At 35.7% G+C, this 1,153,433-nt stretch overlaps 1 protein-coding gene, 1 long non-coding RNA gene, 1 other non-coding gene and 1 pseudogene across 3 annotated transcripts; 1 reads left to right on the plus strand and 3 right to left on the minus strand.

Moving 5' to 3' along the window:
• Positions 1–76,449: 76,449 nt before the first annotated feature.
• DPYD (dihydropyrimidine dehydrogenase) lies at positions 76,450–873,440 on the minus strand. Its single transcript, XM_068540384.1, has 23 exons — positions 873,288–873,440; positions 834,201–834,311; positions 761,482–761,564; positions 677,436–677,523; positions 658,458–658,619; positions 642,448–642,644; positions 636,372–636,453; positions 627,400–627,487; positions 525,799–525,906; positions 523,568–523,737; positions 507,808–508,018; positions 485,393–485,577; positions 452,998–453,213; positions 400,403–400,567; positions 342,689–342,757; positions 333,585–333,668; positions 284,671–284,791; positions 283,736–283,855; positions 217,601–217,743; positions 183,267–183,446; positions 98,444–98,587; positions 80,750–80,890; positions 76,450–77,909 (listed from the first exon to the last, which is right to left on the minus strand). Exons 1-23 carry the CDS (start codon positions 873,324–873,326, stop codon positions 77,739–77,741), a joined length of 3,078 nt encoding a protein of 1,025 aa, XP_068396485.1. The 5' UTR covers positions 873,327–873,440; the 3' UTR covers positions 76,450–77,738.
• On the minus strand, positions 519,584–520,003 carry LOC137763232 (small Cajal body-specific RNA 2). Its single transcript, XR_011073783.1, has one exon. It is a non-coding gene; the product is annotated as a small Cajal body-specific RNA 2 (non-coding RNA).
• LOC137761173 (cytochrome c-like) lies at positions 754,810–755,257 on the minus strand (annotated as a pseudogene).
• A 104-nt stretch (positions 873,441–873,544) lies between the features above and the next one.
• On the plus strand, positions 873,545–966,132 carry LOC137761175 (uncharacterized). Its single transcript, XR_011073398.1, has 6 exons — positions 873,545–873,690; positions 873,773–873,839; positions 957,533–957,625; positions 959,323–959,461; positions 965,407–965,512; positions 965,810–966,132. It is a non-coding gene; the product is annotated as an uncharacterized lncRNA (long non-coding RNA).
• Positions 966,133–1,153,433: the final 187,301 nt, after the last annotated feature.

A 1,153,433-nucleotide genomic window follows, 5' to 3' on the forward strand; every position in this document is an offset into this window, starting at 1 on the left:
AAGCTCCTTTTGGAGGTTATAATTAAGTTAAAATTGCATTGACTGAATTGACTTAAATTGGGGTTGATTCTAGGAAATATCAAGGCCTCTGTAATTTAAGGGTAATTTTTAGTGGGTTTGGGGGCATATGTTAGGATCTCCTCTGGTGTGCTCTTATTTTGAGAAGACTATATATTTATAATGTTCTGGGTTGAAATGCTTTCAAACATCATAGGAAATACAACTGCCTCATCAAGGCTGTTGATTTGTGTTCTTACTGAGTTAGGAGTTTGGGGTTAACATTCTTTTTTATCATTTAGGGAGTGTGTGAATCATAGTTACTGCTGAAAATTTGTAGGATAGGCACATAGACATAGTAGATTAAAATAATAAAGAAAAATGTGCCAATTGGGAAAAACATCCAAACCTATAATTTTTCAAAGCTGTTTATATTGTATGTTTCCAGGTCATTTTTTTTTATGTAGGGATTAACCCAATTGGTGTAGAAGAATTTGTTTTATTGGATGAGGAGAGTTTCAATTTGGTTGAGAGTATTTCATGTTAATAACTTGAAAGGTAAAGATTTTTACCTCTAACAGTAATTTGAATGTGTGTCCTGCTTAAAATAACTAGTTCAAAATAGGCTGGGGGAAAAGGTGCATTTTATTTTTTGTATAAAATGCATGCAGGGTTATGATCTCATCACACATACAAAAAACCCTTTACAACTGGAATCGTGAACAAGAAATATATTTCTTCCAACTTAATTATTTAGTTTCCTATGAAGAAGTTGCTCTGTAGAGGTCAATTATCCTTCAGGGATATCCTGGAAGAAATGAACAATTAGCTTGATTTTCTGTTGAATTTAGAGCTTGAGACTCAGTATGTGATCTATTTAAAAAAGGAGATAATTCCTCTTAAACCATGTCCTAATCTACATGGGAGTCTTACACTGCAGGTAAGAAATCAGCGAAGTAATCTAATCCACCACCATGGGGCCAGGACTGAGCATCTCGATACACAACAATCATGGCTTCAAAACATTAAAAGAAAAATCTCTTATGGGGAGCAATGAAGGATAACAGAATTCACTCCTCTTGAAGTGTAAAACCTTATGAAAGGGAAATGCCATCTGATTTTTTTTTTTTTAACAAAAGAGAATTGCTCAAATCTAATTAAAGGGAGTAGCAGCAAACATTGTAATTTGGGGTAATCAGGAGAGTATACAGGTTTATGGAGAGATGAAAGGCAAGAGTATGACTTTCATAAGCTTCAAACTATCCAGGAGGCTGACTATTACCTGGTTCTGCTCTAAAATAAGCTCTCTTGCCCCAAGAAACAGAATTTAAAGTGGGGACTAAATTGAGTTAAAAAGCATCCTACACAGAGCTTTTCAGAAAAGCACTGAATTCGCCTACGCGATGAATCTAGAAAAAAAATATTTCCTCTCTGGAAATGTCTTTCTCTCTCTTTTTGAGTTAACATGGGAGTTGTAAATACAACATTCTCTCTCTCTCTCTCTCTCTCTCTCTTAATTTGAGGATGGTAGTTTCAGCTGGCTCTATTGCCTTGGAGAAGCCAGGGCTATGCTTTAAGCTAAATAATATTGGATGCCCCTCAGGATCTTTACATCACCTTTACGTCACTGATTGAGCATTTCTCCTGAGGATGCATTCATTTGTTCTGTCTCAGTCCTAGGAGTCTGGCTTTTAAACACACACACACACAGACACACACACACACACACTTGGGATAGAGATGAGAATATGCAGAGGGTTTAAAGAAGAAGAACTCAGGAGTATATTATGGAGTGGGAAATTGTTGGAGTTGTGTCGTTTCAAATATAATCCCAAGAAAACAGTTTATAGCCAGTTGCTGGTTTTCTTTACAAGAGGAAGAACAGTTTTATCAAAAACCACTCTGTGGGTGGCAGAAATAAGTTTCTCCATGGAGAGGGGGTAGAGCTCTCTTGAATGGCTGCTACATATGATACCAAAGATAATTTGTAATAATATTTAAAGAGAGCACCCTGAATTCATTTAACCAATTTCAATGCGATTTAAACACTTTTCATGCATTTTCATTGACTTTTACAGCATTCTGGTGAGGCAGAGTGGGCAGATCTCATTTCTGCCTCTGCGGTTAAGAGATGGCTGTGATGAAGACTAGAGCCGCCGATGTGTGGAGTGGTGTCTGGTGATACAAGATTAGGTGCTTCTTGTTGAATCCCTTTTCAAGTTATTTTTCTGATATATTTCCCTTTCAATATTTTCTGTACTCAGTTGCACACTGCTTCAAGTCTTGCCTGGAGGGAAGGGAGAGGGGGGCGTCCCAGGACTTGAATCAATCTGAAAGACATGCTCTTTGATTTTAATCCCCCTTTTCCCTTAAACTCAGCTTATGCGGACAGCCTCAGCATGACCTAGTAATCTTGAGCCATCGGATTGGCATCAGATGTGGCCAGAAGAGATTTTATGAGGAAATGTGTGTTCCTACCACTCAGTCTGGACTTGTATCTCCAAAACCAAGGCAGCTTAATGTGTCCTGAAGGATTGAGTAGAGGCAGCAATCATAGATTTTGGTGTCAAGACATGCCTGGATTTAAGCCCTGGCTTTGACACTTAGTCTGGGTCTTCCTCATCTGTAAAATGGAGGTAATATTGATAACCACCTCATAGGATTATTTATTTAGGTATTGGTAAGGATTAAAGAGACAATGTGAGCAAACTTGTGGTCACCACAGACCCATGCTGAACCAAACAACTTATGTCTCTGTGATGCATAGTAGCTGTGGATTCAGAATTTTCTTGAGCTTAGTCTTTTCTGTAGTGTGCTTTCTTGGTCAAAGCCCCCAAATGCCAGCTTTCTCTGTTATACCATGTCAGAAACCCACAAAGGAACTTTCCTGAGTGTAATTTTATATCAAATATATGTTACAGAACTCTTAACATAAGAAACTTTTCTTGGCCTTGATTATTTCACAGTATATACCTACATCAAATCGTTACGTTGTACACCTGAAACTAATATAATGCTATGTGTCAATTATTTCTTGATTTAAAGAGTAAATGAAAGTAAAGATGACTTGAGGAATCCATTAACTAATCTTTGCCCTATCGAGTAGTAAATTTTGTCATAAGAAGGCTTCACACCTCATAAAACTCTCTCTGAAGGTGCAAAATATGTGTGGTGGCAGTTTCCAAAAGCAATTCTGTACTTTGTTACCAGAATCAAACGTCAGAGAACGTTAGACCCAACAGCACCTTGGAGAGCACCAAACTCACTGCTCAGCCCATTTCACAGATGAGGAAACCGAAAAACATAAAATGGCCGCACTGCTCTTCAGTTACTAAGTAGGATAAGAGCCTTGAACTCCTAATTCCTAGTATTGTGCCTTTTATATCTCATAGAATAAAACATAATCTAATATTTGTGGATACAAGTCTGAAGGCAAAGACTACTTGTTCATAAAACAACTGATCCATGTAAACAATACAGTTATTCAGTCAATTCATTCCTTGGCAGGGGAAGGGAGGATGAGTTGCTGATGGGGAAGGGACTCTTAAATTGGCTGTTTGGCTAGTTGTTTGATGAAATCACTCTCAGTTCGGGCCAGTGGTCATTCCAATGGTCTTCTAGATACAAACAGATCAGAAAAAAGAGCTTCAGTGATGCCCCTTCCACTGCTGTTTGGATGAATGGGAGGCAGGGTTTATGGCCATGGGCATTCAATTTGACGGAAGGAGACGGTTTTCATTCCTCAGGATTTACAGGATGCATAACTGTGGCTTGTTGTCAACTCTGTCTTATCCCAAGGGATGGCTCTGGGTGAGCCGTCATATTTTTTTTCCTTCCACAATGATCTGTTTCCTCTATTCGTTTTTCCTTCAGTGGTGCATTTACACAAGGCCTAACAAAAGATGGACACCAAACTCAAGGGCACAGTTCAATAGTTCAAAAGGCCTTCTCTGGGAATTAAGGGGATGTTTGAGCAACCACCAGAATGACAGGTGAAGTCAATACAAGGCAACTTTAGTTTTTCTTTTCCTGTTTGCTCTTAGAATTATGCATTTTGCCTAATGAAGAGCTGGTGAAGCTTCCTCTCTAATAGTAAGTTTTAAACCACCCCAAAGCATTTCTTACTCCATCCCCAAATTGTTTTTCTCTGGTAGAAACATTTTATTCTCCTAGGTCTCTAAAAGTTAGAAGATGTTTCAAAGGTGGCAACATCTGTTCCCTACATATTATCTGTTCCCAAAAGAGCTTTGCAGAATCACCTTCACTAATGTGGAGCCAGCACTGAGCTCTGTTACATCTACTTATGTACCACATATCTGGATGCCTAACTACTTGTGTAATCTGAGGACCAAGATCTTATAAATGATGGCTCATAAACTTTACTACCTGAACTTTACCAGCTCAACCCCCAGTTGCTCATTTGAGCATCTCAGTCCCTCTCCCACTTGACTCACTAATCATGTATGTAGGCCCACCCTGGGACACATTTACTTAGGATTCAGTCTGTCAAGTTCTTTGCAAGGTGCTTTACCAGCCTTGCAGTGTCCTTAGAAAGAAGACTCTTCCAGGGCACAGCATTTGTCTGGGAATGGCCCCAAGATCCTTTTGGGAGACTGAGCTGCACCATTATGGGGGGGTGTCATGGGGCCGGAGACCCAAGAGAAGAGATAAGAAAGGCCTTCTCCCCTGCTCTGTGTTGTACTTTGTCACCTGGACTCCAGAGTAGAAGAACTTGGGTTCAGAATCTTATAACATTCAGCTCTGTACATCCTAACATCTTCCTCCCTTTGTGTCCAAGACGGCTGCCTATCAGACTGGTGGTGGGGAGGAGAGCGGTTGGGAGAATGGAAGGATACTGTACCATCCCCTCCATCCCTCCTTCCTCCTCAGCACCCCTCATATATACAACCACAGCAACGCTGCTAACCCCACAGTGCCTCCTTCAGTTGAAACTCCAGCCTCTTTGAAAATTCACTCATGGAAATGAATATCCACGTGTGTGGCGGGGCAGGATGGAGAAGCAATTGGATAGGAAAGTTCTCTTCCTGAAATCCTTGAGCAGTGTAGGATTTCGGAGTAGGAAAGGCTGGAGCGAATCAGGTGGTGAGGCCCTTCCTCTCACACTGTCAGGGCGTCTGGTTCCTTCTGGCTGGCAGTTGTTTCTTAGGCTGGGTGGTTGTCAGAGGTAGATCCTGTTCTCCGTGTGTCCGCCTCAGCTGGCTTCCAGGAGAACAGAGCACGCTGGTGACCGTTCTCATCAGTTCTTTATTGAAGAGCTCACATGCTTGCGCTCAAACCATATAGTAAGGGGATGAATGTGGGGAGATTGCATGGCTTCTGACTCCCTACCTTGGCCTTGAGGGTATGCCAAGTGGATGCTCTCTTGCTCACTAATTCTCCCTCTTCTCTCCTCTCACCCCTTTAAAGCCCTTTCCCACGTGGGTTCCCAGCACCACCCCTATTCCCTTCCTACTCCCACAAGTTCTCCCAGAAATTCAACACCCTCGCCAGAATAATGGAGCCGCTGTATTCTCTCCTTGTGTCCGGAAAAGTCCACAATGTGGGCCTCATGCATCCACTAGATGTTGTGGCTTTTTCCTTCTATGGGCTTTTTGCTGGTCCACGGAATGCGCTCTCAACTAGAGCCCACTGGAGCTCCAGAAAACATGCTCCCCCTCTTCCTTCTCCCAGGAAGCTGTCCTTTGGAAGACCTGGTACGTAATCTTTGGTACAGATTCCCATTTCTCCTTATTAGCAGACCTTTGACATTGTTTCTTGAGAATGAACCTGGCTTTATATGTTCCCCTGCATTACATTCCTTACATTCATTGGCATGGATGGCACCAAATCTAAATCTCTTCTTTCTCAGATGAAACTCAGCCTCTTTGAAAATTAACTCATGGACAGGGGTTTACAAGTTGACCCTTGAACAACGTGGGAGTCAGGGGCACTAAGCCTCCCGCTTAGGCAAAAATGCCCGTATCACTTATAGTCTGCCCTCCACACCCATGGTTCCACATCCGGGGATTCAACCAACCTCAGATCGTGTAGTACTGTAGTATTTACTACTGAAAAAATAAAAGCATGGATAAGTGGACCTGTGCAGTTCAAACCCGCATTGTTGCAGCGTCAACTATGCACATGTGTGGTGGGGTAAGACCGCTCCCCAAATTTCTCCCTGACCACAGCGTTGGGGTGTAGAGGTGGAAGGACTTGCAGGTAGTTTTCACCGTGCACCAGCACGAACGGCACTGCTGGGGATGAGGGGCCGTGCCCTGTGCACACTCAGTATGCTTTCACACAAGTCCTTTAGTCTCTGTCTTAGGTTGGGTCCCCCAGAAACAGACCCCGAGACAAGGATTTAGGTATAATTAATCCGGGAGATGATCTCAGGAAACGCCAATAGCGGAATGAAGGTGTGAGACAGGAAAGGGAAGGAAGGAAGCTAATGTGTGTGCAGTGGACCCCCGGGCTCAGTCCTCCGCCAAACTCTGGGAGACTGTAAGGAGCTTACATCAGAAGTGTCCCACCCAAGGGGCGGGGAAGACGGGTATTTATTCTTCTCTGTTACTAATGGCACGCTACTCTGGGAGGGATGAGCTCCCTCAGCATTTCTGGCAGGCCCCGCCCTCTGGTAGAAACCAGAGAAAGCCCTCCGTGCAGGGTCATAGGTGCTCGCAGTCGGAAGCCGATAATAGCTTGCATTGGTGCAGAGGCAAAGGGAATGGGCAGGCCACTCACTGCCCCGTCTACTACTGCTCCAGCCAAAGATATGAGGAGAAATACACTTTTATACTTTACTGGTCTGTGACCCAGAAATGTAGAGACGTCTCCTTTCCTTTGGTCAGGACCTGCTCCGTGCAGTTTGCCGGTGTGGTTTTTTGAACTGGACAGCCCTGCCTACCCCCGTGCCACAGAGGAGGATGTAGCGAGGAAGGAGGAAGACTGGCTGGGATATTGGGCCCCTTGTGATCGTCGGTCTTTGTTTTGATAGCTCCTAGGAAGGTGGCTAGTACCTGTTTAATGAAAATCAGTATTTTCTAAGTGGAATAATAAATTAAAAAGCGGGATTTGAATCAAGAACCCCTGGTCTCAAGAGAGGTGCTCTTTTCATTTCGTTCCACCTTTCCCTCATTAGGGAGTCCCCGAGCCGAGGAGGCCGGGAACAGTAGTTGCCACCAACGATGGCAACGAAAGGGTTCCCTCACTGGGAATTCTCCGCCCTGACTGATAATGGCTTTTGTGTGTCTAGGACTGGGATCTGTAAATTGGCCTGCCAACCTAGCCAGAATGCTAAACCCCACTCCATTAAGGGCCATTCAAATCAACCAAAACGTCAACACTCTTAAAAACGGATCTATTAATAATGCAAATGCTTTAGGAACAATACAAGCGTTTTCTCACATTATATTAGAAAGTGTGACAATGTTTGCCCATATTTACAATTGCGCTGGCTTTCTTTTTCAGAAATGGTGTGATTGCTCAGCACTGACACATTTGTTTCTGCACTGAATAGTCTGATTCGATGAAAATTTCCCAAAGCCCATAGCTCTTATTTCAATAAAGGAAATTTGTCTAGGAAAACTGTGAATTCATCCCAAGAAAAAAGAAGCTAGTTTTAGCATAGGATTAGTGGTGTTTACGTGTTTTTGTTTCTTCTAGTTCTTTGATAATTTGTTATGGGCAGGAACTTTCTAATCAGGACTCATTCTGTGGCACCGGCTGTAACAGGTACTGAAGTTTCCACGCTGTGGATCTGCACACACATTATGTGCACATGCACGTGCATTTACACACTTACTGTATTCATTCATCCATTGGACAAATACTTACTTGCTGATCCATAAATTTGTCACTAAATGTATAAACTTATTCGAAGGCCTACGATAAGGTAACTGCTATGCTAAAAAGGAGAGCACAGACCTTGTATTAGGAAAGACCTTAATTCAAATCCTATTAGTTGCCTAAGACTGAGTGAGTTCAACTCTTCCAAGTTTCAGTTTCTAAATCTGTCAGATTGTGATAAAGAAAACTTATCTCATGATTGATGAGGGTTAAATTAGAGAAGACATGTGAGTAAATTAGTATTTAATTCTATGGATGACGCTATGAGATTGATGTCATTATGCACATTTTTGTAGAGGAGGCAAGCAGGATTCTCCCAAATATGCTTCTCCCCAAGTTGCACAGAATGGCATCCATGTAGTTAAAACAGGAGGCCACGTTCTGATTTATATACCTGACATCTTGCTCTACAGTTTTCAGGCTTATATAGAAGTAACAGGAAGCTTCCTTTTATCTCAGGTGGCACTACAACTGTTCTTATCAAGTAAGAGACATAGAATCTCTTTTTTTTAAATCAATTAACTACTCATTAAGGTTAGCAAACTTTCATTGATTGGTAAAGGAGTATGTGGCTAGTTAAAGGGGCAGTAAGTAGCAACTTAACTGCAAAGCAGAGGATGCCTAACAACTTCCCTGAAAGTATTTTCATTTATTTCCATTGGGTTTTATTAAACATCCAGCATTACAGCTTAGGAAGGCTGTTTAAATATTCGAGCGGGAATTGATTGTGTGTTTTGACATAGTTGTGCTTTTGCAGGAGTATCAATGATCATATGGATTGTTTGTCCGTTTGATGAACTTCTTGCATGAGTGGTGTTGACAGTCAGACTGTTCCTTCAAGAGCATGTTTGGCTCCGCCAGCGTCCTTTTGTAATATATTAAGGTAAATATTTTTCTTTGTGTGTGTGTGAGCACATTTCTAAAATCACAAAAGAAGGCAGTGGGAATATATGATTTTCATATACAAATATTTATTTTACAGACAACATTTCAGAAACATTTAGTGCATACAGCTAAGTAGATCTATATATTGATTAGGCTGGCTTGTTCCCAGGGCAGGAGAACTTGATTCATCTCCTGTAAATTCACTACTCTCTTTAGAGTTTCAGGATCTTCACTGACAGCGTTTCTCCCAGGGTGTTAAGGCCTTTGCCACCTACATAGGCATGGGTAAAGAAGAAAAAAATAGGAGAGGAAGACAGCAGCATGAACAGAATATTTTGAAGATAGAATTACAAAGCATAAAAAATGTTTACCTTTGATATCTTTTGTATAAGAAACCTCGGGAAAATAATCTTTATATTTGTCTTCATATTTTGACCTACTTTTTTTTTTTTAATTTATTTATTTTATTTATTTATTTTTGGCTGTGTTGGGTCTTCATTTCTGTGCGAGGGCTTTCTCTAGTTGCGGAGAGCGGGGGCCACTCTTCATCGCGGTGCGTGGGCCTCTCACTATCGCGGCCTCTCTTGTCGCGGAGCACAGCCTCTACACGCGCAGGCTCAGTAGTTGTGGCTCACGGGCTTAGTTGCTCCGCGGCATGTGGGATCTTCCCAAACCAGGCCTCGAACCCGTGTCCTCTGCATTGGCAGGCAGATTCTTAACCACTGCGCCACCAGGGAAGCCCATTTTGGCCTACTTTTGACAAAGGGAGGAGGATAAGGCAATAATGAGATGGGCTTTGGAGCCTGGTCCACCTGAGCCCTCCTCTGCCCCTCAGTGTGGCCTGAAGGAGGTTCCCGACAGTCCTGAGTCTCAGGCTCACCCCCTAAGAACGAGTACCATTATAACTACCACGTAGAGTTGTGAAGATTAAAGAAAATGTATACAAAGTACCCAGAACACTGTAAGTAATGAATAATTGTCAGTTATTTTTATTTTTTAACAAGGTTATTATAGCCCCTGGGAAGACAGAATATCTAGTGGTTGGAATATAGTATTAGAAGTGGGCAAGGTGCAAAATTCTGTTTTTAGTCCTACTATCGACTCATTACATATTTGGCATTAGGAACGTACCTTCTTACTTGTGCCATTTAATTTCTAAGTTATCTGAAAAATATGATGTTGGAATTTGGTGATAATAACAGAGCCCAAAAGTGTTTTCAGAAGGGAATCTGGAGATAATGGGGGAGGGAATAGATCACACAGAGCCTTGTTGACCATTGTGAAGATGGTGACTTTGACTTCTACCATGTCAGGGTTTTCAGTAGAGGAGTACAGTTACCTGAATTAGGTTTTTAACTGACTCTTGTGGTTGCTGTGTTGACACTAACCTATGGGGTGGGGTTTGGGGAGAAAGGTAAGGCAGTAGGCAGAAAGACCCATCGGGTGGAGATTGTAGTAATCCAGGCGAGAGCTGGTGGTACCTCAGATGAGAATGGTTGCAGCAGAAATTATGAGAAGTAATTATATTCTTGATGTATGTTCAAAGTAGAGACAATAGCATTGTAGATGGGTTGGATGTAGAGTGCAAAGAAAGAGTTAAGAATCACTTGAAAGTTTTGTCCTGGCCAAGTGGAAGGATAAAGTGCCATCAGCTGGGAGGGGGACAACTGAAGTGGAGCAGATTTGGGGTGGAAGATCAGGAGTTCAGTTTGCCACATGCTGAATTTTAAGATGTTTATTTAATTCCAGGTCGATTAGGCAGTGAGAGGTATGCATCTAGAGTTAGAGATATGGATCTGGAGTTAGAGATATGTGTCTAGAGGTCAGACTGGAGATACAAATTTGGAAATCACTTGCATGGAGATGGTATTTAAAGCCATAGACTGGATGAGATCACCAAGCAAATTAGTGCGATAGTAAAGAGCACCAGCTGTTGAGCCCTGGGACAGTTTACTTCATTAAATGATGTCTCCCAAAATTTAAAGGAAGAGCAACATTATTCAAAAGAGCCCATATCTACATTTGATCACTTTTGTGACTTGTAACTGTGAAAAATATAAGTTGTCCTGCTTTTGCTGGGTTTCTGCTGAAAGAGAAGGTATAGTAAACCGGGGGAAATTTGATGTTTTTTTGAATGTCTCTTAACTGCCACAGACTTGCATCTGGAATATATAAAGAATGTTCAAAATTCAATAATAAGAAAACCAACCCTTGATTAAAACATAGACAAAAACTTTGAACTAGAACTTTACCAGAGAAGATACAAAAATTGCAAATAAGCACATGAAGAGATGCATAGTATCATTAGTCTTTATGGAAATGCAAGTTAAAATCACAATGAGATATCACTGCACACCTACTAAAATAACTAAAAAGCAAAAACAAAAGAAGAAAACAAAAAACCGATAGAACCAAATGCTAAGGAGGGTACAGAGCAGCTAAGACTCTGATGGTTAGGAATGTAAAATGGTACAGCCACTTTGGAAAACAGGAAGTTTATTCTTATAAAGCTATATGTACTCCCCATAGACCCAGCAAGCATATTTACCCAAAAGAAATAAAAACTTATGGTAACACAAAAACCTGTACACACCTATTTGTAGTGGCTTTATTCATAACTGCCCCAAACTGGAAACAACCCAAATGTCCTTCAACTGGTGAATCGATAAACTGTGGTACATCCTTACCATGGAATACTATTTAGCAATAAAAACCAAACTGCAGCTACACACACCAACATGGATGAATTTCAAATGTGTCACGGTAAGTTTAAAAACCAGATTCAAAGGCTGTATATCGTCTGATTCTATAAAGACAATCTATAAAGACAGAGAACAGATCAGCAATGTGATGGTCTGGGATTGTGGAAAGGAGTTGAGTGCAAAGGGCACAAGTGAATATTTTGGAGGGAGGGAACTCTTCTATATCTGGATTGTGGTGGTGGTTACATGACTACACATTTGCCGAAACTCAAAGAAGTGCTCACCAAAAAGGGTGGATTTTACTGTGTAGATAATTATATCGCAATCACCCTGATTAAAAACAGGATTTCTTTACACTAACAAAAAGCAACTGGAAAAGAAATCAGAACAAACAAACAACCACATGGCTTCACAGTGTTGAACTTCTGGGAAACTACCTCAAAAGTCAAGAGAAAACCGGATCCCACGCTGAAGTCTTTCCCAAGGGCTGGGCAAGAGAGAGCGAGTCAGTGAGGACCCCTTTCATTCGCTGCATCCAGAGCACTTTGACAAAGCCAGAGATGGACTTGCTGTGGACCATTGGACAGCACATTGCCTCAGTGAAAGATGATCCAGCCTGATGTACTACAAAGTGCCAGCATACAACAAGCTTGTTGTATTTTTAGATTCCCAGACTCAGAGACACCATGTATGGTCTTTTCACCTGGGGTGAGGTTGACCTAAAACACTACAGGCAGATTCCCTGGAGTAAAAGATTTTTAACTACATGTCAGCGATGACTAGTTACAAAGGGAAAGAGAACTTGCCCCATTTGACACTAAATGACAGAACAATGTGACAAAAGCTAAAAACAACAACAACAAAAATCGGTCTTTAAGACAAGAGGCTGATCCCCAGTAGTGTTAGGAACAAGTCTTTTGATTACATCTTTTGTCCCACGAATAGTAAATCCCTACCCTCAAAAGGCTTTCTAGGCTGGTCTCCTAGATTTTGGTCTGATGACCTCCAAAGTACAGTTTGCAAAGTTGAAGGAGTCTGACCTGTGTTTAATGTTTAGTTTCCATCTATCTCTGCAAAGTGTATTCTGGAGAGGAAGCCGCAGGATCTTGTTGTCTCCCTATAACACAGCACAGACCACATGTTCTATATAGCTTTTTAGCGACCTGAGTAATGGGTTAAAACCCTGATCAGTAAAAATGCTCTTTTAAACCTCTTGACTTAGTCTTCTAGCTAGGCTATTAATTCTAATATTGGCTTTCTATGAAACTTCAGCCTCAGTAATAAAGTACGGAGTAAGGCTTTGCTAGAACTAAGCATGCAGAGACACCAGACAGGGTTCCTGCCATAAGGGCTGGCATTAGGGTAGGAAGAAGCAAGACTTAATAATAAAATAATCATAATGATGACAATGATGATGACGATGGCAATTCAAAGTAGCATATGCTAAGTCACAAATGTGCACAAGAAATAGTAAACACAGTAGAGAAGCAGCACCCCGTAAATAGACGTTTGAGAATCAAACAGTTCTGCCCTGAAGTCCAAGTTCCATTCCTTTGTGACTGTGAAACACTGGACGACTCACGGACCCTCCGTTAGTCTCAGTTTCTTTATCCAGAAAAAAAGATAACTGTAGATTCTACTTGTGAGCGTTAAAGGAGATCACACCTATAAATGTTTATGTACAGTACGGGGTACAGCAAGCACTCCATAAGTGTTAACTATTGGTAGTGGATGGAAGCGGAGATAGTACAAGTCGTAGTGGGATTGGAAAAAAGGGGCTATTTCTGCAATGGTATGTCAAGTGTGCTCTCGGGGGGAGGTCCTGGCTGGAGCTATACATTTGGGAGTATGAATAGTACTTCAAGTCATGGTAGTGGAGCGAGATTAAGGAAAGAACATAGATTGAAGAGAGGGTATGGCCCAGCAGGGAGCCCTCTAGCACGCCAAAGTCTAGAGGTTGGGCTGAGAAGGGGCTACTAAAGTCGGATTCGTTTTCTTTCTATTTATTTCAGAATTTACCTCTATAACACTTTACAAATCCCCCCAAAACATCACAGTCATGGAATTAAGCTTCAGCCTAAATCCTGACAGATAGCTCGACTCACTTTCATTTCTGTCATTATTAAGGGAATGTGAAAAAAAAAGTTAAACTTTTCTTGGCCTGTGTAATTGTGGTCCAGGTCTCCATTGTCAAAGTAAAGGGTTGAAGCAATTATCTAGATAATTCAGGCAGAACCTACCAGGCCCTTGGGACCCCTCCCTCCTTCTGCTGCTTTTGCCTGAGTAACTAGGGAATCACTTCAATCCTCTCTCTGCTCGCGTAACTCTGGCCTTACTACGTCTTTAACCATTGGACCTTGTCACTGAAATAAATATATCATATTGGAAACAAATACCAGGGAGGTAAGGCACTCTCGTTTCACATGTGGATGTATTTTATTTCCATATGGACTATGCCGGGAGCCAGTGCAGAAGGCAGATCTAAAGTGTAAAGGATAAATGAAGGCAGACAGGTAGGAACTGAGTCCTTGTCAGTTTGAAAGGAAATCAAGCCCCCTAAAGGTGAAGGAGCTGAATTTTCTTGACAAGATCCTGTATTATCATTTATTGTTATTTATGGCTCTTTGGGAGAACAGCAAGAATACTAAAATGAAGGAGAACACGTTGACCCATGTCACAAAACACTGTATGAATTTATAACCTCCCTATTAGAGATATTTTTCTAATCAAGAAGTAGCACTTTAGCCTCAAGAAAAGGGATGTGAAGGGGTATGAGAAGTTTTTGATAAAAGACTAGAAAATCGTGCTTGCTTAAATGCCCAGGATGGGATAAATAACAGCAGAGTAAATGAAAATCTCACCAGCAAATGGCAACCTCCCTTTTGTGTGACTGAACATAAGTCCATGGAACTTGCAGTTGTGCCCAAATAAAGAGAAGCCACGGGCTCTAACTCGGCATTGACAGAGGCTGTCAGATCTTATCTTAATGAGGCACAGATCCGAGGACAGGAGAGGAACAAAATGAAGCTGTGTGATAAGGTACCCAGCGCAGTAATTGGATCAAGCTGAGGCAGTGGTGGTCCTTAACAGCAGCTCTGGATACAAACGAAAGGGCTGCCACTTGAAAATCATTTGCAACTTTTCAGTATTACTTTTGTCCATAGACTTGTGTGTTAGAAGAGTCTTAGACTTTCCTTCTACATTTGCCTTCCAGAATATTTGTCTCTAACCACACTTCAGCAAATTTAACAACCTGGGAATCTTGAGACGCTTGAAATCCTATATTTACGTGAATAGAATATACTTTCTCAGCTCTTACCTTATTCTGCATCTGGTAAATTCCCCATGTTGCTAGCATAGTGTTGCAATTTGCATTGCATTGTCCATGATTTGCCAGGGTTTCCCCAAGGTGCTAGGTAAATATTGACATCCCATGCTGTGATATGAACTCTCCAGAATAAACCGAGGTCTTGTTACAATTAAAGAAGTATTTAGCCCCTGTGATCCACAGCACTCTTATAACAGTTCCATAGACATTGTTTCTGTAATATATTGCTTTGTAACAAGCTACTCCAAAACTCAGTGGCTTTAAACAATAGTTTATCATCTCTCATTATTCTACAGTCTGGATTGGGCTGAGTGATGGAGTTCTTCTTCTCCATCTGGTGTTAGTTGGGGCTGGAACATAAGAAGATGGTTTCTTTACTCACGTGTCTGGGCCTCACCTGGGTTGTCTAGAACAGCTGGGGGCTGGTCAGGCATCTCTCTCCACGTGGCCTCTTCATGTGGCAAGGTTGGGCCTCCTGATGGCATCATGGTCTCAGAGAATCTGACTTCTTACATGGTGCCTGGCATCCAAGAGGGAAGAGGCAGAAACTTCTGGTCCTTTTAAATCCAGGGCTCGTCCCATAACATGATTTCTGCTACACTGTACTGATTAAAGCAGGTGATGGGGCCAGCCCAGACTCACGGGAGGGGAAATAGCTATTTCCCCTCTTAGGAGACAAAGAGGCACCATATATGTACAAGAGGGAAGGGATTGACCTCTAGGGACCTCAGGGAGACCTCCTGACTGCTCTGGTGGGGACTGAGGAGCATTGGACATTGGATTCATTGCTTGTAGATAGTTTATTTCCAGTGTAGAGCATATTATTTCAGGGATATGAGGTACCCTAGGCATCATTTAAAAGGTGTTTCTCCATGTACACACTACTATATTTAAAATGGATAACCAACAAGGACCTACTGTAAAGCACAGGGAACTCCGCTCAGTATTATGTGACAACCAAAATGGGAAAAGAATTTGCAAAAGAATAGACAAATGTGTGTGTATAAGTGAGTCACTTTGCTGTACACTTGAAACTAGCACAACATTGTTAATCACCTATACTCCAATATAAAATAAAAAGTTTAAAAACGTCAAAGGCAAAAAAATGGTGTTTCTCAAACAATTTTATGGTTATCCATAGTCAGAGACATCTTATATCACGATCCAGTATAAAAACAAACTTTAAAAACATACACTTAGTAGTTTCATGAAAGAATATTGATCTTTAATACATGCATTGAACTCTGCTGCTTTTATTCTGCTTCATTTTAAAGAAAGTTGGTCTTGACCCATTGAACCCGATTTTATGATCTACCAATGGGGTAGTATCGTGATCTGAAAAATACCAACCTAATCCTCTCTATTCATTTTACAGATGAGGCTGCTGAGGATTCGTGGGGCTGGGAGACTTGTTGGGTGGAGGCGGAACTAGAATGCAGGTCTCATGGCTCAGAGGCTAAAGCTCTGCCACCCACCACAGTGCTGTAAAAGCTGCAGCGCAAGAAGTGATCTAATGTGAGCTGTTAATCTTGTTTAGTTTACTTTCTCATTCTGGTCTCCAAAAAGGTGCAAATGAAGGATTTTTTTTTAAAGAGCATTTTCTTTCTCATTACCCTACAACTTAACCATGCTTAGTATATTTATTCAAGCATGGGCATCAACTCACAGCATTTTCAAGCAAGCAGAAAAAGCACAACCTATTCTCTGCCCTCAGGCTATTTTTCTGGTAGTTTATTTTCTTCACAACCCTAAGATACATAAAAGAAATAAAAGTTCATAAAGTCATACCTACTTATTAGAGCAAAGAGGGAACATTTCCTGACCTCAATGCTGTGAAGAAAGGGGGGTGGTAGAAACGTCCACAGGAGGTTTTGAGGAATAGGGCTGTCTTCCAGGAAGAGTTTTAGTATATTTCTGCCTGGAATCATAGATTGACTAGATGACCTCTGAATCCAAATCATGACTTATCTCGGTGTAGTGGTGTGATGGGGGCTGCATTAACTGATGGCCCAATTAGCTTTCCAACAATAAAACTGCTTATTAAGTAAACTAAACTATCTCTAAACATGGGCCTGCAGTTGACAGTGTAGAGCTGTACAGATGTTACTTTGGTTCTTCCTGTAGCTTGAGATTCTACTGCAGCGCCGTCGAATAGAAATATGATGTGAGCCACATATGCACCGCTTTGGAATTTTCTAGAAGCCACATTCAAAGAAGTAGAAAGAAACAGGTGGAACTAATTTTTAAACTTTATGTTTTGAAATAAATTTAGACATAAAAGAGTTACAGAAATAACGCAACGTTCCCAGACATCTTTCATTCAGCTTCTCTTCATGTTAGCATTCGGCATAACCATGGTAAGGTTATCAAAACTAAGAAATTAACATTGGCACAATATTATTAACTAAACTACGGACTTTTTTTGGATTGGGGGAATGAATTAACCCAATTTCAACATGGGATCAATCTAAAAATCATTAACGAGATATTTTACATTCTTTGTTTTGTGCTAAACCTTCAAAATCCGGTGTGTATCTTACACTTATAGCACATCACAGTTGGGACCAGCCACATTTCAAGCACTCAGTTGCCCAGGGTGGCTGGTGGCTCCCACGCTGAGCCGAGTAATCCTACCGTAACAAGTCAGAGAAGAGCTGCCGTCAACAATCGACTTCCTCTTGGGTGACCCCTATGGTAGGTACCTGAGTCCATGAAACACTGATGGGCAGGACAAAAGAGTCTATTGTTGACAACACTGGCTTAGGGGTCAGGCAGAGTGGAGTTCCAACCTTGCAACTTACTGTTAGCTATGCGACTCTGATATCTAACTCAAATTTTCAGGGCCTCCTTTTCCTCATCTATTAAAAAATGAAGAAAATAACACCAACTCATGGGGTTACCAGATTGATCGAATGAGGTCACGCAGTTAAATGCTGGCACGTGCCTTACCGGGAGTGGCTGCATGGCAAATGTTAGCTTTTAGTGGTTCTCTGTGTCACGGCCAAAAGATCAAATATATGTGCGTTTTCTTCAGCGTTGAGTGCTAGATAGTAAAAGTTGGTTTAAGGCTCTGGTTAATATTTTAGAAAAGCTCGACAAGTGGTTATTGAGTACCTACTATTTTCCAGGCACAGTGCCAAGCGCTAGAGGCAAAAATGTGAATAAAAGCCCTTAAGGAGTTTTCGCTGCAGAATCTGAAAGACTATTTATGGAAAAGGAATAGTTACCTAAGATGTTTTTCAAATCAGTGGATCAGGCTGCATTTATTAGTTGGATTAAAATTTACTTATTTCCTTGTTACAGAATGAGGTGGCAAGCTCATGGAGATGATTAGACATGTTAAAGAAAACCATCAATGGTAATAACAACAATAAAAGCCAACATTTCTTGAGCACAAAATCATCATGTGAACACAGCAAGATAACTCTAGAGCTTTGCCTTAACTATTATCTTACAATGTCTCTAGTAAAGTTTTTGTTATCTAAATCTCTGAGTGTAGCGTGTGTCAATTTTTAAAATCCTGACACATACAGAGGATCAGGAAACCACAGTAGTGACTCTTCCGAACTTGTAAGATAATTGTCTTTGGGAAATTGTCCTATGGATGATCCTTCCCTTCCTCCCTCCCTCCCTCCCTCCCTCTCTCCTTCTCTCCCTCCCTTCTTTCTTCCTTCTTCTTTTCTTACTTTCCTGTAATTTTTGCATCTATAACATAAAAATTAGACAATTTGGACAAATGATCTCATGATACAAAGTAAATGCAATTTGAGGAATGAACTACCTTGAACTTTCAAAATAAAGACTAATAGCTCATTGGTGTATTTTAAAAGATTCTATTCATAGTGCAGTGATCACAAGACAAACAGACTGAATTCTGGCTCTTATATATAGATATATTCCTTTTGGGCAACTTAACCAATTTGACTCTCAGCTTCCTTATTTGTAAAATGAGCGTAAGAAAAATGCCTTCCTTTCAGGATTGTTTTGAGGATTAAAAAAGATAATGTATGTAAAGCTTGTATTACAACATATGCTTTACACACATCGACCACAGAATGAGTGTTCAATATATGGTTGTTTAACAGTCAGTCCAAGATGTCAACCTACTTGCAATTGGGGGATGCTGAGGAATAAGAATCAGTGTAGCAAGAATGCAAAAAGAAAGAGTCCTTTAGCTTTTAATTAGCTAAATGGTATCTTTGTGCTTAGATGATCATTTTGAAATCTAGATTTTTTTTTAAGCTAGATGAAACTTTTTTTCCCCATTCTACTGTCTCCAATTTAACTTTTCAAGGACCAAATATAGAGGATTTTAAGCATGATGTTTCTTTTGTCACTTAAAAAGGATTGCCCTTCTACCTCAGCCAGCAAGGCCATGAGACTCATTGCCCAAGCCTGGAAGGAGGCCAGGGGGGAAAGGAAATGGGAAGCCCGAAACTGGCCTCTTCTGTTCCAGGAGGATTTGGAGAAAGGGTGAGCTGAGATAGAGTGAGGAGTTCTTCCTGCCCCTGGTTGGGTCCACTTCTCATTGGCACAAGGAAACTTAAGAATCACCCAGATAATTTTGTGATCCTGAGAAGTGAGTGCCAATGGCACGGTGTGGGGAGAGGATGCAGGCTCTCATAACAATCCCAACCTTTGCAGTGGGTCTCCACCCAACTTGGCTTAGAAATGATGGTGCCATCACTCTTAGGGATGAGGCTGAGGGAGCATCATTGGCTCTCCTTGGCCTTGGTAAGGCTTAGCAAAACTGGCCTGGTGTGGGGATGTAGAGGCCTTGAGAGGCCAGAAGACTGCCAGAAGTTGGGATGAGGAGGTCATGGAGCAAAAGACTCCAAGCTGCATGCGGGGAATGAGTTTAAACGGTTGGGACTGTGAACGCTGGCAATGAGCACCAGACTCTTCTCACTGTCAAAAAACTGTGAGATAGAAGCACTGTGCCTCTGCAGCTTAAGTTCACGGAGCAGAACAGACCAGACCAGACCAGACCACGTGTTACAGAGGACACGGGGTTATTTGTACATTCTATCTCCTTAGCGCAAGCACTAGGTTGCGTTAGCTACATTCCTCCATATACTCTGACAACATTTTTACAAATAGCAGGGCAAGGATAAGATAGTTTGAAATACTTAAAAGAGACTGTTACACCAAAAGAGACTGAGCTGCCTTAAGGGAATAATTAAACTATTGGATCTAAGTTTACCAGATTAGATTAACATTTATATTCTCCTCTATTAACTGGTAGTATAGGTGTGTATGTTTTTTGTTCTTTGTTTGTTTTGTTTTTTTAATTTTTATTTATTTATTTATTTATTTTTGGCTGTGTTGGGTCTTCGTTTCTGTGCAAGGGCTTTCTCTAGTTGCGGCAAGCGGGGGCCACTCTTCATCGTGGTGCTCGGGCCTCTCATTATCGCGGCCTCTCTTGTTGCGGAGCACAAGCTCCAGACGCGCAGGCTCAGTAGTTGTGGCTCACGGGCCCAGTTGCTCCGTGGCATGTGGGATCTTCCCAGACCAGGGCTCGAACCCATGTCCCCTGCATTGGCAGGCAGATTCTCAACCACTGCGCCACCAGGGAAGCCCCAAGGTGTGCATGTTTGTATGTGTAGAAAAAAAAAAATGGGAGAATGAGAACATGGGAATATAGCCAATATTTTATAATAACTAGAAATGGATTATAACCTTTAAAACTTGTGAATAACTATATCGTACACTTGTAACTTATATAATATTGTACATTAACTATACTTCAGTAAAATAATTTTTTTTTAATTTAAAAATAGGAGATTCCTTTCAAGGAGATGGGTAAGATTGTGAGAAGAGCACAGTTTTGCAGGGGGAGATCAAAAGTTCTATTTTGCACATGTTAAATTTGAGATGCCTATTAGACACCTAAATAGAAAGGATGAGTAGGCATTTAGGTATGTGAGCCTGAAATTCAGAAAAGAGGGCTACACTGGAGATAAAATGTAGACATTATCAGCAAATAGTGTTTATGTGCCAGGGCATGGCTGGTCCTTGGCAATTCAAGTGTTTGAAGAATGTATACTTTTCACTAGTTATCTTTTGGCAACACTGCATGCACAGCTGGGATGGGGGATGGAAGCTTGACTGATTTTCCTTTTCCCTTGACCATAAGCCTAAGAAAAATGGAAAAGTAGGAGTAGATTTAGTTGACCTAGAGGGTATGTATTGGTGCTGAGTACAAAATTCTTAGACATCTGTGTGCTTTCCCATGAGGAAAGGAGCGAGGCAAACCTGCCCACACTCCCTACAAGCTTCACAGAAGGAGTAGTGAGGACACAATTTGCATGCCACCCAGGTCAATATTTTGAGAAGAAAAGTCCTATCCTTTTGTAGCCTCCTGGTTTAATACAAAGGCACAAGAAGAGTAGACAGGAATGAGGAGATTGAACACTAACAAAAGCCACTTGCCTCCCACTGTTTCCACCTCTTTAACTTCTAAAAATAACATCTTTGAGAGCTGGGCCTGCATATACATCTGTCTGTTGGGGTTTTCACCATCCTTGTGTCATATTCATGCTTCATGATGAGGAGAAATTTAAGGCATGTACCTCTCACTCCTTTCCTTCCATTTACCTCCACATTTACCTCTCCTTCACACATCCATCTTCCCCAAGTGTGTTCAGACATGACAGTGGAAGCAAATGCTCTATTTCATATCACTGGGGATGGACGCCATCTTTCTAAGTAGATGCGCGTGGATCGATCTTCTCTGCATCACTGACATAACATAAAACTCCCACTCTGTTGAGGTGCCCACAGGTCCATTGTCATTCCTGACTTGTTTTCAGTTGCTGATTCTGCAGAGTCTATCTTGTTCTTGAAATAAACATAGTCTTCTTTTCTGAGAGGCTTGAGCAAAGTATAGGAGACAGGTTAGTAAATAATGGCAGTAATGATGTTAAGTATGCTAATATTGACAGCTACCATTCATTAAACATCTTCGTATGTTCTGGGTCACTATGTTCATCTCTTTGCCTGTCTATCTCAGATACATATGAAGTGGGGTTTGGGAGGCCATGTACATGGTGGTTAGGGCCAAAGCTCTGAAGCCAAACCGTCTGGGTTAGAATTTTGGTAGCATCACTCATTGCTGTGTGATCTGGATCCCCATTTTTCTTGAATTTTTTTCATCTGAGAAATATGAATAGTAATAGTGAGGATAATAAGGGTACCAACTGCAGAGAGTGGCTTCAAGGACTAAACGTGATAATATAAAGAAACAAAATCTGACATATTAAGAAACTAGAAAAACACTCGGCCCATAGTAAGTGATCCATAAATATCAGCTGTATAAATATCAGTATTATATTTGTCCTCCTGTCAAAAATGAGAAGAATAAATCAAATGCAAGTGATCCTAAACTGCACCATGATAGGTGGTATGTCTGGACTTAAAGTCAGGTTTGTTTCAGGCTATATATCTTCCAGGGGTGCAGAGGCCAAAATGGCCCCATAACAGACTTCTGACATTTGTATATAACTAATGAATGTTTCTTTCTAACATAAGAAATGGTAAACACATTATGTGCTGTATCACACAGGTACATGTTATATCACCGTCAAGAGAAGACCACAGTGTTCCCATTTTACTCGACTCTTGTACTAGTTCAGGTGGCCCTGATCTACGTGCAAACTAAAACAACAATAATAACAAAACCCCCAGCAGCTATGTGAGAAGGTCAGTGCACCTGACCACTACCGCATCAGATCCCAGGCTGCAGAGTCCTGCCTTCACAGTCGAGCCTGTGCATGCACTTTGGAAACTTTAAAGCTTTTATAATTATCATTCTGGGATGCCTACTGTGTGGGTACCAATACCTAGGAATATTTGTGCCATCTGGGTAGAAATTAAAAGCCCCTGAAAGTTGACATTATAACTCTCAATGCATTTTTCCTCTCTATTTTTCTTGTTTCTAATGTTGACAACCACCCACATGGTATTCACTGGTTCTCAAGTGTAGCCCACAGAAATGCCAGCTGGCTGCATGCCAGTGTCAGGAGGATGAGATTGTGGGGAGCTTCCTCATAGCAAAACCTTGTCAACGACCAGCATTATTTCGGAATCTGAAACATTTTTCTTTTTCTGTCCCTTTGGTTTCTCTTTCCACCTGGGAGTGGGACCAAGAATGGGTTACTAATTATATTGTGGTAGCTGTGATTCGTAACAACCCCAGCCCTCATCTTTATGCGGCGTCACTCACTTAGCTGGTCCAGCTAATACTCGGAGATCGGATGGGGCTGTCAGCGTGCACATGCAACATCGCAGGAACTCGGCTGTGCCTCCTAGTAGTTCCGCGATGGCTTTTAAAATATGATTTGTTTTCTCCAAACCTGTCCAATGCACAACATCCAGAAAGATACATGATAAAAACACAAAATCTGCCTCCTGCTTATTTTTGACAGGTATAACAATCTTTGTCTTCAATTAATAGAAATGCTAAATTTATCTGTTTGAGAATCGATGACTACCAAAATTCAAACAGAAGCATTTCAAAACCCAAGACCTTTCTTCTATCCTAATAACAACTCCTCAGGTAGCAGCACAGACACTAAGGAGTATTCTTTAGTTTGGAATCTGGTCTTGTGTACATTGGATTGCTGATTAGAGCAATAATAAATGAAGGAAGTTTGCAGAGTGCACAGCACTTCCTAGACTGTATAAAAGCATGTTATCTTTTACTCAACAGGCATAATGCTTTAAAAATGGAAACTCACTAGCTTCCGGACATATTTTGGCCTCCAAAGTCTCCCAGCCAAGGAATCTAAGGGCTTCTGACTGCATGTATTTTGCACATAATGAAAATACATGGTGAGCCTTCAACCTGTGTGTGATGCGTGCATATCAGTATAGTAACTCTATGTGTTACTGTGCTTGTATTAATCTGCCAGGAATGAGAGCAGTTCACTGACTTAAATGTCTTTAGAGAATGATGGAGTCAGGATACAGAGACTTGTCATTCGAGGTGTATTTGGTTTATACTCGGTCCTGTGGTGGTTCAGAACGTTGTATTATCACATGTGGAGCCTTGTCTCCTACCAAGGCTCTCAGGGGCTGCCATATTGGATTCCAAGTGGCTCTGGGTTTGGGAGCAACAACAAAAGAGAGGGATTCATTGGTGCCCCTCCTCTACCATAGACCTGAGCTTTCCTTCTATCTGCAACTCTGGACCCAGAGCTTTCCAGTAATTTATTTAAAATGCAGCTATGGTTTGGAATATTTAAGTTGTTCTTGCTCTGGGTATATTGTGTATTTCTTTGGTAGAACAACAGATAAGCTAGTATTTACTGAGTACTATGTTCTAGGCAGGTTCTAAGGGCTTTACATGTGTTAGTCCATTTAATCAGCATAGCAATCCTATTAAGTAGCATTACTATTGTCCCAATTTCCTGATGAGGATATTAAAACACAGCAAGGTTAAGTGATTTTCTTAGGGTCACACGGTAAGTGGTAGAGGGGAAACATGTCCAGTGCTTTTAACCACTATGGCCATGGACTTTGAGAGACAGCTTTTATGTAGAAGTAGCAGTAAGGAAATTTTTTAATATCAGGTCAATCCAGAGGAGAGGCTAGAAACCTCTGATTTACGATACATAAACTTCTTGGTTTTTCAGGCTACTTTGCCCTGTTAGCAAGAGTATCTAAGAGTCCTCAATTTGGGGGAAAATCCTAAATCTATTGTAGCTACACATTTTATCCTTTTGCAACAAAAATATTCTGAATGTGTAAAATACATGAAAAAATTGCAACTTGTAAGAGATATGAACATAAAGATTTTCTTACCCCATGTGGTGCTAATAGAATAGATGTTTCCAGAACTGGTACCATCCACAGTTTTTTGTTTTTGTTTTTGTTTTTTTTTAATTTTATTTATTTATTTTTGGCTGTGTTGGGTCTTCGTTTCTGTGCGAGGGCTTTCTCCAGTTACAGCGAGCGGGGGCCACTCTTCATCGCGGTGCGTGGGCCTCTCACTATCGCGGCCTCTCGTGTTGCGGAGCACAGGCTCCAGACGCGCAGGCTCAGTAGTTGTGGCTCACGGGCCTAGTCGCTCCGCGGCATGTGGGATCTTCCCGGACCAGGGCTCGAGCCCGTGTCCCCGGCATTGGCAGGCAGATTCTCAATCACTGCGCCACCAGGGAAGCCCCCATCCCAGTTTTAAGTCTTACCTAAGAAGGAGATAGGGTTCCACTCCAAAGGAATGCAGGGTTCGCTGTATTAAACCATTTGGCTGGCGATTGTACCTAGAGTAAGGAGTGCTGCTGTGCCCGCCAATCATTTGTTAGCTTCACACACAGTTGTAGGACATTTTCTGTAAATGCATTTTCTGTAGATGGTGCATTTGATCAAGGACTAGACATTTCAAGGGATGCCTTTGAGTAGAAAGTTTTGATTTGCTCCTATTAGGTCTAGCCCTGTCTCACAATGAGTCTTGGTTCCCCCTGAATTCTGAGATGTTGCAAGTATCTGAGGTAGTACTGAGTGACTGGTATTCCCAAGGAACCTAATACAATAAGGACCAGTTGAAACGCTGCCCTTGGAGACTCACGTGTATACTTCACCTTGGTCTGTGGCCAGGACACAGGAGATGGATGAGCCATTGGTTCATTTATTTCAATTCATTCCATATCACTCCACACCACCAATCCATTTCACTCCAGAGTAATACCAACAGCGTTCTCTTTTTGGCCTGAACCAGTGAGTCCTTTAGATGTCCAGTGCTACCTCCTAATTATTTTCATTCTTGCTCCCCTTGCCCACAAAAAAAAGTCATTAGCAGTACTGTGCATGATTTGGTTGATTCACCTGCCAGTTTTGCTACACTCAGAATTCTAGAGCAGATCTGCAAACGAAAGGGTGTCCAAGTAAAGACTCTACATGTGAGGATAATTCACTAACTAATGGTTGCACTGCTAATTTGATTTTGCTGCTGATCAGAGATATGAAGAGAATTGTAACTGAAACGCATTGCCACCAATTTGTAAATGTTGGTACACATTATCCATCATTGTTATGCTATTATGCTATTAACATAAATTATCACATAGAGGTAATTTAAAACTGTTAACTGATACAGGTAGAACTTTTTCCTGGTGATAATTACACATAAAGGAAAGAGGTCAGGCTAAATGTTGCATGGTATTATTGCATGGACTATTGATGGACAGTAGTGATTAAGTGATGTTAGCACTGAAAAATTACTTTGTTCCTAGCATTTCTATTAATTTTCTGTTATACATGAATTTAAAATATCATATTCAAATAGACAATAAATTTTTCTTAAAAACACACTTTCGGGGTTAACTTTTCTAAAGTCACTCTTCTGCTTCATGTTAATTTAATATTGATTTTAATGAGTTTTTGTTTCACGTTTTTTAGCTGCATACTTAGCTATAAAACATTTTCTTTAAAAAGTTAGAAGACACTAACTCACTACTAGTGAACTCTTGGTTGAGTACATGAATTCCCAATTCATTTGTATATTGATGAATTGTATCCTATATTCTTAAGCAAATTAGTACCAGAAATAATAAGCTTATGCTTCAGAAGGTGAGTATTCAGTTTGACTAAGGGAATTGGGGCATGTGGGCAGATTCTGTGTTGATGCTATGATATTATGAAGAAAGATTTTCAATGGAGTCTATCACATTATGTACTGTATGTGGCTTTGGGGATATAACTAATGAAAGGGAAACTAAGATCAATTATAGGATGAGAGATAAAGCCAGATGAGGAGCACTGGATATTTCAGGTTTAAACTTTGAAAATCTTAAGTGCTTGAAGCTTCTCAGCCAGAGGTTAGGTTGTCAATGAATATCACAATAAAAACACTGGACAAGTCATTCCTAGAAATGTTCCATGAGATCTTACTACAACCGGATGTCAAGGACAAAATGTAAAATGACAAATAGGTCCTTAACAGAATAATGTGCTATAATTTTATCTCCTCCCAAAGGGTTCCATCAGTGCTAGGACTGTTGAGTCTATGAGAGTCATGTGTTACAAGTATTTATGAGATGGAGAAGAAACAACATAGGTGACATTCTGCTGCTGTGAAATGGGAGGCCTAGACTGATTTCTCAGTGCTCAGGTCAGAAAATAATTGCACATAAACTTATAGAGAACACGTGACAATAATTCTTTGTTATTCTCAAATGTGGAACACTAAATTCTGAGACAGGACTTAGTGGGCTGTTTCTAAGTGATAAGTTCTAATATAATCACGAAGGGTGAGAGACATATCATCAAAATTACTCTTGAAAACCTCAGGAAGTTGCCCTATCAAAGACCTAGACACCCTCTTAGGAAATCCAGAGCTGACAGTTTTCTCCCAGGTTGTGTAGATCAGATTTCTGTGCACACCAGAGGCAGTAGATGTCATCTATTTAGGGCCATAATGCACAAGAAGGATATATGTATAAGCACCAGAGTCTGAGTCAACAGAGCAAGGACAGTCACATGATGAGGGGCATGTAAGAACCGGGGCACGTTTAAGGAACAGATTTTCATCTTCTCACATTCCATCCACAATTCTCTCTGAGATTTATAGGGACTGAGTGAAATTGCCGAAACTGCTGGCCTAATTGCTTTATTTAAATAGCTATCTGTCACGTTCTTCTTCTCTTTGCTCCCTCTCTTTTCTCTTCGTCTTTTCTCCTTTCCCTTACCTCCCCTCCACTACTAACTCTCAACAGAACATTATTTAGCATCACCCTGACAGCCTCTTTGAGATAGAAGAGAAACATTAAGACTTGAAAAACTTGTATTTAGCGTATTCTCAGCTCTAAGATCTCTAATTTGTTCAAACCTCTATGACTTATTTTATGTTGGTAGGGATTCTTAATGTTATTGTAGGTCTGAGATTTCAGTAGATTCTGAAAGGACCCTTTCCCAGAAAAAGGTACTATAAACATTCAAACTCAACATAAACAAAAATCAAGATCCATTCATGGTCCTATAATTTTTAACTAAGATTCTCTAGACCACCACAGATTTCTCCTTCAACTAGCAGGTGGTCCACATTCTCACAATCTAATATTCTCTCCTATATCATCACTTTAGAGGGGACCTATAAGCATGATAAGGACAGAATACTAAGATTGAATAGCTAACATTCATTAAATGCTTAAAGATGTACAGGCACTAGTATCAGTTAACTCATTTACCATTTATCACAACCTGATGACAAATGTGCTGTTATCCTCATTTTACTGTTAAGGAAACTGAGGTACAGGAAGGTTAAGGAATTTGCCTAGAAAACACAACTAGTAAGTGACTGAGTCATGATTTGAGGTCAGCAAGTCTGGTTTGAGAGTCCAAGCTCTTAACCACTATGCAGTATAAAATTAACCGGGTTTCCTTTCTACTCAGTTTGGTAAAAAGAGAAGAGAAGATGATCATGGCTATACTGTACCATCAAATTTTGACCCTGTGACAGTGGTCATTTCTACCAGTGCTTCCCTCCTTAGAAGAGGATGTGCCGCCTCTTAGTACTTGAAGCTGGCTGCTGACCTACAACTACATCCAGCCAGTCTTACAATCAGTCGCCTTGGTAAGCACTTGAATTGATTTCTAGCAGTTTTACAATCTGATTCCGATTCCTAAAAGGACTATACCTACTTTTCAGAACAGGTTAATTACACATTACTGTTTGTTTTACAATAAAAATATAATTTCAAAGACTATTTAATAAAAATAATATTATTTAGGACATGTGGCTGCAAGTATCAGAAATTTAACTTGTTATAACTTAAGGAAGAAAAAAATTTATTGGGTCATGATCTCCAAAGATCTACAGAACAGTGAAGTCATGGAAAAATACAGAGAAGTTAATACTCTTGGATGTCTTTTGTCCTCATCTGCTTTTCCTTTTATTCATTTTCCCTTATTGCTAACTGGCCTTTTCCAAATGGCAGGAAACATGAAGCACCATAGCTTACACATTTTACATTTTACATCTTAATCACAAAAGGGAGACAGTTTTCTCATTTTCTTCATGTCCAGTTCAAGAATCTAAGACAATATATTTTATGGACACAACTTGGTTTAATTTCCCAAGGGTTTGTTCCCTGGAACAAATAAAATGGGACTAAGGATAGAGGGGTTGGATCGTTTGAAAACATATTAGGTCCATATAAGTATGTGGATGGAGTAGGAAGCGAGAAGTTCCCAGGAAAAGGGATGGAGTGATAGACAACCCTTACCGAATGGATATGAAAGAAAACTCAACTCAATTTGTTTGCTTGAAGTTAGCATTAAATTATAGAGAACTGTTGGAAAGAGGGTTTGAAAACTTATTTCTTGCTTTACACATTGGGAAAAAATGGTGTGCAAATCAAATTTGTGTTAATCCAGTAAATAAGTGACTGGAAAACTTTTATTATAAATATTTCAGCAAAAGTAATGTTATTACAGTAAATAATATCAACCTTAATTTGGATTTTCATATCAATTTAGAGTGAGATAAAATTGTAATGAGAAGCCAATGAGAATAAGAAGCACCTTTCTTCAAAGCACAGCTGTGGCGTCCTGCCGAATGACCTTCTGGAGGAGTCTGGGACTTGCGCTGAGGGAACTAAGCTCAGAAGCAAAGTGGACGGGCACAGTTTATGGACTGACGTGTCAGAGGTTTCCTCATAGTCTAATACCACCTGGTGCTTTTTAATGAAATAAGCAAAATAGAATTAATACACATGACATTTTAAGTAACATGATTCTGAGACACGGGCCTGAGTCCGCTCCTAGAAGAATCTGCAGTTTTCGAGAGGGAGATTTCACTGGTGTAGCCACACCTGCCTTACATTGCTGTCACTGTGCTGAGTAAAAGATGCTTCTACACAAGCGTGTTCTCAGGAATTATGTTAGTAATAAAGGCTTGTACCTTATGGAGGTCACATTTTCAGCATTGAACAAGAATCAGGATGTGAAGGACAAGTTTATCATTCTGTCTCACTCATATTAAGTGAGAAAAAGAAACGTACGTGTGAGACTTTATGTATTTAAAAATACATGCGAGTCAGGACAGCCTCTTCAATAAGTGGTGCTAAGAAAACTGGACACGTAAAAGAATGAAATTAGAACACTCCCTAACAACATACTGAAAAATAAACTCAAAATGGATTAAAGACACTATAAAACTCTTAGAGGAAAACATAGGCAGAACACTCTTTGATGTAAATCACAGCAAGATCTTTTTTGACCCACCTCCTAGAGTAATGAAAATAAAAACAAAAATAAACAAATGGGACCTAATTAAGCTTAAAAGCTTTGGCACAACAAAGGAAACCGTAAATAAGACAAAAAGACAACCCTCAGAATGCGAGAAAATATTTGCAAATGAAGCAACTGACAAAGGATTAATCTCCAAAATTTACAAGCAGCTCATGCAGCTCATACATCCAAAAAACAAACAAGCCAATCAAAAAATGGGTGGAAGACCTAAATAGACATTTCTCCAAAGAAGACATACAGATGGGCAACAAACACATGAAAGGATGCTCAACATCACTAATTATTAGAGGAATGCAAATCAATATTACAATGAGATATCACTCCACACTGGTCAGAATGGCCATCATCAAAAAATCTAGAAACAGTAAATGCTGGAGAGGGTGTGGAGAAAATGGAACCCACTTGCACCGTTGGTGGGAGTGTAAATTGATGGAACCACTATGGAGAACAGTATGGTGGTTCCTTAAAAAACTAAAAATAGAATTACCATATGACCCAGCAATCCCACTACTGGGCATATACCCAGAGAAAATCATAATTCAAAAAGACACATGCACCCCAGTGTTCACTGCAGCACTATTTACAATAGCCAGGTCATGGAAGCAACCTAAATGTCCATCAATGGAGGAATGGATAAAGAAGATGTGGTACCTATATACAATGGAATATTACTCAGCCATGGAAAGGAATGAAATGGGGTTATTTGTAGAGACATGGATGGACCTAGAGACTGTCATACAGAGTGAAGTAAGTCAGAAAGAGAAAAACAAATATCATATACTAATGCATATATGTGGAATCTTAAAAATGGTATAGACGATCTTATTTGCAAAGCAGAAATAGAGACACAGACATAGACAACAAGTGTATGGATGCCAGGGGTGGGGATGGGATGAACTGGGAGATGGGGATTGACATATATACACTATTGATACTATGTATAAAATAGATAACCAATAAGGACCTACTATATAGCACAGGGAACTCTGCTCAATGCTCTGAGGTGACCTAAATGGGAAGGAAATCCAAAAAAGAGGGGATACATGTATACATATAGCTGATTCACTTTGCTGTATAGTAGAAACTAACACAATATTGCAAAGCAACTATACTCCAATTTAAAAAATAATAAATAAATAAATACCGGATCTGCCATTAAAAAAAAAAATATGTGGGAGTCAGATTGAAGCCTTTCTCCTTGACCAGCTTGAGTGAGTGTGAGAAACAATGTGCTGTGGATGGGCGCATGCAGCTCTGAACTCCATCATTTGGAAAAATGAATAGCAGGAAGTTTTAGCTTTAATGTTTTTTAAAAATGTACTTTATGTTTAGATTTATAGTTAATATTTAAAAGTCTCTTTCATCTACCATTAACTCTGGGAGCATGATGATGGAACCCTAATATCAATTTGTAGCAGTTTTTGGGGGGGAGTAGATGTGCGCATTTGCACAGCAAGTTCAAAGGACAATTTAAGATTGAAGAAATGTAACCACTAATTTACGGTGATAGTAGGCCATCTCAGTAGCTTGAAAGGGACACGATGGTATATATGGGGAGAGAGGGAACAGAAGGATGAGATGTGGTGGGGAAAATGCAAGAAGGGTGTGAAATTGGTAAGAAACAAAGTATGGGCTTCCCTGGTGGCGCAGTGGTTGAGAGTCTGCCTGCCAATGCAGGGGACACGGGTTCGGGCCCTGGTCTGGGAGGATCCCACATGCCGTGGAGCAACTGGGCCCGTGAACCACAACTACTGAGCCTGCGCGTCTGGAGCCTGTGCCCCGCAACGGGAGAGGCCGCGACGGTGAGGGGCCCGCGCACTGCGGAGTGGCCCCCGCTTGCCGCAACTACAGAAAGCCCTCGCACAGAGGCGAAGACCAAACACAGCCAAAAATAAATAAATAAATAAATAAATTTAAAAAAAAAAGAAACAAAGTGTGTTTATACATAATCACAGACACTGATTCTACACAGAGGAAAAAGAAAACAGGATGTTAGAATTATAATTTGTGAGAAAGAAAATCCAGCATGCTTCTTGGTCATTTAGAATTATGACTCGTTACCCATTATGCCATTGGAAGGCGTTAATATATAGTTGGTCAAGAGTATGCCCTGTAGAGTCTAAGTTCAAAAATCTTTCTGACTGGTTGTGTGACCTTGGACAACTTAATCTTTTAAATCTCAGATCTACCATCTTCAGCATGTGGGTAAGAATAGAAGCTGCTTGAGAAGGTTATTCTGATTAAATGAGCAAATCCATATAACGTTACTACCATAGTGCCTGCTATACAGCAACCGCTTAATAAATTTCCTATTATTTATGACTCAGTCATTAATTCCCCCTCCTCACTTATGGATAGAAAAATCTGTCCCAACACGCACATGCACATCCTGGTCATATTTGTGGCTTCAGTACTCACTGGAATGGCCTTAACGTTGGCTGATCATGGATAACTCTTTGACCAAGGGATAGGAATGGACTGCTCAAGATAGTGACAAAGTCGTAACTACCATTCCTACTGATGGGTAAGCTGAGTCCCAGAATGCCTATGCATCCTTCATAAGATTACCCAACTAACTGGTGTTACATTAATGATTTTTCCATTATAACATTTATTCTTAAGATCCTCTGGGGGCCAGGAACCTCTATGAGCACCTGACAAAAGCTGTAGACTTTATCCTCAACCAGTGTATCTCTGCACATATAACACATTTCGCATACAATCTCAGGGAAATCCCCCACCACCACACCCAACACACACACACACACTTTCACAGGCTCTTGGTTATGGACTCTAGCTAATCAACACCCTCCTGATTTTGCACCTTGAAAAAAATAACTTCCGGTTAGATTCATCTTTGTTTTTCTTCCCATCCATGTCCTTCATGTAGAGACTTTCAATCTCTCTTCCCCCTGTTCTCTAGACCATAGACACAGGAACGGGAGATCTAGAAGCAATGACTTATGTTATATTTTAAAGCTGGTTTGAACCTAGAGGTCTTACCCCCTGCATCCTTTGGAAATGTTTCAAGAAATACACAACCAACTCCAAGAAAAAAAATTTCTAACAAATCCCTGAGGAACAGAGCAAAGAATAAACTAGGAAAAACATAAATGTGGGAGTATGTCCATATGTGTGGCTGTTCTAATTTTTATTATATCAAGATATAATGTGATGTGAAATGAGATGGTGCCTCTAGATTTGTGCTCATAACAGAGAAAAAAATTGCCCCAAATCATTGCTTTCTTTACCTCCTGCAGATGATGACTTGTGGTTCAGCTGGAAACCTATATCCAAACTAAAGTTTTCTCGTCAGTGGTGGAATGATTTATTTTTTTCTTTTGGAAAAGTTACAAGCATCTCTCTGTATGCAAAAGAGTGAACAGTGGTAGACATAAGAGAATGGAAGGAAAAGGAGTGATTTGCTTTCAAAGTAACAAATGGTTATTAGAGTATTAGTGAAGGAATAAGAGGGTGAGGCAAAGCATCGGAGTGGTGAGAGGGGAGAGAGGAGAGGAAAGGAGAGAGAAGCATAGGGAGATCAGATTGCCAGCTGTTCATCCACCCCTCTGTTGGTGGCAGACAGAGGACCCCCACTGTCCCTTCCAACCTAGCCTAAAGCCCCCAGATAGACTAGCACGTGCATTAGCATATGAGGGATATCATAACAAAACTCCACAGACTGGGTGGCTTACACAACAGACACTTATTTTCTCACAGTTTTGGAGTCCGGAAGTCCAAGATCAATGTGTCAGCAGGGTTGGTTTCTACTGAGGCTTCTTTTCTTGGCTTACAGATGACCACCTTCTCTCTGTGTCCTCACACGGTATTTCCTCTGAGTTTGCACATCCCTGGTGTCTCTTTTGTGTGTTCAAATTTCCTCTTATAAGGACACCAGTCAGATTGGATTAGGGCCACCTTAATGGCTTCATTTTCTTAATCCCCTCCTTAAAAGCCTTATCTCCAAATGCAGTCACATTCTAAGGTATTGGGTGTTTGGACTTCACCGTATGATTTGGGGGAGACACAACTCAGCCCATAACAGCAGAGTAGCTTGTCAGCCTGCCAGCGTCATAAAAATGGTCATCCAGGCAGAGGTGAGCAGAAGTTTTTGTGTTTTTCATCGGAGTAATATTTCCGTAAGGTAGAGCGATGCAAGGTGGGCTCACCACTTACATTTTGAGCCATCAGGATTTGGAAGATATAAGGTAGACAATGATTACTTTGGCTCTTTGACCAAGGTTAAGTCCCAAATCCTACACCAGCTCTCTCTGCAAAAATCTGAAGTCTCTGGAACAAAAGATTTTCTGTAACCCTGAGAATGGATTTCCAAGAAGTCTGCCAACCCTAACATAAAGGCTTTGCTCCTGTCCAGCTCTCACTGCTGTGTACACTCACCATGGTGGAACATTTCCAATCCTGTCAGCTTGTCTTTGATTTTACATTTTTTATAGTAACTTTCTAGCCAAATATCAATGCTGCTCACTGTCTTTTAGATGTTCAAAATCAAAAGTTGCACAGTGGCTATGTTTTTATTTTATTTAAGGATTATTTCTATTTTTGGCAATCTTTGACAGCTCTTTTCAGCACTGATGCTACAATAAACCCATTGAAACTCTGGCTTTTATGGAGAGCAAACAAGACAGAGAATTATTTCACCCAACTAAGATGAGAGACAGATTTTTGTTATCTTCCGCCTCCAAAAATCCTATATATCTCCATTAAAGGTTTACCTTAAGAATGGAATTTTGTGTCTTGCTTGCATTTTCTAAACTTTGGAGTATTTCACATAAAATAGAAAAGTACCTTTCATATCTTTTATTTAAAGCCAGGACATCTTCTGGGCCAAAGAGGTGACTTTTAGAAATGGAGCTAGGCCATGATCTTTTGCCCCAAATGGGAGACAAATCTAAAGTGTGCTGAGCTAAGAAGCCAGACAGGTTTCAGAAACCTCTTACCATATTTATTTTTATCTGTATACTTCATCTCGTGCCCATTCCTATATGATCTGCCATCAATTACCCATTGTAATGGAAACCTCCAGTTTCTTATAAGGCAGAGATACAATAAAAGTAACTGGAGGCCAGTGAGGCTGCCAGCTCAGCTTTTGTCTTGTTTCCTGCCCCTGCACATCCCTGACTCCTTCCTATGGCCTTGTTGTTAAAAGCATCCATTTGTATATTTCTTCCTTCTCACCTTTTAAAGTTCATGGGGAAAATTATCGTGTCTTGTTTCAAGGCACACTGGAATCAGATCAGGAATTGAAATCCTGGCCCTACGCTTGCTGTGCCGACTTGGACGAGTTTCTTATCCTTTTTTCTCCCTTAGTTTCCTCATGTCTTAATTGGTGCTGAAGAATAAATGAGATTACATTTATAAAGCACTTAGTCTAGTGCATGGCTACATAGTATCAGCACTCCACAAATGGAAACTATTTGTATATTTCTTATTCTCTTTCCTTATTATCTCTTTCATTTTGGTCCCATCTCCTCTCCTCTCCTCGCCTCTCCTCTTTACTGTCTAGTTTTCTCTTTCTCCTAACAATAACATAGTATATGCACACCTTTGCCTGTGACCCAATCCAGTGAGTCTCAAGCAAGGGCTGTATTGGATATACTTAAGGATATTTAAGTATTTCAAGAGCCTGAGGGAAGTCTTAAATTGATCTGTAATAGCACTTCATTGTTTCTTTTCTTTTGACTCCAATTAGGTGAACTCAGTGTAGAGAAACTGTCTGCTTCCTGTTTATCAGCAGCTCTGATGAGGAGTTATAAATGTCTTGCATTAATAAGAGAGAGAGAGAATGGGAAAAAAGAATCAACTTATAAACACATTTTTTTCTGGGAATTACATCTTTCAAAATGTGGAGTCCATGAGGATTGAGAAAGAGAACAAAAAAATTAAACACATTTTTTCTCTTTTCTCATCTCTAAATTAAAAAAGACATAGACTAGATGCTTTAACCCGTCCTGAATACTAGTGGTATGGACCGTGTCAGCCTGACTCTTTAATTGAAAGGTGTTTTGGTGTCTGAGGCCATTAGCCCTTTCATTCAGGGACACTATAAGAAAAATGTTTATGAATCACACCATTGTGTTAGTTGTTCAGGAATATTATGGCGGACATTGCCTGCTACATTATTCAGCGTGGCTCATGTATGAAAGCCATTCCACTATTTCATATTGGCATCTAGGAAACTTACAGTCAAATTCAAATCTCAGTTCTAGCAACTGAAGTTGTCTTTACAGCTTACAATGTATATTTTATTATCCCAGATCCTGGTGTTTAAAAAACAACGTTTTCAGATTTTTCTATTTTATGATATTTACCTCAAATCCTCTCTAGAAAAATTCAGAGTATACATTAGTAAACAACTCTCCTCCCTCCTCTGGCTTCTCTAACTTCTTAGCGCTCACAGATACCATTTCCTCCAGAGGCCATTTCATTCACTCGCCTTCTTAGTCTCCGTTTATCTCCTGCGTAAAATCAACGACTCATAATTTGTGCACGTGGACAAAGAGAGAGGCGTCGGCTCTTTCTCCTCTCCCAACCTCTAATTTTTGCATGTGGATTTCTGTTTGGCTTGCAGATGTTATTCTACGCTATCTGGTAAGAAGAAATCTACAGTGATAACTCGTACCCCGTATCATACCTGACTTTCCCTTATGGTCTTAATTTTGCTAGTGAAGTCTGATATTTTTCTCTTCTCTATACATCTCTTTTCTTTTGTTTGAGAATATCCCATATTTTATTTTGGAATATGTCATATTTTACGTTGAGAAGATGGACTCCGGACAAAATTGTTCCTGAATTACTCAGTTTGTACCTTACTTAAAAACAATTGGTTATTGCAAGCCACATTACCCACAGAAAGTAGCTGGCTCATGCCAGTCCTTGATTTAGTAATTTACTATAGATTATTGAAGGGGTTTCGCATTTTAATTTTGCAAATAGTTTCAAGAGCGTTTTTGTCATTTACAACAAAAACTTTAGTGAGCAGGATACACATGTAACATTATTTTTTACAGAAGGATTGCTGAGACTCTGATAACTAAGATGGCATGTGGGTTATTAGCACATGGTGAAAGCCATGGATCTGGAGTAGGACTTCTTGGGTTTGAACCCCAGATTCTTCATTTCTTTGCCACATGGTTTTGAACAAGTAACTTAGTCTTTCTGTACTTTATTGTTTTTGTTTTTTAACCTGTAAAATGGGCCCAAAATGACCCTTTTAACTTAGCTCAGAGCCTGGCTCATGAGCAGTATTATTGTTTTGATGATTTAAAATGTTCAAGATAAAATTGTCAAAACCGGCCTGCAATGAACTGGAATGTAATTACACTTTATTGCCTTAACTCCATGCCTCTTGGCTATTAGCTGTTGGTTTTCTGTTATCCAGAGAAAGATGTTCTATACCCCAGCATTATACTTGGACATTGGGGAACAAAAGGGAGCTCATGTAAAATGAAGCTGAAAAAGAAGTTGATGATTTAAATAAATGAGAATTTTTTCTTATAAAACCCGGGAAGGATAAAGAGCCCCACTCAGTTCATTAACCAGTCGCTAAATGGTGTTTGTGTTATCTCCATGAATACTAAATGAATTCATTACGATATGTGCTATTATGGTGAATAGCAAATGAATTCATAACGATGGGCTTCATAAAAATATTCCTAATGGAGAAGTTATGCATTATCAAGCTGGTTTCTAGAGTAACTAGGGCTTCCATTTATTTAAATGGGGGAAATAAATAATACTAGTCACGACATTGGTTAGTTGGAGTTATTTGGGAAGGTTCTACAGAACTGAGAACACAGTTCATGTCTTGGTAATCTATCAGTAGCCTCAGCTGACTCTCAGTTTTTGGTTTCTGTCTTTTGTTACCGGTGGCTGATATCTATTTTTGTCTTTGATTCAAAGAGAAGGATCCAATTATATGCAGCTAGTCAACAGTAAACCTTTACTTTGTGATTAGAAAGATTAAGTGAGAAAGTCTTAAAGCATTTTCAACCTTTCCTGCCCAGAGGCTATCTGAAGGAATGGTTATCACACTTCACCAATCTTCAGGTCAGTTGCTGTACATAAAATGCAGTGAACCCCCTCATCTGCCCACTTTCTCTCAGCATAAGAATAGAATAAATTTTAGAACTAACGGCATGAAAAGTGTACCCTTGAAGTAATATTTGAATTTTATTGACCGTCATAAATAGATTATGAAATCATGGCAGCAACAAAAGCACAGATGGTGTCTTATTATAAACCTGCAAACTGCAAAGCAATGAGCCTGAAGACCACTCAGAGGGCACTTGTGGGCCATCAGTGGTCTAGAAACCACACTATGCTAACCTCTCATCTAAAGGTAGAATTAATTTCTTAGAAAAAAATTGACACAACTTCTTGATTTCATAATAAAATTAAAATACATCCAGGGCTTAAGTTTCAAGAGCCAGCAGTTTTATGTGTAACCCTAATTTATGAATTACATTTGAGCCTCTAAGAGAAATATTTAGCAAGAAGTATAAAAAGTAAAAGAAATACAAGGTAAAACTTTACTAATGCAAGCAGTTTAACAATTCAATTAAATAACATTACTTGCAGCCTACAATGTGCAAGGCATTGAGGGAGATATGTAAATAAGACACTGTGTTAGTCTTCAAGAAATTTTCAATAGAGTTTGCCATGTACATATTTCACTATGATATAAATTAAACTGGGATAAGACAGAACTAATATACACATAATAGAATGTGAATAATTATAGCAAAATAATAATAATCACTTACATAGGATTTTTTTGTGTGCCAGGAACCTTTCTAAACACTTTACATAAGTTATTCATTTAGTCCTCACAACAAGCCTATGATGTAGGCACTACTGTTATCCCCAATTTACGTGCGAAGAAATGGAGCCACAGATGGTAAAGTAACACAGAGATAGCTGACTGTGACCTTTTCTTGCTTTTCTTCTAGGATGGAGTGTTTTACTGAGAAGAATTTTGAAGCTGTAGAAGAGGGTGGAGCCAGAAGATGGAAGAAGGTTGGATTCCTGATACCATAAAAAAGACTGGACTTTCCAAAACAGAAGGTGATATCAAAAGCAACAGAGATATAAAATAGGGTGACTGGTGAAAAAAGCAAAGAAAGATGTTTGATAACTAGAACATCAGTGGTATTTCTGAGTGGCTCATGGAAGCATTAGTGCATGGACATGATTTCCTGATTAAACTTAAAAAAAGAATAGGGCATAAAAAAGTGAAGACAGTAAGTGAAGCCTGTTCTTTTGAGAAATTTGGTATTGAGGGCCTGGGGAGCAAGGATGAGATTAGTTATAGGTATTTTTAAAAAGGAGGGCTTTTCAAAGTAAGCATGGAATAGATGTAAGAGTGATTGTCAGAGGGGAGGAGTTGATGGAGACAAAGTGATTAAAGATGCAATCATCCCACCCTTTCTTGGGAGGGGTATACAATTTTATTTAATTTATTTATTGAAATATAGTTGACATACAATATTATGTTAGTTTCAGGTGTACTACATAGTGATTTGATATTTGCGTACATTATGAAATGATCACCATGATAAGTCTAGTAACCATCTGTCCCCATACAAAGTTATTACAATAGCATTGACCATATTCTTTAAACTGTGTATTACATCCCTGTGCCTTATTTATTTTATAACTGGAAGTTTGTATATCTTAATCCTCTTCAGCTGTTTCACACTGCCCCCACACCCCACCCTTTAGGCAAACACCCTTTTGTTCTCTGTATCTATGAATCTGTTTTCATTTTGTTTTGTCTTGTTTTTTGGGATTCCACATATAAGTAAGATCATATGGTATTTGTCTTTCTCTGACTTATTTCATTTAACATAATACACTTAGCTCCATCCATGTTGTTGCAATAACAAGATTTCCTTTTTTTTATGGCTGAGTAATGTTCTGTTTTATATATATATATATATATATATATATATATATATATATATAACAGCTCCTTTATCAAGTCATCTATCAATGGACACTTAGATTGTTTATATATCTTGGCTATTGTAAATAATGCTGCAATGAAAATTGCATATATCTATTTGAATTCGTGGTTTTGTTTTCTTCAGGAAAATACCCAGAAGTGAAATTGCTGGATACATGGAAGGTCTACTTTTAATGTTTTGAGGAACCTCTACTTTGTTTCCATAGTGGCTGTACCAAGTTACAATCCCACCAATAGTGCACAAAGGTTTTCATTTCTCCACATCCTCACCAACACTTGTTATTTGTTGTCTTTTTGATGATAGTCATTCTGAAAGGTGTGAGGTGGCGTCTCATTGTGTTTTCAATTTGCATTTCCTTGATGATGTTAAGCATCTTTTCATGTGTCTGTTGATCATCTGTATGTTTTCTTTGGAAAAATGTCTATTCAGGGCCTTGGCCCATTTTTTAATCTGGTTGCTTTTTGATATTGAATTGTATGAGTTCTTTGTATATTTTGGATATTAACCTCTTTTGGCTACATCATTTGCATGCATCTTCTCCCATTCAGTAGGCAGCCTTTTCATTTTTGTTGTTAGTTTCTTTTGCTGTGCAAAAGCTTTTTAGTTTGATTTGTTTTTTCTTTTGTTTACTTAATTGAAGAAACATATCAAAAAATATTGCTAAGATCAGTGTCAAAGAGCATACTGCCTATGTTTTCTCCAAGGAGTTTTATGCTTTCAGGTCTTATGTTTAAGTCTTTAATCCATTTTGAGTTAATTTTTGTATATGGTGTGAGAAAGTAGTCCAGTTTGAGTCTTTTGCACGTAGCTGTCCAGTTTTCCCAGCATCATTTATTGAAGAGACTGTCTTTTCCACATTGTGTACTTTTACCCCTTTAGTCATAGATTAATTGACCATATAGACTTGGGTTTATTTCTGGGCTCTCTATTCTGTTCCATTGATCTATGTGTCTGGTTTTGTGCCAATACCATGCTGTTTTGTTTACTGTTGCTTTGTAATAGTCTGAAATCAGGGCACATGATACCTCCAGCTTTGTTCTTTTTTCTTTTTTTGGCTATTCTAAGTCTTTTGTGTTGGTTTTTTATAGAATATTTGTTCACTTCTATGACAAATGACATTGGTGTTTTGACAGGGATTGCATTGAATCTGTAGATTGCCTTGGGTAGCATGTTAATTTTACCAATATTTATTCTTCCAAACCATGAGCACAGCATATTTTTCCATTTTTTTGTGTTGTTTTCAATTTCTTTCATCAGTGCCTTATAGTTTTCCAAGTACAGGTCTTTTGTCTCCTTAGTTAGATTTATTCCTAGATATTTAATTATTTTTAATGCAATAGTAAATGGGATTGCTTTCTTAATTTTTCTTTCTGATAGTTCATTGTTAGTGCACAGAAACACAACAAATTTCTGCATTTTAATTTCATACCTTGCAACTTTACCAAATTCATTGATGAGCTCTAGTAGTTTTTGATGGCATCTTTAGTATTTTCTATATAAAATATCACATCATCTGCAAAAAGTGACAATTTTACTTCTTCTTTTACAATTTGGATTCCTTTTATTTCTTTTTCTTGTCTTGTTGCTGTGGCTAAGACTTCCAATACTATGTTGAATAAAAGTAACAAGAGTGGTCATCCTTGTCTTGTTTCTTATCTTAGAGGAAATGATTTTAGCTTCTGACTGTGGAGTATGATGTTGGCTGCAGGCTTGTAATATATGGCTTTTATTATGTTGAGATATGTTTCCTCTATACCCACTTTGTTGAAATTTTTATCATAAATGAATTAACTCTGCCCAAAGCTTTTTCTGTATTTATTGAGATAATCAAATGATTTTACTTCTTCAGTTGGTTAATGTTGCATATCATATGATCAATGTGCAGATATTGAAGCCTCCTTGCATCCCTGGGATAAATTCCACTTGATCATGGTGTCAAAAAGACGGATTTGTGGGGCTTCCCTGGTGGCGCAGTGGCTGAGAATCTGCCTGCTAATGCAGGGGACACGGGTTCGAGCCCTGGTCTGGGAAGATCCCATATGCCACGGAGCAATTAGGTCCGTGAGCCACAACTACTGAGCCTGTGCCTCTGGAGCCTGTGCTCCGCAACGAAAGAGGCCACGATACTGAGAGGCCCGCGCACCGCGATGAAGAGTGGCCCCCGCTTGCCGCAACTAGAGAAAGCCCTAGCACGGAAACGAAGACCCAACATAGCAACCAATCAATCAATCAATAAAAATAAAAAAGTACATCAACTTTACTACTGTATATATTATCTTATTTATAAAGGTTGTTAAAGAAGTAAAATAATGTTTAAAAAAAAAAAAGACGGATTTGTTGTTAGTTATAGGGATTGGACACCATGGTGTGAGGAATCATGGCTCGATGGTCATTTCCCTAGCTCAGGCTCTTCATTAGCCAATGGAACTATTTCTTATTATTGTAATCCAAGGAGGGAAGGAAAGGAGCTTGTGACCAAGATAGAGAAGAAAAGTGAATCCAGGGAGTAATTTCAGGGAAGCCAAGAGAAAAGTTTGCTGATTTTTTCAATGTTTGGCACATTTCAATATCACTTGCATGTTTTCTGAAGAAATTTTTATCAATTTTTCAGACTCTGGACCTTCATTAAAGAAAGTCTTATAACAAACACACACACACATCTCCAGTTACTCTAACTATGATACACAAAAGCCTTAGTTTTGAGTAATTTCCTATATTACTTAAACATGTAATATATATGATGACTCAGGTAACTTTATCTTAGCTTCATTAAAACAATGGCATTAGAGCCTATCTAACTTATTAGTGGCACATTACACATATCAGAAAGGAGAGAACTTTTCACATAGTGCCTAGCAAAATGTTAAATGAATTAAATGTAGTTAAATATGAGCTTTAACACACATCTCATTTAATACTCACAAAAATCCTGTGAAATAGGTGTCATTATCCTGTTTTACACATGAGGAAACATGTTAAGTGACTTGACTAATGTTACAAGGGGTGGAGAGGAAAAGCATGGTCTTGAATGGGTTTCAAATATCCTAGTAGTACTTTCCCCTGCATTACATTTGTTTTGTTTGTACTTAAAATTGAAAGTATAAGGCAAGTTTAAACTATAAATTTCACTGTGTATTAAAAATTATAATATTTTTGTGTAATGACTTCTAAAAACTGTTCACAGTCTTGTACTGTGGCTTACACCTCAGCAGAAAAAGCTCTCAGCACTTTGAGAGTGGGACCATTTTATGTAGCCTAAAAATGCTCTCAAATGAAGCCATTTAGTAGCAACTCCACAGACAACCTCCAGAATATAAAGTACGAACAGAGTCTAAATGGGAAGAAATGTTTTTGTGGGGGAAGAATGCTATTATTAGCATCCTTAGAGTCACCATGCTCTTAGTGTGGAACCTGAAGAAAAACAATGATGTAGATTTATTGATACTAGTCTCTAGTACCCTCCTGGAGGTAACTGATAATCAATTACTTACCTATCCTTAATAACGTTTCTATTTCTACAATAACAATCACAATAAGAACACAAATGGTTTAATGCAATCATTTATTCCTTCCACAAACTCTTTTTAAGTAATTATTTGGTGCCAGGCACTGGGATTAGCATTTTCGATACAAATACGAACAGAGTTCCTCATCTATTCCCTTGAGGCTCTTGTTCTCTATTGTGTGTATTTTAGGTACATATATATATATATATATATATATATATACACACACACACACACATACGTAGTATTACACATAGGACTGTTAAAATACATTATAAAAGATATTATATTAATGATAACCTGGCATTATGCATCAAACTAACAGTTGTCCCAGATGACTCAAATTCTAAACTTTTTTCACCAGCTGGTACAATGGCTTAGACTTAGTGAGTGGCCAAAAATACTAATTAAATGATTTCTTGATTGGTTTTTGATAATCTTTATTCTTTAAGGTATATATTTAGCATTTTTCTCCACAGCAATAATTTTTAACCATCAGATAGATTTATTCTTTCATCAAACACTAATAAATGCTACTAGAGGTCCTAGGTAGTTTCTGGATAATTGTCACTGAGTTCAATTCACATCTAAACAAAGTCTTGATGCTCCAGGATTACTAAGGATGATTTGGCCTATGTCAAAATTATTTCCTAAGGTCAGTAAATCAGGCAGCGTCTGCATAATGCCACCACCATTAAGTGATCTAACTTTCACATTCACATGTTGGCTTTATGTTTGCCCATCCAGGGGAGGAGAAAAGGTCAGAAAACCAAAACTTGCTTGGTCATAGAAGGCAAATCACTCAGTCAATTGTCTTGCCTCTCTAGGAAGCTATGGCTCAAAAACAAATTGAGCATATCTAAAGCTGATAAAGTGCCTAAGCTGCAAAAGCAAAACAAACCCAGAAACTGATAAATCCCTTTGCTTAAAAGCAAAACCAAGGAAATTTAAGTGACTAAGAGAAAAGCTTTTGTTTAGCAGCCAGGGATATGACACATAGTCTTGTGGGAAACAGGATGAGAATTAAATGATCGCATAAATGATCCCACTGTTTTAATGGATGATCATGAAATGACCAAAAAAAAATATTGCTCTCTCATTTTGATCAGGGTTTAAGGTAATACAGTGGAACAAGTTTGATAATTAAAGAGCCCCAGGAAAGCTGATGTTTATTTAAAAAAAATTAAACTAAGCCAATCTCCTCACTGTGTAATTTAGTGCACGACATTTTTTGTTTATTTTCATGAAAACCACTTCATTCTTTGTCAGCTAGGCTCACTCATTTCTAAGAAGTCAGAATTATGTGCCCCCAAAGTCGATGATGTACATTGCAGAGCAATCAAATCAGCTTGAAGCATAAAGTCATTTTGTGATTAATTAGATCTGAACTAGCTTTTCTTTGGAGGACACTTTGTGGTAAATCCCACAATCTTGTTTGTGTGTGTGTGTGATTTGGGCAGTATTTAGCCCCGTGACCCTTTCTTACTTGTTGAAATACTCTCTACCTTTGGACTGCATGATAACTAACTCTCTTGACTTTTTCCCAATTTTTTTACTTCTTAGTCTCCTTTCTAGGGGTTTTCTTCTTTGCCCCATCTCTTTAACTTCTTAGTTTTCTGCCCCAGTTGTAATATATGATGAAGAGCATAAGCTTTGAGACAGACTGATTGTGGCTTCTCAATAACTCTGGGATTTTGAGAAAATATTTTAGCTTTCTATGTCTTGTTTTCCCTCAATAATACGCCAAGATAATTATACTTACCTGTTTGTTTCCTAGGGCTGCCACAACAAAGTACCATGACCTGGATGGCAGTCTCACAGTTTTAGAAACTAGAAGCAAGAAATTTAGTTGTTAGCAGAACCATGCTCCTTCTGAGACCTGCAGTTTTGCCTCTTTCCAGATTCTGGTGGGTTGCTGGCAATCTTTAGCATTCATTGGCTTGCAGTTGGGTAACTCCAATCTCCGTCTTTGTAATCACATGTTTTCTCCCTGTGTCTATGTCTTCACATGGCCATCTTCTTATAAGGACCAGTTACATTGTATTAGAGGCCCACCCTACTCCAGTATGACCTCCTTTTAACTTAACTAATCACATCTGCAATGACCTTATTTCCAAATAAATTCATATGCTGAGATCCTGGAGATTAAGACTTTAACATATCTTTCTTGGTGGGACCATTTCAACCCGTAACACTGACCTATGGCATTCTTGTTTGAACTAGAATGACTGATCAATTGCTTGGCATCTAGTAAGTGCCACAAAATTATATTCCCTTCCTTTCTCCTTCATGCTGGGTTATAATTACAGTGTCTGCCCATGACTGATTTCAGTCTGTCCCAATGTCCTTCATCTTTTTCCAAAAATGTGCACTGAATGTGGTGAAAGTTGGGTCACCACCTTGATCTCTATTGATTCTCATCGTCACGCTGGTTTCTGAGGACATGGGCTAATTAATGGTATTTGGTGTTTTTGTTTAGAGAAGCACTTACTGGCACCTCATGCAGTGTTTACCCATTGTTGGCTTCTTTCTTTGTCATTTTATTCAGTTTTACCGCAATCTCTTCCACACCACAATATGCTTTTGTGCAAGGAATCAAATCACTACAGGGAGAGCGTCAATGTCCACAGATAGTGGACCCCAGGAGCACCTGGTCTGATACAGGAGGCAAGATGGCTCTGGAAGACACAAACTGTCCTAAGTTATGGATGCGCAAAGAAGAGTGGTTAGTTTTAATTGTAATACTTTACTTTTGGCTATGCTTACCTCCTGCCAGATTTCTAATTCCCTTAACATTTAAGATTGCCAAATCAGGCCATCTGTAAACATGAAAAGTTGTAAAACTGGGGTCTTTCACCAAAGTGATAAGTTTTAATATTCTGAACAGAAGAAAGAATGATTTTTCCGGTCCGGAAAGTCCCAAACAATTTAGTTTGGAGTGGGTATACCTTCTTCCTTCTCCACCCTCTGTAATTCCTAGGGCTTTCTGAATGTGGGTGGATTTTGGTTCAATGACCATCTTTTTAAATTTTTCTTTTTTCCTTTCTTTCTGTCCAGAATGTGCCTTGGCAAGCATTGTGGAGAAGCCCCGCACAGCCTTTCATGAGCCAGAAAGGTTAAAACTGTGATGAAAGGACAGCCCCAGCTCTCTGCTGTTGGTGAGTTATTCTGTTTATTCTACATATGTTTCCTTTTAATTAAAATGTCATTTTTAATTAAAAATGAAATGTCAAGAAGGAAAAAAAATTGGCAAAGTCTGGACTATTGCAATGAATGCAAGCAGAAAAAGTCAGTAGAGAGGAAAAAACTTTGAAAGGATGAGAACAGTATCTCATTCACCATTTTTGCAGAAAGAAAAAAAATCCAGAAGAGGCTTGGAGAGGTTTGAATGGTCCTTGTTGTTCATGGCACACATGCACATCTGCTTTATAGCATGTTCCCATAATTAAAAAATATATATTTGATATGTGGGCACATGCTTTAAGTTAATGAGTGATGCTGATGGGTGCCACATTTTTCATGAGTGACAGAGCCACTACTGAGATGTAGCATTGACTGCAGAGGGCACCAATAAATTGTGTAAAACACCCTTGCTGGTCATTTATTTAATATATTTTACAGAAGTGTAATGCCTTATAGCTTAATATGGAGCTTTTATTTTGTTATAAAGACCCAAGCCTACAATGGGCTTTTCAAGAATTATGCATCATTTATGCCTCCCATTTCAGCATTGCTCTGATAGAGAATGTTCCACATTATGATTAAATCCTCAAAGGGATGCTTCCATAGACAAGTAAATTCCATAAAAATAATTGCACGAGAGTATCCATCCCTTTTCCTAGAGTGTAGGAGCTGACACACGGTTAGGAAGATGGTGGGGCATGTAGAAATCAGCTGTGGAGGAATGACAAAAAAGTAGTTTTGGTATTGAATAAGGGAGAGACCAATGAGGAGTGGACCTCTCCCCAGCAGGTAGTACTTTGATTTGGTCTTTCATCTCTTTCATTTTTGTCTTGTTTGCTCTTTCGATGAAAACTTCCCTTCCCTCTCCCTGTCTGCCCATGTTGGCTTTATTTTCTTCCCTCTGTGGTACCATGCTTTTCCTTGACTTGCGTCTGTGCGTATCGTCTTCCTTATACTTGAAATATAATTTTTTCCCCCAAACTCTCCCCTAACTCCCTTCCTAGCTACTCCTTCTCATCCTTTGGATCTCAGTTTATAAAATCAGTTCTCAATAGCATCCAAATCTACTGCCTTTTCTCTACCATCAGTAGGTTCTCTGATTACCCGCCCACCATGATATTCTTTCATAACACCCTGGACCTCTCCCTTGTAGCACTTACTGCAACTGTAATTAAATAATGAAATGCTTAACTTCCAACTTAACTTGCCTGCTTTTTCTAGAGTGTAAGCTCCAGGAGGGGAAACCATGCCTACGTTATTGATGGCTATGTCTCTAGCACCTGGCCTACTCTCCAGTACATAGTAAATGCTAGATACATATTTGTTGTTGAATGAAGTTTACTGTCAGTGAAGTAAGACTCTGTGTGTGGTTAGTATGATTTGCTACAAAGCAGGTGAAAAGTAGTGTAGGTTCCTGCAGATTATGAACAGGCTTTACAAACAGTCAAGCACACCTCTACTGTAGATTTAGCTCTGTCTCTAGTATGGCTGTGAGCCATGAAAATGATAATAGTGCTTAGAGTTTCATCCTGAAATGATCAGAAAAAAAATGCAATTTTTGGAGACGTAATTCAGTAAACCGATATTAAGTTTCTACTGGCAGTGTGCTTGGTACCTACTGTACAATTTAAGAGCTCTCAATTTAGTAAAATCTGTGGAGCAAGTGAGAATGAAAGAACATTTTTCTGCTGGCTATCCTTTTTGTTCTCCACCAGTAAATGTTATCTAGAGGAAAATGAAAGTTAGGTATCTGCCCAGTTCTTCACTGGGTCTACAAGGAAACATACTTGTATCTATTTACAAAGCTGAACCTGAAGGAGACTGAAATGTTGTTACTTGTTTACCTTAATAGCTGATGAACTAATATGAAATGACTGCTTTTGTTGAAAAATAAATAAAATGGTAGAAATTTTATTAGGTATATATTAATTTCCTTGCCTCGTCCTCAGTTTTGTAAATATAAGTAATAAAAGTAAAGACATCTCCTATCCATTTCACTGGATATTTTTTGACAGTTATCTTTGAAAAATATTGAAAAGGTTCCCCCATTTTTCTTTATCACCATGACAGTCCAGAAGTCCTGCTTTGTGTCCAGTTGAAATCCCTCCTGCTTTATTAAAACAATTTCTGCTTGTTTGCTTCTCTGTATCCATGGAGAACAACTGATCGACATCCTTCATATAAAACCCTTTATATTCTTGGAGGCAGTAATTTCCTGTGAGATATTTAGTTGAAAGTTTCATAAACTTCAAGAGAAAAAAAGGACTGTGATTTTGTAACTTTACATTTTGTAAAGTTTATACTTTACAAAAATATTATCCAAAGTTTTGGACATAAAGATAGTTACATTTACCTTCCTGTGTGACAAATTAACTCTAACCCCCTTTTAAATAGCATTTTGAGTCCCATCATAATACATTTAAATCACATATTTCCTGTCAAGCATGGTTAATTATTTTGAAAGTGTGTGCATTATAGCACCTCTTTTTGGCTTCTCTTAATTTCTTGGTAAATCTCTTCTACTGTATTCTATCATTTAAATTTATAATTGTTCCAATATGAATTATCACTCATTTTGAATTGATTTTGGCAATTTGATTTTAAAACCTTGAAATCTGATTATGGATAACCAATAAAAAAAATTCATGTGAGAGACAATAAAATATTATCTTTTAGGCTTGAGTGATTCGATTTAGGAGCAGTTTTAAAAAATAGCTTATCTCTAGCATTAATTTCACATTAGTTGTCCACAGCAGTTTAAGAAATCCAAACATTTACATAACAAAAAAGGCAAAATGTCACTTAAACTGCGAACATTTGTATGTGATCTAGATGTGAAGTTATTTTCTGGGATTGACAGCACGTGGTATTAACTGTCTCACAATTTCTTCATTCTTCACAGCAAGGGAGCTCTTCTTCTTGGCAGTTCTATGATTGGAGGGGTCTCCATACAAATTAACAAAAAGTTCTGCCCAACTGTTTCCTTGGTTTTGGTGAGAGGCTGCCCTCTTGTGCAGAGATGAGAAGCAACTGTTTAAAAACCTCATTTGCCTTATTAGTGATGCAATTACTGTTGGATACTGAAATGAACATTAAGACTTTGCTTGGCACACGCAAATCATCATTTAGAAATACTAAGAAGCCACTCTTAACCTTCCTTTGGACTCCTTGTACTTTATAAATGAATTATGATTTTCATAATTCTTTTATACAACTCGGGCCAAAGGTAAACTTTCACTTCAATATAAGAAAATAACCCACTAATAGGAAGAATCTACATGGTTCCCCTTTTAAAAAATAAATATCCCAGCTTACCCTTCCCCCTCCCCATGTCCTCAAGTCCTTTCTCTAGTAGGTCTGCGTCTTTATTCCCATCCTGCCCCTAGGTTCTTCATGACAAATTTTTTTTTTTTAGATTCCATATATATATGTGTTGGCATACGGTATTTGTTTTTCTCTTTCTGACTTACTTCACTCTGTATGACAGACTCTAGGTCTATCCACCTCACTACAAATAACTCAATTTTGTTTCTTTTTATGGCTGAGTAATATTCCATTGTATACATGTGCCACATCTTCTTTATCCATTCATCTGTATTTACATTTTATTAAACTATTCTCTCATGAAAAAAAATAAGTAAATGATGTGCTTATTTCTAATTATTAAATCTTCTGATCTGTTAACAGAGTCATATAACTAAATAAAAATGAAGTCAGAATTATTCCTTTTGGTCTGTTGAAGGCTGGTTCTTGACTTTGTCACCAGAGGGAGAGAAGAAACTTGGAAAATCCTTCCAAAATTAGCACTTAAAAGTGAAAAATAGAGCACACACACTCTCCCACCCTTTTTTGGTCTTATTTTTCCAAGTATTTAGTTTCACTGAAGTAGTGATTCCAAAATTCATCTTTGATAAGTAGATAGATAATAGTAGATAATAGCAGTAGATAATAAGTGGATTATTTCTATCTGATACTTTAATAATGTTTTATTTTATGCAAATGCTTTCTTGTACTTTTTAAATTTAGGGTTTTAAAGAACTTAACAAATAGTTATTGTCATTTAGAAAAGAATTAGTTGACTATCTGTGAAAGGTATGAGCAATGAAGAATCCTGAGCCATGCTATCTGAATTAATTACTCTGTCTCTAACCCATAACTCACAGAATGGAGAAGTAAAGCTTTGATGTGGCTTACACTTTAGAATTCCATGAGGTCTTTAGTCGTCGGATGATGTTCGAACTCCATCTTTTTAAAAGATAAGAATGACTTAAAAGCAAAAAGAGCCCCAAGAAAAATAAAAACATATGTCCACACAAGAAGTTGCAAACAAATGTTCATAGCAGTATTATTCATAATAACCATAATAGCCAAAAAAATGGAAACAATCCTAATGTCTATCAGTGGAAAAAATGTGGTTTATCCATACAATGGAATATTATTCATCTATAAAAAAAATGAAGTACTTATACCTACTACAACATGGATGAATCTTGAAAACATTATGCTAAGTGAAATAAGCCAGGCACAAAAGGCTACATAATGTATGATTCCATTTTCATGAAATGTTCAGAATAGGCAAACCTATAAAGATAGAAAGTAAGATTAGTGGTTTCCTAGGAGTAGGGGTAACAGGAAAGGTTGGAGAGGGAGAGAAGAAAAGGAGAGCTGCTATTAATGAGCACAGGATTTCCTCAGTAGGTGATAAAACTGTTCTAAACTTGATTGTGGTGATGGTGGCACAACTTTGTGAATATATTAAAAACCGTTGAATTGTACACTTTAGATGAATTGTATGGTATTGGAATTACATCTCGATAAAGCTGTTATTTAAAAAAAAAAAAAGGTAAAAAGAAAAAAAAAAAACCCTGCCCACTGTGTTATGTAACAAAGTCTTTTCCTTTATGGTCAGTGTCCGACATTTGGCATTCAAAACTCTTCTTATGTGTGCAGCTAGCCTCACAGAACCTTCCTTGGTTTTTAAAGATTTTATGTCACTGGTTCAAATCTGCCTTCTTGTTTTATGAGTTTAATTATTATGAATAATATTCCTTCAGACATTTTTCCCCCCTTCCAGGACAAAATGCCTTGCAGGGAATGTAAATATTTTAAGTGTTGTTACAATATTTATATGTGCAGAAACAAAGAGCCAAGGGCGGCACTTTGACCTAACAGATCCGAGCACAGGCTTTGAGGTCTGACCGATTAAGATTCAAATCCTGCTTATTAGTTGTGAAATCTAGCACAAGTCCTCTTTTTGCGTCTCAATTTCCTTAGCTGTAAAATGGGGACAGCTTCACACAGCTGTTCTCTCGTCTATTAGATGAGATAATGCATTTAAAGCACTTTGCAAAGTTGCTTAGCACATGATAGATATTCAAAAAGATTAATAATAATTCTGAAGGAAACAATTCCGTTTATTTAACTAAAGTACATTTCTAGAAAAGAGTTAGCTTCCTCAAGCCACTTTAATGTTAATTAGGGAGTTTTTGCTTTGGTTTTTAAAAATATGAATATTTCTAGAGAGTTCAATATGAAGATGCATTTTTTTTTCCTTTAAAAAAACGCTAGATAGAAACATGTGAGGAGTCATCACAGCTTTGGGAGAATGGACAAAATTATTCTCTTCAGGTATTATTTTCAAAATAATGGATTTTACTTGTCTAAGGAATTTTTTTCTGCCTTTTCATTACAATTGCAATCAGCACACTACCTGCTGTCAACAACAACAGAAACAGCTGGATCACCCATTTTGATGAGGGATTACTCTTCAGTATTTATAGTAACACCCATTTCACCAAGTGGAGCCCAAAAGAAGGAAAAAACAAACAAGTGACTTTCCTTATACCAGGTAACTGCTTTCTTTTGTATTAAATTTCCTTCCCTATTGCTTTCCCCAGCTTCAGAGTCTGAAGCCCGTTTTGCCACTCCGGGGACACTTTGAAAGCAGCCAAACCAATGTAGCTAATAGAAATTTAACTTTAAAAATACAAAGCTTTGCTTTAAATATCCTGTAGAAGCATTAAGCAAAATATTAAGGGATAAAAACAAGCACATAGCCATGCCAAAGACCTTGAAATCTGAACAGAGACTAGGTTCGAAGTCAGACATGCATAAATAAGTGTCTTTTCTCAGTGATATTAATGAAATGGTTAATTCTGTTGTCATGGCAACAAAGAACAGCTGTGATAAAAAAGCTAAAGGTCTATACATAATGCCCAATACAAGGTCTCTCTAGTTCTAAAGCTGATTTTCTTAGCTACAATAGAAGTGATGTGTTTTCAATATCATCCTAAGCTTTCACGTCAAATCCTCCCAGTTAATCCAATAAATAGACAAGTAGCATAAAAAGGAATATATGTTTGTACATTATAAACCTTATAAAAGAAGTTTACCTGTGCTCAATCTTAAGAGGGGATCTGGAAGGTAAACATATGCTCCTGGAAAAATAAAAACCTTTACTGAGTGGAAATTGTAAAAAATAAAATATGTTCAAATGGGATATCAGAGTAATTATCAAACACATTATTATCTAGCCAGTCAGTAGGAATGTATTATATCTGAGATAACAATATCACTGTCAACAACAGCAATGCAACAGCAAAAGTAACTCAATTTTTAAAACTCACCAGAACATAATAAGTGAATGAGTTTTTTTCCAGGCCCATCAGTGTTGTTTGTGTGAAAGTGAATTCACTTCAATTCGCTGAATAATCACACCAGTAAATCCACCCCGGACTGCAGATCAATTTTGGACTCTGATAAAGACCCATGTAATATTTCATCTTTCTTCGTAAACCTCTTCTCTCCACCTTCTGGTTCCTGGAAGATGTCCTAGCTTTCTTGGTCTTCCTCATCTCTGCTCCTCATGGGTCTCTATCAGAACTATTCTCTCCACCCTCTTCCATGTTTATAGCTCGGGTACTCATAGTGCCTTCCCTGCATTACTCTAATAACTGAATGGGTCCCAATTTAATGTCTTCTCAGATGTCAGAGTGATCTTTTTAAAACACAAATCAAATTGTGTCATTTGTCTTAAAATCTTTCAGAGAGTCTTTACATTCAGAAAAAAAATCCAAACTTCTTTATTTATTCATCTGTCTTTATTTTTTAAATAAACACTATATATTTAAGGTGTACTTGATGATTTGATGTACCTATACACAGGGAAAAGATTACAACAGTCAAGCTAATTAACATATCCATCTCCTCACATAGTTACCATTTATTTTTGGTAATGAAAGCACCTGAAATCTATTCTCTTAGCAAATTTCAAGTGTATAATACAGTGTTATTAAGTACAGTCAGGCCGTTCGCTAGATCTCTAGACTTAACGCATCCTACAGAGTGGCAGCTTTGTATCCTGCGACCAACATCTCCTCATTCCCCGACCTCTCTGCCCTTGGTAACCACCATTTTGTTCTCTGCTTCCGTGTTTTCAACTTTTAAAAATTACACATATAAGTAAGAGCCTGAAGTATTTTCTTTCTGTGTCTGGCTTATTTCGCTTAGTATAGTGTCCTCCAGTTTTATCCCTGTTGTTGCAAAGGGCAGAATCTCCTTCTTAGAAGGTGCTTCATGATCTGAACCTTAGTGATTTCACTCTCATCTCCTGTGATGCCGCACATCTTCATCTCTGGCCAAAAAGATCTTTTGAAGCTTTCCAAATGGGCAATATGTTCTCAATGTCTGTGCCATTTTACAACTCTTTCTTCCTTTAATTTGAATGTCTCTTTTTGCTTCTCCATCTAATACTCTCCGATTTGTAATTTTAGATCTAACTCATATTTTCAAAGGTGGGCAGCATAGTATTATATGTAATGCAAAAAAAAAAATTAAATGTCCCATAGTTAAATAATTTAAATAAATTGTGGCATAGACGCAATATGGAATGTTTTGAAGCCATTACAAACTATGCCAGAGACATACATGTATTGATACAGAAAATATTTACTGCTATCTTTTTAGGTTACTATCAGGTGAAAAAACAGTATGTTCAATGTGATTCAAGTTTTTAAAATTAACTTTATTGATGTATAATTTACGTACTATAAAATGCACACATTTTAATTGTATAGTTTGATGGGGTTTTTTTTAATGCATACTAGCATGTGACCATCGTCACAATCAAGATAAAGAATATTGCATCACCCAAAACTTTCACTGGCTCCCCTTACTAGTTAATCCCACTGCTACCCCTGGCCCCAAGCAACCACTGATTTCTCTTCTATTAATATAGATTTGATTTTCTTTCCTGGAGTTTCAATGAAACCATATAGCATGTGCTTTTTGTGTTTGGCTTTTTTCTTCCAGCACAGAGATTTTGAGATTCCCCCATGTTGTTTTATCGATAATCCTTTCATTTTATTGCTGAGTGGTACTCTACTTCATTATTCAGTAATTTATCTATTCACATGTTGATGGACATTTGGGTTATTTCCAGTTTTTGCCTAATATTAATAAAGCTGCTATGAACATTCAAGTACACGCCTTTGCATGGACACGTGCTTTCTTTTCTCTTGGGTAAATATCTAGGAGCAGAATTGCTCAGTTGATTGGTAAATGTATGTTTAACTTTATAGGAAACTGCCAAATTGTTTTCCAAAGTGGCTGAACAATTTTACATTTCCATCTTCAATGCATGAGATTCCAGTTCCTCTGTAGTCTTACCAAGTTTAATAGTGCCATTCGTTTCAATACTGGCCGTTCTAGTGGGTGTGTAGAGGTATCTCACTGTGGTTTTTATTTGTATTTACCTGTTGATTAATGACATTGAGCATCTTTTCATGTGCTTGGTCATCTGTTTATCTTTCTGGTATCTATTCAAATCTTTTGCTCATTTTTAAATTTGTCTCTTTTTCTTGAGTTGTAAGAATTAAATTTTTTTTTTCTGGAAACAAGTTCTGTTTTATGTATGTATTATACAATATTACATAATGTTTTATGTAATATTTACATAATATTACATAATATTTTCTCCTTGTCTATAGCTTGACATTTCATTTTTTTTTTTTTTTCACACACACACACACACTGTATTTTATTTTTACAAGAGATAAATAGACTGACACCAAGCATTGTACATGGATGACCACAACAAAAGCAACAATGATTGCAATTACCAAACATGAAACACACTCATACTATGTCATAATATTGACATTCAGTCCAGTAATCCTCCACTGTAACAGCTCCTTTACTTTGCAGTGAAAATTGATTTGTATATTCTTTGCCTCTGAGTCCTTGTGGGATTTTTTTTTTTTTTAATTCAGACAGAAAGTCACAAAAATTATACTCATCCTCATCAGTTCACTCAGTCCCATGTAATTAATTGTTTTTTTTTCATCTTGATCTTTTGTTAGCACTTTTATGAGTTCATCAGTTTTTCATTAGAGTTCTGAAAATGCTTATTCATTCAGTTCAGCAGTACAGTCAGTTACCAGAAACCTGTACTTGTCAGAGTCTTTTCCATGAATTTCTTGAAGATGAAACCCTTTTATAGGAACATATTTGCAAAATCATCAGAGTACACCCAGAACTGTCTGTAAATGACAAAAGACTTAAAAATGACCACAGTTAAAGATTTGATGAAAGTTCATAATAATGCAGTTGACAAGAAAATTAGTTATTTCTGAGATATACATTTTAAAGTAATAACTAGGATTATTACTTATAACATTATACCAGAACATATAAGATTTTTAGAAATTTCATGTACTGTCTGAAACATTTATATTAACATATTTCCATACATATTTCCATACAAATACAAATATAAGATTTTTAGAAATTTCATGTAATGTCTGAAACATTTATGTTAACATATTTCCATACAAATAACCCAATGAAAGTTTAGTATTAGTTGTTTTGTTTGTTTTTTTATACTGCAGGTTCTTATTAGGCATCAATTTTATACACATCAGTGTATACATGTCAATCCCAATCGCCCAATTCGGCACACCACCATCCCCACCCCACCGCAGTTTTACGGTTTTAATGGTTTCTTTTAAATAGGAGAAGTTTTTACATGATTATGTTTTGGTAAAAATAAAGCATAAGCACATCTATCAAACACAGACAAGAACTTAATTGTGTCTTTCATCTTCGCATTCCTAGAACCTGGCTCAGTATCTGACATAGTCAGTGCACAATAAAATTTGATTGAATTCATTCAGCAAATATTACTGAGCACCTACAATGTGCCAGGAACTATGCCTGGAACTGGGAACACAAGTTATATATGAAATACAGACCTTGCAAATAAGTAGCTTACAGTTGAATAAATGAAAGGCAGAATACTGTATATGGACGAATCTCTATATTCTCTGTGCCTAGCAGGATTCCTAGCACTTACTAGCTGCCTGAAAAAAGTGTACTGATGAATGAAATGGAGTGATAAAAATTGAGCCTTGCATTTTTTTAGTGCCATTGTTTCAGATACACTATCCATTTATTTGAGAGGGTTTTTTGCTTGTTTGCTTATTTGTTTTTAACTTATTTAATAAATATGAAGGCGGACAACCCAAATAAATGAGAATTTGATAGAAGACTGAGAAAAGTTTATAGCAGAGTTTTGTTTGGAGTGACCCAACCAAGTGAGCTGTTACTCTGGGGCCTTTGCAGAGCTGATGACTCCTAAAAGGAGAGGGATCAGGCAAATAAAATTTTTTTTCATTTTTTTTTTTAGGAGAGTTCATCTTTAAATAAAAATGGGGCCCCAGATGTCTGCATGGAGCTATCTCCTTTTCTTCTTTATTAGAAGTGGTCAGGTCAGATCTCAAGTCAGTTTAAATGTCTTAATTATTAACAAGACTACGATCATTCTTTACATAGATGTTGTCTATGTATTCCTCAGTCATTAGAATCAGGACACCAGTGTCATTATCTGTATAATCAAATTGGATGATTTCATCCTCAGGCTCTCTAATCAGCATGATACTGGTAACTCATTTCCTGTGAAACATTAACTCCAAGATATTAGATATATCATTATTGGTTACTACGTTTGAACCGTTTTCTAATAAGGGCAAATAGAAATGGTGATTGCAAGAAGTCTCAAAACATATGAATAAAGAAAATGTTCTTTCAGCAGATGATAAATTCTAGTTATGTAGTCATTCATGTGTAAATAGAAAAGGCAATCGGGAGTGTGGAAGGATTTTTTATCTGGATAAATTGATCATTGACTACTATTTTAGTCATGGGATGTATTTTTCCTTTCATGATCATACTTAACAGGCAGGTTTTTTTAGTATCAAGATTTAAGATGGGAGATTAAAGCATTTTTAATTTTATGGTAGCATTCTACAGGGTAGGGACTTTTTACAAACACTAGTTTCCTCTGAGTTTAGCTTCTGTCTTCAGTTTTGAGAATAAATCACTACCTGTGGGTGGAAATATGCACCTTGATACATTTGGTAACAACTTTGAAGACAGAAAAACACACACATTTTTTGGAGTGCAAATAGAGAAAATGCACATTATAATCTTTAGCTTTTCCAGACAGGAATGCATTTCTGGGGAACACAAGGCTGTTGTCTAATTATTGGTGAATTCAGAACTGCTTGTTAACTTGTGTTAAATTGAATTGAGATCACCCCTTAATCTGGCCAATGCATTGCCCTATTACATTTACTAAACTTTACCAGCTGCTTCATGATAATTCTTTCGTCCTTCTACAGGACGACTGGTTATAGAGTTCCTTAAAAAGCAACAAGGCTTATTTTTCAAGTTTTCTAATTTCTTCCAGCAGCTGATAGGCATTACTGTAGAAAGTCTTGGAGACGACAGTGAACTTTGTCTGGCTTACATTTGTATGAGAAAACTCTGAAAGAGACAGCAACGGTTTTCACACAGACAGAAAGCCCTGGAAGAAATCAGTTACCATCTTGGGGGGAAAGGTGGCCTCTATTGTTCTGCCATAATTTAAAATCCTAATGATTGAAGAAGAGGGTTCTTGGAGGGAAGAAAGAATGATATATAATTTTATCCTCAACAATTAAAAACCAACAAAACGAGACCCAAACTCTAACCCAGTTGTAATGTTCCATCTCATCAATAAAGACAGGAATTTTTAAAGTTTGTAATTTTGTTAATTAACCTACCATTGCCTCAATATCCTTGTCTAGAAAATGAAGATAATCATACTATCTTTGTCATTGACTTATTGTGAAGTTAAATCAAATTATTTAAACAATCCACTAGGACAATAGATGACACTTAGTACGGGCTCAATAAATATTAGTTTTACTATTAGTACTATTGTTAATACTATTATTTTCCACTTTTATTATTATTATGGATAACTCCTCTCTGGTTTCTGTAATGTTTAGGGTAAAGTCTGTAAAATGAAAAGAGCTGAGCATTCATCTTTGGGGGTGATCAGGAACTGACATTGGCCTTCTGGAGAGAAGTATCCTCAAACATTAGAGATCACCGTGTCCTACTTAACAGATAGAAGGAAGCGGTGTAAGCCTTTCAGGCTTTCATCTTGGGGGGAAAGAATGTCATGGGCGATCTTGGCCTGAGCCAGGGTCCTGGGACATGACCGTGTTTCCAACTGTGCTGAGAGAGCACCAAAGATGAGTCAAGAGTTAGTGGTAATCAACTCACAGTTTTATTTGGAAATACAGGTCCATGATCTTTTATTCCACAATTCTAAACAAAACCTCCAATATCCAAGAGGGTTTGGGTTTTTTTGTTTTTGTTTGTTTTTTAGTAACTTATCATTTGCCAGTAAAATTAACCTGACTTGCACTCATTTGGGGGTGAAATCTGAACTGATGTGATGTGAGTCTATTGTAACATCATCATCGCCCTTAGAGTGAATACACTGATCCAGAAATATTAATGACTTCGTATATGGAGTGCTGCCCTCATCTTTCTAGGGATGTATATGCTATTCAGCATATGCATATGCATTTTTTCCTAAAATGTGAGAAATTCTGAAATGGGAAACACGTGTGGCCCCAAGCTTTGTGGATAAAGGATTAAGAACTACATCTCCTCACAGATTCACTTTGATCTGGTAGGGTGAGCTGATCCAGTGTGATCCATTGATTCCTCCCTGGGCCACTACCTCTGAGTGCCCACTCCTGGGGAGGCATCTGTCATCTCCATGCGGCCCTGGTGGGTTCACCAAGAGAAGGGAGGCCATCGAGACTGAAGCCACGGCCTGACTGTGGCGACTTCTTGCCTTAGAGAAAGCAACCCGTCCCCACTTTTTTGAAGCCAGGAGTCAAAATTTAAAGACTATTTGGCCAATCAGAATTCAATCTGAAGGGTGACCTCCCCAGTGAGATTAGAATATGGCCTTGTGGGTCGAACATTTCTAGTTCCAATAAAGCCTTTGTATATTGGAGACTTGGGCTCCTACCCATCTTTGGCTTTCAGTTTGGTGCTGAGAGCTCCTGCCGTAGTGAGATATCCACACTTTGCCCCCACTTCAGTAATGTAGCTAGTACGTTGGGACCACTCTGGGCTGACGCCTTCCCTCTTTTTTCCACTCATCTTGAAAATAAGACACTACCTCTGAGATTTATCAGTATCTAACAAATCACAGCAGACATATAAGGTCATGTTAAAGAAAGACTAAACATAGATGCTAGTCTTGGTACTTAAATATTCTAGAGAAGGAATGTGAATTGGAAAGGTGTTTGTTTAGTAATGAAATCCTAGAAATGGGATCACAGATGGAAATCATTAAAGCACCTTGGAGGGAAGGGACTCTGGCCAGGGGAGGTGACTTACCAGCCCAGGTGCTCTGGACAATTAGAAAGTAATGTCAGTGAACATTCCAACCATCTAACCAACTCCCTTTACTTTATTCCTATGTTTTCCTTGCTAGAGAGAAAAAATGTTGACCCAAAGGCTTGAGAGTCCAAGCTCCTTGGCTGTTCTAGTTCTTATTGCACAGTCTGTTTCATAGAACTGTGTCTCTGAGTGGAGGTGATAGGAGTTTACCCCAAGATGTGGAGCTAGTCTGCTGTGTGCCCTAATAAGCCCCCAAGACTGAGCTACCACCCTGGAGGCATTCTTGTAGGCGGGTGGCAGCCCTTCCTGAGACTGCCTGCCTTTGCCTGCAGAGAGCGGATGGGTGATTAGGAGAAACTGACACGGGTAACGTCCCTAGTTGTCAGATGGGGACTGTGCATCTTCCCCTCCAGGTTTTCTTCCTGAAGGAAACATCTATTTTGGTATTCTTTATTCTTTTCTAAGGTTAGGGTATATCAGGTTGACAACAGTTTGTCAAATAAAAATATTTACTAAGCGTCTGTTGTTTTATCCTCACAGCGCTAGGCCTTAGGGGTGTGTGAAAGAAGGGGAGATATGTTCCAAACAAGCTTTAAACAAGACGAAACCATTCCTGCAGCTAAACCAGGGCAGGTAACTGTGGCTGGTTTGATTGACAGTGGGGAGAATTGGGGACAGACTTAGTTAAAGGAGGGGGAGAGAGGTGTGAGCAGAGGTGGTGAGAGGTTCTAGAAACTTGTAAACAGGGAAGACACTTGCATATCTGCAGGGGCCAGGCAGGCAATGAGAGGGGTGAGTGGAGGTGGTCTGTCCACTTGGAGAGCCCTGCCTGAAGGGGCAGCTGCTTCTAGTTTTAGCTCAGGGGTCAGCAAACCTTTCCTGGAAAGTGCCAGATAGATAGTAAATATTTCAGCCGTACTGTCTCTGTCATAACTTGTGACTGTGAAACTCTGTTGCAACCCCACTATGCAACTTGTTACCCATGACAGCAGCCATAGACAGTTCGGTTAGTGAATGGATGTGGCTTTGTTCCAGTAAAACTTTACTTACAAAAAGAAGCTGCCTTGGTGTGGCTCCTGGAGTATGCCAACCCCTGCTCTAGAACTGATGGTTGTTGGATCTGAGTTTTCAAAAGGATTTAGAAATCAGGATCGTGATGTGACGTATTTTGATTTTAAGATGTTTACTCAGTAAAATTTTTAATGCCATCTGATCCAAGCAAAATCATTTCTATGGCCCCATTGCAGCCAATTTGTTCACTCTCAGTAAGATTTGATATAGGCTTGGGGATAAGCAGGATTTGACAGCTGATGAGGAGAAAGAAGAACTTTGTAATAAAAACAATAGCATAAGAAGGACGATCAGGGAACGGAAGGTGCTCGTGGTGGGTGGTTTAGGGGTATAAACACTAAAGCCATCTTCTAGCTGTGAGACCTTGGACGAATGACCTCACCTCCCAGGCTTGGGTTTCCCATCTCTGCATAGCAAGGATTAAATTAGTTATTATTTGTAAAAGTCCTTGAAACAATCCCTGGCACAGAGGAATCACCAAATAGCTACTGGATTAATAATAATAAAAAGACCTGTTAAGAGGACTTGTAAATAACAAGCTAGATGTTTAGGCCAGCTTACTATTAGGAATAAGTGCAAAATTTTTCACTCATTGTCCATTTTCCATTGATATGGGTGCTTTATTATTTGTAGTAGAGATTAGTGAATTCTACACAGGCAGACAACTTCCATTTGGTCTGGAGTCAAACTCCACTCCTGACTGGTCGCTCACTCTGCAAATGTGTCTCTTGATCCCAAAGGGGACCAGTTAGACTATATATACCAACTTGGGAGGGAGAAGAGAGAAGGAACATCTAAGGAAATCTATTATATGTTAATTGCTCCTTAAGGTATCAGAATTCGTACCACAATCCTGTGAAGTAAATATGACAGTCTTCCCTCATTCTCCAAGTCCAGTAGCTTGCTGCTGCTAAGTGGCAGTGGCAGAAACTCAAACCCGGTTTAACATCAATGCCCATGTCCTTTCCTCTTTGGTAGCTGGGGTTTTCAAAATGTGTCTTGTGGCACTCTAGAATTTAGGAAAGCGACCATAAGCTCCTTGTGAGCAGAGATTTGTCTGTCTTTATGTTGAAATCACCAAGTCCTAGAATATGCACTAGGTATTTGTTAAACGAATAAATATCGATACATAAATAAAGGAAGGGAGGAAGGCACATAGGACGTTTATTCGTGGCCTGTTTCAACCAGAGCAATTCCACTTGCATCTGCTTTATCCTTCTGGAAGCTCCTGCAGTGCCTGCCACTGCCTCCTCACAAAAGCACATTATCTTCTCTGTGACATTTGCAGCAAAACTCAGAGAACGATAGTGTTATTGCTACATCCCTGTATAAGGGTGTCTTCTCTAGGCCTGAGCTGAGATTAGAATCATCTAGCAAGTAGAGGCTCTTGAGCCTATGCTTCAGGAGCCCAGAATTCCCAACCGTCACTTCTAGGACTTGCCCAGGCCTGTTCCCTGGGTCCCCTTTCCAAAGGCAGATCCTACCATGAGACGTGTCCTGTGCGATGTGGAACAGGCTCTTTGGAGGAAAAGAAGTTTTTGGGTTTTTTTCCCACTGACCTGAATATTTGCACTAAAGTGTCCACAGGCATGTGTCTGAGGCCACTGACAGATAGGGACAGAGAGAGAGTGCGGAGAGAAAGGTTTAGGCTGGGAAGGCAGTTTCCATTTGTACTTTTGCTCCAGGCACCGTAAATATTAGGGCCAACTCATTGAACCCCTTTAACAGAAGGTAATATAAGGAGCGGGGGCAGCTTTTATTCTTTTTACCTGAAAGTAGAGCTGATGTCACACAAAGAGGATTGAGAGTTTTGTTGGCTCTGGGACTGACAGGATGTGAATAGGAGGATGTTAATGATGAAGTGGAAACTCGGATGAGCAGAATCCAGGTTGAGAGTGATGGGACCCTGGTGTCTCCAGGAGCGGTGCTGGTGTGCAAGAGGATGCGGGAGCACACGGCCCCTTGGAGACAGGTGTTAATCCTTTTGTTGTTGTTGGAAATTGGGAGCGGGGTGTGCTCTTCAAAAACGGCTGACATAGGTAGGCTTGCAGGTGAGGGTTGGCTGTGAACATTTATTTCATAATGTCAGTGTGACCTCATTGGTCCACACAGTGACCTAGTGAGGCCTGAAGATACTCCAATCAGGTGAACAGTTCACGTGAGCACTGTTTGATTAGCCCAGGGCTGACAATTCAGCATGTGTCCCCATCGGAGCTGTCCTCACTAACATTCAGCCCTTCTTGCAATAGTTCTCTTTAAGTACGCTTCGCAATTCTTTGGATGAGGGTTTCTAAAAACCTATTCTACTGGGGAGCCCCAAATCTGTAATTTCCTTCTAATGAGTCCTGTTAATTTGATGACAGCCTTCTCAAGCATCAACACCACCCTCCTTTGGTCTGTAGGGGGCTTCATAATAAGATGGATCCAGGGGGACAGAGAGCTGCCAGGCACAGTAAAGAAGCTAGTGTCCCTGACTAAGGAAGGACTTATTAATGATTTTAGTCCCAAAGGGAGAGACACACAGAAATTCTTCAGACAGAAAGAAAAGGTGATGGTGAAATCAAAGCAACCCAGATGGCCTATAAACAGGCTAATTATGTGGAAGACCCAGAAGCAACTCTGAAGTTTCTTCCGCAGCTGCCTTTGGAGTCTGCCAGGTAGCCAGATGCTGGCAAGGCAAGCACATCTTCCACAGGTGTCAGCAAAGTGGTGCCACATATTAAAGCAAGCGATAACCCCCTAGGATACTTCTTTATGTAACAAAGAATATTTTAGATCTTTATGGGTAAAATTCTAGAGGATTTAGAAACCTCCATATTATTCAATGAGTAAAAATTATTTACAAATTGTTTTTCTTATTGGAAAGGCATAATTATGGAACACTGCATATATGTATTTGTTCACACCCATAACCATGATGTCAGATTAAGGAAAGAAAATGGTACTAGTACATTGTTAATTTATTGTAATTGAGAGATAAATGGCAACATTTTGATGAATAATGTCATTTAATGTCAAAGTTTTCTTTATCATCTTAGAAGTATCAAGTCCGAAGCTTGGTGCAGACTCTGAAATTAGAGGCCAGGATTGAAAAACTCTGCTCAATCTCTTGGCCTTCACCAGACCCTTTGTGACACCCTGACAGACATCCTAAAGCAGGGCCTGCAGGCCTTTCTCCCTAATTGAGTTTGGTGATTTTTTAAAAAATTAATTAATTTATTTATTTTTGGCTGCGTTGGGTCTTCGTTGTTGCTCGTGGGCTTTCTCTAGTTGTGGCAAGCGGGGGCTACTCTTAGTTGTGGTGCGCGGGCTTCTCATTGCGGTGGCTTCTCTTGTTGCAGAGCACAGGCTCTAGGCGCACGGGCTTCAGTAGTTGTGGCTCGCGGGCTCTAGAGCACAGGCTCAGTAGTTGTGGCGCATGGGCTTAGTTGCTCCACAGCATGTGGGATCTTCCCGGACCAGGGCTCGAACCTGTGTCCCCTGCATTGGCAGGCGGATTCTTAACCACTGCGCCACCAGGGAAGCCCGAGTTTGGTGATTTTAGCAATGTCTGCAGAGAAGCCAGGCACCTGATTCAGAATGGAGAAGGAGACAGAGGGTGGGAAAAGGAAGGGTGGAGGCTTCCTATTTAAAATGAATGGATCGATTTAACAATGGCCAGGATGATGTCATTAAAGGCATCTTGGTGATTACTAATTGATGTTCCCATGAGGTGGAAAGACTAGTGCCCCCCCAGAAATCCAGATATTATGCAGGTGTCTTTTTAAACTATATCTCATAGGAAGAAAGAACAATTGTTTGTAGTAGTTCTATGTTCAATATCAGGGCTTAGTTTAGATACCTAGAAGAAGAGATTCCCAGCTGACCCTTGCACTCCTCTGGGCTTACACACTGTTATAGGATTTTCTGGTGTACCTACCAGTCTCCATCATCGTACTGTGAGTTCCCTGAAGGGAGGAGCCATGCCATTTAATTCAAAATTTTATTACGGGAGAAAGAATGGTCTTTCCAACAAATAGCGCTGGGACAAATGGACATCCATGTGCAACAGAATGAAGCTAGACTCCTACTTTACACCATCTAAAAACATTAACTCAAAATGGATCAAAAGCCTAAATGTAAAAGCTAAAAATATAAAAATCTTAGACAAAAACATAGGTGTAAATTTTACGACCTTACATTAGGTAATAGTTTCTTAGATATTACACCAAAAATATAAGCAACAAAATAAAGTAGATAAATTGGACATCATCAAAATTTAAAAAATTTTGTGCTTCAAAGGACACTATCAAGAAAGTGAAAAGGCAACATACGGAATGAAAAGAATTTTTACCAATTGTTTGTCTGAGCAGGGGCTTTTAGCTAGAATATAAAAAGAACTCTACAACTCAGTATAAAAAAGACAAATAACCTAATTAAACATAAGAAGAGAATATGAATAGACATTTCTCCAAAGCAGAGATAAAAATAATACACACAAGAAAAAATGCGTAACAAAAAGCTATCAGGAAAATGCAAGTCAAAACCACAAGGAGAAGGGCTTCCCTGGTGGCTCAGTGGTTGAGAATCTGCCTGCCAATGCAGGGGACACGGGTTCGAGCACTGGTTTGGGAAGATCCCACATGCTGCGGAGCAACTAGGCCCGTGAGCCACAACTACTGAGCCTGCGCGTCTGGAGCCCGTGCTCCGCAACAAGAGAGGCCGCGACAGTGAGAGGCCTGCGCACCGTGATGAAGAGTGGCCCCCACTCGCCGCGACTAGAGAAAGCCCTCGCACAGAAACGAAGACCCAACACAGCCAAAAATAAATAAATAAACTAATAAAAAAAAAAAACCCACAAGGAGATACCATTTCACTTTGTTAGGATGACTATAATCAAAAGGACAGATAATAACAAGTGTTGGTGAGGATGTGGAGATACTGGACATTCATACACTGTTGGTAGGAATGTGAAATGGTGCAGCAGTGACTTTGGAAAGCAATCTGGTAGTTCCTTAAAAGGTTAAACATAGTTACTACATGACACACCAATTCCACTCGTAGGTATACAGCCAAGAAAAATGAAAACATGTCTACGCTAAGGCTTGGACATGAATGTTTATAGCAGCTTTATTAATTAGCCAAAAATGAAAACAAATGTCCATCACCTGATGAATGGATAAATAAAACATTGGTATATCATACAATGGAATATTATGTAGCCACAAAAAGAAATGAAGTATTGATACATGCTACAAGTTGGATGAAAACTTAAAAAGATTATGCAAGGTGAAAGAAGCCAGTCACAAAGGACCAAATATTTTATGATTCCATTTATGAAATGTCCGGAATAAGCAAATCCATAGACAGAAAGTAGATTGATGTTTGCCTGAGGCTGGGGCAGAGAGGAATGGGGATTGACCGCTAGTGGGTATGGGGTTTCTTTCGGGGAGTGATAAAATTGATAGTGGTGATGGTTGCACCACTCTGAATATACTAACAGCAAGTGAATTTTATACTTTAAATGGCTGAATTTTATGCTATGTGAATTATACCTCAGTAAAGCTGTTAAAAAAATAATCTGTTGTGTACCCAGCCCACAATATGCCAGGCCCTCAACCTGGCCCTGGGAATGCAAAGATGCATATGGCAAGTGCTTGCAACTTATTGCACTCATAGGCAGATGCATAAGGAGCAAAGATATTATCAGGAGGGAATGATTAACTCTCGTGTCTGGGGATGCCCTAGAGAAGAGGTCCCAACGTCTTGTGTTAGTTTTTGAAGAAAGAAAAAATATTACTCCTTGTATGAAGAGCAACACAGAACAAGGAAACAGCACGTGCTAAAGCATTAGGGTGTTTTATATATTTTGGTATAGGGTTCATTTTTTAAACTTCTATGCTAAAAAAGGGAAAAGTAAAGAAGTTTAGAAAGCACTTCATTGGGCAATTGTTCTAGTATTGATGAGAAGTGGGAAGATGTCAGTTCTGGTCGAAAGTGTGTGATGGAATGGAGGGCAAGGGCCACGCAGGGGGCATGTTCATGGAGCCCTCACTCTGGACCTCTGTGCGTCAGCTCTCTTCATCTGCAGCAGCCCCCCTATAAGGTCTGTTTACTCTTTTTCCACTTTAGAGACAAGGGAAGTGAGGCACAGAGAAGTTAGGTAACTTGTCCAAAGTCTAAAGCTAAGTGGCAAGATTGGGATTCAAACCTGGGGACTCTGTCTTCAGAAACTGAACTTTTAGCCACTCCTTTATTTTGCCTCCCCTGAGAAACCTGCCACAAGGCTTGGCCCATCCCTGGTCCTTGGAAAGTGATTGTTGATGGAATGAACCCAGCTCTCCTGTCAAGCCCAAAGAGACTGTGCTAGGAAGCCCTGCCCTTGAGCATGGGCACTGCCACCACCTACACCCAGAGAAGTTGGAGATGGAGGCCCTGGTCTCATGTTTCAGGACAGCTGCCTCCTTCCTTCCTTTTTACTCTTTATAACATCCAGCCAGCAGATCCTACTGCCAGGGGCACCATCCTGAAAAGCTAATATAAAAAGATATTTGATATAATTTTGTATTATTAAACATATTTATTACACACTTTGCACGTGCAGGCACTGAGAGAAGCACTTTGCATGCATTATCTCCTTTTGACCTCACAATAGTGCTGAGAAGTTGATCCCTGACAGAGTGGTGTATTGGTTGATGGCATGGATTCGGGAGCTAGACTGCATGCGTTCAAATCTCAGCTCTGCCATTTACCGGCAGTGAGGCTTGTACAAATTGTTTAGTAGCTCTGTGCCTCAGTTGCCTCGGCTCTAAAACTGATGATAATAATAGTACATACTTCATAAGACTGTGATGGTTAAAAAGATTATAGGATGTACAGTGTTTGGAATAGTGCCTGGCATGTAGTGCCAACTGGTTAAATGTTAGTTGTCATCAGTCATCTCCTTTCTCCTGAGAAAACAGGCTGAGATTATTAAGTACCTTCCACAAGAAGACACATCTAAACGGCAGAGTCAGGATTCAAGCACAAGGAGTTTGATTCCAGAATCTGCATTCTAAATCACTACGCCGTGTCACCTGTCCACAAGATTCTGTTCACCTGGTATATATCTTCTGTGAAGTATCCTTTGTCTTTCCCAGATGGACTTAAGGATCCATTTATATTATTTCCATAATAGCACGATCAGCATTCTATTAGAAGAAAATTACTGTGTATTTCTAGTGTTTTTCCATTACTTTACACAGTGGCCGGTATCTACTGGTTATTAATAAATCTATGGTGTTCTCAACTCTACTGCTAAATATATCTTCAATCCATTCCTTCCTCTCTAACCCCACTATTGCTGCCTTATCAGTTCAAGTTCTCAAAATTTCTTGTTTGAGTGGCTGTAAGGGCACTGTAATTAAACTTTGTGCTACCATACTCGTCACCATATGTCATGATATGAGATACTCTTAGTAAGCCTTTGTCTGTGCAATCAAAAGACTCTACAGTTTCCCTGCTGATAAAATTGATCTGAAGCTAAATGTATATATAATTAGACCCAATAATTTCACAATTTGGACAGCTCCACCACCTGAAAGTCCTTAATAATTATTATTTGATGAATGTGGAGTTGTCTCTGCTATTTAAGGCATGGTAATGAAGAGTTAATTTGTAAACACCTCCTGGCTGAGTGTAAAAATGGTTGATGCAATACTATTGATAATATGCAAAGTATGGTTTTCTTTACTGTTGCTATACCAAACAAGCCGTCTAAGATTTTCAACCACCCGACAAATTCCATATGGGTCTGTATGTAGTAATGAACATCTTCTCTAAGGAAGGTATCTTCTAAACTCTCTGAAATTGACAGTCATTCATTCATTAAAATCTCACTTGATGCAGGAACTAATAAACTTCCTTTCCTAAATAACAAATCCTTTACAATGCATAAAGATTAAGAAAACTTCATTTCTCATTTTGCCTCAGCATGAAATTGGTAGGCTAAATTTTATTTACTGCTCAATTACACAATCTGGTTAGGGGCCAAGCAGCTTCAGTATTTTCTATTTACTACACAATGCTTTCAGTTTCTTTTCTATCTAGTGGAGCTGTACCTTATATTTTAGTTTTCAATACCTTGAAGCACATTTTTATACATTTGTTTACAGTTAGAATATCCTCTTTTTGTGTGGCATCTATTTATGTCTTTTGCCCATTTGCCCTATTGGTGGTCTGTTTTTTTCTTATGATTTGTAGGCATTTTAATATTTTGTAAGTGAGTTCTTTGTCAGTTATATGTATTGCAAATGTATTTTCTCACTCTGTGACTTACCTGTTCATACTCTTAGTGGTCCTTTTGATGAAAAGAAACTCCTAAATTTAAAAAATTTTTAAAATTTTTGGCCGTGCCTCACAGCTTGCAGGATCTTAGTTCCCCAACCAGGGACTGAACCCAGGCCCTCGGCAGTGAAAGCGAGAAGTCCTAACCACTGGATCACCAGTGGGAGTTTCCCAGAAACTCCTAATTTTAATGTTGTCTTTATCAACGTTTTCCTTCATGATTAAGATTTTTGTTTTCTGTTTATTAAATATTTACCACTATGAACCCATCAGATTGCTAACAACACCCCTCCTTCCAATATAAAGTGTTAACAAGGGTGAAGAGGAACCTGAATGCTGCTGGTGAAGTGTAAATGGCTATAATCATTTTGCAAAACATTTCAGTAGCACAAATAATAATAAAGACACAATTCCTACGATTCAGCTATCCCCTTCCTGGTTATTTCTTAAAAGAAATGCATACATCTATGCACCGAAATACAAACACAAGAATCTTCATAGCAGCATATCTGTAATAGTAAGAAAGACTACCAACGACCTATATTTTCTTCAATAATAACATAGATATGAAATTATGCCATACTTATGCACTGGAATACTACACAGGAATAAAAATCGTCAAATTGCCATTACATCCAATGGCGTATATGACTCTCCAAAGGCTAATATTGAGTGAAAGAAATCAATCATTTAAAAAAATACAGGGCTTCCCTGGTGGCGCAGTGGTTGAGAATCCGCCTGCCAATGCAGGGGACACGGGTTCGAGCCCTGGTCTGGGAAGATCCCACGTGCCACGGAGCAACTGGGCCCGTGAGCCACAACTACTGAGCCTGGGCGTCTGGAGCCTGTGCTCCGCAACAAGAGAGGCCGCGATAGTGAGAGGCCCCCGCTTGCCGTAACTAGAGAAAGCCCTCGCACAGAAACGAAGAACCAACACAGCCAAAAATAAATAAATAAATTAAATAATTTGAATAAATTTATTAAAAAAAAATACATATCGTGGGGGACTTCCATGGTGGTCCAGTGGTTAAGACTTCCACTGCAGGGGCACTGCTGGTTCCATCCCTCATCTGGAAACTAAGATCCTGCATGCTGTGTGGTGTGGCCAAAAAAAAAAAAAAAAAAAACATTGTGTGGTTCTATTTTTATAAAGTTCAAAAATATTTATATAAAATGCTGGCAAACCAGCATGGTGTTAGAGGTCAGGACAGTGGTTACTTTGCAGGAGAAAGGAAGAGGTCCAAGGAGGATTTCAGAGATGCAGGGAGATTTTTGACTTGGGTGGGGATTAAATGACTATTGTTCTCTTTGTGTGATAAGCTGAAACTTATGACTTTTGTGAACTTTTCTGTGTGTGCTATATTTTAATAAAAGAAGTTTACGAAAATAAAGTTAGCACATAAGACAAAAATCATATTAAATTTCTTTTTGAGAATACTTGGCTCTACATTTCCCTGTCTCATCTCCTATATATATATCAGTGTAATCTGATATTTTTGGGCACAAATGAATGCTTTGTTTTTACTTCTAAGGTCATGTAAGTTTCTACTTCAGACAAATTTTTTTTTCATATCTTAGGTACTAGATTCTAGCAACATGGAACTACTATGGACCTTAAAAATTATCTTTAAGTCCCTTGATAAAGACCTGAAGTAGGGCAATGAGAATAGAGGAAGATACAGAAGCACTTCTTATTTCAGAGGTAGAATTGATAAAAACTGGCAAAGGATGGGAGGAATGCAGTGGGACAGACTGTAGTTGATTTTTATTCTTTGGTCCATCCGTTTACCCAAATTTGGTAACAGCAGAGGCTCTTGATCCTTGCAGAATATATGAGATTCCTATTGTTGCTGTAACTATCACAAAGTAAGTTACTGAAAGCAACACCAATACTTATCATCTCACAGTTCTAGAGGTCAGAGTCTAAGAAGTGTCTCCATTGGTTAAAAACTAAAGATGGGCTGAACTGCCTTCCTTTCTAGAGGTTCTAGGGGAAAGTCCATTTTCTTGCTTTTTCTAGCTTCTCGAGGTGCTTGAATTCCCTGCCTTGTGACCCCCTTCCATTTTTAAAGCCCTAAGTGACCAGCTGAGTATTTCTCGATTGCATTACTGACATTCTGTCTCTTCTGCCTCCCTCTTCCACTTACTGAGGACTCTTGTGATTACATTCAGCTCACCCAGATAATCTAGGATAATCTCCCTATTTTAAGGTCAGTTGATTAGCAACCTTAATTCAATCTGGTATTTATTCTCCCCCTTGTCACGTAGCATGATAAATTCACAGGTTCCAGGCATTAGGACATAAGCAGCTTGGGGAGGGGACATTTTTGTCTATCACGCAACAATATATTTGTTATGGTACAACAAAGACGATGTGAACTTAGAGCTCCGGGGGTCACACGTGGAGCCTGAAAATAAAGCCACGGAAAGCAGAACAGAGAGATGAAGGGAATCTGAGTGCTGCTGATGCCATTATTTGAAACTCTGGATCCAATAAATACTACTCCTGGGTTTTTAGTTATGTAAGCCAATAACATCCTTCTTTCTTTTCCTAAAATAGTTTGAATTGGATTTTCTGTCACTTGAAATTAAGCATCCTGACTGATATGGGGCAGGAAGGAAAGGAAGAGCTTATTGTGATTTTATTGGATCAATCCTGAGTGACTAGACGAGGAGCAAAGCTATGATACATGAAGAAGGATGGGAAGAGATGAACTAAGGAGGAGATAAGAGTTGACTTTAGGCATCCAAAGTTAGGCTTTGTAACTGAATATCCATTGTACAACAAGCACTCTGATAGACACATTTGAAAGTCAGAGAAGTGGGGATGACATATAGACTTTGGAGTCACCAGTCTTTCTCCTCTTATCTTTAATGTAGATGTTTTATCTATGGTGTTCTTTGCTAGGTCCTTGGACTCCTATACTGCTGTCTTTAGCAGAAGAGAGCATAAAGCTGCCATGTTCTTGACTTCAGGAAACTTTCAAAGATTTTTATTTTAAGGGTTAGCTCAGAATAATACTGGAATAGGAGGCATTGCCATTGGCCATAGTTGTTGGCAAGCCTTTGCAGTAGGATAAAAATTACTCATGCTTGTAGTCTCAAAAGAGAAAGCGAACTTTCATTATTAAATACACCGTGCCCCCCCAACCACATATGTAGCCCCATCAAAACATCACAACCTATACGAAGGAAGAGCAAGATGTAGTCTCCCAAATGTTGCAAAACAAAAGGGGAATGTAAAAAAAAATTATGGTTAGCTTCCTACAGTCCTGTCCCAAATCCCTAAGCCCTCCCTCTCCCTTTCACTCAAAAGAGTTTCTTTTAAGACAGAGAAAATAAGCATTTTTGAGTTTCTTACATAAAGACATAAATTGAATTGAAAGTTTCTTATCTTTCACTCAGGTTCTTATACCTCCAAGAAAATATGCAGACTTAACCTTTTCAATAATTGAGTCTTAACATACGTGTGTCTTTCTCACACTTGTGTGCGTGTGTGTGTATACTTGGCGTTTTATCTTTGACCAAATACTTAGATTCCATGGAGCTGGATACCATAAAATCATAGAAGGCCAGGAAAGATGAATAAGCCAGCACTAGTAACAGGTAGGTAGATCTTATTTTCAACAGAAACACATGAAGGAAAATTATTGGTAAGAGAGGAGGTCTTGACCCGTATGTTGACTAATGCAAATCTTCAAAAACTTCCAGCAGTATATGAATTTGAATTCATCAATGGTAGTGGAATAGAGAAGGCAGGGACACAGAAGACTCTTGGTGCTTGCGGAACACAGCATATGGAAAAGCACTACATAAATTCTGTAAATAAATAACTGCACAGATACATTAATCAATATGACTCACTACCATAGACTATCTACCAGTGACAAGATGGCTTGGTTTCTTTGATGGCACAGAAGTTTATAGTGCATATTAGAAGAATAGTAAATATGAAAACAATGATAGACAATATCAGAGTTTATAAATGCTATATAGATCAGTTAATGAAAGGCTAACATACTCAGAGGGACAATTAGTCATGCAAGTTTCCAACCTGAATGGGACTATTCACTTTAAAAATGTCATTTTGTAATTAAAAAAATTTAAGCAGAAAATCTGTACTAATTAATAAAAGAGGTACTATATTAATTATTGTTACCATATTAATTAATAAAAAAAGAGCTAGACTACAGGAACCTCCCAGAATCATTAAAGATCTGGTCCAAATTTTCACTCTGCAGGCAGTTTGCTGAATTGTATGCATCTGTGGATAAGAGGAAAAGTTACAGCTCTGGGTGGATAATAGTATGTCTAATGGCTTTCCAGTTAATTGAATTAACTTCGTAGGCTAGAAGTAGATCAGATCCTGCCATGTAATAAGCTCATTTCTAAGGACCGTATCTTAACCCTTTCAGACAATGGTTATTTCATAATTTCTTCAGGCCATTAAATGGCATCCTAAGACCACCAAAATTGAATAATGCATCTCCAAATATTCATATTGTGGAAAAATAGATAATACCCGCTTAGCAAAATAATCTGGAAGAGAGGGCATCGTCTGAAAGTCAAGTCAGCTGAGCTTCATTTCTAAATATGGTAATTGGATATATATATGTTAAGTTTCATTACTGGGATCTTTCATTTTTGTTAGAATTAGCTACCCTACTCTCTTTTTAAAAGAATCTTGATCTTCCAACTGCTTGGAATATCTTTTTCCAGATTGCTATGGTGATGAATGAATGCTTAGGAAGTCATACCACCAGTTAATACTAAGACAGTCTGATTTTGAGTCTAGCAAATGTAGATTTTTGCTAGTAGCCTTTTATCTCTTTAAAGTGTATTTGAAGTTTCTATGTTCATAAATAGTAGCAACAGAAATTATAATTATATCTAATGTATTAAATGCAAAGCTATCATCTTCCGATGAAATTTTACAGATGAATAAATTGAGGTTCAGTGGTCTAGTTAACATATCCAAGTTCATGTACTTGGCAAGCAGCAGATCCAGATTCTAATAACCTGTGTGTAAGATGAATAACTTTTTTCATATTTGTAGGAAGGTTTGGGAGGTGCAAGTGAAGCTGGGGAACATGCACTGTGGGCTGTGTAGTGGGCGAGTGGAGTATTGGGTTTAAATATGGACTTTGCCCTCTTCAATGTATGGTCTTGGGCAAATTGCATAAACTCTTTGAGCCTTGGTTTTTCATCTGTGAAATGGGGCTAATAATCTCTATTCTGATCAAATTACTGTGTGCTTAAATGAGATGTTTTATTTACATTTTAGTTTTGGTTTGTTGCTGTCACTTTGGTTGATAGAGTTTTAAAACAATGGTAGAAGAATTTGTTCTGCATTAAAAAATGTTTGACTTATATAAACAATATTTACAGGTAATTTTTTTTCTTAATATACAAAGTCAAGAAGAATCTTTAAGTTATTTTATTGTAATGACAAGGCTCTCACATGAGTAGTACAAGATAGACCGCTGATGGTCTCTTCAGACAATATTAGATGAGATCTTAGTAACTGAATGTTTTTATATTATTGAAATTCTGTGTTTATTATAAAGTATAACCTGATTATATGAGCTCTAGTATAAACATATTTTTAAGTGAACACATTAAAGATTTTAATGAACTCATTGTTAACAAGGGAACCAGTAAGATTTACAACTTGTTCCAGTATAAACATCTTAATTTTAAAATAACAATACATAATAGAAGAGACAGAAGATGATTTGTATCCAAAACACATCTTTGTTTTCTAAATTGCTTCACTATAGGATGTTTTTAAATGAGAAAAAAAAATTGAATACTTATTCAATAAGAGTTACTTAATTAACCTGTATTATTTTGCTTTATCCTCACAATAATCTTAGGAATTAGAAACTATTTTAATACCAATTTAATAGATTAGGAAGTTTGGTTGTCTGAGGTAACAAGCAATTAAGTGACAGCCAGGTATCAAACTCCAAAGACTGCAATTATCTTCCAACTTTGGTTAAAGCCCGGAGTATGTAAAGGACATATGTTTGGAATAGTAGTGGAGGCTCTTAGTAGGAGAGTATTGAATTCCATTTTAATGAGACTGCATTTAATTTGTTAACACATGAAAGGATCTGGAGGTTTTTATGGTGGTAGAGAAATATGATGGGACATTCATGTTGGCAAGTAATCTATCAATAGAATAGCACTGAAGAAGTGGGAGGGCATGTTGGATGGCCTGTTAGGAGGTATTACAAGAGCTGGATAATACACATTGGAGGAAAGAACCATGGCAGTTTCTACAATTTAGAGCTGGGGAAAGACTTGGGGAATGTTTTAGGAGTAAAATTGTTGGACATGGTAAGGGACTGCATGAAAGCAGGGAAGACAAAAAGCAGGAGAGGTAACTATTTTGACTTTTGAAATTGAGTTTGAAATGCTTAAATACAGCAAGTGGTCAGATACATAGATAGAAGTCCAACTTGGAGGTATAGATGTTAGCACATCTGTGTAGAAGGGGTAATCAGAGTCAAGAGTGGGAAGAAATCTTAAGGACACCTTCATTAGATTTGAACTAGCTTGATATGTATGACTGACTGTGAATGGAATTTGCTGTAGAATTAACCCCAAACTGCTCTACCAAGAGATAGCAAAAGACCGGGTTATTTAAAATGCTTTATAAAATTTTATTTGGTATTATTCAATCATACAGATTTTGTGGTAAATGTGCATTTCTAAAAGTGCATAATCAAACATTTAATTTTTCCTGATCTTGCATTTGTCATAGAAATATGCCACAGGTGATTACATAAAGATTTACTACTTATGGATTCATATTAAAATATGACACAAAGAAGAGATAAACTAATTTATAGGATGCTATTTGCTGATTATGAAAATAGAGAAATATGAAAATATTATTTGGCAATAACAGAAAATATTTCTTTTTTATTTAATTACTTTGGAAATTCAACATAAACACTAAAATAAAGAGTTGGTAAAGTGGTATCACACATTTAATATATATTTCCAATACTATATTTTTCATTCTTGAAAAATGAAGCACATGACCCACTGTTGTATAATCTGGGTTGTGTTCAAACATTAACTGCTGTAATCATGAAGGTTACTATTAGAAGCAGATAGAACAGATCTGTGCACAGCAAAAGAGTGGTTTTAACCAGAGTTCCGTCCTAACGCATCTTACTTTGTTAGGAACATAGTTTAAATATTTAAAGAAGAATGTCATGTAGATTCATTGGTGGCGTTTGGACACCCATCTCAGGAGTGAGTGATGAATAGCACAGCGTGATATGAATGGTTACTAAATACTCTCCCCTTCAGTATCCAGCACCAAAAAGAAGTTATTTCAGTGAAGTGGCCTTAAAAAAGTTTCCCAAACCCTTGCTGGCTTTCTTTTCCTGCCACAGTAAATTATTATTTGACTTCATTGCAGCTTTATGGAGCTAATTACCTTTGCTTAGAAACAGAGTTAAAATTAAATGTAATTTTTAATTATAAAATGTTTCCTTGGAAACATTTGCTCATAAGTTAAATTGTACTTTGTTCTAAAATACTTACTTCTTTTACAATTAGAAATCAAAGACAGAGCCCAGCATAGGGCAATTTGGAAACTGTAGCATTAATTGCCACAAAACTGCTAATATTTTTCATAATGGACAACTGATGGTGAACATCCAATTAACTGCTACACAGTTACATTTAACAACTCTCCTAAAAAAAGAATTATTCTATTTTATGACCATTAATTGAATGGTCACTGGCAGTAGCCATTTTTAAAATTTAGAAATTTCTTTAGAAATTATCTTTTTTTATTTCAAAATTATATATTTGTTTGAATTTAGAAAGAGCTGAGCATAATAATCACAATTAAAAAGATCAGCATAAGCAGGTGACCTCAAGGTCCACAGCAACTGTTTCACAAATCACCTTAACACACGGGATTCACAGCCAAGGGCAAGCCTCTCTTTGGTTCATAAGGTGTTGTCCTGGAAACCATTCTGATGCAGTCGATAATAGGGCAGACGGAGAGACACAGGGTACAGCCTGTACAAGTGTCAGTAATGGTGGGCAGGTGGGTTTCAGGATCAAACTGGATAGCCTGCGAACAGAAATAAAGAGTCTTGCTGTCACTGCCCACAAAGGTCAAGAATGCCCCCATTTTAGCATCAACGTTTTTTTCCACTGCAGGAGAGCTGCACTTGGAGACAACTACGCCCAGCACTGTGGTGCAGCTATAGCAACAGTTGAGCTGCCAGGGAGAAGGGGAAAAAAAAAAAAAAAAAAAAAAAAAGGACAGAAAAGAAATGCTTTTAAAATTAGAAACACAGTGTTTAAAATTCCTTAGAGGTATTTTTCTCTCTTTGTGTGAGGAAAATATTTCATAAAATAGTAACTCTCTAGTGTCCTGTGTTCTGAGAAGAACGTAGGTCTTGTCAGTCTGACCATGACTGGGTAGGTGTCGGCTACCTGAGGGGGGCAGGGTGCTCCCACACCTTGCCCTTCTCACACTCATGGTTCTTGACAGTGGAGAAGTGTCACTGTCAGATGGGGCAATGAATGCACTTGTTTCGATTTCAAATTATGTGTGTAGTGTTTAGAAGAAGGCAATAGGAAAAAAAATTAGCTTAAGTGCCAGCTTTCAGGTTTGAGGATTTCCAAGCTGATTCTAGGCATTACCCGACCACCAAGGGGAAAAATCACTGAAAGGTGGGAGCCTGGACACCTGGCTTCCCGGTCCTGGCCTGACACTCCTCAGCTGGGAGAACCAGGATAAGGCTTCCAGCTCTAAAACTGCTCAGGATTTTGAGAAATTCAATAATTTATTCCATTTTTCCCCCTCCCTTCTTTCCTTCCTTCCTTTCTTTTAACATGAAGCAATCTATAATATGCAATGAAAATACCCAGTGTGAAATTTACAATTGAGATTTTTACTTAAAGTCATGATGATTATTTGTTAAAGAGAGGTATTTCAACAGTGGAAACAACATTCAAGAATTTCCATCTAGGGGAGACTTCAGGGTAGCTACGTGGGGGCAGAGGAGACTTGAGGACTTGTCTGGAATCTTGCAGAACAATTCGATGTTTTTACTCAGATGGTGCACTAATTTGGAGGGACGAGCTAGGGGGTTGAGAAAAATTATGAGGGTCATTAAGCCCCCGCCTCACTCCAGATACTCCTTGAGGCTAGGTCTGCAAATCTTACATTTTGAAATAATTACTGAATTCTGTTGTGTTTTTTTTTTTTTGTCCTGTGTCATATACAACATGCTATATAATCCAATTCAAAATATTTTTTATGTTTAAAATTTTCCTCCCCCAAATGAGGTCACTTGTAACTATAATTTTTTTTCTCTTTTATGCACATAAAAATGAAAATGGTCTCATTAGAGTAAATTATGTCAGGCTGCTTAATATTTTTAAAAAATTTCTGATCTTTAGGAAACAATCATATATCTGAACAAGAGCTGTAGTTATGACAAACTATTAGAAAATTTGTCTAAACAAATTGTTGCCATGTTTTGTAAAACAACATCTCAGATGGCTGTTTAAATGAGTAAAAGCTATTTCTCTTCCTTATGTACCCTTTTATAAATAGAAATCCAAGAAAAAATTGATGAAAATAAAATAATACTTATGTTTTAGAAATCTTATACTTTGAAAATTTGCAAACATGTAAAACTTTTCAGTTGAAGATTCTGATTTTCTATTTTTTATCTTTTAGAGACGAAAGAGTCAAAGGACTTTTAAAATCTTTTTAAATGTATAATTGTGATCTTTTCCCCTCATTAATAAGATTATTTTTGCTAAAAATTGTACCAAGGCTAGAATTCCAAGGTGGGAGTCATAACCTCTAAGATTTAAGATGTTAGAACCCTGATGCTGTGATTTTAGTGACGGAACTTCCTTACTTATCTCTGATTGGTTAATTAGAGAAAAGAGGAAATGAAAATGCATGTGATATGATTAGCATTTTCAAAGTAACCGTTAGAGACACTTCTCAGATAGAAAAAAAAGTGACACAATGGGTGAAAATTTGGTATAGAAGTAGTGTTAAATTAAGGACGAAGAGATTTTTTAAAAATTAAAATTATGTCTGTCATACCTGTATTAGGTGATCAGAAGAATATGTAATATCGTACCACAAGCAAATAGGAACTTTCTCCAAGCCGAATAAGGTACATGAACTACAATTTTTAACAATGGCCATTTTCTCTATTTTGAAAATTCATTAATCATCTTAAAGGGATCTTATTTTACTTTATTATACTTCTTTATAGCTTGAAATATTTAATGAAAATAATATTATTCTGTAGTTTTTAGCCTGAAGACAGTTGAATGCCCATTTTTTCTTTGTTGTTCCATGGCAGACTCTCAGCTGAAGGATGAACTGGGAAGAATCTCTGGATCATTTCATGTGGTAGGAATACAACTTGTTGGCTCTTCCAGCTATAGAGGATTTCTGGTCCCAACCAGACCACCTAGTTGGTGGGAAAATGCTTTTTCTTTCTAACTGAAGCTCAATCAATACTGAATGGAAGGGCATTCTCTTTTGGTAGAAGGAAGCAAGTCCTTTCAGGGTCATGGCAATAAATTGTAGTTCTTTTCCCTCTGCACGAGAGCATAATGCTTCCTCATGGCCATAATTGTGTGAATTTCTTCTTTTGTTTGAATTTTTCCTTCCAATTTTATGAGTGATGAAATGATACTAAAACAATACTGTGCACTGAATGGTGGTATCGTTAGTATGAGTTATGGCTTCTCTTTAAAACAAATCACTATGTTATGAGGGTGAGAGGACAGCCAGCTATGTCACTGCTAAGTAGCAATGTTTGGCACGTCTGGTCTGAATCCCACACTTTGTGACAGAAGATGCTTTCTGCTACATAAAGCCAAGAAGAAACATGCCTCACAGCAGCCTAATTGCAGCAGGATTCTTACCTGGTAGCCAGAGTCATTACAGGTCATGTAGCATTTGCCACAGCTGATACACATTTCTTCATCAATCACAGCCACAACTTGCTCGAAGTTGCTCAGTTCACCAAATGTTCCAAGGTACTGCAGTGCTTTTCCAATCACATCCTGAAAGATAGGCACGGAATTACTTACAGTGTTCATTGTAAAACATTACCATGTGGTGATTAATATCTGTCCAAATTTCCCTGTTTTTATAGAATGCTGCATTATATAACTTAGAAGGTTTTGGATATTGTAGTTCTCACAGATATACTTTTTCTAATTGTAGCTTACATATTTCTGTCTCCTGAAAGATGGGCTTTCTCTATATATCTAGCGTAGAAACACAAGACCTAACTAATTGCATTCAACAGGTTTTCTACAAATGATCTAAATCAGTGTTTCTGTGGACAGAAGAAATGACACCCTTTTCAGTGGTTGTGGCTTACTTTTTCTCAATTTTGGACTTTGAATGATCCAAAAGTAATGAAAAGTGACAAAGGGTAATGCACTGATACTAGAAAACTTTAGACTGCTAGGAATGAGAGGAATAAAAATGTGGACACTATGCATTTATAGCACTGAATTTGGAGTCTAGATTTCATTTAGAAGAGTGCTTTGGTAGCATACCCACCTGTCATGCCTTGAAGAGTATATTTCATTATTTAAAAATTCTAATTTATGTTAATTTATTAGGTTAATTTAATAGCTAAATAAGATGCTCTTTTACTATTAAAGAACTAGGATTTTCTTCATTCACCACTGAAGATTTTTCATGCTGTTACACATTGCTTTGTTCTTCATATTAATTGGAGGTGTGCTTAAAATGTGAAGCACAGAAGATGTTTCATCAACAATAAGAAACACTTTGTTTCATAAAACAAAACAGAAGAATGTAACAATGTTTGTCAAATTAGTATGCTGTCAAGATTTTCTGCTTCTGTTTTTGACTTTTAAGAAGACAATCTTTTGTTTGAATTCAAGGTCCGTGTTCAAGGTGGTTTGACTCATATTGAAAGCCATCTTCCTATATTCTCTATGGTATCTTATTTTCTGCTCTTCTTTTTATGACCTTGATTACCCTTTTTTACTCTATTTTTTCCCTATTTCAGCTCTAAATGACAATATGCTCATGACTTTGAGCTTTTAAACGGAAACAAAGTTTACATCATTATATACCATTCGTGTGTCTCTCAAAAAATAAGGTGATCAAAAACTTACTGTCTTTACCATTTTCTTTTCAGTGTGTTGAAGGTATAATTTCAGTGATACCACAGTCTGTTTGTAGCGGGGGGGCACTTGATGTCCAAATCAATATCTCCATTCTGAATTTCTCTCACAAACTTAAGATCTACTTTTAGCAGCTGCATGATGAGCATTGTCATTAGAATTTGGTATGTCAAGTTCACCACTCACTGAATTTTTCACTAGCATCACAAAACTGGATCTTCCTTCTGATTTCCTTAGTCTTATTAACACTGTTAGGGTATCTTCAGTCACTGAGGCTTGACATTTCAGAGCTGTATTTCACTCTGACTTCTCCCTACTCCAAAATCTCATCAGTTGCCAAGTCTTCTGAGCTCTGGATCTGCAATATCTTTTGAATCCTCTTTCCATGTCTACTATAATCTTTAACCATTACTAATTAATTTCCCATTACTTCTAATGTAGTTACAAGAGCCTACCTAAGTCTCATCCTCGTATTCTCCCTTTCCTTTCCACCTTATGCAGTGTTACCATCTTCATCTACGCTGTAAAGCACAGATTAAATTTTCTCACTACCTTACTCAAAAATCTGTTGAATTAAATACAGTTTCACATTTAAGTCTAGCATTTAAGGCTTTCTACCAACTAGTCTTTTTTGGTCTTATTTCTCACTTCCAAACACCATGTGCTTTAGCTACACTGGACACATGCCCTACACTGAACACACTTGTCAGTCAACTCCTCTGGCACCTAATTTTATCTTGAGCCCTCTGTCCAGAATACCCTTCCTTCCCATCTTCACTTTGAAAAATCCTGTCCATCCTTCAAAGACATCTCACATGCCACTACTTCATGAAAATCTCCTTAATTCTTCCTTCTCCTTTCCTAACCAAATTGAAGATGTGATCTCCCTCTTCTTCATTCTCTTCTTCCTTTGTCTCCTACATGTTCTCCTCCTGCCCTTTTCCCCTCTTCATCCTCTCTCTCTCTCCCCCTCCTACCAATGCAATGGCCTATAGTGTTTTATCTATTATGTGGAACTAATGGTTACAGATTACTTTGAGTTCTTACTATGTATCAGGCCAGTGCCATAATTTTTAAGCATTTTCTCATTTAAATCTCACACATTTTATAGAGGATGAGATTACTGACATTTAAGGTATAAAATTAAGTAAATGATGAAGCAGGGATTCAGACCAGTGCTGCCTAGCTTCAAATTCTATGATCATAAGCACTCTGCTTTACTGGCTCATCTGTTATTTCTCTATTTAGCAAATTTTACTTCATGATGTAGATATTTTCTACATTTAGCTCCTTATTTGCAGTCTCTTAGTAGGCTTTATTCATCTTTGTATCTCATGTTGTGTATCTTGCGCCTCAGATCACTGAAACATAATGGGTACTCAAATATTTGTTAAAATAAATGTACCTTTGGTTTTTCTATATACTAAATATTCCGCAAAATATTAGGCACACAGTCGTATGAGCTAACAGCTACTTTTTGATTTACCGAATACTTTTATTAATCTGAGATTCACAAAAAGATTTGAGTACCTCTTTAAATACAAAATAATCATAGTCAAAGTATCTGGATGTGTTTAATATTTTCTAATAATATTTTAAGACAGTAAATGCATGAGGTCACTCTATGGCTGTAAAAGACTATACGTGATAGAAAATAATTTTTTCAATCTAGTAAACAAATTAGTCAAAACAGTTGTTTCATTGAATTAGATCATGGCTTGACTGAAATCATCAGTAAATATTCAAAAGACGATTAAACAGGAAACTCCCTAGATGGTCATCCAGCTTATAAGGCTTATTCCAAAGAAACAATGCATATTTCTAAGAGATTTTATTGTAGGAAGCAAATTCACATTCTGTGTATATCAAATATGCCTTTTGCTCCATATTGGAGATTTGCTGTTGTCATCTATTAAAACATCATTGTTTAATGTGAAACTAAATAAAACAAAGTCCTTGGAGCCTCTAAAAATTATTTACACATGGTGTTAAAAATCACCCCTCATTCATCATAGTTCTTAAGAAAATTATGTATATATATATATATATATATATATATATATATTTAATCTGGAAGAGGATAAAAGAATGGCAACTATTTTAAGTTATTTTGTAAAGAGTAATCAAAGAAAATGAATTATCATTCTATGTGGCAGAAAACGTGGACATTTGTTTAAAACTCAAAGCTTTCAGGTAGTACTGCCAGCTTATAAATACCCTTGAGTACACGTTCTGAATTTGGAGTTTGCTGAAAGTTGCATATAATCAGTAAAGCACATATGGCTAGTCTAGTCCCTGTTGGACACATACCTGTGGAGATTAGGTTACCTACATTCATTATTCCAAGCAGGGTGTGGATATACAAAGGTCGCGCGATCTGCTATAGCCATCCCTGATTAGTGGAAAAGTTTATGTGTGAATGTGTTTGTGGGAAAAGTGATGCCACATTCTTTAAAGTGTAGGTGATACGTTTGATTTAAATATGCTTTCCCAAAATTAATGTTGGGAAGTAGTACAGAATTCTAGAATCACATCTTTGTCAATTAATTATTTGTTTGGGATAATCAAAAGTATTTTTAAAAACTAGATCGGTCAATATTTCTGTTTGATATAAAGTTTGGGATCAAAAGTGAGGAACTAGAGGGCCCCCATCGCATCCCTGCTGCATCATACTTAATGTATTAGGCTTAGTATGAATTTGTTAGTTTTGGCCTGTTTTATTTTTACAGGTGATTGAAGTATTTTCAAGTTGTGATTGATATCTGGCGTGTTAACTGTCCTTAGATTTAAGTCTTCTACACATCTGATTAGCATACTATTTACGATGCCTGTAAAAAAGTGTCATTCAAAGGCCAGGACCAAGGACAGTGTGCTGTGGGCAATCACTATGATGTCTATCCAAAACAGATCAAAATTATTTGGACATAGCTGTTTAATTACTTTACCATTTCCTTATCTGTACCATTACCAATGTCACAGGTTCTTATCTGTTGTATCAAGTTCACTGCTTGCCTAATAAACCTATCAAAATAGGAAATGAGATAATTTGGTTTGTTCTCACAGAATTTATGCTGACACTTGATAATTTCTTCCTTTACTAATGCTCTCAAGTCAAAAGTTTAATGATCCTTAATGAAGCTTTCTGGTCTACTTCTATCTTTTCTTCACTCCCCTTGCCACATCAACCTTTTCCTTTTCTAAAGAACCTGGAGCACCATTTATTTTTTAGCAGTGTGATACAGCAATATCATACTAAAATAGTTTCAAAAATATAGCATACAATTTATTTTCGATATCCTATATAATGTCCTCTGAGCTAGGAGACAGGGATGGTGACTGTACAATTAGAAAGGGAAGTCTTGAGTTTATATTCAGTAGAACTCTGATAACAGGACTCAGCGTGAATAAGCTGAGTTGGGAGGGCAGAGACAAAGCATGATTCAGGAAATAAAGTAGTAAGTAGATTAGTGGAGAAGGTGAGAGAAGCAAGCAAACCAAGAGATGGGGTAAAAGCTAGCGACGACCTGGGAACTGAAGTGGGTGAGAGAGGGTGGAGTGGAAGGGAGCTTGTTACTGAGAGACAGATGGGTGAGGTTTGGGTGTAGTCAAGGTTGGTTCAGTACAGATCTGTGGCCCTGATCACTGTATTCTTTTCATGTGGGCTGGCTCAGGCTTTAAAGTAGCAAGTTCTTGCCAGACACTTTGGATTTAAATACATTTAATGAGGCTAAATGTGATGTGTTTCTACTTTATCCTTACCTATCTTGGGCTTCACCTCTCGAATATGTTTTCCCTATCCTTTTCAGTTCTAAGAGCATTCTTTATGGGGATGCTACAAAGATAATAGGAGCTGAACAGTTCTAATCGTAAAAGTTAACAGTATACCATCTGCCCTAAGTAGTGGGTGTACTCTCTCTTTTTTTTTTTAACTTTTAATAGACAAAATACTTTTCCATCTTTCCTAATATTTTCTCCAAATTCAGATAATTTGAGGCTTTGGTATTTCTGAAACATTTTAAAATCTTGATGCTACTCTTTTATGATCATCGTTGGTAATGTGATCTCTATTTTCTCATATGACCATTGCATACTGAGTTATCTAAATGCTTCACTCTTTTCCTGTTCCTCGTGAAACTCAGAGATTATGTCATCAAATTTCAATTTGACAGCCTCTCATTCTTCTTGAACCATGTTCAGGTTAGAGCTCTGACTACGGGATTGTTTTCTATTGTTGTTTCTGAGCTCCCTGAAAGTAGATTTACTAAAGGTGGCATACTTGTACATTTAAGCTCAGACTTCCTTTCTGTGGCCTAACAAACTCTACGATGATATGGGATGGTTACTTTCCTTCAAGATTCTTTTAGCTGCCATTTTCCCCAAACAGATTTTTATAAGGAACCAGAAATAAGTCAATGCAGTAAGTCTCTCATTGCTTCTCTCTCCTTTGTGAGATTAAATTTCCAACAAGGCGATTCAATAATTTTGCCAATGTTTTGCCTTTAGTGGAGTGGGATTTTCATCTGAAGTCTGTAAAGGCTTGCATCGCTGCTCTATCTTGCCTGTCCATATTAACCATCTGGTTACGGGGTCTCTGATGTAGTCCCCAAAAACATTTCTGTTTTCCTTTCATTTCACTCTCCTGCAGCTGCTTCCTCCATGCTTCACTTTCACGTATGTGGATTTCCATGCATGTGTATATCTTTTTGACATATACTGCTCCCCCCTCCCAGCCCTTTCATTAGACTTATTTATTCCAAAGAAGATATACCTTTCCATCATCATATTCCGGTCAGGAATCACATCTCAAAACATCCCCGTAAGACTTAAGAGTTGATTTTTACCATATTCTGTTCATGTGTTTTAAAGTGCAGTTTGATAATTTTTCATCTGCTGTTTGTCTGTATATAGACAACTGAGAATGTTAATGCCTCCCGCCCATTTCTCTGGTATCTTCTGAAAACTGCTGGGAAAATCCTCCACTATTTTTCTTCCTGTGCCATCCCTTTTATGCTCCATAGTATCTAATATGCCTTACAGTTTTATATGAGTACTTTTCTCCTTCCCCTCACAACTCAATTGAAATAATAAACCTCTCGATCAGGCTGACTGGTCTCCTGCCAACACTGTCTTGCCAGTCTCATGAGATGCAGTCTATCTCTTCCTAGAAGCAGCAGGAAGAAGAGATGAAAACATCACTAGTGCCCCTAAACCATTCATTTTCCTACCCAGAAATTCAAAGACGTTAGAGATACATTCCTGGCTTCATAAAGAGAATGAGAATTCATTCTCATATATATCAACAGAAGTGGGAAGCATTCGGGGAACTTTATAAGTCTTGGCAGACTCTCAAATCTCTGTTATATGCTGCCTGGGACTAAAGCACGTTTCTCATTTAGCAGGGCCAAATGTGCACACTGTCACTTCAGTTCTCTTCAGCCAGGAGATAAAACGGCTTCCTATTCGGTTTCTTTTCTCTAGCACAGGTGAACCTGTGGAATGTGTTAGGAGCTTCTTCAGAAGGTCCTGGTTCATCTTTTAGAAGGAGACCTTTACATCTATTGCTGGAGGTCAGTTGTCTTTTTCTTACTTTATCTCATTCTTTCCCTTCCCCTTCAGCACTGATTTTGACTACCCTCCTCTTCCTCAGAAGCCTTTTCTTTCACAAAAGCGACGGCTCCGCAATATGGCAATATGTATGGTAAATGTTGTGTCACTATGAAATGGAAATCCAGATGTAGGATTGATAAAGAGGAAACTGACTGGATGCCAGGCTGACTCTAGGGCCCCAGACTATTCCCTGCGGTGGGACTGACAGCCTCTGAGACCATTTTTTGGCTTCCAAGGACGCAAGGAAAAGCTGGATACCATGTTGGCTAGCGAAGACTTCTGGTTCTCATGGACCCCCTAGTCACAGTGTAACACTGGGAGTAACCACTCTTGATGCTCTAGCTGAAATCCTTAGATGCTTAATCAGTATATCCCCTTGCCCTTTTACATCATGTTAAGACTGAGCAAGAAAACTGGATTATTTTCCTCATTACTGCCTCTCAGTTTGGTCCTTTCTAGGAAATCCTATTGAACAAAAGAATGAGTTTTGTATTGGATTTAAGGTCCCATGGCTGAATTTATTCCAAGTATGTATTAACACTATGCTTTGCAAACATACTCGTATGCTTGAAATGCCACCTTCCTTTTTTTTTTTTTTCCCCCTTTCATGAAAGACAGAAGAAGATAGTGATTAAGGCCCAAGTTTTAGAGCCAGATTTTGGAATCAAGTCTTGGTTTTCATGTCTTCCTAGCTGTGTGACCTTAGACAAGTTATTTAACCTCTCTGTTTATTAATTACTTAATCAGTAAAATAGGGAAAATATGGATACCTGATAGGGTTATGGTGAGGATTAAATGAGTTAATTCACAAGCATGCAGAACAGTGCCTGAAACCTCATAAGTACTCAATAAATATTAGCTTTTATTATTAATTCTCTGCTTAATTAACACTAATTTATTAAACTCCATGTTAAATATCACCATCTCTGTGAGGCTTTGCACAATTACCCGAGGCGGAACTAATCCCTTTCACTCCTCTGTGTTCCCAGAGCATTTTGTACATATTTGATTGAACTGTAAATAATTTTTAACATGTGTCTTTCTCCCTTGTTAGACTATGAGCTCCGTAAGGATAGATATCTTTCTTTTTAAAATTCATGTTGTATTCCCAGTTTCCCGGATTGCAGCGAGTGCATAATAAATATATGTTAGCACTACATCTCCACCAAGATCAGGAAAATCCTGGTGCCTTGAACCATGCCTTGTTAGTCTCTGGACGTAGACCCAGTCCTTAGCACACTGCTAAGGTCACATAGCAAATACTCAATAAATACTTACTGAATGACTGATATTGAAACTGCCTACTTCTGAAGCAGCAGACCATTAAGTCTTATCTGAGGCATTTGAAAGAAAAGAAGAACAAAAGATGAGATCTACTGAGCATGGCTTGCTTAGAAATAATATTGTCACACTCATAACCAGAGAAGATGGGGGTAGATTAGAAATTTGAATGCATGACTGAAAAACTTGTTCAGACAAGAGGGGCTTAGTTAACTTTGTGGGACACTGGGGCCCTTTCTATAGCAGATGGGGAATAATATACTGTGCTAGCTGAGAGGATAAACAAAGCAGTGACACAGAGTTTAAACTATTGAACAGAGGAATCTATAAAGAGGCCAGCAGCGAGGAGGGAAGAAACACGCTAAAATAAACAGATAGGTGGACAGGGAAAATATTGAGCACGAAAACAGATAACCCAGGCCCTCAGGAAAAAGGGAAGATGGAGAAATGGTATGTGGAGAACAGAAGAAAGACTGTCGGGAAAACATAAAAGTAATGGTGAAGCAGCAGAGGGAAGTACGTAGCGTGCCTGGGTAAGTGTGGTACGATAAAACAACAAAAGCACAAGAAGAAATGTCTGATTCACATGCAGAGAGAAAATGACTCTTAAAGGGAACGTGGCTGTTAATTTCAATGGGGACTGAACAACCACACGGCCGCATCATCCAGATGGAGTCTAAAATAATGGGCAAGGGGGCAAGGGGCTCGTACGAAAATGACAACAACCGTGGCTCCTTACATTTGAATAGAACTATGCCTCGTGCAATACTTTCACACACATCATTTCATTTAGAACAATGGAGTTGAGGTCTTCTGACATTATCTAGTATTTATTCTCCTTCCTGCCCATCTCCCGCCTAGATTGTTACAATAACCTTCTAACCAGTCTTCCTGCTTCTGTCCTTGCCCATCTAGGATCTTGTATCAACACCGCAGCCAGAATGAGCCTCTGAAAAATTTTGTCAGATCACATCATTCTTCCTTTTAAAAAGCCTCAATAGTTTCCTGCCAAGGACTTTCCTACTTCGGGGTCTTTGCATTTTCTGTTCCTTCTGAACGGAACGTTCTCCCCCCGATATTTATCTGCATTGATCACTCTCTTACTCTTTGAAGTGTTTACTCATATGCCATTTAACCAGACAGGCATCTCCTGATCAGCCTCTCCAGCAATTACTTTTCTCCTAATCCTGCTGTATCTTCTCCACAGCACTGTGACCATCTGACATAGTATATACCCACTCGTTCATTTGTTTATTGTCTGTTCTCCTTACTAAAATGTAGACACCATGAAAGCTGGGCTTTTGTTTTGTTCACTACTGAATCGCTAGTGACTAGAGCAGTGCTGGAACATAGTGGGTGGACAATAATAGTTGTTGGATGAATGACAAAATGGATGTATGGGTGAATAAGACAATTATTGCCAACTGGAAATTGGAATCTCAGTGGTTACATGTGAAAGACAAAATGAAACAATACCAGATGTCCTTGGCAAGATGGGCAGTGCTTTCTGACCTGTGGGCCACTTCCTCATTCTTAAGACTTCCTCTTTTTTTTTCTCCACGTCATCATTTCCTTCTGGTTATTCTCTTATTTTTTTGATCACTTGTTCCCATTTGCTTCCCCAGAACTTCCTACTCCCTCATAGGGTATTAGGTTAAGCAAGAAATGAAGAAAATATACGTGAAGCTTCTGTCTTGTGTCTGGCACCCAGTAGGCAGTCAGCATGTCAGTTCTTTTTTCTTTATATCATCCAGCACAGGTGCAAAATTAGCTTGAGTTCACTAATTTCAATATGCTCAAATCTAAATTTTTCACCCCACATTAAAAAACTCATCAAACCTAAAACACCAAGAACAAAACCCTGATTCATTATCTTTCATTTTTCTTTATCTCAGTTAGTGGGACTATCAAAAATCTAATCATCTTAGTCTCCTTATTTTCAACTCCTTACTGTCCCTTATACCTCAGTATATAATGAGAATCATCAAATTTTAGAGGAAGAATTATCAAGACTTCATCAATTTAACCTCTGCTTCTGTTTCCATAACCATGGCCACTCACCAAATCTAGGACCACATTATGAATCACTGGGAACATCCCTTTTTCCACTTACCCTTCTAATCACTACCCAGTCTACAGGGCTCCTTAAACGCTAGTTCCTCAGAGAGGCCTTCCTCATCTCCTTCAATCTAAATTAGGTCTTGCTATGAAAGAGACTCCATACATCCTGTATTTTTCTTTATAATTTGTATTGCAAATATAGCTTTATATTATTAGTGTGATTCTTTGTTTTAATACCTGTTTCCTTCTCTATTCTGTATGCTTCATGAGGACAGAGGCTGTGTCTGTTTTATTTTTTGTACTATAGATGCTCAATTCCTAGCACACTGCTTGTCTCATGGTAGGTATATGATAAAGATTTCCTGAAAAATATACGGACTTCTTCAAAACTTCCAACTTGGTTGACTTCCAGAGCTTTATGTATTCCTACTAACGTTCTTGAGTTCACTTTACTGGACATATGGAAATGGAGGGTCACCCTAACGTGTTATCTCCTTCAAGCTGTCCATTCCTAACATCATAACTAATAGTAGGTAACATATACAGTATTTAGGATATGTTTGGTGCAGGCTAAAAGCACTTCACACACTACCTAATTTATAATCCCATGAGGCAGACTCTTTAATTATGTCCATCTTACAGATTAGTTAACTGAGGCGAGTTCATGTAGCTGCTAAATGGCAGTGGCATAATTTGAACCCAAGCAGCATAACAGAGTAGTTCCAGGCTTAATTCAGGAAACTCTTTTCCCATAAATGTAATCTGCTAAAATCTTATAAACCTTGCTACATATTTCAATGAAGGAAATAGCTTCTTAAGACTTTCTAGCAGTCACTTTCTTCAAACACGGGCTACTTACTAAAATGACACTGGTAAGCCCAAATTCAGTTTCATTAAATGCCTATGGCATTGCAGTAGGTAGAAAATCATATGTCACCTCTTATCCAAGATGACTTAATGTATTGTCTGGACTCCATTCCTTCCTTATTTGCCAAGGATATAGCTTCTTTAATCATGCCCTTTCTGGTAGCTTTAGCTATCCTTTCCGAGCGTATAAACACATGCAAGCTTAGAGTATCCTAACATATACAAACCAACCTTTCCCTCTACTACATTTCTTCTTGTCACTTTCCTTTTGATCTTTCTCAAGTTCAGGAAAGAGTATTCCATATGCCTTGTCCTTAATTTTGAAACCTTTATCCACTCTTCAATTTACCACCTGCTGGATTCTACTTTTCACCACTCCACTGAATCTGCTTAGGCCAAGATAAGCTAAAATATGAAGGTCTGATGTTTATGCTAAGGAGTTTACCTTAAGATCATGGTTAAGATGTGGGAATTTTAAGCAAAGGGTAAAACAATCAGATTTGCATTTAACAAAGAATACTTCATAATTGTTGGAGGATACATTAGATAAGAATGAGAAAAGAAGGTGGGAGGCCAGTTTGTAGAATATTTCAGAATTCCAGGAAAGAATGTGTAAAGAACTTCCCTAAGACCTTTGCAGTAGGGAAGAGCAGAAGAGGAAGAAGACATGACAGATAAAAATGGTGGACATTGGTGAATGTCCATGATCCCATTCATGAGTGAGATGAGTCATAGGATGAAATCTAGGCCGAATTTCAGGTTTCTGCTTAGGTAAGAGGGTAGATAGAGTGCTGTTCCTTGAGACACAGGACTCAGGAGGAAGATCAGGCTTAGAAGGAATGATAATCAGTTTAGTTTGAAGTACGATGGCCTTTATGCACCTTGCTTAGACTATCCAGGTGGAGGTATCCAGAAGATAGTGGGTGACACAGGTTTGAAGCATAAAAAGAGGTAGAGATGCAATCCAAAAATGGGCAGAAGACCTAAATAGACATTTCTCCAAAGAAGATATACAGATTGGCAACAAACACATGAAAGGATGCTCAACATCACTAATCATTAGAGAAATGCAAATCAAAACTACAATGAGGTATCACCTCACACCAGTCAGAATGGCCATCATCAAAAAAATCTACAAACAATAAATGCTGGAGAGGGTGTGGAGAAAAGGGAACCCCCTTGCACTGTTGGTGGGAATGTAAATTGATACGGCCGCTATGGAGAACAGTATGGAGGTTCCTTAGAAAACTAAAAATAGAACTACCATACGACCCAGCAATCCCACTACTGGGCATATACCCTGAGAAAATCATAATTCAAAAAGAGTCATGTACCACAATGTTCACTGCAGCTCTATTTACAATAGCCAGGACATGGAAGCAAGCTAAGTGTCCATCGACAGATGAATGGATAAAGAAGATGTGGCACATATATACAATGGAATATTACTCAGCCATAAAAAGAAACGAAATTGAGTTATTTGTAGTGAGGTGGATGGACCTAGAGACTGTCATACAGAGTGAAGTAAGTCAGAAAGAGAAAAACAAATACCGTATGCTAACACATATATATGGAATCTAAAAAAAAAAAAAAAAAAAGGTTCTGAAGAACCTAGGGGCAGGACAGGTATAAAGACGCAGACGTAGAGAATGGACTTGAGGACACAGGGAAGGGGAAGGGGAAGCTGGGACGAAGTGAGACAGGGGCATGGACATATATACACTACCAAATGTAAAATAGATAGCTAGTGGGAAGCAGCTGCATAGCACAGGGAGATCAGCTCGGTGCTTTGTGACCACCTAGAGGGGTGGGATAGGGAGGGTGGGAGGGAGACGCAAGAGGGAGGAGATAAGGGGATATATATATATATGTATACCTGATTCACTTTGTTATAAAGCAGAAACTAACACACCATTGTAAAGCAATTATACTCCAATAAAGATGTTTAAAAAAAAAAAGAGGTAAGGATAGAAGATAGTTGAGTCGATATATAGGAAAAGTTTAAATGAATCATAAACGGAAATGATATAGAAAGAAGGGAGCATAGAGCGGAGTCCAGACACCATCATCATGTTCTCTCTCCACCCTTTTCTCTTATTGTACCCCAACCTGCACCTGCTTCTGTCATGTGAAGCTACATGCTGCTACCTGAACTCATCAATCTTCCCCTCAAGGTCCACCTTCTGCTACCTTTTCCATCTGGTTAATATCGAGAAGAAAAAGGAACTATGTTGAACATATTTCAAAGTAAAGAATCAGCACTGTAGTAGAAGAAACATTTTTGTCTTCACAGAAATGTTAAAAGTAGTACTAAGGTCTTGGTTTCAAGTGAGGGGCTTATAGCCAAGAACTTTGGACTTTGTCAGAAGTTTTTATTTGTAAAGTTTTTTGTTAAACTCTTCCTTATGAGACAAAGGTTTACTTAAGGTATGAAACTTTTTATAGAAATTGCCCATCCTTATTAGAACTTTGTCTAACCCTTTTTTGATTCACTCTTGAAAAGTTTTGGCGAATTTTGAGACATTGGACATTTAAATGTAAAGTAAGTCATGCAATTTATGATACATTTTTTGTCATTGAATCATAACTTGAGAGATGGAAGGAGCCACTTTAAAATGCAAATATTGAGATCTTGGAATGATTGCTTATTTGTGAGAAAAAATTAAAGATCTAGCCATGTCTGATACTTTAGAGCAGAACAAATTTTAGATTAATTAAATAATCAAACGTAAATTCCAAAAGAACCATATGGGGTGAATCCATATAATCTTAAGGTAGAAAAAGCTAAACTAAGCAAATAAAGAAAGGGAGAAAACACAAAACTAGCTTTTGCCAGATATGATTTCATAAAAGTAAAACTTCTGTATGTATATCTAAAAACACCATCAGACAAATTATGAGGCAAATGGCAATATATAAAAATTTTATTTAAAAAAGTCTATAAAACAAAGATAAATACTACAACAGAAAACTGGTCAAAAGAAATAAGTAACAAATTCACAAAAGAAGAAATGGTCAAAAATATATTAAAAAATCATGCCAATCTTACTACTATTTAGACACTGGAAATTAAACAAAAAATACTTTTTTGACTATTATGTTAGTTAAAATTAAAAATAAATCTATTGTTGATGGGTGTCTAAGAATATGAGTCCTCTCTTACATTTTTTGGCAGAATGTAAATTTGCATGTTCTTCCTGGAGAACAATTTGGCACTATGTATCAAAAGCCCTAAAATTTCACCTGCAATTTCTCTTGAGAAAACAATAAGAGATCTACACAAAGATTTTTGTACAACAATAGTTATAATAGCATTATTTGTAAAAAATTCTGGAAATAGCCTAAAAATTCAACAATAGGTTAATTTTTAGAAGTTAATAAGTTCATATTATGAAATACTATAAAACCATTAGAGTGATATATAAATAATTATGAGGTTTTTATATGGAAAATTTGAGTATTCTATATTTATTTTAATGTATTACATTTAGGTTTAGAAAAAGAACTAGAATTTTATAAATCTAAATTTTAATAGTGATTAAGTTGAGGTGGTAGGATTATGGGTAAATTTTAGATTAATCTTTGTGCTTTTAACAGAGACAAAACAAAACAAACAAATGAAACTACAGAAGGTCAGGAGGAGGAAGAAAAGCAGAAAGGAAAAGAGACTTCTTTGTCCAGTGGTCTCCTCTTACAGATCTCTCATTAGATATCTGCCCCAAATCAAGTGATTAGTAGCACAGTGGTGACAAAACCCATGTGTCACAATTCCCTTACTAAACGTTATTCTCCTTGTTCTATACTGACACCTTCATCTTCCATGAGCAATCTCTAGGTATATTTTGTATATTTTCTAGAATGGATCCAAACATTTTGGTCCCTATTATGAGCCAATCTTTTCAATCCTAAGCCAACAATTCTCAATTTCACCTCCATCCCCCACTCTACCACTGTTTACTATGTGACTTGATCAAATTATTTAATGTTTTTTAGTTCCTCAATTTTCTTATCTGTAAAATGAATATAAAGATAGTACCTATCACAGGTATTGTGAAGATTAAATGAGATAAAATATGTATAGCACTTGGAACAGTATTGGCATATTAGAGCTATTGGTTGCTACATACTTCCATTGATGCTTTCAGGAGATGAAATTTCTCTCCTACTCTGGAAAATCATACTGGAATATGAGTAAAAGTGAATTTATTAGAGGACAACTGCTCGAATTAAAAATACAATCATACACACACACAGAGCTCACTTTTGGTAACAACATCATGGCTCTAGAGATCAAGTGTCATCTAATACCACCACGAATATCTCTGGGACAGGGACAGATCTCTATCTTCCTTCTTCCTCTAAAACATAAGCTCTGCCCCACTCTATAGAAATATAAAGCCTTATAGAAAGCAAGATGAAATGAGCAGTCATTGTCATAGCAAATGTAATTCCTCACTTTCCAGAAATAGTTGCACCTATAACTGGTGAAAATTCCCCCTCTCTCTGCAGAAAAACCTCACCATTGTCAGCTACCATTATGCTTTCTGACAGGACACACCATATTCCTAGAAATGACAACAGGTATTATAGAATGGGTATAGACACCCTGGGAAGAAAAACAAGGTAGTGGAAAATCCACTGGACATTGAGAAAAATCTACCATAGCAGCCCCTTAATACGTCAGCACTGTTATGGTCTTAGTGATGGGAAGATGGTGTCAATGGTGTCTTGAGGCTTATGTAATGTAATACCAGGGGTACTTCAATTTGGATCATCTCTGAAGTAACAATTTAGGAGAGGAATGTAAGCCTGTACTATTTCTAATAAGACTCCTCGTCTCTCCTTGAGACTTTAAAAAATGTTTACTTACTTTCCTGACTTCCCATTTCTTTGGTTTATTTAATTCTGCTGAGTTTGATATTTTATTTGGATTAGTGATCGGCTAGCTTTAATTCAACTTCAGCAGGTTTTTTGTTTGTTCTGTTTTGGTTTTGCTTCTAGGTTTTGCTTCTATATTCCCAGACAGAATAGAAGCCTACAAAAGGCCGCAATGCTTTTATAATCACCTTGCTCTTCCTTTATTTCAAATATAAATAATATTTTTCTTTTGAATTTTGTATACATAAGGAAAAGATGGAGATCTTACATTTATTTCAAATTAATTAAGTAGGAAAAAACAAGTAGGGACAATTCCCACTTAACCCCACATCATATATTAGTTATAGCCAAAGGGTGGGGGGTATAAGAGCCAAAGGATCTCGCTTCTTCTTTACCTTCAGTGTCCAGTTCATCCTTCTAGTATCACACAAATAATTTAAAGGAAACAGCTCAAGAGACTCTTTGGGGCTATTATACTGCTGAAAGTCCCAAGTGTTCACTTTATTTGGAATTATGGCGTTCACGTGCTGGTAGAATTTGTGTTCAGCCACTTCCATATTTCCTTTCAGAACTCTGAATAACTTAGCCCTCTCAACATCGTCTAAATTCCACTGTTTTTAGCATAGGACACATTTCTTCTTTCTCATAGATAGAGGGGATTTTTAAGGGTTCCAACTCCTGCTTGACTACTAAAGAGGAATTTCAAAGCGCTCCTAAGAGTAAGCTTTTCAGCTGATGCTTCAACCAGGAAATGGAGATAGTCACTAAATGGAGAAGAGTAAGTTTCAGTGACTGAAAACCACATTCCCTGATGGGGACTTCAGAGAGAATGTGGACCTGTAATACTCCTTTTTTTCTTTTTTTAAAATTATGATTACTTTAAAATAATTCCATCTTGAGGGAGGTGGGCAGGAGGGAAGTAGGTGTGGCTATAAAAGGGCAAGCTGAGGGATCTTTGTGCTGATGGAACTCATATCTTGACTGTGGTGGTGGACACAGGAACCTACCCATGGGGTGAAATGACACAGAACTAAACACACGTGTGTGCTCACACATGCAAATGAGTAGAAGTACAACTGGGGAAATCTGAATAAGATCCGTAGATTGTATCTGTGTCATTATCCTTGTTGTGATGCTGTATTACAGTTTTACAACATGCTACCATTGGGGAAACTGGGTAAAGCGTACATGAGACCTCTCTGTATTATTTCTTACACCTGTATGTGAATCTACATCTTTTTCAAAATAAGAAGTTAAAGAAGAAAAATAAGAAATATAATGCACACATAATTCCATCTTAATGATGATTTTTGATATTATCCAGAAAATAATTTCCTGAAACCCAAATTTGTACAGGCTTTCCCAAGGCTGAACCAGAGAAAGTCTGTCCAAAATGTAAGGTATCATGTTGATATTGATGGTGCATATTGATCATTTAGTTGTACTGTATGACTAAGATACCTCTTCGATTTAATTGTAGATTACAGTAATTTTTAAATGAGTGTAAGAAGACAAAGAATTCACTGTAATATTTTATGGCCTATTTAATACATCCAAAATTTGTATGAAACACATATTTGACAGTGTTCTAAAAAGTATAAAATATACAAATAAAAGAGGCTATCCTGTCACTGCAGACAGAATTTTTAAAGCTCAATATATTTTAAAAACAAAATCAGTGGTACATTTAAACAGGAAATAAACACAAAGTAAACAGTAAAATAGACATACTTACATATACAGTTTAATCTTTACCTTAATAGTGGGAATAGGCCTTTTGGGGATAAAATGGTTTCTCTCAAGTGGTGGAAAAGTTGCATTTTGTTCTTTCAGTCTAATCTTTTCCTCTGCTATGATTTTCTTGCGCTGCTCAAGATAAGGTCCAAAACTTGGCAGTTTCTAATAGGAAAACACACAAATAAGAAAGTATGTTAGCTCACAGAAGAGAAAAATGTGAGGATATAAACACAAATATTATAAACAAACAAATGTGTGTTTTGAGACTGTTTCACGTATACTGTAACAAGGTCTTCATTCATTCTTGGACACTATAGTCTTCTACGTATCAGAGTCCATTAATTATTAAAAAGAACACAATAGCACAACACCTTTACCAAATATGTATGTATTAGATATACAAATATTAATTGAAATACATTTCTAAACAGAATAAAATTCACAATGGTAAACCAAACCATTCACTTAAAACAATAGCTATTAGTTAAACCATTTGTTTAGTTCATATAGACAGAAGGTGAAACCTATTGATGCTTTTTTTCCTCTTCATCAGGTTTTTAGCACAATATAGACACAGCCTAGTCTCTGACAAATGCTTTTGTCAATAGCAAAGGTACTTTGCCAAAGTTCAAATCTGTATCTCTGTTTTATTGTGTTCAAATTCTCACTACATCTCTTTAAAGATTGTAACTAATGTTGATTGCAGTTTACTGGAATAGCTGAAAAACAAAATGGTAAAAATATTGATTTCTCTGCACAGAAAATAAAGTTTATTTTGCATGAAAGAGGCAAAAATAGAAATGAAAAGCAGAGGAAATATCACAGTGCTTAAACAAACTCCCTCAGTATTCAAAATCACATTATGGAGCTTTAAATCTCAAGGTTATTCAATTGTACTTTACAAAGTTCATTTAGAAAGATACCTGGGTGTCATGGAAAAATGCTAAGTGGTTTCACGTTAACACGAATATGCCCTCACACTATTCATTATCCTACAATTATTTCCTCTTCACTTTGTCCTTCTCTTCTAGAACCTTTGATCTTCACTTTTACTGACATATACTGCTGGTGATAGACACCACTGAATTCCAAATGTTCTGTGTCTGCCTGGAACCTGGAATTGCTAAGTCTCTTTTCAAAGACTGCAAAAATACCACCCCACCCCCCCAGCTCTCCTGCAGAATAAAGCAGATTTACCTAGCCAATGAAGGCTTGGAAAACTACAGCATTCCAAGGTCATCCTGATCTCTGCCCTAGCAAGTAATTAGGTGAAAAAATCACACTTGTTTTAAAACGCTGGCCTCTACCTACCAGGTTGCATAACACTCTAGGAATATGAGTTCTCTGGTCCTTTAGAGATGTCACTACGGTAGGTAAACTAAACTTAAACTGTGTCCCAATTCAGCCAATCTGCAACTGAAAATTTATATTAGCAGAAAATATTCATGTGGAACTATCTAAGATTGTTACTTCCATTACCAATTTACTGTAATTATGTCAACAAGTTGAGCAAATAGAAACAATGTTATGAATGCCAAATTAATACACACAATTAAACCAGAACTATATACTTCATCTCCGCACTTTAATGCTTTTCTAAATTACAATATTTAATGATTACAGTACTATGAAATGATATGACAGAGAGAGAAAATATATGAATATGTTGTATCTATTTTATCGTAAAATAAGTGATGCTGTCTTGTTAAAAAGCATAAAATAGAGTATAAAACAAATCCTCAATATTATCACATATGTAAGCCCCTGTAATGTAGAAAAGACAGTGCTTGCTTGTCCTATTATGAAATGATTCTTCTCCTAGGGCAGGTGAGGTGTTACGGATTACACTTGGTGCCAAAGAAATGCCCCGAGGGTCCTTTCTTTGGTGAATGCACCTCCACTTGATATAAATCTTGTCAGAATATCAATCTCCCCACACTTCTCTTACACATCAAGGACACCTCTACCCTAATCTTATATCCTTGAAGATTATTATCAAGACTTCTTAGTGTGAAACACATGACCTCTGAGTCTAGCAGATCAAGGCAAGCTCTATGAAAATCTGAACCATTATCCTGATTCCTTGATGGGGCCTTACCTTCCTCAACACTATCTCATTCCACCTAAATGTTCTGTAAAATTATTCAAAAGAAATTATTCTCAGAACTTTTTAATCTATCTTCTTTTAAACATAGACCAGAGGAGATATTTTTTTCCATTTAGATTATTCTTTATCCAGAGAGAAATAAAGCAGTTAAATTTAAACTGTGATGATTTCAAATTGTTCCAATAATGGTAATAATAATAATAATAATTAATAATAGGAAATCCCTTGATTCAGAATAGAATACAGCCTGAATAGGCACCAACCACCTGATGTTTTCTGTAACTTCTTTGCCATGGTTGACCACATTTACCATATTTAACTAATGCAGCCTTTCCATAACTAAAGGTGCTATGATTCTAATGTGCTAATCTTTTATAACTAGTCCTAAGGAGAGGTTTTCAATTTAACATAGAGATTCCTATAGGATTTTCTTTGTGTGTGGGTTGAAGAATCAGTGGAAAAAAAGAAAACTGTTGCCAAAGTTTTCTTTAAATTGAAAGCACACCCACACAGAATATCAGTGACTGCCCCCTTGCCGTTCTGCCATTTATCTCCAAATCAAAGAGGGTCTATTTGCATGTAGCTTCTCACTGCCATATGGAGATCCCAGAGGCCGAAGTGTTGTAGTACCAGGTTCCAAAACTTCAAGCCTGCCATAGTCATTTTGCTTTCTGCATTAGTATGAGAAATTTCACTGCCTTTAAAAAATTATTATTATATCGCACGTTAGAATGCCTCTAGGAGAGCTGAGAACTGAACATTTGAAAAGTTAAATTTTCTGCAAATAAAAAGATCAATTCTCCCCTGCACCAGAGGATCACATATTACATTTAGGCATATGTTTGTGTTCAGATCTTGCCAAAGGAACAAACCAGATCAAAATAAAAATAAGGAAGAGTGAAGGTGAAGGCAGAGCAGGCCACTGTATATGTGTGCAATCAGCGATGATTAATAAAGCATTTAGTTCAAATCTCTGTCTGAACATATAGTTAATTGATTTCCTATTGCAGGAGGAGAAGCAGCAGGGCCTGACAGGGCACGCAGCAGGAGCTTTTCCTCTTCATTCATTATTTTCTTGCAGAAAAAGTTGTAGCCTGCGGTAACTCAAAGAGAGCAGTTTTGAGCGTCATGCTATATTTCTTAAACAAAGGAAAAAGTTCTTTAGGACTCTCGAAAGCTGCTTTGTAACTGATGAGCTGAACAAAGCTCAGAAATGGTGTGATTTTTGTTTCAATGCTTTCTCCAGGGATTCATCATTGATGAATTTGTCCTCACCAGAAAAGCTAAATCCTACTCATTTAAAGATAACAGTATCTCACACTAAAACTGTCTCTGTCCAGATATTAAAAGCATTACACTGCCGATAGAAAAGTGACAACATAATGAATCAACAAGGATACCTTAAGCCAGCAAAGCTTTAAGGTAAAGAGGTCTATTTGGATTATAATTTATTCATGGATCAATCTAAAGGTAATTGAGCATCTTATGAAGTAGAAGAGGGTTCTTGTTTCTAATAGAAGCAGGCACTAGTATCTTCCAGTTTAAATTGCATAATTTTTATGAGAATGGCCGCAAGTTGGCTAATAGCACTGGTCTATAGTGTTGTAAGAGATCAACTCTTATTTTCCTAATCATACTCTCTCATCTGATTTGAAACAATGAGGGCAAGAAAAGTAATTTCTTTGATATTCAAATGGTAATAAGTTAAAAGATAAAATGATTTCAGGTTTATACTGAGTGCGAGATATATATATGTATATATATAGTGCATATACTGTAAATACACACACACACACACACACACACTGAGTACAATATACATCTATGTGTATTTTAAATTGTATATATATTTTGCACTCAGTATAAACCTGAAATCCAAATATATATATGTCTCATTTCTGTGTGTATACACTGACAGATTGAAGAATAAATTAGAGGTAAAGGATTTAGTATGCTTCACGACTAAGAATTTATTTTATATTTTTTACAAAAACACGTTCACATATGACTTAGTTACACTATCTATCTTTTGTCATTTATTCAACGTATACAATATCAAATGCCTACTCTGGGCCAGGAACTGTCCTTCGCTACATTAAAGGTTGAATAATTTCCATACGTAATGTGTGTAATTATCATTGCGACTAATTTTATAAGTATCTCCTGTCATTCATTAAGGGGTGGTGTCAGGCTGAATTATATGTCAAGTATATCTGGTTATTGCAGTTATCTAAAGGCATTGTACACAAAGCTCCTTGGAAAACTATTTAATCTCAATCAAATGACCAACAAAGAGAAAAGTGAAGAAAACAAACTTTCAAAGAGTTGATCTTTAACAAAACTCAGAAAGGCAACGGAGTACTCTTGGATACCTAAAATAAAAAATGCAGGAGCACGATGGCTGGGAACCTGGGTTCTCTGAGTGTGTTCCTAGCACACCCTAATTTCTTTTTTTTTTTTTTTTTTAAACATCTTTATTGGAGTATAATTGCTTTACAATAGTGTGTTAGTTTCTGCTTTATAACAAAGTGAATCAGTTATACATATACATATGTTCCCATATCTCTTCCCTCTTGCGTCTCCCTCCCTCCCACCCTCCCTATCCCACCTCTCTAGGTGGTCACAAAGCACCGAGCTGATCTCCCTGTGCTATGCGGTTGCTTCCCACTAGCTATCTATTTTACATTTGGTAGTGTATATATGTCCATGCCCCTGTCTCACTTCGTCCCAGCTTACCCTTCCCCCTCCCTGTGTCCTCAAGTCCATTCTCTACGTCTGCGTCTTTATACCTGTCCTGCCCCTAGGTTCTTCAGAACCTTTTTTTTTTTTTTTTTTTTTTAGATTCCATATATGTGTTAGCATACGGTATTTGTTTTTCTCTTTCTGACTTACTTCACTCTGTATGACAGTCTCTAGGTCCATCCACCTCACTACAAATAACTCAATTTCGTTTCTTTTTATGGCTGAGTAATATTCCATTGTATATATGTGCCACATCTTCTTTATCCATTCGTCTGTTGATGGACACTTAGGCTGCTTCCATGTCCTGGCTATTGTAAATAGAGCTGCAATGAACATTTTGGTACATGACTCTTTTTGAATTATGGTTTTCTCAGGGTATATGCCCAGTAGTGGGATTGCTGGGTCGTATGGTAGTTCTATTTTTAGTTTTTTAAGGAACCTCCATACTGTTCTCCATAGTGGCTGTATCAATTTACATTCCCACAAACAGTGCAAGAGTGTTCCCTTTTCTCCACACGCTCTCCAGCATTTATTGTTTCTAGATTTTTTGATGATGGCCATTCTGACCGGGCACACCCTAATTTCAATCATTGTGCACTTGGCGTGATGCAAGGAAGTGTGGGAGACAGACATGAGAGGTCTCTGCTCTGTTCTGTCTGAATTCAGTTACTTTTCTTCTTCCCTTCCTTCAATTATGAGAGTAATCAATTACTTACATTTGATCCTGATTTTTATTCCAAAATCTGCTTTCACATGGCTTACATTCAGAAACTCAGGTTTTCCCCATGAATAACTGGCTTGTAATACTTAATCACTCATATAACAGTAAGCCATTTTTCATGATATTATCAGATTTGGACAGTGGAAAACAATAAGAAGACAAAGAGAGAAGGACCGTCTGTACATTATATTACCGTAGTACTATGTGGTGCCCAGTGGTGCAAATTGGGACACTGGAGTTGGACATGCAAAATATATGAAATTAATGAAATATAACTCTTAGTTTAACCTCATAAATTTAAGTGGACAACTTCGGATAAAAAATGCAACGTCTATAGCAGTCAAAAGCAAAGATAACTCATGCTTCATAGTGAAAGCAGAAAGCCAGCATTTGCATAGTGGTTAGGATACTGATTTAGAAGTCAAATTTGCATTAAAATCACAGTTTTACACTCATTAGCTGTGTGACTATGAGCCAATTACTTAACCATTCTGCTACTAATTTTCCTTATCAATGAAATGAGAATGATAGTATCTAACTCACGATACATTTAATGCTTGGTATAAGCATTAAATGGAATAATATTTGTAAAGTGCATGCCTGCCAATTTATTCCCACAAGCCTTAACTGCTTATGTTGCACTGTGTACCAGGCTCTGTATTTCCACGTTTGCTCATGCTACAACGAGCCCACCCTGTCTTTTTTACCTGGTACATGCCCATTTGGCGTTTTCCTCTCAGCTCGGTATTCACAGCATTGCAGTAATGTCCTTTACTGACTCCCCTCTGTCCCCAGTGTTAGGGGCCCCTTGCAGTGCTGCAGGGCACTATGGGCACTTTTTAGCCTTGCACTTATGCCACTGCCTTATCACTATTCGCCTCTGCCTCCATCTTCTCCACTTGAGGTCCTAGTTAGTTTTTGATCCAGCACGTAACAGGTACTCAATATGTTTCTTCCCCCCCTTGTTTTTGGCTTGTTGCTTAGCTTTTTTCTCAATAGGTTTTTCAAAACTTGAAAAATTATTGAATGAATGCATGCATGAATATCTTGAATGTATTTTAAAAATCCTGCTGGTGGTTTGAAATGTCAGACAATCCCAAACAATTACTTTCAGAAAGAAATTAAGTTACAGAAATAGGTTCTTTAAAATTAAAAATTATATCATACTTACACAACAGCTGTGATTCATAAATTTAAAAAAAAAACACTTGTAGAGTGCAAGACACTTACAATTTATATATAAAAGACAATCTGTCTCCTTAAAGAGCCTGTAGTTAATAGCAATTGCAATTCTGCAAGACAGAGGCTGTGGCACAGGTGACCCAGGATGCCAGATGAACAATGACAATGTGCCCCTAACCCCGGCTGAGAGCACAGAACTTTTCTAGAAATGACATCCGAGCTGAGTTCTGAAGGATAGGGTGAAAGTCGGTTGGCAAGTAGTGAAGTTGGAGGTGTGAGGGTCAGGAGAGGGGAGGAAAATCCTCCAAGTGGAAGAAACACCAGAGGGAGAAGGGTGATACTTTGGAAGAGATGCTGGGAGCCAGCAGACTGCTGACCCTCTGCTCCGTGTTTCATAAGATACAAAGGGTGAGCAGCTTCTTCCGTGAAGGGGAAGCAGAGCACATTTTGTTGTGAAGTGATAAAGTCGGGATGTAGGTTAGGAAGAATGGCAACCAAGAGAAGAAAAGCTAACATGAATGGAATGCCACCAAAGGATGAAGGAGATTAAGACTTGCTTTTTGCCAAGGACTGTGCAGGTGCTGGAGCTGCAAAGACAACTAGGAGGTGGTTCTTTCCAAAAGCAGTTTATGGCCTGTAGGAAGACTGACTCATATTCAGTGGAACTGAGGTGAGAACGTTATTGCTTTATATTGAAATATCATTTAAATGATGTATAGCAGATTCCTCTAAAGAAATAAACTTCATTGCTTAAAGCGATAACTTTTAAAGCAATATCTTTAGCTTGGAGTTCGGGAGATTAAGCCCTGATGGCATGACTGAAGAGAAACAAAACCAAAGAGATGGTCAAACCACTATGCATGAGAAATGCAGAAGAATTTTGAAGCAGAGACGCAAGAGGGAAGAGATATGGGGATATATGTATATGTTTAGCTGATTCACTTTGTTATAAAGCAGAAACTAACACACCATTGTAAAGCAATTATACTCCAATAAAGATGTTAAAAAAAAAAAAAAGAAAGCAGAGAGGACAGGGAAGAGGAACGTGCAGGAAGAGAAGGAAAAGCGAGAGATGTAGAGGGAGAAGAGCCTATTGATGTGATGACTGGAGTACTTCTATAAAGAGGAAGCACTAATACCCAATTTTAAGCAATCCAAATCCTCCTCTATGACCCCTAAAACTTTAAAAACGTCTCCTACCCACTTACATATCCTGGAGAGAAATTTGGAAGAAAGTCAGGGAAATAGGGTTGAGTTTCATGGTTGGATTGGCATATATTCTCAAAGAATAGAGACCAACAAGAGATAAGATTTGAGGGAGATTCAGAAATCAGTGGGAATAGGAATTTATTGCCAGAAGTGACATAGAGAACATAATCTCTAGGAATTTTGTAGCAATATCCAGAAGGATGGGACTGGTTGATCTCAGGTGACATTTGGGTTATGTAGGTAACTATAAGGAAGAAAGGGATAAACAGAGGAAGAGATGCACACACAGTTTGATGTAACCCTGATCTAATGAGCAATTAATTCCAACTAAGAGACTTCTTAGTGAAGGAGGAATTTAAATTGTGATGAAAGATTATAAAAGGGAGAAATAGTGCGTGGTGTTGGAAAGGGGGAAAAAAAGAGAAAGGAATGGATGAGCAAAGGGTTGAAACATTAAGAAACTACAGAATGAACTTATTCTTACATGACTAAAACAGAGTAAGTGCCTGAGGAATAGTAGCAGGTAAAGTTGGGAAATCTATGAAGGCCTCTGAATTCTGGGCAAAGCAGTTTGGATTTTTATTCTTCAGGGTGTAGGGAAACACCAGATATTTGAAAATATGTAGTCAGGGCTTTGTGGTGGCAGAAAGAAGGATGAATTGTGGGTAGGTGCTTTAGAAAAAAGAGGAGAATGATCCAGAATGTTGGAGATGGGATTCCGATTGTAGCAGAAAAGGGAAATAGATGACATACATTTTTTAAAAGATTATACAGTACTCTGGAAAATAGACAGCCACTACTGACTACACATCCCAACTCCAACAGTACACATTGATCTTCACTCCCTCACAACCCACCAGCTGCTGCACCCCTGCTCTGACAGGGACTCCTGCCTGAAACCACCTAGCTTTCATTCTTTCTGACACAGAACCCTCTCTGACAAACTTCTGTCTCTACCTCTTTGCTGCTCATCTTTCTGCAAATGACCCCTCCTCTCTCACCATCCCCTGCTCAATCAGAGTCTCAAACATTTTCAAAATCACATGGGAACTGTGTTCATGGGTGGCTTCATAGGCTGTGAACTACAGAAGAGTTACACCTTAGTGAAAATGAACATAAAACAATGGCGGTAGGGAACCTGGGAGGGATGAAATAGGATTGGTTTTTCTTTCCGTGCATGCTGGAGGACTCCTGCTTGTGTTTTGTAGTGATGATGAATTGGGGGAGAAGTGAAGGAAATCAACTTCCTCAACAATAGCTCTAGTGAGAGGTGATTGTAAGTCCTATACAGGAAGGAACTGCACCATCATTATTATCTTCATCAAAATCAGCATGTTTATTGAGCACCGCTATACACCAAGTCCTTTGCAAAGCGCATGAGTACCTAATCTCTTCTTCACTGCAACCCCATGAGGTGGGTATTGTTCTTGTCCCCGTTTACAGATGAGAAAACTGAGGCTCAGAAAGGCTAAATAACTTGCTCCAGTTCTCTTATTAATAAATGGCAGAGCCAGGATTCAAATTCTAGTCTGCCAGATGCTAGACTCTGCTACGCTGTCACTCATATTTCGATGTAGTACTTACAAAGCTTATTAAAATGAGTATCTAATGTATTTTTGATTGATATAAAGAAGCATACTACTCACATATCCCATTCCTTGAAATCTATGCTTCCTGTTTTTCTTTTTCCACAAACTGTGAAGTGAAAAACACCTCACACAGTAGACATCATTAAAGAAAATGCTGAACACATGCCATGCAAAATATCTGTATTAGTTTAGTCCTGTTTATTACTGGCCTCAAGTTTAATGAGCTCAAGTTAATACAGGTGAAAGGCCAGAGTGTTACATGTAGCGGTTAATGAAATACCATAGAGCTGCTGAGAAAATGATTAGCAGCCAAATGTGAATTTAATATACTTCATTCTCAAGATGCAGCGCCCCGTGGGAGGCATCTTTCTGGGGGAAATAATGTGGTACATTGGAAGTAGCACTTGCTTCCGAGTTGGGAGATGGGGCTCCGATCTCAGCCTTGCTGTCAGCTCTCCTTGTGACCTACGGCAGTGTAGTGACTCCCTCTTAGTCTCAGTTCTCTTATCTGTAAAATGAGGAGGTTGGACCAGATAATGTATAAGGTTCCTTCCAGTGTGATGTTTTGTTTTGTTTTCAAATTCAGTTAGAAATCCTTAGGGCTTCTGCCCAGGTAGCATCACATAGTCTGTGGATGAAACGTTGGATTGAGTCATAAATTATATTGATATATACCTCTTTCCCTCCTATTTAACTATAGAACATTCTGCATCTGTTGAAGCTGTAAAATATGGATATTATAAATAATGTTTATCAAACTCCTAAGGTTGGAGTTAAACTGTTTTAGGCTTCATCAGTACAACCACAGATAGCATTGCTATTTTATCTCATTATTAAATAATGAAATCTGTATAGATAATTAACAGAAATAAAAACAATTTTAAAAAGAAAGCTATTATAATCTGTATAAATTGGGAAATTCCTACGATCACAACTAACACTACACTGTAATTATCTTTACAAAGTTTGATGTCTAGCTACAAACTCACCTGAGACATACTCTATACAAAATCAACTACACACATATTAGAAGTAGATATAAGTGATAACAGGCATGAAATTGCCAAGTGAGTAAGATTAAAACACAAATACACTTCGACTGCATTTGTGTATATTCAAAGTTTTAGGTTGTTAAGGGAAAATAGAGCCTTCTACTAAAGCAGTGCAATATACAGAATGGTCACTCGTCTTGGGATGCAGAGACTAAGACGCTTAGTTTCTAAGACAAATCACCTGCCCTCTGTGAGCCTCAGTTGTCATCTGTGTAAAACAGAAATAACAATGACCACTCTTCCTCCCTACTCTTCATAATTTTTTGAAATAGGAAGGCACTAATAGATTACTAAAATACAGCTTTTACCATTTTAAAAACGATAAAGCAGCGTAGAACCCAAGTGTTTTTTTTAATATATTGAATATAAATATGATTTATGCTCAATATGATAAACAATATAAAGATGAAGTATGCTGAATTATAAAAATGTCACAAAATACTAGCTACACATGAAGAAAGACTTCCTGAGCTATAGTTCTTCCAATGCTTTAGGACGACTTGAATGAAATAATTGGCTTTTGAAATCCACCTTCAAAATGCTACTGCTTTCATGGCTAAATATTGCATAGGATGTCAAGGGCAAACACCAATAAGGGAAAATGGAATAAAAATTACTTCATTCAATGGTATGGAAGCAAAGGAAAACAGAAAAATGGAGTGATGAAGAAAATGGGACTGCTATAAATATGAGAAATGCATTCAGGATTCAGGCTATATTTGGAGCCAGAGTAGAAGATTAATCAATCTTTTCCATATTTATTCAATATGATACCCTAATATTTCCCTACACAGAAGCACCTGGATTACTGCTTTAAGCCTTCTTACCTCAAAGTGTGGCACAAGACAAAAACTGTTACATTTTGATACAATCAAAACTATTTGGAGTTACATTTCAGGACATACCGGAAAGAAAGATCATCATTTTGAAAGTCAATTTTTAGGGTTTCTATGTTAAGCAGGAGATTTATATTGGAGAGAAAATAAAAGTAAGTGCAAGTTTTTAGTTGAAAGGAAAAGACTTTTCTAACATAATTAATTACCATGCTAGTAGGAAGTATTTAACGTGGGAAAAGACTCTTTTATATGCATGGCAAAGTGCTCCATAAGCAATAGCTTCTGCATACAGAATAGAAAACACTAGCTAACACCCATCTGTAACATCAGACTCATATCCAAACCTAGGTCACTACTGAAGGCAATCCTTGCCCCACAGATTTGGATTTTCCTCTCTGTCTCTTCCACATCACTTTCTAAACTATAATATCATTATTTATGTATTTTCTATTTTTCTGACTAGATCATAAACATTTTGAGAACAGGATACTTTTTTAACACGTTTTATCATTCCTCTTAATTCTTTACATATAGTTGGCTTTAATTAAATATTTGATGGATGAATGAAGGATTAAAATCAACAGAAAGCTGTGCTGACAAGAAATTTCAGCTAACCATATGTGGTCACAGCTTAATGATGACAATAAGTGATATAGTCTAAACACTTTTCATATAAAATATTCAGAAAGATTCTCTCTATGCACAACGCTGGGCAAGAGTGGGATTGATCTAATGCCTAATGACCAGGCAAATAAAATTTAGCCTGGTCCATAATATTGCATAAACCAATCCCTGATAATAACAGGGAATTGTAAAAACAAATAGCATTTGTAGTGATAAGGTATTGTAAGGTATAGTTCCAGCAATCAATTTAGATTCAATGGCTTAGAGCTCAATACAAATAATTTCTTTGTATTTTCCAGGTTCTTTGTTTAAAGTTTTCTATCAAGAAAATAGTAATGACCAACTATTTCATTTTCCTATTCATAACAAAAAAATCAAACAACAAAACATTTTATGGACCATAGTTACAAAAACCATTATTTTATTAAAAATTTACTTTGAACAATTGTGAATCTAGGCAATTACCACATTAAGTCAAATACTCAGCTTCAGGAAAAGAATAATCCACTTGATTCTGTGGCCTTTACGAAGGCCATATGGCTGCGCAGTACATGCTACTGTTCTTTTGACCCCCTACCCCAGCCATTGGCTGCCATAGTCTTTTATAAAGATGAGCCTAATGCTTTGCATTGGCTAATACCACAAAATGAGGACAGCAGTCAAAGAAACCAGCCATTAGTACATAATTTTCTGAGCCTCATCAGACATCAGCCAATTGTTGAATATCACATGTCCTAAGAATCATTAGCACCAAACTCTAAAACTCTTATGTAGCTCTAAATTTCTAAAACCATAAAACCATAGCGGTTATGGTTTTAGAAATTGTTTTTGTGTATTATCTCAATTTCCACAATACATGATTATTATAATATTGCTGAAACTTGAGGCCCCACAGATGTGGCAAACACTTAATGCCCAAGTCCACATAACAGTAGGCAGCAGAGCAAACTCAAACCTAGGTCTCCCAACTCCAAGCTTAGCCCCTTCTCCTCTATATGGACTGGCCATGTCCTCCCCAAGCTTTTTGGCTGCTATTTCACCTAAAATTACTGTATGGTTTTTGGCATTTGACCAAGGGAAAGATCTAATAAAATGTGTTCTTGTGGAAGGCTCATTCTATGTGCTAAGCATTGAAGATATAACAGAGGGCAAAATAGATATGATCCCTATCCTCAGGGAGTTTGTAGTAGTTTGTCATGTAATAGGATTAAACATAAATAAATAATCCTATGAATATATACAACATTTATCACAATTTTCAATGATATATAGTTATCTGATTATTTGTTTAAAGTCTAATCCTATCAGACAACAACCTCTAACCCTTTGCTTTACTCACCAGGCAAAATCTTAGCCCGTATTTAACTCAATTATCCAGCTATTCTATATTTACACTTGAAAACTGAATATGGCTGGAGAATATGACTGCTCTCCATCCCCCAAATGGGCACTAAGTACTCAGTAAGCCTTGGTACGTTACCACTGTCATCCTTGAGCTTTCTCACTACAAAATGACATTCTTATACCTTCTTTCTCCTCCTAAAAACAAAACTGCCACTCTTTCTCATTGTTAGTTGATGATCTTGGTTAAAGATCATTACATTATTGGTTAACATTTTTGAAGTAATTGTTCTATTCTAAATTTTATAAATCCACCCCATCTGTACTATCATTCTTCATCTTTTCTTCTTGTTATGAGGGGAAGCGTCCTGGTTCTTTCAAAGGCTCCACTGAGGGCTCTATCTCACATCTGCCTGGTCATCCGAAGGAATGTGCCTCTGTAATTTTTATCTCTGCCCACCCCATGATTCACTCTCACTTTAAAAAAGTATTTCCATTAACACACAGATGTGCTTTAATCTCTCATCCTGAAAACAGATACATAAAACAAATAAAATAACTCCTTTGAATCTACAGCCACTCCTAGGTATTATTTATCTACTGCCTTTTAAATTTCTTTTAAGAATGGTTAATAGTGTCTGTCCTCACACTCTCACCTCCCATTTACTCCTCAGTATACTCTTTTCAGGAATTTGTCCTCCATTCCAAACCACGGAAATGCTTTGGTAATGAGGTCAACAAACACCTTTATTTCTCAAATTACATGGCCACATTTTTGTGCTCATTTTACTTTATCTCTCAGAAATATTCAACCTAGATAAGCCCTCCCTCCTTCTTAAAATACTACCCTTCTTTTCCTCCTACATCACTTCTGTATTTCTTTTGCTGGTTAAATCTTTCTTTGTGAAACTTAGAATATCCAAGGCTCAGTCCTAGGCACTCTTTTTTCCCCCCTCTGTTGACATACTCTTTCCAAGTGATTTAATCTTGTCTTATGGTCTTAAATATCATTTAAACTATGGCTTTCAAATTTATAGCTCCAGTTCTATTCTTTAAACTGAGCTCTAGACTCTTATGTCCAGCACCTTAATTAACATATTTAATTAAATGTTGAGAAGCAATCTCAAAAATTGACATGTCTTAAGTAGATTCCTTGTTATTTCACTCCAAATAGGTTTCTTTTCCAATCTTTCCCATCTCAGATAATGGAGTGACTGCTCACCCATTTGCTCAAGTAAAAACCTTAGGGTTATTCTGGCTTCTTTCTTCCCCTTACCATCCTGTGTAGATTAATCCTTCAGCAAAACCTTCAGGCTCCATCCCCAACACACATCCCCAAATTCCCCACTCCTCACCATCTTCATTGATAAGGCACTAGTCTAAGGCTTCACTGTCTCTCACAGTGAACATGGCAATAGCCTCCTAACTGACCTGCCTGCTTTCTCTTTTGACTTGCTATAATGTATTCTCCACATAGCAACCAGAGCAGTTATCTCAAACACAAATGAGAACAGGTCACTCCTCTGCTTAAAATTCTCCAATGATTTCCCAGCACACTTAAAATAAAATCTATAAGCTTCACAATGACTGTAGATTTATCTGGTCCCCGACTACTTCTTCAGTTTTCTTTTTTACTGTTCTCCTCTTAATTCACTATACTGCAGGCACACTGGTCTTGCTTTTCTCAAGTCTTATAAATTCCTATAGGCTTAGGGACTTTACAGTTAAAGTAGGCCCTCCAAATCACACTCTGCGTATCTCCCTTTTAATAATAATCCTATAATTAATTAATTAATAAGTTCATTTCTCCATCCTCTCTAAAAGGTATGAACTACCAGAATAGGTCATTCATCAGTTTTGTTCACTGATGTTTCCCCAGAACCTTGAACCCTGACTGACTCATTGTATATTCTTAGTGAATGAAGGTACTGGGTGGCAGTATATTTAGGATAAACAGTGCAGTCCTTGAACTGAGCTTGGCTTCCAATCCTGGTTCCATTATTTACTAGGTTTTTGACCTAGTCAAATTTTGCTTAACTTTCATAATATCTCAGTTGCCTCATTCATAAAATGGGAATAATATTTCATAGGGTTGTAGTAAGGATTATATAATTTATACACTGTATATAAAATGAAGCTAGAGCTTTGTACATAGCAGGCACTTAATAAATGTTAGTCCTTGTCTTCAACATCATCATTATTATAGAAATTCCAGCAGTGTATTATAGTTTTTTCAATTATTATCTTACATGTGCTTTAGCATATTTTGCTATGGGCTTACCATTACCCTAGAACTGACGTTCCCCTCCCTCCAGTAAACTATTTTTCCATCTTTTACAAGGAAAGTCAATGGATTAAGCATGTTTTACATGGTGGAAAATTGTTTATTTCACATCCAGACTGCATACCCTCTATAAAGTAAGAATTGCTCACATAGTTATATAATTTTATGCTCCGCATGTTTAAGTAAGTAAAATTAAGGAAATGAAGATTTGATAGTTGAGAAGTAAATGTAAACACTAGTGCTTAAAGAATGAAGGCAAGCCCATTCTGTAGCCTAAAGTGAATGCTGTCATCTGTAGGGGTTGGGGAAAGATCCTAAGATCTGAGCCCATTACCGCGCTACTTCACGAACATCTGGCAGTCTGTCACTTCACAGGCAACAACATCTTCTCTAAACAGAAGAGACTTGAATTCATCAGGGAATCCCACAGTACAGTATATGCTTAACTTAAGTACCTGCTTTCCGTGATTTCCATAGATTATCATATTCATGACACTGTGGAGTGAAAGCATTCTTCTCACTCTCTAACCAGAACATGAAAAAGAAATTAAAACATTGGCAGGCACTTTGTCTCCAGTTTGTTGGACAGGTAAGAAAAGGACTGTCTACCCATTTATGTAAATGAAATTCTGTCAACTCAGCGCATTTTAACAAAGGTGACAGCTGTCTGTCTATTAATAAATACCTGACAAGATAACAATTACATTTGGAGTTGACTGTTTTTTCTTTCAATAAATGTAGGTCAGTGGGTTTTTTAAGATTTTGTTTAAAATAAATTTTCAAACCCCAATAACTTTTCCCCTCATCTCCAATAAACCAGAAAGAGATTTCAACATGTACATTCTTGCTTTCTTAGCAGTGGTTTCAGAACATAATGGTCAAAGCCTTTTTAATACATATAACTATGAAATTAAATATGTATGTGCTTACTGTGTGTGTATACATTCATACACACACACATATAAATATGACATCCATACTCTAATGCAATATTTTGAATTCTATAGAAGGATGTAAAACATAGTAGGCTCTCTGTTGTCCAGGAGTGGCTACTCAGTTTAGGGATTATCTGGGTTCTTGTGCTGCATCTTCTATTTGACTTTGGATTTTTATTTCATTGTTGACTATCAGAAAGGAAGGGTAAGGATATATAACAAATTAATTAATCTGGTTACCCATCAAGCTTTGGGAATATATTTATGAATAATATATTAATGAATAATTTGAGTTTTGGTGGATTATCTATAGCATTCATTAATCCATCCTGGCCCAATGGCCTATTAGTTAGATTTCAGAAAGTGAGTTTTTTAAACAGAATGAGGATGAGATTTTGAATTTCCTTTTATGGAAGATCATTCCAAGAGAATGTGTTTTTCTCTGTCTAGTGGAGTTTGGGAGAGGGTCTATGTTGATGTATTAGAATGCCAGTTATAAGTACTGGATAATTTTATCTTTATTTATTACAGATTAAAAGCACAATGTTGTATTTAACCACCTTTAAGATGTTATATTATCATTATGCATACTACAAGAGGAAAAATATAAGCAAAATAAATTGTTTAAAATATTAATAAAACTTTTTACACCTTCAGAGTCTGCTAATTTAAAGATGCCATGAATTAATCGCAAGACATTCTGATTCAGAGGTATTAAAATGTGAAAAAAATGCATGTCTTATAATTGATGGAATGCAGTATGTTCCCCAAATACTTACTGGCGCAGTTCTAAGGTTCTTTCTCATCACTGTTAGTAGTTGTAACAATGGTATTTCATTATTCCTAGAGCAATGCTGTGTGAAAATTACATCATCATCCCTAAAATTCTATTTATAAATAAACGTCCAAATTTTAGAAGTATAAAACAATAACAAAAACCTTATCATCAGAAAAAGGCAGGGAATAAATATTGTTTTATTTCCAGCTTTATCCCAGAAAACAATGTGAGTATCTGAAAGAAAGAGAAGGCAGAGAGGAGAACTCACTGGACGCCTCTGATTTGGGTGGAGTCCAGATCTGAATGCTTCTGAGATAGGTATCTGTTGTTTCCTGAATTCTATTTTCCCCCTATATCTACTCTAGAGGTAGGTAGTGCCATTTTAAAAATAAGATTAATGTGAGTTCAAGAAGAAATGATCATATGCAATAGTGTTCCTTCAAAGAAAATCATGACATCTGACCATTTTTTAAAAAGCAAAATTCACCTCTTCTATTTCGTATGAATGTCTTTGCATGAGCTAAATACCTGAGCAGTTGATGGACTTAGTTATTTCCAGGAGAAACTCCTGTTGATCAGAGTTCAGGGAATAATTCTAGCACAGCCCCTTGGAGATATTTTTTCTAGGACAGAATGAGCCACAGGGAGAAAGATACACAAGACAATGTCAAAAGATACAGCATCATTATGCCATTTAACGGCTGGTGTGGGTTACGTCAGCCAATAGTCCGGGGAAAGTAGGTTTTCCCTGAATAAAAATGAATCAAAAAGATAATGTCATATTTTATTAGACTCAATAAAATCATAAGCAAATACCATACATTCCTGTTAGTCATCTAGTGATGGAACTGTGTATGTGATGGCACTAATGGATTCCTTAAATGTAAATTACTGCTAAATTCCTAAGTAAACCATCCCTCACTTCAGAGCCATTGTAATCCATCTCTTATGTCAGTTGAACTGTGATGCTTATCCTTCTGATTGCACAGGCTTTACTGCTTTTCTTCATTCATCTCTCATACTCAGTAATCTTTTTACCTCACCTTTCCAAGTTTATAATTTAAAAGCAATCTATTCACTGCTGAAAAAAGGACCCTAGTGTAAATAAGATGTCTTCGAATTATGACCAAAGAAGCCATTACTGGTTATACAATGGTCCAGGTTCTATTACACATACGACAATCTGGGGAGCCTCACTGCTCGCGCGCCTTCAGCAATGTTTCGTGTCAACACACAGAATCAAAGCTGGGCACTGACTTTGGGGTCTCCTTCTGTTCCTACTTTTTTCATATGGTCTTACATTTCACGTTTGAGAGAAAAGTCCCAGAGGGCCAAGATTGGCTGCAGTAAGTTCTTTGCTTTGTCATCAAAATGGATTTTGATTTCTTAAAAGTTGCAAAATAGTGGATTGGCTAAATTGGAATTCATTCCTCAAAATCCTAGATGGCCATTAAATGGAAAATCATATACAAGAGGATTATAAGAAGTATAGAAAATGCTTACATAATAAGAGAAATAAAAAGCAGAATTAGAGCCGTATATGCAGTAGGATACTAATTTAGTTTGAGAAATTATTGTTTGTATGTGTATACACACACCTGCACACACAGTTGGGATCTCTGAGTAGTAAGATTAGCAGTGATCTTTTTTATACTCAATGTATTTTGCTAATTTTCTACAGTGAACACATATTACTTTTATAATCAGAAAAATGTTATTAAAACAAATATTGTCTTAAAAGGTATACTAATGGGAAATATTATAAAAACCTTTGTGGGAATAAAATTACAGTTATCATTATAGCAAAAATTGTTCTCTTTTTTTAAAACTATGAGCTTCAAAAATTAATTTAGAACTGGAGCTACCATGCAAATCTAAGTTGTGGGAGAAAGCATAAGCAATGATGAGACAGAAATATGATAAGCAGACCTCAGGCCAAATTCTAAAATATTGTTAAATACATATTAAATCGGAAATGTTCATCCACTCCAGCAAAGCACTGTGCACATTTGAGGTTAGAGGTGTTTATTTCTGAATAAATGACTAAATTTCTGTCCTATGTGGGGTGTTGGCAAATTAATGTGCCTCCAAGAATTAAACTGTAATGTAAACTTTTTAAGAATTAAAATTCTAATACTAGCTTTTATTAGAGTGAGCTATTTTAAATTTATATTTCTGAAGGAACACATACATTTAGATAGATGTACATATAAAATATTTACACGCACACTCAGAATAAAACTTTGAGCTACCTAAACAACTGTAGTTTTCTGAATGTCCCTGAGCCTAAAAATATTGCATCTCCAGAAGGATCTTTGGTGGCAAGTATCATCTGCACTGAAAGGAGCTGAGAAGAGCTATCAAGCTAAGAGTTACCCTCACATTCAGTGTCGATGGGTCCGTTTGTGGATTGAAAAAGAACACTTTTGACTGGCTAGTGATGTCTTTTGTAGGCCAGTCTTTTTATGTAGAAGTCAGTGAGTATGAGAGAAGTTTCACTAGAATAATAAAACCAATTTCTAAAAATATGAAACAAAGACTATACATAGATTAGAGGTCATAGAAGCAAATACACTGATGCTGGAAAAATAAGGTATCAGTAGAGAGAGGATCGTAAACAACAGTTGGTGAGACACAGCGAAGGCTTGGATTTTACAAGCACTGAAGACCCATTAAGGTGATATCTACTTCCCAGACACTTAAAAACGGGTATCTGTATTTCACTAAGGCCTGCTATACACACATATATAACATGTATATGAATATATAACAATATATACTATATAAATATATATATTGTATGTGTATACACACACACATAAGTACACATGGAGAGAAGCCAACTGTAATTTAAACTCCATCTTCCTCTGGAAGCAAAGGACAAATGCATAAAAGGGAAACTGGGCATGTGCACATGATCTAAAAAAAGATAAATGAAGGAAAATATTAATGAGTCAATAAATCTTCCCATTGCATATGATATTGAAGTTCAGAAAAAGTAGCTATGGAAACTCTGCAAATGCTGAGACATCGGATGTGATTTGAAAGCTGAATAATCTTCTGTCTAAATAATCCAGTTAAGTTACACCAATGTTTACTGAGAACCTACAATTTTTTAGGCATTGCCCTCTCTCACTGATTCACTGTTCAGCAAGGAGACTCGGGCTGACTGCACCATGGACACCTTCTAAAGGCAGCTATGCTGTATTGTACTGAGACACCAGCTTAGGAGGCGCAGAGACATACAGCTGGTGTGAAATGACAACCCTGGATCTGCTATGGATGCAGGGGAGCTCTTCTCACAGAATTCATTTCTGTACACAATCTCTTTCTTGCAACATTTTGTAGTGAAGCTGAATTACTGTTATTGTCTTCTAATATCTATCCCAGCAGATGCTTGAACAAGTAACTCAAGTCCCCGTGGGATAAAAAGCATAATGACAGGTTGAATGTGCTAACACTATAGGTTTCCCCACTAAAACCTTTATTGATTAAATGCCTTATCATCATCAAGAGTCACTCATTTATCTGATGCTTTCAAGTATATGTGAATGTATGGATGAACTACTTTTTCCCGAACAGTCTTCACTAAAAGATCACTTCAGAATCATCAGCTGAAGCTTTATTAATGTAGTATAATTGCAGAGGACACTCAAAGGAAGCTAGGTCAAGCACTGTTACCATCTTTCTCATATACTGATTCAACCTATATACTGGGGTTTATCCACATTCTAGAAAGCTAATACAGAGATTAGAGGAGAAAGTTAATCCATTGTGTAGATACATTGCTTGGAACTTTTAGTATCATTGTAATGTCAAAGATGCAGTTTTTAATATTATTTGGTTTAGAATTTTGCATCTTTATTCATAAGTTGAAAATGGTCTATAATTTTTTATTGCAGTATTATCTGGTTTTAGTAGTAAAGTTGATCAAGGTTTATAAATTTATTGGGGGGTTTTCTGTATCTTTCTATAAGCAGGGATTGTTTAAATAACATAGAAACTCTGACAAAACTATCAGCTATTCAGTTGCAAAACTACTCTTGCCTGATATCTTTTTAATGGTAAAATTTAAAGTTTGCTTTCCAGTTCTATAGATAACTGGTTACATACTTCAAAATTTTTCTTGTTTATATTTGATGAGAAATTAGCTACTCTCTCTAGATTTTATTGCCAAAGAGTTATACATAACACATTATTCTCTAATTCTCCTGTATCTGAGGTTACTTCTGTTTTCATTCTTACAGAATATATTTTTACTTCCTCCTTTTTGAGTTTTAATAGTAATTTTATCTATTTATTGGCTTTTTCTTTTCAAATGCCATTTAAAAATTAATTAGTTAATTAATTAATTAATTAGTTAATTAATTTTGGTTATTTCCCACACAGTCCTTGCTGACACCCAGGAGAAGAGCATATTCCTTGTAGATCCAGTGTATTTCCCCCTGGTGCAGGCTGACCTTCCCTTCTCTGAGCATCCTGAGCTCTCTTTATAATCTTCAGGTTCTATCGTGAAAACACCTTCTTTCTTTTCCCTTCTATTTTGTCCCTGTCCTTAACCTTCCTCCTAGATGCTCTTTCTTTTTAACATTAGATTACTCTTTCTTTTCAGCGTTTCTTTTTCAGGCCAGAAACTTTGGCTTCCCAGCATACAGAGCATTTAAATGTACATGTGTAGAAAGCAGTAGATGATTATAAAATAGATTCCCATGTTTCTTGGCTTCTGCAAAGAAGTAGGGATGGCGAGGGCGTCAAAAATTAGATCCAGCAATAATGAGTGACATTATTAGGTTTTCTGTCTGTTTAAGTACCAGGAAACAGCAGCATCTACTGAAAAGAATACTGAGCCTGGAATCCGATTAGAAGATTAAGGGCTTCCCTGGTGGCGCAGTGGTTGAGAGTCTGCCTGCCAACGCAAGGGACACGGGTTCGAGCCCTGGTCTGGGAGGACCCCACGTGCCGCGGAGCGGCTAGGCCCGTGAGCCACAACTACTGAGCCTGCGCGTCTGGAGCCCGTGCTCCGCAACAAGAGAGGCCGCGAGAGTGAGAGGCCCGCGCACCGCGATGAAGAGTGGCCCCCACTTGCCGCAACTGGAGTAAGCCCTCGCGCAGAAACGAAGACCCAGCACAGCCATAAATAAATAAATAAATTTTTTTAAAAAAAGGTTAATTTCTTTAAAAAAATAAAATAAAAAAAAAAAAGATTAAGGTTTTAGGTCTTTGTTTAAATTATTTTTTTCTGCCAGATTCAAAAATTAAGGCTTCTCTAAGGGATCTTTTACCAAATTTCTCTTTTTAATCAAAATATTAGAGAAGTACATACAGCCAAACCGAAAAACGAAACAAAACAAAAACAACAACAACAAAACTAATTGTAAGTTTTATGGTCTGGTGAATCTGCTTCAAAACTTTGTAAAAGCTTATTTGTTTACTTTTAATAATTTACCTTTCAGTGGTTTAGACCAGGTCATCTGAGGATTGAAGTTTAGTGAGAAAATTACTGTGCCGGTTGCAAATGGAAAAGAAGTTTCTAAATTTAGGTTCGTGGCTTTGGAGATCTTTGACTCTGGGATGAACCTGCTATCTGCACACTGACCTGGGCAAGGAGCACAGCTCCCCCAGTGGATACCTCTTATGTATGTAAGACAAACTATCATCATTTCAAAAAGATGTAATGAGACAAAAAATAATGTAATATTATTTAGTAACAAAGGCAAAAAAACTCCTCATTGTTTTTCACAGGCTTTGGAGACAAAAGGTTCTTGCCTTCAGGTCCTGGCAATTTTGAATAAAAAGCCTTCAGTATAAAGCACACTAGGTGTGTTATTTATTGTGATTGCTAGTGACGTATGAGAGGCCAAGCAGCAGACTATTTGAAAAGAAAGACCAATGCCGTGCATTCTATAACTCTGGCTCACAACCAGTAAGGCGTCAATTTTATGCCATCGACAACACATCTCATCCCTTCAGCGTGTCCCCAGAAGTCAGGTAGGAGTTCTGTGTAACAGCCCTGCACGAGAAGACCGCTGAAGACAACGACATGGAAATCAGCACACCGCGTGTCCCACTTTGCGGCCCAGTCCCTTGATTTCCATGATTTGACAGGAGATGATATCAAAGGCTGAAGGAAGGTGTTAAGGAATAGGTGAGCAGTTAGGATCGCGAGTCACACGCTGACAGCAGAGGGAGTGTCGGGCTACCCGGTGAGTGAAGCCACGGACATGGGCCCTATCATAGAAAATAGGCTTTTTGTTAAAGCTCTCAGTATCGAGAGGGAGGAGCAACCTTTCTGGCATGAATACTCTACTGCTGTGAGGATCCAGTAAAAGGTCTTCTCAGGGTTTGTTTAAAAAGGTCAGCTCAGGAACTACTGACCCCCATGACTTCATCCTGACAGTTTCAGCCCTCTCACAAAATCACTCTTGTCACTTCTAGCCTCCTGTGCTTTTCTGAAAACAAAACCCTCTACCACCTGCCGTCCATTATTCCATCAGCGAGCAACATGTGCTCTCTTCAGCTGATATTTCAATTTATTTGTGGTTAGATGTGCAATAATCCTCTGACCGAAGCCGAGGGAACAGTTTAAAGATTTAAAACAAAACAAAGCCAGTGCTTCAAACATCTCTTCATGCAATACTTACCAGACACAAAAATGTGGCTAATTCTCATCCACACAAAAGCAAAACTAAGACACGCAGATGGTCAGTGCCTGCCCTCTGCAGAGGGAGAAGCAGGGTTGGCTCCAAGTAACAAATAATTATCCAGGTCCTTTGTAAATCAAGTTGTACCACTTCTCCTGTGAGCAACCGCAAAGACGGCTGCATATATTTGCTATTAGCTCCTTCTTTGTCTGGGGATTTTGTTAATGCCCTTTCTTCATATAAGTTTGTGTCTCCTTGTTCTCACATTTGACACCAACTGAAATAGCCTCGCAGAACCTTTGTTTCTATTTTCTTCAAAATGTGTATTCCTCAATGAGGTTTCATCCTAATCTCTTCTTTTCAAAAGGATATGAATTGAACATGCAGAGAATCAGCCTAACAGGACCGATTATCAATTTCCATTTCCTTTCAGCGCCTCTGCCACCCGTGGGCCCCCTAGACAGCGTTCCTTGAAGACAAAGGGTGTCTGAAATGGACAACTTTATTTTCTACACTGATCTCTCTTAGTGGACGACAGAGACTCATCGCCCATAATAAATCCTTCCTCTGACCCTTTTATATAATGCACAGCTGAGCTAAAAAGGAAATCAATGTGGCAATTTTAATTTAGCAGTTTCATTCTGTTAATTTATCTAAAAAATCCTATGCCATGACTTCCCCTTGTCAAAACAGCCAATTCCTGTCAATGTGAAAATGTGAAAATGCTTTGAGTTTCTTCCCCTTTTAAAAATAGTATGGCTGTAAAAACCATGGGTCACATACTAAGGCCTCCGTGATTTTCTTGTGAGTGCAAAGCTCCTTTTGAAATCAATGTGAGCGCAGCAAGTTAGAGAAATGTGGAGGGTCTCTAGGGAGAAAAAAATCTGGGCCTACATTGTTTGTTAGCTTTGCTAAAGATGCCTGTGAAACACTTTGGAAATAAGATGCCAAGTATCTGCAGTCTGTATGTGGTGGTGAAGCCTGGTCATTTTAGTAAACTGGGGCTGTTTAATCATGATTCATCCTTGGGGAGAGTTCTAAGTAATGAACAACACTGTGTTTTCTGTTAGGTCACCGTAAAATGAGCTTGAGAACGACCGGCAGACAGAGCCTTACTCTGCTCTGGATGCCACGCTGTCGTAGGGGAAGGAGGCCACCTCAACGCCACACAGCCATCAGGGCCACGGTGGGATGAGCAGGAGTGGGGCCTGGGAGAGGTGCAGACCCCACAAGGGAGGTGGATTCTGCTGCCTTTTCAATAGGAATCTCATGTCAAAGGAATTGCTTTTTCAAGTCTTTGTTCAAATCTGACTCTTCCGAAACATCCAATTTAAATTGAGAATTTTTCCTGCCTCTTGCCATTCCCCAGCCCTACCTAGACCACTTACATAACTTTTTTCTTTTTTTCTCCTTAGCACTTGTGACTTTCAACCTCCTTTATAATTTACTTATTTATTATCTACCTCCATTCCAGGTAAGATGTTAAGTGCCCTGACTGCTTGTTCACTAAATTATCCTCAGAGCATGGCATAGTGTTTGGCACACTGTATGTGCTCAGTAATTACGTTTCCCAAAGAAATGTTACAGGCCCGCATCTGCCAAGTTGTCCTTTGGGTGTGGGAATGGCTGCATTGCACCTCTGTTGTCACCCCAGACCAAGGCCCGCCATAGAGGGTTTCCTGGAGGCTGACTCACATCATGGACGCGTTTGGGAAGAAAATCACCTATTGCTCTGAGAACCCTCAGGACTTCCATAAGAACTGAGACTGGTAGAGGAGAGGAAGCCCAACTTCAAACCAGATCAAGGAAGTAGCCCAAGTGTGGGCTCATAAATAGTCAGATCCTGGGACTTGGGAATTATAGAGACAAACCTAGCTGGTTTCAGTTTGATACAAGGCTTCAGCTATTGGGCCAGCATGCTTCAGCACAGTCATTCAGTGAGGGCCATTATGGTATAGGTACCATGCCAGCCACTGCAGAGGAGACAGCAACTGGCCTATGTCTACAAGTTGATTCTGACGTATAGAAGTTAGCTTATGTTTCAAGTCCAGAGCAAGACATGGGGTTTACTATCTTGAATCTTGAAGAATGGCAATGCTTTCCGTGGCAGAGATAAGACAAATGACATTAAATGTAATGGGAATGGTGTTAAGAGAAGCAGAATGCATTTGAGGAATAACAATCACGTAATCCACTTACCTTGCAGACATGTTTACTGGAGGGAAACTGAAAAGGGAGATAAATCTAGAAAGATCGGTGGCTAATTATATTGGAGATGGGTTTTATAAGTTGTATTATTTTATTGGGGAACCACCAATAGCTTTTAAGGAGAGGGCAGACTCCTTCGGAAATCTGTGCTTTAGGCAGGATGTTTTATTTTATTTTGTTTTTGTGGGGGTAATGGGGTGGTGGTAAACATAATTAGTTAAGTAAATAAATGTTTATGAGTGCTGAACTATAAAACTTAAGAACTATGAAATCCATCCAACTTCTAATCTTTAAGTGATAAAAGAATATTCTAGAACAGAGTCATGTATCTGCTTTTCAAAGACCTCCCAGATAGAGACTTTGCAACTTTGGTCATCAATCTTTCTAGTACTCTGAACAGTTAAGAAATTCTTCTTTATTTCCAAACCAAACCTCTTAACCTTCATTATAGCCAACTTTATCTGACTTCATCCTATATGTATACAGAGAATTACCATATGCCATACAAAAAGTCAGCCTGCTATATGCCTGAAGAGAGTAAGCAAGTAAATTTTGTTGAAATAATCTACTGTTCTCTAAAAACCTTGTTGCTTTAATCTTTCTTAATGTCACTCATTTTATCCCTTCAGTGAAAAGAAACAAAACAGAAAAAAACTCTTAGGTCTCCTTGCTATCTTTATATTTCCTTCCGAAGATTGACATTAAAACTGTACCTAGAAGAGTATGTCTATTGAAGAGACTAGTGGATGATCATTTTGTGACTGTTTAATGTCATTGATTGACTTTTTAGTCCTCAATTGCATTGCTCTGATTAGTCTGATTAAATATAAGATTGCCCATACCCTCAGATTTTTCTTTTTTCTATACTCAGACCTAGTTGGATCAGATCATCCTCCATTATCTTCAGAGTAAAGGTTAACTACCACGTGACCAGGGAACAGGGAAACATGGTTTTGACATATTAATTTGTTTTAAAGGTAAAACTCTCAGTTTTAAGTTGATAAAATATAGACTGAAAATTTTAATGCCAACAATAACATTCTGAAAATTCTGGGTATCTTTACATATCAGAAACATATTTGCCTTGCATACCAGCCAGTACTAAGATATACACACAAAGAGTTTACCACAGTTCCTGTAGATAAAATTTATTTTTCTAATAAATTCTGGCTCTAATAATAAGGTTGCAGTTTGACCAGTTCATTGAGACTTGGTCCTTTATTATCCTCTGAAATTGGTACTATCAAGTGAATTTAAGAAAACCAGTAAAAATTCAACTGAATAGTTTCTGAAATATAGCACCTTCAATAGCCCAGAGGACTCTGCTACTTTCTAAATCCGATAAAAAAAGTAAATATATGAAGAAAAATATATATGCTCCTTGACATCACATTTAGATACTAGCTTATTTATGAAATTTTTCTTTATTGGTCCTTTGAATGTAAGAAAATAAGAAACCTAGATGCTTTAAAAATGGATGAGAGCACTTATTAACCAAGAAAATATACATGAATGTATATCAATATTTACCTTTGTGTTTTTATTCTTTCATTGTTCCCTAAATTTTCTATTTTATTTCCTATCTAATCTTTAACAGATTTTTAGAAAGCTACATTACAACATCCTAAGCATCCTATTTCATATTAAGCCACTGCTGGGCTTAGGTGGATACTTTTATTGAGTTGTCAGGACGATGAAGGTTCTGAGCCCTCAGCATATAGAAGTCAATATGCAGTAATGAATCTGGGTCCCTGCCAAATATGGTCTGCCATTGTGAAGTTCCATCCCTGCATTTTAAATCGTGCTGGAGTTTCTTGCATTTCACTTTTTCCTTGGATTTTGTTTCATTAAACAACTTCGGGAGAAGTATTTCACACTTCCAATCTCTGTGTGAAAGTCACTGATCAATCGGTGGATTTATGGTTTACAATGACACAATGCCTGATATGTAGGAACCAGAAAAAAATTTCATAATGAACTCCTTCCTTATCATTTTACTGAAGCAAATGGTTCCCCCTGCCCTGCTCCAAATAGCACATATTTCTGGCATTTTAATATATCATTAGTTGGACCAGACAGATTTTAATCCCTAATAAAATAATTCTCCTAAACCTTAACTTACTTATTTCTCTTAATACTTTGCTATGAGAAAAGGCAAATAGTCATGTTAACTGGGTCACAATGCTTTAATATTATAACTTTTAGTAACTTTTCTCAGTAATTTAAAAAACACAGAGAGGCACAGTTCCCAACAGACAGCCAAGGGAAACCAAAGAACTAGATTTATTCCAAGCACAGACTCCATAGGTCAATGTCCACATTAGAATTTGTGTTTTGCATTTTATATTATTCCCTTCAACTTGTTTCAGTGTCTCTCAAGGATGAGAAAATATATTTTCCATGGTCCATTTGGAATTTATTCCTCCATATTTGGACAGATACTAGGGGTAAAGTATTTGGTTTCCATGGATAGAAGCCCACTGAGAAAAACTAGATGCTACTAAAATTTGCCTGCATCTTTGGACATCCTGTATGATCCTTCTCTTACTCTCCTCCTGTCCCAAATATCTGTGCATCCACACAGAAAACAGAATGGTTTGCATGCTCTTCTCTTAGTGATTTGCTGGACAATCTCTGTTTTATGAATTTAGGAAACTCCTTCTATCTGTGGGCCCTTACTTTTTCCTACTTGGTGTGAAAGAAAAACTCTAGTTTCATCCTAAATAACATCTGGAGGAAATGAATCAGTAAGGTAAAACCACAACTTCTATAATATTGTTTTAACCTTAATTTTGAAATCTTTAAAAAGGATTCTTTTAGAATAAACTAACTAGTGAGAAAGAAATAAACCACTTATTTTTGGAAGTAATAAATGATTTTAGGACCCTGTAGTAGTAACCTCCCAAATTAGCTCTTAGATTAAAATTTTCAGAAAAGAGGAAATATTTTAAAATAATCACATTTTCCTACCTAAGGTGAAGATGGTTCGTCGGTGAATGGAAACTGAACTTGTATCACTATGTCTCCTGTTTTATGTGGATGAATCTCTTTTTCAAAAGACTGTCTCAACCGCATGAGTTCACTTTTTTTTGTAACAAACAAACCAAAAAAGTATTGCATCTTAGACATTCTGATTCTTAGACAAAGCATCAAAGCATCTCATTTTACCACAGAAAGTAAAGTATATTTCGGTTTTATACCAGATCATCTACATAGGTGTGAAAGAGAAATTCCAGTTTTATAACTTCCTAGTACATATATTTATTAGAACTATGCTGAATACTTGCATAGGCCTGAGGTTTAAGAGCCTTAATTTACTGAACATGACAGAATAAACCATGATGAGCAATAAATTATTTTTATATAAATGTTTGGAAATAGTTCACTCTGCTTAGTGGAGATATAATTTATACCATTCCTTTCTTTTGATACTATTAATGTTTTATAAATCCTTTTGAGATTACTAGTACAATGATCAACTTTAGCCTTGCTCTTGTCTGACTTGTCACAGATTCTCAATTTTTGGGATAACAATGAGTGAAATTTACTGTATGTGTGAGCCTTTTTCCAGAACTGTTCTTTGGCTCTCATTTTAACAGATGTGGTCTTAAGTGATAAATATCAATAGTTGGAGAAATTGAGAGGCAGTAGCTACTTCTCCACTTTCAGCACAAGTTTCCCAGTTGATTTGGTTTGGGATATCTTCTCTTTAGATACCAATATCTATATATAAATCTGATAAATTTGCTTGAGTAGAACTTCTAAATGTGAATATTTGACAAACCCTGATTCTATCCTAGTAATTTTTATTATCTGTAGATTATAAAGCATTTGTATACAAATGTCTTGCTGAAAGCTCTGGATGTTAACAAAACAAGCACTTGCTTTGACTTGCCTCCCTGGCCCCTTCCATACTTAAGCTGCAGCCAAACTAGACTTCTTTCAATCCCCAAATGCTCCATTATGTTTCATGCCTCTCCATCATGCACATACTGTTCTCTGGGTCTTAAATACCTTTTCTCTAGTCTTAGTCTTGTGAAGACTAAGACTATTTCTTTAGGTCTAAGCTTTGATATCGTTTCTTCTAGGAAGCACTCCTGTCAACACTTACTTCTATAGCACCTGGGATTAACCCATTCAGAGCATTTCCTCTGCTACCTTGAGTACCTTAGTTTCCCCCTAGGCTAATTCCTCGAAGGGCAAGGATTGAATGTTGCAGTATTATTAGCACAATGCCTGTCACATAGCTGCGCTCAAATACATTCGTTGAATAAATGAAAGGATGAGTGGGCAGTGAAAACATCATCTTTTCTTTAATGTGCTTTCTGTACATGATTTCCCCATTTCAGTTCTTTTTTTTCTCCTGGAAATACTACCTTGAAATGTTCTCAAATACTCTGTTTTCTTTGGAACTTTTCTGCCTTGCTCTACCTGGACAATCATTTATTCATTCACAAATATTTTTGAGTTTTGTTTATGTACAAGGCATTTTGCAAGGTTGTGAGAAGAACTCCAAGAGAAATCATACTTGGGTGTTGCCCTCAAAAAGTTTACAGTCTAATAGAAAAGGAAAGACTGGCATAAAGAACACTATCATCAAAGTAGAGAATAGTGTCAGGGAAAGGAAATGATGTATTCAGTTGGAGACATAAGACAGGTCTTCCTAAACATGAACAAGGTCTTAAAGCATGTGCAGGGTCTGGACATCATGGCATACAGAGAAAAGACATTGCAAGCAATGAGATAATGTGTGCAAAGAAGAAAGAGGAAAACAGAGAGCATGTAAACACAGACAAAATCTGTTTGGAGCTCAGGGTTTATGAAGAATTGGAACAATACTGATGGTATGTTGAGAAGGGAGCCTGGGTCTAGATAGTGGAGATCCTTGAATGCTGAGCTAAGAGTTAGATTTTTGGCAGACAAAGGGGACTATTGAAGCTTACGAGCAGAGCTGTAAATCTCCCATCGTCTGGTTGAGCCTTGCTTCATCTTCCTACACAATATTTCTGTATCTAACTTTTTTTTCCTACAAAGCCACAGAAATACTTCTCATCCTGTTCCTGTTCCTTTTCCTATTATTTTATGACATAGTAATTGATTCTTCTAAAAAGCCCCACTTGAAGGCTGCTGGAAAGGTCAATGTCAAACTATTTTCCCCCATCCTCATTAAGCTTTAGTACTTATATCAAGTTAAAAATCCTAATAATTAGCCTCTTCTGTAGTTTCCTGCTGGCATCCTTCCAATTCCAATTTACCTGCTATACATTCTCCTGGTCCTTTTGAGACCTTTGACTCCAACTCTTCCATTTCTGGAGCCATTTCCTTGTCTTATATACCTCTGTGTTGTCTCTCTTTTTTGAAACACCAACTCACGGCCAAGCTCCCTTGGATTTCTTGGATTATGGATAAAGCATATTAAATAGAAGTCATTAACCCCCCCCCCCCCACATGATGTTGTATGTTGCCATAATAAACCTGGTCTGTATTGCTCATCTTGCATGAATCAAGCACATAGTAGTAGGTATTTAATAAGTGCTTAGTGAATAAATGAATGGAATGAATCTTGATTCATGTTGGAATACATGTTCCTTATGAATAGGAATTATTTTTTATATTCTACACCCTCCTCTACTCTCACTGGTACAGACACTCAACAAATGCTAATTAAATGAATGTAATTAATCCTTTCAGAAAAAGGAATGCTGTGGAAAAATCCCAAGGAAGTGCCAAAGAGAATAAATTTTCTCACCTCAAAATACTCAGAGCCTCATATACGGCATTTAAGATAATACAGAAATGCACTCTTTAGCTCTCATTTACTGATGCTTGGCCTATATGCTTTCAATAAAATATAGCCATTGTTGATTTTTTTTAAAGCCCACCTCAAAGGTTTCATATCTTTGAACTAAACAAGAGTTCTGGGTTTTTATGACTTGCACAAACAAACAGAAGCTGGATGTGCTTAGAGTTATCTGTACCTAATATTTTAATTCCATTGTTCAATAATTCCCATTCCTTTGCATTACTTTTGCTTTATTATACTCTTATAATACTCTCAAATATATCTATAAAACTTTACAACCCTTTTCCAATGGCATATGGTGTGTGTTCTGAAGAGAAACATGTTTATGAGCTGAAAGATGGGAAGAAAATGTAAAGTTCTCCTACGGGACTTGGGGGAGGGATTACTGCCTGCCTGCATGGCAGGAACACTGCAGTATATCAGACTCTTGCAACCTGAATCAGAGCTCTTCTGTTTCCGCAATGAACAGAAGTCTGGGAATGTACTATGCCAACTTTGATGCTTTTAGGGGTTTTTTGTTTTGTTTTTTTGTTTTTCCTGCTGGAGACTGAAGTCAGTAGTTCCTTAAATGGTACTTAAATTCTGTGTGCTATAGAATAATATCTATTAGGAAGGAGAGGAATTTAGAGTGTGGACAGAGGTATGAAACCAAATACAATTTTACTGTCCTCTCCCATTGGAGCCCCCCCGCCCCCCAAGACTTTGTCAGGCCACAGTTAGTTCTTGGAGAACTTGTCCTTCCGTAATCATTTTTGTAAGCCTACAGATTCTTGTTTTGAAAGACCCTTTTGTGTTCTTAAAATGCTTCACTTGTTGAGCTCTCGATTCAAATTTTGAGCCGCCTCCGATATAGAGTCCCTATTTGTCTTTCTCATCACAGTCATCTAACCATGGAGACACAGAGTCTAGAAATCTTAGCATGGTCTCTAACCTTTCTAGTTGCTCCCTAATTGGTCAACAAGTACAGCCATTTCTCCCCTCAGTTCTCTCCTACCCACTTCTCGCCTCCATCTTTGCTCTTCCCTAGTTTCAGGCCTTGACCTTATCTCCCATGGCCTACTTCAGTCATATCTTAATCGATCTCTTCCGACTCTAGCCTCTCCCACTCAGATTACCCTCCAACATGCCACCATAGGATGACTGTTCCTTTAAGAAAGCCTTAACTAGCCCCTTAAATAAACAACAGCCCCCTCCCTCCTGGCTACTAAGTCCCAGAGGACTTTGGGATTGCACTGCTCCACACACTCTTTACATCAGCAGCACTGGATGCACTCAGGGTCTTCTGCACATTCTGCTCAACCTTAAATCCTCTTGAACTTCTTCACCTCTGAAATAAGGCTCCTCTGTCAAATGCGGCTCAAAGACTCTCGTATGTATTCCTGGATTTCTCCAATTAGAAAGAGTCTCCCTTCTATGCTCCCTGACACTATTGTTACCGCATCTCCATTGCAGCATTTTTATTCTGCTTTTAATTAGAATTTGTAACTTTAATTCCTGTAGCACCCAGTGAGTTGCATCTTCCTGTCTTCTTCAGCATCTCCATTACCCATTTGACAGTGTGTTTTAAGTGGACCTAAAATTATCTTTGCAGAAAGTATTGGCTCTACTCGTGAGGACTTTTTTGGTCTATATTCTGACATTTTTAAATGACCCAGCCTTCCTTGTAGATATTCTAGTAACAGGTAAGATAAAATGGCATGGATCTGCCTTAGTAACACTCAGTGATGATCAAACAGATTTGAAAATAAAATATTCAAGGAGAATGGTTTGAAGGATAAATTTTTCTAGATTTTCTAAATTTTATTTCTAGGTGTTCTAAATTCAAGTTTTAGAGATCTACTTAACTAGATGGTCCTTTGTAAAAATCTCATCACTGTCAACAGTGAAGGACAGTATGAAGTTCTGCACTAGGAAACCCACTATTGCATTTGTATCAGGGATGTGGCTCTAGAACACAGTATCTTTGTAAGGATATAACAGACATTTCTTGAGGGATTCTTACCAGAAAAAGCTGTGCTTCATTCACTTCTGTTGGTTTATACCTATAGGTATTATGAATTGTATATGTGATTGTTCCACTTTTTGCATTAGTTGCTAGGCAGTTTAGAATCTTATTTTCAACAATGCTTTATTAACGAACATAAGGCCACTCATAGACAATGGCTACTAACTCCATTCCTTTTCCATTTTATTTTTCGCACTTTAATATCTACCCTCTGATTTTTTCGCTTTCTAACATCTACCTATCTAACCATCTATCTATCATCTACTTATCCAGTTATTACTTATAACTTGAAAATCATTGTAAGAAGTTTTAAGTATGAACAGAGTTGAGGAAAAAAAATATTTTAGAAATTTCTATTTCATACAAACTACATAAGATAGTACTTTATTTGTAGAAGGTACTCAAGGGTTTCCTGACTGAACCCAAAGAATTTCAAAGCACTGAAAAATCCCAGAGAAAAAGGCTATAGGTCAGATGTAATCAGTCACTAGAAGGAACCCAAATAGGCTTTTGGTCAAAGTTGAACACAATAATATGGTACTCATCATTATTGGGTTTCATGTATTTATAGTGACTCATACTTCATAATTTTACATAAAAAGAGTGAGGCAACATATGCAGTATTTTTCCCTACTATAATCCTCATAAAGAGGATCTGAAAGAGAATGGTATTTTTCATGCATGTACTAATACTCAGGCACCACTATATCAGCTAACTCAAACAGCAGTCACAAAAATGACATCAATATTTCTCTTACCTCCACCTGAGAAAGGTTAGTGTTATGGGATGTATACAAGAAGAAGGGCAAGGAGCATGGATTGCTGGTCCCTGCTATATGTCAGAGCAAGACAACTGAAATACACTGAGAAGGTCAAGAGCAGTGGAAGCTGAAGAGACAAGTGTTTGTGTGTGTGTGTAAATGTTCATAGGATCTGAAGAAACCTCAGTACAAATGTCAGTTTTCATGACCTGATCACATATGACTCAATACAGAGGTGAAATCAAGATGCCCCTACTGAGAAGTTCAAAGTATAGACTCCTGAAGAATAAGACTGCAGCAAGCCAAGAGATCCAGTCATAATGGGAAGGAAATCCATGAACACACTTTTCATATTATGCTCAGTTGGACTAGCAATGAAGAAAGATCATTAAAAACTGAATAATTTTAGTTTCTAGGGTTATCTTATTTTATTTTTTTACATTACAAAACTTTTCATTCACTTATTTATCTTTTATTACATGCTTTTTAAATGAAGATATATGGTTGCTAAGGTGTCTACAATTTAAAATACATTTGAAAAGATTTCTGTGACTTTCACAATTACCATGCTATTAAGAGTGAACACAACTAAAATTGGGAGGGACATGGAGAAAGAAGCCGAGGAAAAAAATTGTTTTTAAAGATGTTTTTAAAGACACACACACAAAATGTAATTCCTTCATTATCCTCATCAGACTTTCTTACATCTCAGCATTCTTTAGGTCAATCAGTCAAATCGCTGCTAATGCTTTCATCAACAGGAACATCATGATTGAGGTTAACACATCTGTGCGAGAGCTGTTACATTATAATGAAAAATTATAATGCTAAGAACTTTTTCCCTTAAGTGATATAGAAAATGCCCCTACAGATAAACTACTATTATATATCATTTCATTAATCTATTCCACGTTCATTACCTTGGCTATAGTATAGTTTACTAGGATAGGAAATGGATAAGATGCAGGAAATCTTTATAGCATAAGAAATATGCATAAAACATCTTGTTTCTATATTTTTCAATTATAAAGGTAAAATAATACTATAGAAAAAACTGACACAGAGAGAAAAGTAAAAGAAAAAAAACACACACAAATCCAGCGCTCTAAAATTGGTATTCTTATGGGTCCTCCTTCCGTCTTTGTCATGTGCAAGTCATGATGATGTAAAATTGCTGTTAGAATATGTTTGCTCACTTTGCATTTTATCATGTGGAGTGTGCCAGATCACTGCCTAGAAACTGAAACACTCTATTTTAATGATATACCATAATTTAATCAATTTTCCATATTGCTTCCAAGTTTTTATAGTTAGTACTACTTGATTATTAAATAATGATGAAGTGAACTTGTGTGCACATTTTTAAAAAATGTATTTGGGAATATTTCCTTAGAATTAATTCAAAGGCTTTAGATTACAGGATTTCTTTTCCAAAGAGTTGAAACTATTTCCAAAGTTATCAATATTTACAAGATCACCAGTTTCATACCAATACTTGACATTGTCTTAATGTACATAATTGTAATTTTTCTGCTTATTTGTTATGTGATATAAAAATGAGACCTTATCTTTCTTTTAATTTTTTTCAAAAAGCAGTGGGCTTGAAAATTTTTTCTATGTTCTTTATTAGTTGTACTTTTGTTCATGTATTTGACTATAGAGGTATCAAGATATTTTTCTTAAAATTTTAATTTAACCTTTTATTAAATAAAAATAGTAACTGCCACATTTATTATACTCTCCCTAATCTATTGTTAGTCTTTTTAATTTAGGCTATATATTATGTACACAGGTTTTTAAATTTATGCATATAAATCTATAAATTATAATTTATATTTATATTAATAAATGGATTCTATAATTGCTGGTATTACCTTTATTTTATTTTTAAATTGCTTTTCGATAGTGATAACGTACAGGGATATTATACTTTATTTTCTTCTAACTTTTTAAAGTTTATAGCTAACATACAGAGAAATCTATTTGTTGGTATATTTTTCCTTTTTGTTGCTTTTTAAAATTGATTACCTACAGAAGTTTGATAAATATTCAGTTTTAATTTCTACCTGTTCTCTGGTTTGTTTTTTATATCTAACTATTTAATCCATTTGGAATTTGCTTAGGTGTACGGTATGAGACATTTTCGATTTTTTTTCTATGTAACTACTATACATTATCATGTAATACATTTTAATTAAAAAATACTTTCCCACTGTTGTATGAAACTTTCTATGATACACAGAATTCATAGAACTTATTATACACACAAGGTTCTATTTTTAATTTAAAAAATTATATTCCATATAGGTAGAGACTATTCGTTAAGGGCTAATTACATTGATAATATATGATAATTACGGGAAGCAACATTACACTGATAATTTCCTTATCTTCTAGGGAATGACTTTTGACCAAGCTGGAGCTTTGTAGAGTTGGCACTGGGCTGATCATAAGTTTTCAAGAAATGAGAATATTGCCTTCAATTTTTAAACTAAGTTATTATTCTATCTCCAAAATGAAAATAACCTTTCTCATTAAATCTGAGTATAAATGTTTGTTTTCCTTTGGTAAATGAACTGTTTAAAATAAAACTGCATTTTGTATCATCACATAGTATTGTGAGCATGGATTCTGAAGCCAGACTGGCCGAGTATAATTCTCTCGGCTGCTACTGACAGGCTGGATAGTTTGGGGCAAATTACTTAATCTCTTTGTGCACTACTTTCCTCATATATAAAATGACAATAATAACAGTCATTATCTCCTGGGGTTATTACAAGGATTGAACGAATATTTATATTGTTTTACCTAGTTTTAGAGGAAAAGGGGAAACTGTGTTAACAAAAGTTTCCTAGAAAGGGTTATCATTTGGCTAAATCTTAAAACATTAAGTAGACGTTCACTATTTGAATTTTCCATTTTGACACCAGTTTCGGAAGCTGGTGGTTGCCGATTTAGCAGAGAATTTTTACTACATACTTTTAGAAAGTTCTGCCCAGCTCTGCTGGGACAAGTAGAATATTGCTTTTTCAAAGAAGTTCTAGCATAGGTTTCTCTTCAGATCATATAAATCTTTTGCCTTTTTTTTCAAAGAAGTCTTAGGCCTAATGATGAAGTATGTCAATGCTGCCTTTGACAGCTATCTCCTCTCGGTAGAACTAGTGCTCAGAGTACCCCGGTGTTGAGAGTATACATGGTAAAAGATCTGATAGAATAATTTACACAAAGGTGAATAGTAGCTAGTGGGTTACTTTTTTTAGGCAGGATCTTATGTACATTTTTTATTTAAAAAGTGTCTCAGAAATAATTGATATTTAAAAATATCACCCTAAAGGGCAGCTTAAGCCATTATTTTTCTGGGTTTCTCTAAGCATTAAATTTGGTCACCATGAAGCAATAATCCTACAGTTATTAGCTTAGCTCTACTAACACACACTTCTACTTAGTTGATTTAGCTAATCCTTAGCTTCCACTAAGAATTGACATGGTATAGTTATTTGAAGGACATTTTTGTATCTTTCACAAAACAGCAGTAATAGGCATTGTACATTACATTAAGGAATATTTCTTAAATATGGATCCATGTAACAAAATTTCCCAATATTTAGTGCCTGTCAGAGCAAAATATTGTCTCTTAAGGCAAACCTAGACTTCTCCTTTTATCAGACCACAAGCACTGCAAAGCCCATGACCTTCTTTAGTTTCTTGGCTACCATTAAGTTTAAAGCTAAACTTGGTGTCCTGTTTCAGTAGTACAGCTTATCTTTGGTTTCTGATACAAGTACTTCTTACTTCCTAAATGATTCCTGATCACTCTTAAATTAAAAAAAAAAAATGGTATTATCTTAAATATTTTAAATCTATAAGCTGTTTTAAAAAGCATATAGGTACATGAATGAAATAGTTATTATCTGTATTCCTCTTTTGACCTTTATTAAATGTTAATTTTTAAAAGACAGTGGTAATTTATTTTCTTTCCAAGTAAATTTCAAGGTCCTACAGCAGGATAGGATTTCTTGTTTTATACCTTCTACACCCTTCACTTATAGGTACTCAATAAATAACTTGATTGGCTGATAGCTGTCTTTTAAAAGAGGATGTCTAGTTTTCGTTAAAAAATGATGGGTTAATAGAAATATTGAGCCAACAGAGGCTTTCTGTTATTTTCAAATTACTCCACAATGGTCTATGATTATTTCCTACATGTAAGGGAGAGTATATCCAGGATCACCACTCTTTAAACTGGAAGGGATTTTGACAGAGTCCAGTTCCTTTGTTTCAGGGATTAAGAAAACAAGGCCCAGAGAGTTTATATCATTTGCAAAGGTTACATGCGAAGTCATTAGAAAGTCAAGACTGGAATTAAGGCTTCTCATTTTCCAGTTGAGTCATCTGAGGCCAATCCATTTATTCACTTTCTACATCCACACAATAAGAATGACTTGCACACATTTTAAGGTTTGAAATCAAGCATGACCTTAATTAGAATCTTCATTCATAAAACTCTAAGCTTTAAAAGTGCTAGGAGTCATGACACAAATAACAAAGTTCTGAGAGCTCACTGTGCCAGGCCCTGTGTTAAACATGTTTTATTATTTCATACAATCTTCACAATAACCTTTGATGTAAGTATTACTGTTATTCCCATTTTACAGATGAGAAAATGGGTGGCAGGCCCCATGCTTAGTACCAAGATTCAGCTGAGCTGAGCTCTCATTTACTGTGAGTATTGCCTCACAAATCCATTACAGTACATGCTTTCCTTTTTAGATACGTAGATATTTTTTTCCTAAGCCAGACTGGGCTACCCTAATAATCCTCTACTAGAATTCTTAATTCCTACCCAGTTAGGCCTTTTCCCTGGAAACTTCCTGCCATCAAAACAGGAATTCATACTCAGCACTTCAGCACTGAAGTCACAAGTAGTGCTGGAATTCAAGAAAACACCAAGTATTCAGACAAATCGGGGAGAAATCATCTGAATTCCTTCAAAAGTCAGTGAAAAGAAGATGCTGCAATTAAGGAGTACCTTGGAAGAATGTAGGAATCAAATTTGTGAAGAGAAGGAAGGAATCTAAGGTGAAAGCAACTGGATCCTTTCTTTGTTTATGCCATCCTCAACACCAGTAAAGAGTAGCGTACTAGATTGCCTTGGACTAGAAAGAATAGCTAAAATGGACAACTAACACCATAGTATTTCAAAGTGACACATATCAGAGAAAGTCTCAGCTAACTAATCACTTCATTCCGTAAGTATGATATTTGCCAAAGGTGATCACCTGCTAATGTTTCTGATGAAGCCTAAGGAATCATGTGGCAAATGCTGAGGAAATAGTTCAATTTGAACCAGATTAATTGTTCACCTGTTGGTGCCATAGTTCTGTGTAGTGGTTGTTGGGTCTTTCTGTAGCTGTGGAATAGAGGGCCTTCTGAAAATGCTGAGAGGGCAGTGCCTTCCCGGAGCCAACTCTACTAGATGCCAGCCTCAATCACACATGCGCCAGCTAATACCATGCCACACAACCCATCAATGCTTTCAGCATATTTAATCATCTGCCTTGGAGAGACAGAAAATATTACTATTGATTTAGCTTGGTGTTTAATGTGGTTGTTAAATTTTAAATCACTGTACAATGACCAATACTTTGGGTAGTAATGTAATTCTTCCAGGTTTATCATCTCTCTTGAAGCTTAACTATTTAGTTCATTGTGTAGCATTAAATTCCAGACAGAGGAATCAACACTAAGTAGAACAACTTTTCTGTAAGCTTTCTCATAATGGTAACAGGAAAAGACAATTGCTTTCACTGTGCTCCTCTGTAGGCACTCTGCCTGCTCAGTATCTCTATCAGTTTTTCCATAATGTGCTCTTGGCACGCTTACTTTAGGATTGCCGGTTTGAGAGCACTGCTTTTTTTATCCTTGTCACCAAATGTGATATTTTGAGCATTCAAGATACACTGCAAGTGGGGATAAATATTGAGACTGATTAATATTGAGACTGAAATGGAGAACATGTAGGTTCATCTACCTCTTTATAAAATGAGCCTTTAGGAAATTATTTCATCTTGGGGATACGTCTGGCTATTCTGCACAATTTTTTCTAAAAGGCTAATAGTTAATGTGCCAGGCAGCACTCCTTCTGTACTCACTGCCTACAGGGAGAGTGGTCTTGGTAGGTACACACCTTAACATAGCATAACATCAACTCTTGCCTTTCCCACAGAGAGACTGACGGCTTCACTGAGTACACATCCCTGATCCAAGATGTTAGTGAACACATTTCTTAACGGCAGTGGAGCTCTCAAAGGTTTTTTCGGTGTTCACCAACCACGTTCCAGTGTGGAGGAAGGATGTTAGCTAGGTATGGGACTAAGCACAGATGCAATCTGGGTATTCAAGCTGACCCTACTGGTGGATGTCGGCTGCGCACTGAATGTGGCCTGGCTGAAACCTGTTCCTATATGAGTGTGGCATGTGGAAATTGGAACAGATGGCGGGGTCAGTAATAAGGAACTTGTTTGTTGTTGCCGATTGGAGGCCATTTCTCCTGCCAGCATGACTCCACAGATTTATCCTGGCATTGGTGACCAAGGGGAGACAAACAACGTTGTTCAACAAGCATTCTGAAAGATAGCATATGGCCAGGAATAAATCTCTAGAGAATACCAGGGTGTGTTGTGTTGTGCTACACACTGTGGTAGTATTGCTCCTAAGCAGTAGAGGGCATGGTGAGTTCGTCCGGTTAGCAGTATAAATAGAAGTGACTGAAAACAGCAGCAAATATAATCCGGTGAGCTTGGGAGCAACTGTGTGGTGTGCTGCTTCTAAGATTACTTGCTTAATAAACTGCGTTCGTTTCATTCTTTCTCATTTTACTACCAGAAAATATTCATATGGGTTGGGTTTTAGGGTGACAAAGTGTTGAGAATGTTTGTTGATTTTATATACATATATATATACACACACACACACACTCACATATGTGCGTGTGTATGTATATATGTATATACGTAATAACTAGTAAGAGAGAAGCATTAATGATGCTAGTCTAGAAGCTTAGTTAATTGGGAGTCTCTGGGGGAAGCAACTCAAGTTGGTGTCTGCTAATTAAGGCAATGCATTTTCCAGGGATTTAGGAAACCCAGAGCCCGTCTGACTTTATGACCACTCATGGGTTATAATGCAATAGCAGTGACTAGCTTTCACTGATTCTACTCACATAGCTGACTTGGTTAGATGCATTTCACTCTCACAATAAAAACTCGTGGGCAGTAATATAGTCACATTAGTCATAGAATAAAATACCAAGGTGATTCCACTTTAACATTTTTTCAGAAATCTGGGAATTTTATCATTTAGTTTGGTCCTTTTGAAAAAAAGAAACCTGTCACAATTGCGTGTTTCTTCTGAAGCTTTGTGGGTTCACAAATCTTATTCAAATATAGATTAATTTCCTGAGATACCTCCAAATTAGGTATCCTGAAATTCCATTCGTCCAGTTTTGATCCATGCCGGCTCTGGCTCATTAGTGCTGAGCAGGTCCTGGTGCCTCAGGTGCTTCTCCCTCATTTCTGAGGCTATAGCAGGATCTTCCCAATTACAACTGATCAAGTAAATGGGATTTTTAGAAAACTGCAAGGTACTTTTCATTCTTCTGAGAACAAGTTATAAAAATAAAAATATTTACTGTTAAAGTGGTATCACAAGATGAATCAAAGAAAAGTCAAAACATCATGAAAAACCCAATAATACAACTTCCAGATATGCAACAGAACAATGAAACAGTGCCAAAGCCAAAGACTTGGTTTTATTCATGGATTTAAAAAAATCTTGGACTCCTGGTATTTAAAACTTCTCTCCCTAGAATCTGGGTTTAATCCTAACATATGAGAGTGACCAGAAAAGCTCTGAGGTCTGCCTAGGGTTTTATCCAAAAGCAAGAAAAGAACCTAGTGGGTTTGAGAGAGAATAGAGATGTTCCTGGCTAGTTCTGAAAGTGAAGCTCATTCAGTAAACTGTAGTATCAGTTTTTCCAAATCTCAAGTAATTAAGTTTTGTCTTATACTACAAAGCTGAACATAAGTGTGAGCTGAGAGTGGGCCTTAAGTCACATGGGTTTGCAAACAGGTGGAGGGTAGGGAAAGCTCCCTTCTGAGTAGATATTACACCTGCAAACCTTGTCATTATCATCCCAAACAGGGCGGAATGGGAAGTGCTACTGTGGGGACCTGGCTTCATGGAAGAGGGTGCTTGCATTTTCTAGCACAGTTCCTGGCACATAAGGGAAGCTCTATACATGCATGTCAGACAGAACTTCGAAGCTTGGGAGACCATGGGGTGGAAGGGCACAGAAGGTGGCCAGCAGGTTCCTGATTTAGAAGGGAATTAAGTTAGGGCATGAAGATGGGCACCCTTGCTCCACTCTGCCTTACCTCCTTGAATTTATCTCCTGTTACTTCCCCCAACCATTCTACTCCAACACTATCTCCTGTTACTTCCCCCAACCATTCTACTCCAACACACTGCTCCTTGCTGTTCCTTAAGACTTTCACACTGCCTGTTCCTTCTGCTTGGAAATCTCCTCTCAGGCATCCATATGGCCTATTCTTCACATCCTTCACCACTGTGCTCAGATGTCACCTTCTCAATGAACTGCAACCTGTCTCCTGACTCCCATACTTTTGACTGCCTTACCCTGCTCTGTTCTTCCATTTACATAGCCATGCCTCCTAACACACTACCACTTCTTATCCTTATTGTTCATTTTTATGTCCTCTCTCTTGAAGATAAGTTCTACAGGGGTAGGACTTATTTTTATTGATGTGTCCTAACTGTCTAGAACAATGTCTGGCAGACAGGGATTTGATAGTTATCTTAGGTTTCTGTGCCATGTGAACTGAATTCCCTTTGAAGCATCACAGAATATATGCTGAGGGCGAGTAAGGAATTATTGACTCCTATGCTAAGTAGCTGCAGTGCGTATCCGTGACATCCTACCAAAAGCCAGCATCCTGGGTATTCTAAAATCACATTTAAGAATTACTCAGTGGCTCTCGAAGAGATACATGCATTCCCATGTTCACTGCAGAAGTATTCACAATAGCCAAGGTATGGAAACAACTTGTGTCACACACACACACACACACACACACACACACACACACAGGAATATTATTCAGCCATGAAAAAGAAGGAATTTCTGCCATTTGCAACAAAATGGATGGAGCTTGAGGGCATTATGCTAAAGGGAATAAGCCAGACAAGAAAAGATAAATACTGCATGGTATTACTTACACGTGAACTCTAAATAAAAAGGGAAAAGAAAAGACAAACTGAGAGAAACAGAGTAGAAAAGTGGTTGCCGGGGGCTGGGGGGAGGGTGGTGGAGGAAATTGAGAGAAGTTGGTAAAAGGGTACAAGCTCAGTTATAAGATGAATAAAGTCTGAGGATCTAATGTATAAATGATGACTATAGTTGATAACACTGTATTGTATATCTGAAATTTGCTGAGAGAGTAAGACTTAAATGTTATCACAAAAGTAAAAAAAAAAAAACCACAAGGTAAATATGTGAGGTGAGGTATGTGTTAATTAACTCTATGGGGGGAGAATCCTTTCACAATGTATACAAATATCAAATCATCACCTTGTACACTTTAAATATCTTACAATTTTATTTGTCAGTTATATTTCAATAAAGCTGAAAAAAAAAAGAGAACTACTCAGGGACTCTCAAGTCAAATGGCAGGACGAAGAGCTCCTTTGGATTCCTCCTTGGCTGTTTGGAAGCAGGGTCTACTAAATTAGATTTAGAGGTACTCAAGGTTTGAGAGTTATCCCTATATAATGCAGAGAGGATAGGAATTTAGATACCATTGGAAATTAAAATATATTGAAATGGAATCAATTTAGATTAGATAGTTCTTCAAATCAACTTGCACTCAGAGAACACAGGAGCATTTTTTTGGTCAAAAATAATCAAACTTCACATTAAGGATAAATAAATCTGTCTTCAGTAGGACTTCACCAAATATTTCCGGTGTTAGTGTGAAGAACTAACTTGAGAATTCTGGTGAATGCATTTTAAAGAAAACTTCATATAACATTAGGGAAGGAAAAGAAACTCACATCTTTCATATAGTTCTACACATTTAGAATTATAGATACATGAGAATCTCTCTTTTTCTCAAAGACCTAAGAAAAAAATAAAGAGATAAAGAAAAAAAGGAGAAAAGAAATAAAAAGAAAAAGAAAAGATTCTAGGGATTTTTATTTCAGTCCTCTTCAAATAGTTTATTCTCATAACTTCTATCAGATTTAACTTCCTCATATTGGTTTAATTTCCCTTCCTTGGTGGTAGACTTTGAAAACTGCACTCCTTTAAAAAAAACTTTACATAATAATCCTTTTTATAAAAGAAAAGTAACAATTTTTCTTCAACCTTTCTTTTTTTGGCTAAACTAAGTTTAATTTAGTCTACAAGCTAAATAATGCCCTTCCTGATTTTGCTTTTTGGCACTTGAATAGTCTGGATTCTTTTAAATTTGGCTCTTCCAGGGCTATTTTGATGAAATATTTGATCAATATTCTTTAGAGACTCCTACAAAACCTTCTAAAGCTACTACTTTCATTTTTAGCCTTTGTCACTATAAAAAATAAATGTTCACTATGGGAAATTAAGGAAATACAGAAAAGAAAAAGAAGGAAACCAAAATCACCCAGAATGCCTGCTCTCAGAAATGCCAGTTAATATACAGATATCTCCATTGCTTTTTTCCCTGTCCACATATACATGTTTTTTGAACAAAGCTGGAATTATATTTAGATATCATTTAGTTTCCTGCTTTTTTTTTAACTTAATACGAGCATTTCCTAGGTACGGTGTACATTATTTTTAAATATTATATTTATTTAAAAAAGGAGTCACTTTCATTCTACCAAGGGTGTTTATAACAAGATATATTTTTGAAATCCTGCTTGGTAGAACAGTTATATAAGAAGTGGGGTATCTCAGCATTTGCTTTAAACACACTGAAATATGGCCAGCACATTTGGAACTGAGAACACTTGACCAATTAGAGTAAATTCCTTGAACAGCAAAGTAAATAAACCCAGAAAAGTGATTTGAGGACCACTATTACTGATTGAGATATCTGATTCTCTTGTCCACAGTGGAAAGAAACCTCAGGGATGAGTGGACCTAGACTCCTGAGTAAGGCATTTTAGCATCATCCAGTGACTGTAGCAATCAGGTAAACCCTTCTATGCAGTAACTCAGTAAATATAATGCATACATTTATAATGCTATCTATAAAATAGCAAATACAATCTTCATCTATATTCCACAAGTACTTTCTTAGAATTTAAGTTTGTCAGGCGTTCACAGGTTAAAAATGAGTTCTTTTTAATCATAAGAATTTTTTTCCTATAGCATATTACCAGGGAACTTAGCTATTCATTACCTCACAGGTTTAGTTTCTGAGGTGAGTACAATTATAAACCAAAAAGCATTCTGAAAAGAAAATTTACAACCCATCTTTGCAGGGCCATTTCTTATATGTCATCTTGCAAATTTTACTCTACCAGAATTTGGGCAGAGTTATTCTTAATAAGTGTGTAAAGGCTGCTTTTCTGTGTCATCAAGAAGAGTTATCCCCCAGCACACGCCGACTTATTCTTCTAGTCTATGCAGTATCCCCAGTTACAGACCTTTCCTACACGGTAATCATTATTCCTGCTTTGCTTTTCTGGTCATCAAACCCCAGTATGTATCACCATGAAACAAATGTCAAATAAACGATTGTCTCAGGAGAACCCCAGAGCTGAACGTTTGACTCTCAAGACTTTGGAACAATATTCTCTGATCTTAAGGCCTTTGATAATTCAAGTGACTTTTTAAAGCAGAAGGACAAGAAATAGGTATGCTTCCTTAAAGTAGATACATAGGCAAGTGTTTTTCTTTCTGCTTTGCACAAATATAGTAGAAGAATCTTTTATATTCTGGGCAACCAACCAGAACTCTATTAACTGGTAGATGAAGTAAACTAAACTATATGTTCCAGATGTAATAGGGAACAAATGCACTCAGTCCATGGAAGGTAAAGTCACAGCCCACAAATGGAACGAACTAAAAGTTATCAGGTCATTCTACGTGAAAAGTCCATTTTGACATTTCTGTTGTATTAACAATCTGTTCCTGCTTTGGTGGCCTTGGAAGAATGAACAGCAATATTCATAGCCTCTACTATCGGCCTTGTTAATTTTTTTGAAGACCACTGGATATTTATTAACCTACGACTTTTCACTACTTGAAGTGTTCTCATTTCTATAACAAACAGATTAAAGTCAACAGAGAAAAGTTCCAAAGAGTGACAAAGTTATTGGGTTTTCTTGAGATTGCTATGCTTACTTCTTTATAATGGAGGTCTTTTGAGTCATAGTGAAATGTCACCGATTTGGAGTCACATGCTGTGCTTTATCCCTTTGGTAGATCAGATAAAGAGAGAACTTGGGTCCATCACCGCAATCTGATGCAGCAAAGAGGAGTGACAACTGAAGTAGTCTTAGACGAGTTATCATTTTTTCTTACAAATTACATTCTTATTCATTCTACAGTTACGCCAAAATAGCATTCGTTCTCTCAGCAAATTTAACAAATAAAATAAAATACCTTTCAATGTAGTGGCTAAGATTCAGTGATGTTGAGGGAAGGATGATACGTAGAGAGATGCTAGTATGGTACAGGGTGTTGGTGGTGGGGGAGCAAGTGTGCACCGTTAATAGGAGAAGATGTCAAAAAAAAATGAAGCATAATAATAGTGCAATTTATCCTTGCTAAACGTACTGCAGTGTGCTATAATTAAATATGAAAACCTAAATTTATCTCTATGTTCGGTTGTCATTAATTTAACAGGGAGTGCACATGTTCTAATCTAATGGCTGATTTTTTTTTTCTCCATGTGCAGCATATTAAAATGTATATTAGCCTCAAGGTGCATAAACACAAAATAATAGACCAAAGGTTTTGGCCTGTGGAGAAAAAAATCCATGCTCAAAGGCCGTCAAGTAGCTGTGATGCAGGGTAGACACTCACTTAGCCTCATTAAGCCAAAGCTCTCTTTTGCTTGTCTTTTGTTCTGCATGACAGCAGCCTCTTTGTTGTATAATAATTCATTCCGAGTTCGTTCCAAGCTACCGAAACTGGTGAACTGTGGCCATTTTAATGAGAAGTATTGGTGGTATGCATAATCTGGAAGCCACGTGGGCCAGACAATCACAGAGCACTGCAGCCCGCAAAATGAGATATTGTCGAAATCACAAATTTGTCAAGTTGTTTTTGGACAGGGTATTATAATAAGCACTAAAATATGCATCCTATTACTCTGCATCTGCCAGTCAAAGATCACAGTAATGAATGCGTGCTGCAGGGTAAAACCAGGCCGTTTTCCTAAGTAAAACAAACCACAGAGTACAGAAAAGAATTATGCGGTAGTTTTTTTTTTTTTGTTTTTTTTGTTTTTTGGCATTGCTCGATTTCTTTTTTTAATCCTTTTGCACCAGGAGTCAGGTTCTCCTGGCATGGTGTCCACTGCTAGCAGTGTATACACAGAGCCTTCTGATGCCAGGGGGTTTACGTGAATACATTGCTTTTTAATAGGTGTGCTTACCAATGGAGAATACAAAACCTCAAACTCAAAGCTTAAACTGAGTCTAATGAAGAATTCCTTGGAGACAAAAGAAAAAAAGAAGGATAAGAAAATCTCTCCCAATGATATGATGCCTTATGTTTTATCCTTTCCTACTTCAAATGGCTTAGGCTTTGGGGCTTGTTTTTTGTTTGTTTGGTTTTTTTTTTTCCCTGGGTATTGTATCTGTTTGTCTGTTTCTTGCTTTTTTGTCTGTCTGTCTGTTGGTTTGCCTTTTTGGATTAACCCGAAGCTTCCACACTAGCCAGTTTAAGAAAACCAATACAGTGTATAAGGCAAGTCTTTTCACTTGTCAATAAAAATGGTCCTTAGGGAGAGTGACCATATAATTTATCACCTAAACCAGAACTCAGTTGAGAATGAAAGGGAGAGGGGTATCAACAATTGAAGGCATAAAAACCAGGTTTGTCACAGGCAAACTGGCGTATACGATTATCCTAACTGTAGGTTTTTGGATTGCTAAATGTGACAGAAACTCACAGTGACCAAAGGCAGTACAACACATTCTGTTATTTTAGGCAAACTGCATTAAACATGTAGGAGTTTTGTTTTTGTTTTTGTTTTTGCCTTCAGCTAATGGACTCTCCATAAAGTCTGGCTAGAAGTACAATGACTGGAAGACAATTGCAGAAGAGGGAGAAGAATCCACCGTTCCACTCTTTTCTAACCACTCATTTAAACACATTTTATTTGATCAGCAGGCACTATGAGAGACAGCAATTTATAAAAGTATGGTCCTCATGGTGTTTATAAACAGGACTGGGGGTGGAAAGATGGTTAAAGACAAGTACCACAGTGACTCAAACAAACAGGTACACACACAGTAAATGTTCAGGTAGGTATAAACCAGATGGTCCCTTTGTTCAGAGGAGAGAAATATCCTTGCTGGTGAGGAAAAATGAACAAAGCTTCCTGAAGTAGGTAATGACATCCTGAAGAATGAGTAGGATTTCATTAGGCAAGGAGAATCGAGTCAGGGGAATTAATTGCACATCGTAAGCCGAGACGTTGAGGTTGTGATAGGAGCAGGGCATGTTTCAGGACCACTTGACTCAGAGATGGTGCTGTATGTGCAGAGGAGTAACAAAAGTAAGATTGGTGTAACAGGTTGCAGTGAGATCCCAAAGAGCCTTGAATGCCAAATAAAAGAATCCCTTACGTCTATTGATCAACCAGTGTCATTGAAGGCTCTGAACAGGAAAATGAGTTTTGGAAAGAGTAAACTGGCAGTGATATATAAGAGGGCTGGAGCGGGAGAAGCTGGGAGAAGAAAACCTACAGTTGAAGAGCAGGAGAAAGGTCCTAAAAACCTAAACTAGAATATTGATATTTGAGTCAGATAAATGGGGCTCATCCAAGTGCTCCCATTCTTTCTGAAATATTTCTACTGTGAGGCTTGCACATATTCCCCAAGTTGCATCATATCTTCTCAATGTCTTCCGTGCCCTCAGCCATCAGTCCATCTTGTTTTCATGTCCATCTCTGCTGTGCCTTGTCTCAGGCTCAGTGATTGGAGAGCACGAGACCGGTCTTGAGCTCTACTTTGAGAATGCTCAGGACCAAGAGGGTGAGTCTATGTGACTTGGTATAGCCTAAGCTAGTAGGCATTTTCTTTTGCTTTAATGTTTAAAAGTGTGAGCACTTTGGGGACATAACTACTTTATTTTATAGGTGCAGGTCTGCAAAGGAAGATAAGTGCAAGGCAAACCAGAGCCCCGAGTTTGTCTCAGGAGATACAAGCTAGAAGCTCTCTGCCCACAGTTGAATCATGGAAGCCTGAAAGTGTAACAAATGTCCTGGGATGTAATGTCTGGAGTCTTAAAGCTGTGATGCATGACAAGCTAAGCTCTTCAGTGCCAGAGGTCTCTGTCTCTGGGGCACTAATACATCCCTCCATTGCTCAAGTCTTCTGTTTGGGGTGTATCTGTGTGTGGGTGTGTGTGTATGTGTGTGTGTGTGTGTGTGTGTGTGTACATGTATGTATGTGTGTGTTCTCCTTTGGGATATTTGCTTTGAAGTCTGGTCATCAAACTAGGCTTTTCCCTGGTGAGAGCACCATCCGATAGAGAAAACATCCACATTTGCCTGCAGTTTGTGTAACTTGCTAAACTGAAGACAGACACACTGCACGGCAACCAGAATGCTTTCATTCACCTTTTAATTTCATTAGATTTGCATCTACTGGTCAAAATACTGGTTTTATTTTTCAACTCTGATGATGAATACTAAGAATTATTTTACTTATAGCTCTATTTCATTTTGTAGGGAATAAGAAGTATTATGAATTTTTTTCTTTAAAGACCTCAATAATATTTATCTTCTAGATGGAATCTTCAAATATACCAGGGGTATCTTATGGCTTACTACATACTGGGACATGTCTACTATGAGATCCCTGGAAATATCTGTCTCAATAATATCATTCCACATGCTGATGTCATGACAAAAATCATTGAACACCTGTTAAATAATCAGAAACACTTGATAAAATTTCTAATGATTGTTCTACGTAAATGGAATCCCCTACAGTGCATTGCTTATATTTTCTTTATATTCTTCTTGAATATTCTTCCTTGCATTATAGCTATTTAAATCTTACCTTTCAACTAAACTATAAGTTCTCAATAGATAACACCTGCATCACTCTAAGTTCACCGCACAGAGCCTTTCATGTGCTTTGGGCTCAATAGACATTAGTGGAATAGAAAGGTAAATCTAAATGTTTCACACTTTTCAGAGTTCCTCTCTATTATAGAAACATGCAGATGTGCTAACAGAGGATGACAAAAAATAGCAGTCTTTTGAAAACTAGTATTTATTAAATGGATGGAATATATGTTATAAGTTAGTGTTGTATAAACAATTAAAATGCTTTACAAGGACCAAACTGAAAGCTCATATTGGTGGCAATATGATATTGGATTCTAACTGTATTTCACCTGCAAAAGACAGATTACTTTACTCCATCCCCAGTGCTATCATCTTAGTCTATGGCAACATCGTTTTGTAACTAGATTTCTCTAACAGCCAGTCCCACCTGCCCAGTGCAAAATAAAAATGCAAGGCCCATTGTTTTAAAAAGCATTAAGAACTTCAAGATGGAGTGAGCAGGGCATTAAACCAAGAGCAGAACTCTTCTGAAGAGGGGAGTGTTGTGAGACTGCACAGGTCACACACCCGTGAAGCTGGCCCTCGTAATAGTCTTCTAATGATCTCTCTGATTTGATTTTGCATATTTTCTATTTTCCCACAGCAGCACAATGATGTATTTAAAATGAAATTTAGATAACATCATTGTTTCTGGGCAAAGCCATTTGACAGCTTCCCCTCGCACACTTAATATAATCCAAATTCTTTATCATAAAGCTCCACATGATGTGGTCACTGCCAGCCTCTCTAATCCTATGTGGTGTGACTTTTACCCTTTTTCTCTAACTTTGGCCATACAGGCCTTCTTTCAGTCTGTTAAACTGAATCACAGATGCTTTTCTCTCCCAGTGGACTGCTGTTCCCTGACTCCTTCTCATCCTTCAGATCTCATTTCAAATATCACTCCCTCAGAGAACCCTTTCTTGATACCCAAACCAAAGTAGCTACACATTCCACATATTTTCCTAAGCACACCTTTTTCTCCTTCATTATAGTTATCACAAACTTTAACTTTTTAAAAAATTAAAATTGTTTCTCTCTATTATCTGACTGTAATCTCCAAGAGGGCCAGAGCCCAGTCTATCTTACTCACCATAGTATAACATCTGGCACAGAGCCTAGCTTACAATAGGTGCTTAATAAACATTTGTTGAATGAATGAATGAATGAAAGGTTCATTCAAATGCTCAATGACATTTTGCTCATTCTTTTAATGAAGTTAAGATGTAATTTGCTTGGGCAACCAGAAATATACAAGTTCACTCTGGCATTTGGAGGGGGGAGTACCAGGCTCTGTTCTGTACCCAGGAAGAAGCTATTTTCTCAGGATAATGAGCATTTATTAATATTTATTTTTGTTATACAAAATAGGACCCAGAACTAAGTACATTCCCTCGTCATCTGTTTTCATGACTCCTGGGTGGTCTGAAATATAATGCCTCTTTCTAGGGCCTTCTCTTTCCCATTTTCTATTCTATTTCAGAACAATGAGCTGTTATTTTTCACTAGCCATCTTGTCCTTCTTTGGCTTCAAATAGAACTAGGGCCGTTTTTAAGAAACTACACACAAATAGAGTATATTGCCTCTTCCTGGAATTCTAGTACATTATTATGACAAATGTTTTTCATAGCAATATTCATTGCATTATGTTCAACTGTTTTTGTTGTTGGCCTGGAAATACTAGAAGTATAAGTACTAGCTTTGACAAAGTAATAAAGTCAATAGAATAAAACTATGCTAGGATTATGGCCTCTTGTTAAGAGATAAGCAGCAAAGCCAGTACATACATGGAAAATTAATATTGATATCAAATCCAGCTATCTTATGCTCAAAATAAAAAATCATTACATTCTTAAAATAGTCTTCCATGAAATGTATTCCATTTATAACTTGAATGCTATAGAAAACATTAAAATACTTTATATATATTTATATAGCACCTTACTTCATTTAGAAGCTTTTTATTATATATATGTTTTTATTATATATATATTATGCTTACATATATAATATATATTATAGATATAAATATATATGTGTAAACTTTCTTTTGATTCTCTATAACAGTTCTGTGAAATCAGCAGAGGAAGATTTACTTATCTCCATTCTCTAGATGAGAAAACTGAGGCTCAGAAATATTACCTATGACCATGCAATCAGCTAATGATAGAGTCAGAATTCAGATCTTCAGATTCCTGTTCTTTCTATTTTACTGTTCTATGTTTAACAAATACAGCAGATATAAAAAGCATTTTAAATTAAAAACATTTTGATGAACATATTCTACTATTCCATGGAAGAACTTAATAGCAAAAAGTTAATTCATGAAGATTTACGATCGTACGTTATCTGAATCGGAATCGGTCTAGTATTATTTACTAAGCCCTCTTCAACATTTCCCCATCAAAAAGAAGTGTATTAAATTAACATTATAGTTATTTAAGAACTAATTTTTTTCTAGCCTGATTTAACTTTATGGATAAAGTATTAATTATGATTTCTTGGTTTTCCATCAAAATGCAGTTGTGGATATTTAAACTGGTATTTCCAGGAAATTCCTTATGCTAACTTGGTAAAGCATTCACTTCATAGGAAATATTTTCAATACTTTCTATAGGAAATTACACTGTGCAATTTCAGCCCAAGTTTCCAGGGATATGGAGGATTTATTTCCTGGCCTAAACCATCTCTAAATGAGATTTAAGAGTTTAAAAGCTGGTAGTGGAGGGGAGTAGTGCCTGTGTTCTGGTGGATGAGGTCATACAGAGTGAAGTAAGTCAGAAAGAGAAAAACAAATATCATATGCCAGCACATATATATGGAATCTAAAAAAAATGGTTATGAAGAACCTAGGGGCAGGACAGGAATAAAGACGCAGATGTAGAGAATGGAATTGAGGACACAGGGAGGGGGAAGCGTAAGCTGGGACGAAGTGAGAGAGTGGCATGGACTTATGTATACTACTAAATGTAAAATAGATAGCTAGTGGGAAGCAGCTGCATAGCACAGGGAGATCAGCTCAGTGCTTTGTGACCACCTAGAGGGGTGGGATAGGGAGGGTGGGAGGGAGACGCAAGAGGGAGGAGATATGGGGATATATGTATATGTATAGCTGATTCACTCTGTTATAAAGCAGAAAGTAACACACCATTGTAAAGCAATTATAGTCCAATAAAGATGTTTAAAAAATAAATAAATAAAATATATTCAAATTAAGGGACTTCCCTGGTGGTGCAGTGGTTAAGACTCCACACTCCCAATGCAGAGGGCCCAGGTTTGATCCCTGGTCAGGGAACGAGGTCCCACACGCATGCCGCAACTAAGAGTTCACATGCCACAACTAAGGAGCCGGCGTGCCGCAACTAAGTCCCAGTGCAACCAAATAAATAAATATATATATGAAAATATAAAAGATATTCAAGTTAAGTAAAATATTTCATGTACAAAATAAATTTGCGTTCACAAATAAAACTATTATGCCTTGAAAAAAAAAAAAAGCTGGTAGTGAATGTATGGCTGGGCTACATTACATTCAGACGAATGAAATTTGCAAGGTCAGTGTCAGTATCAAATTTGGTTTTAAAAGCAAAGGTAGGAAGTTTGACGTTCTCACTTTTTTAGAAGATGACTGACTCACATATATTGTGTATACATATATATGAACACATACATATGCAGAGGCCCATATTTAATATCTATTAGTGTATCTATTAAATGATGGTGTGATATCACATATACATACACAGACACTCATATTTAATAGATATTAATATATTATATATTATACATAATATATGCTATTATATATAATATATGCAGATAGGCATACATACAATAGATATTGACATATACAATACAAAATCGATATTGACATATGATATTTTATATATATTAATATATATAATTATCTATATGATATTAACACTATCAGCTTTTTCGGTCAAGTTGTTACTCTCTCAGGTATAGCATGACTAAGAAATGGATACTTTTTTAAGCTTATGTTTGATGATTTTCATTGTATTTTCCCACTGATAAAGTAGAATTTTAAATATAACTTGTTTTATTTTTATCTGTCCTCAATTGGAGTGCTTCCTAGTTCATTAAATTTAGAAATCCCTTCTCACTGCCCCTCTGTCATGTACTTAATGATCTGTAAAACACTTAAAAACACTAGAGGAGTTCGTTTTTTAAAAGAAACCCTACAGAGAAGCCTTCTGAAATGTCAGAAAATCTTTTGTAATCAGTGATTTATTTATTTGTCCTTTAACTACTGATGTTCATATAGTAGAGGTATTCTTTTGCAGGGCAAACCTGTAGTATGCTCTGCAGCTTAATCTGATAGCTGATAACAGCCTATTTAAAAAAAATTTTTTTTGCATTGCTATTGTAACAAAATTAGTTTAGAGCCTAATGAGCAGAATTAAAAGCCAGAAGAACAGGATTTAGGTTCAGCTGAGGGGGAAAGAGAATAACAGCTACACTGCATCCACACTCCTTTTCTAGCACTGTCTTTTTTGTGGACTATTTGGTAACATGGCACGATAGGTGAATTAAGGCCTGGCTGTAGGCTGTAGAACGTAGTGAAGACAGTGTTAAGAGCACGTGTCTAGGTAATCTGTGCAGTAGGTACCCTTGTCCTAGGTAAGTTAAATGTGTTTTTACCTGTGTCATCACGAAAGTGGAACAGGCTAGGGCTGTATTAGACTGAACTTTTCTCAAGACCTGGTAGTGAGGTGGCAAGTTGGCCTCTACTGGTTACCTTCTGTGTGGGGTAAGGCTTACCTGGCCTGAATGAGTACCCAGACTTGGGCTGGGTACTATTAGGTATGTGGGATGTAACATTTGGGACATAGTTTTCTGTTTGATTTCACTACTATACGTCAAACTTCATGCTTCCTAAAATCAAAGGCTTTTCGCATTTCATATTTCCGTGTGCTGTCATACGTCTGACCTTGGAATCATCATTTAAACTATTCATAGCTCTTTTCATCTATCAAATTTTATAACCTGTTGTTCTCTGGATCCTGTATGAAGCATGAGCCTTTCTGCTTTTGTGGCCAACTACTCTCTTTGAATTTTCACCTGAGTCATTATCTGCCTCTTCCATGGTTTGTCTCTGGATAGGAGGCCCCAAATTGCATTAGCTGTTTTTATTATCCTAATACATTGAAAGCCTGATTTTACTATAATTTGTTCTTCATTTTCATCCCAGTTCTAGGTCTCCTGATAATCTGTTTTCTAAATTGTGTCTATTAAATGTCTTATTTGGCATTATTATTTCACAGATTCATATCTTACATTTAACCAGGTTTCGCTTCATTTCTTTGTCCTTATTTGTAACCTCTTTAGATTCTTTTGTAGAAGTCAGCTTTTTCTGAGAATTGAAAAGTGGCTCTCAAATTATAACCATCTACAAATTTCCTTACTGTTCTTTTGACCTCATTTTCCAATGATTTCATTAAATGAGACATACAAAATCCTTCCTACTTTGAGATATGACTTTATTGTATTATATACACCAGTATTTCTCAAACTTTAACATACACATCAATCACCTGGAGATCTTGTTAAAATACAGATTGTGATTAAGTAGATCTGGGGTTGGGCCTGAGATTCTGCATTTCAAACAAGCTCCAGGTGATGTTGATGTCGCTGGTTCATGTACCATGCTTTGAGGAGCATTTATCTAGACAATTTTAGTTCATGCAAATAACATAAATAACCTAACTGATTTCAAATAAAGTTTTAAGGAAACTGTTCATGTTTTTACACATGGAACTTATTTGAAATGGTGGTTACTTGAGATGAATTTCTTTGTATTAGACTTTGTATTAGAGAAAGGATCTTACTTCCATATGGCCTAAGAGGGTGATTAGGATTTGATTTTCCCTTCTTCAGAATCGAGGGTTCTGCTTTGGGGTATGAAAATGCTTACGTGGTTCTTTCAAACCCTTCTTGATGGTAAGCTATATTACCTAGTGTTTGCTCCCATTCAATCACATGTCACCTTTTCTGCCCATTCACATAACTTTAGAGATCCCTTTTCAGTGTATTGCCATCCTCTTGCCTTTTGCTTATTGGGGAGATTTATCTACTTATGTGGGATTTTATTCCTCAAATAAGATAGGTTTGATTACTGACCCCTGAGGAACACAAATGCCTAGTTATCCCTATTTGTAATTTCCTATTATTAAGTCAGTTCTCTATGCAGGACAACAAAGTCCCTCTCATTTCCATGGTGACTGAATGAAGAAGCAATGATTACAAGGAGCCAGCCAGAGCATATGAGACAGAAAAAAGGAGGCTTGAAATTTCTCCAGACTTAGGAAATATGTATTCCATGGCACAGAATGGAGTATCACTTCTGAAATATTTCACTTTCTGTGAAAACTGCCCACACCTCTTGACGGATATATTTTGAAGTTGTACAAGCATTCTCATACCTGTAATATGTGTATAAGCTCTCCTTTATTTTTGACAATTTTATTTACACTTAATGGTACATGGAGCTAAAAGTGATATATTTTCTAGACATGGCTTGATTTCAGGTGATATATATCTGCAACCAGAGAATAAGATTCTTTACAATGAGCAGTGCTGAATAGGTGCTTCTACAGTAATCAGGCATCATGTATTTGGACTTGACTGCTCAGGGTAACCATATATATTCTTACTGAAGCGCTGGGTGCTTAAAAATGCTTTACTTCATTCCGAAGTTAACAAAAATGACCCTGAAAAGTACACTGATAGCAAGCAGTATTGCACCAATTATACCCTTCACTGCATTTGATTGTGGGGTTTTCTCTTTATTAGCTTAAAAGTGAGCAATACCAAGTCTAATTCCCCAGGGCCTTTTGTGCTTCTACAAATCATGTCAAGTTGCTCACAACCACTGAATTCATTGCTCTGATTTAGAGATAGCAGTACATTGGATGAGAATTTAAAAACAACAATAGCAAAAAACATTTAGGTCTTCAATTTATACAAATTCGCAATTTCAGAAAGTTTTATATCTAGGTGAATGTTCTTTTTATGAGGATTCTTCATGTTCCTCATTAACTAGAGATGAATTTTGGAGAGTCCACTTCCGGTAATGGCAAAGTACCTTGTGTTGAACTTCTGCAGGTAACTCACCACACACACACATACGAAGTTATCCAAAGGGATTTAAGAATGATTAAAAGAAAGCAGAAACTGAAGGGAGGTTGATATTTGGAAGAAATGAATAACACCATTCTTTTTGCTTGAGGATGGGTTCAGGTGGTATCAAGCAGGGAGGTTAAAATTCAGAGAGAAATCCACAGTCCTACTAGTTGAGAAACCAGAGTTCAGTGCCATCAAAGCATCTAGAAACTGGGGGAATTTCTAGGAAAGGGGAAAGCTACACAGAGCATCGAATTCTGCATGTGTACTTGACCCAAGTCTCTGGCTGACTTCTGAGCTATGCACGTGCTTGGCGGACTTCAAGCAGCCCAGCCAAAGCTGAAATAACTGAAATAGCTGAAAAGATATTTCAGCTTCCACTAAGTGCAGAGGGGTCAGAGCTTGGGGTTTGTGTTCATATGAGTTAACTGTCTGCTGAAACAAACAAAAGTCAGCACTCTTAGGTAGCAAATAATAGAGTCCAGAGTCACCACAACGTATCATTCACACAGTCCAGAAACAATAAAAAATTACCAGACATATGAAAAAGCAGGAAATTGTGCCAATTCTCAAGAGAAAGGGCAGTCAATGTAGATCAATCCTGAGACGATCCAGATATTGGAATTAGAGGTCAAGGATTTTCAGGCAGCTATCATAACTATACTCAGGGTATAAAAAAAATATAATGATAATGAGTGATAAGAAATCTTGCAGGAAAGAAAACCTATAAAAATAAACCAAGAAGACATTCTAAAACTGAAAAATGTGGTATCTGAGATAAAAAAATTTCACTAGGTGGGCTTAACAGCATAATGGTGATGGTACAAGAAGAAAGATTCAGTGAACATGAAGGGAGACCGATAGAAATTATCCAATCTGAAAAATAGAGAAAATAAACAATTGAAAAAATAAATAAATAAAAGAACTTCAGGGACCTGTGGAACAATATCAAACTCTAATAAATATTTAATTGGAGTCCCAGAAAAGAGGAAAGAAAGAATGGGACACAAAAACTACTTGAAGAAATAGTAACTAAATATTGCCCAAATTTAGTAAGATGCATACATTTACAAATTCAAGAAGCCCAGAGAAACTTAAGCTGAATAAATACTATAGATGATTTTTGAAGGTTTATAACATTTTAGTACTATGTAGGGGGCAAGTTGGGGAAAAATTTGGGGGCTCTGAATTTGTAATATGTTTGGAGAAAAATGTAGCAAAGGGGATATGGAAAAATGGGAAAATAACAAAAATGAACTAGAAATGCATTTTGCTCCTTTTAAATCTATTATTAGAATGTTAAACAGGAGTACTATAAGAATGAATTATCCATTAGATAACTAAATAAAAATAATATTATTCAGTCACTATGCCACTTAAATAAATTCTAAGATTTCCTTTCATTTCCCTCCCTCCCTTCCTCACTTTCTCCCTCTCTCTCTCCTTCCCTCTCTCCCTTTTATCCTGGAGAAAGGCAAAGAACATAGTTTTTCTTATTGGTACCATTAGATTGAGGAAGAAATGACACTTTATTATTTGGGTCAAGAGTTATTGTGATAACCAATAGTTTTATATTTATAATATTGCATATTGAACTAATTTCTCCACAATTATTATAGAGTAGAGTGCTGGGCTTTCTAAGATGATTTTAAAATAATTTCTATTTAAAAGATATGAAATTAAAACAGAAAATTATTTTGTGAAAATAGGTGATAAAGGAAAAATAACAAGCAACTTTTCTCTATTAACCATTCAGAATATTAGAATACGGTGACTGGGAAATTATACTGAAAATGCAAGATAGAATGTTTTCTCTACACTACTCATAGTATAATGTTAATTATACATCCTCAACTGAACCAATGCCCTGGAGCTTTTCTATAATATTGATAAGAGAGTTCAAAATGGATGTCTCTTTAATGTACCACCTGACAAATAAGAGATTAAAGGTCCTGCAGAATTTTGAAGGCCAAATGATGGGGTGTCTGATTCTGAGAGATAAGCTAACTCTTTAAATAGAAATGAAAGATTGCATGAGACTTACCCCCTTCTATCAGCCCCCCTCTAATTCCCAAGGTTTAAACTCAATTACAATTTCATTGGTACTTGAATTTTCCCTTATTGTCACCAATTTTGAACATCTGAATTTCAAAGAGAACACAACAGCCTTACACACAGAATCAGTCATAGTTGGAAGGGTACCACCCAAATTATTTAGTTCGTCTACAAGAGACTGTACCATTACTGGGATTCAATAATGTGGTATCTGAATAAAAGCCTTTCTTTAATTACTGCTTTCATTTTTTTTCAAAGCCCAGTTCTTAACAAATTTTGAAAACATAAATTTGGACCTGGTCACTGTCTGTTCTCCAGTTAATTCTTCAAATAGCTTCAGGATAGCTTTAGTTAACTTGGCAAAATGCCCTCAGAAATGAATTAGCATGTTTAACAACTTGGCCAGTCTCTCCCTCATCCCTACCCCAAGCAAAGCCTATTTAATTTCAAGCAGGCATTTTAGCATATAGTGGTTAAATTCCATCCTGCGTTCCTATCTTGAATTGGCTGATTTGGAGGCAGGCAGACTTCCTTCTGTATCTCATGCAATTTAGAAACAACAGCAGATTAGCGATTAAATTGGCTGGACAACTTCTGCCTCATATCAATTAATTTCTCCAAGGATTTTTCCTTAAATAAAGCATCTTTTATACACAGCTGCAGGGAATGTCTCAAACAACCCAGCTATATAATACACCACTATCTTTGAATACTTTCATTTTTAATGTTAGAAGCTCTGTCATAGAAAAGAGCCTGGAAATCCATCATTATTCTACATTGATACAAGTATAAGAAATAACAGTATCAGTGTTCCAATAAATTAAGACTCTGTAAAGAAGAACTCTCACCTTCTGAAAGGTGCTGCAATCATGAGGGATCTGAGGGTATTTCTAAGCCAGTCAAGAAAGAGCTATATATTTGGCATCTGTAGAGGTATTCTCCTTTTTAATGTTAAATTCAACATGAAATTGAAACCATGTGTAGTTAAAGTGATTCTCCAAGTAGAAAGAAAACAACCTACCAACCAAGTCCACACACTGTGAACAGTATAAGAGGAATGGGACCACCCTCCTTTGGAAACAGGGCTGAGAGGATAAAGTTGTGGTATTCACTTGTTTCTGGTTCCTAGAGTTTGATTCTTAAAAAAAAGTGGAAGGTTAAAAAGTTGTACAGTAAAACTGAGTCTTCACTTGAATGGGAAAAAAAAATCACTTTCCTCTTGGGGTTTCCTTAAGATGCTTGGTGGTTTACCTGTGCTATCCCCTCAGCCTTTGGAAGCTGATCAACCCAGCTACCTACTCCTTTCAAACTTCTCTGTCCTCCCAGTTCAGAGGTACCAGGAATTACCTACCAGGAATTACATTTTGTATTGAGAACTCTCCAGACATAAGCAAGAATCCAGAAATTTGCCAAATGGGCTAAAACTTGTGTTTTAAAGTTTAAAAATAAAAAAATCAGAATTTAATGCATATACAGGAATATTACCTATGTTCTGCATTATCTGAGCATTTGGAAATTTTCCTTATATTTTATTTTCAGTAATTTTTAATACCACTAATGTTTTCAATAACTTTAGAGAGTATATTAACGCTAAATTAGACAATGGGAATGTTTCTGATAGCAAAAGTTTAGATTTATTAAAAAATGGAAGAACAGATTTACACATTAAGTTTTTAGAGTGGCATTTTTTTTTCTTCTCAGCAGATAGCCAATGGAAATTTTATATTTATCAAGAGTTTTAGTGCAGGATAAAAGTTAGAATTATTCCTGTCATAGGAAGAGCGCAATAAACACTTCTGTGGACTATCTACCTCATATTTATATACTCCCTGGATTTATTTAGTATCCCGCTATTAGATTTAAAAGTTAAAGCCCATATCACTCCATTTCCTGTAAGTTACCACTTCTTGACACTGTACAATTCTTGGACGTAATTACTTTGAGTCCCTAGAGTAATGTCAGTAAGCAACTCATGAAAGCTTCCTGGTAGAAGCAGATAGAATGAGACAATGACTACATAACTGAGATCAAATTATATCCGCAGGGAATATGGTGCTCTCTGTATTCCATAAAATTCTACATGAAAAGCTCACTGATTTGGATGAATAGTGTGGAGAGTTCTTTCGAGCTGGTGAAAAGTCTGAATTATAGATTATTGGGAAAGAAATGCACATCCACTGGAAGAAACCACTAACAAGTGCTCATTTAAAACAGTACCTACATTGTTGGTTTTCATAAGCATTTTGATAGCATACTTGAAAGCTGTTAATTATCTAAAGTAGGTTAAACAGTTTCTTGCAATGTGTTTATACTGATAATTTGTTTAGCAAAGCAGTCCTTTTTATATCAAATAGCATAAAGGTATATTACAGCTACTAATGACTAAACATCCTGCATTTTAAATTAGTTATATCTCAAATTTACAAGTCTGTAGTTTTTCATTACTAGTCTCTGGAAAAATTCTAGGCCTTTCTTTCAGAGGTCCACTATTCTTATTCAATATTCACAAATATATAACTTTAATTCAATATGATCATATCCTGAGAGAGTTATGTTTTCAAGTTTGGATGACAGATTTCTATAGTGCATGATAAGCTTAAACTTTTTCTTTCAGTCACATAGTCACAGATTCTAATTGTAAATCTGAGGAACTCTGAGAATATGAAACCTTTTTACAAGCGTGATATTCTCCAACCAGCAAGTTAAGCTTTTCCTAGGGAAATAAGAATATTATGAGGCTTACCTAATTAATACCTATCTTGCTCTGCGATAGTCACCCCTACAGTGTTCAACAGGCTATCACAGTCAAGTGTCAAATGAGTTCCAGAAATCAAAGTACATTTTACCAGCAGCCATTCTTCTCTTTTGAGAAGGATGTGGACTGGTTCGGGTTTGTGTTCTGATTTCCTGTTGTCTGGGTTCAAATCCCAGCTTGGCTATTTACTAGCCTTGACTGTCTTCTAATCTGTGAAGCAGGGACACCAGCAAGACCTGTTTCACAGGTTGGTCTGTGGCTTAAATGTGGCACTCAGTCCAGCACACAGTACTTAGTAGGAACCAGAAGAATGTTAACAATTGTTATTTGTTTGCTAGAAACATATCCAAAGGAAGTTAGGTTCATTTGGCATGAATTGTTCTTATCGAGTTTTCATTTCCCCCTACCCCTACCCATGAGCATTGCATTAGACAAATTCTGCTTCCAAAAGAACATTGTTTTCTTTTTTTCACAATTAGATATATACTTAAAACCAGTGAGTTCAAGTTTTTTCCAGGGGGCCAGATTCAACTTTAATATTCAGAAATTTTCAGAATTCACATTTTTTTCCCTTTGGTAAAATCAATGTATCTTCAAAGTTTTGGCCCTGCCCCCGGGGGTGATGATTTCTCAGAGATGACCAGTACTGTGTTCGATCACATTTTCAAGCTCTCTCAGTTCCCTTGATGCAATCTGTCTGGGGCTGGAGACTTGCATTTAAAGTGGTTAAGTACTACCTGACTAAACTTGCTCACATCAAAACAGGGTTTCAGTTTCTATTTAGTGATCCAGACTGAGATGATCCTTCTTAGTGGAGAGGATGGAAACAAAATAGGAGTTGAGTAGTTCTGTCAACTGTGCGTCCCCTGTAAACACTTAACAGTTTTACATTTACTTTCCTAAGAAATGGTCTGATCACTACCGTCTTCATCTGGTAGCTCTAAAAAAAATATTACTGATGAGATGGATACCATCCATATTACTCTATTTTTTTCTCTCCAAATCAAAATGTCTACATATTAGCAATCTTCTTACATTTTGTCTTAGATGAAGAATTTATTTCTTTCCAAGGCAAAACAGTTGGGGGAAATACCCTTAGTATGAAAATGTGCTTACAAATGCCTGTAATAATGATCAGAGTTTCTTCTTCTTCTTTTTTTTTTTTTTTTTGGACAAATTGGGTTAAGTTTTGAAACACTGCCATACTTTGCTCTTTAGATGAACTCTATTCTCAACTTGCAGCAGTTAATCACTACTGAATCAGGTTATATTGTTCTAACCTGCATTAGAACAGGCGTACATATTTGGCATAATAAATAAAAAAACCTCAAAAACACTCTGATGGTGACCGATGGTGTAACTCTTGTATACACCAATTACGCTCTGCCTGGGATTGTCGCTTGACTTTGTACAATCACTATGATGAAATCTCCTCAAAGACAACCTTGAAGCTCGTCCCTCAACCCCCAAATCCTGCTGCTGCTTCACCTCACCCCACCGAGCTCTGGCATGCTATACCTTGTCACACCAAATTAAAAATAAGGAGTAGATAAAAATTTTAATTGTTTTCCTGCGAATTTTTCTTAGGTCCAAGAATATAAGGCCTGGTATCCTGTAGGACTTCCAGAAAGAACCTTATAGGAGTAAACACAGGAAATATACAAGCATTGTAAAGCTAGGGCATAGTACCCACATACAGATCGAGGGTACTTTCAAACACCACTTGTAGGTTTAATTTTGGTTCTCTGCAGACCGACATGCACCACAATGCTTGAATAAGGACTGCATGAATGGGAGCTTCGCCTGGAGTATAATGAAAATGTTCTAATGTTCGTGGCAAGTGTATGTAGGGGTTTGCTTACCATTAAGCATAAATCAGTCATTGCCTGGTACCCTGAACGGTGAAGGGCACTAGAAGCACATAGGAGACTGTGTACCATAGGAGAGTCTAAAGTCCATTCAAATACCAGTTACTGCCTAGATGGCTGATTTTATATGGAATTGAGATGACTTAAGAGAGAAAGAGGGCAGTGTTCACAGTTCGGCTGGGCATCCAGCCAGACGTTCACACAAATCTAGACAGGCACTGCAGGTGCTGAAGGAGAGGCCCGATGCTGGGGCGGGCAAAGAAGTCTGCAGGCTCCTCCCCATTGTCTGAAGGCTCTCTCTTCTCCATTACCCACCAGCTCTCTTTATCTCAAACACGTTTAAAGATATAAATCAGCAGACAAGAAGGACTAGATTCATTAAGGCAATTGGTGGGGAAAATATATGCATATAAACAAATACCTAAATTCATAACCCAAACTGGAACTGTTGTAGAGGAGCTCAAAGTCAAGAAATCCAAAATAAAGAGACAGAACTGAAGGCAGAGATGGGTTCGTGACCTTTGCCTGTAAACAGAGTACATGGTGAGGAACAGGCCAGTGGGCAGGGTGGCAATGTGGCTAACGATCTTGATGCCAGCAGTGAAGGGCCTAGGGAAGGAGGTGATGTGCCTGCAAAAGTAATGATTTATCCTGAGTCCACTGAACACAGGTGAGCAAGCAGGTGTCGTGTTATTCCCAGTACAATCCACTACCATAGGTCACTGGAAGGCAGGTAGAAAGTTCACCACTTTGCCCACAGATTAACAGAATCTTAATCTGCTGTCAACCCAGCTCAAATCTAAAGCATTAGAAACAATGATTGTCTCAGCACAAGATGAAAAGTAGAGGCAGTGGAGCATAGTGGGCAAGTGTGCAGATTTTGTGAGCACATACACCTGGGCTAGAATGCTGTCTCTGCTTGTACTAGCGTGGGAACTTGTACAACTTTCTTAACCTCCCTGAGTCCCTTTTCTCCGCAGGAAAAAGAGGATAATGGTTCAAACCTTACATGGATTGCTATAAGGATGAAAGTAGGTAACATACAAAGCTGTCAAAACAATACTACACAGCAACCAGTTGAAAGTATTTTTATCATATCATCATAATTATTAATTCTACATTTCTTTGGGCTAGTAACTAGGAAGTCATGAACTGACTCTAACAGCTTTGTCTGTTTTATAAGATGAACACATACGTGACTGAATGGTAGACGCAGGGCTTAGCCAGGCTGTGCATTCAGTGGGTGCAGTTGAGGGGCATCATTGGCCCCTTGGAATAACAAGACTGATCCCACTGACAAGACATGGGATGATGAGACCATGTAAGAGGAAGTTCATTGGAACAAAGGAATTCTTGAAATGGGAATATTAACGTCTAGAGAAGACGTAAGAAAATTTTCAAGCTAAGGAATCATGGTGTTTATGACCATGACACAGGAATTAAGGAATCAGGTGAAAGTAGATTTTGTGTCCCGTAGAATTTGAAGCACCCTCATTGTCACAATCATAGGTAGATAGATGATGCTGTTATCTTTCTTCGTAGCCTTTAGAGTCTCTAGTAGTGCGTATGAGAAGGGGATTTGTATTTTATAAACTCCAGAGTACATATATTAATGAGTAAAAAGTGTGTCTTACGCTGGCTAACAGTTTTTATTGGACATCCTTCAAGTAACAAATAAAGTACTTCAAACTCATTGGATTAAGTTCTGATGAGCCTAGAAATGCTAAGGAGAGGGAAAGACATGATTTGATACAGAGTTATAGATCTGGTTTCTGTGTGTGGAAATTCATATAAATTTGTTTTTGTCACACTGATTTTGATAACCTGCCATAAAACTTTTCTTAATGCTAAGAGGAAAGACATAGCTAACGCTATAAATTCATATAGATATCTCTGCCTTACATATTTTGGTAGCAAATTAAATTTATCACTTCATTATCCCTTCCTGGCAGTTGGAAGTTGTAGACTTTAATGGAAGGTGCCAGGGCTGCTAATAGAATCTTCTCGTCACAGATGAAGGAAATGTAAAAGCAAAACTCACAAAGATTTGATGGGTTTTATGCTAAAAGACAACAGCACCCAAAAACACAAGCTAAGAATGAAGCCTGTACCCTATCAGGGGATGGAATTAATTATCTAACAGATTTGTAACTCTTTCTCTGCTATAAATAAAAATGCAGCAGTTTTCACAAGTGATCATTTGGCCACAGCCATTGCCTAGTATAGATTGGAATTAATGAGGACATTTACATAAAGCTTATACTACCATTTTCCACCCTCGAGACAGTTCATCTGTCCTTTCCCAATTGCTCCTAATTTCCCAGGTTGAGATGGACACTTGTTCCTTTCTGCTTCTATAACTCCAGTATCATAATAGCAGTTATGTTGAAAGGAGGTATAGTTTAGTGATTAAAGGCACAGTTTTTGCAATAAACAGAACTGCGTTTGTATCCTGCTTCCACTAGTAATAACTAAACCTCTTTAAGCCTCAGCTTCCACCTTTATAAAATGAGGGTGTACATACATATAAGTAAATGCATGTATATATGTATATGTGTAGATAGTTATGCAAAGCATTTAATGAATTTATTACTATTATCTTATTATTATTATTATTATTATTTTTGCAATTGACCATCCCTTGATGATAAAGGGTTTATCTTGTTCATCACTCAATCTCAATTATCTACCACAATGCCTGGTATGTAACAGATACTCAGTATTTGTTGAATGAATATACATATGTTTAAATGATTAAAAGCCAAACTCAAATTAAAGCTTCTGAGCTAGGCAGAGAGACATAAATTCTAGTTAGTACCGAAAATCAAACCTGTCACAAAAGTTATGAATTCAGAAAAGATATGTGATATTTGTTTCCAGCCATAATTTTTTAGGAGATGCATCTTAGATAATAGGAAGCGCAAAAGCAGAAACTTGAAGGAAAAAAATACCAGCATCAAAATATAGTTTTGAACTTTTTACAACTTTGCCATAGTAATGCCTCACAAAATGCACAAAATGTACACGTGTGAATGGAAATTCAACCTCAAGAGTTTTGTCTTTATTTCTATAAATGTTATAATTTTATTATCTGTTAATAATGGTGCTATTACAAGACAAAATGTCAATGCATATATTGAAGCATCAGAAAGGTATTTGGCTTAAATTTCCAGACAAATGTCCCACTGGGTTTGTCTGTATAAGGGTGGGTAGGACATTAGGGCAAAGGAGCCCAGCCCTGCATGTAACACTCTATCAGCAATCAATTTAAGGTTCTGTTCTGGGAGCTGTGGCCTCAGGCAAGCCCAGCTTTTCTTAACAGAGGCTGCAGGCACTGGCTGATCATACAAAGTAAAGGAAGTTGAAAGCCTACCAAAGGACCTAATCAAATCTTCCATCTTTCTGAAACAGCTTCTTATTTGCATTGTGATGCCACATCCCTTACCTGTGTCACTCCTCAAGGAGCCAGTTGTTCCCCTTCTAGATTTCTAAGCCCTAGCCAACCTCCCTGATGTGCAAGGCCTAAAGTATTCCAATTCCACGCCCCGTTGGCAGAGGGAGTTGGCAGAGGGAAATACATTTGTTTATGCCCCCAGCCATCCATTTTCTTTAAGCTGGTTTCCAGCCAAGATTGTTATCTAGGTACCAGTTATTCTTTTCCAATAGTTAAATTCATAAGGTTTTAGGTTCCCAAAGGCTACCTGATTAAAGTAATTTGGACATAAAAAGTGTCTCTAGTATTTCTTGTATGATATATCTTACTTTGTCCCTAGAAATATTACTGGATGCTTCTTCTCTAGTTTCTTTCAGAATTAGTTGTTTACTTTTTTAAAGTTAATTTAACGTATTTATGTATATTTACACACAGTAAAATACACAGTAGACAGTTGGAGGAGTTTGAATAAATAAATATATCCATGAAACTAAGACCCTAATCAAGGTATAGGACCTTGTTATCACTCCAGAAAATTCCCTTGTGCCTTCTTCCAGTCAATTTCTACTTATCACTGTTGTGATTTTGAAATCAAGTAGGACCCTGTGGGGATCCCGGGCACGGAAGCTTTTCTGTGTCCTCCATTTCTTGTTTATAGGGAATAGGCTTCAGCTTCCATGACCTTCCCTGAATTCCAAAGGGCAGGTTCAAACTGTTGCTAATCAGGGAAGGGAGGGGACACAGAGACAGACAAGGGAGAAACAGTCCAAAAACAATAGCGCAGCCTTGGGGCAGGGTCCTGCTTCCGCCTCAAGGCATACACATAACAATATCTTTGAGCTCTTCTGCAGAACCAAACCCCCCAACGAATGGAAGATGTTAACTACTTGATGAAACATTCTTCATTTCAGAGAGAAGGTCACAGTTTGATAACCTCAAGAATCACAGAAGCTCATCAGGAAACCACCTGAGGACAGATGAAAGGAATACAGGCCCTGCACACACCCTAATCCTTATCAGCAACCCTACCCTTGAACCACTGCTATAAAATTCCTCACCAAATCCCCCGGGGTTGGACCACACAGTTTGGGGGCAGGAGCCTGCTGTGTCCCCCTTTGCCTGGCAAAGCAATAAAGCTATTCTGTGCTACTTCACACAAAACTCTGTCTCCAAGATTCAATACAGCACCGGTGCACAGAGGCCAAGTTTTCAGCATCAATTTCTAACATAGATTTATTTTTCCCATACTAAAATTCCACATAAAGGGAATTATTTCATAAGTACTCTTTTGCGTCTGGCTTCTTCCTCTTAACATAATGTTTTTGAAATTCATCTACCTCAAACTTTAAGGAGATATGTTTTTATTTCTCTTTGATAAATACCTGGGAGGAGAACTGCTGGGTCTTATAAGAAAGTGCCAAAGAGTTTTACAAAGTGGTTGTAGGATTTTATATTTCCACTGGCAAAATACAGAGGTCTAGTTGCTCCATATTCTTGCCAACATTTGACATTGTCAGTCTTTTTAATTTTAGCCATTACAGTGGGTGTGAAGAGGTATCTCATTGTGGTGTTTTGCTGCACTTTTTAATGTCACCTAAGCTTTTTCTGTTTTTCCTTACCCAGGTTTGTCAGTTCTTACCTAGTGCTGTCCTTTACTTAGGAGAATATCATTCCTAATCACAGGTCAGGCTACCTAAACTATGGTGATGTGCAAGGTCACCTGTGTGATGGAATATAAGTTGGTGATGACAAAAGATGCATCTACCAAAACATTTCCTTGACTCACTCCTGCTAAGCTTCCTTTGGGTTTTCCAGGAGGGGAAGAATGTACCACCATCACAGATAGGCTTATTAGGCTTTTGGTAAATTAATTAAACAGAAGTCTGCTCAATTTTGGTGCCAAAGGACTAACGGAAGAAAAAAGGAGTGGGGCAAGGAAGTGGGGCTATAGAATGTCTGTCCTTGGACTCTACCTTGTTCCTTTTATTCAATTACTGCCTGCTCTAGGCCTTGACACCTACCTAACCAGTTAATGCATTCCTCCTTAGCCCACAGAAATTATCCTTGAAGCTCCTTAGAATCAAGTGTATCTCTTATTAATTGATTTAAAGTGAAAAACACCCACCACATTTCATACAATTTAGGCTAAATAAATTTTTTAAACACAGTGCAAATCAATTGAACTGTCCTTTCATGTTGCATCCTTCAACTGCTGAATATTCTATATGGCATTTCACAGAAATATGATTTGATTTGAGAACATCTGCAGCAGTCTGGAACACATTTTCCCCTGTACTTGACTTTTAGCTCATTACAGCTCTCAGATGTGCTCTCAGCAATCCTGTGACATACTGGAGTGTTACTGAACAAACATCAGTGAAGCCTGTGTCTTGAGTAGGTGTCGATCTCAGTTGAAAATCTTTCAGCTTTCTTAGCGTCAACACTAGAAGAATTTAATTAACCCACTGAAACTTTCAAAATGATAGTTAATGCATGTAAGAAATGAGAAATCTGAAACGTAGGGGGAGAGTGGATAAGTGCTTAACCTCCCACAAGCTGATGCCTGCCACCCTCAGCCTGCGCTTAGGCAGCCCATGAAAAGCCTTGCTGCTCTGTGCAGGCTGCTAGACTTTGCCATGAAACCTCTGGCTTGCTCTGTCACCCCTCCGGAGATGGAGAAGGTGGAGGTGGCAACTACTGCTGTCACACTCCCTGGTCCCCAAACAAGGTCAGCTTCCAGCCTCTAATCAGCTCCCATCCAGCTGCTCTTATGTTTTTAGTAGGTGGGGTTGGGAGACCAAGGTCAGAAAAGCGCTGTTGGCAGTGACACGGTTTTCTGCCCACTGCTGCTATTACATTAAGGAAGCAGCTGGTGAGATAATGTATGCCAAAGTGCTTTGTAAATTATAAAGTGCTTATATAATTGTCAGGGATAATCACTACTGTTGTTTTATTCCTAGGTTGCAGGAAGAGCACTGAACTGGGCTACTGGGTGGCAAAGTCCACCAGAAAGCTGGAGAGATGGGCGTGTGGGGTCCAGAGAGGGGTCTTGGTGAGAGTACAAATTTGGATGATAACAGCAAGGAGATTAAAATTGGCTTCTGGGTCTGATGAGCACAGACAGTAATAGAAGAGCCATGGACAGTGGAATGTTATGTGAGGGCCAAAAGGGGGGAGGGGTTCTAAAAGATTAAGTCCAGGAAGCTTCTCTTCAGACACAGAAATGTTGTTTGACCCCAAGCCTCTGCCATACTTTCGGCCTTAGCCTTCCCACACTTCCTAGACCTTAATTTCAGATTATTTTGAAAAACATTCTCAAGTTCCCTGCCACCCCTGCTATTCTGTGCATATCTCTGTATCACTGTAATTATCATACTATATTATATAAATAACTCTTTAATTGCCTAATTTCCACACTAGTCTGTGATCCTTTTAAAGAAGGCAGCATTATAATGCCTGGCACATACTAGGTGCTAACAATTGTTTGCTTGATAAAAAGTAAGGGAGAAACCAGGAGAAAAGAGTGTTCAAAAATCAAAGAAGAAATTTCTAATAGGAAGAAGTGGTCAATTGTTGAACGTAACAAGATCTAGTAAAGACAAGACTGGAAATTACTGGATTTGGTGATCACTAAATCACGTTAACTTGAAAAAGAGCAGCTCTAGTGATTTGGGGGGTGGGGATGGATAGAAATCTAATTTTGATGGGTTGGAGATAGTAAAGCAAGTAAGGAATGAGAGACAATGAGTAGAGGTGATGTTTTCTGGAACCTGACCTGTGAAAGGAAGAAAAAATTCTTCCTTTCAGAAAAGCGCTTTTTTCTTCCTGTGAAAGGAAGAAAAATTCAGACCCTGTTATTTATTTTTCTCAACAATCCTATGGGATACCTATTGTTATCCCAAGTTTTTAAACAAGGACATGGTGGCTAAGAGGAAAGTATGTAAGTTGCCCAAGGCCTTACTACTAACAAGAAAGAAGCTAGGTGAAAAGCATAAACTCTGCTCAGTTTCATCAGTTGGATTAAGCCAATGGTGGGATCTCTTCACAATAACCTATTTAAAACCAGCTACAAAGCAGGAATAAATATTTTTGCTGTATGGTTTGGAAACAAGGCTATCTGGTATCTTCCGGCATTTTGCCAAGAGATCAGGCCCAGGGTGGAGTGATGTAATGGAAAACTGCATTATGGTATCAGCTGCCAGCACGTGGAAAGAGGTGCAGAAAGGAAGATGAAGGTCACTAAAGAGGAGTTCTTCCGTTTTACAATTTTCAAAGGGCTACAGAGCTATCAGTCCTCTGGCAACAGCTACAAGTTATTTGCAATTCTGTATTAATCCTCACTGGCTGGTTGTACTCTGGTAATAATCATACTTGAAATGTCAGTGACTTAACACAATAAAAGTTGACTTCTCACTCATAAAAAAAGCCTGTTGTGTCTCTGGATATCCTCAGTGTGGTGGTCAGCAATCTAGGCCATCCATCTTACGTTGCCACTTTCTCAACATGAGACTCCAGAGTTTGCTATGGCAAAGGAAAGGGAATTTAGAGAATTGAGTGCCAGCTGTGAAATGTTTCCACTCAGAATCACATGCCACATTTCACTCACATTGCATCAACGAGATCTAGTCACCTAGTCATATGAAGCATCCAAAGGCAAGGAGGTTTACTTCTCTTACAGAACAAGGAAATATTAGTGAGCACCACCAATGCTGACCACAAACTCTGAGGGTATGAACAGAGAAGGATAATCTTGCAGGCTTGTTCTATATCTCAGTGAAGAATGTATACAGTAGTCCTGGGATAATTCTATTTTCTTAGGAGGCCCGGATTACCACAAATGCCATATGTTTACTTTCATTAATTTCACTTGGGACCTATATTAAATGTAAAGAAACATTTAGGTAACATTTGGTAACATTTAGGCTCCAAAAGATAACCGGCTTGATAGCCCTGAAATGATGGGTGACATTCTATAGCTCAGTTGGAATGGGCATATGCAGAGAATAATTGAAAGCAGAGGATCTAGAGAAGGTTCTCTAGTTTGAGATGAAATAGGATAAAATTGATAAGCAGGAAAGACAAGAAAAATGCTTTAAAGATATATGGCAACAGAGGTTCAGGAGGCACGGTCTTGACGTGGTTTGCCAGGAACAATCCACAACAGATGGGCCAGCATGGGAGTAAGGCTTCAGGGCACTTCCAAGTCTATGAGGCAACTTCACAGACAGAGCCTGAAGCTGCAAGTCAAAGAATTCTCTATGTAGCATTAGTCACGTTCTCTGGGCAGGTTGTAGTCACATCTTCTCAAACACATTTCTAGGGGTCACTCGTGGCCATGAAGCACAGACTAATAAAGGGCATGGATTTTAGACACTAATAAGATTGCTTTCCAATATCTATACAGCATGAAACGGAGGGGATATTTAGAAATTAGGTGGTTAATTAGGTCAATATGGCAACCAAACAGAGTAATCGGGTTTCTAAGGAGAAGAGGAAAAGGGATAGATATTTCATCTGGATATCTAAATGGATTTAGTTAATTGGGAGACTGCCAATTATTCAGAACAATTGAAGATATCTTGGCCTATCCTTCCTAAACTTCCAGGGTTTTGGTAATGCTGTTCAATGGCAGTTACATGCATATAATTTCAAAGGTAAAAAAATACAAACTACAAAACCAAAACCAAAACCAAAATACAAAAACAAAACCAAAGAACTATGGTTTGTCTTGTTTGATGTTTTTGGGGAGGGGGTAAATCACATCCTTCTTTTGAATTTCAAATAGCAGACATTTAATTTTTTTCTCAACTCTTAGATTAGGATAAATTGTCATAAAGCTGAATATAATTAGAATCTCTGTTGACTCTTTGCATTATCAAAATGACTCCTTTGACTCCTTTAATACCAGAACATTATATCTTTTATATAATGCTCCATTTATTCAAGTGGTCAGTGAGCTTAAACAGAGATATAACAAATACCTATTTTTTTCTCAGGGGAATCTCAGGGGCATAGCTCAGAATTACAGAGAGAGATTTTGCTTTATTCCCTAAAATCAGGATTAGGAACAAAGCTAACTGGTTTGCGATAAATGTTCACTGATTTTGTAGAGTTCTTAGGAGGGAGGATAGGAGATGAGTTTAAGGATAGTATTTGAATTCAGATTTTATCTTACATGCTTATACTAATGGTTTCTTTACAAATCCTCAGTCCCCACCAGAACAAGAAAAATCCTGATTTTTTTTCCTGGCTTAAAAGTACCATCAGAATTAATGTGGGTAACTTGTGTTGAAGATGAAAAGCACTTTTACACAAGTTCTAAGTATATAATTAATATTAATGAGGTGCATTCTGATTAAAGTAGTATATTTGATGAAGTATGAGGAATTATACTGAACCACTTACTTTCATGAAAGTGACAAAGGGAATAATTTCATTTGTACTTGGCAATTAGATATCAATTTAATGAGTGAGAAGAAATAGGGAATCGTAATGTTTAAAAGCATGATGGAATGCTGGCAACAGTAAAAATGTTGTGTGGCTTGTATTTTATTTCAGGCACACAGTGGTGGACTGCAACGAGGTAGGTATAATGGTTATACCTAATTCAAGAGCTCATTGCTGCCCAAATTCCTAAACCAGTCAAGCTGTCAGTGCTCCACACTCCAGGAAGTGGAAAGCCATACATATCCTGCAACATCTTTCTGTGTCGGTGCCCATGCAGGCATTACCAATTGATCACATACCTCCGCTGCGCTTGGCTTTGAGTTAGAATTCTCCTCTACAAAGTGCTCTCAGTAATTGCTACCAAATATCAGAGTTCCCCTGTGAAATGAACCCACCTACGCCTGAGATGGGAGAGAAAACAAGCTGGGAAGGTTTATAGGGACACACACTATTCTGGTTATAAGCAATGCAAAACTATCTCTTCCCATAACATGAGAGACTTCTACCAGCACCTCCTGTAACTGTTGATATTAAATTCTGATATAGTTACTCTGATTTGGCAACAAAGTAGGCCCCTCCCTCTCACCTATTTTAGGACCAATGGTGAACCATTCATGCTAGTTTACTGCCCAAACCCCAAATTAACAAATTCATCTCCATTTTGCTTGGAAAGCAAACATTTCTGATTTGTTTAGGAGCTTTTTTGTGTGTATGAAAGGGAGTGCTTCAAAGGACAAAGTTGCAGGCTTTTAAGCAGATCAAACAAAACTAACCTAATAAGGGCATGTTATCAATAGAAAGCCAAGAGAATGTATAAAAATAATGTATGAGTATCAGCTGGAAAATCTACACAGAAGATGGAAGAAATCCACTCATAAAGCATTGCTCAAATGTTTATGCTTACCCTAAGGTTATCCATATATTTTGGATACAGATATCTCACATATCCAAATTACCCCAATCTATCTATGTTAGAATTAACTATAAAAATAACTGCCATGCATTGAATGCCTGCTATGTGCTACATATATCATATATATGATTTCTGGTCCTCACAAAGCACCCATGAAATCAGTATCATTATCTCACTTTGGCATTTCAGCAAAGGAGAACTGTAGGATTCATGTGGTTGGCCCAAGTTCACCCAGTAGTAAGACACTGAGGTGGGATTCAAACCCAGACCTGCTGGACTCCAAACACAGTGCTCTTTTTACTACAGCAGCACATTGACTCCTTTGTGGGATCCTTACACATTAATGAGCTGATGAGACACTCAGGACTACAAGAGGGGGATATCAAATCTTATCCAACATTTTTTGCTTATAAGTAGGAATAATCACCATTTATAACAGGTGATTGCCCTATTCTTAAAGGATACTTGGCAATTCAGCATTCTACCTAAGATACTACTCAAACCATCTGATGATATTTAGAGATGTAGATAAGTCCCCATAATATCTATGCACAGTAGGCTCATTTGGTAATTTTGGAAAGTTTGAATTTCCAGGAACTGATGCTTTGTTTTTTTTTGCCATGTTCTATGAAATGAACTAAAACAATAAAAAATATTTAGCCTCATGCAATCAGTCATAGAAAGCAATAATATTGATTTCTATTTCAATCATTACCCAAGTAACTGACAGAAATGTAACATGTCATCTGGAACTTTTCTAACTGTATAACGTATCCCCAAAACATAACCGCAGGGACAAAGCTGCAATGAGAGAAAATAGCATGGACAAGATCTACGAGGCCGTAAGATGAAGTTGAAAGAAAATGGCTTTCATCACTTTTTCTCTCTCTTTTCTGGGCTAGCTGTGCAAGTGGTCATGGATGGGAGTTTGCTGCAAGAGCCCACGGGCTCCCTCACAGTGGATTTTTCACTGTAAGATTCCGTGTACTTGTTGATAAGATTAAATTACTTCAAATCCAGTTTACTTTCATAAAGTATTACATATATTTATTCTGGTCACAAGTTCTTTGTGAGATATAAGTATTATGGATATTTTCTCTCATTCTGTGACTTAAATTTTCATTTCCTTAACTTGCCTTTTGATGAGCACTTGCCTTTTGAAGTGCAACTTATCATTTTTTTTTCTTGTATGGTTAGTGCTTTTTGTATCCTATCTAAAAATTTTTCCTTATAAGTAAATATATTTACTTATATTTTCTTTAAAAATTTTATAGTCTTACTTTTTACTTTTATATCTATGATATATTTAAAATTACTTTCGTGTCCTGTGTGAGGAAAGTATGAGGTTCATTAATATATATCTATATCTATGGTTATCCATTAATTCCAGCACCATTTATCAAAAGGACTTTCCTTTCTCCATTGGATTGCTTTAGTGCCTTTGTCAAAAATCAATTGAGTGTATATGTGTGGGTTTACTTCTGGACTTTCCATTGATCTATTTGTCTATCCTGACACTAAAACACACTTGCTTGATTACTGAAGATTTATAGAAAGTCTTCAAGGCAGATAGGTCAAATAATCTAAGTCTGTTCTTTTTCAAGATTGTTTTGGCTATTCTTGCACCTTTGGAATCCAATGTAAATTTTAGAATCAGTTTATCAATTTCTACAAAAACGTGTGCTGGGATTTTGATTGGGATTGTCATAACTCTACAGATCAATTTGGAGAGAACTGAGATCTTAACATATCTCTTCATTGATATTTCTTCATTAATCTTTCTCGACAATTCTTTGTAGTTTTCAGTGGGTGGCTATTGCATATATTTTAATTTGTTCCTAAGTACTTTGTAGTTTTTAAATGCTATTGTAAATGGCCTTTTTAAATTTAATTTTCTGATTGTTTATTGTTCCTGTTGTTCATGTAGAAATACAACTGACTTTTGCATATTGTCTTTTGTCCTGAAACTTTGCTTAGTTCATTTATTGACTTTAATAGTGTTTTTATAGGTTCTTTAGGATGTTTTATGTACACAATATTACTATCTGCAAGTGAAAACAGTCTTAGTCCTTTGTTTCCAAACTGGATGCCATTTCTTTCTTTTCATGTCCTTATTGCACTAGTTAGGACCTCCAGTATAATACTGGATATGAGTAGTGAGCATAGACATTTACGCTTAGTTCTTGATATTAGGAGAAAAAGTTTATTTTTTTGCCATTACATATGAAATGAGCTGTAGAATTTTTGTACATCCCCTTTATCAGATTGAGGAGGTTTTCTCCCACTAGATTGCTTAGGGTTTTATGATGAGTAAATGATGGATTTTTTCAAATGCCTTTCCTGCATCTAAGGCCTTGTACTGAGAACATATAAAGAACTCCTAAAGTTTAATTAAAAATAAGCCCAACTTCTAAGTGGACAAAATATTTGAACAGACACTTCACAGAAGAAGATATATGGATGGACAATAAGGACACAAAGAAGTGCTTAAATCATTAATTTTCAGGGAGATGAAAATTAAAATTGCAATGGCATACCAATGTGCATGTACTAAAATGTCTAAAATTAAAAAGACAGAGGATACTAAATGTTGGCTGGAAGAACCGAAACACCCATCCACAGTTGGTAGCAGTGTAAAATGGTACCACCACTTTGGAAATCTGTTTATAGGTTTCTTATAAAGCATACACATCACCTTATGACTCAGATATTACACTCCTGGGTTTTACTCAAGAGAAGTGAAAATATGTATTCACAAAACCAGTTATGCCTGAATGCTTATTTCAGATATATTTATAATAATGGGAAAGTGAAAACAGCCCAAATGTCATTTTGAATAAATACACAAATTGTGGTATATTTATACAACAAAATATTTTTTACCAATAAAAAAAATGAATTACTTAACACTCCCCAAATCATGGATGAATCTCTGAAACACTGTGCTGAGTGAGAGTAACTACACACAAAAAAACATACAATGTGGAATTCTAACTATACGATGCTAAAGAGTATGAACAAACTAATCTATGTTGATGGAAATTAGACTGTGTTTGCTTCTGGTGGTGAGGAGGAGGGAGAGATAATGACTGGGAGAGTGCAAAAGGGAATCTCTGAGGTGTTGACAATGTTCTGTATCTTGACAGAATTAAGAGTTGCATGGGTATATCATTTGTCAAAACTCATCAAATGGTTTATTTAAGACCTGTGTTTTTAAAGACAGACCTTTTTTCTTTATGTAAATTATATCTCAATTTGGAAACATAAAAAGCATGAAAAAATAAATAGCATGAAGACATAAAACTTTTAAAGTTGTGGGTAAACAGGAGATAGCACTCTCCTCTTCTGAGACTGTTATTATTAGGACTTTTGTGATGGTCATGCTTATGACATTATATATTCCTTGTGGATACTTCTTTGTTCTCTGTGTTGGATAATATACCAGAGACAAATAAATAGATAGACATCTACATATCAAACACCATAACCAGATAGCACTAGTTTTACAAAATCATATTACTTTCGGTTTTAAAAACATGAGAATGATGCATCTGGTCATATAGATGCACCAATTTTGGTTTCTATCATCAAAATAAAGCCTTGTTTTATGAGTCATTATACAAGCACCACGACAGTTTCTCTGATTTTATCCTAATGAAAGCTTTTTAATGAGTACACATTATGTTCACTTATTAATATCACTGATATGTATTTCATCATATTTTAATAACTACTGAAAGTAATTTGGCACATTTACTGTTTTCTTCTAAAATGCCTGCTATTTTTGAAAGAGCCTGGCTGGAATTTTAATTATAAATTTGCTTCCTTTTTTTCCTTCTAAATAAGGACACCACAGATAGTCTGTGCAACTTAATTCTATAAACATGTAGCATTGTGCTAGGTGCTTGAAAACTCAAGTGTAAGTAAGACATGATCTCTGTTTTCAAGATGCTCATAATGAGCTCAGTGATGGACAAGAAGTAATGTTAACTAGAAGATAATGTCATAACTGCAATAGCAGTTGTATGAACAAAGGGCTGTAGGAGAAAGGAGTGACAATTTTCCCAGAGGAAGAGGAAGAGAGTCATAGATGGCTTCACAAAGTAAGTGACATTTAAGACAGATCTTAAAAAAAAAAAAAAGAGTGATCAATATATCATTCATCAATTTGGCTACCACGCTGTTGCTCCTACATGGTAGACATTGGGTCAGGCACTGGCACGCAGTGTGTGGTCTAGGCCCTAAAGAAGCTTATACTCTAGGTACATTTTGCCAATCCTAGAAGGAATGCAGGTTGTTCACTTGCCTATCTCACTCTTTCCACTCTGGCTTCTTTCCATTTCATTTTACTAAACTAGACTTATACACCAAAAGGAACTTTAAGTTCAAAGTTATTATTTTCCTTTTTACATTTTTTCATTTCTGATGTCATGGGAAAAGTGATGGCTTGATAAGTCATTGACTACTAATATTTAGTTCTACCACTTAGCTGTTTTCTTACAACATTGATTTATTCATTCAGTTACTTATTTTGGGGGGGGGTTATTTATTTTATTTATTTATTTTATTTATGGCTGTGTTGGGTCTTCGTTTCTGTGTGAAGGCTCTCTCTAGTTGCGGCAAGTGGGGGCCACTCTTCATCACGGTGCGCGGGCCTCTCACTGTCTCAGCCTCTCTTGTTGCAGAGCACAGGCTCCAGACGCGCAGGCTCAGTAACTGTGGCTCACGGGCCTAGTTGCTCCGCGGCATGTGGGATCTTCCCAGACCAGGGCTCAAACCCGTGTGCCCTGCACTGGCAGGCAGATTCTCAACCACTGCGCCACCAGGGAAGCCCCAGTTACTTACTTGAGCATCATTTATTAAGCCCTTTCTGAGTATCAGTGGGTCCCCAGGAATTGGGATACAAAGGTGAAGAAGACTGTCTGGTAGAAGAAACAGAGATGCAAAAATTCAAATGCTGTGTGATACTGGTTGCAACTAAGGTTGAAGAAGAGAAGGAGAAATTAATTCTGGTGTAGAGGTCAGAGGATAACTCAAAGAGAAGCAGATGCTTTCATTACTCTTTAGTGAATTGGAAAGACATTTCAGATGTAAGGAACAGCATGTGAAAATGAACGCAGAGCCCAAGCAATCAGTAGTGTTGTCCTGTGCTGTTTCCCTTTCAAAGGCTCTTGCTTAGGAATCCTTCATCTCAGGCACAAAGCAGTGAAGGCATTTCCTCCCATGCTTTCTGACTGTAACATTTTCTGTTCTAATATTGGAGCATCCAATTTCTTTCATGTTTCTCAAGCAAATAATCTCCACATAATTCTTATTTCCACACCTAAAAATGTCAAATACTAACAGTTTACTTGCTAATGTCACTAAAATATATACTTTGTCTCCAACTCTAAAGAAGAATTTGTGGATAAAGGTATAATTGCAGCTATATTCTCATTTCAGTATTCTTCACGACGCTTTATCTAAAATACTTGGGGCCAAACGTAGCTCAAAATGCAGAATATTTTTTTGGACTTTAGGAAAGAAAAATGGTACACATACTACCTTTTCCCTAGCACCTACAGCAAGATGTGGTGTGGCAACCTGGACTTCAACACATTCGTCGCTCTGTAGTACACGCGTAAATGTTCACTCTAAGAGTAATAAATAAAGATTATAAAAGCCTCACATCAGTTCAGGCCGGGTTTGCTGCCAAATGAGTTATGTGAAACATTTGGTTTCAGAGCATTTTGGGTTTCAGAAGTGTTAATGAGAGATGGTGGACTTGTATTGTGGTTATCCACATTTCATAGTTTTAGAAACAGATTTAGAGAGATTAATTAACTTGTCCAAGTTGCTTAGCTAGTAAGGAAGCATCATGGAAACCTAACAGTCTTACTCGGAAATCTGTTGGTAACCACTGTCCCGTACGTAGCAAGCAAACACTTCACTTTTATTAAGTCGCCAGGTTTTCACCAGGTAGAAGAGGGGATTAAGGTAACTGAGTATACAATAAGAGTGCTTTGCTACCGATGCACCTCCTTTTTGATGATACTGTGAATAGCCTCCCCTTCCTTATCCTCACAGACTTCCTCGTTGCTGACTGTCTGCGTGGACTCTGGATGTCATGCTTTGAGAACTGTATCTGTCCTTACAATTCTTCTTGCTTACATGTCTTTGACCCAGCTGCTGAACTAACTCCCTGCCCCTGGTTCCTCAATGGGTATTTTCAACCACTGGCCATTCAGAGCCCAGTGTGCTGCTTTTTCAGATTTCCTCTCCTGACTCTCTATTTCATTTCTCTTCCAGCTCAAAATCATTTCTTACCAGTTTTCTCCCTCAAGAGAAGGTTGTGTTGTTCCCATTCTCAAGCTCTGATTATATTCGGTTGCTATTCTTGCCTTCATTTTTCTTGGCAATGTGGATCCTTGTATGCTTCCATCAGAATCAGGATGTTAAAATGCAGATTCCTGGACTCACCTTTGACCAATGAAATCAGGATCTCTAGGAGCGGAGCCTGGGAATCTACATTTTCATAAGCATGCCACATGGTTTTTAAGCACCACGGGTTGGAGATCAATAGCTTTGTGGTGTAGCAGAGGTGATGATTGCTCTTCCTGTGGGATCCGCTTTCATGCTTGCGGGCACGAATTTATACAACTTGCACCATAAGACCAGAGCAAACCATAAATGCCTGACTTCTTGCTCTTCCAAAGTCACACGAAGAAACATTGCTTGGGAAGTTTAATCAATTTATACGTGAGGTATGCATTAGGGAGACTATATTAAATATACTAATTACATATATTAAATATACTAATTACTTGAAAGATAACATGACTAATTTGGCCAAACTAATTTGTTTCCATGGCTCAAGTCTCATTTTTCCTCCATCTTCAAACACTGTACTGTAATTCGTTTCTTCGAAATTTCTACTCTAATTTATTCTAGCCTGACCTCTGAGCGAAAGATGAAAGAGAGTAACAGTTGTACTTTCCAAACAAATTTTTCCTGTCTAAAGAAGCCAGCTACTTCCAGCGGAGCTTTCTAAAAAGGGTCTGCAACTTCTCTTGTCCCTTCAGCATGAAAACAGGGTAAGAACCAGCATCCTATTCTTTAGCTAATGAAAATATAATACGAATTATTTTCAAAGATGCACACACACACACATACACACACACACACCTGCAACACTAGGAAGGAACACCTAGGAAGCCACAGTGCTTTGATTCACTATTAGGAATATTAACCTAAAGGGGACAGTCACCTATTGTTTGAGTCATGTCAGCCCTCACCAGAGACTCTGGAGCATAGATCTATTACCAGACCATCTGCTTGTTCCTCAACTTAGTGCTGAGAAATGAATTGCTAATATAATCACATAGGCAAAATCTTTTCTTTTTTTTTTAACAAATGATAATGCTGGAAATTACACTTACGATTTTGATGAAGGCTGGACTTACTAAAATAAAGTCTGAATCTAGATTCAAACTATCAGAAAATCAATTTCCACTTAAGTCACTGACACAAGTGTCTCCATCATTATCCATCTTTTATTTGAATATGTAAGTTTTCAAATGAGTGTGGAAGTCTTTTAAAGACAAAAATGGCACAGTGCAATGCAGCTACTTCCATTTCAGCTTGCATGGTGACTGCATACATTTGAGACAATGCTTTTATAGACAGTCATAAACTATCAAAACTACCATGTCAGAAACAACTGACTTGATACATTTACATTGGATGAGTGTAAAGTTATTTGTAATTTTTTTTTAGTTATGAACAATTTTAGGATATTGATGGTCATTGATAAAGGCAAGAACACTCACTGTCTAAATACTTGCAGACTCAGTTTATGATAATATGATTAGTTACACTAATAATGCTGCTTAGGCACAGTCTCGCTAATTATAATATTATAAATATTAATGTCACCCAGCCTTTTTGTTTGATTGTCACTCATGGAGTCATTCATCACGATATTTTTCTGGAATCCACACTGTAAGATTTTATTTCTTTCTCCCTTTTATTTTTCATCACTGGACTTGCAGGGATACACATTATTCTCCAAGAAGCCCTTATTTTTGGCTATCTGTTTGGAGAGGAATAGTGATATTTCCCATTAAAACCAGCCAAATGTAAATTGTTATATGATGTTTTTCTTATTCTTTCTGAGTCCCTAACCCTGCCATCCAAGGCAGAGTACCCAACCCTGCCATCCAAGGCAGAGTACCCAGGGTTTTTGTTTTCCATTCTTTTTCATGTGACCTGTTTCAAGTTAAGATTCATTTGAATTATTAAATTCTTCCTTAAAGAATCTTTTTACTTGCCTCTCTTTTTTTAAAGTTAATTATTGATGTAGTGACAAGCTGAAAAGACTAAGAATTATAATTTTTTCCTCCCCTCATTCAGGACTCAAGAAACGTCTTCTGACAATGGTTATCTATTTAGAATAATACAAAGGAAATACAAAGGCGAAACGCTGAATGTTGTTTTAGAAAAGATTTGCTAAAATCACTGTATTATACAAAATGTAAATGTAGTGTATATTTCTCTGAAAATAGCAGTTAGTGAGAAAGTTGGGACATAACCTTTTGAGCCCAGGTTTAACCACACAGCAGAAGCAGTTACAAAAGATACTGATTAGATTTTAATTTTAAAAACTTCATCATATTATTCAGGGCTCCAGTGATTTGATTGTCTTGAAAATAGAAAGGTAATGTTATAATTTCCAGAGCTTGTTAAAGAATAAAGAAATCTCCAGCCTCCCACTGGAAAGAATGCCAGTCATCACCACAGTAAGCAAGAATTTGGAGGCACTTTACGCTATAAACTTCAATCTTTTTCTTTTATATGACCTTGTGTTATATTGGTTTCATAAAAATGTAACTCAGAGACCTATCATAGAGTTGTAATCAAGCCTCCTTCAGAACGATTCTACAGCAGAAATCACATCAAATGGGCACTGTGTTTCCTCTGTTAGTGAGATGGTAGGAGGGCAAACAAGACCTGAAATAGAAAGTGAAAAAGGCAGAGCTCTCAAGGACAACCCAGGAGAGGTGGCCACATACCTTTCCCAGGAGTTCAGCAATGCGAGGAACTGGTTTCCCTTTCTGGTGACTCTCGGTGGCTGGACTCTGCCCGTCCCAGTCTTGTAGCTCTTCAATGCTTTTCAGATAAAGCAAGGCTTTGAGGCCAGTGCAGTAGTCTTGAATGACAGTGAAATCCTGATTCTGAACAGCACTGCATACCTAGAAAAGGTGGAGCAACCAACTAAAAGTCAAGCTAAGAGCTAATTCTCCAAACAGCCTCACTTTTCACATAGTCAACACAATTTATTTTATGTGCCAGGCACTGTTCTAAGCATGACACGTCAGTTGTTGCCTGGAGGGGATGGGAGTGGTAGGGAGGGAAGGACAAAAGGGCACAGGAAACTTTCAGGGACTGTGAATACGTTCATCAGCTTGATGTGGTGATGGTCTCACAGGTATACACATATTTCGAAACATCAGACGGTACACTTTAAACACGTGCGGTTTACTGTATGGCAGGTATAGTCAGTATGGCTGAAAAAAATTAGGCCCAACCAGAAGAATTTCCAAGGAGTGAAATTTAGCACAACATGAGAATGGACATTTTAACTCTCTCATTCTCCCTCCGTTGAGACGTGCAGCCTGGAGGTGGTTCTCATGCGAGGAGGTGGTCCTGCTGAGTTGGAGTGTGGCTCACCCATGAACTCAGCCCTCATGTACCACTGCCTGCCTCTTCAGCCTCATCTGTCACTGTCTCCCTTTGCATTCACTGTGCTCCAGTCACCCAGGTCTTTCCTCTTTTCCTCGAATTCGCCAGATTCTTTCTTTGCCTTAAGACCTCATGAGATCTCGCTGCCTAGAAGGTCTTTCCCTTCTACGTATGGCTAACAGCCCAGCTTCAGTCTCATGGGAATTATCACTTCCTCAAGGAGGCCTCCAGGAGCCCAAAATAAGTTAAGACCTTCTTTAGCTCATATATTTTTGACTTCTAAGTCTTGCAAGGTTATTTGATTGACAGCTCCCTCCCCCAATAGACTGAAGCTTCAGGAGGGAAGAAGCTATTTTATTTTGGTCAACTTATTATCCCCAGGGGCCAGCACAGAGTTTGTCATTTATTCTGCTCTTAATAAGTATATGTTGAATGAATGCGTAATTCAGAAGAGATTTTTTAAATGTGAGTGACATTTCTTAGAAAATAGAGATTTAATTCTAGAGTTAAGGAAGGTTGATTCTGAGAAATTAGGATCATTCAAATAAAAATATACTTGAGAGTCTGTGTTAGGATTTGAGTTAGAGCTTGAATTTAATGGATTTAGAGAAACACTCCAGGTTGATTATTTACAAAGATACTTCTCCAATTTTGATACCATACATAGTCTCCAGAGATTCATTTACAACTGCCAGTAGGACCTCCTCGCCCATATGGCCCATCTTCACTTCAAACTCAAAACTTACCATATAGAATTCAACACCTCTCCTCATCTATATTTCAAATCAATCCAGAGAAACAGCCATCCAAACAAAACTAAGCAAAGCAAAACTCACTTCTATCCCATCTTCCCAGATGTTAAATTCTTAGCATATAACATAGTTGCTGGTGATTGCAGCCAATAAAGAAAAACCATGTCATACGTGAATGTAGATGAAGAAATACCTGAAAATAGAATAAATCATATTCTATTTCAAGTTCTCTTAAAGCCTTCTGAGCCTTTAATTAATACATTTTATTGTAATCCTCATGCCTAGTGAACTACCTGATACCTAGCTATTGCTAGGCTGGTTGAGAAAATTTATTGAAAACACACTAAGGGGTTCCAGAATAGGGAATGGGAAGTAAATAGAGACAGAGAAAGGGCAAGAAAAATATATACCTAAGAGTTCTCCACAAAAAGTGGTAGTGATTTCATCATATATATGAAAAAGAAGTCCAAGTGTGGAATTCTGGGAATATGAGCATTTAAAAGGAAGGCTAAGGAAGGCCATGAAGGACACTAAGCAGAAGAGATACAAGACAGCATCATGGAAGACATCAAATGCTGCACGAAGGTCAGTAACATCAGAGGTGAAAAGTGATCATTAAATTTACCAATCAAAAGACTTTAGCATTTGTGGGGGAGAAGCTCTGCAACAGGGCAGAAGCCATCTTATAGCAAGTTGAAGAATGGACGAGGATTGAGGATGTGACGATATGAAGTCAGACTGCTCTGATGAGAAGTTTTGCTCCTATTAAGAGAAAGAGGAGAGCTAGGGGTATAAGTGGGAGAATTTTGTATCTTATTTTTATAAGGATGGAAATAGCTATGTTTTAGGGGAATGTGGACATTTTATATTTCAGATATGGCTTCTGTATATTAAATTTCTGTCAAAATTGGCTGAATGATGGAATGGTGGTAAGAAGAAAACAATGTAATATCTAACATGAGATGAGCTCTTACTATGGGCCACACACTCTGTTAAACACTTTTTAATGTATTGGGTTGTCCAAAAAGTTCATTCCGGTTTTTCCATAAGGAAGTTATATCATTTAGTCCTCAAAATAACGCTGAGGTAGGTTTAATTTTTAGCCCTATTTTACAGATGAGGGAAGTGAGATGCAGAGACCTGCCCCAGGCAGGCCACATGGTTAGAAAGTGGATTATACTGCATAATTCATGACTGTGCAGTCTAAGGTGACTAAGGTATAGACATTCACGGAGGAAAACTCTTTTCATGTAACTACAATTATCTTTTCCATGACCCAAACACATGTATATACAATTTTAAATGATCAATTATCTTCAACCCAAATATAACTATTGTTTTGAAAACTCGATACTGCTAGATAAAAATTGTCAATGTCCTCCTGTTTTATTTACTTCTTACTTGTACACTATGAGTAAAAACAACAAGGCAAAACCAAAAAGCAGAAATAAAAACCTTTCATTTCCTATTGTGAAGGGCTGTATGTTACCACAGTGCAGGAAAGAACATTGAATAACCACTAAATACAGACAAGAATATTTTCTAGGAAGTCCATTTACATCACATAAAAAAATTTGTTTCTCAGGAGGAACAATTTAAGCATTAATTAGGCCTGTTATAACTTTCTTAGAGTTGATTTTCTTTTCAGAACAATTATAAAGAACATCATTATAATTTCCTCCACAGGATTTTTTTTTTAACTGTAAAAGTCAACTGATGCTTTACTTAATCTTCTTTGTTCACTGTGAGATTCTGTTTTTTTCGTAGTATATGTTAATGGGTATACTTTTACTATAGTCTTAAAATAGTTCCCCATATGAACATAAGAAATCAGATTTTGAAAATCACATCACGTCATGTAATTTATGGGATGTTCATGACTGCTGTGAAAACCTGCTGCTAAAAGGACTCTAGATACTCTGCAGTGTATGAATAGTCAAGTTGAATCTCAGTCCTCCCTAACTTTTCCAATGAGAAGATACAAGAGCCACTACTTCTCTTAATCCACAAACATGGCACAATTTATATAGAGTAGACTCAGCCAAGTGGTGCTGGAGTGATCAAAAAGTAGACTTGTGTATTTTAACTGTGGAAGAACATGTGGGGCTAAAGACTAAAAAGACTCCCTCTTTTCCCACCCTCTTGTATGCACTTTACCCTGTAGTGCTAGTGTTTCACATAACTGGGAGCTACACTGAGCATGTGAAGGGGACACAGAACTTGAAGAGGGAGGAGAGACTACCAGATGGCGACTGAACATGGCTGGGATGGTGTGATATGCTGGAAACCCTGGACGCCACCATCAGGCATGGGTGTCAGAGGGGACCAGTTCAGATATGTTTCATTATCAAGGCAAATGTCACACTATTTATATACCTTCCTAAAGTGAGTAATTTACCTTTTACTATCTATAAGATTAAATATTAATTTTCTGATAGAATTTCTGATAACAGAAGCTTTCACATTGATATTTCTTTGAAAATTTTAATATATATATATATTATCGGAGGGTCTTATTAAAATGCAGATTCTGTTTCTGTAGGTTTGGAGTGAGGTCCAAGATTCTGCATCTGTGACAAGCTCCCAGGTGGTGCTCATGTCGCTGGTCTACACTTAGAAGAGCAAGGATTTAAGCACTGGTGGGGATGAATCTCATCTTATCCTGAAATGCTGTCTGCAAAGTAAATTTCTTCCAAACAAATAATTTCTTGATTTTTACTATTAGACTGTAGCAACATTTTCACGGCCCTTTAAAGCAGCACTGCTTATAATAATAAGTCACGTCTGAGAAAACGGGAGTAATTTTCTGATGAAATAGTAATGAGACCCAAAATAAACTTAGGATGCAAGCACACCACTGGGAACAGAGCTTTGTCCATGGGATTTGATGCTCAGAAAATGGTTTTGCTCAGAAAGGTGCCTCGCTCTTGCCTCACCTGCACTGAGGGCTTTATCTCTATCTCAAAGGTAAATGGTTCCTTTTAAAACTCCAAACATGTAGCTGCTATTCCTAAATGGGTGTATTTTATATGACATCTCTTAATTGTTTAACAGCTCTGATTAGGACTCTTAATAGCTGTTAACGTGTTTGCTCAGTATAATTTGTAAGTTCTTTATGGTGAAGGCTGGTTTATCTTTCTTCGCGGCGGGGCATCAGGTGCCATTATAAGGATCATTGCCACCATTAATTATTTCCATAAGCGTGACTCTCCCTACGGTGAGCTGTTCTAGATAGGAGCCCTTGGATTCTCAGCAGGGCCAGCCCTGTGCAGGGGCTGAGTAGGTGGTGAGCCCCTGGGGAGCGTGTTTTGAGGTGTGCTGTGAAGCTCCCGGGGCCACCAAACGGCATCCTCTAGAGGTCTGACACTGTGCCCTGAATTTTCACTTTAGGTGTAGCCACATTTAATTGAAGCCTGTCTACGTAAAGCAACTGTAAAAATACCTGGGAGGTGACAGAGGGTTGAGGGGTGCTATTCCTTTCTCATTATTTCTCATTAAATGAGATTAACCATATTAATAGTAAATTACCTATTTGTGGTGATTTATATTTTAAAAATCTCCTTTACATACATGATCTCTTTCAATACTCCGAATAAAACTGTGAATTAGGCAGGGGAGAGGATAGTATTTTTACTTTAACAGTGGAAAGAGCTTGGACATGAAGAACTATTTCTTAAAGTCTAACTGAGTGGTTTTTATGCCATAGCAAGTAGTATATAGCCTAGGGGTTAAGAGCATACATGTAGAAGTTGGGCAGAATCAGGTTTAAACTGCATCTTAGCTGCCTAAGTATGAGCAACTTTCTTCACTTAAAAATGGAGATTAAATACTTAGCACATAGGAGAGGCAACGTAAAAGGCAACGTATTTAAGTGCATAAACTAGTAGCTAGCACTTAGTAAGCTAGATTGGCACCAAAAATAAATTTCATAACATGAATAAATGATTAGAGCATGAATTAGGCAGAATATAATTTTTTAAATCTATACTTTTTTGGTCTAATGCAGTAAAAGAAGGTCACGGATATTATTTTTATTTACATTAAGTAACGACCTCAAAAATAGCTCTGGTCTTGTTGTCAGAAGACATGTCTGAGACCCAGCTCTGTCCTTCAGCACCTGTGTGACTGAAGCTAGTCTTTTAGCTTTTTGATTCCTCCTCTCACACCTCCCAATTTGAAAACAGTGGATGATGATAGCTAATTCATTACTGTGAGGATTCAATTACCTCATGTAGGTGGAACTGCTGTGGAAATTATAGTACCATTCAGACAGAATGGTATCAAACCTCATAGTTATTATCAAGTAATCTAGAATTCAAAGGGCCTGGTGGAGGTCAAAATGGAAACTTTTGCCTGTAAAGGAAAACAAACTCCTTGAAACGTAAAAGACAATGTACTAGAAAACTAGCAAACAGAATTCAAACTGGATTAAAAATACTAATCCCAGGCAAATAACTTGGCCAAGCAGAGTTCTATAGAAATAGAACACTGTGGGGCTGGCACTTGTTTTTGTGCAACAGAGTAGCACCTCTTTCAAATGATATTTTGAAAATGTGACAAGGTTCCTTTCTTTCTTTTTTTTTAACATCTTGATTGGAGTATAATTGCTTTAAAATGGTGTGTTAGTTTCTGCTTTATAACAAAGTGAATCAGTTATACATATACATATGTTCCCATATCTCTTCCCTCTTGCATCTCCCTCCCTCCCACCCTCCCTATCCCACCCCTCTAGGTGGTCACAAAGCACCGAGCTGATCTCCCTGTGCTATGCGGTTGCTTCCCACTAGCTATCTATTTTACGTTTGGTAGTGTATATGTGTCCATGCCACTCTCTCACTTTGTCCCAGCTTACCCTTCCCCCTCCCCATATCCTCAAGTCCATTCTCTAGTAGGTCTGTGTCTTTATTCCTGTCTTGCCACTAGGTTCTTCATGACCTTTTTTTTTTTTTCCTTAGATTCCATATATATGTGTTAGCATACTGTATTTGTTTTTCTCTTTCTGACTTACTTCACTCTGTATGACAGACTCTAACTCCATCCACCTCACTACAAATACCTCCATTTCGTTTCTTTTAATGGCTGAGTAATATTCCATTGTATATATGTGCCACATCTTCTTTATCCATTCATCTGATGATGGACACTTAGGTTGCTTCCACGTCCTGGCTATTGTCAATAGAGCTGCAGTGAACATTTTGGTACATGACTCTTTTTGAGTTATGGTTTTCTCAGGTTATATGCCCAGTAGTGGGATTGCTGGGTCGTATGGTAGTTCTATTTTTAGTTTTTTAAGGAACCTCCATACTGTTCTCCATGGTGGCTGTATCAATTTACATTCCCACCAACAGTGCAAGAGGGTTCCCTTTTCTCCACACCCTCTCCAGCATTTATTGTTTCTAGATTTTTTGATGATGGCCATTCTGACCGATGTGAGATGATATCTCATCGTAGTTTTGATTTGCACCTCCTCAATGATCAATGATGTTGAGCATTCTTTCATGTGTTTGTTGGCAATCTGTATATCTTCTTTGGAGAAATGTCTATTTAGGTCTTCTGCCCATTTTTGGATTGGGTTGTTTGTTTTTTTGTTATTGAGCTGCATGAGCTGCTTGTAAATTTTGGAGATTAATCCTTTGTCAGTTGCTTCATTTGCAAATATTTTCTCCCGTTCTGAGGGTTGTCTTTTGGTCTTGTTTATGGTTTCCTTTGCTGTGCAAAAGCTTTTAAGTTTCATTAGGACAAGGTTCTTAAATAGAGATCTTGAAGTATCAGACACAGCTCAGATGAACCCATGATCACAATGATTCCTTTTCATTTCTTACCACATAGGTGGACAAACTACACTCCAGGTCTCAGAAATGTGTGCCACCAGACTGTAAGCAAGTAAAATACATGTTTACAATTTAAGTCCAAAGTAGTCTCAAAGTTTCTGTACATTCATTAGTAAGAGGGATATTGGAGAGTAACTACGTTTAAGCAAAAATGGAAATTCTGCAATGCTTATCACATTCCAAAATATACTAATAACAGAGTCTTATGTGGCTGGAAGAAGTTCAAGAATATTTCCATGAAACGAATCATAGATGAAACACTGAATAAGGAGGATTATCCATCCAATTCTTAAAAGATTTCCCAGAAAAAGAAGAAAAAAGTGATCCTATGATCTCTCTTTACTAATCTCTTTTGATAAAGGGTTAATCTGTTTAAGCAATGTAAAACACCTGCAATATTTTACATAGTGCTTTATTGTTTTCAAAGACAAAAGGGAATTTAGACATTTTTCAGACCAGCCTCCTTGTTTCACAGCTTAGGAGTCCAGAAAGGTTGAATGAACTGTCTGTGGTCACACAGGTGGAGGCAGGGCTGGCCTCCCCCCCTGGTCTGAAGCTTTTGGGCTAAGGCACTGCCTTTCAAGTGTCATCACTTAGTCCATACACCAATTCGGAGAGGAAGACAGAGAAGGTGTTATTAAATGTTTAGTGAGTGAAGAAATGGAAACTAAACATTGAATGTCCCAACTCAAAAGATTAGTAGGTGGTTGAGTCAATGGTCAGGTTCAGATCTTCTGACCTCTGCTTTTATCTTACTTCTCTAAATTCCGAAATCTTAATTGTAATGTGTCTTCCATGGTTCAATATGCTCATATTTATAATTTTCATAAGAAGAAGCACATTATTGAACAATGATTTCAAATTTATTATTTAATGAATAATGGCAGAAATCCACAGATTTTTAAAAGCATCCTAATAATTGGAGGACTACTTGAAGGTTTACTACTAAAACTGGAAAACAGACCTCTACCGTTGTTGGATGAAAATGCAGTTTCCAATCCCATCTGTCCACACCCACTGATTAAAAACATCAGATCTTCCGAAGGCATGGAATCAGTCATTCCTCACTGAATTGAGTTCTGACCAGTACTGATAAACATGTATAAAACTACATTGTACTTTTGAAACCTGTGTACAATACATACTGCTAAAGTAATAATTCAGAATAACAATATCCTCCTGTGAGGTTTTGGTACTACATAAACATGGTACTGCTTACTAGAATTCATGAATAAAACACCAAAATTATGATTTTATAAAGCTATAGGTGAAAAGACAGCCCCTGGAGATACATAGTACATAGGGAGCTAGATAGGGATATATTTGCATATCCACATAAAACCACAAATCTTAGTAGCTCTATCATATTAGTTTCCATTTGTTGGAGCTGTACAACATCAAAGTTGTGACGTCCCTATATACTGCATTTAGCAGTAATGTAATGGACTATGTGAAGAAATCAAAGTGAGAGTTTCTAAGTAGTTTCCTGGCAATTGAGACAGCAGGCTCTTTCATGTGCTCTGTAACTGTAGCAGTGCATTGATTTAAACTCCTTCTGAGATCTCAAATGCTTTTATACTCTTAGGTCTCTCAAGCAGCTTTTTTTTTTTTTTCAAAGTGATAAAATTCTAGCATTCAGCAGAATACCGTCTTGTTTGCCCCAAAAGGAGAGGGCTTATTTCAGCTTTGCTACTAAACTGCACAGGATCACTAAGTAAAATAGCTATCCAAATGCCATCCTATTAAGAAATCTGGCTTTGAGTTCAGTTTTCTATGTTCTGACCATAGCAAATTGGATTGGGGAAAAAAGAACAAAAACCAAATAGCCCCACAGATGTTGTTTTTGCGAAGGTTCAGTTCAGAAAAAGCCCAATGGATAAGCAGTTAAGCTTACTAATTTTTTTTCAAAGTTGTCCTTTAATTGCTACTCATTGATAAATCCTAAAGGTATAGGAGTCACTTAATTTTCGTTTTGTATGTCATCTATTTCATTGTCGATTACATTCCTTATCCTCTTATCTAGCCTTTTAAATTACATATTTTCTGACAAATTCTAAGTATATGAATACCTGTTTTTTCCCAATAAGGAAGGAATTTCATGGAGCTTGAAAGGCTATTTTTCAATGTCCATCTGTGGTCATTCTCTATCTGATTAATTTCTTAACCCACATTCAGCTGAAGACAGACTAAAGAGAATAAAGTGTTTCCAAGGTATTTTATACTGAGATTCAGACCACATTTTGCCAACCAGAATATATTCATCTATTCTCCAAGTACTTTCTTACAGGCAGCACAGGTGATGGGCCACGCCCTTGACTATTATTCAGAACAGCATTGTGGGACTGATCTTCTCACTTGTACTTTGTTGATGACACAACTTGACTGAAGATGGCCTGGGCTGATTAGTCAAAGGGACGTGCCCTGCAGGTGAGATTGCCTCTGTCTCCTTCCTTATATCGTCCTTTACAAAGTCAGTTCCAACTGGATTCAGATCTCAATTATGACCTGAACCAAGAAATAATAATAGAAAAGAATCATACAGAGACACAGCACCGCTGTCTGCCTTTTATGAGGGGCTAGAGATAAAATGGGTAAGCCAGGCACAACATGTAGGGCCAAAGAATGGTGAGTGCTCACCTGCCTCCTCAAAGACATTGCTGTTGATGGCCATGCTTCCCCACAGACATAAATACAAGACAAAAAAAACCGAGGCAAGGCCTGGAGTCTTCTGCGCATCAGGGTCTTATGTAGCCCATTCTTCAGTTAGGGGCTGTGGCTGCAGTTTGAGGAAGGCTGGTCCCTTTTGCTTCAGAAGCAGTAGGATTTTTCTACTAAAAAAAAGAATCTCACCATCCTGGGCTATTGCTGTGGTACAGCATCAGTTACCACAGTAATTTTCAATTACTCTGCAGTAACACAGGTGGTGGTGCAAGGGTTTCATAGAGCATTGTGCAAGCTCAGCACCTCGCATGATCCAAGTGGGGCAAGAAAAGGAAACTAAATATCCAAACAATAGCTGTCGGATGACTAAAATCCATAATTTTAGGCAATCTCTCTTTTTCAACAGTCAACACAGCTGCGAAAACTTGACTTACAATATCATTTACTAAAATACCACATGGGGTTTGGATGACAGAAGGAGAATAAGCCATAATGCCTAGAAAGGAAATGTCTATTGGGCAAATTATCCCATGGAAAATTTTTTCTGGACCTTGAAGATGGATAAAGGTATGTGGTTATTCAACAATATAAGCAGACATTCATCATTCCAAGAAAAAAGGACTATTTGCCTGCAATGAGAAAAATGCTATTAATGTGAAAATAGCATCTCAAATAATACTGTCCACTTCTTAACTCAAAGCCCTCACAATTCAGTAGTTGATTTTATGGTGAATGTATTACTGATGAAAACACAAATTTGTGAGAGTAGTGTGTAGCTAGTATCAGTGAGTCAAGAATCTTGACTGAGTTGCCGATATAGTCTGGGACAAAAAAGTTAGACAAATTTCAGCTGATTTAGTGAATACTTACAGAGTTAAGTGCTATAGAAAAAAACCCTACCAATGTTCAAGTTAATATACTGAAAGCACTCGTATACACCGATGGAAGGCTGGAGAAGCAAAGCAAAAAGGTTTGTATTTTTAAAAAGATGTGTTCTTTTTAAACATTAAAGACCTAAAGACAAAGAACATTAAAGACTTGTTCTTAATTCCTTTACTATACAGGTAGAAAACATGAGGCTCACAAAGTTTGTGACTTTGTGGAAAGACCAGGGAAATAAATTGTATACTAGGTTTTTATTTTTTAAATTAATGAAGACCAAGAACCTGAAAGCAAAATGCCTGGTTTTCAAGCTTCCACAAATGGATCGCTGGAATATGGTTACAGATGAATGAATGCAATGACCAAACAAGCAGTTTTATTTCTGCATTTCTCACTAAAAGGGCACATATTTTATGATTTGTGAGTATGAGAGTTAACCTGAAGGAAGATAACAAACACCAGTAAAAGTTCTAGGCTGAGAGTTTTAGGAGGATACTCAGAGGTGATCATGTGATTTACCATCGAAACTATGACACTTGAGAGTAAACAGGGAAATGATTCATGAAAACACCAGGACAATCAGCATAAATTAAAATTGTCCTGGGGCTTCCCTGGTGGTGCAGTGGTTGAGAGTCTGCCTGCCAATGCAGGGAACACAGGTTCGAGCCCTGGTCTGGGAGGATCCCACATGCCGCGGAGCAAATGGGCCCGTGAGCCACAATTACTGAGCCTGCGCGTCTGGAGCCTGTGCTCCGCAACAAGAGAGGCCGCGATAGTGAGAGGCCCACGCACCGCGATGAGGAGTGGCCCCCGCTTGCCGCAACTAGAGGAAGCCCTTGCACAGAGACGAAGATCCAACACAGCCATAACTAACTAACTAAAAAAAAAAAAAAAAAAAAGGCAATGTTTAAAAAAAAAAAAAATTGTCCTAGACAAACCTAGATCTATGGTTTCCTTACCTATTAGAAGGTTTTTTCCCCCATGTTTAGATCGGAGGGAGATTTTTGCTTATCCTCATGGAATGTGTTCTGAAATGCTCTGTCACTTTTGGTTTGGTTTAATATTCTGGTCCTTCAGGTACTTATGCAGGCCTCAGAACTTTAACAATGGATTGAAGTCACAGGGCCTTTACTGCTTAGGTGGGAATTTGGAGTCTCGGATAGCTGACCTGATCCAGATAGCCCTAGGGTTAAAGGGGCCCTCTCGGCCTCCAAGGGTCTTTTGGCAGAAGAAGAACTCAAGAAGAACAGAAACAATAAGGACCGTCCCAAATCTGAATCTTATAAGCCAGAATCTTGTAAACCACCCTTAAGGGTGGAAAAATCTGATGTACTTTACATATTTAACAGTCTGTTCTTTTGTAGCTATCATTTCTTTATACTTTACCCAAATTCCTGTAGGCTTACTGTGCTTTGAAATTCACCTAGTGGGTATTACGTTCCAAGTTCATGTGTAGCACCACATTTAAACTTCACAATAACACCATGAAATGTGGTATTATTTTCTTCAATTAGCAGATGGGTAAAAGAGGGTCAGAGAACTAAGGACCTTGACTAAGATCATACAGCTAATAAATAGCAGAGCAAAGGTTCAAATCCTGGGTCAGTCTGCTTCTAGGACCCTTTCTCATAACTACTGTGTACTCTTGCTTTTCTGTTGTAACCACTACAATCACTCATGTGGAAACAGGGATAAATAAATGAATAAATAAATAAATAAATAAATAAATAAATAAATAAATAAATAAATTTTGTATTATATATATTTTTATATACATATATTATGAATCTATCTATCTATCTAAAATAGAACTCTTGTGAGGACTATAGCGAATAAAATATGTAAGTATCTGGGTCAGTACCTAAAGTACATGTATGGTAGGTGTCATTGTCTGGATCTCATTCACCAGTTTTCAGAGACACAATAAAAGGATAGGTACTATATCTGTTTTGTTCATCACTGCACACTCACATAAAGATTTGTGCTTGGCATGTGATTTGTTCAATGAATAAATGAATGAAGCAAGATAAAGGTATCAGAGTAACAGCACTCAGTGATGAGCACAGTTCTCTTTCATTTTCTGTCAATAATTCATTTTCTCTTCCTCTAAAATAAGATATTTTTATTTCAATTTCTATTGCATTTAGAGTCTGTTCCATTCACTGCACCATTAAACATTAATTTCTTTGCACTTAACTCCTTTCTGGGAATGCCAATGTATTTCTAGGATGCAAAGAAGCAGTTCTACTTCTCTAGCATTCTTCTTGATACTCAGCATACTGTTTGTCACAGCCAAACTTGGCCTGTATTTGGATTATTACTTATCTGGTGGTCCCACTCTAGATACCTGAATGTTGATAGCAGCTGTCATTTGATTTTTCTCTTCTAGTAGTCTCCTTTAATAACAACTGGATAAACATGTAATTTATTATTCTATAAAGACCTCATTTAACAGTGACTGAACTTATAGTATCATGTCCAAATTATGCAATGTTCTAAACTACTAATTTTCATTCATATATGCATATATGTTGAAGTGTTTATATATAGCAATCTAGATGCTAGCCATGGTGAAGAACAGATAAAATAGAGCCAGGAGAAACTAAGGGAAAGGTCTCTAAGTTCATTTGTGTCTGGATTCGCTTATTTAATTTTTTTTGTTTCTGCATCACTCATATCCAGTTGGCTCCTTGGATCAGGACCAATATTTCCATTCTAAAGAATTCTTTCTCTATCTTTGATTATTTCAAGTTCATCCTTTAAATTTAAAGTTCAGAACTTCATCAACTTACTCTAAGTAGTTCAAGGTAAATAATCAAATTTACTACTGAACAGATTTGTGGAAACACTGGCATTTAAAACAATTTGCCCTCCTTTAAAATATATCCTGCAAAATTGCTGCATCTTCCCAGTAAAGACCTTTTCTCTCTATTTGCTTGGGATGTAGTCAGGAGTGTTTAATAGATCATTATGAATTTCAATCATAAGGGAGAAGTTTTATGACATCATTTCTTCAAAAAAGTTTTTACTCAAAAATTACCCACTCATTCATTTATTTTTTCATTCAAAGATACTAATTTATGAACCAGTCCTCTGGTTTCTTTTCAAATTCTATTATCAAACACAACTTCTGACTGCAGCATCCTGAGATTATGCTGTTTGTTTTATATCTATCAGAATGAACCCTCCTCAAAAAGATGTTGTCGGGACCAAATGAGATAAGAATTATGAAGAACTATATACAGGAAGGCTTTCTTGTTATATGTATGACGCAGTGGGTCTCATTCAGAGGTAAGAATAACTGTTCAAGTTTTTAATTGTGTATCTTGATGTGAAACTAGTGCCTTTTGAGTTTTCTTTCCATAATGATTAATTTCTAAGATAAGTTACTACATTGAGCCCCAGGACTAAAATTATCACATCTATGTTGTAAGCAATTGGCTTATCACACACAGATGAATATATAAGATAAAATGTGAAGACCAAGAAATAACTGAATTTCAACTGTCATGCTTTGACAACATAAACTAAAATCTGATTGCCATCCCCTCTCCACATATCAACACACTGCAAGTTTTAAATCAATTAAGAATATGAATTAGAATATGTATATGAATTAAAGAAAAAGATAAATAAGGTAAATGCAGGTTAAGTGAATTTTATGTGTTTTACATTTCAGTCTTATCTATAAAATGTCACACTGTGAGTTAAACTATTGCTTACATCCTGAAGCTGTTATAAGGAACATTCCCTAATTACATAATGCTCTAAAATGCAATAGAACTGGCTTATTTTTTTTAACTCTCTTTAGATTACTCACATTTACTTAGTGTGTTTCAGAGACATCATGCCCTATGAATATGCAACATTGTTCTTAATTTAGCTCTGTAAAACCAGGCATGTGCAACGTGTGGTGTATTTGGCCATGCTGAATTCACCAGTGATTAAACTGATTTTTAGCTTGCGTCATTGTTTTCAGGTCCCGGTGATGAGTCACGGAACTTTTCTCTCACCTCATATATATTACTGCATCTGGTATCATTAGGATGGAGTTAACATAGGTAGTGATTGATTTAGGGAGATGATAATGAGATTATGGCTCATGCCCTTAAAGCATGACAACTGAAATCCTATCCTTTTCCACATGAGGAAATATGCTAAATATTATAATATCTGACACGTCTATCACTGTGGGATTAAGCCAGCTATCTGAAACAGGGTTGATATTTTGATCCTTAGACATACTATCTTCTTTGTCTTACAAGCACAGCATAATTGATTCGGAGATAATGAAGGTTTATATCTGCATACCCAAATTTTTAATTCTAATAAGTTTTTAGGTCCTCTTGGTTCAGATCTGTCAGCTTAAACAAAAGAAGCAAACAACCATCACTGTCTCTCTTTCCTCTGATTTTGTGGGGCGGGATCAGTAAACAGGATAAGAGAGGTGTTTAAGTGTTTAACTAGGAATATGTATGTTTCAGACCAGGAGAATCTGGTATGAAAGTTTTCAGAAGACCCACAAGTCACAAGAACATTAAATGTGTGGGAAATCTGACCACTTAAACACAGCAGAGAAGCAATATTTCCTGAATGTTTGAAGAAAATGAGTTAGGAAAATGGATGAGCATGTTTTTAAAGACTAATAAATTTAGACTTCTTTTTCCTTTGGAAGGAAATGCTTTCTAGACCTTTTATTTACTTTATTAAAAAATATACATTTGATGCAAATTTCATTTCTTTTAATCTTTTCCTCTAACATAATCTTCTAGAACTCAGCTTCAGGATATATATATATATATATATATATATATATATCTGAGAATGATGAGGGGTAACTGAAACTGCCCTCTGAACTATTCAACACCCAGACGCTTTTTGTCTATTTCTAAACATTCACTGATAGAGACATCTACCCATTCATTTCTCAGCATCTATCCACGAGCATGTATCCATGTATCTACTTTGTGCCTAATCACTACCAGGCATTCATAAGAAATGGAAAGGAATATACATCCTAGCTGAGAGAGAAGACATACATTTATGGGTTATACATGCATTTGAAGGCTCGGTACATCTCTGGAAAGTAGGATAGAGAAAAGGAGATGCAACTACCTATCTGACATCTCCACTGAGATGTCTCCTAGGCATGTTAACTATGGCCAGAATAGCATTCTTAATTTTCCCTCTCCTTACAACCTACTTCTCCAATAGTCCAAAACTTAGGAATCATTCCTTATTCCTTTTGATTCCTGCCCACAAAATTCTAATCTCTCAGCAAGTCTTGTTGCACTCCTTCAAATATATATTGTGAATTGCTTCATTTCTCTCCACGTCCATTGTTTTTTGTTTTTCAAGTCCATCATCATCTCTCACCTGGACCATAGGAATAGTTTTTACCTTCCACTCTTGACCATCTCCAAATTAATCACCTACACAACAACTAGAATGATTATTTTACGATATAAATTAGATCATATTTCAACACTGCTTAAAACCAGAAACGTCTTATCTCACTTTGAAAAAATGGGAACACCTGATATAATACCTGACAAAGCCCTGTATGACCTGGTTCCTGCTTACCTCTCTTACTAACGCCCGATGTGCTCTAGCCACATTGGCCTTTTCTGAGCATGCCAAAAAATGGCACGCCTTTTATTTTGTCACTCATGCCTTTATTTTTGCCTTAAGGGTTTTGCCTTATCTGCCTGTAATGCTCTTCTCTATATTTTCATATGGCTGGGTAGTCTTCTCATTCAGTTCTCCTCTTAAATGTCACCTCTCCAGAGAGGACTTCCCCCAGCAGACAATCCAGCCACCCGGTCACTATTTTCTATTTTAAGTTTTCTGCTAGCACTTTTCACTACCTGTGGTATTTTTCTTATATGTTTGTTTCTTATTACTGTGTCTGATACCTATAAGATACTCATTAACTCTTCAGAGAGTGAACGGACATTATTTATAACCACGACCTAACACTGCTTGATAACGCGAATCTCATGACTGAAGTTCTCAACGCGTTAGTTATCGATACCATTAAAGCCAATCTCTCCCTGATGTATTTAACTTTTCCTAAATAACACAGAGTTTTAAAAATTAAAATACTTGCATCAGACATAAACAGTTATACCAAGTATGATCTATGTTTATTTATAGGAAAATAGTCTAATTTTAATACTTTAATGCATAGAACACATTTGTGGAATCTAGGAATGCCTCCGCCAAGGATGCCTTGATTAGGCAGACTCATTTGAACGTGCTTACTTTTAAGTTAGGCAGGGCTCATAAACATTTATTTAATTTGATTACATTTGAGATCATAATATTAGTATAAATATTAGTGGATTCTTATAAAAGGTATTATGTCTCATTTCCCAGTAAAATTAAAGAAATAGAACTCCTAAGCATTATTGATTTCCCTCGTGTTTACCTGCCAGGTTTTTCACTGTGAATCACTATTAATCCAGATTTCAAACCTTTATATTTAATAATTTTGTTACATACAGTACTCAAGCAATCTATCTCTAGGTATGTGTATTTAAAAAAATAGCATTAAGAAGGTATAATTTAATACCATAAAACTTATCTATTACAAGTGTAATAGTCAATGATTTTTAGTAAACTTACGGAGTTGTGCAGCCATCACCCCAACCCAATTAAAAAATATTTCCACCACCCAAATGTTCCCATGTGCCCTCTACAGTCATCCTCCCACTTCCTCCCCAAGCTGCCGGCAAATGCTGATCTGTCTTCTGTCCTCGTAGATTTGCCCCTTTGGATCATTTTCATATAAATAGAATTATGTAATACAAATAGTACAGTACTTTGTGTCTGCTTGTCTTCACTTAGCATAATGTTTTTAACACATGTTAAAACAACCTATGCTGTTATGGTATCAGTTAATTTCATTGCTGAATATTATGCCATCGGACATACCACATTTTGTTTATCCATTCATCAGCTGATGTGAATCTGGATTTTCTCCAATTTGGGGGTATTAGGAACAGTGCTGCCATAACCATCTGTGTACAAGTCTTTGTGCGGATATATGTTTTTATTTATCTTGGATAGGTACCTAGGAGTGAAATTTCTGGATTGTATGGTAAATTTATGTTTAACTTTCTAAGAGCTGTCAAACTGTTTTCGAAAGTAATTGCACCATTTTACATTCCCACAAGCAATACATGAGGTTTCCAGTTTCTCCACATCCTCACCAGCACTTATTACTGTCTGTCTTTTGAAAATAGTCATTCTAGTGGGCAAAAATGTCAATATAGCATAGTGGTTAAAATCAGAGATGCTAAGCCAAATTATGTGAGCTTAGATGACAGCTTTGCCATTTACCATCTTGTTATTTAACACTCCTATCTATAGAATGGGGACAATGCTAATATCTATCTCAGAGGATTACTGGAGGGGTAAATGAATTAATATAACTAATAGCTTACAAAAGTATCTGACACATAGTAAATTCTGTGTAAGCATTAGCCATTATAATAGCTTTGTTATTATGATTTGCAAAGTTATAATGTACGTATAGCCTGTTTGTGGATTATAGTGAGGCTTTGGGAAGCTATTTATGTTCTCTTCATTAAGAGTTTCTTATATGATGTTGGGCTAAGATAGTTATCACAATATCCAGGCACTAGAATGTCAAGTTTTATAAAAATCGAACTAAAGATCTTACATATAATTAGAATGGGTAAGACTCCAAATGGCCAGAATGACCTATCAGACAACTTCAGTTAAAAATTGGGACTTAGACTGATTTAAGCAGTGGTTTCATTTATTCATAAAATGTATCTATCCATGAAAAAAAATGAAAAACTAGTATAGACAAGTTGTTTTCCTATATAAAGTTGCATTCAGTTCTCAGTTACTTGACCATAAGGACCTTCTTCCTCCCTTTTCTTTACCTGTATATTTGTTTCTTTGATTCCTTTTTTCCTTTGCTTGACTGTTTGGATGATTAATGAAGCATTGCGTGCTTCAACCAAGGAATGAGTGGAGAAACAGCCAAAGAATGATATTCCCCCTTCTCAAATCACTACAATGCTCAGTTTAGACACTTTTCCAGAGAGAAACAAGTCCCATCTTCTTATCAGGTATATTTCTGATTAATAACTTTAGAATGTGTTTTGCACGCATGCTACTCAGTTTTTAAATATTACTGAAAGCATTTCAGAGCACTTCCCCTGGGTTTCCAGGTATAAGCAGGAATCACTTCTGCATGCTTAGGTCACTGCTGTCCTAATTTCTCCAGGTTCCAGAAAGTCTTTGGGTACCCATTTAATTCTCTCACAGCAAGCTATTCCTACTTGAGAGCACCCAACTTCTTAGCTTTCTGTGTCTCATTCTGGGAGTGAAGTGATCTAGGTTATAGTGTGGTAAAAATATTACTATAAAATTGCACACTATTTTCACTTACCTATATTACCACTTATGGTTATAACCAAAGAAATTAACAGTATGAATATAACATTTAACTGTTTCTGTACTGACAGGGTTTTTCTCCATTTCTGAAATTTTATGCTTTTACAAAATAAGATGAATATATTCTGTTTAAAAAGAAGTAGTAAGGCCAATGGATGAAAGATACATGGAAGTAGATTTTCCACAATATGAGGCAGAATTTGCTTATAATTTTAACTGGATAACTTGTAAGGTAATAAGTTATCTGTCACTGTGAATATAGAGGCTTGATAACCAGCTGTGTAGAAGAGATTAGAATCCTGGATGAAGTGCCACAATGGGCCACACTACAGTTTGTAGGAGCCCACTTTCACAGGGTGATAAAACCCAGAAGGAGGGAGAGTTAACTCTCCAGAAGGATGAACTTTAACCAATGGGAGAGAGAAGGCCGAAGGGAATGGCAGATAAATTTTTTCTTCATTTTCCCTGTGATGGATTTTCCCAAGGCACAGTTGTGTTTATTTGTTTGTTTCTTGCCACGCCATGCTGCTTGCGGGATCCTAGTTCCCCGACTAGGGATTGAACCCAGGCCACTGCAGTGAAAGCTCCGAGTTCTAACCATTGGACCACCAGGGAATTCCCCCAAGGCACTGTTTATCTAGTCTGTCTGGAGGCAGTCCATGTGGCCAACTGACTGTAGCTTCTCTTTGCATCTTGTGAAGCAGTGGCCAACTCAGTAACGCATTAACTTGTATTCAAATCGCATCTTCCTCTGTCTCATTTCTAGTTTCTTTTACTCTAACTATCCTAGATTTTACCTTCCAACAAAACATTAGCACTTGACCTTTCCCTCAGGCTCATTTTCAATCAACCTGAGCTAAGACTAGCTACATGCTAGTCAAAAGCTAGAATAGAGGGCTGTAAGTTTTGTTTTAAAATTCTTTGTAAATGTATAAAAATGCTAGTGGGGGATGATGATGACGATCATTCCTATCTAACATCTGTGGGGTACTTTTTTGCAGGTACTATTTGAAGTGCTTTACATGTGATAACGTTTAATCCTCACATCCATCCTACGAAGTAGGTATTACTGTTATCCCCACTTTACAGATAACAAAACTGAAGTATAAAAAGTTCACACACCTATTAAAGCCAAGGTCCTATAGCTAACGAACAGCAGAGCTAGGATTTCACTCTAAGCAGTCTGATGCATTTTCATTTGTGTTGAAACATACATCAGTAAGGTGCAGTCTTCTGAGGTCCCCTGTGCTTAGCTGGCAATTCTGAGGCTGATATCATTGCCTGTGTAGCCGACTCTGGACTAGGCCACTTGGGTCCTTGCCACACTTTTATGATTAGAATGTGGTCGCTAAAGAGCTGAGGTCCACTTGCTTTCAAGAATGCGTGCTTGGGGCATCAGACTCTCTACCTCCCAGGCTACTTAGCTCACACGTTCAAAAGGAAGCATTGTAAAACACACACTTGGCTGCACCAAAGTTTCTCATATCTTCCTGCGTAGAGGTTTATTACAGAGACCTGTAATAAAACAGACTTTTATTTTATGCTTAATTCAGGGCATTTGTAGTTTCACCTTGCATCATTTTTACCCACCATCATACAGTGCATATTACATCCATCCTGCACACAAACAGACATGCCCACGCTCAGGCTCATTATACTTATGTGACTATTGGGGCTGTACTACAAAGGTTCCTACTTTGTGTTGTGTAAGATACTTACAGCTGAGAGTGACCTACACTTTCGTTTTGCCTTTCTCTTGCTCTATTTAAAATAATGACCACAGAATCTATTTCAACAAAAGGTCATCTGGGTCAATGGACAGAACACAGAGGATCAGATCACCTGCCATAATTGCAAATTAATGCTCTCCTGGTAATGCATTAACTACACACTATTGATCTACAATTGAATCATAGAAGAACTACTGAGAAGTGATTTTACTTCCCTATTTTTTTGTGCTTTTATTGCTTTTTCCATAACGCATTTTTCTTTCAACTGGAATTTTCTCTAATTGTCTCCATTTTTAACTTCCCACAGCGAGATGACTTCTAACTTGTAATTAGAATCTGTAAAAATTCATGTCTCTGTCTCAAAAGGCTTTTGGAAATCTACTGAACTGTAACTTTGATGCCATAAAACACGTACATGATGCACAGATACATATTTCTAGAAGGCCAAGCTTTTGAATGATTTTTTTAAAACTTAGATAAAACAGAAATCCATTTGGTCCTCTATCTGAAATTACAATTTGTTGAATAGTCTGCAATAAAATATTCAAAAATTTCCCCTAAAAGCATTTTGCTTGGGAGCATTGATGATGTGATTTCCCTTCCTCGAGCAAACTTTTAACATATAAGTAAACAGTTTCTATCAGATACATTTTTTTAAAGGAGTGTAAATGTGAGAGGAAGATGCAAAAATCCAGTAAATATTTATACACATCTGCACAGAATACTTCTGACAAAATCCAGATATCCTCTTGTTTGTGGCAAACTCAATTGATAAAAATTCTTCTACCGAGTGGAACCGATCATAAGCTTGTATTTCAATGCTGAATTTGATCATGTTCCTAGTTTATACAAAGGTCATCTGGCCAAAGCCTGGTTTTCGAATTGTGAATTAGGAGTCACTTGAACTGGAGACTGAAATTTCCTGACAGAAATTTCCTGTACTTCTCATACACCTTAAACTTATCACTGATTTTTTTAAAACTTCTAAACGGGAGACATAGTTGTGATTTCTAATAAAAGTCTTTTAAGAATGTTTTAGGCCTATAAGAACTTTGATATTTTACTGTAATTTCTTTCATAATCATTATTTGCATGAGTCCTAATCAATACTATGAAAATAAATGTGCATCCAAATTATTTGCTTATTCTTTAATCCTCAGTCAATCATTATCATCTGTAGCAAGAAAACCTCTAATAAATGTCAATTACATGACTAAAATTACATGATCTTGGTACTCTTTCTTCTAGGAGTTTATAATGAGAGACCAACACGATCAAGAGTTGATATGCATTTTCCAACCAATCTGAGAGCTGGACCAGGGTGCTGGAGCCTCCCTGATGTGCCAGGCATCGCTGGATGGCAAGAGGTTGGCAGGACCAGAGAGGCTGGAGCAGGAGGGAGGCACTAGACGTACGGGGACTCCGAACTGTGATACTGCCTTTAACATATTAAATATTTCTCACAACAACCCAATAAGGTAGATACTATAACTTCCATTATACAGATGAATAAACCAAGGTTTACAGAGGTTAAATAGTTAGCTTAAATTTATTTAGTTCTAAAGTGGTGAGTCCAGGAGTTGAGCAAAGAACTGTAGAACTTCAAATCTCCTTCTCTTAACTACCATAATATACATGGCAATACAACCAGATCTGGATACATAACAGAGGCACACAAATACTGTCAAGAATCTTCAAGACTAGAATAAACAAAGGATTTTGAAACACGCTAGGGACCAACAACAGGCTTTCTTAACTGAATGCATGAAGAGCAAGGAACTTGAGACACTGGTTGGCAAGATAAACAAAACAAAACACCACATATTAGACAATGATGTAAAGGTATAAGGCAGAACTGTTCAGCTTCAATTTTACCGCACTTAGAAGAGATCCCGCTAACCTTCTTAAGGCGGCTCTCAGAGCTCAGTTATGTCTTTGGTGCAGAGCCCTAGGTGTCCTGTAGTGCAGCTACTGCCTAACGGAGTCGTCCTCCCTCTTCCTCTACCTTAGACACATCCTGTATGAAGATCAGAAAGTGAATAAACAAATCTTCACATTTCTAATCTTCGAAGATGGTTAGAAATAAGACTTTTTCAAGGCTACCCCGTAAGAAATGAGCTAGGAGTTCATATTTTAAATACTGCATATTATACCCAAAACAATATTTTTAATAAACAGGACAGGTGAAAATTCATATGTGTATGACAATTATTTGTAGTGCACAAAGGCATTTTCTTCTTCATACTTATTTCTTCTCTCACAAAAGAGAAAATTAACTCTGTAGTATGCTCCAAGTAAAGATAATTTGTTAAATACACAAATTGCAAAATTGTAGGATTTATTTTAATTCACAGAGTAAAATGTCTTTTGGAATGTTCTAATGTAAATAAATCCAGGTTACCGTGGCCAAAAAAAAAAAAAAAAAAAAAGAAAAAGAAAGAAAAGAAAAGAAAAGTGGTGAAGAATTGGGATAGCACATACAAAGCAAAATAGTAGAGTACAAAATTGAAAGTCAGGCCTGGAAGCTCTTAGGGAGGTAGGCACTTATGAGAAACCAACTGTGAAATGTCTTTTTGTGGTCTGTATTTTCATATTTAGAATCTTTGTGGTCTGTACTTTCATTTTTTTCTTGTAAAAGAAATACTTAGAATGGCACAAACAATCTATTCTGATCTGAGCTCTTGGGGGAAAAATTCAAATATATTAAACATGTGATAGAACTGAATGATTCTGGAAAGGGGTTTGTGTTAGTCTGATTTTTGGATTCATATTTAATAACATTTTTGTTGTATAGAAAGTTGACGATGATGTTCTACCATTAACAGAACATGTACTGGGAGATATGTTTTTTTCTAGAAGTGATGGATTTGTGTTGATAAAAACACACTTTGGGGAACATCATCCTTGGAAACAGTAAAAAAATATTTGCAAGGCAAGGATGAGGGAGGCTGGCTGCAGCCCTAAAAGAGAGGAGAGTTGAATCACAAAGGATAAAAACCATAAATTAAAAGGGAACCATGTGCTCTGGAAGTTCAAAGTAGAAAGGGCCCACTGAGCATTTATTTGCTCCTGGATTTGTGGAGAGAGAGAAGGGGTATGGTGTCAGACTGTGAAAATGTAAAGACCTTGTCACTCTTTAATAGCTTCCCATTAAACAGAGAATAACATCTAAAATTTTTATCGTGGCCTACAGTACCCCACAGGATCCGCCCCTGCCTGTGACTGCCCCTTCATCTCCTATCAGCCTCATCTCTGCTGTGTCTTTCTGTCCTGAAACAAGACAAGACTGCTCTCACCCTTGTGCGCCAGGCCTTTGTATTTATGATCTTGCTCTTCCTTCTGCCAGGAGGACACTTTTCTCCCAGACCTCTGCATGGCTGACTTTTTTTTTTTTTACTCATCCGAATCTGGGCTCGATTATCTTATCACTCCTTTGAGGGGGCTTCTAGCATGCAAGGTTCCTGAAAGCATTCCCAGTCGTCTGAAAACATCCTTGTACCCTTGGGGCTAGAACTATGCCTGGCACATAGTGGGCACCCACGTGATAAACGAAGATGTCATCTGATGCGAGTTCACTGAGGACATCATCTCCCTTTTACTAAATATCGTATCTCAAATACAACTAAGATCACATCAACGTTTACTGGGAAGCTACATCAATATGCTATTTTTGTTGACCTTATTGTGAATTAAATCCCTTCACAGCTTTTCCACAGAATCTTTTCTTTGCCATAGTTACCTCTATTATAGAGTATAATTAAGTTTTTGCACCCAAGGATGGGACTTTATATTTATCAACAACCAGCTTTATCTTCTTATATGGTATGAGTCACATATGTGTCTCTTGCTTTTCCTGAAGCTACAATGGAAGTTACTGTGCCTGCCTATTTCATGTTACTTAAAAATTTGATCAACTGGATTTTTCTGTTTCCCCCAAACAGAACTCAGGAGCCCTAAGTTAGCCAGCTTTCTAGAAATCTCATGATTTCCTTTACTCAGCACATGAGAAAATTTATTAGAATTTAAAGTAATTTTGGAAACTGAAGACTTCAGGGATAAATTATTTAATAAGGAGTAAGCAGTTCACCTGGAAAATTATAAGACTGGGGTAAACAAATGATACACAGGTGTAGTTCAAGAGTTGAGAATGAATCATCAGTTAATAAGTCAAGGACAGAGCATGCATTCATGTGTTTGTGAATAATGCTGAATTTCTTTTTCATTTTCTAGAACATTTCTTGAGCACAATAACATGGATGGTAGGAGATGCAGAGACAAATCATGGGGTAGAAATCAGGAAACATGGTTTCTAATCACACCGGTTAGCCAACTGATGAAACAAAGTTAAGGTAATTACAAATTTGCAAATCTACAAAATAGGGTTAAAAATGCTTATTGATATGCCCTTAGCTTTGTAAGAGCCAAATGAATTAATAACTAGAGAGGACTTTTTGAAAAACAGATGGTAATTCATTAAATTCTTTTATTTAATTTTTTTATTTTATTAAATTCTTTACAATATATTTGCTATGGCTTAGCGTTTTCTAATAACTCTCTATTCAGTCTGAATTCTGAACCCTAACTTAGTACCGAAACGAGTCTCTAAAATATTGAGGTGGATTTTTAAACAAATACACAATTATACACAGCTAAATTAGTTTGGGTTTTTCAAACTAATAACGTTGGTGGATGTTGGCACTGCTCAGAATAATTTTGTTACACATTTTTTTGAACAGTTTATTAAAGTCAGTTTATGGACTGACAGAAAAGGAGACTCATGACTTTGTATACCTAACTCAGTTCAGTAACCAATGTTGTTCACTTGGCTTGGCTCTCTTTAGCTTTGTTTACAGGAAATGAGATCCATTCTCAAAGTATGAAGAGTAGTTACTGATGGTATTGAAAACACATTAGCTCCCAAGTGACTATTTCTAATAGTCATTTGGGTGGATAAGTTATGGAATGATTATTAAAAAATTAGTTATGTTAAATCACAATTCATTTCAAATGATAAATTGATAAACTGGAAAGATTCAGAGAAAACCAACATAGAAAACACAATGTTTGGAAAATAATATGTGAAATAAGAATATCTAAACAACTGGGATATTTTTTTTTAAACTGAAGAATAAAAAGGTAAATAGTAGTTTAAAACTTTGGTCAGACATATGAAGATTCTTTGATGAAGAAGTGAAACTAGTAATTAAACATAGCTCTGCATACAATGCAAAAAGGAACAGACAATATAAAGGATCTGGCCAGAGTCAGGAAAAAATTTAGCCAAGGAAGTTTATACAAGATCAGAAATTTCATATGGCTAACTGCAAACATCTTGGCTAACTCATGGTTATTTTCTCACATAAAATAGTCATTGTGTGGTAGAGTTACTTTTTCTTATAGTAAAACTGTCATTCAAAAAGATTAGATTTAATTTCAATTAATTTCTTTTGAATCTAGATATTAATCTTTCTATCAAGTGGCGAGTGTGTAATCATTCGAAAGCCTAGCAGGTTTCCATTTAATTTCCTCTGTTTGCTTATAAACAACATTGTTGCACTGCAATCAAGATACTTTTCAAAAATTAAAACCTCTTCCATTAAAGACACCATCCATTAAAGTAATTTAAAATAATGTAATAACTGACACAGTAATTTGAATTTCACTGAATGGATACTATTTTTTTCCTATATATTATTCTGCGAATATAGGGTTTCTATTTTTTAAAATAACTACTTGCATATTGTTCTTAACACTGTACATGAAACACTCATTAAAGCTAGGAAACAAGAAACTGCACAGTGGAAAGAAAAATGTGTCTGTTTTAACTAGCTATGTGAAATAATTCTGATGCCATTTAAAATAACTTTGAATGGTATCAACTATTCTTCCTTCGTGTATCATAGCCTGACTTTAAAGTGAATGATGATTAAATAAAAAATAAGAAATAATTGAATAAATATATTTTCCGCTCACCCAATAAGAATTTAAAATATAGTATGCAAAATTTTTACCATCTAAAGACCCCCATCTATATAGTTGAAGCACTGCAGTCTTCCTGTGCATTATGACCAAGAGAGAATGTCCACAACGCATCTGCACTCATGTGGAAATAGTGTCATCGTGCTGCTTCAATTACCTCTTTTTCTCTAGTTTCAATGAAATAATACATCTCTTGATCACATTAAAAAATTCCATTTAGCTTGAACTAGCTCCATCAGAGCAGCTAATTATTGTCAAAAATTGATTTGGTTATATAACTCTAGTGAGTGTCTGTCACATGACCATGACTCACAGCAAATGCCCACTATACTCCCTCTTTCTGCTGTATTTCAGGATTTTCTATTAACTTCAGTGACAAACCCATACAAAAGAAATGGAATAAAAAAAACCACCCATACAATCTCAATGAAGGCACAGGTCATAATTGTACATGAATGAACTTCCTATAATTTCTGATGTCCTGAATCAAAGTCCTTAAAAGATTGAATTGTAGTGGCTATATCATTAAATTAAATTATAGAAACCCAAAGTAATTCAGTGAAAAAAAAGGTAGTATAGTACTTATATCCTCTATCTATATACAATAGAGGAGAGTGAACATTTTGTGATGAAACCTATTACTAAAAGTAACTGACTCAGTCTGGGTTTTGGTTGCAATAGAAATCCCTAAATAGTTTTTATTAACAAAAACTGTAGACTAGTACTTAAATCAGATGAAGGGGATATAGAAGTCATTCTGAAGGCTAGATCTGGGACAAACAACTTGAACTACAAGTTTAAAAAAAAGCCAGTGTTAATTTATTAAAGTAATCTTTTCAAACTGCTTTAAAGGGAAATTATTCAAGTTGTTTATTTATGCCTTTCCTGAATAACTAATTGGCAGCCAGAAGCAAACTTCTTTTTTTCAGAGTAGCCTTTCAAAAGATTTAAGACCTCAAGAGTTTATGAAGAGTTTGAGAATGTAATTTAACAAAGAGGTATTTATAAATTTCAGTGTTCGGTATCTTAAATTTAATAATAATTTTCACTTAGAATTTTTATAGATCTAACTTGCGTATTCTAACTAATGAGAGCCTATCAAAAAAGATGAAAAATAAGATTTCAAAGACACTGGGGTTCACTTTAATAAATTAGAAGTCAGTTGGGTTGACTGACAAAGTAATAGGAGCAGCTACCCAAGAATACACACCCATAATTAGTTTTGAACCTTATTTCTTGGCCAGAGTGTTGCGTCTGGTTCTGTTGTAATAGTCATTTTTACTCCAAAGTTGTTCCAGGGAAATGATCTGGAATACTCAAATTATTCTCTAGCTAACTCCTTAGTTTTTATACAAAACATTAACTGAAGCATTTTTAAGGTAGGGTTATTGGATGCTTTACCATTGAAATGTTAAAATCCTCATCAAAGCAAGTTGTAGAATAAGGTAATAGAAATAAACAGTGCCAATGAGAAATGGTACATTCCTAAAAATTGTAAGAAGACTTCAAAAAGCAAAAAATTGCCCATTAAAATGCAGCCTGGAACCTAAAAGGCATTTTCCATTTATAAACTGCAAGGTGGTCTAAAATATTTTGTGATTTTTATATTTCAGTTAGACTTTCAATTAGCAAAAATTTAAGCAAACCTAAGTATTTTAATTCAATAAAAATTTCCCTGATTCCTCGCCTTCAGTTTTTTATACAAATATTACGTTTGTAATGAGACCTCTTTTTTTTTCCTTTTTCACAGCACATATCATCTTACATACCAGATAATATACTTATGTTTCATATTTATTATATTATATCTTTGTCCTCACTAGAATGTAAGCCCCATGAGGTAATGGACTTTTGTCTGTTCTACTCACAGAAGTATGTATTACAAATTCCTAGAATAGTGCTAGGCATGTAGATTCTCAATAAATATTTACTGAATGAATAAATGAATGAATGCTTCTCTGTGATGCATACTGATTAACAAGAAAAGAATGTTCTATCCCACTTATCAAACTTATGAAAAAAATTTTAGCTTTCCATTTTTGAAATGTCAATACTTTTTCTAAAGTCACATAGAAGGTCATGGTTATTAAATTCACTTAAAAATTGAATTTGAAGTTGCTACTTTGAGAATAAATCCTTATTCCAGTAGTACACTCGCCTACCTACATAGTTTATATATGTGCATCAAGAAAATCAGAATCAAAATGTTTAATTTATATCACTATTTCTGTGTTTATTACTTCTCTTTCTAAACTCCAGTAAATCAGCACCATCACACTATTTAAATACATTATCATCTGTCTGATTATGTCTTGTAAAAAAATGCATCTTGTCAGTACATACTTTACATCTGAGTAGAAACAGAAAGATAGATTTGATAGTATTCCACCTTAAGATATGTAAGTAGATGAGCTCTTCAAGGGAAATATTGTAGAACCAGAGAAGGGGCATGAGGTGGGCAGTAAGCACCAGTGAACAAATGGCAACAGAGAAATGGGAGGGTGATGATGGAGGGAGGTGTACAAAAAAGATCTGAACCAACTGCCAGAGGGAATTTGATGGGAAATTTTTTTTAAAAGATGAATAAAAACTGATACTTACTAGCACACCAAGGCCCAGCTGACATTAAACACTGTGAATTTGGAGTAAATCCAATTGGCAAAGTTACCTGAATTTCTCTAATAATATTCAGCATCCCAGAAGTATAGAAAATGAAAGCTTAGATTAACCCAGGACTAGGGAGTGGAACAGGGTAAAATTCAGTTACAATGGAAGAGAGATAGAAATATTATACATTCTCCACCCCATTCAAATGCCGAGCCAAAATTGTATATTCAAGGATTTTCCCACTCATAACTGTCCTAAATATATCTTAATACTGATTTTAGTTCATACTTTAGCTAAAATTGGTTTAAAAATATTTTCTGGCTGAATTAAAACGTGACTAAAGCTAATGACACATAATTGATACATAATCTGTAATTTTATATCAGTAAAAGCCTATGTGTGGAAATTTACCTTTTTAACAACATCAATTGGGAGTCAATATTTTCCATGACTGGAAAGTTTCCGGGCCATTCCTAGCCAGAGCTGAAGGGGCAGTGCTTTGGCAGCCACTTTTTAATACGATGTTGACCTTCTCATCCCCTCTTCATAATCTGGTTTAAGAAAATGATAACTCGAGCATACTCATTTAAAAAATTCATTCAACAAATATTTAATGTGTTTTTCCTATACCCTGGTCAATACATCAGGTGACCAGTGTTCTACGATGAGGCCTGGCATGAAAAGATACATTGAGCCAAACAGATTTCCTCTTTTGAAAATCTGAGCCAACAGATATGAAGCTGGTGAGGTATTTCATGTAGAAGGTGGAGCTGAAAGACCACCATGTGGAATGGGTCCATGACGAGCACGGGCTAGGCAGAAGTTCAGAGGAGGCAGGAACAAGGAGTAAGTCCTGGAGACAAAGGACTGAACAGAGCTATAGATTCCTCTGAGGGAGAAATCACATGGCTCACAAAAGAGATGGAAAAGGTCTCTGCCCAGAACTGCCCCATTGGTTCTTGCAGTTCCCGTCTCCATTCACATATAGAATACAAGAGGCTTCATTTTCTTCAAGTAGTTTGAGTGAGTCTCTGCTTCTTGATCCAAGATGAGCCCAAGCAGAAACTGCCATCTGAGTGATTATTTCACCACATGTTTGTATGAAGACACAAAGTACTCTATATATTTATATACCAGGGTCCATAAACTGAGTGCACATCTGTGTTTGGAACATATCATGTTATTTATTTTTCTATGTTCCCACATTTCTTCTCTTCTTTGAATCCTTACTCTAAGAATCAACTTGTAGCCTGAACATGGAAGCTTTGAGTAGATGGGGAAGATCTGCCTGTTACTGCTACTCCACCTTAGAGGTTCTGGGAGGGGGGCAGGCGGTATGACCAGTTGGAAGAGCTTTGGCTTTGCAGTCGAGAAACTCAATGTTTTAGTTCTGGCTTTAGCACTAGTCACGTGGCTTTGGCTACACTACTTTCATCCTCCAAGCCTCAGATGATGTCAAAGAAGTATAAAATGATTTCACTCTCAGGTAGGCATGGAAATACTGTATCTAGCAGTAGCTAGAATCAGCACACGGTAGACAGTCAACAATTTCCACCCCTCATGTGTGACTCGCCCAAGCTCACACGTCTGGAAATGAGCAGGAGTCCTTTCTGGAACCCACTCATAATGCATTTTTATCCTTGAGTTCATGTATTCCTCCATGTTCATGAAAATAAATTCAGGTGATATTCAAGCCTAGACATCCATTATCTTCCAGATTCTTCTTGAAGACACTGCTCTGTATTCTCCCTTCATTACTGATGCCCACAAGTCCCTTCTTTTATCATTTCCCTTCTTCTTAAGGAAATTCCTTCAGTCATTCTTTTAGTTATGCTTCCTGGAAATAAATTCTTAGTATTTCTTGAGTTAAGAATGTCTTGTTTTATCTTTCCTTCTTGAAGGAAATAGGATTATGGGTTGACAGTTCTTTTCTTTCAACAGTTGAAAAATTTTGTCTCACTTTCTGGACTTGACGGTTTCTGATGATGAGAAATCTATTGTCATTATAATTGTTTGCTCCTTATAGGTAAGATGTCATTTTCTTTCTTGCTTTCAAGGGCCTTTTTCGTCTTTAGTTTTCAGAAGTTTGATGATGATGTGTTTTGGTATGGGTTTCTTTGTATCTCTCATGTTTGAGATGCATTCAGCTTCTTGGATCTTGTAGGTTTATGCCTCTTACAAAACTTGGGGAATTTTCAGATCTTATTTCTTTTTTAAAATAATTAATTAATTAATTTATTTATTTATTTTTGGCTGTGTTGGGTCTTCATTTCTGTGCGAGGGCTTTCTCTAGTTGTGGCAAGCGGGGGCCACTCTTCATCGCGGTGCGCGGGCCTCTCACTATCGCGGCTTCTCTTGTTGCGGAGCACAGGCTCCAGACGTGCAGGCTCAGTAGTTGTGGCTCACGGGCCTAGCTGCTCCGCGGCATGTGGGATCTTCCCAGACCAGGGCTCGAACCCATGTCTCCATTATTTCTTTTTCATCCCCTCCATCTTTGACCTCTCCTCTGGTACTCTGATAACATGAATATTACAACTTTTGTTACACTCCCACAGTTCCCTGAGACTCTGTTCATTTTTTTCCTTTCAGTCTTTTTTCTCCCTGTTTTTCAGATTGGTTAATTTCTACTGCTCTGTCTTCTAGTTCACTGATTATTTCTTTGTCCTCCCCATTCTTTCGCTGAGCCCATCAACTGAGTTTTGTATTTGTTATTATGTTTTTCAGTACTGAAATTTCCCTTTGGTTCTTTATATCTATGTCTTTTTTGAGACTTTCCATATTTCCCATTTGCTTCAAGCCTGTTTGTAATGGCTTCTTAGAGCAACTTTATGATGTCTGCTTTAAAAATCTTCATCAGATCATTCTAAATCTCTGTTATTGCTATCTTGGTATTGGCATCTATTAATCGTCTTTTACCATTCAGCTTGAGGTCTTCCTGGGTCTTGGTATGATGAGTGCTTTTCAATTGAAACACTGACATTTGGGGTATTATGCTAAGGGACTCTTCATCTTATTTAAACCTTTTGTTTTAGCTGGCTTTTTTGGATACCATTCTGGCAGAGGAGGGCAAGGATGCTGCCTCATTACTGTCCAGATGCCTAACTTGTCCTCCTTTGACACCTGAGGGACATAACTCCTTGTTACTGCCAAGAGAAGATAGGAGTTCTGGCTCCCCTCTAGGCCTCATCTGACACCAGGGGGCTGCGATGGGGCGGACAGAACGGCCTTGTTACCGCTGGGTGGTGATAAAAGTCCTGACTCTCCATTAGACTTCCTCTGACAAGACCCCAGGGGGGAAGGAGAAGGGACACCTCATTACTGTCAGTGGGGTGGAAGTCCATGCCTCCTACATATGGGAGCTCATTATAGCCCAGGAGCGATGCTGGGTGCCTTGTTACAGCCTCCTGAGGCTGGAAATATAAGACCCGTGCTTGTCCTTTGCTTGTTTGGACAGGTGTGGCGCTGCAGTTTTTAGCTGTGGTGTTTGGCTAGAGAAGAACGGTTACGGTCTAAAAGTTTTCTGTCTCGCTAGGCTGCCCTTTCCTGGTTCTCTGGCTAGAAAGAGTAGGGGTTTTTTTGTCTGCACCTGTTGTTTCTGGGTTGCTGGCTTCTTTGGCTCCAAGCCTGGGCTATATGAGGCAAAAAGAAAACCCAGGAGATTCTCCACTGTGTTGTGCCTTGGGTCCTGAGATTCCTAGCCAGACTGCCTTCTCCCCACCTTTCAGAATCTCTTTATGTTCGTTCTAGATATATAAAGGTTTTTAATTGTACTTACTCAGAAGCATAGGGAAAAGTACACTTACTCCATCTTCCTGGAAGCAGAAGTCCTCCTCCATTAGCATTTTGATATATGTTATTTCCAATTTATATTTCATAACAGGATGTTAATTCTGATTGTTAAATTGGCAACACAAGACACTGCACTCCACCTTCTTGCCAGAGAATATAAGTGATGCTACAGACTCTGCTCCCCAGTTACCATCAGTGTTAGGTAGTAAGCAGCCGTATTAAAGTGGGATTTACCTCAGCGGTCACAGTCTAGTCCTCATATGAAAAATTTTACCTGGGTCATGTCAGACCATCTGGTCCCTGAGAGAAATGCTTATGCTATAAAGTGCTGAGGCACTGTACTGCATCTATGCTGAACAACATTATAATATAAAAAGCAAGTGTATAAATAATAAAAAATTAAGTAATTTCTAAGATATTTGTAGAGGGCTAATAAGAGTATGATGTACTACATCTCAAAGTATCACCTTATGAAGACAATGGATGATTTTCACTCAGCTTTGTACCACAAGAAGGTAAACAACCAATTTATTTCTATATTTTGAAAGCTGTGATTTCTTTGCTTTGGCTACTAGGAAGTTCAGAGTCAAGTTTGTTAATGCCTCCAGTACCATATGGCATAGATTTTGTGTATTGGCCTTGCCCTTGCCTCCTTTTATTTTTCAATCAAGATTTTACTTTTACCCAGAGTTCCTCATATATTTGGTTTTTATCCAGTAGTACAGTATGCATTTTGGAACGTGATCTCATTTATTTTAGAAACATACAAGTGAACAAATACGTTAAAAAAAAAATAGAGGGTTTGTAAGCCCTCAAAAGGACAGGAAATGAACCTCTGGTTTGTTCTCAACTCGTAATAGAAATTTAATGAGTGCCACCCTTTTGATCCTGCAAGGCCTCTTTCTCAAGAGACCCTACAAGAACATACTTGTTGTCACATAATTTTCACTTTATTTGTTAGACGGAGTTTTGTGAAGGGACAGACAAACACAAGTACTACCTGGAGGACCGAAGCACCACTGTGGAGAAATTGAAGACCACTTTCAGCTGAGTCAATTCCACCAGTGGCCAAAATGGGAAATCCAGGCAAAGCGTGAGCAATGGTGGTCACAGCTCTCAAAGCAATAGGTCTGATGGCTGTGCCTACAGAAAATGAGGATGATCAATGGTTAGTATATTGACCACTTGAGCATATTGCCTTATAATCACTATCATGTGATGCCAGTGTTGTACTAGACAAAATTCAATTTTATCTCTACTTAAGACATATACGTATGTAAGATACAAGCATTGCTATGTTTCAAAGTATGTTAATTTGTAAATGGATGTGTACTTACTTTAAGGACTTTGATGCTATTATTGCATGCAGGCATGTTATGCAAGTGGGTATAGCAACTCTAGAACTCTCACATAAAATACATACATATCACAATTTGATATACAGTAATGTGTAAAAGATGGTATGGAACACTTGAGCATCTGTTTTAAAAAGAACAAGGAATAGCAGATTTTGTAAAAGAAAAACAATCACATACAGTGCATAAATAGACATACAGCTCTGTTATGTTTCCGCGAAGTATAAAGCAGCTGGTGTGAATAGAGATACTGCAAAAACAAGCAAGGTGCTGATGAACTTGCAGATTCCATATTGCATTTTACATGTATTTCCCAAAATCTGATAGTGATTTTACTCAAATATAGTGAGCCTAATCTAATTGTTCATACATTAGAAAATTTTAATCAAGTTAAAGAGAATTTACTAGAATTCAGTAATTAGAGTATGTGTTTGAGTTTGTATACATTATTTAACCAAACATTACCAATACATTATTTGCTAATTGTAATAAAGGTTGTATGGATGGACAGAACACTCTGAGGTCATTTTTTACATGATTACACTGTATAAGGCTGCTTAGACTCTCAAGGGTTAACCCAATCGGGAGTAAATTAATGCTCTCATAACATAGTAATATAATTTGATATTTCTGATGTACACTCATAAGTCAATGGTCCTTTAAAGGCATTTTCTGAAGTAAAAATAGTTCCTTTTGTGCAACAATGTGGCATTGCCTCAAATAAGGGCTCCACAAACAACAAAACAAGCAAAGGGTAAAATAAGCCTCATGTGGTGAGTACTTTGGCATCTCTTCCACCACCACAAGCATCCTTACCAGCATTCTCAATATGTATTCATTGGTGCTCCTATTAAGGAAGCACAAAGAGCTTTCATTAAAATCGGTGGTTTTCTTTTTATCCTGTTCATTTCAGATGAAACTAAATTTATGTGTAACTAATGCTTTAGCACTCAACACCAAAAATGTTTGTGGAAATGCCTCCTTGGCGCTCCCACACCTAAAAGATCTTCCTCTAGATAGTAGAGTTTCTTAGTCAAGAATATTCAATGCTGACATTTCAGGATTCCATAACTGACATTTAAATACAAGGTAGTAAGTTAGGGCAAATTAGAAACTGAACGTCAAGATTCTATTTCTATTTCAAAATATTTATCAGTGACTTCTTCTTAGTCTATATGTTTTAACCATAAAAAAGATTAACATAGTGGACAGGAGAATGCATGGAAAGAATACACACACACATATTTATAGAAACCTATCTTTAGCTATACTAAAAAGAAATTCAAGAGTAAAAGTTAGAGGAAAGCATTTTTAAGGGAAGTTGTAACTTAAATAAACCTTTTAGACAGACATACAGCTATCTTGGCATAATATAACTGATACGTTCCATATATGCTAAGTTGATGGCTCCTTTACACACATGCTACTTTGAAGTAATAAAGAAATACTGGGATTCTATTTTTTTCTTATTTAGTTGACCCTGGAGAGTAAAGGAAATTTTTGCTAAGCAGATAAATAATTTATTTCTAACTGCACTGTTAGAAGACTATCATTAACATTAAGGGGTAAAATTTCAAAGTGGTACACAGGGATTTGGCCACATATTCCAATTGATATTAATGGACATCAAATGGCAAAATCCCAGAACACAGCTTTGAAAATTTAACCAGTTACATTTAAAGGGCACCATTATTACACAGGTGTTAAAAAACATCAGCAAATGCTCAGTGGCATTTGAAGATGTTCAATTAGGTCAACAAGACATTTTCTATTTGATGTTTTTCTTCTTTTTTAAAACTTTTCTAATTTACCTAATGAACATGAAAACCTTTCAAACTAATAAAGGTATCTTTTCAAAAATTAAGAGTAATTATGTTCTCTGAGGAAATGGGATCCAAAAATGAAGAAATGGATCCTTCTGTTGCTGGGTAATAGTAAATTCAGTTTTAATTTCCATTATAAATTCCATTTGATTGGTTTTCTTTATAACTCAATTGATTTAGTATGAAATATAAGCTACCTGTTCTCAGCATTTTTATGGGGAATAGATTTTAAAAATGACTTTTATTCGCCATGAAAGGTTTTTGGAAGGAAACTGAAGGTATGTAAAAGGATCTTTCTAAATTGTTATACAGAAATTTCTTTTTAGTTTTAAAGTGACAGAAATGAAAAAATAATAGATTCAATATAAAAATAAAACTTTTGGTGTGAAAGAAATACATATATCAATACCATATGAGATTGTACATATGTTAATTAAAATGCATACAGATTTCCAGAATCACAGTTATTGAGATAAGAATTTTTAAAACTTTGTCACTGCTACAGTAATTAATGATTTTAGACCAAAGACCAGGGAGAAAGAAGCCAGTTGAGAAGCTCAAGGAATTAAAAGTGGACTCCATCCTAAAGGAAACAACAAGGTTTAAATCAAAAAAATGAAATCCTATAAGCTTAAATTAATTAATAGGCAACGAGCAATTTAAATTAAGCCTTCATCTACATGGGGTAACCAGATGAACCTGATGGGAAATTAATTAGATCAAGCCTTTCTGTTTCAACAGTGTGGGAGGTGCCAATGAAAGTCAGCCATTCTGAATCCCCACATTTTGAAACAAGCTGCAGGTTCAAACAAACAAAAAGTGAACTAGACCTTTGAGTTCCAACATTGCTGTGAAGAGTCCTGATTTGTACTAAACTGTTTTCCCCCTAGCGGAAAACCTGGGGGACTAGAATGAACTTTTGGTATCTAATCAATCTAGGCCCTCCATATAGTCACATCCTAAAATGCAAATCAGTATGTTGAATTCATAGATCTTTGATAAACTTCACATTACATTTGATTGATTCATGATCTAGAAAAACATTTCAGTAAGCCAGAGATGTTGAATTCAAAGGTAACCAATCTGAATTTGATGATTTTTTTTTTCTTAAGAAAATACTTTAATTGCAATTTCAAAAATGCTACCGTTAGTAGTAGTATTACATATTGATATGCAAGTAAGAATTAATGTATTATGACTTAGGTTCCTTACTCAGGCCTCATTTATCCATTCATCTGTTCATCTGTCTATTCAAGAAATGTTAAGCACCTGTGCCTTCTTTTAAAAAAGAGGTAATTGTAACTGAATTGGAAAAGCTTAGAAGACAATCTCAGTTAATCAGTTTATGTTGTAACCATATTGTCACCCAGGGTGGATACCCAAAACACCAGTCTCAATGATCTTAGGAGGTAGTTTCAAGGTAAATAATATGAGTTCAGTTATTCATTCTGTACACATCCCATTAGGAAAACTCCACATTCATTTAAACATCATATATTTTATAATTACTATTAATATAAATTCTAGAAAGAAGGGAATTTGAGGATGAATTAGTTACATCAGAGAGACAACAGGGCCAACTGCTTAGGTTCAAATTCTAGCTCCACTATTTACAAGCTCTGTAATCTTGTGAAAATTTCTTAATCTTTTCATCTATAAAATAATAAAATTATACAACTTCATAGAGCTGTTTTGAGGATTAAATTATTTAATATATATAAAGGGCTAGCACATAATAAAGATTATGCAGATGTTTGCTATTATAACCTGTACTACCTAGGAGGACAATTGATTTCAGAGGGAGCATTTATTTAGTTTACTTTGTGCCTTTTATGCTGTTGCTGTGTGCCTAGTAATGCAAAGAAACCTTTTTTTTTTTTTATTGGAGACAAGATCATGATGCCTAGGATGATGAAACTTTATAACCTCTGCTCCCTTAGAAGAACCACACATCTCCCTCTCCCTTTTCCCCTCTCCAGCACCTTTCATTTAGTGGTGTCATAATGTTGGTAGGATTAACTGACTCCAAAGCTAAAAATCTCAAAGGCAGACATCCATATATTTAAGATTTTATTTTGAGAATCAAAAGGTCCATGCACTAAATCAATATGCAAGACTTTTAATGACAACATCAGAAGTTGAGTTTATTGGTGAGAAGGAGGCAGAGCTTTACTTAGCATGACTAAATCCTTGAAGAGAAAAGACATTTTTAATGGGCAAGATAGTGTGGAACATATGCTAATTTTGGATAACTGAAATTTTGAATAATTGAGTTTAATTCTGTTTGTTTTTTCCTTAATCATTTGACTCCTAAGACAGCTACTGTTACAGAGTTAATTGTTAAAGCTAAGTCCACAATAAACTCCCTGATAATGGCTCTAGCTGGCAATAAAACAGAATTGGGTTATAATACTCACTCATGCTCACTGTGTATACAAAAAGAAAATGTAGTTTTAATTTGCTTACATTAATTAAAATATAATGAATTAAGTGGATAACAAATTCCTTAGAAATTGAACTTTGACTGTCTAATTGTTAACAGTTTTAACATCACCCAGAAGAAAGAAAATATTAGCAAATCAAGAATTTCAAGGATTTAGGAGTTGAGAGATTGATTTTTATAAAATAAACATAAATCAAGCACCAAAAATTTATCCTTTAAAACAACTTTAAAATATTAATGAACTTAACATACTGATAAATATGTAAAGCACAGCTATTTAAAAATACACCTTTACACATGGATTAAAGTCCCCTGAGAAAATTACCATAATTCAACTAGAAACTGAAGTACTACAAGGATACAGGGTTATATCAAGAGATATGAAATCTAAAGAGGAGAAATGGGAGAAAAAAAACCAATTATTTTACGTTGTTATTTTAGGTTTACTGAAAAAGCTAAAAATTTTCTTATGAAAACGTTTTAATTTTTGTTGAATATTTCAAGATATTTTTTCTGAGTCTTCATATCTTTATAGCTGTTTATCTGCTTCATAACATATTCAATATATTCATAGTCAATTCATATTCAATAATTTGGTACCTAGCATGTGCCAGGCATTTTATTTTAAAGCAATAGAATTAATACTATTTACCAGAGAAGGGGCCATTTTCCTTTCTGAGCATCTGTTCTTGGAGTGATTTCCATAGCCTGACACGGAGACTGGGGCTTCATACAGTATGTGATTTAACCCTTAGAGTGCTGTGCAGGTACATGTTATCATCTCTGTTTCGTATGTGAAGAAATGGAAGTTCAAGCTGAATAAAACGTGTTTTATGCCACAGTTTAAAAGTTTAAACACCAAGTCTCTGTGACTATCAGAGTCCATACTTTTCAGCTGCTACTGAGAAACGACAGTGCAGCAATGATGACGAGGATCACTTGCACGTTGTCTTTGCCTAAGAAAACCAGTATCAGTATCGTCTGTGGTCTAATGCTCAGAGCACAGGTTCTAAAGTCCAACCAATTAGGTGTAAGTCTTTGCTCTATTACTTTACACAATTGTGACTCTGAGCAAGCTCCTTAGTTAGCTTCCTAGAACATCAGTTTTCCCTATCTGTGAAACAGGGACATCAATAACAATAATATCATAGCAACTTGGGGACTATTACATGATACAATTTGTGGAAAGCACTCGGCACAGGGCCTGGTTCATAGTATATATAAGCTAATATTACTATCAAAGCCAGAGAAAATTGATCAGAAAAATAAGCATTCACTATAAACATGTGAGGATAAACACTTAATACTTAAGGGGTGTTAATTAATCTCCTAGATATTAAATTTGGAGATCCTAAGTCATTTCATTTCTAAAAATTATAGTTTGAGTCTATGATTGTAAATGCATATATTTGTGTGAATAACTCTTTATTAGATTTATAATGCAATTGCAATATCTAAATGTATATGTCTTATCTAGAAACTCTATTTTGAGAAATCTAATCCATTAGTGCATAGACATAAAGTTACATGTACAAAGATGTTCCTTGAAATATTGTTTCTTATAGCAAAACAGTGAAAACAACCTAAATAATCACTAGCAGTTATGCTAGCAAATAAATTAAAGTTCATCCATGTATGTATGATATCACAGGAAACCTTTAAAACTGACATGGAAATATCCCTAGGATACGATGTTACGTGTTAAATGACAAGTAGCAGAATAATATATAGGGTGTAGTCCCATTTTAGGTAAAAAATGTATGATTACATTTAGTATGTGGGCATGTAAATGCAAAGAATGTTGAGTTTTAAACTGCTAATAGTTATTTCTGGAGAACAGGTTGAAGAGGAACTTTCAAGTTTGATATCTATACATCCATATTATTTAATTATTTTAGGTAAGAAAGTGTTTATGATTCACTTCTGCAACGAAAAGTGACTATTTTTTATAATGCTTCTAAAACAATACAGGAATAGGCATTTTCAGATTCTGTGCTGTGAAACATTTATATATGGGATGTGCAATGATTCTACCCTCTGTACATTCAGAAGAGCACATTTGGTTCTATATCCAATATTTTAAGTAAAATATTAACAAACTTAGAATATATCCAAAACAGGGTGAATAGAATGATCTCTCTCTCTCTTCCTCTCATTCTCCCCACCCTGCCACACACACATATACACATACACACACATAATGGGATGGACCCAGAGATGGAAAAAGCCTATGAAAAGTTTTGTTTGGAATCAAAGGGTAAGCAAAACCAGTAAAGCTAAATTTCAGTATGTCAGTTTTCTGAAGTAGTTTAGGATACGGTGATTTAGAAGAGCACAGAAAAGCAAGAAAGTGTTTCACACATATCAAATTAAGGATGTTGAGTTATGTTACTAGTGTATGAAACTTTAATTTTAACATTATCTGCCAAAATAAACTTCATTCCCCATAACTTAAAATGCATATGTATATATATATGTATATATAATATACATATATTATATATAAATAGTTTATTATGTACAGTTAATTCCACTGTTATGGTGCAATAAGATTGATTTTGAAATAACAATTTTTAAAAATAATATGTGTGTGTGTATAAAATGACTGAACGTAATCCCAATAGTTGTCTTCAAATATTTAAGGGATAACCATAAAGAAAGGCTTCATTTATGTTTTCCTCAAAAGATAACTAGAAGAAATGGTTAAGCACACACTATTGGTTTTGTTATTGTTATTTTTATCATTAATTTGTTGTAAATTCAGCAACAGAAGTAGCTACATTTGGATGCCCATATCCCTTAAACCTAAATGGATATTTGGCAGGTAGTGGCAGGTAGGATACAATAAAAAAGACCTCTGTACAATAGAAAATATTGGATTAGATGATCTCTTCCAATTCAAAATTACAGGATAATATGAAGTTTGTCATGGTATTTTAAGGAGCAATTTTATATGCTCTGTGGTTTCCCAGTAGATACCAGTGATGAAGTTAACTTATAAAAGGATTAAGTATGAGTTAAAGTGAAATTTTAACATGCAATACATTCATTATAGAGACTCCTCTTTTGAGTGCTTTCTAATTGCCAGGTGTTTTCCTAAGTGTTTTTTCATGCATTGTCTCAGTGACATTACTTTAGGTACTTTTTTGTCCTCATATTTTTAGATATGTAAATGAGATCATAAGAAATAAATATCTCACCCTCAAGATCACTCAGTTAGACAGTGTGGGTCCAGTATTTGAATCTAGGTCTACCTGACTCCTAATACCATGCTCTTAACCACAATACTATATTTCTTCCCTATTTTAATTGTTTGCATATTGATTAAGTTATAGAGAGAGGAGTTAATAATTTTTATAAATAATAAAGATATGTTGTCCACGTATGAGAAAACCAAGAATATTGGCATTATATTAATTGTTGGCTAGTAACTAGATAGAAACGATGGTAGTTAGTAATTGGTATAACTAGAGAGACCATATGACCTGGTTTGCCCAGGAGAGTTCCAGTTTATCACACCTATATTTATTTATAATCACATGATGTAATTATAAACAGCATCCTCTTTCACTCTAAAAGTAACCTATTTTGGTTAATCAATTATAATGATAATTGTATCTAGGAATTATAGGACAAAGATAATTATGGAAGCAAAATGAAAGTTGATTTAGAACAAAACCATAATCTATGAAAAACTTAGAAACTAACTACACCTTCCAAGACTCAAAAGATGGCATGAAGAGATAAGTTTCCTTGAATTTGTTACTAGAGGGAAAAATATATGGCATTCATATGTGATATCTAGGCATAATTAGTCTATATGTTCTTTCTGTTTTCAACCTGTAGGTGGCCACCACAAGCTACACTTATTAAACAACTCATTAGTAGCATTTTCAATACTGTCATCTTCAGATAATTAGCAATTTATTTAAATAACCAATTTCTGTAGAAATAATTGCCATGAAATGCCCTGAACCTACTTTTTCATAAACTATAATAAAAGTGTTAAGATAATCCCTGACATTTGCAAATGCCATTAGTTCACCTTTCCTTTTGATAGTGCTATGGCATTATGTTTAAACAATTACCCGATAACACAGCAGTTTAATGAAACAGTACAGTAAGCACATTCTTCAATATGGCCAGCGAGGACATTCGGATTTAGAAAGAAATCCAGACATGTTAACACAGAGGAAAGACACACAGACAAAAGAAAAAGGATTATTGAAATAAGTACATTATTGCTATTTCCAACTTGGTTTAGTTTTCATAGTAGATGCTACAACACGTGTACTCTCTTTGGAAACAAGAATGGAGAGTTTTGTAAATTGATTCATGTAATTGGATGGTGTCAATTAAAATCATATGAATCTATGAATATGTAAAATATACTCATCATATTATTTGTTCAGTAACCTCCACACACAAGAAACAAGTAGGGAATTTTTCTTACTCTCATTTTTCATGTATTTGTGTTTTTACTTACAAAATGGTATAAATTTTCAAAGTAGAGTCATCAAGGAAAAACTATAAATGGCTTTTACATCTCAGATGGTATTTAGCATTTAAAATGGACCAGGGTTCTAATCTCAGTTTCTTCCTTGTTATTCGGCTCCCTATTTTAAGATCTATTGATGAGGGCTCATAGTGTGTTTCTGAGTTACCAGAGATAAAACTCTCTGAGACTGTCACAATTTTTAAGCTGTTGGTCTTCAGATTGGAATTGACATATACACACTACTATATATAAAATAGATAATTAATAAGGACCTACTGTATAGCACAGGGAACCCTACTCAATACTCCGTAATGGCCTATACGGGAAAAGAATTTAAAAAAGAGTGGATATATGTATACGAATAACTGATTCACTTTGTTATACACCTGAAACTAACACAACATTGCAATTCAACTATACCCTAATAAAAATTTTTAAAAAAACAACAACTAGAATTCAAAAGCAATGACAATATCATTTTACGGCTAAAAGGAAATAATGCTGAGAACCTACTGAATACCAGGTGCTCTGCTAAGTTACTTACACATTATTTATATCCTCACAGGTCACATATGCATTATCCTCCTTGTACAGATGAAGAAATTCAGGCTCAAAAAAGTTAAACAGCATATGTATATAAGAAAGGCAGGGTTGTGTAGTAAAATAACACATTACAGCAATAAAACAATTAGTTCACAATGTGACCATAAAATTCATTGAGGGGTTTGAATTTGAGGGCTTTTCTTTATTTCCAGATTACCATATGCCTCAGTTTCCCCCTTATAAGTACTTCTGGCAGTACTGTAAGCTTATAAATATAATGAATTTACCTATTAATATATGACTCTTTAAAAAATACACATATCTCTTTAGAGAAGAGATTCTGAACCATGACAGACTTAGCAAACTTGGTGTATAAATATTTCTCATGAGATTTTGCCTAAGGATGTTCAGGGCAAATGTCACCATACCACATAAAAATCTCACAGTCTATGTGTATTCAAAAATGGTTATTCGAAGAGGAGAAAGCGAAAGATTAAAATGACGATGATAATGTTGATGACCAGAACTAGGCTTTGCTCTTGGAGAACCCAGGACAATTAGAAGGGGGCATTTTTCTGAAGACATAAAAAATAACAAAAAATTTCCCACATCCACTAGGATCATATTATCTCTTTCTTTGCAAAGCCATGATTTCTTTCCTCTCTGAAATTCTGTACTCTGTTTACACTGTGGGTGGTTCCATGGTCAGGGTGTCCATGGTAGCACTTGCCCTACTGTCCAACTACTCCTTTTATTCTCATTCTCTTTTTCACTTTACAATGAATTACATGTGTAAATCTCTGGGCCTTGTGATAAGGCTGCATTCCACAGAGTCTGCTGAAACCCAGGTTGTACAGCAAGCACTGAGGTTTTGTTCTCTCCTCTGGGCTGGACATCTCTCACAGATATTAATGGGCTTTAACAATTTTTTTATTGAAGTATAGTTGATTTACAGTATTATATTAGTTTCAGGTGTACAGCACAGTGATTCGGTACTTTTACTGATTTTAGTCCATTAAAAGTTATCAGAAGAGAATCGGTTAATTTCCTGTGCTATACAATACATCCTTGTTACTTACCTATTTTATACACAGTAGTTTGTATCTCTTAATCCCATACCCCTATTTTGCCCCTCTCCCCATCAGTAACTACTAATTTGTTTTCTATATCCGTGAGTCTGTTTCTGTTGTGCATATACATTCGAGATATAAGTGATATATAATAGTTGTCTTTCTCTGTCTGACTTATTTCAGTAAGTATAATATTCTCTAGCTCCAACCACGTTGCTGCAAATGGCAGAATTTCATTCTTACGGCTGAGTAGTATTCCATTGTGTATAACTCACATTCTTTATCCGTTCATCTCTTGATGGGCACTTGGGTTGCTTCCATATGTTGGCTATTATAGATAGTGCTGCTATGAACATGGGGTGCATGTATCGTTTTGAATTAGTGTTTTCATTTTCTTCAGATGTGTACTCAGGAGTGAAATTGCTGGATCATACTGTAGTCCTATTTTTAGTTTTTTGAAGAACCTTCATACTGTTTTCCATAGTGGTCACACCGACTTACATTCCCACCAACAGTTACAAGGGTTCCCTTTTCTTCACATCCTCTCCAACATTTGTTATTGGGTAGACTTTTTGATGATAGCATTCTGACAGGTGTTAAAAGATATTAATGTGGACGAGGACATCTCCAGGCGGACTCGATCAGAACTCTCTGAGTACCAATGCTCTCTGTAAACTGACCAGGCACTTAGGAAAGTAGGGGCTCTACTCATTAATATTTGCTCTACTGATTAGTAATTGCTCTCTCAGTTAGTTGACAATAAAATTTCTTCCTAAATTACAATAAGGTAAAAAAATGAGAAATCATTTTTAGTCAAAAGTATTGCTTGTACCCAGCACTATGTCAGTTACTTAAAGGTACTTCCTCTCAGCAAGCTTATGAGACTAGTAGATGTGATGAAAACATGGGCAATGCATGTCCACATCCTGATTATGTGGAGCAAACTAAAGAATTTCTGAAACTCAGAGGATAGGACGATCCAGGAGACTGAAGTGGTTCAGGAAGGCTTTGTGGGAGATGCAGGATGTCAACTGGGCTCTCAAAAGATGGATAGGTAGGTGTGGGGTTGAGAACTAGGATATTTCAAATTCTGGCAGGGGTTGGGGACAAGGTGAGCAAAACTGCAGATACGCTAATGAACAATTCATGTTTGTGAGACACTTAATATTAATAGCAAAACTAAAGCAGCCTCTCAGGTTGGGATATGGTATACGACTCATTTGGGTGGGGAGAGGTGTTCCCTGGTGAGCAGAGGGACAGCCCCTCCCCCACCCCCCCCGCTATCATCATAAATTTCTGTATGATATTTCATTTAAAAAAGTGATTTTTAAAATATTGACCTGGCATAAGAATCCTTCAATTCTTATGAATTTCAACAGTGTCTGAACAAAAGATATAATATAATGAAAGAAGTCCAGATTTATTTCATTGTTAATAAAAAATATTTCTCCGAGGGAACTAAACAGAATATATAGTCTATGTACATGTCCCTGGCTATAGCCTTTATATAGATCATGAGGATCTTTTCAGTCTGATTTAAAAAGTAATAAGGGGTTTCCCTGGTGGCGCAGTGGTTGAGAATCTGCCTGCCAATGCAGGGGACACGGGTGCGAGCCCTGGTCTGGGAAGATCCCACATGCCACGGAGCAACTGGGCCCGTGAGCCACAATTACTGAGCCTGCGCGTCTGGAGCCTGTGCTCCGCAACGGGAGAGCCCGCGATAGTGAGAGGCCCGCGCACCGCGATGAAGAGTGGCCCCCACTTGCCACAACTAGAGAGAGCCCTCGCACAGAAACGAAGACCCAACACAGCCATAAATAAATAAATAAATAAATTTAAAGTGGTGGAGGAGGAGATTAAACACATGTAACAAATAAAACAAAATAAATAAATAAAAAGTAATAGGATTTTTATCAGTCAGAAGAGACAAAGGTTACAATTAAAATAGTAAGATTCCTCTTTCTACAATGTAGAGACCTTACGTAATGGAAGAGCGTACAAGTTCCGCTCCATTCAACCATTCAACAACTGTCACCGGTATCGCACATTTTTATTTTCATAAATGCATTTATACTCTTAACAAACATCATAAATATTGCAGAAATCTGCAGCAAGCATAAAATAGAGCACGTGATCGAGCAATTAGGAAAGGGAAAACAATTTAACATTACATTACTTCAGATAAGATCTTCCAAAGTATTACCTAGAGGAGCTCTCATACTATACTAGACATTGGGGATGTGCATCACTCTGGTAACCTCTTCTACCATGCCAGAGGGCAGCTAGGGGCCTAAAACTGGTCATCTAGTCTCAACATGTGCCTATCCATGTGGCCCCTGATATTTTAGGGCTTTGGACTATAAGCAAGGATGCTCCTCAGGCAAGTGGGGAGTTAGAAACCAGCAGCTACTTGGATAACCATATAGTGGGAAAGAACATCTATTGGACCTAAATAGAACCAGGTAAAATCAAATAAAATAATCTATGTAAAGCAGGTAGCAGAGTGACAAGCACATATTAAGTGCTTAAAGCAGTACCATCACAACAGATTTTAAAAACAATAAAAATATAAGGGAATACTGTGAACAACTTTATGCAATAAATTCAACAACTGAAATGAAATGGACAAATTCCAAGCAAAACACAGCTAACCAAAACTGACAACAAAAAACAGAAAGTCAAAATAAAAAACAACCCCATAACTATCACCAAAATTGAATTCATCATCATCATCATCATCAAAAACATTTGTACCAAGCAAACTGCAGGCCCAGATGGCTTCACTGGTAAATTCTATCAAGCTTAAGGAAGAAATAATACCAATCTTACACAAACTCTTGCAGAAGATAGAACAAGAAGGAACAATTCGCAACTCATTTTATGAGGCCAGTATAATTCTGATACCAAAACCCAGCAAATACACTAAAAGAAAATAAAACTATAGGCCAATATCCTTCATTAATATAGACCCAAATATCTTTAATAAAATTCTGGTAAACTCTCTTTGAAGAAACTGATAAGCTGATTCAAAAATTTATATAAAAATATAAACTAGAATAACTAAAACAACTGTGAAAAAGAAAACAGAATTCAAGGATGCTATTTCATTTCAGGACTTGCCATAAATCTACAGGATCAAGATAACAGTATAAAAATATACAACAGGATGGAATCCAGAAATAGTCCCTACATATAAAGTCAATTGATTTTTGACCAAGTCACTAAGTTAGTTCAGTGGGGGAAAGAAAAATCATTTTAACAAATGGTGCTGGAACAACTGGATATTTGTAAGAAAAAGGGGAAAAAAAGAACCTTAGTTGCTATCTTACTTCATACAAAATTTTTTAAAGATTCAGAATGGACTGAGGACCTAAATGTAAAACCTGAAACTATAAAGTTTCTAGGAGAAAAACATAGGAGAATATCTCTGTAGTCTGGAGTTAAGCAAGATTTTTTGGAAAGAATATTAAAAGCACTTACTAAAGACAACCCTCAGAATGGGAAAAAATATTTGCAAATGAAGCAACGGACAAAAAATTAATCTCCAAAATACACAAACAGCTCATGCAGCTCAATATCAAAAAAACAAACAACCCAATCCAAAAATGGGCAGAAAACCTAAATAGACATTTCTCCAAAGAAGACATACAGATTGCCAACAAACACATGACAGGATGCTCAATATCACTAATCATTAGAGAGATGCAAATCAAACTACAATGAGGTATCACCTCACACCAGTCAGAATGGCTATCATCAAAAAATCTACAAACAATAAATGCTGGAGAGGGTGTGGAGAAAAGGGAACCCTCTTGCATTGTTGGTGGGAATGTAAATTGATACAGCCACTATGGAGAACAGTATGGAGATTCCTTAAACAACTAAAGATAGAACTACCATATGACCCAGGAATACCACTACTGGGCATATACCCTGAGAAAACCATAATTCAAAAAGACACATGCACCCCAATGTTCATAGCAGCACGATTTACAATAGCCAGGTCATGGAAGCAACCTAGATGTCCATCGACCGATGAATGGATAAAGAAGATGTGGCACATATATACAATGGAATATTACTCAGCCATAAAAAGAAACAAAATTGAGTTATTTGTAGTGAGGTGTATAGACCTAGAGTATGTTAGACAGAGTGAAGTAAGTCAGAAAGAGAAAAACAAATACCGTATGCTAACACATATATATGGAATCTAAAAACAAAACAAAACAAAAAAAAGGTTTGAACAACCTAGGGGCAGGACAGGAATAAAGATGCAGACGTAGAGAATGGATTTGAGGGCATGCGGAGGGGGAAGGGTAAGCTGGGACGAAGTGAGAGAGTGGCAGGGACATATATACACTACCAAATGTAAAATAGCTAGCTAGTGGGAAGCAGCCACATAGCAGAGGGAGATCAGCTCGGTGCTTTGTGACCACCTAGAGGGGTGGGATAGGGAGGGTGGGAGGGAGACGCAAGAGGGAGGAGATGTGGGGATATATGTATATGTATAGCTGATTCACTTTGTTATAAAGCAGAAACTAACACACCATTGTAAAGCAAATATACTCCAATAAAGATGTTAAAAAAAATAAAATAAAAGCACTTACTAAATTTTAAAAAATTGATAAACTGGATTTTATAAGAAATCAATAAAGAAGCCAAAGTCTAGAAAAAATATATATTTATACACATAAATTTGAAAAAGAACTCATATCTAAAATGTATAAAGAGCTCCTATAAAACAATAATTACAAGATGAATCATAGCTAAAATAAGCAAAACTTGAGCAGACGTTTCAAAAAAGAAAACATATAAATGGGCAATCAGTACATAAAAAAGTACTCCATCTTAGGGAAATAAAATCAAAACCTTCGTAAGACTCCATTTCACACTTGTTAAAAAATAGGTAAAAATCAAGAAGGCTGATAACACCAAACGTTGACAAGAGTGTGGAACAAGTAGAACTCTCATATATTGCTAGTTGGAGTATAAAATGAGAAAATCACTTTGGATAATTGTTTGAAAATCTCTTTAAAAATACATCTATCCTATGACTCAGCCATTTCATTCCTAGATTTTTGCCCAGGAGAAATGAAAACAAGACTACAAAAGTGTATGTACAAGAATGTTCACTGCAGCCTTACTTATAATAGCCCCAAACTGGAAACCACCCAAATGTCCTTCAACAAGAGAATGGATAAACAAATTGTGGTCAATTAATTTACTGAAAATTATCATCAATAAAAAGGACTTGCCTACTGATACTGAAACAACACAGATGGTTATAAAAAATATTATGTTGAGTAAATGAGACCAAAGAGTAAACACACACACACACACACACACACACACACACACACAGTGGTAGGGGTGTGAGAAAGAGAGAGACAGAGATCACAGAGAGAGAGAATGAATAATTTCATTTATATGAACTTTAAGAATAGTCAATATCTATATATATCTACAGTGACATATATATATAATATGGTGAAGGAATTGACTGCCAAGCAGTCTTAAGAGAATTTTCTGGTATGAAAGAAATATACTCTATATTATTTCAAACTGTAGTTACTACAGATGTATACAATTGTCAGTGCTAATTTAGCTGAACACTTAATATCTGTGCGTTGTACTGTATGTAAATACACTTCATTCAAAAAATAAAAAATATGTAAATACATATTAGAGGTAGCAAAAATGTCCATCTTAAAAGTAAGCATCTCCCAGTTGGATCCACATCTAAGAAATCTTTGATGGTCAGATCACTCAAAGACTTCATTTTATAAAACATGAGAGCATCTTCCCATTAGCAGGCAGAAACTACATCCAAGAGAAAGTGAATCTTATCTTTTAAAGGTCAATAGGACTAAAGATCATATCTGCAGTACATCATGAACGAGAAATCCGGAGAACTACATGACCCATCAGAAGCACTTTTTATGATATTGTTGGCCTCTTCAATGCTTGTAATCTCCATGAAATTTTCTTGAAAGCAGTGCTTTTAAAGAAGCCATATATATCCCATATAAGCATGTACAGGAACATATACACACTGTCAGTGATAAATTACTGATTGTTAAGAATAAAGATAACATGGAGTATAAAAATGATGCAAATATAAAGACAGGTATTACAGCCAGACCCTAGATCTAAAGCACAGCCTCTGAATTAGCCAGGCATTGTAAGCACCGCTCCATGTAGGACACAGCTCCAGTAAGCTGCAAAGGCAATTTGGCCCTTTGCTGACTGTTGTACTAAGTTAAGACCCCAGAGCCAAATTTCAAAAATGTCATCAACTGATCACAAATATTGTTAACATATAATGAGAGTTTCTGTTTCTGCCCTTTATGCCCAAATTGCTGTTTGAGTATATCTTTACCTCTCCAAAACAAGAGAGTGAGCACTCAAGGGTGTTATTCCTATTAAAACCTTGTAATCATAAACTGATCTTCCCAGCCGAATCTTTAAAGAATATTTGGCTTATAGCTTATGTCAAGTCTATGATGGGTTTGCAATGAAAAAATCCTCTCCCTACTTGCTGCTTTTCCAATCTTTTATGTTTTCTGATGAAATTTCAGGCTCTTGTCAAATTGAGGTCGTTACTTTGTAGACTGGCAAGGCTATTTAGACTGAATTGGCAAGTGTGCAACCCCGGATGATTCAACTCGTTGCCAAATGGCATTTAGCTAACTTCTGCACGCATGAAAAGGAGACAGCCTATTATCAGGACCAACTTGGTGGAAAAAGGATATATAGTCAGTATCTAATGCACGTATCTAAGCAGAAATGGGATGCATATGTTTTTCCTCATTCATCGATGCTCATTCAGTTTATATTGTTGCCGTAAGTGTTTCATCATCCAAATGCTTAAATTGTGCATAATGATTCCAAATAGCATTGGACCATTCTGAATTGGGCATTGGGCATCACAGATGTGCTAAATCCAGCTACAGTGGCATGGCTAGAACATGGTTTCCATGCCTCAAGGGGAGAGACTTTTTTAGTAACCTTTGCCAAAACTGCTATATATTGTTTTCTCAACAGAGTTCAGAGACTCTGTAATTGTGTAGAAACTGACAGAAATCATATAGGACTATACCAATCTTTCAAATCTTTTCAAGTATATCTGCAATGGGTGTAAATAGGGCCAGCAGTCACAGTGTATTTCTCTTTTCTAACACTAATATTTGTTTTACTCTAGGCAATAAGAAAAAGGTGTGAGAAATGGCATGCTCACAGGCAGTAAGTGGCTTGGAAAAGGTCTCCTGTTTGCATTCCAGAAGATCATTTATTTATAAACTCCAAAATACAAATCCTAAGACTCCCAGAGTTCTTATTTACTAAAAGCTAAATTGTTACAGGGCAGCTCTTGAAATTTGAAATTTTAAAATGGCAAACTATAAAAAGTTTCAAGAAAAAATAATATACGTCCCATATCTAGCACAAACTGAACTAGAGAAACATATTTGTGATTGCCAAAAAGGGCTAGCACTCTAAAGACTGTAGGCAAACAAAATGCTAACAAGTTTAATTATTCACAATGGCACATTTATGGAGAGTATAGTGCCGCAATCAATAATTACAAGCCCACACAAACAGCATTGTAATAATTCTACAAGGCGTGTTGAGAAGTGAAATAATTTAGAATTTGAAATCAATAGCATTTATAGACATTGGAAAATGTCAAATGGAAAATGAATGCCAGTGCTTGTATTCTTTCTGGAGCCTTCTCACTACTCAGATTTTAATTATTCCTTAAAAGATTTCCTAGAACCTAAAAGCAAAAGCTAACATTTGCCCTTTCATGTCTCAGTTAACTCTTCCAACAGACTCAGATTTGTCGGGAGCTGTCTTATATACAGGAAAGTGACAAGTCCTCATGAGAACTAAGGTTTGTCCCAAGTTTTCTCCTTTAGTCTTTGTCCCTTTTGGCTTCTCTCCCTTATGGCCTTCCCAGCCTCCAATCTCACTTTGTTCCCTTTGTTTCAATTCAAAAAACTCTTTGTTAGCATGTCAAAAATAAAGGTTTTGGCACTAATGCTTTCTATCACAAGATATTACTTTGGTAAATTCGTAAATTAAAATGCTCCTTATAATTAAAAATAAAAGAAACTGTGTGAAGGGTATAGGGAAACTCTGGGTACTATCTTTTCAACTTTTCTTTAAACCCCAAATCATTTCAGAACAAAAAGTTTATTTAAAAAAATCCCTTATACAGCACTTGGATTCTTCCTGCCCTTACAAAAATATCAGTTTGTCTACATTATTTGGCAAAAACGAAGACACAAACTTGTGCATACTGGAAATAGTTTTTTAAAAACACAGTACTTATAGTTGTTTTTATTAATTGCCATTTCCTATTAAGAAATAATAGTAATAATATCTTTTATTGAACTGTCTACTATGTGCAAAGCACTCTATTAAGGCTTTTACTTAAATAGTTTCATTTAAATCTCAGAAAATCCTTAGGAGTTATTACTTTTGATGCTCAAAGTGGTTAAATACCCTGCCCTTGTAATAATAACTGAAAGATCTTAGTTTCCACCCAAATCTGTTGACTCCCAAATCAGTGCTGCTTTCCACATTGCCTCACTTCAAACAGCATTTGTGTGTACTTACGTTCATACTAATATGATTCCAGGCACTGTACTAGGTTACATATTTGTAAGAGTGCTCAAAAATAACCCTGAAAACAAGTTGCTATTAGTCCTAAAAACAAAAGGAAACACCCTGACGTTTTCTAGTAAAAGCTGTTCTAGTTATGAAAGCATTTCATTGCCAACTCTAGTCTTTGCTGACACTTCCTCAGGTTACTAAAAAAAATAAAAAATAAAAAAAAAATCTATATTTAGCCATTTCTTCGTTAATGGATTGATGTCCAATCACCTTATGTATCACCAAATTACCTATCAACTGAAAAAGAAAAAGCAGAAAGTTTAATTTCAGGTTACTCCAGAAACTATGGCAACCAGGCTGTTTGGCAGTCAAAGGGTGTAAAATCCAGATTAGATAGATGGATATATTTACATATTCACTTTTACATTAAACAGAGTGGATGACACATCCCTGTATAAAACCTATTATTTAAACACTTCAAGTGAAAAGTGTTAAAATAAATGGCTCATGACTTATGAAGTGTTAAAATAAACGTTTATTTCAACACTATACATGTCATAAGCCATTTATTTCAACACTTTCTACTTAAGAAAGCTCACCCAGACAAAAAGGAAAGATTTCCTTTGCTAAGATATGTCAGGAGGCCAAGACACAGAGGCCAAAATTGGAGTTTCAATGCTAGAGCTCTTGGTTTGGAGAGGCTAGACCAGAAGGTACGATGTGAAGTTTGATGCTGGTAAAAAGCTCTATGCTTGTGGTAAGCAACATCACCCACATTGACTTCATTAAACATCACATTTGTCTAAACCGATTTTGAGACTTCAAGGCATGCCTGAGCATCAAACTGCAAATGAAATGTACTGTTTGGTGGTATTTCTACAAAGAAAACATATGTTCTATTTCATGTCTCCACTAATTAGAAGAGTCTGATGTAACCCAAACTCTGCAGGAAACAAAGCTTCCAAGAATAAAGGCAGCGTTTCATAAGTATAACAAAGCTTATATAGCACTTCTTATATGCCATGCTCCATTCTAAGTGCTGTACAAATATCAACTAATGTAATCCTCACAACAATTTGGAGAGGTGGGTTCTCTTATTTCAGCCATTTTTTTTTTCCAGATGAGAAAATTGAGATACAAAGTGGTTGAGTGACCAATCCAAGAGAAACCAGTAAGTGGTGGCACCAGGATTTTACCCCAAGCAGTTAGCACCAGAGTCCCCACACTTCATCCCTGGGCTAGGCTGCTGCCTCTTAGAAATAGGATAGCAGACTATTTTGTGTTACGGTCTAGAAGTTATGTAAGCTTGAGAAGTTGTCCAGTTCATCAGTTCATCTTCAGGCAGGGCCAACTTAAATAGGTGAAAATTTCTCCCCTTTGCAAATAAGACATATAAATACAAATAATTAATGATGTTTCTATAAGATATTAGTATTGACTGATGACTGATGATAGTTATGAATTCTTTCAGTTTTGCCTATTTTAAGATTTTATTTTCCTACAAAAGGTCAAACATCTATGGTTAAAATGAGAATGTCTGATAGTGACTAAGTTATTTCCCTCTAGGATGTTTCTATGGCCTCAAGGCAAAAATGCTGGCAAATGTTTCCATTTTCAAGCAAACCCAATAGCAGTAGACTTCATATTCTGAACATGTCTCTGGGGTCTCTTTTATAACGTCTCTAACCCCATTCACGAGGGCGCCACCCTCATCATTTAATCACCTCCCAAAGGCCCTACCTCCTAATACCATCACACTGGGGGTTGGGATTTCAACATATGGATTTTGGAAGGACACAAACCTTCAGTCCATAACACCAATCATTCCCTTTGACAATCTCAAGGCCAAAAATTGGTAAAAAGAAGTCAGGAGACAGAGGGCATTGTGACATATGAAGAACATACTTTTAACATACCACAATGGGGAAAAAAATTCTTAGAGAGATTATTATGGGGGTGTCTGGCATTTCAAAAGAGAAAACTAAAGTGTAGAGAAATTATGAAATGTATTTCACAAAAAGAGGTGTAGGATTTTTTTTCAAATGACAATTTGGTTAATATTAAAATATATACCAATATGTTTAAAATCTCTATATTTGATATATTATTAGAATATAAACTAATACTTCAATAGTATAATTTTGATAACTATCATATATTGCATATACTAGATGAATGAGATCTATCTTTTCATAAAGAAACCTGATATTTAAGAATTATTATTGAGAACAAATTTTTTTTTTTACTACTGGGACTAAAATAAGGAATATATATATATATATATATATGTTGTCTGAGTGTGAATATCTTAACAGCTTTTCCTCAGTTTAAGAAAAGTTTCAGACCTTCAACCAGAAAACAAAGTTTAAATTAAAAATGAACTTTTATACAAATTTAAAGTATACATTTAAAGTATTCAAATATTTTCATCCATTAAATCACCAGACATTTCTTGAATGCTAACTATAAAGTAGCTATTATGTTTGGAGGTGGTGAAATAACATTAGCGTGTAATACATGCTAATGGCTCCAGAAAAACCTGAGCAAATGACCATGACAGCTCAGAGGAAGGTGCAGTAGTATACTTTGCTGGGTCATCTTTAAGATAATATGAGCTAAATCTTAAAGAAGAAGTGGCATTTTAGAAGACAGAGAAGGCAGGCAAAGGAATCACAGATAGAAAGAACTGCATGAGCAAAAGGTCAAAGATCTGGAAGTAATCGGAACATGAGATGTGTAACAAGGCCTAGAGTAAAGGATGGATTAGGAGGGACAGGAAGGGGACAAGTCTGAAAGGAGGGTGTGGCAGGTATCTCTGTGACCCACATCTCACCTCCTTAACCACCTCCGATTTCAACTGTTGCTGCCATGGACAGTTCCATGCCAGCTATTATTAACCCAAGAAGGCAGAGGCCCACTCTAAGTTCTGCTAGGCTTCTTTCTTCTTTGTGCCCCAGGGTTGCTGCTGACACAGCAGAAGCCTACCAGGTCTGCGCAATTGCATCCACAGAAGTGCCAAGCAGTTAAAATTCCCTGGACAGCTTTCAAGAAGGGGGTGATGGGCACCACTGGATAAATGTTTCGGCTTTCCATCCTTCAGGTGGAAAATTCAGCAAGACCCTCTGCCGTCTCTATACTTCTCAGGAGTTTGCAACTGTGATCTCAAAATAACACTCTTAATTGGCTTTTGCTTCTTCTTTGCCTTACTCTCCTTCCTCCTTAACGCCTGCTTCCTGAGATCAACTCCCAAATAAACAACCTGCATCCAAGTTTTTGTCTCGGGGTTAGCTTTCAGAAGAACTCAAACTAAGGCAGTGAGAGTTACAACAGGGCCAGTGTGTGAAGGGTCCTGTACTCCACTGAGCATTTTGGACTTTTTCTTACAGGAGCAGGAAAGCCTCTGCAAATTTTGAGCAGAGTGGTCACCAGATTAGACGGTATTTTAGAAGTTATAAATGGTAGTGGTGTTAAATAAGGATCAGAAGGAGATGAAAGTGAACGTGAAGAGATTATTAAAAGGTCATTTAAGAATTAAGTCTGTTGGAGTAAAAAATGTAAGTCCCCAAAGATACTCTATACAGTAGCATCTGCTTTGCATAAAGTGCAAATCCAAGCAAAATGAAATAGCATACTGCTTAGGTGTATTACACACACACACACACGATAAAATTAAAGAAAAAACAAGGATTTGGTAAACATAATGATAAAATTTAGGATGGTGGTTATCTCTGAGTGTGAGACAGGAGAATGGGATAGGGAAGAGCAGGTAAGTGCCGGTTATTGGCAACATTCTAGTTCTTACATTGGGTTAGTGGGATCATAGGCTTATAATATTAATGAAATAATGAATTAATAAGTAAATAAGTAAATAAAGGAGTACCATTTTGGACCAATCATGATAGTGTTTTGTGACTGAAGACCCATTTTTGTGCATCCGAGATAATCCAAACAAATGAGCCCCAAACTAGTGATATTAAGCAATAAGTGTATCTTTGTAGAAGAGTTCCACGAGGTTGTTTGCTGGTGAAAAAAATGTGGAATTAACTATTCTCCACATATTTTACTTCAGCTTTGAAAAAATCCATTGGAAGCTACTAAAAAAATAGTAATTACTAAAAATAATAGTAACTGCAGTGAAACGAAGTTACTTAAAGTGTACACTGCTCTCTGATTGGATAGTGGCTAAAACAGACATGATTTAAAAAAAGAATTAAGTTCATCATCTGTAAGTTCAGGTCTTGGACTAAATCAAGGTTATAGAGACAGAAAATGAGGTAAAAGAGTTCTGTCACACTCAGAGATGGACCATATTGTACCTTGTGATTAATTAGATATACAGAATAAGAGGCTGGGAGGTTAATGTTATTAACTATGATAATTTTTAGGGTTTGTAGAAGATAATAATTCGGATTTGGGTGAGTACCTGAGGTTATCTAGATGGAAAACATCTGAGCTACTTAGGAACATGAAATACAGTCCATTATTTATATTTTGGTTTGCCATGCATAGTGCACTGTATAATTGGGATTCTGTAAACGTCTTATTTATATATAGTAGCCTAGGGCTGAAAGAGGATGTGACAGTGTTGACTACTGCAAAGCATTTCCTAAAATGTTGTCCAGTTGAAAAACCATCTATGGACTTTAGTGTCATAAAACCTTGGTATAAATTCTGCTTTCCTCTGTTAATAGCCACTGTGAGCTGGATTTTAAGCACTCTAAAAATAAAGCTAACAACACCTACCTCATAAGGTGGTTGTGAGAATCAAATGAAATTCTGAAAATGCTTTGAAACAGTAAAAGTGTTACACAAATATTAGTTACCACATCATTTTAAAAATAGCTTTGGAAATTGATGAATATATAGCAACATGGATTCTGATGTTTCTGATGATGATGATGATGATGATGAAAGCTAAAATCTATTACCCTTACTATCTGCTAGCTAGATCTTTAAGTACTTTATAATGATTATCCCTTAATGATGATGGCAGAAATTGGGGAGTGATAGACCAATGAACCAAGGACCAAAGTGTTCAATCAAGGTGAGAGAGTGACTTAAGGACAGTAGATGAGATCAAGTGGCATAACTGAGGCAAGGTCAGTGCAAAAAGTCGAGGTGGTATAAAGAAGACCAGAACTTCAAAGAATGGTGATTGAAGACTGTACAGCAATAATTTGGAAGGAGTAAAATAATAAAACAATTATATGAACATCATTAATTTTTGATCGCATTAAAACTCAACAAGCTTTGGACAGTGGCATATATGGAGAGATAGGTATGTACACATACCTCTACATATATATAAAGTTGCCCGCCTTTCACCACTGTCATTCTTGGCAGGTAAAGCACTATAATCATTTTATAGTTGAATGGCATACAATGCAATGAAAGGTCTTCACAGGAAAAAAAAAATATTATGTTTTCACCCTTTTACTTTCTTTAGCAGTGATTAGTTCCAGAAATATAAGGTATCATCACGTCTCAAAAAGCGCTGTAGGCTATAAGACTGCTCCTCTGAAGTGGGCACGATGTAATAAATGTGCTTTATTCCTAAACATCAATCAGTTTCAAGAATGGCAGCTGCTTGTAGAATGGTAACAATAGAAATAGTCAGCTAAGAAGTATGCTAGGCTTGAAAACACTGGATGACAGATGTGAAGTCTTCTTGTTATAAAAGAACACTCTCATATAATTATGGTTTTATAACTAGTTACATCAGTTTCTAAATATTTAGTTTTTAAGATTTCTGTATCTTTTTTGTAACGAAACTTATATGGCAGTGTCCTGTACTGACATAAGAAATAAGATATAAAAATATATTCAAGAACTATATGAAAGTACTCTGGATAGGTGTGGTGGCTCTAGGTCATTTAATCTGAAAACTACCCCATTTTAATGATTACTAAAAGCATGATTTGAGAGTATTTTAATTTACTGCAAAAGTATGGACTTGAAGTAAGAATGTGATACATCTTGCAATTACATGAAGTTAAAAGTTTAAGCAATTTATGAAATAGATACATATACTTTATTGAATGTGCTCTTTGGTAAAAACCATGATGATTTTTATTTTCAAAAGCAAAACTTCATTTTGTGTCAAATACATAGAGAAAGTGGGTCCCTTACTTAAATTGAGTTATATTTTGCTGGAGAGAGGGTTTGCAGACTGAACCTAACTATATAATGTAACATATCTAAATGCCAAAGAAATACAGTGGACGGTTCTAAAGGAGATTAAAGAGCTGGTGAATTCCAGGATGTGCTGGGAGAAAGTGATCCCCAAAGTACAAAATGAGATAAGCGGACGTCAGGCATTCCAAACTTCAGAAAGTTTTTGAAGGAAGGCATGGAAGTGAGAATGTACACACTGATTTTACAGAACAAGGAGATAAGCATTCACCTTGGGTAGACAGCGTGTAAAATGATCACTGCGATGTAAATTGGGAAGTAATGCTTGCTAGATTGTAGAGATGTAGTCTAGGATGACTAAGAAGTTTGACAAACAGGACATTGGCATAATACACAGAGTTCTTTCTTTGTGGCACTGAGCAGATTTTGAAGGGGATTTTAATATAGAGGTGAAGGGAGAGAAAGGGAAGGGGAACTAACTGGCTGCCTCTATGTGTTGGGCAGTGTGATAGACAGCTTTGACTTTAAATATGTCATCCTTATAATTATACTTCATTATTAATATATGTATCTGAAATCACATTAATTCAAAATTATTTTAGAAAACCAATCGCACAAATATGGGAAAGTTTAGTACTAAATGACGCTTGCTCATGGGGATGAAGTTATGACAACCCTCTTTGAGGAAGAGAGAAAAGAAGAACTTATATATCAAGAAAGAATCAATTTGCATCTCTCTCCTACCGTGCTATAGGAGGGAGGAAAATTAGAAGAAAAATTGTGCCAAATGGTTGTTTTATTTTAAAAAAATTAGTTTCAGAAGGTGGTTCCAAAATTATTTCTGAAGGCTGCGAAGGGTATGATTTTACTTGAGAAGATAACAGTGTTCTTAGAATTGAGAAGTAAGAGTAGGCCAGGCATTCGGCATGCATTATCTCATTTATTCCTCATAACAGCTCTGGGAGGTCTGATTTTGAGTATTATCTTCAATTCACAGTGAAGATACAGAGGTCGTCAGCTGGTAAGTATGCTTTTGACGTTTAAACTCAGTAAGTTCTTTGCATCATTTATGTGGCCTCCATCTAGTAACTCCTGAAACACTGAATTATTTGCAGTTTCTTGAGGAGATCATGTTTATTCCCGTCTCTGTGTCAATTCTCTTGCTATTCTCACTGCCTGAAATGTTCTTCACCTTCTTCTCCTATTCCTCCTTTGAGGCCCATATGAAATGTTATATCCTTTGGGGGCCCTCCTGGATCGTCCCCAATCACCACATTCCTTCCTTCTTGTTCCCTCTAGCACTAGCAGCCATCACCTTGAATGACAGCCAAACAGGCATGCATGCCTCTTCCTTTGTGGTATGAGCTCTGTAAAGGCAGGAGAAAAATCTAGTTACTACCTTGATTGTGGGTGTATCCATGGGAAAGAAAATGAAAGGAAGCTTTAGGCAACACTGAGCATGGCTGGATGAGTTCATGAAGCTCTCTTCAGTCTGTTTCTTCATGTGTTAAATGGGGCCAATGGAAAAACCCACCCCCCCCCAGGGTTAAACAGGAAACTGCGTGTAAAGTGTTCCACATAGAACCTGCCACACTGTAAGCCACCAACGCGCGTTATTTCTTACCATCGCTGCCACTACCATCATTATTCCTAGAAAATTCATTCCTTAACTTCCTAAAAGATCGAAAAGCGTTATGCTTTCCTCTAAAACTTGAAGACAATTTTAAGTTTTATAAAAACGATTGTCATTGGGAATTGCCATTTGAGTTTTAAATGTCACGATGAAACATAAATTAACTTTTATTTCTTTTATAATTTATATTTTGTCTTAACTTTTGATTAAAGCCTCGAAAGAATTAGCAATTCGGGGTACGTTAACTTTTACCTAGAAGATACATAAAGGACAATATTACCCTTCTTATTTCTCTTTCTCTTTTAGGAGGTGGAAATTATAAGACATTTTCCGGTAGAAAAGATATCAGACCTAGGTATATAGTCAGTTTTATTCTGGATCCATGCTGGGAGAGAAAACAATGAATGTTCCACTTCATTTATGATTTCCACTGTGAAAATGATAAGGACTAGTATATTCTCAAATCAAATTAATCTATAGTTGTAGCATTTAAGATACAGTGAAAATCCCTAATTCAAGTGTACAGTATCACCTATAAAGCCAAAATAAATGGGGTAAGATAAGAGTTCTCAGTCTTGGGTTATAGTGTCAATGCAAGACTTGAGCTGTGTTAATTCAACAAGCTTGATCTTGATTGCCAAAGCATGCTTGTCAATATTTAGCTCCCAGGGGGCATGTCAGGGGCCTTTACAGAAACTAGCTTAAATACAAAATACTATAGGAGGATTTGTGATCCTTTTCCTAACACTCAGATTAAACTGCTGATTTTTTTTTCTTCTAGCTTTTTAAACCAGGAACGTGTTTTCCATATTTCTACAGTAAGAAGAAGAGGAGAAATTGCATAGAAGAATTGTAAATGCTGTTATTAGGACTTCTCAAAACCCAGGTAAAATTCTGTCACATGAAATCACTATAAGGCTTTTATCTGAGATTTGAAATAGAATTTTCCCACCATGATTACAATATGGGAAAAAGTATGGAAAAAAACGTTAATCTGTATTGAGAAATAAATGTAATACAGATGAGATGACGGGTAATGATTCCTACAAACTTAAAAACAAATGGCTTGCAATTTAGTAACTCTATACTTGGAATCTTCCGCTACAATGATGCTGTGAGATTTCTAGACTTCTGTAGCCATTATTCTTTACATTTAAGAAAATACAGTGAGGATCAATCTTATAATGAAGAAAACCTACATCCTCTATGGTGATTAAGAATAAAACATGATAAGAAAATTAGCATTTTTTCCTAAACTAATACATTTCTCTTTCCCATCTGACTCTTCTGGTTTAATAGATAGAGGTTAGCAATCTACATTTCCCTTTTATTGAGCCCGACAAAGCATTTATGAAATTGAGTATGATGAAGATTATGGCAAAAATAAAAACAAAATGTTAAACGTATATCTCACATAATTGAAAAATTACCCCCTTCACTTGGTGATCAAAATTTTTATATATGTCAAGTCCTTATAACATAGCAGAAAATGGCCTTGATATCATCTATCTTAGTTTTTTACCCAAATAATGACTAAAGATGAAATCAGATCAATGCTGCAGTAGTGAGAATCAGGCTGAAACGACCAGAACCAGACCATGATCCAGCTATTTTCGGTTAGCTATAGACAGCTGTGATTGACAATACTGATTTTTAATACACAAATGGCAAATTTCTCTTCTCAGTCTACAAGTTTCTGAATTGAAAACTCTGACGATTCATTGAAACAGTACAGTTTTGATTTATCATATTTGTTTTACTAAGGTAAGACAAACGTCTGAGATACATTCTTAAATTCTATTTGAGCTTTTATGTAGTGATAAATCTTCCCATCATTGTCCCTAATTTAAGCTTCCTAAATGTCAATTGACCCTCATAGCTATTATCATATTTTATAGATGGATGGATCAAGTAAGCACAAGGTAGCACCAGAAAGCTACCAGTATTTAAACCAGGACTTGAACCTGGTTTTGTTGATTACAACCTTGGGCTCTGTCTTTATCAACGTATCAGAGATTTCTTGATTGACGCAAAGCTTGCATACAAACAATGATGAGACTTCCGGACCTAAAAATGTTTTTGTTTTTAGAGAAACGTTACTCTCCAGCATGTGTCAAAGATTTAGTTAGGGAAAGATAAAACATTATGGTTTTCAGTTATATTGTGTGTTGTCTTTTCTTAGAAAACCACTTCAATTTCCCCCCAGTAGATGACAATGGCAAATCAGTTTTTATTCACTCTCCCTTTTATCCTTGGACACTGCCTTATTGGATGCTGGGAATCCTAACTATAAATTACACCCTATTACTCTTGCTGTGGTTCACCATACTTCTGCCTCACTAGTATTAACTGTTTCTTAAATTCCTAAACTTGTGGTAGTAGGTCCTTTGAATGCCCTCTTCCCTCTGCCTGGTGCTATAAGTATCCACATGATTGCATGATTGGCACCTTTTATTCACACAAGTCTCAACTCAAATGTTATTTCTCAGAGGCACCTACTCTGAGCCCCAATTTCAAGCTCCACCCCTTTCTTCCTCTATCAAAATTATATCACCTAGTTTTTCTATATTCATAACAGTTAGGAGTATCTGAGATTATCCTTACTTATTGTTTATTCCTCACCTCCCGTCCTGCTCATTGTTGCTTGCTAAGAGTCTAGAGCAGTACCTAGCACATGGCAGGCTCTCTAACAAATATGTTTAAAGGATAAAGAATTGAATCAGTCTCTTTAACATCCAAATATAATATATCCAACAAAAATATTTTTAAGGATAACATTTGTCATTATCAGCCCCATCTCTGGGAATTTAATCATAGCAGAATTTGTGTTACTGTGATGTATAAACAACCTCACTGTCGATTTTCTATGATGTAATGTATTTTTAATATAAATACTGATTTGAGATAAATCTGGTATTTTAATCTTTCCACTAAACTTTTAAACACAATATTTATTTAATCATTTCAGGTCGCCTACTGACTAGCTCAATTTCAAACATGTAACCTATCTATTCATAAGTCAGAACATTTAGTATTCTCCACTTAGATGATCAGTTTTCTAAGAAAACCCCATTCCTTTATTATAGTATAAGTTTGATTCCTCCACTCAGAATTTTATAAATTAAACATTCCATATCAGATGTATTCTACAACATTTTTATTGAGAAAAGTAATGTATTGTACTTCGAGTAAAAGTAAAAATTACTTTTAAGTCATATGAATTTAGACAAGTAGCAGTATTGAATAAAGTTATTACCAATTACCAGATTTTTTAAGCTAAAAAAGATGGAGATATCCAGAAATAAAGAACTTAATCTAAGTTTCCTAAGAATTAGCTCATAATAATTTTAATAGAATATGAATTTCAGAGAAATACTGTGCTATAAAATCTGTATGATTTGTCCGAGTTCAGAAGGGTATTAATAAATGTCCCTAGGCAGCAACTTCCACTTGGCTTAGGATGTCAAGGGAGAATACTAGCCAGGGAATGAAAAATAGTGCCGCTGTGCTCAGAATGCTCAGCTGCTAGGAGAAGAAATCTCTGCACCACAGACAGAGTGCACAGGAAGCATCCAGACAGACTCTAGGAGTGTGACCCAGTACCTGATTAAATAACATTGCTGTGGCCTGAAATTCAGGGTCCTGGATCTTTGGCCTTCCCATGCAATTCAGTTCAATACTTCATTATACCTTGTCAAGGGATCTCTGGTGGATTTGCAGTTTTCTTCATCTTTTATGTGAATATTTCAGATGAATGCTGTATCATCTAGTTCTGCCCCTCCCTTTAGCAGACTAGTGAGAAACAAGAGTTTTATTTAGGTCAGAGTAATTTAACTGACCCACAGCAGAAAGTTCCTGAAGAGCTCAGCATCTTAGCTCGAATGCTGATTTAAAAAGAGAGATGGAGTTGGGAACACATTTTTTTTTTTTTTTTCCTCTCTGAGCTGGGACAAGCCTTCAAGGCAGCCTGAAGTTGTAGGCTGCAAAGGATTATATTCCAGATCATTCTTTAATTTTCGTGAGGATAAGTAGGATTAAGACCTGATTTCATGTCTGTTGGCTCTGAAGAAGTGCAGAGTTAGAAAACAACCTCACAAAACTCCATAGCCAGTCCGAAAGATCAGGTGCTAGATTCCTTTTTTTCAGCAGTGTGCTTTCTGCTAAGCCACTGAGGAGAAGCTTTATTGTCAATGAAAGAATATTGTACTTAACATCACATCAGAGTCCTTTAATTCTGATCTCATCATTTAGCATACATGGACAACCACTTCCCCTGTCTGCATCTTGGTGCTGTTATCTTGAAGTGTTCACTAGGATTCTTCAGAGGATAAAGTGAGAGAAGAGCCTGGGAGGTCTGAGTGTCATATGGAGGCACATTCTTTGGCTTTTCTGTCAGCTTTGTTAGCTAAGCACAAGGTCCCTACTAGCTATTGGGGGAGCTCAACGTTTGTGCTCCGGACAAGGATCACACCAAAGAGAAATCTGACTCAGCAGCTGTCTCTTCTTTGGGAATTGTCACCATTAGTCCCTCAAGAAGAATATACTTGTCAACACCTCTGGCTGGCTCCCCACTTGCTCCAAAGGCTAGATCTTTGAGCTAATAATAACTTTTCAGTGTGTTTGTCATTTTTTCTTATATTCTAGGCAATCTAGGAATATTATGCAACTATTAAAAATGATAATCATGATAATTTTTAATCGCATGGCAAAGTACTTATGATGATATAATTTTAAGTGAAAAAATGCAAATAAAATTGAATATATAGTGTTTTTCTATGATGATAAAATATAAATTGCTTGCGTGTATACACATACATTATATAATGTATGCATGCACACACATATATTAATAGTGAATAGAGGATAGAATTACTGATTTTTACCTTCTTTTTTACATATTTCTCTATTATCCAGATAAAAAATTTCAACAATAATGTCTGTTTTGATAATAATTTGGAGGTGTCAAATCCATTGGCTTTGAGATTATTACAATTTGGAATGATTTGGTATGAGGACTATTTGTTATATTACTGGTAGCCTTGTCACTCACTGCTTAAGTCTCTTCCCTTTCCCAGCCTCAACTGGGACCAATGCATGGATGTAATTTCTGCCATCCAAGGGTACCATAGTTAGCCATAAAAAGGAGGAGCATTTTCTGTCTTTTCCCCCAGATGCTGTTCTATGACAACTTGCTTTTTACCATTAATGCTTGCCTGCTGTAAATGTGTACTTACTCATTGTATTAACCAGGTAGGTTGGGCTGCCATACCAAAATACCATGGACTGAGTTGCTTAAACAGTAGAAATTTATTTCTCAGAGTTCTGGAGTCTGGGAAGTTCAAGATCAAGGTGCCAACTGATTCAATTCCTTAGGAGGGGAGGGCTCCCCTCTTGGCTTTCAGTCAGCAGCCTTCTTGCTATGTCCTCACATGGAGGAGAGAGAGCACCCTCGTGTCTCTTCCTCTTCTTAGAAGGGCACCACCCTTGTGACTTTATTTAAGTGTATTACTTCTTAACATGTCCTGTCTCCAAACACACTGGGAACTAGGGCTTCATAGTGAACATGAATTTGGGGGCGGGGGGGGGGTGCATAATTCAACCCACTGTTAAATAATTCACTTAAACTGAGCTAAAGTATTCAACTGTACATAAGCACTCAAACTGAAGATGAACTGTTAACTCCTCAAATTATCCCACCGAGAAGACAGTTACCTATATTCAAGCCCTGCTAGTCTTTCAATTATGCTGTACTCTCCCAATAAACTTATTTTGAAAAGGAAACAACTTAATATGATATTTTGGATATGTCAGTATTTATCTGATAGAATTATAAGCAGGCAAATATTTTTAAAATTATTTAATCATTATTCTTGCATGGTGGGGAATGACCTCACAACTGAAAAGGCTGGATATTAGAATAAAAATCAATTTAAAATTTAAAAGTTGTCAAGATCATGAATGTATCTGTACATGATAAAGGGGAAAAAAGACCAAAATTTAGGTGAATTGGCATTTGTAGCGTGATATAAAATTTTCACTGACAAAATTACATATGATTTCAAAACTGTTTTATGGCAAATATATTAGATATAAGTAAAAATGTCTTTAGGAAAACTGTATTGGGTAACTAAAAAGTAGCTTCATTGATGAGAAATCACTGTTATTGATGGTGTGTGTGAGAGTTTGAATAAGATTGTTCATGAAATGAACATGAGAAAGATTACTTCCAAATTAACATATTATTTTATACACAATGTACTTTTATGTATGTATAAGGAAATTATGATATTAAATATTATTATTAAGTATTTGAAAATTTTCTTCACATCTGTACAATTTATTTATTCAAATTGGCTGAAAGCTTTTTTTCCTCAATCATCTCACTCAAAATAGAGGATTGCCTTATAATCCTAGGCACCTTGTATTTGGACATAAACTGCCTTTACCCGACACTTAATCCACAAAAATTGTAGTGTGTGAACTACACAAAAAATAGTGTTTAACACTAACTGTGGACATTACATTGAAACACTGGAGAGAGATGCTCATCTAATTGATAGTTTTCTTCATTCACTTAGCACAATTGCAATTATCTTCTAAATGTTCAAGAGTTATTCCCTTACTTCAAGGTTATTCCCATTACCTTGAAGGCCTGGGGCTGTACATGTTTCCTTCACTTCATTCCAGCAGATTGCCTGGCATATATATTTCTTAAAGGAAGGAAAGAGGTTGGAAAAGTTAGCAAGAAGCAGCAGAATCACTAAGCACCTAATAATCTTCCACTAGGAGTCTGAATTCATAAAGACTGGGAGAATGAGTTTCACTTTCCCCAAGGATCTATGCTATTGTGGTGTTGAAAGACAGAATGCTACTGCAGAAGAATGTCTACAAACTCTAAATCTCCATCCTCCTCTCTCCCCAAACCTGCCTCCTCGCATTTCTGAACCAAGTGCTGACACTCCTCGTATATGAGCTACTCCTTTGGGTTACATCACAGATCTCCAGAAGAATCTAATTAAAATATACATACATTATCTGTGGAAGTTAATTAGCTAAGCCTTTTGCGCCAAAGCTCACTCACATGGACAGCTATGATGTCTGTGAGGGGATAAAACATAGAACAGGTAAATTCTGCTGTGAGTTTGGGGCCAGAAAATATTTGGAATACAGGCAATCACTACCTCAAGGTGGGGCTTGGGAGACAAAAGTTGGGCTCAAACACCAAAAGGCAATATGGACACTGGGAATTTGTCTGTTAAAAGAGGAAGTAAAAGTGAGAGAAACAAAAACTTTGTTTAGTTAAGTTCTTCTAGAGTACAGCCCTGCCTATGCTGAACATTTTAAAGGAATTAGTTATATATGTTCTCTCACAAACTGTTTTATGTGTTTTGAGTAATTTTAGTCAGGAAGATTTCTGTTCTTTACTTAATATCCGTCTCTTGTGTTGATTCCCTAAACTGTTATTGAGTATCTACTACTACTACTACATACCAGCGACTTTGCTAATAGAAGATTTAAAAAAAAATTGACCAATATAGCATTTATGCGCTAAAAGATCTTTCAGACTACTAAGAGAGAGATGTAAACAAATAATAACCACACAAATGATTGACTTCTTTGACAGATGCACATGGAGAGTATGTGGAAGCCATTGAAGGGAACATCTAATTTAGCTAGAGAGTTCCCAGAGAAGATTTGTTTGCACACTGAAGAAAAACTGGGATTTCCCCAGACAGGGGAAAAGCAAGAGATAAGCAAGAAGCATGGGGACCAGGGAGCATTTGAAGACCAGAGAGTGGTTCCCTGTGACTGGAGCACAGCTGAGTCTAGGGAGGTGGGCAGGCAGAAAAACCTAAGGCTAGAAACGTGCTTAGGGATGAGTTTGTGGGCGTAAGGAGTTTGAAGATTAAAGAAAGTTGTCTGTAGTGTAAAGAAAGAATAGACAGAAGATGGGAGAGAAATCATGGAAGTAAAATCAGGTGGGAGTTTATTTCAATATTCCCAGTCAGCGATAGTCTTGGGGGTTAGAAGAAAAAGACCAGCTGAGAAAAACATTAAGTAAGTAGGTTTTTTAGGCTTTAGAGATCAATCAGATATGGTAATCTTATCATAGCCTCCTCTTATCATTTTGGAAGAGGTAATGTGCATTGAAGGTAAAATTGTAATACAAGTCAAAGAGGCTGTCTTTTTAAATTCAATATTTTTCAAGAAATCTGCATATTTTCCACACTCTGATGATACTACATTTTGAAAGCCCTGCGAAAGCATCAATTTCATTAATGCCGATTAAAAGAACGTAGAGAACAAATTACTAAAGCATAAATATACAGACCATTTTTCAATTTATTGCCCACTCACCACTGCCTTCTACTTCACCACATTCCAAAATAATTGTCTGTATTCCCCATTCTCCCACTTGGTGAACGACTGAATCACGGTGTTCAAATCGAAGGACTTCCACACTTTGAATAATAATAATTGACCTCAAGCATGGTCTCTTAGGATTTAACATTCATTGTATTCTTCTCTCTGAAGTGTTTTTATATCAGTAACTGTAGCTTCATTGGCCCTTATATCACAGTGTTCGTTTTAAGAGCAAACCAGTACCCTGAGATAACTGTGAGCCTCTTTTTGAAAGATGATTTGTTTCCTGCAATTTGAATTTAGGGCAACAGATTTTGTCAAAGGCAAACAAGCACATTTTTCTCTTTTAAAAACCCAAGTTTTGAACATCTGTGAAAGGTCTCAACTCAATTTGACACTCCGCCACGTCCTAGGAAAACCCCAACTCACAGTCATGTTTATTTCTTCTCTACTTTTTCTCCAACTTCCACTACATTCTAAAATTATTTCCTGACTAAATTAATAAAAACAAATTAAAAGATGGCAGAGAGCACAGGCATAGAAGCTTATTTTTTTTTGAGAGGGCTACATTTAGCTAGAAGCATATTCTGTTGCTTCTAGTTTGAATCTTTATTTACACAACAATTAATCAGCTATAGTATGTCTTTTATCTGAGTAAATGATCAACAACCCTTTCTAAATATGTTAAGGAGTTCATTTCCATCTGAATTCTCCTGACGAATACTAAAATAGATAACCTTAATAAGGTACTAATGAGATCATTATAAGTAGTTTTGTCTGTATTTAAAGCACAGATTTAAGATCTTCATTAATGATTAACTACTGGAAAACTTTGTCCAATCCCTTGAGTTATTTTTAAATCTTCATACACTATAATTACATATACTCAATCATAAAACTTTCCTTGGTGCTGAACACAATTGAACTTCGAATAAGAACAAGTATGTTACAAATCTTGGCTGTTTAAAAGGTTAATCTTTAAGTAGATTAATGACGTAGTGATCTTTACTCATTTCAAGCTTTTTTTGACTGTGGAAAAGATACTTTACTTACAAGCTATCGCTCTGACCAGACTTACAGGGATAATTTCTCTAGAATATTTAACAACAAACACCTTGAACTTTCTGATTATAAGGTGTCTCTGAGATCAGATAAATTCCATGTGGTCTATCACTGGTCTTTATTTTCGGTTGTAGTAAAATAAACAAAGTGCACTTTTTCTCATCAGTTTTGAAGGAGTGACAATTAGTTTTTAAATTATATTTGAGCTAAAATCAATGTGCAAGACTTTAACCCTAAAGTTACCTGACAAAATAAGGGCATTTTACATGTGGTACCACAAAATTAAAAAAACAGAAATACTTGATATTCCCGTTCATTAAATATAAAATAGTTATTTCAAAAAATAACTCGTAGGTGACTATATTTTAAATTCATAATGTACAATTTCAGAATTAAAGTCAGTTTCAAGGCAAACTAGCTAGTAGTTTCCAGCAAAGAGGTGAATTTAAGAAATGTAATTTTCTAACATAATCAAGCCTTTCAAAACATGGTTTGCCATGGGCCCAACAGGGCTAAGGCTAAAACTCAATATTTTCTGATCCCTGAAATCTTTGCAAAAAAAGGAATGCAGAAAATCAACACAGAAGTTTAAAAACTATACTAACATACTAATGGGGCAACATTGATATTCATCTATAAACTATTCCCTCTCACAAGATATCATTTTTTAATACAGTGAAATTACCTCCATAGTGACTGCAAAATGGCAGTTAAAGCTTTAAAGTGTAAATCTTTACTTTTGAGTGTTTACCCGGCAGGGCTTTAAAAAGTGTTGGAGAGGACTAAGGAAGGTGGTAAGCTATTTATAAATTGGAAGGTCTTTTGCATTTGTCTAGGAATATATATTGTCAATATGTGATTAAATTACCATACCAGTTTTCCTGGAGGATTTCTGTGTTTATTGCTCTTTTTTGGTGAAACATTTATCCAGCTCTCTCAATCTCGTCCTCTTTCTTGTATGAATTCACATATATTAAAATGCAGGTGTCTTACTTGTCTGATATATGTCATTTGCATTATTTGAAATCCTGCAGCCCCCCAATTTCTTGGAGTCCGTACAGGTCAGGAACAAAATTATTTAGTAATAAGATTCTAAGGATAAGACGATGTCTAATGAAACATACATATAACAACAACTTCACAAGCAATCTTTTCAATTTTCCTGTTGAATTTTAGGAGTAAAGTTGGAGAAAATGTCTATTTTGAAGGAAGCACAGACTAAATTATTGTCATCATAGCCTGTGAATTATTACTGGATGCCCATTTTGCTCACAGGAGACTTTATACACCATAAAGTTAAGGCAATCTTTATTTTAGAAGCTTATACTTTGAAGAATAAAATGAAGTAAAATAAACTTTACTTTAAAATAAGTAAAATAAACATTAGCTCAGATACATACATCTAAGTGCAAGTAATTTGGAACTATATGAACAAAGTACATATACTCATTAACAATGATCACAATAATAATAACTAAATGTCCAATGAGCATTTACTAAGGATTGCTATGCTAGAAGCCCCATGGGGACAAGGAATGATCAGTGTTAGTGACCACTGTATCCAGTATGCGGGACTAGCATCAATTACATGCTAGGCTAGTCCTTCTCTCCTGAAGTTCACAGTCTAAGGAAGACAGACAAGAAATTAGAAGTAGAATACCATAGAACCGTGATAGAGAGATGCACGGTATGCATGGGCTCAGGGGGAGGGCCTTCTAAAGTGTTTGGGGGCGTATAAGGAAAACAGTGGACTTTGTCTTGAAGAATACATGAAAGAGTGGCTCTTACGGTAGGAATGCCTCTATGTCTAAGGGAGCAGTATGTTTGTAGGTGCATCAGCAAGAGAGAGCTTGGCATCATGTAGATGTGTGAGTAGCTCAGCATGGTTGATCATGGCCCAGGGTAGCTGTAAGGAATGACAACAGATGAGGTTGACTTGACTGGGACAAAATCATGCAGGGCCCCGGGATGCCATTGTAAGGCAACTTTTATCCTGGAATTCTATCCATTTTATAAATTCTGGTTAAAAATGATACCTCTCCCACAAACCTTCTCTGATCCTTCCAGAGAGAAGTGAGCTCTCTCTCCATGGAGCTCCTACAGAGCTTTCTTTGAGTTGATCTTTTAAATTCACCACATTTTCTCTTGCAATAGGTGGTGGAGTGAAAAGAATAGGGAAGTAGGATTCAGAAGGCAAGAGGTCTACTCTCAATTGTGCCTTTGGACAAATTTGTTAACCTTATTAATTCTGGGTAACAATACTTATAAGCATTTACCACACAGGGTTATTGTGAGTATGTGAAAGTGCTCTAGAAATTCTGAAATGTTACTTGAGTTATCTGAGCATATATCATGTATTTCCTATAAGAATGTACACACCTCTAAAAGGGACAAGAATTAGACTCTAGGAGGGGTGGACAGTAGTTTGCCAATTATTTATAAGCCTAAAACCTTGAAGATTAATCTCAATCTTTACTTCTTCCAGGAAATCTTTGCTTTGCCCCTCTCCCTGACGCGTTACTTCCCCTCTTCTTGATTCACACACACGTGCACAGCTATTGCATGGTACTTGCCATACTATGGCTTCTAATCTTCCTCCTCTCAGCTTCCTTTGCTGGATCCTCCTACTCTTCCTGATCACAGAATGTTGAAACAGTCTTTGGATCTCTTCTTTTCTTTATCTGATCTGTATGCATTTCTAGTGTATCTCATCAGGTCCCATGATTTTTAAATACCATACACTGTTTACAGTCCGAATGCTCTATTTATGTCTTAAGCTCTTCCTTTACCCTGAGCTTCATAATCAAATATCCAATCAGTGACTATACATCTTCACTTGCATTTTTAATAGACATTGTAAATCCAACACATCCGAAATGAACTACTGATCTTCTTCCCCACTCCCCTGCCATAAAGCTGTTCTTCTTCAGGGTTCTCCATCACTTTAAGTGGCACCTTTATTCATTCAGATCCTTGACCCAAACTACTTGGAATCGTCTATAATTTCCCTTCCTCTCATTTCCAAAACCCAATCCCTCAGCATGACTTACTTATAAAATATACCCTGAACGCAACATTCCCACCCTCCATCGCTTCCATTGCTACCTCACTAGTCTAAATCACCGTCATCTTTGGCCTGGATTCCTGCATTAGCTGTCAAAATGATCTCCCTGCCTCCATTCTGTCTGCCACAGAATAGCTACTGTGACATTTGATTTAAAAATGGAAATCAGGTCATATGCCTACCCTAAAAATTAGAATAAAATCCAAAATCCATAGAGGGCCCACATGACCTCTGGTTCCCCCTCTCATCGTATTGTCAAACACTCTCTTCCTTGCTCACCCTGCTTCACATCGCATACCCTCACTGCTGTTCCCAAGCACTCCGCCATCGCAGGGCCTGTGTGCTGTGCTTGCCTCTGCAGGTGAACACATGGCTTGTGCCCACATTTAACTCAAGCCTTTTCTGACCACCATACTTTCTAAAACTGTGATTATATACTTCCCTTGCCCCTTCTCTGATCTTTTCATTACAGAACTTATCACTATATTGTATTAGGTATCTCTTTACCTATTTATTTATTCCCTCTCTCCTCTATTAGAATGTTAACCTTTGTGATAGCAAAAAAGCTTATCTACCTTGTGCAGTCCTATATTCCTGAGCAACTGAAAATAGCAAGACCGAATACTTATTGAATAAATATTCAATTAATACATGTTTAATAAAACAGGCATTATAAATATATTTGAATAACTGATTTCAAGTAATGGGCCAGTTTAGCATTTGGATGCAGTCTGATCAAGATCATGCTCAATTGTCTCTTAATCCACCAATCTTTTCTTCATAATTTAACTGAACATTCCTGGCTGATAGCTTACCTTCTAGATTTCCTCTGTAAGGCACTTTCTTCCACGTTTTCTTTTGGTGGTGCTGATCTATGTATTTAGTTTGCTATTGTTCAGTTCAATTTATGTAACTAACTCTGACTAATGTGCCATGTAAGTGTTTACTGTCATTCATCTCATGACTCAGCCTGTTCCAGGAAATGCAAAGATCAAAAAGAAAATTAATTTCTCTTTGATTGTGGCTTAATATTTTTCATCTTCAGAGATGTATTCCCCTCTGACTTGAATGACGTGTAATGTCAATGAAAGTCTGCCTACTCAGGGACTTCAAAGCCAAAAGTAGTGTGCCAGTCTATTACAGAGCAGTGTCCTTTGAGGTTCCAATTTTTAAAAGTTAACATTTACTACTTGACTGCCCCTTTACCACATTACAATTCAGGGCAGGACAACCAAAAACTCCAGAAGGTGAGTGGATAGGGAAAGAGATACACAATTGTTGTTGATAATATAACAACACATGACTAAGCTGCACTAGTTAAATGTTCCTCAATGTTCTTAACTCAACGCCCAGATTTAGAAAGTCACAGATCAGGACTCCATTTATGCTGAATTACCTGGTGGTATTACTAACCCCCAAGCCGACTTCCTGCCGTTGCTCTCCTCTAAAACTGTGTAGAGGAAAATGAGGACAACCAAATCAGGCTAATTTGATGTGCATAATTGGAAAGAAAGCATCATTTAAGAAAAAAAAAAAATAGTTTCCTGTCATTTGGCAATGACGCAAAAAGCTAGAGAAATCTAAAATCCTGAATTCTGTGCAGAGAATATTTTCCTCGCACAAGGAAATTCACTAGTTCCATATCAGTTTTAATTATGTGTGTATGTGTACACACGCACAGACAAAACAACACACATACACATACATATGCATTACACTCTTAATAAGACAATGGTATTTCACAGAAATTTTTCCATAGCTCTTGGTAGACATTGAACTTGAGCTTATGAATGGCAAGAATTTATATTTAAAATATAATGTGACATGCTGAATCTCTAAGTATCAAGGTTCTTACATTGAAATTTTTCAAAGGATTGTTTTTTAATTATCTAAAAATGTAACATATTTTTATGAAACATTGCAGATTCACCACACCTATACACTCCTTCCTGAAAACCCCACCTTAATGACAGAAAGTAAATATTAAAAGAAAAAAAGCACAGATTCATGGAGACAAAGAGAGTAAGGAAGGTATCTTCTATAGATGAAAAATTTTGGAACTTGGAAAGTGAATTGAGAAGTGGTAACTGACGTAGTAGAAACCTACGAACATGCATGGTGTAGAACTCCCAGAAAGGCTCAGGACTGTGGAATGCAGCAATGCGGTGGAATGAAGGGCCCACAAGGGACTAAAAATGGGAACATCATGTGAAGATTGATATGTAGAATCAGCAGGACCCCAGGTCCCCTCTCCCACTCTTTGCAGTCAGGTTTCTAGTAGTCCGCTAAAGACCAGAGATTTATTTTTATGGAGAAAGTGTACTAGAGATACACCAGATATCAAAACTAGTGGAAGGCTGTGATTGAGATGATAATGAAAAGTAGGGAAATGAAATCAAAGTCTGCATACTGAACACTGAGACCACCATTCACCCTCCTTTCCTTTTATATCAGAGGACATGTACTTCCATGGTAGGAGACTTGAGGATTCTTTTCCTAAGAAACTATTTGTTCCTAGAGAAAAGACCCCATATTTATGAGCCCCAATAAAAAGGACAGCTTACTGTTCAATCATTCTACATTTAAACTCTATAACTGCTCAACTTCACTCACAAACTCAAAGCTTCCAGTCAGCTTTTTAGTGTCTCACACTCAAAACTAAATCAAGAAAAAGAGCCCTGGATCCCCAGACATTTCAGAAAGTCTCCTACATGAACTAGAGAAACCAAAACAAATCATCAAAATAAATAAAAGAATGAATAATGAGGAGGAAATAGTAAGCATATAATAATTGAAGGAAAACTGAAAGAAAAAAAACAAACAGTTAATATCCTTAGAAAGAGTAAGATAAGGCATTGCATTCAAAAGATCAGCATGCAATAAAAAAGAAACTATTGGGGGCTTCCCTGGTGGCGCAGTGGTTGAGAATCTGCCTGCCAATGCAGGGGACACGGGTTCGAGCCCTGGTCTGGGAAGATCCCACATGCCGCCGAGCAGCTAGGCCCGTGAGCCACAATTGCTGAGCCTGCGCGTCTGGAGCCCGTGCTCTGCAACAAGAGAGGCAGCGATAGTGAGAGGCCCGCGCACCGTGATGAAGAGTGGCCCCCACTTGCCGCAACTAGAGAAAGCCCTTGCACAGAAACGAAGACCCAACACAGCCAAAAATAAATAAATAAATTAATTAATTAATTTTAAAAAAAAAGAAAAAGAAACTATTGGAAAACAAGAAAGAATTTTAAGAAAATTAAAATATAACTACCAATAAAATAATAGGTTAGGGGATTAAAAATGATATAAAATTATATCCCAAAAGATAGAATAATAAATCTCCCAAAAGAGAGAACAGTAAGATTCAAGTAGGAAAAAAAAGATTTTTGAAAATTAGCAAGAAGAATGACTAAAAAAGACTGGAGAAAAATGAAGACAAATTATAACAAAATAACACCAGAAAGTTTCTTAGATCTAAAGGTATAAATTTTCAGATAGAAAAGACCTGAGAGCTAAACAATAAATTGAAAGGAAAATCCTCACTGCAAAAATCAGATCACAAGGGGTAAAGAGATGTGAAAGGGGGGAAATATATATATATATATAATATAATATATAATATATATAATCTTAAAAGAGCAGATATTAATTGCAATCAGATTTCTCAACTGATAGAATAAATCAGTATAATGGCTTAAAATGTTTAGTTAAAAATGACTTTAATGTGGAAATCTATGCTCAATCAAATTATTAAGTATGAAAATAGAATAAAGATATTTTTAAATATGCATGAGCTGGAAATTTATGAGTATGCTTAGACTATCTCAGGAAGTTCTCAAGCTAAGTTCCAGAAAAATGTGCTAAGTAATTACACTAAGAACGAGGAACATGGAGGAAACAGAAATAGAGAATCCAACACAAGTACTAAGTTAAGGGGCATTCCTAAATGATATCAAATAGGCATACAGGGCATAGGTTTTGTTTTGAAAATGTATATCAAGTTACAATTCTACCAGTCGAGTGTCAACATCTCTACTTCACCACCATTTTTTGAATTAAATATTACCTTTAAAATATTTTACCAATTTGATACTTAAAAATAGCTCACTGCTGCTTTACTTTGCACGTCTCTGCAAACTGAGTTTTAAAAGTTTTCTTTTCCTTGTGTTATTATTTATTTTCCTTTTTTGCTCAAAGAACTTTAAAACTCCACCTTTAGTTTAAGACAGACCAGAAAAGAGCTGCTTTTTTGACTTACACCTGGATATTATGCTATAAACTGAGGGATGTCATTAGAAAGCCAACTCACTGGTGATAGCATGTTGGCTGTTAAGCCTTTTGTTGAGGATAGAACTATTATATTATATGGTATTCACTTAATGAGAAGGCATGCACCTTGGTTCTGAAGGAACTGCGTTATTATCTTACAAACACTTTTTACATTCATATTTCAGTTTTGTTCATGCTTTTAAAAAATATATAGATGTTTAAAATTACATGCAAATACATTCAATGTCTTCACTGTGACATTCTTTCATTTCTTTCATCTTTAGAAAGCTTTTCTTTTCCATTTACCCAAATAGGGTAACTATCCACCTATCGTTTTTCTTTTTTCAATAGTTTAATCTAGTACAGTTCTTCTTTTAGATTTTAATATAAAACTTATTTTGATGTATAGTATGAAGAAAGGAGATACTTAGATTATTTTTCCCAAGGAGCTAGTTTACCCATTCATTATAAGTTTAATAAAAGATCTTTTCCCAATTGACTTGAGAGTCTCCTTTTATAATATGTTATGTTCTTTGGAATACAGAGTTTCAGGGTTTTCTGTTTGGTTCCTTGGTTTTTCATTGATTGTTATGCCAGCAAACATTTTAAAATTATCATAATTTTGCAATTGTCTTGTATCATCAATTGTGTATGTCCTTTTTCACCTTTCTTCTGGTTGAAAATATTACTTAGTAACTTTTTTTTCCTATTTTCTCTTGCTTCTGAACTTTAAAATAGTTTTGTATGTCTTAGAAAAAAGCTTATTGTAATTCTATAATTGCATTAAACATACAACTTAATTTGAAATAAATGCCATATTTACAGTAATGAGTCTTTTGTGACAGTGGTCCCCAGCCTTTTTGGCACCAGGGACCAGTTTCGTGGAAGACAGTTTTTCCATGGATGGGGGTGGGAGATGGTTTGGGGATGATTCAAGCGCATTATATTTATTGTGCACTTTATATCTATTATTATTACATTGTAATATATAATGAAATAATTATACAACTCACCATAACTCACCATTCTCATGCAGAATCACTGGGAGCCCTGAGCTTGTTTTCCTGCAACTATATGGTCCCATGTGGGGGTGATGGGAGACAGTGACACCCGAAGTGTGTTGCTTATGTCCAGTCTACTCCGTAATCTCATTTTGGTTGCTGTCACTGCAGAAAACCCTGCTTCACAAAGATAGGATGCTGGAAATGGAAGCAGGCTTTTCAGTGCTTTTGTGGCAATCTCTGGATATTCCTCCACGACTTTAATCCAGAACGTATGGGGATTTGAAGTTGTCTCAAACATACTTTTAAGGCCACCGTCATTTGCGATCTCAAGCAGTTGATCCTCTTCTAGCACGGACAAAGTCAATTCACCTGGCTTATTCACAAATGGGTCACGGATCCATTCCTTCCCAGTTTGGGGGTCTTTTGTGGTTGGGAAGTGATGCTCAAAGTCTTCTGAAAGCTGAGATAGGTGATCATGCACCAGCTGGGAGAAAGAAGGCCCTGGCTCAGACTCTTTCAAAATCTCTGCTAATGTTTGAAATATGTCAAAAACCCCAGTGTTCACTCGTCGCCCTCATAATTCCAGTTTGACTTTGAATGCAGCCACTTTATCCCCCTACTTGAACACAGTTGTCGTTCTCCCCTGAAGTGACAGATTGAGTTCGTTGAGCAGGTTGAATATGTCACACAAGTAAGCAAGTTTTGTGACCCATTGTGTGTCACTGAAATGTGCTGCCAGTGGTGACTGTTTTTCTAAAAGAAATCTCTGGAGCGGCTCTCATAGCTCAAAAACTCTGGCCAGTGATCTACCTCTAGAAAGCCATCTCACTTCTGTGTGTAAGAGAAGACGTGTGTGCTCTGCGTCCATCTCCTCACAGAGCTGCACGAACAGACGTGAATTAAGGGCATGTGCTTTAATGTGGTTGATAATTTTAATCATATCCTGCAAAACGCTGTTAAGTGCAGGTGATATTTTTTGGCTAGTCAGCATTTCCCCATGGACGACACAGTGCGTAGACTCACATTCAGAAGCGACCTCTTCGACCCGAGTAGTGAAACCAGAAAGCCGTCCAGTCGTGGCAGCTGCTCTGTCCGTGCATATACCGACACAAAATGACCAGTTCAGTTTTCCTGATATATAATCATTCAAAGACTTGAACAGTTCTGCAGCTGTGGTGTTGGTTGGCAACAAAAGTGCACATAACATATCCTCATGCACAATCTCCTGAAAAATATATCGAACAAAAACACGCATTGTTGCTTTGTTGTCAACATCGGTAGACTCATCAACCTGGATTGTGTACCATGGTGACTCAATCCTCTTTAACAACTGTGCCTCAATATCCTCTGCTATTTCATCAATTCATCTAGTTAATGGTGCTAGCTGAAAGAGGAGCACATGTCACCTTTTGAACTGCAGCCTCTCCTGAAAGTTCACGGCAAACGTCCTTAGCAGCAGGCAGGATCCACTCTTCACCAATAGTAAAGGGCTTCTTAGCTTTAGCAATGCAGTTAGCCACTAAGAATGATGCTCTCAGCGCAGACACATTTGACAAAGTGGTGGCCTTCAATAACTGCTTCTGTTCTTTGTGTTCACGTTTTTTCCCTTTGAAAAACTCCAAAGGCTTGCTTTTTAATGCAGGGTGCTTGGTCTCCATGTAAGGAAGCAGTTTTGAATGTTTCATGGCTTCACTGGATAGCCGGTCGTCACATATTATGCAAAGCGAGCTTGGAGAATGCGAATCACCTGTTTCAACGAACCCATAATTTTAGTAGGACTCTTGGTATTTTCTTTTAAATGCAGCTTTCTTTTTGTGGGCAGTCTTAGAGTCTTCTGTTGTCTCATCATTGGGTCTTTACCCCTTTTCAAAGAAGCTCTCCAGCGACGTTAGCTTTTTACTCATTTTGGCTCGGGTTAGCTTGTGGGCTTACCAAAACTGTGACTGAGACAAGTGCACGGTGCAGGAAAGAGGCATGGATGGAAGTGGTAAATAAAATAATGCGTGGGCTACGTGAGGACTAAAATAAGTGTCGGATTCTGACTTAAAGCCTGCCACCAGATGCAGCTGTTCAATTGAAGTACATCAACTCACTGTAAAGCCTGCCACCAGATGCAGCTTAATTGTCACTTGCCACTCACTGATAGGGTTTTGATTTGAGTCTGCAAGCAACTGATTTATTATGGTCTCTGTGCAGTCAAACCTCTCTGCTAATGATAATCTGTATTTGCAGCCGCTCCCCAGCACTAGCATCACCGCCTCAGCTCCACCTCAGATCATCAGGCATTAGATCCTCATAGGGAGCGCGCAACCTAGATCCCCCGCATGTGCAGTTCACAGTAGGGTTTGTGCACCTATGAGAATCTAATGCCGCCACTGATCTGACAGGAGGTGGAGCTCAGCGGGTAATGCAAGTGATGGGGAGCGGCTGTAAATATAGATGAAGCTTCACTTGCTCACCTGCTGTTCACCTCCTGCTGTGAGGCCTGGTTCCCAACAGGCCACAGACTGGTACTGGTCTATGGCCCAGGGTTTGGGGACCCCTATCTTAACTACAAGGGTGTACTATGTTTTGTCATTTATTCAAATCTGCTTCTCCATGCTCTGCAGTTATGTTGTTTCTTCCTTTCAGCCCCCATATATTCTTTGTTAAGGATGAATATTTTAAGTTTTTTTTTTTTTGCTAGTGTGAATGTTAGTGTATAAGAGAGCAACTCATGTTTGTATGTCTGCTGTATGGTGCAGGCCTTACTGCCCCAAGAGCATAGGCTTGGGAATCAGTCAGACTTGGCCTCAAATAAAAATGAACCTGAGTCTCTGGCACAATTTTCCTCATTTATGAAATGATTCTTTGTAAAGGCTGCTTAGCTCAGTTCCTGGCACTAAGGGGCCCTTTAATAAAAGGTAGCTGCTATATAATATCTTAGTGCCACCATTGTCATTACACTGTCCTATACTCTTATTAATTCTAAGATTTAATATTTCATTTTGCATTTCCTAGGTATATGAGCAGTGCACCTCCAGATAAGTAACTATATTTTCTAAAAATTCATATCCCTTTTTTTCATGTAACATATGTTACACATAACTTCTAGAACAACATTAAGTAACAATCTGATGATATTACATAAATAATATTCATAATATTAAGCTACCCTTGCATTCCTGGAGTATTATTCTTTGGTCAAGATGGATATTTTAATATAGTGTTGAATTTAACTTCTTAGTAATTAATGTACATTTAGATTCATAACTGAAACTGATCCAAAATTTTTATTTAGTGCTTTTTAAAAAATCAACTTTCTAGTGTGCTGAGTTTCATAATAACTTCCATTACAGAAATATTCTGGTACTATTTTTGTAGTATTGGCAAAGAGGAAGCACCTTATAAATGTAACCATTTATTTTGTACATATCATTTAGTTTAACCATCACAAAAACCCTCTGAAGTAAGCATTATTCTTATTCCTATTATACAGATGAGAAAATGCAGGAGATAAATGTTTCCCAAGGTGTCAAAATATATTAATTTAAAAATCTGTGCTTTTGAGCACTACACTGCTTAACATGACTTTCAAAAATATTATTTTCTAATTATATTGCAAGACCACCATTCTTTATGTCAGGTCCCAATTTTTAATATTCATTCATTCAACAGTGTTTATTGAGCACCTACTCTGTGCCAGCCACTGTTCCAGCAACAGAATATATATCAGTAAGTAATACAGTAAAATATCTCTGCTCTTGGGAAGTTTACATTTTACTGAGTAGTAGCAGACCATAAACATAATAAGTAAGTAAATCATTTGTGGGCTGTGTCTAAAGCAACACTTAGAGGGAAAGTTATAGTTTTATATATTTATATTAAAAGAGAGAAAAAGTATAAAGCCAATTATCTGTACATCCACTTTCTATTCTAAGAATCTAGAAAAAGAGGAACAAATTAAATCCAAGATAAGCAAAAGGAAGGAAATAAGAGAGGTAAGAAATGAAAAGAGAAAATGAACAAAAGCTAGAACAAATCAATAAAGCCAAAAGGTGGTTCTCTGAAAAGATCAACAACATTAATAACTTCTAAGTAGAATTATCAAGGAAATAAAAGATAACGCTCAAATTACTAATAATAGGAATGAAAGAGGCTAATAATTATAGATTCTAAAACATTAAAGATAATAAACGTTAAGAGAATTATAAATAAGTATATGTGTCCTCTTTCCTTCCAGTTTTATTGAGATATAATTGACATACAGCACTGTGTAAGTCTGTGTACAGCATAATGATTTGACTTACATACACCATGAAATGATTACTACAGTAAGTTTAGTGAACATCCATCATCTCATACAGACACACAAAAAAAGAAAAAAAATCTTTGTAATGAGAACTCAAGATTTACTTACTTAACAGCTTTCATATATAACATACAGCAGTATAATTTTATTAATCACATTGTATATTACATTCCTAGGGCTTATTTATCTTATAACTGGGAGTTTGTACCTTTTGACCACCTTCATCTAATTCCCCATCTCCTCACCCCTCACCTCTGGTAAAATCTGATCTCTTTTTCAGTGAGTTTGCTTCTTTGTTTTTGAAGTATAATTGATCTACAACATTATGTTCATTCCTGATACACACAAAAAAGTGATTCGATATTTCTATACATTAGAAAATGATCACCATGATAAGTCTAGTTGCCATCTGTCATCACACAAAGATATTACATTATTGACTATATTCCGCACACTGTACATTTCATACCTATGACTCACTTATTTTATAAATGAAAGTTTGTACTTGTTAATCTCCTTCACCTATTTCTCTCTTCCCCCATCCCCTCCCCTCTGGTAACCATCTGTTTGTTCTCTGTATCTATGAATCTGTTTCTGTTTGTTCATTTGTTTTGTTTTTTTTAGATTCTACATATAAGTGAAAACAGTATTTGTCTTTCTCTGTCTGACTTATTTCACTTAGCGTAATACCCTCTAGGTCCAACCATGCTGTGGAAAATGGCACCATTTCATTTTTTATGGCTGAGTAATACTCCCTATATACATACCACATCTTCTTTATCCATTCATCTATCGATGAGCAATTAGGTTGCTTCCAATCTTGGTTATTGTAAATTATGCTGCTATGAACATTGGGATGCATATATCTTTTTGAATTAGTGTTTCTGTGTTTTTCAGATAAACACCCAGGAGAGGAACTGCTGAATCATATGGTAGTTCTATTTTTAATTTTTCAGGAATCTCCATTCTGTTTTCCATAATGGCTACACCAATTTACACTCCCACCAAAAGTACACGAGGGTTCTCTTTTCATCACATCCTTGCCAATATTTTCAATTTGTTGTCTTTTTTATAATAGCCATTCTGACAGGTGTGAGGTGATATCTCACTATGGTTTTGATTTGCATTTCCCTGATGATTAGTGATGCTGAGCATCTTTTCATGTATCTATTGGTCACCTGTATGTCTTCTATGGAGAAATGTCTATTCAGCTCCTCTGCTCATTTTTAAATCAGGTTGTTTTTTTCTTGATGTTGAGTTGTATGAATTCTTTGTATATATTTGCATATGAAACTCATCAGATATATCATTTGCAAATATCTTCTCCCATTCATTAGGTGGCCTTTTTGTTTTGTTGATAGTTCCCTCTGCTGTGCAAAAACTTTTTAGTTTGATGTTGTCCCATCTATTTGTTTTCCCTTTTTTTGCCCTTGCCTGAGGAGACATATCCAAAAAAAATATTTCTAAGACCAATGTCAAAAGTACTGCCTATGTTGTCTTCTAGGAGTTTTACGGTTTCAGGCCTTACATTTAAGTTTTTAATCCATTTTGAGTTTATTTTTGTATGAGAAAGTAGTCCAGTTTGCTTCTTTTGCATGTGGCTGTCCAGTTTTCCCAACACCATTTATTGAAGGGGGTATCTTTTCCACATTGTATATTTTTGCCTCCTTTGTTGTAGATTAATTGACCATCTAAGTGTGGGTTCATTTCTGGGCTCTCTATTATGTTCCATTGGTCTATGTGTCTGTTTCTATGCCAGTACCATATTGTTTTGATGACTATAGCTTTGAGTTTGAAACCAGGCAGCATGATACCTTCAGCTTTGTTCCTCCTTCCCAAGATTGATTTGGCTGTTTGGAATCTTTTGTGTTTCCACCAAATTATTTATTCTAGTTCTTTGAAAAATGTACTTGGTATTTTGATATAGATTGCATTGAATCTGTAGATTACCTTGGGTAGCATGGCCATCTTAACAATATTAATTCTTCCAACCCATGAGCATGGTATATCCTTCCATTTTTTGTGTTGTCTTCAATGTCTTTCATCAGTGTCTTACAGTTTTCTGAGTACAAGCCTTTTACCTCTTAGATTTATTCCTAGGCATTTTATAGTATATGTCCTTTTTAAATTTCACTACTTCAAATAATCATTATCCTTAAGTTTTTCAAAAGGCTGTTTCAAGTTTTTAAAATTATCTACGTCAAGAGTGAGGCAAAAAACATCTCCGATTTAGGATAAGAAATTTGCACACCTGAATTTCCACCCACCTACTTTTGTTATTTCTCACAAATTATCCTTTGTTAAAATCATCTGGAATTTAGATATAAGTTTTTCCTTTTAAAATGTTGTTAATATTTGTGGCTTCTTTTTCAGGATTAAGTTTTGACACAGGCATTTAATTTTGAAACTCGATTTCCAATAAATATTTAGGCCTACATATATGGTTAACATTTTAAAAGCTTAACATTTATGCAATGTCCTCCTAACTCTTGGAATCATAATTTAATTCAATGGTTCTCATACTTTAGTGTGCATCAGAATCACCTGGAGGGCTTGTTAAAACAGACTGCTGGGCCCTACACTTCAAAATTTCTGATTTAGTAAGTCTTGGGGTTCTCCCTGAAAAATCTGTGCTTCTAATAAGTTCCCAGGTGATGCTTACCGCTGGTCCAGAAACCATAATTTGAAAACCAGTGTTGTAATTTATCACTCAGTTATTTAGTACATATATCTTCAATGATATTTTTAAAGAATGATATATTTTCTGAGCCCTTGTATATCTGAGAATTTTCGCACATTAATATCAACTTGGATATTTGATTACCCTTTCTTCTATAAATATGTGCCACTCCATTTTCTTCTGCTATTTAGTGTTCTTGAGACCATATCTGTGGCTAGCCTAATTTTATCCATCTATTCTTGTAATTCAAAATATTTTGTAGAATGTGCTAGGTAAGTCTCTTTACAGATTTTTCTGGTAATCAGTGAATTCTTTTTTTATTTTTTAACTTAGGAGAGTGTTTAAAAAGTTTAAAAATATATGCCTTTCATTATGAATTAACATATGGAAAGTGCCTATTAAAGAAACTAAAATTTAGAAAGTAAGCTTAGAATAGTGACTGGTATTTTTTCTTTAATTACCTGCTGCCCCACCCCCATCCTGCTACTTTCATCAAGAATTCCGTTTTTGGTTGTCTGTATGTCCATCACCTTCTCTCTCATGATATTGACTTCTCTGTCCTATTTGTCTACATTTTGGAGAGATTCCTAAGGCCACCCTTCACAATACTGAATTGAGTTTCCATGGTTTCAATTTTTCTCTGTCATAAAAGCAATGTGGATTTTATTTGTGCTATTGTATTTTTGCTTTGTTACTATTTTTCCTTTTCTCAACTATTTCCCTATCCATTCTGCATCTTCTCATCTCAGTCCAGCATGAATTGCCCCTGCTTTTTCTGTCTGCATGGTTAGGCAAATCCCCTCTTCAGGACTAAAGGTATGTGCAGCATTGATGTTCACATTTCAAAGGCAAATTGGCAGAATCTAGCAGATCATGGGAGTCTGTGAGACTAAAGTGGGAAAGTTTTATTTTTTTCTCCTTGCCTTGATCTCTGGCACTCTTTACAGATGGAATATATGTAAAACTACATAATTCCCAGTGAACTGATACTAGGAGTCTTCGAGTCTCTAATTCTACTTGAAGATCTTAGCTTATGAGGATTAGAGCTCTTAAACATTAGGCACTGCCTCCAGCTACTCCTGGCCACCCCTCACAGAGAGAGAGATATGAAGTTTTCATTCATTCTAGAATCTATCTTAGGGCACTGGAACAACAGCAATGCTGCTTGCCTTAAAGTAGGTATAAAAGTGCTGAAAGTGCTTCTTGGCTCTGTTTTTGTCTATTCCTGGTTTAGAAAAACAAAAAATATCATCTGAAATATTATCATAAAAACAGCTCTTTTGATACATCCAATCATATGCACATTCTCAGAAATACCTGGTCAGGAATCCTATAGGAGTAGCAAAGAATGGCCTCTAAAGATATACCCCATCACCCCAAATTTAATACCTATACGTAAAGCTCACCAAATAGAAAGTTAGTAAAAATTGCTTGACAAGTGTGACATTTGGCTAAGAGTTAAGTCAACATTTTGCTGTTCCTTTGAATTTTGTCACTCTTTATTTGTTCATAAATGTTAGTGAGAATTTTGGAGAATCCTTCTGAGGGTCTACTCATTTAAAAATCTAAATTATTATTAGAAAGATCAATGACTAAACTGAACCATCAACGATACATTGGTTCACTTCATTCTCCTTAAAACAAACATCTCAAATTTTTATACGAAGTATTATACCTTGTAATGGTGACATTCCCCACATTAAAATGCCCCCGCCAACCCTGTGCCAAATGGGGACTGAAGATCACAGGTGTCAGAATACTCTGAGATTCTTGTTGAGAAAAGTATGTATTCCTGGCCTCACCTCAGATCTACTGAATTAGATGCCCTCCCGGCCCAGGAAGTGGCATATTTAACGAGCTCCTTGGGTGACTCCTATCACACTAAACACTTTGGTGATCCCTGCTATATTATAAACCTATACAAAAATGGTGAAACTAAAGAAAAGTCTTTTGGGAATGATTCAGAATAATGGATAAGGAACAAACATGCAAATACACACACACACACACACACACACACACACACACACACACACACATTATTTCTACCAAAAAGTTACCATACCCCCATCAAGTATAAACCTGCTATTAAAACAAGGATTTTAGGGAGCTAGAAGGGCCAAGGCAAAAAGATATTTCCGCTACTCAAACTATTATTGTTAGTCCAATTCTTTTCTATTATGTTTTATTTTACACTATTTCAGACAGAAATTTATAATTCCATTTTAACATTAGGCTAAAGTAAAAGACCAAATGGTTGGAGCTAGTAAATAAAAATCCAGCACAGAAATAATTTGATCCATTAAACCCTTTGGCATCTGCCTTGAAAAGTACATATGCTTCTTTGTGTTATTTCTCAGTATATTAATATGAGAAATGCATGAAGCACAGAGGTTAATAGGAATACTGAGAGGTTTACTAGACCACTTACAGTAAAATTGTGACCTGTCATTACTGTGATGTTTTTTAAACAGTGATTAATCTTAGTGGCATATTTATAGATTACTTTCAGTCTAATTTTTTTGTTGTTGTTAAAGAAATACAAAAGTGGGTCTCTGTGTATTTTCATCCTACAATACGTTAAGAACATTACAAAAGCATAATAGAGTAAATTAATACAGAATGAGCTGGGGTAGCAAAGTTGCTATAACATAGTGGTTAAATTCATAATATCAAGAGTCAGACAGCATGAATCCCAATATACCTAGATATCAGCTGTGTGACATTACAGAATTTACTTGACCTTTCTGTGCCTCAGTTTCTTTTTCAGTAAAACAGGTCACTAACTGAGACCACCTGACCAGGTTGTAATGATTAAATGACATCACACATGAAAAGTTCTTAGTGTCTGGTGCATAGTAAGATGGCCTATAGTCTATTAGAATTTCTTACTCAGCTACAAAAAGCTCACCAGCGAGTCAAGGTGGATGGCAGAGATTAAGAGACAGTCTGATCTCCAAAACCTTCTGAGTTGTACACAGCTGAAAATTAAGACTCAAAAGGTGTTTCTTGCAGGTCTAAAATGTGCCTCTAACTTTCCTACATTTTGGTGGAGATAACGAAGAAACAGTAATGGCTCCTGCTTTTAAGAAGCTTATCATCTAAATAGGTCAATAATTAAACAGATGTGCTAAATGAACAAAGATGTCCAGGAAATATTCCTTGGACTCTTGACTACATCTACATACTTTTTTTCAAATTAATTCACACCGATTAAAATTTCTCATACCATATGATGCCCAATGTATGCTAAGAGGGTTTCACCTTCTTCTTATTTTAATTCTATCTTATCTTCTTTTGTTTTAAACCAGGGAAAGTGAGAAATAGTGTCGTTTACTTTTTCCCTTTCAGTAAGGGCTTAGCATAGGTTTGTTGGCCCAATATCTTCCCCACCTCACTACTTTCAAAATGTCCTTTTCGCGCTCCCCCACTTAATGAAAAACTAACATCTCTGAGTTACTTAATAGTGCTTTTTGCAAGCTCAGTTGAAATTATAAAGGAGACAATACCGCTCCTGGGGAAAAAGATGGATCTGTCCAAAAAGAAGGTGAGACAGTTGCAGGAATACATGGTCATTTGTAACTGACTGACGATTACAAGGAAGGAATTAAGAAGGACCCCAAAGTTTGTTCTCAGCATCACAGTTGGACCAAGCCCTCATACAGTTCATCTAAGCCGGTAACAAATAAGGTTATTTATGGCTATATGGATGACAGTTTCATTTCAAGTGAATGCTGCATGCTTACATTTTAACAAAAATGCCTGAATGCTTCCTGTGTGTTGTTTTTTTTTTTTTTTTTTTTTTGGATGTGGACCATTTTTAAAGTCTTTATTGAATTTGTTGCAATATTGCTTCTGTTTTTATGTTTTGGTGTTTTTTTTTTTTTTTTTGGCCACGAGGCATGTGGGATCTTAGCTCCCTGACCAGGGATCGAACTCACTCCCCCTGCATTGGAAGGCGAACTCTCAACCGCTGGACCGCCAGGGAAGTCCCTTCCTGTCTTTTTTTTTTTTGTTCTTTGGAATAAATTCAAGAATTTTTCCCTAATTCACCTATTTGACTCAGTTTTCCCATGTGGAGATGAAGTGATATAGATAATAAGGGACATGATTTTGACAACGTTCACAGACTGTCAAATCGTAGAATAAATTTTAGATTACTAAGTGACATCTGTAGCCTATTAGAATCTAATGAGTATACCATAGTTATACCATTTAGACTTATTGTGGCAGATTTTGGATGAAGACATTGATAAAAATGCCTAGCAGTTCATCTTTGGAGACAGATCTTAGTTCGAATCCAAACTATGACATGACCTGGCTATGTAAACTTTGGCAAGTTGCTTAACCATCTGGAGTTTGTGTCTTTAAGTCTGTAAAATGGGCCCAGTAATATCCACCTCATAGGGTTATTTAAATAAGAATGCACTTAGAGTGTTCAATACAGCGCTGGGCACCCAAAGATCATATTATTAAAAAGGCCTGGATATTCCACACCGCTGTTACTCATTTTTTGAATTGCCAGGGCTGAGGAGTGCAGAAAGGCTGATCAATTTTGCTAGTAACACAAGTGACTAGCAGCATAAATGTTCAGATACCACCATTAGCACATATTAACTTATGTACTGAAATTTATGAACCCATGCAAGGAAATTTTCTCAGAATTGCTGGTGCTACTTTAAGAGACATAGTCGAGTTTACATAAAAAGTAATAAAACCAAGGTACTGTTTTGTTGTCATAAAGTTGTGCAAAGATTAGATGAAATAAGCTAGCACTCTTGTCCTAAAAGTATGTATACGCAGTGATGTACTTCATATGGCAGTATGTATCCCATGGGTAAACTGATTGTAAGGGAATCACTTTCTAGATCTCATATTTCCATATGTATTATTTCTTAAGTTACATTGCCTGGGATAGAGTACAGTCAAGAGATCATGCTGGCTCTTCTGTTCCCAACTCCCATGTCTCAACAGTCCTTTCCACCTTAGAAAAAAAGCATATTTCTCAGTGATCTCAAATACTGCAATGGTATAGTGCCCTGTGGTGTAAAGATTCTGGGGTACCAAATGGAATGATAATTCAAAATATTGGCATTGGTCTATGATTGAGTAAAAACTATTTTTGCAAGTCAGATGACTTCTAAGTTATTGCTTCAAAAAAACTGAAAGAGAAACTCATCAAATTGTTTAAGTATTTTTGGTTAAGATCAATAAGCAATGTTTAGCTTATAACATGAAAGGTGTCCAAAGATTTGAGTGAAATGGCTATGATATTATAAAACTCTTTCCACTCTAAAATTAAAATTATTTAGATGAACAAGGACTTTCAGTGTTCACATCTACAAATAAAAGCAGGATAGAATGATGCTGAACCTGGGCATTTTTTAGGAATAACATGCATCAATGGATACATGATCAGATTTTTTTTTAAAAAAGCCATATTTTTCCCATTAAGAAACGCATTTCCAATAAAATTAGTTTCATGTTGAAAAATAATCAAAACTTATAATACATTTATATTATGATAAAGTATAAATTTTAAAGTCTAACAATACGAAAGAAAAACATTTATCATTTAAAGTCTTAACCCAGAAATTTAAAAAATATAAATGTCCAGTTATAGACATATATTTTGTTAAAGACAAATTCCATAGAGGGGCTTATAAAAGAAGCTCAAGCTTAAAAATATATGAAAACAGAATAAAACAGAATAAAATCTGGTGAGAAGTTCAATTAAAAATATTAGTTCAAGGGAAAAAAAATCTATGTAAAACTTTCAACTATTATTTAGAGCTTGTTTATGTATTTTTAAATAAGATGACGAGTATAAAGTCACTGGTCTTTAGACTCTATTAGGTTTGTTTACAAGAATGATGTAGCAATTTCATTTTAAGAATGAATATTTGCAGAACTCGGGAAATTCTGTCTTTTGCTATCAAGTAAACCTATAGTCAAAATTTGTAAAGGTCAACCTAAAATGAGTGAATGGTACATGGTATATAATTTTTTAAATGTGGGGTATTTGTGAGCATAAAAATTTGAAGACCACAGACATAATATGTATAGAATCCTTAGTATACTTTCTGCACCAAACTGAATCAAAGTGCTGGACCTTTTGCAAAAGCATAGCAAAGAGGTTAAGCTGGCCTGACCAGATTCCTTTGCCTCCTCTATTCCAATCCTAACTCTTCCTGTACCATCACTCCTGTATCATCTTGGCAGTCTGTACCTTTAATGCATCAGATACTGCATGGGTCTCTCAAAGGTTTACCATGCCCTACACTTAAGGACCTCTTGGAACTTGTCAGGTATTCACATGATACAAAATTGTCTGGGCTGCACACCAGGACACTCCTCCATCCAAGAAGGCTGTAGGCAGCTTCCATGGCTGATGAGCATTATGGCAAACAGGCTATAAACATGACTTTGGAAGACTCTCAGTGCATAGTGTAATCATGCAAACAGCAGGGATACTGTACACTGAAATAGCTTATCTCTGCAACATTGGTTATCTCCTTCCTTTTACTGATAAAAGGATACCATTGTATGGGGACGACAGGAAAGAAGTAAGTGAAGAGAGAACAGAAGGTTCCCAATACTGTTGTCTTCTATATTTTAAGAGTCTGAGAAAGTAACTAGGTTCATTGATATTTAAGTGCTTGTCCTGGGAGAAAACTGTTATTATTCAGTATGTTAGCATCTGCACAAAGTCAAAAAGGAAAACATAATATTTCACAGTCGTGAGCTTAATTTTACCCTTGTCTACCTCTGACACCTTCAAAGGATTACTAATATCCATAAATTGTCTTTAGTGGCACTCAGAATGGATTCTCTTCGCATAAACAATGGTTTGCAATCAACATTTAATCTGGAATGGGGTGACATATTCTTTCTATTCTGAAACATCAAATATTGTGCTCTATACTTTTTCTAGGAATTAATTCTGACCTTATTAACTACAATTTGTTTCAGATACTTAACTGTGGGCAGAGATTCTGCATTTATTTATAGAATACCATGATTCTCTAATTTTACCTTGGATTAAAGCCTTTTAAGTTATTTGAGAAGTAAGTTATTCAAACCAAAATGCTCAGTGACACTAACTGTACTTCATCTACTGTTCAATGCGTATTCTCAGGCCCTCCCATACTTATGTATCAGAAATTCAAGAGGAAGACCCCAGCAATCTGTATTCTAATAAGTCCTCCAGGTACTGGTACACATTAAAGTTTGAGAACCACTGATCTCCTGGAGTCTCACCTCACCAGCAGGACTTCCATAAGTAAAAACTGGCTACAGTTTAGAAGTTAAATAGAAATATTTCCTTTATCAACATTCATGAATCCTGATACATAAAGGAATCATATATACAAATCTTAAGTCCAACAATTAAGGGTTAATCTATTTTCTATTATGTGATCAGGCATTTGCTTCTAGAGGGTTTCAAGATCTTTAACTACTGAGAACCAATGACAATTTGATAGTTCTCTGGATGTTAGGAATAAATGTGTTAGCTTTATAGTCAGAGTTTGCTGGAGAGTTTGGACCAATGTTTATGGATTTAAACCGATGAATGGATAAAGATGGTGAAGAATCTCATTCTAATCATGCCCTCCTTTCCTAATTTCCCTTTTCACTGTTTGGTCTTCTTCCCCTTTTCCTTAGGGAGCCGAGTGATTGATAGCCTAATCCAATGACTGTATTACAGCTGCCTCAACTAGGACTCTTTTCCTTATCATTAGCAGTTAGCCTATGGTTAAATTCACAGCTCACTGCTTGGTACAGCCCCTGAGATTTAAGGGTCTGGCCTTTAGAAAATATTTAACATACAACTGAAATCTTGACATACTGAGAACTCAGTTCTCTGCAAGTCTTCTTTAATTAATCCAATGTACTGTACCACTGTTCTGTATGAGAGTGTGACATGGTGAACTGTTCCTGAAGCTTACAGGGATGTGTGGCTCTAAATTAAACAGTCACTCACATGTACCTACACTGATTTTCAGTACAGAAGATATGCATGAATCTGTGAATATTTAAATTCAAGCTCAAACAGTGACAAAATACTCTCTAGTTTTACTTTCATAATAGAAACTTTTTGATTAATTTCAAGCTTGAAATCTTTCTTTATGAAAACACACACACACACACACACACACACACACACACACAGAAGAAAGAAATTTAATAATTCATTACCACTGCTGCAAAGGTAAGTTTTCTTAATATGCTTGTCAGTGTCCTTTAGTTTACGAAGTCTATCAAATATTTTCTTAGGAGCTGGTAACAGACATTATTTTCCTAATTTTGAACAAAGAAAACATATATACTATCCAGATACCCAAGAATTTTTTGGCTCTTAAACATCATTCGATTTTATCATTTATCTGCAGTTATTTTAAAATACCTAAGGAAAGAATATAGACCTTGATCTATGCTTTAAACCTTTGCCCTTGCTCCAGTCTGTCAATGAGCTGTAAGCGTCTATGAATATGGCAGCTGAGTCCCAGATGAAAAATTATGCATCTCATAAACTGCTATTCTGCTGAAATGTCAAGCCAAGGCAAGGCTGTACCTCAAACTCAGCACTTGGCATTTTCCTTCTGTCTGCTTTGTTGCCGTGAAGCAAACACGAGCAGTGAGGATCTGTGTAGGGCAGGTAGCAGGCGAGCTCACTGTCAAAAATCTATTATTAGGGCTCTGATCTCCTGCATAGACCAACGACGGCCAAACAGTGAGAAACTCCGGCTTCGGGAAAAGCAATATAACGCAGAAGGGGATTCTTTGTCAACCTGTACGTGAATATATTCAAATAAGCATGATTTAAATGAGAATAGTTCTAATGGTGAGCTCCTCTCAACTAAACTGATAATTTATAACGAAAATTGTAATTCAACATCTTTATTTGATATGCCTACTTTTGACTATTCTGCAAATATAGTACATATATTTATATAACAAGTTCTTTAAGAATTTGATCAGTTAAACTTGTGATAGTCTAAGAATGTTTTTACATATGTGAATAATAGACTAGAATTTTTTGCATTATGTTGGTACATATAAAAAAAGAAAATAGATAAGTGAGTTATAAAATGGAAGGCTCTCCTTTTAATTATTCTTTTTGGCATGATTTATTACTGCTTTTTTATTCATTTAAATATTATCTTTAACAGATTATTTTAGATATTTCAGTATTAAAATCTAAGCTCTTATTGATAAAGGTGGTTACAATAGATAGCTGAAATTTTATGACGGATAGTAGGTGTGTTTTTCTGAAAGGTTTTTATGCATCAGTAATCATGTGATTGACACATAAAAAAATCCAGCCCATTAAAAACTACTTCCTATAAAAAATATCAGTACTGCATTTTGATATAATTGTAACGTATAGTATAAGAACTTAAAGCAATCTTACCAAAATTTTCAGTTGCTTGCATGTGTGAAAACAGTTATTCAAAGCAAAACGTAACTGAAACTTCTGAGTTTCCAATCTAGTGTATGTTTTGTCATCTTCTCCACTTTACACAATAGTCACTAATAAATACAACAAAATAAGTTTAAGTTTATGCTTAGAGCGGGTTTCATTGGATTTGTGTTTATGTAGTGCCCAGTAGCTGAGGGCATGCTGCTAAGTCCCGGCAACTCTTGAGTAACTATTTTAAAGACAAACATAAAATATGCAGTGTGGAGCCAATGCTTAAGATTCTTTTTTAAGCTACTATTGATACATTATTGATACATCGATTCCCTCAAGTTTTCTGAACTATACACTTTGTACTCATTTCTAGCCCTACATTGTCACGGAGTTACAAATTACTAGCAAATTTCTAACTTGCACCTTCTTTTATTGGTAATTCCCATGTTGATTTTACAAAGAAAACACCCTTAGGCTTGTAACTATAAGAGCTCAGTTAGTGTGCACTGTCCAATAGCCCACTTAGCTAGATTTCAAATCATGTATCATTTATTTGTAGAATGTAAGAGCATTTATGGAACATACCGTTATCATTTGTTGAGAAATACACAATCATTTCTTAACCTCTGTAATATCCTTCACATGATTAGTAAAATATGGGTTCCTGAAACATATTAGTAAACCCATATTCGTAAAATATGGGTTCCGTCTTTGATGAATTATTCAGAAACCAGTATAAAGTTTATAAGTATTAGTAGTGAGTAATAATAGCGTTCTACTGTTTTAACTAAGTTGATACAGAATCAATAATTTCAAACGTCTAAAATTTGAGATTGAGGACAAGAATTTCCCTTTTTTGATAAAATAAAACAAATTTAGCAAATAAAATAATTTAAAACGAGTTAATTTTTCAACCTTGTAGAAAGTAAATTATATTGAGCCTAAAGTATCTATCATCATCTCAAAGTGCCTTCTGCAGAGAAATTTCAGAACTTTTCCCTATATGTGGGGGTGTGTGTATGTGTTTTCATGTAAAACAAACGAAATATGTGCGGGACAACGGAATAACAACAAACCTAAGGAATATGCCCATCCCCCATTAATAAAAAGAACCTTTTAAAACACAATAAGGAACAATAACAAAAACTCCTTCAAATGAGTTTACCCCATTGCTTGATTACTATTTCTCCCTATTTCTCCCGATGCAGCTATAAGTGAATAAAAGTTATCCTTGTGAAGTCAGTTGCAAGAAAGACATATCTTTAGTTATGCCATGCAGGACTCATTTTTAACCATCTCTAAAAGAATCTTATCTACAGGGAAGACTTCATGTGAAAATGTCCCACCACAGCTGGATAACACCATTTATACAGGTGATAGTAATCACGGAGTTAGGGGCCAGCTTAAGACACCATTATTATTCGGGGACAAGGTCAAGAAAAGGGTCAAAATCTGAAACTAAATCAAGAAAAAAAATTACCAAACTAAAACTAGGTAAAATAATGAGTAATCCACTTGAGGACAGAGTTTATAAATGATGTTCCTGATGAGATTAGTGTTTCTTCTAACCAAATAAATAAAGCCAAGGAATTTTCTCCCCTCCTCCACAAAAAAAACAACAATAATTTATTCAACTGTGTAGTGATACATGAACTAATTGCTGTTTGATATTAAAAAGTGTTCTGCATGGATTCTAGAAAAAAAGAAAGTTAGGTGGTAACAACTTACAGTATTATGTTTCTACTGTCCAAAGAAAAGTAGAGAATATTGATTCTTTAGAGGCAATGATTTAGACGTAAGTACTTGTATGGTGGAGAGCTTAATTAGTCATCCTAGTTTCATGAAAATATTCCTTATGAATACTGAACAAGCTTTCTTTTGATACTGTTCTCACTATGAAATCTCCTTTAATAGACCTCCTACTGTTATCACAAATCTTGCCAGCCATTTCTCCTACAATTAAAATTTAGGTTTATAAGTCATTTTACTATGAATTTGATTCCTGTGTTTGACCACCTTCCCCACTCCAATGACCTACAGGTGAGTTGGAAAATGCAGTTTCTAAAATAACAAAGCTGAGGATGAGACCTTGGAATGAAGTCCTAACTCTCCCTCTTGATACAAATTTTAAACTTCAACAAGTAGAAGTTACCTCACTTAATGACTTCTACAGGCATAATGACATCTTTTATTTAACAAAGAGACCTCCCTCTAAAACAGCAGCTTTCCGACATTTTTGAAGTTAACCACTATAAAAAATTCATTTTACATCATGACCTAGTATAGAAATACATATATGTGCACATTACATGTATAACTAAAAAAAGATGTTTGACCAGTGTTAATCCCAACTGTGTGCAAAGCCTTCTGAGAGTTTTTTCTGTTCTATTTCATTAAAATAAAAAATTTGTTCAGAGTTCATTAAGCTTGATTCCATAATACACTCATAAGTTGGGAACCAAAGTTTGAGAAACATTGTTTTAGAATACTCTAGAATCCAGACTGATCATATTTGAAATAATTAAACTGACATTCCTTAGCTGAGGTTCTGTCTTTGAAGCTAGTCACTGCACCTTACTAGCTAATATGTTTTAAAAGAAGGGCATTACTGAAATGTGACCATTGTTCTATAGCACGTGCCCTACTCTAGTTCCTCACCATTTCCCCACTGAAACAAAACAAAATATTCATTTCAAATAGCAGGGATCTTATTCTGGGAAAAAAAAAAAAAAAAAAAGACTGATAGAGAGCTAGAAAGTATTGAAAGAGAAAAATAGCCTTCCCTGGTAATGAAAAGTATGTACTGTATTTCAGGTGGCTATCCAAAATTGAACTCTTTTTAGCTTTCACTTAAAAAAAAAAAAAATCTACGATTCAAGCAGCTCTTCTAAAAGTAGATATTCCAGTGTTCTGAGAGAACACTTGGGTAAGTATTAGCACTGTGCTGTGGGAATTTTTTTTTTTAATTTTGTAAAAATACCTGGCATATTTTGTGTAGTTTTCTATATTGAAGCAGCATTATTGATAAAACTAGGAATGGTATTTAGCCATTTTGATATTTTCATCACTCCTAAAATTTGAAGCCATTTTTATTTAACATATTTTGTTAGGCTAGGTTTTGCTATAACTCATTCTGAAGGTACTTTGTTATAGAACTTACTTCTGTCCTAAAATATATTATCATTGCCTGTTTAAACTGCTTTTCAGATTATATTACCTTTAAATTAAAGCAAACATTGCTTTAAAGGAGAAAAACTATTAATTTTGTCAATATGGAGAGAGTCTATTTTCAAAACAAATTGTTCATAATGTGAAGGGACTTAATATAGAACCTATTAGAAATGAGGTACAAACCCTTAAAAATGTTAGGGACATTTTGTTGTTTAAAATGAAAGTTCTACCCAGGCTTGGTTGAGTTTATAACCCAAGTGAATATTTATAGATGAATTTATAAATCTTAGAAATAGAGTTTTATGGAAATGTTAACGGGCCCTGAGGTACAGCTAAACTTGTTTGCAGATACTGCTATAATTTCCAGTGTGTGTATGCTTAAAAGACTGCAACACAAAAGACTTTTTCTAATGCTGTAATTCCATCAGTTTATTAGACTGAGTTATGGTATGGGAGAATATTCAGAAACTGCAGCTTAAATGAGAAAACGTGAATGGTGTTACTTATATAAAATACTACTGCAATAGTTCTTTTATTAATTTTTAATGTTCAGCACCCTCTGTGACCTCCTTTATTCTCTTGCTGTCAACATGGCAGGCTGGAAAAATTGAAATGGGCTGACAGAAAACATAGTGCACGTTACAGCCCAACTCTGGAATCTCTCGACTCTCTTTCTGAGACACATGCTAACTTGCTCCATGTTATTCTGCATTACAATAATATTTAAGGCCCTGTTTGATAGCTCTTGATAAAAGGGAGTTCTGTCTGGACCCTGAGCAGGTGCTCCTCGTCAGCCTTCCTCTTTCTGACATTGTGGGAATGGCATTCAATTAAAAGCAGAATATACTATTTTTTTTTTTTTTTTTAAGTCATGGCTCATAGGCACACTTCACGCTCTCAAAACATAATACCTCAGCATGGAGAGAGCTTTATTTGTGTCTATGCAGCCTCTTCCAAAAGCACATTTTGGTCTGATTCAGCAATGCTTTTCTTGAACAGTGGGACACTGCTATGTTATGTATATTTACCACTGTCTCTATCACCAAGGAGACTAATCCCCATACCAGTACAGTCAAGAACCTCACAGCATTGTCTTTGCAAGACCAAGTTCATGTTGTCACAGCAACAGAGTGCACAGGGCAAAGATATTGAACAGGACTTTGGGATTAAAGCTTCTCTTTCTGTTTCAAATCCAAGTGTTTTACGATGAGAAAAAGTGTGCAAAGGTATGAGGTCTGCAAATATCTTGTCAGCTGAAGCTATAAGTGTAATGTTTTAATGATTTATTTCACAGTTGTGAAGGTGAGATTTTTGAAGAAGGTAGATTTCAAACTTCTAGGAAGACTGGAAACTAACCCAGACTATGAAAAAAGATATTAAAATCAGGGTGCTTATATTCTTCTTTTAAAAGGCCTTGTTATTAGCCTTTACTAATTAATGATGAGACAATTGTGACAATGAGAAATTCTGAGTAATGCACAGACTGCAAGAGAATAGAATTTTTATGAAACCCTATCTTGGTATACTCTCCTCTTGTGCTATCAGTCACTTGATCAATCTGTTCCATCTGTCGTAACTATTAGGAGTTTTGACCAGCAGTGAGTTATAAGAATTTGGGATCATAAAAGGCACAATATTCTTGCTTGTAACATGATCTCTTGATTTTTCACCAACCTCCAAGGAAGCAAAAATGCAAGGAGAGGGTAACACTTACCGGACACTCCTCCGTACGTAGTCCGTTTCCCAGTGCCCACTGCTGGCCAGGGTGTGCCATCGGCTTTTAATCCCATGAGACCTGAGACCGTGTTGGTGGCTGTAACACCGTCCGCGCCACCTATGAAAAACACAACATTTTTCTGCAGTTCTTAAAGGGACGATTGCTAAAACCCATTCAAACCCACACAACCCAGAAAAATGCACACTCTACTTTCTCTTGAGAACATTTCCTCCCCTCAAATATATTCACTAATTTCATTCCTATAATTATACTTAAAATGCTAGACATAAAAATTTTTAATTACCACCACTTTATTTTTCCAATTATTATACAGATTTGTGGATGCCAAATGTTTTGTACTCAGTGTTATTTTCCAGGTAATTTACAATATCTTTACAAATCAGGATGCAATTTCCATTGGATAGCACACAAGCATATATGATTTGTAAAATCATGCATTGACTGTATGATTTATGTATTCAAGATATTTATTGAGCATGTGTTTAAGGCAGTGTACTAGATCCCATCAAATATAAAGGGAACTCATAAGAAATTTCACCTGTGGAAGCAGCGATCTTTTTAAAAAGTTTCATTAAAGGTTCAGGTGCTATTGCTGGACTGTTATATTGTGAAGTCGTTCATTTTGGAGTGGTTTGTTGTGACTGTGGCTTCGTTTCACAATTGTTTGTGTGTAAACCAGGTGTTTATTAGGAAAAATGGTAGATATTCTTGTATTCCCGGGCCACTTACTAGCTTGAGTATAGGTATGGATCTGTTACATTTGTGAGGTCAAGCGCTCAATTTAATACTTTTCTTAAAGTTTAAAGAGAGATATGAACATATATTTGTGGATAAAGATATACTTTAGTATGGCTATGAAATTTAGGCCCATACTTACATAACGAGGCAATTGATGTAAGTCAGGTTCTTACCTTCCTTTGCAGCTCTGGCGATGCTTACGATATCAGTGACATTTGGGGTCAACTTGGCAAAAAAAGGAATCTGAACAGCTTGCCTAACCCAGCGACAGATGTTTCGCACCAGCTCTGGATCCTGTTCAAATAGGTCAGTTAAATATAGAACATAATTAAAGAATTGTGATCAAAATGTGTGCTGGAACAACAGCAAAGCTGGAGATGTGCAAGACAAATCCAACTTGACAATGAGCAACATGATATATTTCTCAAATTCCTCCTCAGTATTACATCTAGACTCATTAGGGAACTAAGGTTAACACACTTCAAGTGAACTGCAAATTCATCACATAAAGGTTAAATTCCTCAAGGGAGCCTTTGGAAAATAAAATTACAAAGAACCAAATGGAAGAAAGTGTTTCCCACTTCCAGTTAAATAATTTCAGAAATAAAACATAAACTTCTGGTGATAAGTTTGGGAACCATTACAGAATTTCTAACGACCTCATTGGTTTAAGCCTAATAAAAATACTTGAATAGCTGACTCCCAGGTGAATGGTATGAAATCTGAAGTCTATTGTTTTCATTATTAGAAGACTTAGTCTTGTTGAAGTGTATTCAAAAGAAAATATGTGACTTCCTAATCAATTTAATTATGGTATATAGTATATGCTAATATGGGATAATTCAGCCTTAGGTTACACAGGATCTGATCAGTAACTTTAGCTTACTTTTGCAAATGTTGCCAAGAGCTGTGTAGCACTTTTCAACATTGGTCAACTTGAAAGAATTGATCAAAATGACAAGAATGAAACAAAATATCAAACGCTCATTTTTAAAAGCAAGGAATAGATGTTTTCCTGCCCTGTTTCTTGTGATTTTTCAGGCTTCTATTTTCTCATGGGACAAGTATCATTTAGAGGGCAATCACCTATCCCTTCCATTGAAAATAACTTAGCAGTAGTAATGTTCTTTGATTTCAACACATACAATAGTCCTTTTTTTTCATTACTTTTAGTGCAAAATTTATTCTGACAGGTACTGATAATGTGCTTTGATAAATTACATTAAAATATGCAATAGCAATTCATTATTAAACTTGGTAATATTATCTTAGGAAGTTAAAATGCTTTTTTTAAAAAATAAAAGATCCACCCAGAAAAATGCATATATTTAAACTATGAAACAGTAGGCAAGAATTTCATTTGTAATTAATATTTTTACATGTAAGAAAGCTGATCTTTGCATTTTAACCTTTCGAATTCTTTTAAGATGAGATTTCTAATGTTATAACCTTTAGAAAGAACCTTTTTACTTAGGTTTAATGTATCTTGATCAGTCATCTTGGATTACTCTACAAGCTACGTGTTTGTGTGCTAAGACACTGTGATGAGGTAATTTCTTTCGATTGTTATTGTCGCTAGTCAGCAAAACTAATAATTTCAACAAGAAATCTTTGACTTGGCTTGTTCTCTTTTCAGAACAGTAATTTCTTCATTAAACATAAATATTAAAAAAGCACTATATGGAATGCTCTACAGGGCATACTGTGTATTATGAATAGTAAAATCTGGAGACTTAGCTGTACAAATTCTAACTCATGAAAATGGAGATCTGCCCCTGCCCATGCAATGTTCATGAAATATTTATAACCACTGCATTGGCATTATGAAGACAGTTGCATCTTTGTGACTTTCATTTTTAAGTTATGAATTTCCATGGGACTTAGCCTAGAAATGACAGTAACTCTAGATGACATCAATTGCATGTCCTTTGTGAAAGCTCTCTTTAAGGTAGAATTTGCCGATAATTTAAAGATCACTTGAATTGCATAATACATGGAAGGTAGCCTGAGAAGAATTAGTAAAACAAATTTAAAATATTATCTGGTTCCAATAGAGTAAAGACTAATAATCTGATATTGGTTTCTAAGTGGCTTTCAATACTATTGACCACCGTGTCTTTATATTTACTTTGAACATCTGTCACACTTTTTTCTGTTGATTCTCACTAGTTGAATACTTTAAGTGGATGCCTCAATACATTGTTTAACAATTTGAAATTTGTTCAGAGTTTTTCAGTTTTTGTAAAAAAATATGGTCCATTGGTTACCTTTATTTATTGAATCATCTGCTATTTTGAGATACCACAGTTTAATCCTCCGATAGTTCTATGTGTAAGGTTTATGGTGTTCAGATATATTTTACCTGTCTTCATACTCAGTTAAGCCAGCTGTTTACTAATCCTCACACCCAGCTGAAACACAATTTGATTACCTGAGAATTTTAAAGACAACTTATAGCCAACATTATTGTAAAAATTATTGACTGTTCCATAAATTGCAAAGTTTTGTTTGACAGGCATAATAGGGAATATTCTAATACAACTAGAAATGTGGTGAGGCTAATAACATGAAAAAATGAACCTGTATACTTTGGGGAAACTATTCACAAATTCCTAATTTCCTCACATTTTTGATATGAATGATCGAGATCTAAAAACAATTAATAGTGCTTCTGCATCTTGACCTTCTCATTTGCTAGTGATAGCATCAGGTGGCATTGCCCTTCCTAACAAGCCAATTTTTAGAATCTTATCGAAATGAATAAATTTTAGACAATTTCTAATTCTCCCCTCCAAAAAGTCTTCAGAATAGGAAATACACAAAGTTAGTACAACCTCTCAGACAGACTGAGACTTTAACATTATCCACGTCAACAAAAATTAAATAAAAGAAGACAATTCTGGACTGCTTTTCTACTTCTAGGCATATAACATTGTAGGCACTCAAAAAAATTTGTTGTGTCAATGAAAGAAGACTAAATGAAAACTTGGCAGATTTTCAATTTATTTCTTTATGTATCCATCAATTTATAGATTATGTTTGGGTTTAAGAAAAACACAAATATATTTTATGATAGATACTGTCTAAAAGGGTGAAATTCACTAAGACTTCTTTACAAAGCAGGAAAAATTCTGAAGAAAAATGGTAGATAATCATGGAAAAAAGAACAGCTTAACAAGTCTTTTAAAGTGTCTAGCCCACAAAAAGCCCACCTGTATCACCAATTTTTTACTGGTTCTTCCTGCAGATATTCATAATGCCCATCCCTGATCATGATTTATAATCTCTCCCATAGCAACTGCTTGTGTGTGTGTGTGTGTGTATATACTACTTTAATACCTGTTAACCCTTTTGTTATTTATATGATCACCAAAGAAAGCTGTGAGGGAGCAGAATGGGTTTTCCTGTGATGGAGCAGAATGGGTTTTCCTGTGATGGAGGTGTGTGATATTACTAGCAAGAAAGCAGTGAAGCCCTTAAAGGAATGAGTGACAGGTCTGGGGAGCACATGGTGGTCTTGGGGGTACTACATGACGTGAAGGTAACAGATCAAGCTTGTGAGGTGCTAAGAAGAGGATAAAAGCAAACTAGAGATAAATGTGGCCTCTGACAATTTTAATGAGGAGCAACCCTGTGTCTGTCTGCAATTAATACACTCTGGAATAGATTCCTATGAAAACCAAACAACAGTGACAACAGCAGAAAGCAGAAAACGTAGTTCTGAGCAGCTTGTTTGTTGCAGAAATTTTCATTGTCCAAAACTGGCTGCTTTTAAAAGCTTAATTTTCTATCTGGGCCACAAGACAATAATTTTTAATTCTAGTAACTAGCATGTCTCTAGTTACACATTAAGGGGGTTCTATATATGATGCACCCTGCTGCTTTTGAGGACCTTTAGATGACCTCTCCATTGTAGGACAGGTATTTTCACCAATTACCTAGGGCATCAAATCTCACTGATTTCATGCCCTGTACAGAGGAATAAGCACTAGAGAATGAGATTGTGAGAATTTCTTGATAAGTTAAATTACTAGTGAAATTTTTGACTTTGAGAAACATTTTCTCCAATTTCCCTGGTAATTTCCACTCTGCACAATTCTTTTCAAAATGGCTTTCTTAGAAGGTGGCATTTCAATGAACCCACTGAAAAATTTTACCAGTTATGAAATGTTTTCTACTAAGGAACTCTGAACTCTTAATTCACATGGCATGCTAGGAAGTAGCTAGCATTTTTATGTCCACCTTTCTGATAGAACTAGGGTCCAGAAGATCAATCTGAGTACCTATTTCACCTTCTTAATTTTCTTTCCCATTATCATGTCCTAAACCATCATCTTCTTTAGCAAAATTGCTCCTTAAAGTAAAATGCAGCCATCAGTTGTAAACTAGAACTATAAAAGGCTTCTACTTCATTTATACCTGTAAGACTAGCTGTAGCTTCAGAGTAATAGGCAAAAGTGATTTATTTATCCTTCTATGTCAGTAAAGTAAGACAGAAAGAGTTAACTACACCAGGTAGAATTATTAGTAAATGCAAAGACTAGGCATCAGAATGGGGATGTTTTTAATTAACTTATATTTTAGCATGTGTCCTTCTTGCACCAGTTTTCCTGATTTAAGAATTCTAACGATGGCATAATCACCTTGGAAAACCGTTTGGCAGTTTCCTCTAAAGGTAAATGTGCACTTACTAATCCATGCACAATTCTACTCTGAGTTATATATCCAAGAGACATGAAAATATATATCCACACAAAGACTTGCACACAAAAGTTCATAGCAACTTTTTCAAAATAGCTCCAAATTGGAAACAACTCAAATATCCATTAGTATGTGAATGAAGTGGCATGTCTACACAACGGAATACTATTCATCAATTAAAAAAAAAAAAAACTAAACCACTGAATCATGCAACAACTTGGACTTAATCAAGGAAACATTATTCTCAGTTAAAGAAGTCCACAAAAGAGTACATGCTGCATGATTACATTTATATGAAATTCCACAAAGGAAAAGCTACGCTGACAGAAAGCAGAGCATTGGTTGCTGTCACTGAGGTTTGGGGATGGGAAAGAGATTAAGTGGGAAAGGGCACAAGGAAATTTTTTAGGGTAATGGAAATGTTCTGTATCTTGAGTGTGATGGTATTTACATGAGAGTAGACATTTGTCAACACATATCAAATTCTATACTTAAGTGTATTTTTTTCTGTTATAAGTAAATTATACCACCACAAATTTCATTTAAAATTTTAAAATAATTCCAAGGGTGTTCAAATATAAATAGAAAAATTAAAGCCAGTGGCATTCTAGGCAACGTGGGTTCTATCCTTTTAACAAATTTATTTACTGACGACAAGGCACTGCAACTAGCCTATGCTGGAGACAAAGATGAGTGGGACAAGGAAGGCAGAGTCTACTAGGAAGTACAACCCAGGCACATAAATAACATGTATGTTGGATGTTAAGTATAAAAAAGGAGATCCTGATATGCTCTCTTATTTCAGAGTATTTCAGAGCATGTAGCACAGAGTTCAGCACATAGTAGGCACTCAACAAATACTGTCGACTTGATAGAGCTCACATTGCATAAATTAACATTGACTTTCTTATTTCTATTCACTCAGAAGAAACCTGGGAGTATAAAATTACTGGTTCCAAGATAACCTAATAGACAACTGTTTCAGGCACTATGCACTATGTTAGACAATGGTGTTAAAGATATATAATACACTATCCCTATTCTTAAAAACAAAACAAAATAAAACACTTCATAATCCAGGGGGGATATGCATATAACAAACATATAATATGAACATAAAATGCTATAAGTCTATAGTAATGTATCTGTATATGCATATAAAATATTATATATATATATATATATATTTTTTTTTTTTTCCTCCACTTCCCTTGTGCTTCAAGTTGAAGATGACACAGAACTAACTGCTTGTGTGTTCTCTCCTCCCCAGGCACCCGTAGCCTCTTCCATTCTGATCCTTGCTTCAGGCTTTTCTTTCTCTCTCTCTGCCCAGAGTGTCCTTCATCTCTTGTCCCTTGGGTAACATCACTTCCATCCTACCTCAACACAGGATGGATTAATAAATAATGACTCCCTTTTAAATACTCTCATAATGTTTCTTCATTACTTCATTTATCACAGTGTTTTATAATCATGTTTTTTTTTTCTTCCCTGTCTCCACCAGACTATTAGTCTTTTAGGGGATATATCCTACTCTTTTATCCTGATCCTCTCATGTAGAGTCTAAGACACTAAAGATAATAAATACTGTGTTGAACAAAAGAATGAAGAACTCCTAAATGTGGATCCGATTTCCACAGTGAGCAAGAAAACAACTGTCCCTTCCCTTCAGTGGAGCCAAAATAAGCTCCATTGTCCCGGAGATATTAGTAGTTTTTGCTCCATAAGCCAGTGGAATTTGGAAACAGTCTTTCGCTGTTCTCTACCAGCTAGCTGAACTGCTTGGAAGACAGCTGTTTCCTCCTGTGGCCTGGCAATCCATTAAAAACTCCCTGAGGTCCCGACTGCCCATGGCCCTTTCTGTCTAAATCTTTAGGATATTGAAGATTTTCCAGTCTGCACTCCTAACCTTGCCTCAAGTCCCAGTCCTTGGTCCCTGGGGCCTGGTGGGGAAGTCTATCCATAGCTGTGCCAGTTAAAGGGAACTTGCATTCCTTTAAATACCATTTCCTGTGACTATGGTTTAATGCTGCTGTTTCTTCCATTCAGACAGCATCTTCCTAGCGAACCATTCCTCTGATATTCCTAGTGTCAGTGTTCCTCATTCCCACACACTTCGTTTCAGAAGCTTAAACCTTTAACAAATGGATGAGAATTGCCATGAACTATTTAGATAATTCTTAAGAAGTAGGTATTCTTTGAGTCATTATTTTTATCCCCTCTGATGACTAGCCCCTCTTTATTCCCTCTGGTCCACTAGCTCACTTCTTTATTCCCAAGTGGCAATGTAATGATGGAGGTCAGCTCTGAAAACGGTTCAAACTTCAAATCTTCCCCTCCAAAATTTGTCCCTATGGAAGCAGATTCAGATTTCCTCAGATTATCTTGATCCTATCTTAATCCCATCTAGAAATCCACTGCCTCAACTGACCATGGCAATAGAGTTGGAGAAGTACCTCTTCAGTAGTCAGGCCAATGAACATCTCCTGCTCACAGTTCCATGTGCTATTCTAGCCAATGAGTGTCTTGGGAAGGCTCTTATTTATTATTTATTTATTTATTTGTGAATTCAAAGGTTAGTATTGTCCATGATGCAGAAAAAGTGCTGTCCATAGTCTGTTAATGAAGTTATTCAGCATAACCTGAAAAATCTTATATGTGGAGAAATAGGCTATGAACATGCTTTGCTGATACCACCGGTAGGGGTTCAAAATTGTGGACCAGCTGAGCCAAACTGAAACTCAGCAGGCTGCTCCATCACTGCTCAGAACACACCAAAAAGGCTTCAGTGGGTAATGAAGTGCCAGCCGTCACTTGCACTTCTGTGTATGGATTCATTTTAGATAAGGGCAAGTAAGTATTTAAGTGTATAATATGGAGTTTTTATTCTTTGCAGACTTTAGGCAGCTTGTCATTTGTTTTCTTAATGCAAAGCATTAGTGTAAGCAGTGTAACAATTGATATTTTATACATCTGCTGGTCTACTCACTTAGCCTATGTTTTTGAGTGCTAGAGTTAGAAAACAACCAGAAGCACAAAACCTCAGTATCTTTATAATCCCCTATTCGTGTGAATGATTGACGGACACAGGGAGGAGACTAGTGTAAAACAGCCTTCTGCCCTGGAGCACCCATGATGCTGATACATTTAAGATGAAGAGAGTCTAGGGAAGCCATGCTTCTGTCCTGGGAACTTCATGAAATCCAAGCAAGAAGGAATAACTGGGCTTCCCTGGTGGCGCAGCGGTTGAGAGTCTGCCTGCCAATGCAGGGGACACGGGCTCGAGCCCTGGTCTGGGAAGATCCCACGTGCCGCGGAGCAAGTGGGCCCGTGAGCCACAGCTACTGAGCCTGCGCGTCTGGAGCCTGTGCTCCGCAACAAGAGAGGCCGCGATAGTGAGAGGCCCGCGCACCGCGATGAAGAGTGGCCCCCGCTTGCCGCAACTAGAGGAAGCCCTCGCACAGAAACGAAGACCCAACGCAGCCATAAATAAATAAATAAATAAATAAATAAATAAATAAATAAAATTTAAAAAAAAAAAAAAGAAGGAATAACTGCTGAGGCAATTTTAAATAACGTAGCAGAGAAAACCTCAATCCCTTGGCAATGAATGGTTTCAGCTAAGGGGAGCTCATCCGTAACAAGCTGGTACAGTTCCTTAAGGGATTTCTTCCTACTGCTGCTAGAAGAGCTAGAAAGAAATATCTAGGCCTTTGTTTGTTTTGCCAGCTCAGTAGACTGATTTCCCTCTTTGAGCTGAAAAGGACTTGGAGATAACTAAAAGTGGGGTGACTTTATTGAAAAGTGTTTGTGTAAAAATGTGGGATGGGGAAGATATTAAACATGACCTTTTCTAAGTGTGATATTAACAAACTCTTGATAGAAAATTCATGGATGTTAGGTTTTACCCCAAATTTTGAGCAATCTGAACCTAACTTAATCTTTATCAGTGTATTTATACTCATGTGGTTTATAAGACTACACATCATAAGGTGTGTGTGTGTGGGTGTGTGTGTAAAAAGAGGATTCTCTATTTTTAAAGTCTTTCAGGTGTCAAGGAAAGGAACCATGGCAAGCCTACCCCCGCCCACCCCCCATTACTGAGGGCTTATTACAAGTATATATGGAGAAGTAAGAAGGTAAGTGAAATGTTTTTGGCAAAGGAAGAGCCGGTCCTCTGGGGTCTGGGATGCCTGTCATTCATCTTGTAGGACACACAGCAGCACTGGTGACCCACCAGTGAAATCAGTGACAAAGAGCAGCTCTTACTTTCTTGTTTTTCCTTTAAGAGTTGGTGTCTACTGCTTTTAGGATTAGAAACTCTGTGATACTAATGAATCTGCTCTTACTTTTCAGTATCTCTTTTTCCATTTCTACTTCTACTCACTTTCTCTTTTTTCTATATTGCCTTTTGATTCTCCCATTCAGTTTTTCTACAATCCACCAGAGAATCTATATATTTCAAAACCAAACCCACAGAGAAGCTCCTCAGATAAAAACAGAATAATTTTTTTGTTTTGTTTTGTTTTGTTGTTTGTTTTTGTTTTTTGGCCATCTTTCCTATTTCACACCCTTCCCATTTATTTTGTTAAATTCCCACTGTATGAAGTATTGATGGAACACAGAAACTATCTCCACTATGGAGCCCACTGAAAAGAAAATTTTTGTCTCTCTATTCTCTGGCAACCAAGAAACAATTACATAATTCTAGGCATGGCCAACTGATGCTCCAGCCAAAATTTCAATCTCACAATCAGAAAAGTGGCTGAAGTTTCTTTGTGGTAGTGTGTGGTGCAATGTCTCTTGACAGTATCCAACAATGGCAGTAGTGGCAGATAACAGCACTGGTACAGGCTGTGCATTATCTGGGCAATTCTTGCTGCCCATTCTCTGGATCCATTTGGTTTCTGACCCTTTTCTAAGCCTGTTGTTCCTGCCTTCCCTTCAGGCACACTCCCTGAAAGGCTGCTGATCTCTTTTTATTTAGACTACAGCTGGTCACTTTTTGCTCAGGATACGATATCTAGTCCAATGAATTGTGGTCAAAGGACACATGTTTTTGTGACAGCTTGTATACAAGATATTGCTTTTGGTCACTTCCCTTTAGGAAGGAGCTTTAGGTGTGGCAGGTCCTTAGCTACGTGGATTGTGTATAGTAATAAATAAATAAATAACACTTTTTATTTAGCTCCTAATAATTAACCTGAAACGTTCCATGAAATGTGAAAATTACAAAAAAATAAGGTATTAATTTGTCCTCAAATACAGTCAAATTAGATCACTTAGGGCACTAAAAATTGGTCAAAGTCAATAGAATATATAAACGGCCTTTGGGATTAGTATATGTCATTATTTTTCTATAAATCATTTAGCATTTGAATATGTCATAATAAGCAAGATGTCATATAATTCAAGAGACCCTTGCAGAAAGAAGTAATACATATCACCCAGGTACAGGAAAGCTTGATTTGAAATGTATTAAGAGTAGCTATGAGTTCTTAAAAGATGGATATGTAAACAGAGAATGGTAATATAGCCCATAAGAAAAAATATCCTGAGGCCTGAAATTAATTTAAAATATGATCTCCCTTTCACTCTGAATACCTGCATGATTACCAATTCGACAAGGATCTTTCATTTATCCCAACTCAACTTTACTAAGGTGCCTGCAGCCTACATGGTTGATAAAACAGTTAGGAAGCTTGCATGGGGGGAAAAAGCTTCAAATTGCTTGATACACAAAATCGTATTAGTATTAAAAACAGGTGAGTATTTACTTTTGTAATATTCAAGAAATGTAAAGTACCCAAAGAACTGCTAAACTTAGATAGTTTAAAACTTTGCATTTTTTTTTCCACTTAAAAATAATAAGTGTGGTCAACCTTACTGGGTCATGTAATTAACATCTAGATGTTGCAGCATATAATTAGGTTTTTAGAATACTGGGCAAAGGCAGCATCCAGCATCACAAAAAGGTTTTACTCATACATTTCCAGTTGCTAATATTCCTAGATTTTAACATGCAACAGTTGAAATCACAAATGCGACACAGTTACTTCTTACTTTATCCTTTCTCTGCTATGTAAGGTATTTGTGGGAATTCAAAAGCTATTGAATCTAAACCTTACTGGACGTTTGCAATCATCCTGCAGTTAACCACAAAGACTTTATGAATGGTTTCATTTTGGTATAAGAAAAAGACATAAAAACAACCCCAAGCAATTTGCTCTCCTTGAAGTGTGTACAAAGTGGGAAGTTAGTGGTAGAATGATTACTTTTATTTACTTCTAAAGTGTGTGTGTGTGTGTGTGTGTGTGTGTGTGTGGTGGGGCGGACTGGAGTCTTGAAAGAGTCACAAAATGGCAGCAACTGGATTAGGGCCTGTGGAGAAACACATGGGTAAGGAATGCATAGGAAGACTCTAAAGCATGGGAATGCCCTGTGCGATGGGAAATAATAGAAAAAAAATTCCAAACTATTGCTTATGAAGGGAGCAGAGAGGAGATATGGTTAAATGGTTCAACAAGAGTTTAGAGTCAGCTTCCTACAGATTCTGTGCCTTATCCTTTAGACAATAAGAAAACATGAAAAGCCACATGGTTAAATCCATGTTTTAGAAATATAATTCCATATATGTCTGTGAGTTGAGTAGGATAAGATACAGAGCAAGCAGGGACACCAATCTGAAAGAGAAAAAAGGCCTAGTGCTAGTGAAAATCAAGAACTTCAAGTGGACTAGAACATCATTTTAAGGATGAATATTAAAAACTTTCAAGATTAGTACAAATTGGAGTTGGGGAATGAAAATCAAAAATAATTCTGTGGTTTGTCATTGTAGGGGAATAGTAATTTCATCACCCAAGTGAGGAAATACTAGAGAAGCAGGTTTGGCAATAAAATGATGAATTTTAGATACATTGAGTTTGAGGTCCCTTATAAGACACCTAGCTGAAAGAATCCAGTTGAGAGTTAATAGGAATCTGGATCACAGGATCACTAAATCATAGATTTATGAGTTGTTAGTATGTAGTTGGTAGTTGGAGTCTTGTGAAACCCTTGCTATGTCAGAGAGAGAAGAGAACAATGAGGAAAAATCCAAGGAAGAAGGGAAACTCCAATAAAGAAGATGTAGATGTAGTTCTTGATATAAAATACACCAAAGACATCAGATAGGATGAGGACTGAAATGTAGGCAATAGATTATACCCCTTAAAGTCACTGGCAATTTATGGCACATATAGCTAAACATAATAGGGATGGAGGCAGAATACAATGGGTTAAGTAGTTATAGCTATAGATACACACAGCCCAAGAAAACCAATAATAAATTTAATCTGAACTATCAGAGCTTAGAACTGTGCTTGACATAAAAGGTGTATGCAATGAATATGTTGAGTAATTATCATTTTATTGTTATCACAATTAGAACTAACGACACAGTGGAAGATCATTTGCTATGTTATGAGGCAACGCATATATGTAAGGGAGACTATATGACATTTTTAAAGGAATTGGTTATAGTTTAAACAATATCTCTGAATTCTAACAATGTGAAATCCATGACAGTCTGAGATCTAAAGAATTAGCTTTGTTAATTAAATATCTTATTGAAATCACAGGCCTAGATAGGACTCAAAGAGGTTATTTAGACCATTCTCAGGCAATATTAAAAATAACAAACATACAACACAGTGATTTACCAAGTGCTCTCACACATCATAACTTAATTATCCTTAAATCATTCTACGTTTTGTTTTCTATCAAGTTATCCCTAGTGAGAGATACAGTAGACCCACTTCTCACAACATTTGAAGACAAATTCACACAAATCTCTTTCGCATCTTAATACAAATTAAAATCATATATTTCTGTTTACCTTGAAAGAAAAAAAAGAAAAATTGTTTAATATAATTTATACACTATCCTTGCATTAAATCTTTCTTCAAATGTTATTTTTAAGAAAGTTTTCCATGATTATGAAAGGATGATTTCATAACTATCATGGAGTAATTTTTTGAATAAATTATTTAAAAAATTATTGACTAAGAAAAATAAAAATTACTCATAATAAAACAACCAAACAACAGCACTATTGAAAAGGTTTATTTCCTTCTATTTTCTTGGAGTAAGAATACAGTTCCCTCAAAAGTTAATTCTTACCATTTTTACAGTTGTAAATCCTTTTTTTTTTCATTATATTATGTGCACTTCCTATGTCATTCAATTTCTTTAAAAATACTATTTTGATATTCATAAAATATTTCATCATATAGATATACCCTATTTTACTTAATTATTTCCCAATTTTTGCACTTTGAGATATGTCCAGTTCCCATTATAAATAACATTGAACTAAATCTCTTCTGGTGATTGGTGCTACTAACTCCTTTGTTTTTGTTCCTAGGTGCTGTGTTTATGGATAAAATATGAATTCTCTTAAAGCAAGCAAACAAAATCAGACATTTAGAATATATAACCCCTTAGAATAGCTGGATAGTCAATAGACCTGGGCCTGACACTAGTGGAAACTTATGTTGCTATATGTTATCATGGGAGCAACTGGTGAGGGAGACAGAATTGGATTTTTCAGTTGATGCAAAATAGGCGAGAGCCCAACCACAATCAAACAATCAGCTTTTAGCCTCCCCTCCCATCCCCCGGGGACTCCCCCGCCGCCCCGGGCCTAGAGCACACAGGGCTTCCATGTCTCGCTCACAGATGGATCTCTCCTCAGTTAGCACATGTACAATTTGCTTTCTCCACAATGTTTAATTTAAGCCAATGTTATTCATAATGGGATTTTCCTGAACCTTATATACCACAGATATACCTATTAAGAGATAAAATGATAATGCTATTATACTGTGGCCACAGTCATTTCTAAATAATTAAGAAATACACAATAACCTATGCTGTACATATAAACCATGATATGCAGTCAAAATCGTCACTATGTAATTTTAGAACAGTCATGTTAGCCCACTTATGTTTAACTACCAGACCAGAATTTGTTAATACGCTTCCTCCATCCACAATATACTTCCCCATTCATATCACACACATTAGTTCCAACCCTTGAGAGAATTAATTTCCTCATTTATCTTTCCTTAGGATTTTACATATACTTGTACTTGGATTGCTCAATAGAAATGTTATTAGACGAATGAATGAATATTATTTGTTATGTAACTGGATAATATGATAAAAAAAAAAAACTTTAAAATGTCAATAGGGCTATACATTCCCAAACACACATTAGTTAGAAAAAAGTAGGACTACATACTACTAAGGGAAAAAAAAAAGGTCAAACTCCATTAAATACAGGCATGCTTTTATAAAGCATCCTTATGTAATCTTTTGCTAATTATCTGAGAATCATATATTTACTTTTATACAATTAAATTTCCTTAAAATTTGCTGAAATTTTGCTGCGATTATGTTGCAATCAATCCTTACAGAAAAGAGGTATCATTTATAAATTCTTAGGTTAGTTTTATTACATCAGTTCTTCATAACCAAGAGGCTTTTTAGTTTATATCTTTGTTTTATTTCACATGTAATTAAAGCTAACAATTTGTTTAAAGTGTGATAAATTAAAGAGACTGTTTCCCAAGTTGAGTAAGAGACAATTTTTAAATGTTACTTCCTAGATTTTTGGGCAATTTGGTAGGATGAACTTAATAGCCTAAAACAGCTATTTAAGAACAAGAGAAAAGAAGAAGAATAGTTGTAAATCTGAATTTTGTTAAAATTGTACGAATAGGAATGAGCATTAACTAAAATATATTTTGGAATATGGAATTGCTACCAATTTGAAGTATGCATAAATTCATTTTTATGGTTATGCCATTAACTTTGAATTATCCATATTGGACTGGTAAGAGCCACTTATAAGCAAATTCAAAAGCAAGTATATTTCTCTTTGGGATGTAATCACAGTTACAAATGTACACTTTTAACTTTCTTTATTTCCAGTATTTAATCCTGGATTAAAGTGATGCTTGGTGAGCACTCTGCTGGTTACTAACAGGTAAGGGTAAGAAATATCTTTGAGTCACCATGCATGAATGGGACATTAAATAAATATCTTACTCTACACTACCGAATGTAAAATAGATAGCTAGTGGGAAGCAGCCGCATAGCACAGGGAGATCAGCTCAGTGCTTTGTGACCACCTAGAGGGGTGGGATAGGGAGGGAGGGTGGGAGGGAGGGAGACGCAAGAGGGAAGAGATATGGGAACATATGTATATGTATAGCTGATTCACTTTGTTATACAGCAGAAACTAACACACCATTGTAAAGCAATTATACTCCAATAAAGATGTTAAAAAAAAATACACTATCAGATTGTCTTATACCATATTTGTGAGTTTGATCAATATTAAATATTAGCATATTCAAATTTACAAAAGAATATACATACTATGATCTTTTATTTCTATGGTATTTCCCATAACTTCTGCAATACCAAAAGTACACTATGTGTTTCAAGAACACTTGACAATGTATTTAGACTTTCCAAAAATTTCAAATCAGAGCTTTAGTATAAATTTTATTATTAGTTATACATATAAAATCTTAATACACAAAGAACATTTTACATATATTCTGCTCTTCTTAATAGGAAATGGAAAAATGGACAACTGTTTGAACATTAAATATCCTATAATTCATCCTGATATAAAAATGAAGACCTGAAAATAAATACTGATTTTCCTGTTTATAAAAGAAATCAGGCTGAGTCCCATGTCAACAAATGAGTTCGCAGCAGCTCTAAAGAAATTGTAAAGACGATCAGTCTGTTTTCTTTTTTATTATTTTCTTGCCATTTATTGTCACAGTTGTTGCTTAATGAAGATGTGAACTTGTATAACTAAAATCTGCACCACAGTAAACAATAAGGCATCATCAGCCATATGCAACTTATTTGCATAGTAGTGGGCTGTGTGTTGTGTAACCAGTTGTAACCATCTTTTCCTTATTTGGTGATATTCATCCATTCATTCATTCATTCAACAAATATATATTCAACTACTATCTTAGTTGTTGGGGTAAATAAGTAAATAAGTAAAGTGAATAAGACAAAGTTATGGTTCTCACGGAGTTTTCATTCAACTGAGAAATACAATAAGGAAAAAAGAAATAAATACGTAACACAATTTCAAGTAGGTAATAGAAAATTTAGAGCATGGTAAGAAGATAAGGAGAGAAAGAGTGACGGGGCTGTGGGTATGGTAAACTGAAGATGGGTTGCTTGGTTTAAACCTGAGGAAGTCACATTTAAGTTTATGTATATTCTATGACCAAAACAAATAATCACTTTGCTTTTATGGTACCTTAAAATTATTTTAATTTCATTTAGTTAATTTTTTTAATTTGTTCCTAGATTTTGAATTGTTTCATTTTTTTTTTTTTCATCATGCAATATCATCCATAGAGGCAAGCATAATACTGATATACAACAGGCACAATAGATGTACTAATCATTGACTAAATATTCATCACTTTAGATAAAACTTTATTAGAATGAGATGTGACTTCAGAGCAAATACTATGTTGATTTTACATGATCACTACCTGTTTCTATTACCTAGTTTTATGTTTAACACAATAACAGGAAACTGAGATGCAGATGTTAGCTGGTAGAATGCTTGTAAAAGTTAGACTAATTCTTAGCTAAGTGATTCACTTACACTAACCTTAATGTACAATTCAAATTCCTTGCAAAACTATAGACTGCTATATTTTATATGAGATCACTCACCACTAGTTAAAACTGCAAATGTTCACACTCATGTTAAAATGGGTTATGGCTAGGTAGTGAGATTTAAGGAGGAAAGGGAGAAAGGTAGGAAGGAAGGAAGGCACATAGGCAGGCAGGCTAAAGAAGACTAGACCTAAGTAACTGAATTAACTCCTCCAAGGCATCATGGTATTTGGTTTTTGTTACAAATTAAATGATAGTGCCATATGTTTAGAGTGGTTTAAGAACAGGTGGTTTTACTTTTTCAGACATCGATATAGAATAGTATAAGATTAACTGAATGCCTGCTTTTATTAAGACAATAACTTTAAGTTCTACTTAAAGTTACATAATGCTTATGCTAGAGCAGGTGTTCAGAGAAATACAATTCCATAGTACTAAGGGAATATTCTTGGTACTATGTATCTATTATCTAGGAACTTTTACATTAGAAGAAAGAATAACTTATTTCCCTCAGCTTTAAGTTTAATATACCAGGTCCTTTTTATTCCATCTGAGATGCTACTGAGATAATCACTGTTAATTAACCTCTGATTGTGTACCTAGGAACACTGAGAATACACTTGGTGTGTCTGGGCCTTGATACACCCCTCCTGCCTTGCTGTGCTATTTGGCGTTCTGAGGTCTCAGCTGCCTCCTTAAAATGATGACACATCCTGTCTGTATATGAGGTCTTTGAGCCGGTTCTCCTGTTTCTGCTTTACAATATATATATATATACACAACCACATATATTTAGTAAACATATTAATAGTGGAAGTAATATGAAAGTAGGACTAGGGCTAGCATCACTATACGCAATTTTTTTTTTAACATCTTTATTGGAGTATAATTGCTTTACAATGGTGTGTTAGTTTCTGCTGTATAACAAAGTGAATCAGCTATACATATACATCTATCCCCATATCCCCTCCCTCTTGTGTCTCCCTCCCACCCTCCCTATCCCACCCTTCTAGGTGGTCACAAAGCACCGAGCTGATCTCCCTGTGCTATGTGGCTGCTTCAAGAAACGAAATTGAGTTATTTGTAGTGAGGTGGATGGACCTAGAGTCTGTCATACAGAGTGAAGTAAGTCAGAAAGAGAAAAACAAATACTGTATGCTAACAATATATATGGAATCTAAAAAAAAAAAAAAAAAAAAAAAGGTTCTGATGATCCTAGGGGCAGGACAGTGATAAAGACACAGACATAGGGAATGGACCTGAAGACACGGGGAGGGGGAAGGGTAAGCTGGGACGAAGTGAGAGAGTCGCATGGACATATATACACTACCAAATGTAAAATAGGCAAAATTTTGAAGTAGGAATTCTATCTCTGAAGACCTGACCATTTTGTCTGATTCTCTGTCTTAAAGGCATCTTCATCTGCTCCAAGCCAAATACCCTGTCTTCAAGTTTGAGCATGAATATAATTCAGGATAGTCATCAACAAATGATAGTGGTGATGTATCATATGACAGGGACTAAATATTTACCATTTATTGGGTCCTGGCATACTATAAGCAGTCATATAAATCACAAGCTCTGGGGAAATAAATTGTAAGTTAGGAGTCAATGAATAAATAAATTCCTTATGATTACTGATGTACACTGAAAAACAGAAAAAGCAAGAATTAAAACTACTACTTAATATAGTAAGTCTCTGATATTCATAGGCTAAACATGTGAAGTCTCAACTCTTTGTGAATGATCCCATAGAGCAAATATTAATATATATTTTTATATGAAACTTGGATGATGTTGTGAGCTTCGTGTGAGTCACTTGGCCAGGAATAAGCCTAACTTTTAAGGGCTCTTCTAGCTAGCACCTACGCTGAGGTGCAGGCTGAACTTTTTTTTTTTTTTTATACTTAGAAGTACAAAATAATTTTTGAACATGTCAAAAGACTTTGTGTAGAGTGAACCCCAAAGAAAGCCAATTGTTAATTCTCATGACGGAAATAAGGAAAAAGTGAAAGTTTTATAAAATTGATGCATCTTTTAGAAAATAGAAGTTCTGTATAAATTTGGTGGTGACTCAGGCAAAAATTAGTAACCATATGCTCTATATGGGAAACAAGAAAAAGTGATGTTTGAAAACGTTTCGGCCGGCGCTCAATTCAGAATTTATGTTAATAGCATTATAAATGACTTTAGTTCTGTTTCTATAGAATCATTAGGGTCTACAGGGATCATTTAAATATTTCAGTTACACTTTACTGCTTTTTATGAGGAAAATTATATATTATAGTGATGCTTAGGGATTTGAGAAGGTCTTGGGACCTATCCCTCATTAATATTTAAGTCTCAGCACTTGTCGATTTACTTTTCTGCTATAATTTCTTGTTGATTCTTCAGTAATTGCTAAAATTTGGCTTATTCAGCTTATTATGGAACTCTTTATGAAGGTGCAGAGTTTTCTTGAAAGTTTTTGTTAAATTTGACACTACAATGCATGGAAACTTAGGACTTAAGATACCTTAAGAACTGCAACTTCTCCAAATGTCCAAGTGTTAGCATGGGCCATGGTTAAAGTTATATCCCCAGCTGCTGATTTCCTGCTGTTTGGTCATTTTTTGACTCATTTTTGAAAACGATGGCAGACTTTATGGGCTTTCACACACAGTCTGTGGTCATACGTAGTTTATAGTCTAAGAGGGAAGCAAAGCATGTAATCATAGTATAGGCTGGTATGGGATTCTAGAGGCAGCATGATGGCATAATGAAAAGAATATGGGATTGGAGTCAGCTAACCCTCTGTTTTCCTGGATCTGTCACTTACCAGCTATATGACAGGTACCAAGCACATAGCAGGAGGTCGACATACAAGATAAGCAGCACAAACTGCTGCCAAGTTTAGAGAAGGAAAGGGTCATTTTGGGCAGCAGTGGTCAGTAGAGATATTTGACTCTATCCTTGGAGAACAAACAAGCTTGACTGGGCAGATGGTGGAAGGAAATCTGTTCTGTGGCCCAAACACAAACGAAGGTGCTGCAGGGAACAAGAAAGTGGGGTGCATACTGGGGAAAGCAGAGTGTATAAGTGTTGCAACATGGAGGTTCTGTGGACAGGTGAGGAGAAATCAGATCAAAACTAGATTTTGAAAGAAAGACAGGTCGCCTATCTCTGTGATAAGCTTCTAGAGAGGGTACTTCCTTTGTTTTTCATCATGCTTTCCTTGGCAACATGCACAGGAAGCTCTGCTGTCAGCTTTTTGTAGAGGCTGCTTCCTAAATTTAATTAGAAGATGCTTCCTAGCACAGAAGCAGAGCCTCCTCTCTTCTTTCCATTACTGCACTTTATCTAATCAAACTCAGCTCCTCAAATTTCCAGCTTAGCTGTTTTCACCACTGCCTGTACATCAGAATCACTTGTGGAGTTATACACACACACACAGGCCTTGGGCCCAGACTTCTGGACGAATCTAGGGAAGAGGGGTCCATGCACATTTTCAAGAGAGTTTCATTGGTGATTTTAATCTTCAGAAATGATTGGGGGAGAACTTGTAGCTCATACCTTCTTTCTTTAAAATGCGGGTCAAAGATAGTCACCTGTTCAGATACAATAGCATGCTTATTTCTCCTTGGGATAACTGTACATTTCTCCTTAAAATAATGGAATATGTCACCTTGTCGATTAATTGTAGAGCTGTCAATACCCAAAAGCCTACTTTATTTACTACAGCTCTGCCTGACCCAGTGGGTCCCCACAGTCTTGCATTACCTCCCACTTGGCCAATTCAACAGATAGGACCAAGGATAACTCTAAATTTCTTACATTTTAAAATAACATACTGGAAAATATAACAGTGCAGTTGCTGCTCTCTTAAAAGTAGTACACATGCCTTTTTGAGGCACAGACACAACGCAGTGTACTCCTTCTAATATTCTTTATTCTTCCCTTCCTCTACCTTCACCCTAGTGACTTGAGGCTACCCAGACCTCCTTCTCCCTTTACTCCCACAGGCTATTTTCTTTATTCAGTGCCTTATGTCCTGTCTTACATCTCATTCTCTCTCTTCAAGGTAACTGGTTTCATAAATTTAAATCATGAAGTTATAAATAGATTAATGATTTTTCCTTATAAAGAATAGCCACATTTTAAAAGATAACTCCAGAAAACAACAATGTAATAATGTCTCCACCTCATAGAATGACTCAATGATGGTGGATAGTTCAGACACCACGGCACAATAGTAGGAAAGATATATTTGAGCAAGTACGCCTTTACAAAGCGTCTCTGGAATTACACCTTGTAGACTACTCTAAGCCTGACTAGTAGGTGCTCAATAAGTGTTTTAGAATGAAGAACTGCGCCAACATATTTAAATAATGTCAAGAAAAGAGAATTGAACCAGGAGCCAGGAAACCTGAGTTCGAGCTTAGGAACAAGATGAAAATGGACCTGAAAAGGGGGGAAACAAGTGCTTAGAGAGATGGGAAGTGAACCAGAAAAGTACAGTTTTTAAAAGAAAGGAAATAATTTCAAGAAGGGGTTCTAAATAAGGTCAAATTCTGTGCAAGAGATAAGAAGGTGACGATTGTGAAAATGTTATTGGTGACATTTCTGATAGTATTTTGACTAGAGTGAGAGGAAAGTCAGACAGAAGTTTGGAGTGTATAAATGACGAAGAAGTGAAGACAGTTTTCTAGATGACTGGAAATGAAGGGATGAAAGAAAAAAAAAAAAACGGACAGGTGTACTGAGAGGGTGGTAGGATTGGAACAGGGTTTATCTCAGGATTTTGTTCATGCATGTAGGAGATGGGGAAGGGGCCAAGGTGAAGGAGGAATGAAAAATATAAATATGGGGAAGAGAGTGAGATATTAAAGAAGTAGATGAGGTTGGGATTAAGCACTTGAGCAGAGGGGTTTGTCTTGGAAAGGAGGAGGGACTCTTATCTGACATTTGGGTTAAAGGAGAATGCTGACTAGAAAGATATATTTCCAGGAGTGTCAGAGCAATGAGGAGGCAGAATTCCTCAGGCCTCTACCAAATATTTCCTGTTGTACTCTCTGTTCCAAGAAAAGTACTCATTGCACCTCGCTGAGACCACCACCCACAGGCCCAGCTCTATGGTATAAGGTACTTATTCAGTTAGGTCTCCCAGGACAGATCCCTACTGTCTCCCACTGCTCTAAGGCAGAAGACCTCTAAAAGACATCTTAGCTGATGGGCTGAACTCCTAGGCTTTTTGCAAAGAAACTACTAAGGCAAGTCTGAATTGAAGAATTATGACTCAACACATTTTTGGGAATTGGTTTCCAGCTAAGAGAGTGCCTCAAATGAAATTAATACAGAGCTGAGTAGGATTTTGAAGGACCATATGGCCAAGAATCTCTCAGTCTGGCAGAATGGCAAGGGATAGCTTAATAGCTAAATACCACTTAACTATATTAACAAGCTTGGCTGTGTCAATACTGGGCAAGAACTATCTCCCAGCAACAGAATCTGAACCCATGACAGCCACACTGGCTAAATAAAGACTTGGTTTACTTCAAAGGAAGTGAGTTACCACTAAATCGGCAAGCAGAAGGTGGGCCCTGCTTAGTTCCATTGACAGCTATAGCTTGGTTCCCTTCTTCCACTTTTCTAAATGGGTGGCTCCTCCATGACTGTTTACTAAGTACGGCAATTACTGTATTAAAGAATTTTGTAGATGAAGTAGTAGGACATCATGATCCCATTATTTTGACCTGCCATTTTAATCCAAAAGATATTTCTACTGTAACTCTGGGAAAATTAGACTCAGTAGAAAAAAACCCAAACAAAATAACTGTGAAAGTGAAAAACTGTATAACATTAAAACTTTACACTTGATGGCAATATTTAAAACTGTGAAGACAGATTCTGGGAAGACAGAAAGTTGTCAGAATAACACAACACCTAAAGAAGCTTTGAGCTCCCCAGAGAAGAGAGCAAGTATGAGGCTTCATTAACCTTGGGAAGGGGAGACAAGCAGAAGTCCCACTAGGTCTGAAGTTAACACAGCAGATTTTTTTTTTTTTTTTTTTTTGCCACTGGAGAGGGCTCAGCCAACATATGCCAGTGATGCTCCAATCTTGCACATCTGTCAATATTTCACATGGTCCTCTGGGAGGCTACATAATCCTGCTAGGGCTGACAGACCTGGAAGGGTTGGAGGGTGGGGAATAGGTGGAATAAATTGCTCCAACCATTCATATTTTAGGAGGAACTGACCTTTTCCTACTTTCACCTATAGAGTCTTAGGACCTGGTCTTATAACCTTCTCAGAGAAGGGGTTCAGGTATGCCAGTGTGTGATCACTAGCTCACAAGACAAAACCTCTGCATCATCCACAACCTTCCACTTGCTCAAGAGAACCTCAAATCCTGGCCTGTTCTTGAGTGACAAAACCTACATTATAGGGAAGTCAAAGGAGAATTACTACCTATTTCATAGACTCTGTAAGTTGTGGGAAGGAGGTCAAGCTGAACCAGTAGCTACTATTAAAGAACAGCTAATGAATTAGACAGAGAAGAATGTTAATTTACATGTAATGAGCATTCTCAAGGAGCTGCAATTAGAAAATAAAAATAATAATCACTTGAAGTGACAATAATGATTTTCAGAATTCTAAAACCAAATAGAGAAATTGAAAAAGAGTGTAGCCACTGCTGAGAACTGAATTAGTTGTCTGGATGATCAAATAAAAGGGGGAAAAAAAAGAAAATTAGCAATAAAATAAGAGACTTAGAGGAAGATCTAGGTGACATAATATGCAAAGAGGAGTTCCAGATGGGGAAAAATTGAGCATGGAATAGAAGTGATAATCAAGGAAATAATAGAATAAAAATTCCCTGAGTTGAAGAAAGACTTGTGCCTTTTGAATGAATAGGCTCACTAAGACTCAGACAGGATTAATTTTACGAAAAGCCACACACCTAGACATAATCAGGGGAAATGTCTGACCTCCAATGCTAATGAAAAAAATTCTTTCTTCTACCCAGAACAAAAATAGTTTTCTTACAAAGGAAAGATTATCTGACTATGCTATTAAAAGAAAAGGCCTATGATCCAAGAATCTTTATACTAGCCAATATAATACTCAAATGTTAAGGAAAAAGCACAATGGTTTTCAACATTCAGGGATTCAGAAAATATGCCACCCATGTATTGATATCTTATCTGTAGAAAATACTCAAGGAAGTACTCCCAACCTCGTAAAAATTCAACCAGAAGCAAATCTTTACTTTCTGAGAAGAGGAAAGAAGAACAGTACAATGAAATAGTGTTAAGCAACTTGTTTTAATTTATATGATGACAATTCTACAACTAAGATTTAGAATAGAAGTTATGACAGGATTCTTAAGAAATGTGTATTCTTAAAATTATATGCTTAAAATAAGATATATATATATGTGTGTGTGTGTGTGTGTGTGTATATATATATATATATGTCTTAAATAAGTTTAATAAAAACTTGCAACTACATTTATTCAGCTACTTAGGAAACCCAGGAATTGTGGAGGGAAGAAAGTAGAGGGAGAAAGGCAGGCCGAAGCCTAACGGTCTCTAAAAACAAGTAGAAGGAGGAGGACTTCAGGGGTAAAATAAGCAAGTAGGCTGTTCTAGTAAGGACATCATAATTATTGAACTTGATATACTAATTGAGAAATATTGCTTTACACATCATTGTGAAGAGAAGAATAAAAGTCCATATTAGAGTAACAAATAAATAAATAAATAATAAAACAATGGGGGAAAACTTCAGCAAAGTAAGCAAATAGTAAACACAAAATAATATGAACTATTAAATCAAATAGATCAGTTACCACTATATGTGTGAGTAGGCTGAATTCCTTATCAAAGTAAAAAATATCCAGGTTGGGTTTAAAAAATCAAATCAAATAGCTAAAATAGAAAACAAAAAACAAAAAGCAAAAAAGAATGTAGGAAGAGCAATTTAGTTTTGAGTGAAAATCTAGACCAAAAGCATTGATGAAGATAAAGAGTGATATTATATAGTGATAAGAGACATGATTGCCAAAACTATATGCATAAACTATACAGCAAACAAGATAAGGCATATAACATAACTTTAAGGCACGAGTTTAGCATAAGGCTTACAACCCTAGGAAACAAATAGGAAAATATATAAAAACACAGTGATCATTGGAGATTTTAATAGATGTCTTTTAGATGTTGACTGAAAAATAAGCAAGGATGTAGATAATTTGAATGATAGAGTTAACAAGCTTGATTTAATAGATAATTGTAGAATTATGTAACAAATCTAGCACATGTATTTTTCTCAGATAGCAACGTGAATACACTGGGCATACAACTGGCCACAAGAAGAACACCTCAGCAAATAGTGGTTTTATTTACTGAGTTCTTTGACTAGAAATTAATGAATTTATGCATCAACCACTAATCGATGACCTACCACACTCCTTCATCCACTGCTGACATTGTAGGAGACTGATAACAAAGCTGAGCTATGGAGAGAAACTGATTCAATAGATAGAGAGGGTACTGAGGTAGAGAGGGTACTGAGGTAGAGAGGGTACTGAGGTAGACAGGGTACTGAGGTAGAGAGGGTACTGAGGTAGAGAGGGTACTGAGGCGTCAAATTCTTGTCTCCACTCTTCCCCTGAGTCAGCTGTACTATCATTCCTGTGGTTTGGCTCAAGTCAACATTTCCCTCATTTGGCTTAAGCGTTTATATTTTCATCCAAAAAAAGGGCCAACTAACCCAAGGTTCTCTCTCCATCTTTCTCTCCACACATACATGCAAACATGTATATTGAACTTATACAAACACCTTCAATTATGTCATGTTGAATTACAAAGGCCCTAAATTGATGCAGAGATCCTCAGATTTATATCCATATGCACAAGGCCTGACAAGTTAGACTTTTCTCATGAACCTTCCTTTTCTTCCCCAGAATAGCATAATTTAAGAAAAAAAAAATTTGTTGAGTATAGAGTATACTTAGGAACCCATGGAATTTTCAAGTTTCTAAATTCTTTCACTGAACACAGACTACATCATTAAAAATAAACATTTTGAGTTTTTTGGCTTAGAATTTAAAAAGGTGAAATTTACCTTAAAGACTTTTCTGTTTTACCTACAAAGTTAATGGTTCTCATTTCCTTTATCTCAAAGCAGATAAGCATGATGATCTGATAAGAACAGCTGGTTTCTTGGTCAGCCACTTTATCACTCTGTGTTTCACTCCTTGATAAAGATTGGCACATCTTTTTCTGTTGTCAGTGTTCTAGTAATACTCATATCGGCTGCAGAACTAAGTCTTTCATAGATGAAGCCTAACTATTCCAGTGGTGGGCTGGAGCCAACTCTATATTCAGTGACATCAGGTGTAGCTTGAAACTGGCCATAGTGGGAGCATTTATACCACAGAAACCACAAATGCTACAGATCAGGGGTTCATTTTCCATAGAGCTAGTTTAACAGCAGACTACTGATTTTTGTTCCAGGTAGCCGATTTGACAAAGTTTGGAATCTCATACCCTAGTAGGAAGAAATAAAGTAGAAAAAAGGCCTCTCAGAAACTTATTATGTTCTGCTTGAGTAAATGAATTTATTTCTGAGAAGTATAGTTTTTTAAAAAAGTCATGGAGTCCTTAAACTAATAATCTTAGGAAATGTTAAGTCTGAAAAGTGATCTTATAAAATTATAAGCTTAGAAAAAAATTGTACTTTTGCTAAAGGCAAGTTAAAAACATGATCTTGTCTACTCTCCTCTTTTTAATCTCCTATATTCTTGTAGTAGTGAATCTTTCTAGTTCCTACTTCCAAGAACAACTAATTTAATTTTTCAAAGGATGGTTAGAATGGCATTTCAGTGAATAAGAATTTTTCATATTATGCCTTAATAAAACTTGGAGACCTGTTATTATTCTATGGGGAAAAAAAAATTACCAAAGCTTTTTCTTTCTGATAAAGCACTGAAACATTTTTATTACTTCATACAACTTAATAATGCTAAGCAGAAGTGAACTTATGTTCTTAATGGAATTAATCAATGTCCAGCTGATTTTAACCAGTATTAGGTTCAGACTGGGCACAAATGCTTCTCAAAGTCATGTGTGGGAACATGAACTGAAATCCCTTAATTTTCATCCACAAAATGTCCAGAAAAGTAAGAAAGGTAAAGACAAGGTCAAAACCGAGCTCCGAAAGTTGAACACCAATGAATGTGCAGAAGTCTAAGAGGGATTTGTGTTGGGAGTTGAAGTCATGATAAGGGGCTTGTCAGGAGGAGGCAGAGCCCTGCTCTAAGGGGCTTGAGTTGTTTTTATTTAGCAGCCTTTGTAATTTCTGCCCTTGCCAGCTCATGAAGGGGCTTATCATTAGCACCCCACCACTCACTGTCACCAACACTCTAAGAAGGACAATTCAATTTATTTTTATGACAGAGACCAGTTTTTGAGGTCTGGATGAAGTCTGCTACCCCCTGTATTTGACTTACAGTTTCAGGTATTTAATAAACACTGTTAAAGAAGTGAAGAAAACCACCTCCAAAAACAACAACAACAACAACAAAACAACAACAACCAAAGATAACACCAAACAACTTAAAAAAAAGCCTTATAAAAAATACTGAGAATCAGTGCATTTCCTTAATGTTATAAAGGTCTTCTGAGATTCCTGTGTGTGTGTGTGTGTGTGTGTGTGTGTGTGTGTGTGTGTGTGTGTGTTTAATTGTCTCAGCTATCTTCTATGAACCGAGAAAGACCTTCTTTTGTTCGAATGTGACAGATCAGTTAGAACTGTGGCAACTACCATTTACAGCTATTGATTTCCATGTGACATTAAAGGCCCCAAATTCAACCATTATTCTCTTCAATTGTCACAAACAAAGGTTAATAATAGTTGAGTTTGGACTGAAGGAATCAAGTAAAGATTGCCAACTGAAATTAGCACGTTGTTCCTTTCTGGGTCACAAGTCAGTATGAGGGTCTGTGTTCCACAGATTACATGTATATTATCACCCTTTTAAAATGTGCCTTTCTCCCAAAAGTAATATTCGAAATACAGAAAAGGAAAATGTAGTTTTTAAGAAATCAAGCCATTTAAAATAATAAATAATTTAAAAATATATTTCTCTTTGCGCAGAGTAAAAACATTTTGCTTTGTTGCTTCTATTGCAGCAAAATAATGTTTCTCATAACTGTAAAAAGTGGTATGTAGCATGATTAAACAATATTTCAGTCCCTTAGTTCATGCAGAGGTTACCAGCTAGAGGGGAGAAAGGTTTGATTAAGTTTATGTCTTCCATGAGGAATTTTAAAGGAAAGCATACAACTTCTTTAATATATGAGTGCTGAAGCTACAGATGGCTTTCTCTCATGGGTAGGTATGAAAGAATAAAGTCCTTTTACTATAATAAATAGGCAAAAAATAGCTGGTAAGATATTATAAATCTTCACAAAAGCAACGGCAAATTTTAAAAGTCTACAAGTCTTTACAATTTCAAGTTGCTTATATTTATATCATGACTCACTACCTATTTATCTTATTTATGAATGGTAAATAAAGATTCATGTGCTGTGTCCACTGTAAAAATTTTAACAAGTACCTTATTTTAAAAATATTATTCCAAAAAAAAATAAAAAAATTAAAAAATAAAAATATTATTCCAATAATTTTAATTATTATTTATTGATATATTATCATTAAATAGTTATATAGTACTATCAAATCATAATTCTCATTAGATGGAAACTAGTCATTTTTGGACTATTTCATAGACAGGAATTCTAGATCAAGTAAATGAGTTTAGGATAATTTATTGTAGATCATTATTTCTAAAAAAAATGAGACTCCTCCTAAAAGTTAACCTGTGGTTGTTAGTAATCATTCTAAGGAATTTTGGAAATGAAGCAATATATTTCCAAATAAACCTGGTTTATTCTTTGAATAAACATTGGGCCTGACTTAATGTCATGCAATAGCATTTCATAGCTTAATAACAACAGTGGTAGTGAAATTATTTTAACTACAGGATCCTATCCTGTGCACTCAAACATAATAATATCCTTTTGAAACCTGACTGAAATTTTAAAACACCCAAGAATTAACAATTGTTCCTATATAATTGTATAAAAGAAGAAAGAAAATTTCTCCCTTCCCAATCCCAGAGTTTCTAACCAGTAGGAACATTAGTGTGTGTTATTTTCATTTTTTTACCCTATGTTTATATAGGCCTATCTATATATACTTATGTATTATTGTTATTTAACAAAAATTTAATCGTTTGCTTTGTTCTCTCTCTCTCTATATGTATATACATATATATGTTTACACACACACACACACACACCACATACATTGATATATGTGACATGTTCACTTCTTCCCCCTGATTAAAACATACAGACCTACCTCGTTCTTTTTAATAATGGCAGAGTATCCTGTTGTATGGATGTGCCAGTCCCTTAAAGATGAACATTTAAGTTGTTTCCAGTTTTTGTGTTTTTACAAATAGTGCTGCACTGAACTATTTTCAACATGTTTATGCATGTGCTAAGATTTTTATAGGATAGATTTCTAGAATTGGATTACTGGGCCTAAAAGTTCATGGCCTGAAATTTACTCAGATTCAGCATAACACTTTCTCAAAGTGTGGTACGATTTACTTCCCCATTAACAAAATGTGAGAGTGACTGCTTCCCGCACATCCACAACAGCACAGAAGGTTATCACTCTTTGCCAACTTAATTGATGAAAAATTTAGTGTCTGTGTTGCTTTAATTTGCATTTCCACGCTGACCTGCTGAGTTGGCTATCTTTTCATGTTTACTGGCCATTTGCAATTCTGCTTCTTTGAACTGACGATCCACTTTTTATTGGGTTGTTTCTCTTCTTCTTAACTGGCTAGAAATCTTTTTTTCTAATGTTCTTTTCTCCCTGCTTATATGGATAAGGCATGCTCACTTTAGAAAATACATACAGGCGGAAACAAGATTAAAGCTGTCCATGTTGCTACCCACACAGAGAGGACTATTTCTGGCATATGTTTTGTTAGTAGCATGAATGACGAGATGGAATAATTGTGTCCACTCTGTTATGTCACCTCTTCTACTCACTCAACGACATAGCCTTGGCATTTTTCTATACTTTTAATGTTCATTCACAACTCAAAATTAAAGTTGAATCAAAGCCGAGCTGCTCAATCAGCTTCCTCTCATAACTCATATCCTGTACTGGATCATGATTACTGTGGGAATGCAAGAAAATGCCTTTTAGTTGATAAGTAGAAAACAGCAGGAAGAAAAGTGATAAGAATCTTAATTGCAATTACATACGCAAGTAGACTCTATTCTTCTAAATATTTACATGTATTTTAACCTTCACTACAACTCTATAGGATGAATACTATTATTAATCCATTTTACAGAAGAGGAATTGAATGCAAAGGCAGTTGCTTTATATAGCATATTGTATGCATACAGACTGAATCCAGTAATCCAGTTTTGTGATCTGTGCTCTTAGTGACTATGCAACCTGCCTAATGGAAGTACAAAAGCAGCAGTGAAATCATTTGCACTTGGATTGGTGTTCTGTGAATTATTTTTCCCAAGACTTTTTTCCCATTGCAGGGATTTTGAACGTAGGGATTTTTTTCATTATTTGCCTTTTTGTTTGTTTTTACTTTTTATTTTATATTGGAGTATAGTTGATTAACAATGTTGTGTTAGTTTCAGTTGTACAACAAAGTGATTCAGTTATACATATAAATGTATCTGCTTTTTTTCAAATTCTTTTCCCAATTAGGTTGTTACATAATACCGAGCAGAGTTCCCTGTGTTATACAGTAGGCCCTTGCTGTTATCCATTTTAAATATAGCAATGTGTACATGTCAATCCCAAACTCCCTAACTCTCCCTTCCCTCCACCCTTCCCTCCCCACCTGTAACTGTAAGTTCGTTCTCTAAGTCTGTGAGTCTGTTTCTGTTTTGTAAATAAATTCATTTGTATCATTTTTTTTAAGATTCTGCATATAAGTGACATATTTCTCTTTCTCTGACTTACTGCACTCAGTATGACAATCTGAACAGAATAAATACAAAAGAATATTTATAAAATATATTTTTTTACATAAAAATACTTGTGTTTCTCAGTTCCTTGCTTTTTTAAAATTAGTTTTACCATATACATTTACATCCCTAAAAAACATATAATTTAATATTAAATGATTTTATATTATTGGGTTGGCCAAAAAGTTGTTCAGGTTTTTCTGTAAGATGTTACAAAATCTCGAATGAACTTTTTGGCCAAGCCATTATATATACGTGGAATTATATTCTTTCTTACTTATTCTTCTGCAACTTTCTTTTTTAGCTCAATATCAAATTCCTAGGATTCATTTATGTTTTTGCATGTAGCTGTGTACCAATCTTTTTTATTGCTGTATAGTATTTCACTGTATAACTACATTACAGATTTTTCTATCTTTTTTATTGTGGATGGGTGTATGGTTGTTTATAGTTTTTATGTTATCTCTTAAGCGGCTGTTCAATTCTTTTGCCCATTTTTCTATTGAGTTGTCTTTTTCTTGTAAATTTGAAGAAATGCATACATTCTAAATTTTACTCCTCTGTCAATTGTTTGTAGAATAAATGTTTACTCCCAGTTTGTATCTTGCCTTTTCACTCTCCTCATGGTATCTTTTGATATCAATCTTTTCTTTTATGATTTGTGCTTTTTCTGCCTGTTTAAAGAGAGCTTCCAGATCATGAGGTCAGTAACACATTCTTCAACATTGTTTTCTAAATGTTTTTAGTAAATTTTTTTGCCTAACACATTTAGGTCTTTAACTACATGTATTTGATTTTTGTGTATTGCCAACAATTGTCCTAGTACCACTTAGTCCGTAGTTCAATATTTTTGCACTGGTTTGCAATTACAGCTCACTTAAATCAAGCTTCCATATGTGTTTGGGTCTTTTTCATGAATTCTCTATACTGTAACTTTGCTTGAATATCTAAACCTGTGCCAAAACCACTATCCTAAGAGCTATAGCTTTATAAGAATTTTTGATAGTGGTTAAGGCCAACTCAATGTACATTAAGTGCTTAGAACAATGTTTAGAACAGAATAAATGCTATATGGATCTTTGTTATTATTATTATTATTGAATGCCTTGGCTATTTTTTTTTTTTTTTTGTCATCCATATAAACTTTAGACTCAGTTGGTCAATTTCAATGAAATAATTTTGCTGGGATTTTGATTGTGTTTGCAATAAACATAGAGATCTACCTGGAAAAAAATGAAAGTCTTTATATAGCAATATCTAATTCCTAAAGATGATATTTTCCATTTTTTACATCTTTTTAAAATGTCTTTCAATAAAAATTTTTTAATTTTCTACAAAATGATTATATACATCTTTTGTTAGATTAAATCTATTTATTTATATTTTTAATGCAACAATAGTGTATAGTTTAAAAAAATACATTCCTAACTTGGTGTAGCTAGTGTATAGAAATGAATTGATGTTTGCATATTGATTTTTTCCCTAGAAACTTTCTAAAATCTTTTTAATTCTAATAATTTATCAGTGGATTAGTTTAGAATTTCACTATAGATAATCAGAAGATGTATATCATCTAATTTTTTTATCCTTATATTTTAAAATTTTTATACTTTTATTTTATTATAAATTGATTTTATAATATAAAATTAATTAGTCTTACTGCATTGACATTTTATATCTAGTACAATGTAGGACAGATATGCAAATAGCAGGTATCCTTGTTTCACTACTGATCTTACAGAAATGCTTACCATTAAGTTTGCAATATATATTATTGCAAAAACAATATATATTGCAATTATTTTGCAAACATGTTAGATCACTTTAAGGAAATTCATTCCTATTCATAGTTTTCTAAGATGGTTTTAAAATTATGAATAGATATTGAATTTTATCAAACATTTTTTCTGTAGCTATTGAGATGATCATATGAATTTTTTCCCTTTTAACTGTTTATGTGATGATTTAGCGTAATTAATTTTTTTCTTTTTTGGTTAAACCAACCTTGCTTTATTGAGGTAAGCCCCAAGTGTCATGCTATGTTCACATTTTTTATGCATTGTGGGATTCAACATGTTAATATTTTGTTTGGTATTTTGTATCAATGCTCATGAGTGAGATTAGCCTGCAATTTTTCACACTGACCTTTCAATATCAAGGTTATGCCTGCCTTATGAGTTGAGTTGAGAGGGGGTTATTCCTTTTTTTGCTATAGTCTGTAATACTTTAAAATCTTTTCTCCAAACACTTCCCATTTTTTGAAGCTAGTTTTGGAAGGGCTGCTTTTTCCTATGCACAAAAGACCGATCTGACTGTAATGTTGGTCAGCCATTCTACAGTTAAAATGAAAATTATGAGTCTTTTTGACTAATTAGGTTTCAAACAGCTTTTGGTTGTACAGTATATTCATGGATGTTAAGACAGTATTGTCACAATTAAGGTTTTTGAAAAAATCCTTTCCAAGAGGATGTTTTCCATCAATAAACAGAAGTAAAATTAAATGCCCGATTAATAAACATAATGTCCTCTTTAATAATTCTCAGCACTCTGGTAATTCTGCTAATATTACTGTGCTATCTACAACGCTTTCCTTTTGTTTCATGTTTTGAATAATTCAATTAAAAGTCTGACAAAGCAATAACAAGGGATTAAATGTTGTAGAATTGTAATTCGAAATAAAAACATAAGCTCTTTGGAAGTATTTATTAAAAATTCTATGAAACCTTTTCAAGTATATGAGATTCTTGGATTCTATAAAGTTAACTGATTAGCCAAGTTATCCTGCTTCCTCTTTTGTACTCAATTCCAGTAAACGAAGAAAATAAAAATGTGCAAAGCTGAATGACATTCTTGCAAAATAGACCACTTAGGAAGGACTCTGAGACTTCTCTCTTTGGCCTACATTGAAGGAAGGATGATGCCTTGCCTTCTTGTCTCCTGTACTGTGAGAAGACTCATCTGTTGTAAGATGAGCACTGAACAGCAGGGTTTATAATTTTGACCCTTTATCTGGAAACCATTAAGGTACAAGGCAATGAGGAGGATATGAAAAGGAATGTGATATAGACCTGCCCTTAGAAAATACTTACTTTAGAAATGGAGGTAGGACAAAAGTCACTTTCATGCATAAACTAATCTCATGTGGTCGGTGGGCAGAAAGGAGCCAAGAAAATATGCTAAGGAGCATATGGATCAAGATGTCAACACCACAGGATTCAAGCCTCCCATATAGATATAGTTCTGCTCTCATCAGATTTAATGATGAAGAAAGATACAACGAGGAAATCGCTTATTCTAACATCAAGATTAAAAACAAATTAATATAACGTGGCATCACTTTAGAAGAGGAGCTATGGAGTAGTGGTGAAGTGTACAGGCCTGTAGTCACACATCCTGACTCTGAGGCCTGGCTTGGCCATATCTTGGCTGCAGGATTTTGGACAAATTGCTTAACCTTTCTATGCTTCTATTCCTTTATCTGCAAAAATCAGGAACATGGTAACACTAGCTCAGAGGGTTGTTTGAGGATTAAATAATATAATCTATGTAAAATGTTGACACATTTCCTGGCATATAATAAACTCTCAAAAAAACAAGAGCTATTTGTTGCTAGCAATGTAAGCCAATCCTACAAATTCTTATCAAAAAATTAGTGATGATTCTATGAGAATCAGAAACCATAAGACACATTCAAACAAGAAAAATGCTAAGTAAGCAGAAAAAGAAGAAAAATACAATTAAATAAATAAAAGAAAGTAAACCATGAGATTTTTTTTTTTTTTTAAATCTTGTGAGATGAAAGTAGTCTCAGACCTGGGACTGCTCCTCTTCAGAGCAGGAGAGAGAGAGAGGTAGAAATGACAGGGAAGGGGACCACAGAAGAAAGGGAGTCATGAGGAAATCGAAACCTCCTTTTTAACAAAGTAAATTCAATTGTATTATAATACTGACTGGGGTATTGGTGGTGAGAAGGAAGAAATTAAATGTTCAAGTCATAAGATTTAGCCCAAAATACGTTACTTAAACAGCTTCCTAATCTGAAGTGTAGCACTGTATACAAGCATTTAAAAAATAATAATATAGCCCTCTAAATTTACCTGCTTTCTCTATTTTTATGTTCACAACTTATACCAGAATGTGTGTTGCCCATGCCAATTTTATATTTACTAATCTACATATAAGACTGGATAACTTTTGTAGGTAACTATTCCATTTGAACAAATTCGAGGTGATCTGAAAGTTTGGGTACGGGAGTCAGCCAAATTAACTAACTGATAAATTAATAGTTTAATTTTGGAGAGTTTTTTTTTTTTTTTTTTTAAAGATGACAGGTTTTATATTAAGACTGACACCAGTCCAGGAAGGCACAGGAAGAACTGAACTTCAATTATTGATGGTGCTATAAGTCACAAAATCAGGAGAAAACATATGATGTAATTTTTGGATTGTGTTTTTTTTTTTTTTTTCCAATTTTTACTTTTTTTTAAACGCAGCTCCTTTTTTTTTTTTTTTTAAAGAAGGGTTTCTATTTATTTATTTATTTATTTATTTGGGCTGTGTTGGGTCTTCCTTTCTGTGCGAGGGCTTTCTCTAGTTGCGGCAAGTGGGGGCCACTCTTCATCGCGGTGCGCGGGCCTCTCACTATCGCGGCCTCTCTCATTGCGGAGCACAGGCTCCAGACGCGCAGGCTCAGTAATTGTGGCTCACGGGCCCAGTTGCTCCGTGGCATGTGGGATCCTCCCAGAACCAGGGTTCGAACCCGTGTCCCCTGAATTAGCAGGCAGATTCTCAAGCCCTGCGCCACCAGGGAAGCCCTTTTGGATTGTTTTATATGCTGATTTTAAAAATGTTATCATTTAGTCAATGGTTTATATCATAAGTGGAATCTGGTTGATAAAAATGCAATAGGAGATTCAAAAGAGATTGATACTGTTGACTTTTAAAAATTAGGACATCATGTCAAAGGTACACAAAACAGGAGTGATGCCTAGTCAAGGCTGAGCCATTTAGTAATGGGATGAATAAAACTACAGAGGGTGAACTGGGTTCACCTAATACAAAAGTCAGTTTTGTTTGGTGGAATCAGCTACAAAAGCCCTGCTTTTAGGAACAAATCTGTGGGAGGTTTCCTGAACTTCTCATCTTCTATCTTGTCACCAAAAATATTTCCCCCATGGCATCCTTTAAGGATGCAAGTGTCCTAGTTACCATATTTGCTTATTTACTTTCAGTTTATTATCTCCCTTTCACTTTTACAACATCTTCATAGCTCTTTATATATGTTCCTCCCTCTTCTCCCAACTAAGAAAGACAATATTAAAAATGGAAGTGTGAAATATATGAGAAAATAACACGAGCATTTTACTGCATCTGGAAGCTGACAGGACAACTGACTTATTCTTTTGGGTGCATAAAATGCACTATATTACAAGTTTGAGAGTTTACTCTGAAGGCCAATTAGTAAAAATAAGAGAAGTTGTTCCAACGGCATTTGTAAAATGATATTAAAGGGACCAGTGTTTCTTTAAAAAACAAAAACAAAAAACTGATATAGGAAAAAGTTAAGGGGCAGAATTCAAAGTGGCAAGAAAAGAGAAAAAGAAACCACAAAATGAAGGAAACACTTAACTAGAAATTTGGAGACATGAGGAAGAGTGGAGAGATGAAAAGTATAAAGAAAATGATTATAGAGATAGAAGAAAATCATTTAAGTGGCAAAAAACAATAAACTAGCTTTTCTGAGCTACTAAAGCAATTCTTATTTAAAATATCAAGTACAAAAAAAATAAAAACAGCAATAACCCTGGAATACAATAAAGTAAAAAAAATAGAGAATGAAAATATAAAAATACAGTAGAGATAAAAACAGAAACCCTAATGTGATTCAGGAGAAACCAAATTAGAAGATAGTAATTTTACAGAAAGAGAAAATAAACAACCAAATAAAAGCAAACAGAGGGGAAAACATTTAAAAGGAACAAGGAACTAAATGCTACAAAAGGAAGAGTTTAAATATAGATTTTTATTTAATTACACTAATATTTCATAAGTATACATATTAATACAATTAAATTCAGCTACTGCAAATATTACAAAAATCCATAATCATACCAGAGGTGAGGATACTGTGTATGTTTGTCTTTAAATGCAACTCTAAAATGAGATTGAAGAATCTGACATATTCTCGGATATTCACTGCCAAGGAAATTTGAGCTTTCTAATCCAATTTAGGAAGAAAATCAGAAATTCTTTGTAAGTAAATCTAAATAAAGAATAGGAGTGCTAGGTCCAAAAGGATCAAGGAAGAGAAAATGGAGAAGGCAGAAAAACAGACAGCAATATGAGGTGTCCACAGAAAGAGGAAAGAAATTGGGAATAAGGGACATGACTAATTAAAGAACGCAAAAATGCAAAACAAAGCTGATGGTATCCAGTATCCTCAACACCTGCACAATTCCTGCCAAATAATAGTTGCTCAATTAATAACTAACTAATTAATTGAATGAATGGATGTTTCAACTACCAGACTATCTTTTCAGGCTGTGTTCATCAATAGAAAAACAATGAAGGGAAAGCAAATAGGTAGACTTGCCAGGAATAGTGTCAACATAATTGCCACTTTGGAATAATAGACCTACTTTTGGAAAAAGATGAAAACCCTGAATAATCCAGAAAATTAGGAACAAAAACATACAGATTCTATGTGAATTGATCTACAGGGAAGAAATAGGTCTGCACTGTTCTCAAAGAACAATTCTTACTGGTTGCTTTGATTGTTTTTTATTGTCATCAGCCTTGGCACTCCTCTGGACATGTGTGTAGGATTCTTGGAACCAAAATGAATATCACATACAGTAAAGTGAACCTATCCTGAAGGGAAAATGACAACCACATAACACCATGTAAAAGAATGCCAACAAAAAGAGAATTTGTTTTTGCGTTATATGAGACAATAAGGCAGAAAGAGAAAGAAAAGTAAAGCAAATGACTGTGTGACAGAAAAGAACGAGGCTCACGACATACAAAACCAAGAAAAGGGGGTGGGGGAGCCCACGAAGGCAGAAACAACGTAACAAAAAGGACAAAACCAGCAGTAGAAAAGAACTGTCAGACACAAAACCCTCAAAACAATAGATACGAAAAAAAGGATCAAGATGACAGGAAAAGAGCAGCATGGAATCTAGTAAGAAAAAGAAACAAAAATTTCAAATAATGGATTTTCTATCACCCCTGCTGTTCCACCAGTGCATTGTGTCACAGCCTCACAGAACAGTGCATAATTTATTATGGTCATTCGCTGCCAGGCTGTTCTAAAGGGCAACAGCTATATGAAAATACTCCCCACCGTTGGATGGCTTAATGATCCACCCTTTGTAGAGGGGTAGGGCTGTGGAATGGCCAGCGAGGACAGAACCACTTATGGTCAGGATGGTGCTCTGCATATTTAGTGCTCTCTACCCTGTGAAGAAAGGGCGAATTAACTCTGGGGCACCTCTGTGGGAGTTTTTTCACCCCTCTTCAGCTTCTCCTGAATAATCACCATCTATCAGGAGTAGATTCTGAATGCCCAATATCACATATTGCCTCCTCTAGGGGAGGGATGATGTTAAATTGAAACAACAACAAAAAAAATGGATTTTTAGAATAAAAACAGTCCTTGAAAATGAACATTCATGGCTGTAAAATTGCACTGTATTTTAATCACGTCTGGAGATTTAAAAAAAGAACTGTTAGGGCTTCTTTTTAGAAATGAACTTGGATACAGAAAAAATAAATATGACATAAAAATAAAGATCATTCAAATTATTTTTACCCGTCATTTTCAGGAGCATGGCCTTTTCAGTAGTATTTATATAGAAGAGTTTTCATTACTTCCACAAATAGCACTATCTTCAAAGAGAGATGCATCATTAAGATATGTATCCATTTCTATGATTAGTAAAGCCAGGGATTACTTCTTTAAAATTCTTTTTTGAGAGGCACTAGTGCCTGAAGTTGGGAGCAGAGGTTCATGAATCAGATGCCCAGGATTTGGATCCTGATGCTGCCGTTTACTTGCTATGTGACTCTGCCACATTACTTACACTTTCAGTCTCTGGACTCTCCCCTCTGTACAATGGGAATTAATAATAGTACATATGCCATAGAGTTGTGGTGAGGATTACATGAGTTAGACCTTAAATCAGAGCCTGGCAGGTGTCAGTGATGGAACCTGCTCTCAAATAAAGTGTGAGGGGACATTCAGGAGGCATTTGTAATCCAGAACTGTCTGCCATTAGGTGGTGGGCATGGAGACAGGAGAAAATAATGTGCTGCTCCAGATCTTCTCAATGCAAATGGCACAAAAAACCACTTTGTATGAAGGCTTAATTCATCCACTCATTCATTCATTCACTCATTCATTCATACCTTTATTAATCTGTCCAAAAAATATTTACTGAACATAGCATGTGTCAGAATAACATTAATCTTGGGGGTTCAATGTAGAGCAAGTCACTCTAGCCATAGTTCCTTTGTCTGTAATATAGATAATGTTCTATCTTCTACCTCAAAGTTGATTGAGGAGTGGATGTGATCCCATGTATAGAAAGACCTAGCAAATTGCCTAGAATAATATGGGCACTAAGTGAATAAGCTCAATTTCTATTGTTCATAAAAACTCTTCATGAATTTATTATCTTGGTGTATATATATATATATATATTTATTATATATATATACACATATATATATATCATGGTAACTTTCTTTGTAGCCACCTCAAAAATATAATTCCTTATTTACTATCTATTGGGAAAACTCTATTTCACTTTACCCTAAATCTATCATTTCTATAGAGAGAGTGAATATCTAATATATATAATATTCAAAATTTTATATATGTAAGTTTTTGTTTAAAATAAGGATGGCTCCATTTAGAGGAAAGTTTTTAATAAGAGCTTAGTGATAAGGATTGGAGAAAGTATATTGAAAATATCAGAATCACAGATATCAGTGCATGGTCCAAGATTGGAAAAGTAAAGATCCCCTGATAGTTGGGATTATAAACCATGGATTTGTCTGAGGCTAGGTCAACAGATGGATAAAGAATGTTTATCTGTTGTGGGTAAGAATGAGTCATTCACTACACCATGGAACAAAGAAGAGAAAGCTGGAGAGAGTGTGAATGCTGAAGGCATCATCTGTTTTCCTGGATCCATACAATCATGAAGTCAACTTCAACCTCGTACCATCAGTTACATAAGCTAATATACCTATCTTAGTTTATACCAGAATTCCTCCATCTTCAGAAGACAGAAAGCTAAGAACTATCTTTCCACTTGTTTCTTCCTTAAAACCCATATCCAATTCATCCTCAATTGCTGTTCAATATACTCCTTACCTTTGGCATATCCATTTCTCCATCTCTACCATCATTTTCCTCATCTAAGCTACAAACCATTGATATTTTTTACTTGAATTACTTTCTGCAAGAGATTTCAGCTGGCCTTCTCAAGTCCATTCTCATGCTCCTCTATTCTATTCTCTCAAAATGAAAATATAATCCTATCATACCCACCATTGTCACCGTTCCAGTCACCAAACACATGCACATGTACATATGCACACACATATTCAATAAACCCTTTACTAGCTTTCCACTGCTGTTTGGATAAGATCAAAATGCTTAACAAGGCCTGGTTATGGGGTCTTAGACAGCATGACCTATATTTTCCTCTCCAATACCGTCTTGTGCCACACACATCTGCTCTAGGTACCCCATTCTTATTTCTTGCCCTTCAACAGGAGGTGTTTCAGCCACAAGGCTTTTGCTCATGTTGTTTCCACTGCCTGGAATGCTCTAACCCACCCCAATCATTTCACTTGGTTAAAAATCCTCTAAATATTTCAGTTATCAGATCAAATATCACTTCCTTAAGTTATCCTTCCTTGACCTTTCAGGAAGTTATCCTTCCTTGACCTTTCCTTTCACAGGAAAGAGGAATAGAGAACAGACACTAGACGTGAAGGGAGCTAACTGTTCCTTCATATACCAAGTTCTCCCATATTAGGCAAAACATAGTTATAGAAAAAACAGGAGTGGAATGCCTCCTATGTTGCCATACAACTTCTTGTGTAGTCAAGAAAAGAAATATGTTGGCAATGGAAAACTGGCAACAGAAATCTCATTTGATAGAGGACTAGAAATTTTACAAATAAGAGAAAAAAATCTGCATTCTCTTTTTTGATGAGTGATTAACATACATTAAATGTAACTGAATTTGCAGTTACCTTTGATCTATGAGGACTTTTAAAGCTGAATACACCCAGGAACAACAGATAGGGAGGGAAGAATAAACACCCAACCTATCAATTCTAGAAAAAATAAATAGCAAGTAATACGAGGAAAGAACCAAAGATATTTAAGATATCTCAAAGTGGCTAAAATTGACAGTCATGCTTTAAATTGGTATCTCTTTAAACAAAACTTTTTTTTCAGAGTATGTATTAATTAATCATATTGCTACTTGATAAACTGACTTTTTTTTGAAAGAACAAAAACAATGTTAGCTCCAAACATGACTGTCATTAAGATTTCTGCAATGTAATCAACGTCAAGACAGACTTCATGTTTGTGTAAAATCCGTTGATTCCCCATAAGGACCACCTCGTGTGTTTCAGGGGATGGGGGATGTAATAGTTCCCTGGGAATGTGACTGCCGGACCATGGTAACAAAAGCCATAGAAATTTCAATTTTGAATCAGTACTCCTAGGCTGTAAAATGCTATGAGTTTGATAAATCTATTTTCTTTGACTTACTTTTCTGGGGGGGGGGAGGGGCAATATTTTCTTCTATAGTCAAATAAACCCATGTGCCTCCTTCCTAACATTGGTCACCTACTCCCAGCTGGAAGCCTTAAACTGATTGTACTTTAAAAGATTACTTCTACCCCAGCGAGAAATGTGTAAAAACTTTCTCTCTGAAGTAGAAGTTGCCTTAATTTTACTGTCTTCTTAAAAGTAGTGCCTCTTACGCCTTCCCTTGATTTGCCTTATTCATTATTCTCTCTCTTGCCTTATCTTGAACTCTGCTGCCTCCGAGTCTGTTAGCTCCTGAGTTCTTATTAGTTTTCTGGTCCAATCTTGCTTTCTAGCCCAAAATGTAGTGTCCTTTTACTCCTGGGTCTTTTGTCCCTTTTAATGCAGGACTCAAGTCCTATTTGCCAGTTCTTTCAAATATTCTAGGCTAGTTGGATCCCATGACTGGACCTGCCATTCCATTGCCAATATTTCTATCTTAGTAATTTTGGTTTCCAACTTTTGTTTCTATTCTGCACTGCTGATACCTATTTATTCTGGTGTGACATTATGGTATACAAACTGCATGATATCACAGACTAAGATCATAGCCTCTCCCCACCTCATTCCCACATCTCTCTCTTTAGGTCAAACATATTTTTGGTTCATCTTTGTGCTATAGTCAACAGACATATAGAAAACTCTCAAATTCACTGTGATGTGATCATTTGAGAGTGATTTTAAAACAATTTGAAATGCTATTGCTGCTTTATTTCAGGAATATAACATGATGAGTGTAGTAAAAACCACATTAAGTTTGAAAATACATATTTAGATGTTTTTCCTGCAACCATTCACCGGGTGGTCCACCTATTTGTACTAAATATACATATATATATATGTATATATATATGTATGTATATATATATATATTTTTTTTTTTAACTGACAGACCCATGATTGTTATTCTAGATAAAAACAATGACACTTCCTGATCTAGAACTAGTATCTCAGTTAGATTTAAAGGGTGTTGCTTTCTACTAAAGTTTATTATTTTTAAAAGAAAGGGATCATTTTTATATCATTAACCAACATTAATAACTAAAATTGAAAACCTCATAGAGAACCAGCTTAAGGCAAAATATTGGCAGTTCTGTAAATGCCTCTTACAGATCTCCTGTAGTTGTCTACTAATCCAAGCACCCATGTCTATGCAAATGTCTGGGAATTAAAATCAAATAAAAAATTAGGCAACATAATATAGTGTAAAGCAAATATTTCTTTTTAATCAGGGATACTCTTTCTCATAACCAAGTTAATAATTTATTTTAAAGCACTTCCAAAATTATACCGCCAAAAGGAAAAATAAAAGAAGGCAGGATAGTAAAATGTATTTGGGTAATATCAGATTTCAGTTGCTTTTGCAGAAGCTTATACCATGCATCCGTTTCTTGTCTGTCTTCCAGGAATGAGGTTATTTTACAGTGCAGTGATTTCCAAACCTGTGACGTCTCAGGGGCTCAACCCACTGAGGCTAACCTAGCCTAGCCCACGTTTAGCCAGTCAGCTCATAGACCTCAAGAACAACTTCCTAGCCCGAACTTACATTCGTCCATGTTGATTAGAGCAAAGTTAAACACCACATTCAGGACAAAGCAACACTTTGACACCCATGTTTCTTAGAGGGGCTAGAGTCAGAAGGGATGGGAAGAATCAAGAACCTTAAACAGAGGAGGTCTCGTGGGCACATACCTAATCAGTATCAAAAAGAAAATTTAACTCAGCAGTAAGCCTCACCTTAGATTCCCCCAAGAGATGTCAGAGAGGTCACTGGGACTTGAGTTTGTTGTATTTTACCACTGGTGGGGCTCCCACATTTCTTTCTCTAACCTTTAAGATTTCTCATACTCTTGAGTTCCTGCATTTCACCCCTCTGGGAAATATAGGAAGTGCTATCACTTGTCAGCTGTTTTGGCTTTAAAAGAGGTATCTTTATACTGTCCCCTCCGCAGACATTCAATGGGGACTAGATTGAGGCAGGGCTGTGGTCATTGTTCCCTAGACCTTGTATTGCGTATGAGATAGAGGGTCTGTTAGCCCAGCCGCTGGAAAACGGTTTTACTTCCTAAGGGAAGTGCTAGCACATCTGGGGCAATGTGGTCCTCACACTTAGTTTTGGATTCTCTTCCTGGTGACAGACATCTGCTGTCTGGCAAGGGCAAGAACAATAATCTGTGTTTTATGAAAAACGTTGGCATGTTTTAACAGAAGCAAACTCTTTCTCTCTTTTTTTAATAAAAATACAGAGTTTATGTAAATTAAATTTGGACACAGAACAGATCATGAGGGAAATATCAAAGTGTTGCTTTAGGTGACCTTAATATAACTCAACAATTATTTAAGATCACTGAACATTTTAAGATTTACCACTTGTAAACTAGTTTGTTTTGCTTAGCTAAATCATCATAAAAAGCAGGACTGTATATGTATTTCCTGATGAGAAAATTAATGTTAAGACTGTTTTAGTTGAATAATCCAGTGTTCGGATATTCTATGCAGAGAATGTATGTAAATAAATGGAGGGGGCTGTGAGATAGAAAGACATAGCAGGTGATGATGGTGGCACCGCCATCTTTATTCAGGACTCTGCTTTGCCTGTAAAGCTAGAGTAGTCTTCTCTCCAATTACATACTAGCATTTTGGAATTTTCCATCCAAAGGAATTGTTACCAAGCTAGTTGTGCACTATTTAGCAATCACACCCACAATGAAGGCCAAACCATGGCATCCAAAACACTGAACAATGAGAATCCTCCAAGGGCCAGATAAATAACATCTCTGTAGCCTCTGAGAACTGTTAGGTAAAGAAATCCAAATTCATTGACAGTGATTCAATCTCTAGGTCACCATAGACTGAAATGAGAGTATGTACCTAGTTTCTACCTTTAACCTGTTCATATATAAAATATTATTTTTCCTTTCTCATGGAAAATTTGTTTGATTGATAAAACATACCCAATTAATGAATTAGATGTCATTTGAAATAGAATTAGACAGGTGATTTTTATTTGAATAATTTCAGTTGAAAAGATACGAATTCCAGGCGGAGGGAATAATAGTATTCAAAAAGGTACAGAATAAGAAGTTTCCAGGGCAACTGACTGACTTATTCAGTTGACTAGAGATTTGGTTACACCCAAATGACAAAGTAGAAAATACTGGACGGAACACCGGATGGGGGTCAATGACAAGGGCATCACAGGCTCTGAGCCTTGTTAGTTGGTTACCGCAGGCTAAGGTTATTTAGATCACTTCCTAGTCCCCAGTTCCTGTCCTCTAAATAAGGAGGCTGAACTGGGAAATCTTCAAGGTTCCTCTCAGTTCTGGGAGTCTGTGCCACATCATTGACTCAAGGCAAAGAAGGAAACAGCTGGTGTGAAAAGTAACTCAAGAAAAGACTTTAAAAATGTATGCTTTCTGATGGCAAGGACAAAAAAAATCATGGGGATTATGTAACCAGTATTTTAAAGTCCTGTGGAGCATGTTTCCTCTTGCTCTCCTTTTTTGCTACGTGGAAGATAAAATAGGAAGGTAGGAAAACAAGACAACTTATCCCATACCCCACGCCCCCCCACCAACTATTTTTCTTTCGGTAGCTGATGGAGGGTCTAAGAATTAAAGGCACTGCTGGCTGAAGAAGGCAGCCTAGAGAATCTTCAATGTCAGGAACCCAGAGGATTAGCAAAAATGCTGGGAAGGCTTGGTTTCAACACTTAAAGGTTGAACCAGACAGGCACATACTGATCAAATCCATGTTGCGAGTGAGCATTTATCCTTGGTCAAATGTTTACTGCTGTTTACATGTACCAGATACGTTGTTAAAGGAGCCTAATTAAGCTCTAGTTCCTCATTGCTGCATGGCAGTGCAGGCCAAATGTGGCCATATCTTCCTTATTGCAAGAGACGTAGGAAGTAGAATTTTTTTGTCCAGCCACCTGTTTTTAAAATGTTGGTAATAATTTCAAAAACAAAACAACCACAACAACAGTAGAAAGCTACTCAAGGTCTATTCAGCTTCTGTGTGAATCTAGGTTAGGAGGTTCTACAGGGTGGAAGTAAAAATATTCAGTATAATTCTAAAAGGACAAAAGAGGAATGCTCACTTAATGCCCTATGAACACTTAGCATTTCAGAAAAGGAGAAGACCTCAAAGAGGTGCCATTTCATCTGGACTTTATAGAATTTATTGTAGTTCAAGTACCTTTATAAAGTAATATGCTGCCACAGGAGATTGGTTTACACAGATTGCATGTAGACAACTTTAAATTTGAATGTCAAGACATCAGAGAAGCTTCCTTATTCCCAAGAGACAGAACACCTAAATGGTAGGTTCAGGTTTGTTTGTGACTTTAGAGCTGACTTAGTCCTGCACTTAATTTTAAATTAATAACAATAATATTTATGCTAATATTCAAGTACTGATTTATTAGGAACTGTTCTCCGTGCCTTTCCTATATTCAGGCTTACATGCTAATTAAAGCTCAGGCCCCAGGGGCCACTGACCCCCTTTGTCACCTGGGAAACATGGAAGCTCAGGTTTTTTTGTTTCTTATTTTTTGATTTGTTAAATGGGATAATAACTCATCCTACTTCAGAGGATTGTTATGAGCAAAAGGAAGAAGACAGAAAAAATTTTCATGTTATAATATAACTCTGACTCTTTGGAGTATACACAACCCAAACTAGAGCACATTTTCACCTTTACTTGAGCAATAAGTAAAACGTTGACTTTTATGCAGGCCAGGGAAAATGTTAATGTTTTTAAAAAGAACAACATGATATGCATTTATTTCTTTAGTTGTTCTTGTTTTACCAATGCTCTTTATGGGTAGATTAAAAAATTTCATGTTAGCCTGCTGCCTATAATGTTAGCATTTAAAGAACATTAAAGCTGGAGGGGATTTAGAGATCATCTAGTTCAAATTCCATGTTATAGAGATGGAAACTGATGCTTTAGGAGAGTAAGTGGCTTGATCAAGGTGACACAGATGGTTGATGGAAAGAATAAAGAATGAGACTGCCTTTAAACACTTAGAAAGCGTCATGCTAAGTGTTTAAGATTCTATATGAAGTTTCACCATGCAGGGAATATACAATTCAAATTCCCAAGGTCGGCTTGAGATATTATTTATTTCTATAAATTCCATAAATGTATATGATGTCTCTGTGCTGTAAAGGTTAGAGCCTTTTCTATTCATATATTTCACAATTTTTAGTCACTTATGGAAACATAAAGAGTTTAAATATATATGTATATGTTTAAATATATACAGCTAATTTAAAAGCACTTAGGTACAAAGGCAGTATTTTTCACTTATTTGATATTTGCAAGAAAATATTTGAGATAAAGGAGAATAAAACAGATGTTTAGAGAGGAAAATATACTGTATTATGATACCTTACCTCATCTTAAGGAGCTAAAATCACTATTGTTTCTAGAAACACCAGAAATGTGGACAGTACAAGAGAGTGTTTCCAATGGATAAATATTCTAGCCATGGAATTAAGGTCAGTTTGTTTCATTCATGAAGCAAACATTTATCAGGCTCTGGCGATACACACAGGTCTGTGCTTGGCACAAAGGGAGCTTTCAGCAGATGGGATTCAGGATCACACTGTGACGGGAAAAATGAATTGGAATGGCTCCTCAGTCCCCCTATACTGAGTACAAATTCCCCATCCCACCAACTTGCAAGTGTTTAAAACTATGAACCTTAGGGAGGGAAGAAGAGCCAATGGGAACAGGAGGCAGAGAAAGGAAAAAAGGAAATAAAAGAAAAGATGAATAAGCCCCAGATGGTTTTGTGCCCACTCTAAAAATTCAGAGTTATAGTAAAGATTTTTTTTTCAATGCACTAATATTCTTCCTTCCTGCTATTTAAAATATTGAACATTCATGTGTCCCGAGGCAGAGTAATCATTTAAATTATGTTGGAGCAAAATGATTAAATTAGCTTTATTTTCCTATTATATAATTTGAGGATATAATTCAAAAGAAAATTTCTAAACTTGGCTAACAGAAAGAATTGGTCATAGTTTTAGAGATTATAACTAACAAGTGAAATGGAAATGGTTCTAGGTTTCCTATAGTCTAAGATATAATGGTTTTTGGAACATATGTTTTCCATGAGTTTTAGAAATCTTAATGATAACTGACTGCAAAATTTTAGCACTTGCATCTTCATTCAGCCAAAGGCTGTGAGAAAATTTGTGTGGCTAAATAACTTTCTGGAGAGGATACACCTAAGACACTTAACAGCTGGGTAAGTTTAGAGGTGTTCCCAGAGCAAAAGTCTACTCTAAAAAATAAACTCAAAGCTGGGCAACATTTTCAAAATAATTGTCATATTTGTGGCAAGGAATATATATTAAAATACATCTTTCTTTTAAAAATTAGTCAATAGATTTAAATTTTCCATAGCTGTTTTAATCCATGTAACTAAAAGATATTTTGGTTCTAAGTTTCAGACACTGGGAAAGGTGTAAAGAGAGAAACTCCACTCCCTCAGGCCCTGCTCCAGGTGTCCTTTTAGGAACCTTCCTCATTTTAACGAAGTTACACATCTTGACACACTGACTGCTGCCTAATCATATGACTTATAAAAGTTATGATTTAATATAACGGTATTTTTCCTCTACAGGTAATTCTGAGGCTCGTTCTATTACCACACTTCTGGATAATCTGTTGTGAGTGGAATAGAGAATGTACTTGAACAACATTTGACTAGGCCATCCTTTCCTGCTGCCATAAAAGAATGGTTTCTTCCTAAGTCACAAATCTATTCTGAATGTTAATTAAATATTTACAAGGTACTTTAAAATCCTCCCTGAATGCTAATATGAAAAGAGCAACCTATGTTCATTTGAATAAGCAGAAATTTCTGCCCAAGTTAAGGGCCTCTGGCCTCTGAGTTTAATTCAAATAATTCTATGACTTGAAAAAAACAGAATTGAAGAATTGAGCACCTACTATGTACAAGGCCCTGTGTCAGATGTGGAAATAAAACTAAACTTTCTAGGACTAGGAAATTTGTCATAAATTACAACATTTTGTATTATTTAACTCACATCATTTCCCTCTGGGCTTAAAAGCTAAATTAGATGCAAAATACTCCCCTTTTTAGCATTAAGCTTTTACATTGTTCCTTAAAGTATAACACTGTATCCAGTTACACAAAGATGCAATATTTTCTACATATTAACATATATTTCCACATTTTATTCATTAGGTTTTTGAAAGTATTTTAGCATGAAGTTTCCATTTATTGTATCCAAAAATAAAAATAGCATTAAAGTCTTTTTGCAACTCCCAAAACACAGTTAGGGAATAATGATCATATGCTAAAAAATGTAAAATGCAATTTGTGCTGTGCCCCATTTACTATAAAATCACTACGAACAATGCATTTTGTACAGTATATTGCTCCAGGGAAACTGGATCAGCGTCAGGAATGAATAAAGAACATTGCATTTGAAATCAGCTAATTCTGCTTCAGCGCTTTTAAAAACTATTTGTTATGATATTCCCTCCTGTCAAGCACATAATGTGATATTTTCCTCAATAAACCTAAACAGTTGCTGTAATTTCAACTTCTCCCATTTCCCACCTTTTAAGCACTAAATATTTAAACAATGCAGACCTGGAAGTCTCAAGCCACTCATCTGATCCTCCCATCTTCCTGCCTAAGGTAGAGTAACTATCCGTACAGGGCCTGTACAGGGCCTGTTCTGTCACACAGACATACATAATGGCAGCTGTTGAGGTCCTTACCTGCCCGCAAGCCAGGCCCATTCCTCTTTCTCCCATGCCATGTGGACACGACAAATTTAACTCCAGGGCATCTGCTCCAGAAGCCTTTAAGATGTGGAGGGAAAATGAAAGTAAAGGCAAAGCTTTATTCGTGTACTGATAGGTTTCACCATTGATAACTCAACATAGGTCACATTTGCCAAATTTTAACTACTCTGCTTTCTGCACCACGGCTACCTTGTGAGGTATATTCTGACTCTCTCAAATGAGAGTGTGTATGGCAGCAATAATAATAACAACAGCAAATATTTATTGAGTGCTTATAAGGTGACACTCACTGCACTATGTGAGTTATATTTATTATCTCTGACTCTCATAATCTTTGGATTATTAGGGTACCAATTTTACAGATGAGGAGACTGAAGCTCAAGGGAATTAAATGACAAACCTGGTTATCAAATGCCACAGCAGAGATTTTAACTCAGGTCTGTTTGACATCACATTGATTCTGCCCTACACAACTTCTATTTTCATAGAAACAAATCTTACTAATTCTGGATAATTGGTACTGGAGGTAGCAGTGCAAAGAAAAATGTAGTAGGCTAGCTGGAATGAATTTGAGTAAAATTTTAAATGTTCCTCTTTTATCAATTAACTTTTATTATTCATTAATACTGCTTTCATATGCTTCAGAGCATTCAAGCATGTTAATTCTCCAAACTGGAACACCATTCATTATGTTCTCTGTTGCTTTAAAAAAATTCAAAAGTAAAATCAAATTTTGGTAACAGTTCAAATTAAACCAAAGTATAGAAAAATATAAATAGTCTTTCTCTTCTCTCCTTCCATTTCCTACCTCTAAAGTAATCAATGTTAACAATTTAATGTGTAATTTTCTACTTTTTCTATGTATATAAAAAAGTAAAACATACATATAACACATGCATCGGGCTGTTTTTTTCTTCTTGGTTTTGCTCTTTATATTTTTCATTTTTTTCTTCCAGTTTCATTGAGATATAACTGACATAGAGCTATATGAGCTATAAACTTAAACTATATAAGTTTAAGGTGTGCAGCGTAATGATCTGACTCACATGCATAACGAAATGATTACCACAAGAAGTGTAGAGAACATCCATTATCTCATATAGGTACCAAATAAAAGAAAAAGAAAAAAAGCCCTTGTGATGAGAACTCTTGGGGTTTACTCTCTTAACAACTTTACATATGACAGACAGCAGTGATAATTATATTAGTCAAGTTGTACGTTACATCCCTAATACTTGTATATCTTATAACCAGAAGTTTATGCCTTTTGACTGCCTTCACCCAACACACCCTGACTCTGATAACCATACATCTGATCTCTTTTTCTATGAGTTTGTTTGTTTGTTTATTTTTGAAGTATAATTGACCTACAACACTGTGCTAATTCCTAGTGCACAACATAGTGATTCAATATTTCTATACATTTCTATACATTATAAAATGATCACCATGGTAAGTCTAGTCACCATCTGTCACCATATAAAGATATTACACTACTACTGACTATATTTATCATACTGTACATTTCATACCCATGACTCATTTATTTTGTAATTAGAAGTCTGTACCTCTTAATCTCTCTCTCCTATTTCTCTCATGTTTTTTAACTGATAATCAATTTTACTGTATTTCTTAAAAGTCCATGCTAAGAAACATGAAGTATAGATAATTTTGTCTTACTTTAATAATTAAACAGGAATCTTTCTTATTTAACTCATTAATTCATTAGTATACAAATGGGCCTTACAAAAATGAAAAAAAAAATTCACGCTAAGCATTCTTATAATAATTGGAGAAACACAGAATTTTTGAGAAGTCTTCTGTAAAAACTCTAAGAACAAATAGAACACTTTTTAATTTGAGGAATGGAGGATAAACTAAACAATCCTTTTCCCTAACTTCTGGAACTCCTCCAATGCCACAATTTCCTTTTAAGTAAGGTAAACCAGAAGCTTGAATCAGTTCCCATAATATTATAACATGTCTATAGCATCACAATAAAGTTCATTATTTTCTAGGTGTACCAAACCTTTCTTTAGGTCAACAGAGTTTCTTCAAGTCTCTCTTTTCTTCCTAATCGATCAAGATTTTAGCCTATTTTTTCCTGTTTCATGAATTTTAAATAGGACCTCAACAAACTTAAAAATTCTAGTTAGTTCTTTCTTTGTTGACTTCCTACCTACCTTTATTCGTTAGTGAGTCTGCTTTTTCTTCTGTACATTTGTGAAAATTCATTTGCTCATTCAGCCTATTTTCTAACATGGTTTTATTACGGTTTTTGTTTCTTTAATTCAATTTTAAAATGCTTCATGTTATTTGAAAATTACCATGAATCATGCTACATTTTTTCCTGCTGGTTTGGTGGTAAGCTCGGACAAAGCACAACCTGTTAAACTCTTGAGCTCTAATCCTAGAGCTGCTGTGGAATTTGGGCAAGTCAGTTAACTTTCTTTGTCTCCATCTATTTAAGTGTAAACCAGAGATAATATGACCTATCTCAAAACCATGTCATGTGGGAATTTCCAGCTTAATTAAAACATTGTACATTGTAATTATATACAATACTGTGCTTTTCTTATTATTTCTTAGTTATTTCAAATACTTCTTTTAGACTTATTTCTTTTAGACTGCTAGTTGAATTGCAGCAATTAATAGTAAATCAATTCAACAACATTTTGGAATAAGTTTTAGGTACCATTCGTATACATATTTACATTATACATATTTACTAAATTTTAAGTGCAAATTTACAATTAGCTATCATAGTAGACAATAATAACTAACATTTACTGAGTACTTACAATATGTCAGACATTTTACTAGGCTCTTTGTAATGGGATATACCATTATCCCCATTTTGCAAGTGATAAAACCAAAGTACAAAGAGTTCAAGTGACTCACTTATTGTTCTATAGCTTGTAAATGAGAGCAGGGTCTTGAACCCAAGCATTCTGAGTCCAGAGCCTGTATTCTTAGTCACTATCATAACTGATTAGAAATCACTTATTCCATGGCTGGAGTTGTTTCAGTGTGTTAACAAAACATTACAACTCGACATCCTCAAAGCTTCTAAACTTTAAATAAATATTAAAATCTTGTAAAACCACTTATCCAATTTAAAGTCTGTTCAGTGTCTAATTGCTAAAAATGTCCCCAGTGTTATACACGTGTACAAACACTGACCCACCAAACACACCTGGAAAGACCTTTGAAATGAGCATCTAGGCTTCAAAAACAGATAATCCTGCTCAAGGTAACACCAAGAGATGGGGAATATTCAATTGGCCTCTGCTTGAATGTTTCTGTCATAGGATGTACACCACCTTAAAAGGTAGTTAATTCTATTTCCAAGCAACTATATGCATTCAAAAAGCCTTAATTGCTGAATTAGCATGAAATGTTAAATTAACTGAAACTGGGCATGCATTCTTACTCCTGTTAGTCACAAGCTTTTTAGTTCAGTCATTTAGCCCAGAGTTTATTCTGCCTCACCTAAATGATTATACAATAAAGTAATCTAGTGAAGGCAGTGACAAAATTTGCTGTTTCTAATTTCATATATTATCTATCACCCATCTATCGGCATGAAGTAGAATGATATGTTAATAGTGTGGACTATGGAGCCAGAGTTCATGGGTTTGAATCCCACTTTTACCACATACTAGCTGTGTGAGTTTGGGCATATTATTTAACAACTTTTGGCCTCAGTTTCCTCACTTCTAAAAGGTGGAAAACAATAAAAGTAACTCGTAAGGTTACTTTTCTAAGGTATAAATAAATTTAATCAAAGTGAATGACTTAGAAAAGTGCCTGGACTACATTAAATACTATGTTAAGTATAAACAATTGCTATCTATCTACCTGTCTCTCAGTCCATCCATCCATCCATCCAATTAGAATCTCCAACTTGCCCTTCCTCAGCTTTGATCTGAAAAAAATTTAGAGTAGCTATCCATACTTCAGGGGGAAAAAAGAAAACTATTCTAAGGAATTCTCAGAGTAGTGGTAGTAGTGTGATTTCTAAAATCTTCTGAATCATTTTATAAAAACTCTCAGAGAAACTAGGGAAGCAAAACCACAAACCCTTGTACAACATATACAGCAAAATCGGGTACACAGCTCTTTCCCTTCTCCTTTCCTTACCTCTCCCTTCCTTCCCGATCAATGTAGTTCTAAAGTCATTGGTTGGGGCAGAGCAAGGTAGGTGACTAGGAAGATCTAAGGAAGAGCCACAAGGGTCCAGTGTGGGATATCAGAGCCCAAGCACGGTGAGAAGGACAGACATGTGGAGGGTGGCTTGGTGTAGTGCATCAGAGCCCTAGTGGGAAGGGAAATCTTCCATGGATCAGGGGACAAGGCAAAGGACATCAGAGCCCAAGCAGGGTGGAGAGGCATGAAGCTACATTTTTTGGATTCTCTCTTAATTTCTTCTGTTAAAAGAATACGCGAGGTCCACGGCCAACTTTCTATGTAGCAACAGTGCCAACTAGTCTCAACTATCCAAAACTGGGGACACAAGTTTTCTGGGATCTTAAACCACTTTGAAGTGGACGTGGCACAGGTAAACACTGAACTGGCTTGGGACCCACTGGGCACAAAGTCTGTGACTATCTCTTGTCTCCAACTAGGTGTCTATCTTCCCTGATTCCATTCTGTCCTGCTTACTGTTCGTGTTCAGGGACTTATATCCAACTGGTCCTACGTATTTCTTAATGCGCCTCTCTGCTTTCTACCTCAGCCTATTTGAGATTTCCTAACTTCAACATCTATTTAATTTTATAAAATACTGCTAGCCCAGATCCAGGTCAAAAATGACAAGAACCTGGCTTCAAAGTGATTTACGTGGACTCTCTGCCTGGAATAGTGTGGCCGCCTGGTTTTGGAATCTATGCCTCTCAGCTGGGCCTTCCTTGTCTCATCTGAACAGTTACAGCCAGACCCTTGGCAATCGCTCATCAAGTCCCTGACTTAAAATCTTCAGCTTCCGATCTTAATCACCTCAAGCTCATTGGTGCCCAATAAAGTGCACTCTTCCCATTTATTGTATAATTGTTTCCTTTTTGTTCGTCACATGCCAGTATGCCAGCTCTGTGCCTCTATTTTGCTTCACTCAACAAATATCTGAGGATTATCCGTTGGCTGGCAAAGCCATATGTTTGGAAATGGGAATTAAACAGTGAACCAGATGGGGGTCTCTAACCCCCCCGAGTTTGCTTTGTCATAAGGAAGATAGGTTACAGGGCTGATGACACCACTGTTAATCACCATTTTATTAAATTCTGCAGAAAAAAGGTACAAGCAAAGGTAGACCCAGATTTGGTGGAGCCTGAAGTTTGTACAATTTGGGGAAACTTCTTTAAAAATGAAAAATAATTTAAAAATGACAAACAGAAAATTAGTACAGGCGCTTGGAAGTAGCTTGTACAAGTAAGAGCTCTGAAACTTAACCTTCATTAGCTTTATGGTAAACCAGTTTCCGAGGACAGGATCTTAGAAGGAGTAGGACAAGGGGTTAACCTACTAGTCAGGGAGCTCAAAGTGGAGGAAGAGGGAATATTCCAGGCCAGGGGAACAGCAAAGGCTCTGAGGTGTAAATGTACTGGAGGAGTAAAAGAAGGCCATCGGGGACTGGAATGTAAAGAACAAACCCAAGGTGACACTGGGGAAGTGGCAAGGTACCACACCATGTAGGTCAAGTCAGGAATTTTGCATCTTAAGAAAGGTAGTGGGAAGACTGTGGATTGATTGAGGGAGAGATTAGTGGGGCATCCTGAGATAAACTTAGATTAGGATGGTAGCAATGCTTATTGAGCCACACCTAATTTATATGTCTCCTCAAATCTGATGGCTTTAATTGCCACCCAAGATTTTGCCACTAGCTTAAAAAGTGCTATCCTACATCTCCCATCATTGCCAGCTCTCACAGCTCCCTCAGGAGGAGAGTGGGGCTCTGTCACAGCCTCCACTGTACCTGTCAAAGTGGGAGCTCCAGGAGGGTCAGTGCCCTCAACATGCTGTGGGATTTGACTTCCCTAGCAGCTACCTAAAGGGGGAAGGACACATAACCCAAAAGTGCAGAAGAAAGTAAAGCGTTGTAGTGTAAAATTTTACCAATGAGAGACAGGAGACAGGAAGGAACCAGTAGATAGCTCCCTCCCCCTTCTTCTCCTCTAAACTGCTGTGAGGCAGGACAATTCCATACAGCCCTCTCCATCCCACACGACTGAGCGATTGGCTCCATCTCCTTGGGAAGTGGCAGCCAGCTCTGGAATGCACCATGCTCTCTCTGCTTTCCCTTCTTCCTATCGCCTTTCCCCGCCCTCACTCTTACTGCTCTGGAATTGAATACTTCAATGAAGCATCTTCACATTAATTTTGACTCAGGTTCTGTTTTCTAAGCTAACGCGCATTAAGAAAGAAATGGATTCAAAAATCTATTCAAATGAGTTCAAGATCTATTTAAGACCTACTATTGTGTATGGTTCAATTTGGTATACACGTTTAAACTGTGAACATATCTGCACAGCTGAGGCTCTACCTTATTCACCTTTGTTTTGGCTGGCCAGGGACTCTGCACATAGTAGGTGCTTCATAGATCTTCCTTGCATGGAATTGGAATAGGTTATCAATGTCCCAGAAAAGTAGGATAATGTGTGATCAGATAACTGAACCAAAAAAAATTGAGCAGAGCCTAACCATGCTACTGATTTGACACCAAGCTGTAAAAACTTTTCCAGAGGCTGCTTCTGTCTTATGGTGTTCAAAAGACAAGACATATGAAAACCAGGTTGAGGAATGCATAAGAGAAGACATTAAAAGTGTGGGTAGTCTAGGGTTAGACTGAAAAGGAAGGTTTGGTTCAACATGGTTCTATTTCCCAGAATATGCATGTGACAAAAAAGATATACTGTATGTGCATTAACTTTTAAAAACAGCATTTAGTAGAATTTACCATATTTTAAGAATGTACTAGGTTCTTTTTTTTTTTTAACCACCCACGTGGTCTTAAATGTTTATTCAAAATAGTGAAATAAAATGGTAGCCCCTGGTGAAACAACTAATAATGATCCCTTCTTGTGCAAATTTTCATTCTGATATAGAGTTTCTGTCTCTATTTTTTCATGTTCTTATACAACTGGATCTGTTCTGCTGTTACACATGTGCATTTCTGTTTTCAGATATAATAGTAAAGAGCAGATTTCCTCAATTCCCTACTGCGTAATTCAAGAATTAATCTACTCTAAGGAGAGAAACTTCATGAATTTAAAGTATACCCATCACCACATTAAGTGATTTGCCGAACTTAAAAGCAGTGGCTTGTTACAACAGCTGGTGTGTTATCTCAGATTTCTTACCCCTCATTATCACCACCCCGAAAGAAATGTACATCTAAGTGGTATAGTAACTTTGGCTTGAACACTTTTTGTTTTTGTTGATTTGTTTTAATGTGGGCTCTTCCATTGTAAGAAAATCTGTTTTAATCTGTTTTGAAGTATGTGTTCATAGAAACGAAACCAAATACTGACTCTACAAAGCTTTACTGGGTGTCTCCCATGTAAGCTGTGATGGAATCATGCTGCCTATCGCTGCCCTCCAGGGGGATGTGAAGACCTGGGGATAGTTCCTTCATGTGCTATACCCTGAGTTGGTCCATATTTTAAGATTAGAGGGAAGTGTTTTTTTTTAATAGACACCATCTATGGATTGAACTTCTTGATATGTACATTGCTTTCCTGTGGAGAGATCCCACAGAATGTTTTGACTGAATGGAAGGCATATCTTTTTCTTTTTTTTTAATGTTTTCCTTTTTTTTTCTTCCTTACTTCCCCTTTTACTTTTATTGATTGATTGATTGGTTGCGATAAGAACCTAGAAAATGATATTGAATTGTAGTTTTAAACTACAATTAAAGAATAGGATGTGAGAAATATGAAAAATATCTTTAAGTTGGTTACATGTATAAAGGTTTTTGACTTTTTAAAAGTAAAATTTGCTTATTTAAAAATTAACGCTCATTACTGAAGAAAATTCTTTAAGTATTTTATTCTACAGAAGGCAGAGAAGCTAGTAGCGTGATAAAGCCATTCATCATAGTCAAGCTTTAAACTGACAAAACGCATGCCAAACATGGGCTCTGTGGAAGATTTCATGGTCAGTTAGGCAAATACATGTATAAAATTGACCCAGCTACAGAGATCACAAAGCCAATTACTGATCATGTTAATTTCACCCCTCTAAGCCCCAGAAATAATTTTTGCCCTTGCAGGTTTAAGATATCCAAATAAAATATACAATCAATATTTTTGAACACTATAGAAAGCTTTATAATATTTTATAATGTAGAGTCCTTAGTTCATAAGTATTGTTAGATTTAGTCTTCTATATTTCTGAGAGGTTTTCAAGAAACCCCAGCTCAAGCTGTCTACAGTATTTTTCATGACAACACGATGGATATAAGTATACAATTTTAATTATGTATTTTTCCATTTGAAATACAAATTTGAGGCACATGGTTAGTTGTTTGCATTTGTGCAAGATTCAATTTATATTATAGAAAACCTGCTGACTAGTGTTCCATTCAGGAGCATTCTGTCCTACCATTTTATGCATGTCTGTATTCAAACTAGAATAGTATTAAATGAACCTTTTATATTTTAAATATTCAAGAGTTTTATATTCAAAATTTCTTTTATCGCTGTCAAACTAGCTTGCCTAAAGGCAAGGTAAGATCAAGTTAGACTCTCAAAGGTAGAATTAAATTTTATCATGGCATCCATCATAATATACAGTTTGCTTAATATGCAAATAAAGAGTATATGGATTCAAAGAATAAAGGATTTTTAGGCAGTGTGTGAAATCCAAGGGACCACTTTTATAGAATAGATTCCTTTTAAATTTACATTTCCATCATTTTAATGAAAACATAGTGTAAACAAATTTTAATAGAAATGTTTTAAGTTACCATTTTCCATTCAATTTTACTTCTACTGGGTTATTTTTCATGACAGCTCTTTATTTAAAACTAATAAAAATAGAAGAGAAGAAATAAAATAAATATACTAGAAAGAAATCATTACCTCAGCCTTTCTGGAGAGTTCCATCCAGTCATTTTTGTTGTAACTGCACATGATGCTAGCAATCACAATCTTTAAAAAGAGAAAGGAAAGAATATTAGATCAAATAGTTATGCCTTTGTACACAAGGGTATATGATATATATATATATGTTTATAATGATAAACTATATTATAAAAATTAGTTTTCCATCTGTTGAAAGAAATCATTAAAAAAACAGCAGGGCATTATAGTGAAGCAAAGGATGAGATCTGGGGCTTCAGACTTACGTTAGAGACTTTCTCATTTACTCTCTTTGAATACTTGAGCAAGTTACTTTCTGATCCTCAGCATTCTCATTTTTAAAATGGAGATAATAATCCTGACCTTGCCAACCTCAAAAAGTGATAGTTGGAATTACACGGATTTGTATATGTGAAAGGGTTGTTTAAATTATACAAGGACACAGAAATATTTATTAATATAATTACTGGTATAGCTAAAAGGTTTCAAGGTATGGAAAGGAAGTAAATTAGTGTCTTCTTCAATCATATCTTATTATAGTATGGATAATAACCCCTTACATATTCAGAGTGAATTATAGTTTTAGAGTTTGTTAAATGTTGATTATTTAACTACAGTCTTACAGTAACCTTATAATGGAGGCTACAAAGAGTAGTATTTACTAGTATCTGCTCTGAAGCCAGAATGTCTAGATCAGAGCTCAGACTCTACCACTAACTGTGTGGCCCTGGGCAAGATATTTAGTTTTCTCACTGGTTAAATATGGACAATAGTACCTTCCTACTTAGAAAAGTGATAATTGAATTGCTAAGATTTTATGGCTCTAATGATGTGCTAGCTAATGTTTTAATGGATTTTACTTTATTAACTTACTTAATCATTCTCAACAGTATTCTCCCCATTTTACAGATGAAGATGCTGAGGCACTGATATGTAAAGGTCACAGAGCTAATAAAGAGCACAGCCAGGACTCAGATCCAGAAATTTGACTGACACTCTGTGTTTTTAACCACTAGGTTTTGCTGGCCTAATGTAAATCTTCAATATATGTCAGTAATTCTTTTTATTATTACCATTTAAAGACTATGAGATTGTGACACAAAGAGTTTGTGCCAAGCCTAAAGTCACAGAGTCCAGTGGAAGAGTCCAGTAAAAGCCACTGGGCTCTCACCACATACAGCTTTTTAATGTATGTCTAAAAAACAAAACAAAACAAAGATGTGCTGTACAAGTCAGATGAATGCTTTTAATATTAAGAGAAAGACAGAAAATACGTTGGAGAGAGTTCTGAATACCAGAGTTTGAAATACTGAATAAGTCTGTCCTTAAGATTGGGTCAATTTTTTCTCTCCTGATAGACTGTAATCTCCATGGGTGCCTGGACTGCCCTGCATCATGCATCATTTTATCTACAATAACCGGCATGATGTCTGGCACATAGTAAAACTGAGTGAATAAATGTACGAGGGCACTAAAGGTTTAGGAACAGAGAGTTGCTTTTTCAGCTCATCCTTTTAAAATTAAGCAGAAATGAACACCATGAGTTAGAGAAGGGAAAAAAAATAAACAATTGGTGAAAACTGTTGGCAAATAATTATTATACGAGTCAGACTGAAGAGTGAGCAGGGCAGTTGCGAGTGCTGGTCTTGGCGATAGAAAAAAGGGTCAGATGTCAAAATACATAGAACTCGTGAACTAGAAGGAGCAATTAAGAAAGAAGAATCAAGAGATCTGAGAGGCTGATCCTGAGTTACTGAGAAAATCTCAGAACTTCAGTCAGATAAAAGTAGGACAATGAGGAGAAAAAAGGAAGCCAGGAGAAACAGTATATTCAAAGAGATTCCTCTGTAAACAGATGAACAGAGGGAGAAAAGTAAAAGTAGATGATGAATAGAGGAGGGAAATTAAGAATGCACAGAGTTCAGGATTCAACTTTTGTGTCCAGTTAGGATGCAGCTTTAAAGAATTTGAGAGAAATACGTAAGATTGATCCTTGGCCTTTTCTCTAGGGGCTAAAAGAAAGTGAAAAGTCAAATTCCAAACTTGCCCATTTGCCAGCATAAAAGGGTCACTAGCATAATTGTGCATCTTCAGTAATAGATGCTCCTTCTGCCACTTCCACGTGCTCTAAGATCTTGGGGATAATCTGCCCCACTCTCCAGGTAGAAAACAGACCAGGGAGGAATTCCACAGGGGACACCAGATCTTCTGGACTAGATAATACCACCTTGTGCGTATCCTTGCATGAAAAAAAAAAGGGGGGGGACCTCATTGGAAAAGAAAATCAATTGGGATGAAGGCTGGGGGCAGGTGACAGATTCCTATTGTCTTCAGTGGCCTCGACGTCAAGTAAACAAACAAACATTTTTTAAAAAATGGTTAACCTAAGGATTTAGGGGAGGAGCAAACTCCCCAAACTTGTTGGTAAAACTTCAAGGGCAGGGTTAGCTCCAAAGATTCAGACTTAAAAAACGACTGTAGCATTAGATATTAATTCTCCTGTGGTGAAAGAGACAAAACAGACCTAGGATTTTAGGGAGTTCTACTATTCAAAGCAAATGAAGACAGACAAAAAACAAAAACAAAACATGCCTCCAGTTATGACAAAGCATCCTCGAGTTCACATTCCCGTACAAATATGAAGTAGCTGCTAAATCAGCACAGCGTCCTACTCCCCAGTGTCCCTCTCAGGGTTCCACGGAGGACAACAGGGGAGAGGCTTCTACTGGGCAGGATCCAGGTAGGCAGACGGGCTGACCAAGAAAGCCACTTGCAGGGAAGTAAGGTTTACTAGCACTGACAACTGGATATGATAGATGCTCTCAACTAGTGACTAAGATAGTCCCTCTTTACTGAATGGCGATTTTTATTTTGATAAAGCTGCTTTTGCTTCAAATATATATTGATTGTGTCTGGATTGGTTAAAATCGTCATTTGCCTTATAAGGCCTGAGGATCACGAGGTGCTACACTTGAGCTTGATGGAGAGAAATAAGTATCACCCAGAGAATTTTCCTGAACTTTGAGAACACTGGTGCCATCAAATGCCTAGGAACGCAGTGACTAGATATGACTTGGGGCACACTGTCATTGGGGAAGGGTGACCACAGGTGGGAGAGATACATTATGTTGAACAGATACAAGTTTTATTTGTACGCTCTGAGCAGCTGAGCACTACCCTCTTCTTTCCTCATCATCTAAAACCAGACTTTACCTTCTTGCCCAAAAAGCTGGGAAAATATCCCCAACAGGGTTAATCACAGTGATCAACTACTCTGGTCTCATTAAAGTCCTTCAATGGAGCTGGGGAGTTAAAGGCTTTTTTCCTCTTTGGTCCCTGAACTGGAATGAAGTATGTTCAGAGTAGCTGGTAATCACTGACTGCTTACTTAACCAACCCAACCCTCCCACTCCTACCCACCTGCACTAGGTAAAAACAAAGCAGAGACAGAGGAAAGTAGAGATGCAAGATGGAGAGATGTTTCCACCCCTTTTAAGTCAGGTGTACCACTAACATGCCTGTACAAGTGAACCAATAAATACCACTTTTGGCTTAAGAAAACCCAAGTTATATTCTATTTTCTATCACTGACAGTCTTGACAGTTACTACTACATGCAAAACTAAAATTGTCACTTTTAAAATAACTTCCTAAGCATTTTTTTTCTGTCAAGTAAATTTAAGGGAAAAATAACTTTATACACTATTTTTAAATGTTAAATTATCTAAGAAGTCTAGAAATCTTTATCTAAAACCAAGGGATAGTCTGTGAAAATATATGGTAACATTCTATTTCAGAGGAATAATGATGACTCCAAGTTATTTTATTTTTTATTAAAAAATATTAGGATTTTTCGAAAAGTCAGGCTAAAAGACATTAACATTAAAAGAACGCTAGACAGAATTTAATCTTTCTTTGATGATTAGAAAGCCCTTCAGTGTTTTGCTGTGCTTAGTTTTTAATCAAACAAAGGAAGAGAGGTTACTTCTTTCCTGTGGAAAAAAAAAAGAATTGATGGGTATTTTACATTGTGAAACATCATGAAATGTTACTAGAAATGAATACCCAATAAAACATTTTTAAAACCAAGTAACATTTCCCTATCTTTCATTCAATTTATGCCATTTCTAAGTGCTCCGTTTTTCATGGCTAAATTTTAAAACATTATTGGATGAGTCTATACATAACTATATCCTACATTTTTTGATACACAGTCTAGTGAGAGATTCAAACAATGTCAGTTAATCAATTAATATGGAAGCTGAGCATCTGCTGGGGTAGGCATTGGATGACATGCAGAGGAGTTTAAGATTTTGATTCAGAGTCTTAGTTTATCAACATTTAACCAGTATTTTTTGAGACCTTCTATGCGCCAGTAACTGTAACTCAAAAGTGATGAGCAAAAGAGGAAAAGTCCCTACCTTCCTGCAGCTTACATTTTTAGGGAGGGAAAAAGTCATTTAAAAAGTACATTATCGGGCGTCCCTGGTGGCGCAGTGGTTGAGAATCTGCCTGCCAATGCAGGGCATACAGGTTCGAGCCCTGGTCTGGGAAGATCCCACATGCCGCGGAGCAGCTGGGCCCGTGAGCCACAATTACTGAGCCTGCGCGTCTGGAGCCTGTGCTCCGCAACAAGAGAGGCTGCGATAGTGAGAGGCCCGCGCACCGCGATGAAGAGTGGCCCCCGTTTGCTGCAACTAGAGAAAGCCCTGGCACAGAAACGAAGACCCAACACAGCCATAAATAAATAAATAAATAAATTAATTAATTAATTAATTTAAAAAAAAGTACATTATTAGGACTATTTCCAGGTCAAGATTAAGGAAAAATAGAGGAGAGCAAGATGGAGAATCACAGGGGTGCACAGAGCCTCATTAGATGATGGTCAGTAAAGGGCTCTCTGAGTTGAGAAATAAAAAGATAAGAAGGCACCTCACACAGAAGAATGGATTGGGACCTGAGTGAAAATTGGCATTCCAGGTAGAGAAAACTGCATGTGCAAAGACTCTGAAGTAGGAGTGAGCATGATATACTTAAAAAGAGAAGCCCTTTGTAGATGGTATTCCATGATAGGGCAAGAAGAGTGTAAAAGGAGACGAGAGAAGCAGGCAGTAGCCGTATCTCTGGGAGCTGAAACCTGTGGGAGTTTGGATTTTATTGTAGGTATAATGGGAGACCACTGAAAGGTTTAAAGGAGGGTGATAAAATGATCCGATTTACATTTTCAAAAGATGCTTCTGGCTACTTTATAGAGAACGGAATGAGGGGCTGTAGGGTAAAAGCAAAGAGTCCAGTTGAGTTGAAATAATGTGGCTTGCATAATATTCATGGAGATACCAAGAAGTGGAATTCTGAGCTAAGACCAACAAGGCGGATCAATGGTTAGACTCAGGAGGTGAGAGGAGAGAAAGAATTAAGGATGATCCCTAGATTATTGGCTTGAGCCACTGAGTGGAGCATAGAGACTTCACCAAGATGGAACAAAGCATAGTGCAGTAACAAGTGGGGGACTGTTAAGAGGTTCAATTTTTAATATATTACATATAAAATGTCTAGCAAGCATCCCATTAGTGATAACATCAAGTGTGCCACTGGATACATGAGTCTAGAATTCACTGAAGAGGTTAGGGATGAAAGTGAACATTGTAGAGACTTCAACATATAATGGTATTTAAACCTACCTGGCTTAGTGACTTCTAAACAGAATAGAATAAAATAGAGAAAATGAAAGAGATGAAGATTAACCCAGAGCCACATGAAAATGCTAAGAGAGGGAAGTGTTCCAAAAAGTAAGGAGCAATCAACGGGGATGAATGCTTCTGACAGCTGGTGTAAGAAAACAGAGAAGTGTTCACAGGATTTGGCAGTACAGATGCCATTGGTAAGCTTTACAAGAAGGGTGTTGGTGAAACAGGGAAGACAGAAGTCAGACTGGAGTCGATGGAATGAACAGAATATGAAGGAGTGAGAGAACTGACACACAAAGCTCTCTAATAGTTTTTGTGGGCTAGCTCAAAGAGCAATGAGGCAGCAGATGAAGGGCCGTGGGAGGTCTAGTGAGATATATATTTTTTTAAATGGACTATATTTGAGTATGTTTTTATGCCGGTGGAAATGATGTGGAAAAGAGGAAGAAGCTGTTGAAAAGGCAAGAGGTGATGATGAATCTATAATAATTTATGAATCAAATTTTGGGTGTTGTTTCTCCCTGAAAAATACTTCAAAGGTTAAAAACGACAGGACACTTACTCTGCAACAAAAAAAAGTAGTGTTAAATGGCTTCAACTGTCATCCTTCCAAACTTTTAAATTAAAGAATCACGATTCATAGTCAAATTATTTTTTTTATAATTCATTTCCTTATGGAATAAATGATTTTATTAAGTATTTATTTTTTCAATCTGAATGACAGTAAAGTCTGCACATCAGAAATTAAGGTGAAGAGCAACATAAAATTTCCAAGTAGTTACCAGCAGGCCGTCTTGTCAAATTCCCAAATATTTACAGTCTATGCCTAGAACACAGGTTGGAAACACTGATTTGGTATTCTGTAATCATACTGTGAACTATATTGGAAATTCAGTCAACAATTCAGCTTCAAGACAACCTAAATTTTTTAGTACGGAAAAACTGCAAAGTGACAAAGGTGAACAATTGTAAATTACAAGTGGCCGAGTTAGGTTTTGTCAAACAATTTAACAAAATCATTGCTAACACTACTGGGATTATATTATATTGAGGAGGAAAAATAGCATGGGACATGTGATTTTCAAAGACATTTAAAACTAAGAAAACATGTTTACTAAATATTAATTAATTGTACAACATTCAAATTGTAAATGTTCTTTATACCACTGTACAAATATACTAAAGTGAGATTGGTACAATTTTCCTGAAATGTACACATTGAGAGTAGAACATTAAAAGTAAAACTTATAAGCTCTTCAAATTTTATATGGTTACTGCTAATTTAATGGTTGCAAATGAGAATAGTACTCTTAAAGCTGTCTTCTATATTATTTTAAAATTTATCATTTTCTTTGCTTATTTTGGGACCCACAACTACCTTGCTTACACAACTATTCTTAATACAGAAAAGTCATGTTCAAAGCTATAAAATATGCACATAGTGTCCATAGAAAATCAGAGATGTTTTCCACTAGAACAAGAAATAAAAAACCACTGTAGACTATTCAGGAACTACAGTAACTGCTGTTTTTTCCTCTCCTTTTCATCACTTCTTGCTAGGTTTTTATGTAGTTTCCGTCCCCACTGTATTTAGCAACTGATCTACCCTAGGTCAGCTGTAACCTTGGCAAAATTATTAGATACTTTTCAGCCCAAATCTATACTGGAACTCTTTCCAGCACTTAGACAGGTAACCACCTCCAGCTTCCTGAGACCCTCCTCTGTATGAGCTTTGGAGATACCTCCTTTTATCCCTATTTTTCCTATTTTTGCTATTCCTTCTCAGGCTCTCCTGCCTTTAGCTACCTTTTCCACGTTGATGTCCCCAGGTTCTACTCATGGTCCTCTTTTAACATAGACATCATGTTCACAATGAATTCAGAGAATACCTATATGCAGAAAATTCACAAAGTAAACACCTCCAACCTGTGTCTTTCTCCTGAGTGCAAGAACAGCATATTCAACTATCTTTGAGCACCTATGTTCAACTTGCCCCAAATCAAACTTAAATTTCTCCACCCTGAATTTGCATTTTCCCCACATTAAATTTGCTTATACTCTACCCTTTTGTCCCAAGTTAGAAAACATGGAGGAGATATTCTTTCTTCATTTCTCCCTCATTGCCTACATCCCATTACTTACCAAATACTCTCTAGTCCACTGGTTCTCAGACTTGGCTGAGCACTGAAATCACCTGGAGAGCTAAAAACATAACCCCAAGATCTGTATGTAGTTAGGCCCAGGGATCAGTGCTTTGTCAAGGATCTCCAGATAATTCTAACATGCAGGATAGTCTGAGAAGTATTGCTCTAGTTTACTCATCAAATATCTCTTCTAGGTGTTCCTGACTCTTCATCACGACTGTCTTAGTTAAGACCTTCACCACTGCTCCCCTGGATTACTGAAGTACCTTCCTTATTAGTCTCCCCATCTCTGATATCAGCCTATGTCATCTGCCAGATCCATCTAAGAGACAAACCTGATCATATCACACCTCTGCTTCAAATCCAAGTTCAAGATAAAATCTAACTCTTTAATATGCTATACAATACCACAATGGGACATTTGCTCCAACCGCACTGAATTACTTTGCTTCCTGAATGTAACATGGATTCTGCAATCTCTTGACCATATGTCTACTCCTTTTGTCTGAATGAATAAGGAATGGTCCCTGTGCTCATATGGAATAATAAAGGAGACATATGTAAATTGAAACAAAAATAATTATAGTGTATGAACCAGAATACAGTGAGAGCAGAAAGGAAAGAGTGATTATCTGTATCTGTGTGAATCAGGGAAGGCCTCAGAGAAAAGGAACTCTTAATCGACTATGAAATCATCCATGGGTATTTATTGGAAACTGATTAGAAATGAAAAGGCCAAGAGTACTCCAGTTGTAGTAAGCGGCAGAAACAAAGGCACAGGGTGCTGTGTTTAAGGAATATGCTCTGCTTAAGGAATATCAAGGAGTTCAATTTAGCTTTGGGGGAAATGAATGGCTACACTTCGAGGGCAATGGAGCTGGGTGCATAGGTTGAAACCAGATTTATTCAGGCAAGGGGTTAAAACAATGGTTTCTAATCAGCTGAGCATTTGGCTTTGAATTTTAGATTATTTTGTCTAGTAAATTCCTGCTCCTCTTTTGCCCATTACCTTTCCCAGGAAGGCTTACCTGTTCACCCCTCCTCCCCTGTGTCAGACACCTGTCTTCTGAGATCCCATAGCACCCTTTGCATGTCTTTATCATAACATTTACTATATTGTATTAAACTGTGGTTTGTATGTCTTTCAAAAGATGACCAAAGTTTTTGGGGACAGGGCCCAGTTTTTCATCTCTATATATCTAGTATCTAGTATTGTACCTTATATTTAATTAGTATTCAAAAATGTTTGCCTCAAAGGAATAATGAAATAGGTAGCTGAGAAAAGAAAGCGCAAGTAACACACATTGCAAGTAATCCAAGCAGTTAAATAATGTATTGCATTACATTTACAATATCTAAATGTAAGTAAATTTCTACATTCTACAGAGAGAATGAGAAGGACAGGTAGGTGGTACAAGGTAAGAAGTTCAAGAACCTCTCACATTTTATAAAGTATACTTTATATCAATGAATAAGAATCCATTATATTTGTTTATAGATTTACACTTAATACACATTTTCACATACATTATCTCATTTATTCCACATAATAATTTTGAACTTAGAAAACCTTATATTGAGAATAATGAGCACAGATAATTTGCTTTACCAGCATAAAGTAAATCAATAGCAGAGGCAGGGATTAAGCTCAGGTCTTTTGACTCCAAGTTCCTCTTGACTACATCAAGACTATACCATATTGATTTCCTATCCTTTCAATTTACATTAGAGATTCTAGCTAATTTTGTGTCCTCAACCCTCTTGTGGTAGTCTATTTGAAAGAAAGTGTTCCCCTCCCTGTATCCATACCCCCTTGCAAAGTAACTGTGCAGCTACTCTGATAAAGTGGGGGATTTATTTACCTGCCTTTTGAATGTGGGCTTTGTGACTTGTTTTAATCCACAGAATATCACAGAAGTGATGTTGTGCCAGTGTCAAACCACAGCTTGAAGAGGTCTTGTCCTCTTCTGTTTACTCTCTTGAAATCCCGCCTAGCCGTGTGATCAAGCTAGTACAGCCTGCTGAAGGATCAGAGACCACATGGAACAGGGATGAACCATCCAGCTGAGGCCACTTGAGACCAGCCAGCACATAGCCCACCTGGAAGTTGACTATAGACTGAGTAAGACCAGCTGAGACCAGAAGAACCACACAGCTTAGCTCAGCCCAAATCGCTAACATGCATGCAGAATTGTGAACTAAATTCATAGTTGCTTCAATCAACTAAGTTTGGGGTGTTTTGTTATGTAGCCAAAGCTAACTGATACCACTTTTATTAAGTTTAACAAGAACAACAAGAACTAGCACTTGCTCTGTACTTGCATGTGTCAAGCACTATGTTAAGCATTTCATTATTATCTCTAATCATGATAAAGTGGAAATTATCAGCCCCAATTTACAGATAGGAAAGAAAAAAACTTATTTAAAGAGGTTAAGTACTCACGATTGTACAGCTACCAAGAGTAAATATAAATCTTAAACTCTCTACCTATAATATATTTTCTCTGAATCATTTTTCTTTGCTCCTTAAACACACATTTATAGAAAACTATGTGGGTTTATCTTTATACATGATGCATTTCATTCAATGCGTGCCAATTTTTATTACTTTTATTTTCAGAGGCTAACCTTATTTCTGTGTTCTTGCTCAATGTATTATTTCACTGTGACTCCATAAGTACCATCTAAGCTAGATAGGCAGACTGAACTGCCTAGGAAATCATGAAGTCAAAGGGAAGATCAAGTGAGAAAGACCCAATGAGATGATCACTGTTTCCTAACCACCTAAATAAACATGTTTAAGGAATGAAAACAGGGTAGTGTTGGCTCTTTATAATTTGGCCCCAAATCACCTTGCTGCCCCTTATCTTGACACACCAAACTGAATACACTATATATACAGGCCACCAGACTTTTTTTGGCTTCCATTCTTTTCCCTGTGTTGACCCTACTCCTCTGACTGTATATCTCCTATTCATTCTTCAAGTTCTAACACAGAGCTAACTTCTATCATACTGCCCTCAATGATCGCAGACACAGAATTACTGTTTTTACTAGGTATTTGAGTGTGATGCATCTACCTCTACTTCAGTTCCTATCACACTATATCACAGATGCATGTTTATGTATACCATTGTCTTCCCTTACTCCACACAATGGGAAAACATGCTAATTTTTATTCACCTTCATTTTCTTATCATTTGGTTCAGCACTGAATGGCACCTAATGTGAATTTAACAAATGTCTGTAGAAGGAAAGATGGCCTTTTGTTATTTTTTATTAATTTAAAAAAATTTTCCAGTTCATCCTTGTAAAGATTATAGTACTTGCTGCAACAATGGAGAAAAAGTTCATATATGAAACTACCAAGACTACCGTATATTTTCATACCTATAAGCCATTTACTGTCTTCATAGCATGATTTTGGCACTGGCTTTAACCTATGATGTCTAACTGGATTTAGGTTGTTCTATCACTGTTGACCCTTCACTGAGGTTGCAGTAAGTCAACTGAAGTCATAAAATTTGAATTCACTGTACACAAAAATGGTGTCACCTACATAAAACCTGTGAATGAGATTTGATTTTTCTTTTACTTAAAAGGCCATGATATGTTGCCTGTATTGATGTGGTTCATTCAGGGACACAGCCTTTCAAAGGCACATAAAGGAGTTGATTTGAAATATGTTATAAAGTATCTGTATTCCAATTTTAAACTTTTTCTATTGAGAGGCTATAACAAATATTCATTTAATGAAATGCCTTCATAAATTAATAAGGTTAATAAATACAGTATTAAAATGTGATATAGGAATTTGAGGTTAAAAAAGAGGTTAAAAATAAAGTATTAATTTAAAAAAATCCTCTCAAGATAATTACATGGAATAATGCACTACCTTAAATAGTCTGGGCGCTTCTTCCAATACTATACATATAACACATGGGCGTTATAAAGATTATTGAAACATTTTCTGTAAAGATTTTAAATCCCAAATGAAAATTTTATGTAAATACTGTTATTGTAATTATTTTATGAGATGTAGCTCTTTTGCTCTCATTAACTATGATTGCACGTTTAATGCATATTCAATTAGATAATCCTGTTGTGTAAGTTAGTGGTATTGTGTCTTAAGTTCTGGATGGTAAGCTTCTGGAGGACGTTGGCTGTGTCTTCCATCTCAGCCTATGTCCCTTGTGGGCTGGGATTGCCTGTTCTGTTTACTAATGTACCTGACACATACTAGGAACTCACAAAATATTTGTTGAGTGTAGAAATAAATAAAAGAATAGCTGAAATGCAATAAATGTTTGTTAAATGCAATGTTTTTAGTTTTGTTTTTAAAGTTGCAATTTTTTTTTAATAAGATTGTTTTATTTATTTATTTTTTTAATATTTATTTTTGGCTGTGTTGGGTCTTCGTTTCTGTGCCAGGGCTTTCTCTAGTTGCGGCAAGCGGGGGCCACTCTTCATCACAGTGCGTGGGCCTCTCACTATCGCGGCCTCTCTTGTTGCGGAGCACAGGCTCCAGACGCGCAGGCTCAGTAGTTGTGGCTCACGGGCCCAGTTGCTCCGCGGCATGTGGGATCTTCCCAGACCAGGGCTCGAACCCGTGTCCCCTGCATTGGCAGGCAGATTCTCAACCACTGCGCCACCAGGGAAGCCCAAATGCAATGTTTTTAAGAAGTCAGGGACTTCTAAAAACAAACAACTTACTCTTTCCCAACTATATGCTATTACCTCACAGAAATTCTATAGGAAGCCCTAAATCCAGTTCACTGTGGAACATGCTGCCCACCCTTGGGAGACTCTGACTCTGTTCTGGGGACTTCTTCAACCTTACATATTCTCCCCTAGACATCCACAGGCACTCTCCCACACCTCCTTCCATTCTCTGCTCAAATGTCATTGCCTCAGTGACACTTTACTTAAGACTGCAAACCATCCCCTCCCAGCTCTATTTTCTTTCCCATGGCACTTTCTATTATATCATTTTATTTAATATAGTTAATGTCTTTCTTGCCTCAGTGCAAATGTAAGCTCCGCTATCGTAAGAACCTTTGTTTTGGATACAGAACAGTGCTGGCATATATGGTGATGCCCCTTACTTGTGAAATGAATAATCAAATACTAACATGTCATTTAAATGTCTTTTTGCATCAGCTACCTGATCTATAAAATGGGAATAACTTGGCTTCCCACACTTTTTTCATAGGGATTATTCTGAGAATAACATGGCTTTATATATTTGACATTAAATACTTTTCAGTGAAATTCAATGGTTTTTTATGATTAAGAGAATAATGCCATATTCAGGTTTGCCATTTTCTACAATTTAGTTAGAGTGCAAACAATGACATTTTGAAATAGTGCACCACTTTGGTTTTAAACATCCACTGATAAGACTTTTAAAAATATGTCATTGGAAAGGGTAGAAAGCATCATCTTTATATGCTCCTTTGATCTTTTGGTAGTGTCATCTTGTGGGCATATTTGTAAATTAATGCAGTTTAAAAAAAAAAGAGGCAGATCCACAGGATCAAACTTTATAGATCGATTCACATTTTAAAGATATTTAAAAATTCTTTTTAGATTTAACTGAAATATTAGGAAATTCACTAATATCTAGGACACCTTTCATTAAATTATGTTTCTTGGCTTAAACTGTTTTATCAGAATTGAGATTAAAATTTTTTTCCTACTCACTCAGAAAAAATTCTAAGACCTTTGAGCCCCAGACATGTATGATTCCCTATTTGGAAGACCCAAAGAGGGCCCATACTGCCAACAGGTAGCACGTGAAGGATAGAGCAGTGTGCTGCAATGAGCAAGGTCTGGAGAGTGGGGGAGGGGTTAGCAGCCGTGCCCCTTTCCTGAGACGTCTGAAGAACACACACTTTAGACCATAAAGCGGGAAGCTTTTCTCCTCACCCATGCTCTGCATGAGACACGTGTATTGCCATTGCTCCTGTCCTTCCCCTATGCACTTCTGTAAGTAGTCAGTCATCACCTTTCTCCCCATGAAACCACCTGCTTCAGTGCCCACCTTGAGACAGGCACAGAGAAGGCGCTGGGGGAAGCTAGATGACTGAATAAACTAATGATCCTGTGCACTCTCTGTTTACACAAATGATGCCATCTTCAGTTTTTTTTCCTGCTTTCCTTCTCCTCTTCATCATATCCCATCCCCACCACAGTTTCCCTCACCTCATCAGACCTTTCTGAACAGGAAGCTATTTCCATGTGGGGACTCATGTGCTTCCACCTCCTCCACCTGGAGGAGCCGCATCTGCCAACAAGGGGCACCTTGGTAAACAGCAGTGGAAACAAACCCTCTAACATGCTGCACTTTTCAGGATAATGATTAATGATACTCAACTAATAAAACATTCATTGTATCATTGAATTTTGATAAATGATTCCCTGCCTTAATATGCTGTTGATACTTGGGAATCAACCAAAGATATTTCCACATTTTGTAAACATCTTTGGGTTTCATCTATATTTCAAATTTCAGTTCAAAATGTTCCTTCTCAGAAGCTTGGCATAGTGATTTACGACAGAAATAATGACAGGATCTTTTTCAAAGTGATTGGAACCTTTCCGGTATAAACTTTACACAGCATAATGAATGTGTTGGCATTTTGAACTTATTTGCATACTATAAAAATAAAACAGAGTGTACAACAAAGTCCCTGTTAAATTCACATTACCTGTTAAATGAAGATACCAAAAGGCAGAGTAGCCTAATTCAAATCAAGAAATGCTATTCAAGCCGTACTTATATACCTCTAAGATAATACATATGCACTAATATTTACAATGCATGAAAAGGGTATACATCTCATTAAGCACATGGGAAAAAAATCCCCAAATTTCTTTGCTTTAGTGAGTTTTTTCATAAAATATTTCTAACATCAATATTAGCTATTTCAACGGCTGAGGTAAAGTCACATTTGTCAATAATCAATGTATTAGCACTTCTAATCCAAAGGAAACTCTGAAGGACCTTTTCAGAGTTTAAAATTTGATGTTTTTTCACAATAATATATTTAAAGTTTAAAAATTAAGAAGTTTTTCTCTTAAATGTTCTTTTTGCTCATTGTTCATACTTTCCAGCTTGCTCATGATTGCACAGATGTGATATAAATGCTGTTTTTAAGAAACAGCAATGAAGTGTTTGTTTTGTAATCTTTTCTCTCCCATATCCCACATATAATTACATGATCTTTGAAACTTTCAAAACAAATAAAAGTAGCCTTTCAAAATAAAGTAATTGTATGGCTGGAATTTGTAGTCCTCCATATTAAAGGTAGATTATACATATTCCCTACTATATAAGATTTGCCAATTTGAAAGTTTATTTAAAAAATAAATTTATAAGCATACACATGTCTTAGGAATTACTGTATAAAAGTATACACAGTTAAGAGTTGGGGAAAAGGCATAAGACTGAAATTTTGGGTCATCAAACGCTTTGTTTTGATAATTACTATATATTTTCAAAGAGCGTTATAAAAACTATAGCACTGATTATTTTAATTACTTAGAATATGGCAGAGAACAGCCTCCATAATAATTTGATTTAAAAAACAAATTCCTGTTTAGACCTTTGGAATTATTTACAACTACCTCCAATTGTTCTGTCAGTTAACGAAGGAATAGTGAGGTGTCCTTACCTCCCCCACCAAACAAGTCATCACAGTAGAATACCATAAAAGCACGTGATGAGGATTTTAGTATCAGATGCAGCCCATGTCCCCACATGTCTCATAAATTATTCTAATGCATTTTCACATGCATGATCATGAATGCCTATTCAGTGAAAAAGTTTACCATATGCTACGTTTCTCAACAACCAAGAACAAAGAGCAAATGGCTCCTGGCCTTGTATATGGAACAAAAAGCATAAAAGCAAAACAAAAACCTCTTACATTTTTACTAAATAAAGGAATGAATGCAGAATTGTAAAGACTGAGTGCAAGCTTCTTTGGGCACCATGCTGTTCTTTTCTTGAGACAAAAGTGTTCAATGAGAGACAGATAGGAAGGAAAAGAGATACAAATGTAGACCTCATGTGTCACCCAATCCATCTTCTGCTTAGTAAAGAACTGTTTGCTACAGTATACTATTAAATGCTTCCTTCAGTATACTTTAAGTAACATGAATTTTTATTATTTCTTTAGGAAGAATTCACAATATAGTAAGTAGGAAGTTACTGTCAAGAGTTTTTTTTTTTCCTTTCCCCCTTCAAGATACTCTTGGGTATGCCTCTTGAATCAGGCTAAGCAATCCCTTTCCTCTTTTAATATGTTCTAATGACTTGGAGTATTATTTCTCAGTAGATATTAATCAGCCAAGCCAGAGATATTTACTGCATTGGCTAGATGTATAATATATTCCCCCAAATTATTTATGTAAATAATATATACATATGTATGCTTAGAAATCATATATATATTATATGCATACATATACACATACACTTCCCCTTAATCAACCACCCCAATAACTCTACAATGATCCAGCCACCTATGAGCCTGAATTACTCAGCCAAACAAACACACACACACACACACACACACAAATTCTATAAATTGAAAGGAAAAATCCTTAACCTTAAATTTTTGTCCTATCTAGGCAAAGTCCTTCTTATTGAATTGTGATTTATTACAATTAGTCTTTTTATCAACTGGTTACCAGCCTTGGTTGAGTGCACAAGCAATTTCTGGTAAAGGACTCATTGTATCAAAATACCTTAACCAATAAGCTATAGGTTCTGAGAACCTCATTATATGGAATATTATCTCTATCATATACTTTGGTCTTAAGAACTGCTAGAAAAAATTCACTCAAAGCAAATTAGTGGCTACATTTCATGTATTAAAGGACATGTATAGTTTTGGTCTGGTATCAGTTTCATGGTGTCATTTTACTGATGTGCATCAGAAGGGACCCATGGTGGAAAATTAACTTGGGCTTTTTAACTGGCAGAGCAAGATGCTCATCGCCTAAAAATACTTATGCCTCAATGGTGTTTTTTTTCTCATATAGAGATACTCTGCCCCACTCCATTTCTTACTGCCTTCTTATTTATTTGCAGAAAAGCCATCACTCTCCACTGAGTATGCTGTATCTATAAAACTGCTAAGAATCAAGTCTCTCTAGGTGCAAAGTATTTTAGTTCACAACCTGTATCTTACTATGCATGCTAACAGCAAGCAGTATTGAAGCATTTCTATTGCCTGACTTGGCCTTTGGTCTGGTTTAAAGTGTCAGCTTCTTCCTCTGTTCATTTCATCTTGAATAACTTTGTCAATGACTATATTTTTTAAGATCTTTATTGGAGTATAATTGCTTTACATTGTTGTGTTAGTTGCTGCTGTATAACAAAGTGAAGCAGCTGTAAGTATACATATATCCCCATATGCCCTCCCTCTTGCGTCTCCGTCCCACCCTCCCTATCCCACCCCTCTAGGTGGTCACAAAGCACTGAGCTGATCTCCCTGTGCTATGCAGCTGCTTCCCACTAGCTATCTATTTTACATTTGGTAGTGTATATATGTCCATGCCACTCTCTCACTTTGTCCCAGCTTACCCTTCCCCCTCCCCATGTCCTCAAGTCCATTCTCTACGTCTCTGTCTTTATTCCTGTCCTGCCCCTAGGTTCTTCAGAACCACTTCTTTTTTTTTTCTTAGATTCCATATACATGTGTTAACATACGGTGTTTATTTTTCTCTTTCTGACTTACATCATTCTGTATGACATAAATCACAGCAAGATCTTTTTTGACCCACCTCCTAGAGAAATGGAAATAAAAACAAAAATAAACAAATGGGACGTAATGAAACTTAAAAGCTTTTGCACAGCAAAGGAAACCATAAACAAGACGAAAAGACAACCCTCAGAATGGGAGAAAATATTTGCAAAGGAAGTAACTGACAAAGGATTAATCTACAAAATATACAAGCAGCTCATGCAGCTCAATATCAAAAAGTCAATGAACATTTTTTAGATCACTCTAAAGAATCTTTATTATAAACTAGGCATCTCATTCTTTTTTAAAGAAACTCATCAACTTCCCCTACTTTTCACTAAATTTTCTTTTACCAAATTAAAATGTCTTTGCCAGTAGCATGGATGTTTTTACTTCCTATGAAGCCACCCTACCCCTTCCTGAAGCTATGAGGAAGAAGAAAACAACTTCAAGGAAAAACATACAAACAAAAAACCTCTAGGAGACTTGCAGAATGAAAAAACGGGGAAACTACTATCAGTCTACATATTTCTCAAGGACTTCCTTTTGAAGCTAGTGTTATAGCAGTCATCCATCCTAACTAAACTGATCAGGTAATCCTTCCATAATCTCCATCTTTGATGAAACAACACTTCATTTACAATAAGAAAAACCATTAGGGGGCTTCCCTGGTGGCGCAGTGGTTGAGAATCTGCCTGCCAATGCAGGGGACACGGGTTCAAGCCCTCGTCTGGGAAGATCCCACATGCCACGGAGCAACTAGGCCCGTGAGCCACAATTACTGAGCCTGCGCGTCTGGAGCCTGTGCTCCGCAACAAGAGAGGCCGCGATAGTGAGAGGCCCGCACACCGCAATGAAGAGCGGCCCCTGCTTGCCCCAACTAGAGAAAGCCCTCGCACAGAAACGAAGACCCAGCACAGCCATAAATAAATATGAAAGAAAGAAAGAAAGAAAGAAAGAAAGAAAGAAAGAAAGAAAGAAAGAAAGAAAGACCACTAGGCTTCCTGAGTTGTCCATATTTCAATGAGATACTTATCAGCAATATGGCATCTTCCATGCCTTATTACTGACAAAGTTTTTCCTGACATCCCTATAGCATCATCCCTTTTCTTTGATAGAGTTACACTATCTGGTATGCGTGTGTGTGTGTGTGTGTGTGTGTGTGTGTTTACTCCAGTAGCATTTACAGCTTGTGAAGATATGAATTTTATAAAATAGTCTCTTTTAAATTAATTATTTTGGATACGTTTGTCATGTCTTCCCAAGTGTATACACCTTTGATGGCAGGGACCCTTATATGCTTTATTTGCCCAGGTAGGGTGTCTTACATATATTTGCTGTACTTCTGATTAGTAGATATGGCAACTATTCAATATCACCTGTCTTACTATAAAAAAGATGAAGGAAATGATTAGAATAGAAAGAGAAATCCAGTCATATTGATGTTTAAGGACCATTAACTTTTTCAGTTCCCATTTTGTCAGAATTTGCTATTAAATCACTTTTCATTGAGAACCTGAACAAACATGTCACAATATAGGATGCTTTAAAAAGAGGGCAGTCTAATTTCTTATAGTTTTTTCTTTTTTTTTTAACATCTTTATTGGAGTATAATTGCTTTACAATGGTATGTTAGTTTCTGCTGTATAATAAAGTGAATCAGCTATACATATACATACATTCCTGTTTCTCCTCCCTCTTGAGTCTCCCTCCCACCTTCCCTATCCCACCTCTCTAGGTGGACACAAAGCACTGAGCTGATCTCCCTGTGCTATGAAGCTGCTTCCCACTAGCTATCTATTTTACATTTGGTAATGTATATATGTCCATGCCACTCTCTCACTTTGTCCCAGCTTACCCTTCCCACCCCCTGTGTCTTCAAGTCCATTCTCCACATCTGCATCTTTATTCCTATCCTGTCCCTAGGTTCTTCAGAACCATTTGGTTTTTTAGATTCCATATACATGTGTTAGCATACGGAATTTGTTTTTCTCTTACTGACTTACTTCACTCTGTATGACAGTCTCTAGGTCCAGCCACCTCACTGCAAATAATTCAATTTCGTTTCTTTTTATGGCTGAGTAATATTCCATTATATATATGTGCCACATCTTCTTTATCCATTCATCTGTCGATGGACACTTAGGTTGCTTCCATGTCCTGGCTACTGTAAATAGTGCTGCAATGAACATTGTGGTACATGACTCTTTTTGAATCATGGTTTTCTCAGGGTATATGCCCAGTACTGGGATTGCTGGACATAAAATAGTTCTATTTTTAGTTTTTTAAGGAACCTCCATACTGTTCTCCATAGTGGCTGTATCAACTTACATTCCCACCAAAAGTGCAAGAGGGTTCCCTTTTCTCCACACCCTCTCCAGCATTAATTGTTTGTAGATTCTTTTATGATGGCCATTCTGACCTGTGTGATGTGATACCTCATTGTAGTTTTGATTTGCATTTCTCTAATGATTAGAGCCGTTGAGCATCCTTTCATGTGTTTGTTGGCAATCTGTATATCTTCTTTGGAGAAGGTCTAGGTCTAGGTCTTCTGCCCATTTTTGGATTGCATTGTTTGTTTTTTTGATACTGAGCTGCATGAGCTGCTTGTATATCTTGGAGATTAATCCTTTGTCAGTTGCTTCGTTTGCAAATATTTTCTCTCATCCTGAGGGTTGTCTTTTTGTCTTGTCTATGGTTTCCTTTGCTGTGCAAAAGCATTTAAGCTTTATTAGGTCCCATTTGTTTATTTTTGTTTTTATTTCCATTTCTCTAGGAGGTGGGTCAAAAAGGATCTTGCTGTGATTTATGTCATAGAGTGCTCTGCCGATGTTTTCCTCTAAGAGTTTGATAGTGTCTGGCCTTACATTTAGGTCTTTAATCCATTTTGAGTTTATTTTTGTGTATGGTGTTAGGGAGTGCTCTAATTTCATCCTTTTACATGTGGCTGTCCAGTTTTCCCAGCACCACTTATTGAACAGGCTGTCTTTTCTCCATTTTATATTCTTGCCTCCTTTATCAAAGATAAGGTGACCATATGTGCCTGCATTTATCTCTGGGCTTTCTATCCTGTTCCATTGATCTATATTTCTGTTTTTGTGCCAGTACCATACTGTCTTGATTACTGTAGCTTTGTAATATAGTCTGAAGTCAGGGAGCCTGATTCCTCCAGCTCCGTTTTTCTTTCTCAAGATTGCTTTGGCTATTCGGGGTCTTTTGTATTTCCATACAAATTGTGAAATTTTTTGTTCTAGTTCTGTGAAAAATGCCCTTGGTAGTTTCATAGGGATTGCATTGAATCTGTAGATTGCTTTGCGTAGTATAGTCATTTTCACAATGTCATTTCTTCCAATCCAACAACATGGTATATCTCTCCATCTGTTGGTATCATCTTTAATTTCTTTCATCAGTGTCTTATAGTTTTCTGCATACAGGTCTTTTGTCTCCTTAGGTAGGTTTCTTCCTAGGTATTTTATTCTTTTTGTTGCAGTGGTAAATGGGAGTGTTTCCTTAATTTCTCTTTCAGATTTTTCATCATTAGTGTATAGGAATGCAACAGGTTTCTGTGCATTAATTTTGTGTCCTGCTACATTACCAGATGCATTGATTAGCTCTAGTAGTTTTCTGGTAGCATCTTTAGGATTCTCTATGTATAGTATCATGTCATCTGCAAACAGTGATAGTTTTACTTCTTTTCCGATTTTGATTCCTTTTATTTCTTTTTCTTCTCTGATTGCTGTGGCTGACTTCCAAAACTATGCTGAATGATAGTGGTGAGAGTGGGCAACCTTGTCTTCTTCCTGATCTTAGTGGAAATGTTTTCAGTTTTTCACCATTGAGAACAATGTTGGCTGTGGGTTTGTCTTATATGCCTTTTATTATGTCGAGGTAAGTTCCTTCTATGCCTACTTTCTGGAGGGTTCTCATCAAAAATGGGTGTTGAATTTTATCGAAAGCTTTTTCTGCATCTATTGAGATGATCATATGGTTTTTCTCCTTCAATTTGTTAATATGGTGTATCACATTGATTGATTTTCATATGTTGAAGAATCATTGCATTCCTGGTATAAACCCCACTAGATCTTGGTGTATGATCCTTTTAATGTGCTGTTGGATTCTGTTTCCTGGTATTTTGTTGAGGATTTTTGCATCTATGTTCATCAGTGATCTTGGCCTGTAGTTTTCTTTTTTTGTGACATCTTTGTCTGATTTTGGTATCAGGGTGATGGTGCCCTCATAGAAAGAGTTTGGGAGTGTTCCTCCCTCTGCTATATTTTGGAAGAGTTTGAGAAGGATAGGTGTTAACTCTTCTCTAAATGTTTGATAGAATTTGCCTTTGAAGCCATCTGATCCAGGACATTTGTTGTTGGAAGATTTTTAATCACAGTTTCAATTTCAGTGCTTGTGATTGGTCTGTTTATATTTTCGATTTCTTCCTGGTTCAGTTTCAGAAGCTTGTGCTTTTCAAAGAATTTGTTCATTTCTCCCAGGTTGTCCATTTTATTGGCATAGAGTTGCTTGTAGTAATCTCTCATGATCCTTTGTATTTCCACAGTGTCAGTTGTTACTTCTCCTTTTTCATTTTTAATTCTATTGATTTGAGTCTTCTCCCTTTTTTTCTTGATGAGTCTGGCAAATGGTTTATCTTTGTTTATCTTCTCAAAGAACCAGCTTTTCGTTTTATTGATCTTTGCTATCATTTCCTTCATTTCTTTTTCATTGATTTCTGATCTGATCTTTATGATTTCTTTCCTTCTGCTAACTTTGGGGAATTTTTGCTTTTGTTTCTCTAATTGCTCTAGGTGTAAGCTTAGGTTGTTCATTTGAGATTTTTCTTGTTACTTGAGGTAGGATTGTATTGCTATAAACTTCCCTCTTAGAACACCTTTTGCTACATCCCATAGGTGTTGGGTCGTCGTTTTTTCATTGTCATTTGTTTCTATGTATTTTTTGATTTTCTCTTTGATTTCTTCAGTGATCTCTTGGTTATTTAGTAGTGTATTGTTTAGCCTCCATGTGTTTGTATTTTTTTACAGATTTTTTCCTGTAATTGATATCTAGTCTCACAGGGTTGTGGTAGGAAAAGATACTTGATATGATTTCAATTTTCTTAAATTTACCAAGGCTTGATTTGTGACCCAAGGTATGATCTATCCTGGAGAATGCTCCATGAGCACTTGAGAAGGAAGTGTATTCTGCTCTTTTTGGATGGAATGTCCTATAAATATCAATTACGTCCATCTTGTTTAATGTATCATTTAAAGCTTGTGTTTCCTTATTTATTTTCATTTTGGATGATGTGTCCATTGGTGATAGTGGGGTGTTAAAGTCTCCTACTCTGATTGTGTTACTGTCAATTTCCTCTTTTATGGCTGTTAGCATTTGCCTTATGTATTGAGGTGCTTCTATGTTGGGTGCATAAATATTAACAATTGTTATATCTTCTTCTTGGATTGATCCCTTGATCATTATGTAGTGTCCTTCCTTGTCTCTTGCAGTAGTCTTTAGCTTAAAGTCTATTTTGTCTGATATGAGAATTGCTACTCCAGCTTTCTTTTGATTTCCATTTACATGGAATATCTTTTTCCATCCCCTCACTTTCAGTCTGTATGTGTCCCTAGGTCTGAAGTGGGTCTCTTGTAGACAGCATATATATGGGTCTTGTTTTTGTATCCATTCAGCCAGTCTATGTATTTTGGTTGGAGCCTTTAATCCATTTACATTTAAGGTAGTTATCGATATGTATGTTCCTATTACCACTTTCTCAATTGTTGGGGGTTTGTTATTGTAGGTCTTTTCTTTCTCTTGTGTTTCCTGCTTAGAGAAGTTCCTTTAGCATTTGTTGTAAAGCTGGCTTGGTGGTGCTGAATTCTCTTAGCTTTTGCTTGTCTGTAAAGGTTTTAATTTCTCCATCAAACCTAAATGAGATCCTTGCTGGGTAGAGTAATCTTGGTTGTAGGTTTTTCCCTTTCATCACTTTAAATAGGTCCTGCCACTCCCTTCTGGCTTGCAGAGTTTCTGCTGAAAAATTAGCTTATGGGGATTCTCTTGTATGTTATTTGTTGCTTTTCCCTTGCTGCTTTTAGTATTTTTTCTTTGTATTTAATTTTTGATAGTTCGATTAATATGAGTCTTGGCGTGTTTGTCTTTGGATTTATCCTGTATGGGACTCTCTCTGTGCTTCTCTGGACTTGATTAACTATTTCCTTTCCCATATTAGGGAAGTTTTCAACTATAATTTCTTCAAATATTTTCTCAGTCCCTTTTTTTTTTTTTTCTCTTCTTCTTCTGGGACGCCTATAATTCGAATGTTGGTGCATTTAATGTTGTCCCAGAGGTCTCTGAGACTGTCTTCAATTCTTTTCATTCTTTTTTCTTTATTCTGCTCTGTGGTAGTTATTTCCACTATTTTATCTTCCAGGTCACTTATCCGTTCTTCTGCCTCAGTTATTCTGCCATTGTTTCCTTCTAGAGAATTTTCAATTTCATTTATTGTGTTGTTCATCATTGTTTGTTTGCTCTTTAGTTCTTCTAGATCGTTGTTAAATGTTTCTTGTATTTTCTCCATTTTATTTCCAAGATTTTGGATCATCTTTACTATCATTACTCTGAACTCTTTTTCAGGTAGGCTGCCTATTTCCTATTCATTTGTTTGGTCTGGTGGGTCTTTACCTTGCTCCTTCATCTGCTATGTATTTCTCTGTCTTCTCATTTTGCTTAACTCATTGTGTTTGGGGTCTCCTTTTCATAGGCTGCAGGCTCGTATTTCCCATTGTTTTTGGCGTCTGCCCCCAGTGGGTAAGATTGGTTTAGTGGGTTGTATAGGCTTCCTGGTGAAGGGGACTGGTGCCTGTGTTCTGGTGGATGAGGCTGGATCATGTCTTGCTGGTGGGCATGACTGCATCCAGTGGTGTGTTTTGCGATGTCTGTGACCTTAGTATGATTTTAGGCAGCCTCTCTGCTAATGGGTGGGGTTGTGTTCCTGTCTTGCTAGTTGTTTGGCACAGGGCATCCAGCACTGTGGCTTGCTGTTTGTTGAGTGGAGTTGGGCCTTAGCATTGAGATGGAGATCTCTGGGAGAGCTTTCGCCATTTGATATTATGTGGGGCTGGGAGTTCTCTGGTGGACCTATGTCCTGAACTTGGCTCTCCCACCTCAGAATCTCAGGCCTGACACCCAGCCAGAGCACCAAGACCCTGTCAGCTACTCAGCTCAGAAGAAAAGGGAGAAAAAAGAACAAAAGAAATAAAATAAAATAAAGTTATTAAAATAAAATATATATATTATTAAAAATAAAAAAATTTTTTTAAGTAATTTAAAAAAAGAAAGAAAGAAGAGAGCAACCAAACCAAAAAACAAATCCACCAATGATAACAAATGCTAATAACTATACTAAAAAAATAAAACAGCAACAAAAAAAGACAGACAGAACCCTAGGACACATGGTAAAAGTAAAGCTATACAGACAAAGTCACACAAAGAAGCATACACATACACACTCACAAAAAGAGAAAAAGGAAAAAAAATATATACATATATATATAAAAATAAATAGGAACAGAGCAACCCAATCAACAAACAAATCTACCAATGATAATAAGCTCTAAATACTAAACTAAAATTAACATAAAACTAGAAAAAAATTAGATTCAGAAAGCAAGCCCGAAGTCTACATTTGCTCCCAAAGTCCCCCGCCTCAATTTTGGGATGATTCGTTGTCTCTTCAGGTATTCCACAGATGCAGGCTACATCAAGTTGATTGTGGAGATTTAATCTGCTGCTCCTGAGGCTGCTGGGGAAATTTCCCTTTCTCTTCTTTGTTTGCACAGCTCCTGGGGTTCAGCTTTGGATTTGGCCCTGCCTCTGCATGTAGGTCGCCCTCTGGCATCTGTTCTTCACCCAGACAGGAGAGGGTTAAAGGAGCAGCTGATTAGGGGGCCCTGGCTCACTCAGGCCATGGGTGGGAGGGGTACGGAATGCGGGGTGAGCTTGCGGAGGCAGAGGCCAGTGTGACGTTGCAACAGCCGGAGGTGTGCCATGTGTTCTCCTGGGGAAGTTGTACCTGGATCATGGGACCCTGGCAGTGGTGGGCTGCACAGGCTCCCAGGAGAATAGGTGTGGATAGTGACCTGTGCTTGCACACAGGCTTCTTGGTGGCTGCAGCAGGAGCCTTAGCGTTCCATGCCCATCTCTGGTGTCCGCGCTGGTAGCTGCAGCTCCCATCTGTCTCTGGAGGTTGTTTAGGCGGTGCTCTGAATCCCCTCTCCTCGCACACCCCAAAACAATGGTCTCTTGCCTCTTAGGCAGGTCCAGACTTTTTCCCGGACTCCCTCCTGGCTAGCTGTGGTGCACTAGCTCCCTTCAGGCTGTGTTCACGCAGCCAACCCCAGTCCTCTCCCTGGGATCTGACCTCCGAAGCCCAAGCCTCATCTCCCAGCCCCCATTCACCCCAGCGGGTGACCAGACAAGCCTCTCCAGCTGGTGAGTGCTGGTCAGCACTGATCCTCTGTGTGGGAATCTCTCCGCTTTGCCCTCTGCACCCCTGTGGCTGCGCTTTCCTCCATGGCTCTGAAGCTTCCTTCCTGCCCATCCCTCGTCTCCGCCCGCAAAGGGGCTTCCTAGTGTGTGGAAACTTTTCCTCCTTTACAGCTCCCTCCCAGAGGTGCAGGTCCCATCCCTATTCTTTTGTGTCTGCTTTTCCTTTTTTCTTTTGCCCTACCCAGGTACGTGGGGAGTTTCTTTCCTTTTGGGAAGTCTGAGGTCTTCTGCCAGCATTCAGTAGGCGTTTTGTAGGTGTTGTTACACATGTAGATGTATTTCTGATGTATTTGTGGGGAGGAAGGTGATCTCCATGTGTTACTCCTCTGCCATCTTGAAGGTTCCTTATAGCTTTGAAAGGATTTCAAACTGTGTCATTACATCTACCTATAAGGTCTAAATTCACATGAATTAGACTCTCACTCATTAGACTGTCACTCTCACTCATCACTCATGTAATGTGGCGCAGAAACTTCTTGTCTTGTCAATGGTTCATGTAGAGCTATAATTTGGAATATGTTAAGGAAATATATCTAGTGACTATTCATGGTGCTAGATCCTTCCAGAATCATTGACTGAGTAAATGCTTAACTCTCTGATTCGCCGTATCCATAAGTATCAAATTTTGGACCTCCCTCATTTTTAACTTTAAGGACACTATTTTGTTTTAGCTTCTAGCTATACAGCAACATTTTCTCAGAAATGGATCCTAGAATACTTTGAAGCAACTGGCATAGAACTTCTCTCGACGTATGTCTTGTGGTAGTTAGCAGTTGCCAACACGTCACATTATTCTTGGTGAAACAGAAAAACTTCTATCTGGAAATCATTAGAGGTCCATGACCTATAAAGCTATTTGCAAACCCCACACAAATTTAAACAAATGTGAAAGTGTTGCTCCATTCATCATTCGGATGGAATTAATCCAGACCTTCTGGGATATCCTTAACTGAGAGGTGGTCACTGAATCCCTCCTTTAATTAGGCCCTGGCTTCATCTCAAGCCCAAAAGATTTCTTATTGACTCGTATTTTCCTACCATTGGTTCTCAACTTTCACCCTCTAATATAATATAGCCACTAAAGATTAATTAATTAATTTTAAATTTTCTAAGGTGTGTTCGGAAAGATCTTTGACTCCTGTCTCCCTTGCTTGTTAGCTGTTTGATCACTGACAGGAAACATACATCCCTAAACTCTACAAGGGATGTCACATGACATAGTGAAAAGAGCTTGGGCTTCCACATTTATTAGATGTGGAGCTTAGGTAAATTTCTTAGTTCCTTGGGTAAGTCAGTAATTTCTGTGAGACTCAATTTCCTTATCTGTAACATGGGGTTAATAATAGCTGCCTTAGTGAATTCTTGAGCTATTTTTTGGAAAGCATTTCTATTTATTTGTCTATTTCTATATCCATCTCTGTCGCTTTCTCTAATCCTATCTCCATCTCTACTACTACACCTGTATTTCTAAATGATAAACATAAAACACCCCAAAAGTATTAGCTAGCTCCTTTGTCTCTGTAATTATCTAAAATTAGCACATATTTCTTATATACAAATATTAAATCCAATATGTAAATTTCAATTTCCAACAAATAACATATTACAATACATGCCTTTAAGCAGGAGAATTGCATTAACTGAATGGTTGAAGGAAGTATAGGAACTACATTTCTTTTAAACAAAACTACAAATAGTAAGAAGAATATTCTTTAAATAGACATAGTCTGTTGCCTGGTAAATCTGATTTTGATTTTATTTTACTGTGTGTTTTCACTTCAATTTTTTTCAATATTGAAATACAAATATGCTTCTTATTAAAAACTACCTAGAACATCAAATCCCATGCAGTAAGAGTGTTAACCATTGTAAACCCTGTCATGTCTCTGAGAAGCAAAGGAATTATCTTGTTATCAATTTAATAATGGAACACTGAAGTAAATGATGCCATCCACTGACACCAGTAACACTGTCTCTCTGGGGAAATTCATGTCTGTGAGAACTGTCAATCCAGATAGATACGGACATATTAAACATACTCCCTTCAATCCATAAATCTACCCTTTCTGGGATACCTTAATAAAAAGATTCCTTATTTTGATAAAGACAAGCTACGCAGAATATCTTGACATTACTGATCTATAATCCTTTTATTTAAAAAAATATTTTGTGGAAGGGGTTAGTAAATAATTTAACAAATTTTCTTCTTCTTCCTTTGTTTGCTTTAACATAACCTGCATGTAAAATATTATTCTGAGGTTTTAGATGAATGAAGTATTAATAATTACAGAGATGTAAAAAGCAGATATAAGGTATTGATTCAGCTATTTGCTTTAGCAAGCTTTCTGCAAAACATAGTTTACCTCTGCTGTTTTGCATTAAAATTGCCTCTAGTTCTAATTCAGATGGATATAAGATGATTCTTTACATTAAATGTGTCATACATTTTCCCATGAGAATATATGACAAGAAAAGTAAAAATCATAAGTATAAATATATCAATCAAATATACAGTACTAGAAAAGAATGAAAATCTTCTCAGTACAATAATACATTATAAGAAGAAGCAGAAAGTAAGAAATCAGTTCAGTTGCATTGTAAAATTACTGAGATGTTTTGGTATCTTAGATTGCAGGTGCATATTAAATTGCATTAATGGACACAAGTTTTAGCCAAAACCTAGAAGTAATGACATCCTCAATGCCTAAAAACTGTGGAAGGAAGAACACATATTGATAAGGGGAAAAGAAGTTCAAGGTGGAAGTAAGGATTCTAGAAAAGGTTCTTGAAATTTCCAACTGATTTTGAACTATTACTCCCACCGTCCCCACCCCAGACGATTATATTCCAGGGTGAAGAGAGGGCTAACTTGCCATGAGATCATTCAACGTGTTCTTGTCCAAATGCCTTGTGGGCAACCCAGCTAGATATCTTAACAGGCACCAGAAACACTATGTACTCAAAACCAAACTCACCATTTCCCTCCCCAGATCTGTGTCTCCTGCTACATTCCATCTTTAGTGAATGGAGCCATCAAATACACACTTATGTAAATGAGAACTGAGAATCATTCTATAATACTTCATTTCTTTATGCAATAAGCCCTACACTTGCTACTTGAATAGTCACTATCTCTGGCAATTCCAACTCTTACACCCTCTAAAATTTATCACCTCTTTCATGTCCACTGCCCTTGTCCAGGTTGTTCCCATTTATTACCTATGTCAGGTCCTTCTATAGAGCTGGTACCTAATAGCTACATAAGATACATTATGGCTTTAATTCTCACAACAATTTTATGACATAGGCACAAATATTCCCATTTTAAAGAATTTTTTAAATTAAAAATAACTTGTATTAAAGTTTAGATAATTGCAACAGTTTAGAAAAATGCAATATGAAGAATAAAAACCTACCTCTAACTCTATTCTCTACCTCTAGGCCCTTTTTCCACAAATGTGAACACTATTAATGTTACTTATCTATTTAAAAACATACATTTTCACACCAAAGAGATATTACGCACATGGTTCTGCAACTTGAACTTCAATTTCAAAATTATCTTTGATATTTATTAAATCAGCCTCTATGTATTTTTTCAAAATTTTCAAAAACCATTAAGCAATACCGCAAAAACTACTTTTGTACACATATGTTGGAGATTATATCCACTGAGTAAAATCTTAATGAAGAGATTTCTCGGTCAAAGGGCACTTGCATTCAAAATTTTATTGCTATGGTCAAATTCTTCTGTAGAAAGTGTGTACTAATCCCACTATCAGCATATGAAAATGCCTATTTTTCCATATTCTATTAATCAGAATCCTGGCAGGAAACAGATGGTACACTCAATTTGGGTAATTTGAGTAAAGATTAATAAAAGGGCTATTTACAAAGGGGTAGGCTTGTGGCAGAAAACCACAAGGGACAGTGAAGGATACCAAAGGAGCCAGTAGGGAGCCATTACCATCCCAAGACCTGAAGGCTGGTGAAGAGGGAGGGCCATCAGACAGGAGCTGAGATTTAGTGGCATTCACAGCCACCTCACAGTGACTCTTCAGGGAGGGAGCTCCCAACCTTTCCACAATCTCTCTGGTCCTCCTGACTGAGCCCAGCTGGAAGCCAGAGGACAAGGTGGCCCACTGATGCAGGTCAGCCTTCCAGATCCAGATATGGTGTGAAAGGGGACAGTGGATCTGAGCAGCACACTGATGATGTCGACCGGACCTTATAATTTTCCAGAGTTGAAAGTTAAAAAGGGTTTGTGCATAATGTTGAAGCATGTGGGTATTTCTATTCTGTCATGCTGCTTTCTGAACTATTAAATACTCCTTTGCTAAGTGGTTTTGGTGTCTCTACTCTTGTTCTTTTTCCAAGAAGTTTCGGTAGAGCTACTCAGGGATCTTTCCAAAATGTAAGAGGGGTCATGCCATTTCTCTGCATAAAATCTCTCTGTAGTTCTCCATTATTCTGGGATAAAGTTCAAACTCCTAGGCAAGAATAAATGGCTTTCATAATTGGGCCCCTGTGGTCTGGGGCCATCTCTCTAGCCATCATGCCTGCTACCAAAAAACTGCCCGTTTGTATTCAGCTCTCAAGCACTGCTGAGCGATTTGCAGTTCCCAGTTGTGAACCATTTTCTCACACTTGTATGTGACTATATTACTTGGTCAGCAAAGCCAGCTCCTCCTTTGTACACATGGTCAACTCCTATTCATTCTTCAAGATGCCACTCCAGAGTCCCTACCTCTGGAAGGCTCTTCCCAACCAACTCTCTTTTGGCAAAGTTAGACACTCGGTACTCTCAACCTCTATGTGACATTGTGCATTTCTCCCTTGCACACAGTTTTCTGAACCTGTTTACTTGCTTATCCTCCCCTTCAGATTGTGAACAACTTGAGAGCAGGGCTTGTTGCTTGCTCATTTTTTCATCTTCCTCTTTGGTATAGAGCAGAGACTCTGACGTCCGATGAGTGTGAGTCCTGGGGCCTTCACTAATTTGCTGTGTGTACTTGGTAAAGTCCTTTCATTTCTCCAAGTTCCTTAGCTTATAAAATGGACGTAATCTTAGCGCCTCACTCTTACGATTGTTGTGAGAGTTAAAAGAGCTTTAAGTCTGCCAAACCTTTAGCACTATGTCTGGTATAGAAGCACTCAATAAATTGTTAGTCATTAATCTTGTTTGTTCCAGAATGTTTACGTATCGTATCAAACCACCAAGGATTCCATTTCCAAGAGGTTCACAGCGACTATTTGCATGAAAAAACACTACCTTTCCCTAGAGTAATGTGAAAAGGTTTGAGGCCTGACATTAAAACTCCTGAGGGCATCAAATTTAAGATTTCTAGACAAACAAAAGAAACAAGTGGTTGTTCAAATCTCTGGGTAACTAGAGAAATACAAGGGTAGACTTGTTTTGTCAGTTATTGTTCATTGTGTAATCCATAGCATACAAGAGTGTCTAACATATAACGGGGGATAATAATACTTGGTGGAAGAATGTATATGTCTTAGGTTGGGGGGACACAAACTGCTTATTGATATGAACCACTGTTGTGGCCTAAAGTGCCACACAAGCCCATTGTCAGTGACTGGGAAATTATTGCAACTCCTCAGGAGGGTGGAAACACTATTCAAAAAGCATGGCAACAATGTAGGGTCTTAAAAACTGCTATCTCTGGTGGGAAATTCTCCCTCAGCTTTGAAAACCTGATGGCAGAATCAATAGGAAGAATGTTTCCAAGAGCAGAAGCAGGAAGAATTTCTGTAAGAGGTGAGGTTCTAAAATAGTAAGACATGTAAAGTACTGAGGACAGGAGCAAGGAGATAGAGCATAGAAGCAATGGGGATTGGAGTTCTGTGTTAATACTGAGTGCTGCTTCTGAGTCAAATGCTCCTGAAATTCTGATTCATTCTTACTCCTTGTTTTATCTTTGGGAAAAGGGAGAGAAATAGAACTCTCCTCACCATTAATTCTAAGTGGTATTATGAATAAACTAAAAAAATAAATCTGACTTTTAAATTATAATTTACAATATTAAGAAAAGTACCACTATTTGGATACAGTTTAGAAAATGCACATTTTAAACAAATAATACATTCATTAGGGAGAGTTTTACAATTAGACGCAAGAAGGCTTTCACAATTTGATTATTTAGTCCTTATCAAGGCACCATGAAAATGACTGGATAGAGGGCAAATGACAAGGGCAAATGATATTAAATGAGGGGATTAAGGTCACATTTGCAGACTTCCTCTGATAACATGTCCACTGATGAGTAGGGATTGTGGTAGGAGACCCTGAAGTCAGCAAACTAAAGGCGGGGTAAAGCACAATAAACTTTTCTCATCACGGTCTAAGACATCCCACTTCCTACTTGCATGGTGTTGTTAGGTCAGTGGCGTTGCCTCAGATCCTGCAGGTCAGAATAGAGAGTCTTAGCACATGACAGGGTGGTAGGCTCTGGTGCTTCATTCACTGAGCACCTACTGTTTGCCAGGAGTTGTGCTAGGTTCTAGGTATACAATAGTCAAGAAAACAGATGTGATATCAGCATACATACCTCACGATTACAGTCTAGTGAGGAACAGAGACACTCAAAGAACATAAAATGGTGTATGCCTACAAATTGTGATGAGTGCTGCAAGTAGGTTGTTATGGTATCCAAACAAACACATACATACATAAAATAATGGGCACTTGACATAGATAATCCTTTCAGGTAATGTCTACCCATAGAAGTGACTTGCAATTGAAAATCTGACAGATGAGTGGAATTGGGGGGGTGAAAAATGGCCAAATTCAACTAAGCGGACTATCATATATCAAGACCCAGATGCAGTGAGAACTAGCCATGTTTAAATACATAAAAGAAGACTAGTGTTGCTGGATGGTACCGACAGGAGGGAACGGAATAAGATGCTGTCAGGGAAGCAAACAGTAACCACAGTAAAATGTTGGTTCCAGCAAAAGAAACCATACCGTGATGATCTTACGAGGAATTAGCTAGAAAACTCTCTAGCTCTCCCATGCTGCCCGTATGCCTATTTTTTTCAACTTGAGGGTGGAGTTGAACATCACTGAATTCTTGATTTCATTCAAGTCTGCAGGTAACCACACATCCATACTGTAAGCTCTTTTTCTGTCTGGTGTGTCATCTGGCCTAGAGGGAGGAGGAGTATGATTATGGCTAAGTGGGGTAGGTGAAAGGAAAGCAGCAACTTCTTTTGTTCCTTTCCTTTCAGACCTGATTTTATCCTGAAGAAGAGAGTACAAAATGACATTGCATCCCTCCTGCTGGAGAGAGTGCAGAATTGGTCATGGGCAATTGTGAGCACTGAGCTGACATAGTACCCTGGTGACCCGAATGAGTTAATGTATTGTCCAGAAGCTCTAATTTACAACCAGGAAGAATTTGGGGTATTGAGAGGCAGATTGAATAGGTCCATTTTGGCCCATTGTGATTTCAGTGACAGGTCCAGTTTGCTCTAGTCTAAACTGACTCACCAAATCATGCATTCAGACAATTAAATCACCAACCCTTTGACATACTGTAGGATTCCTGCAATGTGACACAGCCCTGTCACTTCAGGTTCCAGCTTAATGTGCCCTTTACTTTCCAGTCCTTTTCTCTTTTCAGGCACTTTGTGCTGAAAATCTTCTTTGACATTGACTTTAAAACAAGATATGCACAGTGTTGCTTATCTTTCTATTAACCTATGAATACAAAATCTTGCCTATAAGCTTGTAATAAAACCAGATATATAACCAGAAATATAGCTAGGCATCTTGATTCTAAGATTTGTACCTTTTTAATTAACCAACACTATGTCATATCTGTTTGTCTTTTCTTGTGGAACTTTCTTAGTATATATCAATAATAACTATTACATTTATTTTTATCTGCTGATGATAAGAGATAATTCCAATAAAATACATAGTCAAAGAGGATTTTAAAAAGACACTTCCAGAGTGGTTCAAGAAACTAATAAAAATGATATCTGGGAAACATTTAATACTTTTTCAACCAAAATACCAGTGGGAAAGTAGTCCCTATAATAATGGGTGTTCAGTGGTTACATGGGGACACTCCAGAACTTTTGCTAGGGTGGTTTATTCAGAAACAGTCATGGTGCTGCTGGATGGACAAGATGGAAATGAGTCTTTCATCACACAGGTAGAAAAGACAAGTGAAAGTAGAGTGGTCGTCAGAATACTACTGGCAAAGAAAACAGAGACATGTGGCTCAGATAAGAACGACCTGCTAGACTGTGAAAGAAAGCTTCTTTGGCCCCAGTGGTTAAACTATATCACCAGAACTATAGAAAGGAGGAAATGAACATTGATTATGATACTATGCATCATTTATTATTTGTTATGCAAATACTTATAGTGAAATTCTCCATAACACTCATTACTGAGTTTGGGCTCAGTAATTCTTCCAGGATCCTTCTGTCACCTTCACAAGATCAATTTGAAAGAGCCTTCCTCTTCTCCAGACACTGATATTAGTATATGACCTAGTGGGCCCTTGAGTATTGTATTTGAAATTCTTGTGCCCACAGTGAATAAAACCCTTTTCCAAATGCTGTTTTAGTGAAGATTAAATTTTTCTTAGATTCTTCTAAAATATAAAAACCAAGCAATTAAGAGTTCTTAGATTGGCCATTCCCAGCATCCCACATTATCTTTATTCTAATATGTTCCAAATGCATCAAGTAACCAATCCAGTTTTTCAGATTTAAAATTTTCCTTATATTAAAAAACATATAAATTAAAAGAATTGAACCACGTTTATTGAATATAGATTACATAGATAACGAGTCTGCCTTAAAAATTTTAGGGCATATCATGACTATGCTTAGGGTAGTGTATTATAAAAAACTGATAAAATTAATTTGAAATCCCTAGACGATAAATATGTATATATTTGGCATACATAGTTAATTCTTTTATTAAGTGTATATTAAAATCAGCAGGATAACTAGATGTTACCAAAATATTTCTCAAGAAAAACAAAGAAAACTATTTAGTTTCCTCTTTACAACAATACAATACAATAGATTATTAAGCTGATATCTTTAATAAACTGATGATTTGTACGTTTTGGTAGAACACAATTAGGCAAATCAAGATATTTCAGTGTGACAGCAACAATTTCAAAGTAAAGGTAGAATTATCATATTGTCTTATTAATTATTAGGAATATTTTATTACTAAAAATAAAACTATAAAGATATCAGAAGAAAAGGGGAATTGGAAATTTCTACTCTCCTTCTATGACTACAACTTCTTGAAAACTCTAATCTCCTATAATGATCCAGTTCTTTGTTACTCCAGATGAAAATTTAGAAGGGACATTTTACAGAAACAGATGTCTATGATCAGTAAGGTTTCACACATGATTATGCTCTTAGATTATAGAAAAACTTCAATGGAGATAAAAGTATATTTGACATTTTACAAAAGAGCCTTCATCCAAACATGCTATGGCTTCAAGCCAATCCTACAACTCTGGTCAAATCCTTCTGTATTCAATTCTAAAAACATTCTTACTTGAACCTTTGGCAGCATTCTTTTAATTATTCCCCTTTTCACAACTTTCATTCCTTTCTTGCATTTTAACTGTACACTTTCATACATATTATATCTATTGGCTTCAGCTAACTGAAAAAGAAAACCCATGTCTTCTTTACTATAGCTATAATGTAGATGTCACTATTTAGGCCATTTCGACTACTTAGGATTTTGTTTTATATGATGTTCCTGCAAATTCCTATAGCATGAGAGATTTCAGATTCAGAGTTGGCAGAAGAATTTCATCATTTATGCAGCATTTAATATATGAATTAAGTTGTTTTGATCCTGCACTATTTCATATTTAATCCTCAAATACATTCTTTGAGAAAATTTCTATCAACAACCACTGACTTGGAATACTTTGAGGCAAAAGGAAAGGCATATAGCCAAGCCTTTGTCCTTTGTTTTTTGAAGTTAATTATCTATATGTTGGTAAATCCAGTCAAAATATAAGCTTTCTGATATTGGAAATCTTGAGAATTAGACAAAAATGACTTTCTCAACTTTTTTTCCTGGTTATTATCTCAAGAGCCAACATGAACCTATTCCTATTTCTGCTTGGTCAAATGACTGACATTTTTGTGTGTCCAAAGATCTATACCTTCATCACATATAAACTATAATACAAAACTCCTGTTTGTCTATTCTAGGAAACTACTAAGAAAACATAACCCCAATCCTTCACTCTACACTAGATACCAAAATAATTTCACAGCTGATTTAAAACTCTTACCCTCATCTTCATGCCCCAAGTGCAATGTGACCTGTCTAGCCAGGAAACTAACAGAGCATTCTCTCCCTTCCTCTTTCTGCCGTGTGTTCCCCAGCTCCCAGCAGTGGTCTGTTCCCATAGTTAACCTCACAGACAAGATAAAGCTTTCTTGCCCAATGAAGCAAGAAGAAAAAAATTTCTCTCTGAAAATGTACCTCCATCTCAAATTTCTTTTTCCAGGAATGGATATTAATCCTGCCCCTTTGCCCACTCAGCCAATAGTCAAAAAACCTCCGAATATAAAAATTCTCAGTAATTTTCTATGTTGCTCCCATCAAACTAGTTCATTACATATGACTAAAATGGAGTAGGGAATAGAAAATAATATGTATTCACCTCTGGAATGATCTCATATCTTTTCTGAGCATGAGATCCCACTGGCTTCTCTTATGTGCAATTCAAAGATGCCTAAAAAGATGACTAAGTATTTATGGTTCAGTTAAAATGTAAAAGCTCTTTCTTCTATTATTCAATATCCACTGCAACAAATACTACTGCAATGTAGGTTATATGGTACAATAAGATTTCTCAGCCTCAGTGAGAGATCTTTTTAATCAAATCATTGCCAGACATGTAGTATCTTTAAGGCGGTGATAGCATCACTCCATCTCTTTGTTTATGGATAAGACTGTGATTTGGCCAAGTCATATAGCTGCCAACAGAGCTGCAAAAGATTGTAGTTCTCGCAGACTGGGCCCAGCATTTATTCATTTATTCCCTACACTCCATGATTGTTTTCCAAACTCATCCTTCTCTCCCCACTCCCCACCACCACCAAGCTGCAGACTCCCTACTTTCAGTTTCAATCAGTTGCTTGAAATTATTTTGGAAAGAAAAATAGTTCTTCAAATTCTAAACCTGAAAAGGAAAAACAATTCAGAAAGTTAATAGCCAACAAATATTTATTTGAGTGATTACCATGTGCCAGGCACTGTAGAACAAAATTAATAAGGTGGAATCAGTAGAGGTAGAAAAGCAGCAGGTTTTGTTCACACAAGGAAGTTTCAAGAGTTTGAGCTCATTACTTAAAATAACAAGGGGACCATGTGATAGGAGACAGTTAAGACAGACATCCAATCAACCAGCCAAGGAACTACACCAAAAACTAAAAGCTAAACAACAACAAAATCTACCTGAGGTCCTTAAAAAACACTTGAAAACATCACTTACACAAATAAGTGATTCATATAATTTGAAAATGAACATGTTCAAAATGCATCAAGTCCTTAAATTTTTCTGAGTGTGTTTAGGTGTTTTTAAGTCTGTTCATGTGAGCACCAGTAAGAAAGGTTTCTTTTCAAAGTGCTCATATGGTTATGATTAAATTACAGTATTAATTTGGATTGAGAAAATGGTTTACTTTGCTAAACAGAATATTTGGTAAATAGAGTATTAAAATTTTAAAACATTTAGAAAATTTTACAAGGATGCAAATGGCATCAGAATATCAGTTCAGGAAAACTTAGTAAAATAGTGAGCATTTTTAGAAGTGGACATTAGACATAAATTTGGATTTTGGTAGAATTAATACAAACTATTATGCCACCTTTGTAACTATACAGAGAAATGTTAAATGTTTAGCTCGGACTATTAATGGTATAACATGATATAGATCTTGGTAAATTTGAGTTAATGTGGACTACAATTTGTGCTATGTATATGACTGTAAAGATTGGTATGCTTTATAACTTGTTTTATTTCACATAATTTGATTTTATATTTCACTTAATTAACTTGTATGCTTTTTAAATTTCAGTAAATCAATAATATATTGGTGAAAATATTTTATATAAGAAATAAATTCAGCATAACTTTGTCTGCCTTAAACCTAAATACAAAGAAATATCTGTCATTGTGGTCTGCAATTTCTTCCTTTTTCTTTTTCTTGTCTTTCCTTTTCCTTCTTCCTTTTTGTTTTGTTTTGCTTTGCTTTCTGGTCAGGAGGTATGATTAAGTAGATATTGTTATAGGTAAGTGTTGCATATTGGTGAGACTGAAAGCTTTGAAGTTCAATTCCTGGCTTTGCTACTTTCTAGCACTTTTATCTTAGGTAATTTACTTATTTTTTTAGGATTAGTATGCACATTTGTAAAGTGAGGAAAATACTTTGTTTAAAATTGTGATGTGCATTAGTGATAAAGTAGGTATTACTCAGCATGGCAACTTGCACAATAATGGGCAGTTATTACTAATTAATTTAGTCATCGTTAATTACCATACCCTGACTAATAGATACTGACAACATATAAGTCTAAAGGATGTGCACCTGGGTTTTAATAGTATTCTCTTGGGTGTGTTTTATTTGTGGGTGGGGGGAAGGGAAGGTTAGCGATAACCAAAAAACATGTATTTAGGAAAAGAGGCATGAGGTGCTTAATAAATGTGGACAAACTGAACACCAGTTTGCATGACTTGGGTACCAATATCTCTAAACTTCATTTTTCTCCTTAGTAAACAGACTGAGCCAGATGATGCTTGCTAATTAGTGATTCAAAGATTCTGGCATTCAAGGACCCTATGACTTAACAATTCAGTTACATTTATTGAGAATGATAAAGAATGGCAACTTCAATTTTTTTTCTACCATCATCAGATTTCTCTCTAAGATTAGAAGGCTGTTTCAGTGATGACTGGAAGTAAATCTTAATATAAATCAGAACATTACAGGAGATGCATAGACGTTCCTTAGTTAGAACTATGAGAAAGGAATATTACCCTTGGAAAATTCAAGTGTGTGATTTGATATAGCCTATCTAATCAATCACTGATCGACTTAAACAGATTTGGTCACCTGTTTGTTAGACTTGGCCAACATGGCCTAGGGGACATGGATTTTTAAATAAGAATAATAATTTAAACTAAGTATTTTGACAGTTGCCTTTTCTTAAAAAAAACAAAACAAAAAAACAAGCAAACACAAAAACCTTTCACAGCATGAGTCCTTTAATTATATGGCTGATTTTCTATAAATTATTGAAAAATTTAAGAAATGCCCACTTCCACATGAAATTAAATAACATATCATGATGTATATGACAGAGAAGCAATTGAACTTGGCTGGGCATGTGCCTTGGCCCTAGGAATACCAAGAGACCACTATCTGGAGGGAACAGAGACTTATATGCAAATAATTACAAGATAGAGTTATATATGCATTGATAGAAGCACTATTATCCTTCTCCCATATCTAGTTCCTCTTATAAAATTTTTGGTTTACATCTGTACACCTTTTTGTATCTGTAAAATGTGCCTATGTGAATCAATCCTTTTGAGAATGTTGAAGTGGAGCCTGGAGCCTGGGGGTTAGAAAGAACAAAGAAAGAGAAATAGTACATAGCAGAACAGGCTTATGAGTTTTTGTCAGACAATCTTTGGCAAGACACTATAAAATAGGGCCTTAGAACTAACCCTTAGAAAAATTCATTTATTCATTTTTCTTGAGATATATTAATTGAGTCCTACTATGCACAAGCTACTGTTCTAGAGGGTCGAGATTCAGGAACAAATGAGGAAAAATAAAAATGTCCCTACCCTTATGAAATTCACACTCTAGAGAAGAAATAAGTTTTGTGAGAAAAGGGACAAATATATTATTGAATATATACTGAAATAATGAAATATACTGTCTAGTTGAATATTATATTCTAAAATAGTTTCTGACACTTAGTATATATTCAATAAATATTGGTAGAATAAAAAAAGGGAACAATTTTGATAGTAATGAGTACTATTGGAGTTTGTGATAGGGGACTGCTCTCCACATGACAGTCAAGGAAAGCCACTGTAAGATGGTATTATTCGAATAGATAATTTGTGCTAGAATCTCTCATTTCTTTATAAGATTCAATTACATGAATGTTAGAGGATTTGATATTGTCCCACAGATCTCAGACACTGTGACATATTTCTTCTTTGTTTTCTCAGTTTGGGTAACTTCTTTAACTCTGTCTTCAACTTCACTGATTCTTCTCTCTGCTATATCCAGTCTCCCTCAAGCCTATACTATGAATTCTTCATTTCTGAAATAGTATCCTTCATATATTTCTATTTGGATCTTTTTAATATTTTACAACCCTCTGATAAAATTCTACCATCTTTTCATGAATGTTTTTCCACTAGACCTTTTTTTTTTTTTTGCACATTTATCATGTTAATTCTAGAGTCTTTATCTGATAATTCCAATTCTATCTCTGGATATGCTTCTACAAACAACTTGCGAGAAAACTCTCTTGACCTGGGTCACATTTTTTTTTTTTCCCTCAAACCTTATAACTTTTCATTGTATGTCTGATAGTTTGTGTAAAAGAACAGTAGAGACTTAAATAAATAAAACTTATCTCAGAAAAGGGTGTACCCCTTCTTATGAGGCTGCTAATGTAGGAGACTGAGTTGATCAAATCTGTAGTTAAGCTGAGTCTGGGCTTTGTGTTGATTTTACTAGATCTAGTTCTCCACTGGCTTCAAATGTTTGAGTGTTGGATTAGAAATTTCTCTTCAGTAGGACTTGGGAACTGAGCCCCAGAAAGACTCCAGAGTCTCTTTATTATGATTAGTCCAGCCACCAACTTTCCAAACCATGGGATGTCTCTTGCTGCCTGCAGACCAGCTGCTAGCTTTTTGTGTTGCCGGGGAGTTCTTTTTGCTCTCTACTTCCACACTGGCCTTCCGTGCTTCAGAACATCTTTCTGCTGAGCATGCCTTCCTCAAGCCTTCAAAAGGGCTACTGCAATACAACTGGTGAAGGCCTAGAATGCCTTGGAGAATTTCTCTCAGGGCTCTTTCCCCACCCCAGGCTTCAGTAGGCCTCTGCCTTGTAACTGGAGAAGGTCCTGATTCCCTTCAGGATGATCTCTCTGAGCTCTGCTGCCTCAGCCCCACATCTGGTAGGCAGCTCAATGAAATAACATGGGAAAGAGTTGGTTGCTAATGGCTGACAAGTTCTCTGCCTGGGCTCCTTGAGGTTCTCATGCATCATACCACTCCAAACACATCCATTAAACATTCTTTAAATCTTTACTGGTTTCTCTGTTGTGATTTCCTTCCCTTCCCACCATTCCTCCAGGGAGCAAAACAGTCAAGAGTCTCTTCTCTCCCAAAAAGAGCTTATCACTTTCTGGAATTTATTTCGTTTGGGTTAATCTGCATGGGTTAAAAAAAAAAATCCAATTTTGCTGATTATCTGACTTACTCTGGTTTTTAGGGTGGGAGTGTAATCTCTTCTGGCTTTCTATCTCCTAACTAGAAGCAGAAGTCCTGCCTGAAATTCAAAGACACAACCTAATTATATTGTATCTATCCTAGCTGAGTTTGAACTGAGAAGGTCTTGGAAGGTGTTAAGCAGAAATAAGGCAAAAACTCTGAGTCGTAAAACATGATACAAAAACCTATTGAATAGTAAGTAGGAAAGTATGTTAAATGTAAAGTATTTGAGGTGTAATTATAGTCTGGGTAACAACAAAAATTACTGTTATATGTCATTTTCACATTGATTTCCAATCCATTTTCTAATAATTCATCTACAAACTTATTGCATACATAAGTTTTCCAGTCTATAAATGTGTTCATTTTCTATATTGACACCTCCCCCCAACCTTGCAACCCAAGAGCCATAACTAAATTTACAATTTAAACTAAATCAACCACAAAACAGTTACTGATCATTTTAATATTGGGGATTTTAAAGGACACATTATGAAAAAATTAAAATGCAAAAAGCAGCACAAAGTTAAATTAAATTATTTATTATGGAAAGATTAGTTAATCTAGTTACTTCTCTAAATTTTTCATGAATAAAATATTACACAAAATTTCCTTTTGGGTGATCAGTATATAGATCAGAAACTCCCCAAAGAAGCTGTATTAATAGTTAACTCATTCTTTATTAATACTCTAGGCATTTTAACAACATGCAAAGTGAAGTATCTACCTCAAAAATGACTTTAATGATAAGTTATTTCTTTGCTTCATGTACATAATGGATAATTAGCTTAGGAAAAATCTCAAAGGGAGAAAAAATAGCCAACTGTGAAATTCACAAATACTTTCCTTGGACTGGGTGCAAATGCTATTCAGGCCAATACCAGGGATGCATAAATTCTCTCTATCTTATTTACAATCTAGTCTTGATTAGTTAGGAGCTCATTTTCCAGTTTGTGAATTATCTAGGTCTTTGCTTCTTCTCTTCCCCCTGGCTGATTACCTTTCCCATTTCTCTGCCCTTTAGCACCTCCACCAGAAGGGGAGGAAAATCCAGGTGAAAAGAAAAAGTGAATCATACATGGACATTTTTAAGTATTCTGAAGCTTGACTTTAAAAAGTAATATTTTTTTTTCTATTGTGAGTGTTTGTACATCAGACCTCTGACATCAATTTGAAATTTTACCACTAACAGTCTGAGAAATATCCTTGGGAAATTACCTTCATCTGGATATCAGATTCTAATACAAAATGGGGATGATATTCATGTATTCCTTACAAGGTTATTTGAATTCATAAAATCTCTTTGTCAAATTCTTGCTTCTTTTCCTTCTGTTAAGATTCAGGGCTTGCCTTGGGAAATGGCTCCTTGCCAAAAAATGTGGGTGTTTTTTTTTTTTTTCTTCCTTCCTTCTTTTTTTAAAATCTCTCTTCTCTTAACACGGTTATAAAATGCACTCTTGGTAGAAAAGTAGAAGCTACTGGCAAAAATATCATATCTTTACTGTTGTATTTCATTCATAATTCTTCTCTATCTGCTATTAAAATGGATAATCACAAGTTACCTGTATGAATGGACCTCATTTTAATGTATAATTTCATGACTTTGATTCTTAAAATGAAGACACGTCCCGGGCTTCCCTGGTGGCTCAGTGGTTGAGAATCTGCCTGCCAGCCAATGCAGGGCACACAGGTTCGAGCCCTGGTCTGGGAAGATCCCACATGCCGCGGAGCAGCTGGGCCCGTGAGCCACGGCTACTGAGCCTGCGCGTCTGGAGCCTGTGCTCCGCAACAAGAGAGGCCGTGATAGTGAGAGGCCCGCGCACCGCGATGAAGAGTGGCCCCCACTTGCCGCAACTAGAGAAAGCCCTCGCACAGAAACGAAGACCCAACACAGCCATAAATAAATAAATAAACAAATACTTTAAAAAAAAAAAAAAAAAAAAATGAAGACACATCCCATAGAGTGAAATTTTAAGTAAATTAGCGGGTTCATTTTACACATGTTTGTTCTATTAAAGTTTGCCTCATTTGTGATATTTTAAGGATGAAGTACTAAATTTGCCTAGTGATTAAATTAGAAGTCCAGTGCCTCCGTGACCATTCTCCTTTTAGATTGTTTACAATTAATTAGATCATATTTGTGCATCACAGATATAGTTTTAAATTCTGATTAAATTGAATCAATTACCCAAACATAAATAATGGTTGAAATAGAAAGACAGTTGTTAAAGAGCAGTCTATAGGCCTTTAAAATAGTACTAAGTATTTATTTTTTTGAAAACTGTCTTAAAGAATAAACAGAATAATTTTAAGTAAATACCTTAGAAGACCTAAGGGGAAAAATATGAAATTTGTTCCTTGTGAAACATAAATCTCTGGAATATTCCCTGTAGGGTACAGTGTAAAAGAATAAAATGCCCAGTGGCAAAAAAAAAAAAAAAAGTAAAATAGAATAAGTAGTTTGTAACAAAGAATGCAACACACACAACTATAGTATCTTATGTTAAATAACAGCCTCTATTAAATAATCTCCAACTTTTAGCCTCTCATAAAACGTTGGTGCTTTTTAAAAAATTAATAAATTAAATGGGCCCTTCAAGATAAAAAAAAAAAAAAAAAAAAAGATACAGTTAGGGACTTGAGGGGTCAGGGGCAGTAAGAGGTTTTACTTTCTCCTTTCTCTCTCCTAGTTTCCCTAATACTTTAAGAGAAGAATGATTAGAGCTGATTTCTCCACAAAAACAGAACACTGACTGATGTGAAATATTACCAAATTGATATTAAGTAAATGAGTCCACTGAGCAAACCTCTTCAGCAGTTTGAGTATGGGCTTTGTTTTTAGTTTATGACATGGTCTGGTTATGTAGCAAACATATATAATTGATAAATTGTATCCATTGCCTCTCTCAGGAGCTAGTATATAACCAAGAAAGAGTCTAAATTCAATGCAACATCGCCATCCCCAGGGTCTCTTTCAACATGGTTCAGTGTGTTGGATGCTATACTTCCAAACTGAGGAGAAAATATTGTTACCCAAAAGGCAGCCTGACAAATTACAAAGTGGAGGAGAATTTGAGAAAAAGTATGTTGCAGGCAGTTAATGCTTGTATATATAAAGTGACTAAAAGCTTTGATGGATTTTCTTAAGATTTTTCCTTTACCGAATGAAATAAAGCCCTAGTATTTTAATCTCCCACAAAGCAGAAGCTTAAAAAAACCACCCAACATTTCTTTTCTTTCTTAACACTGCATAACATCATTTTTAACCTCATGTTAATTCCTGTGTCTCCATATCAAAGTGAATACAATCAAAACACTAGAAAATTTCACGGAAGGTAATAATTGACTGGTGGCTTGGGCAATGGGTAGGGATTGAACAGCCAGGTGACAGGGGTTTAGCCATTTAATCCAACCTGGGATTAATTCCCAGGGCACATCCCATGAAAAGTGCTTTTATAATTTTAAATTTAACCTATTGAATATGTTAAAACAGATTTATTGAAATATAATTCTCTATATACTATATATTATATAAAGTATAACATATAATAATTGCACATATTTAAAGCTTACAATTTTACATACTTTGAAACTATCATCACAATCAAGATAATGAATATGTCTATCATGCCCCCAAATTTCCTTGTGATGCTTTATAATCCCTCCCTCCAACTCCTCCCCTGTCTATGAGGCAACCATTAATCTATTTTACATACCTATAGATTAGTTAACAGTTTCTACAGTTTTATCATAAAATATGTATTTTTTGAGGGGGAGAGGGGCTGGCTTTTTTTTTCTCAGCATAATTTTTGAGATTAATCCATGTTGTATGTATCAAATAGCTCATTCTTCTTACTACTAAGTAGTATTTTATTGTATACATACACCACAGTTTGTTGATCTATTCAGCTGGACATTTGAATCATTCACAGTTTTTTGCTGTTACAAATAAAGCTGCTGTGAACAGTTCTGTACAAGTCTTTGTATGGACGTATGTTTTGGTGTTTCTTGGGTAAATAGCCAAAAGTGGATTATCTGGGTCATATGGTAGGTGTATGTTTAACTTTTTAAGAAACTACCAAACTATTTTCAAAAGTGGTTTTACCACTAGCAATGTATGAGAGTTCTTGTAGTTCCATATCCTTGCTAACATTTGATATGATCAGTCTTTCAAATTTTAGACATTCTAATAGATGTATATCTCACTGTGGCTTTAATTTGGATTTCTATAATGACTAATGATGTTGAGCACCTTTTCTTGTGCTTATTTGTCATTCATGATCTTCTTTGGTGAAGTGTCTCTTCACATGTTTTGCTCAAAGTGGGAAGGGTTGTTTGCTTTCTTATTACTGGGTTTTGAAAGTCCTTTAAACATTTTGGATACAAGTCTTTTACCAGATACATGATTCGCAAATATTTTTCCCAGTCTGTAGTTTGTATTTTCATTTTCTTAGCAACAGGTTTGAAGACCGAAGTTTTAATTTGGAAGAAATCACATCTATCATCTTTTTCTTTCAGAGACTATACTTTCGGTATGCATCTAAGAAATATTCAGTATTTCTCTAACCTAAGATAACAGAACTTTCTCCCCTTTTTTTTTAAATGAGTTTTATAGTTTTAGGTTTGTCATTTGGGTCTATGAATATTTTGAGTTAATTTTTATATGTCATGTCAGACATGAGTCATTTATTTTATTTTTATTTTTTGCATATGGATACCCAATTTTACCAGCATCATGTGTTGAAAAGACTATATGTTGCCCACTGAATTGCCTTTTAGAATCTTTGTCAAAAATCATTTGTTCATATAAATAATTTGTAGGTTGTTTTCTGGACTTGTTATTCTGCTCCATTAATCTATTTGTCTATCTATCTTTATGCCAATACCACACTATCCTAATTACTGTAGTTTTAAAATAAGTCTTGAAATCGGAAAGTTTTAGATTTCCAATTTGGTTCTTTTTAAATTATTTTGGCTACTGTAAGTTCTTTATACTTCCATATGAATTTCAGAATCAACTTGCTAAATTCTGCAAAAAAATCATGTTAATATTTTGATTGTAATTTCATTTTACCTTTAAATCAACGAGGTTACTTGACATCTTAACAATAGTGACTCTTCTGATCACTGAACATGATATAGCCTCCCATTTACTTAATTCTTTAATTTCTATAGTAATATATTGTAGTTTTCAGTGTTCACATCTTTCACATCTTATGTCAAATTTATCCCTATTTCATTTTTTTGCTATATTGATATATTGATAAGATATACTTATTTCAGTTTCCAATTGTTAATTGCTAGTATATAAAAAGTACAAATGATAGTTAAAAGTTGATCTTGTATCTTCAATCTTGCTAAACTCATTTATTATTTAAAGTTGTATTTTGGCAGGCCAAGGCCAGGTTGAGTCGTTAGGCATTTGCCTGGAGTGCAGAATTTAACGGAGTGCAAGAATAGTTAGTAATGAAGATAAACAGTATTTTAATGCAACTCTTTAAAAAAATCAAATCTGAAAACAGTAACTTGTAAGCTAGCTGCCTGCTTTTGTAAATAAAGTGGTTTTTATTGGTATATTCAGTCAGATTTTCTACATAAATAATCATGTCATCTGTGAATAACGGTAGTTTTACTTCTTCCTTTGCAATGTGCGTATCTTTTATTTGTCTTCTCTTATTAAACAGTACAGGAACTCTAGCACAATGTGTACTAGAAATGGCAAAAGCAAATATCGTTATTTTATTTCCCTTAGGAAGAAAGTATTCAGTCTTTTACCATTAACTAGAATGTTAGCTCTAGGGATTTTTTTTAAATGCATTTTAGAGGGCTAAGAAATTACTCGTATATTCTTAGTTTGCTGAAATTACTTAAAAGTTAGGAAAGTATTTTTGAATTTCTTCAAATGTTTTTTCCTGTTTGTGTTGTTGTTATTATTTAGTTTGCAACTTATGTGAATCATATTATTTTCAAATGTTAAACCTACCAGATTTCCTGGAATAAACCTCATTTGTTCATGATGTATTATATTCTTTATATATTGTTGGTTAATATTTGTAAATTTGTTTAGAACTTTTCCATCTATGTTAATGAGGAACACTGGTCCATAGTTTTCTTTTCTTGTCCTGCCTTTATCTGGTTGTGATATCAAAGTGTGGCATTACAGATTTAGTTAGTATTTCCTCTGTTTTTCTTTTCTGAAAAAGTAGGTGTAGAATTGGCGTTATTCTTTCTTAAATGGTTGGTAAAACTCACTCATGAAGCCATCTGGGCTTCTAGTTTTCTTCATGGAAATGTTTTAAACCAGTAATTCAATTTCTTTAACGTTATCCATTGCTTCTTGAATACACTTTGAAAATTTGTGTCTTTAAAGGGATTTGTCCAGTTCACCGAAGTTGATTATCTGCATAAAATTGTTCATAATATTCTGTAATTTTCTGTCTTATATCTGTAAAATCTGCAGTGCTGTTACTTCTCTCATTCCCTATATTGGTAATTTATGTTTCTTCTCTCTTTTTTTTCCTGATCAGTCTGGCTAAAGTTTTATCAATTTTATTTGTCTTCTTAAGGAATCAGCTTTACCTTCCTTGACATTTTCTATTATTTTTCTGTTATTTATTTCATCAATTTCCTCCTCTCATCTTCATTATATCCTTTATGTTATTTTGGGTTTAATTTTCTCTTTTTCTAGTTTTTAAAGGTGGAAGTTGTAGTCATGGATTTGAGATCTTTCTTCATTTCTGATACATGTATTTGATGCTATAGATTTTCCCTCAAGTAATGCTTGTATGATATACTACAAATTTTGATATTTTGTATTTTAATTTTCATTCCGTTCAAAATAATTTTTAATTTTGTTTGTGATTTCTCTTTTAACCGAGGGTTATTGAAGTATATTATTTATTTTCTAAATATTTGGGGATTTTCCAAATACATTCCTGTTTTTGATTACAAATTTAATTCTGTTGTGGGCAGAGTATATACCTTGGATGATTTAAATTTTTTTTTAATTGTTTAGACTTGTATGGCTCAGAATATGGCCTATTGTAGTAAATATTATGCATGTACTTGAAATGACTGTGTATTCTGTTGCCTTTGGATGGTGTGTCCAATAAACTTCAATTAGATAAGTTGATAGCATTTTTCAAATCCTCAACAGCCTCATTCTATTGTTTTATTAATTACTGACAGGCAGGTATGGAAATCTCCAATTATAATTTTGAGTTTTCCCATTGCTCCTTGCAGCTCTATCAGTTTTTTATTCAGGTTTCTTGAGCTCTGTTATTAAGTCATAAAACATTTAGGATTGTTATCAACTCTGGATGAATTTTTTTCATCATTATAAGTTGATCTTTTTTTGCCCCTGATAATATTCTTTGCTTTTACAATTACTTTGCTATCAGTATTATGAGATTTTATTTGAATAGAATTACCATTGTATATCTCCTTCCATTGCTTCAATATTCTCCTATTTGTGTCTTCATATTTTAAATTGTTTTTTCTTGTAGGCAGCATACAGTTGAATCTTGTTTTTTTTTTAACCAAATATGAAAATCTCTGCCTTTTAATTGAGATGTTTAGACCATTTACATTTAATTTGACTATTGATATGGTTAGGTTTAATTTTACTTTCTTTTGGTGTGAGTACTTTGTTTAATTCTATCTTACACCTTTATTGTTCATGTTTTATCTGTAACTAAGTCACATTATTTTAGTGGTTGTATAGAGCTTAGAGTATATATCTCTAAGTTATCACAGTCTACCTTCAAGGGATATAAAACTTTACATAAGGTTTTAGAAGCTTACAGTAGTATACCTCCATTTCTTCCTCACAACTTTTGCACTATTGTTGTCATATATTTTACCTTCATGTATGTTATAAACTCCCCACACTATCTTATAATATGTTTTTGTTTAAACAACCAATTCTCTTCTAAAGTGAATAAATAATTTAAAGACTTATTTACCCATGTAGTTACAAATCTTGGTGCTCTTTACTCCTTTGTGTAGATCCATATTTCAACCTGGCATCATTTTCCTTCAACCTAAACATTTTCTTTTAACATTTCCTGTAGTGCACATTCCTGGTGATGAATTCTTTCCATCTTTTTATGATTGAAAAAGTACTTATTTCACTGCATTCTGAAAGATATGTTACTGAATTTTGAAATCTAGGTTAACAGTTTTTGTTTGCTTGTTTTTTAAATCTTTCAGCATTTTAAAGATGACCTCTAACTTGCACTGTTTCTTTTTTTTTTACCTCAATGCACAACTTTAATTATCTTACAACTTTACATGTCAATTATACCTCAATAATAATAAATTATACCTCAATAAACCTGAAAAAGGGAGGGAGGGAGGAAGAAATGAAATGAATTACCAAAAACCAACCCTGTCTCAAGGGAGGACACTTTTCTATTCAGTGACGCTAACTCCATGATCGGGCTAGAATCCCAGACTACGGGAACGTTATCTACTCACCTGCTAGAATAAAGCATGGGTTTGTCTCTGAGCCGACACTCTACAGAGAGGGTAACTCATCAGTTACTCAGGGCCTCTCAGCCTCAGAATCCTCCATGGTGAGATGGGGGTGATAATCACGGTACCTGCCTCATAGGCCTTAGGAAAATTAAGTAATGAAATCATGTATGCATAGTGCTTAGGGCTCAATATGCCTCAGACATCATTATTTTTCTAGAAGAGTCTTCAAGACCAAGGAAGGGAAATGACTCGCCTAGGGCCCCACGGCTGATTCACAGCAGAAGCAGGATTTGGACCCAGACTTGTGGCCCTTGGTGTGCTGCCCAGTGAAGCCTGTTCTAAACCCCTGAGAGCAGGGGCTTCTCTCAAGCTCTAATCACCAAAACTGCATTGAAATTTCCCAGTGAGAGAAAGGCCCCTCGGTCCAAGTCTGATGAAGAACCTAGAGCCAGTCAGGCTTTCCCCTCCGATGACATGAACCCCACTCTGTGCGGTGTGCCTGGTGGGCAAAGGTGCCCCAACCACAAGCACGAATCACCCCAGCGCCAGCAGGGCCAGGAGTGGATGGCTCATCTCTCTTTATTTTTTAAAAAATGTTATTGTATTTTGGAAGAACACTTAGCATGAGCTCTACCCTCTTAGCACGGTTTTAAGGGCACAATACAGTGCTGTTGGCTACAGACGCGGTGCTGTACTCAGGTTCTCTAGAGCTCGTTCATCTGCCTTTCGCCTGAAGCTTTTTGCCCGTTGATGATTACTCCTCATCTCCCCAACCCTTCAGCCCCTAGCCACCATCTTTCCGCTCTTCGAGTCTATGAATTAGACCATGTAAGATAGCTCATATGAGTGGGATCATGCAGGATTTGTCTTTCTGGGACTGGTTTATTCCGCTCAGCGCATGTCCTCAACGTTCATCCTGGTGGGAACGCAAAACGGTGTAGCCTCAATGGAAAAACAGTACGGAGGCTCCTCGGCAAATTAAAAACAGAACTACCTGTGGCTAACCCAGTTTATAGAAGAAGAAGTGACAACCGGAGAGGTGTCTTTCCAGAGTTCCCGCGGTGAAGAGGCAGAGCTGGACCCAGTTCTGAGCTGCAGAGCCCGTAACCTGCACTGTTTCTGATGACAAATCAGAGCAGTAACCCTTATGTTAGGTTCCTCTGTATGGAACACGCTTTTTGTCCCTGACTGCTTTGAAGTTTTTTCTCTTTATCACTGGTTTAATTAAGTTGATTATGATGTATTACCTTGGTGTAATTTTATTCATGTTTCTTGTGCTTGGAGTTCATCAAGTTTCTTGTTTATTATTTTTATTTGTTTGTTTTTGTTTTGTTTGCATAGTGGGAGGCTTATAGTTTTAAGAAAAATTGGGAAAGTTTGGTCTATTATTTCTTCAAATTTCAGGAATTCCAGTACATATTAGGCCACTTGAAGTTTCTCCCAGCTCACGAATGGTATGTTTACTTTCTTCTCTCTCTCTCTCTCAACCTCTGTGTGTATGTGTGTGTGTGTGTGTGTGTGTGTTTGTGTGTGTGTGTGTTTCACTTTGGATAGTTTTTATTGCTGTATCTTCAAATTTACTAATTATTTCTTCTTCAGTGCCAATATGCTGATAATAACTTCCAGTGTGTTTTCCATCCCTTTTGTTGTAGTTTTCATGCTTGGAATTTTGATTTAGGTCTTTTATCTATCTTCCATGGCTTAACTTAGCCTTTTTTTTTTTTTTTTAATTTTTAAAAAATTAATTAATTAATTAATTTTTGGCTGTGTTGGGTTTTCGTTTCTGTGCGAGGGCCTTCTCTAGTTGCGGCAAGCGGGGGCCACTCTTCATCGCGGTGCGCGGGGCCTCTCACTGTCGCGGCCTCTCTTGTTGCGGGGCACAGGCTCCAGACGCGCAGGCTCAGTAGTTGTGGCTCACGGGCCCAGTTGCTCCGCGTCATGTGGGATCTTCCCAGACCAGGGCTCGAACCCGTGTCCCCTGCATTAGCAGGCAGACTCTCAACCACTGCGCCACCAGGGAAGCCCATAACTTAGCCTTTTGAATGTATGGAATAACAGTTTTAATGTACTTGCCTGTTAATTTTAACATCATATCAGTTTTAACTGATTGATTTTTTTTTATTATTTTGGGACTATTTTCCCATTTCTTTACATACTAGGTAATTTTTAATTGGATGCCAGACATTGAACTTTATCTTGCTTGGTACTAGATATTTTGTATTCCTATAAATATTCTTGAGCTTTTTCATGAGTTGTAATTAAATTACTTGGACATATTTTTATCCTTTCAGGTCTGGTCTTTAAGGTTTGTTGGGCATAACCAAATCAGTGCTTGGCCTATGGCTAATTGTGAATCATTTTGGATTTATTTTGATTTTTGTACATTAGACAGATCTTTTTTTAAAAAAATAATAAAGTAATGCCACTAGATAATTGTCCTGGATTTTAGCAAAAAAGCGAGGCTGGGAAATATCTATGTCCTCTGGAATTCACGAACAATATTACAAAATCATTACTTAAGCTGTGGTGTAAAAAAGAGAAGAGCTTCCTGGAGGATATACTAGGCTTCCCTTCAATACCTGATCCAGCAGTTTTCTAATCTATTTAAAATAAGTCAGCATGGGAATATGTAGACATTTATAGAAACAGGGACTTTATAAGCTCAAATAATTCCAGATGGAGCAAAGAAGGAATCCCTCCAGTTGCAGAGACTCTTACGTTTCTGTTGGTGAATACCCTTTTTGGGATATGAGGAGAGAAGAGCTAAGGTGCTGTTTGTGCTTTGTAAGCTCTGTGATCAGAAAGCAAAAGTAATGAACTTACACTGATCATTGCTTCCTGACAATACATTTATTGTAGTTCCATTTGTTACAAATTTATCTGAACAGACTGAATGGGTAACACAATCCCCTATTTCTAATTCGCTGGACTTAATTATACATACTTCAAAGAAAAGGAAGACCACTTCTGCTGAGTCAGCCTTTGTGGCACCTGTAAGAAGACTGTGCAGGAGTAATGGGGTGACGAATGTCCACTGAATAAGTAGGGAGCATCCTCCTGCTTGGAGGATAACTAGATCTGACTCAGTCCCTCGACTTCCCTATTTTCAAATACAGAACTTAAAATGAGGCCAGGTAACAATTCAAGCCAAGGTCCACATTGAGTCACTGGCATTGTTTTCTATAGACACCTACATCCCTGCAAAGCAAAAAGAGCTGAGCTATAAAGTGTTCTTCACTGGAACTAATGACAAGATAATGACTGACTGATGACAGAACTTTCTTTGTCAAATGAAAAGATTTGTTTGTTTTTTTTTCTTTTGACAGTCTGCAGTTGAGAAAGCTCAATCTAATTGGCCCATCTGAGTGGGTTGACAAGGGAGGATTGTAACATATATGTTCTTAGTTTCTCAGGTTCTTCATGGTGTAATGGAAAGATTTCCAGTCCCAAAGCATTTACATACTAAGTTAATGCAATGTCTCTAAATGTCAGTTCCCTCATCTGTAAAATGGGGAAAATCTCTGTTTCACAGATACATAAAACGCTTAGCACATATAAACAGCTCCCAGTAAATAGTTCTGGTATAGGAGTTTTATAAATATTTAATGATATATGTCAAAGTTCATGAGTGACATTGATGGTATATGTAGTAGAATCAATTGAGGAACTTTATAAAAAATATAAACACACACACATACACATATACATATCTATACACATACACACACACAGATCTATATTCACTGTATCCATGCCAGAATTCTAAAATGATTCAACTAGTATAGGGCCTAACCATAAATACCATTTTTGAAGCTCTCTAGGAGATTCTAATATGCAACCAGAATTGAGAAACGCTGGACACACGTTCTTAATCTGAGGTCCTTAGAACCCTTGATAGAAAACAGAAAATTCATGAACTTGGATGGAAAAAAAAAATTAGATCTTTATTTTCACTAGCCTTTCACTGGAATTTAGCACTTCCTCCATCATGAAGCAACAAACCAGTGTAACGCTATCAATACCTATGACTTTGCACCAACAGAAACCAGAGAAAATCACATAGAGATGCAGAGTTGCTGCAGCTATCTCAGGGTATCAGTTGGAGTCACCATTATATCAAGACTGCAGTAGGTATTAGATCTGCCATTAGATTGTATTTTTAGTGCCTTACTAAAGAGTAACATATTTTGCTACATCATATGTTTTAAAATATTTCAAGAATTTTATTTTAATATAATGGGAATCCTTTATTACCTTATGAATTTTGTTTTATGCATTGAAAAACAGTATTCTAAAAGAGGCTTTTAGGCTTCACCAGGGTGCTTATGGAGGCCATGGCACACACACAAGGTTAAGAACTCTGTATTTAGAGGCTACTGGTCAGGAAAGCATCTTCAGAATGCTGACGGAGAGCAACTTCTTTGGAGTCATTTTGAACATAACGTGTGCACTGCCGATCTCTCAGTAATAAACTGAGAATGGGTTTCAGTAGAAATGAGGTGTCTTATAATAGAAGTATATTTACATACCAATTGTTCTTCCCTTATTAATTTCTCTAACAAAGCCATCATTCCCTTTTCTATCTTCACCAGCTGATTCACTGATGAATCCCTATCTTTTGCCTAACTCTCACTTTAGCTGCCACAAATGATAGAAAATGCCAGTCTTCGCTTGCTAATTCAGTGCATTCGGACAAAATGCAGCATGTATTTCTTGGTAAAAATTTTTTGCAAGCCTAAAGTGTATGATGTCTAAGGTTTTTGCAGTGAGAATTAAAGGATTCACTTAAAATTGATTTCTGTAAGCCCTAATTACACAATACATTTCATAATAAGCATTGCAAAATCTCAGCTTAGGAAAGAAAAAAAAAAAACAAAACTCTTAGTAATAAACTGTCACTACAATGATCAGTGTGCCAAGTTTAATTCACAGGTAAATAAAAGGAAACCTTGAAAGCCAAGCAGAAATCTGGTATAAGTGTAGGCTTTGGTATAATTCTGTGACAGTTAAGAAACAAGCCTTTACAATATATTTCAGGGGGTCTTAATGTCTTTATATTCAACATGTTCTTCCAGCTGTCTCCTTTAGTTCACGGTCAACTGGTGCCTACTTTCTCTGGAAAGAAAGATACTGGCTGCTGATGTTAGCTGAACTATATGCTCCCCGGCACAATTCCTTTTTCAGAAAAGTTAGCCCTTGCTTAGAAGCTGCCATAATAGGTTGAATTATCTGATCCCCGCCATTAAAGGTGGCAGCCACACACTCGAGAACGACGTGGGAAAACTCCAGTGAGAGTGATAATTAAACGTGGAAAAGGAAGGGTCACCTTCTTTCATTCAGCTCATTGGGTTTGGCATCAGAGTAATTCCAAAACAGTGGGGGATATTCTACTCTCAGCATGGCAATATCTAGGTGCACACATATTATTTCTATGGGTTCAAATGGGAATGCCATTTTAATTGTATTTAAAATGTTATCTTTGATATGGGGAGTAAAAATGTTAGAAATTAATTCTAAGAACACAGAAAAAGAATAATGAATATAATCTAAATGGTGAAAGAATTAGAAACAAGAAAAGCTGCATTGTTTTCTCAGAAGAAAAAGTGTTATAGGAGAAGAAAATTATTTCCAAGGAAATTGAAAAGAACATTTAAATGTGTTCAAGTCTTTCTGCTTGACTGTAGGATCACAAAGCAAGGGTTTTGTCTCAACTTTCTTGTCTACTTACTGTCATTTCTTGGAGGCCATTATTACTACATCTTATTCCTCCTCAAGAGAGGGTAGAAAGTATCAGGTGAGCTTAAGACAAGTTATTGGTAGGTGTTATTTTCCAGAGAAAGGGATTTTTTTCAGATACATTGGCTCATCTAAATACTACTGAAAGAATATTTCATACTGTTCTTATTTTGCATTAATATAAGTAACACTGAGCCTGAAATGATATTGCAATATAAGCAGGTACACTAGTGAACACTATTACTAGACAGGAGCATGGATGCTAAAATCAAATTTCAAGTTCAAATTCTGGCTTCACCGTATAATAGCTGTGAACCTTGGGCATGCTACTTAACTCTGTGTGCCTCAGTTCCTCATCTGTGAAATGGGGAAAATAATACTACCTATCTTATAAAGATGTTGAAAAATTAAATGAGTGTTAAAATATATAAAGCATTTATAACCATAACTAGCACAGAGTGAATACTACGTAAGTGCTCACACTTATTACCATTTATTATTATTTTATTGAATGTTCAGTACCTAGCATAGTATTACTTAACACTGTAGATTGTTTAAAAATATATTAATAATTATTTCTATGGTTGCCCACTTTTTGTCCTTGTCATTCTGAGAAAAACTTCCCAGAACATGTGGATTCTTTAAAACACAAATAGTCCAACAAAATTGTTACTAGAGTTGATTATATAATGTGCAAACAGATAATTGCAACATCAAGCTCAGAAAGTGAAAAATTCCTGACCAGAAGCTATAGATTTCAGATGGCCTTTATAGTTCCCTTCACATCTGAAGGGTTGAATTGAGGAAGATAAATTGTATCTTATGTGATTATACTTTGTTTCAAGATAAGAGAGAATTTTGAAACAATTAGAGCCTTCTAAAACAGAAAAAGAAACTTGATGAGCTAGGTGATAGTGTGATAGCTAAAGTTCCTTCGTAAAATTTCCTGATTTATCAGTTTGTGGGCAAACATCCACAAATTTCATTAGATTTTAAAATACTTATTATTAGAATACTTGAAGTGTTCTCATTTGTCTTTGAAATCTTTTCTACAATGCAAACATACATCACCCCAAACTTCAACCTCAATTCACCACCAGCTCACTGAGAGAGAGAGAAATGTGTGTGTGTGCATGTGTGTGTACGGTGAAGGGGGCTGGGGGGAGGAGGAGGAGAATGAATGAATGACATTAAAGACAACACTAACCAATTATTGAAGAGAAAATACTATCTGTGGACTAAAAAACTATAGGCAATATATAAAAATCCACAAAAAATGAAATATCATACATAAGCCTGATATTACTGTAATGTTTGTGTATATACTTTAGAAGAAAAAAAAAACGTTTTATAAAAGATAGTTGACTCATTCAGAATAAAGGTGTTAAAATTATTTGGTGAATTATTTCCCACTGAAAAAATCTAAACTATACAAGAAATTCTGCTTCTGCCTCAGCTTTATACTTAAAATGATTTACAGTCTGCAATTTCTTCCTAAGGTCATCACCTTCATAAATACTAGCCACATACAGTGAAAACCAACTCAATAAAATGAGTATTTCATTTCTCTTCCTCCTGCTTATGTAGATACTTCTTCCATCTACATGGCACCCATTTATAACAAAGCCTCACATTGTGCACATTTTTATGAGTTCTTGAGCATTTCTTTCTTTTTTATCTTTCTATGCATCAGCAAAGCAACTGGCAGATTCTTTAATAAAATATATTATACACATTAATATTTATAAGCCTATGAATTGGATGTTTAAATAAACATTCACCAACTTATGCCAATTCTTTTGTTTTAGACGTTAAATCACACTTACATTGTCTGGAAAGTCAGCTTTTAGTTCAGTGACACTTTGACACCAATATGCAGCCGTTTTTTCACTGATGAGCTCAATATTCAGGAACGAGCTTTGTCCAGGGCCATACATGGGGCCAGAGGTGGTCCCCCGGATGATTCTGGGTGAAACATTTGTCACTATGTCCTGTTGAAAGAATAAAGATATTGGGTCTCCTTTCTACAAAGGAAAAACTGTTATCTTCATTCTATGCTCATTTCCATATGACAGTATTCTACTAAGTCCTGCCTCACATTTTTAATATATTTTAAATTACAGTTGAAAATAAACTACTATCAAATGAAAAAGTAAAATAAAATATTTGTTAGTTTTATTTAAATTACTTCCTATAATTGTAAGGTTAGCACAGTGGAAAAATATGTAAATTCATTTACACTGGTTTTGGGCATACACACTTTAATTTGTCTGCAATTAAATAATAAATAAAAACGCGATAAGTAAAATGTAAGAAAATCATTTCAGTCTATTTAATCTAAGCATCTCCAATGAGATTTTAACTCAAATAAGAGTTAATGTTTGTAAAGAAAAAAAATTTTTTTTCTAAAAAGTAATTTCAATATAAATCAGCTACGGAGTACATATTAGCAAGACTGGCTCATCAAACTTTAACACACATTCTAACAAACTAACTAGGTTGACTTACCTATATGATTCTAACTATAAATTCACATTCAATGAGAACTAATTTTTCCCAAGACTGAAATGAGGATATCAATAACTTCCTGATAACTATAAACAGTAAACAGTCAAATTAACTTGCTTGTTAAGTGTAATTAACAATCCATACTGCTTCTAAAGCTGTATTAACAAAGAAGAGTAACATTCTTACATTGCTAAAAACTAAAAAGAAACAAAGACAGAAAAATGTTTCTTTAGCCAGCTTCCAATTAAAATTAATTTTGAGTAAAGGTCATTTAGTTAAGGAGCTATCAGAACTATTCCTTTAAGTACCCCTCCTCACCATCTTGTCACTTTTAGTGAGATAACATGAACCCCCATTAGTATATAGCAATTAAGGTCAATTTACATATTTTAATTAAGAACCACCCCATATAAAACAATTAGCGTAATAGGCATACTAACTGGATTTCATAACATTTGGACGTTTTTCCAACTAGATAGACAGGAAACCTTAATTAGCATTAATTAGTGCTGATCTGCATATGTTTGATAAGGCATACCCTTGCCACAAAAGATTATTTATTCCTGAATCTGCCAAATGCTACAGTTGCAGAGGATAAAAGGACTTTTCTTCACATTGCATGTTAATTTCTGGCAATTTACATTCACTTTTACATACGAATTAGTATATTATAAAATAAATGTTACAATAAGCCACCTTAAATATGTACATTTTTACTTATAGGAATCCTGCCAGTTAATGTTTTACTAATTAAGCCATTCTACTTTTATTGTAATCGTAGGAATACCAGCTGCCTTACTTTGATTTGCTATTGTGAAACCATGTTACGCGATCTTAATGGGTAAAATGACAAGTAGAGTCACTCCAGGAAGCTCAAGCCTAGTGGTCCAGTTTCTACCTTGGCAAATGCTTAAATGCGTACCTGCAGGTGGCTTCTGTGCAGCTCACCCAGGTAGGTACTCTCATGCTGTCATGGTCTGAGAAAACAATTCTAGAAATGTTTCATTCAAATTAGGCTGATTTTCTCTTACGTTTCAATTTTCAAGAGCCATACATTTAAGCCTTGAGTTCCTCCTTTCCTCTGCTATCCCCTCTACTCTAAATTTTCTTCACCTAGATAAGTCCAATCTAGGTCACAGTCTGTGCTCTGCACAGGAGAATTGGACCAAGGAGGTGAAGAGAGTCCATATTCAGTTTACCAAGTCATGTGCCCTGGCAATGGGTAGTTCCACAAATGAAAGGGCACCTGTTTTAAATGACCATTTTGTAATTTATTGACCTGTGTTGAGGAGGAAGAAAACTTTCCTCTACCCTTCTAGGTTCTTCAGGCTGGTCTAAGAACTAAATTGACATGAGATAGATTAACAGGAGAAATGGAATTTAACTTCATATGTACACGAATCCTACATACATGAGAGGGTCAGAGTCCCCACATACATGAGAGGTTCAGAGACAGAAAGGTTAAATGAAGTATAAATGCCATCCTGAGCTAAGGAAAGAGATAGGGATCTGGGGCTTCCAAGAACAGAAGGGTCATTATAGGACAATAAGAAGAAGAGTAGATGTTTGGTAACTAGATGTTTGCCCTGTTGAATAGATGGAGACACTTAGGTAAATAACTCTTTTCTGGGAAAAATCCCAAATTTAAATTCTTCTAGGTACTTAAAGGAGGGGCAGTAGTTTCTCTTGACTGCCTTTATCTTGACTGCCTTTATCTCAAAGTAACCTTCATGCCAAAGTGACACATTTTGGGGATGCTAATTCTGAACCCCTACATTGGAAGTGGCACTTTCTGCTTATTCAACAAAACTGACTCGTGTGTTAGACTCCCTGCTCCTGCCCATTCTTCAGGTCTTAGCTTAGACTTCAGTCTATTTAGGAATCTTTTCTGATCTCTCCAGCACCATTAAGTCTTAATCTGCTCTGACTCACACCATCATAACAATAACAATGGTACCAAGAGTACCATTCCCCATTTGGTACTCTTTACATTCTGTATTGTGATTGTCTATATTCTTGTCAGTACTTTTCAGTAGAGTGTAAACTTTTGAAGAGAAGGAACTATATCTTGTTTACTATTACATGTCCAGCTTCTAGCCTGGCCTTTAGTAAGTGCTCATATAATGTATTTTTCTTTCTTTCTTTTTTTTTTTCAATTGAAGTACAGTTGATTTACAATGTTGTGTTAGTTTCGGGTGTAGAGCTAAGTGATTCAGATATACAAATATACATATATATACATATACATATATATACACATATACAGATATATATACACATATACATATATATATATACACACACACACATATACATATATATGTATATATACTTTTCCAGATTCTTTTCCATTATAGGTTATTGCAAGATACTGAATATACTTCCCTGGGCTATACAGTAGGTCCTTGTTGTTTCAAATAATGTATTATGAAGGAACCTAAACTAGAACCCTAGGCACTAGAATAGGTCTTGTCCTGAGGCAGGAACTATAAGGTATTCGTTGCTGGCCTCATTCTGTTGCTGAACAAACAAATGGGTTTGGGCTTATAGTCAAATTTTAGGGACTCATTCTTTGCTTAAATCCTTTCCTACTGGACCATTTACTTGCTTCCCCTGATCCCTCAGGGACCCCTTCTTTGAATACAGTCCCCCACCCCACACTATGGCTAGATCCCGATACCAGCATGCAGTGATGCAGATTGCCCATTACTCCACTTCTCCCCATCCTAGCCTACTGTAGATCTTTGATGACAAAAAGCATATTTGAACTTGATCACCCTGTAGCTTCTAAGACCTTTCTGACTGTTGACCCTAAGTTGCTGGATTTATCTGATCTCTAGGATCCAAATAGAATGGCCCCATTCAGATATAAACCAACTCTTATGCTTTTCCAGTTCAAGTGGATAAGAATTCCTAACCTGGTCCATGGCCACCTAGGGGACTTCTTGGGTTAAGAGATTTCTTAGGTTAAAGTCCTGATAAGATGATTTCTTCCTATCAGGACCTTAACCAACTATAGTTGCCTCTAATATCTGTGCCCTAGGCTGTGCCCATATCTTCATAGAATGTGTAGATATTTTTTTAATATCATAAAATAAAAAAGACATGAGTGGAAGAATCACAGCTATACTGTATAAGGAAAATCTCAATAGTCCAGGAATTTTAAGCCATATGCTATTTTACAGTATTCCTCCTAATAACAATTCGGCCAAGAACTCACAACAGCCAAAAGGGTCAATAAGATGACAACATTTAATTGGAGGACAGTCAAGCAAATGCTTCTTTCTTCAAATGTCCTCCCTCAGTGATACCTTAAAACCTCAAATTCTTCCACTAGAGATTTTGTGTACTGTGAGTTGAATTTACTGTTAATGTTGGGATTGTTTTATTTTCCTCTTCTATAATCCAATGTTAAACTGTAAATATACTGTGGGAGGATTATCAATGATTTCTTTAACCAAGATCCAACAGGAAGTACAAGGCAAATCAAAGGGAAATTTTACCTATTGTATGACAGGGATTGTTTACTCATTTATGTTGATTTATGACAGGTAGTGCCTCTCTATACAGGTCAGTTTTCTCTCTCCTTAACTCAAGCAAAGAAAAAGATCCTTAATAACGGCCCAGATTACAGCCACTTATTGTGTAGAACTTGTCAACTATCCATGAGTCAATTGTTACCATCACAGTAATTAAAAAATTCAGCATATTCCAAATTCAACTAAAGTGCCAAAATTCCAATACGGTCATCCAGTGATAAATCAATAATATAAATTTTATTCTAGGTTTTGTTTCCCAAATTCAGTCATATTTACCACTACTTTGTCAAAAACCTTCTCCACTGACTTGAGACTTAGACTTTTTAAATTAAGTGAAAGATGAATGAAAACTTGGATACAACAAATTATCCTTGGTTATCTGATTAAAGTTAGAGCTTCAATAATTGGGCAATAACTTACTAAAGCATTTGACCTGGGAATACTAGAATCTGAGTATGATTTTACAAGATGATATTTTGCTTTAATATTTAATAGCAAAATCATATAAGCATTGCTTAAGGGAGTTAATATAACAAAATAAACATATTCAAGAATAGTTAGAACAGATAAGAGTTTATTCTCTATAACAAAGAAGATGAATTACCATAGTTCTAGTGTTCAGTACATTAGCAATATTCAGACTTTTTAAAAAATTGATGTTTATTTATAAGAAATCATTAGGTGATATCACTGCTTCATGTGATTTTGTAATTACCATTATAAAATGGAGTGCTAGTGACCTCTTAACATTTGAAGTGATGATAGTGATTTTTCAGCACTAGTAAAGAGATTGAAATGGTAAATAGGCTGATTATATTTAAGTTAATTTACTTGACCTCTCTTATCCTAAAAAAAAAAACAAAAAACCATGCTGTTTCCATGGTTACTTCTGGAGTAAGGTAGTCACAATGGGCTCAATGAATAGGAAAAGGAAACTTTGCAGAGATGACTTGGTAAAAAACTAGGAAAAGAATTGGGGTCTAAAAATGGTAGCTGAAAATGAAAAATAAAATTTGCACAGTGAACCACAGCTACTATACTACAACAGATGAATTTTAAAAATACGTTGTTGAGTGAAAAGAGCAAGATGTAAAAAAATATAGAATATGATACCTAAAACATACTTCTGTGATGAAATTAAAAATAAGTAAGAGAATAATTTAAAACAATTACTTTTGTTACTTTTTGGAGTAGGTAGATGCTGGGGGAGAAATTGGAGATGGAGGAGCAACAAAGGCTTTCTAAAAGTATTAGTGATATGCAATTTCAAAGAAGCTTTATTCCTGAACTGTAGAAACACATGGTAGAATGAGAAATCTGTTTAATGAGCTTTGTGCTAGCATAGTGAATATTGTTATAAGCTATCGCTAAAGGTTTGTTGGTTTACCTGAAAACCTGCAACTTAAATCTTAGGGATATTTGTTCCTTTTTAATTTCCAAGATTCTGCTGTGAATTGGTTGTTTTTTATGCAAAAAAATCTTTTAATTATTTGGTTTTAATAACTAGAATTTCAAAAATCTAATGCACTGCAGGAAAAATCATCCCCTAAAAGATATCATCTTCTATATAAGTGGGATTTAAGTATTCATTATTCCATAGAAGAGTAGACTCACTTTACAGATAAATCTAACAAATATCCTGTTACATAATATGATTCCATCATTATAAATCTGGCATACTGTTACCCTGGTAATAGCAAAAAGTAAAATAAAATTCAACAGTGGCCCAGTTTCTAGTGCAACTCCACTGTTATGAAAGAACCCTCTAACATTTTATTTTCTTCATGAACTAAGTATATTAATATTTGATTACTCCTTAAAATAAACTTTATAATGGTCAGAATAATTTCCACTTGGTTGTTTTGGAGGGGTGACATGGGTAGGATGAGAATTTGTTCTTAATACATAAATTTTCCATCTTAGTATCTTATACAATGATAGCACTCAAAAACCTAAATTAGTGACAAAATTTACCCATTTGTCATCAGGAACTTTAAATCTGTCTATCCACATGGAAAACACTGTAAAAAAGATTAACAATGTTATCCTACAAATACAAAATAATTTATCAGAGAAACAGTGGTGTTGAAAATGCAGAAACAATAATAATTTAGATTTGTATAGCACAGATCTTTCACATAGATCATCTATTTGATCGTCACAACTCTGTCATCATGCAGTTAATGCTACAACCAGGTCTTAGAGAAATTAAAGTGACTTGTCCACTGTTGCACAGCTCTAATGAGCATTAGAGATGAGACTAGAATCTAGATGTATTTATGTGATATGAGTAATAAAATTATTAGTGATTTAACATTTGATGTATATGATAATAATTAGGACTAATTTTAGTTGCAAGAAAAATAAATCAACTTGAACAACTTAAATTTTAAAAGTGGGATGTGGCATATGAGCTTTAAGGAAAAGAAATATATTACATAATGCCAGAATGTTAGGAATGTTCCTCTGTCTCTTTTCTCTGCTTCTATTTGCATATCTCTTCATTCTTTTCTCTTTCTACAGAGGGCTTCCTCTGTCTCAGTTCTTATGATAGAACACAGGTCTGTGACAGGTCCCAAGTTACAAGATGTATAGTCTCTCCCCAAAACTTGTAATCTCTCAGGCCCACCAACCCCTGTGGCGGAGACTCTGACACGCTTAACTTGGGTTTGATAGTCACCGTTTGTCTAATTAACTGTATCTAGCAGGGTAGAATTAATCAGGATTCACACAGATGCTCATGTAAACAAAGATGTAGTAACTGAGAGCTGAACAAGTAGTCTTATTAAACAAGTCTTCTACCCAGGACTAGTCTATGCAGGTTCACCTTAGAAAGAAGAAATTACGATATGGGCATTCATAAAGTGTCATTAACTTGGAAAATGGCTGCAAAAAGACAAAATCATTATCATTTAGTGAAATTAAACCTTCCATAGTCTTGAACCAACCTTGATAATCCATTTCTTTTTCCTGTGGCCCCAAACTTTGCAAGATCAAAGTCCTAGGAACCCTTTGAAACCTTCTCATGTTTTAGAACACATTGGGAATTCTGTATTTCCAGTGTGCTGGTGTGCTGACGACTGTCAACACAAATGGCCTGGGGTGCACTTAATCTCAATCTTGGGCTGGACAAAACTGACTGATGGCTACCCTCTGTAAGGAAGGTAAGAGAGTGGAAGGAGCAAGAGGAAAAACAAACAAACAACAGCACATTGTGCAGTAGAATAATTAGAGAAACAATTTAGAACCTGTTTAGGCTTAAAAAGGAAATGATGAACAGAAACTAAATATACTGAATGTCTATGTCAAGGAAGGAATTTTACTCACATGCTCTTAGTGCACACCTGGGGCCAAATGTCTTCCTCCTCTTGGATAGTGTCAGACATCTAGAAGATTGGGTTTCTCACACTGCACAAATATGGAGATTTAATTTTTGAATTTTATTCATGTCTGACTGGTAAAATTCTGGGTCACAGATTTGTAGCCTTTTGTCTTTCCTCTTGCCCCTTTTCAAGGAGTTTATAACTTTGCAAACAGGACACTAAAAAGTAATTTGATTTGCTCTTTGACTTTTTCATCTATCAAAATGGCTTCACTATATCACAGAGAGGCTGTAGGATATTACATGACATAATAGAACACATGGCTGACATGTGGTATTTGATAAATAAATATTTATTCATTCATCAATTCACCAACTTTAGAGACAAAGTAGAAGTTGTGAAAGTTCAGGCAACTGTGCATGGGCTGAAGCTGGGCACTCAACAGGAAATTAGGATGGGAAGATTGCAGAGTTAGGTCAAATTAGAGAGTCTTGAATGACTGTTTTAAAGAGTTCAAACTTCTTTCTGCAGGCTTTGAGAATCCATTGTGTTCTGTCTCTTATTCAAGTTATTAATACCAATAGCTCACAACAGCTGTGCATTCACAGAGATAAGTCTTACAAGAAACAGATGAAGAGCTTTTTCAGTGCTGATATCAGATGGATTAGAACGTGATTAATCAGCAGACAGACTGATTAAATTATTGGGTTCACTGTTCAGATAAGAGGTTTTGGATATACTCTGCCAAACTGTAATTAACTTAGAAATTTCTGCTGGCCTGCTCATAAGATGATCATGTGATATGCTTTGAAGAAATCTTTTAGGGCCCAAAACAGCAGCTGTGAAGGTATAAGCATGAGTCACTTCTAATAATTATTAAACATCTTCAAGTATTAGGGCAGGATTTTCATTGAAAATGATAAATATTAAAAAAAAAAACTTTACTTTTTATAAAACTTGTATAAATGCTGTGGTCTTACTTGAGAAGCCACTGTAAATGAAATGGCTATTATTTAAGGAAGGGGACATCTAAAAGAATCAGACAGGAGTTCTCCATTTTTGCATTATGATTAATAAGATATTGAGAGAAAGCCCTCACAATATAGTGCATTTAAAAATACCTGACAGGATATGAAAAAGCAAAAGCAAAAGATGCACAACTGTACCTGTGTCAAAATAAGGACATTTTTCAGAGATCAGAAATGACAACCAAGCAGAGATCCACAAGGCAAACCTTTTGTAGGGTGATATTTGCCCTCAAGGTTTCTGCCAGTCCCAGGTGGCCTACAGCCTGAGTTCTAATGGCTTAGAAACATCTGAGAGAGCCACATAGTCACGGTACAAGCATGGTGGTCATGTGACAAGAAGCCTCCAAATAACGGTAGCACCAACAAAAAGTTATGCTCTCATTTTCTGAGCTAAAGAATAACTATAGAGTAATGATGGGGTATGTGTCCATTTGAGCCTAAATATTGGATGAGAAAGAAAATATCTCTCCTAAGAATACAAACTTGTGTGGGCCCCAAAACCACAAGTTGAAAATTTGGTTTAAAAGTGGCTTTCCTGGTGGCGCAGTGGTTGGGAGTCTGCCTGCCAATGCAGGGGACATGGGTTCGAGCCCTGGTCTGGGAAGATCCCACATGCCGCGGAGCAACTAAGCCCGTGAGTCACAACTACTGAGCCTGCGCGTCTGGAGCCTGTGCTCCACAACGGGAGAGGCCGTGACAGTGAGAGGCTGGCGCACCGCGATGAAGAGTGGCCCCTGCTCGCCGCAACTGGAGAAAGCCCTCGCACAGAAACGAAGACCCAACACAGCCAAAAATAAATAAATAAATAAATTTATTAAAAAAAAAAAAAAAAAAAGGCTCTTGGCCATAGTGTCTTCAGGTAATTAGTAGAAGCAGTATCAAAATCTCTCTGGAGGAAATTTTACCCCAGGGATGTGAGTTCACAATAGATTTCTACTAATCAAATGAGGGGAAAAAAGGCATCATAAATTAAAGTCAGTAGGAAGAAAAAGCTATAAAATCAAATCTACAAAACAAAGCAAAACAAAAATCCCCCACAGATACTGAGATTTTCAAATATGGAATGTAAAAGTTTAGTATGTTTGAAAAATAAAAGAGAGGATTGAATGTATAATCAAAGAATAAGAAATTCAAAACTTACCATAAAAATTTAAAATATAAAAAAAAGAATTTCTAGAAATAAAAAAGTAATAATTGGGAAAAAAAAAGAACCTTAATAGTTTGGGGTAAATAAGAGATTAGACATAGATGAAGAGAAGTAGTCAATTTGATGATATATCTGGGAAAATTACCTGAAAGGTAGCACAGACAAATGAGATGGAGGTAAAGAGACATGAAACACAGATTGAGAATTAAAGGAGAAATCTAACTGGAGTTCACAAGAAGATAATGGGGACAATCAGAAGAGAAAGTATTTCAATATATATTGTCAGAGATTTAATAGAATTAATGAAAGATGTCAGTCTTCAGATCCAGGGACACCAAAAAACTCAAGGAAAACACATTAGATCAATGGAAAAGAATAGAGAGCCCAGAAATAAACCCACACCTACATGGTGAATTAATCTACAACAAAGAAGGCAAGAATACACAATGGGGAAAAGACAGTCCCTTCAATAAATGATGTTGGGAAAACTGGACAACTACATGCAAAATAGTGACACTAGACTTACTATCTTATACCATATAAAAAACAGACTCAAAATGGATTAAAGACTTAAATAAGATCTGAAACTAATAAACTTCTAGAAGAAAACATATGCAGTAAGCTCTTTGACACTGGTCTTAGCAATATTTTTCTGGATCTGTCTCCTCAGGGAAGGGCAACAAAAGTAAAAATAAACAGCTGGGACTACATCAAACTAAAAAGTTTTGCACAGATGAAAGAAACCATCAAGAAAACAAAAAGCAGCCTACCGAATGGGAGAAGATATTTGCAAATGACCTGTCCAATAAGGGATTAATATCCAAAATACATAAAGAACTCATACAATTCAATTACAAAAAACCTGATTAAAAAATGGGCAGAGGACCTAAATAGACACTTTCCAAAGAAGGTGTACGGATGGCCAACAGACACATGAAAAGATGCTCAACATCACTAATCATCAGAGAAATGCAAATCAAATGACAATGGCATATCACCCCATACCTGTCAGAATGGCTATTATCAAAAAGACAATAATAACAAGCATTGTTGAAGATGTGAAGAAAAGGAACGCTCATGCGCTGTTGGTGGGAATGTAGATTGGTACAACCACAATGGAAAACTATATAAGTTCCTCATAAAATTAAAAATAGAACTATCATATGACCCAGCAATTTCTGGATATTTAACCAAAGAAAACGAAAACACTAATTCAAAAAGATATATGTACCCCAATGTTCACTGCAGCTTTATTTACAATAGCAAAGTTATGGAAGCAACCTAAGTATCCACTGATGGAGGAACAGATAAAGAAGACATGACGTGTATATACAATGAAATATTACTCAGCCATAAAGAAGAATGAATTTGCCATTTGCAACAAGATGGATGCACCTAGAGGGCACTATACTAAGTGAAATATCATACAGAGAAAGAGAAATACTGCATGATTTCACTTACTTGTCAAATCTAAAAAACAACAAACAACACAAAAGAAACAGACTCACAGATACAGAGAACAGACTGGTGGTTGCCAGAGGCAAGGGGTATAGGGAGATGGGCAAAATAGGGGAAGGGGATTAAGAGGTACAAACTTACAGTCATAAAATAGACAAGACACAGATATGTAATGTACAGCATAGGGGATATAGTCAATAACATAACTTTGTATGGTGACATATGGTAACTAGATTTATCATGATGATCATTCCATAATGTATAAAAATATTGAATCAGTACATGGTACACCTGAAACTAATATAATATTGTAAGTCAATTTTACTTCATAAATAAATAAATAAAATTAGTACCTTGTAGTAAATAAAGCACTAAAAGCAAAAAGAAGACTTAAAAAGGAACCAAAGTTAAAAAGACTACCTACAAGGAAAAGCAGATTGAGAGTGCACTCCTTGACAGTGCCAGTGGAAGCCAGAAGAGAGTAATCTATTTTCTATAAAGAAGAAATGTTGACTGAGAATAACTTTATACCTTCAAAATTATAACTCAAGAATGAGGATAGGGACTTCCCTGGTGGCACAGTGGTTGAGAATCTGCCTGCCAATGCAGGGGACATGGTTCGATCCCTGTCCGGGAAGATCCCACATGCCGCGGAGCAACTAAGCCCGTGCGCCACAACTACTGAGCCTGCGCTCTAGAGCCCATGAGCCACAACTACTGAGCCCGCGCACCACAACTACTGAAGACCATGTGCCCTAGAGCCCATGTACCACAACTACTGAGCTCATGTGCCACAACTACTGAAGCCCACGCACTGTAGGGCCCACGTGCCACAACTACTGTGCCCGCATGCTGCAACTACTGAAGCCTGCGTGCCTAGAGCCCGTGATCTGCAACAAGAGAAGCCACCGCAATGAGAAGTCCAAATTAAAAATAAATAAATAAATAAATAAATAAATGAATAAATAAAACATAAAAAAAAAGAATGAGGATAAAATAAAGACATTTTCAAATAAAAGGAATGATGAGCAAATAGTATATGGCAGTGACAATGAATGAACTAATGCTAATTCAACTAAAATAAATGCAAAAACCAGAAGATTAAACAATAAGTGAAAAGCATAAGAATATAAACTGTGTGATCATACTTATATAAAGTATGAAAACAGGCAAAACTAAATATACTATTTAGGGATTCATATGTGGCAAAACATAAACAAAAGCAAGAAAGTGATTATCCCAAAATCTAAGTTATTACCTCTAGAGGAAAGAGAAAGGAATGCAACTGAGGAGGGGTGCATAGAGTCAAAGGTACAGAAATGTCTTATAGTCTACATCTTAATTTGTGAAATGAGAAATAATAAACTCATTTTATTATTACTTAAACTATATATCTAAATTACACATACTTTTTTGGTATGCATGCTATGTTTCATGGTTTTAAAAAAAGTAAAACAAAAAAAACCAAAAAAAATATCAAGCAGGAAAAAGGAAAAATGATAGGATGCAGACCTGATGGTGGAAGTATTCTAGAGTAAGTCATCTAAAACTCTAAGATTGGTGTGTTCTTCCTCAACCTTAACACCTCTGTTGATATACAGCCCTGTATGATATTTTAGAGAATACTGGTTCTAGTGTCCCTCTAAGAAAATAATGAGGTTGTATGACATGATCCCTACCATCACTTTCAGCCACCACTGATTAGGATAGCAAAAAGTCATTTATCCATAAAACTATAAAACATTCAACATGCAAATCTTTCAGATTAGAAATGTTACTATCTGAACATTTTCCATCCATGACACAAATTTATGATTTTGGGATAATCTCAAACTCATTATTAAAACCACTTTAGGTAACACACACACATGCTGTGGCTATCTTAGGGAATCCTCCCCACCAATATTCTACTGACTAAAATAAGAAGATGCAATGTGAGGGAGAAAAAAGAAGTTTATTCCTGCCAAGAATCTGTGAAACCAATCAGCTAACAAAAAATCATTCATCTGAGCAAATATACAAAGTCCCCTAAATGTAAGTTAAGCAGCCATGAGATTTAATAATTGAAATAATAAAGTTTAAAGTCTATTTTTTCATAATTATTACACCCCAACTCAATAACATTCTTTCATATATTAGGCCGTAAAGATGCTTGCATTATAATTACAAAACACCATTTAAAAAAATGTATTATGTCCTACAGCACTTAGCCTTGACAAACAATTACTGGATATCACATTCAATTGAATACAAAAAGCAATCTTTATCACAGGTTAAAATTAGCCTTGGAACAATAAATGCTTTCACAGCTATTATAAACTCCAAACTGCTTTGTACCAGTCTCTTCTGAGGAAATGCAAACAAGTAAACTGAAGGACATTTGAAAAACTTCCTGTCTGTGTCCTCTAGTTTTTTCAAGTTGTTGTTTTTTTTTTTTAGTTTCATAAGGAATAATCATTCATGTTACACTTAAAAGGTGGTCGATACGGCTTCATAGGGAAAGGCTTTACAAATTAGAATAAAATAAAACAAGAACAAATAACCAAGCAAACAAAGAAACTGAGAATTCTGAACTTCAGAATGTGTTATTCATAGTAGCACTCTATTTTAATTATCAGGACCACTTTTTAGGCATTATTGTAAAAAAGAAAATTGAATGGCAAAGTCTTTGCTTTGATGGGTTTCAGGACATGCTACCCCAAAATATGGCACGTTGGCATATTTAACACCTTAAGCTGAAGAAATTGTTTAAAATGGCAGAAGCAGAAAGGTCACGCTGACCTCATTCCTCTCACTCTTTTCTCCTGAAACACGTTATACAACTTTCATGTGAAAAGTACCCTTCTTGTACCTGGAGGAGGGAGACATTCTTATACCAGCGATGGGGAATTGGGGGCCAAGAAATCTGTACAAACAAACCTTGTTAAACTCACCCTTAACTTCCTAGTTATTTCTTCACCACTTACTACCCCCTAGTCCAAACTGCTTTGTCTTGTCCATTCTTCACAAATTTATTGTTTCTTTGTCTAAAAGGTATTAAAGCTTCCTGCTCTGGTCACTTCTTTGGGTCTTCATTGTCTTGTGAAGTATTCTGTGTACATGTAAAAACTCAACAAAATGTGTATGCTTTTTGTCTCTTAATCTGTCTTTGTCAGTTTAACTTTCAGAATCCAGCCAGGGACCCTACGAGGGTCCAGGAAAACTTTTTCTTTCCCTAGAAATGGATTTGTCAGTTGGTTCAAACCCAGTATTCTGAGATAATATACTTTCTTGTCCCCTCATCCTTCAGAAGACAGCATGAACTGTAGAATTTCACCATTTAAATTACTTAATGAATTACTTTAATCATAATAGTTATTAATTCTGAAAATGGTATAATCAAAATCATAACAGCAAAGTGGTGGGCAGATGCAAATGCTGGATATAACCACAAAATATTCTTACAGGTTGACCTAAAATAAACTGATTCCTGGTAGAGATGTTACAATCAAAATCTTCCATCACTTTGACTAAAATACTAATTTGAGAGTCTACCACTAGCTTGCTGAAGTAGCCTTAGAGATCATTAGATGGTTAGAGGGAACAATCCAGTGCTCAGTTTTCCTTTGGGCTGTAATCATGTTCTGACTTTAAGTATATTCAAAATTAATTAATTAAATAACTATAATAATAACAATGACTATATTTTAAGTAGCAGTTAATTCAGTCACTTAAATGCTTGCCCAAGTGCCAAGACTGGTAAAAGCCCCTCCAAACGATACCTCATATTTGTATAGTGCTCTACAATATCTTCTGTGCTTTCACATATACAATAAAACTTATGCTCTTAAATGTCCTATGAAATGAAACATTTCCCAAGGGTGCTTGCTGGGATATTTGGGTATGGATGGGAAGCTCTTTGACCATACCACCTTGGGAAAACATCAAAGTTATAGCTCCTCTTGGTGATTCACAATGCACCCTAAGCATATGAAAGGCCATAAGATATCCAGTACTAAACTTATCTGTCAACCTTTCCATAATCCATTATCTCACAAACCCACAGGACTCTGAAACTTTTTCTCACATATTGCCAATTAATATCGTGCATACTTTAATATTTTACAGAAAACAGATTATGATATACATATATGGCAGTGGTCTTTAAAATTTTTTATCTTGTACACATCAATAAGAGCAAACATTTGACCAGTCATCTCCAAATAAATAATTTGCAAAAATAAAATACTTTCCTACTTTCTTACAATATCCCAACGCTTCAGGGATGTTTGAACTCACAGTGAACAGGAGGGCACTGAAAAATATCTCTCTGGAGTACAGAAAGAAGAAAAACCTGTCCAGAGAGAAAGCTTAAAATCTTACAAAGGACAGGAAGATTGTCCAGAGCAGAGGTCGGTAAACTTCTATTGTAGAGAGCCAGGTAATAAATATTTTAGGCTTTGCGGGCAATGTGATCCCTGTCACAACTACTCAGTTCTGCCATTGTCACATGAAAGCAGTCATAGACAAAATGTAATGACAAAGCAACCTGTGTTCCGATGAAAATATATTTATGGACACTGAATTTCATTCCTTACTGCTACTTACATACATTTCATATAATTTTCACTACTTACAATATTATTCTTCCTTTGATTCCCCCCCCCCCCCCGCAAACATTTAAAAATGTAAAAATCATTCTCAGTTCATGGGCTGTATAAAAACAGGCAGAAGGCCAGATTTGGCCAGTGGGCCATAGTTTCCAGACCCCTTGTCCTAAGTGTAAAGGGTCAGATTAAAGAGCAAAGCAAAGGATGGGGATGAGGGAAAGCACCATTTTGATCTTCCTACAAAGCTTTACAGGGTGAAACACAAATAATTAGATAAAGATGATTCTGTTTCTTAAGGTTTAGTAGGCTTAAGACATTTAAGCTGCTTGACAGTAAGCAGCAATACGAAATACAGCTGGTCAATATATAACTGATTCCAAAATATAAATGTGTAGAGGAATACTTTCCAAAATATTTTTTAAAATGATGGCCACTTTGACAAGTTTTCAGGAAACTCCAAGATTAGTCAGAGCTGGCTCCATGGTCCTTATGGCCCTCTGTGAAGAGTCAGCACCAATGTTTACTAGTTGGACTTGTCCTTGCAAAAATGATACAAAGGAACGGCCTTTTAATATATCAACCTCATTAGGAACAAAATGCACTGCTAACATCTGTAATGTTTCATAGCACTACATATAATTATTTTCAAATTTAGGTGAGGGTTACACAAACATCATAGATCTCCAGAAGCCTTTTATCTGATATATGTAAACATAATAAAACCTCATGGTTCTGATTACCAAAGGCTAAAGAATGAGTAATTTATACACTGCAGGCCTACAGATGTACAACTTGTGTGATAAAATAGCCCTAAGGGGAAGCTCCAATTGCAAAGACAAAGGACACAAATAAAATGCCATTATTTCCTCACAAACTTTTTTGGTTGTGGTTGATTTTTTTAAAAATAGTATTATTATTTCTGATTTTCCGGTAGCAAAAATAAAACAGTAGTTACAGGCAACACAGTTTAATACTAGTTATAAACAAGAGAATGTTGAATTTCATTCATTAGCATATTGATAAGTTTCTGTTTCTATAACAAAATTAAGTTCTATTAACAGTTCACAACTTAGACTGTAGATACGAACCACAGCACCATATAACGATCTTATAATTGGATTGCAATGCCTTGGATCAATTTTGTAATGGGAGTAATTTCAAAATAATCTTATTTCTTTTTTGAAATGGTTACAAATCTAATATATAGAGAAATGTGGAAGATCCCAAGTACCTGAACCACAGCAAGTAAGGTATCTGATTGTTCCCTTAGATAAGATGAAGGATATGAGCTAGGAAAAAAAAAAAAAAAAACTTAAATAATTGCTTATTGGGCTCCACTTTCAGCCAAGTCATGATCATCATTTTTATAAATAACTGATGGTAGCCATATAAAGACCTGAATACAGATATAGAGAGATCATATTTATTAAATGTGCTGATGGTATTGAGGGGAATTAGAAGAAATTACTCCAATGGACTAAGAGACCAGATTAAGAGACACAGGTCAATACTGATTACCATAAACCTACTGCACCCATTCCCCTGGCATTTCAGAGGCTTTTTTTTTTTTTTTAAATACGAAGAGGCAGTATGGTGCATTGGTTAAAAAGAATAAAGTCAAACTACCTAGTTCACATCCTAATTCTTTCATCCTACTAGCTGTGGTACCTAGACAAGTTACAACCTCTTTCTACTTCACTTTCCTCATTGGTAACATGAAGACAGTTAGAGATAACATTTCAAAAAGTTATCTTGGATAAGGTAAAACAAGGTACATGTAAAGTACTTGGAACAGTATGTGATAAAATATAAACATTTATTATAGTTCAATGGTCTTCTGTGCATTAATATTCTTTACCCTCCCTCTAGTTCCAATATATATGATATAATATTGATGCCAACCTTATTTTGGTGAATTGATACTGGGTATTGGGGAGGTTGTGCACCGCTCTGAGTAGTACACCTGCACAAAGATACTGGGAGAACTCTGGTCTTCAGGAGGGCTTCTGCTAATTTACTGAAGCTGCACATGTTAGCTGACACAATTGGACCCACAAAAGAATTATAAGATTTCTGAATTAGTTCTCCTGATAACGTGCCACACTGCTTGTCCTGGTAAAGGGAAAGAATTTAAGCTGGAGATTGTGAGTGCTACAATGTGGCAAAGATCTAGGTCATACATACCCTTTATTTTTTTAACATCTTTATTGGAGTATAATTGCTTTATAATGGTGTGTTAGTTTCTGCTTTATAACAAAGTGAATCAGCTACACATATACATATATCCCCATATCTCCTCCCTCTTGCATCTCCCTCCCACCCTCCCTATCCCACCCCTCTAGGTGGTCACAAAGCACCGAGCTGATCTCCCTGTGCTATGCGGCTGCTTCCCACTAGCTATCTATTTCACATTTGGTAGTGTATATATGTCCATACCACTCTCTCACTTTGTCCCAGCTTGCCCTTCCCACTCCCTGTGTCCTCAAGTCCATTCTCTAGGTCTGCGTCTTTATTCCTGTCCTGCCCCTAGGTTCGTCAGAACCTTTTGTTTAGATTCCATATATATGTGTTAGCATACGGTATTTGTTTTTCTCTTTCTGACTTACTTCACTCTGTATGACAGACTCTAGGTCCATCCACCTCACTACAAATAACTCAATTTTGTTTATTTTTATGGCTGAGTAACAGTCCGTTGTATATATTTGCCTTTTACACATCCTTTCTCTCTCAGTGTATGGTGGAGATTTTCAGAGTCTACATAGACTGTAGTGTCATTTCTCTGATGGCTACATGTATTTTTGTGTTTTCTTTTTAAAAAAAACTTTGTACAAAGCTTGAGATGCCTACTTCACTTCTGCAAATGTGTATAATGAGATCAATAAAGTTTCCCCAACAGTCGCAAATTACACTGCCTCTACCTTCAATATGTTTTAAGGGAGATCATAAAGACTAAGGTGGGTCCCAAGACAGGACAAGAAAAAAAAAAAAAGCTAGAGTCAGAAAGGGAGACCAATATATTGGATACAGAATCAAATTCCAAAGAGATGTTGATGGGCCAGAATGATAGACTTAATTTAGCAAAATAGCATGTAATGAGTAATTATATTTTGGATCTAACACTCCAAATACACAAGTACAAGATAGAAAAGGCATAGTTCATCAATGGAAAAAAAATAAAATACTATGGTGCTTTTATTTCAACATGGTTATAAAAAAAAAGGAAGCTACACACAAAAAAATAGTGAATATATTAATAGTAAATTTGTATTAGAAAAAGGGATGTGATTGTCCCACTCTTTTCAGAGCTGTTCAGAGTACTGCTTCCAGTTTGGGGCAGCTGAACACTTTTGTTAAAAAATAACAACAACAAAAATTGGTTAAGAGACTTAAAATGATATCATATGAGGAGTAATTCAAAGAAGTAAGCATATTTAGCTTAGATAAGGTAAAACAAGAGATATATAAAAGCTTTGATCATTTATCTGAAGGACAGTCATTATAAAGGAGGTTTAGACTTTTTCTCAAATTACCTTAAGAAGGAATAACTTGCACAATAATTAGGAACTATTCAAAAGCATTTCAACTATGCTTTCTAACATCCAAAGCTGTTTAAAGAGGCAATTATTTGTCTCTAGAGAGTTCCTCTTAACTGAAGTATTTGAGAATAATGTAGTAGACACCTACTAGGTTATCTACCCAGCACTTCTTTTCTGAGAACTGTCTTTACTCTCCTTCATCCACTTGGTTGTGGGAGCCCTATACACAACTTTAGATTGATTTGGGGGCAAGCATTTTAAAGAGAGTCCAGACATGGTTGCAATTTTTAATTACATTTTCTTCCTTACGTGAACTGATTTCTTGTCTTTGGGATCTTGTAGGACATCCCATTATATACTTCTCACTTAGACTTAAGTTGCTGCAAGCAAAACAAAACTAACATACCTATTGGTAAGCATACTAATTGATAACGATGGAACAGGCAGATGACAGCAAATAAACCTGCAAATCCTCTTCCAGCTGATAGTTTGCATTTTTGTGGTTACCTATTTTCAATAAACATCCATTTTTAAGGGTGGGATTTAGAAGTTTTATCACAAACCCCAACATTTACCCAAATCTTGTTAGCTCACATAGCCTTAAAAAGAGAAGAAAATAGGATAAAATGTTCCCCAAATCATTAAAATACTGAATTTTTGAGAAATAATTCCCCATTTTCCCTCTCCCCCCAAGTCCCTGGCAACCACCATTCTATACGCTGCTTCTATGAGTTAACTATTTTAGATAACTCACATAAGTGGAATCATGCAGTATCTGTCCTCCTGTGACTGGTTTATTTCACCTATCATAATGTCTTCTAGGTTCATCTATGTTGTTACAAATGGCAGAATTTTCTTCTTTTTCAAGGCTAATATTTCATTGCATGTATATACTACATTTTCTTTATCCATTCATCTGTCAATGGACATATGGATTGTTTTCATATCTTGACTATTGTGGATAATGTTGCAATGAACGTGTGGGGCACAGATATCCCTTTGCGATCCTGATTTCAACTGTTTTGGGTATATATCGAGAAATGGGATTGTTGGACCTTATAGTGGTTCTGTTTTTAATATTTTGAGGAACCTCCATACTGTTTTTCACAGCAACTGTACAGTTCCACATTCCCACCCAACAGTGTATAAGGGTTCCGTTTTTTCCACATCCTCACCAACAGTTGTTATACGATTTTGTTTTTTTTAATAACAGCCAACCTAACAGGTGTGAGGTAATATCTACTTGTGGTTTAGGTCCAAATTTCCCTGATTATTAGTGATGGGTATAAAATTTATGTTATACAAGATGAGTAAATTTTAGAGGTCCGCTGTAAAAAACTGTACCTATAGTTATAACAATATGGTTTTGTGCACTTTAAAATATGTTGAGGATAAATCTCATGTTAAGTATTCTTACCAAAAAAATAAAAATAAAAATCCACAAAAAACACAAGGAAATTTCTGGAGGTGATGAATATGTTTAGTGTCTCGGTTGTGATGATAGTATCACTCATGGGTGCATGCATATGTCCAGACTGATCGAAATGTAAAAACTAAATGTGTGCAATTTTTTGTCTATCAATTATAGTTCAACAAATCTAAAAAAAGATACTGAATTTTTGAACAGATGTTAAGTATTGATCACAGGTCACTGAAATGACAAGTCGAAGTTGTAATAAAATATTCTAATGATGAACAATGCAGTTTAGGGAGAAAGAATAGAAATATAATTATTTCAAATTCTGAGTGTAAATATGGACATTAACACAATGAAGTGTAAATGCCAATACAGCCCAGGTATATATACTTTCAACGTTTGATTACATATATGAGAACATACCAAAGATATATTTCGAATTAGATATAGATCGGGAGTTTCAATAGATGTTATTTCACATTTTAAATTTCTGGGACTATCTCTAATAACTTTTAGATATTTGGTGTTCTTTGATTAGTGTCTAGGTATTAAGTTAACTCTCTTCTTAAAATAATGTACAGATTAATTTTATTTGTAGTAATTGTATACTAGAAATTTTGAATATATTTACTGTTCATTCTTTCAGTAAAAATTTAGAGGGCAATTAGTCTGTACCAGTTACTTCCCGTTAAAATTAATAAATAACCCTCAAATGAATAATAAACATATAAGATATGTGTTTTTCATATTTAGGTACAAAATATTATGGTGGTATATAATGTAGAAAATGCATACAGATGTAATTTTGTCATTTTGAATATCTTTCCTAATCTTTTATTTAGCCTGAATGAAACATATATAATATAATTATAACAAATCTTGGACATCATTTTTATTGTATAAATTCTATAAATCATGAATAAAATGCAATTCCAATAAAAATTCCTTTGATTGACTTTTGGAATTATAAAAAAAATGATTCCAAATTTTACCTATAAAAATAAAGTAGCGAGAATAGCTAAGGAAATGTAAAAAGAAGAAAAGGGCAATAATATATATTAGTAAAATTAACACATATAATAAAAATCAGTAATTTTAACAGTATGGTTTTGTTGCAAGAAGAAACAGAAAGAACAATGGAGCAAAATAGGAAGCCAGTGTATGCGGGCATGTGTGTGAATATGGTGGATAGTTAGACTATAATATTCAATTAATGGGAAAATATGAATTAGTCATCAATTGTCCTAGGACAATTGATAAATCATTTAGTGAAAAATAAGCTAAAAATAATTATGACTTGCCATACACCAAAATAAACACTAAATTTTATAAAGTAAAAATAAGTAAATGAACAAGAGGAAATAGAAGAAATATATGTTACAGTGTACCTCAATTTTATATGTTGATACATTTTCTAAGTATAAAAGCAATGAAAACAAAGAAACAAATAAATAGGACAAACTAGACTTAATAAAAATTTAAAATATCTATACTTCCATACCATATAATCATAAAAATACAAATGAAAACATGGGAAAATGTTTGCAGCATGGAGAGCTTGGATTAATACTCCATCTATTGGAAGGAAAGGATTAACAGCTGAGTTGTGGCCTTTCTTCTAGCTCCAGTGTCAGCAAAATTTTTTCTGTAAAGAGCTATTTAGTTAACATTTCAGTCTTTGTGGTTCAAAAGTCTCAGTCATAACTACTCTGCAATTGTACCATGAAAGCTACCACAGACAATATAAACTAATGGGGTGTAGCTGTGTTCCAAGAAGACTTTATTTACAAAACTAGGCAAGGGGACAGATTTGGCCTGTGGGCCTTAGTTTGCTGACCTTTGTTCTAGCCTCAGAGATGCCTAAAGACTTGACCTCTGGCCAAATTCTCCTTGCAACAGTAATTCAAAGAATGTATATCCCACACAAGTTAAATGAGAGTCCTGCTGAGGTTATGCTCTACTCACTGGATGGCTGCACCTTGTTGTTGAGTTTGGTCATTAATTAATTAATTGATGAGATGCAGCTACCTCAAAGGATGTACCTACCACTGAGAGAGCCATAAACTAGCAAGGTAAAAAAGACCGGATGGATCCGAGAGCTGATGGTGTCTCTGAACTGAGAGTCCTCACCCAGGCAGCCTCTTTTACAGTAACCATGGAAGTCCACAGTGCAGAATGATTTGTGGATGTTGGAAACTCTGCCAGAGATTCATGCCACTTCCACTCTGCTGTCACTCTGCATGCTGAACAGACCTGTCCCAGATCTTTTTCAAACCTAAGTAAACCTGATATTGAGTCTCTGAGCTTGACTATCAATCCAAATCCAAAGACAACTGCTGCTGGGAGGAGTAAAATATATGTGTGATTATAAAGGGTTTTAAATCACTAAGAAAAAGATGAATCTTCTAATAGGAAAATGGCCCCAAAATATGAATAAACAGCTGACAAAAAAAAATTTCATATGAAAAATAAAAAGAGAAACAATAAAAATGTTTTACCTCATTAGTAATCAAAGAAGTAAGTTTAAATGACACCCCATTATATACCTATCAAATCAGAATTTATTTTAATGATAAAACTGTGTATTGGTAAAACTTGAGGGAATAGGAAACTTCATGGAGTTTACGTTGGAAAACTTGAAAGAATTTAGCAACAGAAGGTGAAATAAAATGTACTTTTTGAACAATAATCTCATTTCTGGGATTTTATTTCAAATGTTAAGTAATACAAAATATGTGTATACAAATAATGCACAGCAAAGAAATTATTTGTAACAGCAAATAAATTAAATACAGCCTTAAATGTCAAATAATAAGTGAAAAAAAATTATATCAAAACCAAATTCAGCAGACATTGTTCACTGCCTATCTAATACCCAGTCCTATTTTTGTTCTTACAGAATCCTGATATCATTTAGGGGAAAATGTGCCCAATTTAAGACTTGCCTCTGTATATTCCCTTCCACTTAGGGGAGGCCATTTGACATAGATCTGGTCAGTGAGAAGTAATCTGAGAATTTCTGAAAAAGCTTTACTTCCTGATATAGACATTGCACTTTCCTGCTTTTCCTTTCTTTCTGCCTGAAAAACATATTTCCCAATAGCAGCATTTAAATGATAAAAAGCAAGGAGAAACGCCTCAAATTTTTGAAGAGAAATAACTTTCAAGCTAGAAATTTTAAATCAATGAGAATTTTTAAAATGTACCTACTATATACACCCTTTCTGTGGAGGTTTCTGGAGGACTGGTTTTAGGAAAATAAGAGCTCAAACCAAGAAAGGAAGAAATGGGATTCAGGAAACATGGAGAGTAGCATAAAGTAAATTGAGGACTCAGAGATATGAGTATAGGTTAGAACAGGAGTGGGTGGTCTCCATAAGATGAATAAACTGACTGAATCTTTGGAACTTTTCGTGGAAAAACTGCTTATGCATATGTAAGAAATCAGGTAAAATATATAGGAAAAAATAATGAGTTATATAAAAAATAAAACTTTTTTAAAAGGTGTAATTATTAAATCCATGTAAAACAAACATTTGTAAGTCAAAGGAAACAATCATCACACACAACTTGAGTCAACAATGAACAATATTTACATAGACAAAGTAAGGTAAACATTAATAATTGAGAATGAAATTCTTAGGAACTGTAACAGGAAGTCAATAGAAAATGTATAACTAAAAAAATGCAATGTAAGTGCATTAGATTCATACTTTTTAAAAAACCTAAAAAATGGTAAAAATTGAAAGTAGTTGCTTTGCAATAGCAAGAAAAAACTGTGAAAAGGTGGGGCAGGGAAGAGCTGAATTTCATAAAAATATTTTTAGTATTATTTGAGGTTTAACTTTGGGCACATATTACTTTGCTAACAGCAAACTTTTGTTTTAAAAAAGTTATAAAAAGTAGACTAAAAGAAAATATGGTATAAAAACTACTATGTTAAAGATTACTATACTCTATGTGCAAAAACACCCCTCAAAATGTTAGAGACATATGACTCAATAGAAAAGTAGTCAATATTTGTCAATTATTCCTCAATAAAGCTTGGGGAAAGAAAGGAAAAAACATAGTTAAGGGAAGTGCACAGTCATTTCATAGAGGAAGGAAGGTAAATATTGATAACAATGTAAAAAGACACTTAAATTTACCAGTAGTCAGGAAAATGCACACGATAACCAGGAGATGCCATTTTTCACCCATAGGATTTTGCAATATGGTGTGTGAAAATAAGTAAAGAAAACCTTATTCTAAATGGAGTTGGGAAGCCCTGAAGGGGGAGCTCTCATGCACCACCACTCCCAAGATTTTCTCCTTGCCCAGCAATAGCCCAACCAATGAAACACAGCCACATTCAACCAATGAGAAACTGCCACTACCCTAAACTCTTGTTCTCCTCCAAGGAACTTTCATTCAAACAGCCCCTCCCAACTCCCTCCTTTCCTCTATGAAAGAACATTCGTCTTCTTTGTTCTTCAGACACGTCTGTGGTTCACCCATAGTCGGCATGTCCTGAATTGCAATTCCTCTGCTATTCCCAAATAAACTTGTTTTGTTGGCTAAACTGCTTACCTTTATGTTTTAAACGTTGACATTCAAAAAGTTGAAAAGATTGATACAACATTCAATGCTGAAATTCACGATGAAGATGGATGCTTTTACATTATTGGGTGTGTGAACTGCTAGGACATTTTTGAAAATTAATCTTCAGTGTTTCTCAAAATTAAATAATACATACACTTTTGAATCAACATTCCCCTTATAGGAATCTAGTTTAGAGAAATAATAGCCCAGAACACCAAATATGAACATTTCATAGTGACAAAAATTTATAAAACCCTAATGTCCATCAAGAAAAAAATAGTTGAATAAATCCTGCTATATCCAATCCATACTATGAGAATTAGGGAGCCATTTAAAAAAATGAGTGAACTTGCTTACATTCTACTTTGAGAGGTAGACCATAAACAGATAAATAAAACTGCATAAATTAATATAACCATCTTGTTAGAACCTTAAAATCTTGATAAAGTTAAAGCTATTTTTTAAAGTTAAGAAGCCACGGTTCCTTTGGTTGTTTCATTTATCTAACTGATACCTGCATTGGCACATATTTTTATCTAACAAGTATTTTAAATTACCAGTTCCTCTTAGAAGACTGTATGAGCTCCACTTTCTCCTTCTCTCTCTGTATATGTATGATCATTCACACACATAGATATACTAAGAAACACACACCCATTCCTAGAGAAAGAAATTACTGATAGTGGATTATAAATCATCATTGCCTTGAAAGTATTTTTTTTTTCTGTATAGCTTTTACTAAAGCAGATGCATTACCTTCTCCTATTGTGGGGTGGTGAGGGCGGTGGGAGAAGCAAAGGTCTATCACGTTGAAAGTTATAAAAGTGATACTACATGTCGACAACAATTGACGAAGCACAGTGCTGTTGGTGAGAGAAAGGTCTAGGGGATATATGTATAAAATCTAGATATAAAGATTTACTGTCAATCAGTGAACTATACAGTTATTTAATATGTGGATGTATCCAGTTCTTCCCATTGCATTAAATTGCCTTATTCCTCCTTTAAAGTGGTGTTATCCACCTGAACACACATTCAATTACATTTTCCACTAAGGATGAACTGCTAAAAATCAATGCACACATCATAGACACCTATATTTTTCTTTCTCCATTAGAGTTTAAGATTGCTACAATTCTATAAGTATTGACTCACTTCATTAGATTATTTAGGGTGAAGAACTTGAGGCAAAGATACCGTTTCCATGTGAGTACTTTAATAGAAAATATATACTTAAATTCCACTGTTTTTTTCTTCAGGTAAAGGCTGAACCAGATTCGGTTACACATGGGTAAAAAACTGGTTTGGATAAATAAAGGATTTGTGCAGGCCAGTTTCATTAGCAATAACAAGGAAGAATTTTTATTATTTTATTGGCAATCAAAGATAGCAAATTTAGTTTTCATAATAGGAGTAGCAACTAAAAGAAAAGTTTGTATTTCTGGGTACTGAGAATAGGCCAGTCACCTTTGTGCAGAAAAAGTCCCCCACCTGCCTCTGCCTTCACCTATAATTTCCCATTACGAAAGTTAAGATTTTAGTTCTTTTTATATTACCTCTCATGCAAACTTACCCTCTTCCAACCTCCCAACATATCTGAACACATTTTCAGTTAAATCTCCAATCAATATTTTTATGTTTGTAACTAGGTAAATATTGGGATAGAGTGAGAATAGGGGGAAATAACAGAAATACAAGCTTGACTTCTTTGACTATATCTTGTATACATTTGACTCTGGACCAGGCACATATTTTACATAATTTAAAAGCAGCCAGTGGCAAAACCACACAGAGAGGTGCTACACAACACAGCTACTTTAAAGCACTGTGATTTGTACATCTCCAGTGGGACAAAAATAATGGCAAACAAAACAAAATAAAATATATGTCAAATTTTTTTCCGGTATTAAACTTGTTGGGATAGTGGTTTTGCTGTGTATAGTACAGAAGAAAGAAAGTATAGATGTAACATGGACAATGTCAATTAAAAATCATGTAGCTCTGAACTGGAATTGGAAATAATAAGTATCGTTATTTATTTTATTCTAAAACAATATTCAGATCGCTGTCTACTAAAAAAGCCTAGAAGCAATGACCAACCTAGCATCAGTGGGCAGCCCCAGAACCCAGATTATTGTCTCTAAATACTATTTTTTTATTAAGTGGAACCAGATTACTCAGAGAAATGACTTTGTACTTCAGGGCAGGAAGTAAGCAAAGTGAGCCTAGAACATTTTGTCCCATCAAAAAACAAGGCAGCTGTCAAAAAATACAAGCATATTAGAGTCATGTGAAAGCTTATAAATAAGTGGAAAAAAATAAAGCATTTATCTTGCTTCTCCTATATGAACTCTAGCTCAGTGTAACCAAATAATTCATGGTAGGAAATTACTCTTTATAGAATTCTAGTTAACATTTGAAGAAGGTAAGATAGAATTGAAGTATCATGTTTATGCAATCCCAAATAAATTAACAGATCCATGTAGAGTAATAACAAAATTTGTTTCCTAAATCAGTGTACTATTGAGACACTGGAAAAAACATATGTAACCTGGGTTCTTTGGGATGTATGATTTCTTGAGATGACCAATAGTTACTTACAAGCATCATCAATAGAGAAAAGTGGCTATTTTGTATACCCTGATAGATTAGGATAGATACCTACTAGATATTCTTGCCAAAACAACAACAACAACAACAACAAACACTATCAATCCTCTAGATCTAACCACCACATTACGATAAATCTGAGGGTCTAGGGATAATTTAAATGAAAGCTCAGGGAGGCAATCAACGAAATCTAGGCTTTAAAAAACTCTAAAGGACAGATCAGCTGGCTTTTCTAACAAAAACTGACAGAAAAAATTTTAAAGAGGGAAAGTTTTAAAGAGATTGAAGAGAAATATCATACAATTGCTATTTAGGGATCTTATTTGGACATACTAATTCAAGTAAACAAATAAACAAAATTAGAAGCAAACACAAAAGTTGACTAGATATTTTATGATATTAAGGAATTGTTGTTAATTATTTTTAGTTGTTATTCCAGTACTGTTTTCATATTAAAAGAGAATCTTTTTAGAGATATATATTGTGATATTTACCAATTAAATCATAAAACAACTGATATTTACTTCAAAATAATCGGGAACAGGACGAGTGGTGAGGTAAAAATGGATGAAAGTTGGCTTTGAACTTATAATTATTGCAGTTTGGGGATGGACATGTTTTTTTACATTTAGAAATTTTCTGTAATTAAATTTTTTAATATCACATGAATACTAAGCTTTGTTATCCCTTTCAGATACTCAAAACGGGTCCTATGAAAATCTGTAATATCTCAATCTGTGTCCCCATCTTAAATGATTATATATATCAAAAGAATATTTGTGCCTATTGTAAACTTAATTTCTTTTTCATAAGCTAACCACAAATTGGTATGAACCTACAGGTGTAAAGTCTGAAAAACAGTGGCTCTGACTAGACGATACCACTGTTTGATCACATAAAACTTAGTTGAAAAGACAATCCATAGCTTCGTGAAACTATTTATACTTGCTGATATCGGACACCCTATTTTTAGGAGAAATTATTATGAGGAAAAAAATATTTTTAAGGAACTGATGAGTTTGGGGCATGTGCTACACTAAAGAGTTAATATCCAAAATATATAAACAGCTCATACAACTAAATATCAAAAACCAAACAACCCAATTAAAAACTGGGCAGAACACTTGAATAGACATTTTTCCAAAAAAGACATAGAGATGACCAACAGTCACATGAAATGATGTTCAACATTGCTAATTATTAGACAAATGCAAATCAAAACCACATGAGATATCATCTCACACTTGTCAGAATGGCTGTCATCAAAAAGACCACAAATAAAAAATGTTGATGAGGATGTGGAGAAAAGGGAACCCTTGTACACTGTTGGTGGTAATGTAAATTGGTGTAGCCACTGTGGAAAATAGTATGGAGGTTCCTCAAAAAACTAATTTGAAAAGATACATGCACCCCAATGTTCATAGCAGCATTATTTACAATAGCCAAGATATGGAAGCAACCTAAGTGTCCAGCAACAGATGAATGGATAAAGAAGATGTGATATATATATGTGTATATATACAGTGGAATATTACTCAGCCATAAAAAAGAATGTAATTTTGTCATTTGCAACAACATGAATGGACCTGGAGGGTACTATGCTTAGTGAAATAAGTCAGACAGAGAAAGACAAATGCTGTATGACATTGCTTATATGTGGAATCTAAAAACTAAAACAAACAAATGAATATAATGAAACAGAAAAAAAAAGATTACAGCTTATGTTCTTATTTTGACATCAAAGCAAAAGCTCAGTTCTAAAAACTGGATGAATTTATTAGCACAGCAAAGTCAGGGAAATCCTAACTCAGTAATTCTCAGACTGTCCCTGAGGGGTCTATTCACATCACAACCACATGTGCTAGAGCTACTCTAGGACACATCACAGGCTTGACCTGAGGTCATTGTCCCGGTTAATCCTCTCCTACTATCATGAAGATGAGAAAATATGTCAATAATGATAGTTACCCTTTGTTGAGCACTTACTATGCCCTCAGCACTTGTTAAGGTTTTACTTCTATTACCTGCTAGAAATGTACTTGACACATGGGTGAACTCGGTAAATTATAGTTATTACTATTTCATTGCAACAACTTTACAAATAGGAGACTGAAACTTAGAGTTGAAATAACTTGCACAGAGTCCCCTAGCAAATTGGGACATGAAAGGGAAACCTGCTACTGAATACATGAGATGTATCCATAATAAGTCCTGTTGGTGTTTAAACCAGCTTGAAAATTCATTCCCAATGGCAGTGCTACCATGAAAGTTGGTTGGTGCATCAGAATAAAGCAGAACTGGGCTTTATTCATTAGTTTATAATTCAACAAAATTTTGATTCTTGCTCTAAACATGCACCTTAATAATGTTACCCTTAATATTTTTTGACCACTCACTAGATGCCAAGAAATGTATCTAGTATTTTCATCACTATGCCAAATCAACCACCACGGCATGATGTTGGTTGGGCAAATCATTAACCTTTCTGTGACTCTGTTTCCTTTCTATAAAGTATTGATAATTATAGTACCTTTACTAGTACATTATCATCATCATCACTATCATCAACTCAGTGACTATTCACAATAATTCCTTATGGTAGATATTCTCATCTGCTCTACCACTTACTAACAGCTTCACTAGAGCAACCACTCCGTGTCTCATCCTCATCTACTGGATGGGACTAATATTAACATATACTGCATAGCCTTGTGGAGATTTAGTGAGTACATTAACCCACAGCTCCTGGAATATAAACACACAAGAATTGTTTTCAATTGGGTAAGGTCCTAATGAATGGGGGAATGGAGCAGGTATGAATGGCTTTGCCCCTGAAACCAAAAAAAAATTAAATATCATATATACTGTGCAATTGTGAGGGCTCACTGCTCTTCTGTGTCATCATTATTTTTTTAAGTTTCTTTTGATGCCATTTTTAGAGTAACATTTTTTAAGAATAAGGGGAGATAGTGCTGTGTAGTAGAAAGACATTGGTTTTGGAGTTAGGTAAACCTGACTAAGAATTCTGGCTTCACCATTTAATAGCTGTGTGACCCTGAATAGTTTACTTACTTCTTTGGGATTTTGTTTCCTTAATTACAGTATTATGAAACAATATGAAAAGATATAACATTCTTATTTCTAAGAGCTGTCATGAAGATTAAATCAGATGATCTATGTCATAGTAATACATAAATTGTTTCAGTCATATTTTCCTCTGTATCAAGTTTTTAGAGGAAGGTAGGCTCTACAAAAAGATTTGATCCTAGAGTTTTGCATCCTCAGATTAAATATTTTTTCCCCAAAAGTTGCAACATCAGCAGATTCTCCACCCAACTTTCATGGTAGCACTGCCATTGGGAATGCATTTTTAAGCTGGTTGAAACATCAACAGGACTATTATGGATATATCTCATGTATTCAGCATTCAGTAGCAGGTTTCCCTTTTATGTCCCAATGCCTCAAAAGGAGCTCTTCTGATACGGTATTTTTGATTCATTTCCACTTGCCAAGGAGGGACTATCAGGTTTTATTTCAAATTTGTGTCATGCCATTGCTGTGTGATACTTCACATCACAAAAGATGACGCAACTTTCCACATATTAAGCTCGATACGGTCATAAATTTGCACTCCAAGCCCTCACCGACTTCAATAAGGCTTCGACTTGTAGAATGATTGCAGATCAAGCCATTTTGATATAATGTAATTTTTTTAAGTAGCTTTTTTCCATAAGTAGAAACATGCTGCAAACAGCAAACTACCTGCATAGCATAACACACAGCAGTCAGTAATCCCGCTCCTTGTCAAAACATTTTCTGTTCATATGGGAGTGTTGACTGTCGTCAAGAGACTTAAAAAGACTTTAAGGAAAGCCTCTGTAGCCACACTCTACTCCCTATTAGCATAACACAATTTGAGGAGCCTCATTAAAATCCATTCTTACAGAACCACACCTTGGATGCTTTATTACAATAAATTAGCTACCACTGTTGAACTTCTATGCATGCAAATCATAGCACATTTTCCTTCATTTTAAAAGCAGCTTCCGTTTCCAAATTAAGATTTATTTTGCCACTTGATCACAGCATAAATCACAAAAAGCACAGCCTGCAAAGATACGTCTCAAGTTCAAGCAGCAATGATCTGCTACTTACAACCCTGAAGACAATAAACATTTTTATCCCATCAACCAGAGTCTAAATAAATTCAAAGAATGAAAAGTCTTTGAAATATACAGGCTTTTGGATATCAAATTACCTTTGAAACCCCCCACCCAGAAGTATCTCTAACAAAATCCATTTGAAATACTGCTTCAATATTAAAAAAAAATCAATAATTTAAACCACAGGTTGAACATTTTTACTTCTTCTACGGCAGACTGTCATTTTTCGAAATGAAAATGCTAATGATACCGAAGGGGAAAGCACTAAGCAGAAGAGATGCACGAATGAAACCTTGGATTGGCTAGACTTGCTGGTTTGATGTCTTTCTCTCTCACTCATCTGTGACAAAATGTCTTTTAAAATCAACAACTTTCATTTCAGTGTTTCTAAAAAATGCACTTCTCTATTGTACATTACCTTCTTTCTATAGGAAGTTAAGGAATGTGCTATAGCAATACATTTTATAGTAAATATGAATACAAAATGTTATACCAAGTAGGCTCTATTATTTCAGCATAATCTATAATGTCAGGACACCTTTAAATATTGCACAGAGCACTAGGGAGAGGATATTCGCCTAGTACTAACGGTTTTCCTATTCATACCACTGAACTAAAATATAAGCAATGAAGAAAGCCAGGGAAATCCAGAGCGCAGAGGAGTCCAATTCAGAAGAAACGTTTTTGCTGCCTCTGAAATTATGTGCAGTGTTTAAAAATGTTAAGAAATAAAGGTGTGAGTCCAGGGTCATCACCTTCCCTGTGCGGGCACTGGATTTAAATGAGCTCTACCTAACATAAAACGTTGCTAGTAAACTGGGTGAATGTTGGAGTTGAGTCATTTTTGTCCAAGAACTGGGAATTCATGGAGTGTAAAACATCTTACTGGAACAAGGGCCAGAGAGATAAAACCAACAAAACAATGATGACCAATGAATAGTCAAACATGATCCCAAGAGCAGTGGGACTTACGAGGGAGAAATCTTGTCCCATAAAATAAGATAGTTAAAAAGAGACTGATAGTAAATCTTTTAATAGGTTTCTCATTTCTTTCCTAAAAACCTACAGCAACTTAAATTCAACCCATATCTAAATTATGAAAAAAATATTATTGATCAGTTTGTATCAAATGATAAATTACATCATATTTCCATCTGGAAGAATAAAAATCCTAACTTAAAACAGAAGAGGGGAATTTGGCTTTTGCTGAGTGGCGGCTGTGTTTGTGGCACTGAACTATGACTGTAGCAGACACAAAGAACAAGGGGACTCAGAAACTGTTAAGCTAACATACACACACTACTATATATAAAATAGATAAACAACAAGGACCTATTGCTTGTAATAACATATAGTGGAAAAGGAACTACATTCAATATCTTGTAATAACATATAGTGGAAAAGAATCTGAAAAGGAATATATAGCTGAATCACTTTGCTGTACACCTGAAACTAACACAACATTGTAAATGAACTATACTTCAATTTTTTAAAAAATGGTTAAAAATTTAGAAAAATTTAGAAAAAAACAATTGTTAAGCCTCAGTTTATCCATGCAGTGGGGATTATGACATCTACTGTAGTGATTTGTGAGTAGTAAAAAACAAAATGTAAATTATGTGGCTTTCAGAATTCCTGACATATAATGTATATATAAGAAATACCCAATGCTAGTTTTTTCAGAGGAAGATAAATCTGGAACTCAGACAACTCTAAAAAATTTTAAATGTTCTAATTAAACATTTAGCATGGTAAAAGAGAAAAGAGCTGGCTAATTAGTTGGTTCACCTACCTCATTTTACAAGGTTACATAGTGTGTTAGTTGCAATTCCATTGCAATTTTCGTCTTCTTCCTATTAAAACAGGCAGTTCTAGAATTCCAAAGGTTTATGCAATTTTAAGGGAGGAGAAAGTTTCCAGGGAGGGTTACATCTAAACTGGCTCCTGAGGCTGAATTGAGTTTCCCACAGGCAAGATACTGGGGAGGGGTCTTCAGATGGAAGCTCACCACATGAACAAGTGCTGGGGGAAGGCAGCACCCGGCATCTTCGGGGGACGTGAGGGTGCCCTCGGGCACGTGTGACCAGAGCAGTGAGCAATATATAAATCTTGTGCACAAGCATACTCTGTAGATTTGATAATAAAAAGAACACATGGGGTCTGAGAAATTGTATAAGATATTACACAATTGTATTATACAATTATAGGAAATTGTATAATTGTATATACAAAGGGGACATTTCTATTTAAAAAAAATCTTAGACTCTCTGTTACTAAACCTCCTTTTTGTTAAAAGGTGGAGTGGAAATCAAGGCTAAGAAAACATTGGGTTGAGATGACAGAGGGCCTTGTATGACATGGTAATGAGTATGAAGTTTCTCCTACAGGTAGAAAGGATAGTGACATGCCCAAATATACTTTAGGGGGATAAATTTGGTTGAAAATAATCGCATTAATTTCTATTGGGAGAGACCATGGAAATTAGACCCTTCAAGAGGTTCATGAAACGTTCTAAGTGAGGACAAATGAGGCCTTGAACAAGGAAAGTCAGAGCAGGGATGGAAGATAATGTGTATGGAGTGTTCTGGATTTGGTAACTGATTCTATGGGAATAGTCAACACTCCATTTGAGAAAGAAGGAGAGAAAGAAGGAAAGAGAGGGAGAGGGAGAGGGACAGAAGGACAGAGGTACAGAAGGAGAGAGAGAGAGATCGATCAGTTTCCACATCTTAATAAACTGTAAAAATGTTTCTCATGCCTTTCTCTCTGCTCCCTCTTTCCTTCATTGAAAATCAAGAGTCAAAATGTAGATATGGACTTAAATGGATGAACAGTTCTGTGTTGGTACTTTATTCACTTGTGAACTCAAAGTTTTAATAAATTTCCCTTCCTAAGCTGCATCAAAGTTATTTGTTCCATTGTTGATTTTATTATTATTGATTATATTATTATTACATTAGCATTTGAATCCGTGAAGTGCTGTTAAGACAGTTTGTTAACAATTTGTCATGATACCTCTGATGGGTGGGAGGATGACACACATCATTATCATTATTATTAAGATTTTCTTTTACAGCTGGTACCATGATAAATGATTTACAGATAAACATAGCAATACTCAAGTTATTTATATCAAGTTAATTAATCATATTGATTTAACAACCTGTTCTGTTAACTTTTCCCCTGTAGATGTTAGTTTTAGATCTTATTTTAGAATAATTAAATTGAGTTCAAACTTTCAAACTCTACATTAGTACATATATCTCATCTGAAAAATTATTAACATTTTCAGTTCAATTTTAATAACTGCAATTCTTCTAGCAGGGTGACCTTTTCCTTCCAAATATTTGAAGTAATTATAGCTGGAGAATGAAAGTACCCACTGACAATTTTCTTTTGCTATTGAAAAGTCCTACTTCAGTGACTGGCACAGAACACAGAAACCACGCTTTTCTCCTCCTATCTTCATTTCTTTATGAATGGGGCAACCATAAACAGCTGCCAAGTCAGAGATCTGGGAGTCGTTCTTGCCTTGTCCCTCCCCATCTCTAGCTTCATGCAATCAGTCACCAAGGCTGTTACTGCAGTCTCCTTTATACATTTTATAGAGGTTCACGTTACTCAGTCTACAACGTTGGGCCAATACCATTTCTTCTCCAGTAGAATGCTCCTGTAAAGTCCATGAAGACTGGATGTTCCTTGCCATGCTCCTCACCACTCTATCCTCAGGGTCCACGTACAGCACTTGGAAATAGAGTAGCTTATAAATACTTGTGGAATGAATACATTGATCCTCCCCCTCTTGCACAGAATGAGAAAAGTACCAAGTAGGGTAGCAGAGAGCAGGGAAAAACATTTGCTGCAGATTCCTAGAGTGATATTCTTTAGTCTTGCTATCTAGAGTGTATTAAATGTATTCTTTAGTCTTGCTATCTAGAGTGTATTAAATGTTTCTCCTTAGGCTTCTAATTTAGTAAGTTATGCTCATAATATAGCTTGGAACATTTATCCATTTCCTTGAACTATATAAATAACCAAACAGTAAGAGAGTACTCTTTGAATATATGACATCCTGTAACACTGTCTCCCAAAGGCCGGGGACCCATATAAACTGGCTATTCTTTACAGGTTGCCTTCTACCCCCAACCCTAAACTCTTAATTTTCAGAAAGACTTGCTCTCATGTCATGCCTGCAGTGGAAGTGGATCAGCCTTTCCTGATGACCGCACTTCCTAGATCAAGAGAAAAGAGTGAAAAATGGCAGCTATTTTAACTGCTAGTTATGACAACTAGTTGTTATGGTGATATGTTATTAAGAATAGTAAGGCAATCCCAATCTCCCAATTTATCCCTCCCCCCACCTTTCTCCTGGGTAACCGTAAGTTTGTTTTCTACATCTGTGACTCTATTTCTGTTTTGTAAATAAATTGACATATACACACTACTATATATAGAATAGATAATTAATAAGAACCTACTGTATATAGCACAGGGAATTCTCCTCAATACTCTGTAATTACCCATATCGGAAAAGAATCTAAAAAAGAGTGGATCTATGTATAGGTATAACTGACTCACTTTGCTGTACAGCAGAAACTAACACAACATTGAAAATCAACTATACTCCAATAAAAATTAATTTAAAAAAAGAATATTAAGGCAATTATTAGGCTTTCATACTTTTACTATTTAGTTATCAATTATACTAGAAGTGAATATCACAATGAGAAACAACTTCAAACTCATTCTGATAGCTATGATAAAAAAGACAACCAACAATGTCGGTGAGTATGTGAAGCAACTAGAGACCTCATACACTGCTGGTGGCATTGCAAATTGGTGCAGCCATTTTGGAGAAAAGTTTGGTGATTCAACAAAAGTTAAATATAGGGTCACCGTCTTACCCAACAATTCTACTCCTAGGTATATTCACAAGTAAATTGAATACATACATCCACTCAAAAACGTATCCATGAATGTTCAAGAAAATACTACTCATAATAAGTAAAAAGTAGAAAAAGACTCTAAATATTCATGAACTAATGAATGGATAAACAAAATGTTAGTATAGCCATAAAAAGGAATGTAGTTTTGATACATGCTACAACATGGATGATCTCTTGAAAATATCATGCTAAGTAAAAGCAACCAGACATAAAAGGTCACATATTGTATGATTCCATTTATATAAAATGTACAAAATAGTCAAATCCATGAAGATAGAATGTGTATTAGTGGTCTCCAGGGGCTGGGGGTGGGGGGAATAGGGAGCCATTGCATGTAGGTATAAAGTTTCTATTCTGGAGTGATGGAAATGCTCTGAAATTAATTAGTGTTGATGGTTACACAATTCTGTGAATACACTAAATACACTAAAAAACGTGGAAATACATATTTTTAAAGAGTGAACTTTATGATATATAAATTGTAAAAGAAAAGAATTCTAGAATGAGGTTGATAGCTAAGGTTGCTAAATATTGTATTTCTTTTTTTTAATTGCAGGGATAAAACTTTCCAAAGAATTAAAAAAAAAACTGTGATTACATAACACACACACACACACACACATATATATATAAAATATACATATTTTATATAATATACTTAGACCAAAGTAAAGTATTATAAGTTCTCAACAGATAACTACATAATCTCATGATATACATATATATACTTTATTCTTGTGATAGCTATATATAAATGGAAATTATCTAGCTTTTGAATTAATAGAAAAAACATTGAAATTTATATGTAAATGTAAATGAGGAATTTTTTTTTGAAGATTGTGTTTTGTAAAAATTCTTCTTTAAAACTTTATCAACAATGATAGACAGATATACGTGATTTCTTCTTATGCAAACTTATATCACTTACAATAAATAAACTTTTCATATTACTCTCTAAGGAATAAAATGAAAAACTGAGTAGATCAAAATGTAGAATGGTTGGAGTTGCAACACTGACCTCTATCTGATTTCTCTCCCTCAGGAGATATACCTTTAAATAAGCAATTTCAGTGTTTAGCCTTGTATTCCTTTGGTAAATTCACTTTTCTTCTATCTTGCATAATTTCTTTATAAAGACTTCATAACCTAAGACTCCAAATGGAATGAATATGATTTTTCTTTACCCTTGAAATAAAGAATTTTATTTTACATCTTTTATTAATATCTGTGACTTAATATTTTAAGGTATTGCTTTAAGACAGGTTGAAAAATACCTTTTGTGTTAAAATAGCAAATATTTTCATTTACCATGTATATATCTCCAAGGTTAATGCTAATTCAAAGATATTTTACAGAGTATATAATGTGTATTTCTCTCTTTCTATTTAAAAACATATAGCATACACACAACTTCAAATCCTCCGTGGAAAACAGTGAGAATAAAAAACACACACATTCATCTAATCACAGGCATACATGCATTTTATTTGCTAAGAATGCAATAAAAAATGCTGACACTATAATTTAATCAAGACCTTCTCTTTCAGAAATCTTGTTTCGAAACACTTAAAATTTTATCTTTCTTCATTAACATAAAAGTATAAATCCAAGATTTATTATGCATCTGTGACCCACTGTTTCAACTGCAACTTAAAGTTCTATTCAAAATCTTATTTCAAAATCCTCAAAAATGCTGGAATCTAGAGGCAAATGGCAGAAACAATCATTTGTATTCAGGTCTCTTTTAAAAGGGAGATGTATGTGTATACCTAACTTCATTTATAAAGGGCCTGTATTCTTCAGTGGATTAGTTTAGTTTATTTACAAGGAGAATTTTCATGTTTGTATTTCAACCATAGATAACTTTCTGAAATGAAAAGTTATACTTCCTCAGCTATAAAGAACAACAATAGCAACAAAACAAACTTCTAGATCTTTTATTTTTAAGGCACTAACATTTTGCAAGTTATAACTCCAACAGTACTCACATGCATTCAGAAATGAAATACGTGTAATTCAATACCGAAGTACTCTGTTCTTATATTTTACTAAATTTAAGCAAAAGCCATTTGTGTGGTAAAATTGTATAAATAATAAAACTGAAATTCTCCCATTACAAATAAAATTTTTTTATTTCTTAAAAGTATATCCAAACATACCTGTAGTATGTCTAATATTTTATGGCTCTTGGTGAAGCATAAATTAAAAATTAAATAATTAACCCAAAATTCTTACTTCAAATGTCTTTTAATCAGTCATATTTGTTGTCTTCTCATATTTTCATAAAAGAGGCATTTTTTCCCCTTAAATGCGTGGAATTTTTTTTTTTTTTTTTTGCACACGAACACCAAATAACATGTTAAAAGGAGGAACTGTAAAAACACAATGTGTATATTAATATAATATGATATAGTGTATCAGAGCTGATAAATGCCAAGCAAACAGCACATTTAACATGTTGAAGCACACTTTAAGCCTTCCTTTGCTCACGTAATCTAGGCTTCAAATGTATTTCTCAATTGCTCACTACAGAATAGCTGCAGAACTGAAACAAAACTTTCAGTATAAAAATGAAAACCCCTTTGTTTCCACAAAAATCCTTATTCTGTCATCCACTGGCATGAGTTTTCCAGTCATGTTCTCTGCCAGTCCTTACCAGTTTGCCAATTACACAAGCTGCTTCCCAGACATCAGACACAAATTCCACAAGACTGCTGTGCAAGCGTACCCTAATTAACCATCAGCTTAATTAGACAATTTACTGTGTAATTAGCGGGCAATTAGTCAACACCTCTCAGATCTTACTGACTGCTGTGACAGCCTTTCCGTCTCTCCACATTCCAATATACAACAGCGACCCTGTTTCTAGCACTCTTCAACCCGGTACGACATGGTTCTGGATGGAGAAGTGGGTAATATTATACAACAAAGGAAAAAATCAATATGTAGTCTGTCCAATTATTGAACTGCTTATAAACTTGTCTTTTATTTAATACTGAAAGTTCAATATTAAATATACTTTAAGTACTTGCTCCAAAAATGGCTATAGAGGCAACTTCTTAATATGTTTTATTTCATGTTTTAATGTAAAACACTGCAAATTACATGTACTATGAATTATGCTCCACGATTGACTATGCCTATAATAATTTGAGTGAATTTTCTGATCTGCGTGTAAGAGAACTACTCGATTAAATCCTATTAATGTTAATAGCAGTTACAGACACAAACCCCATACACACTGATGGAAGGCATTCTAGAGTTGGGAAGCATTTTCTAGTTTTCAGTGAATTATAAACAGGTTCAGAAATCAGGAATCACAGCTTGGTGTTTTAACATTTACATTAATACTTATTAAGTTTAGATGAAAAAGCGTTTTTAAAAATGTTTTTCTCTGAGCCTGTGTGTATGTTACATAACATCCACTGATCTTTGCAGTGCAATTTCTGATCCTTATAAAATCCTTTCCTTTTTGGGGGGATTTTATGATTGGTAACTAATGAGATTCCAACAGCTATAAGAAAGAACAATTCTTTATCTCTTTTGCTTTTCAGAAATATTAAAGATGAATTTTATTGAATGATTTAAAAGTCACAAATCTTCTGCTATTTGATAGGAACAGAAATGAAGAATATGTGACCATTCCTTCACAGTTTAATTGGTCAGTTGTCATCTATATTTTCTGTTATCTGATAAACTGCAATAAACATAAAGTACTTATTACAATAGATTTTTTCCTATATTATTTACACTTCCCCACTAGCAATGATTTTTTTCTTTCTTCTTTTTGAATGTAAGGGTCCAAAAATTCTAGGCAAGAAGAACAATTAGTGAAAGGCAACAGGTGACAATGAGGTTGGCTCATTGGAGAAAACTAGAAAAGGCCATTGTGGCTGTAGCTTAATTGGTACAAGTAGAATGAGATGAGGTCTGAGAGACAGGCAAGAGCTAGATGATAAAGCGATTTGTACAAGAATTTTGGATCTTAGTTTACGGGCTGTGGAAAGCCATTAGAATGTTTTAAGCAAAGGAGGGGCATGATATGACTTAGGTTGTAAGAGATCACTTAGACTGTGGTTTGGAGGCTGGCGTAGTATTCAGTGAGAAATGATGGTGGCGGCTTAGATGTGGGTGGTACTAGTGGAGATAAGACCTTAAATGAGAAGGGCAAAAATATAGTGATTTTCTATGCTTTAAAAAATGATTACATAACTATTAACATTTTAGTTTGGCATGCAGATTGTGGTGGCAATAATGACAGCTCTACTGATATGGTATTTCACATGTTAAAAAATCATTTTTACAATTTCTTTTTTTAACTCAAACTGATCTTCACTAGAATACCATAAAGAAGGGAAAACAGATATTTTGGTCTTGTTTTACAGAAGGTTTAGAGAAGTATAGATGTATATTGTATGTATAAGGTATAGATGATACAAAGATAAGCCTCGTGATTAGACTGGATTAATCAGAAAAAAGAGACTGTGTTGGGGGGAAGTGGAAGTCATTATTGAAATGGTGAATGGGAGTTACATCGTGATTAATAGTGACTTCCAAATTGAATTATGTAATTCCTCTACTTAAAACCTCTTTAGTTCCCTGTTGCCTATAAAATCACATTTAAATTCCCAGCCTAACAGGCCTTTCCCATAGTCGCCACAGATACTTATACCACCCTGTGATGCGTTATGCTGAATCTCACTTAAGATTCAGCTGCTGAATCTTAAATATGCTTGGCACTCTCAAGACCATGGATGTCCGTGTACTATCCTTTCTGCCTAGAATAAAGATACAGCTCAAATGTGGAGTTATTTTTCTTTTTAAAAAACCGAGGAAAATACTGCTTTTGAAGTAACATTTTTAGTCTAAGAATCTCTGCTGCCTTATGTCAACATTTAGTCGGTCTTCCTGCATCTTTTTGTTGTATATTCTGAACGAGTTTAAATCTTGTAGAGCAAAAACCATTTATACACATACACACACACACACACACACACACACACACACACACCATATGAATGGTCAGTGCCTAACAAATGTTTGAGTGAATGAGAAAAAAAAAAGTGTATATAAAGACGACAACAGTTCTCAAAATACATCCAGTCTAGTCAGTATACCTAAAACTGACACTTATGACACTTTTAGATAAATTTTAACTTTAATATAGAGTGAATTTGGCAGAAGCTAATGATAAATTGTTCCAAACATATGGGATATTGTGGGAAAACATGCAAATGAATAAGCAGAGCAGGATGAAAAGGGCAGGGATTTAGCTGAAATGAAAGAAGCAGATGGGTAAGTCGGGTAAGTAAAGGTAACTGATGTATGAAAAGAAAGTTTGGCTGAATGTTTCTCTAAAAAAACAGTTATTTCCTTAAGCATCTAGTGACACCTTATTTCAGAAATAGTCGTGAATGTGAAGTGACGAATATTGAACATGAAGCTCATCGCAAGTCACGTAAGAAAAAGGAACACAAATAGAACTGCAATTTAAAACTGAATAAATTCTTATAACAAAATCAATGTAGGTATATCTTTAATAAAAATTTGACAGTGAGCTAATCACTGGGTTTTATATTTAAAGTGGTTTTTTTTTTAATGAAGGTTAAAGACTATCTTTATGTAGTATGACTAGAATCTTGTTAAAAATCAATAAAGAAAATACAAAGCCAAGGACGGTATTATGGAATTCAAGTCATCTTAATTTCAACCAAGACTGCATCATTCAAACATTCCCAGAATATGGATATTTTTCAACTAGTTAAATTTAAAATCTGCAAAAAAATTAAGTGAGATGGGATGAGGGTAAAATCAGTTTCCCAACAGCAGGGCTATACTCTAAGGAAATTTCCATTAGCCATAATTATGAGAATTTTCCATTAACCTTGACACTAGTTGCTTAAGAAAAAAGGACCTGAATAAGAGGTATTTTCCACTACAAGTTAGGTTCTGTTACCAGCTAACCCAGACCAAAATTGTACACATCAATTTATATTATTAAAAAGCCTATTTGAGTCTCACCTTGTCCACTCTACCAAAATGATTAACTAATTAACAAGTGTGAAATCGCAGCCTGAAATGGAAAAGAGGTGAAGACGTAATTATATTGGAAAATTGATTGGTCTCCTTCATAGTCGACTAGCCCAAATTGTGAAATAGAAGGCAAAAAAATTTGAGAACAATTTAAATAACTTTAATAATATACTTGGTTAAAAATGCTACTTTGGTTACAATTAAAAGATTTATGTTTAATATTAGAAGTATGTCAACCTGTTTGGAAACATCATAATCTATATTTTACTGAACAAACTAAGCCTGGCATACATGGCATGCTTGAAAATTATTCATTTAGAACTTTGGGGAGAGGTAGGGAGTATTTTTATTGGATTCTAACTTGCAAGACTTAGCTTCATTATTGCAAGTGTACACACAAATGGGTATGCAAGCACACACACATTCTTTTGTTGTTGAAGCGATCAAGTTTGCTTCAGAGAAGAGCTTGCTAAACAGTCCTGAAGTGAACATTTGGATGAAATCGCCCATAAGACTACTACGTGTGAACTGTAGCCTTTTAAAAAACCTATTCTTTATAATCTGAGGGTGAGTCAATTTTATGAATTATGAATTCAGTCAAAATTATGAATACAGTTCATCTAAATAACAATTAAAGAACCTAACCAGTGAAAATCAAACTATTACTACACAGAAATCACTTATGGTTTTAGCATGTTAAAAGTTTCCCAGAGGAAAAGCTTATATTGAATGTGTTTAAATAATTATAGTCCTTAGCTAATGTATAGTTAGACATACAATAGGAGAATAATACTACACATTAAAAAAACCTATTTATGTACTAAATTTAAAGCCAGAACTATAGCAGTGAAAATAATGCAATGGAATGTTGTTCATTCATTGTTTCATAGACTTTCATGATAAAGTAATGTAGAAGCTCAATAATAATAAAATATATTAGTTTTGATATAATCTTTTAAAAATTCAGACCTTTATTTCTCATAAGGCCTTCCAAAAGGAGTTATAAGAGTAAACTGTGATTTTCTGTATTGTAATCCAAAGAGAATTACTTAGGCTCTAAAATATAATTATGTATCATATTTGTGAAATTTTTCTTAACACCTGTAAACATTATTTTTTGCATTTATAGTCCTGACAATGTTAGTCCTGATTTTTGTCTGGTTCATAGGTGCTGGCAATTTGTGCAAATGTAGGCAACTTCCTCTCCATTAACATAATGTGGATCGAAACAAGTTTCTGGAAATCCACATGGGAGAACCGACAACCGACACGGTGAAAAGTCTGCAAACCTTATTATAGGAAGGAAAATGGGACTATTTAAAAAGGAAAAAGACAAGGCTTGCAGATAGGACATGAGAGCTGTCTCCAAGTAACTGAAGAGCTGTCATGTGGAATTGTGGTTTAAATTAGAATCCTATAATTATTCATTCATCTAACAAGTATGTATTGCATCCTTCCTATCTGCCAGACATGGTTCTTGGCACTGGGCATACAGTAGCAAACAAGAAAGATAACATCTCTCTTCTTATGAAGCTTACTTCAAATGGCTAAAACAGAAAATATACAAGTAAATAAATAAATGATTAAGAGCATGGTAATTTCATATGGTGCCAAGCACGGTGAAGATAAAACAACCAGGGAAATGGGGGACAGACAGAATGAGTTTTGAGTGGTCAGCAAAGAATTCTCTGAGGAGAGAATTTTTGATGTGAAAACTGAATGAGAAGCAAGAGTAGCTGCATAAAAAGCTGAGGGCAGAGCCTTCCAGGCAGAGCAAACACAAGCAAAACGGTCCTAAGAGTTGGAGGAGCCTACCATGCTGGAGGACTAGGAGGGTGGCCAGGGTGGCTGGAGAAGGATGGTACAGGAAGATTGGCTTTCCATGACAATGGATCCCAGAGCTTTTTCATAAATCTCTCTCTCTCTCTCTTTCCCTCTCTCGCTCGCTCTCTCTCTCTCTCTCTCTCTCAGTGAAATGGTAGATAGAACCAAAATAGACATAAAATCCTAAGTGACACTCTGCTTGAAGCAGGGGGTGGGAGGCCCTCAGTGCACCTGTTCAGCTGAACTCCAAACGCGGATGAAGTCAAACTGCCTTCATTTTAGACATAAAGTAATGAGGTCCAGTGAGGATAAATTAGGAAACAGCATCATATAGAGGAAAGAGCCTGAAATAGACCAAATAGACCTTGGTTCAAAACCTGGCATGGTACATTTAAGCCTTTGGATGAGTAGAACCATTCCCATGCTCCTGGGTCCTGTCTGAGGACCGAAGCATGTGAATGAAGCCATCAGGGACAAGCCAGCCACCAAGCTGTCTGTCACCTGGCCACAAATGCGCTAGTGAGAATAAGTAACATCACATGGGGCAAAAAAGGCCTACCCAACTGAGCCCTGACCAGATTACCAAACTATAGGATCAAGAGCAGATTACTTGTTGCTTTAAGCCACTAAATTGTGGGGTGGTTTGATATACAGCAACAGATAAATGATACAGAAATATTTGCTAGCCTAAAATCGAAAACATGCAGCACCGGATCTCAGATTGAGAGGCAGGCAGAGGCCTCTCTTGAAAACTCAAGAGTAGTCTGTTAGTAATCTGGAAGAATGTTAGTGGAGGCTTGAAACACAGTGTGAAAATTGCTATTGGAGACTGGGAAAAGAGTGGCCTTGGGACTTCCCTGGTGGCGAAGTGGTTAAGAATCTGCCTGCCAATGCAGGGGACACGGGTTCGAGCCCTGCTCCAGGAAGATTCCCACATGCCGTGGAGCAACTAAGCCTGTGCACCACAACTACTGAGCCTGCACTCTAGAGCCCACGAGCCACAACTACTGAGAGCACGTGCCACAACTACTGAAGCTTGTGTGCCTAGAGCCCGTGCTCCACAAACAAGAGAAGCCACCGCAATGAGAAGCTCGCGCACCGCAACGAAGAGCAGCCCCTGCTCGCCGCAACTAGAGAAAAGCCCGCGTGCAGTAACGAAGACCCAATGCAGCCAAATAAATAAATAAAATTAATTAATTAATTAAAAAAAAAGAGTGGCCTGTATTATGCAGTGACAGAACAAGTGGCAAGAATGTCACTGGTGATCATTCAGAAGATAGAAAATGTACATAATGCATTTGTGGATCTGACTAAAGAAATCTCTAGACAGAATGCTGGAAGTGTCAGTTGAGTGTTTCTGCCCAAGTATAGTAAGGTACTGTAAGAGAGAAAAGAGCCAAATAAGGATATATTTGACTGCTAGCAAACTTAGAGTGAGTAAAGCAAAGGAGCCTAGGACTTGCCGTATTGGAAAATAAAGCTATTCTTCATACTTCATCTCTCCTGGAAGGAAAAAGATTTTCCAAATAAGAAATGACCCTGGGGTAAAGATCACATCAAGAGCGTTGCTATATGATACTTTGTTAGGACTTTACAAAGATTTCAATCAGGTCCTAGTAGATTCTTTCAAGTAGACAATATCGATTCTAAGAATCTTTAGGACACTGTGTCACAGCAGAAAGACATATTCAAAATGAAGAGAAGTCTGTCTCAAAAGGACTTATGGATGTGGCTTTGGGGCATGGAGTCGGCCCTTAACAGATCTGAAAAGTTTTTAAGAGAGTTTTGTGGTGACATCACTATGACCTAGGACTAAAAGGGATAATTCAAAATAAAGCGAGGAATAGGGATTCCTAACTTTCTATGGGCAGAAACAGGCTGAAAAGGCTACTCAACTGCCAACATGGACCATCAGTGGTCATTTCTAAACAAAACAAAGCAAAACAAAACTCAGAGGACAGAAGCAAGATCCCAGAAGTTAGGGCCAATAGTGGATAGGAACAATGGATTAGGGAACCACTACTAGAGAGTAGAACCGGATCTTAATTAAGCAAGGGGCCCTGACAACATGTGCCCAACTGAATTTCAAAATTGCAATGGACAAGTGATTGCTATTTTCCTTCCATTTCTTCTCTTCCTGAATGAGAGTATCTGCTGTGGCTCTCATGACCATATCATTTTATGTTGGCTGTATAGCAGATAGACAACTTGTCTTTCTATTTCACAGAATCCTGGATAAAGTGAAGGTGAACCCGAACAGCCTTATATGGGTTAGGACCTGATACAGATCACTAGATCATAGACATTGAGCCCCAAATCATGATTGGAAGACATTTTGAGTGTCTTGGAATGGGGTGGATGCATTTTGCACGTGGAAGGGATGTGAATTATTGTAACCAGAGGGCAAGTTACAAAGACAGCTGCAATAATCCTTCCATGCTGTATGCATGCCCCTTTGTGATATGACTTTGCTGTTCTTCCCATCAATGAGCAGATGGTATTTACCTACTTCTTGAATACAGCATGTATATTGTACCTTGTAACTTGATTTGTCACAGAAAGTACAGTGGAAGTGACAGTGTGTGACTTTTGAGGTCTCAGCAAGGCCTTGCAGCTTCGAGTCTTGCCTTCTTAGAACACTGCTACCTTGTGAACAAGCCCAAGATACTCTCCTTGATGTTGAGATACCAAGAGACAAGAGAGATTATGAAGAGATGGAGAAAAGGGCCCGGCCATCTCAGCAATTACAGCAACTCCGACCAGACACATGAGTGGGGCCATCTTGCCTGTCCCCAGGCATCCCTCCAACTGACTGCAAATGCATGAATGAGCCCAGCAGACATCATGTGATGCAGAAGAACTTCCCACGTGAGCTCAGCCAAACTACCAATGTGTATAACTGAGTGAATAAATAACTGTTGTTCCAACTCCTGGGCTAATTATTTAGCTTTCTCAGACTATTACAGTTGATTCTGGAACAATGCAGACTTGAACTGCGTCCACTTATATGCAGATTTTTTTCAATAATTAAGTACTACAGTACTATATGGACCCATGGTTGGTCCAATATGCAGATGTGGAACCACAAATACGGAGGGCTGACTATAAAGTTATAAGCAGATTTTCGACTTTGCAGGGGGTCGGTGCTCCTAACACCAGTGTTGTTCAAGGGTGGGCTGTATTTCATCTAAAAAAATTGTACTATCTATCTTATAGGGATGTCGTGAAGATTCAATGAATAACTTATGAAAAGTATTTGGCAATATCTATACATTCTAAGTAATTGATAAATGGTAGTTAGTAATGTGTATAAAAATAATAATCATAACAACGACCCGCAATTTCAAACAACATGTTCAAGATAGTGATACAGAAGCAACTTTGGACAGAGACTGTTGTTGCCCAGGTCAAATTTCTTTTCCCTAGATGGCACTGCCTCGCCATACTTGTTAGCCTTCCTCTACGGTATTTATTTACTTGGAAGGAAAAAAAAAAAGAACACCATATTTTAAAATCAACAATTCATTTATGTTAATAAGTTAGATTAATTTATGTCATGATGTCTCCGAGGGCAGAACTATAAAATATGGATGCAACTTATGAGAAGGCCGATTTGGGGACAATAAAAGGAATACATTTCTAAAACAGATCTTTCTATAGCTATAACAGGCTGCAGTGCCTTAAAGATCTAGCATGTTCTGTCACTAAAGGCATTCAAGAACAGGCTACATTTCTTCTGTCAGGGCTATTGACACATAATTTGGCCAGATAATTTTTATTTCCCGTCCTAATACTGTACATACAATACTTATTCCGTTTTCTCAAAAATCCTCTGCATTTTAAAGGCTTAGTCAACAACCTAAATCTTAATACACAATCCATGCATTTAGAAATTCCGCTGACATTTTCATTTTTAGACATGTATACATGTACTATAAAAGTGACCTGGGATATGAAAATTTTAAATTGGCCTTTTCTCCCTTGATTGAGATCAATACTCAGAACAATCCATTTTTTATGTGTTAACTGTCTGTTCATATGGCTGGAAGAAAAATAAACTCAATATGCTGTTGCCAAGAAATCTATGTATTCATTTACTAATTCATTTATCCAAAGAATATCTATAAAACATTTATCAAACTCTTCCTATACACTAAACACCGTGCTATGTGGTATAAGATTGTATTTTATGGAAACAGTTACAATCAATACTTTGATGCCAAAGAAATAATGAAGAACCTTAAATATTTCTCAGATTTTAGTTTTCAGTATTTTATGTTGAGAGAGACTCATTATTTGTATACCTACATACCTAATTATTTGATACTTATTAAAACAAAATATATGCATTCAAGACATTTTCTTACTAAAAATAAATTACAAGTGTACTGTAATAGCTATATATAGCTTATAAATGAAGTGAACTTCTGCTTAGGTTTGAATTTGATTTATGATAGTTAGAAACACTTCTGAGTTTATCTGTGTAGTGATGAAGATATATGCACCCTGCAGTTAGATATTCCATATTTGCAGTATATAATATGTGGCTACCTATGAGAAAAAATTTATGATATAATCAGCAAAAACAAAGTGTTTTATCTATTTCTTATCAGTATAATGCAAACACAGGTCAGGAGGTTATTTTATGTGACATCTAAACAATTTCTAATATTCCCAGTTAAACAGAGCATTACTCTGGTTTGTCAGGACACTTTAGCTTTAATTAAGCTTGACAGATTGATTTCTCCCCTACCTTTTTAAACTTGAACTCAATATATATTTATATTAAAATTTACAATTATATTTTAAATATTTTTATCATGATATTCCAAATATTGTCTTTATAACACATAAACAGAATCTCAAGAAAAGCAAGCTAGGTATTTTGGGACACTCTAGGAAAGTCTGATTTGGGAAGAAAAAATATAGTTAATAAAAGCCACCTTTGATGTTATTTAACACAAGAGCAAACATAGATCTTTTTATATTTGACATTAAAAATCTTATCATTTGCCTCCCTAAAGAAAGCACATACAGCTTTTATACAGACTGCACAGTAAAGAATAATAATATTTCTATTTACTGAGATATCAACTGGCATTTCACTGTAAGTCAATGGTCTTTCGTTGCTACAGCATATTAGACCTCAATCTGGCATCTACAAATGTCAAGAGTATAAAAAATATATATATAGGATGAAAATCAAAGCATTTTCCAAACTCCCCAAAAAAATAAAAAAAGGGAAACAAAGTTCACCTAAACATATTTGCTGCAGAAATCAGTGTAATATTCAGCTGTCAATCTAGAAAAACAATGAGGGAGCCACACTGTCAGTAGGACAGGATAATAAAATTTCCAGCAGATGTTCAGGCAGAGCTCTAATTTTTACTGAACTCCCTTGGCAAGCATTTAATTTCTTTATCATATGCAAGCTCGGCAAATTGTACTTCATCAAAACTGTATTGTGAAATATTAATATTTCATATGATAACAAAACTCCATAGAATAACCTTTGTCATATTAAGAGCATCCAAATTTCAAATGTCAAGACTCTGAATTTTAATACATTTTAAGTAGACTCTTGAAATCACATACTAAACTGTAATAAGGCTAATCTAAATTGGTATGCTATGATGCCACACAAATGTATAGTACACATAATACTTTAATAGATGTCTTTAGTAAGAGGCTGTGAAAAACATGTGTTTATACTACAATATTTCACCAATAAGAAAGCACAAAACTCATAAGACAATAATAAATTCACAAAAATGTAATCACTAATTAGAGACAATATAAGAACACAAAACGAAAAGAAGTAGATCTCTATGAAGCAAAATGACTACTTTGCAAAATCAAGTACGGGAAAAAATCATTTTTGAAAATAGAATTATATAAGCCCAAGGTGGCGTTGTTATTTATGTCATTACAATCTGCACAAATACATTTAAAATAGTTTTTGCACAAATATTTTGTTGTACGCACCATCAAAGTAAGTGGAGCTTCCTAAAACCCCCTGTCATTATATTTTATGTGCCAACTTTAATTTGCATTTGTCCATAACTCTCCTTTTGAACCAGCATCACAGACTTCTGAATTGGTAGATTAAATTCAAATTGGAGGTTCAGAAGGAAGTTAGCTCCCACATTTACTTCTGCTGGTGACCCTAATAAAGGCAACTGCTCTTAGGTTATTGAAAGAGACAGCTTCACAAATCAGTGCATGTCACCAACAGAGTAAAGACAGATGTCTCTGATTAATCAGAATTCAATTTTTGTAAGCAAACAGGAAGTTCAAAGCAAACACTTTTTTTTCCCCTACAATTCTTCCCTTATACCTGATTAGCCACCCTATTTCTGTTTACATATAAAATTTTTTAAATAGCGTTAACTAAAGTAGTCATTAAGTGATATCAGAGACTCAGTTTTTCTCAAAGGATTAAACATTTGATTATAGCTTCCAAGTAATTCTTAAAGGAAGAATTGAAATAAAAACAAATGTAATGTCAATAGTCTACAAGGTTGTAAACAATTGATTAATGATATTCTAAAGCTAAATCCAATATGTTGTTTATTTTTACACTTTGTTTAACCAAAGCATTTCTAAGTATTCAGCCAATTTATGAAAAAAACCTCCCTTTAGCTGTTTAAACATAAAAATATTTAACTTTTTTTTCCCTGCACTAGTTTTCTAACTTTTGAGGATTCTCTAGATATTCTTGATCACACTTACACATAGCATCTTGTAAAGCTGTCAGAATAAAACAGCTGTGATGTTTTAGCCATAATAATGCCAACTATTGATCCTAGTAAGAGGTGAAAGAAGAAGAGAATGTGCTTAATGGGGCATATTTGTTGTGTATTATTTTCTTTGCCTAAGGATAAGGCTGATTTAAATAATGATACTCTTTTCTCAGTCAGTAGATTCACACATTCGTATACATTAATTATTACTACTAGTAAGTACTAAATATATCGATAGGTGTAGCATTTACAATTTTATCAATAAAGGGCCTAAAAATGTTAAATTTTGCTGCTTTTTTCAAATACAAAACCGTATAAGGATACAACCCTCCACTGCATAAATTATTCCACTTTGAAAACATTCACTTATATGCTTTCTGTACTTTAAAGAATCAATCTGAACTTTAATATGTAGTTTATTTTCTACTAAGTATGTCCACTTGCATTGTGAGTACAACGTTATAATGTCAAATTAAACTCAGGTATTGTATTTGGGGAAAGGTTTCTGTATTTAAAAATTCAAGAAGCATCTTATTCCCAGCACCAGTAAGTTACAATAAGTGATTTTTTTTGACACGACTTGGATTCCAGGATTATGTGCAAACAAAATTCATTGTCTCTCTAACTTTGAGTTGAGGCATATGTCCTCATTCACATACATCCAGAAATCACAAAACAATTAATAATGCCAACATAAGAATAAGTGAGTTTGTGATTATTCAATGAAATAGACACTCTGTAGTATTTATATTTTTGATGCTTCTTAGACAAAACACAATGAAAACTCTATGCCATTCCCCCTCCATGGGACAGAAGGAGTGGAAGGAAATCAAAGACTCATTTGTAATAATAGGTTTTATCCAGTAGTTTAATAACTGTTATTTATTGGTCACAAAAATCTTTCCATTATAATATTTATGCCCTAATTAAAATACATGATAGATATTGAAACATGACTTCAAAAATAATTTCTTACCTTATCAAGAGAGAAAGTTTTGGTCAGAGCAAAGCCCCATCCAGCTTCAAAAGCTCTACGAATCATGGATGAACTGGTAGCTGGAGTCGCACTGGCAAGACCAAAAGGATTTGTGAACTTCAATCCAGCCATTTCCACACTAATGTCCACCAGATCAATAGGAGTATAAAAGAGGGGTAGCTCAGGCGTGGCAGAAACTGAAGCTCCATATTGTGACTGCAAAAAAACAAACAGCCAATAATTCTTCTTGTATCACATCTGATTTTTCCATATCGTCTTTTACAAAAATCACTTCAACACAGCATTTAAATTAATATAGATTACATCGGTCTATTTGGAATGATGAAAACTAGCACAAAAGTCAGTTAGCAGAGAACCAAATTCATATAATGTCACCTTTTTCTAATTTAAAAGGTAGTTTAAAGAGTACTAATGGAAATAATATCAATTAAATAAACAAAAGAACTACACTTAAAACATTCTGAGATTCAAACACAAAAGGGAATAATTTCAGAATCTATCTCCTTGGTCCCATTAGCCCAACCTTTTTGTACTTAATTTGTGGAAATGTCTTTAGTGCTCAGAGATACGGGCAACAGCAAGTCAGGAGTCCTAAATTCAATTTCCAGTAACCTCACTCTATTTATGAGATTTTAGGAAAGCCACCTAACACATCCTTTCCTTTTCTCCTTTACCATTTTCAGTACAGCAGCATGAATGCCGGTTGCCTGATTTCCTACCTCCTAGGGATACTGGAAAATGCAGGAGATGAAAAGCCACAGGGAGACATCTAATTTGGAAAGTGGGTAATGTATTCATGTGCATGAGGGGACTTTCTTCAGAAACCAAACAGGTACCAAACAGTTAGAAATTTCAACTGTAATCTCTCAAAACTGTAAAATTACCTTTGTTAAATGAACATAGTAATAAAGCAACTTTGCATAATTGGAAAGATTCAATCAAAAAACTCTTTACAAAGTGCATGGTCCACTGAAACATAGTAGGTGCTTGCTAAAGGTTGTCTCTCTGACTGCAGACGTTATTGAACATTTCATCAGGTCTTTTGTTTGTAAAATGTCTCTGTCTCGGAGGAGCTTCAAGATGGCGGAAGAGTAAGACGCGGAGATCACCTTCCTCCCCACAAATACATCAGAAATACATCTACATGTGGAACAACTCCTACAGAACACCTACTGAACGCTGGCAGAAGACCTCAGACCTCCCAAAAGGCAAGAAACTTCCCACGTACTTGGGTAGGGCAAAAGAAAAAAGAAATAACAGAGACAAAAGAATAGGGACGGGACCCGCACCAGTGGGAGGGAGCTGTGAAAGAGGAAAGGCTTCCACACACTAGGAAGCCCCTTCGCGGGCGGAGACTGCGGGTGGCGGAGGGGGTAAGCTTCGGAGATACGGAGGAGAGCGCAGCCACAGGGGTGCGGAGGGCAAAGCGGAGAGATTCCCGCACAGAGGAGCAGTGCCAACCAGCACTCACCAGCCCCAGAGGCTTGTCTGCGCCCCCGCCGGGGCGGGCGGGGCTGGGAGCTAAGGCTCGGGCTTCGGTCGGATCCCAGGGAGAGGACTGGGGTTGGCGGTGTGAACACAGCCTGAAGGGGGCTAGTGCGCCACAGCTGGCCGGGAAGGAGTCCGGGAAAAAGTCTGCAGCTGCCAAAGAGGCAAGAGACTTGTTCTTGCCTCTTTGTTTCCTAGTACGCGAGGAGAGGGGATTAAGAGCGCTGCGTAAAGGAGCCCCAGAGACGGGCGTGAGCCACGGCTATCAGCGCAGACCCCAGAGAGGGGCATGGGACGCTAAGGCTGCTGCTGCAGCCACCAAGAAGCCTGTGTGCAAGCACAGGTCACTCTCCACACCGCCCCTCCCGGGAGCCTGTGCAGCCTGCCACTGTCAGGGTCCTGTGATCCAGAGACAACTTCCCCGAGAGAACACACGGCGCGCCTCAGGCTGGTGCAACGTCACGCCGGCCTCTGCCGCCGCAAGCTCGCCCCGCATCCGTACCCTTCCCTCCCCCCCACTGCCTGAGTGAGCCAGAGCCCCCGAAGCAGCTGCTCCTTTAACCCCGTCCTGTCTGAGCAAAGAGCAGACGCCCTCAGGCCACCTACACACAGAGGCGGGTCCAAATCCAAAGCTGAACCCTGGGAGCTGTGCGAACAAAGAAGAGAAAGGGAAATCTCTCCCAGCAGCCTCAGGAGCAGCGGATTAAAGCTCTACAATCAACTTGATGTACCCTGCATCTGTGGAATACCTGAATAGACAAAGAATCATCCCAAATTGAGGAGGTGGACTTTGGGAGCAAGATATATATATATATTTTTTTCCCTTTTTCTCTTTTTGTGAGGGTGTATGCGTATGCTTCTGTGTATGATTTTGTCTGTATAGCTTTCCTTTTACCATTTGTCCTAGGGTTCTGTCTGTCTGGTTTTTTTTTTAGTATAGTTTTCAGCACTTGTTATTATTGGTGAATTTGTTTTTTGGTTTGGTTGTTCTCTTCTTTCTTTATTTTTATTTTAATTACTTAAAAAAATTTTTTTAATAATTATTTTTTGTTTTTTATTATAATAACTTTATTTAAAAAATCTTTTTCTTTCTCCCTTTTATTCTGAGCTGTGTGGATGCCAGGCTCTTGGTGCTCCAGCCAGGTGTCAGGGCTGTGCCTCTGAGGTGGGAGAGCCAAGTTCAGGACATTGGTCCACCGACTGACCTCCCAGCTCCACGTAATATCAAATGGCGAAAATCTCCCAGAGATCTCCATCTCAATGCCAAGACCCAGTTCCACTCAATGACCAGCAAGCTACAGTGCTGGACACCCTATGCCAAACAACTAGCAAGACAGGAACATAACCCCACCCATTAGCAGAGAGGCTGCCTCAAATCACAATAAAGTCACAGACACCCCAAAACACACCACCAGACATGGACCTGCCCACCAGAAAGACAAGATCCAGCCTCATGGACCCAGGACACAGGCAATGGTCCCCTCCACCAGGAAGCCTACACAACCCACTGAACCAACCTTAGCCACTGGGGGCAGACACCAAAAACAAGGGGAATTATAAACCTGCAGCCTGCGAGAAGGAGACCTCAAACAGAGTAAGTTAAGCAAAATGAGAAGACAAAGAAACACACAGCAGATGAAGGAGCAAGGTAAAAACCCACCAGACCTAAGAAATGAGGAGGAAATAGGCAGTGTACCTGAAAAAAAATTCAGAATAATGATAGTAAAGATGATCCAAAATCTTGGAAATGGAATGGAGAAAATACAAGAAACGTTTAACAAGGACCAAGAAGAACTAAAGAGCAAACAAACAATCATGAACAACACAATAAATGAAATTAAAAATTCTCTAGAAGGGACCAATAGCAGAATAACTGAGGCAGAAGAACAGATAAGTGACCTGGAAGATAAAATAGTGGAAATAACTACTGCAGAACAGAAAAAAGAAAAAAAAAATGAAAAGAACTGAGGACACTATCAGAGAACTCTGGGACAATATTAAACGCACCAACATTCGAATTATAGGGGCCTCAGAAGAAGAAAGGGAAAGAAGAGAAAAAGAAAGGGTCTGAGAAAATATTTGAAGAGATTATAGTCAAAAAATTCCCTAATATGGGAAAGGACATAGTTAATCAAGTCCAGGAAGGACAGAGAGTCCCATACAGGATAAATCCAAGGAGAAGTACGCCAAGACACATATTAATCAAACTAGCAAAAATTGAATACAAAGCAAAAATATTAAAAGCAGCAAGGGAAAAACAACAAATAATATACAAGGGAATCCCCATAAGGTTAACAGCTGATCTTTCAGCAGAAACTCTGCAAGCCAGAAGGGAGTGGCAGGACATATTTAAAGTGATGAAAGGGAAAAACCTACAACGAAGATTACTCTACCCAGCAAGGATCTCATACAGATTTGATGGAGAAATTAAAACCTTTACAGACAGGCAAAAGCTAAGAGAATTCAGCACAACCAAGCCAGCTTTACAACAAATGCTAAAGGAACTTCTCTAGGCAGGAAACACAAGAGAAGGAAAACACCTACAAGAACAAACCCAAAACAAGAAGAAAATGGTAACAGGAACATACATATCAATAATTACCTTAAATGTAAATGGATTAAATGTTCCAACCAAAAGACAGAGACTGGCTGAATGGATACAAAAACAAGACCCATATATATGCTGTCTACAAGAGACCCACTTCAGACCTAGGGACACATACAGACTGAAAGTGAGGGGATGGAAAAAGATATTCCATGCAAATGGAAATCAAAAGAAAGCTGGAGTAGCAATTCTCATATCAGACAAAATAGACTTTAAAACAAATACTACTACAAGAGACAAAGAAGGATACTACATAATGATCAAGGGATTAATCCAAGAAGAAGATATAACAATTGTAAATATTTATGCACCCAACATAGGAGCACCTCAATACATAAGGCAAATACTAACAGCCATAAAAGGGGAAATTGACAGTAACACAATCATAGTAGGGAACTTTGACACCCCACTTTCACCAATGGACAGATCATACAAAATGACAATAAATAAGGAAACACAAGCCTTAAATGCTACATTAAACAAGATGGACTTCATTGATATTTATAGGACATTCCATCCAAAAACAACAGAATACACTTTCTTCTCAAGTACTCATGGAACATTCTCCAGGATAGATCATATCTTGGGTCACAAATCAAGCCTTGGTAAATTTAAGAAAATTGAAATCGTATCAAGTATCTTTTCTGACCACAATGCTATGAGACTAGATATCAATTACAGGAAAAAATCTGGAAAAAATACAAACACATGGAGGCCAAACAATACACTACTTAATAACCAAGAAATCACTGAAGAAATCAAAAAATACCTCAAAACAAATGACAATGAAAACAGGACGACTCAAAACCTATGGGATCCAGCAAAAGCAGTTCTAAGAGGGAAGTTTATAGCAATACAACCCTACCTTAAGAAACAAGAAACATCTCAAATAAACAACCTAACCTTACACCTAAAGCAATTAGAGAAAGAAGAACACAAAAACCCCAAAGTTAACAGAAGGAAAGAAATCACCAAGATCAGATCAGAAATAAATGAAAAAGAAATGAAGAAATCGATAGCAAAGATCAATAAAACTAAAAGCTGGTTTTTTGAGAAGATAAACAAAATTGATGAACTATTAGCCAGACTCATCAAGAAAAAAAGGGAGAAGACTCAAATCAACAGAATTAGAAATGAAAAAGGAGAAGTAACAACTGACACTGCAGAAATACAAAGGATCATGAGTGATTACTACAAGCAACTATATGCCAATAAAATGGACAACCTGGAAGAAATGAACAAATTCTTAGAAAAGCACAACCTTCTGAGACTGAGCCAGGAAGAAATAGAAAATATAAACAGACCAATCACAAGCACTGAAATTGAAACTGTGATTAAAAATCTTCCAACAAACAAAAGCCCAGGACCAGATGGCTTCACAGGCGAATTCTATCAAACACTTAGAGAAGAGCTAACACCTATCCTTCTCAAACTCTTCCAAAATATAGCAGAGGGAGGAACACTCTCCAACTCATTCTACGAGGCCACCATCACCCTGATACCAAAACCAGAAAACAATGTCACAAAACAACAAAACTACAGACCAATATCACTGATGAACACAGATGCAAAAATCCTCAACAAAATACTATTAAACAGAATCCAACAGCACATTAAAAGGATCATACAACATGATCAAGTGGGGTTCATCCCAGGAATGCAAGGATTCTTCAGTATACGCAAATCAATCAATGTGATACACCATATTAACAAACTGAAGGAGAAAAACCATATGATCATCTCAGTAGATGCAGAGAGAGCTTTGGACAAAATTCAACACCCATTTATGATAAAAACCCTCCAGAAAGTAGGCATAGAGGGAACGTACCTCAACGTCATAAAGGCCATATATGACAAACCCACAGCCAACATCGTCCTCAAAGGTGAAAAACTGAAACCATTTCCACTAGGTTCAGGAAGAAGACAAGGTTGCCCACTCTCACCACTATTATTCAACATAGTTTTGGAAGTTTTAGCCACAGCAATCAGAGAGGAAAAAGAAAGAAAAGGAATACAAATCGGAAAAGAAAATAAAGCTGTCACTGTTTGCAGATGACATGATACTATACACAGAGAATTCTAAAGACACTACCAGAAAACTACTAGAGGTAATCAGTGAATTTGGTGAAGTAGCAGGATACAAAATTAATGCACAGAAATCTCTAGCATTCCTATACACTAATGATGAAAAATCTGAAAGAGAAATTAAGGAAACACTCCCATTTACCATTGGAACAAAAAGAATAAAATACCTAGGAATAAACCTACCTAAGGAGACAAAAGACCTGTATGCAGAAAATTATAAGACACTGATGAAAGAAATTAAAGATGATACAAATAGATGGAGAGATATACCATGTTCTTGGATTGGAAGAATCAACATTGTGAAAATGACTCTACTACCCAAAGCAATCTACAGATTCAATGCAATCCCTATCAAACTACCACTGGCATTTTTCACAGAACTAGAACAAAAAATTTCACAATTTGTATGGAAACACAAAAGACCCCGAATAGAAAAAGCAATCTTGAGAAAGAAAAACGGAGCTGGGGGAATCAGGCTCCCTGACTTCAGACTACACTACAAAGCTACAGTAACCAAGACAGTATGGTACTGGCACATAAACAGAAATATAGATCAATGGAACAGGATAGAAAGCTCAGGGATAAACCCACGCACATATGGTCACCTTATCTTTGATAAAGGAGGCAAGAATATACAATGGAGAAAAGACAGCCTCTTCAATAAGCGGTGCTGGGAAAACTGGACAGCTACATGTAAAAAGAATGAAATTAGAACACTCCCTTACACCATACACAAAAATAAACTCAAAATGGATTAAAGACCTAAATGTAAGGCCAGCCACTATCAAACTCTTAGAGGAAAACATCGGCAGAACAATCTATGACATAAATCACAGCAAGATCTTTTTTGACCCATCTCCTAGAGGAATGGAAATAAAAACAAAAATAAACAAATGGGACCTAATGCAACTTAAAAGTTTTTGCACAGCAAAGGAAACCATAAATAAGACGAAAAGACAACACTCAGAATGGGAGAAAATATTTGCAAATGAAGCAACTGACAGCAGATTAATCTCCAAAATTTACAAGCAGCTCATGCAGCTCAATATCAAAAAAACAAACAATCCAATCCAAAAATGGGCAGAAGACCTAAATAGACATTTCTCCAACGAAGATATACACATTGCCAACAAACACATGAAAGAATGTTCAACATCACTAATTATTAGAGAAATGCAAATCAAAACTACAATGAGGTATCATCTCACACCGATCAGAATGGCCATCATGAAAAAATCTACAAACAATAAATGCTGGAGAGGGTGTGGAGAAAAGGGAACCGTCATACACTGTTGGTGGGAATGTAAATTGATACAGCCACTATGGAGAACAGCAAGGAGGTTCCTTAAAAAACTAAAAATAGAACTACCATACGAGTCAGCAATCCCACTACTGGGCATATACCCTGAGAAAACCATAATTCAAAAAGAGTCATGTACCACAATGTTCATTGTAGCTCTATTTACAATAGCCAGGACTTGGAAGCAACCTAAGAGTCCATCGACAGATGAATGGATAAAGAAGGCGTGGCACGTATATACAACGGAATATTACTGAGCCATAAAAAGAAACGAAATTGAGTTATTTGTAGTGAGGTGGATGGACCCAGAGTCTGTCATACAGAGTGAAGTAAGTCAAGAAAGAGAAAAACAAATACCGTATGCTAACACATATATATAGAATCTAAACAAAAATGGTCATGAGGAACCTAGGGGCAAGACGGGAATAACGACGCAGACCTACTAGAGGATGGACTTGAGGACACGGGGAGGGGGAAGGGTAAGCTGGGACAAAGTGACAGAGTGGTAGTGTATATATGTTCATATATACACTACCAAATGTAAAATAGATAGCTAGTGGGAAGCAGTCGCATAGCACAGGGTGATCAGCTCGGTGCTTTGTAACCAGCTAGAAGGGTGGGATAGGGAGGGTGGGAGGGAGGGAGACGCAAGAGGGAGGAGATATGGGGATATATGTATGTGTGTAACTGATTCACTTCCTTATAAAGCAGAAACTAACACACCATTATAAAGCAATTAGACTCCAATAAAAATGTTTAAAAAAGTCTCTGTCTCTCTCCTTGTCCTCCTCCCTCCCTTTCTCTCTGTTTATCTCTGAAAGACAAATAATACTGGCAAATATAAAGAGGATGAATTTTCTCAGCCAAAGTGGTTACTGAATGGACAGGTCTAGTTAATTCTAAAGTAAGAACTCTTTTGTCTTGTGAATCATCACTCAAAAGTTGTTTGAGCAGAACTTTAATTTTACAGGAGTGTGTCTTATGTAGATAAAGATTGCCATGACCTGAATAAAAATTATTTCTAGACCTCCACCATTTATAATGTAAAGTTCAGTTCACGTAATATGCAAAAAAGCATCAAACTTGTCAATTGAAAGACTAATGTGTCTCTGGTGCCTGCAAAGAGGTACCTGATGGCATCTAGCCTTCAGCTGTGGCAGGCATCTTCTGCCAACAATGTTCTGGGTTTCAAGGGACATTTCTGAATATTGTGCAGTCCTATTGTGAGCATAATGTCTTCTGTTCTCACGTGGATGGCAATACTATTAAAAGGATTATTAGCAAAGACAAAAGTTATAATGTATATTATAAGGAAGTGAGGGATAATCTGAGTCATGTTAATTTGAGGTGTGTGTCTGTCTGTGTCTGTGTGAGTATGTACAGGGATAGGTGAGGAAATAAACACCTTCGGTAAGATTTTCTTAGCTCTGAATAATCATAATTTAAATTGAATCAAGGAACTTCAAGGTTAGACTATGGAAGAATTTCCTGACACCACAATTTGGTTAACACCAGGGAAATTTTAGAAGCACCTTCCATGTTTGAGGAGCCTTAGAAATTTTGGGCAATCTTTGATCTGATGATGATAGCAGAAATACTTATGGTTCCATGTTCATTATTAGGTGAGGTGAATGACACTACATTTTCTCCTTTCTTCATGGCTTTGTACTGAAATAACTGATCTCTTCAATCTCACAGATGAATTTTAGTTTGTCAATAATTATAGCTATATAGCATTAGACAATAGCCCAAGGACATAGATATATATGTGTAGTTCAACTTGCATTTCTTAATTTACATAGTGTTAAATACATAAAGCATTGCTTTGGAATTCTTAAGAAGGTTGCTGCCTTAATATTTAGAAAGGGAATGATGTGGACAAACTCTGCAAGATTTTCCTTAAGCTTCAAAACAAAAATGAAAAGCAAACAACAAAACAAATGATAAAAAAATCAATATACACACAAAACTCAAATGAGAAGTATACCTTCTTATAAAAATGTATACTTTATTTAATTGACAAAACTACTACTGATGTATATGCAGATATGACATAACCTAAAATCTTTAGTTGTAATAGGCAGTCTTTTTTCATATTGTACATACAGGGCTATATTTTGGTTTTGTCTTCGTGACTTTTTACCACAGTGTGGTGCTACAGCAAACCAGTCTGTTCAACCTCACACTATACTCAAGGCTTAATGTACGCTTCATTTTCTGAAATTTAAAAGCTTGTTCCCCTCTGCACCCTTCCTCAGGGAACTTAAGCATCTCAGATTTCAGCTCTCACCACAAGGCTAATTCCTCCCAAATCCAAATTGCAACCTCCAAGTTCAGATTTCCAAGAGACTTCAAGACCTTTGGACGTGGATGCTTTGTCGTTAATTCAAAACTCAACTCCTTCAAAATGTACCTCATCATACATTCTCTTCTAAAGAATATGTTATTCAGATTTTCAATTTCAGACTGTATTATTTTTCCAGTCATCTGATAGTGTTAGTAAATAATGAATGTAAGAAACAACCTAGATGTTGAATAATGAGGACTAGCTCCCCAATGATACTACTGTACAAAGAATGTTATACTGGAGTCAGGAATGACACAGAAAAAAAGAATGTATTGACATAGAAGAGTGATTATCCTGTAATAAGTGAAAAAATTAGTGATGAACAAAACAGACAAGGTCTCTGGAGCTTACACACAGAAAAATGTAAATAAAACTACCAACCAACCAACTGAACACAAAATTAAGACCACAGATCATTCATCACACTGCCACTTGTCTCCATGCATTATCTTAGGTATTCCGACTAGCCTGAAATATAACCTAACACTTTCTTCACCCATCAAGCTCCTAATCATCCTTCCAAACTCAACTCATTCATGCAAGAATATGCTTCCTGGGGCATTTCCTTAATACACTTCATATAGTTGTCTAAAGTAGCTGACTCTTTTCTTTGATATTTTCTCATTTAAAATATGGCTGTACCTCAGTAGTCATCATACTGTGCAGTAGATGTTGATTTTCTCTTCAAACAGAACATAAGCTCCTTGAGGGCAGTGACTATAACCTATTCAAATTAGCATGCCCATTAGAATTTGAAATATTTGCAAAATATATGTTTAGATTACATTATATCATATTATATATAAAATACCTACTCTTAAAGGCAACTCTGCCCCTTGTAGAGACAAAGATAAATAAAATCACTTTTCCATAAGGCAACCCTCATTATTTATATCTTTATAATTATTTTTAATACACAATGCTTTTCGACATTCTCATTGTCCTTTGTTGGATATCTCATTTACCTTCTATTTTCTGAAACTGAGGAGTCTGCTAAAGTAGTTAAAAGGGTTAAATACAGAAACTTGAATTTAAAAAATTTTCCCCCCTCTCTGCTCTCTAATTCAGGAATCAATTTATAATCTGGACATCACCACAATCTCTCTGGTTGTTCAAAATGCACTTAATAGAAACCTAAAGAAAACTACAGAATCAAAAGAGGCTGAAGTGATAAAGAACTGAGATCAGGACGGAGGGCAAGGGTAAAAATAGAGATTAAGGAAAAACTAAATATTCAGCAGATTTTTAGAGAGTAAAAATAAAAAGTAACACTTCTTTTATAAAAGCCATTGTCAGCCACATGAGATATTGAGAATGAGAGAGATGTCTAAAGATGACTTTTGTAAAAATTTGCTTTTTCCCCCTCAGAATTTTTTAGGGGAGACTGAGAAAAGATTTTAGTTACTTACAATTCAATCTAAAAAAAATAACTCGATGACATGCATAGACCATGAGAGTTCCCAAATTTATATGAGTTACACTTAAATGTTCTCATTTCATTTCCATCTACAAAATCCTTCAAGGAGCTTCACTACCTGCAGAATACAGCATAATCTCTTCAGCACTATATAATTCCAGTTGTTATCTGGGCTCTTTCCTTTCCCTACACTTTCTAATCACATCTTTCACACTTTCTAATCTCATCTACTACCATTCCCTCACAACATCTTATGCTTCAGTTTATTAAACCACTTATAATTTCTCAAACAAAACAATATCATTAATGCACCTATGCATTATGACTTTTATTTTTCCTAAAATGTTACTTCCTGCCTGGCTTTTCTGCTCTGAAAATTCCAACTAATCCTGCAAGAGTCAGTCTTGCTGTCATCTCCACCAGGAAACTTCCCCAGCTATCCACAAGCTCACTTATTCCCTTATCATACTCTGTACTTGGCTGCTTACATGTATGTGTCTCCCATCTAATTTACTTTCAGCACCAAGCATAAGACTTAGCAGAAAGATGCTTAAAATATTTGTTGAATGCATCAGACTACCGTCCATGGGTACTTAGCCTCTTTTTACATCAGTTCCCATAAGATGATAATCAGTTTAGATGAAATAATCATTAACTGTATTCCAGATATTAAAAAAGTCCAACATTCTACTATTTTAATGTAGAGTAACATTCAACTCTTACCTCTGGGAAGACTACTGAATTTAGCAAAGGCTCTCAAAAGAGCCATCTAGTAGGAATGGTAAATAACTGTTCTGGGCAATCAAGTTCCTATGTAAATACAGGTATTCTATAATTCAGTCACACAAAGTGACATAAAAATTCACCTCACAATTTTGCCAGGATCCAGATTAAAATAACACATTTTTCGGCCCTCCATGACTTTTAACTTCCAGATTCAAATGGACTCCTTTGGTTCCAAGTAACAGAAACTAGGTTCAGAAGGTTATTATGAGGGTATAGAAGTATCTCATGTAACTCAGCAGGAAAACAGCAAGGCATCCAGGAAGGGCTGGGAATCCTCATGGAAAGCCATAGGATCTGTCTCTTGCTCTCTCTTCTGTGTGCATCTAGGTTTATTCTGTCTCTGCAAATTGACTTCCTCTGCTTCATTATCCAGAATGGTTGATATTTTATAGGTCTAGCCCAGTCATTTTTAACTCTACATTTTAAAACATTTGGAGAGTTTTTAAAAATTCTGATGTCTTGGCAAGAGAGACTCCATGCTAATTACATCAGAATTGCTCTGAGTAGGACTCAAGCACTGTAATTTTTAAAAATCTCTCCAGGAGATTGCACTGTGCATCCAAGCTTGAAAATCATTTCTTTAGCCGTATTAACGCTTCTCCTAATTCTTATTCTCAAGTGAGACATTCAAGTTTAGCCACCATCATCTTAAATGTCTACATTTTTCAAATAAGCTGGGCACATACTCTAAAAAGTGCTTACCTGCTTAAAAGGCATTAGTTCTGACAACCATCAATACATTTTCCAAATGTTAAGGCCCACTGTAAAAATAGGTCACTACTTTATTCTCAAAATGAACAAGATACTTGTCTATTTGCAAATAATACTTATGCTGGGCCCAGTGATAAGTGTTTTGTACTTATTCTCTCTTTTTGATCACAACTCTTCAAGTTAGGCATCATTCTCCTACTGAAGATGAGAAAAGTGAGGTTCAAAGAAAGCAAATTACTTGTCCAAAGATAAGCAGCTAATACATGGTAGAGCAAGATCTGCATTCAGAGCTTTCCCTTACTACATTATATCAAGTTGCCCCTATTTACATAAACATTGTTTTTCTTAAGTATTAATGCCCTCAAAATAGGAAACTGACTTAAAAATTATTCATGATGGTTTGATTAAGCGCGCACACACACACACACAACACATGTACACATGCACTGAAAAATCTATTATCAAAAATGAAAAGCAGGGCTTCCTGGTGGTGCAGTGGTTAAGAATCTGCTTGCCAACGCAGGGGAGATGGGTTTGAGCCCTGGTCCGGGAAGATCCCACATGCTGCGGAGCAACTAAGCCCGTGCTTACTACAACTACTGAGCCTGCACTCTAGAGCCCGTGAGTCACAACTTCTGAGCCCACATGACACAACTACTGAAGCCCATGCACCTGGAGCCCATGTGCCTGGAGCCCATGCTCCACAACAAGAGAAGCCACCGCAATGGGGAGCCCACGCACTGCAACAAAGAGTAGCCCCTGCTCACAGCAACCAGAGAAAGCCTGTGCACAACAATGAAGACCCAACGCAGCCAAAAATAAAATTAATTAATTAATTAATTAATTAAAAAAAAAAAAACCAACACTGGTGAACAGACTCTTATATCTAAGGTCCAAATTAAAAAAACAAAAAAGAAAGAAAAGTATATACCAGTCAGATATTAATGAGATAATCAATCATAATGCCTTTCATTTGAGAATAGAAATAAAAACAAGTACAATGCTACACTACAATGACCTATTATTTTATTATTACTCTTTATCACTGGTATTCTTCTATTATACCTGGCTGGGTCATGGAATCACAGAGAAATTTGCATACATAATTGTTATTCTGTTGAGGGAAAAGCAAATCATATCATAATTATGTATCCCAATTTCACTTTTTCCCTAATTTGCTTTAGTAGAATGATTTTTTTAAGAAAGCACTGTTAAAAGCAGGACTATTGGTAGTGTTATGTTTGATTGAAAAAGAGAAAATAACTATCACTTTGTTGCTTCCTATTTAAAATCATCAAACAGCTTTCACTTACTCATTTTATTTATATTTCATTGTGATATAACTATAATGGTCCCTATCTTGGGGTACAGCTGCTCTAGAAGCATCCATTCTGAGATTATTTTAAGGCAAAGAATAAATAATATTGTGCAGCTACTTACAGCTATATTAATTCATAGGTTGGATTAATGCATTAATTAACTCCAGCTCAGTTACTTTGCCCTTTGAAGAAATATCTGAGGGAAAAAACTTACAAAGCAGAAATTAATTTGGATTAGCTGTTTCCATGATGGAAAGGCCTAGGTACAGTGATTATAATTATAACAGAAAATCAGATTTCATTTCTCCATTTTGAGAAATTATTATTTATAATGCAAATTTTAGAAAGATATGAGTCTATAAAAAAGTTTCTAAAAAATAATGATCCCATTTTATTCACTTATTTAAAGGACTATATTCACATTGCTTTTAATAAGATATTTGTAACCTGAACACAAAATAAGGCTACAAAATTAAATGATATTAACTCAAATCAATGTGATCTTTTTCTCCATCTAAACCCTACCTCCACCCCTAACTACCAGCTGTTAAGCAACTTAAAGTAGTTATCATGCAAACATTCCTCTGTTCTTCAATAAAAAAAAACTATTCCTCTCCTAGTTTTTCCCATTTACTTTATTATGACACTGCCATTTACCCAGCTTAAGCCAAAAATCTGTGAATCATTCTTGATATTGTTCTCTCTCATTCCCCATTTCTCTTCCACCAGCAAATCTAATGGCAGTGTCTCCAAAATATATGAATCCAAGCACTTCCATTCATTTTCACTGCCGCCATTATCTCTTACTGGGACTATTTCTTACTGGTTTCCCCAGTTTCCCCATTTTCCTTGCCTCCTACTGAAATCCACTCTTTACTTTGCACCAGAATAGCCTTTTAAATACATAAATTTGATTGTTTAAAAATTTTCATTGGCTTCTCATTGCATTTTGTTAATATTCAAACTCTTTATTATAGTCTACAAGATCCTTCATGATTTGGTCCTGTGTCCCTATCCAAACTTACCTTATTCCACTCTCTCTATAAATATACATATCAGTCACATGTGACTTCCACCAAACTCTAACTTTCCCTGGGGGTGTGCATGTACTCTTCTCTCTACCTGGCATGTTTTGGTTTTTTTTTTCTTTAATTCTTCAGTTTCCATGTAAAACTTTACTCCCATTTCCAAGTACCAGCACTTTTAGCAACTGCTATGGACTGAACTGTGTTCTCCCCAAATTCATATATTGAAGCCCTAACCCCCAAAGTGATGGCATTTAGAGACTGGGCTTTTGAGGGTTACTTAGGTTAAGATGAGGACGTGAGGTCATGGAGGTGAGGCCCTCACGATGGTATTAGTGCCCTTATAGGAAGAGACACCGGAGAGCTAGCTCACAGCTCACTTGCGCTCCTCTCTCCCTCTCTCTCTGTCTCTCTCTTTTTCTAGCTCACTCTCCACCATGTGAGTACACAGCAAGAAGGTGGCCATCTACAAGCCAGGAGAACCCTCACCAGAACCCAATCATGCTGGCACCCTGATCTCAGACTTCCAGCCTCCAGAACTGTGAGAAAATTAATTTCTGGTGTTTAAGCTACCCACTTCATGGTATATTGTTATGGTGGCCTGAGCTGAATAATAGAGCAACCCAATGTAGAATCACCAATGAGTCAAGTGTACTTGTAAAACGTGCTTCCTAAATCTCATGTGTCCCATGACCTAAAATGTTTCCTAGGCATATTCAATTTTTCAACAATATTTACGAAGTGCTTACTATATGGTAGACATTGTGACCAGGTCTAGGAACATAGCAGTAAACAAATTACACTTTCTAGTTTCATGGATCTTATACAGAGTGATGGGGGCTAGGGGGTGGGAGACAAACACAAACATAGATTAGTGTATCTGTGTGTGTGTGTGTGTGTGTATGTGTGTGTGTGTGAGATAGTGTGATTCATAATGAAAGATATATATATTTGGTCTTTGTCCTGTTTCTGGCACATTGCTCCTAAAACTCTTGGACTTTCCTCAATGATGAAAACAATGAAAGTGTCTTTTGCTATGTCAATGAGGTGACTTTTGGAAAGAACCATAGGATAGGGGCTGGTTGCCAGGAGAATCAACCTTGTGGTAAGTTGGAACTTTCAGTCCCACCCACCTGACTCCCTGACCTCAGTGGAGGGGAGAGGGGCTGGAGGTTCAATCAATCGCCAATGGCCAATGATTTAATCAATCATACCTAGGTAATGAAGCCTCTATAAAAATCCAAAAGAACGGATGTGGAGAGCTTCCAAGGTAGGAACACCAGATTTGGGTGAGAGTGGTGTGCCTGGTGAAGGCATGGAAACTCCGTGCCCTTTTTCCATATCTTGCCCTACATAATAATTCTTCCATCTGGCTGTTCCTGAGTTATATCCTTTTATTATAAACCAGTGATCTAGTAAGTAAAATGTTTCTCTGAATTCTATGAGCCACTCTAGGAAATTAATTGAACCCAAGGAGGGGATCATGGGAACATCTGATTTATAGCCTGTCAGAAGTACAGATAACAACCTGCTCTTGTGATTGGCATCCTAAGATAGAGGGGGGTCGCTGGAACCTCCAATCTATAGCCTATTAGTCAGAAACACATGTGATAACCTGGACTTGGTGACTGGTACCTGAAGTGGTAGAAGGGAGGAAGGTGTCAGTCTTGTGGGATTGACCTCTTCCCTGTGGGATATGACACTTATCCCCAGGTACATAGTGTCAGAATTGAGTTAAACTGTAGGATACCCAACTGGGGTCCTGAGCATTGCTTGGTGGTGTACAGAACCCCTCCTCCTCTACACACACCTGTTGGTATTAAGTCCAGGGACCCAAAATACTGTGTCTTAAAGTGGTTTTTCCTCAGAAACAGAATGCAGAATATGTGGGTTAGGGAATAGTATGGCTGGGGTCAGGGAAGTTTTCCATTTGGTACCCACAGAGGCTTCTTTAATAAAGTAACACCTGAGCAGATACCAGAAGGAGGTGAGCAAAGGGTCATGTGTGTATCAACAGAGTTTTGGTATACCCTTTTTATGACTTTGAAATGAATGGCCCAATTTATCAATTTAGCTACAGCAATAACATTGGTTTCTACCTTCTACTAAGTATAATATCATCCATTAAGAAAACAGAATGTATCAGTCTCCCAAGGCAATAGAAATAAAAGCAAAAATAAACAAGTGGGACCTAATCAAACGTATAAGCTTTTGCACAACAAAGGAAACCATAAAACAAAAAGACAACCTACGGAATGCAAAAAAATATTTGTAAATGATGAGACTGTCAAGGGATTAATTCCTAAAATATACAAACAGCTCATACAGCTCAATAACAAAAAAAAATAAACAACCCAATCAAAAAATGGGCAGAGGACCTAAACAGACATTTCTCCAAAAAAGACATCCAGATGACCAATAGGTAATTTCTCAACGTTAATTATTAGAGAAACGCAAATCAAAACTCCAAGGAGGTATCATGTCACATTGGTCAGAATGGCCATTAAAAAGTCTACAAAAAATAAATGCTGGAGACGGTATGGAGAAAAAGGAACCCTCCTACACTCTTGGTGGGAATGTAAATTGGTGCAGCCACTGTGGAAACCCACATGGAAGTTCCTTAAAAAGCTAATAATATAGTTATCATATGATCCAGCAATTCCACTCCTGGGCATATATCCAGAGAAAACTCTAATTTGAAAAAATACATGCACCCTAATGTTCATAGAAGCACTATTTACAATAGCCAAGACATGGAAGCAACCTAAATGTCCATCCACAGATGAATGGATAAGGAAGATGTAGTATATATATAATGGAATATTACTCAGCCATGAAAAAGAATGAAATAATGCCATCTGTAGCAACATGGATGAACCTAGAAATTGTCATACTGAGTGGAGTCAGACAGAGAAAGACAAATATCATATGATATCACTTATATGTGGAATCTAAAAAATAATACAAATGAACTTATTTACAAAACAGAAACAGACTCACAGATATAGAAAACAAACTTATGGTTTCCAAAGGGGAAAGGGGGACAAGGATAAATTAGGAGTTTGGGATTAGTAGATACAAATCACTATATATAAAACTGATGAACAACAAAACCCTACTGTATACCACAGGGCCCTATATTCAATATCTTGTAAAAAATTATCATGGAAAAGAATTTAAAAAAAGAATATATATATATTTGTATAACCGAATCACTTTGCTGTACGCCAGAAACTAATACAACATTGTAAATCAAGTATACCTCAATAACATTAATTAATTTTAAAATTAATTAATTAATTTTTAGAAAAGTAAACAGCATGTAGACTATTACACAGAACCTCTACTTCATTCAACCATAACGGTCAGTTAAAAGGATAATACAGTACTTTAAGAAATGGCTTCTAAGTTAGCCAAGGATCCCTCCCAAATAATAAATCACATGTTGACAAATTTTCAAAAGTGTCAGTCAAGAAGGTAACAATTGCCATATTCACAGGCCCAGGGGCAAATGCGGCAACACTACTGACAAGATGTCAATGACTAGTGTTAAGAAAAGCCTGGTGACCAGCACAAGGTGGTGCCTGACAGCAAATCCATGTAGTACAAAGGAGTCAGTATGAGCAAGGTGAGAGTGATGAAGGTAAATAACAGAAGCTGACATTTAAGAAAGGTGACAGCAGCAATGTTAAATATTAAGACTTGGAATAAAAAGCTCAAAATTGTAAGTCAACAACCTATCAGGCAATCCCTGCTTTTGTGTTAAGCTATTAACTCTGTATTTCTGGGAGGAAAAGTCTCTGATATAGGCTAAGGCGGGGATAGGATGCAGGGAGAAAACCAGTACAGTCTCTCAGAGGTTATTGTGCCACCCTCAACAAGTCAGTTAGGTCTCTTTAAAACTCATTTGTCTCATCTTTAAAACAACGATTGTGAAGGATGTTGTGGGAATCAAACGAGAAAAATTGTAACACCGTTATGCTCATTTTCACCCTTCCATTTCCATGTTAACTGTACCCCACCACCTGTTTTAGCAGTTGAAAGTAGTATTTATCACCAATGATCCAAGTGAATTTGTAAAATCTACTTCCTAAACCTCATGTGCCCTGTAATCCTCAGCACATTCAATTTTTCAACCACAGTTATCAAGTACCTACCATATGGTAGGCGTTTGTTGTCCAATCATCTACTATAACACAGGCGTTGTTCTAGGCATCGAGGATACCATAGAGAACAAAACTGACAAAACATCACATTGAAGGCTACATTCCCATGGGATGTTGTCCTGCAGGCAGTGACTATGCAATATATGCTAAGTCATCCAAAAATGAAATAACATCATTTCGAGGGGTAGTTGTATGGATTACAAAAGCCCAGTACCCTTGTTCTCATCCCCACTCTGGTACAGAGTTCTCTGATGACTGGCAGGAACTTACCTACGTATTCTGCCTTCCACAAGCTCAGCTAAAGTTCAGCCAAGAGAACACCACAAGGAAAAGGCTCGACAGTTACCGAAATGAACAGCAGGGCTGAGGATGAAAAAACTTGGCTACAGCCCCAACATGGCCATCACACAGTTTCAACACCTTAACGACGGCATTACATTTCTCCTGTTCTTTTTTGTGGATCTTATTGCTGTCTTTATCTCTTTGAGGATCTTTAACATACTTATTTTAAAACCCTTTCAGAAGATAGTTCTATTATTCAATTCTCCTATAACTTGAATTTAATCTTTCAAAGTCTGTTCCTCCCTATGTACACATAGCGCTTCCTGCCCTATGTATTAAGGGGTTGAATCAGATGATATTCATATCTCTCTCAACCAACTTCAGCATAGGTTTTCTAATTTGTAAAATGGGGGAAAAATGGTTACTCCAGAGGTAATTTTTCAGTGTAACATGAATGTTAAGCTCCTAAAAAGGAAATGAGCATGTAGCAGGTGTTCAGTAAATTAGATTCTTTATTTTTAACATGTATTATTTGGGTTTCAGAACCATAAAAAAATTATAATTTTGTCCCTTTTATGGATGAAAATAGTAAGGCACAAGATAACACATCAGAAACTTTAACAGGTTTCAAGTCTTTAAACTGGGAATTCCACCTCTATAGGTATATTGTGCTGCCTCAGAGCCATTAGTGAGATAACCAAAAGGCAATGTGACATTCCCAAAGGTCTGAAGGGAGAATTAATGAATAATTAAAGTCAGGGCTTGAACCCAGGTCTCTTGACTTTTAGGTTTCCATTACATCACCTTATCAGGATAATTTTCTTTTTTTTAATTTTTATTTTATATTGGAGTATAGTTGATTAACAATGTCGTGTTAGTTTCAGGTGTACAGCAATGTGATTCAGTTATACATATACATGTATATATTCTTTTTCAAATTCTTTTCCCATTTAGGTTATTACAGAATATTGAGAAGAGTTCCTTGTGCTATACAGTAGGTCCTTTTTGGTTATCTATTTTAAATATAGTAATGTGTACATATCAATCCCAAACTTGGATTCTTTACAACTTGTGTAAGAGTCAACTTTACTAAATCACTGAATGCAGAGAATAAAATTCTAGCTAAAATTTTCAACTGAGTTATTTTGCATTTGAATTTCCCCCAGCAAACTAAAGATTTTTAGTTCTTTGTTCTACTGTGATATTGTCCTTAGCACCATACAGCTCCAGGCATTAAGGTGTTAAAGATATGGCATAGAATTCTTAACACCTATAGCCCATTTGGACCAAGTGACACTGCAGTGGCTAAGTTCTTTCATTCAACATCAGCACACGCTGAGATCAGGTTCTGTATGGCATGGATCAGATTTTTCAGAGTTATTTTTTCTACCCATTCTAATCTTGAGTTATCTGCCTGAAGTAGCAATCTACTGCTATACTGGTAAGGAAATATTCTGCCTTTATGGAGACAATTTCATTTTAAATTACTTTTCAGGTCAAATGCTGCCATTTAATAAGGTTTGGAACCTTATACAAAGTCAATAAAAGGCGTTAAAATTACTTATTAGTCATGGCATTTTCTTCCCCTATCACCAACTAGATAGTTTTGTTTTGATGGCTCCATTAGATATAGGCTCATTCCTCATTTTTTCCTTGATTTCCTTTTACAACATATAGATGATATAAAAAATAAATCCCCCTTCATATACAAAAAGCTACACATTATTAAAATTGAATTTTTAATAGAAAAAGTATTGTCTCTGATACTTAATAATTACCTTAAACATTAGCTAGGGAATACACCAAAAATTAACATGAATGTACCATCAAAGGCAAATTCTATAGATAGCACTATAGGGTTTATTGTATGCTTATTTACAAGCACTTAAAATGGACTTTATTTTTCGATAACTGTAAGCAAATTTAACTTTACTACTTCCCATTGAAAGGGATAAAAATGAGATCACATGCACTTCTGATTCTTTTTCAGTCTAAAGGTCCAGTTTTCCAATGAGAAATTGGGCTGAAGTCGTCTCAATACTGTGATCCTGACCAAGTGGAAAAACTTAGCATGGAAACAGCATTTAGCCATGACATACTTCAATATTATTTTTCGGAGGCTATCACTATCTCAAACTAAATCCATTATGATTTAAAACTGTCTTTTTATTGATATTCATTGTTTTTCAACCTGACAGTGGCCAATGATTTATACCAATTTTCTTTTAACACAGGAATTAAAGAGTTTGAAATATATCTTAAAGGACACTTTTTCAATAGGCCTCAAGATTTAAATACAGCTGTCATTTGAAAAGCCTTACCTCCTCTCAGTTGGAGAAGGGTTTAGAGAAGAAACCAGCTCCCTTGATAAGCCTGTTTTTATTTGAAGCAGTGGAGGATTCAAAAATTAGTATGACATATTGATGATGCCTTTTTTGAAAGGCATTTTTATTCCCTAAGTAGAAGAAGACTGTAGCTGGCTGTCAATCATTAAACCACAAATGAAGTCCTTTGCCTGGTTAAGATATTTGCAACTATACCAATGCTGGTAAACTAACCACCAAATTGTAGCCTTTTCTCCTGCCTCACCCAGATTTCACAGGGGCTGCACACCCAAATAAATGCCTCTTGGCTACCCATTCATCTAACAGCTGGAAAGATGACACTTGACATTTGGAAACTTTCCTGTGAAGATTGCTGCAAGGCTTTCCCATTAGCTTCCTAGTGAGACTGTAAGGTCGAATAAGCTGCCTCAAAACCTGCAAAGGGTAACGGAAATACTCTAATATTAAGCCTGTGCGATTTAAATTTCTAATTCTCAAATCATAGTTCTTCAGATACTGTAGAAACCACTGGTATATTTCAGGGCAAAAGAATGCCTTTGAAGATATGGAATTAAAGTGATATTTTAAGCAATGATGATGATAAGTGCCTTTTATTTAAAGTTGGCACTGAAGGTCTTCTAAGCAAGAGAGACTTGGACATAGATAATTTCTTCTAAGTTTGTTTTCTAAAATCCCAGACTGTCATGTTTTTTTAGCAACTGTTCATCTTTGTCCAGCGCAGAAATCTTAAACATAAGGCACTGTCACTACCATTCTTTGGGCTTTATTTTCACATCATAGATGTTATTAGAGATAGGTTTCAAATTTTAACAATCCAACAGTGTGGGTTTGTTTGGAAAATCATTGACCCCAATATAAAATAAAATTGTAAATATTCCAGTATTAAGAAAATGCTGTGATCTTATAAATCTTTCAAGTATAAACATAGGACTTTTTTCTCTTTAGAAAGAGACCTTTCGAAGAGACCCCCAAATCAAAAAGTTTTAATAACCTGACAGTTCACTAAACGTATTAGATAGATAAAATCCTTCACATAATCTCAAATCCTAAAGATGGCAGAAGGTGAAAGATTTCATTTATTGATATGAATGCACATAATTCAATTAGCTTTATAGCAATGATCCTTCTGCACTGTCCCAGTTTTGAATTCCCCATCTTCAAAGTGTCCTTACAATTTTCTATTCTTGGTTGTTAACTCAGTATTTCCCATGTGAAAGATTCACAAGAATGAATAGGCCTCTCTAAATGTTCAGTCATATGTCCAAATGTAGATAAAATTAATGATTAAAGAGGAAAATGAAACATTTAAAAAATATATGCAGAAGGGCATTGAAGAAACAGCAGACATGAATGATGTAACTTTGAATCTTGAATTAATCACCATCTGAGACTGAAATCACTTTTTAAAAGTCAATTTAGTGAGGCTGCATTTTACCCTATTAGCGACAATGACAGATAGGGATTCCTCTGGAATGGGAATCTCATGGCCCCAAATCACAAAACAACACGAACACAAACCTAGCTTTCTCACAACATTCCATTAACAAATCCACCAAGAGGAGTCTCAGCTCACAGAGAGAAAATGAAATACTTAGCAATGACTGGATGACTCTTTTCTCTTCAAACTAAAATCACAACTACCATGTTGTACTCACTATACGGTGGGACTATGGCATGTCTCTCTCTCCACTAGGTACTGAAATCACAAATTTGTTTCACATAGCCTATTGAACTACCATCAGATAGATGGTAATGACTTTCTGTCACTCTTGACCTGGGGCAGATCTGAACTAGTGACCAAAAGGTTAAAGGCTTTGTATCTCATTACTAACCCCCTGAGAGATCTAGTTCTCTCAACAACTAACTATTCTTTTGTGCCTCAATGAAACCAAAAGAAAATACACAAAAACCTCAAGCAGTAGAGAAGCAGGTCATCCATGCAAGGAATTTGATAGTTCTGAAGAACTTTACAAACACCTATTTCAAAATATACCCATATACTACACACAACTAAGTAGAATCACATTAACTGTGAGAGAAGTTCATTATAACCTTTACTAAAATATCATATAAGCTTCACTGAAGCCGAACAACACTGTAGAAAGTTGAGCTGAAAAAACACTGTAGAAAACTAAAACTTAAAAGATACCTGTGCTCTGTGATCTTACAGGGTTAGGAAAGACATTTTAGATCTAGTATGATGCTCTAATATTTATGTGTGTATCTTGTACATACATTCTAAGACAATTTTGCCACAAGAATTAGTTTCAGGAGGGATTGACAAAATGGAAAGTATAACATAAAGAAATAATCATAAATGAAATAATCATAACAGTATCAGGCACTTTAACATGGATACTTATTATAGGAATACAGCTTATTTAATTAAGGGTAAAGTTTGAGAAAGAAAAAAAAAAGAATATCATTTGGGAACATGCATGTAGACAAACTCATGTATATAGAAGGAACACTGAAACTAAACCAATAATAAAATTAACATTTTGTTGTTGTAGGAATTTGACCTCAAATGCTGTGCCAATAAACAATATTCTGTAACTATTTAACTTCAACTATTCTGCAACTAAGTATTCAGTGACACCTAAAGTCACTTGTAAACTCAGTAACCAAAACATTTTTTTAATGTTTAATGACCCAATGCCTCTTTCCTTACCCTTTGCAGTTTCTCATGAATTCTACCTAGAAGAAACCAGGTGTTATCCTTTTCATTTCTTGCCTATAGTTGAATAAGCTCTATACAAATTCTGTCCTTTATTTGAGTTTCTATTCATTCCATATTTATCCTTCCACTAATAACTCTTGTCTTTTGCCTTTCAATATTTATCTTTGTACCACCACAACTGCTTTCATAGCAGCAGCATGTACATTTAGATAAACCCTTCCACTACCAGTAATAAATATAGTGTTTTTTAATGTTACATATAAGAGATAGTGAATTTAAAATAGAATCCTGAATCACAGAATAATGACATGACTAAAGGATCACTCTAATGATGTAATCAAACCAGTGACTTTTGAGATAATTTCCATATATTTAGATTGCTTTATTTGACAAAACGTCTCATGTTTAGAAGATCATTTTCTGAGAACTACCATGATTACTTTAGGAAAAATGAACTTCTGATCTAGGATTAGACTTAGAAGAATTTAGCTTGTATTCTATCTCCAAGTTCTCAGAGAAGGGCATAGCATGGTGAGATACCATACAGCGTTTTTTCCCTCTATGTTTTGTGACTAAATTTTTGTTTGTCTGTCAGTACTAGAACAAAGTAAGTGCTGAATCTTCTGAATGATTGTATTTTTGTAAAGAACATTTGGTATTAAGGTATTAAGGTCCTCTTTGGTAAAGTAGGACCTTAGGCCTCTTTTACACTCTCTTAACCAAGTTGGTTACACCAAACAGATTCACTAGACTAGTTTCTTCTCTCCTTTTCCTCTCTGAGATATACAAAGGAAGGCCAAGGAGTACTGAATCTTTGTAATGGGTGGGGTGCTCCTGTGTGCCTATGAACCTTCCACTCTACCTGTTGAGTTGTGTGCTTATTGAGTCAGTTGTACATTCTTTACCCCATTTGTGTTGGCTCAAAGTGTAAATAAAAATTATATAAATCGATGAGCTATACGAATGTGAAAAGAAAGAGGGTTGATTCTGTGAAAACTAAGTTGAATGTTTTCAAAAGATATGATAAAAAGGTGAGTTACTAAAAAACAGTTGCTGTCAAATTAAGTGTGACAGAAACAACTGAAATGACTTCAGGGCAATCATAAAAACCCAGAAAATTGCTATGTATGTTCCTTGAAAATGTGGCTCCACTTTAAAAAACAAAAATGGAAGTTGTAGACTATATATTATAGACAGGTTTAGATAAGAAATATGCTAGAACTCCAGTGACTGGATTGAAAAGATCTTGGCCCTGCTTATTTTTTTTAAGAGAAGTGAAAATGAGAAGATATCTAAATGCTTTAAAATAAAATGATATGCTTAATATATGTATATATCCTTTTTATACATCCCCATTTTAACTTTTTCGGATTAACCAAAAAATTATTGATTATTGTTTCATAGGACAAGATAACTTTTTTGTACTCCTGTGTTTTTAAATAAATGTTCTGGATTTAAACAATTTATCATTGATAAATGTTCTGGATTTACCTATATAATTAAATGTCTAATTTTTACTCCAATTAATAATTAAACAGTCTTTAATCATACTAACTGAGCTAACTGCCCCTCTATTTTCTTTCTCTGGAAAGTTCAAATTCCTAGAACTTTTCTATACACTTAATCATTCTGGTTAAGGTATATTTTTAACCAGAATTAAGTTATACACAGACTACAGCCTCCAATCACAAGCTTCTAATTTCAGTTTCAAACTACAGAGGAACTCTCAGGAGAAGTTCTATTGCATTATTATATTTTTAAATTTTAACACATACTGTAGGGGAAGATATCAAGGACTGCTGCTAATTGGCAAGAAAACTAAGATTCCAGAGTTGAAAAGTACCAGGGAAGTAGTTCAGTACAGGGGAACTTAACATCTAGACATTTGTGTGTTCAAATCTTGGCTTCATTTCTAACGCGATACTGACCATGAATAGGTTTATCATTTGAGCCTAAAGTAAAGTAGGTAAAGTTGGCAAAGTATTTTTACCAGCTATGAAACATAGATAATGATGGCTGTTTAACAGGGTCATTATAACCAAAAACTATACGATGTATGATAGATGCTAAACAATTAGTGGCTGTTATTTCAACGGTTGACAAGTGACTATAAAAGGCATGTTCCAGGGAGGATAAAAATCAGGGACTACTTCTTCTGAGTCTTCTCTAATAATTCTAGTAAACATTGATTTCTGTTCCTTGACTAATTTAGCATTTATTTGTTATAGTAAATTTAGCTTTCTATTACGTCATATATATTTTTCTCTATTTCACATGGATGAAATAATTGAATTCAAACATCATTATAAGCTCCTTTAGAGAAGAAAGGCTGATGGGTTAATGTGGTTAATTTCTTTTTTTTCCTATTACAGAACTTTTTATCTATCCACCTGTCCACATACATGCACACACACACACACACACAGACACATACACACACTAGTTAAATGAATCCATTACAAAGATACAAGTAAAAGTGCAAATTTGAAAATTTATAGAATTTTTTTGTTTACCTGTAGTCATTCTTTCAGTTACATACTCTTTCTTTGGGTACACTGTCAAAATTATCTTAGATAGTCAGTATTCTCATTTAAGTGAAAGAAGAAAACTCAAATATGCCTGGACTCCACTAATATCATAGTATTATAAACAAGTAAGGTGAAGTCATATTGGATCACTTATTAGTACAACTAAAGAAGGGCAAGTTTAATATTTTAAAATAATGACTTACAAGGAGAAAAATGTTGACAAAATGAAAAATATTTCTCTCTCTATAAATTCCAGATCTGACACTATCACTTCTTTATTCAAACAGTTCCTACCACATTCCTGCCTCATTACATACTCCAAATTAAATTCCCAAACTGGGTATTCTCATCATGTTCTAACCCCAGTATAATAAACCCCAGACCCTTTCTCCCATTTTTCCTATATAGTCTCCATGTTCAGGGCCTCCACTAGCCCTGACTGCCTTTCCGTGAAAAAAAAAAAAAGCTGCAGCACAGGTGCAAGGCTTAGGGAGCAGGCAGAAAGCACCTTTGTGAAAATTCAAGGAAGGCACTCCTGCCTCTGAATAGAAGCAGCACAGCAAAAGATGCCATTGTTTGGTGAGTGGAGCTTGGTCTGGATTTCAGCCAACTGGTACCCTTGTTTGGGTAGCCCTTGCACAGTGGGCAAGCTATGCAATCTTATCCAGTAGGCTTCTTTAAGTTCCAGCGATTCAAATCACTCAGCATTCTTCCAGTTTTTCTTATCTTCCCTCTTTACGTGTATCTTGATTTTTATGAAGTCTGCTCACTCCATGTCCTGATACCCACCTCCAGGCAGAATCAATCATTATCTCTTCTATACTGCCTCGTGCCTTTACATTTTTTATTACTGCATTTGTTATTTTGTATTATGTGTATGCTTCCATAACTATTTGTAAAGCACCATTTAAAAAAACTACTGCTTACTGAATGAATGAATGAATCCATGCATGAATGACTACATGGATAGACAGATGGATGTATATGGATGAATAAATGAATGGCTAGATAAAATGCTCTTATCATGACCTGAAACAGCCTCTTTCAATCTTCATCTGTTAAAATACTATACTTTGACTTTCTATTCAAATCTCCTATTTTATAATTTTTCTCTGATACCATTTTAACAGTCCAAAGGGAATAATCTCTAATAATTCACAAACAATAAATATTTATAGCTCAGACTCTTTACTAAGAACTTTCCATAAACTCCCTTATGTATTCTTCCCTGAAACCCAAAAGGGTAGGAACTTTCTTATTGCTCCTTTATTAATAAATCATTTCTTTACCCCTAAGAAGACCACATCTTAGAGCAATGAAGTGACTTTCCCAAGGTCATACAGTTTGAAAGTATTGTTGAAATCAGATCTGTTTAGTTCAGAGCTCAAATTTCTAACTACTCTATTATACTTCTCCTCATTTATTCACTTTGGTACCCTCTCAAAGTCAAGTGTTAGACCCAACAGCTGGTACTCAATAAGTGGTAATTGATTAAATTAACTAATAAAATTTAAGTGAAGCTCACTTCAGATCACTATGGGAATTACTGAAATCCCAACATGTGTGTCTTTAAATAATCTCATTTACCTGAAAAAGTGTATTTCAAAGAAATTCTAAATATCCAATTGCAATGATTGCATGTATGAATTAATACTATAATGTATGTATAAAATCATTTTTTTAAGTCCACTATCTAGTGTTGCATGTTTCCCCAAAGTATAACATAAGACAAGGTGTTATAAACCTTCATTCATGAATACACTTCAGGCGTTATATAAACTTTTCTAAACTAATGCTACATTGGTAAGAAAACACTAGTTATTTACAGTGCTAATTAACTTATATAACAAATATATTAGTTTTCTTAACTCTTCTTTAAATTCCTTTAAAATCAATTATCCCTACGTTTTTTCCTATTTAATGATGAATACACTCTTTATTTTGAGGGTATATTAGTAAACCAGCACGCCACTGGCTTGTGTAGCATCAGACTAGTAAGAAGGCTTCAATCAGGGAAACATAGGATGCTAAAGAACACACTAGAAGGAAAGTGTTTCTGGAAGAGGAGAAGGAAGGAAAACCTGAAGGACAAGCGGGATACAGACAGGTGAAATGGGTGGAGTCGAGAAAGGCCCAGATGTAGGAGATATCTTGATGTGTTGGGGGAAATTCAAATTGGTATCACAAGCTAAGGAGTTTGGGCTTTATCTTGAGTATAAAGAGGAGCCTCTGAAGGGTTTTAAGTGAGGAAATTAGGATCAAATTTGTATTCTAGAAAGATGACTCTGGCTGCAGCATAGGGGCCTTGGATTTGACAGGGGGAAATTGGGGGCAATTTTAGGAGGTGATAGAGGCCAGAACTAAGTTACTGACAGTGTAAAGAGAGAAAAATCCTACTTTGTCTATATGTTCCTTTTTAGTCTCATAAGTGCTTAGCACTTTGTATCCAACACCCTCGCAGGAAAGTGAAAGTGTTCATTTTACCTGACAGAGATTTTATCTACCTTCTGTTTTTACTGTATTTCTAAAATGCCATTCAATACTTTCTTTGACAAGTCTGAATTCTTCAGCCAAACCCAAAACTTTTACTGGTCACAAATTTTTAATTTTTTTATATTTTAAACACTATCATTCCTAGCAATACATATTTAAAGCACATGCACTTTTTTTTTCATAATACCTAAGAGTCTGTGTCTTTCTTTTCATGAGTAAGTGGCAACTAAGTAAAATGATTGCTCATTTTTATCAGCACACATTTATCAGATTCAGGGAAGTAGAAAGATAACAGTGAAGTAAAAAAAAAAAAATACCCTTAAGAATCTTTCTGAATGATAATTGTGAAGCACTACAAAACCACCATCATCATAAAATACAGTTAACATTCTCTATGTCTTTTAATTTAAAAGCTACAAATGGATTTAAATATTTAGAAAACAATAACACACGCCATTCTCCACTTGCCTATGTTCAATTTTACCTTTTCAAATCTCTCTAGCATCTCTGCCTTCCCACCATTTTCACTTCTGCAAACTGAATTCACATCTTCACTAGGTTTTATCTGGCGTAGCACAAAAGCCTTTTCCCTTCTCCTGGGTCTACTTTCATTTCTTCAAGGAGTTAACAGACTGGTCAGTGAGATGTCTAGTCAACCAAAAATCGTATTTCACACAGAAAATAAGCAAATTAAAATAAGTGTATGAAAGTCTTTACAGGGATAGAATTGACCAGGCATATATGAGAGAGAGAAGAAAAGAAAATTTAGATAAATAACTCATAAATAAGGGTGTGTACAGCAGTGCTGTTATATGAGAAAAATAGGTGTGTGAACACACTAGCATAAATCTTTCAACTGTGTTTTCTTAAGAATTATCTCTATTCTGAGACTGTGCTCTTTCCTACTTTTCTCATAAACTTTCTTGTTAATAAATGCGAGTAAATATTATAATTTCATGTGTTTGAGTGTTTATTTTAATGCTGTTACTCAGCAAAACAAGAAGCAATCAGCCCTATATTGGTTTCCAAATTGATTTTGAAAATTTTATTAGTCTGAGTAATCCAGAGTTTGAGTACCATTGATGTAGAGGATTTGACTCTGGGAATCAGAAATGTTAAATACTGGAGATGAAACAAGTTTAGGAGATCATGTTTGGTTTAAAAGCAGTGAGTTTGAAGTGTAGGTAAGATATATATCCAAATGGAGTGGTGAATTTGAAATGTAGTTTAGACAAGTGAAGATGTTTAGCAGACAGCTGGATCATGGAAGAGAATGCCCTACTGGAGATACAGATTAGGGAGTTACGCACTTGGGAGCCTTGGGAGAACACTATGAAAATAAGAAATAAGAGTAGAATGAGAAAATTAAAAGAGTGATAAGTTTTGGGACAGAAAAAGTGAAAAAGCCAAAGCAGGAGTCCATCCTGGGTAGTTGTCTTGAACTGTTCCTGCTGTGAATTTCTGAGGCCATATGGACTCTCCAAAATACAGATGCTGCAGCAATTAGAGCCAAAACCACTACCGACATGTCTCCTTTGTATTCCCAGATTTCTGTCTGTTAAAATTGCATTCCTTTTCCCCTTTTCTTCCTAGCCTAGTCCCTTTTGATTTATGAATGATTTGGACAGAATTCTTAATTTTAGATTTATCATCTCCCCAGAACACTGCTTCCTTTGTCTCTATGCACATCCAGTAGGCTGTGGTTTACACCCATTCTTAGAGCTTTACCCTCTATGGGACACCACACCACACTCTGTCCCAGATCCCAACATCTCAAGCCCCACTACTCAGAGATGCCGAGGTGAGGTGGGAGTAGGTTGGTTAACTAACAACATAAAAAATATGATGTAATCAGTACCAAGTCCAGGCCCTACCTAGTAAGTAAGTAGTCATGGATGAATTACAGAAAGAGTAGAGAACAACCAGAATAGACTAAATGGTGGTGACAAAGAGGAAGAAAAATATTCAAGGAAACATTAAAGACAAAGTGAATTTTGCTAGCATGTGAGCAACCAAAGAAACCCAAAGAAGGGAGGCAGGAATTATATCGTGAATTTAGAGCCTTTCTTGAATAGGAAAGGAAAATAAGGATTTTATTTACAAGAGCAAACTTTTCCAGAAACATTTTATGTAAATGAGGTCACTGTGTCTACATTTAGTTAAATTATAGAGCAAGAAAAGAACAGAGCATTTTGTCAAAAAGTAAGACAACTGAAATCTAGTAGATATGGCTTTTTTCCCCAAGAGCACAAAATTACTGTACCAGAGTATGTTTAACTTTGTATTTTATCATTTTTACATTCTGCATTTGTATCACAACAGTAAATAGTGAAAAAATAATTACAATTGAAATTTATAAAATATTTGTTTTCTTTTCAATTAGGTGCATATAATTTAGGAATTGAATAGAAACTCACTGATCCATGTGGACAGACAACATAATTTTCTGGACTGTGCAAGATTATTAGGAATATAGATTCTATATCATACTGCATATCATCCAGATTTGATAAATGTATTAGCTATGTCTTTAAGCATTGATAAATATTTTGAATACAGGATGAATAACTTCATAGTATTCCACTGGTAGAAATGCACAAATGAATTTTCAATTACCTAAACAGGTCTGCTATCCAGTCCACATTTAAAAAATTTTATCCAAGCAAATATGTATGTGACCTATTGCACATATAGTTACTATATACCTTATAGAAATGCTCATATGAATGAGTAGCAAAAATAAAGAAGTACTTATCCATTGGAAAAAAATTAACTGACATTGATGGCAAACACCTACCTGTATATATTTGTGAATGTACCAAGAGGCTTGTTTTCCGTCATTCACGGATTCCACTGTAGTGTTAGCCATACCAACAACATCACCACCTGCAAACACCCATGGTTCACTGGTTTGCATAGTTTCTGGATCTACTTCTGGGAGATCCCATCTGTTAAATTTTATAGGGCTCAAGGCTTCTTTTACTGGAAAAAAGTGAAAGACAACAGGCAATGACTAATCTGTGCATCACATAACAATAATTTGAAAATTAAGAAAAATTATGATGTAATTATTGTTCTAGGGATTCAAGCAACTGTTTTTAATGAAGCATAAAAATGGAAAGTTAATGAAATATCTTAGTTAACAACACATTCAAAGTGTACTGACTTTTAACCAATTCAAAATAAAACTCACATGTAGGTGTTAAAGACCACAGATTTGGGCAATGTTTCAGATCTGGTATTTATGTGTAAGAAGTTTGGCAGACTACAGTCCTTTAAATATTCTAATGGTTATAAAATGCATTTTCTAAAACTTTGCCCATGACCATTATTTTCACAAATTTGTTATTACTCGTATGATCCCAAATTTATTCCTGTGTAACATAGATGTAAGTTATATTGTGAATTTGAATCAACTGCCAATCTCTTCCTTTCACAGCAAGTTTTATGAACAAAACAAGACAACATCTTCTACGTTTCCATCAAATTACTTACACTTAATGTTAAGCGATTTAATGGACCCAGAATACAGTTACATTTAGCCAGCAATTTCTGTTTTATTTTGTAAAAATCTACAAATGCAACCATTAACATTAGTTCCGTGTGGAAATTGCTCTGTAAAAGAGATTTAAATTATCTGCTAAATATGCTGTGTTCCAATGAATCTAAACATGTCAGGAAAAGGAAGAGGTTGAGTCCCTTTAAGAAAAATTACCTAAAGGAAACTCACTCGTCACACGATCTGGATATTTGAAAGAGATAAAAGAAACTAAGTTAGATTAAGGGGTTGATCTAGAGAAGAAATGAAGAAAGGTAGACAGTACCATATATGATGGAGCAAACTGAGCCAGTGTTTAAGATAAAACGTTCTTTCCAGGTATTCATATCATGAATTTTAAGCACAGCTTCTCAAGATAGACTAAGGGAGCTATTTTTTACTCCAATTGAAAAGAAAATATAACAATATAAACAAAAGGAGAAAATATTGGAAGTTCTTAGAATACAAAAATTAGTTGTTGAATAGATGAATAATTTAAGTTTAAAATAAAATAGCCAAATGTAAACCATGTTATTCTAAAATTATTTTTTTCTGAGCAATAATAGAAAAAAAACACAAAAATAAACCCAGGTGCATATTTGTAGAATATTAGAAGAATACTTGAAGAATATTAGAATTCTAGAAAACTATTAAGGGACTACTGTTGACTGTGTTTTCCGCACAAGACTGTAGGTTCCATGAGAACAAGAATGTGTCCATGCTATGCTGCTTACCACTATGCCACCAAGCCTCATACAGCACTTAAAACATAAGAGACACTCAATTCAATGGATGGATGGATGGATGGATGGATGAGTAGATGGATCAATGCCATCATGCTCAGGTTTTTATTTAAAAATCTTCTATTGTTTGTACCTCTGATGCAATTTCACCCTTCATTGAGAGTAAAATTAAATATTCATGTAATTATTTTCAATACAGAATGGCATTCTGAGAAGATTTTTCTATTGTCTTTAAAGGTCACATGAAAAGAGACCTTTAGCATTTGTTCCCCGTTGCATAACAGATCATCACTACCATCTGTTGACAGTTACCTGAGTTGCAAAACGTCAATAGTGAGCATGGCTCGTCAATTCAACCTATTATAATAATGGTAACTGTAACACACCATCATTGAATGGTATAGAAACATACACACACACACACTCACATGCAAGGGGTAAAAACTATATATATATATTCTCCTATATAAGAAATGACCTTATTTGTCCAAGACTTTGATACAACCTTGTCCTACATAGAGATCTGAAATAAAGATGGTTTTTAAATGAGAAGGAATTCAAAATTATTTCACTAGATCAAAGCTCTTTTATATATTTTCCTCATTTTTTTTACAAGAATATCCTTGAAGATTAGCACAGATTTCACTCTAAGCTTGAGCAATGCAGGGATTATGCCTTAGTTATCTTTGATTTCCCACAGCAGCTATTAGAGTCAAAGACATATATACTGTGAAGTTATTGAAGCTTAAGCTTCAGGGTCCCTCACTTGCATGGGCCTGTTTCAAGGCCTAAATTTGAATTTGTAATTTTTTTCTTTTTTATAGAAAGTCTTCAAGTTATATAGGCTTCAGGTCTCGCAAAACTTGAATCTACTCTTCAGTACAGTGCACCTTAAATAGTAGGTGCTGAATAAATGCTTGCTGAATTAAGTTGAAGTTCATGAGTAACGTGCTTTATAACTTTTTTATGATTTACAAATGCATATGGTATGATTCACTTTAATATTAGAGCTCTATCACTAACTCAGTCAATAAATAGCAGATGTTACTAGAAGTTTAATAAGTAATTCTTGCATTTCTTAAAATATTTAGCACCAACACTGTAAGCCAACCTAGGAATGTTTATTTGTGAATTCAAAAGCACTATTCTACTCATGGGTCTTTCCATTGGATACACTTTGTATTACTTTATGTCTCTAAACATTCATACATACTCATGTTTACTTTTTAAAATGTGCTTTCTTTCCTCAATATTTAACTCAATTATAACTTCAAGTCAGACCTGAATATAAACTTTTAATTTTTCTATCATTTGTAACATCCAACTAACCTCACAAATAATCAAATAACTATGACACTGTATTCCAAAACAGAACTTTTCTCTCACAGCAAAAATTATCTCAGCCCCCTTTTGAAAATCACCTATTTAATTTTCCCCCTACTCTTTTTAGAGGGCTTCAAGTTTAACATGTTCATAGTTTCATTTAAGAAATAAATAGAAAAAATGAGAGATCAAGCAATTGGTTATGATGTTACTAAATAGTATAGCAAAGCTTACATCAATCAAAATAGAGATCATTTGTTTGCATTTTAATATCTAATATTTTAACTTTTTCTTTGTCCAAACGATAAAGGGGCATTGAAAAAATAGAAAAAATTGAAAAAATAGAACACGGACAGCTTATAAGAATATAAGTGATGCTTTAGTCGGTCAGAAATGTTTTCAATCAGTGGCACTAAGCAGCTAACACAAGAATGACTATTCATTACAACTTGAACATCAAATGATTAGGATCGTTTCCCTGTAGGCACAGTGGACTCAATATTTAAACATGAGAGACAGAGAGAGGGGATTAATTAATTTTTTGAAACTTTGTTGATTCTGATTGTGGATCCTAATAACACTTCTCACGATTTTGATGACTCTTTTGAAATGTAGTTATTTCTATTACTTAATCATATTTTTAAAGCTCCAAAGTATTTAACTTAGAACTCAAATTAAGGATTCAGTGAAAAAAATCTATATGCTTTTATTCATAATTTGGCAGGAAGGAGTTCATTTATTTAGCTGCTTCTTATTAGAGGGACTTTCATCCTCCTCGTCATTGTAACTATCCTTCTATGGACTCCTCACAGCTCTCTGACATCTCTGCTGATACGTTTAACTTGGAATACAATAAAAATAAGTCTCAGAAGGATATCTTCTGTTTTGCCTTTATCTAGCTTGGAAGGAATGAAAGCATAAGTGGATGAAAAATGTATATTTACATTTGCAAACCAAATAACTGCTTGCCATAGCCTATGAAGTGTTAAATGAATATTAATAGAAGGATTGTATTATTTTCTTTCTTGTTTATAAAATAATGGGGGTGGGGGAAGAGGGATTTTCTGTTATGATCATACACAGTTTCCCCACAGATTTCCATGAGACTGCATCTTGTTGGAGACTGCAGCATATGTCCTGGTAGTTCCATAGATGAACAGAAAAAGAACTTGAAAAAGAATCGCAAAACGTGCTTATTCACAGTCTATATTATTCTGCAAATGGGATAGAAATGTGTTAAATGTTATGGTGCCTGGAATTTTATGCAGTCTTTAAAAGGAATGAAAACATCCTTAATTCATACCAAACATTCAAGATTTATGTTAATTTTCTGCTTTAATCACTACTATGTTCGAATGAGCTTACTTAAAAAACAAAGACACTCTGAGGTAGCTTTAAAACAAGAAATGGTTTTGAAATAGGAACTTTTAGTCAACTTAATGTTATGCATGAGATGATTTTTTTATATAGACTTAATTGTATTGTGACACACAAGTTCTTCAATAAGCCACAGCTTAAAATTGCAGAAACCGTCCCTCAGGGACACATCACTGGCAGATGCAGATTGCCAAGGTCAATTAAACTGATGTAGCTGTGCTGTCATATATGTAGAAGAGAAACCCACAAGCATATGACAAGTATATTTCTCAGTTTTTATAAAAAGATGTCAAGAATGTTATATTTTAGTACATAAATATAAATTAATTCTCCATAAACAATAAAACAATACAACAGAAATCATAATGAAGAAGGATTATTAGTATTTTTTGGAGAGTTTGAGATGCTATAAAACAATGGGGGGAATAAAAAATTTCAACATTTATAATAAAATGATATCTTGAAAACAGATGAATTCATCAATGTGCTTGTTGTTTAATTTTACATAACGTATTAGCCAAGAGGACCAAAGCACAATGAAACAAAAAGGCGAGCTGAGGCAATAATCTCAGTAAATCAGAGCTGAAAGCAAAATCTCAGCAAGAGCAAATAAATTCTAATTACAGGGCCAGGATATCAGAGCTGTGTTTAAACAGAATAACCTGGGGTAAGGAGGGGACAGAACCACAGAATGCCTTCAACTAAGAATATCAAGTCCGGTTGGCACGAGCTTTGTTCTCACACCTCCCTTCTGCCTCTGAGTATTCGAATCAATATGCTGTCCATTCCCAAACACAATGGAGCGGACAATGACAATTCATCATTTTCTTTCTGTAAACCCCTCAGAAGTCAACCTTGATACTGTACCTTCCTGCTCCTACAGAACCTCAAGTACCTCTGATTCTTTTAAGACTATTGTCTTTCTCATATTCTCCTCTCTCATCTTCTATGTTGAAAAACTGGTCTTAACCTGGTTCTCTCTTCTCACTGCCATTCTTACATCTTCTTTTATCTAATTTCTGGAGTAATTTACACTATGTACATTTTTTACCACCCAATTATTCCTTCCAGTGTATCCCTCTTATGAAAATAGGGTCTCTACGGTCACCAAATTCCGTGACTTCAGTTCTCCTCCTTTTTGCCTTTCTATAGCATCCAATATCCGAATCACGGTAATTTTGATCTCCTTCTCTGATTTGCGGAATGCTACTCTATCCGGACTCTCCTTCTTTTTAAACTGTCCTTAGGCTCTATCTGGCTCCTCCTCATCGTGTCATCATCCTCTTCCCAGCTCTCAAATATTGTCTACTACACTTTTCTGTGTCAGAAAATATAGTTGTCTTGTGCTTTTAACTTCATCTCTCTGGAAATGATCTCAAACACTACCTTCTGCTTTTTTATTCTGACACTTCTAGCTGCCTGTTAGAGATTCCAACGTGGATGCCTTACTGTCCCTTCTAAATGGTCACATCTAAAACCCAGTTCACAAGCTTCCTCTGGGATTTTCACATTTCACAATTATTAGTAAGCTTGCTTTTTCACGTCTCCTACTCATTGTGACCACCAAAGCTTCACTGAAACTCTTATCACTAAGATGATCCAGATTGCCACATGCAGTGACCCTTCCCGTCATCACCTCACTTCAGGAACTAGGGTGGGGTGGGGTGAGACACCCAGAGAACAAGATTTAAGAAGGTCCTTAGGCTCAAGATCGTGCAAGGGCAGGTCGGTGCCTCAACTGTCTCACCCTACGCGTGGCATGGTCTTCCTTGATTTCTCAGTAGCATTCAACAGATGACCACTTCCTCCTCATAAAAGTCCCTTATCTTGGCTTCAATGACACCACACTTTCCGCTTTTCCATCTGCCTCCATGATCACTCTTTAACCTTCACTGCTGCTTTTTCCTATTCTTCCTTCTCAGAAAAACCTAGAAATAGATCTTAATCTTGGCATAATCTTTGAATCTTTTCTCTCCACTTATCTCAGCATGCAGTCAGTTACCATGTTCTAACAATTCAACCAAAGGAAATTCTCTCCTAGTTACTTCTTACATCTCATTTATATCATCCTCACCTAATGAAGAATGTTAAGGAAAGCAATCAGGATTCATTGATCCCTTGTGTGAGGCAGACATGATGCTGAATATTTCCATACAGTCGTCTCATTTAGACCACAGCACAACTCTTTAAGGTAGGTATTAGCATCCTAAATACAGCCAAGAGGTGGTAAAGCCAGTATATGAATCCAGTTATTTCTCACTCCAAAGCTCTCCTTGCCACTGACCCTTGGTGTGAGGGAAAGAAAAAGCCAGGAATAGGCCAAAAACAGTCTCTTAAAGTTTCACTCTTGGGAACCATGGGAATAATTTAAATGAAGCAGATTGGGGTTGGAGGGGCAGCAATTATCTTTCTTGTAGGTCTTATTTCCACAATTAGAGAATCAGCTCATTGTAGAGAAGAAACCCAAGTATTTTCCAAAAGCTTCCCAAAGCTTCTAAAGAAAGTCTCTACAGTGACAAACACACTGATTAGAGAAGAATAGGCACTTGGCTAATTTCTTTTGATTGATTTAACTATTTGACTTTCCTACTGCTATGGTTAAATAATGCTCAGTTTGGATATGCTTGTAGAATTCAGGCAGTGTAAAAGTACAGATTTAATTTTCTTCCCCTCCATGCCCAAGACAAGCTTAGGCTCCCCAAGTTAAATACAAAAGATGGATGTCAATAATAGCCTGTAGCAACTCCTTTTGTTTTACTTGTATTCTATAGGGAGTCTCATTCTCATTTCCTAAACTGACCAACTAATCAATTCAGAATTAAAATTGTCTAAGCACTTCACCTTGATTTGCTTATTTCTCTGCAATAATTCCGTCTATTTAAAACACTAAACTCCTTGAAGATCTGATTTCATTTTCTCTGGAAGAGATCTCCTCAAGGAGGTCAGTGTCCTTGAGGAAAATATATGGCGATTGTTTTCAAATTCTCAGTTGGATTCCCAAATGCTGCACTTTGATTTGCTTATTTATATTCAATGATACCATCTACTTAAGACTACAAACTCCTTGAAGGAATAGATCATCCTTTAATCTGATTTGGACCATAATCATCATAATTCTATGCACATTTGGGTGCCTAATACCTCTTGATAATTAGGAGACAGTGAAAAAAGTGGAAAGGCTACTGAAATATTTTATGTATACTTCTCAGTGAAAGAACTTTTTAAAATGCTGGATGATACCATCAAGTGATATAAATAATTACAGAAAGGGGTTAAAAAATGTTTAATATAAAATCCTCATTTGCTGCATTTAAAGCATAAATAAAAACAAACAGAAAGCCAGAAGTAAATTACACTACTTGTGAAAACAATATTATTAAAATATAAGTGAATACTGAAAAATATTTTAATTAACAAAATAAATCAAATGGAAAAGATTTCCTAAATAGAGCTTTAAAAGTGAGTCTATGTGTGTTTGACTGCCATGACTAATTATGTATCCATGTAATGTGTGTTCAATTTGGGCTTATTTAAATAGCAGAAATGCTCATTAGCTGCAGTATATCTGTGAAGCTTCAGTAAACAGTTTAATGGTTTTTATGTTTAACCAATTTCATAAGTTCCTGTAATTTTAGCTTTAGCAGCTCATTAATGTTACTTTTTGATATCCATCTTATGACTTTTTTTTTCCTTGTCAATCGGCTGTAGGCATACTTCAGTGCAAACTTAAAACATACAGTAGAATTTATTTTAAACAATTTTAGCACATAAGTAAATGCACGATTCAAAAATACAGCTTCTTTATATAGAGTACTGGTTGTATTACCATGCAGTCAAGAACTATCTTTGGTATTGACAAAGGCTATATTCAATAGAATTCATGATGATAATAATGACAAACATTTATCGAGTGCCCCAGGAACATGTGGTTGGTTTGGGATGAGGCAATGTATATGTCATCTCTCTGGATCTTCACAGAATAGGTATTATTTTAATTTTATAGCTGAGGAAACTGAGACTAAGTTACACAGATCACATTCTCAGGATTTGAACCTAACTACAAATCCGCCACAGCTGTACCAACTGGGAATACCTTCAGAGGCATTTGGAGATAGACACCTAGACCTTAGTAGAGGGCCCTACACCTTGGAATTAGATACAGTCACATGATGGATGAAATTCTAGAGAAAGAACACAAACCTGGGTTAAAATAGAATGAACCATTTATTTTTTAAAGTGGCAGCAATCACAACCTGAACTAAAGCCAGAAGAGGAATCATCAGAGTTTCATGAGAATCAAGATGTTTCTGAGCCATACAGCCAAGAAGTGATCATTTCAAGAAATGTCAGATACAGGAGAAATGTAAGGTAGGTAACCAGATTTGGGGATCTGGAGTTCAATGAGCAGTAAAAAGATGACATGTGCAGGTAAATGATGAAGGCAAAAGGCAGAATAAAAGGGGTTAAGGAGAAAGGATCTGGCACAGACAGCAAGGCAGTGCATACAGGATGTTCTTCTGTGACTTTAATAATGATTGCATAGGAAAAAAATACGGTACTAGCTTGCATTCGTTCATTCAATTAGCAAATATTGTCTGCTGTGTACTAAATCCAGCTGTAGGCACTGTAGTAAACCATAGATAAGGGAACTGTCCTTGTGGGATGTACATTTCAGTTGGCAGAAGATAAAAAATAAAAGGTAAACAAGTAAGTGAACTATATGATAGTGAAAATGGCTATGAAGAGAGATATATCAATGAGAGTGTTATGAGGTGAGGGGGCTGAGAAATGGAAGATCATGGTGGGGATGGAGGGGCACAGAGGGCTCTTTGATGAGATGACATCTGAGCTAAAACAAAGGATAAGAATGAGCCAGCACGTGAAGACCTTGAGGCAGATCATTCCAGGCAGAGGGAACTGTTACAGAGGAGTTAGAATGAGCTGAAGTTGATGTACTTGAAGATTAGAAGGGAGGCTTTATGTGAGTGGAAGAAAGCAAGCAAGAGAAGAGGAGAGGGGGCCTAGAGATAGGCAGAGGGCTGATCAAGGAGGGCTTCATAAGCTGTGGGAAGAATTTTATTCTAAATAAAGTAGGAAACCACTAGAGGGTTTGGAACAGGGGAATGAAATGATGTAATTCCTGTTTATAAAGCTGATTCTGGTAGGATTATAAGGAAGCAAGAGTAAATTCAGGGCGACCAGTGAGGAAGCTACTATTTTCAATGCAAGTGAAAGTATCAAGCATCTGACCATTCCCTCAACAGAAGGAGGACTTGCTGGCCTTCATGTGATACTTTACATAAACATTGCTTTCATATGCTTTTGTCTTAACTGTGAATTTTCTGTAGGAGTATTTAGAATAAAGCAATCATTTCATTCTATTCATCCCAACATTTATCCATCTCTTCATTCATTCATTTATCCATTCATTCAGTGAACCCGTGAGATTGTGCTGGGTACTTAGGGTTAAAATATGAATAAGTTACCCTGCAGTCCTACTGTCAACATAATTTAGAGTATATAAGGTGTATAGGTTGAAATAGGAGAAGAGCAGAAGCCAAAAAGGAGACACAAAACTAATTATATGTTTCCCTCTGTGTGTGAGGGGAACATATTTTATTGACATGGCCCTTTAGATTTCCGGTACCCATCAACTTTAGAATAAAATTCAGATACTTTAGCCTAACACTAAAACATTTTGTGAATTAGCAATGATACATTTCTCCACCTTTACTATTTCTTGTTGTGTGCATTGTGATCTAGCCAAAGGAATTACCCCTTGTAGGTATCTAGCCTGTTCACTGTGATGAAATGTGCTTTCCCGTCTCTAGTCTCTTAATTCCTGCCCAGTCCTCATCTCTATTACCAGTGCCACTGCCTCCATAAAAACTTCTTTGATGCTTACAACTGGAAGTCATCTCTCCACCCTGTGTGTTATGCTAGCAGTTTATCTATTTCTCCTTGAGTCTATCTAATGGCATTTTGCATTTTTCCCTCTCTATTAGACTGCAAGCTCCTGTAGACAGGGACAATGTATTTTTTGTGTGTGTGTGAACCCAGGAGAAACTAACCCAGAATCTTGTAAACTCAATAAATATAGAATGAAAGAATGGGAAATAAGGTCCCACAAGTATGTAGGAGGGCGGATTAGAAGGGTGTTAAAATTAAATTGAAGCATTTGGTTTCAATCCCACCATCAGGGGAGAATAATTTTAGATTCTAAACTATGAGAGTAATGCAATGATACTGGTGATGTAGTAGCTCATTTGGAAGCAGTGTGCAAATACAGGGAAAACATTGGGCCATGTTAAACAAAGTGAATTGTCAATACGCTTTTCAGAGGTCTTGGAAAATCATTGGATGTTCACTGAACATAATATGCTTGACACTCTTTCATGCACTTGTATGGAAAAAATGGTTGTGTAAATGAAAGTCCTTTGAAAACATTTAAAAAGCTTCATAATTACAAAATATTATAAGAATGGCTAGCATGGAAAAAAGGTTGGCACTGGATAGCATTAGAACATATAAAGCTTAGGCGAGACCTCTGAATTTATGTTCAAGTAAGTGCTGGCTTTCTCCTCCAGCAATGCCAGCACATTCGAGACACCTAATAAATTACATGTGCATATTACATTTGAATTGGATAGCTTCCATATTGGGGGTCTATCTATTAAATATGATTCAACGTAATTTTCCAACTGATGAAATTACAACTTACATGTATGTAGGTCAATATCTAATTTAACCAAAGACTATTTTAAATAGGTATATTGTTATTTTTATCTTGTGATTTGAGCCAAGAATACAAATGCAAAGTAATTAACAAAAATAATCTGCAATACCAAATACATATTACTAAGAACATTAGTATACAATATACATCATTACTAAATTTATAATTTCACTATATTTTACATCTTGATTTTACATCTCACAGCAGCAGCTTACTGTAGTTTAACACTTCACAAGAATATTAGGTTTCAGAATAAACCTTTAGTATACCATAAGCTAACTAGTATTTAAAAGACAAATATAATAGGCTATGGTAAACAAAGCTCTGGACATGTATTACACTCACTCTATGTTGAATAACATTTTCCTATGTTTTAAGATTTCTGTTCTCTGAAACAATTATGTTATTTTGTCCATTTTCTACCTTCTTTCCCCAGCAAAACTTGTTACATGCCACTGCTCTACTTCTTGTATGTAATCTTTGATTTGATGGAAAAGTACTGATTTATCCACTGTCTCCCTGTAAGAATGCATATGCTATCAACCACTAGTGAAACCTGGAAAACAAAGATAAGGGAAGGCTCTGAACAGAGCTATTCACTGGGGAAACAAACCTATTCCTACGCAGTTATTAGAGGGAAGTAAAATAATTACAGAAATATCATGTTGTGCTTCAAATGGATGTCTAAGGCAGTTGTAAGTGATGTGATGTTGAGTCCAAATCACTTTCAACACTGTTATCAGTTTGACCTCCCTCCTCATCACCTTCACCCGTTTAAAATAATTCCAAAGAAAAACTGTGCAAAGATTCCATTATTTTGGATGGTTACTCTGCAGAAATGCCAGTACTTGCTTTAAATCCTACCACTTTATCCTCACTCTGCACAGTGTATTCTATAATAGAAAGACAATAAATCTTTCAGCCAGAAAAAAATCTGACAATTAGGACAATTTTTAAGAAAATATGTACAGTTTTACTATTGGTTTCCTGAGAATGCTTCTTGCCTAAAATACAGTTAAAAGCCAGACAATGTACAGGGAAGACTAAAAAAGGATTCATTCTCATCACTGGGCCAACGATACAAAGGATATACCAATCTTTTATTACTCAGGCATTATGAAATGAAACGGTAGCATCAGGAACCAAATGCATTAGTGAAAGGGGGAAGGTACAGAACCATGGATTAAAACTGTCTTGATGCCATGTCCTCCAAAGATATTTACCACCTAAAAGGCAGCAATAACAAAAGCTGATTTTTTTCCTCTTCATAATATGGTAGGTGAGATCCTTCTGGATTTCCAAATACCACATGTCCTCTTTCATCATACTTTTAAGAAGTCGTTATCTAAAGTACAAGTTATAACAGCTTTTATTCATTAATTCAATCAATGAATAACCACGGTTCTGGGCACTAGGTTATGACAGTGAAAAGACAGACAAATGATAGATAATGATTCCTAATGTCTCTTTTCAATCAGAATGTTCTTAGTTCTAGTCCTATTTCCAGTTGTTGAATGGGTTAGCAAATCCAAATGACACACATCACCATTTCCCTCAGATCTGTTCTGTCTGCTGCATTTTTGAGTTCTGTAGGCATCATGAACATCTGATCAGATTCCCATGCTACATACTCCATATTCCACCCCTTTATCAGATGACCAAACCCTGACTGTCTACGTAAAAAATATGTCTGGATTCGGAATGTTCTTCTGCAGTTCTATGGCCTTTAACTTAATCTGGGCCTTAATTAGTAGCCACGCAAACTGACGAAAACAGTCTTTTAACTGGTTTCATCGATACTATTCTGTCTTAATCCCAGGCCACCTTGGAGCAACATGTTTATTCCACACTCCTGATGCTTCCTTCCATGTGGGGAAACAATTATTGGTATAACACTCATGGTGTCTCTCTGTATCTTACTCACCTCTCTTAGAAAAGCTGAATTCAGTAGTTATAATTAGTGGATCTGGAAGAAGAAATTAGGCATGCATGACACACCCTTGTCAAGCCTATAGCTTGGCAGCTGCCCAGGTGAGCACAGGTTGTCTCCCTCCCTGAACACTGAAAATCTTACTGCTGCAGCTTCCCAACAGGGCACCTGCAATTGTTGGATCTTACCTGTGACTGGTGAGTAACTTTGCTTATTTCAGGCATCCAATACTAGGAAACACACTTGTCTTCTGATATGGACCACCTCAAAGGTGACTTCATGGTTTCTAACTCCCAACTATTTGAAGAATATTACAAATGCTGCAAACCCAAGCAGAGATAAGGAAGATCCATCACCTACCAGAATTACCTCATTAACATAAAAATCTCTCCCAGGGGCTTCCCTGGTGGCGCAGTGGTTGAGAATCTGCCTGCCAATGCAGGGGACACGGGTTCGAGCCCTGGTCTGGGAAGATCCCACATGCCGCGGAGCGGCTGGGCCCGTGAGCCACAACTACTGAGCCTGCGCGTCTGGTGCCTGTGCTCCGCAACAAGGGAGGCCGCGATAGTGAGAGGCCCGCGCACCGCGATGAAGAGTGGCCCCCGCTTGCCACAACTAGAGAAAGCCCTCGCACAGAAACGAAGACCCAACACAGCCATAAAGAAAGAAAGAAAGAAAGAAAAATTAAAATGGAGATTTCTTTAAAAAAAAAAAAAAAATCTCTCCCATATTTAAACCCCCTCATTTGTCACCTGGGTGTCTATAAGGATAAAATTCAAAACCCCTGGCTTAGCATATAAGTCTCTTAACTCCACATAAATTTGTAGCCAAATTTCCTGCCATCTCACCCCTACCCACTTCCCACCTTATCTTATCATACAGCATCTGCTCCAGCTAAACAGACTTTCTCACTATTGTCTGGTCACCTGAGGCCATTCATCAGCTTGTACTTTGTGTATGAATATTCCCTCTAACAGAGAAACTCCTACTCAAGCCCTAAAACCCAGTCCAAATATCATCTCAAATTAGCACATTATGCTACAATTTATGTATTTACAAGCCTGTTTCTCTCATTAGCCCTTGAGTCCCTGGAAGGCAAAGACTCTCTTTTACTCATGCTTGTATTCTTAGTGCCTGGACAGGGCCTATAAGATATTTGGATATTATAAAATGTTCATTGCATGAAAAATAATGAGAGAATGAATAGTAAAAATCATAAAATTAAAAGTTCAATTTTAGAAATAAAAATGAAAAATTCAGACCTTCATTTATAAAGATGAGAACATGCATGAAATAAGTAGGCTGATGACAACTTTCTAAAGACATGCCGTTTTTTTTAATATAGCTTTTAAAAATGACTGTAAAATGACTACTTAATCTAACAGTATGGTGTTGAGCAAGTTGCATAATCTCCCCGTGGCTCCCTCCCTTCCACCCCCATTCCACCTGGAAACTCCTACACATCACTCAGCCTTCAATTTACAACCCACTTCCTCTAGGAAGTTTCTCTGAACCTTCAGACTATGTTTTGCGCTTCCCTAGGACTCTAAACTTCTCCCAGCACAATTGATTAAACTGCATTCCTGGAGGCAAAGTTTGCATTCACCTTTTCCACACGTTATCCCCAGAATACAGCCCAGGGCCTGGAATAGCAGGCCATCAAAAGTCATTATCTATACCACTCTCTCACGCTGTCACATCTCACCCCTCCCCCTCCCCATGGACATATATACACTACCAAATGTAAAATAGATAGCTAGTGGGAAGCAGCCGCATAGCACAGGGAGATCAGCTGGGTGATTTGTGACCACCTAGAGGGGTGGGATAGGGAGGGTGGGAGGGAGGGAGATGCAAGAGGGAAGAGATATGGGAACATATGTATATGTATAACTGATTCACTTTGTTATAAAGCAGAAACTAACACACCATTGTAAAGCAATTATACTTCAATAAAGATGTTTAAAAAAAAAAGTCATTAGCTAAACAAATAAATCTGTGAAATTAGGAGTCTAGAATACATTATCTCTTAAATCCCTTCCAGCACGTTTGGAAATGTATGTAAGGAAAACTTCAACGCAAGTTACTGTATTGTAACATATCCATAAGTTACACTGGACTGACAACTTTATTTTTCAGTTCTTTCTCATCCATTCTTAGTTGTATTAATCATTAGTGAGGCCCTTCCTCTAACACTTGTGCCATTAGTTAAAAAGTTCTCCGATCTATCAATAAAGTACAGTATTCCTTAACCTGTTCTTTGAAACTATACTGTAAACATTTCTGTTTATAAAAATGCATGCAACAGGGATAATCTGACCAATTATGACACATTTTCAACTTGGTACTCCATTCTTTCCCCTTCCTCTTTATTTTTGGTAAGGCAGAAGAGGAATGATGAAAGCTGAGGGCCACAAAGAGTGGACAGTTCTTCAAAGAAAAGTTTGCTGAATCTCTAAGTGCCATGAGTGGCTTCTGAAGGACATACTTTATTGTTTGAAAAATGAAACATATTGGTTAAAAAAAAAGGGGTTATTAAAATGCCTCAGTGTTCCCACTTCCATTAGAGAAGTAGCATGTAAGTAACATTTTAATAAGGAAAAAAACAAATCAAACATACTGATGCCATGTCTTTTCAAGCACAGGTAACTATTATTATTGGGCACTTGACTCATCCAGTGCTCAGTTTAAAACACCTTTTCTAGGTTTTTCCCAACACCTAAAATAATTGAGGAAAAAATGGGCCCACTTGAAAAATTCCTGAATATCTGCACTGTCACAGTCTCATGCACACCATTTCTTGCCTACCTCGCAATTTCTAGCTCTGGCTTAGGCCAGAACAAGGCCAACTAACCCATGGCCTGCATCTTTTCTCAGGGTAGGAGGCAAGTGAATCAAACTACACTTGAAGCTACTACTGGCGGAACCTTTTATTTACCCCATGAGGTTTTGAAATAATTTTCTGAGGGAACTGGTAAGCAGTTTTAAAGCCTCTCCACCACCATCCCCCTCCGCGCCCCCCCCAAAAAAAACCTCACTCCCTTATGGAGCTAATTGCAACTAATGCTATGAAGGAAGTTGCTTTCTGAGGGTTTCCTTAAATCTTCAGAAAGAACTGGGCTTTGTGTTTCCTTGTCTCTAGTGAGATGAGCAGGAAGAAAATGTAGGTGCTGGGTGAAGTGTATAAACTCCTTTCCTAGAAGAAAAGCCAGGCACTCCCTGCTATGCCCAGAGAATTCAGTCACCTTGTGATTTGCTCTCCTGAGCAGTGCTGCGCAGCATTATCCTGAGTCAGCTTTACACACCATTCACCCTACCTTTCCTTCCAAAAACAAAGGTTTTTAATCTTCGTTATCTCATACCCTAATTTTCAAATGCTTAAGAGCTCAAACTTAGTATCCTCTAAAGTGCTTCTCTTTCCACTTTAAGATCAAAGTGAGCAAACAAACCAAAAATCTGGCCCAGTTTTACCATGTTGAAGAGGAAAAAAACAAAGATATTAAACATATCCTCTGCTCTTTATGTACTTGATTTATGAAAACCCAAAATGGAGTTTTCTAACTACTAAAAATTAGTTGAAAGAAAATTCCTCTCAGTGGTATGAAAATCATCAGAATTGATAATAAAACATTTTTAAAACATGTGGTACAGTTACAAGCTGTGTAATCTTTTTTCTGTAAGTAAAAGTAACCAAATATAGGAAACATTTTCTCATTTAAAAAATCATAAATTGTAAGAGCATCTGCTTCAGTTATTTTATAAAGACATGTGGACGAAGCCTGCAGGGCCCCAAATGAAGTCCTAATTTTCAAATGCTTTTACTCCTAGACAACATTCATAACGTCATAAGGGTGTAATATAACTCAATTTAATTATTAAAATATGACTTTGTTCCACAAGCATAATATCTAAAATGTGCGAGATGCTTGCTCGCTATGTGCTTGACATATATCTAAGTGCTTTACATATATTATTAATTTTTTTATTCTTAAAATAACTCTAGAAGGTAGATGCTATAATCTTCCCTCTTAAAAGATCAAGACCACAAGACCACGGAGTATGAAGAGACTAAGGGAGCCAGATTTCCAGCTGGGTAGCCTGGCTCCAGAGCCCCTGCTCTAAGCTGCTCTACCAGACGGACTCTAATTAGTGTCATATTTATTGGATTATAAAGAGTGCAACAATTTATGCCAAAACAGGGAAAAAAATCAATAGCAATAGAAAAACAGAACTACTTGTCTAACATTTATGCTTTCTAAGAAAAGTAAACCAAACTGACCCCACAACAGGAAAAAATAACAACTAGGTGTAATAAAATTAATATCTTAACATGAATCAAGTCAAGCCAAATGCACAAATATATATTGTGCATCTATTATGGGTACAATAATATGTTGGCCACTATTGGGACTACAACTTACTATAAAGGCACAGTCTATGCCTTTTTGAGGTTTACAATCTAATTGGAAGATAAATTATAATAGGTTCTGGAAGATGAAAACATCTGGAAGATGAAAATAGCTCTTTTCAAAGTGGACATTTCAAAAGAATGAGAGGATGACGTGGTGTAGTGCATGAAAGAGGCACAGAGGTCATGGCATAGGCTAAAGTGCCTTCCTTCAGTTGTCTGAAAGCAGAGTCAAAGACACATAAAACTATGTCAACTAGATCTCCTAGGAATGTGAGGACAAGGTGACTGTTATCACCTCCATTGGAAAAATGAAACTGTGAGGTCAGTGAAAATGGTAACGCATTCTCCTTATCAATTCCAAACCAACAGTGAAGATATGCACGCTTTCACAACTGGCAGTTTGGTTCAAAGCAGAAAGAGAAGGGAATAAAATAAGGAAAAAGTCTCTTAAACTTGACATTGTCCAAACAAACAAAAAGAGGGAAAATTCAATTCCATAAACACTGACGTTGGTGTTTAATAGAAGAGGAGACTTCCTATATTATGAAATACACACTTTTAAAATAAATAAATAAATGTTTAATAATTTCCAGTGAAGGGCAATATTTGTGGAGTAGCAATGCCAGTTAAAGGTAGCTTGTGCTTAATTTACTGACAGCCTTTAAAATCAGTCTTCAGTACTAAAATCCAAATTTGAGGTGATTTGGAATCTTACATACTTAGAGAAAATGGATGAGAATTTTGAAAATGTGGAACCACTCTCAGTTTTTCATAGGAAACATATTAAATAAGGCTAAGACTTTATCATACCAATCAAATTAGAAATTGGACACCACACTGCCTTTAGAATTTGGACAGGAGTTAATGAAGGATTCAGTTAAATTGTGCTCATAATAAGCACACATATATTCCATGCACAGGGATGTGGAATACAGAGTCTTTTGTTCTTATTTCCCACTTACTGCTACAATCCAAAAAAAAAGAGAAATAAAATAGAATTAAATAAAATAATGATGATTACTTATAATTGTTACAAGCCTTAGGAACAATGAAATAATTAGCAACTGTAAACCAAGGATATTATACAAATTTGTTTTATAAATTTGACGTACTTTTCTTTAAGCTATTGAGGCACTTACTATTTTTCTGACATGAAATATTTATTACAGATATATTGGGTGCTTAATACTAAATAAAGTTATTTTATATTCTCCTTTGCGAAACACACAAATTAAGGGACTTGCAAAAGTGATGCAGTATATCAGAAAAAAATAAGATTAAAAATTTAATTTTCTGCAAATTCCCAACTTAGTTTACCTTTACAAATACCTATTATTGATATAATTGAGACACTACAATTTCATTTCACTACTATTTTCATTTAAAATATTATTGTAATCAGACAATGCTGAGTATAAATTATCACTGTACCTTATATGTACTCTGTCAAGTTTATTTCATTCCTTGAATTCTTCAGCATATATTTACATAATGCATTCACCAAGGACTGTCTAAATTAACCGCTTTGGAATTCACCCTGTATTAGATACTGGGAGGAACAGTTCAACAGGGAACAGTGGAACGTAAAGTCAGGCACGTAGTATACATAAAATCATTTGCTGAAGTTCTCAAGTACTAAGGAGTAGGCGCTTCATCCTATTGTGTAGGGTAAAATTGTTGAATTTAATGAAAAGTAAAACTGGAATTAGATATCTGAATCTGGGATACCATTTTTGGACTTTAGTGTTAGGAGAACTATGGTATGATAGCGAACTTGAGAAGAAATCTGCCTTAAGGAAACCTGATGAGGTGATCCTTCCTTACTTTGGGCATATCTCTCTAAATGTATTCTTAACTTGATAAAACAACTATTTGTTTGCAGGTCTGCCTCCAACACCAGTTTGTGAGGTTTTTAAGTATAAGGAATGCCTCATTCATCTTTGTACTCTCCAGAATACAACTTGGTACCTGGCATTCACTGGAAACTCACTAAATCATTGTTACATGCATGAGCATAAATATATGATGAAATGTCTTCTGAGACACAGAGAGTGGAGAAAGAGATTGCAGAGTCATTTTACACAGAAGTGCAAGAGTGCCTACTGTAATCTAGCTATTACTTGGCACATAGAAGTTGTTCATTAAATATTTCTTACAGGAATTAATGCATGTATGAATAAATGAATGAATGAATGAATCAGTTCAGTGAAGGAATAAATATATTAAGAAGAGAAATGGGCAAAGTCTGAACTTTGGAAAGCTAGAGGAAGAAAAGCAGTCAGTGACAGTAGGAAAGGAATAATTAAAAGAAAAAGCAAGAAAATGGAGTGTTGGACTTCCCTGGTGGCACAGTGGTTAAGAATCCGCCTGCCAATGCAGGGGACACGGGTTCGAGCCCTGTCCCACGAAGATCCCAATGCCGCGGAGCAACTAAGCCTACGAGCCACAACCACTGAGCCCGTGTGCTGCAACTACTGAAGCCCATGCGCCTAGAGCCCGTGCTCCACAACAAGAGAAGCCACCACAATGAGAAGCCCGAGCACCGCAGTGAAGAGTAGCCCCGGCTCACCGCGACTAGAGAAAGCCCACTTGCAGCAACGAAGACCCAACACAGCCAAAAATAAATAAATAAAGTACATAATTTTTTTTAAAAAAAGAAAGAAAATGGAGTGTCATAAACAATAATAATGTGTTACAGTTTCATTTCCAAAGCACTTTCCCATTATTTCATTTTAATTCTGACAACAGTCCTGAGAGGTAGGAAGAGTATATATTATTATCATTGTTTTTTTATAGAGGAAGAAAGCTGAGGCTCAGAAAGGTTAAGTGACTCAGAAGAGAGTTTTTCAAACAGAAAGAAATATTTAACACTGTCAAATGCAGAAAATAGAATATGGACTGAAAAGATGTCACTGAGTTTGGCATGAAGTTCACTGGAGCCTGTGCAAAGTGAGGTTGGGAAGGATGGAACAAGAAGGGTAGAAAAGCAGGTTGATGTTTAAGTAAAGAGATTATAAGTAAATATATTAAAATATATCATACCACATATGTAATAGTCACAAAGGTACCACACATAAATCACATCACACGGGTATCAAGATGGGATAATATTCAGGGTAGAAGAGAGAGACATGAATATCTTCTTTTCTTACCCAAATGGACAACTTGCTTCCCATAAACTGATTTTCACTATACCTGATACATGTGCACATGAAAGTTTTCTTTGAAATGATTAAGATTTTAAATACCATTTAGATAAGATCTTCTTGATCAACTTCTAACAAATAATGATTCTCTCTACTATTTTTTAAATGCTTTCCATTCAAAAAACAATATTGAATATATTTAGAAAGCAGTAGAGGTATGAATGCTATTTAATATTCCAGCTCTTCCAGCTCCCCTCTAACCTGAAAGTAGCTCTTATTAATGTCAATACTGAAGGGCCCTCGTAAAGCAAGTAATTCTATTTGAGGAAAAATTTCCCAAGCAGTTTGTTTTTCAAGTCAGCAGGAGGGGGGAAGAAAGGAAAGTGAAGAACCATTTTTCCTTGATTTCTCTAATGTATAAGGCGTAACACATGTAGAGCACTGGAAGAAACAAACACAAGTAAATTTTGGAATAAAATACACAAATAAATTCTTAAATGACTTCGTCAAATAAGCACAAATAAATCAAATTCTCTTTTCTTCTACTTCATATTTTAAATACTAAGTTAAATCTTTCACTCTTCACACACACAGGAACATAAGCTTTGGAAAGCTGTTTTCTATGATCTTCTAAGTCACATCTACTTAAGTTTGCTTAGGAAAAGATATATTTTTCTTAATATTAGAGTTGTCAGTTGTGGAACATAAATTTAGATGGTAAAATAAATTATTTTTTGATAGGCAAATAATCAACAGAATTGCAAGTTAAATACGATTCAACTCTTTACTCAATTTTTGGTCATATGCAGAGCAGTAAGAACAGTATGATTTTTTTAGATAATAGAATGCAATTTATACGTTGTTCTTTTTTTCCTTGCTGAACTCATCAACAAATAACAAACCACACTGTGACTATGTCTACATATCACATAAACGTCTAGATGAAAAGTGACAAATTCAGGCCATCATCCAGCTATTCAAAAACATTTATCTTGATGACATTAAACATCTGGATGTTTCCAAATACCAAGATGTTTGATGTCCTGCAGATAAAATATCTTGATGAGTGGTTAAAATTTTCACTTATCTGTTGCAGAAATATGCACATTTGCAAGCATATATCTCTTTCCATTTCAGACACAAAATGTAATTTTAGCATGGATATAGTAGGAAGTTATAGGAATCGTCAGGTTTAGATTTTTTTTTCTTTGGTTACTGTTTTTCTTAATGAATCTCTGACCTAGAGAAACGTCTTTCTTTTATTTTCCTTTTAGTTAATAAAATAGTTAATTGTCAGTTTGACAGCGTGTAGTAAAAGGTAAAAGATTTGCAAAATGAAGGCATGGAGGTACCAAGGCTTTATATACAATGGCCCACAAAAACACTGTGTGTGGGGAAAACAACACAAAATAGTCTTAGTTGATTGACTTATTATTCATTTGGAATGCTATATAAAACATTTCCTTTTCTCATTATCTTTTTTTTAAGCATTTTGTTCTTTCTTAGCATGTCCATTTATGCCATTTAAATGAAATGACAGGAGTTCAAACTTCCTAATTTGATAATTTTGATGTTTCTAGTGATGATTTGGCATGAAGATAGTAGTCAACATGAATTCTATTTTTGACTATTCATTAGATCCTAATTTGCTTGAATCATTGAAGACTGGCTCTTACAACTTATCTGTCACATTTTCTCACTCTAGGTCTAATTGAAGAAAAAGCTATTCTTATAGAGGAAACAAGGCAAAAATTATTACAAAGTAGAACATGTATTTTGATTATAAGCTTAAAAGAAAGATTAATGTTCTTCTCAATTCCCACTACTTTAAAAAGAATTCTCTATAAACATTAACCATTTCTACGTCTTATAAATCAAGATTTCTTGCATTCCATACTAGAAGAAGGAGATGAATGTTCAAGTGAAAAACAATTCCCTGAAAGCTGGAAACCATTATGGCAGTAAAATAACAGACAATTGCCTAACACATTTCAGCTCCCGAGCACTCTACCTTTAGGATCACTCAGAACTGAGCCAAAGGCACTGATGACCACATCGGCTTTCAGACGGACTATCTGATCTTCATCTTCATTCCATTTTCCAGTTTCATCTTGCTCTGTCCGAACAAACTGCACAGCAACAATTCTCCCGCCTTTTACTATAACCTTCCGTGGGGACAGGAAAGGCAAAAATTCACATTTTTCTTCCTTCGCAAGCTCCATCTAAAATGAAACAGAAGAGAGAAAAACATGAAAATGTTTCTTCTTTATTTAATATTTGATTTTTAATTCAATTATACATGCTAAAGCTTATAATGTTTAAATAAACGTGAAGTTTTTTCTTTCACCAAAGCTGAGATTCAGTTATCAGCTATTCACATTTTATAAATCACTGACTCAGGAGAGTCTTAGACTGAAGTTGTCATGTGGAATTTTATAGATCATGGCATCACAAGATACTTCTCAAGTTTTAGGTTGTGCATGCCCTACGGTTGGTGATGTGTGAGGTTTCTCACTACAGTAGCCTGGTCTCTTTACGCTTTCATTTCTGTAGGTTAAGTTCTCTTTTTAATCCTGCATTATATGAAAATAAATTCTTATTATTTTTACCAGACTGTATATATATCTAAGCTGGAAAAAAGTCAATAAAGTGGGTGAGCCAGTCTCTGGAAGTAAGTGATTAGAATGGTAGGTAGGAAAATAGATTGGAGGAATTCTGTAGAACCAAGAAATAAATAAGATTTATTTTTACTTTTCGTGTAAAAATATACACGAAAATTTCAGGAAACAAGTATGCTCCTCTTGACAAATTCCCAGTTATTCCACATATCTCACATAATTTATTGTGCCATAAAATTAGACACCCTAGTTTTTGTTTGTTTTCGTGCCCATAAAGGGATTTCTATTAAGACAGAATGTTGATATTTATTTATTCCACTTACTGTTTTGGAGGAATTCCAGGCATTTGGTAACGTGATCCTAACCAGTATGTTGAGTAGTCTTTTTCAAAAGATGTAAAAACATCCCACTAAAGAGGTTGAGAGGGTGTCGAGTCTTATTCTTTCCCTACCCCATGGAAGACAGGTAGATTGTCAGTTGACAAGTGAGGCTGAGAAAGCTGTGTGTGTAAGGCTTCAAACCAGGAATTATCTGGGCTACATCAAGATGAAAAAACTGAGCCATAGAGTAACTTGCTCAATGTTGCTCTGAAGCCATGGACCCATCTCTCAGCACTCTATCCATAACTAGCGGTTCCAAACTTTACAGTGCATCAGAATCACCTTAGAGGGCTTGTTAAAACACTACATAGGCCCACCCCTAAGGTTCCTAGTTCTGTAGGACTGGATGAGTCCTGAGGATGTGCATTTCTAACAAATTCCTAGGTGATGCTTTGTTGCTGGTCCAGAAGTGGCATTTTGTGAACTACTGTCATTTTAGATTATAGCTGTCTCTGAACTTAATTGATCTATACCATGTATTCTCCATGAGACTAATATTGCCCATAAGGGAGCAAAATTGATTCTTGGGGAAGAAAAATTCTTAGATAACATAAAGCACAGAGCCATAGCTTATAAACAGATATACAGAATATCTAGGATATTAAAATAACAGTGTGGGGGTAATTAGAAAAAGAATCTAAAATGACTCCTTTGAGGGATGATAATTTTTTTTTTTTAATTTGAGAAATGCAATATATTGCCAAATATTGGCATGAAGCTATTTCAGTCTACATCTTATTTAGGATATTTTTTGAATACTGTTTTTTTTAACAGTTTTATTTATTTATTTGTTTGTTTGTTTATGGCTGTGTTGGGTCTTCGTTTCTGTGCGAGGGCTTTCTCTAGTTGCGGCAAGTGAGGGCCACTCTTCATCGCTGTGCGCGGGCCTCTCACTATCGCGGCCTCTCGTGTTGCGGAGCACAGGCTCCAGACGCGCAGGCTCAGTAATTGTGGCTCACGGGCCCATTTGTTCCGCGGCATGTGGGATCTTCCCAGAACAGGGCTCGCACCCGTGTCCCCTGCATTGGCAGGCAGATTCTCAACCACTGCGCCACCAGGGAAGCCCGAATACTGGTTTTAATGGCTTAAAAATTGAACTACCTAAGCTATTATCACACAATATTTTACTTTGCATTATAAATTAAGAGGTTAGCAATAGCAAAGGTACTACATAAGTGGGTAGTGTGGGTGGTAAGTATACAGAACAGTGGATCTCAAACTGCTCATGGTTTAGAAGGAAAAGAGAAGTAAGTGGAACTGAATCAGTTTTGAAACCCACTTCCATTGCTTATTTGAGATAGTTGCTGAATCTCTTTGACCTTCAAGTTCCTTATATATAAGAAGGGGATAACAATACCTAACTAATTGGTATGTGGTGTTGTTTAAGGCAATTCAGAAATGTAAAACACCTAAAGCAGAACTTAACATGTAGAAGGTGAAAATAAATGCAATTTGTTTGTAGTTGTCATTTTCTGAATTCACTTTTTCCCCAAATCATTCTTCCATCTATTTATTACCACTTAGCAATAGGATTATGACTCCAGTAGAAAGGCAGCCCAACAACAAAGGTAAAAAAAGGAAAGGCCCAAGAAACTTGGACTACTCTTTAATTTTCTACAAAATAAAAATGTGTGATGTCTGGAAAGCAAAATATTCCTTAAATACCTCAAATTACAAAATAAATAAAACATACCATGATATGTTTTCTGTATCACTTTTGTCCTATTTGCATAATGCAGTGCCTTATAAGCTCAATATAAACCAGTTATTGTGTTTCAAAAATGTCAAGTGATGCTAAATTTTAATGATAATGCCAAACCTGACTGGATAACAATGCCAAATGTTTATCGTTTGAATAAATCAATACATGATGTGTATTTATAATAGTACTCCTTTCTGTGGAGGGCAGAAATAAAACCCTGAACTTGGCTGTACACATATTGGGAGCATGTCTCAGACTGATTTAGGGTCTGTTTTGTCCCATTCTACTCTTCTTAACTATGAATACTTAGACAGTGTATACTATTATATGTAGATAATCTCACATACTTTTTGCCAAATTTGGCATTTAATTTAGAAACAAAAATTGAACACTGCAAACAAATCAAAACTTTTAAGAATTTAAAATAAGGTTACCAATGATTTATGCTTGAACATGCTTTAGTAGTACTCTTACCATGGCTTTTGACTAAAACCTATAGTCCAAAACCTACGTAGAGTTATGAACATGAAGAAACCATATGTTAATGTATCCTTAGCTCATATCATAATTTTCCATATATGCCAGGGTTGATACCAAATATTTAGTATTCATGCCAGCTATCTGACAGTGCACGGAAGTCAGCAGGTATATACATTGGCCCCCAAAGAGACTATTCTAAAATTCCGCTTTTGAAACTTGCAATGTTATTTACTTTCTCAAACATTTAAGACTAGACTATTGGGCAGCAGACACAAATCACACTCCTTCCTGCTATTTTGCTATTAGGTACCTAGATTTTTCATTTTACATAAAAGAGGGGAAAAAGCTTTTAAAGGAAAGATAGAAAGACATGACGAACATATGTAATTATTTGGAAAGTATTGATATTATATTGAAAAAAGAACTGAGATAATAAGATATATCTTAGTCAACAGGGGAATATTAGGAAAATGAGAATTGAAAGTAAGTGAAGCCATATGTTAAGTGAAATATCCTTTGCATTATCTGTGGACAACAGAGGAATTTACTTTCACTGTTTAAGAAATCTGTCTGACAAGACAAAAATAATAATAATAAATACTTATATAGCAGCTACCCTTTCAGTGCTTTATATATAACTCATTTTAATTTTCACACAGGAGATATGACACCTATATATTAGTTATTTTTTAAGTATTTCTTGAAACCAAGTTTTTCTCCCTGTTGTGGCTCAAAAAGCCAATAACACCCTGGATATCATCATGATTTACAGATTTATCAGCCGACCTCAGGCACTCTGCTGCTTGCTGGCCTCACAACCAACACTTTGTGGGAAGAAGTATTATTTCCTTCCTACAGAAGAGAAACTGAGGATCAGAGAAACCAAAGGTATATTAAGAGATGGCAAAGCTTAGCTAAAATCCTGATATGGCTGGAACAAAATCCTGTGGTATTCAGTTTTATTCAAAGGCAGAAATTGTGGTATATTTGAAATAATGAGACTTTGTATGGTTCCAGTTGTTGACTCTCAAAACAAGGCGAATTAGAACAGGAAAGGATCCAGCCAAAGGCAAATTAAAGGTAAGGAGTTGGCTGGATAAAGGCTGCCTTCAGTGGGAAGAGGAAATCCAAGCTTCCTAGTCTAAGTAAGTTTAGAGGTACTATATAATCATGAAATACAGGAACCAAGTGATGGACTTATGAACCCGACATTGTAAATTAGCTCATGGAGACTCCTTGAATCCAGAGGAAGGATACGTTTAGAACAAAGAAGTACTACTTCATAAAGCAAATAGTACAGACATAAAACATATTATCTCAAGATATAAAGGTGGAAAATTAAAATAGAATTTAAATACATTTATTTGTTAGACAGTAAACTTCAAAAAAACTCTTTAAGTACAGAAAGAATATCTTACTAACTGTCTATCCCCAGTGTCCAGGAGTGACCCTCGAATATTTAACAAATGATAAGCACACACAAATGAACATTCAGACAGATGCCTGGCAAATCAGGATATACTCCAGCTGATATGCCACATGGAAGGTTATCAAGTGAATTTCAGCCGTATCAGTATCTATCAAAATGACTGGCACACAGTAGACACTGAATAACATTTTGTTTACCAGAATGAATGATTAATATGAAAACCCAGAGGACATTCAAGCTAACAAAAGGAAAACCAATTAGTAGTATGTGGAGTCAACAGCTACTAAACATCCATCCCAAAGCAAGGAACACAGAGCATGCAAAAGACATGCTACCTGACCAGAACATCCTATGTTGTGAGTTTGAAATCAGAAAGCAAATGGTACTTTTCCTCAGTATGTCAGTTACACTGACATATGAAAATGATGGACCAAAGTGACCAGTGGTCTAACCTCATGCAGTGGGTCTTAATATTTTATTGTTCAAATTAATCAGCCTTCTGTGCTAATTAGTTCACAGATGTCAGTGTTAGTGCCTCTTAATACCTAATGTTTGTTAATGATCATTAATAATCAGCAGCTCAGAGTTTGGTACATGGACACTTCCGTTCATGGCACACGTATTTATTTACTTGTTTGATGGAGCCTGTTCTCATGAGGAACAACTGGTACATCAAGCAAACATACAAATATCTCTTGTCTTTTTCTCCACCAATAATTACTCAAGGGAATAAAAGACAAAAGCATCTATAAGGTTCCACTTTTGAGGTTCAATAAATCAAATTGTTACTTTCTTTTCATACTGTATGAGGAAAGTGAAAAAAAAAAACACTTCTTAGCTTTGATTTTTATCTCCATATTCAGGGAAAATATGTGGTTGATGCAGAGTGAAATAAAAATAGAGTGCTATAACATGCAATAATGATCATCATTTTAATGATTAACTTTATGTAATGTGATGATTTGGTCTGATTAATATTACAGGCATCATACTGTGGAAATTATGAAACAACTTAATTTACTATAATTAAAAGCATGATGTCAACTCATTTTTAGATTGCATATAGGCAAAGTAAGCGTAGGTTATAAACCATAATTAGCAGAATTCAAAACTAGCATACATTAAATTCTAGTTGCCAAAGTTTGAGAAACGATATGAAGAAACTATATTCTTTGTAAAGATTATCCTCTAATAGCTAGACATTTAACAAGTTATCAATTCTGTATGAACATGAGGACCTCAGAGATGGTATTTCAAATCAAAATTGTCTGGTAGTCTGCTTTGGCCAGTGATAACCCTGGACAATATTATCTTTTATTTCATCACTGTTAAATTTATTCATACTACATAATGAGTCCAATTAATTTATAAATTTACCATACATTTATTAAGTACTTATTATGTACAAAAATGGTGCTAGGTGCTGCAGTTAATAAAATAATCCCTACTTTCAAAAATCTCATAGAGGCAGACAAATCTGCAATTATATTGTGTGATAACATATAAACACCTTCTGTTCTAATGACAGATAAAAGGGCATTTTACACAGCAGTTGTGCAGGTCAAGAAAGGTCAGCCTGGAAAAGATACAGCATAAACTAATCTTGAAGGATGAGTAGGAATTAGTTACTGAGAAATTCTGGTATGGAATAGATTATCTTCCTTTGGTGAGGGAAGATGTAGGACGGTAAAAGAGTTAATCTCAAGAAAGAAAGGAAAGTGACCTGGTTAAATCCCCTTGTAAACATGTTAATGGAAAACAAACTATCAACCAGCATTTGCAAGTGGGAGAGCCCTTATCTGCGTAAAGCTTTTGGCAAGATATACCTGCTAGTCTAGGATTGCTATGGTAAACAAAACCTGGGAAGTATGGATTTATACAGCAAGGCTCTCTCTAAAGAGTCAAATAAACTATGTAACTATCTGAGTATAAACTGGAGATGTTTTATAGTTAAAACAGCTTCTTTTTGTGTAAGTGATGGAGCTACAAATGTTACTTAGAGACCCTACATTATTCTGGATAAAAGCACACCCTGATGCAGCAGGATGGGACCTGGAGAACTGTACTAGCGGTCTTCACCTCTTCTTGTTTACCCCACACTTCATGTTTACTTATATCCTTGAAATTATTTATAAAGCTCGATGCAAGTTATATCTCTAATTCATATGAGTTTGATTTCACAATCCAATCTTCTGGTTATTTTGGTTACCAAGGAGACGAAGGAAGATAAAGAAAGAGTCAGTAAACTCTGACGATCCACTCTTGATCTCATCTTTAATTTACTAAAAACTTCCTAATGTATTTTGTACTTTTTGGTTTATACAGACTCACAGTCTGTGGTGGAATGCAGCGCAATTTTGATATGCTTACCACTCTCTGGAATCTACAAGCTAATTCTGCAATTATTCTTTTCTTGGGCAAAAAAGTTTGCTGAAACCACAAGTTGAGTTTCCTTCTTTTAGTACCTCCTATGGTGTTACAAGCATTTGGCTTCTTTTAATTTTAAGCTTTTAAAATTGAAGAATCTTGAACAGAAGGAAACATTTCTTCACATGAGAGTTGTACTACACATTTAATATAGTTGCCCCTTAACTATTTTGTGTCATGACTGAGCTGCAAAAACCAGAAATGCAATGCATGCATAATTTATAGGCTTAAAATGCCTTTGCACAGGTATCATAAAATACATCTTTTCTAACAAGAAGAGGGTATTTTTAAACATTACTCATTTATGATTGACAACATTTTCTTAAATCTGACTAGCTCTTATTGTTCCTCATCTTAGATTTTGCTACAGTCAAGCATTCCTGGCTATTGGAGTATCTCACAAAATTACCTTCTGCATAACTTTGGTGCCTTTGCAGTACCTTCTTCCATCTTGAAATGCCTCTTCATATAAATTCCGTACAAATCAGGATCCTCTGTTTTATGCAACTCGTTAATCCTCTCTGATTCTACAACTTTTTATTCATTTTTCCTTTGGTTTCATACATTGCTTGCTTGAATTTCTTTTTTTCCTTTTTTTTAAAATAATTCTCAGCTATTTTTTAAGAGACTGAAGACCAGGAACAATTAACATTTTTCAATCTACTTTTAATACTAGGTAGATATTGTAATATAATACATTTTAAAAATTTAAATTAAAATATAAATAATTAAATAACAATAACTACTTATTTAAAAGCTCTCAGAAGTAATTTTGAGGTATATGTATATATATAAATATAAATTATATATTTTGAATATTTCATATTCATTTAAAGTCTTCCTATAAGGTTTTCAATGTCCCTAAAATATTTTATTCAACATGCTTCACTTATCTGTTGTCTTGGATCAAGCACTATTCTATACTTTCAGTCAGACCCAAGTTGAATGAGCCAATCCATTTGAAGGAGACTGCACTTTAATTTGTGGGATGAGTATAAAGTAATAACTACCCTATGCGGTAAGTGCTCTAATATAGGAAGCATAAAGAGATATAAGGTCTCACAGGAGGGAGAGGCTAATTAGAATGGGATTAAGGAAGCCTTCAAAGAGAAAATGACATTTAGAGCAGACCTTGAAGGATGAGCTCACCTCTTAAGAGAAAACAAATGACTTTAAAAAGAATGACAGGGGCTTCCCTGGTGGCGCAGTGGTTGAGGGTCTGCCTGCTAATGCAGGGGACACGGGTTCGAGCCCTGGTCCGGGAAGATCCCACATGCCACGGAGCAGCTAGGCCCGTGAGCCACAACTGCTGAGCCTGCGCGTCTGGAGCCTGTGCTTCGCGGCGGGAGAGGCCGCGATAGTGAGAGGCCCGCGCACCGCGATGAAGGGTGGCCCCCGCTTGCCGCAACTAGAGAAAGCCCTAGCACAGAAACGAAGACCCAACATAGCGACCAATCAATCAATAAAAAAATAAATAAATCTTAAAAAAAAAAAAAGAATGACAATTTTTTTTGGTTTATGCATTAATCCATGCGTGTTTTTCATTTATTTTTATCTTTTAAATTGTATGCACGTCGAACATGTGTTTAAAAAATTATACAAATTAATTTTTAATATTTTCAATTTATATATAAGAAAAGAAGATATTGGAAAGCTGAGATGAATATTATTAATGGGAGAGGCGCTTCTAAATTTCACATAAAAGTTAATAGAGTAATAGCAACATAAAGTTTAATAGAGTAATAACAAAATATCATTATTTAATAAGGTTTGATAGTGACTTGATACCAGTTTAAAATGTTCACTGTTAATGAATCTGTGTGTATGTATGTGTATATATTTTTTTTTCACATATATAGTATATATATGTACATTGGAAAGTTGGTAAAAAAAGGTACATAGTTTTTAGCTCTACAGATATTCCTAAGTCAACACAATGCAGCCACCCCCTTGGGATTTTTGAAAATAATTAAGCATTTAGAATATATAATCATGAATGGGCACAGGATTTGTTGGCTCCTGGCCTACTTACAGTCCTTTTTTTCCACTCACCATCTGAATTATCACATGTAGTGTAGAATTCTGACAACCACACCTGTCAGCTTCTTTGATATCCATGTCTTGAGTGCAGCAGATTTTACCTCACCAACTGACTGAGGAAACATTAATTGCAACTCGTTTCAAGTGTAATATTTATAGATATTGCTAAAATTTTCAGTACAGAGTTGCTCTCATTCTATGAAGAGATAAAGCCTTCCTGTCCAGATTCCGTATCATTCACAGATCTTTCTCTAAATGTTCAAAATACAGAACTTGGGGAAATAGAAGGAACTCTGAGAAGCATAGTTATAACACTGATTTTACAGATGGGCACATCAGACTAGAATATATAACCTAGAACCAAGTACTTCAACTTTTAGTTAATTCCTTTTTGACTGTTCCATTCTACCTCTCATACTACACTGAAATTTCAGGCTTTTCAAAATGTAAACACATACAGATCCTTGGAATGTCATTCCCACATCATCATAAATTATTAAAGGCATACTTAGTATCTTAGTACCAAGGGAGTCATTAACTACCATTAATTAACTTTGTGTTCCTGGGGACAATTGTGTGTGTGTGTTTGTTTGCAGGTACCTTCATATCTCCAACCATGCTAACAGGTCTCTGATTACCTTCCATGGAGAACGTCAACCGAAATGATGTGCAGGTGACAAATATTGAAGAGCTGCTATAAGCATCACCCTTACTAAGTAAAATTAAATTTGCCACCTTATAAAGTTTATTTTCTAAAAATAGTCCCACGGTCATATCTCTCATAACTAAAAAACTAGAAAACGTTAGCTACTGGTAGGAAATGTTTAGCTAGCCATATTTAGATGATGAAAGTATCTACGGATGTAGCTTTAACATGATTATTTGATATTAAAAATATCTGAGGGGAGACCTACGGATCATGCCACATGAATGATCTATAATGGGGCATGCTGTGTGGTACCAGAAGGATTCAATTAAAAGGTATATTTTTGCACACTAAGATGTGTTATTTCAGAGTTGTAATAATAGTTGAAGAAATTTTTGACTAACAGACCAGGCAATCTGGTTCTGTTATTTTATTATTAAAAATAATAAAGTAGCGTTATCAAAATAGTTGACCATCTGAATAGCTAAAATACATAGAAACAGGCATCATCAAAGTTAAATCAGTTATCATTTTGGCAAATAAACAGGGGGGAAGCCAGGGGGTGCTAGGGAGTAAGATAGAGAGCCCGTTTAAAATATAGCAGAATTAAAGACCTGTCATGTTTTGCTGCCATTGGGAAATTGACTATGTGAACAATAGATTCTTGGTATGTTCTCTGTGTGTGGGACTATGCTATTAAAATAATTTTGTACCATATTCTTCTCAGTAATAGTTAATAAGAACTACAAAGTCCTTCCCTAACCTTATCCTTTAAATTTATCAACTCAAGAGGGTCTGTTGAGTCCTGACCTTCATGCCTCCTTCTAGGGATTCCCAACTGCCTAAAGCATTCTTGCAGTTCTATCTGATCTGTCAACAACTTTTAATACCAGCATTTTTGGGGATTCTGTTATCCTGTGAAATTTAATCTCACCTATTTAAGCTTGCAGAAAGTTCTGGAGGGAATTATTAACAGATTTTCCCTCATCTTCTTAGAGGACAGTGCTGAATGATTGGCTGGTTTCCCTAAGGACCCATGGCTGAGCAGTGCTAGTTTGTCAGTAGCGTCCTATTTAGCATGTGTGTGAGGCCACAAGGGAGACTGAAAGACATTTGGAATCAGAATTACATCAATATGCTGATGATGCCTCCATATCTTCATTTCATCAAACCTTATATCCTGTAGCATTAATGCTTCGTTAACTAAGATGGAAAGTGCCCCCAAACACCACACTGCTTATGGCTCTAATTAGACAGCTGGAAGCCACATTGATGGTACACTAGAGCAGCAGATCAGCAGCCTCAACATCACCAGTGAACTTGTTAAAAATGCACATTCTCAGGCCCATCCCACAGCTACTCAGTCAGAAATTGGGACTAGGGCCCAGCAAGCTGTGTTGAGCAAGCCCTCCAGGTGATTTTGATGCACACTGAAGTAAGAAAACCTCTGCATTAGAGAAATGGGATGCGCTTGTCACTGCAGAATCTATCAGTGGTGCCTCCTAACTTAGTAGATTAAAACATTTCTGGATCTAATTATATGGTTCTTTGTTACTAACCATGTAACAATTCCTTGTTAAGTCTAACTGGCCTATGTAATAATTCATATTTGCCACTAAATGATGGGAAAACTTTATATTGTTCTGTATTTCCCTCCCCCTTCAAAAATCATTTGAGAATTAGACCACAGATTTGGATATATACATGCTGACATGCCTGACAGTAAGGCCTTTTACCAACAGACAAATTATGTTATTTCCAAATTCCATCAAAGAGCCAAAGCCCAATAAACAACATACATATTTGAGAAAAACTCTAAATGTCAATCTTCATTGACTTCAAAGAAACCAGTGTGATTGCAGTTTGTGTGTACTGGGGGTAGAAAGCATAGGAGGAATAGAAGAAATACAAAGAAATTGGGTTTGATATTAAATTCTTCATATAGGTTGAAAATTTGTCTGAGAACATTCTTTCAAAACCTGTATCTTGAAGTAGATACATGATATTGACTTATCAGTTTCATAAGTGCTAGCACTACCATGTCTTGGGCCTCTTTTTTTTTTTTTCAGATCAGAATCGCCTCGATAATCAGTGGCCCAGGACAAGCCCAGCCTCGTCTATCTGATCAATTCATCACTTCTGAGCGCCGGGCCCCGTAGGACCAGCTCCGGGACCTCCAGGACCGCAGCGTTGCCACCGCCCAAGGGGCCTCGCTGCACAGCGCCCCGAAGAAGGGGCTTCGCAGGAGGGGAGCTTTTCATTTCGGGTTGGTCCGGCGGGGCTGGAGTCACAACCCGATCAAATAAGATCAAGGTGTAGGCCGGGAGAGGGGCACGGGGGCGGGCGCACGCACTCGCCTTGCACGCACCACGCGCGCACTCACACATTCACGCGTCCACTCACACACTCAGCCCGCAGGCGCCTTCCACACACCTCGCCACAGTTCTACCCAGCCTCACCCCACGCCGCTCTCCCTCCGGTGAAAGGGCGGAAGTGCGCCTCTTTGATGTATACCAAATCAAGTAATTACATTTATCTAACTTGGAAACTATGAGCCTTTTTAATGCTAGAAGCCCTGGATGCTTATTCTCTCCAGAAAACATTCATTCCACAATTATCTGTTGAACACTTCTTATGTGGCATCGATTGTGCTAGGCAGGGGAAGAAAAAAGTGATGATCAAGGCACTGTTCTCATAGAGCTCACAGCCCAGTAGTTTTAAGACCGTGTAAACATTTTAGTTTCTTGTAAGCTAACAATAAACATCCAAACGTTTGTTCTTCTAGTTTTAATTAAGCCCCAGATCCGCCTGAGTTCTACTAAGCTCAACTGCAGGCGTACGACAAGTTATCCCACCAACCCATTGCTTCCTCCCAATACTTTGATAAACACAGTTCATCCCACCAAGCTTTGGTCTTCTGACTGAGCCATGCCTGGACTCTGATCCTTTCGTTCCTATAATCCAGCCGCTTTAACAATTAGCCCCTGAATAGCCTCCCTGCTTCTGACCCAATCCCCCTTAGTCAATTATCAGTAGAGCAGTCCTTTTAAAATTTAACTCAGATCTTGATGTTTGTCTGCTCAAAACAGTTCAGTTGTTTCCTCTTTCACTCAGTTAAAAACTAAAGACCTTATGAACACTTACAAGACCTCACCACATACTGCCACATACTATCCTCTCATACTCTGTTCCAGTTACGCTGACTTTTTTTTTTTTCCCCCTATTCCTAGAAGTCCAAGAGCCTTCCTCAATCAAGGATGAATGCATTTACCTTGATATGGAACCTTTTTCTCCCAAATGTCTACATTCCCTCAATGTTTTCATCTCTATCCCCAAAGTCATCATATTAGAGAGGCATTCCTGGACCACCCCATTTAAAATGGCAAGTCCTGTCTCCTCTTCCACCATACCCTCTCCCCAAATTCACACTTTGTTTACTCCTATTTTAACTATTTTCTCCATTGCATTAACCACTGTTCAACATACATTTATGTGACAATTTGTTTGGTTGAGTGTCTTTCCTTACTAGGTATGAGCTCCATGAGGGCAAGAATTTCTATCTGATGTTTTCACTGCTGTATTCCAATTGCCTAAAGCAGTGCTTGATACACAGTGGATGCTCAATAAATGTAGGTTGATTAAACAAACAAAAAAACAAACAAGCAAACAAAACTTCTACCTTCTCAAGTAATTAATTATCTGGTCTCGTTTTGTGTGTCTATGTGTGTTCTACTTATGCAGAAGAAATAGCCACTACTCATCTCTAGTGACCCTTGCCAATGGAAGATGACTATAATATAAAGTATGAAGTAAACTGACATTGTCATTCAGGGGTGTCTTCCCTTCCAACTTTCAAGGTGCAGCCTTTCATAATGAAAACTTCTCTGACTTTAGATTTAGAAAAATAAGATTTAAAATATTTAGTTCAAAACATATTGCTCAAGTACTTATTATTTGCTGAGGTCCTATGCTATGCATGAGGAGACAAAGATGAATCAAATTAGCTTCTGTCTTTTTTTATCTTAGGCAAGTCACTTTACTCCAGTACAGCTGTTTTCCTTTTATTTGTACCATGATAAGATTGCACTAATTGATGCCTAAAATGGTGCTCCAGAGAGGGTGTGGAGAAAAGGGAACCCTCTTTCACTGTTGGTGGGAATGTAAATTGATACAGCCACTATGGAGAACAGTATGGAGGGGTTCCTTAAAAAACTAAAAATAGAACTACCAGACGACCCAGCAATCCCACTACTGGGCATATACCCTGAGAAAACCATAATTCAAAAAGAGTCATGTACCAAAATGTTCATTGCAGCTCTATTTACAATAGCCAGGACATGGAAGCAACCTAAGTGTCCATCAATAGATGAATGGATAAAGAAGATGAGGCACGTATATACAATGGAATATTACTCAGCCATAAAAAGGAACGAAACTGAGTTATCTGTAGTGAGGTGGATGGACCTAGAGACTGTCATACAGAGTGAAGTAAGTCAGAAAGAGAAAAACAAACACCGTATGTTAACACACATATATGGAATCTAAAAAAACAAAAGAAAATGGTCAGAAGAACCTAGGGGCAAGAGGGGCAAGATGGGAACGCAGACCTACTGCAGACCTACTAGAGGATGGACTTGAGGACACGGGGAGGGGGAAGGGTAAGCTGGGACAAAGTGAGAGAGTGGCATGGACATATATACACTACCAAACATAAAATAGATAGCTAGTGGGAAGCAGCCGCATAGCACAGGGAGATCAGCTCCGGTGCTTTGTGACCACCTAGAGGGGTGGGATAGGGAGGGTGTAAGGGAGGGAGACGCAAGAGGGAAGAGTTATTGGGACATATGTATATGTATAACTGATTCACTTTGTTATAAAGCAGAAACTAACACACCATTGTAAAGCAATTATACTCCAATAAAGCTGTTTAAATAAATAAATAAATAAATAATAAGTAAAATAAAATGGTGCTCCAGAAAAAACTCCTATGATTACAAGACTATCTCCACCTTGGATTTTGGAAAAGTCTGAAAGGGTAGAGTGGATAGAGAAAAACCTGGAGAATAAAGTTGACATTTTTAACTCGGTCATGAACCAGTGGTGACTCTGATATTTTAGTGAGATTAATCTGTAATGTGGTTAGTCTATATGTGACAAATTACCTATTGACTACAGTTATAATTCTTGCCTAGAATAGAGACTCCAAATATGTTCAGGCATTCTAAAGCAAATCAAATTCATAATACTGATTTGGATAAAATGAGTAATTTATCTTTCTATAAATACATTTGGTTCTTGTTCTCAGAACTAATACCCTTTATAAGGCATTATCTTCCTTAATGTTAAAATTTGAGAAGTCTGTGGTGCATGTACCCGGCTGATGTTTCACCCAAGATTAGTCACCAGTCACCTGTTAGAATGAAATGATTTTAAATCTGTCATTTTTAGTAAGTTAACTAATTATTAATTCTAAATAATGCTTATGTTAGAGCTCTTTTAAGAAATAAATGGAAACCTCTTTGTTCTACTGCCTTCATAGCAGAATGAACTAACTATAAGTATGATATATATATATCTATATCTATATCTATATATCTATATATCTATATATATATATATCTGAATGCAGCTTGTAAATTTGACTTATGGAAAATTCCGAATGTCTCTAATTACCACATTCTCCTAATTAATATCCATATATTTTGTGAAGAGTATCTAGTATTTGGATATGCAAGACTTAGCACATTCCACTGTTACTAGTTAAATACAGTACCTTTCAAAGATATTAACCCTGAGAATAAGAAGCACTTGTGTATTGACAAAGATAAACTTCTCATTGTATCCAAATCAGTATTATAAAATAATTTTCTTTTATTTTGAATGTCTGTACTAGAAAAAGCAACTATGGGTAACCCAGAAATTTTTAAATGTGCGTCTCACAATCTGAAGAACATTCTAATGATTTAAACTAGGAGACTGCACATTAACAGTTACATCTTCTAAAATTTGTTGCATGACAACTCCATATTTTCTGATGGTTCCATTTTACCTCCTCAGGGACAGCTCTTATATGAACAAAGCCTTTTCTGAAGACGATGAACACTCGGCGGGCTCCACAACGTAAAGCGGATGTTGCACAGTCGAAAGCTGTGTCTCCAGCTCCAAGTACAATCACGGCTCCCCGTATCGATGGCAATGGAGAGTGACAGGCACACATTCCTGAATGATGAAAGGAAGACCCCATTTTCAAGTAGAGAAACCATTTCTGCATGACAGCTCAAAAGATACTTGTACTCAAAGCAGTGTAAAATTGCATCTTGCAGTTTTCGAGGATGGAGTGTCACTATCAAATTATTCTGCTTCATTGAAAGACAGTTTTATTCCCACTTTAAAGATATGCTCATATGTGTAATTTCATAGTCAATACCTTTAACTTCTTTTTTTCCTTCTAGAAGGATAGCTATAACACATTTTGAAGAGTGTGGGTCATAATAAACTGGAATCAATCAATTTAAACTCTCTGTCAAAGTTGTGATATGTATTTTTAACTTATTGTCATTAAATTTGTTTGTTAGAAGAAAAAAAGTGATCCTTGTGATCTAAGTTAATAATCTGCAGTATTTCATTAAAACATTTTATTTAGAAATCATCTTATAAGATTTCTAACATATAGCCCTGCTGCATAGTATATTTAGTAAATTTTGAAAATTAACATGCTGAATATGTTCCCTTTATGTAACTGAAGAATTTCTGAGAACTATTTTCTTGAAATAGTTAAAATAAAACTTCCTCCCTTTTACTGCTTTTTTCCTGGTTTTGTTTGTAAAACTGAGCAATAAAAGAAATATGACTTTCCAAGTGAACATTTCTCAACAGCATTTATATGAATATTTGATGCCCATATGAAGATTCTTTAAAAAGTAAAATGCAGGTGTTCGCTATGTATTAGGTAGCGCTGTATTATTGGATTAAATAAAACTGTTGACAAGATAAATTACTATAATTTTTGAAATGGCACCACAGATAGCATAATCATTTTGCTTGAAAGAGTTTGTATTTGGGATTACATAATTAGCCTTTTGTAATTCTCAAATACGTGCTATGTGTACAATGATCTTCCCTAGCAAGCATCATGTTCTCTTGGAAGGAAGAGGACAAAGATGGTACACAACTTTAGCTGTAAAGTTCTACAGATTGATCTAAGAGAGAAAGTTTCTTATCTTTTTCAATTTTAGGAGAATAAATGTAGATTCTTATCTTTTCCGTGTGTAATTGATGTTAGACTATCTGAAGTTCAGAATTCTTTTTTTTTTTTTTTTGTTTATTTCTTTATTTATGGCTGTGTTGGGTCTTCGTTTCTGTGCGAGGGCTTTCTCCAGTTGCGACAAGCGGGGGCCACTCTTCATCGCGGTGCGCGGGCCTCTCACTGTCGTGGCCTCTCTTGTTGCGGAGCACAGGCTCCAGACGCGCAGGCTCAGTAGTTGTGGCTCACGGGCTCTAGAGCACAGGCTCAGTAGTTGTGGCGCATGGGCTTAGTTGCTCCACAGCATGTGGGATCTTCCCAGACCAGGGCTCGAACCCGTGTCCCCTGCATTAGCAGGCAGATTCTCAACCACTGTGCCACCAGGGAAGCCCCAGAATTCTTTAAAAATATATATTTAAAGGAGTTTGACTATCGGGTTTTAGGGAATATATTATAGCTTCTTTAACACTAAGACGATGACTCTAGCCCAGTCAAAGCAGAGGACAGGCATAGCTTCCAGTTGTTCTTCCTTTGGTGTGTGAAGTGATTTCACACAGAGACTAGGTATTAGGGTATCCATCGAAGTGTTTTATTTTAATTTCATAAAACTGTGGTTCAGGAAGAGACTGAATCTTTCTGCTGGTGTGGATACAAATCATGGAAGACATGGTCACTTGTCCTATTTTAAACAAAAAAATAAAACAGTTCCCAAAGTGAAGTTCCTGCCTTTTCTTTTAAGAACATCTTCTGATGTTTGTTAAGGGCACTCTTATTTTGAAGCAACTTTTCATAATGCAGTTTAGACCTGTATATAACACAGTGAAAAATCCTTATGATGATGTTTGATTGGGAGGATGGACAGATAGATGATTCTGGCTAACAGTAATGTCAGATTTTTTTTTTTCCATTTTACATTGGTGTTATACAAGGATGCATTGGAGATCTGGACAATTTCCTACTGAGCCTGGACTTAATATACATTCATAATACACATAACAACATAGGTAACATTAGGAACAGAAGACAATATGTGATACCTGCTTTACTGCTTTTGGCTACAAGTGGCAGAAAGTCTTTGGATGTATAAAACCCCTGGTCCTGTGTCAGGCCTTGGAAGATGTGATCCTTTTTGGGTTCTGGCAAACCTAAGTAAAAAAATTTATAAAATATCATTAGCAGGAGGAGTGACTTTTCCTACCGACTATTAGAAAGGAAGTAGAAAGCTGTAATCATTAAGATAATGTGGTTCTTAGAGGAAAAAAATCTATAACCAAATTAACATAAAAGAATGTACGTAACACAATGTAACAGACCTCAGAGTATACCTTTAATACATAACTAAGAATACATCATAAATCACACATTCATGTGCACATGTACATATACAGAAACATGGATACTCACATATAGTGTTAAGGGGAAAATCAAGTTATATTCTTTCCTCATGTCATAAATAAAAATAAATTTCTGGTGTATTAAAGTGCTAAATATAAAAAATTCATCACAAAACCTAAAAGAAAATATGGATATATGTTTATCTAGTTCCTGAATATGGAAGGTCTTTCTAAGGGGGTAGGGGGGGAGGAAAGACTAAAAAATTTCGAAGGAAAAAAAAGTATTTTACCACAAAAATTCAGCTAGTTTTACACTTCAAAAATATTATAAACAAATTAAATGCCAAAGTGATTAGCTAGAAGAATATTTTAACAAATAAAATGTCTTTTCTATATAAAGACATTTCTCAGTTTTAATGAGGAACATATTAACTTTTCAATAGAAGCATAAACAAAGGGTAACAAAAATTGGGATAACAAAAAATATAAATAGTTTATAAGCACCAAAAATCTTAAATCCCCTAGTAATTTAAGAACTGCAAGTTAAAACAATGAGATATGATTTCTCCTCTATTAAAAAGTAAAGGGTTTAAGAAAATTACACTATATGGCAAGGTTAAAGATGGGATTTGTTATGCTCTTTTGGTAGAAATTTGGTAGAAACTGGCATCTAATTCTAAAAAACAGTTTTGAATCTATCATAAGAAAATACTAAGACATGCAAATAAAGGTTTGATGTACAAAAATGGTCAGTGGAAAAAAAAGATAAGAGAGAGAGAGAAAGCGTGGAGGAATATTAAAATGCCAACAGAATGAATAATCCAGTTTTACTTTAAGAGATGAAAAACATGACAGAACAAAATGCAGCCATTAAAACAAACATTTGAAAAATGTGGTAACAGATTGTAGTCAAAATACAGTGTTAAATAAACTAGCAGGACATAAAACACTGTGTATAGTATGATTTAAGTTTTATAAAAATATATAAACTATATAATCTGAACTGTAATCATTTCTGGTGGTGAGATTGTGGATATTCTGGGTTTTTAAAAATTATTTCCTTATTTTCCAAATGTTCTATAACATGCATGTATCAACTAATTAGGAAATAATTGCCAACACTTTGAAAAGAATATGAATAGCTGGTTAAAATGTTTTCAAACTACAAATGAAGCAAATCTGATAGCTTTCACCCCACTACAGGAAAGCTTTTCATCTCAATTCCATAAGGGGGAAATTTATAGTTTAATGTTATTTACTATCCAAATCTCAGTCTACCAATAGACCATTCCAGAGAAACAGGAGCTTATTTCATAGTTAAATGAAAGCAAATGGTAGTTGCTGGTAGACACTCGGAGTAAAAAGCATGGCCCAGGAGATGAGTTTTGTTGTGTGCGATAAGGTTGATACTGTATCTGACCTGAAAACTGAAGGTGCTGGTGGGTTGAGTGCGTAGCCAGCAATAAACCACTGCTGTCCCTTCAAATTAAATCAAACATTTTTCTTTCCTGTCTAGCACCTCTTTCATTTCCTCCCCCCAAAAGATTTGCCCTTTGTTTTTAGGTTATTGTAAGACCATTTTTTAAAATTATTTTAATTATCTAAGAAAGTTAGGCAAGTCATTTGACTGGTCTTTGCTCTGGCTTCTCTATAAACAAAACGGGGATAACTTTATTTCTTCATTTTCTGACACGGAGGAATATCTCTTAGTCTATTTGTAACATGGAAACTATTACATAAATGTGTGGTTATATATGTTAATGCAACTCTTTTCGAAGGACTGAGATGGGGGTGGTTACAGTTACATAAATATAGCTGAATATGTACTTGAAGAGTCTAATGACAAAACAATTTTTCTTGAAAGCTATTAAAAGATGATTGTAGTTTAAGCTACATTTGATTAGTCAAGCCAACATGTATCATTTTATATATATATATAAAATATACATATTTAAATAATAAGGACCTGTCTCCCCTTTCATATTACTATACTATAGAGATTACATATGTTCTATGGTACTTCATTTTCCCATTTTCCTGTTAAAAAACCACAACAAGGAAAACAATGTGAAGGGTTTTGCAATTTCAAGGTGATATGATAAGCAAAAACCTTTAAGACAGATCAAAAACAAAGCACAGAGAATGTAAGTGGTGGATAAGAATTCTACAGTTTCTGGTAATGAAGTCTAAGATCCTTCCTTTACTAATTCCTAATCTGAGCTTTTTCATTACTTGCCATGGTTAAGGTAAAAGGGAGATTTACATCTGTGCTTATTTTCTATAGACCCACTGCTAAAATAACTGTTATATAAAGAAATGCAAGGCATTCGTATTAAACACACCGCCTGACCCATAGAGATGACTTTTTGTCTCCTGCAAGAATTATTTCACAAGAAAAAAGCTTTGGTAAAATTTAAATTTCAGTTTTTCACTTGAATCATACACTGACAAGGACAACTGAGTTTCCTGTGCTTTCACCCCACTCTGCATTTATCACTGTAATGAATTTAACATTTACTGGGTCAGATTCTCCCTGTAAATGTTCAAGAGGGCACCAGCTAAATGTTCTGACCTATAGATACTGGCTTGAGGAGAGGAAAAATGAGCCAGTAACTGGATGAGATGATTATGATTGGGTTATCTCTGCAGCCTATTTAGCCACACCTCAAGTCATGCTCACTTTTAGATTCCCAGTGTCCACGGAGCCCTTCTCCCCTACCTGGGTGGCAGATCATCTATTAGGACCATGTATGTGAAGCTCTGCTCACATACTCTTTGGCAGTCCAGCCCAGCTGGCAGAAGTACCCTATTCTCTGCTAACCATGATGCTGCTGGGTGATTAGGAACAGGGTCTTTGTCATCAGACAGAGTTTGGTGCGAGTTCTACCTCTCCCATTTATCTGATTGTGATCTTCTGTAAGTTCCTATGACTGTTAGTTTTATGTGTACATAGCTAAGTACACACATCAAATTATCCAATCAAACACTAATCCAGGTATTACTGTGAAGGCAATTTATAGATGTGGTTAATATCTATAATCAGTTGATTTTAAGTAAAGGAGATTACCTCAATAATCTGGATAAGCTTCATCCAATCAGTCCAAAGGTCTTAAGAAAAAAATTGAGGTTTCCTTAAGAAAGAAGAAATTCTGTCTGTCTGCTGGCCTGGCCTACAGATTTTAGATTTGCCAGCTCCCACAACTGCATAAGCCAATTCCTTGAAATAAATCATACCACTCAATCTATCTATCTATCTATCTACCTATTCATCTATTTTATATATCTCTTAAAGGCTTTATCTTTCTAGAGAGCCCTGAAACAATTCATTAATTGCTCTGATCTTCCACCTCTGCATTTCTAAAACAGAGATAATAATTATATTTCTCTTCTCTCACAGATGTGCGACTTAAAGGAATATCTATCTATCTATCTATCCATACATATATATATAAAGCATTGGGACCTGGCACATAGTGAATGCTCAATAAACACTATCTATTAATATTATGATAGGTTTATTATTCTGTAGTTTATAATTTTTTTTTCAAATTCCACATCTTGTGGCAAGGAAGAATAAAGCTTAAATCAAAGTAAAGTATTAAAACCTTAGCAAATTTAAACAAAGTGCTACAAAAGAAGAAAAATGAAGCAACCTTAAGTGAAATATGAAAGATAATGAAACTTGCAAATACCCATCTATCAAAGGAAGATTTCCCTGAGAGTAGGTGGCATATTAATAAATAAGGTATGTGTCTATACCAGGATGATTTCAAAATGACACTGAAATGACTTTTTAATTCCCCTTTCAGTGGGAAGACGGAGGATTATGAATAAAGAGGAATTGACAAAGATTTGACAAACAAAACAGCTCAGGGTAGTATACGTATAGTGTTCTTTGTTTTTCAAGAAGGCCAGATAGTTTCTTTGTTCCCCTAGAATAGTTACTGAAGTTTTTGGTGTTTCAGCATGCATTTATACAAAGGAACACCTTCTTAAGAAGTACTGAAAGATTATCATTTTCAAGTTCTCCAAAAAGAAAAGAAAGAACTAAAATGTTGCTTATACTACAGAAAATCTAACTTAACATGTATTGATTACTTATAGGCACTGTTCTAAGTGTCTGACATATAGGTAGGTGATTTTTATATACTAACTCATTTAATTCTCAAAACAACTCTATAAGACAACTCGCATTATTATCTGCATTTTAGATATGAGGAAACTGAGGCACATAAAGATTAAGTAACTTTGCTGAAGGTCATAGAACAAGTAAGTAGTAATGTCAATTTCTAACCTAGATGGTCTGGCTGTAGAGTGTATGCTTTACCTTCAAAATGCTGCCTTTGCCATGCATAAGGTTATAATTAAGCCCTGTTATAATGTGTTGCTACATAACAAGTGATGTCTAAAGTAATCATTCAACGTATATGTATTAAGTTTCACTGTAAGGCTATGGATACGCATACAACACAGAATGTTCCAATCTAGTGGTAGAGAAAAGACTGGCTGCTTCCCTAGGCTGCATCTTTGTTTTGCGATTCTTTTCTCTAGCACAATTCCTCTCTAAAATGTCTTCCTTCTTAAGTGCATTCCCCTTGGGTATCTGCTGGTTATTTTTCAATATTTGATATTCTTTGAAATCTGTATCTTTGCTTTGTTTCCAAAGCACCTCCCTCTGAAACAACTACAGAATAAACAACAGCAGTGTATTTAGTAAATTCTTTGTACTCATATTAAGCTCTGCACAACTTCAATTAACATTAACAAGATATTAAATATTCTGTTTTGTGTTATCATCTAGTAAGTAACAGACGAGGAATAAGTTTCTAAGGCTGAGTCTTCATAGCTATTGTAGGACGTGTTTAAGAATTTCTCAGATTTTATAATGTCTGCATGTGTTACTTCACTGGGTCCACTCATTCAGTGCTAACTGAATTGAGCAACAATTTGTGTGACGCCTCTCATTCTTGAAGGCATTCACTTGAATGACAGCTAAGCCGTCATGCGGAAGATGGTGATCAGATAGACATGCCACGGGAGACAGCCTCACACATCCCACAGAAGTGGAGAAGACAGCACAGAACATTGTGAGACTGCCTCAGGTTCCTGGCTTACGGAAATGGGCAATGTTCTAGTATTCTGAACTCTCTCTGCAGGTATACCGTCCTGTTATTTCACACGAGTGCTTTTTCAATAAGAAGATTTTAGTAGACATATAAGATCCCTCTGATTATGTCCTATTCTCAAGTGTACTGGCTGAGCACAGCAAAATGTAGTTGATGGCAAATGTCCTAAGTTTTTCACTTTTCCAAGTACTTTTGTGTCTGAGATTTTGCTGTCTTCTCAAAGAAGAAAGCACATTGTGTGATCTCAGTCCTCATTGCTAAGCCTGGTTTGGGGAATGGTGCCGCATGAGGAAGAATATTAACATGTGAAGGTTAAACGTGGATTCATTAAACAAACTCTCACTAAGGGACACGAGGCTATCTACCACAGCTATGCAGTTGTGTCTTTGTAAGAAATGTCCCTGTGTAACCATTGTTTTTCTTTATTTCTGTTTATTAAATCTTTTTAAAATATCTTAATGCCAACTGACTTATTTCTATCATTTGTAAATACAGCGTACTGAATAAGAGTGAAACCTCTAAGTCGGACTTTCTGCGTTAAAATTCTCATTCTAGCTCTTACTAGCCATTGACCTTGGGCAAGTAAATTATTCTTTCTGGGCAGCAGCGGCCTCATCATAGGGTTGTTAGGAGAGTAAAATGAAAACAATATATGTAAAGCTCTTTGCATAGATGTGAAATAAACGTTTCCTTTTATTTGCATTCTCTCCCTAAAAGCCTTTGTTTGATATAATGAAAGGATACGTTCGGATAGCCATAAATTAAATGTTCATCTAATCCATGATATACACAATTCACACTGTTGCACATTTAAGCGGTCAGTGTTGGACAGACTGGTTAGAATGAAAGGCTGTGGTAAGACAAGGGTATTCCTCCAACCTCATTCATTCTACAGACTACAATGGACGCAAACCATACGTGCTTCAAGACCAGGAAATAGCAAGGTTAAGACTCTCTATTGGTTAAGGCATCATTCAAATTGCATCAGTTAGTTAAAATTCTGCCTCAGAGACCACTGACCTAGGAGTCTGTAGAACTGGGCTCTAGTCTCATTATATCCCCTTTCTAGCTGTACTTGGGTAAAATTACTTTTAATACTGTGGCTGTCAAATTCCTTTATTTTATCTAATTATGTTTTATTAAGGTATAATTGACATATATTAGTTTCAGGTGTACAACATAAAGATTCAGTATTTGTATATATTGCAAAATGATTACCACAGTAAGTCGAGTTAACTGCCTTGATTGGAACGAAGATATCTCTGACTTATGTACAGGGTTGTTCTGAAATGAGGTGGAAAAGTGCACATAAAAGCACTCTGGTAAATCTAAAACAACATTCAAATGTAAGTCATTATTACTGTCTTGGGTAAAATATAAAAACTATGGAAAATAAAGACTCACATTATAAAAGATTCATAGTATACACTTTCACAAACAGAAGATACTGCAATTAATCATAAGAAGATATTTAAATGGCTGTATATAGATATGTAAATGTAGGTATAACTCATAAATACATGTATTATGGATATATGTGTTTATATACTTACTAGAAAAAGTAAACTATTTCGATATCAAGCCCGAACAGTTGAGATTACAATATGGAAATAAAATATTCTTTTCAAGGGCCTAAGCATTCCACAATTTCACAATGGATTTTAAAGTTCTTCATCTGTCACTTAAAGATCACTTATATGACTCAAAGGATTTACTTCCAAGGGAAAACAGTGCCATAAGGGTTATCATTCTAGGATCTATATATGGATTAGAAAGAGAACAGATCAATGATGCCCTATTGTGATTCTTTTCTCAATAAAACTCCCCATCTTTTTCTGACAACCCACTGTAAATGCGTTTAGCTCTTGAGTGTTCAGACTGAATTCAGAAAGAGTGGAGTGATTCAATATAACATATATGAAATCAGATCACCATATATCACAATAGTATTCATTTCATTGATTTTTCAAATCCCCATTAAATATCTGTTCTGTATAACTGCTGTCTAGTCTCTCTCTCTCTCAATGTGACCACAAGCATTAATTGTATGGATCACATAATTCGTTAGAGCATAACAAGATGAAGACTTTTAAAAAATGTTATGAATGAAATCACCATCTCAAATCATATTTTTTCCCATTACACAAGGTATTTTTCTGTACAGAAACATATAACAATAATGACATCCAGAACTAAGAGGAGTAAGGAACACTCATACAATTTTGAAAATCGGAGAGACGCTGAACTAAGATCTTCTTTTGGTATTTAATTATGAAAACAGTAGAATTTTAAAAGCATTGAAGAGAATAAAGTAAACAAATGTAATAATTCCTATGAAGTTACAAACGTATTTCAGTTTGCTTTTATGATTTCATGTAGAAAATATGTATAAGTTCTATTATACCAATGAGATCAGTTCATAAAATTTCATATTAGAGCTTAATATCAGGCTCCAATTTAGAGTTTGTATGGGTGACAGACAATATAAACATATTAATAAATCAATGTGTTCACAAGGTCAACCCATATGAAGTAAATGGAATCTAAGTGGTTAAAATTCTTCTAGAGGATTTTTAAGCTGTAATAAAATATCTAGCAATTTCATTTAACAAAATGAGAATAAGGTTCACTATGCATTTGTAGTCTCATAATTTTTACTCCTTTTACACATTTGGAAAAAATAGAGAGAGAGAGAGAGAGACCTTATTTTAATGAATAAAATATTGTCCAAGAACTCAAAGATGGATAAAATATCCTTGAGTGTTTTTTACTTTCCTGATAAATAACTTCTATATTCAGGATCCACATTATCTATTGTTCTTTCTATATAAAGGGACATATGAAGGAACCAAAACAACAAAATCCTGGACCAAAAAAAAGAAGATGAACTATTTTTCTTTATATTTTTGTAATCCAATTTTCTTGTAATTAGCAGAAGCTATTTTACTAATTAAAATTTAATTTTAATATAAAAATAAGATCTCATTAAAATCCCTCTTCTAGAAAAAATATGTTAATGTAATTTTCTTTTTCTTTCACAAAATTATACATACCCCTTGGATTTTTGGTATTATTTATTAAAGTGTGCTTTATCTCTTTGGCCTTTTCTATTTGTTTTCCTCCCTTCTCTTTTCTCTGTTTCTCATTCTCATTTGGCTTTTGTTATAAAACAATTTCCTTAAATTTTAATCCTCACATCATGAAGTAAGGGTAAGCAAAAAAGTTCAAAGAATATGCCTCAGGCAAAGATTTTTTTTTTCTTAATGACTGGAATTCTTAGATGGTGTTAGAAAATTACTATGTAGGACTATGTAAGTATACTATATTCTAAAGTAAAGAAATCATTAATAATAAAATACTTAAAAGGAACAGTTATATTACAAAATAAATCTACCAGGCTTACAAAGAAAACAAATTTGCTACAGCTACCTGCTGTGGAGATGAGGCAGTAATCTCAACAGCAGGAAATAAAAGAGAAGAGAGGAGAAAAATACAAAAGCACAGACATTAAAAAAGTAATTAAAACACTTATCTCCATCGACATACATTACGAAAAAAACCCTCAACCAACCACCTAAAACCATACTTTATTGAACTGCACAGCAGGAAACAGCATTAAAGCTGCCACCGTAAACACACATTCTGTAGAAGGGAGAACACCCCTTTAAAAATGTAATCTCAAAAGTATTACTAATGTGTTAATCACCAGTAAATGTACCATACATTCATTGTATTGTATTAGTTACTTTCTCAAAGGTATTTATTAATTGTACTTCTAAATTTTTTACTCAAGTAAATTCTTAAATATATGTACTGGTAACCTCTTTATTTGTAATCGTTCTAATGAATTTTACAGCTATATTGTGAGGCTAAAGTATTCTGTATATCAAAAACTTTATGTAAAAAATTTTTAATATAACATGCATTTATAATAGATAATGCAGTTAAACTGTTTTCTTTAAAGCCAAACTAACCTTTGCTATAGTACTGAAATAAAAAGAGTGAAACACAATGCAAGAGTTGAGGTCATGGATTAAAACTGAAATGAAAGCTAAGAATCATTCTGAATTACCCAAGTATGCTCTGGCCTTCAGAGCTCTGCAAAGTGAAACAAGTCTGAGGAAGCAAGTGGCAGGCCTTAAAATAAAGACCATGCACCAAATGTGCTTGGTGACTCTCTCAGCTGCTGAAACTTGTTTCTGCATCTACCTGATTCTCCCCAGGCATTATGTGTGAAACAATGGAGAGCTGCCTGATTCAGAATCAAAAGACTTCTAATGGACTCCTGACCTCTACTTTTTAGCTATTAGCTATAAGCTTATGCCTAAGTCATTAAATTTTAAACCTCAGTTTCCTCATCTTTAAAATTAGAAGAATTACAAAAATGCATTTCCTTATAGAACTGTTATGTGGACAAGTAAGCATAGTACAGTTCTATACTGCTGAAACAACTTAATTTTACACGTAGAAAATGCAATTCACAATCATAGATATTGGTTTTGCTTCCATATAATTCTTTTTTTTTTTTTTTTTAAATGCACAACGTGAAGGTTGCTAGTTGTTTTTTTTTTTTTTTAATTTTTATTTATTTATTTATGGCTGTGTTGGGTCTTCGTATCTGTGCGAGGGCTTTCTCTAGTTGCGGCAAGTGGGGGCCACTCTTCATCGCGGTGCGCGGGCCTCTCACTATCGCGGCCTCTCTTGTTGCGGAGCACAGGCTCCAGACGCGCAGGCTCAGTAATTGTGGCTCACGGGCCCAGTTGCTCCGCGGCATGTGGGATCCTCCCAGACCAGGGCTCGAATCCGTGTCCCCTGCATTGGCAGGCAGATTCTCAACCACTGCGCCACCATGGAAGTCCCCATATAATTCTTTTATCTTTTAATTATGCATTTTGTTCTTTACTCAAATGATACATTTCTGTGCAAATTTATTTATCTTATTCTAAGTCACTGCTGTAGTTTTTAAAAATCTTACAAGAAAATACTTAACTTAGTAGATTTTTTTCAAGAAATTTGTATGTAATAAGAAAAATATTAAATTATTTCCATGATTAAATATACTTGGAATGTGCTCAGTATTACTGACACATTGCTGAGTTAGAGTCTTGAAATTAGAATACTTTTCTAGGAATTCAGAAAATTCCACAAAGTAATCACTTTCCAAAGACACTCTTGATGGATAGACATGGTCAACCATTTCAGAAACATATGGTTGACCTTGAACCTCAGTTTGTTCATCCACAAAATAGGCAGATTATCTAGAAACCAAATTCTGAAACTTGCCTGTGATTTTCAAGGAATCCAAGACTATGAAAACGTATCTTTGTACATGTGTGCATTTTATTGTGTATGTGCACAGAGGGTCCCATACCTTTCATTATACCCCCTACAGAGCCTGTGACTCAAAAATGGTTAAAGAATCACATTCACTAAGATTAATTCAACTATACCATACCACTTATCCAGCTGCCATTCCAAGTGCATGGAGTGTGGTCTCAAATGCCAAAATGCAATGTAATTATCCACACCTGACAAGTATATAAATACCATTTTATGCAAGAATTTGTAAATATATTAAGGTCTGGTAAAATAAAGTTATAGTTTTGATGTCAGACATAACTATGTTCATATTTTTACTACACTGTATATTGGCTGTATAACCTGCATAATCACAGTTACTTAAATTTCAAGTCTCAATTTCCTTATCTATGAAATCAGATAGATTAATTTAGATAATATATCTCAATAATATGATAAATGCTTACCACAGTGACTAGCATGTGGTAAATACTAGTAAATGAATTGGCTTTTATGTATTTTAACTTCCAAAATCCTATTACTTTCATACTTGTACCTTCCTTGATATTTTTCTTTCTTAATACTTAACATAATTTTAATATAAAACACCACAACAACCACCAAAACTACAGATAATTTTAAAAACTTAATGCCAATTGAAATTTCCTTTGATATGGGTAATTAACCATATAAAACTTGGCAGATTCAATGTATATTCACTACATATCCACATCCACTACATAACTGAAATTTCTGTTACTTAAAAAAGCCAAGAAAAACTACAGTCTATCCTGTTCAACTTTCAAATTTGGATACTAATTGTGATTTTTAATTGTTATTAAGATAAGATGAAAATAGAAATTTTGGATGTTTCATTTATTTAAGCACTTATTCATTAATACCTATTGAGTGCCTACTGTACTTGGGATACAGGGGTACTTGGGATAGACAGAGATGAATAGTTTCCAATCTAGTGGGAGAAGAACATATAACCAGAAACAGAAGAAAGCAAGATAAGCGCTATGACAAACAGATGCATAGGTAAGTGCACAGGAGCCCTTACAAAACACAGTTCACCTCAGCTGGTGACAATCATACTTATGCTCAGCCTTGAAAGATGAATGTTTCCCATGGTAGAAAAAGAAAGAGGAAGAATCAGCAACATATACAAAGGTGTGAAGGGGTAAGAGTTCAATCTGAGTGAAACTAGGGTGTGGTCAGGGGAGCAGACAGGAGAGAGGGAATAGCAAAACTTGAAATTTGACAGATAGGCAGGCCCCAGACCATAAAAGGCCATGCAAGCCACACCAAGGAGTTTGGATTTTACCCAGAGGAAACACTGCAGGGAAATGATACAGTCAGCTTTGTATATTAACAAGGACAAATTGGTAGCAGTATGTAGAACTGATTTGCAGGCAGTGAGAATGAAGGAACTAGATCATGTAAGGGGATGCTGCATAAATCCGGATAAGACAGGAACACTCACCTTGTACTTCTCAACTTGGATTATTAGTAACCTCCACTAACATGGCATTGCAGGGAGTGTCCACAGCCTCAGTACAAACACAGCCTACTTTCCTGGGGCAACAGTTTCAATCAAAGATAAGTACTTTAAATTATGGTGTTTATATTAAGACAAAAATGGAGATGTTGAGGAATGAAATGCAAATTTCGAATAAAATTTTACTACTTCAAAGAAATTCTGTATATGGGATTTGAGACTGTGCCTCTGGATTCCTTAGAGGTATGTTTTCACTTTCTTCTCCTATTACTGTAACCTTAATGGGGGAAAAAAAAAAAAAAGGATTCACACTAAGATACTGACAGTGGGGATACATACAGGAGAATAAAAACATATCCTGAAGGTCTTTAGGGGTTAATTTCATTGGATTTGGCACCTCGCGGTTGAAAGGAGTAGAGGGAAAGGAAGGGTCACAGCTGAGCCTCAGCTTCCTGTTTTGGTGGGTTCCTCAACAGTGGTGTGCTTGACTGTGGCCCAGGACAGTGGAAGAGGAGCAGATGCCAGGGCAACAGTATTGTTCCACTTTGAACATATTTAATGGAGCGTGGGATAGCCAGTAAAGTTAATCTACAGATAATTAACAAGTAAAATTTCAAGTCTGAAGCTCATGAGAGAAATCTGGTCTGGACCAAGAGATTTGAAAAGTATCAGCAAAGAGACTGTACTGGAAGCCATCAATGCTAATGAGCTAATCCTGAGGAAAAGAAAGCCAACAGTGGAGCCCTAGATAACATATCAACATTTAAAGGAAGAAAGAGGAAAAGGAGCCCAAATGGAAATTGAGGAGGGATCAGTCAGTCAGGAGAGGCAGGAGAAAGCAGTATGCTGGAAGCCAAGAGAAGAGAGGTATGAGTTCAGACTTATATATATATATATATATCTCCAGTGCATAAAAATGTACCAAGAAACAGGTGTTTAAAGAGTACTTTTGATTTTAGGACTCATCCTTCTTGAATTTTAAGTACAGTACAAGGTCACTATACTATAATTTTGGAAATAAAAGCATTAATTAATTAATTAGTTGTTCTTGGAGATAATATAACTAAAGGAGATTTATTGAGAGAGAACATAAAAGAGAACAAAAACAACAAAATAGAAATATATGTATTGTAGCTATGAAAATCAATTTAAATGAGGCAAATCAGAAGAGGAAGAGGAAATAGGATAAACCCTATACTGACACCCACACTGCAAGGTATTCTAGTGGTAATGCCTGCCAAAGTATGAAAAGATTTTGCTAGAAGAGAAATATATCACATGCTTTTCTAGGAATCAGTATCAGTGGAGAATATATTCATACTAAAATGCTTTTTTAAGAAGAAAAAATTAGTCAACAATGGCAACTCTGCATTAATTAAATTCTGAGCGAATAACAGAAAATGTATGTAGCTTAGCTTGTATAATATTTGTTTGATTAGAAACTGCCTTTAGGAGGGCTTCTTAAAGAATTTCGTCAAAACTGAAGCTTTGAATTAGGGAGCTGTTGTTCCACCTCTAGTAGGTTTGGAAATCCCACAAAAGGGCCCACTGATATGTGGGGTTCACCCTGCAACAAATTTTCTGACTTCTGAAAGCAAAACCAAATAATGACTCCCGGACAGGTGAAATACATGGCCAAGGTAGCAACACCTATGTTTGCTCTCAGTTCCCCCACCTACCTGCTGTGTGATGTGTAGCAAATTAGCCTATTTCTCTGTACCTTAGCTTTTACTTCTGTAAACTGAAGCTTTTAGCACCTCGTCCCCTGAGCTTTTCCAAGAACTCTTGAATCACGAAGCATTATACAGACATAAGAAATTTAATAATAATTGAAAATATTTTCATTATAATGGAGTCTATTACATAGACGAAGAGTATCATCTTCTCTTTTACTACTACAAGGTGAAGAAACTACAGTAACAGTGGATGGTGGATTAATCAGGGAGATCAAATTGAAATTCTGGGTTGCTCTTTGGAAATGATTTAAATTCCCTATGAACTATGCAATATACACACAGTCAAATATTAAATTATACTCAAAAGCACCTGAACCACTATAACCATGGTATAAAAGCATATATCTTGACATCATCAATAAAAATCTTACACTTTTTAAAGTCAACATAGAATAATGAATTCTATCCCAAATGCCTGTGGTTTAATGAAGTAAGCAGTAGATGTTTGATCTTTTTTTTTTTTCAGTTTCTGAAATATGATATTAGGGTCATTTCTTATCGTAAATATTTTCAGTTTTTTTAAATAAGTCATAGTCTACTGCTAAGCTGTTTGAGTTCTGCTGCTTACAGCATGGTTCATGTAAAACCAATATCAGCAATTGCATCTAATCCAATAGTTGTAAATTCTAGCCACGATGAACACTTCTGTGACTCTAACTTGCTGTCTTGCCAGTGTACTCTGTAGATTATGAAGGAGAGGAGACAGAATTCAGTTCAGAAGCTCTCTTCAGCACCCCCTGTCCTAAATTCAGGCTCAACTTCATATAAGCTCAGTAGTAATACATATTTTGAGTTCACGTTTGTAGTGTGTTTTGCCACTTAACAATAATTCTTGTGTACTGGAGCTCCAGAACAGCTTTATCAGCTAGGCATCTTTAGGACCATTTAAAAAATGAGCAAACTGAGGTTCAAGGCAGTGAAACAAGCTTTCTGAAGTCTCAGAGCTAGTAAGTGCCAAAGCCAGAATTAATCCAGCAAAAACTCTTAAATACAGTGTCTCTTCTACCATTACATAGAATATATGTTTAGGATAGTCTATAATCTTTATTATCAGGGGAAAAAAAGGAACCATAACCTAGTCTTTGAAAATTTAGCATACAATGATCTGTGGCACCTTAAATTTTCTGAATGTTAATACAGTCGTTTTATTCATAAGAAAGATAAAAACATGCTTTACAGATTAGCAGGTAATTATTCACATATCCCACCTACGCTACATTTTCAAAGATTTTAGGTAAACTATGCCTACTTAAATTTAAATGATGTCTTGTAAAAAGGATTTTCTAAGCATTATTCATTTGTTTAAAGCACAGATCTACAATGACAAACCTATCATCAATTCATTTTGTTGAAAGGGTAATAATGAAAGCGTTATTTTCCTTCTTTCACTGCAAGTCATTTGACCTATGTTAAATCAACTCTCAAATTTTCATTCATTATTTCTACATGAAGGATTTTTGCCAGCTCAAAAAAGTATAAATCTTCATTTGTCAAATTTAAACTATCCCTGTTCCATTTGCTATCAAGGCTCATAGCTCTTATCCCTTAAAAAACAGCAAAATATTGTCACGTCACACAACCTCCCCACAGCCTCAGATGACCCCTGGAATCAATAATATTTGTAACTTGTAAGCGCACAGTTAAGGAGATCAGAAGGCAAGCGCTGTCCTCGTTAACCGCATTGAGCTGTGATACTACAGCCGACTCCCTTGTGTGGTCTGTGATCAATTTTAATCTCCTGACCAAGGATAAAAGAATGCAGACTCCTGATTCTGGATTCATCTTGAAAGGAGAGTATAGATTTGTATGTCTGCAGTGGGAACGAAAGATTTAATTCAACTGGCATTCCAGGAAAGAATACATCTAAACTACCATTCCTCCTCATTACCCTCACTGCTTCCAGGGTCCTCTACCGACAGAGCTAAATACTGAAAAATGTGTACACAATGGGTTAAAAAGCAAAGCTGTCTTTGTGGACATATGATCAACTGACTACAGAAACAGACTTTATAGTGATTTGTCTTATTGCTACATGATTTAAAGTGGAATCACTTTTTCTATCTTGAATTTCCTTATAAAGGTTATAATTTTGTGCCAGACTTCTTTGTGTGAAAATCTTTATGTTTAAGCAATTAAAGAATGCATAATTTACTAAAATCATCATTTAAAATAATCATGATTAGTTGTTTTCAAATCCCTACATTTAGGTACACTGTTACATTTTGGAACTTTAAATTACAAATTGATATGAGAAAGAAAAGACATCACCAGTTTATTAGTTTTATATCTTTATATCTATACCCATGTCTCTCTCTCTCTATGCACATACATATATATGATAATGCATTTATAAACAAATGCAGAAATATTCTTATTTTTCTATAAAAATAAGAAATAAGATATTTAATTGTTAAAGTAAATATAAAGTGTTCTGGCAGTTTACAGGGACAATTCAGGCAACTGTAATTTGAAAATTCCCTAGTTCCTATAAAATAGCATTTTCAATACATCAGACAAAAATTCCCATTCCACATCATCACCACCATCATTGCAGCAAACAGTTTTTGAGCATTCATGATGCATCATGTACTGTGCTAGACAAAAACAAACAAACAAACAAACAGAGCAAGGTGGTGAAGAACATGGACCCCAAAGGCAGAGCCTCAGTTCAATTCCCAGCTCTGCTCCTTCCAAGCTGTTTGATCTTGAGCATATTAATTTGCCACCTTTGCCGCAGGTCCCTCATCCGTAAAGCAAGTATACGGTCATGAATAGCACTGAACTTAGTAGAGCTTTTGTAATGACTAAATGAGAGAACACAGACAAACACGGAAGTATCTGTGGTGCTTCATGGGTATAAAATAGGTGTTAGCTATAATAAATGTATTCTGGCTCATTCATTCATTCATTAATAAACATTCAGTAAGTGCTCCCTATGTAAAAAGGACTGTGTTAGGAAACAAAGATGAGCAGAAGACAACAATCTGACGTTTGCAAGCTGTTTAACTTTTGGACATCAGCCTTCTTATTTACAAAATTAAGATATTAACATTTGTCTTGAAAGACTGCTATAGGGATCAAATGAAATTAATTACATAAAGTGTCAATCATAACACCAGCTAACATAGGGGATGGTCAATAGATGTTTATTGAATGAAGGAATAAAGAACTGGATGGATGAATGGATATATGTTATGCCTTAGGCAGAGAAGAAACAAGAGTGAATCAATCAGTCATCAGCTCAGAGTTTATAAGTGAATTTCAAATATTTCTAGACGAAAAAATTGAAACATGGCAGGTAACAAGGTTTTTACATGAAGTCCTGGCAAAAAGTACATTTGTCCTGTTTCCTCCCATAGAGAAATCAGCATCTAGTGAAAATGTAAAGGATAAATATAGATTCCTTTCACAGGAGCTGCCTTTTCTCTGTTTATCAGTTCAAAAGGCCCAAATTTGGCAGGGGTAGTCAAATGATATTCTAAAACCAATAAAGCAGGGTATGGTGCTGTTTACCAGGGAGGAGTGATTTATTTTATCATTTGATTTTAAAGATGTAATGAAATCTATGACATTTTGATTGGCTTGAAAACTCTGGGAAAAAAAAAAAAAACCTAGAAAACAGAAGTGGGAATCATCTTGACATTTTTATTTTAAGAACAATGACTCCACCTCAGCCAACAGAAGTGAATTAGTAAAGGACTCTGTTTCTCTATGTGAATTTTAGTAATGGAAAATTATGTTTATTCTGTCTCTTAAAATGACTATTAACCAGATAGTTAAAATATATATTGATTTGAAAAGGATAGTAACATTTTAACCTATCCAGTGTGCCAATTCAGTCCAATTCTGTTCTATGTATGCTCGAAGCTGATCAGTTTTAATGAGTTGTTCTATGAAAGTAATACCACCAAGCATTCATTTTTTTCCTAGTTAATGCCAGGCTAAATTAATGGTATAATGAGAAAGAACTCAGGGGTGTGCCAGCATCTTAAATGGTAAAGAAATTGGGGGCTATCAGACCCAGTCAAGTGGTAAATAGAATGATAAGTCTAATTGCAATGTGCTCAAGTAAAAGACACCCAGATCCAGGTAGAAGAGCATGAAACTCGGAGCCCAGATCTGGCAGAGCTGGGTAAGGGGCAGAAAAGAGGGCATTTAGAACAAAATCAAGTAGCACTTCTTGAACACTGGTTCAGGAAAGCTTTGTGGAACTAAAAACATTTCTTTTAGATATCTTAACAGTACTATACTATCTGACCAAACAAAGTGCTATAAACTGACTACTGTAAATGCCAGCTTATGTACAGAACTCATCTCTTGGTTTTTTTTTTTTGTTGTTTTGTTTTTGTTTTGTTTTGGGGTTTTTAAAAAAATTTATTTATTTAGGCTGCACCAGATCTTAGTTGCAGCTTGTGGACTCTTACTTGAGGCATGCATGTGGGATCTAGTTCCCCGACAAGGGATTGAACCCAGGTCCCCTGCCTTGGGAGCTTGGAGTCTTACCCACTGGACCACCAGGGAAGTCCCAGAACCCAACTTTTCTTAACTGAGGATAGACTTTGCATATGTGTGTACATGTGTGTGTATAATATATATTATGATGCATGCAAACATATACACAACTACAGGTACACAAGTAATTCCATATCTACTTATCTAGCTGCATATGGATATGTATATGTATGGTTTAGAAGTATTAGTTAGTAACAAACATATTGTAGCTTTATCAAAAAGTAAAACACCTATCCTTCTCAAACTCTTCCAAAAAACTGCAGAAGAAGGAACACTCCCAAGCTCACCCTGATCCCCACCATCACCTTGATACCAAAACCAGACAAAGATATCACAAAAAAAGAAAATTACAGGCCAATATCACTAATGAACATAGACGCAAAAATCCTCAACAAAATACTAGCAAACAGAATCCACAAACACATTAAAAGGATCATACATCATGACCAAGTGGGATTTATGCCAGGAACGGAAGGATTCTTCAATATATGCAAATCAATCAATGTGATACACCATGTTAACAAATTGAAGAATAAAAACCATATGATCATCTCAATAGATGCAGAAAAGCTTTTAACAAAATTCAGCACCCATTCATGATAAAAAAAAACTCTCCAGAAAGTGGGCACAGAGGGAACCTACCTCAACATAATAAAGGCCATATACGACAAACCCACAGCAAACATCATTCTCAATGGTGAAAACCATAATTCAAAAAGATACATACACTCCAATGTTCCTTGCAGCACTATTTACAACAGCCATAATTCGAGAAGATACATGCACCCCAAAGTTCATTGCAGCACTATTTACAATAGCCAGGACATGGAAGCAACCTAAATGTCCATTGACAGAGGAATGCATAAAGAAGTGGTACATATATACAATGGAATATTACTCAGCCATAAAATAATGCCATTTGCAGCAACATGGATGGACCTAGAGACTGTCATACCGAGTGAAGTAAGTCAGACACAGAAAGACTAATACCATATGATATGGCTTATATGTGGAATCTAAAAAAAAAAAAAAGGGTACAAATGAACTCATTCGCAAAAAGAAGTAGAGTCACGCGTGTAGAAAACAAACTTATGGTTACCAGGTGATAAGGGTTGGGGGGGAGGGATAAAGAGGATGTGGTACATATATACAATGGAATATTACTCAGCCATAAAAAGGAATGAAATTGGGTCATTTGAAGAGACATGGATGGCATTCTGTATGACACTAGAGAGTATCATACAGAGTGAAGTAAGTCAGAAAGAGGAAAACATATATTGTATATTAACGCATATATGTAGAATCTAGAAAAATGTTATAGATGATCTTATTTGCAAAACAGAAATAGAGACACAGACATAGAGAAGAAATGTATGGATACCAAGGAGGAAAGGGGTGGGGTGGGATGAATTGGGAGATTGGGACTGACATATACACACTACTATATATAAAATAGGTCACTAATAAGCTGTATAGCACAGGGAACCCTATCAATACTCTGTAATGGCCTATATGGGAAAAGAGTCCAAAAAAAAAAAAAAAAGTGGATATATGTATGTGTAACTGATTCACTTTGCTGTACACCTGAAACTAACATAACATTGTAAATCAACTATACTCCAATAAAATTTTTTTAAAAAAATAAGACAATTAATTGACTTATCTTGTCCCCTCTACCAGCTCGAAAATCATTCACAAGAATCAGTAGGTATAGCTGCTTTAGGTAGAATGGTCTCTCTCCTTTCCTACCTTTATCTCATAACCTTCCTATAGGATAGAAATCACCAAGAATCCATTGACTGCCATTATCCAAGATGGTTTAAGACACCCAGACAAATTAGGGATAAGATGACCACTAGGCCAGGCTAAGTTTTAGCCAAACAATCAAGTCATTCATCACCAAGTCTTTTATAACCGATGCACCTCCTGATTGGTCTGTGCCCATGCTTTGCTGGTTAGTCAATATTTGAATGTCACTCCTGGGATCTAGCCAAATTAAATGAACATGAGGATGAGAGGCCAGGAAATATTTTCTATGCTAACATGGCAACAAGGTGGAGTGGGATGGGGTAGGGGTAGGAGTAACAGAGAAATGAGAAAACACAGACATGTTGTCCCTTGCCTCTTATCAAAATATATAACAAAATCTCAGAGCGCTTCTCTTCTTCACTGACTCCTTAATCCCTCCTTCTACCAAATGAAAGTAAATATTCCCAGAGATTTATTGTTAACATGACTTTCAAGCATTAGTTTACAACTAGAAAAAGCATGAATGGCTCATCTATTATTTGGGCCATAATGACAAATATTTAGAGTGTATCCTATTTCCACAGATATCTCCTTAAAACCTGCATTTATATAGTAATTGATATTAAAAGTAGAAAGGGTTAAGAGACTAACTTAATCCTGTGTTGCATTCGTTAAATTCAGCATATTAATGCAATACGATATTGTCTCTGTGGAGTTTCATTTCACATGATAAAAGAAACAAGAAGCATCTGATCAATAAACAGAAAATCAAGTTACATATTCCCACTAGGTTGCTCTAACAAGGATTAATCTCAGAAATGTTGGTGCATGCCTAACGTTGTGGCTTTTAATCCTCTCACACCAGTGGGTCTAAAATACTTGCCATTAGCACTAATGTAACAAGAATTAATACTTTACATATGGATATCCACTCTACTCAAATGAAGGGGTTAATGGTAAAATAAGCCTTTAAGGATGTAAATGATTCCTCCCATGTGGCTGGAAAATAGCTCAAGTGTTTTTCATTTAAAATTATTAACATATAGAAACATTATTATCTCTGCAGTTAATATGCACCTCACTGAAAATCTCATGGTCTGCAAAAATTAAGGAAGGTAGCATCCTTAATGAAGTTATAAAACATATATCATTTATTAAGCAACAAATTACATCTTTAATTTTGGTTTTAATATATCTTTAATTTAAGCTTTAATCATTATATGGAAAATGCCTTCCAAAGCCCCAGGACAAATTATGTCATGGCAATAGGGTTTGTTTCTTCTACCCCCTACCTTCCACCCACCTCTAGTGCTAAACAAGGTTGTAATTGACCTCAAGCTTCCTTTTTATGAGCAGGCACTTCTCTGAAATACTGAGAAAATCAAGGGCAAGACAACAAGTTATGAATGTTCTTCCATTAAGAGTCTAATTGTATCTAATTTTGACATTTTTTTATTGATTAATGTAGAGTATTGAATAATCTAGTGAATGTTATGAATCAGATTTTCATTGCTTAAAATGTGAAATGTTAGAATAAAAAGGTTAAGCCAAATTAGGCAGACATTTTTCTTCCCTCCCTCCCTCTCCCCCTACTTTCTTTCTCCCCTTCCCTAGATTCCTTCCTCCCTTCAATAAATACTTATTAAGCAGCCTTGATATGATAGGCATTGTTCTCTTCTGGGAAAATTTATCTAAATTTGTCTTAAATCATATACTAATTTAATGTAAAGTCTATTTGCACAATCAAAGCATAATTTCAGTTGTCAATAGTTGATAAAGTTTGTCTGAAAAACCCTCTTTCAAAGGAAAAACATTTTATGTCTTGATAATACAAGGGGGCAAACTGTTCAGTGTGCTTATAGAAATCAATCATACTTCTCTGAAAATAATTAGGGAAGAGTGTGCATGTCATTAAAATCTTTAATAAATTCTTTATCATTGTTCATCCTCTAACACAATGCTCATCACCTGTTTTACATAAACAGGTAGTTTCAATCACAAAATGTTAGCATTTTGATGCTATATGTAGAAATTTTCATTACATACCATTTCTCAAATGGCAAATATGTTTTTCCCTGTGTAGCAGGTCGAGGTGAAGGATGAGTCAGCTGAAGGAGGAGAGATGTGTTGATCCTGGAGGAAGGAGGGCAGGAGGAGAGGACACAGGAAGGAGCACGCTGATACGTGCTGGTGAAACTTCCAAAACAACTGTTACTAATCCTGAATTACCAGTATGGTTCTAAATCTGTTCATTTATTTTATATACATTTACAAATTAAAATTACAGTTTTAAAGAGGTAGGGTATGAATATAAACATATAATGAATTAATTCTAATTTATAAATTTTATTATATTAAATAAATAATGAGGGTATCATTACATGTCAATTAACACCAATAATGAGTAAAGAAAAGAAAATGAAATTAGATTTAGAAAGTAAATCTAAATTTACTTTTCTTTTCCATACACAGTATAGAAAAGAAAATGAAATTAGATTCCTTGAACGTACGGAGGACAATTGCACAGAGCCAGAACTATGGGCACCATACAAGTGGTAGTTACTCTATAGTTGACCCTTGAACAATATGGGTTTGAACTGGGCAGGTTGACTTATATTCAGATTTTTTTTCAATAGTAAGTACTATAGTACTACGTGATCTGACCTTTGGTTGAATCTAAGGATGTGGGACTACAGATACGGAGGAACTGTGGATACAGAGGAACTGCAGATACCGAGGGCCAGTTATAAAGTTATGCCTAGATTTTTGACTGCATGGAGGATTGGCCCCCCCAACGCCCCAATTGTTTGAGGGTCAAGTGTATTTTCTTTTGTGTATACTTACAATATTATAATTTTCTTTGAATTTTCGCTGCTGGATCATCTTTTTCTCTAACTTTCCGGCTCATGAAGAGCCAGAGAGACTGGATCTTACTTATAATCCCAGCGGTATCTCTCATGGAGTCAATACTCAAATAACTGACCTATGGGAAATTTTATACTGCACCTGCAAAGTTCTACTCATGGCACTGAAATATAGTGATTTAAAATATAATAAATGTTTTAAAATGAGACAAATCTTTAAAGTTGATTTAAATTTTTTAACAAAGTTTTATAACACGGTGTATCAAATCGGGTTCCCACAAGAAACAGATTTCACTCTTAAAGGATAATAACTCCGGGAGATTTTGTTTACAAAGGAAAAATTACACAGGTGCAGGTAAGATGTTAAGGAATTACAAGGGACAGAGACTTGGGGCTAGAAGAATTAATCGAACATCAATGGTTCTGCCAGATAATCTAACACTTTCACTCTGTTTTCAGTAGATCAAGAGTCACCTATTAGATATTATAGCATATAGTATTTACAACACAGTGAGGTTATTTACCCCATAAGATTGACAGAGCAAAATCAAACATAGAAACTTTTTATAAAACCAGATAAAACTGAGATAAAAAGTACTTCAAGGATGATTTGCTCCCAGAAGGGGCTTGACTTGTCCAAAACTGCATAGTCAACTAAGTGACCAAGCTGGGGTCTGGACCCAGTTACTTAATTCTCAGGCCACTTAATTTTCATTAACAATGAAAGCATCATGATTACCCACCAAAAGAAATCAAATGTACATCTTCCCTACTCACCAAAACATGCACTTTTCGATGTATTTTTAAAAACCATGTTTAAGTGTGAATATACAGGATTATTTAATGTTATAAGTTGCAGAGACCTTGGATATCATCAGAGCTCACTGTCTCATTTTAGTAGTGAGAAAATGAAGCTTACAAACTTTTAAAATATTTGGGTACCAAAAGCTAGTTAAGGGCAAAACTAAGACTTCGAGATCTTCTAATTCAAACATCGATGCTCTTTCCACAATCAAAGCTGCCTTTTATTTCTTCCTTATTTATTCTATAATGGCAGGCTTTGATCTACTTTTTTCCCCAACTTTATTGAAGTATAATTGACAAATAAAAATTGTATATATTTAAGGTGTAAAATGTGATGATTTAATAAACATATGAAATGAAATGATTATCATGACCAAATTAATACATCCATCATCTCACACAAGTGTTTTCGCTTGTTTTGTGTGTGTGTGGTGAAAATACTTAAGATCTACTCTGTTAGCAAGTTTCAAGTATACAATACAGTATTACTAACTATAGTCACCGTGCTCTACATTAGAACCACAGAACCTAGCCTATACTGAAAGCATGTACCCCTTGACCAACATATCCGCATTTTCCCTACCCCTCAGTCCCTGGTAATCACCATTCTACTCTCTGGTTCTATGAGTTTGACCTTTATAGGTTCCATATATAAGTGAGATCATACAGTATTTGTCTTTCTGTGATCGACTTATTTCACTTAGCATAATGACCTTCAGGTTCATCCTTGTTCTCACAAATGGTAGAATTTCTTTCTTTTTTTTTTACTGCTGAATACTATCCCATTGTGTGTGTGTGTGTGTGTGTATATATGTATATGTATACACGCAAACACACACATGGGATAGTATATGTATGTGTACATATACACACATACATATATTATTCATATATATATACATATATATCACGTTTTCTTTAGGAAATGTACACTATTAGTAATAATGTAAATTGATACAGCCATTAGGGAAAACACTATAAAGCTTCCTCAAAAAATTAAAAAAAAATAGTACTACCATTTGATCCAGAAATCCCACTTCTGGGTATATAGCCAAAGGAAATGAAATCTGTATCATAAAGAGATATGTGCACTTCACTGTTCAATGCAACTATTAAAAATAGCCACCTCACAACGGTCAGAATGGCCATCATCAAAAAATCTCTCAACAGTAAGTGCTGGAGAGGGTGTGGAGAAAAGGGAACCCTCTTGCACTGTTGGTGGGAATGTAAACTGGCACAGCCACTCTGGAGAACAATATGGAGGTTCCTTAAAAACTAAAAATAGAGCTACCATATGACCCAGCAATCCCACTACTTGGCATATACCTGGAGAAAACCATAATTCGAAAAGATACATACACTCCAATGTTCCTAGCAGCACTATTTACAATAGCCATAATTTGAGAAGATACATGCACCCCAATGTTCATTGCAGCACTATTTACAATAGCTAGGACATGGAAGCAACCTAAATGTCCATCAACAGAGGAATGGATAAAGAAGATGTGGTACATATATACAATGGAATATTACTCGACCATAAAAAAGAACAAAATAATGCCATTTGCAGCAACATGGATGGACCTAGAGATTGTCATACCAAGTGAAGTAAGTCAGACACAGAAAGACAAATATCATATGATATCACTTACATGTGGAATCTACAAAAGTCTACAAATGAACTTGCCTACAAAACAGAAATAGAGTTACAGATGTAGAAAATAAACTTATGGTTACTCTGGGTAAGGGGGGGGGGGTGGGATAAACTGGAAGATTGGGATTGACACATGCACGCTACTATATATAAAATAGATAACTTATAAGAACTTACTGTATAGCACAGGGAACTCTACTCAGTACTCTGTAATGGCCTATGTGGGAGAAGAAGCTAAAAAAGAGTGGATATATGTATATGCATAACAGATTCACTTTGCTGTACACCTGAAACTAACATAACATTGTAAATCAACTATACCCCAATAAAAATTTTTTTTTAAATAGCCAAGATACGGAAACAACCTAAGTGTCTATCAGTGGATGAATAGATAAAGATTTCAGGCTTTTAAAAATTCAGAACCATTTCAACTTTTTCATATATGCCTAAAAGAACTAGCTTAGGCTGCTAAACTCTGAAATACTGTTGAATGTTGTTGGCAACTATGATTCAAGTTAACACACATTTAAAGACTGTTGAATAAAAAGAGGTGATTAAGACATGATTCTTGTTTAAAAAAATTCATATATCCATGTATCCAATTACTTACTGAACATTTTCCACTGGTTGGCCTAATAATACATCAAATTCAACATGTCCAAAATTTGATCCATCATTTTCCTCCCCAAATGTACTCTTGATCCTATCTCCCCTTTTTATGAACAATAAGCTAATCATTCATTCAAAATATATTTATAGAGTACCTACTATGAGCCTGACCGTGTGCTGAGAATCTATGATGACCAATAATGAATTGATGGCTACCTTCATGTAAAAAAAAAAAAGTGTCGTGCAAAGTACACACCAACTATCCAGCTCATCAGATATGTAGAAAAGTAAGAATCATCCACCTAAATATCTCCCTCGTCATCAAACCTCATTTTTATTAAATCACAAAATCCTATTTTTTTCACTTAATAATTTCTCAAGTTAACCTTCTCAAACTCACTACCATAGTTCAGGCCCTAACCTTTTCCTGGCTGACAAAAATAATCTCCCAAACTGATCTTCCTGCTTCTAGCTCATCTTTATCGGAATCGTTCCCCACCATACTGGCAGAGAAAATTTTCTGAAATGGAAAATTAGCCATATCACGATCAGGGACTCCCCCGTATTTAACTCCTTAGCATGGAATATAAGGCCCAATTCAAGTTGTTTGAACTTTAGTCTCATCTCTCCTATTCTTTTAACAACTACACTTCACTCCCTATAGACTAATTTGACTTTCATCGTGTAGTACCCTGAACACGGTATTCCTTCTCATTTCTCCATGTATTATTGATTCCCTCTGATTGGAATACCATGCCCTCCTTCTTTGTCTAGCTATTTCTTACCTTGTCTTTAAGAAGCAAATGATAAATCAACTCCTCTGAGAAGATTTACAGACCAGTGTCACTCCCTACCCCAAACTGAGATATGAAATTCCCACTCTGTATCCCCCTTCTTTATTATTATTATAACCAGCGTTTGAGTCTATTGTATCGGTCTTTATGCTACATTCTAATTTTTTATTTTGTGTGTGTGAATTCTTTAAGGAGAAGTCCCTGCTTTGTTATTGTCTGTATACTTTCTGCCTAGTACACAGTAGGTATTCAATAAATACTAGCCCAATGACGGAATGGTAAATTCAGTTGTTTGTTCATTTTTCATTTACTTTCACACTTTTCTCAGCGTCATAAAAAAAAAAAAGCCTCCCTACGTATGTGAATGATTCATCCTTTTTTCTTTTAACATTCAAGTATCCAAATGTAATTTTAGGATAATGAAATTAGAAATCATTCTAAGAAGAGAATTCTTCTTCAAAATATTATCTTTTTGAGACAAAATAGGATTACTATTCAGAGACCAGAGGGATAATACAGAGACTCTGGATAGTTCACTTAATCATTCATACAAATAGTTTGGATGTTGCACTAGAACCAAGATTTCCAAGCGAGGCAATATTTTAAACCTAAGAATGAGAAATATTAATAACTGTCACTACTCACGTATCAGCTCAAATTAGAGTGCTTGGATAACTGTGACGACACAATAAGTAGAAAACTGATTCACACACAAAATATATATATATATACACATACATATGTCCTAGGTGAATGATTTGTACAATAGTAAATATTATAATTATAATTTTTCATTTCAATTTTAAAGCTATTGACAAAAAGAAAGCCCAAAGAATGAATATGCTACAGTTGTGTTAAAATTTCTAAGTTTATTAGAGCAGAGATTTGTTCTAAAATTAAGGTTATGAAAATATTCTTTCTTTCCTTTTCTCTCTTTCTCTCCTTTCTTCCCTCCATCTTTGCCCCTTTCCTTCCTCTCTCCCTCCATTCCTTCCTGCCTTTCTTTCACAATTCATAAATGATCAAAAGGCCCAACTCCTACATATTAAGATGAGGATTAACTACGAAGAAAGAAAAAAATGCACAATGTACATGTTTACAACGCTTATACTTTCTTCATCAAAACCACAAGACCATGATTCCACAGAAGTCAGTTTTGAAAATGTACAAAATACTATACAAGAACACTAAACCAATCCACAATAAAATAAATTGACAATGGGCTATTGATTTCAGGCATAATTATAAGCCTTTTACCAGGCTTACAGATCACTGTAACTCTCTGTGGTGAGGGACCATTCTTCTTTAATTCCAATCCATTTCAAAAAATAATTTTGGTAAAACAATATAAAAATAAATTACAAGAAATATGAATTCAAAAAAATAGCAAGCATACAAATGTATGCCCTGATATTTTACTATTTGATTCATCATACATGAAATTACTCTGTCAGTTATTATCGACCAGGTTATTATTGACCAGTAACAACCACTTCAGAGACTGGTACCAGTCTATGGGTACACTGTCTGTGGCACTGCTACAGATCACATAGAATTTGAACCCAGGTGGTCATACACTTCAGAAATAAATAGATTTGAATCTAGATAGTGAGGCCTCAAAAGCACCACTTTCAACCATGGCACCATCATCACTGACCCGTGAAAGGCACAGTCCAGCCGGAGCACAGGGTTCCTTGCTTATAGACCAGTGCTTAGCTTTTGTCAATGAACCAGATCAAATCATAAGGCAGTGTAACATAGAAGAAATAATAATATACCAGAAACATCAGAGTATGTAGTTTTGTGTCTCAGTTTTGCAACTAGTATGTAATCTCAATGAAGATGTTTTTATTTATCTTCATTATTTTTATTTTGTTTATATTTGGTGTGTGATATACTCCAGACTGTAACTGACTAATGTATCACATCACTGGGTTGTTATATGGATTATATACTTTGACAACGTTTTATTATTTTATTTTATACAGATTGTTAATTTACAAAATCTAATCTTCTATAGAAATGTAATCAATTGTTTGGTTTCCAATCAATTAGGTAATCAAAACATATTTTCATTTCTCTTAGAATTGCTAGAGATGCTTAATAAAATTATTCCTAGACAATTTACACCAAATTATATTCAAGAATCTTATTTATATCAAACTGACAACTACCAGTTTATGATCAAAATGGATATGCTGGTTGGCATGATAAAATACAGTGTTCTGATTGATTCAGTTGCCTTTAGCATTTAGTAATACGTAAAGATAACAAGTTAACTACTTTCCATGCAATTGGAATTAAGCGAATTTTTTTTTTTTTAATTTTATTTACTTATTTTTGGCTACGTTGGGTCTTCGTTGCTGCGTGCAGGCTTTCTCTAGTTGCGGTGAGCGGGGGCTACTCTTTGTTGCGGTGCGCGGGCTTTCTCATTACGGTGGCTTCTCTAGTTGCGAGCACGGGCTCTAGGCGCAGGGCTTCAGTAGTTGTGGCACACGGGCTCAGTAGTTGTGGCAAACGGGCTTAGTTGCTCCGCGGCATGTGGGATCCTCCCGGACCAGGGCTCAAACCCATGTACCCTGCATCGGCAGGCAGATTCTTAACCACTGTGCCACCAGGGAAGCCCCTAAGCGCATTTATGTACCTAATTGTTTATAATGTCACATGAGAATTTTGAAAAAATAATTTCCTTTCCTTTCAAATGTGTTACATATATTCAATCCATACCCATGTTTTAATCAATGCAAGAAAAGCTAACTAATGATACTGTTAGAACCATTGGTTCTATTTTTACAATACTGACCAGCATCAAAAATCCAGCAGCTATGTTTTTTATTCCTTTAAAAAGTTTCAGTTTTCCTCCTTAGTCTTGGTACCTTTTGTATTTTTACCATATATACAAACTCAAATTTCACTTAGTTTCTAGGAAATCTGGAAGCAATTTTTATCCATTAAAAATGGATATTTTTAATATGGCAACATTATTTTCTAGGCTTAAAGCATTTTTAAATATTGACAGTGGCATTTGTGCCTATACGATTTGACAGCTTTTTCTCATGTTGAAAAATAGATTTGGGGAAGTTAAAGCAAATTCACACATCTGTAATTGCCATGACTGATTCAAAATATAAAATAGCTGAATGCTATGAGAACCAATTGAGTCATTGTTTTTTATTTACTGTTATAGTTAGGCAAAATTCCCTAGAATAAGTAAAAAATATATGTATATATAGGAACCCTGGAATTATTACCCTGGATCAAACTCAGATTCCAGGGCTACTTGGCTACATCACTATCTCAAGGTATACATAGGACATTAACCTTAAAGTTCTGCTATGTATTGGTGTTTCCATACCCATTTGAATATATTTAGATTTCTCACTAAGAGCATCTCATTGGTTATAAGAACAATTTCCATATCACCTTCTCAAAATCAGGCAAACATAACTGGCCAAAACATTTCACTCAAGCTTCAAATAGCTTACAGTTTCACATATTAGACCAGAAATCCATATTTACTTTTTATACTGTTCACTAGTGTATGACTTTTATTAGTATATGCTCTTTCATTCTTCAGTCTCCCAACACGTGGAGGTGTAAGCTTTTTAGGCTTCCTTCATACTTCTGCCTTCATCTAATCATTTTAATTAGAGTTTTATGGTTCCATTATTATTATCTTTTCTAATTAAAAAAATCAGCCTCCCATTTGCAAATGTTGTATAGCTTTATATGAAATTGGATAATTAGAAGTTTTCATCCCATTAAGAGAACTATCATATTTGCTTCAAACTCAACTATCTAATAATTGGCAAATTTATACACCTACCGTATAAGAGTACCTAAATTCATAATGATGGCCATGTCAGCATTGTAAGAAGCTGAATGTCTTTTGGATATCAAAGAAATTTGAATTTGAGTATAATAAAAATATTAACTATTTTTAGCATAAACATTGAGAACCTACTATAAATTTATCACTCTTCTAGGTACTTTGAGTAGTACAGAAATATATGTACCTGTACTTATATATTATTTTATATTTAATGTGTTAGGATAGGGATATGAGTTAATTTGAATACCACTATACATGTACACTGGAATTGAACAATTAGGTAAATCAATGGCAGATGATGGGAGTCAGCTTTCTCACTGTTGGCATAGGAGGATATAGGCAAATAAAGGGAAGATGCTAAACTGACCAAGTGTTAATGAATTAGAGCTGGAGACACCAGTATGTACTCATGTTCAGCTTAGTATAGATACAGATGATTATATATTTATAGATATATGTATGTACACAGGTGAGTATACACATATATATTTTCTTACTCTGTCAGTTAAGAGGTCCTAGAAGCAATAACACTGCAGTAGCAATGAGCATATTTAGCTCTGAGATCTTCGTTTTTAATAAAAGGACCTTGGAGAAATGGCTGATTCTAGGACTAGGGCAAAAAATATACAAGATATGCCTGTAGTCTCTTGTAGTGCCAGAAGTTAAGTGCTAAAACACAAATACACAAACACATACACACACACACACACACACACACACACAGAGGATGATGGGCATACATCAAAGAAGCACTGGAGCCAACTTACAGAACTCCTAATGGCCACAGCTGGAAAAATTAGAGCAACAAAATAAATAGCTTAATATTAGATTATATCCCAAAGCACAAAATAAGCATCCTTGAGTTCACACTTATATAAATAAATGATTAGATAAATGAATAAACAGGAAGAATAGACAAATCTCCACACAGTATAATTCCAAATAATTTATGTAGGTACTCTACTCTCAAAGAAGGGGAGCATAACTCCCCAACTCTTAAGTATGGCCTGCTCATAATGACTTCCTTCCTAAGAGTATGAAAAGGGGGCAAAAGAGTAACTTATTAGTGGGGAAACCTGGCATACGCTACGTTAGCCAGGTAGACTAGAACAAGTTATTGAAGGTGGACTGTCATAGAAAGTGAAAAGAATGACCAACCTAGAGTAGAGATGATTCACTGCAGAATAATTGGAAATAAATTTGGAACCATAGAGTGTTCAGTTGTTACCAAGACCTCATAAAGTCAGCCCTAAGCAATAGAAGCATTTTAATGAGGGGTTTTTTGATCAGGGACACAATATAATGAAAAGAATTATTAAGGAAGATAATTTTAGTTGGCGGGATGAAATGAAAGAAGAAATTCTGATACAGAGAGCCTGTCTATAAGAGAAAATATTATTGTTTATAAACATCTGAAATAGAGTAACAGCAGATACAATAGAAGAAAAAAATGATATAGAATTATTAGAGATTAATTGTAGATGATATACAGGACAGTAATTGTTATGGTCTGAGTTGTGTGCTCCAAAATTCATATGTTGAAGTCCTAACCTTCAATACTTCAAAATGTGATTGTATTTGGAGATAGGGTCTTTAAAGAGGTAACTAAATTAAAATTAAGTTAAGGTCATTGGGGTAGGTCCTAATCCATTAAGACTGGCATCCTTATAAGAAGAGGAAATTAAGACACAAACACACACAAGGGAAGACCATGTGAAGACAGACACAGGGAGAAGATAGCCATCTACAAGCTATGGAGAGAGGTCTCAGAGGAAACTAACCCTGCTGACACATTGATCTCAGACTTCTAGCTCCCAGAATTGTAGGAAAACAAACTTTGTTGTTTAAGCCACCCACTTTGTGGTACTTTGTTATGGTAGCCTTGGAAAATTAATATAATGATAAAACAATAATTCTCAATTCTGAAGTTTTGCAACCTAGTACAATAACCACGACATCACTAAAAGTAACTGGGAAAATGGAGGAGGAAGTTCATGTGGGCTGTGGCAGATGATAAATCCCTCAACACAGATAAATCATTGCCCTCTTTGGGTCATTTAAAAAATCAAGGATAAAATAGCTTGTCCTCTTGACTGTGTACCTACTAGCCTGTGGGCAAAGTGAGGTCTGAGACCACTTCCTTCTTATTTTTCACTCTCTGTGATCTTGAAACATAGCAAGAAATATATAAGTATTTGTTAAGCTAATGAATTTATATTTCCCACAGTGCCAAGCCCAGAGTGTCTTGCATTTATCAGTGCTTCATTAATGTTTGTTGAAACAAATCAATAGGAAAAAATGTTTTAAGCCCTAGTCAAAGTTATAATTATTTTTAAATGTCAATGATACCAACATAATTTACATGAGAAAACAATTATTAAAGTAATGGGAAAAATATCATGCAGATATCCAGCTACTTCAGGTACTTTAAGATGATTTTAATCTCAATTTAATTTGGAAGTGAATACTTCCAATGCCTATAACTGGTTACTCCAAATGACAGGAAAAAAAGCAAGCAATGACTTCTAAGTCCCTCCGAAAACTTCTGCCTAACTGAAAATGGGTTTGTGTTCTCTCTCACATTTCTACTTCAGTCTATTGTTTCTAAATATGATGTATATATTTCCAACATAAACAATAGTCTTCTAAAACAATGTTAAGTTGCTATCAGTTGTTAGTATTTGCCTGACTTGTATAGGTGAGAAGGATCAAGTCTTATCATGTCTCCCTTCTGTATTAGCTTGACAACTGTCAAAATGAAAAGACATAGAAAGGGAAGAGATTGGAGGGGAACTATAATTCTTGAAATACATATTATGTGCCAGGTATTTTCTAGGTGACATACATTCAATTCCCACAGCATCTCAGTGAAATATATTACTGTTTCTAGTTTATCTAAGGGGGAATTGGAGCTTAAATATGTTGAAGTAACTTCCCAAGGTATTATATTCACTAAGTGGCAGATCAAGGATTTGGCTCCAAAGCCTAGATACTTTAATTTACAGCACACTGCCTTCCAGCATTAGTGAAACTTTGTATGTAAATATTACCAACAATAATTTAATAACTATAATCATTTCAATTATCGCTTCCAAGTAAGTAAACTACTGTTACCTGCATATCACCTCTTGTTGCATTATAAACTGAGAGTGTGAGGACCCAGCCTGTGGCAACTCACATTGTTTCAGGTATTCTTCCCAGATCACCCTCTTGCTCTTCAATTTCTCAGGTTTCTAGGTACCAAAGAATGTACGCCCCCTCGCCTTCCCAATTATGACACTGCACTTGGAGGCGCAACTATGCTTTTGTCTGTTGCAAGGCCAGCAAGTTTGTAAGTTCCCCCATCCTCATCTTGCCTATGACAGAAAATCCTGCTCTGAATAACACTTATTTCCTTCTCTCTATGTACTGTGTTTTGGAACATCTTTTCCAGACTGGATGACTCAGGGGGATTGAGCGCTATCAACTGATTATCATTTGACACTACATTGCTAATTGCATTGAATTATAATAATATATATTTATATATATAGCATATATAATATATACAAATAAAATACATTATTATAATTATAATACTGAGAAAGACCAGTTTGCAAGCTGAGTTGTAACTATCTAGTAAGGAAAAGACAAGTGCTAGGACTAAGGAATGATAAGAAAGGGACCCATTTTAGAGACATTTAGCAGTAGACTCTTTAGGATATGAAAACTGCCTGGATATGGAAGGAAAGGGAGAGAAAAAGTCTCTGAAACTTTGGTCACTTCCATTGACTAAATCTTCAGGAGCACTTGCTTCCTGGATTTACCCATCCTATTGCCCCAGCTCTCTAATACTCTCCATTTATACTCCAGGAACCTATTTCCACATCCTGCTTTAGCTCACGCCCAATGTGTATTCATCACTCCTCCCTGCATCTTGATACATATTCCATCCCCAGATATCACCCAGTATACACAGTGATTCTCTTATTGTGTATGCCAAAGAGAAAAAATTCTCAGACATTAATGGTTAAATTGCTATTTGAAAATCAACTAGTAATAAGAAAAAATGCCTTTGGCATCATATATGTTTTGCCTGCTATTTTAGGTCCTGCAATCAAGCACATAGCAATAGTCTCAAACAATTGTATCAAATAACAGTTAATTATAGGAAATCTAGTACTTGGAAATCTTACCAATAATAACAATGATAATAATAATACCTCTTCATAATTTTTAGGAGATGAGAACAACCATGATTTGTGAGGTGATAGCCAAGTCCTACTTAGACTTACAAAATGATTTATATATGAAAATTAAAATGGTTAAAAGGAGAAAAATTCAGGATTCTCATTTCATTATATGCAAATAGAACTAGTAAATACTAACGTATGACTGTGCTGTTTTATGGGCCATGTATTATATGTAAAAGAGCATTATGTGCTTAGACTTTGAAACTAGACACCTGGGTTCAAATCCTAGCCTCTACATACTAACAAAAGGACCTGGGATGAATTTTCAACTGGGAATCCCAATGATGGGGAGATACGCATAATTCATTTGACTTAACATGTGTAACAGAATTAGAAGAATGCCTGGCAATTAGTAAACTCTCACACACATTAGATATTATCTCTGCTCCTTTTAAGTTAATAGTTATCTTTAAAACAAAAAAAAAGCAAATCACTGATTTATTTGATTTTCTGTTTTCCTCCCAGACCATAACTACTCTAGCAGAAAATGCTATCTGTCCACCTCTAAGTCACATGCTAGATCTGACATCTTTTTACCACTTAGGTTGCTACCACTTGGTTTGGGCTTTCCCAGAAACAGCCTAAGACAAGAAATCAATTGCAAGTACTTTACTTGGGAGATGATTACATCCTTGGAGGATGAGGACATGAGTCAGGGAAGGGAAGAATGAAAACAAAGGGCGTTTTCCAAAAAGTTAACCCATGAGTAATGAGCTCAGATCTGTTAGGGATTCTGGGAGCCAGTGTAGGACACTTGCCTCAGAGCTATCCCATCCCGGGGGTCTGGTAACCGGAGCATTTAGGGGGCATTAGTGATAGTTTGAAGGCGGCTCACAGAGGCATTATTTCTTTTGGTACATCCTGCCTCTCCACTGTCATCTCATACTGGCCCCTTACTTTAGATTGATACAGCCATATTTTATCAAATGTAGTAAAGCCAGCATGACTCACATCCTCACATAATTCAGTTACTCAAGTGACTCTCCTCAGAGATGCCATTTCGGATCATTCTATTTAAAATAGCACCCCACTCCCCTTAAAAGTCAAAAGTTTATTTCAAATGTTAGCAATCTTTTGTTTAAGATCAATATATTCTGCAAATTCTATGAATGGGTTTTAGAAATTAGAATCTAGACAACACTATGATTTATACAAATCTTTTAAATTTTATTATTACACCTATAAAATGGGGATAATAAAATCTATTTTCAGGGGTATAAGAATTGAATAAAATAATACAAATATGCTATAAAGCACTATATAAATGTACTACAAATGCAGTGTTCTAATACTTAACACTTTTTAATATTTTGTACTAAAGTTTTCCATACGGTTCATTTTATTTCATTTCCATTTTCCTTCCTTAACCACTTACTTTAGTCTGTTTTGTTTTGTTGTTAGCTTCCTAAGTCCCTTCAAATACTCTGTATTCCATCTCTTATGTGTCTAATCTGACGCTGCTCTATTTCTCCATGACTTCTCAGTCACTCTATTTCTAGCTCCCTCCACCCTCCTCCTGGAGGGTTTGTTCCTTCCTCTGAGCATTCTGCCAGTATTGTCTCTCCTGCCGCTTGAAGCTAACAAGACCCTGAACTGCTGCTTCTCTAGGACCTCGGAGCTTAATGTTTTGTCAGCTTCAAGCTGTTTTGGAGAAAGTGTTGGCTTATTTCTTAGCTGTAGCATTGACTTAGCAAGTCTTTCTTCTAAACCTGTAAATAATTCATTTCAGGTCAAATTTTTGTTACTAGAAACTTTTCCCAGTAAATAACAAGTTTATTTATCTCCAGTAAGAAAGTATGGTTTGGTGGTACTAGTGCTAAGCAACTTATTAATAAAAGATAAGTTCTATAATAGGAAGGCATAAGCCTTCCACTTTGGTACGACACTATTTGCTACTATTTTTTTGTTTTGGGGAGCAAAGCAAAGAATTACAGTGGTAATACAGCTTCCTGCCCTTCAGAAAGCCTGTCAATAGGCGGTACTGTCAAAAGCTTCAAGACATAAGCCAAACCTCAATGGGACACTAATACTCCTGTTGTCTTGATATGTTTCATTCTAGGTTCTATAATAACTTAAATAATTGAAGAAATGGAGGTAGTTGAAACAACAACAAAAAGGTAGGTATGTAACAGGCTTCTGAGAGTGGCTTACCGATTTTCATTTTGCTGATACCGCACCTAATGTGGCTTACAGGGATCCCAGAAGGATTTCCCAGTCACTTCAAACTGTCATAGTCTGAGCTGCCCCAATGATGGGAGTGGGATCAAGAGTACTGGGCATTCTGTTAGTCATTCCAAGCCCAAAAGACTGTAAGTCAAGAAAAGGCATAAACTCTCTTCTGATCGGCAAAATTGAAAGCCCAGCCAGCCACTATCAAGCCAGCTCAGAGTATAGTTTATCTTCTCTTGTCAATCTAGCAAACCCTATTTGTTGCTGGCATTTCAACAAGCAAGATTTATTAAGGGTGAAATGTCAGTCTTGGGCCTTGCTCCACCTTGTCCCAGGTCAGTAGGCAATGAAAGTGGTCATTCTAGAAAGTGGCATTTTGCAATCATAAGCACTTATGTGAAACCAATTTGAGAAATGATTTATGTTGACAAAGAGTAAGAGATCAAATGCATAAAGCAATAAAGAGATGGACAGAAAAATATGTGCTTCTAAGGAACTTGTTATTCAGAACTAAGTTGAAGGAATTTCATGTAAAAAAGTAGATATGAATGAATAACTTTTCTATGTTTTATTCAGGAAAAAGGAAACACATGCAAACTGCTAAAATATAAAAAGAAATGAAAATGGAATTTTCTTGAAACACAATTTGCAATTTTGGACAAATGTTTGCTCTTTAAAGGTATGCGAGTAGGAAAAAAAATTTGTGGAGAGATCTTTATAATACAGTAAGGGGATAAAAGAGTCAGAGAAACCATAACACTAAAAGATGAAAATAAGAATATTAGATCATTTTATGGATAACACAGTTATAGTTTCTTGAAATGATTTTTAAAGACCCCTTTGAAATTGAGACTTGAATTATACATAAATACAGCCACAGGGTTGGACTTCTAAAATTCCATACCACCACTCAATTGTAACCTAAAAGTAATGCCAAGAGTACATAAGCACAAGACCATGTAACTTCTTCCATAGTAAAAATAACTAATATAACAGGGAGTGAAATGAAAAGAGCTGGCAATGCATTTCCCCCCCAGCATATCAAGCAGGTTTTCATAAGGAAGCTGTGGTCATCAATCACTACCTCATTACCAGCCCGTCATCTGGGCTTAGGCTAAATGTATTCTGGCTGGCTGCCATACTAAATGTTCAATGAAACATCCTTAAGGCTCTCTACAAGTTCAGCTGAAGTCGCACATGCTATACATCAAAGAGGAACATTAGCGTTATCATAGCTTAATAAATAGTGCCATTCTGGCAATGTAATCTTGTGTTCTAGAGCTATCTACCATCCCTGGTATTATACTGCTTAAGTAAACAATCTTGCTGTCTCCTGTGAGGTTTATTTAATGATAAATGCATATAGAGATAATTAGTCATACTACTACAGATATACAGATATACTGCCAAATCTACTCAAAAGCTGGGCATAAATGAGATTAACAAAATATTTTAATACACACAACATGTAAAAAAAAAAAATCTCTCTGGGAATATAAGTCATACATGTCCATTGCTATTCATCCTGTTTGACTCTCACTGGAAAACTTTTAAGCCAAATAATGGCCCCAATGTTGCTGGTGACTTTCACAATTTCGACTAACACAGATATTGGGTGATACGCTCGTTGTTGAAATAGTTGCTCGCTGTCATTAGTCTTATAATGATAGTCCCAGAATTTTTAATATACATACAGGTGTCATTACCTTCACTTGTATAAACTATATACCTAAGTTTGAGGATGGGCTATTTTTTAAGGTGAAATGTGCAAAATGGTTTCAGAGCAGTCAACATTTTTGCAGTTTCTGGTTATTCTTAGTTTGGTCTTTAAAGCCTAAGGATATAGGCAACATGCACATTACTAAGAAAAAATGTCCCTGGCTTCTTCCCAAGTTTCAAAAATATATAAGTAATTCTAACACAAAATTGTGGGGCATGCTTTTCTAACACTAACAAATTTGCTGAAGCCACACAACTTTCTTTGGTTTTCTTGCTAATTACATGCTTTTGATTAAGAGTTTCCAAAAAGATAGTGATAATATTTAAGAGATCTGAAAGCTAAATCTAAAATGTGAAGTCAAACATATTAATAAGAATTATGAATCAAGATGGGATATGCCAACAATAAGTAAATTTTAAAAAGAAAAGACTTAGTGCCAAATATAAGATGAAGGTCATCTTGGGCCAGAAAATGAGACAGAAATATAAAACAGCAAGCAATATTAAGGCCTTCATAAAGTAAAGGGGACTAAAAATGAGATAAGGATATGGAACCAGGTTTCCCCTGAAAGTCTAGGTCTGGGGCTGGGCTAACCTGCCAGGGAAAAGTGGCCAAAACCACTGCCAACACGCCGTCTGGAACTATGACATTTTAAAATGTGAGCCTACAGGGGATAGCTGGGCATAGACACAGCCTCTTCACTATTAATCAAACCAAGACATCAACCACTTCAGACGTTAGATCACTGTGGGAAGAAGCCCCCAGACACATTATTAAGATGTCAAGGAGGAAAACCGTTCACTCTATCCTTAGATTCAGTGTCTGGGACCTGTGAATTCAACAAATAAAAGATTAACAGGAGAAAAGATGTATGGTTTTTATTAATATTTACATGCATTAAGAGTTCACAGAAAATAAGCAAAACTCAAAGAGGCAGTTTGACTTGGGGGCTTACATACTCTTAACAAAGGAGAGGAGGTTTGTGCTACAAGGGAAGACAAATTATGGGGAAATGACTAAGAACTATATGAGGGAAATAAAGAATGATAAGGGTTATTTTAGTAAAGTCTGTTTATGCAAACTCGTCTCAAGTGTTGAATCCAATCTTTGGCATTGAGTTCCTCTTCCCTTCCTTTCCTGGTGGGCAGGGGCATGACTAAGGGGCACTTCCACACAGAGAAATTTATGCCCTGTTTTTAGGCAGATAAGGGGAGGGCAGAGTACTCTTCCTGTATCTGTGATTCTTAATTGCTTTCAATTCAAAATAATCCTATGCCTAAGAGGCATATTTTGGGGAGGCATATTCTGATTGCATTCAAAGACCTGATTCAAGACTAAAGTTCTAGAGGAACAGATTAGGAAACTGCAAAACCACTGGATAGGGAAAGGAGGGTATAGATGAGGAGAGAGAGAAAAGTAAACCAACACAAAATTTTTAAATTCTATTACAAATGAATATGCAAAAACAAATGTTACAAAGGATTCAAATGTTAAGAAGGAAAACCATCTAAGTCAATATGTGAAACAGGAATTACAAAAAAATAAACTAATTTTATGGAACACTCTGACAAAAACATTACAATAAGTATGTCCAGAATGCTTAGAATAGAAAATGATATATTGGTTTTTCTTAACAAAGTATCAACTTCTGGTACAAAAAGGGGGAAATTAAATATGAAACAACAGATTTGAAAAAAATAATTGATATAAAATAATGGAAATAAAATACAATTAATAAAATAACAATAAATGAAAAAATAACTCTTGCTCTGAAGATGTCACAAAGATAATTAGAAATGATACTGAAAAATTCATCCACAAGGCAGAAGAAAAACTAAAACAGGAATAAGTAGGTAGAATATATTGAAGCAGGAGGAAAGGGGGCAGGGACAACCTTTAAAAGAATGATATAGCCATAGTACAAGACAAAGACTGGTTAGAACCAACTGGGTCCAAGATGATGGAAGATTAGACTTCCAGTGGACCTTGAGCCTCATTATATGCTCATTGTAATACATTAGCATAAACTAAATGACACACCCACCAGTGCCCTGACAGTTCTGAGGCCAACCATAAGAGGTCAAAAAGTGGGCGGAGGCCCAGTTCCTAGAAATCCTCGCCCCTTCCCCAAAATAATTGGAATAATCCTCCCACTCATTAGCCTATGAAATAACCAGCCCATAAAAATTAACCACGCCATATCTCGAGGCTCTCTCTCACCTTCTGAGATGGCCCACGCTCTGTCTGCGGAGTGTGTTACCCTCTAAATAAATACACTTCTTACCTATCACTTCGTCTCCGAATTCTTTCGCAATGAAGAAAGAACCTCAAATTCACCGGGAACAATATGACAGATACCAACAGATGTCTTTGAAGTTCCAAGAATAAAATAGAAAAATAGAGAAGTATAATTTAAAAAAATTGTAGGTGAGTATTTTACAGTATTTAACACTGGTGGCCAAAGTGGGCACTTATGCTTCCACAAGGCTTATAGAACAGTGTCAGAATAAAACCTATTCATGTCTGGTGTAGTACAACTGACAAGAGCAGGATTTTTAGGGACAAAGAAAAACCCTCAGGACCAAATCTAATCTCCTCCATCTAGTTGCAATTGCCTGAAATTCCTTTAACTGGAGACAAAGCCTTGCAATCTGTAGATAGAGATAAAAGACTTAAAATGCAAATAACCAGGAAGAAAGAATGTATTCAGTCCAAGCTCTGTTTACTTAGATGGGGTGTTCAAAAAAGTGAAGAGGCACAAAGCACCATAAGAGATCTGTTGAGAGTGATGTTTCTGAACAGAAGGTCTGGAACAGCACTGCCTTCAGACTCAGGCTCTCTGCGCTCCTGGCTCTGGATTTCAGACGGTAATGTTCCAGTAATTTTTTGGCTGTACTCCAAGGGGTGAGGTGTTCTGTGGAGCCTAAGCTATGTGCCCACCTGGAGTCCACGCTTCGGGATGGAATTCCTTTCACCAAAGGCCTGAGCCTGCTTCCTGGGCCTGAAGCCTCTTCTTTGGTTATTATACCATCCTTAGTGTCATGTCTGCAGACCAAGGGCTAAGGGTGGCCAGGGTGCAGCTATTGCTCTCCCCATTTATAAAATGGGAATAAGACTGTCTATTCTAGAATTGCCACAATGATTTAAAAAGTCATTGTATATGATTGATATATATAAACATTTAATAAATGCTCATTCCTTACCCCTTATTGATAATGCTATTGTCGTAAAATAAATGTATGTGTACTGAATAAAGAATAATGTTCTATCATCTTCTGTTATCTGCTGTCCCACGGCTCAGACACTGAACAAAACTACCGTACTATACTCAACATTAACTGTTATTTTGCGCATATTTATTTGGTTGTTTCCTCCCATCCTGTTTTTTTCTTATCTATTATAGACATTTTGGAAATAAGAATTTGTAAGCACTGTGCATTTTAAAAAGTACAAATAAGAAACAGTTGAATTTTCTGAAAGTTTAAAAAAATCTCCTTTCCTAATGATCATTAAAGTGATGTGCTATATCAAATAATCAATGGTCTCATTAAAAACGACAGCGGTCTTACAAATAGTCTATGAAGCTGGGTCCTTGAGTTGCAGTGGTGTATGTCTGTGTATTTAATTTCATATAATTGGTAGGTAAACAAAGAAATAGGATTTTCAGCTATGACATTGATTCCAATTATCTCATTGTTAATTTAAGGAGCCCACTGGAGGCTTAAGATCCATTAAAAAAATATAACCAAATTAGATCCTCAAACACATGTATGCATCACTAAATGATGCTTCACATTCCTCTGCAAGCCGATATGATTTCTGAGTGACACTGATAAGGTCAACAGTCATGTGAAAGCTGGTTCTTATTCTACTCAGCCTAACTGAAATATAGGGACAGAAACTGTATTTTTAAGATATCACAAAAAAGGAGTTAACTATTGAAACAGAAGCAACCCAAGGGCAATCAATCATCAGAGATTCTATCTCTTTATCTAGTCTGCATATATAACTGACAACTCATCAAAATATTTAAATATATATGAATGAAGTCAGGTTACACAGTGACTTGCAGAATTTGAAGAGTACAAATTCATTGATTTGTTTTTTAAAAATAAATTCCTAAGGAGGAGAAAGGGCATTTTCCAACTCCCCTTGAGGCACTTAAGATTTTTTTTTTTTAGTATTGCTTTCAACCTCTAGCAGAGGTATTTTTATTGACATATTTATTCTGTTAAAAGATTATGTGAGTCTGTAATTGTACCGGTCGCATAACAACACCATGGCCAACAAGGCCAACATCCAACACCATGGCCTAACCAGTGTAAGTGGTTCCTAGGTAGTTTTGGAGAAGTTAGGACACAGCCTACATTTGCAACAACTGTCACTGCCTGGAGGCTCCTGACCCTTCACAGATGCCATGCGTCATGGAAATTTTCCCTGGGTGAATAAAATGGTCATTTTTATAGAAAAGTCACAGAGGTCAGTAAAGTGATAGCTGAAAAAGGTGACTCATACTTGACTCTGGTGCTCTAGCTCTAAGGTCTGAAAGTTAGTCTAAATATCTTGTTTATTCTTGCCTGCTATGACTTTAAGAGGTCAATCCCCTTAAAGAGATAGATCCCAGTAGCTGGTCTTCTAGCATAAAATGTTTATTATGAAGTCAATGCTTCACTTTTCCTCTTCAATTTGAAAAGTGATTTTTAGCTTCCCTGTCTTTCTTAGATGAAGATTATGACTGCCTGGCTGACACATGCATGGAATATAAAAGACATATGTCACTGCTTAGCCTGTCCCAAGTCTTACAGTGGGAATAAACCAAATGATTCTTCCTTTGGACACAACTGGTTGGACGGGGGATGAATGCTTAATCCAGGTCCTAACCTCTGATCAGTCCACCCAGATACTATACGCAGTCTGTAGTGGGGAATTTGGTTGATATCTGTAATGCAGAAGGTTAAGGACTTCTTTTGGAGACACGTACAGTAAGCACATGTAAAGTTATAGAGAAAAGTAGAGGATGAAAATAGCAGAAACAAAAAGAGATCAGATACAAGAGTGTTTGGCAACCAAGAAATGAAGAGCTTTATTTCTATTCCTGATGCTTTCTACTTCCCATAAAGCCTGGCAACATCTCATGTCCTATATTTACAATGAATCTCTTTACTTGAGCTAGCTTCCGTGGCTTTCTGCAAAGAAGACTACCATTGAGAACAACACAGCAAACATATTTATTATTACTGTCTATAAAATTTGAACTAGAACTCTCAAGCTCCTCCATCTCTAAGATGTAATAAACAAAACTGTAACTTTGTATAACTACCAAAATGTCATGTTAAAATGTCTTCCCATTGCTTTCTACTCTTAGTTATCAGGGCTCCACATGTTGCAAATATTTGTGTATATATGTCAGATGATAAGGCACTACAGAGTGAAACTTATCACATGTTTTTAAAGGAAAATATTTTAAAGTTACATTTTGGAATATGTAATACTTTCACATAGTTCAAAGATAAGATACAGAAACATACATTGTGAACAGTCCCTCTTCCCGATTGTCTTCACTGTTTTAACTTTTTTGGATAGCACTGAATATATGAAATTTTCATGCATACACAAGTAAATATTCTTATTACCCTATTTTCTGCATAAATGACAGCATATATTGTTGTACACCAACTTTTTTCACTTTACTGATCAATCTCAGAGATATTTCCCCATTGATATATAAAGATGTTCTTCAATATTTTTAAAGCTTCCTAGTATTCTGTTGTATAAATATACCATAATTTATTTGTTGATTATTAGCTAGTCTCTCCTGATGGACATTTAGGTTGTTTCCATTACTTTGCTACTTTAAAAAGTACTGCAGTTAATAAACTAGTAGACACATCATTTCTCATGTGTAAAGAAATTTCTCAGAAGTGGAATTGATGGCTTTACATAAGCATTGTATGAGAGTGTCTATTTTCTCACAGCCTCATCAACAATCTGCCAGTCTAATAGATAAAATGGCATCTCAATGGAGTGTTAATTTGCATTTCATTTATTATGAGTGAAGTTCAGCATTTTTTCAACTGTCTAAGGGTCATTTTTTATTTCCTTTTCTGTGAAACATGCTATTCTATCTTAGTGTAGGATGTGAAACATAGATCCAACTTTATTGCAGAGGATATCCCAGTTATACCAAAACCATGTAATGAATAATTTGTTTTTCCACACTAATTTGGAATACCACCTTTTACGTATACTAAATTCCCGTGTGCATTTGTGTCCATTTCTGGGTTTTTCTAATCTATTCTGTTGATCTGTCTTTTCATGCACTAATACCATATTATTTTAATTGATGAGATTTAATGATGTTTTAGGTTTATTACAATATATTTTAACTTCTGTTGCTCTTATAAATACATACTTTGATTTCACCACATCTTCTAATAGGTTAATTAGAATCATTTTTTGTTTGCATATATAAAAGCTACTGATCTCAGTACACAAATTTTGAACTCCAGTTTTCCTGAAATTTGTTTGTGAAAGTTTATCAGTTGATTTTTCTTTGGTACTCATCTAGAATGAAATATTTTTTCTCAGCCAACACAATTCTTATATCTCTATCTTCTTTCTTTTCCCTAAGTGTTCTGACTACTACTTCCAGTAAATGTGAAATAACAATAATGAAAATGGACATTATTATTATTGTATTGGTCCTGAGTTTACTGAGAATGTTTCTCCATTAGAGAAATGCTATGTTAGAAATGCATTAGGATAGATATATATTTGTGTTAAGAATATATCCATCTCATCCTACTTACAGTATTTTTCTTTGAAAATCAATAATGACTATTGAACTCTGTCAAATGACTTCCCAATTTTGATATAAATTATCATATTCTCCTTAGACTTATTAATATAGTATATCACTAACTTTCCCTAATGTTGAACAATGCTTCTATTCTGTAATGAACCTCCCTTTTTCCTGGTGCATTAGTCTTTAAATGTGTTGGTGGAGTCTGCTTGATAAATTTCATTTAATATTTTGTATTAATATTTATAAGTGAGATTGGTAAGACTCATACATAGTTATTTTTTTTTTTTTCTTTTGGGGAGAATTGGGCAATTTTTGTCAGGTTTGGCATAAAAGTTATGAACATTATATAGATAGATTTTCATCACTACTACATCTTCATTGTGATTTTCAGCATTTGGTCTTAGAAAGTGCCCTATTTCTCATTTTATTGCTTTTGAACTGAATTTCACCTTGCCTGTTATTAGCATCATGACCCTTGCTTTACTTTTGTTTTCATTTACCTGGTGTAACATTATCATCCTTTTATTTCAGCCTTTCCAATTCACTTTGTTTGAGCTGTACCTACTAAATAAAGCATAGAATTGGGTCTTGATTTGAGATGTAATCTAAAGGATTTGTTTTCGTTTTTGTTTTGTGCCTTTTATGATATAGTCAATATAGTTGGTGAGCTCAGTCATCCTATTTCATGTTATTTTTCCTGTTTTTTACATGTTTTACCACTTGGTCAGCTGCTTTCTAAAAATTTAAAATGGGTAGTGTATATATGTCCATTCCACTCTCTCACTTTGTCCCAGCTTACCCTTCACCCTCCCCATAACCTCAAGTCCATTCTCTAGTAGGTCTGCATCTTTATTCCTGTCTTGCCCCTAGGCTCTTCATGACCACTTTTTTTTTTTTTTTAGATTCCATATATATGTGGGAAGTAGCAGCATAGCACAGGGAGATCAGCTCGGTGCTTTGTGACCCCTTAAAGGGGTGGGATAGGGAGGGTGGGAGGGAGGGAGACGCAAGAGGGAAGAGATATGGGGATATATGTATATATATAGCTGATTCACTTTGTTATAAAGCAGAAACTAACACACCATTGTAAAGCAATTATACTCCAATAAAAATGTTAAAAATAAAATAAAATAAAATGGCCAGTTCTTTTGATATTTTTACAAAAACAATACCCTCAACCTACTAATATTTTAGATAGCATCAATAGTTCCCTAATATGAAAAATGATAAGATTTCTTCCCCTAACACCCATTCTCCACCACTGGCCTTTAGTCAATACTATTTCCAGCCTTATGCTTTTCCATTACATGTTAAGAGTAATGTGCTTACGTAAGCTCAATGTACTTATACTTCTATTGACTCAGTCAGCTTTAAATGATTACTTTTAAAGCTGACTCAGTCAGCTTTAAATGATTACCTAGCTATTAAAGATAAAGCCCCACATTGTTTCCCACTTTTCCTCCATATTTCTGTTATTTTTATCATTTCAGCATTATCATAGCACATATCATTCATATTCTGTTCTATCACCATGATCCCCACATTTGTTCTAGAATTTATTCTTCAGTTATGTTTGCAGCACTAACACTTTTGACCCACCTTCCAGCATCTTTTCTGATTGACTGAAGTTTGTTCTCTAATAGTTTCACCAAGAATGGTCTCCTGAAAACAATCTTTCCTGAGTTCTTGAATGTTCAAAATGTTTGTCTGTAGACTTTATACCTGAGGCCAGTTTGGCTGAAAATAAAATACTTAGCTCATACTTTCTTTCCTTGACTCTCTTGTAGGTATTGCTTCAGTGTTTTCTGTTCTAGAATAATGCTGCAGAGTTGTATGAAGCCAGTCTAATATTTTTTCTCTTAAGTATGACATGATCTTTTCCCCTATATAACCAAAATATATATTTTTTTATTCTTTAAAAAAAATCCATTACTTTTCCTAGGATATTTCACAGCCTTAAGCACTCCAGGGTAATTTTTCCTGGCAAGACATTCAAAGTATGATTTATAATCTTTTATTTCATGCATAGAAGTTTTCTTGAATTATTATTTCAAATATTTGTTCTGTTTCATTGGAGGAGGAAGAGGCTTTCTTCTCAAGGACTCCAATTATGTGTATGTTAGATCTCTTTTGACTGTTTCTTATAGTTATTATTTTCTCTTTCAATTCTTTCCCTTTATCCATATCATTTTTTGCTGTTCTCATTTCCATGTTATATGTCCTTTACAGTGCTTTGCAATCTTTATTAATTTTGCTTACATTCTGTCTTTATTTCAGTGATTATGTTGTTTTTTTGTCATCTTTCTTATATTCTGCCAACTCATTTTCTAGCTCCTCCTATTCTTCTGCCTTGGTTCTGGCACTTAGGCTTTACAGCTTTCACTCATAGAGGTGATGATACGCTAAGTTTTCTTGTTTTAAATAAATAGCAAAATATGAGTCATTATTTTTATATGTTCAACTGCAGTATGTTTCTGGGGAGTATGATTCATCTATTGGTAAATGTATTTGCATTTTTCCACAATTTCTTACAGTATTTATGTTTTAAGGCCAGAATAATATCTTATTACTCATTACCTAATGTTTTGACTTCGTTTCGACTGGTTATTTAGAGGATGATCCTGCAGAGGTGGTTAGGCAGCGAGAGAAGGTAACGTTCCAAGATTATTAACCCAAAGGTTCTATTCTTTTTTTGCAGCCACGCACACAGATGGCTTCCTGCAAATATAGCTTTTTTATGTGGGATTCCTTGAGTAATTTCACTTACTCTGCTTTGCTGAACAAAATCAAGTACAGGAAGAGCTTTTTGTTTTTGTTTTTTCCTACAAGCATTGCCCACCCAAGTTCCAACACTTATTTATGCAAAGAAGGGCAGATTGCCATGCTGTCTGAGATCTCTCACTTCTGACTCTATAATATTTGTTTTCACTTTCTCTTCTACAGTTTTTGTCTGATTTAAGCAGCTCTTGGCAGCTCCTAAAATACTTTGGAGTATACATTATATCTATATTCTGATTTTACTGAAAAAAAATGTGTTTGGATGTTTTTGATATTATTGATGTTGACTTTAAGAAGAAATGTGAGCTAACTTACTAGGAAATATAAGTTTAAATATTTTGGTGTCCTTTTCACAAATAAAGAAAATTAAATTGGCATATATTATTCTTAAATTTTAACATGAGTTTATATATTTTTTCTAAGCAAATTTTATATGTGGTCGCCCAAAACAATGGGAAGTACAGAGCCCGATTATTTATCTGATTAGAAATAGAAGACAAATTCCCTGGAGGTGAGATATACCATGTATAGAACTAGGAAAAACAAAGCTAACAGTATAATATACAGTTTTTATTCTAATATATACTTATATAGTATGCGTTTCTTACTAAAAGCAGAAAACTTTAAATCCAAGATCACACATGTTTTCAAAGAGGGAAATTTGCCTATTATAATGTGTAATAAACTATTGAACATAATTTCATTCAACAGTGCTACATCTTTATAATTTCTCTAAATAAGCCAAAGAAAGTTTATCTTAAAATACTTATCAGACTATATTATATCTGCGTAGTACCTTTGTATAATTATATAACTTCTGAAAATAAAGATATATACATTCACTCTATATTTGTTTTCCTAATAAAATATTAAAATTATTACACTGTCAAGTACTATATCATCACAAAAGTTATGTCCAATAGGATTACCAAAACAAAAGTCTCCTCAGACTCTCCTCTATTTTTTTCCAATTCATACATTTGATATTTTGACAATTACTGATGAGTCAACTCTGCCCTTTCTCTTTCATTCATCTTCTCATTTTCATTTCTGCTGCTACTACCAAATTTTCATTATCTTTCACCTTGACAATAGCCTCACAGAAACATGAAAACTTATTGTTGAAAGGAACTCTGCGATCATAACTAGGCCACCAAATATCAGGTCTGGATTTAATTGCAGCTATTACTAGGTGATGGTTTGAGACTATCGGTATAGTTTAGGTCTAACAGAAATAGTAGTAAGGAATCTAGGTGGTGAGATCCATCCTGGATTCAATCAAGTAGCAGCTGTCATCCAGAAAAACTAACCTTTGATAGAACTGTGGAAATCAGTCTGGGGTTTAGAGTGAATGTCTAAGGCACTATAGGCAAACTAATCTAAAACTAAAGTAAAAGTGGGCCAGGTGCTGTGGACTGTGTTAACGTAATAAGAAAAGGAATTAGGGAGCTGAGGCTTAGAAGCAATTTAATGTCTGTGGATCATCTCATTAGATATTATGTCTTGGGCTTGATAGGAAACCAGATACTTGGGGAATAAACTTTATTTCTGTTATATAATTATGGTTAAAATTAGTGTTTTGAGAATAAAGTTTAGAACATAATTACTGAAAGAAAGTAGCTATACAAGTAAAAAGTAACAGAAAAAAGGTAGAAATAGAATTAAAACTATAGATTATATTGATTTATATCATAAGGACATATAGTTTTATTCACTATTGAGAACCGGGATTTTTGTTTTTTTACATTTATCTCAGTGTATTGTACTGGTTCATTTTTATTTATTTATTTATTTATTTATTTATTTATTTTTAACATCTTTATTGGAGTATAATTGCTCTACAATGAGGTGTTAATTTCTGCTTTATAACAAAGTGAATCAGCTGTACATACACATATATCCTCATATCTCCTCCTTCTTGCATCTCCCTCTCTCCCACCCTCCATATCCCACCCCTCTAGGTGGTCACAAAGCACCGAGCTGATCTCCCTGTGCTATGCAGCTGCTTCCCACTAGTTATCTATTTTATGTTTGGTAGGGTATATATGTCCATGCCACTCTCTCACTTTGTCCCAGCTTACCCTTACCCCTCCCCATGTCCTCAAGTACATTCTCTAGTAGGTCTGCATCTGTATTCCCATCCTGCCCTTACGTTCTTCATAACCTTTTTTTTTTTTTTTTTAGATTCCATATATATGTGTTAGCATACGGTATTTGTTTTTCTCTTTCTGACTTACTTCACTCTGTATGACAGACTCTAGGTCCATCCACCTCACTACAAATAAGTCAATTTTGTTTCTTTTTACGGCGGAGTTATATTCCATTGTATATATGTGCCACATCTTCTTTATCCATTCATCTGTCGAAGGACACTTAAGTTGCTTCCATGTCCTGGCTATTGTAAATAGAGCTGCAATGAACATTGTGGTGCATGATTCTTTCTAAATTATGGTTTTCTCAGGGTACATGCCCAGTAGTGGGATTTCTGGGTCATATGGTAGTTCTATCTTTAGTTTTTTAAGGAACCTCCATACTGTTCTCCATAGTGGCTGTATCAATTTACATTCCCACCAACAGCGCAAGAGGGTTCCCTTTTCTCCGCACCTTCTACAGAATGTACTGTTTTTAGATTTTTTGATGATGGCCATTCTGACTGGTGTGAGGTGATACCTCATTGTAGTTTTGATTTGCATTTCTCTAATGATTAGTGGTGCTGAGCATCCTTTCATGTGTTTGTTGGCAATCTGTATATCTTCTTTGGAGAAATGTCTGTTTAGGTCTCTGCCCATTTTTGGATTGGGTTGTTTGTATTTTTGATATTGAGCTGCATGAGCTGCTTGTAAATTTTGGAGATTAATCTTTTGTCAGTTTCTTCATTTGCAAATACTGTCTCCCATTCTGAGGGTTGTCTTTTCGTCTTCTTCATGGTTTCCTTTGCTGTGCAAAAGCTTTTAAGTTTCATTAGGTCCCATTTGTTTATTTTTGTTTTTATTTCCATTTCCGTAGGAGGTGGGTCAAAAAGGATCTTGCTGTGATTTATGTCATAGAGTGTTCTGCCTATGTTTTCCTCTAAGAGTTTGATAGTGTCTGGCCTTACATTTAGTTCTTTACTCCATTTTGAATTTATTTTTGTGTATGGTGTTAGGAAGTGTTCTAATTTCATTCTTTTACATGTAGCTGTCCAGTTTTCCCAGCACCACTTATTAAAGAGGTTGTCTTTTCTCCATTGTATATTCTTGCCTCCTTTATCAAAAATAAGGTGCCCATACGTGCATGGGTTTATCTTTGGGCTTCCTATCCTGTTCTATTGATCTATATTTCTGTTTTTGTGCCAGTACCATACTGTCTTGATTACTGTAGCTTTGTAGTATAGTCTGAAGTCAGGGAGCCTGATTCCTCCAGCTCCGTTTTTCTTTCTCAAGATTGCTTTGGCTATTCAGGGTCTTTTGTGTTATCCTCAATGGTGAAAAACTGAAACCATTTCCACTAAGATCAGGAACAAGACAAGGTTGCCCACTCTCACCAGTATTATTCAACATTGTTTTGGAAGTTTTAGCCACAGCAATCAGAGAAGAAAAAGAAATAAAAGGAATCCAAATCAGAAATGGAGAAGTAAAGTTGTCACTGTTTTCAGATGACATGACATGAAACATAGAGAATCCTAAAGATGCTACCAGAAAACTACTAGAGCTAATCAATGAATTTGGTAAAGTAGCAGGATACAAAATTAATGCACAGAAATCTCTTGCATTCCTATACACTAACGATGAAAAATCTGAAAGAGAAATTAAGGAAACACTCCCATTTACCATTGCAACAAAAAGAATAAAATACATAGGAATAAACCTACCTAAGGAGACAAAAGACCTGTATGCAGAAAATTATAAGACACTGATGAAAGAAAGTAAAGATGATACAAACAGATAGAGAGATATACCATGTTCTTGCACCACCTAGAGGGGTGGGATGGGGAGGGTGGGAGGGAGGGAGATGCAAGAGGGAAGAGAAATGGGAACATATTGTATATGTATAACTGATTCACTTTGTTATAAAGCAGAAGCTAACACACCATTGTAAGGCAATTATACTTCAATAAAGATGTTTAAAAAAAAAAAAAAAAAAAAAAGATATAACAACAGCTAACACATGTTAAGCATTTATTTTATGCCAGGCACTATTTTACGCATTTTATCTGTACCAAATCATTTAATTGTGTCTATGATCCATTGAGGCAGTTATATTATTTTCCAGACTTAAAGTTAAGAAGACTGAAACAAGGAGTTATTGAGTAACTCATTCAATAAAAAAACTAAGTTTAAACCCAGGCACTACAGTTCTGGAATCTTCAATCATAATCATTTGGAATACATGATTCTTTGAAACTATGCATAGGCATATGACTCCTGCTATCTCATTTCAGTCAGATGAGATCCTCCATAGAACAGTTTTTATGCAGGAAGCCTATGGTGAAAGAGAAACCACCTGGAAAAAAAAATCTACTTTTTTCTCAATATAACATACTACCTGTGGATTGTAGATTGTTTGCACAGAAGGCCATAAGAACTCCTTCCATCCTTGTATGCACGACCCATTGTAAGTGACTTTGCCATTCCTCTCCTTAAAATTTAAGGGGAATCTATGACCCTGCCCTTGCATTTGGATTATCCTGTGACGATTGCTTTGACCAAAATAATGGGGTGAGAATAACACTGTGTGACTTCTAAGCCTTGGCTTCAAGAAGGCTTGAAGCTTGCACATTCATTCTCTTGGAACAAACCTACCTTGTGAACAACTGGGCTAACCTCTTTGAGGATGAGATAACATGTGAAGAGAGATAGAGGATGGGATATCATGTGAAGAGGGATAAATGTATAGATTAAAAAAATCCAATTTTCCCAATTGAGACCTGAGACATGTGAGAAGCCCAGCCCAGGCCAACCAGCCTCTAAGCAGCCTCCTAACTGATTCCAATTCATATATAAACAGCTGAAAACATGTGTAGCAGAACTTCTGGTTGATCCCAGATCAAAATGCCATCCCACGGAATCATAAGCAAATAAATGTGGGATTGTTTCTTACGTAGCAATAGCGGATTGACATACTTTACACACAAAAATCCATTAGAAAATTGGTCATCCTGGTTATTCCTCCTGACTGGTCAATTTCATAATCTGCTTGTTGACAGTGATTGTTTAAATTAGGTCTTTCTTGATATTTTGTTTTATTACCCTCTATCTTTCAATACTTTCTCAAGTCCTTTGGGCTTTACTCTCATTTCCAATATGACTGGCTTATTCTATATAATTTCTCTGTCTCTGTCTTTCTGTATGTGTCGGTATGTGTGTGTGTGTGTGTATAAAATATTATATACATTATATATATATATATACACATATATAAAATATTGTATGATTTTATGGAGTACTAGTCACTTCAACTTTTCTCTTTAAATCCCAAAATCATTTAGTTCAAAATATTGTGCGATGACAGCTTTATATGTGTGTATATGTAGAAGGGAATGGAGAAAGACTATTTAAATAGCTATTTAATACAGCTATTTAATATTTACTGTCCACAATCACTTTCTGAACTATCTCCCCCAAAGCACATAGGTATCCTTTTGTATGTATTCATTTCTTTCATACTTTTATTACAAAATAACCTAAATTATGGTTCTTTCTCTTGTTATCCTGGATTCTTTCCTAGAACAGAAACCCTACTGAAAGTGTAAACTGTCAAATTTTCGTCCATTATGAAAATCTCTCAATACTGACAATTAGCTTCTAGTTGTTTAAATCACCAAGTGCTACCTTCTGTCCCCACAGCCAGCCTAAAAAATGCCCCACAATGTTAAGTCGAAGGTACAAAACCTTGCAAGAAATAATCTTAATGTGGGATTGGCTGGTGTTCAAATTTTCTTATGAAGGACGCACATAAGGACATAGAGTCTGCTTATGCCATTTATATGAGTCTGAAACTGTGCTCAGTTTTATAGGAGATGAAAAGTGGGAATCAATGTCAGTACCAACAATTAATATTTATAAGGATTACAGACTGATGCATAATTATCAACTTTTCACATGTGTCATTTCTTTTCATCATCATATCAACCCTGCATTTGGGACCTGGGAAGGGTGTGACTTGTCCAGGGTTGCAGATCCAGTTTAAAGACAGAAAGAACCAGAAACCTATATTTATTATGAATTCTTATTAGATTCCTACTAAGTATGCCCTGGATCTTAATTTTGTTTTACATATGTTATATCTACATAATTAGAAAGAAGGACATACCTCTGTATGTTCTTTGATGTTAAGGATGCTAGGCAATATTAATATTTGACATCTTAGCAAGGAGTTCTAAGAAAACTCTTAAATCTAGAAGGCTTATATTTTCATATGTTTGCCTACATATTTCAGTTTAATTGAGGAAGCAATTTTTAGTCTTTAATTAATTGGAACTGTAATTATTCAGCCTGGAGAAGTCAATTTAATGAAGATTTTCAGCTACATAAGGAGCTCTCAAGATGATCATGCCTATTTACACTTAAAACTGATTTATAAGTAAAAAAGATGAGGAAAATATTCCTGACAGTGAAGGTTAGCAAATTTTAGAAAACACAAAGGTTATAGAAATTCTTTCATGACTGTTATTAAATCTTCATATTTCTTATTCTAGTTATAATTTTGTCTGCACATAAGTTACTTAAAAATAATGTTTCTTTTGCAGTTTTGAATGATTTTGTGGCTGCATATAGTAATGTATTTAAATCTGATCACAATGCAATTAACCATGTATTACTATTTGGTAATTAAAAGATGGTATTTAATTTTTTTGACACTTCAGGGGAGTCAAAATTTTGAAAATAAGCAAAAAGTACAAAGAAAAATTTTGGGGGACTGTCTTGTTGCCAGACAAGTATTCCTGTGTTTAATTTAAATGATAGTTAAGATTTCATAAATAATTCTAAGTTAAGTATAAGAAGGGGGAGTTGGGAGGTACCAAACAGTAATGATGAAAAGCCCCTTATTTTTAGGCCATGAATGCTCCCAGAGAACAGAGAAAATGAGAGACAGGGGAGAGGTCAAGATACTATAATAGGCAGAGATCGCGTTCCTGAAAAGAGCAGAATCAATGCCATGATCTTGTGTTCCTATTACTAAAGCCTCTTAAATGATTTTCCCACCTCTACCCTTCCCTCTATACAGCTGACAAAGAGATTCCTTTAAAATGGAAATCTGTAGGCGGCCACATGCGCCTACCAAGGATCAAGGTCTCAGCAATGGGAGGCCACCATTCCTTCCCAATATCAGAAACTTAGGGGATGTGGGGCAGGAGGCCACCGGAATGGAGCCCACCTGATAGTAGCTGGCGCTGTCTGCTTTTACAGCCCTCCCTCTCCTGACCGAGGCCACTGCTCTCGGTCTCCTCTTTGTGCCGCTTAACCGAGGACGGCTCCCTCCAAAAACCACCCACTCCTGTGCACTCAGAAACCACTGTCCATGCCACCATCACCTGCCCCGTGCCTCCTGTGACCAACTGACCTCTGTGGACAAAAGAGTCTGAGGCAGAAGAACCAGGAGTGTTAAGAATTCTGGGATCTGTAAGATGCTTTGTGAACACAGGAGGCGGTTCACTGTGGCTTCATAACAGCAGTTGATACTGGTGATCCGGAGGTTTCAACTTTTCCTCAATATAAGAAGAAAGATTTAAATAAAGCACCAAACTTTGGAAAAGTCTGCTACACTCACACATTTTTGGACGAAGTTTGGGAAGAGCAATGAAAAGTGGCTGTATCCACATCCGGTTACTATGGAACTGGGAGCTGAAACAGCTGCAGAAATGACAGGGTCATGAGAAACCTTCAAGATGGCAGAAGAGAAAGATGTAGAGATCACCTTCCTCCCCACAAATACATCAGAAATACATCTACATGTGGAACAACTCCTACAGAACACCTACTGAACACTGGCAGAAGACCTCAGACTTCGCAAAAGGCAAGAAACTCGCCACGTACCTGGGTAGGGCAAAAGAAAAAAGAAAAAACAGAGACAAAAGAATAGGGACGGGACCTGCACCTCAGAGAGGGAGCTGTGAAGGAGGAAAAGTTTCCACACACTAGGAAGGCCCTTCACTGGCGGAGACGGGGAGTGGGTGGGTGGGGGAAGCTTCGGAGCCACAGAGGAGAGCGCAGCCACAGGGGTGCGGAGGGCAAAGCAGAGAGATTCCCGCACAGAGGATCAGTGCCGACCAGCACTCACCAGCCTGAGAGGCTTGTCTGCTCACCCGCAGGGGCGGGCGGGGGCTGGGAGCTGAGGCTCAGGCTTCGATCGGATCGCAGGGAGAGGACTGAGGTTGGCTGCGTGAACACAGCCTGGAGGGGGCTAGTGAGCCACAGCTAGCCGGGAGGGAGACCAGGAAAAGGTCTGGAGCTGCCGAAGAGGCAAGAGACCATTGTTTCAGGGTGAGCGAGGAGAGGGTATTCAGAGCACCGCCTAAACAACCTCCGGACTCGGGCGCAAGCCATGGCTATCAGCGTGGACACCAGAGACGGGCATGAGACGCTAAGGCTGCTGCTGCAGCCACCAACAAGCCTATGTGCAAGCACAGGTCACTCTACACACCTCCCCTCCCGGGAGCCTGTGCAGCCCGCCACTGCCAGGGTCCCGTGATCCAGGGACAATTTCCCTGGGAGAACGCATGGCGTGCATCAGGCTAGTGCAACATCATGCTGGCCTCATCCGTACCCCTCCCTCTCCCTGGCCTGAGTGAGCCAGAGCACCCGAATCAGCTGCTCCTTTAACCCCGTCCTGTCTGGGCGAAGAACAGACGTTCTCAGGCGACCTACACGCAGAGGCGGGGACAAATCCAAAGCTGAACCCCAGGAGCTGTGCGAACAAAGAAGAGAAAGGGAAATTTCTCCCAGCAGCCTCAGGAGCAGCAGATTAAATGTTCACAGTCAACTTGATATACCCTGCATCTGTGGAATACCTGAATAGACAAGGAATCATCCCAGATTGAGGTGGTGGACTTTGGGAGCAACGATATATATATATGTTTTTCCTTTTTCTATTTTTATGTGTGTGTATGTGTATGCTTCTTGATGTGATTTTGTCTCTGGAGCTTTGCTTTTACCATTTGTCCTAGGGTTCTGTCTGGTTTTTTTTGTTGTTTGTTTGTTTTTTTAGTATAGTTTTAAGTGCTTGTAATCATTGCTGGATATGTTTTTTGGTTTGGCTGTTCTCTTCTTTCTTTCTTCTTTTTTTCCTTTTTTTATTACTTTTTAATTTTCTTTTATTTTTAATAATTATTTTTTATTTTAATAACTTTCTTTCCTTTTCCTTCCTTCCTTCCTTTCTCTCTCTCGCTCTGTCTTTCTCTCTCTTTCTTTCCTTCTTTCTTTCTTTCTTTCTCTGCCTTTTCTTATGACAGGGTCTTGGTGCTCCAGCCGGGTGTCAGACCTGTGCCTCTGAGGTGGGAGAGCAGAGTACAGGACACTGGTCCACCAGAGACCTCCTGGCTCCAAGTAATGTCAAGCAGAAAAAGCTCTCCCAGAGATCTCCAACTCAACGCTAAGACCCAGCTCCAGTCAACGACCAGCAAGCTACAATGCTGGACACCCTATGCCAAACAACTAGCAAGACAGGAACACAACCACACCCATTAGCAGAGAGGCTGCCTAAAATCATAATAAAGTCACAGACACCACAAAACACACCACCAGACGTGGACCTGCCCACCAGAAAGACAGATCCAGCCTCATCCACCAGAACACAGGCGCAAGTCCCCTCCACCAGGAAGCCTACACAACCCACTGAAATAACAATAGCCACTGGGGGCAGACACCAAAAATAAGGGGAACTATGAACCTGCATCCTGCGAAAAGGAGACCCCAAACACAGTAAACTAATTAAAATGAGAAGACAGAGAAACACACAGCAGATGAAGGAGCAAGGTAAAAACCCACCAGACCAAACAAATGAAGAGGAAATAGTCAGTATACCTGAAAAAGAATTCAGAGTAATGATAGTAAAGATGATGCAAAATCTTGGAAATAGAATGGAGAAAATACAAGAAACGTTTAACAAGGACCAAGAAGAACTAAAGAGCAAACAAACAATCATGAACAACACAATAAATGAAACTTAAAATTCTCTAGAAGGAATCAATAGCAGAATAACTGAGGCAGAATAACAGATAAGTGACCTGGAAGATAAAATAGTGGAAATAACTACTGCAGAGCAGAATAAAGAAAAAAGAATGAAAAGAACTGAGGACACTCTCAGAGACCTCTGGGACAACATTAAATGCACCAACATTCGAATTATAGGGGTCCCAGAAGAAGAAGAGAAAAAGAAAGGGACTGAAAAGTATTTGAAGAGATAATAGTTGAAAACTTCCCTAATATGGGAAAGGAAATAGTTAATCAACTCCAGGAAGCACAGAGAGTCCCATACAGGATAAATCCAAAGACAAACATGCCAAGACCCATATTAATCAAACTATCAAAAATTAAATACAAAGAAAAAATATTAAAAGCAGCAAGGGAAAAACAACAAATAACATACAAGGGAATCACCAAAAGGTGAACAGCTGATCTTTCAGCAGAAACTCTGCAAGCCAGAAGGGAGTGACAGGGCCTATTTAAAGTGATGAAAGGGAAAATCCTACAACCAAGATTACTCTACCCAGCAAGGATCTCATTCAGATTTGATGGAGAAATTAAAACCTTTACAGACAAGCAAAAGCTAAGAGGATTCAGCACCACAAAATCAGCTTTACAACAAATGCTAAAGGAACTTCTCTAGGCAGGAAACAAGAGGAGGATAAGTCCTAAAATAACAAACCCAAAACAAGTAAGAAAATGGGAATTGGAACACACATATTGATGATTACCTTAAATGTAAATGGATTAAATGCTCCAAACAAAAGACATAGACTGACTGAATAGGTACAAAAACAAGACCCGTATATATGCTGTCTCCCAGCAGAGACCCACTTCAGACCTAGGGACACATACAGACTGAAAGTGAGGGGAAGGAAAAAGATATTCCATGCAAATGGAAATCAAAAGAAAGCTGGAGTAGCAATTCTCATATCAGACAAAATAGACTTTAAACTAAAGACTATTATAAGAGACAAAGAAGGACATTACATAATGATCAAGGGATCAATCCAAGAAGAAGATACAACAATTCTACATATGTATGCACCCAACATACGAGCACCTCAACACATAAGGCAAATGCTAACAGCCATAAAAGGGGAAATCGACAGTAACACAATCATAGTAGGGAACTTTAACACCCCACTTTCACCAATGTACAGATCATCCAAAATGAAAATAAATAAGGAAACACAAGCTTTAAATGCTACATTAAACAAGATGGACTTAATTAATATTTATAGGACATTCCATCCAAAAACAACAGAATACACTTTCTTCTCAAGTGCTCATGGAACATTCTCTAGGATAGATCATATCTTGGGTCACAAATCAAGCCATGGTAAATTTAAGAAAATTGAAATCGTATCAAGTATCTTTTCTGACCACAACGTTATGAGACTAGATATCAAGTACAGGAAAAAACCTGTAAAAAATACAAACACATGGAGGCTAAACAATACACTACTTAATAACTCAGAGATCACTGAAGAAATCAAAGAGGAGATCAAAAAATACCTAGAAACAAATGACAATGAAAACAGGACACCCCAAAACCTATGGGATGCAGCAAAAGCATTTCTAAGAGGGAACTTTATAACAATAGAGTCCTAACTCAAGAAACAAGAAACAACTCAAATAAACAACTTAATCTTACACCTAAAGCAATTAGAGAAAGAAGAACAGAAAAACCCCAAAGTTAGCAGAAGGAAAGAAATCATAAAGATCAGATCAGAAATAAATGAAGGAAATGATGGCAAAGACAAATAAAACTAAAAGCTGGTTCTTTGAGAAGGTAAATAAAATTGATAACCCAATAGCCAGACTCATCAAGAAAAAAAGGAGAAGACCCAAATTCACAGAATTAGAAATGAAAAAGGAGAAACAAAAACTGACACTGCAGAAATACAAAGGATCATGAGAGATTACTACAAGCAACTCTATGCCAATAAAATGGACAACCTGGAAGAAACGGACAAATTCTTAGAAAATCACAAACTTCCAAGACTGAAACAGGAAGAAATAGAAAATATAAACAAACAAATCACAAGCACTGAAATTGAGACTGGGATTAAAAATATTCCACCAAACAAAAGCCCAGGACCAGATGGCTTCACAGGTGAATTCTATCCAACAGTTAGAGAAGAGCTAACACCTATCCTTCTTAAACTCTTCCAAAATACAGCAGAGGGAGGAACACCCCCAAACTCATTCTACGAGGCCACCATCACCCTGATACCAAAACCAGACAAAGATGTCACAAAGAAAGAAAACTACAGGCCAATATCACTGATGAACATAGATGCAAAAATCCTCAACAAAATATTAGCAAACAGAATCCAACAGCACATTAAAAGGATCATACACCATGATCAATTGGGGTTTATCCCAGGAATGCAAGGATTCTTCAATATATGCAAATCAATCAACGTGATACATCATATTAACAAATTGAAGGAGAAAAACCATCTGATCATCTCAATAGATGCAGAAAAAGCTTTTGACAAAATTCAATACCCATTTATGATAAAACTCTCCAGAAAGTAGGCATAGAGGGAACTTACCTCAACATAATAAAGGCCATATATGACAAACCCAGGGCCAACATCATTCTCAATGGGGAAAAACTGAAACCACTTCTACTAAGATCAGGAACAAGACAAGGTTGCCCACTCTCACCACTATTATTCAACATAGTTTTGGAAGTTGTAGCCAGAGCAATCAGAGAAGAATAAGAAATAAAGGGAATCCAAATCACCAAAGAAGAAGTAAAACTCACTGTTTGCAGATGACATGATAGTCTACATGGAGAATCCTAAAAATGCTACCAGGAAACTACTAGAGCTAATCAATGAATTTGGTAAAGTAGCAGGATACAAAATTAATGCACAGAAATCTCTTGCATTCCTCTACACTAATGATGAAAAATCTGAAAGAGAAATTAAGGAAACACTCCCATTTACCATTGCAACAAAAAGAATAAAATACCTAGGAAGAAACCTACCTAAGGAGACAAAAGACCTGTATGCAGAAAACTATAAGACACTGAGGAAGGAAATTAAAGATGATACACACAGATGGAGAGATATATCATGTTCTTGGGTTGGAAGGATCAACATTGTGAAAATGACTATATTATCCAAAGCAATCTATAGATTCAGTGCAATCCCTATCAAACTACCAATGGCATTTTTCACAGAACTAGAACAAAACATTTCACACTTTGTATGGAAACTCAAAAGACCCCAAAGAGCCAAAGCAATCTTAAGAAAGAAAAATGGGAGCTGGAGGAATCAGGCTCCCAGACTTCAGTCTATACTACAAAGCTACAGTAATCAAGACAGTATGGTACTGGCACAAAAACAGAAATACAGATCAATGGAACAGGATAGAAAGCCCAGGGATAAACCCATGCACATATGGTCACCTTATTTTTGATAAAGGAGGCAAGAATATACAATGGAGAAAAGACAGCCTCTTTAATAAGTGGTGCTGGGAAAACTGGACAGCTACATGTAAAAGAATGAAATTAGAACACTCCCTAACATCATACACAAAAATAAACTCAAAATGGAGTAAAGACTTAAATGTAAGGCCAGACACTATAAAACTCTTAGACGAAAACATAGGAAGAACACTCTATTACATAAATCACAGCAAGATCCTTTTTGACCCACTTCCTAGAGAAATAGAAATAAAAACAAAAATAAACAAATGGGACCTAATGAAACTTAAAAGCTTTTGCACAGCAAAGGAAACCATAAATAAGACGAAAGGACAACCCTCAGAATGGGAGAAAATATTTGCAAATGAAGAAACTGACAAAGGATTAATCTCCAAAATTTATAAGCAGTACAGGCAGCTCAATATCAAAAAAACAAACAACCCAATCCAAAAATGAGCAGAAGACCTAAACAGACATTTCTCCAAAGAAGGTATACAGATTGCCAACAAACACATGAAAGAAAGCTCAACATCACTAATCATTAGAGAAATGCAAATCAAAACTACAATGAGGTATCACCTCACACCAGTCAGAATGGCCATCATCAAAAAATCTACAAACAATACATTCTGGAGATGGTGTGGAGAAAAGAGGACCCTCTTGCACTGTTGGTGGGAATGTAAATTGATACAGCCACTATGGAGAACAGTATGGAAGTTCCTTAAGAAACTAAAAATAGAACTACCATATGACCTAGAAATCCCACTACTGGGCATATACCCTGAGAAAACCATAATTCAAAAAGAATCATGTACCACAATGTTCACTGAAGCTCTATTTACAATAGCCAGGACATGCAAGCAACCTAAGTGCCCATCGACAGATAATGGATAAAGAAGATGTGGCACATATATACAATGGAATGTTACTCAGCCACTGAAAGAAACAAAATTGAGTTATTTGTAGTGAGGTAGATGGACTTAGAGTCTGTCATACAGAGTGAAGTAAGTCAGAAAGAGAAAAACAAATACTGTATGCTAACACCTATATATGGAATTGAAAAAAAGAAAAAAAATGGTTATGAAGAACCTAGGGGCAGGACAGGAATAAAGACACAGACACAGAGAACGGACTTGAGGACACAGGGAGGGGGAAGGGTAAGCTGGGACGAAGTGAGAGAGTGGCATGGACATATATACACTACCAAATGTAAAATAGATAGCTAGTGGGAAGCAGCCGCATAGCACAGGGAGATCAGCTCGGTGCTTTGTGACCACCTAGAGGGGTGGGATAGGGAGGGTGGAGGGAGATGCAAGAGGGAGGGGATATGGGGATATATGTATATGTATAGCTGATTCACTTTGTTATAAAGCAGGAACTAACACACCATTGTACAGCAATTCTATTCCAGTAAAGATGTTTAAAAAAAAAATGGAGACCTGATTCTTTCACTCCCCATCCAGATACCTCCCCTCTCTGGCCACTGGTCTCCTTTCTTTGCTCTCTCCCCGCTCAGCTTACATGATCCCTCCCGTGTCTCCCACGCAGGGTAGGTCCCCTTGGAATGCAGCCTCATAGTCCTTTACAATTCATTATATCACTTTTAACATTGTTTCACGATGCGGTATGTGTTGTATTTAATATTTGTCTCGCATCAGCCTAGGATCTCCTTAAGAGCAGGGATTATGTGTGTCCTCTACACGTTTATATTTCCAGAACCTGCCCAATGCCTGACATGAAGCAGGTTCCCCAGTACCCTGTTAAATGAATGAGTAAATTTGCAGTGAATAATATTTTCTTTACTAATCTCTTCATGTATTCAATCATTCAATAAAACATTTAAAAAGGATTTAGTTTATGCTCAGTCCTAAAGCTACCATGGGCAAAAGGGATGCATAAACCTTGCTCCAATTTACTTTCTAATTCATTAAGGATAACATGTAATAAGTTCCATAATACTAAAAAAAATTCTTTCATAGAGGTTAGTTTTCTTATGATAGTGATTACATGTTTAAAAATCTTGTTGATCTGAAGAGCATGTCCCTCATAGTAACAACACTCAACTTTGCAGAAGTGCCTTTTAGGGGTGCGTTAAACAAGCAGATACATCTCACAAACCACACAAAAAGAAATTAGTAGTCCTGATGGCATAATTCTGCTACTGTTCCAAGTTTATTGTCACATTGTTTTTCATTGGGTTTAACCCACTATGACTATTATCAGGTTACTAGTAACTGGAAAGAATTTTGAATTTTATTTTCTGAAATAATTACCTAGTATATGTGAAATATAAGGTAACTACGTTTATAGAAAAGGTATAATTTTTACCTAAGCAACAGTGAATAATTCCAGGTGTGTACACACACACACTCACATACACAACACACAAGCACATTAGAACTCCAACAGCAGTGCTTAAAATAGTACCACTCCCTTCATTGCATTTTATTATTTATCATATAACGTCACCTAACTAAAAATTGTTCAATCATAAAATGATAGATTATTCAAACGTGTAGCTATAATAGTTGCAGTGAAATCCTTAACTCAGAGTATTTGATGAGTGTCAAGACCTCAAGACTTCAAACCTTGTTTCTGTTTGGGGACTGTTCTTTCAAGTATCTACAATTTATTCATCTTTATACATAAAACTTATGTGCAATTTTAATAGTTGTATATGATGCAGAATTTGAACATTTAAGGGATGTTGTTACACCACATTAAGTTTAACCCTCATTTACGTCTTGGATGATAGATGCAAGAATTCCAACTGAGGCGATTTTATGAACCAGTTAAATGATTTGTATTCAGAACAGCATTAAAAGTCCCCATGACAAAGTGTACTTGAACAAAAATACCCTGCTTGTGACACATCCTTTACAAGTAATGTGTTTTCATTTTTCACATGTTGCATCTCATTTATTTTACTCAGGCACACATACTTAAATCTGCAAGATACTGCAAGCTTCCAATACCTTTGAAATAATAAATCACTTCTTGCAGATGTTTTCACCCGCTGCAAGGCTGCCGTTCATTAATCAAACATTATCAGTTTCTATCACTGCCCAGTGTTAAACAGAAAAGGCACTTCATTTTGAGTTCTGACTTTCATTCACTGGTTAGTCCCTGACCCCACAGTACTCACTGCTTGCACTTTAGAAATGTGAAACCTCCTACAGTGTAATAGATTTTACAGCAAAAATCCTAAATGGTGTTATATTTTTTGGATTCTGTATTGCTTTATCCTGAGCTAAATCACACTACATATCTAAAATGGCAAATAAATGCAGTCATAATATCCATTCAGAACTATAACCACAAAAATAATAAATTTATAACGTATGCTGTGTTTCTATGAATATACCTAACATCAAATTTCTAGAACACAGGTGCAGGGATATACTTTTTTAAAAATTTGCTTAAGCTATTTAAATCATTTCAGAAGACAATGAAGGGCAATTTGTCTACCCACAGTAATTTTTAAGCCTACAAAAAGAAACTGGAACAAAGAGACAACTGTAAAATCTTTCTGAATTTTTTTCTCTCTAGGGAAACACATTATGGAAAATGGATCGACTCGTAATACAAGATATTATGGATGATCTTATGGATCATGAGTCACTGGAGACACCCCATAACATCCTTACGACCTAAAGAACAGACAACTGATGTAAACTGCATTTCTTTACTGCCTTAAAATTAGCCCAATAATACAGATACTACAAAAAAGAATTTCTGTATCACTTTCATTTTCTTTTCAAAAACACAGTCTCATGTTATTCATTCTCTTTGACTAACAAGTCTTGAACAATAAGAACTCAAAGCCAACTCAAAGACCAAAATTGATTTGACAATAAATTAATGAACTGGAGACTGCCATGCAATTAAATTTATTTATTTATTTATGACTGTGTTGGGTCTTCATTGCTGCGCGCGGGCTTTCTCTAGTTGTGGTGAGCGGGGGCTACTCTTTGTTGTGGAGCATGGGCTCTAGGCACGCCAGCTTCAGTAGTTGTGGCGCACGGGCTTAGTTGCTCCTTGGCATGTGGGATCTTCCTGGACCAGGGCTCGAACCTGTGTCCCCTGCATTGGCAGGCGGATTCTTAACCACTGTGCCACCAGGGAAGTCCCCACCCAATTAAGCATAAAGGAAATGTTTTATAAATATTTCATTTCACCAGTATGAATCGATATCATTAGTGATTATTCATAAACTTTCTCTCATTAAGGTATGGTGCTAAAAGACATACATATTGATACGGTCCCCTTTCCAGTAAATTTATAATAACAATTATGTGAATTTTTGCAAGATCCTTTTTCAGATCAAGATCTGAGGGATTCAAAGTCAGTAAGAAAAGCGACATGAAAAGCATGTTACCATGATTTCACTCAGGTATCAACTAACCTTACAGAATATTAATTTGAGGGCAGAGGGGAGAGTAACAGTACCACTGCAATTTTTTTGGTATGGTGATGCTCTTAAGCCTGGAGGCCTAAAGCATGGAGACTCCGATGTCATCAATCCAGAAATCCAGATGCCTCCCACCGCCTTGGGAATAAATCCAAACTCCATAAACTTCTTAACCTCAGATATGACCCATAACAATTTATTCATGCCCTGCTGTCATGCCCTATTCCTGTCATATACTTTCTAACCCTTCAGCATGAATCTTAGGAATACATCATACAATACTTGCCACAGTTTTCAAATTTCACTCCGTTCTTTCAAGTTCCTGTGTTGTGGTGGACACGATCTTCTCTGCCAGCAATGGAGTTACCTCACCTTCTCTGTCTAAAAAACTCCCACCCTACCATTAGCACAGTGATTTAAAAAAAAAAAAAAAAATTATGAGAGTCTCCAGGAAGTATGTCTAAATAATCATGGAATTGTTAGTGACTAGTAGAGTGCCTAGACCAATAATAATTTTTAAAAATATGACAAATAATTGAATAAAATAATGGACATGGGTAAAAGTTGACTTTAGCAGTCAAAATTTGAATTTCTTATTTATGCCTTGATATGTTCTTGTCCTTACATTTTCATAAAATCAATCCCTCCTCCCTTTTCTTTCTCTGTCCATTCTATCTTCTCGTTTTAGTTTCCCACAGGGAAGGATCTGAAACACTTTTGTATTAGGTTTAAAATAAGTGATAGTGTTAAAATTTTATTCTTCCATACACAAATGCATTTAACTAAAGATAAGCATATGATGTTGTCCTTATGCTAAATAACAAGGCTTTAGCTGTGAAATTGTAGGTTTGGGCTTAAAAGTGTTTGAGGAGAGAAATCAGAATCAGATCTCTATTTAAGTCTGAACTTAATGTCGAGCAGTGATCAATACTGTGCATGTGCTATCTGTATGTACAATAACTTATCAAGGTGTCATCTGTAGTTTATAACCCCCATCTTATCTCAACTAACCCAACAATCTCAAAAATTAATGGGATAAGTAGAGATGCCATTCACAAATTTGTGTAAGGCCAAATAGGTTACAGATATGTACCTATAATATATATTCTCCTGCTTTCGTAATGTATTTGAGATAGTATAGTATTTGAGATAGTATAATATTTGAGATAATCTAATAATTGGATAATTACAATGACTGAACACTCACATTAACTCTGAGTTTCCTGGCAATGGAGTAAAAATGAGATGATTATAAACTACATAGATATCAATATCTAATGAAAGAAGGTTTACCAATTCATCAGGAGAGACTCTTTTTTTTCAAGGAATTTTGTTATACCAATCAATATATAAAATTTACTGACCAATATAACAATGTTCAATAGTAACTGTACCAAAGGAATAAGATTTCTTTACTTGGCTTTTTAAAATTTGAAGAAGTCTTGGGAATTGTAATAAAATAACTATATATATATATTTCTATATAATTTTCAAGATTATGTGAGATATCTTATTGTAACCTTTATATAACCTTTGTAAGGCTATAACCTGATATCCTTATAACCTTTCTGTACAGAATCACTAATATGTATTATCTGATCTGAGCAGCAAACACATACCTTTAGAAAAAACAATTTGATGACTATATTATCCTATCAGAAATATCTTTTATAAAAATAAAATATTAAATAGCAAACAATAATAAAAATAGCTTGAAAAATAATCAATCAAAATCAAATATGGGCTACCATAAAAGGGATATTTTCTATCTATTGTGTTCTACTTGAATATACACAAATATGATTAAACACTTGCATTTCCCAAGAAAAAAATCTTGACAATTAATTTTGCAATGAGGCATTTTGAAAATAAAATCCTATGTGATCCCACAATGAAGTGTCATGGATTTGATTTTTAAAACTACTACACCGCTTTGTTACAAACTAATATGTATCCCTTTTTCCTTACAGGCTAAAAACATGGTCTCACTGAAGCTCAGCTCCACTACTCTGTTAAGCCTCAAATAGAGCGAGACACATTTGTGACTGCTGTTTCAGCGCTCAGAAGATGCTTTTTGTGAGTTTCTTTCCATGTTGCCTGCTGAAACACATCTAGCCATCACAGCTCCAAAGTGAGAGTGGTAATCTCTCATGAAGTGTCACAGTTTAATTTTGTTTTTCTTTAAACACATTGATTCCTAAAACTCAGCTAGGGCAAGGAAAATAAAACCTTTGGGATTCAATAATAAAAGTTAAAATATTTAAAAATAGTCTTCTTATAGAAGAAGCAATCAAATGAGTGTAACACACACGAGTACACAAAGTGTTGGCATCTCCTCCCACTCAAGAAAACAAAACTTAAAAATTGTACACATTTGAGATAAATATGAATGGACTTGTGTTATCTTGTGTTGTGAGGCAATTAATAAAAATATTGACTTTTAAATATTTTTCTGAGTCATCTAGCTTTCACTGTTTGGGGGGAAATAAGGCTGAAAGGGGGGAATAGCATGCTTAGGAAACTCAAAATAAGGACACATTTTCCTCTTTAATTTTTAATGAAAAATAATTGCTAAAGAATATCATTATTTCTTCTGCAAGAATGAGGACTTAGAAGATTGAAGGAACTTTTCAAAAAAGCAACATCTCTTGAGCTCTGACGTTATTGTACTTCCATTTCTCTTATAAATCTAATGTACCATTTTCCATTAGCTATTGATCTCTTTACAAGTCATAACAACACATCTTATATAACAAACAACCATGCCTAACTGTCATATTTTACCTGCAAAGCAGTTGCTCTGAGAGCCCAGTGAGAGAAGGGATAAAAAGTTTCTCAACTTATAGAGAAATTCACTCACTCAAAATGTAGAAATTCACTTAATCCTCCTTTTTTTCACTAGAGTACCCTTCTGCCTCGTGTCCTCTAGTCTAGGCACTGGGTTTACTCTCCTGAACAAATGGGGTTCTTAAGCTCTTCAAGGTGGACAAGGGATCAAGAGATTTAGCTGCTTTTTAACAGACTTTTGACAAATCTCTTCCTTTACTCCTACACTCACAGCTGCCTGGTATTACTAATATTGAAAGTTTAAGTGGATTCCTTGTTGTCCAGTTCAGGACTCAGTTTTCTAGGGTCTGCTCAGTCCGATCTCATATAGCCATCTGATTTTCAGCTTCTAAAGTTTTATTGTTGTTTTCTCGCCTACTCTTTTTTCTTCTGGGTTTATGGCATTTGAAAAATTCTATTGCTTTTATTTTAGTGGCAATTCAGGGTAAGATAGAAGGATATGCTTGTATTCAGCCTGACATTTTCAAATAGAAGTCTCACTTTAATTATAAAAATAAGGACTTCTGTATCATATCTTACTTTGTGTTAATACTTGGAAAATTTTCTATTTCCTTTTCAATAACCTGAATAGAACTAGAAAATTTATTTGTAGGTGTGACTTTTCTCTCTTCGGTCTACATTCCAAGAATGAATTTGAACTTTTAAGTTCAACTGTAATTTCTTAAGCCCATTGCATAACTGTATTCTTTAGCACCTTCACTGTACAATTATCACACCAGTAAGCAAGACGTAAGGCAAAAAAAATCAGCTATGGCTCTCTGTAGAAATTTATTTACAAAAACTTCTAGAAAGCATTAAAATTTGTATTTTTAAATTTCTAAATTCTAACATACACAGTCTTGCCCATGAGTTGGCTCATGCTTGTGACTCTTAAAGTTGTCAATATTTTATATAAGCCAATGTAATATAAAACCAAATTATTTTTTGACAGTGTTGGGGCTTCTGTCAATCAATGACATCACATCCTATTGCCATTACAGACTAAGCAACTGGTTTTATTTTTAATACATTGTATGTAAACGAAAAACCACCCATTTTCTTATAGTCACAGGTACATCTGATAAAAAATGGTTCCCTAACAAAGGAGCAACAGGTGTCCAGAAAATTCAGTTCACACTGCATTTTTCTTCTGCTAGTGGTATCAGAAAACTAATAAATTAACATCAATAATATATTCCAAATAGAAATATATTTATTATACAACTAATGGGGGATATTGAAGATGATTGTTTCCTCAACTCTTCTCAGAGACCATTCTCATTTAACTATAACAATGGGCTAATTAGAATTATTCCTGAAGAATTTTAAAAACAGATACAGCTTATGCTTTTGAATTTCATACAAATATTAAAAAAATTTTAAGGCCAACTAATGGTTCAAATATACCTATAGGACCACACCTAAAGAAATTAAAAGTTATTTAGTTGCTTATTTCCGTTCATAAAATTCTATTAGTTTTATTCTACAGACAGTACCTGCAGTTTGCATCAAATAAACCACAAGAACAACATCAAGAAAACATTTTGTTTAGTTATACCAGAATTCAATTTTTGTTGATGCCCTTTTAAGCATTTCAATTAGTTGTTATGTTTAGTTTTATAAATTAATCTTCTCAAATATCTAAATACACATTTCCTAATAAGCTTTAATATTCCAAGTGATAAATATGAGAAAATGCTTTGAAACCAATTATAAGAATAATCTTACATAGTCTGAAAATGCTGATCAAACTATATCATTTCAATAATGTCACTGCTGGGACAATATAGCTTTATTTGGTGAAAATAATGATTTTCACTTTTAAGAGAATGTTAGATTTTTATCCTATGTACATAGAGATTAATACAACATTGAAAAGCCTAAGCTACAGTAATTTAAGAGTAAAAGACTGTATATATAATTCTAATAGCTACTTACTAAGTGGCCATTTGTTTTCCAATGTCCTCATTAAGGTTCCTAATTTTAAATCATAAGGAAAAAGACCTAAGACTTTAGACCTAAATATTAATTGCTTAACTCATCTTTTGCCCAAGTTCAAGCTCTAATCACCTCTTACCTACATTGTATAACAAGTGCCCAGCTTACCTCCACATGTCCAGTCTTGTTACTCTCAAATGCATCCATACAGACTATGCTGCTTAAAACCTTTCAATCGTCTTTCATATTCAATAGAATAACAGCCCAAGGTCCTTAGCTTGCTAAGCTGACCCTCCGTGATCTGCTTCTTGCCTAACTCTCCAACCCAAACACTCAACAATTAGAGATTCACACACTCCAACAACACTAAAGTACTCAGGATTTATTATGCTAGTTCACTGAAAACTTGCTCTCTTGAGCCTTCTGTCAGAAATAACTTCCTCCCTCCAACTTCTCTTTTCCTGCTACCTCTTAATCATTCTTTCAACTCAGTAAAGATGCCACTCCCTCTAGTAAGTATCCATGACTCCCTTCCCCCACCCTAAAAAACATTCTTACACTTAAATTCATCAGGGCCATGGATAATGTTGGGCATCCTCACTGTGCCCACAAAACTGGGCAACTCTCAGTCACTACATACATTACCACGATGCTTTGAAATTATGTTACTCTACACCCCATGAGTCTTTAGTCTTCATGAAGCCAAGTACAATGTTTTCCCCGTTACTGAATGCTTAACAAGCAGTACCTACAATTTCTTTTGTTCGATACAATGTCTATCAAGATCCATCCATGTTGCTTCATGTATCCCTAATTCATTCTCTTTTGTTGCTGAGTAATATTTCATTGGTGAATATTCCAGAATTTGTTTAATCCATTCATCTATTAATGGACATTTGTGGGGTTTTTTTCCCCATTTTTGACTAATATGAATATTCATGTAGGAGTCTTTGTTGTGGACATGTTCTTTTTTCTCTTGGTTAAATATCTAGCTGTGGCATCACAGGGTAGGTATATGTTTAACTATATAAAAATTTACTAAACTGCTTTCCAAAGTACATTTTACACTCCAACCAGGAATGTATGAAAGTTCCAGTTGCTTTATACTCTTGCCGATCTTCGGTATTATTAGTCTTTTTACCTTAGTCATGCTAGTGGGTGTGAAGTGGTTTCCCTCTGTGGTTTTAATCTGCATTTCTCTAATGATTACTGATGTTTAGCATCTTTGTCATATACTTATTGGCTAGTCCTACATATTCATTTGTCTGTTCAAACCTTTTGCCTCATTTTTTTTTTTTAAACTGGACTATTTATCTTATATGCCATAAAGAATTCCTACCATATTCAGGAAATATACAAATTCTCTCTATATATATATAGAGAGAGTATTTACCATTTCATTTGAAGAGCATTTTTTAATTTTAATGAAGTACAATTTTTTCTCAAATTTTAATGTTTCATTTTTTAATTTTCCTTTCTCACAAGTATTTTTTAACCTATCTAACGATCCCAAGGATTTTAAGGGAAATCCATATTTTCAATGAAAATTATACTAACAACCACTGAGCCCTTGGTACTAAGCACTGTGCTAAATTAACTTAATCATCAGAGTAACCACCATGAGGCAAATTATTATTTCCATTTAAAAGATAAGGAAACCTAAACAAGGAGAAGTTAAAAGAATTTACTCAAGGGCACACAGCTAATATGAGACAGAGTTGGGATTATATTCTGGTCTTTCTAACCTTGAATTCCCTGCTCCTAACTTTTACTGCTTTACTGCCTCTATAATTTCAGGCCCAGGTGATAATTCGCTGGAAATTTAAAAAATCTGGAATGTTTTTACTGCTAAAAGAGATCATGGGAAATATCTGTAGGATGAATATAAAATTTTGATATAATTAGATACATCCAAATAGGTTGCTTGTAAATTGGCACTTTGGAGATTTGGGAGAAAGATTCCAATGACCTTTTTTATATTACATAATACAGTTTGTGCACCAGTATATGGGTGGTACCTGCTCCATATATTCAGTAATGGAAATTCGTTGGTTATCTGTATTGTTCTGAATAGTTATAGTTTAAAAAGGTCAATCCATAATAAGAAGTAGTTACCATACTACATATATTGAACTATTGTTCCTTAACATATGGCTAAGTAAGTCTTTGGCAGAACTCACTTTTTTCTTTTGACTAAAGTTTTGGCCTAAAGGCTTAGCTCAAAATGAACTACCTCATTTTTCAAGTCAGCAAATAAGACTTTTTAACTTATTTTTTTCACTTATGCTCTATAGATGACTTAGATTATTTAAAAGTGAAATACATGCACAAAGTATAAGAACTCAAGTTTTTGAATGAATGCTCAATTAGGTCATTCTGTATTGAATTTTACATACATTTATTTTGCTCTCTTGTCTCTTTCTCCTCATTCACTTTCATTTCTTCCATTTCCACCTCCTCATACATGAGTATTGTACATTCATATAGTCATCATTCATATAGTACATTCATTTTAGTCATCCAGGTTACTGGAGCCTAAAAAGCTCCAGCAACATAGCATAATACGCTTAAGGATGAATTTATCTTCAATTTTTAACTTACAAAATGCCCTACATTTTTCCTAATAGTAATATTCTCTAATGGCATGGTGGCAGATTTCATCACTATACTCAAGCAAAACACAAGCTCTTGCTACGGACTAGTAATCTGCTAAAATACTACTGTTCCTGCATTTTTGAAAATAATATATTTGTCATAATAAGTTACTAATGGGGTTATTCAGTGACCTGATAGCATTAACTCCTTTTCAAAGCAATTAATTATTTATAGCTGAGTAAAACTTATAGCTAGACAAACTGGCTCAAACCAGCTTTGTGTGTTGGTTTTATTTTTATATGCTTGAAGAGATAACAATTTTGTAGATCTCTTAGAATTCCATTGAAAAAATAATAACTTATTTCATTGTAATACATTCAAGAGATATTACTTTTAAATACAAATAAAAAATAAAACTAATGTTCAATAAAGGTATCATTCCCACTTGTTCCATCTGTTAAAATAAAATGTTTTATTTTGTTCTTTTCTTCCTTCTACCCCATAAAAGTTAACTGGCTAAGATGTCCCATAAATGTAAAAGTAGTTAAGGAACATTTTAATGTTCTTTGTCTATATTTCTCTACCTTGCTGTGGAGTTTCCTTTCCCCACTTAACATTTTCTGTTGGGTGTGTTCCTGGAGATAAGGTTTTCTCTTCTCTCTCTCTCCCTCCCCCACTCCCCCACCCACTCACTTGGCTCTCATGTTCTACCTTAGAATTTTTTCCATCATCACCAAACTCTCAATGAGGAAAAGTATCCTTACAACTTTCAAACACTAACACAGCTGCCTATGCTGTTCTTTTCTAGTCTCTTATTCTTCCCCACCTTCTCCTCTTTAAATATTTCAAACTTTTGTTTTCCATTTACTTCTTGCCTTGCCAGAAAATGTATTCAGATTTCTCTATTAAAGCAATAACTACAACTTTCTCACCTCTCCTCTTCCCTTAAGCCATTTTACCACTCTTTACTTACTTTCCTGTGATTATTGTATGGGGTACTGTGGAATGGTAAGAAGACCACAAAGTTTGGATATATGCTTTAGTTCTTGAGATCCTTGGTGACCTTAGGCAAGCCACTTTTCCACCTAGACATAGTTTCTTCAGCATTAAATTTGATGTAACGAACACCTGCTCCCTGGGATTATAGTGCAGTTTACATGAGATCCAATGAGATCATATGTGCAAGGCCTCTAACACATAGTAGGCATTCAAAAAAAACGTTAGCAAAGCACTTAGGCACTGATGGCTCAAGCCAAAGTTGACATTTACAATGTGACAGATGTGATTTATTTGCATTAGATACGAAAAACTCTCAAAAACACCAAGTGTACTTTCTAGAGTTATTGGTTTTTCTTACTTTTCTCAAGTTTATCAAGTTACTGATAGAGCTTTTAAGGCTCTTTCAAAACACTCAACAAAGGCAATTACCACAACTTAGATTCAGGACCCTAAAAAAAAGCTGCATTTCAAAACAGTCTTCACAAAGTAATCATGAAACATTTGCTAGCCTGATTAATAGACATTTAAAATCTTCTGAATGACTTGGCTCAGGATTTTAGTTCATTTCCATTGTAACCATTTGAGGAGAGCTCACATCTGTGATCAACAAGCCTGTGCTGTGTCCTGCCACTCATCTACACTGGTTGGTGGAATGATCAGGAACATGGTAAAAATTCCCACAGGATCCCAGAATCCTTTCAGCATCCTGTTATAAATAAAAAGGAACTCTCCACTAAAGCCAATTTGATAAGAAAAGTATACATCACTTTTCAGCTGAAAGGTAGGTGATTTTAATAGGAGGTTTAAGCATTTTTGGAAAATTAGTTATTTTTTAATAGAAATAAAACCAGTGTAATTTTAAAAATTGAATACAAATAATGATTGCCAGTGGTTAATATTATATATTGTTACCAGGATTCTAAAAAGTTACAATGTTGAGGGAAAAAGAATTTAGCACAACAACAATTACCAATGTTTAAAAAGATCTGTTTATTTGATTTAACATAAATTAGGTCTGTAGTAATAAGTATTAGGTAGAGTTTAATGCAACTCATTACTACAAATTCATTTTGTCAAGAGGGTAAACATAAATCCTGAGATCATAACTTGCCTAAGATTTTCCTCCCCACTCCTTTATTTCCTCTACCAATCAACCTACAGTGGTTTGCAGAGACCATATGTTCAGTTATTCTGCATTGTGAAAACTTAAAAGAATCTGTGAGGATTGATTTCACATTTCCATAATACATAATGTATATTTTCTTGCCAGACGTCAGGGGAATACAACATTGAACTCTAATGATGGCAAAAAGTTAATTTTAGAGATGTATCTATTTAATAGTTATGTAATTAAGAGAATTTCTAAATGTATTAAGCCATATACTAGTACTATATTTTGGTAAAAGAGAAAATACAGAAAGCCAGTAAGAATACTCTAGGGAAGAAGCAAACTTAAACAGGAACAAATTATGGCAAAATTGAATTTTTTTTGCAAAAGAATTTTATTGGTTATTGAAAAAAGGATGGTAAACTCACATCTCACTTTACATGATAAACATGTCTCTAGGGGAAAAAAAATCAATAAATTTTATAAACTATATCTTATGTTAATTCTTGTTAAGGAAATTTGCTTTTTTAAGGACTGCAAGATTATGCGTTTTAAAGTAAAAATTTTCTTTCCCAATTCATTTATTTTCTAAATATACATGTATTATACAAAATTTTCGTTTAAAAGGTATATTTTCGTGTAATTATTTAATATTTCCAACTTACTTATGACAAATTTCTAGTATTTCCAAGTCAACTCCTTAGCAAGTAATAACCAGGTTTGAGAATATTGGCTCTGTACATCAGCAGCTAATACTAGCATCGCACTACAGAAGTTCAGTACTCATGTGAGTTAACTTTACTTTTTCTCTATTATCACAAAAGATCCCTCTAACCAGAGAGTTATCTAATCTATGCTAAGGTCAAAAGAATGGGACAATAACAGAACTAAAAATAACTATGAATAAGTCATGTTGAAATAATATCCCTAAACACAGAATTAGAACATAGTCATTGCAGTGTGTCTGAATATCCCACTCTGTGAGCGTGGGCAGTCATACAATTTCACTGGGCCTTAGTTTCTCACGCCACATAGGGCGGTTATGAAGAACAAATATGTAATCCCACTGATGCTATGGCTTCACATAATACCTATAAGCTGATAATACTAATGATTGCCGTTTTTTTATTCCTACCGCATGCCAATTTCAGTGAAAAAATAACTTACATTATTTCTATTACTCCCAATAATCATGAATGGTGGAATAATAATTGAATTTGACCAGCTTTAAGGCTTATAGTTTTTCTGCTAGAGCATACAGCAAGTAATACTAAATCTACCTCTCCTGCCCACACTTCACACTTGATTTACAGACATAATCAGGTATACCTGAGGGCTTACTGGATCTTTCCACCAGGATATCACAGGAATCCTAAACGTAAGAGGTCAAATCAGAACTCATAATCTTCCCCTCTCTTATTCTATTGGTAAATTGACACCACCATGCAATTGGTCAAAAGAAGTATTGGAGACATCCTGACTTAGAGCTATTCCTTAAATTTTGCACCCGCCTTGCTGATTCTTGCTCCTATTCTTCACTGACCATATCTAATCAGATGCTAAGAACTACTCATTACACTTCCTCACATTTGTTCCCTGCTCTCAGCTCTCACAGCCCTACTTCAGACGCTCAATTTTATTTTACCTGAATTATTGCAATAGGTACAATGTAAAATCTCCCAGTATCTGATCTTGTCCTTCCCCAATCCATTTCCATAGTGCCACCAAATTAATCTTTCTCATCTCTTACCTCTCACATCACATTCCTTCATCTTCCACAGTAAAAAGGAAATACACTAACTAAACTAAACTCACATGCATATCATGCAACATCTACAGAATCTGACTGGTTCTATCTGTTTGACCCTACTTTCTAGCACACACCCCTGGCAGTAAAAGCTCCAGCAACAATATGGAGCTGTTCCAGATGATATTCCCTATATCTGGTGTCCTCCTCATCTTCTGCCTCCTACATGTTCCCTGATTTGTCTTTTTCATATAGAGGCTAATGGCTAGGATGAATTAATAGGAACACATATAAGTAAGTGAATACAATGTTTAGAGGTTGTGCCACCATGTTACATATTGTAGGAAAGAAAGAAAGAGTTACCTGGGGAACAATCAGGAAATGTTTGTTTATCTCCCCTTAAAACTGCAAGCTTCTTGATAGCAAGGACATATTAATCACCTATCAGGAATTTAATATTTACTGAATGAACAACTGAATGAAGTAATATAAGCAATAATGGGAGTGAAAGCCTTAGCATTAGAAAAATTATAAGAATGAAGGTCATTTATTATTGTTAATACTTTAAGCACATGTCTGTTGATATTTTTTCCAGTGATGCCAGAGTTGGATTCTAAAGATAACTTATAAATATTAGATTTTTCAAATAGCATTTTCAGGTTGTATGGGCATAATTAAGTAAAAAATACAGCTACATATGTTAAACTATTCAAAACTATTTTTTTAATATGATGTTGAATCAAAACATTTTTTAATCTGTGCCTCATTTTGGTCCCTGTTCTTAGAGGTCTTGATTCTTAGAAAACTTTTATTAAAGTCTAGGAGTGAGGTTTGCTTCCCCTAGACTGCTTTTTGACTCTTCTTGCACAGAAGAAAAGGGGCGACAGAATGAAAATAACCTTAAGATTATGTTGCCTTGAAAAAATTACCCTTTCCTCACTTTATCCTCCTCAAGCTTCCATTTCTCAGAAAGTTGACGTTAAATTGCAAAAGGCTGGTAGCTAAGAATTAAAACAAAACAAACAACCCCACCACCCCCCAAAAAAAACCTGCCCAGAACCAAGAAGGATTGTTTCATAACTTATATGTGCAATATGTGTATACCATACACAGAAACACACACATATGTAGAAGAAAAAAGAACACATTTAAATATAATGGAAAATAGTTGCAAAGAAACCTAAGACAGCCTTAGGGCCAAATCTATACCACTCTAATAGGAAACCTCTCTGTTGAACCAATCATTAGAGACTTAGTTTTCTTTAGTCCCTATATGATCCACTCTATAGTAGCCCAGAATTTTCCCACCAGAAATTCTAGTCAATAGCTACCAAATATGTATTAGAAGGGGGAAAAGCACAGATACATAACAGTGATTCAACTTTCCCTAGAGTCCCCCATTAATCAAGAATTTCTACAGTCAATAGCAGAGGAAAACATACATATGCAAACACAACTCCAAAAATTTACTTATTTGACCATATCAGAGTGGTATTCTTTAGAAAATAACTTTAGTCTATATACACAAAAGGTTTCTATTTCATAATAACAATATAATAATAACTGATTATACTTTCCAAAAAATGGCAATAGGATTTTTCATTATTAATCTTGGTTAGCATTTGGGTTTTAGTTTTCATATACTTTTTTTGTTTTGGCATTTTTCTAAGTAGCATAAAGGCAAACCTGAATCCAGTTTAACGCAAATTTAAGAAAAAACAAAAATTGAATAAATCAGTCCTGAATTCAATATATTTTTACAGTAGGTCAAACAGATATTGAAATAAAATAAAACACGATTTGTCCCACCAATTAGCACAAAAAAACTGCATTTCTACCTGATCTTACTGTCTTTAAAGTTAAGAAAAATCATAAGTTCTATTCACTATCCACATTCTTTTCTTATTCAGTATTTAGTTTAATGTTATCTCTTTTCCCTTACCAGTTATACTTTTTCTATGGTCTTTAATAAACTTTGCTACATAACAAACACCTTATCTGTTTTTTGTATAAGACGATGGATACACTTACATAAAAATGTAAGGATATGTTCCAAATAATGCCCAGCTTACTTCCCTGAGTACCAAGAATAAGAGGAATTACGGTCTGAATGTCTCTTTGTTACTCCTGGGCTGAATCAACAGGTGCTAATTGTTAGAAATTATAATGGAGAGTTGAGAGGACAAAATAAGGTACAAAGGAAAGTTACATATATTTAATAAATCATGTCCTAGCCTAAAAACAAAGATTTTTATTGTGTATGTTTCCTATTTACCTATCAAAAATTGATGAGATACAGTAGAAACTAACACAACATTGTAAATCAACTATACTCCAAAAAAATTCATTTAAAAAACTGACGAGAAAACATAAAACTAAGCATGAATCACAATTTATAAGATTACACCTTAGAACCATCAATCACTTCATAGACAACTGACTAATTTCAGTTCTCAATTCCTGCTGCGACTTTAATTCATGGATGTGTTTTTGTTTTTTCTTTGATTGCGAAACTAGGTATATACTTATTTACTGAAGACTACTTTAAAAGGATAAAAATTAAACCTGAGGGAAAAAAATAGCAGGTTTACCTATGTTAGTAATGTTTTTAAAAAATTAATATAGGCATGGCATCAGGAAGAAAAATATTTCTGGATACACCTTTCAGATAAGTTATTTGCTAAAATAGTAACTAAGATGTGAGGAAGCCAGGTGCTTTAATGAACACGAAAATGTGGGGACCCACCTACAACCGGCTATTTTAAAGTGCTAGTACAAAATAATCAGTGATGGATACATCTTCTGCTTCAAAGACAGGTTTTACATTGGTGTTCTTGAAAGTATTCAAAAAACAGGTCCATACTCTCAAAACAAGTTAGGTGGTATTAGACAAAAAAGTTAACTTGATTTACACTGCATGTGGACGTCCAGGTAAAGGCTTCTCTTGTCTCAAAACTATGAGAAAATATAAGCAGTTACTGTTCTTAAGTAATTCCTTGGTCTACAACCTGCTGGGCAAATCTGGCCTTCCACCTACAATATAGTTTTATTGACACACAGCCAGCTGTGTTCTTTTGTTTACATTTACTCTTTTCTATGCCTGCTTTTGCACTATAAAGGCAGAGACATACAGCCCACAAAACGTAAAATACTTGCTGTTTTTTAAATAAAAATTTTGCTGACTTCTCATTTAACTTTTTTTCCCACTAGATAGAAGCTCAAATAGAAGATATTTAAGTTCTGTCTTCTAATATTCCTCTCTCCAATTTACCTCTTTTAAACTGATCTTCTTGCTGTATTTGGCCCTCTTTCCCCATCCTTTTGGCTTAAAATCCAATTGAGGTCCTCATGACATCAAAAAGATAAATACAATTTCATTTTTACTCAGAGAGGTTTTTATCTGCTAATCCATCTTCTCGATTAATTCTGCACTTATCCTATATATTTTTAATATTCATTACATCTATATTACCACTGTAAGTTTTTGTTGGTAATAGGTAGGATGCAAATAAAAGTATTAAAAATCACTATAAACTACCTCATACCCATTACGATGGCTACTAACAAAACATCAGAAAATAACAAGTGTTGGCAAAGATATGGAGAAATGGAAACCCTTGTGCACTGTTGGTGGAAATGTAAAATGGTTCAGGCACTATGCAAAATATTATGGCATTTCCTGGAAAAATTAAAAATAGGATTACTATATGAACTAGCAATTCCACTTCTGGGTATATACCAAAATTAAGTGAAAGCAGGGACCTAAAAGATATTTACCCACATTCATAGCAGTATTGTTCAAAACAGCCAAAAGATGGAAGTAACCCAAGTGTCCACTGACAGAAGAAAGGATAAACAAAATGCAGTAATACATAAAATGGAAAGTTGTTTAGCCTTAAAAATAAAGGAAATTCTGACACACGCTAAAACATAGATGAAACTGGAAGACATTTGCTAAATAAGCCAGCACAAAAGAACAAATACTGTATGATTCCACCTATAGGATGTATCTAGAGTAGTTGAATTTATAGACATAGAAAGTAGAATGGTGATTGCCAGAGAATGACGGAAGGGGAGAAGAGGGAGTTGTTAAATGCGTATAGAGTCATTTACCATTGCAAGAAAAAGAATAAAATATCTAGGAATAAACCTACCTAAGGAGACAAAAGACCTGTATGCAGAAAATTATAAGACACTGATGAAAGAAATTAAAGATGATACAAATAGATGGAGAGATATACCATGTTCTTGGATTGGAAGAATCAACATTGTGAAAATGACTTTACTACGCAAAGCAATCTACAGATTCAATGCAATCCCTATCAAACTACCACTTGTATTTTTCACAGAACTAGAACAAAAAATTTCACAATTTGTATGGAAACACAAAAGACCCCGAAGAGCCAAAGCAATCTTGAGAAAGAAAAACGGAGCTGGAGGAATTAGGCTCCCTGACTTCAGACTATACTACAAAGCTACAGTAATCAAGACAGTATGGTACTGGCACAATAACAGAATTATAGATCAATGGAACAGGATAGAAAGCCCAGAGATAAACCCACACACATATGGTCACCTTATCTTTGATAAAGGAGGCAAGAATATACAATGGAGCAAAGACAGCCTCTTCAGTAAGTGGTGCTGGGAAAACTGGAGAGCTACATGTAAAAGAATGAAGTTAGAACATTCCCTAACACCATACACAAAAATAAACTCCAAATGGATTAAAGACCTAAATGTAAAGCCAGACACTATAAAACTCTTAGAGGAAAACATAGGCAGAACACTCTGTGACATAAATCACAGCAAGATCCTTTTTGACCCACCTCCTAGAGAAATGGAAATAAAAACAAAGATAAACAAATGGGACCGAATGGAACTCAAAAACGTTTGCACAACAAAGGAAACCATAAACAAGATGAAAAGACATCCCTCAAAATGGGAGAAAATATTTGCAAACGAAGCAACTGACAAAGGATTAATCTCCAAAATTTACAATTAGCTCATGCAACTCAATATCAAAAACACAAACAACCCAATCCAAAAATGGGCAGAAGACCTAAATAGACATTTCTCCAAAGAAGATATATGACTGCCAACAAACACATGAACGGATGCTCAACATCACTAATCATTAGAGAAATGCAAATCAAAACTACAATGAGATATCATCTCACACCGGTCAAAATGGCCATCATTTAAAAATCTACAAACAATAAATGCTGGAGAGGGTGTGGAGAAAAGGGAACCCCCTTGCACTGTTGGTGGGAAGGTAAATTGATACAGCCACTATGGAGAACAGTATGGAGGTTCCTTAAAAAACTAAAAATAGAACTACCATACAACCCAGCAATCCCACTACTACGCATATACCCTGAGAAGACCATAATTCAAAAAGAGTTGTGTACCAAAATGTTCATTGCAGCTCTATTTACAATAGCCAGAACATGGAAGCAACCTAAGTGTCCATCGATAGATGAATGGATAAAGAAGATGTGGCACATATATACAATGGAATATTACTCAGCCATAAAAAGAAGCAAATTTGAGTTATTTGTAGTGAGGTGGATGGACCTAGAGTCTGTCATACAGAGTGAAGTAAGTCAGAAAGAGAAAAACAAATACCGTATGCTAACACATATATATGGAATCTAAGAAAAAAAAAAAAGGTCATGAAGAACCTAGTGGCAAGACGGGAATGAAGACACAGACCTACTAGAGAATGGACTTAAGGATATGAGGAGGGGGAAGGGTAAACTGGGACGAAGTGAGAGAGTGGTATGGACATATATACACTACCAAACATAAAATAGATAGCTAGTGGGAAACAGCTGCATAGCACAGGGAGATCAGCTCAGTGCTTTGTGACCACCTAGAGGGGTGGGATAGGGAGGGTGGGAGGGAGGGAGACACAAGCCGGAAGAGATATGGGGACAAATGTATATGTATAACTGATTCACTCTGTTATAAAGCAGAAACTAACACACCATTGTAAAGCAATTATACTCCAATAAAGATGTTAAAAAAAAATGCAAAGAAACTATAAGGGACTAAAAATATGTGCATGCATGCACAGTTGGGGTAAATTATGGACAACAAGATACAAAAAGACCAAAAACCCATCTGCCACTTCTGAGCAAAAGCAGGGGGTCCAGAACAAAATCAGAGAACTGTGCATGCCCCCTGCCCACAACACCACCAAAGGGGTGGACAAATCACCTAAACCATCCCTCCAGACCCAACACCTGGACCCACCCCTACCCTCACCCCATATAAGGAACCAGCTAGCCCCACCTCAGTGAATGAGCAGAGAAATGTGTTACTTGTTTTTGCTCAGGAGTCCCATTAAAGCCTTGCCTGGAAAAAAAAAAAAAAATGGGTATAGAGTTTCAGTTCTGCATGTTGAAAATTGTTCTGTGAATGAATGGTAGTGATGGTAGCATAACAAAGTGAATGTACTTAATGTCGCTGAACTGTACATGTAAAAAATGGTTAAAACAATACATTTTATGTTATGTGCATTTTACCACAATTTTTAAAAATGAATTTAAAAAGTTTAAACCATTATATATGAGCAACGCCACCTTATTGTATTGGTTAAGAGAAAGGCTTTGGTTTCAGATGGACCTCCATTCAAATCTAGGTTCTAGTACTAAGAAAATTACTTAACTTCTTTTAGACACAATTTATGTATGTGTGAAACAAAAGTATCAATAATACCAATCCAAAATTACTTCAAGATAATTAAAATAATTTATGCAAAGAATCTAGCCAATACTCCAAGAAATTTAGCTACTATATTTATTATATTCATATGTGCACAATTCTTATTTATTAATTGCATTAAAGTAGTTTTATTGTTTTTCTAACTGAATCATAACCCTTTAAATTTATTTTGTAATCTATAATCCTTAGCACATATGGTAGAAGTTTAAAAATATACTTTGAAATATGATCAGCCAATGGTAAGATTAAAGGAATAAGAACAGTGGCAATGCACCTGACTATGGTATGGTCTTTATAAAATACAAAAGAAAGACTATTTCCTTTCACTAAAAGGGAAACAACCATAGAGATACTAAATTGCAGTCAATTTAAAAATACATTAATCTGGCACTGATAAATTTATCAGTAAAGTATAAATATTAAGGTTCAAAAAACAAAACCATCATGTACATAAAAAAAGGAAGAGTAGAAGCACAAAATAGGAACTTAAAGAGTCAAGGAAGCAATTTTCCATTTAATATGACTTTTTTCCACTAAACTGGATGTACTGACATAATCTTTGACTGATTAACTCAATATCAATATCTTCTCCAAATTTAACATGAATTAAGAGTTGGATGCACAATTTATCTCAGTAACACAAGCAAAGTGAACATCTGTTAATTTTCTGTCGTGGAAGTTTTTGTTTGGGGAGGTAGGGGATGTGAACAGAGCCTCTGATGAACAGAGCCTCTGATGTGTAATGTTCTTTCCATCTGCACACCAGGCGGCATCGCATGGCTAATCAGAAGATAACACACATCAAGTTTCTCACATATTTTGAGATAAGAAAGTAAATAAATCAAAATTTTGTTTTAAAATTGTTTTCTTAAATGTCCATGGCAAATATGCTTAAAAATATACTCTAAAGGTTTATGTTGTTTGAGTTAATAGTTATAAATTAATCATGAAGTATTGTTTTCCTCATATATTAACTCCTTATATAACTTAAATAATATTACGAAGTAATATGAGTTTAAGAAATTAAGAAAGAGTAATGTAACCAAACTAGGTTCTCCCCCATTGATTTCCACTTATTCATTTAAATAAATCTGTGTCATACAAAAGAGCCTTGGGGAATTCAGAACATGATTTTGCTGGAGGCCCCTTAAACGATTCAAAGACAGGATCTGGAGAAAAACTGATTTGATATAAATTTCAATTGAATTGCTTTTAAAATAGATGTATTACTTAAAATACAATGTCTTAATGAAGTCTCCTCTTCAAAGCACTCGTCTTGCTTTAGAACATACTGTTTTTAAGCATTTATGTCAAAGAAGGTGTTTAAAAGTCCATGGAAAAGAATATTAGTTCATTTGATCTAGTGCTGCTGGCCAAAGATGGTATAGCCTAACCTGTATAAATAGGAAATAAGTGACAAATAAGACACAAATTAGCCTGTGAATTTTCTAATTTCTATTCTACGGAAAAAGTATCTCTAGAAAGAATGCTAAAGCATATGTAGAAATATACCTACTTTCCTCTACCTTGCATCAACTCTGCCATTTCCATATCATTTCTCATGCTTCTCTTATTAATCTCTCTTTCACTGTGTATAATGGACTCCCTTACTTTACCAACTTTCACATAGAGTGATTTACAAAAGGGTAAGATATGCAGAGTTGTGTAATTTGTAGAATGAATAAAGCTATCTAGTAGTATGCCTCATCTTTAATTGGAAATCATTGATGTTTTGTACATATGTGTTCGATGTAGTTGTGAATTTCAAATTCATTGAATTGGGGGGTTGGGGATGGAGGTTGTGTACTGTGGCATTACTTAATACTTCTATGATAATATCCACTATCTTAGTGACTTCTAATTTTGTTAATTATTCTGAAGTTTATCCTTCGACATCAACATTCTACCTCTAGAGGACAACCCATACCTATCGGATGATTAGTACATTTAAAAACATCCATCATGTTGCCCATAGTGAATGTTCAATAATATCCCCTTCCAAGTTCAGATGATGATTTTCACCCATCAAAAGATGTAACCATTGGCCATAAGCCATTGGGAACTGCTAAAAAAACTGCTTTAACAAGATGCTTCTTTAATTTCAGCAACTACAGTAAGTGAAATATATTTTCGTTTCATAAAATATATAGAGAGAAATATAATAAAAATTCCTCCATGTCTCCATCCAAAGAAATCCAAAGATGTGTTCAATATTTTAAAATATAATCTACATTCTTTTACAATTTTTTAATAAAAAGAACATGGACTACAGAATATTTTAAAATAACCCTCTTGCTAAATAAATTACTTCCTCTTTGACTACCATATGAAAGCAATCAATATGTTTTAATTAAACAAATGGTTAATTCAACAGATATTTATTGAGCACCTACAATATTCCAGGAATTCTACCAGCAGAAAAAGGCATTTTTTAAAAAAGATTTTCCTGTATCACCACCTTCATCATAAAACACTTATTAAACACCCTCAAGCAAATAGCTTTGCCTTTATCAAAAAACCCCTAATATTCAATTTAGCAGTGTAATACTTGATGTAATGATAGACATAAGCGTAAGAATGACATTCACTATAACAGTTAGAATTTTAAATTTATTGCCTTTGGGTAATCAAAACCATGAACACGTCTTTGCATTTCATCAAAAAAAAAGATGCCTGGAAAGTACATGAATTTTAAACAAGGTTAAATGATCAAGTATGGTTTTAAACTTCTCAATAAGTTATGATGTTACTTTTCATTTTTTCCTTTATTTCTCTTTTCTTTTCACTCTTCCAATTATTTTACTTCAAAAAACTGTATTGATATACTATGTGTCAAGAAATGTGCTGAAACTGTAGAATACAAAGATTTAAAAAACTAATCTCAGTTCTCACAGGTTTTTAATATTGCATATTTGTGCATGGGGCAGAGAAGTGGATATATTAACACACCAAAAATACGAAGAAGAAAACTAAATTCAGTCCTATAAATGACATATAAAACATTTTGCTATGTGTGAACATAGAGTGAACATTTATCTCAGCAGGATGAGTATGACAGTCTCATGTAGAAAGTACCATTTGAGATGAATATTATATGTATTGACTTTACCATACGGGGACAGAGTGAAAATTTTTCTCAGTAAAGGAAAGAGTATAAGCCAAGGTATAATGGCGGTTATAAAAGTACAGGTTACTTTTGAGGAATGGCTAGAGATGTGGTAGTGGGAGAGGTCAATAAGGGGTATAGTTTTAAGGAAAAAAGGGTATATTTGGACAGCTATGGTAGCCAGTTGAAAGTCATACTAAGAAAATTGGACTTATTCTGAATGCAGTGACAGCCACAAAAAATGTTTGAGACATTTATAGCTTATTTTATGTAGTGTTATCTCAGGTGGAGAGTTCTTCAAATTAGACTATCACATTACTCAGAGAAGCAGTGATAACCATCCTAGGGACCAGGATTACTCTTACCAACATGATTAGTATGGTCTCCTAATATAATCAAACTGTTTAGGAATCAGTGCCAGATTGGTGAACTTGAAATTAGAACAAGGAGATTTAGGGATCTTTAAAATGGACTTACTATGTATCTTCATGATAGGGGCTCAAATAACTCCAGGTTCATTGATTCATGTGCCTTTAAAGAGACACTGCCAATATTTCCTCAGGTTCTTTTTTTTTTTTTTTCTCCTTTTCTATGCTTGGAAAGTTGACCAGCCCCTATTTCCTACTTCTGCAGATTAAGATGCACTTTCTATAGATATGTTAATATGATCAAAGACTAATTGCCCTACATCTATTTTATCTCCTTCTGGGGGCTTTGCTTGAACTCATTAAGTGATGATTTAATGAACTCTCAGCTGGAATTCTATTTCCCTCATTTCTGAATTCTTGGGAGCCATCTCACAATTATACCCGAGTACTTACAAGTGACACTAGATTAGACATTATTACAAATTTTAAAAAGTGGATTGGCAAAATATCCATGCCCTTTTCTCACTTACAATTAAGACAGGCTTATTATTTTAAAATAATCTATTCAGAATTGTGCATAGTTCTTAAACAACTTCAGTTTTTATCTGTAGACAGAAGTTAAGTGGGTGGGCTAAAAACCTATTTCATTTTCTTCTAAATAAATAGGAAGTATACATGATTGTGTACAATTTAGAAACTACTGATTAAGAAGCTAATTAAGAATAACTTTCACAGAGAAGAATTCTGGCTCTAAGAAGGCACAGGAGATTTAACTAAAGGCCACACTATAGAAAATTTAACACCATAATCTCTCAATGGATTTTCTTAATTGTAATTATCTCTTCTTCCACTGTTACAATATTTGGGCTTCATCACATTTAAAAAACATTCTTTTCTGACAGTACTGGGAGAAAACCAATTGGTAGTAACAAAGAGAAAAGTGATGCTAACTATAAAGCCTAATTCTTGCAGATTATGAAGTCCCATATTCAAGATCATTAAGTTGGACAACTCCATGTAAGCAGGTGTCATCAGCTAACTTGTTGATTTTCAGTCATTGCATCTGGAACAACTTTTTATTTTTTTTTATTTTTTATTTTTATGTATTTTTTAACATCTTTATTGGAGTATAATTGCTTAACAATGCTGTGTTAGTTTCTGCTGTATAACAAAGTGAATCAGCTAAAAGTATACATATATCCCTACATCCCCTCCCTATCACACCCCTCTAGGTGGTCACAAAAGCACCGTGCTAATCTCCCTGTGCTATGCAGCTGCTTCCCACTAGCTATCTATTTTATATTTGGTAGTGTATATATGTCAATGCGACTCTCTTTGTCCCAGCTCACTCTTCCCTGGGTCCTCAAGTCCATTCTCTACGTCTGTGTCTTTATTGCTATCCTGCCCTGAGGTTCATCAGAATCCTTTTTTTTTTTTTTAGATTCCATATGTATGTGTTAGCATACAGTATTTGCTTTTCTCTTTCTGACTTACTTCACTCTGTATGACAGACTCTAGGTCCATCCACCTCACTACAAATAACTCAGTTTCGTTTCCTTGTATGGCTGACTAATATTCCATCGTATATATGTGCCACATCTTCCTTATCCATTCATCTGTCGATGGAAACTTAGGTTGTTTCCGTGTCCTGGCTATTGTACATAGAGCTGAAATGAACATTGGGGTAAATGTGTCTTTTTGAATTATGGTTTTCTCAGGGTATATGTCCAGTTGTGGTATTGCTGGGTTGTATAGTAGTTCTATTTTGAGTTTTCTAAGGAACCTTGACACTGTTCTCCATAGTGGCTGTATCAATTTACATTCCTACTAACAGTGTAAGAGGGTTCCCTTTTCTCCACACCCTCTCCAGCATTTGTTGTTTGAAGATTTTGTGAGGATGGCCATTCTGACGGGTGTGAGGTGATACCTCATTGTAGTTTTGATTTGCATTTCTCTAATGATTAGTGATGTTGAGCATCCGTTCATGTGTTTGTTGGCAGTCGTATATCTTCTTTGGAGAAATGTCTATTTAGGTCTTCTGCCCATTTTTGGATTGGGTTGTTTGTGTTTTTGATATTGAGTTGCATGAGCTAATTGTAAATTTTGGAGATTAATCCTTTGTCAGTTGCTTCGTTTGCAAATATTTTCTCCCATTTTGAGGGATGTCTTTTCATCTTGTTTATGGTTTCCTTTGTTGTGCAAACGTTTTTGAGTTCCATTCGGTCCCATTTGTTTATCTTTGTTTTTATTTCCATTTCTCTAGGAGGTGGGTCAAAAAGGATCTTGCTGTGATTTATGTCACAGAGTGTTCTGCCTATGTTTTCCTCTAAGAGTTTTATAGTGTCTGGCTTTACATTTAGGTCTTTAATCCATTTGGAGTTTATTTTTGTGTATGGTGTTAGGGAATGTTCTAACTTCATTCTTTTACATGTAGCTCTCCAGTTTTCCCAGCACCACTTACTGAAGAGGCTGTCTTTGCTCCATTGTATATTCTTGCCTCCTTTATCAAAGATAAGGTGACCATATGTGTGTGGGTTTATCTCTGGGCTTTCTATCCTGTTCCATTGATCTATAATTCTGTTATTGTGCCAGTACCATACTGTCTTGATTACTGTAGCTTTGTAGTATAGTCTGAAGTTAGGGAGCCTAATTCCTCCAGCTCCGTTTTTCTTTCTCAAGATTGCTTTGGCTCCTCAGGGTCTTTTGGGTTTCCATACAAATTGTGAAATTTTTTGCTCTAGTTCTGTGAAAAATATGAGTGGTAGTTTGATAGAGATTGCATTGAATCTGTAGATTGCTTTGGGTAGTAATTTTCACAATGCTGATTCTTCCAGTCCAAGAACATGGTATATCCTTCCATCTGTTTCTATCATCTTTTTAATTTCTTTCATCAGTGTCTTAAAGTTTTCTGCATACAGGTCTTTTGTCTCCTTAGGTAGGTTTATTCCTAGGTATTTTATTCTTTTTGTTACAGTGGTAAATGGGAGTGTTTCTCTAATTTCTCTTTCAGATTTTTCATCATTAGTGTATAGGAATGCAAGAGATTTCTGTGCATTAATTTTGTATCCTGCTACTTTACCAAATTCATTGATTAGCTCTAGTAGTTTTCTGGTAGCATTTTTAGGATTCTCCATGTAGACTATCATGTCATCTGCAAACAGTGAGTTTTACTTCTTTTCCGATTTGGATTCCCTTTATTTCTTATTCTTCTGATTGCTGTGGCTAAAACTTCCAAAGCTATGTTGAATAATAGTGTTGAGAGTGGGCAACCTTGTCTTGTTCCTCATCTTAGTGGAAATTGTTTCAGTTCTTCATCACTGAGAATGATGTTGGCTGTGGGTTTGTCATATATGGCCTTTATTATGTTGAGGTAATTTCCCTCTATGCCTACTTTCTGGAGGGTTTTTATCATAAATGGGTGTTGAATTTTGTCGAAAGCTTTTTCTGCATCTATTGAGATGATCATATGGTTTTTCTCCTTCAATTGTTAATATGGTTTATCACATTGACTGATTTGCATATATTGAAGAATCCTTGCATTCCTGGGATAAACCCCACTTGATCATGGTATGTGATCCTTTTAATGTGCTGTTGGATTCTGTTTGCTAGTATCTTGTTGAGGATTTTTGCATCTATGTGCATCAGTGATATTGGCCTGTAGTTTTCTTTCTTTGTGACATCTTTTTCTGGTTTTGGTATCAGGGTGATGGTGCCCTCATAGAAAGAGTTTGGGATGTTCCTCCCTCTGCTATATTTTGGAAGAGTCTGAGAAGGATAGGTGTTAACTCTTCTCTAAATGTTTGATAGAATTTGCCTTTGAAGCCATCTGGTCCAGGACATTTGTTGTTGGAAGATTTTTAATCACAGTTTCAATTTCAGTGCTTGTGATTGGTCTGTTTATATTTTCGATTTCTTCCTGGTTCAGTTTCAGAAGGTTGTGCTTTTCAAAGAATTTGTTCATTTCTCCCAGGTTGTCTATTTTATTGGCATATAGTTGCTTGTAGTAATCTCTCATGATCTTTTGTATTTCCACAGTGTCAGTTGTTACTTCTCCTTTTTCATTTCTCATTCTATTGATTTGAGTCTTCTCCCTTTTTTTCTTGATGAGTCTGGCTAATGGTTTATCTTTGTTTATCTTCTCAAAGAACCAGCTTTTAGTTTTACTGATCTTTGCTATCATTTCTTTCATTTCTTTTTCATTGATTTCTGATCTGATCTTTATGATTTCTTTCCTTCTGCTAACTTTGAGGTGTTTTTGTTCTTTTTTCTCTAATCTTCAGGTGTAAGTTTAGGTTGTTTATTTGAGATGTTTCTGTTTCTTGAGGTAGGATTGTATTGCTATAAACTTCCCTCTTAGAACTGCTTTTGCTGCATCCCATACGTTTTGGGTCGCCGTGTTTTCATTGTCATTTGTTTCTAGGTATTTTTTGATTTCCTCTTTGATTTCTTCAGTGATCCCTTGGTTATTTAGTAATGTACTGTTTAGCCTCCATGTGTTTGTATTTTTTACAGATTTTTTTTCCTGTAATTGATATCTAGTCTCATAGAGTTGTGGTTGGAAAAGATACTTGATACGATTTCAATTTTCTTAAATTTACCAAGGCTTGATTTGTGACCCAAGGTATGATCTATACCTTGGTGTGACCCAAGGAATGCTCCATGAGCACTTGAGAAGAAAGTATTCTGTTGTTTTTGGATGGAATGTCCTATAAAAATTAATTAATTCCATCTTGTTTAATGTATCATTTAAAGCTTGTGTTTCCTTATTTATTTTCATTTTGGATGATCTGTCCATTGGTGAGAGTGGGGTGTTAATGTCCCCTACTATGATTGTGTAACTGTCGATTTCCCCTTTTATGGCTGTTAGCATTTGCCTTATGTGTTGAGGTGCTCCCATGTTGGGTGCATAAATATTTACAATCGTTATATCTTCTTCTTGGATTGATCCCTTGATCATTATGTAATGTCCTTCTTTGTCTCTTGTATAGTCTTTAATTTAAAGTCTATTTTTTCTGATATGAGAATTGCTACTCCAGTTTTCTTTTGATTTCCATTTACATGGAATGTCTTTTTCCTTCCCCTCACTTTCAGTCTGTATGTGTCCCTAGGTCTGAAGTGGGTCTCTTGTAGACAGCATATATACGGGTCTTGTTTTTGTATCCATTTAGCCGGTCTACTTTTTTTGGTTGGAGAATTTAATCCATTTACATTTAAGGTAATTATCGATATGTATGTTCCTATTCCCATTTTCTTAATTATTTTGGGTTTGTTATTGCAGGTCTTTTCCTACTCTTGTGTTTCGTGCCTAGAGAAGTTCCTTTAGCATTTGTTGTAAAGCTGGTTTGGTGGTGGTGAATTCTCTTAGCTTTTACTTGTCTGTAAAGGTTTTAATTTCTCCATCAAATCTGAATGAGATCCTTGCTGGGTAGAGTAATCTTGGTTGTAGGTTTTTCCCTTTCATGACTTTAAACAGGTCCTGCCACTCTTTTCTGGCTTGCAGAGTTTCTGCTGAAAGATCAGCTGTTAACCTTATGGGGATTCCCTTGTATGTTATGTGTTGCTTTTCCCTTGCTGCTTTCAATATTTTTTCCTTGTATTTAATTTTTGATAGTTTAATATGTGTCTTGGCATGTTTCTCCTTGGATTTATCCTGTATGGGACTCCCTGTGCTTCCTGGACTTGATTAACTATTTCCTTTCCCATAGTAGGGAAGTTTTCAACTATAATCTCTTCAAATATTTTTCAGTCCCTTTCTTTTTCTCTTCTTCTTCTGGGACCCCTATAATTCGAATGTTGGTACGTTTAATGTTGTCCCAGAGGTCTATGAGACTGTCCTCAATTATTTTCTTTTTTTTTTTTCTTTATTCTGCTCTGTGGTAGTTTTCTCCTATATTTTATCTTCTAGGTCACTTATCCGTTCTTCTGCCTCAGGTATTCTGCTATTGATTCCTTCTAGAGAATTTTAAATTTCATTTATTGTGTTGTTCATCATTGTTTGTTTGCTCTTTAGTTCTTCTATGTCCTTGTTAAACGTTTCTTGTATTTTCTCCATTGTATTTCCAAGATTTTGGATCATCTTTACTATCATTACTATGAATTCTTTTCAGGTAGACTGCCCATTTCCTCTTCATTTGTTTGGTCTGGTGGGTTTTTACCTTGCTCCTTTATCTGCTGCATACTTCTCTGTCTTCTCATTTTGTTTTACTTGGTGTGTTTGTGGTCTCCTTTGCGCAGGCTGCATGTTCGTCATTCCCGTTGTTTTTGGTGTCTGTCCCCAGTGGGTGAGGTTGGTTCAGTGGCTTGTGTAGGTGCCTGGTGAAGGGGACTGGTGCCTGTGTTCTGGTGGGTGGGGGTGGATCTTGTCTTTCTGGTGGGCAGGGCCGTATACAGTGGTGTGTTTTGGGATTTCTGTGAACTTAGTATGATTTTAGGCAGCCTTTCTGCTAATGGGTGGCGTTCTGTTCCTGTCTTGCCAGTTGTTTGTCATGGGGTGTCCAGCACTGGAGCTTGATGGTCTTTGAGTGGGGCTGGGTCTTCGTGTTGAGACAGAGATCTCTGGGAGAGCTCTCGCTCACTGACATTAATTGGGGCCGGGAGGTCTCTGGTGGACCAATGTCCTGAACTTGGCTTTCCCACCTCAGAGGCTCAGGCCTGACAGCCAGCCGGAGCACCAAGACCCTGTCAGCCACTCGGCTCAGAAGAAAAGGAAAAAATAAATAAATAAATAAATAAATAAATAAATAAATAAAGGGAAAAGAATAAAGTTATTAAAATACAAAATAAAAAAATATTAAAATAAAGAAATTAAAAATTAATTTAAAAAAAAGAAAGAAGAGAGCAACCAAACCAATAAACAAATCTACCAATGATGACAAGCATTAAAATCTATACTAAAAAAAAAAAAAAAAAAACAGACAGACCCCTAGGGCAAATGGTAAAAGCAAAATGGTAAAAGAAAAATCACACAAAGAACCATAGACATACACACTCACAAAAAGTGAAAAAGGAAAAAAAATATATATATATATATAGATATATATTTTAAAAAAAGGTAGAGGGCAACCAAATCAATAAACTAATCTACCAGTGATAAAAAGCTCTAAATATTAAACGAAGATAAACATAAAACCAGAAACAAATTAGATGCAGAAAGCACACCTTAAGTCTACAGTTGCTCCCAAAGTCCACTGCCTCAATTTTGGGATGATTTGTTGTCTATTCAGGTATTCCACAGATGCAGGGTACATCAAGTTGATTGTGGAGATTTAATCCGCTGCTCCTGAGGCTGCTGGGAGAGATTTCCCTTTCTCTTCTTTGTTCGCACAGCTCCTGGGGTTCAGTTTTGGATTTGGCCCCGCCTCTGCACGTAGGTGGCCTGAGGGTGTCTGTTCCTGCCCAGACAGTATGGGGTTAAAGTAGCAGCTGATTCGGGGACTCTGGCTCACTCAGGCCGGGGGGAGGGAGGGGTACACAATGCGGGGTGAGTCTGCGGTGGCAGAGGCCGGCGTGACACTGCACCGGCCTGAGGCATGCCATGTGTTCTCCTGGGAAAGTTGTCCCTGGATCATGGGACCCTGGCAGTGGCGGGCAGCACAGGCTCCCGGGAGGGGAGGTGTGGATAGTGACCTGTGCTTGCACACAGGCTTCTTGGTGGCTGCAGCAGCAGCGTTAGAGTTTCATGCCCATCTCTGGTGTCTGCACTGATAGCCGCGGCTCACACCCACCCCTGGAGCTCGTTTAGGTGGTTCTCTGAATCCCCTCTCCTCAGGTACCCAGCAGCAATGGTCTCTTGCCTCTTCCGCAGGTCCAGAGTTTTTCCTGGACTCCCTCTCGGCTAGCTGTGGTGCACTAGCCTCCTTCAGGCTGTGTTCATGCAGCCAACCCCAGTCCTCTCCCTGGGATCTGACCTCCGAAGCCCGAGCCTCAGCTCCCAGCCCCTGCCCGCCCCAGCAGGTGAGCAGACAAGCCTCTCAGGCTGGTGAGTTCTGGTCGGCACCGATCCTCTGTGCGGGAATCTCTCTGCTTTGCCCTCTGCACCCCTGTTGCTGCGCTCTCCTCCATGGTTCCAAATCTTCCCCCCGGCCCACCCCGTCTCCACCAATGAAGGGCCTTCCTAGTGCGTGGAAACTTTTCCTCCTTCACAGCTCCCTCCCTGAGGTGCAGGTCCCATCCCTATTCTTTTGTTTCTGTTTTTTCTTTTTTCTTTTGCCCTACCCAGGTACGTGGGGAGTTTCTTGCCTTTTGGGAAGTCTGAAGTCTGCTGCCAGCATTCAGTAGGTGTTCTGTAGGAGCTGTTCCACATGTAGATGTATTTTTGATGTATTTGTGGGGAGGAAGGTGATCTCCATGTCTTACTCATCCGCCACCTTGTAGGTTCCCCTGAAACAGCTTTTTATGTCGAAGTATGGATGTTTGCATTTATTACATTTTTCCTACATTCTCTATGTAACTCACTTTCCATGTTTTGTTGGCCATTTACTTGTTTTCTTTAACTTTGCTTAATCTTTATTTCTTATCCATAAAATAGAGTTAATAATATCTACCTCAAGGGCCATTTTAAAAGTTAATGTCATAAATTATATTAAAAATTGAGAATGGAATATTTTAGCTAATACTGCTACTACTAGCATTATCACCACCAGTCATATCACTATTCCTACTTGTTTATTTCATTTATAGTGTAATGCCAACTTTAAAATTATGTAGTAGCTATTTCCCCTTGTGTTTGGTTAATATTATAATACTCCAGAATTGCCAACATATTTTAACATCCTATCAATTTATTTTGGCAAATAGTCAAAACAGTTGCATTAAAATCAATAATTTAAAAATATTTATAGACTTTCTACTATGTGCCAGGGACTACACTATACACTGAAGATTTATCAGTGAGTAAGGCAGACAGACTCTTCAGCCTACAAGAGTTTAACTTCTACTAGCAGAAACAGACATGTAACCAGTCAATTATAATGCATGGAAATAAGTGCTAAAATCTGATCTGAACATCCAGAGAGGGAACAGGGACATAATGGTGTGAGGATTGGTGGTAAGGAAGTGGCTTCATTCATCCAGGCTAAAGAGTGAAGGTAGGGAGTGGATCGTCACAAGTAGAGAGAACTCCATGAAGTAGAAAAAAGGATATGGAAGAACTCAAATATGAAAATAATGACAGTTCTGGGTCCAAGCAACACCAGGTCCAAAAACCAAGTTAAAAAAATTGAGATGAGGTAAAAGTGAAAACTTTTCACATGTTTGCAACACCCAATTTTATAAGTGACTAAAGACATAAGTTATGAATAAATCATGAAGAGCCTTGAAAGTCTTATTTTAAGGAGTTTTTCCTGTATCCTGAAGGAAATAGGGAGCTAATTGGGTGGGGGGTAGGGGCGATTTAAATGAGGAAATGACATGATGAGATCTAATTTTAGAAAGATCACTATTTCTGTTGTGTGGTTAACAGTGGCCAAAGAGACTGGTTAGGAGGCTAAGGAGTAGCTTAGTAACATGAAGAGAGGCGAATAGTGATAGTGAGAAGTGAATTCAAGAGTCAACACAAGTAAAGCATATAGTGGTGAGACAGAGACTATTCAGCTCTATAATATCTTCCTGCAGCCTCTGCTTCCTTTGTATCTACTGTGACTGTAATTATGGATTTTACTGGTATTCACCCCGTAATTTCTTCCCTCTCTCAAGTATTAAAAACAAAAATTCAGAAAAAAAAATACTTTGCCAGAAGAATCTATAAAGTATTACCATTTTTCTGAGGGTGTCTTAGTGGATGTTCTTTCCCTGACATGCTTGCTTAGCCTTTTCATCACTGCCATGTTTTGTGAGAATATAAGAGGTAAAGTACCATAAAATGGACAATCAGAAATGGGAAGAGAAATAGGCTCCTTTGAAGCAAAGATTAAGGATTCAATTCTTCAGTCACCTAGTACAGTGATGCTTAGATTGGCTCCAGAATATAATCACCCAAAGAACTTAAAAAAAATATATACCTAGAACATTGTAGTCACTCAATACTTATTTAATTCACTCAACAGCTGCTTATTGAGAGGTGTTGGGCATACTATGGGGAAAAAGCAATTAGTACTTGAGGGTCTTTACAACGTAGAGCAGTGGCTTTCAAGCACTGACTATTAAGCCACATCTTAAAAACATATTTTCCATATAATGCAGTATGCACGTGCAAGCACATACACCAAAAACAAATACACATATGATGGAAAAACATTTTTCGCAAAGTAACACCACAACAATGTGCAGCACACTTTTTGATATTTTCTATTTGTTTGTGCTCATTTTTTAATAATAAAAAAATGATGGTTGTAAACCATTATATTGATTTCAATACCAACCAAAGAAAGCCATCAAATACTCTGAAAAAACCTCGTACAGAGGATGTTCTAACTCTATTTCTGAATACTGAAAGTAACACACTGTGCCGGTGCTTTTATTTCAGTAAAAATACCCAAAATTTAGAGTCTTTTAAAAAAATACCAATTATCTCAAAGACAACTCAATCCAGTTTGAATAAGACACAGAGCTTTATCTCACTTACCTTTATTTCACTTAGAAAAAACTAAACATCTCATGGGTAAAGAGACGTACTCTTTCAGTCTCACAATGATGTACACACAATGAGATAATTTCCTTAATGGATTCTGGAATTAGTTAGGGAAAAACCTAAAAGTGAGCAAGTTTTCACCAGCAATATTATACACAATACTAAAAATCAGGAAACATGAGAACACACTTCTGTTAATGCAATGGATTTATAAAGCTATCCTTAATAAGTCACGTTTAATTAAAAAATAACTTTTTTTTCTTTTAGACAAACTAACATAGGATGAGACAGTAGTTATAATTACAGAAGAGCTATAATACGGTATTCCCAATTACAGAAGGAGAAAATACTCTTTTATCATTAAGTAACCTATGTAACCAGCATGCAAGTACTAAGTTCCAAGAGTTTTTTCTTTGCTATTAACTGCTTTACTGATTTCTCTCAATAAGGATTCCATGTGTCAGATACAAATGATGATGCACATGTATGGCAGAGACCTGTATTTTTTTCCTCTCTCTATATCTATTATCCCCCTTCTCTATAGAAATAGAAGTTTAATGGACCATTATGTCCACCCAGCTAAAGATTTTATGTCCCAACATCCTTTGCTGCCAGGTATGTTTATGTGACAAGGATGTAGATAATAAGATACAAACAGAAGTGATATGTGCAATTTCTGGGTCATAAACTTAAAAGGAAAGGAGTCCCCTTCCTTATTTCCAATTTTTGTTGGCAGGAATGTGGAAATATTGGCCACCTGAGAACCAAAGATGGAAGTTAGGTGTTGAGGATGGTTCATACTGTTAAAATGAGAGAGAACTAAACTTATATCTTGTTTAAGCCTCTATTATTTTCCTTTCTTAAAGTGGCCAAACCTATATCCTAAGTAATGTAGATTTCCTATTCCAAAATGTACTCCTCTATACTGAGTGGGAAAAAGGAGATAAACAAAGTGAGTGAAGTTTAATTACAACATAGAAGCATGGTGAATGAACAAAAGCATGTAAGGATGTGAGGCTGTCTAAGTAATAGGCAGTTATACGGTAATAGAAAGGTCACAAATTCCCAACTCGGCAATCAAGAGTGTCAAATAAATACTTCCTGGAGAATAAGGCTACTTGTCTTCTACACACAGATCCTTTTCTTCTGACAAAATGAAACTTTCTTGTATACGTTTCATACAAAATACTGAAATAGAACATAACTGCATTCTACACATCACTACACCAAAATGTCAAAAGATTCACTTCTCAGCATGAAAATGCACAGAAACATAAATATGAAAGGACTTCACATTTTAAATGTTTTATTCGCACCTCAGTGCAGAGTCAAATGGAGTATCGTGAATGGGATGTAGCACTATCAAATAACATATGTAAGGGGACTTAATGGAATAAAAGAAAAGAAAACTCTGAAACATTCCTGATTCTCGCAGATGGAAGATATCTCCACGGCTGAAAACACTCAGAGTGATAAAATTCAGCTCTTCCAAATTTTGTCATAATTTGCTTCTTGAGCAATTAATTTGGAGATATTTCAATGTATTGGTTATTTATTTGGCCCCTTATCTCTTCAGTACAGAGATTCTTTGTAGACAAAGTTCATAGAGATACACTAAATTGCATTAGCATATACAACTCCATTAATAGAAAATATATCTTTCACATACAACTGCTGTAGGAAACCACAATGGTGAATTTCAAATAGCTATTTGAAAACACTGCCAATGTTTCAGCTCTATTGCCTGACTAAATTTTTCATTTATTATTAACCAAACATTTTTTAATACACATTTGTTGAGAGTAACAGCAACTTACTGAATCAATTTTGCTGGTTATTAGTAGAATATACATCAAAAAATACTTGCCCAATTTCTTTAAGTAAAATTCTCAGTACAAATGTAATGTTGAAAAATAAAACCAAAATCAAGGGTAGTGCTGCTAAAAATGGAACCTAGAGAATATATCTCTAGATATTTTCTCTTTCCTCTTCGTATCTACACATGATTATTGTACTTAGATAACATAGGGAAATACTGCTGACAATGGCACTCAAGTTTCTGAAAGAAAGGAGGTTCAGTACAGATATTTAGGAGCTAGAAGGCAGGAAAATTTATCTTCCTCTTCATAATTTTTCATCTAAGTAAAGGGAGTGACGGAGATGGTCTTAGACTTGGTATCAATGATCTAGTAAGAGAACACATACCGTCCTGATAAGAAAATTTAGTAGGCAGTAAAGCATTCCTGATTATTTTACTCCAGAAACACTATGAAAAAAGAGAGCCCTAAAACAAATGTTATCCAGTGTGTGATTACTTAAAGAGATGGAACAGTTTTCACCTCTGTGCAGGTTTAGTAGACATTCCTATTCAAAGAATATGAACTAGAGAGGAGACAAACTAAAAGACATGAGGATGCACTTAGTTTATACGCCATAATTGTTCATAGTATGATCGTATAAGAGAACAAATACAAAGTTCATAAGACAAAGAATAAATTAAATCAACCATTTGCTCTTTCTGGTTTCTCAGTATACAGGAAGTGGAAGGGAAAAGTATTAGAAAACTCAATCTCCGTGGGATATTTAGGCAAAATATGGAACCATAAGATACATTAATTGCCTTAGCAGTTATATACTGTCCATGTGACATTCAGAACTATGATTAAACATCTTTAAAATTCAGCCAAATATGAAAAGTCTTTAGAAAATATTGAAAAAAATAGGAAAAGAAAATGAGCTAATTCTCTCCTTTAATATCAACTTAACCAATTTGTTTAATCATAAAGAGAAAGCTACAGCATCAAGATATTTCTAAGCCCAAATTCTGAGCTTCTGTGTCATGACTTGAAAACACTTTGCTTCTTAGGTGTTCGCTGGTGATGAGAGTATGGTGAGAGAATGGGAAGATAAAGACAGTCTTGCCAAAGTCAATCCATAATGAGGTGAGGCAGTACAACACGTTACAAAATAGGAAATTTTCTTCGGCCATTCATTTCTGTCTGCTCCTCCCTGAACAAACACAACTTCTACCATGAAAATGTCTGAAAGTAGTTATTCTTCTGGATATTATCAGGAAGTAAAAAAATATTATGAAGAAAAATATTTTAAAGTAAGCTACTCACCTATCCCAATGAAAGCAGCTTTGTACCCTTCTTCTTTCAAAGTGCTAAGAGTAATTTCATTCACTGAGAGGCTTTTACCACAAATTATCTGTAAGAAAAAACATTTCGGTAACTGTATTTTGGCATTTGAATGACTAAAACCTTAATCTTTAACATCAAAAATAATAAAAACTCCATATACATATATGTATGATTCCATATATAGATATGAAAATATTTTTGTCTTTTAGTATATAGGCTTATGTATACTAAATAGTATATAAATAGAACAAACATGTTTTACTTCATAGCTAAATGCATTTTTGCCTTTTAATTAAGTACCAGAAGAAAAGCTAGTGTATTTAAAATCAAGTCAGTAGATTTTCACAGTTTAATTAGTATGTTCAAGGCACTATGTGGGGCATTTTAAAGAATAAAATGATAAATGAGACAGTTTCTGCCTCAATGTGCAGTCAAGATCTGTGCAGAAGATGTACAGAAATAAGTATAATAAATAACAGAGTGTGATCAGCACATGTCTACAAGAACTCAAGGGATGGAGAAATTCATTTTGGCTGCGGTCATATAGATGAGAAGTAGTGGGATTTCAATAAAGCCCTTTTTAAACTGAAGTATAGTTGATTTACAATATTGTGTTAGTTTCAGGTGTATAGCAAAGTGATTTGGTTAAACATATATATGTTTGTATATCTATATTCTTTTTTAAATTCTTTTCCATTATAGTTTGTTGTAAGATATTGAAAATAGTTCCCTGTCAATAAAGCCATCTTAAAAAATGGATAGGATTTTGGTAGGGAACACTGTCCAGGGAAGATGAGTAAAGTCAAGAGTCAGAGGGTAGATACTTCTATTAAAAATCACAGTACTTTGCTCAATTCCCAGACATGAGCCTATTTTCAGATCTTGAATCTGCTGACTGAAGAGGTGGTCAGGTCCCTAGAAAGAAAGACCCTGAAACATCCTGGCAAGTAAATACTATAATGATTCCTCTATTCCTTCTCCAAAGGGAATTATAGCCATTTACCCAGGTGACTGTACACTGGGGAAAGGGGAATAATCACACATTTCAAGGACACTGGACAAGGTACTTCACTGACATTGATACCTGAAGAGTGGGGACCTACAGTGATAAGGTGAAAAATGGAACCTGGATAAAGTCTGCTTCACAGTGGGCCTAAGGGGATCACAGATCCAGTTAGTGGTTATTCCCAAGTCTCCAAGTGTATAATAAAAATTGTTATACATGTCAGTAGAAAGAATCCCCACGTTGGGTCTCTGGTCTGCAAAGTAAGAGCTATTATAGCTATAATATTGGGAAGGCCAGAAAACTTCTGAAACCCTGGTCGAGAGAGTAAATCAACCACAATGATAGCCTGGAGTCGGTGGGATGGGGAAAGATGGTGGTGGTCCATGTTATACTTCTGTTTTATTTCCCAGTCTGGCCCTGCTGAGACTAGATGATTTCTGGAGAATGACTGTAAACTCCTGCAGGCTTGACCAAAGTGTAGCCCTGACTGCGGTGTCTGTGACAGATGTGGTATTATTGCAGATTAGTAAGGCCACAGGTACACTGCACGTAGCCATTGATATGATGAATGCACACTTTTCATCATGTTTCTGTGGAAAAGGGATCAGAAACAGTTCACGTTCATGGGGGAAAGATAAGAATATTCATTTACAGGTTTGCCTCAGGAATATGTCAACTCTCTTCTGTAATAATATATATAATCTGAAACGATCTGGCCATACCACAGAACATCATAGTGATCCATTACACTAAGAACGTCATGCAGATTGGACAGCATAAGCAAGGGGTAGCTAGTATGCCGGAGACTTTAATATGCCTGCCCTCCACAGGGCGGAAGATGAACCTTATGAAGATCAGGGACTAGCCACTTGAGTGAAGTAAAGGGGTCTACTTCTCAGGTATGTGCCAGTATATACTCTCTAAAATACATGACTTTGCTGCAATTTTGCACTCATTTACCATTATAAATGAGGAAGCACAATGTCTGGTAGGTTTCTTTGAGTTTTGAAGTCAACATGTTCCTAAAAACAAAAGTCTCTCAACTGTTTCATAGCAGAAGAACAAAGTTTACCCATTAAAACAATAATTGCACCTAACTTGCATAGAATACCTAACTAAGTGCAAGACTCTCTTCTAAATACTGCATAGATGGACTTCTTTGATCCTCACAATAGCATTATGAGGTGGTTATCTTTATCCTCATTTTACAGATGATGATAGTAAGTGACAAGAGAGCTTTGACAACCTTTACCAAAGTCAAATATGTAATTTAACTGCAGAACCAGCACGTGTAACAGCTATGCTCTAACGTCTCTTGAGAATGAAGGGCAGAACCAGCACCATCCTCAAAGGCACAGAACAACATACTGCATGTGGAGAACTACTTGAAAATGTAGTGTTTCTGGAGTATAAAGTGCAAAGCAAAGAATAGAAAGAGAAAGTAGGGGGATAAAATGACTTTGCATATAACATAGGAGGGCATTTTTGTTTTACGAAAATACTAGTTCTAATTTTATTGGCAGATAAAGGAACCATTTGAAAGTTTACAACCAGGGGACAACCAAGGTGAGATTAATAACTAATATTCAGAACTCTGGAACATATCAAATACCATGAAATAAAGTGGACAATTAAATAAACACATATTATTAAAAGTACTTAATACTAATTATCTAATAGTGGGTATTACTATTAGAGTTAGTAGAGTTAGATGCTATTAAAAGTAATGGATAATGAAGCTTTAGAATTTTATTTTTCAAAGAGTAGATTTTTTATTAAACTATTTCTGATCATAAAGAAAGATAAAAAGTTCTAGTGCTTATTTTTTGAAATGACCTCAATACCAATATACAATGAAGGTTAGACATCAAAGAAAACTACAGGTCCAAATATTCTAAATAAAATTTTAGTAAACTGAATAATACTACAATTTCCAAAGTTGAGCAGTGGAGTGCCCTGCCAATGGGTCTATCAGTGGAAGTGATACTCAGAATACTTGACTTTAGGTTTGGTTTACTAATTGACTCAGCAAAAAAATTGAAGAAAGACCCCCATCCTTCCTGAGGTAGTGTTTGCGTGCATGCGTGTGTGTGTGCGTGTGCGTAGTTGAGTAGTGGCGTTATGTGATTTGTCAAACGGGATTGAAAATGTCCCAATTTTTCCACCCTGATAGAGTGAACATGTCCCGGAATTTGTAACATACAGAAAGGACGCACAGATATTTTGCGTTTCTCAGTCTGTTTCCACCCTAGCAGGCAACAGCGTGCAACTGAGGAATCAAAAGAGTTGAATTATACTTTTGTGTATCAAAAACTGGAAAGACAAGTAGCTTAACTCCTAGTGTTAATTTACTGGGACTGGGACCAGTAAGACTTTACTTACTGTAGCCAGACACTGTGGGACAGGGGGAGAATAACCATAACTGTGCAGTAAGTAGCTCCATGGTGCAAATGAGAACAAAGCAATAAAAACTATAATCAGTGGAGTGGCAAGCACAAGAACTCTTCCCTATGTTGGGGAATCTAGTCAAATTTCCCTTTTCTAAAGCCTAAAACCCCTAAACATTTGCCATCAAATCAAAAACCCACTCTTAGAAAGAACAAGGAGAAAGATTCTCTGACAAAATGTTAAAATTTTGCTTACATTATGACTTAGGAAATTGGACCAAGACGTGTAAAACTTAACTAAAACTGGGATTATATGACAACTACAGACATCAAAAACATTTTGTGGCTGATATACTATGAAGTCCTAAGATTATTTGTTAAATATATATGATGGTAGGAAAATCACATTATGGGCATTTTGTTTGTGTTTTTGCTCCTTTTTCTCCCACATTTTTCATATATGTAATATTTTCCGTCATGATTTTCTTAGATATGGATTATAGCATATATTAACGTCCCTCTAATGGCTTTAATAATATATGCCTGGGTACTCAAACATCCCAGCTAAATTCAGAATAAAATTCGCTCCACATCAAGCTTAGTGTAAGAGTTATTACTATTTCAATAGAAGGGCTGAATATAATAAGCCCTGAGCCAAAGTTCCACCTAATATCTACTCCAGGACTTGACAAAAACTTTCTTTATGCATCCATAATATGTCTTCATACATATAATAATATTTTTAATGTAGGATTAAGGTTTACAACTTTTTTGGTGTGGAACTCTTTTTTGAAACGAACTATGTGACACCCATTATTAAAAAATACAGATAATAATGTACATGCTCTTCACATTTTTCTCATAGAAAATCTGGCTAAATAGACCAAGTATATCCAGAATCTCTAACATAGAAAATAAGATCAAATAATTTAAAAAATAAATTCAGCTCTTTTTAGACACAAAATTATTTTGTTGGCTATTAATGTACATGTTTCTCGCCTTCCAGTAGACATAAAATATGACTTCATATTAGTTTTCAGTAACATCCTATAATGATGGAAATGCTTGCTGCAAATAAGCATAATGACAAACAAGATGATGTAGAAAATTTATCAAGAAAGATATCTCAGGGCTTCCCTGGTGGCTCAGTGGTTGAGAGTCTGCCTGCCGATGCAGGGGATACGGGTTCGAGCCCTGGTCTGGGAAGATCCCACGTGCCGCGGAGCAGCTAAGCCCGTGAGCCACAACTACTGAGCCTGCGCGTCTAGAGCCTGTGCTCCGCAACAAGAGAGGCTGCGACAGTGAAAGGCCGCACACCGTGATGAAGAGTGGCGCCCACTTGCCGCAACTAGAGAAAGCCCTCGCACAGAAACGAAGACCCAGCACAGCCAAAAATAAATAAATAAATAAAAGTGAAATTCTTTAAAAAAAAAAAAACTCTTTAAAAAAAAAAAAGATATCTCAGATATCTTTGTTCAAATTATGAAGACAAATTCCTAGCAATTATAAATTTAGTTTAATCAAAGTAGAATTATGTCAAAATATTGAAAAATGACAAATATACATATTTTAAACATATTTAGAAAAATATAAAATCTTTATGGGGATTTCCATTTTTAGCTTTAAAAAATAAAGTCAGTAGAAATATTATAAAGACTATGAAACAAGAATATTTATATATACCTAAATTCTGAATTGCAAAACAAGAAAAGAGTATTTAGTCTAAAAGATTGGTAACATTTTCAGACACAAATATCACAGGGGACTTTGTTAAAGTCTACCTAGGGTTAAAAATAATTGACAGTGGTTTATGCTGAAATTTTTATTCTAAAATAGTTTTATAAAAATATAACAGCTTAGAGGCTATTTCCTCTAAAGAATATTTTTATTATACTAGGAAAAATTCTTTGATGTGAAATTAGTTGAGAGTGTACTTGATAAGTTAAAAATCTTATAACTTGCTGATAAGTAAAGTAAAAAATTAAAATTTGAATTCTATCACAAGAATACAGAAGCAAATAAAAATATTATCCTAAAAACTCTGTTTTAAAAGGGAAAAATTATTCAACCTAGAAAAATAAAAATTAAATCAGTATGCAACTCAAAAGGTTGAGAAAGAATAACAAGCAAGTGTAATCATAGCAGGGGGAAAGAATTCATAGAGTCAGCAATTAGTGAATAAGGAAACATAAAACTCTGAGACCTGATTCTTTCAGAGATTACATTAACTAGAGAAACCACTATCTAGTCTTATCAAGAAAAAAAGTTAAGAACACACAATATATAAGTTTTAAGATGCGAGAGCAAATACCATCACAGGCACAGATGAGGTATTTTTATTGTATACTAGAATAATATGTTTAAATCTATGCTAATTAATTCAAAAGTCTCAATGAAACAGAAATTTTTTCTAGGAAAATATATACTGACCAAATTAGCATAAGAATAAAATAGGTGGAAAGACTGTGGAAGATTTTTTTTAAAACATCAATGTTCTGTTTCTCATAAAAAGACTGAAATCAGATGGATAAAATTTTCAAATTTAGCAAAAATATAAGTATCGAGACAATATTCTTACCAATAATAAAATAATGAAATGCTTGGAAATTTATTTCTATAAAGCTAGCATAACTCTATAACCAAAATCTATAGCATAACCAAAACTCACAAAGATAACAAATAAAAAATAAAGCAAAACAAAGACAGACTTTCAGTAGCTTTGAAACTCTATAAAGCGAGCAACAGAATCTATTCCCTGTTGTATTTACAGTTTTAATATTCAGTGCATAAATAAGTGAATGCAAAAGAAATTTTTTAAAAAAAACTCATAGAACAAACCTAGTTCTAGATGTACAGATATAATAAAACATGATGCAAGATGTATATAATCCAGAAATGCAAAGATTAATATAACTCAATACATTATCTGAACACAGATTTTCAAAAGGGGCAATTAAACAATTTAACACCCCTCCTCCGTTAAAATAAAACAAAATAACTTAGAATATGTTACTATTCTAAGTCTAGAAAAAGAAAACATTTACTCAATATGATAAAAATGCTATTTCATAGATCAGAAAAGATGCCATGCATTACCACTTTTATAACATACTAGTGACAATGAAATAGTGGAAGAAAAAAATATATATATATATAACATACAAATAGAGGGGTTTTTTGTGACACAATATTTGACTGGAAAAATTCGTCTTAGAATAAACAAGAACTAATCTATCAGCTATTAGATATGAAATAAATTGAAATTACTCAACAAGAAATTTAGCTGAAGAACGTAGTTGGGAGGGAAGATGATGAATTAAACTAAGTTTATATATGATGAGTGTATGTTATTTGGATGATAAATGTGTTCATTAAACTATTAAGATTACAGGACTGGAGTTCAAAAGAAAGATGGTTCTAGACAAGCCCTTAGCACACCTCTAGGCAAAAGTAAATTCTCAGTAATTATTTATCAAATAAATGAAACAAACCTATTAGAAAGAGAAAAAAATCAGATAATAACCAAGATAATACTAGATCATGAAAGCTAAAAATACATACATACATGAACAAACATGCATGCATAGATACATGCATGCATACATATCAGAACATATCACATGCTGCACAGGAGCCAAACAGTATAAACCCAGAGAAAAACTCATTTCATTGCCAGGAAATTATTGTTGACTTTAAAATATACAGTGTTAGTTGAGAGGTAAAAACGGAAGGCAGGTTATAAGAAGAATTTGGTGATGAGAAAAATGTGGTAACAAGTGTAGAACATTTTTAAAAATATATATCCTTTCATGAATAAAGTTGATAAGTCATAAAAGATGCAAGTATTTCATCAATGGATACAAGTCCTCAAAGCTGAAAAAGAACCTCATTACTGTCTCTCCTCAGAGTGATGCACAAGACAGTATTAACCTTCTCTTTAATTCAGGTTCTAATTCTTTCCTGATAATTTCATAAATTCATAGGGTTTAAAATTCAAATATACAAAATGGTGAGAAACTCCTTCATACACCTTCCCAAAAGCAATCTATACTATCAGATTCTATACATTTCCAGAGCACATATATTTCCAGGCATATATAAGCAGATATGTTTATATTTTACACAAATTGTAGTAGCATACTTTTCCCTTTGAACAAATATTGACCAAGGCAAGGGACATTAATTGACTTTGTCAAGGTTATCTGACTATAAAATTTGAAAGTGGCATAATTGTAGCTGAAGTGTACATTTTCTGGCACTCAGTGCATTGAATACTATTATGTTTTGAGTTTCCTAGTAAGAGAAATGGGTATGCCCTAATTTATGCAATATATCTGGTACAGTAGAAATCAAATGCAATTTTGTAATTACTTATAAGATGAATTCAGAGGTGTCTTAATTTTTGATTCATCTTCAATCTGAAGTATCACTTAATATATTAGTTTGAAGTCTCAATAATCATGTTCTTATCTAAAGAGATTTAGGTAAGAACTTGCATTCAAAATGAAATACATTTAAAGAACTTTTCAGAATATATTTATATAAAGCAAGTAATCACCCTTAAATCTATTTTGAACACTATTTTTGAACTCTGTTTTCATAAAGTTGTGCACATCTGTACTGCATACTTGCTATAAGATTTTTTGTTTGGTGATTATGTGTAAATGTTTCATCACCTAACCATTGCCAAATAAGATGTAATTATAAGTGTAAATGCACAAAATACTGTTTTGAGTGTTTCCCTTTTTATTGATTATTTTAATTTTTATTTCTAAATGCAAGAGCCATGAATAGTTTGCACTTTTCAAAACAGCTCCTATATGTACTTACAGAATGTATTATGTAAATCATAGTACTCTGTTAATCTATTATTTTATAGCTATTACAGAAAGGTAAAACTTTTGAAATAAAAATAGCAATATGTTCAAGTGAAGAGCCAGAGTATGATACTCTTAAATAATACAAAAGAATAGGAATATCTAAAGATATATTACGAAAGTAAAATGTACTAATTTTTTGACCATCTTTAAAAGAACACAATATTTATTTCACAAAACAATTAAAAATACAGAGCTGTTGCTTTCTACCTTGCTGATTAACTGTTTATGTTGAAAAAGGATTATCACAGTAACACTATTGACATTACGCATATAGTAAATAAAATAAACCTCTATAAGAAATTATGTTCCAAATTGTGAAATACGAATGTTTCAGAGTGCACAAAACTTGCGTGAAAAAAACGTGATTAAAGCAACCAAACTCTTCTATTAGCTGCACTGAACCCCTAAAGCAATTTAGGAATTTGTTTCTTACAGACAATTAATCACATGCAGGCGTGCCAGATGAGAACTATTGATTGCCCTTTTCCAGGCTAGTGGCATTCAGACAGTAGACAGACAAATGCCCTAAGCAAGGAGAAGCATCTTTCTGCTTCTGCCTGGTGTAGCTTTTAATTGTTCTTTCCTAAAGTGTGTGACATTTTGTTGTTAATCTTTAGTGTAGAGCTTACTCCTTTCTTTTGGAGCAATACACATGTAAGTGTTATGTTTTTCACTTACCTTTACACCAAGGTCCTTCATAAGCTCAATCTCAAAATTTACTACATCATATGGTAGCCGGAACTGAGGGATTTCAGAAATACTGAAAATAAAAATGAGAAGCATTTGTGGGAAAATCACCAATTTAAAAAATGCAACATGTCTTTATTGATCAGTATTAAAGGAATAAGTGTCTCTTCTGAGGGTATTTTCATATCACATAATGTGATATCATATCACATTTTTATATGCATTTCTATATGCATGACAGAATATGATATGGGTTACAAGAGAAACAGTAGAAACTGATGCAAAAGTAAATAAAAACAATGAAAAACAAATAGTGAGTAGACAATTGGACTATACTTATAAGTTTATTACAGTATTTAGTTGATTTATTTACTAACACTTCTATAAATTCCTAAGAAAAGAAAATCTTAAAAAAACAAAAATTTGAAAGTATAGTGTTTAATATACATATCATATATACATATACGTATATGTACATACACACATATATTCTATAACTATACCTCTAGCTTGTTCAAATTCAAATCTGTAACTTTGTATTACCATGCTGTTCAGGACATTACAGAATAAGTTCCGTAATGTGATCTACAGAATATTTTTACAGTAAAACAATCTTCTATGAAAGCAATGTGTCCCAAAAGGATTCAGTCATTAAAAAGTAATCCTATTTGATATCAGTGCTCATTGTTTTCTGTCTTCAAATACAATCACTTCAAGAGTTAATAGTTCATACATAGTATTAAAGGTAAGTTCAAATAACTTTTCAATATCTTATAGCAATAAAAAGGCTACATATGTTCATGAATATATAGCAATTCATGTAGTCATTCATCTATTCATCCAACAAGCATTTACAAAGTACCAGGTACAGTGTTAGCTGCAGTGATTTAATGGTGAATTTGACCAAATTACCACTTTTAATAAGCTCTCATTCTTGTGAGCAAAGATATATAAACAGATCATTACAACAGAATGTAGTACATTCAGTGAAAGAGCTATATCCAAGCACTATAGAGATTCATTTGTAAAATAAATAAATAACTGTTGAAGATGAACTTTCTGGATCATTCAGTGCAAGGTCTTCCAAAGTGCATCTGTAGTCTTTTCATTCTTTGGTGACTTAAGAACTTGATTATTCAATTAATTTCCATACATCAATCAGCAAGGCACCATGCTCAGTGCTATAGAAAATGCAAAGTATTGAACAGTACAAAATCAAGGCCCTCTATTAAAGGAGCTTTCTATCTAGTTAGGGTGTAAGATTATACATAAGAGTGATTTAGGGCATAGGTTAAGAGAGAAAAACCTCCTAAGCTGATCTTTGGCCAACCACACTACCTCAGCGGTTATCATAATGCTCTGGGCACCACACAGGACTCTGCCTTTGTAGGGTAGCAGAATATGCCCCTCCAAATATGCCACTTTGGCACAGGATTATTTTGAGCTGAAGACAATTAAGAAGAAACAGATACAAGAAAAGCTCTCCGGTCCCCTATTATCTGCCAAAAAGCAGTACATAAATTCGCAACGGTGTGTCTTCCTTTCCTGTACCAAGAAGGGCAAAACTCTTAATCACCAGGAAACAATTGTAGACCCTTACCAGCCCAAAGATGGGCACCAAGAGGAATTTACATTACAAGCCTTACTAAATAACTCTTATGTTCCATTAGATTCTCCCATATATTTACCTTCTCACAGTTTGCCGTCCCTAAAAGCATAAACCCCTTTTCCTTTGTCCTGTCACTTCTCCACAAATTTATCATTCTTTGTTAAGATGCTACATAAACCTGAAGTTCTGACCCCCCTTCTCTGAATGACTCATCACTGAGTTCTCCCACATGTATGTACAATACATGTGTTAATAAACACTGTTTTTCTCCTTAATTTGTCTTATGTTAGTTTATTTCACAAGGCAACTCCTGACCTAAGAGGATAGAGGATATTTTTTTTTCCTCCCTGTACCTTCCGAGGCTAAGGAGAAAAATTCTTAAATAGTATGGATTATAAGTAGGCACAAACAGACACCCAATCTTGATAGGCCTGGGGGTCTGCGGAAGAGAGACTGAAAATGGACTAACATTGGAGTCTGATGAAAGTCCTCAAAAGGCTAGACGGGAAAGCAAAAATTCCAGCTAAATAAACCAACCACAGCAAGGTGAGCCTCTAAATACAGACAGATACACTGTGAGGCTGAGTACCTTTCTCTGACTTGGGATTTTTATGGGCTCTGAATAGAAGTATACAATATGTAAGAAAAAAAAATGATGCTAGTTTAGGTCAATGGTTCTAATTTAAGATACAGCTCTGAAACAGCAGGTTAATGAAGCAGGAACAATTTTTCTATTGACCAGAAAAAAAGGAGAACACACTCAACCTAGCAAGAAGAAACCGGAGCAAGGAGGAAGTATAACTCTGAAAGCTGAAGTAGCCAGCAGAGCAAATGGAATGCCAGGCTGCTAGGGCTTGAGCAGCTCCGCTTAGAATCACATACTGCCCTGAAAGCGTTGTAGCCCACACTTACTTAGCACATGTGTTATGAATAAATGTGTGAGAATCACATCTCCAAGCATCTTCTATAGGAAATAAAAGTAATGTGAGATACTAAAAAGAGTTAGATTTGATCATAATCAAGTAGGCAGGGGATAAGGAGGTAATTATTGATTGTTATAAACATGACACAATTATATTCACCAGTAGATGAGGTCAGCAGACAGATGGGCGATACACACACACACACACTCACACACACACACACTCTCATGGTACAACGTGACAAGTATAAAATACCAAATGTGAACGAGAGTGTTTCAAAGGAGAATTAGCTTATTGCAAGATGAGATCATCAGGTGAAATGTGACATATGATCAGCTTTCAGACAAGTAAAGGCATCTCAAGATGACGAAAATGATAAGGAGGAGGAACAGAAGGGGGAGGAGGGAAAAAAAAAGTGTACATGCTGTGTTCAGGGGATGGGCAATGGAGCAGAGGGTTGTCAGCAGGCTTTAACAGGAACACTACCACCCCAGATACCAGGCAAATTCCTCCGTATTTCAGAGCTCTAAATGCTGTCCATATGTGATGGCACCCACATTTTTATCCTCAAACCTAAATTCCAGACCTTTATATTCGCTTGGACGTCTAATCGGTATCTCAAATTTTTTATACGCCAAACTAAACTTTGGTTCCTCCACCCCAACATATGTCCTCAGACAACTCCTTCCTATGAGTCGCTCAACCCCTAAACTCGTACTCTATTCCCTTACCAGCAACACACTAAGTTCAGGTGCAGGCAATAAGGAGGTGCACTGTTTTTAGACGATTTAAAAAGTTATAAAACTGACAAAAATAAGCCTTTTTGTATTATCACCATGAGCAGGTAACTCTAAACAAGTCAGTGATATTCTAAACACTGTCTCCCCCCAAAAAACTCTTTGGTGGATCTAAATTCTAAATAATGGCTACAGTTGTTATAGAGTTTTAGTAATAAATGTTTTTAAAATAAATATCCACATGTGTCAGGTCTACAGTCCTCTGCTCTACCAGCTGAGCTATCGAAGGTGAAGCAATTATACTGCAATAAAGATGTTAAAAAAATGTGTAAGCTTTAAATAATCCCAATTTTATTACCCATTCATTAATAAACTGAGTTCTACAGAACAGTTAATATGGAGAACTCCAGTTAAACAGCAGCCACTGGCACACGCTGATTCACCTACAAGCATATTCCTCATTCCAATGGCCATAGGCAGCATGTGTCTCCACCCCTGCAAGACTACGTATTCCAATGTTTAAACAGTTGATCTGTGATTGATAAAATGATAACACATGAAGCAACATGAATCTACTTCAATTCTATCATTTTGTGTGACCAGAAGTTTTTAACTTGGGTTTAAACTTTAAAATAGTGAAATTGTGAACTATACCTTTAATATTGAAATTATTTTGTTTTAATTGCTAATATTTTGTTTTAGGGGAGTGAATAAAAATAATTATAATCACCAACTATTACATAATTCTCTTTGAAGATTATTTTATTGTACAGACTAGAGGATAACCATATTTTAAAAATTATCTATTCCATATATCAAATGCTCTAGGGACAGCACTAAACTGCCATTTTTGAAACCCCCTCATGCATTTATAAACACCTGACATACTCTATATTTGGTTTATTGTTGCTTTATTGTCTACCCCCCCACTACCAGAATACGAGCCCCATGAGAACAGGCACTTTGCTTTATTTACCTTTGTATCTCTAGGGCCGGAGACAATGACTAGCACATAGTAGGAGATCAATAAATAAAAAAGGAAGGAAGGAAGGGAGGAAGGAGGGAGGAAGGGAGGGAGGGAGGGACAGAGGGAGATTACCCTCAAGACTGCATGTTGAGAAAGGGGATACAAGGATAGAAGACGGAATTTAATTGGAACGGTTACTTCCCAAGTTTGTTGTACTTATAAAAACAGACTTTCATTCTTCTATACGTGCTCTTTTAACAATCTAAAGTTTTGAAAGAAATTTTCCCTGTGGCCACAAATCCTTTAGTACAATCAGTGGAATGCCCAGATAACCTAAAAAAATAATTGTTCTTGTATGTTCATGTTTCTTTCATCTAAATGGAATTAACCAGTAACAACCTCCTTCCATTCTTTTTAAAGCACGATGCTCATACTCCGATAAAACTTTGCTGTAGTTTATTATGCTACAGGTACCACACTTTAAATTTGTGTTACATCACACACGTTCTCAAAATATTTTCTATGACTAAAACTATTTCACTTAAATCCCATTTCCTTATTGTGAATCCATAGGTTGTCTTTTTGTTTTGTTGATGATTTCCTTTGCTGTGCAAAAGCTTTTAAGTTTGATTAGGTCCCATTTGCTTATTTTTGTTTCTATTTCTTTTGCCTTCGGAGACTGATCTAAGAAAATATTGCTAAGATTCATGTCAGAGAATGTTTTGCCTCTGTTCTCTTGCAGGACTTCTATGGTGTCATGTCTTATATTTAGGTCTTTAAACCATTTTGAGTTTATTTTTCTATATGGCGTGAGTGTTTTAAGTTCATTGATTTACATGTAAGCTGTCCAGGTTGCCCAACATCAGTCGTTGAAGAGATTGCCTTTTCTCCATTGTATATTCTATAGAGTTCCATTTATTTTAAATAAAGCAAACTCCATCCAATTTCTAAGCTTGATATGAATTTCTGAAAATCAGATACAGTGAATAGTTTCCATTTCAGTGTATGAATCTTCAAGGGGATAAATGATTATGTGACTGAATCCTGGTTTAATAATGATGCTGATTAATAGCAAATAATAATATGGTATCTATGAGATAAACACTGCATAAATGTACATTAAAATGGAACATTTTTAGTAGATTCTAACATAACTGCAATCAAATGCAAAACTTAAAGAGATTGGAGAATGAAAATACGTGACCAGGACAGAACGTTTGTGTACACCACAAAATGAATCATCCTATATTCTGTGGAGTTTGGTTTCCCCATCTCTAATTTGCATAATTTTCACATATATATATTGCCGTTAAAGGAAAGATTCACAGGGGTGAAATAAGCTTTCTTTTTTTTTTTTAAAGATTTTTTTGATGTGGACCATTTTTTTAAAGTCTTTATTGAATTTGTTATAATAGTGCTTCTGTTTTATGTTTTGGTTTTTTTGGCCACGAGGCATGTGTGATCTTAGCTCCCTGACCAGGGATTGAACCCGCACCCCCTGCATTCGAAGGCAAAGTCTTAACTGCTGGACAGCCAGGGAAGTCCTGAAATAAACTTTCATATGATTGGTTCCTCTATTCATAAAATATTTTGCTGAGATTTCTCTTAAATTCACAGAACTAGACAGAGAAATTTTAAAATAAATATTGCTTAAAGCCAACTGCAAATTTAAAGTGAATAATGAAATCAAAATTTGAGCATTTGGAAAAAGAACACTTAAAATACCATCTGTGAGCCTGAAGTTCCTATACGATTACGAACCAACAATATTCATAATCGTTTTACCCCATCATTTTTGACACTGTGAACATGAAATAAATGTAGGCATTACCTTAAACCACCAACGTATTCTTGTTTTTCAAATATAGTGATGTCAGAGTAGCCTAATCGAGCCAAGAAGGAAGCACAACTTATACTTGCAGGCCCAGCACCCAAAAGAGCAATCTTTGCAGAATAGGCTTCAGGCATTTTTTCTGGGGGAGGCAGAAAATGATTCCTGATTTGTGGGATATTCATTGCTTTGAACACCTACGGAGAAATCAATTGGCACGGTTAAAATTTTTAAGCTAACTTTTACATCCTCAAACATATTTTTAATGTTTCAAATCCATTTGTGCTTTTAATAGAAATAAGCAGTACATTTTAAGTATTAGCATACTTAGAAGTTATACTGGGTCAAGCCAATGGCAATTTATGCTTGACTAACTCTTTCTCAATCTTTGAAATTCCTGTCTAAGGTCCTCTAGGAAGCATTCCTGACTCGCTTTCCCTACTCCAGCCCTAGTCCAAGTTAATTGCTCCTCCTCTGAGCTCCTGTATCATACTGTGTATGCTATTAACGAAACCATTTACCATGTGTGTCACGTTTCCATGTTAGTCAGCGGAACATTAGTTCTTGAGTCAGAAATATGTCATATATAAAAACACACACATATAACTTATTAACTATTTGTTTTAAATATTTTTAGAAACATGTTACCATTGTATAACCAGCAGTGAGCACTAACCTGGCACATAGACATTCAGTAGATAATTTATGACACCTGCTTCTGGTTATGATAGATTAGTTTTTGAAGGATAACATTTCAAAAATATGTTGGAAGCACTGGAGAGCCTCTGAAGTAAGCCTGACTAGAGGAGCCAAGATCTCAGAAAAAAGGGAACAGCAGAGAAGTGAGATGACAGTTTAGGAGTTACTTTTACCCTGAGGGAATTCGCCACTTCTTAGCAGAGTGAGGAATCTTGTAGATAGATGACCACAGCTCAGAAGAGACAGAAAGAGAGATTTTAGCTAATTTTCTAGGACTAGAGAGACACAGTGTTTATAAACAAAACAAATCTCTATAAAGCAGAAGGGAGCTTTCTGCACTCTGAGAGGCCAGAAGAAACAACTGGAGTACAGGAGTAGCTGAAGAAGAAAAAGTCCTAGTAAACACCTTAGCATACAGCTGAAACTTCTGGAGGGCTTTACTCTGCAAGTGGGGCGAACCAGAGGTAGACATGTAACCCAGCCTGATTTAGATGAAGGTGATAAGGTCTCACTCCTGTCTACCTCCCAAATGATAGGGTGAACCTTCTGTGGAGGATAATAAGTCAACTGCAACATCTACAAATTTTCATATACAAGGCCTGGCTTTTGATCAAAGAAGCCCAGGCCTCTCATTAACTAAGAACTAAGAACTGCCAATAACTCAGAAAACATAAAGATATGCATACATAATCCAGTAAGTGTAGTTATCAAAGATAGACTTTAGAATAACTATAATGAACATGTTCAAAAAATACATAAGAATGTGAACTTTACCAGGAAACTTGAATTTGTTTAAAAAAAATAAAAGAAATTTTAGAAAAGAAAAAAATTCAAAATTAAAATTGAAAACTAAATAAATGCACTTAACAGTAATTTGAACAGGTGAGCAAAAATGGACTCATAAAATGAAGATGAGTCAATGTTTTGTTCTGTTATTTGTAAATTATTATTGCACTGGATTTTCCCCCTTAGTTTTATAGTAGGGTGCATCAACCTTGGTAGTTTTTCAGATGAACTGAATATTTGGATGAAATTTTGTAAACTTCATCACAAAAGCAACATGTTTAGAAGTCTGGCTTTAAAATTATGCTCTTGGGGTTGAGTCGTGACCTCCGTCATTCTCACGGTGTACAGTATTGAATAAGTGCTTTCACGTGTCCATGCTTCAGTCTCCTCAAACTGTAAAGTGGGGTTAATAATATCTATCTCATAGGGCTAACATGAGGATTAAATGAGTTGATACATGTAAACCTAATCTGAGGGTTTCTCTTCCCATCTGTAATGAATGCCAGGGCACAGGAGAATTGTACCACACAGTAGGCATCCAGCAAGATTTTGATGAATTTCAAAATTCCTGAACTCCAGTGATAGGTTTCAACAAATGAGTAACACATGCAGTCCTTCCTCAGTGATACAAAAGGATGGTTATTTATAGGTTATTTGTAAGTGAATAATCTTGAGTAACATTTTAAATAGATTTCCTTGTATAATCACCCTGTGATTTCTGACTTTTCACTCATCTGGAAAGTGCATTTCTTTCATCACTCCATATTGACTTTACTAGCATTTTCCCCATAATTTTCATATTATTTTGAGGCAAGGGGGAAATTTTCCTGATTTTAAAAATGGAAAAGACTGAGACACAGAGAGGGGCCATGTAATTTTCCCCCAAGCCTCCTCACGTTCTGGAGACAGAAACAGTATAATTTTCTAATAATTATGCAGTGCTCTCTAAATGGAAAAGGACATAACATGGTAAATGCAAAGATATTTACCGATCCTAATTTGAGAGTACCCTTTTTCTCATTTAAATCTTTCTTACTTTCTAAAATGTTACTTAATGGAAATAAACACAAATATTTGGTAGCTATATTTCTTCCTCAACTACTCTACTTGTTCTTATTAACCAAGCAATAGCAACTATAAACTATAGGGGAATCATGACAAAGTTTTCTTGGATATTTCAGAATATCTCCACTAGTTGAAGCATATATTGTAAAAGGTGAGTTGTATTCAACATATCCCATAAGACTTTTATATTTTTGCAAGTATTTAACTTGATTTTATTATAGAATAAAACATAATTTCTGGTCATTTCTAAAGAGATACTATTTCATCAGTGTAGGTCTAAGATGAAACTTAATAAAAATAATACATTGGTTTTCATTTTGCTGGTTTCAGTTTCTTTGAGTTAATTAATTAGCAATATGACAGTCTGGTTACCTTTTGAATGCTTAAATGGAGAGAGATTGTTATTTGTGCATCCAAAAGTAAGTTACCTCAAATTACATGCCTTCTAGGAGACGCTTCTATGTAATTTTCTTTGTAACTTGCTTCCTTTTGTGAAAGAAGTCAAAGGAAGTACTGAGTACATACTATTCACTGCACTCATCCTTTGAAAAGAAATATTCCTGGGCTGTCTGACAGTTTCTTCACCACAATTAAACAAGGGACACCAAAAGTGGGAACTGTGTTTCAAACACATCAGAAATAAGGAAAACTTCACACTATGGCAAATTTTTAGTTATCAAAATTATTAATGCATTAGTGATTCTTAAAAAATGTTGTTTCGTTCTTTTCTTATTATTAAAATAGACGTTATTGTGAGACATCGCTGGCATGGTAAAAATACTGTGTAATTTGAAATCAGAATATTCTGTTCCATTAAATTTCCACCTTAATTTGGTAAATATCTTTATGTGCCCTCTATGCACCAGATACTAGTATGAATAAGACAAACACAGACCTTCCAGTAAGTAGTTCCCTGGGTTACAGGGTACTCATATGTCTTAAATATAGAAAAATTATTACAATGCAATCTGTCCATGTGTAGGGTTCATTTTTATACATGGTGCTGTTGGAGCTGGTGAGAAAGAAATGTTATCCCAGAAGGGAAGAAAGATAACGCCTTAGCCAAATCTTAAAAAAATGACACATGTTATTGTGGAGAGGATTTCACCTCTCTAAATGTCAGCTCTAAAATTAAGAGAGTAATAATTACTTCAACAATTTATTGTGAAGATTGAATAAATCAATGATGATAACCTCCCGGGATTAATGCTTTCTCTTTATAAGGCACTCTCGTAGGTGCTTAACATTTATATCTCCAGCCCTAAAAATCTTTAAAGTTAGGTATGATTGCTCATTTTATAGACAGCAGAACTGATTCCTAACTTATTTTTCTACATTATAGTTCATATTTTTATTATGATTAAACTATATGTTCTATTTGTGATTTAAGGCTACAACTGAATTAAATAGTTAAGTTGACAAAATACAATTAGAAAACATAGGTGTGTGTACTTTGGTTATGAGCAACTTTACTGATCCAAAATCATATGTAGGTTCAAACTAATCAGTGCAAGCACTCATTTGCCTTCAGAATTTGCTCATGCTGTTCTCTGTGCCTTGAATTCTCACCCACTCCCGACTTTACCACACTTGATGAACACCTTTCAGGATTCGGATTAAATTTCACTTTCTCAACTCAGCTTCCCCTCCCTGCTAGACTATCTGTTAGGGTTCCTAGCTACTGGCTCCCACAGTATTGTCTGACTGCCCCCTCTCCACACTTCATTGTAATTTGCTTGCTTTATTGTCTTTCTCACTAGGCAATAAGCTCCCTGAGGGCTAGTATCATTCCTATGTTGTTCATCACTGTATCCTTAGCACCCAGACACTGCCTAGTACCTAGTTAGTCACTCAAATATGTGTTCAATGCTGGAGTTGGAAAATAAAGCTGCGGGGGGTCAGGCAATCCATGCTACAGCTTGCTGGGGACAAAAGGAGAGCAGGGAGGCAACAGAGTGATGGAGACATGGTAGACTGGAGAGATCATTCCCCCGTCCTATCAGCTTCAACTGATTTTTAATATGATTTTTCTAGAAATAGCAGTAATGATTCACTACTTATAAGCAGATCAATAAAATAATAAAAGAACAGTAATTAGAAGGCAGCCATAATTGAAATGTACTGGTTGTTATGTGATATGCCAGATAATCATTTACTAAACTATTTTCAAAGAGCCAGGTTTTCTTTGTAGATCATCATTATTTTTGTTCTCATTTTCTATTTCATTATTTTTCTATTATTTTCAGTTCCTTTCTTCTACTTTTTCCACATTTACCACCAACACATCCCTCCTCCACCTGTTTCCTCTCTCTCTAGCTTCTTGAAATGAAACCTGCTTACTTATATATAATCCTTATCTCTTCTGTTATACACACTTAACACAATAAATTTTCATGTAAAAATGGCTTCGGCTACATTTTACAGGTTGTCAATGGAAATTGTGTCATTCAGGTCTAAATATTTTATAATTTCTATTGTGATAACCTCTTTAACCCATGAGCTATTTACAAATGTGTGTTTTAAATTTGTTGCTATTGCCTTCATTTTGACAACATTTTTATTTTTGATTTCTAATTTAGTGTGTTGCAGAAAAATGCAGTCTGTATGTATTTATTTGGAAACTATATACATATATATACACACACATATATATCTATATGCACTCACTCTATATTAGTTGGGTACAGGAACCTTTCTGGATTTATTAAATCAATCTAATAAACTTTATTCAAAAAAATCTTACACATTTTGAGTAAGGCCATATTGTAATGTATATGTAAATTTATGAATTTTATATTTTTAAGACATTTATTCTTCTTTTCATTAATTGTTTTTCTCTTTATTTTTATTAGTACACTTTCCCTAAAATTCCACTTTTGTTACATATGAATATCACTACGTTAACTTTTTTTGGTTACTATCTGCAAGGTTTCTTTTTTCAACCACCTTATTTTCAAGTTATCTGATAAGGTCTTTCTCTTCTAAACCTCATATAGTGTTTGGAGTATTTATTTTTAATCCATAATAAAGTCACTTATGTTTTAATAAGTAAACTTAATAAATGTAAGTTATTATGATTAACTATATATTTGTACATATTTCTACTATCTGCTCTGTGTTTCCTGTTTACCATATTTTGTATTTGCTTCTCTCTCTCATTTTTTATTTTTCCTTTCCTGTCTCTCACTGGATTAAGTTTTCTTCCCACCCACCCCTCTTTGATTCTATGATTTCTTAGAAGTTACAGGTGGTATTTCTATATTTTTTGTGATTACCTTTTAATTTTTAACATAGATATTTCAATGTTTTTAAAACATTGAAGAGAGATATCAAGTATCTCTTTCCTCCCAACACTAAAGGCCCTTAGCACCCTTAACTGTGCTCTACCACACTCATCTCAACACCTTCCTTGTCAATTTTATATAAAATTTTATCTCTATCTTTTTTAACACCCCAAAATGAGTTGTCATCATTACCTTAAAGTCAATAGTTAATTTTATTTACCACCATATTTTTCTGGTTTATTTGCTTACCATCATTTCTTACATCTCCCTCTCATTCCAAGTTTGTCTCAGTCATGTTGAAGAATAACTTTTAGCAGTTCTTATAACAAGGTGAGTAATAAGTCACCTTAGATTTTAAATGCTTAAAATACCTTTACTCATGCTTGTATTGTTAAGGGAGAAATACAGTTCTTTATCTTAGTCCTTTAAAAAAAGTGTTCTTGGCTTCTAACATCTATGGATGCTGACGAAAAGTCTGGGGTCAGTCTAAATGTTGTTTGGTTTTAAAGTAATCTGTTTTTTCTTTTTCTGGAAGCTGCTTCTTTTGAGATCTTTGGTATTTCACAATATTATAATCGTGTGTCTAATAGAGGGGCTTACATCTTTCCTTTCTTTTGGAAAATTCTCTACCATAACTGCCTTAAGGCTGCTCTTCACCAATCTCTTTCTATTCCATTTCTAAATTTAACTTTTTACTGGTATTTTTACTACAGTGAATATTTCCAATCAACTATTTTTCATACCAAATTCATTGGTTTTTTTCATAATTTTACCTTATTTTTATGGATATTGTTTTCTATTTATTTTAAAGGCCTGATTATGGTAGTATTTGGTTTGATTAGGATAAAATCACCTATAGGTTGAGTCTTTTGATTATCACTGGCAGCATTAGCTTTTTTAATGTGGCTTTGGACTTTTTGTTCCAGACTTATTCTGAGAGAAAGTTTTCTGTCTTTGCACTTACCCTCTTGCTTCTTATGTACAGTACGTGATGGCCTCCACCCAGCATCACTCCTCTCCCTCTACCCCACTGCAGAACCAGGTCTCTAACTGGAAGCCCAGGGCTCTAGTCCCCAGGTGATATTTAGAGATAACACAGAAGCAAGTTACTGGGCCACTAGGCACATGCCCAAAACACTGGGGCACAGCTCTCACTGCTTCTCTTTGTAGCTTCATATAAGCCCTAGCCCTGCACCTATTTTTTTTAAAACTTTCTACCAGGGGTAGGTAAATCCAGTCCTCTACGATGCATAATGTTTTTGGTACTTATTATCCCACACCAGTCAAACTCCCCAGCAGCCCCTGATTGTTTGCTTATGCAGAGCCTAGCAGACAGTGGCCCAAGTCCCCTGTTTACTGTTGAATATTTCTATACCATTTCTGGCCCCAAAAGGTATTTATCTTCCTTTTTAGTTCAGCTATTAACTTTTCTTGTGTGCTTATTATATTTCATTTATCATTACACTTTGGAGCAAATGAGTATTTAAATTTTAACTCCCAGCATAATGGCTCTTACAAGTGATTCATGCTGATACACTATTACTGCTTTGTACTACTTTATAGTACTACTCATCAAATATATTTGAGAAAAAAATACATATTTTTAAGTTGTTAAGATTCAAACGAATGAAAGTCCATCCTTCTACACTGTAACGTGCCCACAAGAGTATATATATTTGAACTTATAAAAAACAAATTCAAAAAAACATTAATAGCAAATAATCTTAAAAACCATGTGATTTCGGTAAATTTCAATGTTATTGCCCCAAATCTCTGAACGTATTGTTAGGTGTTAAAACTCCAGATACTAATATATAGTTTTAAGACAAACTAAAATGTGATGAAAATCATCTAACAATTTATCCATACTGCAGTTTAATTATTCATCACTGTGCCAGCACTGAGTATTTTTTTAAAATTTTTATTGTAGTATAGTTGCTTTACAATGTTGTGTTAGTTTCTACTGTACAGCAAAGTGAATCAGCTATATGTATACATATACCCCCCCTTTTTTGGATTTCCTTCCCATTTAGGTCACCACAGAGTACTGCGTAGAGTTCCTGTGCTATATAGTAGGTTCTCATTAGTTATCTATTTTATACATAGTATCAAGAGTGTATATATGTCAATCCCAATCTCCCAATTCATCTCACCCCCCAACCCCACACTAAGTATGTTTAATAGATTTCTAAAGATTTTTGGAAAAGAATGGCAAATATTTACCGAAATCTTTATCAAGACATTATTCTTTTCTATTAATCATTGCATTAAGACCAAAAGGAGAGACACAAATGAAGCCTGTACGGACATTACTTGTGTTTGCATCCCCAAGAGCAGCCCTCTTGATTTTATTGATACAAACTATTGATTTTATTACTCTTTAATGCATATCTTTCATGCACGTCTTATTTCTCTCAGAAATACTTTTTTTCTTTTCTATGAACAGTATTCACAAACTATTGATAACACTGCTTTCAAATAGGAGTAGTATGGAGAAATTTTATTCAAAGATGATACAAGTTTGGGACAATAAGGCAAGTGTGAGGTGTCACCAAATCTAACAACTATTCGCTAATCCATATTCTATTTATAGATGAACTGCACAAGGCATTAGCCATAAATATTGGTTATTATCCATAAATATTGGTTACTATCCATTATCACGGTAATATATCTTAGATTATACACATGAACTAGCAGATCTTATTAACCAGTTTGCCAAACTGTATCATAAATGTGTTAGACTCATTCTTAAATGTATTTATAGACCAGTTACCACAAAATCAGGCTTAGGTTTTCCTAATTAATATAAAACTTTAGATAAAAGCTTAAACTTCAGGGCTCTCAATTGCATGGGTCCCTTCCAAGGCCCTGCATTTAAATTTGTAGCAGTATTTTTGTGTAATTCTTCAAAGAAGGAGCCCAAAGTTTATCATCTCAGGCTCCATGAAACCTGAATATTAGCTGTATAATAATCCTTCAATGGCAAGAAGAAAAGAAACAAAAAAGCTTACTGGTAACATATATAAATAGAGAAAATGACTAAGCCATATGTGTTGGTCTTACACAACCTATTTTAATATAGTTGCTTCATATCTAACAGAAAATGAGGTACAGTGACCTCATTTTGTGAGTTGTAAGGTACAGTGACTGAGGTATTTGTGGCTGAGTCAACAAGGTGTAACACTGTGAGCTTGCAACCAGAAAACCCAAGTTTACATTGACTTTGTATCAATGAATTATAACATTAGGTGGGACAAGTGACAGTTTGTGAAATAATGGGAATTAGATGTTTTGTACTCTGGATCTGCCCTTTATTACATGTGAAATTGTGTAAGCCTCTTGTTACTCATACAAAAAAATGAGAGTGATGACATTTACCTAGAGGGTTATTTTGAGTATCAGTCAAGTTCTAAGTAAAGTACCTAACATTGTCCAGGGCTAAAGGAGTTTGTTTAACAAACTATGATTTTCTAATCATTTTGATCCTTGGTTTCCTCATGCCTAAAATGGGAAAAACATTGGCTAGTTTACATGTCTTAATGGTTGTTTTTCAACATTTTAAAGTGAGATTTTTTTTTTTAAGTGAGATATTATAAAAAAGGATTGAAGTGCTATGCAAGTATGGAGTATTATGATGCTACATTTTCCCCCTACCTGATCCTATCCTTTGTACTAAGGTCTAATCACCTCCAAAACCAAATATCAAAAATTAATGAAGATTAGAGAGGGGAGACAGCAGACGCAAGAAGAACTACAATCCTGCAGCCTGTGGAACAAAAACCATATTCACAGAAAGACAGAAAAGATGAAAAGGCAGAGGGCTAAGTACCAGATGAAGGAACAAGATAAAACCACAGAAAAACAACTTAATGAAGTGGAGATAGGCACCTTCCAGAAAAAGAATTCAGAATAATGATAGTGAAGATGATCCAGGACCTCAGAAAAAGAATGGAGGCAAAGATCAAGAAGATGCAAGAAATGTTTAACAAAGACCTAGAAGAATTAAAGAACAAAAAAACAGAAATGAACAATACAATAACTGAAATGAAAACTACACTAGAAGGAATCAATAGCAGAATAACTGAGGCAGAAGAACAGATAAGTGACGTGAAAGACAGAATGGTGGAATTCACTGCTGCAGAACAGAATAAAGAAAAAAGAATGAAAAGCAATGAAGACAGCCTAAGAGACCTCTGGGACAACATTAAACCTAACAACATTAGCATTATACGGGTCCCAGAAGGAGAAGAGAGAGAGAAAGGACCAGAGAAAATATTTGAAGAGATTATAGTCGAAAACTTCCCTAACATGGGAAAGGAAAGAGCCACCCAAGTCCAGGAAGTACAGAGTCCCATACAGGATAAACCCAAGGAGAAACACGCTGAGATACATAGTAATCAAATTGGCAAAAATTAAAGACAAAGAAAAATTATTGAAAGCAGCAAGGGCAAAATGACAAATAACGTACAAGGGAACTCCCATAAGGTTAACAGCTGATTTCTCAGCAGAAACTCTACAAGCCAGAAGGGAGTGGCATGATATACTTAAAGTGATGAAAGGGAAGAACCTACAACCAAGATTACTCTACCCAGCAAGGATCTCATTCAGATTCAATGGAGACATCAAAAGCTTTACAGACAAGCCAAAGCTAAGAGAATTCAGCACCACCAAACCAGCTCTACAACAAATGCTAAAGGAACTTCTCTAAGTGGGAAACACAAGAGAAGAAAAGGACCTACAAAAACAAACCCAAAACAATTAAGAAAATGGTCATAGGAACATACATATCGATAATTACCTTAAACGTGAATGGATTAAATGCTCCAACCAAAAGGCACAGGCTTGCTGAATGGATACAAAAACAAGACCCATATATGTGCTGTCTACAAGAGACCCATTTCCAACCTAGGGACACATACAGACTGAAAGTGAGGGGATGGAAAAAGATATTCCATGCAAATGGAAATCAAAAGAAAGCTGGAGTAGCAATACTCATATCAGATAAAATAGACTTTAAAATAAAGAATGCTACAAGAGACAAGGAAGGACACTACATAATGATCAAGGGATCAATCCAAGAAGAAGATATAACAATTATAAATATATATGCACCCAACATAGGAGCACCTCAATACATAAGGCAACTGCTAACAGATATAAAAGAGGAAATCGACAGTAACACAGTCATAGTGGGGGACATTAACACCCCACTTACACCAATGGACAGATCATCCAAAATGAAAATAAATAAGGAAACAGAAGCTTTAAATGACACGATAGACCACGTAGATTTAATTGATATTTATAGGACATTCCATCCAAAAACAGCAGATAACACTGTCTTCTCAAGTGCTCATGGAACATTCTCCAGGATAGATCATATCTTGGGTCACAAATCAAGCCTCAGTAAATTTAAGAAAATTGAAATCATATCAAGCATCTTTTCTGACCACAACGCTATGAGATTAGAAATCAATTACTGGGGAAAAAACGTAAAAAACACAAACACATGGAGGCTAAACGTTACTAAATAACCAAGAGATCACTGAAGAAATCAAAGAGGAAATCAAAAAATACCTAGAGACAAATGACAATGAAAACACGACAATCCAAAACCTATGGGATGCAGCAAAAGCAGTCTAAGAGGGAAGTTTATAGCTATACAAGCCTACCTCAAGAAACAAGAAAAATCTCAAATAAACAATTTAACAACAACAACAAAAAATTAATGAAGATTGGATTATTAGTCCAGGGATGCTAATGTAAATGCATATGCCTTATTAAGTCTGTTATGAAATTTCGTTGTTGGTTTGTATTATTTCCTGAGAAACTACAATGTTTCTCAGGACATGTAGTATGTAGAAGCAGCCTACAACAATACTTAATTCTAATCGATGTTCAATCAATGTTTGTTTGATTAACTGAATCCTTACCTAGTGGGAGCTTAATACACTGGGTGTTCATACAAGTCAGTTTTCCTGGTATAGTCCTGGTTTGTTTCTGTTGCCCTGAATTAATTATTAATAGTGTTCTCATTCACTCTCCAAAGTATCTCGGTCATTTGTTTTATTAACTGATTTATAAAGCAATCGACATAACACACAGAGTATATCCAATCTCACATTTCAGTTTATGCACTTTTTCTTAATAATTGATTTTAATATGAGGACTGCGCCTATATTTTTTATTCGTCTCTACTTATCTATTTGATAGATGGGATGCATCACAAAAAAACATTATTTGAGAGAGGACATGCAATACTCTATTATTTATTAGTGTATGTGTGTCTATATTCTCCTCTGGTATACCTGTAGAAGGCAAAAGTTTAAGGCTTTCAGTGACTCCATGTTCAAGATGAAGATATGGTAGAAATAATATTTGTCCTATTAAAATAATCACTAACTCAAGTAATCATGTTCCTTCTTCATTCACAATTCTTTTAAGTATTTATTGCAGCATTTAACAAAATACAAATATTGATGTCATTTAAGTAATTTTACTAGGTTTCTTAATGTAGCCTCATAATACCTGGCTGTTTGAATCATATCAGTGTATTTTTTTATTATATTATAAGCACTGGTCAATTTGATTTCAACTGTGCCTACTCAATAAAACATAGAAATAAATACAAATAGTATATGATGGTATATAAATAGTATATGATGGTATATAAATAGTATATGATGGTGGGCTAAGAACTGGGTATTACAAATGAGAGGTGATATAAAAAACCTGCTGAGAGATACAATTAGAGAAAAACCTAAAGAGTAATTCTGTTCTCAGTGAGTCATCTGATTTAGTCTGGAATTCCATTTGTCAGTTCCATTCTTAACTGAAAATATGAAAAGTAAACTAAAAGTACAGTGTCAAGAAGTATATGCCACACAAAACAGTATATTTAATGGGTATTAAAATAATCTCATAAAACATTTACTGGGAAAAACAGATACTGTTTTTAGATACCAATTTCATAATCTAATGTATTCCTAAAAATTCATAATTGAGGCAGCAATCTTAAGTACTAATCCTCTGAACCTCATTCACTTTAAGATTTAGAGTCAAACTTTAGAACCCTGGACTTCCAATCTTAATTTTTCTAAATTGTCTCTAAAACTCTTTAACATCAGTAGAAGGGAAGTGATTTGACATGCGGCTAATTATCTACTTATAGTTGTTTTTCAAACTTTAGAAATGAGTAGAAAAATGCATTCTCATTTCATTATCCTTTTGCAACAATTCATTAGTTAAATTTGAGAGGTAATGAGAGTGCAGTTGGTTTATTAAATGTGATAAATATACGATTTCTTTAAAATTTAACTAAATGATCAAACACATTTTAAAATAAAATTTTCAAGTGTTACATTTGTGTAGAGAAATTTTTAAGACCCTGATGAAATTGATATGAAAATCCACAGCAAACTATTATTTCCAAAATTGTTTTATTGAAGCACTATTATTATACCTAACTGAACTAGGAAAAACTGCCTCCATGAGAGATTTGGAATCACCCTGTAGCCTGTTTGTCCCACAGGCACACAAAAGTGTATGAAGCAAGGTCACCGCAGATGTGAGGACAGCAAAGGATTGACAATACAGGGCAAAAAGAAAGTAGCTGAGTAGCTGGTCTCCTGATTCTCCTCACGCTATCCTTTGTGTGATTTATTCCTTTTCTACCACAGTCCCTCCAAATCATATGCCCATGTTCAAATGGAAAGGTGTAAGGTACAGATTTAAATGATAATGGCAGACTACAGAGTTGATACTTTAAAAATCACTTATAAGCTATAGGAAAAACAATTTTGAAAAATATCATACTATTTTACTTTGCTTTCCTAACCTTTGCTTAATTTGGCTGAAAAATAGATTTATATTTCTTTAAAGGTCAAAAATCAATCATTGTTTTATCAAACAACCAAAACATGAAATTATCTGCATCATGTCCCACTTTGACTTAAGTATTCATGTCAATAGTTTAGTAGTTTGAAAGAATAATAGTATTTTGTATACTGCTATTTATAAATTAATAATTTAATATTTTTATTTTAATATTATTTAAAATATTTATACTTTTTCTTTTCACTGGAAGCCAATTAGTTCATTGTATTTTGCTTATTTTTTTAATTGAAGTATAGTTGATTTAGTGTTAGTTTCAGGTGTACAGCATAGTGATTCAGTATTTTGCAGATTATACTCCATTTTAGGTTATTACAAGATAATGAGTATAATTCCCTGTGCTATATAGTATATCCTTGCTGCTTATCTATTTTATACATAGTAGTTTGTATCTGTTAATTCCATATCCCTAGTTTGTCCACCCCATTCCCTCTCCCCTTTGGTAACCACAAGTTTGTTTTCTATATCTGTGAGTCTGTTTCTGCTTACCTTCACAACTTTGATAGCTGGGTATATTTAAGTAAACAACCCTTTGACAGAACTCTCTAAAATAACTTGCCCTAAGTAGTCAACTTAAAAAAAAAAAAAAAGAGTGGAAAGCTTTTTTTCTATATAGTTCCACTGGGATATTTTTATTTATGATTTGATAGATACATTTGAAGCCACAGTAATACAAAGTAAAAATGGAACGTAATAAGAAGATACATTCCTACCTAAATTCCATGAGTCACTTAAAATGCACTTAATGCCATTCTAATCTATGCTATGTCTTAAATAAATAGAGTGCTTTGGAAAGCAGTGGTAGTAACCTCACTAAAACCAAGTGAGAGTTCTCAGAGGAGTGGTGTTTCCCTTTCTCTCCCTCTCTCTGTTTCCTCTCTCCCGCTCTCTCTCTCTCTCTCTCTCTCTCTCTTTCTCTCTCTCTCTCTCCCCCCCTTCCCTTTCCTTATCGCTCTCCCCCTTTCGCCTTCTCCCTCTCTGTTGTCAGGTCACTGACAAACTAACAATATTATTTTAACTCATCTTGTTTTGAAATGCAGTCTTAGTTCGTATACATATTGTGTGACCTTTTACTTACTACATCCTTGCAAGCTTGCCCTGTTTTAATGAAGAGGCAATGAGTCCCCAAAGAAAAATGTGGAAGAATTCAAGTGAATCTTCTCCATCAACTAAGGATTTTCTCAGGTTGTAAAGATCATACCTTGCACTGGTCAGGTAAGCCTAATGCAATTTTGAATTTGGTAGGAAAAGAAATTAAATCCAAGAATTTATTGCAACAATTCACAACCTCAAATTGTTTCTATTTTCTCATTCCCAGGAGCCCTTCCTTAGAATTAACCTGTCAGAAAGCAGGAAGGGAATAACCCTGATTTATTACTAAAAGCAAAGTGAGATTTAAGCTTGAGGGATACTATGGGAAGGGTCCTAAAAAGAAAGAAAATATTGCGTTTAAGTTGACAAAATCAGACAGGGAAGTCATTAACTAAAAATCTAGTGTTGACAGGCATTTAATTTGGTATTCTAGCCAACTGGACACCAAGGATTACAAAATTTTACTGGAACCTCCATATAAGCTGGTCATTTAAATGATACATGGGAATTGACCTGGTAGTTGACTCCAAAAAGGAGACCCCAGAGAGAATAAGATGTCCCAGAGAATCAAAGTCATTTAAAAAGGATTCATAAAAGAAAGACATGGCGCAAACTTACAGGATAAATAGGGACAAAATGTTTTCATATTACTTCATTATAAATTTGCATCCAAATAACACACCTGCTTTTAATCCATAAATTCACAAAAGCTAATGTTAAAGAATATTATTCAGTTTCAGGGTGTTTGATAATTCTACAACCTCTATTACTCAAAAAATATTACAGAAGAATAATACTGATGCATTATTTCAAGCTGTAAAGATTAAAGACAGTTTCAGGAAAAAGAATCAGTTAAGCAAGATAGTCTTTTCATAATGGGGGCTCCTAGCCACACTCCAATGTGAAGTTAATGAATATATCCCATTTTCAGATCCTCCACTTTATATAATTTTCAGTGAAAGTATTTTAATAACCTTCTGGGATTACAATTAATTTGACATGGTTTTAGAAAGGTCCATTTTTGAAGCCAAGTTGTTGAATAAAAATACTGTTTATGGCACAAAACACTTACACTTTACCTGTATATCACACTAAAAATATTGGATATCAACAAAGCATCAAGAATTAAAGTTATTTTAAGATTTTTGTGCTTTGCAGGGAGGGGAACAATGTATACATCTTACATACCTCAGTAGCAAACTGTTGCAATCCACCAATATTAATTGGTCCCTCTTCAGTGGCATATAAATTGCATCCACCTACACAAAGATCAGAAGTTGGACATACCATTCCACAGGTCAGACCAAGTGGGTTATCAGAAAAAATCATCTTAGCAGCTCCATAATAGTTCTGCAAAAATAAAATAAAATAAAATTTTCTTATGTAACAATGTACCTTTTAAACATTCAAATTATGACCTATTTTTTTTCTATTAGATTACTGGATTGAAAATCAAGATATGTATAAGATGCAGAGGTTATAATACTGTTTACCATCAGGAGCTATAAAGCAATTATTAGCAAAGTAATATATAGGAGCATTCAATATACATCATATTAATAAATGAATAATTAATTTTGGTAGTCAAAATTTAAAATATGAATGTTCTGTAACTATTTTTCTTTCACAAGGCATCTAACTCTATCCTGCTATAAATATCTTTTCAGTTTTAACAAAGATTAGTTAGGTATATTGCTTGAACAAGCTTAAAATCTAAACCTTAAGAAAAAAAAAAAAAGATTATGCTCAGGTTATCCAGGTTATCCTCCATTTAACTAAATTAGAAGCAACCAGGGCTCTATTTCCCTTCATTTCATCTGGCCTGTCCGTGGATACTATGTACTGTGACACTCTGTGTTGAGTATCCTCCTTCAGTAATATCCTATTAACCAAATATGCAGACAAAACTCATTATATAGGCCTAAACCTTAACAAGTTCATCCCTAATCGCTCCCTTCCACACATTTGACTATTATAGATTAGCTTAGAATCCTTTACATTTCATTAAGAATTTTTGGGGACTTCCCTGGTGGCGCAGTGGTTAAGAATCCGCCTGCCAATGCAGGGGACACGGGTTCAATCCCTGGTCCAGGAAGATCCCACATGCCATGGAGCAACTAAGCCCGTGCACCACAACTACTGAGCCTGTGCTCTAGAGCCTGCGAGCCACAACAACTGAAGTCCATGTGCCTAGAGCCCGTGCTCCGCAACAAGAGAAGAGAGTACCACAATGAGAAACCCATGCACCGCAACAAAGAGTAGCCTCCCCTCGCCACAACTAGAGAAAGCCTGTGGGCAGCAATGAAGACCCAACGCAGCCATAAATAAATAAATAAATAAATAATTTTTTTTAAAAAAAAGAATTTTTGGACTAAAAAGAGAACTGCCATATGACCCAGCAATCCCACTACTGGGTGTATACCCTGAGAAAACCATGAGTCATGTACCACAATGTTCATTGCAGCACTATTTACAATAGCCAGGACATGGAAGCAACGTAAGTGTCCATCGACAGATGAATGGATAAAGAAGATGTGGCACATGTATACAATGGAATATTAATTACTCAGCCAGAAAAAGAAACGAAATTGAGTTATTTGTAGTGAGGTGGATGGACATAGAGTCTGTCATACAGAGTGAAGTCAGAAAGAGAAAAACAAATACTGTATGCTAACACATACATATGGAATCTAAAAAAAAAAAAAAAAATTGTTCTGAGGAACCTCGGGGCAGGACAGGAATAAAGACACAGACATAGAGAATGGACTTGAGGACACGGGGAGTGGGAAGGGTAAGCTGCGACGAAGTGAGAGAGTAACATTGACATATATACACTACCAAATGTAAATAGATAGCTAGTGGGAAGCAGCTGCATAGCACAGGGAGATCAGTTCGGTGCTTTGTGACCACCTAGAGGGGTGGGATAAGGAGGGTGGGAGGGAGACGCAAGAGGGAGGGGATATGGGGATATACCTATGCATATAGCTGATTCACTTTGTTATACAGCAGAAACTAACACAACGTTGTAAAGCAATTATACTCCAATAAAGATGTTAAAAAAAAATTTTTTTTTGGAACCCGACTTGTTCATAAGTTATACGACTACATCATCATTTACTAAATAATAAATAATAAGTTGAATATTTCAGAAGCATGCTTTCCTCTAATGCAAATTAAAATATTGGGCCTGACCAGTATTCTTCAAAGCTGTCAAGTATTCTGTCGAAAATAAGGAAAATTTTGAGAAACTGTAACAGTCAAGAGGTCCCTAAGGAGATGTGACAACTAAATGTAATCTGTTATTTTGGACAGGATCCTGGATCAGAAAAAGGGCATGAGGTGAAAACAAAGGAAATCTGAAGAAACTATAAACTTAGCTAATAATAATATATTAATAATGTTTCATTAATTGTAATAAATGTGCTATACAGTGTTAGATGTTAATAGTAGGTGAAACTTTGTATGGAAATTCTCTGTACCATCTTCACAATTTTTTATTAAATATAAAAATGCTCTAAAAATACTTTTTAAAAAAGAGATGGTAGAATATATTTAACAATATGAAACAAATGCATTTATTTTTCTTTTGGATTTTGTTTAAAGTACTTTTGAAGGTCTTCGAAAACACATACATTGCTTCCATAACTAACTTCAATCATAAATACAAATTCCTATATAAAATACTGATGATAATAAACAACAACAATCATCTTTACTATTTATTGACTCTTTACTACATTCCTAGCACTTTACCAGGACTTTATTTAAGTTTTAACACCAATCATCTTATATAAGATGTCCAGCACTAAATAAAAAATTTCTAGGCATAAGAAAAGACAGAATTAAATCCCTGATAATCAGAAAAACAAATAAATAAATGAAGCAGACCCACAGGTGATCCAGAAAGTAAAGTTAGCAGATGAAAACTTTAAATTAATTTTAATAAAAATTCAGTCTAAAAAGACACACAAAATAGATGAAACAATAAAAATATAATTAGAATATTGTAATCTGTTAAAAAAGAATCAAACTGGCATTCCATAACTGAGTAAAACATTTTAAAATAGATCTAAATGCATGGTTTTAACAGCATTCATGGTGGTTTAACAATATTTCTCTTATTCTCAGATCTGTCTCTCCACTCCATTTCTGTGCTTACCACCTTATTTCAGGCCCTCAAACCTCTGTCTGGGAAAAGGAAATCATTGTGCCCTGTTGGTGGGAAAGTTAATTGGTGTAGCCACTGTGGAAAACAGTATGGAGGTTCCTCAAAAAACCAAAAATAGAACTACCATGTGGTTCAGCCATTCCACTCCTGGGCATATATATGAAGAAAACAAAAACATTAATTCGAAGGGTTACATGCACCCCATGTTCATAGAAGCATTATTTACAAAAGCCGGGATGTGGAGGCAACCCGGATGTCCATCGACGGATGAATGGATAAAGAAGATATAGTATACAATGGAGTATTGCTCAATGGAGTATTTGTCTTCTTAGAAACCAACAGTCACATCTGACACATGTAAATGTTTCTTCAGTACACTTGGAACCCAAATGACTTTTTGGCCAACCCAATATGTTCACCTGATTTTTAAAAGGGTTCCAAGACAATTCAATAGGTAAAGAACATTCTCTTCAACAAGTGATACTGTAATAACCAAATTCCACATGCAAAAGAATTAAGTTGAATCTCTACCTTACACTGTACATAAAAGTTAACTAAAAATGGATGATAGATATAAATTTTAGAGCTAAATATATAAAACTCTTAGAAGACAACATAGGATCAAATCTTCATGACCTTGGATTAGGCAATGGTTTTTAGATATGACAACAATGCACAAGCAACAGCAAAAATATAGATAAATTGGATTTCATCAAAATTAAAAGGACGCCATCAGAAAAGTTAAAAGAAAACCAGAACAGGAGAAAACCATACATAATAAGAAATTTGCATCTTGAATATGTGAAGAATATCTACAACTCACTAATAACAAACAAACAGCCAATTAAAACGAGCAAAGTATTAGTATAAACATTTCTCCAAAACATACAAATGGCCAACAAGCATAAGAAATGACGCTCAACATCATCTATCAGAGAAATGCTAGTCAAAATGACAATGTAATATCACTTTTCACCTGCTTAGTGGGCTATAGTTGAAAAGACATACAATGAAAAGTGTTGGCAAGGATGTGAAGAAATTGAAACTCTCATAAGCTACTGATGGGATTGTAAAATGATGTAGCTGCTTTAAAAAATAGTTTGGCAGTTCCTCATAAGTTTTAAAAGTAAAGTTACCATGAGATTCAGCAATTTCACTCTTTGGTGTACACCCAAGAAAATTCACAACATATATCTATGCAAAACTTTGTACACTAATGTCCATAGCACTACTATTCCCAATGGCTAAAATGAAAACATCTCAACTGGCCCATCAACTGATGAAAGGCTAAAAAAAATGTATATCCATATAATCGACGTTATTTGGCAATAAAAAGTAATGAAGTAATGATAAATGCTACAACATGGTTGAACCTTGAAAATATTATGCTAAGTGAAAGAAGCCATTCACAAAACACTACATATTATATGATTCCATTTATAGAAAATATGTAGAATGAGCAAAACTAAAGAGACAAAGCAGATTGATAATTGCCTATGACTGGGGGTCTGAAAAGAAATGGAAAACAGCTGCTAATGGGTATACAGTTTCATTTTGGGATGATAAAAACATGCTCAATTTGATTGTGGTAACGATTGTAACTCTGCAAATTTATTCACCATCACTGAACTGTGCACTTTACATTGGCAAATTGTATGGGATATGAATTATATCTCAATAAAGCTGTTATTTTAAAAAGTACACTTACAGGACTGGGAATTATATAGGCAATGTGTAAGGCAATAAAAAAATCATTCTTGTAGAAAATAAAATTTTTTAATAAAGGGATATTTGAATAAGACTGCTAAATTAGATGCAAAACTGGACAATATCCTAATAGGCAATAAAACATAACTTTTGGAGTTATATTTTCTATTGAATGGAAATAATTTGCATCTCTACTGTACACAAATCTAAAAGTAAAGATGTAAATTTGCAGTCTAAAATTTTAATTAATGTTACAAATTAATAGTTCTTTTTCCTAAAAATTAAATAATACTTAGGTGTCACCTTGCATTTACTTACAAAATGCTTTAGTATGATAATGGTAAACAAATACAGACTTATCTCATTGGTCGTTGGTCTGGTTTTGGATAATTTTGCCTAATAGTGGTAAACATTAAACAAACTGTTCATAATGAACAGTTACGAACTTAAAATTAATTGGTCTATTCCTAAGCAAACTTCTTTAGTTCCTACTTAAACCCATTGATCCACTAACTCAGCACCTGCAATTAAGCAAGCAGTTAATTACTGCTGAGAAAATCTCAAAGTCATTGTCAGTATTCTTTCCTCATCTTACTTGACACATCAGGAACATCTGACATGATTGATTAACAAATATTTACTGACTCACTGACTAAAAAATCCTATTGCATAATTAGAAGTTTTTATAACATAAAAAGAGTATCATAGCAAAAAATGTCAACTGCAGATAACTTTTAAGGATATTTGAGGAAAAAAAAATGCAGAAAGAATATAATCTGCTTAAACACCTGAGGATCTTTCCACAAGAATACTGATTGTTTTATGAGCCCCAAATTAGTTTCAAGACTGCACATAAAAAAATGACAGAAGAAGAGAAAGAGATACATATTTTTTTTAAATGCAACAAATAAAACATATAAAATTACACTTATGGCTCACGATATGCTACTGCTGTCAAACTTACTAGGGCCTGATCTATCCTAGCCTATCATTGACAATAAAGCTGTCTAGTAATTCTTCAGCACTCTCATAACTCCAAGTGTAACCCTTACATCAAAATAAAATTATAGGAGGTTATAAAATTTTTTTTAATTAATAAGAATTACTGAATGTTTCTTAAATTAAAACATCACCATGACAATTTTTTTTAAAGCCAAATTTACGTTCCCTGATATCAAAATGATTTGCTATCAGAGTAAGAAGTCATTTCAGGCTAAGGTTTAGAATCAGTTTTAAAATTGGTGGTATTCAAAATGACTCTGGAGGTGACAGACCTAAGAGATGAGAGGGAATGCCATACAGTCACTGTAGCTTGAAATGAGTAAATAATCAAAAAAGTTCAAAATATGTCTTGGCATAATGACTTGGCAGTTTGGCTAGAGTAGTTCATTCATTCACTTAGGAAATGATGATTAGCAGATATATCTGGAAAATGTGTTTGGACCAAATTATGGAGAATCTTCTCTGTCAACTTAAAGGTTTGGTATTTAATTGAAGTTTTTTAATAGAAGGGTGACAGTACTACGGGACTAACTAGGAAGACTACTGTACAGATGATGTGGAAATTCTCAGAAAGGGAGTGGAAATACAGGGAATTTGAAGAAGAAACCATTTAAACCTAAAAAGCGGAAAGCATTGGCATATATCACAGAATATAGAAACATGGTTTTGAAAATGGGCTAAGCCAACATAAAGCAACTATTCAGAAGTCACCTTTGCAATTGACCTCTTACAAATAATTTTGAAGAAACGGTAGATAACTCCATGTGTAGAGATCTGGGTACTCAGAGTCAAAGACATTCAGAAACCTATTAGAAAGGGAACACTTCCTCAACTCGTCCCATCAAGAATGTCAAGATCAATATCAATTATTTCTCTCATAGTAAGTGGGAAGATTTCTTGAGCCCTCCTTCTAAACAAGAGTTTTGACTCCTATTCTGTGAGCTCTTAAACCTTTCTAAAAGTAAAGGCTATAAAATTTAAATTTAGAAGGGTACTTTAAAGACAACCCAGCAGTCTCCTTCTAGAAAATACACAACCATTTCAACTGGTTTCTTCATGTTATTCAATCAGTCACAAGTATTTTAGTCTTCTACTGTGTGAAAGAAAAAATGTACAGGGCTATGTTAGGAGGGATAGAAAATAAATATCCGATCTTTTGTGCACAGATTTATTTTATATATAAAGGATGATGACTTTTACCCTTCTTTAAACAAAAATCTAAAAGACAAAAATGATGTTTGATATGTTTGCTGTTTTTATCTCAACACAAAAGAACAGGCGTTGACTGTTATCCAGTCCATTAACTTACCCAGTATCTTGTCGGTGCTGAATTTTCTATTACTCATTGGGACTTTTAAAGCATATTCTAAGGTACAACTTGTGCCATTTACGTGAGTTAATTTTAAGATAACTTCAACTTTTATTCTTTGTTTTTCATTTTAAAGTTATAGCTTGAAACTTCATTAGTGTCATCCCTCTACAATTTAATGGTTTTTAAAGTCATTATCAAGAAACACAAAAAACTCACAAGCCAGCTATTCTCTCATATGGTATAACTATTTTAACAAATAGTTCTATCATATTCAGGCCTTCATGTCACTACAGCATTATCAATACAGCTGGTGGATTTATTTTAAAGTGTTCTTCCTTCTTCCAATGAGTGTTTTCACAGATGGAAGCACCCTTCCAAGATAAACTCCAATCTGTTGCATTTAAAAAATACTTGGGCTAAACTTCAATAAGTTTGCATGTGTGAGAAGGGTGAATTAACATTACTTGTATTTCTGGATTGAGCTATATAATGGTGAGTGTCATGATGTACATTAGTTGAATAGAAAATATCTCTAGTAGCACATACAAAAGTATAGGCAAAAGGACATCTCTCTGGCACTCACCATCCCTCAATAAACAATCTATGTATCTTCACATATTTGGCAAAGGAGAGGTAGGGATATATCACGAACAGAATACACAAAAATTCCTGCCCTCACAGTACTCACATTCTTGTAGAGACAAATGGAGATGGAAGAATAGATTTGGATGCTTTTATTCTGAAAATCCTCCCTTCATACCACATACACTAAATTCTACAAAATTTTTACATGTGTAGACTTTAGAACTATGAATTTATTTTAGTCTCTCTTAATGCGTAAGGAAATAAAAAAAAAAATCATTCTTGTAGAAAATAAAGTTTTTATCTGACCTTGAGATGCTGAACTAGAAAACACACATTCAAGTGAGTGCACACACACACACACACACACACACACACGGGCTTCTGAGCCATATGCTCCTGGATTTGAATCATGCTTATACCATATGATTGGAGGAAAATGTAATATCTCTCAGCCTCAGTTTCATCACCTAAGAAATACAGATCAAAATTCCTTCTTAATTAGTCATATTTATGTTAAATATTGTTTAAATACTTGACACAGATAAGATGCCTAGTACATTATGGAGCATAGGGCAGATTTAATGAATTTAAGTCCCCACCCCTTCCCCTAGGCTTTTTCTCCCTAAAAAGGTTTTCTTAACATGTTAATTCTAAGAGTTTAAGATTTTAACACTTATTAAAGAAAACTCATGTTAGGAAGTAGAAGACAGCAAAAAAGAGCAAAAAGCACAGAAAGAAAAACTATCATCAATCTACTAAGTCATAAAAAAGAAATGGCATGGAGGCATGTAAGTAGAGGCATAATAATTTATATACATTATAGAAATGTAAAAATGTCACTTCTACTTCTCCAAATTTTTGCACCCTATCCACCTTTCTCTATTAAATTGACCTGAGAACATATAATATTACCCAAGTTAGTTAAGACAACTTAGTGTGTATGTGTACATGTACTCAATTCACTAATCATCAAGTATTTACGAGCATCTACTCTGTGAGAGGTCTTTTCGTAAGCACCAGATATACACGAAGAATCAGTATTTCTGCTCTAGATTGTTCTGGTTAAATGGAATACAATTATCATCTATACCAATATGTATCCTTTTCATATCATATATCATTGTTCAAATAACATTTCCTTTAAAAAGCTTTATCAATTTTTCACCATTTTCCAACTGGAAGCATAATGCAGGTATGTCCTTTCTTTGCACTACACCTTTTCAACCACTGTATTTGTTAATATAAATTTATGATAGTTGTATATTTTTCTGATGTGTCTTTTATTAATTTTTAAAATTTCAGAAACCATGTCTAATCTATATTCTTTTCCTCTAAGCAAGCAGTAGAATATTAGAAACTCAATTGATTAGTATTTATCTTTTAATATCAAAAATAAACATTTAGGTAAAATTCAAAAAGTGTAAAGTACTTCACAGTTTTGAATGATCATTTTAAAGTAAATAATGTGAATATCTGTTGTGAAAACTAAAAAGCCCACTTTATCCAGAGAAAATAATAAAATGTGCAATAGATTTTGTAAGAAATTTACAAAGGTATAATTTTTTTCATTCTTAGAGAGATATTAAGAAGCACAGAAAGAAACAGTAGAACGTAAGATTATTTCATTTAGTGTATGCTAGAGTTTGCATATAGTAATTTACCATAATTCATGATATAATTTCTTCAAGGAGATAGGATGCCTTTCTACATCTAAACTGCAATGCAAATATAGAAACACATATGTTAGAGTCATGATCATAATGTTAGAATGATCATTAAAGTTAAGAAAAAAAATGTGGAAGTAGAAATCTACAAGTATCATTTATAAATATTACATAACTTGAAAGCAAACAGAAATATTTTAATTTGAGAAATTATTGAAGGTGAAGTAAAATTAACATTGATAGAATCCCCTATTTATAAACTATATAAAAAAGCTAAAAGATTTTTATCTAATTTTATATTATAAATTTTATTTTTTACTGAGATTATTTTTCCTTACAACCCAACTAAACTGTACATCTTTTTAAAAGTAACCAGAAATATGGCTTAAATATGATTCTTCATACTTAAACAAATATATACACACATTCTATACTAAAAGGGCATTTGGTGTCTAAAAATTTGAACTAGAAATTTAGTATCTGGATGTATTGTTGCATTTCATATGTCTCTCTCTTCTGAAAGGCTTTACACTAAAAACAAAGCTATATCACATGCGCTGCCTACTCAGCAAATAATTGAGAATTGTGTCATCTCGGATATAATTTAAATATACTGGTTACTAATATTTGGCTACAAAAAGAAAAACTGTGGAGGTTTTGTTGTTGTTTCTTTGTTCTTTAAAAATCTTTTGTTATTGAAAAGGGCAAAAAAGTACAAGTCAATCAAGTTTTTGGCCAAGTTTTAAAAATAAATTTATATTTTCAATAACAAATATATATAATAGCTAAATAAAATTAAAAAAAAACCTGAAGGTAAGAAAGAGCTCAAATAATCTCACTCCAAATCATCTTACCCCAAACAAGATTTAAAACAACAAACTCAGTGACCGTTGTTGCACATCATATATATGATAATAACTTGACAAAATTTTACTACTTATGATATTAGAACTAGACTATAATTTAACACTCCTATTTTCTTCTATTCAAGCAAAATAAAGTCAGACTATTTTATGAAGGTTTGCTCTTCACTGACAGAAATGAGAGATTTCTTAACTGACAGGGTGTTTTGGTGTCTACCATAGTGTGTTATTATATATGGCTCATAAAACCAGCTGTCAGTTACAATCTGTACAGTGGGTACAAATAGATTTATCAGAAAAGTCTCCTTTCCAAGTGCATTAATTTAAACCCAAACTACTTTCAAGATTATAATTAGTTTTGATTATAATAATTTACTTAAAATTCTTCAATTTATCAAAGTAGTTGTCTAAAACTGAAACCCAAATTTCTTTAAGATGACGTCTACTGTGTTATACATTTTGCCCACTCTTCAATATATTAATACTACTTATAAAACTCTGTCATGATATCAAATGTGTTACTTATTTAGCTCTTTATATTTTAATAATGACTTATAAATATACATACTTCATTCATATAAATAGTGTAGTGTGATGCAAACAAAAGCACACTCCACAAGAAAAAGCACACTCAGGAAAATCCAGTTACATTATCAAGTGGTTGTGTGATCTGGGATAAATCATTTAACCTTGCTGGATTTCAAATTTCTTCTCCATATAATGGGATGGTTAGTTAGATTAAAATTCCATTTGTCTAGATTCTGTTACACTGAATTTTACTTATTAATAATGACAAATATTCTAAGTAGTATCTCATGTGTTTATATAGATTTTTCTTTGTCTGGATTATACTAAAGAAAAAAGCCGTAATTCCAGTTTAATTTACATATAATATATAGACTATAAATCATTGTTCTGTTTTAAAAATAATTAATTTTTAAAATATATTTACAATAGCATATGTTTAAATGTTTCCAAACATACACACAACCACAGTGTGGCTTTACCTGTTTCATATAAAATTGGTTTCATATGTACATGAATATCTTTTCTCATTTAGTTATACTACTTTTAGATTTTATATTGCTTATATTTTGTAATGGATTGACTAATAATGCTTTGTGTTATAGGTTTTCAGAACTAAATGTTAATCTTTTGAAGTGAATACGAAGAAAAGTAGTTAATGTTACATGTGTTGGCTGTGATTAAAATTAAAAATGTAACCTTGTAAAGGCCCAAAGACATATATTATAAAACAGAAACAGGACAGACTTTGCATAAGCATTAATGATTCAATAGACAATTTAACATCCATCTATCTTTTCCAGTACGATGCATTAGAAAAGAGGGGACATTTTGACAATAATATTATAGTCTTTTGTCTTTAGCACTAGTAAATTTAGCATTCTACCATTTGCTAGACTCAAAACTGAGAGGCTATATATTAAAGGCTGAATTCCAGAAAATTTAATGTTATACCAACTGATAAATGAATGAGGTAAGATAAGCATACATTTGCATTAATAAATTTAAATTAATATGTTATTAGAGTCCAAACACAGTGTTCAATAATTATTTTGTAGAGCCTCTTTCCATTTCACAAAAATAATTTTACATGTTGAGAAGAGTTAGGACATTCTGAAAATAAATATACTATCAGGGGAATAAATATAAAATTAAGTATATGATAGATGTGGCATTTCAGAATAGTGGGAAATGTATTATTCAACAGATTTGGAACTATTAGTTATTTAGAAAAAAAAAAAGGCTGAATCTTTCTCTCATCCTTTATACCAAAATAAAAACTTAGAATAAGGCCTGCACACGTTATTCTGTAACCCCTTAGCTTTATTTTATTTTACTATTGAATTTTAATTTATTGTTTTTATTTAAAATATACATGCTGGGACTTCTCTGGTGGTACAGTGGTAAAGAATCTGCCTTCCAATGCAGGGGACGTGGGTTCCATCCCTGGTCAGGGAACTAAGATCCCACATGCTGCGGGGCAACTAAGCCCACGCGCCACAACTACTGAGCTCACGCGCCTCAACGTGAGAGACCACGTGCCACAAACTACAGAGTCCATGCGCTCTGGAGCCTGCGCCACAACTACAGACAGAAAACCCATATGCCACAACTAGAGAGAAGCCCATGCGCCGCAACAAAAGATCCTGCATGCTGCAACACAGCCAAAAAAATAAATAAAATAAATAGATATTTTTAAAAATATACATGCTCATTGTAGCAGTAAAATAATATGGACATTTATAAGAAAAATGTTAATAACCTCTTTACCCTGCCCTCAACCTCAATCAACTGAGGAATCTAAAGTTTAAGTTATTTCCTTCTATGCCACTTTTAGTTTATATATAAATTAGAATTTTTTTTAAAGATAGTGTTATGCTATTCACATTAATATGCAACGTACTTTTTTCATTTAATAGGGATATCTCTCTAGATCAACAAATATAATAATAATGCATAGTCTCATAACATTCCATAATATAAATATAACCTAATAGATATAGCAATTTTCCTAATGATGGATGGCACTATAGTTGTCTCAAGTTTTTGCTACCTCAAACAATGCTATGATTGGTATAATAAATACTATTGTACATGTGCCATTAAATGGTCATACTTTTATTTCTCTAGGAAGAACAGATAGCAAAGCATTGCTAGTACAACAGTGTATATATTTGAAATTTTCAAATACATTACTACTGTATGAGACTTCTTGCTTCCTTTCTGCTAAATAGCATAGGAGGCTATTTAACTTTTTAACTTTAAAAATATGATGAGAGAAACCTGGTGTCCCACCCTTTGATTTACATATTTCTGGCCAGTATGGAAGTAGGACATCTCTAATATGGTCATTAATCATTTGCATGACCTTTTCTTTAATGTTTATAACTTTTGCCCATGCATACACAGGGTCAGGTTATTTTTTCTCATTTAAATTTTTAGGAACTCTGATTTAACAGAGAAGTTACCACTTAGCCTAAACATGCAGAACAAAAAAAATGTTCACTTGTTTCAAGTTTGGTTAGATTTTATTTTAAAATACATTTTAAAATGTGTGTAGTAAAATTTTCTCTCACATATTTCACAGCTTCAAAATTATCCTTAAATCTTTTTCTTTTTATATTTAAAAACTTAGTCCACCTAAAATTTATCTTAGATGGCCTGATGAAGGGTTCTAAAAGTAAAGTAAAATTATACCAGAACCACTTTTCAAAGAACTCATCATTTTCCACCGAATTAAAAATGTCCTCTTCATTATATATTATGTTCTCTTACTTACTTGGTTCTTTTTACAGACTTTCATCAGTTCCAGAAATGTGCATTCCTATACCAACTCTATATTATGTTGACTATAGTAGCTTTATAGTGAGTATCAATATCTGATGGCAAAACTTTTTGTCTTATTTTTCAACAGTTTCTTCCATATGTCTTCTCAATTACTATTTCAGTATTTACTAATAAAAATGTGGGTTTCAATCATTCTAGACTACCCACTAGATCTTAAATATTTATAGCACTTTTCCACATGTATTGAGAAATAGTTATCTACTATGACTCTTGTAATCTAAAAAGTTAAAATTATAGGTAAAATATGTTTTAAAAAGTCACTGTGAACGCATCCATGAGCTTTCATGCCCAGGGACTGAAAATGACAAGGCAGTAAGCAGAGAAATAAGTGGAACCATCTTAAAGGCATTCGTCAAACCAGGTAAAAAAGGTTTTCATTTTCAGGGCCTTTGAGAACATAGCAAATACAAATTCCTTCTAAAGAAACATGTCTTCATTGCTGTCCTCAAAGAACTTCCACAGATAAAGCCTCAAAGAAAATGAGCAACCAGAGTTAAAAAATAATAATAAAAAAAATGAAAATTAAAAAAAAATATTAAACATACAGGGAAACAAAACACTATGAGTGGAGCCAGTAGACATCACAGACAATATAATCAGGCTCACAAATACTTTAGATAGTGGAATTCCCAGAGTACAAAAATAAGTAATTTTATCTGTTTTAAAAAATTAAAGATAGGCTTGAAAAATAAATAAAAAGCTACCAGATTTTTTTTTAATGTTAAAAAAAGGACTCCTAGAAATGAAAGATAAAATTGTAATTCAAAACTCAGTGGTCCATTTTAACAACATGTTTGAAACTGGTGAAGAAAGTATTAGTAAACCTGAAAGTAGAATTGAAGAAAATGATCTAAGATGTAACCCCCAAAAAACAGAGGTGAAAGTTTAAAAAATAAATTGAGTCATTGAGAATAAAGTCAGAATGTTTAACATATATCTAATGAGAGCTCCATAAAGTGAGGAGAAAGACAATGAGAAATTCCCCCAAATGATGAAAGACATCAATCCACAGATTCAAGAATCACAAGGAAAACCAAGCAAAATAAATAAAACAAAATCCAGACTTAGATAAATCACTGTAAAACTGTTGAACACTAAAGATAAAAAGATCTTTAAATCAACTCCCCTCCAAAGACATTATGACTCTCAAATGAGCAATAACTAGGCTGCTGGTGACTTTCCAATAGCACCAATGCATGACCAAGGACACTAAAATGATATTGTCTGAGAGGTAAAAAAAAATAATAACTGCCAACCCAGAATTTTATACATAGTCAAACTATTTTTCAAGAGTTAAGAAATGCATAAACAGTTTCAGAAACAAAAAGAGTTGGTCAACACCATACCCTTACTGAATAAAGATTTAAAGTATTTATTCTAAGCAAAAGTAAACTGATTTCCCTTGGAAATCTCAACATGGGAAAAAAAACTGAAGAAAATTGGCAAAAATTTGAATAAAGCTAATCCAATATTGGCTAATCAAGCACTAACAATACTACTGATCAAGTTTTAAAAGGATAGAATTATTACATTATGATAGGGAGGGGCCAATTAGAATTACAGTACCTTAGTCTATGCCACAAGACCCACTCAGATTAGGTCCCCAAATGGCACAGACCCATAATATTTACTTGTTGTAAAATTTAGAATACAATCAGTCCTAGAAAAAAAATACATCTTTCACATTACTCAAAAACTGGCATCTCAACTGTAAGGGAAACTGACAGACAAGTTCAGAACTACTTATTTAAACCAAATGGCGGATTTAAGTCCAAAGGATAATGGCTTGTTAGTCCTCTTGGAGCACCACATAGACTTTAAAAGCTGTGTTCCCTTGAACATCATCTTATGGCAGGTAGGTAAATTTCTGTCAGTTTTCTTGGGATGGATAGAGGTGCTCACACTATCATCTGGCAATAAAAGTGAGGGAACTAGCCTTGTGTACCAAAGAAAACCTAAAATCTCATCACTACATTTTGTTTTATGTATCCAAAATATTCATATTTTTTAAATTACTGAGTAATAAATTATGGACTTCCTAATACTTTTTTTTCATCTGCTTACTTCTCTTTCATAATAGTGGGAGAAAGCCCAATTGGCTTACATAGTAGGTTATGTAATGGGACATTAGTTTCTAGGCAATGGGGAGCCACTGAAGCTTTTTGAACAAGGGTGTAACGTAATTAGAGTTACGATTTTAAAAAATTATTCTGAAAATGATCAACATTTTATTTGATAAGGGTATAAACCACTTAGCCATTGAAATTGAAAAGCAAACCCAAAAGGAGGATGGACTAAATCTATTGATTGCACTTCTGCTTTGTAACCTTTGTGCATGTGTGTGCATATGCACACACACACATATATCAAGATAACATATTTAAATAAAAATATTGTTATCAAGAATATTTATCAATAAATTCTGCTGGTTAAATTGTGTTGCTCCTCTGACTTCTTGTTACTTTCAATAGGAATCTATGATAAAGAAGAGTCTTTTATTTTACATTGAGTCATTTAGTCAGTATTTTTTCTAATGTATATTATTAAATTTATTTATCTAGATATAAAAGTCACAAAATCTAAGCACACAGATTCTGTAAAATATGCAAATCTGTGGAAAAACCAAAGCTTTACAACTTAATATAAAATTTTGAAAGAGAAAATAACTATTGTTTGAAATAAAGCATCATGAAACGAAGAAACATTTTTTAAGTCATTTTTCACTAAATTTATAGATTGACGTTATGCATACTGTTTTTTCAAAAGAAAACTATCAAAAGTTATAACCTAGTAGTCACAGTTTGATTAATCTGAAACGCGTACTTCCGATTGAGAGATACAATTGCAAACAACAGCCTGCACGAACGAAGGAGAGAAAAACTGACTGAGGAGGTACGACAGAATTGAGTGTACCTTTGGAAACGAGAGCTGTAATCCAGTTTGTAAGAAAGTAAAGAATGGAAGTACTGGCCTAAACTCCACTGAATCACAGAAACCTAACACAATACAACACAAGTGACATCCTTTTCTCAAAAAGGCACAAGGTTCATTGAGTTGGGTGATTCAATTACCCTCTCAACCTGGAGAGAACCCCCCTCCTGATTTGAAGTCCACTGGCAGAGCAATGTGGGACAGCCTACATTGTACACAGCTGGTAAATAGCTAAAAAGCTGCAGGCTTTAAAGTACAAGAATCTCTGACCTTTCATGATTGCTGTAATGATTCTTCAACAAAATACTACTTACAACAGAGTTCCTTAAAAGTCTGGCAAAATATTACATTTTCAATTAAATACCTCCAAATATCTTCTCTTCATACGGAAATCTGTTTAAATAAATACCGAAGTGCAATGCTTCATCAGGTAGTAAAGAATTAATGAAACAACATTTTTCCTAAAATAGAAATGATTCTGATCTTGTTTAGACACTTTATAAACTTTTCAAAGAATATTGTTATTCCCATTTTGTCTTTTTTTAATAAACTATTGTAGACGTTAAATGAATGTGCTATACACTAATTAGAATCACAAAATCACTATTGAATTATAGAATATCTAAGGAAAATTTAGCTAGCATGGATCATAATTCTAGTATCTCCTCATGCATGAAGCCAAGAGTACTACCTTAGATATAATTTTAGCCAAAACACTTTCTACTTCAAATTTTGGACATTTTGCTTTACTCCTTTTCTCATGAGGTTATTATTAAATAAATGAGATTTCATGCACACATTTCACATAAATTATTCATTCTCACATACAAGACAGAGATCCTGTGATGATAAATGTTTGGGATACTACAAAGTTAGTACCCCTTTTCAGATTCCATCTTATTTACAAAACAAACATAAATCATTGATGATTTCCTACTATCTACAGAATTAAGTCTCAAATATTGAGCATAGAATTAAAATATTTTCACGACCTAATCCCAACCTAATTGTCTGGTCTCTTTCCCATCACTCTTCTTCATGTAATCTAGGCTTCATTTTAGCTACACTGAATTTATTATATTTCTCCAAATATGCCGTGTATACACCCATATTCCTGCTTTTTCATATGCTGAATACTCTTCCTGAACTGCATGGATTGCAGCACTAACCATATTGAATTATGGCTAGGTTTTTGTGTTGCTTTGTTTTTTAATGTATCTGGCTTTGCTCATAGATTATGAATTTCCAAAAGGCAAGGTCATAGCAGGGACCCTTTCTTACCCAGTGCCTGTCACTGTGTTTGGCAGATAGTAGGTGTTCAATGAATAACACCGGCTACAAAAAAAGTAATCACTTGTATAGTATTTACCATATTGAATGAATAGGGAAGTTAATAATTCCACATCAACTAAATATTTGCTGAATAATTACCATATTAGAGATTTTCACATACAAATATTATTTAGTTTATACCATAATCCTGTAAGACAGATGCTATCTTTCTTTCATAAATGAAGGTAAAGAAATAAGTAATTTTCCCTGGGTTCACAAGCGTTCAATCTAAAAATTCAACCTGGACTTCAAATCCTAAAGAAACTGACCATGTAGATTAATACCACGTCCTATACCTAAGTAATAACCTCTAATTCTTTTGAAATCCTAAAGCTATATAAATTTATAATTTTTCTCCTACAATATTTTTTAAATCATTGACATATTGAGAAATGATCTTTATATATTAAAAGGTACCTGGTAGTTGAAGGGGCACTCAACTGGATTTTTGCAGCATTTTAGAACGTAAGTGTTAAACCCTGTGAAAAGAAGGATTCGCTACATCCTTATGGGAAGATTCCTTCAGCTTTTGCTCAGTTAAAAGATAAGATACTTGCTAAGAGCTTGTAATGCTCCTTTCACAAACAAAAGATACTATTAATTAATTATTCAATCAATAAATCATTCTCTTAGTGAATAAAAATTAGGCTTAGCCTTACATTGATTTAAAAAAACCCAAAAACTGAAAGATCAAAATTCCTTTTTTTTCTACTCATGTCCATAAATGTCTGTTTTCTATTTTTTAATTGTTGGGGGGTTTTTGGTTACAACTCTGTCAGTCTCTATGAATTATTCCAAATCTTAAAACAAATTCCCTTGATTTGTTTCAATGTGCCAGAGTTAATACCAAAGCACATTTTAAAACAAAGATACTTCACAGATTTGAATGTGTTTTGATAATTAATGACAGTTCCTATCTATAAGCATTTAGCAAGCCTAAGCTAGAGTAAATCTATTCAGTGAATGCTTTGTATTAAAAAATGATTAATTTCAACACGAACTAATTTTTAAGACAATAAACAGTGAATACGCATTTCACAATCATATCACAAACTGGGAGAGACTTAATAAGATGTGCCACGTTTTCACACGCCTATAGAAATCCTGTTTTTAATACTTTAACCCAATTTACTAAGAGAAGCTTTATGCTTTAATCATGGTCATAATAGATAGAGAACAAGATCAAAGGCTGTTATTAATTTTCATTTGCAGAACTGAATCCAAATTTACCTTGTTTGAGATACTTGTGATGAACGATTTAATATCTAGATTAGTTGGACAGCTCTTCTGACAGGGGGCATCTGCACATTTCAGGCATCTAGGGAATAAAATAACTGAATTAAAGAAACTATAAAGTAAGTGAGATAATATTCTATATATTCTCTACCCTATACCCATTCAGAGTTAGTGTCTAGTAAGAACAAATAAAATTGTACTATTTTTAGGTACAAACATTTTTTAAGCAATAAACATAGAGTACTTGTGTTTCACTTTTTGCACACCTCCTAAGGTGTATGAAATGGCACCATTGAGGCTAATAACTGCCCTTTCTCTTGGTGTTCCTCCTAGAGTTTAAGAAGATCATACTTATTTAAGATACATCATTCATCCATCCATTTACTAAATCAGTCTTATTTGGATCCCTCACTACACTGATAATGCTTAGAGAATGGAGTCTTTTATGATAAAAGTTTTGTATGCCTTTTAGACCACAATTATTATACAAACACAAAGGTATAGTCTCTCTTTTTACCACGTGTAAATTCCTTTCTTCCTCCATTCATCCCTCCCACTTTTCCACCCACCTCTCCTCCCAGCCTCCTTCTTCCCCTGCCATCATCCCTCCCTCCCTCCCTCCCTCCTCCAAATTTCTGATGTCGGTTAACCTACGCATTATTCACATGGCAATTGGGCTTTGCAGTAGATGCCTCAATGCATAGACCAGATCTACCCCCTTTCAGACTGAAGCATTTATTCCTCCAGCGCTGTGCCCTCACGTGAAGAGAACAGGCGGAACCAAGGTCATGCCCCCTTTCCAGTTGCAGCCAGTTTCCAAACACAGGTCAGTGAGGGGAGGTAGAGGCCCAGTCTCCTTGCCCCCACTTGGGGAACAGGTCTGCAGGGACCTACTGCAGCCTTTATTGTAGCTATGTCTGTCCAATCCTGATTCCTTCACTCTTGTACAGGTGTGGATCTTCTAATAAACTTCCCACATACTAATCTCGTATCAGAATCTGCTTTCTGTGGAAATGACCAGAGACATGTTGAAACTTCAGTGTTCCTAAGAACCACTGGGAAGCTTGATAAATGTCATAATTTCCACAGAGAAGCCCCTCCTGAGTCTGAGTTATTGGCCTGGGAATCTGCATTTTGGAAAACCCCTTTAAGGTGATTCTGATAAACATGGTTGGAGCCACACAGTGAGAATCACAGTTCTATAATTACTACTTTAGGACTGAAACCACTGGTTAGAATGGTCTTTAATTTGTACATTCATATACGAATTTGTGTATTCATTTGAAAAATATTTAATGAGCCCTTGTTACATGGCAGAACCTGGGATATGAGGTTATAAAAGTGATGAACAAGGCGACCATGGTCCTGCTATCATGGAACTTGCAGTTTGGAGGAAGTTCAGACATACAAAAGGCACTTGTAGTAGTCAGTGTGGTCAGTGTGAATTTGGGTAAAAACAGCATGCTAAGGGAGCACATAAGAGGAACAGTAGTCCTGGAGGGGGAGAGTCAGGCAAAGCTTATTGGGAACAATAACACTTAAAGGGATTCTTGAAGAATGAGTGGGCATTAGGGAAGCAAAGGAGGGTGGGATTTGGAGTGCAGGGTCACTCAAGAAAATGACGAAGGATAAAAACAGTATGTGCCAAGGCCCGGAGAGAAAAAAACATGAGAGGGTAGGTGAACTAATGGAATCTGGTCTGGCATAAAGTGAAAGTGGGAGCAGTGAAAAAATAAGCTGGTGATCTGAAATTTAACATATACCATTGTCACATGTGTCAGAAGACGAGAATTCTCTGAGAATTTCACTGAGAATGAGTCCCACGTTGCTCAGTGACAAAGGTCACTAGCTGGCTCATTTTCTACCCACTTCCATGTGTAAAGACATTGGTTCATTTCCTTCAAGAAAACAATACCGGTCTCCTTGTCATTCTTTTGTGAGTCAGAGAGTCCTCGTCATTGTCTGAACCAATTTCTCAGTACCTAATTAATATCTTGTTTTTAAATCTGATCTCTTCTCTCTGGTTTGTGCCCTTAGCCTTCTCTCTAAATTAAATTTTACACAGTGAGTACCGAAGGCTTTTCATAATCAATTGTCCTCTCTGAAATGCAGTCATTAAACCTCTCCCCTATCATTTCTCTAAATGCCATTGTTAGATTCACATTTATAATTTAGTTGAATTCCTATCTTCTTATACTTATGGGTTTTTTTTTTCCCTAAAACACTGTCACTGAGTTTAAAAAGAATTTCTTGGAAGTATGATCAGTAGGACAATAATCCAAAAAGAAAACAAAGCATGGTCTATTTGGTCCTTGATGTTGAAACGAGGTGATACTTATATGTGTTATCTTCACATGGATAAATATGTTGTACATTAATAGTGGTTTGAAAGGATTTCCTATTATGTGGTAAAATAAAGTAGCTAAAATAAAAATAGCTATAAAATAATAAGCAATCTTAAATGTCTTCTGATTTGTAAAAAAGTCATTTTGACAATTTTTTAAATATTTGCCACTCCATAAGAATAAAGCAACAAAAATACTTGTTATGATAGATAAAGATATAGATACATAGATAGAGGATTCTGGTTATCCCTAATGAAGTCACAAGTTTTCGGCTTTTCTTTTTTCTAACACCCAACTTGAATAATAAGGCAATTAAAAAATAAAGTTATAATGTCAGCAGGTATGAATGAGCCAAATTAATTCAAAGTGTATTTTTCTGTTCTTCCAGAGAAATCTTATATTCAACATAAACAGATTCACTTAACAGCACTGACCACGTAAGGAGTTTTAGTTGTGGTTATTAAGACTCTTTACCAAATAATTCTCCTTTTATTATTGAGCTAGTTCACAAATAACAGCTGTTGGAAATGTCAGATGTTAATGAGGCAGGGCAATGGAAACCTGAATTGTAGCATTCTTTTTTTCTTTGGTGCCATGAATATGCCAGAATGGGCAGACTCTGACAATAATACCATCTTGCAATTCTCTAAGCGCTCTGCAGACTAAAGTGCATCAGGCTGCCATTAATCCCACTTATCACTTTGACAGCTCAGTAATTACACTACTGCTATAGCCAGGTAGTCCTAATAAAATATCAACCACTGCAGTGGAATGCATACTGGGGAGATGTTTTATTAAACTTGGGGGGGGGTTGATCATCAAGTGACATTAGTGTTGACCTATTTTTCTATTTGACAATAAATTATCCTTTGACCATGCCATAATAGATATTACAGAGTGCATTTACTGTACCAAATCAGAAGGGTACTGCATTACAATGATGTAGGCAAATGGTGTAAATAAAATAGCAGAAATGCATGTCAGAATGTTATTACCTAAATTGCTTTAAATGATTGATACCATGAAAAATCACAGACACAGTACTTAGGGGAATATGTCAACAATTATTGTAAACCACAGTCCTACATAAATTTTTCATTAGAAGTAACATTTAAATTACACTTGTTTTTATCGTCAGTCATTTAATTCCCCTTTTATGTTTCAAAGTTACTCTTTTATAGTGCAGTTTATTTTTAAATGCATTGTAAGAGGCAAAAGTTAATTCAGATAAACATTTATGTAATATTTTAATCCCCAAATAATTACATTTATACTGAGTACGTTAAATTATTTTTAAAGCAATAAAAAGTCTTAGATTTTTTACCAATGATGAACTTTTTTCATTTTTATATTTAATAGGCAGGATAACTACAGATTTCATTAAAAGCAAAATATACAATCTTTAATAATGTTAATGATTCAACATCACCATAAAAAATGTATGAAAACTTTAGTACCGCTACTTAAAGGACAAAAACTTTTAAAGATATATTTATCCAGGATCTTTCTCTAGGGAAAGAGAGCTATGATTCCTCTCCCCAAATATCAGTGAGGCTGGACAGTTTTACTCCGTAGTATGACACCAAAAAACATTATAGTGAGCAATGAACTAAAGCATTTCATTCTTCACACATCTGAGAACAGATGCCTGCTTCTTTTATTGTTAAGCATACATAGCAGTTGGAAGAGTAACATATGCTTGTTGAAGAATTTTCTAATCCATGAGTTTAAATAATAATTAATTTCTTTCTCAGTTTAAAAAAATCACACAAATCTGTTTGAAAGACTTAAAAGTTCACATTGCATTGGCTTCGGGTTTTTTGCTAGACTTTGGTTCAATCAAGTCAGCACTGTTTCATCAGGTTATGTATAAACTATGTTAGCCTATATAATCAAACTGGGCAAGTCAGTATTTACATTAAAAATTTTAAATATTTTCTTAATATTCATGTTATATTTCCTCAGATCTTTGATATTCAGTACCTTTATTTGGAAGGTCTAACTAATTCAGGTGTAGCAGTGGGTACAGGATCTAACTTCTCCACCCTATAATAACTAGTGTAGGCAAATATATAGTCTAATATCCTTCCCCAACTTGGCAACATTTCTACTGAAACTGGGCAGAATGGAGTATCAGATTGAATGGAAGGCATGTGAATCAAGAAATGGAGGTTAGAAGTGTCATACATATATCTGAGTTCCACAGCTTACATCACTTGCACCCAGATTCTGTCATAATAAAAGGACCCAAGAAAGCTGGTTGGCATCTTTAAAACATGATGAGACTAATCCAATGTTCTGATGCATTAAATATACAAGAGCCATTCTCAGCTTCCAATAATTCTCCCTGCTTCTCTCAGTATTCCATTAACAGCCTTTCCTATATACTTTCTGACTCTGCTTCTCTGATTACACCACAGGTTCTTACTAGCTCAAGGGTATTTGGAACTAACTTTGAATATTCCTAATATGCATCTTGGCCCAGTTTCTACATTCCGCTGGGCTGGAAAGCTATGGCAACATCATTTACAATAACTGAATTTTTTTATCCTGTGCACCATTCTGCCTTTTAACCCCACCAATGATGTTCATGTTTTAAGGCTTTTAATATTTATTTGATTTTATAGGTTAACAACAAAACAATTTTTAAGTAAAGCTATTTATCCACTAGAAATTTCCATTCACATGTGGGTGCTCCAAGACAGTTCAAAAGAAGCAAAATTTAGAACAGTACACAATTCACACAATCAATGCTCAAAACATTTTGTTGGATGATCATGAGTCTAGGAATATAACATAGTTAAAAACTTTTCTACAATATTTCTATAGTCTGTGTCAAAAAATTGTTTGTCTCAAATACTAATGGCTAAAAATGTGCATTTTACACTTTTTGCATATTCTGAGTTAAATGAAGGAACTTAAAGTTAAAAATAATACTCATTTTTGATCTTCATATATAACTGATACTTAAAAATTAATAAGACCACTTTTATGTCCACTTCAGAGATGAGAATATTGAGCCTCTGTAAATCTCCCAGAAGCATAATGAAACCACTGGCCAAGGCAGCTGAAGGAACTACTGGAACATATTTACCATCTTACACCCATCTAGCCCATTCAGGTATGAAGACAACTCAAAATTTTAAAAGGTGATGTTTTACTGACCTCATCTCTTGACAACACTAGTGCCTCCTTCTCAGAGTAATTTGAAGACTGAGAAAAAAGCAGTTGAGAAGTCACAGCTAGAAAAAGGCTATAGTATCCTCTCTCCTAGAGTCCAATTTTAGTTTAAGAAAAAAAAAAAGTGGAAGGTAGTCTTAACCATCTCCTCAAGAGGCTTCTCAAGTCAAGATGAAAACATTAGAGCTTTATGATATTACACAGTTTCGAAGGCTAATTCAATTACAGCTTTAAACAGCTTTGGCTATAGCCACTTCTACTGGAAAGATACTTTTTGAGCATATTCTTATTTTTGAAAAAACTGTGTGTGCTACAGAAACCTCAACAGCATAAGAAGCCATAAATTTGCATACATCTTGTCCTGCAAGCAAATAAAACACTTCCATAAGAACTTAGTATATATTACCTCCTGAAAATTTTTAAACAAACATATCGTCCTATTTTACTACACAAAGAGAGTATCATCATGAGTATCTGAAGAATGCTGCTCTTAAACTTAGATTTTTCTCTTTCTTACAAGAGCCAATGGGACTTTAAGTTTTTGTTGTACAGAGGTGGAACAAGAAGAATGTGATGGAATCTGTATGTATTATAAACTGCAGGAAGTCACTGAAAGAAAATAAACATACATCATGCATATATGCATAAGACAGAACTAATTAGGTATGAAAAGAGAACCAAGTATGATTAAAGGAAGTGGGGTCAGTCCTTAAGGCTTTCAGAATCTACTGGGGCTTTAAGATACTAGAAATAGCAGTTTTAAATAATAAGCCAAGATTTAAATACCAATACCAAAATCTAAAGAAAATAGGTTTATTTGCCTAATGTAGGTTACAGCAGGGAAGGAAGAGTGCCCCCATTTCCAATTTCTCTCTGCTATAAATTTTTTTGAAGAGTACAAGATCATGACTTACAAATTGAATTGTTGAAATGGAATAAAAAATATTATATTGTAACTATTACAAGTAATTAGGGATTTCCCTGGTGGTCGAGGGGTTAAGATTCTGTGCTCCCAATGCAGGGGGCATGGGTTCAATCCCCAGACAGGGAACTAAGATCACACATGCCATGTGGTGCAGCCAAAAAAAAAAAAAGTAAATATTACACATTCACAAGTTTTAAAAACATGTCAATAACACAGAAACACTTAAAGTCAATGAACACAGAACAAAGTATTTATTAAATGTTTTTTTCTGCCAAGTAGATATCTAGGCCCTAAAACCTATGATATAATTTTATCCCTGTCATTTGCAGCTACAACAGAGGTATACTTTGATCAAGAAAACCAGAGAATACTATAGATAAAAGTCCTGCTTTATGCCCTGGAGGGATGGTCCACTTGGCAACACTCTTAGGAAACCATTTTTTATCCACCTTAAAGATGGTGGGGATTGAGAGTAATTAAAGGGATTGAAGAAGATGGCCAGATTCAAGAAGAACATAAAGAGCTTCCTCTGTCTTGCAGTAATGAGAGGGTGATAAGCCATGTACCTGGATAGGGTTACTTGTAAGACTTGGTTATACTAAATATAGGCAGCATAAACAAGCCAGATTATACATAGCGTATAGGTATGATATATAGAGCGTGTGTGTGCACACACCCAGACTTATGTGTACACTAATATTAATTACTAAGTGCTCAAATGTGCTTGCTTGTCCAAAGCCTTTAAATGTATTACCTCAGAAAGCATAGCATAGAGGTTAAGAGAACAAGCTCTGGATCTTGATTGCCCATATTTAATTCTTGACTTCACTGTACTGGTGTTAAGACTTTAGGCAAATGACCTAACCTCTCTGGGGATCAGTTTTCTCATATGCAAATGGAGATAATAATTTGTACTTCAGAAGTTTGTTGTGAGAATGTTTAAATATTATACACTTACACCAAATAGTATGTACTTCTTTAGTTATTTAACAGGCATTCTCTATAACTCTCAAAATGCTCTGAAAGTTATGCATTGCTTTCTCTCCTTTAATATGAAGGGGGTCAGTGAAGAGTCACAGTATAATGTTTTACAGTTATTTACATACATTAAATGTAGTGGATATCTGACAAACATAAATATATGCTTTAAATCTTCATTTTCTCATTATGGGATTTCAGAAGAAGGAAAAAATATTTCTACTTCAGGAAAATCAGAGAAGCCTTCTCAAACAAAGATACTTATGCTGGAGACTGAAGAACAAGTAGGATTTTACTATGGACCAATGAGTCTACTAGAGCTTGATATTGAGAGCAAGTTATGGATGCATATGTGGTTTCTCCGTATTCCACACAGCAGCTACTACACCATGTACATTTTACCTGCCCAATAATATAGGAGGAATGAACGAATAAAAGGAATGAGAGGAAAATAAATTCTGTTGCCTAATGCAATTCATTAAAAAACAAAAAAAGATTATGGGTTCATCCAAGGCAGAGACTATGTAACCCATCTTTGGTTCTCAGTATTACTCACAAATGTTTATGGAAAATTCCTGTCAATGCACTTCTTCAGGAATCAAACTGCTAAAATACATGTCAATCTCATCAGTGACCCAATGCCATTTATACAGAATCCTTTCCTCATGAGGTTTCTGGTTGTTTCTTCATGCTAATAGTATGAGGCAAACATATTCTTCTCCCAAAAATCAGTTAAATTAAAGATGATAGGTTGGGCAACTCAGTATACTGTGAAGTTTGTGCTTTTGAAAAATGGATATATCCTAACTAAAAACGTAAACTGACCTTTATTATGGATGTATAGTTGAGTAAGTAACTAACAAAAGCAAATAGCAAATATGAGAATCCATGCGATGAAAGAGGCTTTCCTTCATTCCTGCTCCACACATTATCTCCTAGTACTTCTGTATTTTCAATGCCTGTGTAAGGCATATTTCTCCCTTCCCCTTTTCAAGTGCTGCCACCTGGTGAAAAAGTATTTCTTACCCTCCAGGGTAAGGTAGCACTTTGTCCTGACAAAATATGCTATCTATGCACAAATAAAATATTTCCTTAGGTAACTGTTTGCAAATAAGAAAATACCTATATTTTACATACCATTTTAATTTGAATACATTTATATACATGTGACGACATACATCCATAATAAAGATCAGTTACACGTTTAGTTAGCATGTAGTCGTTTTCAAAAACCCACGATTCATGATACATTTTATAGTCTAGCCTACCATTTTTAACTACAACAAGCCATATGTAATTATTTTTCAAACCAGTATATTGTTGATCAGCACAACTGTGGTTCCCCTCACATTCTAGACAGCTGTTACATGATGCTCAATACACTTTTGATCCTTTACAGACCTTAGAGAGAACTAGGTGACAGTACTGACAGTTTTTATTATAGCTTTCCTACTACTCAATAATCTTGTTTCACCTGGACTATTTCCCCAGTAGTGTCATAAACTCTTTGATTTATACTGAGAATCCTTCCAGGCTTCTTAGAAAGAAGAAATTATTTTTCGTAGCATGTCCATATGCTGTGCAAATTATATTTTCAAACTTTGGAACACCTGTTGTATGTTTATCTTAATGTCAGTGAAGCCCCTTTAGGAAGGGCAACCAAAAAAAGTAATTTATATTAGTCATAGATGCTTTAAAAGCAAAATTTTCAGCAAATTTCAAAACTGAAAAAGCTTTATATTTTATGACTTTGTGCAGGCAATTTCAGAAAAAATATAATAATAATAGTAATATTGACAGATCTTTGATTTCTAATAAACATGTAAAAGGGAAACAAAGTCAAACAGTTTAATCTATAAATAAAATACAATTCCTAGATATGTGGGATATATTGATCATGAAAAAAGAACATTTGTGTAAATATGTAAACCTACTTAAGTGCATGGGGACTAAGATTTAGGATAGATTTTACTTTTTACAATGTTATATTATTTGAATTTTTTGCAATGTGTAAATAAAACATGTAATATAAAAAATAAAAAAGATTTAGATGTTGATTGGCAACTAAAATCACATTATCTTGTGTAATTTTCATTTTGGTCATTTTAATTGCCAAGGCCAAAGCCAACCCACGATGCTCCCATATCCTCTTTAAGTTTTACAAGGCGCCAGTTAAAGGTTTTAATAGGAAGACCACAATGAAGTATACTTCTGAGTAGCCGGTGGTTCACAAAGCTAACAGAACAAAGGGTCACGTCTGGCCAAAAAAAAAAAAAAAAAAAAGAAAGAGTGAGTGAGTGACAGCACAAGTGCTGGAGGGAGTCATTAATTAAGTTAAAACAACAGCTGAATAAAATACTTGGTCTTAAAATTATAAGACGGTATTTGCCAATAATAGTATTTAAATTTATCCAAATCTCAGCTATCTAAGTGCAGCAGGAATGTAGGAATACATTTATTAAAAAGCCACCATGTTCTAAGTTCTGTGCCGGCGAAGGAGAGAATTTACTGAAACTTACTTGGAAGATGTTGACTTAAAAATATACTGGACTTACTTCATGTAAAAGAGATTTTTGTTCAGTTTTTTTTTTTTTTCTTTGTAAGTGCAACAGTGATTGCAATACTTTAGGTGCTGAAAGAACAGATTTTGAGAGCAAATGCCATATCTGAATTTTCTTCCTGTTAGAACTAGTATCAGTTTCAAGTGTGGAGCCCGTACAAATTTATCTAAAAGTTTTACTTCATAAAAATAATGTCACTCCTCCTTTTTTAAAAGTAAAAGTTTTTAAACACACTTTAAATTAAATTTAAATTTAAATATTCATTCCTTTTACTTAGTTAAATCTATGTTGATTACCCCAAGTAAAAGAAAACTGTATTCAGCACAAAGTTTTTCAAGTGTTTTACACAATCCTGGTGATCTTTTTAAAAACCCATATCTGATCATGACATTCTCCTGCTTAAAGGGAGAACTGGCATATAATGACCTTTGAACTTGGCCCCTGCCTATTGCATTCCTCCAGCTCCAGCTGCAACACCTGCCCCACTCTAGAACTCTGCAGTTCCACGAGCAGGTCAAGTCATTTTTCAACCTCTATGTATTCCAACAGGCTCGTCCCTTGCCTGAAGAGCCGCACTTCAAACCTGCTGCAGAATTCATCTCAGCTGTCTCTCATGGAGCCCCCTGGTTCTTACCATTCTGATCTCCCAGAGCACCCTGTGGATTTCTTTATCAAAGTAATTAACACATTGGACTATAACAGTTGATTTTCTGGTTTCTCTACTATTTCCTCCTCCAGTGAGAAAATGGTTGGGTCCCTTGTCTTTGTTGTTGGTGTGCTTGGAAATAGATTCATTTTAAATTGGCTGAAAAAGACAACCAGAACTTTGGGAATATGCCCGTTATTGTTTTTAATGTTTGGGAAAAATTATTTTAATAATTGACTTTCAAACTTATGTAAATAACATACACTTACAATGAAAAATATTTATATTTGGTTTAATTTATTTAATAAATACTTGTGTAGAAGTTGCTATATGCTAGTACTATTGTATGTGTTTTGTAAATATTAACTCATTTAAAATTCATAACCACTCAGTGAGGTAGACATAAATATTAACTCACTATATCTTTATAAGAACCTGATGAGGTAGATACTGTTGTTATTCTCATTTTAAAGATAGTAAGGCACAAAATTTTCTTCTCTGATTTAGGTTTGAACTATTTTATTGCTTATTTCTGTGATCCTGGTGATTATTAAGTTAATAGACATTTCCTAAAGTCCTGGGATTCCCAATTTTCTCTTCTACTTCATTCTAAAATCGTAATAGTGTATGGTGATATCAGGGCTTGCCTCACAGGTTGTGAAAGCTGAATTCAGGACTATTATCCAGGTGTGACTTTCTCCAAAGTCCAGTCTGTAGGTATCATCATTTCATTTCTGCAGTATTTCTCATAATAATAGCCAGGAGCCCCAGAGAACTTGAGAAAGTTTCTGATATAATATAAGAAAACCATATATGTTATAGTCGTTATTATACAATATATGCCATATATGGCTGGCTTCAAATGCAGTCTAACAAAATTCCTCATTTGCTTTACGAGGTACCCAGCAATAACACTTGCAGATCGTGTTATTCTTTACAAAGCACTTTCTTATATGTAAATTACCTACAGAAATCACTAAGATCAATCTTTTCAGTAGAAATACCAGATAGACAAAATAAAAGCAATTAGAAACAACCTACAGATATCACAACTATGAGTCAAAATAGATAAACTAAAAATGCGTTCAACATCTGTAATCATGACCAGCCTAAAATAATTATGTCACTATAATTATAACATTTGGAACATTATATATTGTGGCAAAAAAATAATTAAGACCAAAATTTTTCTGTTATAGATGTTGTCCAGACCACTATTACTTCCCACTAGGTTTTGTGTGAACTGACTTAAAACACTATTTCAGTACTTGGGAGTTTAATGCCTAAGAGTCAATGCTGACATCGCACAAGAAGAATATGCAGACATTTCAGGAAATTAATGAATATGGGAGAAAAACAGATAAGAATATAAACGTTTAATCTTCTTAATTTAATTCATATCTTAAGGTGGACCAAGGCTTCAGGTAATAGCACTGCTTGGAAATGAACTAATGTTATGATGGTCTGATCATTATCAGAATATTTTGAAAAAAATTAGTCTAGAAGCCAAAGGACACAATGTTCAGAAATAACATCTTGAACATTGTCATCAAAATTAGCTGCTTACAGCTTAATATTATTTAAACTCTAAAAAACAGCAAAATAAAAAGCTAGGGGCAAATCACATATATTTTTATAAAAATGGAAAATTCCATTGACTACGCTTCTAGTGAAATGCATTATAACACTGACAGTGCTGTCACAGTTTGTCACATGCACCATTAAATCTAAGAAATTTAAATGAAGAATTTGAGTGGAAGTAATAGAACTTAAATATGTTTGTGGTCTATGGAATCTTAACACATCATTTCCTTCGTTTTTTCATTCATTTCCTTCCTTCCCTTTTTTCTCAATCAACAGATACCTATAGAGCACTTGTTATTTGCTGAGGATTTGTAATCTGCTGCATTCTGGAGTAAACAAGATGAGAAAGCCTTGGGTTCTGCCCTCAAGAAGCTCACAGTGGAGAAGTCAGACAAATGAATACACGTTCTCAGATGATGTGAAGGTGTGGTAATGGAAAGATGAGGGATGTACATACTTGCCCAATCTGTTCACTCCTCTTTCTTAGTATAATGCTAAGGACACAATGAACAGATATGTTTCTCTAGGATGTGTGTGTGTGTGTGTGTGTGTGTGTCTACATGTGTATAGGTGTGTCCTGGGGATAGGCCAAGTAATACAGGGCTTGAGGAAGATATGAAAAGTGAGGAACTGGAAGTATTTACTACTGTCTACTGAAAGTAGCACAGAGCTCTCTGCCCAATTACTTTTAGATTCACCTCAATCACAAACACATAATCTCTTTCAAATGATCTCTCTTCTTTTACCCACACACCAGCCAGTAGGTACTCATCACAACACAACACCATAAGAGACAATATAGTTTGATGGATTCTGGACTTAAATCCAGCTCTATCACTTACTAGCTTTGTGATCTTAGAAAAGTTACTTAAATACTTTGTGCCCCCAGCTTCCTCATCTAACTTGCTAATTATAGACTAGACACCATACAACTATAGGGAGGATTGCATAAATTAATACATGTAAAACATTTAGTGTCTGCCGCATAATAAATGCTCAATGATGTAAATCACTGATGTAAATCATTATTGTCTAGGAACAATGGAGAATGCAATGGAATAAATGAGCACTGTTTTTCCACGCTAATGGGAAGCACAATGTTATGATGAAACTGCAAAATAATGACTACCACACAGGTTACTGTGAAAACCAAATAAGATAATTATGAAGAGGACCAACAACAATGTTGCCCAATAAATGATAAGTAGAAAACATTTAAAAAAATATCTTCCAAGCCACTTCAAGGGAGTTTGTGGAATACAGAAGTGAAGTGGTATCATATTGAATAAAAATAGAATGTGTAACCATGAAAGAGTATATAAAATAAAATATGTAAGATGTGTTATGTGCATCCATAGGTTTATAAAGAAAACAGCAGCCACACTCAAAGCCAAAAATAAACTGATCTCTACAGATACCCTACTAGCATGATGGGTCAAATTTAGAAATGACTTGGCAATCATTACCTCGTTTCTCCAAATGATCTCTTCTTTAGCTCATTATTAATAGTTTTAATGAGATTGTGTTAGTAACCAATTCTGTATTTGGGTAGTTAGTGTAGGCAAATTTATATGTCAACAATGAAAAGAGGTACTGGAGCCTAGGTTGGTGAAAGTAGGCAGGGAGGCAAATGAATCTTGCTTTTTCAAGGGAAGCACCTCTGATAGAGGTATAATTTTTTGCCTCTTTTATTTCCCACATCTAGAATGGATATTTTTCCAATACATGAACACATTTCATATGATAGGACACCTAAATTTTCTACTTTAAACAGAAAGAGAAAGAAGAGAAACTTATATTCAAAAATATTTTTAGAGAATAATTTTTCTTATGTACTACCTTTTTATTCAAGCTGTGAAATGTCCCACCTGTTCCCTTCTTGATATTTTTTCCTCTCCGAACAATCCCACGGAGAGGAAATTGTTTTACAAGCTAGGAAGATATGAATCTGTTCTCCCAGTAGAGTGAGTGCATAAATCCTTTTTTATTGAAGAGGTGTTGGTAAAGTTCTATATATAAGACGACAGTACAGTATTGATTTTGGTAATGCTGATACAAAAGCAATATTTTTATTTAAACATGCCATATTCTTTCCATTTTCCTGCCTTTGCTCTTACTTTTCCCTCAGTATAAAATGGATGGCTCCTCACTCATATTCCTCATCTGGCAAATTCTTGGGCATCCTTCAGGATGCAGAACAGGTATCATCTCCTCTTGAGAAGTCTTCCTCAATTACCTCCTTTCCCTGCTTAAAGGTTATTCATTTACTTCATATCCCCACATTTTTCACACTATACTATAATTATTTTTTAAACTAACTATATCCCCAAGTAGCTGATAGGTTTCAGGGGACATTCATTCATTCAAAAAATATTGATTGAGCACCCATTAGGAATAAGGTCATGAGAAAATAATGGCTAAAAAAACAGACACAGATACTTCCTTTCTGTAGCTTAGGGTTAAACAAACAAACATTTCATTGAAGATGAAGAAGGATTATAATAGCATAGAGCAGTGGGACCAGGGGATCAGGGAAGTCTTCCTGCCATCTCAAGGATGAGTAGGAGTTACCCCAAGCGAGGAGAGGAAGGGAGAAGGCAAACAAAACATGTGCAAATGCTGTGAGATGGCAGGAGGCTCAGAGGTTGGAGGTTTTGAAGGAAGATGCTGGTGCCTGGAACAGGAAGTGAGCGGGAGGGTGACTAACAAGGGCTGGGAGACTTCAGATTTATTCTGGGACTTCCATCAGATAGCCATACCAGGGGCTCAAAAAATGTTTGCTGAATAATTAAACAAATAATAATAATAATAAAAAGAAGACTATGCACTTGCTTGGTTTTTGAGGGCTTATATTATTTCTATCTTGAGAAAATTAAAATTTTTTCAAGGTAATTTACTTCACATTACTATCAATAGGAATGAATATTTTTGCCTTATTAAGACTTTCCCTTTCTCATATATTTAAAAGTAGAGAGCTATAATTCAGATTAAAATACAATATTTATGATGCAGCTAACTTGAAAAATAGGCATCTTACATACATCTGCTTCCAGAGGAAATATTTATAATATTTACAAAGTTTCTCTGTGGATTCCAAGAAGAGGAAATTGTACAATCTCTTTAGGAGAAAAATGATCATTTTCCGCATAGCCTTACCAAACGAATGCCCCCAAAGACAGCTTGGCACTAACCATTTCTTTTGTCTGCACTACTGAATTCCCATAATATACACTACCCAAGAAAAAGGAACACCTGCCCCTGACTGATCATCTCATTATAGACATTTCCCATCACGAAGTGATTCAGTCATGAGGCAAAGACATCTAAAAATAAACTCTCAGGGGAAGACAAATTCAAGAATCTAATCCATAATTGTCCTCTGCATTGAAAGAGCACTGGACAAAGAGTGCCTTCATGCTCCTATTCTGTTATGAACAAATTATATAACCCTGATCACATCATTTAACCTGATCAGGCCTCAGTTTTCTTATCTTAAAGGTATGGGTGTATGATTAAGTGGTCTCTCAGTTCCTTCTAACATAAAAGGGCCATGGTCTGATGTCCTCTTCACATGTTTCTCAAATGTTATGAGACTAGGAGAGTAAAATTCTTAAGAAAAAGTATAAACACCATTCAGTTTTTGGTTTTGGGAGTCAATAAAGGATCACCAAAATTTTAAACTCTAAATTTTTTTAAATGAGAGAAATGAACCTTTTAATAAATGGAACATAGTTTGAACCCAATAGTGAGACCTGTCCTAAAATTTCATTAGTGACATGGAAACCCTTATTTTAAAAGTAATGTGAAGAACTTGAAAGAAACCCAACCCACAGTAATAAAAATGGTAAAATATTTGACAACTTTGATCTGGTCCAAAATGTTCGGCTACATTAAGTGATGACGATATAGAACGTTTCCAATTCCTCCACCCTGTATTTCTTGGCAGTCTGACTTAATTTGGGATTAAAAAGTCCTTAAGAAAGGTATTTAATTCCATTTTTAAGTGTTAGGAACTGACCGCCTCTACCTACACTACAGTCTGAAGTTCCCATTTATTTCTATCTTCATCATGCCATTTTAGTCTCCTGCACAGGAAACGTCAAGCTCCTTTCTAGAAAGTGTATCAAAAGAAAACAGTTTGGGGCCAGAAAATATGGGCTTATATCCTGTCACTGCTACTTGAAGGCTGTGGGGCTTGGGTAAGCCACCTAATCTTTCTATGCCTACCTTTTTCCATCTGAAAATGAGATAATACTTACCTTAGAATCATGAGAATTTAATAATGTACATGAAGGGCTGAAGCCCAAGTAGCTATTCAAAACAGACATGTATTCACTTACACATTCTGTTTGCTGGTGTTCCTACTCATCCCACCAACACCTTACCTGAAGCATGTCTCTCGGGGACTAAGTCTTTTGACCTGTATTTTGTTTACTTGCTGCCCAAGCTATAAGCCAGAATTACTGAATCCCACAGACATACACCTTTTCCTGGGTTGGTATTCAGAACTATTTCACTAACTTTCCTAAGGCCCTAAAACTCCAAAGATCTGTTGACTACTCATTAGGTCAGGTTTTTTATTTCTGTCATCCTGTCTCTCTCCATCTCTAGTCTATACTTCTTAAAATTGCTAAAATCCTGAATTTTGAGTCTTCACTGCCAATTTGGCTTTTAATATTATGCTTATCTATTCTTCGATAATCCAATGGATTTATTCATGTGGCTTCTTATAACCTCACCACTCTCTTTGATATTTCCTTTCCTTCCTAGCCATCAAGTTACGTAATAGTGGAAAACAGCATTTGTCTAGATTAACATTGGTATATTTCTCTTAGAAGACAAATAATAAACTATATTTTTGGTTAATTTTGTATATAAACCACTACATATAATTTTTTTTAAAAAATGATATTTTGTTTTAGATGAATATTTGTAAGACACACAATTTTTATACTGTATTGCCACCTTGTATAATCTTTTATATATATGTGTATACATATATATTTGTATTAAACTCACATTCCTAAACTGAGATGCTATTAAGAAAAGACATGACTCTAATTTGTTTCAGCAATAACATCATATTTATTTATCAGGCATTTTCTAAGTACCTACCATGTGACAAACACACACCAGGGTTTCAAAAATGAATAGAATGTGATCCATGACTTTACACAATAACCATATTGTTGGGCAGCAAATATTTAAACACCTAATCATGGCTATATATGGTGAGATAAATTAAAAGATAGTACAAAATGCTCCAGAAGCAAAAAGAAAGCAGTGATAAGTTTATAGTGGGGAGACTCAAGGGAAGTATTCTACGGAAAGTGGCTTTTAATCAATCTGGTGTTAAAGAACAATGACTGTGACAGAGAGAGAATGAAAGGGGGGGGTATTCTGGTGGAAGAAACAGAATGAGAAAAGGCATGGAACATAAAACTACATGGTGTGTTCCTGAAAAAGCTGTTCTACAGGAAGGTTAGAGTAACAGGTACCTGAGAAGCGGTAGCTAGAAAAAAACGTCCAGAAATATAGTCTGGATTAGAACTAAGTTTTACTAGTCTTCTAAGAATTTTGGTTAAAATGACATTGTAAAATTTTGATTTGAAGTTCATCTTCATTTCAAATAGCCACATGACATTCTCTCTCTCTCTCTGCCGCCCCGTCTCCCTCCCTCCATATATACATATGTTAAAAGTGCAGAGGTAACCTAAAGAACAACCGAGATACCTCAATGTATAGGAAAAGAAACAAAAACACAGAGTAGCAAGCAGATTGGAAGCAACAGGTCTGATGGGCTCCAGGCCCTGAAGCAAGCATAGAGAGCCTAAAATCAACTCTTTTGGTATAATGAGACCAAAAGTGCCCCCACCTGAGATGGGGGACTGGAATACGACTCTCTGCTTAAAATCATGGATCTTTACCATGTAAGAAATTAGAAAAACACTGAGAGTTGTGCTAATTTGAATAAAGACTCATATAAAGCTTTATGCCAAAGAGAGACAGAAGGAAGCTAACACAGACTTGATTCTAAGACATGGGTCAAGCCACCCCTCATGTGGTCACCACAGATACAACATCAACACAATATTACTATGGGATAACTTCCAGAGCCACCAATAAAAGACATGAGATCCATATTGAGGCAACCATGGAATTATTACATGGGAAGGGAAGAAAAACACATTTCCTCAAGAGAAAAACAAATAAGCGCAACAATCACTCAATATACACGAACACACAAAATTTCTAAAAACAGACAATGAAAAACTTATGTAAAAGACTGCCAGTAATCAGGAATTGAATTTATTACAAAGTGAAAATACAGAGTAATCTGAAAATTTCAAGATTACTATGTTTATAATCCTCATAATAAAATAAAATAATGGAGTAGAACCTGCTGTATATAGCACAGGGAAGTCTACTCAATGCTCTGTGGTGAACTAAATGGGAAGGAAATCCAAAAAAGAGAGGATATATGTATACACATAGCTGATTCACTTTGCTGGTACAGCAGAAACTAACACAACATTGTAAAGCAACTATCCCCCGATTAAAAAAATAAAATAAAATATATTTTAAAAGTTCAACTGTAAAAAAAAAGTAGTAAATACCATTCCTTAAAAACAAAAGAATAACATATGAAACAAAAACAAGCAGAAATGAAAAAGAAATGGGAGGATATTGAAAAGAACCAAACAGAAAATCAGGAAATAGGAAGTTTTGTCATTGAAATGAAAGTATAATAGATGGGACACATTCTAGAGTGGATGCAGTCAGAGAGAAATTTACTCAATTGTAATATGATACTGGAGAATTCATATAACCTGCAGCACATAGTGAAAAAGATTAATACATTTGTATTCTGGGATAAGGAGTTTAAACATCATTGTACAGCGGAGAGTGGGGAATTACTATTCAGAAGATTCTTTAGGAACTAATTCTGGTGTCAGTATAAAGAATGAACAACAGGTCACTGTCATATTCCTGCCAAGTCATGATGAGGTCATGAGCAAATAGGTAGTAGAAGGAAGGGAAAGAGATACATTATTTTCCCCAGCTTTTCTCTCACTTGATTAAGTTAGTTTCCATATTTAAAAAAATTACTTAGGTCAAAACTTCTTTAGTTATTCTCTGAATCCTCTCTTTCTTGGCCTCAGATTCTTTCTCCACAAGTATTCCTATCTTCATTCTTTCCTTCCAATCCCCCTAGCATAGAGCCTTATTACTACCTACTACCCAGAGTATTATTTATTTTCAGGATGATTGGATATCTCCAATCATATTATTACATGGCAGTCATACTATTTTCTAATAACTGTCAAAGGAAGTGCAGACTCTTGAAAAATGATAATAGAAAATAGTACTATCTTAAAAGTCAAATGGATCTGGGTTCAAATCCTGTCTTTTCCACTTATTAATGTGACAAGTCACAACTGTTGTGAGCCTCACCTTCTGAACCTATACAAGTGGATTCATAGAGTTATTATCAGGACAAAAGGAGATTAAGTATCTACAGTCTTGCTAAATATTTGTAATGTAGTAAGTGCTTAATAAATGTTACTCCCCCATCCCCTTGAATACCCAATAAGAACAGCATTCTCTAACATTCCTGATTAACCAACAAAGAAAAGACCAATGCCCCCATTGTGTCTTACCTTTCTCTGTTTATGTATTTGGTTAAACTAATTTATTTACCCAGCTGTCTCCCCTTCTAGTCTGTAAAACTTTCAGAGCAGTGCCCACTTTTATTCCTCTCTGCATCACTCTATACCTAGCACAGTGCCCAGCTAATAGAAGAGGCTTAATAAACACTAGATAAACAAATTAATGTAGCTACCATCTCATTTATCTCCCACTTGCTGCCCCTACATGCAACCAATGCTTTTTAAAACTGTACAGTATGATATTCTTAAATTACCTTTACAAGTCTCTCCCTCTTGTTCTTCTATCATTCCCCTCGACTTTCCTCCTCCTAGCAAAAGCACATCCAATCTACCTCTTCGACTGATTTTCTTTATTATCTCCCTCAAAACTGACCTATCACTTCTCTGAATTCCTCAATCAAGAAAGAGAAAGGATCTTAATTATCATATCCAATAATATATTCTGTTTCCTAGGCTAGTCTATCACACATAGTAGGAGCTCAAGTTTGTTAAACTGACTTCAATAATCTTGCCAATTAATTAGAAGTTTTTTCATAGCAGTAGAATGCATCATAAAAAGATAATGCATATTTTAAATTATCATGATTTATAAACTCGATTATTTTGATTTATGCCAGGGATCTGAAACGAGGATTTAAAAATCCAAATAGGATATTAAGATTCTCAATATTCATTCAAACATCTATTATGAATCTTATTTCTCTCTGAAAGTAAAGCTTCATACCAACCTAATTAGCATGCATTTATTGTGTGTGAAAACATCCTTAAGGATTTTACTTTTTTTTCCAATCAGGTCATAATTGCTTGTACTAATAGCTACTAAATATTTTATTAATTTAGAATTAAAATAAAGTAAGATAACACTATATATAAAAAATAATAAGAACACTGCTGACAATCTGTTGAGGTAAGAAGGAAAGCATGAGAAAGAGGGGAGAAAAGGAGAATAAGAAACTGGAAGGAAGAGGTGACAATGTTCAGAAAAAAGGAAAAACAAAAACAAAAAGAACAGAATAAAAAAGGAAGAGAACTGATAAAGGGGTGAAAAAAGTAACAATGAAACAAGAAGGAAGAATACAGAAAGAAAGAAGAGAAAAACAAGAAAAAAGAACAAAGCATAGAAAGGGAAAAAATGTTAGATGCATATGGTATTTATTCTATCCTTATATATAAAATTCTAGCATTATGAAATTAAAATATAGTATAAGAGAAAATGACTCAGCTTTCCTGAGACAGTTTTTTACTATTTGGCCCATTTCCAGCTCAGAAATTGTTGTGCAATTCCAAAACACTTAAAAGATGAGATCTGGATTTAGATTACAGCCATCTATTTTGGTTTAGCATAAAGGCGACATTACATATACATGTTCACATTAATATCAATGCATACTTTCCACCATTTTTCATGCAGTTTCAAGCCAAAGAATAAACTTTTACTTTATCTCTTTACACAAAATTATCTGTCAAATCGCATTTTCATATTTTAGGTTAAAAGAGGTAAAAATAGTTTCTATTCATAATTAGCCCATGCTTTACAATAATCATAAAACTCTAGGAATAAGACTGGTTTTCCTAAGAATATTTATAGTACTTTATTTGGACCTACAATGCTGACTTATGAATAGCTTCTCATATTTTGTGCGTAAGATTTATTTTATACATTTATTTTATAATTCTCTCCTTCTTGAAACTGAAACTAATTCTAATTCATGTTGCAGCTCTCATTCTTTGCACAGTACCCAACAATTTATACATTCAACAAGTGTTTGTTGAATGAATGAATGAATGAATGAATATACCAATGAGATGTTAATGGTTTAAGCATTTTTGATTAATTCTTTTGTGAACTAATCTTTTCACGTTTGACACATTGTGTCTGCTTCTTCCATTCTATCCTACCTATTACTACCAAGCTAATTTTCCTTATTTATTTTTTAATATTTATTTATTTATTTATTTGGCCCCACCAGGCAGCATGCAGGATATTAGTTCCCCGATGAGGGAGCAAACCCGTGCCCTCTGCAGTGTAAGCACAGAGTCCTAACCACTGGACTGCCAGGGAATTCCTTAATCTTCTTTAAATACTTATTTAATAATGATATTCTCCTGCCACAAAACATTAAAAAGACTCATCCTTTCTGAGGCTTAAAGGTTTAAATGCCTTGAGCTCCCTACCATTCAGTGATAGATTTAAATGTTCTTCAACATTTAACTTTCACTCTGATGAGGTTCTTTGCTTTTTGTTTTAGGTATTAATATATGACACTGTCATAAACTTGTGGGAGTTCTTTATAGAGTTTGTGGGAAGGAAATGCTTTTGCAGATTATGTTTCATTGCTTGGATATTTTAACATACGACAGCAAAATGTCTTAAGAAATTTTTTGTTTAATACATTTGTATGGGCCGTGGCTACAGACAGGCTATTGGACCACCTCAAGGTCACTATACTCAACAGCCATTACACTAAGGTAGGACATCTGAGAAATTCAGGTGCAAGCTCAGAGGACACAGAATCAGCCGTAGAACACAAGCACCTGTGGCAGGTAATACCACATAAGAATACCACTCAAGAATTTCCAAATTCCATCTCTAGTCAAAAACTCACACCTCACAGGTGGGCTTACAATATAAACAGGAGAGTAGCTGGTAGCCTTACTCTTTTTTTTTCTGCTTTAACATTTTTATTGGAGTATAACTGCTTTACGTTGTTGTGTTAGTTTCTGCTGTATAACAAAGTGAATCAGCTATACATATACATATATTCCTATATCCCCTCCCTCTTGCGTCTCCCTCCCACCCTCCTTATCCCACCCCTCTAAGTGGTCACAAACCATGAGCTGATCTCCCTGTGCTATGTGGCTGCTTCCCACTAGCTATCTATTTTACATTTGGTAGTGTATATATGTCCATGCCACTCTCTCACTTCGTCTCAGCTTACTCTTCCCCTCCCTGTGTCCTCAAGTCCATTCTCTACATCTGCGTCTTTATTCCTGTTCTGCCCCTAGGTTCTTCAGAACCTTTTTTTTTCTTTTTTTAGATTCCATATATATGTGTTAGCATACGGTATTTGTTTTTCTCTTTCTGACTTACTTCACTCTGTATGACACACTCTAGGTCCATCCACCTCACTACAAATAACTCAGTTTTGTTTCTTTTTATGGCTGAGTAATATTCCATTGTATATATGTGCCACATTTTCTTTATCCATTCATCTGTCGATGGACACTTAGGTTGCCTCCCTTTCCTGGCTATTGTAAACAGAGCTGCCATGAACATTGGGGTATATGTGTCTTTTTGAATTATGGTTTTCTCAGGGTATATGCCCAGTACTGGGATTGCTGGGTTGTATAGTAGTTCTATTTTGAGTTTTCTAAGGAACCTTGACACTATTCTCCAGAGTGGCTGTATCAATTTACATTCCTACCAACAGTAAAAGAGGGTTCCCTTTTCTCCACACCCTCTCCAACATTTGTTACTTGAAGATTTTTTGATGATGGCCATTCTGACGGGTGTGAGGTGATGCCTCATTGTAGCTTTGATTTGCATTTTTCTAATGATTAGTGATGCTGAACATCCTTTCATGTGTTTGTTGGCAATCTGTGTATCTTCTTTGAATAAATATCTGTTTAGGTCTTCTGCCCATTTTTGGATTGGGTTATTTGGTTTTTTGATATTGAGCTGCATGAGCTGCTTGTATATTTTGGAGATTAATCCTTTGCCAGTTGCTTCATTTGCAAATATTTTCTCCCATTCTGAGGGTTGTCTTTTCATCTTATTTTTGGTTTCCTTTGCTGTGCAGAAGTTTTTAAGTTCCATTCAGCCTCATTTGTTTATTTTTGTTTTTATTTCCATTTCTCTAGGAGGTGGGTCAAAAGGATCTTGCTATGATTTATGTCATAGAGTGTTCTGCCTATGTAGTTCTCTAAGAGTTTTATAGTGTCTGGCCTTACACTTATGTCTTTAATCCATTTTGAGTTTATTTTTATGTATGGTGTTAGAGAGTCTTCTAACCTCATTTTTTCCATATAGCTGTCCAGTTTTCCCCACACCACTTATTGAAGAGGCTGTCTTTTCTCCATTGTATATTCTTGCCTCCTTTATCAAAGATAGGCTGACCAAATGTGCGTGGGTTTATCTCTGGGCTTTCTATGCTGTGCCACTGCTCTATACTTCTTTTTTTGTGCCAGTACCATACTGTCTTGATTACTGTAGCTTTGTAGTATACTCTGCAGTCAGGGAGCCTGATTCCTCCAGCTCCGTTTTTCTTTCTCCAGATTGCTTTGGCTATTCGGAGACTTTTGTGTTTCCATACAATTTGTATTTTTTTTTTTTTGTTCTAGTTCTGTAAAAAATGCCATTGGTAGTTTGATAGGGATTGCACTGAATCTGTATATTGCTTTGGGTAGTAGAGACATTTTCACAATGTTGATTCTTCCAATCCAAGACCATGGTATATCTCTCCATCTGTTGGTATCATCTTTAATTTCTTTCATCAATGTCTTATACTTTTCTGCATACAGGTCTTTTGTCTCCTTAGTTAGGTTTATTCCTCAGTATTTTATTCTTTTTGTTGCAATGGTAAATGGGAGTGTTTCCTTAATTTCTCTTTCAGATTTTTCATCATTAGTGTATAGGAATGCAAGAGATTTCTGTGCATTAATTTTGTATCTTGCTACTTTACCAAAATCATTGATTAGCTCTAGTAGTTTTCTGGTAGCATCTTTAGGATTCTCTATGTATAGAATCATGTCATCTGCAAACAGTGACAGTTTTACTTCTTCTTTTCCAATTTGGATTCCTTTTTTCTTTTTCGTCTCTGATTGCTGTGGCTAAAACTTCCAACCTATGTTGAATAATAGTGGTGAGAATGGGCAACCTTGTCTTGTTCCTGATCTTGGAAATGGTTTCAGTTTTTCACCACTGAGAACAATGTGGTTGTGGGTGTGTCATATCTGGCCTTTATTATGTTGGGGTAACTTCCCTCTATGACTACTGGAGAGTTTTTATCATAAATGGGTGTTGAATTTTGTCAAAAGCTTTTTCTGCATCTATTGAGATTATCATATTGTTTTTATCCTTCAATTAGTTAATACGTGTATCACGTAGATTGATTTGCATATACTGAAGAATCCTTGCATTCCTGGGATAAACCTCACTTGACCATGGTGTATGATCCTTTTAATGTGCTGCTGGATTCTGTTTGCTAATATTTTGTTGAGGATTTTTGCATCTATGTTCATCAGTGATATTGGCTTGTAGTATTCTTTCTTTGTGGCATCTTTGTCTGGTTTTGATATCAGGGTGATGGTGGCCTCACAGAATGAGTTTGGGAGCGTTGCTCCCTCTGCTATATTTTGAAAGAGTTTGAGAAGGATAGGTGTTATCTCTTCTCTAAATGTTTGAGAGAATTCCCCTGTGAAGCCATCTGGTCCTGGGCTTTTGTTTGTTGGAAGATTTTTAATCACAGTTTCAATATCAGTGCTTGTGATTGGTCTGTTTATATTTTCTATTTCTTCCTGATACAGTCTCAGAAGGTTATGTTTTACTAAGAATATGTCCATTTCTTCCAGTTTGTCCATTTTATTGGCATAGAGTTGCTTGTAGGAATCTCTCATGATCCTTTGTATTTCTGCACTGTCAGTTGTTACTTCTCCTTTTTCATTTATAATTCTGTTGATTTGAGTCTTCTTCCTTTTTTTCTTGATGAGTCTGACTAATGGTTTATCAATTTTGTTTATCTTCTCAAGGAACCAGCTTCTAGTTTCATTGATCTTTATTATCGTTTCCTTCATTTCTTTTTCATTTATTTCTGATCTGATCTTTATGATTTCTTTCCTTCTGCTAACTTTAGGGGATTTTTGTTCTTCTTCTCCAATTGCTTTAGGTGTAAGGGTAGGTTGTTTATTTGAGATGTTTCTTGTTTCTTGAGGTAGGATTGTATTGCTATAAACTTCCCACTTAGAACTTCTTTGCTGCATCCCATAGGTTTTGGGCCGTCGTGTTTTCATTGTCATTTGTTTCTAGGTATATTTTCATTTCCTCTTTGATTTCTTCAGTGATCTCTTGGTTATTTAGTAGCATATTGTTTAGCCTCCATGTCTTTGTATTTTTTAGTTTTTTTCCTGTAATTGATATCTAGTCTCATAGCGTTGTGGTCAGAAAACATACTTGATATGATTTCAATTTTCTTAAATTTACCAAGGCTTGATTTGTGACCCAAGATATGATCTATCCTAGAGAATGTTCCATGAGCACTTGAGAAGAAAGTGTATTGTGTTGTTTTTGGATGGAATGTCCTATAAATATCAATTAACTCCATCTTGTTTAATGTAGCATTTAAAGCTTGTGTTTCCTTATTTATTTTCATTTTGGCTGATCTGTCCATTGGTGAAACTGGGGTGTTAAAGTCCCCTACTATGATTGTGTTACTGTCGATTTCCCTTTTTATAGCTGTTAGCATTTGCCTTATGTATTGAAGTGCTCCTATGTTGGGTGCATAAATATTTACAATTGTTATATCTTCTTCTTGGATTGATCCCTTGATCATTATGTAGTGTCCTTCTTTGTCTCTTGTAATAGTCTTTTGTTTTAAAGTCTATTTTGTCTGATATGAGAATTGCTACTCCAGCTTTCTTTTGATTTCCATTTGCATGGAATATCTTTTTCCATCCCCTCACTTTCAGTCTGTATGTGTCCCTAGGTCTGAAGTGGGTCTCTTGTAGACAGCATATATATGGGTCTTGTTTTTGTATCCATTCAGCCAGTCTATGTCTTTTGGTTGGAGCATTTAATCCATTTACATTTAAGGTAATTATCGATATGTATGTTCCTATTCCCATTTTCTTAATTATTTTGGGTTTGTTTTGTAGGCCATTTCCTTCTCTTGTGTTTCCTGCCTAGAGAAATTCCTTTAGCATTTGTTGTAGAGCTGGTTTAGTGGTGCTGAATTCTCTTAGCTTTTGCTTGTCTGTAAAGGTTTTAATTTCTCTGTCAAATCTGAATGAGATCCTTGCTGGGTAGAGTAATCTTTATTGTAGGGTTTTCCCTTTCATCACTTTAAATAGGTCCTGCCACTCCCTTCTGGCTTGCAGAGTTTGTGCTGAAAGATCAGCTGTTAAATTTATGGGGATTCGCTTGTATGTTATTTGTTGCTTTTCCCTTGCTGCTTTTAATAGTTTTTCTTTGTATTTAATTTTTGATAGTTTGATTAATATGTGTCTTGGTGTGTTTCTCCTGGATTTATCCTGTATGGGACTCTCTGCACTTCCTGGACTTGACTATTTCCTTTCCCATATCAGGGAAGTTTTCAACTATAATCTCTTCAAATATTTTCTCAGACCTTTTCTTTTTCTCTTCTTCTCTGTGACCCCTATAATTCTAATGTTGGTGCATTTAATGTTGTCCCAGAGGTCTCTGAGACTGTCCTCAATTCTTTTCATTCTTTTATCTTTAGTCTGCTCTGCAGTAGTTATTTCCACTATTTTATCTTCCAGGTCACTTATGTATTCTTTTGCCTCAGGTATTCTGCTATTGATTCCTCTTAGAGAACTTTTAATTTCATTTATTGTGTTGTTCATCATTGTTTGCTCTTTAGTTCCTCTAGGTCCTTGTTAAACGTTTCTTAAATTTTCTCCATTGTATTTCCAAGATTTTGGATCATCTTTACTATCATTACTCTGAATTCTTTTTTCAGGTAGACTGTCTATTTCCTCTTCATTTGTTTGGCTTGGTTAGTTTTTACCTTGTTCCTTCATCTGCTACGTATTTCTCTATCTTCTCTTTTTGCTAAACTTACTGTGTTTGGGGTCTCCTTTCAGCAGGCTGCATGTTTGTAGTTCCCATTGTTTTTGGTGTCTGCCCCCAGTGGGTTAGGTTGGTTCAGTGGGTTGTGCAGGCTTCCTGGTGGAGGGGACTTGTGCCTGTGTTCTGGTGGATGAGGCTGGCTCTTGTCTTTCTGTTGGGCAGGACCGCATCCGGTGGTGTGTTTTCGGATGCCTGTGAACTTAATATGATTTTAGGCAGCCTCTTTTCTAATGGGTGTGGTTGTGTTCCTGTCTTGCTAGTTGTTTGGCATGGGGTGTCCAGCACTGGAACTTGCTGGTCGTTTGGTGGAGTTGGGTCTTAGCACTGAGACGGAGATCTCTGGGAGAGCTCTCTCCAAGTGATATTAGGTGGGGTCAGGAGGTCTCTGGTGGTCCAATGTCTTGATCTAGGTTTTCTCACCTCAGAGACTCAGGCCTGACACACAGTTGGAGCACCAAGACCCTGTCAGCCACACGGCCAGCCCGCGGTCCCCAGGAGGGTTGCGGCTTCAGTCAGTGGGACCTCTCCAGATCTGGCAGCATAGTGAGGCCGCCCTGCCCTGGGGCTCAGGGGCAGCTCGGTGATGGCAGAGGAGAGGGACCCCAAGCGAGGAGATGCAGCTCTGCCCAAACACGGGCTCCATTCTGGTAGCCTTACTCTTGAGGAGATACTAACAACTGGCGCAAAAACTGGCCAATCAATCAAACTTAATGCCAATCTATTGGACTCTCCATCCAACCCATAGTCTGGTAAGCAGTAATATATGCACATTGTTCAAACCAATGAGCTGGGGGCGGTTTTTTATGTGACAATAGCTAATTGATAGGAAAACTGTACCTAGAAGTTCAGTACTATCATAACAAAAACCTAAAATACGTGGCACTGGCTCTACAATGAGGAGGTAGTCAGAGGCGTAGAATTCTTACAAAAGATAGAAAAATGGCAAGAGAATTATTAGTGAAGGTTGGGAAGGTGCTGGAATTATTAGGGATGCTGGAAAAATAATGGTGACTTGTGTTTTGTAGCAGGAAATTTAACACTGTGCCCTGTAGTAAATCTAAAGCAAGATATTATAATATACCTAATGAATTTATGGACCTTGGCAAGATGACTTTTCAGGTGATATATTCGGAATGGCAGTTGGTCTTACTACATATAAGGTACATTAATAAAGAGTGAACCAAGAAAGTACCTGTCCATTTGCAAGTCGATTTTAGAGGGAATATAGTGAAGCTGAGGGTAGCTAAGTTTGAAAATAAAATTTTTCTCATCTCTAGTCTTCCCAGCTGGCAAAAGATTTTCAAAGTGAAATGAGGCCCAAGGAGTACAATCAAATCAAGGCTAAGGCTGTAAGGCCCTTTGCTAAGATCTCTAAAAGAATTAAGTGGTGTCCAGTGGGGACAGAAAAGATGAGGACGAAGACATGGGCTTCTAGAAATCTTTAAGGTGTGGTCTCACAGACACCAAATCAAAAAAAATAGCAATAATAAAGTGTATAAAGAGAAGCATTTCTGGAAAACAATTGTGGTTTGGCTTTTGTGGTGAAGAGTAAACTATAACAGACATAGAGAAAGTCCACAAAATTTTATAGTAAGTTTCATAGGTAAAAGAGCCACCAACTTGTAATAAAAGCGATTTAAATTGTTCAAATTGCAAAATATCTTCTGGGCCTCTAACTTTCTATGAGAGGAATAAGTCTAAGAAAACTACTCTGGTCCCAAAATGGACCTGAGAAGTATTTCTTCAGAAGTAGCCGAGAAAAGTAACAGATTAGGAAGGACATCACAAAGAGCAGAGCAAAAATCTCAGAAGGGGCCATGGGGAACAATGAACTGGAAACTTACTCCCAAGGGGAAGAGTCAGGACCTAATCAAGGAACATTTCCTATTTTTGGAGTTGAGGAACTTGATAATATTTTTCCAGCATGGTTTCAGAATTACTGTGGACCAGTGACTGTTTGGTGCCTCTCATTTTCCCCTTTTGAAGCTGCATCTGAGGAATCACATCAGAACTTTATGTAGTTTATGAGACCCTGTAATTAACATGATACTAGAACTGGACAAGATTTCTGATGGTGCTGAGTTGGAAGTGAGGACATTTTGCTTTGGGGAGAGACATGTGTAACTGATGCAAGAAGTTGTCTATAATAGAGTGGTAGAAAAATGGGACAATTTCTTCACCCCTTCCCATATCTACACCCTTTGCAATGTGACTTTGCAGCTTCTTTCATCAAAGGGTAGATCTATTTCCCAAATCCTTGAATTTAAGCTGATGCTGTGAACTGCCTTGGCCAAGAGAATGTGGCAAATCGTGTGCCAGTTCTGAAGCTAGGCCTCAAGAGATCTTTCATGCTTATGCCCCCTCTCCTGGAACCCTGCCATTCCTGTGTGAACAACTCCTATCTAGTCTGATGTAGCTAGTACATGAGTGACCACAGGGAGGAGAGTCCAGTTGTAAAAGCCAAGGCTACCCAGACCTCCCAACAGGCCGCCAACCTCAAACACGTGAAAGAGTTTAGTCAAGATCAGCAAAGCTATCTGCACAACTTAGCCCTGATGGGATGCGTAAGTATACTCATGTACAATAATAAATACTATTGTTTTAAGCTACTGAGTTTGGGGATTGCTTGTTATGCAGCAATAGCTAATTGATACATGCAATGATCCTCTACAAATCTCAAATGCAGACTAATAACAGCCACATTTTTAACAACATCTAGAATTAATTTCCACAGTCCTCTCTTTAAATAGGGCCAGAACCATATGGTCATTTTAGGTTCCTTCATCTTATGATTTTGTTCTTTCTGCCGATGCACAAAAGAGAGGCTGCAATTTGGCAAAGTTAAGAGAAAACACACTATTACAATATCTACTTTTTACTTAAATGTTTCCATGAATAAATTTATAATGGCTCAGTTTAAGAAGGAGATGACCCAGAAAAAGAGCAATCAGTTCCTCTGAAGTTTTGGGAATCTGAGAAGAATTCTCTCAAATATGTACATATATCCCTTCCTAATTATGGAAATTACTGAGCAAGCATCTTTCTGTATCTAAAAGTTCTAGATTTTGTAATGCCAGGAGACACATAATCTACAGTTTTCTGAAAAATACTGTGTGCATATTTGTGTATTAAACATAATAATTCTAAAATTCACTGTAATCGGGCTACAGTCCTGGGAAGCAGAAAATGTACTTTTACCCTGAGTGTGCTCTTATCAGCATTTATTTCTATGTTCGCTGATTCTAAATACTCTTTTTATGCAAGCAAGCATTGCCAAACATCATTCTATAGGAAAGAATTTCCCACAAATCATAGATTGACAGTGAAAGAAATTCACTCATCCTTTTTATTGGCATTTTAGAAGACATTAAGATCTGTGATGATAATGTAAAAATTTCAAGTATCCTTTCACATTCTAAATTTAGTCATTTTCTTTGCAGTTTAGCAGTTAAGCAGTTATTTCACAGTCGTGTGAAAATGGGAATATTTCAATTACAAAAGCTAAATTCCTACTACAAGAGGGATAAATGTTCAACATTTTTTGCTGTAAGTAAAACTACTTTTTATGCCTGTAGGACTCCCAAAATCACAAGTATTTATTTCAAAATGCATCTTTTCCTAACAAGGAAAAGTCCATATTAGTCTACCACTTATTGAAGGTTAAATGAGAGCTCTTTCAAATTTAGCCAAATTTCACAAAATACAAGCTATTTTATCAAGATATGATAAATATTTGTCATACAGTAATAAAAGAAATAAGAAATAAAATTTATTTATAATATTAACTATATCACATAATCCCCCCCCAAATAAAAAATAAAGAGCATTAGATTTTAAAAATGAAAACTCTATTCAGTTTTTCATATAAAATTACAAAAAAGGGGCTTCCCTGGTGATGCAGTGGTTGAGAGTCTGCCTGCCAATGCAGGGGACACAGGTTCGAGCCCTGGTCTGGGAGGACCCCACACGCCGCGGAGCAACTAAGCCCGTGAGCCACAGCTACTGAGCCTGCGCGTCTGGAGCCCGTGCTCCGCAACAGGAGAGGCCGTGACAGTGAGAGGCCCGCGCACCGCGATGAAGAGTGGCCCCCGCTCGCCGCAACTGGAGAAAGTCCTCGGACAGAAACGAAGACCCAACACAGCCAAAAATAAATAAATAAATAAAATTACCAAAAAAAAATAGCATTTACTAGGTTATAGCTTATAAGATGACTTTCTATAGCCATTCATCTTTCTGTTGACAGAATGTCCCAGATTCTTACAAATTAGGTAGAAATTGCTGGTCTTGCCTTGATTTCCATTTACTAGCACTATTCTGCAGGAAGGAAAAAGATTTTTTGGAAGAAATGAAGTACTCTCTGGTATAACAATTTTCATGCTCAAAGAATACAAGAGCTGGATAGAATTATACAAATTTTTCTAAAGCAATAGAACAGCAAGTTTCAACCAATTCATCATGGGTTTTTTACCTTAAAAAAACTCCTCAATTTTTTACCAACATTCTTCAAGCATAAGAATAATCTCCATCATACATTTGAGTTATAAAACAGCATTTAACATACCAGGTTGGAAAACATTTGTCATTGAGTAATGATGTGTTCATTCTGAACAATTATGAGACCGTGACTGTTAAATCATTACATTTTTTAGATTAAAAAAAAAAATTAACACTGTCAAAGTGTGGGACAAGATCTCAAGTCTACCCTCAATATGTTTTGTGGAAAACATCTCGAAGTCAAATGTGAACTTAATTTAGAAATATTTCTTAGCTGTTAAAATATAGATGCACATATTTTCAAACTTCTGCCACAAATTAGCTGCTCTTTCCACATGGGATAATAACTTTAAAATATTCAAACATTATTTTTCTCCATAACTTATAAAGAACACAGTGTCTGGGGAAATAAAGCAGAAAATAGGAGACATTAGGAAGAAGTTATCACCCTTCTACTTTAAACCTTCCATTTTGAGTGGGAGTGGAGGTTGGGGAAAATAAAGGAATAAATCAGTAAGCAAATTAATCATCAGTATGATTTTAGCTACTGATAAATGCTTTGAAACAAACAAAAAACACACACACAAAAAAGTGATTGACTAATAGGAGCGAGGATCATTTAGATTAGGTAGTTGGGGCTTCCCTTAAGACACAATATTTGAAGTAAGTCCAAATGATATTAAAAAACCAGCTATCAGAAGACCCAGAAAGAAGAGTGTTTTGGCGGGAGGCTCTGTAAATGCAAAGTATCACTGCTCATTAACACGTTCATGCTGCACTTCCATAACTAAACTGCAGTTGCCTGAGTTCAGAGATTACGTTACCCTAGTTGCTTTATATGAACATTATTATCAGTATAACTCTACACTTCCAACAGTTGATTAATAAAAGTCTATTAGTTAATGAAAATAAATGTTTTTGTAGCAGTATGATATATGAGTGTGTATATTGATATTAGCTATTAGGAAAAGATAAAATGCCATTACTTAAGCTATGTAAATAAGGAAATGACTGATATATTTAAAAAACTTTGCAAGAACAAAACTTTTTCAAAAGTTTTTTTAAACTTTTGCATGCATTTTTTCTATGAGTACCAACATTTTCCAAATTAGAACATACAAAAATACATAATTGCATAATTAATGTTGTGAATGAAAAAATACCCACTGGAATAAAAAGCACCCCTATGTTCATTACAGCATTATTTACAATAGGCAAAACATGGAAGCAACCAAAGTGTCCACTGATAGATGAATGGATAAAGAAGATGTGGTATATATATATACTCAATGGCATATTGCTCAGCCATAAAAAATAATGAAATCTTGTCATTTGAGACAACACAGATGCATCTAAAGGGTATTATGCTAAGTGAAAGAAGTCAGACAGAGAAAGACAAATATTGTATGATCTCACATGTGGAATATAAAACACAAAACAAATGAACAAACTAAACAAAACAGAAACAGACCCATAGATACAGAGAACAAACTGGTGGACACCCGAGGGGAGGGAGGTGGGGGGTTGCTGAAATAGGTCAAAGGGATTAAGGGGTACCAACTTCCAGCTATAAAATAAATGTCACAGGGATGTAAAATGCATCATAAGGAATACAGTCAATAACACTGTAATAATTTTGTATGGTGATAGATGGTTACTACACTTACAGTGATGATCATTTCATAATGTACTTAAATGTAGAATCACTATGTTGCACACCTGAAATTAACATGATATTATATGGCAACTATAGTTCAATTTTAAAAAAAAGATAATTGTAAGTGACTAACACCTTACATGAGAACATACTATTTTGAGTAACTAGAAAACACACTATATTTTCATGACACCTTTTTTTTTTTTTTAATAAATTTATTTATTTTTTTATTTTTGGCTGAGTTGGGTCTCCATTGCTGCACGTGGGCTTTCTCCAGTTGCAGCAAGCAGGGGCTACACTTCGTTGTGGTGTGCAGGCTTCTCATTGTGGTGGCTTCTCTTGTTGCGGACCACGGGCCCAGCTGCTCTGTGGCATGTGGGATCTTCCTGGACCAGGGCTCAAACCCATATCCCCTGAACTGGCAGGTGGATTCCTAACCGCTATGCCACCAGGGAAGCCCCATGACAGCTTTTTGATATAGGCTCTGTCTAGGATGACTGGATAATATAACAGTCATTTCTATTTTATTAAACTGGGAAAATTTATAATACTCTTGTAAATAAATCTTTATATATGTTAGATCAATCATAGGCAATGACATGAAATATATTAGATATGATATCCAAAATTTCAGTGTAACAATTTATTTACTGCACAAGTCTCATTCAAGTATTATATTTCTTACATTTATTTATTACATCCTTAATACATCTTAAAACATTAAAATCTAAAATATAAATATATATAGGCACACACATATACATCTATACATATAGGATGTATTTATTTGTGTGTATGTAGATAAAATAGACCATAACACTATAAATACTAAAAATTGGCAATTGTGAAAAACAAATGGCCATCCATTTGAGATATTTTTAAATGTTTAAACTTAATTTTATCAAAAAATTTACAGTTAAATCAAAATGTAATTTTTCCCACATCAGATTGGCAAGTATTAAAAAGTGTCCAGTGTTGGAAAGTAAATGGGAAACAGACATATTAATAAACCATCAGTTGTTATCAACTTTAAAGAACTATTTGACATTTATATTAAAAACAAACTCCTGCCCTGCCTCAGGTGGGGCAATAACTAATAATTTTTCTGCATCTATGGGTAGATCTCCTTCCTCATTCCTAATATTCTCAATTTATGTTTCATAGCATTTATTTTTATCCATTTGGTATGTTCTATCTAAATAAATGATTTATCTTTTCAAAAAACCAGCTTTTAGACTGAGTTATCAGTTTTTCATTTTTTATTTGATATCTTCATTAATTTTTACTGATTTGCCTACTGCTATCATATTTCTCACTACTATTGAGCTTCTATCAAGCATCCTAATTTTAATAGTTTTCTCATTATAAATAGTGCAGTGTTAATTAGTACATAACATTTTTCTGTTTTTTTTTTTGGTCTCCCCAATGTTTTACAAGGCACATATTCTACTTTGAATTTTTCTAGTTGTTCTCTTTGTGTTCTGTTTAATAGCATAAGTGAACCTATTTTTCTCCTGGTCAGTTAAAAGTAAAATTGTATATTTTTGACTTCTTTAATTTCCCTACTCCATAATTACTCATTCTTCATTATTACAGTCTGGGGTCTTACATGCAAATTATCATCATTATATTGACATGTTTGCATTAAAACCTATTCTTTCAAGAATATTTGTCTTTTACATTCACTTGTACACAAGATATTTTAAACTTCAATTCTTGATTTCTCAATTTTTTTCATTCAGTTGGAAAACATTTTCCAGTAATTTTCCCTAATAGGTTAAACGGTATATATTCTGAACACTTGATGTTTAAGAACATCTTTTTGTCACTACCATAGATAAACATCTTGGCTTTTCATAAAACTATTAAACACAATATATTTTTTCCTTAAAATTCTATAGATAGAATTTCTCCACTGTCTTCTGACATATGGAATTGAAAATAAGATGTGTGAAGCCGACTGATATTTCCCCCTCTTATACTCTGTTTCTTTGGCCTAGATATTGATAGAAATTTTCTTAATTATTGCAGTACAATAATTTGACAGTAACAAAAAGAAAAAGAAATTACTGCAAGGTAAATAAAATATCCTTCTATTACGCCTCTGATTATTGTCTCATTTCCACATTTTTGCTTTCTCTTTGGGGCACATCTATTTCTGCCCCCCTACTCTCTATTCCCTTACTCTGCTCTTTTTATTCAAAGTATTTATCATTCCTAATGTATTATATATTTCTATGTCCCCATGTCTATAATTCTTCATCCCTCCACAGGATGTCAGCTCTGTGAGAGCAGGTACAGTATTTACTTTGTTCATTGCTGTATCCCTAGAGAATTGACTGAGATCTAGTATACCTAGAATGTAGCTAGAATATAAATGTTTTGAGTGAATCACTGAAATCATATATATTGGGCCATCATTTTATCCTTAATATAATTGATTGTCTCATGTTAAACATTATAATTTTCATCTGCATTACTAAGAACTGCTCAAATTTCTTCTTTTTACCACAGATTTTATTTTTTTAGCCCTAGTTCTACTCATTACTGTCTCCAATGTGGGATTTTTTTTTTTTTTTTTTTAGATTCTTAGCAGTTCTGTCTTACTTCTCTCCCTTATCTTATCTCTTCCTGTATTTGCTCTTTTTTCATAGAAGTCATGCTTTCATGACTGTGTTGAGGTCCTAAAATTCTTCCAAGGTGCGTGCATGTCTATGTACTTATATTTAGACAAAAGACAATGGGTAAACAGTTACAGGCATTGCTACTAGAGTTCATCTGCTTCACATGACCAAGTCCTGTGACTATCTTAGGACTACCTTTCAAAGAAGATCCTATGACTTGATTAGTTTTGCAGACTTCCTATCCAGTTTCTCTAGGACTTTCAAGATCTGCCTATATGTAGAAGGAGGAAGGAGGCATGGTGGAGACAGGAGCGAGATTCTAGAGCAATGAAGCATCCTCCTCCCTCAGTCTCAGGCAGTCTTTATGATACAAATTTCAGGCACAATAAAAATAAGAAACCTAGCCAAAGTTTTCTTAGGGGAATTCCTTCTGATGTATATGTAGTATGTAATTCTTCAAGACTATTAAATTGTCCATCAGACTTAGTTGTCACTGTTTTTGTAAGGTTTGACATTTTTAGTGTATCTCCTTAAGAGTTCATAAAGGCTGGAAAAGGCTACATTTTAATTTTAATTAAAGTAGTATTCAAGTTTTCTGACAGATATTATATACTTCTAACAAAATTATCTTAAATACCACATGAAGTGTGGCTACTATTTACCATGATTAAACTACTAACTACAATTAATAATTATTTATTTATATGTCTTTCTTCCTTTTCTTCCCTGGGTAGTCATTATTTGCCACCTACCAGCTGGCAGTGAAAATCCATAATGATTCATTTTTAACCCAGATTATCTAAAATATTAATATTTTAAAATTTATATATGGCAGGCTTTTTCATATTATGTATGTCTGATTTTTCACTTGCAATATAGAAAAAATGACTTTGTAATGAAAATGACTTTCCCTTTGCTTATGAGCAACTATAAATCTGTTTCTTGGAAACAGTGTCAAAGATACTCCAAACATCAAGCCCACATTAATTTCTCCTTTCTTTGAACATCTACTGCACATTCACTCACTAACATGCAATTCAGTGCTTACTTATTTGCAAATTCATAGCATGAAATGTTCGTAAGATAGAAGTGCCAGAAGAGACCTTACAGATTATCAAGTTCAATTTACAAATGAGAGAACAGAACCACAGAGACATATTCAAGATTGCAAAGCTAGCTAATGGCAGAACTGAGGCTAGAACACAGGTCTTACCATTACTTTTCCAGTTTTATATTTCTAGCCAGATGGGAAGGTATTTAAGGACAGAGATCATGTCCTCTATGTCCTAGTAACCTCTTTCATAATATGGGTAATAAGTGAAAAATGTTGAAGCGCTGATAAATGAGGGACGATAAGCAAGACATGCTTTTGTTTTTCGGTTGCTGTTCTAGCTTGGCTGCATGGTTAAGTAGCAATTATGTACCACATCATAAAAATGTGACAACTAAATGTGATAAACCTCAAATGTGTCCTCCAAGTAAGGTCACATCAGAAAATACTTAGAAATAAAAAAATATTTTCTTTGGTTGTAATAATAATTAACAAAATATCTCAAAGTTTAGTAAGCACATCAATAACGTCATCTCATTTAATCTTTCAATGGCCTTATTTAGTAAACATTATTATTATCTCCAAATTACTAATAAGAAGAAAAATCTCAGAGACAAAGTAACTGGCTCAATGTCTCAAAGCTAATGAATAGGAAGGCAGGAAATTAAACTTAGTGCATTTCATTAAGAAGCTTAAATTCTTTCTCTTTCTATCACTTCTCCACACACGAATGCTGTTTATTAAACCATGTCCAAAAACTCCTGTATTCAATACCACCAAAATGAAAATTATAATTATTACTCTCAACATTCAAAATTACTATAACCTAAGATATATTTCTTAAAATGTGTAAACTTAGCTATCACTTCTCACTAAAACATGTCAATGATTATAATAGAAATCATTTCTTTTCACTGTTACGTCATTGTATATAGGCATAGACAGGGTGAAGGGAAAGGTTTCCCTTTATGCAGCAGTGAATACTTGAACCTATTTAACAAATTGGAGTTAGCAATGGTAAAACTCAAAAGAGTAGTATCTTTGATAATTTTCCACATATTCCCTAAGAAATAGCTGCTCAATTTTCCTCAAAAAAAAAAACAACAAACCAAAAAAACCCTTAGGTACAGTGAATTTTTATGTACAGCACAACATTGGCTAAGGAACCACTTGGTGCAACAAGCTCTCTTTCTATACTGATGGTTATCATTGAAACATACTGCCACCTTATGACAATTCTTTTTATATCTTAATTTTCAGAAAACTCTGTTTTAAAAATAAACTCTTGCCAGGAATATGACCATGAAGTACAGAAATTATATAAAATTTAAAATAAACAAATAAAATCCCTAGCTCTATTGAAAACAGACTGAGAGAAAAATGCTATATTTAAAATAATATTTTTAGATTTTGAATAACACAATGATTTTGATAACATGATGTAAGCATTTTTAAATTCAAGAGACCAGGATATAACTGATTGCATGCTAGCAATGGACTTAAATTTTGAGTCTACTTTCCAATTATAGTTTGAGAAGTTATATCCAAAGCTTTAGTCCCTTATTGTATCTATCATACTGCATACACACACACAAAAGATATAAAAATTGCAATAGTTCTGTTTGGAAGTATAGGGGAGAGAGACACTAAAATTAAGAAAGACGGTATACCTGAATAAAGTCTTTATTGTGTGAAATTTACAGTAAAGCAAAATAAGTATTATTACTACTACAAATTAAAGTACCGATTTACATAGAATCCTCTTTTTGTTTCCACAGTAGAAATTTCTATTGTACCAGAAAATGTGAAGCTTTTATCCAGCAGCTGGCTTATTTTTCTCTATGGATCCAGTGATTCATGTCTGTATTGGGTTTTGTTTCCTTTTTTGCATTAGCTCCTAAGGTACTTATAGACGAATTTATGGTTCATATTTATCAAGTATATAAGAAGTCATTGTATGCATTTTGTACTCTACTATCACTCCTGGCTACACCTTATTTTTCTGCCTTATTTTTACTTTGGCCTGATAGTACCATTTACTTTCATTTTTATGTATATACTTGGTACTGTGGAATGAGTATGGATTTTGGAAGCTGAACAAACAGAACCAGCTCTAACTTTTACTAGCTGTAAGATCCTGATAAATTACTCCATCTCCAGGATAAACTATAGATTTGTCATTCATAAATTAGGGTTAAAATACCTTCTTTGCACAATTATCGTAATGATTAGAGACAATGATTAGAGATAACTAATATTTATTGAGTGCTTGATATGTAATGGTTACTTATATAACTTAATTTCTACATTTTGATTTCAATAAAGCTTCTGAAATCAAGTTGTATTTTATAATTGCAATTAATACAGTAGTATTCTCTCAAAAAAGATGTTTTTAAATCAGTGATGTCTTAGAATCTAGAAAAAACAGTATTAACTTATTGTGCTGTTTTTTTATAATCACCCTCATGCTCTTTTTGAACTAAGCAGAATTATTAACAAAAATATTTCAATGAAATGCTCAGTTGAAGTTAAATTATGAATGAAGAATAAACAAATAAAGGATGTAATAAAGACTCTGATTTACAGTTTTAAGGGAAAAAGTTGAAAATTCACTAAATTTTTCTATTTTTGTTTAAAATTTATGAACAAAGGAACAAAACTTTAAAAAAGAATTTGTGCACAATAACACATTGCTTAGTTTAGTTACTGACTTGCTGTTTGCCCAAAGTTTTAATCAAGAGAGTTCTTACATGTGGATACCAGTGGAGACATCTGTAAAAGTTAGTGCCACGTTAACTCTTCTAGGCATTGCAGCACCTGGTGACGCCACAGGGAAGAAATCATGGATACTTCTTGAACATACTGCAACAGCTGTCAACTCAGAAGGAGGTATATTCTAAGTTCTACCAAGCAAGTAGTATTCTACAAAACCTCATTCTATCCCTTCTTTTAACTGAAAAGAAGCCAGATGGAAACATGCAACTTGTCAAACGGCAAATAAAGAATTCATATAAATCGTATTGCATGTATCGTATGTTCAGCTTTAAATACTTGGTCGCTCAATTCTCAGAATAATTTCACTGACATTTTAAAATAAAAATAAAGATACCGGATGCTTTTCCAGGTAAAGACAACACCACATCTCTAAGAGAATACAATAAATGTAAAGACAATGGCAATATGACTGTATCTTTAACATAATATCAGAATGAAGAAATAAGAGACATCATTCTAGAAGCTGAATAATGTCCAGAATGACTGTGACTGCTGCATGACTAGCCATCTCTCACAACAGTTAATGGTGCAATCTGCCTGGAACACACAGCCACAGAAAACCAGAAAACAAGCATTTTTATTCATGATATAGCAATCCTACCTGTGCTGCTAGGGCTAAACCTCCACCTGTATCTCCATTGCAGACTTTTATTTCCATCCATTATATGAAATTACCATAATAATTTTAAATATACTGTGGCCAGATTTAATCATTAATGTATACAAAGATCAGAAACTAGTAATTTTGTGATATATTATTGCTACCAAAAATTACTTACGATTTTAAGATCATAAGATGCTTTTCACAAAATTGGACATGTAATTATTCAATATTTAGAGTTCAAGCTTCACTATTTCTGAGGTGTCACTGGGAATGTGTTAATTTGTCCATCCACTCTCTTATGGCTGCATAAAAACATTAGTTGAGTACCTATCATATAACATATACCATGCATTTTTATTTACACGGAGCCATTCCTTAAACATCACTAAACATTTCTTTTATAGCTGAAGTCTAGTTTAGGGCAGGAAAAATACCCTATAAAATCTGAAAGAGAATGATTTGTATCAAGAATGTGAATCACGTCGTAAATGGTCTCCATTGGGTATGATGTCTTAATGATGGTGTGATAGAGATCACTGAATCCCCATGAGCATTCATAAATTTCTCACTAAACTCACTAAACTAAATTGTAGTATAAACAATTTCCTAAAAGCTTCTTAATGACACAAATTGTTTGCTTCTCTTCTACATAAAGCCTAAGAATTATATAAATGATTTTAGCAAGCCAACTCTCATTTTTCTATACCAGTAATAACACATCTTAATGTGGTTAACCAACAATAAGCAGTATTTTATTAACAATATTATCCACTTTTCAAATGCTTAAAATTTTACATTATTTAAATACAACAACCACATCATTCATGAGAAATAGACATCTTTACACCCAGCACTACAGGTGAGAAAGCTGAGCCTCACAAAGGTTCAGAGAGCTACCTAAGATCACACAGAAAGTGAGAATACTGGGGTTTTGACTAACTGATTCATGTTTGTGTCCAGCCCATGTCTCATTCCAGTCCTTTATCCCTTGATAAAGCTTTTAGGCACAGAAGTTAAATACTAGAATGTACTCTTCAGTATACATTGTAAAGGAAACTTTAAGGGACAGAAAGATGGCACTTAAGATGTTGAGGCAGGAAACCCAGCCACTATTTTCCACTTTCTCTCTTCCTTATCCTCTCCCGCTAATAGATGCACAATTAAACCACTGCAAACAAAGAAGTTCTATGCAGGAGGTGTAGTTCATACTGCCCGGTTTCTGTGAGTTACATAACTCACTGTAGGAGATATACTCATAACTACTACTTCCACAATCCTCACTTCTTTGCAAGTCGTTTTACCTCGCCTTTCTTTTCACACCATCATCCCATTTCCTTTTGTGGCACCAGATAGCTGCTGTGGTTAACAATATAAACGATGACAGTCACTGCAGCCTTGCTTGGCACATGCTCTATGGAAGGTCCTCATCCTGGTAGCTACCTCTTTCCCGGAAAATGGAAGCCTACCACAGAGAGCTCTTGATTATCTGCAGGTAGAACATCTGCATTGGGAATTACCCATTTGCTCCGGACACTGCCATGCACACACTTTTCTTCCCACCCTGCCAAGCTGCATTCCAATTTCATTCAGTTGCCTATTTACATTTAAAACTTCCAACAAAAGCACAGAAAGTGAAAGTGGTGCAAAGGCAAGGGGGTAGGTGGGGAAGGCCCACTCAGAAAAAGGCCACAGAATCATACTACTATTGTATATATACCCACTCTAGCATTAACAGGATTAGTCAACTGCCTTAAGTCATATATAAAGAGTAAACTATTTTCCTTGGCTACATTTGAAAAACAGAATAAATGACTAAACTCCTTTTCTGCATTTGTCTGTATGAATCAAGCCTTAGAATATATTCCCTGAATATCAGCTGGTAGTACCATCAGGGTGCTGCTATGGTTCTTTGTGACTCAAAAATATAAAATGTGAATCAACATAATGAAGGCACAGTCCTAGAGAAATGTGTAATGATGTGACAGGCACTTGAATTCTCAAGAATTCTTGGAGAGTGGGGGAGCGTGGGGTAAGGGAGAAGCACAAAATGTTAACATTTATTGTTCCTGTGTTACCTGTCTCTCAAACATTCTGTTCCTAGTTCTTATAGAATCAAGACTATGGAATATAAAAACAGAATAGAAAACTTTGATCTTGACAAAATAATTTTTGAATAATTATGACTATAGGTGATTGGCCTCTTCTACAATATTAAGAACTCCATGGCTCAGTTTTATGTAGATATGTACTGATCATCTTATTTTTAAAAAATCCTTCTTATTTAAAAAAAATATTTTTATACGAGTGGACTCGGACCATAGGAAATAAGATGTACTTTCATTCTTGGGTTGAAGGTCAAGGGGTTGTTACCCCAGAAATGATGTTGATAAACAAGGGAAGAATCTACACTATTTTACTTTCAGGCAAGAATAAGAAGGCATCATTTCTTGGGGATCATAAAGCTGGAGATAGAACCTCATGACAACTTGTTCAATGGAAGGCCATACCTCTCTTAAGATCAGTACTTTATCCTAAATCCCAGACTTGTCCCCATGTCAGTAATAGGAAACATCAGCTTTTCCACACAATCCCTCATACTTCTAATAAAATCATGCTCCCCGTGGCAACAGATGATATCTTAGGAGAGGCAAGTTCAGAGTAGAAACAATAAACATAATTGTGGTTTAAGGAGCAGGATTGATACTACACTGACCTTATTATCCTCTTACATTTTTTGTTAGGAATAGTAGTAATAGTTTACAAGAACATGAGTCACTTTATGGTGTAACCAATCTGATGTGCAATATTTGATCTCATTTGAATTTCTATCCCCAAGAGACAAAAAAATGTTCAATATAGAAGGAATAGTAAATAAAAGCAAAACTAAGGACATCTCAATTCCCAGTGATCATTATCTCTCCAAGCAATAGTGTTTCCTTAGGCATGAGCCATGCTTTTCCTTTTCCTTTTTTTTCAAATTACTCTTACAGTGAAAATAAAACCAATTTTTCAGCTTTTCATAACAACATTTGAAAGTATAGATATCTATTCAGTAACCTAGTCTCCCTGGCAAAAAGCTCTAGGGGATATATGAAGAAGCTCTTTAGAGGAAAAGGACATACAGAACAAGAGAATACACTTAAGTCTCTAAGTGTATTAAGGAAAATGTAAATATATACAATTTTACAAGACTAAACCATTGTCTTCAAGAAATGGAGCACACAATGTATTCTGGGGGTGGTTCTCATTTAATACAATAGGCTATGAATCAACCAGATTATATATTTCCTCTTACTCATAAGGGCACTAGGGAAGCACTGTTTCTCATAGATGGTTTATATTTAAAAACACAGCCCCTCTCTTTGCTCCCCTTTCAGAATACTTTCTAACTACTTCTATGAAAAACATGCAAGGGATTCATATTACCTGACTAAGCTGACAGATGTTATCCAAAGTGGCATTGTTATGAGACTGTGATTTTGACAGTCATCTATATCAACTTCTTCTTAATGTCTCATTTTTCACAGTGTTAAGTACACAGGAATAAAGGTAGCCAATACATAAAAATGTGTGTCCAGAGGAATTTTAACACCAACAGAAGCTGGGAAAGTAATTCCTGTGTTGGTAACTTTTGTGTCAGGAAATAATGTAGAACTATGATGTACATGGCGCTCTAACTTTAGTAAACACAAGGATATTTGTTAGATTTTTGTTGTGTAATGAGAATTAGATTCACATTTTGTGGTTTAATAAAATCATTAAAAGAGAATATAACTAACTCAGACTTTGTAGAAGGGAAAAATATATAGCAGAAAAATAAAAATATACTTGCCTTTCCAACAAGCTTCAAACACCATGAAGTCCATTAAACATTTAATTTAATTTAATTTAATATGCCTATTTCCTTGGTGATAACATTTACTGTTATAACATTTACCATATTTTAATATGCTTTACTGAATATGAGAAAGATCAAATATGTATCTTTTGGAGTATGTACCAGAGATATAACACACATTTCCTCTACTAGTATCATATGAAGCAGCTTGGGCCATTGTTTTATGCTATGCATATTATTCATTTTGAATATATATTTAGAGTAGTATTTTCCAAGTGGAAGAAGATAACTACTCACACGCATTTGTGATTCAAAGCTTTCATTTAGGCAATGACTCCTACCCATCAATAGTCTTTCATGCCATATGTTTTTATAGCAGTTCTCTAAACACAAAGGGAACCTAAATATTCAGTGGGTTTCAAGCACATCAGACACCTCTGTGTTTATTAATTGATCTCTATGTGAGCTGAAAGAGAAAGATGACCTTTCCTTATAGGTCACTGCCTCCTGACTGAAATAATGTGTGCCCAATTTGGCCTTTAAATCTTAGGTCAATGATATGCCTCAGCCAAATTAAAAAAAAAAAAAAAAAAAAGGCTCAGCATTTCTCCAAAAATACTCAAGACAACCTCATAGAAGATGAATGGCATTTAAATCTTATTACTCTGAAAAGAACAAAGGCATTTTTTTTTAAAAAGCATTCCCTTCTCTTTATATAACATGTTTATTAGTAACCATTACTTTACCAATCCTATCAAATATGATGGTTGGTGCCCCCAAAATTTAATGATATTTCTAAGGAAATCCATGCCTTTTCCAAACATAAAAATGAAAAAAAAAAATAGTGCAATATGTAAAAATTTTTACATTTGTGACTTGTGATTAGCCTTCATTTCTACACAAAAGACATCACCCTTGCAAATAATATTTTTTTATAAAGCAGAAAGATAAAATGTGTCCAGTCCACTCTGAATTACTGTAATGTTCTCATTTAAAACCACCATCTGTCAGAGATTATCTTATTTTATACCAAGGGAACATCCATTAAATATTCATCCTCCTCATCCTGGAAATATGCTCATACAAGATTAGGTCCCTACCTGAGGAGATATGAATATTAGTCATTTTATTAGCTCGTCTCTGAATGAACCTTAGAATAGACACCTGAGAAGTTTACACCTGAAGAGTATCATTCTTTTTAGGCTAAAGAGTGTGATTTCTGAGGGCTTCTATTAATTTACACATTCTGAGGCCAATGAGTTAATTTACACTATCTTGGCAACGAGCAGTTATCACTTATTTTGTTTGATTTTAAAATAGCAAAAATTTGCAAAGGTAAAGTTTGTTGAAATACAGCATATACCTGCAAGAATTTGGGTGGAAATAAAAAGCTAATGTTGGCATAACTGCTGAGGGGGAAAATTGGGTAAATCGTTCTCTTTTTGCATGGAAGTTCCTAACTTCTAGACTACTTAATCACAGCTTCATAATTTATGCTTTATTTCCCTGGCTTTGGGGGAAAAAATACACAGGTCACTGTGAACTAAGAGCAGTCCTTAAAATATTCATGCCGCCTTCTATTCTTCATACAATAGTAATGAGAAAATTGAACATTTTGTTCAATTACAGAAAAAAACTACTAAAAATTTCAAGTTATATATGCAGACAAATAATATGTAAATTCAAGAAGAAAACAAAGCCTCCCCTCTCATTTCACAGATTTCCTAGGAGGATACTTCATATAAGCAGTATAAATATTTGAAAGCATAGCTTAGTTAAGTCATAATTGCATCTATATCTAAAGTGAAATGGAAGAAGTGAGACCTTCATCCTAAACAGTGAAATAGATCATAATGACACTTTGGAAAGAAAGAAGTTTCAAGATGCTATATCATAACTGCTGGCTTACATTGTCAACCTGCATTTCTAGTCTTCATTTAGAATAGTGGCACTTTCATGGCAAGGTTCCCCTGCTACTCTGTAATACATGAAAAAGAAGAAAGAGGTCTATTTACAAGATTCAACTTACCCGTAGGCAGAGAAGTAGCAAACACTTTAAAGAACGATTCTTGGCAAAGACTAGAAGTCTAAGATACAAAATTCAAAATAATGATCCTTCTGCAATTTTTATGATGTCCTTTACTTTAAAAAAAAAAAAAGCTAAACTCTGAACAAACAAGTTCAATTTAGTAAAATTATGGTAATAAACGTACTTTTAAAAATAGAGCTAATGACTCTCAAAATGCTCTTTTCTGAAAATAGAAGATATTTATACATTAAGTGCTAAAATATAAGTGTGCATTAACATTGATATTATCAATACCTCTGCACAGAGTTTACTTTGCCATTGACTGTTATTGGTCACCTACTGCACACATTTGAAAGACAAAGTTTAATAATAAGTCTTCCCCTAGGAAAAATTATACCACAGTGGGGAAATATGCATGAAAAGGTTGAAATAATCATTGCAGTACAATGTAACAAGTACTTTATTATAATATGTGATAGATTTTCTTCAGAGGGTACCAACAATCCCTCCCATCCTTGTATGTGCATGCCACTTCTCCCTTTAAGAGATGGGATCTTCCCTCTTGAATGTGGACTACATTTGTGACTCCCAGTGACCAATAAGATGGTGGCAGAAGTGCCACTGAACCAGTTCTGAAACAAGGCTTTAAGGGGCCCAGCAGCTTTCACTTTTGCTCTCTTAGAATCTAACTGCAACGCTATGTGATGCTAGTTTAGCCCACTGGAGAATGAGAGGCCATGTGGGAGAGCCATGTGAGTGAGACCATTCTGGTATTCCAGCGCCAACTGAGGTCCCACAGGATTGCAACCACACAAGTGAGCCCACCTAAGAACAGCAGAACTATCCAGCTGAGTCCAGCCAAAGGAATTATAAGAAACAGTAAACTGTTGTTTTAGGCCACTAAGTTTTGGGATGGTTTGTAACGTAACAATGGATAAATGATACAAAATAAGGAAAAAATAATCATTGCGTTCATAGACCTATAGAATCTAATCTAATTTTCCCAAGAATGATCAGTTAGTAAAGGACAAAAAACCAATTCCCCTGAATTTCCACCCAAGATGGAAGTATAGTGCAAAGGCAAAAATACAAGCTCTATTCTCAAGTTGAACACAAAATCCTGTGGCTGAATATGAATCACATTAACCAATACAAAAGATGACCTACCTTGGTGGGACACATTAGTATCCTCACTCAATAATAAATTCACAGTGATCCAGAATCTGGCAAAGATTCATATAACAGCCCCAATTTAAAATATTACAAATAATTTGTTAACTATTCAGTATTAAAATTTTGAAAGTGATATCCACATATTATATTTCAGAAACAAATATAACAGGACCATATAAGCTGAGCCTCCTTCAAAAATGCTTTATATGAGATATGGTTTAATGATAAGGCTTCTGACTGTACTGGGAACATCAATCATTGAACAGCATCTCTTTCTCTTCTAAAACTGAATGATAAGCTATTACTCACATACTTACTATTGATCACTAGGATACAAAAACCTGTGTGGTAAATTCTAGTAGTTTAATTTCTGGGAAAATAGTTTGTGAACATGAATTTTAGGTTTTTCTTCCCAGAAAATAAATCATATTTTTTATTATAGATGTTAAGCAAAATTTTAAATAGCCCCATTTCTTTTTTCTGCTTTTCTCTCACCTCCCACACTTCTTTCTCAGCCCATGGGATCTCATGCTGGCCTGAGTTCCTTTTGTTATTTCACAATTTTCTCAATTCCTCAGAAAAGCAATATTTGAATAACAAAATTAAGTATAACATAAATATGTCTTTTTAGATACATCTCCCAAAGGACTCCATGTCCCCAAATCACTCAACTCTTTTCCCCAAATCAACACGTTCAGTCTCTGAATACAGCTGGTATCAGCTAGTTATTAGCAAGAAAGCTTCAACACATGGCTAATAAAAATACCTCTTTAAATCTCTGATAGACTTAGAGATGGATGCTTTGAAAAATCAAGGAGGGAGGCCTTCAATAGTGCAAGGGAGAGAATCAAGTCAAAGAGCAGAGAATCACACCAGCAGTACCTGAGGATGTGTGCAAGAGGGGAGGTGCGCCTTTGGAGAAGGGAGAGGTTACTGAGGATCCACGTTGACAGGAAGCTGGGATGTGTGTTGTAAATCCTTCACTCACCTCCCTCAGAAAATCTTCAGTAATTTACCCACTGCTTACTAACAATTTCTAAGAAAGAACTCTTTCTGTTGATGGAGAAAAGTGATAAATTCTGTCTCAAAGTTACTCTGGGCTCAAAAGAGATACTACTCATAGACCCCAGCGACTTCAGGATTATGCTCTTTTTAAACAGAAAAGGTGTTGCTGGAAGAGGCCACTCTCCTTGCACAAGAGGGAGAGGAATGATATTAGCATTTTAGTCTCTAAAAGTTCTTTCTTACACATATTGAAAAGGATGGTACAACGCCTGGAGGGATTCCGCATCAGGACCCAGGAGAGAACAGATTTTCTACAGAATCTATGCATTTCAAACAGAAGTACCATGTTTCCAGGGAGGGCATAGAATATTCTGCAACAATGTGATTTATATGGTTCTCTTACTTTTTTGACATTTGTTTCAGAGCGCTCGCCTGAATACATTCTTTTTTTTTTTTTTTGCAAAATGTGGATAATAACATATGTTTAAAAAGTAAAAAACAGTGTGATTATTTTCTATGTTCACCTATCATTTGAATATTATTTGTTACTCTCTTTACATCTCTTCTTTACCCTTCTTTACAATTCTTCAAAATATTAGGTTTATGTATGATCATTTATATTGGGAAAAGTAGAATTACTACAGAGGACATTCTGTTGAGTTCAAAATATTCAATTAGGAAAAAAAATCGATACATCATTTAATACATTTATAGTCATGATTAAAGATTATCTACAAGTATCACATGGTAAATGTCCTTCTTTGCTTTAGTATAAACTGCAATCAAAAGGTTTCCAATTATCTATTAAATTATCATAATATGTTTTATAAATAGATAAGCTACTCTATTGAGCTTATAACTTCTTTATTAATGTTTATACATTCAGTCAAGAAATAGGCAGTTGGTTCATCCAAAGTGTCTAAATAAGAGTTATATATATATTATAAATAAATACCCAATATGACAGGTCAGTTATACCCACAGTTTCTTCAGAGGCATCATTCACATTTTGTAAGGAACAACTCTTTTTTGTACAGGGGATGTCTGAGATCTGTGATGCACTCTTATTAGATGCCAAAGCACCCACCCATCATTGTGACAACAACCAAAAACGCCTCCCCACGTTTTCAAATGCCCCCTGAGGGGTAATAACACCTACTCCCCCAGTTAAGAATTACTAGATTCACTTTATAATTCAGGAGGGAATAAAAATCTTTTACAAAACTGAAACCAATGAAACCTCTACTTCACTTGGAAACCACAGTACTCTGCTTTTGCAACTGTAGCATTAGCAGTACTGTAACAAGTTTTATGGTCTAGTGTGTATTTATAGTATAGCTGTGCTAAACATTTTTGAAGGAGTGAGAAATTTGCATTTGTGATAATGCAGAAAGCTTACAGGGAAACTAGGCTTAAGTCTAGTAACTATATCATGGTCTGCTCATGAATCAATTGGCCCCAGGTACAGTTCTTTTTACTACTTTAAAATCCCCTTTCTTTGAGAAAAAGAATATTTAAATGTTACACTGAACTAATTCATTCCAATCAGTATCCCACATTTGTGGACAACACGAAAACAAGTATTTTATAGACTTGTCTAAAACTATTCTGATCACTGAAATTTGTCCAATTAAATATTCAGCTACATCAATATTTTATTAGACCTTTCTTTTTTTGTTAAATTGTGGGGGAAGACAAGGAAATAGGAATATAGAAAAGGAGTTAGTAATGGGAAAAGAGAAAAAAAACAAAATCTTTTCGATTTTTAATTGCTCTAGGAAGCACAGTGTTCATAATATTTTGGGTTTAAGAAACTGATTTCAAAAAATTATAAGTATTTTTTAAATGAGGGAATAAGTTGATGCTTCTTCATAGCTCTCAAAGAGAACCTTCTTCTGCTAACACTTTTATGCAGTCATAATGCAGTATAAAGATACTTCAACTAATAACTGTTCATTGTAGGCCCATTAAATACAAAGAAGGACTATACTATCAGAAGACCTTAATCAGAGATACCTTTCTGACACCAATTTAGTCGTAGTACTTTGCCCATCTCCCAGAGGAAAAGAGAAAGATACTGCTACTGACTCTTCAGTCTGCAGCGGGCCTTTCTTGCGCTAATACTTCTTATATATTTTTTTCTAACTTAGTTCCACAGCATTTCAGCAGCAGTATCTCCATTTTACCAAAGATGAAGCTAAGCCTCAAATATGTCACACCACAGATAAGTGTCATTAAAATAATATAAGAAAACTGATGATTAATAAGAGAACCAGAAAACTCAGTTAAAGTCACGCTCCTTTATGTAAGTTATCAGTCTTCGGTAATTTCAAAATGGGTAGCAGAAAAATATAGGAGAGAAAATAGTTTCTATTTGTACTTTCCTATCCTCTCTAAAAAGAGATTCAGCAACTGGAGGCAGCTTACTACATATATTCATCATAATTCATTCACTCATTCAACAAATGTATCTACCTACAACAAATATGGTCATATTATTTTATTCCATCATTTATCAATTGTTTAAATGCTAGGGATATGTAATTTAAAGTGTTGGAATAATAAATGACTATGCAATCAACTATTGAACATTTAGTGAAAAATATTAACTGTAAGTCATATGTGGGTCCTACTAATAGAATACATAAAATATATTAAAAATCAAACTACAGTAGAATGGAGAATAGTATACATTACAGCAAATAATCAGAACAAATATTCCTACACAAATTTGACTTTATATACTTTTACCTTTATCTTAACAATTTCACTTTTTGACATAGCAAATAAAATTTTGCATTCATCATTGCAGTTTTTTTTAAACAATGAACATAGTATACACACTTCTATGCATAAGAGTGCTTAACTTTTCTTTAATATATGTATATGCTCAATAAAGATAGTATAAAATAGAAATTACATTCTCTGAGGAAGTTATTTATTAAAAATAACTGTTATAATAATGATTGCATGTCTCATTTTGTTGTACCAAGATATAATGAAATACTACTTATTATTCTAATAAAATGCAATAAAAATGATCTTTCCCTGTGTTACTGTTGTGATTTTAAAGTCTCCCTATAAATCTTCTCCTACTAACAAAACAGTACTTCATCAATCGATGCCCCCATTAAAGACACAGCAATGATGGTGACATCTTAAAACTTTTATTGTACTGTACAGTTTAAAATTCACTTTCTCTTTTAATCTACATATCAATTCTGTTAGGTAGATATTATTATTATCCCCCATTTTACAGACATAAATATTGACGCTTAAGGAAGTTTTTTTTTTGTATTGTGTCAAATTACACAGCTAATTAAGGAAGTTAGGTAACATTCATTTTTCTTCAGGGCTTTTAATCACATTAAATGGATTCCTCTATTCAACATATGGATTTAATTTTCTATGAAAATAATACTGTAATTTCTCATTCCACACTAATCACAAATTTAAAATATCCTCTCAATACACCAGGAGAATCTATGTTTTAGTACTTATATAGTAAACATCCTAATTATGGACATGACTCACATAAATAAGTTTTCACCCCAATTCACTGTAACTCTTTCTTAATGCCAGCATAAAAATTACTCTTTATTGTTACTTGTGCAAAAAGACATCAGGGAGATTCTGAACCAACAAAGGAGGAAAATACAGGAAGGGAAGGGGAAAGAGAGATAAGGAGGGAGAGACAGAGAAATAGAGAGAAGAGAGAACAAACATCCAGAAGTAGTGATATGAATTATTTTTTTAGTTATCACAAACGTAATAATTACACTGTAACTCCATGGGTACAATGGTAATTTCACAGTAGCTCACGTTACTGTTATCATCCTATATCCTGATAACTGTGAAATTAATTTGTGGCACTACTGTAAGTGTTGGCCATAAGCTATTCCCTTGGTAACAGTATTATGCTACCATAGGGAAGGAATATTTGGCAGCAAAATGGACAGCAGCAAGCTGATTATACATGGGAAAGCTTCTATCTAAATACACATAGCATAGCAATCACCTTTGAAGAAACTACATGGCTTTCCAAAAGAGTTCCCTCTGTTCACTCTCCAGTATCTGTTGACTATAGTTAGTTCAAATGAATAGCAGGTAATGATCAAGTTACCAGTTCATATTTAGTAACAGAGCCTTCTTATCTTTCAAAAATTACGAGGAGAAAGTACAAAAATGTATTACATTTATCTTGCTCTCTTTTCTCTTTCCTCCCCTGAAATTATTACATGCCCTTAGAAGCCATACCAAACGTATACACACACACACAAACATACACAGTTCAATGAAAAGCATGCATGCAGCTGATAGCTAGGCAACCCTTAGGTATAAACAAAGATACTAGGCATATTTTTAAAACTATTTTGCTTAAGGATATTCATTTAAGAAGGAAGATCTTTTACATCTGCAGTCTACTACCTTCAAAGTCACAGAAGGAAAAGTTGAACATGTGGCCAAAACTCTAGTAGCTTACATTTCTACTTTTTCTTTTTCAACATAAAATATTGAAGAGAGTATATACACTCAAGTGGAAGAGCATAACTGTATGATATCACAAGAAATTCTGAATTAGAGATGTGTATTTTAAAAGCCATGCACTCCAAGCTTTGGATGGCTTAACAACGCAGAGGCAAAGGGCAGATTCTCCAGCTCGCCCCTTCTTTCATAACACTAAGTAGGCTGAATACCACTCAAGGACAGCGACAAATTGGCTGAGCACACTGTTTAGATTAGCTAACGTTTATGTGTCTGTGCTAAACTAAGCATCATGAGACTGGCACTGTTTGGTCATTTTTCAGATAGAAAATTCAGATATGAATTCTTCAGAGTTCAGTAAGTCTATTTTAAAATCTATTTTTGCTTTTGATATGATCAAACTGTACCTAGAGATATAACTGCATCTTAATATTTATGATAAGCTTTTGCTGAGTGATATTTTCCGTATATATGCAATGCAAGGTCAATAGTTACTAGAAAGTCCTTTGTTTGGCGTATCATAGATTCCTGTCAGCCTAACTTCAGGGACTATTAGGTTCTGACAAGTTCTGCAGAAAAGTTAAATCACAGACAGAAATGTATTAAGCTTAGCTGGACCCCACCCACCAATTTTTTTTTTCCCCAAAGTACCTGGCACAGAGTAGGTTTACAATATTTGCTGAATAATTGAATAAATATTCTCAAAATCCTATTTGGCTATATTCCCCATAAGGACATTGTCCTAACCTACATTTACAGTCATCTCCCCTGACATCTATTTCTCCAGAGTTATTCTCCTAATTTAGATCTCTGGATATTCTCTCTGTAATATCTTGGAAAAGATCAATGAGAATGGGAATTATAGGATATCATTTTTATTTTATTTTTATAAGAACTAACCACAGATAGGCTAACCACAAACTAAGCTAATAAACCATGGTTTAACAGAATTCTCCATAATAACCCAATAAATAGTGAAATAGTTTTTGCTATTATGAAGTTACCACCTATTCAGTGTATGACCATGGGCAAGTTTCTTGACCCACTTGAATCGCAGTATCTTCAGACATAAAATGGGTATAATAATAGTACCTACCTCATGGGATTATTATTAGGGAGAAACAAGATAATCCATGTAAAGTATTTAGCATAGTGTTGAAAAACAGAAAGATCATATTAAATGTTTATGTTATTGTTATAATAATATTATATTAAACACATCAAAAGTATTGATACTTAAGATATATTCACTTCAGTGCTTAAAGTTTTATCTACCATGTCAGCTAGCCTGGATATGTTCCAAAACCTTTGCTGAATAATCTTCTTTGTACCAGAAACTAAAGGTGGTATTGAAAAGAAACAGATTTTGGTGTCAGGCAGACAAGAGTATAAGTTATAGCTTTGTCACTTAAGAGAGTTCTCATCTGCAAATTACTGAAGCTTCTTGAATGTTAATTTTCTATTAAAAAGGGTAGAGATTATAAGTGTCCACTACCTTCTTCCGATTTTTAGAATAAAATTCATACTCCTTTCCATAGCCAATGGGTCGTAGAACTCATCTTCCTCCACCAAACTCCATCCACATTGCTGTCTTCAGAGTCCTCATACATGCCAAGCTTGATATCCATTCAAGGTGAGCCTGGAAACCCACGTACTTTACCTCAGTGGTACACCTCCCCTCACCCATGGAAAGCAACATTGAGGCATAGAGGATTTATATAATGATTAGTCGGGCACATTATGTCAACTGAAATAAGGTTTCCAGGAAGTTTGTACATTTGAGTAACTTCAGTATTTCTTAGGAATCACAAACGATTATCCTAGCCTTACGATAAAATGTGACCCTGATTTGTGTGATCAATAAGCAAATTTTCAAGGAAATTACTGAGTATATGACAGTAACTTCTAGAGGCAAATTTATACCTGCATGAATAAGTTCTCATCCTGAAAAAAAAATTACCTTCTGAAAGTCCATGCTAGTTATCTGAAATAACAAAGGTGAAGTACAAACTATGTGATCCATCATAACGTGAAATAAACATGTATTGCTACTCTGTGATTTTGGTCTTTAATCTCTGTCTGACCCATTTCTTGAGATTATTACCTCAAGATGCTCTCCCATGGAGTTTTCACTGAGAATACTTTAATCCAGTTTCTTAAAAATCCATAACAAATTACTAGGGTCTCAATGACTCAACAACACTCCTATGTTTCAAAAATGATATATAAAAAACATAATCTACAGTAAGTGTGACTAAAGTATTTTATACCTGGAGTGTTGAATTGTTCCATTGGAGGAGAGCAGGAAAAAATATAAGTTCACATGCCAAAACTAGAACCTCGTTGTCACTTTAAAGTGTATTCTCTCTGAATTTACTAATTCAAAATCCCACAATTCCAACATGAATCTCTTAGCCTCCCATTTTGCTTGCTCAGTTTCCCAGTTACTACTGGTCTTTATGTTCTTCAAGATCTCTGCTATGCTCTGTGTTGAAAAATAGATAAAGTGAAGACACGCAGAACTAGACTATCAAATGGTTCAAGTCCCTGATTTGCTATTCACTATCTGTGTAACCTTAGGCATGGTTCTCTTAACTGTGAAATTAATGTAAGAATAATACCTTGAATTTAAGTAATAATAATACCCACCTCATTGTATTGTCACAAGAAATAAGTGAGTAATCATACGTGAAGTATTTAGAAAAGTTCCTGGCATAAGGTAAGTAAGCAATAAATTACAGCTATTATGATTGAGTCCTTCATTTTTTCTTTATCTATTTTAGTTCATCCCTTTTTTTACTTAAACTCCATTTTAATGATTTTAAAGAACCTTCTATAAAGATGCCTATCCCCTTGTTTCTCAGTTCTTCCATTATGCCTTTCTTAGAAAATTCATATTCTGAATGAAAACTTTCATGCCCACAGAGAAAACCATACATACATGCAGAAAACCAGCACCATAATATAGCCAATGTCACCAATTATCTGAGCTCTCAAGACTCCACAGAAACGGGACCTATTTCTTTGGTCAACTTCTCATTCTTCCATTCTCCAGAACAACTATGGAAAACTTTCATCTTTTCTCCTGACTGCCAAGCCATTTCTGTTCCATTCCTTTATCCTCAGCATGATAACCTTCCTTTTTATTTTTGTGACAAAAGCCTTTAGTTGGTGCTCCCTAACAGAGCTGTCACCAATTCTCTAAACCTGCTTGTAATGACCACTGTGTTTCTTCTGCCCCTTATCATAACGGTGTTTCTGGTCCTCTTCCTATCAAAGGCGAATCCCCACAAATGTAAATGGATTCCATCTCCTTCTACTGTCTCTAAAGTCACATGCTTTCAATTTTCACCTCTTCTCCTTTCATCTCCTAGAACCTCCTTATTAGCATCTAATTATTTTTAGTCACTCCAGTGTAATAACATTCTTCTCTGAATCCTACATCTCCTTCCTCCTATGAACAGCCAAAAAGTAGAAAGAAGTTTGTTGCCTATACTGACCATCCCCATTTTCTTCCTGCCTACTTATTTATTCATTCATTCCACAGTCTATTCCGGTCTAGTTTCTGCTCCTACTTCTCCATGGATACACTCATGTTACTAAGTATGCCCACGCCATTCACTCCAGAGAATACGTTTTCAGATCTCCTCCTATTTAATCTTTCAGAAGCATTCAATAAAGTTGTCTACTCTCTCCCTCTTAAAGCATTCTCTTTCTTTCAACTTTAAAAATAGTATATTTTCCCCTTGCTTTTTTGGTCATTCCCCAGTCTCCTTTGTTTTCATTTGTGTTTTCCCATTCCTTTCCTAAATTGTTAATATTGGAGTTCTTCAAGATTCTACTGTGGTCTTTTGTCTCATTCTACACTCATTTCCATGGCTTCAACTATATCTCCATGCTTATCATCTTTATGTCCTGCATTCTCAGATCTCCACACTACAGCCCATCTCCGTCCTTATCTTTGGGCATGTATGTCAAATATAATTATTAATTCCTTCATTGTTCATTCAACAGATACATAGTGAACATCTGTCATGCCCCAGGAACAATTCTAAATGGTAGGGATGTACATTGAACAAACACAAAAAACTTCCTGCCTTCATAGAGCTTTATTCTATTCAGGGAGTTACATTAAATATAAACAAGTAATATAGACAGTCTATTAGATAGTTATGAATTCTCAGGAGAAATATAAATTAGGAAAGATGAATAAGAAATGTTGATGATGTAACTTGGGTTATGTTTAGATAGCAGCCAAGGAAGGTGTCTCTAAGAATGTACGATTTCAGTTCTTCAGAGAGAACTGAAGACTGAGAGGAAGCAAAGGGCATAGAGAATGGCAAATTCCTGTGTTCTGTGAAACTTTTTATGGTTTGCCTCCTCCCTCTCTAATCGAATTTTCAGCCATGTATATTAACTATTCACTGCCTAGCATTTTTTTAAAATTTTTTATGCCTTTCTTAATTGTTTACTTTGCAATAAATGATAAACATGATTTATTTTATTATTTGAATAGTAGTGTCTTATCTTCATGCAAACAGATCCTCTTTTATTTTAGAAGTAAGCAGGATGTAAATAATATAATAAATCAAAGTAAAATACATCAGTATGTGAGTTGAGCTTTTACTTTGTAAAGAAAGGGCACTATGCTTAATAGAAAAAGAGATGCAAAGAAGCCGGATTGTAGTGGGTAGCGGTATGACTGAAAGGTAAAGACATGGAGTCACACTGTTTAGATTACATATTCCAAAAGGTTGGCAGTGAAACACCTTCCAGATAAATTTGTAGTTAGATACAGCACAATTCTGACAGCTGGCTCTTAGTGAATTCTTTCAGGTTTTTAAAACTATTTAATTATGAACATAAGCCTTAATTAAGACGAATCTTTCTTCTGCCTAAATAAGAAACTGCTTAAATGTCGGAGGGCAAGACTAAAAGTTTCTGTCTAAACTCATTTTACAGTCTCCACATTTACATACAACGTGCCATGCTACCAGGAACCACTAAGCACATTCTCACACAGGTTCAGGGCCATCCATGCTCCAGTAAGAACTTTGAAATTGAAGAAATATACAAGAAACCACTGAGTCAGAAGCAATTTCTACTACTCAAAGTACCATTTGTTGCCCTTTGGGTGTCCCAGATATATTCCTCAGATATCTCTGTTACCAAGACTCCCAGCTTAATCTTTGCAAGACTCACTATGTGAGATCCTTAATTTAGGGACCATATTCTCTTTAGTGCAGATGTCAGAGCCGTCTACTTATCCTTCATGCCTTGACTGATCTTTCTGAAAGGTAGAACTTTTACCATTAAAAAATATATGTTTTACATGTCTACAAATCTATATAATGAACACATTTTTCCCTCTCAGGCTATAGTCCAAGGTATGGCCCTGAAATGGCTTCAGGTTTTTTCTTCAAAAATTCTGTAGGATCCTATATCAGTTTTTCTTTTTGTTTGTTTTCCTTAAGGTTGCTGTTGTTGTTTGATTTACCCCACCAGTAACATTTTTTTTCTCAAACTAAACTGAACTGGCTCATCAAGATACAGTAAAGTAAAAAGACATCTGCAAAAAACTTGATACAGGCAAAAGCAGCATTTAAATGATTCAAAGTTTTGTTCTTACACGTCTTCAACATACTAGTTTATTATTCTTTTCAAATAAACACATTATTTTCTCAAACCGAAGGTATGAAATTATTACAATAAAAGCAAATTAAATATGTTAAATGCTGTATAATTATCTCATTTATATGGCTAAGGTTATTAGCTTATATATAATGTCTTTAAAATAACTCCTATTTGCAGTTATGTTTCAAACTGCAGATTTGACACACCAGCCAGGAGGAATGCTACAATTCCTGCTGTGCTAAACTTACTGAAACAAATAGAAAAAACACTTTATTTTGTTTTGTTACTGTTTTACTATTTTGTAATTGGACTACCCTACAGGAAATACTCTATATCACTGAGTTAGTATAATAATCTTGTTTCATGCTCTTCCTTTATATACAATATAAGGATTTCTGAATTATTATTTTATATTAGGGATAAAAATAATATGACACAAAAAATTTAAAGATATTAATCAAAAGGTGTGTTAGAACTACTTGTAATGGCAAATGCTCCTAATAATATGATTGAATGTATTTTTTGACCATGGAAATATGGGCGCACATACTTATATCAAGTATCTATAAAATGTGACTACACAGAGATAGAGAGATAAGAAGCATTCTGAAAAAAAAAGTGTCTCCTCCAAATGTTTTAAATGATTAACACCATATATCTTACTATTCAAAGATTACAAAGTTGTTGTTTTTTTCCTTTCAATTATTAAACAAAATAAGGCTAAAAAGCAAAGTCTCCTTGTATACAAAGTAGTCTTGAAATTTGTATCTGGAGACTATCATTTAGGGTTATATTCAGTGATGCTTATATATTATGTGTTCCTTGGTTAATTTTGCCAAAATAAATAACTTTTATGAAAGTGCTAATATCTTCATAGAAGCATTAAAAACGATCTTTAGAAAATGCTTGATAACTCCACTCCATCTCTCCCTGGATTCCACATGTTAAGACCACCGTTAAAGAGAATTTTGTCAATGAAGTAAAAAATTCACTTAAAAGGTTTTTAAGCTGGAGTAGCTTTATGAACAGTTGTGCTAACAGCAATAAAATGTTATTTCTAGTGAATAATGAAAAGTCTTATCACATTCTATTTAGAGAAAAAACAAACTTGTTAATATGTTAAATGTTTTTTTTCTTAACCCTAATTCTCATTTAATGCAGACATCTTTGAGGGGGAAAAAAGGAGTGCATATAATGGGATATAACATATAATTTGGAGCTCTATATAAATACCACCTGTTCCTTAAGTACTATCAGCACTTACTGAGGATCAGATTATAAGGATACCAAAAAACTTTATTTTATATAAAAGCACACATAGAATTTCTTCAGGAACAGACACTTGTGAATATAATAGTAACGAAAACTAAATATAATTTTTCAAATTACATACTACGGTATCATGTCCTAAAGCTCTGTCCCAAAACTCACTATTTCTGAGGATTTTAACATGTTATACAAATTCATTAAGAAAAATAAATAAATGCATTTACTTCATAAAACTTTAATTAGACACATCCTACAACGTGTCTTTGACATTATCTATCCCTACAGAATCTCACTGATATTTCTCTTCCTACACCAAAGTCTATGGCATTTGATTGTGTTCACCCAGGTGTAGCATACTCAGTGATACAGAACTCTCTCCTGAGTAAAGAAGAGGGAATTAAAGAAATTAGAAGATAACAGGTTGCATATTCTAGTTGTAAAAACAGTCACTTTAGGAAAAGTAAGGGCTTAAGTGGTCATATAAAAAGCCCAATTAAAACCAATTAAGCTTTGTCTCTTAGGATTTGTAAACCTATACTTTTGAGCACTGAACTGAGTTGACAAGACCAATCAATAACTAATTCTTATCAAAGTAGTGAATTACTTCATTTACATTTGGGATAACCTGCATGTATATTATTATGGTTTTGAAAAAAATAGATAAACACTAACTTGACACTTGCTAAAATATTCTGTTAAAACAAGCAATGACCTGGGGCTCTATTTCGATTCATTTAAATGAAATATAAATTAAAAATGTTTTGAAAAATAAGGCTCATAGAAGTTAAGGAGCTTACTAAAAATTACAGTCAGTCTGAGGGACAGAGCCAAAATTAAAACTCTGGAAGTATAGAAGACTGACCAATTGAAAGGTAAAGCAAATTAATTTTGGTTTAAGGCAGTTGAGTTTTGCACGACAAACATGCAAATGTCAAATAAGCATTTAGAGCTTTGGGTCTGGGGTTCAAGAAAGTGATGTGGCAGATAATACAGATTTAAGAGACACTAACTAACACACAGACTACGAATAAAGGCAAAATAAGTAGGTGAGATCACTAAAGGCATGAATGCAAAGTGAGAACAGGACCCAAGAGGAAAAATACTTCAGAGAGAATAGGAAAAAAAAAAGTGGATTAAGTATTCTGCTTGAGGGAAGGAGACACAAGAGGGAGGGGATATGGGGATATAGGTATACATATAGCTGATTCACTTTGTTATACAGCAGAAACTAACACAACATTGAAAAGCCATTATACTCCAATAAAGATGTTTAAAAAAAGATATACATATAAGATATATGTATATACATATATATGTTTATATATACATATATACATATGTATATATACACAATGGACTATTACTCAGCCATAAAAAAGAATGAAATAATGCCATTTATAGCAACATGGATGGACCTAGAGATTATCATACTAAGTGAAGTAAGTCAGACAAAGACAAATATCATATGATATCCCTTATATGTGGAATTTTTAAAAAAGGATACAAGTGAATTTATTTACAAAACAGAAACAGTCTCACAGGCTTCAGAAACAAACTTATGCTTACCAAAGGGGAAAGGTGGGGGTGGGGAAGGGATAAATTAGAAATTTGGGGTTGACAGGTACACACTACAATGTATAAAATAGATAATCAACAAGGACCTACTGTATAGCACAGGGAACTCTACTATTATTAGGATATTATTTAGGATAAGGATATTCTGTAATATCCTAAATGGGAAAAGAATCTGAAAAAGAATAGATACATGTATATGCATAACTGAATCACTTTGCTGTACTGAAACTAACAAAACATTGTAAATCAACTGTATGCCAATATAAAAGAAAATTTTTTTAATTAAAAGAAAAAATATTCTGCTTGAAATGAATAAAACAAACAAAAGAAAAACAATATTTGTTTTTCTCTAAAGTTATAATGACATGTAATTGCTTATACTCAACCAGTACATAAATTTAATAACCAACACAATGTGTTAAGGTAGACAGAGGGGGACTTCAACTTCTAGACAGAATGTAGTAGGTCACAGTAGGTCAATCGATGCTCAAATTGCCAAAAACTAGAAAAAGCTGAATAAACCACAAACATTTTCAGAGGCATCAGAGATCTGAAAAAGCAAGGAAAATTACACAAACTAAAGATCTTGAGAAGGGAGAGTGTTCTCAAGATGAGTTGAGGAGAAATTACCAAAACTTTTAGTGATCATTGGCACAAGGGAAGGGGTGCTATAAGTGGAACATTAAGAGGACAAACACGTCTGTCTCCCTGCTGGATATATGCAGAATTCTAGTGGTGTGTGGGAGGCTTATGGAGACTAAAAAGTTCTAAAAGGCAAACAGAAAAAAAAAAAAAGGGACGAGGGAATGGGGCATGAAATAAAAACTGTTAGAAACAAAAGGAGAAAATTGACAAATTTCAAATCATACTAGAAGAGTTTAACAACCCTCTCTCAGAAAAAAATAAGTATTTAAATAAATAAAAATCAGTAAGGATATTGAAGATCTAGATAACACTATCAACTGTCTCTAATTGACATTTATAGGACACTACACCCAACAATTGCAGAATAAACCTTCTTGTCAAGTCCACATGAAATATTCACTAGGCATAAACCATATGCTGAGATAGATATCAATTTTGAAAATATTAAAATCGTAGAGATTTTATTTTCTGGCCATAATCTTTTACAATTGATCAATCAACATTGACACATCTTGATCACCCAAAGTCCATAGTGTACTTTAGGGTCACTAAAATGTTCAGATCTTTTGCCCATTTTTTAATCAGGCTGCTTGTTTTATTATCATTGAGTTTTAAGAGTTCATTGTATATTTTGAGTAAAAGTCCTTTATCAAATGTGTCTTTTGAAAATATTTTCCCAGTGTGTGACTTGTCTTCTTATTCTGTTGGCAGTGTCTTTGCAGAGAAATTTTTAATTTTAATGAGGTCCAGATTATCAACCTTTCTTTCACAGATCATGCCTTGGTATTGTATTTAAAAGTTATCAGTGACTCAAGATCATCTATGTTTTCTCCTATGTTCTGGGAATTTTCTAGTTTTGCATTCTACATTTAAGTCTATGATCCACTTTGAGTTAATTTTTGTGAAGGCTGTAAGGTCTGTGTTTATATTCATTTTTATGCACGTGGATGTCCAGTTGTTCCAGCCCCATTTATTGAAAAGACTATCCTGTATCCATCATATTGCCTTTGATCCTTTGTCAAAGATCAGTTGACTATATTTGTGTGGGTCTGTTTCTGGGCTATCTATTCTGTTCCATTTATCTGTCTGTTCTATAGCCAATACTACACCACAATATTGTACCTAGAATGTCTTAAAATTGGGTAGTGTAAATTCTCTGACTTTGTTCTTCTCCTTCAATATTGTACTGGCTATTCTGGATCTTTTACCTCTCCACATAAACTTTAGAATCAGTTTGTCAATACCCACAAAATAACTTGCTAGGATTTTGACTGGGATTGTATTGAAGCTAAAGATCAACTTGGGAAGAACTGATATCTTAAGAAAACTGAGTCTTCCTATCGAAGAACATGGAATCTCTCCATTTATTTAGTTTTTCTTTGATTTTGTCCATTGGAGTTTCATAGTTTTCTTCATATAGAGCTTATATATATTTTGTTAGATTTATATACCTAAGTATTTCATTTTGGGGGTTGCTAATGTAAATCATAATGTGTTTTGAATTTCACATTCCAATTGCTCATTGTTGGTATGAGAAAAACAATTGATTTTTGTAAATTAACCATGTATCTTGCAACCTTGATATAATGTTTATTATATCAGAAGGGTTTTTTGTCAATATTTTTCAGATTTTCCACATAGACAATCATGTCATCTGTGAACAAATACAGTTTTATTTCTACCTTCTCAATCTGTATAACTTTTATTTCCTTTTCTTGTTTTATGCATTACTTAGGACTTCCAATATGGTATTAAAAAGGAGTGTTAAGAGTGGACATTCTCGCTTTGTTCTGAATCTTATCAGGTAGATCATCTTTTTATTTGGGTCTTTTTTTCTTTTTTGTTATTTAAAAGAACGATGTATGCATCCATTATCTTTTTTCCTTTTATTTATTTAAAACAATTTTTTTATTGAAGTATAGTTGATTTACTATATCATGTAAGTTTCCAGTGTACAGCACAGCAATTCAGTTATATATATATAAAAAAATCATATTTAGATTCTTTTCCCTTACAGGTTATTACAAAATATTGACGATATTGATAGTTCCCTGTGCTATACAGTAGGTCCTTGAAGGTTATCTATTTTATACATAGGACTGTGTATATGTTAATTCCAGACTCCTAATTTATCCCTCCCACCACCTCTCTTTCCCCTTTGGTAACCATAAGTTTGTTTTCTATGTCTGTGAGTCTCTTTCTGTTTTGGAAATAAGTTCATTTGTGGCTTTTTTTTCCTATTAGATTCCACATATAAGCGATATCATATGATATTTGTCTTTCTCGGTCTGGCTTACTTCACTTAGGATGATAATCTCTAGGTCTATCCATGTTGCTGCAAATGGCATTATTTCATTCTTTTATGGCTGAGTAATATTCAATTATATAAATATACCACATCTTATCCATTCATCTGTCAATGGATATTTAGGTTGCTTCCATGTCTTGGCTATTGTAAATAGTGTTGCTATGAACATTGGGGTGCATGTATTTCTTTGAATTATGGTTTTCTCTGGGTATATGCCCAGGAGTGGGAATACAGGAGCTCTATTTTTAGTTTTTTAAGGAACCACTACACTGTTCTCCATAGTGGCTGTACCAATTTACATTCCCACCAACAGTGTAGGAAGTTTCCTTTTTCTCCACACGTTCTCCAGCATTTAGTATTTGTAAACTTTTTGATGATGGCCATTCTGACCAGTGTGAGGTAATACTTCATTGTAGTTTTGATTTGCATTTCTCTAATAATTAGTGATGCTGAGCATCTTTTCATGTGCCTTTTGGCCAACTGTTTGTCTTCTTTGGAGGAATGTCTATTTAGGTCTTCTGCTCATTTTTGAATTGTTTTTTTTGTTTTTTTGATATTTAGCTGTATGAGCTGTTTGTATATTTTGGAAATTAATCCCTTGTCAGTCACATCATTTGCAAATATCTTCTCCCATTCTGTAGGTTGTCTTTTTGTTTTGTTCATGGTTTCCTTTGCTGTGCAAAAACTTTTAAGTTTAATTAAGCCCCATTTGTTTATTTTTGTTTTTATTTCCATTACTCTAGGAGACAGATCCAAAAATATATTGCTGCAATTTATGTCAAAGAGTGTCTTGCCTATGTTTTCCTCTAGGAGTTTTATTGCATCCAGTCTTACACTTAGGTCTTTAATCCATTTTGAATTTATTTTTGTGTATGGTGTTACAGAATGTTCTAATTTCATTCTTTTACATGTAGCTGTCCAGTTTTCCCAGCACCACTTATTAAAGAGACTTTTCTCCATTGTATATTCTTGCCTCTTTTGTCATAGATTGACCATTAATTGATTAATTGATTTAACATTAATCAATATCTTACCACTTTTATTCAACATAGTTTTGGAAATCCTAGCCACAGCAATCAGAGAAGAAAAAGAGATAAAAGGGATCCAAACTTGAAAAGAAGGAAAACTGTCACTGTTTGTGGACGACATGATACTATATCAGAAAATCCTAAAGACACTACCAGAAAACTTACTAGAGCTCATCGATGAATTCAGTAAAGTTGCAGGATACAAAATTAATACACAGAAATCTGTTGCATTTCTATACACTAACAATGAAAGATCAGAAAGATAAATTAAGGAAACAATCCCATTTACCATCACATCAAAAAGAATAAAATACCTAGGAATAAACCTACCTGAGAAGGCAAAAGACCTGCACTCTGAAAACTATGACACTGATGAAAGCAATCAAAGAAGACACAAACAGATGGAAAGATATACTATGGAAGAATCAATATTTTAAAAATGATCATACTATCCAAGGCAATCTACAGATCCAATGCAATCCCCATCAAATTACCAGTGGCATTTTTCACAGAACTAGAACAAAAGATTTTTACTTTTGTATAGAAACACAAAAGAACCTCAAATACCAAAGCCATCTTGAGAAGAAAACATAGAGCTGGAGGAATCAGGCTCCCTGATCTCAGACTATGCTACAAAGCTACAGCCATAAAAACAGCATGGTACTGGCAAAAAAAACATATGCAGATCAATGAAACAGGATAGAAAGCCCAGAAATAAACCCACTCACCTATGGTCAATTAATCTTTTTTCCAAATATAGTAAAAATGGTAAGGGTAGTTTAGTTTTATAATAAACTGTGAAACTGTCTTCCAGAGTGTCTGTAAACTTTCCCCTCAATTATGCTTTAATTGCATCTGACATATTTTGAAGTTTTATTTTCATTATTATTCAAAATGTTTTTTAAATTTCCCCTGTGATTTCTCCTCTGAACCATGGTTATTTTTAAATTTGTTGTTTAATTTCTAAATAGTTTGGCCACTGTAAGTAAGTGGCTGGAAGTAAGTAAGAGAGAAACTGAGTCACAAAATATAAGGTCAGAGAAGCAGTCAAGAGAATCTGAAATACAAGGGGTATTTTGTAAAAGGGAAAATTGTAGAAATTTTCCCTTTTACTTTAGGTGAGGTAGGAAGCCAATGAGGGGTTTTGATCAGAGGAGAAATATGATCTGACAAATTAATAAGGTCATTCTAGCTGCTGTGTGGAGAACAGACTTTATGGAGCCCATTTGGAAGTATAGTCCACAACCTTGGCTGCATTCAGGATTCACCTGAGATGCTTTAAAAATACTGATGCTAACTAAAGCCTCCCCAACACATACACACACACACACGCACACACACGCACACACACACACTTCTCATTTAACTGGTCTGGAGTTTGGCTTAAGAACTGGAAGTTTTTAAACTTCCCTTGTCCCCTCATTGGTGATTCCAATGTGCATTCAAGGTTCAGAACTACTGAGTTTGAACATTCTGAATATATTTTTAAAGAAAGTAAACAATGTTTTCTGAGGAATTCTAATAGAGTGCAGAGTATGAGAAAAATGAAGAATAAAAAGAGTTAAGAATGACCCACTTGTTTGGCTAGCCTGACTTCTGGTAAACTACAAGGTGAATTAGTGGTAATGGAGAGGTCTAGGTTGGCTGAGGTTCCTTTCATGCACCATATTCCCAAAGAACTGTGCACCACAGTGGTTTCCCATTTATGTCTTCACCTTTTCTCTTAGCCTATAGCCTCCTAGCCCTTCTTCAGAGCTCAGCTCAATTAACCCCCTTGGGGACTCTTCCTTGTCACATCATCCTATAATCTACACTCTTACCAATACAATTCTCCTTTGGAGAATTATCTTAGTTACAATTTAATATACATTTACGTGGTTATTTGATAAATGCCTACCTCTTCTCTCATTACACTATGATGATAAAGTTCATAAAAATTTGCTCAAGATTGTAACTCTCGTGCCTGCTTGTGCTTTGCACACTTAAGAATTTAATATTTAGGGCTTCCCTGGTGGCGCAGTGGTTGAGAATCTGCCTGCCAAGGCAGGGGACACGGGTTCAAGCCCTGGTCGGGGAAGATCCCACATGCCGCGGAGCAACTGGGCCCGTGAGCCACAAATACTGAGCCTGCGCGTCTGGAGCCTGTGCTCCGCAACAAGAGAGGCCGCAATAATGAGAGGCCCGCACACTGCGATGAAGAGTGGCCCCCGCTTGCTGCAACTAGAGAAAGCCCTCGCACAGAAACAAAGACCCAACACAGCCATAAATAAACAAACAAACAAATAAATAAATAAATAAATAAATAAAAAAGAATTTAATGCATATTTGAACCATGTCTAAGAGTAGCTATCTCCACAAACTTTCAATGTCATTGTGTTTTCAGTGGCCTTGTATCTATTATACTAGAATCACCCTTTTAGATATAAATGCTACTAGAGTTCACAAATACATACATAGCTCAAAACAATAAAAAAATTAGTGTAATAACAAAGCCCTCTTTCTTATTCAAATCTTCTAAAATGCCACAGATGAGATTTGAGACTCTTGCATGTAAAGTATAACTTCATTCCTTTTTTTTTTTTGATCAGTGTTGAATTTTCATTTCGGAAGAACACCAAAAGGAAAGCTATTGAGTGGAGTATGTTAAAATTATCCTTTTTTTAAAATTAATTTTTATTGGAGTATATTTGATTTACAATGTTGTGTTAGTTTCTGTTGTACAGCAAATTGAAACAGTTATACACATACATATATCTACTCTTTTTTAGATTCTATTCCCATATAGGTCATTACAGAGTACTGAGTAGAGTTCCCTGTGCTATACAGTAGGTCCTTATTAGTTATCTATTTTATATACATAGCAGTGTGTATATGTCAATCCCAATCTCCCAATTTGTCCCTCCCCCCGCTTTCCCCTTTGGTAACCATAAGTTTGTTTTCTACATCTGTGGCTCTATTTTTGTTTTGTAAATAGGTTCATGTTTACCATTTTTTTTTAGATTCCACATATAAACAATATCAAATGATATTTGTCTTTGTCTGACTTACTTCACTATGACAATCTCTAGGTCCATCCATGTCACTGCAGTGGCATTATTTCGTTCTTTTCTATGACTGAGTAATATTCCATTGTATATATGTACCATGACTTCTTTACCCTAACTTCATTCTTAAAATTCAATAAATTGTACTATCAATCAGTATATTTAATTACACTCCAATATACACACAAAATTTTAAAATTCTATTAGAAAACATAAGCATGTTACAAATATATATGTATAACTTATCCTAAATTATAATCTCAAATTATAAATTGAAATTCAAATTTTATGTTAAGGCTCACTGTAATTCTTGATACAGATAGTCCTAATAAACTCTAATACCATTTAATTTCCAATCTAATAAAAAGAGCCTGAGGTTACTAATTTAAAGAAATTAATTAAAACCACAAATAAACACCTGATACATCTATATTTCAAGAATTGCAGTCAAGATCAAAAACTCACTGAGTATATAAACTGAAATTTAAAAAACCAATACAAGGAAATCATCCCTTGCTGATGGTAACTTGTTTCCTTATCAATAACCTCCTAACTGTGACTATTTCTAGGTTTTTAGCTTCATCCATTGCTCCTCACCACTGGTTTTGTTTTAATCTTCTCTTATGATTTTAAAATGAATAAATACATGTTAATGACTTACACAATTTTCTGCACATCGCTGGATTCTATCTAAACACTTTATACAAGCCATCTCTTTTACCAGGAGTCCTACCCCAAGGCACTATGCTCTGAACGCAGAGGTTGAGGGCAGTTCACCCCTTTACTCTGGCACCCAGCCCACACTTGGTATTTGGCAGGCCCCATAATTACACTGATTTGAATAATCAAGAATAGAAAAAGGCTTGCTTACTTTTGTTTTTAGGAAACATATATGATAACTACAATCACTTCTGAGCACAAGATAAACCTGGAATGTGATAAGATATCACATTCAAAGATATTCAATTGAATTATGCTACAAGGAACATGTGAGTGTGACTCTGTGTGTGTGTGTGTTTGTGTGTGATATATATGTTGTATGTGTGTGTGTGTATTTAATAGTTATATGTTTTCAAACACTGAGGGTTTCTTTCCAAAGTACATTTTAAAACCTGAGTACTGTAACATTAACAGATGAGCCTAGATTGAGTCAAGTCCAAATAATCTACCATGTTACATACTTATGAGGATATAAAATATAAAACTTAAGGAATTTATTCACATCCTAAATAGACTGTTTGGAAATTTGTGTAAATATACTACTTCTATGCAACATCATATATAAAATGTATTTATTGTTACATATAAGCAGATAAAAATAATAAATAATCAGAGGCATACAATAATTTAGCATGTTTAGATAATCTTAAGCTTGCTCATATATTTATAGGTTGCAAATAGTATGTATTAGTATTGATATAGTCAAGATATCTTTCTCGAATAACTATATCATCTATAGAAATATATGTGACAAAAATACTTATCATGACCCTTAAAAGCAGGTAAATATTTTGGTGGAAGTGCTGAAAGGACAATCAATTCTCTAAAAATTTCAAGTGAGCAGAATAATCCTGAAGAAATATGAATTGCAAGACAAGTCTTGTATTACTACCAAATAAAAATAGACTTTCATTTCAATGGAATGACCCAACCTAAGCAATGATTCTCAGGCTTCAATTAATGGTTCTAACTGGCTCAAACTTGCTACCCAATGCTTTTTAATTATTTAATATATTTTATTCATATGCAATCATTTAACTATATGTCAAAACTAGTAATTTATTTCTTTACAATGAAAAAATTTCTTATCCTTGTTTCACTATTAAAAAGAAAAAATCTGATTCCTCAAACAGCTTTTTCATCCAAACTGTTTAAATTTCAACACAGTTCTTAGCCCTGGGTGAGAAATGTCTCAAGCAATATTCCCTTACAGAATATGAAATTATAAGCAACATCTAAGTGGATGAAGGAAGAAATGAAATATGAAGGAAAAATATGACAATGACAAATATAATACCAGTAAGTAATTTAACCTTATTGTAAATCATTTTTCTTACCCATCTAAAAAAAAAAAAAAAAAGATTGCTCTAAACTCTCCTCAAAGATAGAGGGAGATACTGGCAGGATAACTGGTTTGTAAACACAGCACAGATATCGACTAAAAGTTATCACCTATGAGGTCCAATGACAGGCACCCATTTCCACTAAAACTTGATGGAAGTTGATGTTATGGAAGATTTCTAAATAAAATGACTACTATTATTTCTTCTATTTGCCAAAGTAATGGCCCTTAAAATGGGAGAGAACTATAGGGCTAAAAGTTAGGACATGCACTAAATTAACTAAATTTCTTAGGAGGTTTCTTGGAAGATATTAGGAAGACTGAATTTTAAACATCAGGAACATTTTTTTAAAAAGAGTACAGAGTATCCCATATGGCCTCTCACTGAATCCTAGAAAAAACTTCTTTGTGCACTAGAAGAAAAAGATTTATTCACTATTCACTGATTTATTAAGTAAATATTGATTGATTAAATTTTAAAATAGAGGTAATTCCTCAGAGAGTCCCATGGGTACAAAACTTTATAAAGGAGTTAAATAGACAAAAAACACATCACAATGAATATTTTCCAATAAATATCAGCTATCATGTTATGTGCTTTAGTAGAAGCCATGATTCTTCATCCATTTATAAAAATAATTGATAAACTATAATATCACAATGTTGTATTTTCATAGGTACCTCATTGTGGTTAACTAGTATAAAACCGGAGAGTAACATTATACTGTTTCATAATGTACATGGTTCTTCAACCACAAGCATAACAGATTAATGCTAACTGATTCAGTGGCATTGATATGGATACCTCATGTTGGCTGCATATTGGTGATTTTACAATTGCAACTGACGATTTAATTCTTAATCATGCTTGTTCACTTGCATGAGTAATCTAGGAAATGTAACTTATTCAATTTCAAGGAACAGCCCAGAAACTAGGAGATATGACACCTCAGTAAATGTTCTAAGTCACACTTATTAATAACATTGGAAGAGCTTCATAGTATTTTTACTATTAATCATAGAAAATCACAAATTCATAATATATGTACCAAACAATTCTTTGAAATTTATTTTAATTGGTTTATGTCAAGTTTGCTCTTAACCAGGAGTCAGTGAACTATGACCCATGGGACAAATCCAGCTGGCTGCCAATTTCCATAAATAAAATTTCATTAGAACACAGCCACAACAATGCAGCCACACTCGTTGGATGACATATTGTCTATGTGGGTGCCTTTGCACTATACCAGCACAACTGAATAGTTCCAATTAGAGACCATATGACCCAGAAAGCTGAAGGTACTATCCAGACTTCTACATAAACGGTTTGCTTACTTCTGCTTTAGACTATCAAATTACCATGTTGTTTATTGAAGCAACAAATTCAGAAAAAGTAAATCTAACCAGTTAGCTATCTTCACCAACTGTCAGCATGAGACACTTTTTTTTTTCCCAAAAAATAGAGTAAACACAAACTCTCGATGGATAGAATTCAGTATACATCACAATAACCTGTAGAAATAATAGATAAGAAAGGGTAGAAATTTTCTTTTAAATGTAGTGTGCTGATATATGAGAAATGGTAAATAGAAAAACTAAACTGCAATGTATATCTTCTAGAAGAGAAGACTATTACAGAAAAAATTAGAATCAGCTGTTGTGTTATATGCGGAATGAATCTAAGTTAATTAGAATGAGCAATAACAAAATATACCAATGTACTTATAAACAATAATGAATTATCTATAAACCCATTTTATTATTCTTCTTAAGTTGTAGAAAATGCCAAATATAATTACAAAATACGTATTCAAAACATGTAAACCACTAATTTTCCACTTGTAAAAGCCTGATTCAAAAAGCAATTTACTTTATGGTTTACTTAAGCTTTGTAACTACATTAAAATATGATAGTATATACACAACAGCTTGTTAACAAGATTATCATAACATTAAAATCATAATGTGGCACTTCAATTATGGATACTTAAAATTAAAGCTAATCCTCACAGTACCAATTTTTATCTCCTAAATAATTTTAGCTATTAGCTGCTCATTCAAAGTCTGTATCTAAAATGATAAGCATTCTAGAGTAAGACAGCTCTGTACTTTTCTTCAGTAGCAAAACAAAAGCTGTATCCTTTCTCTGCAGTCTTTAACACACAATCTTTTGCTACTAAGGGAAAAATGCAATTTTTTTTACCTTAGTTAAGGACTATTTATTTATGTTGTTGCTAATGTTGTTTTAAATAGTAACTTCTAATATAATAATACATATTTTCTGTTTTGGTTTTATCGTTCTAAATGTATCAAGTTGTCATAAAATAGCAGTTACAATATTAATTTGATTTTTTTCTGTAAATATTTCTTTTAAGAAAATATTGTCTAGTTACACAGTGGGCACCAGGGTGAAAGAACCAATGCTCGGATTAATGAATATGATAATGCATTTTATAAGTATATAACTGTATCAAGTCATGCCTGATTTACTTGTGCTGTTGTTTCTCAGAATTTATAATTAATAAGTAGGTAATCATTTCTCACATTCAAGTTCTAATTAAAGTTCAAAGTAGAGAAAAACAGCAAATTAACATAGCTCCTAATTCATATATGCCAATTGCTACCAAATCCATAAATAATCCACAGGTATTACATATATATTTGGTTTTATTAAACATTAGTGAAAATTAACATAGAACTTTTCTTCTATTTCCCATGAACGGTGAAAAAATTAAATTATCCTTGGCCCATTTGAAACTGAATGACAAATCTTGCTTTCACTCATCCCTGAAATGAATGAAAGTAACACTCCTAAGTTATGCAGTAAACAGATAATACCAAATGTATATGTGTGTGCATACATGTGTGCACATTTGCACACATGTGTAAACTGTGTGTATACATATGTATTCATAGTACACAAATTACATTAACTTAATTACACGGAATATATAATCAAATGCCATTAATTACATATATTTTTACATAATTAAGCATTTTCCTAACGCTTAACCTACATTTTCTAAGCTGCATTTCAATAATGTTATTAAAGTAGTTTCATCATCATTATCTAGAAAAAGTGATGGTGTGCTTTTGTCTTTATATTTTATAAAATCTGAAGATATTCAGCCTGGTTGCCCTCTTTCTATGTTAGGTGACACAAACCACAGACACATGTGCTTATGTGCATAGTAGAGTATGTGCCTCTCTCTAACAGAAGTGATAAAGACAAGATATTCTCCTCTGCATGGAAGAAAAGAGGATACTCTTGTAACCTGCTTACTGGGGGCGGAGGGTGGGGGGTGTTTTCCAGAGATTCCTGCTGATTCATTTAGCAAAAAAAAAAAATTTGGAGAAATATAATTATTATAGGATCAAGAAATATGATTAAAATAGAAAGCTTACACATTGCTTCTGCATCCAATTTCACAGGTCAAACTTTGCATGTAGTTAAAACACACACATACACACACACGGGCTTTATAATTACCTTTATTTTTGTAAACTTTGAAAACAAAAATATCTTACTGATATTGAATCATATATAATCACTGATCATTATATAACATATTCAGGATTTTAAACAATTTGTGTTTACTTTTCATACCATTAAACAACCTGCTGCTTTCATGAGAAATATTTTAATAATTTCTCATTTTATTTATTTTATACTTCTCTTCAACACCACTTCAAATTTTCTCATGCCTTAAGATTTGTTTTCTAAACTACTTATTCAATTCACTATTCATAAATATTTAGGTTGCCTTCTCTTCCCCCTCCTCTTTTTTTACCATTATAAAAGAATTTCATTGAAAGTTGTGCATAAAACTGTAATTCTAACAGATATGTCTAAAAAGCAAATGGATCTCCAAATTTCAAATGCTGTCACACTGCAAGATTTCCTTGACTGGGACAGGGAGATTCATATAGAGATAGAAATAAAAATAGAAATTAATAGAGATAGAGTACATATATATGGACATATGTATATATACAAACACACATTTCTGCATATTATATATACACATACACACACAAACTTATCTACAAGTGTAAGGTTAAGTAGGATAGTGGTAATATTCTTATCTCCAAGTCTTATTCAGATGGACAAAATTACTCATAGAGACAGTCTTTTACTTCAATTCATGTAGACGTACCAGTTAAAGAAATACCAGTGTAGTTTAACCATTATGCTTAGCAAGGGATGCAAAATTAATATAACTAAAACAATAAAACAATAAGCAACTAAAACAATATCTAGGTACCAGAAGTAACACATCCCTTAGATCAGATGGCAAACAGCCTCAGTACCACTAGATATTAACACAGGAATGAAACTAAAGTTGTACTTTATAGACTAACACATCTAGAAGGGAAAAACTGAAAAATACTTCTTTTTAATGTCTTTGAATCTCTCTTCAGACCTCACTCTTTCAATGAAAAGTTTAGATTGCTATTTATATCCCTTCTACCTCTCAAAGTCTATGAGTCTAAAGTAAAGCAATAGCTTTAAAGGATTTTTACCTTTCGACTTAAATGATATTTACAATGTACTGTATCTCTTAAAATTATTTTCCTAATTTACATAGTTATACTTTCAGTTTTAACTCTGGATACTTGGCTGGGTTTATGGTACCCCTACAATTACTATTACACACACCAGAAAAAAAGCCAAGAACATAAACTGTGCAACTCAACATCACCATCTAGTGACAGAATTCCTAACACGTGACAAAGCTGAGCAAAAAGGAATAGATTTCAGAGATACAATGTCCTGGTAGTTTATCTTTAGATTAATCACCTAAATGTAACAGCTCTCACTGAATATGTATGGCTCTGCAAATAAAATACTAAGCCTTAATTGGCTATGCTTGTACTCTAAAATGTAATTTATATTCTCACCACAGAGGTATATCCATAGATCTCACCAATCTGTATTTTTGTGTATTAAGTCATTATCAGAAAGCTTCGTATAGTTTTTTACATTTTTTTCTTAATGAACTATATTCTATATGTAACTTTTCTTTCAGATTTTGACACCCCATTTTCTTAAGTTATTCAACTGAAGTACCTTCCAATTTCATTATTTCTACTACACATGGCCCACTACTGCCTGGGGAAGTAAAAAGGTGACAAAGAGTCACCAAGTTTTTTAAAAAGGTCCCACTTTTCCCCTTGATGTTTAGAAGTTATTACAGGGGCTATGACAGGTGCAAAATATAATACAGTAATCAAATCACTTTGGTATGATAAGAGGGTTGAATTGGCAGAGATAAGGGGAAAAAAATGAAAAGAAATTGAGAAATTTCACCTCTAAATTCACTATTATCATACTATAGACAGAGATTTCACCTGGAGATGATACATTTTTTTCTGTCCTTAAAATTTTTTCATGTCATCATTTTCAGAAATCCCGTACAGTATTTCCACACAGCCATGGAACTACAATGGACTCTATAAGTTAAACAAAAAATATTCCCTCTGGCATTCTACATTCTAAGACCACACCGAAGTTTTCCAGTCAATTCCATTATGTATGACATATGTAATTTATCTGAAATAAGCACTATACACCATTCAATGGAAATAATGTATACAAACATTGTAATACTTTGTATCTTCATTTTCTTAATGTTTCATAAATTACAAAGCATTCTCTCCTACATTACTGCTGTTCTGCATATCAATCCTATTAAGTTTTTAATCTTATCTTACAAAAAAGTAAGACGAAAAAAGACTAATTTATCTAAAATCACAGTTGGAGTCTAAAATCTGATTTTTGCCACTTATCCTAGATTTTGTATCTTATTTTATTCTTCCCATTTTTCCTTCTTACTTCATTATTTTTCTTTTTTTCTTTTTAGATGGAGAATTTTAATTAAGTTGGCATAGTTAAGACCAAAAAGGGAAAGTGGACATTGTCAGTGTATCTTCAGCCCTTGCCTTAACAGGCGAATGAACACAACTTGAAACACAGGTGACTCTTGCTGGTCTATGAGACAGTGAAGGGAGCTTCTCAATATTTAAATATATTAATATAACCAGTTATAGAAATCTAAATATAACACCAATCTCCTATAGGGTTTGAGAAGGCATTCACCATATCCCTGAAAAGTTTAACATTCCTTATTCAAGTTTAATCATCTCTTTAGAAGGGGAAAACAGTGATAGTACTTGTTGAACCAGGATTACTATCAAAATTCAAAAAGCTGACCATATTTATTTAGCCACAAGCCAATCTTATTTAAATGAGGACAGAAATATTACATCAGCCATTCATGATCTGAATTCTAGTGTATGAGATCAATTTAAATATGGTACACATAAAAAGTCATGAGACATTTGTTTCATAATAAATAAGGCAGTGGCCAACGATTACGCATTAGTAGCTTTTTTGAGATAAGCTATCAAGTCTGCCCTTTCTCCCTTCTTCTTAATGCCAGCAAAGATCATTTTTGTTCCAGGGGTGTACTTCTTGGGATTCTCCAAATACTCCATCAGCGTCTCCTCTCCCCAGAGGTGATGCCTTCGTTCTTGTTGGCATCTGTGTAAGAGAATCCGACAGCCTGTCCTGTCTTTCGCCCAAACAGACCATGGAGATTTGGCCCGGTCTTGTGCTTGCCTCCCTTTTCCACAGTATGGAACTGGGCACACTTCTGAACAAAAATCTTCTTGCCCTTCTCGACATCACCCATTTTTAAATCGTTCTTTCTCCGTGCACGACTCAGAGGTTCCCATTCACAGGCCGAACGTCCAGCTCTCTAATCCGAAGGACACGCCAGTCCGCGCCTATGTATCTCATTATTTTTCTAATCATTCATAATATGCTCCCATTATAGAAAATTTAGAACAGAAAATTACAAGCCTGAGAAATGTGTAACCCCACCACCCAGATATAATAGCTATTTTGCTGTATTTTATTCCTATCTTTTTTCTCTTTATTCTTTATATTCAATGGAGATCATGTTCTACATGCAATTTTGTTTCCTGGTATTTTTCAGTGAACATGATGATACTCGTGCCACTCAGAAACACTGTGTTAAAGATCATTTTAATATCCAGATATAACTAAATACGCCACAATTTACCATTATGTATATATATTTATTGATATACCATATATATTATTTTATATTCTAGAAACTTCATTTTCTTATTGTTTCCTTAATAGTAGACAATTAGGTTTTACTCAATTTGTTTACTGTTATATTCTATAATTTGAGAAACAGTTTCAGATTGTCCATAATTTCTATGTCATGTGCATAGTATATTTCATGAAGTTAAATTTATATGAAAAGGGGTATGTTTGTTTCAAGGTTCTTAGTACTTATTGGTGCACTCCTTTCCTTAAATGCAGAAGTAATTTCAATTCCTCTTGATCTCTGAGAATAGGACAATGGCTCTTACCATTCCATCTCCAGCACTCAAAAATCTCCTCGCTGAACTGCAGTAACGTCAATAACCAAGAATTAGTACTTTTTATGTAATTTATATTTTGCTTGCCATTAGAGTTGAATATTTTAAGGGTTTCTTAATCATACTTTGCCAATTAACCACTGAGCTCCTAAATATTTTTGAATCTCTTACACACATGGCAATACAGAACACTGATGTTGTCTATAAATTTTGTGATTTTTTTCCATATACAGAAGCTTTTTTAATGTAGTCAAATCTTAGTTATTTCCTCAACTACTTTTTGGATTATTATCTCTTTCCCCATCCAAACCTCAGAGATAGTCACTTTCATAGTTTATTGGACTGTGGCTGTCTCATTTATTTACTTTAGCTCTTTAATATACACGAAACTTCCTTTAACACCTGTGAGGTGAAAATATAAGGTGATTTCTTTTTTCTAAACAGCAAAACAACTGCCTCTTATACCATTTGCCGAGCAATTCAACACGTTCTGGATGATTGGTGTACTCTAATGTAACTACCTCATAGGATCTTCATAGAATAGGTAATACACAGAAAAGTTCACAAATTTCCATCTTTATCTTAAAACTGACCACATTATTAGATTCTTTTATAAATTTCTAGAGTGTTTTTGTTGTTAATTCCATAGAGATTTCTACATACAAGTCATGTCTTTAGAAAATAATAGTCACCTGTCTCCTCCATATCATATTTGTTAATTTTGGTTTTATATCCATTACTATGTTCTGAATCCAGTTTAACTCTTCATTTCTTGAGAGTGTGCATGATGTGTATGTGTGATGTGTGTGAACGTGGTTTAGCCTTACCCTAGACTCTCCTTTGATGATAATTCCATCCGTGAGAGAAAGGTGAATTTCATGTTAGCAACTCAAAAACATCCCTCTGGGGCGTTGCTGTCCAAACCATAGCCACTAACCACATGTAACAATTTACATTTAAAATAATAAAAATTAAATAAAATTAAACATTCAGTTCTTCAGTTACACTAGCCACAGTTCAAGTGCTCAGACACACCATATCAGAGTCCCAATTTATTCTGTTGGAGAAAGTTATTTAAAATTTTTAAATCCCAAAATACGTTTCTCTCTGACACACATTTTCCTAAATCAAGTATTTTCTTAGGCATCTGGTTAGACTCTCCTCCTTTCTGATTCCATGCACTATCATTCGAAATCAGATGCTTTCCCATGGCCACAAATATCAAAATACTTAACAAATCCCAGTCTGCAACCTCCAGTCTTTTTCCTGAGTTGCAGAGTTGTATTTTCCTTTGCCTACTGCAAATTTACACATGAGTTTACCATAGCTATCTCAAATTCATCTGAAAACTAAAATCGTCTTACTTAATCCTCCTCTTCTTTTCTCTTTCCTTATCTCAATTAATGTATATCCAAATACTCAAAATAAAAACATTTGAGTTTAAACTTACACAGTGCTGTATGTCAATTATATCTCAATAAAACTGGAAAGGAAAAAAAAGTTGCATACAAAGTGAAAAAAATTTTTTGACTTGCCCTTGATAAATGTCCTTCTTCTTATTTTTTATCTTTATCAATAATTCAACAGATAATTATTAAGCACCTAATATGCTAATACTATGGTAAGGCTAAGAATACAAAGGAGAGCAAAATAGCAATCCTCCTACCCTCATGAGATTTACTATCTAGTAGGATACACAAATAAATTAGACTTTATTCTGAAAGCATAAGAAAACTTTAAAAGGTTTTAAACAGAGCAACAGAGATTAAATCAAGTTTTTCATATATTGAGGCTATTAAGTCACAGTCTCATCAGATCTACCGTCTAAATATTTCTAAATTTCTCAAACACACTCTACTCTGTTGACCTCTATACCCTTCTACCTTTATCTTAGTGGGGTCACTGATTTCTCTAGATCTCTCATTCCCTCCACTGTACCCTCCACTCTACTGCCAAAACGAACTTTTGAATTATTTTCTCCCAGTCTGGGTATGAGTTAAAACCTAATAAAATACTTGTTTCATTTAGCCAGCACATTCCAGAGTAGGCTGTAGCCCCTTATACGTTTTAAACAGCCGGCATCCAGGATTAGATCCACACATCTGGGATCAGGAAGAAGCCCCGGAGGGGTCTAAAATGATTCCTGAGCTGGGACACTGATGAAAGAACAGGTCCAAGACTGCATGGCAAAGACTGCTCACGAACAGGGATTGGATGAGATGACAGAGAATTGAGCAAGGGCAGAGACCTCTCTTTTTTGTTCTAAGCTCATAGCAGTAGTAGAACCTTAATAAATAAGGAGGTAATGCCCAACTTGATGATAAGGCCCAAACACAGCAACCACAAAATGTCACTCTTCAGATTCAGTCCAGTTTTGCTCCAATTTCTCCAGACTACAGACACACTCAGGAGGAGGGTACCACTGTGGGTGCCCGGAGCCACCTGAGGGCTGCTGCAGAGGTTAAGTTAGTGAGAAAAAAAGGATGTTCAATAGCCAAGCTATGTCATGCCCATGGACCAAGAGAAAAAATGCCATGGCATTTTTGGGACCAGGGAAACAACTCAAGTACTGGGGCTCTGAGCCTTCACATCAGGCATTTGATTTTTGTATCTGTCTCCCCAACTAGGCCATTAGCCCCTTGAGGGCAGAGATTCTCTCATTCATATCTGTAACCCCATTACCTGGTGTATTACAGAAATACAATAAATGTTTATTAAATAAATGAATGATCGTTATCTATCCCCACATTGTATTTTCTTACCCTATTAGAATTCTAAAAAGCTGTAAAATAATCTTCATAGTTTTATCAATATATTTAATTCTGTCATCCCCTTCCTTAAAAACCACAATCACTCCTTGAAGTAATTTAAAGTATCTATCATGGCAAGCTAGACTCTATGTAACTGACCTCTAGTATATGGTAACAAACACATTTCCAACAAGCCTCCTGAGACCAGCCCCTGAGCTAACTGAAATTGTTGGCAAATGATTCATACCTGTCTCCCACTGCCCCCTCTCACACTCTGAAATTCTGAATAGTTCCCACCATCCCTGCCAACCTCGTACTGCTTTATTTATACCCAAGGATTCTTGGCATATAAGGAGAGATACTACCAAAGAATTCTGCCTATGCGAGTTTTGCAGGAAAACATACATTCAAAAAAGCTTGAAAAAAATTTGCTTTACATCAGACCATTTTACTGTTCTTGAAATACATCTTGCACTTTTGTTCAATACCTTTCCCTCTACCTGTAAAACTGGTCATATTCAAGGCCTAGATCAAATTTCTTATCCTCTCCATGGTTTTCTTTGATTTGACACTCTTCATGTAAGACAAAAAAAAAAATGATCATAGATGAGAGAACAATTAATTTTTGCCCCTTGATGCATTCTCCTTTTATTCTATTAGTCACATAACGTTATAACTTTTTGTTTACATGCTTCCATAGTCTCACATATAAAGAATGAGCTCCTGCTGTATTTTCTAAAGGCAAAAACCAGAAGTTTTTTAAAAAGTGCTAGGCCCACAGTACACTAAACTGTTGAATGCTTTTGGTAACAAGATTATTTAGTTGTGTTTAGTGAATCTAAAGATTATGAGTGTGTGTATGTATGTGTAAAATATGCTGCCAATGTAAACAAAGTACATTACACAGCCATATGATTAAATGCTGATTTAAATTATCTAGCCTATTGCTTTATCTCATAGCATGGGTGGTTGAGAGGTTACTCCAATCAGGTAATACTTGTTTTTCTCATTAATTCATCTCTACTTTTTAAAAAGCAGAATTTTCGAAAATGGCAAGTATTACAAAATTTGGCAGGATTTAATAATCTCTTCCAACACAGTTCTCCCATAATTCAATTTGTTTTTTTTCTTGATGATGAATTTTCTATACTAATTACATCCTTCCCTTGTTCATTGTATTTCCCTCACTCACATCCATTTTCATTCACATTGCCCCTTTGCAATTCTTTCTATGTTTTTGGCCTTTTATTCAAAGCTTCAGAGCTGGCATTCTCTTTGTCTTCCTGTGGGTCTATGGGTTTACTTCAAACTGAATAGATATAAAAATACAGAGAATAACTGTACAGTTCTAAATAAATGTTGATGTTATGCTTAACATATTCAAAGTTATTATAATAAACATTTACAAAAATGATGTTTTCAATTTATACCTCAGGTAGAGGATAAAGAATATATTGAAAAACAGCAGTTCAGTCATGACTTCTGCACTGGCCTTTTCCACAATACATTTTACTCTTTATTTTATATTTACGACTATTTTCAATAACTTTAACTTTCTGAGAATGTCCACTTGCATTGTATATAGATACAAATTCTCTATTGTGGACTCAGTTTTATTTTTCCCTCTTTTTTATTAGTAAAGACATTAACAATAAAATAGGCTCACTTGCTCCAGCTGGTAATTTCTCAGTACTAGTAATATATTATTCCTCTTTTTGTGACATCATAATCATCTATATAGAAGTACCATGTATCTTTGTGTAGAAGCTACTGTTTCCATTAAATTTAATTACCTCCCCCTGTGGTTTTAAATAGAAGTGGCTTCAAAATGAGGGCAGCTTCTATTAAATTTAATTACTTTCCCCTGCTGCTTGCGTGGTAAAAGGGAGGTCACTAAATGAGAGCAGCTTCTAGACTAAAGTATATGGTAACTGTGTGCCAGCAATAAAAAAATTGTGCCCAAAATACCCTTCTAGGGAGCGTCATAGGTTTATCCTTTCTCCTATTTAAAATTTTTTCTTTAGCCTTAATTTAAGCCCTTAAAAAATGAGCATGGATAGAAGGAGATATATTTTAAAAATCAATTTTAGTTCCACAGGCTAAATCAAGGCAAATATACTATTTCTGTACAAATATATTGGAAATTATCCCACTCAAAGGTTCAAGCTCAGAACTTTTAAGATTAACATCATTTGTTGTCATTTCTCCAGCTGTAAGGATGCTAAGTTTTATTCTTCACACATTTTCAATGTCTAGTAAAAGCCTTCAATGATTCTGATCAGATGGATTTAAAGACTGCTTCCTAAAAGTTATTAAAAAGGTATTAAGTTTAGGGAGATTTCAGAAAAATATTCAGAAATAGTAATGTTAAAAAGGAAAAAAAAGAAAACCCATCAGGTTCATTACAGACTGCTGTATTTGAAAAAAAGTTAATCTGTATGCTTTATAATAGTATGAAAACGTATATCGGTTTAAAAATACTATGGTATAATCCTATAAAATATTTTAATTAAATATTAATTAGGAGAAAATACTACTCAGTTAAAACACCATTGTACTATTTATTTTTTTATACAGGCAGAATGTAGATGAACAACATTTCCATTCAATCACACAGTTTAGTATAAATATAAAACAAGACACCCCTTAAGCATTTTAAGTAACAAATTAAACATTTACATTTTTTACTGTGCACTGAGGCTTAACATTTATGCAGCTTCAAAACCAAAGTACAGCCTCAAGGGAAGTCTCTCCACTGACAAATTAATACCTTAGAGAACAGAGCTGAATGGTGGCAATGAACTCATTTGTTCCCCCAATAATGAAGAATGACTTTTTCTTTACCACATCTGTGACTGTTGCTATGGTGACCCAGACTTACCTCATTGCTTCTCGGAGAGCTCCTCGCTCACCAAGAGTCGTGTGCTTGATGTCATCAAAATTATTCTCCAGCTTCTCACAATTCTGCAACATATTAGAAAAATGCATTAATCCTCCAACATCCTGAGATAAAATTATATCTATGCAATTATGTAAAATATAATTGATTATATTGATTATGGACTCAAAAATATGCACACCATTTTAATTGGGTAGGATTCATTAAAATTGACAGTGTGAATTCAACAGTAACAAAATAACAACGTTTTATGATACAGCTGTCACAGAAGTCTTCTTACCAATTTTTCAAAATTGGGTAAATAGAAGAAATGAATATTATATAAAAGTAGTACAACTTTTAGAGTTTTGAGGTTTAAACATTAGTTCTCCAAAATAATCTCAAGTATATCAAAGCCAACTGGAATTCAAAAGAAAGTCAATAAAGTTTGAAATCACAATAAATTGTATATGATAAATACCCAGTTCTAAAATATTAGTATTTACTGATATGGAAAGATAAAGCCCAGGCATAATATAATAATAAAAGTTCAAACATTTTGAAATTAAAATTTTAAAATTAGATCTTTAAATAACAGTTATATACAAATTGTTCACAAATATATATATATATATATATATATATATGTATCTGTACTTGAAAATAAATAAGTCCAATCATTAAAATTGTGACATTACATCAGGCTCTAGGCAGTACTGGACTGAATTTTCTAAGAGTTTTTTTTTTTTAATTTTAATTATGTTTTTATATGTAAAACTAACTTAATCTCACATGACCCTAATAAGTTATCAGAACATAATATATAGGATTAAATTTTAGCCTAAAAAATGTATCCATATGAATCTTTTGGCACATTAGATTTCATGTATTTAGGTAATAAAATAATTGGATTTAAAAAAATAAATAAAATAATTGGATTTAGCATTTTAGTTAATTTAACAGACAGTAAAACTAAATAATAAAAATTTAAACATTAATGGGTTCTATTTTAAATTGTAAATAAGTATGCTGGATTTCACAAAAATACAGAATTTAGATTAATAATTTCCAATGTGTAAGAATTCATTGATTTAAAACCCATTGTTATATATACCATTATCTTACCTTGATACCTTTTTTAGATCAGCCAAATTAAGGCAAAGATCCTTTTTAACACAGTTATATGTTTTACAATGAAAATCTTGAAAATTAGCAAAATGTATCTAAAATAATTTGAATTCTGAATAAAAGTCCTTTTTTGGATATGTAAGTTGCAAATGTCTCCTGCTCTGTGTCTTGTCTTTTCACTTTTTAATAGTATCTTTTCATAAAGAGAATTTCTTATTTTTAAAGAGGCCCAATTTATTATTGCTTTAATTTATGGTTAGTGCTATTTGTGTCCTGTTTAAGAAATCTTTGATTTCCTCAAGGTTATAAATTTATTTTCCTATACTTTTTCCACAAAGCTTTATTACTTTGCATTTCACATTTAGATGTGTAATTCATCTGGGATTGATATTTGTATATGGTGTATAATAGAAAATCACACCATACAGGTCAGCAGTTAAATCAGTACTACTTATTGAAAAGGCCATCATTTCCCCACTTTAATTCATCTTTTCCATAAAGTAAGACACAGTATACATAGGGTCTGTTTCTGGAGTCCACAATGGCCAACTGCTCAATTTCCTATATTTTTGCTAGCATCACACTGTTTTAATTACTTATATCTATAATAAATAAAGAACTCCTACAAGTAAATATGAAAATAAAACAGACAATTCAATATAAAATGGGCAAAAGACTTATATAAACACTATATAACAGAGACTATACAAATAACTAATTTAAAAAAACATGCTCAACAGCATTATTCATGAGAAAGATGCAAATTTTAAAAATGAAACATCACTACACACTTTGAAAATGTGTAAAATGAAAAAGATAGATGATACAAAAGTGGGTTTTTATAGTATAAAAAGCAACTGCAGCACTGCTGGTGGAACTGTAAATTGTTAAAACCACTTGATAAAGCTTTTTGGTAGCACTTTCAAAAGCTGAGCATTCATGTCTTGGAATACACCCAGAACAAATATATAATATGTTCGCCTAAAGTCGTATACACGAATGTTAATTGTAGCACTATCCAAATTTCCCCAGACTGGAAACAAGTCAAATGCACATAAAGATGGAATATATAAATCAACTGTGTTATATTACTACAATGGAAAATACATAGCAATGAGAATGAACAAACTACATCTATGTGGAATAACATGGATTATCTCACAGCCATAGTATTAAATAAATTGACACACAAAAGATCACATAGGAAAATTATTCCACTTACATGAATTTCAAAAATAAGCAAAGCTGGGCTTCCCTGGTGGCACAGTGGTTAAGAATCCGCCTGCCAATGCAGGGGACACGGGTTCGAGCCCTGGTTCGGGAAGATCCCACATGCCGCAGAGTGACTAAGCCCATGTGCCACAACTACTGAGCCTGCACTCGAGCCCGCGAGCCACAACTCCTGAAGCCCGGGTGCCTAGAGCCCGTGCTCCTTAACAAGAGAAGCCACCGCAATGAGAAGCCCGCGCGCCACAACGAAGAGTAGACCCCGCTCACCGCAACTAGAGAAAGCCTGCGCACAGCAACGAAGACCCAACGCAGCCAAAAATAAATTAAATAAATAAATTTTTTTAAATTACCTTTAAAAAAATAACTTGGAAACAAAAATAAGCAAAGCTACAGTGAATAGTTCAACAATAAAAGTAAGAAAACAATTCCATTTATAAGAACATAAAAAATAGAATACTACTTAATAACTTTAACAAAAGAAGCATAAGACTTGTGTACTGAAAAGTACAAAACATCATGACAAAAATTAAAGAAGACCAAAATAAATGCTAAGACATCCCATGTTCATGAATTAGAAGACAATATTGTTAAGGTGGCACTACTCCCTAAATTAATCTAAAGTTTCAATGCGATTCCTGTCAAAATCCCAGCTGACTTTATTTTTTTTGTGCAGATTTTGATAAGCTGATTCTAAAATTCATATGAAAATAGAAGGGACCCAGAATAGCCAAAACCTTCTTAAAAACAGAAGTGCAGAGTTGAAGGCCTAACACTTCCTGATTTCAAAAATGACTATAAACCTACAGTTATCAAGACATATATCCACATATATATATATACACAAATGTTCATAGCAGCATTATTCATAACAGATAAAAAGTAGAAAAAATGCAAGTCAATAAAATGATAAATGGATAAGCAAATATGGTATACCAATATAATGATATACTATTCAGCCATGAAAAGGTAAGTTCTGATACATGATGAGCTTTGAAAACGTTATGCTAAGTGAAAAAGCCAGATACAAAAGGTCACATTGTGTCAATTCATTTATATAAAATGTTGAATACAGGCATATCCGTAGAGACAGGAGATTAGTGGTTGCCAGGGGCTGCAGAGAGGGAAGGAATTATTGCTAATGGCAACAGGGTTTCTTTTTGGGGACATGAAAGTTCTGAAATTAGTGGCGATCAATGCACAACACTGTGAATATACTAAAAACCACTGAATTATATGCACTTTAAATGAGTGAACCTTATGGTATGTGAATATATCTCAATAAAGCTACTATTTTAAAAGTAGGTAAAACTAATCAAGGTGTTGGAAATTAGTGGATAGTGACTACAGGAGACAGAAGAGGGTCTTCTAGGGCACAGTTTAATTCATTCTGTGAAAATTCATGGAACTGAATACTTAAGATGTGTTTAGTTTTCCATATGTAATACTGCAGTAAAAAGCTTTTAGAAGAGAGTTCAAATTCTGGTGAAGGGATCATAATGCAGTAATATATCACTACAGTTAAAGAATGCAGATCAAGAAGTTCAAAGTATCTGACACAGTAAGTGTTAGCTACCAGCTAATAATAATAAAATAACATTTTATTATTTACTAAAATTCTGTACTAAAGATCCAATTCCTGTAACTTACCCTGATAAATTTTTGATACATCATTAACTAAATTATGAACTTCTTCTCTATACAGTGATAATCTTAAAGAATGACATTTATATGACTATAATTGCAAAGATGAATAGCTAAATTATTTGAATTAGATGGCCTTTGAAGAACACTTTCCCAGTACTTCTGGGATAAAAATTAGTCTGGACCTCTAAGGCAGAAAGCAGAGTTTTCCTTTCTTTATTCAGGAAAAAAAAGAGGGGGGGGACAAATATAAATTTTACACTGAACAGATTATAGTGCCCTTTCAAATATTTCTATGGAAATAATAATATTTTTTAGAAGCTTTATGTTCATAGATGTTCAATGCAGCATTTTTATGACAGTGAAATATTGGGGGGGATCCTAAATTTTCAACAATAAAAGAATGGTTAAATAAAGCACTTTAAATTTGAGGGATACTATGCATTAATTACAAATGCTGTTTAGATAGAGTTAGCCAATGTTTGTATGACATTGTGTAATTTTTTTAAAAAGACACTATAAAATTGAATATGTTGTATGATATGATTACAATTTTGGAAAACACAACAAGCAAAGCCAAAAAAGACCTAGAAATGAAATAGTAACTCAGATTATCTCAAAATGTTGAATAAACAAGGGTTTATTTTTTTACTTATAGTTTTCAATATTTTCCAAAGTTTCAGTTATAGGTTTATATTTCTTTTTGACTTCAAGATTTAAAAAATTAAGAGTTTTTTTTAAAGATTTTGGAAGTATTTGTATATTCTATGCTGAATATGCTATTTTTGTAAAATATAATACAACAAAATAATTGCTAGCAAAAGAAATTTAATATAAGATAGGACTTGACTTTTCCAATATTTATTTTTTCTATTAAATATGCACTTGACTAATTAAGATTTCTGCTTCCTCTGATTATTTGCCAATGAGTTCATGAAAGTTTTAATATTTCAAATTGTCCAAAAAAAGTTTCCAATCAGTTTACTTTTGCACACCCAAAAAGAGGTATAAGGATGTACACAAAGCAGTAAACGAAAATAAAGTCATATAATAAAATCAGTTACCTTTATTTGCTATATTCAACCTACAACATAGCTTAATGTGAACAACTGATACTCAAATAGTGCCACTTGGGCTAAGCGAATACCTGAAAAGACCCAAACACAACTACTAGGTATATAATATTTGGAACGTACTGTTTTTAACTTTCATATATTTAAACTTAATCACAGATGACTAGTATTTATTCATGATTCTAAACAGACTTTGCAATACAATTTTTAGAGTTGCATAATATTCTACTGCACCCATGTGCTATTATTTATTTAGCTAATTCCTTTTTGGTTTGGTTTGGTTGTTTGTTGCTAATGCTATTATAAACATAAAACAAGAATAGATGGCTAAAAATGAAATAAAAGCTTAAAAAGTATTAAGAAAAAATAAATATTCATTGACTGGGATTATTCATTCCAACTAATTTCCCATCTAACTCAAATTGTTTTCATCTAAAATATATTCAAATTACGTGACTATGGTAGAGTCAATACTCAAATTCAGGATTACTGATTCTATATCTCATTCTTTTCCCGAATTTAACTGTTAATGGAAAACAATGCATGTTTTGCCTGTGGTCGTATAATTATACTTATTTTTTTCTAGGTTTGCCATAAACCCAACCCCATCAATTTAGATGAATCACTGCTAAGAGTCTTACATTTAAATCTTAAGTTGTAAAAAGGTTTCATAACCTTGTTCTTTCAAACTTTACTGACTCTTTTTTTTTCCTTTTTTTTTTTTTAAATTTATTTGTTTATTTTTGGCTGTGTTGGGTCTTCGTTTCTGTGCGAGGCCTCTCTCTAGTTGCAGCGAGCGGGGGCCACTCTTCATCACCGTGCGCGGGCCTCTCACTATCGTGGCCTCTCTTGTTGCGGAGTACAGACTCCAGATGCGCAGGCTCAGTAGTTGTGGCTCACGGGCCCAGTTGCTCCGCGGCATGTGGGATCTTCCCAGACCAGGGCTCGAACCCGTGTCCCCTGCATTGGCAGGCGGATTCTCAACCACTGCACCACCAGGGAAGCCCTACTGACTCTTGATATGGAAAACAGCACCTATCACTTCCCCACAGGTGGTTTACAAATCAGATGTGGAAATAGGTATTTCTATTTAATTGTTTTGGGCATATTTTTCATTTTTAATATATCTCCTACTTTGGATATAGATAAATATATACACAGATACACACACATATATAAATACAAATGTGTTTGCTAAATGGAGTCATTTAATAGAAATAAATCTGTACCTTGACAAGGTATTTTTGTTTTGTATGGTTGGTTTTCAAGAAAATCTTAGAAACTTTGATTTTACCAACAGAGATTAACAAAATCAAATAACGTTATATCTGAATCTCTTTATTTAAGAACAACTGTCTTCAGTTAGGGTACTGTCTTCTCACACGCTACCTATAGGAAATGTGAGATTTAATCATTAAAACCAATGGAAAGGCTAGAAAGTCGCGTTACTGTAATTAAGAGAGAATTTTAAGATCTCAATTTAGCCATTTAAAGTAACTCCCTAGACCAGAGCAATAATGCCCACGGCAAAACAAAGTCATAGATAACAAATATTTAAGGCTGCCTGATACAACCGTGTGACACAGCAGCTTGGAATCAAGAGCAAACACCGATGCAGTCCACAAAAACCTCTTTTCATCCCAATATCCATTTCTGAGTCCCTTGGGAAAAACTGTATAATAAAATGTAAAAAGCAAAAATAAAAAATAAGCTTTTTTATTTCTTATAATTTATAAATCATTTCAAAAAAGTGAATGTTAATCTGATCAATTTTTGGAAAAGGTCAATTCACAGTAAAATCCATGTGCAGACAACCTTTTCAAAACAGAATTCTTGTGGAAATTTTACTCTTTCAGATTTATATTTTTAAAAATTATACAGATGGTTTCAGAATCTCAAACGAGTCTAGATGCTACTACAGAAAAATGCATCTGCCTCCCTTCTATGTGGTAAATTGAGAGCATAAAGAAAAAATACATATACTTTCTCGTTTGTCTGTTTTTTCTTTTGGTCCTGAAATCCCTCATCACTTTCCTCCTCTTTGCTACCCGCATTGTGGTTTTAAACTTTATTTTGGTCTCCACTGCTGCAGAGAAACAAGTTCGTGAAGGACATTAAAGAAGAAACAAACAAACTTACTGGATTTTGAGTTTTTAAAGGCCTATTCCTAGCATACATAAACAATAGGGTGGAAAGACTGCTTGATTATCTAGCTTTTCCAGCCACAGAGATAGGAGATAATAACATTCTCCTGAAGACAGAGTGAGAGAAAAATTGGACACAGAAGCCTTAAGTGGCCCCACTGAGCTCACTATGGCTCCAGGAATTGAGGACAGGCAAAGATATCAGAGTTGACTGAGAGATAAAGTGTTCCAGAGCATCTGAAGGTATTTCTTCATTTTAATGATGAGAAGCCTCAAATTTAATAGTGATTTTATCTGGAAGTGCTTAAAATGACATATTTTACCATGAAGTGGAATGGGAACCCAAAATGAGTATTGAATAACAGAAAAGGAAAGAATGCTCCATGTTTCACACTCCCTGAGTCTGCACAAAACTTATTGTGCCCAACAGAACAATAGAGGAAATAAATAAGTCTTGTAAACATTTAAACAGTCTAATTGTTACCTTCACCAAAAATACCTGTGTCCTGAAAAAATCAAATCCAAGATTTTTTTTTCAAGAACAATATATGAAAGTACCAAAGAAGAGATACAAGAGTTAAATTCAAATTAAGACAAATGTTAGTCTTTTTCCAGAATGAGATAAACATCTCAAGCAACTAACATTTTTATCTGCTCATCCTCTCCATAAATAAAATTAAGCATCAGATGCTTTAGACGAGAGGCAGAGAGACTCAGTCTCATGTCCACCATCAGTAACATTTTCCTAACATTAGGGACAACTGTAAGTAAAATGGAGCCAATGTCTTCCTATCAAAGTCTATTCTCAGCCCAGTTCATATGAGTACGGATCTGAGAAAAATTATAAACTTATGTTAAATAACAAATAACTTAATACGCTGTTCATTACAGGGTGAAACCATGTAGCTCAGATTGGGACTTGAAGCCACGGTCTTTTAATTGAGATCACACACCTGGTCTCAGGACTTAATGAAGCTCAGGTTCTTGATGTTCTTGTCGCAGAAAGAATTCAGTGAAAGACAAAGTGATAGGTAAGAAGTGGATGTATTAAGAAAGAAACACTCCACAGGCAGAGTGTGGGCCATCTTAGAAGGCAAGAGGCCCCGAAATATGAGGTGGTTAGCTTTTACTTGCTGGGTAATTTCATAGGCTAATGAGTGGGAGGATTATTCCAATTATTTTGGGGCTGGGGTGGGGATTTCCAGGAACTGAGCCACCACCCACTTTTTGACCTTTTATAGTTGGGCTCAGAACTGTCATGGCGCTAGTGCATGTGTCATTTAGCATGCTAATGTATTACAATGAACGTTTAATGAGGCTCAAGGTACCCTGGAAGCCAAATCATCCACCATCTTGTACCTAGTTGGTTTTAACCAGTTTTTGTAATGTCCTATGGCTATGTCATTATTTTAAAGGCTGTGCCCTGCCCCCTTCCCTCCTGTTTCAAGGGGATTCTATATGTTAGTGTAGGATTATCCCAGAATACAATTTCAGGTATAAGTAAGGCATAGGGGACTTTCCAGGGTGTAAAAAACTTTCAAACAATTCTAAAAATGAACTCACCCGTGGTGATGACTGATACTTCCTATCTTTCAAGTGCCTCGTAATTTCCCTTGACCAAGATAATTGTATGAGAGAGCTGCAACCATCACAGCAGATGCAAGACAGACAATCTATTTTGTAGGAAAGAAGGAAGGGAAAGGCAAAGGGTAACTAAAAAGGAAAAGGGGACACAGGGAGAGAATGAATGAACAAACTACTCCTCAGATTAGCAAGTACAAGAACAAGAAAAATCAGTGATTAGTAATAAAACACTGGAACAAAAAACAGGCCTATTAGCCTAAATACCATGGAGCAAGAAAGTGGGAACACACAGAAAAAATGGAAGGACATGAAAAGTATTGAATTTAGTGCTGACCAGACAGACATTCCATTGGCTACAACAGGCAAATGTTATCTCTACTTAATTAGTAGGAAACTGGAAATCCATATCAGCAACCAAGGTAAATGTTATAGTTTTTTGGCGTATAAAGATGAATTATATTAATAGTAAACTAGCTAATAACATGAAGGACTTACTCTGTGTTAGACACTTTTCTAGGAACTTTACCCATTTAATCTGCACAACAACCATTGAGATCCATACTTTACAACTGAGGAAACAGGCACAGGGAGATTAAGATAACTTGCCTAAGGTCATATACCTAGTAAGGGATAAAGCAGGGATTTGAACCCAAGGAGTCTGTCCTCAGAGCCAGACTCAAATCCCGCAGAGACTGCTTCAAAATAGTAAACTGAATAAAGTGAATACAATAAAGTTCTGCATAGGTCCTCCTCTACATGTTTGTTGTTAAATTTAGATAACTGGATTGGATGGTAATAGTTTACTAATAAAGTGGGGCATAAGTTCGTACAGAATACTGTTTTATTTCTTTCTGGATGTGCTATACTTTACAAGGTAGAAAAATAAGGAATCCAATATACAGATGTTTAGGCAAAATTAATACCCATAAATATTTTGCATGCAACAGTCTTTATTTGGGTCTGTGACACCACTGTGACAAATATAATGAGCAATTAAATTCCCAAGTGCTCAGATTTTGGCAGCAATTAAAGTAGAAACTAGAAACTAAGCATCAAAAAGAACTGGTTTTGGTGGCCTCCTGCCAAATGAATCCCCATGGGTTGAGAGAAGGTCTAGGGTTTCAACTGTGATAGATTTTACAGTGTTTTAATATCTCATCTGTATTAAGGATTGTATAAAAGTATGATAAAACAAATGAGTAAAATATCAACAGCAACATGGAGGCAAAGTAACACACAAGAAGATCTCTGAATGCTGAGAAATTTAAACACGATCACTGAGGTATCTTTGCTTAAACTAAACCAAACAATAACAAATTCAACCAAGTATCTAGTGATTCACATGCTGGATGGGGCAGGAAAGAAGCAAAAAATTCAGCAAATTACATTATTAAACAAAAGAATTGATGGTATTACCATATAATTTAATTTCTATTAGGACAGCATTTCCTTTATGAAATAATCACAATAACTAGAACTAAATAGATTGGATCTAAAATTTACATAGTAACCTAATTTTTTTAAATTAGTAAATTAATTTTAATAAATGAGGAAACAGTTTTATATTATTAAGGTCACAGAGGGTTAACGGCACAGCTACTAGAACTTTAGTCTCATAATTACTAAATAACAAAAGCTGAAGTTAATCAATTAAATTTCAATTCAGAAAAAAAAAACTTGAAAATCTACTGTTAGGCATCATACTAAGCATCAGGGATATAAAGGTAAATAAGAAAAGACCCCCATATTGATAACAATCCAGTGATAATATAGAGAAGAGAGAGGAATTAACTCTCCTAGAGCAGAGATGTCTATGAGTTAATGACTTCTAACCATGTCTTTGAAATGAGACAAAATTTTCCAGATTAAGGGGGGCTGAGGAGGGGCGAGAAGGCAAAGGTAGTGGAATTGGCTCTAGCCTCAGACCTCAGCATTACTGCCTACTAGTTATAGGTCCTTAGGCAGGACACTCAGTTTATCCTAAGCAAAATATACTTGAACCTTCTAGCACTGCCATCAAAATTAAATAATACATGTAAATCACTTAGTACACCAAACAAATAGAAGGTTTTCAATAAATGGAGGAAGCAAAGGAAAAGAATAAAGAGGAGAAAGAGGAAGAGTATCCATGAACCCCACCATAATCCTAATGGATCAGACATTATGGAGTGAGGTAGAAAAAAGTGCGTTTTTCATGTCTCCCAAGTGATTCTAATGAGTAATAAAGTAAAATCAATACAGTCTTTATGGGAAAAAGAAGATTTTTAACTTTTTGATCATAAGATCCCTATGAGAATATAATGAAAATCATGATCCCTTCCTCTTAAAAAATTAAATATTCACAAAAAATTCATATGCATATACATACAATATGCTACATACAATTTCAGTGAGCCAGTGGATCCCCTGAAGCCCATCTATGGCCCTATGTCTATGCGCACCAAATTTTAATATGAGGAAGGATGATTCTGTAATGGACCTAGATGACATAGAAATGAAAGTTGCAAATATAATGTCCAAGTACATTGAGAAGCAAGGGGTCCAATAGCTGGCAAATTTCTATTGTTTGATAATGATGCTTAAGTTTAAGTATTCATATTACTCATAAAAACTATGTTGCACAAGTCAATCCTGTTGCCAAGCTAAAATGAAAGCAAGTCATTCACTCATTCAATATTTATTTAGATTCTAATAGGTGCCAGATACACCACGGTAGTCACTGGGGATACGAAGGTTTAAAAAAAAAAAAAAAAAAAAAAAACCTCTTCATGTTCAAAAACACAAGTTCAATTCAATAATTCAATAAGGAAACTATTATCAGGCAAGTATGTCCCACATCCAGTGGAAGAATCCTTGCATATTACTGCGATCATTACAAACCTCAGATGACTGGAAGCCTGCAGGACCCACAGGGAATTAACACCACCGAGGTCACAAGTTTTATGGAGGCAATTATAAATTTACATTTCAAAATCTGAACAATTTACGTAAAACAGCACACTCCAAGCTATAAAGCTACAACTCTAAGGTAATTTAGCATTGATTAATTTAATGATTTTCTTTAGGCAGTAAGGCAAACAGGGAAAAGTTAATACCAATGCCTATGTTTCTCATGAAGTCAGAAATTCCTAAGGTCTAAGTTCTTCCAAAGAATGAGTCAATTAGATGAACTTACTCTTCCAGTAAAATGTTACTTTTTAAATCTTGGCACTCAGAAAAAGCCTCAAAACTAGCCCCACTGAAGTTCTTTATGAGTGAAGTGAGAAATAATAACCATATTCAGATTTTTTAAATTCCAGATGAATATTCTAATACCAATATACGATTTCCAGTTCTAATCCAGAGTTTCATATTTCAATAGATAATTGCTTTTCCCTTCGGTATGTCTTAACTAGTCTAATCCTTTCAGTGAACATTAAGACAATCATGTTTAGCTAATGTCATTTCACTAATGGTGGCCAGCTTACAATCAAGGCCTGTCTAGGAGAATCTCGTATGAGTCACAGTGAAATAGAATATAATATAGTAGGAGACGTAGGAGCTGTGGAGACAGGAAATCTGTTTTTAAGTTCCAGCTTGGCAAGTAAACTGTTTATATGTTCTTAGGAAAATGCTTAACATCTCAATCTGCAAATATTTCCTCATGAAATGAAGATATCAATGAAAATGATAAAAGTAATGACACACACTTCAAAGTGTTGTGAGGAAAAATTAAATGAGATCATGTATGTGAAAATATGCTCTAAACAAGAAAGCACTGTTCAAATAGTGCTATACATTTTTAAATGGATAGAATAAATCTCATTTCCAGGCTCATAGTCTAAGTCAAAATGTATTTTAGCTACAATTACCTTTAAGTATTTTAAATTTTAACTCTTATCCATGGTAAGAATTAAGTAATATTTTAGTACTTTCCCAAGGTGAGCAAAAATTAAACAGTTCTGCTGCAGAATCCTACCTGCTGAGCATTAATTCCTATATCTAAAGTAGGTAAACAAAATTCAAGATTGAGTATTTACTTTTTAATCTTAATTTCTTATTCAAATTATGGTTATATTTTGTCTTTTTTGGATTCTATTTTTTTTTTTAATATTTATTTATTTATTTATTTGCCTGTTTCGGGTCTTTGTTGCAGCACGCAGGCTCTTAGTTGCAGCTCACAGGCTTCTCTCTAGTTGTGGCGTGTGGGTTTTTTTCTCTTCTCTAGTTGAGGGTGCGCGGGCTCTAGGGAGCGTGGGCTCTGTAGTCTGTGGCACGCGGGCTCTCTGGTTGAGGCACTCGAGCTCAGTAGTTGTGGCACACAGGCTTAGTTGCCCTGAGGCATGTGGGATCTTAGTTCCCTGACCAGGGATCGAACCCGCATCCCCTGCATTGGAAGGCGGATTCTTTACCACTGGACCACCAGGGAAGTCCCCGTATGGTTAGATTTTGAATGAATCTCACTTGGTTTACAGGATAACCAAATGAAAAACAATTATCATTATTTCAAAAAATATTGTGGAGTACTATGTGCCAGACACTGCCAATCTCAAATCGCTATACAAATCTTAATATTTGCTTTTTAGAAGTCATTATTACTTATTCACCTAATCTTGAGGGGGAATAGCCTTTCAAAGAGCAATTTAAATAATGAAAATCTACTACTTCAACTGCGAAGTTTGCTCACCTTCAAGCTCTGTTTGATAGGACCGATCTCATTTGCTACCAGGCTTCCTGAACTCAATTTGCTCCCGTGACAGTGCCTCCTTGCTGTTCCTTCTACACAAAATCACCCCTTCTCCTCAGGGCCTTTGCACATGCTGCTCCCTCTGCCTGAAACGTTCTTCTGCCAAATATTCACATGGTTTATTCTCTCATTTCATTCAGGTCTCTATTTAAATGGCACTTCTTTATAAACATCTTCCCTAACCACTGTCTCTAAAAATGAATTTATCTTCACTCTCTCTGCCGCCTTTCCCTACTTTACTATTCTTCTTCATAACATTTATTATACCTAACATTATATTACATGTTATGGTATTTTAAAAATACTGACTGTATTCATAAAGGCAAGTGGTTGTTTTTTATTTATAAATATTGACTATTTATGAAGGCAAGAGGATTTTTTTATTAATTTATTTACTACTACATTTCCACATAGTACTTAACCATTAAAGGCTTGTTGAATGGATGGTCTAGGAACTTTCACATACATGAATCAGATGCTAGCTTCAATTAAAAGTGCAAAATGATGTCAGTGAAGGCAGCTAGCTATCTTTCCTCCAAGAGGCCTTCCATTGTAGCCTTATCTTGACAACTACCTCATGGTCCAAATTTGGTTATTCAGTCTTGCAGACTAACAGCTAATTTTGTCAGTCTGCCTTTCATATTGTGTCTCACATTAACCAAGTTAAATGAAACAGAGATACCAAATTACAGTGCAAATGCAGTCATTTATTACATGAAACTGTTACATGGACCAGACTATTATGATAACATAAACAGTGAAATTTAACTTTCAGGAAATTCAATATGGAATGGCAAATAAAAATCAATGTTGGTTAGTGAGCATAGATTCTAATGAAAAGAAATCAGACTTTAAAAAGTGTTACTTCAAAAGAGACAGCATAGAGTATTCTTGCATTCCACAAAGAGATCATTACCAGTGCTTTACTGGACATGAATAGACACTGCCCTTGTTGAGCTTTATAACTCATCTTCTCCTGTGATTCTAGAGTTAAGTACTCCTAATGGACATTTGGGTATAGCTAACCCAAACGAGTCTATCTGCCAGTTGAATCTCCCAAACTTTTTAAGATAATTTTTCCTGTACATACTCATAAGTCACAACAAAATGTTCTTTGTGGTGCCAAAAAAAAAAAAAAAATCAAAAAGGAAACTATTTGCAAGTCACTATAGTAAGAAAACAAGGACTTCCAATTAAGTACTTAATAAATTGCTAAAATGGAGGGGAAAAAAAAACAAGAAAGCAGAACAAAACCAAAAAAGCCCTGAAAGTACTAGAAACTGATGGTGTTTATAGAATATGCCTGCTAAGAATAAGAAAATTGGGAAAAAATTTGGATTACAAATCATAATCTACATTTCTATCATTTTCTCAAGACGTTGCTTCAAATCCTAGCTCATTTACAGCACTCTCATCCAGTTCAGCCTATGATATCTACTAAATAGCATGGGTGTATATTTTTTTGATGAACGGCAAAAGCTTCCTGGCCAAACTGGACCTTCCTGTGTTCAGTGATACGGTGGAAGATGGACAGAAAGCTACAGAAGGAATGGAAGCTTTGATCACCTTATTTGTCTCCTAAGCTTGGGTATGTGAGCTCCTATTTAAATACCTCTTTAAGCACTGGAGTGCATGCAGACCACAGTTCACCATGAATTAGCTCCCTTTCGGCAGTTCCTTGCTATGAACTTCAAATAAATGACAGAACTTTGTATACCTTCAAATAACCCTCTGGTAGATATTTTGAGTCCTGCTATGCTAAATGAGGCCAATAAGAAAAACCTAATTCCAAGAAGATCAGAACTTTCCCAAAAGACAACTCTTCAAGTGTTATATATTTATGAGTTAATTTCTATAAAAGGTATTTCTACCAAAACAAAAAATTAAATTCATTTTCTTAATACTAATAAATTCATGGTACCAAGCACTTCATATACTGGCTGATTTGTTATCGTAGAGAAGGATCAATACCAGTCTGAGTAATCTACATTAAAATGCCCATCAACCACATGATCCAACAGCTATTTACCTTTGTCATGTGGAAGCTTGAAAATAAACTATTTACTAATAGTTTTACTAACATCAGTACGCCCCCACTAAATTAATTACCACCACTAGGATGGCAGAGGTACACAGTTGTTCTATATAGGATCTTAAGCCTATTCAAAATTAAAAATTTGATATAATCTGGAGGCTTTAAAATTAAACAATCCCTTGTCCTTGGGCAGCTTATCTCAGAAGCAGTGGGTGTTCTTTCCAGAATAGGGATATCTCAGCAGATGAGGAAAAGTTTGAGGTCAAGGTTGACAGTGTTGGGGTAGTGGAATAATTCCATTATTACTACTCTGACATCAGTGGTATTTTTCTACATCTCAAAGACAATTTTAGATAGTTAAGTTTTTCACGTGAAGGATTGTTTTTAGGAATATCATCCACTTTAAAAATCTTAAACAAGTGTCTCATTTGCTGAATCCAATCTGCTTATTCATGCACTTAATTACATAGAAAACACATTATTCTCAGTGTTTAGCACTTAATCTTTAATATGTTTACTTTGGTCAAAATCTACAAATGTCTACAGACCATACGGCTGCGTAATGCAACGCATGATGTATTACAACAGTACCATACATAGCATGTACGATGTAAAGTTAGACATCAGGTAAACTCACAGATGTGAACATACGTGAACATAGTCTTTTCTCCAGTGCTGGGAAGGACCACTTACTTTAAAATTCTATTAAAAAATAATTAAAAGTTGGCTATGTATCATTTTAAGCTATCTCATTCTCTTGTTTGGAATAAAACCCTTGAGATCGCAGCAAAGTGAGTCAATTCAAACAGGAAGGAGTAATTCAGTACTGGAAGTACTGAAATTTAACAATCTTCAGTGCATCAAAAATTTTAAATGTACATTACCAAAAAAAATATGCAATCCGATCCAACATAAGTCTCCATAAACAGTAAATTGATAAACTGATTTTTGTTTACAAAAACATATGCCTAAGATTTCTCTATAAACATGGAATGCTTGGTACTAGATAGATATCAAACAAACAAAAGACCCTAAAATAGTATTTCTAATCATATATCTTTAAAAGCACACGTGCATTTTAAATATGTGAGAAAAGTTTAATAGAATCATTTAAGTTCTTGTGTTAAGTTAAAATTCAGAAAAGCAATAATTTTTAAGTCACAAAAATAAAGCCTTCTAATATCCTTTTGGTTTTGAAGAAATAAAGGTTTTTACTTGACAGTTACTTACATAAATTTGTATCAAAAAAAGAAGTTGGCAGAGACTTCTAAATTCATAACAATTGTCTATTAGTCTGTTTTTAATAATTTTTCGTTGGCATGTAATCCTCTTTAATTAGATTCCACTCTCTGTTGTTTCAAGACTCCATAAACTGGTGTCTTATATACCAGCTGCTAAAGCAGGAGTTACTGTCTAAATGATATTCACAATGAGTATTTAGAAGGTTTACAATTATACCCTTGCTAATAAATTGTGCTATTTTCCCCAACAATTTTAAGTGCTAATCTTCAGAAGGCATTTTAAAATTAGCTAAAATTCCGTCAAGAGATTTACAAAAATTGTTAGCATGAAGATAATTATGTCACAGTCCTTGGACTCCATCTCTGATTGTGTGCATAAATCAGAAAATGTCAGCTGTGTTTTCCCTTAATAATTATCCTTGCAGCAATATATTATAGTCTAAACTCCTATTATAATTTTTGTTTCTGGTTTCTAAAACATCAGACAATTATTTCAAAAGTTTGGAACTGATTAAATAATTTATATTGCCCAGAATAGTAAGTGATTATCAGTTCTAAAATTTTAAGTATCAGTAATAAGTGGATCAATATGGAAAGTATAAATTCAGTGCTCATGAACACTCCATCCTCAGGAACTAAACACTTGAATGTGTTAACAATTTTTTTAAAATATTGATTGATTAAAAATCTAACATAGCAGATAGTAGGCACATAGAGGTATACATTTGAGTAGAAATTCTAAGACATATATCCTTTTAATTTCAACACTAGAAACACATGAAACATAGTATCTGTGTATCTGAAATATGTGTCAAGTTTCTTATCATCTGTTAATATGATTTTTCTATCTTTCTTGTAAAAAAATATAACCTTCATTTCAGGAGGTATGAAATGAAAAACAAGTGCTCTCCTTTTCGTCCAATAATCATAAATTACAGGTGTGTTTTGGTTTTTTTCTGATTAAACAAATTAGACTAAAAGATGGAATTTTGACATAAGCTTAGTAACCATAATAAAAACCAAAGTCTTAGATTGTTATCTTTATACTTAATTAATAGCTAAATACCAGGAAGTATTTTTGGTGTATTTCTCACCATATCAAGCATTTTAGAATTAGCAAAGATAAAAGTTCCAGTTCTCTGAATACATCAATGCTATAACTTATCAAAATGGCTGGATGTAATAGTTAAAGGCATGTGGCTGAAAGTTGTGGGTATTCAAAGACAGGTGAAAAAAAGGGTATATTTTCCTGAAACGTTAATTTCATGAAAGATATTTTGGGAAAAATTTTGAAATTTTGCCAGTCAACTATAATCAATAGTCACATTTTCCATGTTATCCAATACTATGTCTTTTCCATGAAATCTCAGAGTGGAAAATAGTTATGTGCACTAAATAACTGGTAAATAATGGAAATTGAGTATTATTGCTGAATTTAACATTATAAACTCTGCAGTCACATCAAATTAACAGGACCATTGCTAGCCCAAAAAGGAGTGTAGCAGCTAGAACCAATGATTTCAGCAGACTCCCAAGATTCAATTTTCTGAAAAATAAGTTTGTAACCTTCGAAACCAGGCTTCTTTCCTCATCAATTAAACCAACCAATAGACAAAACTCTTTCCCACAAAATACATCAACATTTTCCACAACAACTTCCTTAAAAATGTTTTAGTAATACACATTATCAAGCTTCAATCCTTTCTCAGTATACTCCCCAATATAAAAAACAAGTTTAAAATTGTGCTTAAGTGAATTAGCATTTGTAAGTTTAATTTTTCTTTAATTTCAAATTTTATTTAATAATTAGATGTTCAATTGTAAAATTAATATATTTTCCTTGTAAAATTGGAAAAAATACGAAGTTATATAAAAAATAATAATCTACCCCATATTAAAGTCTATTCTAATCCTCTGTACTAGTCATTTTAAGCACAATTACTATCTTTCTATAGAGTTTTCCATGCTCACAGAAACATATACTTTATGCTGTAGTTTTCCTGTGTGTTGGGGGGTGGGGTGGGCGGGTGTTTTCCAATAAAGTTCACCTTTTTAAAAAGTCAGCAATTTTTTTCACAAAACATGAATATGTAGATATCCTACCAGATCAATGTCTCTAAAATTCCAAAAACTACATCAAGTTCCATATTTTTAGCAATTTTATTAATGATAGAAATGTACTTTTTATCCTAGCATTTTATTGCTACAAATAATACTATAATACGTACCACTGCACATGGGTGATGATAATTTTTCTTATTGTGGGATAAACTTTTTCGTAGTGGAAATGTTAGGACTTTTTTTTTTCATTTTAATATATATTACTAGATTTTTCACCAAAATTTTGTACCAATTCACAACTCACTAGTAGTGTATGAAAGCGCTTAGTTACCTGCAACTTTGCTAATGCTAGATATTATTAATCTCCTACACGTTTGCCAACTTAAGACTGGAAATCATTTTACATTTACCTGACTCCTAATGAGGTTGAGCATCCTTTCATGTGTTTACTGGCTGTTTATACTATCTCTTTTAGATACTGCCTATTCATATCCTTTGACATTTTTCTTAGTCATTTAGGTTATAAATATATTCCCAGACAATTGCTCCTATTTGACTAGTTTAGGATACATTTTGCCACACAATCATTCCTTGTTATTTTGTTGCTTGTTTTTAAAGTATATTAAAAGCAATGACAAAAAATGACATAAAATCTATAAAATGGGGACTCGGGGCAAGATGGCGGAAGAGTAAGACGTGGAGATCACCTTCCTTCCCACAGATACATTAGAAATACATCTACACGTGGAACTGCTCCTACAGAACACCCATTGAATGCTGGCAGAAGACGTCAGACCTCCCAAAAGGCAAGAAACTCCCCATGTACTTGGCCGTGTGGATGAAAGGCTCTTGGTGCTCCAGCCAGGCATCAGGGCTGTGCCTCTGAGGTGGGAGAGCCAACTTCAGGACACTGGTCCACAAGAGACCTCCCAGCTCCACGTAATACCAAATGGTGAAAATCTCTCAGACATCTCCATCTCAACATCAAGACGCAGCTTCACTCAACGACCAGCAAGCTACAGTGCTGGACACCCTATGCCAAACAACTAGCAAGACAGGAACACAGCCCCATCCATTAGCAGAGAGGCTGCCTAAAATCATAATAAGGCCACAGACACCCCAAAACACACCACCAGACGTGGACGTGCCCACCAGAAAGACAAGATCCAGCCTCATCCACCAGAACACAGGCACTAGTCCCCTCCACCAGGAAGCCTACACAACCCACTGAACCAACCTTAGCCACTGGGGGCAGATACCAAAAACAACGGGAACTACAAACCTGCAGCCTGTGAAAAGGAGACCCCAAACACAGTAAGATAAGCAAAATGAGAAGACAGAAAAACACACAGCAGATGAAGGAGCAGGGTCAAAACACACCAGACCTAACAAATGAAGAGGAAATAGGTAGTCTACTTGAAAAAGAATTCAGAATAATGATAGTAAGGATGATCCAAAATCTTGGAAATAGAATAGACAAAATGCAAGAAACATTTAACAAGGACGTAGAAGAACTAAAGAGGAACCAAGCAACGATGAAAAACACAATAAATAAAATCTATAAAATGAAGCTAAAATGGATTTTTTAGAGGAAAATTTATAACATTAAAAGAAATAACATAGGAAACAATCATAAAATATTGAAAATTATAAAGTATTTATAACAATTCATAACAGAGAAAAAGAAAAGAGTATCCCTCCACACTTATCTGATGGAAATGGGAATAAATTTGTGAAACCCAGGGCTGTAAGATTTTGGTTGGATCTGCTTTGTATCAGAAAGAAGCATCCAAGCAGAAAATAGGGTTGTTATTTATGTTTAAATCATAAAATTTAATATATTCAAATGACATCTGAATAACTAGTTGAGAATAGAGGTTAACCAAATACTGTATTTTTCTTAGATGAAAGCATGAACTTCACTAATTTCCTTAATTTTTCCATGTTCACCGTTTCACCATTATTTACGATGGTATGTTCATTTTCCAAACATTTAAAGATAAAATAATCTGTGAAGAAAATTTCACTAGGCTATTTGAGTCTTTTCCTTTTATTTCTTTTTATTATTATTTTAAAATATTGTATTTAATTAGAAAAAAATGAATGGAGTCATGTGTACAATGATGCCAAATCCATGAAAGGCAAGGAGATTCACCTGCTACTATAGCTACTTTGAATGCTCCAGGAGCTATAGCCACATTCTCAGTTTATACTTTGTCTCCATGAGTTTGCTTCTTTTTTCCTGACTGGTTTGAGTAGCAAAACAGGTAGTTTTACGTATTTAAAAGTTTGAAGTATCAATAACTGTAATTTAGATAATTTTTAATGAAATAGACAAGAATGTGTATAGTTTTCTCTGCTGCACTTCACTGGAGACAAGCGTTGGTCCAAGAAATTTTCATCATGAAGGAATATGATGCTCTGTCAGAGGTTAAAAACTGAAATAAGGTAAATCAACTTAAATTCATTGCTCACTCTAATACGGAGATTTGCAAATTTGGTCTATTTAAACATTCTTACAAGTTTGGGCATGATTCATTAAAAAATTATAAGGAAAACAGTCTATTTATGGTACATGACCAAAATGCTGCAATGAAAATGAAATTTGAAAATTGAATGAAGAGAGTTGATTATGCAGATTGCAAGGCTCAGATAATTTACATGTGATGAAAATTACAGTATCAGTTTTTAAATTAATGGCATTATCAGTCATCGTTTTTCCCTGAATCAGTCCTTTTATGAGATTATCACAGAGACAAGAGAAGATGGACCAAAAGATTGGTGACCCTTTTATCCCTTTCATCCCATCATAAACCACAAGTGGCTTAACTTGTCATCAAAAAATATACTTATCAAAATTTCCGTCAACACAGCCTGGAAATATTGCACTGCACTGCCTCTTTGACTTGATTCTGGATCTCACTTATTAGTGATTATCTGGAGGTACTTAGTAAGCAGTGAGGAAAAGAAAGTGATGGCATCTCTCCCCCACATGACTGTGTGCAATCGCCAATGCTGGGAAGGCTAAAAAAGAATGATAATCACCACGTTGCTGAAATGAATATGTGATATAAGTACTTCTTAATTAAACCAGCTTCCTGACATTGATAGGATCATTGAAACAGCATCCTACCGACTATCCAAAGGAATACCTGGGAAAAATATTGTTCCTTGGCATAAGCAATTCAAATATTTTAATGTCAAAATGAACAAATCTTAAAGTAATCTGACATACTACATATTTTACTTATTTTGTTTGCTGTTAATTTTATCAAGCTAGAATGCAATTTCCACAAGAGAAGGTATTTTCCTATATTTTGTTCACTGCTGTGTTCGCAAGGCATCAAGCAGTGCCTGACCATAATAGGCATTCAATGAATGAATTAAAACCATATTAGATGTAGAATTAAAAATTTTCATAAATACTAAAATTAAACAAAAGAGACTTTATAGACATTTCCCCTGGGCTAAAGGCCCAGACCTTCTCTAGTATGCAGGAGCTCCTTTGAAAAGCACTACTTTATTGATACAGTTCTTAAAAACTGACTTGCTTCACAGGGGAAGATGATAAGCATATCTTAATTTTTCTTTAATGACTATTAGTAATACATAAAGTAATGTATTATTTAAATTATTATAAAGTAATATTTCTATTAAGCATATTAAATATTTCAACTTGATAAACTGAGTAGATATCTTGCCATCCTTGTTAGAATAATTAAATGTTGGCTGCAATCCTTAACAGAATAACAAGTATAATAAAATTGTCAGTGAATATGTTAAAATTGCAAAGATGAAAAAATTATTTTAGGGCTTAATTCTCAAATGCACTTTTTTAAGGAAAATCATACTAAACTGCAATTCAAGATAATTTCCTCTCTCACTAATATATTATTTATTTAGTTATTTCTATCAGAAGACATCTATATAATATATTTAAATAGTCCAAATATCTTAATTCTTAAATTAAGCATTTTATACATATTACATACACATATATTACATACATACACTTAAACATATCCTACAATTCATATAGGAGCTTAGTTGGTATAACTCTCCACCAAATGATACTATTAATACCTTTTACTAATTTCACTAAATTATTATTATCATAATTAACATGATTATGGTATTATCTTAAATAGCTTATATATTACTAGTTCTACGAAGATCTGCTCAATATTGTATTCACTGACAGATTGCTGCTGAGACCACTGAACTGGAGGGGGCCTTGAAAATGCAATAAATGTTTGTTGAACTGAATTGAAACTACTGCCTATTGGTAGTTATGAAGTGAAAATCTATATTGTTTAAAAGACTTCCAAAAAACAAACTTCACCACCTCTCAAGGAATTAAAATCTTCACTCTTAGGATATTCTTTAGTTCTAATCTAAAGTCCTTACACGTCCCATCCTCTTGCTCTGCACTCAATGGAGATGTCCAATAAATATTTGTTAAACTCCATCCTCTTGTTCTGTTCTCACTGAAGATGGAAAACAGCTAGTCATCTTTCTTTTGTAAGAACTCTTCATCCTTAAAGACTGTTATTAACTCCCTATTCTTATAGTCTCAAGATTGAACAATCCAATGCTTTAGCCTTGCTTCATCATTCTGATTTGTTTTCAACTCTCAATTTATACACATGCTTATCTCAGGAATCCACTGCATTTCTCAACTTTCCTTCTTATTAATGGGGCTCAAAACTGGACAACTTGTTCTATGCATTTAACCAATTTTGAACATAATCAACAAAATGTTGCTTTACAGCTTCTTACTACAGCAATAACTCCCTCTCCAGCAGCCCAATCTAGATGTTCTTAGGAATTAAAATGACATTGACCCCACTAGAACATATAGATTTACTGGAAGAAGCTATTTTCCCTCATAGCAAATAATGTTTCCCTTCAGTACATTCCGTAGAGTTTTATCATAATTTTTCTCAGCACAAGCCAATTACATGTAAACTGAATACAATTTTAAGACAAAACAAAACAGAGTAAAAAGTGACACCCATGTGCCATTACATGGTAGATTTGAATAATTCCACTGTCTTCCCCAAATCCATTATTTATGGAGCCTCTGACAATCCCCCTGTGAACAATATGATATCTGCTGCATAAGAACTTTTATTTCCTCAGCTAAGTTGGAGATGTAAAATTGATTTTCTAAACACTTATAGCATACAATCAGGCTGACCTTGCTTTGTGTATTAACTAGATTAAATGATAGCTGCACCTCTCTCCTTAAAAAGTCAAATGTTCATTAACTGAGTGAGTAATACTCTGAAATAGACACTCCATATTATTTGCATACATAAATCATTTTATGAATTTTATTGGTATGGATTTACTAGAAATAAATTAATAGTACTTTTAGAATTTATTCTGAATATTCTAGCTCTCTGTCCTCGTAAAGTTTACATTTTAAAGGAGGGGAGAGAAATGATACAAATATATACTTCAAATATCTATTTAAAATATAGTAAAATACACACTTCAAATGTCAACATTTAACACTGATAGCCTCAAATACTGTTAAATGCTTTAGGGAAAGAAAGGAAGGTGATGCAATAGTGAGGGAGATGTGGACCTAGTACAAACAGAATGGTCAGGGAAGGCCTAGTTTCTAAGGTCATGATAGAGGAAAAAGGAATTGCAAAGACCCTGAGATGGCTATGAACTTGGCTAATTTCAAGTAAATGAAACAGTGTTCCTTAAAGTCTGATAAAGTGCATAATGGTAGAACTTAAAACAGGAGAGGTGGACAGGATCCAGATCATAAAGAATCTTGTTAAACCGTGGTAAGGAGTTTGTAATTCATTGGAATTACAACATGAACCCTTCACAGGGAGATACTTATTTAGCATCATTGTCTTAAAAGCATAAGAAAATCATCACATAATATTTTCTGTTCTCTTTTTAAATCACTATTCCTCGTTTACTAATTTTTTAACTTCTTAAAATATTAGTTCATCATGTGCTTCTATAAAACACGTATTCATCAAGGAGTGTAGATTTCTAAAAAACTGCACAACAGATAAATTACCTTTTAGCTTGTGGAATTAAATATGATGAACAAAAGGGAGGGATGAATGGCTGTCCCAGTCATCATTTTTAGTTAGCTACCCTCAGGTCTGACTTGCACTGCTCATCTTTCACTAAGAATCAGTACTGTATTTCCAACTTACTGCTAGGTATTTAGAACATGTTTGACACTGAACTGTATATTTTTCCTCAATATAAATTATTTTGGGGAATTCCCTGGCAGTCCAGTGGTTAGGACTCCCCACTTCCACTGCTGGGGGGCAAGGCTCGATCCCTAGTCAGGGAATTAAGATTCTGCAAGCTGCACAGCATGGCCAATAAATAAATAAATAAATAATTTTCTTCCCAGGAACAACCGAATACTTTTGGGATGCAGTGACTGTTGAAAACTAAGAATACAATTGCTACAAAAAAGAATCTCAAATAATTATTCAGACAAGAACTCTCTCTACTTATTTTATTTCTTAAGTACAAAAAAAAAAAGATGTAGTGTAAAAACTAAAGATAAGTGAGGGATAAAAGTGTAAAAAAACATAAGCAATTGGTAAAATGTGTCCTTAACATACCTATGAAGCTTAGTAAAAATAAATTATTCTGAAAAGTCTCATAGTACTTTAAAAATAAAACAGATTTAAAACACAAGTTTATCCTAACAAAATAATAAAAAGGATCATTAGGCAGGAAATAAAAGCATGCTATATTTATCAGCTTAAATGAAGGGATGAAAGAGAGCCTCACTCCATTTATTGACTCTGGTATTTACTGATTGTGATAGAGAAGTCAATTCAAATATGTTAAAAATTTAATATTATACACTTATAGAATCAATATACAGTGTATGATTTATTAGTCTAAAGGAAAAGATTAAAATTTCAGCAAAAAAGGAAGAAAGAAAGAGAAATATCATAGATGTGATGAGGGTAGGGTAGGGATTAAGATAGCATTTGAATGCAAGTCCAAATATACCAATTAAACATAAATGTAAAATGGTTAAGCTTCTCTATTAAAAGACATTCTCAGAATAAAAAATAACAAGATATACCTCTATATCAAATAACAATTATAAATAATAGGATGGGCCAGGCAAATGCAAAGAAAAAGATTGTTTTATATTGATAAATAGTAAAATCTGCAAAGAAGATACAGTAACATTAAACTGAGATGGAAACAAAGCATTCAAAACATTTTTTAAATAGTCAATATCAATGGAAAACTTTAAGACATTTCTCTATTTTTTCTCTTTTTTGAATTATTTTATTGAAGTATAGTTGATTTACAATGTTGCGTTAGTTTCTGCTGTACAGCAAAGTTATTCAGTTATATATATATATATATATTCAGTTATTCAGTTATATATATATATATATATATATATAATATATATATATATTATATACATACATTCTTTTCCATTATGGTTTATCACAGGATATTGAATATAGTTCCCTGTGCTATACAGTAGGACCTTGTTGTTTATCCATTCTATACACAATAGTTTGCATCTGCTAATCCCAAACTCCCAATCTATCCTTCCCCTACCCACCTCCTCCTTGGCAACCACAAGTCTGTGTTCTATGTCTGTGAGTCTGTTTCTGTTTCATGGAAGTTCATTTATGTCATATTTTAGATTCCACATACAAGTGATATCATATGGTATTTGTTTTTCTGTTTCTGACTTACTTAGTACGATAGTCTCTAGGTCCATCCATGTTGCTGCAAATGGCATTATTTCATTATTTTTATGGCTGAGTAATATTCCATTGTATATATACACCATATTTTGTTTTTTTTAAGGTACTGTTTATCTGCATTCTTTTAATATCTTATTGAAATATAGCTGATTTACAATGTTGTGTTTAATTTCTGCTGTACAGCAAAGTGACTCAGTTATACATATTCTTTTTCATATTCTCTATTTAACAATAAGAAAATATCATTTCTGTTTAAGAACTTTTAAAAATGGTGACTATTCTCCTAAAATGTCATATTGAATAGATAAAATAAAATAAATCCAAAACAGTTCATCCTTTAAGAGGATGTGTGAAGTGTCATTGTAGAGGAGATAGGAGGTTGGGCTGTGACATGCAATTATATTTTAGGTTATTAGGGCAGCAGATCTAATTTAAAAAGTTTTATTTTGTGTGTATATAGCATATAAATATCAAACAATATTATTATATGAACACTTACAATATATGTGTATAATACACATTTAAATTGTCTTTTTAAAAAATCTACAAATATATGAAATTACTAATTATACAATCATGCCTAATTAGATATGAATCAGTGTTATTCCTGTCATAGTTATAAAATGGTATTGTATAATTAACAGCAAGTGTTATCTCCCTCTGTACCATCACCATTACTCAGCATCTTGAGTGCTATGTTTGTTTTGGAGAAGCTCAAATAAAAAATCAAAGAGTTTTCAGAGGAAAACAATGAGGAAAGATTAAGAACTTTTTTCTGTGTATTATGAGATTATGAGTCAAACGTTTCCAAACATTTGAAATGTAATCAGTTTCAGTTTGCTTTAAGTTATAACTAACAATTGAAGATTAGATGTGAGAGAAATTTCTTATACAGTATATTTTAAGGAAATAATCTTAAATATGTAAATATGTGAAATCAGGGCCTTTATATCAATACCATCGAGGCATTGTTGACAGTAGCAAAAAAATAAAACAAAACAAAACAAAACCTGTATAAAAACTGCATGTTCAGCTTTAGGGCACTGAATATATAAATTATCATATTACTGTGGTACGAGAAGCATTTAAATAATATGTAGTATGATACGTGATAAAATAATATGTAAATTTTCCATTTAAAGTGAACAAAACGAGGTTATAAACTAAGAGGTATCTATATAATCCCATATTTAATAAAAATATAGAAGTATTAACTAAGACTGAAACAACACACCAAAGTGTTTGTGACTTTATTTTTGAGGGGTAGGATTTCAAGTGATTCATTCCACTTTGCTCTGCTCTATTTCCTAAAATTCTCTAACGCTATCAAAAATTCTTTAATAGCTAACTTTTACTGAATTCTTGCTCTGTATCCGGCATTGTTCTAATTCTTTTAAACCCTACAACAGAGGGTAGGGTTTAAAAGAATTACAAAAGAGCCATTACTAAATTTGTTTTTTCAGATGAGGAAAGTGAGGCAAAGAGGTTAAATAACTTGTTGCCTAAGATTTCCTGGGTAGCAACTGACAGCGCTCAGATTTGAACCTTACATGTATGGTACCAGGACCTGCACTACACTCTAAGCATTCAAGAATGAATGAAACAAGAAACAAGAAAAGAATGATCTTTTATAATTCTCAAAGCATTATAATAGTTATATTAAAAATAAAAATTAAAAATTAAAGAAACAAACCTGATGAATATAAAGATTGCCATGATCAGTTCTATCTCCTTTTATGCATATTTACAGGAAAAAATATGGGCAAATATTCTGTAGCAATGTTTGAATAAAGCTTTTCCTAAAGACATGAGTCTCTTCCAAACTTTTAATTTTGTGACTTTCCTTTAACAAAAACAAAAAAATCACATGTTGTTGTCCTCAGGAGCACTAAGAAATTTCCTGCCTGAGAAGTAAATGACTGAGGGGAAAAAATTATAGACTATTATGGCATGCTAATAATCCAAATTAGATAAACAAACACAAGCAATGGAAAGGAAGAAAGAGCAAATGCACTCAGCAGAGAATGGTGATAAAGAGTAATGGACAGCTCATTCTCCACAGCTAAAATTGCACAAGCTAAGCTGTCTAAGGAAAATGAGTCATCTGATTCTCAAGTTATAAGGGAATCTTACAGAATATTTTGAGTCTGAATAGCTAACACTGCAGGCAATTGAAATAGGTCTCCAAATATCTGATTAAAGTCATGCACGATTACAACTGGTATAGAATATTTTTGTACCTCTCTTACAAATGGTAAAATGCAGGTTAAATTTCCAGTTTCTCTGTTACTTAACTTGCAAAGTAGGTATTAATTAAGGAAGTAAATTAAGGTTAACTAAAATTTTAGTTATGAAAATGAAGTTTAAAACTCTTTATTAGGACACTTTTCACTTCTACAATGCTTCTTAATGAACTATTTTGTGCTTTGATTCAATAGTCCTTTTATTTCATACGAATTCTTTAACACAAATGGACTTTCACACCAGAATCTGGCTTTAAATCTCTAAGAAAATCAGCCTCAGAATACTAGGGTGACTGAATAAAAGGAAAAATGAGAAGAGGAATAATATGAGGAGTGCTGTGCAACCAAGAGAGATAAGAAATACATGAGATCATAGGGAAAATAAAACTACCAATAATGTCATCTATAGAATTAAGTCTCCAATTATTTCCAACTTAATTTAATCATGCAAAGTGCCTACTAAAAACCACCAGGCTAGGTGATTTTTGTATTTCATTGCTTATAACTATAACTCTACCAACTGTTCCTCTATAAATGATATATTAAAATCAAATCAATAATGATTTTTAAAATATATGTCCATTTTTAGAATATATCTCCCATGATTCTTTACCAATTCGCAAATGAAAGGGAAAAATATGTTGTTCTCTTTTTTCATAAATTGTCTATGTAATAAAATAAAACAACATAATTTATGTAAAACACAGAATAGAACTTTAACGTCTTTCCTAAGTTAAGTATATCACTGTTTTATCATTTGACAAAGCAATGATGCTCAAAGAGTAATATTTGACAAAGGAAACTGTCATATCTATAGTAATAGAAAAGATATATAGAGAAGGACATCTTAATTAAATTTTTAAAAATATAATGTCTCTAACAAGTTATAATTTTGGAACACAAATTGTCACTTGCCTAATTCCCATATATATGTCATTTCTGTTACACTTTATTTAATATTCTCATTCAAACAAAGTAATGAAAAGTATTTGCTATGATGAGGTCTAATTAGGATCCTCCTTATTTTTAAGGTAGTGTAGTATATCACCTCACTTATTATTCCTTTCACCTATAAACTATGACATATATATAAATCACCTAAGTGTAGATACTACATATAAGGTCAAGGTCAAAGGTGAAATTCTTGAATGGTAATATACTATGATGGAAATTCAAGAAAGAGTAATTATAATTTAAATATGCAAGGACATTTGGACCTCCCTCCCTTATGTAGTCTTTTTCAGATATCCATATATTTACACCATTTTACAGAAAGTTTCTGACCTTAATTCAAAATTAGATATTCAACCCTAGTCCCCAAAATTCTGCAAATATCAAACCAGACCATACCTACTTTTATAAATTTCACAGTGGCTAATGGTGCCAGCAGCAAGAAAAAAAAATAATTGGGAGCTGGACAAATAAATATGAAAGCTTTCTGTAATTGTAAAGCACCATAAATAAGAATTGATGTCTATGTGTGTCTGTGTTTGTGCTTGATTCAGGTAAACCAGGACTGAACACCTGAAAGAAACTGAGCTGTTAAATTTTGCATGTCTGAACCAGTCAGGAAGTACAGTTTATATGATGACTGAAGAAAACCAAATGAAGGAATGGAGAAATGAAGTGGAAATTAGGCCACTTTTAACAAATATTCAAGGATCAACATTAGAGACTAAACTATTATTAGCTAGATTCTTAAAATCAGAAATTCTCACATTAAAAACTAATTCTCTGTTTTAATTTTCTTTCTGCTTTCTCTTAGATATAATAATACCGACTAAGTGTTACTATGGCTTACATAGTGCTTGCTATGTGCCATATATAGGGTGTCACATTTGCTAACAATATTATTATTATATGGTAGTATTATTAAGATTAGTATATATTAATATCATCCTCATTTAATAGATGAGGAAACTGAGCACCAGATAGTGGAAATAACCTCCTTAATATTACAGAGCTAGTAATTTTCTTTTCTTTTTTTTTTTTTTTACAGGGCTAGTAATTTTCTAAACCTCAGTTTCCCCGTCTTTAAAATGGAACACAGTATAATACATGTAATGCATTATAATAATTATTATTATTTATTAATGATGATGTTATCCAAATTGTAAGAGTGGAGTTGTAGCCAATGAGCTCTGAACACCTGCATTTTCTAAAAAGGTCATCTCCGTTGTGAAATTGCTTTGCAGAATGGCAACTTTCTATTCATCTTACTGAAATTCAATCGATCTGATGCTCACATAGTAATATTCTGATTATTATTGGCTTTTAACAGAGTTCCTTTCTAGTGTTCTGATACACGGAAGAGTTACTTTCCTCATTATAAACTAACAAACTGGCACACTGAAAGTTAGGAAGAACTGGTCCCATATATTTCCCTCAGAAATAGTTTACCAATTTATTAATGAGAACCAATTGGCTGTCAATACCCAGACCCCACAGTGCATTCGTTGTATCTTGACATCACCTACAGGCATATCTCCCTAAAACCCATTAATCCCATTCTGGGTTAATGCTTCAGAAGTGCTTTCTAGCACTTGGGTATCTGTCTGTCTGGTTATTTCTCTTGTATTAAAGTCCTTCATTAACAGGTTTCTCTCCCTCACTTGACTAAACATTCTTCTGTGTATAAAAGTTCATGCATAACCCAGTGTTTGATCGATAGTAGGTGCTCAATATCCACTTACTGGATTAATTAACGATTGATTTATATTTAGTTCAACTCTTCAGGAACTTCTATGCTATTAGTTTAGTCATGTGCAGTCTTCAAAATTTTTGATCAATAAACTCCTTGGGCATTATCATACTTAAATTTCTGAACTAGGTGAATCACTCTAAAAAGAATAATTAAGATTCTGCTGCCAAATGGGGGCACATCTGATGAGCAGCAACCTATATAAAATTTCTGAGTACAACCTCAAGGCTGATTTTTTCCTATCCAAGTATGAGACATACTACACCACACCTGGCCTAGAGTCTAAACTAGAACACTATCTGAATTAAAATGTTTAATAAATCTACTAAACTGTGTAAACAGGCAAAATTTATTTAACATTTAATTTTTCTTTCAAAATATATTACACACCATCTTCAATTATCTTCAGATACACTTTTATTAGAAGGCTGACATGAAGGATGTCTTCAGATAATAAGAGATCATCAGATAACACACGAGTCACATGACTTATCTAATACTGAGTAGTTAGCATAGAGTCTACTTCCATTTTCCAGTGCTGCTGTGCTTTATGAAACTATCTTCAAAAAAAAAAAAAAAAAAGCAGCAGTTATAAGAATAAACCAGGCCACATGGAAGTAAATGCCTTATCCTCACAAAAATAAAAACATTTATAACCATAAAAGAATAATAATAAGAAATAATACAGATGGATGGAAAAACATTCCTAATTACAATGTTTGGTTCTGGGCAAACATTCTGGAGAAAAGAACAAATTTTTAAGAAAATTAATCTGATTCATAAAGAATCAGAGGGCTTCAAAAAGAATTTGGAGGACTAGAATCAACTTTGACAGAAGCCAGGTTCAGGAACAAATCATTAGAAATACGCAAACTTATAAATCTTTAATAGACAGGTAGAAAGTTCCTTTTAGAAAAGAGCCAAAATAAGAAAAATCTAAATGTTTAGAATAAGTTAAGCTGGGAGCTGAATTTCCAAGAAAGTTTCAGTCTTTAGAAGACACATCAAAACACAGCCAATTTCACGTAGCTGCAACCAAAACAGCCTTCAAAATACATCAGAAGAATTAAGAACGACTTCAGATAACACTAAAAGCAGTGCACTGGATAAAAATTTCATTCTTGAGGGAAGTACAAAACTACTTTCACAAGAAGCCAGAGAATGGAAAAGGGAAAGGGAACAAACATATTAAACAAAATAAAATGTTAGAAAACTCTAAAGTGTGTATGAAATGAATTCTAAAAGATAAAGAAAGATCAAGCCTTGGGTGAACACTAGCTAAAGATGAGGGATTGGGCTACTGCTCTTGGAGAAGATAACATAGATGGTGGGAACTTGGAACTGAATATAAATTATGCATTAGATCCTAAGTGTCCATCAACAGATGAATGGATAAAGAAGATGTGATACACACACACATACACACACACACACACACACAAACACACACACACACACACACACACACTGGAATATTACTCAGCCATAAAAAGAATGAAATTTTGCCATTTGTGACAACATGGATGGACCTGAAGGGTATTATGCTTAGTGAAATAAGTCAGACAAAGAAGGACAAATAATGTGTTTTCACTTATATGTGGAATCTAAAAAATAAAACAAATGAAAAAGCATAAAACAGAAACAGATTCATGGACACAGAGAACAAAGCAGTTGTTTCTGGCGGGATGGGGATTAAGGGAACACAGTCAATATTTTCAGTAACTTTGTACAGAGTATACTCTATAAAAATATCGAATTACTATGTTATACATCTGAAACTAATACAATATTGTAAGTCAACTAAACTTTAATTAAAATAAAGAATGCATTAGAAAATTAAACCCTCTTAGAAGATGAATTAAAAGTCATTTTGAAGAAATTAATTGATGCAGCTAAGTTACTTGTTCTTTTTCACATCTTTATTGGAGTACAATTGCTTTACAATGTTGTGCTAGTTTCTGCTGTACAACAAAGTGAATCAGCTATATGCATATATATAACCCATATCCCCTCTCTCTTGAGCCTCCCTCCTACTCTCCCTATCCCATCCCTCTAGCTCGTCACAAAGCATCGAGCTGATCTCCCTGTGCTATGCAGCTGCTTCCCACTAGCCATCCATTTTACATTTGGTAGTGTATATATGTCAATGCTACTCTCTCACTTAGTTCCAGCTTCTCCTTCCCCCCCCCCATGTCCTCAAGTCCATTCTGTACATCTGCGTCTTTATTCCTGCCTTGCCGCTAGGTTCATCAGTACCGTTTTTTTAGATTCCATATATATGTGCGTTAGCATACGGTATTTGTTTTTCTCTTTCTGACTTACTTCACTCTGTATGACAGGCTCTAGGTCCATCCACCTCACTACAAATAACTCAATTTTGTTCCTTTTTATGGCTGAATAATATTCCATTGTGTGTATATATATATATATATATATATATATATATATATATATATATATATATGTGCCACATCAATGGAACAGGATAGAAAGCCCAGAGATAAACCCATGCACCTATGGTCACCTCATCTTTGACAAAGGAGGCAAGAATATACAATGGAGAAAAATAGTCTCTTCAATAAGTGGTGCTGGGAAAACTGGACAGCTTCATGTAAAAGAATGAAATTAGAACATTTCCTAACACCATACACAAAAATAAACTTAAAATGGATTTAAGACCTAAATGTAAGGCCAGACACTATAAAACTCTTAGAGGAAAACATAGGCAGAACACTCATGACCTAAATCACAGCAAGATCCTTTTTGACCCACCTCCTAGAGTAATGGAAATAAAAACAAAAATAAACAAATGGGACCTAATGAAACTTAAAAGCTTTGCACAGCAAAGGAAACCATAAACAAGATGAAAAGACAACACTCAGAACAGGAGAAAATATTTGCAAATGAAGCAACTGACAAAGGATTCATCTCCAAAATTTACAAGCAGCTCATGCAGCTCAATATCAAAAAAACAAACAACTCAATCGAAAAATGGGCGGAAGACCTAAATAGACATTTCTCCATAGAAGACATACAGACTGCCAACACATGAAAAGATGCTCAACATCACTAATCATTAGAGAAATGCAAATGAAAACCACAATGAGGTATCACCTCACACTGGTCAGAATGGCCATCATCAAAAAATCTAGAAACAATAAATGCTGGAAAGGGTGTGGTGTAAAGGGAACCCTCCTGCACGGTTGGTGGGAACGTAAATTGATACAGCCACTATGGAAAACAGTATGGAGGTTCCTTAAAAAACTAAAAATAGAACTACCATACGACCCAGCAACCCCAGTACTGGGCATATACCCAGTATATTCAAAAAGAGATATAATTCAATGTTGTGTACCACAATGTTCATTGCAGCACTATCTACAATAGCCAGGACATGAAAGAACTTAAATGTCCATCAACAGATGAATGGATAAGTTACTTATTTAACAACTCAATACAAATAAATAAATGCTAACTAAGCTAACTGAAGAAGATAGGAGAATTTATGTACTTAAAGGTTGTATCAAAAGTTTCCAAACTGGCAAAGCTTCATTGCAGTCAGAAAACACACACACACACACACACACACACACACACACACACTGAAAGGTAGAAGCAAAAGCTCTGGTGGAAACTTCAAGTTTTTCCTGAACTGAATCAAAAAAAAAAAAAAAAATGCATTTTCACAAAGTATCCAATTTAGAGTGAATTTATTCCATAAAGACGGAGGGGAAACTTCCCAACAGAGATGAAAAGATCAGCTACACATGTAAAGAGATAGACATCTCTAAAATTATTGCCAAAAGTCTTTTAGAAATAATTTCAAAAAATATCATTGGCTATTATCAAAGGCAGCTTATCTTCCATGAGAAAAAAACTCAGATAATAGAATGAGAGATCTGTTGGCTGAGGGAAACTCTGATATCATAAGAAAACAAGATGCCTACACATTAGACAAATTATTAAGAATTTAAATATTCTGAAAAGTATCCTAAAATCCTCAATACTCCAAGCGGGGCACTTAGCAGAGACCAAGGAGGACTACCTGGAAATGCTCTGGATGAACAGATCTCTGGAAAAGGAGGAACATCCAGCTGTGGTGTTGTGCAGCTGCAGAGTTTCAAGTCCAGAATGGACCAGGTGCCACGTGCTCCTGTCCCAGGGTTAGAGCCACATGAGCAGGCCCTTCCATCAAGGCAACTCCTTCCTGACAGAGCAGGTCCTCCATAACAGCAAAACTGACCTTGCACTGGCAGGTGTTTTGGGCTTTCTTTGGGCTCAACTCTCCCACTTGACGTGGAGTTGCTGGTCCAGACTCTGGTGGTCTGAGTCTTTCTGTTAAAAGTGAGATGTTACAGACGGATACTCAGGGGCAGGTATTAAGAGAAACCCTTGACCTTCCCCCAATTCTGTAAAGTGAAGATGAACTTCCTGAAGAATCCACCCCCCTGAAGAAACTCCCTCACTCAGTACATCCTCCCCTGACAACAAGAAAGGTCTGTATACCAAGCACTGAATTTTGTCTTCTAATCACATAGCCTGAAAATAGAAATAAGTCAATTTCCTAGTTCATCTCACCTTCCCATGAGTCTGTTTCTGAAGATCCAGAACCATAGCAAGATGCTTTGTTTTTCCCTTTACTAAAGGAATTTTTTTTCTCTCTCTCTCACTTTTTTTTGTTTTTTTTACTATTTAGTGGTTACACAATGGCTCGAATGAAAGTTTGATATGATTATAATCCATAGGAAAATGTTTTATAACTGTGTGTTATTTAAATGTGAATCATACGTAAATAGCTTCCATCTTATTCAATTTTGTAGGTAGTGTAATTACAGTATTTTTGTTCTTAAATCCACTAAAATAATCCAGAAACACAGGCAAGTATTTTTGTCTTTCTTCAAAAATAAATGTGATTTTTTTCCTTTTTTTTATAGCTATTATTTAAGTGATTATGGAAACTTGATAGGATTACAATTCTTAGGATAATGTTTTATAAATGAATTTTATTGAAAAGTGAATTTTGTGGGTACATTGCTTGTTTTCTTCTGTTTCTAGATAATATAAAGACAGTACTTCTGTTTTGCTGTTTTACAAGTCTTCCCTAACATTAGCTGTAGTAAGAGTTTTACAAGGGAAATCCTGCCATAAAGACATTTGAAACTTGAGCTTTATTCTGTAACCAGTGATCAAATTTAATGTATTGGCGAAACTAGTATGTTTACCAAAATAAACTTTGTTAAATATCTAGGCTCTGGAAAAGAAAAATAGACATTACTGTCTAGTACTTCAATTAAGAAGTATCAAATCTACACTACTGTCAAAACAATTTTAATATTAGTCATAATATATGCTTAATGAATATATACTTGAAATCTTTAATGCCAAATGCAGAATGTATTTGACAAATATTATGTGACTAGTTCTAATTTTGAATGAAAATACATGTATTATAGTTCTATGAATTTACAGTGACCTATAGTTAACGTTTGATATTATTTCTGTTTTTCTAATTTCTACTTGTTTTTTTTTCTTATGTTTATTTTCCACTGGTAATTTTTAATCATTCTCTCCCTTTTGGACCATTTACTTCTCTGTTTTTGAAAATATCAAGCAATTTATTTTTTTGTTATCTTTGTTTTATTCTGCAGCTTTATATCTTCTTGCCTATTACCCAAATGACCCTAAGCAGTACTCTTTCTAAACCAAAAAATTAACAGGTTAAAATAAAATGCTCTCTATGGGACTGTTGCATGGTCTAGCAACATTATTCACTGCCCTTTTTAACACAGAGCAGTAACAAGGATTCCTTCCCTTTCTGTCTCCTTAGTATACTACGCAAAACCTTTCTTTCACTGTATATCGACTCACTGGTAAACAGAAGAAAGACATAAATGACAAAGATATGTTCCACTATTAATACCAGTATTCATAACAATTTAATCTTTTTTTAAAATTTCTCTCTGGTAGATTAAATGAGATAGCCTTAGATTTTCATAATCATGGAAAACAATAGAAATTCTAAATATTTTTATGAGGTCGTATTTTAAAATATCTTATTTATAGCTAGAAAACACTTTTAAGATACTAACATCCTTACTACTATTCAATTATTGACTTTTAAAGTTAGAACAATGTCAGCTTAAATATAGTTATTAAAGTACCCTTTTTTACCAATAAAGGAAATTTTCCTACCAAATTATTGCAGAAGATAGAGGTAAATATAGCTCAGTATATGCACTAAAATGGAGAAAACAGTAAAAAGATTTTAAAACCAAATAATAGAAGGCATTTAACAAATTTATCATTTATGATCATTTGCATTCACCAATAATAGACAAAGTTTTTCACCTTGAACTGTAATTAAATCCAAATCTATACTACTTAGGAGAAACAAAACAAAACAAAGCCAGAAACAAACAAACTTTTTAAGATAAAAGCATGCACAAAAATGTATTAATAAGCAAACAAAAATAAAACAGCTACAATAATATACTAACAGATAAAATACAAAGCAAAAATTTTAAATTGAGTTTCAACACATAATAAAATATATGGCTTGCCTAACTTGAATGCTACCTCTTCAGAGGCCATCCAACCTAAATTCCCTGTCTAGTCACTTCCTCTCATTTCCCTCTACTTACATTCACCACAATATATTTATAGTACCCAAAATTTTATCTATTTAATTACTGCTCATCTTCCCTAACTAAATTGTACTCACCAAGTATTCAGTCCCATTTAAACAGACACCTGATAGTATTGTTTAAATAACACAGCTAACAAGTTTAAATTAATAAACATATATCAAATTTCACATGATATCCCATAATTAGGGGATATATTTACTTTCAGTTGTTCTTAGGACATTAAAAACTAATAACCTAATATTACACAAATTTAAAATAATATGTTACAGTCAATTCTAAAAAGCAATTTTTATACAGGCATTCTCACTACAATGCAGCATAATGAGAAAACGGTAACATAACAAGAAAAATACGATCATTTGGACAAAAGCGCCAACCATTATCCTGAACAGCTATTAGGTAAAACTATAATTTTTTAAAAAAAACTTGTTTTAAATAAGTAAAATGAAAAAACTCCATACAGTAAGTCCCCTACATATGAACCTTCAAGTTGCCAACTTTCAAAGATGCGAACATGCCTTCGCACGTCCAATCACGTAAGTTAGTTCACGTGTCTGGCGTACATTGTCACGTGCGTGCATCCTCTACGAGTGGTTGTGCTTTTGTGTACTTTACGGTACAGTACTGTATAGAGTACAGTAGTACAGTACCTTTATTTCAAGCCCAGGATGTCTGGAAGCAAGTGTAAAAGCAGCAGTGATGTAGCTGGTCCTGCCAAGAAGCGCCGAGCGATAACGACAGAAACAAAAGTGAAAATAATTGAGAGTGGAGCGAGGCGAAAAGATGGTAGACGTCACTGGTTCCTGTAGCATTGAACTCCTTGGTGTGCAACACGAGGAGCTTACTAATGAAGACCTAATGGAACTGGAGGCCCAGAGAAGGATGGAGAGAAGAGACACAAGAGGAAGAAGTAACTGAAGAACTGAAGAGACTCACAACGCAGGAAATGGCAAGGGGATTTTCTTCCTTTGAGGAGGCACTGTTAGTTTTTGTGGCACAGGACCCGAACGTAGAATGGTACACGAAGGTTGCAGCAGCCATTCAGAATGCAATCCAGTGCTACCGTGTCATCCATGATGAGAAAAAAAGAGCTACTACCCAGACATCCCTGGATCATTTTTTCAGGAGGTAGACAGAATTGAATCCAGCAAAGAACCAGAACCTGTGCCATCAACGTCACACGTGAGTGAAATTTCGGCTTTCTCTCCATCTCCTATTGCTGACCATCCTTCAGCTCTACCATCTCCCACCTCCCCTCCCTCCTCTGGCCAGTAACTCTTCTTACCTGTTCACTTGATGCCAGCCCCTGTATGCCAGCTGTTGTACTGTAGTACTGCACTTTTTCAAGGTGCTGTACTGTAAGATTAAAAATGTTTACTTTTTGTGTTTGCTTTTTATGTATTATTTGTGTGAAAAATATTATAAACCTATTACAGTACAGTACTATATAGCCAATTGTATTAGTTGGGTACCTAGGCTAACTTTGTTGGACTTATGAACAAACTGGATTTACAAATGCACTCTCAGAATGGAACTCGTTTGTATGTAGGAGACTTATTGTACTAAAGACCTATCCAAGCTGTAATTACTATTTTTTAATCTTAATGATATATTTAAGTCAAGAAGTTATGACTTTAAAAAACCAGAGTGATAGTAAAAAAGTGAAATAAAATAGTAGTGATATTAGTAATAAGGATAAAATGTGATGTGGCATGCTACGAGGGCATCCAGCAGAGACACATGAGCTAGGCTACAGATTCAAGGGCAAACTTCCCTTCCTCTCATAAAGAAATGCTATATGATCAACAGAGGATACGAAAATTAAACACACACATACACACACACACAGGAAAGATCTGTAAAGAAGAAAGGGAAACAGCAGCTACACTTTTGGGGGCGTATAAACTGGTAAACCCTTTCTGGAGGAAAATTTGTCAGCATTCATTGTTTGAAAAAGCAATTTCACTTCTAGGAATCTATACTATAGAAACATGCAGAGGGACTTCCTTGGCAGTCCAGTGGTTAAGACTCCGTGCTCTCAATGCAGGGGGCACAGGTTCCCTGGTTAGGGAACTAAGGTCCCACATGTCCCATGGTGTGGCCAAAAAGAAACGTGCAGATATGCAAAAAGAAGGTAGACAGAAGGAGCTTCACTACAACGTGGTCTGTAATGGTATAGAACTGGGAAGTACTAAAAGTCTTTTAAAAAAGAGTGATCAGGGACTTCCCTGGTGGCACAGTGGTTAAGAATCCACCTGCCAACGCAAGAGACACAGGTTTGATCCCTGGTCCGGGAAGATCCCACATGCCGCGGAGCAACTAAGTCTGTCTGCCACAACTACTGAGCCTGTGCTCTAGAGCCCACAAGCCACAACTACTGAGCCCATGTGCCACAACTACTGAAGCCCACGCGCCTAGAGCCCATGCTCCGCAACAAGAGAAGCCACTGCAATGAGAAGCCTGCGCACCACAACGGAGAGTAGCCCCTGCTCGCCACAACTAGAGAAAGCCTGCACACAGCAATGAAGACCCAACGCAGCCAAAAATAAATTAACTAATTTTAAAAAATAAAAATAAAAAAGGATGATCAGATACGTAATTACATATGTATACAATAGAATATTATGTAGCCATTAAAATTAATGAAATAGATCAATATGCACTGCCCAGGAATCAGGTAAAATCTGTTTTATATGTAGCAACTAACAGCAGACTCTTCTAAAAGTCTATAACCTGAAGATAATTCCAGTATAACAGTATAAGTTCTAATGTTACATAAAAGTAGGTATAACACTAAGTTTCTGGAATGCAATCAATAAACAAGTAAACCCCCAAACTGTAATAAAAGGAAAATAATAATGCATGTAACATAGTAGTATAGATCTGTTCAAAGAGAACTTCTCTTTAGGGTCCTAGCAAAGCATGAAAGTGACATTAGTCTAAAGTTAATTTGTATAAGACCCTGGAATATGGGAATGGAGGCTAGGCTAATTTGGGAAAAGAACTCACCAATTAGTGGGAAAGGCAGATCTTAGACTGAATAAAAACTTTTAAGCACCTAGTAAGATGCTAGGCACTTAGTAGGTATAAGAACTTATAGTATCATTGGGAAGAGTGACAAGTAAAGCAGCAATGTAAACACAGTGTAAGAAATTTCTTAATAGTATAATATAATTTACTTGTTTGTAAGTTTTTATTGTCTGTCTCCCTGACAAGAATGAGAGTTCCATGAAGAAAAGATTTTTGTCTAGTTGTATTCTAAATGCTTATAGCAGTGCCAGGGAATTAATAAGTCCTCAACAGATTAGTTGATTGAATGAAGAAAGGGAAAGAAAATAAGGGATAGCAGAAAGGAGGGAAGGTGGGCTATACTGGAGGTAGGTTCATGGTGTTGGGAGGCCAGGGAGTAATCAGAGAAGGTTTTCCAGAAGATATAAAATCTTAGCTGAGACCTGAGGACAAGATTGAATTTAGTGAAAGTATTTGAATAGTGTGAGATTATCTTAGGTCCTTGATCAAATAAATGGAAGACTGCTTAGACAGAGATAAGTGGAACTGATTTCAAAAATATTGTTTTATTTTGCAACTAATGTTCCAGTGGTGTATCCAAGGTGAAGATGTTGATGATAGATAGATAGATGGATAGATAGATGATAGATAGATAGATAGATGATAGAATTTGATACATATATCAAATTATACAGAGAGTTCTAGTAAGAAAAATGATTGGAAATACGTTCACTGGACTTAGCAACACAGAGGCCATTTGTGACCTTGATGAGAGTGATTTCGTTCAAGCAGAGGAAGTGGAAACCAGACTGTGGAGGGTTTAGGAGTAAAAGAGAAATGAGTGCTTAGCATTTCCAGAGAATAGGCGTGATTTTTAGGTCTGGATGAGGGAAGGAGATGTAGCTGGTTACATCTGTGAATACCTCTAGTTATAATATATACTTCAACTAATTTTTTTTAAAATGACAAGCCTAGGCTATGTGTTTGCATGTGGAAGAGGAAATACTGCTGCAGAGGTAGAGGGGGAAAAATGTGTACTGCACTCAAAATGAGCGTCTTCCATAGGCTTCTGGACATTCTCACCAGGAGCTTTGAGAATTCAACAGTATAAAATTACTTATTGACACTAGTTGGTGAGGAGAAAGAGTTGCCTGCCTATTATTTGGATGTGAAAAGAAAAGAAAAGCAAACAGCTTTAAGAAGCAGAGTAAGCTTGTCCACTGAAATACATGAAATGCATTTAATATTTCTCTCCAGGAGTGTACTCAAGCTTGTATATCTCTGTGGTTTTGGTTGTTCTAGGACAATACCTTTGAAAATATCAAAATATTTCTGCAGATATTTAAAAACATTTATTCCAAAGAATAAGAAATATTGAGACCTAAAATTCATAATTTATTGATTACTGGATATTCGTTCATTTATATAATGGAAAATTATCATAGCATTTCCATCACTACCATTTCTTCATTCTATTTTTTTTTCTGTCTCTTTCTTGCCATCCTCCCTCACTCTTTGATTATCTACATAGTTCCATTCTCTCCACAATTTACTGTCAAGAAATATTTGCTGAAAGTTAATAATATTTATAATAATAATAAATATTTGCTGAAAGTTAATAATAAATAATAATAAAGTGTGTTATAGCATTAAGAGATAGATTTCAAATGAGCATGAGTCAATAACATTGCATTTATTTTGTTATACTTAAATTTATTGCAAAAGTAACCCAGAAATTTCACCTATATCATACCAATATAAGTACATTGCTTTTACTTTTAAAATTAGTTATAAAATTATAAAATACTTGACCATATTATAATGTGGTAACTGGCACTCCTGTTTTAAAGCTTTTTTTTTTTTTACAGTTAAGTGACAATATTTGGGAATGTGTAATTGGGAGAACTGTATATGGGCATACCAATAAGCTTTTTTTAAGAAACAGTTATTCTGGTCAAACCATGACCATAATGTCTCTGCCTAAAACCCCAGGTTTTTAAAAATAAGATTTATATAAACAAGGATCTAAAATAATTTAAAATATCAACACTGACACACATTTTAAACTAGAATACATAGGGCTGCCTTTTTAAATTATTCATTATTGAGCTATAAGTGGTTATACAGACATAGAAGAACCAAAGATGACTAAGACACAATCCCTATCATCAAGCAGCTCAAATCATCTCTGATGTTATAATAGAAGACATGGGAATCCACGTAGTTACACAGCACAGATAGAAAACTTCCTTCCTTAAAACTAGGATGAACCTCAAGAAGCATTTCCAAAAGTACATATAAAATAATTTTTATTTTTCCATTCACTTTCCAAACCACCTTGTCACCTTTGATTATTTCAATCAACAGATGCCACAGGAGGGCAAATGTAGAGTAATCACACATGTTGTGGCCTCTCAGTGTGACTTCCATAACGGAGCTTCTTAACCGGCTTTTTGCGAATGGGTTAGAGGTGTGGCAGGACATACTGATGGATGTAAAGTGATAACATTTTTTGTATTGATAAAAACTGAGTCATTGTACACATTCAAAATTTACCACACTTGAAAATATATTTGAAAACTATACAGGTCCTTCTGTTAACTTTCTGATCTTAATAATTTCAAAAATATCCTATTTGAAAGGTTGTTTTTATAAATTATAAATTATAAATACTTAATATCTTCTTTCTGTACTTGATTTTTACTACATTATATTATATTCTTTATATATATTTATGTTTTATATAATGACATATTTATTTCATATATTTACCTATATATAAATATTTTTATTTACATAAATTAACTTATATAGGGAAATGTAACTAACTCATTTACCAAGCCCCATTTATACACCTCCAAATACTCCCTGGTATCTCAGTGTGGCATGCAAATATTTCTATGTGTGTTCTAAAACAAAAGAAAAATAAAGAAAAAGGTTGGGAAGTGCTATACTAAATGATTACTCAATTTGTAATGATGGGAAAACTGGCCTATCTGCAGTAGTGGTGCTCTCCTCAGCTAGATTATTCTGTTTGTGGAATTTTAACCTATAAACAATATTACAAAGTATGCCTCGAAGGATCTCACAATTTCATAAAATGTCCAGGTCTTAAGTGCATCAGGGTAAGAAACATTATTACTGATTTCATTTGGGCACCATAGAAAAAGCATAATATGCTCCTCTTCAAGTCCTTTATACAGAATAATTCCAGACAAAATAAAAACTTCTCATCATAACAATCCAAAGATATAAGCTATGTGATATTTCTCTTCTTATGACCTAAAACAGTCTTTTCAGTTAAAAGCCAGGATGAGAGCTGTATTATATTTACTTATAGAAATTGAGAATCATTTTGCTCACTAAAAGATACTGTTAGATGGTTAGAGAAAACAATTTATCGAGCCCACTGGGGGCTAAATATTTCTAATTCCAATCCACCTCAAAATGGATACAACATGAAAATATTGGTGTTCAAAGAAGCAGATGAATTTGAAAAACCAAACTTTAAATGTGAACTTCAATTTTGATACATGTGTAACTGTATTTTTTTTGTGTCATTAATTAGATTTGAGATAATAACATGGACTCGTTTCTAGAATCTTTGTTTCATTAATCTGTGTATATACTTTTGACAAGTATTTGTCTTGGTCCTGAGGATATAGTTGTGAACAAAACTGACTGAGCCACTGCCCTCAAGAAATTTAAATTCTAGAGAGGGAGAAAGTCAATAAACAAATAAACCAGCAAATATGTAGATGATAATAAATGCTATACAGGAAACTTAAGTGTGGTTAGAGATAATAAGAAATGCTGGGATGGGAGACGTTGCTATGTGACTTTCAGTCTCAAGAAAGATCTTTCCAATTACATTACATATGAGCAGAGATCTGAAGGAAGTTAAGAGAGTGTGCTATGCAGATATCTGGGAAGGAGTATTTCAGACAAAAAAAAAAAAAAAAAGAAGATAGTGTAAATGCCATGAAGCAGGAAGCTGTATGATGTTTCATGAAAAATTAAGGAGACACGGACTTCCAGTTCCTGGTTCTGCATGTAAAGAGCCTGGAAGTCACTACTGCAACCTAACAACAAGTAAAAAGCCTGAACAAACTGAAAAATCAACAGCTTTTCTTGGGCTTGTAAAAGAGGGGAGGACCCAGAGCAAAGTGTTTTCCCCAAGACTGGGCAGACAGGTGCATACAGAGAGTCAGAGCGTACCTGTGTAAAGACTAAGGAGAGGAAATTGCCACGGAAACCAGTGCCAGGGTAGGAAAAGCTGAACTGTAATTGGTAAATTGTTGCATGCTCAATGTGAACAAGTCTGAGAGTGAAAAATTCCAGGGAACCCAATCATAGGGAAGCCCCCAAAATATTGTCAGATTTACCTCCAAGAGTAGATATATTAACTTGAGAGAGAGCAGACTTCAAAACAAGGAAAATTATCATAGAAAAAGAAGCCACATGCAAAAGAATGAAACCTGACCCCTATCTTACACCATACATAAAAATCAACTCCAAATTGATTAAGACTTAAACATAAGACCTAAAACTGTAAAACTCCTAGAAGAAAACAAAGGAGAAAAACTTCTTGACATTGGTCTTGGAAAGACTTTTTGGATCTGACACCAAAAGCAAAAGCAACAAAAGCAAAAATAAATAAGCGGGGGACTACATCTAACTAAAAAGCTTCTGCACAGCAAAGGAAACCATCAACAAAATAAAAAGGCAGCCTATGAAATGGGAGGAAATATTTACAAACCACATATCTAATAAGGAGTTAATATCCAAAATATACAAGGGACACACACAACTCAATAGCAAAAATAACCCAATTTAAAAATGGGCATAGGACTTAGACATTTTTCCAAAGGCATACAAATGGCCAATATGTACATGAAAAGGTGATCAACATCACTAATCATGAGGGAAATGCAAATCAAAACTACAATGAAATATCACCTCACACCTGTTAGGATGTCTATTATCAAAAAGACAAAGATAATAAACGCTGGGGAGGATGTGGAAAAAAGGGAACCCTTGTATACTGTTGGTGGGAATATAAACTGATACCACTATATTGAGAACATATGGAGGTTCCTCAAGATATTAAAACTAGAACTACGATATGACCCAGCAATCCCACATTTGGATGTATATTCAAAGGAAATGAAATCATTATCTCAAAGAGATATCTGTACTCTCATGTTCATGGCAGCATTATTCACACTAGCAAAGGTATGGAAACAACCTAAGTGTCAACTGATGGATGAATGGAGAAAAACAATGTGGTATATGTATATATACAGTGGAATATTATTCAGCCTTTGAAAAGAAGGAAATCCTGTCACTTGCGAAAACATGGATGAACCTGGAGGTCATTATGGTAAGTAAAGGAAGCCAGACAGAGAATGACAAATGCCACATGGTATATAACTTATATGTGGAATCTAAAAAAAAAGGTCAAACTCATAGAAATAGAGAGTAAAAAAAGTGGTTGCCATGGGTTAGTAAAGAGTACAAACTTTCAATTATAAGATGAATAAGGTCTGACCATCTCATGTATAACATGGTGAGTATAACTGATAACGCTGTAACGTATAATTGAAATTTGCTAAAAGAGTAGAACTTAAATTCTCTAAATAAATAAAGCAAATGTGTGAGGGAACAGATGTGTTCATTAACGTGAAGGGAAGAATCATTAGAAAAATAAAAAAATAAAAAGAAGGGCATTACACAATGATAAAGGGGTCAATTCTCCAGAAAGACATAAAAATCCTTAATGTGTACATGCTTAACAACAGCATGTCAAACTAAGTCAGCATAAAAACTTATAGAATTGCAAAGAGAAATAGATGAATCTACTATCATGATTGGAGACTTTAACACCCCTCATCAGAAATGGACAGATCCAACAGGCAGAAAAAGTAATAATATAGTTGAACTCAACAACTACATCAATCGACTGGACATAATTGACATCTATAGACTATATCTAACAACAGGAGAACACACATTTTTCTCAAGCTCACATGGAACATTCACCAACACAGAACACATTCTGGGCCATAAGACACACCTTAACAGATTTAAAAGAATACAAAATATACAGTGTCTGCTCTCAGAACACAGTGTAATTATACTAGAAATTAGTAACAGAAAAACAACTGGAAAATTGTAAAATACATGGAGATTTAATAACACACTTTTAAATAACATATGGGTCAAAGAAATCTCAAGAGAAGTTTAAAATATGTTGAACTAAATAAAAATGAAAATACAACTTACCAAAATTTATGGAATGCAGTGAAAGCAGTGCTTAGAAGGAAATTTATAGTATTAAATACATATATTAGAAAAGAAGATCTAAAATCAATAACCTAAACTTCCACCTTAGGAAACTAGAAAAAGAAGAGCAAATTAAGCAAAATTAGAGAATGAGAGGAATTAATAAAATTGAAAACAGGAAATCAATAAAGAAAATCAATTAAACCAAAAGCTGGTTCTTTCAGGACATCAGTAAAATGGGTAAGCCTCTAGCCAAGCTAACTAAGAAAAAAAGACAGAGGGCACAAATTACTAACATCAGAAATCAAAGAGGGGACATCACTACAGATCCTATGTACATGAAAAGGATAATAAAGGAATACTAAAAACAACTCTATGCCCATAAATTTGATGATCTAGATGAAACGGACCAATATCTTGAAAGACACAAGCTGCCAAAACTCACATACAAAGAAACAGACAATCTGAATAGGACTATATTTATTAACAAAATTGAATCTATAATCAATAACCTTTCAAAACAGAAAGCACTAGGCCCAGAGGGTGAATTCTATCCCCTGGTGAATTCTACCAAACATATAAGGAAGAAATTATACCTATTCACTACAACCTTATTCAGAGTTATCCTCTGAAGCAAAGAAAATACTTCCTAACTCATTCTGAGGCCAGCATTACCCTAATACCAAAACAAGACAAAGACATTATTAAAAAAGAAAACTATAGACCAACATTCTGATGAACATAGATGCAAAAATCCTCAACAAAATACTGGCAAATCAAATCCAACAATGTATAATAAGAATTATACATCATGACCAAGTAGGACTTATTCCAGATATGCAAGTCTGATCCAACATTCAAAAATTAATACAATCCCTCAACAGGCTAAAAAAGAAAAATCACACAATCATATCAATAAATGCAGAAAAAGTATTTGACAAAATCGAATACTCATTCACAATAAAAAAAACAAACAAATAAACAAACCTCTTGGTAAATTAGAAACAGAGGAGAACTTCCTCAACTGGGTAATGGATATCTACAAAAAATCTACAGCCAACATACCTAATGGTGAGAAACTTGTAGCTTTCCCACTAAGATCGGGTGCAAGTCAAAGATATCCCCTCTAAACCACTTCCTCTCACCACTCCTTTCCAACATCGTAATGAAAGTTCTAGCTAATGAAATAGGAAAATAAAAGGTAAACAGACTAGGAAGGAGAAAATAATGCTGTGTTTGTTCACAGATGATATTACTGTCTATGTAGAAAATTGGAAAGAATCTACCAAAACACTCCTGAAAATAATAAGCTATTATAGCAAGCTTGCAGAGCACAAGGTTAATAAACAAAAGTCAACTGCTTTCCTCTATACTTGAACAAAGGGAATTTGAAATTAAAAACACACTGTCATTTACATTAGCAGCCAAAAAAGTGAAATACTTAGGTATAAATCTAATAAAATATGTACAAGATCTATACAAGGAAAACTACAAAACTCAAATGAATGAAATCAAAGAGGAACTAAATAAATGGAGATAAATAAATGATCCTATATAGAAAGGCTCAACATTGTCAAGGTGTCATTTCTTCTTAACTTGATCTATAGATTAAATGTAATCCAAGTCTAAATCTCAGCAAGTTATTTTATGGATACTGACAAACTGATTCTAAAGTTTACATAGAAAGGCAAAAGACCCCACAACACCCCACACAATATTGGAGAAGAAGAACAAAGTTGGAAGACTGACAGTAACCAATTTCAAGACTTACCATAAAATTACAGTAATCAATACAGTGTGGTACTGCCAAAAAAAAAAAAAAAAAGATAAATAGATCAATGGTACAGAACAGAGAGCCCAGAAATAGACCCACACAAACTGATCTTTGACAAGAGAGCAAAGGCAATACAATGGTGCAAAGACAGTCTTTTCATCAAAGGGTGCTGGAAAAACTGGACATCTACATGAAAAAAAAAAATTAAAAAATAATCTAGGCATAGACCGTACACCCTTCACAAAAATTAAATCAAACTAGATCACAGACCTAAATAAAAGAAAAACTATAAAACTAGAAGATAACATAGAGAAAACCTAGATGATCCTTGGGTATGGCAATTGCTCTTTAGATACAACACCAAAGGCACTTATGAAGAAATAACTGACAATTTGGACATCATTAAAATTAAAAGCTTCTTCTCTGAAAAGATAATGTCAAGAGAATGGGAAAGCAAGCCTCAGACAGGGAGAAGATATTTGCAAAAGATTTATCTGAGGAAGTACCATTATCCAAAATATAAAAAGAATTCTTAAAACTCACAATGAGAAAGCAAACATCCTGATTTTAAAATGGGCCAAAGATCTTAACAAACACTTCACCAAAGAAGATATATAGATGGCAAATAAGCTTATGAAAAGATGTTCCATATCATATGTCATCAGGGGAATGCAAATTAAAACAACAATGAGATACCATACATAACTATTAGAATGACTAAACTATGCAACACCAAATGCTGGCAAGGATGTAGAGCAACAGAAACTCTCATTCATTGCTGGTGGGAATGCAAAATGATACAACCACTTTGGGAGACAATTTAGCTGTTTCTTACAAAACTAAACATACTTTTACCATATGCTCCAGCTATCACACCCCTTGGTGTTTACCCAAAGAAGTTGAAAAATTATTATTCACACACAAACTTGCACATGGATATGTATGGCAGCTTTATTCTTAATTGCCAAAACCTGGAAGCAGCCAAAATGTCCTTAAGTAGATGAATCGATAAATAAACTATGGTACATACAGGCAATGGAATATTACTCAGCACCAAAAAGAAATTAGCTATCAAGCCATGAAAAGGCATGCAGGAATCTTAAATGCATAAAAAAAGTGAAAGAAGCCAATCTGAAAAAGCTACAGGCTGTATGATTCCTACTATATGACATTCTGGAAAAGGCAAAACTAAGGAGACAGTAAAAAGTTCAGTGGTTGCCAGGGGTCTAGGGGAGGAGAACGATGAACAGGCAGAGCACAGAGGATTTTTAAAGCGGTTAAATGTACCGCTCTGGTGAGAGATGCTGATAATGGGAGAGGCTATGCATGTTTGGGAGGTAGTACGTATATGGAAAATTTCTGTACCTTCCCCTCAATTTTGCTGTGAACCTAAAAATTCCTTCAAAAATCAAGGTCTTCCTTCCAGAGTAAGTCATTGGGAGAACAACAGAAGTTGGAGTAAGAAGGGTAGTGTTGCAGATTGTACAAGACTGTATTTTATCTCGATTGTGATGGGAAGACAATGAGAATACATGCTGTATTTTATGTTTCAAGATAATAATAATATGGGTTTTTTAAGGTTTTGTTTGTTTGTTTTAAAAGTCTGAGGAAAAGGGGAAAACAAGGAGACCATATAGGAGAATACCTAAGTTCAATACTGCTTTAGATCTGGGCAAGAGATGGTCACATTGGAGAACCTCTATCTCTCAGACATATATACCCATAATACATTTATTAAAGAACAAATGCCTGCTTCTATCATTCTGAAACTGATATTAGGTGCTGACACAGTTCTAAACCCTAAAAGGGTTCTAAACCATTTTAAGGGTTTAGAACCCGAAAAGTTCTAAACCATTGAGGCTCCAGAGAACACTTCTCTACATCTTCCAACCTATCTCCTTCAAAAAGAGAGAATAAAATGAATAAGTGTGGGTATGTCATTACTGACATATGAGATAAAAACTGCTTTGGAATGAAGGGAGGATTTGAGTTGCAGAAGCCTTTAAATAGACAACAGAGAATTAAAGTCCTTCCTTACAGATAACATAAATTCGATGCTTCTTGCATCATTTTCTAGGAGTGCCAAGAGTCCACTGACTTGATTCTTTCCATCTTCTAATTCGTAATTCCAGGAACACGTTATTGTAATTGTAGGGAAACAAAATTTGCCACCCCAAAATGTGTTTCTTTGGCTTGAGGATTATTTTAGGCTGACTGCTTTAAAGAAACAAAAGGTTCAGGAAGAGTTTTTAACCTCCTCCCCTTAACTGCCAATTAAAAATTTTTATAAAGGGCCTGGTCCAGAAGGAGCGCTGTCACCAGAGATATCTACAAAGAACACGAGCTAAGTGTGGCCCACGGCCTGGAAAGGAATGTGTTTTTCCTCCCCCACACAATCCTTACAAAATCTGCACGTGGCAGCCAGAGGTTAACTAGTAATATTAAACAATCCATACTACTGTTAAGTTTGTACGCATATATAGATCTAGATATAATATGTGAAACATGATTCTTTATAGTACCATAGACATGAAAACTAAAGCTTATATTCAAATTGATTTATTTTTATCAAATACTAATATTTGATAACATTTACAAAAAAGTTCAATGTAAATTCCAACTTCAGTTAAATATTTGTTTTTAATATTTTGATATTTAATAATTATAAATTGTTTCACTTCATTGAATGATTTTGTTTATATTATTTTATTATACCATTTTAATAAATAATGTGAATATTTTAGAAAAAAAGTTTTAAATATATGAAAATAGTTTGTAAATGTTTAAATATTTACTTTAATTTACATTTTAATGAAATATATTCAACTTGGTATATTTTGAATAAATTCCATTATATTTTAATCCTTTAAAACATTATTGCCACTAGAATACAAATTACATGGCATGTTCAATTATCACAACACAGTTTGTTTCTGCTGAAACAAAGGCAAGAAAAAATAAATTTCATAATATAAATATAGCAATTTTATAAACTATACACGTTTACTTTATTACTCACCTGAGCATCACCAGCCCACCAACAGAACAGCCATGTATAAAAACCATATTTTTCGGGCGTCCCTGGTGGCGCAGTGGTTGAGAATCTGCCTGCCAATGCAGGGGACACGGGTTCGAGCACTGGTCTGGGAAGATCCCACATGCCGCGGAGCAACTAGGCCCGTGAGCCACAACTACTGAGCCTGCGAGACTGGAGCCTGTGCTCCGCAACGAGAGGCCACGATAGTGAGAGGCCCGCGCACCGCGATGAAGAGTGGCCCCCACTTGCCACAACTAGAGAAAGCCCTCACAGAAACGAAGACCCAACACAGCCAAAAATAAATAAATTAATTAATTAATTAAAAAAAAAAAAAAACTAGTAAATTGGCCACATAAGATCTTTAAAAAAAACAAAAAACAAAAAACATATTTTTCAACTTTATCATTATGAACATGTATTTGTTAAAGTTGGATGCTAGAATATGATTTTTTAACACTTTTTTGTCTTGCATAATAGCTTGTAAATATTCAGATATATGAGATGTGGGCCTCTATTTGTATTCTTGCCTGAGCCAAACAAATGTCCAGGCCAGGGTAACAGCCAGAAGACCAGGTATGGTTGTGCAGTTGTACACATAATTCTAAGAGAAACCACACCCACAGATCACAATATAGATGAAGCTCCCGTGAGGTGGAGAAGGTGAGAAGTTGTCTTTTCTGTATATATTTTGAAGGGAAAGCTAATTTATTAACAGACTAGATATGATGTGTGGAGAAAATAAGAAACCAAGAATTCAATATTTTTGGCCAGAGGAATTAAGTGGATAAAGTTATCTTTTACTGAGACTTATTTGGCTATTAAAAAGAAAAAAGTTTAGGTAACTGTTAAAAAAAAACAACTCCTGACACTTTCTATGTATTTTCTCTTAAGAGGAATGACAGAACAATAATACCTACCATAGAAATACTTCACCAAGGTGGTAAGATAAATGTCAAGTGTTTTGAGTTCCTTGGAGGAAAATATTCTATAAATGCAAACTGGAACTGCTATCTTGATATTATTTATGATAGTTTTAAAATGATTTATTGAGTATATATTCTGTCTGGATTCTTTTCTGATGCCAACACGGTGTTAACAGTTCCAATGAAAGACTCAAATACAAGGCAAATCTCAGAAAATTTTTTTTTCTTTTGTCAACATTACTGTTTTCAGCACTTCAGCACTGTTTTCAGCATTACTGAATTTTACTGATCTTTCACATGTAGCTTTCTAGATGTTTATTCCCATTATTAAAATATCTACTTTTAAATTAATAATAAAATATTTTTACTTTTCTTAAAGTTACTGCCCTTATGACAGTACAATAACATTATTGCTTTGAGACAATTTTCTGTCAGATATATCAAGCTGCTGAGTATAATTAGATCACTCTTTTGCAAATTAGTTTCTTTGGAAAACTTGATGTGAATTTTGGGCAAACCCAGTAAAACTTGCCTAATGATATATTGGTAATGAAAACAACTAAAAAAAGGTGGGTAAACGTTAACAACTGTTCCTATCTTGTTTCAGTTTAGTACAAAAATATTCCAAACATTTACTTTCTTCTTGCAAAAATATAAACATATTTTTATATATTCTGAAGTGTGCTAGGACTTGCAGATGTCCAGTTTCATCCCTAGGTGTTAACAGTTTACTTACTAGCTACATGACTTGGACAAGGAACTTAACACCTCTAATTCTCAGTCCCCTCACCTTTAAATAGGGATAACTCTAGCACTTACATCACTGAATTATTGTGAAAATTAAGTAGGTGTTGTTTAATTTCTTCTTGTAAAAGGGTGCATAGTAATATACATTTAAAGGCCTTCATATGCTGGTCCTTATTATCCTGTCTATTCTGGTAATACTATAGTTATCTCTGCAGTTCATTGAAAATATGTCACTGTTTTATAAATCTATGAGGCTACACATGCTGTTCTTCTGCTTGTATTGCTTCCTTTTCCCCTTCTCTTTCCTGCCTGGTTAAAGGCCCGCTGCATCTTCAAGATTCAAATGACCCATCATCTTCTCCAGTTATTCATCGTATTCCCTCCTGGCAAAGGTAACTTCTATAATTATCCAGTTATTTAGTTCTCAAATACTTATAGAATGTCCAACATTATCCAATGTTCTAGAATTTTTCTATGCTTTAGAATATCTATTCAAGATTTATCTTAAAAATATAACTGTTTTTATTTTGACCTGTACTCTTAATCTTTCTACCATTGGTCCAAACCCGGTTTTGTTGAATGAATGAAAAGAAGACTGAAATGCCACCATTTCTATTTATTTCTGTTTGAGGGATTAAATATTTGTTCAATTGATTCATAATATTTCCCACTCAAAAGATTAAAACTAGGTTACTATGATGACATTCATCACAAAGCAAGCAATGTTTCAGTGCTGGACAAAATATACTATGAACTGTTTTTCCAAGAAGGTATAAGATAAATGCAGTAAAAAGGAATAATGCTTTTATAGCGGAGATAAGTAAGAGTGTTCAAAAGAACACTTTCCGTGAAAAAATTACAAGCTATGATATTTAATCTAACAAAGCTTAGTATACATCTGATAAAGTCTAAACCTTTCATCGCAGACAACTTGTCCAATATATACCCAAAGTTTGAGGCTTGATAAGTTCTTTCAGCCTTTTTCTGGGTTGGAGTGAAGTTATCTTCTCTTCCACTTGTTTTTTCTTTTTTTTTCATCTCTGCCTAGAAGCAATTCTGGCACAGCCAGAACCACAGAACGTGTAACATTACCAGTAATTAGCAAGAAGTGACTTTACCACTGAATGTCTATAATAAGAGCAATAATAAGAGAAAAAATCAGCAACAGTGATAGAAAAATCTATCAAGGATGACTATAATAGCTAGCAATCGTTGAGTGCCTACTATATGCCAGGCACTATGCCAGCTGGGAGAACAATGGGCCAAGATGGCACCATAGCTGGTATTTCCCACCGTACATCAGTGCTACATGCCATTGCTGCCTGTTTCTCCCTAATACGAGTATGGATACCTTCTTATATCCCAACTATGGTACTCAATATGTATTTAATGAATGATGAATGGCATTTTATTTAATTTTTTCATCCAACAAAGAGTGCTGTTCATTCTTCCTAAATAATTTTCACAATATCTGAAGAATCTTTAATCCCATTCTCTTTATTCACATAACTCCCACCTTTACTGATGCCCCTAACTAAAAAGTAAGTTCCAAATTAACATTCTAAAGATTACTCATTAATTTTAAAACATTACTTTTATGATGGTAGTATCTTAGTCAAAATCATGAGTTTACTGCCCTAAGAAAAACATCCAAATCCCTAAAGTGTACTTAATTTTTTTCACAAGCTCAATCCAGTCTTCTTTTCTAGACATTCCTTTCTAGACATTTTCACCTCCACCCTTCCTTCCAAAACTCTTCTTCTGTTGCTCTCAGGCATGAATCCCTTCTGGAGCCTGAATTATCTACTGGATTTTTGTCTCCCAAACATACTATGCATATTCCACATTCAAAAATCTGTTCTCCTTGCTGGACCTCCTGGCCCTCTTCCTTTTACTCACTCTTTTAAATCCTCCCCTACTAAACCAAAATATGGCAAGAACCCAAATATGATAGAAAAGTTATTCCAAATATGTGCAAGAAAAACAACCACACTGTCAAACTTTCTTAGGCAGTGCTGTGGGGAAATGATTTGGGTAGATTACTTGTTGATTTGTAGGTTACAAAGCTGCTGGCTTTAAAGCCAGAGAGTATAACTTTAAAAAGAAGGCATATAGATATAGATTTAGAGATAAAGAGAGATAGATAGGTTAATATAGAGGTATAGATATAGATTCCAATTCTCAAAACACATGAGAGGCAATTTAAAATGAAACATAATAAACCTAAAAGCAAATGGATAGAAAATAGATAGGATGAACGAATAGATAATAAGGGCAAAAGTATACCATAAATGCTATCTGTGTTCTTACTGGAGCTCAGGGAGGAAAAAATGGAAGTAATCCAAAATAACCAACTACAATTACTTCATGTAACATGGAAATAAACAAAGAATACTACATCTGTATACGTTTTGTCTCTTATAGAATAAGGAACACTGAGAGAGTTTATGATAAAGGGTCTATTTAATCATGAAAATCATATGGTTATATCAACCTGGATTTGTTTACCAAATACCCAAATGGATGAAGCGGGTCAACTGTATGGCGATGAGTGGTAACTAGACCTTTGGTGGTGATCACTTTGTAGTGTATAAAGATGTAGAATTACAATGTTGTACACCTGAAACTTATATAATGTTACACACCAATTTTACCTCAATTTTTTGAAAAGTATATGACATTTGAAAAAAAGTCACACTTAGGATAAATAAATGTATTATCACTTTACTCAATTTTTACTATCTGTAAATTATGACTGAAGATGTAAGAAATCCTAGATAAATGTTTTATCATCTGACCCTGAGACATTCCCCATATGCACATAAAAATAAAATAATAAAATAACACACCATTTAGTGAGCATTTACCATGTGCTAAGCTTTGTATTATACCCTTTTAAAATTCATTAGTTCATTTACTCCTCAAAATAATTTAATTAGATTGCTATAATTATTAGTATTTCCATTTTTTATTGAAGGAAACTAGAGCTAGCTGATAGAAGTGAAGAATAGTACCCAAGGTCAAGTTAGTAAATGCAGAGACATGATTTGTACCCAGGCAGTCTGTCTCTAAGTGGGAGCTGATTACATTACACTCTACTGCTTCACCCAACACATAAAATTTAACTATCCTTACCCCTTACTCTGTTTTTCCTTTCCTACTTAATTATAATTTTCACATATTCCCTAAAACTAAAACACCCTTTTCTAAGTCATTAGAATTTGATATATACCACTGTGCCCCTTAGGATTTTTTGGTTGTCTATACCTAAAATCTGCTTTAGGTAGTTTAAGCCAAAAAAAGAAGACTATATTTGGATACAAGAGTATCTCACAAAACATAAAATTGCAAAACTCTCCTGATGAAAAGCCATGAGTAACCCAGGCAGCTTTTTTATCTACATTTGCCTCAATCTTCTCTCTCTTTAGACTGGCTTTTTCTGCTTTTAATATAATTGGCAGGTGGAAAATGGCCACCCCACAACACCCAGGTTTCATTTTTTTTTTCTACTGAAACAACCTAGAATGAAATGTTATCTCTTGTCCCAGATTTCTAAGACAGAACCTGCTTTTCCTGGGTTGGGTGAGTTTTCTCAGTCAGATTCAGAATCTGACCCCAGAATTGGGGTCAGAGTCAGATGGTGCAAGTATAGTTTCAAGGGCCCACACCTATGCACCTGTGAATTGGGGGGCAGATACCCTCAAAAGTATACACCACAGTCATATTTATTCCCGAATTTATGATAAATATTTGCCTCTTGTAGAAAAGAATCCTATAACTAAGGAACATAAAAACTATAGGGAACTCAATCCTAAGAGGTTGTACATGAAGGCAATCAGAGTATGCTATCCCAAAATATGCTACTTTACTCAATTTTTAAAGATTATTTTGAGCTGAAGGCAATTAAGAAAAAGCAAGTGCAGAAAGAGCTCTTTGTCCTCCACTATCTGTCTAAAAGCAGGACATAAACTTCCCTTCCTGAATGCGTTCCTCCTCCCTTCTCCTGAAGAACAACCCTTATCACTGGAGACAGAAAGTTGACACAAAGATGCAAAAACAAACCTTACTAAAATAAGTCCTATCAGCCATTAGTTTCCCCCACATACTTACCTTCCCACAACTAACACCCCTAGAAGTCAAATCCATTTTCCTTTGGTCACTTCTCTACAATATACTGCCCTTTGTTAAAATGGTATATAAGCCCATGAGTCTAACTGCTTCTTTGAGTCTTCACTTCCTATCTATGAAAGCCTTCATGGACATAAACTGTTAACATCAAATAAAATGTGTACACCTTTTCTTCTATTAATGTTTTTTGGCCAGTTTAATTCATAGACCTCATATATTGAACATAAGAAGATAGAAGAAAAATTTTTTCTCTTTTACATAAATTATAAGTATGGATAGATAGATGATAGATAGATATAGAAATATACAGATATTTGGAGCTACATCTTCAAATGTTGATGTTGAAATGTTAACCACTGATCCAATCTGCAAATCTTGAATAGATACTAATGTTTTCAGGATCAATCCTGCGTAATGTTCTGGAGACTAGGTTAGTAAAATTTAAATAGATATTAGAAATTCTGAGAGACTAAAAAAAGAAATATACCATTCTGTCTTATCAAAGACTACTGAATCAAAGTATAACCATGCATAGGATATAACACAATTTTTGTTTTTGTTGTTATTAAAGCAACTCAAAAGAGGTAACACTAAAATACCCTGGTCTAAAGAAAACAAAAAAGTGCAATGCAGTTAGGGTGTTCCGATCTTGACTGAGTTATATAAAAATCCAAATAAACTTCCATAATGGAGGACTATGACAGCAGAGTTTCACATCTCTGTTCATATTCAATTGTAAGTGTGTGACTAGAGGAGGATCTTTTTCAAGCTATTTCTCTATAGTCCCTGATACCCAGAGTGCATGCAATATTAATGTTCTAGCTTTGTGAGTATACGGCATACACCAAATCCTCACTAAAAGAAAAGCTCCTCAATTCCTAATCATTTCAATAGGCTCTAATGTAATATTTCCTACATTGGAAATCACTGCACTTTATTTAAGGAAATCAGTCTGGCCGAGTGAGCTCTGTGGAGTGCAGCCTGCACAGACGTCAGTTCAAAGGATCAGATGTCAAAGTGCTCCCTCTAATGTCCCTTAATCATCACTCCGATTAGTGCTTGAATAGGACTGTGATTAAAAACGCTGCTGCCATTGTCTACCTATTCAGGCGCCTAGCATTCTACGTGGGTTCCACCGATTAGTGTTTGAATAGGGGAGCGATTAGAAAGACAGCTGCCATTGTATGCCCATTCGGAAAACAGCAAAACTCGCATATTTATTTGTTATGAGCACCAAATAAATGTTTTGCAAAGGTAAAATATACCATTAGGCTCTAAAGACAATTTAGCTGATTTCTTTAGTTCAGAGCACTCTATTTTCCCATATGCAAAGTTATTTCTTATTTGCAAATACAGTAATATGCTTCATTAATATCTTTTAAAATATACATATCCTGTTTTTATAGACATAGTCTTAACACATCTGCTTTATTATATACTACTTATTGACCTACAATACATCATATAATTCCAGTTTAGTATTTATGACTATGCAAAGAATTTCTATATAAACAAACCAAATCAGTTTGGTTTCAGATCTTTTGGATTCCCTTCTCAATATTCCTGGACTAATATGTAATCTATATGAACAACTTCTCCAAAGAGAAACTTCCTTGTCAAATGGTTAGAGGAAATGTTTCACTCTCGGCCATTTTAAGGGAAGAGAAACATTTCAGGTTAGCACTTAGTTCCCTACAGGGGCTCACACAACAGAGCATTGGCCAGGGCGAGATCCCCATGACAACGAAGAGCTATAGACTGGTGAAACTGGGCAGGACCAAGGTGTCACGTTGAAGCTTTTTGGAGAGTGCAAAGTATGGTAAAAAAATTCACAGGAAGATAATTCATTCCAACTTCATGCATATATTAGGCAGTGCTCAGAAAATCTGGTACCTCTGTTGTTTCCCTCTCTCTCTCTCTCTCTCTCACACACACACACACACACACACACACACACACACACAACTTGCTGCTAAGAAATTTCTGGGCAATACAGGAAATGTCTGCTCTGTTTTCCATTACCGTCCTTAATATCTTCCTGTTTATTACCCTTCCACATTCTTTCCATATTTAGTTACTCTGTTCTGTACCCACTATCATTATGGACCTACATATGTAGTAACAGAAACAGACCTGGGAGCATCAACCCATCAATGCTAAACAATGACAGTTATAGAGGATTATATATATGCCAGGAAGTGTTTTAAGTACAGTATGCAAATTGACTCATTTAATCCTAACAACAACTATATCAGGTAGATGCTATTATTACCCTCATTTTACAGAAGAGGAAATGGAGGCAGGAAGAGATTAAGGAATTTACTCAAGGGCACATAGGTAGTAAATGGCAGAACCAATAATTGAACCCAATTAGTATATCTCTGTAACTCACCCTTAAACCAACCTTTCTGCTGATAAGTCATCCCTTCAGGTTCCACTGTCTTCTTTCATAAAAAGCCAACCTCAAAGATAAGGCAGCTAGCTTTAAAGGGAAAGATTTCTTTCTTTTGCTAATAAAGCTAACTGAAACACACCTTACTCAGAGGAAAGTTTTTTCCAGTTCAATTTAAACCCTGACTAGATAACTACACTCCATTCTAATTAACAGTAAAGTTGGTTAAAAACAACAACAACAACAACAAGAACTGCCACTTAACTACTATAAAATTTCACTCCCACTTAACTATTATAAAATTTCAAACTAAAGAAGAGCAAAATGAAAGTAACAGGGCTGATGGCTGACAATTACAAATGAGTTTAATTTGTGTGTCACATGGATGTGGAGAAAGTTGTGATCATTCTGAAATCAATAATTAAAGCAAAGCTTTCTTGTAACAGCCTCAGGAAATCAAGAGTTAACACTTTTCTTCTTTTTAGTCAATTAACATTTTATTACATAGTTTGCCTGGAGAATAAATCTCTGACAATACTATTCTAATTCTATGTGTGGAATAAAGTGCCAAGAAAACACATACTTTCAAAGACAGAACCTAATATATGGCAAAATTTCAAATTCTAGCAGGTAGCAGAGTGTGCTTTCTTAATGAGATGGCATGCACTTCTCTCAGTGAAAGAATCAGAATACAGAACTTTTCAATAAATGTAATTATTAATATCCTTACTGTTATTGTTACTTGTACTACTCCCCTCTGATCTCTTCTGTCTTATCACTTGGTACTTCCCCCATATTCTACACAGCCATGCAGCACTAAAACTGTTAAAGTATCAATATCGTTAGTTCAATATCGTCCCTCATCTTAAGTGTCTGCAATATACAGTCTGTACTCTGGTGGGATCCTTCTTCTTCCTTCCTTCCTTCATCTACATTTTCAACTTAAATTCTGTTTTCTCAAGAGAGAAAACAGAATTTTCTGTTTTCTAACCCTAAATCCTGAGACTAGGTTACATACTTCAGCTATAAGTCCCATGGATGGCAATACTCACAACACTTGGTTGTGAATGAGTTTAATGCCTGTTCAAATGACTGTAAGCTGTCAGGGCAGGAAAAGCATCTGTCCCTTTCCCCACTTTTCACAGTGGTTGGCACATATTTGGCCTTCCATTAATATTTGGTAATTAATTAAACTGTACAACTCAGATTTCAAGCAAATATACTATGAGTTATTTAGTAAAATAATTTATCTATAGTAGTGTTGAGGCAGGAGGTAGATGGGCCCCCCCCCCCAGGGTAAGCAATTGGAGTTTGTCCCCTGTGGATACTCCAAGATGAGAATAGCAGGACAATCGAGAGAGGAGGCTGGGCCCTGCCCAGATAGAAGATAAGAGACCATATATTTCTCATTCTTGAAGTCAAGGAGACCTTCCCGACCAGAAAGCTCCTTGGAGGTCAAAAGGGGAGTTATGTCAAGCTACCCATAGGTCTCTTCGGTGGAATCCATCTTGGCTGAGAGATGCGTGCACACACGGGAGGATCCTGAGATATACCAAATATGGACTCTGAGCCAGGCAAATCAAAATGATTGGCCAAAGGAAACCTGGAAGAAATGCCCCATAAAAGCGATTTAAACTACCACGAGGGTGCAACCCTCTCTCTGAGTCCGCCCATGTGTCTATCCACACGTACTGTACTCTTTTTTTTCTCCTAATAAACACTTCACTTGTGTCACTACTTTCCGTCTTTGTGGGAACTCTTTTCTGCAAAGCCGAAGGGCCAAGGCCTTGTCACTGACTACTGGTCTAGTGGCTAGAATTCGGTGCTCTCACTGCCATGACCCAACCTTAATCTCTGGCCAGGAACAGAAACCCTGCTTCAAGCCGCTGCAGGCCGAGGCCAACCAAGATCAGTGTTGTATAAATATGGAAAAACGTGATGCAATATATTAATTATCTAAGAGAGGTCAATGCTACAAAAAGTACCTTATTTCTAGCCATTGGATCAATGCCCAAAAATGTTCAGAAGATGCTCTTTGGAGTTCATAATTCATATACAGACAATGGAAACCAATCAATGATTTCATATTTTAAGTACAGAGTCTACTTTGTATTCTTAAAGAAATTGAGATTGCCCAAAATTCTCCTTTAGAAATTCGTAACTAGACTTTAAGACTTCTACCAAAAATGCCCTTCACATAAGCAGTATGCTACTCTATTAAAATAAATACTGGTTATGTGTCAAAATTCATATGACTGAAGACCCCATCCCAATTTCAAAATTACACCGTTTACATATGTCTAAATGACCATGCAGCAAGAGTTCAGGCTCAGAATCCCTGTTCTTCTTAAAGTTGTATATTCTGACAACAGGATTTTTAGGCAGTCACATTTCACAGTACATTTTAACTCTGTAAAATTTTCCCTCTGCTGAACTTTTAAACTTGCATTTTCTTTAAAGGATTAGTTTTTTCTAGTTAATGTCTATCCTAACACACACATAAAGTTAATTACTAAATTTATACAGTAATAACTTCTAACCTTTGTTAGAAGTATGGAAGAGATTGTCCAATAAAGATCACTTAAAATATACCTATTTAAAAACAAACTTATTTTTCTAATCCATTACAATGTTCTCAACAAATGCAGCAGGATAACTATTCTTAAAATATAAATGGTAAAACCATACCAGATTAATGATTCCAAAAAATCCGATAATATATGCAGTAGCATTACTGGGAAATTAATGTAAGGACCAGGGAAGCCCACCCAGTGAGCCAGCTAGGATTTCTGGGGCCACCTGTGCCATCCAAATCCATCTGAGTCCCTGCTGCAGGTTGGCAGTTGCTACCCAAGTTTAAACACTCATGGGGACATTGCTGGGTCCCAAGGCATGCTGGTACCTCCGGCACAGTGCAAGCCTTTGGTTGGCAGCAGTTTTCAGGGTCAGTACTATGGTGACGTAAGTGAGGTGTCTATGTCACAAAATTTAAGGAGACACTCACTCTCAGAGTCCTGCAATTACTATCTCAGCTTCCCAACACAGGGTTCTGAATGGCTTTGCCTGGCCTAGCCCTTCTTTCTTAGTCTCTCTGACCCAAAGTAGGAACTTACCCTACCCTAACTTCCCACCCCAAGAGACCTCATTTGATACTCTGCTGGATGAAGGATGGGAGATAATCACCGATTCTGTTAAATCCAAATTCAAAATCAGACTCTGTGGGATAGGGGATGTTTTACTGTAATTTTTGTATCCTTCCTCCTAAAGTTTACACATGTCAGGCAGCTAGGACACTGGTTTTCATTTCTTAAAGAGAAGAATGTAAGTGCAGAAAGCAGCGACACAAAGATTTTCTGTGAGACTTCGGATTTCAGAAGTCAAGTTTTCAAGGAAACTGGAAGAACTTGGGTGATTGACAGTGTGGATTTAGGAGGATATGTGTGATGAGTTAAAAGCAAATTTTATCCTCCACTCTTACCTTCCCATCTAAACTATATAAATATTTTAAGAATGGAAAAACAAAATGAGGATCAAAAGGAAAGGGAAGGGTCCAGGAATAATGGTCGATCCAGAGAAAGCAGCTCAGTTCCTCAGGCTGGAGACAGGGGGAATGACAAACCCTAGCCAGGTGCGTGGAAATCATGAGCTTGGAGAACCTGTCACCCACTACTAACTAGATGAAGCCCTGGGAAAAGGTGACTAAACCGTGAAGTTCCCCAAGCCCCTGTATTGAGAAGAACATTAGAATGATTGTCATGTGTTCGAGAGTGACTTCAAAGTAGAAGAGAGGTGAGGGACAGGAAGGGACCAGGTGAATGGGAATGAAGGATGACTCCACATTCCCCGTGATGGTTATTAGAAGAAAGATGTCATGAAGAATCAGCAGGGCTCAGCTCATCTATCACACTTGCCACCAAATCCCCAGAAACTCAGATATTAGCTCAGAGAAATAAGGGGGAGTGGGGGGACAAACAGGGAAAACAGAATTCTGAAAGTGACAGTGACTAAACTTCTACTCTTAGAGAAGTTCAAAATAAAAATTAAGTTCAGTTATAGGAAAATAAAGGAGGTTTTATTTCCTGCATGCCTGAGTTTCTAGTCTGATATTTGTATTATGTATACAAACCATGTATTTTTCAACTATTGAAGAAGGCATTAAGCTGTAAAGAATCTTGGTTTTGGTTATTTTTTTAATTCCAGAAACTCCTTCAGGCATTGAGTCTATTTTTGGAAGAAAGCTATTGTCAGCAATCAGGAAAGAAAGCTCAAGCTTGAGAAGTTGTTTTAAACTGTGGTGTAAGAAAAGGCCAGGGCAGAATAGGATTGCTTTCTTACTGTGAATCTGGTCAAAAGCTCATTTAATTTTGGAGCTTAAAAATAAAAATTCATATTGTGAATTTGATATGTACCAATATTGGGACCTGCATTCTATGTCAAGTTTAACAGAGCCAAGTAGCTGGGCAACCCTCTGAATGAGACTGGTTGACTAATAACTTTATTAACTACGTGGATTTCATCTCTTAATAGTCATGTAAAATTGAGAGGGAAAAATGGACTCAGCAGATAAGGCAAGCTAGAAGGATAATTTCCGAAGTAGAAAAAATAGCCACATTCGGTATTCCGGTATTAGAGGAAAAGCACACTGATCTCTCCTTCTTTGTAGGAACTCTCCCACTACGCTCCTCTGGTTCTCATCTCACCCATCACAGCACTTCTTGGCTGAATTCTCATCTCTGCCTGCCCTTGCCTGGTGCTCAGTGCCAAGCTGAGCCACAGTGGAGCCTGAGGCAAAAGGAAAGAAGTGTGCTTCCATATACACATTTTATATTTTTTTGTATTATTTATATATTTTGTATGATTTATATTTTTGTATTATTTACCTTGATTATTGAGTCTTTTGGTGCCTCCTTTACACTTTTCACCTGAGGCCAGTGTCTAACTCCTCTCTCCCTAATCCCTGCCCAAAGTCTAACCTCCATACTCTTCCCACTCCACACACCCTTCCTGGGTAACTCTGCCCACAGGCTTTTAATTACCCACATATATTCTGATTATTCAAAACTCTTCATCTGCATTCCTGACCCCGTTACTGAGCTTCAACCTTTAAACTAAACAGGATGACCCACAGGTACAAGAAACTCAAAAGATCCCAAATTGAATTCACGAGTTCTCTCAATTTATCCAAGAACAATTAAGCATACACATAAAGTCAACTCCCAAGTCATATTTATTTTACCTCTTGTTATGGACTAAATGTTTGTGTCCCGTCAAAGTTCACATGCTGAAATCCTAACTCTCATTGTGATGGTATTAGGAGGTAAGGCCTTTGCGAGGCTTTTAGGTTATGAGGGTGGAGCCCTCATGAATGGGATTAGTGCTTATAAAAGAGGCTCCAGAGAGCTCTCTCATCCCTTCTGCCATGTGAGGGCACAGCAAAAAGCCATCTATGAATGAGGAAGCAGGCCCTCACCAGATACTAAATCTTCCGGTGCCTCGATCTTGGACTTCCCAGCCTCCAAAAGTATAAGAAGTAAATGTTTGTTGTTTAAGCCACCCAGTCTGTGATATTTTTGTTATAGCAGCCCAAACAGACTAAGACACCTCCTAAATATATTCAAGCTTATCCTCTCTCCTACATGCCCCCTGCCCCTGGTCTCCATGATTTGTCTTCCAGCCTTGCACATCAGTTCCAGAGACCTGGCCTCCCATCTTTCTCCTTGAACCCATCTTCCATACTGAAAGTTAGACTGATTCATCTCAAGGCAAATCTGACCAACTCATACTGATAATTAAAATTCCTTCAGCGTTCATCCTTTGAAAGAGGACTATACGTTGGTATTTCTTTCTTCTTCTAAAGAATGTGAGACCTTCGTGGCAGGGCCTACATCATGTTCATTTTTATTCCAGAGTGCTAAGCGGCACAATGCCTGGCCCATTGTAAACAGGCAATAAATGTAGAAACAAAGTAGTGACTAAGATTGTGAAGCTCACCCAGGGGAAAAAAAAATGATTACCAAAACCTATATATTACTTTAGTCACCTCCTAGAAGAAAAAAGGTCAGTGATTTATTTTTATTTACTTATTTTAAATAGTCTACTTAAAGAGCTCTGGTACCAGACTGCATGGATTCAGCCTCTAGTTCTACCATTTAGTTGTGGACTCTTAGACAGGTTTCTTAAGCTTCCCTCATCTGTGAATGGAGATAAAATATAATACCTACCTCACAGGGTGGTTCTGAGGCTAAAAAGAATGACTTCATAGAAAGCACTTTGAAATATAACTGCAGTCAGCAAATTCTTAATATACACTATGGTTTATTTTTATTTGTATTATTTTACTTTGAGCACCTACTACGTGCCATGTGTTTAAAACAAATTAGCTAAAATTCTCAAAACATGTCAAATAATTGGCTGTCTTTAATTGCCTTTCCTTTTTATTTTCACCCAGGATAAGTTTTCTGATTTGTAACATTTTCTGCTCTTTAAAAATTGCTAACGGAAAATGAGCACAAAATATTTATGTAATTAAGACAGTTCAACATTTTCAAAAATGGCAAAAATAAACAGCAGTTATGGAACACCTGCTTAAAAGATACTGGAAATAACTTCTTCGTGCTTCATTAACCAGTAAAAACACATTTGCCAGTTTAAATTCCCTACTGAATTCAGAATTTCTAATTATTACTAGAATGGTATTAACTTGGCAAGGAAAGAAATTCCTGGGTAAAAAATTTCAGAATTGCCGTTCTTAGGGTACTTCTACAGGCCAAAATAGATGCCTATTTTCTAAAAAGCCTATAAACAAATATTTGTTTATTAAAAGTAAATGTGATGTAATTTAATAGACAATTTTAGACTACTTATTTTGCATATTTTATTCACCTTTGAGTGGCATTCAATACAGTGCCTGACATACGGTTGCTTCAAGGACCAAAGTGGAAAGAGAGAGACACAGAGAGGACTCTACCCTAATAAACCCAAACCACAGCCCCATGCAGATATGCTAAGAATGATAAGGCAGTAATTATCTGAGTCAAACCAAAACAGAGAATTGTAAAGCCAAAGCAAAATCATTAGAAAATAAAACAAAATAAACACAAATAAGTAAAGCCTTTCTATTTGGTAGTTGGGGAGTTGGATCAAAATGAGCTCTTTGGCTGCCTTCAGAAATGATGTAAGATTACTGGTCACAAATGTGACCACCACTACAGTCTACATTTTCCTTAACTTTAACGTATCTATTTTCTAATCATCTTATTCGTGTTTTTTAAGGAGGCCAGGTAATACACTGGAAAGGACACACTAGATTCAGATAACCAGAATTCTAGATACGGCTCCAACACTAAGTAATTTCAATGAGTTTAAGTAAATAATTTAACATTTTCAGCATAGTCAGTAAAATGAGGAAACAGATCAGTACAATGAGGAAACAAATCTGGGTTGTCCGTTCACATCATGGTAAAAATCAAATGGAATATGCAAAGGTACTCTAGAAACTGTATAGCACTATACAAGAAAATATGTGATCCTTATGTCTAGTATGTAAGGACTATGTAAAAGAGGGGTCATATTCATTCAACAGATCTTTAGTAAGCACCAAGGGTTCATGAAGCTGGGGACATAGCTTAAGAAACAAAACATATGACGAATAAAACAGAAATCCCTGCCCTCCTGGATTTTATATACTAGTGGAAAAAAAATGACAATAAACAAATCAGTGAGTAAAAAAAAACAGAGTATATCAGTGATGAGTGCTATAAAGAAAATTAAGCAAAGAAGTCTAAAGAGAGCTTGGTAGGGTGGCAGGTTAGAGTTTTAAATAGGGTGGCTGGAGAAGACCTTGCTGAGGTGACAACTGTACAAAGGAAGTTATGCAAACTCCAAGTAAGCTGGAAAACCACTGAAAGATTCTGAGCACAGGAATATTAAAAGGATTCCTCAGATGAATTATTATGAAGAGACTCTACCAGGAAAGGGCATAAGCATGGAAACCATTACAAAGCAACTGAAATAATCCAGATGAAAGATAATGGTGATGGCTTAGAAAGGTTGGTAGTGGTAGAAGTGGTGAGAAATAATCAGATTCTAGATATATTTGAAGCCAAAAGGATCTTCTACTTAGGTATGGAAGGTGAGAGAAATAACAAAATCGAGGACTCAGTATTTTGCTCTCAGAGAAAGGGTGGATGGACATGACTCCAGGAATAATACATTTTGGAGGTAAGATCATAATTTGGATTTTCAGTATGTGTACACTGAAATGGCGATTAGACATTCAAGTGGAGGTATTCATTAGGCACTTGGTTATAGAGGACTAGAATTTAAGAAAGTGGTCCAGGCAAGAGATATAAATGCAGGAGCCATCTGTCTATATATGGTATTTAAAATGAGGAGACAAAATGTGATCACCAACTTAGTGAGTCTCTAAAGAGAGAAAGAAAGATCTGAGCCCTGGGCACTCTGATATTTAAGGGTGAGAAGATGAGGAATAACCAACAAATATGCTGAGTGAGAAGGAGATACCAATAAGGAAAGAAGAACACCAGGGAGTCTGATATCCTGGAAGTCAAGTGAAAAAAATATTTCAGGAAGAAGAGAGTGACTGCCTATGTCAAGTACTGCTGATACAGGCCAAGATTTGGCTCTTAATTTAGCAATTTAAAGTTCGTTTTCCCTAAAAGCAAAATTTGAAACAGGGATTTGGGTTCACGTGATTATGGAGTGAGTGCTCTTCAGGAAACACCAATACAGGAGGGGTGAAGCAGGGTAGGGAAAAAAAAAATGCTGAGCAAGCATTTGTCAGTGATAGCGTCTCGTCTTAGTCAAAGCTACAGGGCAAGGATCTGGAACACAACTGCCCATAGGAGCTGTCCTTACCTTGAGGCAAGCGGGCTGGCTTCTTCTAAGATACTGTCTTTCTTTTTAGTTCTCAGGAGGTTAATTATGATACGTCTTGCTATGGATTCCTTTGTGTTTCACAGAGGCTTTTGAATCTGTAGATTTATGTCTCTTGTTAAATTTGGGAAGTTTTTAGCTATTATTTCCTTTTGGGGTATTTTTCAGCCTCACCCCGGGTCTTCTCTTCTTGATAGGGGTAGAAGTTCAGTGGTCTCACCACTGACACCAGAGAGGGTGACTGGGGATGTGGGCTGCCTTGGTTACCGGCTAGCTAGTGGGTATGAAAGTCCTGACTCCCTACTCTTTCACCCAGCAGAAGGATTGGAGCATCTCATCCTCTCATCACAAGATGGAAGTCTAGGCTCCCACTCGGCCTTTATGAATGCATTGGGATAAGGTCACAATTTTTTTTTGTTGTGTTTGGCTAGATTAAAGCAGTTACTGTCGAAAAGTCTTCTGTTGCTAGACTGTTCCTTTCCTGGTATTTTGGCTAGAGAGAGCAGACTTTGTTGAGATCTGTGTATGTGTGTGTGTGTGTGTGTGTGTGTGTGTGTGTGTGTGTGTGTGTGTGTGTGTGTGTGTGTGTGTGTGTGTGTGTGCATGTGCGTGTGTGTGTGTATCAGTTAGCATTTCTGGTTTTCCAATTTCTTCAGCTCCAAGGCAGATAAAAGAAAACCCAGGGAACTCATCACTGTGTCATGTTTCAGGTCCATATCCCTAGCTGGTTGGCCTTCTCTTCACCTTTCAGAATCTTCTTATGTTTGTTTTACCTGTAAGGCTTGTTAGTTTAGATGAGTGATTATAAAACTCAAGTATGAAAACTTATCAATTAAAAAATAAATCATATCTTGTGGTGATACTTTTATTCAATTCTTCATGCACAAAGAGAATAATAATGAAAAGGAAAAAAAATGCATTCTTTAATGACACTGAGGATAACTTTCAACTCTAGCTCCATATTCCCCCTTGGGAATGTTATTTCACTGTTCTTTGTTAATCCAGTGTATCACATAGAGTTTTCAAAATGGTTTACATCCAGAGCAATATATCTGCTGTTATAAATTGAGATTATTTTAACATATATTTAAAGCTTTTATTTTTCCTCTAACACTTGCTCATTATAGAAAATTTGAAATATACGAAAGTGCTAAGAAAACAAATATTAATTACTATTAACATTTCATTCTTTTTTTCTTTGTGAATATGTATATAAGTGTAATTCAGTAGGTTTTTTCCCCCACATTTTTCTCTACAAATAAATAATTTGGGGATGATCTTCTTTCTATTTAATTATTTACCTACATTCCTAATTCTTTCCTTAGGATAGTTTACTAGGAGATGAATTACTGGGTGTAAGTGTTTGATAATTTAAAGGTATTATTATGGACTGAACTGTATGTATATCCCCTCAAATTAATTTATTGAAGTCCTAACCCCCAGTAACTCAGAATGTAACTGTATTCGGAGACATTTGGAGACAGCCTTTAAAAAGGTAATTAAAATGAGGTCATCAGAGTGGATCTTATCTGAGATATTGGTGTCATTGTAAGAGGAAATTTGGACAAGTACAGAGTGAAGACCATGTGAAGACACAGAGAAAAGACAGCCAGCTGCAATCCAGAGAGAGGCCTCAGAATAAATCGTCCCTGCTGACACCTTGATCTCAGATTCCTAGCCTCCAGAGCACTGAGAAAATAAACTGTTCTTTAGGCCACCCAGTCTGTGGTACTTCGTTATGGCAGCCCTAGCAAACTAACACAGGTATTAACAAATATTGTCAAAGATATTGCCAAAGATACTGTCAAATTGCTTTTCTAGGAATTTGTGCCAATATATATTTAATGGAGAAAAACACTTCTCACTGTATCTTTGCCAGTTACAAAAAATATGATAATATTGGACTGGCCAAAAAGTTCATCCAAGTTTTCTGTTAACACCTTATGGAAAAACCCGAATGAACTTTTTGGCCAAACCAATATGCACCACTCAGTTTACAGGCTAACATTACGGAATGAAAATGCTAATTTTTATAAAATAACAACAATAACAATAATAATAATAGAGAAAGCCTCTCTTTCTAAATAAACAGTTTAATAATCTATAAAGGGGACCTTAGAGATTTATCTAATTTAATCTAATTTATCTGGATCACATTTAAAATGAGAGAGTTGGACCTGATAATCTTTAAAGGCATTCTAAGTCTGAAAATTACGTGATTCTTTTTTCAGTGTCCTTCAATTGTTCACATCATTATACAGGAACATGACTGATAGTTGATCTATTCCTTGATCTAATTTGGACCACATTAGTGTCCTTCCAGAGACCTCTACTAGAAATGTCATAGTAGAATGCAAAGCTCACAAAGCCGGAGCAAGGAAAACTGAATTTCAAATCTAGATCTGCTAGTAAGTGGCTGTGTTATCATCTCAAGTCATGTTGTTTCTCCGTATTTCTATTTCTCTTTTTTTACTCAAAAAACTTTGCTGGTTGGTCAGTGACAGAAAGATTAAAAATCAGATAAAAACAAATGCACATGAGCACATACCCTCAATTCCTATCCTCAAAGAGTTTATATGTAGGAAAGAAGTGCATAAAAATAAATTAAAATCATTGTATTAAACAGAATATATACACAAGGTACCAAAAGAGCTAATGTTAAATAAGCTAATACTATTAATTAGCTCACTAGTTACTTTGAGAAAATTAATTTTGGGAAATCAGGTAAAAAGGAAATTGCTTTCCCAAATTTAAAGATTTATACCCCCTAAGACAGCATTTTAAAATTGCCTTCAAGGTTGTACTTAATCCTCATTTATGGCCTAACAATCCCAGCCCAGTAATCATTTCATGGGCCCAATTAAATAACATTCTAGCAATCAGTAATCTCAGATTTTTGCACCTGTACCTCACCTGGAACTATGAGATGTTCATATTGAATACCTAATGTTCAAATGTTCCCCCAAAGCATATTTTACAACAGTTTGTATATATTAGTATACCCCTGTTCAACTGAATTATATTTATAACTTTGAAACTCTTCTGTATCATTGTGTCATTACAAAATGATTTTAAGAGGTTTTTATAGATTTTTAAGAAAATAAATTTTGGCACCAAACTAAATTTATATGATTTTAAACTATTTCAACAGATTTTTTAAGCATCAAAGTTAAACACACTTTTGAGATTATTCAAATATAAAATATTTAAAATAAGAAAAAAATCACAGCTGTACTTTACACATATTTAATTATGTTTCTAACTACATATAAAATCTGGTCTTACAGTGTGTAGAATGAGATAATTTTCAGCATAAACTCATGTATCAGTGGTACTTACAAAGCAGTTCTTATCAGGATTTCTTTTCCAATGTTTCTTGGCTAATTTCTTGGCCAAAGTGGAATGGAGAGTTGCATGAGATTGTGTTCGAGGATTTAAAGCCAGGATACTCTGAAGACAGTATAAACAAAATATAAGCAAGTGTAAATATGTTGGCATTTTAAAAAATCAAATTTTATTTTAAGATTCCCCACACATACCCCAAAGACATATATTAAAAATGTTTTTTCCCTTCTACTATTGTAATTCCACAACAAACTTATCTAAAGTAATTATTTACTAGGTGATATCCCAGCTGACTTTATAAAAATATTTATTAATGATAATACAGAGTTCAAAAACATGTGAAATATAACAAATAATTCCTTAAGATAAATTTTATGATTAGTATTCTTACATGAGAATGAAAAGAGAGGCACTTCATTCCAGATTTGATTTAAAGTAGTAATAATACTCTCTACTTTAAGTTTTTAGAGTTTTACCAATTGCTTTCAAACGTATTATTTAATTTAACTTACAAACAGCTACTATTATCCCCAAATCTTGGATGATCAAATAAATTCAGGGTGGTTAAGTAACCTGTTCAAGATCTCACAATTAATATGTGGAAGGGAATGAATCAGAACTCAGTTCTTCTGAGTGTTGGGCTTACATGTGAATTCACCCAAAGATGAAATCAATATATTTTACTGTGACTTTGTGAGGTATAAAGTAGAAGAGAAAACCTTTCTAACCACACATGTAAAGCAGCACCTGAGTAACTGAATAAAGAATTAATTCCAAATCCCTGTCTTAAGCAATGCTTTAAAACATAACCACTAGGAGTCTTCCAGAACAATCACATGAGGACCTCTGCAGATCAACTCCCCAGCAGAACAATATAACTGATAAAAATCAGTAAAACTGAGAATCCTTTGAAATCTCCAGAAATTGTCGTAAAGCCAAAGAGCAAATGAAGAAACATTTATTCAGGAAAAATGTAAAACTTGGTAAGAATGGCGAGGGTCTGTGGCATTTGAAGTGCAGTCTGCCCCCAGCCTCCACGTTCCCAGTTCAGCCTGACGGAAATTCTACCTCAGGTGAGTACAGCCAAGAACACAGAGCTCCCTCTGCCCCCAGCCTCTAGCTGAGGCTGTGGTGTCTCCCAGAGAGAGGCAGGACATGAACATTTCTCATCCCCTCTCCCTACTCTACCAGCTATGCAGCAACTAAATGCCAGAAAGTGCAGCTGAGAAGTCAGGAGCTCCTTTGTTTCACCCAGCCCCCACTCATAGAGCAGAGGCTCTACTTCAGGAGCAAACATACCAGTAACAATGGGGTCCTGATCACCATCATCTCAGCTCACTCATGGTTTAGAGTTAGCAAACCAAGAGAAGCAAACTGAGATCAGAGGTTACTGCCTATACCAGGGCCCTGCTCATAAAAGCAGGAGTGTCACTCTGTGAGAAGCAGGCCACTGTAACCACCCCTAGATCTGGAGCTGTGGCTCAGAGATTTTTCCTAGAGAAAGAGGCAGGCCATAAGAACAGACAGCTCTCCCCAGAAGAAGTGACTGTATTTGAATTAATACATAGGAAGTTCAAGCCTAAGGGTAGTCTCAAAAACAATAAAGATTTTGATGCCAAACAATTAAGACAAAACTGGTAGTTTCATGAGAGCAATAAAGTAAATCATAAGGCAGACAGTTTACCAGAAAGAAATAGCTAACAGCTCCTGTAGGGCCACAAGAAACCACAAAGACTCACCTGAAAACTACCCCTGCAAAGGGGCCCAAATTTAACTGAATCACACTGTGGAGCAATTTATATCCCAGGGCATTGTCAAAAACAGCAGAGCAATCAACTAGCAATCAATAGAGACTAAGAGCTGGCTGTGATACCAACAGAGGTGGATAGTTTAACAAAGAAATCCAAAGAGGAGACACAGAGAGTCCCACTAAAACCACTGTCATCCCAGAGTTACTGGGCACACACCCACGACTTCACCCTACATGAGTGCTATCGGAGGTTCACACCTTGAGGGAAATAAACTTCCCTAAAGTAGTCCACCAAATCACTAAACAAATATGCAAACAACAACAAGTCCCCATCCCTGGGGTGGGGGAGAGGGAAATTAGTATCCTGAATTGCTATATTACCTGAAATGTTCAGCTTTTAATAAAAAAAAAATTATAAGACATTCAAAGAAGCAGGATTATGTGATCCACGCAAGAAAAAAAGCAGATAACAGAAATTGCCTTTCAGAGGTTCCAGGTATAAGATTTAATAAAAACTTCAAAGCAGCCATTATAAGGAAGGTATAGTAACAACATCTCATCAAACAGAGAATATTCATACAGAGATAGAAATTATTTTTAAAATTCTGGAGATAATAAACTACAATAACTGAAATGAAAAATTTGCTAGAGGGGCTCAATAGTATATTTTAACTTGCAGAAGAATCAGCAAATTTTAAGAGAACTCAAGAGAGATTATGCAATCCAACAAACAAAGAGAAAAAATAATTTTTTTTAAAATTAACAGAGCCTTAAAGATATGTGGTACACCACTAAGTACCCCAAAATATTGTAGCAGGATATCAGAAGGAGAGGAAAGAAAGGAGGAGAAAAAAATATAAGGAGTAAAATGACTAAAATTTTGATTTAAAAAAAAGACAGAAAAAACATTAAAATATATATCCAATAAGCTCAAGAAATTTGAAGTAGGATAAACGCAAAAAGATCCACACATAGGCACATTGGTAAAAATGCTAAAAGTCAACACCAAAGAGAAAATCTTGAAAGCAGCAAGAGAAAAATACTCATATGTACAAGGGAACTCCAATAAGTTTAATGGTTGACTTCTCATCAGGAACAATAAATGTCTGAAAGTAGAAGGATAACATTTACAAGGTACTAAAAGAAAAAAATTGTCAACCAAGAATCCTATACTGAAGGCAGAAGAACAAAAGGGAAATAAATTTGAAGTATATTGTAAACCAACTAGACCTAATAGATATCTATAACCACACTCCACCCAACAACAGAATATACATTCTTCTCAAGTGTACACAAAACATTCTCTGTGACAGACCAGATGCTAGGCCATAGAACAAGCCTTAATAAATTTTAAAGGATTAAAATCATACAAAGTAGTTCTCCAACCACAATGGAATCGAAACAGATATCAGTAACAGAAAGAAATCTGGGAAATTCACAAACAGCTTACATGCACATAGTAAACATTGTGCTGAGAGGAGTCAGTTACAAAATAACACATATTGTATGATTCTGTTTATACACAATGTCCAAAATAGGCAAAGCTATAGAGACAGAAAGTAGACTGTGGGTGCCAGGGGCTGGGGGATTAGGGGCAAATGCAACATTACTGCTAAAGGGTATATGGTTTCTTTGGGGATGATGAAAATTGATTGTGGTGATAGCAGCACAGCTATGAATACACTAAAAGCCTTTGAATTCTACACTTTATACAGGTAAATTGTACAGTATGTGAATTATATCTCAATAAGGCTCTTACCAAATAATAATAATAATAATAAACACATATTCTACATTCAGTGGATTTCACTGTATACTGCATTCATTCTAATAAACATCATTGGGATTTATTTTATTATCCCAGTATAAATGAAGATTACCTTTAGTAATTGCTATATATGATATACATGATATTTCTTCAATCTATCAATTTAGATGTCTGTGTTCTGGACAACAAACGAACAATAGAGCTATGAGTTTTAAACAGTGTATTCCTTATGATGAAATAATGCCAAAGCAACCTAGTAATAAGAGCCAACATTAGAAAACATAAGTGGGCTCCCCTGGCGGTGCAGTGGTTAAGAATCCACCTGCCAATGCAGGGGACACGGGTTCGAGCCCTGGTCCGGGAAGATCCCACATGCTGTGGAGCAACTAAGCCTGTGCGCCACAACTACTGAGTCTGCGCTCTAGAGCCCACGAGCCACCACTATTGACCCTGCGTGCCACAACTACTGAAGCCCGTGCACCTAGAACCCATGCTCCGCAACAAGAGAAGCCACCACAATGAGAAGCCCGCTCACCGCAACTAGAGGAAGCCCACTAGCAGCAACGAAGACCCAATACAGCCAAAAATAAATAAATTTATTTAAAAAAAAGAAAGAAAACATAAGTAATCTCATTTTTATACAAAAAAAGTTGAAAACACTTTCTTATTATCCAATAGATGCAGTTTTCTTTTAGTTATTCAACCTGAACCATTACTAATCTCACACATTAATTCAAACTGATAAATAAAAAGATGACATTTTTTAAAGGTAGTTATTGTGGCCAACATTTAAAGGAAAAAAAAAACTGGGTAATATGCAAGAAAGATGGCTGTATTTCATTTAGTTTTTACTTCCACAATCCATATTGTGATAAATGATTGTTTATCTATGTCGGCATAGTAATGTAACTTTGAGAATAAATATTCTGAATGCAACTTATTGGCTGCTTATCACAGTAACTTTTCTTTTACACAGCATAAGTAGAAAGTATAACACAACATGAAATATTGGGTTAACCTTTTGCAAAAAGGCAGTGAGTTGAATTCAATGGATCTTGGCTAAAAATAAATTGGATTGTGGAAAATGGTTACCAAGGATTTGACTTAATAATATCCCAAATGAAAAGTGATATAAAATAAAAATACAAGACATGAGTGGTTGAGAGCTGTTAAAAACAATTTTCCAAAGCAAGACTTTTTAAAACTAAAAGTCAATATCATCAATAACTAAGCAGCTGGCAGAATAATACAGGAGAGTTCTAAATTGTGTTCTTCCTAAGAAATGACCAAAGCCAGGTCCTAAAAGGGTCACAGGGTCTCCTCTCTGGATAAATTGAGCACTATAGGAGGCCCATTAACCCCTTCAGATATAAGGCATATTGCTTATAAAGGGAGATTTTCTCCCATGCAAAGAATTTGGCCTTTGGCTTTCCCATTTTCAGTAACACAATCAAAATGTACTGGTGATTCTAAAGACAAAAAACAGAATTTGAGAAAATTTCATTGTACTAATTTCATTTAGGTTAAGAAATGATAGAATATGATCCAGAGACAGATTTACACATGAGATCAAATCAGAGGCATGCGTTGTCACTGTGCTGTCTGTCAGTGCTATTCTGGGAAGCAGCTGGAACGCCACAACACACAAACTAGAATTGTGCATCTGAGGAGCATCCTTCTGTACTGCCATAGAGAACACAAAGAGGAGCCCGTATTGACTACAATCACAGGCCCTCACTTCACAAATAAAAGCATTAAGTCTTAGCCCAAAAATACTGGAACTGAGTACTGAGAGCTTGAATTCCAATTGCAGAAAACCACTTGGCCAACATATTCTCTTTCTAAAAACACAGCTTTGTTTTATATCACAATATCGATTATTAAAACATAATGCACCATTAAGCTCCCTTCATCCTTTGCATTTTAAATTATAAGCAAATGTTTCCTCTTCAGTACTGGTCATTGCTTACTGACCCATTAACATAATACACATACACTGACATTTTTTATTTACAGGCTGAACTTAATGAATTAGATTTTGTCTTATTTAAATTATGCTTAAATTTTGTCTCTGATAACTTATCCTGAGTTCTCTATAACGGTCTCCTACTTTCCATTGCATCAGGTAAAAAATAAGTAAAATTTAAAACATGCTTTTCTCATTTTTTCATAATTCGGTATAACTATCTTGATTTCAACAAAACATTGTATTGTGCTGCCATTCTTTTCCTCTAGAAATATTCTCAGCTAACAGAAAAACAGAAACAACTATTGCTTAATGCTTTTGCTAAGTATCTCTTGCTTCATCCAGGTAACAATCTAACAAATGTTCATCAATGGAGAACTGAACTTTTCAGTACTCATTTGCTTAACAGTCTCTTGCTTACAGGCCCCAATCTCAGCCAATTACCCTACCCTTTCCTATGTCTATCACTAGTCACAGTATAAGGCAAGTTTAAGTAAGTAACTTAGGAATTTACAAAGGTGTCTTTGGTTCTTGGATAAGCTCAGAACTCCAGCTGGGTTGGGAGCTGAAGAGGAGAGAATGCAGCCTCCATTTTGCACCTTGCACCCACACTTGAGATATAAATAACCTTGAAGTCTGAAAACCTTGGAAAACCATGGTAATCAGTCCGGGTCAAGAAATCTAATTATTCTTAATGCACTTTCATTCTTTGTCCAGGCTCAGATTTCTTTTCCTTTAGGTTGGACTACCTTTCCAAATAACTTATCTTCCATATTTTTCATTTTACTAGCTCTATGCAAAGAACATTTTTTCCTTTATGCACAATGACTAACTCACTGCAGTTAATACATAATTGATGAAGGATGGAGTCTCTAACAGTCCTAAATTTTACAACTTTCATTGTATTAAATATTTACTAAGCAATATGCATAGTGTTTCAGATTAAATTTGGGCTTAGATTTTAGCTCTACTATTTTTGCTGGTTACTTAAATTCTCAGTCCCTCTACTTCTTCAACTGTAAAATGGTCATTAGTAATAGTACCTACCCCATAGGGTTGTTTTGAGGATTAAATAAAATGACATATAAAACTTAGAATGGTGCATGCACAAAGTGCTTAATACATGTTATCAATTAGTATATGATGGGACTAGATTTTAGACTCCACTCAACCCATTTATATTCATATTCTTGTATTGTTAATTTTGAATACATATGTATATATGAATCATACAGGAATATAGAAACAGATGAAGGCAACAGGTGAAAAGATAACTATAAATGAGACTGTAAGTAGAGATGTATCCCAGGTGAAACCAAATCATTGGTCTCTGAACTTATCTTTGCCGTAAGCCTGCAATTTCAAAGGCACATTGCCTGAAAATGCAACATGCTCTTCACAAATTAAAATGGAAGGGTCATGAAATTCAATTACAGATTTTTAAAATCCAGTACATGTATATAGCAATGTAGATATCATTTTATAATACATACAACTCTATATAACTCATGGACCTTTGGTTGCAACATGTTTAGGTGAACTCACATTACATTTCCTTCCCAAGAAAGACAGGGCAAGTCAAAAGTGATGAATTTATAAAACATCAAAAAACTCATCAACTGGAAGTGAATGAACCCCTTCAGAATGCTAGTCACTCTGGGAATTCCATGCCTGGGAAATTTGATCTATTTCTACTGAACCAATAGTTAACACAAATAAAATAGTTTATGTATCTTAAAGCATTGCATTCATCATGTCACTCTCCTATTCAACAAGCAAAGGTCTGACACGTGAAGCTGCTGTCTGCCTTTGCAGGGTCCAGTATGCACTCTCCTTCACTTACAGAATACACACCACACATTAGGCACCTAAGTGCTCCCTAATTGAAAAACGTCTTTTAATGTCTTTCAGAAAAGATTAAGAATTCAAACACAGGATCCATAACTTATACATCTGATATTAATCACCTAATTCTTAATACAGAACAGAGCATACCAAAGGTGGTGACTGATTCTGACTTAGACACTGTATTAGTCAGCTTGGACTGCTATAAAAGAATCTCATAGACATTTCTTTCTCACAGTTCCGAGAAGGCCCTGTCTCTAAATACTATCACATTGAGAGTTAGGGCTTCAACACATAAAATTTAAGGGGGACACAAACATTCAGTCCATAACAGCCATGGAAAGGATTCTACTATCTGTGGAACTATGCAAATGCTGTTAATCCTGGGCATTAACTTAAAAGATATTTTTCTCTTAAGATTGCAGTGGTACTACATTGAGTCTACACTTTTATTTTATCAAGAAGAAACTTCAGAATAAACTAAAGAAATATTACATGGTATAGCTTAAATTTTAATAAATAAAAACAATATTGACAAAGAAACTAATACTAGCCATTAATTATGTATCTTCCTTTATTCCTTTAACCATTTGAATAGCATATATACCTAGTTATGTACTGTTTATATATTTTCATCACAGGAATTGAAAACAAAGTGTCACATGCAAACCCTTATAAAGTATCAGAAATATAAAAAGGGCTTCCCTGGTGGCGCAGTTGTTGAGAATCTGCCTGCCAATGCAGGGGACACGGGTTCGAGCCCTGGTCTGGGAGGATCCCACATGCCGCTGTGCACCTAGGCCCGTGAGCCACAATTACTGAGCTTGCGCATCTGGAGCCTGTGCTCCGCAACAAGAGAGGCCGCTGTAATGAGAGGCCCGCGCACCGCGATGAAGAGTGGCCCCCACTTGCCGCAACTAGAGAGAGCCCTCGCACAGAAACGAAGACCCAACACAGCCATAAATAAATAAATAAATAAATAAATAAATAAATAAATAAATAAATAAATAAATAAATAAATAAATAAACCCAAAGTTTAAAAAAATAAAAAAGATGAGAACCTGTACTATACCCATTTTATTTAAAACTTTCACTACTTTATAAACTATTTTCTATTTAATATATTATTGCAAAGTATCCCTGCATTATATATTTAAATAAAAACCAATATTTGGAAAAGGCATAACTATAAAAATTCATGCTAAAATAGTATCTTACATTCGCAAGAGTTGTATATATATATATGAATATATACACAGAAACTCAAGATAAAATTATGCACAAAGAGAATTAAAGAGAATTATTACATTACCAAAAGATATTCACCAGTTCACTGATAATTAAGAAAATTCATACTCTAGAATTTATACTTTTTTATATTCAAGAAAAATTAATAACTTTACCTCAAAACTTGCTTTACAGAAATTTTTTGGCCTCAAATATCAGCCTTTGAGAGTCTTTTTAAGTAATATGAAAACTATTACAATTTACCTTTAATCTATTAACTTTTGTGTATAAGATACATTGTTTCTCAAAAGAGCTGTGTTTACAAGACAAAGGGTCATTTTAGTTCAAGAGAGGCTAAGTGTATGCCAGCATGCTAAAAATAAAGCAATACTGGAGAGCCAATGGAAAAGCTAGAAAACAAGATTTAAGGGGAAAGAAGAGAGTATGACCTTGGCTGAGTTTAGATTTTTTTTTTTTTAATTAACTAAATTGAGCAAGTAGCATGATTTTCAGGTTCACAAAATCGTAATAAATCAAGGATTGACTAGTTGCCCTTCATTTATATGGTTAACAGCTAAAAGGAAACATATATGGGCTAGCAAGTGATTTATAACAGAAATAAAAACTAAAATTATTTTTAAGTGATCTATTAATTTCTTGATTTTATTAACATGAAGAATTATCATAAGATACATTTTCTTTTTGCCACCAGGAAGAGATCCACACCTGTGCCGAGACTAACCTACTTTCTTCCTTTTTTCCGCCCCACCATCCCCTAGTCTATCCCCACAGCTGTGCTTGCTTAACAAAAACTAAGGCAAAACCGTTGAACCAGCCCCAGCCAGAAAGCGCCAAGACAGTCAACCGCCCTGAACCGGTTCCAGCCCAACCACGAGGGCAGCGCCTGTGCAGACGAGACCCAAAGTGTCCACAAGTTGCCTTTGCCTCATTACCATGCTAAGATCTCCGTCCAAAGAGGGGGCTTGCACTTTGCGAGACACAGTTTGTGCTGCGTGCAAGGAAGCCCAAAGGACTACTCATGCTCTGGTTGTTTCTGGAAATTGCCGCCCCTTTCCCAAATTCTGATGGCATACTCACCTGTTACCCCTTAAAAGTTTCTCGCCTCCCTCCCTGAGGGAGAAGGGTTCAGTAGAACACGGAGCTTTCCCTTCCTCTTTCCTTAATCAACAAATAAAGTTTCCTGCTCTGCTGTGCCGAACCTTCTCCCCTTCAGTTGGTGCAAGCAGCACCAGGCAAGGAAAGGACCCAGCTGGGATCCACCCGATCCAGGAGGGGGTCAGTAAGAATTTGAGAAGGTTAAGTGTGAGGCAAGGATGTGGTGAGTTTGGGAGTTGAACTATTTAAAATCAAGAAAATGCAACTTTTGAAAACTTTTTTTTTAATTATGCTATAAGCTTTAGTTTACTTCTTAACTCTCCATGACTTTTATGCCATATTCAATACTGTTGATTTGCTCTTCTATCCAGAAATACATCGTCTTTGGTTTCTCTGGTGTCAGAGTTTTAAGGCCTCTCTTCCTATTCACTGCCTTTACTTTTGTGACTTCCATTGCCCTCTTGACCACAATTAAGGGTCCTTGGAACTCTTCTGCATGCCCCTTTATTGATGATTTCTTTTCTGCAACTGAGTCTTATATCTATATTCCAAACCCTGAGATCTCTCTCTGTCTTGATCTACAGTTATCTACTTCACTGAATGCCAAATAACCCACTTGCATGTTCCATCATTATCTCAATTTCTTCACATCAAAAAACAATGTATTGTCTTTTTCACCCAACTTTTTAACTCCACTTGACTTCTGTCAATAATACCACCACTTCTCCAGTAAATTGAACTTCACATGCGGTCAATCTATAACTACTATTTCTTTTGTTCCTTAAACCCACACAATGCCAATGTTATTTACATTTGGCCCATCCTCTGTATTTCCAATTTCTCCTGTTTCTACAAACTATTGCAGATCCTATTACAGTATACTTGGATCATGATATAATAATACTCTCCCAATTAAACTATTCACCTCAATTCTGTACTTTCTCTCTTTCCTATATAACAGGCATCCTACACACATATAAATGCACGTGCACACACACATATACACACCACAAAGCTTAAATGTCTCCCCATTACATACATAATGCCAATAAAGCTATCACCTTGCTATTCAATCTGGTACCCACACATAGACACACCACAAAGCTTGAATGTCTCTCTGTTACATACCTAGTGCCAATAAAAATTATCACTTTGTTATTCAATCTGGTACCACCTACCACTCCAACCTACTTCCACTCTCACCTATTTGTTGTTTATTGAGTCTATGTACAATCCTACATCCACACCTCTGCTCACATCACTTCCTGTCTAGGATGCAGCCACTTTATGTTAGTTTAAATGCTAACTTTCCTTTAAGAACTAAGAACTATTTCCTCCAAAAATTAAGAAGAACTGTCCCTGCCTCTATTTAGATCACATCCATGAACTTCTAGATAACCTATTGCCACTGTCATTGGACACATCAGATAGGATATTAAGTAATTATTAATATATATGCCCTCTCATCAAACTGTTCAGTAAAACCCTCAAAAGCAATGATATAGTTTATATATCCTCCTGTCCTCAAAACCAAGCATAATTTTTCATTAGTAAAATTATGCAAAAAATTGTTAATAAGAAAAGTTCTTTAGCAAAACAGTCATAAAAAGCAGCAAAAAACTTCCACTGGAGAACGAACTTTAATGATGGCAAAACAAACAGAATTTTGTTTTCTTCTTAGTGTTCATTCTATTGCAGAGGACAAAGAACACCATTCAGTATCTGTCAGCACTTACAAAGATTTTTAAGCCATATAATCATTAACTACTCCAAAATGGGAGGTCAGTGTTTTCCTACTTTCATTGGAAGGTTTAATCGTGCAACTCACTTGCTGAAGCAGCAGGGAAACACTTTGAACTGAACCTTGCAATCTGTGGTAATAGAACACCAGCAACAAGTTCTGACAAGAAAACAAATGAATTACTTGTTATCCACTTTGAACATGTTCTAGGGTCAAAATTTTGGATTTTATTACACAACACAGACATCTCCAACATATGATAGATGTGGTCCCTATGACAAAAGAAGATGCAGACCACTGGACGAAGTAGACACAAAAAAATAAAAATAAAGTGGTCTAAGTATGTTCATAGAGCAATGCATGGTGCTAAGTCAGCCCAGAAGGTGAGTCTAGGAAAGGCTAGATTTGAAGTGTATTTCTGAAGTGCTTCCCTTGTAATCTTTAAAATAAAAAGGAGATCCTTTTAAAAGAATGACTTCTTGTTTATAACAACAAAAACCTGGCAAGAAGAGAAAAGTTAAATTACGGTCTGTCTACAGTTGACTAATATACATACTTATAAATCGTGTTTAAAAAAATACTTACTGATGTGGAGAAAAAATTATGAAAAGTTTTTAAAAGGAGGAAAAATCAAATTTATATATGAAATAAGATCAGTTCCATGAGAAAGATATAATTTTGTGTATTAAATAACTATTTTAATTAATATAAAATTCATGGATATAATTACTATCTAAGCCCCTTCTCTTAAGCGATATCTTGTATTCTTAACGACCTTTGTTTGAGTGCCTAAGAGAATGATCTCCATTTATTATAAAAAGTAGTATTAGCTAATGGAAAATCTGCAGTATGAAGTCAGATCAAGATATCTCAATTCTTTAACAAACATGATCTAGCAATTCCAACTAGGGGCATAAATATCTCACTTTAAATACTTTTGATTTAAACCTAAATTAAGATATGAAGAAATGAAGCCTCTTTTACTACTCTTCAGTTGTAATTAAATACTACTTGACCTAAACTGGTTTCCTTTCAGGAATAAATAAAATTAACTCTCTGCATCTTCTCAGGGTCTCTAGGATTTAGTACATTAGAGTTGGAATGGACTTTAGATATTAATATTTGATTTCCCATCCTAACTCAGAAATCTTATTCCAAACACTTATTAAACTATATCAAATTTATCAAAGAAATATGACAAAGCATTAATCTATAACATACACAAGGCTCACACAAATTATTAAGAAAACAAGAAAATGCTAAAAGATAAATACAAAAAGGGCATAAACACTTCACAGAGGAATGCATGTATATTTCCAGTTAAAAAATGTTCAGCCACCCAATGGGTCTTCATTGAAATAATTTTCTGCTCCTATCACTACTAGAAAAGCTCTTGTCAACTCTCTGATGATGAACAAGTTGCCCAGTATTTCTCTTTGTGCTACTGTTGTCATACATTTTACTTTTTTTTTCATATTTTTCACCTTTTTTTAACTTTTCAAGTAATTTTTATAATAGATTTATTGAGATATAATTCACTTACCACACAGTTTACCCATTTAAAGTATACAATTTAATGGCTTTTAGTATGTTCACAGAGTTGTGCAACCATCATCATAATCAATTTTAGAACACTGCATCAATTCCCCCTCCCCAAAAAAATCCATACCCATTAGCAGTCACTTTCCATTTCCCCCAAACCCCCAGATTCAGGCAATCATTAATCTACTTCTTGACTACCAATTTATCTGTTCTTTTCTCCCAGCTTCACTGCAGTATAATTAAGAGATTATAAAATTATATATATATTTAAGGTATACAATGTTGTTCTAATATACATATACATCATGAAATGTTACCACAGTCGAGCTAATTAAAGTACCCATCCCCTTACAGTTACCTTTTGTGTGTGTGTGTGTGTGTGTGTGTGTGTGTGTGTGTGAAGAACATTTTAGGTCTACTCTCAGTAAATGTCAAGTAATACAGATTAACTATGGTCACCACGCTGTACGTATCAGATTTCTAGAACATGTTCACTCTGCATAACTGAAACTTCGTACGCTTTGACAATCATCTCCATTTCCCCCACCTCCCAGCCCCTATTTTTGCCTTTTTGTGCCCAGCTTATTTCACTTAGCACAATGTCCCCCAGGTTCATCCATGACATTGCAAATGAGAGAATTTCCTTCATTTTTATGGCTAAATATTCCTGTGTGTGTGAGTGTACTCCATTTTAGTTATTTACTCATCCATTGATGGACACTTGAGTTGTTTCTGTATCTTGACTATTTTGACTAGTGCTGCAATGAACATGGGAGTGCAAGTATCTTCTCTTCTGATACTGATTTCTGTCCTTCGCATATATACCCAGAAGTGGGATTGCTGATCATGTGGTAGTTCCATTTTTAATTTTTTGAGGAAATTTCACACTCTTTTCCCTAATCACTGTACCAATTTACAATCCCAACAACAGTGCACAAGAGTTCCCTCTTCTCCACATTCTCGCCAGCACTCATCTTCCGTCTTTCTGATAACAGCCCTAACAGTGTGAGGTAGGCTCTCATTGTGGTTTTAGTTTTCATTTCACTGATGATTAGAGGTGTTGAGCACCTTTTCATATACCTATTAGCCATTTGTATGACTTCTTTGAGAAACGTCTATTTGCACCTGCCTTTTTAATTGGATTATTTGTTTTCTCACTGTGGATTCCCCTATTCCAGACGTGTCATATAAACAGAATCACACAATATATGGTCTTTTGTAACTGCTTTCTTTCGTTTTGCACAATGTTTTCAATGGTTTATCCATGTTGCATTTTACTTTTATATATATTATAAAACCCACAGTACATAGTTTTCATTTCAATAATTACCTTTTAATGACCTTTAAATAAGTAAAAACCATATATTTACCCATGCAGTTACCATTTTTGCAGTGTAAATCAATATTTCTGCCTGATATCATTTTCCTTGTCTGAAGGATGTGACTTCCTTTCACATTTCTTACAGTGCAGGTTTGCTGCTGGTACATTCTTTCAGCTTTTGTCTGAAAAAGTTTTTTTCACCTTAGTTTTCAAATGCTGATTTCACTGGGTATAGAATTCTAGGTTGAGAGTTGTGTGTTTTTCCCAGTACTTTAAATACATCGCTCTGCTGTCTTCTCACTTGCATGGTTTCCAAGAAGAAATCTGTTTACCCTATCATTGTTCTTCTGTACCTAGTTTGCCTGTTTTTTTCTGTCTGCTTTGAAGATTTTCTCCTTATAACTGGTTTTCAGCAATTTGATTATGATGTGTCTTTGTGTGATTTTCTTCATATTTCTTCTGCTTGGCTTCATTGGGCTTTTTGGACCTATGGATTTATTTTCTCAAATTTTTTTCTGATTTCTCATCCCATCACCACTCCTCTCCTTAGGGGATTCCATGTACGCATATATATTAGGCCACTTGAAGCTGTCCCACAACTTGCAGCTCATGTTTTTTTTCTCTCTATGCTTCATTTCAGATATTTACTATTGCTATGTCCTAAGTTCACTATCTTTTCTTCTGCACTATCTAATCAGTGTTTCATCTTATCCAGTGTATCTTTCATCATAGATATTGTAGTTATCATTTCTATAAGTTCAATTTAGCACTTCTGTCTTATCTTCTGTGCCTCTACTTAACTTTTTGAACACATAGAACATGTTATAACTATTTTAATGTCCTCTACTAATTCTAACATCTGTGTCAGTTCTGAGTTTGTTTCAATTCATTCATTTTTATCCTCATTATGGGTTGTATTTTCCTACTTCTTTTCAAAAATGTCTAGTAATGTTTAATTGGATGCCAGGTATTGTGGATTGCACCTTGTTGGGATGTTTTTGTATTCCTATTAATATTCTTGAGTTTTGTTCTAAAACATAGTTATGTGGAAATCGTTTGATCCTCTTAGGTCTTGCTTTTAAGATTTGTGAGGTGGTATCTGAGCAGCATTTAGTTTAGGGTTAATTATTTTCCACTACTGAGGCAAGTGCCCAATGCCCTATGAATCATGAAGTGTTCCAGTCTGGCTGGTGGGAGCAAGCATTCTTCCCAGACCAGTGTAAATGTCAGGTACTGTTCCCTCTAGTTCTCTCAGATTGTTCTTTACCCAGCTTTGGGTCACTTTTCTCACATTCATGTGCTGATCATTCCTCTGTGGAAGACTCATGGGGAGGCCCCCTGCAGAGCTCCGGGTTTCCCTCTGAGAAGCACTCTCCTCTGTTACTCTGTGCTACAAACTCCAATGGCCTTGGTCTCCCCAGAGTCCACAGGCCCTGGGTGGGTTCCCACTTCCTGAGCTGAAGCTTATAAACTCTCTCAAGAGAGTAAGCTGGGCAAATATTGGGGGCTCTCCTCCTTTGTTATCTGTCTCTCAGGGATCAGAATCTTTTGTTGCCTGATAGCTAGTTTATTAAAAACCATGGTTTCATACGCTTCATTTGTTTTTTACTGTCAGGTGGGAATGTATGCAGGAACGGGTTCATTCAGTAGGCCTGAGTTGCTCAAACCCTGCACAGTACCAGAAAAGGACTATTTTCAGAAGTGGCCCTTGACCCACTCCTGGGAACCAAGCTGGGAATGCTCTGATCAGAGTACTTTTATATGCCTAAGGTCTTGGGCCATGCTACACTAACCTGACTAGATAGTTTAAGCTTACAGTGTGATTAATGATGAACATCTGCTTTTTCTCTGGGGGTCTGGTGCTTGAGTAACTGAAGTCAGTCATGTAGCACTATATGCCTCTGTGACTAATGACAAATAAAAACTGTGAACACTAAGGCCTGGGTCAGTGCCCTTGGTTGGCAACACTTCACACATGTGGTTACACATTGTGGTTGGGGGAATTAAGCATGTCCCACATAACTCCACTGAGAGAGGACACCTGAATGCTTGTGCCTGGTTTCCTCTGGATTTGACCTATGTTCCTTTTCTCTTTGTTGATTTTAATATATCTTTCATGTAATAAACTGTAATCATGAATATAATAACTTCTGAGTTCTGTGAATACTTCTAGTGAATCAATGAGTCTGACAGTGGTCTTGGGGACCCCTGACACAAAATGTAAACTCATTCCCTTTTACTCGACCTTGAGCAGAAGTGGAAGTAGAGACAAGAGTACCATATTTTAACGGTCACTCTCTCCCACACAACTTAACTTTCTAAAGCATCTTGACAAAAAAACATAGAAAAATTCTCTAAATGGCAACAAAGTGATTTCTCCACTCATATATTCAACTAAGTGTCAGCCAGTAAGAAGTATTTAGAAGTGTGGGTCTTTTAGGAAGTCTCATTAAAGGGAGGGGTGCACCCTTCTTTTCCCCTTCCTCCATCCTTTTGGAGCTCTAACTTCCAAACTGAACAATGAGGTGGACTTGAGGATATCAGAGTGTAAAGACAGAAGCCTGCTGACAAGAAAAAGGTGCTGCATGCCCTGCACTATGTGTCTCTGGGATGCTTTACATGAGGAAGAAATAAATCACTGTCTTGTTTAAGACACTTTTATTAATTTTTTCTATAATATGCCTCATAAACTGGTTCTTACAGTGCCCGAGGTGATTCTGGTGGCCAACTAGGTGTGGGAAGCACTGATAGTCCCATCAACAAGCAAACTATTTGGAGCCAGAATATATATAAACATCAAAATGAAAGCATTTGGCTTATGTACTTAAAAGAAAAATGGGAAATCACATCAGCATAAGTTAGTATTTTTCTTGAAATCCATCACCACGTCAAAAATCCTAAACCAAAAATTACTCATTTCAAAAAATGATCAATGGAAACTTTGTTGTGCCAGCACAGAAAAAAAAAAAGATTCATTTTAATCTCCATTGATTGACTGCTAATAGGTTTCTCCATTTTAACTGACATGAATTTTTTACAATATGGCACGATGATGTGAATAAAAATTTACCCAATGTTCCTTCGTACACTGTTTTCTGGAAACCTTCCATAACCATCCTTTGCACACTCCCTGCCTTCAGTCCACACTCGAACCAAGCCATGTTAAACCCAACTTACCAGGCTGTGGTAGATTACACACTCTGTGCTCCCAAGATATACTGTCTCTATCAATATTTTTGGACTTAATTTCAGAATTTATTCTCTGCCTAATATATATTTCAAACAAAAAGACAGCTTAACTCCTCTTTCTCAAAATTTTATAACGTTTCTTCTTTGTAGAAATACTTAGGCACATTTTTCTAATGTTCTTACATTGGATGACTGTTTATAATAGCTGATGTTAAATGGGAGCTTCCAGTACACGAGGCACCATTCTAAGTGCTTCTCAAGTTGATCCTATGATGCCATTACTATTATTATTGCCAGTTTATAGATGAGGAAACAAAATCACAAGGAGGTTAAGTAACTTGCCCAGAAAGTGGTAGAGTGTCTTCAGATTCTATACTGTTAATCACTACTCTACTTCCTCCATGGGCAGCAATAATATTAGCTTCATATTTATTTTTAATGTATGTAACTCAAAGATTGCTGTATATTCATTGTAAATAATGAAATGAGTTTTGTATTAGGACATATAACAATGTAAATAAGACATGAATAAGTCAGACTTAAAGAAAAATCTATTATCTGTCTGTTAGCCACAGCATCTAACAAACTAACTGGTATACATTGATTACCTGTTTCGAGGTTAAATGAAAAGAAAGAGGCAAATCTTAGAAATATTGTTACGGAAGCTCTGGAAGGAGGTGATGACAATGAATGCAAGCTGTAAGAGAGAGAAAAATAAGTGTATCTCCCATGTCAAGAATTTGTGATTATAAGAGAAAGGGTAACCACAGAAAATAAAAATTGGGATACAGAACTGGCTTAGGAAAAAGTGTTCAATTCTTTTTGACACATCACTTGAGTACTGGTGTTATCTTACAAATGACACATAGACTAAAAAAACTGACAGTGAAATACAGCATGTTACCAGTGCCTTTCAATTGTTGAATTTGAATTAAGTCCAGACATCTTATCTGAAAAGCTAAGATCTTTCCTTAATTGTGAAGAAATCACAGATGCTCTGGTACCAAAAATACAATTTACAACTTAGAAATGCCAAGTAACACTACTTCCATGATAATAGAAATTATATGCTTAACACTTTCAGTTTATAAAATTTTTTACATATATTATTAGATCATGTGTTCCAACTGAAATCTACACTGTAAAAAAAAAAAAGTCTACTTATGTGCCTGTCTGCCCAACAAGACTTGAGCATATCGACTATAATGACTGGCTATGACTCATCTCAGTATCTTCAGCACCTTGTATAGATATAACATAAATGAGGCTCACAATGAATTGAATTGCACCTCCTTAGAGTGTTAGAGCCGTAAGGGACCTCCATTTACAGATGAACCTAGGAAGGACAACCCAAGTTAAAGGCAGTCAAGATTAGGACCAAGTCTCCTGATTCCATTACCTTACCATATGCATATAAAAATATTACTACAAAGAAGCTACAAAACATTTTGAGTTATCCACTATTTTACGTTGTCTCTGACCACACTTCTGACTGGAAGTATATATAAAAGCAGAAATGGAACAACAATCAAGAGCTGTATAAATAATAAGACCAGAGAGAGGCATAATAGGTCAGAAGTTCAGTGTTTCAGATTTTTTGGATAAAACTAGGCTTCTTTTGTTTCCACAGGAAAGATCACATGATCCCCATATTTAAAATAATTCTTTAAGCATTAAAAGTTTTCCATTACCACTGAAATACTATTCATCTCAAGATGAGTAAATTATCACTGTCACTTTCAATACAAAGCTTCTTGCACTTCAGCTGTCATTTTACAGATTCATAACTGAAAATAAATTTTAAGCAGAATTACATTGCTGTGTAATGAGTAATAATTTTATCAAATTAGTAGCATTCAGCTTCTAGTGAGATTTATTTTAGTCATAGAATATTTAGTAAAAAGAGTATACTAAACAGAGCCATTTACCTTTTAAGACTTTTCTAAAATGAGGCATACTACTAGGAAACAATCATCTATTACTCTCTATTTCAATCTAAATAACTGTAGTAACTTCCAGGTGTTTGATAAAAGGCAATTCCATCACTGTTTAGGTCCACATACTTTCTATAAGCCTTCCTGGCATTTAAACTTATTCAAAGGTATAAACATTTTCCTCAAAAATGATGGATATTAACTTGTAATTAAGGTTATTATGTTGGCATAGACGAGGATTTGACTTAATGGAAGACTCTGTGATGGAAATTAACAAGATTGCTACATAATTACATAACAAAATTGATTGTGAGCAACATTTGTGCTATTTACACACTTGTTAAGATTTAAGGAAGCAAAGGCTGGATGATTAATACATCTCTTGTAGTATTTACTATGAAGTGAAATAAAAACCTGAAGTACTAGAAATGATCTGTTTAACATTATCACAGAGAATGAGAGATCTCAGACTTCTTTTGCTGTTTTTTTTTTACATTGAACATAATAATTTTTATTGGAAAAGGTAAGAAAAGTTTTAAATAAAATTAAATTTAACCCTCCTAAAAATACAGGTTATGGAACTGAAGCATTTGACAACTTTTAAGTATATAAAAAAATGGTGTTTCTCACAATTCATGAATCAGTTCCAAAGTAGAGCTTCTGCCATAACCAGAATCTTGAAATAGGCAAAACATACTAGACTAGCAAAGCAATATCTAATATGAGCAAGGCTGTAGAAATGTCCTATGTTATTACATTAATTCTATTATTAACATAGCAATATCTTTAGGTTCACTAATATCTTTTTTAAATTATTCCTTGGAAAACTTTTCTTGGAACTATCTTACATTTCACTGTTTTTCACTTTCTAGCCCACTATTTGGTAATTTAAATTAGTTTCAACTCTACTAGAGGAACCCAGAGATCCAAATATTTAGTGTTTTAAAATCTTAATTTAACCTTTAGGTGGTCTTTTAAAAAACTGTACTTTTCCAAAACTGCTAGGCAAATAGCCGACAAGACGAAAAATGTCCAAAAATGTGACAGATGAATTATACTAGTGGGTAAATTAAAAGCAGCAACAGCTAAAAGTGTTGCCTCTAGAAAAGGAATGGAGAGAAGATGGAGAGAGCTGCAGAGAAGTCAGTGTTGTTTGTGCTGGACCCAGCTCCAGCAGGTACTGGAGAGCCTACAGTTAACATTTTTTCCCAACTTCATGTTTTTAGGGTGTAAAACCTGCTGTGGAGGATGTATTTACCCCCGGTAATCAGCAAACACAACAAATCATGGCTTCCCTGCTCCCCGTCCCCCTCTCTCCACTCCCAATCAGTTGTTTACCAGCCTATCACTGGGAGGAATAATAAAGAGCACCACTGATTTCCTTAAAAGCTTTTCTTTATTTTTTATTTTTATTTTGTCCATTTGTTACACTAATTAAATTACATTTAAAGATACCTTTATTAAAACAATGAGATAATTCAGAGATTATTCCACAGGATTCACTGGGCAGCAAGGTAATCATATCATTTCAGTGACAGTACCTGAATAATATGGAAAGAACTCAAAGTTCCATATTAATCCAATGTAGTTCCCATGGATATTAAAAGGCACTGGTGAGCTTGAGTAATAGCATGAGCATTTGCATAACTAGCCAATGTAATTTAATATCCCCAGAAAAGTTGACTCAAAGAATAAAAGTTATCAAACCCAAAGGTTGTATTCTTAAACCACAGGTTTATATGGAGGTATACTATTTTAAAATTGAGACATGAAATATTTACATAGACTCCTGATTTATTTCATTTTCAGATTAACTGAGAACTAGACAAATTGCTTTGTTTTGAACATTGTAAATTACAATTACACAATATGCAACTCTAAGTATTTGCCATTGTAGCATAATTAATTCAAAATTGTATTAGTACTAAAGATGCAAAAGAGGCAATGGTTAGGCTTATATAAATTAACCACAGATCATAGCCTTGTAACGATTTTTTTCTAATTCTCAAATATGAACTGATTGTCTTGACAGTGGCATCATCACTGTTATAAAGCAGAATTGCAAAAGAATAATGTCCTTCAGTCAAGGGATCCAGTGAATGTTTTATAACAAATGTCTAAATGTATAGAAACTAAAGAAAAAAAAAATATATATATATATAGAATCCCAAAGCCAATTCCAGTTCTGCAGTCCATTTTGCCTATTTTTCCTAATTTCTCCAACAATTAAAGACTGTGTCCTGTCAGAGATCAACATAGCCTGGCAAAGGGCAAAACTGGTCAGTTGACACCATGTTGAGAAGTGATTGATGAAACCCCATCAGCTCCCCTCCACTGCAACCATCTGGCCTGTGGATTAGAAGCCATTCATACCTTGTTTCATTTACACATGTGAAGGACTCCTTGAAGAACTGACTATAAAACATCTTATTGAGAAATTTTGTGAACGCATACAGTGGGAAAAAATGAGGTAACGTTTGAAGGACTTCCCACTCCTGTACTTCTTTGACTCCTCATTTTCATGTCATGTATTTTAATGTCTGAATAAAGAGCAATGTAAAACTGGGCTCATATTCATAGATTTTAGTTTCTAGTTCACTACTGACTTTAGTCAAACCATTTAACCTTTCTATGCCCTTGGTTTTATCATTTCTGAAACTAATATATCTTTGTAAGGCTGGAAACATGTTTTTAAGTAAGGCAGGGAGGAAAGAAGTGCTGTGAGTACACAGACCCACATTCACCCTTCTTAACTCTAACACTGCCAGCTCCTGTACTTACACCTGTCTTACACCTGACCCATTTCAGCCAGGAGAGCCCTCCTCTACCTGTCCCTAGAAACAGACACCTAACTCATTTTTGGCCCCTGAATGACAGGAGATTGGAGTGAAAGTGGGAGAAGATTATAACACAACTTACATGAATCTCTTTATTATCATTTATTTAATAAAATGAAAATAGTGTAAAACTAAATCACCAAGCTGCATGAATGTGGATTTATAACATGCATACTTTAATTCTAACACCATAATTCTGAACCATCACACCCAAGCACTTTTCACTTTCTGTCCTGATTTATACTTATTTGTGAATTTGCTTCAAATTCCATTCTGATGTCATAAGCTCATTGAGGGAAGACGCATTTATCTTTTTAGCCAGTTCCCACATGGTACTTAATGTAGTGCTTAGGATATAGCAGATACTTAACAATTACTTATAAAACTGAATGAAGGTATATACCTTGTTGGTAACTTCAGCTTTGGAAAAATACATATTTAATTTTTAGTGTAGATTTTAGAATGTATATATTTGGTTCTTTATCATATTTGATAATAAACATATTTTCCCCTCATACAAGGACTGTACATGTCTGTAAGTTAAAGAACTTCGTGATAACATCAGCTTCCAGATGCATTTGTTCTTAATTCATTTGTTCCAATCAATAATAGTATGAGGTAGACAGGACAATGATCATGATCTCCATTTTATAGATACGGAGGAAATTAGCTTAATTTGACAAAGCTATACAGTGGCAGAACTAGGACTTTAATAGCATATGTAGGGTTCTCTAAAATATATTATGATATTTAACCCTAATTACTTCCTTAAACTAAGAATGTGAATAAAGATCTTCTCTTTTACAAACTTTAGTTATCCCTAGCCTTACTATATCTACTTCCAAAATCTCATCCTTCCTTCCCTTGCTTCCTTCCACAAATATCCCAGCTTTTTTGCAATTCATATTAAAATCTGTATTCATCTGCTAGGGTTGCCATTAAAAAACACCACAAACTGGGTGGCTTAAAACAACAGGCTCACAGTTCTAAGGCCTATAAGTCTGAAATTAAAGCATCAACTGGCCATATTTCCTCTGAAACCTGTAGGTTGTCTCTTGGAGGCTCTGGCGTTTGCAGATGCATCACTCCAATCTCTGCCTCCGTAGTCACATGGCCATCTTTCCTCATGTATCTTCACATCATCTTTCCTCTGTATTCTCCTCCTTATAACTCTGTGTTCCTGTCATCTACCAACCCCTGGGTCACCACACCACCCTCTGCCCAAATTCAGTGAAAATTTAACATGGAGTTTTCTTTCCATACCCTCCATTCTTTTCAGCAGTCCAGTGACTTCAACAGCCACTTAGATCATCCAGCATCTGCCTCTTACTCAACAGTCTCACCAACAATTTTTTTTCTTCCACATCACTTCAGCCACCAGTCTCCCTTAGCCTTGTTATTAATTATTGCACCACCTCCAAAAGCATTATTTCAAACACACCACTCTAATCTTCACCTCTTATACTCTTCCCCCTTACAAAAATTCTTTGACCTTATTAAGACTGCCAATCCACTGAGTGCACCCCTGGTATTCTGACTTCCCTCGTCTTCAAAACACCCTTAACTCCCTTCCCAAACTCTCTCACATCAACTTCATTGCCCAGGCAAATCTGAACCCAATTAAGCCCTTTAACTCCGTTCTCTAGCTACCCAAGCAGCTAAAAGTGGCTGGAGAATTCCCAGTTATGTTCACTGTTCTCATGTTAAATTTTTGACAAATTCCAAATGGAAAACAAACACTGACTAACAATCCTACTGTACTTTCTTATTGTTTTCATTCTCCCACTCTGCAGAAAATCTATTCATACTTTCATCTGTTCTTCAAATCTATATTCCATTTTCCTCTTAGCCTCAGTTAACGATCTTGCCTCATACGCTTATTGAGAAAATAAAAACCATCACATGGGAACTCCCTCAATTTCCCACCACCCAATATACCACCTCTCTACCTTTTCTTCTACTCCAATGCTTATATTATCAATCCTATTCCCTCTCACCAAAAGAATCCTTTCATACATGTAATTATCCCTCCTATGTATTCAACACTGGTGTCTCTTTCCACTGGACCTCTTCCATTAACATGTGTATATGCTCTTTTATCCCCTTCCAGCTACTTCCCCATTTCCATGTTCCTCTTTACAGCAGAATTTTTCCCCAGAGTTTTCACTTGTCATACTATCACTTCCTTATATTCTGTTCTCTTCTCAGTCCACTCTTATTGGCTCCTTTCTCCAAGCTAGCTATTGTCAAGCTCACAATTTCTCCATGTTAACAAACTAAAGAACCTTTATGCCCTCATCTTACCCTCTCAATAGCAATTAAGACAGCTGACTTTAACACATCCTTCCTCTTTCCCTGGTCTCTGTGATACCAGAGACTCCTCAGCCCCTTGTCCAGCTCCACTGTCTCTAAGTGGTCTTAGCCCCATAATTCTCCAATATCTATCTCCACTAGGACTGCTTCACTGATCTTCAGATGCTTATTTCCAGCTGCCTATTTGATATCTTCACTTTGATATCAAATAGGGATTTCAAACTTAATGCCATTAGATACAACACCTGTATCTCCCTCACACCAGTTACTTCTTTTTGCTCTTCAAACTAAGTTCTATCCTACCTCTTTGATTTGCTTTCTTTTTTAACTCAAAAGCCATGGCAGACTTCTGATCTTTCAGGTTTGAGTTCAAAAGTCACCTCCATAAGGAAGCCTGCTCTGACTGCTACATGTAAAGAAGGCTCTACTAGTCATTCTGCATCATTTTATTCTGGTTTATTTTTACCAAAACTCGTCATACTGTCTAAAACTACCACACATTTTAAAGTTTTTTTACCGTCTGTTATTCGTCTACTGTAATGCAATTTTATTGAGAGCAGAAATCTTTTTGGTCTTGTTTGCAGATGTGTTTCTGAAATCTAGACCAGTGCCTAGCACATAGTAAGAAATTTATAAATATTTTTAAATGGACAAAACAAAAAAAGTAAATTTCTGTGTTTTTAAAATATCAAAACAACATATTCAGAGATACAAAGTCCACTGGAGTCAAAACAGTAAATTAGTAGCCATTATTAATATTTTAAAAGCTGACATTAATTACACAGTTGCTATGCATTAGAACTATTAAAAATATGTAGTACTGAATATGCACTATTTCCTTCAACCATACAACAATCTTATGATATAGGTACTATTACTGCCCCGATTTTTCAGGCAAGGAAACAAACAGAAAGTTAAAGTTATTTGCTAAGGTCAAAAACTAGTAAGTGGCAGAGCTAGGATACAAACACTAGTGCTTTCATTCCACAGCCTATACTCTTAATCACTAATCCATGCTACCCTTTCATTACAATTAAAATAAATAATAATGATCCATTACATATTACCAATAAATATTTTAATAGGTTAAGTCTACTGATCTATTGCCGTTTCTGAATTTATCTGAGGGTAGTTTTAGTGGATGGTATGTTTCCAAAATAGCATTAGTTTTGTTCTGATTTTGTAATTCATTACCACTTAATTTTCTTAAAATCGGTGATATTTCTACTGTTCTTATTTGTATTTCTTATTTTCTCTTATTTTATTACTACATTAAAATTCTGTTAACATAATTTGTTTAAAAGAAAATGCAAACTATTTTAAAATGTGGAAAAATGTTCCAACTTACAATATTCAAATAAATGCAAATTGAACTAATCAGACAGGAGTTTTCATCAAATTGTTTATTTAAAAATTAAAAATCAGTATTAACCTTCAAAGGGTATCATTTCATACACATTCATACACTGATAGCAGCCATATGAATTTGTACAACTCAAAAATATTTCAAATCCTTAAAACAGTCATACCTGCAGTGGATAATTTCTCTTCTAGAATCCTTTCATGATAATATGATCTTAACATGTATAAAAATATTTTAAAGTTTTGTTTATTACTGTCTAGTTTTGGTGTGAAGGGGTGATGGGCAGTAATATTCATGAACATACGAGAATTTTCTTCTACAAATGTTTTTATCTCTTTCAAAAAATATAGAGGCTTAAGCATACCAATGTTCAGAGTTCAGGTTGCAAGTAAATTTTAGCTTTAAAATGAAGCATGAATCAAAGTTATTTTGGGTCTTCCCTAGAGGTCCAGTGGTTAAGACTCCATGCTTCCAATGCAGGGGGTACAGGTTGGATATCTGGTCGAGGAATTAAGATCACACATGCCACGAGGCACAGCCAAAAGATTAAAAAAATTGAAAAATAAAAATAAAGAAAAAATGTTTTTTAAAAAGTTATTTTGGTTAACACATCTAAGACAAAAAAAAAAGTTTTGCTTTATTAAATTTGTCATGTGAGAAAACTGTGTTGAGGCAAAAGTAGTTACACTAACTGCCCCTTTCCTCTTCCTAAGTACTATGAGGAAAAGAAAAAGGAAAAAATTGCAAACATACATGTGCTTGTGTGTACACACACACACACACACACACACACTACTCATTCTTCTGATGTAAAGACCTAAGGTGAAAGAATCCTTTGAGAATCTGGCCTGACAGAGTGATTTTGAAGGTGCGGCTACAATGTAAAAGTTTCCATCCTTGGTCACATGTTGGGACATCTGCAGTTGGTGTTACATTTATTCATTTGCAATCACATCCTGAGATTTATTCATTCAAGATAACAACTTGAGACCCAACCTTACTCATCCTGTTCTCCCAGGGCAGAAAAAATAAGGAACCATCATCAGGCAGTAAAGCCACAATCTAGAAATACGCATCAGATCAGGACTGAGTGCAAATCAAGTCATATCCACATCAAAGGAAAGGACATCCAGATGCCTGAGTGTTCCACAGCCTTGTGTCAGTGGTGGGAGGATGAGGCAAATGGGTGATTGGTTCCAATTCCATTTTGTCCTTTCTGTCTTTGTACCCAATAATGAGACACTTTTCCATTTAAAAAATACTTTTTAAAGATGCTTAATTCAGTTGAATGACTGTAGGTTAGAAGGGCAGAACTGAAATGCACTATAAATCATTAAAGCCACCCTCTCAAGTATATTTACAACATTTTAAGAATTTTGTTGAAGTTTTTTTTTAATTTATTTTATTTTTATTTATTTATGGCTGTGTTGGGTCTTTGTTTCTGTGTGAGGGCTTTCTCCAGTTGTGGCAAGCGGGGGCCACTCTTCATCGTGGTGGGCGGGCCTCTCACTATTGCGGCCTCTCTTGTTGCGGAGCACAGGCTCCAGACGCGCAGGCTCAGTAATTGTGGCTCATGGGCCCAGTTGCTCCGCGGCACGTGGGATCCTCCCAGACCAGGGCTCGAACCCGTGTCCCCTGCACTGGCAGGCAGATTCTCAACTACTGCGCCACCAGGGAAGCCCTGAAGCATTATTTTTAATAACCACACTAAAAACAAATGTCTGATAATAAATGTTTTCAATAAACTTTGGTATCTCCACTCCCAGAGAATCATGCTGCCTTTTTAAAAGTTAGTAAGAATGTAGGGAAATACTTCTGACAGGATAAAAAAAAGCAAATATAAAATTATATATGATTCCTTCTCTTTTTCGTGTGTGTATGTATTAAAGATTTTTGGTCTGTGGTTAATATGAGGTTTATATATAGCAATATATATATATATATATGATTGTTTTAAGTTGCTGATCTCTTAATTTCAAATGCATTTTAACGACCCTGCATTTTTACTCCCCACCCCCTCACTACTACTGTTTTTGACATCATGTTTTACATCTTTTTGTTTTGTGTATCCTATTGCAGATATAGATGATTTTACTACTTTTGTCTTTTAACCTTCTTACTAGCTTTGTATGTGGTGGACTTGCCTTCCCCAATGAACTTTTTCCTTTCATAATTTTCATGTTTCTAACTTTGGCCTTTTCTTATTCCCTTAGAGAACTCTCTTTAACGTTTCTTGTAAAGCTGGTTTGGTGGTGCTGAACTCTTTTTCCTTTGCTTGTCTGTAAAAACTTTTGATTTCTCCATCAAATCTGAATGAAAGCCTTGCTGGGTAGAGTATTCTTGGTTGTAGGTTTTCCCCTTCATCACTTTAAATATATTATGCCTGCAGTGTTTCTGCAGAAAAGTTAGTTGATAGCCTATGGGAGTTCCCTTCTACATAACTCGTTGCTTTTCCCTCATTGCTTTTAATATTCTCTATCTTTAATTTTTGCCATTGTAATTACAGTGTGTCTTCATGTGGTCCTGTTTGGGTTGATCCTATTTGGGACTCTCTGTGTTTCCTGGACCTGGATGTCTGTTTACTTTCCCAGGCTAGGGAACTTTTCACCTATGATACCTTCAAACATGTTCTCTTCCTTTTCTCTCTCTCTTCTTCTGGGACCACTATAATGGGAATATCAGTGAGCTTGATGTTGTCCTAGAGGTCTCTTAAACTGTCCTCATTTCTTTTCATTCTTTTTTCTTTTTTCTGTTCAGCTTCAGTGATTTCCACTACTCTGTCTTCCAGCTCACTGATTTGTTCCTCTGTATCATTTCATTTACTGTTGATTCCTTCTAGTGTATTTTTCATTTCAATTATTGTATTCTTCACCTCTATTTTGTTCTTTATATTTTCTAACTCTTTGTTATAAACCTCTGACTTCTCACTTTGTTCATCCATTCTTCTCTCAAGTTCTTTGATCATCTTCACAATCATTACTTTGAACTCTTTATCTGGAAGACTGTCTATCTCTTCACTTAGTTTTTCTTCTGGGGTTTTACATTGCTCCTTTGTTTGGAACATGTTCCTCTGTCACCTCATTTTGCCTAAGTTGCTGTATTTATTTCTATGTATCTGGTAGCTCGGTTATGTTTCCTGACCTGGGAAAAGTGGCCTTCTTTAGGAGATGCCTTATGCATCCCAGCAGTATACTCCCCTCTGATCACCAGAGCTATATGCATTAGTGGTGCCTCTATGAAGGCTGCATGTGTACTTCTGTTGTGGCAGGCTGACTACTGTGGATGGCCTGGTAGGCGTAGCCGGCCCTTCGTCCAGTTGGTTGCCAGGCCTTGCCTTGTGCAGATGCTGCTGGCTACTGGTTGGCAGCACTGGGTCACAAGACAGCTGGATGTGGAACCCCAGGGGGTCTTGGGACTAGTACTGGCTCAGTGGTAGGCAGAGCTGGGCTCTGGAGTGGGTGTGCAGAGCTAAGGTTCCTGGATCTAGTGTCAGTCTGCTAGTTTGTGGTGCCGGTTCCTGACATGGCAGGCTGTGGGTTTCTGGGTGTCCCAAACCTGGTGCTGGTGTGCTGGTGAGTGAAGCTGGAAATCAGGGCAGCTGGCTGAGGAGTCCAAGATATCTCAGAACTGATATTGGCCTGCTGGTAGGTGGGGCCAGGGTTGGCGGGGCCTGAGGCTTGTGCTGGACACTGGTAGGTAGGTCCAGGGCCCATGGGGTCCCAGGGTTAGTGCCAGCTCACTGTTGGGCAGAGCCAAGTCCCAGGGTCTCTGACTGCAGGGCCCCAGGGTGTCCCAAGGCTTGTGTTAACCCACTGGTGAGTGGCCAGCCCTGGGGTGGCTGGCTGAGGGGCCCAAGGTTTCTCAGAGCTGGTGTTAGCCTGCTGGTAGGAGGGGTCAGGGCCCACTGGGTCCCAGTGCTGGTGGTGGCCTGCTGGTAAGTGAGCTGGGTCCTGCCATGGCAGGCTGCCAGGTGCAACTGACCTGGGACTGGTGACCACGTACTGGTGGGTGGGGTGGGACCCAGGGGGTTCTGGAACTAGTACCTGTCCACGGGAGGAAAGAGCTGGGTCCTTGAGTCTCTGGTTGAAGGGCGCTGGGGTTTCCCAGTTCTAGTGCCTGCTCCCTGGTGTGTGGCATCAAGTCTTAGGCCCTCTGATGGACAGGGCCATGCCCAGGGGAGGCTGTGGGTTCAGGGGGTCTTAAGGCAGCCTGCTTGCTGGTGGGTGGGGCCGTGCACACACGTGTGTGTGTGCATGTGTGCATGCATGTGTGTGTATAATGGAATATTACCCAGCCAAAACAGAGAATGAAATTTTGCCAATTTTTCCATTTGCAATGACATGGATGGACCTTGAGGGTATCATGCTTAGTGAAATAAGTCAGACAGAGAAAGACAAGTACTGTATGTTATCACTTACATGTGGAATCAAAAAATAAAATAAAACACAGCAAATGAATGAAAATAACAAAAAAAGAAACATACTCACTGATACAGAGAACTAGTGGTTACCAGTAGGGAGAAGGAATCAGAAAGGGGCAAGATAAGGGTAGGGGATTAAGAGATACAAAATACTATGTGTAAAATAAATAAGCTACAAGGTTATATTGTACAGCACAGGGAATATAGCCAATATTTTATAATAACTTTAAATGGAGTATAATCTATAAAAACTTTGAATCACTATGTTATACACCTGAAACTAATACAATATTGTAAATCAACTATACCTAAATGAATATTATACGTGATTAAACTATTTAGGGAAAAAAACCTCATGTATAGGAAAATACTAAATTACTATCAGCATGACTGTTTCATGTGGTGTGACTGTATGTTTGGGATCTTCTTTTCACTTTTTTTTTGCATCTTTTAAATCTTCTGTAATGATCATGAAAAATAATTAAAATTAAGTTAGAGAAATTTTTAAAAATTAATGAAAATTAACCCCCCAAAAAAGAGTATTTTGCTGTGAATGTTGTTATGCTTTAATCCTAAGGATCTGTGAAGAGAACTGAATGACTTTTTCTTCTTTGAATTACCAAGGATTTCAAACTTTTCACCAGCACTCCCCAAAATCTGTCATGGAAGAACATTTGGAAGAAGATTCCCAAAGCTTTGAGGACACTGTGGTGCAAAGAGTCAGAGAAAGGTAACTTGAATTTCTGTGGGGCTGGGGATCCACTATCTGTACTCTAGTTTCCACTGACAGTTATCAATCAAAAAGCACACTGGAAAAACTGATTCCTTTCGGAATCTCTGGTCTTAATTCCTAGTTAAATACAGCATCACTCTACAGACACACAAAAATATGAATTTATTAATTCCAGATCACCCTCACAGAACTCCAGACATATAAAGAAGGATCAGACTTTTTCTGTGTGCTCAGGAGAGATTTAGACTTAACTCACTCATTTGATTAAAAAAGAAAAGGAAGCAGGCAAGCATGAAGAAAGTTTAAAAATCAGGTGAATAAGTATATCAAATCCATATAGCTGGTATAAATGGTGCACTTAATCCTACCTAGCATGTAAAATACAGTAGCTCTACACCACTACCTTGCATTTCCTTAATATGATCACCCAGCAGGTCACGTTTCCAAACGATTTCACCATTGCCATATTGTATCACAAACCATCTATAAAAGACTGATCAATAGCAAACTCATTGAGGAATCAGCAAACTCTTCACAGTGGTTGAATGATTTCCACAAGGTCAGACAGCAAGGGATCTCACTTATGGAGCAAAAATATCCCCAGGCTTGGCCCCTATCCCAGGATACTTATCTTAATTAACATATAGTAAATACACATTATCTTCTATTGTTTTGCTGAAGATTTCCTCTTGGCCTTTAATTAAACATACTAACATTTCTAAAGTTTTAACATGCTACTATGGTCAATTTTTAATATCATTCAAAGGATTTCACAAAGACTAAACAAACAGATCTACTTAGATGAGTCAATCTTCAGTAGGTAAAACAAGTTGAAAACTGGAGGATGAAGTCTTGGGAGAGAGGTGAAAGTGGGGAAGGGCATGGGGAGGATCAGCAGAGAGTGGTAGGTAATAAAATATTGGGGGAGGGAGAAGTGCAGTCAGGCTCCATCCTTGAGCACCATCTGTATAAATCAGGCCTGGAGTTGACATGTAATTTTGTGTGGGTCCCCTGAGAAGTGGCCCTCAGAGCTTCATTATTGATGAAGAGATTTTTCTTCAAAGTGGCCTAGCCAGGAGTGCCTCAAGGGGACATTCATAAGCACTCATAATATCAATTTCCAAGCACCTGGGAGGTAGGGACACGGATTGTCTCTCTAATTATTATGATAGAGGTAGAAGATAGTGAGAATGCTATTACACAACCAAGCTGAAATCCTCAAAGAAATTAAATTACTATAACCTAGTATAAAAAGTTTATTATCTGAGTCATCCTTTAGAAAGGGCACACTTTACCTTTTCCTGGTGCAAAATAGGTTGATCTCCAATTCCCTCCTTCCTAGGAATTAAAAAAGTTATAAATACAAATACAGCATGTGCAGGGATGCTTAGAAGTCCAGAAAGAAACTTCCTTTGAAGCTAATATGCTCACTTAGAGAAACTATAAGTTTAGTCCAGTTTACACAAAGAGATATGGAGTTGGACACTTTTTCTTAAAATAATTGTATAGGGATTTCTTTACAGAAAAGGATAACACCAATCCCTTCTACATATCATTGAGAATGCCAAGAAATCATTTTCACCAATGCTTGGGCCTGATCTAGTCACAAAAACACTCAGAAAAACACCAGAAAATCAATCCATATGTACACTGCAGTAAAACAGCAAGGGTTAGGGGGTAGGAGAACAGTCAATGCTGAATCTGAGTCTTATTCCCCAGAGAATTAGATGTGGCTAATTCTATATAGACAAAGCCTGTGCCACATACTGCCTTTGAATCTCCTGCAGCTTATACTAGAGGGTTGGTAATACAGTGGGTATTAAAAATATTTTTTAAATAGAAATAAAACTCAAAATGAAGAGGGTCTCTTTAATTTGACCTGAATTTTAAAAACTCCCCCATCTCATTGGTAATACTGACTAAAAGAATTCAGGAATTTTCTCATAAGTCATGTCTGCAACATTTTTTAATCTGTAATAAGCCTCACTCATAATTCTTTTAACTTCATTAACTCTCCCTTTCTTCACATATTTTAACAGCTTTTGATACCACTAGTTAATTCTTGGAGTTGAACAACATTCTAGCCAAATGACATTTACATAACACAGATGATATATGCAATAATAACATTTACAATAACTACTACCTTTCAAAAAGCACGTATTTTAAGTGACAGATGCTGTCTAAGGCATTATATGTACATGACTCCAATTAATCCTTATTTATTAAATAAAATTAAGGTTAGTAAATTAAATCCTTAATTTATTGCATGAAATAAATTAAGATTAAAACCAACTGACAGAGGGGCTTCCCTGGTGGTGCAGTGGTTGAGAGTCTGCCTGCTAATGCAGGGGACACGGGTTCGAGCCCTGGTCTGGGAGGATCCCACATGCCGCGGAGCAACTAGGCCCGTGAGCCACAATTGCTGAGCCTGCGCGTCTGGAGCCTGTGCTCCGCAACAAGAGAGGCCGCGACGGTAAGAGGCCCGCGCACCGCGATGAAGAGTGGCCCCCACTTGCCACAACTAGAGAAAGCCCGTGCACAGAAATGAAGACCCAACACAGCCAAAAATAAATTAATAAAAAAAAAAAAAAAAAAAAAAACCAACTGACAGAGGACGAAATGATAGTCCAGGAAACAACTTGACCACAATCACACAAATAAAAAAATAATAGTGCCAGGATTCAGGACTGTTTTAACACAATTTTTGTTTGTTTGTTTTGGTTTATTTTTCAAACTAACCATGAAATGAAGCTTGATTTTGTGAAATACAAAATAAAAATTTTTATACAAAAATAATGAGTTCCTAACATCAATATATAGATAACTGTGGTGAAGAGTCTGAAAGAAGTTATATGTTGAGTTAAATACAGATGTTTCATATCTACTAGTATAACATTTTAATTAAAAGCAATGGAAGCAGTAATAATTATAAACCACAGGAAAGACATAATCCTATTAAGAGTTATCGGTAGTATAATTGGCTCCAGGATATCTGTGAACACCCACATTATTGATGTTTGAGGCCAAAAAATACCTTCTGTCTTAACATGGAGGATTAAGAGCAAATGAAGTCCAGAAGGCAAACATGTCACATCTGAAAATCAAAATCAGATAAATTTATAACCTTAGAATGCCTTATTAAATATTTTTTAATTAAGGCAGGATATAAATGACCAGAACTTTCCTTACAGTTTTAAGGACTGAAGATTTCTTCCTCCTATTTATCATTGTGTCCATTTAGCTAAGAGGCAGAAAAGCAAATTGGTCAATTCTACTTTTCAATCTCTTTAGCCACATTGAAGCCTAGACTATATCAAATCTCTTACAGTTCCTTTGTCACATTATTTCATGACAATTTTTTTTTAGTCTCATTGTCTTCAATTTTAGTGTTTCTAATTTTGTGACTTAACTTTATGCTAATTACTAGAATTCTCCCACAGTGACCACACATGTTTACCTTATTGGAAGGTCTATTTTTCAGCTCTTGTGTTGTTGCTTGTTTATATACAGAGTTTGGTAAAATGCTGTATTCCAATAGTTTAGGAAAGATATGATTGCTTAATGATCATCCAATTATCTCAGCATTCTGACTAGAGATCTTCTTGGTATTCTTACTAATTCCTTACTGTAAATGTAGAGCTTTCCAAAACTGGGTTTTCCTTCTAGAATGTAAGAAAGGAGACTACTGAACTTTAGCACATTTTAACAATTAGGCAATCAGTCAACACTACCTGCTATGATTAAGATTAAGCAGATCCAATCTAAAAATCTCCCTAGTGATAGATTCATCATTAGTCATTAATCTCACAGTTTTTAATTAAACCACTGAAACTAGCCATCTACCTCATGGGTAGGAGGTAAAATTTTTTTTAAAACTGTAATGAAATACATATATAACCATTCTTAACTATAGGAATGTGTAGTACCTTAAAACTGCAAGGAGCTATCATTGGAATAACTCTCCAAATTTGGAGTAACTTTCCAAATCACATAATCAGACACATTTCTACTGCCCAGCTAAGTTCCTTAGAAAGGAGAAATACTTTAAAATAAAATTAAGTATTGTCCACGGGACAGCTTACAAAAAGGAGAACAATAACATTTTTAACAACTCAAACTCACAAAACAAATTTTTTTAAAAAATTTTTTTTAATGCTTTAAAAGCCTTGGCAAGTCAAGATAGCATTCCCAGAGATTTGTTGTGCCCAATCAATAAAAGGAAGGAGACAAAAACGGATGCAGTAAAAAACATTTAAGTTTAAATAAATAAATAAGTAACCCATAACTTCTGCAAAGTTGAATCCTTATTCTCTCCTTTGGATCTATGAACCACCTCCCTCCCCAGGGGCAAAAGCAGTTATGATAAAGGGCATTCTGAAATATCTTTTGCCATCTCTACCAATTCAGAAGCCTTTTTTCAAAATTCTCCTGAAAATTTACTTTCTCCAAGTTGTTTCCATTATACTGCCATTTCCCAAAGCCATCATTTTATTATCTTATTTTCTCAATTAATAAACACAGAAAATTCTAGATTATCTTCTCAAATGAATAGAAGTCACAGTATCGGTAATTCAGAAACCATTTCTATATAACTCTAAAAGCATTATGATTTTGTGGACATTGGAGTGAAATCCTTTTTTTATTCACGATAAATTTGAAATGAGCTTATAACCCCTTATGAGTCATTAACTGACAAGTCTAAGAATAGACCTTGACTTGGGATTGTGGAAACAGTAAAGGGGTAGACAGCAATTTAGTTCAGCTATAAATACTTACCAAAATTACTAATATCCAAAGAATTAATTAAAAGCTCACTGTACCTGCATACATTTTCATTCTGCTATACTTTTACAGTAAATTCTCAATTACCCATGTCAGTGGAGGGGAACAAGACATTGAACAAAAGTGAACTCTTCCAAAATCATTCTTACTTGCTTTTAAAAGTGCAGATATTGACAACAGACCAGTTGTCAGTTCAAACTAAATGAATTATTGTTAAGGTATTGCTGAGGTCAGGGAAAGTGATCAATGTCTGATATTCACCTTTCTTGAAACCTTCCCAGGAGAATTTGTATTCAAAAGTCATTCTTGACAAAATTTAGCTATATCCAAAAAGTAAGCCCACAAAGCAAAATAACTTTTAAAAGTATGTAGCTACCATTAATGAAATTTAAAATAGTTATTTCACAGGCAGTGATTTTCCTAAGATAGTTGTTCTATATTTTTATTTTTTAACATGCTTTGTCCTTTTCCTAACAAGATGTGAAGTTGTGACATTTATTTATTAATTTTACATCTTGTCTATGTTTATATCTTTATTTTATATCTTGTTTATTATCTTGTCTATGATTATTTTCCTTACTTAGCAGATTGTGCAGATGTGACACAGAGAAGCTATGTAACGTAAACAAAGTCACCTGTCTAAAAAGGGGTAGAAATAGACCTCAACCACAGGCAGTTTGCTCCAGATCCCAGGCCCTGAACCACATTAATAGGTCTGGAAAAATGTCCGACTTCTCATGCATCTGCTACCATTACTACAATAATTTTTTAGTGTATGAGCTAGATTCTATTGCCTAGTATCTATTACCTACTAATGCATCCTTGCTATGCCTATCTTCCAGCCCAGGGATATTTCAGTTTTGGAGTCTGGTGACCTTCTGACTGTTTTTTATGCTCCCAACCCTTCAAACCCTGATGCACTATTGGATTGAGGCTAGAAATATGGAGTGAGCACACAAAACAACTTTGTAAACCTCAATAACTTTTGTCCCCAGAAACAAAAATATTTCTTGGCTGCTTCACTGAAAACTGAGGTTCTATAGGTAGCTTAAGGAGAAAATTAAGTCACTATCATAGCGGGTTGTCACCATCACCTTCTGTTCTTTTCACATTTATCAACTGAACACTTATTGTTTTATACAGATAATTTTTTTTAAAGATTACATGCTTCTCCACCTATTTGAGACAAGGCAATGGTCACAAGCAGATCAATCTCTAGACAATGATTTTAAATAATTCATTCAAAAAAGGCAAATCCAATGTATACATTCAAATTTGATAGAAAATTGAACCTTCATAATTCATTCTGACTCTTCCAAAAAAAAAAAAAATGAGCTTTGGTGAGTCAATAGGATCACCTGAGACATCTATGCTTGGATGTGTTCCTCTAGATTTAATGTATTTTTCCTCACTGCATTATATTTTAATGATTAATTTCACACCCTTTCATGGTACTCTAGCTCCTGAATCGTGGGTATTACTTTGAGGGAAAAGAAAATTCCCATGCATGATGAAAGATGTTACTGATTAAAGTGTGGTGCATATATGAACTACATAAAAGGTGAAAAAGCTTGAATGCCACTATTCTATATCACAAGTAATATCGAGCCAACTAAGTTTAGATTAAGGGGAGTAAATGTGAGGGTTTGACTTTCTTAAATGGTCTTAGTTGAAACAATTCAAGAAATTAAGTTGGTCGTTAATGTTTCACTGGCATCTTTTTCCTTAGTGTAATATGGTTATGAACTGATTTCATGGACAACTGCAAAAGAGATACAGATAAATTCAAAAGCCAAAAGCCATCTGCCCTCTGACATTCTTATCTCTGAAATCAGTACATCACTACTGCCTAACACTGTCAGAAACTTACTATTTGACTTTGCTTCAAAAGGCGGGGGGGGGGGGGGGGGGGGGGGCGGGGGCAGAGGGGGCGTTTGGTGAAGTCAAAGTAACAAGGACCAAAAAGGACAATGAGGTAAATCAAGTATCTTTTACCCTGTGCATGAATAAATATTGGGTTAAATATATCATATTGATCAATATGAAAAAGTAAACTATCCACAAGAGAAACCACAAGTAAATTAAGTAGACATGTCCACATAATATACTTTGGCTCTTATTACTAGAGTGGATTTTTCAAACCAATGTATGGAATCTGGAGAAAACACTACTACCATCCCCCAAACAGAACACAAAGTTCCTTCAATCACTGACAGAGGTAACACAGTGGCAACACAATGGCAAAAAGCAGCTCTTCTGCAAACAGGTGGTTTTAAAATTTTACTTAAGCCACTGAAAGGACTGAGGAAACGAAAATTTTTTCATTCTAGGGAAAACACAGGCGTGCACATACACACGTTTTACCAGCGTAGGAGACTCAAATTTTTAAAAGCCCCAAACAAAACACAACAAAAAACTACAAAGCAGTTTATTTTAGCTCAAACGTGCCGACATTGGGTTAGTACGTCTAAAATCACTGTTTGTTATTATATCTGTCTCATCGCATACATAAAGGTCTTAGGGAGAAGTCAAAGGAAATGGTCATGTATTTCAGGGAGGACTTTATTCACAGGAAGAAAGATGACATTTTTACAGAAACAGAGTGCAAGAGAGAATCAAAAACTGCTGACGAGAGGAAAATACAGTTTATTTTGTATTTCTGAAGGCACTGTATTTTTCATGCTTTCAATACCTTATCCCATTCTTCCCTATGTTATTTTCATAAGCAATACTAAGGCTAGCAGGGGCTGCTCTAGCTGACACACAGATCTTTATTTCTATACTTTGCAAATACGCAGAATTCCGCGACTGGAGGTGGGGCAGCAGACTGGAGGTGTCTGGAAACGCGAAACGCTTACAGGGGCAAAAGGGAAGGTGCGGGATAGACTGCGTGAGACATGAGCGCTCCTTTGAGAAAATCCATCTCTCTCTAACACTCGTGGTTCTTCAGTCACTGCCACTCAGGGACTTCTTTAACCCCTACTCCGAAGTAAACAGCCAGGTCCCAAGCCAAAGAACACCCCTACCGTCGCGGGCCCCCCACTTCCCTCCCTGCCAGCCCACACGGGTCTCTGGGTCCTCGCTCCTCCGCCTCCCCCGCAGACCTCCCGCGGAGGCAAAGTTTCCCGCCTCTCCCACTTTCCCCGGCCCAGCGATGGCCGCGGCGGCCTTCCGGGCACCCGCCAGCTGCGTCCCCCGCGCTCCCCAGGCGAGCCCGCGCGCAGTCGGTACCTCGATGTCCACCACGTCCTTGCTTAGCACAGCGGCCATGGCGTTGCCCACAGCCCGGAGTCTCCTACAGACGAACACTCCCCGCGTTCTCAGGCTCCAGCCGGAGACCAAAGCAACAGCTTTCCTGAGCGCCTGTGGATATGGAAAGCAGAAGGCAGGCGGCGCGGGGACGGGGCGGGCGCCGGGCGGTGACGCCCCCGGGGCGGGGCTGCGCGCTCGGCCCCGCGGTTCCCAGCGCGCCGAACCGTGGGCCGAGTGGCGGGAAGGAGCCCGCCCCCCGTCTCCCGCCTCCGCCCCCCAGCCTAGCAGCTTGTTTTCCTTCTACTCGCGGAAGGAAGCGGGGGAGAGAGCGCTCGCTCTGGGGACTGGCCTTTGCTGTGTAAACTGTTAAAGGCTGAGCTAGGTACGTAGGGGCCAGATGTGATTAAGGGTAAAAACAGTCGGCGCTCTGAGTAACTAATTACTCCTTTTCTCTCCTTCCGCAGGAGCCCTGCGAGGTGCAGAAACATTGTCTTATGGGCAGCTGCATCTTCAGAATTCCTCAGGGATAAGGTAGTAGTAAATGTTCCTCAGGCCATCCAACAAATAGGCGGGAGCAGGCAAGGGCAGTGGTCTTCTGAGAATTGACAGTCCCTGGGGGCGGGGGCGAAGAGAAAGGGGGCCCGGGATGGAAGTGAGCAAAAATTTCTACAGACAGAAGCAGCAAGTAGCAAGTCCTGTAGGTGGTACAAAATCAAGGTTGTATTTTTGCAGGGCAGTCCGTTCTAATGTCTGTTTTAAAAAATTATTCTAAAATGTGAAGCTCTTTTGAAGAATTGTTCTTCATGTTTTGTTCTAGAGCTTGCTGGGGAGAGGGGAACGATTTCATTTAGAGACGGTCTCAATCCAGAAAATATTCTCCTCATCTTTGAGTGTATCTGTACTCCAGACGTCCCTCCTTTCTCCCTCCATCGTCCTCTCGTCTCCTGCAACTCGTCCTGCTTACTTCTGTTAAGGCTTTTATCACGCTTCTTAGTCCTCTTGGCTAGATAGTGAGCACCTTGGATTCTAGTATTTCCTCTTTATCATTATTCTTTCAACAAATATTTATTAAACATTTTCATTCATTCAACAGATATTTAGTAAACATTTTCAATTACCAAACACTGTGTTAGGTGCTCTGCCCATAATCTTCAAGAAGACACATCAGTCTCATGGAAATTTTACTCAGCGTAAGGAAGTGAGCAAACTAATAGGAGTCTGAGATGCCTGCTTGGACGATTAGAGGACTAGGACAGAATAACTGGGGTGTGAGTGTTCACTACCTTGAGTGGTTGGGAAGACTACTTTAAACAAACCATCAGATTACCGTCCAGAACCTGGATTGAGGCTGGATACATTTTTCTTAAATCTAATAGTATATTAAAAGAAAGTAGAAAGGTACATAGAAACCTTGGACTATTCTTGACTCCCCTTTTCTCCCACATTTAATGCATCCCAAGCTCTCAGGATTCAACCTCCTAAATACATCTTGGAACATTTCTTTATTTCTCCATCTTCACTGCATCCACCAAGATCCAAGCTGCTGGTATTGCAGCTTCTACTCTTACCCCTCTTCCCTCCAGATTGAGCTTTAAAGAGTATCGATTGGCTCATCACACACACACACACACACACACAGAGCATAAATCTTTCAGTGGTTCCCACTGTATTCAGAATAAAATACAAACTCCATGGTGACCTCTGAATAACCTGCTCTTCCCCTCTTCTCCAACCTCACCTAGGGCTACTCTTGCCATGAGTCATTATTTTCCAGCCACAAAGTAATCTTCCCGTTCTCCAACCACTTTTCTCCCTTTACACATGTCCTCCATTCTACTTGTACTTTAGGTTTCAGAGAAACCTTCCCTGACCTATCCCCACCGCCAACAAAATTAGACCCACCCTGTCTCTGTTGTTCTCTTTCAGGGCACCCTATTTTTGTCTCCATAGCCCTGTCAGATTTTATTTGCATATTTATTTGAGTGTGATTTGTTTAATATCTGTCTTCTATTTAGAATGTAAGCCAGGAAGGGAGAGTCCACATCTGGCTTGGTAGCCTACTGAATATTCAGTTTCTAGGCCAGGACTGAAACATGAGACCAGGAATACTAGGTGACTGAATGAACTCAGTAAATCCTGAAGTTAGTTTATGCAGTAAGCAATTCATTTTAGAAACTTTAGTTTTACTTTACAGTTTCACTTTACCATATATTCTTCTCAATGTTCCACTTATTCCTGGGAAGTAAAATCATAGTATCTATCAATGATTTTCTAGTTAAAATGTGTCAAACTAACTACTTTTCTTTTCATGGAGTAATATTCCAAAGTCTGATTTCCTTCATCGTCCTACGACCATACCTTACGCACCACCAAAGTCATCTATATCCTCTTTCTTGGAGATAATTAGAAGGAGAGAAAAAGATATACACATGTGTGCATTTATCCACATATGATATGTATATAATATGATATATATAATTTTAATATGTATGATTCCTTCTCCAGTTTAACCAGAAAGTTTCAATAGTCAATTTCCTGACCACCAGAGATATGGATTTATGTGTTGTTTTAGGTTGCACACTAATACAAATCTTATCAGTTAGCAATCCATACTTTAGTTGTCCACATTATCCTTAAGAGTTAGACACTATATCTCCATTTTGATTTTATGTGATTACTATTCTCCTAAACCACCATAGAGGATAAAAGCCCAAAATATGCCGTCTTTCCAAAGGTGAGAGCTTCTTCAGTGATACTCAATAATCAAATAGAAAATTTAAATGTTATTTTACCATCCTCTCAATCTCACCAAACAGATGTATCCTATTCTGAGATATTTAATTAAGGCATATAATCACATTGCTCACATGCCACACCTATACTCCATTATCAGTGATGGAATCTAGTAATATTTTAAATCCATTGAAATTCCACATTAAACACAGTTGTACCTGTAAATAATCCAAGCTGTTTAAAGCTTACTGCAAACACATTCACACTACACTTTTTCAAAGTTGTAAATTATGATGGCACTTGTCAAGCTGTCCCTCCGTCTGGAAGCACAGTCAAATATCAGGTGTTCCACATTAATTTTTTGTAGGCTTTAGAGGGACAGCATATCTAATAGTGTAAAAATTTACCAAAATGCATCTCAGCCTAATAATTTACATTACACAAATGAATATTATTATTATTACCATAGTCAGAAGGAAGGCTTATGAGTCATCTTTCATTTCTGGAAAGTTATTCAGTACCACGATTTTGGAAACACAATAAAAATTTAGATTTCCATATGCTTTTATTTCCCCTCTTTAGTCTAGAATTAAGCAATTTTAAAAACATTCTTTGGAAGATGATTTTCTCCCAAAAAGTCAGAGCCTTTGATTCAGCATGAAACCTTTTTTCCCCCATCTGATTTTCTAAGGCCAGATTAACTCCTATCCAAACTGACCAAGAGGATAATGACTAAAATTCAGTTGGGCTCAAATATATCAAGCATTCCTGCTCAAAAAGGTAATAATGTATATATTAGTCCTATTTTATGGAATAAACATGGTATAATTTATTCAGCTGCATATGCCATGTATCCTTTATAAGCCTGCATGTGCACATGCATACACACATGTGGGTGCTACATATATGCATATATATTATGTAATGCCATAAAAAATCACAGATAACAAAGAGAAAATATAAATTCCTGTCAGAAATTTATTCAATGATTACTTATTGAATGCTATTGTTTCAGGCCCTGAGATAGGCATTAGTGATACCCCAGTGTATAGTAAAGACAATATCCTTGTCATCACAAAAATTAAGCCACTAGTTCAAAAACTCATACTGTCACATAGTGATTTTGAGTAAGTGATTTAAATGAATGGGGTTATTATGAGAGTTAAATGACAAAATATGTGATAGTATTTTGTACATTGCAAAACACCATGCAGTGTTACACGTTAAATGTTTAAAGATATATTCTCCAATGCTCATATTCCAGAAATACACCATTGGGGTATGGTTGACTATGAATGATTTGGGGTAAAATGCAGTGCGAGTTAGAGGTTTATAGACTTAGCTGACTTAAACTAGGGAAGAAATATCCTCTAGAATGAATATTCCCTGAATTTCTGTCATTACCTCGAGGCCTTTTTCTCAGGCTTGTTGCTTGTCTCTCACAATCAAAACTTACCATAATCCCAGCAGCTGGCAGTTAATAGCTGTCTCTTGGTTTTCTTGCTGAGATTTTACTCTTTCATAGTTTCAAGTGTGTTTATATTTGGGATTGAGACAGAACCTTACTGAAATTATTCAGTGTTTCTTTTGGTCAACTGCAGTGGATGTCTGATGTGCCTGACAGGTTCCCACCCTTCCCTGCAAGTTAAGACTAAGGTACTCATTCTCACAGCTGCTAGGCATGTTGGTGGAAGAGTGACTTTGCTGAGTCACTCTTCGGAAATTGCCCCTGGCTAAAGAGAGCTATTCACTTAAGGGTCATTCCTCTTCCTCAGGTAATGCACATCCAGTAACTGATTGATGTGGGACCATAAAGGTTTGGCACTTGCCTAAATTCAAGATATCTTTGAGGGGCCATCCCAACTTCAGAGGTCCCTGGAGGGATCATCTGAGACATTTGTTGGAATTGCCAAGAGTTCAACTTCTCCCTCTGTCCATCCTGCTTCATTCTCCACTCCCACAGGTCCTCATCCAGATAGCAATTCCTAATAAATAAACTTCCTGCATGCACATTTCTATCTTAGGTCCACTTCCCAGGGGACCTAAGCTGCATTATCACCACTGTATATTATTTCACTGATAAAATATATTGCATGTAAAATGTACTTAATTATCCACGTGTCTGGACATAAAAAAAAATTGACTCATATAATAAAGTCTCATCATTTATTTCAGTATTCTGAGATATTCCTATATTTGTTCATATATTTATTTATACCACAAATAACTATATGCCTAATACATACTAGGTATAGTGAATAACATTAGAGATACCATGGTAAGCAAAAAAGAAATGAAGTCTGCTTATGCAGCTTGCAGATGAGTTAGAGAGATAAACGTTTGTCAAGTAATCACACAAAAATATAATATTTACTATGAATAACAATATCAAGGAAAATATAGAGAACTGTTATATCAGAAGGACTGGGAAATCAGTGAAGGACACCTTGAGTAAATGACCTTGCTACTAATTTCTGAAGGACAGTAGAAGTTAAGAAGGCAAAAAAGAAGAGATCAAAAGCATTCCAGGCAAGGAAATAATCTCTGCAAAGACTACAAGAACAGTGGTATCCTAATGGAAGGGAAAGAAGGCTCTGATATCTGCAGATCAGGAAGCTAGGGGTAAAGTGTCCCAGAGTGAGGCAGTAGAAACAAGAATGGACTACGGTGTTTTAATCTTAGTTTAGGATTTTGAATATTATCCTATAAGAAATGAGAAGTAATGGAAGTTTTTTAAAGCAGTGGAATGACATGATCAACTATGTATTTTGAAGTATCACTCTGATTGCAGTGTATGTGTAATTGCATATTCATATACTCACTTGGGTAAATATGTGAAAATCAACCAAGGCAAGTGATTTCTGGGGATGGGCTCAGTCATTTCCTCCACATGTTAGCCTGGCTGATAGTCACCATGGTCATAGAAACCAAAATAGTGAGTTTCCTACCATGTATTAATGTCATTGTCATTTATTATTTTCTAATAATTAAAAAGCAGATCTCTATTTTCTTTTTCTTAATTTTTTAAACTTTTTTCTTTTTTAAAATTAATTTATTTATTTTTTGGCTGTGTTGGGTCTTCATTGCTGCGCACAGGCATTCTCTAGTTGCAGTGAGCAGGGGCTGCTCTTCGTTGCGGTGCGCAGGCTTCTCATTGCAGTGGCTTCTCTTGTTGCGGAGCACGAGCTCTAGGTGTGCAGGCTTCAGTAGTTGTGGCGCACGGGCTTAGTTGCTCCATGGCATGTGGGATCTTCCCGGACCAGGAATCAAACCTGTGTCCCCTGCATTAGCAGGTGGATTCTTAACCACTGCCCCACTAGGGAAGTCCCTCTATTTTCTTTATAATTGAGGTGTAGTTGATTTATAATATTATATTAGTTGTTTCAGATGTACAACATAGTGATTCAAAATTTTTAGAGATTATACTCCATTTGAAGTTATTATAAAATATTGACTATATTCCATATGCTATATAATATATCTTTGTAGCTTATTTATTTTATACATACTAGTTTGTACTTCTTAATCTTCTAACTCTATTTTTCCCCTCCACCTTTCCCTCTTCCCACTGGTAACTACTAGTTTGTTCTCTATATCTGTGAGTCTTTTTCTGTTTTGTTACATTGATTCTGCCCCAGGATCCAGCCCCACTCACCAAAAGGCAAGCACCAGCTTTGGGACACCGCAGAACCCATAGCCAGTGATGTCAGGATCTGTTCCCACCCACCAGCAGGCCAACACTAGCTCTGGAAACCCTAACCCTGCAACCACCCACCCCAGAACCTGGTTCTGCTCACCAGTGAGCCAGCACTAGCCCTGGGACCCTGGCCCCCTCCCCGGGATTCCACAGTCAGCTGCTTCACAACTTGGCCCCACCAAAGAGTGGCCATCAGCTTCCACACAAAGCAGGTCCTAGCAACCAACCAGACTGACAGCAGCCACCCACAGCCAACCACAACAGAAGTACCCATGCAGCCAACAGAGGGGGTACCCCTAGAACATATAGCTGCAGTGACCAGAGAGAAGGGAGTGCATTGCTGGGACTCAGAGAACATCTTCAAAAAAGGCCACTTTTCCCAGGTCAGGAAGCGTAACCAACCTATCAGATACATAGAGATAAAAACAGCAACTTAGGCAAAATGAAGTGACAAAGGAACAAGATAAAACTCCAGAAGAACTAAGTGAAGTGGAGCTAGATAGGCAGTCTACCAGATAAAGAGTTCAAAATAATGATTGTGAAGATGGTCAAAGATCTCAGGAGAAGAATGGATGAACAAAGTGAGAAGTCAGAGGTTTTTAGCAAAGAGTTAGAAAATATAAAGAAGAACCAAACAGAGGTGAAGAATATAATAATTGAAATGAAAAATACACTACAAGGAATCAACAGTAGATGAAATGATACAGAGGAATGGAACAGTGAGCTGGAAGACAAGAGTAGTGGAAATCACTGAAGCTGAACAAAAAAAAGAAAAAAGAATGAAAAGAAAGAAGGACAGTTTACAAGACGTCTAGGACAACATAAAACATAGAAATGTTCACCTTATAGTGGTCCCAGGAGAAGAGAGAGAGAAAAAGGGGCAGAGAATGTATTTGAAGGTTTAAGAGCTGAAAATTTCCCTAGCCTGGGAATGTAAACAGACCTCCAGGTCCAGGAAGCACAGAGAGTCCCAAACAAGATCAATCCAAAGAGGACCACACCAAGGTACATTGTAATTAAAATGACAAAGCAAAAATTAAAGACAGAGGCTAGATTATTAAAAAGCATCAAGGGAAAAGCAATGAGTTATGTACAAGGGAACTCTCAGAAGGCTATCAGCTGACTTTTCAGCAGAAACTCTGCAGGCCAGAAGGAAGTGGCATGATATATTTAAAGTGATAAAGGGGAAAACCTACAACTAAGAATACTTTACCTGGCAAGGCTTTCTTTCAGATTTGATGGAGAAATCAAAAGTTTTACAGACAAGCAAAAGGAGAAAGAGTTCAGCACCAGCTTTACAAGAAACAGTAAAGAGACTTCTCTAAGGGAAAAAGAAAAGGCCACAACTAGAAACATGAAAATTACAAACAGAAAAAGCTCATTGGTAAAGGCAAATATACGGTAAAGGTAGTAAATCCACCACATACAAAGCTAGTAAGAATGTTAAAAGACAAAAGTAATAAAATCATCTATATCTGCAATAGGAAGTTAAGGGATACACAAAACAAAAAGATGTAAAATATGATGTCAAAAACAGTAGTAGTGAGGGGGTGAGGAGTAAAAATGCAGGGTTGTTAAAATGCATTTGAAATTAGATCAGCAACTTAAAACAATCATATATATATATATATATATATATATTTATATATATATATCTGTAATACATACACACTGAAAAAAGAGAAATGAATTCAAACAACATTAAAGATAGTCATCAAGACACAAGGGAAAAGAACAAAATAAGAAGAAAGGAACAATAAAGAGCTATAAAAACAACCCTCAAACAATTAGCAAAATGGCAATAAGTACATACCTATCAATAATTACTTTAAAAGTAAATAAACTGAATGCTCCAATCAAAGACATAGAGGGGCTGAATGGAGACCAAAAAAAATAACCCATGTAATATGCTGCCTACAAGGGACTCATTTCAGATCTAAAGACATATACAGACTAAAAGTGAGAGGATGGGGAAAAAGTATTTCATTCAAATGTAAATCGAAAGAAAGCTGGGGTAGCAATACTTATATCAGACTAAATAGACTTCAAAATAAAGACTGTAACAGAGACAAAGAAGGACATTACGTAATGATTAAGGAATCAATCCAAGAACATGTAGCAATTTTAAACATATATGCACCGAACATAAGAGCACCTAAATACATAAAGCAAATATTAACAGACATTAAGGGAGAAATTGACAGTAACACAATAATAGTAGGGGAATTTAACTCCCCAGTTGCATCAATGGACGGATCATCCATACAGAAAACCAATAAGGAAACACTGGCCTTAAATAACACATTAGAGCAGGTGGACTTAATAGATATATAGATAACATTCCATCCAAAAGCAGCAAAATATGCGTTCTTTTCAAGTGCATATGGAACATTCTCCAGGACAGAACACATGTTAGGCCACAGTACAAGCCTCGGTTAATTTAAGAAAATTGAAATCATATCAAGCATGTTTTCCAGCCACAGTTCCATGAGACTTGAAATCAATGACAAGAAAAAAAACCTGCAAATAAAGACAAACACGTGGAAGCTAAACAATATGCTACGGAACGATTAATGGATTACTGAAGAAATCAAAGAAGAAATTTTTAAAAACCTGGAGGCAAATGAAAACAAAAACACAACAATGGATAATCTATGGGATGCAGCAAAAGCACTTTTATGAGGGAAGTTTATAGTGATACAAGCCTACCCAAGGAAATATGAAAAACCTCAAGTAAACAACCTAATCTTACACCTAAGGAACTAGAAGAACAAACAAAATCCAAAGATAGTAGAAGGAAAGAAATCATAAACATCAGAGCAGAAATAAAGGAAATAAAGACTAAAAATACAATAGAAAAGATCAGTGAAACTAAGCTGGTTCTTTAAAAAGGTAAACAATATTGATAAACCTTGAGCCAGACTCACCAAGAAAAAACAGAGAAGGCCTAAATCAATAAATCAGAAGTGAAAAAGGAGAAGTTACAACAGACATCACAGAAATACAAAGGATCATAAGAGATTACTACAAACAATTATACTCCAATAAATTGAAGAACCTAGAAGAAATGAACAAATTCCTAGAAATGTACCATCTTCCAATACCGAAAAAGAAAGAAATAGGAAATACGAACAGACCAATTACGGTAATTAAATTGAATCAGTAATTTTAAAAACTTCCCCAAAACAAAAGTCCAGGGCCAGATGGCTTCACAGGTCAATTCTACCAAACATGCACAGAAGAGTTAACACCTATCCTCAAATTATTCCAAAAAATTACAGAGGAAGGAATACTTCCAAACTCATTCTGCAAGGCCAGCATTACTCTGATACTAAAACCAGACAAAAATATCACACACACACAAAAAATTACAGGTCAACATCACTGATGAACATAGATGCAAAAATCCTCAACAAAATATTAGCAAACCAAGTCCAACAATACATTAAAATGTTCTTACTCCATGATAAAGTGGGATTTATCCCAGGGATGCAAGGATGGTTCAGTATCTGCAGATCAATCAATGTGATACACCACATTAACAAACTGAAGAATAAAAACTATACAGTCATTTCAATAGATGCAGAAAAAGCTTTTCACAAAATTAAATATCCATTTATGATTAAAAAAAAAAAAAACTTCACAAAGTCTGTGTAAAGGAAACATACCTTGGCATAATAAAGACCATACATGGTAAGCTCACAGCTAATGTCATACCCCACAGTGAAAAGGTGACAGCATTTCCTCTAAGATCAAGAATATGACAGGGATGCCCAGTCTCACTACTTTTACTCAACATAACAGTGGAAGTCCTAGCCACAACACTCAAACAAGAAAAAGAAATAAAAAAAAAAAAAAAGAGAAAAAGAAATAAAAATAGTCCAAATTGGAAAGGAAGAAGTAAGACTGTCATTGTGTGCACATGACATGATACCATAGAAAATTCTAAAGATGCCACCAAAAAACTACTAGAGTTCATCAGTGAATTTGGTACAGTTGTATGATACAAAATTAATAAGCAGAAATCTGTTGCATTTCTATACACTAAAAACAAACTATCAGAAAGAAAAATTAAGGAAACAGTCCTATTTATAATTGCTTAATAAAGAATAAAATGCCTAGGAATAAGTCTAACAAAAGAGGTAAAAGACCTGTACTCGTAAAACTATAAGACACTGATGAAAGAAATTGTAGACAACACAAATAGACTGAAAGATATACTGTGTTCATGTGTTGAAAGAATTAACATTGTTAAAATATTTATACTACCCAAAACAATCTACAGATTCAGTGCAATCCCTATCAAAATACCAATGGCATTTTTCACAGAGCTAGAACAAATAATTTTAAAATTTGTGTGGAAACACTGGAGATTCCAAATAGCAAAAACAATCTTGAGAAAGATGAACAGAGCAAGAAGTATCACACTCCCTGACTTTAGACTATACTACAAAGCTACAGTAATCAAGGCAGTATGGTAGTGGCACAAAAACAAGCACATAGATTAGTGGAACAGAATAGAGAGCCCAGAAATAACCTCACTCATTTATGGTCAGTTTATCTACAACAAAGGAGGGGGAAAGATATAATGGTGAAAATACAGTCTCTTCAATGCATTGAGCTGGGAAAACTGGGCAGCTATATGTAAAAGAATGAAATTAGAACATTTTCTCACATCATATACAAAAATAAAATCAAAATATATTAAAGACCTAAATGTAAGACAGGAAACCATAAAACTCCTAGAGAAAAACATAGGCAGAACACTCTTTGACATAAATCAATATTTTTTTGGATCTGTCTCCTAAAGCAAAGAAAACAAAAGCAAATATAAACACTTGGAACCTAATTAAACTTACAAACGTTTGCACAGCTAGGGAAACTATCAACAAAATGAAAAGAAAACTTACTTACTGGGAGAAAATATTTGCAAATGATATAACTGATGAGGGGTTAATATCCAAAAAATATAAACAGCTCATACAACTCAATATCAAAAAAACAAATAAACAAACAAACAACTTGATTTTAAAATGGGCAGAAGGCCTGAATAGGCATTTTTCCAAAGAAGACATACAGATTGCCAACAGGCACATGAAAAGATGCTCAACATCACTAATCATCAAAGAAATGCAAATCAAAATCACAATGAGATATCACCTCACACCTGTCAGAATGGTTATCATCAAAAAAATCACAAATAGCATATGTTGGTGAGGATGTGGAGAAAAGGGAAAGCTTGTACAGTGTTGGTGGGAATGTAAATTGGTACAGCCACTATGGAGTACAGTATGGAGGTTCCTCAAAAACTTAAAAATAAAACTACCATATGGTCCAACAATTCCACTTCTGGGTATATATCTGAAGAGAATGAAAACACAAAGTCAAAAATATATATGTACCCCAAGGTTCACAGCAACATTATTTACAGTAGCCAAATATGGAAGTGGCCTAAGTGCCCATCATCATATGAATGAATAAAGAAGATGTGATATATATATACACAATGGAATACTGCTCAGCCATAAAAAAGGAATGAAATTTTGCCATTTGCAGTAACATGGAGAGATTTGGAGGGCATTATGCTTAGTGAAATGTCAGACAGAGAAAAACAAATACTGTATGTTATCACTTATATGTGGAATCAAAAAAATGAAACAGATCTCTATGGTTTTAATCAAAGTCTAGAAAGAAAAACCTAAACCCCAGAAGGAATTCTGTCTCTCAATCAGTGGCTACCTTCCTATTTTCCAACATGAAACTATAAAGATCCATTTTTAATCTTCTGAATAATGAATGACAGGCTATTCTTGTTCCTTGGTTTGTTTTCATGATCACCACCTCCTCTATATTGTGAGGTCCTTCTTAATATTGAGTGTGTCTTATCTTTTCATTCTTCATGCCTAACATGGTACCTAGTAATAGTACATACATAAATATGTTGGAATTAATATTAATTATTACTCTCTCTAAACTTGACAGCATACAGAAAGCCTGAGAGGAAAAGATTTCTAGTAATAAATGAATAAATAAAGGGCATTAATGGGCCATTCACAAAAAAACAAAGAATACAACCAGATGATAAAGAAGTGAAATTGTATCAACGAAGCTAGTAATCAAAGAAATGCCAATTAAATGATAATGAGATATGATTTTTCACCTATCAGACTGGCAAAGAAAATTTAAGGAGTGATCAAGGCATAGGAAAATTAATGGATTCATAAGACTCTATAATGAGTAAAAATTTCTTATGGTGTATAGTTACAGCAGTTTAGCAGTACATACCCAAATTTTAAGCATGTGCATTATCTTTGTCCCAGCAACTTCCTTTCTTATATTTTTATCTTAAAAAAAAGTTATGCTTCCATGCAAAATTTACCTAAAAATATGGTTCATTCCAATGTTGTTTATGCAAAAACAAAAAGGTAACAACATAAATGTCCTACAAAAGGTGACGGATTGATAACTGTATTGAATGGATACAGTTAAATCTTATGCAGTTTTGAGAACTGGGGTTGTAGAATTTTACCCACAGTGAAAGGTACTGACAATATATCAAAGAACATATGAGATTATATGGTCTGAATATACATGGATAAGTAACAAACACATATTAGTTAATTATAGGAAAAAGTAAAAGTTATTTTAAAAACTCTATTGCATCATGAGCAAATACACAAGCACATATACCTTTTATAAATTTGTATATGTGCGTGCAAGGAAGACCTTCCTTACTCCTTCCATGGTGCTTGACACATGTTAGGCACTCTGTAATTTTCATATGAAGTATTTTATATGAAAAACTGAATACCAAAAGTGTCGATAATATTCTACAGTCCATTCTATGAAAATAATTATTCATATTGTATTTCTGGATGAAAATTTTTTAAGAGTTATAGAAACTGGCAAGTAGAATTATTAATATCATAGTCCTGGCTACAATTTTTTAAGTTATTTTTTAAGTTTGCCAGAAACTGGCAAATAGTGAACACTACTTAAGCCTCATCTAACTAGACAAAATAATCTGAATATTTGAATAATGTCCTATTACAAAATAATTGATTGAATGTATTGATTTATTTAATCTATAAAGTAATAATTACATCAGTCTTTTGCTCCAAACCCTTCACAGCTTCCCAATTTACTCAGTAAAATTTACAGTGCCCTATAAGGCATGCATGATCTAGCTGTTTGATTCCTCTCTCCCCCTAATTCCTGCTGTTCTTGTTCACTCCAACTCTATCCAGATGGGCCTTTCCATTTGCTGTTCCCTCTGCCTGCAGTGATATTCTACCAGATATTCTAACAACTAGCCCCTCATCAGCTTCAAGCATCTATGTAAAATTCACCTTTTTGGTAAGGTCTATTCTGACTACCTAATTAAAACTGCAGCTCCCATTTCTCACATTCACCATACCCCCTTTCCTGCTTTACTGCAAACTAGCATTCTATTTGCTTTAATTAATTATGTGTCCATTCATCATCTACCTTAAGTTCTGTGAAATTGTTTTGTTCACTGCTGTACCCTCAGTATCTGGACTACTACCTAGCACACTGTATATACTTAACAAATATTTTGCCTGAATGCATGATACAGCTAGTACATGATAGTCCCCTTTCACCTTTTCATACTTCTGTATTAGCATTTAACATTGAATATTATACATTTATGAGTCTGTCTCACCCACCATAGAGAATTTTTCAAGGGCAAGGACTATGTCTTGTTAATCTTTGAATCCTTAGCTTACATAGTGTCTAGAAATAAGTAGATGCACTCAGATATGTGTTGATTGAACAAACAAATGGATTAAAAATCAGCATATTTGTATATTTTCCCAGTAGCACTTGCCCCAGTGCATCCTTAGACATTTAAAAGTTGAAATTTATCATGTATGGCAATCAGAAAAACTCCAAGCTAGAAGCTTACTCTGAAACATGTTTCCTGTTCTCATTCTTGTCTTAGCAACTTACTTGGCAATATTTGATAAATATAGTCACCTGTATAAAGTAAATAAATTTGAAAATATTTCCATTTTCTTATTTCATGTCTTAAACACATTCAAAGAGTTTCATTAGTTTTGTTTTTTCAAGTGTCCTGAGCAGTCCCTTCTCCATCTATTGAAAATGTTATCAAATTATGCTTTAAAAAAAAAATTGCATCTAATTTGCAGAATGCTAGAGAACAATTATTTGGTAGTGTTGGGGAGCAGCATTTGCCAGCCCAAAATATGTCTCTTTGGCATATTAATTGTTTTAAACTGGTTATTTTCTGAGAAACAGCAGACATGAAAGGGCTCTGAAAACCACATAGGAGTTGCCCTTTTGGAAGAAACATAATTTGTAAGAGGAATCTCCATTTTAAGTGTGTCTTTTTGTGCCTGAGAGGAGGATGACCAAATATCTAGAAACTTATCAGCAGAGAAAACAGTGACTTGAATCTGCATCGCAATCACCCTTGTTTACTATGTTTTTCCTGATACCTCCCCAAACTGACTCTCCCACCCTCAATATCCTCTTATTTTTTAAATTTTTATTGAGGTATAATTGACTTACAATATTGTGTTAGTTTCAGGTGTACAGCAAAGTGAATCTATTATACAAATACATATATCCACTCTTTTTCAGATTCTTTTCCCATATAGACCATTACAGAGTATTGAGTAGAGTTCCCTGTGCTATTCAGCAGGTCCTTATTAGTTATCAATTTTATATATAGTAGTGTGTATATGTCAATCCCAATCTTCCAATTTATCCCTCTTTTGTCTTTAGCTGAAGATGGTGTTTATGGTGAGGGCTTCAGCCATTTTGGCGAGTTATTCAGTTTTTCTGGGTCTCTCCCATGTATGCATGTTATTAAATTTTTGTTTGATTTTCTCTTGTTAATCTGTCTCATGTCAATTTAATTCTTAGACCAGCCAGAAGAACCTAGAAAGGTAGAGGAAAATTTCTTCCTACCCAACAACAGTTTGTATCATAGGCAGGATAATCGTTCCTAAAGTATTTTAACACTCTTTTAGAAGCACTAATAATTACATGTTTGTGACATGTCTGTGTGTATATAGATATATTTTATCACTCAGTATACTGCTGAGATTTATTGCTTAAGGTTAGTCACCACTGAAATCATAAATTCAACTATCTTGTTTTGAACTTCAATTGAAAGAAATTATTTTAAATATCATCTTATTCTTTTCCTTTTTTTTTTTTTTTCAATCAGAGGAGTGGGAAGGTGAGGGATACTGATTAGCATGACTCTTCCAAGTAGCGCAAATACATTTCACAATGTGATCTTTGATAAATGTCCAAATGGATTTTAAAACTAAGTAAATTGAACTGCTTTTTATTGAGTCCCATAATTTATTCCAACCATCTGTGTTACACACACACAAAAGTTTGTTTTTTAAGGGTTTTAGATTATTTTTTTGTCCCCCTTAGCGCCATCATTAGGATATAAAAACATTAACATATTTCAGGATTGACTTTGGCCCCCTAAAGAATATATCTTTCAGTCGAGAAACATTTTTCAACACCACTATTTGCAATTTGGAGATTAAAAAATATGGACCCAAAAGCATCCTTTTGGCATCATACTTTCTATTTAAAGGCCACCAAATGTTTCTTTCTGAGAAATTGTATTGAACAGTTAGGATCTTGGCATGCACTATTGTTCTAGGGAAAGATATTCCTGGCCCACACTTGTTGTTGCTGGGTAATGAATGACTAGAATGTGTGGACAGAGCCACCTTCCCATCTGTACTAGCCTTAACTACCATCGATTGCTGTGTGGTGTCCTCTGTTGAACCACGCATGCTTAGTCATTAATTTTACTTAGGACTAATAAAAATACCTGCCTTTATTGATCAGCTACTGTATGCCTAGGATATTAGATATAATTTCCGATTTAATCATCACAGCAATCAGAATTTAAAGATAGAGAAACTGATGCTTATGTATTTTATGGGAATTTCTGATAACTACTTTTTGTGTGTGTGTGTAGAAGTTATTATTGATAAGACAATGTTAGAAATGTGTGGATTTTGTTTGTTTGTTGTAAATGCATTGGAATTTAAAAAGTGCATTTTTAGTTTTCTTCAAGGAGAATGGTACTAACTTTTAAAGTGTCTACTATGCTAAACTTCATATTAATTATCACAGTGAAAAGAAAAGAGGCTTAGTAAGATTAACTGTGTATCTTCTCAAGACTGAATCCAGGCATATCCTGGATTCTTGCCTAGGACTCCTTCATTCAGTATGTGTTTCATCTTGAAACAGTGTAATAGTAGCCTATATTCTCCTACAGAATCCACCTATCTTCCTAACTATGTACCTATCTAGTCTAGTCTAGTCTAGTCTAGTCTACCTGTGTCCTATAATAATCCTGATGTTTGGGGAATGATATTATCTAAATGGTGACTTTTCTGTGCTACAGTAAGAATCAAACATATAAGTTACATATGTAACTATATGTATCAACTACATCCTATGTAAATACATGTATTTGTGGTTGATACATATAGTAAATCCATGCCTAGGTGATAAGCTCTATTGTCATCTTTCTCCCATCATTTGCACTAAGCGGAATTACTAAGCATACAACACAAATCTCAAAACAACTCATATGTTGCAATGATACAAAAAGCAATTCACACTTTAAAATAGATTGTTCTGAGAATAAGAAAAAAATTGGCTAAAACAATAAAAGTAGAGAAAGATGAAGGAATTTGAGATCATTCAGCCTAGAGAAGATAAAGCTTGCTAAATTTGAATAAATGATTCATTTAAATAGGTTTTTGATAAGAATAGCGAGCAGTTTTCTATTTTGACATCAGATCAAGAAATGAATTAATAAATTATCAAAGAGTTTAATTGCCTATAAGGAAAATAACCTCTATGCCAAAGTGATGAAATATGAGAACAAATTACTAAGGAAGATATGAAGTCTTTATACTGGAAATCTGCACAAAGAACATAAACAACCATCCTTCCCCCAAAAGTAAGCTACTGGACAACAAGATCTCAAGTAGTCTTTTCTAAATTTTTGTTTTATAGACATCATAGCTCTTTCCTTACTTTTCTTCCATCTCTCCCTGCCATTCATAACAATAACCTAAACTGTAACAATTTCTGCCTTTTCTTTTTTTTTTTAAACATCTTTATTAGAGTATAATTGCTTTACAATGGTGTGTCAGTTTCTGCTTTATAACAAAGTGAATCAGCTATACATATACATATGTCCCCATATCTCTTCCCGCTTGCATCTCCCTCTCTCCCACCCTCCCTATCCCACCCCTCTAGGTGGTCACAAAGCACAGAGCTGATCTCCCTGTGCTATGCAGCTGCTTCCCACTAGCTATCTATTTTACGTTTGGTAGTGTATATATGTCCATGCCACTCTCACTTTGTCCCAGCTTACCCTTCCCCCTCCTTGTATCCTCAAGTCCATTCTTTAGTAGGTCTGCATCTTTATTCCCATCTTGCCCCTAGGGTCTTCTGACCATTTTCATTTTTTTTTTTTAGATTCCGTATATATGTGTTAGCATACGGTATTTGTTTTTCTCTTTCTGACTTACTTCACTCTCTATGACAGTCTCTAGGTCCATCCACATCATTACAAATAACTCAGTTTTGTTCCTTTTTATGGCTGAGTAATATTCCATTGTATATATGTGCCACATCTTCTTTATCCATTCATCTGTTGATGGACACTTAGGTTGCTTCCTTGTCCTGGCTATTGTAAATAGAGCTGCAATGAACATTGTGGTACATGACTCTTTTTGAATTATGGTTTTCTCAGGGTATATGCCCAGAAGTGGGATTGCTGGGTCGTATGGTAGTTCTATTTTTAGTTTTTTAAGGAACCTCCATACTGTTCTCCATAGTGGCTATATCAATTTACATTCCCACCAACAGTGCAAGAGGGTTCCCTTTTCTCCACATCCTCTCCAGCATTTATTGTTTGTAGATTTTTTGATGATGGCCATTCTGACCGGTGTGAGATGATATCTCGTTGTAGTTTTGGTTTGCATTTCTCTAATGATTAATAATGTTGAGCATTCTTTCGTGTGTTTGTTGGCAATCTGTATATCTTCTTTGGAGAAATGTCTATTTAGGTCTTCTGCCCATTTCTGCCTTTTCTTTTTAAGCACATCTGATTATAAGACTATTAACTGCAGTTTGTCTTTTACATTCCATTGTCAAGAAGTGAAAACAGTTATATATGAGCCAGTTTTTCAGGAAAAATACAGATTGCAAGGGAGAACCCACTTAAAATGTATTCCTTACATACATATAGCAACTAGATCGATGATTGAAAAATATTGTTAAATCATAACACTCCACTGTTCAAAACCTATCAATGGCTTCTCATTAAACTAAAGTAAAATCCATATTCCGTAGTATGGTCTACAAGGCCTTTCAGGATCTGAACATCCTGTATCTCTGTTCTCCTCTCCTCCCAGTCTTCTCCAGCTCACACCACTTCAGCCACTCTGGCCTTACTACTTATCCAACACACCAACTTCTTAGCTCTTCCTAGTCTTTTTCCTTGGATTAATACCAAAATGATACTGAGCAGGTGACCACTCAACAGTGTTGTATGAGGATATTCCACACTCAGGGAACAGCAAGTACAAAGCTCTGAATGCTCTCTTTCTGTCATTTTCCCCTGAACATACATAGGCAGAGATACACATCGACATCCATATCTTTCTCCTGAACATTTTTCTTTGCTGCACACCCACTGACATTATGTCTGTTTTGTATACCCATCTAGTGTCAGTTTCTCCTTCTATGTCATGAGTACTATGATCAAAGACTGCTTTCTTTCTTATTCTCTGTTATAGTGCCTACACCTAGTATAGTATCTGGCACATGATAGACATTTAATAAATCAGCCTTTCATTTCACTTTCAATTTAAACGTAGACATTATTTCCACAGTGCCAAAATCTGATGGAAAAAAAAATGTTGTTTATAGTTGTGACTATAGCCAAAGTCAGTATATTTGTGACTGAATATTACACTTTTCATCCGTATGGTTTGTCATAATGGAAAGAGAGATGTAGTCTGAAGGTGAACTGGGAAGTACAATTTGAAGAAATTATATCATTTATTCTTTCTAAAATGAATCAAGGCTTATTGTCTTTGGGTAAAAATGTATTATTAAAAAAAAAAACTTACAGTGAACTTCTTTTCTCCATGTAAGAAAACATTTGCTATTTAAAAAAATGTGATTCTCTCTCTGATGTGAGAAGAATTTATTACATTCCCTATCCGAGAATTTCATTGCCATTTGCATGTTGCCTGGAATACAAATTGTACTTAGTAATCAATCAGTGTTTAATTGCTGCTCAAGTAAACCCTCGTAATCAGACTTTCTGTAAAAATGTTAAGGTGTGCAAAAAGCATAAGGTGGCATTTTCCTATCCTTCTTATTATGCCTGTGTAACTTCCATTAATACTAATAGGAGGCACAGCTGGTCGTCAACAGGAGATTACAGGTTGCTGTTTAAATCATATTTTATTTTTATACCTTGGCAAGATTTATGTATTGAAATCAGTTGGCCAGATTTTTGCTGTTGTTAAGAAAGCTTTTCTCTGAAAGAATGAGATTGGGGGAGGGAAATGGAGTCTCATATTTTTTATTTTAGGAATATAAAGACTCGAAATCCAAGCAGCAGCTTGTCCTTATACAGCAAGTCTGTCTTATGCTTTAGCACCAGCTGGAGTCCCATTTCTAATTTGCTGTGAAGAATTAAGTGATTTGAGACACATACCCTGGAGTATTTGACCTCCAGTGTCAACCAGCTAGCTTGCAATTCCCTTGGCTGGAAAGTTTCTCCAGAATTGATTTGAACTAACATCAGTTAAAATACTCTGCAATATAGTAGCAAATATCACTGAAAATCTGAGGATGACTTTATAGCCATGAAAATAAGCACACTGTAGAATATTAAGGAAAGGAGTTTAAAAAACATGGAAAGCTTGGTGATCAGAAATGTTGTGACAATAGAACTTTCCACCTCAAGGTCATCGGTTTGAGTCTGGCACAGTTGGGTAGCTTCACTGGCTAAAGGTGGTTGTGAACTGTGTCAGTGCTCTCAAGCTTATTTGTCATAAAACAGCTATTCCTGTTATTCTCATTTGCCACAGTGTTGACAATTCTTGAGATTAGAAGGACTAATAAGGACAAAGTTAGGACAGTATCCTCATTACCCCAATGCAAACCAGCCTCCATTTATTTCAGTCTTCCTTCTCCCATGTTGTTGCCCTCTTCTGGATTGTTGTCCATTTTTTCTCTGTACCTAATCTAGTTCTTCAAGTCATTCAACTCATTCCTTCTCCCTCTCCATGATATGTCTCCCAATAATCCTAAGGATTATTATTTTCTCATTCCTGACCTTGCTTGGTATCCAGTTACCTGATGATAAATATACCAGTATGAGTAACGCTATTATAGGTGGGGGAATAAATGTCACCATTCCCATATTTCTTGAACTTCTCTATCCCTCTATTTTCTCCTTCCCCAGCTTCCACTACAGTTAAATAGCCACATCCCATGGAGCCATATCCTCATTCTCACTCCAAAATCTCACCTGGATCCTCACTCTAGTTCTGGTGCCCCTAGTTGACACTGCCTACCCTAACTTGCTGTACTATCCACTCTAAACTATGAAGGGTACAACGAAAGCTTATAACCAGGGACGCCCCCATCCCCTTGACATAATAAAGTAGATAAAGGAGAAAGCAGATGGAAAGTGTCAGTCATGAGGTGAGATCAAAAGGTGGGGGTAGCTTCTGAGAATCCCTAGTTGGAAAACTACATGGTGATTACTTTTCATAGCCTATTTTCCCATATTTATTAGAGTCATATGTTTGTTGGGATATTTAGTACATTTAATACTACATTTCAAGTATAGTATGAGTTCACATAGCCTTATGACTTTACATAATCCCCGAATTCTTTAACTTCCATGTTTATTCACAGAGTAAAACTACATGGTGGGACGGAGTAATAAAAATATCTACCTTTTATTGAGAGATTACTCTATGCCAGGCACTGCCTTGAGTGCCTTATGTATATTATCTCATTCAATACTTAAATCTATCTCAGGAGATATTATTATGCTTGTTTTATAGTAAAGGAAATTGAGCTTTCAGGAGTTTAAGTACGTGACCAAAGTCACACTGCCAGAAATATCAAAGTTTCAGGCTGAACATAGATATTTCCAAATTCACAGCCCATTTTCTTAACCAGTATTGCCCACGATGTCTTCAAATTCTAATATTTTGTGATTTGATCCGCCTATTTAAGCACCTACGGTCTAGCCTGAGATTTACCATATCAAGTTTGCTTCAAGGAACTATTATGCATATGCATTCAACTCAGTGCTTTATTTAATATATTTGGTAGAATGAAGTAGAGTTATGCTTATGTGCCATTGTGGACCAATTCTTGGTTAAGTCTTTGTCACCCAGTAAGATTTTGAGTGTAATAATCCAGTAACTGACATATATTTTCTTTTTGTCTTAGAAAACATATGACACATTATTGGGCACTGAATAAATGCTCAGCAAATGCTTATAGCTTTGAATTGATGTTCTAATTAAATTATCAGGTTATGGAAATTCAGAAGTTTGTGCCCTGCAAATTTTGATTTTAATTTGAAAGAAAAATTATCCTACTTGCTATTATGGTACCTAAGACTATATACAATCCACTAGTGAGGTTTTGAGGGATATGTGATCATTTTGTATTCATAATTTATTTTTTCTGAATATGTGATAATAAAAATGTAAAAAAAAAGTAAGGGAGAAAATATGTAACACTCGTAATTCCACCATCAATGCTTTAATCTATGTCAATTTATACAGCTGTTTTACACAATTGGAATTATTTTAATAACCTTGATTTGTAACCTGATTTTTTTCACTTAACACAAAATATGATATTTAGTAGATTCATGTTATTCTAAATTTTGAATGTTATTAAGTATAGGTTAGGTTATGCTGCAATAACAAATGATGGCAGAAATTTCAGAGGCTTAATACCACAAAGGTTTATGTCTTACTCATGTTACATTTCCCATGTGGGTTGACCCGGAGCCTCTGCTCCATACAGTCATCCTGGGACCTAGTTGCCAGAGGTTTCACTTTCTTTTGGTTGTACCTTCTGGAACATGTGGCCTCCTCAGTCACTGCAGCACATTAAAAAGATGCAGGAAATTTTCATCTTAGCAATTAAATACTTAAACTCGAAATGACACGTGTCATTTCCACTCATAGTCCAATAGCCAAAACAAGTTATATTACCCTCCTAATTGCAAGGGGGCTGAAAACTGTAAGGAAACATATGGAATATTTTATATAACTAATCTTCCTCACTTTTTTCCTTCAATATAATTCCTTCAGTTTTATATTTAACAGAGATTTCTCAAAGTTATGATTATCAAGAAAGGCATTCTTCCCATTTTTCAAGTGTTGATAAAAATGTAGCAGTTACTAACCTTAGAGTTCAGACTTAGGTTCACCAGAAATATAACTTAAATTCTTCTCTAATAGAACTTAATTTTTATTCTGAATCCTTAATCAGTCAAATGACAAAACCAAAATCTCGTTCTTTGTAAGGCTTCTTTTCCCTTTCACACAGTGTTGCTTCTTCTAAATTCTAGGCAGTTGACAAAGTGCCAGCGTCTTAGTAAGGAGGGTGGGCACCTGGTCCTCGGTCATTTTCATGTTTCTCTGTGATAAAAGATGAGATGACCATCATCCATTTGTTCACTGTCCACACATGTAAGTACAGTTTGCTTTTCTTTCCTGAAGACAAGGCCTCCAAAGCATCCTGTTCTCTCTCAGTCACTGCTGTGGGCCTATGGAACAGAGGGAACACATTATTTTGCTACGGTAGCTACATTGGGAATGTGTTAGGGATGGGATGAGCGTGAGGGGATGCAAAACAAGCAGAGCTCGAGTTCTTTTCTGAGAAACCCAGAAGTGACTAATCTTTCATTCTTGATAGGAAAGATGAGGAATATAGAGATTGATCACATATTCTTCCCAAATATTATGATGTAGCATAACCTTGTTCCTGGATCTCAGGTTTTAAAATGAAAAAGATAAAATCTGACTCATTTTACTCGTGTTTTACAACCCTCATTTCAGGCTATAATCTGACTGAATAAATAGAGGAAAGGCAAAAAATGAGGAAAGGAAAAAGAAAAATACATAGAAAATTATCAAGATATTCTGTAATCTGCTAACCAAGTACTCATAGCTGGTTTCTTCTGTGTAAGGTGGCCATGTTCTGCACCATGCAACTATGTTATCTAATAAATCCTGACTGTCTAGTGTTTATTTGGGATCCTGGAGCCAAACTTCTCCTGTAATGATGTGTGGCTCAATCATATTCTCACCTTAGAATTTTGCTTAGAGACTCAGGTGTTCCTAGGAATAAAATTTTATTATATACCTTTAGAAGTGGTGGTAGTGAAACGGGGGATTATTGCTGTTTGTTCATTTGTTGGTTGTTGCTTTAGAAGAAGCATTTTGTCTACCACTGTGGGTAGGTGATTCATTAGTTGTGAATGTTAATTCATTAATTGTGAATTACTTGTGAATTCCCTCTCTCCCTTCATCTGGCTCCTGGGAAGGAAGCTCTGTCTTGTTTCTAAGGAATTATTTTCCAATCCTCCTGCCCATCAAACAAAGTTAGAAAAATAGATTATTTTGTCATTCTGGTAGAGGGATTTTTGGCTGAAAAAAGCCCTTTTTGAGATATGAATTCATATTTTGAGAAAGAAAAGGACAGGAATAGTAGAGGCCTTGTGTTTTGGGAGTGGGGTGAGAATGAGAGTTGACCCTCAGTCCTGAGTGGAAATGGGAAGGAGTGTGAAAAAAGAAAAGTGAGTGCAGCAGCTTCCACAGAGTAGAGGCCCTCTGAATAGGTAGGGTCTTAGAAGCTGAAGGCTCGTTTCTGCAAAGACCGAGTGCTAAGTTTCACACTTTTGAGGATCATGGAAAGTGTCCCCCACAACTTAGCCAGATAAGGTGGAAGTTGACCTTCATTTGGAGCAACAGTCCTCAAAGGCACTGTGCTGTCTAGGCAGGAATTCTGATAAAAAATATGAAAGAGCACATAGTGAAAGATCAAAGTCTAATATTACATGACATTACGTAGACCCTAGATGGCCTCTTTATTTTTTTTATAAACCTTTTATTTTAGAAAAATGTTAGATTTACAGAAAAGTTGCAAAGGTAGTACAGAGAGTTCCCATGTATCTCACATCCAGTTTTCATTATTATTTACATCTGAAATTAGTACGGTACATAGGTCAGGTTAATGAACCAATATTGGTCCACTATTACTAACTAAAGTTCAAACTTTATTCATATTTCCTTAGTTTTTAACCTAATTTTTTTATTGTTGCAAGATCCCATCGTCTATACCATGTTATATTTAGTTGGCATGTCTCCTGAGATTCTTCTTGGCTCTGGTAGTTTCTCAGAAATCCTTTTTTTTTTTGATGATATTAACAGTTTTGAGGAGTGCTGGCTAGGTATTTTGTAGAATGACCCTTAATGAAGATTTGTCTGATGTTTTTCTCATGATTACACTGGGTTAAGGATTTGGGGGAGGGAGACCACAGAAGTAAAATGCCATTCTCATTGCATAATATCAAGAGTATATGCTATCAATCTGACATCACTTTTGATATTAAACTTGATCATTTGGCTGAAATTGTATTTGTCAGGTTTCTCCACTGTGAAGTTACACTTTTTCCCTCTCTCTTTTTCCATACTGTATTTGCAGGGGGCAGGGGGGCAGGAACGGAGTGATGAAGTCACTATAAAAGCTCATATTTAATGTTTAGAAAAAAGAAGATCAGTGGTTGGTGGGGAAGAGTGAATAGGTTGAGAAGTATATAAAAGAGATAGAGCCTGATCTGTGCTTCGAAACAGAGGTAGGTTTGGATAGGCAGAAAGAACAGAGGACGGGAAGTCATGCTCCCCTTCCTTGAGGGCTGAGAATCTATATAAATTACCTGGAATTCTTCTGCATGGAAGCTTTTAAAATTCTCTCCCATGCATTTACTTATTCAATAATTAATTTATATTAGTGTAGACCCATGGATATTTATTTAATACTTTAGGTTATAATCCAGTACCTCTTTATTTTGTTACTCAAATTGTTCCAGCTTTAAACATTGAGAGCTCCTTAAGTTGGCTTCTGTGTTGCTTTAAGATTCCATTTGTGTGTGTGTGTGTGTGTGGGTGTGTGTGTGGGTGTGTGTGTGTGTGTGTGTGTGTGTGTGAGTATTAGTCGACTCAGGAGGCTGCTGTAACAGAATACCATAGACTGGGTTGCTTAAACAACAAGAATTTATTTCTGGGCTTCCCTGGTGGCACAGTGGTTAAGAATCTGCCTGCCAATGCAGAGGACACGGGTTCAAGCCCTGGTCTGGGAAGATCCCACATGCCGCGGAGCAACTGGGCCCGTGAGCCACAACTACTGAGCCTGCACGTGTAGAGCCTGTGCTCCACAACAAAAGAAGCCATGGCAATGAGAAGCCACAAAAATGAGAAGCCCGGGCACCGCGATGAAGAGAAGCCCCCACTCGCTGCAACTAGAGAAAGCCTGCGCACAGAAACGAAGACCCAACACAGCCAAAAATAAATTAATTAATTAATTAATTTTTAAAAAAAAGAATTTATTTCTTACAGTTCTGGAGGCTGGGAAATCCAAGAACAAGATGCCAGCTCATTCAGTTCCTCAGTGAGGCCCCTCTTCCTGGTTTGCAGATGATTGCCTTTTTATTTTATCCTCACATGGTGGGGAGAGAAAGAGAAAGAGAGAATGAGAGAGAAAGAAAGAGTAAGCTCTGATTTTAATGCCGTCATGTGGGCCCCACCTTCCTCTAAACCTAATTATCTCTCAAAGCCTCCATCTCCAAATTGGGGATTAGGGCTTCAACATACGAATTTGGAGGAGATACAAACATTCAGCTCATAACAGTGTGTGTGTGTGTGTTTTAGCATTTTCTTTCTGGCACTACAATATGCTGCAGGCTCATCGTGTGTATTTCCTGCACAGTCTGGAAGCAACGATTTCTCCAAGGAGCCCTGGTTCATTTTATTGGAAAATGGTATTAGAAACCAAGATCTGGGCACTAAGTATGCTTACTGCTACTGGAGTGTCATTGCTTCTAGGCCTTCTCAGCAGACAGAGCAAGGAAATATGTGTATGTATACTAACCCTCGTGTAGATAAATATCTATAAATATTTCCTATGTATCTATCTGTGACTATATTAAACTAAATGTGGGTTCATACTGATGTCTTCAACTCTAATCCATTACTACATAGATCATCTAACCTCCTCCCCTTGCTTTTCTGTAACCTCTTATTCCAACAGTGAGAGAACTGACTCCCACCATCCACCATCCACCATCCATTTACTTAATTGTTCAGTGGGAAGCAACAATACATTGCTTTTGTAGTTACTTTTGCCTAGTTTTACAGACTCTGCTAATTTCCAAAGTTGCTTTGGTTAACACCTGTTCCCCCACGTCCTTCAGTGAGGTTATTTTGTGCATTTGTAATACAGTTAGATTCTTCTGTCACAGGCTGCGTTCTATCTTGGGATCTCTTGATTTCCTAAATAATTTCTTTTTAATTTGCATACATTAAGGTTTGCTACTGGTGTTGTAAATTTCTATGGGTATTGATTGACAAATGCATTATGTCATATATTCTCTATTAGTATCGTGCAGAATAGTTTAATTGTCCTAAAATATCTCCTTTATTTCATCTATTCAAACCTTCCCTCTTCTGGAACCCTTGGCAACTACTGGTCTGTTTACCCATTCTATAGTTTTACCTTTTCCAGAATATCGTTTACATGGACTCACACAGTATGTAGCCTTTTCAGACTGACGTCTTTCACTTAGTAATACGCATTTAAGATTCATGCATATTTTTGTATGCCTTGCTAGCTCATTACTTTTATCACTGACTAGTATTCTGTTATTTGGATATACCACAGTTTGTTTAACAAAAAGAAAGACATCTTGGTTGCTTCCAACTTTTAGTGACTATGAATAAAGTTTCTGTAAACATGCATATGTAATATTGATTTTTAGCTTTATCTTACTTTTAAAAAATTTTTGACATAATTTACATACCATAAAATTCATCCTTTAAAGATGTATGCTTAAGTATTTTTAGTACATTTACAATGTTGTATAATCATCACCACTGTCTAATTCCAGAATAATCTCAGCTCCCCAAAATGAAAACTTGTATCCATTAGAAGTTACTCCACAGTCTCCCTTGCCCCCAGTCCCTGGCAATCACTAATCTACTTTCTGTCTCTGTGGCTTTGTCTATCTGGGGACATTTCACATGAGTGGAATCATACAATATGTTGTGTTTTGTTTCTGACTTCTTTAACTTATCATAATGTTGTCAAAGTTCATCCATGTTGTACCGTGTAACAATACTAATTGCTCTTTATGTCTGAATAATAGTCCATTCTATAGATATAGCATACTTTGTTTATCCTTTCTTCAGTTGATGGGCGTTTGGGTTGTTTGTACTTTTTGGGTATTAAGAATAATACTGCTATAAATATTTATGTACAATTTTTATATGAACATATGTTTTCATTTCTCTTGGGTCTATACCTAGGAGTGGAATTGCTGAGTCATATGCTAACTCTATGTTTTACTCTTTGTGGAACTGCCAAACGGTTTTCCAAAGCAGTTTTACCATTTTAAATTCCCACCAGCAATGTATGAAAGTTTCAATTTCTCTCCGTCCTCACCAATACTCGTCGTTGTCCATTATTTTTATTAGCGCCATCTAAGGAGTATGAAGCAGTATCTTACTGGAGTTCTGATTTCCACTTCTCTAATGACTAATGACGTTGAGCATATTTTCTTGTGCTTCAAGTGCAGATTTTTGTACGAGCGTAGTTTTCAAATCAATTTGGCAAATACCTAGAAGCATTATTGTTGGATTATGTGTTAAGACTATGGTCTCTTTATTTGTATTCAATCGAGTAAATATGATGAATTGCGACCAACGTTTGTGGAAAAACTCCTATCTGTTACAAACTATGACAGCTAGCCATTTGTTAGCCAGAGAGGAGGCAGAAAGCTCCTATTACCCCGTGTCGTTCTTTCCTGAGTGGGTAGGAGACATTTCACCCTCTAGGGAAGCTTGGAGAAGTGTTGGGATACTTTTGGTTTAACAACGAACAGTGTGTGCTACAGGCGTTTATTTGTCTGAGGCCCAGTCAATATTGCGCAGTGTGTGAAAGAGTCTTGCACAATTAAGAAACACCCTATCTCAAATGTCATTGAGCGTCCCAGATGAAAATAACAGCCAGACGTATGAGTCAGCAGAAACCAAAAGGTAGAAAAAAGTGAGGGGTAGAGTTCAAAATTTGCAAGTGATGGAAAGAAAATAGTGGTTAAGGACAACTTCCTGGGACTGAGAGGTGATATGATCTTCCTAGAGCTGTCTTGAGTCATGTCATCTCTGGGAACTCTGTATGTTATAGTCTCTATTTAACGACCCCTGGGTCACTTGAGAATCTTGTTTTCCTTATTTATGTTTTGTATCTTCATCCTGACCACCTAACATTATGTAGATTACCTGAGTGTCAGGTTTTGCAATCAAGAGATGCTAACTAACATACCTTTTTTTCCCCCATAAAGATATGGAGAGGGTGGAATTTGAAGAGGGAGGTCCACTTTACTCTGAAGTTATTCATTATAAGCTGTTAGGACTAATATTTGCATGTGGTTAAAATGTTACAAGTAATGGTGGTATCTTTAAATATTAACCTGGCAAACTCATTATTTGGGATACTTTGATTAGTTGTTTTTTTTCTATGTGATTCTAGTAAATTGATTTCTGAGAAAACTCCACATTATGAAATGGAAGCAAATTTCATACCAAATATTTGGGGAGGAGAAAAAAAAGCCAGTACTTTTCAAGTTTACTCACATTGTGTGGTTTGTTGTTTCAGAAAGCTTAGTATTTCACAAATGTATTCAACATTATAAATCATGAATTAACATGGAAAAAAGTGAAAACTTCTCAATAACACCCATAGGTAGGAATTATAGCTTAAGTTGTGGTTAAAGTAGAACTTTGTCAAAAGTATAACCAAGTTACATTCTGTATATACTAAAGCATTTACTTTCCATATACTTGAATTTTGCATGTTACCAAAATGCTGAAGTCATTTTTTCCCTAGTGATTAGAACCTGGAATACATTGTTCTGTATTATCAGCAGCCAAGGCAATAAGTAGTGGTTAAGCCATGTGGTGGTCTATTCCATTGGTGGCCCTGGATGAATTAGTCTCCTGGTATTTGTCCCCTTGTGCAGTCCTTTCCCTGTGAATCTGGACTGGACTAACAATGTGCTTAACTAAAAGAATAGGTCTAAGGTGACTGTGCCAGTTCCAGGCCTAAGCCTTAAAAAGTCTGGCAGCTTCCACTTTTGCACTCATAGGAGCCTTGACCCTCTAGACAAGAAATTCAGCTATGCTTTTAGAAAGGCCATAAGAAGCAGCGAGGAGAGTGAGAGGCCCTGAGACTACATGAAAGAGAGATGCCTAGCCCTCTCAACCTCCCTGTTGCCCACAGCTGACTTGCCCGCTGAATTTACCTACAAAAGTGACCAGCAATAGGACCGTCAGAAGAATCAGAAGCTGAGCCCAGCCCAGACTACAAATGTGCAAGCAAATAAAACAGTTGTTTCAAGCCAGTAAGTTTTGGCAATGAATGACCAGAAAAAGCACTTACAGAATATCTGACACTGCATAGTTTGCCAAGGAGGTACAAAGAGTAGATGATGGAGTGATGCATGTTTGACTTCCAGGTTTATTTTATTTTATTTTGTCTTATTTTATTTAAATTTTATTTTATTGAGGTAAGAACACTTAACCTGAGATGTACTTCCTTAACAGTTGTTAAGTGTAGAATACCATATTGTTGACTATAGGTATGATGTTGTACAGCAGATCTCTGGAACTTGTTCATATTGCTTAACTAATACTTTATGCCTACTGGTTAGTAACTCCTCTACCCTCTCCCCCCAGCCACTGGCTACCACCTTTCCACTCTGATTCTATGAATTTGGATATTTTAAACACCTCATATAATTGACTTCCAGTCTTGAGTATACTATACATCTTTTCACTGAAAGTTTTAGAAACTACATTTTTTTATCAGTAATATATTTTAGCTACATTTTAGATTATCCAAAATATAGCATGGAATATTAATTATATTTAGCATTTTTGTGAGTGAATAAGTTTTCATCTTCTAATAAGTAGCTTATAAATGAACTTTTGGAAGGCATTAGTTTACTGAGTGTTGTCTGTATCATCACATATAGTACTTCAAGGTATAACTTTCAATTATTGCAGTAATTCAGGCAAGGGAGAAATCTGGACCTGCCTGAGCAATTCAAGAAAGGTGCGAGCCACTTTGGTACCCGGAACTGATAGGAAGGAAAGAGTTGGAGCGAGCCAGGTGTAGAAGAACAAGACAGACATTATAAATGAGGTGTGACATGCTAAATGAGGCACAGTGGCCTGGGGGAAGCTGCCATCTTAGAAGGGTACTTAAAGACTTGGTTTAGATTCACACTGGATGGGTTAAGAGGATTTTAAAGGAATTACCCAAAGGTAACTTTGCAAGGAAATTACATGATTAGGCCATGTTTTAGACTTATGAATTTGGCAGCAATTCTGAGGACAGAGTAGAAGAGGGAGAGGTTTAACAAAATCTTGAAAAATCTTACTGACATCCAGTGTTTTCAGAAACTTTCTCTAGTATTCAAAAGAGGTTTTTTAAAACAAGAGTATAAAATAATTGCAATAAATAGTAATAAGTACTTTTGCTGTTTAGTCAAATACTTTCATATAATGTCATAATAACAACAAATTAGAAAGACTAGCATATCTTCTTGATCAAAAAGTTAATTCTTTGGTCATGTAACTTCAATGATCATCCTGGGCTGTTCCATGATACTGTAAATAAAGAGATGTATACTTTTTGCAACCATAACCTTTTTCATCCTCAAACAATTTTGTTTATGTTGACTTTCCTTAGAAACTTTATAGTGCTTGTATATGTATATACGTATTTTTCTTTCGGTCTCTTATGCTGGACATGATTTTTCACATTTTGACAAACGTTAAACAGCAGAGCATTTTCTTACACATTTAAATGTCACTAAATAATTGTGAATGTGTCTTCTTGTAATGAAAAAAGATGTTCAAGACAAAGAAATTCAGGCGGACTCTAAAGGAATAATTGAGTCAGGATGAAAAATAAAACGAACAATGTTCTCCCTATCTCTCAGTTTAGTCCAAAGTATCTCTTAGAATATCTTAAAGGTATCCTCTATGAACATATACCTATACTTCATATTATTATTTGTAATTGCATAGGGAGTATCACAAGAACTGAGAAAAATATCTTGTTAAAATTTATTACCTTTATAAAATTTGTAACCAAAGATTCATTTATGCACAAATACTCTTCAAAGTGCAGGCCTCGTGTTCAATACCCAGTTATGGCTAGAGTTAGTGCTAGAAAGGCAGGTCCATAAGGTCTGTCCAACTTATATTCCTAGGAAGATGAGCTGTGTTAGGATTTCTTCTAACACACAACCTGAATATTCTATTCTATACAGCTTTGTAGAATTTGGTGGAAGCCTTTCCAAATTAGGTAAAGCTTTTTAGAGGGCTTAGTATTTAGCTAAATTTCCTGGATTGGTCTCGGAGCTAATTTAGGCTTTAGTGACATGTAATAACAACTTGAGACATTTCCTTGGCCAGAATGTATGTGATATGTGCTTCTGTGATTTAGAGTGTTATGTTGTATCACTGGATTACAGATAATCCATTTCCCATTGAAATATGTAGGCACAAACTTTAAATGAATAAAGAATGAGTCAAATAAGAAGCATAGCAAATGTTGCTAAAATGCAAAGTCTGCATATATTTTTAGATTTGTCTACATTAGGACCTATACTATCAAATATGGAAATTCTTTTAAAATCTGGAGATACTGCGTGGTTTTGGAAGGCATTCCTCTAAATGGATCTAATTTAGGTTTTAAGTATTGTTTGTGATAAAATATTAAAGGTAGCTTTTGATTTGAGATATTTAAATTAGATGCCTGTAGATTAATTTCAAAGATTAAAACTCATAATCAGCTGTTAATTCTAATTCTTTTTACTGTCCTATAAGTGTAAAATTGTATTTTTATCTCTAAGGTAACATAATGAACCATGAATCTACAATTTGAAAAACTGTATACTAATGAACTTATAATTCCCTTGTGCATATGTTGGAAGGCTTTTTTTCAAAGCATATCTGAAAGTATAAAGAATCTCTTTTCAGTGTTTGATTAGCAGCAAAATTAGTGAGTTAGAAACATTATTCATACTACGATAGAGACGTAGGCAAGTTGGAAACTCTCCAGTTGGGTATTTGGAAACAGGGACAACTTAATTGTTCTGAGGTTGAGAGACAAATTATTGATTACATTTTTCCCACTAAAGTATTCTCTTTAAAATTAAACTGAAATTTGCAGTGTGGGTGGTGGTGGTGGTGGGATGAACTGGGAGATTGGGATTGACATATATACACTAATATGTATAAAACAGATAACTAATAAGAACCTGCTGTATAAAAAATAAATAAATAAAATTAAATTTTAAAAAATTAAATTAAACTGAAATTGTTGGTACCTTTTGCTAAGGAAACACTCATCCTCTACTGAAGAGTGCTTGGCAAAAGGTAGGTGCTCAATAAATATTTTCAAAATGAATGCTAAATGCAAACATGTCCACTAATTATGAATCTTCTGCTGCTTATTTGAATTTAATAAAAATTGTGGTTTATTTTTCTACTGTACAGATTAGACACAGTAAAGAGGTATGAATGTTGGTGCCATTTTTGGTTATTTTATGAAGCAAATATGTAATTTGCAAATTTTGACTCTATATTTCTAGTGTACAAATAACTGATTTCTGGAAAGTATTGAAGGCAATTTTTTGTGTATCAAATGCTTTGATCTTTTCAATAATGCCTCTTGAACATGAATTTTTAAAATATAAACCCGAGCAATGAAAGAAAGAGTACAAGTGTCTAGATATTAAATGAAATATTTAGAGGTGTATTTCTTAAGCTATGTCCACTCAAACTGAAAATAAGAATTTTCTAGGCAGCATAAGAAATTATGGTAGAATGAGTTGCCTCTGTGTGTGTGAGTAGGTATGTATTTGGGTTAGTGTTCTGTTTGTTTTACAGTAAATGGAAAAATAAATGATATTTCTTGTGGTTGAGTGAGAATTTTAGTGTCCCAAGTTGTGTATGTATTAGATGAGAAAAAGTCCTTAAATATTCAAAATTGGTATTGTATATACATTAAAGAAGTTCTTTCACTAAATGGGAGAAGCAATGCTTACAGCAAGCTTGGAGTTGGGTGAGGAGAAAGAGGGTCAAAGATGAACAGGGATAGAAGTAAGGATAGCCATGAACTAACCAAAAGTGTGAAAAATACTTTTATTACTCATTGGACAAGAAAATTACAGAATCAGGGATGCAGAAAATCCACACATTTTGATGTGTGTGATTTAGTTTCAGTTTAAAAGATGCTGCTAAATAGAAGAGAAACAAATTCAGATATTTCCAAATGAGGCTAGCGTCCAGAAGAAGGGATTTCAGGCTCTACTCCAGTCTATCACTAAATGTATCTGATACCATCATTAAGTATGTATTAATAACCTAACACTTATGTATGTACAATACTATGTTAGATGATGAGAAGACAGAGAATCGTTAGACATAGTTAAGAATCTTAAGTTTTCCAATCCTATTAGAAATCCAAGAGACACCTATAGAAGGAAGATAAGATCTGGTATCATCTGCTATGTTCCAAATACGTGTACAAATAATAAGTGCTATATTCAGCTATGATAGATGGTGGAATGTGATAAGTGTTAAAACCAAGTAGCATGGGAGCACAAAAGGTGGAAAGATTAAAATTGGGGAAGAGGAAGTGGGATTTTAATACACTAAGTTTTCATGTAGAGGGAACAGTATAGCAAAGGTACTAACGTAAGGAAGATGGAGCAAGATTGTGGAGTTGCCCTGACTGAGCATGCATACAGCGTGTACAGTGGTGTAAAAGCCTAAAAAAAGTAAGTTGACTGTAGTAATGGAGAATTTCAAATGTTGGGATAAGAGGTATTAATTGTATTAAATAGACCTGTACAACTGTTCAAAGTCTTTCAAGACTCAAAGCCTGGTGTAACATGATGAGATGTTGGTTTAAGAAGAAAACTCTGGTAGTGGGTAATGGAAAGAATAAAGTGAAGGTGTGGAGACAAGTAAGGAAGTTACTATAATAATCCAGGTGATAGGTATTAAGAATCTGAACTAGGACAATAACAGAATGAATGGAAGCAAGAGGTAGATGACGTTGCAGAGATGAAATAAAAATATTGTGCAATCAAATAGATGTTAGGACAGATAAACGAAATAAAAATGTTAGTAACTACTATTTGTTACACATTTTTACATCCATATTTATTGTCTAAAATTGTCTTTCTCAAATTCTTGGAAAGGTACAATTTTCCAAGACTGAACCAGGAAGAATTAGAAAATATAAACAGGCCTATCACAAGTAATGAAATTGAAACCGTGATTAAAAATCTTCCAACAAACAGAACTCCAGGACCAGATGGCTTCACAGGCGAATTCTATCAAACATTTAGAAAAGAGCTAACACCGATCCTTCTCAAACTCTTCCAAAAAATTGCAGAGGGAGAAACACTCCCAAATTCATTCTACAAAGCCACCATCACCCTGATATCAAAACCAGGCAAAAATATCACACAAAAAAGAAAATTATAGACCAATATCACTGATGAACATAGATGCAAAAATCCTGAACAAAATACTAGCAAACAGAATCCAACAGTGCATTAAAAGGATCATACACCATGATCAAGTGGGATTTATCTGAGGGATGCAAGGTTTCTTCAATATACGCAAATCAATCAATATGATACATTACATTAACAAATTAAGGAATAAAAACCATATGCTCACCTCAATAGATGCAGAAAAAGCTTTTGACAAAATTCAACACCAATTTATGATAAAAACTCTTCAGAAAGTGGGGATAGAGGGAACCTACCTCAACATAATAAAGTCCATATATGACAAACCCACAGCAAGCATCATACTCAATGGTGAAAAACTGAAAGCATTTCCACTAAGATCAGGAACAAGACAAGGATGTCCACTCTCGCAACTCTTATTCAACATAGTTTTGGAAGTCCTAGCCACAGCAATCAGAGAAGAAAAAGAAATAAAAGGAATACAGATTGGAAAAGAAGTAAAACTGTCACTGTTTGCCAATGACATGATACTATACTAGAAAATCCTAAAGATGCCACCAGAAAACTACTAGAACTAATCAATGAATTTGGCAAGGTTGCAGGATACAAAATCAATGCACAGAAATGTCTGGTATTCCTATACACCAACAATGAAAAATCAGAGAGAGAAATTAAGAAAACACTCCCATTTACCATTGCAATGAAAAGAATAAATAAAATACCTAGGAATAAACCTGCCTAAGGAGGCAAAAGACTTGTACTCAGAAAACTATAAAACACTGATGAAAGAAATCAAAGATGACATAAACAGATGGAGAAATATACCATGTTCTTGTATTGGAAGATTCAATAATGTGAAAATGACTATACTACCCAAAGCAACCTACATATTCAGTGCAATCCCTATCAAACTACCAATGGCATTCTTCACAGAATTAGAACAAAAAATTTTACAATTCATATGGAAACACAAAAGACCCCGAATAGCCAAAGCAATCTTGAGAAAGAAAAACAGAGCTGGAGCAATCAGGCTCCCCGACTTCAAGCTACAAAAATCTGTAAGTTCAAAACTACAGTAATCAAGACAGTGTGGTACTGGCACAAAAACAGAAATATAGATCAGTGGTACAGGATAGAATGCCCAGAGATAAACCCACGCACATATGGGCACCTAATTTACAACAAAGGAGGCAAGAACATACAATGGAGAAAAGACAGCCTCTTCAATAAGTGGTGCTGGGAAAATTGGACAGCTACATATAAAAGAATGAAATTAGAATGCTCCCTAACACATACACAAAAATAAAATCCAAATGGATTAAAGACTTATATGTAAGACCAGACACTATAAAACTCTTAGAGGAAAACATAGGAGAAACACTCTTTGACATAAACCACAGCAAGATCTTTTCTGACCCACCTCCTAAAGTAATGGAAATAAAAACAAAAATAAACAAATGGGACTTAATAAAACTTAAAAGCTTTTGCACAGCAAAGGCAATCATAAACAAGACAAAAAGACAACCCTCAGAATGGGAGAAAATATTTGCAAATGAAACAACAGACAAAGGATTAATCTCCAAAATATACAAACAGCTCATGGAGATCAATATCAAAAAAACAAACAATCCAGTTAAACAATGGGCAGAAGACCTAAATAGACATTTCACCAAGGAAGACATACAGTTGGCCAAAAGACACATGAAAAGATGCTCAACATCACTAATTATTAAAGAAATGCAAATCAAAACTACAATGAGGTATCACCTGCCAGTCAGAATGGCCATTATCAAAAAATCTAGAAACAATAAATGCTGGAAAGGGTGTGGTGAAAAGGGAACCCTCTTGCACTGTTGGTGGGAATGTAAATTGATACAGCCACTATGGAGAACAGTATGGAGGTTCCTTAAAAAACTAAAAATAGAACTACCATATGACCCAGCAATTCCACTACTGGGCATATACCCTGAGAAAACCATAATTCAAAAAGAGTCATGTACCACAATGTTCATTGCAACACTATTTACAATAGCCAGGATATGGAACCAACCTAAATGTCCATCGACAGATGAATGGATAAAGAAGATGTGGCACATATATACAATGGAATATTACCCAGCCATAAAAAGAAACGACATTGAGTTATTTGTAATGATGTGAATGGACCTAGAGTCTGTCATATAGAGTGAAGTAAGTCAGAAAGAGAAAAACAAATACCGTATGCTAACACATATATATGAAATCTAAAAAAAAAAAAAAAAAAAAAATGGTACTGATGAACGTAGTTGCAGGGCAGGAATAAAGAGACAGACATAGAAAATGGACTTGAGGACATGGGGTGGGAGGGCGAAGCTGGGGTGAAGGGAGAGTAGCATCAACATACATATACTGCCGAATGTAAAATAGTTGGCTGGTGGGAAGCAGCAGCATAGCACATGGAGACTGGTTCAGTGTTTTGTGATGACCTAGAGAGGTGGGATAGAGAGGATGGGAGCGAGGCTCAAGAGGGAAGGGATATGGGGACATGTATATGCAAATGGCTGATTTGCTTTGTTGTGCAACAGAAACTAACACAGTATTGTGAAGTAATTATACTCCAATAAAGATCTATTAAAAAAATAAAAAATAAAAAGATAAAATTGTCTTTCTTATAATGTAATTGTCCAGTGTGTATGTCAGAGCAATGCCAACCTAATAAACCGAGTTACTTCAAATATATTTTATGCAAAGATATTTGCATTATTTTGAAGTAGCAGAGTATCAATTTTGGGTATGGAAAGGTTCTCTCAAATGAAGGAGGGATAATAGGCAAAATCTGATAGAAATTCACATTTCATGTGAAATGTATGGAGTGTATGTATGTGTGTGTGTGTGTGTGTGTGTGTGTATATATATATATATATATATATATATATATATATATATATATATATATATAATCCTCCCCATCAGCTTTATATCTGAAAAGATTATTGAGAATCACTGTTGGAAAATGTGTTGGAATAAGTAAGTTTATTCACCACCTAAACCAATTCATTTGAAGTGGGATTAGATATCATCTGTTTAATAATGAGAAAAACCAAAAAAATAAAGGCCATACCTGAATATATTAAATAACAATACAAGACAATGGAAAAGAAGCATCTGCTTGACCTGGTGAAAGGGCTTTTTTCTGAAAGTGATTTGCTGCAGGAACCAGAAGGAAATATTAGAAAACAATCAGCATTCAAAAAAGTGTGCAAGAAATCATTGTTTTTTAGAAAACAATAGAAGAAAGTCATTTAGAGAGACAATGTTCAGGTGAAATGGTAAAGGAATGACTTAAAATAAGAAAGAATTGTAAAGAAATTAAAAATTATATTAAAAGAATAACAATCCATTGATATCTCAAAAAGCTTAATGATGATGTAGAGGATAAACTTGAGTCAAACAAGAAACAGAAGAACAATAAAACAGTAGAAAATGACTTTTGCTATTTTAGTCTCTGATGTTTTAATTAAACATAAAATGCATTATGGAGAAATTTGAGAATAAGATAAACTCCATGGATCTTTTCCCCAGAAACAGGTACACATGCATATACACCTAAAACTCTTATCAATTTAAAAAGGTTCGCAGACCTCCCAAATTGCATACATGTACCCTATGTTAAGGTGAAGAATTCCCCTTATGCAGTGGATCTGAATAATCTAGTTCAATATTTCCAAAACCAGTATTCCATGGAATACATTTTTTCCCCAACTGGCTAAGACCAAAGTGTCCCATACTCAAGTTTGGGAACTGATAGGATAAGCAATATTAAGCAGATTCCACTACTTCATTACTTCTCAGAGCCTTATATATGCAATGTATCAATACCTAACTGTTTTTAAAAATGCTTACTCTCTGCCAGACACTGTGTTCAATATAATATATATTCATCTTACAGTCCTCAGGACAGTCCTATAAGTACTGTACTGTTATTTTTCCTCTTTTACTGACATGGAAAGTGAGGTTAAATAACTTGTGAAAATTCACACAGCCTGTCAATTGGGGGAGCTAGGATTCAAACAATCTAGTTTAGAGTCTGTGTTATTAACCACTACAATAAGACAGGAAGCAGGGCATATAGGGACTATTAAACTTTTGTATTTTGAGGTGAACCTATTAATATTCCACAGAAGTAGTATTTTATAGAGCATAATATGGAAAGTGTTAATACGATTAAGTAGTTGAATAAAATAAAAACGTAATGCGAAACTTACACACACACACAGTTACATAGCTTTGAAAACTAACAAAATACAGAAAATGTTTACAAAACTTGATCATTTTATTAGGCAACCAAAAATATCTCAACATATTCTGGGCAGAAATTATGCTTTCTATATTCCTTGTTAACAATGCAAAGAAACTAAAAATTATTAACTGTATTAGTTATGCTATAATTATAGCTGCTGATACAGAGCCTCAAAATAACAGCTCTTAAATGAGTTAGAAGTTTATTTTTGTCACACAAAGAATTCTATCATAAACCATCAGGGTGGATAGGGCAGCTCCTGGTATCAGGGACCCAGGCATCTTCTACTTTCTTATTCTACACACCTCAACCTTTCGCTTCCAGATCGTGGTCCAAGTTAGCTGCTTCAGCACCTCTCTCCTTCATGTCTGCGTTTCAGACATTGAGAAGAAGGGAGCACACTCTTTCATTTTCAGAGTAAGCATTTATATCACTTCATCATTCCATCACTTTCACTCAGATCTCCTTGTGAAACTATTACATGGCAACACCTAGCTTCAAGAGCAACTAGGAAGTAGTAGTCTTCGGGATGGTGACCATGTGCTCAGCTAAAAAACATATCGCCACATAAGAAGGGGATAACAGATATTGGGATGTTGGGGCAACCAATAGATTTGGCCAATCTAGAAGAAAATATTCTCTTTACTCAGATACACAATGAAATCAAAACTATAGTTACAGCAGGTTTAAAACTGGTGGGATGCTGCCATACCTATACTCAGAAAAAAATTGAATGCTTAAATGATCTTATATTAAACAAGAAAGAATGAAAATGAATTAATCACTCAAGTGAAGAAGTTAGAAATAATTCTTTAAAATGAGTAGAAGAAAAGCAGGGAAAAATTAATAAAGATAAAATTGCAGGTTAATAACTTATAAATGAGAAAAAACAGCAGAATGGTAAATAAATGTAAATGCTGGCTCTGCAAAAGACCATTAAAAGGGACAAACTGCAGAAAACGCAAGTCAATAAAAAAGGAAGATGCAAGCTGTTTACATTATGTATGAAAGAGTGAATATAATCACAAACACAAAGGAAGATTTACAATCACAACATATATCATCACCTAGTGCAGTGCCTAGCAGAACACCTAACACAAGTAACAGGAGCTTAGTTTTAATTAGTTAATAGGCCCTAGCCTACAAAAAGCTCTTGTCTATAAAGTAATTAATACATAAATCTGTTATAGTAATAAAATCAATTTAAGATGTTGGAAATATGAAGCAGAGAAGAAGGAAGGAAATCAATATTTTTGTAGCACATTCTGTATGCCAGGTACTTTACATACTTTTTCTCATTTATTTAAGCTTCACAACCCTGTAAGGAAAGATTACTACATTTCAAAGCTGAGGAAACTGAAATTCAAAGAAGTGAGTAGTTTGTTCAGTCTCAGGACCTAAATGATTGAAATGGTGTCTGTTCAGGTTAGTCTGCCTAACCTGAAAGCTGATGTTCTTTCCACTGCTTTGTACCCTTTTGCTCATTCTAAGACTTCTCTTTGCCAAGAAAATCTTTTCGAGTTCCTTAATCTAAGCAGGCCCATTTAATCTAGTTTATTTTTTCAAATAGCAGGGATTTGTATACAACTTCTCTTGAAAAAGCAGTTTACTGCTCAAAAAAAAAATTTTTTTTTTTTTAGTTATTGCATCTAGGTGGGAGGGAACTTACCTAAGGCAGAAGTTTCTCTCAGATCTCAGGACAAATCATATTGCTTCTAATCAACCGGTATACTTTTTATCTTTCAGACAATGGTCTCATAACTGACTGCTTCTTTCCTCTTTGGCTTGTGAGAAGCTCAAAAAACAGAGGCAGGTTTTTTCCAAAACCGTGCAAAACCCATGCATGTTTTTTGTACTAACCTTATCTCTGATTTTATTTTCTCTAAGCTTTTTAATTTTTGTTTGATTTTAATACGTTTATTATATCCATGATGTTCCAAATACTTTTGCAAGCCATTTAAAATAGTATATGTACTAAAATGTTGATTGGATAAAATATATATATAAACTGATAATTTCCCTAACCATTCTTTCTCTTAGTTTTGAACATTTAGTTTCTTTCACTATGTTTTTCTGCTTTCCTAATATAGCCTAGTCTTGCTCTGACACTATCAATGTTTTAAATTGCCGATTTTACCACTTCGTCATAAATGGTGGATATTGTTATAACCCATATGTACTTTAATCATAGGAATAATAGGACTTTGGTATAGAGAGGGAAGAAAGTCAGAAATGGGGAGGGAGAGCATATGGGAATTCATTTGATTACAGGGTGGGCACTAAGGAGAGTAGTGAGCAAACCAAATCATAGCTGAAGAGGATATGGCAGACTCACTTATTTTTTCTGCCAATAATATCTAAGTATAAGCTAGTGGACTGAAGCAGAGCAGCAGGGATTTCAGATCTTGGTATTCTTGTAGCCAGGTCGGTGATAGCACCAGGATTTGAATGCAGCGTTTTCCAGTTTAAAGCAAAATCCAGCTAACTGCATTAAGGTCAGGGTCCAATACCTACGAAGTCATATGTACCAGTTATCAGAACTGATTTAATGGACAAAAACTACTTTTTTTCATTTTTATTTTGATAAATTAATCAGTTTAAAATTAAATGTCACTCTATTAAATCTAGCTTCTCATTAAAACTTTTATAAACTTTAGCTAGTTATTGAGGTATTATTCCAGTTATCAACTTATGAGCTCTTTGTATAATATAGTCAGCCTTTTTATATTTGCTGAAAATATTTTCCCAGTCTTTCATTTAAATATATAAGTATATTATTTGCAACATGGAGAATTTGTATATATTAAGTTAATGTTTCTTCTTTAATATATTGATCCCTTCCAGAAGTATTGCTTACAATGTACATCCGCTTGTTGGTATGATAAGAGTATCTTGCAGTAGACCAGCATTCCTGTTGAGAACAATGGAAGGAGATTTTAAAAATGCATATGACTTCTGTGTATTTTCTGCTCAATCTTCCTGTAAACCTAAAACTTCTCTAAAAAATAAAGTCTGTTAATTAAAAAAATGTGTTTAAAGGTACTGGTGAACTACAGAAGTAGAGAGGACTAGGGAGACACAAGACTTTGGACAGAGGGACAGTTAAAAGTAGTAACCTGGTTAAAAGATGAAATTTGGGACCTGTGGGGCTAAGAGCCTAGTAAGAAAGGAGGGGTAGAAAACTGACCTTTGCACATGGCAAGTTTTCCCTGCAGGATATTTGCCAGTTTCTGAAGGTACACAGGTGAGAGCTAAGAAGATAGTTTCTAAAAAATATCTTGTGGTTTTGGCACCCTTGTTAAAATGAGTAGACAAGAGTAATATTTCAGTATCTATCAGGGAAATGAACCCAAATGAACAAACTAACCTCTAGTTTGGAAGTAGTAGATAGATGCAGAAAAGAAAAGCAAAACAGAATTAGGAAAAATCATACCAGAGTTACAACTGATCCTGACTTAGTCCACCCCCTGATTAAATTAAGTCCTCACTTTTCTGCCTGGCAAAAGAAAATATGAACCCTCTCTGCAGGAAAATAATATCAAAAGGTGACTCTACAGTATGTATGAATGACATTCAATTATAAATTACTAGACATGCAAAAAGACAAAGAAAACAGGAATTAAAAACTGAAAAAAGAGAGATAATAACAGATAAAAAGATATTAGAAATTACCAGGCAAGAACTTTTAATTAATATGATAAATATATTAAACTAAATAGAGGGAAAGGTGGAGAAAATAGGTGAAAATATTAAGAATTTTACTAGTGAATTATAATATGTAAAAATAAATAAATAGAGATTTTAGAACTGAAAAATAAAATAACAGATTGAGAACTTTAAATGGGGGATCAACTGCAAAGTGTGCTAATGAAATCATGCAGAGTGAAGCACAGAAAAAATGAAAATCCAGAAAAACGTAAGTGAAAGTATGACATAGTGAAAAGATCTAATGTACATGTGACTGGTTCCCATAAGGAGAGAGAGAGAATAAGGAAGCAGAAATATTTGAATACATAATGGTCACATATTTTCAGAAAATGATGGAAGATATTTACCATACAGTTCAGAAGTTTTTCCAAAACTGGGAAAGCTATACATAACCAAAACCACATGTAAGGACACCGTAGTAAAACTGCTTAAATCTAAAGACAGAAGTAAAGTTATAAAAACAGTCAAGATAATAAAAACATTGCCTTAAAAGAACAACAAGATAGATCATTCTTTAAAGAACAAAACCATAAAACAATGAAATGATATTCCAAGTGCTGGAAGGGAGTCCTATTTTCAGAGAAAATATCCTCCCAAAACTACGATGAAATAGTTTTTCAGACAAATAAAGACTGATAGAATTTGTAGCTAGAAGAGTTAAACCAAAAAAAGGAAAAGAAAAGAAATAGAGTTCTATAGACAGAAGAAAAATAATCTCAGAAGGGAAAAATAATTAAGAAAGGAAAAGGTAAGTATACGAGTAAATATAAATGAATATTGATATTAAGTAGTAATACTAATGTCTTGAGCACTTTACAATGTTATATAATTAAGTGCATCATAATAATAACAAAAAATTATCTCAATGAGGATATTTTCATAATGTATACATAAATCATAACATTGGACACTTTAAAAATCTTAAAATTTTATTTTTATCTCAACTATACCTTAATAAAGCCAAGAAGAAGATAATAACACAAAAGGGGAGAGTGGAACAAATTGAGGCAAACCATTCCAAGATCTCAGCAGTGAAAAAGCAATAATTTATAGACAAGGATGCATATTTTAGTAACTATGGCAATCACAGAAGAAAAAAGAACATAGAACTAACAAACAGTAGGGAAATAGAATGGCAAAATATAATTAACCCCAAAGAAGTTAAGAAAGGACATAAAACTATAAAACAGATGGGTTATATAGAAAACAAATTATATAATACCTATCAACCCCCTCAGTAACTCCACTAAATAAAAAGGCATTAAATATTCTGACTAAAAGACAAAAAATAAAACTTAACTATGCTACTTATTAGAAGTACGTCTTAACTATAAGGGCACAAAAAGAGTGACTGTAAAAGGATATGAAAAGATATATCATGAGAATGTATTCAAAAGGAAGTTGGGGGGCTTCTCTGGTGGTGCGGTGGTTGAGAATCCACCTGCCAATGCAGGGGACACGGGTTCGAGCCCTGGTCTGGGAGGATCCCACATGCCGCGGAGCAACTGGGCCCGTGAGCCACAATTACTGAGCCTGCGCGTCTGGAGCCTGTGCTCCGCAACAAGAGAGGCTGCGATAGTGAGAGGTCCGTGCACCGCGATGAGGAGTGGCCCCCGCTCACCGCAACTAGAGAAAGCCCTGGCACAGAGACGAAGACCCAACACAGCCAAAAATTAATTAATTAATTAATTAAAAAAAAAAAAAAAAGGAAGTTGGGAATTACATTAATATAAGACAAACTAGGTTTTAAGACTAGAAGAATTCATACAGAAAAAAGAACTATTTCATACTAATAATAGGTCAAAACAACAACAGAATATACAATTGTAAATTTGTATACACCTATTAACATAGCAAATATATATTATGATAGATAGATAGATAGATATAAGCAAAAGTTGACACAAGTAAAAAGAGAAATAAACAAGTCCAAAGCATATGAGAGAGTTTAACTCACCACTATTCATAGCTGATAGAACAAACAGACAAAAACATTGTAAGAATATAGATCTGAACAACACAGGAAATTATTTATTGGCATAAATTGAACAGTGCATACAATCATGATAGAATATACATTATCTTTAAATGCATATTGAATATGTACCAAAATCTAAACTTGGCAAGTTCCATAAAAATAAAAAGAATTCCAAAAAAAAGTTTCAAATAATTGAATAATACAGAGTATAGGCTTCTGGCCACTGCTGAATTAAGCTATAAAGTAATAACAGAGATAACTAGAGAATCTCCAACTTTTGGAAATTAAGCAATATAGTTTGCATGCTTGAAAGACAAAACCACAGTGGAAATCAGAAACTCTTAGGAACTAAATAATAATACAGCACATGAAAACTTAGTTACAGCAATGTTCTCTAGAGACAGTTTATAGCTTTAACATCTTATATTGGAAAAGAAAGGGCTAATAATCAATATCAAAGTTTCCATCTCAAAAAGCTAGAAAAAGGAACAGCATATTAAACACAGAAAAGTAGTTTGAATGAAATAAAAATAAAAGAAATAGATGAAATAGAAAGCAAACACACAACAGAAAAATTCAACGAAGTGCAAAGTTGTCTTTTGTTTTTGAATAATAAAATTGATTATCACAGACAGGAGACAGACCAAGTTTTTTAAAAAAAAAGAGAGAGAGAAAATCAGCTTACGAAAATCAGGAACAAAAACAAGATGTCATTATAGGTTCTATCGATATTAGAAAGATAATAAAGGATGTTTTGAATGACTTTACACAAATACGTTTGACAGTTTAGATGAAAGGAATAGATACCTTAAAAAACAAAATTTGCAAAAGACATCAGGAAAAGGAATAGAAAATTAAATAATTCTGTGTCTATTTTAATAATGGAACCCATTATTGAAAATTTTACACAAAAAATTCCTGTCAAGTTGATTTCACCAGTGACTTCTTCCAAATATTTATGAAGAAACAACACCAATTCTATAGAAACACTTCCAGAGGATTTAAAAAAAAAAAAACCAGAAGAAAAACTTCCCATTCTTTTTATGAGGGCTGTATAATTCCAGAAAATCTGGAAATATTATAAAAAATTAAAATCACACAAATTTTTTTACATGAACACAGATGAAAAGAAATCCTGCACCAAAAAGTGAAGTGTGTTAAAATGAGTCAGTTTTATTCCATGAATTGTAATGGTGTTTTAGCAACCAAAAATAAATCAATATAATTGACCTTAATGGAAAAAAAGGAGAAAACACATACAATCATATCAATAGATAAGGAAAAATAAAATACAATTCATGAAAAAAAAAGAATTGTGTAAGCTGGGAACAGTTGGGATCTTCCATTTTATTGAAAGCTTTCCTCAGAGTTTGGGAATGGGACAAGAGTGTCTGGAGGTTTCAGTCTGTGCAAAAATATCTGAAAAAAAGAAATGAAAATCATATTACAGGAAGAAATAAAGCTGTCATTATTTATAAACAATATAATTACATATGTGGTAAATCCAAAAAAAATGTGGACAAATTACCAAAATTTATAAGTGAATTCATCAAGATTACTAAATACAAGGTCAATATACCAAAAATCAACTGTATAGCTATATACCAGCTACAGAAAATATAAAATAAAAATGTAAAAGATTACTTTTACAATAGCATAAAACATAAACTATCTAGATATAAATCTAACAGAATATGTAAATTCTGTATCCTAGAAACTACAAAACATTGTTGAGAGAAATTAAAAACCTAAATAAATGAATGGATATAATATGCTCATGAATTGGAAGATACAATAGTGTATAACTATTCTCCCCCTTATAAGTGATCTATAGATTCAATGCATTCCAACTTAAATCCCAGAAGAGTTTTTTTCTGGTGGAAATTGATTAGCTGATTCTAAAATTTATATAGAAATACAAAGGTCCAAAAATAGTCAAGATGATCTTGTAGAAGAATAAAGTGGAAGAATTTCCAGTGCCAGTTACCATGTCTTATTGTCAAGCTGCAGTAATGAAGACAGTATGGTACTGACAAAATAATAGGCCAAAGAAACAGATGAGAATTCAGAAACAGACGCACACTCACCTGGTCCCTTTATGTATGACAAAGATGACACTGCAGGACAGTGGAGAATAAGGGGTGCTGGTTCCATTGAATATCCATATGAAAAAATGATAGTTGTTCCCCCAGCTTTATTAAGATATAATTGACACATAATTCTTTGTGAGTATAAGGTGTACAATGTGGTGATTTGATACACTTATATATTGCAAAATGATTACTGCCATAGTGTTAGCTAACACTTCCATCACGTCACATAATTACCATTTCTTTTTTATGGTGAGAACATTCACAATCTACTCTCCTAGCAACTTTCAAGTGTATAATACAGTATTATTAACTGTAATCACAATGCTGCACATTAGGTTCCCCAGAACTTATTCATCTTATTTTAAAAGTTCACCTTTTTAGAAGCCACATATAAGTGATACCATACAGTATTTGTCTTTCTTTTCTGACTTATTTCAGTTATCATAATGCCCTCAAGTTTCATCCATGTTGTCACAAATGGCAGTATATCCTTCTTTCTCATGGTTGAATAATGTTCCATTGTGTATGTGATATATAGATAGATGATAGATAGATGATAGATAGATAGATGATAGATGATAGATAGATAGATGATAGATAGATAGATAGATAGATAGATAGATAGATAGATAGATAGATAGATAGATAGATAGATGATAGATAGATAGATGATAGAGATACATCACATCTTTATTCATTCATCATTCACATTGTTGTTTCCATATCTTGGCTATTATGAATAATGGTGCATTAAACACAGGAGTGCAGATATCTCTTCAAGGATCTGTTTTCATATCCTTTAGATATATACCCAGAAGTGGGATTGCTGGATAATATGGTAGTTCTGTTTTTAATTTTTTAAAGAACATCCATATGGTTTTCCATAGTGGCTCTACCAATTTACACTCCCACCAGCAGTGCACAAGGGTTCAATTTCTGCACGTCCTTGACAGTACTTGTTATCACTTGTCTTTTTGATGAAAGCCATTCTAACATGTGTAGTGATATGTCTTGTGTTTTGATTTGCATTTCTCTGATGATTAGTGATGTTGAGTACTTTTTCATGTAACTGTTGGTCATTTGTATGTCTTCTTTGGAAAAATTAATATTCAGTTCCTCTGCCCATTTTTAATTGATTATTTTTTGCTATTGTGTGAGTTTTTTATATATTTTGAATATTAAATCCTTTCAGGTATATAATTTGCAAATATTTTCTCCCATTCCATGGGTTGTCTTTTCACTTTGTTGATCATTTCTTTCGCTGTGAAGAAGCTTTTTAGCTTGAAGTAGTCTGACTGATTAATTTTTGCTTTTTTGTTGCTTGTGCTTTTGATGTCATATCTATGAAATCATTACAAGACTAATGCCATGGAGCTTTTTTCCTATGCTTTCTTCTAGGAGCTTTACAGTTTCAGGTCTTATGTTTAAATCAACCATTTTGAGTTAATTTTTTGTCAGTGGTGTAAGATAGGGGTCCAATTTCATTCTTCTGAATATGGTTATCCAGTTTTCCCAGCACCATTTATTGAAGACACTATCCTTTCCCCACTGAGTATTCCTTAAGGGCTTTTGATTCTGTTCCATTGATCAGTGTGTTTATTTTTAATGCCAGTATCATACTCTTTTGATTACTGTAGTTTTGTAGTATAGTTTGAAATCAGGAAGTGTGATGCCTCCAGCTTTGTTCTTCTTTCTCAGGATTGCTTTGGATATTTGACGTCTTTTGTGGTTCCATACAAATTTTAGAATTTTTTTTGCTGTTATTGTGAAAAATGCCACTGGAATTTTGATAGGGATTGCATTGAATCTATAGATGCCTTTGGGTAGTATGAACATTTTAAAGATATTAATTCCTAATCCATGAACATGGTTATCTTTCCATTTTTTGCTTCTTCTTCAATTTGTTTCACCAAAGTTTTGTAGTTTTCAATGTATGGATCTTTCACCTCCTTGGTTAAATTTATTCCTAAGTATTTTATTGTTTTTGATGCTACTGTGAATGGAATTTTTTTCCTTATTTTTTTTTTTAGATGCTTCATTGTTACTGTGTAGAAATGCAACAACTACCTCATGCCATACAGAAAAGTAAATTTCAGAAGGATTGTAGATCAAATTATTAAAGTTAAAACAATAAAGATTAAGAAAAAGCATAATGGATTTTTTGTTTGGTTTTGGAGGAAGCAAAGATTTATTCATCAGGACACGGCATTAAGTTTACATAAAGGAAAGAATGATTAGCTGGATAATATTTAAGTTAAGTATGTAAGGTTTACTGCATAGAATTAAGAATGTCCACGGATCAAAAACACCATTAATAGAATCAAAATCAAGAAACAATGGTAAAGATATAGATATATGATACATAGATAGATAGACAGATGGATATCTGACAAAAGACTTTTGTCTAGAATATATTAAGAGCATCTTCAAATCAATAAGAAAAAAGCATACAGTCCAGGAGAAAAATAGGCAAATGATTTGAATAGACAATTCACATAGGAGGATGTCCAAATGGCCAGTGAATATGATAAGATATGCTTAATATAATTGATCATCAAGTTAGTGCAAACTAAGACCAGACTGAGATAACATTACTCACCCACCAGAATGAGTAAAATGAAAAATACAGGTAGACACCAAGAGGTGCATCATTTCTTAATGGTTCCCATCTGCCCAGCTGTAGGACTCGCTAAAATGTAGAGGACAGCACTGACGAGGATGTACCTTTAAACAGCCCATGATAAGAAGGAAGCTCACTGTCTTCAGACCTTATGACGCTTTGTGGTGAAGTGAAACCTAAAAACAAGCCATGTGGCTGACACAGTCTTGGTGCTCCAGCCGGATGTCAGGCCTGTGCCTCTGAGGTGGGAGAGCCGAGTTCAGGACATTGGTCCACCAGAGGCCTCCCAGCTCCACGTAATATCAAATGGCAAAAGCTCTCCCAGAGATCTCCATCTCAACGCTAAGGCCCAGCTCCACACAATGACTAGCAAGATACAGTGCTGGACACCCTGTACCAAAAAACCAGCAAGACAGGAACACAACCCAACCCATTAGCAGAGAGTCTGCCTAAAATCATAATAAGGTCACAGACACCCCAAAACACACCACCAGATGCGGACCTGCCCACCAGAAAGACAAGATCCAGCCTCATCCACCAGAACACAGGCACCAGTCCCCTCCACCAGCAAGCCTACACAACCCACTGAACCAACCTTAGCCACTGGGGGAAGACACAAAAACAATGGGAACTACAAACCTGCAGCCTGCGAAAAGGAGACCCCAAACACAGTAAGTTAAGCAAAATGAGGAGACAGAGAAACACACAGCAGATGAAGGAGCAAGATAAAAACACACCAGACCTAACAAATGAAGAGGAAATAGGCAGTCTACCTGAAAAAGAATTCAGAGTAATGATAGTAAAGATGATTCAAAATCTTGGAAATAGAATGGGGAAAATACAAGAAACGTTTAACAGGGACCTAGAAGAACTAAAGAGCAAACAATGATGAACAACATAATAAATGAAATTAAAAATTCTCTAGAAGGAATCAATAGCAGAATAACTGAAGCAGAAGAACGGAGAAGTGACCCGGAACATAAAATAGTGGAAATAACTACTGCAGAGCAGAATAAAGAAAAAAGAATGAAAAGAATTGAGGACAGTCTTAGAGACCTCTGGGACAACATTAGACACGCCAACATTCGAATTATAGGGATCCCAGAAGAAGAAGAGAAAAAGAAAGGGACTGAGAAAATATTAGAAGAGATTATAGTTGAAAACTTCCCTAACATGGGAAAGGAAATAGTCAATCAAGTCCAGGAGGCACAGAGAGTCCCATACAGGATAAAACCAATGAGAAACACTCCAAGACACATATTAATCAAACTATCAAAAATTAAATAAAAAGAAAAAATATTAAAACCAGCAAGGGAAAAACAACAAATAACATACACGGAAATCCCCATAAGGTTAACAGCTGATCTTTCAGCAGAAACTCTGCAAGCCAGAAGGGAGTGGCAGGACATATTTAAAGTGAGGAAAGGGAAAAACCTACAACCAAGATTACTCTACCCAGCAAGGATCTCATTCAGATTCGATGGAGAAATTAAAACCTTTATAGGCAAGCAAAAGCTAAGAGAATTCAGCACCACCAAACCAGCTTTACAACAAATGCTAAAGGGACTTCTCTAGGCAGGAAACACAAGAGAAGGAAAAGACCTACAATAACAAACCCAAAACAATTAAGCAAATAGTAATAGGAACATACATATCGATATTTACCATAAATGTAAATGGATTAAATGCTCCAACCAAAGACATAGACTGGCTGAATGGATTCAAAAACAAGACCTGTATATATGCTGTCTACAAGAGACCGACTTCAGCCTAGGGACACATACAGACTGAAAGTGAGGGGATGGAAAAAGCTATTCCATGCAAATGGAAATCAAAAGAAAGCTGGAGTCACAATTCTCAAATCAGACAAAATAGACTTTAACATAAAGACTATTACAAGAGACAAAGGAGGACACTACATAATGATCAAGGGATCAATCCAAGAAGAAGATATAACGATTGTAAATATTTATGCACCCAACATAGGAGCACCTCAATACATAAGGCAAATGCTAACAGCCATAAAAGGGGAAATTGACAGTAACACAATCATAGTAGGGGACTTTAACACCCCACTTTCACCAATGGACAGATCATCCAAAGTGAAAATATATAAGGAAACACAAGCTTTAAATGATACATTAAACAAGATGGACTTAATTGATATTTATAGGACATTCCATCCAAAAACAAGTGCTCATAGAACATTCTTTCAATGTTCTTCTCAGGACATTCTTCTGAAGTGCTCATGGAGCATTCTCCAGGATCATATCTTGGGTCACAAATCAAGCCTTGGTAAATTTAAGAAAATTGAAATTGTATCAAGTATCTTTTCCAACCACAACGCTATGAGACTAGATATCAATTACAGGAAAAAATCTGCAAAAAATACAAACACATGGAGGCTAAACAATACACTACTAAATAACCAAGAGGTCACTGTAGAAATCAAAGAGGAAATCAAAAAATACCTAGAAACAAATGACAATGAAAACACGACAACACAAAACCTATAGGATGCAGCAAAAGCAGTTCTAAGAGGGAAGTTTATAGCAATATAATCCTTCCTCAAGAAACAGGGCTTCCTTGGTGGCGCACTGGTTGAGAGTCTGCCTGCTAATGCAGGGGACACGGGTTCGAGCCCTGGTCTGGGAAGATCCCACATGCCGCGGAGCAACTAGGCCCGTGAGCCACAACTCCTGAGCCTGCGTGTCTGGAGCCTGTGCTCCGCAAAAACAGAGACCACGGTAGTGAGAGGCCCACGCACCGCGATGAAGAGTGGCCCCCGCTTGCTGCAACTAGAGAAAGTCCTGGCACAGAAATGAAGACCCAACATAGCAATCAATCAATCAATCAAATAAATAAATCTTAAAAAAAAAAAAAAACAAGAAACATCTCAAACAAACAACCTAACCTTACACCTAAAGCAATTAGACAAAGAAGAACAAAAAAAACCCAAAGTGAGCAGAAGGAAAGAAATCATAAAGATCAGATCAGAAATAAATTAAAAAGAAATGAAGGAAACAATAGCAAACATCAATAAAGCTAAAAGCTGGTTCTTTGAGAAGATAAACAAAATTGATAAACCGTTAGCCAGACTCATCAAGAAAAAAAGGGAGAAGACAAATCAATAGAATTAGAAGTGAAAAAGGAGAAGTAACAAGTTACACTGCAGAAATACAACGGATCATGACAGATTTCTACAAGCAACTATATGCCAATAAAATGGACAACCTGGAAGAAATGGACAAATTCTTAGAAAAGCACAACCTTCTGAGATTGAACTAGGAAAAATTGAATATATAAACAGAACAATCACAAGCACTGCAACTGAGACTCTGATTAAAAATCTTCCAAAAAATAAAAGCCCAAGACCATTTAGAGAAGAGCTAACACTTATCCTTCTCAAACTCTCCCAAAATATAGCAGAGGGAGGAACACTCCCAAACTCATTTTACAAGGCCACCATCACCCTGATAGCAAAAGCAAACAAAGATGTCATAAAGAAAGAAAACTACAGGGCAATATCACTGATGAACATAGATGCAAAATCCTGAACAAAATACTAGCAAACCGAATCCAACAGCACATTAAAAATATCATACACCATGATGAAGTGGGGTTTATCCCAGGAATGCAAGGATTCTTCAATATACGCAAATCAATCAATGTGATAAACCATATTAACAAATTGAAGGAGAAAAACCATATGATCATCTCTATAGATGCAGAAAAAGCTTTTGACAAAATTCAACACCTATTTATGATAAAAACCCTGTGGAAAGTAGGCTTAGAGGGAACGTACCTCAACATATAAAGGCCATATATGACAAACCACAGCCAACATCTTTCTCAATGGTGAAAAACTGAAACCATTTCCTCTAAGATCAGGAAAAAGACAAGGTTGTCCACCTCACCACTATTATTCAACATAGTTTTGAAAGTTTTAGCCACAGCAATCAGAGAAGAAAAAGAAATAAAAGGAATCAAAATCAGAAAAGAAGTAAAGCTGTCACTGTTTGCAGATGACATGATAGTATACATAGAGACTCCTAAAGATGCTACCAGAAAACCCCTAGAGCTAATCAATGAATTTGGTAAAGTAGCAGGATACAAAATCAATGCACAGAAATCTCTTGCATTCTTATATACTAATGATGAAAAATCTGAAAGAGAAATTAAGGAAACACTCCAATTTACTATTGCAACAAAAAGAATAAAATACCTACAAATAAACCTACCTAAGGAGACAAAAGACCTGTATGCAGAAAACTATAAGACACTGATGAAAGAAATTAAAGATGATACAAACAGATGGAGAGATATACCATGTTCTTGGACTGGAAGAATCAACACTGTGAAAATGACTATACTACCCAAAGCAATCTACAGATTCAATACAATCCCTATCAAACTACCAATGGCATTTTTCACAGAACTAGAACAAAAAATTTCACAATTTGTATGGAAACACAAAAGACCCCAAATAGCCAGAACAATTATGAGAAGGAAAAACGGAGCTGGAGGAATCAGACTCCCTGACTTCAGACTATACTACAAACCTACAGTAATCAAGACAGTACAGTACTGGCAGAAAAACAGAAATATAGATCAGTGGAACAGGATAGAAAGCCCAGAGATAGACCCATGCACCTATGGTCACCTTATTTTTGATAAATGAGGCAAAAATATACAATGGAGAAAAGACAGCCTCTTCAATAAGTGGTGCTGGGAAAACTGGACAGCTACATGTAAAAGAATGAAATTAGAACACTCCCTAACACCATACACAAAAATAAACTCAAAATGGATTAAAGACCTAAATGTAAGGCCAGACACTATCAAACTCTTAGAGGAAAACATAGGCAGAGCACTCTATGACATAAATCACAGCAAGATCCTTTTTGACCCACCTCCTAGAGAAATGGAAATAAAAACAAAAATAAACAAATGGGACCTAATAAAACTTAAAAGCTTTTGCACAGCAAAGGAAACCATAACAAGACAAAAGGACAACCCTCAGAATGAGAGAAAATATTTGCAAACAAAGCAACTGACAAAGGATTAATCTCCAAAATTTACAAGCAGCTCATGCAGCTCAATATCAAAAAAACAAACAACCCAATCCAAAAATGGGTAGAAGACCTAAATAGACATTTCTCCAAAGAAGATTTACAGATTGCCAACAAACACATGAAAGAATGTTCAACATCACTAATTATTAGAGAAATGCAAATCAAAACTACAATGAGGTATCATCTCACACCAGTCAGAATGGCCATCATCAAAAAATCTACAAACAATAAATGCTGGAGAGCATGTGGGGAAAAGGGAACCCTCTTGCACTGTTGGTGGGAATGTAAATTGATACAGCCACTATGGAGAACAGTATGGAGGTTCCTTAAAAAACTACAAATAGAACTACCATATGACCCAGCAATCCCACTACTGGGCATATACCCTGAGAAAACCATAATTCAAAAAGAGTCATGTACCACAATGTTCATTGCAGCTCTATTTACAATAGCCAGGACATGGAAGCAACCTAAGTGTCCATCGACTGAGGAATGGATAAAGAAGATGTGACACATGTATACAATGGAATATTACTCAGCCATAAAAAGAAACGAAATTGAGTTATTTGTAGTGAGGTGGATGGACCTAGTGTCCGTCATACTGAGTGAAGTAAGTCAGAAAGAGAAAAACAAATACCGTATGCTAACACACATATATGGAATCTAGAAACAAAAAATGGTTCTGAAGAACCCAGGGGTAGGACAGGAATAAAGACGTGACGCAGTTTTACCCCTGAATTGCCCCTCCCCCCTTCCCTCTCCCCACTGGTAACCGCTAGTTTGTTCTCTATATCTGTGAGTCTGCTTCTTTTTGTCATATTCACTAATTTGTTCTATTTTTTAGATTCCACGTACAAGTGATATCATACAGTATTTGTCTTTCTCTGTCTGACTTATTTCACTTACCATAATGCCCTCCAAGTCCATCCATGTTGCTGCAAATGGCAAAATTTCATTCACATTTATGGCTGAGTAGTATTTCATTCTTTATCTGTTCATCTGCTGATGGACACATAAGTTGCTTCCATATCTTGGCAATTGTAAATAATGCTGCTATGAACATTGGGGTGCATGTATCTTTTTGAATTAGTGTTTTTGTTTTTTGGCTATATACCCAGGTTTCACTCCTTTTGTCCCCTTCCCTTGTTTCCTTATTTCCTCTGTTCCTTCCAAAGTTTGAAGATTTCTACATAGGTGTGGAATATCTTCTTGTCATAAAATGTTATGCTCCTCCACCTTCCAGTAAGCTTGTTAAAAATATATTTACCCTTCTTTTCTGTCTTCCAGTATTGAGTTATATCCCATCAAGTTGTACCTAGGAACCTTTTTGGTTAACATTTCAAATTACTTTTGTATTATATAAATACATACTCTATATAGGGTCTAGAACAATCAGCTTTACGTTTTGTTCCTATATTTTTTACAGTGGCTTAACTTCATAGCCTCATTCAAAGAATCACGTAGGATAGTGAGAAACTTCGTTATCTAATTGACATTTTGCTGCATGATGGACCACTCATAAGTAGAATCAATTTTAGAACTTACACAACAAATCCAGTCTCACTGCATTTAGGAGAAGTTAAAAAATGTATTTTTCATTCTAAAAGTATTCATAAAGGGGTAAATGTTAAGAAGATCAATTCCATAATAAGTGAAAAATGTTTGACATGTGGTTAGTGGGAGGGGGGATGAAAATAAGAAAAACCTAAAGATGATATAATTTCTGAATCCTTACAAGTTTTAAATATTCTAAACCTAGCATAATGCCATCTTCTTTCTCTCTGCATTTCTGTTACTCTCTGCACTTTTTATTCCTTAAATCCTTTAATTATAGCACTGGACCAGCTGCAGCAACAAGGCCTGTAACTATGATTTGCTAAAACTCTGTAAGCTTTTCAGTTTCTCACAATTCACTACCTCCTAAACAGATTGGACTTGCACCTCGGCTCTCAGAGAAAAAAGTGTGGGCACTTGTACTCACATGAGATTGACTGCAAGCTGATCCAAGTGGTGCCAGGGATGGACCAAACTGGGCTTGGTTTATGCACTACCTGAGATCTGCTTGAAACCACCTACATCTCCAGACCTCAGACACTTCCCTCACTAGTGATGGGGTAGAGGGAGAGACACTCTAGCAAACAGTCACACCTTGCACAGTTATGAAGCTCCGGACACTGCCACTGCCACTGCCACCTTCATTGCCACAAATTTAGAAGCCTTCACATGTTGCACCAACTGACATAAAGACATTACACCTGCCCGTTGGCTGTATTACATGCCTGGAGGCTCTGGCTTCCCCAGCATATACCTGGAGGGGCCAACTAACACAACCCAGACACTGGGGAGTTATTACTGCATGGGGCATAAAGAAAACAGATGATCCTGCAAATAAATTGTTTGCTTTTCCTTCCCCTCACTGGACTGTTCCAAGATGCAATAGTTACATATAACCCTTCTGGGATATCCTGCAACAATTAACAACCAACTGTGATGCAAAGCTGTGACCAGCTCAAAAATATACTCCTTATTATCCTCAGTTTTTCTTTCACTCCTGCTTCTCTGGGATTGCATACCCAAGAAAGTCATAGCACATAAGCTTTTGCCTCAAGGTCCATTTTCTAGGGAAGTTTATTTAAGACATGGACTAAACATCAACTAAAAAGACAATTTTAGAGTCCCTCTTCTAAATGGCCACCACTAAAACATAAGGACATGAAAAAGTTGAAAGAAGTATAGAAAAATATATAGCAGGCAAATATTAATTTTAAAAACCCACTGTAGTTTTATTAAAGACTGATAAAATAAACTTCAATGAATAAAACAGCATAATTAGGAATAAAGTGGCCAAATACATGTCAAAAAATTCATCAGAAATACTAAATAATTAAATTGTGTGTGCCTAATAAAACATCGTTAAAATATACACAGGAAAAATGGTTGAAACAAGAGCAAAGTGATAAATCTCCAATCATAGAGACTTCCAGTCACCCTTTCAATTGTTGATACATTAAGAAGAAAGAAATTTAAGAATAGAGATAATTTGAACACACAATAAACATATTTTAATAGAAATTTTAAAAACTGGATAAAACCCAAAATATTCTTTGTTAAGTGACTGAATTAAGAGACTGTTATATAGGCACTCAGTGGAAAATTATGTAGCCATGAAAACGAACAAATTATAGCTACATGCAAGACAGTGAATCTAAGAAACATAGCCTTGAGTGAGAAAAGCAAGTTGCAAACCACGAAGTTAATAATATCATGTTATACACTTCAAAATCTAGAAATAGATACATCTACAACAGAAACTATTTGAAAAAGCAAAGGAACAATAAACCCAACATTCAAGATATTGGTTACCTTTTGGGATTGGCAGGGGGATGGGGTTTGGAGGAAAGCATATGTACAGCCTCAGTGACATGGGTAATATTCTACTTCCTATGCTGGCTGCAGGGTTCATGACTGTTATATTTTCATGCTTCATGATTTTTATATATAAAATATTTTCACTGATATATATCAATTTTATATAACAAATATATTATAAAATAATATGTAAAATTTAAAAATTAGTCTTAAAGATCATGTCTATTGAGTAAAATATTGATATATCATTAGTTAGTGATAAAATTGTTTAAGAAAATTAATTTTGACAATTTCAATACCAAATTTTAGTCACTGTAGATCTTGAATTGTGGTCTACTCAGAAAAAAAATCATACTTTATATCCTGAGTCTCCTAGATTCTCAAAGTCAATAAAAGAGTAATTTTTAAAATGATAAACTCTGATTCAACTTAATGGTCTGCTTTCCAATTCAATTCAGTATTTTTTTCAATATAGATGGGGTATAAAGTATGTCCAGGGAAATACGGCATGTTTTCTAATTGTGTTCAGAGGTGTGTCTATCTATAACTTTGAAACTATCAGTGAACGTGTAAAATTTTCTTAATGTAGAGAAATATTAGTGTTGCTACATGTCATTTAAATATTCTTCCTTGAATTACATATGCTATACATACAGTGCTATATCCCCCCACTCCCATACCTGTAAATTATTAGTTCAGTCTGTGCACAGAGCTATGAGTGATAAGCTTAGAGAACACCAAGGTGATGTGCTAGTCTGTTCATTTTATTCCTAAATGCTGCCAAAAACCCATATATACCCCATATCTTAAATACACATATTCATTAAGAGATAGCATAATGATAACTAGCTGATTCCAATCAAACCTTCAGTTTATTCACTTATTAGCTGTGGGTTACTTATTATCTTGCTGCCACATTTTCTGCATTTTAAAAATAGAGATAATGTTATTCCCCAATTTAGACGTTTGTTGTGAATATAAAATAATATATGTGAAGTTCGTAGCACAATGTCCTTTTTATTCATTGAAAGTGCTCAATGATTGTAAACTACTGTCATTATTATTATATAGTTGAGGTGGTGCTTACACCTGTGACCAGTGTTTTTCTCAAAGGAAATAGTACTGGTGTGCTATTTTACTCTTATCTAAGATTTCAGACTATGTAGGCTCTATAAGAATATCATGTTTATACGTATGGAGATTGGAAATAAAGGAATGAGTGTATCAGTTTCAGCTGCAAAATACAGAAGACCCAATTAAAAGTGCCTTAAACAATAAGGAAAATTTATTATGTCATGTGTCAGGAATTCTTTTTTAGATGTAGAGTGGTACTACACAGTTGGTTCAGAATCTCTCTTTTCTGCCATCCTCTGCATGTGTGTTACTCTCTCCAGCCTTACAAGAAGGCTACAATAGCTTCAGATAGCTTCTCAAAAGACTATTCAAAGATTGAATGAAAAGGCATCCCTCCCCTTTGTCTGAAGAGTATGAAAAAAATCTTGCAAGATGATGTAGTCTTGTGTCTCATTGGCCACAACAGCTTCACATGTCCCTAGAAGAAGCGGGGGTGGAAGGCTGTGAAGGTAGGTAGTGACAGTATTTGTCACATTGAGGATGGGAAGGAAGCGTTGGAAGCAGCATTTAAAATGTTAATCAATCAACATCAACAAATATTTACTGTACAACATCAAGTATAGAGAATTATTCTATAAATATTTGGGGTAAATACAAAAAAAGATGGCAGTATGTCATTAAGAAGAAAAATCAATAATAAATTCTTTATTAAAAAAGCAAAATACTAGCAGGGACATAGATTCAATTAAAATAAGAAAAATGTACGGAATTATAAAGTAGAATGATCACATGATTTGTGTATAAGCAGATGTTCTTATCTATATATATCTCCTCTTTATCCTTAACTACTTTTCTCTCATGGGAAATAACACTCATTTTATTTTCAGTGTTAGCATACCACATGGTTTGGAGAAGTTCCTTTTTTTTTCTGGTTGTTACCTGGACACTAACACTTAAAAAATAAATGGAGAAACTCTAGAAAATTTATGCAATTTGCAATTCAAGATGAAAATTATAATGATAAACTAAGCACTTAGCATGTATATATAATATTATACTTAGATTCTAGGGCTTACTGACAAATGGTAAGCATAAAAACACTTACACAAACAAGAAAGTATATCATATTTTAGTTCAAAGCCATCACAGAAGCTATAAAATTCCTTAGTGCACATTTTTGAATTTTGGAAATATTGATGATTTATACATGCATATTGAATCAAAATGGTCATCAAGAGAGTAAGCAGTAAATATTTAATGGATTTGTGAACATTAGGCCAATTATTTTTAACTTGTTTCCATTATAGATAAAAGGAATATTGAAAAAAAATTCTCAGTGCTGATTTTTTTGAAGACGCCAAGTTTTTAAAGGCTCTGAACTCATAAAAATTTTAAAGCTAATAGCAACCTTATAAATTATTTCATCCTTTCTCCTAATTTTACTAATGAGATTCAGGTAGAGAAGAGGTTAAGTGACTTCTCCCAGTTCGTGCAGCTGGCTAACTGCTTTCTGGGACTGGCTCGCACCCTTTTCAGGCTGCATTTGTACCTTTTTTCACAAGTTCTTTCCTTTTCTTCTCTAATGTATTTGTGCCCTTCATTTCTTCTCTGGCATGCTTGGAATACACAGAAACTATAAAACCTGAATTTTAAAGCAGGCAAGTAATATATTTTACTTAAATTTTAAACAATTCTGTTAAAAGCATAATCTGGAGAGATGGATTATGTTTTAAGTCAGTTGTGTTTCCTCCCCACCCACCCCCCACCCCAGAGTTACTGAGGTATAATTGAGAAACCAAAATTGTATATATTTAAGGTATAAGATGTAATGATTTGCTATACATTGTGAGATGATTACCACAAACAAGCTAATTAACACATCTCTCATCTTACATAGTTATCGTTTTTGTTTCTGTTTCTTTGTAGTGAGAACACCTAAGATCTACTCTATTAGCAAATTTCAGGTATACAATCACACTGTTATTAACTATATTCACCATGCTGTACATTAGGTTCCTCAGGATTCATTCAACTTATAAATTACAGGATGTACCCTTTGGCCAACATCTCCCCAGTTCCCCCTCCATCCAGCCTCTGGCAACTTGGTGCACAAGAAAGAGACAATTTCTTTCCTTAAAGAGCATTTAGTCCACTTGGGAAGACATGCAACTAGACAACTAAACTCAACGCGATTCTTGCTCTGATCCAGCAATTATGGAGTATGATGAAGGCACGTGACAGAGGCCTGATATAACTTCCAAAGATGGTTACTTTTAAACTGGACACTGAACACTGAGTAGGAAGCTCACGGGCAAAATAGGTCAATTTCCTTTTTACTCTTGTGTTTGGTAATTAGTTTCCTCATTAGTTTTTCAGCAGAATTATTCCTCATTAGTTTTTCAACAAAATTGTTCATGAAAGAATATTTAAAAACTAGAAGCTTTTCTTCTGGAAACCTTAATTCTTTTTCTCCACAATTTATTTGCGACATCTAGATTTCTCCACTTCCTGGAACTGACTCTTAATACGTGAATTTAATTTCTGTCATGGCTGTGGTTTCCAAAGAGGAGTCACTGACCCCCTATCTCAGAATCACTTAGGGTAATATTTAAATATGGAGATTATAGGTAAGCCTCCTGGTCCTACTGAAACATAATCTCTGGGAGTGTGAGGAGAGGAAGAGAGAGAACTAAAATTTGCATGCTTAACAATTCCCCTCATACACACTAAGGTTTGAGACTTATTGGCTGCCATCATTGAGTGTATATTCAGAATGTAACTAAAATCCTCTTCCCCAGTTTTCTTCTCATTGCCTCAAAATGGAGTATATGTGTCTTTTCAAGGAGAACTATCCCTAGCTGTCCAAGTGCCAAAAAACTCACCTTGATTATTTCCCATTATATTACCTAAGGCACTATGTTGGTATATAAGCATTTCTTGGGACTAAAATGACACATGCCTAGGGCAATCACCCGTTATTGTGGCCCTCTTACTTGGTAGAAATAGGAATTAATAAGGTCAGTTTTCAAAATTCCTGCTTAGCCTATCTGGAGTTGTATATTTTTATCTAGGGAAACAAAATCACAATTCCTATAAGTGACTAGCCTCTAGCCAATTCAGAAAATTGGGGCAAAATTTATCAAAGTACCCTAGAGTTTTTGACCCAAGATCCAATGTTCTACTAACTAAATCGTTTGGGTACCAAAATATATTGCACAAAACTATTGTATTAGTTAGGATAAGATTAGTCTGCTGCCAAAAAGACTCTTAAGGAGAATTCAGTGGCCTAAGGGAGATTCAAGTTTATTTCTCTCTCATGTTAATAGTCCAACATTAACTCGTGGTCCAAGTTGGGGGGTGTGGCACTGCTCCACATGGTTTTTAACTGACTAAATTTCCTTTCATTGTATCTCCTCCATTCTCTAGAGCATTCTACCTGTCTGCATGGTAAATCAGGTTTCTGTACATTCCAGTTAGGGGAATGGAAGGGGAAGGGGAATGGGAGCATGGAGAAAGCACAGTAAATGCGTACATCATTTCCATTCATAGCCCAGAAGTGCCAACTTTGTCCTGTGGTCACACACTACTGAGAATCAGGCTCATAGATGTAATCTCTGACTGAGTGGCTATAAGCCCGGTGCCAAATGTATTACTATGGAAAAAGGAAAAAAACAGATATTGGTGTACAGCTAGCAGTCCCCATAACTGTACCTTAGACATGCAAACTGAAATGGTATTCTTTTTGCCATAAAAGAAATTATTGACACTGAAAAAAATGCATGTATTTTGTTCATGAGCATAGGACTTTATTAGCTTAATAAGAAATGAGATATATTCCCTTTTATGGAAAATAAGTCTGTGTCATTTTTCTATTGCTACTTAACAAACCACCCCAAAACTTAGTGGCTTAAAACAGGGATCAGCAATTTTTTTTTCTGTAATGGGAAGATAGTAAATATTTAAGGCGTTGAAGCCTATATAGTCTTTGTTACAACTATTCAACTCTGCCATTGCAGTATGAAAGCAACAATAGACAATACATAAACAAATGACTATGGCTGTGTTCCAATAAAACTTTATTTTCAAAAACATGTCGTGTTCTACATTTGGCTCATGGGCTGTAGGTTGGCTGACCTCTGGCTTCAAACAACAACTATTCTATTTTTGCTTATGATTCTGTGGGATGATAAGTTGATTGTCCAGTTAGCAGACAGGTCATCTAAGGCTAAATAATCTAGAATGGCCTTGCTCATGTGCCTGGTGTTTAGCAGGTTGGTTGATCTTGGGGACCTTAGCTGGTATGGCTCATCTCCACCCCATGTGGTCTCTCATCCTCCAGGAAGCTAGCTCGAGCTTCTTCACATGTCAGTCTCAGGGCAGCAAAGACAGCAAGCCCAGATGTGCAAGTGCTTGTCAAATCTCTACTTTCAACATGTTTCCTGATGTCTTATTGGCCAAAGCAAGCCACCTGATAAAGCCCAGATTGAAGGAGCAGAGGAACTTTAGCTCTTGATGAGAGGAACAGCAAAGTCATAATGCAAAAGGTGTGTGCAGACAGGGATAGGAGGGATTATTTTAGTCATTTTTGTAAACAATCTACCATGAAGTCTTTGAAGTACTAAAGGACATTACAATTCAACTTAATATTTTTAACAATAAGATGATCTTCATACTTTGTGAACTATAGTGGAAAGTGGATAGGTATAGCTTATCTTAAAATATTACAAAGAATTATATTCCAAGGCCAGAGAAATGAAACAAGGATCTTAAGAATAAATCCATATTGAAGACTACCTAGATGAGAGGGTTGTTAAGTAAGCAGCTAAGCGGGGTTATCTCTAGACTGTTTAATCTTTTCTTAAATTCCTTATTTCCTGCAGTTGCTACCTTCAAAGTTTCAAGGTATATGTACAGCCTGTCATCTTGATAGACATAGTGGCCTCTGGCTCAGAATTTTCTGTTTGAGCTTTCCAAACAGTGGGGGTATACAGCCAACATCAGTCCTTGAATTAACTTATCAAGAAGTTTTGAAGAACTAAAGCCATTGACTTAATCTAATTTAGGGGATGGTGGGTTAAAACCCCAAAAGATGCCCTTGAGCTTCTATATGAGTCACTGTAGAAAGCAGAAGTTTTTCTAAACTAATGTACAGAAGAAATATACAAGTATTAGCAATTGTCTTCTTTACAAAATCTAAAAATATATAGGAGAAATCATTCCATCTGTAAAGCCAGTAAAATAATTTTTACAAATCCTCCTCTCCTGGAATTTTGATGTACTAATTGAAATGTTTTCTAGTGTGTTAGAAAAGCAAAATGGTTCAGTGTTTTATGTAATAGGCTGAATTAAATTACTAGAGTGCTACCATTATTGATGTTTATACTAAGTACCAGGCATCATGTGAAATATATCATCCATGGAAAGGTATGCAGAACATTATGAGGACCTGTCGTATTTATTTTTTCTTCTCAGATGAAAAAAACTAAAAGCCCAGAAAGATTAGGGAATTTCCCAAGGTCCAGGGGTGTGCTGGTAAGCTGGCACATGGGGGTAAAAGCCCTGATTTATATGGTTTGCCAATTTTTGCCATGTAACTAATCTCAACTTGGCTGATTTCAAATTATCAGTGTGATGACAGTGAACATGATGTTGGGAAGAGATGCACATAATCAGCTACCATGATCCAGTAGGAGGTGGCTCTGATACTCCACTGCCAAGATCATAAGCATAATAGGAAGTTGGAGAGCCAGGATTTGAGCTCCTGGCTGTCTACAAAGTCCATCCTTTAAACCATCATACAATAATGCCTTCTGACATAATAAACTATTCACCTGACAAGTCACAAAAGATCATGAAGGTCTACAACATCTTTAATCCCAGAAACATAGATACTTCTTTATTCTCTATTTTTATTGAAACAAATACAAGAAATAGTCTCTTAGAATTATTCAATAATCATATGTTAGAGGCCAAGAAAAACTGTATGCTTCTTCCATCACCATTTCTATCATTCTTCCCTTTCCATTATCTTAAGCTTTCACACATTTTGCTAGTGTTGCTTCTTATTCATATTTCATTGCCACTTTTCATCTTAATATCCATATACTTGGTCCCCAACAAATTTTTTTGCTGTTTCAGAATGTTGGCTGCTTTTTTTTCATTTTCATAGTTTATTAAATTTTTTCTTACCTTATAGTGTAACTTTCTCACTTATGCTCTTTAGTTCTTCAACATTCTGGCATTCCTTGTTGGAGCAAGTAAGTAGATGGATAGAAGTCTAACTAGTAAAATAAGATGGGTTCACGTTTTAAGAATTATTTAACCTTTTTTAATACCAGAGTATCCTCATCTGTAAGTGAGGATAATAATAGTACTTACCTTGTGATGTATGAGTGATTGATCATTTAAAAAACAAACAAACCAGGAACTATAGCAGGAACAAAAATGGAGGGTATGAAATGGCGGTACGGATGATGCTTTGAGAATGGATGAGATACAACATCATTTTATGCTGATGAAAAACATCATTTGATGTTTGGTGGGAACACATCTCAAAGATTTGTAAACAAAAAAACTCTTGAAAATGATAGCATTTTTTTCATAACATGAAATAAAATTGCACTAGAGTATTTTCTTTGCATAACAGATTTTATACTAAGAATTTCATCCTTTGTTAAAATAATTAAGATACTCATGAATACCATTTACGGTTACCATGGATTGAAAGAATGACAGATGAGAAAATGAATTTTTCCCCAAATATTCTCATATGTGTTAAGCTTTAAGAAAAATAAAGAAAACAATTTTGCAAATTGGTTTGAATTTTTATCTGATTGGTAAGAGGAAATTTATGAAAGCATACCTGTGATGATAGACCAATACATGTTTATACTATGCTGGAGAAAATGAGAATTTTAAAACTCATCAGAATTTTCATAATTTCTTCAAATAGCTGAATTGAAGTGAGTGGATACCCAGCAAAAATTTTTTTCATATACTTCTGTAGAAAAATAAAAGTACAAATTGAGGTGATTTCTCTTTTTATAAAATGAGCCCCATTATATATTTTCTTCCCAGATAAAGATAGAACATATACTGCAAAAGAACAAACTTAAAATGAAGAATTCTCACTGTCTAGTAGTAAAACAAAATCTTACCTTCTGTTTGATGTATTATTCTTGTTACTCCATAACAAAATTCAGTGATATCACGATTTTCTGTTGAAATTATTATTTTATCATGTAGCATACCCTAGAGTTTTGAAGAGTTGTACAGAATGGTGAATAAGAATTTTTTTTGACCTGATGCATTTTCAAGTACATCCAGGCAAATGAAAATAAATAGATAGGAAACAGAGCTAGTTAAGAAGATTGAGGTTCAAATGAAATAAAACCGGCAATAGGAACAACATTGAACTCTGAATCAGGAAATGAAGCCATGAGTGAATTCGATTTTAAGCAGTGGTTAATTACAATTAAACTTCAAACATAACTTGTAAATCATGTATCAGAACATTAAATAGAAAATATAACATAGTTTGTGTTTAATATATTTTAATTTACTTTCCTTCCTCAACTCCTACTCTAATGTTGTTATACTATGGAAAGCCAAGTTTCATATGACCAATAGAAGGTAGTTTAATAATGTAATAATGTCAAGGGCTAGAAGGAAATTCTGGAGAGAAAAATCATTGACTTAGAATTTAACCAATATCCTTCTAATAAATGGAAAGTACTGATGAGGGCATAAATGCTGCCTCAACATAAAGAAAAGAAACCTATTGAATATAATACCTCTGTTCTTTCCAAAGCCAACTGATTCTCTTTACTATTCCAATGGCTTCACTTGTTAAATTTCATCGCTTAGCAGACAAAATGTGCAACTTGGCAATAATATAGTCATATTGGCATATTTTCCTCCTACAATTAAATAACTTGAGCTTTCCCTCTATATAGCATATTACACTATAGACTTATATGTTGTTTCTCTTCAAATTTTGGTATTGCCATAAGGTGTGAGCTTCACTTATTAAAACAAGATAATTGAGAGCTTTATTTTATTCAGGGGAAAATATGAGGGTCAGTTTTTGTATAAAACTTTAGACTGTAGTAAATCTCATTTTTCTCAGTATTATGGGTTAGATTTTTATTGACTAATAAAATAGCATGATGTTTAAAACATTTACAATAATTTATTTTATATGTAAAAATGTATCACTGATGAATATTGAATCTAAACATACTCTAGTTTAAACAGATTGTAAAGCAGAAGTAGTGAGAAAGCTAAATAAATGATAGATAAATTAAAGAGGAGTCAGGATTAGTCACAAAGTGAAAACGAAAGCTCTAATAATGACAAGGTTGTGAACTAAACATTTAAAGGAAATGCAAGACATATCTTGGATTTCTAAATTTCTATTTCCTCATAGTTTTTCTGGGCTTCATTTTATTATTAGGTTATGAAATCTAACCTAATGGAATAATAAGCATGCTGAACTTACAAAGAATGCCACCGAAATTATCTTGCAGCATAAATATGGATTTTGTATTATCCTGAATATAATCACTATATTGTCAAGATGTTATATCTAATAGTTTTTATCCTGCAATGTAGACTACTATAATTCCTCAAACCTTTATTTATTTATATAGACAAGCCATTTTATTATTAGACTTCGCTTTTTGTCTTGAACATTTTATTTTTATATTAATTCTAACTTCTAGAGAACAGTGGAGAATGTTTAAATTGACCATTTTTATGGAGTACGTGATTTGTCATGAGCAATATAAATAAATACATTAATTGCCTTATCATACTTGTATCTGACAGATGGGTCCCCAGGCACAGAGCCTAACCTTTTATTTTGACACCTGCCACATTTTGCCAGCCCTGACCCTTTTTCTTTGCCAGAGTGTCGCTGTGCTGTTCACCATGGTTGCACTAATCCCCAGCTTTTAAAAGGCATAATATTGGAACCCTTCTGAGAATCGCTGCTATCAATCAGCTGATACCACAACATAAAGCATTTTACAGATCCATCCAGCATCCTTTCTTTCCTGTGATTCAAACACATTTTCTCTTATTTCTGTGTCCTACTGGCTCAATAAGATTACACGGAGTTTGTTTTAATCTAATACCCCATATTGTTACCTTCTGATATAAACCATTTAGTTTAGCAGTAATTTAAAATTTAGAATTTATTGGAGAATAATAAAAGAAGTTATGTTTCCATTTTTAAACTAAAAGATACTTCTTTACTACAGAGCAAGTATGCTACTTTAATGTAGCTAAGGCGTTAAAAATAATCTGAACAGGTTAATTTGAAAAAAAAACAAACAAACAAGCATCAGGGCAATACACCATGTTTTGAGAATCACTGTGCACTCAATCTCAAACCTGCACCTTTGATTTCTGGGGTGATTCCAAAAGCCACTAACACATGATATGTGTCTGGATTCATACAAACTAAAAGCACATGCCTGGTCCATTAGACAGAGGTCTGGTTCTAAAGAGTTCTGCAAATCAGAGGACAGACAGAGGGCAGGTAAGCTGTGGAGGCGCATCCATTACTGAAATAATTTAATATAAACTTTAAAGGATTCCCTCCTTGAGAAAAATCAGACGATAATTAATTATGGAAAATGTTGTAAGCAATCTTTTGGAGGGAATATGTTGGAAACAAAGAATTTTAAAAGGAGATAAGTAGGTGGGAGACAGATATTTGATAGCAAACATAAAGTTCCACCAGACCAACCCAGTTTGGCTTACAATCTCATTGCAGACTGGAAGCCAATTAGAGACAGGTACGCTAACAACCTGCCTTTCAAATACGACATCTACTGTTTCTGAAGTGAGCTTATTTGGAATAAGGGAAAGAGCCTTGGACTATGTCTTAGATAAGCTAAGTTTCTTCTATAATTTAGACCCATTTATGCCAGCTAGGATATATATGTACATTGCAAGAAGTATGGGATCTGTATCTTGGGACATTCAAAGAAAATGCTGTTTCATGCCTAGGGCTAAGAGATATTAGAGTTAAAAGGCAATTCTAGAGTTATGGCAGCTTTTTGTACCTCAGCATCAGCGTTTTTGAATCTTTAGTGAGCCACTATTAATATGACTCAGCTGTATTTCACTTCTTCCTCTTTCTTCTCTGCCCCAATCCAAATTTCACAGTTTACTCAGAGTTTCTGCTAGCTCATATTCTAAGCATGTACAAAACCTTGGGCTATCATAGAAAATCATTTTTTCACTTATTAGATCTAAATCCAGAGACAAAAAGACTGAAGGGCCCATCATCTTTTCAAGCCTGGCCACAGTTCATAGATTGCTAGCCAGCCTATTCTTTGGTCCCAATTCAATCAGCTCTAAATGGTGGGAAGCAGAGATTACTTGTGAGTAAACATCTCCACTTAGGTGGCAGATGTTCTGGATGAAAATGATTCTCTTAGAAGGAATATGTCATGACTGACATAGACAATACTCAAAGTGTAGTCCAGAGACTGGAGCTGGTCCCTGTGCTATTTGTTACCCAACCAAAATGATAAGCACATTGAGGATACCCATGTCAGAACTTTTACAGCTATTTGTTAAAGTCATTTGATGGCCGTTGAATCCAATAACAAAAAGTTTAGATTTGTGTTTTGTATACATTTTTGGTTTTTCTTTTCCTAGTAATTCATTTATATTATATTATTAAAAAATAATGGTGACATTGAAAGTGGGTGGTAAACTCATCTATCACTACAGATATTTTGATAGGCACTGGTTTAGAAGACTCCTAGAGTTCTAACTATGGTGCTCGCCTAGCTACTTAAGTAATAATAATCAAATCTTTGCAGTCATATTAGAATCATCTAAATATCAGTTTCCTCTGTAGGGAAACTCACCTTTCCGAGTTATTATCAGTCATAAGGCCATACATGAGAATAAATTTGAAAAGTTGTAATAGGCTAATCAGAATTAACTTATATTTAATTGTTATTAAAGTCTCTACATACATATATCTATATATATCTTTCCCATATAAGATATAGCTGCAGTGGAGATTTTATTGCTTGTTTATCTTGTATTTGCTATTTTTTGCAAAAGGCAATCAGAGATCAAATTGATAAAGATCTACTCAGGAAACAACCTGTTCTCAATAATTTTACAATTTAGTTGATTGTAAATAAAAGTTAAGTAAAAATATTTTAGCAGTGTAACATTCCAAGAACTACGAGGAAGAAGTACATGTGTAATGAATTAGTGATATAAATATTAAAGACTAAAGACATTCAGAGGAAGGAGAGAGAATTTCATGCTATGGTGATTAAGGAAAATTTTTAGAACAGGTAGGATTTGTACAGTATCTTGAAGAAGGAATGAGATTTGGAAAGGTGGGAAGGACAAACTAGGTTATTCTAGGCATAACACAACTTTCAAGCAGAAGCGTAGAGTCAGAACATCTATGTATATGTGTGTGAAATGTGTGGGTATTCCAATAGATAGATAGATAGATGTCAGAAAATAAATAAAATTAGAAACAAAATAAATAAAATTAAAAATTCTAAAAATTAAATCACAATAGGCAATCTTATTTTTTTGTAGTTTTCCTCACCTAAAGCATGATCTTAAATTATTAAAACTGAAACACTTGAAATAGAATTGCTTTTACATTCATATCATTTACTGTCACATGTTAAATGCAAACAATGGAAGTGCAAAATAATTTAATAAACCATTTTCTTCAAGTAAAACAATAATTTAAATGATAATTTTTAAAAATCTCATAAACAATTCAAAGAATAAAAACACAGTTATTAAAGTATTAGTATTCTTTCCTGTGGATATCTGACATTTCAGTCTAATGTAAAGAACAAAACTGAATGGCAAGAGAATTGCTTCCCCTAATAAGCAACTTATTACCTTAGCAATTTTATTACTTTACACTAGGGTCATAATAATTAAATTACAGAATGTCATAGAGCATCATGTAAATTTGAACCACTGAACATACAGTGCCTCACTTATAAAAGTCCACCAAGTATGAATGCCGCTATTTTAAGACATAAGAACTAAGATATTATTAGCAAAGCAGTGATTTCAATACAGGTTTTTGGTATTTCACATTCAACTCTATGACACCAATTTGAAGTACCAAGATACCAGTAATTTTGTTTGTATAATATTTTTATTTTTATTCTGAATATTTTATATGATAAGATTAAATCAATAATTTATTTGTTCAATTTGTACAAAAATGACAAACCAAAAAATAATCTACAATTCTAAAGTGGTCACTGCCTAATATAATAAGCAAACGTATCATGCTGCTGCAAACATATATTGCAAGAATCATCCTACTCCGATGGCATATAAATAAGACAGTATTGAAAGTGAGAGAGTAACTCTGTGTAGGAATCTCCAAGTACATAAAATACAATTAAAGATGGTAAAGACAAACTGAAAATGTTTAAACAAAAAAAATCGAAACCACAGTTCTGCCTTAATTTTAAAAACTGCAGTTCCTGGAAAGAAAAAAGGTAATAAAAAAGATCTTAAGTTTATCAAACAATAGGTAGAATTATTTGAAAATGAAAGAATTAGAGGAAAATGTGTAGAAACAGTTTATAACTTCCTCGGCAGCATTTCCCAGACCACGTAGATGTGACAAGCGCTTATCAATCAGTTAGAAAAATACAACAAAATGGATTGAATGAAGCTTTTCCACTTAAGATCACAAATTTATAAAGCCAAAGAATTTTATTTTGGTTTCAATTTGTCTTAAATAATTAAATTTTCTCTACATTTCTAGTATTTTAATAATACTTTTATTAATTGACTCTATGAATAATTTATACTAAAATTTGTTTAATATTCACATGTTATAAATTCTTGCATTTTGCTTTGTAATGTGTTTGTAAGTGTTTATCTTTGAACTGTATGAATTCTTTAATTTTGCTTTCTTTCATTAATTTTTAGCAATATTCAAACAAACTACCTAGCATCAGGCTTATCATTTTATCTTACTATTAATTGCCTGTCCAATTGAAGTTCAGTATTAATCAAGCCATACTAGTTGATCTCAGCTGAGGACTCTTTTAAGAAAAAGATGTGATGAGAAGATCGTGGTTGTCAAATGCTGTTTAGTCAGTGAGCTGGCTTCTCCTTTTACTTTGTTTCTTTCCACTTATTCTAATCCCTCCTTTCCATAAACTCCTCTGCAATGTAGCAATTAGACTTATTCCTTCAATTAAATATGATATCCGTATAACATATACTACTAAAAAGTTATCTTTTTCTTTTAAAGATTATGATTCTTCAAAGAACGGTCAATATTCACCGCTTTGTTGTTTACCACACATTTCGCCCCTCAACTACTTTTCAGTTTGGCGTCCTGTACCCCAGCTGTAGATAGCAAGACTCTTTAGTTAGCAAACTCATGGCCTTTCCTCAGAACTAATTCTGAGTCACCTTTTGCTTTTTTATATTACTTATCACTCTTATCTTAAAATGTATTTCTTTTGGCTTCCTTGACTTCTTTTAACTTTGACGATTTGTTTGCCTCCTTCCCTTTTTTGCCCTGGAATGCAGGTATTTCCTAAGGATCCGCTTTCTTTTTTTCCTTTAGTTTTCTAATCTTCTGTGGAATGTAGCTCTTGTCTCTCCCTACTTTAATCTCTGTGAGGATTTTCCTGAAATCACTCTCTCTCACTCCACACCGCCCACTGGATCAACCTGACATGCCACCAGCACCTCAAACTCAACGCGTCCAAAAGCTTTTCTCTCCTCTCTCCACACACTTTCATATTCCTTGGGTAGCAGGACCATAATCCTAGAAAACCAGACAGGAATACTGCACTGGGGTCTCACTCCCCACCCCACCATCCTCACCACATGTCTTGAGTTTAGAAATTGTGTGGATTTTGCCTTCACAATATTCCTAACATCTGCTTCCCCATCCGGATTCTCATTTTTGCTGTTAGTCTCTCATTTAACTTTGATCTAAAATATCAAAATAATTATATAACTTGATTCTCTATATTCACTTTCTTCCTGTAAAACATAATTCTGATCATGTTCAGAAACCTCCAATGATTTTTTATGAGAATTCTAAATTACTTGTTTTTAAATTTCAATAACCTCTACTCTTTGGCCACATATACTTGTCTAGCCTTATTTTTAAATTCTGTAACTTTTAAGATACATTTCCCCTGTCTTTTCTCCCTTACAATAGACTGTAAGTTTCTTAAGAATTAGGGCTTGGTTATTATTTGTCTGCGTGTTCCCTAGACCTTCACACAACATTTTATTCTAGGATCTCAATATGCATGTTTTCATAGTGAATGAATAAATGAGTGAAGTAGCTTTTACCCACCACCTCTTCATCCTGGAAATTCTAACATTCCAGACTAGCAATAGCATTCTCTTAAGATCAAACCTAATAAAAAAAACCAGAGTGGTGGGTCACAGCCCTGGATGCACCCTGGAATCACTGGGAAGATTATGAGAAACAGTAACGCTCCACCTCCGGAGACTCATTTAATCGTCCTGGGTGGGATTCAGTAAAACGGTATTTTTAAACGTTCTCCAGGTAATTTGAAGTACGCCCAAAGTTAAAAACTTTTGAGCTAGAGAGAAAGTGTGGGCTGGGGAAATTGGAATTTTGAATTTAGTTCAAGATTAATTTTCACATACTATATTTACCCCAACAATAAAATCCACCCAAATGAATCTTTTCACTGTCTCTAGCATCAGAATTTGATACTTAATAGATCTACGGCTAATGGAAAATATACATAGAAAAAAGAATTAGTTTTAATAGAATATTAGACTTTTAAAATCTATAGGTAATTATCTGAGATTAAACTATTCAAAAAGAATATTAGCCCTGAAAGTAAACCACCGTAATTTATGCCTGGTTCTTTTATTCTAATTATGCAGGGATCTGTTTATTCAATCAACATTAATATTCAGTTATGTGTTGGTTGTTTATAATTGCAATTTTAATTTATACAGAAGTAATTTCATATCAGATTGTTTTAAATTCTAGAGTTTATTGATCCTTAATACAGCCTATGTAATCATTAACAGTATTGAGTTATTGGACCTTGGTAAGATCTTCAAGCTCATTAAGCGTTTTGAATCCTTTATGCTTTAAAGAGGGAAAGGGTACAAATGATGTAATCATTTCTGAGTTTGTAATATTCCATTATTTTGTCTTGCTCTCTCTTTAAATACAGATATAACACATATTTGGGAATATGTTTTACATTTTAGATATCACCAAGCAGCCAAGCGGTATTATTTATCTAACCCTTATTATTTTAGAAAGTAATTGTTTTTAACACCACCATTTGTGACTCAGTAATTCATTAACTAGTTCTGAAATGCTAACCAATTTTTTTTCTTAATAAGTTCCTCCTGTGTCACTACCCTCCCTCCTCTACCTTAACTCTGCTCCAAAACTGTCAATATTTCAGAATAATATAGAGGTAAATGCAGAAAAAAATTTTTTTTTAAATTCTGAAACTGGTGTCAAAAAACCTGAAGCCTTTGGAGGTATGGAGAAGTCTCAGAGTATAGATATATTTACGAGAGGGAAATTTGTGAAAAACTAAAAATGTGTCACCCCCACCCCCATCTAGGCTTGCTGGGCATGGAGGAGGTGGAGGAGAAGTGATATAAAGAGATTATCTATCATTAGAAATATAGAAGGGATGAAATAAAGTGAGCCACCTGAAAGAGTAAAGCAGGCAGGAATAAGGAATGTGTAATAGATGATTACAAACGTGGACTCAAGCCAGACTGCCTGTGTTCAAATCCCAACTCAGGCGTTCACTAAATGTGTGACCCCAGGCAAGATATTGGCAATCATGTTGCCTAATTTTTTCTATACTGTAAAAAATGGGGATAAATGAAATATCTACCTCATAAAGCTGTGGCAGGAATTAACTGAGTTGGGAATGCTGGCGAGGATGTGGTCTCACTCAGACCTCCCAGCTCCCCACGTATGTCACAACATCTTTTTCCTCCCTTGGCTCTGTGATGATGCTTCGTCCTCATTCCTTCCTATTATCTTGACGATTCTCTCAAACTCAGTTCATGTAAGACCACTGTCTTTAAGAGTTGTCTTCTAGCCAACACTCTAGGTCACAGGCATCCTAGAAAGACCCTGACACCTGCTTAAGACACTTCTCCAAGCTTGGCCTCCTACCATCTAAGCTGAATTTCTTCATTTTTCTTTGCTCAATCCCTTTACTCGGACCTTGCATTTAGATGGCATACCAGCCTTTTGATTTGGCATCTTCCCCCCTGTTTCATCCTCTCAGCACCTAATGTGCTTCTGATAAGAGGAGGACACACTGCCTCTGCACTGGACCAGACTTCCAAGATTCTTCCCAGGCCCCAGGTCCAGAAGCCTCACCTCCCTTTTCTTCTTGGGATGATCACACAGCCTCCACAGTAGACTTCTGTCTATCCAGCTTCCCCTTAAAGGATCAAGGATCCTCTCATTTTCTCATTCCCCACATTAACCCAATCTCCTTTTCCTCCATGATTGCAACATTCATTGATAGGCTAATAAAAATAATGACTTAACAACATCGATTGAATGCTACTGTATACCAAACACTTTTTGGAGATAGGTAGTATTATCTTCATTTTGCAAATGAAAAAACTGAGGCACAGAATGAGTAGGCAACATAACCAAGGTCACACAGCTCATAGATGGGAAAGGAAAGAATGAAAGTCTGAATCTCCACACTGGATTTCTACTAAGTGTGGTTTTTAGAAGCAGACTGTCTGGGTTTGAATCCTACTTGGCTGAGAGCTGTGTGACCCGAGGTAAACCGTTTAATAGATCTGGGCCTCAGTTTCTAATTTATAAAATTGGGATCGTTATGCCTGTCTCCCAGGATTTATGGGAGTGTTAAGTGGGATAATAAATGTAAGGCACTTAGAACAATACCAGCACTTAGAAAGTGCTTTAATGGTTACTTATTGTTATTATTCTTTATTGCCTCTTACTGAGGGCTAAATCTTTGTTCCCAGTTTTTTGAGCACTGACCCATGTATCTGACTCTGCTAGATGCCTGGATGTCCCACAGATGTCTCAACTCATTATTATCTCCCCAACTTATCCTTCTAGTAGAGCTTACCTTGGCGAATGCTGTTATACAAAACACAGGAGTCATCCTGGGCTCCTCGTTGTTAATCAGTTAATCCGAACAATGAATTTCCCCATATTTTTCCAGCCTTAAAAGTTATCCCATCTTCCCTCCTCTCACTCCTACCTATAGCAGACTCATTTATCGTAATAGTGAAATACTTAATGGTAGTTTACTATTAAAAAACAAACAAAAAAACAGGAACCCTGCTATGTGCCAGCGAGTCAATGACAATCATAAAATGAATAGTATCTAATCTCTTCTCTCAAGGATCTCACAGTCTAATTAGGAAAAGAACACATTAATAATTGAACACCAAGTGGTGAGTGCTTTAACAAGGAATATGTCAGGTATTAACGGAAGGTGGAAATGGGGATTATGGATGGTGTGGTGAAGAAGGCAATACCAAAGGTCAGTCTCATTCAACAAGCCGATGATACAAGGTTCTGTGCTAGGTGTTGGGGTATTTCTTCTGACCTGGAGAATATCATAGTCTATGGGAGAAACTATAAATATATATTTCAGTATAAAATAGCAAATGCTAAGACAGAGGGAGACACAGTGAGTTCTGAGAGCATAATCGAGGTCTGCAGCATAAGAATAAGACATTTTAGAAATGTCAGGATCTGAACTGCCTCTGCCTTATTTGACTTGTCTTACTGGAAAAACCTATTTTTAAGGCTCTCTTCAGATGTTGCCTTCAGTTTGAGGCTGATCCTGGCTTCCTTCCAAGTGGGTTTGGTTCACAGTGTCCATTTCACCCCACTCTCATCACTCCACCCTCAGCCTTTTACCTCTCCTTGACCACTCCTCTGTGAGAGCAAATGTAATTTCTTTTTTAAACGATTATTTGCATGGTACTCTTTCTCCCAACCTATTATCAAGTGAGACATCTCAATATGTGGGGAGTTTGCCACCATAAAAACCTCATTTTCTTATAGTAATCCACTCAATTATCAAATGCTCTACCCAGTAAATAACAAACTGCATTTGGTGACTTCGGAAATTTACCATGATTGAAAATGAGAGTTAAGGATGCAGTTTACATTTAATCAAGGTGTTCCTTAATACAAATAGTGCAAATGGGTATAAAATATCTTCAAATCTTTAATTTTCTTTATCATTATAGCAGTCAGATTACATTTAAGATGTGTTTATATTCAGTGGATTTTTTAAAATTAAAACATTAGTCACAATGAAATACCTATGTATTACATATAATACTATATGTAAGAACTCAGTAAAGTTTAGTTGTTGTTGTTAAATCTCTTGTACTCAAATTATCTTCATTGATAGCCAAGATATGGAAGCAACCGAAGTATCTATCAACAGATGAAAGGAAAAGGAGCTGTTGTGCGTAAATATATATACAATGGAATATTAGCCATAAAAAAGAATGAAATTTTGCCATTTGCAACAACATGGACAGACCTGGAGGGGATTATGCTTAGTGAAATAAGTCAGTCAGAGAAAGACAAATATTGCATGTTTTCAATTATATGTGGCATCTAAAAAAATACAACAAACTAGTGAACATAATAAAACAGAAACAGACTCCCAGGTACAGAGAACAAACTAGTGGTTACCAGTTGGGAGAGGGGTGGGGGGAGGGGGGAAGAAGGGGAAGGGGATTAAGAAATAAATACAAGCTACTAGGTATAAAATAAATAAGATACAAGGGTGTAATGTACAGCACAGGGAATATTTTATAATAACTTTAAATGGAGTATAACCTACAAAAATATCGAATCACTATGTTGTAAACCTGAAACTAATAAAATATTGTATAAATTTAAAAAATTATCTTCATTGAACATACGAGCACTTCCCCAGTGTTTCCTGTGTGCCAGGCACAGAACAATCTGACCTAACAGAGCTGCCAGCCACTAATTCATACGGCATCGTTGTACAATTTGGAAAAGACACTCTTCCTCAAGACATTTTCTGTGTCCATCTTGAGGAATTTGTCATAATAAACTAATTTTATTAGAAGAAGCCATCATACTGCCATCAGCAGAAGAGTGTTGTAATAAATACTTAAATCTGCAAGGCATACAATGTGAATGGCTCCTCTAGGATTGTGCAGTAAGCAACCTACACAACCATTCACTGCGGTCCAGCTTAGTCTATCCTTGTCCTCAAAAAGAATGCTACATTTGGTAAGAAAAATAAATGCTTCAGTAATGCTCTAAATCAGAAATCATAAGTTTATATAAGTAAGCAATTTACTATAAAATTATTACAAAGAAATACCATCTTAATAAGTAATGAGTATCATACATGGTTTCAATTTGGCAAAATGCTATGCTGACTGTGAGACTCTGAGAAGTCACACTATAAACAGTGGTGAACTTTTGACTATGGTCATTATTTAGAAAATCTGTTTTTTAATAAAAGCAGCTGAGAATCTGTCAGACACACAATTATTGGGTTGAAATTGACCTAAGTAAGTCCACATGTTCAAAATCCTTCCAGAAAAAAAAAAATCCTTAAACCACCTAAAATAAATATCTATCTTTAAAAAAAAATATTAACAATTCATATTATAAGAAAATCCTCCTTATAGTTAAATCCACAGTGCTTAGAATTTAATGTCTTTTATTCTCTCAATGTGAGAATAAATGATACAACAAATGTATAGTGCCTGGATATGGTAGGTACTCTATAGGTGATGAAATCCTTCTTTAATGCATTTAGAATACTTTTCAGGTTTCCTGTATTATGACAAGTTACAGTATTAACTTCCTGCAAGCAAATATAAATGAATAATCAACTAGTTGATTACAGTACCTGAAATTTTCTTTATAAAATGTGTATATGGCTGTCTGTGATCTCAGGTTCACATTAGAACATATGTTGCACAAGTACAAGATTTAACCAGGAGATAGTAACATTGTAAACATTATTCCAAATTTGAAGAAAATGGCTTTTTAATATTTATAGCTATCACTGATTTTTAAAAATTGGGAATGCCCAGGTTTTATGAATTGAGACAATGGTAAATAACTAACTAATTAACTAACTAACTAACTAAATAAATAAAACTGAGCAATGCCTTTTCATTACCATGGAATCCCTTTACCTGTTCTCTTTTTCTTAACGATTTCTTTATGTTCTCTTTTTCCCAACATTTCTCAATTCTTTTTCCATTCAGCTTCTTACTGCCACATATAACTCTAACATATTAAAATTTTCCACAATTTCTTTTCTTTCTTTCCTTATATTCTTTTTTTAAAATCATAGACTACCTAAGATATATTAGAATACTAATGTGTTTGGATTACTGCAAGAAGGATTCCATTTGATCTCAATATCTATATTGACCTGTTTTCTTCAGTTTTATGTAGCCCAATTAGCAGCAGATGTTTTTTGTTTGTTTTTGAACATTTTATGTGTAGAATGTTTGTATTTTTCATAGTAGTTTTCCTTCTAATTGTGTTGGCACTTTTAGTGTATTTCTAGCCTTTTAATTGTACAGAAAAAAAATTCCTCTAATGCTGCATCATGAGAGATAAAAGGGACACTTCTATCTTCGTGCTTCATAATTACAACCTGCAGTCAGGAATGGAAGTCGTAGTGGCACAACTAGAGAGTTGTTTATCAGGGACATAAGATTAAGGAGTCTGAAAGAAGAATGCACCCATTAATTGTAGAGAAAAAAGTAAGGGGATCATTTTCTTAATTACATGGAAATGTAGGAAGAAAAAAATCTAGGAAAAAAGACTAAAAATTGCATTTCTGTAACAATTAGTAGAGAAAAGAAAACTTTAATCAATTTATTTTCACAGTTTCTACACAAATAGATTCAAAAAGAATTATCCACGCCAAAATGATTCAATTACTTATTTTTTCAGTGAATTTAGTAACTATCTTTTTCCTGATTGAGTGAACCAACCAAATGTTTGATAACTTCTAGTGGACGTTGGCAGCGTATTGATGTCAGTCATGCCAACAGTTTTTTTTTAATAAATACTAAACTGAGACTATCCTTTGAATTTCTCATTAAATATGAAAGTTCATATTATTTCCTTGTTGTACTCTTGAAAAAACTCTTACAAACAGGGCCAAACATCTCTTATAGAGGAAAAAAGGAATTTACCTCCTTGACTTTACCAAGAACTGTTACTCAAAATTTGCTGTTATTGTTGTTGTTTAATTCAGGGGAAAATGCTATATTAAGCAGTGAAAAAAGTAAGAGAACATGTGTTTTTTAAAAAAATATAGCTGCGATATAAATGAGAGTAATTGATCTGTAGCACATTAATCCAACTTCATAAGAAACCTTCTAAATTATATAATAATTAAAAACTATGTAACAGAACTGATTGTTGCTTAAAACAAAACAATCTTTTTAGGGAAAGCTAGTAACAATAAAATCTGTTTTTAAATCCACAGAGTTTAAGTTGCTATTTAAATGATGATATAAAGGAAAATAAACTGATTTTTGATTATACATTTAATGTTAATTCAAGTGCCTCTTGATATCACCTTAAATTAATTTAAGCTATAAAATTGCCTGTTGACAATCTGGTTTTATAAATCTCTTGTTAAGAAAGATTTGCATTATCTATCATTTAGTTCTAGTTTGTATTTAAACAATAAAACTTAGTGTTTGTAGTATTATTGTCATTTCTACCTAAAACTTAGCTAGATTTAGCAATATACTTTACCCACTTATTTGCACAGTGGCTCCCTAATTTATACTTTATAAATTATTTATTTATAAATAAATAAATAAATCTCTATGGATTTATTTATTTATTAATGAAATATGTCCTTTAGTATTTCTTTCAAGTGACATACTTTGTGTGTCATTGTATGTCTTTAAACTTTTTTTATTCTACCCTCTTTTGTAAATGTTAACTTTACTTTGAATGTTATTTCCTCAGCCTTTGAAGTTATTACTCCATTCTCTTCTAGCCTCTCCTAATGATGATGAGGTCTGTTATCAATCTGATTGTTCCTTTGTAAATAAGGAACTTATTTCTCCTTTATCTCTTTTTGATTCCAAGATTTTCTCTTTGTCCCTGATGTTCTGCAATTCACGACAAAAAGTGACTAAGTATAATTTGTTTTATTTTTTATCTAACTTTTTGATATGAGGACTCATTTCTGTCTTCAGTTCAAGATATTTTTCAGCCATCATTTCAACTATTTCCCCCTCCCTATGAACACTATTATTTCTTACTTGGATTATTATTAGACATATGTCAGAGCTTCTTGATTGCTTTTTTGTCTCCACGTCTTTTAAATTCTCTTTAATGTCTTTTTTTTTCTTTCCATCTCTCTCTTTGTGCAGCATTTTGCATGCTTCAATCTTCCTATTCACTCATTTTCTCTCCATCTATGTCTAGTCTACTTTATATACTTTTCAGTATTGTTTTATTCCAATGACTTTATTGTTTTATTTGATTGAAAGCCTTTTTTGGTTTATACTCGTGGAAGCTGTGAACTCAGGATTCTATACTAAGTCTTGAATAAATAATGCCAAAATATTGAGGTAGTAATTCCAGAGAGGAAAATCCTATGATTAAGCTACAAGATGCATGCAAGAAAGGATGAATCATTATCTTAGTAGCCTTAGCATCTAGTAAACAACCTGGCAAATTGTATATCTCAATAAGTGTTTACAGTATAGATTAAATATAAACCAACTAAGTGATAAACTTAGCAATAGTATATGCTAGCATTGATAGGTTGTCCTTTCTAATTGTCAGTGGTTCAAGTACAATGATTCTCAAACCAGAGATATTAAAAAAACACTTCAGGAGAACTTTAAAATGAAGATTTACAGGCCTCACCACAGAGTTTCTGATTCAGTAGGTTTGGAAAATGTCTAGAAGTCTGTATTTTCACATGTTTGATTTTGATTCTGGGAATACAGAAAGTATTTAGAGAAATATTACCTGAGTGTAATCAGATTTAGAAATGATAGTAGAGGTAGGTAAACCAAAGATTCCTCTACATGATTTAGTCAGTAGAGAGGACAGTTGAAACTGACAGGAGAGAAGACCTTTGGAATAAAGCTGAATAACAGGAGAAAAATTTGAGAAAGGCTGATCCTGCCCTTATCAAGTATTATATCAAAGCTAGATCCTTTAAAAAATATGTAAATAATAAATGTTTGGTCATTTGCTCTAGTAAAAAGCAGCATTTTACAGCATACATTTTTTTAAGTCTTTACATGGTTTCCTTAGTTAAAACCATTTGAAAATCGGTAGAAAAGGTTAATATTGAGTCTTTTTTGCTTGTGGATTTATTTTTTTAAAAAAAGCTTTGCATTGAATTTTGTACAATCACAGAATGATAGTGTAATGTAATTTAGCTTAATATCTATTTTGTGTTAGATGACAGTTTTATTAAGCAGAACCAATAATCATCTTTATTGAGTCATAATGACCCATTATAAATGGTCTCATTTTCCCTAATTTTAATTTTACCTCTTAGAGTATGCCTTTCTAGAATTGCTAAAATGGTTACACTTGGTTTCTTTCATAAATATAATTTTAACAATCACCATAGAAACATAAGTCATCTAGTAGTTAGTACCACTATTCTATATATTTGATACAAAACTATTTTAGTGTCTTGGTTTGTCAATTAAACTTTCAGACAAGCAAATTTCAGGAAATTAAATTACCATCCTTTATGTGTTGGAGGCTTAAACTGAGATGAATAGTCTTTTCCTTCTAGGATGCCACCTTTCAGACCCCTGTATGTATTAGGGTAGGGATTAGCAATCAGATTAGACAAAAGTGGGACTTGTCCCCAGCAGCCTCTAGAATAACTGGATTCACAATCGCCTCTTTAAAAATATCAACAAGCTAGGGTGGTTTTATGTTTATCAGGTATTTCAGCTTAAAGTGAAAAAATTTAGACAACAATCAGATTATTTTTTGTCCCAACAGTTGCACTGATAGATGAGGGGAGAGAATGAAGTTATTTAGGTCATAGATACTTCAGAGCAGAGAGGACATAAGAAGTTCTCCAATTTTAAGGTTGTTTCATATAATATTAAATATCTATTCAATGTCATATAGTTTACAGAGCATTCTCACTTGCTTCCTTTCATATAGGCCCACACCTTTTCTTCCAGAGGAACATCATTATTATTCTAAATTTACACTGAGGGGACTAAGTGTCAGAGAAATTAACTCACAACCAAGACGGTTACCTAGTTCGAGTGGAGGCAAAGCTTATGCTCTTTTTCCACAACATCAGAGTCTTGACAGTCAGAGCACATCCCAAAGGCTCTGGATGCCTGGGAACAGAGGCAAAAGGTCAAAGAAGTTCAAAAAATGGAGGGTGAAGGTCACCTCAACTACAAACTTTACCGGCTTTATATTATTGTCCTGGGACCAGCATGCAACAATTGCTTAGAATTCAAGGAAAGTCAACTCCTTTCAGCTTCTGTCATGGGCACTATAGGTGGCTCCTGTTGCTTTTGAGTAATAATTCTATTTCATCTATACATGATTAAATATAACTTTCTTCTATAAAATTTGTGCCTAGGTGAACTAAAGATGTATTTCCAAGAATTCAAGGGTACTATGAAGAAAGATCCATCCATGGATGCAAATATGAATTAACCTATGATGCCACTATGTAATTTGATATTTTACTTTATATTATATATTTATTTATTCAATAAGTAAATAGTGAATGCCGGAACTGCGTTATACACTGGGATCATAGAGAAAAAAGACACAGTCTCTGACCTTATAAAGCTCACACTCTGGTTATGGAGAAAGGTATTGACAATACAACATGGTAAGTAATATAGTAGAATTCATAGGAGGTCCTGGGAATGCAGAGGGACAACCTTTAAACCAACCTTCCAATTGTTTTTGAAATTATTGTTTTGCTGTGATTCACTTACATACATGCATATCAATTATTTGAAAGTTTGCACGTATGTGTATATATATATAGTATGTAGCTTTACTCCTTCTCAGTTGCTACCTACCTAATCTGTAAATAAAATAATGTTCCCGAGTTTGTTCAAACGGAAAAAATTCATGGAGAATGGTAAATTAGAATTGCTTTGATTGCACTTGGAGCATGTGGTTAATACAATGAATACTGGGCTATCTATTTTTATAGGGGTCTTGATAAGCCATGCTGATAGTGGCATTTTAAAAAGTCTTGGGTAAATTAACAAAAGAAATGCTTTTATTTTTAGCCTAACAGATGTTTAGTTTCTGGTTTATAACCATCTCTTAAAACATTAGAATCACTGGAATGCTGCAACTACCCAGGAATTCTGCCACTCTAGCAAAGTCTTTAAGATAAATCTAGAATAACTGAGAAAATAGGATATCTCTGTCAATATGTCCCATATCTATAAAACTCTTGGTCACAAATTATGGTTCTCCGAAAATCCATGTTCTCCACTTGGGTTTTTAGGTCAATAGTTATATCCATTTGTTAGTATAAATAATACAAATTATCTGAATTCTATCAAGTTTTTTGGTTATATTTATATTATTTTTATTTTAAATAAAAATGATCATGGTATTTGGAGTAAGTCTTTCTGGCCAAATTCTGAAGCTTTCACTATCTTTGGCTCTAGACAAGTTTTTTACTCCAAGATTTAGTTTCTTACCTTGAAAATGAAGATGATTCTTACCACATAGTTCTATTGTCAGGATCAAGCACAATATATTATATAAGGAACGTGTATAGCAGAAGGCATAGGGTAGCTTCTGGGTCAGTGATAGTTTTTATTTTTGCTTGGCTATGATAGTTTTTATTTTTGCTTGGCTATAAAACCTGTGCTGGATAATACTTTAACATTCAAACACACCTTCTTACAACATTCCGATGGTGGCATTTAGTCAAAAAATGTAATGATTCCTATTCATTTATTTTGTGGGGACATCAAACTCACCTGTCAGTGATTGGCCTGGCCCATATGATCCGACCACTCAAAATATTACTTGGGTTGTGTTTCCCCACCAAAAAAGGGTGAGACATACAAAGTATTTTCCTTTTATTTTCTCATAGTTGTAGCGTTAAGTGATGCCTGACATTCTATTTTGAATGCACAGGCTGAAGGCTGTACAATAAAAAGGAACTGGGGATGCTTTTTGAAATTCATCAGGGTATAATGACACCAGTTTATTTTTAAAACTGGATTAAATGTAGTTGTATTATTTGACACCATATGGATATTCGAGCTTAGTTGGTCAGAACTTGGTACTAGTATGTCAGGTTAGGGTATTCAATCTCCCTCATGTACTAATTACAATCTGATTGATTTTTCACTCACCGGATTTTTGTTTTGTTTTGTTTTGTTCTAGGCTCTCCGACTGCAGCTGTAACTTCAACTTGCCAGTGTACACCATTGCCCACAAGAGGACCAGATGAGAGAGTGTGAATGAATTTATTGCCAACCCTTTCCTACTCCCCAAACAAAACAATTTTGTAGATTTGTTATTGGTGGGTCATAGCACCATCTTCATATACAAATGACAACATTTCATATGGCATTATTTTCAGTATAAATGATAGCAGAGATCATGGGGAGACTGTACAAATTATCTTGGGCTATTGTCTTATTTATAGAGTAAAGTACAGTTATGTTTTCCACTGATTTACATTCTGACATCTTAGCTGATTATGTTATTTGCTTCTTTTATGCTCGTCCTCCCCTTAGATCTGGCATAACTATACTTTTCTTTACTATTCTTTCCCTTGTTAGATTGTGTATTTTCTCTGAGCGGCAAAATACGTTTTTTATTATTATTATGAGAATGCTAAGTATTTACCTAATTACCCTTCAGAGAACACTGGAAGAAAATGCAGTTGAACAAATGGATGAATACTGGAAATGGATTACTGAATACTTATATTATTTCTGGAAGTCAGCAGCTGTTTTCTCTTACTTTCAAATAGTTTTATTCTAGGTTTCTTTTTTTTTTTCATGGCAGTTTTTCAAGCTTATAGCTGGTAATTTTTTCTTCCTGTTTGAAAAAATATTCCAGGAGTGTGCAAGTACTCAGATAAATATTTTCTATTAAATATTCATGAATTTCAGAACTGATTAATACATTTGTTCATTTTTAGAATGAAAAAATAATATAGTATTTATTTTTATATCATGGCTTTCAGTTCACATATAAGTTCAAAGAATTTCAAATTAAATTTTATGCCAATCCAAAAATTGAATAACTGATATAAGTAAAAGGGCATAAGCCCAATACAAATAGTCAGACAGAGAAGAATCTCATTAATTTATTTTAGGCAGTCAATCAGTCATCCATCATACAATATCGAGAGCATAACTTTGTGCCAGGGATTTCTGTAGATACCAAGTTGAAAAGACATAGTACGACTCCTCCAAAATTACATACTCTATTAAGAAAGGTAGATGATGTGGATGTGAAAACAAATTAACATCAATACAGGGCAGTCAGATCTATCACAGAAATACGTAGAGTCACTGAGAGACTACCTAGCCCAATGGATAATCCAATCTGGCAGACCAAGTATGCTATTTCTGTTTCAATTTGGAATGCATTCTGATTGTGGCCAAGCAAGTTTGTTTTATTAACTTTTGTGCTGGATTGGCTAATCTTTAAATTGCTTTAATTGCTTACATACATATTATTTAGGAGTAGGACAAATGATTGAATATGATGAATGATAGGATAAAGGGTCATGTGAGATTAAACATCAGTAAAAAATAATTCAAAAAGTGGAATTCATTCCTGAAATGGAGAAGTGACTGCAAAATTAGGAACATGTTTGTGGAAATTCAATAGCATAGCTTGGCACTGACAATCTGATTCACGGCTCTCTTACTATCTATTCACATTTTTCCTTTAGGGGAAATTTGACAATGATGTCTCGCAAATGTGTTGCCACTTTCAAAGCATCTTGCTAGCATTTTAGCAAGGGGAAAGCAGTTCTGGCATTTTAAATAAATGTTCTCCAAATCTTCCCTGCCAGACATTTCATTAAGTAGGAAGCCTCAATAGAGTAATATGGAAAAGCAATTTTAAATAGAAGTTTGATCCAAAACATGGTGATTTTTGTAAATAATATTCTGGGAAGTCTTCTGTGCTTTTTATGGATTTAATTTTACTGTTGGAGTTGTATGCCTCTCGCTGTTGATTATGACCAGAAATATCACCCTGCCACCCACCACTCCTTTTCAAGGAGAATGGATTGTAAATAAATATATGAAACCATTCCATAATTTACAGAAGACTATTCAAGAAATGACAGTTTCTGAAAGGATCGTTTATTCAATATGTTCCCGCATAAATATTCTCTAAGATGTTAAATGCATCCCCTTCTTTAATATGATGATACTTTTTAATAATATCATTATAGCCCTTCTTTTAATTTTTATTTATTTATTTATATTTATTTATGGCTGTGTTGGGTCTTCGTTTCTGGGCGAGGGCTTTCTCTAGTTGTGGCAAGTGGGGGCCACTCTTCATCGCGGTGCGCCGGCCTCTCATTATCGCGGCCTCTCTTGTTGCGGAGCACAGGCTCCAGACGCGCAGGCTCAGTAATTGTGGCTCATGGGCCCAGCTGCTCCGCGGCATGTGGGATCTTCCCAGACCAGGGCTCGAACCTGTGTCCCCTGCATTGGCAGGCAGATTCTCAACCACTGCGCCACCAGGGAAGCCCAGTCCTTCTTTTAAATACTATATTATGATAATTGTCTCTGCCTCATTGTGATTCTCTTGCTAAAAGTGGACCCCTGAAAGCAGGGTTTGTGTCATATGCACTGTATACACCTTTATATCTCCAACCTGACCACAAACATATAAGTACTTGATTAATATTTTTGAAGCAATGACTACTAGCATGACTTATCAATGTTAGGTACTTGCTGATATCTATTTATTTCTTTTATATATGACTTTCAATGTGATTGATTATCTTAGTCTAATATTCTTGTTTGCTGAAATTGGATGGAAACAATCCTGTGCCATTCTATCTGGATTGCCTTCATTCCAGTGCATGTTCTCATCCTCTCTTGGTTGGATCACAGAAATAACCTTCTTACCACTTACTTGACATAAGTCAAATGTCCCCACCCACTCTATGTCTGACTTCACTCCCAAAGTGATATTTCCAACATTCAAATCTGATTATGTCACACTCATGCTCAGAACTCTTCAAAGCCTGCCTTTCACTCCACAATGAATCAAGATTCCAGGGTTATTTTACCTGGAAATACTTAGTTCTAGGAGTATATGAAAAATCCTGTCTTTTCACTTTTCTCCCTGAAGTGCTCCACTTATGATGTTCATTAAATATTGTTGAATAAACCCTGCAGAAATGAATAAATATAGATGTCTGTTGTAGCCCACTTATGCCAAAATTTGGGCAGGCAAGTTTGTTCATGGAAGTTTTTTAATAGAGATGTTTGAAAATGCAGATGGGTGCTTTAGGAAAGCATTTCACACACTGGGCCTGTTGATAAAAATCATCCAAGGTGGAGGTGTGGGTGTGTGTGTGTGTTTTGCTTTTTTTTTTAGTTTTTATTTTATATTGGAGTATAGTTGATTTACAATGTTGTGTTAGTTTCAGGTGTACAGCATAGTGATTCAGTTATACATACACATATATCTATTCTTATTCATATTCTTTTCCCATATAGGTTATTACAGGATACTGAGTAGAGTTCCCTGTGCTATACAGTAGGTCCTTGTTGATTATCTATTTTATATATAGTAGTGTGTATATGTAAATCCCATATTCCCTGGAGGGATAAATGAGGTGTATTTTTAAAATGAAGATTTCTGGAATTAGAACTTGCTAAGGAAAACTTGAGAATCTTTAATTTTTTTTTTAATAATTGCTCTAATCGATTCTCCTGTCCAGGCAGGTTTGGGAAAGATCCCTTGGAGTTATAGTTAATATCTGGAGACTAGATGCCTGCTCAGTGTGGAAAGCTGGGATATGTGACCCTAAAGTCATTCCCTTCCATGAATTTTGAGGAACTGGGATTCTATGGAGGTCACAGTTTACACATGTGTATGTAGATGCAGATAATTGACTTGAGATTTACCTGAATGCAGACAGGAGGAGTTTGGGAACAAATGACTGGGTCCAGGCTCACCAGATCTGGAGAGTTATGACCAATTGTCAAGGATTCTAAGGGAAATCATTCTCTAGCCCCACATTTGTTTATTAATTTAACAACTATTTGTTGAACACCTATTATGTGCCAGGTATAGTTTTAGGTGTTGGGATATAGCAATAACTTACATAATCTCAGCATTCTTCCAGGTGATCTGTCCCAACTCACCGTGCTTGACTCTAGAACTCTCCAGTTAAGAGTAATTTTCATAGCCACTTGGCTCTTATGCAAACTGAAAACAATCTTCCCCAAAGAGCCATCATTATCCTTGTTAAAAATAAGTGTCGAGGGTTTTTGGTCTGACTGAAAACTCTGAAAGTATAACAGTTGGATCCAGGTTATCAGGCACAACTTCTCACCCTATGAAACCTGTTTATATCTTACATGAACTCTTATGAAGAGTTCATTCTAGGCCTAGCCCCGAATCTCTGACTATTAAATGCCCTATCATTTTAGGTGAAAATACATTGTATTTCTTATTTTTATCTTTTGAACCTGGCATTTTTCTGCTCACATTGATAATCCTATAAATATTTCAAGCTGTAGAGGTAGGATGGTGAAGTGTGGAGAATTGTTCTTACCTCACAAGCTGTGAAATTAAATGAGTTATAAAATAGAGTGTTATATTGACTAGCATTTAACATCTATACATTAAAATTACTGTGTTGGGCTTCCCTGGTGGCACAGTGGTTGAGAATCTGCCTGCCAATGCAGGGGACACGGGTTCGAGCCCTGTTCTGGGAAGATCCCACATGCCACGGGGCAACTGGGCCCGTGAGCCACAACTACTGAGCCTGCGCGTCTGGAGCCTGTGCTCCCAACAAGAGAGGCCGCGATAGTGAGAGGCCCGCGCACCGCGATGAAGAGCGGTCCCCGCTTGCCGCAACTAGAGAAAGCCCTTGCACAGAAACAAAGACCCCAACACATGCAAAAAAAAAAAAAAAAATTCCTGTGTTCATTTGTCTGCATTTTACAGGATGTTAAACTGAAATTTGAGGTGGCTACAATGACTTGTAAATATTTATTTATGATAACAAATGTGTCTTCAAACATTGTCAACTTTTTAGTACACCTAATGTTTCTATGAAGTATGGTGAGTTAAAATGATGGCCTTGAGACAATGTTTTCTACTCTATTTTTAAAATCCTGTGCGGTAGTCAAGGCTTATGTTTCTTGGTATTTCATTTCTCTGTGGTAACATTAAAATTAAATTACTACATTTTTACAAGGAAATTATTCTAAAGGCGAAGTCTACTAAATTAAATCTAAAGACAATAAAAGACCATACTGAAATAAAAATAGAACTGCAAATACAAAAACTAAAAACAAAATAGTAAGCATGGGGGTTTTTCGTTTTGGTTTTTAATCAACAGTTTTATAGATGTGGATGCTTCGGAAAATGGAAGAATTTTCAACAAGAGCCAAGAATGTCATGGTGATTTCTGTGAGTGTATTTCCAAAGACCAGAAGAAATATATCGGCCACTAAATGGGAATTATATAGACTCTTACATAGATAATACACCCACCGAAAAGCAAAAGAACTACCTTACTTTTGGAATTTCCCTAAAATTCCACTTGTAGTTGCAAAAATAAAACGAGAAAATGGTGTTTATTAGCAGTGGTCTTAAAGTCTATGGAATGGTGCACTTGACTTATGAAAGTAGAAAGCCAGGATATCAAAATAAATATCCTTTTTGTTTTGTTTATTAGAGTGAGAGGGAGTTTTACTAATTACTATGCTGTAAATATAAGAAAGTTAAAGCATTTAATAGTTTCCTTTACTGTTCATGTTTTTCTGGGATGTTTTGAAGATGACTGCATCAAACACAAACTATTTTAAAAACTAGTAGATTAAAAAGAGAAGTTACCTCTTTTCCTTCCAGGGGTTTTATGAGCCCACATTTAAGTATTTATCATTGAAATTAGGATAATTCCCAACACTACCACCGACATCAACATCTACCACGTATATTGTACAACAGGGTTTCTTAAATTCTTCCACATCATAGCACTCATTGAAAGTAGCATTTGTATAGCACACTGGGGTGAAAAAAACCAAAAAGAAGGCTTCTTCCTGCAGAGTCTGAAAGCTGGGGAAGGTCTGGGCCCCAGGCCCAACCCAGAAGCCCTGAGGGCTGCAGGCATCACTATTCTGGCACACTCATAGTCTGTTTGCATACATCAGGGTGTATTGGCATACCTGCTGGGGAGCTCTGTGTTTGCTTTTAAAGAGATGGTAACACTAAAAAGACTACGTGTTCCTTTTTTCTTTTTTTCAGTTTCCTTGAGCCAAAATTTTAGCAGGAAATATTTCTGTATTTTATATCTCAGCTTTCTATTGGAATAGATTGCTTCCAATGTCCCCAATGATGAAGATGATGAGAAGTAAGTACTTGAGTTTTGTCTCAAATAAATGCAATTAGCATAAGCGAATCTGTTTGTAGTGACTCAGGTTTTTCTTTTTTCCTGAAATTTTCAATAAAAAATTGGGGGTTCAAAGTAGCAAATTGGATTGCTTAGCAATTTTTTTCTAAGGTAATTATTAATGGTTTGGAAGAAAAGAGTAAGGTGGCATATCCATGTAACTTGATTTACTTTATTTTAAATATCTTTTATTTTTCTAGTTTAAGATATAATGTTTTTCATCTAACTTGTGTATAACAATGACAATCTCTAAAACAGAATTAAGCATACCAGCCAGTGTAACTTCAGAAAGAAATGTCTTGGGCTTCCCTGGTGGCGCAGTGGTTGAGAGTCCGCCTGCCAATGCAGGGGACACGGGTTCGAGCCCTGGTCTGGGAAGATCCCACATGCCGCGAAGCAACTAATCCCGTGTGCCACAACTACTGAGCCTGCGCGTCTGGAGCCTGTGCTCCGCAACAAGAGAGGCTGCAACAGTGAGAGGCCCGCGCACCGCGATGAAGAGTGGCCCCTGCTTGCCGCAACTAGAGAAAGCCCTCACACAGAAACGAAGACCCAACACGCCAAAAATAGAAAATAAATAAATAAATAAATAAATAAAAGTGAAATTCTTTAAAAAAAAAAAAAAGTACTTGTTCCCTTCATTCTTAAAAAAAAAAAAAAAAGAAAGAAATGTCTTTAAAGCAATTAGAGAGGTGAGAGTGGGGGTTTGGGGGGAGAGGATTGATTTATCAATTTCCCTCAGTGTGTTCAAAATTTAACAATTCTTCCTGTCTAGAAACTGTTATATGTAGCTTTAATCTCTTCTACTACAATGCAACTTCATTTTCTCTTTTTATGTCTTGGAAGGCAGAGGGCCCCAAGAGTGTAAGAGAAGTTAAAGAATAACCAGCTCTACAACTGTGATTGGGTAGCGTTGCCACAACTATAAAATGAAAGCTATTCCACTTGTTCTATAACCCTTAAACTTTGGCAATAATGTCCAATAGTGGAAAATTAAAAAAAAAAGTCTTCCTTGTTGTCCAAAGGAAAAGAATCATGTCTGTACACATGATAAAGTCAATTGTATTTCTTTCAAAAGCTTTTAAAAGCACAAGTGAAGTCTAAAAGAAGTTGTATGTCACCATGAAGATGTCAGTAACCTGTGACACTTAAGCAATTGATTCCTATGTTCATTCTGCTTTATTAATAATCTTTTGTATATTTCCCAACACATTAACCTGCTCGTACTTCCATAATAATCTCTTCAATTTTGAAAATAGTCTCATTGCAACATGTACTCACGAGGACTAGTCTCATCTGTTGGAGACTGAGATCATATACCAGGAATACCCTTCGAGCGTTTATGACCTTAAAACTAGTGTAAAATTGGATCACAATTACAGAAAAATACCCATTCTGCAACGATTTGTCTCAGACATCTTAATGGCAGCTCTTGTACTTGAAATGACTTAAGAAGACTATTCAACATCAAATCTCTTCTAAGGAACTTATTGAAGTACATTTGAACGTTATCACACTCCTAGAAAGTTTTGGAGAAACTGTTGGTTTCAACATATATGTCCCTTGATTGTGCCTTTTGTATTGTGCTTCAAATGGATAAACAATGGGATTTTTCCCATTTTTAAAGGGCACGATGGATCCATTTCCTCAACATTTTGAAATGCAGAGGACATGAAACTATATACCAACTATCCCTAACATATTTATAACATTTCTGATGATCTTCAATAATTGTACATATAATGTATTAAATTTACACAGTATATCAACTATTTATTAGAGTTTTATTACAAACATTGAATTGACACACAGTAAAAATGTCTCAAAATTATTAAACACATAGGTAGTACACACTATTGTTATTCTATAGCATTTAGAGAAACAAATAAGGTGAGTTGGTGCTATCTCACATATTATCTAGAAATTGTTACTCTCATATTTTTCCAAATTGATAATTAATTAAATCCTGGGCACCAATAGATTGCGGGGGGCGGGGGGGGGACGTCTTTCTGTTCATGTGTAACTTCTGAAGTTCTGGTTAGAGAAACACATTCCAGATGCCCACACAAAAAAACTTTCACTCATGAATAAATTTATATGATGGTTAAATTTATTTCCAGAACATTTAAACTAATGTTTCCTATTAAGCCATTTTACAATTTTGAATTGACATAAATTATGCCATTTCTGAGTTATGATTCTTCTGTAACAGTTTTTTACCAAGTACTAACTGAACATATTTCCTAACTCTGTCAAATGAACTTTGCTATTTTTTTTAGATTCTTGGTTTGAACTATCAGCTAATTACAATACTACCTTTCCTATGAACTTGGTAGGTCTAAGGTTTTCTCTATTCAGTAACCAATTTGAATGAATTTATTTTGGCAACATATAGAATTAGTCTAAATGATCTTTTGTTAAGGTGAGTTCAGTTTAGATAATAAAATTTAATTTCAGAAATGTAGCTCCATTCACCATTTTATTAACTGATGCCAGTAGCTGAATATATGGACTAATAAGTGAAATGTTATTCATGAGAAAGTAGAAAAGTCAAAATAATTTCCTGATTTTTTAAATCTGATTATTAGTGATACTGTTATATGCTTTTACCAGTTCCTATAGTTAAAACTGTATAAAGCAAAGTAGAGTTACAGATGAAGCTTTGTGTTTTTAAAGACAATCACATGAGGTTCTTTCCAAATCATTCACCAGCTACTTAGAAAACTGCTATTTTGAATGATATCATTTTGCAAAGATAATTATCACTAAATTATTACTACAGCATAAATGGATAGGTTGTCTCTGGTTATCTACCAAAGAATCTCCTTCATCTATAAATTTAGGAGTACATTTTAATATGAAGTCCATATTTTAAAGACACGAAGACAAAAGGGGTGCATCCTGGTCTATGGATTTGGAAAGTTCTTTTCTTTCTACCCCAAAAGAGGCTATTTGTTTGGAGGTCAAGTCCAACACATGTGCAGTGTAAAATTCCAGGGTTGTCTGGCCCTGAGCTTCACCTGGAAGTCTAGTTAGTTACACGTTTATTAGTGAGAAATTCTAGCCAGGCTAGATCACCTGTGGGACCCCACCATCTGCTGTGAGCCTATATCTTAATGCAGTCTGGCCTCCTCCTTAGATGATGGGGGATACACTTTTAAACAACATGTGATACCACTTCTGCTATCAATTTAGCAACATTTTACTGAAATTGGAACTTACAAACAATAAAAGGACAGTGGGATCAACGTTTTAAAACATGGATAGTGGGAATGAATTGATAATTCTAAAAATCAATTTGGCAAAAATGCATCAGGAACCTTAAAATATTTGTATCATTTGAGGTAGTAAATTCTATTTCTGGGGATCTGTCATAAGGAAAAACTAGAATATTGACTAAAAGTTGTATTGAAAGGCTTTTATGACAGTGACATTTGTAATACGGGAATAATTTAAACATCCAACACAATGTTACTGGGTAAATAAATTATAATACACTCTGAGGAAAAGAGATTACAAATAATTAAACTTGTTCATAAGATTGTTCATAATATGGGAAATGCTTTAAAATAAATAAAAAATGACAATTGAAAAACAAACTTTAAGAAAGGATTACATAAATTCATGAGGAATTGTATCTGCATGTATGTGCATAACTATATTTTGTACCTATTTCTGCATTTTTCTCTCTAACTATATTTAAAATGCATAATGAAATGTCCTTAAGGAGATAATGAAATGTCCTTTGTGTTCTTTTAAATTTCTTTACACTTTTACACATTTTCAAAATTGCATAAAATTAGATATTATTGTTATAATCACAAGAATCTTATTTTAAAAAATAGACTCAGCCCCTAATAATGGAGAAAGAGTGGCCTTCATCAGCTGATGTGTCCGTCTGACAGCACAAAAATACACTGTCAGACAGTCCCCATATACTAAAACATTCCATCACTTACTCATGGGTGACAAATTGGGATATATTTGATAACTTGGTTTGTATAATTATTACTAATAATTGAGGCACTTGGCTTCATGTATAGTAAAATTTCCAATACTTCCCCTTTTCAAGTGTAAGACAACAAGGGTGAGTTGAGAGTTTTTCTAAAATCCCAAAGAAGGTGCGAAAATAATAACTGAGAAATAATTTAAAAATCATACAGAACAAGACCTTTTTAACTCATGAAATATACTATAAAATTAATTATTTCCTGAGGAGATTATTTCAATGTATACTTTAAGTGCCTTTTAATAAACAATATTGACTGGAGGACTTGAGTCTGAAATGTTTGGAAACTAATAGGAGTTTATTAATTTCATTTAGGGTATTTCAAAGCCAAGTCTTAGAGTTGTGAAAGGACCTTTGCCATGGTACTAATGATTACTGCATTTTGTTATATTGCCACCAAGCTGGTAACTACAGATATGGAAGAATGGTCTTAGGGCAAGAATAAATTGGAAATAGACACAATAGCTCAATTTTGTCCTGGTAACAGAGGTCTGAGGAAGAACAATGTTGCTATGAGATGATTTTTGTTCATGGTAAACACCACAGCTAACACCTTTATTTCAGTATTTTTTCACTGAATAAATACAGGCAGGGAAAATGTTTATGAATGGACTGCATTAAGTTAACGTGTATGAAATTTACTTGGCACCAGGCACGCTGTGGCACAGCATTCTGTCCACAATAGGAACAAGTTGAAAAGAAAGTAGAATGAATGAATAAATGATAGGCATTTAATGAACCCTGATTTCCTTCTCCTTCATCACTGTTTCTTCCTTAATTGATAGGTGAGTCAAAAATTCAGGTCTGCAGTGTGGCCTGGAAGATTTCATGCTAAAAACAATACAAAACAAACAAACACAAATATATTTATCAGTGTACAACCCAATGGTATTAAATTTATTTTGATTAACATAATTTTTTAAATCTCCAGAGTAAATTCAAATAGTAGGCAAAATGCCATGGTTTTTAGTTAAAATCTCAGGAAAGTGGACATTTTTATATGTGCCTATTAATAACCCTATATGTTTTCATGAGTAAAATAAAATTACTAATAGACCCCTACAGTTACACTGCTGAGAGCTGCATATCAGGATGAATTTGCATGAAGAATGTAAATTTCATTTTTTTGTCATAGTGATCTGACTTTCATCACATGTGGCTATTACATTTTTAATGGATGCTTAGCAACTGAATCTATAGCTTTTGTTTGGTAATGTATATTTTAGGGAAAAAAATCACATTCAACAGGAGTTAGAAAAAATTCTGGTTTTTATATTGATTGATGCACATTAATTGTTTACCAGAATATTTAAACATCCCCCAAGTTCATCTTCTGAATAAATCATTTGCAAACTCATAGGCAAGTAAAGCATAATTGATGGGAGTAGCATTCAACAAATGCCTTGTGATTTGAATTTTATGTGTATTTTATATATGTGGTTTTATGGATAGCAGAAACTGAATAATATATTTATCTTTGGGTAGAATTTTCACCAGTAAGCTAAATAAGAAACTAAAATTTGATATCTCTGCTTGGGGTAATTTGAAACTGAAGTTGCATTTGTTTGAAAATAATTTTAAAGTTTTGAACTACCCAGTAATACTAAATACAAGTTTTATTGAAAACTACAAATGCAAAGCAATTGAAACATTGATCACTGGAAAAAAAAAAAAAAAAAGGAGTTGGGGTAAAGGAAGGAAATGAGAAATGGTTTTCTCAGTAAACTTGTCATTGCTGATTAAAGAAAGATATGAGATTTCATTGTATGCTACAAAGGAGGATGACATCAAAGTGTCCTGTTGGTAGCAAACTAGCTATGTAAACCAAAAAATAGAGCTGCATTAAAAATACAATACGTCGAAACAGTAATTTTTCAATGCTGGGTAAATACTGTGGACATTTTAAATTCAAAGATAAGCGGAATCAGCAGATAGTGACAGCGTTAAATTTGCTAAAAATCAATAGAAGAGCAGTAAAATGCAATTTTCTTAAACCAGGCTGTAACTTCAAGTGAGCTGAACCATTCCTGATTCAACTGAGAGATTTTTAAATAGGACTTAAGAAAAGTGGATTTAATATTGTTTCATTTTATTAGTGCTTGAGCAACATAAATGTGAAACGCTTTGAAGTAATCTACATTATATTTTTATTAGCTTCAGAGTTTCTATATACATATTTTATGTTCTTTTCAGAAGCTTAAATAGTATTACATTCTAATTATTATTTGCAGATGGTATTTGTTTTTCTCATAATGACCAGTCAGAAATCAGTACTCTGAGTTTATGAAAAAGAATCATTTCATGTTGAGTAGCAGTTACTCAGTATGCATTCTAGCTCTTCCTCTCAGAGGGAAAGATTTAAATAATGTATGGCGGGTTCCTTTGTAATGAGGCGCTCCTTTTTTATGTTTTGTTGCGATTTTGTCACTTTAGAGGAAATGTCTTTAGTTAAAGGGTCACAAATCATATCAAGGATTTCATCGATACCATATAATTGAGCTATATATCTTTTAATGGGTGGATGAATGTCATTCAAGGCTCTTGGGCATTTAATTCAAATACTAAATTTAAGAACCATGAGCATATTGATGAGTTAGGAAAAGATATAGAATTTCTTGCATGACACGAGACCTGGGTGAATATCATTTTTTTTCCCCTCTCTTTCTCATTAAAGATTGATCTAAAGATTTTTTTGAGGGAGACTTATTTGATAGACGTAGCCACTTTTTTGGTTCCCAGAGTGGCAATAAAAAAATCGCTCAATAAAACACCATTTCCCGTTTCTCTTGTGTCCGGTACTCCCTTCCTCTTCAAATGCAGCTGTTTTCTTAAGGATTCTTTCAAAAGTGAAGGCCATGGGAAAAAAAAAAAAAAGGCAGTTTCTGAAGAGCCAAGTAGCTTCTTAAAGCACTGAATCGAAGTGTTGCTTCTAAGCATTGTGTGGCTTCTAAAATAGGCTATCTTGAAATAATAAAAATAAAAATAACAAATCTCAGCAAATTTTATTTTAAAAAAAGAGTAGCCTTCTTAAAGATCGCTTTCATTATTTTGTCATCTCTTTTCTTAAATGTTTCCTGCATGTGAAATCTCTTGTATCCTCTAGCACACATGACTTGTTAGGTATTGATATTTATTTTGTGCATTTATTTATTTATTTTTAACATCTTCATTGGAGTATAATTGCTTTACAATGGTGTGTTAGTTTCTGCTTTATAACAAAGTGAATCAGCTATACATATACATGTATCCCCATATCTCCCTCTTGGGTATCCCTCCCACCCTCCCTATCCCAGCCCTCTAGGTGGTCACAAAGCACCGAGCTGATCTCCCTGTGCTATGCGGCTGCTTCCCACTAGCTATCTATTTTACGTTTGGTAGTGTATATGCACATTTATTTTTATTGCCTACACATTTTGCTATTATGCCATGTCAGGCCCTTTGTCAACTGACGGTATGTGTAGCCCTGCATTTGGGATACATGTCTAGGAGGCATAATAGGTAGCAGCAACATAAAACACAAAATCAGCAACATCCTATGCCAGAGAAAATCTCTTTTTTTTACAAAAGTTTTGTAATATTCTCTTAACTTAAAACACTAGCATGTTAATTGTACCTGTTTTCCAAAGAGCATGCCATTATTATTGACATGCTGCTAGCTTTATGGTCCCAGGACGCACGAATTATTAGTGTTGCTTGACGTTTTTAAATCCCTAACTCTATAGCCTATAGCTATATTCCCGTTAGCTATTACAGGCTTTAAGAGGTCATGCTAGTTCTTGATCAGTGATTGCTCAGTATTTCAGAGGTGTCAGATTCTCTTGTTGTTAAAAAAAATCTTGGTTGTTACTTTTGGACATTATAAAACATTGTCTAAATAAAATTGTAAAGCACTCTTATGTGTCTGATGCTTAGAGGACACCTATGCTGATTTTTGTAAAGAAACTACAATTACTTTTCTACCACTATTTTTTAAACACTAAAACAATACTATTCAAATGCAATTATTATTAGATTTCAGTGCCTTTCTCTCAAAGCATTCCAATGAAATATTAAAACAGCACTATATCATACATAACTGAATATGTCTGAATACTTATTATCCAAAAAGTCCATCTGATTAGAAGGAATAATGAAAATAGTTGAGTTACAGGAAGGTATAGCGTATTTATGAGTCTTTAATTTTCCAGGAACAGCATACTGATTCGTATCAGACTGAATGGCTATTTGCTTGTCATGGAAAGATACAAGCATTGGAAGCATGAAACACAAAAACAGAAATATCAAAGACATCTGATTTTTTTTTCAAAGAATTGTGATACTTTATTTTTGCATTCTCAGTTTATTTTTCATTGTGAGAAGATGTTAACTGACAAATTTTTTGAAATCTTTAGGCAAATCAATGCATTCTCAAATAATATGTCTGTGTTTGGGGGTTTTAATTATTAAAGAATTACAATGAAAATATATTTTGTTTCATTTTTTTCCTTTAATATACACTTACCCTCTCCTATCAGCAGGAAACATTTTAAATTAGGACACCTGTAATGAAACTCAGCACAATTAATTGCCTGTTAGTCTCTTACACTAGATCTATACTACTAGTTATGTTGCTAAATTGTGGGTTTGGAAACTTGCTTTATACAGGTTGACTCCCAGCTCATCAAAGGATGTATTCCAAAGTCCCAGTGAATTAGTTCCAGTGATCAGTTGAGAATTAGGAAACAGATTTTTCAGTGTTCTCCCACTGTCATATTTAATGGCTGATTTTAAGTCCTTGTCCCAACTCATCTCTCTGAAGCACTTCAATCTGTGGGACAATTCTCTATATCTTGAAATATTCTTTTCCTTTGGCTTCCATTCTTCTCCTTCTCTTCTCATCCTATCACTAACCAATCTTTCTCAATTTCCTTTCTTGGTCCCTTCCCTTTTCCCATTCCTTAGATTCTCCTTTTTGGTTCTCTTCTCATTTATCCAAAGAACATTTGTGAAGCAATTACTATGTGTACTATAGTGTGAAATCTCTGAGGTATTCAAAAGTGCATACAATAAAGGCACTATCCTGAAGACCTTGACCTTTAATAGTGAAGAAAGCATGTAAACATATCTTTCTAACTGAATGATGTCAGTGCTTCTCTTCTCTGCATGTTCTGCCCAGGTAATCTCACTGATCCTCAAGACCTCAACTACAGTGTGTGCTGCCTATCCCCGACACTTAACCCGCAGCTGTATTTCCAGCTCCTTACTAGACCTCTCTCTTTGGATGTCCTCTAGACACTTAAAACTCAATGCATCACAAATTAAATTTTTTCTGAACCAATTATACTTTAACTTCCAGAAAAAAAAAATCATAGTTCATCTACTTGATTCTTGGTCTTGAATGTTGCCACTTCTGTTAATACTTTCTCAGTCTTATAACCTAACCTCTAAATTATCCTTGACTAGTGCTTTCTATTTCCTTTCTTACACTGAATGTGTTTAAAAAAAAAAAAAAAAATCTACTTATTTTCCTCGGAATATAAGTCTACTTATTTTCTTTGGCTTCTGAATATCAATTCCTCATTGCCACTTTCTTATTTCAGTCCTACATCACCTCTCATCTGGATGAATGGCAATAATTTCATATCCTATTTCCCTACCATGTAGACTAGTGGGAATATACGGGGCTTTGGAATCTTTCAAAATGATTAAAAGCACAGCTGCACCACTGACTATATATGTGATCTTGGATAGTGAACTACTTACTCCAAGCTTCAGTTTCTCATGTATGACATGAAGTAATAATATGAACATTTCAAATTTGTTGAGAAAATTATTGTATAATATAATTCCTGGCATATATTAAACACATACATATATTAGTTACCTTCTCACTTCAAGTTATCCCAGACAATACCATTAGAATGATCTTCCTTTAAAATTCTGATCATATTCTCCTATTGAAAATCTTCATTGAATTCCCATTGCTTAAAAATTACACTCACCTGGATATTTTAACTCCAGTCTACTTCTCTAACCTCATTTCCTGTCTCTCCACTCCTGGCTTCTATTGACTAAATTGTACTAACCTTCTCACCATTCACTGAGCTCTCCGATCCCTGCGAATACTCTATATCTACCCAGACTGTTCCTGCCCCCTCTTTGGAAAGGTCTTCTCCCACCTCTTCTCTTGATAAAACTCCTATTCATCTCCAAGACCCAGATCAAATGGCACATCTTCTGGAAGTCTACACTGACTCATCCAAGAAGAAATAGTCATTCTGCCTTTTGTACTTCAGCATCACTTTGCTCACAAACAATGTCATGTTAATTTCTTGTGACCTTTCCTATATGAGCTTCAGTTTGCTAAACAATAATAACAAGGAGAGCAACAGTAATAACATTTATGGAATACTTCCTATATGTAAGGCACTGTACTGTGCCCTTTATGTGGCTTATCTCATCTGGACCTCACTGCAACACAGTGAGGTATCAATAGATGTTATTTCATCCCTCGTTTACTGATGAACAAACTGAGGCTTAAAAATTTGCAATTAGTCCTAGATGAACCACTTAGGTAGATCTAACTTCAGAATCCATGCTTTTAAACACATATAATTATTTATTTTAAACATCATATGTTGATTTGCAAACTCCTATAAGAATATGATAAAAGTAATTTTTAAAATACCATTTGCAAATCCATTCCCATATCATGTAGTTCATGGATCTTCTGAGGAATCCACTGATCTGAAGATAAAAACCTTTTCCTTACAGATCAAATTTTTAATTCTATAATCTGATGAACAAATATTATCAAACTTTTCACTTTTAAGTAAAATCCACATTTAAAATGACAACCTACAGTTATCTCAATGATGTGGCTTCTAAGGAAATTGAGATCCTTTAGGTTTCCTGAAACAATGTTTGAAAAACACTGGGTCAAGGTAGTGACATGTTCAACTCCTCAGAAAATGTTTATTTCTCTTTGTGTTGGAGAGTGAGCTTGTTATGAACTGTACAAAATTTATCCTTGCATCCCATCATGAGTTTTTTAAAGGGTTATTTACTCAATCAAGCTTTTATCTGAATATTTCAATGAGGTTGGGATTTAAAAGAAAAGTAAAACATGTTTCCACAACCAAGGTAAGTTGGGCAAAGTACTTTTTATCATGAAAACTGAGCAGCATTGGCAAATAGCTGACATGGATGGAAATGTATTGATCCAGACTATTGAGATCACGCCCAGACATATTTGGATCAATGCTCAAACATGTGAATTATAAATTAATCAGTGGGAACAAAGTTGTGCTTATATACGGATAGCAGAGATTGCAAATTGGCTGCCCGTGGACTGAACTTGGCCCATAAACATGTTGTTTGTTCTGCCTGATATTTTTTTAAAAATTAAGACAGTATTTAAACACCAGGGTATTTGTTTTTTACATGAATCCCTGGGTTTACAGCTTCTCTTGAAAATTTGGAGTCTCTGATAACACTGGGCCCATATTCTCACGTGGCAACAATTGGCTGGAACTGAACAGCAGCTGTTCCCTCTACATAGGACTTGTACTTTCCAGTGTAGCACAGCCTCCAGCAGACCCATTTCACCCATTTACCATACCTGCCTGTCCCTTGTTGGTCGTTGTAACCTTAGAAGACTGGCCTGGAAATTTGAAGAGTTTATAGGAAACTGTTACTTTTAATAATGCATCGTGTGCTGCAATGCAAAATGAAATCACCTCTTCTAAAGTGTAGGTTAGAGATATACACTCCTAGATAGTCACTGAGGCTGCTGTGACTCACAAAAATAGTATAAATAGAAAAATCCCACGTTTAAATATTTGGAATCAAATACTTTTGACTATGGAGAAACAAAAGACTTGAATCCTCGCCTCCTGGTCAAATCCTTGCCTTCTTGAATCCAGGTACCCTATGATGAGTATGAAATCAAATCCAGAAGCCCAATAGTATTTCAGTGAATAAGGCATCCACAGTTAAATGTAATTTTAATACTGATTATCTATAAGAAAGATGGGAGGAGGGGGTTGGAATGAAGATCTATTTTCTTTTTATTCTCTTTATTTTGGTATTATTAAATTTGTATATCACCTTGTAACTAGAAACAACAATATAAACAAGCAAAACAAAAATGGGCAAACATTTTATGTCATCATATTTGACAATTCTTTGTTTTTTAGTCTTTTCAATCTGGTGATGATGATGCTAGTATTATTAAAATGGTCTAGTAGGTTATAGTATTTCCAGTTATTCTAAATCCTTACAGTTCTATAGGACCTTGAAGGAAGTTTCATCATGAGAAAAAAATTAACCGTATCATGGTTTAATTGTTTGTGTTGGCTAATATATGTAACACTAAATTTCTATTCCTAGTGCTTTGTTGAATCTTAGACCAGAGGATATATTAGAGGACTGATTTGATTTAGTAGGACTTTGAGTCCCTTAAATTATCATGAAAAAACCAGCTCAAATTTCTTTGATGTGTCACTCATCTTTCAGCAGCCCTGGTAATATTAGAGCACTTCATTTTTTTCCAAAGCACTTTCACATACTGCAAACTTGCCTTTAGGTATTGCAATTAAGATAATTTAGGATATTTAGCCTAATGGAAGTATGAACAAGGATAGCTCAAAAAGGAGGGCGACTGATTGAAGACTTTTCTTTCTGGTTCAGCAGTCTTTAAGACTGAGAGATTTAATAATTCTGATAAGTAGGTAACAGGAGAACCAATACCTAGGAAGACTCCGGAAATGTGAACATTGTCATTTGTATTAGATTCTCACCATTTATGGATTTACCATTTGAAATTTGACTCTTCACAAACTGCCCCAAACGTTTATGACATTTAAAAGCTGTGATCATTTTTTGAACCTTAAAATTTGAATTATTTTCTTTTCAACTCTGGTAATTTGAAGAAAATCACTTAGCTAGTATGTAAACTTAGTTACTCACTGGGCATCAATGCTGCCTGTTGTTCTCTAACCATCTCTGCATACAAAGCATCTCACTCAGAATGGTTTAAAAAACACAACTATTTCTTTGTGGAAAGGAACTGGTCTTCAAAAGAGAAGAGGAGATTAGAGAGTCAAAAACAAAAGTGATTAACTTCTGGTGAAAGAATTTCTCGACTGAAATAACCCAACACTGAAAGCAGTGTTTCTGTTTATAAATTTGGACACTTCAGATTTCAAATATCGAAAATATCAGGAGTCTACTACCCTTTTGGTATATCCTTTAATACCAATTCTCTTATTTTCAACACTGGACACATTTGAGTTTGCTAAAAGGTCAATTTAATCTTCATTTAGTCAAACAAAAAAAATACTCATTGAGTGCCTATTTATGCAGATTATGGGATTAACAGAGATTAAAATAAAGCATTGTTACAAATAAGGTTCCTTCCAAAGATATTCCTCACCTTCTGGATTTAAAGACTTCTATTTCTGGTCATATGGTCCTCTGATTATTCACTTTCCTTTTCATTCTGCTGTATCTTTGCATACGCCTTTTATTCCCTCTTAAATGATCTCTATGCCTAAGTGCTGTATTTGTTCCAGATTCAGCTCAGGTGGTAATTTCTCCAGGAAACCTTGCCAAGGAGAGTGGAGCATCTTTGCTTGAGTCTACTCAGCACTCTATACAGACTTCTCATGACGTTTCCCATTGTAATGAGATTATCCATTCATGTGCTCCTCTCTACACTGGTATCTCCATCACTAGGACTTTAGCTTATTCAGGGGTTAGACCATGTTTTTTTTTCAATTAGTGGGTATCCCCAGTGCACATCAAAGTGCCTAGAAGAGTAAACATTTACTTAATTTCAACAAAGTTAGGAGAACCAGGTGGAGAAAAAGGCCCGTCTGGGAGAATGGGACGATGAGGTGAGGCGGATGCTGTCCTGGAAGGAAGAAAAAGCTGAAAGGCGGCAGTACTCAGTATATACAGAGCATCGATGTGCATTTAATTGAGAGCTGACAGTACACTGCCAAGTGAGAAAAGAGCAACCTCACTGGAGAATAAACTTGCATCAAATCCAAGAAATACAGTAGCCATTTGTTCAATGATCATATGATTGGGTTGGATTCTGAGCCTACCAGGCAGTACTTTGTCAAAAGGATTCAACCAGATGTGCTTCATATCCAGAGGAAATAAAACATTTAGGATAATGCAGTAATGTTCTAAACTTAAAAAAAAAAAAATGCAAATAAAATATCTTCTTGAAAGAGGCATAAATTACAAAACTCAACCATATATGTAATTTAGGTTGTATCTATGCATTCAAAAAGATAAATTATAAATGTATGCCACTAATTTATCTTCTAATGATCTTCATGTTCTTACATGCTTTCTTATTATAATATTAAATAATATAGATACCAGACCTAGAAAAATTTTTCTTAGTTTGATAATTGTTCTAATTATGAAAATCTGATGAAGCAAGAATTCAATCTGGAATAGCTCTCTTCTTTTGATTCTCCTTTAAACATTTTATATTTATTCCATTTAGTGTGATTTCTGTCTCTTGATACAAAACAAATAGTCTTTAACATATTGTTTTATTCATATAAGATTCCCAGAAAAATGCTGATTTTTAAGATTAGGAATCTTTCATAATGACAACATATCTAAAAAATAGTCCTAGTTATTTGTTTTTGCCTGAGGATATGACTTAAATCAAGGTTTTCCAATTACAATCCGAGGAAAGGAAAACAGGTTGTATAAATAATTTTATGACCAAATATTATTATCTTTCTACACTGAGGGCTGTGACATCCTGAGCAGTGTACTAGGCCCTGGGACAACCAAAATTAATTAGAGAAAGCTCCTGCTTTTGAAGAGTTAATAATCAAGTAGGAAGATAGACACAATAACAGAAAATGCAAATGTTTGAAAAAGAATTAGCTAGAGCTTTGTGCAAGCGCCATAGGAGCAGAGAAGGGAGGGCATTTTCACCAGTTTCAAGGCTTTATAAAAATGCAGTGGAGATGATGCTGAGTCTTAAGGATCAATAAAAGGAGGTGAAGGGAGTTCCAGGCAAGGGAGACAGCAGGTACCAAGACATGGGGTTAGACAATAAAGTACCTGATGAATCAAGCATGTTCCCATCTCAGGGCCCTTGCGCTTGCTGTTTTTCCTTCTGGAATGCTTATCCCCCAGAAAGTCAAATGTTTTTTTTTCTCTCACTTCAGTCAGTTCTCTGATCAAATGCCAGGTAGTCCTCCCTAATCTGTACTCTCTGTCTCCTTACCCTACTTCATTTTTTTCTGAGGAGTTATTGCCATATGCTTATTATTTATTGTCCACATTAAAGCTCACATGAAGGCATGAACTTTATATGTATCTGGATTCAAAGTCCCTAGAACAGGAAATGACTCTCCATAAATACTTGCCAAATGAGTGAAACAATGACCCTAAAAGTATTAATAGCAAACGAGCATACCTGAGATTCAACTTTTCCTCTATGACTATTTCGACACATAAAATGACTTAGGTCAGGAAACATGTTAAACAACCCTGACCTTGAAGATAAAAGCATGAATCATGGAGAGGAATAAAGTTCTCCATACTCCATTCCTGTTCCTAAAACTGCTACATCAGTCTCGTAAAGCTTTTCTGAAGAAACCAGAAACCTCATATATTTATAGGATCAAGAGTTAATCTCACGTATTAAAGTTAAATTTCAAGCCCAAACTAAGTGATATTAGAGCAGATCAACATATTTTTGAAAGAGCTTATGTCATAAATTATTCTTGCAATATAGTCATGACTATAATCTGAAGATTTTCTGGCCTAGAAGCCCTACTCCCATAAAACTACACTTTCTCCAGGATTTCTCAATTCTCTAATAAATGAAAATATAAACTTCATTGTCCCAAACCAACACATTCATAACTTTTAATTTGGTGCAATTCTCCTTGAAATTCTCAAGAAATGTGTATTTCTTTCCAAATATATAATTATATTGTATAATTTATATTTGCACATGTCTACATGCTCTAGATATGCTGAATACAGATTGTGGGAAAATATTTGAATTATATTAATAGGAAAAGTGATCTAGTGGTTATAAATAGGTCCTGCTAATTATTAATATCACATACTATAGATCTTACATTTGAATTTAATTACTTCAAGTTAATAAAAAAAAGGCAGCTATTTTATTTGATTATAGGGTAAGTTAAAAGACCTATTTTCCTAATCCTCGTAATATACGTCATGCACTTTTAAAATATTTGAGAACGTAATTTGATCTTATATTATTTTACATGCTTGCCAAACTTAAAGCATGAATACAACATTAGTGCTCTATAACTACAGGTTAAATTACATTTTGAAGAACATATATATTACGTACATTAGGAATATATATATGTTTATATGTATATATATATACATATATATATATGTTCAGAATATACATATATAGTTTGATGTAGTCCCACTTGTCTATTTTTGTTTTTGTTGCTTGTGCTTTTTGTGGCATATCAGTGAAATCATGGCTATGACCAATGTCATGAAGCTTTTGCTCTATGTTTTCTTCTAGGAATTTTACCGTTTCAGGTCTTACATTTACGTCATTAGGCCCATCTTGAGGTGGTCTTTTTCTTTTTTTTGCATGGTGTAAGATAAGGGTCCAATTTCATTCTTGTGCATACGGATATCCAGTTTTCCCAACACCATTACTGAAGACATTATCCCATCATCATTATGTATTCTTTGTACCCTTGTGGAAGATCAGTTGACTATATATATATGTGGATTCATTTCTGAGCTCTTTATTCTGTTCCTATGGTTGATATGTCAGTCTTTATGCCAGCACCATACTGTAGCTTTGTAATCTATTTTGAAATCAGAAAATGTGATGCCTACAGCTTTGTTAATCTTTTTAAGATTGTTTTGGCTCTTTGAGGTCCTTTAAGGTTCCATATGAATTTTAGAATTGTTTTCTCTTTTTCGATAAAAAAATTGCCATTGGGATTTTGATTGGGATTGCATTGAATCTGTAGATTTCTTTGAGTAGTATGGACATTTTAACAATATTAAACCTTCTAATCCATTAACACAGGATATTTCCCTATTTTTCTGTGATTCTATTCCTTAATTTCTTTCATCAATGTTTTGTAGTTTTTTAGTGTACTTCTTTAATTGCCTCAGTTAAGTTTATTTCTAAGTATTTTTATTCTTTTTGTAAATGAAACTATTTTCCCATTTTCCTTTTCGGATAGTTCACTGTTAGCGTATAGAAATGCAACTGATTTTTTATGTTGATTTTGTATCCTGCAGCTTTACTACAGTTGTTTTTAGTTTAATAGGTGTTTTTGTTGTGGTGTTTTTTTTTTGTTTTTGTTTTTTTGTCTTTACGGAATAACAATCAACAGAGTGAACATATGGAATGGGAGAAGATATTTACAAACCATATATCTGATAAGGGGTTAATTTCCAAAATACATAAGAAATTCCTACAATTCCATAGCAAAAAAATCTAATAATCCAATTTTTTAATAAAGGGTTAAGGACTTGAATAGACATTTCTCCAAAGAAGATATGCAAATGGCCAACAGGTATATTAAAATATGCTCAACATTGGTAATCATCAGGGAAATGAAGAACAAAACCACAATGAGATACCACCTCACATCCGTTAAAATGGTTATGATCAAAAAATCAAAAGACGATGTTGGCGAAGATGTGGAGAAATTGAAACCCTTATTACTGTTGGTGGGAATGTAAAAAGGTAGAGCTGCTGTGGAAAACAGAAGGCAGTTCCTCAAAAAGTTAAAAATAGAACTGTCATATGATCCAGCAGTTCCACTTCTGGGTATTTATCCAGAAGAACTGAAATCAGGATCTCATCTCAAGGAGTTATTAGCACTTCTATGTTCATTATAGCACTATTCTCAACAGCCAAGATGTAGAAACAACCTAAATGTCCATTAAAAAAATGAAAGGATAAAGAAATATGGTATATACATACAATGGAATATTATTCAACCTTCAAAAGGAAGGAAATTCTGCAATATGTGACACCTTATGCTAAGTGAAATAAGTCAGTCACAGAAGGACAAGTACTGCATGATTCCACATATATAAGCTATCTAAAATAGTCAAACTCATAGAAGCCAAGAGTAGAATGGTGGTTGCCAGGGGATGGGAATAGGGAGAAAAGAAGAGTTGCTAATCCATGGATATAAAGTTTCAGTTATGTGAAATGAATAAGTTCTAGCAATCTGCTGGACATTTTATGTATAGTTAACAATATTTTATTGTACATGTACAATTGTGTTAAGAGGGTAGATCTCATGTCAAGTCTTCTTACCACGATTTTAAAAAAGAATATATATATATATATATATATATATACACACACACACACATATAATTTAAAAATCTGTGGGTTATTTAAAATACTCAAATGCTTTTTTCTTTCTGTTTTGAAAAAATAAGTTCCACTACTAGAAGTAATTGGTCATTTATTTTAAAATCAACATTACAGTGGAATGGGGGGAAAGGCCTTTTTTTTAAACTAGACATCTGAAATAGCCATTGAACTTGAACTACTGTAACTGGGAAATACATAATTATGAAAATTTGAGAAACCTTCAAAATGCGAATATATATTTCGGAGTTTTTCAAAGTATAGCTACACGAAGCCAGCAGATGTTGGTTATGTGTATTCATATTCTTTGTAAGTGGTGTAAACAGCATTATTTAGCATTTATATACCGCCTGACACAGAAGTCAAGCATCACAAAGACATTTATTTGTTAATCATTAGAGGAAATAGGTGTCAAGAATAATTTACAGTATATTTTGTATGTCTCCAATAGGCTAATTTTATAAACCTTACAATCAGGAAGAAAAAAAGCCACAAAGAAAAGCAGTCTTCTGGTTTTTATAGGTTAGGAAAATTGGACAGTTACATAGAACACGTAAGAATTTTCCCCCCTATGTGATCTTGGGGAATATTTTTCCACGTATAATAGAAACTTGAGAGAAAAAGTGAGAGAGAGAGACACAGAAAGAGACAGATAAAGGCCCTAAATACATTGATTATGTAACTTTACATGCTGAGAATGAATTGGCTATGAGGGTATGAGACAGGAATCAGGTCTAACACCTGTGCCCTAACTGCTTTCATGAATGACAATTGCAGATATACACACAGGCACAAGTAGAGAAGTAGAGTATATCAGACCTATGACATCTCCATTTAAAGTATGGAGATATGACACAAAGTAGTTTCCTCTTTTTCAGTTTTTCAACTTAAGATAGATTCCATAAATGAAAAAAAGTATATCACTTCAGAGTTGTAGCTTATGAATTGAGTTTTCAGTTCATTTAGTGTGATAATATTTCATTAGCATAAAAATATTAGTTTTACCACATCCAATCTGTGTATGCCTTTTTCATTCATACCTGGGAGTCAGTTCTCCAAGTGAAAGGTAAGAGTTAATATTCGAATAAGTGATTTCACCCATTTAAACTTAGAGCAGGCAAGTATTAATTTTTACATATTCATGATTGCCGATACTTTGATTAATTTTCATGAATTTCGACTGATACTGATACTTGAAATAGGTTTTCCAGATCTTTAATATGAGTTATTCATATAGACTAAAGCATTATCAATACTTCTCCTACAAAGAAAGACTAGACGTAAAGGGTAAAATACTTTAGGAATGTATTGATCAGTTTATAAGCAAAAAAAAAACCCCACTGAAGTTAATTTTCATTGAATTGATAAAATGATTTACATATATCAGGAATTCCTGGCATACTAATTTTTACCAAACCCTTAGGGAAAAAATCGGCTATATCAAGTTTCATCTAGAAGCAACTAAATCTTAATGTTAGCTACCAAGCAAAGATACGACTCCTTTCAAATGTTGTGAGTTTTCTTCATTTCTAAAAATAATGAGTACCAGAACGTTTTAGGTGGATCATTCTAAGGGAAGCAGCATAGCATGGTAATAAATTTCTGAAAGGGCTCTTCAGTCGGATTGCTTTTTTAAAGCCCTGCTCTGGCATTGCTAATGTTTTCTCTTGGACAAATTGCTTAACCTCTCTGCGTCCGTTTCCTATCCATAAGATGGAAACAATAATGCCTATCCCGCAGGGTGGTTGTGAGAATTAAATAAAAGAATCCATTTCAACTAAGCACTGTGCCTGACACGTAGAAAATGCTCCGTACCTTTTCAGTATTTATAGTAACGCTGTTAAAATTGAGGTAGTCTCAGTTTAAAAATAAATTGGTCAGTAAGTTCTAAGACTGTGGAGTTTGACATTTTTACTTACAGTTTGAGGGGTGTTGGTTTTAAGAAATGTTGACAATATTTGAGGAGAACATATTTCTGACTTCCTTCTTCCTTGCAAACCTAAATGTGGAATTTCAGTTGTTTGCATTGCACTTGAACAACTATTTGAACATGTTTCTAAGATACCATCTCTAAAATTACCTCTAGAAGCCTCCTCTCTGTTTCCTGTATTCTACACCAGTGTAGATGAGATAAGTATAGCATTGCATGCAAAAGTCAACATGGGTTTAAATAGTTTCATTGATTCAATTATCATTGGAGTTATCTCTGTGTATGTATCATTTCTATAACTACATACTCCAAGCAGCTTCATAATAAAATGCTTAGTAGGAAAAAGTAACTAAGATATAGACAGGAAAAATCAAAACACACCCCTTATATTTTCTCTTTATGCATACATTTACTTTGTACTTTGGAGTCCTGTTGTTTTGGCTGAGTTTTCCAATATTTGTACTGGGTGCACGTTAGTAAACTTGGCACTGACATGTTTCAATGGTCAAAACCATGCAAGAATATAGTTCCTTGCTTTGTCTGAAATTGGTCAAGACCTTTTGTGACAATAGCAAATAAATCATCTGCTATATTTTGCACACATACACACAAAACCTCTCTATAGGCTTCTATGAGATTAAAATTTTTCTCAATGACAGGAGTAGGTGTATGTAACCTAATATTATAATCCAAATAAGTTCTAAATGTTAGGTGTTTTAATAAATTTGTTTTAGATTGCTTTATTCTACTGAAATTTTAAAAAGCAACTATGGCCTCAGTATAAAGTTGTGGGATTTATACCATAAAGAAATACTAGATAACACCTAAAGTTTAGAGTGTTTGCATTTCTTAAAAATTTTGACCTGAAAAAAATAAATGCAGTTGAAATTAATTCAATGTATTTCAACATATTCTATAAAATATTTTTATTCTATTATCTCATTTACTTTATGAGGTTATGGGATATTGTCATAGTTATAATATTGCAAAGTAAATTATTTTAGACAACAGAGAATTTAGTAAAAATTTAAGTCAGCGACTTCCTGTCAGTTAACACAGTAGCTTTTAGTATCCTAATTTATCTTCTCTCTTTTTCTCTTAAGAAATGGGTGTTCCTCAGATGTCTGCATCTATCTTTCCACGTCCATATGGTTTTGAACAAGTGGGGAAAGTATTCACTATTTGCTGTGTACCCACACTCGTATAGTTTAGCTGGAACACCATTTGGTGTGGTACTCTTCCCATTTTCCTCATTTTGATTGCTTTCTCAATCTGGAATATGGTAGGTTGATCATCCAACAGGTCTCCAGATGGCTACTGGATCATTCTATGTAGTATCCATCGACAATATTTGATGAGTTATTCAAAGTTTATCCAAGATTTTTGCAAGTTAATTATTTGGTCATAAAATATAAATTTTATCTGGAGAATATATCATAATCTTAGATTTTAGGAATGAAATCTTATGGATTATTTAAAGAAAGAAACAGGAAAACACATTCATATCTTTCTGAGAAACAGATGGCTACTCTTACTGTTGGTTATCCAAAATTGTTTCCATTTTTACCCTTCTATACTGGCTAAGATGACATTTTAGTGGAAACAGCATCCTTACATACAGACCATCTTTGTTCCTTGAAGGACAACTATTGAAGTAACAAAGCATATGACTTTAAACTTCTGCACGACAATGAGGCAGACCCACAGAGCTATAAGGATCAGTCAGCGGAAATGGAATCAGATCATAATGATACCACGAAGATGTGATATGAGGCAAGAGTGTAAAGATGTGAGGAAATTATGATGTATATCCTCATGTGAATATAAATGTGTCTAAAGAAGATCATGGTTTATCAACCTCCTTTTCTGCCTCCTTACCAAAACATGCCAAATCTTTACTGCAATTTGGAACACCAAAAATGTATAGTTTCTTAATTTATCCTTCAACATTCTCCATTTCTCCATGGTTTTGTAAACAGGACCGGGGTAAAAAATTGCTCTCCCCTCTCCCTAACCAACTCCTGTTTTATGCTTAGCTGATTTTAATTTCATCTCAGTTACCTTTCCCATTCTCATTCATTCATTTATCCTTTCCTTTTAAGTTTACTGAATACCTACTGGAGATTCAGGAAAGATAACAGGTGATTTAGAGAAAATCACGCAGGGAGCTCTTAGTGAGGAGGAAAAACGGTATGTGAACCAGTAATTACAATAAAGTGCGATGGGTACCAGAAGGTATTCATAAGGAGATGTGAAACCACAGAAAGCCCCCTAACTCTGTTAGTTGGATTCCAGATTAATACATCTTCATGTTTTCCTGAATCACTATCTGTACATAAATATCTGCTTTATTTTATCTTTCACACAAGATTTGCTGAAGCATGTTTAATGACATCATTTGTTGTATAAGTGGAAGTACTTGCAGCAGGCTTAAAACCTTAACAAGCAAACCCTAACTGAAATTGGAACATACTTTCCAATTTGCCTCATCTGTGTAAAACATGTATGAAATATTTCTGAATTAATTATTCCCTCTTTCTTTTCCATGCAAAAATGCAAAAGATGTTCATGATTCTTGCCTAGTGACTATTCATTCTTTGGGTAAAGAATATTTATATTATAACCTTTATAATGAGACCAGAATTTAGCTTCGACTTTCAAGCTTTAGCCTCCAGTTAAGATTATCATGTTGTATTTTATGAGCTTTTCTGAGAAATTCTTGATATCTTCAACTTTCACAAAATGCCTGCTCTAGAATTTACCTTCTTCAAAGTGGATTTGGATTCTGTTTCTTTCATCTCAGAAGAGATGTGTTAGTCCCTATTAAGTTCTAAATTTATTTCAAAATTGATTGAACAATGACATTTAACGGATATCTATGTTTTAGAATTAATTTAAATGAGAATTAGGATTGTCAGAAATAATCTGAAGATTGGATGATACCTATTTCAAGTACTAGGCTAAAGATTTACGAGACGTATACTAGTTTTAATTTATTTTAAATCTAATGGCATTATCATCTGATAGAGAAATGCAAAGTTAGTGAACTAATTCAACTTTGTATTTAATTCTTGTCACTTTGTACTAGTCAATTAAGAACACTTAGACCTAAACAAATTTCAGAATAGTCATAAAAAGGCAAATCCTTATATTTTGTGTACAAAACCAATTTAATTGATTTTTCTGTTACTTTTTATTAATTTGATTTGGCATTAGGTAGATATGTTATTATTATCATGAATTTGTGTGTAAAACTGATTAAAATTCAGTTTCATAAAAACATCTATAATTATTTTATTAAATATTATTTAATTTATTTTTTCATCATACATTGTAAATATTTCAAAATAAAGTAAGGCAGTCTCTAACTAGCACCCATGTATGTGTATAATATAATGACAGGATAGTGTAGTAAACCAATCTTTCAGATAGTCCACGTCTTTTTTCTGAAACAATGAGTTTACATGAAAATATTTTTAGATGTTTTTGACAAGCAAATTTTAGCTTTTTCTGTCTTCCCCAAATATGGTGTGTATTCTGGGACTCAACTGTGTTCATTGTAAATAAGAAGAAACAAATAGGAACAGTTACTCCTCTAAGGACAGAAAATTATCAGAATAAGTTTTGCGTTTTATAAAAACACATCAAACTATCTTATAGACTACTATAAACAGTAAATTCAAGCAGAGATCTTTGCTCTGGGATATGTTTCTTAAAAATACAATATCCAATAAGTAATAATATTTTAGATATTAAATACTTCATCTACCCTCACTCTTAAAGCTGTTTCTTAGGAGTAATTTCTTTATTTTTCTAAATTACTACAACTTTAAAAAAAATGCCTTCCTTTAGCAAATCTTTCAATAGAGAGTTGGAATTTTCCTGAGAATCATGCTAATTAATGAAACTGAAGGACAAAGCAGACAATTTATTCCTAAAATATTTTGATATGTCTCAGTGTCTTTGTACTTGATCCTGCCTTAGCTTAGAACACTCTTCACCAAGGATTGGTTCCATTCCTGGCTTTCCTGATCTCAGAAATTCACCTTATCTCAGTTGGCTTCCTCCAGTTAATCTTTGTCTCCTCAAGATGTTAATTTCCTTTGTGGAAGTTTTCACAATTTGTAATTACTTTTTTTTCTATTGGTTTAATTGCTTATTGGTCTCTCTTATTGTTCTGGAAGCTTCAGGTAAGTATGAACTTTGTGTTTTTTAGTAACAAAACCCAGCACCTTGCATAGTGTCTGGCACGTAGTAGCAGTTCAAATAAATACATGTTGAATAAATAAATGAATAAATAAATAAATAAATCAAACTTAACCACACTTCTTTTTTGGCCAAAATTTCTACTAGCTCAAAATAGCCTAAAGTGACATATTTTTGTGTGTGTGAAAATCATATATTCCAAGAAAGTGTTCTAGGTGCTTACAAATTCTGTGGAACAATTATTTATTATTATTTCTAATACAAAAATTGTGGCATTCTGCCAATATCTATGCAATAGCAATATGAGGGCGCAGAGTAATAACTGCTGAAAGAAATGATAATTCTTTTCACTTTGCCATCATTTACATTTTTGTCAACTTTAGAAAAGGAGAAAATGGTGAGAAAAATCTGTAAAAAGTTTACACACAAAAGAATATTTCAACGAAGGAAAATATGTCAGCTTACTATACCATATTTTGTTCTTTCAAAATATTACAAAATTGACATGGGACATAATGATGTTTGATGTTCTAAGAAAAATACAATATGTTTAGGAAACTGTATATGTGATATGGATGCATCATTGTGAGAAATACATAAGAAACTGTTAACATTGCAGAAGCACAGATTTTCAAAATGGTGTGTATATGTGTCTGAAATTGCTGGTGTGCTACAGTTAATTTTTATTCACTTATCTTTTATAGACAATTTCCATAGCTTATCATGAATCCCTAGAGCTGCTATGATTAAGTCAATATATGTACTTGAATAGTATGTAAATGTATTTAAGTATTTAAATATAGTGTTCTTGATATAGCCTAAGGTGTTTCACATGAATATATACAATATTTTTGCTTTTTGAGGGAGATAAATGTATTTTTATGCTTCATCACACATAGTGTAAATATCCTTTATGCTTGTACTAAATTCCCACCTTGCTTCACATCATCCATTTAATTTTTTTATATATGCTGCATAATAAATGCATGATGCTAAATTCAAACTCTGTAAGAGTCTGACCCATGATAAGTCAATTCCATATCTTTCTCCGTGCTTCACTGATATGGTCAGAATACGGACTTCTTTTTATACGAACAGGATTGTTCTGTGATTGAAGCCATGAAATCAGATGAGAACCTGGGAAATACTGGAGAAATATTGTTCAATGGCATTATTACTGTGAATGATTTTTTTTTCAATTTTCTTTCTCAAAAAAAAAAAATCTCTGAGATTACTTAAAATCACAGAAGGCTACAGCTGGTTCTATCACTTAATTCTACAGATGAAGGAAATGAGACACCAAGTGCTGGTTTAAGGTCACATTTCAGCTAATGGCTGAAGCAGAAATAGAGCTCAATTCTACTAATTCCCAAACTGATGCTCTTCTCAGGCGTCACTCATCTTCACTGGTTGTTTTAAGAAAACATGGAAATGGCAGTGAAGTGGGAAGAACTGAATATAAAGTAGCCCTTAGGCTCTTGAACTTATTAGCTGTGTGGCTTTGGGTATGTGACAATCCCTATGAAACTCAGTTTTCCTATTTATAAAATGTCAGTAATAGTACCTGACACAGTTTCAGAAGTAAGTAAAACGAGATAATAGATACTTTATACAATGCCTGCCGTGTGGGAGGCATTCAAATAAAGTATACTATTATGATTATTTACAATTAGCATTCTTTTTTAAAAGTTAATCATTACTATAAGCATGAGTAATCACAGCATTCTACAGTATGAGACAATCATTGGGTGGGCAGAGCTCTCCTGACATTGGAAGGATCTAGCTTTGCTGTGGCAGACCGTGGCTGCACCCAGTTTAGCAGTAATTAGTCCTACTCAACCAAGGTAATCGGGAAATTGGCTCTCAGACCATATTTGCAGTTTTATGTGGAGGGAAATGATTCAATATTCAGTAATGGTTAGGTTCTTTCAATGTTCAACCTTGAGGTCCTTGTGTAAATAGGATCGTTGTTGAAATGGCATGGAAGTTTTGTGTGCAAAATGACAGCTGGGGCAGCCCCTTAATCAGATTTACACAGAAAAGGAGGGGATGTGCCACCATGGGAATGCCAATGAGAAGATGTGCTGAATGTGAAGATCAGTTATTTTTAGTGTTAATGTAAACATTGACAGTAATAACCGGACATAGAGTTGTCCTTCTAGTTTCTATGTTTCATAAAGGATAAAAGAATCCCATGTTTGTCATGTTATGTTTGAACAATATTTTCACTTCAAATAAAGGCCTAGAAATATTTTATAAATTAAATAAGTTTCATAAATTACCCAGTAATTGAGGAAAGAATGTGACAATTAGGGATATGCTATGTGAGGAAGAAATTTTTTGTGATAATTATAGAGATGATCATGCAAATACTTGGCAGGTTAAACCCCATACATGTTGAACTAGACGTGATCCATGACTCTGGAGTTGTTACTATCAGCAGGACTTTTCTTGGAGAAAATAGTACCATATTAAGACTGGAAGTTGTAATTTCTCTAAAGCTGTTTCTCATCTTTAAAAATAAGAGTAATAGTACCAAATGACCATTTAAGTCTCTTTCAGCATTAAACTCTGAAAACAATTCTATCATCAGTTCAAAGATAGAGTCCTTCCTATACATGCACCCAGAATCCATCAGGACTGAGACTTGAGGGGAGATATTCTACCCTGTGAGGTTCCTGTTATCAATCAAATCAATACCCAGGATTATTAGAGGATTTAGGAGTGATCCCAGAGATACTGCTTCTATAATCACAACCTAGTTTGTTCCTGACCCTTCAGGACAGCATAAACCTAGTTTTGACTTCAGCAGGAAATCCTAAATTCAAGGCCAGAAGCAGAACTGCACTGATGTCCAGAACTGGGAAATACGTTTCAGTGTACTAACCCATTCCCTCGGTGGCTGTGACATAAGTGAACTCACAAAATCAGCTTCCCTTTTTTTTATGCTCACATATTTTGACACTTATAGCTTGTTACATCACAAATTATCCTTCATCCATGTGTTGTCTGGAACATGGCTGAAGGTATTCAGTGGTCTTCAAGCCTCAGGATTCCAATTTTACTAAATTTTAAAGAGACATCCATTCCAAATTTCCTTTGTTTAACCTACTCCAGAAATCGAAGTGCCTTTAAAGGTAAATGGCAGGATAATAGATCTCTAAGTCTTCTTTGCAGTGAATATTATACTTTCATTTTGCACAGTAGAGCTCAAAATGCCTCACTTTATGCTGATGGTGGGCACTTTTAGAGTTTTTTCGTCCTCCTACAGTTAAAGCATATGACAAAGTGGCCACTTGCAAAAAGAGATGAAGGGGATGAGAGCATGAAATTCACAGAAATTAAGATCACATTAAACACTAAGTAGATGTACTTCAATCCACCTCTATTTGTAGTTTAAATTTTAAATTTGCTATACCAAGAATTTCACATTGACAAATTACTTTTCTGGTTAAAATTAGATACCTTGGGGAAAAATATAATAATCATAGTAAAGACAAACTGGAAACACAGTAATCCTCACAAATCAATGTAAATCAAATACATAGATATGTATGATATGTATGAATAACATTTAATTATTCATAAATAGTTCTTAAAAATATACTACTAAAGGAACTTAATACATTCCAGTTTAATGTATTTTTTTCAAAATAATTAATTTCTGTAGCCATATGGATCTACCACAGAAAGCAAATTGTGTATATTAGAAAATGAAAATAAAATAAAGCAAATGCCTTTCCTAAATATAAACTTCATTCCTTAAATTAGTGTAATTTTGTATTATAATAAATGTAAAAAAACAAATCCATATAAATGTCCCTCCTACTAAATAGTGGAGAGAAATCGAAATGAAGCTAATTCTTTTAAAGCAAATTTCTCTAAACAAATTTTTACCATGTGTTCTTTCTGCTGATAAACAACATGTAAAGTTAAAGAGAGGAAAATGAAAACAGTAATCACCATTCACCAAATATAATTTTGGGAAATCATTTCAGAATCTTTTAAGTCAACCTGGATTTTTATCTCTTGACTGAAAATAAATAGTGGCTTCCTCAACACAATAGCCTAGTTTTTTCAAATAAGCTCGTATGACTAACAAGTGAGGGTTATTTAAAATATTATTTTACATTTTTAAATGTATTTTAATAAATTTAGCTAATGTATATGAGATATGTGGGATTCCTTTTTAAAGACTAAGAAACCAAGATAAATTAGGATAACAGTTAATAAATCAGAACAGAATTTCAAATTTGATATAAAGTTTTTTTAAAGAAAAATAGATCATAATTTTAAAAGGATATAAATGATATATTTTATAATTGTTTCTACATTAGACTAAGATATTTAATCATCCTAAAGACTGGACATTTTGTAAGTGGTCATATTTTTCTAAGAGATGTAAAAGCAAAAGTATATCATGTGATGGTCTTTTATCATGGCCTAGCTTTGATTAGAAACTCTTAATCCCTATTAATTTAGCTACTAAAATATTTTGGATTGTTTTTATAGATTTTTTTAAAAGCATTATACACAGTGATAGAAAAGGATTTAAATTATTTGAATACCTTGCTTTATCATCATCTAGGAGTACTTTGGAATTAGTTTTCCTGCTTTATTAGCATTCTATGGCAATCTTTGCGCTAAAATGTCAGCCCCATAGTTTCATGAATCGTTATAAAAACATCATGGAGTATCATTTATAATGCACAATAATTCATTTTGATGCAAGAAAACAGACCTTGTTGCAGTATGACATTCTTGGATTCTATTTTCATGAAATTTGAGGTAAGTGCTAAAATTTTGATCTGGCCTGGTTCTTGTTAGTGAGCCAGTCATGGCATTAAAATCAATATATATCAAAAAGAAAGAACAGAAAGGACGGGTAATAGAAATAATTCGATTTAATAAACATGTTACACCTAATATTTCATATTTTAACATGCTAATTTTAATACTTGGACTGAATACTTGGCCAAAGTGTGCTTTCACTTTTATTTCCTTAGTATTTTTTTCCAATTATCTTTTCCTGTATGGCTAAAAATTTCAAGTTTTCTTCTTTACAGGAAAATGTTTGTTATATAAATATTATTTGAGTGTTTTAGGAAACTTCATTTACTACAAACTTTAAAACGTACATCATTTAAAAATTAGAGTTCAAAAACTATAAAATAACACGTTTTCGGGTGAATAATTGTTTAAAATTCCCTGCATAGATCTACTTTCATATGCATATTGAAAAACTTTCTAAGTAGCATCAGGTAGCAGTTTGCAAATAAAATGGTCGAGATGTGACTAAGTCAATTTTGCAAAAGGCTTCAAGCATTCTAGAACAGAGATTTTAAACCACTAATGTTTTATTGTTGATAATTAATAAGCTCACATCTGATAAGTTTCCAGCTATCAACATACTAATTTATATTAAGTATAAATCCACAATGATGAGATTATCAGCAATATAGGTCCACAATAAGCCAAATGAGATGTGGCTAAAAAGTAAATCCATATACTCATTTGAGAAAGATTCTAATGGGCTTTACAATGTTAACAAAATTTTCAAACTGACTTTTCCTTTATAAAATATTTAAAGTTACATTTGCTACATAAAAAAAAGAATGTGTGGGCTTCCCTGGTGGTGCAGTGGTTGAGAATCTGCCTGCCAATGCAGGGGACACGGGTTCGAGCCCTGGTCTGGGAAGATCCCACGTGCCGCGGAGCAACTGGGCCCGTGAGCCACAATTACTGAGCCTGCACGTCTGGAGCCTGTGCTCTGCAACAAGAGAGCCCGCGATAGTGAGAGGCCCGCGCACCGCGACTAAGAGTGGCCCCCGCTTGCCATAACTAGAGAAAGCCCTCGCACAGAAACGAAGACCCAACACAGCCATAAATTAAAAAAAAAAAAAAAAAAAAAAAGAATGTGTGAAACATCAACAATGTAATAATTGAACACCTCTGAATCCACCCTATAACTTAAGAAACAGAACCAATAATAAACTGAAACATTTAATAAAAATACAAGAGAAAAATAAGCTGGTTTTGACATTTCCAAATTGTATCTTTTCTGCCTAAAGATAGGCTACTTGGTACTTATTTTGTATCCTTTTTTACAGTCAAAACTTCTTTGTTTGAGGTCTGAAGTACTAACCTTTAAATTAGTGTCTATTTAATTTAATAACTAAATCCATCAAACTTCAGACTTACTAAAATGATTTCATTTTCCTTTCTGGATAATCTGAAGTGCTTAATCTTAAATGTTAACTGTCAAAATAATGGACTTCTTTTTTCCTCCATAAGAATAACTTGGATTTCTAACATATCTCTGGTCAATCATTCTATCTAAACTGGGTGTGCATAATTTGTTCCACCACTGAGATTCCCTCTTTAGTGTTTAAGTCTGGACAGCGTTGCTCATCTCTACCGTGAAAAAGAAATAAGATCATATTCTAAAATGAATTTATAGTCTTTTGCTCATAGTCAGAATGTATTTTTAGAGACAGAAAGTTCTATTATTCTGACAAGTAATGGAGCAACTCTAAAAATTTTTTTTGAGAAAACAGGATATTATAGAACACTTTAATGCATTATAATTATAATGTAAAATACTACACAATTTATTATTTAATGTTATACATATTCTCCATTAGGTAATTTTTTGATATTTGGGCTACACCTTCTCTCTTTATACATTAGTAACAGTTGTATTTTTACTAAGAAATATTATTATTAGTCCTTCATTATATATTCTGGCATCCTATAATGCATATGACTAAACTTACACTTTGTCATAAGCAAGTACAGTGTCTTATTAATAGAAGGAAGACGTTAGACTGAGAAAAATTTCAGTTATGTTGTCAATCGGTTACTTTAACATTAACTCAAAGGTGGTTTGAGATTATTTTTTGTGCTAAATACAAAAGACAACTTTAATGGATCAGAGAACTATTCTAGGTCTTACAATCCAGAGTGATATAGTTTATTAGTTGTCCTTTTAATTTGAATTTAAAGTATAAACAGAAACAATTCCCTGCACTTAAGAGCTGCATTATTTTAACCTTTAAATTCCTAGTATTTCCATGAAAGCTTGAATAAAAAGCTGTGGTCTGACAAACTAAGAACATATTATAGTTCTATGAAAGTCTCCAATTGGCATAATGAGAACTGATATAATCTAACTGTTTAACCAGTAACATTCATTTTTACTATTATACAATAATCTATATTCTAAGTGAACTTTAATCAAATGAAGCTCTAATAAACATATTTAGGAAATTTATTTTATACTATTGTATTACTTACTGGAACGTTTTGTAAATGCTCAAAGAATTGGATCAGGGCAATTCACTTACATGAGAATTTAAAAATTCTTTGTGTCATGGATGAATGAGAAAATGTTAATAATGATCCATGGGACAATAACACACACACAAAGTACTTATTAAATGCTTTACGCCTTTTATAAAATGAAGCTGATTCTCCTTGCTTCTGCACTGGGACATAATTTAACACCAGAGTAAAATTTGGGAAGCTATTGGAATTACTACAATGATAGTAACTTAAATCAAAAGAAAAGTTTAAATTCTGGAAAAATTCAATTCAATATGCATTATCAGAATTATAAAGCTATTAGCAATAAGAGTACTATTAAGAGTATTATATAACACTAATAAGAGTACTATATAAGTTCCATATACATAGATCTCCAAATAAAGTGGAATATTTGGGAACCTAAAATATTTCCCAAATGTTACAGAATTTGCCAGTGAGTTGAAGTCCTGATTTTGAATTTAAAGTATCTGCTATAATTAGTAATTAATAATAAAGTATTACTATAAATCTACAACAGAGCCTAAATTATTGATACTTTGGGTCACTGTTGGATAGAACCTGGCTTTGTGAATTATTTTTAATCAACAGGAAGCAGTGGTTCTCAAACTCTAGCAGGCATCAGACCTAGCAGGCCCTCACCTCCAGATTTTTGGATTCAGTGGGCCCGTGATGCCATCTGGGAGCCTGCGTTTCTAACAAGTTCCCAAGTGATGCTGAGACTACCGATCAAGAGACCACATTTTGAGAACCACTGATCTTAACTGCAGCATTGTACTCTTAGCACCTTCTTTGAGAAAGCCTATCATCACATTCTCAAAAGACATTTATTGACTCTGGACCCTAAGATTATTAATGGATTTGGGAATTACATGTATTCACTATCATTTTAATAGTTACTAAAATAAAATTTCTGATAACCATAGATACACTAACAATTTTTCCTAGGACAGTATAATTATGTGTAGTTATAAATGGTGTTATAATAACTTAGAAATGGTAATAAAGTAACTATTGCTTTGAGGTGAAAAACTGTGTACTTAATTCTTTTCTTATCAGGTGCTTCCTTGGTCTCTTCGGTTCTGAAAGGTAGTCTATACTCTAAGGAAAAGAAATACAAGTCCTTTTAGAAAGAATTTTTAATATTATTATATCTGTGATGGGTGTTTTCTGGTGAATAGAGACAACAGTAATGGCTTATAGCAACATTCACTTTTACACAATTTAATATTTGTTATATTAACCACAATCTTGTAAATTTCTTGAAAAGGAAGATGTTACTTTACATTCTTTTGAATTCGCCACAGAGCTCGTAAGAGCCTGGACTGTGAGATGTCCTAGAGGGCATGAATGACTTAAGGACAATGTCACCCCAACATTTAGAAGAATACCAGGTACATAGTAGGTGCTTCATAAATGTTGACAGCCATGAATACATGACTCATGAAGAGTACATGCATAATAGATATTTACTGATTTATTCTGAAAGATATCCTAGCTCTTTTGACTATACAATCTGTTTGATCTCAGCATGTTCGTCAGAAGCTGTAAAATGAAACGTGGGATGGTCTAAATATCCTTGCATTAAGGCAGATGACTTGATAAATACCAAATTGGCCTTAAGTTATTCATTTTGCCCATGTCTATGCTACAGGCATTACAATAAAAACCTGTTTCTACATTTTAAAAGTTTTCTCATTTTTAATAATGTAGCTATGACCCTGTATAAACAAAACATATATTCAAAATACACATATTATCACTGTTACTTGTAGTATAAGCTACAGGTTTAAGGAGACTAGAATGGTGAAAGCCAGATTTGGTTCTGCTTGTGGCTGTAAGAAAGAGCTTTATAACCTAGAACTAGGTCTTCTGAGGTTTAAATAGGCCTGTGTATTGCACCTGAAATGTTAATTTAATTTCTGCTTTTAAAGTATATTAACTCAGATATTATCTTTGTTTTTTCATCAGTTCTGAGAATTGTACCCTAACATATGCAGGGGGATTTAACTGCATACATTAAATGACAATTACATCATCACAAAGAAAGGATGAGTGTGAAACCCAATGACAAAAAAGTTATGAAGGAGTTCTGTCTTCCTCTCACTGATTGGTAACCTAAAAGCCCAGGAAAAACAATTACAGCCTATAGGATGTGTGGTACGGGAGAAATTGCAATAACATCTGATAAACCCAAATGCCTTGATAAAGCTGAACTAAGTTTTTCTAACACAATATGAAAAACCACTGATGACAAAACACTTTAATAACAGAAGTCATTTAAAGGTTTTTTTTTTTTTTTTTTTAAGGAAGAAAGAAAACGAAAAATGAAAGAAAAAGTCCTACTGCTCTGGGTCTATTTTTAATACTGACCCCCAATACACCAGTTACAGGACACAGTACTGAGGCCTGCTGGCTGTGACAGCCCATGTGACTCTATAAGGAGACTCAGCCCCGACTAACAAACACGCCAGCAGCCCTGCTTCTGGCAAATATCCTTTACCACCTTCAAAGAAAGAACAGGTTGGGCAAGAACTGTAATGCTGCTTAACACGAAAGACTCTTTCTGCTTCCTTCTCCCTTTCTTCATAAACTGAACGAACTGTTGTTAGAAGACAACATACTGCTAAGTTAATGTAACTTAAAAATTTACAGCAGGTTGTATGCCTGGAGGCACATTCTGGGGCCACCTGTAGGCATCTAATTTCACTGAATATAATGAATAATTGTAGAGAATTTCTCCGAGTCTAGAGGAGAGTGGGGAAGAAATGTGTTGCTGGTTTACTCCAATACGGATTCTGTCGCGGAGGATTAGAGAACTGTACTCTCTCCAACAAATAGGAGTAATCTTTCTCCCCACAAAAGATCCGTTAAATGCAACACCAGACACCTGGGTGCCAGATCTACACAGCCATTTCTTGGGCACTTTTGATAATCCACCTGCAGCAATTGCACATTGATCCATTTGAGACTTTTTTTTTACAGTGTAGAAAGCTATTTTGTTTGTCTCTCTATATCCTGTTTATCTCTTTGAAGCCTCCTCGTATTTTGGCAAAGGTAGAAAGTGACAGTAAGAATACCCTTGATATGATTCCAAGCGTTTATTTGGGAGAAATTAATATGTGTATTTTAGCAATGCTCAGCAACCTTGACCTTTTTCAACTGGAAGGTAAAATTAATATACTGCAGAGCTGCTTTAAAGAGAAAGTGTTTGTTATTGTGCTTTGGCCACAAGGTAAGTAGATTTAGTACTTTTATCCTGTAGCTACTTAAAGTATATATGTTGTTTCAGATCCTATTCTGCTGTAAGATCAGTGAAATTTTCCACACACATACACACACGAACTTTTATCGAATAGGTTCTAAAAGCTAGCCTAATTTTCGTTCGTTTGGGTTATAAATTACCCATAAACTTTATTAATGTAGCCCTTAGTCTTAGAGTCCTTGCAAATACTGTTTGGATATTTAAATCTCCGACAACCTTTCTCCACAACAGTCGCATGGTTTTGAATTAAGAAAAGTACATTTAAATTATCATTTACGCACTGAGGATTGGATTCTTGGTGGTATTAAGGTTGACGTTTCCTTCTGTTTGTACTACACGAAGGGTTAATAAGGTTTGCATAACCTTTTCTTTGATGGCTTTATAGCGGAGCATTACAGGATTGCTGCCAAAACAGATTTTAACCCTTTTAATCGTACTGTTAATAACCACATCGTGCAGAGTACAGCCTATGCTGCACAGGAGGCAATATAGCTCTGAACACAGTTTTGACCTGATAGCCAATCAAGGAAAGTTTCCTAGAGATACTTGCCATTTTGGTTGCTATGGTGAGTTTCATATTTTGTGGAAACCACTGCTAGATGTCTTAAAATAGACCTTTGCCAAGAAAAACATTGGTCCAGTGGCATATGCTGGCAGAGCATTGCAAGGTTGCTCAAATTCCCTTCCTTTATTTTTCCCTCTCTCCCCTGGGGCAACTGCTCCAAGCATCAGCCCACTAGTCTGGCAGGCTAAGAATCCAGAAACTTGCTGCTAATTACAATGCTGACAATTCCCAACCTGTTTACTGGCGCCAGCAATCAAACCGCTTCCTCTCGAGTGAACCAAAAAGCACTTGCTGGCTTTAGCTTCCTGAGGTTCCAAGCTGCCTATATTAATTACTGTTAACTTAAAGCTGTATGTTGTACAGAAGAAGCTTAATTAGTTGGTTTGAGGATTAAAATCTATCCTTTACAAATTTTAAAGCCTTCTGTTCTTGACCAAATTACGTGAATCCATAAAACATCTTTCCTTGGACAAAATGATATTATTTTAGGTGTGGCTTCTCACAGTCAGTTTCGCAACTGTACTTATTACCTTGAACTAGGCACCAAAATAGATCAGAAGAAAATCTCTCTCTCCTTCTCTCTCTCTTTCTCTCTCTCCCCCCTCCCTCCCTTCCTCTTCTCCTCCCTTCCTTCCTCTCTCCCTCCCTCCATCTTTGCCTCCCTCCCTCTATGTTTCAACTCTTTATCTTTCTATCTATCTTAGAGTTATGTTTACATTTTGTTTTTAAAAAATTGAAGAAAATAATGAGCATAATTATTTACAGTTATTGTTTACAGTTAATGAAAAAGGAAAACCTTTTGATGAGGACAAAATAGTCAAAAGATATATTTTTATCTTGGTAAATTTTAAAACCATAATAGTTACTTACAGCATTTTTCAAAAGAACTCTCACTGCTGTGAGTGAGGTCTGATTTGGGAACAATCATCTTTCGAGTATAAGAAGTATATTTCCTTGATTGATAAGCTGGGTGACTACACAGTGAGAAATCACCCTCTCAGGCTCCTAAATGGTTAGTATTAAAGGTAACCCACCACATAATTTTCATACACAGCATAATAGCAATGGACAAGGGTTTAGTAAAATTGAGAATTTTATTTTGACTCTATTCTAATCCAAGAGTCATTCTGTCTTTCTTTATTCAAGATAGCTTTGAATACTTAAAAGCTGAAATAAAAGAGAGTAAATACAATTTTAATTTGTATATTAAAGATGTGATTTGATTTCTGTTCTGGTGTGTGAAAATCAGTCAGTGTTACTTACTAATCTTATTTTAAATTTTCCATTGAATGTGCTACATGACAAATATTTATCACTCCAATCTTTCAGCCAATATTTTCATCTGGGAGCTTATTAAATTGAGCTGATTTAATTGAGATTAAAATTTTCCTTGTTTTACTGAAATATTGCAACTTGGGTAAAAGATCAAGCTGTTCCTTTAATTATGATTTATGTTTGTTTCTGCATTAACATTAATTTGGTCTATAAAATCTTCCTAGATTTTTGAAAAAAACCTATCCATAAGCACACTGCAGACCTTTAGGATCTATTCGCACATTCACATCTGTATATACAATATTTGAGCTTGAAAAAGGTTAAATCAGATGACTCACTGACTAGTAAGGATAATATAATTATTGTCAGACACCAGGAAAAGCAAAATTATAAGAAAAACTTCAATATTGAAGTTTTAGTGTGATGTGTTAGAAAGAAAACATCCAGAAGACTTAGAAAATGGGTTCCAAGTATTAACTGGGTGTTTATGGGGAAGTTACTTAGATTCCCTGTGTTGTGAGGATTTCGTGTATAAAAAGTAGAAGTACGACCATGCACCAAATAACTGGATCTGAAATAGAAAATTATCACGACAACTAAAAATCATAAGAATGTACTATAGGCTTCTCTAAGACTCATGAAATTTTGTATTCTGTGTGGATAATGGACTGGAAAATAATTACATCAAAAGAAAACTAATGATCAAGTGGGAATGCTATGTCTTTGGACACAAGAGCCAAGCCAGAGAAGAACAAGTGTGTCAATCTTCTATAACTTTACCATCGTTAATTAACAAACAGTCCTCCTCCCTAAAATTTAAATTGCAGTGAAAAGGAAAAGCTAGACTCTTAGACACAAGTGTCTATTTTATACTGAGAAATATTGCTAATACTGTCTTAAACAAATCCCCCTAGGTAACTTTATTTCTAAAGCAGAGATTCAAATATAAAATATGTCTTTTCCAATAGAAAAATGGATTAAAAAGGCTTTTTAAAGCCATGTTCCCCTTAGGCTTAATTTTCCACAAGTCTGTCTTTTCAGACTGATGATCTTTCCTTTGACCTGTGAAACATCCAGATTTCATGCCTTTCTCAATTTTCTACCTGTAAGTTAGGCCCATTTTACTCAGACGCTATATCTATTTTAATTGATTCTATACCATTTCTATATAGTTCTATACTAGAGCATGACTTTCTATCTAAATAAAAGCAAGAACTTTTGCGTACTATGAAAGAAACCCTACTGTATAGTTACACTATATAAAATCAGTACTGTCAACTTCCCATATTTTGGGAAAAGGACACTATATAAAAAAGATCTCTTGTAAAGTTTCCTAAAAATTGGTATTTGTTCAATGTGCATTGGTACTAGCTATTAGATCTGCCAATAAAACTGCCACAAATAATTTCATTATTGTTTCTTTAACACATCACCCCAAACTGCATGATCCTCTCTGCAGTTCACATCCTTAATATGGTTACTTGCTATCACTGTCCCTTGTCTCTTGTCAAATCCAATTGTTATCTGCACAAATCGCCAGCTCTAAATGTGAAACTGTCTAAAAAATTTAACGTCAACACTGATCCCTAATATAGCAGCCACAACTAACAAAAACCTGTTTGGAGTAAAGAATTTCGACTTTGTCCTAGTATATAGTATTAAACAATGTCAGAGCTGTTTTGGACAACCATATCCAGCAACAGAAAAGAATATGAGATATTTTAATTAAAGTGTAAGTAAGTGGCTTCTGAACCTCATGCTCCTATCACTAGAAATCTATTTGCAATCAATTGCTTTTGAAAGCTTTATAGAACTTTTATTAAACGTATTCTCAAAGTTTTAAATGGACATGATGTGTCATATCCATCATTAAACTGTGGATGAAACATTATGTAAATTATCTGGATAAAACAATAGCTGACAAGCCATATTATTTTAATTTTAAGAAAATGGGCGTATTCTTTTGTGGTTAAAATGTTAACTTATATTTATCATACTTGGAACATCCAGGAGAGTCACACCTTTCAAATAAAACTATAAATTAAGTTTGCTTGTAATTTAAATTTGCTTTGCCAGTGAATAATGAAAAAAAAATATTGCACAGATCCTGACCTTAGAAAATATATCTATCACAGTAATGATTATATTGGATGAAATGAATTTCTATTTATGATTTGTTTAACATTTTATGAATTCTTCTAAGTATTTATAGATTTAATATTAAATAAAATATATTAGGTAACATTTTCTACATCAGAATTCACATAGAATGAAATGAGTCTTGATTAAATAGTTACTTGCAATTCTAAAAAGCATACCAGCTTAAAAGAAATGTTCCCACAGATTTTTCAATTATTTAGGAGTTATATCTGAGAATCAGAGAAAATGAATTTTCTATCTTAGCAAAGAATAAAAGCACTATTAACACAACGTTATAAATCAACTATACGTCAATTAAAAATTAAAAAAAAATAAAAGCACTATTAAACAAATTGAGAATTAGAGTTTACATTAACATTAAATTAAACTTAAATACATTTAGTTCAACAGCCATTTTTTAAAAATGACATTAACTATGGAAAAAAATGTAAAATTCTGTATTAACATGTCCTGAAAGGATATAGTTGCTTTCACTAAATTAATAAATATTTTAAAGCAACTATCATGTGCCAGACACTGGACTAGATATTTTAAAAGGCTGGACCATTGCTATGCTATTTTAGGATTAAATATCCTAGACAAATATTAGTCCTTTTCTTTTTAACAGAATGAAAAATAGTAATTTCCCCATTCCTCTAAAAATTGTAATTAAATTTAATAGCAGAAACATTTATACACAGAATAAACATTTTAAAAGGCCCAATGTTTATTCTTTACCCACTATTATTGTATACATAGACTTTGAAAAGAGTTGTTTGTGATTTGGTCTTATTAACTTGAAATATTTTTGAGATGTACCCATGGTTTGAGAGCCTCACAAATATTATACATATAGAGACATACACATACATGCATTCCCACAAAAACACACTGGGATGAATCGGTAAGTCATTCTTTCAGGGCTTTTCTTTCCCACTGAAACTTCAAATAAAAATCAAAGGGTGAAGAAGTGACACAAATGTCTCCATGTGCTCATGTTTTAAAATTTTAAGTAAAGATGGTTTAAGTAAAAACAATTTCCTGTTCGATATCAAGACAAAATATGTTGGTGAATACCTTTGAAAGATTTATGTCTTTTTTAAAGCTGCTTTCTTAGTTGTGGTATCGATTTGCTCACCGTCTATCTACATATAAAATAAAGAGTAGAATTCAGGCCAAAACAAAAAGGTTATTTTGGAAATGGAATTCATGAGAGGTAGAAGGGCCTTGAGAGGATCTAAATCCAGCCCTCCCGTTGTGGATGAGACCCTGAGCGCTGGGCAAGCCCTGGGGCTAGTCACAGGTCACAGCAGAACCTGTACTCAAAGTCGGATTTCCCAGCCTTTATTCCAAAGTTCTTTCTACCATAAGATGCACTCTCTTCCACTAAGTATCATATAATTGAGGAAAAAACAAGATTCAAGTTTTTTCCATATAACTGCCTCAATTCTCTAATTTGCTTTGTCTTTGTAAACACTGTGAAAGCCTGTTTAAAATAATAGTTATGAAAACAAATTGTGCATGAAACTGGACCCATAAAGTAACCATTCTTAAATTTAGTTCCCCAGAAGTTATGCATAAAATAATTTAGAATATTTGTTAAGTCTTATCCTAATATGTTTCTATTGTAAAGGAAAAGATGTTTTTGCAATTATGCTTCTGATAGAATATTAGGCATGGCATTCATTCATTCATTCATTCTTCTTGAAGTCCCAAAATGAATGGAATATTTACCAGATATACAAAAACCATCTTAAATAAGTAACTTTAGTTTATCTTGGGATTGTTTGAAGCAATTCTTGAAATTGGTCACATTTGCTCACGGAGATAAAAATAGACCTCAAACAATTAATTTCCACTAGTGTATTGGATATAAATTTTTAAAAAAATTACAAGAAATATCAATTATCATTGTTATGAAAAGCATTTTTTAGAAAGTGTCTCTTAAGAGCACACATTTTATTTAAGTTTAAAAAACAGACACTACTTTCAAATTATGCAATTATGCCACTACTGTAATGTAACTTGTCAACTTGAAAAAAGCGTACTATGATATAAACTGTATTTTAACCATGAATTGTATTAGTAAATAGGCTACAGCAATACAAGTGTTTTTTTAGTTTGAAATTTGAGGTTCAGTACTGTTTTGAAGCTAATAAAATAAACACAGGAAGCCTTATTTAAAATCCTTTGAATATTTTAAAGTTCATAGTTTATTCTTGGCTCTTTTTTTAACTTTTAGTTTCAGCTATAGGTGTCATGTGTATAAATTTTCATATACCATGGATTGTTACTGAATCTCAAAGGGTATTTCCACAAACACAGCAAATGAAAAGTGCTGTCTTTACACTTGTATAGACAGTATAATACTTTTCATTGGTTGTGGAGAACAGACTGTCTTACTTAGCTCTCATTATTAACCAGGATAGAGAACTCAGAATGTAAAAGATTTAGGTAGTCACATATTTGTAATCTGGGACAACAATATAAATATTAGGACACATTGGTTCCACCGTCAAGCTGCACTCAGCAAACTCAACCAGGTACTAAACATATTTCAAGAAACTTAAAATTTCATAATATCTATTTAGCTTACAGTTTTTGCATGAATTGCAATGTCTTCTCAATGAAAAAGCTTATAATATACACTCACATGAAATGTTTTGTAAATTTAAATTTGAGTTCTAAGTCATGATTTAAAGTATAGGTGCCAGAGGAGAAAATCTCAAAACATTTGAAAGACAAACTGTACTACAAAACTCATTGTTTAAAACATGTTTAGCACTTGTGTTTATAGGTGTATAACTACCAATAACTATATGTAACAGCTAAATACGATAATAAAACTCTTCAAGTATTGTCATTAATATGTTTTCTTTGTATTGAGAACATTTATCATCAAATAAATTTACTTTCAAATAGTAAGTCTAGCATGCAGATTACACTACTTTATAAGAGTAAGACCATCATCCTGTCGTTTCTGTGATTCAGTGACAGTGGAAACTGTACAGTATTGAAAAGTTGGTGAATAATTGTGATCATCTTATACTGGCTTCTGTGTCCTTAGTCCTTCTCTGTCCTACATAGAAGCACAAAATACTCCCCAATATACCCATCATCTCCACCTAGACAAAAAAAAGTCTATTTTTATACGTGAAAATTTACTAGTACTGATATGGAATATAATTTAAAAAATGGTAATATGACTTATGGAATTTTCCTCCCATCAAAATGCTACTTCATCATTCTCCTTTGCCTGGACATTCATTGATAGTACTGTTCTAGTTCTAGACTGGCACTGCTGTAACACCAAGAAACATATCATTCTAGAGCTAATAGTGGACTTGGAGAGAGATCCTGCCTCCAGGACATGATTATTTATTTGAAAGTGTACTTGGTCAGAATCATCTGCACAATAATTTTTTCTGGTATTCACACAGAGGTTGTCACGACCCTCAATGGATCTTTAACCCTGAAAACCACCATTCCCTGCACTTCTGTTCAAGAAAAAATATCAGAACACGATTCACAAACAAAAAATAAAATCAGAAAATTCTTTGTAAAACGCAGTTTCTGTCAATCTCCTTACCTGAGACTCAGTAGTAAACCATCAACCAAGATGGTGTTTCTTACACCTATTAATGAATATCATGCTATAAATTTGAGTGTTCTAGACATATAATTTCAATGAGAAAACTAAAATTTTCTATCAAAAGCTATAAACTGTGTTCATAAAGATTTGAGTACTTAGGCAGACTTCATTAAGGTAAAAATAGCAGACAAAAGCAATTTTCACAAGTTTTCTCCTTCCTTGTCCACTGTGCCTTAAGTATTACTGTCAAGTAAACAGTCTAAGCTGTATCCATATGCTTTTCTCAGGTAGAAATTGTATCACCTTTGTAAAGCAAACCATATTTTAGAAAAAGGATGCATACCCTTCTAATATTTGGACATCAATTGAAAAACAATCCACCTATTATGATTACTTAAAATCACTTGTATCTAGCATGAAAAACATACACAATCACTTCGTAGTTCTTTAATCTTGTCTATGGATACCAACAGGGCAAAAGTGATAACAGGCTAGTGGTGATGTAATTTAAAATTCTATTTTCTGAGGGAGAAAAAAAGCTGCCTTATAACAATAACAATTAACTACAGCAATTTCAATTTAATAAAGTTTTGGGGATTTTCTTCCTTCTTATCTAAAAAGGCCAAGTATGGTAAAATCCATATTTTTTTGTTTTGTTTTGTTTTGTTTTCTAAATTTAAATAGAAACCAGCTCAGTCAGACTGACACCTAATGGAAACTTTTATAAGAAATAATTCTGCACAGGAAAGAAAGCAATGAGATATGTAGTTAAACCACTTGAACCAAGAATATCAAATACTTTTTGTGACCATGAGATGAGTACAGGTTTCCTCTAGATTTCGTCACTAGCATTTAAAAGTATTCCACTCTAAAAAATTATTATTCATTTATGAAGCAATTGCAATCATAAGCTAAAGTACCAGTGGCAAAGAACTGAATGAAATAGCTTATTTTTCAAAAGTTCTTCCTTATTCTCTCAACAAATGCCAGCGTATTACATCTTTCATTTCTTGCAAACTCTGTCACTAGGTTCCCAACTCCCTTTCTGCCTTTCAAACTCATACACTTATTTAACCAACCAGCATGAGGCCAACTTTCCAAAGATCACCGAATTACTGGATTATGCAGCTTCTCTCTACTTTCCCAATTTCCTAATGAAACAAGGGCACCAGTAGACATTGATATTGAATTCTGTTAAATACACAACAATCACAATATTTAAAAGCCCTTAATCACCAACTGGTGAATCCCGAGAGAAAGAGGGTAATTCATGGAACGATGAAGGAAAGAACAGCAGTTTAAAAATTCTCTTGCTAGTGATAGAATTTCGAGTGCAAAGATAGTATCTGTGTTTTCTTTTCTACTTAGACTCATTCTTAAAACGGGATCGCCAGCCCTGGGAGCTTCTGAGAAGGGCCACCACTCATTTTCCTTGCAAACAACCTTCCCTGAGCGCAAAAGCTATGAGTGCTGATACCCTGAATGTGGGATCAGATGCGGCGTGGTAGGAATAGGGACAGGGAGAGCAGTGGCATAGTGTACCCTTCACTATGAATCCAAGATACTGGAAGAAAGGCGAGACTCTACGTGGGAAAGTGTGAGAGTGCGCCTGCCTCCTCTGGGGCACTTTGCTCTCAATGTCTCCATGGCTCAGGGCTGCTCTGGTGGGCAAGAACCCATCGGGGTACATGCACGTCGCGCCCGGGAAAGGCCAGTCCTCCCAAGGGAAAAGGTGTCTGGGGAGTAGTAGCTCGGTTTAGAGCTGGTTTGGCAGCGCCGCGAAGGAGAGCGTCGCAGGCTTCTCTCTCTCTCTCTCTTTTTCCCCTCCTGCAGCTTCGACTTCTCAGGAATTCAGTCTTCGCAGCCCGTGCACAATCAGTGGCCACCACGCAGGTAAGAAACTTGGTCTTAGGGTCCTAGGAGGTTCTTGCTGAGCCTCGTGGAACCTTCCGGGGGCCTGGCACGTTCTAGTCCCCAGCATTTTCTCCTTCCACCTATGAAGCGCCGCCACTGGGCAGGCCCTGGCGCCTCCCTAGAGGGAAAGGAGAGTTGCAGAGCCGCGTGGTCTTAAGCCCACAAGAGCTGAGAGCTGGAGCCTCCTAGGCCCGCGTCTTCTCCGGTGGGTCATCTTTTCCAGCACCATTTTGGGCATCTCAGCTCCCGCCGGTTGTCCTCAGATGTGTTGCTAGCTCTTCGCTAGGACCCCTCCTCTGCTAGACAAATCCGTAGGGTTTGATCGTCCATTAACATTTGAAACAAACAAACAAACAAAAACTGTAAGTAGAAGTAGGGACAGGCTCTCTCTTCCTCTAGTCCCATCGCAGCAGACCTGAGAAGGGGAACGTGCCTTGGGTTTATTGATGTTTGAGACTCATCCTAACGGCAGAGGCAGGGAAGACACGATGAAGAGGTGTCCCAAAGAAACTGGACGACTGAGCAGTCCCTGCCTGCCCCACCGCTTCCAGGAAGGTTCCAGTTCTGTGCCAAACGGCAACCAATCCGGTTCCCATGCTGATTCTCCACCCCTTCCAGGAGAATCCGAAAAGAAAATATGGGCCCCTGAGAGACCCAACACACTTCCAGTCTGGAAGTTCCGGGGGACCCGGGCCCGGGTCTCCCGCCCGCTCCCCACCCGGGCCGCCAGGTCTGGCTGCGGAGGGGCACGGCTGGGGGTGGGGCTCCGGCCCCGCCCCGGCCCGGGATTCGCGAAGTCACAAGCCTCCGCGGCTTGCGGGGGCACCTTCGCCCACGGACACGCCCTTTCTGCGCAGGCAGCCCGCAGCGACCCTCTGCTGAGCTCCAGCTCCTCACTCGCGACGTTGCCAAACTGCTCAAGGCCTTTCCATCACTCCCAACTTTCGAGATTCGCCCGGGCCGCATCTCTCCCCGCAGCCAGACCCCAACTGGGAGAGAAACCTAGAAGGCCGGGGACGCCGAAACTCCCCGCAGGCTTCGCGGAACAGACCCTCATCCTTTCCCCGCCCCTCCCCTCCGCCTCGACCCCCGCCCTTCTGCACGCACCCATTCTACAGCTCCGGTCACCAGAGGCGCGGCGCACACAGCCCTTCTGGTGGGATGTGTCTTGCGATCACCTAACACGCGACCCAGAGCGAAAACACCGAGGAAAGGAAAAGATCAAAAAAGTGCTACCTTGGCAACCACAGGCGTTTAGAGGCCAGCTGGTGGGCTGGGAGGGGCGGCCGCTGCCCGCCTGCCGCTGGTACTCTCCTCGACTACGCGTATTCTTAAGCAATAACAACGTAATCCGTATTATCCACCCAAGAATACCCGTCACCGAAGAGAGTCAGAGGACCAAGCTGCTGCTGCCGCTGCTACCGCTGCCGCTGCTACTGCCGCCGCCACCAGAACTCTTGCTGCTGAGCCCGCCCCTGGCTGGGGCTGGGCTGAGCTTGACCGGGACCATAAATCCATAACTCGATTTCCCTAAAGAAGGATCCAAAGCTGTGCTCGGCTGCTTCCTGCCCAAATCCAAATGGCTGCTCTATCTCCAATTCTGAAAGACAAATCACAAAACCAACCACTTAACACAGAAGAAGAGTGCACTCTTCCCAGTGAAGAAGGAGGATGTGGGAAGGCTCTTTGGGCACAGGGTGGGCGTGACAAGTAACCTTTAGTTTACCTGGTGCTCTCCCAGTGCCTTCCTCTGTCCTTGCTCTGCTTGGTACCCCCTCTGGTCTCAGCCAGCCCACTCTAGGTGCTTTGATTGAGTGTCATGGCAGCGAGAGAGCCCTGTAAGAGACATGCATAGTTAAGCACACAAATATTACACATGTATTTGCCTAGACGGCTTTAAGAAGAAGTGAGGCTCAAATAAAGATAGGGTCATGCATGGGTGAAATTTTCAGCAGTGTGTTTTGGAAATGCATTTTCTCAAGCCCAAGATCACAGAAAATAAACACTCATTCAATTTACTACTTGAAATCAAATACTTATAGATCTACAAAAATAGGCATCTCTCCTTTGAAGGCCTTAGAGCTATACAACATAATGACTTTTAAAGGAAAAAAAAAGCTTCAAAGCACAAAATAATTAAACTCATTTTCCATAGTATCAGAACTCACTGAATTGACAAGCTGGTAGAGTTTCTATGATTTAGGCACCGTTTTGTAGTACCACAATGTGTAATTCCATAGCCCACATTTTTAATATACAGTATAAATACATTGCTGTGCAGTTGTTGTGAACACCTCTACAGAAAAACCTTTGAAGCTCTGTCTTCATAAAAAAATATTTTAAGAAAAAAAAAACCAGTAAAAACTCATTTGCAAATTGACTGTAATTTTGGTTTCCAGAGAGACAATCTCTGTGATTCTTTGATGATCAATATGGCTCTTACTGGAAAAGCTTTGTCTTAAGATCCTGCAGTGAATATTCTGATAATAGGGGTTTATTGTTCACTAAATAAAATGAACAAGTGCAACGTCACTACCCAAGACATGTTGTGGTTCCATTAGAAAGTTCTCAATTTGCTTTTCCCTTTACTCTCAAATACATGGAAGTACATCCATGTGAGTGGAATAGGGAGGGGATATGGAAACATGGCAATAGACGTTATGATTCCTCAAATTATGTAAGTGCAAATAGCTCTTCATCAAGGGATAATTATATAACAGAATCTCTCCCACTACCACAACTCATCTCTAACTGACCTGGTTGCAATTTAAGGCATTTAGGTCGTGCTTTCTCTTATTACTCTTATTTTTTAAATATATGACTTCTCCAACACACCAACTCATCATTTTCCTGACATGTTACTTACAAATAGAAAAATCAACATGAATTCCAGGTTTTATGAACAGCTGTTCAGTATATAATGCCTGATGCCTAAAATAACTCAAAAGAAAAGCAGCATTGCCCAATTAGTAGCCTATTTTACAGTATTTTCAGATGACTTTTAAGTACACCTTTCACAAAAAGACAGATGTCAATTAAACAAATTAATAAGTGCTATTTTCTGCCATTACCTAACATAGCTATAAAGTGAAGCTTTTCTCTGGGGATGCTACAACCAAACACACACACACACACACACACACACAAACACACACACACTCACACAGAAAGCTGACAGGTTCTCTTCAGCTTGAACTCCTAGAAACAAAAGCCCTTAGGGAAAGTAATGCAATAGTCTGTGAGCAAAGTGTACACTTGTTCCTGAACTCTTCCATTTAAAATCAACTAACATTAAAAGGAAAATAAGAAACACATTATACAGACAGATTTTGATTTAGTAAATAGAACATTCCTTTTGAATTAAAAAGGATTATCAAGGCATATATACACCACACACACAAACACACACACATACATATATATATGCATATACATACATACATACACAACAATACATGGCATATCAAAATCACAGCATAAATGCCCACACAGCTTTTCAATGCTTTCTGAGTAATCTCCTTTAGTTTTGCTTCCTCACAATTGGAATGAAGCACACACACACACACACACACACACACACACACACTGACCCACAGACTCACACGCTTTAAGAAACTAGAACAACGCAGTCAATATGCTTTCTTTTTATCCAAGTAGTCAGTGCCAGCCCTTTCCCTACCTACCTAAATGTTCTCCCAGCTTCAGCACCTGGACGAGTGGACAGCTCAGCCCGGGCCGATTGCCGGCAGCACTCGCAGCAGAGCTGACTCTGAGCTCTAACCAAAAGCTCTCTCGTGCTTCCGCGGGGCAGCCTGACTTACGAGAACACCATTTCCTACGAGACCACTGCCGCTGGGTGCATATTCAATTCAAGCCTCCTTAAGCTGTCGGATTTCCCCCACCCATCCACCCTCCCCCCTTCTCCACTCTCCACACAAAAACGGAAAAAGGGAAAAAAAGCCCAATACCATCAGGGCGTTTGTTGATCAACTTACACTTTGCTTTTGAATATTTAGATACTGCTAGCGGAGCAATATCAACGGAGGCTTAGGTCTGCATTAAGTACCTTTGTTCATCGACTCCTGCAAGCCATGTTTATTAGAATCTACATTTCTCTAGCTCCCCAATAACTAGAGGTGTGTTTTGCGGGCAAGGGCTTTCAGCACCTTTTGATCTCTCAAGGCCACCGCGACTGATTGCCAATCCCCACTACTTTCCCACCCTTTCCCCGCACTCCAACACCCATCCCAGTCAAACGCTTGGTAATTTGCGACCAAATATACATAAAGAAACGCGACAAAGCAATCGGTTTGAGGAAATAAGCCAATTAAGCTAAAGCAGAAATGCTTCTCTCTCTCCCCTCCTCCTCCTTGCCTCCCTCCCTCTCCCTCTCTCTTTCCCTCTGAAGTAGAAAGGGGGAAACACCGAGGAGAGGGAAAAAATCGGGAGGAGTGTGATAGTCGACTCTTACAATCAATGGAAAAACACTATACACATCTTACTGAATAATACTGTCGTTCTCAGACAAAAAGAAACACAGTTATCGATGTAAACATAGTCTCCCTGTTCCACACATCCTACATCCTTTACGTTTGCTGAGATTTGTCTTGCGGTATAGCAAAGTAACTGTCACAAATCCATCTCGATTGAAGAGCTTACCCTCTAAATCCAGGTTTCAAGCGGAACTCCAACTGTGTGTAGAAGCCAGAGAGTCATCTGATGAGCAGTGAGGTAGGCTCTGGGCAGTGGGAGCTGCTTCCCTCGGAGTGCCGGGTTACAGTGTTAACAAGCCCTAGGAAGGGACCTCGGTGCCTTGCGCTGGCTGTGCCCCAGTGCCTTCGCATGGTGGCGGCTTGCTCACGCTTCCGAGGAGTCCCAGGCGGTAGCCTTCAGCTGATGCGAGCTTCCAGAAAGGAGTGGGGAAGGGGAAAAAAAAATCATCTAATGCAATCAAATCGATCTGATCTACACCATCTGTCGCCTGCCACTATACACAAACGTTAAAACAGGAAAACGGAAAACACTGACAACCCGAGAGGGCTGGTCTGCAAAGAGTTCATTTTTAGCAGAGCATAATTGGGTATGGTCGGCGTACAGTTACAAAAGCTGCTGTTAACCATCCAGTAGTGGATCCCAAACATGCTAATGGTGGATTAATTGAGGAAGATCTGACGTGCAAGCTTCATAGTCTCTTATTCATGACTTCCCAATGGGAAAGGACCAATGCCTTGTGGGACCATGGTAACATACAGTCAAAAAGCTGCTAAGAAAATGGCTGTGTGTTCACAGCACCTCTCTCTGATAACAAACATATGTCGACTAAAACGGTTTAGTAGAATGGGGGGGGGTGTTGGAGAATAAAATTTTCTTTCCCAGTATAAGCAACCCCATCTTCCTTCCTTAAAGAAATGCAAAAATAGATACCATATCTTTACCACAGTGGAGGAAAAAAGATGTTTTAAAAGATTTTTTCAAGATTAAATTCTGCCATATAAAGGAAACAACACTCCTGTGCAGCAATTCTAAAAAAAAAAAAAAAAAAAATCTATTATCATTTTTTTCCTTACTGTGATCAGAGTAAATCTATAGCATGTGCAGTATATAGAAACTCAGCCCAGTTAATCCCACCAGCATTGACTGGATGTTGTTTAATGCCAGATACCCTTTTGATTTCCTGAAATCAGGATGCCTCTTGGGCAAGACATTTTGCATCACTGAAAATTGACATAATGAACGTTAAGTGTGATTGCAGTGAGGAGATGGGGAGAGTTTTCTTTTTTAATTCTACAGTTATTCCCTCTGGCCAAAATTCCTTTTGGACTGTTTCCAAGTCTTTCCTGATCAGCTGATGGGGGAGGTATAGGGAAGGGGAGGGAGTGGAGATACGGGGTCAGGGGGGAGAAGGAGGAGGGAGACTGTAGATTACCAATAGCCAATACATTCAATTCTATCTTTAATAAAAAACTATGGCAATAAAAGAGATCACTTACTAATTGCTGATCATGATATTTAAATATAAATATAAATATAAACCAGTTTTTTAAAATTAGTGGTTTATATGTGGAAAGAAAATAGTGCAAACAGTAAAGTGACCATCACTTACCTATCTGTATTTTTAAAATTACAAAAGGAATATAGAGTTTATTATCTAGATATGTGATGTTCTTTTATTATCTACGTCCAGATAGGCCGCGTTTCCTCTAATTTTGTCATCCATTTGAATGCTGAAAGCTGTGTTTATTTTGATTTGGCTGCCTTTGAGAATATAAATTACATATATTCATAGTAAACAATTAGTGTTTAGGATAATTCTTGAGATAGCTGAATATGTCTTCTGAAACTTTGATCATCTCTTTAAGAAAAAAAAAACTCACAGTTATGAATTAGATTAGTCTCAAAATATAGCTTGAAGACAAACCAAACAATTTACCTGATCTTTTGTTTCAATATACATTAATTAAGCACTCTTTCCAACCTACACAACATTCCAGGGTCATAGTCAGAAATCCAAGTCTAATAGCTCAGCAACCTTTGTTGTCATTCGTGTCAAGCTATTGCCCCCTACAGGTTAGGCTGAAAGTGCAGGCAGAATTTGGCCAAGTCCTCCTAAATTTATGGTAGTCATGTTACTCATTCTCTCCCAATACTTAAGTAGAGTCCACTTATTAACTTTAAGTTTGTTTACATCATAGTTTAAACTGTTTAGAAATAGCTAGTAAATTGAGAAAAAAATGAAATGAGATTTGTAGATAGAAGATTTCATTTTTCCTTCTGAGAATTGCAGGGTGGAGCAGATTACCCACTTTGTTGTCACACAGGAAGTACCTTGATGCACTCAATATTGTTTCTTCACCTTTTCATATCCTTTTCCCACAAAGCTCCAGCAACACTTAAAAACAAATGCAACAAAAGTGGAATGATGATTTCTCAACGATAAAGAAATTATTCTGGGTAATTTACTACTTGATGTCAGTGTGCTCTTGGTAGACTCAATGAAGTGCATTTGAATCAAACCCTTTCAGAGTCTTCCTACTACTGATATGATGAGGACAATTACAATGTTTTTCTTGAATATAAAATGAAATGTTATTTCAATGTTCATGCTCCCGCCATCCTATCCTCCTCTCCTACAATCAACTTTTCCAAACAAGGCACCTCGCCAAGATGAAATAAATTTAGTGTTGACAGAATAGAGATTAAGTCAACTTGTCAACAGTATTAGAAAGTTGGGCAGGTTTATGGGAATGACTTCAGAAGGCTTATGGGAAGATTCCTTTACATTTTCGAAGTCATGATATAGCTACTTACACTGAGTCATAAAGAACCCTGCAGTGGTATTTCCCTATTATTTAAATACATATTTTATTGAACAATGGGATATCATTATGCAAAATATCATTAATTTTAATGCCAAATTAGCAGTCAATAAGAATTTTACCCAGTCAAATGTTAGAAGTATTATTTCCACATTGTGTTGAAGTAGTTAGAAACATGAAATGCATTCTTCTATCTTACAGCTATTCTGAAATGCACACAAAAGACTTAAATAAGGATAGTGGCAAGACTCAGGGCTTTCTTGGAGGATTTTTTTACCCTACTCACTGATACTTTTTCCAGACCCTCTGGAATAAAAACATGGGATAGGAACTGGGGATGACTACGTCATATTTTGAACAAATCTAAAAACAAAACCAACCAATCAACCAACCAACCAAACAACAAAACCTGAAAACCTACCCTTGTTTTATTACATTTTTAAAGCTTGGTAAATTTCAAAAGGACACTACATCTATAAATTAAGATCTTTGCCTCTACATTTCATTAATACTCTTGATCCAAGCAAAGAGAGGATTTGGACTAGGCTGTTGGACTATTAATTGCATAACTTGTTGTAGCCAGAAGAGTGACTGGTTGCCTGCAGCTGATATTTCTAGCTGTCTTTGAGTGGACATTTTTCTTTCAAAATACATATCATATATTTGATATGATTACACATGATTTTATATATATATATATATATATATACACACACACACACACACACACACACACACACACACAGGCACACTGCTATTGAGCCAGACAATTTCAACTATTTTGATTCAAATGTCTATCAAACGTCTATGGACAGAGTTGATTTTAATTAGCGTCCAGAAAAGAGAGATGGTGTCATTTGACCTGCGGGTCTGAATCAAGGGCAATGATTTTTAGTTCTCCCCACACAGGAGGCAACAGATGGCCTGCAAGTGCCCTGAAAAACACAGTTCTCTTCCTCTTACTATCATCACTATTATTCTAATTGTTTGTAAAGGATCCGAACAGGGTTCCAGAAACCTTGTAATGTTCTGTTATTGCCGGAATCCTGGGTTATTGGACATTCTTATCCTCAGAAGCTAAAGGCCAGGCAATCTTATTCATTTGTGTCCTATGACTCAACTCAGTTTCCAGTTGGCGGGCCGTGTGTGTGTGTGTGTGTGTGTGTGTGTGTGTGTGTGTGTGTGTGTGTAGGTTCATCCTGAAAGTGCTTCTTTCCAGAGGTTTTCAAATGCAAATGCAGTGGGAGCGGTGGGAGCTTTGGTGGAGTGCGGTGTGTGGCCTGAGGGCATTTGGGGAGAGGGTGTCTCGGGCAGTCACTTTATACAAATTCAAGGCCATCACTACTGCTGCAGATCCAAACAAGGTAGATCTGAGAGACCCCTTAAAAGATAGGAGTCTCTTCCTAATCTCCACCGAGACCAGCTAAAGGCAGGTCCCAGTGCTCGCGGTGTTTTGAGAGAGGGTCCCGAAGACCGCCGGAGGCCAGTTCTCGCGGGCGGGCCCGGGGCTCAACTCTCGTGCGGCGAAGGGCAGCGCGCCGGTCGCCAGGCCCCGTGCGCCGTCGCGGAGGAAGGCCAGCCTCCCTGGGCCCCGGCTCGGCTCACTTTCCCCGGACGCCCCGGCGTGGGACGAGGGCAACGCTTTAGCCACATCCACTCTAGTTTCAGCAGCTGCGGCCCGCCAGCGCGGGCTCGGACCCGGGCCTCCTTGGGGAGAGTAAGGGAGCGAAAACTCCACCTCCACCCTGGCTCTCAGCTCGAGGAAAGGAAGCCAAAGCAAAGGTGTGGTTACACCGGACAACGATACACAAACCGTTGCCTCTTTGGGTTAAGGCGGCCTGCGTTTTGCAGCCCCAGGAGCGCAAGGTGCAGTCCGCGCGGGGACGAGGGCACAGGGAGTCGCCGCCCCCGCTGCATCCCCACCGCGCGCTCTCTCGGGCCTCCCGCGTCCCGGCCAGCGACGTCGGCTCGCCCCCTCACACCCTCGCCGGGAAGGCTGCCCCCGGCCGAAGGCGACCTGGGCCGGAGGCCGGAGCGAGACGGCGCCGCGGCGCTTGGGAGCCAGAGTAAAGCGGAGGCGCGGACCCTGTTCCTGAAAACGCTCGATTCCTCCAGAGTTTGTCAAGTGTCAAGCAGCTCCAGAAAGGCGAGCTTTCGGGGAAACCCACTTTGTGGCTCACCCCGTTTGGTCTCTGTCAAGCCCTCTCCTTCCTCATCTCTCCAGATCCTCCGCGCTCCCGGGGTCGTGGGCAGCGCGGGCTGAGCCGGCCGAGGAGGCAGCGCGGCTGTAGGCAGAGCGAAGGGGCCCCCTGCTGGCCGGACGCGGCAGGCGCGGCGACCCGCTCCCGGTTCCCGCCGCCCGGCCGCGCAGCCCCGCCCCGCCCAGCCCCGCGGCGACCCTCCCGCGCCCCCGGCGCTGAGGACGCGTTAAAAGAAACAGAAAACAAAACAAAACAAACAAAGCGCCAAAATCCACTCTCACCTCGTCTGCTGCTTGAAGGTAAGTGTGAGTCCAGCCTCTCCCATGCCCCTCTCTGACCCTCCTCTGGTCCTCTGGGCTGAGGTCTGGGGGAGACAAAGGGGCAACTCACCCCACCCCAAATAAATCGTGGCTGCTTTTGAAAGCACGTTTTGCAAACATAAAGATCAAACACAGACAGACACACACACGCACGCACACACACCCTCATCCAAACCCACACTTACCAGTCCGGAAGAGGGCTACTGATGTGCATGTTTCTGGAAGCATTTCATTAGCTGTTGGAGGAAATGTTTACTGATACTGCAGGTTGTAGGCAACACCAGGAATTTTGTGGATTGGAAAGAGGAGGGAAGACGAGGAAAGATTCCCTTTACTTTAATCCTCCCTCCCATACCTGGACGTGAGTCCTATTTTCAGTCCCAAGTCCTAGCATGGGCAGAAAAGTTTTCATCCTCTTACTGAGAAGGAAGAGAGAGATTCAGCCCCTTTGGGGGGTTTTCCTGTTTCCTGCTCCCATTCCTCACCAGAGAACTGGGGAAGGGATTGTTTTGTTTATCTAGACAATTCATAACTTAGTTCTGTGTGGTGTTTTGAAATTAGTTTAACCTTGAAATAGGCTATGTGCTTTGAGTGGCAGGTTCTTCTGTGCTTAGGTACAGGTTATTAGAAATCACAATGTTTCTTTCTGTTCAGGCAACCTTGAGTTAGAGATGGGCATAATGTCTTACTATTGTGACTTTCAATAGTGTCTGTTGCCTCTGGATGTTTACTGTCTTTGGAGAAGGAGTAAGGTTTAAAAATTTTGTTTTATAAGTTTAGGCAAATAATAAGTATAAGTCCAATAAGAAAAGATCAGTACTATTTGCTTCTACTTTCTTCACACACTCTTTGGGGGAGAAAATTAAGGATTTTGACTTTCCCTGAGACTAGTTTATAGTAGGCCAGATCTAGAAGGGTATCTTTTAAAATGGTGTGTTTTTTTAATCTGGTATTTTCAGATGGATGACAGAATATTTGATCTGTTAATAGGAAAGGGAGTAAGGCTGATTTGGAGTGGGATCTGGCACCTCTCTTTTATATCCAACAATCCGGGAGATCTGAGCAGGTCACAGAGGATTAGAACTCCAGAAGATAACAATAACAATTATAATAATAAGAACTAACATGTTATTGAGTGTCTACTCACTACCAGGTGCTAAGCTTCAGCCTTCACCTTCATTATCTCATTTAATTCTCACTACAGTCCTATGGATAAGGTACTATTATAGTTTCTCATTTTACAGATCAGGAAAGTAAAGCTTAGAAAGGTTTATTTATTTGACTAAGGAGACAACAGGTGGTCATCAGAAAGTAAGGATCTGAAAAGTAGGCAGTGGGAGAGATATCTTGAGAAATGATGCTTATTGTATTGATTTCAAGGTGGTAATAAACTAATAGTTTGAGTTTTGTCTTTCATAAAAAAAAAAGAGAAAAAGTAATCTTTTCTGGAAAGAAAACATTAGATAAAATGGGAGTATTTGTTGCAAAAAATTCTAGTCATCAATTCCCCATTCCTATTTCCCAGTTGAAAAAGCTGAGAGAATGAATCGACTTAGCTACCCTGGCAAGGTGCACAGCCAGGCCTGGAAATGAGATTTTCTGATTCCAGCTCCTCTGTCCATTCTATTTAACCACACCGTCCAAACACAGAAAGGGCCTTGGTTTTTCTCAAAATGCTAAACAGTAAATCATTAACAGCTCATAGTTCATATATCTCAGTAAGTAAGCTTTCTTTCAGCTTAATTGTGAATACCTTTTTATACTTGAAAGGATGCAAATGTAGAAATTGTGCTGTTTTCAGTGGTGAATTAAATGACATAAAAATCACAAAAGACTAAATAAACTACATCAGCTTTACTTGAAAAGCAGTTAAAGCAGTTAAAAAGCTACCTGAAAGGCCTGAGTACAATTTTAATCTTCTTCACACCCCCCCAAGACCCATCTTACCCTACGCCAGGTAAGTCATTCCACATTACATTTCTCCTAGTTTTTGTTCATGAAGGAGTTTAACACTCACAAGGTTTTGGTGCTTTTCATCTCCATTCATATGTTTCTTCTTTGTTCTGTGAATGGTTACAGTAAAAATATCAAAACAAATCTCTGGAGTGGCCACTTTAATGACAAAAAATATATAAAATTAATTGGCAAGAGATTTTAGACTGGCATCCACATTTTAAGGCACACTTAACAATGCACTGAAGTATATTGTGTAGAACTGATTTATTCTATGTTGTAAAGTTAGCTCAGGTACAGAATGTGCTTCATAAAATGGTCTTAGGGTTCCTTCATTTTCAGTAGGGCTCTAAAGTATCAGAAAAAGCCAGATGAACTGCCTTAAGTCACTGATTGGACTGCAGCCCATGTGTCTCATCTTTCTCAGTCATTTGTGTGCAGATTATTTGGCCACATGGCCTCCTGTCATGTTGGGGATCTGTGATTTTTCCAAAGGTTTAATTTAGTTGAATATGATTGTTAATGTCAAGCTGGGAATTTTCTCTCTCCTACCTCTCATTAAAACCATTAGTATCAATATCAGTTTGGAACTATTATGTTATGTAATGAAACTTGCTTGTCTGTGTGAATTTGTACCAAAACACTCTCACAGATTTTTAGATTTGAAGGGCTTTTTGAAATTATCTAGTCTAATCCTTTTATTTTACTGATGGATAAATTGACGTCCTAAGAAGTAATTCAGAATTCTCTAGGTCACTGTCTACTTAGTGGAAGAATGAGAACTGGAACCCAGATTTTCTGTATTCAACCTCTAACGCAAAAGTGCATTGCCACAGCATCATGTTCCTTCTTTATTTGATTGTCAGAGATTCAGTCACTCATTCAACAACTAGTTATTGCCATGAACTTGGCAGCTGTCCTAGACATTAGAAATTCAACAGAAGGAAAAAATAAAACAATCCAGAAAAAGGCTTTAATTTGTTGAAATGTATATTTTAATTGTGGACAAAGTCAAATGCCAGTCTTAACAACGGTTATAAAGACATTTTTCTTAAAAAAATACCTTTAATGTGTTATAAAGTGTAAGGGAGCCAAAACATGCTAATATTCTTCCACATTTCCTGTGAAAGAAATTTGGGGGTATCCTTAGTGCCAAATAATTAATTGACTGGAAATTGGTAAATGGAGACAGCACACTGTAACCACGTAGGCAGGGCCCTCTCAGGTGATCCATTCATGGATCAAGGGTAATTCTTTTCCAGAGTCTTCTTGTGATTTGGGATTACATGCCTGTGAGAAAACATGGACTTGTGCAGGAACTAGCATAAAGAAATAATAAAGAGATCAAAGAGGAAATTATTCAACAAGATGTTTTTAAAAAAGATACATTTTCAAATGTATATTAGATTATCCTGGCAGATGAACCAAAGGGCCAGGAGAGCACTAGCTTGAGAGTTTAAGGCAGAAGCCTCAGGGTCTATTATAATTGGTTTTTGTGATAAGCTCAACTTTCCCCTTTTAGAATATGATATACAGTAGCCCCCTTCTCCACACCCCCCCCAGTGGAATAATTGGAGAGGGCAAGGTATAAAAAGTTGAATCCTGTAAAATCCTGGGTCTCATTACTGTGAGATTCATAAGAAATTACATTTTTCAGAAAGTAGAACAGGCCATTACAAACAAAACATACACTGGACGTTGAAATGAAAAATTATCAAATGATTAGGATACAGCAGCTTCCTAAAATCCCTCCCCTGCTGAGTCCCCTGCAAGAATTTTGCTTGTCAGAGTTTAAACAATGAGGACTGATGGCCAGTTGTCTCATGTCCACATTTACCACTACTGAGGGGCAGTTTTTTTTTTGCAGGGTTTTACCATATTTTGCCTAGTAGTGAAATGAAGTTTTCTTTTGACAAATATATAAAGTCAAACTTTTAGAATTGGGGAGAATGGGGGGATGGGGTAGGGAGAAAAGAGTTTCGTCTGATAAAGCAGGGGGAGAAGTACATTTACACACTGAAATTTCTTTTTTTCTCTTTCCTGACAATTTAACTTGTATTTGTTCTCAGTTCCAATAAAGCAATAATATAACATATTAGTTGTAAAGTAGTTAATAATATAGTATAATAGTATAATATATTAGTTAATAAAATAGTAGTTTGGCTGTTTCGCATTTCAGCAGTCTATGTGTTAGTCATGTGATAGACAAGACTGGCTGAAATAAACTATCGGATGACTGTTCCATAGTTAGGGCCACCCAAATCCAATTCACTGTATTGTGAACTGTTAAGGAACTCTTGCAGAATTTCTCTTTCATGTTGCCTGGATGTCATGTGTTGGTATCAACCAAGGAAATGATTAGATTATATCCTCAGGAGAATCACTGATCCATTTTCTGCCTCCAGGTGTAATCAAGATTAAACTGCAACTGCACGAAGTGTTGCATTGGAGATAAATGGTTGAATTGTTATCCCTATTACCTGTGTTACTGAGACTAGAAGTTGGAAGTAAAGAGCTCTGAATCTCTGACTTTTCTGCCCACAGACCCACTGACGAAGCAATAGCATACTCCCCCTCTAGGATCACTGAAAAAAGTAGCAAATCTTAAATGAAGAAAAACATGAGACCTGAGACCTTTTTGATCTGCTTTAAGATCCGAGTGAGCTTATGGAACAATTATGTTGGAGCACTCAAGTGATGCGACTGAGGTTATCTTTCTGGAGGGGTGAAAAGGTCTTTGTGAAACACACAGCTTTTGGAGCCTACTCTCCGTAGAAAGAAAGACAGGAAGGAAGGAAGGAAGGGAGGGAGGAAGGCAGGCAGGCAGGAAGGAACAGAGGAAGGAAGGGGGAAAGGGAAGGTGAAGGAAGGGAAAGGAAAAAGGGAGGAAGGGAAAAAAATCTCTTTTGAGGTAGGGCTTGAGTGACAAGAGAAACTTTTAGCCTTCAGGTTTATTTTCTCTGCACTAGGTAGATAATAATACAGTTTTTAATTTTTTAATTTTTAATTTTTTATTAATTTTCATTGGAGTATGGTTGCTTTGCAATGTTGTGTTAGCCTTCACTGCACAATAAAATGAATCAGCCATACACATACAGCTATCCCCTCCCTTTTGGACTTCCCTCCCATTTAGGTTACCACAGTGCGTTAGGTAGAGATCCCTGTGCTATACAGTATGTTCCCATCAGTTGTCTATTTTATACATAGTATCAGTAATGTGTATGTATCAATCTCAGTCTCCCAATTCCTCCCTCCCCACCCCTTTCCCCCTTGGTTTCCATACATTTGTTCTCTACGACTATGTCTCTATTTCTGCTTTGCAAATAAGATCATCTATACCATTTTTCTAGATTCCACAATAATATAGTTTTTATATCTTTAAATCCATGCTTAGCTAGGCATTAAACATTAGGAATAATCTGTTTATAGAAAATAAAGCCATTTTTATTTGAAAACAAATGGAAAAAATAATTATTTTTCCCCAAATGTGTACCCTTTTAATAGATCAAATGCATCCAACAAATTCTGCCGGCAATTTGAACACTCTGTAGGTGTTGTTGCTGCTCTAAATTTGCCTGCAAGAGGAATTGTAAATGGTATTTACCTTTTAATTAAACAAAGCATCTTGCAAATTAAACATGTTCCTGCACATCAAAATTTAGTTAACATTCTTTTCATTGTTCATCCTGCTGATACTCTGACAGCATCATGAGTCCACACATAATATAGAATCACGCTGCTCCCCCCTCCCCTGCACTTTGCATTCTTCAGAGTAGATGATATCACATGCTAGAGTACACTCTGTAACTGACTTCTAATAACTGAGCAGCTTTTCCCATTTAATATACTTAATATTGTGTAAAATATGGGACTGCATTGGTGTGTCCAGAACTGGAAAGCCTTGGACACTGATCTGACATATGTCTTATAATCTTACACTGGAAATTTGACAGTGAATGACAGAACACCGTAGAGGAATATAAGAAGCTGATAAAGGCAGAAGCACTGCACATGAATGCAGAGTCTGGTTTCTAATAGCTACATACTTTTTTACATGCATACCAGTAATTTGACATTTATAATTCACTGTTGAGCTGAATTTCTGTCATTTTTTTACTGTCAAGTTTTCCACATTTTGAAATAAATGTCCCTTCTAATTACTATATGAATTTGAACTCCAACATTCAATTTTTCCCCCTGTCCCTTATAATGGAGTACCACATTTGGCTGAAGTCTGATTTGTAAGACCATTTAGGAAAAGTGATCATTTCACATGTATCCCCACAAAACTGTACATGGGAACCCCTTTCTTGATTGTACTCTGCCTTACTTGTGAAAGTACGATTTAAAACTCATCCATCAGTACTATTTCCAAGAAAATAAGGTTATTAATGGCAGAATGAAACTGAGATAATTAGGATATAATCTTAATGGAACAAAAGTCAGAGAGAGGTTTTTCAATAAAGCAAAACTGTAGTTAACGACTGTCACTCAGTTGTACCGGTGCTCATTAATCTCTTTTATTTCTGTTTATTTATGTTTTATATAATTGAAATAAAGCCATTTGCTTAGAATATTGCCAAAGGAGAAATGCTTTCTGCTGTGAAAAGCGGCATCTCAGAATAAAGTTAAATAAAATCCAGGGTGAGATGAGGTCTTCCCTTATCATTATGGCACCTCGAAGATTTTTCTTTTTTAAAGTTGAGAGATTATTTTTACTATCAGTGTTTAGTTTTAAGGTTCAGGTAAATAGCATGTTGAAGAGACGCTATTCATGTAAGAAATTGCTTTGAGGCCCAGAAATGATTGGTGTGGATAGAGTGGAGGAAAGGGTGAGCAGCCCTTAGTGTCATCATAAAAAGCTTCAGCTTAAAGGAGTCAACGACATACAATCTTTCTCTGTCGTAACCAAGCTTTAAAATACAGAAGTAAATAATAAAAGTACCATGTGCCAATACAGAATTTTATGTTTTAAATAGGTGTTTGTAAAAATATTGGTAGTATGATGCTTGTTTGTTGATTAAAATAAGCCTTCACACATAAGAATATAATGCCCTTTCTTGATTTCCAGGAAATGAATAGAATGTGAATACTGAATGCATGCAAATAGGACCTATAATAATCAAATACATTTCCCTAGATTCAGATAAGACCAAAGATGATGGACTTTGGCTACTGACAGAGATTTAAAATGTTATTATTTGCTTTTATACCAGCACAACTTCCGTCCCCTTGTTTAAACATTTGACAATTTTCCAACTATAAAGAAAATCTATGCCAGTCAACAAGTTTCAGAAATATTGACTGGAACTTTCACTGATGTGTAAAAATGTGCCTGAACTATAGACGTAGATTTTCTGTCTGAAAAAAAAAATTTGTTTTAAAGTTTCGTATTGATCCTTGTGCCATTTGGTTTTCACTAGGCTTATGAAAGATAAAGCAGTGATTTAACTCTTCATAGAGACATCCAATGTGTAATAATTTTTAAAGTGATGTATAAGGCTTTCTTCTTTTAAAATAATTTTATAGCATATTTAAAAATGTGCTCTCATTTTATATATCAATTTCCAAAAAGATAAATAAAAATTTTTCAAAAAATAAGTAGTGCCTTCACAAAAGCTGACAAAATGGCCAGTGCTTCTTTAGTTTTTGCTGGCTACCAGGCATTGTGCTGGATACGTGACACATCCCAGAAACGCTGTATGATACGTTGCATCTTGCAGCAACCCCACGTGGAGGTACTCTGAGGGGACTGAGACTTATGGAGACTGAATGCCTTGTTCAAGGCCACTCATCTATAAAAAGTGGGATTTGGTTTCAAACCAAGTTCTGACCTGAGGCAAGGCTCTTACATACATTGCTGTGTGTCTACTCACAGTCTCATTTACTGAACACTTAACAAGTACCAGACACTGTCCTTAGTAATTTACAGGCTGTGAAATGTATCTTCTTTAGCACCAAACCTAAATCATAATCTAAGACAAGAATTTTGACTCAAATGGTACTTCTGGGTTTAGGCTGAATGGGAAGTAGAAGGGTGTATAGGTAGGGTCACCTAAAGCTAATATGGTAAGTGGGCCAAGTGTGTTTTCAGTGCCTTTTCATTCCCATTTTCTTCCCTCCCCCAAGTCTGTTTCCCATTCCCATAGAACAAATTTTCAGAAGAAGATACTCCTGCCGAAAATGTGAATTTGATTAGGGTCATCTAGAAAACTGAATGGAAGTTAAGCTCTAAGGAAATAGATTCACTCGTGCATTCATTCACTCATTCATTCATTTGTTTTAAAGTATGAAAGGGATGTGAGGACCAGAGACTATCCTAGAAATCATATAGTTCAAGGGTGGGAAACTAGAGTCCCTCCAAATAGAGCCCGCAATGTGGCTTTTCCCCATTATATTTTATTTTGAAACATGGAATTTGAATGCCTTTAGGTGAGGCATAGTTTGTCCAGTACACCATAGATCCTCACCACCAATTCCATCATACTCTCATCCTTGTTCCACACAGTCCCCACTTGGTTCCTCAAATCATTTTAAGCTTATGACTGCAGATAGTCACACATAGAAAATTTTGAGAAGCCTGAGTCCAAATAAGTTAGATTCTCTCCCCAAAGTAAATATCATCTTGTTCTTTTCAACACCTAGGACAGTGCTTTGCGCATAGGAAGTTCAGTAAATATTTGGTGAATGAATGAATGAATGAATGGGACAGACTTGAGCCTGCAACCCAAGTGTCCCTGGTCCAATCCAGTGTTTGTTGTTGCACCTTATCACTTAATCCTTGGGAGGAATGGGGCAATATCTCTACTTTTGTGCACAGGAAATTTGACTCTATCTTTCAGTACATGATTTTTCTTTCTCTGCCTAAATCAAATGAGGCCTAAACTAAAAGTAATTCAGCCAGAGGAGACTCATTCAAAGGTTGGTTTGAAATTGAAATCATGTAAACACAGCAACTAAATGTACAGTACTTTCCAGAAGACCCCGAAAATCACATTTACTTCCAATAAAGTCATGATTATTGATGTGGTACACTATCTTCATCCCTGAGAATGAAAGGGACAAAGAAATATGACAAAGTTATTATCTTTGTCAGCCGTATCCGGAATGTTTTAGGAGCCTGGAGAAACCTTTGGACTGAGCTGACTTTATAGCCAAGCATCCCAAAAAAAAAAAAAAAAAAAAAAAAAAATAACAGCCATTTATCTATCACTATGATTAATCTACTCTATACCAACAGCTGGCTATTTAGAAAACAACTGGTTCCTTTATTCAGCATTCATTTGTATATTTAGTATGGTATAACTTTGAGCTGATCCTTCTAGCATTGTTATAGCATGTCAGCCATGTGACTGCTCTGGAGAACCTTGGAATGTCCATTAGGGATAATTGTATAAAGTAAGAAAAATTATACTTTTGATTGAGAATGAGTTTTAAGGCAGTAACCATGTTGCCACAGGTGTGAGAGATACTCTAACTGGGCCTATCAAGCGTACAAAATCAGGACAGGGTATGGCATATGTTGAACTGATACCAGGTCTTTATCTGCCACGTAACCATCTGCATGACCATCACATTACCATTACAAGCTGTTTCAAAGCCTTCAATGCTCCTTATTTTCGAACAACAAATTCCAAGTCCTGAGCATGTCGGTCAAGGCTCACCATGCTGGATGCTCAATAAATATTTTTTCAGTAAGCTCATGGATATGTGCTGGCATACATTGTGTCCTGCATTCACCCAAGAATTCTCAAAGGCCTCTGAGCCTTGTTTAATTTTTTTTCTGTGACTTTTCCCACAATTCCCTGGGAAAGCCCTTCTCTTACTTCAAGCATATCCCCAGCCTCACCTCCTTTATGAAACTATTTCTGTCACTGTTTTTGAGCATCCTCTGAAAAGTTTAAAGCAATTGCTCTCTCCTTTCTAATATATTGCACAGCACTTTCTTGGCTGCTATTATGCATATATCACACTTCACCTGTTTTATAGCTATTATGTACATGGTGTATTACCTATATTATAGATGTTAGGTGCAAGCCTATGTTACCTATATTATAACATTTTATATATATATATATATATATATATATACTTGTTCCCTAAAAAATGTAAGCTGAGAGGAAGTGGTGATATCTTTTGAGATATATCCCTAGCTCTACCATTTGTTGTTTATTTGAGTGTGACTATAAAGTAGTATATTTTCTCCTTTCTTCTTCTTTTTTTTTTTTTTTTAATTTTTATTTATTTATTTATTTATTTATGGCTGCGTTGGGTCTTCGTTTCTGCGTGAGGGCTTTCTCTAGTTGTGGCAAGCGGGGGCCGCTCTTCATCGTGGTGCGCGGGCCTCTCACTATCGCGGCCTCTCTTGTTGCGGAGCACAGGCTCCAGACGCGCAGGCTCAGTAATTGTGGCTCATGGGGCCCAGCTGCTCCGCGGCATGTGGGCTCCTCCCAGACCAGGGCTCGAACCCGTGTCCCCTGCATTGGCAGGCAAATTGTCAACCACTGTGCCACCAGGGAAGTCCTCTCTTTTCTTCTTACCTTTTTTTGTTCTTTTCTTACTTAAAAATTTTTTAAAAACTATGAAATTTGCACAGCAAATATAATTTCATCTTTCAAGATGATATTTATTTTGTTCATGCTGACATCATTAAAACACGTTTTAAGATCATCTCCTCTGGAATTGTTTTAAAAGTCAGTCTCATTACTTTCTGCCAGCCTTTAGTTTTTGGTCTCATTTTGGTTTGTTAAAAAATTTTAACTCATGTTCAAAATTTGAAGACTTGCAGCAACTGAAAAAAAAACTAAATGCCAAACAAGAGTTATTGGTTAAAAGAAAGTGTAATAATCCTTATAAAGAATATTATGCAACCATTAAAATAATGATATGTAGGAAATTAGGAGATTATTTGTATAAAAATTGTTCATTCTGTTTTCTTTTTTGTTACTAGTGATGATTTTCCTCATTCTATAAAAAAATAATTAAACTAAAGAGAATTTGAAAGAGCAATTCAATGGACACCGGTATATCCTTCTCCTTGGTTCATTGATTATTAGCATTTTGTAAACATTTTCTTTATCTGCTTTTCTGTTTCAATTTAGATTGATGGAGAGAGAGAGAGATAGGTACGTGTGTGTGTGTGTGTGTGTGTGTGTGTTGTGTGTGTGTGTTTCCTAGGCCCAGAGGGTTTTTCTTCATCTTTAGAGTCTAAAGTCTAAAAAATACTAGTTTTATTAGAGCTTGTCTGGGTCAGTTTTCCCAGTTACACAGTGGGTCCTTTTAATATGAGTCAGGTCTTCTTTTATTACCAGAATTTCTTCCTTTGATTGTAACTTTATATACTTCATTATTTTTTAAAAACTTTCTGGGGATCAGATCATTTCTATGATAAATGTCCTATAGTCTATTTTATATATCAATTACATTTTCTCTGATTTTTTTTTCCAGTTTCTTTTGTTTTCATTGACATGCCTTTACGTTTGCATTTCTTTAATATCCTTTATGATCTATTATTGTTGGTGTTTAATCCATTCTCCCTTGTGCACCTTGTAATTTAGTCTTTATTTCTAACATGATTTTTATAATTTTAAAAATATCATTTCTTTCTGAGTTTGTCAATTCTTCATCTCTATTTTTTTTGCCCATTTCTGTTTTGAAGTTTATAAATTATGATTTAATTTTTAAAAAATTTTGTAAATTCTTGTTTAAGGTTTATTTAGTTTCCTTCTGCTTTATTGCAGTTTCATTAAGGAGAATATAAACTTAAATACTTTGATTTGCACTTTCCATTTTCCTTGTACAGTAGTCTTGTGTGAACATCATTGGACATCTTTTTAAAAAATTTTAAATGTGTTTGATTTTCTTAGACCAGAGGTAAGTTTTATGCAGACAAAGGAGATAGGTTTGGCTGGCCTATTAGTAAAAGAGTACTTCCTTCTTTCGATATGGTAATGTTAATTTTCTTTTTTTTTTTCTCTTGGGGATGTGGATGATTGTGTCTTCTGATTTTGTAACTTTGTTCAGGCCCTTTAACTTCCATCTCTTACCTCCTTCTTTTACATCACCCTCAAGCCTCCAAAGGGACCTTTTTCCTTCCAGAAGTGGTGCTTTCCCAAGAGTACTATTACTGGTCTTATGCACTTTATCTCTTTCCTTTTGGTTTCCTGGGTATGGATGTAGAAGGTCCTGGTTGAGCAATAAAGGGTGTACTTCACAAGCATTCCCAAGTAATCAGTGACCTTCTTCTTTTCCTAAGCAATTTCAATCAAAGAAAAGGAATGATTTATGGAAAGAAGAGAATAAAAATGCCTCGAAGGTAGATAGTTGTATATTGCAAAATATTTGTGCAACAATGATAACGAACACATTTAGAATATTTGGATGATTAATCACTACAGATGTGTCACAAGGATTATGACATTGTTCTCCCTCAAAAGAACATAATGGAAGTAAATTGAAAGTAAATAAGAAAGGGAGTATGCTCCAGGTGCTATCAACCTTTATTTGCTGGTGTTTTAGAGTTCTGAAGTTTTCTAGAGTTCAAGAAGAAAGAGTTAAAATGAAACAGAACTAGCAAATTCACAGCTAAATTAAACTGTTGACCATTAGAGAATTTGATAATATAAGGTTGTACATTTGTAGTACTGAGAATTTTTATTCATCTCATTTCAGAGCTATGTATTTCTCCTTAAATGGAAAAACCTAGTGTTTTATTCTTAAGTATGAGCTTTCTGATGACATGGTCAGAATCAAGCTTTCCCTCTCCCACCCTTTCTCTTTCCATTATTCAGACTTATCAGTGCTGTTCACCAAACATTTCTTATTCTCCTTTGGTACATGGAGTTAGTTGTGACCATGTTATCTATGCTGGTCAAGGAAATGTGAGCAAAAGTGCTGTGTGTCCTACTCCATGGAAGTATTAAGAACCAGAGTGCAATGCACCCCACTTTTTGCAGGGCATTTTTCCTTCTATCTTTACCCAGTTCCTGGAGTGAGGGAGATGAAGAGCAAGGCCCTCAACTCCCCATACTACCATCCCTCACACACCCAGAAGACAGAGTAAGAAATAAACTCTGAGATTTTGTTTTTAACTACAATATTATTTAGCCTATCCTGTAAGTGTGTAGAGAAAGAAGGAAAGTTACATTCTTCATGCAAGTTTAGCATTTTGGAGTTGGGGAAAATTTTACACCATAGGTCAATTGTGTTATAACTTAACAGCTCATATTATATATATGTGTATTAAATATACATATATAGCCATATATGTTGTTATATTTTAATAACATAGCATTTTATTTCTTCAAACACTTCAAGCTAACTCATTCTTGAGGATCCACAAGGTCAATTCCCTTTGCAGGATTTCCTCCCATACTTGTGTGGTTGGCTCCTACCCATCCTTCAGGTCTTGGCTAGGATGATGTCTCCCCTGAGAGCCTTTCTTGGTTACCCTATCTAAGTAGATCCTGACCTGTTACCTTTTATTGCAGCATCATGTCTGGATTTTCTGAGCTTGCAAGTAGATATTCATTTGCCTGTTACATGTTTATTGTCTTACCCTCTAGCCTGTCAGCTACATGTATCTGTGTCTGTCTTCTTCACCACTGTAAAACCTGTACAGGGCAAAATGACAGGTTCAAAGTAGACAATTAGTGCATATTTGATGATTAAACAAATGACAAAATTATTGTAATAAATGTACATGGAATAGTTGCAACTCTATACAATATTTTATATAATCATGAATTACAGCATTTTCCCCCTAAAACATCAGTTCTTTTAAGCTGGTGGTAGAAAGTGTGGAAATAGAAGTAGTTCAGAGGTTTTGTTTCTTATTCAAAAGAAATTGGTCATCAGCATCATTATTATTGTTACTGTTATTATTATGATTTACTTTTGGGGACGCCTGTCAATTTTTAACAGGAAAGTGTGCTCTTGTATTTCTAATTTTAAAATACCAATTGAGTATATTATCAGCATGATGTAAGTGTTAATTAAGAAGTCTGCCTGTGATTGTGCTAGGATAGCCAGTACATTTTCAATTCAGATTGACAGCATAAATGATCTAGGCACTACAAGTTTCTGTTTAATAATAATAAATTTTATTACAAAAACTCTATGTACTATAATATCTAAATACATGGTTAGAAAAGTTTCTGGATTATTTTCTTTTTAGAAAATAACAAAATAAAATTATTTTTAATAAAATTATCATTTTAATAAAAAATAAAACTATTTAGAGTGTTCAATTGATTTGACTCCACTGGGCCAATGCCAAACCCAATCTTCGGAGTTTACAATCAGTATTAATGCTTTTTGTTAATACTTGGTTAAGGACTTTAGAAGCGTAAAAGCATCTAGTCACATGTTTTTGGAGTGTAGTTAATGTTGTGAATATAAATATTTTATGTAACAACATTTTCAGCAAAGTTAGACTTTCAGTGATTCCATATTATCAAAATAGTGATATAAGACTACAATATGGTTAAAGAATAATTTCAGAAATAATTAAGACATTAAGTTTGTAGTTAACATACTTAGGGGGAATGAGCCTTTTGTATATAATCAAAATAATAATAAATGCCAAGGATTTATGGATTAGGCTCAAAAACTGTTTTAAGAAATCTTTAATCCAAGAATTCATAAATAACTGTATACACACACACACACACACACACACACACACACACCATTTTGGCTAGTTTAAGCAGGAAACACTTCACTAGAGAACATAGGAAGATCACAATTTTTGGAGGGCTGAAAAAAAAGCTTCTAGTCTAAGCTTTCAGAAGGGACTTGAAACAACAGCAGAACCAAGAGGACTGCTGTGTGTGCCATGATCAGGAAACTGCAAAATTAGGAAGGTTTCCTCTTGACTGCTGGCTCTACCATCTCCCTGCTACTACCCTGATTCACACCTGCAAGCTGAATGGGTGCCTTGCACCCTACCCCTCTCCCTCTCCCTGCATAACTCTCTTTCAAATGAAAGAGGAATCCAAATTACATCTGGGGTCCAAGCTACAAGCGAATATAGAAAAGGTCATTTTTAGATTTTGAAACTCTGCCACTGAAGGGAGTGGGTGTTGAGAAAGCCTATACAGCCCTTATAACATCAAACACAATTAGAATTATGCTATCTAGACAGCTTTGTGTCCTGCATTTTTTCAGTTTAAATTTTATCACACTCATTTCTCACATCTTAAATATGTTATAAAATCACATTGTTGGATGACATGATTCAATTTATTGAAATAGTTTAATCATTTTGATTAATAAATATAATTTTACAAATTATTAGAAAAATATAGTACGTAGCACATATGAAGTACTCAATATATATTTGTTGAATGAATGAATGAAAGAATATCATTTGAGAATCCAGGTTGATAACAACAATACCATCTTAAATGCATGATATCTGAGATCATTGTCATTTCTACCCATGGGATGGAGGGAAGAACCTGGAGGGGTGGTTTAGGGAACTTTATGGGGCAGGCTTGGCAGTAGTATATCTTAATCATGGCAGTAACTTCTGCTGACATTCTGTGGGGGAGAAAAAGACACAAAGTCACATCTAAAGGCAAGGGAGAAGGGAGGATAGGAAATGGAGTGTTCCTGGGGTAGTTTTTTTGTTGTTGTTGTTGTTGCTTTTTAGAAATTCACGTTCTTTTTATTTATTTATTTATGACTGTGTTGAGTCTTCGTTTCTGTGCGAGGGCTTTCTCTAGTTGCGGCAAGTGGGGACCACTCTTCATCGCGGTGCGCGGGCCTCTCACCATCGCGGCCTCTCTTGTTGCGGAGCACAGGCTCCAGACGCACAGGCTCAGTAATTGTGGCTCACGGGCCCAGTTGCTCCGTGGCATGTGGGATCTTCCCAGACCAGGGCTCGAACCCGTGTCCCCTGCATTGGCAGGCAGATTCTCAACCACTGCGCCACCAGGGAAGCCCGCCCCTGGGGTAGTTTTAAAGGACAGCCTTCAACACAGCATGAGAGGAATTCAAACTTATTTTTCTACCTTGTCTATAAGGCCCTTCATACTTGGATTATTCATTGGTTAACAGTATTTTTGAAACTGCTGATCATTCGCAATTTATATTATTACTATCTAATTTAACCTTAACAACACATTTTCTCTAGAAGGAAGGAATAAACATTAAGTGGAGACATGATGCATTTGAAATATTTTTATCAGAACAGTTGACTGTGTAGCATAACTAAACAGAATTCTTTTCAACCATCATGATACGTGGTTTGTAGCCAATGCCTAACTCTATTGAGACAACTGAAATAAGTTGTCTGAACTGAAATAGTTCTATAAGCATCCAGACCTTCCTCATTCTCTTTGATATATATAACTAGAGTACAGCTTTTCTTTCTAAATTTCCTATAAGTAGTCTGCTAAAATACAACCAGCTGGTTTATGGTCCTCTTATTTCATTGACCTCACAATCTGATCTAGACTGTGTTACCAACTACTAGGAGTGCACCTTGCCACATGATTACTTTTCTAGTTCTTTATAAGACAGAGGCAGTGCTCCTTCCCCTTTTTATTCACAGCCTGTATCTTCTGTCATTAGGAAGATCATAAGTCCTGTTTAGTACATCACTAACTACATTATTGCTCAGCAAATTACTTCTATTTCTATGCCTCTGAAATACACACAGAAAATAAGACAAGGTAGGTCAGCTTGACAAATGTTGACTTTGACTAGAGAGAATTTATGTCTACTGCATTGGCTGAGATAAATTAGACTTAATCACACTTACCATCATCATTAATTTTCTCCCTAGATTCTAAATAATAACAAATCAGTTAAAATGTGTACCTACTCTAGAGTAAGCAGCTCAGCCTTGAGGTTATTATGCAACGGAAGGGAGAGGCTCTTCAAATTATTTATTTTTATGAATAGAGAGCAAGTCTTAAAGAGATAAAATGTGTATGGAATCCACAATAGTAGGTAAATATGACACTCAGCAAATTATCCAATTTGGATAATTGGGTATAATTTTTTGATTTAACAACTAAATTAGTTGACCAGATAATCTAATGGATTAATTTGTAGCCAATCTGATATGGATTATAGTATTTTCGAAGATTAGGGTAGTATTTATGTTAAAATCTTTTTTTTTAAGTCATTGATCCAACCAAAATTAGGGTCTTTCTCCTAAAAGGGATAAGGTAGATCTTCATTATTCCCATTATCTTTATCTTCAGGAAGACCTTATTTTTAGACAATTTGAGGAAAAAATGAATAAAAAGAAAAAGTATAGTAGTAATAACAATCTTTATTGTATGTTTACAAGGTGCCAAACACCGTGCTAAAGACTCATTCAACAAATATTTTCTGAGGGTCTGACAGGTACTGAGGACACAGCAGTGAAGAAAGAGCCACAAGTCTCTGGAGTTTTACATCTTAGAGAGTGGAGATGGACACTATGTGCAATAAATAAGTAAATTTTATAGCATATTCCAATATAGTAAGTCCTATGAAGAAAACAAAGGAGAGTAAGGGTGAACAGGAGTGTTAGACTGGGGCTGAAATTTTTAAACTGAATGGTCATGGTGGTGTTGAACATAGAGATGAGGTAGATGAGGACAATTACAGATTTACAGACTCTATCTGCCCTGCGTTTTCCTTTCCATTGCCAGCCAGAGTTCTGTATCACTGACCTGTGTTTACGGTTTGCCCTCACTTTCTACCTTCTAGTTTGACTCTGAGGCCCTTCCTCTGTCTAAAGGGTGAGCAAGGCCTTTCCATCTGGGCTACAGTGTTACCTTTTCAGCTCAAATTGTAGCCATTCTTCTCAAAGCCAACCAAGTCCCAGCTCCGCCAGACTCTGACCAGAGAAATTCCCATCCAGTTTTTTTCTTTTCAGAGCACATAGCTAGAAAGGCTAAACTCGTCTGAACCTCTTAGTTTCTCTTTAGCACACTCTAAACTTTCTCAAGTCTATACAGTTTTAAAGGAAGGATAGGGATTAAGTTAAATACTTTCATTGACAAATATTACAATTTTAAAATGAAGGATGGGGATTAGATTAGCTACTTTCATTGACAAATATTGTGTCATAGAGTATGATGGCTGCTTTATGTTATATTTATGCATGTAAAAATCTAAGGAAATAGATATTACTCTTCCATATATAGTTGAGGGAATGAGGCTCAGTGAGTGGTTGACTTGGGGCTTAAAGCCATGCCAGAATTTTTTTTAAAAAGGAAAGAGTTGCTTTTACACAATCCCTTCACCTAATATCATCATCCCAATTCTCCAGACATCAGTTATTCCTCTGCCACTTTTTGATAAAATACAGAAATCCGATGTTTGTAGGGTTTGAATTATTTGAAACATTCCATTTCAGGATTAGATTTGATTTTTGTAACAAAATACACCTGAATATAGAATTGTAATTAAATTAAACTAATTAATTAATTAATTAATTAATTAATTTAACATCTTTATTGGAGTATAATTGCTTTAAAATGGTGTGTTAGTTTCTGGTTTATAACGAAGTGAATCAGTTATACATATACATATGTCCTGATATCTCTTCCCTCTTGCGTCTTCCTCCCTCCCACCCTCCGTATCCCACCCCTCTAGGTGGTCACAAAGCACCGAGCTGATCTCCCTGTGCTATGCGGCTGCTTCCCACTAGCTATCTATTTTACATTTGGTAGTGCATATATGTCCATGCCACTCTCTCACTTTGTCCCAGCTTACCCTTCCCCCTCCCTGTGTCCTCAAGTCCATTCTCTAAGTCTGCGTCTTTATTCCTGTCCTGCCCCTAGGTTCGTCAGAACTTTTTTTTATTTTTTTATTTTTTTTTCCATATATGAGTGTTAGCATATGGTATTTGTTTTTCTCTTTCTGACTTACTTCACTCTGTATGACAGACTCTAGGTCTATCCACCTCAGTACAAATAACTCAATTTCGTTTATTTTTATGGCTGAGTAATATTCCATTGTATATATGTGCCACATCTTCTTTATCCATTCATCTGTTGATGGACACTTAGGTTGCTTCCATGTCCTGGCTATTGTAAATAGAGCTGCAATGAACATTTTGGTACATGACTCTTTTTGAGTTATGGTTTTCTCAGGGTATATGCCCAGTAGTGGGATTGCTGGGTCGTATGGTAGTTCTGTTTTTAGTTTTTTAAGGAACCTCCATACTGTTCTCCATAGTGGTTGTATCAATTTACATTCCCACTAACAGTGCAGGAGGGTTCCCTTTTCTCCACATCCTCTCCAGCATTTATTGTTTGTAGATTTTTTGATGATGTCCATTCTGATCGGTGTGAGATGATATCTCATTGTACTTCTGATTTGCATTTCTCTAATGATTAATGATGTTGAGCATTCTTTCATGTGTTTGTTGGCAATCTGTATATCTTCTTTGGAGAAATGTCTATTTAGGTCTTCTGCCCATTTTTGGATTGGGTTGTTTGTTTTTGTGATATTGAGCTGCATGAGCTGCCTGTATATTTTGGAGATTAATCCTTTGTCAGTTGCTTCATTTGCAAATATTTTCTCCCATTCTGAGAGTTGTCGTTTCGTCTTCTTTACGGTTTCCTTTGCTGTGCAAAAGCTTTTAAGTTTCATTCGGTCCCATTTGTTTATTTTTGTTTTTATTTCCATTTCTCTAGGAGGTGGGTCAGAAAGGATCTTGCTGTGATTTATGTCACAGAGTGTTCTGCCTATGTTTTCCTCTAAGAGTTTGATAGTGTGTGGCCTTACATTTAGGTCTTTAATACATTTTGAGTTTTGTGTATGGTGTTAGGGAATGTTCTAATTTCATTCTTTTACATGTAGCTGTCCAGTTTTCCCAGCACCACTTATTGAAGAGGCTCTCTTTTCTCCACTGTATATTCTTGCCTCCTTTTTCAAAGATAAGGTGACCATAGGTACATGGGTTTATCTCTGGGCTTTCTATCCTGTTCCATTGAAAAACTGAAACCATTTTCACTAAGATCAGGAACAAGACAAGGTTGCCCACTCTCACCACTGTTATTCAACATAGTTTTGGAATTTTTAGCCACAGCAATCAGAGAAGAAAAAGAAATAAAAGGAATCCAAATCGGAAAAGAAGAAGTAAAGCTGTCACTGTTTGCAGATGACATGATACTATACATACAGAATCCTAAAGATGCTACCAGAAAACTACTAGAGCTAATCAATGAATTTGGTAAAGTAGCAGGATACAAAATTAATGCACAGAAATCTCTTGCATTCCTATACACTAATGATGAAAAATCTGAAAGTGAAATTAAGAAAACACTCCCATTTACTACTGCAACAAAAAGAATAAAATATCCAGGAATAAACCTACCTAAGGAGACAAAAGACCTGTATGCAGAAAATTATAAGACACTGATGAAAGAAATTAAAGATGATACAAATAGATGGAGACATATACCATGTTCTTGGATTGGAAAAATCAACATTGTGAAAATGACTATACTACCCAAAGCAATCTACAGATTCAATGCAATCCCTTTCAAGCTACCATTGGCATTTTTCACATTACTAGAACAAAAAGTTTCACAATTTGTATGGAAACACAAAAGACCTCGAATAGCCAAAGCAATCTTGAGAAAGAAAAACGGAGCTGGAGGAATCAGGTTTCCTGACTTCAGACTATACTACAAAGCTACAGTAATCAAGACAGTATGGTACTGGCAGAATTGTAATTTTAAAGGAACAGCAAAGTATGTTCATCATACTGGCATTTTCAGATTTTACCTTCTTAACCATCCTTTAATGTTGGTATTATTACTTTGTCTATTTTATAGGGCAGCAAAATGAGGTTTGTAATGGTTACATAAAATGCCCAGGATGATATGTCTAGAAGTGATGGTACTTAGATGATGAAAACAAATAATAGTTCAATTAATTACTTTTAACAGAAGTGTTAACTAAAATACCTCCCTAAATCAGCTGTGGAGAAAAATGTTACTACTTAGACTTTGATAAAACATACTTATTAAGATTGAAGAAGAAAATTTAAATAGAAGTCAAACAGGAAATCCATATATGACTTTTATTTTAAAAAATTGGAAAACTCTTACGTTTTTTCTGTTTCAAATGAAATGGAATTTTTAAAAGTTAACAATCTTAGGACTTCCCTGGCAGTCAATGGTTAAAGACTTCACTTTCCAATGCCGGGGATGCGGGTTCAATCCTTCGTTGGGGAGCTAAGATCCCACGTGCCTCGTGGCCAAAAAGCCAAAACATAAAACAGAAGCAATATTGTAACAAATTCAATAAAGACTTTAAAAATGGTCCACATTAAAAAAAAAAATCTAAAAAAAGGTAAAAGTTAACAATCTTATAACCACCTGTGTTAACCTGAGCCTAATATTCCATGTTTTTTCCCTTTACACTTAAGTATTATTATTGGCACACACACTACAACAAAAAAGAAACAGCTTTTAATTTAAAATAAAATCAAAATATAAAATGTGTCCTTATGTAATGAAAAATGGCATGATATTTTAAAAGCTCCTCTTTTAATATTTTAAAATGTAGAATGTAAGCATGAATGTTGCTTTAAGAAAGGTACTCATATTATTACAAAAATAGAACTTATGCTTGTGATGTTGCAGTTGCCATGGTTACTACAAATTTGTTACTTAATAGCAGAGCAAATAGATTCATAAACATGCTAATTATATCTGATACATTTTTCAGACTGTTTTATATGAATATGCATATAGTCTGCATAAAAATGAATGTCCCCATCCAATAATTTTGCAAGTTTGGGAAGGTTTTGCTGTATTCTCTATGATGTAGTGTATGAGCATCTCAACATAGGAAAAAAGAGAAAAGAAAATATTCAAGCAAATGATTTTATGATTCACAGAGTAGACAACTGTTGTTTTTAAATTAAATAATATAAACAATTCTAAATGCTAATTCTTTACTATACCGTCAGTACTTAGAAAGGTTAAAGTTTTGGATTTATAATAAAGCTCTTCTTTTCTGTCATTCCAGTTAAAGAAATATTAAGAAGCTAGTAAGACAAATGAATATAGTTCTGAGTTTTGACATGAATCAGCATGCTATAAAATTTATACATGAAGATGAACACAGATTTTACAAATACAATGTTTTCCTTTCTATAGCTTAAGTATTTGATAACATTGAGTGCACACTGAACGTTGCAAAAATTCAAGGGTCCTGCTCTATCTTTTTCTAAAAAGCAAAGCTACTAACATAATGAGAAGGGAAGAATAGTCTTCTGCAGTTACAAAACCACGAGGAGGGGAAAAAATTGGCCCAGATTACCCATTGAGTGAGCACATGATATAACTCAAAATAGATGCAGGAAAGAGGCTGTGACCCTTCTTGAGAAAGAGGATTTGCTTAGGAGATTTGTGACTTCAGTCAGGGCCTTGTATAGCTCTCTGATGAAAGAGTGAGAATATATGTGTCTCCAGAGAGTTACACCAGGAGGGGTTCTTTGCCCTAATCTTGTGATTGAAGATGTTACCACTCTCATGTCTCCATTTAAAACAATGCCCCACTTTCTGTTTTATTGACACTGACTTTTCTCTCCTTTGATGAAGTTTAGGTAAAAACACCAGTTAATTGCTTGGAAACCAAGTGGTATTGAGCAACATATATGATATTAACAATCAGGCACTTATTTGTTTATGCTCCGCTTTTCACTTTCACAAACAAAGCACATGGAAGTTGGTTGCTGTATTTCAGATGTTTGAGCATGTCAGGTATATTGACTGAAAAATCTGCTCTGCAGCTCACTGTCACCTAGTGATTGATATCAGCTGTAACAAGATAAAATGTTATGGCATCATAATTCTGTTTGATAGAAGGTAATCTTTGATCTTTTTCTATCAACAGAAGATTATAATATATACTTAGTGTGATAAATAATACCCTTTCACTGATGTCAGAGAAAGAGCAAGTTAAATTGATATGGTTCCAATAGCTAGTATTTTATTTGCAATTTTTTGAAAGATTAAACACCTAATAAACAGACTAGATTCCTAAAAAGCATTATTATTTAATTATTACTTCTGTTTGTTAATAATCATCAATTATGCTCTCTTTTGCATTGAACTAAAGGATGCATTTTAAAAACTGCTAAATGCATAGCCTTGAGGTAACTTTTTATTGGCGGGCATTATGGTACTGAGGTGCCAATTAGAGGCATTAATATGCCAAAATATTATGTAAATTAAAAAATCAGGAATTGAATATTTGATATGTGAAATACTCTAAATAGTATGAACAACCATCTTCCCTTTCCTTTAAAATATAGAGTTCAAATTCCTTGCTTAGCATGTAACAAATGCTTGATAGATGTTAGCTCTCAAAATTATTTTTTATCATAATTAATTGCAGCTCTTAGCATATGCTATGATCTTTTTTTTTTTTAACAAGTCTAAGATAGGAACTTTTTTTTTTAATTTTTAAAATTTATTTATTTTTATTTTTGGCTGTGTTGGGTCTTCGTTTCTGTGCGAGGGCTTTCTCTAGTTGCGGCAAGCGGGGGCCACTCTTCATCACTGTGCGCGGGCCTCTCACTATCGCGGCCTCTCTTGTTGCGGAGCAACGTGCAGGCTCAGTAGTTGTGGCTCACGGGCCTAGTTGCTCCGCGGCATGTGGGATCTTCCCAGACCAGGGCTCAAACCCGTGTCCCCTGCATTAGCAGGCAGATTCTCAACCACTGCGCCACCAGGGAAGCCCTATGCTATGATCTTATGATTTACCTCAAATGTCCTTTGTCTGCCTAGAAAAATTCTCATCTTTCAAGATATAGTTCAATTGCCACTTCCTTTGAGAGGCTGGTCCAGAGTATCCTTTCTCTATGTCTCAGAAAGGATAGTTGTTCTTCCTCTCTGCTCACTTAGTGTTTTGGCCATGTTTTTGTTATTACTGTTTTGCTGAGAGATGAGTTGAGTTGTTGCTTGTATGACATTCCATTTGAATGTGAGCTTCTAGAACCAGAGATTGGGTCTTGACCATCTTCGCCTTCAGTGTTCACTAGGTGCTCAGTAAATGTTTGTTGGTTGAGTTACTGAATATGATGAGAGGGCCACATAGTATGAAAAGCAAAAGGGCAGAAAAACAAAAAATGGGAAAAAATCGATTGACAAGAGAAAATGGTCGTAAAAAAGAAAACACAAAGTCTACTTCTGGTGTTAATCATTTCTATCCAGAACCTTACAGCTTTGTGTACATACAGCAGACCTCAGGCATTGCACTGATTTGAGAATTGCCTAGGCCTCTCACTTTTCCTTTCCTTGGGGTATTAGCCATAGAGCATTTTAAAAAAAACCTTTTTCATCAAATCCTCTGATTTGATACTCACAATAGCCTTGGGAAATAGTCATTTCGGGTGTATCATCATCGCTTTTTTTTTTAACATCTTTATTGGAGTATAATTGCTTTACAATGGTGTGTTAGTTTCTGCTTTATAACAAAGTGAATCAGTTATACATATACATATGTTCCCATATCTCTTCCCTCTTGCATCTCCCTCCCTCCCACCCTCCCTATCCCACCCCTCTAGGTGGTCATAAAGCACCGAGCTGATCTCCCTGTGCTATGCGGCTGCTTCCCACTAGCTATCTATTTTATGTTTGGTAGTGTATGTATGTCCATGCCACTCTCTCACTTTGTCCCAAATTACCCTTCCCTCTCCCCGTATCCTGAGGTCCATTCTCTAGTAGGTCTGTGTCTTTATTCCCGTCTTGCCCCTAGGTTCTTCATGACCATTTTTTTTTTAGATTCCATATATATGTGTCAGCATACGGTATCTGTTTTTCTCTTTCTGACTTACTTCACTCTGTATGACAGACTCTAGGTCTATCCACCTCACTGCAAATAACTCAATTTTGTTTCTTTTTATGGCTGAGTAATATTCCATTGTATATATGTGCCACATCTTCTTTTTCCATTCATCTGTTGATGGACACTTAGGTTGCTTCCATGTCCTGGCTATTGTAAATAGAGCTGCAGTGAACATTGTGGTCCATGACTTTTTGAATTATGGTTTTCCCAGGGTATATGCTCAGTAGTGGGATTGCTGGGTCGTATGGTAGTTCTGTTTTTAGTTTTTAAGGAACCTCCATACTGTTCTCCATAGCAGCTGTATCAATTTACATTCCCATCAGCAGTGCAAGAGGGTTCCCTTTTCTCCACACCCTCTCCAGCATTTACTGTTTGTAGAATTTTTGATGATGGCCATTCTGACCGGTGTGAGATGATATCTCATTGTAGTTTTGATTTGCATTTCTCTAATGATTAATGATGTTGAGCATTCTTTCATGTGTTTGTTGGCAATCTGTATATCTTCTTTGGAGAAATGTCTATTTAGGTCTTCTGCCCATTTTTGGATTGGGTTGTTTGTTTTTTTGATGTTGAATCATCGCTTTTTTATAGAGCAGGAAACTACAGCTCAGAGAGGTTAGTGGTTTGTCCAGGGTTACACAGCTAAGAGACAGATTGTAGACTCAACTATGACTATCTGACTCCAGATAAAGTGCACTTTCACTGATGCCATAAGTGTTTCCTGAGGCTAATTACAAGTGTTTTGTCTATTTGAAAAATTTTTACATTCAAAGCACTAGATTCATGTTTAGTGGGCTATAAAATAAGTAGATTCAATGATGTCTACAGTTGACTTGAATTTGGCTAGTACACAATGTATCATTTTTGATTCTTGCTACCTAAACGATATGAAAACATTAAGAAGAAATGAGAACTCTGAAAACCTGGTGCAGCATTTTCAGGTAAATATTCCTGTATTTCTGCAGATTCCTCTAGTGAGGATTTATTGCCATGGCGAAAGATTTTTAGAAATAATTTTGCTCTGAAATAGGGAAAAGTTTACAAAGTTCTGTAAGTTCATCTTTCGTGTTAGGTTTGTACATACAGGTCAGTACTATTCACCTGATCATATTGCATTTATTCAACTTGTAAAAGGAAACTATCTCCAAAAATAGCAGATTCCTTTAGACTTTTGGCAGAATCATTGTTCTCAAAGAGATAACAGATGTCATCTTCCTTTAGCAGGTGAGAATCTGGACTTTCTAGACAGTTATGAGCAGTATTCTGAAACCAAAGCTTCAGTTGATTTGGATCTACAATTGCTGTCAGCTATAGTAACTTAGAAGCATAAACTTTGTAGCTGAGGTGACAAAAGATTGCCTAATGAAATCTGTTTGTACAAGAAGAAATTGTGGTCTGGAGAGGTTAAGACGTTTATCCAATTTTACATGGGTAATCAATGGTGCAACCAGGACTTGAAGCCAGGTTACCTTATTTCTTTTCAACATTCTTTTCTCTGAAATATGCTGACTCCATCTTGGTGGATATATTAGTTGTCTATTGCTATGTAGCAAATCACTGCATATGATGGTGGCTTGGGGAAGCTGTGGCCATTGTTGTGGGCTGTGCTAGTGATTCTGTCACAATGATAAATTTGCATACCAATGGGAAAAAAAAAACCTCTTTATCAATTTGTGTAAAGACCTCTTTTCTAATTGTCTGCTTGGTCACTGTGTCACCAAGTGACATATGTGTAGGACAAGGATATAAGTAAAATGTATGGTTGCTAAGTTTCAATTTCTGTTTCACCAAGGAAACGATTCAACATTAATTAGCCAGAACTACATATCAAATATGTTTATTCAAACATAAAATACCCCGAATTCTACCAGTCTGAATCTATTAAAACCAATTTTAGGGAGAAGTACCATGGGTTTTCCCACATCAGCTGTGGCATTTTACTCTCTTCTGGCAAAGCAGATATTTAGCATTAAAGGAGTCAAAAGTATCTTCTTTAGCTTATATTTCATTGCTTTCACAAATGAAAGTAAAGATGTAGGCTGGAATTTAAAGAAACCAGATATTTAGGCAACAATTTTGAACTTCTTTGAATCTTTTCTGAAGAAGCATCTTCAGGAGAAGTAGGATCAGGAAAAACAAAACAAAACAAGACATGAAGTTATGACAACAATAAGGAACTTTAGAAACTAGAGTATGGCCAACTCTGTGGGAAGAGAGAGAAATATCTCTAGAGGATTTGAGGAGGGCATTTTATAGCTGAAGTGCCAAAGTTCTTTGCTAGTTACCCTGGTCCAGTCATTACTCTGAAAAATAGAATTCAAGACGTGCTCCATTAGAAATAGAGGATGTACAGCCAGTTACGGATGATGAATCAAAAGAAAAGAGGCTAACTCATTTTGATACAGCCTGGCTTTCTTTGTGTCCAAAGGTTATAATTGCTCATAATATATATCAAACTTTTATTATTAATCTTCTGAAGAACTTTGTTGAGAATCAATAAAATATGCCACTTTTTTTTTCAGGAAAACTAAAAAAGCAAAAACCTCAGTATCCTGAAATAATCATTTTTTTGCTCCTCATTCTCTTGTTCAGAAATTTTAGCTGTGATCAGCTGGGTGGCTTTTCTGTGGGTCTCACTAGAGGTCACTCTTGTGAATGCAGTAATATGGAGGCTTAATGGGCGAAATGATCTAAGATGGTCTCACATCTGGCTGCTGACAGGGCTTGCTCCTCTCTCTCTCTCTCTCTTTGTAGCCTATAACTATCAAGAAGTCTAGCTCAGGCTTCTTTTTATGGCATTTCGTTTCTAAAGAGGTGACTATGGAAGCTGGAAGGCCTCTTGAAGCATAGACTTGGAACTCCCATAGCATAATGCCCATCACATTTTTCTGGTTAAGGTGAGTCACAAGGCCCATAAGCAGGGAGAGAAATTGACTCTACCTTTTGCTGGAAGGAACAGAAGAGTCATACTGCAAAGAGGCATGTGCATAGAAACGAGAGGCATTTATGCACCATCCCGTTTTTTTTTGCAACCTGTGTTACTGGTTATGCCAAAAGTTCTTAACCATTCTCTTTCATCTATATGTTATATAAAATAATACTTTAAGGTGCAGAGAATCTAATTTCTGTTTTATTTTTATTTTATTGAGAAGAACTTGTGTGGTTACATATCATAAAGACAACCGATTTCTGACTCAAAATAATGGTGATACTGATATTTTAAAGTTTTTTTCCCTTACTACAAGTCAATGGAATAGGTTGACATTTTTATAGATATATATTTCTTATTTTTCTCAGGAAGAGGTTGAGGATAAAAATTGGTTCTCTAGTGAGTGTCTGTGTTTTGGTTTCTGTTAAATGATTATCTATAATTGATTTGTGTGCCAACTAGAACTGCCTCAGACTGTTTTCAGCTATTTTGTTCTCAATTCAATATGTAGCTTATTCACAGAGAGCATTACCAGCCCTTTCCCAGATAATCAATCATAAACTAAAGAGAAAAAGACTGTTTTTAATGGAATATTGAGAAAAGAGGAAGTGACTAAATAGTGTGGGCTTGGGGAGGGAGAAGTAGGGGAGAGTAATCTTAGTAACTGTAAAGCTGTTTTGTAATAGGTCCAACTTTCTAAGCATTCTTTTGTTATTTAACCTTATGTTGTTAGAGATGCCAGGGCAGAAAGCAGTGTAGATGATTAGGGACAAACGGGGAAGCCTAATGTGTTTAGATGCTTAATAGACAAAAATGTTATTTAATCCTTATAACAATTCTATTAAATAGTACTATTATACCCATTTTACAAATTAGAAAACTGAGGATTTGAGGTTAGTAATTTATCCAAATTCGTACAGACATAAAATAACAAAGATGAGATAAGAATACAGAGAAACTTGATTTCAAATCCTTATTTTGTTCTTCTGTTACATACAAGCTTTTGACTAGGGGAATATTAACATGATTATCCCTAATTTTTCTGCAGTATCGTAAATAAAGGGTCATAATAACCAGGCATAATAAGCTACAATTGTTTAATAAACACAAAGAATACAGTGCACATTGTAACTGGTAATTGTTCTACTAGAAATACTTATCAATAAGTATTGTCTAAAGAAGCTATGAAAATATCTTGCCCCTCCTTTCAGGGTGAATACAATTTGGCCAATTTATATCACTGTTTTAGAGTAACTTCTGGGAGGAATGTGGGTTGGTAATAAACATTAATGGACTGTCATTTTGTTATACTATATCTTTAATCCGGTCTTAAAAATATTAATTTAGAAGTCTTAGGTTCCATTGTGAGAAGGAACAAACTAACTCAGTAAGAATCAAATAATAAAGCAATAAAATAATAAACAAGCAAAATAATAAAGATGGAAACAAGCATAAAGTTTGACAACAGAGTATATCATCATACTTTAGCATTTTTGTTAATATGATACGTAAGAAATTTTAATATGCTTAAGAACCGTTTGTGTTCCTATTACTGAGGTCTGTCTTTTCACACCGTCTGCTTAATTTCTTATTGTATTGCTGTTTTTTTTCTTCTCCGTATCTTGAAGCCATTTATATTTATTAAGGGATCAGTCCTTTGTTTCTGACATCAGTTGACATTTTTGTCCCCATTTTGTCCGTTGTTTTTGCATTTATTTCTGGTGCTTTTTAAAAAAATGTAATATAGCTTATTAATTTTTGTCTTGGTTTCTGGATTTTTTGAGTCAGAATTGGAGAAAACTTACTCCTCCAAGCTTATAAAGAAATTTGTTCATATTTTCTTCTAATAATTTTATGATCTTACTTTTACATTTACATCTTTAATCCATTTAGAGATTTTCTGGTAAGGGTCAAAGTTGTCTTTTGATGCCTATCTATTTGTTATAGTACCACTTGTTAGAAATTTCGTTCTACCTCACTGATTTGAGATGCCACCTAATAATATGGCAAATTGACATTTCTTCTTTGGGTCTATATTTGTACTTTCCGTTGTTCTTGTTTCATTCATCTTTCTTTATTCATGTGCCAATATTTTACTGTTTTAGTTTCCTTAGAGCTGTGCTATCCAGTAGGGTAGCCACTAACCACATGTAGCTATTGAGCAGTTGAAATGTGGCTAATGTAAATGAGGTGTGCTGTAATTGAAAAATACACATTGGATTTTAAAGAATTAGTTTAAACAAGGAATTTAAAATACTCCCTTAATTTTATACCGATTATACATTGAAATAATATTTTGGATATATTGGTTTAAATAAAATATACTTCAAAATTAATTTTACATGATTCTTTTTACTTTTTAAATCGTGGATACTAAATGTTTTTTAATTGTTTATGTGGCTATCATTATATTTCTATTAGACATCACTGATTTTGAGTATGTTTAGGCATGTTGAGTTTAATGTGGCAAAAAGACATTTAAGTGGAGTCTTAGGGAACACTGAAAAGGTTTAAGTTTGTGTAAGAAATCTGCTTTGCTCATAGAGAATTAAGAATTTTCTTGTCAGGCTCTCACTTCCCTTCAAATCATCTGTATGTTGCTTCTGCTTTCTGGAATGCCCTTACGTATTACATATATCACGTGTGTGTGTGTGTGTGCGTGTGTGTGTATGTGTGCGTGTGTATGTTTAAACATCTCACCCTTACTCATTTATGACTCAGATATCACATTATCTCCTCTGCTGGGCTCACTATCCTAGCTATGCCTGAATAACTGTTTTTTTTTTTTTTAATCTTTTCCCCAACTTAGTTCTAAGCTCCTTGAGGACAAGAGCATTGCCGTAGTCATATTTGTGAATCCACAGCCTAGGACAACACATGCATAGATTAAGCACTCTTTAGTGTTCGCAGAATGAGCTGGTAATGAGAATCTATGAGACTGGATGAGTTCTCCACAAGAGGAAATGCTAAGGGGAAAAGAGTGATTTTTAGGAGGCATCTGCAGGCAGATAAAGCTAAAGAAGGAGGAGTAATGAAAGCAACCTTGAACTAGACTCCAAAATGCAGGAAGATAGCCAGGAGCATTCTTTTTATAAAAGAAAGTGAAGTGTGTTTGAAGAGATGAGGCATGAGCAAACAATTTTTAGTTTGAATGGAAACTTAGTGATAAGAGGCCTTGAGAATTGTTTCATTCTTTAAAGAAGCAAGTAAAGAAGGAGAGGTTTGTAGTCTACTACACTCCTTTAATGAATATAAAAATTCCCCTACCTTGCCCAGTGTTAAATATATTAATTAAAAGACGCAATGTTGCTTAATCTCACTAGCGTTTTTCATTCAGAATAAAATGCAAGTGATTCATGTGAAAATTTGTGAAAGGGAATATATTAATATTTTAAAAGAGTTAGAAAGGTCAAGTGAAATGATTTTTGTCTTCTAAATGAGGAAGATGCATGCACATTTGGAGACACAGAGAAGGAGCCCATAGAGAAGGAAAGATCCAAGATGCAAGAGAAAGAGAGGATGACCGTTCTCTTAAGATACCTCAGGAGGTGATAAGGGAGAGTATTGTGAGCCCAGGTAATGGGGATGGCTTTTGAGATGTAGAAAAACATTAGTTTTTTTGGACCTCATTTACACTGGGTGTTTCATGGAGCAATGATGCTCAGGTAGTCTTTCATTATTATTTAAGCCCTTTCTACATTTTATCACCCTACTCTTTTCCATTATTATTTGAGAGACAAAATAAAGAAGATAGGTTTGGTGATATTTGGCCAGAGTCAGTTTTTGTCTAGGGTTTTTGTGTTTGTTGCCTGTATGTGTATTTCAAAAACTAAGTTCTGGGAAAGTAGCACTCTACTCAATTTTATTGGATTCATTTTGGAACATATAAGCATACTGATTTCAAACTTGTTTAAATATTTGAATTTTTTGATTCTCTACCAGAGATTAATAACTCTAAAAAACATTTGCTGATTGGATTAAAAGTCTCTGTAGTTTATGCCTCTATTTCATAGAGTACAGAGCGAGATAGCACATTTGTCTGACAAATATATATTTATGTCAGATAATATCAGTTTTGTTATCACCATCTGCACTCTGCTATATTTTAACAACAATATGAACAGAGATATACATATAAAATTGTGGATTTACAACAGATATCATCACTAATTTCTAATTAACTACATGTTTTTTGCTAGTTTAGAAAACTTTAGAGTGTTAAGTTAAATAGCAACTGAAGCTCTATTTTATGTTCTCGGAAATATTACATTTTATAGAGGATTAAATTAAAGGATGAAGAAAATGATGCCAAATTAAAGCTAGTTTAAACGAAACCATGAAGGCAAAAAATCTGTTTTTGATATGAAAGGAAATGATTCTATAACATTGTGATTATTCATTGAAGATTTTTATAGTGCATGACCTGCAATTTAAGGTTGGTAATTTGTCAAGTAACTGCAAGTCAATATCTGCTGGACATTTTCTGTAACAATATGTGCAATAAGATGGTGAGGTTATGTTTACATTATGATTTCAACGTTTATTCTTTGCTTCAAAAATTAAAGGCTTTCATAAGATTATTATTATTCAGAAGAATATGTTATCTTAATATCAATATATTTATACCAGACCTAAGGATTTTGCTATTTTCTTAATATATGTCTCAAGGTATCACTTTATAATCGTTGAAATCAAATACAAAGGAGAAATTCTCTGATAATCCTTCTAGCCAAAAAATACGACTATTTTAATTTCATAATCATTTGTAATCCTAATCTAAGTGTAAATTTTAACAATATATCAGAATTGCTCATGTTGCCACATACTCTTATGATGCTCATTTTAATGAATCCATAATAGTCAATCAAGTTAATATTTGTTTATTTAAACACTCCCTAATATTAGGACAATTAGATTGTTAACAATTCTGCCCACCATATATATTGTTGAAATACATTTTTTTGTAACCATCATTTTCTCTTTTTTTTTTAGCTTTGGATTCACAAGGCCTAGGTCTAAACTCAGACACTCCCATTTACTAACAGTGATTTTTGCCATTTAATTAACTTTACTAAGTTTTAGTATCTTTATCTGTAGAACGGTGTCACTATACATTACTTTACAAGGTTTCTTGGGAATTGAATTCTAAAAATATTGTATTCATTCCACTCATATTTAACGGGCATATATTCTATGGCAGGGACTGTTCCAGATTCTGTGTATACTACACTGGAGAAAACAAAATCCCCTGCTAGCCTATTATATTGCTTACTTAGGGAAAACATACAATACTATATATATATATATATATATATATATATATATGGTAATGATACATACTAAGGATAAAAATAAAGTAGTATAAAGGAGATAGAGAGTGCTGGGAATGGGAGTAACTTTCTTTTTTTTTTTAAATAGATCTTTATTGGAGTATAACTGCTTCACAACACTGGGCTAGCCTCTGTCACACAACAAAGTGAATCAGCCACGTGCACACATACATCCCCATATCCCCTCCCTCTTGAGCCTCCCTCCCACCCTCCCTATCCCACATCTCTAGGTGGTCACAAATCACCTAGCTGATCTCCCTGTGCTATGCAGCTGCTTCCCACTAGCTATCTATTTTACATTTGGTGGTGTATATACGTCAGTGCTACTCTCTCACTTCATCCCAGCTTACCCTTCCCCCTCCATGTCCTCAAGTCCATTCTCTACGTCTAGATCTTTATTCCTGTCCTGCCCCTAGGTTCATCAGAACCATTTTTTTGTTTTTTAGATTACATATATATGTGTTAGCATACGGTATTTGTTTTTCTCTTTCTGACTTACTTCACTCTGTTTGACAGACTCTAGGTCCATCCATCTCGCTACAAATAGCTCAATTTCGTTTCTTTTTATGGCCGAGTAATATTCCACTGTATACATGTGCCACATCTTCTTTATCCATTCATCTGTCAGTGGACATTTAGGTTGCGTCTGTGTCCTGGCTATTGTAAATAGTGCTGCAGTGAACATTGTGGTACATGTCTCTATTTGAATTATGGTTTTCTTAGGGTATATGCCCAGTAGTGGAATTGCTGGGTCATATGGTAGTTATATTTTTACTTTTTTAAGGAACCTCCATACTGTTCTCCATAGCAGCTGTATCAATTTACATTCCCACCAACAGTGCAAGAGGGTTCCCTTTTCACCACACCCTTTCCAGCATTTATTGTTTCTAGATTTTTTTGATAATGGCCATTCTGACTGGTGTGAGGTGATACCTCATTGTAGTTTTGATTTGCATTTCTCTAATAATTAGTGATGTTGAACATCTTTTCATGTGCCTCTTGGCCATCTGTATGTCTTCTTTGGAGAAATGTCTATTTAGGTCTTCTGCCCATTTTTAAATTGGATTGTTTGTTTTTTTGATATTGAGTTCCATGAGCAGTTCATATATTTTGGAGATTAATCCTTTGTCCATTGTTTCATTTGCAAATATTTTCTCCCATTCTGAGGGTTATCTTTTTGTCTTGTTTATGGTTTCCTTTGCTGTGCAAAAGATTTTAAGTTTCATTGGGTCCCATTTGCTTATTTTTGTTTTTATTTTCATTACTCTAGGAGGTGGGTCAAAGAAGATCTCTCTGTGGTTTATGTCAAAGAGTGTTTCTCCTATGTCTTCCTCTAAGAGTTTTATAGTGTCTGGTCTTACATTTAGGTCTTTAATTCATTTAGAGTTTCTTTTTGTTTATTGTGTTAGGGAGTGTTGTAATTTCATTCTTTTACATGTAGCTGTCCAGTTTTCCCAGCACCACTTATTGAAGAGGCTGTCTTTTCTCCATTGAATATTCTTGCCTCCTTTGTCATAAATTAGGTGGCCATTTGTGCGTGGGTTTATCTCTGGGCTTTCTATCCTGTACCATTGATCTATATTTCTGTTTTTGTGCCAGTACCATACTATCTTGATTACTGTAGCTTTGTAGTACAGTTTGAAGTTGGGGAGCCTGATTCCTCCAGCTCCGTTTTTCTTTCTCAAGATTGCTTTGGCTATTTGGAGTCTTTTGTGATTCCAAACAAAGTGAAAAATTTTTTGTTCTAATTCTGTGAAAAATGTCATTGGTAATTTGATAGGGATTGCATTGAATCTGTAGATTGCTTTGGGTAGTATAGTCATTTTCACAATATTGATTCTTCCAACCCAAGAACATGGTATATCTCTCCATCTGTTTATGTCATCTTTCATCAGTGTTTTATAGTTTTCTGAGTACAGGTCTTTTGCCTTCTTAGGTAGGTTTATTGCTAGGTATTTTATTCTTTTTGTTGTGATGGTAAATGGGATTGTTTCCTTAATTTCTCTTTCTGATTTTTTGTTGTTAGTGTATAGGAATGCCAGAGATTTCTGTGCCATTAATTTTGTATCCTGCAACCTTGCCAAATTCATTGATTAGCTCTAGTAGTTTTCTGGTGGCATCTTTAGGATTTTCTGTGTATAGTATCATGTCATCAGCAAACAGTGACAGGTTCACTTTTTCTTTTCCAATTTGTATTCCTTTTATTTCTTTTTCTTCTCTGATTGCTGTGGCTAGGATTTCCAAAACTATGTTGAATAAGAGTGGTGAGAGTGGGCATCCTTGTCTTCTTCCTGATCTTAGTGGAAATGGTTTCAGTTTTTCACCATTGAATATGATGTTTGCTGTGGGTTTGTCATATATGGCCTTTATTATGTTGAGGTAGTTTCCCTCTAAGCTCATTTTCTGGAGAGTTTGTATCATAAATGTGAGTTGAATTCTGTCAAAAGCTTTTCCTGCATCTATTGAGATGATCATATGGTTTTTATTCTTCAATTTTTTAATATGGTGTGTCACATTGATTGGTTTACGTATATTGAAGAATCCTTGCATCCCTGGGATAAATCCCACTTGATCATGGTGTATGATCCTTTTAATGTGTTATTGGATTCTGTTTGCTAGTATTTTGTTGAGGATTTTTGCATCCATGTTCGTCAGTGATACTGGTTTATAATTTTCTTTTTTTGTGATATATTCTTCTGCTTTTGGTATCAGGGTGATGGTGGCTTGGTAGAATGAATTTGGGAGTGTTTCTCCCTCTGTAATTCTTTTGGAAGAGTTTGAGAAGGATCGGTGTTAGTTCTTCTCTAAATGTTTGATAGAATTCACATGTGAAGCCATCTGGTCCTGGACTTTCGTTTGTTGGAAGATTTTTAATTGCAGTTTCAATTTCAGGGCTTGTGATTGGTCTGTTTTTATTTTCTAATTCTTCCTGGTTCAGTCTTAGAAAATTGTACCTTTCCAGGAATTTGTCCATTTGTTTGTGGTTGTGCATTTTATTGGCAATAGGTGTTTGTAAGTAGTCTCATAATCCTTTGTATTTCTGCGGTGTCAGTTGTGATTTCTCCTCTTTCATTTCTAGTTTTATTGATTTGCGTCCTCTCCCTCTTTTTCTTGATGAGTCTGTCTAAGGGTTTATCAATTTTGTTTATCTTCTCAGTGAACCAGCTTTTAGTTTTATTGATCTTTGCTATTGTTTTCTTCATTTCTATTTCTTTTATTTCTGCTCTGATCTTTATGATTTCTTTCCTTCAATGACTTTGGGTTTTCTTTGTTCTTCTTTCTCTAGTTTCTTTAGGTGTAGGGTTAGATTGTTTATTTGACATTTTTCTTGTTTCTTGAGGTGAGATTGAATTGCTATAAACTTCCCTCTTAGAACTGCTTTTGCTGCATCCCATAGGTTTTGGGTCATTGTGTTTTCGTTGTCATTTCTTTCTATGTATTTTAAAATTTCTCCTTTGATTTCTTCAGTGATTGCTTGGATATTTAGTAGCACATTGTTTAGCCTCCATGTATTTGTGTTTTTTACAGTTTTTTTTTCCTGTAACTGATTTCTAATCTCATAGCGTTGTGGTCAGAAAAGATGCTTGATACAATTTCAATTTTCTTAACTTTTCCAAGGCTTGATTTGTGACCCAAGATGTGATCTCTTCTGGAGAATGTTCCATGTGCACTTAAGAAGAAAGTGTATTCTGCCACTTTCGGATGGAATGTTCTATAAATATCAATTAAATCTCTCCGGTGTATTGTGTCATTTAAAGCTTGTGTTTCCTTATTTATTTTCTGTTTGGATGATCTGTCCATTGGTGTAATTGGGGTGTTAAAGTCCCCCATTGTTACTGTGTTACTGTCGATTTCCCCTTTTATGGCTGTTACCATTTTCCTTATATATTGAGGTGCGCCTATGTTGGGTGCATATATATTTACAATTGTTATGTCTTCTTCTTGGATTGATCCCTTGATCATTATGTATTGTCCTTCCTTATCTCTTGTAACAGTCTTTCTCTTAAAGTCTATTTTATCTGATATGAGTTTTGTTACTCCAGCTTTCTTTTGATTTCCATTTGCATGGAATATCTTTTTCCATCCCTTCACTTTCAGTCTGTATTTGTCCCTAGGTCTGAAATGGGTCTCTTGTAGACAGCATATATATGGGTCTTGCTTTTGTATCCATTCAGCCAGTCTGTGTCTTTTGGTTGGAGCATTTAATCCATTCACATTTAAGGTAATTATCGATTATATATGGTCTTATTACCATTTTCTTAATTGTTTAGCATTTGTTTTTGTGGGTGTTTCTCTTCTCTTGTGTTTCCCACCCTGAGAAGTTTCTTTAGCATTTGTTGTAAAGCTGGTTGGGTGGTGCTGAATTCTCGTAGCTTTTGTTTGTCTGTAAAGCTTTTGATTTCTCCATCGAATCTGAATGAGATTCTTGCTGGGTAGAGTAATCTTCATTGTAGTTTTTTTCTCTTTCATCACTTTAAGTATATCCTGCCACTCCCTTCTGGCCTGCAGAGTTTCTGCTGAAAAGTCAGCTGATAACCTTATGGGGTTTCCTTTGTATGTTATTTGTCGTTTTTCCCTTGCTGCTTTTAACATTTTTTCTTTGAATTTAATTTTTGTTAGTTTGATTAATATGGGTCTTGGTGTGTTTCTCCTAGGGTTTTTCCCATATGGGATTCTTTGTGCTTCCCGGACTTGGGTGACTATTTCCTCTCCCATGTTAGGGAAGTTTTCGACTATAATCTCTTCAAATATTTTCTCAGACCCTTTCTTTTTCTCTTCTTCTTCTGAGACCCCTATAATTCAAATGTTGGTGCATTTAGTGTTGTCCCAGAGGTCTCGGAGACTGTTCTCAATTCTTTTCATTCTTTTTTCTTTATTCTGCTCCTCAGCAGGTATTTCCACCATTCTGTCTTCCAGCTCACTTATTATTTCTTCTGCCTCAGTTATTCTGTTACTGATTCTTTCTAGTGTATTTTTCATTTCAGTTATTGTGTTGTTCATCTCTGTTTGTTTGTTCTTTAGTTCTTCTAGATCTTTGTTAAACATTTCTTGTATTTTCTCAATCCGTGCCTCCATTCTATTTCCGAGATTCTGGATCATCTATACTATCATTACTCTGAATTCTTTTTCAGGTAGATTGCCTATTTCTTCTTCATTTATTTGGTCTCATTGGTTTTTATGTTGCTTCTTCATCTGTGATATATTTTTTTGCTGCTTTTTTTTTTTTTTGATGAGTGGAATTGTGTTCCTGTCTTTCTGGTTGTTTGGCCTGAGGCTTTCATCACTGGAGTTTGTAGGCTGTTGGGTAGAGCTGGGTCTTGGTGCCAAGATGAGGACCTCTGGGAGACCTCACTCTGATGAATATTCCCTGGGGTCTGAGGTTCTCTGTTAGTCCAGTTGTTTGGACTTGGAGCTCCCACCACAGGAGCTTCAGCCTTACCCCTGGCTTGTGAACCAAGACCCCACATAGTGTATGGAGTGGCAAAAAAAAAAAAAAAAAAGAGAAAAATAACAAAGTAAAAAATAAAATTAGAGTAGGAAACTAACAGATATGTTAGAAAAAATATAAAAATAAAAATATAGATGAAACAACAACCAGAAGGTAAAACAGATCCACAACAGTAAAAAAGAGGAGAAAAAAAAAAATGTGGAAAGGTCCTTGGCTGTGGAGGGCGGGGCCTAGCAGGGGTTAGGTTTGGGTGGTGGGTGAGGCCTATGCTTAGGACCCACAGGGCTGGAAAAGGCCCTGGGGGGTGTGGGGGTGGGGCTTAGGCTCAACGGAACAGAGTGGGCCCACACATGCCCCCCACCTCTGGTCTCAGAGGGCGGGGGACCCCACCTGGGAGCCAGCAGGCTTCCTGGGCTTGAGTGGGTAGGGCAGACGCCCTCTGCACCTCTTCTGCTCCACTGGTCCTGGAGGGCCCCTCCTGCCTGGCTCTCCTTTTCTCCTCCCAGCCTTCCTCCTATGCCCCCAGGACCCACACGGCCCAGAGGGGCCCTCTGAGGGTGTAGGACCTGGCCCAAGAGCTGGGCAGACTTCTTTGGCCGATTGGGCAGGGGATACTCTGGGCGTGCTCCACGTGGATCCCAGCCCCCAATGGTCCCTCCAGGCGTGGGAACCCCTCCCCCCCAGCCACCCCTCAGGGGCACTGGTCCTGTCCGGCCTCCCCCCACAGTCCCCCCACGTCCTACCAGTTCATTTGTGGGTTCCTCCCATCATCTAGGGTGTCAAGATCCCACACCAGTGTCCTGCAGGTGCCCCAGTTGTGGGGAGACATGAACTCCACGTCTTCTCATGCCGCCATCTTGACTCCACCCCTCCCAGAGTAACTATTTCTATAGAGTGGTATCTCAGAGTCTCAGATAAGATAATAATATTTGGGCAGAGAACTGCAGAAAGTAATGGAACAAGTGACCTGACCATCTGTGTGGCTGGAGTTGTGAGTGAATGAGAATATTAAAGACAGAGAAAACAGCAAGTTAAAGGCTCCTGAGCTTGCGTTTGTGGAGCAGGAAATAAAAAGGCCAATGAGGCAGAAGCAAAGTGAGTGAGAAGGAGTAGGAGATACAGTCAGAGATGAACGAGGATGGTGGAGAGTGTTGCCCATGATTTAGAGCCTTGTAGGCCATGGGAAGGATTTGGCTTCTCTGAGTATGATGGGAATTGTTGCAAGAATTTGAGCAGAGAGGAGACACAACTGGATTTAAGGTTTAATAGATTCATTTTGGCTGCTATGCTGAAAATATATTCTAGGTTGGCAGTGGTAGAAGGAGAAAGACTGTTCAAGAGGCTACTGTAAAAACCAGGCTGGAAATGGTAGTAGCTTAAGATAAGGTCATACAAAGAAGTGAAGAGAAATAGTTGCTTTCTGGATTTATTTAAAAAATATGTCCAAAAGGAGTTGATGACAGATAGTGTGTAGGATATTTGAGACAGAAAGAAGTTGAGGGTGATCTCAATAGTTTTTTTTCTAAGCAGTTGAAAGAATGGCATTGTCATTTCATGATATGTGGAAAGTTTAGGTGTGGAAGGAAAATCAGAAATTGATTTTGGACACATTATATTTGAAATATGTATTATACTGTTCTGAGGTATTCAGTAGACTGTTGGATGCATTAGTCTAGAATTCAAGAGGAAGGTCCTAGCTAGATTATTAAACTTGAAAGTGGTCAATATTTAGATGGTTTTCTAATCTATAAACCTGAATGCTCAGCTAGAGATTAGTAAGGTTAGGGAGGAAAATGATTTGGAAGGCTGAGCCACTAGGCACTGCCAACATTTAGAGGTCGGGCCATAGAAATCAGCAAAGGAGAGAGAGAATCATTAGTCAATGACCGAGGAGGAAAACCAAGAGAGAACTGTCTTCTGAAAGCCTAGTGAAGAATGTTTTTCAGTAAGGATGGAGTGACATAGTAAGAGCAATGCAAAATAAAACTACTATTTCTCACCAGTTGTATTGGATGGTGACTTAGTAATATCTATAAAAATTACAAATGCATGTATCTTTCAACCCAATACTCTCATTTTCAGGAACTTAAACTATATATATAACAGAGTAATGTGCAATTATGTATGAATAATAAAGTATGAATACTGAGTATTCAAGGAAACATTTTATGTTATAGCAAAAGATTCATCTATAATAGGCTGGCTGTGAAACATACAGTACATCTCCATGATGGAATATTATGCAGTTCTAGAAAAGAATGAGGAGAAGTTCTCTATGTAACTAGTATGAAAAGATTCCATGTTATATTATCAATATTAAGTAAAAGTATATATAGCATACTACCTTATCTATAGTAAAGGGAGGAAGTAATAAAACCCACAGTTGTTGTATGTGCATAAACATTGGAAATGTATACAAGAAAATAGTAAAAGTGTTTACTGTATGGTGGGCAGATATGGAAGCATATGGATAGGAATGGGGATGGGAGTGAGTGTTGTAAATATATACTAAATAAAAATCATTTTGATAGAGACTTCCCTGGTGGTCCAGCAGTTAAGACTCTTCACTCCCAATGCAGGGGGCCCGGGTTCGATCCCTGGTCAGGGAACTAGGTCCTGCATGCCGCAACTAAGTGCCCGCATGACGCAACTAGAAGATTCCCGCATACGGCAACTAAAGATCCCGCACGCCGCAACGAAGACCTAGTGCAGCCAAATAAAAAAATAAATAAATAATATTTTTAAACAAATGATTTTGATATTTGAATCACATATTTTTAAAAGGGAGGAGAAGGAGAGAGAGATCAGCTTTTTCAATGCTGCTAATAGGTTGCTGAGGTAAGCTCTGAAATAAATTGACCATCATATTTGGTAAAGGAGACACGTCAATAAAGAAAATACCTTCTAGAAGCTGTGTTGAAAAGGGGAAGCAAGATATGGAATGTTAGCTAGAAGGGGATATGAGGAAAGAATGTTATTAGGTTTATCTAGTGATGAGAGTAATAGATCTGAAAGGAAAATATTGATGATGCTGAGAGAGAGAGAGAATTGTTGGCGTGGGTAAAAGACCTACCAGTGATGGCATTCCTTTTGAATTTTCATTTTCATGCTTCAGACTAATATCAAGCTATCCTCTCAACAGAAATGTTTTATCACCTTCCTTCCTTTCCTTACATCTCTGCCCCTTTAAATTGTTTCCCCGTTTGCCACTGCAGAAGAACAAATAGATTAGATTAGAATTTTTAGAGATCTAAAATACCCACTTTATGTGGATATCTAATTTAATCCTCAGAACCATCCTGTGAACTTCATATTGCTATTCGCATTTTACAGAGAAGGAAATTGATATTCAGGTTAACTTGCCCATGTTTGTACAGTAGATAGTAGCACATTCTAGATTCAAATGTCAGCTCTTTATGAATCTAGAGGGTTTTTGTTTTGTTTATTGTTTTTCCATGTTGTAATGACTTCCATGGATATTCTGAAAAGGCTTCAAAGAACCAGCGTGTTACTACAAGCAATAATAAAATTTTCTTCTACTTGTTCATTCAACAAATAGTTATTGAGCACCTATCTTGCATTAGGCACTTAACTAGGTATGGAAATAAAGGGATGAATGGGATGGATATGAATTCTGGCCTCATGATGCCTGTAATCTTTTGAAGAAAAGAGATTTAGCAAATCATTATGATTACAAGAGGTGTTACAATAGCAAAAGGCTGTCTGTGAGTAGAAACAAAGTTCTATACTGAGAGAATGAGCTATAATAAAAAAGCTGTGGGCTATAAATAAAATAATAGGATAAACTTTTATTTTTATTCATTCACATGTTATTTGGTCAATATAATTATAAATAATAATAGTAAACTGCTATTGAAGAGAATGTCAAGAATCACAGAATAAAATATCCTTTAAGTGTCTTATATATTAGGGGTTAAAAAAATAAATATTTTATGATACTAAATATGTAATAAAAGCAGTTTACCTTTTTCTTAATTTAACTCTTATTCTTAAATAAACTCACTCACAGTTTTAGAAAACTTGAAAATAAAACTCAAACGTCTGTAAGTTTTTCTTTGGTGATCTCTTAAGGGTTTCATGAAAGAATTATAAATATTATCTTTCATCTTTGAAACCATGTTCTTTGGTCCTCTAGAGGAAACGGTGTGGGAATAAATAATACATTTGTAAACCCAGGATAGAATATAATCTTGACTTTATTGATAAGAATTGACATACACAAAATAGCTAATAAAGTACAAATCACAGTGCCAATGTGCAGGAGGAATGGGGAGAGACATAAGACTAAGGGAGACACAATAAAAAAGAAAAGTACATGATATAACTCCCTCAATATTTTAAAACAGATGTCATCACATGCAGAAAGTTATCAGCATTTTTATGTTTCTGATTCTGTACTTTGTTTCAAAGTCATGAGAACTATAAAGAGTAACAGTGTTTACCTTTTATGAATTTATCTTTCTAAAGATATGATGCACAATAACCAAATTTTCTTCCTTTACATTTTCATCAAAAACTGGAAGAATATTTTCTGAATTATCCTTGAGATGGATGCTATTGTGCAGTTTCACTAAAATACCCAGATACTTTGATATTATGTGCACATCTGTTAGTTCAAGAAGAGCAAGAGAAAGCTTTGGGTGTTGTCCATGTATGGAAAGTAGTTATAACTTCCTTCATTCACTTTCTCCCGCCTTCCAATATGGCATTTAGTAGCTTGAACATTCTTCAGTGGTTCCTTTTCATTTCTGGGTAGAGGATCCACCCATGAAAATGTACAATATACGTCAATATCTGATTCCTGCCGTCTCCCAAACTTACTTATCTCATGTGCTCATTACTTTCTAAATGCTCTCCCATGCCCAGAAATCCCATGCTGTTTCTCACTGTTTTACATTCATGCAGTACTTAAAGTGCTATCCTGCCTGCTCTTTGCCTGATGAACCCTTACTCACTTGTCAAGACTCAGATCAAATGGTCACCTCTTCTGGGATGGCTTCCCTCACCTCTCCAAGTGGAGTTAATCACCTCTGCTTTTCTGCTCCCATCTTGTATTTCTTTGGTCTTTGTTAGTGATTTACTTGTTTAATAGCTCCATTTCCAGATTGGTAGTTCTGGGAAGGCAGGTTCCAGTCATCTTAGTATCACTGTCCAGAGCCTGCTCTATATTTGTTGTTTAAAAAATATATGTTTAATAAGTCTTTTGAGGGCACAGCGGGTGGAGGTGAATATCAGAGAAGAAAAAGTAGGCTCCTAGGGCTGCTAGCTTTGAACCTGTCTCATGGGGATTTGCGGCTACTGGTGGGTGGGGGAAAGAGTCAGATCATGCAGATGAGCTGGGAAAAAAAGGGCAACTGGAGTTGGACAAATTTTGAAAGAATTGCAGTTTATATATTTCCAGCATTTATTTCTAAAGGGCACTGCTTCAAGAGTGTTTCATTGGAGGGTGGTTTTAATAAAGTCTAGAGCCATTTGCTTGTCCTCAAGATGTTCCTTGTAACTCTAAGGCTATATCTAAATTAAAGCTAATGACCAAACAGATTTTTTTCTCTGTTAATGTCTAGCAGGAAAGAACCATTAGAAAATTTGTGAATTAGAGTCTGTTTATTGAGAAGAATCATCATGTATTCCCTTAAGCAATTTCCTGTCTTAAAAGTAAGTATAACTGATATGTTCAGTAAGCAAGACTCATGGAATGTAATCAAAAGCAACTTTATTTTGTCTCCCACTATTCTAATAAAACTTATTCAGTGGGGAGAAGTTCCTCCTCTGACCCTGGATAAAAAGTCTGGCAGTCCAAAGGTTTTCTATTCACTCCTAAGTAATAAAAAGCCCTGCAGCCACTTTAAGTCACAAACACATTCTCCTTGAATAATTAGAAATCCCTAGGGCCTCCTGTAATAATCAGAGCTTCAAACTTTATTCACGGTTAGAGGGACGCCTTGTCCTCACAAGGGCTGGTTGCAGACCAGCACTTCGACTTGCAGACCAGCACTTCGACTTCTTTCTTACCTCCTTCTCCCTCACTAATGGTAATATTTGATGCTGCTAGAGTTGAAGTTCTGGAAGGAAGGGTCAGAAAGAGGCCAAGAAGGCCTTATTTGGCTGACACTGCCCTAAGGTGGCATTGGGGGTTTCAATCTGGTTCCTCCTCTCATGGGCTCTTTGTTAGGTTCTTCAGAGAACCCCACTGGGAGCCTCTCACCATGCCTCCTAAAGTGTGGATAATTTGGGACTAGATGATGCATTCTCTTCTGCACTCATCAGCCCCTCATGGGTCTACCACAGTTGGGGTTACCTTGCCCCTCCAGACAGTCCTTTTCAGCCATATTTTCACAGGCTCCAAGCTGGATCTTGCTCACCTGGACCACAGTTATGAATCCTTGCCCTCATAAACAGTAGAATGGAGTCACACTGGTGTAGCCCATATTGATCTCTTTCACTGCTTGCCACCTCAGATTGATAGCAGAGCCTCTTTCCTTTATATTCCTAAGGGATATATCGGATAACTATCCACCGTGCCTCCTAAACTCCTGCTGATACATACCAGAGCACACATTTTAGCCCTTCTCTTCAAGCTTAAGAGAAAGGGAATGCATCTCCTACCCCCAATCCCCCTCAGCACACTGATGCCTGTCTCCAAAGAATGACCCTCCTCATAAATCTTATTTCAGTCTTCAAAAACATTACCATTTTACATCCTTGGTGGGAGTAAAGGGTTTTCAAGAGTCTTGTAACTACTTTTCAAAGATTCCTTTTTAAAGTCTGCATATAGCCTGGCAGTTTCTTTGGAATACATCCCTTAGGGTATCTTGGTGTCTAAGATGAAACTTCCAAATTAAAGTCCTGTTACTCAAATAAATATTCACAAAACAGTAATAAGTAGACATTTGAATGTATTAGTCTTCACTGATAGGCATTATTGACTTGTACATATGAATTTAGGGTTAGTGATCTGTAGAGAGGCCCCTAAGTTACAAATAAATTAATTGTTCTTTATGCCCTTGATGTAGATCTTATCTTTTTTTTTTTATTTTTATATAGTCAGTTTTTGGTTTTTTTTTTTGTTTGTTTGTTTTTTTTTACTTATTTATTTATTTTTGGCTGTGTTGGGTCTTCGTTTCTGCGCGAGGGCCCTCTCCAGCTGCGGCGAGCGAGGGCCACTCTTCATCGCGATGCGCGGGCCTCCCACCATCGCGGCCTCTCCTGTTGCGGAGCACAGGCTCCAGACGCGCAGGCTCAGCAGTTGTGGCTCATGGGCCCAGCTGCTCCGCGGCACGTGGGATCCTCCCAGACCAGGGCTCGAACCCGTGTCCCCCGCATTGGCAGGCAGATTCTCAACCACTGCGCCACCAGGGAAGCCCTAGATCTTATCTTGATACCCTCACAGGCCTAGTGAGTGAAGAGGTGAACAAGAGAATCTTTTTAATTGTTCTTCAAAAATTCTGTAGCTAGCAAATCGAGTGGATTCCAAAATACAACATATGTGTTATTTGGATTGGTAAGGCATTTTCTCATAGAAAGAACATGGTAAGTAGTTCAAGATAAGTGTCTGATGAATGAATTAAACAATGATCAGGTATCTAGGCTATCTCTAAGGAATTCAATTATGTCCCTAAAAGTACTAGCCTGTAATCTGAATGCTAAGAACAGAGTGACATATGGTTTTGGTAGAAGAAGAAGAGTTTTTTTTTCCTCTCTTAGACTGAGTTGGACAAAGTGTTTAGCCAGTTTGGCTTTGGTATACTTTAACCTCCTTTTTTTTTGGATACCTTTCTCCTGTCTCCTTGTGCTCAGGCACCTATTTACCCAGTATACTAATAGTTTTCTAAATCCCAAGCCCAGCCTTCTTTTCAGAGTTTTCTACATTCCTAATTCACCTCCCCTTTTCATTAACACAGTTCACATCAGCACCACTCACTGATCTAAGTTGGACATAGCAGAAAGTGTTATGATTGAATTAATTCACACTAATGTTTAGATGGCTGGAAATAGTTTAAATAGTTTATCCATGCCAGAAATCCAATATTTGCATCTCAAAAAAGAGGTTTATTAATCCAAATTAATTTAATCTGTGAAAGAATGAGTATCTTGCATAGGGCCTGGGATATGTTAAGCTTTCAATATTATTTGTTGAATGAATGAATGAATGTTGGGCTTTCAGGCAGTATAAAAAAATGAAGTGAACATTTTGTGCAATTTAGGGAAGATATTTTTAGGTAGGGGTGGCATCTTTTTAGACTAACCAGCTCTACCTTCAGGGTCAGCTCCTTAGACTGTTTTGCTTTTCAAAGTTCTAAAGGTAAAACCCATAGAGTATTTAAAAATCTAAACATTTTTACAACTCACACACGGAAGTAGAAAACAAAGGCAGTGGGAGATTGGGGAGTTGGGATTGGGTCAGGGATTGTAATGGCAAAGGTATTTGTTAGTCCAGATTTGTAAAACTGAGGGACTCTGAACTGAAATACAATATAAGTAGAGTGTAAAAATTAGATTTGACTTCATGTTTATTTAGCTTTTTTGGTGTAAATTATCTGTATCCTTTTATCAAGACTATGTGACATGAGCTCCTTGGTTTCTTTCACAGCTATTTTGCTTCTCTAAATAAACCAAACTGTGACAGAGACTGGGCTCAATGAGGGAAAGAGAGGGGAAAAAAAAAAAAAAGGAAAGAAATTTGCCTTGTGTCCCAGCAGTCTCAGTCAGTATATGAAGAGGAGGCTGATGAACTTGCTTGAGCTACACCCTAGGTTGTGAGTCAGGGCTGGTGCCTTTGAACTGCTTTATTCTGCCCAGACGCTAGGTAATCTGGACTGAAAAACAATGAAAAATGCAATATTGAATGACATATACTAATAAAGTACCTGAAGTTACTATATATTCAATGCCAGGTAAAATAACCCTTCACTACCATAAAGAGCAGTGGGTATACCTAAACTTTTCCAAATAAATACTAATGTAAAACATCAGGAGGAAAAATGGCCCCACAAACTAAATATATGTTTCACATTAGTAAAATAATGCTATGGGGTTTAAAAAAAGGGGGGCGGGGAGGAGGAATCACCAGTATGCAAATGATTAGAAGCTAATTGGATTTCCCAGAGGAGTAGAGTTGAGAACCCACTGGTTGTTTAAAGAGCAATGAATTCTGAGCTCTTCCAACTGCACGTTGAAGAAGATCCTCCATGCACTTACAGAGGTCATGGTGCCTTTTAATACAACTATAGGAATACTGCTAAAAACACTGCACAGATAGTAATCTTTAAGCCTCAGATGAGCCACAGTCAGCTTTGCAATGCTGCCTGCAGAAAGAAAGATCTCATTTGTGAAAATAACCACTCTGTTTTCATATTGCCAGACATCTGCTCCTGGCTAAGAACAACATGAAAGGGAATTTTTTCTGGTAGGGCTCTGTCCTTCTGCAAAGGAAGACATTCTTTTGAAATAATTGACCATCTCGACAGAATGGCCTATATTCGTATCTGGAAATTAATCTAATCAGGGCCTCCCCCTTGGGTTAAAATTGACACTTAACTCTCGTGGATGCCTAATGGCATTCTTGTCCTTACACTTTATGCCAGGGTCAGCGACGACAAAGATAAGGTGCAAAATATTTGGCAATACAAAGAATACAATGTCCTAGAAGAAAGTAAGGAAACACACATTCAGTGGGCACCTATGGTTTGCATTTATCAGGCATGCTACTCTCCTATATATACCTTTGTAACAACCTTTCTTTTTTTTTTAACGTCTTTATTGGAGTATAAATACTTTACAGTGTTGTGTTAGTTGCTGTACAACAAAGTAAATCAGCTATATGTATACATATATACCCATATGCCCTCCTTCTTGAGCCTCCCTCCCACCCTCCCTATCCAACCCCTTTAGGTGGTCACAAAGCACCGAGCTGATCTCCCTGTGCTATGCAGCTGCTTCCCATGAGCCATCCATTTTACATTTGGTAGTGTATATATGTCAGTGCTACTCTTCATCCCAGCTTCTCCTTCCCCCCGGTGCCCTCAAGTCCTTTCTCTAGGTCTGTGTCTTTATTCCTGCCCTGCCACTAGGTTCATCAGTACCGCTTTTTTAAATTCCATGTATATGCATTAGCGTATGTTATTAGTTTTTCTCTTTCTGACTTACTTCACTCTGTATCACGGACTCTAGGTCCATCCACCTCACTACAGATAACTCAACTTCATTTCTTTTTATGGCTGAGTAATATTCCATTGTATATATGTGCCACATCTTCTTTATCCATTCATCTGTTGATGGACACTTAGGTTGCTTCCATGTCCTGGCTATTGTAAATAGTGCTGCAGTGAACATTGTGGTACATGACTCTTTTTGAATTATGGTTTTCTCAGGGTATATGCCCAGTAGTGGGATTGCTGGGTCATATGGTAGTTCTATTTTTAGTTTTTTAAGGAACCTCCATACTGTTCTCCATAGTGGCTGTATCAATTTACATTCTCACCAACAGTGCAAGAGGGTTCCCTTTTCTCCACACCCTCCCCAGCATTTATTATTTGTAGATTTTTTGATGATGGCCATTCTGACCAGTGTGAGGTGATACATCATTGTGGTTTTGATTTGTATTTCTCTAATGATTAGTGATGTTGAGCATCTTTTCATGTATTTGTTGGCCATCTGTATGTCTTCTTTGGAGAAATGTCTATTTAGGTCTTCTGCCCATTTTTGGATTGGGTTGTTTGTTTTTGTGATATTGAGCTGCATGAGCTGCTTGTATATTTTGGAGATTAATTCTTTGTCAGTTGCTTCATTTACAAATATTTTCTCCCATTCTGAGGGTTGTCTTTTCGTCTTGTTTATGGTTTCCTTTGCTGTGCAAAAGCTTTGAAGTTTCATTAGGTCCCATTTGTTTATTTTTGTTTTTATTTCCTTTACTCTAGGAGGTGGGTCAAAAAGGATCTTGCTGTGATTTATGTCAAAGAGTGTTCTCCCTATGTTTTCCTCTAAGAGTTTGATAGTGTGTGGCCTTACATTTAGGTCTTTAATCCATTTTGAGTTTCTTTTTGTGTATGGTCTTAGGGTGTGTTCTAATTTCATTCTTTTATATGTAGCTGTCTGTTTTCCCCAGCACCACTTATTGAAGAGGCTGCCTTTTCTCCATTGTATATTCTTGCTTCCTTTGTCAAAGATCAGGTGACCATATGTGTGTGGGTTTATCTCTTGGCTTTCTATCCTGTTCCATTGATCTATATTTCTGTTTTTGTGCCAGTACCATACTATCTTAATTACTGTAGCTTTGTAGTATAGCCTGAAGTCAGGGAGTCTGATTCCTCCAGCTCCATTTTTCTTAAAATTGCTTTGGCTATTTGGGGTCTTTTGTGTTTCCATACAAATTGTAAAATTTCTTGTTCTAGTTCTGTGAAAAATGCCATTGGTAATTTGATAGGGATTGCATTTAACCTGTAGATTGCTTTGGGTAGGAGAGTCATTTTCACAAAATTGATTCTTCCAATCCAGGAGCATGGTACATCTCTCCATCTGTTTATGTTATCTTTGATTTCTTTCATCAGTGTTGATGAGTACAGGTTTTCTGAGTACAGGTCTTTTGCCTCCTTACGTAGGTGTATTTCTAGGTATTTTATTCTTTTTGTTGCGATTGTAAATGGGAATATTTCCTTAATTTCTCTTTCTGATCTTTCATTGTTAGTGTATAGGAATGCAAGAGATTTCTGTGCACTAATTTTGTATCCTGCAACCTTACCAGATTCATTAATTAGCTCTAGTAGTTTTCTGGTGGCATCCTTAGGATTCTGTATGTATAGTATCATGTCATCAGCAAACAGTGACAGGTTTACTTCTTCTTTTCCAATTTGTATTCCTTTTATTTATTTTTCTTCTCTGCTGTGGCTAGGACTTCCAAAACTATGTTGAATAATAGTGGTGAGAGTGCACATCCTTATCTTGTTCCTGATCTTAGAGGAAATGCTTTCAGTTTTTCACCATTGAGACTGATGTTTGCTGTGGGTTTGTTGTATATGGCTTTTATTATGTTGAGGTGGGTTCCCTCTGTGCCCACTTTCTGGAGAGTTTTTATCTTAAATGGGTGTTGAATTTTGTCAAAAGCTTTCTCTGCATCTATTGAGATGATCATATGGTTTTTGTTCTTTAATACGTTAATATGGTGTATCGCATTGATTGTTTTGCGTATATTGAAGAATCCTTGCATCCCTGGGATAAATCCCACTTTATCATGGTGTATGATCCTTTTCATGTGTTGTTGGATTCTGTTTGCTAGTATTTTGTTGAGGATTTTTGCATCTATGTTCATCAGTGATATTGGTCTCTAATTTTCTTTTTTTGTGATATCTTTGTCTGGTTTTGGTATCAGGGTGATGGTGGCCTCATAGAATGGGAGTGTTCCTCCCTCTGCAATTTTTGGGAAGAGTTTAAGAAGGATAGATGTTAACTTTTCTCTAAATGTTTGATAGAATTCGCCTGTGAAGCTATCTGGTCCTGGACTTTTGTTTGTTGGAAGATTTTTAATTACAGTTTCAATGTGATTACCTGTGATAGGTCTGTTTATGTTTTCTAATTCTTCCTGGTTCAATCTTGGAAGGCTGTACTTTTCCAAGAATTTGTCCATTTCTTCCAGGTTTTCCATTTTATTGGCATATAGTTGCTTGCAGTAGTCTCTTATGATATTTTGTATTTCTGTGGTGTCAGTTGTAATCTCTCCTTTCCAATTTCTAATTTTATTGATTTGAGTCCTCTCCCTTTTTTCCTTGATGAGTCTGACTAAAGATTTATCAATTTTGTTTATCTTCTCAAAGAACCAGCTTAGTTTTATTCATCTTTGCTATTGTTTTCTTTGTTTCTATTTCATTTATTTTTTGCTCTGATCTTTATGATTTCTTTCCTTCTACTAACTTTGGGTTTTCTTTGTTCTTCTTCTTCTGGTTGCTTTAGGTGTAAGGTTAAATTCTTTATTTCAGATTTTTCTTTTTCTTGAGATGAGCTTGAATTGCTATGAACTTCCCTCTTAGAACTGCTTTTGCTGCGACCCATAGGTTTTGGATCATCGTGTTTTCATTGTCATTTGTTTCTAGGTAGTTTTTGATTTCCCCTTTGATTTCTTCAGTGATCTCTTGGTTATTTAGCAGCACACTGTTTAGCCTCCATATATTTGTGTTTTTTACTGTCTTTTTCGTGTAATTGATTTCTAACCTCATAGCATTGTGGTTGGAAAAGATGCTTGATTTGATTTCAATTTTCTTAACTTTTCCAAGACTTGATTTGTGACCCAAGATGTGATCTATTCTGGAGAACGTTCTGTGTGCACTTGAGAAGAAAGTGTATTCTTCTGCTTTCAGGTGATATGTCCTAAAAATATCAATTAAGTCTATCTGGTCTATTGTGTCATTTAAAGCTTGTGTTTCCTTATTTATTTTCTGTCTGGATGATCTGTCTATTGGTAAAAGTCCCCCACTGTTATTGTGTTACTGTCAATTTCCCCTTTTATGGCTGTTAGCATTTTCCTTATATATTGAGGTGCACCTATGTTGGGTGCATATATATTTACAATTGTTATGTCTTCTTCTTGGATTGATCCCTTGATCATTATGTAGTGTCTTTCCTTATCTCTTGTAACAATCTTTATTTTAAAGTCTATTTTATCTGATATGAGTATTGCTAGTCCAGCTTTCTTTTGATTTCTATTTGCATGGAATATCTTTTCCCATCCCCTCACTTTCAGTCTGTGTGTGTCCCTAGGTATGAAGTGGGTTTCTTGTAGACAGCATATATAAGGGTCTTGTTTTTGTATCCATTCAGCCAGTCTGTGTCTTTTGGTTGGAGCATTTAACCCATTTACATTCAAGGTGATTATCGATATGTGTGTTCCTATTACCATTTTCTTAATTGATTTGCATTTGTTTTTGTGGGTCTTTTTCTTCCCTTGTGTTTCCCACTTAGAGCAGTTCCTTTAGCATTTGTTGTAAAGCTGGTTCGGTGGTGCTGAATTCTCGTAGCTTTTGTTTGTCTGTAAAGCTTTTGATTTCTCCATAGAATCTGAATGAGCTCCTTGCTGGTAGAGTAATCTTGGTTGTAGGTTTTGCCCTTTCATCACTTTAAATATGTCCTGCCACTCCCTTCTGGCTTGCAGAGTTTCTGCTGAAAGCTCAGTGGTTAACCTTGTGGGAATTCCCTTGTATTTTATTTGTTGCTTTTCCCTTGCTGTTTTTAATATTTTTCTTTGTATTTAATTTTTGATTAATATGTGTCTTGGCATGTTTCTCTTTGGGTTTATCCTGTTGGGACTCTCTGCGCTTCCTGGACTTGATTGACTATTTCCTTTCCCATGTTAGGGAAATTTTCGACTATAATCTCTTCAAGTATTTTCTCAGACCCTTTCTTTTTCTCTTCTTCTTCTGGGACCCCTATAATTTGAATGTTGGTGCGTTTAATGTTGTCCCAGAGGTCTCTGAGACGGTCCTCAATTCTTTTCATTCTTTTTTCTTTATTCTGCTCCCTGGCAGTTATTTCCACCATTTTATCTTCCAGCTCACTTATCCATTCTGCCTCAGTTATTCTGCTATTGATTCCTTCTAGAGTATTTTTATTTTCAGTTATTGTGTTGTTCATCACTGTTTGTTTGCTCTTTAATTCTTCTAGATACTTGTTACACGTTTCTTGTATTTTCTCCATTCTCTTTCTGAGATTTTGGACCATCTTTACTGTCATTACTCTGAATTCTGTTTCAGGTAGGTTGCCTATTTCATCTTCATTTATTTGGTCTTGTAGGTTTTTACCTTGCTCCCTCATCTGTAACATATTTTTTTGTCATTTCATTTTTCTTTTTTGATGGGTGGGGCTGTATTCCTGTCTTACTGGTTATTTGGCCTGAGGTATCCAGCACAGGAGTTTGCAGGCAGTTGGATAGAGCCAGGTCTTGGTGACGAGATGAGTTCCTCCAGGAGACCTCACTCTGATTAATATTCCCTGGGGTCTGAGCTACTCTGTTAGTCTAGCAGTTTAGACTTGGAGCTCCCACCATAGGACCTAGGGCCCAATCTCTAGCCTGGGAGCCAAGATCCTGCAAGAAGCGTGGCATGGCAAAAAAAAAAAAAAAAAAAAAGCAAACAAGCCAAAAGGAGCAGAACAATAACAAAGTATAAAGAATAAAATAAAATTAAAAAAATAAAAGATTTATTAGAAAAAATAAAATGTAAATGAATCAACATCAATGAATGAACAACAAGGTAAAACAGAACCCCAATCTAAAAGAGGAAAAAAAAAAAAAAAGCCTTGGCTATGGGGGGCGGAGTTTAGGGGGGGCGGAACTTAGTGGGAGTTAGGGTGGGGTGGGGCCTAGGCAGGGCAACGTTCAAACGTGGGGCATGACGTCTGCTTAGGACCTGTGTGGAAGGGGAGTGGCAGCACGTCCAATAGGGGGCCTCTGGAGCGTGGAGTTCTGGAGTTTGCAGGTAAGGCCCTGAGTGAGGGTGTGTGGGTGGGGTTTAGGCCCAGCATGTTGGAGGGGGTCTCAGAGGGGGTCTCCAAGTGTAGAGGTAGGGCCCTGGGTGGGGGTATAGGGGCGGGGCTTGGGCTCTGCACCGCAGGATAAAGGCTCCAAGGGCAGAGGATTAGGCCTGGGAGCCCAACAGGCTCCCTGGTGCCTAAGTGGACAGGGAAAGCACTGGCCGTGTTCTCTTCCATTCCTCCGCCTCCGCACCCCCCCCAACATCGACCCCATCCTCACTGGACCCCTAACCCTGGGTGGTTCCCGCTGGGTGTAGGAACTCCTCCTCTCCCCAGCCACCCCTCAGGGGTGCTGGTCCCGGAGGTCCAGCCTTTACTTTGGCTCCCCCTTCCCTCCCTCCCACTCCCTCCAGACCTGCATGGCTGGAGGGGGCCTAGTGGGCAGAGGATCAGGCCCAGGATCCCCAAGTGGACAGGGGAAACCTGGCCACACTCCGTTTTTGATCCTCTGCTCTCCCAGTGGTCCCCCAATTTCCCCCTACCAACGTGGGATCTCTTCCCCTCCCCCAGCCACCCCTCAGGGGTGCCAGTCCCGTTCCGCCTCCACTTCTCCTCCCCTTCACTCCCCCACCATGGCCCACGTCCTACCCAGTCGCTGGGGGTTCCTCCATCCCATTAGGTGTCTGTGGTCCCCCATCAGTGCCTGGTAGGTGCCCCAGTTGTGCAGAGATGCGAATTCCCTGTCCTCCTAGTCCGCCATCTTGACTCCGTCCCCCAAGCATGTCCGCAACTTTTTGAAGATGAGGAGCCTGAGCACAGAGAGTTTAAATAAGTTGTCCAATATTTCTCAGCCTGTAAAGTGGAAAATGTAGAACTTAAACCTAGAGCTATCAAACCCTAAAACCCAGATCATCCCTCTGGGTTACACTGGCTTCCTTAAAGGACTTAAATGTTGCAAGAAAGGTAAGACTAACAAAAGGTACTGTGAAATACTAAACACTTTTGTTGGGGCAGAGGACGGGGACCAGGGACAAAGCAACATTCTAGATATTTCATCAAATGGATCCTCCCTTGTGCGCATCTGAGTGCACTCTGTGTTTCAATGTTTTCTCCTCAGAGACAGTACATTTTCTTTCAGGCCCAGACTTTTTACTCTAATCTTGTTTCCCCAATGTAGTGCCTAGCCAAAGTATTGATAACACAGGGACGGGTTGTGTTAACATGTGCTGTCCTATTTTGAATGGAACAAAGAGGTCCAAATAGAACTCTACTGTGTCAGGAAGGTGAGCTATTTACCATATTTCACAGGCATTACTTTGTGGCATTTTAAAATTCACAAGCATATCGTGTTGTCTTTCTGATTATGAATTGTAGATATTTTGACAAACTAGATATTTCTCTAAGAAGCCCCATCCTATATTTAAGTAGCAAAGAACCAGAAAAAAACCTGTTTTCTTTAGAATTATTTTATATGGTCTGGTCAATGTCAAAATGCTGTAGTTGCCTAATAAGTAGCAGGTCATACCAATCATTCCTCCACGGGTCCATTGTGATTGCACAGCAGACCCCACACATCAACAACCTGAGTGATTTGACACTCCAGCTCCGAAAAAGGTAAATACAATTAATGCTGGGCTGTGAAATAAGTTGAAGTATTCATTTGGGGATGCTAATCAGATTTGGAGACCGACCCCAAAGTATTCTCAGTGTTGTGTTTTTCATTTAAAAATCTATAAAATTTTATTAAGAGTGAGAAATATTGAAACTACCAAATAAACATGAGGAGGATATTAAGTGGCCTGTCTGCTGATATTAACTGTGGAATTTACTGCAGAAAAAAAGAGCTAGTGCAAAATCAGCATTCTGTCTCGTGTCCTTGCTCTTTGAAGAACACCAAACATTTGACATATTAGAAATGGCTTAGAACCAAGTCAAAATTTAACAGAACTACTAATCCTATTTGTATAAACTTGACTTGGAAGGGCTGAGAAGGAGCACCGGACTGCAAGTCAGGAAACGGGCCCCCATCCTGGCTCAGTCACAGTCTGTGTGATCTGAAGGAAGTCTCTCAGTCTTTTGTTTCAATGACCTCATCTGGCAAATGGGAGAAATAATACCTCTCTCTGCCTGTGTGGGAATGTTGTGAATATCAAATAAGATGAGCCACGTACTAGCAGTGAGAAGCATGTCTTAGCACTATAAAATATGTTATTGTTATTATTATCCAGAGGTAAAGCTATTAAAATGAAGATTTAATTTGATGTATCTAAAAGAGGTATGCAATAAAATACCTTGTCAATCAGATCAAGGCAATGTCTTTTATTGATGACAGTGAAATATACAAGCATAAATTGGCTTTCCTACCAACTGTTCCCTGCTGTTTCCCAAGGAACATTCCCTTTCACCCCCAAGAAAAATTAAGCTGTAGAAATCTGTTATTGTGACATTTAACCATCAGACACTTACTTTACCATTTTACTACTTTCCTTTTTATTGTCCCTGGTGGTAAATTCACTGGAGATGGAAGCACTGGTAACATGCAGGTTGGGCCTTTGGATTTCCAGCAGTAATAATTGCCTAACTGCTTGAATGTCAGTGGTTGGTGTACAAAAGGACTCCACTAACTGAGATTTACTAGTTTCCCCCTTTGATATTCCATTAAGGATATTGTAGAGAGAAAGTGTGCTTTGAAAAATTGTTAGGAAAAACTGTGAGTTAGGTTTCTAGAGCTCTACCACATACGGCTCTAGGCTCAACAAGGCTGTTAGGTGCAGGGAAATGAGTGGGAGTTCTGATTATGACCAATGTTCAAATCTTAGCTCCTCCACTTATGCATTGAAGTGACTTTGGTTTTAAGCAATTTATTATTCAGAACCTCAGTTTCCTTGTCTGTGTAAAAAGCATGATGGTGCGTTCATTTATTTAACTACTGTGTGTTGAGCATTTGCTATGTGGCAGATACATGCTGGGTTCTGAGGGGCCAGTGATGATCAAAACATGCTCATGTGGAGTTTACATATAGTGGGGAAAATGGAAATGAAGAGATAAACAAGGATATAAACTCTTCTTCACAAAGTTTAGTAAGGAATCAAAGTGGAAGGGCTATAGACTGTGAGAAGTATTATGTAATTATAAGATTAAAGTAATAGCGGGGATAAGCAGAAAAGAGATTTAGAAGAATATGTTTAGAGGACTATACCTAGTAACAATAGTAGCTACCAGTGCATTCAATAATAATAATATAATAATAGCTATCATTATTGAATGATTACTAGGTGCTACATACCATGAAAGTAATTTACATGTATTACATACATTTTATCCACTTTACACACCAATGAGATAATTATTGTTGTTTCTTTTAACAGAGGAGAAAATAGAAGCTCCAGAACATTAGGTGACTTTCTCAAATCTCGCAGCTCGTGAGTGATGGAGTTAGAACTCTGATCCCAGGTTTTTTAAGACTGATCATTAATGCTCGTAACCACTGTGCTAACAACTGTGCCACCATAACAACAGCAGCAACAATCTAAATTTTATGGAAATGTTACCCAAATATCTGTTCCCCTCCCTGTCCACTCCTATCACGTGTAAAAAGAAGCTTCTACAATTCAGGAATTGTGACCCATGAAGACATGCATATTGCAATTCAAATGTCTGATCTTCTTTTGTGGGGTTCCAACTTCCAGAGCAGAAACTTCCTAACTAATATATTTCCTTGACAAATAAAATAAAGCAAGTATGTCGTTCTACCTGGAAATCTTTAAATTATCTCTTTAGACTTTCAGCACACAATTTACAAGTGACAGGCAACATATTTCTTTATGTTTGAAATAACTTTCAAAGAGAGTGAAGAGGGGCGTTTGACATTATTGTAATCAATTCTGTCAAAAATATTATTGGATTTACTTGATTTTTGTGAACACAATCATTTTTCATTGTTATTCTGAATTTTCTCAGATGTTTTACAGGAAGCTAACATAAATAGTAAAATATGCTTCAGTGAGACAGCTGTTGAAAAAATAACGAGGAGGTGCTCTTCTGAGCAGAGGCACTGTGTAAGCTGTGATGGCCATTTTTGTAGCAAAAAAGGCAATTTCCCAAGTGTCCTCTGCCTAATACAAACTCCACTCTCCTCAACCAGAAGGGCGACATGGCTTCCTGTAACCTGAATGGCAGCTGGACTTTGTTGGGGTCAGAAGGGAAGCAAAACTTAGAGAGGCACTAAGGACCTCACAGGGTGTGTAGGTCCAAACCTTGACAAGATTATGAATCGGTCTCTGTTGGCCCTGATCCAAACAGACTTGTCTAAATTAGGTGCTTTGGGGCTGAAAACCTTTGTGTGAAGGTTCACTTTTTTGCCTGGTTGCCATGAGAGTTAAGGTTGAAGAAGGCATAGGGCAGGCATCCATGTGGCTGGCAGCTCTGGGTGACTCATGTCCAACAATGTTTTGGAATATTATGGGGAAAACTCTCCCTGTGTCTCCTTATATGTAGATGAGGGGAAACTGCTCTTATCCTTGGGCACAAATGAAGACTGGAACAGAAATATTCATGTAAGTGAAGTACCTAGGATTAAAAAATTATTATTGTGTGTCCTTAGTTGAGTCTTAAATTGCTTGTAACTCTTGTCCTCTTATTTATTTTCCTAAGCAAGATATTTGTTGGTCTTATATGTAGAATTTGAAAGAATATCTGGCAGAGGTCTTTGACATAAATTAGAGAAGGCGTTATTATCCTCATTTTATGTATGAGGCATCCAGATATCTGAGAACTTAAATTATCTAATGACTCTTAGCTGCTAAGTGGCAAAATAAAGAGTGCTTAGAGTCTAGATGCTTTTCCTGCAACACCAAAATCTTGCATTTGGAAATATTTTTGTCATATATCTATAGTTGAGATGAGAACCTTGATTTTCCTTGTTCTAACTACCTACCCCATGGGCTAATTTCTATATCTTTTGGTCTGTAGTACTATGTGTGTCTTATGTGTATGTTTGATGTGATTGTGTATTTGTATGAAATGGGAAATAGTCTCAAGAGTCTTTAGGGGAGATATTAGATAAAATTTTTCTTCCATAAATGTGAAAAAAAGTTGAGTTATTTTATTTCTATGCCTCAACTAATTTTTTTTTATTATTAAAATAATATTTTGACATTGTTAAGCATACTTTTTTGAGGGTATGAGAGTAGGGCAGCAAAAAACAGGGCAGTATCCTATTTTTGTATTCCAAGGGCCTAACAAAACAGCAATAAAAGATAACTGAATGTTTAAAAGTTTGAATCATAGAATTCTGAAGGAAAGCAATTTGATTCCTTTGAAATATACCTAGCTATCTAAATTTAGCTAACATAAGCTAAAATTACCTGAGGAAGTTTCTTAAAAGATCTATTTTGATGAATAGCTAAGCATACTTTAGAGTTAGCATATCAAATATCAGGATGTAAATGAGTACTTCCAAACCACTTGGAAAGCATTTGTTCTATAACTTGTACTCTAAGACTAGCTACAAAGTCATAAGTACAGAATTTTATACAGCTCCATGTTAGGAATGTAAGAATGAAGCAGTCAGATCCTGCCCTCAAAGGGTTGGTAGGCTGGCCGACTGGGGAAGTTAAGTCAGATTTAAGATACTTGAATTACTTACAGAACATGCTAGTAATGAGGAATAATATCCATGCCAAATAAGGCTTTGGTCAATAAAGGTTTAAAACAGAAATAAACAGAATGCAGGAAAAGAATAATGTGAAGGTGGAGTAGGGAAGGCTTCCTAGAGGAGGTGGAATTTAAGCTAGACCTTTAAAGATTTGGATTAGCAAAGACGAGGGAGGTTAGACCTACACTGCACAGAGAGCTAGAAGAAAAGGCCCAAATGTTTACAAGCATGAGGTCTTCCAAGGGATAACGGGGACCAGTCAGGGGGATGAGTATGATTGAAAAATGATTTGCCCGTCAAAGGTAATTTAGCCCTGGTTTTGTTGCCTGATCTTCCACAAATTTGCATCCAAATTGATGAAGTTATAGTGTATGTGGTCTCCAGCCTATTGTAAATTTCCATCTCTGTGTTTTTCAGGCATCTCTCTCTCTCATGAGCCCCCTTAGAAATCAAGAGAAATAATACACTGTGCAAAGGAAAGAGAATCTGGTCCTTTGTGCATCCCTGCTGTGGTGCAGCAAGGTCTGATAACCAAGGTCACACGATCCTATTTCTAGGATTGGTCAGAAAGGATTGAGCACATGTCTGTAGAGTTTTGCCTCAATATTATATTTTAGATGGTTCAGCCAGAGCTGTTACATTTGGCAGCATTCCTTGTTAGCATTTGATAAACAATTATTGCCAAATGTTAGCAAGGAAACCTGCCAAATGTTACAGCTCAGATTTAACTGCTGAAAAAAATATGCAGTTTGAAAAAGGCTTTTGCTACAGAGCCATCGCCTGGTGTGCCAGTTCTGAAGCTGCAGGGGACCCCGGTTGGGACAAATTGTGAGTCTAAAGGTATAGGGCTGTTTGCCAGCAGTTCTGGGTTCCCTTCTGAAGTTATGAATTAGTTGACACCTGTTGGTTTTCAAAGCAGTAAGTTTGGGGCAAATCATTTTTGGTGAACGTTTTGTTCCAGGGCGTCTGGTTACACTTTATATATGACACATCCTCGTTCATGGCACTTTATGCCAATGGATAAAGTGGTAGATTATCAGATTATATAGTCTCTTGCTTATCTGTTGGTGGATTGCCCAATTTCTTTCAGGGTTCAACGTTCTTTATTAAGGTACTATGGTATTATTCCTGTTTTTCATTTCCTCCAGGAAACATTTCCCATCTTTTCATTCTCATTTTCCGTTCTTCGTTACCAAAAAAGAAAAAGTACCATGCTAAAATTATCCCCCCCCCCCCAAATTTTGGATAGTTTTACCATCTTGGTAAATCAAGAGAATATTGTCAAGATGGTGCACCTGGATTTTAGTTGTTGGATACTATCCATGTCAGAGGAGTTCTAGATACTTGGTTAAGAATAAGAGAAAATAGTTGGCTGGATAATAGTTAGTTATCCTTACAACCCACTGAAGAGCTCTTGGTGGGAGTTGATTAAGATCAACTTCAAACCAGAGGGTCTTTATCCTTATTTAATAGAGCTTTGTTCTTCTCTTTGCCCTGTAAAATTTTGCCAGAGGCTTGTGTTAGGATAAGCAATTTTATTTAATGTGTGGGTGGTTTAAAGCTTGGGGGGATAACTAAAATGTTGGGACACATTCAAGGTGCATAAAGATAAAAAAGTTAAAATTGGGGGTAAAAACTGACAAATTTACTAAATAGGAATTGATAGAAAATTTTGCCTATATGTTAAAAAAATCCATGGCACAAGTCACATTTGTATTTTCTCTCCAGGATTTAATCTGTCTTCCAATGTTGAGGTAGTTTTCCTCCAACCATAAATTCAAAATGCCAAATACTTGCTTTCCTGGGCCAGTGTTCCCAAGCAGCTTGTCTTGGCCAGTCAGATGTGCTAGCCCAGGACTTTGAATGTGAAGTTAGTGACTCAGGAAAGAAAGATAGTGAAGAATTCATCCTGCAGGAGGTGGTGGTATCTGTAACACAGAGCATCAGTGGTTTCCGTAGGTCAATTTAGTGCTGGTGGCAGTGACAGAATATTCTTTTTATAATGTGTAATATTAATTACAATGTTGAGTTTATCTCTTAATTATTTGTTGAACCTTTTCAACCTCCCCATCACTATGACCATTTTCTAGTTCATATCTTTATAATCTCCTCCCTGAACTAGTATAAAGGCCTCTTAACTGTCACCTTATATCCTCAGATGTATTCTGCACATGACCTATAACCTACTGAGTGATCTATATAAGATGGAAAAAAAGCATTTTTTTTCCAAAAACAAAAAAAAATTTCTCAGTTCAGAGGAAAGATAAGATATAGTAAGAAGGTGTTAATTAGTGTTTTAAGATCAATAATGACATGGGAGGGAATTAAGAGCATAATCTAAAGTAAAAGCCTTGGTGAAAGTGCAGAAAGGTAGGGATGAAGATGCATGTAAATAATATTGAACATTGAGGAAAGAAAATGAGGACTAACTGCCTTCACCTTTGCCTGTGGGGTACAAGGCAAGATCATCTGCCAAGACGTTGAGTTGGGTCTTGAAGAAATAGAAAGTTTAGAATATCCACTGAGGGAAATATTGGTTGGCCAAAGAAAATTAAATAATTACCATTATGAGGACTCAGCTAAGACTGACAACCACAGAAAATGCTGTGGCATCGATTGATATTGTTGTGAAAAGAAAACTCTTTTTTTGACAGGATACAGGAGTATAGAAAGTAAAATACGGGGTTAATTTAGTTTGGGAATTTATCAGATGGGTTTGGTTGAAGGGTAATTTCACCCAAAAATCGAAGATGGGGATGAGTAAAAATTCCAGTTCTGAAAATGAGGAATAGGTTGGGCAAGAAAGGAAGCAAGTCACAATATACAGGGCAAAAATTGAAGAAAGGGGTAAAGGAACTTACTTTGAGATGGAAGAACCAATTATGGTCATACATTAATCTTATTTTTTCAAAGTTGGAGTAATGATGGAAGGTGCCAAAATTGAAAGTAGTTGATTATTAAAATGGAATGAAGATAAAAGTTACTGTAGTAAGATTTGATCTAAAACTCTGAGTGGAAGTCTCTGTTCCGTTCTGAGGACTAAAAAATGTTTCCTTAAAGGAGAGAGGAGTGGTAGGTTTCATCGACTACTGTTACTGACCCTGCACCATAAGAGAAATAGCCACATGCACAATGGTTTTTCATTGGAAAACTTTCTGCCCAAGAACACAAATAATTTGGCAGCAAAACTGATACAGAAAATAGTAGAAACCTCATAATTAGTAGTAACTTCAAAGTTCATATAACCTAAATTCCTACCTAATTAATTTGATTTATAATTTTCCTGATCAGCTTGAATACCAAAAGTGACAGAACTCAGTTGCCTTACAAGACAGTCCATTCTGTTGGAATTTCTTCCTTGAATTGTGTAAACATATAGGCAGAAAGTTTGCATACTTGTACTTTCAAAAGGCAGCTTTTCAGTTGTGTGGAGACATTCTGTGTCCCCTCTACTTCTTTTCAGGATAAAATAAACCCATTTCCTTCATTTGACCCCTGTAAGATACAGTTTCAAGGCCTTTTGATATCCAGATTGTGAAGGCTTAGGGACCAAGTTATAGACTGGCCTTTCTTGAACAGACACCACCCTTCATCTCTCTTCTCATTTGGGGTATCTTTGTCTCCCTTACCTTACACTCCAGATCCATCTCTCATCTCAATTTCCTCTGACTGCTATTCCCTTTGCCTGGAATGATCACCTTTTCATTCTTCTCTTGGTGGCATCTTGTTCATCACCCAATACCCAACTCAAATGTTTACCACTCTTGTTCCTCAAGGCAGCTTTGGCTACACCTGTTTTGTGCTACCAGCACTTGTTTTACACTTATGTTATAGCACTTACATTTATTTTTTCCACTAAAGTGTATTTCCAAAGGTCAGTGATCTTATTCATCTTTCTGCTTCCATTGCATAGTATGATTCTTCATGTAGAATCCAGTAAATATTTTAAGTGTATATATTTTTCTCAAGTGTGATGCACCAAGTTGGATACAATACTCCAGCTGCTGCAGAGTAAGGTGGAAATATCATGTTACTTAATCTGAACACTGTGCCTCCTGACGCGCTTATTTATTTGTTTTATCGTTTGCTTGTTTGTGTTGTGGCTGCAGTTTACTCATATTGTGCTCATACACAACTGCATTCCCTGTTCTTTTTCACCAGACTCTGCTATTAAGCCATATTTCCTCCATGCTCAGTTCCTAGCAACAGAAACTGACTCTGGCTAATTTAGTTAGAAAATAAAAGCAGTTGTTGAAAGGTGGTGTGTAACTCACAGATGCAACTGGAAATCTGGAATTTAGAAAATGGGCAGGAGCAGGGAGAGACCAGGCAGCTAGAAGCACAGCCAAAACCCTGGGGGAACATCGAATTTAAATGGCAGATGGAAGAAAAGAGCCCAGGAAGGAAAACTGAGAAGGCGCCATCAGAGGGGCATGAGGAGAGCCACAACAACAGTTTTAAAGCGATGGACGCTAAGAGAGTGGAGAAGAGAATTCCACCAACAGGAGGCTGAACAGTGGCAATGCAGCAGAGATTTAATAAGACAGTGATTGTAAAATGCCCATTGCATTTGGCAGTTAGACAGTCGTTGGCGAGCTTGGTAAGAGCATTTTCAGTAAAGTGGTGAAAACAGAAGGTAACTTCCAGTGAGGAGGTGAGTCAGCAGGGTAGGCTAAACTTTTGAGTATCTTGGGTGAAAACAGATGAAGAAAGGAATATGACCCCAAGGGAGAGCTTTTGTTAGATGAGAATCTTGAGCATGTTTATAAGCTTTGGGAAAATGCTGGGAAAGAGGTTGGAGCAGAGAAGAGAGAAGGGATAACTGGTTAAAATGTGTTTCTGAGGAGACAGAAGGGGCTTGAAGCAGAAGTCAGAATAGTAGTCGTGAAGGTGGGAGGATCACCTCATCCGCTGAGGTGGAAGGAGGGCAGAAAAAAGGTGTATGAACCTAACAGTAAGTTGGTTTGTATGGGGATGAAAAGTGGATGGACATCAGCCTTGATGGTTTCCATCTTCCAATAAAGTAGAAGGGAAAGTGATTTATTGAAGATGGAAGAGGACTCTTGAGGAGTTTCTTTTTTCAATATATTTTGTTGTTGTTTTGCTGATGGCTTTTCTTCCATTACCCATTCCTTAATCTGTGGTATTTGCCAGAGTTCACACTCTCCTTAAATAACCTAACCTAGAGCTACTTTCAGTTGCCTTCATGATAGCATATACCATTTCTCACTGTGATCGTTTACAGAGGCATCCGCCTCCACCAGTAGATACTGAAGTTAAAGAAGATACCCATGTTTTATTTCCATTCTTGGTCTATAGATGGTCCTTAATCAGTATTTGCTGAGTGAACAAAAGGTTTTTAAAATTTAATCTCTTTACTCTGGTTCATATTAAGGGTTTTTATACTTGACATATTTAGAACACAAGGCAAAGTAGAGGGAGAAAAATCAAGTACACTGTATAATACCTCACTCTGGCATTTTTACATGAACCCAATATTATGTCCTTTTAATTCTCAATATTTCATCAATAGGCCTCCATCCTCTGGTGCAGACACCTTGTATTGTATGTCCTGATGTGTCCATCCAGTAACGTGGGTAATTGAAAGTTGGATAAAATTTATTGTGAAAAAGACTTAGAGCTTAATTCTTCCTCTGGTCAGCAACTGGGCCCATGTGCCTCTGCCTACAGAAGTGAGGCAGGAGGCCCAACCCCCCCACACCCCCTCAACTTGGAAAAGGGCCCAGTTCTCTAAATGGCCACTCTACTCTGGTGACTCATTGAAGCAGCAGAGAGCAGGACACTGTTATTGCTTTTGCTCAAGCAGGGGTGATGACCCCTAGCTCCTTGCTTTACCATTTCTACTCTGATTTATCAGAGGACTGTGTGGTCTGCAGGCCTGTGGCGGCTGTGACTCAGCAGTTCTGGGATAGAACTGGACATAATTTATGGGCCCAAAGACCTGGAGAGGAGAGAGGACGGCTTGGCTGTGGTCTGTGTCAGACAATTAGCACACCCTGTTGGGATGGAAAGGGGAGATAGGACAGAATGTTTTCTGTATCTTTAGTGTACTTATTTTAGGTCCTCACACAAGGGGACTTCACATCTGCTTAGAAAGGATTGGAAGAATACTAGGAATAGAAGCTGACTCGCTCAACTTTCTTCATTGACTCTGGCACATGGTTTTTGTATTTTCTTTCCTGCTTTGTCTTCTACCTTAATTTGAAAGGCCATACGACTGCATCTCTAAAGTCAGTGTTACTGTTCAGTGTGTATGATCCAGGAGGGCTGTCCCAAGGTTGGCATCTGTTCCAATTTCTTGGTGCTTATCATACCTAGATTCTATTTATTCAAAATATCAGTCCTGGACCAGAAGAATCTGTTGGAGAGGAATGCTTCATCTCAGCCTCCTTAAAGTATTAATAATGGTTATCACTTAAAGAGTAGCTAAGGCACTGTGCTAGGCATTTTATACACATCTGATTTTTGCAATACCTCTTGAGAAATAGGTGTCATTATCCATATTAGCCAATACATACTGAACCACAGAATGTTTTCGTGAAGTTCCTAAAGTCACAATATTAGTAAGTGACAGTGATTCAAATCAGCTGTGACTGATTGATCTTAAGTCTACTCCTTTTCCGCTTAACTGAGCCCCATGAATAGCTTTGGAGAGGAAAAGTAGTACTGATTGGCACTAAGGATCTAGAACGTTAGGTAGACGGATGAAAAGAGGCTGTTTTCTCTGTAACTCCTTCCCCCACCAAACGTTGGCATTGGTGAATGTCTGGGATAAGGAGGAGACAAAAATGAAAATCATATGCTGATATGCGTATGAATTTCTCAGGGCCTCATTGAACAAGCTGGGGATGGGTCTTTCTCTCATTTACTCCCATTTACACTTATTCTCCATTTCAGTTTTGAGGAACCCTAAAATTTTAACTAAAGATATTTCTAGTCTCTATGCCTTTGGAACTGTTCTACCAAAAGTTTAAAATCATACAACATGAGTATAGGAAAAGAATAAGAGGCAATAAAAAAGACTGAAGTGGAAAAGGGACAAAAGGAGTTTCACCTCAGCCAATCTTTTTTTTTTTTTTTTATGAAATTGTCCATTAGCTGCCAAGTATCTTCCAAATGTAACAGCTGTGTTCTTGAATATATGCAGAGAAACTTAGGAAGCCTATTCTGTTTAAACTAAATGAGTTGCTTATAAAAGTGCTGATGCAGTGAAGGGTCTAGGATTTCATTTAAGTTAATATATAGGCTAGAACCCCAGGCTGACGAGTATCAGGAGATCTCATTTTTGTTCTAAAACCACACGTACTGTTGATATCTTTGCTCTCACTGCCATTAATTAGGGAGTAAAGCACATGACTAAGGCACTGGGGCAATAAAGCCATGTTTAGGAGCCAGACAGACTGGGTTCAATTTCAACGCCTACCTCTCATTAGTTATAGGATTTTGAGCAAGTTCCTGGAGCTCACTGTAGCTTGGTTTCATCATCAGCAAAATGTTCATAAAATAATATTTTAAGCGAGCTGATATATACAGTATATGTATTAACAGTGCTTAGCATGTAAGTAGCCATATGTAAAGATTATTTGTTCTTATTATACAAAATGAAACGGCACTCTGTAGAAACGTACCGTGCTTAGCCAAAAAAGAACTCAGACTCCCCTCTCCCTCACACACAGGAGAGTTCTAGAGGAAGAATCTCCCTGTATCTAACATTTTACTTTGACATTTAACTTCCCTTAGGAGTTTCTCCCTGATTGAGTATCAGCATCCTCTCAGTGGCCTCAGAGGACACAACTTCCTTGGTAATATTACTCCAAAACCAGTGAGTGGGGATTGGTGAGGGTACGCTCATCTTATGACCCTATCTGAGATGAGGCTCCTGCCTCAACGAGATCTTACTAGAGGTTACTGGCAGAAAGGTGAGTGAGCACGTATTATCTATTTCTGTGCTGCTACATGTGGCTATTGAGCATTTGAAATGTGACAAGTCTGAATTAAGATGAGATGTAAGCGTAAGACACACTGAATTTCAAAGACATGGTGTAAAAAAAGAATGTAAAATAGCTCATTAATAATTTTTATATTTTACATGTGGAAATGATACTATTTTGGATTTACTGGACTAAATAAAATGTATTATTGAAATTAAATTTCCTTTTTTAGAAATACGGCTACTAAGAATTTAAAAATGACCTATGTGACTCAGATTTTTGACTCACTTTTTACATTTCTATTTGACAGCACCAGTTATAGGTAACCTGGTTTAGTAAAATATAGCTTGCTCTCCAGGTTTGCTGGTATCTTTCTTTTTCGGTGACTTTTTTTCCTTCTTTCCTTCCAAGCTTGTCATCGCCTGCCATGTGATGGCCAGCAGAAAATCCACTGCCCAGACTACTATTACTTGACAGCTAGGTGCCTCAAGGTCAAAACCAAGGGAGTATGAGAATTCACTCTCTGTCCCATAGGAGATGAGCACCAAAACCAAACTTAGCACTAAGGTTAGGCCCTGTCATTGAATACAGGGCTGCATCCTTACTCTTGGAAGCCTCACTAAATTCTCCACTTCGTAATACAGCATAAATAACTCTGATTTTTGTGGAACAAAAAGCAATTATAAAAGACATACTTATGATTATCATCTTTCCATTTGTACAATTAAATGATTTGGAACTTTAGCATGCCAGACGCATACAAGTTACTTTTTACAAATTATACTGTATGATATTAATAAAAATATTGTGAAGTAGATAATGTTTACCTATTAGAAAACTGAGATTTGGAACTATTAAATACTATTCCTAAGGCCACATAACTAGTGTTTGTTGAAGTTGGTTTAAATTAAGGTATATGTATCTTAAAAGCCCATTCTTGGTTGGATAAAGCATGGTGTATCTCTTCTTAGTTAAGTTCCCTGAAAAATTCAGAAATTTCAGCACAGATTTTGGATTTCACCACTCGGATTTTGCTTCTATACTCCAAATCTTCTTCCCCATTTTCCAAATCAGAGTATCCATTCTTTCCCCTCAAAGATCATAGAAAGATGCCATGAGGGATTGTTTGTTTTCAGTTTTGTGAGTCTACGGGATAGCTTCTCCAAAGAACCAAGAATTCGGGGAATGTGAAACAGGGTAAAATATAATTTCATGATAATATGAATTTTCCCTCCATTCAAGTATGAGCGGGGGAAGCTTAGAGGTAGGGGTATGAAAGTACATCGCAGCCTTCTCCTGGTATAAATCTTCATTCTGGAAAAGTGGAGGAAATGTTATTTGCATGGAGTATTTGTGTGGACATGATTGTGTGCAGTGGTTTTGGAGCCAGCCTGACCTAGAAAACCAGACTCTTATCCTTACAGGCATTGTAATCCTGGTCAGGCTAAGTAATCACTATAAGCTGTAGGTGGTTCTTCTGGCAAATGACATTAGTAATAGTGCCTACTCACAGCGTTGTAGGATTAAATCTGGTGAGGCATATAGAGCAGTCATGGATCACTTCAAGCTGTAGATTCTTCTTCTGGCAAATGGTGTTAATAATAGTGCCTACTCACAGCACTGTAGGATTAAATCTGGTGAGGTATAGAGAGCACTCAGCCTAGTGTGGGACATTGTATGTATTTAGTAAATGTTAACTTTTATTTCTGTGACTTTCCATGCATTAACATAGACTGTGACCAAACTAAAAGAAGGCTTGGCTGTTATTTCTCAGTCCTTGCTAACGTGTCCTGTGATTTATTTTTCAACACAGTAAAACTGTCTCAGATTTTCATGGGGAAAGTTTTAAAGTGTCCGTGGTGCCCAGAAGGGAAGCCAAGCCCCTTGCCTGGGTATCATAGTGAGCACGCAGAGACCTAACACACTCCTGGGTGTTCTCTCCAAGCAGCAGAGAAAATTGTAAGCTCCAGCAGCCATTTAGGTTGCTAACTTGGGGAAGGAATTCCTCTTCTCCTCTCATTTGGGCAGAATATATATTTTTGCTTTTTCTTTCTGGCATTCCTGATTCTTTGATGGACAGAAATGGGAAGGGATTTGGAGCTCCAAAGGGATGTGTGGTAATTCTCTTTATAAGGTTATGATTGATTATTTCATCACACAATTTCATTTTAATTGTGTTCATTTAGTGTACCTGGCTGACATAAATACATATTGTGGTGTATAATGTATCCCCAATGTATATAAAATGAGAGCTACTATTCCATTCAGGGTTCTGGTGCTAGTAAACAAGCTATTCAGGCTTTGCTCAGGTAGTTTACGGCATTGCTGGAATGCCTTGATGGAATTACAGTATTATCCATATACAGTTGGGGGCATATGATTCCTTTTATGTAATATAATACCCTATAATATAATGAGTATCATTAATAAAGTGACAAAATAAAGCTTGAGTTACCACTTCAGGATGTGCTTTATTCAACCCGTAATATACTTTCTGGTCCTTTGTCGTTTCTCTCCTTTGAATTCATGGCTTACTGCATTCAAACTGTGGTATTAACACACCAACCAAGCACCCTGTTGTGTCATAAAGCCGTGGTATGACATGTTAAAGGGGAAAAAAACAAACATTATTCTAAAACAGAAACTGGGGAATGTTGCTGTGATGTTTTAAAAGATGATATGGCTCACTTGAATAAGCAAATTTATTTACTAACCAAAAACAACATTTCTGTTTTTTGTTTTGGGAAGGCAAGTGTTCTTTACTCAGAAAACACTTTTATGTGAATTCTGTATTTCAAAAACGGAGCTAAATGATAAAGTCATAAATTAATATTAGCCAAGTTTAGATAATAAAGGGCTGCACAGATTTCTCTGAGAATACTGAACAATGTAGAAGGCATTTAAAAAAATCTTTGCTTCTCTTTTCTTTGGTTCCAGTTGATACTACGAGTTGATTAGTCCAGGGTAAATCTTGGAAAGACAGTATCTGGAGTTTTCTCTGGATAGCTCAGTCATCCCCAAAGCATAAAGGATTTAGACATTTGATTGTGATTATCAAGGATATCAGTTACAATGGAAGTTTCTCCTGCAGGTACAGGTAAGCTGAGCACAGATTACCACAAAGCACAGTGACATATTCAGAAGATGCTCAGAGTCTTAGAAATTGGTTTCTAATTCTAGATAGCAGGAAGCCTATATGTTCATACAAGGTAGGTGATGAAAAGATTTGAGATTCCTTGATATCCAGCAGTAGGAAGAATTACATAAGTAACAGTATGAGAATTACTAGATTTAAGAAGAGGTGCCTGCTATGGACCTTCAAGATGGCGGAGGAGTAAGATGTGGAGATCACCTTTATCCCGACAAATACAACAAAAATGCATCTACATGTGGAACAACTCCTACAGAACACCTACTGAACGCTGGCAGAAGACCTCAGACTTCCCGAAAGGCAAGAAAATCCCCATGTACCTGGGTAGGGCAAAAGAAAAAGAAAAAACAGACACAAAAGAATAGGGATGCGACCTGCACCTCCGGGAGGGAGCTGTGAAGGAGGAAAAGTTTCCACACACTAGGGAGCCCCTTCACTGGCGGAGACGGGGGTGGGCGGGGGGGGGAGCTTTGGCGCCACGGAGGAGAGTGCAGCAACAGGGGTGCAGAGGGCAAAGCAGAGAGATTCCCACACAGAGGATCGCTGCCGACCAGCACTCACCAGCCTGAGAGGCTTGTCTGCTCACCCGCCAGGGCAGGTGGGGGCTGGGAGCTGAGGTTGGGCTTCGGAGGTCAGATCCCAGGGAGAGGACCGGGGTTGGCTGTGTGAACACAGCCTGAAGGGTCTAGTGAGCCACTGCTAGCTGGGAGGGAGTCTGCGGAAAACTCTGGACCTGCCTAAAAGGCAAGAGACCATTGTTTCGGGGTGCGTGAGGAGAGGAGATTCCTTCCTTGTCTGCCCACAGAAGGCAGAGCACTGCCTAAACCAGCCCCAGAGATGGGCGTGAGTCACAGCTATCGGCTCAGACACTAGAGACGGGCATGAAATGCTAACACCTGCTGCAGCCACCAAGAATCCTGCGTGTAAGCACAGGTCACTATCCACACCCCCTATCATCCCCCTGGAGCTTGTGCAGCCCACCACTGCCAGGGTCCCGTGATCCGGGGACAACTTCCCTGTGAGAACACACGGCATGCCTCAGGCTGTTGCAACATCACACTGACCTCTGCCACCACAGGCTCACCCTGCATTCCAATTATAACTACGGTACCACTCCCTCCCGCCGGCATGAGTGAGCCAGAGCCCCCTAATCAGCCACTGCTTTAACCCCATCCTGTCTGGGCAGGAACAGAAACCTAAGGGCAGCCTACACACAGAGGTGGGGCCAAACCCAAAGCTGAACCCCAGGAGCTGTGCAAACACAGAAGGGAAAGGGAAATTACTCTGTGCAGCCTCAGGAGCAGTGGACTAAATCCCCACAATCAACTTGAGGTACCCTGCATCTGTGGAATACCTGAATAGACAACGAATCAACCCAAAATTCAGGCGGTGGACTTTGGGAGCAACTGTAGACTTGGGGTTTGCTGTCTGCGACTGACTTGTTTGTGATTTTTATGTTTATCTTAGTATAGTTTTTAGTGCTTGTTATCATTGGTGGATTTGTTAATTGGTTTGGTTGCTCTCTTCTTTTTTTTATTTTTAATAATTTTTTTTACTTTTTAGTTTTAATTACTTTATTTTATTTTATTTTTTCATTATTTTTCTTTCTTCCTTTTTTTCTACCTTTTCTTCTGAGCCATGTGACTGTCAGAGTCTTGGTGCTCCGGCCTGGTGTCAGGCCTGAGTCCCTGAGGTGGGAGAGCCGTGTTCAGGATATTGGACCACCAGAGACCTCCTGGCCCCATGTAATATCAATTAGCTAGAGCTCTCCCAGAGATCTCCATCTCAACACTAAGACCCAGCTCCACCCAATGAATGGCCAGCAAGCTCCAGTGCTGGACGCCCCATGCCAAACAACTAGCAAGACAGGAACACAACGCCACCCATTAGCAGAGAGGCTGCCTAAAGTCATACTAAGTTCACAGACACACCAAAACACACCACTAGACACAGTCCTGCCCACCAAAAAGACAAGATCCAGCCTCATCCACCAGAACACAGGCACCAGTCCCCTCCACCAGGAAGCCTACACAACCCGCTGAACCAACCTTACCCACTGGGGGCAGACACCAAAAACAGTGGGAACTACAAACCTGCAGCCTGCAAAAAGGAGACCCCAAACACAGTAAGTTAAGCAAAATGGGAAGACAGAGAAATATGCAGCAGATGAAGGAGCAAGGTAAAAACCAACCAGAGCAAACAAATGAAGAGGTAATAGGCAGTCTACCTGAAAAAGAATTCAGAGTACTGATAGTAAAGATGATCCAAAATCTTTGAAATAGAATAGAGAGAATACAAGAAACGTTTAACAAGGACCTAGAAGCACTAAAGAGCAAACAAACAATGATGAACAACACAATAAATGAAATTAAAAATTCTCTAGAAGAAATTAACAGCAGAATAACTGAGGCAGAAGAACAGATAAGTGACCTGGAAGATAAAATAGTGGAAATAACTGCCACAGAGCTGAATAAAGAAAAAAAGAATGAAAATAATTGAGGACAGTCACAGAGACCTCTGGGACAACATAAATGCACGAACATGCAAATTATAGGGGTCCCAGAAGAAGAAGACAAAAAGAAACAGTCTGAAAAAATATTTGAAGAGATTATAGTTGAAAACTTCCCTGACATAGGAAAGAAAATAGTCAATCAAGTCCAGGAAGCACAGAGAGTCCTATACAGAATAAATCCAAGGAGAAAGACGCCAAGACACATATTAATGAAACTATCAAAAATTAAATACAAAGAAAAAATATTAAAAGCAGCAAGGGAAAAGCAACAAATAACTTGCAAGGGAATCCCCATAAGGTTAACAGCTGATCTTTCAACAGAAACCCTGCAAGCCAGAAGGGAGTGGCAGAACATATTTAAAGTGATGAAAGGGGAAAAGCTATGACCAAGATTACTCTACCCAGCAAGGATCTCATTCAGATTCGATGGAGAAATTAAAACCTTTACAGAGAAGCAAAAGTTAAGAGAATTCAGCACCACCAAACCAGCTTTACAACAAATGCTAAAGGAACTTCTCTGAGCAGGAAACACAAGAGAAGGAGAACACCTACAAAAACAAACCCAAAACAATTAAGAAAATGGGAATAGGAACATACATATCGATAATTATCTTAAATGGAAATGGATTAAATGCTCTAACCAAAAGACAGAGACTGGCTGAATGGATACAAAAACAAGACTCGTATATATGCTGTCTACAAGAGACCCACTTCAGACATAGGGACACATACAGACTGAAAGTGAGGGGATGGAAAAAGATATTCCATGCAAATGGAAATCAAAAGAAAGCTGGAGTAGCAATTCTCATATCAGAAAAAATAAGCTTTACATTAAAGACTATTACAAGAGACAAAGAAGGACATTACATAATGATAAAGGGATCAATCCACGAAGAAGATATAACGATTGTAAATATTTATGCACCCAACATAGGAGCACCTCAATACATAAGGCAAATGCTAACAGCCATAAAAGGAGAAATGGACAGTAACACAATCATAGTAGGGGACTTTAATGCCCCACTTTCACCAATGGACAGATCAACCAAAATGAAAATAAATAAGGAAACACAAGCTTTAAATGACACATTAAACACGATGGACTTAATTGATATTTATAGGACATTCCATCCAAAAACAACAGAATACACTTTCTTCTCAAGTGCTCATGGAACATTCTCCAGGATAGATCATATCTTGGGTCACAAATCAAGCCTTGGTAAAATTAAGAAAATTGAAATCGTATGAAGTATCTTTTCCAACCACAATGCTATGTGACTAGATATCAATTACAGGAAAAAAACTGTAAAAAATACATGTACCTGGAGGCTAAACAATACGCTACTAAATAACCAAGAAATGACTGAAGAAATCAAAGAGGAAATCAAAAAATACCTAGAAACAAATGACAATGAAAACACGATGGCCCAAAACCTATGGAATGCAGCAAAAGCAGTTTTAAGAGGGAAGTTTATAGCAATACAATCCTACCTCAAGAAACAAGAAACATCTCAAATAAACAACCTAACCTTACACCTAAAGCAATTAGAGAAAGAAAAACAAAACCCCAAAGTTAGCAGAAGGAAAAAAATCATAAAAATCAGATCAGAAATAAATGAAAAAGAAATGAAGGAAACAATAGCAAAGGTCAATAAAACTAAAAGCTGGTTCTTTGAGACGATAAACAAAATTGATAAACCAGTAGCCAGACTCATCAAGAATAAAAGGGAGAAGACTCAAATCAACAGAATTAGAAATGAAAAAGGAGAAGTAACAACTAACACTGCAGAAATACAAAGGATCATGAGAGATTACTACAACGATATGGAAATAAAATGGAAAACTGAGAAGAAATGGACAAATTCTTAGAAAAGCACAACCTTCTGAGACTGTACCAGGAAGAAATAGAAAATATAAACAGACCAATCCCAAGCCCTGAAATTGAAACTGCGATTAATAATCTTCCAACAAACAAAAGCCCAGGACCAGATGGCTTCACAGATGAATTCTATCAAATATTTAGAGAAGAGCTAACACCTATTCTTCTCAAACTCTTCCAAAATATAGCAGAGGGAGGAACACTCCCAAACGCATTCTATGAGGCTACCTTCACCCTGATACCAAAACCAGACCAAGATGTCACAAAAAAAGAAAACTACAGACCAATATCACTGATGAACATAGGTGCAAAAATCCTCAGCAAAATACTAGCAAACAGAATCCAACAGCACATTAAAAGGATCATACACCATGATCAAGTGGCTTATCCCAGGAATGCAAGGATTCTCCAATATATGCAAATCAATCAATGTGATACACCAAATTAACAAACTAAAGGATAAAAGCAATATGATAATAGATGCAGAAAAAGCTTTCGACAAAATTCAACACCCATTTATGATACTTTCTCCGGAAAGCAGGCATAGAGGGATCTTACTTCAACATAATAAAGGCCATATCTGACAAACCCACAGCCAACATCGTTCTCAATGGTGAAAAACTGAAACCATTTCCTCTAAAATCAGGAACAAGACAAGGATGCCCACTGTCACCACTGTTATTCAACATACATTTGAAAGTTTTAGCCACAGCCATCAGAGAAGAAAGAGAAATAAAAGGAATCCGAATTGGAAAAGAAGTAAAGCTGTCACTGTTTGCAGATGACATGACACTATACATAGAGAATCCTAAAGATGCTACCAGAAAACTACTAGAGCTAATCAATGAATTTGGTAAAGTAGCAGGATACAAAATTAATGCACAGAAATCTCTTGCATTCCTATACACTAATGATGAAAAATCTGAAAGGGAAATTAAGGACACACTCCCATTTATGATTGCAACAAAAAGAATAAAATACCTAGGAATAAACTTACCTAAGGAGACAATAAACCTGTATGCAGAAAACTATAAGACACTGATGAAAGAAATTAAAGATGATACAAACAGATGGAGAGATATACCATGTTCTTGGATTGGAAGAATCAACATTGTGAAAAAGATGATACTACCCAAAGCAATCTACAGATTCAATGCAATCCCTATCAAACTAACAATGGCATTTTTCAAAGAACTTGAACAAGAAATTTCACAATTTGTATGGAAACACAAAAGACCCCGAATAGCCAAAGCAATCTTGAGAAAGAAAAGCGGAGCTGGAGGAATCAGGCTCCCTGGCTTCGGACTATACTACAAAGCTACAGTAATCAAGACAGTGTGGTACTGGCACAAAAACAGAAATATAGATCAATGGAACAGGATAGAAAGCCCAGAGATAAGCCCATGCACATATGGTCACCTTATCTTTGATAAAGGAGGCAAGAATATACAATGGAGAAAAGACAGCATCTTCAATAATTGGTGCTTGGGAAACTGGGCAGCTACATGTAAAAGAATGAAATTAGAACACTCCCTAACACCCTACACAAAAATAAACTCAAAATGGTTTAAAGACCTAAATGTAAGGCCAGACACTATAAAACTCTTAGATGAAAACATAGCAGAACACTCTGACATAAATCACAGCAAGATCCTTTTTGACCCACCTCCTAGAGTAAGGGAAATGAAAACAAAAATAAACAAGTGTGACCTAATGAAACTTAATAGCTTTTGCACAGCAAAGGAAACCATGAACAAGATGAAAAGACAACCCTCAGAATGGGAGAAAATATTTGCAAACAAAGCAGCTGACAATGGATTAATCTCCAAAATATACAAGCAGCTCATACAGCTCAATATCAAAAAAACAAACAACCCAATCCAAAAATGGGCAGAAGATCTAAATAGACATTTCTCCAAAGATATACAGATTGCCAAGAAACTCATGAAAGGATGCTCAACATCACTAATCATTAGGGAAATGCAAATCAAAACCACAATGTGGTATCACCTCACACTGGTCAGAATGGCCATCATCAAAAAATCTACAAACAATACATGCTGGAGAGGGTGTGGAGAAAAGGGAACCCTCTTGCACTGTTGGTGAGAATGTAAATTGATACAGCCACTATGGAGAACAGTATGGAGGTTCCTTAAAAAACTAAAAATAGAACTACCATATGACCCAGCAGTCCCACTACTGGGCATATACCCTGAGAAAACCATAATTCAAAAAGAGTCATGTACCACAATGTTCATTTTAGCTCTATTTACAATAGCCAGGACATGGAAGCAACCTAAGTGTCCATCGACAGATGAATGGATAAAGAAGATGTGGCACATACATACAATGGAATATTACTTAGCTATAAAAAGAAATGAATTTGTGTTATTTGTAGTGAGGTGGATGGACCTAGAGTCTGTCATAGAGAGTGAAGTAAGTCAGAAAGAGAAAAACAAATACCGTATGGTAACACATATATATGGAATCTAAAAAAAAAAAAAAAATTGTTCTGACGAACCTAAGGGCAGGACAGGAATATAGACGCAGATGTAGAGAATGGATTTGAGGATACGGGGAAGGGGAAGGATAAGCTGGGACGAAGTGAGAGAGTAGCTTTGACATATATACACTACGAAATGTAAAATAGATAGCTAGTGGGAAGCAGCTGCATCACATGGGGAGATTAGCTCGTGCTTTGTGACCACCTAGAGAGGTGGGATAGGGAGTGTGGGAGGGAGATGCAAGAGGGATGGGATATATTTATACATATAGCTGATTCACTTTGTTATACAGCAGAAAGTAACAGAACATTGTAAAGCAATTATACTCCAATAAAGATGTTAAAAAAAAAAGAGGTTCCCTACAGAAGGACCAGAAATTAGTCATAAACCTGAAAAGTTATAGAAGGCCTATAATCCCAATGTCCAGAATTGTATTCTCCTGACCTTTTTTGGTTGATATATCAAGTACAAAAATGTGGCCTCTTTCAAGACCATTGCAGAATAGTTTTCAAGAGCTATATAAATCAGCATGGCTCAGGGCAAAAACTGAGTTAGATAACTGAAGGGTGTGAAGAAATAAATGAATTATCACAATTCATCTGAGAAACTAAGATTAACATTAGGTCAAGAATTAGTGACAGTTTCTTCTTTCCAAATTTTCCAGCATTAATTTTGCATAATTAGATTTTTATCTGAATGTTGTCAGACTTAACTATGAATTTTCAAGAAACATGCAAAATGTGATATTAGAAGCAAGCTATAAACCATGATTCATTTTATCTTTGGTATTCTGACACTCGTTCATTGAGAAAAAGATCTAGTGTGAATTTGGTGATGTCATTATTAATCATGGAACTTGGAATTCAAGAAGTAGAAATCTTTAAGTGCTTAAATTCACGTAATAATATTATTCGAATACCTACAGGCCAAAGTAATGAGTAAACTTTTAGAAAAAACAAAAGAGAATATTGACACTTAGAAGTTGATCTGCAGAATGACTGACTTCTATCCTCTTCTCCACTGAGCTAACAGTATTCTCTAACCTAAATTCCTTTGTGGTCACATATCTTTAAATTGACTGACTGGGATTGCCGTGCAGCTCTGGAATATGTCTTTTCCTTGAATTATATCAACTGGCCCAACTGAGAAATGAAACCTACATATTTGTTCTCACTAACATCATATGCCAACTGTTCCAAACTAAATCTTATGTTTACTGCTGTGTGATTCTCATGCTAGCAGGTCTAGGAGGTCCCAGAACTAAATTACATTATATATTTTTTATTGTTACACTAGTGCCCACTATAAATATTTACTCAGTATTTATACCTTTTAAAGTATGCATATAATTAAAGTTACGAGACTGTATAGTTCACCACAGTCTCCTGAGTTTCAGAATACCTCACAGATCGCAATGTGAGTGTGAATGTATATAATACAAATCTTTCTTACATTGAGTTCAAGTTCTGACTCTGATTTACCTATTGCTGAACCTGGGCCAATGCATCGAGCTTCTTTTGTGATCAATTTTCTTGTCTGAAAAATGGTTTCAGATCTGTCCTGCCAGCACACTGGATGGCTAGTATCATCCAGTAGAAAAATCAGGAATCTTTATACACTGCACAGAGAATCAGACATAAGCTATCCCTCTTATTATCCCAGTAGAGCAGAAAAGGAAGAAGATGTATCCTGTTTAGGAAACATGAACTTTTTCTCCTGCCCTAACGCATCACTCATCTCTGGCTTGAAAGAAATTCATAGGTCATAGAATAGTTCAACAGTTCTCACATACAAAACACAAAAGTGAAAAGGAAGCCTCTGCAGTTTATCTCTGTGTCATGTGACACAACTGAGTGAAAAGGTTCACCTTTACTTAAATCAAGCCATTCCTGACTAAACTCTCTGAAAGTTCAGGTTGAGACCAAACTACCAGATATATTAGAAAATATCACTATGTTTCTAAAATAATGTCCCCTTTGGCTGGAGAGCAACCATTAGTTCAAGGTTTTCTTGTAGAGAAAGGGAGTTATAACCCAAGCTGCTCCTGAAAACTGGCATAACTTTTAAAGGTCTTTGGGAATGCTCAGACTGAGGTAGAACTGGGGAGTGCTCTTGGAGACATTGTCAGTCTGGAGTGGACTCCCCAGATTTACCCCAGTTCTGACTTGTTCCAATTTAGGGTAGATTGGGTAATGCTGAAGAGGCTAGAATTAGATTTGGGCAGAGGAATTAGGATAGGCTCCTTCATTTAATGCTATACTCCAAAGCCTGCAGAAAACCTTTAACCTCTTTGCCTTTTTTTTTTTAATTCAGTAAATGGGCTACCAGATCTCCAAAAAGTTAATGAAATGCAAAGAAATTGTATTGATCTTTTATTTTTTAATGAAGAGAATTTTTTTTTAATTCTATGTAAAAAATTTTAGGAGGAATAGATGCACACCCAGTATTATTAGACTAAAATAGTATATTTAGTTGAGTTAACCAAAAGAAGCCTTTATTGTAACAATACTCATATAGCATAGAATTATAAGACAGTAATTTTTCTGTTTACAAAACTTATGTTCAGTGACTTTATTTTTTCCTGACACGTTCAGATATGCAGAGATAAGGGACATATTGACTGAAATAACAATTCTACTGTGATTGAAGCTGTATGTTCAGAAGGTCATTCATATCCTATATTTGCTAGGTAAATATATAAGGCATTCTTTTTAAAGTAGAAAAAAAAAAAAAAACCATAGCTCCTAACCTGTGTTTAGTTGCTGAATTTTGCACAAGATTTATGGATGTTGCCTGAGATTATTGAAATCTTTTATTTCTTTCAAGGTGCAAGCTCTGTCATGAATGTAATCTGCACCATTACCACCAAAAACAGCTGACAGACTTAAGTGGTTTCTCATGTGTTCCCAAAAAGATGGTATAGGTTTTTCTAAATATAGTCTATAATATGCAATTAAACAAATATGTTTGAATAGTTTTCACCTTGCAATTAAGTGTTCAGTGCTGTTTGTTCTGAAATGCTTCTTTGCAAAGATCTTGCAGAGTAAATTTAAAGATAAACTATTTGATTGTTTCAATTAAGAATTCTGTTTTTCTGTGGAGAGTGGAAGTCTCAATTTAAAAAAAATTTTTTTTTTTTTTTGGTGCTGCTGTTATGCACTTCTGGAAATACAGCCAATCTCTCTCTCTTTAGGCTATCATATAAAATATTATGGAGATAGAAATAAGATAGTATACAAATGTCCAAGTGATTAAAAATCTTGCTTTTCTGAATGTCTTTAAAGTTAACACACATTTGACAGTTGGTCCTGTCTCTCTTGGGACCACTAAGGTGCCATTTATAGCAATCCTAATGTACTGCAAACTGCTAAGTATTTGTTCAGCCAAGAGAACCACATTGGTTGGGGTGAGGGATGGGGTGGGGTCAGAGAAGAAAGGCGCAGCCACAGCAGCAGCAGCAGCAACTGGGCAACTGTCCAGGGTTCTGAACCATCTGTCTGCTTTAAGGCAATGTTTTCTTCTCTTGAACTTGAGACCCTGGTGATACCTGTCCAGCTTCTCTTAGGCTCTATATTATTTTTATTTTTTTATATTGGTAAGATATATTTTAATTTAAAAATTTACCCGAAATAAACAGGGCTGGAATTTATGTTTTCCAGTCGATGTGTTTTTTAAAATTTTCTTTAAAATATTATTCTATTCTTGAAATATTTGCATATCCTTTCTCTTACCCGAAGTGGGAAGGTGGAAAAGGTTACATGCTCCTCTAACATCATACTTAACGACAAAATTTTTGAAATATAAAGGAAATTCCAATGCCTATTCTGGTAACCATAAAGGCTGCACAAGCTTTACAACTGTGTACTCCCAGTGATTTGTTTCATACACAACCTCTTTGAGATATGCTGATAATATCCCAACTGATTATTCTTACTGAAAATTTCCACAAATCCAAATCCAAATTTAGCTGAGCAGAACTTAGCGTCCATTACTTATGGTGATGTCATTATAGTGATTTTGGGGTTTCTTGCTCCAGGAACCACAATTTGGAAGATATGTTAACCCAATCCAAAGAATAACTCTAATAATGCTGAATATCCAAAAAGATAGTCTTTCTTGGACTGAGCCATCCATAAGAGATGACTCAAGGACATGCCATTAATCCTTTGCTAAAGGAATCTGGCAGAATTCGAATCTCTCTACAATCTATAATGAAATATTATCACCTTAGTCGTGCTCTATGACCTTTATGGGCTTCAGCTTTCCTATCTGTAATTGAGAAGTTTGGGTTTGATGATATTAATGGTACCTTCAAATTCCAAGGTTTCATACTCTGTAGTCTAGGCAGGTGAGTTACCATGAATACCATTCAATAGTCCAACTGTGACACCATTCTTTGTACTACGCTGGAGTTCCCACGAGTGTTATATATCTAAAGGTATAAGTAATAACTGCTTTTTGCTCTCCTGTGTGGTGAACCATGTAAGAAAGCAGCACTTAATTTGTTCATAGGACAAAAAGTCAAACTCTCAATAAACCTGTGCGTGTGTGTGTGTGCATGTACGAGTGTATGAGAGAAAATATGTGTGTGTATGAGTGTAAGAGAGAGACGGAGACAGAGACAGAAAGAAACAGTGATTGTTCTGTAATATGGGGAAGGAGTTAACTGGTTTAGGGGAAAATAAGCAAGGAATGATACAAGAAGGAAACATTAGCTGAATAATGAAGAACATTTCTATGGTGTTTCATAATGTACCAAATTCAGGCCCATCCCTTCCCAAGTACATAGATTCATTGCTAGACCTTCTCTCTAAACTGTTGTAAGAGTTTCACTTTATCTGTAGAATGAATAATTCCCAATGATATTTTGGAGCTGCCATGGTATATGCTTGTGCTTACAGCATTGCTGTTATATTAATATGAGTGATTGCAGGCAGTTATAATCTTAAAAAATTCTAGAATTCCTTATATAACTTGAAAGAAACTATTTTTTCTTAGAAAATATAATGTTGGTTGAGAAGCTAAGTCAATTTTTGCTTTGTAAGTCTGTTGTTATGTAATATAAGTGTACTTGTAACATAAGGACAGATCCAGAAAATTAAAGAATGGGAGAAACATTCTGTAGTGAAAAGTTAGATTTTATGAAAAAATTAAGCCAGTAACAACTAAAGAGCACTGTAAATTCATAGTTGGAGAGTCAGCCATGGTTGACCAGGTTCTACAGGATCAACTTTACTCTGGGCACATGTAGGTAGTTGATCTGGCATTGTATGATCACCCTGAGCACATAGAAGTAGGATGAGTTGACTGTGGGTATTCTTGCAGTTTTGCCACTTCTTTTAAGGTCATATATGTCTGTTATTCACATTTGCATAGGGAACTAAATACCTCCAGGAGAGAGGTAAATAAGATGTTTGTGTTTCTCTTCTTTCATTTTTTTTTGAAAGTTTTATTTTATGTTGAAGTATAGTTGATTAACAATGATGTGTTAGTTACAGGTGTACAGCAAAGTCATTCGGTTATACCGATGCAAGTATGCATTATTTTTCAAATTTTTTTCCCATTTATGTTATTACAGAATATTGAGCCGAGTTCCCTGTGCTATACAGTTGGTCCTTGTTGGTTATCTATTTTAAATAAAGCAGTGGGTACATGTCAATACCAAACTCCCAATCTATCTCTGCCCCCCCACCCCACCCCTTCCCCCTGGTAACCATAAGTTTGTTCTCTAAGTCTGTGTTTATGTTTTGTAAATAAGTTAATTTATATAACTTTTTAAGATTCTGCATATAAGCGATATCATATGCTGTTTGTCTTTCTCTGTCTGACTTACAGCACTTAGTACCATAATCTTCTTTCTAACACTGTTAATCATCTCATTCAGTTCATGTAGCACTGAAACTCCATATGTCCCTTTGTCCTCCACTCCTGTGAAATCAATCTCCTTTGGAATCTCTGTTTCTGACAAAAGAGGTATAACAATTTGGGACACAATTTAGGGCATCTGTAAAGTTGCACAAGTAAAAATGACTGAGGCTTCCCAAAGAGGTTAATTAAGGGGAAAAAAAATCAGCACAGTCTTGCTTTGATATTTCATGTCAGTATTTCCTTAGAAATTTCTCCACAGACTTTCAATTATTGAGTAAAATAAGTAGGTTTTTTTGTTGTGGTTCTAATGTATAAAATGTGGAAGGACTAACAGCTCAAAAGTGAGTAGCCGTTTATTAAAATGCATCGAGTTATGGTAAATCACAGCATGTGGTGGGAAGTACTCTTGGTGGTGAGGATATAGACAGAGATCCATGGGATGCTAGGAGAAACCTGAACTATCTCTGCTTGGGAGAGTTAGTGAGGCTTTCCAGAGGAGGTGGCTTTGGAGCTGCACTTTAAAGAAAGAAAGATTGTACCACTTTGGCAGTGTTTGCATTTTGTAATATGGTTATGCATCTATACTGCATGGCACAATGTAGGCAATCAATATTTTTATCTTTTATAATCTTTTTTTTTTCCTATCCCTCCCTACCAAGCTTTCAAAGTGGGGAATTCTCTGTGGGCTATGATGAAATTTGAAAATTTATTTTCAAGAGAGCTTTTTACTAGTACCAATAACATGTTGGGGTGAATATTTTTCCTCTCTTGGACCATAAAATCCACTATCAAGAGCACTGTGAAAACAAACAAACAAAACAAAACAAAACCCAAAAAAGTATTAGCACCTAGTTCATGGAAGCTACATATGTGGTTACAGCCTCAGCTTTGGGGTTTCTTTAGATTTTAGCATGTCTATCATATATCTATCTCACTGTGGTACAGTTAATGCTTGGAAATTCTAAACCAAGTCTTAAACATGCACATGCAAAATATACAAATTATGTGCTCATTTGTGTCATAAATGGAAAATTAATTTTACTGATTTGTTTTTCTCAGAGTGTTGCTCCTCCTGCTTATGCTTCCCTGTCCCAAGTAAATCTCACTTTTACCGAGACACTAATACTTAATTCTGGTCCCATTCTTGGGATCCATGGAATCCTCCTAGAACTTTAATAACTATGTTCCTTTGTAAGGAGTCAGGATACACAGATCTTATGTTAAATCCATTCTGTTGTAATTTTAGCAGGACTCATTGCATGTACAGGTAGAAGGATATTATCATTTAGATGTTTTTGGTTGTTTTTTATTTGTTTTGTGATGATAGTAGAACCATAGGCAGAGGTGTGAATCAAGCCATATTTGTCTTTACCTTCTTTTAAGCTGTTAACATATCTTATGGCCTCATTCACAGCTGATACGATTTTTTACAGTTTCCTCTCCCTGAAAAACTTTCATTTTAGTAAAGTACTCTTGAAAATGAGAATCAAAAGAGTGAATTTATAGTGATGGATTTTAAATAGCATGACTGAGTAATGGCCATTGTGTAGAGTAAGTTGAAAATTAATCATGGGGAAAACTATAGGGAATGAAATCTGAAGATTAATTAAAGAGAAACCAGCTGAAGAAGAGGTAGAAATGATGCAGTGATTGGTAAAGAGACAGGATGGATGATACCAGGAAAAAGGAGAGGAAAAGAGGGTGTTTTCAAGTACAGGAAAAAATTACAATTAACTGAGGCAGCCAGTGATTAATACAACTACTTAAAGATTCTTGAAGTTGACAGGCATATATGAAAAATATTTTTGAATTAGAAGTCCAGTTTTGCATCCTGCAGCCATATTTTAAAACTATATCTATATGTGTATGTATATATTCATATGCATACCATATGTATATATATATGAACTAAATGGTTAAACTGTAAAACTTTTAATTATCTGTCACCAAAGTTGATGTTCTATGATACTACGCAAGTAATATTAGAGAGTCCCTACTTTTTTCCTGATGTAAAAATCATGTTTTAGTTTAGACCCCAATCAGGAACAGATCAAATAAGAGAATCAGATAATACATAGTGGCTAAACATAGTGGCCAGTAGCCAGAGACAGGCAGTACTCAGGTTGGAGAGTTTCAGGGCCAGAAAAACACAATGAGAAGTCATTCAAGGGTTAGTAAGCAAAAAATAATTATAGAATGCATTGGGGGAGTCAGACTTCAAAATATGTATGGTTGAAGAAAGAGGGATGTCTACCCTGGTAAAGATAAGCATCCAAATACTTAAATGTAAGCTATCAAATACTTAAAGAATCATGAAGTAGAAAATGTGTTAATTTTGCTATATTTTTGACAAAAGCGTGGCATCTAGTGAAGAAGCTAGGCTGGAGGTTCTAGGATTTTCATTCCCAACACATAAAACTCGGTCATTACCTAATAGAATAGAACAAGAATTAATGGGAAGAAGCAATAGGTAAAACATTTCTGCTCAATAAAGTAGGAACCTTCCAAAAGTTCCTGCTACCTAAAGATGGCATATGCCACTTACAGCACTTGGGAGTTTCTCATCAGGAGACAGGTTCAGCTCTAGGCTGAATAATCATAGTTAGAAGATGTTGTAAAGTGATACCAGCCTTTGATCTTGATTAGACCATGGTTACTTAATTCTGATTTCTCATTTTCCTCATCTGCAAAATGGGATAGCAGTAGCACTAACCAAGGTCACAGTTTTGGTGAGAAGTGGAGCTGGAATTTCAACCAAGACCATCCCACACCTGAGCAGAGCTCTTAACTATTATGTAATATTACCTTTATAAATTCTTTGAAAGATGTCTTAGGACAGTCCCAGGCATATACAAAGTGTAAAAAAGTTTTAGCCATTGTTGTTGTTATTTACTTAAACAATATTTAGAATGTAGTCAATGCTGTCAGATTTACTGGCTAAGCGTGAAGGTGCTGGAATCAAACTTTCAAATCTTGGCTATATTGTTTACTAACTGTAGAGCTATAACTTAAGTGTGTCAGTATCCTCATCTGTAGAATGAAGGGGATTATAATAATAATAATAATAACCTATATCAAAAGTTGGTTGTAAGTATTGAGTGAAATAATATAAATCCTTAGAACAATACCTGGCCACATAAGAAGTACTCCAAAAAAATCACTTTATTATGATCACTAGTTATGTACGAAAGACTGGGTTGAGTGGAGGCAGGGCAGAAGCAAAGTATCAAAGACAAATATGACACAGAAAAGTCCTCAAAGGTGCTTGCATTTCATGAGGAAGATAAACATGTGCATAAATAATGTAGAGAACTAATCTATATAATTTTTCTGTGTTTGAAGGTGATTATCAGAGTAGATGTCGAGTATATGTACATGCTAAATATGAGGGTTAATATGCCCATGTTAAGGTTCCAAATTGGAACACTAGTGTTAAGATGAAGAAAACCCGTATTCCAGAGACCCATTCTGTCTTAGGGAGCACGAGGAGAGGAGAGCAGGCCAGATGGAAAGAGTGTCTCTAAAATCTGCTCCAACAATATGATTGATGGTCAAACCTTCTGGTTCTAAGACATTTTATTTTTGTCTTTGCTTTAGGTTGTCATTTGTGAACACACACACTCTTCCCTTCAAAAAAAACCAGTTCAATAATATCAATAGTCTCTTACCACACATTTTCATTTTGGAAGACTCCAGAAGTTTCACAGGATACTAACCTCAAAGACTGAGAGGTGATCAATATGTTAAAACGATTAATATCCAATATTCAGCAAAAGATGCATAATTTCACCAGTGGAAAATGTTAGATATAAATAGTCAGTAGACTGTTGCCAGAGAAATGCTCCTTGGCATGTGAAATAATCAAGTAAAATTCTTGAAAGATGAATTACTTTCTTGATTTGCATATCTTGGATTCAATACATTTACACAATATTTGCATTGGAAGCATCTAAAGCCAACCAATGGAAAGAATACATGATTTTACCAACATGCTTATACATTAATAAAATTACTTGGCAATCTGATGTTTCAAGACCCAGGGTGAATTACTTATTAAAAACCCATATACAGCTATCTGTCTTTATCTTTCTTTCTGTATGAGCCATAATGGCTCTGAATTGTTTTCAAAATTATATTTGGACAGGATATGACTGTTACATGAGGCCTCTCAAACCAATATCATTTCCCTCACTCATAAAATACATTATACTGCTGTGTGCATTGAGCCAAATCATTAATGAAGGAAGCATAACCTAACCTTTATGCCTCTGATTTGACCAGCAGTTACACTGTAGCAAGCTAACATCTTGGAAATTGTTTAAAAAGTGAAGCTAACATGATTATGAATATTTATGGTAGATTCACTTATTTCTTAAAAATTCATCCTGCCATCTGAACCATTTCATTATTCTTAACTATTTTCTAAGAGGCTTAACTTTGAATAGAAAAACAGTATCTGAATCTTACATTATTTGTGAAGTCAAATAACTGTATTCCTGGAGTACATCCCTTCTCTGTATTTATTTAAACATGCAATAGCTATAATAACTAGTTAAAAATCTGTGAAATATGCAGATTAGGAAGTACATTTACACAGTCCTCACCCTTTCAGCTTTTAAAAAAATATTTGGAAGGCAACCATTGACTTGTTATTACTATCATAAAGGATAGTAATAGCTGCTGAAATTTCAATTTAGCAGCTGAAACCAACACTTGCTAGCAAACTGCTTTATGTGTAGTAATTATTTGCATTTTTTGGACTAGGTAAATCTAGACATCTGAATTTATCAACGATTAGAATTTTTGCATAGACACATAATGAAGAAGTTCATATTTGAGATTAAAAAGAATAAATGACCCTGAGTGATAGATTAGTTAAAATTAGCTTTATTTAATTACTCTTTTTACCATTTTCCCAAAACAATCTTACAAAAACAGGAATATAGTATGACTTCTGCTTCACAGTTGTGAATGAATGAACATAACCTGCTTTTTAGGTGTGAATGAATTAACATAACCTGCCTTTTAGGGAGTATCTCTGGTTCAGAAGAAGGAAATAGGAATGAATTTAATTTAGAAGTTGCAAACAGGTGTGGCGGGGAGTGGCACAAGGCCCCTGATTGTGATGTAGGGAGGCACCCAGTAGGCTAGCATCAGCCCTGAGATGTGGCCTGCAGGCGTATTTATTTGGGCTTACATAGTCTTTTCATCTTTTTAAAAAAAAATGTATCCTGAGAGGGTAGGAGTGGGTGGGACTCTGCTTCAGGTTTGCTAGAATGTCTTCCTCTCCTTACTGTTTCCACTCGTTTATGATACCTGTCTGGTTGTCATTTGACTTGGCTACCCTTGATTTCAATAGTGATCAGAGAACAAAGGAATCTGCCTTGAAGAAAACCAGTCTCAGAGCATTCCAAGGTGTATGATTTTTGATCCTCTGTTCAGAAAACAAGGGCATCAATGCCACAGATGCTTTGATGGTGAGAAAATTACCCTGCTTCTCTAAGGTATGTTTCGTAGAAATCTCTACAACCTTATTCTAGAAAACATACTATTTCAGTTAGCTAATGTAATCCTGAATGAATTAAGTCTTGGTGTTTGTCATTTTGCCAGTTACCACTTTATCCTACATATGTCATCCTTTGTAATTGAGATTGCTTTAAAGTATACAAATGTGTGCTTAGGAACACAATAGTCATTTGCAGGGTCCTTACCAATGTTTCCAAATTGGATCCTGATTTTCCAAGGGCCCACTCACAAAACACTCCAGCATCCATCATACAAAATTATGGAATTTAGACTCTATTGAAGGTGATTCACTCATGGGCAAATAACACATTAGTGCAGTCCTCTCTTCTGCTGGATGAATTTCTGCAGTTCTATAGCCAGGATTCATCAGGAGTTGGGAAACAGACCTGTACTAAACAGTGGTTCAGTCATAAGAGTTGTCCATGTAATGGTTCCAGCTGTGACCCTTATCTTCAAAGCAGATACAAAGCATCACTATCCCTTAAATATTCTTGGAAGGAAGCTGCTTCTTCCTAGCTGGGAAGAAAAAAGGGAAGAACAGGTAGACTGATTCCCCTTTTGCCATCTTCTCCAATGCTCCATTTTGCTGAAGAGCACTCTCCATTTAAGCACAGTGTTCTGACAGAACATAAGATTGTGTCTAAATGATCCTCTGGGCTGGTACCACCCACTAAGATGCATTGATATGCATGGGGTCAATAAGAATGTTTCAGGAGTTGTTTTTGTGCAGAAGCTTTGGGGACATCAGAGTCTAGAGAGATGTACAAGATTGGGTGGTTTTGTCCCCCTGCTGGGCCCAAGATCTGGAGCTGAGCCCTCAGCTGTCAGCTAAATGTGAGGCATCCCTTTGCAAGATTGGAACGAGGAATGAAGATAACTCAGTGTAGTTTGGTACCGGTAGAGTACTGCAGGGATTTTTTTTGAAGCGTTGGGAAGCACTTGCTAAAAATATTGCAGAAAAACAGTTTCTCACAGAGGATACCAGAGACTCCATCATTGGCAAGGAAATTTCTTCGGGCAAGAGTTGCCATAGATAAGGAACATCAAGGGGATTGATGCCATTAGCATTCATGAACTACCCTAGACCCATAGAAATAATTGTGAGGGTGGCTAAATTTGGGATTATGAGCCAACTTATTTGGCAATGTTAATGTAATCTCCTGTGACTCCACCGTACATAGGCAGGTGAAGTCCCAGAACATTTGAGTTATGCTTGTGGCTAATAATAATGCCAAAGTTCCATTATTTATTTTGTTTGGCTGTGACATGAAATCACATGGCACTGCATAATGATAAAGTAAACTGTAAAAAGTGCATTCAAGTGATGCTGAGAGTCTGCCTTAAATTGTGAAAATGTTAGGTGGAAAGCTGAAAACTTGCCAATGCCCATCTATGGTTTATAGTAGATAAGCCACTAGTCTTGGCTAGGTATAGCACTTCCTACATTATTGTGCATGCAAAATGTGAACTCCTGAGACCTGTGGGGTGTTTATCATCCAACAGAGATATGCCTTTAAGAAAGAGTTTGGATAAGGTCACTGTCTTAGAAACAGATATGGTTTGGGGAGGCTGCTAAATGATTATTTGAGAAACAATGCATTGGAGGCCTAAACCTTATTAGATTAGTCAATTAAAGGCCAGTGAGTGCCCTCCGTCATATAAACTGGCAAATAACCTACAACTAACCTACTAAATTCTTTTGCAAATCACTGAGATTCTAAAGGCTTGGAATGGAGAATTCTAACAGCTAAGATTGTTTCAGTAGAAATTTAATTGGGTTATATCACACAAAGATATCCACTGACTTGGAAAGTGACATGGAAAACCAGCTTCTACACAAAATGGAAAATGGACTAACTATATTGATCATTTCAGGGAAAATAGAGAAAGAAAAGCTTTAAATCAAATCAAGAAAAGCCTGTCTTATGTCAAGATTAAACCAGAAACTGAAAACTCTGATATAAATTAAACTAATGTTCTGTGAGCCCTTAGAAACACTAAGACCCAGCTTGGGGTTTTAAAGAATAATTCAGCTAAACCACTTCCTTTCTTTTTGTAAAATATCATTAAACTAATGAATTTGGATATCACCTACATTGACTTCAGTTAAACATCTGATAAACTTTCTTATGATATAATTGCAGATAAAATGAAGAACTATGGATGTGTACAGTTTTATGGATTTGTAATTGCTTAAACAGAGTCCCCAATGACCGTGATTCAAACGACCGTGATTCAAACAACAAGGCTAATAATGTAGAGGGAGATCATAGTGATGTGTCATCAAGCTCTCTCCCCAAGGTACCAAGATAGGACACTGTCTAAGGAGTATACCAGTTACTATGGTGATAAGAGAATTTACTGATCACACTTCATCAGGGCTCATTGACCAGAGCAGCTCACTGATTGTCTGGTCCACAGGGGAATGAGGAAACAACTCTGTCCATTAATCCACAAGCAATGGAAACGGTATTGCCTGAAGAAAATGACTCAAATGGCAGCCTACATATCCAACATAGGTATTCATTAAAAAAAAATCCACCAATAAAAAAACAAACAAACAAACAAAAAACAAAAAAAGCAAGTCATTAGAAGGAAATGATAATCGATTCCAGATAGCCAGGAAGATTCTTGTGATTCTAAAACAGGGTAAGACACCCATGACCACAGCCATCTCAGAAAGAGTGACTCCTAACCGTTAAATCTCAGGTCAAAAAAATCCATTCAGTAATTAGAAATAGCTTGAAAGAGCCCATCAGGACAAATATTTTCAGGAGGAATCTTTCAGGAAATTAGAAATGCCATAACTGAAAATAGATGATCTGGATAATTTTGTCTGTTTGGGAACTAATTAAGGGAATAGAACTTTGGACAAAGAAACTTCAAAGGTGGACATGAGAAAGAAGATGTGAGCCCTGTAAGGACTTAAAAATTAGAAGTGCTTGGACAGATTTTTTTCCCCAATTTCTCAGAGAGGCAAGGCTATTTTAGCTATCACTCATTAAAAGGAGATACATTTAAATGATGGAAGTTATCCAAGAGTGGGAACTTTGTTCAGTTAGATTCAATTTTAAGTTATAAGGTTGCAAAAACTAGCCAAGTTTTATTTGTGATTACATAAGGCGGGGTTGGTTTGATATTTTTTCCAAGTTGGTTTCAGGCTTTTGACCCTTCTAGGGAAGAGCTGCTGTGGGAGCACTGCCAATTCATTAATGGACAGCTTCTGCAAATGGCTAAGGGCCACTGAGGATATTGCTGAGAGTTCAAGACCTGGAGCACCCTAGAGAATTAGGTCAGGACTACAAGGGCTTTACCTTAGAAAAGGTAAACAGATAGAGAAAAATTGGACTTCTTTTATGAGGGCAGGAAATAATTGACTGTTTTGTTCTCCATCACCTAGCACAATGCCTGACAAATAAATAGGCATTCAATAAATGCCAGTGTTCAATAAATTCAATAAATGTCAAATTTCAATGACAGAGAGAGAAAGAAAGAGACAGATGATAGATAGATAGATAGATAGATAGATAGATAGATAGATAGATAGATAAATAGATAGATAGATGATAGATAGATAGGTTGATTGATTTTGGTCTGATGGAAAGAAATGCAGAAAAGAGTAACTAGCAGCATTTTGTACCTATGTGCCACCACTACACTATGCTTCTTGTTTTACATGTGTAATCTTTTTTAAAAATCATCTTGGCAAACCTCAATCTGTTATTATTCCCACTTTACAGGGATATTGAGGCTCAGAGAAATTACAGATCACCCCAAGGTCATACTGCCAGCAAGTAGTGGTGTTATGATTTTAAATCATATCTGTTGGGCTCCAGAGGTACATATTCTTAAAACTACACCAAGTTGTTGGAAAAGCTCAGTGATTTCCAAATAGATCGGATTTCCTCACAAAGCAGCTAGCTCTCTCTCTCTCTCTCTTGAAATTATAGTATCTTTAGGGCTGGAAGGGACCTTAGAGGTGGAATTCTCCAACTTCTTCATGCTATGGATGAGGAGTTGAAGCCAAAAGAAGTAAGGAGGCATGCCCAAATGCACAGTGAGAATGGGGTACCGTAAAGCTGTACCTCCTCTTGCGTAACCCCCAACACACTCTTGACTGTTAACCAGATATCTATCTTTCACACCAAATATCTTCTATCCCCAAAGTCTATCCATGAAGTCAGGGGCCTTGATTGTCAGGCCTAGCATCCATAACAGGATTTCAATAAGTATGGAATGAAGAATGAATGGAACCAGAACTTGAACCCATGTTTTCTAAGCTGAAGTGTTTAAACAGCATTTGTGATAATTTATCAGCGGTCTTCTGGTTTAGAAGTGAGTTGTACTCACTTGTGGTACAGATAGTCACTATGGCCCCTTTCAGCACTAGCATCTATAAAAGGAAATTGGTTCAGGTGTTCCTGATTTCTCTGCCTGCTACATCCTATCTAGATTTCTATTTAAGCATTTGCCATGTTGCACTGAAAAAACTGTATTCATCCCTGTCTTTCCCATTAGATTAAAATTATGTGAGCGTTTAGGCTGGCTGTGTCCTTGTCAGAGTTTCCAGCACTTAACGTGGGGCCTTGTACCTCACAGGTATGCAACAAATCTGCATTGACCTGAATTGCAATACATTCAGCTAGGATTCTTAGAATGTATTTAGATATCTATCACATTGCTTCATGTGGTAGGGACTTCTGGTTGAGCATGTCTTTGTGGGAAGGTGTTTATTGAATTGATTGGCTTTCGAACTTGGTTTTTATTTGAGCAAAGTTAGGTAGAAAGTGAGATTGGGCATTAAAAAAAAAATCTGTGATCCCCTTGGCTTGCCTGACACAAGGCTCTTCACAGACCCAGGTTTCCCTTTGAATTCAGTATGAATTCTACATTTATAGAAAGATCTAGTGCCCAGGATTAGCTTCATTAGGCAGTTGGGCTTTAACAGAGGCAGCAGGAGAGCAAGGGTTCTTTTAGGAATAGGCACAGAAAGACAGACATCGTGTGCATAGATGAATTCTCCTTTAAATAAAAACTGAGTCAGATTTTAGAATGAAATTCTGTAGTGCTGTCAAACTGTTTGAAACTGGATTTGGCAGTTGTCCTTTCAAACTGTTATTTCAGAGCACGTGTCCCAGAAGGGACAGCTAAGAATGTTTGTCATATTTGAACTCTTTCCAGAACCATTCAGCAGGATACTGGCAGTCCACTTTCTGTGTTAATTATTTCTGCCCTGATTGCCTGGCAACACATAACATGGGAAGTATTATACTTTGCGATTTGTGAATGCTTCCAGCTGAATGCAGGAAGAAAATGGAATACAAAGTCAGCTGGAGATGCAACTTAATAAGTTAGGTGTTTTTTGATTGAAAATTTGTTATGGATGAAGTGGTTTGTAATCCCATGATTGTATGTGTTAACCACAATTTCAGAGAGTTTGAGGGTATCACAGTGGGCCTTGGTGGAAAGAAAACGCTGATTGATCTTCAGGGCCACTGGACTAGAAACTATGAACATGGATTGCCTCTGTAGAAAGAGTAGACTTTCTGTAAGCCCACATTATTTTATCCTTCAAGAATTTCCTTGGTTTTGGGGTTTTTTTTTGTTGTTGTTGTTGTTATTTTACATTGTCGGAGTCTAAAAATTTGAGTTCAGTTATAAGCAAGCTAAGAATCAAGTGGGATGGGCAAAGATGTCATTGCTGCAACAATAGTGAAGATTGCCGTAAACTGGAAAGTAATGAGGGTTTTGATGGTGACTCAGGAACAGAAGGAACTTCTCACCACACCACTATGAGAAAGCTTTGCCTGGGGCTGGGGTTCTGTTGAAACCTGTTTGTAGAACTGAAAACAATAGATCCACCCATAGCATTGGAAAACAGTGACACATTTCTGAATTCGTTCCACAACTTCAATAAATTAAAAAAAAGATTCTCTGAAGTTTTTCTTCTTGCTGTGTTCATGAAAGCCACCCATGAGTGACAGCTTCAAAGGTGGCAGTGTTGCATTCTGTACTGCTAGGTAATGTGAGACGACGACCCAAAGGAAATGAATCCCAAAAATTGAATTGTAAAATGCCATCATTAATGTGTTTAGAAATACTTTTTGTTGTTGTTGATGAAGTAAGTACTGAGTTGTAAGTGCTCAGTTAGCAACTCATGCTTTAAATTTTTTGTATGAAGATTGAGATCAATCTTAAAATTAATTTTTTTCCATAGTAATTGAGACTTCAAACATTTATACAGATTGTTACCTTCTCTGTTAAACTAGGTTAAAAATAATGGTAAAAACAAACAAAAACAAACATACAAACAAAGAAAAAAACCAAAGCATATTTCTGGAACAGATACGTTCAGTTCCACACATAAAAGTCCCAGCAAAATTGTACCAAATTGGAGTGTGGACAAAAAAGATGAGGGCAAAATGCATTCCCTCTAGACCTGCTGCCATTGTTATTAGGTTTACTTTCTTTGAGAATTAGCTTAGGGCCAAAAAGAGGATTGGCTTCTCATGATTATTGTGAAGATTAGATTAACTGAGAAATCCCACGTTTCTATAGGCAAACAGGTTAAAAATGGGATTATTTTGATCATAGCCATGTTTGCCACTTCTTTTTCTCTTTTTGTGCCCTAACTGCCAATTTCCAGGGCCAGCCTCTTTCCTCACCTTCCAGGGAAGGCCTGCTCTTTCAGGAGCGCTCATACATGCTTGTATGCCAGCACAGTCATTTCTGTCATTTATGGCAGTAAGCAGGGTCTTCCCTTCTGTTTGTTTCCTGTTCTGCATCCTTCGCACTATGGGCTGCTGTTTTTGCAGGCCACAACAATACCACAGCTGCTTGAGAGTCCCTAAAGTGCCAGATTTGGTGGCGACTGGAGGAGAATGCTGATCTCATTCACCTTTTTGTGTAAACTCTTAGGTAGCGGAACAGTACTGCTTCCACTCTGATGTCTTACAGAGTTCTTAGAGAGGGGGGAAAAAAACAAAACTCGTTTAAACACTTAAACCCTTCCTGAGAATTTCAGACACAAGTTCATAGAGGTTAACCTATGAGGTAAAGCCATGTGAACAAATATCAAAAAGTATTGTGTTGAAATCAGTTCCCCCTCTACCCTTAGACCAAGCTTGTCTGTCCAATCCTTTTTTCTTTACTTTGGAAGAAATTCCCCCTGTGATAAGGCTTCTCAATATCTCATGCAAATAAACTTCTGGAAGGAAAGTCTCTTTCCATCTGACAGGACATCTTAAAAATGCCCTAATTCCAACAGTAGATAACAGCATAGAAAAGAGGTGGCAGTTGTGGTCTAGAGGTCTAACCTGTCCTGATGCTTGTGTTTGTATCTCCTGCTAGATAAATTGGTTCTTATATTATTAAATCATTGGGAAAAAAATCAAAAGGAGAATATTTTGGGATGTAAGAAATTCAAATTCTGTGTCCATCAATAAAGTTTTATTGGAACACAGCCTCACCCATTTGTTTATGAATTGTTTGTGGCTGCTTTCACACCACAATGGCACAGTTGAGTAGTTGGGTCACCATATGGCCTGCCAACCAAAATATTTACCATATGGGCCTTTAGGGAAAAAGTTTACCTACTTCTGATCCCAAGTAAATATGGAACCACTGATTTAGGTAAAGGTTTATATTGCAGAGACTGGCACTTCCTGAGAAAGTGTTCAATAAACATTAGGCTCATATATCCCTTACTAACACATTACAGTGCAGTGATTCCTAGTCTATTTCCTTTCCCTCCTTCCTTCCCTCTCTCATCTTCTCCTTCCCTCCCTCTCTTTCCCTTTTTTCTCTTCTTTCTTCCTTTATCTTCCTTCCTTCCTCCCTCCCGACCTCCCTCCCTCCCAACCTCCCAACCTCCCTCCCGACCTCCCAACCTCCCTCCCGACTGACCTCCCTCCCTCCCCACCCACCTTCCTTCCTTCCTTCCTTCCTTCCTTCCTCCCTCCCTCCCTTCTTTCTTTCCTTCTCTCTCTCTTTCTCTCTCCCTCCCTCCCTCCCTCCCACCCTCCCTCCCTTCCTTCCTTCCTTCTTTCACCTGCAATAGTTCTCTTACCATTTCTTATGAATATTTAACTTATTCCTAACTTTTTCAATGTATGAGAACTGATTTTAAACTGATTTTATGTCAGATCAGTATCTTTTCAAGATTCCATTATAAAGTGCATTTTAATATACTCTAATAATAGCCAAAACATATAAAGCCATTTTGAATTTTCTCAATTAAATGTCAAACATGATTGTTTGATAAATTGTACTAGGAAAAGCATGACTTACGGACAAATACATTTTGAAATCTTGGTTTGAGGGCCAAAAGTATATTAAAATGTATATGACAGTTTAACTGTGTATTTATAATATTAAACATAGGCAGTGATTGTTTTTATGAACTGATGTTTGGTGTTCTTACACTTTTGTGTTTAAAAATGTGTTCTGCAATTTTGTTATTTTATATAATATTTTATACAAATTTAAATGTTCTATTTAAACTTAAATATTTTATATAATATTCATTTGATTTACTTTTTATTATTTAATGTTTGTTTTCTAAATAATGCAATAAGAAAGGTTTCAAGCTTCTATTTGCTTTAATAAAAATAGCACATTACGGGCTTCCCTGGTGGCGCAGTGGTTGAGAATCTGCCTGCTAATGCAGGGGACACGGGTTTGAGCCCTGGTCTGGGAAGATCCCACATGCCACAGAGCAACTAGGTCTGTGAGCCACAACTACTGAGCCTGCGCGTCTGGAGCCTGTGCTCCGCAACAAGAGAGGCCACGATGGTGAGAGGCCCGTGCACTGCGATGAAGAGTGGCCCCTGCTTGCCACAACTGGAGAAAGCCCTTGCACAGAAACGAAGACCCAACATAGCCAAAAAGAGATAAATAAATAAATAAAATTAAAAAAAAAATAGCACATTACATATGTATATCATCTTTCTTAGAAAGGAAAAGGCAAAATGAATGATCACCATTATTTTTTTCACCTTTTAATTTTGGTTTTAAAGAAATAGATATATCTTGATATTATAAAATAATTTTATTTAGACAAACAAACTTCATTGACCATGAACATCTTGAAGCTAAGGATGTATCATCTTCATTTTCACATTTCTGGGTCGAGCAAAATGAGTACTTTTGGGGTGAGTTGGTTAAGGACTGGATAGGTGAAATAATCATCTCTAACCTTTATGCCACCACGAGGATCACCCAGCACAAGCATCATTATCATTTCATTGATGAGATGTCTTACTTTTCTCCATCCTCACTCAGCACATACCTTCCACGTCCTTTGAGTGCTCTTGTTTTTCCTGGAGGAAGATACTACATCCTCTGTATTCAAATCACATCTCCTGACACTCGATGCTGCCACAGCCCTGAAGTAGGGGAAGTACGCTTCACCCATTTGTTTGAAAGGACAGCATGAGGTTACAATGCAGGATAAGCTTGTGCTATTTGTTTTCTATAGCAATGGTCTTCAAACATTTTAAGTTTGTATCTCATTTATACATTTTTTATAACATTCCTTCATAGATATATGGATAGATAAATAGTTGGATACATTGATGAGGATAGATAGATGTGAATAAATAAATTTAAGTATATAAATAAGTAACCTTTAATTTTGACAATATTTAAAAATACATTTTTGTCTCAAGATAGCTAGTGTACATAAATATAGTAAAAAATTTTACATATGCTCCCCATCTTCAAATAATTGTGAACATTCATTATAGAAGATAGTGTGACCCATAAATCACTTTAAAATGTAGTATGCCACACTGTGCTGAAAGCTAACAAATGTTGGGCTACTTGCATATTATATGTGATTTGAGACTGATGACATATGGCCATAGTGTGGGTATCAGTATTCAGATGTGTAATAAAAATTATTAAATATAGACTTTCTTATATTTTATATAAAAAGTATAAATAGAAATTCTAAAATGCTATCTTATATTCTAGTGGATTGTTTTACATATCCCCTGGGTGAGAGAAGCTCATTTTAGGCAATTATTATTTTGTTGTACCTCTAGAGGTATGGCTTTTTCAGTTCATTAAGTTTCCTCCTTCTGATGCCATGGTCCCTGAAGTTTTGTGCAAGAAGACAAATTATGAATGAACGCTAGTGTGCTCCCTTTAATATTCTCTATCTGCTCTGTCATCTAGCACTAATCCTGTATACTTTGACCCTCCCTCCAAAACAATGTCCTTCTTCATTTAGACCATGGCCTGTGAGGCTAAGGAATAGCATCAGTCCTCATCAACTCAGCAGCCTAGGCATGTGTTGGATGTATTATCTATTTCTCTTTGGCGGTAACAGGCCCTCCTGCAATTAAAGCACATTTTATTTTACTCTGTTCACCTACTGAAGAATTGCTGGTATTCTCATTAGTTTTAAGTGTTGGAGTTCATTCTAGGACTCCAGTAAACTAGTAATCTTGCTGGAGTCTCCTCCTTGGAGAGTTGAAACCAGTTAGCAGGTAGGAGATAGGGGGTAGATAGCGGGTAAGGTTTGTCCCACCCACATCCTAGTTTCAGCTATTTTGTGAATGTTTAGTCACAGATGGGCAATATGGAAAGGGTTGGGAAGTGATATGTCAAACTTTTGAAGGGATGCTTTGATTCCAAGGTTGATATTAAATTTTACATTCAAACACTACCCTATATCGAGGTGGAAATAGAAACTAACAAGGATCTTACTTATCTGCCAAAAATGTGTTAATTTCTGCCATTAGAATCATTCTCTTGGGCTGAGGTATTCACTATACAGAGTTAGGTTAGAAAAATTTATCTTAGAAGAAAAGTTTGTTCATTCATTCATTTATTAAAAAATATATCTTTGCGGGGGGAGGAGTCGAGATGGCAGAATAGGAGGACGTGGAATTTGCCTCTCTTCACAAGTACATCAAGAATACATCTACAAATGGAACAGTTCTCACTGAACACTGGTGGAGGACCTCGGACGCCTAAAAGGACAAAAAAAAAATCCCCATGCAATCGGGTAGGATGAAAGAAAGAAAAAAAGAAAAGAGGAAATGGGAAGGGACCAGCACTTCTGGGGGAGACCTGAAGGAGAGGAGAGTTCCTGCACTCAGAGAGGCCGCCTCATGGTAGGGGGATCATCTGGGATAGAGAGAGACCTTTGGGGGATCGGAGGAGAGTGCAGCAGTCAGTCTGTGGAAGGCAGGACAGAGTAGGACCTATGCACATAGTCTGTGCTGCAGCCCTGCACACCCCAGCCTGAGTCCCGTGTCTCCTGGAGCGGGACTGGGTGCTGGAAAGTTGAGTTTGGAGAGTGGACCCAGGGAGGGGACAGCTGTTGGCTGTGAGGAGACAGCCTGAAGGCAAGGGAGTGGGGAGCTCCACAACAAAACTGCAGAGGAGGCCCGGGCCATCATAGAAGCAGGGCGCCATTGTTGAGTGGCATGCAAGGGTGGTGCTGCCACTGCAACCCCCTTCCCCACCCACTGGCCCCTGCCTCCGTGGGCACTGGGAGGGGGTGCCCATCTGAGCAGGCTCACCCCCCCTCCCCCAAGCCAAGGCCTCCTTTGGCTGTGCAGGTCCCAGTGGGCCTGCATGCCACGCCTGCCAGGGCATCCTGGAGAGTCAGCCCTGGGCGCCCCAGCCTGAGACCAGCGTCCACCAATGCTGGCAGGGGCTGGGTGCTACAGCATGGGATTAGGAGAGCAGACCCAGGGAGAGGACTGCTGTTGGCTGTGCAGAGGCGGCCTGAAGGGACAGAAGTGAGGAGCTCAGCTGCACAGGGACAGCCTGAGGAAATGGGATTGAGGAGCTCCATGGCTGGGAATGCTCCTGGAGGAAGCATGGTCTGCCTCAGAGGTGAGGCGCCATTGTTGAGTGGCATGCAGAGGGCAGGGCCGCCATTGTGGACTCAATCCCCCCACACCAGACCCTGCCTGTGCAGGCACTGGGAATGACTCCCACCAGAGTGAGCATGCTCCAGTGTGTCACAAACTCCTGCTGGCCTCTGTCACCGTGGGCACTAGAGGGTATCGCATCGGAGTGAGTGCACGAGCCCCAGGTGTGGCCTCCCTGTCCCTCCCCTGCCTGAGCAAGCATGCCCCCCCCCCCCAATCTGTCGCTGCTTCTTGCCTCTCCCACCTAAGTGAGCAAGCGTGCCCTAGTCAGTCCTACCTTTGCCCCCTATTGTCTGGGTGGGGAACAGATGCCTGAGGGTGGCCCACATGCAGAGATGGGGCCAAAAACAAAGCTGAGCCCCGGGGCCTGTACAACTAGGGAAGAGGAACTGAAATCTCTCTGTGCAGCTGCACAAGCTGTGGACTAAACCCCCATGATAGACTTGGGAAACCCAGCATCTGTGGAATATCTGAATGGATGAGTGCTCCCACAACTGGAATCAATCTAGCTTTAGCAGCTGTGGATTTTGGGGGCAAGTACACATGGGAGTTGGGCCAGGACAGAATCTGAACTGCCCCCACAGTGCCCACAGCGGGTCCAGAGACCTTTCTAGAGGTCTTGGAGAGCCTCCTGGGGAGGCAGGTGTTGGCTGTGTCTCACTGTGGGTACAAGGACACTGATAGCAGAGGCTGCAAGAAAATTTCTTTTTAATGTATTTGTTTAATTTTATTTTTAAATTTTTAAAACATTTTTATTTTTCTATGTTTTATTTTAATTTTGTTGTTTGGGTTTTTTGCTTGTTTACTTGTTTTTTGTTTTTGCTTTTTTTTTCTTCTGAGATTTTTGTTTGTTTTGTTTTTATCTCTTTTTTTGATCTTTTTTGTGTGCTTGCTTTTCTTTTTAGTTTGCTTCCTGTTCTTTTTTTGTTTTTGTTAGTTTTGTTTTTCTTATTTCGGTTTTGGGGTGCTTTGGTGGTTTTCCTGTTTTTTGTTTGATTTTTTTAGTTTGTTTTTTGTTGTTTTTTGGTTTGTGTGGTTTTCTTTTTATTTTTTTTAATTTAATTAAATTAATTTATTTATTTATGGCTGTGTTGGGTCTTCGTTTCTGTGCGAGGGCTTTCTCTAGTTGTGGCAAGTGGGGGCCACTCTTCATCACGGTGTGCGGGCCTCTCACTGTCGCGGCCTCTCTTGTTGCGGAGCACAGGCTCCAGACGCGCAGCCTCAGTAGTTGTGGCTCACGGGCCCAGTTGCTCCGCGGCATGTGGGATCTTCCCAGACCAGGGCTCGAACCCGTGTCCCCTGCATTGGCAGGCAGATTCTCAACCACTGCGCCACCAGGGAAGCCCTGTGTGGTTTTTTTAATTTGTTTTTCCTCTTGTTTGGTTCTGTTTTTATTACTTGTCTTGGGTTTTGTTTATTTGTTTCATTTGTTGTTTGGTTTTTATTTGTCTTGGCTTTTGTTTGTTTGTTTTCTTTTCCTTTTCTTTCTTTTTTTTTGGCCATGGTGCATGGCTTGTGGGGACTTGGGTCGAGACTGAGCCCCTGGGGTGGGAGTGCCAAGTCCCGGCCCCAGGGAATATTAATTGGTGAGCTCTCCCAGAGCTCCCCATCTTGGCACCATGACCCAGCTCCACCCAACTGCCTGCAAGCTCCAGTGCTGGATGCCTCAGGCCAAACAGCCAGCAAGACAGGAACACAGTGCCACCCACCAGCAGACAGGCTGCCTAAAGTTGTACTAAGCTCACAGACACCCGAAAACACACTCCCTCATGCGGCCCTACCCATCACAGGGACAAGACTCAGTTCTATCTACCAGAGCGCAGGCACCAGTCCCTCCCACCAGGAAGGCTACACAAGCCCCTGGACCAACGTCACCTACCAGGGGGCAGACACCACAAGCAAGAGGAACTATGACCCTGCAGCCTGCAAAAAGGAGGCCACAAACACAGTAAGTTAGACAAAATGAGACAACAGAGAAATATGTTCCAGATGAAGGAGCTAGGTAAAAATCCACAAGATCAAAAGAAGGGGAAATAGGCAATCTACCTGAAAAAAATTTAGAGTAATGATAGTAAACATGATCCAACATCTCAGAAATAGAATGAGGGCACAGATTGAGAAGATACAAGGAATGTTCAATAAGTACCTAGAAAAACTAAAGAACAAACAAACAGTGATGAACAAAATAATAACTGAAATGAAAAATACACTAGAAGGAATCAGTAGCAGAATAACTGAGGCAGAAGAAGGGATAAATGAGCTGAAAGATAGAATGGTGGAAATAACTGCTGTGGAGCAGAATAAATAAAAAAGAATGGAAAGAAATGAGGACAGTCTCAGAGATCCCTGGGAAAAAATTAAATGCACCAATGTTCAAATTACAGGGGTCTCAGAAGAAGAAAGGAAAGAGAAAGGGTCTGAGAAAGTATTTGAAGAGATTATAGTCAAAAACTTCCTGAACATGGAAAAGGAGATAGTCAACCAAGTCCAGGAAGTGCAGAGAGTCCTATGCAGGATAAACCCAAGGAGGAACATGCTGAGACACATGTTAATCAAACTAACAAAAATTAAATACAAAGAAAAAATATTAAAAGCAGCAAGGAAAAAGCAACAAATAACACACAAGGGAATCCCCATAAGGTTGTCATCTGATTTTTCAGCAGAAACTCTGCAGGCCAGAAGGGAGTGGCAAGATATATTTAAAGTGATGAAAGGGAAAAACCTACAATGAAGATTACTCTATCCAGCAAGGATATCATTCAGATTCGACAGAGAAATCAAAATCTTTACTGGCAAACAAAAGCTAAGAGAATTCAGCACCACCAAACCAGCTTTACAACAAATGCTAAAGGAACTTCTTTAGGTGTAAAACAAAAGAGAAGAAAAAGACCTACAAAAACAAATGCAAAACAATTAAGGAAATGGCAATAGAAACATACATATCAATAATTACCTTAAATGTAAATGGATTAAATGCTCTAACCGAAAGACACAAACTGGCTGAATGGATACAAAAACAAGACCCGTATATATGCTGTCTACAAGAGACCCACTTCAGACCTAGGGACACATACAGAACTAAAAGTGAGGGGGATGGAAAAAGATACTCCATCCAAATCGAAATCAAAAGAAAGCTGGAGTAGCAAAACTCATATCAGACAAAATAGATTTTAAAATAAAGACTGTTACAAGAGACAAGGAAGGACACTACATAATGATCAAGGGATCAATCCAAGAAGAAGACATAACAATTGTAAATATGTATGCACCCAACATAGGTGCATACACGTCAGTATATAAGGAAAATGCTAACAGCCATAAAAGGAGAAATTGACAGTAACACAAAAATAGTGGGGGACTTTACCACCCTACGTATACCAATGGATAGATCATCCAGACAGAAAATGAATAAGGAAACACAAGCCTTAAATGACACATTAGACCAGATAGACTTAATTGATATTAATAGGACATTCCATCCGAAAGCAGCAGAATACACTTTCTTCTCAAGTGCACACAGAGCGTTCTCCAGAATAGATCACGTCTTGGGTCACAAATCAAGTCTTGGAAAAGTTAAGAAAATTGAAATCAAATCAAGCATCTTTTCCAACCACAGTGCTATGAGGTTAGAAATCAATTACACAAAAAAGACAGTAAAAAACACAAATATATGGAGGTTAAACAGTGTGCTGCTAAATAACCAAGAGATCACTGAAGAAATCAAAGGGGAAATCAAAAACTACCTAGAAACAAATGACGATGAAAACACGATGATCCAAAAACCTATAGGTCGCAGCAAAAGCAGTTCTAAGAGGGAAGTTCATAGCAATTCAAGCTCATCTCAAGAAAAAGAAAAATCTGAAATAAAGAATTTAACCTTACACCTAAAGCAACCAGAAAAAGAAGAACAAAGAAAACCCAAAGTTAGTAGAAGGAAAGAAATCATAAAGATCAGAGCAAAAAATAAATGAAATAGAAACAAAGAAAACAATAGCAAAGATGAATAAAACTAAGCTGGTTCTTTGAGAAGATAAACAAAATTGATAAATCTTTAGTCAGACTCATCAAGGAAAAAAGGGAGAGGACTCAAATCAATAAAATTAGAAATTGGAAAGGAGAGATTACAACTGACACCACAGAAATACAAAATATCATAAGAGACTACTGCAAGCACCTATATGCCAATAAAATAGAAAACCTGGAAGAAATGGACAAATTCTTGGAAAAGTACAGCCTTCCAAGATTGAACCAGGAAGAATTAGAAAACATAAACAGACCTATCACAGGTAATCACATTGAAACTGTAATTAAAAATCTTCCAACAAACAAAAGTCCAGGACCAGATAGCTTCACAGGCGAATTCTATCAAACATTTAGAGAAAAGTTAACACCTATCCTTCTTAAACTCTTCCCAAAAATTGCAGAGGGAGGAACACTCCCATTCTATGAGGCCACCATCACCCTGATACCAAAACCAGACAAAGATATCACAAGAAAAGAAAATTACAGACCAGTATCACTGATGAACATAGACACAAAAGTCCTCAACAAAATACAAGCAAACAGACTCCAACAACACATTAAAAGGATCATACACCATGATCAAGTGGGGTTTATCCCAGGGATTCATGACTTCTTTATTATACACAAATCAATCAATGTGATATACCACATTAACAAACTGAAGACTAAAAACCATATGATCATCTCAATAGATGCAGAAAAACTTTTGAAAAAGTTCAAGTTCAACACCCATTTAAGATAAAAACTCTCCAGAAAGTGGGCTTAGAGGGAATCTACCTCAACATAATAAAGGCCATATACAACAAACCTACAGCTAACATCATACTGGTGAAAAACTGAAAACATTTGCTCTTAAGATCAGGAACAAGACAAGGATGTCCACTCTCGCCTCTTTTATTCAACATAGTTTTGGAAGTCCTGGCCACGGCTATCAGAGAAGAAAAAGAAATAAAAGGAATTCAAATTGGAAAAGAAGAAGTAAAACTGTCACTGTTTGCAGATGATATGATACTATACATAGAAAATCCTAAAAATGCTACCAGAAAACTACTAGAGTTCAGCAATGAATTTGGTAAAGTTGCAGGATACAAAATTAATACACAGAAATCTCTTGCACTAACAATGAAACACCAGAAAGAGAGATTAAGGAAACAATCCCATTTACCATCACATCAAAAAGAATAAAATATCTAGGAATAAACCTACCTAAGGAGGCAAAAGACCTGTAGTCAGAAAACTCTAAGATACTCTTAAAAGAAATCAGAGATAGCACAAACCGATGGAGAGATATACCATGTTCTTGGATTGTAAAAATCAATATTGTGAAAATGACTATACTACCCAAAGCAATCTACAGATTCAGTGCAATCCCTATCAAATTACCAAGGGCCTTTTTCACAGAATTAGAACAAAAAATTTTACACTTTGTATGGAATCACAAAAGACCCCAAATAGCAAAAGCAATCTTGAGGAAGAAGAACGGAACTGGAAGAATCAGGCTCCCTGACTTCAGACTATACTACAAAGCTACAGTAATTAAGACAGTGTGGTACTGGCACAAAAACAGAAATATAGATCAATGGAACAGGATAGAAACCCAGAGATAAACCCATGCACCTATGGCCACCTAATCTATGACAAAGGAGGCAAGAATATTCAATGGAGAAAAGACAGCCTCTTCAATAAGTGGTGCTGGGAAAACTGGACAGCTACATGTAAAAGAATGAAATTAGAACACTCCCTAACACCATACACAAAAATAAACTCAAAATGGATTAAAGACCTAAATGTAAGGCCAGATACTATAAAACTCTTAGATCAAAATATAGGCAGCACACTCTGACATAAATCACAGCAAGATCTTTTTTGATCCACCACCTAGAGTAATGAAAATAAAAACAAAAATAAACAAATGGCACCTAATTAAACTTAAGAGCTTTTGCATAGCAAAGGAAACCATAAATAAGATGAAAAGACAACTCTTAGAATGGGAGAAAATATTTGCAAATGAAGCACCTGACAAGTGACTAATCTCCAAAATAGGCAAACAGCTCATGCAGCTCAATATGAAAAAAACAACCGAATCAAAAAATGGGTGGAAGAAGTAAATAGACATTTCTCCGAAGAAGACATGCAGATGGCCAACAAACACATGAAAAAATGCTCAGCATCACCTGTTGTTACAGAAATGAAAACCAAAACTACAATTAGGTATCACCTCACACTGGTCAGAATGGCCATCATCAAAAATTCTACAAACAGTAAATGCTGGAGAGGGTGTGGAGGAAAAGGGAACCTCCTACACTGTGGGTGGGAATGTAACTTGGTACAGCCACTATGGAAAACAGTATGGATGTTCCTTAAAAAACTAGAAATAGAACTACCACATGACCCAGCAATCTCACTCCTAGGCATATATCTGGAGAAAACCATAATTCAAAGGGTTTCATGCACCCTGATGTTCATTGCAGCACTATTTACAATAACCAGGACATGGAAGCAACCTAAATGTCCATCAGCAGAGGAATGGATAAAGAAGATATGGTACATATGTACAGTGGAATATTACTCAGCCATAAAAAGCAATGAAATAGTGACATGTGCAGAGACATGTATGGACCTAGAGACTGTCATACAGAGTGAAGTAAGTCAGAAAGAGAAAAACAAATTTCGTATAATATTGCTTATATGTGGAATCTAGAAAAATGGTAGAGATGAACTTATTTGCAAAGCAGAAATAGAGTCACAGATGTAGAGAACAAATTTATGGTTACCAAGGGGGGAAGGGGGGGATGAATTGGGAGATTGGGACTGACATATATACTCTACTATGTATAAAATTGGTAACTAATGAGAACCTACTGTATAGCACAGGGAACTCTACTCAGTGCTCTGTGGTGACCTAAATTGGAAGGAAATCTAAAAAAGAGTGGATATATGTACACGTATGACTGATTCCATTTGCTGTACAGCAAGAAACTAACAGAGCATTGTAAAGCAACTATACTCCAGTAAAAATTAATGAAAAAATAGATAAAAACAAAAATATATCTTTTGTACCTTCTTACCTACTGTGTACTCACTGCTTGGCCCTGGATATAAAAAGAGGGTAATGCCAAAAAACAAAATCCTAAAAATTCTCAGCTTACAAATTAAATACTGAACATTCACTATGTGTTTAGAGTTGTGCTTAGGTGTTGTGTGGAAACAAAAGATATAAAAGGGGGTTACAAGACCTATTCTATTTAGTTGAGTAAGTCCTGACAGAGAACACTAACTTCCCTAGAAAAATCTCGCTGTCCTTTTTATACTTTGGGGTATCCATATGAAAATTTGGAATAATAGCTTCCTTACAGGTGTTAAGATTTAGTTCATTTATGCTGATAAGACCTCTAAGTCAGAGGCCTCCTCGAGTAAGAGGATCACTTAAGTGTCATAAGTAGAGAATATAATTGCATTCATGGTCCTATATTGAATAAATTCTACCTGGTAAACATTGACTGAGTCTCATTAAGACAAAGTAATAAGATTCTGTGCTCTCAAATATCATTTTCTCAAGTATGCATTTGCTTCTACAAGCTCAAAATCTTGTTTCTGAAAAGAGTTGCCAGTGACATGTTTAAAAGACCCATTTTAACAGAAAAAGTTACAAAGCCAAGTAAGTTTAATTGCATGTCACCTCTTGGTTTTGACAAAATATAATGGCACAAGTTGCTAGTAAACTTAATTATGTAGATTTATTTTAGCTTAACAAAATACATGCTATATAGAGTAAGTAGTTAGCTACCAGCCAAGTTTTAACTTGATACTTTTTTTTATGGTGAAAATGTTCATGAAAAAATGATTTAAATTAATGAACTTTACCAGTATAATTGTTGTCAAAAGAAGTTTTAGACTGGAAAAATACCTCTTATTGTGGTTCAAGGGGAAATATAAGGGCCTTTTTTCAATGTGTAAGCCAAACTTTGCTACAGGTGTTACAAGTCCTTGTTCAGCCTTGTACATCTGCCAAGACTCCTCAGAATTGCCACAGTCACCCCTAACTTCTAGAGCTCAGCTTTCCCCAGAGAATGCTGCCTTCTATAGGGACAGAGACTGTTAGCTAAATGAAGACTCATGGTGTTTGAAAACACCCCAGCCTCCCTTTCTTCCCTAAGTTAATTTTCCCCATTTCCTAAATTTCATTACCCTTTTTTCATGCACCTCCCGCCACCCCCCAACAGAACCTCTGGAGGTATATTTGACTTTTTGTTATCTTTCAGTACCTCCCAGTCACCAGACCCTACATATTGTTTCTTAAATATTTTCGGGTATCAGTGCGCCCCCCTGTTGATTCTTATTTCTGTCACCTTAGTCCAGTTCTTTCTATCCAGACAAACGCAATTGCCTTTTCATGTATTTCCTGGTCCTTCCCCTCTTCAACCAACCCATTACATATGATTAATGTTATTAAGATAGAGATTTTATTGCTGCCCGGCTCAATGTTTCTATATGGTCTAGGAAAAGAGTTCAAACCCTTATCATGGCGTTTAACGTCTTCCAATCTTTCTCTATCAATCCACCTTCATTTTCATTCCAGCACAGCTTGTCATCATCTTCTGACCATAGCATCTTCAGCATTGAGTTCATTGTGTTCCCATTTCCCATGATTCCTTCTCTTTAATCATTATCTTTCTCAACTTTCATGACTCAGATGAAATCCTAAGTTCTTTGCACAGCTTCTACAAGTCTCCCAACTCCAATTGATCAATTGTTCAAGCTGAAAGGAATCTCACAAACTATGTAGATGCACGTCTGCATTGTACACAAGAAATTGAGTCCCAGAAAGGTTAACTACTTAGAAGCAAAATTGTGATTTGAGCCCTTTCATGTTCCTTCCTTTCTATCTTGTTGCCTTTCTAGCCTGCTTAAAGAAATGATAATATTTAAGAGTTACATATCTTTTTATTTGTTGATTAACAGTATACTGTTTTGCCTTATTGCTGAAATATATTTCACCTGCATATGTGTGTTCTTACTTTCTATTCTATAAGCTCTGAGAAATAAAGGACTGTGTAGCACATGCATTTCAGTGCTAAGTATATCTGAGCAACAGTATATACTGTATATATTTACTGAAGGGTTTGAATGTACTCTTTAAAGGTAGATCTAATTGAATTGTTTGTTTTTTTGATATTGAGCTCCATGAGCTGTTTGTATATTTTGGAGATTAATCCTTGTCTGTTGTTTCATTTACAAATATTTTCTCCCATTCTGAGGATTGTCTTTTCATCTTGTTTATGGTTTCCTTTGCTGAACAGAAGCTTTGAAGTTTAATTAGGTCCCGTTTGTTTATTTCTGTTTTTACTTCCATTACTCTAGGAGGTGGGTCAAAAAAGATCTTGCTGTGGTTTATGTCAAAGATTGCTTTTCCTATGTTTTCCTCTAAGAGTTTTATAGTGTCTAGTCTTACATTTAGGTCTTTAATCCATTTGGAGTTTATTTTTGTGTATGATGCTAGGGAGTGTTCTAATTTCATTCTTTTACATGTAGCTGTCCAGTTATCCCAGCACCACTTATTGAAGAGGCTGTCTTTTCTCCATGGTATGTTCTTACCTCCTTTGTCATAAATTAGGTGACCATATGTGCATGGGTTTATCTCTGGGCTTTCTATCCTGTTCCATTGATCTATATTTCTGTTTTTGTGCCAGTACCATACTGTCTTGATTACTGTAGCTTTGTAGTACAGTTTGAAGTTGGGGAGCCTGATTCCTCCAGCTCCATTTTTCTTTCTCAAGATTGCTTTGGCTATTTGGGGTCTTTTGTGTTTCCATATGAATGGGTGGAAGACCTAAACAGGCGTTTCACCAAAGAAGACATACACATGGACAAGAGGCACATGAAAAGATGCTCAACATCACTAATTATTAGAGAAATGCAAATCAAAACTACAATGAGGTATCACCTCACACTGGTCAGAGTGGCCATTATCAAAAACTCTAGAAAAAATAAATGCTGGAAAGGGTGTGGTGAAAAAGGAAACCTCCTGCACTGTTGGTGGGAATGTAAATTGATACAACCACTATGGAGAAGAGTGTGGAGGTTTCTTAAAAAACTAAAAATAGAACTACCATATAACCCAGTAATCCCACTACTGGGCATATACCCTGAGAAAACCATAATTCAAAAAGAGACATGTACCACAATGTTCATTGCAGCACTATTTACAATAGCCAGGACATGGAAGCAACTTAAATGTCCACTGACAGATGAATGGATAAAGAAGATGTGGCACATATATACAATGAAATATTACTCAGCCATAAAAAGAAACGAAGTTGAGTTATTTGTAGTGAGGTGGATGGACCTGGAGTCTGTCATACAGAGTGAAGTAAGTCAGAAAGAGAAAAACAAATACTGTATGCTAACACATATATATGGAATCTAAAGAAAAAAAAAGGTACTGATGAACCTAGTGGCAGGGCAGGAAAGACATAGACGTAGAGAATGGACTTGAGGATACGGGGCGGGAGTGGGAAGCTGGGGTGAAGTGAGAGTAGCATCGACATATATACACTACTGAATGTAAAATAGTTAACTAGTGGGAAGCAGCAGCATAGCACAGGGAGATCAGCTCGGTGCTTTGCTATGACCTAGAGAGGTCGGATAGGGAGGGTGGGAGGGAGGCTCGAGGGAGGGGATATGGGGATATATGTATGCATATGGCTGATTCACTTTGTTGTGCAACAGAAACTAACACAGTATTGTGAAGCAATTATCCAACAATAAAGATCTATTAAAAAAAAATAGATCTAAAATGCTAATGAAGTCCCTGTTTTTTTGCTAACGTGTTCAAGTTGAACATTAAATAATATTTTATTCTTAAAGAAAAACAAACTGTTTAGGTATTCAGCATTTAGCTAAGCAGTGTAGCAAAGGAAATGGAGATTAAAATAGGGTTAGAGGTAAAATTCAGATATTAAACTAAGTAATAAAGCCCAATACCTTACTGCTAATTAAAAGATAATTCCCGGGCTTCCCTGGTGGCGCAGTGGTTGAGAATCTGCCTGCCAATGCAGGGGACACGGGTTCGAGCCCTGGTCTGGGAAGATCCCACATGCCACGGAGCAACTGGGCCCGTGAGCCACAATTACTGAGCCTGCGCGTCTGGAGCCTGTGCTCCGCAACAAGAGAGGCCGCGATGGTGAGAGGCCCGCGCACCGCGATGAAGAGTGGTCCCCACTTGCCGCAACTAGAGAAAGCCCTCGCACAGAAACGAAGACTCAACACAGTCATAAATAAATAAATAAATAAATAAATAAAAGAACGTGAATTTCTAAAAAAAAGATAATTCCTGAAATAAAGTGAAGATGAAAGGTTTTGCCAAATTGTTTTCCCCCAATCATTTTTATATATTTGATTAATATTGTTGGATTAAAGGGAAATATTGATGTATACATAGCTATGGCATTATTATTTTGGTAAATAAGAGATATTTTACCTTCATTTTTCTTTCTGTAAGTCTGGTTTGTGGTCTATAGCATTTGAGGAATCACCAATATTTAACTACCTGGCTATAACTATAGAGAGACATGGACAAAAGCTAGCTAATTTTGAAAGAAATTCTTCTTGACCTATTAGATGCCAACTCCTCATATTGTCTATTTGTTAGGGGCAAGACAAAATTTACCTATAAATTAGTAAAATCTAAATTTAATAACAGCAAACATTTTAAATTTAGGATAGGAAAAATATTTTCTCTCATTAAGTGCCATCTTTCTGATGAGCAGCAGTTATGGTCTATAAGAGTTAATGCAAAGTCAGTAGAACAAAAGTTAATTTTTTAAAATGTCATTTACCATCCTGAAAAAATCTGCATGCAACATTACATTTCTCACTTTCTGTAAGTCTTGGAAAGACATGATATTTTCCTGGTTTCGTCAACAGTGAAAATGCCTTCACACAGGCCTGTAGCTGATGACATTGTAGTGAAAACTCTCCAAACACTAATTGGAAATTAAAAAAAAAAAAAAATCCTGACAACACCTCACTACATCATAGTTATGTTTCATCACCTTAGACATTCATTATCACTCACCACACACATATGTTAATGGGGAGAATTATTTAGAATTGCTCTATATTGCAGAGTCAAGATATTTCTCTGTTTTTAATATTGTTGAATTATTTTTGGATGACTAACAACTGGTGATATCAAATTGTAATTTTATACATATTTTATTGTGCAAAACAAATGGAAGCCCCTAGTTTTTAAAAAAATTCTTCAAGGCATGTTCTTCCAAAGACAAAATTAAATGCATAGGTTTCCTTACAACATTAAGAGAAAAAAATCTGCACTCTCTTCAGATTTATGAAATAAGATCAACTCTATCCACATGACTTTAACTTTCTTACTGTTTGAAAAATGAAAATCTTAATGGACATTTTAGTGGTTATATGATGATTAATGAAAACTTTTGAAAGAGATACATAAAGTGCATTTCAATATTTGAATTCAAAGAATAGCAACAAGAGAAAGATAGTGCTTAGTTAGTACAAGGGGCTGCAAGGAATTTGGAATATGATAAATATTTAGTTAACTTCCCTCTGCTTAATTTCCTCTTTTAACCCACAAAGTGTTACATCAAGTGTTCTTGCAAAATTGTATACAAGAAAAAAAAAGGAGAGCCTCAATTTGTACATGATTCATAGAATGAAGTTTACAGTAAATATTAAATGATAAATATATATAATAATACAATTAAATGTTAAATATATACAGTATAGTGTACATTTTAGTACAGATAATCTGTTTGGCCTCACTATCTGCTCTTTAGCTTTAGCTTGGGTTCCGGCTTCATAGAATCCTTTCCTTGGATAAGTTTAGAGTAACCCCATTTTATATGGAGACTATCTAAAGGAAATCACTTCCCTGCTCTCCTCATGAAGTACATGTAGATGATATCACGTAAATATGATATGACATGTGCTAATCCATAATACTGCTTACCCAGGCTAATATTCCATCTCTTTCCTGCTCATTCATTTGTATAGCCAGGCACTTCTTCATAAAAACTCTAGCTGTATCAATGTATAGGACTACTACACTTCTTAGAATGTTGGAAGAGGCTGTAAGTCAGGCTCCGAAATTCTTCACTTTCTACCTAAGCAATTAGAGATTTGTGACCTGGAAGTAAAAATGTGCTAAAGACGCATTGTTTCCAACTGTTGATTGTTAACCAAATCAAGTTAGAAATCCCTCATAATGGTAGCTATTGTTCATTGAGTGCTTTCTATGTGCATGGCATCTAAGTTACAAATAATTCCTCAAGCTTGTAGGAAAAAAACTGACAGTTTAACCATGGTAACAAGTAAATATGAGAACTGGTTTTAAACTTATTTAATCAATAAATGACAATTTGTTTCATTTAACATGTCTTTGAAAGCCAACCAACTAGTGACAGTGTTATGCCTTCAAAGTTAGCCAATCAGTGGTAGACTTACTCTAGTGAATACTTCAAAAAATTTTTTTTATCTTATATTGAGCATAGCTGATTAAAAATGTTGTGGTAGTTTCAGGTGTACAGCAAACTGATTCAATTATATATATACATGTATCTATTCTTTTTCAAATTCTTTCCCCATTTAGATTATTAGAGAATACTGAGCAGCGTTCCCTCTGCTATGCAGTAGGTCCTTGTTGGTTATCTATTTTAAATATAGCAGCGTGTACATTTGAATACATTTTCAAAGCTGACACTGACTCTCATCCAGACCTACAACACAAACCACACTTCCAAGGCACGTGTTAATAACTCTTGCTTGAGAATAATCAAATATTTCTCAAGTATCCTAAAAAAGTTTGACAGTTTGCTTTACTCAGTGAGTTTGTACCTGGCCAGCAAAGACCTTCCTCACTTCAGGATAAAATTCAGCGTTTCCATATGTGATAGCGAATGGTATTCTCTTCCTATGACAAACTGTTAAATAATTTAATTCTCATGTTAGCTCTGTGAAGTAGATACCATTATTATCTCCATTTTAGAGGTAGGGAACTGAGATATAGGGAAGTTAAGGAACTTAAGGAATTTTCTCAAGGCTACAACAATTCAAGTGTCGTATAGCTGGTAAGAGTCCAAGCAATCTGACTCAGAGCCTAGACTCCTAACAACTTTGCTGTACTGCCTTTTACACTTTGTTAAAGAGGCCTAGAAAAGTTCCCACAGTCTCTCACAGACCAGAAAAAGAAGCTAAATTTTAGAAAAACGACTGCTGTGTTTTTCCCCTTCACTTTTAGCAGTTTGAAGCAGAGTGATTTATAAGGATGTGGATAGAAAGTAAAGCACTTTAAAGTATTATCTGGGGGCTTGTAAAATATGAAATCGTCAAAATATGGATTATGTGTGGCTGAAGAGCTACTCGGTGAATAACCTCCTGCTCCATTTGTGAACCTTTCTCTTTCTTATAGAAAAAGATCTCTTATGATTGCTGCAGCCAGACGCAGCCATAATTCTACTCTGCTTTTCTTTTTCAGGGCTGTTTGGCTGGGAGTACGCAGTACATGAGTAACTGTTCAGCCAAAATCTATAGGCTAAACAGTATTTCCTCAATGGAGAAGTGAAAATTTATTAGAAGAGGCCAGGGAGTTTAGTGCTTCATGATTGGGTGATTAGCAATGAAATTACAATTAGTACGTACAAAGGTACTACTAAAAGTTTCTTGGTGGTAGCTGTACCGTATTAGGCTGTTAATAATGCAAAAAACAACAAAGTGGAGTTAGAGAATGGATGCCTATGAGTACTGTGAGTTTCTCCAGTAGGCATCAAAACATTAAAACTAAAACAGCAATTATTGCAAAGAGCTCTTAAAACTCAATGATGAAAAAGCAAACAAACTAATTAAAAAATGGGCAAAGAGCTAAAAAGATGCTTCACCAAAGGAGATATACAGATGACATAGAAGCATATGAAAAGATGTTCAACATCATTTGTCATTAGGGAATTGCAAAAACTACTCAGTGTCTGGCATTCAAGAAGAATCTGATTGGTTTAATTGCTTCATGTGTTTCTAAATGGTATTTTTCCTTTACCCAGTTCCCAAATAGATTTTTTTTTAACATCTTCATTGGAGTATAATTGCTTTACATTGTTGTGTTAGTTTCTGCTGTATAACAGAGTGAATCAGCTATACGTATACATATATCCCCATACCCCCTCCCTCTTGTGTCTCCCTCCCACCCTCCCTATCCTACCCCTCTAGGTGGTCACAAAGCACTGACCTGATATCCCTGTGCTATGCAGCTGCTTCCCACTAGCTTTCTAGTTTGCATTTGGTAGTGTGTATATGTCAGCGCCACTCTCTCACTTCGTCTCAGCTTACCCTTTCCCCTCCCCGTGTCCTCAAATCCGTTCTCTACGTCTGCGTCTTTATTCCTGTCCTGCCCCTAGGTTCATCAGAATCATTTGTTTTTTTTTGGATTCCATATATATATGTGTAGCATATGGTATTTGCTTTTCTCTTTCTGACTTACTTCACTCTGTCTGACAGTCTCTAGGTCCATCCACCTCACTACAAATAACTCAACTTTGTTTCTTTTTATGGCTGAGTAATATTCCATTGTATATATGTGCCACATCTTCTTTATCCATTCATCTGTCGAGGGACACTTAGGTTGCTTCCATGTCCTGGCTACTGTAAATAGTGCTCCAATGAACATTGTGGTACCTGACACTTGTTGAATTATGGTTTTCTCCGGGTATATACCCAGTAGTGGGATTGCTGAGTCATATGGTAGTTCTATTTTTTGTTTTTTAAAGAATCTCCATACTATTCTCCATAGTGGCTGTATCAATTTACATTCCCACCAACAGTGCAAGAGGGTTCCCTTCTCTCCACACCCTCTCCAGCATTTATTGTTTGTAGACTTTTTGATGATGGCTATTCTGACCACTGTGAGGTGATACCTCATTGTAGTTTTAAATTTATTTATTTATTTATTTATTTTTGGCTGTGTTGGGTCTTCGTTCCTGTGCGAGGGCTTTCTCTACTTGCGGCGAGCGGGAGCCACTCTTCATTGCGGTGTGTGCGCCTCTCACTGTCGCAGCCTCTCTTATTGTGGAGCACAGGCTCCAGATGCACAGGCTCAGTAGTTGTGGCTCACGGGCCCAGTTGCTCCATGGCATGTGGGATCTTCCCAGACCAGGGCTCGAACCAGTGCCCCTTCCTTGACAGGCAGATTCTCAACCACTGCACCACCAGGGAAGCCCCTCATTGTAGTTTTGATTTGCATTTCTCTAATGGTTAGTGATACTGAGCATCCTTTCATGTGTTTGTTGTCAATCTGTATATCTTCTTTGGAGAAAAGTCTATTTAGGTCTTCTGCCCGTTTTTGGATTGGGCTGTTTGTTTTTTTGATATTGAGCTGCATGAGCTGCTTGCAAATTTTGGAGATTAATCCTCTGTCAGTTCCTTCATTTGCAAATATTTTCTCCAATTCTGAGGGTTGTCTTTTCATCTTGCTTATGGTTTCCTTTGCTGTGCAAAAGTTTTTAAGTTTCATTAGGTCCCCTTAGTTTATTTTTATTTCCATTTCTCTAGAGGTGGGTCAAAAAGGATCTTGTTATGATTTATGTCAAAGAATATTCTTCCTATGTTTTCCTCTAAGAGTTTTATAATGTCCCGTCTTACATTTAGGTCTTTTATCCCTTTTGAGTTTATTTTTGTGTATGGTGTTAGGGAGTGTTCTAATTCAATTCTTTTACATGTAGCTGTCCAGTTTTCCCAGCACCACTTATTGAAGAGGCTGTCTTTTCTCCACTGTATATTCTTTCCTCCTTTATCAAAGATAAGGTGACCATATGTGCGTGGGTTTATCTCTGGGTTTTCTATCGTGTTCCATTGATCTGTATTTCGGTTTTTGTGCCATTACCATACTGTCTTGATTACTATAGCTTTGTAGTATAGTCTGAAGTCAGGGAGACTGATTCCTCCAGCTCCGTTTTTCTTTCTCATGATTGCTCTGGCTATTTGGGATCTTTTGTGTTTCCATACAAACTGTGAAACTTTTTGTTCTAGTTATGTGAAAAATGCCGTTGGTAGTTTGATAAGGATTGCATTGAATCTGTAGATTGCTTTGGGTAGTATAGTCATTTTCATAATGTTGATTTTTCCCATCCAAGAACATGGTACATCTCTTCATCTGTGTGTATCATCTTTAATTTCTTTCTTCAGTGTCTTATAGTTTTCTGCATACAGGTTTTTTTTCTCCTTATGTAGGTTTATTCCTAGGTATTTTATTTTTTTTGTTGCAATGGTAAATGGGAGTGTTTCCTTAATTTCTCTTTCAGATTTTTCATCATTAGTATATAAGAATGCAAGAGATTTCTGTGCATTAATTTTGTATCCTGCTACTTTACCAAATTCATTGATTAGCTCTAGTAGTTTTCTGGTAGCATCTTTAGGATTCTCTCTATATAGTATCATATCATCTGCAAAAAGTGACAGTTTTACTTCTTTTCTGATTTGGATTCCTTTTATTTCTTTCTCTTCTCTGATTGCTGTGGCTAACACTTCCAAAACTATGTTGAATATTAGTGGTGAGAGTGGGCAACCTTGTCTTGTTCCTGATCTTAGTGGACATGGTTTCAATTTTTCACCATTGAGAACGACGCTGGCTGTGCGTTTGTCAGATATGGCCTTTATTATGTTGAGGTAAGTTCCCTCTATGCCTACTTTCTGGAGAGTTTTTATCATGAATGGGTGTTGAATTTTGTCAAGAGTTTTTTCTGCATCTATTGAGATGATCATATGGTTTTTCTCCTTCAGTTTTTTAATATGGTGTATCACATTGATTTGCGTATATGGAAGAATCCTTGCATTCCTGAGATAAACCCTGCCTGATCATGGTGTATGATCCTTTTAATGTGCTGCTGGATTCTGTTTGCTATATTTTGTTGAGGATTTTTGCACCTATGTTCATCAGTAATATTGGCCTGTAGTTTTCTTTTTTTGTGACAGCTTTGTCTGGTTTTGGTATCAGGGTGATGGTGGCCTTGTAGAATGAGTTTGAGAGTGTTCGTCCCTCTGCTATATTTTGGAAGAATTTGAGAAGGATAGGTGTTAGCTCTTCTCTAAATGTTTGATAGAACTCACCTGTGAAGCCATTTGGTCCTGGGCTTTTGTTTGTTGGAAGATTTTTTTTTTAAATTTATTTATTTTTGGCTGTGCTGGGTCTTCGTTTCTGTGCGAGGGCTTTCTCTAGTTGCGGCAAGCGGAGGCCACTCTTCATCGCGGTGCGCGGGCCTCTCACTATCGCGGCCTCTGTTGTTGTGGAGCACAGGCTCCAGACGCGCAGGCTCAGTAGCTGTGGCTCACGGGCCTAGTTGCTCCGCGGCATGTGGGATCTTCCCAGACCAGGGCTCGAACCCGTGTCCCCTGCATTGGCAGGCAGATTCTCAACCACTGCGCCACCAGCGAAGCCCTGTTGGAAGATTTTTAATCACAGTTTCAATTTCAGTTCTTGTGATTGGTCTGTTCATATTTTCTATTTCTTCCTGGTTCAATCTTGGAAGGTTGTGCTTTTCTAAGAATTTTTCCATTTCTTCCAGGTTTTCCTTTTTTTTTTTCCTTATAGTTGCTTGTAGTAATCTCTCATGATCCTTTGTATTTCTGCAGTGTCAGTTGTTACTTCTCCTTTTTCATTTCTAATTCTGTTGATTTGAGTCCTTTCCCTTTTTTTCTTGATGAGTCTGTGTAATGGTTTATCAATTTTATCTTCTCAAAGAACCAGCTTTTAGTTTTATTGATCTTTGCTATCATTTCCTTCATTTCTTTTTCATTTATTTCTGATCTGATCTTTATGATTTCTTTCCTTCTCCTAACTTTGGGGTTTTTTTGTTCTTCTTTCTCTCATTGCTTTAGGTGTAAGGTTAGGTTGTTTATTTGAGGTGTTTCTTGTTTCTTTAGGTAGGATTGTATTGCTATAAAGTTCCCTCTTAGAACTGCTTTTGCTGCATCCCATAGGTTTTGGGCCGTCGTGTCTCCATTGTCATTTGTTTCTAGGTATTTTTTGATTTCCCCTTTGATTTCTTCAATGATCACTTCGTTATTAAGTAGTGTATTGTGTAGCCTCCATGTGTTTGTATTTTTTACAGATCTTTTCCTGTATTTGATATCTAGTCTCATAGCGTTGTGGTCAGAAAAGATACTTGATACAATTTCAATTTTCTTAAATTTACCAAGGCTTGATTTGTGACCCAAGATATGATCTATCCTGGAGAGTGTTCCATGAGCACTTGAGAAGAAAGTGTGTTCTGTTGTGTTTGGATGGAATGTCCTATAAATATCAGTTAAGCAGTCCATCTTGTTTAATGTGTCATTTAAACCTTGTGTTTCCTTATTTATTATCATTTTGGTTGGTCTGTCCGTTGGTGAAAGTGGGGTGTTAAAGTCGCCTACTATTATTGTGTTATTGTCCATTTCCCCTTTTATGGCTGTTAGCATTTGCCTTATTTATTGAGGTGCTCCTATGTTGGGTGCATAGATTTTTACAATTGCTGTATCTTCTTGGATCGATCCCTTGATCATTATGTAGTGTCCTTCTTTGTCTCTTGTAATAATCTTTATTTTAAAGTCTATTTTGTCTGATATGAGAATTGCTGCTCCAGGTTTCTTTTGATTTCCATTTGCATGGAATATCTTTTTCCATCCCCTCACTTTCAGGCTGTATGTGTCCCTAGGTCTGAAGTGTGTCTCTTATAGACAGCGTATATATGGTCTTGTTTTTGTTTGCCTTCAGTCAGTCTGTGTCTTTTGGTTAGGGCATTTAATCCATTTACCTTCAAGGTTATTATTGATATATATGTTCCTATTACCATTTTCTTAATTGTTTTGGGTTTGTTTTTGTAGGTCCTTTCCTTCTCTTGTGTTTCTTGCCTAGAGAAGTTCCTTTAACATTTGTTATAAAGCTGGTTTGGTGGTGCTGAATTCTCTTAACTTTTGCTTGTCCGTAAAGGTTTTAATTTCTCCGTCGAATCTGAATGAGATCCTCGCTGGGTAGAGTAATCTTGGTTGTATTTTTTTTCCCTTTCATCACTTTAAATATGTCCTGCCACTCCCTTCTGGCTTGCAGAGTTTCTGCTGAAACATCAGCTGCTAACCTTATGGGGATTCCCTTGTGTGTTATTTGTTGCTTTTCCCTTGCTGCTTTTAATATTTTTTCATTGTATTTAATTTTTGATAGTTTGATTAATATGCATTTTGGCATGTTTCTCCTTGGATTTATTCTGTATGGGACCCTCTGCGCTTTCTGGACTTAATTATTTCCTTTCCCATATTAAGGACGTTTTCAACTATAGTCTTTTCAAATATTTTCTCATCCCTTTCTTTTTCTCTTCTTTCTCTGGGACCCCTGTAATTCAAATGTTGGTATGTTTAATGTTGTCCCAGAAGTCTCTGAAACTGTCCTCAATTCTTTTCATTCTTCTTTCTTTATTTTGCTGTGCAGTAGGTATTTCCACTATTTTATCTTCCAGGTCACTTATCTGTTCTTCTGCCTCAGGTGTTCTGCTATTGTTTCCTTCTAGAGAATTTTTAATTTCATTTATTGTGTTGTTCATCATTATTTGTTTGCTATTTAGTTCTTCTGGCTCCTTGTTAAACATTTCTTTTATTTTCTCCATTCTAGTTCCAAGATTTTGGATCACCTTTACTATCATTACTCTGAATTCTTTTTCAGGTAGACTGCCTATTACCTCTTCATTTGTTTGCTCTGGTTGGTTTTTACCTTGCTCCTTCATCTGCTGCATATTTCTCTGTCTTCTCATTTTGCTTAACTTACTGTGTTTGGGGTCTCCTTTTTGCAGGCTGCACGTTCATAGTTCCCATTGTTTTCAGTGTCTGCCCCCAGTGGGTAAGGTAGGTTTAGTGGGTTGTGTAGGATTAATGCTGGAGGGGACTGGTGCCTGTGTTCTGGTGGATGAGGCTGTATCTTGTCTTTGTTGTGGGCAGAACTGAGTCTGATGGTGTGTTTTGGGTTGTCTGTGAACTTATTATGATTTTAGGCAGCCTCTCTGCTAATGGGTGGGGTTGTTTTCCTGTCTTGCTAGTTGTTTGGCATGGTGTGTCCAGCACTGGATGTCACTGCTCGTTTAGTGGAGTTAGGTCTTAACGCTGAGACAGAGATCTCCAGGAGAGCTCTTGCTGATTGATATTACGTGGGGCCAGGAGGTCTCTGATGGTCCAGTGTCCTGAATTCAGCTCTCCCACCTCAGAGGCTCCAGCCTGACACCCGGCCGGAGCACCAAGACCCTGTCAGCCACACAGCTTAATTAAAAAATTACTTTATTGGGACTTCCCTGGCGGTCCAGTGATTAAGAATCCATGCTTCCACTGCAGGGGTCACGGGCTCAATCCCTCGTCGGGGAACTTCTAGTGTTTGAGGGTCTCCTGCAGAGGCTGGGGCAGCTGTGCCTCACCACAGGGATAAGGCCACTGGCAGCAGAAGTTCTGTTTCTGGGAAGTACTCCTTTGCGTGAGCCCTCCGAGAGTCTGCCATTAGCCCCACCAAGGTGCCTCCCAAATGGATTTTAAGTTCCCCAAGTGATAACATTATTGTACCTTTTTTTTTGAGATATAAATGTGTTACAGAATACTCCACACATCATAGGTATGTGGTAAGTGTTGGCTTAAAGTATATCTCTTGTAGAAAACATATAGTTTCTTTTATTCAGTCTGAAAATCTCTGACTTAGGTTGAATTGTTTAGTTCACTTACATTTAGTATAATTATTAATATGGTTGAGTTTAAGTTTATCATCTTTGCTTTCTATCTCCTTTATTTTTTCTCTTCTTGCTTTTTTGTATAAATTGAATATTTTTTGTATTCTATTTCCTTTCTCTTTTTACTTTTTAACCAGTGACTGCTCTAAGCATTACAGTATGCATTCTTAACTTACTACCGTGTGACTAAAATGAACATTACACCAGTTACCCTAAAGTATAAATATCTAACAATAATATATTCCATTTACTCTCATCCATTGTGTTAGAGGTCTCATATTGTTCTTGAACCCATGTTTGTGTGACCTATGTACAGTGAGGCCAAACAAACCGAAATGTCAGAGTTTGGAGCAGAGAAAGGTTTATTGCAAGGGCCAAGCAAGGAGAATAGGCAGCTCATGCTTAAAAAGCTAGGGAATGTCTAGGAGGCTGAAAGCCTTTTTCCTACAAACAAGAAACGTGGGTACACAGAAACCCACAGCTTACTGAAACTCTGTTTACTTTGTTTTTTGTCTTTCTTTACCATGATTTTCAGATCAGGTAATTTCTTAATCTGTCTTAAAAATCAGTAATCATTTCTGCATTGTCTAATATGCTACTGAGCCTGTCCATTGATTTTGTTTTTCATTTCAGATATTGTATTTTCAATTCCAGAATTTCCACTCAATTCTTTTTCATAGTTTCCATTTCTCTGCTTACATTACTGAACTGTTTACTCATATGTCTATCTTTAATTTTCAGACCTTGAACATATTTTTAAAGTAGTTTTAAAGCCCTTGTTTAGTCATTTCATTGTCTGAGTTATCTTCTGAATCTATTTTTATTGGTTTTTTTTTTTTTTCTTTGATTTGAGGGACATTTCCCTGTTTCTTCATATGTCTATCAAGTCTTAAATGCATATTGGTCATTTTTAATGATATATCAGAATGAGGCTGAATCATGCTATTTTCCTTTAAATGCCATTTAATTTTGTTCTGGCAGGCAGTTAAATTACCATTGGGTATCCTTGATCTCATCAGGCTTAGTTTTATGCTTTGTCAGTTTTATGCTTTGGGTCTGTTTTTTTCTTAGACTTAGGACATGACACTTGCTCTAGGGTACAGCTCTTTATCCTAAGTCATAGTCTTATCATATCTCAGCTGAATGCCAGAAGTGCCCAGTGAGATTTCATCACTCTAGATCGTCCTAAACTATATTTTTTTCTATCCCGTATCTCCATTTAGCTCTTAGTTTCATAACAGCCACTCTGTAGTCCTGTGTTAGCTCTCAGCTAAGAACCCTCAGTCCTCAGTCAATGACATGAGAGAAACCCTCAATCAGACTTCTGAGGCTCTTTTTTACAAAGCATCTACCTCTCTGATACCCTGTCCTGCAAATTCTAGTCATTTCAGTAGCCCTGAAGTGTAACCTCTGCCGGCTCAGCTCAGCAAGACCACTCTCTCAACATGGGCATTATCTTCTTACACTGAGATTTGAAAAGTGCTCCCAGGTGGAAAATCTGACCACTCACATGCGTGGGCAAATCTTAAAAGTGCATTGTAAATGACACTATGCTTTAATGGTGAAAGGTCAATGAAATGCAAACTTCTGATAAAAATGCCACCACCAGTCATGTTTAATGTTCTCTTCATTGTGAAATGGTATAAGTTTTAGGTTTGATAAATTAGTTTTGCTCTCTTCTTGGTGCTGGCATGGGATCATAAGTCACAGGTAGATAAAATTCAACACAGGTAATAAAGTTCTGTGCCTTTGGTAAGGTAAACTTAATAGAGAAATTTTGAAAAGTTAAATAAGAGCCCGAAAATAGAAACCCAAGGAAACGTAAAAAAGTTAGAAATATTAGAAATAATAATAAACCTTGCACATAATTTCCTATCAAACTATCCAACTCAGCTGTTGATGAGCTGAGTATCATTAAGTTAACTGAAAACTAAAACATAATAATACTTAGTTTTTAAAAATAGTTTTATCATCTGATCATGATCAGAAATACAATTGGGATTTCTTTGGGTTTTACATAGAGGTAGAAGAACTATTACCACAAAATGAGTTTGAGATGGAAATATTGGGAGACAAAAAATATTTATTTGTAATTGCACCCCAAGAGTTCTATTTACTCCATATAAAAATTATATAAGAAATCAGTAATGTACTTTTATTAGAGGTAGTAGCAGTAGTGTTACCGAACTCAGGTTCGGCTGCTTGCCACTCAAAAGCCAATACTTGAGAGGCAAGTGTTGGTTGGAAAAAGAAATGTTGCTTTATTTAGGAGGCCAGCAACCTGGGGAGAAGGTGGACTCGTGTCCAAAAGGCAGCTCCAAAGATTCTGCTAGACCATGAAAGTTTTTAAAGGGGGAATCATTTGGGGAGGGGAATCAGAGTCTTCATTATCTTCCACTGTGTGCAAACTTTCATCTGATTGGTTGGTGGTGAGGTAACAGGGCTGTGTTCCAGGAATCTTGTGTTCAGCCTGAAGTTACTGTTCACCACCTGGGTGGGGGTCTTAGTTTCTGCAGAAGAACTCAAAGGCATTGTTATGTATATTCCTTGAGGAGGAACCAGGACCCTGCCCAATGCCTGCACTGTTGTTTCTTGACTGCTCCTCCTTTGTTTCTGCATTCCTTCCCTTCCCTGATAAGCAACTGTTTGAATATGCCCTTTGGAACTCAGGGAAGGTCAAGGAGGCTGACTAAATGAAGTCTATTTCCTACACACAAGAAATGGGAGACACAGAAAATATTTCTGCCTGGGAAGGCCCCACAGGGTCCCGCTCTGTTTCAGTAGTGGTAATAGTAATAGTAATAATAGTAGTATTCGATGAACCTGGTTGATATTCCTAAGGAGGAGATTAAAGAATGAACTTCAGATTTAATAAATAAATAAATAAATAAAAATATTGAAGCGTTTTTCAAATAAAGTGATCTTTTACTTAGTTTCTTTCTCGTAATACTCAATGATGCCCTCACTAATTCTAATGTTTATAAAATAGTACAGATTTACTCTTGATATTACCATAAGTATTTGAAACTGACACAGAAAGGACTGCTCAATCTCACCTATTGCGGGAACTGTGACTGCATATATTTTTTAAGTTCCCAACCTACTTTCACATTCACCTTCCAACAACTGTATGTAAATTAGGAATTTCTCCTTCTGAGGTTCCTCCCTCTCCACCCCATAATGAAATCTATTATTTGACCACAATACTTTTTCTAATGGAAACCAGTGGCCATTCATAACTGTTAAGTGTTAATGCTCAGGATGGGACCCTTTTCCATGTAAATGCCTACTGATCATTACAGTTCATATGTAACTAACCAGTTGCTAGTAAACAAAGAAATTCATACTCTCAAAGTCCTCTGCTTTTAAAAAGTTGTAAATTTATGGATTAGGGAAGTTCTATTTAGTAGAATCAAGATCTGTCAACTTTTTTTTTTTTTAAGTTTTATTGAAGCATAGTTGATTTACAATGTGGTGTTATTTTCTGCTGTACAACAAAGTGATTCAGTTATACATATATATATTCTTTTTCATATTCTTTTCCATTATGATTTATCACAGGACATTGAATATAGTTCCCTGTCTATACAGTAGGACCTTGTTGTTTATCCATCCTGTATATAATAGTTTGCATCTGCAATTCCTATTCCTTCCCTCCCCCACCCCCTCTCCTCCTTGGCAACCACAAGTCTGTTCTCTATGTCTGTGAGTCTGTTTCTGTTTTATAGATATGCTCATTTGTGCTGTATTTTAGATTCCACATATAAGTGATATCATATGGTATTTGTCAAGATCTGCCAACTTTAATAATATTTTTTCATCAGGAAAATAGGGCCAAAGATGGTATAAGGAAACTATACATAAAAGTTTCACATTATATTAAAATATCAACAGAAGTAAGTAATTGAGAAATCTCAAGCAAGCTATATTGTCACAAATGGTTAAAAGCACAGAAAAATGGTTTTTATTATTATTATTACTATTTTTTTTAATGATGGAAAACACTACATCTATAGAGTGTACCTTCATTAGGGTTTAAAAACACAGGAAACTATAGACTTTAGTGCTTCCTTTATTTCTCCTTCCTTCTGGATATTTTTTTCAATTGTTAGTCTCTGCAAAGTTCATCAGATGAAAAAACCTAGTAAGAACATATAAGTATTCATTAGATATCTGGAGGAGTAAATACAAAGAAATAAGTTTTCAATGAATACAAATTAGGCAATGTTACTTTTGCTTTCCTTACCTTACTGTAAGGAAACCACACCATGGAACAAATTTTAAATGCTATTTATCTTCATGTATCAACTCCAAATGAAAAATTAAAAAAAAAAAATTCAATCTGACAGATAGGTGTGATCAGTAATGATAGTAAAATACTTTGATTTTAACTTCACATTAAAAAATACATTTTTTACTTGATGTATCCTTTAGCCTTCTGTTACTTAGTACTCCATGTTAAAACAGGAACTATGCAAGCAATTTCAGTGAATACAGGAGTATGCTGTACTTCTATTATATTTGGCATGGTTTCTGCACTCATAACTGAAAGCTTTGCTAGTATTTCCATGCATTATGTCATCTAAAGTGCTCAGTTTTCTTCCTATTCCATATCCCATGTTTTGCTGCTTTTTCTAGTTATTTCACAAGAAAACAAACATCAACTTTGCCTTTGCCTCGGAAGCCAGAGAGCATAACTCTTGGAGTCAAATGCCTGATCTACAACCTAGCGTTGGGATATTCATGTTACATCTTTTAATCTCAGTTTTCACATCTATAAAATGGTGTATAATAATTATTAACTCTGGGAATTGTGTAAATATGCAATTGATAATGGGTATTTATATAAAACATTCAATGCAGTGTATGGCACATGATGAGTTATTTCTTCTTTTTCATAAACTTCTAAAAGGCTGTTGAACCTCTTCACTATTCCACGTGTTCTACACCCATAATGTCCTTGAGAAATAGGTAGTTTTTATTCATATGAAAAGCATGTCAAAATGCCCAACTCCAATAATCATAAACATCAATTTGTCATATAATATAAACTGCTTTGCTCATCAATACACAGTAAGACAGCATCCTTTCAAGTTTGTGGTAGAAGTGAGATTTAAACTTCCAAATTGTGATTTAACAATTTAATACATATGTATATTTAAAATATACATTTACACAGGCAAAACTGACATCCACTGGGCAGCATTTAATAACACTATTTTGAATAAGACATCTAGGATATTCAGATCTTTACAAGCCCAAAGAGCTAAACTATAACTTCCAAACGGAATTTTTTACTGCCATTGATTTACATGGTTATAAAGCTAGCAAGAAAAAAGCTATGTTTGCTTCACCAAAGTAAACCAAAATTATGACTTCAAATGTCTTCAAGAATATTTTAAACTGGATATTATACTTGAATGTTATTTTTTGTGTCATAAATGTAGACACTGCCAATAATAATTGATCTGCTGGGTTCATTTTACACTGTTCTACTTTAAGTATCACAGTAAATTTTGTCTCATTTTGTTTTCTATTTAATAAATTTAAAATATTTATTTTTACTTAATTTTATTTAATGATATTCAAACAATATCATTCATAAAACTTCAACATGTCACTCTTCTAAGTGTTATTGCAGGTATACAGATGAGTATGATGTAGTCCCTACATGCAAGGAAGCATGCAAATCATTAGGGGAGATAGATGTACCCAATGTGTAGAAATAAAAAAATGGGGCCGGGAGGCAAGTGGACTTCTTATCTCCAAGATTTGTTACTTTCTACCATACCCAACAGATAATTCCTTGGATTACTGAGGTCATCTTTATAAAATATAAAGCATCTTGCTGCTTTGGTCTTTATTTTTTCTCCTGCTTCCGCCTTAATGAACAATCAGTGTTATTCCAAAATAAGCAATCTGTTAGAAAATGTGAGTTGTAGAATCCATATACTTATCAAACTAAGTACATGGATGTATAATTTCTCTCAGGTACAATACATTTTAACTTTTTTTTTGCTGCCTTCGCTTTCTTTTCTGGCGCATAAGATGCATATTTTAGATAAAATAAATTCATTTTTCTCCAGAAAGAGCTCATATTTAAAACTAAGCTTAAACAAAGCATAATGACCTAGCTCTAAAATTCTATATTTCTTTGCCAGTAGAAACTTCTCTCCCAATGATCAAATCCAAAACAGCCTGTGACAGTATCATGAAATTCAGTAAAAGGGACCCAGAGGAACTTCAGTTTTAAAAAAAGAATATTGTTTGTCTTATCATGTAGTATATGACATTTGAAAAAAATACATGTATGCTTGATAATGAAGACAAGATTCTCTTCCCTCAAAGACCAAGAAATTATGTAGTCACATTCCATCTCTGTGCAGACAGCTCTTCACTTGTTTGATTAAGGGCAATGTTACCCGTAAATTCTACAGCTTTATTCCACATCTTTAAGAGCATATGATGATAAATTTAAGTTGAGCACTCCATATTTCTCCCAAAGAGTTCTTTGATTTAGTTGGACTCTTGGAACTTGCTTTATTGGATAGGGGTCTTCAACTTCTTTTATTCAGAGAAATATATTTTTTAAAAATTTATAATTATGGCAAAATTCCTTGACTTGTACCTTATTCAAGACAAGAGAATACTCATTCTTAACATGGATGCTAAAATGATCCATTTTGTATGTATGAGAATAGGAAAAAACAATCAAGGATAACTGCTTTTAGTCCAGATCTTAGTAAGTTAGAGGGCAAAGCACATCAGAGATATGGCTTTGTTAATTATATAATATGTGTAATATATAAATATAATATACATATATACCTACATATATATGTATCCCCCATCCCCCAAGATCAATTTTAAAGTGATTATTCTCATACCTTGAGTCAGATAGCAGATACAAGTCAGTGAGGTTTACCAATATTGTATTTTTAAAAATAACGACACAGTTAATTATAATAATCTGAGCTGCACTTGATCAATATTTCCCCTCCAAATTGCTGCTTTAGATAAGAGCAGCCATAGGTAGTAGCAGTAGGTCAAGAATTTAGGGATTCTGAGTCTTGGCTGAAAATTTTTCTAATCCATCGCGAACAACAGTCTGAAAGAAACTTTAAGATTATGTATTGTTTACCGTGATCTCTCCGGCATTTAGCAAAGTAATCTGTTATGCATGGCATTTATAAATGCTTTAAAACCTTGTCTGATTAAATGCTCCACAATGCTTGGTGATAAATACATCTCCTGTTCTCAGAATTCCCAGATGGTGATAATTAAAGGCCCATAAGCATAGCTGTAGTCCTCTTCAGAGGTCCTGCCATGAGAACCCAAACGTGCAGGACTGGTTTCCCCCACAGAGCAGGCTGAACCCTAAGAATATTAGGGCCAGCAAACCATTTAATTCAAGACAGGCTGATTTGAGGACACAGAGAAAGGTCTTGTACTCCAAATCTTGTCTCTTGATTCCTAATAAATGTGGTTAGAAAGGTCTTGTACTCCAAATCTTGTCTCTTGATTCCTAATAAATGTGGTTTTGATTTGGGATCCAAAAAGTACTGTTCCCAGGTATGCCCAAGAATATTAGCAGAAGCATGTTGCAAAGTGGAACTTGGCATACTGAACCCCTTTCTGCAGGAATTTTGAACTTCTGTAGAATTTTCACACTGCATGTACTTCCTTGGTGATAATGGAACAGCAGTGCATACAGTTATTCACACCTGTGGAAAGCATTTGGGGAGCATGGAGCAGTGTACGGCTTTTAAAGTCTGCTCAGCTGAGATTCACGTTCATTCTTGCTCTGTCTCTTGTTCCTCTGTATTCCCACCTGTAAAATGGCATGAGGCTTTGTGTCTCACAAAACTGTTGTGAGGATCAACAGAGATGTTCGCGATGGCCTGCAGTGCAGAGGGAATAAGGGTAATGCCATTTATACCTTTTGTCCATGGGACATATTTGAAAAGAGCATACATAGTGTAGGAAGTCCCACTGAATTTTTTTTTTTTTTCTCTCAAAGGATAAAAAAGGGGAAACAAAAAAGCAAAAACCCACATCTTTGTCTGGAAATTATCTTAAAAACTATATCCTTTTGATGTCAGTGGTAATGGAAGATAGGTGGCCTAATGTGACATTCTGTCACTGGAAGCATAAAGATTACTCTATTGTAGAAATTTAAGGAAATTAAGCTGCCACATTCTTACTTGTGATACTTGTTTGTAAGAGTATTGTTCCAGAGCAGTTGTTTTTCAAATAGGGTCCTTTGAAACCTGCGTCAGAATCATCTGGGGTGCTTTTTAAAAATGTAGATTCAGGGTCTAACCCCAAACTGACTGAACTGAAACATAGAGCGTTTCAATTCATAGCTCCCCCCAGGGAACTGCATGTTAAACACTCCCCCTAGGTGGTACATGTGTACCCTAAATCTGAAAAATCACTACCTAGAGTAGCAGTCTCCAAATATTTGATCAGCCTTCCAATTAGTAAACTTATGACATCTCCCCACACATGTGGTTTATGTTCTATTCACTGTCAATTATGGACATTGTGAAACACACAAAAAATTGGAAACCATATTAAAGGTTGAAAATATAATTGGAAATCAAATATTTTATTTCTTTCTTTATATTGGTCTTATAAACTGTCTGGGATGCAAGAATTATACTTTGAACCTCTGGCCCAAAGGATATATTGACTTCAAATGTGGAGGATAACAAGCTTTAGGGGATGTACAACTCCAACTCTGTGAGTTATTTCTTTGAAAAATCTCTATTGCAAAATAACAATATAAGCCCTGCCTCTCATCCAATTTTAACAAAGCTAACCTTTTGCCAAATTTACTTCAGAATTTTTTAAATAATGAAAAACCTAGAGAAACATTTAAAATCCTCTCTGTGTCCCTCCCTGTCCCTTGTTCCTTCCCTTTTACTCCAGATAATTATTATTCTGAAATATAAGTGTATGATTCTCATTCATGATTTTATACTGTAACTGCATAGATATATATCCACAAACAATTCTCTTTCTTCCTCCTCCTCTCTCTGCAAGAGAATTGTTATATGTGATTTATCATTATGTAAGTACTTATTTAGTTCAGTATTGTGATCTTAAGGTTTATCCATGTTGGTATACATATTTATTTTAACTACTGTAATACTTCATTGTATGAATGCATGTATCATTGTGCATCTGTGAAAAAGCTTTTCTTGAGTTATACATACAACCAGAATTTCTGGCTTATACATTTAGTGGATCTACAATTTCATATTTTCAGATGTCTTGCTATGTCAGTCATAAAGGTATAAAAAATTATGTCCTGCTTTGAATTGTATTTAACTCATGATTAGTGGGATAGCCATATTTTCATGTTTGTGGCTGTTTGTTTCCATTTTCTGTGAATTGCCTACTTATTTTGTTTGTTCCTTTTCTACTGGGTTCTTTGGCTTTTCTTTATTGATTTGTAGATGTTTTTATATATTTTGGATATGAACCTTTGGTTTATAGATGCTGCAAATACTTTCTCTCAATGAGTCACTTGGCTGTTGCACAGAAGTTTAAAATTTTTTATGTAATTTATAATTTTTTCTTTTGTGGTTCAGAATTTTTGAATCATCAAAACCATGATGTCATTAAGATATTCTCCTCTACTTTCTTCTTCTAAATGTTTAGTGCTGATTTTGAAATGGAGGTAATTGGTTCATCTACAATTTTTGTAAAAGGTACTTTTTAATTTCCATGAAGTACATTTGTTATTATTACTTTTTCTGAACAGTTTTATGAGCTTTGGCAGATACGTATACTTTTGTAGCCACCACCACAATCAAGGTACAGAACAGTTCCATCACCCCGACAGTTCCCTCATGTTACCCTTATGTAGTCAAGTTCTCCACCCACTCCTAAATCCTGGCAACAGCTGATCTGTTCTTTCTTCCTCTAGTTTTTATTTTTCCAGAAAGTCATAGAAATGGAATTATATGTTGATTGATTTCTTCTACTTTTTGTTTCAACCATGTTGAGATTCAGCCACACTGTTGAATGTATCAATAATTCGTTCTTTTTGTTGCTGAAGTATTCGGTTGTATGGATGTGCCTTACTTTGTTTATCCATTAACCCGGTGAAAGACATTTAGGTTGTTTCCACTTTGGGGTGATAATGAATATGTTGCTATAAACATTTCTTGACAGGGTGTTGTGTGAACATACGTTTTCATTTCTCTAGAGCAAATATCAGGGATAAGTGTTTGTTTTACTTTAAAAGAATTTGCCAAAGTGTTTTCCACTGTGGCTGTTTTCATTCTGCAATGCATGAGAATTCCAGTCACTCCGCATCCTTCTCAGCGCTAGACATTGTTTATTTTTTACTATTAGCCATTTAAATTGGATTGTAGTGATATCTCATTCTGGTCTAAATTCACATTTTCTCAATGATTAATGATTTTGAGCTTCTTTTCTTGTGCTTGTTTGCCATCCATATATCTTCTTTGGGGAAATGTATACTCAACTATTTGCATATTTTGTTGAAGAGTTGTTTTCTTATTGCTGAGTTTCAAAAGTTCTTTGTATAGTCTATATATAAGTCACTTGTTAGATAAATGTTTGTAAATATTTTCTCCCGGTCTATATCTTGTTACTTTGGAAGAATCCTTTTGAAGTTATTTTGTAGACTGACCTTCTTTTTGGATTTTCCTGATGATTTTATGATTAAATTCAGGTTATACATTTGGAGCAAGAACGTCACAGATGTGATCCTGTGCTCATCCCTATGCATTGTATCAGGTGATA

This window comes from Eschrichtius robustus, chromosome 3 (assembly GCF_028021215.1).
Source record: "Eschrichtius robustus isolate mEscRob2 chromosome 3, mEscRob2.pri, whole genome shotgun sequence".
Classification (NCBI taxonomy): Eukaryota; Metazoa; Chordata; class Mammalia; order Artiodactyla; family Eschrichtiidae; genus Eschrichtius; species Eschrichtius robustus.

Excerpts from the sequence above, each read along its gene's own strand:
- DPYD (XM_068540384.1), bottom strand. The coding sequence starts at position 873,326 with ATGGCCGCTGTGCTAAGCAAGGACGTGGTGGACATCGAG. Across the intron at positions 834,312-873,287 it reads AGGACGTGGTGGACATCGAG|AGTATCCTGGCTTTAAATCC; the intron begins GTACCGACTGCG and ends TACTGTCTTCAG. Across the intron at positions 485,578-507,807 it reads AGTTCTGAGTGATCCTAAAG|TAAAAGAAGCCTTGAGCCCT; the intron begins GTAGAGTGCTCG and ends ACTTTTTTCCAG.